At 46.0% G+C, this 1153433-nt stretch overlaps 1 protein-coding gene and 1 pseudogene across 5 annotated transcripts; one reads left to right on the top strand and one right to left on the bottom strand.

Annotated features, from left to right (window-relative positions):
* Window positions 1-181643: 181643 nt before the first annotated feature.
* Window positions 181644-1117958, top strand: EVI5 (ecotropic viral integration site 5). 5 transcript variants are annotated; one of them, XM_078646330.1, is made up of 20 exons: window positions 181644-181869; window positions 348632-348861; window positions 451727-451919; window positions 458211-458435; window positions 492278-492352; window positions 545682-545807; window positions 546435-546578; window positions 581821-581910; window positions 581994-582091; window positions 590506-590566; window positions 673691-673744; window positions 687957-687989; window positions 688605-688751; window positions 731811-731945; window positions 750931-751071; window positions 760235-760393; window positions 781256-781402; window positions 818406-818501; window positions 975600-975695; window positions 1116647-1117958. In XM_078646330.1, exons 2-20 carry the CDS (start codon window positions 348713-348715, stop codon window positions 1116935-1116937), a joined length of 2460 nt encoding a protein of 819 aa, XP_078502456.1. In that variant the 5' UTR covers window positions 181644-181869; window positions 348632-348712; the 3' UTR covers window positions 1116938-1117958. The 5 variants fall into 5 exon arrangements, with proteins under 5 accessions (XP_078502456.1, XP_078502457.1, XP_078502455.1 ...); XM_078646331.1 differs by lacking the exon at window positions 181644-181869 and adding an exon at window positions 329201-329318; XM_078646329.1 differs by lacking the exon at window positions 181644-181869 and adding an exon at window positions 335221-335299.
* LOC144776693 (tubulin beta-4B chain pseudogene) lies at window positions 876434-877592 on the bottom strand (annotated as a pseudogene).
* Window positions 1117959-1153433: the final 35475 nt, after the last annotated feature.

The following is a 1153433-nucleotide window of genomic DNA, read 5'->3' as shown; positions in this document are numbered from 1 at the left end:
TGGGCCTACCAAAGGGGTGTCTAATATGAAGCAAAGGAAAGGTTTAGGGACTGGCAAGTGGGTGCACTTGGCCAAGTCAACATGGCAGTGCTAGACTGCACACAGGCCTTGCAATGTTAGGCCTGAGACATACTTTACAGGCTGCATCTGTGGGTGGCACAACCAGTGCTGCAAGCCCACCAGCAGCATTTGATCTACAAGTCCTGGGCAGGCATGGTGCACTGTACTGGGGGCTGACAGTAAATCAAATAACCCAATTGTGGAATAACCAATCAGTACATCAATTTTACATAGGGAGCACTTGCACTGTGGCACTGATTAGCAGTGGCACATTGCCCAAAGCATAAATCCAGCAAAAACATATCAAAACAGAGGAGGCAATCTGTCAAAAATGGAAGGGAGACTCACGACAATTATGTCAGGTCTAACACGTGTCCCCTCCAGCTGAAATGTGGGGAGAACTACCCTTCCCCTTGGGAGTTCTCTTCACTAAGGTGGAAAAATCTGGACAGACCATCAGCGTTGGTGTGTTCTGTACCAGGGCGGTGTTCCACCGTAAAGTCCATACCCTGTAGGGAGATGGACCACCTCAACAACTTTGGGTTCTCACCCCTCATCTGCATTAACCATCTGAGGGGTCTGTGGTCAGTCTGAACCCGGAAGTGAGTCCCAAACAAGTATGGTCTCAACTTCTTCAGTGCCCAGACCACAGCAAATGCCTCACGCTCAATTGCACTCCACCTTTGTTCCCGTGGAAGTAACCTCCTACTGATGAAGGCTACAGGTTGGTCAAAGCCCTCTTCAGTAATCTGTGATAGAACAGCCCCCACACCATGCTCTGAAGCCTTTGTCTGTACAATGAATTCTTTTGAGAAGTTGGGCGCCTGAAGCATGGGTGCTGTGCACATAGCAGTCTTCAGGGCATCAAAAGCCTTCTGACAGGTGTCAGTCCAGTTCACTTTCTTGGGCTGCTTCCTGGAAGTCAGCTCAGTCAAGGGTGCAACAATGTTACCATACCCCTTGACAAACCTCCTGTAGTACCCCGTGAGTCCTAAAAAGGCTCTCGCCTGTGTCTGAGTCTTTGGGGGTTCCCATGCCAGGATGGTATCAATCTTGCATTGTAGAGGCGCCACCTGGCTGCTTCCTACCTGGTGACCCAAGTACACAACGGAACCCTGCCCGATCTTGCACTTACTGGCTTTGATCGTGAGGCCTGCCTTGCGCAGGGCCATCAACACTTCCCAGAGGTGCTGCAAGTGTTCTTCCCAACTGGCGCTGAACACTGCAATGTCATCCAGGTAGGCGGCACTGAAATCCTCCAGCCCAGCCAACACCTGGTTGACCAACCTCTGAAAGGTGGCAGGTGCATTCTTAATCCCAAAGGGCATAAGCCGGAATTGGTAGTGCCCATCTGGTGTGGAGAATGCTGACCTCTCCTTCGCCCCATCAGTCAAGGCGATCTGCCAGTACCCAGACGTCAACTTAAACGTGCTGAGGTACCGTGCAGCCCCTAACCGATCAATGAGCTCATCAGCTCTGGGGATGGGGTGTGCATCAGTCCTGGTGACTGAATTGAGCCCTCTGTAGTCCACACAGAACCGGAGTTCAGGTGCGGCACCCGACGAGGCCGCCTTTGGGACCAAGACCACTGGGCTGGCACAAGGACTGTTGGAGGACTCAACGACCCCTAAAGCAAACATCTTGGAGATTTCCTCCTTAATGTAAGCCCTAACCTTGTCAGTCACTCTGTAAGCCTTGTGCTTCACAGGAGGACTGTCGCCAGTGTCCACATCATGGACGCACCACTCTGTGACACCAGGAACCAAGGAAAATAGATCAGAGAATTGCCCCAACAGTTGGCGACAATCTTGCTGCTGATCAGGGGTCAGGGTGGCAGAGAGGCTGACACCATCCACTGACCCATCTTGCTCTGCTGCAGAAAGGAGGTCAGGAAGAGGCTCGGTCTCCTCCTCCATTCCATAATCTATCGCTAGGAGCATGCCCACTTCGGACCTTTCTAAGTGGTGCTTCAGGCGGTTAACATGAAGGACCCTCAAAGGGTTCCTTGGAGACCGCAAGTACACCAGATAGGTGACATCACTCTTGCGCTCCACCACCTCGTATGGACCGGTCCACCTGTCCTGGAGCGTGCAAGGCTCCACAGGGGCCATGACCCAAACCTTCGGTCCAGGTTGAAGCTCAATCAGAGTGGCATTCTGATCGTACCACCGCTTCATCTCTTCCTGGCTGGCTTCTAGATTCGCCGGAGTGAGATCCCGGAAAAGCCGAGTCTGGTTCCTGAAGGCCAGCATGTAGCTATATACATCCTGGGGAGGTTTCCTGGGAGATTGCTCCCAGCCTTCCTTGACCAGACTTAAAGGTCCTCTTACCGGCTGACCATACAAAAGCTCAAAGGGGCTGAACCCTAGAGACTTTTGTGGCACCTCTAGGTAGGCAAACAGAAGGCATGGCAAGAGGACGTCCCACTTATGCCTCATTGGTTCTTCAAGACCCATGATCATGCCCTTAAGGGTCCGGTTGAATCTTTCAACCAGCCCATTACCTTGTGGGTGGTAAGGAGTGGTGAACTTGTAGGTAACACCATACCCCTTCCACAGAGACTTCATATAATTAGAAATGAAGTTTGTAACTCGGTCAGACACAACCTCTCTGGGGAACTCCACACGGGAGAAGATCCCCATCAGTGCACGTCTCACCACGGGGGCCGTCACTGTCCTGAGCGGAATGGCTTCCGGGTACCGGGTAGCATGGTCCACCAAGACCAGGATAAACATGTTGCCCATGGCTGTCTTGGGGTCCAGTGGCCCCACAATGTCAAAGCCCACCCGTTCAAAGGGGGTACTGACTACAGGGAAAGGTTGGAGAGGGGCCTCCTTCCACTTTTCCCACTTTCCTGGCAAGTTTGACAAGTCCAACAATGAGTATCTGAACTCTTCCGCATCTGGGGCCAATTAAAATGGGAGACAAGCCTTTCAAAGGTCTTGTTCCGCCCCAGATGACCAGCTAAAGGAACATCATGAGCCAAACCCAGTAGGAAGGCTCTGAAGCGCTGGGGTACCACCAGCACACGAGCTGACCCAGGCTCAGCAACCTTAGGCTCGCTATACAGGAGACCATTCTCCCAGTAGATCCAATGTGACCCAGACTGATCACCTGCTGCCTGGTTTGTGGCCTGTTGCCTCAAACCCACAAGAGAAGGGCACTTCTGCTGCTCTGTGTTGTCAGCGGCAACAACTGGGAAGAATGCATTGGGGACTACCTGCTCTTCAGAGACCAAATGACACTTGACAGCTGTCACACTTGCTCCTGTGTCTCTGAGAGCCTCCACTCTATGGCCATCGATGGTCACCCACTGCCTGTAATTTTTAGTGTTCTCGGGCATCTGAGTTTTAGGGACCATCTCAAAGTCTCCTAATGAGACAAGGGACATTTCTGCGGGACCCCATCCACCTTGGGCACCCATCTCCTCCCCACCCAGGGCTACACTGGCCATCTGACGGGGTGGTGCACGGGGTGGCACATACTGTCCTTTCTGAGGACACTGGTGATCATACCAACGGTGTCCCACCTGCTTACACTGAAAGCAGGTAACAGACCCCCTTTGAACAGGTTTACCTGTTGGGGGTCCTGACTTCTTTTCAGGGGGAGGCTGGGAACCCTTACCGTGGTTCACTTGGGAATTACTTTGGGGACCTTTTTGAAACTCCCTCTGTTTACCCTTGTCCCACCACTCTTCTGCTGGGGACCCTGCCCACCTTTGGCGGAGTCTCCCACAAGACCCTTGTAGACCCTGGTACTGACCCAGCGGTCCGCCTCTTCAGCAAGCTTTCTAGGATTAGTCAACTTGCAATCAATAAGGTGCTGGCGTAGCTCTGGAAAACAATCAGCAGACAAGTGTTCCCTAGCAATCAAATCATAGAGCGCTTGAAAATGATCAACATTGCTACCCCTCACCCAACCAACCATAGCTTTGCAAAATAAAGACACATATTCTACCCAAGTGGTTACCTCCAGTTTCTTACAATTTCTGAACCTCTGTCTATAGAGCTCTGGAGTTAACCCATACCTTGTCATCAGTGCTTCCTTCATGTGGGCAAAAGACATTCTATGAGAACTGGGCAAGTCTAACAAAGTATCCCTACCCTCAGTTAAAAAGCGACCCCACAACCCCGCTCCCCAATCCTTCTCAGGGACCCGGTGGGCCAACATTGCTATCTCATAGGCTGCAAACCACTGCCCAATATCTTCACCTTTGTGAAAATCTTTGATGACATCCTTGGGGATATGTACCCTGCCTTCTGAAGGCACAGATGGTGTGCTGCCACCAGAGGGATTGATTTCTAAGTCCTTGGCCTTGATCTCTAACTCCCTCAACATTCTCTCATGCTCCATTCTCATTCTCTCTCTTTCCAAAGACAACCTGTTATTCTCTGTTTCCCTCTGACCCTCCATCTTAAACTTAGCCAACTCCAGCTTGAGTGCCCTATTTCTCTCCCTGTCTTCCAGCTGCCTGGGGGACAGGTCTTTGGAAGAGATGCTGCTGCCAGGTGGGGACGGCACCCCTCCCCGGCTGGAAATTCTTGCCCATCAATGTGCCCATTCGCATCCCCAACAGGCTCCACCACAAGATCAGGGGCATTTCTTGCTTCTACCCAAGCCCTCAGCGCCTTTTGGTAGTCTTCCTTTTTAGAAATACCTGGTGTAGCAACTTTCAATTTCTTGCAGAGATACTTGAGCTGTTTCACAGTGTAGGTTTCCAACCTCTCGTCCTCAAAATCAAGATCCATAGATGCAACAGATGCTGGTTTACTCATGGTAGTAAAAATTGGGAGTCTTCAGGAGAAACTAACAGTCCAAGGAAAAAGGATTCTAAAAAGAAAATATGTGGTCGCGTTTGGTCTGCACTCACTAGTAGTGTACACCAATCACTGTATATGAAACACAAAGGCAAAGTCCAAATCCTCACCGCTGACCACCAATGTTAGATCTGGGGGTCTCTAGTTGGCAATGGAATTTACCTATGTCCAAATAGGGACCCTTACTTCTAAGTCAGGATAAGGGGATTACACTCCTTAATAACCCCTGCTCACCCCCTTGGTAGCTTGGCACGAGCAGACAGGCTTATCTCAGAGGCAGTGTGTTAAGCATTTGTGAATATACACAGTAATACAGTGATAACACTACAGATGGACACAACACAGGTTTTATAAAAATAAGTATTCTTTAAATAGACTTAAACACAAGACCGTTAACAACAAAAATCCACAATACTACACTTAAGATTACTTAAAAGATGATTAATGTCTCTTTGTTCAAGTTGATGGTAGATGCGACAAAGTTCTCAACAAAGTACCTGGATGCGTAACACAAAGTAAACAAAAGGACTCGCAGAAGGGGAGATCCGTCGGTTCCGTGACCCGGGGGAACGGTTGCGTCCTTCCTCAATGCTTGCGTAGAGTAGGGGACTCGTTGTGAGCCTTATCGGTGCGGAGGTGATGCGTAGATTCTCGGCCTGTTGCGGTGCCCAAGATGGCGCCGCAATGCGATGATGATGCGATGATCTAGTTGCGATGCGAGAAGATGGCGCCCTTGATGCGGCGATGCAATGACAATGCGATGACGCCCTGGCAGGCTTGCGGCGACTCTGTACTTTTGAGCCGTGACCCTTCTCCGGCGATGCGATGGCGACTCTCTCGATGGTGTTACACTTCTCCGGTGATGCGACAGCAGGCAGCTTCGATGAACACACGCTTCCAGGGAGATGCGACGAAGGCTCGCTTCTCCGGCGTTGTGACGATTTCAGCTGCGGCGGCGACGCGCTTCTTCTCGATGCATCACGCTTCCAGCTCCCAACGGCACGCAAGTGACTGGAGTCAGAATTTCTAGCAAGGAAATTCAGGAGGGAGCTGGGTGTGAAGTCTTTTGGCCCTGAGACTTCAGCAGGAGGCAAGCACAGTTCAAGCCCTTGGAGAATATTCTGTAGATGAAAGTCCTTACAAAGTTCCTTCTCCTTTCCTTTGGCAATAAAGCAACCACTGCAGGCCAACCCAGCAAACAGCACACTGGCGCGAAAAAGGTCCAGAGCGGCTGCCGCTGCGGCCTGAGACAACACTGCCCTGTGAGCGCGGCGTCCCGGGTGCCTCCCTGCCGCGGACCGGAGGCGCTGTCTGCCTGGCGCCGCTGCTGTGCTCCGAGGTGTGGAACAGAAGCTGGGTGAGGTGCAGTCCCCCGCGAACGGTGAGGCGCTCTGAGGGCTTGCTGTGCCTGGAGGGTCCGCTGACGGCCATGGAGCAGAGTGGAGCTGCGGCCTGCAAAACTGCCGTCTGAGCTGCGCAGCGGGACAATGGACAGTGAGCGGGGGTCCCGGCCCTGTGCAGGCCCTGTGAGAGGTGCGGGCTCTGCGCAGAGGGAGTGAGCTGCGGAAAGCTGCAGGGATCGACGGCCTTGACTTGCTGGTAGAGAGGCGAGGACTGAGACCTGAGTGTGCTGCGAGGCCCCCTTCTAAGGTGAGGTGAGGACGGCTGAGGACTGGCCTGGGCCCATGGGAGGATTGAAGTGTACCCCATAGACTGACGCACATTAATCACGGGGCGGAATAAGTTGTTGACCCCCGCCCCCCCACTGGGCGTCACGTTGGTTGTAGCTGGAAGCAAAACCCTGGAGTGGCCATCCAGTGTGCAGGGCCTAGAAGGTGGTGTGCCTGAAGTGACTGTAGGAATCGGAGGCCACGGAGGAGTTGGAGGGAGTTGTTTGACATCGGGCCTGGAGACTCTGCTGCCCCACAGATTAGTGCGGTAGGGAACAGGTGCCATTTTAAGGGAGCTGCCATCTTGAGTGGGCTTGGCACTGGTGTGGAGCGCTCTTGGCGCACGCCGTGAACCTGAGGACTGAGGACACTCCTGATGATATAAGTGGGTCGCCCAAGGATCCCTAGTGGAACTTTGCGAGTCTGGGACCTGGGAGACACTGCCAGGAGAGTGAGACCCCTGTCAGGGGGCTGACCTACTGCGCTGCCACGAGCAGACCGATCGGGACCTCCAGAGGTGCATCCCCTGTCGTGGTGGTGCTGCACGCAGTGGGGGAGCTATAGAGCGGTAGTGCCCAGGGACTGTGTGGCCTCCAGGCGGGCACCTATTGGGTGTACCTGGTGGGGTCGAGGCGTGCCTGTATTGGCTCTGCTGCACGCCATTAGTGAGAAGCCTGGGAGGTCCTGCCGGGCAGTGCGCCTGAGAAGTAAAGACAGAGGTGCAATGCCCCAGAGTCAGCAAGGAGTGGCAGGTGAACCTCCACACTGACTAGGAGACGCTGACAGCGGGTTGAGGACCCTCTGGTACCTGTTGGTGGCACAAAGTAGAAGTTTCTCCCCAGCCCCTGGGACTGTGCGTCGGGCCCCTGAGGGACGGGCCGTGGAACTCTGGACGTCGCCCAGGAAGAGGGGGCACCCTTCAGTGAAGTGATCTGTCAGCCGCGGGGCACGGCGCTCTGGGAGGGGGCTCTGGTCAGGAGCAACTGCAACTGGTTGTGCCCTCATAGCCTGCAAACAGCTTGTGGATGCCAACTGCTCAACAACTTCTGATGGGCCGGTTGCGGGACAAGGTGCGGCAAGGACAGACGCATGCGGGGAGCTTGGACCGCGCCAAAAGGGCGACACACTGGGGACACGGAGCTGCAAGCAGCGGCCCTTTCAGCCAAGATGAACTCTGTACTAGCGGCGGTGGAGTGGATTGGCACTACACTGGAGCAAACCAAGGAGTCCCTAGAAACAAGGATCGACGAGGTCACGTCAGACTTTACCCTCCGCCACGCTGACCACCGCAAGCTGGCTGAGAAAGTTGCAGTACATAGTCAAATGCTTCAGGAGCTCAGGCTCGTCACCCAGAGTCACACCGCAGCGCTGCAGGACATGATTGACCGGGTCCATGCACTTGAAGATCGGATAGACGATGCGGAAGGGCGCTCCCGACGCAATAATATCCGCGTGGTGGGTCTTCCGGAGGGAGAGGAGGGAAGAAACCCAGAGCAGTATGTGGAGCGCTGGTTGTGTGACCTCCTGCATTCAGGGGGTGCTCGCCCAACAATTTGTCGTGGAAAGGGCGCACGGAGTACCGGCACAGAGGCCCAAGTCGGGGGCCAGACCCCGCCCGTTCCTCTTCAAACTTCTTAACTACCGAGACAGTTACGTGGTCTTGCGTGAAACCCGGAAACTAGGTGACCTGCATGTGGGCAGCAGCCGGGTTATGTTTTTCCCGGGCTACACAGCAACTGTGCAGCAACGGAGAAGTAATTACATGGTGGTGAAGCGTCAACTTCGGGAACTGGAGCTGCCTTACTCCCTGCTGTTCCAGGCCCGGCTGAGAGTGGTCACGAAGTAGGAACCCGCTTTTTCGACTCCCCGGCGGACGTGTGGGATTGGCTGGAGGAGTTGGGGCAGTGGACAGGAACGAGACCTTCAGATATAGAGGCCCGCAGTCGGCCGGAGAGGCGGTCCAGAAGGCGTCGGCGCCGAGTGGCACACCAACTGTCAAGACCGAGCCCAGTAGCGCCCAGCCCGGAGAGAATCAGAATGGAGCGTCAGGAGGTACTTGAGGCAGTGGCGACCCTTGGGACAATACATGGTGGTGACCGCATGGAGGCCTACATGGGCAGTGCTCCGGGGACCAGCGGCGTGTCGTCTCCATCCACAGCGATCTCGGAAGACTCGCACCTGCCAGTGGTTACCCCACCGACTGCTGACCACATCGTGTGATACTATGCCAGAGAGCTAACTTCAGACAAGGTTTCCGCCCGCTGGCCAAGAAGTGCTATTCCACCGTTTATATGTTTGTGCACACTTCTTTAACCTGTACTGTGTACTGGGGTGGTACTCGGGGCCTACCGGGGTGCTCATGTATCAGCAGGGGACAGCCTGCTGTGTGGGGGTGGGTTGCAGGGCGCTGGATGATACTCTTGTCTGCACTTGCGGGCTCCTCCCACTGAGACGTGCATCACACCAGCGCGTTAGTTTAACTTATGCCTCGCTACTGCACCTCCCGCACTCAGGGAAAACATGGGAGGGGGAACGATGCAGACTAGTCACCGCTATCACACGCATCCCACCAGGCACCACGCTGGAATAGCTCACCTTTAAATGACGGTTTTCTATTTGAGGTTTGGACGAATGCCCACTCGGGGATACGCCCTGTTTGTTACAATGTTTGCAGTTGTTATATTGTTCGCATGGCAGCGCATTGATATACTCCCCTCGGGCCGCAGCCCAAACCCCCTGGTGCAGCCACTCTGCCCCACGCGCGCCTGGATACCCAGATTCACAATGACACACACTAATATTGTGACCTGGAGCATACGTGGCATGCACACACCGTCGAAGCGTTATTCCATCTTCTCCTACCTACAGCCCAATTCTGTGGGGATCGCCCTCCTGCAGGAAACACACATGACACAGATAGAGCTTGACAAACTTCGCAGGCGTTGGAGAGGGCAAATACACAGCACCATCTTTTCCGCACACACGCGGGGCACACTGATCTGGGTGCGGGCGGGCATTCCCTTCAATTGGGAAAAGGTGGAGGTGGATCGGGAGGGCAGGTACACACTAAATGCGGGGCAGCTAAATGGTCAGGAGATGTTGCTGGTATCGTTCTATGCACCCAATGTGGACAAACCGTCCTTTCTGGCGCGGCCGACGTAGCTCCTACACCCCTATGCTGGGCTCCCTTGTTGTTAGGGGGAGACTTTAATATGGTGCTGGATGTTCAATTAGACAGATCTTTTCCCCCCCTCCGTGCTGCAGTGACGGAGTCCAACGCGTGGCGTTTAGGGACTGGCTCTCACATTGGGCGCTGCAGGACCTGTGGCGCGTACTACACCCGACAGATAAGATCTACTCCTAATACTCTGCAGTGCATGATCTGCATGTCCGCTTAGACAGGATAGTGGGTTCCCAATCATTACTCCCGCTTATTACGCAGTCAGAATACCTGGGGCGGGCGCACTCCGACCATAACCCCCTGTGGTTTCAGATCGGCTGGGAGGCGGATCGCTCGCCGGTGCCCACGTGGCGACTTCAGCCTAGTGCGCTAGAGGACCCGGAATTTCGCTCTTCCCTGGGTGCGGCTATATTAGCGTACTTTGACGTTAATGAACAGCGAGCAATACATTCGTGGAGTGGGACGCCCACAAAGCTGTCAGGGGCCACTGCTTGGGGGCCACATGGAATATACGTAAGACGCTTACCGACTCCCTGGTGCGCTTAAAATGAACTACTGCAATACGAGCGGGAGGGAGAGGGAGGGGGCAGACACTCACGCAGGTTGGAGGATCTCCGCGCCCAACATGCGGAGCTTATGGAGCAGCTCAGATGTCACAATTATGCGGTGCACATGGCCAGAACGCATGCTAGGGCGGACAGAGCGGGTCGCCTACTGGCCTGGTTGATACGGCAGGAGGAACGCCATGTCCCGATAGGAGCAATTCGTGGGGTGGACTGGGTGCTGGTGTATACGCAACGTGAAATACACCGGGCCCTCACTGACCACTATAAGCAATTGTACAAGGCCAAGGGTGTTGGCTCCAGACATCTGCTAGAGAATTTTTTTTACTTTATCTAGCTGCCCACACCCTCAGAGGAGCATAAGGAAGTGCTTAATGCACCTCTCTCCCTAGAGGAAATTGGGGAGGCGATCCAATCAATGGCATCCAGAAAAACACCGGGGCCGGACGGTTTGCCAGCTGAGCATTATAAAACATATCATTAGCCCCTGGCGCCGCTACTTCATGTGCTCTACAACAGGGCGGTGGAGGAAGGATCGTTACCCCCTTCAATGCTGGAGGCATTCCTGGTCTCCCGGCCTAAACCAGACAGAGACCCTACAGTTCTAGGATCCTATAGGCCCCTGGCAATGCTTAACGTGGATTATAAAACCCTCGCTAAGGTACTGGCGGAAAGGTTGGCACCGGTAGTCCCCCACTTAGTGCACGCAGACCAGAATGGGTTTGTCCCTGTGAGGTCCACGTCATTGAACCTTAGGAGGTATTTCAGGGTGGCAGCTGAGACTGCACATGAATGCCCCAGGGCGGGAGGTCTTGTCCTAGATCTGGAGAAGGCGTTTGATTGCCTAGAATGGGGCTACTGTGCTGTTACGATACGGGATGGACATGGGGTTCCTCCACATGGTAGGCCTGCTCTACAAGAACCCCACAGTCCGTGTGAGGTTGGGCCCTTACATATCTCAAGCGGTATTGGTGGGCCGAGGCACTCGGCAGGGGTGCCCTCTGTCCCCGTTGCTGTTCGCGCTAGCCATTGAGCCCCTAGCGGTAGCTCTGCGGGCGACTCTGGAGGATGGCATACCGCTTGGGGATGCGGTTCATCAGGTGTCGCTCTATGCTGATGACCTGTTGGTGTATGTGAGAGATGTGGGGTGCATGCCGGGGCGACTGGCCCAGCTGCTGAGGACCTTCGCCACTATCTTAGGGCTTCGCGTGAACGAGGGTAAATCCGGTCTTTACGCTTTTAGCGCAGAGACGGCGGACCTGGGATACTGTCTTGATGGTGCACCAGTCCAGTGGGCAGAGGGTACCTTCCGATATCTGGGCATACAAATCTACCTTAGTCCAGCTGACCTGTTTGATGGGAACCTGGGAAGGGTGGTCACGGCGCTTAAATCGCAGGTGCGCTTTTGGAGTACACTTCCACTGAAGGTCACAGGTAGGGTGGCGCTTGCCAAAATGGTCATGCTTCCCCGCCTCCTGTGCTACTTTGTTAATTTGCCGCAATATATTCCGGCCCCCTTCTTTAACAGGCTCAATAAGATGCTGCGGGACTTTGTCTGGGGCACAGCTAGACCCAGGCTGGCGCTTGCTAAACTATTCCTGTCGACAGACCTGAGTGGATTGGCTGCTCCCTGCTTCGTGCACTATTATCTGTCCGCTCAACTGCAGTGGGTTGCTCGCTGGCTGGCGGGCAGGGGAAGAGATGATACAGCCACAACACGCTCACCTTACTCACTAGATCATATAACAAGACTTTTCCATCCCCTTGCTACAGTTACGCGGCTGATGCCGCTCCTATTGGCAGTGGCATAAAAGTGCTACTTGAAGGGCCTTGTATCTTACCCGCGCTACCGTTCCGTACGAACCGGCTATACCTTTGGTGAGTTCCCCGAGTGGTGGAGAGGTGCTTGCGGCTCCTACGCTTGCGGAATGGTGGGAGGCCAATGTTTGTACGCCTGGAGATCTATACCGGGATGATGAGCTCATACCGTACGAGACTCTGGTAGCAGAAGACGGGCTACCGCCTGGGGGGTTCTTGGCGCACCGCTCCCTGATGGCTAGGTTGACTGCCAAGTGGGGGGATATGACCACGGTGATGGAAATCAAAAATCCCATCTCAGGGGTTTGCACTAACACCTGATCCTTTAAAGCAGCATGAAAAAAGTTGGCACAGAATCTGTAATCAAGAGAAACATATTTATTAAATTACAACAAGTGAGGCCATGTCACACAGAAGCCGCAGCACTCTGTATGAGATGGTCTGAGGACTGAAGGCCACAGTATCTCTTATATACCCTCACAGTGGCTAAAAAGGGGCAGTACAAGTGCACATAAGAAGAGTTACACACATAGATGGTCATACAGAAAATGCACAGTCGACAAGTAGGAGGAGCTAACAGTTTTGCCAATGCTAGCAAGCACATCCTGACAGTTACAGAATATTAGCAGCTGCAAGCACAACTGAGCATGTGCAAAGTAGGAGGAAGAGGCTAAATATACCGAGCAGAGAACAGCAAGATAGGACTGAGTACATGGTGAGCACATGGCCATCTAAAATGGCTGCCAAATACAAAATGGATTCCATAAAAAGACAAGATAGTCTCTAAATACAGGATGTCTTCTGCTAATGCTTAATCTAATCGCTGCTAAATTACGACAGACGACCCTTTCAGCATTAGCTGAAGACATTCCCATGATCCAGTAAGAACATAGAAAATATTTGTACATTCAATTTCACAATTTATCAATATCCTAATTTATTCCTAGGGGAGCATTTTCCAGTCTAAACATTTCACTAAGGGTATCAGCAGAAATCCAAGAAAAACGGGCATTGGATCATAATAAACATACAGACAGTAGGAGAAAGCAATGGCCACTATTATAAACAGAATTATCATTTTTCTTGGCCTAAGCTAAAGCAAATCCTAAAATCATCTAGTAGACATTTTCAGGGCTCCTATGCATTTCAGTGACTATTCATTTTAAATTTCAGAATAGCTAACAGCTCATATCTAATAAAAACATTTTCCAATTGACTGTTACATTTTCCTTTTATGAGGGCTAGAACATCAAGCATATCTGGGACCAGGAGGACCACACAGGGCCATAGGAATTAGGACCAAGAGCTGCAAAGGGCTGCTCTTCAAAAATGGGACAACTAAAAGGGATACATTATTGACAAAAAGAGGAAGTCCTTGGGGAAATTGAAGCCGTTGTACAACCAACCAGAGGGGGAGTCTTCTCCCTGTGTCCGTTTGAGCCTCACAGGCAGGCTCTTGTTGTTTCCACGGTGGAGCTGCACAACTCGCAACTCAAGAATCACAGTCCAGTTTCAAGGAAAAAAGTCTCTTCTTTCAGGATAGGGCAGTCACCCAACAGGCAAATGCTCTTAGCGATCCTGTCCAGTGTCTCAAACAGTGCACCACTTCTCTTCACTTCAATCTAACAGGCACCAGAGACACAGCACTTGAACCCTAATCTCAAGTCCTTCCCTATCTCCTATATTGCTCTGCTGGCGCACTGCTCATTCGTTGGGGCTACACATTTGCATCCAGTGTACCCAGGTATCTCTTGACCAACAAACAAAGGTGCAAACTTGTATTCACTTTAGGACCAGAAATCAGAGGCCTTATTCTAGGATCTCTGAAGCAACCCTTATTTCAGAAGGGGTCACCTCAAGCAAAACCTCCTTGCCATTCTGGTCGGTCTGTGACTCTCAGCTGGGCATGATCCACGATTTCTCCTTTCTGATTTGTGACCCCGTCTTTCGCTCAAAACAGTGGCAGGGGTACACACTTAATCACAGGGCTTCCGCCTTCACTGAGGTCCTAGTTGCCAGCAATGCCTGTGCTGGTTACCTTCACTTTGGCTTCAAGCTGCACTGGTGCTGACGCTGACTCCCCAGGCTGAATCTGATGTCCGGGCCCCTCTGGTAGTGGTTTATACAGCAGCAAATATCTATTGGTGGACAGAACAAATTGTCTTTAGACAAGGCACAGAAACAGTCTATCAACAGAGTGTTAGAAAATACTTCCTAGTCTTGGGATGCCCCATATATTAGCAAGGCACCCAAGAACCACTTCCATCTATCTATGTGAGAGTAAAGAAAAACACAGGCTGGACCTATTGGCAAGTATACAAAAAACAATTCATTGCAGGGGATTTGCAAGCAGGTGGCCTGCAATCTTCAAAGGAGTGGCCATACACCATGGGACTATAGTGATCTAAAACAAAATATTGTCATAGAGTACAAAGACAAAAGGTAGTAGGTAAAACAGCACCTCTAGCCTCTTCAATTATGTTTCCATGTGAGAGCATACCCTCTACCATCTAAAGGTAGACAGCTACATAGAAAATTCTGTTTGAGTGGATGTTTTTACACATAGTGACATTGTCTAAGGGGGTAAACACACTGTCCTCGATTATTAAGTGTAGGTGTTCCTAAATTCCTTATCTAGAACACCTCAAAAAGAGAAATCACATAATACAGATTATCAGGGACATGTAGACTAATTGTGCGTCAGGTGGACTATACAATACAAAAGCTAATAGCAATGTAGAAACAACAGACAAGAACTAGAGTCCTGGTATTTCTATGATTAGGACACATCTGATCCCACCAAAAATTAAAGCAGCAGGGAAAAGAACTAAAAACCAAATTAGAATAGGCATTTGAATTTGTCATACTAAATACACGTGAAAGTATCTCCTATTGAGGTGGACAACTGATCTTACTATAATCTATCACTACCCTAACAGTCAGACTAGAAAACATCCGAGTAGGCCTAAAGAAAAAATTTGAAAACCAGTTTGGTCATACAAAAGGGAATTACACATATTATAGAGGAACCTGATACATCACTGTAGTCTGGAAATGTAAACCTCTAAATGGTGAAAGAAAAACAAAAAAGAAAATAGGACTAGAACACAGCTAAAACCCCCAAATACTAGGCACAATGTGACATCAATCAGGGGAGAAGCAGCAAAAGAAAAATCTATAGGAAGGACAAAAAGTACTTGGGTGATAGTCAAGTTTGTGACATAATGCCAAGAGCATGGGTGATACAAAAAAGTCAAAAATAGTACACATATTATAACTCTACCGCTGGCCACTACACCATCTACGGTAATCTCAGCAGGTGATCCCATTCCTTCCTTTCTCGGGGAAAATGAAACCTGGTTTCCTTTTAAGACAGAACATCATTTAACTAATACTATATAGAAATTAGGTCACCTTGCATAAGAGTCACAGATCTATAATTGCTTCCTTAGGTCCAATCAAGGAAATATAAATGTGAGGCTGCCTTTTCCTTAAGGGAAAAGAGCAGTAACGTGAGTAAAGGTGACACACTTTGCTGTATATATTATAACCACATAGGCATGCACTTGGTGAAGTGCTGTCTGTTCTTGCTCACAATATAACAATATCATATATCATAATTTAGTATCAGCAAGTTTTACCACTTAACAAGTTTTAACCACTGGTGCTCAAAGGATATACATCGTCATGTCATCCCTTCACAACACAGCAAAACTTACAAAAGCACCAACATGGATCACAAACATACATAATATAGGACATGTCATGCCAAGCCATCAGATATACTTTGCTGTATACCTAAGCACAGAAAAAACACAATAGCATGCAACACCATTTCATGCACTTTCTGCACAATAAACACTCCAATAACATAAAAAAAAAACATTTGGGCCCATTTTAATTTTGTCAGACTTATACCTAAATAACACCTTCTTTTAATCCATCCTCACCCCTTTGACAGCAGATCAAGCAGTCAGGGAAGATCAGCTGTCAAATATAACTTACTGTGTCGCGTCAGACACACAGGAAAAGCAGGGAAAATTCATGGAAGAAATGCAAAAAACATGAAAATGCACAAATAATTCATTTCAAAGAAGTCATAAAAACACATCTTTGTTTCATCATACAGCCAATACTTCACATAACACGCAAAATCTCAAGTGGAACCACCCAGCTTTTGTAAATGTACAAAATATCTTAACCCCTTCCACGCTCATGACGAGCTGGGCTCGTCATGGTGTAGCCTCCTCGCACGCTCATGACGAGCCCAAAAATGGGCGATCCCAGCACCGGGGGGGAAAACGCATAGCAGCCAAGTGGTTAAGCAATAACTCTTTCACAGCCTCTGCGTGTCCCTTACACCAACCCCCCAGTTTAGGCCCTGCTGTTTATAAAAAGCCGTGTCAGGAATGCACTCTTCAAATGTCGACGTGAATGGCTCCTTTGCGTGACGCTTTTCCAAGCAATCATTTCACCATTTGTTGTCACATACTCCTAAGCCCCCACCACACTGACTTAAAGGTCAAAATCTGGCTGGAGCACCAAGCTTTCTTGTAACCTCCCTGTGAAACTGACAAAGACAATAAGTCTCTGCAAGTCTGTGCAATAATCAACCCTATTTAAAAAAAGACATTTTAAATATATTACTTCTTTTAGAGAACTACAATTTATTTATTCTCAGAGCCTGTGAATAATTTATGGAACATAACACACCATACCAGCTTCAGAATAAATGTGTGTCACTGTGCCATGCAATGTTACACATTTTATCAACCTTAAATGAATGAATGGCTCAGTAGGCCCGCTGAAGTCAAAACTTTCAACCCTGATATTAAACATAAGCCTCTGCGCTGGGCACATTGACTCACTAAGCTATGAAAAAGCAAACGTGCGCATTTGTATTATACTTGAATGTATGCATTCACTGAAGCCTAAGGCATTATAAAACTAGTTTAAATGGCAAGAAAGCCTTTTAAAATGGTCTATTTAACTCAATATCGTTTTTGCAATTTGAGGTACTTAAAAATAAATAACCTATACTTGTGTTACATATTAATCATCCTCAGATTGTTCTTTACAGATTGCAGAAATCAGACTTAGACATATCTCATATAGATCTTTAAAAAAAATGACTTCTTACGCCTGCGCCAAGTGAAGGTCCCATACATAAATGTCCTCATTATGCAGTACTGCACAACTTAAATTAAATTATAATGCTAGGAGGTCACAATATGAGTATTGAACTTTATGAATATCAAAAAACGATTTTAAAAAGCACTTATTTTTTTTTCAAAATTTTTTTTATGTCATAATTCAAAATTACTCTCCATATTTCGTTTTTGTAATAATCCTATATTTAAAACCAAGCTGCATCCCTATCATAAATCTGCCCCTTGCTTATGTTTTTAGAGCAACTATTCAAAAGCCTAAGTACATAAGCTCAATTTTAAATATACGACAACTTCGCGCCACTTTTGTTTGAAAAGGACAATGATTTTAGCAACAGAGCCAGACATGTGCTGACGAGAAAAATGCTAAAAGAGAAGGAAAACCGAAATTGAAATGTCTGTCTGTGATACAAATAATTAACCTTATTTTTGTAAACCTTGCTTCCAAAATAACACTCTGAGATGCAAAGTTGCACGTTTAACTAAGGAAGAAGTCCTAGCTAAATAAACGAGGCCTGCGAAAATAACAGCTGTTCCCTTGACGGCAGGCCCTACCCAGTGTTAAATTTCCTGGAGGCAGCCTTACTAAAAACAGACATTCCAAGCTTTGAAATGCGTGTTTAAGAATACATATTTTAAGTTCTGAAAAACTCACTCCAGCTAAACTGTTTTGCCTGTAAGCATCTTAATGCAATGTATATTAAGTAAACACGCTATGAGTGTGTTGTCTACAAAAACACACAATTTCATTTTTCTGCTATAGGCCTTTAATATTCCTAGTGAATAAGAATTTTTAGTTTCATCCCTTAAACATTTAACAGTTGTACATATGCGCTATTCCTTACCCTATAACTTTAAAGAGCAACATATAGTTATGTTAGCACATCACATAGGTCACTCCTGAATTTCTATCGAATTTTTATCCAATATTAATTAATCTAACAGTATGTTGAACAGACTGAAAACATCAAAAATAACCACAAAAATACATATGAGCTCAGTTCAGACATAAACAGAAAGGGGTAAAACAGAAAAGACACACATTACAGCGCGCTTTAGCCATGTTTCATAAATAGCGACGACGCAATGTACAAGCAAAAGTTACATGAATGGGAAAAACCCACAAACCAGCTAGACATTTAAACACACCTTTTAAACCATGGGTCAACACTAAAGCCAGAAACAAAACAGACTGCATCCAAACCACCTGTGTAAATACCAGTGGTAAGTCATATTTACAAGGAGAAACCCTATTCTCAACAGTATTCTAAAAACTGAAGTAGAAATACTTTCAATTCACTAATTCAGGCTGGCAGAACACCAAAAACCGCTCTGCATATCTTCATACATAAAATTCGACAGAACAAAGGATCCTCATATGTATTATGGGCATATTTAAATTCCCTGGGGAAAAATTTCACCAAGGAAGAAATATGTTTTCATACCTAAAACCTATTTTAAGTTTTCCCTCTAGGGGAAGCCGGCTAATTCAATTCATATCTCACTATGGTACCTCTCATAAAACTACACATTTTACATGTGAGTTTGGAACAGGCATGCAAACAAACATAATGCAAAATATGCATTATCATAATCTAAAATGGCACTTAATCATTGCGCCGCTCATAACCATAAATGGAGAAACATCTCCACATTACCTGCCTACATGTGTTGCAACGCATATATCACATAATCCATATCATAAATATGATCGATCATCCATACATATCCATATCCATAAGCCACAGCAAGCGTATCCTAAAACTGCCTTGCGAGTCACTGGCTACCATAAGCTCACAGTAATTACCATACAATGGTTCTTACCAAGCACGAGCGTCCAGATTCTATCTGCCAAGTTTTGAATGACCTAACAGTCTTTTCTTTTAAAATATTCACGCCAGAAATGTTCTCAGTCAGGGGTGCCATCATGTGGAGGATTAAAAATCAGTAAGATCAGAAGTAGACTGGGCTACAGAGACTAAGAACCCCCAGAATTGGTACCTCCTTTAGTAGAATCCTGCCTTGTCTTCCTCAGTAAATGTCTGTCTCCTGACCAAAAACCGCTCCTGCAGATAGACACCGCTCTGATGAGCCCCAAGTTGGCGCGCCAAATGATGGAAATCAAAAATCCCATCTCAGGGGTTTGCACTAACACCTGATCCTTTAAAGCAGCATGAAAAAAGTTGGCACAGAATCTGTAATCAAGAGAAACATATTTATTAAATTACAACAAGTGAGGCCATGTCACACAGAAGCCGCAGCACTCTGTATGAGATGGTCTGAGGACTGAAGGCCACAGTATCTCTTATATACCCTCACAGTGGCTAAAAAGGGGCAGTACAAGTGCACATAAGAAGAGTTACACACATAGATGGTCATACAGAAAATGCACAGTCGACAAGTAGGAGGAGCTAACAGTTTTGCCAATGCTAGCAAGCACATCCTGACAGTTACAGAATATTAGCAGCTGCAAGCACAACTGAGCATGTGCAAAGTAGGAGGAAGAGGCTAAATATACCGAGCAGAGAACAGCAAGATAGGACTGAGTACATGGTGAGCACATGGCCATCTAAAATGGCTGCCAAATACAAAATGGATTCCATAAAAAGACAAGATAGTCTCTAAATACAGGATGTCTTCTGCTAATGCTTAATCTAATCGCTGCTAAATTACGACAACGGAGCCCAATCAGCACCTAACCATTCAATACCTGCATGTCATGGGGAGACGCAGGCACCTGGTTCGCTGGTTCGTGGCATCGCTGCGGGAACATGCGGCTATCAGCTTAGGCCCACTTCAATGCAAATGGGAACTAGACCTGGGGCGGCCCCTGGTGGATAGGGAGTGGGAAAGAATGCTCAAAAGTCCTGTGCGCATCCCCAGAAACATGCGGTTTCGCCAAATTCAGTTGTTCATTGTCCACAGGGCTTATCTCACACCAGAGCTGATCAACAGGTATGTTCACCGTACTGATGCACTGTGCCCTAGGTGTAGTGAGCTGGGGACGGGGTTCTTACATATGCTGTGGAGCTGTCCTGGGTTAGGTAACTACTGGTGAACGATTAGTGGGCTGCTGCAGGGTAGCACGGGTCACACCATACCCTTTGACTGGCCCCAATGCATCTTGATTCACTTTAGGAGGTCCCCCAAAGACAAGGTACAGTCCCGATTCTTGGATCTGGGGCTCGTGGTAGGAAAACGCCTCCTCACAAAGAGGTGGTAGGCGCACGACGCGCCACACATACGAGCATGGAGTTCCTCATTTCAGGCATGGGTTAGGGCAGAGGGGACTGCCATCCGTAGAGAGGAAACATTAGGGTTGAGGAAGGAACCTATAGCGGCCCACTGGGAACAGATGCTCTGTGCACTACAGCGGCTGGACGGGGAAGGCCACATGAGGCATGTGGGGGAAGCCGGTAATGACCACACAGACGAATGCACGCCACAGGCTGTTGTACTGATGAGATAGCCTGGTCACATTTTCTCCTATCCTACTTGGGCGTGGGTGCAACTACACTAATACGATTATCACTGTGGAGCATGTAAGGGGTCCTGGGGGCGAGGGGTGGGGGCGAAGGTAAGGGGGGAGTTTTGCATGTACAAACGGTTTGAGCTGCCACAGTTATTGTTCATTTGTTTTGTGAGTTAAGCATCTGTTTCATTGATTGAGCTAGACGATCAGCATTGGACTACACAAGTGTTCGGGAGGTCGACACACCGTTTTTCTACTGTAATTTTAAGGCTGTATCAGAACTGGCAGTTTGCAATACAGCTAGCTCCTGAGTGAGCGTTCCCTGTCTTATACGCAATGTTGTTTAAACGTATGTTCAACTAAGGGGGCCACGCGCCCATGTATTGATTAAGAAATTCCACATGACTGCGAGCTTCTGTATGAATTGCCTGTTATTACTGAATGTAATCTTAAAACAATAAAAACAGATTTATAAAAAAACAAGTAACTTTTTACCTGTAATTTATTGACAAAGCCAATTCATTTCAATGAACTGTATTTGCTAAGTACTGCACCTTACTGCATCCCCTGTAAATCAAACAAAGTACAATTCCTTTGCATTTTCAAACTATTCTACAATCAGCAACTTATTAGGGTAAAGTATTTAATGCTTACCTGTGCCAGGCTTGCTTGGTTCTAAAAATAAAACAGTATATATTTTTATACAAAAACAATTGGCCTAGAGTTAATTTCTTGAGTGTGTGAATTCATTTGCTGACTGAGTGTGTACATCAAATGCTTAACACTGTCCTCTGATACCGCCTTACTGCTCGACCACTTTACCACAAATAGAGGGTACGGTTCTATTTAACTTTAACCTCTGCCTACCTCTGGGTTCACATGGACTCTGTACACACTATACCTCATTTTGGTGTAGTATTTATAGAGCCAGTTTCCTACAGGAAGCACCAGAAAACAGACATTGGCACATGGAAATATTACTACACCAGCATTGATTAGCAGCACTGGTACCCGAGGAGGCGCAATGACTGCTATGCATGATTTTGCATTTAAGTGCGGCGATGCGGATCACCACACTTAAATGCATTAGTCTAATGACAGATGCGTGGTACGGCAGGGCTGAATTAGGTGGCGTGGATTTGGACAAGCTGTGCATGCTAAGGCTTTTATGTCATGGGGTATAAAGTGGACGTTTGTCTATTTTTCTTTGTAAAAATAATATGGGCTGTGTCTTTACCTTCCGGTACATTTCTGAACAATTTGTTAAGCAAAATTGTATTGTTGCATTGTTTGCGCCTGCAGGGAAGAACGAGTGTCTGGCAGACATGTAAAAAATCATCCTACGTCTCAGTATTAATTTACACACTTCTAAGCAGTAATTCCAATCTGAAAATGAGTTACCTGTTTCTTTACAACTAGAGTTAGTAAAACAAGTAAGTGCTTTGCGAGCCTGTATAAGTAGCAAATGTTTTAAAGGAACTTGTTTTCGTGCAAGGTATTGCTTTTCCCAGTTCACTGAAGGGCTAAAAAACATCTCCAGATAATAATAGGGTTGACAGGATGGTGCGATAGCAGAATATTGGTACGTGTGGATCTGGTGAGGACTGCGGGCACAAGTGCTTGATACGCTATTTGCATAAGAAAATACTATATATTTTTTTCATTATCCTCCATTAGTTTTTAGTAAGGAAGGGGGTAGAGAATCGTTCACCGACAGCATTCTGTTACTCTTAGGGAGACAAAGAATGCTATGGTCTGTGGTAGATGCTGCCCAGAAGTCCTAGATATATGTATCAGGAAATGCCATTGAAAGGAAGTGGAAATGCGCTTTAGATGTTGCCAGTATTGATGGCACCTGTGAGGTTGCAGACTTCACTGGGCTGATAGTGGGTGGGGAAATGCTACGTTGTCACTATAGGTTTAATTACATGAATCGCACTTTCTCTCTGGTGTTTGTCCTTGGGGTACTTGCTGACTGGTGCTACACATGGGATCAGGTTTGCCTTTGACAGGAGGTATGGTTTAGTGGGGTACATAGTGTAAATTAATGTTGTGAGCAAACAAAAATGGGACCCTTTGTACATTTAATATTATTGTGTGCATCATGCAAAGAATGAAAAGTAGCAGAAACGGCTTTGATGCCGTAGAGGCTAGTAGGAAGAACTGTTTTGGGGTAGTCAGTTGAAGAGATTGTTTAACATGTTTTAAACTACCACAGCGGCATTAGGGAGGGCAGCAGCTGAAAGGCTCTGCCTTTACTGGTAGGTAGTGGTTAGATGGGGACCGGCCATCAATCTTTCTGTCGGGGGTGGACAGGGGAGCAGTGGGCGGCGGTCACGGGTTCGCAGTGACATCAAAGGGGGGGTTATAAAGGTGGGCGGAAAAGCATAACTGTGGGTTACGTAGGTGTGAGAGTTGAGTTAATGGATGCTTTAGTAGCAGGCATGAAGGCAGTGGTATGTGTTTGGAGGTGGTTAACTGAGCGGGTTTCGCTTGAAGGTGGGTCATCAAGCAGGAGGATGTGTTTGGTGGGCCGGCTGGAGGCAGTGTTTTGTAACTTTGCTAGAGGGCGCAGCAGCAATATTTACTGATATATGTAAATCGCCCGATGAAAGGGCGGATGTGATCAATGGAGGAACCAGAATCCTTTTTTATGGCTGGAGTGAGCCCCGGCAGTATGCCGGGTCGCAGGCCAAAGAGCTCTTGACTGGCACGGAGAATGGGGGGCCCCCACCATGTACTTTGCGGGGGAGCCCCCTCAAGTTTCGTTACGCCACTGTGTGTTGCAGAGGGTGAGCGATGAACCTTGAGACCATCCACATATGAGTTGTCAGGCTTCCGAGGAGTAAGGTGCCAGGCCAACAGCTTGTGTTCTATCCGTCCATGAGCGAGTCCATGGATGACAATTTGTGTATGTGCCTGATGAGGCTGGGTTATGAGACCATGTCAAGTGCTGCAGAGAGGTTCAGGAGAATGAGTGCTGCTGTGTCTCCTCTGTCAAGGATCATACAGATGTTGTCTGTGGTGTCAATCAATTATGTTTATGTATTGTGGTTAGGCGTGAAACGAGACTGCGTGACGTCAAGGAGCTAGTGGTTTCTGAGGTGGTCGGTGAAGCATTGGTTGATTAGTGTCTCTAAGAACCTTTTCCAGGTGTAGGAGGAGGCAGATGGGTCTGTAGTTAGACATCATGGCTTGGTCAGCGGATGGTTTTGTAACTCTCACCTGAAGTTTCCGTAGGGGCGAGACACAAGTCCTGGTCATGATGTATGTCCCAACTTCCCTCACCCACCACTATGTCCAACAATGTAAAAGCAAGAAATGGTGAAATGGGGATAGAAGGGAAAACAAGGAACAGAAAAGATTACTGTCCAAGGCAAACTCAGGGATGACTGGTAAGCTTCAGATACTTCCTATGTCTTTTCTGTATACAAAGAAAAGAGTATACGTCTTAGTAAATGTATATGGTTTGGGTAAAATAGATTGTAATTCTGTTATAACGTTGTTCATACATATAATGATTAACTACCTGTTAATTTCCCCTCTTCCACTGAGGATATAATGTTGTTAGATGTGGATACGATTACCTTCTAAGCATGTAAAAGAGGACAATCAGGTGTTGTGCAATCAGATCAATGTACATATATAGTAAAAGGAATCTTTTATATGAACTGACCTAGGGGTGCGACTCGCGGCTCGAGGTCTGCCGGGATTGTGATCCTGTGACCCTGTGGGAGACCGGAGGAATCTCTTGGCCATCTGGGGACTGTTTTCTGCTGCCTGCTGCCGTTTGCTGGCTCTGGGGAATCGGCGGGTGCGGCGGCCGGGGACTGCAAGTACCAGCATTCCCTGTGATTACCAACAGCTGGTACTCTTCCCCAGCCGACCCCGCCTCCTGCCTGCTGCTGCTATTACCTCTTGCCGCCCCCGCTTCGTGGGTGCGACTCGCGGCTCGAGGTCTGCCAGGATTGTGATCCTGTGACCCTGTGGGAGACCGGAGGAATCTCTTGGCCATCTGGGGACTGTTTTCTGCTGCCTGCTGCCGTTTGCTGGCTCTGGGGAATCGGCGGGTGCGGCGGCCGGGGACTGCGAGTACCAGCTTTCCCTGTAATTACCAACAGCTGGTACTCTTCCCCAGCCGGCCCGCCTCCTGCCTGCTGCTGCTATTACCTCTTGCCGCCCCCGCTTCGCGGGCGCGACTCGGGGCTCGAGGGCTGCCGGGATTGTGATCCTGTGACCCTGTGGGAGACCGGAAGAATCTCTTGGCCATCTGGGGACTGTTATCTGCTGCCTGCTGCCGTTTGCTGGCTCTGGGGAATCGGCGGGTGCGGCGGCCGTGGACTGCGAGTACCAGCATTCCCTGTGATTACCAACAGCTGGTACTCTTCCCCAGCCGGCCCGCCTCCTGCCTGCTGCTGCTTTTACCTCTTGCCGCCCCCGCTTCGCGGGCGCGACTCGCGGCTCGAGGGCTGCCGGGATTGTGATCCTGTGACCCTGTGGGAGACCGGAGGAATCTCTTGGCCATCTGGGGACTGTTTTCTGCTGCCTGCTGCCGTTTGCTGGCTCTGGGGAATCGGCGGGTGCGGCGGCCGTGGACTGCGAGTACCAGCATTCCCTGTGATTACCAACAGCTGGTACTCTTCCCCAGCCGGCCCCGCCTACCTGACCTTTTTATACACTCCTTGTTTCTGTCCCGCGGGACCCGCGCGGGTCACAGCGCGGGGCTAAGCCCGGGCAAAGGGCGGGCCCTCTGTGGCCCTCAGAGGCACGAGGAGGACGGGACGGGGCCACCCCCCATGACTCTACTATACTGCCAAGGTAATAACTTGTTGCTCTTCCTGACACTCCGGCAAGGGAATAGCCATTGGCTTTAAGTTTCTATTTTTCCCTTATTCTGATTCTTTTGCAGCCTCGCTAGAGCCGATTTTTGCACATTTTACTATGACTCACAAGGGAATGACCAACAAATCCATCAGCCATAGAGGTCTGCACCCAGGGTCACAAGTTTTTGGTACGCCATCCCCGCCCACCAACTTAACGAATGATTCTGTAAAGACTAGCATATTCACTAACCAACCGCTCGATCCAATTAATGGTATACTGCAACAACTCTCGTTGTTGGACGAGCTAAATTCCCTTTGTAAAACAAGTTATGTCACTGTAGAATCGAGAAACAAAACTAAAATTCTCTCACCTTGCCCTGTTATGTCAACCCCAATTGCTAGTCCTCTGGTACATCTTCCCAAATCCAATAATGTTACTACACCTACCATAGAATGACAGCAGTGACACAGTGGTAAACAGCCTCAAAAGCTTTCTCAACGCACTTGATCTCAACCAAATATGCAATAGCCCGACCCATGAGAGAGGTGCTATCCTTGACCTTATCATCTCCAAAGAGGGCGCTATTCAACTGGAGTCAATCCAACCTTGTGACTGGTCAGATCATCATATTGTCTCCTTCCTCATCAATGAAAAAATTAGATTTAACCCAGTTCAACCCCCTAAGCACAAAGCGTGGAAAAGAGACTTGAAGAAACTCAACCCAAACTCCTTACCGCCTAACAGCTGCAATCTCCTACTTCCCCCTCCCGGCGCTACGGACGTTCAACTTCTGACTGACCACTATCTCAATACTATGTCCACAATAATCAATGAGGCGGCGCCCATGCAACTGAAAAGAGTTTCGTCCAAGAAGACTTCCAACCCATGGTATGACGGGAGCCTCTATGAGGATAGACGGGCCATGCGAATGGCAGAGCGCGCCTGGAGGTCAGCCCCTTCTGCAGTGCACCTAAAAAGTCTAAAGAAACAGAGAAACGCCTACTTCAGGAAAATAAAACGCTCAAAAAGAGATTTCTTCAGCCTCCAGCTCGCCCAAGCAAAAAACCACCCAAGAAAATTGTTTGAGTTAATCAGAACACAATCCAAAGAGCAACCCCAGACACTCAGCTCCATGGGCATTACACCCTCCTGCGAAGACTTCTCTGCCTTCTTTATCCAAAAAACGGAGAGAATAAGAAGCGATCTCCTCAATGACGCTATCCTGTACTCCAACCCCCGACACACAGCAGTGCCTGAACCAAAGAACAATGCTACTTGGTCATCCTTTGGCACCTACTCCGAAGAAGAAATTGGCAGATTGCTCAGCACCTTGAAACCATCCAATCACCTCTCTGACCCCCTTCCTGCTAACGCTGTAAAAGACTTTTCCCCTTGGCTTCTCCCACTCTGGACTAAGATTATCAATAGCTCTCTTCAACAAGGATCCATCCCCAACGCCCTCAAAGTCGGGCAAGTCACACCGCTACTAAAAAAACCAACAGCAGACCCCACTGATCTAAACAATTACCGCCCTATTACAAATATTCCCACTCTCGCTAAACTGTTGGAAAAATGCGTACAGCTACAACTGACTAAACACATAGATAAGTTTGATCTCCTCAACGCTCATCAGTCAGGCTTCCGAGCAGGGCACAGTACCGAAACTGCCATGACTCACATAGTGGACGACGCCCTCCAAATCCTAGACCAAAACGATACCTGCCTCCTCATCCTTCTGGATCTCTCCTCAGCATTCGATACAGTTAAACATGAGAACTTACTCGAACTGTTAAACACAAGAATGGGCATATCTGGGACTGTTCTCAAGTGGTTCACCTCATTTCTACACAACCGGACAGAAAGAATCAAAAGCAACAACCTGCTGTCCTCTCCGGTACCTGTTTCGCTAGGCGTCCCTCAAGGATCCTCCCTCTCCCCAACACTGTTCAACCTAGTTATGGAACCTCTCACTACTTTGCTACAGACATCTAATGTTCACTTTCACATGTATGCCGACGACACCCAACTTTATCTCAAAATACAATCCCCCAAAGACATCATGCTTCTGAACACCACGATCAGAAACACCCAATCCTGGCTTGCTGAGAATCACCTCAAACTCAATGCGCTGAAGACCGAGTTCCTCCTGATCTCACCTCCTGCTAAAATCTCCACGGCTCAAACATGGCTTAAGCACTTAACGGCTCTAAATGTACAACCCATCGTCGTAGACTCAGCAAAATCTTTAGGCATAACACTTGACGCCAATCTCAACATGCAGCAGCACATCAGCAAGGCAACCAAAGGAGCGAACTTCCAAATCAATACCCTGAGAAAACTTAAACCCTTCCTTCCTGCCAAAGACTTCCAGACTGCAGTACAATCTATAGTCATCCCGCACATAGAATACGGTAGCACCGCCCTCTGCGGGCTCCCCCTAACTACAACGGCACCCCTAAGAGCGTCCCTTAACGCCGCAGCGAGACTCATCACCGGCTCAAAAAAACACTCGCATATTTCCCCGGACTTTAAATCACTGAACTGGCTACCTTTTGAAGCCAGAATACATCTGAAAATCGCATGCATGACACACAAGGCTGTACACATGAACTCACCTGCCTACCTCACTCAAAAGCTGACAATTTCGGGTGGCTCTAGAACTACTAGAAGCACAAACAATCTTTTGCTGAAACCTCGAAGATTTCGGAAGGAAAGAACATATAAACGCTCCTTTTCAGGAATTTCAAAAAGGGGGTGGTGATGGACAGAGTATCTGAGTTAATCATAACACTCCTACCCAGTCAACAGATCAGGGCTTAATCCATCACCGTTTTTTAGCTCACTGCACCAACCCAGTTCAGAACCTGGCTATATGCAAATTAGTCTGTCCCTGGCCCAGTGCATCATGGGAACAGGGCAGACCAAACTACCAAGCCAATTCTTCACTGGAAAGGAAACAAGCTTCCGGGGACCGGTTTCTGGCATTACAGCCGTCTTCGGCCCGGCTTGCTTGAATCCTGATGGTGCAGTGAGCAAGGGACTCATGTCTGAGCATACCCTTCCACACTTATGGTGGCCAATATAATTTCAAAAAGGGGGTGGTGATGGACAGAAGCTTGTTTCCTTCCCAGTGTAAGAATTGGCTTTTGTAGTCTGGTCTGCCCAGTTCCCATGATGCACTGGGCCAGGGACAGACTAATTTGCATACAGCCAGGTTCTGAAACTGGGATGGTGCAATGAGCTAAAAAACGGTGTTGGATCTAGCCCTGATCTCTTGACTGGGTGAGAGTATTCTGCTTAATTCAGAGACTCTGTCCATCACCACCCCTTGTTGTAAATATCCTTTTCAGGAATGGCACCCAGGATCTGGAACTCACTCCCTCCTGAAAACAAGGCTCATCTCCTCCAACACACTTTTTAAGAAAGAAGTTAAAGCGATCCTCATGGCTAAATACACATGATCTACTATTCCGTATTACTCATGAATCTGCTCTGTAAGACCTGCCCGACCCCCCTGGTCTATTGTATTACTTGTATTATCGACTTACTTGATTGTATACGCTCACTCTTTGTATATTGTTATATTGTTGACGCACCTGTGTGACTATGTATATTGTTATATTGTTGACGCACCTGTTTGACTTTGCACACTTTACCCACACCACCTCAACGATCCCTACTTCTCTACTACTGTCGCACCTGTGGGACTATACATCCTGCACTCACCCACCTCAACTATGCCCACCTTTAAGCTCCAAAATTTTTAAACACGCTTAAGCAAGTATATGCTCCTTATTTTTGTACTTTATATTATTGACGCTACTGTTTGTCTTTGCACCGTGTACCGACACTACCTCACCTGTGACCTACCTCATATTTTTTGACCTACCTATGTAACTAAGCACCTTGTACCTAACTACCTCAAATATTACTTTGTATTATTCCTTCACCCCCGTGTCCTTGTAAAGCGCTCTGAAATCTGCAAAGATCTTGTTCGCGCTATATAAAACTTTCAAAATAAAAAAAATAAAAATAGTCAATCCCCAGTCCGCAACTAGCAAAAGGAAGTGGGATGGGGCTAACCTCACAGAGAAAAAATCAAAACAACAAAAACTGTGTTTTAGCTCCCCACTGATTCCAACTAACCCCTTTCTAAAACTAGAAGAAAAAATTGACCAATTGGTAACAACCTTTAATTCAAATCTTCTGTCCCAGATTGAACGATTGGTCGGCTCACTCATTTCTCCACTGATTGCTAAGATTTCCACCCTAGAGGATAGGTTGTTGGGAATAGAGAAATGTATCAAGTCCAACCAAATATGTACCGATAAACCTTTAACATCAACCTGTCCCAATCCACCTGGTACAAGCAGTAATAATCAAACTCACCATGTAGTCCCCATCCTTTCACCCTCCAATATCCCTAAAGCTAACCCCAAATCCGGTCCTATACAACATATTGCTACAAGAGTAAAGCTTAACAATACAGCACACATACAGTTACCCCCGGAGGCTGCACCCTTTGTGTGTGTTCTTGCGGGAGTTCCAGCACTCAAACGTGGGAACATTGAGCGGGACGAGGACTTACGTAACAAAACTATGCACTGGTTAACTAAAAACAGGCCCCTGCCCTTAGGTTTGGACGGTACCATCATAGCTGTGAGAAGGGTGGGCTGGCTAGGTCCCCTTAAAAAAGACATTGATGGTGATCTTGTTTTAATAAATTTTAGAAGCAGTTTAGTCGTTCCCTACATGCGAACTTTGTACCCCCGTGAAGGTGTTGGCCCTATATCGGTCTGGGACCTTCGTGACTTTTACCCAAGTACGGCATATACCACTCGCCTAAAACGAGGGCAGAGTCAGCTCACTCGAAGGGCAGAATAACCAGTGTACTCTGTGGCCATGGCTTTTCCGCCTTCAACCACCCCGAAACAATGTATTTTGGTCAAGGGTATGGGAAATCATGATTGCTACTATGAAAGAATGGAATTTATTGATGTAGCACACGCAAATGTTTTATCCTCTTGTCATTCTGTGCTTTTTGTATGTAACTTTTGTCATAATGTGTTTATTTTCTAAATGTATGCTTTTTATTACTACAATTCATGTATTTTATATTGGTGTATACTTTTATGATTCCTTCGTGGAATCGAAATAAAGTTATCAGACAGAACTGACCTATGGTGGTAAAAAACAGGAAGCAAAAAAGCCCCAAATCAGATAATCAAATATGTAAAAAAAAAAAATATATAATATAATCTTAATAGGAATAAATCCTAGAAAATGAGATCTCCAGTAAGTCTTGGACAAGTCAATTAGATAAGTTAAAGATACCATATATGTAAATATTGTGCAGCTTAGCATTACTGCCTTTTGTAGAGGATTTAGATTCTTTACAGGTTATTTTTGTATTTCCTTCTTTCTTGCAGGTCACCAGGAGAAGAGAAGCTTGTGCCAGTACAATATATGAGAACCTGATATGGAGCAAGCATGAACCGAAAGCCGGCCTTCATCAACCCGGAGAGGAAACTCAGAACGTGACGAGCGGTGACCCGGAAGCAGGTAGTTGAAAAGGTAGGGCAGAAGATGCCCGTGTTGACTAGAACACAAACCAAAGGTTTGGACTTTCCAGGATCCCTGTGAATAAAATAGACGTAACCATCTAGGAGCATGAACATGACCCATAGGCTCCCATGTCCGATCCTCCGGACCATACCCCTTCCAATAGATCAAATATTGCAACCTAAGTCTCACTTCTCGGGATTCCACAATAGCCTCCATTTCATATTCAGACTCATCATCAACCCCTACGTGAGAGGGTTGAACAGGTAATCTCATCCCTAAAGCCACCGGTTTTAATAAAGAAACATGAAAAACGGGTGTATTCTCAATGTAGCAGGTAGATATCATTTTATGGGTACAGGATTAACCACGTTCACGATTTGATAGGGTCCAATGAAACGGGGTTTGAACTTGCATGTTCCTAATACTGCAATGTTATGTGTGAATAACCACCCCATGTCCCCAATTGCATAACCAGGGAATGGACGGCAATGGAGTTCCGCATTTCCCTTGTACACAGCCATAGCTTTATCCAAATTGATCTGAGCTGTTTTATGTGTATCCTGTAAATGATCAACACATTCCAGGGCAGCAGGAACAGGGGTAGACACAGGAGGAGGTAATAACAAAAAACGAAGATGGATCCATAATTACAGATAAAAGGGAGAAAGACCAATAGAAGAATAGGAAAGCATCCCTTTGTTAAAAGCAAATTCAGCTTCCCATATGAATGTGTCCAAGTGTAAGGAAGAGTGTAATAAGCACTACTCAAGACATTGGTTCGCTCTTGCTGTCTGACCATCTCTCTGTGGATGATGGCCCAATGAAAGGCGCACATCAATCTGTAGCAAAGCACCCTCCCCCTCCAAAACTTATATTCAAACTGGGGACCCTGTCTGAAACTATAACAGAAGGGAGACAGTGCAATCTCACAATCTGATGCAAGAATACCGTGGCTAAATCCTTAGAGATAGACATAGTTTTCAATGGAATGAAGTGTGACATTTTGTTTAATATGTCTACTACCACTTTATTATTTTTGATCTTCTTTAAACAGCTTCCTATTTCATCATCAGAGATTGGACGTTCTAACAATTCCCAGCCCTCTCTCGACAGGCTAGGTAAGGCTTTACTTTTCAGCCAATCTTGAATTGAGAAAGTAGAAGGAGCCCTGTCTTCTTTATAAAGAGTGGGAAACCAAGACAGGAGACATCTCTGCAAATCTTCCTGGTGACAGGATGCCGTCCCACTCTCATCTACCATTAATTAACTTATTAATATTATTCCTAACTCTATAACTTTTGATCTTCCGAGCTACGGTAGCCCCTGCCTTTTCTCCATATTCAAAGTTTTCCATATTGTGAACCGCCCATTGGGCTTTAAGCTGTTGATCTAACTTATCCCTATACATAAAGCGAAGACCCTCCAAGTCCTTTAGGACAGGGACAGATGCGCTCCCGGGGGAGGTATATAAAATCTTGGAAGAAGTTATTGTGCCTAGACTCAGGGAGTTGTTTAATTTCATCTTTAGTCCTGAGGGCAGAATTCCCCCATCACGGAAGGAAGCAATAATTGTTTTGATTTTGAAGCCTGGTAAAGACCCCCTCAGACCTGATTCATACAGACCAATCTCCCTGCTGAATGCAGACTATAAGATCTTCACTAGCATTCTGGCAGGGAGATTGGGGAGGGTAGCTCCTCAATTGATTAATGAGGACCAAAAGGGTTTCCTGCCGGGAAGACACATTCAGGAACAAACCTTACAACTAATAGGATGCATCGACCTGGTGGTGGCACGGTCGGAACCCTTGGCGGTCGCTGCTTATGATGCCGCCGGATGTATGACATTACAACGCATGCATTTACATCGCATGCCTTTTCAACGTAAGTATTACAACGCAGTCCATTACAACGCATAGTGCTTTGGGGTGCTGGATAGTGAATAGTTTAATTTACTATTCCAACTCCAGTCCCCGTGGACACTATGGAAGGTTATTGGATAGTAAATTAACCTATTCCCTATCCTAGAGCGCCCCCCAGAGCAATGCGTTGTAATAGTTTGCGTTGTAATGGTTGCGTTGTAAAGGCTCTGCAATGTAAAAGTTGCGTTGTAAGTGTTGTTCACCGATGCCGCCGTATCTCTGGGATACGTTAAAAATAATGGGCTTTGGGCTTCCGTCTATTAATGTACTAATAAGATGCTATGAAGGGGCCTCTGCTGCTATTCTCCTTAATGGATTACTGACACCAAGTTTTAGTATACAAAGGGGTGCACAACAGGGGTGTCCTATTTCGCCCCTGTTGTTTGATATTTATATTGAACCTTTGGCTCAAGCTTTGAGACTCGATGAGCAGATAACCCCATTTCAGGTCTCTGAGTATAATTGTAAGCTAGCCTTCTACACGGATGACCTGCTGGTGTATACCAGTAACCCAGTAGAGGTGTTTCCCAGGGTTGAAAATATTTTGGAAGAGTTTGGTCCGCTCTCTGGATACTCGGTCAATCCCTCCAAGACCGAGGTTAAGTGCTGGGGAGTTGAGAATTACGGTGGGAGGCACTGTGGGAGTTTAGGTATTTGGGGATTATTATAACCCATAATGTAGAGGAGATTCCCACGACTAATTTGAAGAAAGTGTCTAAAGAAATTGATCATCTTTTCCTGAAATGGCAGAATCTTCCCCTTACCATCTATGGGAGAGTAAATCTGGTCAAAATTGTTCTCCTGCCAAAGTTGGTATATTTGTTTGGGGCTATACCACTCGAGTTCCCTGGGAAGCTACTGGGAAACATTCAAAGTAAGATAGGGAGCTTTATATGGGCTAACAAAAATTCCAGGCTATCTTGGAAGAAGCTAAAACGGAGGCTGATTAAAGGTGGCCTTGCTCTCCCAGATGTTTCTTTATATTCTTTTGCTTTTCTGTTTATAAACATCCGCTGTCTACTCTCTAGTCCTCCTGGTTCTAATTGGGGGATGATTCTGGATGCCATGGTTCTTTTTGAGGGAGGTAGTACTGGGTTTTTATATAAATTTGGTGCTCCCAGATTTTTCAAAAAGGTACGGCTAAAAGTAATGTCCATCACCACCCCCTTTTTGTAATTATTTTGGCCACCATGAGTGTGGAAGGGTATGCTCAGACATGAGTCCCTTGCTCATTGCACCATCAGGATTCAAGCAAGCCGGGCCGAAGACGGCTGTAATGCCAGAAACCGGTCCCCGGAAGCTTGTTTCCTTTCCAGTGAAGAATTGGCTTGGTAGTTTGGTCTGCCCTGTTCCCATGATGCACTGGGCCAGGGACAGACTAATTTGCATATAGCCAGGTTCTGAACTGGGATGGTGCAATGAGCTAAAAAACGGTGATGGATCAAGCCCTGATCTGTTGACTGGGTAGGAGTGTTCTGATTAACTCAGATACTCTGTCCATCACCACCCCCTTTTTGTAATTAAAAGTAATGAGGTCAGCTCTCAGAGTGTGGCAAAACTTGAAAATTAAGTGGGGAATAAGATATTATTCAGATTTTATCCCTATTTGGGACTCTTCAGGGCTCCCCGCCTGCCTAAATGATATCTTGGATATTCCTATTAGGAGGGCGGGAATCGTCATCTGGTCCGATTTAATATCACAGGACGGTGTTTATCCATGGGAGGTGTTAAAGGCTAAAATAGGGGATTCTTTCTCACGCTTCAAGTATTTGCAAATATGTTCTTGGTTTGCTGCTGAGAAAGACCTTATTGGTGGAAACTGGGAGATCGAGAATACACTCCAAAATGTAAACCCCCAAAAAAAGAGATAGGGGTATGGTACAGGGCACTAATTGATGCAGAGGATACTGATCTTCCTCCTCCCCACAGGGTGTGGAGCCTATCATCTTTGGAAGATGTCTCTGTTGATTTGTTTTTTCTCTCCCTCCATAATTTATATAAATATGTCAAATCAGCCTCCTTAAAGAAAAATCATTTCTTTGTGGTAAATAGACTGTACTATACCCCCCCAAAAATCGCTAGGTTTGTCTTAAACTTAGCTCTGAAATGTCCTAGATGTGGCTTAGTGGAGGCTGACGATCTACATATGTTTTTTGAGTGTGGATCCTTAAGAATTTTTTGGGGAAATATTGAGAGGGCTCTGGAGGGAGTCTTTAAAGTTAAGATTAATCTTAACCTGTCACTAGTTGTTTTTGGTATTGAGAACAACCCTATAAACCAATTACCTAACAAATCGATTGGTTTATTCCTCTGCTTGATATTAGCTGCCCGTAGAGAGATCTGTAGGCTGTGGAAAGATCCTGAGCCACCGCAATATGAAACCTGGTTGAGAGCAGTATTGAGTATGGCGAGATTGGACCAAGGGGAAGGGAGTATCTGGACACCTCTAACCACCTGGGGCACAGAAATGAGGCTAGTCTAAGTAACCACGGTCCAATGATTACACCAAGCCTCGCACAAATGAAGCTGGCCTGGTCGGCCTAAAAGCGAATGCAAGAGCATGGAGCCAGGGCGCCCAGTTTGGAATAGGGTTTATTCTAAGCGAAATTGCAGATGCTTAAGGTAAAATGAGGACAAAAAAAAGAAGAAAAAAACCACAAAAAAAACATGTCTACTACCATTAAAATAACAGTACAGCTCTGGATGGTCTTTAGAAGTTCCATCATAAAATCCATGGAAATAGAATGCCATGAAGTAAGGGATGTTGGCATTGGTATTAATAAACCAGCTGGAGCTTGATGTGAGCTCTTACTTTGAGCACTTATATGACATCCTTGTGTATACTGTTTTGTATCTGAAGCCATAGTGGGCCACCAAAAGGATCTTTTAAGTATTTCTAAGGACTTCTTGTAACCTTGGTGTTCAGATAACGTGTGTGTGACTCCATTTTAAAGCCATGTGTTGTAAAGGTTTTGTGGGAATGACTAAACCCCCTGAATATAAAGAAGGTTTTGAACTCTTACACCATTGTGTTTCTATTCTAGTTCTTCAACGTCCTGACAGTTCTGTGCTTGCAGTACCCCATCAATGAAATTCTCCTGTCATGAGCACTGGTCTCGAGCGCGCAATACCACTGACGCTGAGGCCATTATTCATTTCTGTCCGCAGCGCTAGAATAAAGAAGCGCAGCCACAAACTACATTTCCCAGGGAGCAATGTGACCTTACGCATGACACCGCTTGGAACCGCCCATATAGAAAGTGACGCGGCCCCAGATAGACACACAATTAACTCAATCGTAACAACAAATAAATACATACAAAAAAGAATTATAACAACATTGTTTTTACTCACAACGTGTTTCGTAAAAGATTCACCGCTGAATAGTGTGTTGTGGCGATCCTCGTCAGCTCCACAAAGTGACATCTAGCAAACGCAGGAGTACCACGAAACGTGGAGGTTTGCACCGAAGACCGCTAGTATCTTCTGCGGTTCGTAATTCGTAAAGGTCAAAGGACAGGACCGTGTAGCAAGAAAAACTGTGGATTAGTCAGGAAATCCTAAACGGCACTGCTCATCGTTGGGCTCGTTTCAGCGGTGACCCACGCACGTCTTTGTTTAAAACTACGGTTGAACCCCAACCCTCCCCTTTTTTCTGCTGAATCTCTGCCTTTGCAGACGTAATTTTACTTCTGCATCTTCAAGAGTCTACCACTATTGAACTATACCCACTACATTACAGTATCAATTTAAGATCTATTGCCCCACCTCCCGCAACCCCTGTCCTGATGAAGACCCTCTAGCAAGGTTTATACCACGCCTGCATCTATTTGGGTCGAAACGTCGACCCTTCCTCCTGTGTTCAGCCTCTTCCCTGATTTATCATTTGTGACTTTATTTGAGGCATGATTGTTCAAATTAATTGATGAATTAATTTTTCCATTGTGTTAATTTGTCATTATTTCTGGTGTATTCTGGTCTTAGTGACCCATACTTTAGTTTCTATACTTTCACTATCCCAGCACTACCCTTTCCCACTCCATTCTTTTAGGGGCATTATATGTGATTTACTATGTATTTATTTTTATGATTGAATCTCTTACGATACACGTTGTGAGTAAAAACAATGTTGTTATAATTTTTTTTTGTATGTATTTATTTGTTGTTACGATTGAGTTAATTGTGTGTCTATCTGGGGCCGCTTTGTTTGTATCAATATTTCGCCCAGGTCCCAGTGACTTCTTGGGTTAACCCGTGTTTTTGTAGCACATATAGAAAGTGACGGCACCGGCGAGAGCGTCAGAAATTTTTCATCCTTGCCGTTGCTGGAGTTCCAGGATCGTCGTGGTAGGGTAAGGGTGCTGTGCACCAACAAGCTCTTCGTTCCGTACAGGAATCTGGTTTCTGGATATCATTGTGCCCTACTTTGTTGGAGAGCCTCTCCTGGCTAATGCAGAGTAAGGGCTTTCAGCGGTTTGACTGATTGCAAACCGGATTTCTATACAGGCAGGATACCTGCATTCTGTTCCCTAGTGGTGGTTCTCGTACGGTCACGCAGGGATTCAAAGATTCTACGCGCTTGGCGCGTTGACACTATTTTTGGGGTTCTTTGTGTCTTCTAGTTGCTCCAACCTTCTCTTGGCTGAACATCAGAACTGTTTGATAACTGACTCATGTTAATGAATATCAGTGCTTGTGCTGCAGTAAGCCTTCATGTTCTACTTGTTTTCTTTCTGGCTCTGTTTAACAGGGGTACACTGAGTGGTATAGGGCTACGCTCTATTCCTGTGAAGCATAGTGGAGTCTAAGAAAGGGTAGGTTCGGGAAATACACTTATTGTGCAGAGTAATAGGTGTTTACTGTTGTGTATTTGTGTCATGTGTACAATGATTGGTCTTCTCTATGTTTCCCTCATGACAGCCTTAATGGAGCAACTGGTACTAATACCGCTCAGCACGTACTAGATAGAAGGTTCTCAAATAAAAAGTGTTCTTTTTATTTGTTACAGGTATATGTCTTATGTATTGGTTATATTCATTCTGTGCTGGTGCTGTTTGCTAGAGAAAACAATACGGTATTTACTATTGTTGTCATTTCAGATCTCCCTCCCTGCTGTTCCCATCCTTTCCTTCCCTCACTTGATCCTCCCTTTGACCATTACGGCTATTAAGGCTAGGGTATATCAAGAGGTGGACCCTTCTGAGCATCAAACCGATGCTGAGGACACACAGATCTGACACTCCTCAGAACATAAGGCCCCCAAAATGTGTTCTCTAGCTAAAATAGGAGGATGATCGACAGAGGTTTCTGTTTCTCCATAGCTGAAATATTGGGTCTAGCGCAAATGCTACATGGAAAGACACACACAACCCCAAACACAACACACACAACTACACCCACACACACAGCACCACACACACACACAACCCCACACACACACACGACCCCCCCACACACACAAAATCACACCCACACACACACACCCACACAAACACACACAGACACACCCCACACACACACACACCTGACACAAACACCCACACACACACCCGCACACACACCACACACACACAACACACCACACACAACCCCTACACATACAACCCCCCACACACAACACAACACACCATCACAACCCCACACACACACACAACCTCCCACACACAACCCCACACACAAAACACCACACACACACACAACCTCACACACACACATAACCCCACACACAACACCACACACACACAACACACACACACAACACACACACAACAACACGCACACAACCACACACACAACCACACGCACACAAACACACGCACACAACCACACGCACACAACAAGAAACACACAACCACAAACACACACACAACCACACTCAAACACACAACCACACACACAACCCCCCCAAAAAAACACAACCACACACAACCCCCCCCAAAAAACACAACCACACACACAACCCAACACACACAACCCCACACACACAACCACACACACACACCCAACCACAACAACACACACAACCACACACTCGACCATCTATCTATCTATCTATCTATCTATCTATCTATCTATCTATCTATCTATCTATCTATCTATCTATCTATCGCACTAAATCTCTCTTTCTCTCTATCTATTGCCCTCACTCTATCTATCTATCGCCCTAACTCTACCTATCTATCGCCCTTACTCTCTATCTGTTTATCGCACTCACTCTATCTATCTATCACCCTCACTCGATCTATCTATCGCCCTCACTCAATCTATCTATCGCCCTCACTCTATCTATCGGCCTCACTCTATCTATCTATCTGCCTCACTCTATCTATCTATCGCCCTTACTCTCTATCTGTTTATCGCACTCACTCTATCTATCTATCACCCTCACTCGATCTATCTATCGCCCTCACTCAATCTATCTATCGCCCTCACTCTATCTATATATCGCCCTCACTCTATCTATCTATCTATCTATCTATCTATCTATCTATCTATCTATCTATCTATCTATCGCCCTCACTCTATCTATCTATCTATCTATCTATCTATCTATCTATCGCCCTCACTCTATCTATTTATCTATCTGTCGACATCACTCTATCTATATATCTATTGCCCTCACTCTATCTATCGCCCTCACTCTATCTATCGCCCTCAGTCTATCTATCTATCGCCCTCACTCAATCTATCTATCGCCCTCACTCTATCTATCGGCCTCACTCTATCTATCTATCTGCCTCACTCTATCTTTCTATCGCCCTTACTCTCTATCTGTTTATCGCACTCACTCTATCTATCTATCACCCTCACTCGATCTATCTATCGCCCTCACTCAATCTATCTATCGCCCTCACTCAATCTATCTATCGCCCTCACTCTATCTATATATCGCCCTCACTCTATCTATCTATCTATCGCCCAGACTCTATCTATCTATTTAGCTATCGCCCTCACTCTATCTATCTATCTATCTATCTATCTATCTATCGCCCTCACTCTATCTATCTATCTATCTATCTATCTATCGCCCTCACTCTATCTATTTATCTATCTGTCGACATCACTCTATCTATATATCTATTGCCCTCACTCTATCGCCCTCACTCTATCTATCGCCCTCAGTCTATCTATCTATCGCCCTCACTCTATCTATCGCCCTCAGTCTATCTATCTATCGCCCTCACTCAATCTATTTATCGCCAGCACTCTATCTATCACCCTCACTCTATCTATCGCCAACAGTATATCTATCTATCTGTCTATCTATCGCACTCTATTGCCATCACTCTATCTATCGCACTCTATTGCCATCACTCTAACTATCGCACTCTATCGCCATACCTCTATCTATCTATCTATCTATCTATCTATCTATCTATCTATCTATCTATCTATCTATCTATCTATCTATCTATCTATCTATCTATCTATCTATCTATCTACCTCACTCTATCTATCTGTCGATCTACCGCCCTCTATCTATCTATCTATCTATCTATCTATCTATCTATCTATCTATCTATCTATCTATCTATCTATCTATCTATCTATCTATCTATCTATCTGTCTGTCTGTCTGTCTGTCTGTCTGTCTGTCTATCTATCTATCTATCTATCTATCTATCTATCTATCTATCTATCTATCGCCCTCACTCTATCTATCTGTCGCATCACCACAGCATCACTCAGCACCACCACAGCATCACTCAGGGGCACTACAACATCACTATGCGCTGCCACCGCATCACTGAACGCCACAGCACCACTAGTCGCCACCACAACATCACTCAGCGCCACCACAGCATCAATCTGTGCAACCATTTAACAACAATTGGTTCAAAAATGTTCTCTCAATGTTTCAAGCTTTATTAGAAATGTCACAAAAAGATGTTAATATTTCACTTCTGTTCTTGTATTTTCGTCACAATAAAATACACTGAACATAATCTTCACAAAAGTTATTTACAAAAGTTTAAGCTATTGCCATTATAAATTACAATAGCTTTTATTTAAGTATTAATTATTAAAAAAAATAAAAGCCATTGTTATTTGTAATATCAATACATCTAAGTCACGTAAATACAACACATATTGCATTACAAATGCTATAGGTGTCACATTTGCGAAAGTTAAAACTATTGGCATTGTAAATGACAAAGCTATTAATTTTGCTATTTTTAAAAACAACACATAAATAAAAATTGTGTCATTTACAATACCAATAGCTCAAACTTTCCTAATGCAAGACCTATTGCATTGCAAATGCTTGTTTGTATTTCCTTCTTTCTTGCAGGTTACCATGCAAAGAGGACATTGTGCCCGTACGATATATGACAACCCGATTCGGAGGACACATGACTGAAGTAGCCAGCGTTTAACAACCCGGCGAGGAACGTCAGGACATGACGAGCGGTGATCCGGAAGCAGGTAGGTGAAAAGGTAGGGCGGAAGACGCGCTCTTCCCCTAGGGCGGAAGATGCACTCTTCCGCCCATGTCGGCAAACTTTATTCAGGTTCTTGCTCTGTCCCGTCTGCAGACACGATCAGGAACGGAGCAATCAAGACAGATTTCTTGAACAGGGGCATAATGTATGGACGAAGATTCATCAACATGCCAGGGGTAGCGGAAGTGACATCACACATCCTTTGACATTAATGCCATCATTAGGAAGGGACATCATTTGATCTTTGACTCTGAATCAATCCAGGAGGTGATGTCATGTGACCTTAAATCTGAGGACCTCACAATCGTTGACACCACTGACTTTCCATAATAAATGCATCATTAATATGAAAATGCAACACAAACAAATGTCTATTATAGATACTATCTATATTATGGTGCTGACATGATCTGCGAAAGTGATGGGAAACAGTACTTGCTCTGAATTGTAGCTAGTGAAGCAAATGAGCCAAACCATCTCTACAGAGTGTGCAGAGGGGCTCTGAGACTGAGAACATGTTTTTATATATTGGGTCAAATAGTGTGATTGTATATGCTTCCTAAAGCCTGTGCTTTCAATAAACAGGTGGTATCCGAGCTCCTCTGGAATGGCCTTTACCTGCACCTCTCAACAATGCTGATATTTAATAGGGCAGTATTTGTATTTGCCTTCAGTGATGCTACATTTTCCACAGTCATACCCCAGACTTGTCTTACATGCTCCTGCAACTTTAATAATTGGTCGCTATCTACACTTGTCATGTTTGCTATTATTTAAAGGGGCAGTAACAGTACCTGTTATCAGTGTTTATACATTCAGCGTGGCTGTGTCTGAACTTGCTAGTAATTATGCTATATTACAATGGGACTGTGCCTTCAATTTTGTGCTTCATTTCTGCTGCAAAGTGTATGGACATGGTAGAAGATTTGTTGTGATTTTAATTAGCTAGTGTATGCATTGTCAGAAATGCTTTGATGTCAGTATGTATCCTATAATAGTTAATTAACTATACTGTAAGCATTGGTTTTAGGAAGCATACACATTTACACATTCCAAAATTCAGAACATGCCAAAGAGTGGACGAGCAAGCCAGCAAAACACATGTGAAGCCCACATCCAGCAGCAGAGGGCATACTTTCCAACATTCTGCATTGACAAAAAAGAGATACCATAGTCCATGTTTACAACTGCCATGGCCTGTAGTAATAAACCAGGTGTGGGCAACATCTTTCCCTGGCATGGACTTTATCAATAAGGCAAGAATCACAATCCCTATTTGCCAGTGCCAGAAGTGTTTCTTTGGAGTACAATAACACCGTGTCAATGTCTGCTAACGACGAGTAAATAAAATTAATACATCACTAATGTTTATATTTTAACAATTAGCAAAAAGGCATTACCATCAGTTCTCTTCAGCAGGAGCATTGCCCAACTGAGCTGGCTTAAGACAATGAGTCAAACTCTTCTAGCATCTTTTTAAGTAGCTGAGGTTTCACAGATGTTAGTGTATAATGTCCCCTTTCTTTCTCGGTCAGCTAAGGTCACCCAGAGGCCCTCTCTCCCCTTTACCTGAGCTGTCTTTGTGTTCAGGTCTTCCAGGGTAAATTGTGCAACCCTTGTCTTTAGTAGCTGTTTTGGCTGCATTCTATTGGGCCTCTGACAGGAGTTTACAAGCATTGGCAAAGCAGAGAGGTTTCGCCTATACAATAGATATTAGCTTTGGCAATGTGTTTTTGCCACGTTGTATACCAGTGCGGCTGCTGTTCAGCATGGCTAAAAGTTAGTGGTGTGGAGTGTCCTAGAGGGGAGTGGGGGGAGCAGAGTGTCATAGACTGGATTTGTTGGAGTAGAGTGTTGTAGAGAGGAGTAGGGGGAGTAGAGTGTCATAGAGTTGAGTAGAGGGGAGTAGAGTTCTGTGGTTCAGTGGCAGAGAGTGTCGTAGAGAGGAGTGTCTTAGAGTAGAGTGTGGTGGAATAGGATGGAGTGAGCTTCATTGTATTGCGGTAGCGGGGGGCTTGTATAGGAGTAGAATGGAGTGGATTAGATTGGGGTAGAGTGGGTTGGATTGAGTGAAGTGGGGTGGATTGGAGTGGGTAGACTGGATGGGGTGGATTGGATTGGAGTGGCGTAGATTGAAATGGAGTGAGGTGGATTGGATTGGGGTGGATTAGATTGGTTCGGGGTGGGGTGAAATGGACTGGAGTGGAGTGGGTGGACTGGATTGGAGTGGGATGGACTGGAGTGGGTGGATTGGATTGGAGTGGGGTGAATTGGAGTATGGTGGGTTGGATGGATTGAATTGAGTGGGGTGGACTGAACTGAGATGGGGTAGATTGGATTGGGGTAGAGTGGGGTGGAATGGAATGCAGTGGAGTTGGGTGGATTGCAGTGGGGTGGACTGGATGGTGGTGGATTAGATTGGAGTGGGTAGATTGGATGGTGGTGGATTAGATTGGAGTGGGGTGGATTGGGTGGGGTAGATTGGACTGGGGTGGGGTGGTATAGTGTGTGGTGGATTGGATTGGCATGGAGTGGGGGCATGGAGTGCAATAGATTGGATTGGAGTGAGGTGGATTGGATTGAGTGGAGTGGGTTGGATTGGATTGAGGTGGATTGGACTGGGGTGGTATGAACTGGAGTGGAGTGAGTTGGATTGGATTGAGGTGGGGTAGGTTGGAGCGGGGTGGGGTGGTTTGGGGTGGGGCAGAGTGTTTTCGATTGGAGTGGGGTGGATTGGGATGGGTTGGATTGGAGTGTGGTGGATAGGGGATGGAGTGGAGTGGACTGGATTAGGGGTAGATGGATTGGACTGGGGCAGATTGGATTTGGCTGAATTGGGGTGGATTGGATTGGTGTGGAGTGGATCATCTAGAGATCATTTTGGAGTGAGGTGGATTGGATTGGAGTCCGGTGGATTTGGGGAGGATTGGAGTGGGGCAGATTGTTTTGGATTGGGGTGGGGTAGCTTGGAGTGGGGCAGACTGGAGTGGGGCAGATTGTTTTGGATTGGAGTGGCGCTATTTGTTTAGAATTGGAGTATGGCATATTGGAGTAGGCAGATTTCAGTGGGCAGATAGTTTTGGATTGGAGTGAGGCAGATTAGAGTGGGGCAAACTGTTTTTGATTGGAGTGGGGCGGATTGGAGTGGGGCGGATTGGAGTGGGGCAGACCAGAGTGGGAAAGACTGGAGTGGGGCAGATTGTTTTGAATTGGAGTGGGGCAGATTGGAGTGGGGTAGAGTGGTGGGTGGAATGGAATGCAATGGAGTGGGGTGGATTGGAGTGGCATGGGGTAGATTGGAGTGCAATAGATTGGACTGGAGTAAGGTTGATGGGATTGAGTGAAGTGGATTGGATTGTGGTGGGGTCTGGTGGTTTGGAGTGGGGCAACATGTTTTTGATTGGAGTGGGGTGGATTGTGGTGGATTGAATTGGAGTGTGGTGGATTGGGGATGGAGTGGGGTAGACTGGATTAGGGTGAGTTGGATTAGATTGGGGCAGATTGGATTTGGCTGACTTGGGGTGGATTGGATTGGTGTGGAATGGATCACATTGGAGTGAGGTGGATTGGATTGGTGTGAGGTGGTTTGGATTGGAGTGGGGTGTATTTGAGTAGTTCGGATTGGAGTGGGGCAGATTGTTTTGGATTGGTATGGGGTAGACTGGAGTGGGACAGACTGCAGTGGGGCAGATTGTTTTGGATTTGAGTGGGGTGGATTAGAGTGCGGCAGATTGTTTTGGATAGGAGTGGGGAAGATTGAAATGGGGCAGATTGAGTGGGTCAGGTTGGTTTGGATTGGAGTGGGCAGACTATTTTGGATTGGAGTGGGGCAGACAGTTTAAAAAAAATATTTTTATTAATATTTTCTTTATTACATTACAAAGACATTGATTAATATCAACACATGGTGGCACCTTCAGCGTGACATCGGCATCATATAAGAACAACAGTGGTAGACAATCTAGTAACTGTTCTAGAATCTTGTACATTTGTTGTGGGTATCTTTCAGCTGTATAACCCACACACCCGCCACAGGGGATCACTGTGAGTCAGATAGTGACAATCCATAGTGTGTTGTTAACCATGGCTTCCATATTTTCCAGGACTTTTTGGGGTAGCCCATGCTTTATACGTCATCTTTTCCCCCAACATATACATATCCATACTTTTTCCCCACTCTGTCAGGGATGGGATCGCCACCGCCCCCCATGCCTTGTCCAAGTCGCGTTTCGCTACCACTAATCCTAGTTGAAGTAAGGTTAACTTTGTTTTTGGTAGATCAATGTCAGTGGATATTCCCAACAAAACAAACTGCAGACTGAGTGGAATCATCTCTCCCAAAACAGTACCCAATCTTCCCAACATGGTGGCCCAATACTGTTGAATCCATGAACAGTCCCACACAGTGTGAAAGAATATACCCACCGACACCCCACATCGCAAACAGTCTAGTGTTTCTGCCCTTCCCATACGGTGCAGTCGCGTTCTATCATAATTCGCTCTATGCAGATATTTAAATTGTATCAGTCGAAACCTGGACTTAATGGCCACCTCACGCTGGTGCATCAGCGCCATTTCCCAATCTAAGTCTTCCATCTCATCTAATTCTGCCTCCCATTTCACCTGCAACTTCCGTAAAGTGTCTGGCTTGTTGTTAATTATTGTTCTATATGTCCAGGAAACCGCTTTCTCTGCAATTTCTCCCATCAGTAGTCACCCCTCCAGTGGTGCATATTCCAGAATACCATTAGTGTCTAAGTGTTGCGTGCGCCAGGCATGGGTCAGCTGCAAGTATTTGTAGTGTTGAGTCCTGCTCTTGTCATATTCAGCCTGTAGGTGGGAGATCGTGACCAGTTCTTTACAGTGTAAAATATCTTTAAGTTGTGAAATGCCTAGTAGGTCCCATTGTTGGAAAACCTCGGACTTTTGTAATTTCCTGAAGGTGAGTGCCGACCAAAAGTAGGGTTTCCCTAGTGATCCGGCCATCCCACTTCATTTGTCTTTCAGCCTGTTTCCAGGCTGTTAGAACAATCCGTGTCGCAGTCAGGAGTTGAGCTGCCCCCTTCCCTCCATATAGGTAGTCCGTGTGTGGGTGTTTGGTAAACTGTGTGCATTGAAGTACATATGTGGGGTGATCTCTCTCTGCATGCTGCCACTCTTTCACAACAACTAAGTGGGCCGCCCAGTAATATGCCCGAAGGTCAGGCGGCGAGATACCGCCGCTGTATTGGTTACGTTGCAGTGCGCTAATGCTATCCTAGGCAGCTTCCCCTTCCAAATAAACTTACGCAACAGGTCATCAATATAATTGAACGCCTTGACTGGTATGAACTGGTAGGTATTTTGTGGTACGTAAAGAAATTTGGGGAGTACTATCATTTTATACAGTGCTGCCCTGCCCAACAACGTTAGTGGCAGAGTTCCCCACCTTTCAACGTCCGCTCGAAACTCCCTGAGCAACCTATAGAGATTGCGGTCCAACTCCATTGCTGCATTGGTGGTAACATAAATCCCTAAATACTTAAAACCCTCCCGAGCCAGCTGGAGTTGACTGTGGCCGATGGCATGATCGTTTCTCAGACCTACTGGATATATGTATGATTTCTCCCAATTAATTTTGTACCCAGCATGAATACCATATGTCTCACAGCTATCCATAATGGTAGGGAGCGTCTTCTCTGGGTTTGTGATATACAGTAAGATGTCACCCGCATATAAGGATATGCGTTCATCAGTCTCTGCATCCTCTCCGCTCCTTAATCCCGTGATGCCCGGGTGCATTCGGATCACACAGGCAAGTGGTTCCAACACCAGGGCGAAGAGCAGGGGCGATAATGGGCAAACCTGTCGGGTGCCTCTACCTATTGGGAATTCCTGTGACACAACACATTCCAGGAGAGGATTGAGTACATTTCTGAATTAGAGGTAGCCATCCCGGTGGTGTATCGTGTCAAACACATCAGCGGTCCCCTTACCGTCTCCCCACCGCTATCTATTCGGTAATATCACAGTATATGCCTCTTCGTCGCTATGCCACCCAGCATCAATGTCATCGCACGTATAATTTTGTAAAACAAAACAACTCCCCCTCTCACCCCAAACTCTGAGTCCCAAATCACCACCCAGCATACCCCCCTCCCCATACTCTGCAGGCACTCCTGTCACCCCTTATCTAGTCAACAGGACAACACTGGTGCAGGTAGACCACTCAGAGGTCTGTAGCCCCCCCTCCCCTACCCACTCAACCAAAGAACACTAAAGGAACAGTTCACTGTGTGCCTCCCTTTACCCAAAAAGTGGCCAAAGTCCTCCAGGGGCGGACTGTTTTGTATTGGAGTAGGGCAGACAGTTTTGTATTGGAGTGGGGCAGATTGTTTTAGATTGGAGTGAAGCAGATTGTTTTAGAGTGGGCAGATTGTTTTGGATTGGAGTGGGGAAGACTGGAATGGGGCAGAATTGGTGGGGCAGATTGTTTTGGATTGGATTGTGCAGATTGTTTCGGATTGGAGTGGGGCAGATTGTTTTGGACTGGAGCAGATTGTTTTAGAGTGGGCAGCTTATTTTGAACTGGAGCAGATTGTTTTAGAGTGGGCAGATTATTTCGGATTTGAGTGGGGCAGATCGTTTTGGATTGGAGTGGGGTGGGTTGGAAAGATTGGTGTGTATTGGATTGGTCTGGGGTGGTTTGGATTGGATTGAGTGGGTCGGATTGTGTTGGATTGGTGGGGCACATTATTTTAGAGTGGGCAGATTATGTTGGATGGGAGTGGGGTAGATTGTTTTGGATTGGAGTGGGGCAGATTGGAATGGAGCAGATTGTTTGGATTGGAGTGGGAAAGATTGGATTGGAGCATCTTGAGTGGGGCAGATTGTTTTGGATTGGAGTGGGGCAGCCTGGTCTGGGGCAGACTGCTTTGGATTGGAGTGGGGCAGATGGGAGTGGGGCAGATTGTTTTAGATTGGCGTGGGGCAGATTTTTTTCGATTGGGGTGGGAAGATTAGAATTGGGCAGATTGAGTGAGGCATATTGGTTTGGATTGGATTGGTCTGGGGTGGATTGAATTGAGTGGGGCGGATTTATTTTGGATTGGAGTGGGGCAGATTGTTTTGGATTGGAGTGGGGCGGATTTGAGTGGGGCAAATTATTTTGGATTGGAGTGGGGCGGACTGGAGTGCAGCAGACTGGAGTGGGAAAGACTGGTTTGGGGCAGATTGTTTTGAATTGGAGTGGGGCAGATTGGAGTAGGATGTATTGGAGTGGGACAGATTGTTTTGGATTGGAGTGGGGCAGATTCAAGTGAGGCAGATTGTTTTGAATTGAGTGGGGCAGATTGTTTTGGATTGGAGTGGGGTAGACTTGATTGGGAAAGACTGCTGTGGGGCAGATTGTTTTGGATTGGAGTGGGGCTGATTAGGGTGGGGGCGATTGTTCTGGATTGGAGTGGGGAGGATTAGAGTGGGGCAAACTATTTTGGATTGGAGTGGGGTAGACTGGAGTGGGAAAGACTGGACTGGGGCAGATTGCTTTGAATTGGAGTGGGGCAGATTGCAGTGGGATGTATTGGAGTGGGACAGATTGTTTTGGATTGGAGTGGGGCAGATTGTTTTGAATTGAGTGGGGCAGATTGTTTTGGATTGGAGTGGGGTAGACTTGATTGGGAAAGACTGCTGTGGGGCAGATTGTTTTGGATTGGAGTGGGGCCGACTAGAGTTGGGCTGATTGTTTTGGATTGCAGTGAGGCAGACTTGAATGGGGCAAATTAATTTTGGATTGGAGTGGAGCCGATTAGAGTGGGGTCAATTCTTTTGGATTGGAGTGAGGCAGACTGGAATGGGGCAAATTATTTTGGATTGGAGTGGGGAAGATTGAAATGGGGCAGATTGAGTGGAGCAGATTGTTTTGAATTGGAGTGGGGCAGATTGGAGTGGGACAGACTGTTTTGGATTTGAGTGGGGCAGATTTAGATTGGAGTGGGGCAGATTGTTTTAGAGTGGGCAGATTGTTTTGGATTGGAGTGAGGGAAGATGGAATGGGGCAGAATGAGTGTGGCAGATTGTTTTTGGTTGGAGTGGGGCGGATTGTTTTAGATTGGGCAGATTATTTCAGATTGGAATGGGGCAGATTGTTTTGGATTGGAGTGGGACAGTTTGGAGTGGGGTGGGCTTGGAAGATTGGAGTGGACTGGAATGGGGTGATTGGTTTGGTTTGTATTGGTCTAGGGTGGATTGGATTGAGTGGTGCAGATTGCTTTGGATTGGTGTGGGGCATTTTGGGGCGGGTGAGTTTGGAAGATTGGAGTGTGGTGGTTTGGAGTGGATTGATTTGCGGTGAGAGGGTTTGGATTGGATTGGTCTGGGCTGGATTGGATTGTGTGGGCAGATTGTTTTAGATTGGAGTGTGGCACATTGTTTTAGAGTTGGCAGATTGTTTTTGTTTTGATCGGGGCAGATTGTTTGGAATTGTAGTGGGGCAGATTGTAGTGGGGCAGACTGCTTTGGATTGGAGTGGGGCAGATTGTTTCGTATTGGAGAGGGGCTGATTGTTTTGGATCGGAGTGGGGCAGTTTGGGGTGGAGTGAGTTTGGAAGATTGGAGAGTGGTGGTTTGGAGTGGATTGGTTTGCGGTGAGAGGGTTTGGATTGCATTGGTCAGGGGTGGATTGGATTGAGTGGGCGGATTGTTTTGGGTTGGAGTGGGGCAGATTGTTTTAGAGTGGTCAGACTGTTTTGGATTGGAGTGGGGCCAATTGTTTTGGATTGAAGTGGGGCAGATTGTTTTGAATTGGATTAGGGCAGAATGAAGTAGGGTGGGTTGGGAAGATTGGAGTGTGGTTGATGGGAATGGACTAGATTAACATGAGTGGTTTGGATTTGATTGGCTTGGTCTGTGGTCGATTGGATTGAGTGAGGTGGATTGGTGTTGGGTCAGGTGGGATAGATTGGTGTGAATTGGATTGGGGGTATTGGAGTGGGGTGGATGGGTGTACTGCATGATTATGTGTAAAAGCATCATTTCAGAAATTACAAATAAATAAATAATGTCGATTTAGAATAAAATAATCCTCATCTTTTGAGAACAGCACCACAAGCAAAAACAAAAGAAAACATGAGTTTGAGGTGAGAAAGGAAGACTTGGCAAAATAAAAGAAAGTTAACTATAGAAAATAAAACTTTACAATTTTGTTTGTCCTGCTGGGCAAGTTTTCGCCAGTCACACGCCTTCTGTTTGCAGGGCACTGGAAGTTAAATAGAACAAAACAGTACCTCAATCACGTCAGGAGGAGCGGATGGTCACTGATTAAGTTGAATCAATCAGTGCTTGGTCTCTGCTCCACAGAGAGGAACAGGTATGATGTTAGGCCTGAAGTGATGAATTACGAGGTTGTAAAGCAGAGTGCCATGCAAGGCAACAAATGGTAAGCAGCTGGCGGGCTTCAAGCCCTTTTAGTTAACAATAGTGTTTTCCAAGCAAGATGCATGGGGTAGCAAATGCACTCGCAGGCTCGACCCTAACAAGCATTGAAAATGCAATAGGTCTCGCAATAGAAGAGTTTGACATTTTTCGTTTTGCATATAGATGAGTGGCGTTGCGTGGATGAGTGGCGTTGCGTGGATGAGTGGCGTTGCGTGGGTGAGTGGCGTTGCATGGGTGAGTGGCGTTGCGTGGGTGAGCGGCGTTGCGTGGATGAGCGGCGTTGCGTGGCTGAGCGGCGTTGCGTGGCTGAGCGGCGTTGCGTGGCTGAGTGGCGTTGCGTGGCTGAGTGGCGTTGCGTGGGTGAGTGGCGTTGCGTGGGTGAGTGGCGTTGCGTGGGTGAGTGGCGTTGCGTGGGTGAGTGGCGTTGCATGGGTGAGTGGCGTTGCGTGGGTGAGTGAATGGTTAGCTGTTGCTTATGCGACGTATAGCACTTAATACTAAAGTAGGCAGACCTTCTTAGCCTTTGTGAGAATAATAGCAAAATAAAAATAAAAACCAGATCAAGTCAAGGACGCAAACGGCACCATGCTATTGTTTATTTACTCAGATGATTTGCATAAAAATGTAACTTGTGAGCACGTTTCTCTAACTCTCCAATAATCCCATTACAACACTTTGTACAAATGAGATTGGGACTCATCCTTCCGAAGTCGAGAAAAATGTGCAACGCTGTGTTGAAGTTAATTTTTTTAATTAACAAAATGCAAATAATGTGGAGAGATTTCAAGTGATTCAGGAATGGGCGCCCTTGTAAAGAGAAAGTACGGCCGGCCTGGGCAGTGATAGGGGAGGAGGGAGGAGAAATGCGAGTCACGGCAGCAGCAGCCTTTGATGTGCCTGCCGGCCGGCCGTGAATAATTAGGGGGTGAGAAATGCGCTCGGAGGGCTGCCTTTGATGTGGTAATGCGAGGCAGGCAGGCAGGCGGCTGGTGGCATTGTGCACGCGCTTTTTAGGGCTTGCGCAAGCGCAATGACCTAAAAAGCACATGCACTTAAAGGAATCGCCAGTGGCGTTGCGTGTGTGAGTGGCGTTGCGTGTGTGAGTGGCGTTGCGTGTGTGAGTGGCGTTGCATGTGTGAGTGGCGTTGCGTGTGTGAGTGGCGTTGCGTGTGTGTGTGGCGTTGCGTGTGTGTGTGGCGTTGCGTGGGTGAGTGGCGTTGCGTGGGTGAGTGGCGTTGCGTGGGTGAGTGGCGTTGCGTGGGTGAGTGGCGTTGCGTGGGTGAGTGGCGTTGCGTGGGTGAGTGGCGTTGCGTGGGTGAGTGGCGTTGCGTGGGTGAGTGGCGTTGCGTGGGTGAGTGGCGTTGCGTGTGTGAGTGGCGTTGCATGTGTGAGTGGCGTTGCATGTGTGAGTGGCGTTGCATGTGTGAGTGGCGTTGCATGTGTGAGTGGCGTTGCATGTGTGTGTGGCGTTGCGTGTGTGTGTGGCGTTGCGTGTGTGTGTGGCGTTGCGTGTGTGTGTGGCGTTGCGTGTGTGAGTGGCGTTGCGTGTGTGAGTGGCGTTGCGTGTGTGAGTGGCGTTGCGTGGCTGAGTGGCGTTGCGTGGCTGAGTGGCGTTGCGTGGCTGAGTGGCGTTGCGTGGCTGAGTGGCGTTGCGTGGCTGAGTGGCGTTGCGTGTGTGAGTGGCGTTGCGTGGTTGAGTGGCGTTGCATGTGTGAGTGGCGTTGCATGTGTGAGTGGCGTTGCATGTGTGAGTGGCGTTGCATGTGTGAGTGGCGTTGCATGTGTGTGTGGCGTTGCATGTGTGTGTGGCGTTGCGTGTGTGTGTGGCGTTGCGTGTGTGTGTGGCGTTGCGTGTGTGGCGTTGCGTGTGTGAGTGGCGTTGCGTGTGTGAGTGGCGTTGCGTGTGTGAGTGGCGTTGCGTGTGTGAGTGGTGTTGCGTGGGTGAGTGGCGTTGCGTGGGTGAGTGGCGTTGCGTGGGTGAGTGGCGTTGCGTGGGTGAGTGGCGTTGCGTGGGTGAGTGGCGTTGCGTGGGTGAGTGAATGGTTAGCTGTTGCTTATGCGACGTATAGCACTTAATACTAAAGTAGGCAGACCTTCTTAGCCTTTGTGAGAATAATAGCAAAATAAAAATAAAAACCAGATCAAGTCAAGGACGCAAACGGCACCATGCTATTGTTTATTTACTCAGATGATTTGCATAAAAATGTAACTTGTGAGCACGTTTCTCTAACTCTCCAATAATCCCATTACAACACTTTGTACAAATGAGATTGGGACTCATCCTTCCGAAGTCGAGAAAAATGTGCAACGCTGTGTTGAAGTTAATTTTTTTAATTAACAAAATGCAAATAATGTGGAGAGATTTCAAGTGATTCAGGAATGGGCGCCCTTGTAAAGAGAAAGTACGGCCGGCCTGGGCAGTGATAGGGGAGGAGGGAGGAGAAATGCGAGTCACGGCAGCAGCAGCCTTTGATGTGCCTGCCGGCCGGCAGTGAATAATTAGGGGGTGAGAAATGCGCTCGGAGGGCTGCCTTTGATGTGGTAATGCGAGGCAGGCAGGCAGGCGGCTGGTGGCATTGTGCACGCGCTTTTTAGGGCTTGCGCAAGCGCAATGACCTAAAAAGCACATGCACTTGAAGGAATCGCCAGTGGAATCGCCAGTGGATAAACACTGGATAAGCCCCTATAGAGCTTCGCCAGCTATGCGCTGAAGCGCATCAGCAGGCGAGCCCTAAAAAAGACACAAAGGAGGGCATAGGACTGAAAGAAAAGCAAAGCAGGATCTTACTTTGGACTGAGGGAGCAGGAGCTAAGTCTGAGCAGGCCTTTTGAGAAAAGCACCAGGCAGGGTCCAATATAGAAGGCAGTCCTGTGTTTTCTGCGAGAGAAATCGGGGCACTTCAGACAGGATGGGCTGTTAATTGCCTGGCACGGCTAGGTGGTGTGCAAAATTGACTGGGAAGCATCACTGTCAGATAATATATTTAAAATAAATAATATATGCCAAAACGTTACCTGGATATTTAGTGGTGAGAGGCACAGCCAGGCTTGAACTCTCCACGACCTGTGCTCTTTGCTTCTGCTCCCCCGTAATTACTTAACATGCATTCTGATATTAATTAACCCCTTCAAGTGCAGGGCCTTTCTTTTCTGTATACTTTTTAAGAAGCGCTCTGCGGGGAATACTCAAGGCAAGCCATGGCCAGTTAATCAGTAGCCCAGGGGTCGCAATGACAGTGCCAGGGGTCGCAGGTGGCATGCTAGGGGTTGCAACTGGGACTCCTGGTGACCCCTAAACGACGTCAAAGCCATGATGGTGGTATGTTTCAAGGTGTCCGGGAATGTGGCTGGTGTAACGTCTTAGCTCTGATTTGAAGATGTCTTTACCTGTGGTGTCTTGACTGGTGTTGGTGCATGCAGTGATCCAGCTGCTGATGTTTTTGATGGCTTTCTGCAAGTCATGGGTGTGCTCGGGCCCGTGCTTGGAGATGCTTTTCTAGCTGCGTCTGGTGGTTTCTGTAGTGGTAGGTCGGTAATGGTGTGGGATGGGTATGCTGAAACTGATGGGGGCGTGTTTTGTTCAGGTCATAGTTGCTGGCTTCCTGACTGTGATGTTGCTGATTGAGAAGAAAATCGGTTCCAATAGGTGTGAGGCAGTGTGAGTGGGTTCAATTACGTGCTAGATGAGGCCAAGTTATTTAGAAGGGTCGTGGAGTTTGGGTCAGTGGGGTCTTCTAGGGGAAAGTTAAGCTCTCCGAGGTGGATGAAGGTGCTGGCTGTGATGATGAGGGGTGTGACGACCCATCCGATATCACTTGCGAGATTGGTGCAGGGTCCCAGTATACGAGGGTACCAAAGAGATAGAAGTTGAGTGCGATGTGCATGTTGAGAGTGAGGAGTTCCATGTAGCTGGTGGGGGTGTCCATGTAGGTGGTACCCCTGAAGGTATCTTGAATATGATGTCGACTCCATCTCCAGGCTTGCGCTGATGGTCTTGCCTAATGATTTTGTAGCCAGCGGAGATGGCTGTAGTGATCTCTGGGGCTGAGGTTGGGTTTAGCCATGTTCTGGGAGAAAGAGCACGTCCAGAGCATGATTGAGCAATAGTTCCCGTAGCTTTGTGGCGTGTATGGTGAGCAAGCGGGTGTTGAGGAGCACGCATGCAAATGTGGAGTGTTGTTTTAGCAGTGTTTGGGCTGTGTGAGAGTGGGGTGCTGGGTGCTGTTGGTGTGAGAGTGCTGAGTGTAGTGTGTGTAAGAGTGCATGAGAACTTGCAGGAGGCGCAAGTGAATGCTTCTTCCGTATTGTGTGGTGCAATGTGGCAGCAGTGCAGTGAGTGGCAGCCAATTTAAGAGCATGGAGGGGCGCAGCAGGATATCAGTGGGTAGGGGGAGAACCAGGGTTTCTGGATTTGGTGTGGTTCAGGTGCAGATGGGCTTGCCTTTGTCACGACTTCGATGCAGCAGTGGTGCGCCCAGTGCACGCATTGCTGGGCGTCCTCTCTGTAGCCACCATTAAATAGGTCCTGGGAGGAGATCATAGGCGGGAAACCAGTAATCTCACTTCCTGTGCAAATGGATGATTGGAAATCCAGTAATGTAATTTCCAGTGTTGATGGGCAATAGGAAATAAAGTTATCTTACTTGGCTTCTTATTTGAAAGAGAGTTTTGACAGGAAACCAGTGATGTCGCTTCCTTTGCAGATGGATGATGGGAAATTCAATGATATCACTTCCTGTGAAGACGGGCAATGGGAAATGAAGTCCTTATCCTTGGCTTCTGGATTTGCAGCTGCACATTTTTTCTTTTTTTCCCACAGTTAAAATATTTTTCACAGTGGAGAAAACCATTCCCCTCTATTTCACAAAAGTTAGGGATGTTCCATTAGTACCTTGGCATGGGGTTTACTCCAGCCCTTTCCAGGAGCAACTCTCCAACAATTTTAAAGGTCGGAAAGGGTTAAGAGGAGTTTGTGAATCCCTACAAAAAGTCATAGTTTTGTGGGCATTCATAAACTCTCAAGGCAAACCCCCTTGATCCTATATTCCCTCCATGAGTTTTATACATTAGGAATACCGATTTCTTAATTGCGATTCAGAGAGAATCGCAATTAGGAAATTGGTATTCCTAATGTTTGTATATCTGCCCCTAATTAACTAAAAGCGTGGAGCAGTTTGGAATCTTTAAAGACATGCTGTATAAATGTTTTCCATGGTATGCAGTACTACACGTATTTATGTTTGCTGCAGTCAATGTTTGTTATCATATCAGGGAAATCAACATTAACAAGCATTTGTAATGCAATAGGTCTCGTATTAGGAAAGTTTGAGCTATTGGTATTGTAAATGACACATTTTTTATTTAGGTTTTGTTTTTGAAAATAGCGAAATTAATAGCTTTGTCATTTACAATGCCAATAGTTATAACTTTTGCAAATGTGACAATTATAGCATTTGTAATGCAATATGTGTTGTATTTACGTGACTTACATGTATTGATATTACAAATAACAATGGTTTTTAATTTTTTTAAATAATTAATACTTAAATAAAAGTTATTGTAATTTATAATGGCAATAGCTTAAACTTTTGTTGTTGAATGGTTGCACAGATTGATGCTGTGGTGGAGCTCAGTGATGTTGTGGTGCCACAGAGTGATGCTGTGGTGGTGCTGAGTGATGCTGTATGCTATGCTATGTTTTGTTTTGCTATCCTATGTTTTGTTTTGTTATGCTATGCTATGCTGTTTTGTTATGCTATGCTATTTTTTGTTATGCTATGCTATGTTTTGCTATGCTATGTTATGCTATGCTATGTTTTGTTATGCTATGCTATGCTTTGTTATGCTATGCTATGTTTTGCTCTGCTATGCTTTGTTATGCTATGCTATGTTTTGTTGTGTTTTATTATGCTATGCTTTGTTTTGCTATACTATGTTTTGTTATGCTATGCTATGTTTTGTTGTGTTGGTATGCTATGCTGTGTTTTGCTATGCTATTATGTTTTGTTATGTTTTGTTCAGCCATGCTATGTTTTGTTTTGTTAAGCTATGCTGTTTTGTTGTGTTTTGTTATGCTATGTTTTGTTATGTTATGCTATGTTTTGTTATGCTATGCTATGTTTTGTTTTGCTATCCGAAGCTTTGTTTTGTTATGCTATGCTATGTTTAGTTTTGCTATCCGAAGCTTTGTTGTGTTAGGCTATGCTATGTTTTGTTGTGTTTTGTTATGCTATGCTATGTTTTGTGGTGTTTTGCTAGGCTATGCTTTGTTATGCTATGCTATGTTTTGTTATGCTATGCGATGTTTTGCTCTGCTATGCTTTGTTCTGCTATGCTTTGTTATGCTATGTTTTGTTATGCTATGCTATGCTTTGTTGTGTTTTATTATGCTATGCTTTGTTTTGCTATGCTATGTTTTGTTATGCTATGCTATGTTTTGCTGTGTTTGGTATGCTATGCTGTGTTTTGCTATGCTATTATATGTTTTGTTATGTTTTGTTAAGCCATGCTATGTTTTGTTATGTTTTGTTAAGCCATGCTGTGTTTTGTTGTGTTTTGTTATGCTATGCTATGTTTTGTTGCATTTTGCTAGGCTATGCTTTGTTATGAGATGTTTTGTTATGCTATGCTTTGTTATGCTATGCTTTGTTTTGGTATGCTATGTTTTGTTATGCTATGCTTTGTTATGCTATGTTTTGTTATGCTATGTTTTGTTATGCTATGCTAAGCTTTGTTTTGTTATGCTATGCTATGTTGTATTTTGTTATGCTATGCTTTGTTGTGTTTTGTTATGCTATGCTATGCTATGTTATGCTATGCTATGTTTTGTTATGCTATGCTATGCTTTGTTATGCTATGCTATGTTTTGCTCTGCTATGCTTTGTTATGCTATGCTATGTTTTGTTGTGTTTTATTATGCTATGCTTTGTTTTGCTATGCTATGTTTTGTTATGCTATGCTATGTTTTGTTGTGTTGGTATGCTGTGCTGTGTTTTGCTATGCTATTATGTTTTGTTATGTTTTGTTCAGCCATGCTATGTTTTGTTTTGTTAAGCTATGCTGTTTTGTTGTGTTTTGTTATGCTATGTTTTGTTATGTTATGCTATGTTTTGTTATGCTATGCTATGTTTTGTTTTGCTATCCGAAGCTTTGTTTTGTTATGCTATGCTATGTTTAGTTTTGCTATCCGAAGCTTTGTTTTGTTACGCTATGCTATGTTTTGTTGTGTTTTGTTATGCTATGCTATGTTTTGTGGTGTTTTGCTAGGCTATGCTTTGTTATGCTATGCTATGTTTTGTTATGCTATGCGATGTTTTGCTATGCTATGTTATGCTATGTTATGCTATGCTATGTTTTGTTATGCTATGCTATGCTTTGTTATGCTATGCTATGTTTTGCTCTGCTATGCTTTTTTATGCTATGCTATGTTTTGTTGTGTTTTATTATGCTATGCTTTGTTTTGCAATGCTATGTTTTGTTATGCTATGCTATGTTTTGTTGTGTTGGTATGCTATGCTGTGTTTTGCTATGCTATTATGTTTTGTTATGTTTTGTTCAGCCATGCTATGTTTTGTTTTGTTAAGCTATGCTGTTTTGTTGTGTTTTGTTATGCTATGTTTTGTTATGTTATGCTATGTTTTGTTATGCTATGCTATGTTTTGTTTTGCTATCCGAAGCTTTGTTTTGTTATGCTATGCTATGTTTAGTTTTGCTATCCGAAGCTTTGTTTTGTTACGCTATGCTATGTTTTGTTGTGTTTTGTTATGCTATGCTATGTTTTGTGGTGTTTTGCTAGGCTATGCTTTGTTATGCTATGCTATGTTTTGTTATGCTATGTGATGTTTTGCTCTGCTATGCTTTGTTCTGCTATGCTTTGTTCTGCTATGTTTTGTTATGCTATGCTATGCTTTGTTGTGTTTTATTATGCTATGCTTTGTTTTGCTATGCTATGTTTTGTTAAGCTATGCTATGTTTTGCTGTGTTTGGTATGCTATGCTGTGTTTTGCTATGCTATTATATGTTTTGTTATGTTTTGTTAAGCCATGCTATGTTTTGTTATGTTTTGTTAAGCCATGCTGTGTTTTGTTATGCTATGCTATGTTTTGTTGCGTTTTGCTAGGCTATGCTTTGTTATGAGATGTTTTGTTATGCTATGCTTTGTTATGCTATGCTTTGTTTTGGTATGCTATGTTTTGTTATGCTATGCGTTGTTATGCTATGGTTTGTTATGCTATGTTTTGTTATGCTATGCTAAGCTTTGTTTTGTTATGCTATGCTATGTTGTGTTTTGTTATGCTATGCTATGCTTTGTTGTGTTTTGTTATGCTATGCTATGCTATGTTTTGTTATGTATGCTATCGTTTGTTGTGTTTTGCTATGTTTTGTTTTGCTATGTTTTGTTATGCTATGCTTTGTTATGCTATGTTTTGTTGTGTTTTGCTATGTTTTGTTTTGCAATGTTAAGCTTTGTTATACTATTCTATGTTTTGCTTTGCTATGCTTTGTTTTGTTATGCTATGTTTTGTTATGCTATGGTATGTTTTGTTGTGTTTTGTTATGCTATGCTTTGTTATGCTATGCTTTCCTATCCTATGCCTTGTTTTGTTATGCTTTGCTATGTTTTGTTATGCTATGCTGGTGAGGGTGGGTGGGTGAGTGAGTGAGGGTGGGTGAGTGAGGGTGGGTGAGTGAGTGAGGGTGGGTGGGTGAGTGAGTGAGGGTGGGTGGGTGAGGGTGGGTGGGTGAGGGTGGGTGAGTGTGTTAGAGCGAGGGTGAGGGTGAGAGGGTTGTGAGGTTGTCTATCGTATGCTTTTTTTGTTATGCCATGCTATGTTTTGTTATGCTATGCTGATGAGGGTGTATGAGGGTGAGTGAGTGAGGGTGAGTGAGGGTGAGTGAGGGTGTGTGAGGGTGTGTGAGGGTGAGGGCGAGGGTGTGATGGTGTGTGAGGGTTGGGAGGGTGAGGGGGTGTGAGGGTGAGGGTGTGAGGGTGAGTGAGGGTGTGTGAGGGTGAGGGTGTGTGCGGGTGAGGGGGTGTGAGGGTGAGTGAGGGTGTGTGAGGGTGTGTGTGGGTGAGGGGGTGTGAGGGTGAGGGTGAGTGAGGGTGTGTGAGGGTGAGGGTGTGTGCGGGTGAGGGGGGGGTGAGGGAGTGAGGGTAAGGGTGTGTGAGGGTGTGAGAGGGAGTGTGAGGGTGAGGGTGTGAGGTTGAGTGAGGGTGCATGAGGGTGTGAGTGAGGGTGTGTGGATGTGAGGGTGTGTGATGGTGAGGAGGTGTGAGGGTGAGTGAGGGGGGTGAGGGTGAGGGTGTGTGCGGGTGAGGGGGTGTGAGGGTGAGGGTGAGTGAGGGTGTGTGAGGGTGTGTGTGGGTGAGGGGGTGTGAGGGTGAGGGTGAGTGAGGGTGTGTGAGGGTGAGGGTGTGTGCGGGTGAGGGTGAGGGGGGGTGAGGGAGTGAGGGTAAGGGTGTGTGAGGGTGTGAGAGGGAGTGTGAGGGTGAGGGTGTGAGGTTGAGTGAGGATGTGTGAGGGTGAGTGAGGGTGAGTGAGGGTGTGAGGGTGTGTGAGGGTGAGTGAGGATGGGTGAGGGTGAGTGAGGATGTGTGAGGGTGAGGGTGTGTGAGGGTGTGAGAGGGAGTGTGAGGGTGAGGGTGTGAGGTTGAGTGAGGGTGCATGAGGGTGTGAGTGAGGGTGTGTGGATGTGAGGGTGTGTGATTGTGAGGAGGTGTGAGGGTGAGTGAGGGGGTGAGGGTGAGGGTGTGTGCGGGTGAGGGGGTGTGAGGGTGAGGGTGAGTGAGGGTGTGTGAGGGTGTGTGTGGGTGAGGGGGTGTGAGGGTGAGGGTGAGTGAGGGTGTGTGAGGGTGAGGGTGTGTGCGGGTGAGGGTGAGGGGGGGGGTGAGGGAGTGAGGGTAAGGGTGTGTGAGGGTGTGAGAGGGAGTGTGAGGGTGAGGGTGTGAGGTTGAGTGAGGGTGCATGAGGGTGTGAGTGAGGGTGTGTGGATGTGAGGGTGTGTGATGGTGAGGAGGTGTGAGGGTGAGTGAGGGGGTGAGGGTGTGTTAGGGTGGGTGAAGATGTGTGAGGATGTGTGAGGGTGAGTGAGGGTGAGTGAGGGTGTGAGGGTGTGTGAGGGTGAGTGAGGATGGGTGAGGGTGAGTGAGGATGTGTGAGGGTGAGGGTGTGTGAGGGGTGAAGGTGAGTGAGGGTGTGAGGGTGAGTGAGGGTGTGAGGGTGAGTGAGGGTGTGAGGGTGAGTGAGGGTGTGAGGGTGAGTGAGGGTGTGTGAGGTGAGAGGGGGTGTGATGGTGAGTGAGGGTGTGTGAGGGGGTGTGATGGTGAGTGAGGGTGTGAGGGGTGAGGGTTGTGAGGGTGGTGCGGGTGTGAGGGTGTGTGAGGATGAGGGGTTGAGGGTGTGAGGGTGAGGGGGTGTGAAGGTGGGTGAGGGGCTGTGAAGGTGAGAGAGGGTGTGAGGGTGTGTGAGGGGTGAAGGTGAGTGAGGGTGTGTGAGGGGTGAAGGTGAGTGAGGGTGTGAGGGTGAGTGAGGGGGTGAGAGGGTTTGAGGGTGTGTGAGGGTGAGGAGGTGTGAGGGTACCAAGTAAATAGTGGCAGGGCAGACATCGTAAGAGAGAGAAACACAAATGCATACGGGGAATCATGTTCAGATATGAGCAACATTTCACCAACATAGTCAAACATGGATGGACTTAGATACACACTTTTAAATATGGTGACATACATTCAAACATGTTCTAACATGGGCGAAGTTCGAACATGATCAAACATGGCCACACAAGGCAAAACATGGCCACGTAAAGTCAAGCATGGCCACGGAAGATCAAACACGTCTGCACCACACATGGCCACACAAGGCAAAACATGGCCACGTAAAGTCAAGCATGGCCACGGAAGATCAAACACGTCTGCACAAGGTCACACATGGCCGCACAAGGTCAAACATGGACACACAAGGTCAAACACAACTGCACAAGATCAAACATGGTCACACAAGAAGGTCAAACATAGCCACGCGTAGTCAAGCTTGCTCAAACATGAAACACTCTCAAGCGTGTTCAAACATAAGTAAACATGGTCGCGTGTTTGGTGGCCTTCAGCCGTGCTCACACCTAGTCACGTGCGCTCAAAAGTCGTGTCACACTTTCTGCAGAAATGGTTTGTGGTTGCTGAAGGGAAATACGCCCTGTATTTTTTTAGGCTACGCTCCAGTGAGACCGCATCTGATGACTACAGCCGAGTACATACATGATACCCGGGACTGGTAGCTCACATGTGCTATACAGACATTGCATTCATATTACAAACCTCAGAAGTCTGAGGGCCTGGGGCTGAGCCCGTGGAGGAGGCACCTGCAGTTCGCTGCAGCTGGTGCATTAACCTCCGGCACTAGTCAGAACTCATAAAGGAAGGCCGATTCGGATCCGGGCAAGAAGGGAGAGCGCGGCGCAGTCAAAAACGAAATATTACTGCACCATAAAAGAGCATTATAACAGTACTGCGCCTGCCTCCAGGACACGATGTGACATTTTTCCGAGATGTATTGCCCGTCATTTATTTTTTTGCTATTTAATGTTGTCCCTTCTCCGCTCTGTCGTTTTATGTTTTGCTTTTTTTCTCAGCCATTTCTGTAACAATCACTACTTAACAGTAACAATAGCTGCCGTAAAGCGCCTTGTCGCCCTGATTGCACTCTAGTGTGCGCTATCTAAAAACTCGAATCCATTCTAAACACGGGATCGACTGTCGACAAAGCCCTTGGGCTGTGACTTGGCAGGAGTGTGAGGCAACACACTTTCTCTCGGGGCCTGCGTAGGGCGAGGCTGCAAAAGACCATTCAGTCTCTTGGCCGCTCATTTTCTCCTCCTGCGTCTGGCAGCTGCCGGGCCTCAGACTCCGCCTCCTGCAAAAAACCCCTCCCATGGGCAACTCCAGCCATCACAGGCTTATACATCTAACGAGATAGCTCGGGGGGTTGGGCGCCTTCTACAGAGATCTCTTTGAAACTTGCACGTGAGGGATTGTGACCCTGGCGTGCACGGCTCAGCATTTCATCCTACTGAAGAAGACACAATGAGCATCATTCAATAGGCTACAGCAAGATTTTTCATTTAGAGTTCACAGAATCAACTTGGTTTGTAGGCTGTGCGAATCAATGCATTTAAGTGCAGTAAACGCGCAGACTGCCACAATCAGCTTCGGATGCTGGGAAGGAAGCTCAACTGTCACTCTGCCTCCCTATTATACTGTAAGGTGTTTTACCAGCCCTGCTCTGCCAGTGCCTGTGCTCTGACTCATTAGAATGTTGGAGTCTGATGATGCCTCGGAATGTTGGGACTGAGGGAGGCAGAGCGACAGTTGGTCATGGGCTGAGCAACTGACTGGCAGCTCCTGGTGGGGCTCTAATCTACCACATATCTACATGATGTCCTGTACCTTGCAACCTGTTATCTTCATGTAATAAATCATCTTGAAATACTACCTTCCTGAGTGGACCTTCATCACTACATATTTTGGCGACAAGGTGACGAAGAACCTACAGCTACAAGCAAATCTCAGGTACCTGATTTAAAAGTGCACCTGGAGATGGCGCAAAATAATGAAAATACAGTGGCAGCAACCACTATTTTCAGAAGAAGAGGTAACCACAAGAAGGAATTAACTACGAAGAAGAAAAATGTGGTTTCTACACAGTACAATGAAGACATCTGCAAGGAAGAAACAAAAACGTAGGCCGCAAAGCAATTGGGGATCAGGCACGACTTCGCCCTCTCCTGCTGTGGGCCCGCCTGTGGAGGGTTCCGGATTTAAAACCTTACGCTGACGGGTTAGCAGAGGTGATGCGCTCCACTGGTTGGCGGAAGATCAAATGGCTCAGGGAAACCAATCAACTTCTAAGGGAATTAGGCTTGGAATCCTGTTGGCTTACCCGTTCAGCCCCCCCAAAGGACTCCCTAAAAAAACTGTATTGGGATTGGGTCTCTGCGAAGCGCACTAGTAACCAGCAGCACTGCAAAGCCACTGCAGCTTTTCTGCTTATTAAAGATGTTGTTGCGCTAGAGCCCTACATGGACCTAATCACCATCGCCATGGACCGGTCCTTGTATATCAAATTCCGATTAGGAACTTTACCCCTCGCCGACCTTTGCTCCAGGTGGAACAAGTCAGTGCCCGTATCACGTCATTGTGCTCTATGCTCTGACAAACCAGAGACTGTGCCACACTTTCTATTTGAATGTCCGGACTATGGGCGCCCCAGATCACGATGGCTTAAACCAATTTGCAGAGAACTGGGCACACGCCAGCACACGGTGGCCCTCCGGATACTTTTAACCAATACAGCCCCTAACATTGTTTGCGCTGTCTCCAAATTTTTAAAATGGGCTTGGTTGATTCGACTTAAAAGACTGGCCGTATCAATTTAATGCTGTTTTAGATAATTTATTCTACTTAATTGTGTTCTTATTTCTTTTATATCTAAATGTACAGTCTCTTTTTTCGACATGCTGTTTTATTTTCTGTAATGCTTTTATGATATATGCATATCGAAATAAAGCAATCAACCAACCAACCAACCAACCAACCAGCAAGGAAGAAACAAAAACTTAAAAGAAAAGAAAAAGAAGACAACAAGAAACAAGTAAGCACAAAATATTACGCCTTTTAGCCCCACCAGTGGCCTCACCACCGGCCAGCCCTAGCCCAGTCGTGCTGTGCTTATCATCTCTACTCTTCATGTACTTTGGCTTTACCATATCAGTCTGCTACACTACCATGCGCATTTTTACAAATTACAGACACCTTTTTCTTTCATTTTGATTACCAAAAGTGATAAAAGGTGGCGTGGCTACTGAACTATTTGCCTTTTCAATTCATTACGCTGTGTGATTCTCTGCACCTTATTCCTGCATGGTGTGATCCTGTGCACATTGGAGTGCTGTGGTGGCTACATCTACATTTAAAAGGTTATTTGTTTTTTCACCTCATCCATCGTGCTGGCCTCAACTTGTGCCTGTAAACGCATCTCTGTTGAATACTGTTAGGGACAACATTTGAAGTTGACTTTGTTCTTCCCATTCGCTGTGATGGACTGCCTACAACTTCATGTTATGTCCATTTTTCATCGTGCTGAACTAGACTTGCCTTCCCTCACAGGTACACCTTTTATGACTGTTTAACTCCTCTACAAGTATCTACGTGACTTTTTCACACTTGCCTCCATTGCGCTCTTTACATTTTTCCTGACATTGCCTCCGAGAAATAAACATGCTGAGGTGAATTTCATAACAGTTTTTCTTTAACCTCAATCATTCTTTGCAGCCTGCTCTGTGACAGTTTAACTGTCATAAAACGTTCGTTTTAATTAAAAATTTGCAAACATTCGTGACAAGAATTTTCAATTCTATTAAGGACACGGAGGCGAGGATTATGCTTACTCGATTTCTTTACTACAAACAGCAGCCAATAGGAACATAGTAAAGAAAAAACAGGAACTACAACTCCCATGAGCCCTTAGGCAACCATAGAGACTATAAGGTATATAAGGCACCATAGAGGACAACACTTCCTCTTTCTTTGTCCAGGAAATTCAAACAGTCAAAAGTCATTGAAGGAAAAATACCGCCGACCATCCGGAAGGAAAAGTCTGAAGGTAAACCGCACAAGAGGCCAACAGGAACCGGCAACCATCCACAGCGAAGAAGATGCAGCTGTAGAAAGAACAAATCCAGTGTCCAAGGAACGGAAACATCGCAGAAGACCAAGATGAAGGATTACTTCTGGTCCGAACCTGAAAGAAAAACAGAGCCGTAACACATATCCCCAAACCTGAAAAGGTAACAGCACATAGGGAGGGGAAGAAAGCAATGCAAGAAACAATGCAGATCATATGAGAGCAGAGAAGCAATACAATAATGCAGTAAAAGACAAATGGGTGGGATAATCCTCGCCTCCGTGTCCTTAATAGAATTGAAAATTCTTGTCACGAATGTTTGCAAATTTTTAATTCTATAGCAGGACAGGAGGCTCAGATTATGCTTGTTCAAAGCTGGTCCACCACAACAGAGGCAAGAGACATTACAGGTTTGAAATAAAATGTTTTAAACACAGTTTCAGAAGACCAATCAGCCGTCTTCACAATGTCCTGCAAACTCACACCAACATGAAAAGCCTTAGAGGCCATGGCACCTCTCGCGGAATGAGCTCCAAAAATGGAGACATCAATTCCAGCCTCAGACATAAGCCAGCGCACCCAACGAGCCAAAGTAGCTGGTGCAACAGGCTTGAAAGGCTTTTGCAAAGCAATTAATAACTGTCCAGATAAATCTTGACGAAAAGGAGCAGTACTCACCTCATAAGCTTTTATGCAGCGGACCACACACAATTGCGGATTGTGAGGAAACGCTGGGTAAGTGACAGTGGACAGATTAGTCTTGGTACGTCTTGAAACCGTAAAGGTAACTCCTTCGGGGGAAAAAGAACGACCCGCGAGATCCAAAGCGCGGACATCCGAAACACGCTTACAAGAGATTAAACATAACAGCATGGTCAATTTCGCAGACAATTGCTTACGAGACAGAGAAGCGTTGGGAGGCCAAGCTTCCAGAAAACGTAACACTACTGAGACGTCCCATAAAGCGACATATTTCGGACATGGCGGTTTAGCCAACCGAACCCCACGCAGTAATGTAGAGATGAGAGGATGTTCTCCAATAGGCTTACCATCGACTAAAGAATGGCCCGCAGAGAGAGCGGAGCGAAAAGAATTAACGGTCCTGTAAGCAGAACCAGAAGAAGCGATGGAAGCAAGAAAATTAACAACTAGAGAGACATCTGCTGAAGCGGGATCCAGATCTCGTTCAGAACACCAATCACACCACCGACGCCAAGCTGACGCATAACGCTTGCGCGTGTTGGGGGCCCAAGCTCCACTGAGAAACTTCTCAGCGTCTCCAGATAATCCCGGGACTTTCCAGCGTTCCCCGAAAGACGCCACGCCACTAGACGGAGCTGGCCCGACAGAATGAGAGGATGCGGATGGAGCAGAGGATCCAACAGCAAGTTCCATTGCGCAGGAAGCAGGAATGGAGTCGAGCAACTCATTTCCAGAAGATCCGGAAACCACGCTTGAGCTCTCCAAAGAGGAGTGATCAGAATGATCTCCGATAGAAACTGTTTCGTTCTGGCCAAGACTCGCGGAATCATCGCGAACGGCGGAAAAGCATAGCAAAGCTGAGGAGGCCAAGTCTGGAGAAAGGCATCCGTGGCAAGAGCCTCCGGATCCGGACGCCAGCTGTAAAACTTGGGCAGTTGAGCATTGAGGCGAGAGGCGAAGAGATCGAGCCACGGGCGACCCCAAAGGCGAGACAGGGTGCGAAAGACCCGAGGATGAAGGCGCCAGTCGCTGAAGTCCAGCAGATGGCGAGAGTTCCAGTCGGCCACTTGATTCTGGCGACCTGGGAGATACTCTGCAATAAGCGTGATCTTCCTCTGAAGGCAGAAATGCCAGAAGTCCTTCGCAATCTCTGCTAGCAATTTCGACCGTGTCCCCCCCAGTTTGTTCACATACCTCACCGCTGAAATGTTGTCCATACGGAGCAAAATGCAACAGCTGGTGGCCTGAGGGGCCAGGCTGCGGATCGCAAAGGACCCTGCCAGGAGCTCGAGACAATTGATGTGCAGTGTCAACTCGTCGGGAGACCAACGGCCGCCCGTCGTCAAGTCCCCACAACGGGCTCCCCAGCCCCATAGACTCGCATCCGACTCCAAAACCAAGTCCGGAGTGGAGCCGAACAGGGCTTTCCCGTTCCAGGCCTCCATGTGATGGAGCCACCACATCATTTCCGACTTCGCATCCTGGGACAGAGGGACAAGGTCGGAATAACGAAGACCTTTCTGCAAGTGCCTGATCTTGAGACGCTGCAGGGCCCGATAATGTAGGGGACCCGGAAATATCGCCTGAATGGAAGAGGCTAAAAGTCCGACAACTCGAGCGATCGACCGCAACGACACGTTCTGTGCGGACAACAGTGACTTCAACTCCCGCTTGATAGCCCTGACCTTCTGGGCAGGCAAAAGAAGTTGGCAAGAAACCGAATCTATCAGGAAACCCAGAAACTCTATCGACTGAGTGGGTTGCAAATGAGACTTCTGAGGATTCACTAGAAACCCGAGAGACTGAAGCAGATCGATCGTCCAAGATAAATGGGAACGGAGTTGCAGCGGGCACTGAGCCAACAAAAGAATGTCGTCCAGATACACGATCAGCCGCACCCCTCGCGCGCGCAGTGATTCCATAACCGGCCGCAGGAGCTTCGTGAAGCACCACGGGGCGGACGAGAGGCCGAACGGGAGAACCGTGTACTCGAACCATTCCCCCGACCATTGGAACTGCAAAAAGCGGCGATGAGGCGGAAAAATGGGGACGGACAGGTAAGCGTCCTTCAAATCGAGGCGAACCATCCAGTCGCCCTTGCGAAGAAGATCTCGTAGCAGATGGATGCCCTCCATCTTGAAGTGGCGATAAACCACTCCGTTGTTGAACTCCTTGAGATTGAGCACAAGGCGAGACCCTCCCCCTTTCTTCTCCACCAGAAACACATTGCTGACGAACCCCTGCGGATGCAGAGTCGTGCGCACAACGGCCCCTTTGAGAAGAAGTGAATCTATTTCCGTGGAGATCACTTCCCGATCGCGTTGGGAAAAAACAAGGGGAGAAGGGACGGGACCTTGAAGGGGAGGGTGATAAAATTCGATGTGGAACCCTTGAACTGTCTGCAATATCCATGCATCGTTGGAGATCGTGTGCCAATTCTCTAGAAAAAATTGCACCCTGCCCCCCAGAACAACACTGTCGTAAGGAATCAAGCTCACCTGTAGAGGAGAAATCTTGTCGACCTCCTTGGTTTCCACCGTAGCCACCCTTGTTGCCTTGACCACGACCTTTACGGGAGGGGTAGAAGGTCGACTTGGAACCGGAATAGGAAGATTGTTGTTGTTGCTGACGTTGTCCGCCTCCACCCTGGTGGGACTGCTGGCCACGTTGCTGACCCGAACCGCGGCCGAACGAACGTCCCCCAGATCGTCCGGCCCTGGCAAAAACCGGGCGGAATGCCCTGCGCAATGAAGACTGTGCCTTGTCAAGGCCACTAAAGGTCGCCACGAACTGCGTCAACTCCTTCAAAAACGGGTGACCAAACAGGAGACCTTGAGCCAGGGGACCTGACTCAGACGTTGCAAGTTCGGATAACCTTGGATCCATCTTCAACAAGATGGAACGTCTACGCTCGGTGGATAGGGCACAGTTTGCGTTCCCCAGGAGACAAACAGCCCGTTGGGCCCAACCAATAAGCTCATCAGGGTCAATGCCAGACGCCGACCCCTGGGCCTGATAACCTAAATCCAGGATCTTCGTCAGGGGACCAAGAAGATCCAGCAGCTTGTCCTGACACAGGCGCCAAGAGCGATCGATGCCCTTTTTTGGATCCTTTGAAAACTTTTTAAAGTAGGTCAAAATTGTTGGATCGACCTCCGGAGTGTCAGCTAACTTATCCGCCAACTCCGGGCGAGGGCACTCGGAGCGTAACCGAGAACGCACCTCCTGATCGAATGAAGCACGTATATGTGCCTGGATGTAATCAGCAACCTCTGGAGCAGGGCACCAAGTTTTGGAATTGGGGTGTATGATATCTTTGGGCTCAAAAGTCAGGACCGGCGGATGGGAGGAGGCGTCAACAAAATGTTCTTTTCGGGACTTTTTAGCCGGAGGGGGACCAGAGGGACCTGAAGACGACGAAGAAGAGGTATCCTCAGTGTCAGGAGGCGGAAGATGAGAGTGACAACAACCTGTAGCAGGAGCAGACAAAGACTTGGCCAAGCGCACAAAGTCCGACCTGTGAGGGTTACTGGGTGACTTAGAGGAATGTTTGGAAGCAGAGGATGGAATCCAACCCTGTTGCTGGGCATAATCAGTCAAATGACGTTTCAGTGGCCCAATTGCTCGGACCAACGCAGTATTGACGGAATGGTGAACGCCCTGGTCAAGGGCCTCGACTAAATCATATTCAAATGATTCCTCCTGCTCCTCGTCATAATAATACTCCTCAGTGTCGACGTAGTCTTCCATGGTGTCAAAAACCATGCACACCACTGAGGAAAAACAGGTAAAAATACACAAATATACAGAAGTATATCTATATGCCCACAGAAAACCAAAAAGGCCAGGTCACAATCAAGCGACCCTGTCAGGGGGGGTGACAGCCCCACGCAAGCTAATGTGGTAGAGCAAGAACTCGACCAATAACCAGAATAGAATGTGGAGGGACCAGCTCGCGTCAAAAGACACCCTAGGCACCGCCTCTAAATATTATACAGCCCAAAACCTTCCGTGAGGTAGAGGGCGTCAGAAGGAGCTCTCCGGCAGACAAGTGGGCTGAGGCAAGATGACGCCGCCCCGTAGCGTTTCCGGGCTCCTGTCACACGGAGCTTCAAAGACACCAACGCACATGCGCGGTGGCGTGTCTGCTACCCGGAAGAGGAGCGACGCGCGACACTCGCGCGTGCGTCCCCGAGCTCCGGTCCCACTCCACGAAACACCGACACGGGCACAAGGCGCCCGCAAGTCCAGAGAGGCGAACACGCGCTCTCCAATAACCACAACACAATGTCCTGAAAAGCAACGAAAACGCCAGCGGTAGCACAACGCGCCCACGCAAAGCGGCAGCAACGAAGGCACAAAGCGAAATCGGCGTACAGCAAGTACAACAGGACAGCAAGGTAACAGGCAAATAACCATGCAAGTAATACAAGAAACGTAGAAAAGCACTTAACTGGCTGCGAAGCAGCAAAGAAAGAGGAAGTGTTGTCCTCTATGGTGCCTTATATACCTTATAGTCTCTATGGTTGCCTAAGGGCTCATGGGAGTTGTAGTTCCTGTTTTTTCTTTACTATGTTCCTATTGGCTGCTGTTTGTAGTAAAGAAATCGAGTAAGCATAATCTGAGCCTCCTGTCCTGCTATAGAATTTCGTGCGCATCTCACCTCTCTCAGAAGAGCTGCGTAGATCTCTTCATCTCCGAGTAAGCCTATGTGACGTCATCCATGCTCCTAAGTCACAACTTGAGCGCAGGAACGTGCCAGGAGCCATCCGGAGCTACGTGCAGTGCGTGCGCCATTTTCATCTTTGAAAAATCTTTCACCTTAAGTCCTGGAGCACATTTTAACCTTTTTTGAGGAATGGCATTGTCAGCTTTTGCCGGAATGAAATAAGAGCCTAATTCCTTTCGCTCTTCAAGCTACAGATCGAGCAATGATTTATCTTGTACTGTGGCATCATCTTTACATGCAGTGGACTTTGGAAGATCACTGTGGAACTCATCGTTGTATTCATGCTTCATTTCAGTTGCAGAGACACTTTAGGAGCATTGGTGAGCTGTTTAATTTTGCGCAATTAACTATTGAACGTGGGGACTTTTCTAAGAGTGTTGTTCTTATTCTGGCACATTCAAGGAGCAAAGAAAAAGATGTTTAACACACGGTTAAATTGTATAATGCCTGTGACTTTCCAGTTAGTATCACAGGACGATGGTGACACACACAAACACCTATTTACAAAAAAAAAAAAAGTTTAATAATTGTTTAGTGAAATATGATTGCAAAATATTTATATATGATGGCACATTATTTTACATTGATAGATGATAGCTATGGGTTCTAACCCCATTAGCTCCAACAAAAATAAGAAAACTTGCTATGCATTAATTGCATCTTTATGTATGTCAAAAGATATTTCCCTACACAGGGGTGGGAATGGGTGTTTCCCCGTTTGCCCTTATATATGTGCCTGTTCACATTATTTTTACCCTACAAAGGGATGGGAATGGGTTATAGCCCCATTTGCCCATATACATTTGCCTACATAGGTAACATACAAATTTTAGCCTTACACGGGCACCGTAGCTAGGGTCACAGCCCTTTCTACTTTTACACGAGTATCCTCACACAGGGAACAGTGTTATGGGTTACAGTCCCATGTAAATTTACATTTTACCCTTACATAGGGCTTATTATGGGTCACAGTCCCATTTACATTTTACCCTCACACAGGGCTTATTATGGGTCACAGTCCCATTTATATTTTACCGTCACACAGGGCTTATTATGGGTTACAGTCCCATTTACATTTACATGGTCACCCTACATAGGGCGTCACATGGGTTTCAGTCCCATTGACAGTGCTCCTCACACTCTTACATAGGAGTAGAGGACGGTCATGGGTTTTAGTCCTTATGACTGATATTGTCGATTTACATTTTGTAATTTTGCTGTTTTGAATAACGCAATGCTACATTTACATTGTATTTATTCTGTTATTGGAAACAGAGAGAAGTGGTAGTCATCCTGTATGTATCTACTTTGCCTCTTCTCTGTTTTCCTATTCATCCAGCTTTCCTCGTGGTGTCATTCTCTTTGTCATCCCTGGTTTCTGGATCTACATTTCTTGTTGTCTCTCCAGCCTTCTTTTGTTCCTTCTTTTATTCTTTTCTTCCCTGTTCTGGAGGAAATCTGTTATCTCGCTTTCCTGTGTCTGTGTGGAGGCTGGTGTCCATACTCTGTTGTGCCTTGTTCTTTCTTCCATTCTTGCCTGCCTGGCCAGTGGGTGCGTTCGGGGGTCAGTCCTTGGTGCGTGTGAGTTCTTCTGCCCCATGATGTTTCCATTGTCTGTTTACTCGTTTGTTCCTCATCTTTTCTATGTCCGTGAGTCTGGGTTATTTCTATTGGTTTCCGCATTACTCTTCTCCTCCCCCTCCTCACATTCTTCCACCTGTCTCTTCACGTTGCTTTGCTTACACCTCTCCTTGTCGTTGTTTCTATTCCTCTGCTTTTCTTCCTCTTTTATCTCTTCCTTGGTTCTCTCTGGCTAGTTGTTATTCACGTAGTGGTTTAATGCTTCTGTTAGAACGAAAGGGGATATGTAGTATCCTGCATATTATACTGTAAGGTGTTTTACCAGCCCTGCTCTGCCAGTGCCTGTGCTCTGACTCATTAGAATGTTGGAGTCTGATGATGCCTCGGAATGTTGGGACTGAGGGAGGCAGAGCGACAGTTGGTCATGGGCTGAGCAGCTGACTGGCAGCTCCTGGTGGGGCTCTAATCTACCACATATCTACATGATGTCCTGTACCTTGCAACCTGTTATCTTCATGTAATAAATCATCTTGAAATACTACCTTCCTGAGTGGACCTTCATCACTACAAACATGTTATCCAGAAAAAAACTTATTTGCCACCAGTTTTATGCACATTTTATATTTTACCCTTCAAGTAATTACTTAAGTACCGGGCGAGAGTTCTTGGTTTAAACAACCTCTAGTTAAAACAAGCAGTGGTAAAGGAGTCACGGCCTGCGGCCGTGAAAAAGTGATGCGTGCTCAGTTGATTCCTCGAGGCCTATACCAAAGCACAAGTAGAGCACACAGAGTGTGCACTGTCATTTTACAGTATGCGTACCTTTCATACCGTGTCTGCTAGTCGAGCGTCTTAAAGAGAGGAAGGAATAGGCTGGGACCTCGGCGAGAGGGAGGGTGTGGGGGGCGGGATTTAAAAAAAAAAAAGAGACAGAAACGCCCAAATTGCATCAAGCCGGGAAAAGAGTATGGGACCTCGGCGAGAGGGAGGGTGTGGGGGGCGGGACTTAAAAAAAGAGGCAGAAACGCCCACGGATCGCATCAAGGCGGGTAAAAGAGTAATTGACACACATCTCTTCCAATGGCTAGCCTCCATTTACGAAGCTAGCCAATGGAAGAGAGAGGCGTGTTGAAGCACCACTGTTGAACTCATTAAATCTTCGGCTCCGCCCCCACAGCTTTGCTGTGGGACGGTAGCCTCCACCTAAAAACTGGTCTAGCAGACCATAAAATAGGCCTCACACTTTTTCATCCATCACACTTCCAAGCGCTGCATCTCATAATAAGATAGCTGCACCCTGGTGGTCATCTTGCACAACACATAAACACTTCCCACATAGGATCAAAACAAAGACAACACACTTTCAACCCCACATACTAGTGTGTAGTGTGATAACCATGTAAGCAAGCACTTCAACGCCCCACATAGAGGTAGTAAACGCTACATAAATGTTGCAATACAATACAATGAGTTCTACATTATATGGGCCTCAGTGTTGTTTACTCTTCTTTTCTTCTCTTTTGCCCTTTAATAACTCTAGCCCCCTGGGTTCACTGACAGAATTCAAAAATATAGATGAAAAAAATATCGAGGCAAAAATATAGAATGCAAAAATATCGACTCCATATACTTAAACAGGTAAGTACAAAAATCTCGAAGAAAAAAAATATTGATGTCAAAAATATAGTTGTGCAAAATTTCGTTATTTATATATATATAAACACCAAGTTGCGGCGTGCTTTAGCTTCTTAGAGCGGCGGGCACTCGGCGGGGTCGCCAACCCCTTAAATAATTCGATACTCCTGGTACATACGTTCCTTCTCCAAGGATGAAAAAGAACCAGAGCCGAGGCCCAAATAGTGCTCAGTGCAATAGATTAATGGCACACAAGAAAGAAAACACCCTACGCGTTTTGAAGTTCTTGCACTTCTTGCTCACTGGTAAGGTGGAATTTGCAGCCATTCTATTTAAAGATACAATGTTGTTTTTACAACGTGCACGTGATCAATGAAAATAGAAAAGTTACATTGTTACAATTTCAGTCCGACTTGATACAATAAAGTTTTTTGTTTGATGTATGCAGAGCAGTTGTATTAATAAATGAACATTAACGTTCTTTAACCAAATTAATTCTCATTTAGCAGAGCGTTATTCCAATAACAAAATAATGAGCACATATGTTTCCGCATCATTATCGAGTCTGTAAATAAAGCCCAAGTGGGCAGATAACACTGACTCCGTTCTAATTAAACTGAATAACTGTCTGCAATTTATTAATTGAACCATGACATATATTATTAAGCAGTGTGCTTCAACGTTCAGCACAGTAATTCCTGCTTCATTAGATAAGGCCCAAGTGGGCAACCCCTTCCAATCTGCACATGACATCTTCAAATGTTTTCTGTAAATCAAACGGACAAAAAAGCAATATTTACTATCAATACATAAACTGATCACTACTTATGATTAAAAAAACATTAAAATTCAAAGAATGCAATTCCTTGAAGAGACAGCTTGCTCTATTCATCATACAACATTAAGGGGTCCATTATGATGTCGGGCGGATTGCCTCCGCCAGGCTGGCGGTAGCCACCGCCGGCCTGGCGGAGGCAATCCGCCCGACATCCATTGCCAAATTCCCCCCCGCCATATTAGGATGGCGGGGGGGACCGCTGCGGTGAAAATCACTGCCCGTCTGTTTACCGCCCCGGTGGCCTTGCGGCCGGGGCGGAATATGTTCAATATGGTGGCGGTGTCTGTTAGACACCGCCAGCCATATTACAATGGGCATTCTGTCACGCCTTTCCGTGGCGGTCTTTGGTTCGGGGGCCCCCTGCGGGCCCCCCTGGTGCTGGCCGAGGTGTTCAGTCAATGGGGGGGTACCTGTGGTACCCCCCCGCATTTGCATACTCCAAGCAGCAGGCACCGCGGGGTGCCTGACGCTTCCTGTATGCAAATGCGTGCATTTGCTTGTCAGATTGTGGCGGGCGGTGCAGTGAGCACCGCCCACCACAATGTTAGAATGAGGATTGCACCCGCCACTGTGGCGGGCGCATCCTAATGCACATTTCGGGACCCCCGCCCCTGAGGCGGGCGGTCCCGTTTCCCGATAGGGTGGCGATCCTAATGGCCCCCTAAGTCTGTAACTGAACTGCCAGTTCCTCATCCAAATTATGCCATTTCATTGATCACGTGCACGTTGTAAAAACAACATTGTATCTTTAAATAGAATGGCCGCGAATTCCACCTCACCCGTGAGCAAGAATTGCTAGAACTTCGAAACGCGTAGGGTGTTTTCTTTCTTGTGTGCTATTAAACTATTGCACTGAGCACTATTTGGGCCTCGGCGCTGGTTCTTTTTCATCCTTGGAAAAGGAACGTATGTACCAGGAGTATCGAAATATATATATATATATATATATGTTCAAACTTCTCCTCCAACGAAAAGAAAAGGGCCACAGCAGGGGAACATACGGAGGCCAATTTATTCACAATTAGGCGGATGCATTTCGGCTTCAGTTAAGCCTCGTCAGCGCCAGATGACAACAGGAGCAATGAAGCAAGTCTGCGGTACACTGAAGATTTTAAAGTGTCCTGTCTTTACCGCATTGGGTAATTGTTGCCGGTTCCGCCCCTCAACTAATACCAGGGTCCATCTGCTTCACGTGGTAGAAGCATAGATGAACTACCTTGCCCAGAATGCAATGTCGATTCCAGGTAAGTTCAGGTTAGGCAAGGATGGATTTCCGACATACTGGGCTCCGCAGGGTTGAATATATGCCGCTCTCTGCTTGTGAATGTCACCTCCTCCAGTCCCCAAGACCGCAACAACCACCGCCAAAGTACAGGAGTCCAATTTACGGGGGCTATAGTGAAAGTTCACCTATGCCCGATGGGGAGCCGAATGGCGCCCACACCGCTGATTTCTTCCTGGCTTGTAGGTGGTGAGACACAGCCTTTCCAGCAACCTGGACAGACAAACGTTCACCGAAGCAAACAAACCAGCAGGGCTGAATCCACTTTGTGTTGCGGGGGTCCTTCACAGCGCGTCACTGGCGTCCGCGCACAATGTCTGTTCAAACTTCTCCTCCAACGAAAAGAAAAGGGCCACAGCAGGGGAACATACGGAGGCCAATTTATTCACAATTAGGCGGATGCATTTCGGCTTCAGTTAAGCCTCGTCAGCGCCAGATGACAACAGGAGCAATGAAGCAAGTCTGCGGTACACTGAAGATTTTAAAGTGTCCTGTCTTTACCGCATTGGGTAATTGTTGCCGGTTCCGCCCCTCAACTAATACCAGGGTCCATCTGCTTCACGTGGTAGAAGCATAGATGAACTACCTTGCCCAGAATGCAATGTCGATTCCAGGTAAGTTCAGGTTAGGCAAGGATGGATTTCCGACATACTGGGCTCCGCAGGGTTAAATATATGCCGCTCTCTGCTTGTGAATGTCACCTCCTCCAGTCCCCAAGACCGCAACAACCACCGCCAAAGTACAGGAGTCCAATTTACGGGGGCTATAGGGAAAGTTCACCTATGCCCGATGGGGAGCAGAATGGCGCCCACACCGCTGATTTCTTCCTGGCTTGGAGGTGGTGAGACACAGCCTTTCCAGCAACCTGGACAGACAAACGTTCACCGAAGCAAACAAACCAGCAGGGCTGAATCCACTTTGTGTTGCGGGGGTCCTTCACAGCGCGTCACTGGCGTCCGAGCACAATGTCTGTTCAAACTTCTCCTCCAACGAAAAGAAAAGGGCCACAGCAGGGGAACACACGGAGGCCAATTTATTCACAATTAGGCGGATGCATTTCGGCTTCAGTTAAGCCTCGTCAGCGCCAGATGACAACAGGAGCAATGAAGCAAGTCTGCGGTACACTGAAGATTTTAAAGTGTCCTGTCTTTACCACATTGGGTAATTGTTGCCGGTTCCGCCCCTCAACTAATACCAGGGTCCATCTGCTTCACGTGCTAGAAGCATAGATGAACTACCTTGCCCAGAATGCAATGTCGATTCCAGGTAAGTTCAGGTTAGGCAAGGATGGATTTCCGACATACTGGGCTCCGCAGGGTTGAATATATGCCGCTCTCTGCTTGTGAATGTCACCTCCTCCAGTCCCCAAGACCGCAACAACCACCGCCAAAGTACAGGAGTCCAATTTACGGGCGCTATAGTGAAAGTTCACCTATGCCCGATGGGGAGCCGAATGGCGCCCACACCGCTGATTTCTTCCTGGCTTGGAGGTGGTGAGACACAGCCTTTCCAGCAACCTGGACAGACAAACGTTCACCGAAGCAAACAAACCAGCAGGGCTGAATCCACTTTGTGTTGCGGGGGTCCTTCACAGCGCGTCACTGGCGTCGGCGCACAATGTCTGTTCAAACTTCTCCTCCAACGAAAAGAAAAGGGCCACAGCAGGGGAACATACGGAGGCCAATTTATTCACAATTAGGCGGATGCATTTCGGCTTCAGTTAAGCCTCGTCAGCGCCAGATGACAACAGGAGCAATGAAGCAAGTCTGCGGTACACTGAAGATTTTACAGTGTCCTGTCTTTACCGCATTGGGTAATTGTTGCCGGTTCCGCCCCTCAACTAATACCAGGGTCCATCTGCTTCACGTGGTAGATATATATATATTTTTTGTGAATAGCCACTATGAGTGTAAGAGTAGGAGGAAACCATCAGCAGTGGGGTTCTACCCTTGCATGAAATGCAAGGCGTGTAGAAACTCACATAAAGTAAAAGACTATCAGATACCTGGGAAAACAAATAAAACATCAATATCCAAGTTGCTTAATTGCCCCTCGGATTACACTGTATACTGCCTGATGTGCCCCTGTGGGATGAAGTATATAGGGAGCACAATCAAGCAGACCAAACTCAGAGTTCTCGAACATATGAGAGCCATCTCAACGAAAGACCAGAGCTATCCAGTAGCCCGGTATTTCGAGGAGATGCATAAAAGTAACAGCAACCTACTCACCTTCTTCATACTGGATCAATTGGTCAGGAATGAACGAGGTGGAGATTGGGTAAAAAAGCTGCGAAATTTTAATCCAGGTTCATTATCCTACTCCAGACTAAGATGCCGGGAGGTATGAACAATGAGGAAGAAATGTGAACCCACATCTAATAAGTTGTCAAAAAGAAAGAAAGAAATTTGTCTCCGGAATCTAAAACGGTGACCAAAAACTTGTTAGAACATTATAATGCCCATCCAGGGCTTTATCATCAGGGCCACGTAAAGTACCATAACCGAGATAACTCCTCCCCAGAATATCCGTGAACCATTTATTACAGTTCTAAATTCTAAAAGCAAAAACAGTTAAATAAAAAGAGTGATCACGAGAACTGTATAAGATAACGGCCTTTAGAAATGATAGGCGACCAGAAATGTGTGATGTAACATTATATTGGAACACATATCAGTATCACTAATGAATTATGTAGTATAATCATAGAATGATTTATGCATGCGCTAAAAAGCAATGATGATTGTAGATAAATTGTATATATATGAATTTATTCTAGCGCGACATTGACCACTACAAGATGGCCGCCAGCTGCAATGAAGGAATTGTATAATTTGTGGCGTTATTTATTTTCACTTTTTGCACACGTGACAGGAAGTCACAATGTAAATTTTATTTAAATCACCTCAAAAAAATGCGATGGCTTATACTGACGAAGGCGGCAACGCCGAAACATGTAATCCTTCTTATGCTGCACAGCTATGAATAAAATGGCTAACCACGCGAAAGTGACTACGAGTGCTCTCCTTTGAGATGACTCCCGGGTACAGAGGGGCTGAAGTGTTTGGGAAAAAAAAAAATTTATATATATATATATATATATATATATATATATATATATATTCAGCTCCAAGGGAATGTCCAACAGTCAGGCAGCACACAAACACGGAGTAGCTTTTCCCCATCAGCTTTTAATCAGGTAAAAACAATCGCGCTGGTCCGTTAATTCAAGCAGCAAACTGCAACCCTGACGCGTTTCGAGAGTTTTCTCTTTTTCAAAGGGAGACTGCAGTTACAGGCACACTCACGGCCACACCTTCTATTCATTTCTCCTATCGTGGGTCCTTATTGGTCCGCTCTGTATGAGCATTGTCACGTAGAATTATGGGAGGTGTAGTCCGTTTTTATGCCTCTGATGGTGGTGCCTCGCATTAACTGTCACTGGAAAGCTCCTCAAGAGCCCCGGACAGCGTGTTGCTCTGAATCCTCATCCGTGCCCCGCACTGAGAGCCCCGTTGGCTTGGGAGCTTCGTGGCCCTCTGTTAATTGTCGAGGTAGTGCAAGCCCTGCGGCAGGACGGCCGCAAATATATTCAGCTCCAAGGGAATGTCCAACAGTCAGGCAGCACACAAACACGGAGTAGCTTTTCCCCATCAGCTTTTAATCAGGTAAAAACAATCGCGCTGGTCCGTTAATTCAAGCAGCAAACTGCAACCCTGACGCGTTTCGAGAGTTTTCTCTTTTTCAAAGGGAGACTGCAGTTACAGGCACACTCACGGCCACACCTTCTATTCATTTCTCCTATCGTGGGTCCTTATTGGTCCGCTCTGTATGAGCATTGTCACGTAGAATTATGGGAGGTGTAGTCCGTTTTTATGCCTCTGATGGTGGTGCCTCGCATTAACTGTCACTGGAAAGCTCCTCAAGAGCCCCGGACAGCGTGTTGCTCTGAATCCTCATCCGTGCCCCACACTGAGAGCCTCCGTGAACAAGACAGCGGACGCTGTCGAAACGCGTTGGTTGTTTTTTGTTTGACCCCCCAATGCCATTGTGTAAATAAACACTAAAACTGAATTGAAAGCGAGTGGTCACCGTTTGTGTCTGCGACTCCGCCCATCCCCGGGATCGGGGAAACCTGTTTGAGAATTTACAGCGGTGGGCTCTACCGCAGGAGCAACGCGACCAGGAGAAAGAGCGCCTAACGAGGGGGAAGTGAGCCAAGCAGTGTGAAATATATATATATATATATATATATATACACTTTAAAACAATTATTAAACTATTAATTTTAATTTATGTTATAATTTTAAAATTATATAAAAAAATTACAAATATATATATGTATATATATACACACACACACACACCAATAACATAAAATCTAATAAAAAAGCATCTTATTATAAATTGAAACATTAAACTACTTAAAAATCTTTAAACTTAAATTTCCCACTACAGTCAGTCCAACAGTAGGGAAAGTGTTGAATAGCGGAGGGGTAAAAATTACTATTCCCACTCCCGTGAGTGCAACAGTAGGGAAAGTATTGGTTAGCGGAAGAATACAATTTACTATTGCCACTCCAGTCAGTGTAACACCAGGGAAAGTGTTGGATAGTGGAGGGGTAAAAATGACTATTCCCACTCCAATAAGTGTAACAGTAGGGAAAGTGCTGGATTGCGGAGGGGTAAAAATCAATATACCCACTCCAGTCAGTTCAAAATTAAAAACAAACAAAATATAAATATAAAGAAAACAATATATATAAATATGTAAGAAATGTAAATACAAATATATTTAATATGAAAAATAAAAAATAAAAACATGTTAAACTATTAAATACACATGACAATAGCTACAATTATTATATTAAATAAACAAAAAAAATATTTTCAAACAAATACATATTTTTAATTAGAAAACATTTAGAAACAAAAACATTAATTATTACATAAATTTCGTTTTTTTCTTTCCTACCCTATAACATCACACAATTAACGACCCGCATCTAAATAAAAAAAAATTACTTCCATAATCAACATAAATTGCTAATTAAAGAAATATTATTAATTAAAAAACAAATTAAAACTCATAAAAATTAATTAACTTACTACAATTTACCCTTATAATCCACACACCCACAGCTAAAATTAAACTGTAAAACAATTAATTACACAATTAAAACTTAATTTCAATTAAGAAACTAATAGTATTTAACAACTAATTATAACGTAAGTAAAATTAATTCACTCCTCACCCTTTACCCCTATAAAAGTGAAACCCACACACAAAAAAATAAACAAACACCCTAATTTAATATCAATTAATTATTAAAGATTAATGATGAACTAATTATTAATTATTTAAACATAAAATACTTCCCACCCTTTACCCTTATAAACCCACAACCTGCACCTAAAATTAATTTTACACTTCCCATAATTAATTGTCAATTCATTAATTAATGTTAATTAACAACTAATTATTAAGTCATTAAAAATAAATTACTTCCCACCCTTTATGTCTATAAACCCCACAACCCGCACCTAAAATTAAATACACAATTACCATAATTAATTGTCAATTAATTGACAACTAATTATTAATTAATTAAAAATAAATTACTTTCCACCCTTTACCACTGTAAACCCCACAACCCACACCGAAAATTAATTACACATTCACCATAATTAATTGTCAATTAATTAATTAATGTTAATTAACAACTAATTATTAAATAATAAAAAAAGGAATGACTTCCCACCCTTTACCCCTCTAAACCCCACAACCCGCACCTAAAACTTACCTCAAAAAATAAAAACACAATTAACATTATAATTCTCTATTAAATAAATATGACTAAATTACAAATATTCATAAAGTTATTCCAATTAAATTACTACCCTATTCCGCTATAAACCAGCAACCTGCTACTGAACTAAAAAACACAAAAGTTAATTAAAATAAATGTAATAACTGCTAAAAAAAATTACACATATATTTAAAATACATAAACAATACTTATTAAAAAAATACATCACATACATATATAATATACACTAAAATACATACCGTATTTTCTGGCGTATCAGACTACTTTTTAACTCTTGAAAATCTTTTCAAAAGTTGGGGGTCGTCTTATACGCCGGGGTCATTTTACGAGCAAGCGAATATAGCCCAAACCCTATATTTTAAAGGAAAAGTAGGGGGTCGTCTTATACGCCCAGTCGCCTTATACGCCAGAAAATACGGTAACACCAATGAAAAAAATTATATTTTAAACATCTATATTTTTTCAAATGATGTTAATAACTTCTATATTTTTAAAATCAATATTACTTACCTTCAAATTGATATTCATGACATCGATATTCTTGCACTCGACATTTCCATCCCACAATATTTTAACTCGATATTATGGTAGGTCGAATTTTTTACCCTCGATATTCTGTCTCATTACCAATCTGATTACAAGGGAACAACATTCGGAGGTGCCGGCAAGAACTGTCCTCATATCGGTCCAAGATACCAGTTCCTCGTCTGGCCTGACCTCCTTCATGTGTACTTTCTCAGCAAGTGCCCATTCTAACATGTCCCTTTACCACATTACCTCGGGCAGGGAGTCAAGGTATTGCCACCCTGCGTTTAGAGGCATCAGCCCCAAGGCTGTAAATCTATGCTACCTTTTCTTCTTTTTTCAGCATCGGAATGATATTCAGGAGGCAGTGTTTTAGTGTCCCTATTGTGAATTTTAGTTACCCTCCTCAGCCTGGATACCACTCCCTCCCAGGACTGTGCCACTGTGATGCAGCTCCCTGGCAAATGAATGCGGCAGCATCCTGCCCTTCACAATTTTGTCATATCAGGGATCTGTCATGATAAATTCTGAAAGTCTCACGCACTCGACTGTTGTGCTCTGGTAAATCTTTTGTAGAATGGTCGGTGGTGCGAGTGGGTTAATCCTCATGAGAGTGAGGATAAAAATATGAAAGAAAATAGCACTATCCTCGGCGATAGAGGGGCGTCCCCTAATACGCACTCGTGCAATAAAATTTCTTAATGTGTAAAAAATAAATTTTTGAAAAAAATATATTCGTCAATGGTGTTTGGCAATTATTGCTTTTATTTACATCAAGTTGAATTCCAACTGTGCTTCTTCTTTGTTCTATATCATTTCCAAATGATTCTCATAACATTTCATAACATTTTCAAACAATATTTAGATATCTCTTGGGTTATTTCCAATTACCCAATGCATTCCGGGCCTTTGCCCTTCATCAGGGGTATTGCTACGAAAAATAAAAATATAAATGACCAATGGTCCGTTGTGGAACAGAAATATGATGCATTACATTAACATCCCTGATGGTACCTCATAGTAGAATTCATGCGATGCATGCAGTTTTCAACATGCAAGGAAATATATAGTTGGCCCGAAATGCATTGGGTAATTGGAAATAACCCAAGAAATATCGTTTGAAAATCATTTGGACATGATAAATTCTGCTCATCCTCAGAGGAGCCAAGTAGGTGCAGAGCAGAAAATTAGCAATGGCCACATTGCAATCTAAACCAGTGTCCTATAAGTAATCCTGGATTTGCACAGTAGGAATCTGAACTCTCTGAGCTCTCTATAAGATTAAAACAGCTAGCTTAGTGTCTCACCTGGCAACATAGCTCAATTTATTATTACACCCATTGCAGAGTTCTGTATGTATCCAGCAAGTTGCAGTTTACATTCTGATGCAACAGCTAATCTGATTAAGGCTTGTGCCGCAGAGCACTGTGTGTAAATCTACAGTTCAAAGGAGTGGAAGCGTAGAAGACTGCTGAGTGTTCCTTTATATGTTGCAGGTCACAAGTTCCAATCACATTTTGTCAAGACCCTCATATGATGTGATTGACATAAGACTTAGGGCCTGATTACGAGCTTGGCGGATGGGATACTCCTGCACAAAAGTGACAGATATCCCGTCCGCCGTATTACAAATTCCATAGGATATAATGGGCTTGTAATACGGTAGTTGACGAGATATTTCTCAAATGCTGTGGCGGCTCCTCGGGGAGTGCTGCGGGCGGTGAGGCGGGGCGGGGAGGGGCAGGGTGGGGGGTAGTAAACTCTGGCATACGGCCGGCCGGAGTTAAGTAAGGAAATAAATTAATAATACGAATTACATTGCGTGCGCTGCATCGCCATTTGGAGTTGCAGCGCACGCAATATAATTTGTTTTATTTATTTATTACAAAATTGTGAAGGGCAGGATGCTGCCACATTCATTTGTCATGGAGCTGCATCACAGTGGCACAATTCACAATAGGGACACTAAAACACTGCCTCCTGAATATCATTCCTATGCTGAAAAAAGAAGAAAAGGTAGCATAGATTTTACTTAACTCTGGCCGGCTGTATGCCGGAGTTTACTATCCACCACCCTGCCCCTCCCCCGCCCCGCCCGCCCCACCGTCCCGCAGGCTCCCACGAGGAGTAACCCTGTCCACCAAACTCATAATTAGGCCCTTCATTTCTACACGGCCAACCTAAGCTGTGATTCTTTTTTTAAGTATATTTTTATTGCAGTTCATATTCAAGAAGAAAAAACAACAATAAACACAGGTACTAGAGCATTCAGGAGTATCTGTGCCTGGCACAGTGTTACAACAAAGCAGTACAAATAAAGGTCGGTGTATACAACTGGGCGACACCCACAGCTCTTGGAGTACATCAACAAATATTTCCTGTAATGTATCTCTGTTTTGCTTTGGGGCTGGACCCTTGTTTGTGCTGTCACGACCCTGCGCGCAGCTCCTTTTAGAAGCGCTATACCTCGTTGTGCTTCTTAACGGCTGGAGTTGGCGAGTGACGGCTCGGGACCCCTAAGACTGCAGTGGGATGTGTGGAACAATTCCAGGGCTGCAGGCAACTGGTACAGGGACTCCATTTCCCAGGAGCCCCTGTTAGCCAGACCAAAGACACCTGGGACGCTCTCCCTGACGGACATGCCCCCATCAACCAAATACCTATAATACTAAGTACCGTTTCAGCTGCGCGGGAGCGCCCGGGCTAAGCCTGGGCAAAGGGCGGGCCGTCCAAGGACGATAAAGGACGGGCCGGGCTCACCCTCTTCCATTTGTAAGCCTTGAAGCATTTCATTTGTAACAGTCTCATTATATGGTTTAGTATATGTGTACGTACTAACAGGGGTTTTCAGCACTAGTTGTTTTGTTCGATTTTAAATTGGATCATCCCTGCCCTGAGGAATTTTCCCACGATGGTCCTACGTTCTGGGAAAGATAGGCAAGTCATTAAGAAAACAATTAGTGGGAAAGCTACTGGAACTTTGAATGCATTTATTACCCGGGCTACAGGGATTTTGGAAAAGGAAATCGCTTTTACAGAAAAGCGATTATCCCTGGATCTCTTGACAGGAAAACGGTCGTCTCTAGGACGGATTGGCTCTACAATCACGCCTGATAAAAGTATAATAATGAACCCTGTACCCAGTCCAAACGTATCCAGTAATGTAGTTTCTCAATTAGTATCCTCGAACGTTTTGGAGGACAGCATAAATGCGGTCTGTTTAGCATCAAGTACTGTTAGTGGGGATAGCATTCAAAATTGTAACTCGATTCAAATAGCGCCAACATTGGCAGACTCTCATGTTTCAGAACCAGACTTGAATTTAGTTGAAACTTTAAAAGCGAGCAAGCGGAAAAGAGGAGGGGGTCATAATAAGGGCAGTAGAGCAAAAACAGCCAAATTTAATACCAATCGAGCTGTGGCCAAATTTACTAAACATAAGGGAACCCCGTCTGCGGATGTTGAACCCCCAAATCAATCCTGCCCAAATGAGGACTTTCTTCACAATATTGAAAAATTGGTTAATAGTCTTTTGAGGCCCTTATTGGAAAAGACGCAAATAATAAATTTGAAGTTGGACCAATTAGAACATCTTGTTTCGGTAAATACCCACTCCCTTGAACAATTGGTTAAGAATAGCCAGGGCATTGAGAATCCGGGTGGCAAACCTACTGTTACAAAGAAAGCAGGCTTAAAGAAGCCAGCAGGGGTGTTACAAACAGTAATAAATGCTGATCCTGTTAAAGCTGTACCACAAACAGCCTCTAACAACCCCACTATGGCGGAGGTTGTGTCCGGAAATCAAAAACCTGCAGTAACTGCTCCAACTACAACAACTTCTTCTGTATCCAATCAGGCGGCTATTACTACTAGGCCTAAGGTTATACCAAAACAGGGCCCAATAAACCAAGGAGTAAAGGCTCCAGCAAAAAGGGCGGTTTGTGTAAACTTGCCTCCTGATTCTTCCCCTTTTACAGCTATTCTGACAGGAGTGCCAGGGCTCAGGCCTAACCAACTGGAATCAAATAGGGATCTCAGGAACAGAGTAATCTATTGGCTTAACAAACATAGACCGCTTCCCCCTGCCTCTAGGACAGAGATTTTAAATGTTAGAAGGGTTCCATGGGTGGGGCCAAGTGATAAAGATCTGGAGGGAGATTGTATCCTCATAAATTTTAGAGAAAACTGGGTTAAGGGCCTTATTTGTCGTGAACCAAGGTTTGGCAGACTGGGTGATGTACAATGCATAGGTGTGGAATATTTTTACCCCAATTTAAAGCATGCACTTCCTTATCCACCCCAAAATTACCCAAGAATTAGATTTCAGGGTGAGGAATATTTTGGGTGGATACCAAATAACATACCCTTAAGAAATCGCTTTGAATCATTGATGGGGTTGGAGGACATAGACTGACTACCAACTAGCCAAAAGCCTGCCAAACCGTGTGGCGAAGTGGGTAGTTTCTTAGTGGAACAAACGACTGAAAGGTTGAGGGGTAACACCGATGAGATGACACTAACTTGTATTGTGACAAATGAAAATCCTGTTGAGGTGGAAGTTTGTGACACTGTAAATTGCATGTTAAATTTGCCCGATATCAGGCCGATGTGGCCACGCATATAGATCCTTTGGGTGACTCGCCGGGGGTAATTGGGCTTCGCCTAATTTCGTGGAACATTGCAGGTCTCTCTAGGAGGTTACAGGATGATGCATGGTTGAACTATGTAGGAATCCATGATATCGTGTGTCTCCAGGAGACATGGAGTAGAACTGATCAGGTCCTTAATGGTTTTCAATCCTTCAATGTATTAGCTGTGCCATCACAGGCAGGTAGGGTAAAAGGTGGCATTATGACCGCCATTTCCCTTAAATGGAGTAATTTAAAAACATCTAGTATAGTGGATACGCCCTGGTACCAATTACTTTTGTTACAATCCCTGTTTCCTGTACCCCTGTTGTTGATCAATTGGTATTACAATATCTTTGATAAACATGACACTGCTGTTATTGTGAATCTCCAGGAGGATATATCCAAGGTACGAAGTAATTTACCTTCGTTATTTATTTTATGGGTTGGTGATTTTAACTGTTCTTTGTGTAAATTTGGTGGGTCAAATGTTTGTGGTTTAGTTGATCTAAATGATCACCCTATGCAACATTTTAAGCATACACCCAAGGGTGATGCGTTAAATAACATTATTGTCATCAATGACTTATGCATAATGGAATCATGGGTTGCCCCAAACTCATGTCCAATACCAACTTTCCAAGGAACTGGAGGTACTATGAGTGTTATTGATTTTGCTATTGTATCTAGTAGTCATTTACATTACATTGATAAATTTGAGACGCATGTAAATCCGGTGAACGATCATAACCCTTTAATTTTAACTTTGTGCCCTCCTGCTATTGCAAGATATCCAACCTGGGATCAACCGATAACATATAATAGGAATAAAGGAGTCACCCTGAAGTGGGAGAAAGTAGATGCAACTGGGTTGGAGGTAGAGATTTTAAACTGTAATAGCTCTGAAATTGAGCTTTGTTTATCACCAACAACAGACCCAGAGAATACAATTAGAAACTTTGAAATTTTGTGTGGGAATGTGGCAGAACATCTTAAAAAACCACTGGCCTCTAAACAGTCTAAGGGCTTTAAATGGTTTGATGCTGTTTGTTCCGCAGCTCAAAAATTGTTAAAAAGGGCTTTGCACCAAAAACCTAGGAATAAGGAGTTGGTAAGAACTGCGAGAAGCACCTACAAAGAGGTAATTAAAAAACGAAAGCTGGATCTAAAAAGGCTAGCTTGGGATGACTTAGAGAAAGCCTCAGACTTAAAAGATAGTAGGCTTTTTTGGGAGGTTATAAACCGTCCTTTCCTCTCAAATGATGGTAAGGATAATATGGTAATGCAGATAACGGCCGAGACATGGGAAGCCCATTATGGGAACATTTTTAACCCTAAGTCTATTCCCCTTATAGGTTTGCAGGATGAAATAAGGGATGGGGACATCCCGGTCACAGCTTCCCTGCTCAGTTCTTCGCTCACCCTCTGTGAAGTAGAGGAGGCTTTGAGGAAAGGTGTTCGACTAAAAGCCCCAGGCCCGGATCCGGTGCCGCTGGACTTTTTCAAACATAATACTGTCCTATGGGCCCCATTGCTTTTGAATGTTTTTAAAGCAGCTATTGTTGGTCGCATTCCCCTATCTTGGAAGGAGGCAGTGGTGGTGCCAATTTTTAAGAAGGGGGATAAGTGCGACCCACGTTGCTATCGCCCAATATCACTAATTGATGCATCATGCAAGCTATTGGGTAGGATAATCTTGGCCAGATTGGAGACTTGGGGGCAGATTCTGCGGGCCTAATTGTAAATTCCCAATATGGGTTTAGGAGAGGAAAGGGAACGACCGAACAGTGCCTAAACTTGGCACTAATTATGGGTAAGTACATGAAGGCTAGGGCTTCTTCCATCCACCTGGCCTTCATGGACTTATCCAGTGCTTTTGACACTGTTTGTAGAAATAAACTCTGGCAGATGATGGAGGACATGGGTTTTGAAGAACCCTTGGTTACCCTGCTCAGTAGACTACATGCGGCCACAACTGTGGCCATAAGATTTGGGCCAGGGGGGGAAAAAACAAAATCCATCCCCTCAACCGAGGGTGTGCGGCAAGGCTGCATTTTAGCACCTTTTTTGTTTTTAGTATACACTAATGGCCTGGAAAAGTTTTTGTTGGAACATTGCACGGATTTCCCAAAAGTAAACGGCAAGAAGATACCTATGCTATCTTATGCCGACGATACGGTATTAATGACCCTTACAGCTAACAGTATGCAGACCTGTTTGGATGCATTTAACAACTTTATGCTGGACCTGGACCTAAAGGTAAACTTTGCAAAATCTTTTGCAATGGTCTGTGGTCCCAAAGGGACAAAAACCCGTAAGTTCATGGTAATGAATTCCACCATCGATAAAATCAAAAATTTCAATTACCTGGTAAATGTATTTAATCACAAACTGAGCTGGGTTCCTGTGATGAAGGCGCGTGTACAAAGCACTAGCCGATCAATTGAGGGTCTATTTAGTTTTTGTAGCAAATTACGACAAAAACCAGTCCCACAGTTAAAAACTTTGTATAGAGCAAAGTGCTTATCAGTGGCAACCTATGGGGCAGGGGTATGGGGGACAGAAAACCCAGCTATGATCCAGGTCATGGAAAATAAATTTTTAAAACGCCTCTTAGCAGTCCCACTAGGTTCATCTAACAGTTTTTGCCATACTGAGATGGGATTAGAATATGTGTCTGACATCATTCGCGTTTCCCCTCTAATATTATGGGGTAAAGTATGGTTATCAGAAGATCTACAGCTCTCAAAAGATATCCTTCGGGATTGTAAAAATCTTGAACATGCAATGCAGATTCCATGGCTTTCATATGTTAGTGATACTCTGCATAAAATTGGTCTGGGCCATTTGTATGATAATCCCGAAAATATGCAGGGGGATATAAAAAACTTAATTAAATCAAGTTATCGTAATAGCTCAAATATGTCACATCTAGACCAGCCTACAGATTGCTTGGGTAAATCGAAAGTCCAATTTTATTTAACGTTCACTACCCATGTGCAATGGCGTTTTTATTTGACAAGATTTAGATTAAATACTCTCCATTTTCTTTTTGCCTTCCCAAAACAAGGGGGTTGGTGTGAGAGGCTACCCCATTGTCCTTGTGATGACAAAACCAGTCAAAATACCATCCATCTTGTTCTTTTTTGTCCTCTTTATAAGGAACCAAGAATTAGGTTTATTAAGCCTATTCTAAAAAACCGGCGACCATGTAATTATAAAGAGGGTTAAGATTATTTGTTGTCATTATCCTCACCTGGAGTATGTTCTGCCATGCTAAGTTTCATACGATTGTCATTGCAACTTAGGAAACGGTACTGTTAGTTTGTCTGGTTAATACCTTCCTTTCTCTGCTATCTACATAAAATGAATTACAACTTTATCCTTTGGTACAGGGCGTGATTAATTGAAAAATGTTTTTTAAGACTTGTATAAACCTCATTTTGGAAATTTTTATTTTTAGATTTTAAAATGTGTAAACTGTAATATGAATCATTCTGATTTATTGATGTTAATATGTTCTTTTTTTTAAAACTAAGGTCTGTATACTTTTGTGATTCTATCATTTTGAATCGAATAAAGTTTATGAATCGAATCGTATCCTGGAAGTGGTCCGTCCATTTACCCTATATCTTTCTGTGTTTGCCAGGGCAAGTATGGCTTTTGTAGACCCTGGCCTCTGCTAGTGCACAACAGTCCATGTCGGATAGCTATTCTACCAGTGTGGGACTTCCGAAGAGCTATAGTATTTAGCAATGTCTCTTTTGGCAACCACGAGCTAATACTATACAGTATTTTTTTCTCTGTTTGTTCCATTCCGCCCTAGATGGAACGCCCTCGATGGATCGCCCTGCAGGGTTCACACTTCATTGGGTAACCCAGACTATTTCGAAGGGTGGTATGACTTCTGGTTCAGTATGGGCTTATCCTTGGGCAGTCCCAGATCATGTGTAGCAAGTTCCCCAATGACCTGCAGCAGCAGGTACATTCAGCAGTCGAAGATCTTTGTATTTTTTGTAATTTCTCTGGTGCATAGTATATATTGGGAAAGTATTTAAATTGTACTAGGCGTAGCCTAGAAGAGATGGCGTGTGTCCTGGTTGCCATTTTAGCATTTCGTTACTCATCTTCATCTAAGTCGCCAACATTAACCACCCATAGCTCCCTCAAGGACAGAAAGGGATCCAGAGAATTTACTACGGGTTTTGTATAGCCGAGATACCCCCTTTGCACTTTGTTATCTTGAGAGCCAAGTGAGCCTCGAGTGGATTGTGGTTCAGGATGGGATTGAACGCCTTTTTGTGCTACTCTAGAGCATGCTGCAGTTAGGGGAACATAAAAAATCTTTGGAGGTCATATTCAGCCGTGAGGTCAGCGTATGATTTCATATGGGATGCAGTCCAGACATCTCCCAATATAGTTATGCCTATTTTGTCCCACGCCTCAAAACCCTCTAGGTGTGCGACCGAGTATAGCCAGTCACCCACCCACAGGGGATTGCCTGCGTGGTCGCCTCAGTCACTTAACATGTTTCAGGGGTTTGAACCAGTGGTCAACCATCAGGCTCGTAGCCAACGGGAGGTCCTTCTGTGTTTTGGCTCCAGATAGGAGCGCTAGCACCCCATACTTTTCAACTTCTCTGAGCTCCAAATAGATTGTGGGATTGTCACAATCCATGTAAAACCAGTTATTGATAGTGTTGGAACTGGCCCTTTTTGGCAGGTTCACCCCGAAATGTTTTGCTTTTTCCTAGCCTGTTTCTGGAGCCTGGTGTTGGTGATTTTAGTCCTCTGCGCACTTTTTCACTGTGGTACAGTGTAAAGTGCGTGAGCTCTCTGTGTATGTGTGGTGAGTGACCTGCCCTCCCATAGGAATGCATGGGGAATATGTGTGACCATGGTAGTTCCTGATGTGTGGGGATTGCAGGGTCGAGTTTGGTATGTGCGAACTCGTGAGATTGAATGCTGCGTAATGATGTATGCGGCAAGAATGTGTCTAGTGTGGAAGTGCCACTTCGAGACATGGGTGTGCGTGTGTAGTGAATGTGCTGACACGTGATTGGCTGGAGCCTGGCTCCAGGATGTCTGGATGGGTCTGCCCAGTGGTGAGTGTTGAGATTAGCATGCTGATGTGAGGGGAGGAGTGCACCTCGGTCCTGAATGGGGCTGGGTTTTCCCCACACAATGCTGGCTCTGTCCCCTGTGGTGCGACTGATGACCCTGTCCTGACTAGTGAATGGGAGGGGTGGCTGAGCACATCAAGGGTGCTCCCAAACCAGCTGCACCTGGTTTTCCCCCCACCCTGCACCTTTAGACAAAGGAATTCACTGTATGAAAAGGGGCTGTGTCCCCTTCCAAAATTTTCTTGTTTCTGACTTGAATCCTGCCAGGGGCGTGCTGCTGCTTGGGCCCAGGGGAAGGCTTGCCTCCCTGGGCCCTGCCCAGCCCCTGGATACTTGATGGACTTCGCTGCCCAGGACCAATGGGACCCTTTTGCCTGGCTTTCTTGCCTTTGCTCAGGCTTTTTGAAGCCTAAGCCCCCTGGGAGCGCTTAATTTTGCCTCTAAGTGCCTGGAAGCGCTTTATTTGCAATTATAGCGCCTGGTAGCGCTTTTATCCCACTTTTGTGGCTGCCCACGCCGCGTGTTGCCGGGTGCCTGCCCCCTTTGTTTGGCCCCTGACGGGTGCTCACCCCGCCAGGGGCATTGCCGGCATTGTACACTCCTTTGCTTAATCGGGAGCCAACCCCGAGATCGTCCCCGCCGCCGCCCGGCCCGCAGCAGGAAGTCAGGCAGGCCGGGGGCGGGACCGAGGGACAACAAGAAGTGACCGTGTTTCCCCCGGGGCTCCCTGGAGGAGGGAGAGCCCCGGAGTGCAGGAGCAGAGAGGCGGCTGCCAGCGAGGCTCCCGGCTGGAAGGGAGAGCCCCGCCCGCCGCACAGAGTCCCGCAGCAAGAGCCAGCCGACACCCGGAGAAGAGAGAAGCTGGTAAGTGCTGGGGCGGGGGAGAGCACGGCGAGCGGCAGAGTCCCCGATGGCTCCGGGCCCCATTTCGAGGAAAGGGGGACGTCGGGGCACATTGCCGGTGCCCGCCCCTCCCCTCCTTCAGGTGCTGTTGTCGCGTTGGGCCCCCACAGGGAGCAGCTGCAACTTCCCTGGGCATTTTATTAATTAGAGCCCTGAGAGGCTCCTGGGGCATTTATGAAGTTGGAGCCCACAAAGGGCTCCGGGGGCCATTTGTAGTTAGAGGGGCGTCGGGGCACATTGCCGGTGCCCGCCCCCTCTTACCTGTGATATCTTGGTTCCTGGCTAGGGCCCACGAGGCTCAAGGGCATTATTGCAGTCAGACCCTGCGAGGCTCAGGGGGCATTTCGCTCGAGCCCAGAGAGGCTCAGGGGCATTAGTAGTTCGAGCCCTGAGAGGCTCCAGGCCCCCACAGTTGTTCTAGAGCCCAAGAGGCCCACAGTGACTTTAGGGTCCCCACAAGGGACTTGGGGGGCATTATGTTGTTGAGGAGCCCGAGGGCTCCAGAGGGCCCACGTAGTGGGTGCAGAGCCTAGAGGGTTCCCCCCATTTTAGCGCAATGTGGATTTCCAGAGCCAGATGGCTCAGTTTGGCGCAATTTTGTTAAAGGGCTAGTGAGAGCCTGTGGCGCAGTCTTTGCTCCTAAGGGCCCGTGAGAGCCCTGTTGCAGTTTGGCTGATTCCCAGCTGCCCAGCAATTAGTGGGCAGCTGTACCGTTTAGGCGCCAAGAAAGAGAGAGTCCTTGTGAGGGACGGAGATGGCACCAAGGTGCCCGGCCTTCTACAGCTGCGCAGCACTTAGTGCCAGCTGCAGCATTTAGGCCCTTGTGAGTGTTCCCAGCTGCCCAGCAATTAGTGGGCAGCTGCAACGTTTAGGTTTGCGCCGGTGGCGCACCCCTGACTGGCGCTGCGTGGCAGCGCGCCCTGACATTCGGGACACAGGGCATTTGAGCCCCTTCTTGAGATGGCCAGTTGGCCATAGGGCTGGTATGTGGGTAGGGCGCAAGGCCCTAATGCGATTTCTGAGCAATGTGATTTTGCTATGTTTATGATAGTAATTGCCTAAGGTGATGTTGGCGCAATGTGATTATGAGGTTATTTTACCTATGTGAGTTTATGTCAGTGAGAGTTTACTTCACTGTGAGTTACGCCCCCCTAAATGTGATTTATTCTTAGGAGGCAGAGTCTAATGTGTTTAGACTAGTGAGGAGATGGCCTACTGTATTTTTACCAGTTAGGCCTAAATGTGAGTTATGCGTAATGTGCTATGCCATTATGCCTGTGCACCTCTGAATGTTTTAGGCATCATGTGTTTTCCTTCCCTGCACCTCTGAATGTGTTTTGATGCATCATGTGCCTTGTTCTTACACCGCTGAAGGTATGTTTATACATCATGTGTTTTCCTTCCCTACACCTCTGAATGTTGCGATGCATCATGTGTAATGTGTTCTTACCTATAATTGTTCTTTTGTGCTACACTTATTCTAAGTTCTAGAAGTGCTATTTCTAAAAGTGTTGATTCTGACAGTGGCCCATGTGGCCCTGTCCTGTAAATAATTCCTTGTAAATATTGCCCGTGCCAGTTGGCACAACGTATATTGTGTGATAACTATCTGATGTGTTTTGACAATACAGAAGTTATTTTTATATAACCTTGTGTGGAGTTCCTTTTGTGGTGTGCCTAGGATGTTGTTGCTGTTGTGTGCGTGCGCAAATGCTTTACACATTGCCTCCGGGATAAGCCTGTCTGCTCGTGCCAAGCTACCAAGGGAGTGAGCAGGGGTTATCTTGGCGTGTGACTCCCCTGCCCTGACTAGAATGTTGGTTTCTGCCTTGCTTTGGCGTCAGCCTTAGCCTACCAGAAATCCCAGTTCTAACAGATAGGGAGCATGTAAAGTACCAAATAGTACACTTGTATGTCAGGCATTCCTATTCCCCCCATCCCATGGCGACTCCACAACCTTAGTAAAGAATAGTAGAAAGGGACCGCTCTCTCACATATAGGTGGAAAGTGTGGCTCGAAGCCCGCTAAAGAGGGTGTCATGCAATGGATATGGGTAGTTTTGTAGTATGTAAAACAACTGTGGGTGGGAGATTATTTTATATAGACCCACCTGCTCAATGATCAAGACTGGAAGCCAACCCCAAGCTATAAATTGTGATCTGAGTTTGCTAAACAGCAGTTCTACGTTTAGCTCCCAGTAGTCCCCCAGTCTCTGCGAGACGATCAACCAAGATATTCAAAAGGGCCGGATGACTTTTGGAGGGTAGGAGTCGTTGGTAGGTCCACCCTGACGGTCATCTTTACAGGTGTCAGGACCGATTTATGCCAATTAACTGTGAGTCCTGAGGCCTCTTCATAGACCTTCAGCATCTGAAAAATACAGGGCACTGACAAATGTGGAAGTGCCAAGTAGAGTAGAAAGTTGTCCCCAAAGAGAAAGATCCGGTCCTCTACGCATCCGCCCCAGTCTATGCTGCATATCTTGGTGTCCATGCGAATCCAAGCAGCAAGTGGTTCAATGGTTAAGGCCAATAGGAGTGGGTATAGCAGGCAACCATGCCTCGTTCCTCACTCAAAATAGGAAGGGGCGAGAAAGGTGGGTGGTGGGGTTGATGATGGGTGCTAAAATAATAGCCTATGCAGACGACACACAGCTGCTGTTCACCTGGCCTGGTGCGGACTTAGACACTATGATCCAGACCTGTCTTTCTTCTGTTTTTAATTGGTTGGCTTCCGCCCAGTTGAAATGTAATGAAGACAAGACTGAAAATCTTCTTTATGGGCAGTTTCCACCACACTTTAGAGATTCGCTATGGCCTGCTGGCTTTCCACTCCCCAGCTCTGTTAACATCCCAGCTAAAAATCTGGGGGTGTGGTTTGGGGAAGACCTGAAATTTGAGGCCCACATTAAGAAACTCACTTATGGCTGTTTCGGCACCCTTAAGGCTCTTCGGAAATTTTTTTCCTCTTCTCCCCAAAACAGCGAGAGAAACGGTGCCTAGAGCACTTATTTTCTCGCGCCTTGATTATGCTAATGCTCTGTTGAGCGGCTCTCCGGCCTATCTGATCATCCGTCTCCAGATAATTCATGCGACTGCCAGGCTCCTGCTTAACATCTCCAGGCGAACTAGCGTTCGGCACCATCTCTGCAGCCTGCACTGGCTTCCAGTTGTGCAACAAATTATCTTTAAGATACTTATTTTTGCCCACAGAGCCATCTATAATCAGGGCCCTCTATATCTGAGGAAACGTTTCTCCTTCTATCGGCCTAATCGGCTTTTGCGCTCCGCCACCCAATATCGGCTTTTGGTTGCACGCTTTCAGCGCTCCTGTTTAGGAGGACAGTCCATTGTTGTCAAAAGCTGCCAATGCTTGGAACTCTCTTCCTTTGGCCCTTCGTTCCAACCCGAATTACGTACTTTTCAAGAAAGCACTTAAGACCCATCTGTTTAAACCAGCGTTTTAAGCTCTGCTCTTCTTCACTAAATTCTGGCCTCTAGTTTCTTACTCCGCGCCAGGATACTCCAGTAGTAATTGAGCGCACTATAAAACTCCACATAACATAACATAACATGTAGTGGACTAGCAAGGGGAGTTAATTGAGTTCCATCATCAGGATTGGGGTGATGTGATAATATTTCTTCATCCCCTGAATGAGACGCACATTCACGTTCAGCAAAGACCTGGCTTGGTAGTTCGGGCTGGACTGTTCTCAGGAGGCACAGGATCCAGACTGATTTGCATATGGCTGGGTCTGAACTGAGGTGGCGAAGGAAGCTAAAAAACGATGATGGATTAATCCCAGATCGGTGACGGGGGTGAGTGTCTGAAAAGTTTCAGAGCTCCGCCCATCATCTCCTTGTTTTTACTAAACTAATAATGCTGCCAGTCTAGGATAGAGGTGTGGAAGGTCAAGCGCCTTGTGTAGCCTTCTGATACTGTATCTAGTGCCACACGTTGACATGAAACTGTTCTAGTCTGGGTGGACCAGAGTACGGATTACCCCAGCCAACCTAGAGGCCAGGACTTTAGCTAATATTTACACCTCAACATTAATAAGCAGAATAGGATGATAAGAAGTAAAGTCTATGGGGTATTTTCCTGTTTGGGGATAATTACTACTGTTGTCTCTCCCATGTCTCCAAGCCATGTTCCGGTAGGAGCGATTCTTTGTAAAACGCATTTAGTGGATCATTCAGTACACTGGCAAATCACTTATAAAATTCAGGGGGGAATCCATTGAGCCCAGAAGTTTTTCCCAATTGCATTGGGATTGATTGCTGTGTGTATTTCAGTGTCAGATATGGGTAAGTCTAAGACGTCTCTTTTGTCTGAGTGCAGTATTGCCAACAAGGATCTTTTATTATGGGTGTGAGGGAGTCCCCGGGGCCAGCCCTGCTCATGACAAGAGAACATTGCTGCCTACAATATGGAGTCCTTACCTTATGCAGGACGAGGATATCTCCGGAACGACGGCGCTAATGGAAGCCTCTCCTCTCCTCCCGAAGAACACCGGAAGTAACTCGGAAGAGGTCGTACATTGGGAAGGCAAGACGGGAAGCCACATGGTCCAATCAGGTGCACCGGCAGAATGTCATGGCGGGCAGAAAAAGGGCAGCCACAATACGGAAGGCGTGCCAGCTGAGGAGAATCCAGGACCCGATGACGAAGAGAGCGAGACAGAGCCCAGGAGTAACGCCGACGCCGGAGAAGGAGAAACCGAAGGAGAAGCCGCCGAGACGTGGAGCGAAGAGTGGTGGGTCCCGGAGGACGTACGAGCCGCCACAACTCAGGAGAGTTGTGGCTCACAGTGGTAAGTGAACAGGACCGGGGACTAGGGGAGGAGAGTATAACTGAGGGAAGGGGTGGGACAAGGGTGTTTAGGCAGAGCGCAGTAGCCCCATAGGAGCGTATACTAAAAAGCACAGCAAGCACCGCTACATTATTGTGTCAGGTGGTTACAGAACTTGAGCCTTTAGCCTGTTTTTCCCTTCCCTTGCACTTCCCTTAACTTCCTCGTTTTTGAGTCTTCTAAACACTTCCCATAACTTGTCCTCTTTTTAGTTTCACGTGGGGGTTTTAGTGACGGTACCTACACATATAAAGGACCGTATATTGACCGCTACTTTTCTTTTCTTTTTCTTTGAGTCCAATCCGGGACCCCAGCAACCCTGCAGAAACCCGTAATAGGTTTCTGGAGCTCACCAAGCCCGGTAGAAACCCGTAATAGGTTTCTGGAGCCCACCAAGCCTCGTAGAAACCCGTAATAGGTTTCTGCAGCCCACCAAGTCGGTAGAAACCTGTAATAGGTTTCTTGATCACCACAGAGTTGTTGAAATCCGAAGAAAAGCGTCAAGCTATTCCAGTCCTGGGAAATCTGCCTCCATTCTACTCGTCCCTTCCTTTCGAAGTTTTTTTTTTCAAGCCAAGAACTGTTTATGCCACTAACCGTGTGTTTCCTAGTTTGGCAATTACTTTAATAGAACCTTAATATTGAACACATACGGCCTCCTCGCTTCTGCTTCCGACCATCCCTCCTACATTTGGTGTCAGAAGTGGGATCGGAGGAAATGGAGGCCATAGTCAAAAAGATGGCAGAGGGTCAAGAACGCCTGGAGACGATCATGGCCAGGTTCCTAGAAACCGCAGAGACTGAAAGGGAAGCCCTGAAAAGACTATCACAAGTCAAGGACAAACCCAAGGAGCTACCATGGACAAGCTGGCTGAGACACTAGGACAGCCCCGAGGGTATACTGCTCCCCCATCAGGGGTTGTACAACAATATGTACAAGGGGAAGATCCTGATTTTTTTCTATCCAATTTTGAGAGGCTGGGCAGGGCCACTCAATGGCCAGAAGACTGATGGGACAGTATCTGGGACCCCTTCTGAGCGGGGACCTACAGGCTGCCTATCAGGCCGCAAACCCCCTGGGACTCACTCCCTATCCTGAGATTAAACGTTGTATTCTAGAGAGAATGGGCATAGATGAAAAGACCTATAGAATGCGACTTCGTCAAATTAAGGAGGGTCCCCAAGAGAATCCCCGGGCCCTTCATTACTATATTAAAGACGCTGCGGATCGCTGGTTAAAACCCTTGACTGCCTCCAAAGAGGCCATTGTAGAGAAGATATACTTAGAACAGTTTCTTACCTCCCCACACCCCCCGATACAGAGATGGGTCAAGCAACACAGTGACTTGTCCCTGAACAAAGCAGTTGAAGTTGTGGCAGCCTATTTCAGAGGCCAAGAATTACAGAAAGGAAAGGATGAAGGTTCATGGAAACAATCCAATCATCCGTCAATCAGATCCACTCGACCACCCCTACACCCCTACACCCCAAGAAAGCAGAAACTGTAACCATGATACCAAACCCTTTACCAGTCATGCTGCGACCTGTCGTTCCCTTGGGACCCCAGTACTATCACTGTGGGGCATTCGGACATATAGCACGGATATGCCCCCAAAAAGAAGAACCCATGGAGGTTGGTTATACCAGGGTTCAATGTTGTGGTCCAAATGAGGAACCCCAGTCTTTCCATCGTCAAATCGCTATAAATGGGGAACCCAGAGAGGCCCTCATTGACACAGGAAGCAAACAAACCCTTATAAGGCCCATTGTTGTCCCTGGGGGAACACCAGTCACCACGGGAGTAGTAAACATACAGTGTATTCATGGCGACTGTAAAATGTATCCTATGACTGATGTGGACATACAACATCAACCTTCCCAGACTCCAGTAACAATGTGCGTAGGTCTTCTTCCACATCTCCCTGAACCTGTGATCCTGGGAACGGACTATCCTCACATGAAAACGCTACTGGGAGACACAGAGAAAGAATGGAGAGAAGAAGCGCCATTCTTTTCGGAGTCTAATTCCGAGTGGGAACCCGGGAAAGATAGAAAAAGCAAACAACAATGAAGAAGAGAAAAGAAACCAGGAAAACAGGTCCTTATGACAAACCTAGAATCACCCTTGTGGGAACATGACAGGAACTTTTGGTCCGCTCAAAGGGAGGACAGTACCTTACAAGAGGCCTGGAAGCAAGTACAAGAACAAGAAAATCCACTTCAAGTAGGTCCCCAATTTTTTACCCTCAAGGGCTTGTTGTACCACAAAGGAGGAAAAACACTACCCTCACAACTGTTAGTCCCTGTGCCCTTTCGAGGGAAGGTTTTATACAGAGCCCATAGCCACTTACTAGGTGGGCATTTTGGGGGAGAGAAAACAGAAAAAGCCATCCTAGAAAGATTTTATTGGCCAGGCATACATTACCAAGTTAAAAAATACTGCAGGGAATATGTAGTATGTCAAAAGACCAGTCACTCTGTTCCCCCTCGAGAACCCCTAAAACCATTGCCAGTAATCGATGTCCCTTTCTCAAGAGTAGGGATGGATATTATAGGTCCTCTTCTACCCTCTAGGAGTGGGTGCCGATATGTCCTAGTGTTAGTGGATTATGCCACGAGATTTCCAGAGGCGGTCGCCCTAAGACAACCCAACACTATACAGATCGACAAAGCTATTATAAATATCTTCGCTAGGGTAGGATTTCCAAAAGAAATCCTAATGGATCAGGGCACTTCCTTTACCTCTAGACTGATGAGACAGGTCTGTCAACAACTCCACATCAAACAGATCCGTACCGCAGTCTACCACCCACAAACGGATGGATTGGTAGAACACAATAACTCAACCTTAAAGACCACCCTAAGGAAGTTATTAAACCTTGAAGCCCATAAATGGGAAGACATGCTTCCCTTAGCACTTTTTGCTATCAGATGTAATCAACAGAAAAGCCTGGGGTATTCTCCTTTTGAGCTCTTATATGGAAGTCCTCCACGTACCCTTATGGACATGGCTAGGGAGGAGTGGGAAGAGAGAAACTGATACCTCTAAACCACTGTTAGATTATGTGATGGGTCTTAGGTCCCATTTGAATCAGGTAAGGGAGATCGTACATACGAACCTAGAGCAGGCACAGATATCACAGAAGAAACAGGATGACAAGACAACCAAAGAGAGGTCTTTAGAAATTGGGGATCAGATCCTATTGCTACGACCCTCCACAGAACATAAGTTGCTCAATCAATTGCAGGGTCCCTTTAAGGTTATAGACAAAATAGCCCCTGTTACCTAAAATCTAGAAATGGATCCCAAAGGTAACACTACCCAATTCTTCCATATCAATTTATTTACAAAATGGGAAGGACCCACCCCAGTACTAATGTTGCATCCAACCCCTGATCTGGCAGAACAAAGCATAGACACGGAACTGCCAGAACCACTAATACAGGATCTAAGAGAAACTTTAGCCCCACTGTAAGAAGTATTCTCCCTAACACCGGGGAAGAAAACATTGGTAGAACACGAGATACACATGACTCCTGGGAAAACGGTACGGTTAAATCCCTACCGTGTACCCGAAGCCAGGAGAGAGGCTATTAACCAAGAAATTCTTAAAATGTTGCAAATGGAGATAATCGAACCCTCCAAAAGCGAATGGTGTTCACCAATCCTATTAGTACCTAAACCAGACGGGTCTATACGATTCTGCATAGACTTTAGAGAGGTAAATAAGATTTCACAATTCGATGCTTATCCCCTTCCTAGAGTCGATGAGATGGTAGAAAAACTCGGGAAAGCACAGTATGTCAGCACGCGTGACTTATGTAAAGGGTATTGGCAGGTACCGTTGATGCCAAGATCGGGAAAAAACTGCCTTTTGCACACCCCAAATATTGTATCACTTTAAGGTGTTACCCTTTGGGTTGCATGGTGCCCCGGCAACTTTCCATAGTCTTATGAATAAAGTTTTACAACCTCACCAACATTACGCCACTGCTTACTTAGATGACATTATCATCTATAGCAATTCTTGGGAAGAACACCTTCATCATTTGACCCAAGTCATAAAATCCCTAAGAGAGGCAGGACTAACCATCAACCCGGCCAAGAGCCATTTAGCAGCTAGGTCGGTAAAGTACCTAGGATTTAAGTTGGGAGGAGGTTGCATGAGACCCCAAGAAGAGAAAGCCGCCACAATAGCCCAATTTCCATTCCCCAAAACCAAAAGAGAACTCAGGACCTTTTTAGGCCTACTCGTTATTATAGAAGATTCATTCCTTGTTTCTCTGAAATAGCTTCTCCCTTAACAGACTTGTTAAAGAAAAATCATTCAGAAAGGAGTTTGAGGGATCCCTCCCCTTTAGCACTACAGGCATTCCAACAATTAAAACATATCATCACTTCCAAACCTCTGCTCACCAATCCAGACTATGAAAAACCATTCCTATTACAGACAGACGCATCTGATCATGGTATAGGTGCAGTGTTGTCCCAAGAAGACTCGACCGGACAGGAACATCCCATTCTCTTTATTAGTTGGAAGTTGTTTCCGAGAGAGACCCGTTATGCCGTCATCGAAAAAGAGGCCGTAGCCATGAAATGGGCTGTGGAAGCCCTCAGGTATTATTTAGACGGTAGAGAGTTTCAACTATATACTGACCATGTTCCTCTTGAATGGCTTTCACGAAACAAAGGTCACAATCAGAGAATTCTTAGATGGTTCTTGGCCCTTCAACCTTTTAGATACACTGTACACTACAGAAACGGGAAAGAACATGCCAATGCAGATTTTATGTTCAGATATCCCTATGAACCTTTTCTTGTACACAAGAAAGTTAGGGAAGGGGGATGTGAGGGAGTCCCCGGGGCCAGCCCTGCTCATGACAAGAGAACATCGCTGCCTACAATATGGAGTCCTTACCTTATGCAGGACAAGGATATCTCCGGAACGACGCCGCTAATGGAAGCCTCTTCCCTCCTCCCGCAGAACACCGGAAGTAACCCAGAAGAGGTTGTACATTGGGAAGGCGGGACGGGAAGCTACATGGTCCAATCAGAAGCGCCGGCAGAAGGTCATGATGGGCAGAAAAAGGGCAGACACAGCGGAAGGCGCGCCAGCTAAGGAGAATAGAGGACCCGATGACCAAGAGAGCGAGACATAGTCCAGGAGTAACGCCGACGCCGGAGAAGGAGAAACCAAAGGAGAAGCCGCCGAGACATGGAGCGAGGAGTGGTGGGTCCCGGAGGACGTACGAGCCGCCACAACTCAGGAGAGTTGTGGCTCACAGCGGTACGGGACCGGGGACTGAGGGGAGGAGAGTATAACTATGGGAAGGGGTGGGACACGGGTGTTTAGGCAGAGCGCAGTAGCCCCATAAGAGCGTATACTAAAAAGCACAGCAAGTTCCGCTACATTATTGTGTCAGGTGGTTACAGAACTTGAGCCTTTAGCCTGTTTTTCCCTTCCCCTGCACTTCCCTTAACTTCCTCGTTTTTGAGTCTTCTAAACACTTCCCACAACTTGTCCTCTTTTTAGTTTCACGTGAGGGTTTTGGTGATGGTACCTATACATATAAAGGACCGTATATTGACCGCTACTTTTCTTTTCTTTTAGTCCATTCCGGGACCCCGGCAACCCTGTAGAAACCCGTAATAGGTTTCTGGAGCCCACCAAGCCCGGTAGAAACCCGTAATAGGTTTCTGTAGCCCACCAAGTCGGTAGAAACCCGTAATAGGTTTCTTGCTCACCACAGAGTTGTTGAAATCTGAAGAAAAGCATCAAGCTATTCCAGTCCTGTGAAATCTACCTCCATTCTACTCGTCCCTTCCTTTCTTGCTTTTGACGTTTTTTTTCCAAGCCAAGAACTGTTTATGTCACTAACCGTGTGTTTCCTAGTTTGGCAATTACTTTAATAAAACCCCAATATTGAACACATACGGCCTCCTCGCTTCTGCTCCCAACCATCCCTCCGACAATGGGGTTGTCATGTTCTGCCAGAGGAATAGAGAGCACTTTGTAGAACTTGCTATAATAACCTGAAAACCTGTCAGCGGACTGAGTCACTACATTGCCTGGGGAATCCCGGATTTGCGCTACCATCCTGAGTTCCTGGTCGTGATGTGCTAACCAGTTTAAGATCTTACTAGTTTTACACCCCCATCTAATACAGGCGATGTTGTAAGGTGACCCAACTTCTCTCAATGTCAATTCAATGTTCTCGGGAGTCCCGTTAATGTTACTGGATAGTGGTCACAGAGTCCCCGGGGGAGAATGTCTGAGGATCGCACCAATGGCCAGTCTGCCTTGGAGAACACAATAATTGTCTTACCTGGAATGTGCGGCAGAATAGTACATGTACGCCCGGGTGTTCAGATGTACTATCCACACTTCTGAGAGCCCTGGGGAGGAGGCCCAATTCAACAGGAGGGTAGTGGGATGCAGTAGTTTAGTTTTACGAACATCTAAGGTTGGGTCCATGATTGATTTAAAGTCCCCTCGTATTACCAATTTTCCAGCAGGGAGCTCAAAGATCAATTCCGAGAGTGTATGCCTATCATTACTGGGGCCATGTAGATACTCACAAAGGACCTGGTGGTGCCTTCTAACTGTCCAGAAACCCCTACTTAAAAGCAGAGGGCCCAGCATGCATTGCAGTAACTGTGAAGGAAGTGAATGATATAGTAGGATCTCTACCCCTCTAGAGCCTGGAGTAAATCCTGCGTGGTATACCTGGGAGAAGCCGATTTGACCCAAGAACCTACATTTAGTACCCAACAAGTGGGTTTCCTGTGGGGACTTAGCTTTTTTAAGGAATTGCAACAGAGCTCCTTTTGTAATCTTATTATTCAGCCGTTGACATTCCAAGAGATTATTTTAAAGTCAGCCAGAATAGGAATAATGTGTTCAAGGCTGTGTTTCGAAGTGGAACATTCCACTCGAGTTGAGATCTAGTACCTCTTGTAACTGGATTAAACACAAACTCCCTCCCTTATCCCCCGACCCCCCATTCTAGGTAACGTGAAGCATCTGTCGCCCCAAAACTCAACCAACTAACTCCCCTCTGGTTCCTAATGTGGCACGATAGGCCGCCAAAGTGGATATAAGTTCATGCAGTCTGCCAGGCATGTTATTTATTAACTGTGACAGCTTCTTAGTTCATGTCAGCTGCAGTCCATTGTTTACTCCATCCTCCCCTCCACCCCATTTTTAGGGTTCCCCAGCCTCATCCTCCCTTCCTTCAGGAGTCACATAATCACGGCTGGATTTGTGGGACCTAGGTCTGTTTCTTATATTCCTTTGGGTGGATGTGACCTAAGCCTTCGCCATCAGTTATTCTCTGGGCGGGGGAGACCTCTGGGTTTCTAGCTGGTTGTGTTTTGAGCCCCCAGGTCCCCCGGGACCGTTCTCCCCTGTCTTCCTCAGTTGTCGTGTCTCTTCTCCACCCACTCCCTAGCCCTTTCTTGTGATTAAAAAAAATGTTCTCCTGAAATTTGACTTTCATTTGGCCGGGTATAATTGTGAGTACTGTAGCTCCAGGGATCTCATCTTTTGTTGTACTGCAGTAAAGGACTGGTGTTGTTGCTGTGTCTTGGCGGTGTAATTTGGAAAACGTTGTCTATTTCAGCATAGAGTCTCTGTCTCCGTAGTTCAGAAGGCATATTACCATAGGGGAGGCAGAGCACCAGTCTAGGTACAAAAGCACAGGGCACACTCCAGCATGAAGCAGGGAGAAAGTGCTTTTGGGGACATCTAGGATTTTGAACCACTATGTAAGGAAATTCTCTGTCCGGATGCCTTCTTTGCCCTCAGGAAACTGCACCAGTCTGAGGTTATTACAGCTCAATCTGACCTCTGCATCCTCTACTCGTAGTTCTAGCCTTGTGACAGTTGACTTTAATATAATCAGCTTTAAGCATGACAACTGGTCTTCCGAAGGGGAGGAGATAAGGCCTTCGGCTTCTTTGGTGCGATCGGAGAGGTTGCGCAGGTCTTGTCTCAGCAGCGATACCCCCACTGCGACACTTCAAATTCGGTCCTCTTAGGAAGTCCAAGATGTTTTAATCGCCCCTAGAGGATAACTTCCAGGGAATCCTGTTCTGGACCAGACCCAGCCTGTACTCGGGGCACTCCCGTCACATTGGTAGGCATGGTAAATTTGTCTATTTTGGCATGATCACCGGTTCAGCGCATTCGTCTTTGAGAGTTAAAGCTAGGTTGCTGCACTATAAACAGGGCGGAAACTGAAGAAGTCTGCCACTCCGCATGGGGAAACAAACCTGTGTTGTGGGATATCAGTCTATGCGGCCAGGTTCCAGAAGTCCAAGAGTCAAGGTTATAGGGGTGTCATCTCGGCCAATTGGAGCAGCCTGGTGGGTCCCAACTCTCCCATGGGCCTTGGGTCTCCACACCAGGAAGGGAGGGTCCCACTGTATACTATTCATTGGTCGGAGGCTCAGTCTCTGAAGGGGGCCTGGCAGAACGGTGCCACCTACCCGTACTTCTCGTATTGCAGGCTGCAAGAGTCTTTGACTCCCAGTGTGCTCCGAAAGCCCAGCGGGTGAATGGGCGCAGCAGTCCCTCCAGCCCATGGTAGTCGATGCCAGTCAATAACCAGCAGCAGCCACATGTTAACTGGTAAACGGGTAGCTGGTAAATGCTATGGCATTCTTAAAAGCCAGCGAAAAACGCTGGACCTACTTGCCACCACCTGTAGGAAAACACTAATCCATACTCTAGTTACTCCCCATTTGGATTATGGGAACTCATTGTACATTGGTCTGAGCAAAAAGGGTCTGCACCGACTTCAGAGTGTGCAGAATGCGGCCGCCAGGCTGGCACTGAACCTCTCCCGGAAGTCCTCCGGAAGTCGTGCCTTGGCCACCCTGCATTGGCTCCCTGTCCGTGAACGAATTGTTTTTAAAACAATGTGCATTGCACATCATATTGCACAGGGTAATGGACCAATATACCTTCAAAAGTTGCTGACCATGTACCATCCTAAGCGGATGTTGAGATCCCTGGGAAGTATGCTCTTCCAGGTTCTGCGTATTTACAGAGCACGGATGGGCGGTCGCTCTTTTAGATACCGGGCCAGTAAACAGTGGAACGCTCTTCCAATTGAGCTCCGCCTGGAACCATCTGAGACGAGGTTGCGTCAGAAATTGAAGACTTATCTCTTTCCCAAGCTAGTGTAGGTCCGGAGTCTTCCCGGTTTATGAGTTCAATTATGGACTGCTATTTCTAACTTGCATGGTTTAGTTCTTCCTCAGCGCGGGGACACACTGTATCAGGCTCTGCTTTCCGTCTTCTTCGGGGCCGTGCTGAGAGTCCAATACCCGCCCCCTCTGAACTGCCTCAGAGTCTGAATGAAACGAAAACAGACAACCGAGACAGGTCCGAGGTCGCGGGAAAGGAAGGGGACAGCGGGGAGGGAGATCTGAAATGACAAATAACAGAGAATTAGATCGCCCCACCTCCCTTACTTATAAGAGCCACCTTCTTTCTATTCCTCACAAGAAACCCCCCGAATGAGTGTAGGCTATACCTGTAAAGGAAAATACAACGGACCAAATCCAATGGAGACAGTAGTTTGAGGAGGTATCAGGAACTATACCCAACTGTGAAGATAAAATAATACATATTCAAGATCTTTTGATAGGCAGATGTAATTCTCGACTATCCTGTGTAAGACTGTACTACACATACCATTTACTATGCATCAATTTCTTTGTATGGGCACTTCCTGTTCCAGTACTGCAATACCCCTCTTGTCTCCTAAATCAATGAGATAAGTAAAGAATAATGAACCCTGCATGCAGTAAGTATCCACAAAGAGAATACGGGGTGTAAGGTCCTTCGTGATAGCACCTTGATGAAACAGCACACAAAGGATTAACTTCCCCCTATGAGCTTGAACACACAATAGTCCTGTATGCCCAGGCTCCGTTTAGCAGGATAACGAGGCTCTGTGTTACTCTCACACATAAGAGTCCTATCGCTCCGTGCTCCTCCTCCTCTTTGTGAAATAATGTACCTGGTATTTACAAGTTTGGGCAAAAGCAGTAATGCAGGGGTTAGCCACAAACACAGAAGTCTCTATCCTTGTGGCCGGTATTTGCCCAAACAAACCCTTGAGTAAGTTCAATGATCTCTGTTCCTCTCAGCCGAGAGAAACCTCCAAGACATCAAAAGCAGGAAGGGTGCGCTGTTGGGATCGGTGGAACCAACGCCTCGCACCCTAATATAACAAGTTACTCACGGTGAAGTAGGACTTGGAAGAAACAAGTCGGAGTCCTACCGCTGTGTGCACCACGACCAAGAAAGCCTCCACGGGAACAAATTATCGGCGTTTCCTCGCCGTTTACAGCAGCCCTTTATTTCCCGGTCTGCGCGCGCATCCCACGTTGTTACGTGACGTATGCACGGCATGCCGGGAAATGTAGTCTTTTGCCTGGGAAAGCCCGTTTCTGCCGCAGATCCCTCGTACTGAAGCCGCAGATCGTGACAGTACATCCCCCTTCACCAGGCGGGCCGACCCCACCCGCGGTTTGTCCGGAAACAAACGATGAAACTGGGCCACCAACCGGGGTGCCCGCACAGCACCCGCAGACTCCCAGGAATCCTCCTCCGGTCCATACCCCTTCCAGGAGAGCAAATACTGTAGACGACCCCTCACCCATCGAGAGTCCAAAATCCGTCGCACCTCATACACACTATCCTGTTGCACCCAGATAGGCAAAGGAGCCCTACGGATAGGACACCTGGAGGGTTTCAAGAGGGAAACGTGGAAGACAGGATGTATGCGCAACTGCGCAGGTAAACGCAGCCGAACTGCCACCGGATTTACATGCCCCACCACTCGGTAAGGCCCAATAAACCGGGGATTGAACACGCTATACTTCTTGAACCTGATATGTTTGGTGGATAACCACACCAAGTCCCCCTTTTTATAAACAGGATTGGGTCGCCTATGCTTGTCTGCCTGGAGTTTGTATCTTGCTTTGGCCTGTGTTAGATTGCTGCGTGTATCCAAAAGCACTTTGCGTACTCGCAACAATCTGTCCCTTACCTCAGGCAGCTTCACATTGTCATTTGGCAAAAGCAAAGGGGCGAATCTAGGGTGATGCCCGTAGGAACAAAAGAATGGCGAGTGTTGAGTGGATGTGTGTTGCGTCCTATTATAGGCTACTTCTGCCACCCACAACCAGTCTACCCAAGAGTCACTGCTTTCCTGCACATAACAGCGGAGATACTGTTTCAAAGATTGGTTCAATCTCTCAGTTTGGCCATCTGATTGTGGATGGAAACTGGTGGATACCGAAGACGTTATGCGCAATGCGGCACATCAAGTTTTCCAAAAACGGGCAGTAAATTGGGCCCCTCTATCAGATACAATGTCCCTGGGAAGGCCATGAAGTCGCACTATGTTCACAAGGAGTAAACGAGCCAATTGGCTCGCAGTGGGCACCTGCGTGCAAGCTATGAAATGGCCCATCTTGGTTAAGAAATCTACAACCACTATGATGGCGGTTTTGCCTTGGTCTTTCGGAAGTCCCACTATGAAGTCTACTGAAAACCTCTCCCACGGATGTTCTGGAGTGGGCAGAGGCTGCAGTAATCCCTGAGGCTTTTGTCTGTCTGGTTTCATCCGATTGCAGGTGACACATTCTGCCACCCAACGGCTTAAATCAGGTCTGATGGAAGGCCACCAGAATTGTCTCTGGGTTTTCTCCAGTGTTTTGATGAAACCCATGTGTCCGGCACTCGGGACTTCGTGGCACCAGGAGAATACAGTTTTACGTAACTGAATTGAGGGTATCAAGACCTGCTTTCCTTTCATAGGTATGCCATTTTTCATCTTCCACTCCGGATGATGTCTGAGCCATGTGCGCCACACACAGGTCTGCGCTCCTCGCCTGATCTTCTCCAGAAAGTCATTGGTTTGTGTCGCTCCTATGACGTTGGCCGGTTCTATGATAGAACGGAGGGGCTTCTCTGAGTGAAGTGGTAGATTTTCCCTTCGTGTTAGTGCGTCCGCCTTTCTGTTGTTGGAACCAGGCCGGAAGGTAACCACGAAGCGGAACTCCTCGAAAAACATCATCCAACGGAGTTGTCTGGGAGTCAGATGTCTGGCGGCCCGTAGAAACTGCAGATTCCGATGATCGGTGTAGACTGTTACCAAGTGCTTAGCCCCCATCAGCCAGTGTCTCCATTCCACGAATGCGTCTCGAATGGCCAACAGCTCCTTTTCTGCGATTGTATAGTTTATTTCCGCGGCACTGAGCTTGCGGGACATGTAGGCTATAGGATGGAGCATGCCTGTAGAGGCATTTTTTTGTGATAATACAGCCCCCAACGCAATTTCAGATGCATCTGCTTCAACAATGAAAGGGATGTCGGGATTGGCATGTGTCAACACTGGTGCGGAGGAAAAAGCTCTCTTCAGCTCCTCAAAAGCAGTTTGTGCTTCCTCATCCCATACAAACCGTACGTTTTTTCTCGTGAGCCGAGTGAGTGGTGAAACCATTCCAGAGAATCCGGATATAAACCGTCTATAAAAGTTGGCAAACCCCAACAGGCTCTGGATGTCTTTAACGTTGGAAGGACAAGGCCACCTCACAATAGCCTGCACCTTTCTGTCCGCCATTACCTGTCCTGACGGAGTAAGCATTACCCCTAGGAATTCCACTGTTGTCACATGAAATTCACACTTGGTGATCTTGCAGAATAAATGATGCTTCTGTAGCACTTGCAACACTGATTTCACATGCGTTACGTGTTCCTCGGTTGAATTTGAATATATGAGGATGTCGTCAATATAAACAACAACATGATGATCCAAGAATTCGCGAAGCACTTCATTTAAAAATAATTGAAATGCGGCTGGGGCATTACAGAGCCCAAAGGGCATGACCAGATATTCATAAAGCCCGTACCGTGTCTTAAACGCTGTTTTCCACTCATCACCCCGTCTGATCCGAACAAGGTGATATGCGCCGCGCAAATCCAGCTTAGAGTATATGCTCGCGGCTCGGACCTGTTCCAGTAACACTGGGATCAAGGGTAGTGGATACTGATTTTTTTACGGTGATGGAATTCAACGCTCTGTAGTCGATGCAGCATCTTTTCTCACCATTGGCCTTGGGTATAAAAAACAGAGGGGATGCTGCAGGGGATCGCGATGGCCTGATATATCCAAGAGCCAGGTACTTATCCAAATAGGCTCGCAATGTTTCGTTTTCGGGTATGGTAAGAGCATAGATTCTCCCGTTGGGGATTTCAGAGCCAGGCATGAGGTCGATGCGGCAGTCATACGATCGATGTGGAGGAAGAACCTCAGCATCCTTATCACTGAATACAGTTTCATACTCATCGTAACACTGAGGAAGAGACACTTCTTTTTCTGCAGCTGTGGCTATCGTTTGCAACGAAGCCAAAGGTTGTGCCGGGCTCCAGACCCCCGAGAGACAGTGTTTCAGGCAATAGGGAGAGAGAAACCGAATCGTCTTTGTGGTCCATCGTATCTCAGGATCGTGTTTTTGCAACCACGGAAGCCCCAATATGATCCCATAATGCGGCGCTTCAATGATGTTGAACTCCAGTAGCTCATGGTGGGTGTGATCATGAGAAATCTCGTACTCCAGTGTATGGTATGTGATGGGTCCTGCTTGTAGTTCGTTCCCATCAACCGCGTAGACCGTTTCGGGTGTTTCCTTGGGGACTAGTCGTACTCCCAACCGACGGGCCTCAGCAATATCCATAAAACATCCGGTAGCCCCTGAGTCGACCATAGCTCGAATGTCCTTCCTCACCTTGTCGATCAAAATAGTCATGTCCAAAAAGAGGTGCTTCCTCTCATATTCCGTTTTCGGGGTAAGTGAAGGGATGAGTTGTGTGCTTGAGTGCCTCCCTTCATTTGCCTTCAAGCTTTGGAGTTTTCCGTCTCCGTGTCTTTGATTCCTGCCAGAGTTTGTCCTCCCCGAAACCGGTTAGCTTTGGGTTTCACCGGGCATTCACGTAGGAAATGTCCTTTTTTCCCCACAGTATAAGCATAGTCCTTGTTTACGCCTATGTTCCCTTTCACTGGCGGTCAAGGAGGCTCGCACCGCTCCTATATCCATAGGTTCTGAGGAAGTAACCGTCTTGTCTCCACTACTCGCCGGTTCATGTGGCAGAATGGCTTTTTCCTTCTTCTTATGTTCCCCTTTCCTTTCCTTCATGCGATGGTCCAGGCGAAGGGCGAGTTCTATCAGGGCAGAGCATGTACGGGGTTGGGGGTCTATTTGGGCCAGAACATCTTTCATGTCTTCACTAAGACCTTGATAAAATAAGGCAGATCTTTTGGCTTCAGGCCAATCCGTTTCGGCCACTAGTCGTCTGAAATTGTTCAAATAGGTAACCAGATCAGCGTCTCCCTGTTTAAGTTTTAACAACTCCCTGTCTGCCGTGAAGGTTTCCGCTCTCCTATCAAAGGTTTTCTCAAATTCCTCCCTGAAGTTATCCCAATGATATAAGAGTGGGTCATCCCTTCTGACTATCGGAACCGCCCACTGTGCAGCTTCCCCCCCTAGATAGGAGATAAGGAAAGCACCCCTCGCTTGGTGTGTAGAAAACATCTTAGGCTTACACATGAAGTGTAACTGGACCTGCGTCATAAATACCTGTACCTTTTTGTTATCCCCATAGAATCGTTCAGGAGGAGCTAGAGGTATTTGTGCAGGCATCTCCACAACCACAGAGGTAGCAGGGGATGTACCGCTCGGTGCCCCCCCCTGTGTTGCAGAAGTAATGGGTAATCTATCAACCCTGGCACGTAATTGAGCATTCTCAGCCCTGGAGGCTGCTACCTCTCTATTGGAAGCTGCCAGCTCCACCTGAACTAAGGCCAAAGCAGCCAAAACATCCTCTAAGGTAGTCATGGCGGAATCTCAGCACTGCCAAGAAGAGGCAAAATTCTTGGGCCGATAATTCTATCAGGCTCTGCTTTCCGTCTTCTTCGGGGCCGTGCTGAGAGTCCAATACCCGCCCCCTCTGAACTGCCTCAGAGTCTGAATGAAACGAAAAAACAGACAACCAAGACAGGTCCGAGGTCACGGGAAAGGAAGGGGACAGCGGGGAGGGAGATCTGAAATGACAAATAACAGAGAATTAGATCGCCCCACCTCCCTTACTTATAAGAGCCACCTTCTTTCTATTCCTCACAAGAAACCCCCCGAATGAGTGTAGGCTATACCTGTAAAGGAAAATACAACGGACCAAATCCAATGGAGACGGTAGTTTGAGGAGGTATCAGGAACTATACCCAACTGTGAAGATAAAATAATACATATTCAAGATCTTTTGATAGGCAGATGTAATTCTCGACTATCCTGTGTAAGACTGTACTACACATACCATTTACTATGCATCAATTTCTTTGTATGGGCACTTCCTGTTCCAGTACTGCAATACCCCTCTTGTCTCCTAAATCAATGAGATAAGTAAAGAATAATGAACCCTGCATGCAGTAAGTATCCACAAAGAGAATACGGGGTGTAAGGTCCTTCGTGATAGCACCTTGATGAAACAGCACACAAAGGATTAACTTCCCCCTATGAGCTTGAACACACAATAGTCCTGTATGCCCAGGCTCCGTTTAGCAGGATAACGAGGCTCTGTGTTACTCTCACACATAAGAGTCCTATCGCTCCGTGCTCCTCCTCCTCTTTGTGAAATAATGTACCTGGTATTTACAAGTTTGGGCAAAAGCAGTAATGCAGGGGTTAGCCACAAACACAGAAGTCTCTATCCTTGTGGCCGGTATTTGCCCAAACAAACCCTTGAGTAAGTTCAATGATCTCTGTTCCTCTCAGCCGAGAGAAACCTCCAAGACATCAAAAGCAGGAAGGGTGCGCTGTTGGGATCGGTGGAACCAACGCCTCGCACCCTAATATAACAAGTTACTCACGGTGAAGTAGGACTTGGAAGAAACAAGTCGGAGTCCTACCGCTGTGTGCACCACGACCAAGAAAGCCTCCACGGGAACGAATTATCGGCGTTTCCTCGCCGTTTACAGCAGCCCTTTATTTCCCGGTCTGCGCGCGCATCCCACGTTGTTACGTGACGTATGCACGGCATGCAGGGAAATGTAGTCTTTTGCCTGGGAAAGCCCGTTTCTGCCGCAGATCCCTCGTACGGAAGCCGCAGATCGTGACACGCTGTTTCCTAGTGTAATCAGGCGCTTTATAAGCTTTATTATTGTTATTATTATGTTGAGCGGTGTCATTTGGCGCACCTGCAGCATCCCAGTATATTGCTTGGTCCACAAATGTTGCACCGTGGCTACCGCTGCTCTCTTCCCCTTCACAAGCTTGCCGGGTCTGTCATTTGTGGCAGTTATCGTGGGTGTCAGCCATTGCCAATTCCCTGCTGACCTCTACCTGCACCATGTGGTGTCCTTGGTTGTGCAGGTGGGGGACCCGGTCCTAGCCCATGCCGGTACTGCCCGCATTGGGGGAAAGTCTCATGTTGCTGCCTCTGTGGAGGGGGCTTGGGATGGGCAAGACCCTCAGTGCTTCCAACAAGGTCGATGGCTGCCAGTCTGCAGGATAATGAAGTATATTTTGGTGGCCAGTCGGAGCTGGTTCAGAGTGCGACCCCCATCTTGCCTGTGGGCACCCGGATGACTCCTATTCTGTCATTCTTCTCATGGTGATAAAATGAGGACAGTTGTATTTGGTAATAACTGACATTCATTTTTAAGCAAAAAGATAACATATGAGCCACATTTGTGTGTCACTTGTAAACATATTTCTCTACCTATATCTACAGTACATTACCTTTCCTGTGTATTTCAGAGTAAATGCTATTTTATTTGCTCAAACAGAGAGCAGGATACAGCACCTCTTGATGCATTTCTGTCACCTTTTGTAGTTTTACACACATTATAACTAGCAAGTAGATAACAGTTTGCCGTTTCAGAAAACTTCAAATTATGTGCCACGTTTAAACCTCCATGGTCAGCTCTTTCTTCAGAAAATCAAATCAGAAGGGATGGAGGGCTACTTACCTTACCTATCACACTTACCTATCCAGAACAAAAACTGCCTGAGTGTTAACTGACAGCCATCAGTCCGCGATTTCAGAGATGGCTGAGCGCTCAGGGTAGTCTCTTTTTTGATTATTCATATACCATTATGCTGTGAGAGAGGGGAAGTTTGCCTTCTCTGTCTCCCAATTAGGGATTTTTAATAGTATTCTTGTACTTCCAGTGGGCTGATTCATTGTCACTTGGTACAGGACATCGAGCTGACCTGCAGAGTTCCTGCAGCTTCCCTGAGATGGTATTTACCTGCTTCTGTGCACAGGGAGATCCAGATGTGGTAGAACAATATAAACCCATGACTGACCTGAGACCCATAGATAAACGGTTATTTCGCCATACCGCCTATCTGACCGTGATCCTTGGTCTTCAAAGGACAGCATTCAAAGTCTTGGTACTTTTGAGGAGGAACAGGGTAGGACCTTAGGTTGTATCTTGATAAAAATAGTCAGAAGTAGATGTTAGACAAGTCAGGAGTGTAAGCCTGTCAGCAGGAGCCATGACACATGGAGAGCAAGGTTCAGATACTTCTGCCCCAGGCTCCCAGGAGAGACTGGCAATGTTAGTTATTCTTCTCAACTTTGGGAGATGTATTCCTCTGTAGTAGGTTCAGCTTGACAGGCTCTTAGACTGGGGTGGCTCCTCCTCAGGCATGGAGGAGCATCGCCCCACCTGCTGCTAGCGAAGCAGGCTAACATAAATAAATAAAATGGCATTTGCACGCCAATTTATTTTATTTGTCACCGCACCGGTTAAGGCTGTCTACAGCGCGAGAGTGAGGGCGGGGCTCAATCCTGCAATTGTAGTATGTCAGCACTGGTATACACTGCGCATATCGGGTTGTGCGGCCGTCTTGCGACGGCCAGCCTGACATGCACAGAGTAGATCCAGCAGTCCAAAGGCAGTGAAACAGCCTGGGGATTGCTGGCACAGGCCCCCAGGCTTAAAACGAGCAATGGGTGAGCCTGCTCCCACCAGTCCCGGAGCTGCGTTCGCAGCATGAAAACAGCTCCAGGATTGGTTGGAGTTCTGTTCCACAAGCAGGAAGGAAGTCCTTCCTGTTCCTGCTTGTGGACAGGATAAGTACCGCAGTGGTCGTGCTGCTCCGCGTTTATGGTAAGTAGCGCTTTCGTACCCCACTATTTTTTATTGAAGTTAGCCTCCACTGCTCCCAGATGTGATGCCACGGGTCCAAAAAATCTTTTGGAAACACAAGATGTTTCGGATGTCAACAGCTTCATGTCTTTTGACTGTCATCAGAGTCCCTTCTATATATGAAACAGTTGATAAATATGATTCATATTAAGGTGTAGTGGGAACCCAGGTAGAGTATTACAATGTAGTATCAGCAACTGTTTTGCCAAGGGGGAGCTCAACAGCAAGTAATCATGGGATCAGATGGATAGTACTTTGATTCTCCCTCAGGAAGTAATATTTTGCCCGCTCTTGGTTATGTCCTGCTGTATGAGCTACACCAAGGACGCTGTGTCTGATTTAGATCTTGGTGGGACCGCGACAGAGTGGGCTCTTTGTTGGCAGTCTTCCTGCCCACCTACCTGGTGATCCGCCCACCTGATTTAGATGCTGGAGTTCAAGGGGTGAGAAGACCACCGCGGTCCGCCAACTCCACCAGGACTTCGCTCCCTGCCCTTTAAGTGGGGTGGGCTGCAGCAGGCAGCAGCAGAACTCCAGACAGGATCTGGTTCTGGCTTGTTTCAGAGGGAATTCTGACGAGAATCCCTCCTATTTCGCATCAGCAGAAAGGGATAAAAAGGGGTGAAAACTCACCTTTTTTTGGGGTACAGACTGTGGTTTCCACCTTACCTGTCTTCCCACCCCCACGGTCGACCCCCATCTTCACTCCGCCGACAGAATACCACCAGCCCAATGAGATCATCCAAATTGGCTCAGCGGAATGCCTCTGTAAGGACGGTGATGGATGGCGGGTTGCCAGCACAGAAGACCACTGCAACAGTCTTCTGTGTATTGTGTATACATCTAAATACGGCAGGCAGTACTCCATCAACTCAACGGAGTACTGGAGCCTGCTGCCACAGTTGGCTGGTGGTCAGACGGCCAAGATCTAAATCAGGCCCAATGTTCTTTTTGTGCATGAATTTTTCAGCTTTGTTACTGAGTTGAGCCACCAGTGAGGGACCCAAATGTCTGCCAGCTCTTGACTTTGAAGCAAGAACCATTACTTCTTCATAGTTCTTTCAGCAGCCCATGCATTCTCTATGTTGGGGTGACTTTCTCTGCAGAGGTGGCCAATACTCCCTCCACTTCAGGATGACAATTAGGAAATGGCTCCCATCAGGAAGACAACCAAAATGAGTGGTGATTTGAGTGCAGGGATGGGATAGAATGTTCTCAGTGATAATAGGCACCGACAGACCTGTGGGTCTGGCTGCTTGACATTTAAGGCATTATTTTATCATTGCCTCCACTATATCATTTAAATGGGGGAACCATACGTATACCCAATCTTGTTTTGGTCTTCACTACAACCTGAGCCCATATCAGATAACATAAACAGGTGTGCCGGGCACACCCAGAAACAATGCCCCCTATTATAAGTAATGTGCTGCCTTTGAGGCAGCTGCAAACTCATGCTGCCCTGGGGACAGGACATTAGTGAAAGGTGGAGCGTATGCCTTAAAGGCTGTGGCAGAGCGTCATTTGCTGGCAGTGGTATTGTTTGTAACTGGCCAACCGGTTGGACATCTGGGTCACGATAGGCAGCATCGATATTGAAACAACTTGAAAGCTTTAGGAAGCTGCCTGCCAACTTTCCTTGTTGTATTACTTTCCCCTTGTCATTAGTTACTATCCACCACCTTTAATACTTTTCCTTTCTTTGATTCCTTAGCATTCTGTCTTCTTTGCCTGTTATGTTGTCTGGGCTCTTTGGGTTTCATTTTGGCTTTGTTGTATTGCTGTGTTTTCCCCCTTTCCCTTCCGAAGAGCCCTGATTGGTTTCCAGATCTTTGGACTAACTGTCTTCTCCCTGCCTGTCTTAGGTGCACTGTGGCCCCTCTTTCCGAAGCCAGTGAGTGTACCCGATTATAATTTACTTGTGAATGTTTTGTGCATTTCATCAGTACTAAAATGCTGCATGTTCTTTACCTGATTAGTGAGTCAATCTACTACCAAAAGAGTGTGCTGCAACCAGAGACGTAACACCTGAGCGAGCTTGTTTGGCTTTTTTCAGTATATCCTCCTACGTGTGGATGAAGTCACATACTGGGGGGTGAGGTGGACTGTCATTTGAAGTTGTTGGATAACATTTGCAAAAGCATTGCCTAGCCCACTCTGCACTGACATTGTATTGTATTGTATTGTAATTGCATTTATATAGCGCTTACTACCCCTGACGAGGCGTCAAAGCACTTTTTCGGCAAATATCACGCTACTCCGGAACCCCTAAGGATAGAGTTGAATTAGTATATTGAAATATGAAAGTAATTTGAGTGGTGGATATGTTAGTCAGTTATTTGGATTCAGAAGGATAGCAGAGGGATAGAAGAGGGAAAAAAGGTTTGCATTTATACAGTGCTTGTTACCCCTGATGGGGTGTTAAAGCACTTTTTTGGCAAGTAGCATGCTACATGAGTTCTGATTCCATTGTGCTGCGGCTGTGGCACAAGCCATTACAGAGTTTCAAGGCAATTTAAAACCCGCTTGTAGTGAGCAGATATCTTTGTTAAATTGTTTAAATCAAGTTTCCCTGCACTCAGGAGAAACAAGCAATGCCTCTCTGGTTCCTGCCGCTTGCAAATCTCGATCTGATTCCACAACACCATTTCCTGGTTTTATGTGTAACACTTGCTTGCCTGTGATGGCTCTGCCTGAGCAGTTTAGCAGAGATCTACAATATTTCCAATCGTGTTTACCATAATGCAGCTTACATTTCCTAGCTCAACGCATGTAATGAGAATCAGATTCAGCAAAGACTACTTTCATTCTGTCCTACTTAATGAAAGATGCATTCATCAGGGCCATGCCATTGATATTGAACCAGAGTCCTTGGTTGCAGCAGTACAATATATTCATTGACCAGTTTAAAGACGTCTTCTGACAAAGACACACTGCACAGATGGACCATGCAGCATTATTATCTCAGAGGCAGGGCACTAAAGATATCATTGCTTATATTAATTAACTCATCCAACTAAAGGTGGAAGCGAGGTGGACAGATGAACCTTTCACATCTGCCTTTTATCCTGAACTTTGAGATGATGTAAAGGACGCGCTTGCACTAGATTCTAATCGTTCTACTGCTACCAACGCAGTAATTGATTTGGTGCTTCAAATCGATCATCAACTAAAAGAAATAAGATTGGAAAAGAAAACCATGCTTCATCGATGGATATCTAGTGCTGCTCTGGAGCCTCTTTCTCCTATGACCCCCTAAGTACCAATGCAAATTGAGAATGTACGCAAGTCTCTTTCTAAGGAAGAGGTTTATAAAAAAACAAAAAAGGGAAGACCAATGCATGCATGTACTGTGGGCAACCTTGCCACTTTTTAAAAAACTGCCATCAGAGGCAGGGATAGACACAAACATGGTTTTTTCTCGCAGGCCAAGAACAGGAAAGAATGGTACTCAAGTGTCTGCATAAGTTGTGCTCATTTCCAAGTGAAGGTTACTTTGGTGTATCTAATAGGATCATTGAAATACTGAACCCTATTAGATTCGGGAACAGCGGATTGTTTCATAGACATTAACATTTCTGAAGTCCCTCATATCAAAGGAAGCAGAAAGCAGACTCCATTATAGGGACTGATGGCACTCCTCATATCCCAGAGAGAAATTTCATCATATCCCTACTCAAAGGAAGCAGAAAGCAGACTCCATTATAGGGACTGATGGCACTCCTCGTATCCCAGAGAGAAATTTGCAAATAAATGGAAGACCTAATCATGGCTATGGATTTAGGACATTGTCAGGCCATTTGTTTTTATCTCATTGATACTCCTAATTTTCACATTGTGAAAGCACAATCACCAAGTGGACTGGAAAACTCCACAGGATTCTTTCAACACTAAATATCGTTAAGAAAACTATTTTTCTTTCTGGCGCCTCAACGCGGCACTGAACGGATTCTTGTGGGAAGGGGGCGCCGTGCGTGTTGCATTGCGAACTTGCTTTCGGTCAGCGTACACTGGGGGCTTGGCCAGGTCAGATGTCCTGTCGTACTACCAGGCATCCCACCTTTTGGTGCTCTATGAATGGTGGTATGCAGACAGGAGGGACCCCGCATATGCTGTAGAGAGGGCCTTGATGGGCACTGCGTCTGTTCATACACTGCTATATTCTGCATCCCTCAGGAGGTCCCTGCCATCCATTACGCAAGTGGTCTTTCAGATATGGCGACAGGCTTTGCGAAGGATGGGCTGGTGGAATGTCCTTACTCAGGAAACTCCATTGTGGCGAAATGGAAGGTTGCCCCAACTGACCACCCTGATGGGCTTCCGGGGTTGGGATGCGATCGACATCTCTACCCTAGGAGACGTTATGTCCGGGTGTGTACTCAAATCCTTTGATACTCTCCGGGAAGAATTTGAAATGCCACGCACTCAATTCTATAAATATCTCCAATTTCGGCATGCTCTCACACCATATAGTGCGGGGTTGGAGGATCTGCCCGAGTTCAGCCCGTTAGAGGCTAATGTTTTCATGGGGGAGTTACCCGATAAGAAATTGTCCCGCATCTACCAAACCCTGGTGCTACACTGTTCCACGGACCTGCAACGACTTAAGACCACATGGGAGCAGGACGTTGGGGAGTTAGATGAGGAGGACTAGGTGGAGGCATTGGAGGGGCCAGGGGAGCTGCCATTTCCACGCGCCTGCGACTCATTCAATTTAGATACCTTCATCGTACATACTACACCAGACAGCGCTTGTGGAGGGCAGGCTTGGTTGCATCCCCAGATTGCCTTAGGTGTGGGTCGGAGGTGGGCACGTTGATGCATACGGTGTGGGACTGCGGGGTGTTGCAGAAGTTCTGGAATGGGGTGTTTCAGTGCCTAGATGAGGTCCTGGCTTGGATGCTTCAGAGGGATCCTAAGCTGGCTCTACTACACGTTATGGCTGGGGTAGGGGGCAATAGGTACAAGCGCCACTTATTGTTGCTAGGGCTAACGCTGGCCAAGAGAGACATTGCACGATTATGGAAGGCGCCCCAGGCCCCGTCGCTCATAGCCTGGAAGAATGTAAATGTAAATGTAAATGTATTGCGACTTATATAGCGCACGTATCACCCGAAGGTATCAAGGCGCATGCTTAGGGAACCCGTCCTGGTATTCCCCTGTGAGATACCCTGGCAGGGTATACACAAGGTGAAAGCCAGGCATCCCGCCGCGAGGGGCCGTAGTGGAGATTAAGCAAGCTATTGCCCAGAGTCGCAGAGTGTAACCCCGTGAGTCGAGTAGGCGCCGGAGCGAGAATTGTCGAGTCCGTGGAATTTTTGAGCCCAAGACCCGCCGAGGCGGGGAATCGAACCCTGGTCCACGGCCGATCTCAGCTTCCGGGTCTGCCGCCTCTAACCACTGAGCCACGCTTCTCCACTGGACTTTTGTATGGGGCTGGAGCAGCCCATCTACGTGGCCAGGGGTTGCCCTCGAAAGCACTTCAGGATATGGAAGAGGTGGGCAGACTATCGTGGTCTGATTCCTTGTACCTTAAAGAAGATGCAAAAGTTCTCGAACTTTGTCAATTTGTATAGACACTTCATTGAAGCTTTCTCCATGATTGTTGCACCCATTGTGCTTTTAACAAAGAAGGTTCCACTTTCCACTGGGTTAAGAACAGAGCAAAAAGAGTCTGATCTGTTAAGAAGGTTTACAAAACAGCTCTGATTCTGAAGCATGCTGATGACAACCCACCGTTCATCGTTGAGATGTACGTCTCATCATTTGCTTTAGGCACAATTCTGCCCCAGTTAGATTTCCTCCCTGAAGCTGTCCATCCAGTTGTTTTCATTTCTTGGGCATTAACACCTACTGAACTAAATGACACTATCAATGATAAGGAACTGTTGACAATAAAAGAAGCTTTTGCCGACTGGCATCATTTTTTGGAAGGAGCAACATATTCAATAACTATTAGGGCAGATCATAAAAAAACAGGGACCTAATTTATATGTTGGCGGAGAGGGAACTCCGTTGCAATGGTAACGGCATTCTCTCCCCACAAACAAAATGGTCCGCCCTTCCGATTCAAATGTAGTGGACTATTGTTTGGCCATGACAGTGACTTCTCTGTCCGCCCAATTAGGATGAGCGGACATATAGCCATTTATTACTGCCTGTCACCGCCAGAAAAACCCTTGTGGTAAGGGACACTAAAAAAACAAAATGTCCCCCTCCCTATGGGAGATGACTCCTATGGCAAGGGGGGCTTTCACTTTTCTATATATTTTTTTTAATTCCCCTTCAGCATTTTCTGTTTGAAAAAAATGAAAACAGTTTGGCGCAAGGCTCCGTCATATTAACGGAGCCCTGCACTAAACTGTAAAAAACATTGAAAGAAACCACCATGAGAGTGGTACCTGGAAACGCTTTAAGAAATCACTGCCTGCTTGGCGGTCATTTCTAAATCTGGCGGACAGTACCTCCATCAGGGTGACGGAGAAACAGGCTGTCCATCATGATCTAAATCAGACTCTAAGATCCTGGGTTTTACTTTATACCCTAAGTTGGCAGGGTATGCCCAGACGTGGGTCCCTTGCTCACTTTGCCACTGGATTCAAGCTAGCCTGGCTGATGATGGCTGATTAGCCAGAAACCGGTCCCAGGATGCTTATTTCCGGTCCAGGGAAGACATGCCTTGGCAATTCGGGCTGGACTGTTCCCATGAGACACAGGGTCAGACTGATTTGCATATGGCCATGTCTGAACTGGGGTGGGGGAGTGAATGATTATGGATTAAACCCAGATCAGTGGACTGCGGGTGAGTGCTTGCAATGTTCAACACTCCGTCCATCATCACCTTTGGTTTTGCTGTGATAGCGTCAAGCCATGAGATAGAAATCAACAAGATACCTGATGCAATATGAGTCTGGAACAAGTGCCTTGTTATCACAATTCCAAGGTCAAACAAAGAACAACAGCCAAAACAGCGTAGTCTGAATTGTCGTATTTTTACTTCATTTGTTTGAAAGAATGCGTCTTAGGCTAGCATCTTGATGCTCATTGGTAATATAAAACATTCCTAGAGTGATGTTGGAAATCCCATATTAGATGAGATACAGTACAAAAGGACTGCCACTTGACCAGGTGTCATGAGAGGTCCTGCGCCCCAGATTATAGAAAGCAAGATACTGCCAGAAGAAGATCCAGCCTGCTAGAGATGCTGCCATATAGCACTTTCTACTGAAAGCTGATATCGACTCTAAGCCTAGGAGGAACTGATGCTGAAGCTGAACCCGTGTTTGCCTTTCGCAGGGAACACAGCTTCCCTGACTAGCTGCTAGTTATTCTACTCCATGCTCTCATAGTGCAGCACAGAGAAGTAGGTTTTAGGGTGTTAGGTTTTAGATTACATTTTAACCATGGCAGAAATGTTCATTTTATTCTCATTTGCTCTTAACATGCATTTGTGCTGTTTAATCGTATCATGTGTGTCTATTACAGATGTGCTGAGCAACAGGGTGTACCTGTGAAATTAACACGCTTTTTAGTTAAACTGTCTTTTTCTTAGCACAGTTTGTGTGTGTGGTATTGAGGTTAATAAAAAAGTTTGCTTTTAATCACCACAGTGTCCCTGGATCCCTGTTTAGAGACAGTTAGTAATCAAAACGTATTGACACCACTTCAACTGTGTATTATATGAGGTTCTGTTGGGCTCCAAAAACCTATCATCATCATCATCATTTAGTCTTTATTTCGAATAAAAAAAATTCATAAAAGACAACATACAAACCATTCACAATAACAGGTTCCACTGGCAATTCCCCAGTACTATTAAAAATATAATACAACAAGCACATAAATTAATACCGCTGGTAATCGACAATATACTGATCGAACAGGATACAAAAAGTACATATGGTTAAGACAATCAGTTTAAAAGTGTATTCAGTCTCTTAGCTCGAATCAACCAGGCCCAACCCAAGAATTTAGCAACACAAACCACAACTGTTTCTGATCTAATTTCTCGCAGTTTTGCAAGTGCTTCTCGATGACCACTACAATCCAAGGTTGCACATATGGGTTTTAACCATTTGTTTCGAGGGGGACGATAGACAGGACAACCAAAGAATAGATGGCCAACACTTTCTTCCTGGTCGGGACACCAGAAGCATTTGTTTCCTGCTTTCGTTTCCCACTTTGCAGTAAAGGAGTTGACAGGCAAGGTACCTGTACGGAACTGGTGGTACAGTTTACGGTCTAACACCTTGGTAATCAGGTCCCAATACTGCTCAAGAGACGGAATGACTTTATGCATTAAGAATAAACCAGTTAAGTTTGTATCCAAGGATTGGGTTACTAAAATAGATTTTTTCCAGGCCCAAAAAAGGGCCTTGAACTCAGGTTTTGATGGAAAAATAGACCCCCCTGGGTTAGACCATAGCTCTGGCAGGCCATCATGTACAAGATGTGTTTGACTTTCCTGAGCCATGGTATTTTTTGCGCGCCCCACAGTGATTTCACCTCGTCTAGCTCACGGGAGAAAAGACTAAGCTCTGGAGTAGTCCAGAGGCGACGCCATAGTGCCACTAGGCGATACTGTGCCAGCTCATCGATAGGTCTACAACCAAGATCTAGTAACAAGGGTTTTATGGGTGAGGACTGCGGGAGACCTACCAGGTTCCGTAGGAACCTATTCTGTGCAATGGCCAAACATGATAGGTCCTTGTAAACCCAAACATCAGCTCCGTATAGGGTTGCAGCAATAACCTTGGCATCATAGATTTTTAAGGCAGGAGTGATGCGTTTTGTGAGGGATTTCTTTTGTTCATGGACCAAACATCCAGCCAGACGGTTAAATTTAAGTTTAGTTGTCTCCAGTTGGGGATTCCAATTGAGTTGATGATCAAGAGTCACACCTAAGTATGTCATGACCTTGACCTGCTCAATTAAAACACCGTTTAGAGTGACAGAACAATTAGAGGGGGTTTTCTTGCAAAAAACCATAAATTTGGTTTTCTCAACGTTAATCTGCAGGTCATTTGTTTTACAGAACTCTGAGAATCTGTTCAGGGCTACCTGTAGCCCACCCCTTGTTTTCGAGAGGAGAAGGGTGTCGTCCGCGAAGATTAGCATGGGATATTTAAGGCCGCACAAAGTGGGTGCGTCGGACTGTGTATTATTAAAAAATTGGACCACCTGGTTAATAAACAGAAGGAACAAGGTGGGAGCCAAGACACAGCCTTGGCGCACCCCACGTTGAACAGGGAAGCTTTTAGTCACCTGTCCCTGACTCCCCCACCTTACCTGAGCGAAATTATCCTCATGTAAGCGCTGGACTAGACTCAATAGCTCTAATGGAAGGCCCATTAATCTAAGAGCCTCCCATAGTTTCCCCCTTGGGACCAGATCAAAAGCCGACTTAAGGTCGACAAATGCGGCGTATAAAACACCACCACCCAAAAAAAACACCTTCCAAAAAAGCAGTGAAAAACGAAACACCTGATCTATGGTGCTGGTGCCAAATCTAAAACCTGCCTGCATAGGGGAAAGTATGTTGTTCGATTCGATCCAGCCCTGAATTCTTACTAAAACCATCCTTGATACTATTTTCTGGATCGAATCGATCAGGCTAATAGGCCGATAATTATTTGGGATGGAACGGTCGCCTTTTTTATATACAGGCAGTATTTCCGCCCCTTTCCAGGATTTAGGGATCTCAGCCCCAGCAGCGATGTTATTAGCCAAAAGCGTGATATAGGGGACCCATAGGTCAAGGTTTAGTTTGAAGAGGTCAGCTGGTATGGCATCTAAACCTGGGGCTTTACCAGACTGGACGGACTCAAGAGCGTGTACAGTATCAGATTCTGAAAATATAAGTCTGTCCCCCAATTGTGGTTGGGTAGTCTGTAACGCGATTACAGTGGTTAGATCCAGTGCTACACTTGTGTCCTTAAATTGAGCCGAAAAAAATTCCACCCAAGACTGAGCTGAAACATGATTGTCCGGTGTTTGGGGAGCAGAGTCCCTGCCCCGTCTGACATTTAACCAAAATTCCGTTTGGTTAGAGGATTCACAGGCTCTGAGAAGGTCAAGCCAGTAAGAATCATCCCAGTCCCGCTTGGCTGCCCAAAGAGTATACCTATAGCGTTGCCTAGCTATCCTAATTTCATCAGTATTCCGTGCCTTAACAGCGACTATTAGTTTACTGTGGCCGTCTCTACAACTCTTATTGTACCATTTTTTTTTGCACTTTTGCAATAGTAGTCTTTGAGGGTTTGGTAAGAAGGTTTTTAAGGCCCAAAAAACACTCCTCGTGAAGATTGGTGATTGTAGAATCAACATCACCAGAGGGGGATAATGGTGACATCCTACTCCACACATTAAGAACCAGCTCCTCAATCTTAAAAATAAGCGCTGGATCATCTAAAACCCTGGACCATTTAACTCGCCGTCTATTGTCGCACAGAACTACATCAGACGTTAGATAATTAGTTCCCGTTACAGGAGCACCCAAACCGGAGACCAAGATCTCCAGGGAAAGAGGATTATGATCGCTCTCTGGTCTGGTCTCAACCACCATATCTTTCACATATGACCATGATTCAATATTAATCAATATATAATCGATACGGCTAGAACTCAGACCGTTATCAAAAGTTTCTGTCCCTGAACTATCAGATCGTGTACGTCCATTTACTGCCCGAAGGCCCCACTCCAGACAGAAACCCAACCAGTGCAGAGCTGCCTCAGTGCCCCTAACTCCCTTGGTAATAGTTAGCGGGGGGATATTCCAGGCGGTATCCTCTTCAGATCCCACATCCTCTGCCAAAGTAAGAATGGGCTCAAAAGATGTATTCATATCACCCGCTATTATAACAAGCTGATCAACTTTAGATTTCTTAAGGAATTGATCAAGGTCATTCAGGACAGTTTGTTTCCTCCCACCCTGACAGCCACGGGCATAGACATCAATTAGGAGGAAATCCTTGGTATTGGCTTTGCTCAGGGTGATACATAAGAGGTCAGCATTCTCTACCAAAATTTCCTTGGCGCAAAAGCCCAGGTTGTTTTTAATCCAAACAGTAAGGCCACCAGAGGCCCTACCCTTGGGACCCTGAATAGCAGGTTTAGTAAAATTTAGATAACCCAGTCTAAATAGGGGGACTGTTGACCATGTTTCCTGGAAAACAACGATATCATAGGAGTCAATGAAGTCGACCCAATCATCGTTGTCCAAGCGTCCCCGTAACCCTGCGATGTTCCATGAGACCACTCTTAATGGATTATCCGTGCCGTTAGCAGAAGATATCTGTGCCAGGCCCACTTCCCCTGTCCTAATCTTAGCTGGGATATTGGCAGAGTCCGAAATTAAACCTATATTTTTAAGAGAGGTTAAGCCATTTGTGGGTGTTGTCAGTGAAGTAGATAAGGCAATCCCCCGTGAGTAAGAGGGTTCCACAGTAGGCATTATGTCGACAGGCCCCCCAAGTCAATCGACCTCCTCCAAACAGCCAAACATATTGGAGGTAGGTGCCCCTTGCCACCAATTATGCTGGTTGTATCCATCAACCCTGCGAGTTGTCCATCTAGCATTCTGGACAGTTGACCATAAACCCTCCTTCGCTGGTATCTGCCTTGGAGGATAGAAAAAAGTAAGGGGTCTCACAACTATTGTGGAGTTAGCTTCGTGAGAGGGCCATGCACAAAGATACTGTGCTGTGTGAGGGTCTGCAAAGGATACAACTATACAGTCACCAGTTATAGACTTGTGTGTGGGGCCTATCCAGGGCACTCTACGTACCATTAATACACTACTTCTTTGGTGGTCGGGAAGCTGTTTATTTAAATTAAGCCAATGAATGACTTTGTTTTTCAGAGAATGATGGTTCTCCTGGGAATGCAGGCCCAGTTCAGGTACTCCAGCTAATATAATAACATAAGGCCCAGCTTCCGGTGGGAGGTCAATAAACCCTCCACGAAAGATAGGGCGACTAGCCGGCCGGTGAGAGTTGTTCACAAAGTCTGGCCTTTTGGCGTGGTGTGGTACGGTTCGTGAATTAGGTTTCTGCTTGGGGTAAGCTAAACTTTGCAAAGGAAAAGAGCTTTGTGCAGCAGAACTTGGGGTAGATACAGTATGGTTTACAACAGTAGTGCGGGGCTTTGGTATAGGTTTGGGTATTGGCGGAGAAAGCCTTAATTCCAAGGGGGTGAGTAATTGTTTTAGCGTACCCCAGACTATTTTAAGACTTATCTTTCACATTTAAGCGTTGGCGCATTAAACTAAGTTCACTCTTGTCACCTGTGGGTAGGAAAGCAAACCTTGTAGAGATGAGCCAGAGACTCAGTTTACACATCACTACAGATGTTGTTTATTGCATCTGGTGTCCACAAAATCTCATATACATGGGAAGAACATCACAACAAATAAAGACAAAAATTGGGCAACACCAGAGCTGCATCAGAGGTATAATCTCACACTTCATGGATCGAAACCATTCTGCGTATGATATAAGATAGCAGGTAATTGATGGTGCAGTACTACCAATGACAGGGTGAGACCTATCACATATTCTAGAAAGACTTGACTGCAAATTGATTGACAAATGTAACTCCATCACAGAAGAACTAAACACCTCAGAAGGCTGGCAGAGTATCCTTAACCAATGGATAAATGTTGGAGCCATGGTTCTGGATGTTTAAGGTGCCTAAGGTTTATTAACACCGTAAATATAATAGTCTGATATGAGCAGTGGCGCTGAAATGGACTGCCCGCTACATTAAGCAATATATTCTCACTATTCAGAATTGCATAATTTTATGCCATTGAACACATTTTTGAATTGTATGAAGGCAAAATTGATGGTTTATTTTTATATATGCTTGAATGCATTGGGATACTACTGTATGCTCTGTTTTCGATGACTCAGTATGTTCTTGCGCACATTTTCATTTTTACTTATATTGAACATTGATGTTGACTTATTCAATCACATTTTTGGCAGCATAGAGTGGGTGGTGCTGCTAATTTACCCGAGGTGTGTAAATTATGTTTGCCAGAACTAACCTTTGTGCCAGCATTTCCAGAGGAGCAGTTGAACGGGATGTATGACATTACAACGCATGCTTTTACCACGCATGCCTTTACAACACGGTTTTTACAACGCAAACCTTTACAACGCATAGCGCTTTGGGGTGCTGGATAGTGAATAGTTTAATTTACTATTCCAACTCCAGTCCCCGTGGATACTAGGGAAGGTGTTGGATAGTAAATTAAACGTATTCCCTATCCTAGAGTGCCCCCCAGCGCAATGCGTTGTAATGGTTTGCGTTGTAAAAGTTGCGTCATAAAGGCACTGCGTGGTAGAAGTTGCATTGTAAAGGATGTTTCCCGTTGAACGTGCCCAATGCTCACCTATGTTCACATGCAAGGAATAGCCATTCACATTGCAATGTTTCCACAGTGTGGCAAGGAATAAAATAAATATTGCCTGAGAATTTTTTCATGCTAACACGAGGAGATGATGGACAGAGCGCTGAGACTTTTCAGATACTCACTCCCAGTCACAGATCTGGGTTGAATCCATCATTCTTTAGCTTACTTTGCCACCTCAGTTCAGACACAGCTATATGCAAATCAGTCTTGACCCTGTATCTCATGGGAACAGTGCAGCCTGAACTGCCAAGCCAGGTCTTCCCTGAACCGGAAACAAGCATCCTGGGACCGGTTTCTGGGTAACACCCTTCATCAGCAAGGCTAGCTTGAATCCAGGGGCAAAGTGAGCAAGGGACCCATGTCTGGGCATACCCTGCCAACTTAGGGTGAACAAAGCAAACACAAGGAGATGATAGAAGGAGCGCTGAGACTTTTCAAACACTCACCCCCAGTCACAGATCTGGATTGAATCGATCATCATTCTTTAGCTCACTTCGCCACCTCAGTTCAGACCCAGCTATATGCAAATCAGTCTTGCCCATGTGCCTCATGGGAACAGTCCAGCTCGAACTGCCAAGCCAGGTCTTCCCTGAACCAGAAACAAGCATCCTGGGACCTCTTTAAGCATGTTCACTTTGTAACATATCTCAAATGCTTTTAAGAACTCTTGCACTCTGCACACTCTCTCCAGATTATATCAGCTCACATACATGTATTTCTAATACCTGATACTTCTAAGGTATTTGCTTCTCTCTTATAAAAGGTTTGTATGATCCTTGACTTTCTTGAAAGACACTAAAACGTAATCTTCTTTAGAGAGTTCATATGAACCTTTAAAACAATAAGTTCATATTCTGTAAATCGAAAGAAAAGGGAACCCAACTCAAGTCTCCACACAAAATTCCGAGAAATCTCTTAGGAGAAGTTAGTTTCTCTTAAATGTCAGATTTTAGACTTCTCACCAGTACAGGAATGTATGTAGAATCCACCTGTTAATTATTCTGTAACACTCCTTTGAATAACTATGACAAAAAGAGTCTTTTCTATGAATGGGAATACCCCAGGTGTGCACATCAAAAAGCTTGAGGAAGTGGGCGTTAAAAATTGAGGCATATTTTGTCAATTGTATATTCAAACAGTGTGCTGAGAAATCGGTACTTCCTGAAGAGAAAACAGTTGAAGTATGCAGAGTGATCCTCATGCATGCTCAATGTGGTCTTCAGACACTCCTGCTAAGGGTCCAAGACTAGCCCGCTGATCTCTTTTCTCTTTTACAGCAGCCGCCATCTGACAAATCCACAGACTCCAAGTGCTTAATGAAATTGAAGAAAGACCTGAGAACACTCCTCAAATATGGCAATTGATGTCGCCAATGGGGGTATTTATTTGTAGCTTGAAAGCTAGACTGCTGGCTCTACTTTAAGATGACATTTACCCTGGGAGTGACAGCGACCTTCACAATGGAGTAGGAGTACATAGCTGCCAAGGTTTCAGAATGCTTGTGTGTGACATTTTCATAGTTTCAGTGTATTTATGAGTGACCTTCTACGACTATGTGTGCCACTTGGAGTGACACTTTCTCGAGACCAAAATAAAGCAATGAAGTCCATGTAAACAGATAAATATCAGAAGTTACACCTATATGAGCAACGAGAAACTCTAAGAAGACCTTGAAACTCCTGCAAAGTACCTGAAACAGAAGGGGACCAACCTAGTTCCCTGTAAGCTGATCATACTGTAAAACAGATGTGTAACCATTATATTAAACAATATCATGTCTTTCAGAGGCAGTACTTTATTAATGATCTGTGCAGAAATGCAAATACATATGCAGTTAAATACAAAAAATATACACACAGATGCAGTGTATCCAATTTCTTCCTTCTCTACTGATTCCCTCACTACCACCCTCCAACAGTGCCCCTCATCCCTCCGTATCCCCTCTCTCACATGCATTTCATCTGTTTTATAGCACTACTCATACCAGTTTAGGGTGTCCGAGAACTTTACATCAGAGACATCACCGAGACAATGAATCATATGTGTGTCAATCAGTCTAGCAAATGTTACATAAAACAATGAGGATTACAAGGTGTAGGATTTACATGTCATCCATGCTAGTAGGAGTGATTGTTGTGGAGAAGCACTAACTCAGGATTTAAAACGTACCACAATGGTCAAGGTTGACTTTACTAATAAGAATGTATTTCTACTCAAACTAACACCTTTTAGCAACATGAGACTGGGGGAAAAACATAACGCTATAACCTGTACAATGCAGTTTACATGCATCTCTTTGATGTCAGTTCATAACTCACTGTGCTAAACTAGGATTGTAACTTAACTGCAAGTAACAAAACGATCTCTATGACAAAAGCAGTAACCCCCTGAGCTATCCTCATAAAACAGTTCTGCGATCTGCATGGTACGTGTTCTTTGCAGCAGGTGTATTACCCATCTTTGCTACTTTATGGTGAGTCAAAACTGGCGCTAGAGAAAATCTCTCACCAGCAGGAGTGTTAATCCCCATCGATATCTTTGATTTAACAACTCAGAGTGACTGTGATAGTGCTGGGAAAAATAATGGCTGTTGCCTTGGGCTGTTCCCTGTAGTCACTGTCACTGCAGACAGCTGCTCGGACAGGGCTGTGATGTGTTAGAGACAGGAGTCAGTTGCTGCAGTGATCAAGATTATGCTGAGGCTCCCCTGCAGACAGTACAATAGTGCATTGCATCTAATTTGCAGCTATATACTTAGCCACAGTGAGAGCACATGGCGTGGATGCCTCGTGTTTACACTCAGCGCCTTCTCTCAACATCACCAGACTGGGGACACAACCGCCACAAGCAGGGGAGTGCAGCACGTGTAAAAGAGGTCACTGAGGATACTACTTGTCCTTTTATTTAATTCTGCTGGCAGCAGCAGTATTTCATGAGGGCTCAGGCCGTGTGTGGCAGGAATTTGAAATTAAAAACATCCTGCCTGTGTTATAAAAACATACCCAATTCCAGGTATTGCTTGCTTATATGATTGGTGGATCTGTCTCTTGCCTCTCCCTATGCCTTATCCACACATGCTGCCCCGTCGACAGGTCACGGACCCTTTCACTGACAGTCCCTGTGTATGTCCACACGTGGACCTGAGAGGTGCTGAAGATGAAAACATAGATTATGCCCATGATCTGCATCAGAATCTAGGTTAACCTCTACCTGTTCCGGCAGCTCCATGGCATGCCATATCCATGACTTCATTTTCTGTCTGCCTCCATCTGCAGGTAACCGGGTTATAATGGTGACAATAGATTCTTTCACCAAGATGGCTCATTTCATCACCCTTAAAAAACTACCTACTGCAAGAGTGCTCGGAAGCATCTTCATACAGGAGGTGTATCGCCTCCATGGCCTGCCACAGGTGGTTGTATCGGATCGAGGCCCTCAGTATGTATCACGTTTCTGGAAACATTTTTATACAGTTCTTCATATTGAGGTGGCCTTGTCCTCTGGGTTTCATCACCAGACCATTGGTCAAACGGAACGCTTAAATCAAGGGCTAGAGCAATACCTCCGCTGTTATTGCAATGTGACTCAGAGCGACTGGTCCTCCTTCCTACCATTGGCAGTATACTCCTACAACAACTCAGTCCAGAGTGCATCCAAGACTACTCCATTATTTTGTTTATACAGTTTCCATCCTAGGACCTTTCCTTCAGTTCTGCAAGACAACCCCTTTGTTCCAGCAGCAGCCTCTTTTATTCGCCACCTCCAAGCCATAAGATCTAGAGGTCATGGCCATTTCCAAAGAGCTAAGGAGAAAATGAAGGACACTGCTGATGTCCATCGCCGCCAATCTCCATCATACCAAGTTAATGACAAAGTCTGGCTGCCCTCGAAATTTCTACCTTTTCAGTTATCACGTAGTAAATTTAAGCCACGGATTTATGGTCCATTCAAAGTTACTCAAGTGGTGAATCCTGTGTCTATTTGAATTCAACTGCCACGTGCTTGGAGGATACATCCCGTTTTTCATGCCTCTCAGTTGAAACCCTATGTCTCGGATCCCTACAGGAGGCTTTTCTCGTCCACCTCCTGTTTTGGTTAAAGAGGTACCTTAGTGTGAGGTTCAGGCGATCTGTGACTCTCGGTTCTTTAGGGGCCAGTTGCAGTTCCTTGTCCAATGGAAATGTTCTCACCTCAGCGATAACTCTTGGGAGGATGCTGACTCTGTTCACGCCCCTGTTCTTGTCCACCGTTTTTTTGGCTTTTTCCTGGCAAGCCCGGGGCTTTGGGAGGGGGACCTACTGTTGCGGCGCGGGCCGAATCGTGATCCGCAGCGCAGTCCGTTTTCTCCTCGCTGGCCGCGGTGCAGCCTGCGGTGCCCCTCCCTCCTCTTCGGGGGCGCTGCGGTGCGGCACAACGGCCCGCTCTTGCCGTTTTGGCGGCGTCGTGGGTGCTTTCCACGACAACTGTTGGTTTGCTCTGTTTAGCACGCCGCGTACTTGCACAGCGGCCCATCCATTTAATGAGGCACCTTGGGGCACTACACTTACCTGGTGTTGACTTCTGGTGATCTCCCTTCCTTGGGGGCCATATTGTTGCTCTCCTCTTCTCAATCTTGCTCACAGAAGGCAATGGGGGATTGGGAGAGGGTTACTCACCTTCCTAACATGGCAATCTTCCTTTACTGCACTTCACTCCTTTCCTTATCCAAGATGGCGAAACCTCTCCCTCCTGTTTTGTCACTTCCTGTTCCTGTATGTCACTTCCTGTTTTTCTGTACATAAAGGGATCAGAACGTTTCCTTCCTTGCGTTGCAACACTCCTTGTTCTGGCTGGTGTGCCCTCGCTCCTGTTGGTTCTTTGGCTCCTATTTTGGTAATTCCTTCCTTCCGTTGGCATTCCTTTTCCCCTTGCGCCTTCTGCTCCAGCTTGACTTCCAGTTTTCTCTTGGCTCCTTTTGGGCTCCTGGTCTTCCAATGTTTTCTGGCTCCTTGTCTTCTCCTTCATTCCTGGAGTCTCATCATCATCATCAGAGGTTTTTCCCCTCTGGGGTTTTCCTCTTGGACCTCCTTCTAGCTGGCACTGGCTGCTTAGGCTTTCATTGTTGGCAGTGTGAGAAGTTGGCCTGGTATATGATGCTCACTAGTTCTAGTGATCACCTTGTACCATGCCAAGCAACCCTTATGATGATTGGTTGTAAGTCAACCTTGTAGACCAGCTATCCTAGTAGCGTGGACAAAGCAGTCTTAGGCTAAACTCTGTAAAGGCATGTGAAGCAAGCTGTTTTACCATACACAATCCCCTTGAATACCAAATGAAAGGACACCACACAGATATATATTGAAAATGTATATATATTTATTTCTACCAATATCCCCTATACTCTTTATGAGCACAGAAGCAAATGCGTTAAAACAAAACACAGTTTAAATATACAAAAGTTGCACAATTTGGATGAGCCCTAGGGGCCACCTAAACCATATACTAAAATAGTGGTATAAGAACCACTATGGGTAAAGGAAAGAGGCCTAGGGCCTGGGGAATCACTGGAGCTGTTCGGGACTAGCAGTGATGAAGTCGGGAAAGGCCCGCGGGACTCGGGTGCAGCGCTTAAAGCGCACGCATGCACCAATGCAATGTCAATGGTGCGTAAAAGTTACAAAGTTAGTGTTTTAGGAACCTTCCGATGGACCTACAAGGATAAAACTTTAGACACAGGCACTAGAGGTGTACACCAGTGTGGGAACACCGGCGTTGCTGAGTTACCTCACCCACAGGAAGCGGGTGCACAGGTGCGAAGTAGTGTCAGGTTTCGTCACGTAGGTCGATGGTGCTTGGAGCTGAAGATGCTGCAGGCGGGTCGTCGAGGAGAGTTCCGGTGGATCCAAGGGTGGATCTGAAGAGGTGAAGACCTGAAAGCAGAGGGGACAATGTTCAAAGTCACTAGCCAGTGACTACCGTGGAACCAGGATGGAACCAGGCAATGTCGGGTGCAAACAGGCGAAAAGGTGAAGATTGTCTCTGCAGCCACGTAGACACGAAGAGGTCGAGGACGTCCAGGCATTGGTCACGAGCTGTCCCACAAAGGTTCTAGCTGTTGGCGGTGTCGGCTTCTTGATCGGAGCAAACAGGCCTTGGCTAATGCAAGCTACGCAGGAATCAATGCAAGCTTTTCACTCGGACCAGCAAGGTCAGAGCGGGTGCTCCTTTTCAGGGGAGCAAGGGCCAATCTGGAGCAACCAGACCAGCGGTGTAAGTCGTAGTTTTCGTCGCCAAGATGGCCGCTTGGCAAGTGGCCGGGATGGCGCGTCAAGTGGCAAAGTGCAAAAGGGCCCCACGCAGATCGTGGAGATGCTGGGGGGCTGATCTTCGGTGCAAATGCTGCTCGGTGACGGGGCTTCTCAAACCCCAAAGTACAGCATCGAGGGTGCCTCAGGTGCTGCGCAGTCAGCTTCTCGGGGGTCTTCCAAGATGTCCGGTCCCACGTCTCTCGGTGCCTCCACAGGTCTCTTCTTTTCAGGGACTGTGGATCGGGCTATGAGATGTCTGGGAGTCTGGGTCTTGTCAGGCTCTGGGCTCGGGCTCCGGCGGGAGGTGGCGGCAAAGCAGATGTCAAGTTGCTGGTTGGTGCCTGTATTCACAGGGTGGTCACTCCTTGGCCACAAGGGAGATTCTCTTCAGTCTTCTGTGCAGCAGAATGTCGAAGCCCAGTTTTCTTCTTAGTTTCAAGTCGAGTTCAGGATGATCTGAAGTCTTGGGACACAGCTCCTACTCTTATTCCAAATCTAGGGGCCGGATTACCTGCTAGGTCCCTCCTCTGGGTGGGACCAGGAAGGGGGGTGGTTACACCCCCTTTCCTTTGTCCAGCTTCGCGCCAAGACTGGGGCTGGAGAGCCCCAGCACCGGTTTGAACTGGCATTTGCACAGGGACACCTTGTGTGCCCCAGGCATGTCTGATTCTATTCAGCCCTGTCCTACCCAATACACAAAACCCTGTCTGGGGTGGTGCTAGCACCTCCCAAGGCAGGAAACCCTTTGTCCAAGCCGCCCTCGCTGGAAGGACTCCCAGCAGCAGGAGGTCAGACTTGTGTCTGTGGTGGCAGCATCCATTTTGTGATGCTGAGGCTCATGTTTAACTTTACCCGGGTTTCAGGTTATGTACATGTCGTGTCCCTCTAGAAGGGTGGAATGCTACCCCCATCACCAGAACTGGCGAGGGGGTAGTATTCCAATTCGTATGACACCTTACTCAACATGTTTTGATAAAGCCAAACCAAAGATAGCATTTAACCGCGAGGTTCATAATGCACTTAAGAGTATATGGTATGGCAGTATCATGGAACAGCTAAAGGACTTGGTTCCGAAAGCTGCAGACAGGCTCAGCTCATGCCAGAGCACCATCTCACATATTTCCAAGCACTCTGCCTCCAGGATGGATGAGGCCTTCCATAGGAGTGGCTGATAGGAACATATGTGTCCATTTTAGGTTAGGTATAGGCATACTACACCTAAGTAAGGGGTGATTACACCGACTTACCCCAGCTGAGTGATCAGCCAGTTGTGTCAAATATGGAGGCCAGGCCAGGGGTGGCACAATACGTGTTGCAGCCCCTGGTAGGCCTTGGAAGCACCTATACCCTGGGTACCTGGGGTACACTGTTACAGGGGCCAATAAGGTGAACCAGTTCCAATTTCGTAATGCCCCTAATGTGCATTGGCATTAATTTAGAGAGAGAACAGCAGGCTGTGGGTCTGATTAGCAGGCCCACAGCCACATTAAGTCATAAACCAGTGAAGCAAAAAGCAAAAATTTGGGGTGACCATGGGATAGCAGACCCTACTCTCCTACAGGCAGCACCGTGGCTACCGGAAGGGATCACCCCTATCTCGGCCAAACCAGGACTTATAAGAACTGAAGCTGGGTACCGTCCCAACGCCTCAAGACTGGTAAGAAAGACCCTAAACCCGACACCCATCCACTAAATTTGTCACCGTCCTCCTCTCCCTTTCCATTTACTCCTGATCTCCAGAGATGCATGTGCACGGTGGCTTTGACAACCACAACTAGCCAGAAACATCCGTCGCTTTGAATTTTCAAGGCTGTGGTTATATGCTGGATGCCTTTCCGCCTCATGCAGCTTGCACAGTTACTACCGGGCAGAGAGGGGCACTGCATAGGCTAGGAAGTCACCTCCCCCACCCAAGTGGACAATATCAATGGTGTTGCATTCTGACATGAATTTATTTTATATATTTATTTACAGTACGGCTTTGGTGGCTTCGTGCAGAGCTTAGTGTGGCTGCTCCAGATTTTGCAGGTTCTGAGCCCCCACCCTGCCTGCAGCCAGCCCCCATGCTCTTTGCTTCTGGTCCTGAACCAAAAGGAGCAGCTAAACATCTAATGACGACAGCCTGTTTGGATGGCTATTGCAGCTGCCCTCTGTAATTAAAACTGCCAGAATCGAAGACGGGTTGTTGTAACATCTTGGGCTACAGTAGCAAGAGCATTCAGCTGAACAGTTCTGTGCGAGCTGCCGGGGCTCCTTCATTGCTCCCACCCATGTTTACTAGTTTTTATTTTGTTAAAAAAGATCCCAGCAGTATCATAAGTAAGGGTGCAGTACCTTATGTGGTTACTAGAGGTCCCTTTACAACTCCATAGGGACACCTAGTAACAACCTGTGGTACTGCACCCTTTTCTTGCTTCGTGGATTTGATTTTATTACTTATGCAACTGCTGGGATATTTATTTAATAAAAAAAAAACCAAAAAAAAACATTATCCTTTGCAACACCAATAGCGCAATCTTTCAGTAATGAGGGACTTATTGCATTGTGAATACTTATTATGACTAGTTACAGTGCAGTTGGCAACAGATCGCTCTAAATACTTTTGAATTTTAATTATTCACGATAGACAATTGGCATGAGAGCTGAATATAGTGCCACTAATGTAACACACCCGGGAGGAGGAAGAGTAGTGATTACGTGGTATTATATAACATGATTACACAGATTCTTATATGTGATATAGAATTACGCATTCATCCTTCTATTTACTTCACGGGATCCCAGGAAATACTTTTTTTTCAATCATTATTTGTAACATTATACAATCAAAAAGACCAAAACAGATCATTGGCTCCTGCAGCTAGAGAAGGCAGCTCCCCCTACAACAATTCCCAGCACCTGGACACATATTAATTTTAGTCTATATACTCTGCACCCAAGGCCGTTATACCCACATACACACATGCATACTGTACAGGTGTATTTACAAATGGTTTCAGTATAGTAGGTCTTTGACCGAGTATTCATTCTGATTAAATCATATCCGCCCAGTCCCTCAGATCCTCCTCCACTCAGTCCTAGATCTCTTAGCTGGAGGTCCTCTGCCACAATCCATTTTAACACATTTGCCGTACATTTCTGTACGTTGGGTCCCCTCCCCAACATCCAATGTGCTATGTGACGTTTTGCCAGTAGTAGGCCCATATTTATGCTGTATCACCCCATGATTGGGTTTAGGGACTATGCTCAATAAACAATGTTATATTGACCTTTGGAGATGGACCGGGTCACCTGTGTGAGCTGCATCTCTACCCTTTCCCAGTAGTCTTACCACTGCGTCACAAATCTAGGTCATATGTAAGAATGCGACGACTTGCTCCATACATTTGGGGCATGTCGAGGGTCCATAAGGGTAAATCTTATACAAGCTAACAGGCTTCATATATGTCTGGTGCAGGAAGTGAAAGTGTGTCAATTTAAATCTGGCAATACTGGCCACATTCTGTACTTGTGAACATGTCTGCTCTCATCCCTTGTCAGTCAAGTGGTCTGTAGGTCCTCATCACATGCCTGTAGGGTTTTGAGTTCCATGGACGGTCTATCATCCTTCAGAATTTTGTATATGCGGAACACCAGGCCTCTCCCCTGACCACCTTCCATGAGAAAATCCAGTATCAATGCTGTTTGAGGCATATCAGGGAAGCCAGTCCATATATCCCTGGCTGTTTGCACCAAATTCTAGGAATTGCCCTGTAGCAATCCCAGAGGCCTCCATAGCCTCCTCAAATGTCAGGAACCTCTCCCCAGGGTAGAGGTCACCTTACTTCAAACAGCCGCTCTCCCTCCAGGCTGCTAGTGAAATGACCTACTGTATTTGACAGAACAAGCACAGACAATCAATTGGGAGAGGTCTACTTAGCCCCTTCCACGCTCATGACGAGCTGGGCTCGTCATGAAGTAGCCTGCTGCTACACTGATGACGAGCCCAGCTCGTCATGTAGTATGGCATTTACGATTTCTCAGCACAGCAGGGGAATATGCTGAGCATCCATGGGGTTAATGGGGATGGGGATGGTGCAGCAGTCGACTGATTGTTCTTTCCCATATCGCAGTCACGACTTCAGGAAATACTTACTAGGTTCTTCTGGTCAGGGCACGCTCACAGGGTATCATTTCGGAAATTTACACAATCAGTATATGATGGATGCCTGGGGGTACCGGACCTCAGGCTGTACTACTGGGCAGTGCAACTAGTCCCAACAGGGAACTGGCTCCGTGGAGACAGGTTAGATTCTGCCCTGGTTCTGGAATTGGAAATCCTGGAGAAGATCAGGACACATCACCTCCTTTATAGTGAGCTACAACCTCCATCTCTGATACCTAGACTTCCAATCCTCTGTTGGTGGGAGGCCCTAAAATAATGCTTAAAGGAGCTGACTAGCCAAACTCCCTTATGGTTTGGTACTGACATCTGACAAGTGTCACATCTGCGTAGATTTAGGTCTTGGGACCTCATAGGGATCTTGGGACCTCATGGATCTTGGGACCTCACAGGGATCTCAAGCCTGTGAGACAGATGACGAGTGGTAGGAAGACAAAATGGCAGCAAGAACATTGGCTATCTCTTCAAAGTTAAGATTGATCCAATTTAATTATTTACATAGAGCATACTACTTTGCTGAAAGACTTTGGAGGATGGGTTAGATGTAAGGAAGAGATCGGTATGTTCTATTATGTTACCTGGCAATGTCCACCTATCTAGAGATATTGGTGGGGAATACATGTGTAGGCACCCCTCCAGAGCCTAAGCCTAAAGTAACACTACTGGGGATCATGGTAGGGTGAGAACACAAGGGTAGAAAGGACACTAGTGGGGTGAGTTTAGTAGTTGCTAAAGAGACATTGGCTGGTGGTGGTGAAGAAACCAGCTTGAACTTCCTTGCTCCTCCACCCCATGTAAGAAAATTGAATAGGGGATGGACTCTGCACCCACAGAGCAAATGGCATACAAATGGAGGGATCTGAGACTAAAGACCAGAAAATGTGGGTGCTGTGACTTTTCAATTAGTCATTCTGGTACCTGTTTCATGTGACTTTCTTGCTGTATGTCTATCACCAGGTCAAACATTGTTTAAGAGTGGTGTTCTGGCAAGGTCCTTTGGGTTGAATGCCCCCTGTTTTTTTGTAGTGGTATATGCTGTTCATACTCATTAAAAAGATATGTATTGTGAGCACCTGGCTACCTCATTCAGGCGTTTGATGGTGCTAATGGATCAGGCACTGGCAAATCCACTCCTACCACCGCCACAATGTAAAGATGTTTTCTTCCACAGGGGAAAGGGCCAGAATGTTTTCTTTTGACTAAATGGCTCTGGGCTAGGAACATAAAAAATACGCTATGTGTACATCACGAAGGTAACCTGGTAACATGTCATCTTGGCAGCATCAGTATTGTTCAGCAGATTTCTAGGCCCTTAGTGTTTGGAGGACAGATGTTAGGGAAGTAACATTTAAATAAAATATATTTCAATAATGCACAGATTTTAAAAAGAAAAAATACACTTGCTCTCCAATATGCCTATATGTGATTAGAGTAAAAAAAATTAAAACAAAACAATTCATAACTTCAAGACATTACCTTAGTAAAATGAGATAGGGGAACTATACAATTCATGAGGGATACTGCATTCACATTTGCAATGTGATTTTCTTCAGATTGTACAAATGAATAGCACTGCATTGTTTGTTAATTTCTGTTTTCAAGGTTGCCTTTTTCTAATGATAGAGCCGAAATTTCATCAAAAGGATTTTATGACAAATGATTTATTACACCCTTTCGTGAGAAAATGTCAAACATGTGTAAGTCACACCTTGCGAGATGACACTATTATATGAAATATAGTTACTGTATCATAAAAGCATGGTGAAGAAAGGTAGAATAAATATATATTATTTAGTTGAAATATATAGTTATGATTTCATTATTGAAAATATATCATATTCATTAACATGTGTTAGAATTTTGTTGAATGGTAGATTCTCACATTATGGAGATTAGTGTTAATCAATTTGATATTCATATGTGAATGTGAACATTCATAAAACTAAAATTGAAATAATATGAAATAACTTTGTTTTATGTTAAAATTAATGAAATGTAATTTTATGTTGAAACGTGTATACCAAAAATGACAAAAGAAAAGTAGGTGTTACACAATCATACTTAACCGTGCCTTCCTTAAAAGTTCTCTAGCAAGTATTTTATATACATATGTATTTTAGTAGATTAACCCATAAACAAAAATGATTAGACACATTTCTAGGTATATGTATACGTTGGTATGTACAAAAATGTTATGAATACCTTATACTAACATGTATTATTTTCAAGTATATTTAAATGATTATTAATGCATTTGAACGTATATGCTTAATTTTCCTTTTATGTGTGATTCATAATTAACATGATGCTGTTGTGTATTAGCTTAAATTCATGTAGGCCTTATTCTTTCAGTGAAATCATGGACTGGTAATACCAAAGTGTTTGAGAATATTTCACACAATTGCCAGTAGTATTGAAATAATAATTGTTTCCTTTGACATCTCCTGTACTGAGTAGTGCACTTGTTACAATTGTTGCTACACTCTGGAACAGCTGCCTGGGAAAGCGTCCTTTTGAACTGTTATGCTTCTCTGTCAAATGTGTCAATGTTCAATGTATCGCATGACTGAATAATTTAAGGAACTCCGCAATCAATCCACAAATTCTTCCGGATTATGTGTCTTCTTTACAGTTGCTTCACGCTCATCCTATTCGAACTCCCCAATGGACTGAGCGGTTTTACAAACTAAAATGATCCTAGGAGGTGTCACTCCGGAACTACCAGAATATAATTGCCTATCCTAAGGGAATTTGAGTAGGACTGCTAGAGCTTCTTCTGTGCTGCTGTGAGTCTTGCTGTTATGGTGGTAGACAAGACAGATTTCTGTTGTATCAGACTGGGCTGGCTAATTGGAACTGTCTTGAGAGTCTTTGCAGAAGGCTCGCGTAGCTCCCTATCCAGACTGATGCATACGCTGTGTGCGCCTGGGGTTCTCCCTTGGCTGGGAGAAACTGCCCCTCACAAAATTCCTACCTTTCCTGGACCCTGAGCTTTTGTACTCATTAAATTAACATAATATAAATCTGAATGCTAGATTTATTGAATGAAAATTGTTTTCCTTTTAACTTGATAAACTAAATTATTACCTTGATCTGCCGCTGCTGTTCTGACTTATTTTCCTTTGTGGAAGTGCATTTATTTAGGGTACTTTATGACTGAATACATTTGTAGGTGAAAAGTTTCTGAGCTGAAGATTTTAATGTTATTATTCTTTATTGCTGTAACAGAACATTTGGTATGTATGATCCTTGCTCGCCTACATTTCTTTAGGAGATTTGGGTTTGCAGTGGTCATATTTTTTGTCTACTGTAGTTATTTGAGATTTATCTATATTAATTTAATTTCTAGTTTGTAGATACATTTATCCTATTCCTGGTCCTTATTGGGTAACTGCCTATTCCCCGAATAACAAACCCCTTTCTGCACAGAGTATGATCCATTGGAGGACCAATTGATGGTAAGGGATAAAGTAAGAGGGCCCAGTAAACGCTACAGCACTAACTATGACCCTATGATGACATTCATATTAGACATAACGTAGTATATTCAGCTACACCATTTGAATAAGAATGACATAAGAGAAACACCTTCATAATGTTAATACTACCATTCAAAAAACTTCTCTCTATAATACTAAGGTGTTTTCAAACAGACATAAATACAATCCCACCAGGGTTAGGTAAGTAATATTGTAAAAATGTTACATTGAAAAAGATATGAAAATCTTCACCCTATCCATAAAACACATATTCATTGTAAAATTACTTTACAAAAACAAATTCCATAAAAAGAACTAATGTGGAAATGGAGTTCAGGTGTTGATAATGTACGTGCTATAAAAAGGTTGAGAATATTCACAAGTTAAGGTGCCACCTTCACCTTGTGCTCCAATCCTACCATACTAAGTAAAACGTATGTCCCACCCCAAGATACATTCTTCACAACATCACCAACCTTTTGGGAAAAAAGGCAACCAACACCTCAATCCCATTTATGCATACACACAATCAATATCAAAGATTTTGGAGATATATAGGGGGCAGACAGGGTGAATCCATAGTAACTGAGCATACCACAACCCCCTGCCCTGCTGGTGACAGGAATCCCGATGAGGACCCATAAGTAAGGCTCTAACCTGAAAGTCTTAACTAACAGCATTTGTTAATTACATTCTTTATACTTACCTGGACATTCCATTGTTTCGAGGACTGGTGGTGCCACCATCCTGCATAACCTAAGGAGAGAAGAAAAGAAGCTGAAGAACTTGCTGGTTTCAAGACCCCATCCTGAGCCTAGACGACGTCTTCAAGATTTGTTTTTCCCTCTCTGTGTACACTGGGAGTTTATTCTTGGAAAAGCCCACCTTGCTATATAAATTTAGTGTATCCAGTAAACCACCACCATTCGCAAACAAGAACTGTCTCCTAAGCCTTATTTCCGTCCTACCCCCACAGTGCATCAAACTTGGAACGAGTGGCATTTAAAAGTCAACCCTCAAACTTGCCACATTTGTTGCAGATTGCTGTAACGGTTCATAGGGTATGTGGAGGGTCCTAAAACTTATCACTTTCCAAATAATATTGTTTGTCCATAAATTAATTTGTGTAGGATTAACAAAAAAGTAATGCATGATAGTTTACCAAATGTTTATGCCACAGTGGCCTTTCCTTTCATTCTGTGTTTTTCTTGCTTTTATGAATTTCCATTCAGCCTTTTTCCTTGCAAAGGCGGGGGCAGTAGTGATGCAGAGGTGCTGTATATTTCGGGAAATAACTGTTCTTTAAAAAAAACAGATAATCAATTGTGAATTAGGAAAATTACAAAAAAAAAGTAAAAATATCTTGCTGCATGCACAGTAGACACTACCTCTCTCCTGCCCCCCAATGTTCACAAACATTGAGAGGAAACAAAAAAAAATAGCACGACCGGAGTCATAGCTGGTTCAGAGACGTACGCGTGCTTCCTGGTATTATGGTCATTACCAGCATTTGGAATAGGGTTGGGTATTTACCACATGTGGTAAGTACCATTATCCCATGGTGTGATATCTACCACGTGTGTTAAATACCTCCTATTCTGATTTTTTAAAAGGGAAATGATGCATAGCATACATAATTGGTTTTTAACACATGGAATTATGCATGTCTTGACTTTTTCCTGGGCTTTTTCCCCTTATAAACTTCAGGTTTGAACACAACAAAATATGAAAGGAGGGTCTAAGGGAACATTTAGAGGCCAGCACGGACTCAAATTCCCAATTGTAGTACAGTATTAAACCAAAGGAAAACAGTGGGTCTAACAGATTAGGAGCATTAACAGTATACGTTATCAGATTTCTCTTAATTCTAAGGGGAGTCCTTTAAAGAAGACCGAATCCCATCACCCACTGAGGTGGCATGCTTCATCATCTGGGATCTCCTCTTAACCTCAGGTTTGACCTGACGGAATTTAACAGAGTAAAACTGCAAGTGTGTGATAATTATCACACGGAATGGTGCACATTTGTTTCTTTAATCCTTTCACTTAGACCCTCTTGTTGTGTGTTGCACTACTGCACAACCATTTTGTGAAGGAAGACACAAGAATATCTGGTTCCTTGGGAAGCAGCCCGTCTCCCCATACCAGCTAATGCACTGATTGCTATTTATTTATTTATTTATTTTATTGAATTTGTATTGCGCTCAGCTACCCGTAGAGGGTTTCCCGGCGCCAGGGACAGCCTAAAGAAGAAAGATAGGTAATTGCTGAAAACAGGAGAAGCAGAGAACATTTGACCAACTAAAACAGAAAAGTTTTTAGCTTTTTGCGAAAGGCTAGAAGATTAGTTTCCGTTTTAAGCGTCAGCGGAAGAGCATTCCACATCTTCGGCCCCAAATGGGCAAAAGAGCGGCCTCCCATTTTTGTCAAGCGAATTCTAGGAATTACAAAATTGGCTTGATTTGATGACCTAAGGGAACGATTTGGCTGGTATGGCCGGACAAGATTGTGCAAGTATGTGGGAGCAGAACCCTGACGGATTTTGAACATAAGGCACAAAGTTTTAAAAGCTACACGGTCAGCAATTTTTAACCAATGAAGGTCACATAGGGCTTGTGTTGCAGACATTCTGCGTGGGACATTGCACAGAAGGCGGGCAGCTGAGTTCTGCACAACCTGGAGTATATTCATTGTAGCTCTATCAGCTCCCAGATAGAGCACATTGCCGTAGTCGATACGGGACATTACAAGAGCCTGGACAACAGTTCGACGAGTAGACTCAGGCAGCATCCATAGGATCTTCTGCAACCAGCGTAGAGTGTTAAAGCAGATTGCAGCGACCTTAGTTGCCTGTTGACGCATCGAGAGTTTCTCGTCGATTAGAAAGCCGAGGTTACGAACAACTGGCACGGGGGTAGGCAGTGGACCCATGTCACTAGGCCAATGTCTAGAACCCCACAGATCTTTATGTTTGCCAAGTACGATAACCTCGGTCTTTTCACCATTGAGTTTTAGCAGGTTGGCCTGCATCCAGGCTGCAACCCGAGAAAGGCCGATTTTAAGGGCAGAGGTGTCCTGAGACCTACTGTCAGACAGGGAGAACACGATCTGCGTATCATCTGCATAGGAGTATGCTATGTGCGGGTTGGTGGGGTTTAGACTTTCTGTCCTTTCTGATTTATCTCTTTTGTAACTCTTCCTCTTCTTCTCATTCCCTCTTATTTCCTTTTTCACTAAATCCCTCCCACCTTTTTCCTATATTCCAATGTCCCTCTGTATATTCTATCTCTGCTCTTCTCATCACACTCCTCAATTTTTCTTGTGCTCCCTTTCCATATTTTTGTTCCTTGCACTGTCTTTCTCCACTGTGGGCTGACTGTCTTTTTATTTTTTATCATGCATCTCTTTTCCTCTTATTTATTTCTCTCCATTTCCCTTTCTCTCAGCCTGTTGTTTTAATATCTACCAGTTTCCATGCTCTGAGACATTGTACTTCTCCAAGAACAGCACCTGCATGCCCTTTGCATCATGCACCTGCCTTGAAAAGACACAACACAAGCAGAGAGTACTGCAATGTGAAAAATGCCAATGTTACCAAAGAAACAAAACTATAAACCTTTTCTACTCTTCCCACCTTCTCTTCAAAACAGAACATGTATTTCGCCTAGTAAACAGTTTCAGAATACAGGACCGAAGTTCAAAAATGCCATGGTAGCCACATATAAGAGCAATGTTTACTTTCTGTAGTTTCTAACATTTGCCATTTCCCAATCCTATTAGCATTGTATACTGAGGACCGTAAGGTGGGACAACTGGTTAATCCAATTATGTCATCATGGATTAAATGGTGTGCACTTCCATTTAGGGTGACCACCTCACCCCATGTCATCATGGGCACTGTTTATAAGAGTGGGCTTCTAAGCTACAAATCTATAAATCGTTGCTATTGGGTGTGCTGGCCTAAAACCTTTAATGGAAGTGAACCAAGATTACAATACCCACCTGCATTAGGTTGTCAAATTAAAGCCAGAACTGAAAACTACGTCAGTGATCACGTAGGATAGGTACCAACCCTACTTCTACAAATCAAGGCATTTTGGTAAAGAGCCTGCATGCCAACACTCACGATTTATGTGGCAGACTCCAAATTTAAGGAAACAAAGAGCATTTTCCTGCTTAAAAAGTCTTCCATGTTTATGCAAGTCTATGGAGATATTAAGTTCCTGCGATTTTTTTCTGACTCTACCTCTCATTATTCACAGTGTATGCCTGTCAACTCACCTTAATTTGGGGGATGACAGTGACAGCCTATTTTCCTACATATTGATCCTCTAAACAAACAAAATACCTACATACATTTCAATTGGGTTACCCTGTTTTTTCAAACTTTATCACCCTTCAAGTACTGCTCATTCTCTCTTCACGTTAATGGCATTGTATCACTCTTATAAACTACTGACCTCACCAGCACTGGGGCGTCAACTGGTTGACAAAGATGCAAATTTGACATGCATGAAATCAACATTGTTGGAGTCGGAGCATGCACCTCTTTCCAACCTTAAATACGTACCTCAAAATTGAAGTAACATCTTTTGTTCTGTTAGCGCTTTTCTTTGAGCAAATTTGGGGACCATAAAGTGTTATCCGATGGAAAGAGTTTCCCAGCTGATCTTGGTCAACAAAACAACCCATTCAATGACATGTGAAGCACATTAGGCTCCACAAGAAAGACTAAGAGGTTTTTTTTAGTTTTCAAACCATGAAGGTTCATTAAAGGTTAATGGTTTATAGAAATCAAAATCAGGTTAGCATCAATTTTAATTTATACCACACTAACTTAAAACACAATTCTAACATTCAACACACCTACGCACAGTTCTCATAGGGCTGTCCAAAAAGGTAAAGCAAAATGATCAATTATATCTTTGTTAGGGTCTCAGAGCTTCTTGCATTACGGTCTTTTCTCAGCGTTCTACAAACGTACACTATATGAAACAGGATACGCTACACATTCCAAGCTGTTCTCTGCAGCTGTCTTCTGAACTTACTATTTATTAAAACATTCCATGAATATCATGATGAAAAAAGGACATTTTTTCACATGGAAAAGAGACAAAATAACATTGCATTCTATAGATAGTACTCCAGCTCTACCTAGTAATAAAATGTTCACTTGTCACAAAGCAAAGATGGCAACTGCACGCAGGATGGCGGCCTGCCTTCCACACTGGGCAGCAATGGTCCAGGGAGGTCCCCTGTTGGCATCTGGCCCTCCTGTTGCCCACTGACCTAACAGGAGGCACCTGACTACCCAGGTGCATCACGGGGAGTGAGCTTTCCAGCAAGCGGTTCTGTTGTCTCGCCTCCCTCTCCTACCTTCCCTGGTCCACATTTAAGGCGTCAAGATGCGGTTGAAGCCTGGAGGATCTGAAGCGGCCCGGGGTTATCAGTTAGGCCACAGGGGGGAAACTCTCTCTGACCGAGCGGACCACGCTGGTGGCTCCACCCTTGGGAGCTTTCTTTTCCTAGTTGCCGTGGAAGATCTACCTGGGGACAAAACACATGCTCCCTGCTTGAGGAGAGGCCAGCCCCAATTTTATACCTGGGGCTTCTGGAAGATGTCCTGTGATCAGGGACTGCCTGTACCGGTGGACGCCAAGGTGGGGAGGAGACCTGCTGCGGACTTCACCTGCGGCTGGTGATCAGCAAGAGGCCAGGATGAACATTTCACAATCAACAAATTTTTCAAAATAGGCCCACACACATTCAAGTTTCGTGGCTGTTTCGCTGGGGGTCAGGTTTTATATTCACTTTGATCTTTATTAGTCAATGACTAACTAATCTTCACAGATCAACACTCTTCCTTTGGTCAATGGACCATTAGTCGAGAAGTTGATGGTGATATTAACAAATTGACTAACTATCTTTACAAATCTTAATGAAATAACCACAGACTCTTATGTAAGACTAAATGGATTTTATCTAAGTCTCAGTCAGGAGTGAACGCTCATTTGTACATATTCACAGTGCAAACTCTATCAACTCTCATGGGAGAGAAATATCATTTATCAAATACATTCAATTCACGAACTCATTCAACAATTCAATGCATTGAGAGTGATAGATGAAGAGACAAAGGACATAAAAAAACATGCATTTGCAAAAGAAATGCAAATTGAAGACAGAATAATATTTACCCAATGGTGAAACAGGACACCCAACCCCCTGGCCAAAGGACTGGTGGAGGTCTCCTGACTTAAGAATCAGGTGACAAAGACTATAGGACAGGATCAGAATAGGATAATACTTACTACAATTCTCTAGGACCCCGATGCACCAGAACGCATCCCTCTCTTTCACTATCTCCCTCCTCGATATTCTTCCGGAATCTTCAATCTAATCAGGCTGTCAATTCATTTTTATTTTTTTCAATTCAAGAAGTCTTTATTCGATTGATGCATCATAAAAGACATAAGTTACAATATACATCAATAAAATTTTATATGAACTAGATAAAAACATCTAAAACCATATTAAATCACTTAAACAGGCTTCTTGTGAATGAATACAAAATTAGCATAAACATAAGAATTAACAGAGAACATAAAATATAGTGAACTACTCATAGGCAGGTTGGCTAAAGAAAACATTATTGAATCCCTAGTTGATTATTTTTAATGAATCTGATTCTAAGAATCCAAGCCCACCCCAAAAATTTTGCTACACCCACAACGATTAATGGGGACAAACTAGTTTTTAGAATTCTGCTTGCTTCATCAGCCGAACGAGTACCTAGGCTTCTACAGACCGGACTTAACCACTTGGCTCTAGGAGCATTATACAAGGGACAGACAAACAAAAAATGGTTTAAACTTTCACCCTGACCAAGGCAGTTAGGACAGTGCCCGGTCCCACCAGACCCCCACTTTTTAGTAAAGTCCCTTAATGGCAACAAACCACATCTGAACTGGTGGAATAGTTTACGATCCTGGGGCTTTGCTATCATGTCCCAATATTTTTCAAACTTGGGAACGTCTTTAAAGACGATAAATAAACTAGTCAGATTACTGGAGCACAAACGCGAATGTCTATTGTGAACCACCCAGTCCCAATAGTACGATTTTAAATCTTTTTTAGAGGGAAAGATTGCAGATTCGGGATCTGACCACAGATCACCATACCCCAGGGCAATTAGGGTTGATCTTAAATCCTTAAACCAGCCTATGTTTAAAGAACCAGGCAGATCTTTGACCTCCATACAGGCCCTAGCATAAAAATGGAGTTCCGGCGTTGTCCACAGACGTCGCCAGTATGGTTGGCACCCGAGGTCATACAAAAACGGGATCGGCGGAGTTGACTGAGGCAGACCCGTTGCCACCCTGAGGAATTTATTTTGGGCTGTTCTCAAGGGATCCAATTTGCTAAAGCCCCATAATTCCGCCCCATATAGGACTGAGGGTAAAACCTTTGAACCATAAATCTTAACTAGTGGTGAAATTGGCCGGGTAAAAGAGCCTTTGTGCTCTTTGATCAGAGCACCACCTATCTGTCGGTGCTTTAAAGCCATAAGCTCAACCTGGTGGGACCAACTTAGGGTCTCGCTAAATGTAACTCCCAAATAAGTGAAAAACTTGGTTTGTTCCAGGGGGATACCCCCCCAAAGTAACCCTTGCAGTGATCTGATTGTGTCCTCTTAGGACCATAAATTTAGTCTTGGTCACATTCACCTCAAGCTCATGTTCGCTGCAGAAAAACTCAAACCTCGACAGGGCCTGTTGAAGACCCTGTCTGGTTTTTTAAATCAGGAGAGTGTCGTCAGCGAACATGAGCAAGGGGATTTTCATTCCAGCTAAAGTCGGGGCGTCTGTGGGATAATTATCAAAATAATTAGTAACCTTGTTAATATAAAGGGAAAAAAGGGTAGGGGCTAAAACACACCCATGTCTAACGCCTTTGGCCACAGGGAACCTATCCGTCACCTCCCCTGGTTTTCCCCAGCGGACTTGGGCATAGGTATGTGAATGTAAATTCACCAGAAGGCGCACAAGTGGGCTGGCATACCCAGTTCTAATAAACCCTTCCACAACCCAGCCCTTGGAACGAGGTCAAAAGCAGACCTCAAGTCCACAAAGGCTGCGTAGAGGTTACCCTTGCCCAAGAGAACCGTCTTCCAGTAAAGAAGCATAAAACGGAAGGCCTGGTCTAGGGTACTCACATGAGACCTAAAACCAGCTTGAAGGGGGGTTAGAATATTGTACTCGTCAATCCATTCTTGGATCCTGGCAAGAACAAGACGGGCTGTGATTTTTTGCACCGCGTCTATAAGGCTGATCGGCCGGTAGTTAGATGGGACCGACCGATCACCTTTCTTGTAAATAGGCAGGATTTCAGCACCTGCCCAGGACTCAGGAACCCTAGTACCTGAGGCCAAGGCATTAACCAGCTGAACTAAGTATGGTACCCAAAGATCATGATCTTGTTGGAATAAATCCGCTGGAATGAAGTCAGGACCAGGTGCCTTTCCCCTTGGAATAGATTTCAAGACTAATTCAACATCTCTAACCGTAAACTCTAAAGGATCAACCGACAATGGCCAGCAAATATTATCCTGCGCGCTACTGAGGCACCTAAATTGTTCCTCAAAGTAGCGAACCCATTGTTGTTGATCCACCGAGGCTGGACTTGGGCGGTCATCCTGCGGCAGACCCCATTTAAGAAGATGCCAAAACCGTTGCATGTTCCTGGAGCTACATGCTTCTGTTAGAGTTGACCACCGTTCTTCGTCCCAGTTAGCCTTGGCAGAACATTTAGCAGCATTAAATGCCTTCCTACACAACCTGATTAAAATAGGGTTCTTAAGTTTTAAAGCTTTAAACAATTCTACATGAGTCCGTCGACACTCATCGTTAAACCAGTTGGAGGTTTTTATAATCCCCCTTTTACCCCTTTTAGAAATAGACTTTATAAACAGTTTTTTTAAAGATGTAAACAAACTGTTATGTGTGTCAGTAATAATTGTGTTAATCACCTCCTGTGAATCACATTTAGAGATTTCAGCCAGGGAATTAGAGACCAAAGATCTGATCTTATTACATGCTTCAGCATCGACAGAGGTCTTAGGCCAACGTACCCTCCTCATGTCACTGGTGAGTACAACTTCATCCTGGACTAGATTGGACAAGCATTTAACTGGCCCTGAGAAACTGAAATCCCTTAATTCCACCACCAATGGATCACGATCACTTTCCGGGCGTGACTTTACTTCCATATCCACTACCACAGAACACAGTTTAACATCCACTAATACATAATCAATGCGGCTGCTATGTCTGCCATTACTAAAGGTGTGTTTACCCAACCTATCAGAGCGCACTCTACCATTTAAGGCACGTAGACCCTGATCCAAACACAAACCCTTAATAGAAATAGCCGCCTGGGACCATTTTTTTATCGGGGCTAAGTCCAGTTGTGGGATCCCCCAAGCCAAATCCTCAGGCTCAGTTAAAAGGCCATCATCCAAACTCAATGGTTCAAAACAGGGGTTTAAGTCGCCCATTACAACCAAATGACCGACTACTGGAGCATCACTTAAGAAGTCATCCAGACGGAGGAGGGTTGAAGAGACCTTACCACCCTGGATACCCCTAGCATATATATTAATCAACATAATGTTCAACCCACTGGTAGATTTGATGCTAACCATTAATATGTCAGGGCTATCAATAAAAACCTCCTCAGCAGTCACACCCTCATACTGACGAACCCAAACTGACAAGCCACCCATAGCTCGACCTCTTTGACCTCTAATAGCTGGTTTACTAAAGTTCAGGTAGCCAGAGAGGAATATTGGTAAGAGTGCCCAGGTTTCCTGAAAGGACCAGACGTCACCTTGACGTATAAAGTTGATCCAATCAGGAATACACATGCGCGACTCCAGACCCGCTATATTCCAACTACCCAGGATGGCACCTTTTCTGTCTGCTGGAGCACCAGTACAGACTTTGACAGTGGGAAGAGCTTCGTCACCAAAAGTAGTGACTTCTTCTTGCAGAGGGGCGACTCCAACTGTAGAACCAATATCCCTCCTTATGTCATCAGTATAAGTACAGGGGAGCCCACCTTGGATACCTGGCACCGTTATAACGCTCTCAACAGATAAATCAACAAATAACACTGTTTCAGGTACCAAATCCATATCACCAGTCCCGCACAGATAAGCAGAGCCCCCCTTAGCACTTTGGGCTAATTGACCCTTTGGAGATTTAACATAACAAAGTGAGTTATCTTGGGCATCTACAATACCCGCACAATCTGTATTACCCTCCTTAACCCTGGATAGGATAGCTGGTCAATCATTATACTCCAGCCCCGATAAGGGCTCATAAAAGTTCCTCAACTGGATATTCCAATACTCATTGGGCTGGGTATATTTGTTTGTTTAGGGCGGGATAAAAACTTTGAGGCTGGCTAAAATGTGAAGAAGCTGACGTAGAGAGAAAACCAAAAAACTGGGACTTAGGGTTAACCCAGTTCGGGGTAAGTGAAGAGCTATTATAGGTAGATTGTGCATAAGATCGAAACAGGGTCTCTGGGTTTATAGGTGGACCATAAAAACTGGGAGTAAAATTGGTCCATTTAAGGGGCTGGTGTTCTCTTTTGGAGCAAATTTGGCCAGGTGGTTTAAACAAGGTCTCGGGGTAAAAATAGCTAAGATTCCGCGTGGAAATCCCTCCCTCATTGTTTCCCACATACCAATCGGTAAGATGGGGAACGACTCTATGATCCCTAAAGTTAATGATCACGGTATCGCCCTCTATATCCTCTGGGCGAGGACCCACCCACTTGCATCTTCTAACTGAAATAATATCCCCATTTAGATGGGCAGGAAGGGGTCTATTGGTTTTCAGCCAGAAGATGACTTTATTTTTTAGATTAGCGTTATTTTCCCGGTTCCCATTGGAGATTGGGGGCACACCCGTCAGGATGATGACAAAATTGGCTGAATCAGGGGGGAGTTCTACAATATTCCTACGATTTAAAGGTTGTCTATAAGCGGGATTGACAGATTTAACAACCCCTTGTTTTACCGGTGGCATAGTTCCATCAGAAGATGGCTTGTTCAGGACCACCATAGGCTTCTCTTTAACAGAATTGATTACACGAGAGTGTTTGGATGTCAAATCCAGGGCTTTAAGTTGTGTATGACCTTCAATATTATTATTATTTGTACTTTTATTTTTAGAATGATTGCTAGAAGCAATAGTGGAGACACTGGGCTTAGAGGGTGGAATAGGCTGCCTATCAGAGCTCGTAGGGTGGCATGTAGCATCGAGAGCCAGAAGGCAATCCACTTTTTCACCCAGTATCCTTACACACTCCAATAGGGGTAACATATAGGATTTTAGGAGTTTCTCAAAAATCTCGAAACACTCCTTATTAAACCCAGTAGCAACATCCTCGGATAAAGTCGGATTATGAGGGGTACCTATGAGGGCCTCAACCACGGGAAGCACCATAAAGTCGTTAGTAGGGTTAACTATAGAGGGAGAAGGGATTTGTTGACTAGTACCTTTTCTTTTAACACCACCCTTTTTCCTTTTTAGGGCTCGGCCTACGCCCACGAAGGGGGTGGAGCTTCGAGCTCCTAATGCTAAAGAAGAAAGAAAGGATCTCTAGGGCTCTGAACAGACACATTCCTTAGTGTATTCTGTCATCTGCCTAGTGATTCGTCTTCGCTGTGCTGTGTATGTAGTAGCGTTGACGTGATAGGCTGTAAGTAATTTACGCGTGCCCGATGTGGCATATTGTGTGCGAGAATGAGCACGGCAGAGTGATTAATCTTAATTACGAGCTGTCAGAGTGCCCGTGTAATGCAATCCAGATGGTGCGAGCGCGTTCACCATTGCATGCAACAGAACAGTGACACGGTAAGCGAGCTAAGGACCCTTTGTGGGAGCGCTGAAAGATTCTTCAGTGAAAGATGCAAATGTATGCATAGGCCGCGACTTACATCTCCTGCCACCTCAAGGCGCACGGGGGCGAATTCCGGCATTGACAGCTGCTCCTGCGAGTAATTAACATTTTTCTTTAGTGTTACACTTTACGATTGCTAAATTTCGAGAACAGATTCAACCGAAGCGCAGCTATTTAAATGAGACGTTTTCTTCAAATAGGAAATGCCTCATCAATGGTTCGAGCCAATTAGGAAGTGAAATTCGAGTCCTCTTTAAAAATGGAGAGGGAAAGGTTTGTGAGCGCTCGTTTAGCCGAGGTTATGGAAACTATAAAAAAAAATGTGACGATGAAAGAATGCTTTTAAGTAGGACCTTAAAGCATAATTCTGTGAACGGTATTCCTCTACCGTAGGCTTCTCTTCCGTTTATTAAAAATAATGATTTACCTACATGCCATTAATAAGTTAAAAAAAAATGTTTTCGAAATGCAAATAAAAGCCACAGTATGGCTTTTGCAACCACAAGGCGCTGCGGCTAACTGGAGATCTGACCTGCATCCCTCGGAAGCAATTAAAAAGCAGCTCTGTGGGGGCTTACCGAGCTTTAAATCAGCAGCCCGGGAGAAGTTTGACAATGTGCATGCACCCAAAAAAAAATAATAACATTCCATTCTTTGGCCGTACGTGGAAAAAATGCCATGTGGAAGTGGTTTCGAGTCCTCTCCTGGGTCGCGATTCAGCTCACAATCTCGGCAATAGACTGGGATGTGAATAAAACTGCTAGAAATGTGAGGTGATTTGCCTGGATGTTTGAAACCTTCTTGCTCTGCTGAAAATGTCTCTCTCTCTCTTATATAACATGCATTTACAGAGCGCCACTTTACCCCACAAGAGCTCGCGTGCTGCTGTTGACAGATAACAGATGTTTACTGTTATCCGACTCGGTGGTACTCATTTTATCAACCTCAGAAGGATGAAAGGCTGAGTGGAGTCACAGGTGCGACAGGCTAGTGAAGCCAATGCATATCTACAGGCTAGTGAAGCCAATGCATATCTACAGGCTAGCGATGACAGTGCATATCTACAGGCTAGCGATGACAGTGCATATCTACAGGCTAGCGAAGATAATGCATATCTACAGGCTAGCGACGACAGCGCATATCTACAGGATAGCAATGACAGCGCATATCTACAGGCTAGCGATGACAGAGCATATCTACAGGCTAGCGATGACAGTGCATATCTACAGGCTAGTGAAGCCAATGCATATCTACAGGCTAGCGATGACAGTGCATATCTACAGGCTAGCGATGACAGTGCATATCTACAGGCTAGCGATGACAGTGCATATCTACAGCCTTGCGATGACAATGCATATCTACAGGCTAGCGATGACAGTGCATATCTACAGGCTAGTGAAGCCAATGCATATCTACAGGCTAGTGATGACAGTGCATATCTACAGGCTAGCGATGACAGAGCATATCTACAGGCTAGCGATGACAGTGCATATCTACAGGCTAGCGATGATAATGCATATCTACAGGCTTGCGATGACAGTGCATATCTATAGGCTAGCGATGACAGTGCATATCTACAGGCTAGCGATGATGGTGCATATCTACAGGCTAGTGAAGCCAATGCATATCTACAGGCTAGCGATGACAGTGCATATCTACAGGCTAGTGAAGCCAATGCATATCTACAGGCTAGCGATGACAGTGCATATCTACAGGCTAGCGATGATAATGCATATCTACAGGCTAGCGACGACAGCGCATATCTACAGGATAGCAATGACAGCGCATATCTACAGGCTAGCGATGACAGAGCATATCTACAGGCTAACGATGACAGTGCATATCTACAGGCTAGTGAAGCCAATGCATATCTACAGGCTAGCGATGACAGAGCATATCTACAGGCTAGCGATGACAGTGCATATCTACAGTCTAGCGATGACAGTGCATATCTACAGGCTAGCGATGATAATGCATATCTACAGGCTAGCGATGACAGCGCATATCTACAGGATAGCAATGACAGCGCATATCTACAGGCTAGTGAAGCCAATGCATATCTACAGGCTAGCGATGACAGCGCATATCTACAGGATAGCAATGACAGCGCATATCTGCAGGCTAGTGAAGCCAATGCATATCTACAGCCTAGCGATGACAGTGCATATCTACAGGCTAGCGATGACAGAGCATATCTACAGGCTAGCGATGACAGTGCATATCTACAGGCTTGTGAAGCCAATGCATATCTACAGGCTAGCGATGACAGAGCATATCTACAGGTTAGCGATGACAGCGCATATCTACAGGCTAGCGATGACAGTGCATATCTACAGGCTAGCGATGATAATGCATATCTACAGGCTAGCGATGACAGCGCATATCTACAGGATAGCAATGACAGCGCATATCTACAGGCTACTGAAGCCAATGCATATCTACAGGCTAGTGATGACAGTGCATATCTACAGGCTAGTGAAGCCAATGCATATCTACAGGCTTGCGATGACAGTGCATATCTACAGGCTAGCGATGACAGAGCATATCTACAGGCTAGCGATGACAGTGCATATCTACAGGCTTGTGAAGCCAATGCATATCTATAGGCTAGCGATGACAGAGCATATCTACAGGTTAGCGATGACAGCGCATATCTACCGGCTAGCGATGACAGTGCATATCTACAGGCTAGCGATGATAATGTATATCTACAGGCTAGCGATGACAGCGCATATCTACAGGATAGCAATGACAGCGCATATCTACAGCCTACTGAAGCCAATGCATATCTACAGGCTAGCGATGACAGTGCATATCTACAGGCTAGGGAAGCCAATGCATATCTACAGGCTTGCGATGACAGTGCATATCTACAGGCTAGCGATGACAGTGCATATCTACAGGTTAGCGATGACGGTGCATATCTACAGGCTAGTGAAGCCAATGCATATCTACAGGCTAGCGATGACAGCGATGACAGTGCATATCTACAGGCTAGTGAAGCCAATGCATATCTACAGGCTAGTGAAGCCAATGCATATCTACAGGCTAGCGATGACCGTGCATATCTACAGGCTAGCGATGACAGAGCATATCTACAGGCTAGTGAAGCCAATGCATATCTACAGGCTAGTGAAGCCAATGCATATCTACAGGCTAGCGATGACAGTGCATATCTACAGGCTAGCGATGACAGAGCATATCTACAGGCTAGCGATGACAGAGCATATCTACAGGCTAGCGATGATAATGCATATCTACAGGCTAGCGACGACAGCGCATATCTACAGGATAGCAATGACAGCGCATATCTACAGGCTAGCGATGACAGAGCATATCTACAGGCTAGCGATGACAGTGCATATCTACAGGCTAGCGATGATAATGTATATCTACAGGCTAGCGACGACAGCGCATATCTACAGGATAGCAATGACAGCGCATATCTACAGGCTAGCGATGACAGAGCATATCTACAGGCTAGCGATGACAGTGCATATCTACAGGCTAGCGATGACAGAGCATATCTACAGGCTAGCGATGACAGTGCATATCTACAGGCTAGCGATGACAGTGCATATCTACAGGCTAGCGATGACAATGCATATCTACAGGCTAGCGATGTCAGTGCATATCTACAGGCTAGTGAAGGCAATGCATATCTACAGGCTAGCGATGGCAGTGCATATCTACAGGCTAGCGATGACAGAGCATATCTACAGGCTAGCGATGACAGTGCATATCTACAGGCTAGCGATGACAGTGCATATCTACAGGCTGGCGATGACAATGCATGTCTACAGGCTAGCGATGACAGTGCATATCTACAGGCTAGCGATGACAGAGCATATCTACAGGCTAGCGATGACAGAGCATATCTACAGGCTAGCGATGACAGTGCATATCTACAGGCTAGTGATGATAATGCATATCTACAGGCTAGCGATGACAGCGCATATCTACAGGATAGCAATGACAGCGCATATCTACAGGCTAGTGAAGCCAATGCATATCTACAGGCTAGCGATGACAGTGCATATCTACAGGCTAGTGAAGCCAATGCATATCTACAGGCTAGCGATGACAGTGCATATCTACAGGCTAGCGATGACAGTGCATACACTCACAAGGAGACCACAGGCAGCTGAGGTGCAATCTTCTCCCACTCACAAGATCGACATCACAGGCAGCAGCAGTGCAAGCTTCTTACACTCACAAGGAGACCACAGGCAGCAGAGGTGCAAGCTTCTCACACTCACAAGAAGGACATCACAGGCAAGTGGTGCAATATTCTCACACTCACAAGGAGATCACTGGCAGTACACACCACATGAACACACTCCATAACACATAGCAACAATACATTGGCATTTACAATGCCATTAGCTCAAACTCAAATAAATCCGAGCCCGATTGCATTTCTAATGCTTGTTTTCCTAGGTGGGGAGCACACGACCCTTTTAGTTTTAGTGGACTTAGAACCGGTGTCACTAATGATATGTGACTGAATGTTTTTACAAGAACCAGCACTGTCAAAAGAGCGATTAGTAAGGGTTGAGTGCAAATTGGGAGCCATAGTCTGAGCCGCAGTCTGAGCGACTGGAGTATTAAGATCTATGAGGCTAATAGTAGCAGAAACAGAAGAAGGGCTATTTATGAGGGCCTCACTATTGACAATGGAACGTGCAGGGGAAGTATTTAAAGGCCGAAATATACTGGGAATTTTGTCCATGCTAACCAAATCCAATTCACTGGCCGTCTCCCCTTGAGCAGCCATTTCCTGCGTGATATTTGAATCAGGTTGGGTGGTCAGTGATAATTTCTTAAGATGTTCAATAGAGCGACGACGCTCAGCGCGTCTCTCAGCTAAAAAGAGCTCCTTATGTATCTTCTTGTGTGCCTTCTCGAAATATTTGTCAAGAGGCCCAAGTATTGAACCACCCACACCAGAGGGGAGTGAGCTAGACATCTCAGCAGCTGGACAAAAGATACAGTAAATAACCAATAAGTGACAGAGACCTGGCCCAGCCCGGCCTCCTTCGGCCCATGACGGCCACAGACGGTCCCGCCCTTGTCCCGGGCTTGTCCCGGGACGCTCCTGCGCCGCGGGAAGAGCACTTGTCTTAAATACGTGGACTGTTAAAGTGGAAGTGGGGCGTGGCGAGCAGGGAGAGCGGCCAGGTGACGGGAGGCGCGGGTTACCGGGGCTTCTGGGATACGAAGTCCTGTCCCAAACGCTCGCAGCCCTGCGTGTCCACAGTTCGCCCACAAACACAGTCCAAGGCTCCCAAGTGGCAGGAGAGGCGCAGCGGGACCCGCGGAGCGGGTACCGCAAGTTGTGAAAGAAAAGGCTAAGTAAGCCCACGGCAACAACCAACACGATCAGATGAGTGTCCCAGTGCAATCATCAGTCAGAGTCCTTTTCAAGGTGGAAGTGGGGCGTGGCGAGCAGGGAGAGCGGCCAGGTGACGGGAGGCGCGGGTTACCGGCGCTTCTGGGATACGAAGTCCGGTCCCAAACTCTCGCAGCCCTGCGTGTCCACAGTTCGCCCACAAACACAGTCCAAGGCTCCCAAGTGGCAGGAGAGGCGCAGCGGGACCCGCGGAGCGGGTACCGCAAGTTGTGAAAGAAAAGGCTAAGTAAGCCCACAGCAACAACCAACACGATCAGATGAGTGTCCCAGTGCAATCATCAGTCAGAGTCCTTTTCAAGGTGGAAGTGGGGCGTGGCGAGCAGGGAGAGCGGCCAGGTGACGGGAGGCGCGGGTTACCGGGGCTTCTGGGATACGAAGTCCGGTCCCAAACGCTCGCAGCCCTGCGTGTCCACAGTTCGCCCACAAACACAGTCCAAGGCTCCCAAGTGGTAGGAGAGGCGCAGCGGGACCCGCGGAGCGGGTACCGCAAGTTGTGAAAGAAAAGGCTAAGTAAGCCCACAGCAACAACCAACACGATCAGATGAGTGTCCCAGTGCAATCATCAGTCAGAGTCTTTTTCAAGGTGGAAGTGGGGCGTGGCGAGCAGGGAGAGCGGCCAGGTGACGGGAGGAGCGGGTTACCGGGGCTTCTGGGATACGAAGTCCGGTCCCAAACGCTCGCAGCCCTGCGTGTCCACAGTTCGCCCACAAACACAGTCCAAGGCTCCCAAGTGGCAGGAGAGGCGCAGCGGGACCCGCGGAGCGGGTACCGCAAGTTGTGAAAGAAAAGGCTAAATAAGCCCACAGCAACAACCAACACGATCAGATGAGTGTCCCAGTGCAATCATCAGTCAGAGTCCTTTTCAAGGTGGAAGTGGGGCGTGGCGAGCAGGGAGAGCGGCCAGGTGACGGGAGGCGCGGGTTACCGGGGCTTCTGGGATACGAAGTCCGGTCCCAAACGCTCGCAGCCCTGCGTGTCCACAGTTCGCCCACAAACACAGTCCAAGGCTCCCAAGTGGTAGGAGAGGCGCAGCGGGACCCGCGGAGCGGGTACCGCAAGTTGTGAAAGAAAAGGCTAAGTAAGCCCACAGCAACAACCAACACGATCAGATGAGTGTCCCAGTGCAATCATCAGTCAGAGTCCTTTTCAAGGTGGAAGTGGGGCGTGGCGAGCAGGGAGAGCGGCCAGGTGACGGGAGGCGCGGGTTACCGGGGCTTCTGGGATACGAAGTCCGGTCCCAAACGCTCGCAGCCCTGCGTGTCCACAGTTCGCCCACAAACACAGTCCAAGGCTCCCAAGTGGCAGGAGAGGCGAAGCGGGACCCGCGGAGCGGGTACCGCAAGTTGTGAAAGAAAAGGCTAAGTAAGCCCACAGCAACAACCAACACGATCAGATGAGTGTCCCAGTGCAATCATCAGTCAGAGTCCTTTTCAAGGTGGAAGTGGGGCGTGGCGAGCAGGGAGAGCGGCCAGGTGACGGGAGGCGCGGGTTACCGGGGCTTCTGGGATACGAAGTCCGGTCCCAAACGCTCGCAGCCCTGCGTGTCCACAGTTCGCCCACAAACACAGTCCAAGGCTCCCAAGTGGTAGGAGAGGCGCAGCGGGACCCGCGGAGCGGGTACCGCAAGTTGTGAAAGAAAATGCTAAGTAAGCCCACAGCAACAACCAACACGATCAGATGAGTGTCCCAGTGCAATCATCAGTCAGAGTCCTTTTCAAGGTGGAAGTGGGGCGTGGCGAGCAGGGAGAGCGGCCAGGTGACGGGAGGCGCGGGTTACCGGGGCTTATGGGATACGAAGTCCGGTCCCAAACGCTTGCAGCCCTGCGTGTCCACAGTTCACCCACAAACACAGTCCAAGGCTCCCAAGTGGCAGGAGAGGCGCAGCGGGACCCACGGAGCGGGTACCGCAAGTTGTGAAAGAAAAGGCTAAGTAAGCCCACAGCAACAACCAACACGATCAGATGAGTGTTTCAAAGGCGAATCTTCTCAGTCTGTTCTCTCATTTCTCTCTCTCTCGTCTCTTGCATCATCTCTAGAAATCTCCAGCACCACTAACTTTTAATCTTTCGGACTCCTCAATTATAGTCTTAATTTCTGTCCCACCCTCAAAAGTGTCAAATATCGGTAAAATATGAAATCTGATTGGTTGAGACTAGGGGAGTTCACATCATACTATGCTGACATTGCCAATTTATTAAGAACCCTTTGTTTTGTAAACCCTTCCGCTTTTGCTTATCGATGTCTTTCTTTCCCATACATATTTTGTTGCGAACTAAATATCATTTTATTCAAACTCCATTGACAAATATCACACGTTCCCATGTTCACACAGCTGCTGTCCTTGGTCTTTGGCAGTTATTCAACTTTCTGGGCAATAGGTCACATTATGTCTCTTTCCGGACCTGCGCAGCACAATTTTGCTTCCAGCTCCATTTTCTTTCATTGCCAAGGTATACCGGTCCATATGTCCACTAGTAATAAAAGAATCATAAAAGATGTTAATTCCTCAAATATCTGATTGTCACTGTTTGCCACCCACTTCTACTTAACCCATGTTAAATTATTTTTCTTTAAGCAAAAGTATTAGCAGAACTAGCTTATTTTAAAGTTCAGGCAAGCATATGCCAGGCACGCGGTGCCTCAAGACCTACAGTTAGTAACTCTAGCACATGCGTGAGAGTTTTCTCTCTCAAATGGGTTAGTCACATGGTTATTTACGCGGTTCTGGGTTGCACATGCGCAAAAGTGTTATTCGGTTTCAAGCGGGATTCAGTTGTGTAGCAAATTATTCCTTGTTATTCAAGCATGGGTAAAGCTCTTTTCCCCATATGTGAATGTTGTGTGCATGTTAATTGTATCATATTTGCTATTTCTAGTTATTAGTACCAGTTATTGAAAGATTGATCCGAGCAAGTTTCTTTTTTCTTGAATCCTTGCTCCATCTCTAGTAGATGATGTACAGGCGCGCACTTGGTGCCCTGCAGCGTGGGGGAGCCGCGCTTGCTGCCGGCGGGGGACTGCATGTCCCTGTAAACAACATGGCAATGAGGAGCCTTGCTATGGACCTCGCCTGCTGCTTGTGGAGCGCTCTGGACATCACCAGCTCTGGGATCCCACCAGGCCCAAGATAAACCACCCATGAGTGTAACAACACACAGAAGGCCTGGCTGAAAGCAAGAAACCAAACAATGGTGAGAAGATCATGTAGTGTAAATATGTATTTTTTATTTTTCCAACCCTAACCTGCTTCAGCTTTGATTAAAATGTTATTTTGAGTGAATTTGCGACTTGTATTTATGTAACTCTAATCGCTAGCATCTGTAGTAGACTTGTGTACTTAATACCATTCTTATGTGAATTTAGTTTATCTTTTTAGGTCTCGGACCGGAAATGCTGGCTTGCCAGCTTTCGGGAGGAGATCTTATGTTTCTTAGTAGGGTTGTTTAACCCTCCTCTCTCCTCCATTGGCTGGCTTCCTAAACGGAGGCCAGCCATTGGAGGAGAGAGCCGTCCCTCCAAAGAAGCTCCGTCTTTTTCGGATTCGGGGGCGTGATTTTTTGCGTTCTTTAGACAGTGACGTTGTCTGTCACTCAGAACCACAAAACCACGCCCCCGATTCCGAAAAATTCAGAAGCTTGCGGCCGCCATTTTTTTTCACCGCAGTGAAGGTGAGCATCGAGCCTGTGCCTCTGCCCCCGTTTATGCCGTTTTTTTGTCACAGGAGTTTGGTAAATTTACACCTCTGGGTGAGGCGCTGGCAAACCAGTGATGTTTAGACCGAATACTCCAAGGAAAAATTAGCATAAATCTAGTACACCGAAGAAGGTATGTGTTAATAAGCGCTGCCTTCTGAATCCGACACTCTTCTGGACCACGGACATGAGGCACTTTTCCGGCCCTTCACACTTCCTGCAGCGAAATAGGCAATGGCTTCATAGCGCTTCATGCCCACACGTCCGCAGCTCTCCTCTGTCCCGCTCCCCCCTCCCTCTGCCCGCAGCTCTCCTCTGTCTCGTTCCTCCCTCCCTCCGCCCGCACCATGTCCTTGTGTTCTCGCTCCGTGCACACTGATTTGATTCCCAATGCCATGTGGTGCTTAAGGCAGTGTCCTTGTGCTCTCAGTGAACACTATTCTGGTTCCTAGTGCCATGCTACATTTGTGGTTGTGTACTTTTATTCTCCTTCCGTGCACACTGGGCAGGTTCTCAATGCCGTTTGATGTTTGTGGTTGTGTCCTTGTGTTTTCTCTCCGTGCACTCTGTCCCGCTCCCCCCACTCCCTCCGCCCGCAGCTCTCCTCGGTCCCGCTCCCCCCCTCCCTCCGCCCGCAGCTCTCCTCCGTCCCTCCCCCCCCTCCCTCCGCCCGCACCATGTCCTTGTGTTCTCGCTCCGTGCACACTGATTTGATTCCCAATGCCATGTGGTGCTTATGGCAGTGTCCTTGTGCTCTCAGTGAACACTATTCTGGTTCCTAGTGCCATGCTACATTTGTTGTTGTGTACTTTTATTCTCCCTCCGTCCATCACAGTTCTGTCCATTCTACCAACACTAATGTTCCAACCTCACACTGAAAAACACTGCCAGCAGCAATGGGAATTTCCCTGCACGTCTAACAGGCATAGCCTGAATACCAACGAAGTAGCCTACTCTCACACATGGAACTGCTGCAGGGTGAACAGCACAGGAAGCGTGCTTCAGACAGAACAGGTGTTACATGTGCAGAATCTGTGCTAAAGTCTCACTCGATGGTACAGCACAATCCACACAGACGAGACACCTCATCCTCCTCCCCCCTAGACTTAGAGCACCAAGAAAGTTCAGCATGTTGCCTAGACGTGACATGAGATTCATTAATACCACGCCTTTTTAGGTCCAGCAGTCTGGTAGGGATATGCTTGCGAAACCAATGGCATCCTACCTTATGATAAAGTCATAACGTTTATGATTGGTTAAGTGTTATTGGAGTAGTGTGACTTTATTTCCTTGTCACGTTTTACCTGCTGATACTGGTTAAAACTGGCTTTACATGCTCTCACAATGTTTGCAGAGTTTTAGTTCACATTTTTAGAAAAAATAGGTGCTCTGAATATTCAAATAAGGGGTTTCAGATATGTTCGCTATGTTAATGCCACCTTTGGTATAGCGTCTAAGCTATGGCTGGTCTCTCTTTCCTTAAAAGCTAATCAAGGATTTTGCCTCGCAATTTTTTTTTAATTTTTTTTTAGGGGAAACAAAATCGTATCAATTTTCTCCAGATATCACAGGTTGCCAGTTTCACTGACCAGTTAATTTAAACAGTAAAAGATTATTTTCCTGACATTACAATCTCGGACCCTTCCAAGTGTGCTGTGTGAATCATGATTTTTTTGCAGTCTGTGATCCAGGTCTCAGTTTCACTAAAGAACTGCTTCTGAGTGGAAACCAGGTCCGAGCGCATGCGTGCTAGAGCCGTAGAAGGTAAAATAGGGCCTAAACCCTTTTGTTAATCTACAGTTAATCTTGCTCTTGATCTCTAAATTACACATTCACCTGGACTTTCATCGTGGTGAGGTCAAACGTGAGGACTGTGAGCCCACTCGCGTGGCACCTACAAATGTTAAGTAGTAATAACAGTGGAGAAGGAGACGGGTAACTAGGGCACTTTGTGTGAAAAATTAGAGCCATGGTCGGTTTTGACGACGTATGTAAAAAGTTTAGAAATGAAGAGGTATTCTGCTTAACATCAAGTACACACTATTTAAAAAAACAAGAATTAAAAAAAATCTTGCTATGGTGTTTTGCAAATACGTGGGTACCTGTTGGTAACGTACTTTACCTTTCTCAGGTAGAATGAGTGAAGGAAAGTGATGAAATTTGGTGCACATATTTCTGGTATACCTAGTCACTGAATGATCAAGATGATTGGTGCACTTGCGTTAATATTACAGTTGTGCCTTATTGTGTGGAGGTTTTGTTTCATTTGCTTGATCCTTTTTTGGCAATCTGGTGAACGTTCCATCTGCAGCCTTATTTAGCAGGTTGAATTCCAAAAAGATAGGCCCACTGTTGCCAGTGCCCGATCCAAGCTTTATCGTTTACTATGGTTTGTGTACAGTTTAGAGTGATGAGGCGGGGAATGTGTTTGTGCCATGTGGAGAGATGTGAAGTACGGTGGTTTTGTTTGCTCCTTCTGCCCTGATATTATTGTCCATTGGAAAAACTATAATCCTGTGCAATTTAAATAGCTATTCTGTAGATTACTGACTGATTTAATTGTTTATCATGTCACGTGATAATCGCCGGACTGATGAAGTCTTCCAGTGCATTTTTCTCCCCGTTTTTTGTTTGACTTGGTGATGTGTTCGTGGGTTTCAGCTTTCACTAGATTATTTGATATCATGTATGTCCGCGTCGTAACTCTTAAGTAGTTTTAGATGAGCCACCAACATTTGACAACTTGAGGTTAATGCAACATTGAAGCCTTACTCTGTCCATTTTCTAGTAAGTAAATTACTGTAGGTCAGGCTTTGTTGATCTTACAAAAATAAGTCTTCAGTTTTTAACGTAAAGTCTGAATTTTAGATCAGAATGAATTCAGATTGCATATTTCAATCACTATGATGTACTCCGCACTTGTATCTGTGTATTTTTCTGTTCATTTTATATTTCCAGTAGGAGTTAAGGTTGCAATGGGTGACAGGTAAAAGTACTGTTTAAAAAAAAAGACCCCAGTGAACAGAAATGCATTACTTGAGGTACTTAAAAAAAAAAAAAAAAAAACCAAGGAGCTTGCAATCGTAAATGAATACACCTGTAGCCCCATCATTTCTGGAGGTAATATCTTATACGGTAATTTGTATATTGTGTATAAAACCTCTGATCTGGTTTTGAAGTGAGCAGGAACATTTCCTGTCGCTCTCACATACCGATTTATGATTTTGTCTACGTCTGTGTGTGTCTCAATGTGTCACTTTTGACTGGTTTCGGAGTGGACCGGTCCAAGGATCTTGGACTTGGTAATTGTCTAACTATGAGCATGTGTGTGTCACGTTTGACTGGATTACGGGATCAGATCGGTACACTGCATGCATACTCCATTACACAACCTTGCCCTGTGCAGCCTCCAGTGCAGTGCGCATAACTCATGCCGTCACCAGAGAGTAGGTTAAATGACGAGTTGCAGTGTGATCCCCACTGTAGCGTGACCATCTCAGGCACGTGATCTGGCGTCTAAAAATGCAGTGCCATGTGCAGTTTGCACGTCTGTTCTCGTGACCAAGCAGCGTAGGGCACGATGCCTCTTCAGAAGTATGCTGTAAGTTGGCACTGTAAGATGCAGTGCCTGTGTCCAAGGGATCGCACGGCTTTGCAGCGGTGAGCACGCACAGCAAGATACAGTGCAATTTGCTTCTCTCGTGCGCTAAGCATCCAGTGTAAGATGCTGTGTTTGCACCCCTGTGAGCAGGGCAGGATGGTCAAGATGCAGCGCAAACACCCCTCAATGTGAGCAGGAAGAGTAATAGGCAGTGCCTATTACCTATCCTATGAGTAGGCAGTGTAAAATAGCAATACTGAGCTGCAATGTATAGGCCTGCGAGCAAAGAGTAATGTTTTTCGAGTTTCTATGCGCTTTGCTATGGGTGTGTGCAGTTGTGAGTGGCATGCTGTGACAGCTGTCGGGTTTCTCTGAGCTCCATGTACTGCGCACCCTCGCTTCCCTCCACACACTGCTGCTGGTGTGGTCTGGAGCGCCCTCTATGGGAGACAGGAGACGCATACGACAGCCGAGGGCCTTGCTATAACGTGCGAACATGGAGTAATTGAATTAAAGCTGATGACGCAGGGCCCCAGGACATGAAACCACAATACTTTAAAAGCAACTGCAAACTATCTCCGTAGTAAGAGGGCAGAGCTACCGCCGAGAGCAGCTGACGCACACAAATTACTCGTGTGTGTGTACACATTTAATGTGTGTGCACTCCTAGATACCAGCGAGGCTAGTTATGACACAAATAATAACGTGTGTGTATGTACAAATGACCCGTGTGTGTGTATACAGTAGTAATCTGTGTGTGCAGCCTTAGATACCGGTGAGGTTAGCTTATGACAGAAATAATAACGTGTGTATGTATAAATGTAGCCCACCCACCCCCCTCCCAGGGTCTGCACTTCCCCCTTGTAAAGAAGATGTGGCCTCACACAGAGCCGAGCAGAGCTGCTGAAACAAGAAGAGACCTATCTACGCACACCCGAAAGTCGGGCCACGGTGTAATCCTGTTCTAGCAAGCCGCGGGTATTTAATTCATTATAAATACATTTATGTGATAATAGTCACTGAGCCCTGCCTCCTCAGAGTCCCATGAGGCCATTTTGTTTTGAGGTGTCTGACATAGTCAACAAATAGCACAGGAGCTCTAATGGTCGATGGTACCCCTCCACTGGCAGCTCCTAGTTTCCGCAAACATTGGTCACACTTGTAGATTTCCCACCACCTACAGTTAGGTATAGGGAGGTGCCCCGTGAATGTGCCGTTTTTTCTTGCCTTCTGCCCCCTTGCTGTGCTTGCTCCCCTGCCCCCTGGCTGTGCTTGCTCCCCTGCCCCCTGGTTCTCCTGCCCCCTGGCTGTGCTTGTTCTCCTGCCCCCTGGCTGTGCTTGTTCTCCTGCCCCCTGGCTGTGCTTGCTCTCCTGTGTGTGTGGCTCTGGGTGTGTATATGGCTCTGGGTGTGTATTGCTCCAATGCCCCCTGGTTCTCCTGCCCCCTTCTGTGCTTTAGGTTTAGGGAGGTGCCCCCTGAATGTGCCGTTTTTTCTTGCCTTCTGCCACATGATTGTGCCGTTTTTTCTTGCCTTCTGCCCCCTTGCTGTGCTTGCTCCCCTGCCCCCTGGCTGTGCTTGCTCCCTGTAAGGTATTGTCTTTCTTCCACTTCTATGGTTTTATGACGTAATGTATTCTTAGCCTCGCACGTTCTGTTTCATGCATCCTCGAGAGAGAGTTTTCCTTCAAACATGTTTATGTTTGAGGGTGCATCTCTCGAGGATGCTCTTACTGTTTAAAGATACAGTTGTGATAGTTTAGATTGAACTTTCATATTACCTGAAGGCTGGTGGCACTCCCGTGTGATGCTGTTATTGACATGAAATAAAACCCCATTTGGATATAAATCTACATCTACGATTCATCTTTCTTGGATAACTCCTACAACCTTACATTTGGCGACAGGATTTGGGAAAATTTCAACCACTTTCAGCATTTTCACTAATTTCTTGGATCGTTTATTTCTCAAGCAACGTTAATCTTCCAAGAATGTATTTGTTCCACTGTGCTCATTTTTAAGAGAAACACGTATGTTTCACTCACCTTTGTAAACGGAGGTTAAAGGTGTTATTTCCATTGATTTATGGATTTTTGACCAAATACCTGAATTTACACGGAGCTCTTTCAACTCAAACCACGTGAAAACAGATCGTGGTAACGTCATCGCGCAACAGAAGTATTTAGATTCTGAAGCTGATTTCTTAAGAAAAACGCTACTCACACAAGTGATTTTGCTGTAAGGTAACTTTTCATTTGAAAGTCATTGTGCAAGCATTCAGTTAAACGGAAATCCTTTAAAAGCTTCATTCCTTTGAAAAACCTTCACAAGGGTATGTGCAAGTTAAATTGACATTTCACGAGTAATTTTTAATTCTGTAAAGCAGGTTAAGTATTTTGTTTTGAGCATTTTAAAGACTTTGAAGTTTTAAAAATCTGCTTTTACTTGAATTTGAAGAAACAGAAAGAGTGCAAGACGCAAGAAATTACTAAGTCTTCATTTTACATTTCAAAAGTGATATACATTCATGGAAAGGAGGCTGTAAATAACTCCTTTAGCACTTTAAAGACACTCAACATTTAAAAGACTAGTACGTTGCTGGTAAGGAGATTGGAAACATCTTCTTGAGCATTTTTTTTTTTGTAAAAGTTTTTTATTTTGCAGTTTAAGTACAACCAAGAACACAAATAAAGGTCATCTATGCATTACATAGTCCGCCTTGCAAGGGCACTAAATCATGAGCAGGACCTCCACTGATGGCATAATAAGTCCGTGCCTCGTGAACATAGCCACAGCACCAACAGTCCAGCGAAGCCAGCAGCAACATCGTTCGAGGCGGGTGCCAAGGGGAAAAATCCCCAATCCAATGCTCTGTACAGCACGTCCACACAGCTATGGACCCAGCAAGAAGCAGTAAGCTCCCAGAATGACCAGAACAAGAAAATAACAAGTCCCCCCCTTCCCCCCACCCCCCCCATGGTGGTGGCCCAACAGACATACAGACACTCTCCTCCCCCAACCTATACCTGAAAGAGATGCAGCGACCTCAAGGAAGCCGGACACACAGCTGAGGGCAGACCTTTGGATAGGAAGTCAACCAACGGGCCCCATTGGAACTGGAAATTCTCGAATTTACCTAGGAAGATGTCCGCCATCCTTTCCATACTTAGAAGCTTCCATAGTCGGGCATGCCACAGAGATATTGCCGGTGCCTCCCTCCGCTTCCAGGCAGCCGCCAGCGTAAGCTTGGCAGCGCCCAGGCACAGCCAAAGAATCTTCTTATCGGCCCGGGTCTGATGCTCCAGGCCAGGTTCACGCAGTCCCAGCAGAACAAAAGCAATATCACCCTCTACAGGATAATGAAGGATGTCCCTGATATGCGAAAGAATCTCCTCCCAAAACGGCCTGATCACCGGGCAGTCCCACCAGATGTGGCGGAAGTCCCCAAGTAGCCCGCATCCCCTCCAGCACAGGTCAGACGTGGACGGATAAATGCGGTGAAGCCGGGCCGGGCACATATACCATTGGGTAAGTGTCTTAAGATGAGCCTCCCGCAAGTGGAGTGAATGATTAAACTTCGACACGTCCCGCCACAAGGCCGACCATTCCGTATCTGAGACGTCTCTCCCCAACAAATCCTCCCATAGGCCCATGTAGCGATGCCTAGGCGTCACCGCCGATTTAAGTAGGAGCTGGTACAGGAAGGAGATGGCACCCCTCATGACAGTCGATCGCAATAGGAACGCCTCGAAAGGAGACGGAGGCCGCGTCGCCGCCTCCATCACCCCAGGCGTGGTGGCCCAGTGATGCAATTGTAAGTGACGGAACCGTTCAGCGCTGGTGAGCCCGTAATCCCTCATACAGTTAGCAAAGGTAAGGGGAACCCGCCCATGAAACAGATGGGTCAGCGCCCGGCAACCTCCCTCCCTCCAAGCATCAAAGACCCCTTCCCGAAGTGCCGGCGGGAAAGCTGGATTGAAGTGTATGGGCGTAAATGGCGATGGGAAGGTAGTCCATCTCTCATCTGCAGCTAAGGAGTCCCAGACCTTCAATGTGGTACCCGTAGGGGTACTAATGTAGGCGTTCAGCGGACGGTCCTTCCGGGGCTTCCACGCCAGGTCCCAGACCGATCTGCCTGCCACACTCCGGTCCATATGCAGCCAATGTTTCTCGGACGATTGCTGCGACCACTCCACCAGCACTCTCAACTGCGCCGCTTTATAGTAAAGCTGCAGATCAGGAAGTCCCAGTCCCCCCTCGGATTTGGGCTGCCGTAGCACCGTAAATGCAAAGCGCGCCCGGCCCCCCTGCCACACAAAGCGCAGTATCTGGGTCCGAAGACGCCGAAAAAAGTCGGTATGAAGAGGGATGGGTAGAGCTTGAAATAAATATAAGTATTTGGGGAGGAGAACCATCTTAACAGCATGTATTCTGCCCAACCAAGATATAAATTTGGGTTTCCACTTCTCCAACTCAATCCGAGTCTTAGCAAACAGCGGCGGAAAATTAGCCGAAAACAGCCCCCCGATCGTCGGGGTTAGGTGAACCCCCAAGTAGACCAGTGAGCCATCCGCCCAAGCCAAAGGGGTCAAGAGCTTCACTCGTTCCACCTCCTCCTGAGAAAGAGTTAGATTCAGGACATGGGACTTGCCATAATTAACTTTGAAGCCCGCCACCGCCTCATAGGCCAGCAGGGCCTCCCGAAGGCACGGCAGGGAGCGCTCCGGTTCCGTTATCGATAATAAAATATCATCCGCGAAGAGCGTGATTTTGTGTTGCTCTCCTGTGAAAGGAATACCCCGAATCCCCTCATGCTCTCGCACCGCCAACGCCAGAGGTTCAATACTGAGCGCGAACAGGAGCGGGGAAAGGGGACACCCTTGTCTGGTGCCCCTGGAGTGCGGGAAAAACTCCGACACATGCCCGTTCACTGTTACTCTAGACCTCGGGCCGCTAAAGTTGGCCTGGACCATAGTGAGGAATTTGTCAGAAAACCCAAAGGCAGTCAGTGTGTTAAAGAGGAAACCCCAATCAACTCTGTCGAAAGCCTTTTCGGCGTCCAACCCCACTAGCACCGCTGGAATGCGGAACCTGTCGGCCTTTTCTATCAAGTGAACCACTCTGCGAGTATTATCGTGGGTCTGACGCCCCTTGATGAAACCGGATTGATCCGGATGTATGAGTGCCGGTAACAGATCCTGCAATCTATGCGCCAGGATCGCGGAATACAATTTAGCGTCAACATTAAGCAGCGCTATGGGGCGGAACGACGCACACTGGGCAAGATCTTTCCCGGGTTTCGGCAAGACCGTGATAACCGCCTCCGCCAAGGAGCCGACCGAGGAGCCGGATACGGCCATATCATTAAAAAGAGAAGTGAGGAAGTCGCACAATTCCGAGGCGTAAGATTTATAGAAGACCGCCATGTAGCCATCCGGCCCCGGCGCTTTGTGCAACTTCAGGCCCTTGATGGCCTCGAGGACCTCCTCCCTGGCAATCGGTGCGTCCAGCAGCTCATTCCACTCGGTGGAGACTCGCGGAAGGGGCAATCGCCCCAAGTACTCCCTCTGTTCTTCCACGGCCAGGCTGTCTCCCTTATACAGGTCCGCATAGAAGCGTCCAAAGATAGACGCCTTCACCTCGTCCCTGTGTTGCACCACCCCCGCCTCATCCCGTATTCCCCCAATATACTCGCGCTCCCTCTTATCTCGAAGTTGACGTGCCAAGTGCCGCCCAACCTTATTCCCACCGGAGTAAGATTGCCGTCCCAGTCTCAGCATTGTCAGCTCAGCCCTGTTATTATAATGAGCTCGCAGCTTCCCTCGCACCGCAGTCAACGGTCGGAGGGTTATCCTCGAGGGATTAAGCTTGTGAGCCCGTTCGAGGCGGGACACCTCCTCTTCCAGAGCCTCCCGGTCCTTACGCCGCTCCTTATTTAGACGTGCATTGAGGCCCAAGCACGTGCCCCGAATGGAGGCCTTAAAGGCATCCCAAGTGTTAGCGACCGAAGTGTCAGATGCAGGATTAAGCTCGAAAAATTCCCTAATGGCTATCCGCAGGGCTTTGTTGGAAGCATCATCCCGGATCACCGAAGCCGGGAAGTACCATTTTCTCTGTCCACCCCCAGCCGATGCCCAACGGAGGCTAAGCACCAACAAGCTGTGGTCCGACACCGAAAGCGGAAGGATGGCGGAGTCTAGGACATCTCCCCTAAGGGCCTGACTAAGAAAAATGTGGTCCAGGCGTGAGTAGGAGTGATGTACGTGAGAGAAGTAAGTGTAATCCCTGGCAGAGGGGTGATAAAAGCGCCAGCCATCAATCAGTCCCAGCTCCCCCACCGTCTGCCGCGAAGAGTCTGAGAAGACCCCCGCTCCAGTCCTGTGAGGCCCCGAGCTATCCACCGTCTTGTCCCACACCAAGTTGAAATCCCCCAGGAGGAACAAGTGGCCATCAGCAAAGTCTCCCACCTTCTGCAACAATTCTTGGAGAAACTTATTCTGACCGGCATTTGGAAGGTACACCACTACAAATGAACATAGCTGCCCTTGAACAAGCCCTTTCACCATCAGCCACCGGCCATCCCTATCAGTACGCACCTCCATGGGCTGGAAGTGCAATGCAGCTCGAAAGAGAAGGGCCACCCCCCTATGTTTCGTTGATGCAGAGGACCTATATATAAGGGGATACGCCTTATGCTTGAGGCGCAGCTCGTCCCTGCGTGCCAAATGCGTCTCCTGAAGCCCCACAACATCCAGCTGGTGATCCAGCACATACTTCCACACTTTCTGCCGCTTCTGGGGCGAGTTGAGACCCTTAACGTTCCAAGTTCCTATACTAACAGGCATTGTAAAAAAGAACCCCCAAGCCCTCTGAACCCATCGTGCCCGGAGCGCCACCCATACCCAGAACCCCCCCAGGATAGAGGCCCAGCCGAAGGTCTGCCCATGAAATCCCATTGGAAGGCGACTGACGAACCTGGGCCCACCCTCCACCCGCGAACAAACACATCAAGACAGAGGCAATTGAGCAGAAACAGCATCTTCAAGGGCCAAATCGACATCCCCCCCTGCAAACCGTCCCTCCACCCCTCCGTCAGCTCCAAGGGATCCACGCCAAGGAACCCCACAGTAAATTCAGAACCAGAACCTCCGCCGAGCCCAAGAGGAGGCAACAGCACAGACGCCAAGGAGTAACTCTGCAAGAGGAGGTAACATGTCACGCACCCATCAGGCATACCCCACCACCAATCCACCCCACCCCAACCCCCCCCCACACAAGGGAATAACAACATACAAAAATACCAAAAACCCAGAACAAGAAGAATGATAATACTCATCAGTCCAAAGTTCACGGAGATCCGACCGCTCCAGGGACAGAATAGGGAGACCAACTCGGTTTCTCCCAAGGTCACGATCCGGGGAGTCTCCACCAAAAGTACCTTCATTCTCCCAGACCAGGGGGCCAACGCCCCCTCCAGCGCCGATCCTCCTCACACAATGCACTGTCACGCCGCACCCGAGCTGGCCTGCGAGTCCGGCTGCGTCGCTGAGGCAACCGAGGCCACTGCATTCCCCCTTTCCAGCAGACTGGAATTGCGGTCCGGACGTCCCCGATCTGGGGAAGACCCCACTCTGTGCCAGGATGACGAGCGGCGGCGCCGCCGAGATGTGGATGCAGCCGCCCCCTGGGACGGTGTAGTGTCAGGCAAACCCAAGAGATCCTTCGCCTCCTGAAGGGAGCGCAGCTGCACCAATCGATTCTGCCACCGGAAGATGATCCTGAAGGGGTGACCCCAAGAATATGCGATGTTACTTTCCCTCAGAAAGGCAGTCACCGGGCGAAAATCCCGCCTTTTTTGAAGCGTAGAGGCCGCCAAGTCCTGGAAGAGCTGAGGGTGGTGGCCCCTAAACTGCAAGGATGTGATAGCTCTGGCTTTACGAAGGATACGCTCCTTTACCTGGAAATCATGGACACAGACAAGGATGTCCGGGGGCGGTCCCCCCCCTCTCCTGGGCAAACCAACACGATGGACTCTATCCATTTGGACGTCCTTCACTTCCTCTTCGTCCAGGACCTGCAGGAACAGTTCCTGTACGTAGCCTCGCAGGTCTCCCGCCTCGCCATCCCACGGCACCGCCTTAATGCGGATGTTGTTCCGGCGGGAACGGTTTTCAAGGTCTTCCGCGTGCGCCTGCAAGTCCAAATTTTGTTCCTTGAGGCGGAGAACATCCTGTTGGAGCAAATGGACATCATTGGCCGTGCTTAAGTCATGGTCCTCCAGAGTCGCGACTCTCTCGCCAATCCCGTCGACATCCCGCCGTACTTCCCGGAGGTCAGATGCTAGCTGCGCCCGCAGCTCAGAGATATCTTCTTTGATAGAAGCAAAAAGTTCGGACATAAAAGCCTTGGTAGCCGGGGCTTCATCATCAGACACTCTTGGCGAGCCACTGGGACCCGGGGAAGCTGGCTGCTGCGAAGATTTAGACGCTCTGTCCTTCACCACACGTCCCTTGCGAGCTTGGTTAGACATGATGCCGGGCAGCACTCACAAGCCACCCTCAAAGGCAAGTTGGGTCCCCCAGCCTCCAATGGCAAGTCCCAGAGGGAAGGGCGCAGTGGGGCGACACTGATACCAGCTATCCAGGTGCTGGCGCGAAGCGTTCAGAAACGGCCAAGAAAGCCAGACAAAATGGCGTCGTCCCGCCCTCGGCCCGATCACCTCCAAACCACCAGGCGTGCACTCCCAGCCTCTCCACTAGCCCCGCTCCAGATCTCCACCAGTGGACGGGGCCCGCACTATCCAGGCTCACGGTAGGGGCGCGTGGCCCACAAGGCCCTCCAGATGCCCACGCACAGCAATCTGTTGCTCAGTCTCCCCGGGCCGTGCTGACCGCTGCCCTCCGGGCTCCTCCGCTCCGCAGGGGGCTAGGACTGTTCCAACCGCGACCACCCAGCCGGGCTGCGGGCGCCTCTCACCCTCACTCCCTCCGCAATGCAGGGTGCAGCACCAAGCTCGGGCTGTAGGCACTGCTAACTCCCACTCCCCCCTCCAATGCAGGGTGCATCACCATCAATCCGGGCCACACAGCGCGTCGCAGAAGCTTGCAGCGTCCGGGTCTGTCAACACCCCTCCGGGCTGCTGGTACTACGGGACCCACGTCTCCGCTGCTCGCAGGCCTCTCCACACCTCCTGCAGGGAGAGCCAATCTCACCGGAGCCCGACAGGCCCCGTCTCAGGCAGTCGACGTATGGAACGGACCTCGGGTGGGTGGGTCCGGGCGAGCCACTCTCCTCCGCCGCTCCTCACCGAACTTCCGGCCGGCCCTCCGATCACCCGAGCCCGGGGATCCCCAGGCCTCTCAGACACCCCGTGCCGGCAACAGCCACGAGCGGCTCAGCGCTCCGCCGATGGAACCGGACCACACCGCGTCACTTCGCTGACCTCCGCTCTTGGTCTGGGGCCAATCTGCGCCAGTGAGACCCTGCAGTAAGCCGCTATGTTAGGATCGGCGCCGGAGGGACCTGAAAAAGCGTCTTACTCCGACGCCATCTTGGCCACGCGCCCCCTTCTTGAGCATTTTTAAAGACATTCAGCATTTTAAAGACGTTTAATATTTTAAAGACATTCAGCATTTTAAAGACATTCAACATTTTAAAGACATTCACCATTTTAAAACATTCAGCATTTTAAAGACATTCAGCATTTTAAAGACATTTAACATTTTCAAGTCTGCAGTTAAAAACTAAAAGGAAGAATACAAAAGTCATTTAAATTTTCTGGATAGTATATTTAAGCGTATTTACAAATTATCTTATTGTCAAGGTAGTTTATTTATTTATTTAATTAATTTTTTTTAAATGGCTAATAATCAACAGGTGATTATTCTAAACAAATTTTTACCTGTTAATGGAAAACCTGTGGAACCGTGGAAAACTTGGTTTAGAAGCTTTGAGAATTATTTAGTGGCAATTGATGCAGAGGATTATGCTCCTAAAAGGAAGCTTGCCATTCTTTATAGTCACTTGGGGAGGGCTGGTAGAGAAGTTTACGATAACTTACCCCTTTCAATTCCACCTTCAGGAAGAGGCGAGGGCTGGAATGTTTATAGAGATGCAATTCAAAGACTTAATAGGAAATTTTTGGAACTTCCGAATGTCATTCTAGAGCGTTTTAATTTTAGAAAGAGAAAGCAAAACCTGGAGGAAAGCGTAGAAGACTTCATTTCAATTTTGAGGAACATGTCAGCTGATTGCAACTTTGGGGCTGATCTAGACATTTACCTCAGAGATCAATTTGTTTATGGTTGTTGCCATAAAAAAATTCAAGAAAGAATCTTGAGTTGCAGAGATCCAACATTGGCTGAGGTGATTGATATGGCTAAAAGTATCGAAAGGAGCATTGTTTCTTCAAAAAGTATTATGCTTGAAAATGTTTCCCCTTTTAACCTTGTACAAAATGATGTTTCTGTTAATGCTGTGTCATTTAATAATAGTATTAGTAGACCTCAACAGAGAGATAATAACACATTTTGTTTCAGGTGTGGATCAAGAACACATCTAAGATACCAGTTCCATGTGCAATGCTCTAGGGAAGAAGTGTACAAACTGTCAGAAATTTGGTCATTTTAATAATGTGTGCAGGACTAGGCCTACTGTACACGTTAGGTCAGTGTCAACGCTTGAGAATACTGATCAACATGATCAACAAGATGTTTTTTCAGGATTTTATATAGTTCCCTTAGAATCTGATATGCAACATGTTAATATTAACACCTTAGAATTACCTTCAGTTTCAAATGAGTCTCTGCAGGGAGGAAAAGTTCAACTATAAAAACATTAGTTGGTTGGAAGCGTTTGAGAAATCTAAGGGTTTTAGTTGGTACACTAACTTTGTATTATTGGGTATCCTCAAAATTTATGCCAAGGTTTAGCAAGAACTTTTCATTTTAAGTAATATTTTGCTGTATGGAAATAAAGGGACACCACCTTGTTCTTTCCACTTAGCATCAGTAGAATGTATGCATGGAATTTACTTCGGTTTTAGTAAGCTTAAAATGTATTATTGTAAAAACTTGCAAAAGAAGTATCTTAATATTTCTCTTTTTACTGTTCATTTTTTATGAAGATCTAAGAAGACTTCAAAATGTCTGAATTTTATTGAAAAGAAGAAGTGGGGGTACAAAAGTGCTTTTATAAAAAATGTATGATTCAAACATTTTTATGATTATAGCTAAAATAATCCTACTATTTTATTGAAAAGAAGAGGTGGGGGTACAAAAGGGCTTTTATGGAAAATTCTATTCTTCCCCTACAAGTAAAATGTATGAACCTGTTAGGCCAAACTTACACTTTTGTTTATTATAAGAAAGGAGATGATGTAAGGTATTGTCTTTCTTCCACTTCTATGGTTTTATGACGTAATGTATTCTTAGCCTCGCACGTTCTGTTTCATGCATCCTCGAGAGAGACTTTTCCTTCAAACATGTTTATGTTTGAGGGTGCATCTCTCGAGGATGCTCTTACTGTTTAAAGATACAGTTGTGATAGTTTAGATTGAACTTTCATATTACCTGAAGGCTGGTGGCACTCCCGTGTGATGCTGTTATTGACATGAAATAAAACCCCATTTGGATATAAATCTACATCTACGATTCATCTTTCTTGGATAACTCCTACAACCTTACACTCCCCTGCCCCCTTGCTGTGCTTGTTCTCCTGCCCCCTGGCTGTGCTTGCTCTCCTGCCCCCTGGCTGTGCTTGCTCTCCTGCTACCTGGTTGTGCTTGCTCTCCTGCCCCCTCGCTGTGCTTGCTCTACAGTATGTATGTGGCTCTGGGTGTATATGTGGCTCTGGGTGTATATGTGGCTCTGGGTGTGTATGTGGCTCTGGGTGTGTATGTGGCTCTGGGTGTGTGTGTGTGTGTGTGTGGGGCTCTGGGTGTGTGTGTGTGTGGCTCTGGGTGTGTGTGTTTGTGTGTGTGGCTCTGTGTGTGTGTGGCTCTGTGTGTGTGGCGCCGCGGCCAGGGCGACTGACGCTGGAATCTGGGGATCAGGGTTCGATCCCCGGCTCCGGCGGCAGGTTAGCCCAGCACCATGTGACTCTGGGCAATAGCTTGCTTAATCTCCCCGACGGCCCCCAGCGCCTAGAGACCCTTACGGGTGATTGTGCGCTTTACAAATGTGGATTATTATTATTATTATTATGTGTGTGTGTGGCTCTGTGTGTGTGTAAATGCAATAGGTCATGCATTTGCGAGCGATTAAGCAATTGGCATTGAAAATGACAATGCCATTTATTTACCGATGAAGCTATTGGCAATGTAAATGACAATGCCATTTATTTATGATTTTAAAAAAATGTCATGTGCAATGCCAATAGCTCTACCTTTAATAATGCCGAGACCATTGCATTGTAAATGCTTGTTTGTATCTTTTCCTTGAGGTAATTTGCAACTTGTATATATGTAACTCTAACCACTAGTATCTGTAGTAGTCTTATGCACTTACTATCGTTTGTATGTGAATTTAGAGTGTATCTGTTTGTATCTTTGGCTTGAGTTAATTCGCAACGTGTATATATGTAACTCTAGCCACTAGTATCTGTAGTAGACTTTTGTACTTACTACCGTTCTTATGTGAATTTAGATTTTTTGTGGGGTATCTTTTATGTAACTCATCTACTTTGAAGTCCTTATGTAATGTAACTGGTCCTTTTGAAAAGTGCTCCGACACCTTCGGGTAAAGTTGGCGCTATATAAAATCGCATTACATAAAATAAATAAAACACTGTTAACCATTTTAAAATGCAGGCCTTAGCCATAGTCGATCTAAACGTATATGAACAGAAGTGTTAATGCAAAGCATTTAATAAAAAAACGTTTCCAATCCGGAAATCCACTATTGTCAATTTCAGCCTCAAAAAGAATTTGTCAAAGCAAACATTCAAACCGTTTAATCATCACAACATCATATTGAGACATATGAAAACGGTAATTTTTTTGTCGATATATTTTTCCAATTAGCGGTAAAAGGGTAATTAAAATAGAGCAGAGTAAGGGAGAGCAGAGTAAGGGGCAGAAACTGGATAAGAACAACCAAACATGGCTGCCAAATCTTCCCGCAGCCGTGTGTGCGCCTTTAAGGTCCGCGCTCATGCGCACCACGCACTCTCGTCTGACGTCGCCCGTCTGACTGTAGCAGCAGCAGCTGGATTCAGTACCAGTGTTTAGGCCGAGGGGAGTAGAGCTGTGTACGTCTGCTGTGTACCGGGACAAGCGAGGCTAGAGCCGGCCTCTGGAACTCGCTGTCACACGTCTTCCACTCGCCCGTTAGGCCTCCTCGCCGGGAGCCGGATGGGAGTTTAGGTTTGATCCCCTAGCATCTGCCTGACACATCTCCAAGGTAAGCGCTCCCTGCCTTTCTTGAGCGTTGACACTGCTTGGGTGAAGCTGATGCTTACCCTCACCCATGGGTAGGGAGGTCAGGATGGGCTCTGAACCCTGTGGTGCTGCAGGCTATTGAGGGGCCCCTGGCTTCCCCCTGGGAGGATGACAAAGAAGGTTGCATAGGAATCACTCTCCAGTCACTCAGCTTCCCTCATTAGCACACAAACTTCCTGCTGAGAGGCTGAGCTGTGCAAATCCAGCCTGGGGAGGGAATAATGGGTGTGCTGAGGAAGGACCAGACTGTGGCTGCCCAAATCCTCTCCAGTAGATAGTCAGCCCGAGCCCTGCCAGTTCAATGCGACTAGAGGACCTGCCTTTCTAATTCATTCTGCTACTTTTATTACAATGAAAGAGTAATCGTCCCCTGTGGTATCCCCCGCGTCTGACAGAACTTTAGCAGGAATCCCCCTCCCTGGCAAATTATTTCCTTGATGCTGGTTATTACAACCCCGATAGCAACTAAATTACATCATCCGGTAGCAGAACATTAATGTTCATTAAATAGATCCCCCTCGAAACGGCTCGCTAGCCCCATAATATCCTAATTTGGTCGCAGTGGGAGAAACTTAATGACTTAGACAAATTGTGTAATAAAAAAGGCCGAAACCATTTGTTTTTGAGAAACAACCTCAACAATTTAACAGTGGAAGTAATTATTAGGTTGATCATAGAGATTTGGTAGGGTGTAGAATGAATTGTTTAGCTAGTACACCGATGAGCTTTGTTTGGTACACAGTACTCTCAATGAGGTTTCAGTTTGCTCTCAATATTTCACAGGTCTCTTACATTTTTTTGTGTATAGAGATGTGTAGCATGGATATCTCCCATTTTGCGGTGTAATTGCTTTCTGTAGAAATATACATAAGCTCTACTCATTGGTGCGATCACTTATTTTAAACTAGATGTGGCTAGTCAGTCGCTGGCGAAATGTAATTCCGGGTGCTTGTAAATTACAGTTTACACAGAATACCGAATGTTTAAAGTTCTTGATGTAGGTAAGGTGCGTTCTCCTAGCTTCTGCCTGTTGTTTGGGATAGCATTTCTGCAGTCGGTTTACATTGTGTGTGCCGCAGAATAATCAGCTTTAATTCCTTTTGAGCTTGAGATCTGTAAACTCTGAAAAAAGTGTGATGTGAGGTTTTCCTCTTCCGAACTTAGTTCAGTGACATAGTGCCACATTTCTGTGCGATTTAATGATGTCATTTAAGCTTGTAATATAGTAACTCATGCCATCCAAAACTTACTAGAGTGCGTAAATCATAACCAGGATGTGTCTTCGCACTAAATACTTTGAAACGAGAGGTTAAACCAAAGGGCAAGAACAGGATTTCCTCTAAGGTGAACTGGAGGTCGTATAACATATAACCATACCCGATGTATTCACCACAAAAATAATTACATTTGCTGAATACAAAGAGTGAAGGGTGCAATTATTTTAATGTCTCTGAAATGTGGGTAATACACTACAATGTTCGATTAGTACTGCATATGGCCTTAGGGCACTTGAAATTAAATCAAGGAAAGGAATGAGGCAGGACATCTGATAAAGGATGCTTAGTCTTCCAGTTTGAGTATCTGTCACTGGGGATTTCAGGAGGAAGGCAGTGTTAGCTGTGATTTAAGTGCCGGGGGGAGGGGCGCCCTTTAGGCTTAAACCATTGTCCCAGCTGCCGGCCTCTCTTGAATTGTTTGCTAAAAGAAAGCTTGCGAGAACCCCGTTTAGTTGAAAATAAAAGCAGGACATTTCGCTGAAGGCCTGTACTACGTTTTTACATTCAAAATGCATTTGCCAAGTGCAACATTTGCTGCACAGTTATTCTTCCATTTACTTTATTTAATTTATTTGTGTCACTTATGTTCCCTTACGTACATAAACAACTGGTGTTACGACGTGTATATGTGCGTTTGATGGGATGAATAGTGATTCCATGAACTAGAAATGAACTCTCCCTAAAGTAGGCAATGTTAGCTTCGGTAATTCAATCTAGCACCATGTTCTATGTAGTGCTTGCTGCCTTCTTCCTCTGTAACCCCCACTACATCAAGTACTATTCCCTGTTTCGACATGGGAAAGATGAATGGCTGAGGCATTCCAGTTATTGGAATATGTGGTTGACACGTTGCATGCTGATTTCTGGGACATATGGGGTATTCCATTGAACTACGAGCTACCGTTTTAGGTCTCGCGACCTATCAATGCGCGCAAGCGCATTGAGCGGAGTGAGAATTCATGTCCTCAAAATCCTCGTCAAACCAAGGGCTTCTTGCTGCGGTTTTCTTTAAGTTCACGTGAATCACGTGACCAAACAAGCACGCGCATCAGCCTCCCTCCCTCCTAATTGCATTTTTTTAACGGCCGCACAGCACATCAAAGGGCTTCGCCCAGCGTGCGCTCTGCGGCTTCTCGGCTTCTCCTCCCCTAATTATTCATGGCTCAGTTTCCCGGCGCACGCATTTGTTCACATTTTTTTGTTCTTGCCTTTCATCTCCTACCCGTCTTATCCCATTGTTAACATTTCCGCACCTCCGTCCGTCTGTCTATACGTCTCTGCTTTATCGCAATCTGCCTTTTCCCACAAGCCTTTCTACTCTGTGTTCGCACTCTGCCTCCTCAGTTTCCTCTGCCTCTGTTTCACTGCCAGTCTTTCATTTCCGCACCTCCGTCCGTCTGTCTATACGTCTCTGCTTTATCGCAATCTGCCTTTTCCCACAAGCCATTCTACTCTGTGTTCGCACTCTGCCTCCTCAGTTTCCTCCGCCTCTGTTTCACTGCCAGTCTTTCTTTTGTGACCTTCTCCCCCCCCTCTTTCCTTTCAGTCTACCCTAATTTCTCTTTCGTCATGTGCCTATCTTTCCTATTCCTCGGCCTTGACCCTCTCTCCATCTTGTCTCACTTCCTCTGCCTCTTTCTTAGTCACTCTCCGACGTCTCCGTTTCCCCCCTTCGAATCTCCATCCTGTCTCACTTCCTCTGCCTCTTTCTTATTCACTCTCCGACGTCTCCGTTTCCCCCCTTCGAATTCTGCAGAGATGCCACATAACACATCCAAACCAGACTCTGCATAACAACACACCCACTCCAATGTCACATATCATTTGCCACCCAGACAACACATCGAAGCCAGACTCTGCATAATAACACACCCACTCCAATGCCGCATAACACAACCCACCCAGACTCCAGATAGCAGATCCAAACTCGCAGCCTCTGCGCCAGCCCCGCCCGTGAAATATGTTCTTTTACATAAATGTTTCCCTTCTATTTTTTTTAATTCTAATTGTTTTCAACCACGTTTTTAAAGTTACTTTTTATAGCAAGTTGTTTCATCATCTTGTTCAGCTTTAGAATTCACAAAGGTGACAGTTTTGTAATGGGCTGTGGCAATTTCGCTTCCTAAAACTTCCGAGAAACACACTTTTGTTTTCCAGCTAAAAGTATTGTATTTCTAACCAATCTCCATGGGGAGGGGTCTGTATACTCGAGGGGGGAGGGAGTGACGTCAGCCTGCACAATTTGACACAGCGGACGGTGTGGCAGGCCGCAACCTCACTTTAAGAAGGAACAAGCACTGGCGTTGCCAATAGGTCTCGCAGTAGGAAAGTTGGAGCTATTACAATTGCAAATACCAATGCCTTTTATTTTTATTTTCATTTTAAAAACATAAAGGGCTTTGTCATTTACAAAACCAATAGCTCCAACTTTCCTACTGCGAGACCTATTGGCAACGCCAGTGCTTGTTGTGTTTGGAGACTAACTTCCATCAGCTCCCAGGCGCAGACACTTGTGCAGAAGTGCTGGAATACTTACAGAGTTATTTAGGAGGTTAGTTCCAGGGCACAAGTCCTAAAAAAATAAGTGGGGGGACTCTGACGTCACAACAGGAAGTGAAGTCACGAAAGGTGACTTGCACCATCAGACTCATTGCCTCCCCTCACTCACCCCTCAGATGCGATTGCATCGGAGAAGCATGCGCGTGAGCAGCGTTCTGAATGATCTGCGATCTCGCCCCAGAGAGGCCAAAGAGTGAATGTGTGGCTCCATTTGCTCCAGTAATCGAGCTCCTGCTAAAATAAGTGGGGGGATGCCGTCCACCCACGTGGTCCCCCGACTCGAGCCCTGGTTAGTTCCACTGTCTCCTGTTCTTGATGCGGCTCCATGTCTGTACCTGTGTTACACTCTGAACCCCCACTCTCCCTGCTGAGAGAGGAGCTGGCATATTTAATGAGTAAATTAAAGGAAGTGAATTTGTACAGCATGGAAGATAGCTGCCTGACATATCTTTTGGCGCGGGAAGTTCATTCATCAGATACGTGTATCTAGGAACGGGGAATGTAGATGATATTAAAACTGATTGATTTAGGACCTACCCCTCCTACTGAACTGAAGTGTGTATGTGTGTATATGTAAATGTGGCATTGCGGCGTCTTGCAGACAGCCGATGGCGTCTTTATTTATCTAGTTATGTCACCTTGCTTATAGCACAACTAAAGGTTATTGAAATGTGAAAAACATGAATTATTAAAAGGAATAAAGTGCACAAATTATAGTACCTTTAGCAAATGTCATTCATATCCGTTTCATGCACCTTTGTTTGGAAGTTTAATTTATAGACCTGTACCCTGTTGTAGATCATGTCTGGGACATTGTGTGGTAATGGCTGGTCCAGTATTACGTGCTATTACCACAGTACGGGCAGACTAAAGAATTGGAGATGCAAACAAGCATTGGCCTATGCAATATCTGTTAGCTTTGCTAATGTGTTTTAGTCATATTGTACACCGCCATGGCTACTGTACAGCTTGGATAAAAGTTAGTGGAGTGTTGGACCGTTTTGGAGGGGATTAGAGTGGAGGTGCATGCCATAGAGTGTTGTAGAGTGGCGTTGAGGGGCATAGAGTGGAGATGAGTGGAGGGGCATAGAGTGGTGTAGCAAAGAGTGTAGTAAAGTGTCATACAGTGGAGTAGCATAGAGTGGAAGCATAGAGTGGTGTAGCAAAGAGTGTAGTAAAGTGTCATACAGTGGAGTAGCATATCGTGGAGTGTCAAAGTGACGTAGAGTGGAGTGTCATAGTGTTGTGGAGTGGCATAGATTGTAGTAGAGTGAAGTGGTGTGTAGAGTGGGATGGCATAGAATGGAGTGGCGTGGCATAGAGGGGCTGGAGTATGCGTGGTGTGGTAGCGCAGTGCCATTACAGACAACATCCTTTCAGTTGAAATCACCATTACATTTTGAACACGCATACAGTTTACTGATAAAAAGTTAGAGCGCACAAACAATGTGTGGGAAATGCGTCAACTAGTGTATTGATTTGAACATATTAAAGTATTTGTTTCCACTACAGTTCAGAATTACAAATTATGTACTTTAATTGTACTTCCCTAATTCTGATATATTTGTACAGTTCATTTACACAATTAAATTTTGTTGTGTGCTAGAAAAAAGCCTTACATTTCACACTCTTCAGATTGTCAAATCAATTCTCTAACTCTGAAGTTAGAGAAAGTAAACACCAAGCTCCCTCAGAAGAGGGAGCCTGATATTTTGACCTATGTCTTTAAATGCACAGCAAATAGGAGAAGATACTCTCTGTGTAATTCCAGATCCATGCAACCCCATTTAATAACCCTCTAGCTACTTATCCCACTCCCTTACTCTTTCGAGGCATAGCAGTTCACCCCCACCCCTCCTTACCTCACCTCATGAATCCAACTTATCCATGTCTCTGGATATATATGTCTAAAAGGAGTGTGGATCCGAATAGTGCAAATCAGCCAACAAAGCATTGTAGCACTGGACAAAGCAGAGTAACATTTGAGAAGGGTCTGGAGTGGGTTGCCTTCGAAGGGCACCTCACAAACGTCCCCCTGCTTTTTACATTGCTCCAATACTTTATAGCTTGATTTGTGATATTCAAGATTCACATGCATCCTTACAGACATGCATATCTGGAGATTTGGAGGAGTCTTTCGGCTACTCGTTTCACAACATTTCAGATAATTTCCAGAAGGTTTGTGATTTTACAAGGAAACCCTAGCAACTCATAGTAATTATGAGAGGTGTATAATTGCTGACCCTAATCTCCTTTTCATTATATACCTATAATTCTGGAAAGCATCTCAGTCTGGTGGTATTTTGTTTTCATTGCTGCATGTCTGTAGAGCTGTATTTTTAGTAGACCTGGGACCGGCATCATTACAACTACAGTGCACTGCCCCACTCACAAGTCGGCCTTTTAGTAGAATTGGTGACCTAGCCTCCGCTATATGTCTTCGGGTTTAGGGCGGGAGGGGGAATACGGGGTCTTCTCTGAGGCTGGAATGCAGTAACTTTTGCTGAGTACCCTTCACCCCTAGGACTGTCACCTATCAGAGTGAACAGAAGAATTTTGAAAATATGGAATGCATATTGAACAGTTTGGGCCGTGATTTAAGCAACTGTGGGATCTTGATCAAAGTGGAAGATTAATTGAGAGTGTTTTCCTTGTGTATATTTGTATTAATGGAATAAGGTCATACGAATTTAGAGTATTTTGATATAGTGATCGATGGACATCGGTGACCATTATAGGATTGGACGATCTGACAGTTGCCCTGAGGAAGCCCCATCTAGGGCGAAACACGTTGGCTATATTGTTCCATCATCTCACGCCACAAGGGGTCCACGAATCCATTAAAGGATCACTTTTGATATCATTGAAGAGTCCGGATTAATTTATGTTCTGTGCATTTGTGCTTTGAAATTTTTATATTGCCTCTCCGTGCTTTTTCTGTTTCAGAAGAGAGCAGAGATCCACCTACAGATTAGTGCAGACTAGTGTAGTGATTGGCTGCATCCACCTTTAGTGAATGCATTGCAGGTCAATGGGACCCATGCATCCCCCTCAAAAAAGGCATCCAGTGGATACAGTGACTGTGCGCCACCTATATATCTCACAGTCAATGAAGTGCCTGATGGCCTCTTAGCCTCAGCACCCACAATATGGCACAATAAGAAAGGCAAATGATTCCCTAATTTTTGAGAGCTTTGTCCCATGGAATCTCAAGGTGCTCTGGTGTAATCCATGTTATAGAAAGGGTTGAACAAGCATCTGTAGTCCTTTTACTATGAGTCCAAAGGGCACAAATAGCAGCCGGAAAAGTCTCTTGTGCCCCTGTCCCACTATGTGTTGTATGCCCTTTAGCGTTCCATTAAAAGTTGTTTTCATTAACAGTGTAAATGTCAAGATAGTGCTTCACAGATCTTTTACAACAGCAGATTGTGCATAGTATAAAGATTAGTGTTGAGCAAGAAAGAAGGTGTCTTTGGAGATAACCCCACAAACCAACGGAGTTTGTCAGTATTCACAACATTTTGCATGTTAATTAACCTGCGACACACTTCTATGACGAAGACTGTATAAACATGGCTGAAAGCCAATTTGCCGTTGGTGGGTTGTACCATCCCCATTCAGTCGTACAGTCTTTTGGATTGGCTTCTCGCCTAACCAGAGCACATTGAAAATTGTTCAAATTATTGCAAAGAAGCGGGTGCTGATGATGAATGATCATTGTTACTTACTTAGGAAGTACAGAAACTGGACATTTATTTTGTTCCTGAAAGTAACGGGGGCTTTAACTATCAATAAATCTTTTCTGATTCTGGCAGTAGCCAAGATCTTTTGATTTTACTAAAATTATATAGAAAGTCTAGAAATGTTAGGGCTTTCATAGTTGTCCCTTTTCATCCATTGATTTGTTGTTTCATTCACGTTTTTCCTACATTTAATACAGCATCGGGAAGTGTGTTAGCCCACTTCATCCTCTGTAACTCTTGGAATTTTGCTCTTTCACAAGAAGCACATCTATACTTACTGTTTCTGTCAATGCTTGGGACAACTATGTCAATGTGTGCTTTTTTGAGACCAAAAAACTGTTTTGATTTTAGCCAGTTTTGTTTTTGGTAAACATTGTCGAGGACTCAGCAGCTTATCCAACAATACAAATTTCCAAAACCCTTTACAAAACAAACGTTGAAAAAACTAAAAGACTGGCTGCCAATGCCAGACCAATTGTTTTTTTTACCAGACCTTGTTATTTTAAAGTTTGTGTTGGGGGTGACCTCAGTCCAATTTGAAATGCTTTTCAAGTGTTTGGTGCCTGCAGTTTTTACTCATTAGCCAAAATAATTGATAGATTTCCCAGGTAAGTAAGTGTGGGAGAATGCTAGTTAAGATTTGGATTTCGGAATCCTGTGTTCCAGAGTCTGTGTCCATCACAAACGTTTCAAAAGCCGGGGATATGAATTTACTGACAATTTTTTTAAATTTTTAAATAGAATGTTCTAAACGTGTTCCTGATGAGGGAATCTTCCTCATCTTGCGCTTTGCTGGTGAAGTAACTGCTGGACTTCTACTGAGAGTATAAACCTTACTAAAGTGTGTGTCCTTGCTTTGCTTGCTTGCTTGCTTTCCATCCTCTTTTTGAAAATCATTGGTAGTTAGGGAGTGTTCGATCACTGCTTCTTCAGGCTGAAGAAACCAATGAGTACATTCTTTTTGGTATTCTATTATTAGTTACAGCAACATGCCCATTTTTCCTTGGGTCTAATGTTAATTTGTGTCTCTACACATCCCTTCTCTTCCCCAGTACATCTTGAACAGAAGGATACTTTATTTCACATACATGTTTTAAATCTTAGTGTTTTGGCCTGCAGTGCAAAGTCCCTTTGCTTCACGGGTGGAAAATCAAACAATATGATTGAACCTGCCAGGCTAGCTCAGTTTTCTTTTTAACAAACGTTATTTTTTTTATTTGTTTCTTGTCCTTGTTATCAAGTAATAAAACATTTGGCATAAATTATCTTATGAGATTATGTGCCAGGCTAGCTCTGTGACTGTCGAAGGAAGCAGAATTCAGCAAAACTGAGGCTCCTGACCTGCTCTTTCATTCCTACAGTGTGACTGCCCTTTCCATGTTATGGCTAGTGCACATGCCCTTAAATTGCGACATGTGATTAGGGTTTCTTAATTGTGGATAGACGCAAATAGAGCAAAGCTACCTTTCTCTTACGCTTAATCCAGTACTGTTAACCAAGGAACTGCAGATGGCTGATGAGTTGATTGCAGTTCTATTCCAAAGGAAAGTGGCTGTATTCAGGCACTACATGTATATTTTGCGGTTCTTTTATTATGTACCTCCTTATGGAACAAATTGCTTTTTTTGTGGTGTACAATCTTCTAATTTTGTAAAAGATGATCACTGTGAAGTTGGCTCACTTACAGCTGCTTACTCCAATTCCAAGCTTTGATCATTGACTAGGACACTGAAATTGATAGCTGAATTTCAGAGAGCGTGTGACTGCCTGGCAGTCACAACTCCATATACATACTATTCAGACTTTAGCTTATCTGCTGCTGTACTGATTTGATAGATTTGATTCTTAGCTTGCTAGTACATACCTCTGCAGCAAGCCACGATTTTACCCACCTCCTCCTTCACGTTTAGTCTTGTGTGTGATATTAGCTATTTCTAGTACTGAGAATTGCCATGATTACGCTCACCGACTTTAAACTACTCTGTACATGCTATTTAATGTTTAGTGAGGGTGCACAAGTGGGTGCAATAAGGCACATGGGACATGCTGATATTCTATATAATAGGACCTGGGTACCATGGAACAATGACAAATAAGGGACTGATGGGGTTTGATGTTGACAGTCTGGATTACTCCTGGACAGTAAGTTAAATATGACTGCACAGTGTACTTATAGAGTGCAATACGTGTGCACTATATCTAAGCTGCACAGGTGCTGTCAGGTAGGAGGTTGATCATTTGCAACTCCTCAGTGGCACTCTGCCTCAATCCATTGAGTCATGAGGCTGGTCCTTCTTTAGATTCTTGCTGGAGCATCATTGGTAGTGCTTCAAAAGCTGTAGGCCTTCCAACAAATTCTTAATGCACTTATTTAAAATTGATTTCTACTCCTATGATGCCCTCACCCCTACCTGTTCCTCCTGCATGAAAACCAACCACTTCTAAATGTTAGGAGGAAATCAAGCATGTGTGACTGGAATTGGACATAACATGTTGCCAAAGAGTTAGAATTTTGTTCCACTTGTCCTCAGTGGTTCAAAGTGGAACCCTAATCAAAGTTTTTTTTAATATATTTTTTTTATAGACCGATTCTAAGGCAGTGGTCCAAAGCGGAGCCTTAATCAAAGTTTTTTTTCATATATATATTTTTTTATAGACCGATTCTAAGGCTGTAAGTGTGACATGAGTCATGACTTTTACATTTTCAATGACTCTTGAAAAAGATTTTTTGGTATATAAATATATAATTATGAAAATGCACTATCAAAAAATTAATTACTAATGGCTAAGATTAAAAAAGGTGAAGACATGCAAAAAAATTAAAGAAAGCATATTTAAAATAAATGAAAATTCCAATTGTAACTAACACATGTGGAAATTCATTAATTACAATGTATGTATGGCCTGTAGTTACATGTTTTCACATGTAATATAATTTACTGTAGCATTAAGACATATCTTGTATGGACACAATTTTTTTTAATTATAGTCATGATTTACATAATTTAATTGTAACTACATTTTTTTCAGTAATGGGCCAGCAGTGCGTTGAGATTTGTTATAGGAATTACTATATATGATGAGCACGTATAAAAGAATGGTTAGTACACAATGACGAAGGTTAGTTAAATTGTAAATCATTGAACCATATAAAGGACCCCAACAACTTATAAGAACATTTTTTGGGATAGTGCAGTTTAGCGGGGTAATCCAGACACGAGTAATAGTGTTGTCAAACAAAAGTTAGAGCAGAAAAATTATAATTATCCCCACGCAATTCGATGATGAATATAAATGTGTATCAAGAAGTATAACAGACTGATTGAATAAATAATGTCTGCCGACAAGGGCACTGGTGTAGGTGACAAATGGTGAGATTTATTGTACAGGAGAAAGTTTTGATGGGCTTTCCCTAAAGTGACCAGTTAAATGTTTAAATGCTATGGGAATCCAGGCAAACAAATCACAACCCATTCATTAGAATTTGTAAAAATAAGAATAAAGTTGGAGATGTGATAGATAAGATCGGTAATCTGAATGTGGTGCCAGACGGCACCGGTAGGTGGAGATAGAGGTCCCTTATGTTGTAGGTGTCAATTGAACCTCCGCATGTTTTTCTGAACTAATGAAGGTACAGTTTTGCACAATATGGAGGAGTTATCAATAGTGTCTTGGAGGATACCTGAAAAGAACACAGATCGTGGGGAAAATAATTAGAAATGATGTAAGGAGCAAATATTTAAGAGATGGCACACTGTCTATTTGGAGGAGAGGTTTCATGGACTTAGTGCAATTCATGGCTTGCACACCATGATAACCAGTAGTAATTTAGTTGTCTCTGCCAAATGACAAAAGCGTGTACTGGTTTTGCCACGGTGCCATCCTAACTCACATATGCACGTCCTGTACTTACTTGGCGATCTGTACTAATTACAAAACTCTGATATACATAGTGTCCCACAAAAGTCTTGCAAAAGAGTGGTCTCTCTCTTTATCAATCATGTGTTAAAGCTAATCTATGGTTATCCGAGTTCATCGAACAGTGGCAAAAAGGTATATATATATTTATGACTTGAAATTGAAATTAGAGGAGAACAGGTTAAGAAAACAAATCAAGATATTGTGGTAAAATTTAGTTTAACAACCAACTGGTAAATATATTGGTGAATGAGGGAAAAAAAATAAAAAGTAGTTCAAAGGTTTAAAACCATGGAGGAATGGATGAGAACCTTGTGAGCCACTATGGAAGGTGATCTTGACCAATGAAGAAAGCTATACTATAGACGGTGCCCCAAACAAATATTCTAGCGACTTAATAGTGCGTCAATATTGAGCATGTATTTTTAAGCTAATACAATGCGATCCAAAACATTGGGACAACTGAAAAGAAGGTGAATTCTAACTATTGACATTGAGAACTACAACAAAGGAAAGGAATATAGTGAAAGATTAGGTGTGTGTACCCAATAATTCATGTTCTGGACAAATAATAAAAATAACTAGGGGTTGATTTGCGGGTGACGAACCCTGGAAAATTGCATAATAGCCTGAACGTCAAGTGCCTGGTGCTACTTGGAAAAGGTGATGGAGTCTAAATAATGAGGGCTGAATAGGGTACGCAGGATGTTAGTGTTGTGGTGATGCGATCCTTTAATATGTTGAACACAGCTGCAATCTTTATAACATGTTATTAAAATCAGGATTCTATCCAGTCTTAAATAAGTGCCTATAAGGGAAATAAAATGCATAGTGGATTTGTTGTAATTCTGTTGAAAGAGAAACGAGATCTAAGAGAAATAAGATTTTTTATTTTTTTTGCCTTTAAAAAAAAAAAAAAAATACATTTTTATTGACATTTTGCATTTACTGTGACATTTTGCATCATGTCATGTCACCTGTCATCAAACCACATATCCTGGTCGTTAACACATAATGCGTCGCTAGTCGCACAGTTTTTAGTCCAGTGTTTTGTCACTGTGGAATTGTTTCTATAGGGAATTTCTGAACATAACTGGGTGAATCTAAGAGAAATAAGATATAAAGAATGGTAAGATTGTAAGCAGGAACAATCACTTTATGTCACTGTTCCTATATTAATGGTTTCAGAACGCTAAAAAATATAAAAAGAAATTAAACATCTAGCTAATTTAAAAACAAAAATATGGAGTTAAGAATATATGCTAAACCCCGAGTACATGATTTTAACTCGTAAATCCCAAAGTTTTATGTGTCTCTCAGACGTTGCTCTCTTGTCTATCTTTTTGATGGTACAACTGGCTACCAATTTAATATAATCAATTTCGTATTTCCAGTCTGAAATGTGTATGGACATGGGTATTTTCCATCTTTTTTTTAAAACAAACTTTGTTTTTTTACATTTTTTATTTTCCATTTGGTTCTGTTAACCTTTCCATCTAACAACTTAAATTCTCTGAGGTGTTCCTTACAACGTCCACATGCATCTTAACACAAGTGATAATATAAACACATTATGTGATGTTGCAATTTAAAAAGCCATTGATGGGATACTTGCGGTGTTTCAGTTCAACCCAAAAAGTGTTGCTTATCCAATCGCTGGGGCAGCACATACAGTTACTACAGTTATCAAAGCCTTTAAGGACCACAAGAGTTGTACTCCTATTGGAGATTTACAATATTTAAAAGTATCACGCGGGACCAGAGATGTTTCAAGAGTAGTTCCCCTTCTGAAAGTTATAACTGGTTTGTCAGTAACATGTTTAGATTAATCTTTGTCTATATATTCTAGAAGCCAATTGTTATTAGAAATCTTAAAGAACTGCTGGTTCTCATGAGTGAAATTAGTAATGAATCTAATTGTTTGCTCAGTCCGATTCTATGGTTTTTGACAGTGGTGTATATTATTGTTAAAAATTAGTGTTTGTATACTTTTTTCTTCATTTTAGTCACAATCAGACCTACTCACCTGCTCTACTTGCACAAAGGAACTCACCAAAAGATATATTATTTATCTGTATTTCGGACGGTAAGATGTGGCATGTGGAATCTATTGATAGATGTTGGTTTTCTGTATAGTGTACTCTAGAATCTGTTTTGGGCTAAATAGATCTGAGTCCAGAAAGGTGATGTTCTTACTATATTTGAGTGAAAGGTCTATGTTCACATAATTGTAATTTAGTCTGTGCGGCAAATTGTGAACCCATCACAGTCCCTTTAGTTCAGGGGGCTCCAACCTTTTTTGTAATAAGAGTTACTTATGTTCATTAAATCATTCTGAGCTACTGACATTATTTGTGCTGTACGAGTGACCACATCAAACAAGATTACATTTGTGGCTACAAGTAAGATAACACGTAATCATCTCACTTCATTAGGCAGGGACGCCAACAATAATGTAAATGTTTTGTCAGTTTGAAATTTGTCCACTTGGATAATACATAATGGTGATAGCAGTAATGCTATTAGCACCAAGGTAATAGTGTTAGTTATAAGTCCTCCCCCATCCCACATGATTTAATACTTAAATAGCAGTTGTAAATATATTTTGGAAATGGAGTAATTTTTCTTTAAATATCAGCTAAAGAGTTCTGAAAATAGACAATTTTTTGTTTGAAGTATGCACTCAATTTTGGTATAAATGTATTAACCCCACTAAAGCCAAAGCTTCTAATTTAGCTGTGTAAGCTGCACAAAGGAGAGCTTCTTACAGGTAGCTAGAGAGCTACCAGTAGCTCACGAGCTATACGTTGGAGAATCCTGCTGTAGTTCGTTGGCGCAAGATGTTTTCATAAAAAAAGTAGTTGGTGAGAACAAATGCAGTTCATTCTAGAAACCTACTACCATGCAGCAATAAATTAGCTGGTCTGTATGCAGAAATTGTTGCATGCATTTGGCGCCTACTTAAAGTCCTATACAGGTGTTTAGGGATTTCACATCAATGGTAACCAATATTCATACTGCTTAAGTTGGCAGGGAACACTGACTCCATATACCCTTGTTTGTCACATGGAGTACCTTTCTTGGATACATAGCCTCAGATAAATGATGCCACTTGACTCCGTTGCAGCTAGCTGAAAAAGAGTTCAAATTTTACTGGTTACTTAAGATTGTCAACCATGGGTGCAGCAATCATTTGGTGGCTCATTATAGTGCTTCTTAAACCAAAGTGGCATAAAATAGTACAGTTAAGAACCCATCTGGTTTAACGCTGCTAAACAGTTTGTGCTCAAAAGGCATCCACAACCTTTCTCTTCAATTAGAAGGACAAACTAATAATTTTCCTACCCTGTATTTCTTATTGATTAACATTTCTTGTTGTATAGTTAAACATAGCTACAAATAAATAGCAAGAGATAAAAGTAGTACCTCAATCACAGCACCACTAGAGGAAGGACAGCAATCAGTGCTTAGTCCATGCTCCAGTCAAAAGAAGAGGAAGTCAAGCCAGCACATACTGGCCAATTAGAAGGCAGCAAATAGGACCGACCATGAAGCCAACCATTGCTAAGCAATGGGCGGGCTGCAAACCACTTGTTGACTACAATAGATCTCGCAAGCAAGAGTACTTGCTTTCATCATATGATGTATGATGTGTTTCATAAGCATATTTATTCTGAAACCAGTATCCAGGACTCAACCACTTAGTTTTTACTTTTTGCTTAATTAAATTTTCTGAAGATATGAAAAGGGCATTTTTGGAGACGTTTTGGCTTGTTTTTGCATAATAAGTTATCATTATTTTGCAAATCACATAGAGGTCAGACCATGCAGTACTCTGCATTTTTGTGTCCTTCAGAAGATATGTCTATTTTTAAGTCTGGCATTAGCCAAAACATTTTGATTTTACTAAAAGTATTTGTATAATATACTTACTACTGTCCCTCTTCAGCCATTTGTCTGTTATTATGTCGTTCACATGTTACTTCCATACATTGCATCATACAGCATGGGCACTTGGTCCGCACACTTCAGCTTTTGGCTAACGTCACAGTAAGTGAAAAAATGATGACCTTTCCCAAGAAGCACACCCTCACAAATAGTAGTTTTCTTCAGTGCCTGAGGCTACCATGCCAGTGTGTGCTTTTTGAGACCCAAAAACTACTTAGGCTTGAAGCAAATGTTTTTTTTTTTTTTTTTCGATTGGCGATGTCCTCACATCTTTCCCATCAATAAAGTTCAGCAAAAGCCATGATTAAAAAAAAAAAAAGCATTCACTATGCCTAAAGGCTGGCAGCCAACGCCAGACCTATTGACTTTGCCAATGCAAGTTTGTGAGTAATATTTCGAATAAAGAACCAGGGAGATAGTTGCCCACTGCTAACACCAAAAGGGTAAGTCTTGCTCCTCTACCAGCGGTAAAGTTTGTCAGTTGCTTGCAAGTATTTCCATATTTATTTTAACCCTGCAACACCTTTGGTTACTATGAACTTTCTGCTCGGTGTATAGTTGTACTCTTCAATTTGAGATGTTGCCTGCAACAGTGCATGCCCTGCATACGCACTTGCTCGCGAGAGCTATTGTATACAATAAGGGGCTTGCAGCCTTCCCATTGCTTAACATTTGTTGGCTTCATTATCACACTTATTTGCTGCCTTCTAATTGGCCAGTGTCTGCTGGCTTGATTTCCTCCTCTCTCGGCTGGAGCACGGACTAAGTACTGATTACTTCAGCTTGATTGCTGTCCTTTCGCTAGTTGTGCTGTGATTGAGGTACTTTTATTTTTTCTTCATCGTGTTGTCTTTGTTGAACCTCTTGCCATTTGTAGCGGACAATGACCAGGAAAAATTAAATAAATAATAAATTGTTTTCTCATTGTCTGTCGAAATCGCCCCACCTGGCCCCAGCGCTCTTACCAGCTGATATATATGTATTTTGGCAAACCAGTTATGTCCAACACCATGGGTTCAATTTCATATTTTCATATTTCACATTTTGAGGTCTCTGTAAAGATCTCATAATTTTTCTCTCAATCCCCCAACTGTTTGCCACTTTCAATACAAGGATATTTATCACCTATTTTTAACTCTACAACCAGCTCTTTTATGTAGATAAAGGCAGCCACTCTTTAATATTTAAGCTTTTTATTGTGTTAGTATAAGAACGGGTATACAGGAAATCTGACCGTGTTACTACCAAAAAACCACATAGGTACGTATGCTTATATAGATTTCACTTGAGCTACAGTGTGTTCTCCAACTAAAGATAGTCTAAACTCAAGTCCTCTTCACATTAAAATGATACAGGATCTTGGTTGGAGTGTTCTGAGAGAAAGACATGAACTGTTACGTCCAGTGAGTTTGAAGACGATGGAGAAAAAGTTAAAAGTCCACCATGGTTGACTTCTTCTACCAAATGGTTCTCACTTGGGGTGCGCCACGAAGGTCTACAATGTGCTGTTAGAGGACTGGGCCCAGTTATTTTAAACTTGGGAAACCCTGGTCTTGGAGAATAATTTCTATGAGGCACTATACTGAGGAAAAAGTTCTTCAAAGACAAAAGAAATCTCATGGTTTTTTAATGAGGCAATAGGAATTGCTATAAATGCAGAAATAACTGGCCTCTACATCTTTTAGGTATCAGTGAGTGAGCCAGCAGAGTTCAAATAGGAGTTAGGAAAAGACACGTCTTTTTTAAGCTGAGGATGAACAATTATTGTTCTTTTTGGATTGGGTTAAGAGAACATTCTAGTGTGGTCTTAACATTGGACTATGTCGCTGACCTGTTTGGGGCTCTGTTTTGTCTCATGGGTGATGTTTCACAATGTGAATGATAGAGTATGATGATGGGTTCTAGTTACAGGAAGTAATTTCAGATAAATGGTTATTTCCATCCAGCTTTAAAAGTATTTAAGTAGTTACATTTCACAAGGATTATTCGGGTTTGCACTTACTTTGTTAGTTGAGTTTTTTCCGATCTTTGGTGCTTTTCTTAGCTGTTGGGGAACCATACCATGTACAACTCTTCTCATTTGAAAAGCAAGTTGGGAAACCAGATTTTCAGATGACCTGATTATTTTGAGGGATATTGAAATAGAGATGTGACTGGGAAATGTTGATCCCTGTTCAAGAGTCATATAGGTTTGACCCCTTAGCAAGGGTCAAAGTTTGACTTGCCTATTCTGCAAACTTGGCCAGCTTCAAATATCATTTTTCTTCAGTCCGCTAAGAGAAGACAACTAGTCTTTGCTTGATGCATCATGTAAATTTGTACTTTTTCTCAATGTTATGTAAAACATAATTGTTTCCATAATTAATTTCCCCGGCAGGTGTGTGATCAGTTTTGCATTACCTATTCATCACAAACTATGCATGTCCTTTCTAAGTCATCTGTGCTTTTGTCAGAGCAGCGGTTGATTACCTCATTGCTTTTTCAATAGTTTTTTAGGTTTCGCCTGGGCCGGAGCACTAGCTCCGCCCAGGAGAAATCTCATGTTCCTACATATGGGGCTTCATTCAGCCTCTTTCACTCATTGGCTAGCTCCATAAATGGAGGCTAGCCATTGGGAGACAGAGGCTGTCAATCACGCTTTCTCGAGAAAACGCGATTCGGGGGAGTTTCTCGGACTTTTTTAAGCCCCGCCCCTTTTTCCCGGGCCGCGCTGTCATTGGCTGCCGGCCCGGGACCTGACTTGTTTAACTCTGGTTCTGACTTGCTGTGATTAAAGTAACCAGCAGCAACGTAATTGACTGCCCAGACTGCTGCTGCCACCGTGTTCGTGCACGGCGATTCTCCGCCCCATCGGAGGCGTGGCTATGACGTCAGTCAAATGGCGATTACAGGCATCCTATTCGAGGACATCCAGTGGCGGGTGACGTAAAGTGGGTGGTTGACCAGCCCCTGTTTTGCCATGTGGGATTCCTGTTGGTTCATCAAGCGCCGCCCTAACTAGTGCGACGTGATAAAGGAAGTGATGTGCTTTCAACTTGAAGAGGATGGTTCAATGATTGCTCCAGAGTGCAGCTGACAATTGTGGCCTGGCTTAAAATATGGGTTAATCCGGATGCGCATCTAAGCAGAGAAATTTTATTGGACTGCTTAGATAGGACTAATTGTATGCGCATCCCCTGGCTTAAATACGTGAAAAACACCCTTGAAGATTTAGGCTTTGGAAACCTCTTCACGAACCCTACAACAATTTCAGCCCAGCACAAGAAACAAGTAGGGGAAATTTTCCTACAGCGGAAAATCCAACGCAGAGCTGAGGCTGAAGGAGTTAAAAAGACTGTGAGGGCTCATAATCTGGTGAAGAGCGTGGAGGGTATGGAGCCTTATCTGTACCTCGTGCATAATGCACAGGATAGATTACTTATGTGCCGTTTTAGACTGAATTTACTTCCTTTTTTGTTGGCTTCACCAGCAGGTTTCACCCCATCAATTGAGCAGAAGGGACCCTGCGGCTGCGACAACAGGTCTCCGCAGGATTCCCTCCATTTTGTTTTGCTTTGTCCCTATTTTTCCATGCCCAGGCGCAGATTTCTTGTAAATATTTTAAAAAAAGCCCAACAGGAACATGCCAGGGATGCATTAGTCTTTTTGCAAAAAGCCTCTGATCCCCTAACCTTGTGTTGTATTATGAATTTTATTAAGGTTGCGGTCCGATTTAAGGATGACTAGGGGTTAGGAATGAAAGATTTTGGATTTTCTATTTTAAATTTATGGACTTATATGTCGGTATATCTATTTGTATTAACTTTGTATAAGGATCTTGATTAATGTTTAATGACCTTTTATCTATGTATATATATATATATGTGCTTTTGTGGTGTTTTTTAATCACCGAATAAAGATTCTTAAAAAAAAAAAAATAAGTGGGTGGTTGACCAGCCCCTGTTTTGCCATGTGGGATTCCTGTTGGTTCATCAAGCGCCGCCCTAACTAGTGCAACGTGATAAAGGAAGTGATGTGCTTTCAACTTGAAGAGGATGGTTCAATGATTGCTCCAGAGTGCAGCTGACATACTCAACTAATGGGCCGATTAGAGACAAATCAAAACCGGTTTGCTAGTTCTCGCTGGTTTATATCATTAGCTCACAGTCAACAATTTGTCATGCCTGTTTGTAACTCGACCGTCGGGATGTCGGAGAATGCGATGGCTGCACGGTGGATTTTGGCGGCCATCTTTGAATGGCTGTGTCGTCTTTCAACACAGTTTAATACCTTGTCCACTTGGACCGTTCGGATATTTCATCTGAGTTACAAGGGACCGCTGAAGAAATGTAACTGTTGCGGCTCTGAACGTTTGTGCATCTTGCGCATAGACGCAAAGTTACCCACGTTAGAGAAACAGATTTTAGGAGACTTTTTACGTACGAGTAGTGTACTTCAGAAACATCACTCTCAACATTTTACAAATTACGTTAATGCAGAGTTCACAGAAGAAACGATTGAAGTAAGTTATTGGTTGACGGCTATTTAGTTCCAGTAAGTCAGACCAGACGGCCCCCGAGCTATACTGAAGTTTGCATTCTAAAGTTGACCATGCGCGAGCAGCGATGAGTACCCACGCACGCCTTTGCTGGCATAGAGAGGTGTATTAATGCCATGACGAGAGGCCACGACTTCCTAATAACGAGTACACCTGGTCTCGACTGTCAAGGCGACAATGTAGGTCTGTTGGCCCTTTCAATTTAAAGGTCGGAAGATCCACCCCCTACCCCGTTGCTGCTTTATCACAGGGGTGCTCTTCACACTGACTCCACAAGTGGTATTGCGAACTTTAGGTATTGGGGAAACAGAAGCGGGTCCTCAGTAGAGAAAGGTGTGGTTGTATGAATAGATAGACTGCAGAGGAAAAACAAATGGTTAAAACTACCTTTTGGTGGATCCTACGCATTTTATTCCTGTCCCCGGTATGGAGAAGACAAAAAGGCAGGGGTTAGTTGATCCGATATTAGAGGTATAGAGGAGATAGATATTAGAGGAGATACTCCACGCTGCTAATACAGAATACAAATTGGAATGAATTGGAAATTAATACAACCAGTGGTAGATGCATATTTGTTGGAATCCTCTGGGGCTTGAACCTGCGTTTCTCAAAAGAAAAGGCAAAAGCACCAACATTTTATGACAAGACTTAGAACAGTAGTAAGAGTGAGTTGTCTGGTTATCCAGTCAAAGGGACCGGGCCCAGTGTGGTACCGCATAGTGTAAGTGGCGGGTAGACCCTGCACACGCACAACACTTGCAAGAAAAAAAAGAAGCGGAGGTTCTTATCTGCTCTGGTTGAGCTTCCCGTCCTGTAAAATAATAGGTCCTGCATTTGTGTGCATTATTTGCACAGCGCTGAGGGGAAGCGCCGCGACTCCCCCGAGGACGCAGCGCGCGAGGGTGAGTAAACAAGGGAGTTGAGTGCCCGAGGGCACGGGGCCGCGTCGCACACTCTGCCGTTGCGGGGGTTCCAGCACTGTGCCCCCCTGATACACATGGGGGCTCCGGCCGCTGTGTGCCGCAGGGCACTGCAGTGTGCAGCAGGTGCAGTGAAGAGACCCGCCCGGTGAGTCTGTGGCAGAGTGAGGGTAAAGACACCCGCGGGGGCTTGGGGGAGAGAACAAAGGGAGGGCGACATAACTTTCCTGCGGAAATATTCTGTGACGTTTTTTGTTTTAAAAAAAAAAACATGGTGCATGGACGGCTGCTTGCCTCATAAATGTTTGCAAATTTGCATCTAAATTAAGTGTTCAATTCCAGTGCGGAAAATCGATGTTTGTCTAATGAGCTGCCAAAAATAATGTTTTCAAGGGGGTGTTGGAATGTGTTTTGTATATGAGGGTTATTACAATAGATGTTTCCCTTTCGTGGCGTTGTATTCCTTTTACTTGGCAGGACTCTCCTTGTAAACATCGCAAGGATAAAAGACCGAGTGGGCCCCGTCGAGTTTCATACCGACGGCCTGTCGGGTTCCGTATAGATCTCAACAGCAAGCGCTTTGCGGTTGTCATGTAGGTAGCGCTTCATGTCAAAGTGTCAGTCCCTGGTGGCGTTGGTAACGATGTGGTTATTTTTGCCAATATAGAGCATAATATTGGCGAACGAGTGAACTGATGTAATATTGTTAATTGATAGGCAAAACCTTGCTTAGGTGTTACCTTTGTAAGCACGCCTAATTTTGGCAGGTGAACAGTGGGGAAGGGAAGTGTCTTGTTTTTTTTAGTCGTCTCTCTCCCGCCCGCCCACTGTCCGTGCCTCCTCCCTCCCGCCCACTGTCCGTGTTCGATGCTGTCCAACCTGGTTTCTTAACATCTTGTTTATCCCCCTCCCTCCCGTTGTCCTGCCTTCTCCCTCCCGCCTGCCCACTGTCCGTGCCACCTCCCTCCCGCCTGCCCACTGTATGTTTTCGATGCTGTGATTCCCCCGCCCTCCCTCCCATTGTCCTGCCTTCTCCCTCCCGCCCGCCCACTGTCTGTGTTCGATGCTGTGAGGAAGGCCCTGCCAAGCTGATCAGGTACAGACTCTGCTGTCATATTTAACTGACTTTTAACACATTTACAGAAATGTGGCTGGGAGAGGAAAGTCTGCGTGATTTGCCATTTATTTATACACCCACTTCCTTTGTTTGACACTTTACTTGAAGTTTGAGAGTTGCACTGAATTTATTAGTGGATTCTGCGTGCTTCATCGTACCAGTAAGTGAAATGGAGGGCGTGGTTAAGGATCATCAATGTTGATTGATAGAAATGACGATTCACTTGTGCATACCAAGCTATCGAGATTGCGTCTAGGCCCAGAAGCCCAACCAGAGTTCATTAAAGGAAGGGTAAAGCCTTCAGTGGCTTCATTAAGGTGGCATTTGTTGATACTTATAAGAGCGGTGGTAGGCACTTTCAAGTAATTGGACCTTCCTGGCTCCTTCATTCCACTCTTGCGCAACAGTGGAATATGGGCTCTCATTACTGAGTAATGTTAGAGCGGTACATATATGAGGGCCGGTATTAATGAATCTTACAGCTTAGGTACTCTAAACTCAAACTTTGCATTATGCACGTCAGTTCAGATCTATTTTGTTCCACAATCTGTTGAAAGTGGATGTCTTAATCACCATTGGATATGGGACTGTATATTACGTTTCCCCTAGAGCAACGGGACTCACACTTTTTGTACATAAATACAAATTTTGTCATTTACAATGCCAATAGCTCTAACTTTTCTAAAGGCGAAACCGTTGCATTGTAAATGCTTGTTCTTGATGAACTGTATTACAATGAGTTTGGATGTGTTTTTTTTTTCTTTCTCAAATCTATCTTGTTTTTTTAGCACAAGAGAAGAGAAGCCTGATATCTATGTGTGACATGCACATCTGCAACAGGCAATATTTTTAAAGCTCTAATGGAATGCAACCCTTTTCATGTTCGGTTTCTCTCTTAATTGTCTTGGTTCGTAATGGGGAGGAGGGGCTGGCTCCCTTGCATGTCTTCTGCTGTTTGTTGCATTTGAAATGGAAAACCAATTTCCTGCAGCTTTTATTTGCTATGAAGTTAGATTATTTTCATGCTTTTGTTATATAGAACTAGATACAATGTATTTTTTCTGGCTTATTTATTTTTCTGGGCCTTTGCTTGGACACAAAGCTCTTTTCTCCGTTCCTAGACGGAAGGAAGCTTTGATAAGGCACAATTGCTGTTTTCCTTGGAGCTGTCGTTTTTTGTATTCTCTCCTGGATGGATATTGCGGTTCTTTCCATAGGTTTGAATTAAAATGGCCTGCCGTGGTGGTTATTCTGTTTGGGTTACTTCAGATTTGTTTGTCTTTGCCAGTGCATTAAGTCCTTGATTATCTTTTCAAATTGTACTGACTAGTGGGAGCCCTGTGGTGTATCTCACTGGAAATTCTTTAAAGAAACCCTGTGTATTCAAAACTGTGTCCTTGAGATGAAGTCACGTACACGGTCCTGTAAATGGTCACTTGACTGGTACCACATGGAAATAAACAATTCTGTGCCTCCAGAAGGGAGCTTGATGCTGTATTGTCAAAAGATTATCCTTCATCAGTGGGTGGACTATAATCTGTCAATGATATATGCATACTCTGTCTAATATCAGTGTGTTGTGCAAAGTGGGGAATACAGCCTGGGGTAAATGTTTTTAACACGTGCCTGAGCAATTTTTCTGTGGCACTTCTTTGCACACATTTATATTGTTACATTAAAGGTGTTTGACTCTGAGCTGTACACACCGCCCACAAAACAATTTTGGGAAATTGTTATAATGAGCATCTGCAACCAAAGACTTGACAGGTATATCAAACCTTGGGTATTGAGAACTGGAACCATGCCATATGTTCATGTTACATATTTATATACAGCTTACTGAAAAAGACTCGCGTGTTCCTGGTTACACAGGAAGCCTGGTGCTACTGCCCCCTTGATGGTCAATTTTGGGCACATCTGTGTATAATATTGTGCAATTTTTCAAATCTTTACATTGTTATGCAAACAAATCATACGATATGTGCAGAGGGCAAAATCATTTATCAGCATTGGTTAAGGGTTCTGAACTGACAGAGACCTTCTTCCATTGTGAATGAGCACACATTTCTAATAATTTAAGAAGGCAGGAGCTCACATCCATTTCACTCGCCGCTGAGTAAGACAAAGATACTGCCTCTCAATATCCTATACAAGAAGGTCCAAACAAATAAATTCGGGAAGCTGTTGAGGCCTGGAAGTACTTGCATCCTTCCTTTGACCTTGGTTGTTGTAAATGGACCACGGTGATGGTTTTGTTGCTGAGCAAGGCGTGGGTTGCAGCAAAAATAAAGTCAAACGCCTTCAAAACTGTTCTGAAATTGGACAGTTAACAGAACTATATGCTTGCCCTGTGGTGCAAAAACATAAGAAACATACAGCTAGATTCATCAAAGACCCGTTTTGCGAGTCTATAAACTCGATTCATAAGGAATCGCTATTACAGACTCGCAAAACGGGATTCATGTAGGAAGGCCCATAGGAATGCATGGGGAGTCATTCCTTATTTGCGATTTAGCAATTAGCTAATCGCAAATAAGGTTGCGATTTCAAGGGTGCCAGGGTGTCCAAAGGACACCCTGTAGCACCCCTGATATGCAAATTTACACAGGTGTTGCGCACACACGTCCAAAGGACATGTGTGTAACATGCAATTGAGAAAAATGCACTAAAGTGCTTTTTTCTATTTTTTTGCTATTTACCACGAAGTCAGACTTCGTGGTAAATAGCGACCAAAAATTGCGAATTTGCAATGTAAAAATGGTTCATGAATTGCATTTAAGGAATCTCAAATAGAGATTCCTTAAATGCAATTCCTCGCAAATGTGCGAATTCTTTATTAGCGACTTTTGCATTTGGGATGATGAATCCCAAATGCAAAAATTGCACTCGCAAAGGGCCAGATTCTCAGAATCTGGCCCTTTGCGAGCGCAATTGAGCTTGATGAATCTAGCTAGCTTGATACTTGATGACTTGATTCAAGCTGCGATGATGCTGTGTTTACATAGTTTCTGCAGGATTACATTCTTGAATCTGGCAAGATATCAAGGGATATTGAATAAGTTATAAAGCAATTATGCTACAACATGCCCTGTGGATCTGATGTTTTTCATAAGTAAGGTCTTTGGTTTGAAGAGTTGTCAAATTTATATTGATCTGTAAGTTACTCTACAAAAATAATGGCATTTAATTACAATTGTCTGTATCCTTCTGAGGTTGGTAAACGGCAGCAGTCCAAGAGCTTTTTTCCCCCTGTTATCTGAGCTGGTTTTGTTTCATTTTCTGATTATTTTGCAGAAAGTTGTTTGTTCAAATACTGTTGACCGAGGCAACAACCAAAAACCTCGACCTTCTGTGCTTTGTTAATGTTTTCAGACATCTTAAAATCTGCCTTTTTCTTTTTGTGAAATCTGCTTCTGAAAGTTAGGTTTGATAGGTTAAATGTGTTTTTTTTTTTTTTTTTTTTTTTTTTGGTTAAAAACTTTTATTGAGTAATCAAATAAGGGTCACAAGGATGGGCCTACAACCACATGGGCCGGCCGCTAAAATCAAGGCACAATGTAAAAAACATACGATCACTCCCGTGGTCAGGCATAAATCAGATACCACATGTTACTCGAAAGATAGAACAGGACACAACCATTTTCTGTTATATACATACAAAAACCAACGAACTACAAAAAGGCGAATGCATACTAATCAAAGTCAGCCCAGAAGGCGGAGGGGAAACTCACTAATCAGAGAAACGAAATCACAATCAATGGGACTCGGCAAGGTGGGAAGGGGGGACAGCGGGGAGGATAGGCAAATCATAGAACAGCATGAGAAATTTCGGGAACACCAGCCTAGGGAGACAGGGTAACATCGGGTGCGTCAACCAGGGGAGGAGTACAAATATTCCCACGATATTCGTTCCACTGACCCCAAATCTTCGTCCACGCCCTGGGTCTGCCCCTAGCTACATAGACTGTCTTCTCGCGGAACATGGACCAGTCCATGTTGTCCTCCCATGCCGAGACATCAGGAGGTCTAGATGCGCCCCAGAGTTGCGCAATGTCCCGCTTTGCAACCATGTATCCCAAGGTCGCCCATCTGGTCTGGGCCACAGAATAGTCGGTGGGTTCCCACACATTCAACAGGCATCGTCGGACCTCAGGCAGTAGGGCAATCCCAGTCACAACAGTCATCACCGCAAGCACATCAGTCCAGTAGGCCGCCACCCCCGGGCACTCCCAAATAATATGCAGAAATGTAGCACTCATCCCACATCCGCGTTTGCATAGACCGTCCGGGGAAAAACCCATCACAACCAGACGCGGACCCGTAACATACACCCGGTGGAGGATCTTAAGCTGAACCAAACGGAGATGGGCAGGGATGGCGACCTCTTTCGGAGAAGAGAGTGCCGACTGCCAATCCTCGTCATCTAACTCCAGCCCGTCGCCGACCCAAACCTCCCTAAGTCGGACAAGTAAGTCGGCGCGATTATTAATCAGCTTCTTGTAAATCAGGGAGATAGTGCTATCAGGAAGGTGGCCATCCAGAATGCGATCCTCGAGAGGGGAGGACTCGGGGAGGGCCACACCAGGAGTCAGAACAGAGGCCAGGGCATGGCGAACCTGCAGATACCGAAAAAATTCCCTATCATTCAAGTCATATTCGGTCCGAAGGGCCTCGAAGGATTTCACTCTACCGTTCACACAGACATCTCCCACTCTACATATTCCAATCATATCCCAGCGGTCAAAGCCCTTAGTAGACCAGAGACATCCCAAACGCTCAGAAGCATAAAGCGGAGTCGCCAGTGTCAGCCGATTCTCCCATCCCAGACTCACATTCGCCACACACTGACTGCAATCCTGGACGGGCCCGTAAGATGGCGCCCAGCCGACTTGGAATAAAGCTCTCTATTAAAATCCCCTCCCGGTAGCTGGAGTCTATCCATTTCAAAGGCCGGATCCCGACCCGGGGAATACATTGCGTGGTTAATGGCAGACAGTTGGGTAGCCCAATAATATCTTTTGATATCAGGGAGCGCCATGCCCCTGTCATACCAAGGGATGGTAAGTTTCGCAAGGGCGATACGTGGACGCCCGTCCCAAATCAATTGCCTTTGGAGACTCTCAATCTCTCGGAAATAGGTAGCGGGAACGTCATCATAGGAATTCTGAAGTGCGTATAGGAATCGTGGCAAAGACATCATTTTGAAAAGGGCAGCCCTGCCCAGAGGAGACAGGGGTAACTTACGCCAGCGGGCCACATCCAGCCGCAGTCTAAGAAGCGGGGGGAGGAGATTACATTCAAACCGGAGTGAGGAGTCCAGCGTAATAAAGATCCCCAAATATTTGAAGCCGGACTGGACAACCTGGACAGGAAATCTATCCGGCAACGGGGGCAGAACACCCGAAAGAACATACACACAGGACTTAGCCCAATTAATAACCAGACCAGAGTTAGCGCCAAACGAAGTGAGAACGTCAAATAGGACATTTAAAGATTTGCGCGGGGAAGTAAGGTAAAGAAGAATGTCATCCGCGTAAAGCGAGACGCGATCCTCAAAATCTGGTGACCAACGGATCCCTTTGAGTGAAGGCTCCCATCGAAGCCACGCAGCTAACGGCTCCAAAGCAAGAGCAAAAAGTAGAGGAGACAAGGGGCACCCCTGTCTGGTCCCCCTACCAAGGCCAAAGGGAACAGAAACTCGACCGTTAACCACAACCTGCGCCAAGGGTTATGTTATGTTATGTTATGTTATTTATTTATTTCTATAGCGCACGGCTACTCAAAAAGAGTGTCCCGGCGCTTTAATGGAGAAAGAGACAATACTGCAACATAAGAAACATAACACCAAAATAAAAAACTAACAGAAGAATGGGCCAGAGATTCGCGGGAGACCGGCTACTGAGTGAACAGCCAAGTTTTGAGGCCCTTCCTAAAAGCCAGTAGGCTGGTCGCTCCCCGTAGGGCCTGTGGTAAAGAGTTCCACAGCTGAGATGCCAGCAGTCCGAAAGAGCGGCCTCCGAGGCGCGCTTTCTTTACCCGGGGGACAACCGCAAGGTGCAAGGCTTCCGACCTTAGAGACCTGGTCGGATGATAAAAGACCAGTCTCTTTTGGAGGTACTTGGCTCCCTCCTTGTGAAGGGCTTTGTAAGCCAAGGTCAGCGCCTTAAAGGCAATCCTCTTGCGGATAGGAAGCCAGTGTAACGTTGCCAGCAAACCCGAGGCCCTGGAGCGCCTGCTAAGGCCAAAGACTGCCCTGGCAGCGGCATTCTGTGCCACTTGCAGCCGCTGCAACAAGTACTCTGGGAGGCCCAGGTAAAGAACGTTGGAATAATCCAACCTGGACCCGATCAGAGCCTGGACAGTCAGCGTCCTATGTTCCACGGATAACAGAGGAAGAAACCTCCGCAACATCCTGAGGATGCCAAAGCAAATGCCCGACACCCCCAGGATCTGGGATTTCAAGGTAAGCCTGTTATCCATCTTCACCCCCAGATTCTTAGCAACCTGAGAGGAGCAGGACGGAGGGAACATATCCCGTGGCCACCAGGTCTGCCAGTCTGGTTCTGTGTCGCACCCAAAGAAAAGGACTTCGGACTTGTCGGAATTGCACTTAAGGCTGTTTAGATGGAACCAGTGAAAAACAGCCCCAAGGCAATCCCGAATACTCTCCCCATCAAAGTCGCCTCCTCTCTTACAAGAGAAGAGGAGCTGGGTGTCATCCGCATAGGATACGATCTGGGCACCATGCGACTCCACCAACGCCGCCAATGGGGTCATAATGATGTTAAAGAGGGTCGGGCTCAAAATAGAGCCCTGAGGGACCCCGACTCCCAGAGGCGGCATCGCGGCGGAATCCGGCGGGGCCCAGATCGACTGCCGGCGGCCGGCTAGGAAAGAAGAAAACCAGTCGAACACCGTCCCCCGTAGGCCAATCTCGAAAAGTCTGGCGAGAAGACCATCATGGGGAACGGTGTCGAACGCCGCCGACAGATCTAACATCACCAGCATGACTTTGCCCCCAGAGTCCAGAACCCCTTTAATGGTTTCCGAGACCTCCAGGAGCGCTGTCTCAGTACTGAGATGGGGACGAAAGCCCGATTGGGTGGCGTGCAGAATCTCATGAGATTCAAGGAAGTTGGAGAGCACGCCTTGGACGTGCTTTTCCAGAATCTTCGTGAGGGCCGGCAGCAGAGAGATGGGCCTATAATTAACCGGGGCCTTCGGATCTAGGCCAGATTTTTTAAGCAATGGAATCACCATCGCCTGCTTCCAGGCCTGCGGGACCACGCCGAGCCTCAGCGAAAGATTTAAGAGCGGATTAGCCAACTGGTTGATCACCTCCGCGACTTTCGCCAGAAATTTAGCAGGGCATGGGTCAAGAGGAGAACCCGATTTTAGATTGCCCATAAGAGCCAGAGAGTCCGGAGCAGAGATAGAAGGAAACACACTCAACGTCGCCCCTGGCCCGGCCTGTGGCAGTGTGGTAATGTCGGGTTCAGTCTGGCCCGCAGACACTGGTGCCAGGAATGACTCCTGAATGCGTTGGATCTTGCTCGTGAAGAAGTCAGCAAGGTCCGTGGCCCAGGTGCCAGATGGTTTTTGGTCCGAGGTGTTGGACCAAGGTGAGGTGAATTCTCTCACAATGGAGAAAATCTCCTTGCAAGAGTTGGACGCAGCATCAATTCTCCTGGCTAGATAAGCTTTTTTTTCCAGACGGATATCCCGGTGATAAGCCTTAACCACCGTTTTGTATGTCAACTTGGCGCCAGTGTCATATTGTGCCCGCCAGGCTCTTTCGGCTACCTTGCACTGCTGCCGCGTAGCCGACAGTGCAGCGGTAAACCAAGGTGCAGAGACCCGTTTCGGTGTCGGGCGAGATGTTACTTCCGGGGCAAGATCGTTTAGCCTATCCAATAGCCAGTCTTGCATGGTCTGCAGATCCCTGTCTAAATCACCCACGAGAAGGCAGGGATGGGCCTCAGCTGCCTGGGCCAGCATCTCCGGGGTTACACGATGGAAAGCCCTGTGGACACGACCCTGTTGGTGTACCGGGATAGGCACAGATTTAACTATGCCCTTGATCACAAATTTTGCGAGAAAGTGGTCAGACCATAGGACAGGAGTGATCTCTATACCCTCGAGGGGGACAGACGAGAAGACCTGGTCAAGGGTATGCCCCTTCTCATGCGTAGGCTCCTGAAAATAGGGGATGAGCCCCAGCGGGGTCAGCGCCTCCGATAGTTTAGCGGCCGCCGGGTCGGATGAATCATCCATCCGGAAGTTGAAATCGCCAGCCGTCGGCGTATAACAACTTCACCCAACCAATAAACCCAGGACCGAAACCAAATTTCTCAAGAGCCGCCCAAAGATAGGGCCACTCTATCGTATCAAAGGCCATCGAGGCATCTAGCGAAGCCAAAATGGCCGGCTCCGTCAGAAGCCCCGCCCTCGCAATGGCTCCGTGGAGACGACGCAGATTAAGAGCCGTGTTACGATGCGGGATAAATCCGGATTGGTCTGGATGAATCAAACTGCTAATAACCGTCAGGAGGCGGGTAGCCAGGAGCTTAGCCAGAACCTTGGGCTCAACATTCAACAGGGAAATGGGCCTATAAGACGAACAAAGGTCCCGGGGTTTACCTTCTTTAGGAATAACAACGATCGTAGCCAGACGCTGATCATATGGAAGAATACCCCGCTCCCGGGACTCCAAAAACATGGTACGAAGAAAGGGCGCTACCCTGTCAGGACTTAGCTTGTACAACTCAATCGGCAATCCATTCGGGCCCAAAGCCTTGCCCGAACGGAGTGAGCGAATGGCAGTCGCTATCTCGTCCGTGGAAAAAGGGGAGTCCAAAGAGACTCGGTCTAAATCGGAGACACAGGGCAGAGCTATATCACGCAACAAGAGGCGAGAGTCATCCACATCCCGGTCAGACACAGGGGAATAAACCACACGTAAATAGTCCGCAAAACAGTCCACTATTCGCACCGGGTCAGTCACTCTCACACCATTCAGGGTCTGAATCACCGGCACCACACGATTCGCCCTCTCCTTCTTGTCCAACCACGCCAGCAATTTACCCGCTTTGTCCCCCACATCATACAAACGACCCTGTTGCTCCCGAAACATCATTTTAGCCGCATCTGTAACCAGAGACCTATACGCAAATTGTTTCAGACCCAAGGCGTGGAGTTTATCAGGAGTTACAGCCGATTCCAAGTCAGCCTCTATCCCAACAATTTCCCTCTCGAGTTCCACCACCTCCCGATTTCTCGCCTTTTTGGATTCAGCAATAAGGGAAAGGGCCTGCCCGCGGATCACCGTCTTAAAGGCCTCCCATAGGGATACCGCAGAGGAGACGGACCCCTCGTTGTCTAAAAAATAATTGTCCAACGACTTGATCAAGAGACCACGGGTCTCGGGGGAGGTCAGATACCATGGGTTGATGGGAGCCACCCGGCCCGCCGCCTCCACCCCCACCTCAAAACAAAGCCAAAGCGGAGAATGGTCGGAGATGCCCCGGGGGAGGTGTCTAATCTCCCGAACAGCAGACGACTGCGCCGCAGGCATCAGGAAATAATCCAGTCTAGACAGACTCCCATGGGCCCCGGAATGGAAAGTGTATTGAAGCTGAGTAGGGTGCATAAGTCTCCAACAATCCACTAAACCAAAAGTATCCAGGAACCCACCCAGCCATTGTTGGGCCGAAGGAGTGTCCCTAGGGGGGTGACGATCATGTAGACCGGAGAACACAGAGTTAAAGTCACCTGCAATGAAAAGAGTACTATCTGGGAGGCTCAACAACACTCGGCCCAAATCGGAAAAGGTAGAGGTCTGTAGACCGGGGGGCACATAAACGGTAAACAGGGAAAGGGTCCGACCCTCATAGCGTCCCACGAGGACGGCGTAACGCCCCCGATCATCTAGAATCACATCATCAATTGCCAGGGGGAGGGAAGCCCGGACAAGGATACCCACCCCCCTGGAACCCGTGGTAAACCCCGAATGTGCGACGAGGCGATAGCCCCACCTGTTCATTGCACGACCAGTATTGCCCACTAGATGAGTCTCCTGCAGAAAGACAATATCAGGAGACAAACGTCATAGACATCGCAACACCACACCCCGTTTTATACGATCCCCCAGACCATTGACATTCCACGAAATAAACCTCAACCCGCTACCCCCCATCCCACACAGTGATGCCGGAACCCTCCCCCAATGAGCATGACATCGAAAACACCATTAGCAAGATAGAATCGCCTTGAAAAAACAAAACACAAACATCAAACTTCCCATCAACCCACCCCCCCAACTACCAAGAAAACACCCCCCACCCTGCACCCCTGCAAGAAGCTAAAAAGCCACCCCAACATGCAGTGTGCCTGTCGCCCAAGAACCCCCATTCTACAAAAAGACCCCGGAGGAGTAAAGGCCCTGTCCCACCCGCCACCCTGATCAAGATAAAGAAGGAGGAAAACACACAGAAAATAGAGGCATTTAGGCATAAAATCCCTGAAGAAGTTACGTAGCACGGAGACCGGGGCATAGACAATAAGTTCAGCTCTCTATACCACCCTCGGCACCACCCAGGTGTTCGGCGGGCTCAGTCTCAGGAGGTCGGTCCGGCAGAGAGTCCAGCCAGTCATTCACGGAATCAGGCCGATCAAAGAAAAGGGTCCGTTCATTGTATTCAACTCGCAGCCTGGTTGGAAAAAGCATAGCGTAGCGCAGTCCCAAGTCCCGGAGACGCTTCTTGACTCCACGGAAGCCCATACGCTGTTTCTGCACCAATTGAGAAAAGTCCGGGTAAAAGTTCACCGTGGCATTCTCAAAAGCCACCGGGCCCTTCACTCGCGATGCCTGCAGGATAGCGTCCCGGTCTCTATAGTGAAAGAGTTTCGCAACAATAGGCCTCGGCGGGGCGCCCGGCTTGCCCTGGCCTCCCGGAACACGATGGGCACGTTCCACTGCGAAGAATTTACTCAACCCAGACGGAGAGAGGTGGTTCTGTATCAGGTCCTCGGCCAGGAGATCGACAGAATGCGGGTCCGGATTTTCCGGAACGCCAACCACACGCACGTTACAACGACGTGCTCTGTTTTCAAAGTCCTCCAAGCGCCGGGTCATGAAATCGTTCACCCTTCGGAGATTGCCAATCTCCGTCTGTATCTCCGAGACGTCTGTCGTGAGGCTGGATGACTTGAGATCCAATGACTTCACCTTCTCATTGGTTTTAGATAGGTCGGCCCGAATCAAGTTCACATCAATGGCCACGGTGTCGATTTTGTGGGCCAAAGCTTCATACTGTTGGCCTATTGTTTCCTTCATGCCAGAAATGGCGCCCATGATGTCCTGCAAGGACGGCTCCGTCAACGCTTCCACAGTGTGGTCAACTGCACTCGGGCCAGGCAAGGCGGTTCCAGGGGACCCCTTCGAATGGGTGTACCGGTCCATGACGTTAGACTGGACCGGGCCCCCGCGAAGGGGCGTTTTGGTCTTCCGAGTCTCTCGGTCCCCTCTGCCCGCCATGTTGGAGACCGCGTCCCAGGGGACTCACTCGAGCAGGTGAAAATGGCCACAGGAGAGGAAGGCGTTGTAGCCAAAAAGCAGCGGCGAGGGTACCTCTAGGCGTGAGCCAGCCCGGAAGGACAATAAGCAAGCCAAAGGCACAACAGCAGTCTCGTGCCGCTGGACCCAGCAAGGGCCAGACTCCTCTGCCAGACGTCGCAGTCCGAGGCAGAACCGAAACTTAAGAGGGGGACCCACAAGTCGAATCCCCCAGCCGCTGTTGTTCAACTCAGACACGGCCACAGTGCCTCACCCAGACCCGGGCGCACCTCCAGGGCGGACCCCGAAAGTTCGAGTCGTCGTATCTTCGGTGCCCCCGGTCCGAATCAAAATCCAAAAACCATAGAAAGATCAGCCCAGTGTCCACTACACAAATCCTCGTGAAGAATCAGGATATGTTCAGGATATTATGCCGGGAGTGGGGGGGGGTCCGGAGAGCGCTGTGCTCACGCGGCCATCACGGATGCCCGCCAAGCTCCTGAGGTTGAATGTGTTATAATCACACTTGAGGTTTTAAAGAGTTCGGTTGACTATTTAAATTATGCAGAGAAGACTTTGTTTTGCTTATCTAAGTGCTTACCCTATGTACTGTCTTTTTTTTAAAATCGCAACCTTCATTGTAGCACAAACTAGGCAGGAGAGTACATTTCAATAATTTTACATAATGACTTGTACAGACATTTGCGTGAGAGTGTTCCTTTCCTAAGTGGCGGTGTAGGCTCTCACTCATGAGCAGTGCTGCAGGAGTCCTTCTTAGTTGTCGGAGCTGCTCGCGGAGACACAGACACTGTAAGTTGGCTTTACATGTTGGGAGAGGGGAGACTCCTTTCTTCGCTCATGACTGGAGCTCAATGAGGGGTCCACGTCACCCACAGCATCTTCAACAGTCCTCCAGTCAGTCAAGTGCAATTCCCCCTCAGTACGGGTCCAACCTGTGGAACGTAGCCTCAGTCAGTCCTCCAAGTAATGACCCGAATCGTTTGACACATTGGTACCGGTACCCCCTCCTGACACATGGAGTTGCTGCAGTACCTGGAGAACACGGAGGCCGACTTTCTTTTTGCCCACGCCGAGACGGTAGGAGTCCCAGCAATTCAGCAGTAGTAACTTAACCATTGGCCTCCTCATGTGGGTTAACCACAGTGCACCGGTATGGATACCCCCTAGCCCTCACAACGCTTTACTCTCTGCTCAGTACCCAGATATCCTCTCCTGGCATACAGGGGTTGCAGAGTTGATTTAGAACATGGGCAACGACCCGATTGGTGCACAGTGAACACACCTTGCTCAGGAAATCCTCTTACAGGGCTCTCCCCTTGACCTCGCTCCCTCCAACGCTTTCCTCTTCCTCACAGGGCACACAGGTCTTGGTAAGTAGGCAGGTGCTGGTGCCTCAGGGTCTAGGGCAGGTGATCTTGGTGTCCTGGCTTATGTCACCTCTCCAAGCAGGCCTTTGTCCCCAGTTCTGGCCAATGGCTGACGGTTTGCAGAGCTCCCCTTCCTGTTTAGCTGCTTATTAGATGACAAATTTTGGGTACTCAACCTCCCCTTTTCATACTCCATTTCCAGACACCAAAATGTCATTTAGAGTCTGAGTCTTTGATGTTTTATGCTGGGGTTCTGCTTCTTTTGAAGTGGACACTTCTTCTTTTCTTCATTCCTCATTAAAGATTGTCTATCATAGCTTGCAATACTCTGAAGCAGATTTTCCCACAACACAACTCATGGGAGTGACCAGAGTTCACAGCTGGATGTCAGCCACATTGATATGGGCATCGTCAGGTAAATCCCAGACCACCTGCCCTATTTTTATGATTCCTGTATCAGCCCCCATCTCCCTTCTTGAGAGTATTTAGGCCTTTTCCTTGTGGTGTATCTATTTGCTGGCTTTATTTGCTTTAGGCTGTCCAGCTTGCGTTCTTCCCTTCCGTGGCCCATACCTTATTTACTGTATTGATGTTTGAAAACAGGCCTTTAAATCTTGTTCTTATCTTGTCACATTTTCTGTGCATTCAAAGACAGAGGTCAAGTGACAGGCTGTGTCTTCCAGGGAACCTGGTGTCTGATTTTCTTTCTGACTTAAAAGTGAGAATTTATGGGATAATCATGCTAGCTACTGGGGCTAATTCTGGTAATCCTGAAGTGTGGTGGAAACAAATATTTTAATACGATCAAAACAAATCAACACCTAGGTGATGACATTCCCACACATTGTTTGCACGCTGTATACATTTATCAGTAAAACTGTATGTCTGTGCATATGTAATAGTCATTTCAATTGAAGATGTGTTGTCTGTAATGGCAGTGCGCTACCACACCATGCATACTCCTCCACTTTACCCCCCTCCATGCTATTGCATCCCACTCTGCACCATCCCACTCTACGAGGCTCTACTCTGCATCATTATACTCTACACCAATGCACTGTACCTCTCTACTCTACTAGCACCTCTGCAGTCTGCTACTGCACTCTACACCAGGGCATTCTACGCTGTACTACTCAAGCAGTGCCCTTTATGCCAATCCATTCTACGCCACTCTAGCCTACTCTGCACCATTGCACGCTACGTCACTCTGCTGTACGCTACTGCATTCTATGCCACTGCACACTACCCTGCACCGCTTCTCTCTATTGTGCACCATTCCTTTTTACGCCACTTCACTCTCCTCTGAAGAAACCTACTTTGTGCCACTCCACTCTGTGCCACCCCTCTCTACTCTACGCCATTGCAATCTACTCTGCACAACTTTCTGCACCACTCTACGCTGTACCACTCTAATCCATGCCACTGCACTCTGTAACCATGCACTCTACACCACTTTACTCTAACCCAATGCCCTCTGTGCCACTGCACTCTACGCTAATCTGCTCTGCATCACTGCATTCAAGGCCAACATTGTACGTTACTTCACTGCACTCTATGGCAAAGCCTTCTACACCACTCGTCTGTATACCACTGCACTCTAGGAACATGTACTCTACAACACTGCACTCTCTGCTACTGAACTCTGCACCACTCTACCCCACTCTGTGCCAAGGCACTCTCCGCCACTACACTGTATGGCTCTCTACTCTACGCCACTGCACTGTACCCTGCACCGCTCCAGTCTGCACCACTCCTCAACACTGCACTCTCTGCCACTGAACTTAACGCCACTCTACTCTGCTCTACTGCACTCTACTCTGCTCCAGACTATGCCACTCTACTGCACTCTGTCAAAGCACTGAATGCAACTACACTCTAAGCCACTCCATTCTGCATCGCTTCACTTCACTCTACTCTGAAACAATCTACTCTGTGCCACTACACTCAATGCCACTTTATTCCACTCTGCTCCCCTGCACTCTGCTCCCCTGCACTGCACTCTACGCCACTGCTCTCAAAACCAATACACTCTACGTCACTGCGCTTTACACCACTGTAACCTACAACACTGCACTCTATGCTACTCTGCACTACTCTTCGGCACTGCATTCTGCACCAATGTACTCAATGCTACTCTTCGCCACTGGTGTCTATGCCACTCTACACCAATGCACTCTATGCAGCTGCACTTTACGCCACTCTAATCCACTGTGCACCAATGCACTCTGACACTGCACTCTAAGCCACTTCACTCTACACCGCTCTACTCTGTGCCAATGCACTCTACTCTGCTATACACCACTGCACTGTTTGCCACTGAACTCAACACCACTGCAGTCTAGGCCATTCCACTCTATGCCAGTGCACTCTACGCCACTATTCTATGCCACTTCACTCTACACTGCACCACACCACTTTATATCACTCTACTCTGAAACAATCTTCGTTATGCCATTCCACTCTACTTTACTCTACTTTGCACCACTCTACTTTAAACCTCTGCACTCTACCCTAATGTACTCTACACCACTTTACTAAAAAAGAATGCACCCTACGCTAACTACACTGCACTGGACACCACTATACTCTAATCTGCAACACTCTACTCTATAACACTGCACCATACTCCACGCCACTCTACACCATACCGCTCTATGTCACTGCACTCCATGCTACTCTATACCACTGTACTGTATGCCACTGCTCTCTACAGCACTCTACTCTTTAACACTGTCCTATGCCACTCCACTCTATGCTGTGCCACTTTACGCTGCACCACTCAACTTGACTGTGCACTACTCTGCGTCACTGCACTCTATGCCAATGCACTCTATGCCAATGCTCTCTACACCAATACACTCTACACCACTTTACTCAAAACCGATGTATTCTACACCACTGCATTGTACACCAATGTACTCTGCACCACTGTACTTTACGTCACTTCACTCTAGGCCACTCTGCTACAGTCACTCTGACGCTCTACTCTATTTAACTCTACTCCACTCTATCCCACTCCATTCTACGACATACTACTCCACTCTATTCCATTCCACTGTACAACATTCTACTCTACAACACTCAACGCAACACCCTCTACGCCACTTTACACAGTTCCACGACACTTTATGCCCCACCCCTCTACAACAATCAAATCTAGGACTCTCTACTCCATTCCACTCTACACCCTTCCACACTCCATGCCCCTGCACTTCACTCCACGCCACTGCATGACACTCCCCTCCATGCTACACTTCTCAACTCTACGCCACGCCACAACTCTCTGAGCCACTCAATAGCACTCCACTCTGCTCCATGCAACTCTCCGTTACACCACTAAATTCTACACATGCTAAACCGCATCCACACCTGTGTACAACATGGCTAAAACATATTGGCAAAGGCAATAGCTGTTGCATATTGACCTAGCCAATGCTTGTTCCCTCCAGTGTGTCCCACCCAGCTCACGGAAATGCAGCAATGCACAAATATGTAAGGGAGGATTCCTGTCCTCCTCATGTCGCCACCAGGCAGGCCTTGCCTATCCAAAATGAAACCCTCAATCCTCCATGTAAAGTTCCATTACATGTACACATGCATTCAGCACAAACACTCAGTTTGCTTGCACTGTTCAAAACTGAAGTGTTTCTATATTTAACCAGGGTGTGCTATTTACTAACACCCACTCAGCCTGCGCACACACTTACACTTCACCCTTCATGTACGCAAGCAGACATACACCATGCACATGCTCTTATTGCTCACTCACTGCACAGCACTACATCTCTTGTATCCTGTATTCCTTACGAGCACACATACAGTACATACACAAACATCACATATACTGCACAGTACTGCTGTATCCCTGTACTTTACCCTTTCCAGGCACACATACATCCTGCGCAGACTAACTACTCCGAAGCCGTGCAGTACTCCACATCCACCTGAGGAAGGCAATGGGTGAGTTAAGCACACAACAGCGGAACTTTAAAAAGGTGAGTGAGCCGGTAGGCCTCACTCCTTTAACACAGGGTAAAAAGGTTCCTATTCACTACTACCGATTACTAAACAGTATGATGCCACTCCTGCGCTTTTGCTGCTTAACTACTGGGGAAGGCAGTATAAGGGTAGCACTTTGGGCGCCACTCTTGGTGCAACAAGACTGCAAACCAATGAGACAGGCCTATGTCAGGACACACACACCCGATCCGTGTTCGCCTGTAACTAAAAGTCTGCATTAGGGATCCAGACAACAGTACAGTTGGGCACTCAGGGCAGGGTTACGTGTCTTTCAGCAATGCAGAGAGCTACAATTCAGGTGATGTGTAGATATAGTGGCAAGTCTGCAAACTTGACTTTCAGAAGGTTGACAACTGCTGGTCGTGTGGCACTAGAGAGTTTGGGGGTAGAACGTATTCAAACGTATTACTTTTAATAAAATTATACCATTTGGTCTTATTAAGGCCATATTACATTTTCTAGTTTTAATTAAATTTTCTGAACTCCAGTAATGTTTGATTTTTTTAAAAATGTTTAAGTTATCATTAAATGGGAGCACTTAACTCCCATTGCCTTTCAATTTGAAATATTATGTCTGCTAATGAGATTTCAATCACTTGGAGATTTGGAGATTTTCAAGTGAAGGGAGCGGGGATGAGTAGATATCCTCTACGGCAGACACAAGGCCAAGACCCTGAGCTTGGGCAGACCCTTCATTAGAACAATATTATCGCAAAAGGCACTTGTATAATTGAGGCTAATTTGAGTAGTTGGGATTAAGCAAATGCTATTAGGGACCATAATGTTTAGGTATCAATTCAATTCTCGTGCGACTAAACAATCTGGATTTTCCTTAAAAATTTATTTCCATGCAAAAATGCAGTATTTGTAATTTTATAATTTCATTTAATAAGTTAAGTTTAGGGTGCCTCTGTCCTTTCTTCAAATTTGCCTAAATCTTCAAGAGCAGACTTTTTTAGGTCTCGCCTACGCAGCGCGCATGCTTTAGCCGTCGTGCAGCTCTTTTTCCAAGCACATACTCGTGCTTGTGGCGACATACAACTTGCGAGAGTGCGCAGTGACGCACCACAAGCACGAGTGTGTGCTTGGAAAAAGAGCAAACAGCTGCTGCTTAGCACGCATGCGCGCGTGCACTCCCTTCACCCCTCCCACTTGTTTCTTTGAAGCAGTCCCTTGGGAATTTAGAAGTCCTGGAGCCTCGCCGAAGCGGAATGCTCGCCCAGATAAGAGGGCCTTTGTGGATTCACATCAAGCGCCTCTGCATTTTCCATTTTCATTTCTGTGTTTTTTTTAGTTCGTCGGGCGATTGCCAGTGCGAAAGGCTTGACCGTGGCAGGCAGGCAGCCAAGGAGCATGCTTTAACTTCATGTTTTGTAAAATTGGACACAAGCGAAGCATCCAAGGGGAAATCCGGGTGCCAATTTGTGCACATCCGGAACACGAAGCCTGAGCCTCACCTCTGTCTCATAACAAAATGGGGGATTTATTTTATTTCACAAGGTGGCCTTGTCGAACCTTGCGATGCAGCAATCGCACATCTCAGTGCTAGGTCCTAATAAAAGTGTTGTTCTCGCGATCCCTAATTACCAGTGTTCAAATCATTCCCCACTTGAAGGTCTTGCATTTACGAGTGTTTGAGCTATTGGCATTGAAAATGACAATGCCTTTTATGGAAGTGTTGTTTTTAAAACAGATCAATAAAAGGCATTGTTATTTACAATGGTAATAGCTTAAACTTTTGGCAATGTGAGACCTATTCCGTTGCAAATGCTCTTTTTTTTGTAAAAGCGCCCCTTGCTGCACTTTCACTTTAATGGCGGCTGCGCCCCTTTGCTCATTCAAGCCACATCTAAAAAAAAAAAAAAAAAGGGACCGGCTACCATTAAAATGAAAGCGCGGTATAGGGCGCTTTTACAAAAAAAGCATCTTTTTGTCATGTGGACAACCAAACGCCTTTTTTGTAAAAACGCCCCATGCCACAGTTTCACTTTCATTGTGTCCGCGCACCTTTCTTTAGATGCGGCTCAAATAAAGAAAGGGGCATGGCCAACATTAACGTGAAAGCGCGGCATGGGGCACTGTAAACAAACAAAAAAGTGAAGAAATAGAAAAAACCATGCTGCCGCGTTCAGCGCTGCAAATAAACCAATGTCGCAGCCTCCACTGTATGAGCGTGCCGTGCTATGAAAAAAAAAGTGTTGCATGAGAGCGTGTCCTGCCTGCGATAGCAGGCATGTGAAAACCATTTAACAAAATAGTGCTCTGAGGCTGTAAATAAAGTACTGAGTAACAACACATGTAACGGGGTGTCCTCATTGGAGATAACAAAATTAGACCAGGCGGTACCAAGGAGGTACTATAAAGCCTATTGACCAATGAAAAGCCACAGTTTACAAAGGATAATGATGCAAACCAATGAAAAATATGGGCGGAGAGTGGGCAGAGCTTCAACTCCATACCCGAATACAGCATACTTGGCAGTGGCCTTTAAGCTTGTGATGCTATAGGTTGTAACGGTAAAGTAGATGCTAGTGGGCAGGCTGCTGGTTGAACAGGAGGTCCGTCTCCTGAAAACATATGGTCCAAATGTGGAAGATCTGCCCTTTTTTTGAAAAACGTTTGGAACTCATGGGCACGGTTCTGGAATGGGGTATGTATCTTCAGCAGGCATACATTAGCCATAAAATGGGAATGGCACTACGGAGTGTGATTTTGCAGGAGACTATATGTGCATATGTCTAGTGCAGTTAGAATCCAACATGATCTGCTTTTATTACAGATCAATTTTTGAATTTACTGCCTACTAATGAATAATAAGTGCAAGCATATGTGCACATTGCCCACGTTGTACTTGGCGGCTAAACATTGAGGCACCAAAATATTGAGATTTTAATTCTGGCATTAAGTTGAACATTTAGCAGTATTTTGAGGCTCATTGGGAACCACAGCATCCAGAATCACAGAATTAAAAGCATTAAGGATAGAGGTAATGAGGGTAGGCAGTAATGGGAGGTGGGCAGGGAGAGGTCGGGGTCAGAGGGTTGTATCTGCAAAATATGTTATGTCAATCTTTAGTGTGAGAACGACCAAGGTAAGCGCGACGGTAAGATCACTAAACTGAGGGGGGACTTGCACAAGAATCCGATAGAATGTTAAATTAAATGTATAATAATCATTGGAAGTTAACTTACTTTCATTTCTGACAGAAACTAAACAGGAAAGACGATTTAATGAGGATGAGATTAGCATGGTCATTCAGAAAGCTGCAACCACAGACAAATATCCTGCTGCTACTTAATGATTAGCAAGAGTAGGTAACCACATTGGTGGGAATCGAACAATTAATCAAACATAACTTCAAAAATGTATCTATGCAGCCAGCCCCACTCTAACACTCAATTTACTGGATTTTAGACTTACATAAACTTACACCTGATTGTGAGTGGGGTGTAGCTGGAGGTTTCTTGTTTTTTTTTAATTCTCCTTTTATTAAACAGTTGTGATAGTACAGTGGTGGGCCACAGGCCACAAAACCATAGCATACATTGGTAAAGACTCATGACCTGTAGCACAGATACAACCATTTTCTCTCCACAGCTTTAGGGAGGAATAAGATCAATGTCCGAGACGCACATATTTCACCACGGGATATGTTGCATTTAGCCCATTTGTGATCCCATTTCGTGGGGCAACCTATGTTTAAACACATCCTTTTCTGCAAGCATCGCAGTGTCCATATCATTAGCCCATTTTCGAAACTTAGGCACATCTCCAGTCCCCCACCCCTGAGCTGTGTTTCTTTTGGCAAGGACAAATCCCAACAATGCCCATGTGCGCTCAGTTTGGGTCAGGTCCCTGGCCTCCCACACATTTAGTAAAAACAATCAAAGAGAGTGGGCAACGTGTTTCCCGCTAACCCTCGCAAGTTGGAGGTTTCTTGTTGATAAAGGAAGAATGACTAGAGGCCAATTTATATACGAAAAATCCCAGTAAGCTTGCCTGAAGACTTATTTATGGCCTGGTCAGAGATACTGATTAGACTCCTGGAAGTATAAGTGGAATCTATAAAGGTTGATGTTGCCATCCACAGACCTGCTGTGATCATTGGTATCCCAAAGCCACACAAAGATTTGCTGTACTGTAAGACAAGCTAACACCTATCCATGACAAAAACAGATTTGATGATCTTTAGTTAAACACTTGCTAGTAGACTTCTAAAAGTGATTGGAGTTGTAGCGGAGGTGGACATAAAACCTTTGCGAATCTGGGAACGTGGTGTAACATTGATAGATTTTGATACTTGGAATGGAATGGAAAAACATTTCTAAAGCGCATGGCTACTCTGAAGCATCCCAGCGCAAGTAGCGTTGCGGTTCCCACTACAAGCAGTCCTAAGGAAACAGATGCATTTTAAGTTGCTTTCGGAAAGTCGAATGGTACGGTTGTAAGCGAATTATGGTAGGTGGATAATTTCACAGCTTTGCAGCATTAAATGAAAAGCGACGTCCTCCGCTTCGAGTTCTTTTTATTTTTGGGACTACTGCCAGTTGTTTGTTGCCTGATCTGAAAGATCTCTTGGGCGGTAAGGTTGAATAATGCCTCTAATAGTGGGGGGCGGGGGGGGGACTCTTTCCTGTATAGGTAGCCAATGGAGCGATGCCAGTGCCGGTTTAGCTGAAAGGCGTTTGGGAGAGTTCAGAAGCAAACGTGTGGCGCAGTTTTGGACTATCTGTAATTTGTTTATTGCGGTGAGTGGTGCTCCTAAATAAAGGGCGTTAGCGTAATCTAGACTAGATAAAATCAAAGCTTGAACTAGTAGCTTTCTAGCCAAAAAGGGTAGCAGGGGAAGGATCTTCTGTAGCATTTGATCTAGCCATACACCTAGACTCTTGACGAGGGGCTTTGGAGGGGGGAGTGTCCATAGACAGCTAGGCCAGCAGCAGTCTATGTTCAACGAGGTGGAATTGCCCAAAAGCATGAGCTCAGTTTTAGCTCCATTCAACTTTAAATAAGAGTCCTCCATCCAGCTTGACACCTTTTCAAGGCATAAGGCTAGTTTTGTGTCTGTGTTTTCCTGTTGGTTGAGTGCCCCAATCAACTGGGTGTCCTCTGCATAGGAGACAATTTGGATGCAGAACGGTGTAACTATATCTGCTAACGAACTCCTATATATATATATATATATATATATATATATATATATATATATATATATATATATATATATATATATATATATATATATATATTGAATAGAGTTGGGCTCAGGGAGGAACCCCACATCTAAGGGGCATTTGTTTGGAAGTACTTCCTTCTCAAAAACAACAAAGGATCTATCCTCTAGAAAGGGCTGCAGCCATTTTAATGCTGTTTCTTCTACTATCTTCCTCAGTCTTTGAATCAGCAAATGATGGTTTACCGCGTCGAAGGCTGCGCTGAGGTCCAGTAAAATGAGCGCAGTGCAGCCTCCTCCATCTAAGATTTTCCGTAATCCCTCCACTGCTATCAATAGTGCAGTTTCTGTACAATGTTGTAGTCTAAATCCATTCTGTGAAGGATGGAGACGAAGGTTGTCTTCAAAGAAGGAAGAAAGAGTACGATTTACATGCTTCTCAGCCAGTTTCCCAATCCCTGGTAATAGAGAGGGCGATAATTTGAGAATACTTCAGGTTCATGGTTAGTTTTCTTCAAGAGTGCTCTGTATGTAAATGTAATGTAAATGCATTGCGACTTATATAGCGCACGTATCACCCGAAGGTATCAAGGCGCTTGCTTAGGGAACCCGTCCTGGTATTCCCCTGTGAGATACCCCCGCAGGGTATCCACAAGGTGAAAGCCAGGCATCCCGCCGCAAGGGGCCGTAGTGGAGATTAAGCAAGCTATTGCCCAGAGTCGCAGAGTGTGACCCCGTGAGTCGAGTAGGCACCGGAGCGAGAATTGTCGAGTCCGTGGAATTTTTGAGCCCGAGACCCGCCGAGGCGGGGAATCGAACCCTGGTCCACGGCCGATCTCAGCTTCCGGGTCTGCCGCCTCTAACCACTGAGCCACGCTTCTCCTCTCTCTCTGACCATGGCCTGTTTCCATTGAGAAGGCACTATTCCTGTTGCTAAAGAAGCATTTATCACGTTTAGAGCCACTGGAGTTATTGTTTCAATGATCAATTGTAAGATACTAGCGGGGCAACGTCTGACGGTGCTCCCGACTTAAGCTGACTGAGGAGTTCTTGGAAAAAGGGCAGGTCTAAAGGAGGAATGATCTCCAATAATTGGTGTTCCTCTTGGGCTGTCTCGTCAGGTAGCGATGAAATATATGGAGCTGTCACTTGGGGAAAAGAGTTGTAAATGGCTTGGATTTTATTAGAGAAAAATTCTGCCATTTCGTTGCACCGGTTGGGGTTGTCCATGAAAGTAGTCGGAGGCACAGGAGGAGTGAGAAGAGATTTTAGCGATTCAGAAAATTTCCCATGGACAGTTCGCCGCCAAGTTAATTTTTTCTCATAGTAGAGGACTTTAGCTGTCTTTATTTCAATTTTGTAAATTTGTATGGGCTCTCAATAGTTGCTTTTGTTTGTTGCAGAGGGAAGTTTCCTCCATATTCTTTCCAGTTTTTTGCTGGCTTGTCTTCGTTCCCTAAGTTTGGGAGTAGACCATGTGTTTTGGTTAGGTCCTATTTTATTGTTGATCAGTTTTTTGGGTAAAATATTATCAAGTGATGACTCTAACCAGTTGACTAAATTTTCATTCGCAGAAATGGGGTTAGTTTTCGAAGTTAGGAACTGTATCTTCCAAAATTTATGGGCATTTTTGACCAGACCTGCACCAATTTTTTCATTTTCTCGTTCGGGTGTAGAGATCACTCACAGGATGCCTGACATGATGCAGCATTATAGGAGGGTTTCTAATGGGCTGAGGAGATCCACTGCATTATTGGTTTTAAAGCTGGCCTCTAAGAAGAAAGAATTGAGGGCTTTGATTTTGATGTGTATTACTTAGTCACCGCTTCAACTTGCGTTGGGTTGGCTGGTGAAGGACTGCGCATTGAATGAAATAAAATGACATTTATATAGCGCATGGCTACTCGGGAGCATCCCAGCGCTGGAATTTATATTTACATTTACTCAAAGGGACAGATTTTGCCTCACCTTTTACTCACACACCGAAGTTTATTTGTGAACACTGCTTACCTGCATAATAGACAAAACTGGCATTATGTGATAAAAAAAAATCAGACACAATAGAGAGAGACACCCTTGTAGGTTGATGTCTTCAAGAGGATGAGACATGTTAAGGTTGTAGTTAAGTGGGTGACAGGGAAGCTGTGCTGAGCCCCTGTATGAGCCCCTTCATTGCAGCTCCAGGCCGGGCTCCTGTGTTGGCCCCCGCCACTGCCGATCCTGGCTGACCCTTTTGCTGCGTCAGCCCCTCTGGCGCCGGGCTGTACCTGACATGGAGCCAGGGAAAGACCAGGACAGCCGAGGCCTCGGCTGCCACCTTACCCTCGCAGGTTCTCACTTGCCATTTTGACCCTTGACACCCTGAGAGCAGTTGTCAGGTAGGGTGTACAGCAGCTCTGGCGCTAGGACTGCAGACTGTAAGAGGTAGCCCACTCAGCCATCATTTTAGGGGGCTGCCGTTTAATCATCCCTGGCCCTTCCTCTGGTGCCTCCCTACGACTAGCCAGCAAGCACAGTCTCGCACTCACTCTATCTATGTCTGTAGTATCAGCACTGTCCACCACTACCACCCCGCACTCCTCCACCTCGGATCGATGGCTAGTATCCCCTTGTAACAATGACGTAGCAGGATCCCTGCAACCTCTACCCCATAAATGACTAGCCGGAACATCTGCTCCCTCTGTAAAATGGTGAAGACATAGGGTCATAGGTGCATGGTTTGACCAGGGAAGCAGTGCTGAGCCCAAACACAAAAAAACACTTTTTATAGGTAGACTAGTACTTTCTGTCTGTTGGTGAGGTTACCCTGAGACCTCTGTGATTGGTGCAAGAAGTTAGCACCATTGCATTGCATGATTTTGCTCATGAGGAAATGTCACTCTTAGTTCTTGCAATGTCACTCATAATTACACTGAAATTATGAAAATGTCACACATAGCAATATGAAACCTTGGCAGCTATGCTTATTTCTCCAAGTTGACAGGAAGTCTTTTAGTGCTAGACTTTTTTTGTTATCCAGTATTGGGGTATCTTTCATAGATTCACATGCCTGAATCATTCCTCGTCGTCGAGGCGGGAGTCCCACGGTAAAAAATATATATAATAGCAGTGCCTAAAAACCATTAGTAGTAGGCTAGAAAAGGATATAGGCCCAACTAGGCCCAAAACTTAGCAGCCTATCTACCTCATTATGTAAAAAGAACTGAAAATGTAGCCACAGCCAATCAGCTGACCTCACCCTCTAGAACCTTCCCAGCCCAGGCAGTTCTCCTCAGATTTTCACCGCACTTCGTGTGTAAGGGAGTCTCCCTGAGTGCCTACTCAGTTTTCTTCAAATTTCTTCAAGATGTCTGAAAAGAAGGCTCTTTTCAAAGCTTGTGGTTCCTGCTTCAAGAAGAGGGTACATGTGGACGACCAGCACTCTGATTGTATTTACTGTTTGCACCCTTCACATGTTGTGAAGGATTGCAGGATATGTCGAACCTTCCCTCCTAAGACCATCAGGGATAGAGAGGCGAGAGTTCTTTTGTGGTTAAAGTCGTCTTCCACAGATGACGAGGACAGAGCCTCTACCTCAAGTAAGAGAGCCAGTTCCAAAGAGAGGTGTTCTCCTGAGAGAAAGAAGAAACCTAAACTCTCTCACACACCCTCTGCTTCCACAAAGAGTGCTGCGTCAGCAGAGTCACCAACTGTGAGTACAGCCCGCCCTAAAACTGTCTCTTTGGTGTCCTCTCATACTGTCACCACCTATTCTACGTCTTCTACCTCTTCAAGTACAGTTACCACCTCAGCAATTACTTCTCCTGTGATGTCCGTCAGGATTTCTCCTGTCATTTCCCCTTCTTCATCTGAGAAAAAAGCATCAAGGAAAAGCTCACCGTCGACGACCAAATCACCGTCTACGACGCATTCTTCAACACTTCCGTCGACAGCCTCGTCGACGGTTACCCCGTCGACGAAGGTTTCATCAACACCGTCGACGAAGACCCCATCGACGAAGACCCCGTCGACGAAGACCCCGTCGACGAAGACCCCGTCGACGAAGACCCCGTCGACGAAGACCCCGTCGACGAAGACCCCGTCGACGACGAGCCCATCAACGAAGACTCCGTCGACGACGAGCCCGTCGACGGCCCCGACGACGAAGAGTCCGTCGACGACGATCATTCCGTCGACGACGATACCGTCGACGAACGCAGCTGTTTCTATTCTGCCGTCGACAGGAGCACTGGTTTCTATGAAGGTACCATCTACGCACCTATTGCCCTCATCTCCGGCAAGAGTACAATACACCCATTTTCAGATGAAGTCATTTCAGAGGCAGAGTTACTCTCTTATATCTCCTCTTTTGCCTTCACATATTTTGGAAACCTACGCGGAAGAAGAATCTGATGATGAAGGGGATGATGAAGAACCTTTTGGAGTGGCCCATCACCCTTCCCAGTTGCATATAAAATATCAAGAGGATGACGATGATGATGTGCATTATTATCAGGAGAATTTAGCGACTCCTTATCATCATGAGCCGCAACGCGCAGAAGACACAGCCTATCTTCTGTCTTCTCTGATTCAAGACTTGCAGGCCATGTTGGCTGATTATCGTCAGAGGTTTCCACCAACTCTGCCCAATACGAATCCTGTGCCAGTGGATATGCCGAGGATTTCTCCACCGCATCCTTCACAATCTCCAAGGCAGGAGGTGGACCCCGGGACTGGGGGTGATGATGTTGACGTCTCCTCTCCAGATGAGGATGAGAGAGAGGAGGGTGAACTTCCGGATTCCACGCCTACGGAACCATGGAATGATTATGTTATTCCTATGCCCTCTCCTAATTTACCTCGACCTTCAGATTCTCCGCCAGAAGACATCGGAGGTTTTCATAATATCATGCAGCGGGCAGCTGCTAGATTTCAAATTACAGTTTCGGTGGAGCAGACTGACTGTTTTCTGCATGATTTTAAAGAAGGATATAGAAGGGTATCCAGATATATACCTATCATTGAATATATTTGGAAAGAAGGGATTAATATAATGAAGACGCCAGCTTCTATCCCGGCGGTTCTTCCAAGAGTGGACAAGAAGTATCGAGCACCACCAGATACTCCTTCATGTTTGATTGGTCACCCACGACCTGATTCAGTAATTTTACAGGCGGCTCAGCAAAAATCCAAGAATCCAGCGGCTCCAATTTCAACACCACCTGACAAGGAGGGCAGAAGATTGGATGCGATTGGAAAGAAGTTCTCAGCTAATGCCGCTGCTACTGTTAAGATTGCTAACTCTTTAGCAATTCTAGCACGTTATGACAGACAAATGTGGTCGGATCTGTCAGAATTCATCAACCTTATTCCTGAGGACAGTGTTCAAGAAGTCCGGAAGGTTGTCATGGAAGGAGAGCGGGCGGCTTCAGAGATAATTGATTGCGCCCTAGATATCTCTAATACAGCCTTTAGACAATTGGCTGGGTCGGCAGTTCTTAGACGCCAAGGATGGCTCAGGGCAACTTCTTTCAGGCCTGAAGTCCAGACTAAAATACTTGACATGGCTTATGATGGAGAGTTGTTGTTTGGCAAGCACATTGATGAAGCATTGCTTGCGATCAAGACGGATACTGATACGGCCAAATCGCTTGGTACACTACAGTATAAGCGAGGCTTTTTCAGAGGAGCAAGGGGCCGTGGTTTTTCTTCCAGAGGACAGTATCAAAATCAGCAAAACCGCCAGTTTCAAACTCCGAATAAGCCGTACTACCAACAGTCCTATCGGCAATCATCGTCCGCGGGTTTCTCTCGCCAAGGAGGAAAACGACGTTCTAACTACCAGGGACGCGATTCAAATAAGCGCCAGTGAGTTTTGCCGGACACCATCCATCCTTCCTCCCCTCCCTGTGGGCGCCAAAATCTCCGTCTTTTATCAACAGTGGCGGAAGATAACTTCAGATCAGTGGGTCCTGGACATAGTCAAGCACGACACACTCTGGAGTTCTTGCAGAAGCCTCCAACATCACCGCCCAGGGGTCCCCCTCCCCCTCGTCTTCATTTGTTATTCATGGAAGCCATGAAGATGCTGCACAAAAATGCGATAGAAAGAGTTCCAACACACCAGAAAAATCAGGGATTTTATTCTCGCTTCTTCCTTGTGGAAAAGGTTTCAGGAGAATGGCGTCCAATTTTGGATCTACGGAAATTAAACAAATATCTCAAAAAGCAGAGTTTCCGCATGGTGACGCTCACGGATGTCCTCAATTGCCTCATAAAAGGGGATTTCATGGCTTCCCTGGATATGGAAGACGCTTACTTCCACATTCCCATACACCCAAACCACCGCAAGTATCTAAGATTCACAGTGGCTGGTGTCCACTTTCAATTCAAGGTGCTCCCTTTCGGTCTGAAGTCTGCACCGAGAATTTTTACCAAGACTCTAGCTCCGGTGGCAGCTGCGTTGAGGTCGCCGGGAATACAAGTGTTTCCGTACCTCGACGATTGGTTAATAAAGAGTCCAACAAGAAGTTCAACGAGGCAATCGGTCAAAAGTGCCCTATCAATGTTCTCAAATCTGGGCCTGACCCTCAACGTCACGAAATCTCAACTGCAACCAAAACAAATTCTGACATTTCTGGGGGCTATATTGGACACTTCACAGTGCAAAGCCTTTTTGACCCAAATTCGTCAGGACAGGATCATAAAGCTGGCAAGTTAAATAAGAGCAAGAAAGTCTCTTTTGGTCCGACAATTTGTTTCCCTGCTAGGGATGTGTTCCTCTGCACTCCATCTAGTTCCACTAGCGTGACTCCGAATGAGGCCTCTCCAGGAGGAATTGCATCGGCAGTGGCGGCAGATAGACGGATCATTCGAAGACCGCATCAAGGTCACACCCAAGATGAAACAGGCTCTTCTGTGGTGGGCATCAACGAACAATTTGTCTCCGGGACTCACATTTCTGCAGCCCATACCGGAGTTTACTCTGACGACAGATGCCTCCATGGAGGGTTGGGGAGGCCATCTACAAGACCTTCAAGTGCAGGGACGATGGTCTCATCAGTACAAGCACAAACACATCAACAGCCTCGAGTTGAGGGCCATTTTTCTGTCCTTGCGAGCCTTCCTGCCAAGGATTGCGAACTCTGCAGTGCTGGTCCGCACGGACAACACCACCAGCATGTTTTACATAAACAAACAAGGGGGCACAAGATCTCTGGCCCTGTCACTTCAAGCACAGGAAATGTGGGAATGGCTAATCCATCACAAAATTTCCCTCAGAGCGGAGCATGTACAGGGAATTCAGAACTCGCTGGCCGACGATCTCAGCAGGTCTTTCTCAGGATGTCACGAGTGGGAACTCGAACAACGCCAAGTAGACAAAAATTTTCGGATCTGGGGCACGCCAACACTGGATCTGTTCGCCACACAACAGAACAGCAAATGCCTATATTTTGCCAGCAGGTTCCACCAACAAGGATCCAGAGGAAATGCCCTGTTGATGAGGTGGTCCGGAATTTTCGCGTATGCCTTCCCACCGATTCCTCTCATCCCAAAGGTTCTACAGAAAATGAAGAGAGAGCGTTGCTCTCTAATCCTAATTGCTCCTCGCTGGCCGAGACAGTATTGGTTCCAAGAACTTCTGATACTCTCTCATCAACCACCACTACGCCTCAAGCCAACGCTTGCAATGCTAACACGGGAGAAAGGCCAAATACTGCATCCGGATCCTCAATCGCTGCACTTGCACGCCTGGCTCCTGACTTCCTAGAGTTTAAGGACCTTAAGATCTCTCCAGATTGTAGAGCTGTTCTTTCTCAGGCTCGTGCTCAGAGTACCATCAGAACCTATCGCTTCAAATGGAAGAGATTCTGTTTGTGGTGCGGAGAACATGAGGTCCATCCACTACAAGCTCCTCCGGAGCAGATTCTACCTTATCTGCTGTCTCTGGCTAGATCAGGTCTCGCTTTCTCTTCCATTAAGGTTCACCTTGCGGCCATATCAAGATTCAGGAAAGGTTACTGCAAACCATCATTATGCTCTTCCTCTTTGATAAAACAGTTCCTTAAAGGATTGTTTCGAGCTTTCCCTCCAGTACGACCTCCTCCTCCTGAGTGGGACCTCAATATTGTGTTATCTCAATTGCTTAAAAGACCCTTTGAACCAATTCATAAAGCAGAACTTAAATTCTTGACTTGGAAAGTGGCTATTTTGTTAGCCCTCACTTCTGCCCGTAGAGTAAGTGAGATACAGGCTTTCACTATATCGGAACCTTTCCTACATTTTTCCAAGGATTGTGTGACTCTTAGAACTCATCCTAAGTTTATTCCCAAGGTTCCGACTCCGTTTCACATCAATCAACCAGTGAAACTCAGGACTTTCTTTCCAGACCCCAAGACTCCAGCCGAAAGGACGTTGCATTCCTTGGATGTCCAAAGATGTCTCAAATTTTATTTACAAAAGACAAAAGATTTGCGCAAATCTAACCAGCTGTTTGTGGCTTATGGCCAAGCTACCCGTGGTCAAGCCGTGACAAAAGCAACTATAGCCAGATGGCTTTCCTCTGTCATTGTCTTCTGTCATGAGAAGGCGAACAAACCTCTGACTAGAAGGGTTAAGGCGCATTCCACCAGGATGATGTCAGCGTCTACGGCCCTCTTTGCATGAGTGACCTTTGAAAACATTTGCCGTGCTGCTACATGGAAAAGTGTGCATACTTTTACCAAGCACTATTGCCTGCAGTCGGTGGTAAATGACGATACGTCAGTGGGAGAAGCAGTGTTGCAGCATCTTCTTCACTGAGGTAAAACTTTAATGGTATTTTTTCTCTTATTTTTATAATGTTAAATTTGTTCTGAAATACTGGTTGTTAATACACTGTACATTATATGAAGGTATTGTCATGATTATACATATATGCTGAAATATGTTCTTGCTCTAGTACCTTCCTGGTTGTGTGGGGATATGTGTTTTTTTGCTTGTCTCCCACCTTCCTCTATCGACAGATATGGTTATTACTGCTTGCTATTCTGATTCAGGCATGTGAATCTATGAAAGATACCCCAATACTGGATAAGAAAACAAGTTACTTACCTGTAACTACAGTTATCCAGTATTGGTATCTTTCATAGATTCACATTATTATTATTATTAAAAGCAATTTATATGGCGCAACTAAGCCCAATGGGCGTCAAGGCGCATAACCAAACAGTAACAGCTGTTAGAAATACCACTATGCAGTTATACAACTATTGCGGGTAAGCCTTGACGAAATACCAGGTTTTAAGGGCCCTTTTAAAAGAGGAGAGAGAGGACTGTGTCTTGATATCTTGGGGGAGAGAATTCCACAACTTTGGTGCAACAATTGAGAATGCCCTATCTCCCCATCGTGCTCTTTTGGCTCGAGGGACGACCAACAGATTCAACTCAGCAGATCTAAGCGCTCTCCCCGGCTGGTAGGGAGTAAGCAAGGCGCTTAAAGGGTGCGTAGATCTTTCTGATAAAGCTCTATAAGCTAAGCAAAGAATTTTAAAGGAAATCCTCATTTGAATAGGAAGCCAGTGAAGAGTCCTTCTGGCCATAGTGGCAGATGAAGTATTTGGGAGTGCTAGGACAAAACGGGCCGCAGCATTTTGTACAATTTGTAGCCGCTGGGTGAGCCCCTTGTTGGCATCTGCATATAGTACATTGCAGTAATCCAACCTCAAGCCCACCAATGCCACTACTATCTGCTTCCGTGCTGGGAGAGAGAGATAATGAAGAATTCTCCTGAGTATTTTTATGACTCCCCAGCAGGTAGCAACCGTGCGATTAACCTGTAGGGTCATGGACAGCGAGGTGTCGAAAATAACGCCGAGATTCCTGGCTGACTGGGAAGGAGATGGACAAGTTCCCAGCGTAGACGGCCACCACTCAGTGGACCAAATATCCTGGTCCTTGCCAAAGACCAGGATCTCGGTTTTATCGCCGTTCAACTTCAGAGAATTCTGAAGCATCCAGTCAGACACTGTCTGCATACAGGTTCTGAAGTTGGCGGCGGATGTAGATACTGAGTGGGCTAATGACACCATAATTTGAGTGTCATCGGCGTATGACACCACTTCCATCCCCTGAGATTTTACTAACCTCGCAAGGGGTGCAACATAAATGTTAAATAGGGTCGGACTCAAGGCCGACCCTTGGGGCACCCCACATTGCAATGATTTAACAGGGGATAGAAATTCGCCAAGCTTGACTCTCTGCTCTCTATGTTGTAAAAAAGAGTGCAGGAGGTTAAGAGCCACACCTGAGATCCCTGCCTCCCTCAACCGAGATGTTAAAATGGGAGGAGACAGGGTATCAAATGCTGCGGTAAGGTCCAAAAGGACCAGTACCGTAGTATGTCCAGCATCTACCTTCATACGGATATTATTTACCACCATGGTCAACGCAGACTCCGTACTATGGACTTTGCGAAAGCCATGTTGGGATCCATCAAGATACCCAGATGAGTCTAAAAAAGTGGAGAGATGACAATTAAGGTAAGACTCAAGTATTTTTGCGGGAGCGGGTAACAGCGAAATAGGTCTAAAATTTTTCAGCTGTTCCGGGTCCAGCGTGGGTTTCTTGAGTAATGGCTTAACTATCGCCCTCTTCCACACTAAAGGGAAGATGCCTTGGGTGATAGATCCATTCATCACCTCTAGCAAAGGTGGCAACAAAGTAGCTCTGCAATCCTTCAGGATTTTCAGAGGACATGGATCCAGAGGGGATGAGGATTTATTCCTATCAAGAATATTATCAAGTTTTTCCAAAGTAAGAGGCGGAAAATCCATTAAGGTGTTAACATGGTCACTCGACCAGGCTTCCAAACTCTTCAGAATTTGAAGAGAGGAATCATCCATATTAGCTCTTTGCGTTTCCAGAGCCGTATAGATATCATCAATCTTCTTATAGAAGAACTCTGATATGTTGTCACAAAGCTCCTGTGAGCCCACTACTGGATCCGGAACCTGAAGAGTACAAAGTGAGTCCACGATCTTAAATATCTCACTAGAAGAAGTAAGGGAGGTAGTGAGATTGGTAAAATATAGCTGTTTTTCTTTGATGACCGAGGACTTATAGTCAGCTAGCAATTTCTTATGTAGTTCCCTATCCTGTGGATCCCAGTATTTTCTCCATTTCCTCTCTTGTCTTCTGCATCCCTGTCGTAGAAGTCTAAGAGATTCCGTATACCAGGGAGCAGTGGGTTTACGGCGCGCAGAGTATCTATAGGACAATGGAGCTAATTCATCCACCGCCCTGGAGATCGAATCGAAGAATAGTTCGGCTCCTTTATCCACATCCCCTGAGGCAGAGTAGCTGTCCTTGTTTATAAATGGTGCAACGGCATCACTCGTAAAGTTTTTGAAGCTCCTCTTTGGTCCTCTAGTGAAGGTGCAAGGGTCGGTCTTTCCTTCCAGAGAATAAGTCATCTGAAGAGGAATGGCGAGATGATCAGACCATACTAAGGATACCGGAGTGTCTATAGATAGTCTGTCATCATTAGTAAAGACTCCGTCCAAAATGTGGCCCGCCCTATGTGTAGGAGTCTTTACAAGTTGGATACAATCACAGGCCGCCAGCGCATCCACCAGCCTGGTGGAATCATGGTCCTCCAAATTATCCAAATGGAAATTAAAGTCTCCAAGAATGGACAGGCGAGGGTTACCGAAATATGGTTCAAGGATTCTAAGAAGATCCTCGGTAAACGATGCTCTGGAACCCGGGGGTCTATATAAAAGGATTCCAGAGAAAGAGACTGAAGGAGCACATAATATTGAAAAATGTAGGGCCTCAAAAGAGTCCGAGACTACAGTCAAAGGTTTAATCGTACATTGCAAAGCAATACTGCAAAGGATGGCCAATCCACCACCTCTACGTCTAAGTCTATCATATCGAAACAGATTATACCCTTCAGGAATAGCCATTAAAAGATCGTGACCAGAGGACTCAGAAGCCCAAGTTTCAGTAACAAACATCCACTCCGGCTTCCTATCTGTCACAAACTCATGGAAGGCAATATTGTTCTTAATAATGGATCTAGCATTGATCAAGAATCCGTTCTTTATTGTTGGACTCTCAGAGGAGCTGAAACTGCTCCTATGTGCTGATAAGGGAAGCATAAGGGGTAGAACAGCAGAGTCACACGTATGACAGCAAGAGGAGTGTTGAATACCATCCGGAGAGAATTTGTGAGTACAGGGTAAAATCTCAGGCTTAAAGGCTAGTAGCTCTGACATAGAATAGTAAAAAGGTACCTCAGATTGGAGGGACAATGGGCCAGAGTCCAGCCCGTCCTCAGCGCGGACGGGCGCAGACGGGCTGAACTCTGGCGTAACTCCGGCGTTAGTCTGGCGGTCCCGCTGCGCGTATCCGCTGCGCGTATCCGCTGCGCGTCTGCGTGACCTCCATTTAAAGGCGTCTAGCGTCCTTTTGACGACTAGAACGCACTGTAAGCCCCGACCGCCCCAAGATGGCCGCCACCGGTGAATCAACACCGGGAAATAGATCAGGGTAAAGGTCCGCCCAACAGCGGTGGGTTTAGCGTTTAAACGTGCAGGCAATGAGGACAGGTAAGGATAGGGCAGAAAGTAAATATCAGCTCTGTAAAAACGGACAGAGACAAAGGGAGGTTAAAAATGCGCGAGTGGCCGCTCTTCGATCAGAGACCACCCGCAATGCGTGCATAAAAGGCAAAATAGCTGAAATTACCCGTGCACCTGATTTTCCCTCCTTTTAAAGGCGTCTAGCGTCCTTTTGACGACTAGAACGCACTGTAAGCCCCGACCGCCCCAAGATGGCCGCCACCGGTGAATCAACACCGGGAAATAGATCAGGGTAAAGGTCCGCCCAACAGCGGTGGGTTTAGCGTTTTAACGTGCAGGCAATGAGGACAGGTAAGGATAGGGCAGAAAGTAAATATCAGCTCTGTAAAAACGGACAGAGACAAAGGGAGGTTAAAAATGCGCGAGTGGCCGCTCTTCGATCAGAGACCACCCGCAATGCGTGCATAAAAGGCAAAATAGCTGAAATTACCCGTGCACCTGATTTTCCCTCCTTTTAAAGGCGTCTAGCGTCCTTTTGACGACTAGAACGCACTGTAAGCCCCGACCGCCCCAAGATGGCCGCCACCGGTGAATCAACACCGGGAAATAGATCAGGGTAAAGGTCCGCCCAACAGCGGTGGGTTTAGCGTTTTAACGTGCAGGCAATGAGGACAGGTAAGGATAGGGCAGAAAGTAAATATCAGCTCTGTAAAAACGGACAGAGACAAAGGGAGGTTAAAAATGCGCGAGTGGCCGCTCTTCGATCAGAGACCACCCGCAATGCGTGCATAAAAGGCAAAATAGCTGAAATTACCCGTGCACCTGATTTTCCCTCCTTTTAAAGGCGTCTAGCGTCCTTTTGACGACTAGAACGCACTGTAAGCCCCGACCGCCCCAAGATGGCCGCCACCGGTGAATCAACACCGGGAAATAGATCAGGGTAAAGGTCCGCCCAACAGCGGTGGGTTTAGCGTTTTAACGTGCAGGCAATGAGGACAGGTAAGGATAGGGCAGAAAGTAAATATCAGCTCTGTAAAAACGGACAGAGACAAAGGGAGGTTAAAAATGCGCGAGTGGCCGCTCTTCGATCAGAGACCACCCGCAATGCGTGCATAAAAGGCAAAATAGCTGAAATTCATGCACCCACCCTCCTCCCCGGCAGGGCAGTTCTTTATTATGGATACTACTTCTCACTTGTGCTGGGAAAATCTGAGGAGAACTGCCTGGGCTGGGAAGGTTCTAGAGGGTGAGGTCAGCTGATTGGCTGTGGCTACATTTTCAGTTCTTTTTACATAATGAGGTAGATAGGCTGTTAAGTTTTGGGCCTAGTTGGGCCTATATCCTTTTCTAGCCTACTACTAATGGTTTTTAGGCACTGCTATTATATATATTTTTTACCGTGGGACTCCCGCCTCGACGACGGGGAATGATTCAGGCATGTGAATCTATGAAAGATACCAATACTGGATAACTGTAGTTACAGGTAAGTAACTTGTTTTCTTATAAATCATTAGGTTTGTTTGTCTACTAGATTGAGGAAATGCAGGATGAGTGAAAGGAAGACCCGAATTAAAAAAAAGCAAAATAATCCTTGTAATGTTTCCTGAAGCGCAGAGTATTTATAGCCTTTGGTTGGACACCTGAAAACATATGCTGTGTCTGAGGTGAAAACTAGGGTTGGGTGAAATTGTTGTTTTTTATTTCCATGAAAATGTATTTACTTTAATAAAAACGGTTCGTATTACGAGAAATACCCATGGGTAAGAGTTTGAAAGAGGTTAGTCGCAGGAAATGCCTGCACAGTAGCTCTTCATACAGATTCTAAAGTTCTAAAGTGAATTTTAGCGCAGCACATAAGAGACATTAAGAAACTTCAGGAAAACTCATGTACTGACGTCAAATTACGCGAAATATGCGACACTCCAGAATCTGGATGTTCTCGAGTTACACAGCTTAAAAAATGGCTAGATCCAGTGAAAGCAACTCGACCGAACAAACCCGACTGATTTAAGAGTTTGGCCCCGCGATGGTATCCGAAAAGCTTGCTTGCAACTCGTAGGCCTTGCAGAATGTTCTAGGCTCTTTGGCGAGCGTTGATCCGCATGGTCCCTTCCACTAGGCCTTGCAGAATGTTCTAGGCTCTTTGGCGAGCGTCGATCCCCATGGTCCCTTCCACTAGGCCTTGCAGAATGTTCTAGGCTCTTTGGCGAGCGTCGATCCGCGTGTAATCCTTCCACAGTGTCTGGGCCGTTTACGGAGGTGTCGGTGGGTGAAGCCGGGCGGGGAGCCAGCTGTAGCTTTTGAGCATCCTTGGCCTGGCCTAGCTAAAGTTTAATTTCCGACGCGCGTGGAAGTCGTGCATTGACGGCATTCCTGCTTTGTGAACATGTACGAACACAGAGAGCCAGTGCCCCCAGGCCGGGGGCACACGGAAGCGCAGTTCTCGGCCTTTACCTGTAATAATACCCGTCTCTTTCCACAGCTGCGTCTCACACCCTCCCGCCCGTTCAGGTTACATCTGAGTGACTGAATGTTTAATTCTTAAAATACTGCAAACCTAATCGCTTCTGGATGCTGTGAGCCGGCGCCCTCCGTGCACTCTCTAGCGGCCGGAGTGACATGGCTACAATAGCCACAACTGTCGGTTATTGTGTATTGATCGACATTAGTGTCTCTGTATAATTAATTTGTGGAGCCCTTGATCAGATAACGTCCCTGGTGGGAGAGAGTGTTTCGTGTTTGTTTTTCAGTGCATCTCTTATCATCACTCGCCCAAAGGGCCTCACGGATGTTTTTTCGAAACTAACTGCAGCATCACTGCTAGTAATGCTTTCAGTTTGTTGCCAGCAAGCATTAAACACTCCCCTGGAATACTGTCTCATCACTGTAAGCAATAGCACTAATGTGCCGAGAAGTGTTTTATAGCGTGCAGCAGTCTTTATAAAAGCACCCGAATCTCCCTAGAAGTGGCCTCCTTAATCTCAGTGGAAATAGTTTGAGCCCAACTGATGAGTGGCTGCAAGCTCCACCTTGGTTGACAACACGGCTTCACTAGGGCTCTTAAAAACTGTAATTGAATACACCCGAGAGCTTGAAATATGCACATAAAAAACATAGGCTGTTCTGGAAATGTAATATGTTTGAGCAGTCTGCCTGAATCATGACAGGAGTACTTACTGTTGACCTACTGATTCAGCCACAAGGGTTCTTCCTCTACTCCCGAATAATGTGATATCTGATGATTAGTGAATAAAACATATGTAATAGCCCTCTTTGAATCATATGTCCCCCCTAACGCCCCTCCTATACCGTTGGTCCAAGTATATCATGGAGGAATGAGATTTCACAGCCAAAAGAAGATTCACCCGTGCCTACTTTTGAGCCAGGGATGTTGCCAGCCTTCATCGTGTGAGCAAACCTAAAGTTGACAAGGAGAATTTCAGAAGTTTTTATGCAATTTCCGTCCTGTCCCACCCCCAATCATGTCTTATGGAAGAGGTGATGTAGGCCACCAGAAATAGTAACTTGGTAGACAGGCTTTTGTGCGGTACATCTTCCAGAGATTATTCAAAAAGGAAGATGTTAGAACCTAGCACAACATCGGAAGGTCCTCTGTGGGGACAGAAAAGCGGGCCACAGACCTAGCTAGCTCAAATATATGGGAAGCTGGCCAGTATAGACCTATACCTCACCCACCCTACACCAGGAATCGGTAAAAAAAATAAAAAATGTGATTGTTGCAAAATGGCATTTTAGCGTTGCACACAGAACAGTAGTGTTTCAAAATGGAAAAAAGTTTTAGAGCATCAAGAAGAAAAATACTTCCAGTGAAGTAGGCCATTAATACTTCCCTTGGCGCATATCTTTTCACAAATTGCAATGGGAGAACCAGCCTCTAAAAAATGAAGGGAAAGATGTCGCAAATTTAACATCTGTGGAGCAGGAGTCCATATCTGAAGCAGAAGTCGAAACCATAGGTTCTGCTCTACTAGCAAGTCCAATACTGTTGGTTCCAGTTTTCAATAGAATAGTGGCCATGAGAGTAAAGGGAGGTGAACAGAAAGAATTGCATTATTGGCTACTGAATTGACGATTCCTTAGGCTAGTAGGTTAATTTGTTTGTTATAATTATTATGAGGGACATTTTCAGCAATGTGCGACACACCGGAGGTGATCAGCCTCGACATTCTGTATCACTAGGTAAGAGGCCTGCATAGAGGGGAGATATAATTCCCACTAAAAAAGGGTCTTTGCCACCAAATACCTGGATCTTATATATCGCAGTCCTCAGGTTGTCTATCACAACCTGGACTGTGAGCGTTTTCTCAGACTCTCACAGAACTAAGGTGGCACTGAACATTGTTGATTATCTCCAGTTCCTTGAGTGTGATGCCTCCCCTACTGACCAAACTATCCCATAAGACCATAGGTGCAAACTCTATCCTTTAAAGCTGATGTTCATATTCACTAGCCATGATGGGAGTGGGTCATGTCCATATTTTTTTGCAGGTTGGTAGATATTAGTCATCACTCATGATCCAAAGAGATGTACTCGATTATTGGAATCCAGTAGTCCACATATAAGCCTGCGAACATACTGCGCCTGGTGCTTCAGGTCTGCTCCGTTCCAAGAATGACAATTACATAGGAAGTCGTATTTCCATGCACCTCTAACCTTTGATGATCAGGTATCCGTGAAAAAGCAAGTGATTTAAAAGATAATACTGGAGTTTCTTGATCTGAGGTTGGCACTGAACGAGGCTGTACTTTCCACTGAGCTGATGTTTGTCGAAGTGATTGTAAAGGCAATCCTACATTTCATCCTAGCATGAGTGTAAACATATGCTTCTTGCATTAAGGTGGTATTGGTTTTACTCGTTTGTAGAATTGCGGTGGAAGCATTGGCGAAGCAGATAGCGGTGATCATCTTTGAATGTTACTTTGCATACTTCTAATAGTCATTAAATTGGCTCTTGATTAATTGGGACAGCCATCTTGGAATAGCATAACAATAATGTTACAAAATAAAATGGTTATACCATTCCAAGATGGCCATCATGCTGAATCTAAACCAAACATAATGACCATTTTGGAAGTATCCAAAATATGATTTCAAGATGTCAGCTGGCTGCTTTTGACTTTACAGTGCTTCTGCTGCAGTTGCACAAACATTGGCACAACCAGTACCAACAGCAGGCGGGCAGGGTAACTGTGGTCAAGGAAGGCAAAGGCAGACCGATGTGGAGGCAAGTGAGAGACTCCAACTTCAAGCTGCATTAGTGCTTGGGATGGTGGGTTTTGGTGCGTAGGCAGTGGGAGAGTTTAGAGTGATTCAGGGCCAGTGCGGGGGAAGGGAGATCCTGAGGAAGTTTGGAGAATTGAGTGTGTAGAGAGAGATTGGGAGAGAGACGCACACCAACACACAAGGAGAAGGAGGCAAGAGCAGGACATGCACGCCCATCATGTGCTAAAGCTAAAATGCCACAGAAACATGCGCAAAGAAAAATTGTATCTTTCTAGTACTGGTATCCGGAAACTATCAACCAATCAAAACAGAGTGATTTAACAGTGCTTCGGATGAAGAAACAGAAGTAGAGTAATGAACACCATTGAGTGAGGAATTGAGAATTAAAAAGGACAAGAAATCCATTTACTCCATCATGAGCAAGGGAGTTGATTAAAATCACACTGTTAGTATGTATTTAAATATTTGTTACAATAGGAAGATGAAGCTGTGTATAGTGAGGCTGCAAAAATGACTTAGTCTTGTTTCTCTCTGCTCCTTCCACTGCCGTCATAACTACTGAAACCACACCGAATTGCTGATAAGCCTAGTGCTCTTTCCCTGCCACCGCTATTGCTATGTTCTACACCTTTTTGTATGCCTTTAGCGCTTGGCCCTGTTTACATCTTTATTGGGTCTTGCTCATCAAGTTTGGTTCTGCTTTCATTGTCCGAACACAGCTGCTTTCCATACTAGCCAAGAGCTGAAAATTGCTCCATGCTTTTTTTCATCAACATATGTAGTCTCTCGTGCTGTAACAAGTAGAGTAGTCCTAGAGCAAGGGTTTCAGTGAAACAAGTTGCCCAGGTTATTTCCCGTTTGTTGGTCTTTTCCTATTTTCCGTCTATTAATGATACTAAATTGACATTTGTGTAATATTGTCGCTCAGGATGTGTTGCACTATTTAGCTAGACTAAGATTGGTGAATTTTCCTCGATGGTGGCAACAATCTTTTTTTACGATCGTGCCACCAACCATGAACGTATGTTTTTTAGAACTTGAAAAGCTTTAGATGTTTGCTCCCTCCATTACTCCGTATTTAACTGATAATAGCACTGAGCAACGACTGTATTTATTTGGTTAGAATCTGTTGTCAGTGACTTATTCATGCCATCAAGTGCAATGTTATTTGTGGTGTGTTTGGGAATGGTCCCCAAAAACATTTTTATGAGTAGGCCGTGGTCTTAAAAATAGTTTCACAAACATTTCCCTTTTTGTGTGTAAAATTATTCCATTTCTCTGTAAGGAAAACTAGGCTGCATTAAAAACAAATTGATGTATTTATTAGCAATCACAGACACGTTGGTCCTACAGACCCCAGCTGGCCACCATCCCTGTGATGGCAGCGAATCATTGTGGGTTGCTATTTTGGTAAAGTCTTGAAGCCAGTTATAGTTTTTATTAGTTTATGGGTATTTGTAGAGCACAACATACCTTCCCTAAGAGTCCAATGGCACTATTTGACATAATATTCAGAGTGACAGAGAGATTAGCATACAGCGCCTGTTGATCACTGATGGGGTGACATTTTCTACAAAAACGTTTTTAAATTTTGTAATGGAATCTGACTAAGGTAAATGAGAGTTGAATCTCCAGTTATGAAGCTGCCGCTTGAAACTATTTTCTCCCATGCTTTTTAGATTTATTTCCTTCAAAGTCTGAAATTGTGGCTGAAATGTTCTAGAAGGGGTATATTTTGTGGCCTCCCTGCTTACGAAGAATGATTATAGGTAGTTGTAAATCTTACTTGCATATTAAACATTCTGCTTTAAATTGGATTTACTTGATGAAGGGAAGCCAGTATAACTGAGGTCAATGGAAACTCTATTCATTTTTTTATAGTTTATAAATTAAGTAAATGACTTTCTGGGCCTTCTGTAGCACGGCAGTATTTTTCTTGAGCTGTAGATTTATTGAATTACAAAGATCTAATCTCTATTGCACAAACATTGATTGTATGATTTTCTGTGAATAGTTTAAACAAGCATTGGCATAGCCAATAGGTCTTTCTATTGGGACCTTCTAAGTATTTAGTTATGCAGCACAATATCCTTGGTGCAACAACATCAACTGTTGCGTGGCTAAACACTTATAAGGTCCCAAAGGCGAGACCTATTTGCTATGCCAATGCTTGTTATTTTTTGTTCCTGGGGGAAACCGGGCTAGTGCCAGGATGGTCAATGGTGAGTGGCAGGGAGGTGAGGGGTGAATGCCTGGAGGGACAAGGGTGACAGTCAGGCCATGGGGGTGAATGGCGAGTGCCAGAGAGCTGAGGAGTGAGTGCCAGGGAGATGAGAAGTAAGAGTCAGGAGGGTCAAGGGTAAGTGCCGAGAAGGGGGACTTATGAGTGCCAGGGGTGAGGGGTAGCTGCCAGGCCAGGGGGGTGAAGGGCTAGTGCCACATAGGTGAAGGTTGAGTGCCAGGTCAGGGGGATGAAGGGTGAGTGCCAGGGAGATGAAGGGTGAGTGCAAGGGGTGAAGGGTAGCTGCCAGGCCAGGTGGATGAAGGGTGAGTGCCATGGAGGTGAAGGGTGAGTGCCAAGGGGGCGAGTAGTGAATGCCAGTAGGTACATGGGTTAGTGTCAGGGAGGTGACAGTTGAGTGTCACGCAGAGTCAATGCCGAGTGCCAGAGAGGGAGAAGGGTGAGTGCCAGGTGTGAGGAGTGACTGCCAGGCCTGAGGGGTGAAGGGTGATTGCCAGGCAGGTGAGGGTTGAGTGACATACTTCAAACAGTAGTGAGCTGGGGTCTAGAAGGAGGTGCTGAGGTCATCACCCGGTGTGTGCCAGGCTGGGACACACCAGTGTCAGGCCAGGATGCACCAGTGTCTGGCCAGACTTGGGTGGATGCAAGAACCTCTGAAAGGCGGGTGCCAGGTCACTCGTAATCTTAGTACAGGAGTGGGGTGCGCAGGAGAGAGTAACATCTTCAAGCAAGCAACTATTCAAAATCCTGAATACTTCACTTTATGGTCTTGCAACCTTATGTGGAAAATAATTAGCAAATGAATGAGCTTCCGTAGCGGACTTGCAGCTTGTTACAGCCCCTTTTTGAGATAAAGTTTGCATTGCAAATAAGCTAAAGCTAACACAATTTGAATTAGTAACGGTAAGATTCGCAATGAACTAGAGGCAAGTTAAAAAAGCAACCCACAATTGAACGGAGGATACAGAATAATAAAAATGGGGGCAATATTGGTCTCCTTTTCATAGCTGACAGCCAAAAAAACAGGGTGTTGTGGAGGACTCGGATTCTGGTGGAATCAGAATCTTTAAAAGGGTCAATATTTCATAAAACTTTTTGTTGCGGTTGTGTGTGTTTGTGGGTGGTTGCGGTTGTGTGTGGTTGTGTGTGTGTGTGGCTGTGTGGTTGTGTTTCTGTGTGTGTGTGTGGTTGTGTGTGTGTGTGTGTGTGTGGTTGTATGTGTGTGGGTGTGTGTTGTGTGTTGTGTGTGGTTGTGGTTGTGTGTGTGGTTGTGTGTGTGGTATAGTTGGTAGGCATTGACGAGCATAGTAAATAAGTGGTCGTGCACGGAAGAGACTACAAAGTTTGAGACCAATATGTTTATTCAACAGACTAATAATAATAAGACTATTTTGATGCAACTTGAAAGTTTGCACACCATGGTAATTTACATTTAGATTAAAACTAAAGTGAAAGTGATCAGATGGAGGCAGAGGGAAAAGCAGAGGAAATAAAAACAAGCAACTTAATAACCTGTGACGGAGGAGACAGAGGGCGGCTGCGCTCATGCACGCTCGCGTGAACGCAAGCAAGTAGCCAGCCAGTAGCACTTTGAAAACTCACCTACTAAATGTCTCGGCCAGAGCAGCGCACGCATGCGCTGGATCAGGCGAGAACTAAAAAGGAAAAAAAAGGAGGTCTGAAATGGAATGCTTTTTTATTTATTCATTTACTTTGGAATCCCAAAGCTCCGAGGCCCCGCTGGTCCAACGTTTTTCTAAGCTGTTTCTTTACATCAAGGGTCTTGCTGTCTTCTATAATTCTACCGGACTTCCCCTGCCCAGGCCGGAAACGCTAGCCAGCGTGCAGATCGTATTGGGGAGTTTGAAGTTAAATAGAAGGCATAATCATTGGACCAAGCCCTTCCCTAAACATCTCTTTCCAACCATTTTAAAGCAGGAGACCAGAATCTGTTCCTCTTCTTTTCCACATTTCTATCCAAACTTATAACTGCTCTTATCCATTCCAATTCGGATGGCGCCATGTTACTAACCCATTTTTTACAGATCTCTCTTCGTGCCAAGAGGATCAAATAAAAAACTGTTTCTTTTCCTCATTGGTGAAATCCACATGTACTGATAAGACCCCCCAAAAAACAAGTAAGAGACTTACTTGGAGTTCTGTGTCCAGTTTAGCTGAGATATCTCTACTTACATCCTCCCAAAATATCTGGATCACAGGACACTCCAGGAACATGTGGATGTCATCTGCTTTTTCCTGAGTACATTTTATGCATCTTGCCGTTCTTCCCTTCCCCAATTTAGATAGTCTATATGGGGTCCAATGTACTCCATGAAGAGACAAGAGTTGGTTCCTTCTTAAATTGGCAGGATACACTGTAGCAAATAACAAGTTAAAAGATACTTGCCATAGACAAGCTGTCTCCCTGGCAAACTCATCACCCACAGGTCAGTTGGCAGATTGAAGGCCTCATCTGACAGTTCCACCAATAGCCAATACTATCTCGCCACTTCCTTCTTCTTTGGTGCGTCTTTCACTACATCGGCTTCCAAGTCATTAGATGATCCTAATTCCTCATTTGATGACTGAAACCAACCTCTCATTTGTAAGTATTTAAATTTAGCGATTTCATTCTTGGCGGTCTTAGCCAGTTTCTCCCAGGCTATGCACTCTCCCTCTTCCACCACATCACCCCATCTCTGATCCCTGCCTCCTTGAGTGGTTTAGTCAACGAATCCTTTGTCCAATCAGGTGATCCTGGGGCATTCCAAATTGGCACCCACTTACTGAAGTACGTGATTTTAACCACCTTTCTGATCTTAACCCAGAGTTCCGCCATTCCCCGTAAAATCTTAAGACGCACTCTCTTAAAGTATTTGGGGTCTCCAAATTTATACATAAAACCTTGCGGCCCTCCTTCAATGTCTGACAGCATACAGCTAAACATTCTACCAATATCTGAACTATAAGCAAGGGTTAGTAACATCTTTCAGTTTTTTAAAAGAAATGCCCAAGCATAATAGGTTAGATCTGGCAGACACAGCCCCCCTTTTTCTTTCTACCTGAGCATTTTTTTCCAGGTGATACGCACGCCCCTTGTGTTCCAAATGAAACTGTTAATTTTACGCTGAATTTCCTGCGGCCCTTCTGCTTTAAATAACAACAGGATCTTCTGGAAAAGAAATGTAAGTTTTGGGAAAATTATCATCTTCACCAGATTGATCCCCACCGAAACCAGAAAGACGGTCACCCAGGCCCTCGTCACCACCCGACTGGACTATGGGAACACCCTCTACGCTGGTACCACAGCCAAACTACAGAAGAGACTCCAGCGCATACAGTACGCTTCTGCACGACTCATCCTGGACATCCCCGACACAGCCACATCTCTGCCCACCTGCGAGACCTGCACTGATTCCCCGTCAGCAAAAGGATCACGTTCAGGCTCCTCACCCACGCCCCAAATACCTCAATAAACGCCTCACGTTCTACACACCCACCCGACAGCTCCGATCCGCCAGCCTCGCCCTCGCCACCGTCCCACGGATTCACAGAACCACCACCGGAGGAAGATCTTTCTCCTACCTGGCGGCCAAGACGTGTAACTCCCTCCTCACCCACCTTCGACTGACCCAGGACCATCTCTCCTTCAGGAGGCAACTCAAGACCTGGCTCTTTGAGCAGTAGCGGTACACCCCCCCCCCCCCCCTCCCAGCGACTTGGGACTCTTGCGGGTGAGTAGCGCGCTTTATAAATATGTTGATTGATTGATTGATTCTTCCAATAATCGTCAGAGGGAGATGCGACCAGCTTAACAGCTTCCTAACATCTTTGATAACATTCAAGTGGTTTGTATCCTGAAAATCTTCAATTTTTTGGGTGATCTCTATACCTAAATAACTTGCCTCCCTTTTGCTAATGTTAGGTGGGGTTGTAGCGGACCCATGGGCAGCGACATTGCAGGTGGCGGTCGGGGGATTGAAATACCTGGGAGTGTTCCTCACCGAGTCCGCTGACGTCGCGTGGGAACGCAACGTGGTACCGGTGTGGGAAAAAGTCCAGACGGATATCAAAACATGGTCTCGAATGCCTCTTACCATATTTGGCAGATCTGCGATCTTCAAGATGGTCGCACTCCCGCGCCTCTTGTACCAGCTCCAGAACCACCCTCACCTCATTGCGCCCCAGTGGTTTCGGCAGGTTAACTCTGTCCTGAGCCGCTTTCTTTGGGCTGAGGGGGCAGCTAGAGTTGCGTTGCGGACGTGCTTCCTGTCCACATATTGTGGTGGCCTGGCTACGTCTGATCTTTTGTCTTACTATCAGGCCTCCCACTTGTTGGTACTTAACGAATGGTGGTATGGGGACAGAGGAGACCCAGCATACGCTCTGGAGCGCTCGTTGATGGGCGATAATACGCTGCACACGATCCTATATTCTGCCAAGTTGCGGCGCGGGCTGCCGTGTACCGCGCAAGTGGTATTTGTTGTATGGCGGCAAGCGCTGCGTCGCTTGGGTTGGTGGGGCAGATTGACAGCGGAGACTCCGTAATGGGTGAACGGGAGGCTCCCCGAGCTGGCCTCGCTGACGGGGTTTGGTGGATGGGACGCGGTTGGGATCTCGTCACTAGGACACGTGCTGACCGGGGTCACCCTCAAGTCCTTCCAGGAGCTCAGTACTGAGTTCCAAATGCCCAAGACCCAATTCTTTCGCTATATGCACTGGAGCCTAGCATTGTGGGTCTGGAGTCGCTGCCGGAATACAGCCCAGTAGAGGCGAAGGTCTTCATGGGTGACCTTGGCGATAAGAAAGTATCCAAACTCTACCAGACGCTAGTAACGCACTGCTCTTCCTCCCTACTTCCACTTAAAGAGGCTTGGGAGAAAGACGTTGGACCCTTAGACGAGGATGATTGGAGGGAGGCACTAGAGTCCCCGCGAGGGACGGCTATAGCGATAAGACTCAGGCTTATTCAATTTAAATACTTACACAGGGCCTACTACACCCGGGAACGATTGTGGAAAGCGGGTCTGATCGTGTCTCCGGAATGTCTGCGCTGTGGAGTTGAGAGGGGTACGCTGCTGCACACCGTGTGGTCTTGTGCTGGCCTAAACAGATTCTGGAGTGGGGTATGGGGATGTTTGTCTGAGGTATTGGGATGGGATCTACCCCGCACCCCCCGATTAGGGCTCCTTCATATACTAGAAGGTGTAGGGGGAAATGTATACAAGCGTCACCTGCTGTTCCTGGGTTTGGTCGTTGCAAAGAGAGACCTGGCAAGGGCATGGAAGGGAGTGAGAGCCCCCCCACTGTGTGCATGGAAGGCGGGTCTGGACTACCTTATGGGGTTGGAGCGCCCAGTGTTTGAGGCCAGAGGATGCCCCCGTAAACACTATAAAATCTGGAAACGATGGGCGGAGTATAGGGGGTTGCTTCTGGACCCTCCGGCGGAACAAGAGGATGGTATACAGGTGGAGGAGGACCCTCGGGCCTAAGGGGTTGCGCCTTATCGGACACGCTACAGCCGAATGCTGACAGCTTATTGTGATCACGTGCAAGGGGTTAGGGAGGGATAAGGGGTGGGTAGAAGGGAAGTTGGGTGGTTGGGGCAAAGGGGTGGAGGTAGGGGCGGATGGTCTGTATTTTCCTATTTTCATTGATTGAGCTATGCAACAATACTGAAATGTGTCATGATGTGTGGTGGTGATCTCCGGTTTGTGGAGAGCCACGTTCATGCTTTACCTACTCACCCAATAAAAATTTGTTGTGAAAAAAAAAGGGATTAAATGGCTCTTTCCTGATCTTAGTCGTCAAAGGCTCGATATACAATTAGAATAAAAGGGGGGGATAAAGGACATCCTTGTCTTGTCCCTCTTGTAATATTAAAAGGTATAAAGAGATTACCATTTATCAGGAGTCTTGCCCTTGCTTTCCTTGCTAAGGTTCTACAAAAATGTTCACCGAGGTTACAGAGTTTCAACATCATCTGCAGGTATGCCCAGTTAACCCGGTCGAACGCCTTAGTAGCATCTAATGCGATCACCGCTAACCGAAGTTTATAAGTGGTAGCTATATCCGCAGCTCCTATAAGGTTAAAGGTCAATTTCTGAATCCCTTTCCCCCTGACAAAGCCTTTCTGATCTGCATGTAAAAGACCCCCTACCACCCCGTTAAGTCGTCTCTGCCAAGAGTTTTGCAAAGATTTTGTAATTGCAATTGATTAAGGAAATAGACCTATATGAGTCACATAGGTTTAAGGCTTTGCCCGGTTTCGGGATTAATATGACAGTGGCTTCATCCCAAGATTTTGGCAAGTATGCACCTTTTTCAAAAAATTCAGCAAACAATTCAGTCAAATGTGGTACTAGGACCTTTTCTAGCCTTTTATATAGTTCACAAGGAAGCCCACTCGGGCCTGCTGACCTACCAGACTACCCTGCCCTTAATGCATTTTTTATCTCTGTTGCCACTATCCTACTGTTTATTACTGAGCTGCTTGTCTCTTAGATTCGTTGGGGGGAATCACCCCCAGCCATGTTTTTACATCTCCCTCAGTGATTACCAGACCTTCTCTATATAACCCCTTAAAGTAATTTTGAAAAGTGTGCTCAATTTCTTTACTTTCAGTGAGGATGCTGCCAGTTATTTCACATCTAATTCTTTAATGAAAGATCTTGTTTGATCTGACTTTGCCTTCCACGCTAACTGTTTCCCACATCCCTCGCCATACTCAAATGAGCAATTCTACTCGCCTTCCATCTCTTCGTTAGTCTTTCCTCCACTAAATTGGACAGGGCCTCTTTTTCCACTAGTAAGAAGTTCTGTAATGCCACTTTCTCCTGTTCCTCTATTGCCCCTAACAGCTTCAATTCCCGTTGTTGTATACAACCTTCCATCCATGAGTAACTTTTACTACCAGCTCCCTTAAGCCTTGATCTACTAAGAAAAAGTCAATTCCAGACTGTCTATATTTTTTGTTGTTATATGTGAAGCCCTTCCTAGCACCCAATTGTTCCATATTGATTTTAATAAAGGATCGCATTTTATTATTTACAACTGACCGAGTTTTGTCCAAACAAGCCAGTATTTCATCTAAAAACACATTCAAGTCGCCAGCCAGAATGAGGGGGTCAGTAAAATGTAATAATTCAATCAGTAGTGCTCCCAGTGGCCTTGTATCATCGATATTGGGCCCATAATATCCCGCCACTGTGTATCTTTGATTATAAATTTTAATCCTTACAATGACCAATCTACTTTCACTGTCCACTACTCCGTGCTCTACCTGAATATGTGGAGTATTCTTCACCAAAATTGCAACCCCCTTATCGTCAGCTGCTGAGTGGTACATACCACTCTCTGTAGCCACCCTCTAGCTTTAAAAACCTCTTCAATTTCTTCCTGTGTTGGGTGTGTTTCTTGTATAATAATAATTTGTGCTGAGACATCCTTCAAATACTGTATAGTTTTTTCTCTTCTGCCCTTCTCTTAAGCCATTCACATTCCATGAAAACAGCTCCACTCTAACTCCCGGCACCCTTACCATTTCTCTAATTCATGCACTACCTGTAAACAAAGGCTTCCTGATGCTTTCTCTAGTAACCGAGGATACATCTTTTGATCTGTTTTCCCCTTATATGCTCCTCACCCAGTGTCCCTCACCCAGTGCCCTTACCCCTAAAACTACCCCTCCTCCCACCCCTTACCATGGAGGACGCTCCTATCTTCTTCTTGGCTTATGCCTATGGGACCACTGCACCTTTTAACTATAGTGGTGAAGAAAAAAAAAAAACACTAAATGGGGTCTTTATACATCAGTCCTACCACCTACACTTAAAAAAAGTGAGACCAAACAGCCAATATCTTTAAGATTTAAGCAACTCACTAAGAAGGCTTTATTGCAGTTTCTATGGACTTTTTGGGGGGGGAGGGTGGACCAAAATCATATAGGCAGACCTACTGTGCTTCTAAAGTTTTATGTAGCCTCTGCAGTAGAGATGGACTTAATAAATTCCTCCGCTTCCTCCACTCTCCTGAAAGTCTGCATTTTGTTTTTATACATCACTCGCAGAGAGGTTGGGAATTCCAGCTGAGCAGTAGCGCCAAGCTCTCTCAAAGGCTCCAACAGTTTCCCTAACTCCCATTGCCTATTTGCAGTTATTTGGGAGACATCCGACCTTATATTAAAATTCACTCCTTCAGCATTAAGAGCGTTCACTTTTAGTGCCTTCGCAAGGATTTCCTCCTTTATTTTGTATGTCAAAAAGTTCCCCAGAATTTTACTGGGCTTCTCACACTTCGGGTTCCTCCTGAAGGGGTCTCTATGTACCCTCTGGATATCATTAATAATATCCTGCTCAGTACAATGTACTTGTATCCCACTTTTAATTAACCTTGCATGGTATGCTTTTGCCACTTGTTACTTATTTGTGCATCAAAAGCTAGGTTTGCATCAATCCGAATACCCAGGTTTCTGACCACTGTTACTACCTAGTGAAAATGGCCATAGGGAAGTTTCTCAAAAATTCTCCAAATGAATGTTGCAGGAAACTGGGATGATTTCTGATTTTAATTTTAGAAAGTTGCAAACCATCCAACTTTATGTGGATTTAAGTGGGCTCAATAGTCTCCCTAGTGCTATTTTTTTATTTTTTCTGTCAGATTTGTCTCCAGCGGTGCATTGCCCACATATATATCATTGGAAACCTCAAACTCTGAGTAAAATGGTTAGTTGCCTTAGAAAAATAATGAATAGGATGTGGACAAGGCAGAGCCTTGTGGTACTCCTCATTTAAGATCTTTAGATTATGATTAAAAGGGCCGAATTGCCACTGTGGACAGTTAGGAAAGAAGAGATCCAGGCCAACAATCGACCTCAATTCCTCTAGCTGCTGTATCAGGTAAAGGTGAGACCAATTTATCAGTGGTGGGTGACAGACCTAATAATACACAACAGCCCCATGATCACCCTTGTCCAACATCATTCTCAAGTCACAGGCCATCAAGTTCACCACAGGTCCCAGGCCTAGTCCTAGGTGCAGCCCCGCCTGGGATGAATCTAAGGTGCCATTAGACTCCACAATATCCTGTAGTTGTTCCACTGTGACTTTCTCTAATCATTTTGCTAGGTAGGGTAACAAGCTTGCCGCCTTGTTTACCTCAGGGTCTACCTTTTTGGAAAGGGGACAAACTGTTCCTTTCTTTAGTTTTTTCAGTACACTGCCTTAGTTCAAAGAAGAATTTATGATCTTTGCAATGGATAGTGCTACCTCTCCACACAACTCTCTAAGCATCTGAGCTGGACAGACATCAGTGAGAGCACACTGGCTTGCAACAAAGCATCAAGATTTCATTTTCCTCATTAAAGAGAGTCTTTAAATCTAATAGCGTTTTCGGGCTCTTCTAAATTGTTGACACTTCAGGTAATTCGCTAGCTGAATCCTCAATTTTAGTCACTGTTAGCTTTTCTCTGATTCGTGCCACCTTCAGGTAGAAGTGATCTACAAGTTTGTTAGATCTAAAGTGGGAATCCGTTTAGCAACCTGAGCAGTGGGATTAGTCAGCATTTAGGTCATGAAGAATAGTTTAGTTTTTGTGGGGTATTTTTAGCTGATCACATGTAGCAAGCATAATCGTTTATCATTGCAGCTCCCATTCTATAGTTCTATTTGAATGGCACATGCATACATTTTACTTTATTTTCCTGGTCACAGCTTTTTCACCAGATGGCCTCAAGGATCTGCACCGTTAGTTTCTATTGATTAGGTTTAGGTATGAACCACCGGCTTTGGTTACATTTAGAGATTAATGATTATTTCACTGGTGCTGTCACATTTAATATTGTGGTTAAAACTCGAATGCAATTGTGCAACAGAGCCCCAGTAGTATCTGTCTAGTTGGTGGATAACACAAAGGATACTGTTCCCTCGAATGCTCCTTGAATTGGACAAAGGGGAACTATCTTCAAGCATCTGTCTATTTTAGTTTTTTTGTTTATCTCCTATGGGCACAGAGGAGTCTTCATCAAAACGGATACAATGATGATTGGTCCCACTATTTCTACGGCCTGTGTAGTATGCTGTTGAAGATATGCACTATATCACAAAGTGTTTAGACTATTCTCTTATAGGATGATGCTATCACTCTTAATTCGTTAAACCAGCCATTGTGCTTAGGAAACATGTTCAGCCTCCATCTCCTACATCTTTGTCATTTCCAGCATCAACTCAGCCATAATTTCCAGTGGCGTATGATTCCCACTTCCTCCGCAGTGCCATGTTAGATAGCTAGTGAGCTGACTGAATTTCATCCTCTTATTTGAAAGTACATGACTTATTTGCATAGGATAGATGCCGACTTTGTCCACAGATGGTCCGACAATATCCATATGCTTTGAGTCAATAGCCTTACAACTCCTAAACATTTCATTTTGATTCTGTGGGGTCTCCTTGACAAGTCACAGGAGATCTCTGAAACAGCTATTCAAAGTCCAAAGCTGATGCGACCAGCACACACGGAACTCAATCCAGAGTCCTTGTAAGCTATGTTTGGCTGTCTTTGTTCTGCTGTCACCAAAAAACGTAACCGATTGATTGACCCTGTATTCCTTGTGGCTTAGTAGATGCTTTGTCCTAGCCTCTGTGGATGAAGATACTGACATAGATTACCATACTAGTTCAAAAAGAAAATTGTCTATGTTGAATGCTTCCTTGTGACTGCTGCTTTGCATTTGTAAGTGCATGCTGGAGTTCCTCGGAGTTTGTCTAGTGGTTAAATATTACTTGTAAACTTTCCTGTTTGCCTGATCGCTGCTTTAATATCTCAGCAGGTTTTCAGCCTGTTATGAGCCCTGTTTGTGATTATACATTACCTGTTGATCTGCTGCATTGCATTATTTAGCACATTCTAAGCTCCAGCATATTGGGATGGACACTAGTGATTAGTCATGTTACCCCTCCTTTGTAGGAGTGAGATTATCGGGGAGACTTCTTCCTGTTAGAAAACTTGCACAGCAAATTCAAATTGGTCGTTCTAGAGGAGTGGACTCTAACATTTTCTGTTATCAGCGCTACTTATGTTCAATGAAAACTATCCTGAGCTACTAATATTAGCGTTTTAATAGTGAACAAATTAGATAAGATTACATTAGTGGTCACCCTATGCAGAGTAGCAGCAGTGATGACATTAGTGCATCAGGCAGGGTTACCAATAGTAATATAAAATGTTTCTGTCCGTTTTGAACTCCTTTCTATGGGTACTAGATAACAATCGGGGCTGCAATGCTCCTAACACCAAAGTAATAATAAAAATACATCTCTCCAGCACCGCATGATTTATCAATGGTTGAAAGTCTTTTAGAAATTCAACCATTCTTCTCCAATACACTATGTATGTATAGGGAAAGCTACCAGTAGCTTATGAGCTACTTGTTGGAGAGGTCTGTTCTAGGGTCATAGAATGCAGACATATTGTGCTGAAGTAGTTATTTTCGTTGGTTTGGATTTGGATAAATGCAGACCCCTTTACATGTTCGCTTCAATCAGGACCCCATTATGGTTGTATTCTGTCTTCACTGTCACTGTATTTTAGTTGAGGCAGCATTTATACCGCCTGAGGTCAATAAGAATTCAGAAAATCTGTTGAGGCACAGCTGAATTGATAGCCCTCTCTAGGAGCATTTACTACTGGATGAACATGATTTAATAGCTTTCACAATTCACTGGATCATATCCTGCATCTCACAGTGCTAGCTTTTCTAAGAAATTGAAAGTCTGAGGGACATGTTTATTTGACTAACTAAAGTAGTATTTGTAACTTTTCTAGAAGCATGTCCGAGATTTTCTGATGGTTATTTCCAACCACATATTCCTCACCTTAGAGTATCTCTGAGGAGATGGACTGTAACTGATGAGTTTTAGTAGAAGTGCTTCTACTCCAAGCCATGGGCCCTATCCCTGTTATGGGGCTGCTCTCATGATGCTTTCCTTACTGCTTAAAATCTTCAGGTAAGTCTAGGTTCAGTCATAAAGGGGGACGTTTCTAACGCTGCGGTTGGAATAATTGCTTAGAAGTAGAACAACTAAGTCTAGTACATTTCTGTTCACTGAGAGGCATGTCTTTACGCTATAACAGATTAAGCGGTATAGACTTTACAATAATCATTGTTTCGAGGTGCTTAAAGGTATATCTTTAAAGTATTTTTCAGCAGTGGCTACAGCTTTTGTCCCCTAACGAGGTTGCATTCAGTAAGTTTATTTGGTGGCAGTTCTTGGGAGCATGATACATGCTAGATTTAAAGCTAGTTACGTGTACCAGCATGTATAGAGGTCATAACGCAGTGTGGGATATAACAATAGAGCTTATTCATTCATTTCATCTGCACATGATTCATTATGAAAAGATATTACTGTTGGAATTCAATAACTGGGTTTGTGGCACATTTACACAGCGGCATTGCATGCAATAATGGTGTTGAGGCATCTATTGTCGATCACAGATCTGTTAGTAATATGTGGTCATATTAAAGAAATAAACGATTGTAAAAAAATAGATATGTCAAAATTAAACATTTTTGTTGTGAATAATCCCACCTTGCTGTATTATTGTAGTTTTTTAGGTCGAGCCTGTCCCATTCCGCAGGAATGGATAGGATCGAATTCAAGTGCTTGATCCGACTCGTGAAACCACTGGCGTTTCTTCACAGTGCATGTGAGGTCACGTGGCCACAAAAGCGGGTCACGTGACCACACAAGCACGCGCATCTCCCTAATCCGCCTCCCACGGCCGTCCTTTCTGCCCACCAGCACTTCAGTTCCGTCCCTCCTCCCCCGAGCAGAGACACCATCTGGCTTTCCTCTCATGCATGCACATCGCTCGCGATCACTTTCACCGCGCGCACCACTCGCAGACTCACTTCCTGCGTGTCCGACTCTTCCAGGTGCAAATATCACAATCCTATTCGATGCTCCTTATAAACATTCCATGATGTGCCGTCTAGCGTTTCCTTTCATTTCTCCTCCCCCTCCCCAGCCCGTAGCAGCACTCCTCCCACACCAGCACCTCCCCCCTCCCACACCAGCACCTCCCCTCTCTCTCCCCGCAAACACCTATCTATGCCTGTCCCTGTCTTACTGTCCCCTTGCTAGAGAGACTTTACTTCTTTTCAGGATCTGCGTGTCCGACTCTTCCAGGTGCAAATATCACAATCCTATTCGATGCTCCTTATAAACATTCCATGATGTGCCGTCTAGCGTTTCCTTTCATTTCTCCTCCCCCTCCCCAGCCCGTAGCAGCCCTCCTCCCACACCAGCACCTCCCCCCTCCCACACCAGCACCTCCCCTCTCTCTCCCCGCAAACACCTATCTATGCCTGTCCCTGTCTTACTGTCCCCTTGCTAGAGAGTCTTTACTTCTTTTCAGGATCTGCGTGTCCGACTCTTCCAGGTGCAAATATCACAATCCTATTCGATGCTCCTTATAAACATTCCATGATGTGCCGTCTTGCATAGCATGCAAACACCACATCAGTGCATTTAAAAATACATTTGTAGAATTATAAATATGATGAAAACATTGTAGTCACGGGATAATGACTTCTCCGGTATTTACTTAACAGACAAGCCCAGGCTTCCGAGGAAGGGCTGGGCTCACCACTGCTCCCGCGGGGGAGCGTCTCCCCAGGCAAAGAACAGTCCCTTCTGGCCGGGATACACCGAGAGCAGACAGGGCCGCGGCGGGCGAGCGGCCATTCACCCCGCGGACCTTAAACACGGCCATCAATCCACCGGAGACGAGCAGAGGCAGCCCCGACACTGAAAGAGTGCCGCCATGCACACACTGCAGACAGACACGCACGCACGCACCCAGCAGATAAGACATAGCACCACACGCAGCCGATAGGCCCCACACATGGCAAACAGACACACACACACACCCCCCACAGCAGACAGACACACAGGAGAGATACAGACGCAGGCATATAGCAACAAGCATTGGCATAGCCAATAGGTCTCGCTTGTGGGACCTTATAAGTATTTTGTTTTGCAGCACAATATCCTTGTAACTAAATACTTATAAGGTCCCACAAGCGAGACCTATTGGCTATGCCAATGCTTGTTTTGTTTAGAGAGGCCCCTGAAGAAGGGATTGAGTCCCGAAATGCGTTGGCACACTACACTTTTTTTTTTTAAACCTTTATTGTACAAAAAGTGCTCACAAATACGGGCCTACAACCCAGCGGGCTGGCCACCACATAACAGGAGCATAATCAGCAGTACAAAAGTATCCACAGGATATGACCACAAAAACACAGGAGACATAGGCCGAAAGCCATAGAGCAACTAGCATGGACAGGATATATGAAGGTTGATTTTCTATATGGGAACGGGAAGTATAGGATCATGATGGGCAGTGAGTCAAACAAAGAGGGAGGGGCCGTGGTGAGCCGCGAACAGGCGATCATAGAAAGTACAGGATAAATCCAACAAGAACTAAACATATCTGTAAATACAATCCCAACGGAAGTACCACAAGGAGAGGCGATTGCGCTCGCCGTCCAGCGCCCACCCACCACAGCTACAACCAGACGTAACAAACGGATGTAGAAAAGATCCCATCGTATCAATCAATACGGTACACACCCCAATAAAGGAAGGAAAGTCCCCCACAAAGGAGGGAGGGGAAGGAAGAAAAAAGAAAAAGGAAGGGACTCCTCCTCAAACAAGCGCCCCCCGGCGACGAGGCAGGAAAACATAAACCGGTACACGGCATACATCGAAGGTCAGTGACAGAACACACAGTGAGCCAGAATCACAATAAGACCGGCAGGCCAGTGCATCAGAAACACCCCAGGGGGACACATGACGGGACGGAGTTCCGAAAAAGGGAATACATAAGAGCCATAGAACAAAAAAGGGGGAGAAAAAAGGGGGGAAAAAGACCCCCCATAGTGACAGACCCCCCCCACCCACCCCACAAGCCCACCCTGCACCCCTGCAGAAGGCTATGGCCTACCCCCCAGCAGCGTGCCTGTCGCCCTATTTAGAACCCGAAATATAGAAGAACAAAGGCAAGAAGGAAACCTAAGACAAAAGAGGGGAGGGGGGAAAGGGAAAAGGGAAGAAAACGCGCGGGAGAGGGCCAAGGAACAGAATTATCCGCACCCACCCACCCGCCTGAGAAAAAGGCAGAGCCCTCGGGAAGTCAAAAAATTATCAGGATACGTTCCAGGAGCAGCACAAATTCACACATAGTCATACCGTTACATGCCGATCATCCAACCAGTACAAGACTACCGCACACAGAGGCAAATTCGTCTCAGCCCTTTCCTTGTTTGTCCAAATTTGTAGCCGTCTGATGCACTAAGAACCAGACCACGAAGAACAGAAGGCAAAGAGCAGGGAGATCAAACGGCAGTCCAGATAAGATACATGGAGTAAAACCCGGATGATCCGGAAAAGTCAGAGAACATCTCACGCAATGCAGGCACAGTTTCAGGGACAGTTAGAGAAAAGCCGACTCAACGGGGTCGGCACAGGAGCCAGGGTCGGTCATTCGAGGTGAAGAGAGGCAGAAAGAACCATTGAGTCCAGTCCAGACGGGATCCGGCCCCTGGACCAGTGGCGCCGGAGATAGCACAGGACGATGAAGGGCAACGGAACTCCGCACATCCACAGACGCGGCCGTCGCCGGGCCCCTGCTTCCCAGGATAGTTCCAGCTTCACCCTGCAGCGGCGACGAAGCCGCACCCAGTTTAGGGGGCCCGAACGGCCCGAAGAGAAGATCCACCTCCAGGGTGACAACGGGTGCGGCCACCGAAGCTCGCCAGGAGAGTAGGGCATCCAGGATGCTCTTAAGTGTAGGAAAACCTTTACAGTATCCGGCACCCGGGCCATGCGGCGGGCCTCCAGCGCTCGTCCAGGCCCGGCTGAGACCTACAGGGTCGGCCGCCATCTTGGAAGCCCGGCGGGGCCGCGGCGTCCGTCAACCCCCGTCCGGGCAGCAGCGAGGCAAATGAAGAACAGCCGACCGGCAGCAGGGCACCTCCAGAGCAGGAAGGGGGGCCACCAGAAGAAGGGGGATCGCCGGCTCCCCAGTGCCGCCGGTCCCGTTCTCCGAGTCCGGGCGGAGGAAATCAAAATGGCCGGACCGGAGAACAAAGGGGGAGCAAGCCGAATGTACGGTCAGCCCCGTCAACGGAAGGCAGCGCCTCCACCCAAGGCCACCGGCCCACCGGAGCCGGCCAGCAAGTCACAGCCGGCCTACACGCACAACGGCCTCTATGACCGCGTCCACATCGCCAGCAAGGGCCGACCATCGAGCTCCGCCCCGCCCGGGCGCCGCCGAGAAGATCCAGGCCAGCCCGCTCCGGAGACCCCGAAGCGAGCGGGAGCGATGTGCAGGATCCACGGCACCCAAGGACAACCAGAGCAAAAGGTGAGTGCCTGCAAGTTGTCTTAGCACTACAGCCTAGCAAAGAGGACTTCCCGGGGCAGGATAACGACAGGATAGACCTGGCACACTACTCTTGATTTGAAATAACACAAGAATTCAATGATGTTATTAATTTAAGTGCAAATAATAACTGTAGGTTAAATTAACAGGATTGGTCTCTGTATTGGAATATGGACATTAAACTAATAGTGTCAAAAAAGACCAAAACAAAAAAGACGAGGCATGTAGAATGAAAAATGTGTTTCGATATTGTATTGTAATATATGATATATTCACTAGCAGTGCTCACAGTTTTCAAGATACTAGTGGCTCTTGGCTATTCTTGTTGTTTTGATCTACGTATGTTAGGCAGCATATGTTTCAGTGATGCACGCAACTGATTAAAATGTGTAAGTTGAGTAATACACAACAAAGGAAAGAGTGCATGACACACTTAAATTGTATTTCATTAGAATCAAACTTTACCATTAAAGAGCATTTAAAATGTCATTTATTTAGACTCCAAACTTGATATTTCTATCTGTTCCCAAACAAACGTTATCCCTTATAAATGTAATAAGGTAACCCAATGTTCTCCTAAGGGAGTAGTCCGCTTTATTTTACTGGCCCAGTGTATGTGGTATACCATTTTCCTAGGTACTTCTAAATAAATTAAATAGGTCAATCAGGTTAAGCCAATTTTATTCCAGCACCCAGATTGTTCGCATGTAAGCATTTTCTACATTAATGTCAATTACAGGCGTTAACATGTTTTCTCTAAGAAAGGTGGATACCTTTTTCTGTTAAAACCTGCAACGTAAATGTCACTGACCTGAGACGGCTAGTGTGCATCTCAGCTATTTCATGCATATAGTACTCCCTTAGCTCCCTTACAAAAAAACTGTAGTTATTCTTTTACATGAAATATGTTAGTGTCTTTACAGCTGCCTTGACGTGCTTTGCACTAATTAGAAAATAGGCAGAAATAAAGTGGCAGACCCAGAAAACAAGGATAAATCATGGCTTACCTGCTTAAATTGTGGGCTCTTGGCCTACATGGCTAAAAGATATTAACCTTGACGAAGCCAATACCTCTCGCATTGCCGAGACCTATTGGCTTTGCCAGTGCTTGTTTTGCTTGCTTCACTTGGGCCATTCCTCAGCTTGTGTTTTGCAGCTCAGTACACTCTGTTTTAAAAACCTATTATGTTTCTTTGACTAAGAAGAACGTATGTTCGTATGGTTTCTCATTTCTCTTAAAATTTACTTTTTAAATAACCGTTATGGTGCTTGTTGGTACGTGGACTGCGACTGATATGATGAGAAATATCTGAATCTTGATGTCACCCTTGCATGTAGTGGCACACAGTAAGATAAACCAGCAGCTTCGTTTCTTGAGCATTGCCTCTCACCAGAGTTTACATTGTCTTTCCTTTACCTTGTAAGGCGTCAGTGACAGCGAAAGGATTAGCACTTTAGCCATGTGTTTAATTAAATGTTTCAAAGGTATAATGTTTGTTATTAACACAATTATGTAGGCAGCTATGTGATGTTCAACTAATGTAGTTTAGGAGGCTGTGTTAGAGCTCTCCCATACATTTAATTGTGGTTAAAAAAAAAAAGTATTGCCTCAAATAAATGTAAATTTGAGAATCGATACTTCCCTTTTGCCATGTCTGTCTTAGCATTTTTATGTTACTTTCTTTCTTTCTTGTTCTAGCCGACATCAGTGACAATATATATATTTGAAGGTGATGTATTGTTAAGTAGAAGCCATTGCCTTTTAGCACACAGGTCAGTTCACATATTACTCAAAACACGTCTGTTTCGGGGTCTAGACATCCATGATCCAGTCACTAAAAATGCATACATAAGTGTGCGCAAACATTACTGGCCACCATCCAGTATGATTTTCTCATCATTTTACTTCTTTCTTTACTATCAAACCCTCTCTACTCTTGATGATTTTGGGTGCCAACATGACTCCTTACAACACTACCAAATGTGTGGTAATGCTAAGTGTGTTGTATCTGCAACCTCTCCTCTCCTCTACCTGTCAATCTTCCTTTTGGTCAGCGCCAAACATCTCTTCCTCTATGCCATTTTTAAGAGTAAAAAACAAAACCTCTACAATCCTATCATCTTTGGAGGAATTTAATTGAATTGAAATCTGATTTATAAAGCGCAGCGACTGCCTGAAGGCGCTTGGTGCTATAACGACTGATGACAGAAAGGACATTAGTACTGATGACAGGCAAAAGAAAAGATTATTTAGTTGAAGCAGTCTGTGTGAATAGCCACGTTTTTAAGCTTTTCCTGAACCTCAGCAGGGATGAAGCGGTTTTTAGGGTAATAGGTAGTTTGCCCCAAAGCATTGCTGTTGATCTGAAGAGACTCCTACCTCCCTTCGTGAAGGGGTAACTTCCATGTTACTAGCCAGTCCTGACCGTAAGGTTCTGTTTTTTTTTTTTAAGTATTTTTATTATTGAGTATACAAGCGACAAATCAGCAATTTACCATCTTATACAACTGGGAAATGAAACACCATGGATACAGATCTACCGTCGTCGTCCGGTAGTCAGGATTAAACAACACTCAACATTTTTATTCCCCCTCCCCTAACTCCCCTACCTCCTCCCCCTCTACCCCCACCCCCCGTCGGTGTGCCCTCAAACCTCCTTGTACAAAGGAGCGTCTACAAATCTGGGTCCCCGAAGGGCAATCTATATCAACGTAAAATAACATCATCACGAATCCCAAGAAAAAGTAACATCCTTCCGTTCGCTTACATGTGCCCCGACTCTCCCTTCTGGACTAGCAATCTGGCAGACGTGTCGTGTAGTGCGTGGCTCCTCCCTGTGTTGCCTAATCGTTCCCGTCTAGGACATTCCCCTCAGCGTTCCCGGAGGCCTCCGCGCCAGAACTCTCTCCCTGATGTGCCCCAACCTGTGCCATGTCCTCGCCTTCCGGCTCCTCCGACAACTGGAGCTCCGTTACCAATGCACCCTAGGCCCTCGCCACTTCCAGTGCCTTATCATTAGAGGAGCGCCTAGCCAGCTGGAGTCGAAGAGTCGCCTCACTCTCAACCCACCGCTGGAAACTCGCCTTCCATCTCCCAAAACTAGGACCTGCCCTCGCCTTCCAGTGCATGGTGAGCTCCCTCTTTGCCATAATTAAGCCCAAGTCACAGAATTTGCTTGTCACTTTAGTGGAGGGGGTGTGCGGAAACCACAACAGGAGGCAGGTACCCATCTCAGCCTCCAACTCTCGCTCAGTCACACGATTCAAGCATGCCATCACATCCGCCCAATAAGAACCTGGCCCCACACAGGACCAAAACATGTGAACAAAATCAGCGTCATCTGCCTGGCACCGGGGGCGCAGCGACTGGGCCCCCCCGAAATACTGCTGAATCTTGACCGGGGTCAAGTAGGCCCTGTGGAGAGTGTAAAATTGGACCAATTGGAACCTAGCGTTGCGCGTGCCCTTCCAGGCATGGCTCAGCAACTGTGGCCATGTCGTCTCCGGGATGGGCCTGCCAAGGTCCCCCTCCCATTTGCCTCTCAAGCGATCCAGAGGGGGGAGGTGTTCCGTGGACAGTCGCCGATATAAACAGGTGACGGCTTTAACCGTACCCGCCGCCATAGTAATGTATTGACACCCCAACGATGTCGGATGTTCCGACAATCCCATCTTCCAGTATTTCCGAATACCCGCCACAAGGGCAGCATGCAGTAAATAGTCCCCTCCCGGGAGGTCAAAGGCTTCTCGCAAGGCCGGGAAAGGCAGCAGGACACCGTCCCTATATAAATCGGCAACCATGTGGAGCCCGCGCTCCTCCCATCCCGCCAACGCCGACCAATCTCCACCATGAGGGAGTGCTGTGCACATACCCAACGGGATTTCCGGGGCGTAGGGGTTCGCGAAGCCCGCGCGCTTCTGACTGCGCAGCCAGCACGATCGAAGGGTGCGCTCCTCAAGAGTGAGCTGGTCCAACCGGAGTTGCTGTCGGAGGATTATGAATGACAGGACATGCCTAGGAATGACCCTGCCCTGCGGACCGTCCGGCCCCCTGAACTCCCGTGCCACTGCCTGTGTAAGCCATTGCAGCTGCGCCGCCAGATAGTACCACTCAAAGTCTGGGGCAGTCAGCCCCCCCTCCTCTCTTGGCCGCATCAGAGTGGTTAACGCAACTCTACGTCTACCGGATCCCCAGATAAATCCCGTCACCATCGACCGTAGTGTTCGAAAAAAGGAAACGGGGATCCAGATTGGGAGGGTACGGAAGAAGTAGAGCAGGCGCGGGAGCGCCACCATCTTCAAAAGGGCCACGCGCCCCTCTACCGATAGGGGGAGAGTACGCCAGAACGCTATGCTGCCTCTGAGCCCTCTCAGCGCGCCACCCACGTTCCCGTCAAAAAGGTCGGTAGGGGCATGAAATATGCGGACCCCCAGATACAAGAAACAGTGGGGTTCCCACCGCAAGCCATCCAGTATCAGGGGTGGCCCATCCCCATGGGACATTGGGAACAAACAGGTCTTGTTCCAGTTAACCTGGAGGCCGGACACGCGGCCGAATTCCCCGAGCAGTTGCCTAGCGCCCCGCAGGGCGCACCCTGTGTCGGCCAAATATAAAAGATCGTCCGCGTACAGCGATATATAATGAAGCTCCTCGCGCAGCAAGACCCACTCGTATAAATGTCCCAGGCGAGCATGTGCCGCCAGCGGTTCGATAGCCAACGCAAAAAGGAGAGGGGACAGAGAGCAGCCCTGTCGAGTACCTCTCTCCACTCAGCAGGCCGCCGAGACGGTACGTCCCGTACGAACCCGCGCCGTGGCGGAGCTGTATAGCAGCCTGGTCCAACGGATGAAATGATCCCCCAGGCCAAACCCCTGCAGCACCCGGAACAGATACGGCCACTCCACACTATCGAACGCTTTTTCGATATCCACCGATAGCACCGCCGCCCCCGCCGAGCCTTTTCCCCCCATCCCCCATGATACGGAGCAACCGCCGTATGCACGTTGCAGTGCTTCTAGCAGGGATGAACCCCGATTGGTCAGGATGTACCAGAGTGCCCATATGATCTAAAAGGCGCGTGGCCAGGATCTTACTGAGGATCTTATAGTCCACCGTGAGCATGGAGAGCGGTCTGTACGCAGCCCTGGACTCAGGATCCCCACCTTTCTTCAGCAGCGGCACTATGATCGCTTCTCTCATGGTGGGAGGCAAGCTGCCCGATTCCCACGCCTCTTGGTAAACTAACTGCAAGCGCGGCACCAGGAGGTCCAAATAGGCTGCATAGAACTCCACGGGAAGGCCGTCGGCTCCCGGGGTCTTTTTCCGAGCCATGTGTTTGAGCGCCGCCCTGATTTCTCCCAGCGAAATAGGTGCGCCCAGCTTCGCGCTCTGTTCCGGGCCCAACTGTGGCAGTCCCGCGGCCTCCAAATAATCATCCAGACCCTCGGGGGGGTTCTCTCATCCTACTCTGATACAGCAGCGTGTAATATTCCAAAAATTGGGTATTCACTTCCGTCTGGGAGAAGACCAGGTCCCCTGTGGGTGTGGCCAGAGACATTATAGAGGAGCCCCGGGCCGCCGGGTTAGCCAGCCAAGCCAGCATCGTCCCTACCCTGTCCCGTTCAGCATGAGCATGGGCCATGTATTCTCTATAATCATAGCAGCGGAGACGCTCTACCTGTGTCGCCACCTCCTCGCGCGCCGTCGCCACCGCGGCCGAGTCGCTCCTATCCGCGTGGTTATCTAGTTCCGCACGGCGCAGGGCGGCCTCCGCCCGGTCTATATCTTGTACCAATACCCTGCGCACCCCAGCGACGGACGAAATGCACGACCCCCTCACCACTGTTTTAAAGGCGTCCCATTCGTGCGCCCTGCTCGATGCCGTCCCGGCGTTGTCCAGGAAGTAGCGTTCTATGCCCTCCCCAAGCTCCGCCGCGAACACGGGGTCCTCCAGCGTCGCGGGGTTCAATCGCCACGTCGGGATCGCCTGCCGTTGCCGCGACCAGAGCACAGTTATCAGGCAAGGGTTGTGGTCCGAGATCGTCTTCGCTAAGTATTCACTGCTACATGTGAGTTCCAAGGCCCCCGGAGAGCACAAGAAGCCATCAAGCCGCACATGTAAGTCATGCGGCACCGAATAAAAAGAATAGTCCCTGTCCGAGGGATGCTGCGCGCGCCATGCATCCACCAGCCCCCACGCTTCCTGCCAGTCCTTGCGTACCATGGCCACCCGTCGGACAGCCGACTGAGCCAGCAGTGGGTGGGAACGATCAAGCTCCACGTCGGTGACTGAGTTGAAGTCCCCCCCAGAAATACTGTGCCCGCTAGAAACGATGCCAACTTCCCAGACAGCCGCGCAAAAAACGCGGCGTGGTCTGAGTTTGGAGCATAGACGCTGCTGAAGGTCACATCCCTGCCATCCAGGCGGCCCAACACCAGCACATACCTCCCCTCCGGGTCAATGATAGTGGTCGTAGGTTGGAAGGGGACCCCTGATCTTACCCATATTAATGTCCCCCTGGCAAAGGCAGAGTAAGTGGTATAAAACAACTGTCCCCGCCACCTCCTCTGCAACGCCCGTCCCTCTGCCTGATCAATGTGTGTCTCCTGCAGAAAGGCTACCTGGATCCCTCTGCGAACTAAATATGCATGCACTTTATAGCGTTTCCTCATGGAGTTCAGCCCTCGCACATTCCACGTTACACATTTCAATTCAAGTCGGGTCGCCATAGGAAAGAACGGCACCGAACACAACCCAATGCAGCTTAAGGGGCACACTGACATCCCCTTCCCAAACACATCCCCCCCCCCCAACAACCCCCCACCCCAACTTCCCCCAGAACAGGTTCTAAACCATAGGTACCCATCCAAACACTAACCCACTAAGGGAAACACCCTGGTAGCTACCAGAGTCTCACAGTAAGTATGAGGTGGAGGGGGTGGTTCAACACCAGCACAAGCCGGACTGTGGCCTTCCTCGTCTAAACTAGTGGTCAGGCCTCGCATCTGAAGTTTCTTCCCCCCCCGGCAGCGCCCCGCCCCAGGGGGACCCCCCTAGCCGAATCCCCGCCTCCCCAAAGCGAAGCCCCCCGTGCAGGTCAAGGATCCATCCCCCCGCTCTCGTTCGCCAATTCAAGTCCACCCCCCCAGTGGTGCGACCCCCGCTCCCCGAATTTGACCCCTTACTGTACACAGAATGGAATCGGGGATCAACAGTCATCCAGCAGGCCATCAGCAGTCCGCGGAGTAACCTCAGGCAGAGGGTCAGTATCCTCCTCAGAACCCCCGGACCCCACCTCTTCCGACCCCTGGAGGGATGCAGCGTCTGCCAAGGATGTCGCCTCCGTCGATCCGGAGATGAGTGCTACCGCCTGTAGCGCTGCTTGCCTTTCCAGACCAGTCTGGGAATTAGTAGGTGATTGCCCAGTCTCTCCGCGTTTCCTGTTGCGTCGGCCCCATCGGGGACGTGGCTGCATCTCGAGTTCTGAGCCCCGTTGTCCCGGGCCATCCTTGCCTGCGCGATATTGCTCAAACCAGTGCCATGCGTCGTTGGGATCGTCAAAAAAGGAGGCAGTCCCATCCACCATCACCTTCAGACGCGCCGGGAAAAACAAGGCATACTGTATGCCCTCGCTGCGGAGTTCCCTCTTGACAGTCATGAAGGAAAAACGGCTGCGTTGGACCTCCTGCGAATAATCAGGGTAGAGGGAAACGGAGGCATTGTCCACTCTGTAGGGGCCAGATGCCCGGGCCTTCCGCAGCAGGAGATCACGATCCTTGAAGTGGAGCAGGCGCGCGACCACCGGTCTGGGAGGACGGCCCTGAGCCAGAGGCCTGGCCGGCACGCGATGAGCCCTTTCCAGGGTATAGAACTGGGACAAGCCTTCGGGGGCGACCACCTCCCGCAGCCACTTCTCCAGGAAGGCCACCATATCGTCCCCTTCGCATTTTTCAGGAAGGCCCACCACCCTGACGTTGTTGCGTCTGTTGCGCCCTTCCGCATCTTCGGCCCTACGTTCCAGCAATTGCACTCTGAGCGAGAAGTCGCTCAGCGATGCGTCCGTCGCCTTCTGCGCCGGCTCCAGCGCCGCAAGTGCGACCTCAGTGCTCTTGACACGATCTGCCAGTTTGCTGTGATCAGCCCGCAACAGTCCAAGGCTGGTCGAAACCTGCGTTATGTCCAGGTGAAGCGATTCCTTAGTGTCCGCAATGGCTTTGAGAATCTGGTCCATTTGCTGTTGTTGTAACCTACAGCCTGGCTTTCAAGCGGGGCCTGGGGTTGAGGGTCAAGCGAATCATCCACAGGGTCCGTCTGTACCGCCTCCGGAGTGCGCCGCGGTTTCCCCATGACCCAGTTATAAGGGCAGCCGCCCCACCTAAGAGACCGGGGTCAGGGGTACCCAATCACACACCACTAGAAGCGCACCGGGTGCTCCGGGGGGCCACCCCAATGGCCGCGTGTCCCCTCGCTCGTTCACACCACAGAACCAGGCCCTTAGAGATCCAGCCTTGTCCACCACTTGCCGGAGATAAGGCTCCACCCGGCCATCACGCCGGGACCCTCAGAAAATGGACGCTCCCTGCCCTTTGTCGGCACCACGCCCTCCACGGCAGTCTCCTGCACCACCGAGCAACACCTCTCGCAGTAGTAGTCCCCACGGGTCAAGCCGCCGCTCCAGGCGCGTCGTGATCCACCAGGCAAGGCAGTCCGATCAGAGGGCCGAGCAGCCGCCCCACGATGGCGCCCTCGTCAACATCCCCCACAGGCAGAGGCAGGCCACATTCCTGTAGGGCAGGGGGCCGGTGCCACCGTCCGGGCTGGCTTCCACCCAACGAGAATGCCAGCTCTCCTCCAGGTTGAAGTGTGGGGGAGCAAGCACCGGGAGGACGGGGAAAGAGCACAGCGTCAGGCCTCCGAGGCCCACACGGCCACAGGAAGTCCCCGCAGTGCCACTACGGCAGCACCGCCATCCAAGGGGCTCTTCTGGGCCCCCGGCGGGAGATGAAGGCGTGCAGTCCCTCACCGCCTCCGCCGATGTCGCACCAGCAGCGTTCCGGCCGGCGCTGCTCAGCAGGCGCCACGGTCTTGTCCAGTGCGGGGCCCCCGCACCGTCTCCGCCGGGCCGCTCCTCGCAGCGGCGGGCACAGGATCACGCGAGGTCGGGGATGCTGGACCTCGCGTAGGCCGCAGAGAAGATGACCGGCCCGTCCGTGAAGCCGGCGGCCGCAACTGTCGCAGCGGCGATCCCCGCTGTCAAAATCTGGGCTCCGCTCGGGCACAGGGCCCCCACTATGCCTGTGGGCCCCAACTGAGGGCTCCGACACCGCCTGGGGAGTCACCGGTCAGGATAAATGCCGAAGCCGCCACGGAGCTCGGGACTCACACGTCCATGCTCGGTGGTGCCTAAGCCACGCCCTCCGACCATAAGGTTCTGTTGGGGACACACCACTTTAGTTTGTTCCTGAACTGTGCTGGCCCTTGGCTGTGTAAGGATTTAAAAGCCAGACAAAGGGCTTTAAACTTACATCTCTGCCTAACCGGTAGATAGTGCAATTTTTTTACAACTTCTCTTGATGATACATTTTTATGGATCTTTAAAATGATGCATTTTGTATGATCTGGAGCCTGTTGACCAGACCTGAGTTGAGGGGGAGATAAAGTCTATTGCAGTAGTCTATGTGTGAGAGGACCATAGCAAGGGTCACTGTTTTCAGGAGTTTCCCTGGTATGTATTTCTTTATTATCTTGATTAGTCTTATGGCACATAAGGAAATAGATGTGACTATGCTGATTTATTCTTTGAATTTGAATTCTTTGTCTATGATGATGCCCAAGTCCTTTGTTCTGGTAGTGGTGTGGGCAGCGCTTCCAGTGCTGGTGGCCACCAGTCAAGTGTCCAGAGGGAGGGTTTGTTACCAAAGATGACAACTTCTGTTTTTGATGCATTCAGCTTCAGACAGTTTCCATCCATCCAATCACTCACATTCTTCATACATGCACTAAAAGCCTCTCCCGGGTTCTTTTCTTAATTTGTTAGAGACACCACAATTTGTGTGTCGTCACCGTAGGAAGCTAGGGAGAACCCTGCCTCTTTTATAATCGGGTCTAGTGGCGCTACATATAGGTTAAAAAGTGTGGGACTCTGGGCTGAACACTGAGGGACTCCACATGGTAGGAAGAACTGCTTGGAGATTGCTGATCCCATTGCTACATTTGCTGTCGATCTATTAAAAATTATTTTAAAAGCTCAAATTCTGTGCCTTTTACTCCTGCATCCTGGAGACAGCCAGGATCTCATGGCTGACCGTATCAAAGGCTGCCGAGCGGTCAAGCAGCACGATCCACCTCCATCAAGAATAACACAGATCTCGTCAGTTGCTATGATAAGAGCAGATTCTGTACTATGATACTTCCTGAAACCATGTTGTGTTTCATTTAGCAATGAGACTGTTTCAATATGTTCTGTGATTTGTTTGTTCATTAGTTTTTCTATGCATTTGGCGGCAAAAGGGAGTCTTGCAATAGGTCGATAGTTGCAGGGTTCAGTACTGTTCAGGTTGTCTTTTTAGCTCTCGCGACCTGCGTTGCACTGCGCAGTAGTGCTCGCGCAGGCGAGAGTCCTTTTGTCCGGGCTTCAGAAATGGATCCTGGAATCGCACAGGCTCATGCGTGTGTTTTTTGTCTGCTCTTCTGTGATTGGTCGTTGAACATGTGTTTTTTGTTAACAGAGCACGCAATAGGCCAAAGGCGGGCGCAGTGCTCCGCCCACGGCCTATTGGTGTCTGTTACGCGCACCAAAGCCCATATGTTTTCAATTATCGTGCCTAGACACGGGCTCGATAATTGAAAACATATGCCTCGCAGTGGCGCTCGCACCACACAAGGGCGTATTTTTAAATTTTTTTTTTTAACATTTCACTGACGCTTGTTTTCTTAGCATGTGCTGCTTCGTATTATGGTACCTGCAGCTCTCTGCATTTGCAAATGAAAACTAAAATTACGTAATAAAAGGCGAAAGCACAGAGTCGCGAAAGTTTCGAACTGGACACAGGACTCTGGCTATGTTTTTATTTTGTAGCGGATAAAGCCCCGCTGCCTGTCTTTACTTGAAGTTTTGTATACTTAGGGGCAGTCCTGGTCTGCAGAGAATGTTCCAGAGCTATGTAACACAAGCGCTCTCCCTGCCACCTGCCCCCTCGGGAGTTACTATGAGAGATGTAGCGGTCGACTGACGTCACTTCATCTTATTTCTGACCGATCAGTATCGCAATAGGTTACTCTGCATCTGCACGGGTTATCAGCACAGTGCTTCACATACTTTACGAGACCTGAGGCGCTTCTTTGTGATTGGGTAAGGTTTGTGCCTGCTTACATTACTGAGGTTGGTAGAACTGCAGATGCAACAGTGCAGGAAAACGGATGGCTATTTGTGGTGTCATTTACAATTGGGGGGTTACACGAGCATTTTTAATATTGAGTGTGCTTTATTGCCTTGTAAACTCAAGCGTAGTACTTTTTAATGATTTAAGGGTTCGTAGCCTTTGTGATTTTTTTATGATAACACATTCCTGAGCAACAGATAAAACAGTGTCTGATGGATCATTCTTGGCCCGGCCAACAAAGGGATGAAGTGTGGTTAGGAAATAGCTTGCGGCATCGCACACAATGCGCACGCGCACACACACACACACGCTCACATGCGCACACACACACATACACACATACACCCATACACACATACACCCATAGACACATACACCCAAGCATGAACACACACACGCACATACACGTGCATGCACATACTCATACACACACACACACACATACCCACACATGCACACACACACACACACATACCCACACATGCACACACACACACATACCCACACATGCACACACACACACACACACACACACACACTCATGCATACACACACACACACACACACACATACAAATGCACAGACACGCGCACGTGCATGCACATGCATGCACACACACATGCGGACACGGACTGCCGAGGAGACTTGTTTATTTGGCGTGAAATCTCTCCTCGTGGAGCGACTCTTGGGACCCCAGAGCAGGGGACCTGGATGAAACTGGGCAAATTTGTGCATCTTAAATGTAGAGTTTTATTAACCCCACTCCAATTTATACAAGCTAAGTGACAGAACACGAGACAGAGGGGGCACGGGTGCTGACAACTCTGGGGAAGTAGGGGTGGAGAGGTTTAACAGATGGCGGAAAGGGTGGGGGGTAGACCAAACTAGTGCCTTGGTTGGTTTAATGCACTGGGATCCGCCCATCTATCCACAGTCTGGAAGCTGCTGGCACATTCCCGATACGTGGGTTATGTCAAAGGGGGAGGTGAAAGTGCTTATCTCCCGTTTGTCTGCAGTTCACTCAATGACATATGAGGAACAAGCATTTGCAATGCAATAGGTCTCGCATTTGTGAGAGTTAAAGCTATTGGCATTGTAAATAACAATGCATTTTATTTATGCTTTAAAAATCAACAAGTAAATAAAAGGCATTGTCACTTACAATGCCAATAGCTCAAACTCTAGTAAATGCGAGACCTATTGCATTGCAAATGCTTGTTTTAAAAGTGGAAGAATTGAGGTGCATTTTCCATTGGGCAGGAAAGATTCCGCAAGAAAACACTTTATTAACAATTTGCCCCAAATGCACTGCCAGTTGGGTGGGTATCAGATGCATTATGCTAGGCGGGCAAGGGTCATATGGGGAGCCAGACTTAATCGACCGGATAAGGTCTTTTAATTGGTCCTTCGAGAGGTTCCTAAACTCAAAAAGGTTATTCATGTTTTTCCTAGTGTCGGGTGTATGCTTAATCGTAGTGTTTATATTCGCAAATTTGTCAAAGATGTTGACCACCTTCTCTTGAAAAAAATTGGCCAGTAGAATGCAAAAGTCTTGATTTGATGCCGTATGACTAGCCTTATTAGGTTTGACCAACTTATTGATAACCGAGAAAAGGGTTTTATTAGTATCACAAGCATTGTTTTATGTGTTTAGTGAAGTATTCTGTTTTTGCTTCTATGATATAATTTTTATGTCTTGCATGTATGGCTTTGTATGGGATTTTCTCCTCTACCCCCTAGTTTTTTCTCCATCTTTGTTCCGGTCTTTGACATTCCTGTCTTGATAGTCTCAGATACTCATTATACCAGGTTTGGGATAGCTTTCTTTTTACTGTTTTGCTAATGATGGGTGTTATCTTATCCAGCGCAGTATTAAGCCAGCAAGAGAAAATCTCAGCATTATGATCCACATTATTTTCCAATTGACATGCGGTAGCAGTATTCACCTCTTCAAGTTCATCTGGGCGAACTTTATGCCATGTTCTACCAGTGGATTGATATATGGTTGGTCTATGCTGGTGAACTGTTTTAGTCATCATAAGCCAGTTGACAGCCCAGTGGTCTGACCAAGTTATTGGGAGAGACTGTGATATCACAATGTCCTCCCAATTAGAGAATATACCGTCCAACATATGACCGGCCTTGAGTGTTGGACTTTTGGTAACTAGAGGCAATCCAAATGAGTCCATAACATCAATAAGTTTTAGCGAGTTAGTGTCTTCTGTATTTTCCAAATGGAAATTAAAATCTCCCAACACTGTGAAGTTCTTGTTGATAATTGGAGTTTCCATCACAGTGCAAAGTTTATCAATGAAGCTGTTCCTATCTCCTGGAGGGCGATAAACCAGACACCCATTAAAAACTGATGAGTCTGGCGGCTCTATCGAGAAAGTCATTGCTTCGAAACACACTGTCTAGTGGTTAGAATCTGGTCCTATAGTTGTCTCGATAAAAGATTGCCAAACCCCCTCCTCTTTTATGTTGCCCATCTAATCTGAATGTGGCATACGCAGGGGGTGTAGCTGCAACAATGTCTGGCCCGGAGCTGTCGTCCGCCCATGTTTTTGTTATAAATACTACATCTATATTTAGCATTTGAACAAGATCGTAGAACTCTAGCTGATGTTTCACCAGGGACCTAGTGTTTAGGAGTAGGCAGTGGATGCTACTTTTGTTTGTTGGGGGTGGGGGAACCTGGTTGATTCTATGTGCTCAGGTGGTCTAGTACCTTCTGGTGGCTGACTATCATGGGGCCATCTAACTTGGTCCGTAGTGTTTCCCTGATAGGGGAGATAGAGGGGGCATTATTAGAGTTAAATTGTCTTAGGGCCAATAATTCCTTGCAGGAATACCTGATAGCGTTGGTATGTTTTGATGCCACAGAACCAGTGGTTCCAGCGCTGGGCACGGTCCAGGCGCGGACGGGCGCAGATGGGTTTGCCTTTGGCGCACCTTTGGTGCGCCTGCTGCGTGCACATGCCATAACCTACTTTTAAATGCCAAAGAACAAAGCAAGTGGATGGTTCTAAACAGTTAAGTTATTGAAACTGTAGCAATACCTAGAAGACCTTTTTAACAGCAGGCTAAAGTGCCAATAACTGAAACATCAACTGGGCATTTTGCTATCAAACACACATGCCACTCCTTGGCAAAGACCAGAAGGCAATGGAGACTGCAGTTTGTGTGGTAACTCCGAGGAAGACATAATACATGTCATGTGTCTCTGCAAAGCGACCCTAAGCCTTCATCGCAACTGGCTTTGTCAAATCTGGAACTAGATCAGGGTATTTTCTTGCAGACCAGAAGTACTGACCTGCTTCAACTCCGTGGATCCTCAAATGATATCCTGGTCAGGGAAATATCCCCAGTGGGTTGAAGTGGCTCCAAACAGACCCGTCCAGGAACAACCAGCAGCACTAATAATAGTAGCTTGTAATGATTTTCGTTTAGCATAAGTGACTCTTACTACAGAAAAGGTTGGAGACCCATGTTCTACAGTGCAGGAATAACTTACCTGTGTGTGAGCCTCAATCTGCTTATTCTCTAAAATAGACAGCGTCGGACTGTGAACATCACCATTCAAACACTACCATTTCCTTCTTCTGTTGAAGGAATATGTCTCCAAATGTTTTTCGTCCCAACACTGCATTAAAAGAAATAGTACAGGTCAAGCACAATGCAAACCGCCTTAGCTTAGTAAAGGAGATAATGTTGCCCAGCTCTATTAAGATACCTGTGATATTGTTTGAAATAAGAATGTTCCCAAAAGCCGCTTTCTTTGCAAAAATCAGAGACTGGGTGACTAATCTTAGTGGGGATTAGTGCCATCAATGAATGTTTTTGCTGAACTATTAAACGTGAATCTCTGCTTACAACTCTGCACATTTGAATTGAATATCAGTGTCTCTTGTGTTACTCTGATTACACCGCACTAATGGCTATATACCTTAGCTCAAGTCTCATTTATTTTGGGATCATTTTCCTTATCTCAGTTAGATTCTTCACATCATGTGTTGAATGAACTACCTCCCTGACGGACCACTTTTACATTATCAAAGTGAAAGCCTAGCCTTTCTATGGAACCCGCCCCTTTCTGCCCAACTGCATTGTTCTAGATTACCTTCTCAGGTCAGTTGTACACTCAGGCAGCAACAGAGGCATTTTTAAAGAGTGTTGTAAGGAAATAGCCCAAGTAGATAAAGATTTTCGGCAAATAATCAATACATTACCTCCTGGGACCTCTTCCTTGCTTACTTCCGTCCTTACATCATAAGGCTTACAAAGTCATAACAGTTTTTGAGATATAGGTTTGCAACCCAAATAAATATATATTTGGCCATCATAAAGATAACATGCGCAAGTAACCGCAACTCCATTCGCTGTTTAAAGAGGCAATTTTGGATGGGGCTCTACCCCCGACCATGCACACCGCTAATGTAGTTTCTTTGCTGAAACCTGGTACAGACCCCACATCTCCTGGCTCTTATCGGCCAATTGCAATATTGAACACAGATTATAAGATCCTGGCAAAAGTCTTGGCCAATCGGCTGGCCCCGCTTGTCCCTGACTTGGTGCACTCTGACCAGAATGGCTTAGTTCCACAGCGTAATACTGCTTTGAACATAAGACGTTACTTTTGGGTGGCGGAGTATCCCCCCAGTCGACTGGCCTCGCTCGGGCTGCAAGGTATTAGATTTTGGGAAGGCCTTCGATTCACCAGCTTGGAATTTCCTCTTCGCCCTTCTGGCCCGTTTTGGAGTCTGAGCCTACTTCCTTAGTTTGGTGCGACTGCTATACCGTGATCCATCGGTCCGGGTTCGGACTAGACCCTATGTCTCAGATTCAATTCGGGTACGACATAGGACCTGGCAGGGGTGCCCATTGTCCCCTCTTTTGTTCGCGTTGGCAGTGGAGCCGCTGGCAGTCCATATTCGTACCCATGTCGACATGGGGATTCCACTGGGAGATGGCACCCACACCATTTCGCTATACGCAGGTGACCTGCCGATATATGCTCGACATCTTCATAACATCCCCTCCACACTTGACCAAGCCTTCTGCCATTTTGCCCCTGCTTCGGGACTGCGAGTCAATGCAGCGAAATCTATACTTTCCTCATTTTTGAAGGAGACTCCTGATCCGGGATACGTACTTGGGGGGGGGGGACACCCGTAACCTAGTGCGGGGACCCTTTCCGCTATTTGGGGGACCGAGTTTATCATACCAGAACTGGCCTTTTCGATGGGAACGTACTCCAGGCCACCATAGCAATTCGGTCACAGTTGGGTTCTTGGAAGACTCTTTCATTGGCCTTCTCCGTGAGGATTGCCCTTATTAAAATGGTAGTCCTTCCCCGCCTTCTCTACTTCTTCATCGCTCTACCCCATACCATATCATCTCCCCCCCCCCCTTTCTTCAGGCAATGGGAAAAGGTTGTGCAAGACTTTATATGGGGAACATCATGCCACAGAGTGTCCATGGGAAAACTTTACTTGGCTACCGAACTGGGTGGCCTAGCAGAACCCAACTTTGAGCATTACTACTTAGCCACCTGGCAACCCATTGCAGCTAGGAAGCTATCATCCCGTTATTTACCAGACACGGCTTCTTTACAGCCCCCACTGATGAAGGGTAGCCTTTTACAAATTTTTCATCCTTGCTCCAAGACCAGACCCCCCGACACACTTCTGCTCAACGTAGCATTCATGCGCTTCTATAGGAGTCATTTTCTTACTAGAACCACCGTCCCATATGCACCCGCTATCCCATTGTTGGGAACTCCACGAGGAAACACCTACAGAACTGTGGCGGAGCTTCAACACTGGGCCTCGGAGGAAATACAGGACTTGGGAGACCTTTTCCAGGACGGCACCCTCATCCCATACCAGGAACTCATGGCGAAAGGGAACCTGCGCCCTGGGCAGTTTTTCTACATAGAACAATTATAGACTCATTTGTCTAAATGGGGTACACTCACTCAGGAGCCTCCCATACACCACACATTGCAACACCTTCATGTGATGGGGACAGGGAGCCACCCGACGCGCTGATTCGCATCTTCCATCAGGCAACACACGGAGGCTGACCTCATTCGGCTTCGGCATCATTGGGGGGGGGGGGGCCTTGGGGAGGGCATTCACAGATAGAGTGGACTGTTGTTCGAGGCAGCCCGACATAAATAACATGTAATCAGCGGTTTAAACAGATTTTAATTCTTCGTGCTGCATCGGGCTTACCTTACCCCAGCTCAAATCAACAAGTACCTCCTCTGCGTAGACAGACCTGCCCCCGCTGCCAGTAGTTAGATGCCGACATTTTCCGTATGCTCTGGCATTGTTTGGTCTTAAAGGAGTACTGGAGCAATGTGACAGTCACCCTGAATACTTGCAGCTCCCGAGCCATTCCCCCCCAGTTGTGAAACCCATGTATTACACCTCTTTAGCAGAAACAAAAAATATAGAGCTGCATCACGATTTCTTGACCTGGGTCTAATAACAGCCGAACGATTGCTCACCAAGGGATGGAAATCCCCTCTGTCGCCTCACCCACTTTCCTGGTGCTGATCCCTGCTTAATTGGGCTAAGGCGGAGGGTGTGGCGCTACGTAGGGAGGACCAACTCTGCATTCATAAATTCCCACAGCTCCTCAGTGGGACACAATGGTTTCCAAGCTCCAAGAATTGTCACTAACACAGGGGACACTAATATGTAATCTGGGGCTGGTTCTTATAGTTCATCCCCCACTGGCAGGGGTGTTGAATAGCACTGACCTCCAGACTGACTTAACTCTCCTGTTCCAGAATTCGTTGACACTGGGTCCTGACCACTCTGGCTTCCCCTGCTACACTAGATGCGGCAGCAGGTCTCAAGCGACTCCCCTTTCCCTTCCTTGACTTATGTTGTCCTCATTTTGTTGTACCCTATGTCCCCAGTTTGGTTCGAACTGCACTATATCTGAACCATGTGCATGCAACCCGGTGGCGAGACTCGTCAGCACTGATCCGCCCTGCCTGTGGATGCTATCCCATGACTTCTTGTGGTTCGTCATCTGTCTCTCCTTTTGCTGTTAGGTACTGCACAGTAGGCTGTTGGCAATCACTTTTCTTGTCTTTCTTGATGCATGAGCACTACTGTGACTGAATGCTTAAAATGTGCAAAAATGTTAATCAATAAAAAGATTTTAACAAATAAAAAAAGATAACATCGCAAGTCAAACACATATTTCAGTTTAATAGAAGTGTATTGGACAAAATATTGCCCATTTAAACGTGAGAAACTGAAGATTGCACGTTACGTTTAAATTCCAAACTCCTCTAACCTGCAATTTATAATCTGCAGTGATGTATGAATGTGGATGGTGTAAGCCAAAAGAATGCCCTGCAAACAGTAGCAAGGTCTTGTTAGACCTGGCACCATTGGCGTGGGTCTCCCTTCCATGTTTGCTATTGCCTCATGAGTTTTTGCTGGTGTTAGATGCTTTGGGCCCTGTGCCACTGCTGTCCAGTGCCACAGTGCGAGTGCTCCCTACTGTAAATTGATGTATTGATTAGTGGTTCCATGATTGGATGTTTGGTTTACTTGTCGGACCCTAGTACAGTGCACTGAGTGTGCCCAGGGCGTGTAAATCCAAATGCTGCTAGTGGGCTTGCAGCACTGGTTGTGCCACCCACAGAAGCGGCCTTGTAAAATGTGTCTAAGGTCTGCCATTGCAGAGCCTGCGTGTAGTCTGGTACTGTCATGCTGACAGGGCATGTGCACCCACTTGCCAGTCCCTAAACCTTTTCCCTTTTCTTCATATTAGTCACCCCTATGGTAGGCCCAAGGGCAGGGTGCATTGTAAGTATAAGGTAGGGCAAGCCCTGATGTGTGTGGTATGTGCTAATAGTGAATTACAGCCAGTTCCGTGTTTCACTATTGCAAGGCTACCTGTTCTCCATAGGCCAGAATGGGCTGTTAGAATTATTACACTTTATAATCCTAGCAGACTCAGAGAACATGGTAGAAATTCGAGTTTAGTATGCCTGGACTCAGAATAATAAAATACATCTTTAGTAAAGTTTATTTTAATATTCTGTGTTTGCAAACACCACTTTTAGAAAGTAGGTATTTGCCTGCCTAACCATTTGAGCCTGCCTCTGCGAGGTTGTGTATTCCTTGTCTGGGTTTGTGTGTGGCAGGGCTGGGGAATGCCAGGAGACAGGCTGGGGCTGCCCAGTGGTGAATAGGGAGATCTGCATCTAGATGGGAGGGAGGAGTTGCACCTGGGACCTGAATAGGGCTGGGCCTTCCCTCTACAATGCTGGTTCCACCGCCTGTGGTGCGTCTGATGTCTCTGCCCTGCACACTGAAGGTAGAGGAGGAAGACTGTCAACAAAGTGCTCCAGGACTGTACTTGCCTTCCACAATGCTGGCTCTACCTCCTGTGGGATGCCTGCCTTGCGATGTGAAAGGAACGGAGAAGTCTGGTAAACAGAGTGCTTCAGAACTGGCTTGAACTGGGCACAGGCCCCTCTCCCCTCAGAGAACAAAGGATTTTGGGGTATAAGTATTGGGACTCTGATCCCATGAAATTAGATCACTTGTGGACTTACAAGACGAAACCTCTGCTGAGGAGAAGGAACCTGAAGAAACTGAGGCGAGACAATTCCCAAGCTGAAGTGCTGCTTGGGGGATTGGCCTGCAGTGGTGCCTGACTGCCAAAGAGAGGAGAAAGAACTTTGTGGACTTTTCTTTCAAACTTGTGCATAGATCTCCAAGGGCTTGGAAGAGAGCTTGCCCCCTGAGCGAAGTCCCAGGACCAGTGGACTTCACCAGCCTTTGTTAATTGCTGCTGGAAACAAGTGGCTACAGAGGCAGGGAGCTGTGACCGACTCGGACGATCGGCCCGGTGTCCTGTAGGCACCGCTCCAAGCAACGTCCGCCTCGAACAATGTAAGCTTTGCGCTCACCGACTCCGTCAACGAGCCGTCGCCTGCACCGCGACTGGAAGTACACCGCGACGTGCAACGCCTCGGTCACTGCTGCTGACTTCGAGTCCTGTGACCGCACTGGAGTTGGGCACCGCCTTGCACGCTTCGCGAAGCACCGCCCGACTCGCACCGATGTCCAGACTGATCGACGCCAGCTCCCGAACTCCGACTCGTTCGCTGCACTGCAAGCACCGCATCGAAGCACCGTCTATCCCCCAACGCAAGCCTTGGATCCACCGACTCTGTTAGCGGGCCGCTGCCTGCACCACATCGAGGGACAACGCGTCCTGCAACGCTTCCTTTCTGCACCGTGACGATCACCGGAACCAGCACGCACATCCATGCCGGCCGCCCCAAGTAAAAGGTACTGTGACTGAGTTTGTCGACCATTTGAGTGGGCCCTTACCGACACGGTCTGCTGGATTTGCTAGACTCTGTTATTTTTAACAAAGCTGTAGCCCGTCCGGGCTACTGACTCGCACAGAACCTTGATGTAAGCATTTTTAACCAGAACTCTTGAAATCTTAAGTACTTGGATTCTTTTTGTCGTTTATTGGTCTTGTGGTAACTCTATATAAAGTATAACTTATTTTTTATATAAAACCTTGTGTGGTATCCATTTGTAGTGTTGTCACTGGGTTACTGTATGTGGTCACAAATGCTTAACTTACGACGCCCCTGAAATAAGCCTTGAATGCTCGCGCCACGCCGCCTAGAAGGTGAGCAGGGGTTATTTTAGGAGTGTAATCCCCCTTACTCTGACTAGAGGAGAGGGTCCCTATTTGTTACAAGTACCTACCTGTGCCAACTAGAGACCCCCAATTCTAACAGGTCTACACTGTGAGCCTCTACCCAGAAGGCTGAAATCCATCTGGAATACTTATCCTGATCCAAGAGATGAGTCTGAACCAGCACCTATATAAATTGTTTAAACATCACCTATAAATTGAAAGTACCAAAGCAAAATGCCAGTTCATTGGAGAACTGCAGATTAAAAAAATAAGATCACTATGGCAAAGCTTTGCAATCCCGACCAGTTAAAACTAAATGTCCTGTGAATATCCAGAATAATGATTGTACAAGGATCTGTCTTGAGAGAAATGTGTGGATGAATTGAGCAGCAGAGTCAATATCCCCATACTTTTTTTTTTTTTTTTTAATTATTTTATTGTTGCACAGTGAAAAACTCGGTCACATTTATACACATTCTTAAGTGTGGCTTCAACATTCAGCCACGTTTCTTCGACATTGCAACTTTTATTTTAGTACATTAACGAGTAACTGAAAATGTAAATGATTGGATATATGGCAATGACCATCATAAGCATCCCCCCTATAATTACTGGCTACTCTTCATCATACATGCAACACATTGCGGCCTACTCAATCTGCGGCCCCTTCAATAGATCACCTCCAGAGTACATCAGGCCCACACCAAGCTTCAACTCCCTTTTCTTCCCCCCCTCATTCTAGGTCCTCGTCCTCCCCCTCGCTATCTAGGTCTTCATCTTCCGGCAAAGGCTCACATATATCTCCCCTATAAGTGTTCCATGAGAGCCAGATTTTAATCCATTTACGTGGGTTACACCTTTGTTGATACACCGCCCTCTCCGTTAACATCGCCATATCCATATTCCTACACCATTGCGTTAGGGTAGGGGTTTCCCGTGCCCCCCATTTCTGCGCTATATCTCTCTTCGCCAGCATCATGCCGACTATTACCCATTGCCTCCCATATGTCGTCAGGTCGGTTGGTCCCCACACATTTAACAGGCAGATTCTGGGGTCAGGTGTGATGGGGACATGTAATACCTGAGCCATTGTGCGTGTTATTCTCCGCCAGTAAACCACGATGTCAGGGCATTCCCACAAAGTGTGAAATAGTGTACCCTGTGCTCCGCATTGTCTCAGACAGTGTGGGTGATCAGCTCTATGAATCTTATGTAGCAGAACACGTGTGTAATAGACTCGGTGCAGTATTTTAAACTGCACCAACCGAAACCTTGTCGATAAGCCCACCTCCCTGGGTGACGCCAATGCGGCATTCCACTCCTCCTCATTCAGTTCACCCAGCTCCTCCTCCCAGGTTACTTTTAGTTTTTGCAACGGGTCTGGCATGTTATTTATTAATTTACGATAAGTGAGGGAGGTGGCCTTACTTTCCATGTATTCTTTCAGAAGCCGGTCCTCTAACGGAGCCGACTCCGGGACCGTCCTCCCAGGCTCCAGCGCCGTCAGCAATGCGTGTCGGATCTGTATGTAACGGTACGTCTCCGTAACTCTCAACTCTTATTGTTCCCCGAGGGTCTCAAATGGCACCACTCCCTCCCTTGTCCACAAGTCCCCAACCGTGGAAATTCCTATGACGTCCCACTGGTCAAAGCCCTTACTACTCCTTAGATTACCCAAGATTTTGGAGTCCCACAAAGGCGTCATACGCGTAATCACCCCTCCCCATTTCATTCGCGTTTGGGCTCTATGCCAGATTGCTACGGTATGCTTAGTGGGGCCTCTCAGTTTCCTAATCATCCCCTTATTATAAAGTGGAGCCAAAAGGGTGGCAGCACCTAATTGCTGCCTATCCGCCATGAATGCCGGGTCATCATTCGGCCCATGTATCCACTGGTTGATCACCTTAAGGTGTGCCGCCCAGTAGTACAGTTCCAGGTTGGGGAGAGCTAATATCCCCATACTTTTAATATTCTCAGCAGTAGGGACATAAAACAGAGGCATCTGAGTCACCCAGGTGCCTCGATGTGGAAATGGCTGTGCCGAATAGTATGATAAAGGAAAAGAAGATTGACCGCTCACAGGAAGCACTCTATGTGGATCTAGATACCACCCACCAACCAACCGTTTTAGTAAGTACCACACACTTCTAGATCCTAAAAACTGCACCATTGTACCCTAAACGACCTTAATGGCCCTTGAGCAGGCCCTTCAGGTTAAGATCTCTTGATTTTTGTTAAATCACATAGAAAAAAATCCAAGGACTAGAAATCTCTTGGGTTATGCCAAGTTTGATTGTGACATCTAATAGTATGTTGCATACATCAAAATGGAATCTGTAAGACTGTTGCACATTCTTGAGAAACTTGCATCCAACAGGCATAGTATTTTAATAGGTAGGTCCACAACCAAAGCTACAAAGACTGGGTGACGAGAGGCAATCTAATCCAAACTGGGATTGAACCAAGTTAGTATTCCCGACCACCCCCCTCGATTACTGATTGCCTGAGGTGGGGGAAACAAGGACATTCTCATATAAAAAGGAGTGATTACCCAAATCTGAACGCTTCATCTCTGGATTGCAGGGAGGAGCTTTGGGATTGGAGTGTTGAATCCTGGCACTGGGAGCACAAATGAGGCTGTACGACTTTGTTAGGCAAGAAGCTGGTCCAAACCTCATACATGCTGCCAGACAGATCATGCGTAAGTGAGGAAGGAAAGAACAAACTGTCTGCAGATGAAGAAACATGCTTGCTGTCCAGAGGGATTGCTGAACAGGATATGAGATTGATGATTATCAAGATGTGCTTAATCAGCTCTCTAGATATGATCCAGCTCAGATAGTTTAGGCCATGCTTTGCAGTCATGTTTCCTGACTGAAGGAGAAGTGGTATGCCCTCCTGCATGGATTTGTTAGTTCACTAATGCTAGGCAGCCTGTTGTTAGCTCCTTTCTCTTGGAGCAGTACTGGATTCTCGTCAATTCGAACAACCCAGGGCAGTAATAGAACTTCAGTTTGCCACCCAACCTTGATCACTGGCACTGGTTGTTACTGGAGGAGGCCGGCAGAGCGTGAGGAGTGGTGAATGCTGAAAGTCTAGACTTATGTCCCATTAGCTCTTCGCTTTGTCCTGGTAGCAAAACATGGATAGATTGTGTCAGTTCTACAGCTTGGACCAGAACCTCAGGTTGAGCTGGACCAAGATCTCCAAATGCAAATGATGAAAATGAGTGCCACAGACATGACCCCTTTGTAGGCTGGTTGAGTTGGAGCCTAGATTGACTACCTTGTCCCGAGTATGAGAACTTTACCAAGGTCTCTCCTACTGCTGATATAGTATATATCCTGGAGACAGGCAGAAATGTCCTCAAGTCCAGCAAATCATGATTTCTAATCTTTACAAAGGATGGGGATGTAAAGATAGACATTCTGAGGATTGAGAGGGACAAGGTACTCTTATGTGTAAATGAACACAATAACTATAGCCATGACTCTTTTTGAGTTACAAGGAGGCAATTACCTAGACAGTTTGCAAAACAATTATTATAATCATTATTATCAACCTCAAAGCTCCTGATTGCTTTGCCGCAATGAACACAAATGCTAACTTTTTCTAGGACTGATACAATTATTTTATAGTCTAAGATCATGATTGTGTGGACTAGTAGCTTCCTTTTAATACTGGTCCCTTGGAAAAAGTGACTATGGGACTTCAGAATCAGGAGGGGAGGAGGAGTACTCTTGTATTCCTAGTTACCATTTTTCATAATTCAACAACCAGAAACTGAAGGCCATCCTTCCTCCTGCCAGTAGTGGGTTTGAACTTACTTCCCAAGCATATTCTGGATAGGCGACTTAGCAGCAGGAACTCTCTGGAGTCATGCTTGAGCTTCTCTGAGCTACTAATGACCCTGCGCAACAACTTCTCCAATTGTGGACCAGGCAGTTATTGTAAAAGAAAATTGTGTCTCGTTGAGGGACTATAAAACATTAAAAATCCACATATCCGATTCCCCTTAATCTGTTTTGACTTGAAATTAGCATGCACTTCTCTGGGGATTGCCGGCTGCTCATGCCATGGCTATCGGGGTTGAGCAGATTTTCTCTTGGAACTGTGGTTTGACCATAGTGAGTTTATAGAGTTGAAAAGAGTACCTGGTCTTCCTAATTAATAACCCATTTGATACCTCCCGCATTTTTGAAAATTTTCACGTGGCATTCCTCATATTCTAGCAATTTCATGACCTATGTGAACGCAAACTTAATTTGTATTTTTTTCTTTTTTTTATCAATGGATAAATGTGAATGCATGGTGGCAGGACATTCTTGCACCTATAATACAAAGGATAATATGCTACAACTGGTTGATTAACATGTATATTCCCCAGCAGTTGTTCCTTATAGTTATTTAGTGCAGGGTGGTTTTCATAGTCACGTCACCAATGGGGAGAGCCAACCAGCAAAGCGGAGCACACCACCAAGGGGTTTTTCCACCTATTGGGATCTCATTTGTTTGAAGGCTTACACCATGCAAATTTGAACATCCAATGTTACTGTCCTAGTCTAAGCATTCCTTATTGCCTGTGTTACTAAGTGTCATATAAATGGGTGCAGGTACTTAATTCGGACAACTTACAGGATAGGTGGGTTCTCTGGGATCCTACCTCGGCATAGTAGGTGACCAGAAGAACCCTTCCATGGGTAGGGAGCACACTACGCTTCACCCGCCTGTCACTGCCCACACAAAGTTAAGGTTACTAGGCACTTAAATGGCACACTCAACAATCCAAAATCGGCAAGTGGGGATGCTTGTTTTCCTCTCCACTTGCCAGTGAGGGCTTTTTATAATCTCTTGCCATGCAGATTTTACAACTTGATGATATTGAAGAATATCATCGTTCCAGGAATGCAGTGTTCATTCAGTAGGGTTAGGGTCACCTTCTCATTAAGATGTGTTTTAAGTATGTCAAGGTGTTACTTACAGCATTGTGGCTTTGAAAAACTCACCAAACACTCTTCCAAACTTCAACTTGTCTCACGATAGCCCTAGAGAACCGCATCCTGGCATGATATTTAGGTCTCGCCTATCAACAGCTTTCAGCCCTCACATGTCAGAATTTTTGTGTACAATACCAATATTTAGAGTGGGCTTTGATTTAGCCCCTTGCCCACTGTTGGCTGGCTTCCTTGTCAATTCATTTGCTTTCTTCTTACTCGATGTCTGTCTTCCGTTTTTATTTTTTTGTGTTTGTCCCGCCCTGGGGGCTCACCATGCTTTTGATTGGTTGACTTGTATCCTTTCACAGCTACACATCAAGGAACTACTTATTTAGGTTGAGCCTAGCGCAGCACACATGCGCTGCTCTATGGGGAGGCTTCTTGTAAGCACACCCAACTTCCTAGAGACTTTCGCGTGTGGAATTGTTTACGCCCACACAATTAATTGGCCATAGCGTATGACTTTCACAAATGAAAGCACCCAAATGGCAAAGGCGTGGGTATGTCCCGCCTTTTCTTAAAATGTTCCCTCCCATAGCCTATGTGTCTCTGGAGCGAGCGGAGTGAGCAGCAGCATGCAGTGTGCCAGATGCTTTCCAGGCTGCATTCTAGGATCAGGTTACTGTTACCTAATTTACCCAGCGCGGGTGCTTAGACTTTCACGACCAAATGTTTTTTGCTCTCTTTCTTCTGTCTGGTTTTGATCTTCGCTCTCCGAAACGTCACGTTATCTGATGTTGTAGGTTTTTACCAGCCAACTAGTTCCAGAGAGTATCTCTGCCGATACAACATGCTTTCACACACTGTTCCGGACTTGACCATCACCCATTTGAAACTGTTAAGTTTGCTTGCATTGAAGTTCCACGAATAATAAAACAGAAAATTTAACGACTGTATTGAACTTGTGTTTAGAGCTAAATGGCCGGTGTAGTCCCAGCGTCTACACTCATCCAAATTTTGTGATCTGCAAATTGCCTCCATTTGCTTTGCCAAAGCTGGGGGTGCGTGGAAGGAGGCTAGCCCATAGACTGGTGCATTCTTTGAAAAAATTGTGATTGTACACCGCTACACTGACGCCCTCTTTTAGACTCCCTCAAACGTTCCTTTTCTTCCGTGGCGTGCGCAGGTGGCGGAGTCTGGCGGCAATAATTGCAGCAGCGGCTCGTGTAAAGTCGGCAGCGTGAGCTGGACTCATTTCCCCATGTGCACATTGAAGCGCTGCCCATGCAGAAAATTCCCGCATTCTTTGGGTCTGATGGGTAAAGTACTAGTTCTTTAAACTTATGACTGATTTACACCTGCAAGTGGGACTAACTTACGCTTGCATAAGTGGTACCACCTCATTCACAAAACTTTAAAAACCTGCTTCAAGTCACTGAAATAACAGTGTGCAAGCTTACAACTTTTAATGTTACTTATGTGCCTTCCAATGGGCGTGTCATGAACGTGTCCAAGAGAATCCCATGTGCACACCAAACTCTCAGATGTAACTTTAGTACTTTTACAAAAATATGTACGTGAATTTCCATCACTTTTCTGAGGACTTTCCCACACTTTTTGTAACATTATTCCATTTGGAAGTGCTGCAGGAAGTGTGTAAAGGAGTAACTATTACCCCAGTTTCCACAAAGGATACGCAAGGGAAAATATTTTAAAGTGAGAGAAGAAAGGATATATCATTTTTGTTTCTAGTGTAACAATTCCAATAACTAAGCTGTTTTATTGTACACATTATTGAAAATTGTAAAAAAGATTTTATGACCCCGTTACAAGTGTCTTTTTTTAAGTGACTACCATATACCTAGGACTGTTCTCCAAGAACGTTTTAATCTATGCTTGTTTGGAAAGCAAAGGCTTTAGACACTCCCAACAGACTTTACAGAGGTCATTAGTTCTACTTACGTTTGTAAATAAGGTCTTAGGCGCCAAGTTAGTGGTCACTCTTGAGGGCTCTACTTAACCTCCGATATTGTGTTCCGTGTTAGCCAAGCAGAACGTAAATAGTAATTATCTATATACAGTAAAGAATCGGTACCTAAATTTGGCTACACTAAATTATCTCTTTGCAAGCTTTATTAATCACATATCCCTTCATCAGACAGAATGCGAAGGAGGCTTTGGAACAATCATGCACAACTTCTCTTCAAACAAATCCTATCTTCGTTCCCTAAATCATCTTCAGAGTTTCATAATTAGGGCAACCGGTTTTATGGTATAAATTATTTGTATTATTTCCCTCTGTATTCATCCATATTTATTTTTACTCATCTTATTAATATTTGTACATAATTATTTTGTGTTCTTTAAAAAATTTAACTTGCAACTGGTATATCTGCGCATTTATTTACCCAGCAACTGCACACTCACTTTAATCCCTAAAATCCAGGAACATGCGAGCATTATGGTACAAACGTGCACATTTGAGGTTCTTTTAGTACATCAAATGTCTTTTTCACTACTCATGTTGTCCATCTTCACAGACATTAGCCTAAAAATCATGGAAACAGCATAACTGGTCCCTCAAAGGCAGAACTAATTCCAGCATGTTTTGTGCTAAAAAAAAGGAACATAAAAAAACATTTTTTTGTCTCGATTTAAGTCTAGAAATGTGTAGAAACAGAAAATGGATTGACGTTATGTCAGTGGCCTCTGAGTGTTGCTGAAATATTTCAGCCACTCAGGACATTCAAAAATATGAGTGACAAAGACTATGATGCTACGGCAAAGGTTAACCGTAGAGATGAGCCCAGGTGGAGACTTGAGCATCCAGTCACCTGATCAAATTTGTGGTTTAAATCGCTCCATCAAAGAACATAGCATTGACAAAGCAATGTAAATAAAAACACCTAACAGCAAAATGAAGTCTGCCATAACAAGCTGCAGTGTTTAAATCAAGTACAACCTTTAACATTACTTTTCCAAGGCTTTGAGCTCCAGTGCTTCACTACAGTACCACTTTCAAAGCCGAATGAGAAAGGATGAGGAATTAAGGGGAGAAAAGGGATCAAGAGGAAAAGAACAAATACGGTGATCACTTCACCCCAGGTCATTACTTAACGTACAATGTCTCCAGTTCAACATTTTTCGTCTTTAAATCATTATTTCCAAGTGTGTTACTCTAATTAGAGTAAAGACAAAGACCACAAAACCCAGAATGCATTAGTTCATCAATTGAAAGTTTCACATTGTCTTGAAAAAACAAAATAGCTGCAATACTTTCTTCACAGCTCAACATAGTATACACGTATAGTATTTACTTTGGCAGAAATATTTCATGTGGTATAAACATAAAAATCAAAGCTAAGAAACGTTTCAGTGTTTCATGTTTACAGATATATTTGTGTTTTATTACAATTTACTTAAAGTTCTTGAATCCGGTGACTCCTTCACAAAAACAACTGACTTGCCTTATATTCTATAATGGTAAACCCTTCATAAAGTCAATAGCCTTGCCCTAAATGTTATTATAATAACAAATTGTCATAATAAAATATATTTTCACATTGTCACCAAAAGTCATTCCATGTGCCTAGTGCAAATATTTTGAAATAACACCATAGTATTTAATAGTGTGTGTATAATAAAAGGGTGTTTGTTTTTTAAATACAAAAATATAATTGAGTAAATTTTTATTACTTTTATTAATGCATAATAGTACTAGCCGAAACAAACTCCCTTTATTAGGCATTCAAGTACACCACAGTAAAACAGTAAACTGCTACAGGTAGGTACTTATATTTCATTTACAGTACACCTTTGCAAATTATTACTTATGGACTTCTCATATACAGCAAAACTACTTGCACCTCCTGAAGGCGAGACCTATTGGCTATGCCAATGCTTGTTTCTTTTTCTTTCAGCGCTCCCTGGACGTGCATGTGTTTTTCTTGATCCCTTTTCTGTGTGCTTCTTGCTCTCCTGTGTCCCTTCTGCCGTGCTCTTCGTGTTTCTCTCCCCACCCCAACCTCCATTGCCCCCCTCGCCTAACCTTGCCCACCGTTTGTGGATTTTTTCCCCTGCTTGTCTCATTCTTTTTAGGAAGACCGAGCAGCTGCAATTTGGTAATGAGGCACTTCTTTCAGCGTACTGTTGGAACATGTGTGATCCCCATCTGAGAATAATAAATTAAGAACATGGCTGCTGCAGCATTTTGATTCATATGATGGGGCAGCTTTGTAATATACATTATATATATTTTTTTATCTGAACAGCATTGGCGCGAGAGTATTTATTTTTCTGTTTGCCGATGCTGTTCAGCATCATCAGCAGCCAACTGGAAAGCCAAAAGGTGAGTTATTGCCTTTCAAAGGTAAGACTGGAATTTGACGTTACTTGTTTTTGATTCCATCCTGGCCCCCGGGCTCCTACTTTTCTAAGAGAAACAGTAAAATAAATAGAGTGTAAAGTTAAACAAGCAGTGGCAAAGCCAGTGTCTCGCTAATTCGAGAGGTATTGGCATTGTCAATGTCTTTTAGCTGCATTATGGAGTGGAGTTGACGTGTGTTGTGTGGAGGTGAAATGTGTAGTGTAAATGTGGCATGGTGCGGAGTGCAATTATGTGGAGTGTAAATGTGTTGCAAGGTGTGGGTTTACGACTAGTGGCATTGTGTGGTATGGAGTGCAATTATGTGACATGAAGTTGAATTATATTGTGTGGATTGCGATTATGTGGTGTGGAAAGGAATTATGTCTGGAGTGAAATTGTTGTGGAATTGTATTGTATTTTAATTGTACTTATATAGCGCTTACTACCCCTGACGAGGCGCCAAAGGGCTTTTTCGGCAAGTAGCACTCTACTTCAAAACCCATAAAGTAGTGGTGAATTAGTATAGTGAAATATGAAATATGTTTAGAGGTGGACATGTTAGTCTGTTATTTGGATTGAAAAGGATAGTGGAGGGATAGAAGAGGGAAGGATTTAGACAATTTTTTTGTTTTGTTTTGGAGGTCATAGCAGTGGGAGAAGGCCTGGGATGAGCAAAAGGGATGTGGCTGGGGAAGAGTCTGAGATAAGGGTTTGTAAAGGCTTGTTTTGGGGAATTGGAATAGTAAAAGAGGTATGAGATGGTGCAAGGAGGGGTAGAGTAGGGCAGAGTCCAGAAAGGTTAATTTTGGGGATCATAGTAGTGGTATGGGGTTTGGGATGAAATAGAGAGCGGAGGTAGAGGATATATTGTTAGAGGTATGAGGTGAGAAATAGGGTAGTGCATTGGATATGCTGAAGTAGAAGGAAAAAGCCATAAATCTTTAGTTCCAGAAATACATGAAAGATATATAGATGCATAAAGGAAGGGAGTATGTGAAGATTAAAGATGGATTAAATAAACTTTGGCTTTCAAGTGTTGTACTCAAAATTAATAATATTTGTTTTGTGTGGGGGTGTGTGTGTGTGTGTGTGGGTGTGTCCATATTTCCTTTTTTTGTGTGGCGCGTAATTGTGTGATGTTGAGCGGAGTTGTGTAGTGGAATTAGGTGGCATGATGTGTGGTGGAATTATGTGGATTCTGGAATTATTTGGCATGATGTGGTGAAATACGTGGCATGATGTGGTGAATTATGTAGCATGATGTGGTGTGCAATTATGTGGTTTGGAGTGGAATTATGTAGCTTGGTGTGGAATCAAGTTCAATTGTGTGGAGTTTAATTCCTTGGCTTGGAATTGTGTGGCGTTGAATGTAATTATGTTGAGTGTAATAATGTGGCATTGCATTGAGTGTATTTATGAGGAGTGTTGCTATGGGGCGTGGAGTGGATTTATGTAGAGTGGAATTATGTGGTAGAGAGTGTAGTTATGTGTTGAATTATGTGCTGTGAAGCTGTATGTGAAGTATTGTGTGGGGTTGAATTGTGCAGCATGGTATTGTGTGGCACTGTGTGGAATAATGTGGTGCATGGAATTATGTGGCATGATGCAGAGTGTAATTGTGTGGAGTGTAATTATATGGCACGGTGTGGAGTTCAATTTTGTGAAGTGTAATTATGTGTTTTAGAGCGGAGTGGATATATGTGAAGAGTAATGGAGTGGAATTATGTTGCATGGAGTGGTATGTGAAATGGAATTATGTGGCATGGAGTGGAGATATGTGGAGTTGAATTTGTTGAATTGTAATTATATGGCATGTAGCGGAATGATGTGTAGTGCAATTGTATGGTGTTAAATTGTGTGCCATGGAATTGTGAAATGTTGAAAAATGTGTTGTGTAGTGGAATTTCGCTGTGTGGATATGGTTGTTGTGGAATTGCATGTCACTTAATTGTGTGGCATGTAGAATTACGTGGAGTTGAATTATGTGGAATGTAAATATGTGGTATGGACTGGGGTTGAATTATGTGTAGTGGCATTGTGTGGCATGGATTGGAATTATGTAGAGTGGACAGGGTGGTCTGTGGGAGAAGGAAGAGGGACGGCGCAGGAGTGGATGAATTCAAATGCAAGCTTCCCAGTGCCAAAACAAATACCATGAGCAATGTAAACATGTTTATCTACCATCTGATGTCTGCAAGCAGGAGTAGAAGATGTGGCGTAACGGCCAAAGCTGCTGGCTTTTGAGCTGGGGAACCTGGTTCGAGTCTCTGCGCTAGCTCAACATCCTGCGACTCTGGGCAGATCACTTGGCGCCAGGTGTAGAAAGCTTTTTTACAATCGCAAACGGGCAAATTCTGCAAATCAAGAGGTTTGCAAACGCAAAAAGGCATTTTTAAATGTACAAAGGCTCAATTGCGATTTGGTAACCTGTTACAGAATCTCAATTTGGGTTTGCTCTGCCGTATAAGGAAGGGGAATGTTTAGGGTATCCCTTCCTAATAACAAATCGCAGTGGCATGTATGAATGTGTTGTGACTAAAATGCGATTGCAAAACATTCACAATTTACCACCAACTTCAAGTTGGCGGTAACCCATTCACAAATGGGAAGGGGCCCCAAGGCACCCCTGCCCCTTTGTGAATATTTGTCAAAACTTTTTTTTAGAGCAGGCAGTGGTCTCACTGGCCACTGCCTACTCTTAAAGAATGACTTTTCATTTTTCTTTTTGTAATGCATCCCGTTTTCCTTTAAGGAAAACTGGCAGCATTTAAAAAAAATGCTTTATTGAAAAGCAATCACAGAAATTGTGGTCTCCTGAACCTGCAAGCCACCATCCCTGTGATTTTTGCGATTCCCAGTGGGGCGCAAACTGAGACCTGCATCATTAATATTCATAAGGTAGGTCTGTTTGCGACCCACTGGGAATCGCAAAATGTTTAATACACCGATATGTACGTCGGTGTTTGCAATTACCAAATGGTGAATCGCAAAAAAATGTTATTTGTAATCGCAAACTATTACGTACACTTGGCCCTTAATTTTCCTGTGCCTACCCAAATTGACTATGTCCATGTAATAGGCCCTCCAACACTTTCGGGTAGAGTTTGCGCTATGAATAGCTGCAACAACAAAAGAAAAACAGTGGACGGGACAGAGGCATCTGGCCTCCTGGCTCATCTGGTGTGCTGGGTGGGGGCACCGCAACGGGAGTGAGAGGGATCAAGCAACAACTCGGACGAAAGATGCACTCTGTAGTGGCTCAACAAAATGAAAACAATTGCTCCCAAAACCGCGAAGAGTGTAAGGACACAAGTTCTAGGGCCATGCTCCAGGTGACTGTCCCATGCAAGAAGCGGGAAGTGGCCACTGCAGAGCTGATCAGCAGGAAGCAAGCAATTGAGATTGGCTTTGAAGCCATCCAATGGGAAGTAATGGGCGGCTTCCAAGCCCATCAACGGTAAACAACTTGTCTCGAAGAGACCATGCATGCGCTGTCTAGCCGAGACCCAAAAGCAGATCAAAGATACAGTCAAATGAGGCTTTGAGCAGCAGTAGAGCTCTGACTTTACTGCCGATTTCCATCATTACTGGAATTTCCCTTTATTTTGTCTTCATTCATCATGAGGGTGAAAGTTGCCGAACATTATCCGCTATTCGCCCGCAAAACCGGGGTTTCTCACTAATAGCAGGGCTTGAAATTCTCCACGCTGTGCTTCACACCTGGTGAATGTTGTGGAGTGCTCTCCATGACAGCTGCGTGGTAAGGGCGGGGGTGTTATTCCCATGGGTGACTTTCAGTAGAGCGTTTTGACTGAAATACACGATTTCCTTTTTTTCTATACCCAAACCTTGAATGTAGTGCACACTATGCACATCCAGAAGCGCAGATGGCGACCCTGGGGCCTGTTGTTAGGGAGGATGAATCTACCGTAAGGCTCCGTGTCGAGGCTCCGCTATAAAGTAGCGTACTACTATCTCCAAACAGATTCGTTGTTCTCTGACCGGGCCTGTACATCTCAAATTGTGAGAATCCCATTTAGTGAACATACTGTTTGTTGTGTGCGTGACCCTGTTCAATATTGCTGCAGATTTTTCCGATGGTTAGAAATGCTGTATCGTGTGTCCTCCTGCACAGAGCTCCGGCTCCAGCCAGCTGCCTGGACGTCTGCCCCGCTCTCCCCTTTCATGCTGTTCTCGTGTTCGCAGGAAACTCCGCCACCACTTTGGGGGGTAAGAGCACAGCCTCGCACGGTCCAACCACGAGTACCAGGCTGCAAGGCCCGAGTTGCTTCATCGCTTCCGGCCAGAGGCCCGTGTGCTCCAACACTGTGGTCCCCTTCTCCTTCCCAGCTGCCCGCCTCCATGACGGGGGCGAGTTCTGTCTGGCCGAGCTGACGGCTAGATGGCCAAGAATGGGCAGCGTTACTTGCTGTTCGGAGCCCTCGAGGGAACCTGCAACGCAAGGGCGCCGTCCTCAGTGAGGTTCAAGAGCTGGGAGCTGGAAGGCTAGTTTGAGCTGCGAGAATGCGCAGGGGGTCGAAGGAAGGCACGGCTGCTTCCTTGGCTGCCTCATCACCCCTCCGCATCCAGGACAGTAAAGTGTAGAAAACAAACGTCTGCTTCAAAACCTGAGGTTTGCAGTGCGTGGAACGGCGCCTGCTTAACGAGTGCTCCTCACATAATTACCAGATGCATTACATTGATTTTAAACAATAAATGGCTAGTTTTAGCGGACTGCAGCGCTACTTTCTAAGGATTTGTGAGCCTAAATGTATGACGAAAGCATTGCTTACTGTCAACACGAACAAATTCTGTCCTGTTCATATTTCATGTTTACTGAACTCCGATAAATGTAAGGGGTCTTGATCTCTGGTTCCTCAGAGCAGTATTTTATGGCACAAACTGTGAGGGGATAGATAGATAGACCTTTTGTGAAGTACTTTCAAGCGGACACCCAACTGCAAATGTGAAGAACAGGCAGGACCAAACGGATGTGTCCACTTGCAGTTCGACTAACATACTCCATTTTATTCAGCACTTGCTGCTTTGTTGCTTTGTAAATAAAAGGTAATAATGCCGTTACCCAAACCAGTCTGTCCTGCTGGGATTTAAAGCTGTGGCCTTCACAGAAATCTCTGCAGCCATTTTTAACCTGCAGAGCTTACCTACCCACTGAGCAAGAGGTGCGACCAAACCAGCATTGCTGATATTCCACACAGCTGCCTCAATGTCCAGGTCCAATGACATTCCTGCCCTAAACGTTTTGTGGTTTTCTCTGTCGCGATTCCAACTGCCAGCCGCATTGAATGGGTGTCTTATGCATGGCTTCTGGCCGTTACAGGCGATAGTGGGTCATTTTGGCACAGCCACTTAAAAAATCCCACATGCCTTTTCATCGTGAAGACAATGACGCGACAAGCCATTCAGGTACATCTGTAGTTGCACGTGTGGAGCTTTGAGAGGGGGAACGCGCTAGATAACTGAAGGAGAGTGTGGAGAGAGGGATATGGAGAGTAGGCAGGGACAGCCGGTGAAGTGGAGTAAAAGTACTCTGGTGACCGGCCAGGAGTGGAGAAAAGGGAGGGACTCCATGGCAAAGAGGTGGAGCAGTAGTAGTGGTCAGCAAAGAGGCATAGAAGGTCTTCCTCCCTGTGCTTCTTTTAGATAGCAGTGGTGACGGGCTTTCAGCATGCTGAGCTTTACTACTTCAGGGTTTTTCAACCTTGTAAGTACATCACAACATGGGAGCCCTCGATCACCATGCCTTTACTCGCTCTGCCTTCTCCCCCTCTCGCACCAAAAGGCAGTTCTAGGAAAAGGGAACACCTATTTCTTTTCTCTGAACCATTCATTGTAATATTCTGCACCTGGGGCAGATAAAAACCTGACAGAAGAAAAAAGTGCATCTGAAGAGATGAAGTATAACTTCCGTTGTGGAGATGTACAATTTGAGTTGCAAATGCATATTTAAAATTTGAGATGTGCCAAATTGTGCACCCACTTAATAGCTCAAAATAATACTTGGCATTTAGGAAATAGTTCTGATATTCAAAAATTTAAGGTGTGACTTTTTGTTGGGAGTTAGTTTTTTACCGTTTTGCCACTTCCTTTTACTCTTAGGACTTATTTGGACCAGTGACCCAGGTCCGCATAAGATCACGCTTTATTTGTGTTTAGAACATATTTGAACTGTTGATTCCCGACCGCACATGAGCATTCTTCTGCTGCGTGTGAACTGTCTCCCTTAGGACATAAGGATTGACAAAGCACAAGTTGCATTATTCACCAGACTACTAGAGTGAAAACGTAAGCCACATATATTTTACTTTTATTTACTTTCTAGTAGGAATTTTTGAAACGTATGTCTATATACTTTGGCGACAGAAAATAGCAATACGTTCCAAATAGTAGGCAGCACTTTGTGCACTGTTTTGCCAGCAAGGATGATAAGCCAATAATATCGTTATTGTGAAGAAGAAAACATCCCAAAGTAACCTTACCGGAAAATGACGCTACAGCAAAAATTGCTACTGTCTTCTTATCACCGGAAGCCATGACAGAAATATAATTTTGGAACTCACATGTTGGGTAATTTTCAAAATGTTTCTTTTGAAATTCTTACAAGGGTCTTGTGCTTTATTTAATTGTACTGAAAAGTAAGTTTGCAAGCATGGACACATGCATTGATTACATTCTTATTACCTCTTCGAAGCTGTCAAGACACTGATCTCTGAACACACTAATAGTTCCTTATATAGAATCGGGGTTTTGTTGGGGTCGTCTGTGAAGTGAAAAGGTGTCAAATATTTTTTTCCAGTTTCATTGAGCTTTCTGAGTCTTCAGTACTACACAGATTTTCATTTTTTTTTTTTTTTTACTTCATGTATATTTTGGGGTTTTCTTCAGGGTTCAGTTTTCCATCCTGCAAGTTTCACCTCCACTATTCCTTACAGTGGTGCTTGCAGATGGATATAATTATTACATGTACCATGAGGTAAAAAACTCTGAGGCAGGGGAAATAAAGCTTGACTGGCAAGAGGACAGGGATCCCTCTAACCTCTTCCTCAGGGAGGTATCTGAAGAAGAAACCGCCCAATGTCCTATCCTGCCTGAGTATTCCGTTCGATGTTCCTTTCCCTAAATATTCATTGTACGTTTTATTCGGTCTTTCAAAAAGTAGTTTGGTGGTTCTAAAGATGAAAGTTATTACCTCTGATGAAAAATATATGAGCTTGAAATCTCCTGATTCTTCTGCTGCCGATTCCTTGAGTGCAGTACCTTAGTGTGCAAACCTAACTTAGTGTCTCCTTTAATGCAGAACCCTTTGGTTTGATTGACCAGATAAATAATGACTATTTGGCTTTGGTTTTCTTCAGACGTGAATGGAGTACTCTTTGCGTTCCACCATTGACCTAGTTCACCGATCTATTTACTTCCCTTGAACATGATCTCACCTGGTAACCATAGCATTATTATCTGTAATGGGAAGGACAACTAGCGATTTTAGAATCCCTCTTCAAACCACATAACTGAAGATTGCTTTTTGAGACCAGTAAAATAAAATTTTCATGGTCCCTACTTGCAATCATCCTGGTCAAGCTCATTTAAAGGGCTACAGTGAAGGGCAACCTTTAACTTAATTCTGAAAATATTGTACTCCGAGTTAAGAGGAGAAATGCAGGTCTTGTAGTCTGTCTTTACTTTAGTAGAGGCACTTTCTCAATTTGTCTGTTGACTCCCCTGCATGGATAGCACAAGGTAACCATGCATTTTTTACCTTTTGGAAAGCAGAGTCAAGAAATGGTGCAATACATGCCATTTCACATTAATGGAATCACTTCACACACTGCTCAAAATCTGACAAAATGTGTTGTGGAAATACCATTTTTAATCTGCGAGTAGATAAATATCTTATTTGAAGGAATGAGTAGCATTCATTCATTTTGGTCATCATACATTTAGAATTTATTTTGAGCCAAGGACATAGTCATAAGCATTACATTCCGAAAAGCAACACGTGCTCCTTCCCTCTCTGAGCAGACAGTCATGTGTGTAAACTCTAGGCAGAACCTCGGCTTCGCAGCAAGTAGCGCACACTTCAGGTGATGTCCCCTTACCTTTGGGAGACTGGCTGTTATGCATACACCAGAACCGGGATGTTGATCCACTGTCTAAAGTCCTGCAGCCGGTTTGGAATAGTTCCCTTTCAACATCTAGAAAAGCTTAACCTTCTTCTATCTTTAAGAAAAATAATGATTTCATAGCTCAACATAGGTTTCTATACTTCTTTCAAATTAATTGCTGATCACTATGCATTTTTTCCTTAGACCACTTTTATATGAGCCTCACAGGTATATGCATTTATAGGGGTCGCTTTACTGAGCAGTTTACTGATGGAAAGTTACCCAATCCTATATTGGCTTTCTGGTTTGTCGAGCTATTGTTCTTCCTACAAATTGTCTTGTATTTGACTTTAACTCCGATGTATCTAGATAAGAAAATAGTCACTTTGATAAAAAAATAGATAAGATTAGTAGAGAAGTGTGGCTCACCGATTAGAGCGGCAGACCCTGAGGCAGAGGTCTGGCCCGGGACCAGGGTTCAATATCCGTCGCGGCAGGGTCTTAGGCTCAATGTCCAAGGACCCGATAATTCTCGCATCGGTGCCTACTCTAATCATGGGTTCCACTCTGCAACTCTGGGCAATAGCTTGCTTAATCTCCACACCGGCCCTAACAACGCTAGGATGCCTGGCTTCACCTTGGGGGTGCCCAGGAGTGGACACCTCACAGGAACAGGCCAGGAAGGGTTCCACAGCGGTATTCGTACAGCGCTTAGAGACACCTGGGTGATAGGCACTATACAAGTGCAAATTACATTTACATTTACATAACACTGTGCATGAAAAGTTTCACACAAATGTCCTATTAAGGCTACTCCAGTAAGGACTGATTTTATAGGTAGTGGCATAAGCATGCAACACTTGACACGGTCCTTAAACTCCCAGTCATAGGACCGATTTCTGTGCCAGAGGGTATTCATTTGACTGTTTGAAATTCACCTTGCTACTAGGACGGAGGAAGGGGACTCCTCTGTCCGTGATGCCCTTGGACCACAAGGAAGCTGCATTTTTGCCCCTTTGCTCCTGTATTGCATCCTTTCCCCCCCTGCAGTCTCTATTTATTGTGTCCTGCCTAATCTCCACACCCATACATTCAGTTTCCCCTTTGGTCTGATTTAATTTTCCTTCAGTGTACCCAGTTCCCTTCCCCAATCTTGTGCAATTTTATAAAGCTCGACTCCCATTCATGTTCAATGTGCAATTGGTTACCACTCCTCTTCCCTTACAGTGCCAGATTTCTTGCAGTCATTTCGGATTTCCTGCTGTCACGTGTGGGATCTCTTACCTCCCCTGCATATCGTGATTTTTCACACCATGTGTCTGCTTCAGTGCCTGCCCAGTTGACTTTATTTTCAGTCCAACCTTTCTTTCATTGGCCTAATTTATTGTCCTTGGCTGCTTCACTGCCGTGCTCTTGCTCCATCCATAAATATATTGTGCCCATTGTCGCTTGACTCCCTGTTCTTTTCCTTGATCATTCTGTTTTCTATTCTGTCCTCATCCTATTTGTTGTCATTTTCTGTTCAGTCTAAAAACGTAGTATGCCCCAATTCATCATTGTACTGTTTCCGCTGCTCCTGGATATTATTTGTCCATGCTCCTCCAGAGGCGGTGTTGTATGTATTCAAAGTGGCTATTACTTTCATTATTTACATGTTCAAATAAAAATAAACTATTTCTTATGTTAGTTTATGACCCAGAATGCACTCTCCAAGTTATCTCAAACAATGAAAGCAAATCTAGTTGCACAGGTATTCCTTAGGGGGCTAAGATGCATACAATTTGCCAGTAAAAACGGCCAGACTAAAACTGTAGACAATCGCAGGTGCGTCTTTTTATTTATTTCTTTGGACAGGCGTATCTAGTTACTTTTTGTCTTATGTAGGTCACAGTCTTATTTTTTTTTACCTGGTTGCATCACTTACTCTGTGCGCTAGATGAGTTTCATATTTTGCTCGTGGTAATTTCTGCCCCTTATGTGCACTTGGGAAAAGCAGTTGTTTGGCTTTGGTTTCTTTATCTTGACAGAACACGTTAGTTAGAAATCGGATTCCTGGTTGGCTGAGGTATGCACCCAAGCCAGGCAGGAACCACCACTCTAGTCAGGGGAAGCGAAGTACGCACTAAAACATGGCCTGTGCTCACCGTCTGGTAGCTTGGCACAGAGTAGTCAACCTTCTCTAAAGAAGCATTGTGAAAGTATTTGGCACACCCTAACATGCACACCCACACACACAAACCCAGTAACCACACTAACACAGTAGCACACACTAACACACACACAATGAAGACACCACAAAAGGACTCCAAACAAGCTTATAAAAATAGTTATCTGTATTAGCAAAATGAGACCAAAACAATAAAAATATCACATCATTCTCAAGATATGCACAATTGAAGAATACCAAGAATCACAGTGGTCAATAGTTCTTGAGTGTCAAAGGGACACACTTGTTCAAAGAGTTTTGTTCTAAGTGGGCAGAAATTCAAGATTAGCAAACTCTGTAGTGCTGAAAGAACACTTGTGTTGGATCGGTCGGTCACGGTATAGCTGACCTGTTTAATCTACCAGGCACAAACCGAGGCATTGGAACAGCATAGCCCCGCTCCACAGCCTGTCATTGGGAGCACGGGAGCTGCTGGGACCTGCGAAGACTGCTGTGAATCAGTACCTGCTCCGAGCGCTGAAAACAAGGGAAGCGGGTGTCTGATGTTGGACGGCCTAAGGCGGCTGGGTCAGTAATGTAGTCACTGCACTCCACGTTGCTCTGGCAACATGTTTGAAGGGAATAGAGCTGATCTGCTCTGCACCCTGCCTGAGGTGCTGCTCCTGTCTAGAGTCTCCACTTACAGGCAGGGACGTGGGGGCACGGAGTGTCTGCCACCCAAGGTGGAGTGCTGGTCTTCAGTCAAAGGGAAGTGCAGAGTTGGAGGAGGTTTTGCTGCCGAAGTAGAGTCCCACAGCAGCACTGGTACAGCAAAAAGTCTTTGATGACCCTCTAACCTTTAGGAACAGGGCTCAAGCCAACAACCCCTTGGAGAACACTCGTAGCACAAAAAAAGGTAGTAGGCTGCAGTCCAGCACACAAAAGCAGGTTGCAGAATGGCATTCCCTCCTGCAGCACAGCTCTCGGCAAGCAGTAGGCCAACACAGCAAAGCAGTTAGCAAAATGGCACTCCCTCCTGGCAGCATAGCAATCCCTCTGGCAGCAGCTTCTGGTTACAAGTCCCACCCATTGTCTGATTTTAGGGGTCCGAGCCCCAGTGCTTATACTCAAAAGTCCCTTTGATGTAGGGGGTGACTTCAAAAGAGTTCCCTGAAATGCACAAGGATCCCTTTCAACCCAGTCCTACCTGCCAGGCAATCGTTGGGGGTTATCAGTACCTTGTGTGTGGGCAGGACACTACCTATTCAAGTGGTGTGTGAGGCTCACCCACCCCTCTCAGCCCAGGAAGACACATGAGAAGGCAGATGAATGCAAATAAAGTTGAGTGAACTGTGTTGTGGCTGTGCAGAGAGAATGCACAAATGTTAGCTGTCACACTGCATATCCCAGGCGTGTACTGGAGACAGGCTGTCAGGTACTTAGGGCAGTAAGTGCAGAGAAACACATTCTTTGTAAAAGAGCCATTTCTAAAATAGTAAAGTTAAATCCTACCTCACCAGTAAATAGGATGTAACAATACCATTCCAAATCTATGAAACATAAAAAAGCTACTCCTCTTTGATCAGGAATTACCACTTAAAAAGGTATAAGGGAAATCCCAATGCTAACCTATGAGAGGATTAGGCATCACAGTAGTGAAAAACAAAATGGGCTGTTAGTCACAATCAGGACATGCAAACCTCAGCAGTACATGTCGTAACTTTTACTTACATAGCACCCAGCCCGTAGGGCTACATAGGGCCTACCTTAGGGGTGACTTAGATGTAATAAAAGGGGAGTTTAAGGCTTGGCAAGTAGTTTTAAATGGCAAGTTGAAGTGGCAGTAAACTACATACATGAGCACTGCAGAGGCAGGCGTGAGATAGGTTTGAAAGGCTACCGCTGTGGGTGGCAAAATCAGTGCTGCAGCCCACAAGTAACATTTAACTTACAGGCCCCGGGTATATAGTATACTATTTTACAAGGATCTTAGAAGTAAATTAAATATGTCAAACTGGTTTACACCAAGTACACATGTCTAGGGAAGAAGAGCACGCTCTTTATCTCTGATCAGCAGTGGTAAAGTGCTCAGAGTCCTAAGGCCTACAAAAAGAAACCGCAAAACATGGAGGTAAAAAGCGAAAAGATAGGGGAAGACCACCCTAATCGTGCCTGGTCTAACAGTGTTCCTTTTGCAAAGTTCTTGATTTCTTATACTTAGAACTGAAATAATGGCACCGGAAAATAGGTGCTTAGAAACCAGTACCTGTATAAATGTTTCAAACATACTTTTAATGTTAGTTAATGTGAAGAACGTTTTTTAATGTGTATGCCTTTAATTCTATAAAGTATTGCTGTTCATTGAAGATAGCCTCCTGAATAATATAGGTAAAAATGATATATCAAGGGAATTTTGTTTTTTTAGAAAAAACTTTATTCCATTTATTCATTACTCTTGGCAGTGCAGTATACTATTTTAGTATTTTATCTACACTTTACTCACCCACCCTGCGTTTCTCTGTAGTCTTGAGTGGGGTTGTGTTCATCTTTTATGTTCCTGATCATTACTGGCCTCGCAGAAGTTGGTATTTGCACACAGACTGTGTGTACAGTCAATGTCATTCATATATGCTGGCAAACCTTGAAGATGTTCTGCGTGCAGGGCCTGATTCAACCATCAGACACGGTGTGTGAACATGTGCATGGTGAAGGTAGGAAGGTTGGCTCCATACTGTAGGAAATTAAACATGTGGGTATGAAAGAGGAAAATAAAGATGATACGTAAGCATCATTGTGACAATTTCTGTTGGTGCTGCTTGTGACTGTGGTGTACCTCAATTTGTCATCCTTGTGATACTGTATCAATAACTGCAAAGGAAGCACTTGTGTTGTGAGTAATTAAGTTGTTAGAAGTCTTATTCAGTGCGGATTTACTAATATGTTTGATGCTGATTTTGGGCAATATATGTGTTTGTTTTGGCCTCCGTGGTGGGTTTGATGTAGGTTGCTGTGTAAAGAATTGTTTTGTGAACTTGCAGTGGGCTTACAGCATTCCCATTGCTTAAGATTGCTTGGATTTGTTGTCTCTCCCATTTGCTTGCTTCGTATTCAATGACTTCTTCCTATGTTTGTCCCATTCCCTGGAGCATAGCCTTTTTACAATCCTGGCTGACTTGTATCCTTCCACCACTCCTATTTAGACAGATTTGTTTTCTTCTTTTTTATTCAGCATTCCATGGCAGTGCATGTGTTTTCCAGTTCTCTCCCTGACCGCTCTTCATTCCTTCAAATATGTCTCCACGCACGGAGTTGCTCCCCACCTCTTCCAGCTTGCCTGTCAAAGTACATCAACAGTGATCCATTTGATGGGGTCTGGCTGAAAACCAAAACAGCAAGGGTTGTTTTTATTGCATTCCTCGTGTTGCATGAAAGCACAGTCTTCGGAACACACAGGTTTTTATGGTGGTTGGGGAAGAGCTGCCTGCTGCAATCACTCAGTTTGGTGTTTGAGGCAGAAGGTGTACTTACCGTTACACTTTTCCTGGAGGCCCATAACTCTGCTTCCTGGACTACTATAGAAGACCGAATGGTCGTATGCTGGTCGTATGCCGTGAAAACGAAATTAGACCTTGTCCGGCATTCCCCTGTTACATTCTGGCACTTTATTTTCTTTTATATTCTGTACAGTTTCCTGAAGCAAAAAATATATGACAAATAAACCATGAAATTAATAAAGATTGAAAACGATAAAATCAATTTACAGTTTTGGTATACCATTATAAGATGGCTGTTTTCCTCTAGTATTTCGAAAAAAAATTGTGTGCGTTTTTTAAACTCAAATTTGTTTTATTAAGTTCATGAGCAAAGACAGGTAATACAGTTCACAGGCAACTTTTACCAAAGCGAACAGCTCATCTTGGCACTCTTATTATAAAAGCTATACTTATTGGCTTTGCCAATGCTTGTTTCTAGTTTGATCTTTCATCTTCTTTCCCAGACTGATCTACTTTGTATCAAGTGTATCAGTATATTTGCCCTACTTAATATTTCTTACATGCACAAGGAGAGCTTAATATTCCACAGTTTCAGCAGAAAGAGCAGTGTAATATCCATCTGGAGGAAATGGTTGGATACCAGTTTACATGCCTGAGAAAGCGGAGCTATAGGTAGTACACATGCCTCCTGTAGCTCAGCAGGTGCTTGAGGCTGACCAATGACACTTGTAGAGTTTGCTTTGCAAAAATAGTGTAAGTAATAAGGAAGAGACTCCTAGTGCCACCTAGATGAAATAGAGGGCAAATAATGACAGCCCATGGCACCTTTTCCAACCATTGTTATTGTGATGTGTGACTGATTAGTGGTTCATACCATTTTCTGTTTCAACTCTGTTTATTGAATATTTTTTTAGTAGAAATCATACAAGGATCATCATATTCGGCATAAACGAGTAGAAAGGCAGGGTGAGTACTCGCTGCATCAAACAATATATGCAGTGCATGCAACATTAGCTTAGCAAACAGTACACACATGATGGTTCATACCATTTTAAGAAATTACATACTGTGTTTTAAATGGCAGGAAATAAAACTTTTGGGAAAGCTGGTAGTTGCACAAGACGGCTTGAAAGAGACCCTTCATAGAGACCCTTGCAGTAACCATGGCCAAATCAATTGTGCAGTCTTTGGGATGGTCAAAGACATGGTTTATGAAAAGGGCCTGTGAATGTTTTGACGGAATAGACTAAAGAAAACCGTGATTAACAAAGGTCTTAAAAAAAATACAGTGTATGACACATGCATACACAAATGTCAGTGCACGTTCATCTAAAAAGGCTGGAAGTGTTGTAGGTGCGATAGTTGGGTGGGGAAGTAGCTGGATGGAGTGCCATAGGGTGAGGCTCTTTACCAAGCTCTGTTGCCAGAGCAAGGGAGTGGAGAGGATGAAAGGATAAAAAGAGGAGGGAGGAGTTGGCTGTCAGCAAAATGTATGCAGAATAGAGACGATAAAGCAGAAGATTTGGAGGTAAAGAATGGTTTGTATAACATGGTCTTGATGAGTAAATACGTTGGGGGCAAAAGTGAGGTTCATTGTGGATTCATGATTGTCATTCACCATGATCCCAACAGTTGCTGGTCTTGTTAAAAGGAGTTGGTAATTTTGACTCTGAACATATAAAGATTTAATGTAGAATTAATTAATTGATGGTTTGAGATTAGAGATGAAAATACAAGTAAGGATAATTTTCATGAAGAAAGGAGTACCTAGGTTAGGAAGGCGTGAACTTGCATATCTTTATCTATACATTGCTCCTGATGTGTAGTGATCGAATGAAACCGCAACAAAGTGTCTCTAAATGCTAAACAGTGCTGTAAGAAGCAAATAAATTGTGCCAGACTGGAATAGTCCCAATTTTAGACGTGATTATTGGGTTGATCTTTACTCCAAAAGGAGTGCTCTGATAATAATGAGAGAAGGTAGTAAAAGGATGTCTGAATGGGAAATGGGGGAAGCGACTGTCTTGGGCATGTTGCAAGGGGAGTACCTGGTAACTCTAAAATAAAATATTTTTTTAGCTTGCTTATGCTTAGTTCTTTTGTTAATACTTTCTTTCAATAAGCCTTTATTAGCTGTATCTTTCCTGGATCCGTTTTAAGCTCCGTCGTCCTGTGTTTACCTCATTTACTTTAATTGTATTCCGAAACAGCCTTTACCTTGCAATACCTTTACCACGCATGGTAAGCATATTCAAGGTAAGTGTGGTGTGTATGTATGCGTGTTTATACAATTAATAAAAAAAAAAAAAATATATATATATATATATTGCATGAAAAAACAATACTGAGATGAGATAGCAACAATATCATACAGAAATTCATTTTTTTAAATTAGGTATTCTATATTCAACAAACATCGTTACACTGCACTGACATGAAATAGATTTCACAAATGTCTCCCAAATTCTAGGCATTTTTTAGATCAGTTATTCGTATATCCCAGGCTTATCCTCCGATTGCATCTTTATATTACATACATTTTTCCCTCATCAACTAATGGTCCCTGCAGTGGCACCCTCACAGTTTCACCCGATCTTACTCAGATCTCATTCCAGTAGACCGATTCTGAGGAAAAAAGGAAAATTAAGCGGGTGTTTCCTACATTACATAAGTAACCATTACCGTGTATTTCAAGCTACCCTGTCAGTTACTGATTCCACATTGAACATAGGGGTAGGTAGGAAGGGGGATTTCCCTTTTCAGTCAGTTTGCGCATCAGACTATGGATTAATGGGCAGTGCCATTCTCTGCAGCCTCAGTAGACTGTTCTTGTAAATATCAAAAATCAATTGAGGGGGGAATGGACCACTTGTAACTACGTCACCAGGGTTTTTCTATGGTACTGGTTGTCCTTAATAAAAAACCCTCATCCACGCACGTAGATGGAAAGGCGGTATATCTTGATTCTCCGCCAATTACGCTGCATTAGTGCATCATCATAGGGTCTTTTGTTTCGTTGTATGCTAACCTTCACCCGGAGGTAACCACTGGATGCGTAGTAGTGTCCAGAGACACATTTCTTAAGTGCTCAAAAAGTATTGAGTTAAAATTCTTAAGGCCATCTTCAAAAGGTAAGTATTTATTAGCAAAACGATGATTCAAGAAGTTAAAAGATTTTGTGTGCAGTTATAGATCAAGTTACTAGATCATCTATACAAAAGTAAAAATTGAAAAACCAGGCCAACATGTTTCATCCCCACCATGCCCATCTGGGTCTATGGGGCTTTCTTCAGGAACAATGCAAGAAATGTGTACTCGCACAACTTGAGTAGTTACTAGAAGTGGTTCCGTGTTCCACTCTGAAATGACTGAGGCCAATCGTACCTGTAGTCAAGAGAAAACAAGGCAACAAAACATCTGCATGTCAATATACCCTATTTTTAGATCCAACTCCTCTTGAGTCTAGCTAATATTCACAGTTAGTTATTTGCCCTATATATATATATATATATATATATATATATATATATATATATATATATATATATATATATATATATATATATATATATATATATATATATATATATATATATAGACATCATAAGGTGACTGGTATTCTGTTATGGTAATTATACTGAAGGTTATGAGATTCTAGCGAGTTCTATGTGTTTTTTACAGCCCTATCAACCAGGGTATCAATATGGTAAAACCGTGGCAACTTTAACAGGGCTTTATGTCTTTTTTTGCGTTTTTCACTCGAGAAAATAAGCATGTTATTTTATAGTTTGTCACAACCAGTCGACGGATATAAAAGTCTGAGCATATTAATTCTAGTAATTATCGTTCACAAATATGTACTCTGTCGCCTTAATGCGCATTATTAATGTGATTGTATTTAATCGCGTTTCAAGGGTGCTGTGCTCACCTAATTGACCACTGATGGTAGCGATTTACGGGCTAAAAAACAAGGCGCGTTCACATTTCAAAGCCGCTTTCGTGCTACTATTTTAATAAACCTTTATCTTGAACAAAACATTGTATTTATCATTACCTCACAAATTGGCTTTCTGCGCTTCCTCGGGGGACCTGAGAAAGTGTCTTGGTTTTCTGTGTTAAAGAAAACTATTATTAAAAAAACAATCTTACTTCCCTTGGTGATGCGTGATACTCTCCTCCCTTTCTCCTCACCGGCATGTAGGGAAATCCTCACTTGTGCTTACTCTGCCCCCGGAAGTTGGGGGGATGGCGTGCTTGTCCTTTTTCTATCTTCCTTTGTAATGAAGATAGGTGAAAGACTATAGGGTTCTCTAGACTTTATTTTAATCCAAGTTGTGAAAAGACAAGTTAACCCTGTGAGGAATAACTAATAAATAAATAAATGTATCTACATACAGAGCGTGACGTGCATTTTCCTTTTAAAGAAACGGTGGTCGTGCTTATGCTCTTTTCAACATATATTGCCGTTTATTGGTAATAACTACTTCTAGGTAAATGGTTATTGTGTATAGTACCTAAAATTTACGGGAAAGCTAAATTCTTTCCATAGCCGTGTGTTTTTAAGTGTGTATTTTTAAGTGATGACTTCCAAGTGTTAATTGTATATACTTAGTGTGTGAAATGTATATACACACGTGGGTGACAACTATGTTAAATTTATGTAGCACATATAATCCTAAGTGTTACTGTGCATACTATGTGTGTGGAATGTATATACACTTGTGGGTGACAGTTATGTTAACTTCGTGTAGCACAAACAATCCCAAGATTCTTTGTTTTCAGTTTATTTCAGGGTATTAATTCCAGCCATCCCACATATTGTTGGTTGGAATGATTATTCTTCAAAGTCAGTGGTTCTCTTTTCTTTTTCATCACAATTATTCTGGTCTACTCAATACAATTGATGCCAGGGTACATCATCATTGAGTCCTTGGCTATTAGTTTTCAAACGGTCCACCCATCTTTGGTCTTTCTTGAACAAGATTTCCCCTGCATTGTTGTTTTTTATCAGTAACATTTCTATGATTGTCCACTTTATTTCTTCAGCTGTGTGGTTTGAATCAATAAAATGTTTACTCATCTTGGTGGTCATTTTTTTGGTCTTAATATTACTCTTATGTTCACCAATTCTCACTTTAACTTTACGGCATGTCATGCCCATGTATTTCATGCCGCATGGGCACATGATCATATAGATCACGTGTGTTGAGTTGCAATTGGTGTGTTGTCGTTGAGTCCAAACCAAATTTTGAGACAGAGAGCGAGTTTTTGTGGCAGATGTTAGTTTGCATACCATACAGGATCCACAAGGATAATGTCCTGTTACTGGGTTCATGTTCCCTGCTGTTGTGATGCTTGTTGTCCTTGTTTCTAGGTGTAGTCATGTATGGACCAACATGTCTTTTAGGTTATTTGTTCTGCGATTCACCAATCTAGGTTTTGGCCAGTTAAGTTTCCCTGATGTAATGATTCTCCAATTCTTATTGATGATCTTTTTCACTGCGTTTGTTGCTGTGTTGTAAATTGTTATGCACATGATTAGATTCTCTGTGGGTTCTTTCGGCGTTGTTTCAAGGAGGCGCACTCGCGGTTGATATCTAGCTCTTTTTTGACACCTGCGGATTGTCCTTATTGGATAATCTCTTTTCACTAGTTTTTCTGTTAAGTCATTTGCTTGTTTTTTGTAGTCTCCGAGTTTGCTACAATTGTGTTTGAGCCGTAAGAATTGGCTATAGGGCAGATTGTCTCTAATTGGTCTTGGGTGGAAGCTTTTGTATGACAAAAGGCTATTTTTTGCCGTTGGTTTGTAGTATGTTTTTTTCTCAATCGTGTCATTTTCCTCATATACAGTTATATCCAGGAAGTCCAACCTTTTTTTGTCTGCCGTGAAGGTAAATTGCAAACATTTGTCTCTGTTGGTTAGCCACTGGATACATTTCTCTAAACTGTCATTGTTGTCCTTCCAGATCACAATGATGTCATCAATAAAACGTTTCCAAAACAATATTTTGGAAAAGAAAGGGTTCTCATCGTTCAGGACATATTTGTTTTCGAAATTACTCACGTAGAGTCCAGCTACAGACTGCACAAAGACACTTCCCATGGAAGTGCCATGGCATTGTACAAAAAGTGTACTGTTATATTTAAAAAAAAAAAAACCAGTTAATGCCAGTCTGCTGCACTCTAAGACGAAATGTCTAGGTGTTTTATATTGCCAATGATCGGAGAAAAGAATATTCTTTAGGGTCTCAAGCGTGTTTTGTTGGGGGAGACTTGTGTAGAGACTTTCTACATCTAAACCTACTAGGAGCATTTCTTCTTCATTATATGGCATCCCAATGAGTTGGTTTTACAAATCTAGTGGCCTTCAAATAGGTAGGGTTTTTTTGAACCAATGGCTTTAAAAATTAGTCTGCAAATTGAAATAAAGGTTCAAGAATTGAACCTATTCTAGAGACTATTGGTCGTCCTGGTGGTGGAAATCTGTTTTTGTGAGTCTTAGGTAGTGAGTAGAATTACGGTGTTTTTGTTTTTTGGGCAATTAAAAAGTCAGCTTCATATTTTGTAATCCACAAGTTTGTTTCTGCTTCATTTACCATTATTTTGATGGTGTTCTGTAATCTGAGTTGGAGCAGTGGTGATTTTTCTGTAGAATTTTGTATCAGAGAGGAGTGTGAGGCATTGTTGATTATATCCTTCCTTATCTAGGAGGACAATACCCCCCCTTTATCTGCAGGTTTGATTATGATATTTTCGTTCTTCCTCAGTTGATCTAATGCTTTCTGTTCCTCTTTCGTGATGTTAAAGAAAGGGTTCTTAACTGTACGTTCGACCTCTCCTGCCTCTTTCGTAATCGCTTGTTTGAAAGTTTGAATTTCGATTGGTACCAGGCTATTGGGAGGGTTGAATGTTGATTTACTCCTTAAGTTGGTATCACTCTCTTGAATTGAATTCTCTTTTTCACTGAAAAAAGCCTTGAGGCTTGTAAAATATTTTTGTAGTGGGCCCGAAATATCACATGGCTGTGAAGCGGGTGGTAACAGTTCTGCATACGTGGTTAGCTGGTCTTTGCAGTAAGTGATGGGGCGTCTGACACTTCCAGTACTCCTGTATCACTGTACATCCCCACGCTGTGTGCAGGAAGCCTGCCCCCTCACACCTGCATCTTGAACACTGATCATCCGATTGTAGCTGATATCTATATAGTCTCACCGGTGAGTAAGACTCACTGAAGGTATTTATAATTTATGATTCGTAACAACTGCTAGCCGTTATTTCTCCTGTTTGCCTACAGCAGTAGTACCATTGTTCTATCAGTGGCATACCTAGTTCTGAGTCCCACCCTGCGCATATCCTGCCGGTCTCACCCAGGCGTTCCATTTGTGCACTCCTATATAGCCGAGATACCATATGTGTAGGTTGCAGAGCTTGTAATAGCGTATGCCGTGTATAGAGTGTGGGCGGCTCTTTCAGAAAGGCAGAGGCCTCTTTGACATCGTGACTGAGTCTGATATATAAAAAGACTTCAACCAGAACATATGTGCCACCGCGTAGGAACATCCTACAATCCATGACCTCCCCCCTCTTGGTAGAGATCCCCTCCATGTTGTGTCCCCTGTTCTTTTTAACATATTCCTGCAAGTCGTTTCACGAGCAACTCGAATGAGAGGGTGACAGGGCAATGGCACTAGTGGGGACTATAGTAGCAGCTTGCCCATTTTTATTTATTTATTTATTTATGGCCAGCCTTTGCCAGATCAGCCTAGTGCTACCCACTGTTAGAGAATATCCTGCATGTGGGGGTTTAGCGCCCATGGAAGGCAGAGGTGGGGGGGGCCATATAGCCCTGCTCTATTGCTAGGTTTGACATATACGTCGGTGGGCGAAATCCGTATACAGCAAAGTGTGCTTATATCTGAAGCTTCAAAGCCACCTTTCTCAAAGGACTGGGTAAGTGCACTCCATCGTATTCTGTGTTGTTTGCCTCCCCACATCAAATTAATCAATTGTGTCTGTAAGATTTTTAAAATGTGGTGCTCGGGGGAGGGTATATTTATGAATATGTAAAGTAACTTTGACAGGATCACAGTTTTAATTAAGGAGATGCGCCCTGCCAGTGACCCCAGTAGAGTGATCCATCGAGACTCCGAAATCGTGAGAACTCCGTTGCGGTACCATAGTTGGCTCTTAACGTCGCCTCCCTATCTTTGGACACTACAATACCTAAATATTTAAGGTCCGAATCTCACCACGTCCCGTGGGAATTCATGTGTGTTTGGTAAAAGAGGGAACATCTGAGATTTGCCCCAATTCATGGTCACTCCTGACATCTCCCCAAGCCTTGTAATTTCGTGGAGAAGTGTGGCTCACTGGTTAGAGGCGGCAGACCCGTAAGCAGAGAACGGCCCGGGACCAGGGTTCGATTCCCGACGCGGCAGGGTTGTGGACCAGGGTCAGCGGACTCGATAATTCTCGCCTCGGTGCCTACTCTAGTCAGAAACCACACTCGGCAACTCTGGGCATCAGCTTGCCTCATCTTCACAACGGCCCCCCAGACCGCCGGGGAGGCTTGGTCGCACCTTAGAGATACCCATCAGGGACCATCTCTCAGGGTGAGCCAGGACGGGTTCCCCAGCGGTCGAAGCGTGGAGATACTCCTCCGGGAGTCGATTCCTAGCGCTATATAAACCCGCAATTAAATTAAATTAAAGGACAGGGTTCAGATTAATGTGCGGATCGCAGAGGTATAGAGTGATATCGTCCGCGTACATGGACACCAGTAGGTGCTGTGCAGGGTACCGCAGTGCGTTTTTCCTATGGGCTGTTGTAATTTCGCAGCCAGATGTTTGATTTATAGTGCAAATAACAGAGCCACTGTATCTAGGTTTCTATTTAAGAATTAGTCAATCTCCTGTCTCCTCTCCTCCCTGAAGCAGGCATCTCGGAGGGTCATGGGGGATAGTCTCCATGATTGGTAGGGGGAGATAGAAACTAGGGGCCGTAATTGCAGCAGCACCGGGAGTGGTCAGAGTAGGTGCATGCTAAATGTTCTGCTCGAGTGAGCCAAGTTCCCAAACCTCTCGATACAAGCCATTAGTTGATGTGTGACCAGCTAGAGTGTACGCTAGAATGAAACACTCTGTGAGTAAGACTTCCGACCCTCGTTCTACGTCCACTCTCTCCCCGCAGCTCTGCTGTGCTGTCTCTTGCCTCCAGACCCCGACCTTGTCCTTGGGAGGTTCGAAGCTGTTGCCCGCTCCAACTGGGACCAGACTGCCTGCAACCACTGTAACCTTTCTCAGCCGTTTTATTTCTTAATTTTTCCCTGTTGTGCCACTGTTATTGTGCCCATCTGTGTCCTGCTCTAATTTCACCACTGTTTTTATTTTCTCGTGCCTGCCTGTTTCTTTCGCCTTTGGCCGCTGCTGCGGTCCCTCCCCCCGCTCTCCAGCCTCTCCTCCCTTCAACCTCCCCTACTTAATGGCACCACTGTGCAGTCACACAGCTGGTGCGCCGAAGGCTTGCCTAAGGCAAGCCCGTCTGCGCCCCGACCGCTGAAAGCGCCAGGAACCCTGGACCTCCCATTACCCATTGCTACGACACCACCACCGTTCTCGCACTCAACCCTGGAAGATTTGGAGAATGCCAACAGGCCTCGCTGAACATGACCCACAGCCAGTTCTCCTGCCTCCACTGCCGCCATACCCTCACCGCCACCCAGGCCTCCCAACACCGGCACCCTAAAATGCATCCTCCTCAAGGTACGCTCCGTACAAAAACACACCATGGAAATCTGAAGCCTACTCTACTCACTCTCGCCCGACATCGCTTTCTTCACAGAGACCTGGAATAACGCATCCTCTGCCCCCGACATCAGCACCGCCATCCCAGACGGATACAAGATCCAGAGGAAAGACCGCCCCAACCACCCAGGAGGGGGCCTCGCCATCGCCCGCAAGAGCACCCTCCGCCTCACCTACTCCAGCGAAACCTTCCCCTCCGCTGAACACCTGCACTTCCATATCCGGACCACCCTCAAAGCCACACTCCGAGGAACCCTCGTCTACAGGCCCCCGGACACCCTTCGCCACCACCACCATCAACTTCATCGCACCGCACGCCATCACCTCAACAAACTACATACTCATTGCAGACCTGAACTTCCATCTTGACAACCCCAGCGACCCCAACTCCACTATCCTTTGTGACAACCTCGCCAGCATCGGACTTCAACAACTCATAAAACACCGACTCACAGAGCAGGAAACACCCTCGACCCCATCTTCGCGGCAGGAAACAGCGTTCAATTCAGCCACACAACGCAGCCGCTATGAACCGACCACCAAGGCGTACACTCCGCCATCAACAAACCCAAGGCACCAAACCAGCCCCACGCCCACCATTAAAGAACTGGAGCAAGGCTATCGCCGAGCAACTCCACGCTCACTCGAGACCACCACACCTGGGCACCCGACGCAAACGACGCAGCCAGAGAAATCCACACCTGGATCTCCAACTGAGCAGACTAGCTCGCCCCGCTACGCAACCTCGACAGGCAACGCCCCAGGAAACCCTGCCTGGTTCACCACCACTCTCCAAGAAGCCAGCACACCTGCAGACGCCTGGAGAAGAACTGGAGAAACACCAAGACAACCAAAAACAACGCCACCTAGAAGGACGCCATGACGGACTACCACAACCAGATCAGAGCCACCAAAAGGAACTTCATCCACAACAAAATCCTGGCCAACTCCACCAACTCCAAGGAACTTTTCAGTCTCATTCAAGAATTCACCAACCCACCCAGCGAAGCCACAGACATCACCCCATCCCAAGACCTCTGCGACAAGCTTGGAACCTATTTCCACCCTAAGATCAAAAACCTCTACGACAACTTCATCGACCATCCACCAGGCGCCACAGGCGGCCCCTGGCTCCCCAGAAACACCAGCCAGCTCAACATCTCCAACTGGACACTGATCACAGCCGAAGACACCGCCTCGACCATGAAAAGCATCCACTCGCGGGGCTCCCACGACCCCTGCCCCCCTCACATCAAACACAGAGCCGCAGCCGCCATTGCACCCGAACTACAATGCACCATCAACACCACCTTCAAAACGGGCACCTTCCCAGATGACTGGAAGCGCGCAGAAGTCAGACCCCTGCTCAAGAAGTCCACAGCTGTTCCCACTGACCTAAAAAACTATCAGCCCATCTCCCTCCTCCCCTTCGCAGCCAAAGTTGCAGAGGAAACGGTCAACAGGAAACTGAAGCGATTCATTGAAGAGAACGCTGTCCTCAACCTGTCCCAATCCGGATTCCGAAGCAATCAGAGCACAGAAACCGCCCTACTTGCCGCCACAGACGAGAACTGCACCCTCCTGGACCAACGCCACTCGCAGCCCTCATCCTGCTCGACCTATCAGCAGCCTTCGACACAGTCTCCCACCGCACACTAGTCGCCAGACTACACGACGCAGGCATGCAAGGAACAGCCCTGGACTGGATCTGATTATTCATCTCTAGAAGAAGCCAAAGGATCAGACTCCCACCCTTCCTCTCTGACCCCACGAAAATCACCTACGGAGTCCCACAGGGTTCATCACTGAGCCCCACCCTCTTCAACATCTACATGGCCCCCCTCGCAGCCATTGTCCGACAACACGGCCTCTACATCGTATCCTACACCGACGACACCCAGCTCATCCTCCCCTCACCAAAGACCCCACCACTGCCAAACTCTGCTTCCAGAAAGGAATGCAAGACGTCGCAGTCTGGATGACCAACTGCTGCCTGAAGCTCAATGCTGAGAAGACAGAAGTCCTCGTCCTCGGTACCACCCCTTCTGCATGGGACAGCACCTGGTGGCAGACCGCCCTCGGAAGCCCACCTACCACCTCAGACCACGGCAAGAACCTCCGCATCGTACTCGACTCATCACTCACCATGAACCGACAGGTCAACACCGTCACCTCCAGCTGCTTCAACACCCTCCGCATCCTCCACAAGACCTGCAAGTGGATCCACCTGAGTCAAGGAAGACCGTCACCCATTCACTCGTCACCAGCAGACATGACTACGGAAACGCACTCTACGTCGGCATCCACAAGTCCCTACTCCGTAAATTTCAGAGAATACAGAACTCCGTCGCCAGACTCGTCCTCGGCATCACCCGACATGAACACATCAGCCAGCACCTATGAAGTCTCCAATGGCTCCCCGTGGAGAAAAGAGTCACTTTCAAAATCCTCACTCACGCCTACAAATGCCTACACAACAGCGGACCCAAATACCTCAACGACAGAATCCACTTCCACGCACCCAAAAGAAACCTCCGATCTTCCAACCTTGCACTGGCCGAGATCCAGCACATTCACAGAGCAAGAGCACTCGGAAAAAGCTTCTTTCACATTGCAGCCAAGACCTGGAACGAGCTACTATCAGACACACCCCCTCCCTGAACACCTTCTGGAAGAACCTCAAGACCTGGCTCTTCGGCTAAACAGATCTGCGCCCCCCCCCCCCACTGTCCCCCGCTCAGCGCCTTGAGACCCTCACGGGTGAGTAGCACGCTTACAATTCCCTGATTGATTGATTGTGTGTGTGGGGTGTAGTATTCTCCATACGTCTATCATTTGGGCCCTCCCCCGACCCCAAAAACACTATCAAAAGCCTCGGAGTGTGGCTGGACAGCTCATTATCTTTCAATGTCCAGGCCACTAAACTTTCAGCCACCTGTTTTGGCATCATGATGGTGCTACATAAAATGTTTCCCCTCCTGCCCATGGAAGCAAAACAGGCAGCCATTCAAGGTCTTATTCAATCTCGCCTTGATTTCAACAATGTACTTTACCTGGGCGCCCCCGAATACACCCTACGCAGGCTGCAGATTGTACAGAATTGCGCAGCGCGCCTTCTGCTCAAAATTCCCCGCAGAAACTCAGTGAGGGCCGGACTGATCAGCCTTCATTGGCTCCCGATCCGACAGAGAGTTCTGTTCAAAACTTTATGTATAGCTCATCAAGCCTTCTGGGACATAGGACCCAGCATCACACGCGATCTGGTTACCCATTACACCCCAAACCGAAGTCTGCGCTCCAGCCAGACCTTCTTGGCTGTAGTACCAAGAATAAAAAGATCCAGATCTGGAGGAAGGACGTTCACTTACAACGCATCCAAGACATGGAACACCCTCCCACTCCATCTCAGAGCGAACTCTAACCTCACGGAGTTCCGCAAGCAATTAAAGACCTTTTTGTTTGCATCCTCTTACTAACTGTCTGCTTCCCCTCCTATTCCTCAGTAGGCTGTGGCTATCCTAGCGCTTGGACGCCTCTGGGCAACAATTCGCGCTTTATAAATTCGCAAGTTTACAAGTTTATTTGGTGATCTTGCATAATTGCTCTCAAATGTTTCCCCGCCTTGCTATGTTGACCCGATGTGTGAATGATCCATGCACGGGTCTTGGTTGAAGCCCCCCCCCCCTCCCCACCTCCGATTACACGCATGGAGCCAATATCTAGAATAGCGCCCCATAATCTGTCATAGAAAAGGGCAGTGTCTGCATTTGGACCATAGAAGTTGACCAGCGTAACCAAGTGGATGGCAAGATGTCCCCACATTAAGCAATAGCAGACCTGTGGGTCCTGAATTGATCCTGCTGGGTGGTACGGGGTATTTCGTTTAATCAATATTGCTGTGCCTCTGTATATCTGTGTAATAGGATGCAAAACATATGTGGGAAGCCCATCTCACCGTATAACTTACAGTTGTTGCAGGATCAAAGTGTGTCTCCTGTAACATCACAATTTGGACGTTGTCTATCTAGATATCCAAGTATGTGTCTGCGTTTACGGGGGTCTCCCAACCCCTGTACATTCCAGGTCAAGAGATTGTAGTGAGGGTGATTAGTAGTGTCTAATGTGCTCCTAAGGCAGGTAATTTGTGTGTGCCTTATGCTGAATGAGTGCAAAGCCTCGGGCCCTTAATGGACTGTTACTCATTTGGGGACAATGATATGGTGCAATGTAAGCAGAATAACACTTCACAACTTTATTTCTCCTCCCACTCACACCAACGGCTCAATCCCTTCGGCGGATCCCACCCCATTTGAATACACAACCATAGAGCAAGTAAAGCCAGTACCTGCCATTCTGTTGCATTAGATAGAACATATTGGAAAGCTGATTCCAGGCTTTGAAGACTACCTTGGTGTTCAAGGTAGGCAAGCAACATAAAGAGCAATGAATATAGGAACGGATAGGGGGATAAGAGGGACAGGACAGGAAATGGCACGAAAAAGGAGGGAAAGAAGAGCGTAAAAGCAAACCAATAAACGATTGCAGTCATGAACATTGACTTGGGAATTCCGGCTTGGGGGCGTCTCCGGAAAGCCAGGCATCCGTCCTTGACTAAACGAGGGAGCCCGGGCAGAAGATCAGTTCCCTGAAACTTTGGAAATATTTAAGTTCCCCCTGGAGCCCTTCTGCGTGGGTGGAGTCAATGATCAGCAGGTGTAGTCTTGGCTGCGGTTCTGTAGGTTCTGTATAGATTGCCTAAAGGTTAGCTCGGTATAGTTCCGCTTTCATGTTAGTAGAGTCTCATCTTTATGGAAGTAAAAAGTATGGTGAAACTTCGGTGTGGTGGGAGGAAGCAGGCTTCTCCACCGCTGCTGGGGTTCGCCACCCGCCCTCCCTTCAAAGACATTCATGGGCCTGTTGCGGAGTATTAAAAGTGTGGTGCTTGCCTTGTACAGTAAAGCATTGGTTCGCTGGGTACAGCATGGCGTAGGGAATATTTGCTTACTGTAATTTCCGCATTACGGGCAGAATTTCTTTACATGCCTCCTGCACTTCCATTGTAAAGTGGATAGAAAGACACTGCTTTCCCCTTGTACGCGAAGTGACCCTTCTTCCTTGCCAGTCTCAGTATCGTATTGCGATCCCGATAATTTATCAGTCTAGCTATGATGGGACGGGGTGTCGCACCAGGAGGGGGTCTTGCTGGCAGAGATCTGTGTGCCCTCTCTACCAGTAGTTGCTTTGACAGAGCTGAGGCGTGAAAAAGCGCTACTAGCATGTTCTCAACATAGTCCTTTATCTGCCCAGTAGCTGTAGATTCCGGAATGCCTAAAATGCGGAGATTGTTTCTCCGGAACCTTACCTCCAAATCTTTGTTCTTGTCCGCAATGGTCAGCAGAAGATGTTCCATATGGTGTACTTGGTCCCCTCTCTCCACGGATGTATATTTCAGATTGGGAATTTGCTGTTCGGCATCGCCAATGCGAACGTCTTGTTTTCCCGATCGTTGTGTGATGAAATCAATGTGCACACTCATAGAGTCCATTTTTGCTTCTATAGAATTTAGGCTGGTGTGCATGGTAAGCAACAGGGAATGTATGTCAACTTCTTCTAGCTGAGCCTGTTGGGGCTGCCTGTCTGTCGTGCCCATGGTTAAGTCCCCTGCTGGTCCCAAGCTGATTTACGGGCATCAAAGGGGAGTTTGGTTTATTTACTGTGAGCGTGCACCATACCCCTGACTTATGACTCACGTAAAGGAGCGGTGCAGCCTTCAATCAGCTGGTGGAGGAAGGGTTACTGTAGTTGGGCAGTTACTTCCTCCTTACAAGCCTGTCGGTGACGATCTCCCAACCTTTCAGGAGCAGGAGTTGTGGCCGGCAGCAGTCTGCTCTAAGAGCTATACCTTTAGCTTCCTCCCTCGGGCCTCGAGGGGATCAGCCACATGCTCTCTCGCGCCACTCGGCTCATGTGTGCCAGTCATTACAGTAAACGAGATGGGCGATCTTCCCTCTTCACTCCGTGTTATTTTCCCATGTAGCGGACTATCTAACTGCGGCTCTGCTTGGCCAGAGCGTGTGCGCCCATATTAATGGTGTGAAAGGGAAAAGAAACAGGCACTCCTTACTGGCTCCGCCGATCTGTTCTGGCCCGTGAGTTTTTTAGGATTCGCCACAAGCAGCAGCAGGGGAGGCCCTCTCGCACCTCAGTCTCCTTGGGCGTATTGTCTGCGACCCGATCATCAGTATTGGTGGCCGCCATGCAGCTCCTCCCTCCGCTGTCCACTGTGAGGTCCTGCCTCTCGCTGGCGTTTCTCTGTCTCTAAAGAGATAGGAAGGAGAGCAAATGTAGAGGAAACAGTGGAAAGTAGGGGTTGTACGAATAGTGCTTTAAAAGAAAGAGGAAAGATGGAACAGTAGCATAAGCAATAAAAGAAAATTCACTAAAGCAAGGAAAGGGTGCAGTACCACAGTCTAATAGCCACATAAGGCACTGCATCCTTAATGCAGCTTACTTAAGGATGTTGCCCTGCATTTTTTTCTGTTGAATGCAGAATCGAAGGCCCAATGTTTTAATGTTTATATGAAACAGCAACTTTAACACGAGTGTTCCCACACTGTGTGTGCATCTGTTTCCGGCACCCTCTGCTTTTTATGTTTAAGTTGATTGGAGGGGTAGTTGGGAGGAGGATGAATGATGTGGCTTTATGGTCAGAGCAGCCGACTTCAGAACTAAGGAACAAAGGATTCGAGTCTTAGTCTTGCTTCACCATTCTGTGATGCTGGGCAATGTCACCAAATTCAAATAATTTGTTAATAGGAAACTTCCCACCCTGTGTACTGGGCTCCACACTGTTAGTCATTGTGGGTGTCCCATTGGCATCACGCTGACTTTTCTTCACGTTCCTTCCTTAGTGTGGTAGTGCCCTCCAACATATAGCAGGCACCAGATAACACCATTTACATTGTTTGGAGACCAGTGCCACTGTCTGCATGAAGACACCCCCCCCCCCTACATAAACACAACAACCCTGTTGCTTGGTCACGGGAAGCACACAACTGATTGATGTGTACCGTCCCACTGAACATACCAAACTGGGTTCGACTCCAGCTTTGGCATCCCTTAAAATTCACGGATGCATTAGAAGTTGAAGCACGGCCAGTAAGGTTGCTGTGCTCAGAGATGGCATATGGCATAAAACGAATTCTAAATTTGTGTTTACTCGCCAGTGTTCCACACATACATAACAGGCCTGCTGTCCGGTTCACTGTGCCCCATGACCCCCCCAGATTCCAAAAAACAAAAGCATGAGCACTCCGGTGCACAAGCAGGTATGCCCAACCCCTGTGAGCGATGGGATCAAACGGTGCCTTTCTCATTCATCCCCAGATGTTCCAGGGGCAGCTCCCGAGCCCGCCAACAACACAACAGAAAGCAACAAGCATTTACAATGCAATGGTCTCGGCATTATTAAAGGTAGAGCTATTGGCATTGCTCATGACATTTTTTTTCATATTTTTAAAAAAAACATAAATAAATGGTATTGTCCTTTACAATGGCAATAGGTTAGCATTAGAGAGTAGTAGAGAGTATTCACGGACACAGAGCCACACACACAGAGAGCCCCACACACACACACACACACACAGAGAGCCTCACACACACACACACACAGAGCCTCACACACACACAGAGCCTCACACACAGCGAGCCCCCCACACATACAGCGAGCCCCATACACACACAGCGAGCCCCATACACACTCACTGGCCCTCTGAAAGAAAACTGCGCCACAGGATTGGAGCCCTCTAGGCTCTAGAACACTACATGTGCCCTCTGACTCCTCAAACACAAGGACTGCGCAAAACTGAGCCCTCTGGCTCTAACAGTACGGTGTCCCCAGGGAGCCACTCAGGCTCTAAACAAATGCGCGCAGGCTAGAGCCACACGGGGCTCTGTAAATAAAAGTTGTCCCCAAACGTTGGAGCCCCACATGGGCCCTGAGACAAAGACTGCGCAAAAATGTGCCACGGGTTGGAGCCCTCTGGCTCTAGAAATAAACACATGGCCCCTTAACTAATTTGGGCCCAGTATAGGGAGCGCGCTGGCGCTTTAAGTAAATATGGCCGAGCTAGAGCCACACAGGCTCTTTCAACAATGATGCCCACTGTCGTTGGGGAGGCCCTCTCGCCAGCGGGGCCGCCCAGGTGCCGATAATGCGATCAAATGGGGCCCCCAGACTCTGGGACCTCGGGACCCCCACGGGCCCTCTAAACCATTGTTTAAATGTTGGAGCGACCCACTGCACCAACGGGGCCGCCCTGACTGGGGCCTTTCTGCACAACTAGTGCTCCTCTTCGTGGGAGCGGCCCGCTGCAGGATGGGGCCGCTCGGGGACTGAGACTGCCATCCCCCTGCCCAGCCCTCACTTACCGGGCTTCTCTCTGGCGGGGTGGGGGGGCTCCTCCGGGCTCCAGAACGCTCCTCCGGACTCCAGAGCGGAGCCGGCACCCTGCTTCTCCCCACTCCGCTGGGGAGGCTTCGTCAACCATCCGGCTGCACTCGGCAGCTTTCCCAGGCGGCGGCCGGTACCACAGGTATGCGCAGGGCTCCCATCGGCACACAGGAGCCCTGCTTGGGAAGACGCTTCTCCCGGGGCTCCCATCAACTCACGGGAGCCCCACGCCGGCACTCGAGGAGACGGGGTAGGCTCCCGCCCTCCTTTCTCGCACCACTTCCTGCCTTCCACGCTTCCTGTCCTGCCGCGGCCCCGCCCTGTCACAGGCCGGCTTGCCTGACTTCCGGGCGGCCGCGGCGGGACAAACTCAGGCATAATGAGGGGTGGGCACCCTCGGTAGGTAATAAAAATGTAAAAGCGAGGTGGGCACTCGCTAAGGCACACAAACACGGGGTGGGCACCCGTACTAATTGGCAGCAAGGCTGTTCCGGGCAACAACCCCAAAAAAAATGGCGGCCGCAAACGTCCAAAATTTCCGGAATCGGGGGCGTGTGTTTTGCGTTCTGAGTGACGGTAAGACGTCACAGGGCGAAAGAACGCAAAAAACACGCCCCCGAAAGACGGGGCTTCAACCGAGTGATGCCCCTCTCCTCCAATGGCTGGCCTCCGTTTAGGAAGCCAGCCAATGGAGAAGAGGGGCGGGTTGAAGCCCCCTAACTAATAAACATAAAATCTCCGGACTCCACCCACTGCTACACAGTGCGACAGTCCTCGACCCAAAAAGCAGTAAGGCAAGCATTGGTTTGCTCTGGGATTGTTTTTGTAGAAGCCGCATGGCCAGCAAGAGCTCTGTGAAGTGAGAGCAAGCTGCAGGGACCGTCTATGCTTTTACGTAGGTCAGTAAGGGTGTTAGGCACAGACTGTTCCCTGTAAACAAAAAACAGCACAGGAGGGGTAGTAAGGGAAAAGAGTTAGGGAGCACCAAGCAAAAAGCGTTACTTCACGTCATGTTCCTTGTTTGTTTTACAAGTCGCCATTAGTCTGAAACGTCTTGCTTTGCCGCTTTGATATTGCAGTTTCCTCGAGGTCACTGTGAATAATTGCAGGTATTAAAGTGGAATTTAATGAAAAAGATATTTCTATTTAAATCGCCACAGTTTACGGACACATGCTGCAACTATGACAGGAAACAACTTTGGCTACATTACAACTTTAAAACTATGCCTCACTGTACGCACTGTGGTACGAGTAGTTCTTTTAAAGAAAGAGGATAGACTGAATAGTAGCAAAAGCAATAAAGGAAAATCCAGAAAGCAAGGAAAGGGTGCAGTACCACGGGCTGTTACTAGGTGTCCCTCCGGAGTTCTAAAGGGACTTCTTTTAGCCACAGAGGCACAATGCTTTAATGTTTATATGAAACAGCAGTTTTGAGGGAAGTGTTCCTAAACTGTGTGCGCATCTGTTCACAACACCCTCTGCTTTTTTTGCTGAACATGAGTGGACTAGCAGTAGGGAGTGGAAAGAAGGATGTGGCTGACTTTGGAACGAAGGAACACAGCGTTCGAGTCTGAGCGTCGCTTCACCATCCTGTGATTCTGGGCAGTATAGCTTGATCTCCTGACTTTAAAAAACAGGCCAGAAGTAATATAAGCCGTTTATGTCTGCACTGTGGCTACTGACGCGATCGTGGGGTCAGTTACACTGATTTATAACAAAAAAGTGCTCCTATGTAAATTAAGTGGGCATCCCTGAAGCGGATGCCGTGCTGATACACAAGCCCCAGACCGAACACCCCCAAAGAAATTGTGCATTGAATATACTTTTTAAAAAGTGTAAGGCCATATGTAACAGGGGCAGTCTGCTGGGATGGTCTGAAACACCAAAAGGTGGGACTAATTAAGCATGCTGACCAAACAAAAGCAGGTATTTACGAAGGGCAGGGACAGGAACGAATGGAAAAGATGGGAGGTGCTTCCAGCCACAGTCTATAGTATAGCATGCCTCACAGAGCTGTGCATTTGCTGCCCAGGCTCGACTTAAAAAACCCTTTCTTCATTGTTGCTCTAAAGCAGCCATGTAGTAGTCATGTAGCAAATCTATCACAACCTACACTCCGCATACCTGTTGACAGGTTCACCAGCTACGGTGGGTCTCTAGATTAGCACAGCCAGATCACCGTCAGAAAGGACACTTAAAAGCACAAAGAAAGAAAGGGAAAAAAGGACAGGGGCCTTCTTCGCTTTATGCACTAGGATCTGGAACAACATCCCTAGATCCATCAAGATCATTCCCGCCCTGCTCAGATTTAAGAAGTAGGTGAAGGCACGCCTTTTTGAAGAACACAACATTACAGCCAAGTAATAGTCTATTTTCACCCTGGGAACCCGGTTTCCCATTGATTCACATAGGATATGTCCCTAACATTGTCCCGCTATAGCACTGTTACCTTTTGAAAGGTTTGTGCTATACAGATACTACATACATAAAGTGTAAATCTGCCTCATTGCATCTATAGTTGAAAAGAACAATGAAGGTTGCATGATTATGGCTTTGAAAGCTAATCTTAAATTGAATATTTTGTAAAGTATATGTTCAAGATAAAGAACAGGTAATTTTACATTCTGTCTTTTTATGTATTCTCAACTGTGGGTACCTTGCAGGTTATTAATGCAACCGGAAATGCATCTGTAGGTTTTAATTCAGCGCTGTGCTTGGTGGTACTGAGTAACTATGTTCGCTTCATAGAATGCAAATCCTTTTCACTACATGTATGTGTGCCTTTGCTTATTTCCTATTTTACTACTGAAAAATAGATTGCAACATGCTTCCCTTACACAAAGTAAATTCCTAACATATCTTGCATGCTATTTCCTTAAGTTCACTCAGTTTCCTTTTCTTTTTTTTTACTTTTTGTGCTCATTTGACCTCCTATCTTCTTCCTTCATCTTCAGTAGTTTATACTGCAGTGATCCTGCTTAAAGCTAGATATGTAATTTTACTGACCATTTACAGCAACGGTGCTGGATCACATCAACTTCTCATTCTTGGGAAAGTGTGCAAAAGTCAGTATGAGGTCCCTCCGGAATCCCTAATTTGGGTGCAGATTAAGTGTGGATCATTCCCACAGAAGATGTTGGATGTTATCGTTTGGAAGAAGAATCAGGAGGCAAGTATGAGGTCTCGGCACTGGTGCAAGGGTCAGTTTCCTTTCTACCAGTAAGGTAGCTAGGGCCCTCTCTCTCTCTCTCTCCCCTGGACACTTGACTTTGATGTGGAGGTCACTGTAACTGGGCTTACGGAACAGGTGAGGTTATCATGGGGGAAACTATATGGTCTCGACCATTTTTTGCCCTGGTACCAGCCAACTTGTCTCAGCTGTATTCTACTGGCACGTTCCAGGGAAAGAGGGGCAGGTGATTAGGAGCCAATGATCTTTCGTGGACTAAACACAGTAATGCGGAGCACCATCTAGCATGCTCCTCATCTAGGTGCTAGAAACTCAACGTCATTTTGTGCCATCGGATGAAGTCTGTCTCTTCTTCTGTGTATTGTGGTGCTGTCCTGTTGCTCCTGTGGTTCGAGTCAGAGGCTCAAGTCTGAGTTTTCTTTGAAGAATTGTACTGGGTCTCCAGCATTCTGGTGGATTTTCTATTACACTGTCGCAGCCTGACCATATATATTTATCTCCTGAATCCTTTTCGTCACTACTCCACAGGTTATCCCAACTCCTTAGCTGTGCAGGTGTCGTTTGAGAGGGAGAGATCCACCCAGTCAACTAGCAAAGAACCAAGCTGTTAAAGGAGCCACTCTCCCCCAATGTACGGGACCATCATCTGTCCCCCAGAAGCGGAGGAAGCTCAATGGAAAACTGAGACACCAAGAAGCATCAATCCTCTCAAGGTAGTCTCTTGGTCAGGCGTCTGCAGCCTTCTTGGACCCAAACTTTGTCCTGACCAGGATGATGCATAAATCGTTTGATTTGTTGGTCCTGTGTGACTTAAGGCTTCTTACATCAAAAACCTCTTTCTTGATGGCCATGAGATTATCCAACTGCCCGAGTGAGCCTCAAGCCTTTTGCTTTTCAGGACGCTTTCATGGTTTTCCGTAATGACTAAGTCCTGGAGAACCTGTAACACATTTAGAATTGTATCTAAATGAAGAGATTGTTCTTCTAATATGTTCCCTTGTTTTTCTCATTTCTCTACAGTTGAGGAAATAAAAAACGATCTGGAATTCAGACTTGCAGTGTTCTATTATCTTGACAGACCCAGGGACCTACGTTCTAGTGTCTAAGTTTGGTACTGTTTGTCAACACAATCCAGCAGGGATTAGGCAGCAGCTGCATTTTCCAGGCATGAACTGTTTGCTAGGTAGGCTTCCACTTTTCACTCTGTTGATACTATGCTCTTTATGCTTCTTTCCAGACTGATGCTAAATATTGCTAGCAGTTTATTTGGAACTTGCTTTCCCAGGCCTATGCTACCTATTTCTGCTTTTCCCTTTTTTCATTGCAATTTGCTATAAAATCTTCTCACAAGATAAGCATGGGAAAGAGCAGGATGCAAAATAGGATAAAAGTAACACTAACTCTGGTAGTCTGTAGACTATTTTCAATTATTGACACTCATGCTGGCCGGGAATACTCGCCATTAGGCTCCCCTTTTCCAGAAGGCAACGGGATAAGGTGCACAGATGTGCAGCAGAATAGGCTATCCACGTATCATGCATGCATGCTTGTTAACTACATGCAAAGAACTGAATAATTAGCAATTCTAGAACTACTTTTCTTTCCCACCACTGAGTGCGAACAAACCTTATGATTGAGAACAGTAAACACAGTTAAAATGTACTATTCTTTAGAAATAACACAGGTGTATTGAAAACATAGGCCTCAGATATCCATCCCTACTTGCATGAGAAACAGAGTAGTAAATATTAAGAGTTCCCCTTGCTCACTTGCATGTCCTTGTGTAGAGGAGTCGCAAAAAAAATGAAAACTTTTTGGAAGGTTTATGTTGAAACTTCAAGTGCAAATTACATTGTATAACATTCAAATAGGAGGAGATTTCTTGCTAGCCACGATTCGGTTCATTGGCTTGTGTTTAGTCAGAAAATGGTTTTGCTGTGTTTGGCTCAAGTACTGGAGTGGATTTCTGCCGCAAATTGTGAAGCATTTTAAATATAACCAAACGAGATATATTTTAAAATTATTTCTAAAATAACTTCTAAGGGCTGCTTGTGTTACTGTGGAGAGAGCAATTCTATTCGTAACTGATAGCGAATAGATGTTGGGTATCATTAAACTCAGAAGACCCAATGTGATTGTCTGGACCCATATGGCACACTATTCTACTTCTGTGTAAGATTTGTGCAAATTTGTTTAAATGGAAAATAAACATTCTGGAAACCATTTTAGCTACACAATAGAGGATGAGGTATCTGCTCCCTTTTTAGGTCTCGCCTAGGCAGCGCGCATGCGCTGCTCTAGGAGTGGGCCTTTAGGAATCGGTCTTCACTTTTCAAGCACTCGTGCTTGTGGCGGTATCCACCTTCTGGGAGCGAGCAGCTGCGCGGCCACGTTAATTTCAAATTGATGGCCTCTGCTCACTCTCGCAAGGTGGATGCCGCCACAAGCACGAGTGCTTGAAAAGTGCAGACCGCTTGTTTTGTAGGCCTCAGGCTCTGAAGCTGTCACAGAACATCCAAACAAAATAAACTCTGCCCTTTTCATCCTCTTTGATTCACTGTTTACTAGACTAGTCCGCAGGGAGAAATGCCTGTTGTTTTTAGCTGAACTCAACAAGAATGAATCCAGTACTAAACCATTTGGAAAAATACCTTTAGAATGTGCAGTAGGCTTGATAAAATTAGAGTAAGTAGTGGTGTTTTTGTTCATTAAACGTTTTAAGTAGTGGCATAAGAAAGCTTTAATCATTCTCCTCAATCTTCCTTTCCTTTCAGAACATGATCAACTGCATGCTGCCACTCATATCTAGTTTTTGTTTTGTTAGAAAATTTCAGCTGGCTGATTGAAATATATATTTTTTAGTATATAAAGTGACTATTTATTTAACATTGTCCTACACAATTTAAATAGATGGTTTGTCTATGATGCATATGCTCCAGGATCATTAAAGTTGTGAGGATTTTTATATATCAGTGCTGTTGTGGCGACATTGAGTTTAAATATTTATTTGTGCGTTAGCTCGTCTGCTCGTATTGCTGTGCATGCGTACACAGATGTCAAATACTACATGCTATGTCAACGAGAGCAAAACATCTTTGGGGTTAATTTAAATACTAAATGCATAGTAATGAGCTAGCCTCTCCAGTAGCTGCATATTACACAATTCCAAAATAGCTGTTGCAATATATGGACTCTGAACTCTAAACATCACACACTACCGCCTTTCTGGTTTCTGCTTGTTAGCTATATTGAATGTACCAAACTAGACAGTACTCTGGACTGTCAGTATAGCGATTAGGGTTTTTTGTGTACACTCTCGTGGGACACCACAATTATTGGCAATTATTTACCAAAGGACGACTATTTCCCCTAAAATTCCAGCTGTAAGTAGTTATTGATTTAGCATAAAGGTCCAGTAGAATGTGTGAGAATACTTTCATTTTACTGTGATGAGGTGGGTGTGTAGGCTCTCTTCTCTGATGTTCACTTGCTGGGTTTCTATCCAGTGGACTGTCTCCTTGATGTGTGTATAATGGACCCCACTGGTGCTCCTGCCTCGCACAGAACGCCTAAAATAGCTCTGTGTTTAGGCTATTTAGACACTGAATCCGGATCGGAGTGTGAGTTTATTTACTGGTCAGTGCATTTCTGGAGTACTAGAGGCCTCCACAGTGCACAGGTCTATAGATTGGTCAAGAACTGTTCGTGTTTTTCAGTTTTCTTAATTTGTTTTTTAGATTGGTCCGATCTCGCCGATTATCCTGATTTTGGACTGGTGTGAATGAGATGGCGTGCTTTCCATGACACTTTACCTTTTATGGTTGTTAGGGTTGCTTGTATGATATGCCACGATTGTTTGTTGCAGAGTACAATGGGTACAGCTCTAGCACTATAAACTTGCAATGCTAATCCCTTGCTGCAAATTCGGACTAATTTGATTGTTTCTTTTGCTGTGCCAAATTTGAAAATGAGCTCCCCTGGTGCATGTATGCGAGTAGCGTCGGTGCACATTAACAGCAGGATGCACAATCTATAAGTTACTGAGACTTGTTCCAGTGGTTTTCAAAGATCAATCCCTGCGTTTTCAGTTGATGAAGCTCTCTGGTGAGCATGTAATTATCTTTCCTTTTGCTTGCTCATAGTGACCTTTGGGACTGGAGGTTGAGTTAGAGAGTAGGAGACTGCATGTGTGGTTCTCTCGGGTTGAAAGGGCATGTACAAGAGTGTTGATGGGCAGTTTTTTGTGCCTTTCATGGTCTAGTCAAATTGATCTGGATAGGTATCCTAACTTTACCGACATCATGACCTGGATGTGTCAGATCTATCTAAAGATTAACACAGAGAAGACAGAGGTGATGGAATTTGGATCAGCCCCACCTCTATGGAACCAAACCTGGTGGCCACATGAAGCCGCAGAATGTCCCCGTCCTGTGGAAAAGGTCAGAAATTTAGGGATCATGTTTGACAACAAGCTGAATTTTGGTGCGCAGGTGAATAATCTCATCCCTTCACGTTTCCTTCTTTTGAAGATTTTGAGAAAAATATTCCCATTTATACCCAAAGAGCTCCAAAAAACAGTGATGGTTGGGTTACTCCTGTCAAAACTGGACTACTCGAATGCACTGTTGTTGGGAATTGATAAATTCCAATTGCAAAAACTACAGTCTCTGCAAAATGTGGCAGCTAGACTCCTTTTGGGGCTACACAAAGGACAGCCAACGTCAGTAGGAATTAGATCACTGCACTGGCTGCCCATTAGACAGCGCATTGAATTTAAATCTTTAACCTTAGTCTATAAGGCAATAAACAGTGGGAGCGCCGAGGACTTTCAAAAACTGTTCATACCATATGTTCCCGCTCGGGCCTTTAGATCGGCCAGCCAAGGTCTTATAGAAACCGTGAAGTACAAACGAGCCAGATGGGGTGGCCGAGCTATTACATACTGCGCGGCCAAGCTCTGGAACAAACTGCCTCTGTCCCTGAGACATCAGCCGAATCTGCAGTGTTTCAGAAAGAACTTAAAAACCTGGCTCTTTACAACTACATAGGCTATGGTCCCAGCTTCTTCTTTTTCTACCCCTACATCCCAGCGCCAAGACGCCTCGGCATTGGAGTGCTTTACAAGCATCCAAACATAAACTTACCTAGAACGGGGAAAGGCACTGTTGTGTAGGCGATGCAGGAGTGCATGATGACTTGAAGTGTTTCTGGCTCTATAGTGTGGTGGAGTTCAGTGGGCTGTATCTTGCACTCTACTGTGTTGTAGGTAACCAGTATGTCTGGGTTGGCTGCCGGTCTTTTGGCTTTTTTGTTGTCATGGATTTTGTGAAACCTTATTGTTTGGGAAACCGATGGGCCACATCAATATTAAAACAAGCACTGGCATTACCAATAGGTCTCACTTTTGGGACCTTATTAGTATTTAGTTATGCTGCACAATATCCTTGGTGCAACAACATTAACTGTTGCATGGTTAAACACATACAAGGTCTAAAAGGAGAGACCTGTTGGCTATGCCAATGCTTGTTATACATTGCTTGCAGTGTGTCCATTCAGAAAATGTATGGTTTAAAGCAATACCTCTTAACCTGGTGTCTGCCACTGTTTAATAATATGATATTATTTAATATTCTAAAGTATGTATACATAAAAAGCAAAAACCAAAAATGTTATAATGGGCTTTAAAGGTGAAGGAATATGAAATTGGAGGCTAAAAATTAAAATGTTATTGTTTGCTTGATTCATGGAAAGAGCTAAGTACTGCAAACAGATCTAGTATGGACGATTGGCAACCTCCATTAAAGCACTGCGGCAAAAAAGCATGCCTCAGAAGCAAAAAAGGCAAAATGATATGCTGACGTCTAGAATATCTCCTCGTCTTTAAGAAATAAAATCACATTTTGAAAAGCTCCAACCTCAAATTAAATTGTGTTCATACTTATTCTTTGCTTCCATTAGGCCTGTTTATTATTTTTCATTGTTGAATGTAATTTTGGAAATTGTTTTTAAAATATTCTGCTAATATTGATAGTTTTATGCGTTGTTGATCCCAATAGGCCTTATGGTAGGCACCCTTTGGTTAATTTCCTACATATGCATTTGATCAAATAATTCTGACATTACTTAAAATGTATGCCATTTTTACACTAGACTAGGCCTTTTCATATACGTATGTTTTTCTTTTCACTGCTATCTGTATCTTCTAAAAAATTACTGAAATATTTGAATAAAAAAAAGGTGTATTTATTTTGTTTGTGAATTGAATAAAATATGTAATAATTTGTGTATTCGCTTGATGTATACTTCTGTATGTTCGTGTATTGTTCTGAGACTCAACCCGTAAACATTCCTTAGACCAGAGTCCCCGGCTTCCAATAGTAATGCAGTGGAGGCTCACAGAAGTCCAGATGTTAAGAACAGGTTGTTTAAAGCTTCCTTTTGAGTCCTGGGTTGAGATCTGTCACTAACTATGAGGTGCGTTGTGAACCTGAGCCTGAGCTCATGTTACTTTAGCACCTTCGCTGATCACAAGTCCTGTAAAAACCTGCTCATATATCTTAAAGACAAGTCTTCAAGCTGGGTGAGTGTCTGGGATTTCTTTGATCTTTGTTAAAGGAATTAATTTGCATAGGATTTTAACCTGAAACTCGTTACATCTCTCAAGTCTTGGCCACGCGAACAGATTGCACTTCTGGAAAAACCCTTGTGGTGTAAAAGCCAAATAAAAAACACAGTATTCTTTGGGCACGCTAGAAGGCAAAGCAGCTAAATTTGTCACACCCTCTTAGCGACTGCTATGGAAGGCATAAAGCGGCGGCAGAGCGAGTGATGTAACGATCACAAGACCACTGGCCTCTGGTAAAGTGTTGCTGACGTGCAGTGCGTATTTTTTGTTTATCATTTGTATTTCGCTGTGCATTTGTGCAACTCCCCTTCCTCTCGTCCCTTGAACTTCCTCCTGTAGCATTTATCAGTTAATTATTGCCGCTTCTGGCTCACGCTTTCCTCGCTGCTTTCCTAAGCAGTATTTTAGTATAATGTGCACATTCAGCAGTGCAGTTTGGCAGCCCAGAGAATCCGCATGTTGGCAGTTCATATAACTCACTGCAGGCGCTGCTCACTGACAGACAGCAGAACCGCACACACGGAGATTTACTGTGCATGGTAATGCTTTCCATTTCTTTCTCAGCTGAAATGTCCTGTGTTTAAGAAAGCTGATTGAATTTCTCTTAATGTAGAAAATGTAGCATTCCTGTTCTGTGTTTTCACACTATTGATTGTTGTGTTTTTACTGTATTAGAATCGTGTTTTATTTACAGTTCTTGACACTGTTTAAATTAACCTTTTCATATATTACAGCAGCCCTTGTAGTGTCTGGCACAAATGTATTTATTTCTCGATTTTTACAAAGCGCACACGTGATCCAAAGGTATTGGAAAGCTGTACTTAGATGCCATTATATGGAGGCAATGTTTTAGTTGCAGCACGTAAGCTTGGACAGTAGCAGTTTCTCACAACTTGCTCTGTGGTGCAAATACGTTAAAGGTGAACTTACACAATAGCAGCCCATTCCCTTCCATCATACCATTTCTATTGCCCAGTTAAAAAATTGTTTAGATCCTCAGGCGAAGAAAGATACTGCAGAAGTCTACAGTGGATGGCAGTTACAGATGCTGTGTTTGCCACATCTGGCTACACTTGTTCCTCGAGTGTGTGGACTACCAAATTGGCAAAGTGGGCACCGGCCTATGGGCCCCATTCCATTTAGGGCCCCCGTGACAACAGATCAAAATAATATTGATTTGATCTTGAAACACAATTACAGTCAAGCTTTCTTAAATATTGTTTCCAAAAGATTGGAAAAAATGAATCCACTCAAAGAAACGTAAACTTTACATGAAATACTCTATAGAGAAAACACTGTATTAATGTAATGTACCCATTGAATATTTAATGTTTTATTGCTTTAGTAAAAAAAATGTTTATAATAACATTAATAGTGATTACTGTTTAGTTTTGTGTAATAAAATTGGTTTATTTAAATTGTTGATTAGTAAAACTAAAAACATATTAGGAGATAATTTGCAATGGGGGCCTCCACAATTTTGACTGTGAAAGGGTGTCCACAGAGTTTAATCCGACACGGAGTATGACAAACTGTAGTGGTTCAGTAGCACCACCCAACATGTTTAAGGCCATGTTCATGCATCACACAGTGGACATTGGAAATAACTTTGTGCTTTCCCATTGAAATATTAGCGGTTACAGCTCAACCAGCGTTACTAAGTGGTGCGCATTGTTCAAGTTGACTTCCTGTCACAGAAGATCATGTGAAAGGATTCTTTCGCTTCGTTTGTCCAATTGAGTCCTGTGACTAAATGGAGGTTCGTCTTTATCTGAATGCAGACAAGTTTTTATGCGACAGTGTATTAGGAGAAGCTGAGAGTACCAACCCCAACCAACTTGTGTAGTTTGGATTTTTACTATGCAAAAACAATTGGGGAACCCTGGGTAGTTCCAAGTCGTTAGCTGCCTTTTTGTAAATGAAGGGCTTCTCAAACAACACCACCACTCTAAATGAACTTACCTTAGATGTCTGTCTTTCTAGCAGAATGCTTACGCATAGGATAAATCCAATGTCACCCCACTGTGTTAGACAAGTGACACCCTTTTTTTTTTCCTCTTCTTAAGCAAAGTATCAGTAAGTGCTGTCCATACCGAGGTAAAATAAAGGCATTTTACCGTTTTAGGCATAGAATTACCTCAATGGAATTAATAAAGTACTGCCCGTGGCAATCTGGAATAAATAAAAGCAGTTCCTAACACATATGGTTTACTCTAGTAAATCTCAGCAGTGGCTAGCAAGTCTGCATAGTTACGGGTCAATTTCTTGTCTTTGGGGGAACATGTTTTTAGCCCCAGGTTTTGCACACCATGGCTGGCTCATGGGGATGGATATTGTCTATCTGAGGGTCCTCTCCTGCTGTAGGACGTTGAGGGTTAAGAGGTGTGTTTTTTGGATGTTGATCTTGAAGCTCAAGGCCATGCTTAATGTCTCCAATTCCTTGAGGAGGGCAGGGAAATAATTGCGGTTTGGAAATGCTCATCATGACATCATCAGCGTAGAGAGCAATTTTGTGTTCATGGCATCCCAGTGTAATCCCTCAGATGTTTGGGTCGGTCCTCATCCACTCCTCTAGGGGCTCCATGTAGAAGGCAAAACGTTGTAGAGACAAGGGGAAACCTTGCCTCGTGCCTCTCTTGATAGCAAATGCCTCAGACATGGTTCCATTGACTCTTACTCTAGCATTAGGTCTGGTATAGTTGCGCCATATCCATTTCTTGAAGCGGGAGCCTATTCCCAATTTATCCAGTGTATTGTGTAGAAACCGTCTGTGTATTCTGTCGAATGTAATTATAAGCGCCGCGGTTGACACAAGATGTTTTTTGTCATTTAAGTGTAATAACAGTTTTGTTTTGTCATTACAGTTTCGCTCTGGGATTAACCCTATTTGGTCTCGGGCTAGAAGTCCTTGCATGTACAGGTGTAGTGTGATAGCCAGAATGCTTGTAAAGAGTTTAGCATCAACATTGGGCAGCGAAATTGGGCAGTAGGAGGCACAAGAGGTCTGATCCCTGCCTCGCTTCTAGATCACACACCTAGTGTCTGTGAGTGTGCCTGTGTCTCTGACTGAGTTAAACAGTCGGATGAGGATGGGCTCCAGTGTGGAGCCAAATTTTGTTAAGAAGGTCTTGGGAAATACTTTAAGCCCTGCTGCCTTGCCTGGCTGGAGTTTCAAAATGGCTGCGATGAATTTTTCTGCTTGGATAACTGCTTCTAGGTATTGTGATTTTGGAGGGGAGTAGGCTTGTGCTGTGAGCTTTAGAAAGGTATGCAAGTGCATCTGCCTCATCTATCTCTTCCGCCGTGTGGTGTGGAGTGTAGTATAGAAGTGTTTAAATGCATTTGCCCTGTCTGTAGTAATACTCTGGTTATCTCTCTACTTTAATTCTAAAATTCTGCTTTAATGAATTTTAGCACTTAACGTACAAGCAGGGAAATGTCACGCTTTATTGCCTACCGTGTAGAATTTTTATCTAGGGCGTACAAGTGCATATTAAGGTATGTCATAGTCTTGTGCTTTTGAGTTGTTTCCTTGTTAGTGTCGATTTTCTCAAGATTCTATGCGCCTCTGGATGCCCCTCGAGTATGTCGCAATCTGCATGTGTAAGGAGTTGGCTGATGGGGTCCCTGATATTGCTCCCGATGCTCATTAGGAGCTTATAGGGTGGCCAGCGTGAACGTGTATGTGCCTAGGGATACTTGGAGTGCTAACAGTCTTCCTGGGATCTCTGCCTGGACTCAGAGGACTTGCCCCCGGAATTTGTGTGTAAGGAGAATGTCCACCCCAGCCTTTTTGCTGGGCTCTGAGGAGTGTTAGACCTGGCTTTTTCAGCGAGTTTACCCCCAGACCTTTTGCTTTTTGGCCCCTTGTTTTTGACCTTGTTTTTGTTGGTTTTAGGACTCTGGGCACTTTATCACTGAATAGCAGAGGTAAAAATACATTGGGCTTTCCATGTAAATTGTGTTTACTGATTCGTGTTTCCATGATTGGCTTATTTGATTTACTACTAAGTCCCTAGTACAGTGCACCGTGTGTGCCCAGGGCCTGTAAATAGAATGCTGCTAGTGGGCCTGTATCACTGATTGTGGCCCCCTCACAGGCAGCCTTTCAAAGGTGTCTCAGACCTGCCACTGCAGTGTCTGCATGCAGATTTTACTGCCATGTCGACCTGGCAAGTGCACCCACTTGCCAGACCCAAGCCTTCCCTTTTCTTACATGTAAAGCACCCCTCAGGTAGGCCCAAGGTACCCCCATGGGCTGTGTGCAGTGTATGTTAAAGGTAAGACATGTACCGGTGTGGTTTAAACGTCCTGATAGACTGTGTATTTCGTTTTTTACTATTGCAAGGCTATCTGTCCCATAGGCTGACCTGGGAGTTGCTTTGTAACATCTTAAAAGCCCAACTTTCCATTGGGACAGAATGGAGAAATTGAGTTTAGGCTTCCTGAACTCAGGATTTAAAAATACATCTTTTAGTAAATATGATTTTGATATACTTTTAGAAAGTGGGTATTTTCTTGTCTAACCATCTATGTATGTAAGACTGACAGGGGCTGGTTTGTGCATTCACTTTAGACCGACACGGGGGGGATGGGGGTGCGGCGAGGGTTGAGTTGCTTCCTGCTTTTCTTGGGTGACTCATAGCCAGACTGAATAGACCTGGCTGCATTTAGAGAAGTGGGAGGAGTTGTTGCTTGTATCCTGAATGGACTGTCTGTCTTCCACAACATCTCCACCCCCTGAGCCAGGCACACCTGTAATATGTTTGCCAGTGGAACTTTGTTTGTGCCAACTTTAAAGCAAAATGTTGTATAAATATTGGGGCTCTGACTTAAGAACTTTGAATTACTGCTGGGCTAAGGAACCTGCCAGGACGAAGAGCTGAAAGAGCTATGAGGAGAGACTACCACTTTGCTGTGCGTTTTGCGGGGAGGGCCTTCAGTTGCTGTTCTGTCTTGGGCATGGAAAGTAATGGACTGTCCATTCGGCATACTCACTATCTTCAAGGGCTTGATGTAAATCTTGCCTCCTGTTGGAATTCTCAGGGAAATCAAAGACTTCAACATCTTCTGGAACTGGATGTTTCTGCTGCCACTGAACAAAAAGGAAACCCGACACAGTCCACTACGTCGCTGCCGGCTCCATGACCTGAAGATACCACAGAGGGCACCACCGCACGTCGCACTGCAACCCTGGTCTCACCCCCACGATCCGCGGCTTGAACTGTGACCTGTAGGCACCGCACTTTGTACCGCCTCACTTCACACCTCTGCCCTGGTTTCCCAGACGATGCCCTGATGCCGTCACCACAACGCTGCTTGCACCGTGACCTGTGGGCACTGCTCCTAAAGAACACAGAGCACCGTCCCGCTTCGCATCACAGCCCTGGTCTCACCGCCACCACAGCTCCAAGTTGACATAGACGCCGCTGCTTGCAACGTGGTTTACCAGCACTGCTCGTAAGTTGTATGACGCACTGCCCCGTTCCTAACCACAGCCTTAGCCTGCCAGTGTCGTCCTCTCAAGATTGTCAACCGACGCCGCTACCTACATCGTGACCTAGTGACCTCGCTCACTGTATTGCCCCGTTTCACACCGCTTCCTTGGGTCTACTGGCGACAGCGCTTCAGCAATTACAACACCGCTGCTTGAACTGTGACCTTTCAGCACCACAACGAGCACAGCCCCGATTCGCACCTCAGCCCTGGTCCCACCGACGCCACTGGATGACCATCACCGAGCCGCTGCCTGCACTGTGACCTGAGGGCACCGCATGTCGCAGCTGCGACACTGGCACTACTGATTTCAAACTCAAGGAGTTTCACCTGCAACACGTGTGACTTCAAGGGCCCGATGACTCCTGCATTGACTTCCGTAACTACTGCCTGCTGGCCCCGCTCCTCCAGAGCTCACCTCGCAAGGTCTGACGCCCTGCATCTCCAAAGGTACTGTTTTACGGGTCCCTGCGACACAGTAGCTGGCCTGTGACGCATATTGGGATTTGTTGGTCACAATGCTGTGATAGCCCCGGGCGGAGCTATTGACTTCAAGGAACTATATACAAAGTGTTTGACGTACCATTTTATATAATCTTTTTCTGTGTTGAGTGGGACCCCTGTATTTCTAATGTTCAAGTGGCAGGACCTACTTTCCAGGTCTACCAGATGTTTATAGTGAAAGATTCTGCTCCAGGAGTTATGATAAGGCATATGCAGTAATACAAAATCCTCTTCTACTATATATATATATATATATATATATATCTATCCTACTGGCTGTCGCCAGTAGGTAGTTATAGTTAGGATTGGCTACCATAGGAAATCCGCAACATTCTATTGGGAATAACTCTGGCGCCGCTTGAGGAATTTGTGTGTAATTTTCCAAAATATTGGCCAGCTCCGCTCCTTCCCTGGAAGTTTCGGGGGGATTCGTGAAGTGGGGGCTGAGAAAAAAGGGGGCTCCCAAAACGTGTTTTCCCCATGTTAATTTCCATAGGACGGTCTGACAAGTCTACAGCCCGAACCGCTGAACGGAATTACGCCAAACTTGGCCAAATTGTAGGGACTGGTACGCAGATGTGCCTTTGCTATATTTGCTGAAAATTGCTCCAGTGGCTTTTTGAAAATTAACTTCAAAAACACATATATATCTATAGGCGCGCTCGGAGCGCTCACAGGTGCGCGTACCGGGGAGCACACCTGGCGCGTTACGGGAGTGCGCGAGCGGAAAGCTGATTGGCTGTCGGGTGTCTGTCAACATTCTAAACAGTCCGGAGAGTGCGCCATCTTGTGTCTCGGTAGAATCGAGATACAAGAGGTGAAAAAGAAAGGGGGATATAATTAAAAGGGGGCAGAGTAGACACACCCTGACCCCCTAGGTTTTCTGAGGGGGGCCTAGAAGGACCCTGAAGGGCAAAAAAACTTTTTTTTTTTTTTAAATTCGCGGGGTAAGCGCTGGGTGCGTTCCCATGTGCGCGATCCGGTACGCGCACCCTGAGCGCACCACAGGGAAAAACAGTGTGAAAAATTATAGTAAAAAAATAATTTAGAGTGCTTAGAGGTAGGGTAGCTCTGAAAAGATGTTATGTGGGTGTTTTTTGTACCTACCAGTAGGTACCAATGCAGAGTCTTATATTCAAGAGGAAAACTCTATTCCCCTCATCTGTAAAATGCACACCATCTCTCCTATAGATGTCTTGCATGTTGTAACGCAAGTTGTTGTGGTAAATGGAACCCATACCATAGTCTCTGAGGAAAGCAGAAACAGATTTATTCACATGTTTCCTTGCTTTCTCAATCTGTGGACAAAATTGGTTGGACCAGTTCCATTTTTGCCTTTGGCATATATTAGAAAATACCAAGGCAGTTTTTGGAAAAAGTGACATCAATTGCCCAAAGATGTCCTTTAATGGTATCAATTGGTGACTTCTCAATCCTCTCTGTCCAATCCATACAATATCCACATTTGGTAAATCAAGGTTGTAAATACCTTTGTTAGCTGCGTATTTTTGACTCCAGTGGACAAAGCTATGACCCACAAACCAGACTTTTGGCATCTTGAAGGTAGATGTGCTTGTATTCAGATGAGTTGTGGAAATGAAATGGCAGTTTGAAAGTAGGAGTTATGTAAAAAAGTGGTTGTTATTCAGTGCACTTGAAAAACAAAAAATGATTGGTGCTTTCTTAACATTCTCCACTGAAAACTAGGGTGCATGCTTTTGTTTTTTGAAAGAAGTCATTTCAATGGTTGAGGAAAAGTCATTTCAAGAAACATTGCACATGATTAGCTGGTACATTGAGTGGTCAAACACCCTTGCTGCTTTTTTTGTTGTTGCAACATAGTATGATGAAATTCTGAACTGTGTGTTGGGTGAGGAGGGAGTTACCATGGTAACAGGGGAATGAGCACTGGGGGGGATGGGTGAATGTTATGTGACTTTCAAAGTGTTCAAAAGTACAACCAATTAAAATGTGCAGTTTCTTACTCCACTTCATTAACTCCTTCTCTTACTCCTTCTGCCCTCTTACTTCTAGACTCCCCTTCCCTCATTCTCTCTCTGTTAGCCTCATTCTCTCCGTCCCCTTAGTCTCTCACTCCTTTTCTATCACGCTCACTCCCTATAACTCAGCCATACTCCTACACTCACCTTCTTTCAGACCTTTTCCTTTACTTTCCTTCCTCTGTCTTCCCATCCTTTGCTCCTTCACTCTTTTCCCTTCCCTTACTCCCCTTACTCCATTTCAGTAACTCCTTCTCTCAATCCCTCTGTCCTCTAACTTACTCACTCCCCTTTTCTCACTCTCTCTCTGTTACCCACATTCTCTCCGTCCTCTTAGTCTCTCACTCCTTTTCTATCACGCTCACTCCCTATAACTGAGCCATACTCCCACACTCACCTTCTTTCAGACCTTCTCCTTCACTTTCCTTCCTCTCACTTCTCTTTCTTTGCACCTTCACTGTTTTCCCTTCCCTTACTCTCCTTACTCCACTTCACTAATTCCTTCTCTTACTCCGTCTGTCCTCTTACTTCTACATCCCCCTTCCCTCATTATCTCTCTGTTAGCCTCATTCTCTCCGTCCCTTAAGTCTCTCACTCCTCTTCTGTCACGCTCACTCCCTATAACTCAGCCATACTCCTACACTCACCTTCTTTCAGACCTTTTCCTTTACTTTCCTTCCTCTGTCTTCCCATCCTTTGCTCCTTCACTCTTTTCCCTTCCCTTACTCCCCTTACTCCATTTCAGTAACTCCTTCTCTCAATCCCTCTGTCCTCTAACTTACTCACTCCCCTTTTCTCACTCTCTCTCTGTTACCCACATTCTCTCCGTCCTCTTAGTCTCTCACTCCTTTTCTATCACGCTCACTCCCTATAACTGAGCCATACTCCCACACTCACCTTCTTTCAGACCTTCTCCTTCACTTTCCTTCCTCTCACTTCTCTTTCTTTGCACCTTCACTGTTTTCCCTTCCCTTACTCTCCTTACTCCACTTCACTAATTCCTTCTCTTACTCCGTCTGTCCTCTTACTTCTACACCCCCCTTCCCTCATTATCTCTCTGTTAGCCTCATTCTCTCCGTCCCTTAAGTCTCTCACTCCTCTTCTGTCACGCTCACTCCCTATAACTCAGCCATACTCCCACACTCACCTTCTTTCAGACCTTAACCTTTATTTTCCTTCCTGTCTCTTTCCTTCTTTTGCTCCTTCACACTTTTCTCTTCCCTTACTCTCCTTACTCCACTTCACTAACTCCTTCTCTTACTCCCTCTGTCCTCTTAGTTCTACACTCCCCTTCCCTCTTTCTCTCTCTGTTAGCCTCATTCTCTCTGACCCCTTAGTCTGTTACTCCTCTTCTATCACGCTCACTCACTATAACACAGCCACACTCCCTCACTTATGTTTCTTTCCTCTCTCACTCAGGGCCTCATTTATGAGAAATGGCGCATCGCTGCGTGAAAGCAGCGATGCGTCACTTCTCAGTGCGCTCTCCTTGCGACATTCCTGATGCGTCATATTTAATGTACGACGCATCATGTCGCAAGGAGTTACAGATACGTCAGTATTTCTGACGTACCTGTAAGCGCAAAAGTGACGCATTGCTGGAGTGTGTCACAAAAGTGACGCAACTCCAGCAATGCATCCTTTCACATGGGGCAAGCCCCATGTGAAAGGGCCTGCGTCAGTCTTACGCCTGCTGTGAGGCAGGTGCAAGATTTTGACGCAACGGTGTCTCATAGATTTCACTGCGTCACTTCTACGACCCTTCCTTGCGTCAATACGCCCCCTTTGCATACATTATACCTGGCGCAGGTATAATGTGGCGCACCTTGTTGAGTCATATTTACAAAGTGACGCATCTACATAGATGCGTCACTTTGTAAATATGACTCAACAAGGTGCAGTTTTTACACCACTGGTGCGTCACAAAAAAATGACGCACCGGCGGCGTAAAAGTGACGCATGGCCTCATAAATGAGGCCCTCAGTCTTCTACTCTCACTTTTTCTTTCACTTTCTCTGTCTCTTCACTCCCTTACTCACCTTGTCTCACACTCACTTGTCTTTATCCAGTCTGTATCTCCACTCTTTCCTAAACATCACTTCTCTTTTCTTACCCTTCCACCCCCCGTTCCTTTACTACATTTTCTTCACTTATCCTCGTTCCCCATGTTCACTCTCCTTCTCCTCACTCTCCTTCCTCACACTCACCTTCTTTCAGTCCCCCTACTTCACTTCCCTTCTCCTCTCGTCCCTTTCTTTGCTTTCTCACTCATTTTCCACTCCACTTCAGTTACTCTTTTTCATTTTTTAAGAATACAGCTCTTTTTTGAGAATTGGAGGTAGTTCTAAAAAGAACTTTTTTTTTTTCTTCTTTTTTCGTTTTTTTCTCAACAAAAACAAAAACAGGAAATGGGAAACTGCTCAACAGGAGCAAAAAAAAATAATCAAAATTAGGTCTGGGGACGGCAGTGGTGGTTCTCTATTGCTCGAACAATGTTCATAATACTTTGTTCCCCGTAACAAAGTAGTGCATCACAATGTTTGCATTTGATTGTGGCCTCATTAAAAACAGGCTGAATATTTGGGATCAGCTGTTCTGGTCGCCCCCTCACCGATGCAGTTGCTCCTCCAGTTGAAGTAGAAGCACCATCCCTTGGAGCCTCTCGTGCCAGAGCCCTGACACTCTACCGGGTATAGTTCTGGGGGTGCCTCCTCTGGACGTGCCGAATCATAGTTGAATTCCCAAAACTGTACTTCCTTCTGGGGTCTCCTCGGGAAAGTAAAGTTTTGCAGATCTTACACTCCACCTTTGGAGCATTTACTTTTTTAAGTCCCTCAGGTATAGAATTTTTTTTCCAAATAAAATGTTCTTTCACCTTCGGCTGAGGAGGCTCTTCATCAATGAAACCATCTGACTCCTCACTGCTGCTGGATGCTCTGGCAGCCATTCTATCCACAAATTGTTAGCACAGAAAAAAAGAGGTCTTGCTCTCACCAAGGTGAAAGAAGAAGTGAAGGAAAAGGATGGGGTTTTCATCAGTTGTAAAAAAACAAAACTGTTAACAACCAATGAAAAGTTATTTTAAGGTCACATGACTTGACACGCTTACGCTGCGCGCACCGGAGCGCTTCCGGGGGTGCTTACGCGGCGCAAACGTAGGCGCTTCCGGGGGCGCTTACGCGGCGCGCCTTAGTGACGTTTTGGTAGCTTTACGGAAATGCTAAATCATTTTCATTCGGAAAATCAAAAATACTACTTTTATAAGTATGGTACTGAATGTCTTGCATTATTATTTAGTTTTCATACATATTTTTTTTTACGACCGCAGAAATAGCGCTCTTGCCGCGCTCTCGGGAGAGCTTACCGATGCGCGCACTTTGAGCGCTCCAAGACAAAATGATACGGGTAAGCCTACCGGTGCGCGCACCCTGAGCGCACCAGGAAAAAATGATTAAAAAAAAATATATACATTGAACAAATATTTTTTTAAAAATAAATAAATATAATTAATAGTTATAAATAACAACTAATAAAAAAAAAATCGTGGGTTACAAAGTCGATATACAAAGGAATTACCCTTTAAAAAAACTATGAAATTCACTGAAAAAAACCATAGGTTTCACAAACGTTATAGTTGGGAATTAGCATTTAAAAAACCTTTGAAATTCGCTAAAAAAATCATAGGTTTCACAATCGTTATAGTTGGGAATTAGCATTTTAAAAAACCATTGAAATTCACTGAAAAAACCATAGGTTTCACACTCGTTATAGTTCGGAATTAGCATTTAAAAAACCTTTGAAATTCACTGAAAAAACCATAGGTTTCACACCAGTTCTAGTTCGCTGAACATTTTACTCATACAAAACAATTGAAATTCCCACGTTATAGTTAGTTGGACTCACTATAACTCGCGCGCCCGCAATCCACTGCTGATGATGTCACATATTACATCATTCATGACATGGTCAGTGACATCCCTGATGACATCCCTGATGACATCTCAAATGACATCATTGATGACATCACTGATGACATCATCCATGTGATAATACGATGCACCTCCTCACACCCTAATCTAACCTTTGATACACCCAGTGTTAAATACAAACTACCATTCCTGAAATTATTGACACACCAATACCAGTAACTACATACGCACTCACTGATTTCTAGGTCTACACACACATCCACTCATTCACCCATACAATCACTCATACATACAGTCACTCATCAATAGAACACTATCATATCCACTCATACACCTATACAGACACTCACACGCTGACACTCATCCACAGAGTTACTCACACACCTAGTCAGTTATGCAAAGAATCAATCACACTCCCATTTCCTCAACTACACAGTTATACACACTAAACCTTACTTATTCAAACATATACTAACACATACTTACTCTCTTTTACAATCACTGATACAAGTACACATTGATCCATACAGTCACTTACGCAATCACAGGCTCTCATGTATAGTCATTTATATATGCCAACTCTCACATGCACTGTGTTTTACATATGTACTTACTTGGAAATGGAGCACTGAGATAGCCATTCACTCACCAACACACCCATGCTCACAGTCAACCACCCATACAGCTCTTTCCACATGCACTCTTGAACCCATATACCAAGTGAATCAACTGCTCACACATATATGCACAGAGTCACACACCTCCCAGCCACCCACACACACACTCACCCTCACATACAAATACTTGGGCAACCAATCAATAACCCATATAGCCACTCATATAGCTACTGATCAACACATGCAGCAGCTTACACAACAACAGACATACTGATGCACACATTCAGACAGTTTAGTCACTAACCAATGCATTCAGTAAGACACATTTAATCACTCACTCATACAGTCAGTTACGCACCTACTATATCCTTCATCCAGACACTCATACATCCACTCATTCTTCAATATATAAAACATATTTTTACTTTTCAGAAACAAACATTCACTGGATGATGTCATCAGTGATGTCATCAGTGATGTCACTGACCATGTCATGAATGATGTAATATGTGACCTCATCATCAGCAGTGGATTGCGGGCGCGCGAGTTATAGTGAGTCCAACTAACTATAACGTGGGAATTTCAATGGTTTTGTATGAGTAAAATGTTCAGCTAACTATAACTGGTGTGAAACCTATGGTTTTTTCAGTGAATTTCAAAGGTTTTTTAAATGCTAATTCCTAACTATAACAAGTGTGAAACCTATGGGCTTTTCAGTGAATATGAATATATATATATATATATATATATATATATATATATATATATATATATATATATATAATTATTTAGTAATGTGGAGCCCAACAATTTGCTAATTGGAAGGAGGCCCGAGGTAAGATTTATTTCCAAGTAAATCTCTGAGCATCTGAGTCACTGGCCTCGCCTGCCATCATAGGCACTCTGTGATCCAAATAGCCTTGAGATTTGTGGAGCTTGTGATGCAGGGGACCTCAGTGTTCTAAAATACTATTTAAAATGTTGATTCTTGACAAAGATCAGGTGATTAGGTAAATGATTTTGATTATCAGACGTTTATGTAGAACATATATATGTGTGTGACTTGCTGTTGTTGAAATGTCGATCTAGTTGGTAAATGCAATTTTCCCGTGTTCATTAAAGCTTTACAAGTGGTTGCTTTTTTTTTGAAAGATTTAAAACTTGCAGACTTTGTAAAGCCTAACACAGCAGGGCGGTATATGTTCTTTCAGAAATTTGACTACACCGGAGCATTTGACTTTTTTTCAGTATCATACTCTCCTCACATTAGCAGTGTGTATTGCTTGGTTTGTTTTGTACTTTAAAGTGCATTTCTTTGCTTATAGGTGGCGACAGACAAGGTTACAGAAAAGTTGAGTTCTACTCTCTCATGGGTGAAGAACACAGTATCGCATACTGTCAGTCAAATGGCCAGTCAGGTGGCAAGTCCACCTGCTTCATTACACACTACATCCTCGTCTACCACTCAGTCGACACCAGCAGTTTCTCCATCTTCCCCATCACAGCTGAGTCCAGATGAAGTTGAGCTTTTAGCAAAATTAGAGGAGCAAAATAGGTAAGTTAAAAATAATGTTGTGTTTATTTACTGATTCTAGAACCCAATTATTTTTATTGTGTAAAGTACACGTGTTAAAAGTCATTCATCCTGCTTTGTGCACAGATGCTCAAATTATTTTTTGTTTAAGTTTTAAAGCTTGTTTCCTTTAGCACTGTCAATCCATTATCTAGTTGAACACGTGTATGGTATGGCTCCAATAAATAGTTTCATGTGCTTTTCATAAAGCAGATTTATCACCATATGAAATGTTAATTGATTTCATGCACCTTCTTCGATATAGAGAGACACAACTCACAACATCAATGTTTTGAATATTTGTTCTGCAGAATGCAGATACACAGTACAAATGACCATTCCCTATCTAGTAGTTTTTCTTGGGCAGACCCTAAGTGGAGCATAGCGCTTCTCTTTATGACATTCAACTTAGATCCTCTATTAAACATAGTTCAAAGTATTATACTCACTTCCAGTGTAACCCTCTGCTCTACTCTGATTTTATGGTTATTGCCATTGGCTTAGTCAGATAGGCCAGTATTTATGTTGAGGACTTTCTAACATTTTGACATGAATGTTACAGGTTTTTATTGGTTTGCCAGAGGGTGTTTCTGGTCTGGAATAATACACGTCTGTTTCTTATTTTGTTTGATTCGTGATATACTACTTCTTTGCAAAGATATGGACTAGTTTCTATAGAGCCATTTTGTAGTTGATTACGTACAGCCCGTGTCCTACAACAGGTAAGAAGTTGAGTGGTGAGCCACCCTTGTTTAAAGACAAAGTTGCAGGAAGGGTACTGGCAGAAGCAGTAATTGCGGGATTTTAGGCAGATCCTGGAATATTGCAAAAGAGACCCAAGTGACAGAGTTGATTGGAAAGAATGCCTGGGTGAGGGATAGTGAGGCATATTAGTAACTTAGCCAAAGGGTAAATACATAATCATAACCCATTCAAGGAGCATACCAAAGACAGCAAATTTGGGCCGACCCATGACAGACATGTGGACCAGTTAACGCTACTTATATGGGGGAGACAATTGAGAAGAATTAAACCGGACCGGATTAGATATAACTTTTGGTGGGAGGGAATGTGAGAGCACTGACTAAAATCTAAAACATGATGGGAAAGGCTGCCTAGCAGCCTAAGGGGCTGTTTGGCGGCCTTAACGGTTCATGCAAGTGACCTATTGCAGCTCTCTAGATATAAACACTGCTCAGGAGTCTTGCACATAACAAACTGAGGAACGCTCAAACCAACAGAGTCGACTGCAGTAAGAGGAGAATGGGAAATCGAGGCAATTAAGCAAAGGCTGTAATACTGTGCTTGGCTCATTTAAACAACACATTTAAGACGATATGAGAGATTCTCGTACAACTAAATTTCACCATCATCAGTAGATGCAGTTGTTCCATAACACTGCTCAGGCTACATTGCAATGCAGATTTACTAAAAGGCTAGAGCTAAATTCCACAACAATGAAAAAATACAGTGAATATTATAGAGATCAAACACTAGAGGAAAGAGAAAAATGCTTGGTGTCTCGATGTGAATTGAAGCAGGCATAAAAGACAAACTGTTGGAATAGATCAAACCAGTAAAAAAAGAGTTGGCAAAAGACTAGCTAAACCACCGCTTGGAAACAGGCAATATTGGTTTAGAAGGTTGAGAACTTCTACCTAATTCACCAATAAGCTAGTTTACTTGATTGAGATAAACAGGGCCTTGGGATCAAACTGTACATCCACCAAGTATAGGAGATATGTCTACTACGATCTTTAGGTATTTGAATAATATCACCAACAAAGAGTAACCCCTTCCCTGCCAGGATGGCTGTTCAATTGAAAGCTTGAGCACTTCCACAAATTTTTCTACTGACCTTGTTTGACAAGAAAAGGGTTAGGGTAAGAAGATAATGCGTTTCTAAGAAAGAATGAGACTTTTTTCTGTCTGGCATCTCTGGAGAGGTATGAGGTGCCATCTGGAACTACTACAGTGGCATAAGAAAGAGAGAAACCATAAATGTCTTTCTTCAACATGCTTATTTTCTAGGTGGTAGGGAAGGGCAGATGGAGTATGGACAAGTGGAACCTGGATGAAACCTTGCTGGTACACCCACATCTAGGCAAAGTTGCAAGGCTGATTCCTATCGAAATCCAAATCAGTAAAAATCTTGTTTTGAGGACTAAACTCTCCTTATAAACAAATGAGTCATTCCGCTTAACCAAAGGATGTTTGTGATTATGTAAATATAGGAGATAAACATTGGTCGGACGCTAAAGAGCTTATTAAGCATGCACTTTCCCACACTGTCCTGCAATACAGAAAGAAAACAGCGGAGGCAAGTCTGATCTCCTGTCAAAAACTGCAGATAAACTATTTGGTGAAAATTACAGCTATGATGGGTGAGTGTAAGCTCACTAGAAGACTACAAACCATCCAGAACTCGGGAGCCAGACTCATCCTGAACCTCCCACACCAAACTCCTACAACACCACACCACAGTGAATTCCCGACACAAAACACGCTAATTTCAAACTCCTCACTCACACATTCAAGGCACCACTCAATTTAAAACTCTTTCTGATTTCACATCATTGTTGACACTGCCCACCTTCTGAAGGTGTTTGTTTTGTATGGTTTTCAGGGGAACTACTTTGTCCAAACTCTCCAACCGCTAGAGGTTTTAGCAGCCATTCAGCTGACCGTGCTACAGAGCAGGATGTGGTCAATGCATGTGTATGCTCTGTGTATTTTGGGGTCAGTTGCAAGAGTAAAGCTCTTCATTCTATGTGTCTACCTTGCTGGCCTATGGCATGCAATGTGGAGAGGGCCATGTAGCAATCAAGCTATGTGTGAGGTTCTATAGCTGGATCGGTTTAGTTGGAGTATGAGCATATAAATGTTCTCCTCCCAACATCGACTCCTCTATCATCTCTCAAAAGCATATTTATTCTACATTCTACAAGGATAATTGTGATCTTTGACACCTTGCATGCATATTTTAAGCATTTGGATTGCTCTAACTTCATAGAATGGAAAGTAGCTTTTTAATCCCTGAAACCTTCAATTCGCCCATTCACCCCACAATTCTCTCATCTCAAAATGACCTAACTTGCCCCATACCTTTTCCTAAGCCAAAGCCTCCTCAGTTCTGGATATCAGCTGTCTCTCTTATCTTTGTTCATTATTACACCACCTTCAAGAAGACAGATCATGTACCTCTTCTTGCTACCTTCTCCCGTCCTCTTTACACCTCCAGTTATTGAGGTAAGTAAGTATCCTTTGAGACACACCCTCACTTCACCGTACTCCAGGAAGTGGCAATTAGCATGCACTCTTAAGTACATACATCAGCGCTTGATGCTCCAGGACAACAGTTTAGATAGTGAAATTATGGGTGCTCTGGCAAATGTTTTCTGTGATGCCATCTCATAACACCTGGAGTCAGTACACATTCTAAGTGTCTTCAGACTAAAACCATCCCTTTTTGCCTTGTTGATGTTATACCTTTCAGTGATTTCTAGTCCTTGCTTCCTGTCCCAATCGTGGTCTTCTACTTTTGTCCCTCTGAGGAATTCCAATAATAGTGTCCTCCTTCCAGTGAGGAGATGTGAGATTTTTTATTATATGCAAGGGTGTGCCAAAAAGAAAACCAATCTGTAGCACATTCTCTTTATAGTTAGCACTTTAGCAATCAATGTCACTGTTTTTCTTTACTGCATGATGAATGGTCATGAACAGTGGAACTTTATTCCTTCAATGTTGCAGTGGAGATTGTCTTCTGTCATTTTAAATATTTCTTTCTTTGAGTGGGACCAAGAACATTGTTTCCAGAATGCCCAACAGCAAATGATCCTTTTCTTATGTCAGGAGCAATATGATACTTTTGCAATTTCAAAAGTTGGACCAATATATTTTTTTAAACAAACTTTATTGCTTTTTACATGTCATACAGTTGATCCGCTGACTGCGGTACAAGTAAATACCAGGCATGGTCACTTGAGTGCATCACATTGCATATCTTGCATATTCCTAAAATCATGAGTCCTGGTTCCATCTGTCTCATTTTGGTCTGGTAAGGATTCTGCAAACAGGCCTGAGTGTCCCCCCCTCCCCCTTCCCCAACAAGAAAACGGATCCCTCCCTCCTCCCGCTCCCTCCCCGCACTGCTGTCTCCCAACGGCATCTATTGAGCCCAGAAAGGCGCCTCCCCAGGGCTTGTGTGTGTGGTGGTGTTTCGCTGGTGCCTCATTGTCGGATCTCTGTCCTCGCCTGTGTAAATATATTATATGTCCCTATCTCTCAGGATCTGTAGCGCTACCTTATCCTGACCTAGCCCCTGAAAGGTTCTCTTGTTGTGGCAGTCACTCTGGGGTGGAAGCTTCAGATGCTGGTCATCTCTCCTTAGGTCTTCCATCAACACTCCCCACGCCCTAGCTCGTTCCAGCTTGCCCACTCGCTGTCTCTCATTTCTAAGCAGGACCCTGCCCTCGCTGCCAGCCCATTTCACCAGCTCTCTCTTCCATCTGTGTACATTGGGGCCTTCCAGATTTTTTAAGCTACTAGTTATTTCTCGTTTCGTGAGTATGAAGGCAAGATCTTGAAACCTGTTTGTGGGCCTAGTTTCAAAAGTTGGACCAATACCCAGTATATTTATGAACAGATCTTAAATACATGCTCCTGCATCATCCAGCCATATGATTTCCTTCATATATGAGGCGCTTAAATGGCAATGAGTGAAGCGACTTACAAGAGAGTCTTATAAAAATAAAGAATTTCCCTCCGAAGGTAGCTCCAGTAAATATACATGTGCTAATGTACGTCGACAATGTGGTACTTTTTGGCCTCACCTCGATCGGTTTACAGCATAGCATAGATGCCCTAAGTAGGTATTGAAAAGCGAATTTCTCAAAAGTAAACCTCTCCAAAACAAAAAAAGTGGTCCCATTTAGGAGAATGAAACATCATATTCACTTCGACTGGAAATTAGATGGGATACCAGTAGAGGTGGTAAAAGCATACACCTACTTAGGGCGAGAATTTACACAATTCCTCGAAGCCTCTTCCCACTTTCAGCATGTGGATCTAAAAGCAGAAGCTCATAAACTCCCTTAAGAGATTTTAATCCTCTTCCGGTAAGAGTCATTCTCTTCTCGAAATCAATTGGGGCAAAAATTCGACCTACTCGGACTTATGCGACAAGATATATTCCTACTAAGAGATGGCACTATCTGAATAAATGCAAAGGTAACTTACTACATAAAGTACAGCTACGGAGCCAAACTACACCGGTTCAACTACTTTGTTTAGTGCCTTTTCAAAAGCTTTGGCCAACATAATTAGATGGGAATTTAAGCTACTGCACGCAGAAGGTGGCTTTTAAAGACCTTATTAAAACATTAAAGTTTTATGGCTGGAACAAATGTATACACTTTTAACAGAACATTTAAGATGGGCTTTAAACACTTCAAATGTACCAAACCTATCCTACAATCCTGGTCTCCAGCACACTTGAAGCTATTTCTAAAAAAACGTACTCCTCAATTAAGCTTTGATCTCGATATTGCACATTGCTCCCAACTATCCCACTATAAGTCTTTTGTATCTACTATTGAGTTTAAGATTCACCAAAAGTACGTGAGATATAACCCAGAACATAGTATTCAGCGAAGCATTATTATGCTTCGCTTGGGGATATTACCTTTAAAGGCTTATACAAAAAGCTGGAGTGACACATGTGAAAACGCAGGAGTCTGTGATAAATGTAATAGAGGAGTCCAGGACTTAACCCATGTCTTTTATTCCTGTTCTAATAATGTGGCGGTAGAGGCCAGGAATCGTTTCTTAAAACCCATATGTTTCAGATATAATCTTTCTACTATCAATGTCTTATCGAATTCTCTGCCAAATGAAATAGTGTGTTATAATATTTATACATTTGTGAAATCTTTTTTACCTATATTTTAAAAGGAAAGGTGTAACAACATGTTTATAGTTGAATTTTATATAACTTATATGATATATGTATTTACTTCAAATTGTTGATCTCTTTGGAGGTCTAAATCAATAAAATTGCATTGAGTGACGTTCATGTACAACATATGTTCTCTGCAGGCATGCTATTTGTTGTTAGAGCTTGTTGACCCAGTCCCTTTCTCGCTCCCTTGCAGGTAGATTTTGTAGTGTCTTCTCCATGTCCTCAAATATTCTCCCCTACTGGTGTAGATCACATTTCATCATGGCTACATTACAACTTTGTATAAGGTTATATTTCTTATCTGATATTCTTTTTTCAATCCACCCTGAATTACTTTGAAACTTCTCATCATACTGTCCCCCTATATTAACTACTCTTCCTGTTTTGGCAGCCAATATTCATTTTTTTAAAGACAGAGAGTTTAATCTAATAATTTGATCTCTAATGGAAAGTGAGTCATTCTGTTGCAGCAGCTGGATTGAATTATCCATTACAAATGAGAAATTGAAATCTGTATATTTTATAAAACCACTATTATCCCTTTTTTTTAAAACCGTAGGTGAGGATAAGCTAGAGATTTCCCTTGTATACATCTCAGATTTTATTTGTCTTGCATGAGTTAGTAGGGAGTCGGGAGTCCTCGGTGTTTCACTGTCTAACTCCAAACAGAGCAAGATTATGTATGTTGTACAACCATGGGAGAGTAAGCAGAAGATTAAAACAATAGGCTGTGTTGGAATAATTTGTTATAAAGAAAGCATATCATTTTATTCCACATAATATTAAACCCTTAAGGTACCTCTAAGGGATTATAGGAACTATTACGGCGAGAAGACAAGCCAGTGGTTCTGTGGGCTAAACTTAATCACTCATGTTTAGCAATATAGGTTCAACTTCAAGTCACATATTGATAAATAAAACTTCAGAAAGTGACCTTTCAGGAATCGGCAGGAAATAGTGTTGGAAAAATGAGTCCGTGAACTAGTTGAAAAAAAGACTAGGTTAACATCCCAACAATAACTTCAGGGGCCTTATTGTGTGGACAAATGACATGCGGGAAACATCTGGTAACTGGACATTTTCACTAGCAAGTCATTGCTGTCAGGTGTTGCTGTGTAATAGGAAATGGTAGATGCAAATTTAGTGTATGTGCACTCCACTAGACTAGTCAAAGCCACCTCCTTTAAAGCACTGAGAGTACTTATGTTTAAGATCAGCACTATGGACGCTCTTACCCGATTATTTTCCTTGTCTATTCTGGTCCACACATGTGTCAGCGATTCACTTTCTTTGATTTTTGTAGATTTAGTGGACTTTTAGGATAATACTCTTAAGAATGTATCTAGGTTGGTTATTTTCCTAACAAATCTGCATTCTTGTGTTGCTCTGTGTTGAACTACTGTGAAAGGTCTAAAGTCGATCCAAGGTTGTGCCTCCCTCATTAGACTTAATATCTGACCCTCTGGAGTTAAATTTTCTCTTAAGCGATGTCCCTCTGAAAATTGAGTCAGACAAATTAAAATCATAGATATCTGAGAATCTGGGAGCGCTAGTCTTGTTCATCACCACCCCCTTTTCTGAATCGTTAGTCTGAAAAGGAAGCAATACCAAAGGGGATGATGGACGGAGTGCTTGAGCAAATCAAACACTCACCCCCAGTCAACTGATCTAGGTTTAATCCATCATCATTCTTTAGCTCACTCCACCACCCCAGTTCAGACATGGCCATATGCAAATCAGTCTGACCCTGTGCCTCATAGGAACAGTCCAGCCCGAACTGCCAAGACCTTTCTTCCCTGGACCGGAAACAAGCATCCTGGGACCGGTTTCGGATTCATAATCCTCATCAGCCAGGCTATCTTGAATCCAGTGGCAAGGGACCCACGTCTGGTCATACCCTGCCAACTCAGGGCAAACAAAGCGATACCAAAGGGGATGATGTGGGAAGGGTATGCCCAGACGTGGATCCCGTGCTCACTGCGCCCCTGGAGTCAAGCTATCCTGGCTGAAGACGGCTGATAGCCAGAAACCGGTCCTTGGATGCTTGATTCCAGTCCAGGGAAGACATGGCTTGGCAGTTCGGTCTGGACTGTTCCCATGAGGCACAGGGTCAAGACTGATTTCAATATGGCCATGTCTGAACTGAGGTGGCGTGGTGAGCAAAATAAGGATGGATTAATCCCAGATCTGTGACTGGGGGTGAATGTTTTGCCAATGTGCAACATTCCATCCTTCACCTTGTGTGTTTTGCTGTTCACCCTATGTGGGAAGGGTATGCCCAGACGTGGGTCCCATGCTCACTGCGCCACTGGAGTCAAGCTATCCTGGCTGAAGATAGCTCATAGCCAGAAACCGGTCCTAGGATGCTTGATTCCGGTCCAGGAAAGACATGGCTTGGCAGTTCGGTCTGAACTGATCCCATGAGGCACAGGGTCAGGACTGATTTGCATATGGCCATGTCTGAATGTCCCTGGAAGCTGCACCACAGTCCACATGACCAGACATGACACTTTGTAAAGCACACGTTCACCCTGAAGGGGTTCTGCGAACTGCTCAACTCAGTGCTACTCCTCTTCTCAACCACTGAAGGATGAAGGACTGAATGATCCCACCAGGATGCGATCCTGTGACCCAGAGGTATAACACAGATCTCTACAGTGGATGCACTTGTCCATTTAGCTTCCAGACCCACATCTTCAGAACTTGCTTGAAGTGGGAATGTTGTGCTTGCTTAATGTGACCTGGCAGGTGCTCTGTTTTTCAGAGTGGTTAGTGTTTCTGCGCTCTACTATTTCAGCCGAAAAGAAAGTGCTTCCACCTATTGGACTTTAAGTTGAAGCAATTTCAACCACTTAAGGTACAAAAGTTGACTGTAGTTGTGGTCCTGGCAGTGTTGCTGTTTAGTGATTATGTTCAAGTTTCCACGATTCATACCACCAAATCCCCATCATGCATATCATCAGCAGTATCTCTGGTTCATGGTTGTGGACCAATCTCATATGAACAAGTTTCCATTGGGGCAGAGTTCAGCCCAAACAATTTTTTGTAAGCCTTGCTTTATTGTTGGGCTGTCCACTTCTGACACTACGAAGTGGCAACTGTTTTACCCAGTCTTTGTGGTATGCTGCCTTCATATTCTGGGTTTTACTGTTAAAATACAAAGGTACGTTTGTCAAGTGACCATATTCCATTCCTATTATCAAGCCATAAACTGTAGTTACAGAGGTTCATGGTGCTCCCCCTCCCCCACCCCCTTTGTGTTGATTCCCATGCAAAGCTCTATGGTAATATCTCTGAGCCTGCATCTGACCCGCGGAATAAGTTGCTTAAGAATCCTCTCCTGCCAAGTACTCCTAAAAAATAAGTAACTTGACCACTTTTATGAGGCATGCCTTTTGGTATTTGCCTCATCCAGTACCTGTAAAGGGAAGGTGGATCTCCTGCTCCATATCTGTGTTTTGGAGCTGGTTGCTATTTTCTTGATTCCTTCACCTTTAGGATGGTTAACATGGTGCACATTGACAACAACTGACAAGCCTATAATAGATTTAGAAACTGTGATACAACTTTTTCTGGACAGATTGTTCTGGAGGTGTGGGATTGGGTGATTTCTTTGTTTTCTCTCATTATTCATCTGCTGCTCGTGATCTGTTGGAATCCTGATATGAACATATTGGCACAAACAACAATACCAAGTAATAACGTAGCCTCTTATATGGCAAAATGAGACTTATTGTTTGGACAGATCTTCATGTCTGCTTGGTTACTAAGCACCTCAGAAAGTCGAACACCCAAGTCTTTAACTGTTTTTCTTTATCTTCTTTTCGTTAAAGATCATAGTAGTTTGGTACGAAAGGGACAAAACTGCTATAACTATGCCAACTCAAAAAACTTTAACTAAAGGTTATATAGGTTACACCCAACTAGGCAATGCACCAGTAATAATGAAACAATTGTTAACTTAGCTGGGAAACAAAATTATCCAAATCCCACTGGGAAGCCAGGTGATTAAAAGGCAAGAAGAGTTAATGGAGGGAAAAGGACAAAAAGTTGTTGAGTGAGTCGTGAATTAGAAAGGCACAAAGATAAAGTGAACAACTATCTATTTTTTACATTCAGTGGACTTTTATAATCTAGACTGCACAGATCCATTGTGTTATCCAGAGGTTTTAGGACAGCAAGCACACTATAGAAGGTCGAGCTACACCATCTAAATAGAGAAAAAGATGAGCTGCCTGGGCCAACGAAAAAGTGTCTGCTAACCTATATAAATAGGTCTTGACTGTTTCTGGTGTAGTGAAGATAAAGGTTTTGCCTCAATAGGTCGCCGATGGCTTGGCTGGGCCATCAAGGACAAGGAAGCAGTTCTGCTGCACTGAGACATACTTTGTGCAGTTCTTAAAGTTTCCTTTTTTATTTGTGTTTCCAAACGGAACAGTTGAGCATGCTTGCCTGCTGGTTGCAAGTTTGCCTTCTTGGAAGCTACCTTTCTGAGAATAGGGTTCCCGAGGTCATTGAGTACAGCAATAACAGTATACCCTGCTATTCAGGATCTGAGTTTAAAGGGAAAACTGTAGGCTCTTCTAAGTATTGCATGGCTGAGGCAATCTAACACAAATAGATGAGGCACAAGCCACTTCTGAAACAGGGTGAGAAACCCACCATCAAACATGGTTGTGTCTCTCCACTCGTTGTCCAAGGCTTGTTTAATTTGACAGTTTGAACATTATACCAGACACCACGTGTTTTAAAATCCAGTCGCACCTTAATCCTCTAGTTGCACCTCGTATTACAGGAGAGAGCCAATACTATAGATCAAACATGTGAATGTACTGAATCTTAGAAGGCATTCATACTAAAGGGGAGATCATTATGCTCTGTAGAGAAAGAAACTTTGAGTGACTGTACCGATTGTAATAAAGCATTTATAACAAAGGTAAGAGCGTAGCTGTCACCAGAAAGTCTACGCTCAACAGAAGCTACATGAATGTACTGAATGTGATCAAAGGTTCGTTACAAACCAAGATCTAGAATGGCAGCAGAAAGTCAACATGAGGAGAAACCATACAAGTGTACTGAATGCAATAAAGGCTTCCTTTCTAAGGGAAATCTAATGCACATTCAGAAAGTCCACAGAGGGGAGAAAAGCAAAAGTATACTGAATGTGATAATGCAGTTATTATAGAGGAAAGCTAATCAACATCAGAAAATCCACATGGAAGAGAACCCATAGGAATGTGCAATGAACTGCTTGCCACTTCATTAAAGGAAGGGTTTTCTTTAGAGCCTCATGTTCTGTCCATAAGTATGAAAATGGAATAAAAGGTTTTATTAAAAAAGAAGGGTTCATGTACCATCAGAAAATCCACGCATGGGAGAATCTGCATAAATGTTCAGAGCGTGATTACGGGTTCATTGCATAATGTGAGCTAATGGAGCATCTGAGATTTTACAACAGAGAGAAACCACAAGCATTAACGTCAGTTTTTGTATTAAATATTTGGGAGTGTTGATGTTTAAAGGTTTCTAATGGAGATGGGCAGTGTTAATTAAACAGAGTGTTAACGGGTAGCCATTGTAGGGCTATTAGAGCAGGTGTGCAATTATCACTGCTTTTTCTTAGGTCAGTTTGTGTTTTGGCTTTGTTGTTTGTGCCACCCCTGAATCATGTGACTGTGTCATGTCTCCCCAACCCTTACAACACAACCAGAAGCTGCCTCTGTGTCCCTGCTTGTAAATTGGAGGGAACCCAAACTTTGCCATCTTACGTGTAGTGACGGAGTTCCTTAGCATGTTTTTTCCAATTGATTAGCTCTGAAGCCTGTTGCATGCCACTCTTCTCCCTGCCCACCTATTGCCCTTCCCTTGTTAGAACCAGATGTTCAAGAATTCATGGTCTTTCCTAGAGCATACATTTAGACTTTTTGAGTACTGCCAGCTCTGTTCTTTATGGATATGATAAATGTATGTGCTTCGCTTTCACTCCTAAACATATACATTCTCTCTTCCAGAATATCATTGTGTAGCCTGTGAATAAGATTCTCACTTGTGGTTCCAGCCTCTACCGATTGTCTTTTAACTTTTTCCTGGACTATCAAACACACAAGATTAAGGGCTCAATTGATATCTCTTATATCTATGCAGATTCTAATTACTGTCACACTTCTTGAATTTGTATTAAGTATTGGTAGGATGGTCACACTACAGGGGACTGTCTACTGTTCACTCACTGAGTGTGGGTCCTGTCGAGCGAGTTGTTTCCTGGTTATTATGTGTGAATGGTTAAAGATGGCCATCATGAGATAATAACAGCCTTGCCACCTCCTCTGCAGGCTCGATTATTCATCCATCCATCCAAGCCATTTTCCTTTCCAGAAGTCAGCCCTCCAGAGGCCACCTCTCTAAGCCATCTTCCTTCCAAGAGGTCAGCCATCTGTTTTTTGGCCGTCAAAAGCAAAACATCCCTCTTTGGTATATGGTCAGTGAACTCTCACATGCTCATCTGGCTTCTCTCTTGAGTGTCTCTTGATGAATTCTTGCTCCCAGTTTTGTTCATCCAACCTGTTTGGTCACAACTCTACACTGAGCAGGAGTCCTTACTTCGCACTTAGCCTAGCTTGAGATCTGCATTGGCACTCTTCTCACACATGTCTGGGAAGTAGCTTGGTTGCAGGGACCACTGTGCCTCTGTACCTCCACATCAGCCCCTCCCTCGCAGATGAACGATATTGCCCCCCTCCTGGCTTCTTAGCCTGTCTCCCAATAATTGTATTATCCAGGGCAGGTCTGGCATGTCAAAGTCCATGTGCCTCATGGGGGCTTGCAACTCGGATATCACGTGGTCTGCACCTCATTTTACTGTTGTCCACAAATAATCTGTGTCTGCTAAGAAACACCACTCTCAAAGTGTTCCAGGTACCTTTATTAGTTTGGAGCTCTTAAGTTTTGCCTCTTAGCTTGCCACCATTTTGACCACGGTCTAGTGCGCTTGTTTAAGTACTTTTCTATGTTCGAAGAAAAACTGTAAATGTCTACAAATTGCACCTAGTAAATGAAATTAAATAATTTAAAACCACATTCACTCAGATCACTGCTCTTGTATCTATCAAGAAGTGCAGCACAAGAAATTGGCTTTAATGATGGTTCGAGGATGGACCGCACTGCGTTACCAGCACTGTGATGTCAATTTGGCAATGATGGGAAGATTAATTAATATCACTCGGCTGTCTCCACGAGTGTTGACATTAGTTTGGCTCTTTCTGTGACAAGTCGTTGTGTTGAATTTAATTTACTGCTTGCCTGAGGTATCTGCCAAGCATTGGCTCACTTGGGACGTATCCATGGATCTAGCTTAAAGGGAAGTGTTTGGTGCGTGACACCCCCTAAGTACATGGCGTCTTGGGTTGGTAGTTGTGACTGGGGGCCTGAGTTGGGGCTGCTATATCTGTGCTGATTTAACCAAGCAGTTTTAACTTGGTAATTTGTTCATTTTTTTTGAATCAGGAATTTAATTATATATAGTAATCTGTTTCTATGGTAAATGCTGTGGTCAGAGATTAAATAAATACATTTCTCCTCACCACTGTTCATTAACAGTATTTTCACAAACAGTAAATCTAAATATTCCAATCAGTGAATATTGTTAGTTACACATGCTAAAAACACCAAAATATGTAATCTACAAAAAAACGTAACATGTAATATGGTCCTCTGTTGGGCTTCTGGTGACGCACATCTTTGACCTCATGTTTTATGATGTCACCAGGACCTTCTATGTTAGTATTAGAACATATTACAGACATCCCAGTTATGTGTTCTTTGTGTATATGTATGCGATGTTTTAGATGTAGTGACTTATTCCAAGGTGCAGTTAGAATAGTATGAAAGGAAGAGTCTAGCCACTCTGCGGGTTTAGAACCCCTATTCTTTCACTCTGTGTCAAAGTCTTAAGTCCATTTCGACGTAATTTAAAAAATTACTATTTGCTGTTCGTGATTCAGCTGACCTAGTCTATGTCCGTGATTGTTAGCCTTTTGATTTCTGTGCACCTCCACTTAATCATTACTTGAATTTGGGAACCCCCACTGAATCATTATTGGAATCCGGGACCCCAATGAGTCATTACTGGAAACCCGGAATCCCAGGCGAAGAGTTTTCAATGATATGAACCACAAAGCAAAACACAAAAAAGAACCATAAATCAGCATTCATCAAACAAATGATGAAATATTTCATGTAATTCACAAGCAAATATAAAAAATGAAACCTTCAAAGTTAAATTGAGGCAATCCATCGTCCATACTGTATTAATATTATTTAATTTTCCAAGCAGTCACGGACCCACTAAGTAGACTTCATGGACCCCAGGGGTCTCCAGACCACAGGTTAAGAACAACTGGTCTTTGGAATTAAAACTTTAGTGGGGGTGAAGTTCCTCCCCAAACTCTCTGCTCAGATACCAAATATTACCATATTTCGCCCCCAATATCAGGTTAAAGTGGATTCCTGCCAATTAAATTGAAGCGAGAGGTAAACCCTAACAGCATGACAACATTATTTGGTTCGAATGTCTGTTTTGCATATTTGGTTGTAGTTCAAAAGACCATTATTTTCTTACTGCTCACGTTTCTGCTGTAAATAAATTGGCTTAAACAGATGTATCCTCATTTCGCATGTGCTTTGACGAGCTGTCACTATACCATACTTGAAGAATGATAATTTGGGGCTGGGTGGGGGTAGAGGGAGAACCAATTTTTGGAGTTGGGCCATTTAACTAAACACAAAAGTGCGGTCATGTTTGGTTACGTTAAAACATTTGTTTGAATGAAGAGCATTGGGTCACTGAAAGCTCAAAAGGAAAGTTATCTTGGACATGGCTCTGGTTTCCATAGCCTTTGGGCATCTATCCCATGTAGTAGCAATTGTGCCCTCCGGCCCGGGTCACTGACCTAACCAGATTAAACATATGACGATTGTAGAGCCTGCTACCGACTTCCCTGCGTGGCCTATTAAATCATGCCAAATAACATGTGTGATGACGAAGCAAATTTGTTTGGAATTATATTTAATACAACTTTGCTCCTAATTTTCATTTTTATATGAGAAGTTGGAACTATTGTATATGTAATTCCTGTAATCCTATAATATGTTAAATTACTTGTCGGATGTGAAACGATCCCCCCCCCCCCCTCACACATTCACCCAATTGTCATTTAATTCGGCTGTTCTCAACACAATTCAAAGTTTACTGCAACATATGCCATAATGAGTAAATGGAATCCAGGAATACATGAATGAAATCAAAAAGTTAGTTAAGCGAAATACACTTCTCATCTGAAATATCCAGTCTGTAACAAAGATTGATAATATTGTTTATATAGCTCTCTGCCCATTCAATCAAGCCTATTTTATAGAATTATGTTGACATAGTTCCAATGATTGTTTCACTTGCAGGCTTTTAACAACATTACCTAGTGGCCCATAAAACGGGTCATTACATGCAAAACAGTTTTTCGATGCCAAGGTGTGTTTTGTTTAATTGTTTCCTGTATGTTGGTTCTTTATTGTCTTATTGAAGGCATGGAATATAATTTCCCTATTTTACTGTGTATTGTTATAATGTTTTAAAGTTATTCTTTCTTAAATTAAATCCTTTTCAAGGTACTTAGTGCCATCATGCAAGTGAAAAAGGCGCGAGATAGCTACAAGTCCATTCATTCTTTATTGCATCTCGAGTGACTTGGATGCAGAGTGTACATAAATATTTTACATGTATGAAATCAAGCCATATAAAAGGAACACAGGGGAAAATAATTGACTGCTGGGTGATTGTGGCCGATTGCAAAGTTACTGTTAATGCAATCTAAGAACGCTCTTTGAAAATACAATTCTAGGGCCTCACAATGAATAAAAAGAGGGCCTGAGATCAATTAGTTGTACAATGTATTTATCCGAATTAAATTCATTCAATGGATGTTCCATACTTTACGTACATAGACTGTCAAGGTGAATTTAAAGTGCAAATGCGGGACAATGGTGAATAGTGATCAAGTGGTGAAGAAGTATGTACAGTGAAGAATCAATTCAATACAATCAATTATACATATATATACACAAGTCTTTTTCTCTGGTGGCCATGTACTGGTTTGTGTCTAGAGATTCTTATTATTTCTTTTAGTTGTGCAGAATCCTAGAGGTACTGGGCCTTTGAAGAATGTCGACGTTTCGGCCATTCGGCGCCTTTGTCTACGGTCGCAGCGGGTCTTTCTCAACACGGGAGTAATAAAAAGCAAAAAAAGATTACCGCTCTAAGTTGAAGTTTCAAAAGAGTTCCTGGTCAATGAGGACCCTTAAACTTTTTACTGATTTCTTGGGCGAGGGACACGCATCACAGAAGGCCATAATGAGGCATTTCAAAAGTCAAGTTTACTCCTGGTGATGACAAACTCAGTTTTATCGGACTTTAATTTTAGATGGTTGCTGTTCATCCAGTCACGGAGGAACGGCATTGTGCTATGGAAAACCTCATTTGATTCAGAGGAGTTGTCAATGTTAGAGTAGCTGCATATCATGTCATCTGCATCATTCTAGATTATGACGTTAATTTTTTTCAGGGTTGAATCCGAGGGTGTACATCCAGATTAAAGAAATGTAGAGAGAGGGACTCTAAATCAACTTTGGGTGAGTTGAAAGGGGTCAAGTTCAAGTTCAAGGATTTATATAGCGCACTACTCACCCAGAGGGTCTCAAGGCGCTTGGGGAGGGGGATTATTATTTATCGAATAACCAGGTTTTGAGTTCTTTTCTGAAGGGGATGTGGTTCTGTGTAAGGCGGAGGTGAGTGGGGAGTGAGTTCCAGGTTTTGGCCGCCAAGTAGGAGAAGGTTCTACCTCCCATGGTGGATCTTTGAATACGCGGAACTGCGGCGAGGCCTTGATTGGAGGATCTTAGTTGGCGGGTGGGTGTGTAGAAGGATAGTCGAGTGTTGAGGTATTCGGGTCCTCGTTTGTAGAGGGCCTTGTGAGCGTGGGTGAGGAGATGGAATGTTATTCTCTTGTTGACGGGAAGCCAGTGGAGGTCTTTCAGGTGGCCGGTGATGTGATCTTGGCGAGGGATGTCCAGAATGAGTCTCGCTGATGCGTTTTGGATGCGTTGGAGTTTTTTCTGTAATTTGGCTGTAATTCCGGCGTAGAGGGTGTTTCCGTAGTCTAGTCGACTTGTAACCAGTGTGTGGGTGATAGTCTTTCTAGTTTCGGTGGGGATCCAGTGGAAGATTTTTTTGAGCATACGGAGTACGTTGAAGCAGGAGGATGAGACGGCGTTGACTTGTTTGGTCATCGAAAGTGAGGAGTCTAGGATGAAGCCAAGGTTACGTGCGTGGTCTGTCGGTATGGGTGCTGAGCCCAGATCCGCAGGCCACCATGAGTCGTCCCAGGCAGAGGGGGATGATCCTAGGAGGAGCACTTCCGTTTTGTCTGAGTTGAGTTTTAGGCGGCTGTTTTTCATCCAGACGGCTACTTCTTTCATGCCTTCGTGAAGATTGGTTTTGGCGGTGTTGGGGTCTTTGGTGAGGGAAAGGATCAGCTGGGTGTCGTCAGCGTAGGAGATGATGTTAAGGTTGTGTTGACGCGCGATGGAAGCGAGTGGACTCATGTAAACGTTGAATAGGGTGGGACTGAGTGATGATCCTTGTGGTACACCGCAGATGACTTCTGTTGCCACTGATCTGAACGGGGAAGTTGGACTTTCTGAGTTCTCCCAGCTAGGAACGAGGTGATCCAGTCCAAGGCTTTTCCTTGTATGCCGATGTTGTTGAGGCGTTGTATGAGGGTGCTGTGGCATACCGTGTCGAAGGCGGCGGAGAGGTCGAGTAGAATGAGGGCCACTGTTTCTCCGTTGTCCAGTAGTGTTCGGATGTCGTCTGTTGCAGCAATGAGGGCGGTTTCGGTGCTGTGTTTGGCTCGAAAGCCGGACTGTGAGGGATCGAGGGAGTTGTTGGATTCGAGGAAGGCGGCGAGTTGGTTATTGACGGCTTTCTCAATGACTTTGGCCGGGAATGGGAGGAGGGATATGGGGCGGTAGTTTTTAAGTTAAGTTTTAAGGCTGACAGATTGTGATTGATCCTTTAAGAAAGCAATGATCTGATGGAGCGCCGTGCCCTGCAACCCTGCGATCTCAACATGGTCCACCAGGACGTTCTAGTCAACCGTGTTGAAGGCCGCCACAGGGTCGAGGAGAACCAGAGCCTGGGTGTGGCTACTGTCAAATTCTTTACAAATGTCATCAATCACAGAGGGGATGAAAAGCTTCAGTGGAGTGAACCTGGCGGAAGCCATCCTGGCAAGGATTGAGGAATTTGGACCCCTCCAAAAAGGAGCAGAGGTTTAGAGCAACGTGTGCCTCCGCCACTTTCACTAAATAGGGTAGTAGGAATGGGATGATAATTTTTCAGTTCGATTAGGTCTTTACCGGCTTTCTTTTGGAGGAGTACCACTATAGCCTCCTTAAATGAGCTAGGTACCTTGCCTTGGCTAAGGGACACGTTAAGGAGGGAAGTAACTCGATCTGGGAAATTAGAGAATACTGTTTTTTGGACTCTCGGGGGACAAGTGTCATTTGGAGGACCCGATTTGACCAGATTCATCCATCCAGTTCTCCATCCACTCATCTCTCCTCTTTCTCCCCTTCCATTCTTCTCGTCTTCAATCCTTCTCACCATCCCCCTTTCTCCCCTCCCTTTTTTGTGCTCTCTTCTTAATAAATCTTTTTATTGAAATTTCAGGAAAAGGAACATAAAAAGGCAGTACATTGTAATTCTGTGGTCGATGAAGGGCCCAACACCATTAGATCAAACATTGAGGTATATTTTAAAACTAAGTCACCAAGGGTACTGAATAATTCGGAACAATGCATTTACAAACTCGTTAATCTCAAGCTCAATTGTCCACAAATTTCCCCAAGAGCTATACTCAATTCCTCTAAATGTTATCCACGGGGACCAGATTTTTTCCCATTTTCGAGGGCAACCTCTACCCGCGTATATTGATTTTCCTTTTGTGTCTTCTTGTTCCATTTGTTCCTCCAGCTCCTCCCATACATCCATCATACTAGTTTCTTAATGCTGCTTCTGTTTGGAGACCCCCGTCTTACAATTAAAGTCAAAGGAACCGTAAACATCAATGTGAATGCTGTAGGTTATACAGAAGTGTGACACTCGCCCCCTGCTTTAAATGCTAAAGTGGGAGGTTCATGGTGCACCTGCATGCATGGCCCATTTCGCCAATGATTTTCCTTCAGAGGAGAGCTTATTGATCAAACTCTCAACAAGTCCAACTTTAAAGGGGTCAGTCCAACCGATGAAGATTTTATGAAACTTGTAAAGTGGCCTCCCATTGTGGAGAAAAGACAGTTCTCTTTACCCATTCCTGCATCTCTCCATTCACCAACAGTAAACATTCTAAAATGATGCTTCATTCAATGGGTCTTTGAGACTTATTGTTACATCATTCACCTGTTGGCCCTTATAAAGGCTGACAGGCTTGCAAAAGCAGCAGGCCCGGCAGATTTGGGTTATTTTTCATAGCTATTGTCCAAACAGGTGGGTATCGTTGATCACTAGATAAGCCCATAGCCCAGGAGTATCAAGTTCCTGTCTCAATATTATGGCCCTAAGAAATAAAGTTGGGAGGATTGATGCAGCCCCCTACGGGCTTATAGCATTGTTTGATAGTTCTGAAAAGCTTTACTCTAAATGGATCACGGGAAAGGTCCACAATCCCATCACTTCAAACTAGCAAAGTCAGAGGAGGGAACACTACCTCTGACGACACAAAAGGTTTTTAGATTAGTAGAGAATTAGAGTTATGACTAGCTGGCTACATATTGCTTTTCTTGAACTTGCCTAATCCTTTGACTCAGTCTAGGTAGGTCTGTTGTAGCACTAGCCTCTGTAGAGTAAACCGAGGCATATCAGGGATGGTAACTTTCTACTTAACCTGTCCTAAAGCAAGGGTACATGTAGCCTTTGGAACTATGAACTAGAAGAAAACAAAGTAAAATGATTCAAAAGTACCCATGTGTTCTTCCTCCAGCCTGACATTGCGGTCAGTGAATACTGCATGCTTATTGGGTTTTTCTCCCACTCCCTTTGGGAGACAGTTGCACAAGTGCTAAGTCCTGGAGGAGGCCAGGCTGGGCTCTCTGAGGCGGTTAAGGATGGGAGAGATGCAGCAAAACTCACTAGAAGGTCTGGCCTTGACACAACTGATTTGCTGGGCAGATCGATTTCTTCGACATTGGCCTTGAGGCGCCACACCTGGCTTGGGACAACTGGCTTCTCGGGCGATGTTCAGGCAAATTTGTGGACATGCCCTTTGATGCATCCTGTTTTTTTGGGGAGAAGGCAGACTCTGCCCTAGTGAGGTTCAAGGACTCTAGCTATGGAAAGATCCTTGGGCCTCTCTCCTACACCTCGTGGCCCGTCTAGCTTTCGCCCTTTCTGTGACAACAGAAGGAGTTTCCAGCCATTTCAACCCTATCCCAGCCACTGTCCTGCGCAGACTTCCCAAGTTGTACATGGACGCGGTTCATTCCTATCTCGGAATGGAAGCCAGAAGTCATCGGCCACACTGCCCTCGGCAGCCGCAGCCTCCAAGCACTCCTATTCTGACTCTGCAATACCACACCACTCAAGTTAGTGGGAGAATTCATCATCTTCTCCCCCACTGGAGATCCAGAACATCAAACAAGTGGACCTTGCAGATAATTCAGGAGGACCATTCTCTGCCTTTCCTTTCTTTTGCTCCTCCCCTTCTGCCAAATCAAGAATGTCTGGCGGAGGATCGTTTAAATTTGCTCCAGAAGGAAGTTACAGCTCTCTTGGCCAATGGACTTATAGAGAGGGTCCCAGATTCAGAAGTAGGCAGTGGCTGTTACTCCCGCTACTTTCTGATTCCGAAAAAGAACAAAGGGCTGTGACCTATTTTAGATCTTTGGACCATCAATCCGTTTCTCAAGAATGAGAAGTTCAAGATGATCACTCTAGCTCAGGTCTTGTCTGCCCTAGACCAAGAAGACTGGTTGGTAGCATTGGACCTGCAGGATGCATATTTTCACATCCCCCATCCTGCTGGGCCACAGGCATTATCTGTGGTTCAAGGTAGGCCACAAGCACTTTAAATTTACTGTGCTACCCTTCAGCCTTACCAGTGCCCCTTGAATGTTCGCCAAAGTGATGGCAGTGGTTGCAGCTCATCTGCGCAGGTTAGGGTTATCAGTCGTCCCCTACCCAGACGATTGGCTGTCGAAGGCGTCCTTGCCCCAGGCAGTCGTCTCCCACCTTCAGACTATGGCGAACCTCCTGCATTCGCTGGGGTTCTCTATAAACGTGCCGAAGTCACCCCTAACTCCTTCTCAGATGCTCAATTTCATCTGGGATGTTCTGGAAACAGTGCAGTTTCGGGCCTATCCTCTCAAGCAGCGAGTCTAGGATATTCAGGTTATGATTCCGAGGTTTTGGCCTCTATCCTGGATTTCGGTGAGACTGACTCTGCAGCTGTTGGGCCTCATGGCCTCCTGCATCCTGTTGGTAAAGCATGCCAGGTGGCATATGCGGGCTCTGCAGTGGGACCTGAAGTTCAAGTGGGCACAGCATAGAGGAAATCTCACCATGTGGTCCAGATCCCCTGAAGGAACTGCGAGAGATAGGCAGTGGTGGTTGACGAACTGCGATTGGGTCAACGGCAGACCCCTCTCCCTTCCCCAACCAGATCTCACAGTTGTGACAGATGCATCACTTCTGGGATGGGGCGGCCATCTGGGAGAGGTGGAGATCAGTGGACACTGGTCTCTGGCATAGTTGGGGCTCCACATCAATTTGTTGGAGCTTCAATAGAATCTATTGGCATGGAAGGCATTTCTTCCCTCTGTCAAGGGGCAGTTAGTGTGGGTATTCACGGACAACACCACCGCCTAGTAGTACTGCAACAAGCAGGGTGGGTTAGGGTTGTTGGACCCATTGTCGAGAGGCACTGCTACTCTTGACATGGCTGGAACAGCAGGGCATAAACCTGGTGGTTCAACACCTGGCAGATTCCCTAAACACCATGGCAGACAAACTCAGCAGTGGATGCCTTTTGGAACACAAATGGCATCTCCAGTCAGAGATGGCGCAAGATCTCTTTCAGCGCTGGGGATATCCTTGGTTAGATCTGTTTGCCTCCTAAGAGAACGCACAGTGTCAGCAATGCTGCGCTCTGAAGTTTCCAAGGCGGCTATCGCTCGGCGACGCCTTTTGTCACGAGTGGAGCTCAGGTCTGCTGTATGCCTTTCCGCCCATACCACTATTGCCCAGGGTTCTGAAGGAAATCAGTAACGACCAGGCCCAAGTCATTCTTGTGGCTCCTGACTGGGCGAGGAGAGTCTGGTATCCAGAGCTTCTGAAAATGAGCATCGATCTGATCAGTCTGCCCCTTTTGGAGGATCTTCTGTCACAGCAGCAGGGGAGGGTCCTCCACCCGAACCGGTCAACTCTGCGCCTCCATACGTGGAGATTGAGAGGCGATAGTTGATGGCTTTTGACCTACCTCCAGAAGTATTTAACATTATTTTGGCGGCCAGGCGGCCCTCCAATAAGACTGTAAATGCCAGCCGTTGGCAGAAATTTGAATTCTACTGTACAGAAAGTCTAAAAGTCTGCAACTGGCAGTGTGGGCTAAGAACAAGGGCGCACTGGTGTAATATCAAGACGATTTAGCATACTCTCACGCTCAACTTTAAGTCATCACACTACCCCTGGGCCACGTTCATGCAAAATCCAATTTTAGAAGAACAGAAGTGTGTAAGAATCCATCATTAATGATGGACTTTTACACACTCCTATTCTTCTAAAATTGGATTGTAGAAAAAGTCTATTGACCCTATTTCTGCTTCTCTTTCCACTGTTCTTCTATTCATTCTAATCCTTGGCAAGCAGGGCTCTGCATTGGATACTCTCAAGGGTTATCTTTCTGCTCTGCTTTTTTAGTGGCTGCCAGACCAACCCTCTCTCTTTAGGTCTCCAAATGTTCATAGGTTTCTGAAAGGACTGGCTCACTTGTTTCCACCCACATCCTTTGTTATGCCGGAGTGGGGCCTTAATTTGGTCCACACTTATCTTATGTGTGCTCCCTTCGAGCCTTTTCACAAATGTCTCCTCCGACTGATTACCATCAAGACAACCTTTCTAGTGGGGATAACATCTGCCCAGAGTGAGGTGCAGGCGTTATCTTGCACGCCTCCCTATATGATGTCTTTCCCAGTCAAAGTGATGCTTCGCAACTGTGCTTCATTTTTGCCAAAAGTTGTGACCCCATTCCATCTGGGTCAATCCATCACGCTGCCCACCTTCTTTGCTCCCTTCCATCCCTCGAAGGAAGAAGAGCATCTCCATCGTCTGGACCCAAAAAGAGCATTATCGTTCTACCTTGACCGCACAAGAGAGTTCCCGGGTGGACGACCAACTCTTTGTGGGGGTATGTTGGAGGTAAGAAGCGGTGGGCAGTGCAAAATAAGGGCCATCTCTTGCTGGGTTGTTCGCTGCATTAAAATCTGCTATGCCCTGGCTAAGAAGCAGTCCACTGAGGGATTAAGGGCCCATTCCATCAAAGGAAAGGCTGCAATTATGGTCTTGCTTTGGGGTGTCCCAGTCCTAGACATCGGTCTGGCAGCAAAGTGGGCATCTTTGCACACATTTGTCAAGCATTACTGCCTGGACAGTCGTGTCCGCAGGGACTGGCATTTTGCCTGTTCGGTCCTGCAGGACATTCTAGTGTAAGATATTGGTCCGCAACCCACCGCCTGGATACAATGGCTTGGGTATCGAATTCAAAGGTAAGGAATATGCAGCTGTAAGTCTCCTTCAGATGAACAAGTTACTTACCTTCCCTAACGCATTATCTGGAAGAGACCCTATCTCACTGCAGATTTCTTACAGCCCCACACATGCCTTTCCACTTTGCAGACTGATTTTGTAAGGGCTAGGGTTATCCACCTTTTCAGGGGCCTAATTTTGCACACAACTATGTCAGTTGGTTCGTGGCTGTGCACTTTTGGTGTGGAAAAAACTAAAAGTACTGATGTCCATGTGCCGCCTATATAGGTGACCACGACGTCATAACCGACCCTGCCGACGACGTCACTTCGAGACGAATGAAGCCACCCAACGGCTCGTGCAAGGGGTATTGCTCAAGCAAAATCTTCCTGATCCAGCCTGGCTCCTGGGAAATTCAAAGGTAAGGAATCTGCGGCTAGATAGTCTCTACCAGATAACTTGTTCTTCTCTATTTGTTGATTCCCCATTCCAGCATCTACCATAACTGTAAAGCTTGGTAATGTTTCTCACTGCTGGGGAAAACCTAGCTTACCTTTTCCGCATAACCTCTAAAGTAGTCCTTTTTAGGTCAAGTCTAGTGGCAGCGTGCATGCGCTGCTCTGCGAGGCATGCTGTAAACCCTCTGGGAAGTTTGAAGGTACCCACCACACGCCCATCGCTTTTCATTGGTTACTTGGTCCATCTTTACAAACTCGTGGATAGAGTAAATTTGTCCCTCCTTGTGGCCGTTTTATTTCCCGCCCTGGCATTTGCCCCTGCTGCATGGATCCTTTTGATATGGGCCATATGTTTTGGTACCCGTCCTACTTTTGCCTCAGCTTGTTTAGTAATTTCTTGTTGTGTTTTGCTTTGCCCTCGCCACCCTTCCCGTTGTCCTTGCTCACTTTGTTCCTGCCCCCTCCCATTGTCTGTATTCCCTTTGCTCCCGCCCACCTCCCCTTTTGTTCGTGTTGTCTTTTCTTCCGCACACCTCCTGTTGTCCATAATCCCTTTACTTCTACCCCTCTACCCCGTCCCCCGTTGTCCGTGTTGTCTTTCTTCCAGGCCCCCTCTCATGCTCACCTGTGACCTGCACAGCCGTAACTGCCTGGGGAAGAGGTGAGGCATCTGCGCTGGACAGGTGAGGGAGGTTTGGTTCTATTTTCCCCATTACTCATTGTATTTAAATGCGTGAATTGTTTCACCAAACCCTGGGTAGTGGTTAGGGAGTAGGGGGTGATTCCCGCAGTCCTGCTGGACAGACCTGGGCAGAACTTTCCTTACATTTAAATTATGAAAATGTATAATTCCGACCGTATTTGCCTATATTATCTTTCAACAGCAATTGTTCTTTATACTTTTAGCAGCAGATCTCAGTGAACTAGAGTTCACAGAATGTCCTGAATGTGAGCTTTCAGATTCTAGTGCCCTCTGGACCACAGTTCCCAGTTCCCAGAATCCCTTTTGCAGAAACCCTCCGCCTCCAGTGTCAAAGAGCTTAAAAATTCACAGGCTTCGACATTGCCTTTGGTACAGTTAGCATAATTTTTGTGCAATGGCAGCTGTTCTAAAAAATCATGCAATGCACCTCCTCCTTGAAAATAGACCTGAAGAAAGGTGTGTTTTATACAGAAATAACCTGCTGCCTGCTTGTTAGTGGGTGAACTATCTCTGATGGGGTACTGGGGCTGGTATCACAGAACATTCTTCTAACCCATGCTCCAAAGTTAGGGTTTGGTTACCTACGCATTGCGATTGACATCTTTGCTCTCTCTCTGACCCACCACCGACTGCCTGATTTTCTCTTGCAAAAGCCAGTGTGTCTGTCCTTTTACCCTCTGCTTGCCAGTTCATCTAGGGAAGGCCCTATCCTGGCTTCACCAAAAACATTTAACTAAATGCAGCTATTATTTCTCTTTCTTGGGGAATAGCTATTGACTATTTGTGAGGCAATGTGCCTCTGTTCTTAAAAATGGTTCTCTTGGCTTCAGTTTGCTTTTTTTGGCATTCCAGAATCCCGATGCTTCTGTTGTGGTTGGTTTTGTTTTGGTTATTTTGCTTAAGTACTTGCTAATGCAAAGTACATGTATCCTCATTGTTCCAATTGGACTCTGAATTCCCACACTTTTTGTTTAGCAAACAATACCTCCTTTCATTCTAGCACTTCATTACATTTTATGTCAGAGCATACTTATTAGACTGTGATGTAACACTTTGTGCTTAAATATTCTTTACTCTTGGTACGCTACATTCCTAACCTGCACCCTTCATGTTACTTCTCCCCACGTGAGTCTGCTGTGTTACTACCACCTAAAAAATAAATGCTTTTATACCACATTTTTTAAATTTACCAATCCAACTCAGATCTGTACATCAAAATAATACAAAATAAATAAAGCAAAACCATTGCAAGACCTATTGGCTTTGCCAATGCTTGTTATGTGCAGTTTCCTCTCAGCCCAAAAATATTCATCCAGCCGCCTCTGGAATTCCATTATTTCTCCCATAGTTAGGGATATTGGAATTGTTTGAAACTGTATAGAATTTTTGTCAATAGTGCCATTATCACTGCAACTATCCTTCCAAATTGCCATCTCCTTTGTCAGGAGGAATGATTAGCTGGGTAGTAGCTATACGTGTCAGAAATTGGTTTATGAATTTGGAAGATGACACCCTTCCACGGTAAACAACCTTTACAACGCAACTTTTACCACGCAGTGCCTTTACAACGCAACTTTTACAACGCAAACCATTAAAACGAATTGCGCTGGGGGGCGCTCTAGGATAGGGAATAGGTTTAATGTACTATTCAACACCTTCCCTACTATCCACGGGGACTGGAGTTGGAATAGTAAATTAAACAATTCACTATCCAGCGCCTAAAAGCAGTATGCGTTGTAAAAACCGCGTTGTAAAAGCATGCGATGTAAAAGCATGCGTTGTAATGTCATACATCCCCCTACCACTCTGCTTAGGTCAAACCATAGTTCTTACCACTCTACTTAGGTCAAACCATAGTTCTGAAAGAATCTCTCAATCAACTCCTCGTAGCTTTGGCACAAACATTCAGGCAATTCTCCAAGACATTCATATAAAGTTCAAGCAATGCCAATAATTTTAGAATAAAGAACACAACACAATAACATTTCCAAACCAAATTAGAAATTCAAAGCGCAAAAGGAGGCCTATGGGCATGCCATTGTCCTCTGAGTCAGAGTTGTTTACTCTCCCTCCCAAGGATGCATATTTTAACTCTGGATGTGTGTTAGGTAGGCAGAACTGGTTTCAAGCCAAGTCTGGCTCACGCAGGCTAAAATCATTTTTTACACAGTTACTTTTCTGCTTGTTATTTATTTTATTTATTTAAATTTACAACAATCTGAATTCATAGAACTATTGCTCAGGAAGCCTTTACTGTAGATATTCTTTTTTTTTTTGTGTGGAATATGTTTATTGTATTTTTCAAACATCCCAAGTCTGTAAACCTCATTCCGAGCCCCAGTGGGGTCTCTTGGGTATATCTTGTTGTCCATCCCAAGTGTCTACTAGTTTTGATCCAGAATGCTACCTCACACACCTTGTACATTCTGTAAAGCTGCACCCACTCACCCTTATTTCTGGACTGCACCGATTGCTACCTCTTATATTGTGTTCACTTTTGGCCATTCACTATTGCGCTATGTAATATTATTATATTATATTCACGTTTGTGCTATGTAATTTGCGGTTGACAGTTATTTTTTGCACATGTGTATTATTATCGTTCTCCCTCCCACACCTACCTCTACAGCCACCACAACATGGATCTCATCGGCAAGCACACATATAGAATCTGAATGAACACCAAGACCCCCCCCCACACGCACGCTAATTCCCAGGTCAGCCACTCTCCCATGACTTCCATCCCCAACACTAACACTTATCCCACGCTGGACAAGATTATGTCCTCCCTCCTCCAGCTCAAAGAAGACATTCACACAATCAAAGAAGACATTCACACCATCAAAGAGCTACTCATCAAACCCCCCAGACACGCCCCACCCACTACCACCCCCCCTCTCAACCGTCTCCCCACCTGTCCTGATGGCGCGCCCAAGCTACACTCCTCACGCAGGACCGTGATACATGCCCACAATCGCAACAACCGCACCCACCGCCCACATTGGACGGTGATCCCTGCACACAATCGCAACAACCGCCCCCGTCGCACATGCAACCCTCTTTCGGATGTCGGCACTCTTAACCTCCTCCGCTCCTACGACCCAGCTCCCCTAAACGACACAACCGCCTCGCACCTCCCCATTCCCACGTTACACTCAAATCCCCGTAGACCACCCACACTAAACAACAGAATCTCTGTCCCGAATAACCTTAGAAAAGTCCCCCTCTCTCTAGTTCCCTCTACCTCCCCTGACACACCCCGTCTCAAATGCACTCTCCTCAACTGCAGATCGGCTTCTAGACACTCCTCCGCCATCGCCGATCTCATCCTATCATTGGACCTTGACCTAATCATCCTGACTGAAACCTGGCTAACTGAATCTTCTACACCTATAATGGACATTCTGGTTCCCCCCAACTATCACATCATTAGGCTTGACAGGTCCGGCAAGATAGGTGGTGGAATTGCATGCATATACAGGAACAACCTCTGTGTTCTGAAAGTCTCCGCACCTTCCCTTCCCTCCTCAACTTCCTGCGAATACATTTGCCTCCATATTAGCAGTGAAGGCAAACCGATATGTTCTCTTCACGGCATTTACCACCCACCCAGAGACAACCTCACCTTCGCCCAGCAGATCATGGACATGATCTCAACTAACTCCGGACGACAGCTCACCCAAATATACCTTGGTGACTTCAACCTCCATTGGAACGATCACAATGATGCGGTGGTAAATAGTCTCAAAAATGTCCTCAAAGCCCTGGAACTCACACAGTTATGCAACAGCCCGACCCATGAGAAAGGGTCTATCCTCAACCTCATCATCGCCAAAGAGGACGCTATTCAACTTGAATCTATCCAACCCTGTGACTGGTCAGACCATCACATCGTCACATTCTTTATCAATGAAAAATTCAAACTCAACACGACTCAATCCTCCAGACCTAAAATATGGAAAAGAGACCTGAAAAAACTCAACCCAGACTCCCTACCCCCGAACAGCCGCGACCTACTGCTCCCTCCTACGGGCGCTACAGATGTCCAATCCTTGACTGATCACTATCTCAACGCCATGACCTCAATAATTAATGAGGCTGCACCCATGCAGCTAAAAAGAGTCCCCGCTAAAATATCCAATCCGTGGTACGACGGGAGTCTCAATGAAGACAGACGAGCCATGCGAATGGCAGAGCGCACCTGGAGATCAGCTCCCTCTGCACTGCACCTGAAAACCCTGAAGAAAAAGAGAAACGCCTACTTCAGGAAAATAAAGCGCTCAAAAGCAAACTTCTTCAGCCTCCAGCTTGACCAAGCAAAAAACCGACCAAGAAAACTGTTTGAGCTAATCAGAACACAAGCCAAGGAACAACCCCAACCTATCAGCTCAGTGGAGAAAGCACCCTCCTGTGAAGACTTCGCCGCTTTTTTTACCCAAAAAACTGACAACATAAAGAGTGATCTCAGCACTGACGCAAGCCTCTACACCACATCCAACTGCATAACACCCACCGAACTAAAAACCAATGCTACATGGTCATCCTTTGACACCTACTCCGAAGAAGAAATAGGCAAACTACTCAGCACCTTGAAACCGTCTAATCACCTCACGGATCCCCTCCCTGCCAACGCTGTCAAAGACTTCACCCCATGGTTCCTTCCACTGTGGACTAAAATTATCAACAGCTCGCTCCAACAAGGATTCATCCCTGACTCCCTCAAAGTTGGACAAGTCACACCTTTACTAAAGAAACCTACTGCCGACCCATCCGACCTAAACAACTACCGTCCCATTACCAATATTCCCACTCTCGCCAAACTATTGGAGAAATGCGCACAACTACAGCTGACTAAACACATTGATCAGTTTGATCTCCTCAACGCTCATCAATCAGGCTTCCGAGCAGGACACAGTACTGAAACTGCTATGACCCACATAATTGATGATGCTCTGCAAATGCTAGATCAAAATGATACCTGCCTCCTCATCCTGCTTGATCTCTCATCAGCATTCGACACTGTTAAACATGAGAACTTACTCGAACTTTTGAACACAAGAATGGGTCTATCTGGGACTGTTCTCAAGTGGTTCACGTCCTTCTTACACAACAGGTCGCAGAAATTCAAGATGAACAACCTGATGTCCTCGCCAATACCTGTTTCGCTAGGTGTCCCCCAAGGATCCTCCCTATCACCAACTTTGTTCAACCTAGTTATGGAACTCCTCACCACCTTGTTACAAGCATCCAATGTACTTTTCCACATGTACGCAGATGACACCCAATTATATCTTAAACTACAATCTCCCAATGACATTTTACTCCTGAACTCAACGATCAGAAGCACCCAAGCCTGGCTTGCCAATAATCATCTCAAACTCCATGCTCTGAAAACAGAGTTCCTTTTGATCGCACCTCCCGCGAAGATCTCTACCACTCAAACGTGGCTTAAACAGCTAACTGCACTCAATGTCCTACCCACCATCGTGGACTCAGCAAAATCTCTAGGCATAACTCTCGACTCCAATCTCAACATGCAGCACCATATCAGCAAGGCTACTAAGGGTGCGAACTTCCAAATCAATACCCTGAGAAAACTTAAACCCTTCCTACCAGCCAAAGACTTCCAAACTGCAGTACAAGCACTAGTAATCCCGCGAATTGAATACGGTAGCACCGCCCTCTGCGGTCTCCCGTTAACCACTACTGCACCCCTAAGAGCCTCTCTAAACGCTGCAGCGAGACTCATCACTGGGTCAAAAAAACACTCGCACATCTCCCCTGACTTGAAATCCCTGACCTGGCTGCCTTTTGAAGCCAGAATACATCTGAAAATCGCCTGCATGACACATAAGGCTATACACCTGAGCTCTCCCGGATACCTCACTCAGAAGCTGTCAATCTCTGGCGGCTCCAGATGCACTAGAGGCACAAACAATCTGCTGCTAAAACCTCGAAGATTCAGGAAGGAAAAAACGTATAAGCGCTCTTTCTCAGGAATGGCACCCAGGATCTGGAACTCACTCCCTCCTGAAACAAGGCTCATCTCCTCAGTCACACTTTTTAAGAAAGAAGTAAAAGCTCTTCTCATGGCCATATACACTTGAACTTTTAACTTGGATCTGTAAAGTATCTGCACCGATCTATATTACCCAGCGCGATCCCGATGACTGTTTTTCCTGTATTACTCTGCTAGATCCCTACGAATATGTGTTTTACCTGCTTTATTGTTTCACTTACCTGACTATTTACTTGCATTTGTTGATTTACCTGTACCATTATGCTCCCTCACGTAGTCATTCCCTTGTTTGGTATTCCCTGCTTGTAAAGCGCTCTGATATCTGAAAAAATCTGGTTTGCGCTATATAAAACTTTCAAAATAAAATAAATAAATAAATACGTCAATGGGCACCTGGGTTGCTGGTAGAGGCTTCCGTACTCCCTGAACTCCGCATAGGCAATGTATGTAGGATTTAGTTTGAAACTGTAAATGTTCAAGCTGATAGGTGGGATGGTCTCCGGGCATAAATCCCCATTCATTAATTACTACCAAGGGGGCTGCCCAGTAATAGGAATGGATATCTGGGAGGGCTATGCCTCCGGTGTGTTTGTAGTGCTAATCTGTCCCCTGTCCCACAACAGTTTGTGGAGTTCCCCATTAATCCTAGTGAAATATTTGCCTGGGATAGAGCAATAATTACTTTGAAGTATATACAGCAATTTGGGGAGGGTAACCATTTTGAACACCGCTGCGTGTCCTAACAATTTCTTCCATCGCCCGTCTGGAACTCCTTGACTACTCTCGTCCAAATCTCACTCTCTTTCTAGGGTATAAAATATTCCTAGATATTTGAAGCCCTCCCTCTCTATACATAGTCGACGGGGCAGATCTTCTAATCCCATTTCCATTTCTACTGGAAAGAGACCTGATGTATGCTAATTTATATCACGGCCAGAGTGGGCCCCTTAGTCATCAAACACTTGAAGTATTACTGGGATGGTCTCTGGTGGGCTGGTGACATAGAGGAAGATGTCATCTGTGTATGGTTAAATCCTTTCATCTCTATCTGATTTCTTGTCATGTTTGAAAGCCACTAATGATGTGGTGAGCTCAGATCAGACATGCTACTGTTTCCAGGGCTAGGGTGAAAAGAGGGGTGATAATGAGCAGCCTTCCCTGGTGCCTATTACCAATCATAAATTCATTTGACAGGACACCATTTACCCTAACTGCAGCTGTAGGGTCTCTGTATAACAGTTCGATCCATGCTTAAAATGTTGGGTCAAATCCATATTTGGCCAGTACTTGCATGAAAAAGGGCCATTGCACAGCATCAAATTATTTATCAGCATCTAATATGAGGAAGACGTGGGACTTATCTAGTTCTGAATGTCTATAGCCAGTTATATAACCTCTAACGATTAAGTCTGGTCGACCTCTGAGGCATAAAGCCAGACTGGTCTGCGTGGATCAAGTGAGAGATGCCGTTCACTAACCTTGTAACTAGTATTGCCGCTAGTAGTTTAGTTTCAATGTTTAGACGTGAGATTGGGCTGTAGGAGCCACAGCATGTAGCTGGTTTCCCAGATTTGTGAATTACCACTATTGTGGCTCTTCGGAGACCTCGTGGCAGCTTTCCCTCTTGTCTAGCTGCCTTATGGAGTTTGTGTTGCATAGCTAGGATTTGGGCTCTCACTTTCTTATCTGCTAGGGTACCATAATTTTCTCATAGGACTGCAATGTTGGGAAAGGTTGGGGTGTCCAGTGCGGGACCCACACCTTCCGCAAGAGCCACCGACCATCATTCTATGTCCATGTCTTGTGTTTCCTTTTTTTCATTTGTGTGCTATAACATTCTGGGCTCTGTCCCTTAGGACCATTTTATAGGCTGCACATAATACTATTGTCAAATCCACAGAGCTTGTATTTTGTTCTAAATAAAGTTCTGTATCTTCCCTAAGTTCTTTAGAGACCTGTGGGTCGCTTAGCTCCCAGGCATTCAATTGCTATCCCGTGGCAGAGCATCAGGTCTATTCCCTACTCTGATCAAGAGTGGCGAGTGGTCAGCTATCCTCCTGGCCAGATACTCAGCTGTATGTATAACTGCTTTCTTCCCCACTGGGGCGAATATGTAATCTAACCTGGAGAAAACGTTGTGGGTGCCTGAGAAGTAGACGTATTGGTATTTATCAGGGTGTCTTCTACACCAGAGATCCGAGAGTCCCAGTGTATGTGCAAAAATAGCTAGAGGCGTTTCCCCCAGGGTGTCCAATTTGGATCCTGATCTATTGAATCTAGGGAGCAGAACATCATTAAAATCGCAACCACTATGTGTAAAGAAGAGTCAGTTGCTAATGAGATCTGTCACCTTTTCTAGGATGATATCTTGCAGCCGAGGGGGAGCATAGACATTGAGTGTGACATCTCTCTTGCCCTACATACTCGATACCGCCAAATACTTCCCGTCAAAATCTATCCACTGCTTATGAACTTGGAAGGGAGGTATCTTCCTCATCTGGATTTGTACGCCTCCTGACCCTGCTTTGAAATTGGCTTGTTCTAGCATTGGGTAGCCCCATCTATTGAGTACTCAACTGTGGGATCCCATCAAATAGGTCTCATGTAACAACACCTCATTCAGCTTTAATTTCCTGATTTAAGTGGTGACTAGCCCCACTTTACTTTATTAACTAATCCATTTAAATTCCAGGACAATACAGAGGTGGTCTCCTGGTCTATTCTCCGACTTCCAGTAATTTTTAGGTCCCGCCTACGCAGTGCGCATGCACTGCATAGGAGACCTTTAGCCGTTGTGCAGCTCTTTTCACTAAGCGCATACTCATGCTTGTGGCGGCATACAGCTTGCGGGAGTGCGCATCGGCGCGGCACAAGCACGAGTATGTGCTTCGAAAAACAGCAGAGTGCGCGCGCGCAAGCACGCAGCATTCCCGGGCGCTCGCTTTCTCTCTCTCACTAATTTTACTTGTTAAACACCGTCTCATTTACACAGAATAACGCCTTTTAATGACCCAACTGTGCTCGCTCGTTTCCTCCCTCTGTGTCTCTATAAGGTCCCTTTTGCTTTGATAGTATCAAAGATTTCCCTCATCGACCATATTATTTACATATAAAGATTACTTCACATAATTTGTCAATTCGATTCAAAAAGTACACCTATAAACACTAAGGTTTATCTCAAAAATACATTTTTATTTATATCAAAAAGTTATTCATTATTTTTTATTTTTTACTTTTCTTTTCTTTTTTGAAATAAGTCCATTTGACAAGTGACAAAATGTAGACTTCAGTCCTACAATACATATGTTCATTGATACATATTTCTCTTATAATTGCTTTGATTACATGCCGCTGTTATTTGGTTTTTCAATGATTACATGCCGCTGTTATTTGCTTTTTATCTTGCGTAATACATCTTTCCAGTCTCCATCAGGCCTCTTTTGCTTTTATTATGTATCTCGGTTTTTCCATCATTATATGCCTACACACATGCCATTTAGTACTTTTTTTTTACTGTTACGCAAGCTAATTTGCAAAGCGCCTTATTATACTACAACTTCTACTCCCGCGCTCCCTCCCTGCCTGTCTCTATCAGGCCCCTTCTACTTTAATACATGCGGCTGCTATTTCATACAGTGATTTTTGTACCACTCGCTTGCTCACCTCTCCCCCAAAAACAGCCTCTTCCTGGCAGGTACAGCCCTTTTTCCCTCAATTGTACATTAGTACTAATCTCACACTAGCTGGTTATATACAGTCGGACCACACATATACCTTTTAGCAGTTTCTCTGCTGTCTCGGAGCCTAATTTTACAATCTTCTGTATCGCTTCAAGTATTAAACATCCTTAATTAACTGAATCAGCTGGTGTACTTAGCTCTTGCTCTGCGGGTACGCAGGTTATTTCCTTTTTGTTTGTTTTTATTTACAATTATATGTAGTGCAAACATTACTAATATGTGGTATACCTGCGTGAAGAGGGGGGTTTGGGGCTACAGTAAGGAGCAGCAGTTTATAAACCAACAGAAATGTGCTTCAGGTGATATTATTTCTCTCCTTTCTCAGTATACAATAGTCTGTATATATTACGCATGGTATGGCTTATAAATATTAAGCCACCACATACATTCTTTAACTGTCTAAAAAAAACACATTTTAGGACTTGCTATTTTGCCAATGAGAAAAGCTACACCACACATAAATACTCTTTAGATGCAGTATTCTTTAAGCCCAGCTTATATTAGCGTATTCCCATACACCAAAAATAGTTGGGACTAAAAAAACAAGGAAGTTATACTAAATTTCTACTAAATATTTGTGATGAAACAGGCAGTCTCGCAAATTGCATTCAGAAAGTGTTACTTATTTTTTAATGTATGCATCTAAAGGCATCTTCACTGCACTCCGTAATATCGAATGCACCACCTGATAAACCTTTGCCTAACTACATACTTTTACAGAACACACTCGTGCCCTACAGGACTAATTACAGTCTAGGAGGCAAATTCCTTAACTTATCTACTACACCATCTATTGTGCGTCATCAATTAGCCGATAAAAGCAGCTTGTTGCGGTTCGTATACCACATGCTGCGCTTTTACCCGTCCCCGTAAAAGCTTCCATTACAATTGCAAACACAAACCAGCATTGGCAAAGCCAATAGGTCTTGTCTTTGGGACCTTATACGTTTTTAGCCATGCAACAGTTAATATTGTTGCAGTAAGGATATTGTGATGCATAATTATATACTTATAAGGTCCTAAAGGCGAGACCTATTGGCTATGTCGATGCTTGTTATACTTTGACTGTATTCTCTGCCCACATATGTAGTCTTACAGATGCAGTGCTGTTTCAAGTGCCACAACCCTTGCAAGGGAATAATAAAATGTTCTAATAATACCTCAACAAACTGCAAGTCATCATCCCCCGGCCTCCTGTGCGTCCTCAACCTCATGTCAACTAGACAACTGAATCACGGGTTAGGTCAGCAAAGTCTGTAGCCCTTTCCCAAAAACACCCCAATTAAGAACGTACTATATCCATATAGTCCAAATTGAATCATCACACCATTCATTCTTCACTCACATACCCATTCACTCTGCTGTAGTGTAATCGGGAAAGGTAGATCTTTGCGTCTTCCACACAACCCACATACATTAATCAACTTTTTTCCACTCTAAACTCAGTCACCTCTTTCTCCCTTGATAAGTGATTCAGACACCCTTCCGCTCACGCAAACATTCAAAACAAATAAAGTAAACATGGAATACATGGAGTGGGGGAGGGGTAAAGAAGGCATCCTCAAGAGACTTGTAAACCTGTCATCACTGCTTCCTCACCAAGATGACCAGTGGGCCTCATCCATTCTCCCCTATTCCGGAGCATCATCATCGTACTCAATCGTGTCCTTCGAACACAGGACAACTCTTAAAGAATCGCGTTACCTAGCACAGTTCAGTTTCATTATTTGCTACTCTGTCTTTTGGAGTGTCATCCCATTCTCCCCCGATGGCAGGCAAGGCAAGTTTTACAGATCATCATATCCACACTGTAACTTCTCCTGACTCACCATTGCATTGTCCGAGGAGCGTTCAGCTGGCGAGTCCCTCCTGCCGTACCTCCCCCTCTATATGTTTCTACCTCATTGTGATTGTTTCCAGGCCTTGCATTTTGAAGTCCAAAGCTTGTGCCTGGTCCCTAGGTCCTCTCCTCCTTATGGCCTCCGCGTGGGGTTCATCCGAGGGACAATCGCTCTTAATTCATTTCCAGGCATCCTCTGGGTTTTAAAAAGTGTGCTTTGTCAAGGAAAAGTACTTTCAGTTTGGCAGGAACGAGCAGCATATATTGAAGTTGCATCAGATGGAGTTTGGCCTTGACAGCATTGAAGGAGCATCTTTGTTTTTGTACATCTCTAGAGTAGTCCGGGACAGCATGGTGGTGGAAGATACTTGAGTGTCCCGAGCTGCCTCGCTTCTCTCAGAATCACGTCTCGGTCGTGAAAGTTCAGGAATCGTGCAATAAGTGCCTGCGGAAGGGCACCCATCATCGGCTTGGCAGCCATGACCCTGTGGGCGCGTTCAATGACGTAGCAGGTGGAGACGTTGCCAGAGGTGATGGTGGCACGGAGCCAGCATTCCACAAAGGCAGGTTCTTCGGTGCCCTCCACTCCCTCTGGAAATCCTACAAATCTAAGAATTTTTACACCGTGTGCGATTTTCCGCGCAATCTACACTCCATAACAAATCTTTGGTAAGTGCTTTCACCGCAGCCATGTCTTCAGCATTGTATCCTCCGGCTCGGACACCTTTTTTCTCCGTTGCCATGACTGTACACAACCTTCCGGAGGTCCTGCAGGGAGGGAGACCTCTGTGCCCACTTCGCCAATCTTAGTTTCTAACATTGACCTGGACTGGTGGATTGCTTCCAGAAGAGCCATGTTCTCTGTGTGGGCATCCTCCATCCCCTCCACATGTGGGTCTACCTGTTTAATGCACTTGTCTAAATTCCCCTGGCAGATCTGCTTCTGGACCTCATCTTTCGCCATCTCTAATGAGAAATGGGGTGGAGTGTCACCACTGTGCACTTGTCAGAAGATTGGAGCCCGTAGAGATTCTCAGACTTGCCGATCTCTCCCTCTGTCGCCCATCGTATCAGTATATGGCGTCAGTTCCCTAAATTTGGCCAGCGCAGATAGTTTCCATAGGAGTATCGGAGGCAAAGACCGATCTCTCATCATTGCTGTGTGCTCACCCCACATAGGCAGGTTGCTTCCCACTGGGCAGTGGTTCCGTCAAAAGTCTTCTCACCAGTGACCAAGTACAGCCAGCATTCTATCAGGAAGTCTACCTATGAATTAACAATCATAGACCCTATGGGAGCCACACAGAGGAGTTGGGGCCACACATGTAGGCGGGGAACAGTCTTGGGCCCAATCATACCGTGTCTCCCGTCACCGTGGGCTTTCTTTTGCTGCTTTCAGCAATGGCCTCTCCAGCAGTCTGGTACCTGACCCATTGTTTGCTATGTCTCAGTGCATTTAGCAGCTGGGCACCACTCACAGTCTCAGGCTCCCAATATCAAGATTTAGGAGTGGGAGACTGTGCAATCACGTCCCAGGCTGTATTGTTTGGTGTTAGGCTGTGGGATCACTATTACAAGATTGTAGGCTGGCCTGCGGTACCCCCCGGGCCCAGCACTCACAGCAGGGAGGGGAGGATGCGCACCAACCCGGCTCCAATCCAGTCTCCTGATTGATTGGTCCTTTTGGTGCTCTTTGTGGCTTCCGCTACTCCGGCCTTCACTGCCAAGAGAGCCCTAGGACTCCACAGCACTGGTCACCAGAGTGAGGCGGCAGGGTACGTTCCCTCTGTCCAGGCTGGTGCCGACAAGGCATTGAGGGAAATGGCGAGAGTGGGAGAGAATAGCACCTGCACCACAGATCCTACAGCACTCTCAAGCTGTCGCTCCCCTAGTCTTTGACTGAGTCACCCAATCTGCCGTTTTCAGTGGTGGTTGGTCATGGCAGCCGCTATCTAAGTCAAAGGAACTGCTCGACTCGCCTGCCCTTTTTTTTTCACCTGAAGGTGCTTTGGGGAATCCAAATCGCCCTCTAGAAGATTGTCCTCCAGCAGGGGTATAAGGTCCAAGTGCCGATACAGGACAATAGGGTGTAGGGAATCAGGATCAGGTTAGGCTCAGCTGGAGCTTAGCTCAGGCACATTGACTTAGCCATCTTGCAGGCCATGCCCCTACTGTAGATATTCTTTGTTCAAATGCACATGGAAGACTTGGTTATAATAAACACACCTGAATCTTTATCGCAATATTATTTTGTATTACCCTGGTTGTTTGCAGTGTTTCCTATTGTGCCAGTGAGAGATTCCCCACTTTTGACTTGTATTGTCGTTGTAAAATTAATAAAAAAGATCCCTAAAAATCTGATTTCCCCATAAAGACATATATGTTTTCTAAAAATAAGCAGAAAATGACCTTGAATCATTTTCCTAGCTGTTGCCTAAGCGTAGGTGGATACTAAGCATTTTCATTCACATATGCTTATTGGGGGCAAGTCTAGCCGGCTTACACAGTAAAATAGCTTTTGGATTTTATTTCTCTGCAAGGGGACACTAAGCTCAATATGTAGTGGGACCTATTTTTACAAATTAGCACCCTACCCTGTGGGCTTACAATTCAAAATTTAGGGGTGACTTATGAATGTATAAAATAGCATTTTCATCCAGAGCCTATTGGTTCTCCTGGGAGAAATACATTTTTGTTACAGAAGTTGATGGAGTATGTAGGAAGCTGGCGCTTTATATGATATACCACTAAGTGGTTATATCGTGCAAAGAATCCAGACTTTCCCCCAAAAGTGTACAGGGCTCAGTGTAGACCCAAAGTGCTCTATTTGTGATAGTGCGATCGAGCAGCATTAGGCCTAACACAGAGGAGTGAAGACATTTGTTATGCACACAGTGATTAATAAATGACACACAACTCAAAATGGAGATCACACCAATTTTATAAAAATACGCTTCTTTCAGTCTTTATTTTAAGACAGGATGTATGTTAAAAGGTAATTATGTTTTTTAACAAAAACACTTTTCACCTAGTGAAATTTCTCAGTTCAGAAATGTTAACCGATGGGAGGAAAACAAGAATGCAGTTTTGAAGGTAAGTACATGACTTACAAATCCAGTCTTCGGGGTTTCAGGTCAACACCAGGCAAGGTTCAAATTTGTACCAAAAGTGCACCACCAGTGGCACAGGGACAGCCGGGTGCAGAGATCAAATTTGGGGTCAGGTGCCCAATGTTAACCAATGGAGACTGGGAGCGATTGAAGATGCTCTTCTCACAGGTGAGTAAAGCGGTGTCAGGGGTACGTGTCCTGGTGGTAAGGTAAGCACATGGTGGGGAACCACATGGCAGGACCAAACTTACTCCCTCAGCATCACAGGGGCAGCCAGGTGCAGAGTGCCAACACAGCGTCGGGCGCACAGTGCAACTCAATGGGGGAAGATCTGTTTTGAAAAGAGGCTAGAAGTGCTGGCCAGGAGGCCGGACGAAGAAAGCCTACAAATATCCAGGGAATTAGTAATGCTTGGGGATGCAGGGACACCGTTAGTCAAGCTCCTCAGTACCCAGGGGCTTTGGGTGCAGGGGTGTTGTTTTGCATCTGGAACAGCTTATCGGGTTGGTCGGGGTCAAAGGGAGTCTTCGGATGATCCTGCAGGCATTGAGGTAGAGTCCGGCAGGGGTCAGGCCTTGGTGGACTCTGGCTCAGTTATGCTGGGGAACTTTCGCAGGACCGGTGCGCTACTTGGGTTTGGACAGTCTGCATTGGGTGCAGAGATGGATCTGGAGGCGGTTTTGCGGTTCCTCAGGGCAGAGTTCTGGCTTTAAAGATGTTTTTTTCTTGGACAGGTCCACTGTCTAAGGGCGTTTCTTGGTAGGCACTCCTCCCTGATCTTTGGAGGTCGCTGGGCCTGCAGGAGGGGTCGTCTTCTGGTAGCAAGGGTGAAAGGCAGCAGACAGGCTGGTGCATAGTCAGGCACTGGTCCTTCTTTCTTGCTGTTGCTACTCTTCGGCGTCCGGGCTTTGCAAGTCATCCGGAATCTCATTGCCGGGTTTTTGGGGGGGGGGCTCCTAAATACGAGATTTAGGGGGCGTTACAGGGACCAATGGGTTCCTTTACTGGGGTGTCTACACCTTCTATTATGCCACCCTCCTGTGGGAGTGGGCCATAGACATAGCCCTGATTGGATAACCCTCACCATCTTCAAGATGGTGGGCACTGAAAATGTGCTTCACTCAGCCTCAAGCACCTGAGGGGTGGAGTTGACGAAGTGGGGCACACCTCCTTTTCTCACTAAGTTTACCCACCGGTTCTCCTGCCAAACGTGGGAGTTTGAACTGGGGGCTGCCATTTGCTGCTAGCAGCAGAGGCTCGGGTTGCATTACAAAGGCTGCAAGGGCTTTGAAGCTTCCCTCTCAAGGACTGTGCTCATCTTGGTGGAGGAGATGTGACCCGTCCGCCCAGGATGGTCTTTGTTTCTGCCCTCAGAGAGCAAGGCCTCTTCACCCAGGTGTCCAAAAACATGTCTGGTGGTGGCAGGCTGCCTAAAGCCAGTCAGAGACCAGGCTTGGAGGTTTTCAGGGGGCACCTCCGAGGTGCCCTCTGAGTACATGTTTTAATAAATCCAACAGTGGCATCAGTTTGGGTTTATTAAGAGGAGTTGTTTGGTGCCAAACACTCCTGGGTTCAGGGAAGCCACATAGTGCTGGGGAACTCGAGGTGTCAAGTTTCCAGCCCATGTATTCTCTATGGCACTTACAATATTAATATTAGACTTAAATATTGTATGGGTACATATGCTCATGTAGATGTGCCCTCACCTGACATAGTGCACCCTGCCTTAGGGCTTGTAAGGCCTGCTAGAGGTGTGACTCTTAGGCAGTGCTGTTGTACATGGCACACAGGCAGTGTGCCACGTCAACATTGTCCTTTTTCTCTGCACCAAGGCATGCAGGCTGCATTGGCAGTGTGCATGGCCTTGTTGAGGGGTGCCTAGGGTGGCACAACCAGTGCTGCAGCCCCAGTGGACCCTCTGCAGTACCCATGCCCTAGGTACCATTTACTAGGGACCTTTAGGGGTAAATCTGAAGCTGTGCCAATTGTGGTATAGTTTTAGGGAAATAAAACTGGTACTGGGAACCTGGACAGCAGGGTCCCAGTACAGCTCAGTCAAAGTTGCATCAAACGCCAGGCAAAAAGTGTGTTATTACAACAGAATCCCAGTTTCCTACAGTGTAAATATACATGGCAGCCACATATGACATTTATCTTTCCGTGCCATAGGTGCACTTTATAGATTCAGAAGAACAGGAGTACACCCGTTAACCCATTCGAGACCCGGGTAGAGTATGCATGCAAAAGACAATGTCTCAAACGATAATCACAAGGCAATTAAGCAAAAGAATTAATCAAACAGAGAGATGGAAAAAAGGGAGACCCAAAGAAATCGTAGGAAGACAAAAAGGTTCTTATTTGCCAGTAGTTATAACAACACTACAGTACATTGTATGTATAAGTGACCATAAGTGGGTTGTGCACTAATCGTTCTTGTGACAGTGAATGGCGCAGTGACACAATGAGGTGAAAAAATCGCACGAATGGCGCAAAAATACAAAAACAATTGGTAGTCAATAACTGAAATTGAAGGTATGTACAAGGTAAGTATTCCACTTTAAATTATTTAAATTGACCACATTGATTCCAGAGGTAACGCTGGGTGATCGACGGCGTTTCGACCTGTCTGACTTCAGGTTGTCATCAGGAGGACCAGGTTACTTGAATTGTTATAATGCTGAATAGTTGATGAATGGTCCAAGTCGGAGGGCGAGGGAGGGAAGGTGGTCCAGGTGATATCTGCTGGAGTATCAAGCTGATGGGGCAGCGAAGAACTAATTAAGGTCTACGAGGAGTGTAAACAGAAATACAGTCGGGCGCAAAAAACTGCAGAATCATTTAAGCATGAGATCCAGAGAAAAAGGCCAACAAGCGGCTCAACTGAAATGGACAAGATTGTGAAGGGAGAGGCGATCCCCGTGTTGATGAAGAAAATCAGCAGGTCGATGTTGGGAAGAGCGGGCGGAGAGGTGCCCCAACAGAACCGCTTGAAACCCTTGTGGTCTGCGGGGGGGAATGAAGGAAGGCCGAATTTGGCAGGCGAGGCCTGAGTGAAGCCGCGAAGAGCAATCTCGGTCTAAGTTTTAAAACATTTTTTTTAATATCTTTTATTAGTTTATTTAGGTGCAGTATAAAGTCACAATACATGCCAAGGTAATAATCAGGAAATGCAATTAACCATCCCCTAAATGGAAAAAAGATAATCATAAACAATAAGAATGATCTTTAGGGCACAGATCACATATCTTGTCCTACAAGGCAAAAGGAGGATAATAAAAAAAAGAGAAATAAACGAAAGAGGGAATAAATCAACATTCTCAAGAGGGCATGTTGTACTTGACTGAAAGATCTCCTCCTTAGAGAGCAATACACCCACATCGGGGAGGGAGAATGCATCAGGCAACAGGACGACATAATGATCCCCGAGACATAGCTGTAGCAGTGGTAGAAAGGCTCTAGAGAGCGTGCGGCCGTGTGGGGCAGGCGAGAGCGTAACCTGGGGCCCATGGATGTGCCCTGTTATGATGTTGCCTTTTTCGCGCGTGGGTCCCTCAGCCCTCGTCTAACAAAGTGTGAAGTGTGTCATCTAAGGTGGTCTCACAGGTAAGTGCTGTGGGTCAGAAAGTGATACGTTTTCGATACTCTTATTCAAAACTACACAACAAACGTGTCAGGTGGTAAAATTGCCATGACACCAAAACTTGGCCAACAGAGGGGAAGGGGGTAAAGTAAAAAAAAAAAAAAAGAAAGAAAGGGGGAAAAGAACAGTAAGGCCAATAAAACTACAAAAGGAAAACCAACCCCCCCCCTCCCCCCCCAGTAAGGGGAAAAACCTAAACAAACGTGAGGGCGTAGAGAAACAAGTGTTGCGTTCGTGGGCGTCCGTGGGCGTGTGCCTCCTATTCCAGGGGGAGGGCAGTGTGGGGGTTGAGTGGCAGGGGTTCAACAAAGTCATGAGTTATGAGCTTATGAGCAGCTAGTTCCCTGTGTTAATAGAGGGGGGGATGCGGGGGGTCGTCTCCTTATGTGGAGCCGGGGCAGCATGGAACATAAGCGCGACGTGGTGTGTGCTGGTATCACCTGTTGCCCAAATCGTGTCTAGAGGGGAGAGAGCTTAAGTGACACCCTGATCAAGACACGCCTGGAGGAAGGACCGCAGGGTGTCGTCCCAGAGCTGCGCTATGGCGAACGTCCTTAGCCCTGCTGTCTTCTCCCTGTGGAGGGTGGTGCTTTCCGCTCTCGCCCAATTGTTGAATGAGGCACGCCAGTGTTTAACATGTGAGGGCTCGCTACATTTCCAGTGCTTAGTGATGAGTCTTTTGGCCACTATTAGTCCGAGGTCCCAGAATCTAGAGGGGACTTTGTTGTGTTTTTGTCCTTTTGTAGTGTTCAGAGACTTGTTCCCAGACGCTGTTAGTGCACTAGCTGTGGGTTGTGCTAACTTTTCCATCATGGGTGACCTGAACCTTCATTTCGATACCCAGACCATCCCGGCGGTGAGTAGTATTTTAGCTGATTTAGAGGCCCTCCAGCTCTTCCAACGGGTATCCCAGCCCACCCATGTAGGGGGGTCACACTTTGGACCCCTTTTTTTCCAACTTGGCCGAGGCTCGGGTTCTGTCCATTTCCCCATTAGAGTGGACGGATCACTTTCTTGTGTCCATTCTGTACCCTCTGCCCGAAGCCCCCTCCGCTCCGTCGATCAGACGGGTCCCCAGACGGCAGTGGAACAAACTCAGGCTGGAAGACCTGCATCGCATTCTAGAGGCAGAGCCGCTGGGCACCCTGGAGGATGTGGAAACAGGTTACGACCACTTTTGCAGTTGGATTTCCAGGGCATTGGACTCTCTGATTCCTATTGTTTCGAGCAAATTAAGCTCTAGAGAGTCGAGTCCCTGGTATAACAGTGCATTACGTGCCTTGAAGGGTATATGTAGACGGGCGGAAAGAGCGTGGTGGAAGTCTTATGAGGCTGATATGAAAGCCGCATATGTTGCTTCCGTCAAGACCTATCATCGAGCTATTTGTAGAGCTCGTGCGGCGTTCTAAGCCTTGGAATTCTGCAACAGCTCGAACCCGTCCAAGACTATATTTAAAGCCGTTAAAGATCTCTTGGCGAAAAGGACATCTTCTCCGGTGGCTGTTTCCGTTTCCCATTGTGAGGCTTTGGCTTCTTTCTTTCTGGAGAAGGTCCAGGTGATCTACCAGGCCTTCCCTAGTTTGAGATCTGCACCGAGAGTCTTGGACGGCGCTCAAGGTCATAACATCTTGCACTCTGTCCCCTGCTACTTCCGGAGGGGTTTAATAAAATAGCCTTGCAAATTAAGTCTGGCTCTCCGTCGGACCCAGTGAGACCTGCTCTTTTCAGAGACCATTCTTTTCTGGGGCGCCCTATGGTGTGCTCCCTAATTAACCTTTCGCTGGCCTCGGATGTGGTTCCAACTAAATGGAAGCAGGCGGTGGTTTCTCCAATTTTGAAGAAGCCTTCATTGGACCCCTCGAAACCTGAGAGCTACCGCCCTATTTCATTACTCCCTTGGCCGACAAAGGTTGCGGAGGCCCATGTCAATCGGGCCCTGTCAGACCATCTCGCTCGGGCCAATGTCCTAGACTCCACGCAGAATGGCTTCCGTGCTGGACACAGCACGGAGACGGCCCTTCTTGCTATGGTGGAGCACCTACGTGCGGTGCTGGATGCTGGTCAGACGGCGGCGCTGGTATTATTAGACCTCAGCGCCGCCTTCGATACCGTCTCTCACAGCATTCTGCTGCACCGGCTAGAGGAGATTGGTGTTGGGGCGCAGGCTCTGCAGTGGTTTCGCTCCTTTCTTGACAATCGTTCTTTCTGTGTGGCCATCTCACCCTTTCAGTCCAAATTCCAACCTCTGGCCATGGGGGTTCCGCAGGGATCCTCGCTGAGTCCCACGTTATTTAACCTTTACGTGAGACCGCTAGCTGAGGTCGCAAGGCAGTGGGGCCTGATTATGGTCTCGTATGCCGATGACACTCAGCTAGCGGTTACTCTCAGCGGGGATGCGGAGTTAGATGCCCCTAGGTTTCAGAATGGACTGAAGGCGGTGGCCAACTGGATGACGGCGAACTGTCTCCAGCTTAATGCAACCAAAACAGAAATTATGATTGTCGGCAAGAGAGCGGAGCTTTGGGGGGACAGGTGGTGGCCCTCGGAGCTGGGACCAGCTCCGACTCCGGTTTCGGAATTAAGAAACCTGGGAGTATGGCTGGACTCTGGCCTTAACTTTGTTGGCCACACCAAGAAAACCGCGGCCTGTTGTTTTGGTGTTCTTCGGGGCTTAAGACCTGTTCTTAAATTTTTCGATGCCCCGACCAGGCAGCTGGTGATTCAGGCCACTGTTATTTCTCGGCTCGACTACGCCAGCTCTCTTCTGGTGGGGGCCAATCAGGCAGAAATTACTCGCCTACAGCGTGTCCAAAATGCTGCAGCTAGAGCGATAGTCGGTCTGCCCAGATTCTGTTCTGTTTCCAACGTTCTCCGTTCCTTGCATTGGCTACCGGTGAGGAGGAGAATTCATTTTAAGGTCTTATGTTTGGCCTTTAAAATTTTGAAAGGCACTGCCCCTCAGATTCTGGCTAACCTTTTATCCTTTTATGTTCCGACACGCTCTCTCCGATCCTTGGGCCAGGCTCTTGCCGTGGTCCCTCGATTTAAGCTGTGTCGTGTAGGCGGACGATCTTTTCGCGTGAGAACCGCGGCTATCTGGAACTCTCTCCCGGTGGAGATTCGCTTGCTGGAGGATCTCATGCAGTTCCGGAAAGCCATTAAAACTTTCTTGTTTTAGATCTGCCCTTTAGTTATTCTCTTCTGGTTGTGTTTTTTAGTAATGTTGTGTTTAACCTTGTCAGGCGCCAGGACGCTCCTTTGCTGGAGCAGCTGTGCGCCCAATAAAAAACTATAACATAACATAACATAAGCCTAGCAGACATGTCTCCCATGTGTGCTGTAGTTCCTCGCCAACCCCCTTCGCCAGCAGCGACGTCACGGCGCGCCAATACACCTGCACATGGGGACAGGCCCAAAGCACATGGAGGAGATCTGCACCGATCAATAAACACCTTGGGCACACTGAGGTATTGACCGCAAAGTATTGGTTATTTTTATCTGGCGACAAATACGCACGGTGTAATATGTAGAACTGAATGATTTTAAAACGGGAGTTGCGCGGGATGTTGACGGGGCGTACCAGCACCACTGCCCATTCCTTGTCCGTCCATTCCCGTCCCCTATCCGTTGCCCACTTATCTCGCAATGGTTGGAGGGTGCATTGTGTGTGCGTCAGGAGTGCCTGCGCTAGCCAGTGGATCACGTGGGAACCATTGCCCATGACATGCAAGTATTGCACCAACTGATGCGTCGGCAGCTCCTCAGACATGTCGCCCCAGGCCCGTCCAAATGTATGTATGGGAGATGCATGGAGTCGAAACTGTCCAGCCGGCAGACCCGTGTCTGTGGTTAGTGTTTGAAATGGAACCAGGGCACCGTCTGCATAGAAATCTGCCATTGTATCCACTCCAGCTTGTGCCCACCTCTCTAGTACAGCTTCCGTTACCACCCCGCCGTCCCGGGGCGTACCCAACAATGGGAGTATCGGGGCACAGGGTTTCACAGTGCGTGTAAGTTTCAGGCCACGTAGATAACATCTGCGGGCCATGGCCAGGTGAAGCTGCGTCGATTAGGGAGTTCTGGTCAAGGGATGAAACAGTGTTAGGATTTGTGTGTGAGTCAATATTGTGGTATCTGTGGCAGTGTCGCACAGGTTCCTCCCACCCAGCCATTCAGCTACCCATTGCAGCTGTGCTGCCAGGTAGTATAGTTCCTGATTAGGAACTGCAAGGCCTCCAGCATCCGCAGGTGCATAAAGCTTCGTCAATGCTACCCGGGGCCGCCCAGTGTTCCATATGAGGCTCCTAATCAAAGCCTCCATTTCACGAATAATCCGAACCGGGACATATACCGGAATGTTAGAATAATAATATAACAACCGCAGTAAGACTATCATTTTTGTCAGTGTTACACGGATGAGCACATTAAGGGGGAGGGTCTTCCAAAATGTCATTTGCGCCTGTAGGGAAGAGATAGCTCTTACTAGGTTGCCCTCCAGGACATCTGGCAAGGTTCTGTAGATATGGATACCGAGATAGCGGAACGTGGTGGGATGCCAGGCAAGCCTTTCATTATGTATATCTACCTCGCATTCCTGCATATCTGAGCTGAAGGAGTATACTCCTGATTTGGCCCAGTTAACTCTAAGCCCTGACATGATTTCAAAAGTGCGAAAGATGTCCGATAGCGCCGGAGGTAAGCAGGTCAGGTCTTTGACATACAGGAGGGGATCATCTGCGTATAGAGAGACCGCATGGATGCCGTCCGTCAAGGGAATCCCTTATTCCTCACCCTGTGTTCCTAGTAATGTCGCAAGAGGCTCCATGGCCAACAAGAAAAGTAGTGGGGACAGGGGACATCCCTGCCTAGTGCCCCTTCTAACTCTAATGGCGTCTGACAGCAGTCCGCCTGTGTGGACCCGTACCGTGGGTTTTTGGTATAGTAGACCCACCATGTCAATGTAGTTGTCTCCGAGATCATACTTCCGTAGGACTGTCATGAGGTAAGGCCACTCCACGGAGTCAAAGGCCTTTTCAAGGTCTAACACTAAGCACCCCGATCGAGGCCATTGCCGCACAGCATAAGTCTGCACTCTGAACAGCCGCCGTATATTGTGCGAGGTACGAAACTATTTCTGGTTGCAATGTACCAGGGGGGGCACCAAGGGGGCCAGTCGCTGGGCCAGTACAGAAGCTAGTATTTTGTAATCAGTGTTAAGGAGGGCTAGCGGTCGGTACGAGTCCAAGCACATGCTGTCCCTGCCCGGCTTCGGGAGGGAAATAAGATTAGCCTCGTTTGGCGTGGGGGGTAGGGAGGAGTCCCCGGCTGTTGCCATGTAAATTTTTAATAATTCAGTGATCAGTATATCAGAATAGGCCTTGAAGAACTCTGCAGGCAACCCGTCTGGGCCCGGGGACTTGCCGTTGGAGAGAGCAAAAATGGCTGCACGCAGCTCATCTGGCGTGAGTGGTGCCCCCAAGTCATTCCGGTGGGCGTCTTTCCAGCTCTGGCAGCGTTATAGTAGAAAGATATGCAGCGATGTCAGCATGGGGTACTTGCAGTCGGGAGCAATATACCGTGCGGTAGTGGGCAACAAAAGCCGCGTGGATTTCTCTCTGTGTGTAAACCACCTCATCGTGGCCGGTGCGTATCACTGCCACGGGAGTTGCTCTGTCTTCTTGTTTGATCAGCCAAGTCAGCAATTTACCGGGTTTGTCGCCTGTGTGGTGCGTGCGTGCCGAGTGGGCCGCGTAATTGAGGTGACGTAGTCTATCCAGTAAGCGTGCGTGTTCCGCACGAGCCTCCAGCAACGATTCCTCAGCACCCTCCCCCGCCTTGTGTTCCTTTGAAGTAAGTCTGCTTCAATCCTTGTCCGGTCTCTTTCTAGTTGTTTCCGCATATCAGCCTGTGTGCCCAGGCAGTGGCCCCTGATAACCTTAAAAGCGTCCCACTCCATTTGGGGGGTAGATGCAGTGCCGGAATTCTCATCGAAATAATGTGCAGTTTGCGCAAACAGGGAGTTCCGAAAAGGAGCGTCAAGGAGCAGGCCTGGTTGCAGCCGCCAGGTGGGAACGGGCGGGTGTGGTCGTTCCCATGCCAACTCCAGTATGTGTGGGTTGTGATCGGAGTGAGTGCGGCCCATGTAATAAGTATCAGCGACGTGGGGGAGCAAAGCGCTGGACAACATGTAGCGATCTAATCGTACATGCAGTGTGCGCGCACTTGAGTAATAGGAATACATCTTGGTGTTGGGATTACGGTTTCGCCAGGCATCATGCAAGTCCCACTGCAGGGCCCAGTTTACAAAAACTTTCATTGCTCCATGCACAGGTGCGCTAGGCAGGGGCGGGAAGGAACGGTCTAACGCAGCGTCAAGGATGCAATTATAATCGCCTCCCAACACCCAGGGGATCCCATGCCAAGATGCCAAGTCGGTGGATAGCTGCGTGAAGAAACTACCCTGATTTGTGTTAGGGGCATACAATGAAGCCAACACTAACGGCTGCCCATCTAATTTTCCCTGAGCTATTGTGAACCTGCCCTCCGGGTCAATGCGGGAATGTGTGACCGCAAAGGGGGTTCCGGGCCTCACCCATATCAATGCCCCGCGGGCATAGGACGAGTATTCCGTGGCGTAGAGCTCCCCTCGCCATCTGCGGCGTAGTGTGTGTGTCTCCTTAGCGCTCAAATGTGTCTCTTATAAAAGTCGGATGTGGACATGGTGACGTTTGAGGTAGGAGTATATCTGGTACCTGCGCGTCGGTGTGTGCATGCCCCGTACATTCCACGTGCATAATTTTATCGCTGACATTTTAACATTTCAATCAATACCCCTTCCGCCCCCCACCACAATCCCACAGTAAGTCGCTACATCTGCCCCTCCCAAACATTCCTATAATAACTCACCAAAGACGCGCCTGAGAATGCTTGCAACTTTATGCAAAAGAGCAAATAAATGATGGCCCAAATAATGCAAAAGACCATACCACAAAGAAATAAGAATACAAGGAAGAAATACCAAAAGGTCGGTAGCCAAACATGCCACCGTCCAAACTCTCTAGTGAGATAATCAACAATTAAATCCAAGGGGGTCGTTGTTCACCAGGCACGGTTGCAATATCAAGAACAGTCAGGAAATGGAAGGAAACATCTCCCTTCCCAGGCATCATGAGTAAGGCAATACAACAGCAACAAAAAGGGTGATAGAGGATAGTTTGCGCTGGGAAGAGATAGTTATTAGATCAATCACAATATTTGATAAGCTCAGAAGGATCAGATTCTGGTCACCCCACCAGAGTCAAAACCTGCGACACCAAAGGGCCACAGTTAAACCGTTACAACACATACAATAGATCCTGAGCTGAGAGAGATGAAGTCAATTCAAAATATCAAGTCCCAATGTTTTAGGTGCTCTTCATTTTATTTCTTCATAAAAAAAAATTTCGTTCTTTGATAGAGTCCAATCTTCACACATTAGGAAGAGAAAACAACCGCTGCCAACACGTGTTTCGTCTAGGTCGTTAAGACCACTAGACTTCGTCAGGGCTGTGAATATTACAATAAACATAATCACCATCGTATTCCACTAAAATAATACTGTTATAAGATAAAAGCTTGTCCTATTTACAGTTTATATATACAAAGTGGCAACCGTTCAAACAAATGATTGAGCTGATATAAAGATTAAGAACAGAGTTTGAGTGTTTTGCACTAAGAACTCATCCAAAGTTAAGATGATGCATTGTGATATACAGACAATAAAAAATTCATTAATTCACTAAGGCACAGATATAGTGAAAATCCAATTCTTACGTTCTTAAGGTGCTAACAAGAATATGGAGAGAAAGATAGACCAAAAAGATGGTAACCACAGAGAAAACCCAAAGTCGAGATTCTGTCTAGAAAAATAGACCCAATTCACACCCAAATCAGTGAATAGCGTATCTGTGAGCCAATAGAGGCATGCCAACCAACATGCGGTAAGAATAATCAAAAAATGCTCACCAAAAATGTCTCATGAGACAGTCATTTAGGTGAAAATAGACGTATTGTTCTAGCTACAAATCTGCAACAACATTGAAAATCGTGAGCACACACAAGCTCTAATCTCAACCTGCGTAAGTCTCATAATACAGGCTTCCTACATAGCAATCCAAATCAGTGACATACTAGTAGTACACTCACTTAGTTCCAAAAAAGCGTCTTGCTCCAAGTACATATCCAAAAAAAAGGCGTCCAATCCTTCCAGTAATTAGTCCGTGTCCACCCAATCCATGAAAGTGTTCAAAAATATCCTGCGAGTCAAGTAAAGGTAATATCAATTGTACACAATCTATCTGACGTTTAAGTTGGTTTGACACATTAAAACCAGTTATTCCTCTCAATAGTTTATCTACGTTTATCTAAACTCATGGTAAAAACACACTCCTTAGTAATTCGTTAACCGGTCAGTAGACAAAAGCGTTAAACCAATGTTATACCCGGACCACAACCCAAAAACTGCCTCATTAGTTGCGTGATATTTCACAAGTATGCTAAGCCCGTAAGTATCCAAAATCCATATCCAAAAACATCCGAAAAACATACCTCCGAGTACAGGGTCCTGGTAGGAAAAGGTGTGTTTCTTAGCGTATACCGGCGTTCAGCACACCCGCCATTTGATCTGTCTCCTTATCTTCACCTAGCGTGTGGGGTTCGAAAGAGAGGGAAATAGAGATAGGACTATCGTACACATTATTACCTGGTCGCCATCTTTTAGCAGTCAAAGAGGTATTAGAGACATTATTTAAAATCCCAAAATCCATCAAAAACGGTTATGCATATCACAGGTGATCCGTCCTAATTCCAATTTTGAAAAATATGTTAGTATAGCATAGGAAAAGATATTATTGGTGCATACTAATCCTAGACTGCCCCAACCGGTAAAGTATCCTATAAGATGGAAGAGTGCCACACAAGAAAAGTAGATGTAAAATAATAAGTAAAACGAAAACCATATTAGTAGCATCCATTTTTGGAAAACGGAAGGTCGAAGAAATAAGAAAAATTATATATCACAAATAGTGAGGTCAGTATTCCAAATACAGTACAGTCCAAACATAGCGTGCTTTAGGTATCCACGAAGAAATGCACAGCCAAATGTATTATACAGTGATACATGATTCAACCTGTACATGTTACAGAAAAATTCTAATTACAATATATTCAGATATAAACAGTCCATCATATCTTAGAGGCATGAAATACTGTTCTGACTAGCGGTGACATTATACCAGAAAGAATTGTAGTTCATCTTCAAAATTCAAACCCCGCTCCACTGCATGAACCCGCATTATCCAACGGGCTTCCTGCTGTCGTAATCTGAGTTCGCGATTCCCACCCCTTATGTCTATGGGCATCGTCTCTATGCCATGGAAGGACATAGTCAGATGTTCTGTTTGTGCCGGACAGTCCATGGCATGTGCAGCTATCGGAACTCTGTTGTCCCTATTCTTAAGACCCCTGAAATGTTCGCTGACACGGTCTCTTAGTTTTCTAATGGTACTCCCAATATAAACTTTACCACATTTACAAAGTATAGCATATATGACATACGTAGTTGTACAGTCAATGTGGGTTTTGATATGGTAAGTACCTGAATCATTGTAGTTGAAATATTTTATCCCATGTAGTGACATTCTGCACATACTACAGTTCCCACATCTATAAGAGCCCTTATTGTGAGAGTGTAGCCAGGATGTTTTGCGAGTGATCGTAGGATAGCTGGGACTAATCATATTTCCAATCGTAATGCCTCTCCGAAAAGTCATAGATGGATGTGGCAATATATGTTCTTTTAAGACGGGATCTGCAGTTAGTATGAACCAGTATTTCTTTAAAATTCCATAGATATTAGTGGACCATAAATTGTAGCTAGTCACAAATCTCACCAATTTTCTAGTCACAGTGTTTTTCGGTCTATTTTGAAGTGTTACATTACGTTTGAGTTTAATCGCCCTGTTTTTAGCTCTACTAATAACAGCCTTACTGTAACCCCTGGATAAAAATCTGTTTTCTATGTCATTAGCACATACAGTAAAATCAGTGTCTTCACTACAGTTACGGCGAGCTCTGTAGAATTCGCCAAACGGAATAGAATTAACCTGTGATTTGGGGTGTGCACTACTTCCGTGTAACACAGCATTACATGAGGTCTCCTTTCTGAAAAGTGTGCTACATAGTTTACCATTGTGTACATAGAATTTCAGGTCCAGAAAAGTTATTTCAGAGCGACTGTAGTTCATAGTGAAAGTCATATTGTACATATTGTTGTTCATGTACTCAAAAAAATTCAAAAGTTGGATTTCGGTACCCGTCCAGATAAACAACAGGTCATCAATGTACCTTCCATAGTAATTGATGCAATCGTGCCAATCAGCACCACCAGGGCCCCAGATGTGCTTCGCCTCCATCCACCCCATATAGAGGCAGGCAAAGGACGGCGCAAATCTGGAACCCATGGCTACTCCGCATTTCTGGCGGTACCAAGTGTCTTTAAAAAGGAAAACATTATTCTCCAAAATGATTCTAGACATAGCTAAGAGCATATTAGTATGGTCTAGTAGTTCGATAGGTCTTTTGAATAAAAAATATTCCAAACCTGAAATACCCTTATCATGTGTGATATTAGTATACAGTTGTGATACGGTTGCAATATCAAGAACAGTCAGGAAATGGAAGGAAACATCTCCCTTCCCAGGCATCATGAGTAAGGCACAGCTGATGTGAAATGTTCAGAGCAAAAAAAAGAGAAAAGAAAAAGGGAAAGTACATGGTGATGCGCACCCCTGTCGAGTCGTTGCTAGAGTAGCCAGGCAACCCTTATAATTCCCGTCCAGGCGGGACGACATCAGTCTGGTTCCGGTGGGTAGGGGCATCAGCGAGTCTCCGCCCGCTCGATGTCCCCCTGAAGGACAAGTACTAAGTGAAAATACTCACTGTGTCTCGTAGCAAGCGATCAAGTACCTGTAAGCTCCAGGCGCCCCCAGGTCTCGTTTTCAGTGAGGGTGCAGGGGTGTATTGTAAATAGCAGATCGCAGGTCAGGTGCTCCGATCAGAAAGGGGGGCCAGAGCAATCAGTCAGTGAAGCAGATCTGCTGTTTGCGGCGTTACATCTGGTCGCTCCATGGAAGTCTGAGAGTCAGGCAACCCATAGATAGCTTCATCGTCACTGGGCAGATCTCGGGGACTCACTTCCAGTGCGGTGTCTGTGGCCAGCGAGCAGCTGAGCTCCGCCACCATACAAAGAGCGTCCTGATGCTCGTGTCATATAAGGTCCGAAGGTGGACCGGTGCCTGCCACTGCTCGTGTCCCGTAAGCCGGTGTTGATCTGTTCCTGCGGCGCCGCCGAGGCACACGAGTCCGCTGCGGCGCCTGTCGGGGCCCCGTGTCTGTTCCACTGTCCAACCAGGCGTCAACCTCCTCTGGGTTAGTGAAGAAGTGCATTTTATCCTGCACCACCACTCTTAGCCTAGCAGGGAATAGGAGAGAATACTTGAGACCTAGCTGGCGTAGGCGCTGCTTCACGGCAAGGAAGGAGTGCCTCTGACGCTGAACTTGAATTGTGTAGTCGGGGAAGGACATTATTTTGGCGTTATCTATTCGGACTTCCTGAAGCTGCTTTGTTTTGCGCAAAATGGAATCGCGGTCGCGATAGTTCAGGATTCGAAGAAGCAGTAGTCTGGGATTGGACCCCGTGGGAAGCTACCTCGTCGGCACCCGATGCGCCCGTTCCACAACAAAATGGGGTGATCGCGCGCCTTCAGGCAGCAGGGCCCTCAGCCAGTCCTCCACATGCATCGCAGGCTCTTTCCCTTCCCATCGCTCCGGCACACCCACGAGTCTAACGTTGTTCCTCCGTGCCCTCCCTTCCGCGTCTTCTGCACGGTCCTCTAGGAATTCAACCCTGTTAAGCAGATCTTGCACTTGCCTGTCGGTCTGGGCGACCCGGGGTTCAAGCTCTGCCATGGCACCCTCCGTAGCCGTGGTGCGTTCTGCCAATTTTTTATGATCTGCTCGCAGGTAGGTAAGATCAATCGCAACACTGTCTATTTTGGTCTCCAGAGAGGTGCGAGTGAGCTGGACTGATTCTTCCAGCCTCTCCATAGCAGCCAGCATGGTGTCAAGCTTGGCTGCCATCTGGTCGGCATCCGCGGGTTTCGTGGTCTTTTCCATCTTCCCCTTCAGTTGCGCGCCTCCAGTGCCAGTCCGCGCCCTAGTGCCCCCAGACATGAGCAAAGGAGCGGATGTAGAGCTCACGCTCGCGATAACAGGGTCCAGTAGCCCACAGGGCTTCAGTGGGAAGTCGGGGCTTCAAGGGTGGAGGATGGCGTGTGCACGAGGCAGCTACAGGAAGATATATCTTCACTTGGAGCAGCGGTCACGTCTTCCCTCAGCTTCTCTACTCCAGTCGGCCTGGAAGCAGGAGTGGGGGGTCGTCGTTGCGCCTGTGCCCCAAACTGGTCTGGGAGCTCCTCGGTTCTAATCAGTGGGTTCAGCGGTAGCGGCCTACACGCGTCAGTGGGTCATATTTAGCACCCCAGGGCGGCCTCTGGGTGTGCCATCGACAATGTCCACACTTCAATCCCCCTTAGACCGTGGCTCATCTGCTGTTCAGCATAGTCCTCGCCAGTCGGCGGCCTTGCTCCGTGGCAATGAGCGATGTGCGCCCGGGGCAGCGCCTCACACAGGGCCCAACCTCGGCGAAGCGCCCGGCTATGAGGGCGGGGGGGGGGCCAGTCCGATGCAGGGTCCAGTTTAGGGGCAGTGCCAGGTCTCAGCAGCCACCGCCTTCCAGAAGGGGGTGTGTTGTGGCCAACGGTTTGGGACTCATTTGCCTAAGCCAAGTCCCTAGGCCTGGTCAGGAGGAGCAGTGTGCAGCCTCCCGTGGGCACGTCCGCCAGCAATTTGGCCTCCGCTCACGGTGCCCGGCAAGCGCCCCGCCCCGGAGGCTCGGATCGTCCAGCAGCCGTGGCGCCCGAGGCAGTAGGCAGCCAGGCACTCGTACCGGTGTCTGGGGTCGCTGTGGGGGGTGTCTGGGGTCGCTGTGGCGAGTGTCGCGGTTAGATATGGCACCCCCAGGCAGTCGCAGCCCCGCCTTACTGCAGGCCACGCTCTGGGGCCTGGTCCGCGGGCGAAAGTCCCGTTCTCGCCTGGCCGCGCCCACTGGCTCGGCGGTTAGCTGCGGGGCCGCGCCGCCCCTGAAGACTGCAGCGTGGTCACAAGCCCCCGGCTCGCCCCAGGTCCAGCAGGGCAGCCGTCAATGGCTCCCCGGTGTGGTACTTCAATATAGTGCCCCCGGGCTTTCGCTGCCACCCCTCGCTTCGGGTCGCGTCCTGGGGCCTAGTCTGCCGATGAGAGCCCCGGCTACGCCTGGGCGCACCTGCCGGCTCGGCATTTAGATGAGCGACCGTGCCGCCTCCTGAGTCCGCGGTGCGGCCAGAGATCACTGATGCGTCCCAAATTCAGCAGGATGGTGGCCAGTAGTTCCGTGGAGCTTTGCACAAAGTCTCAGCTGGCAGCAGGGTAGTGAAGCAGGGTAATGGCCTGGGGAAGAGGAGCTCGCGCCAGAGCTCTACCATAGGACGTCTGCTTCCATTGCGTGCTTAGCCATGCCCCCATCACGGTCTAAGTTAAGGGCAAAAAATTGAATTGGAGCAGATGGGCGAGTGAAGTGCCCTGTCAAGGTGCCCAAAGAAATGGTGCAAAATTCACGCTGTTTTTTCACCTCATTGTCACTGCGCCGTTCACTGTCACAAGCACGATTAGTGCACAACCCACTTTTTTTATTATTATTTATTTATTGAGTTTTATTGCATATAATTACTTACAAATCAGATGATACTGGCAGCAGAAAATGAGCAGAAAAGAAGGCAGTAGTAACCCGTGTACATACATTAACAATTACCACAGTTTGTTTACATAGATGTTGGCAGCATTGCTTAACTATAAGCAAAGGCCAAGCACAGTACAGTATCCCAGTTCGTAAATCAGCACTGCAGATTTCAGCTGTATTTTACTAACATAGAGCAGTCCTCACGCCCCGTCTAGGTACCAGAGAGGAGGAACAGCAAGCACATCAGAGCCTCCATCGGGCAGTAAATGACAAATACCCTGCCCCTTCTCAGCTCACACCTCAGGGGTTGAGCAACACAACGACACCAGACCCAACTGACCTATTGGGCGTTAATCTTCAACCTCATAGCGGTACTCTATTCTGGTACATTTGCTACCTTTCCTGCTAAATAACTCTGATATAACCCCCAGAAAGGTTTTTGGGGCGGAAGTAACTCACTATAGAGTTCTGTTTGTGTATTGCAGAAAAGCATATAATTCGACCATTCTGCCAGAGTAGGTGCCCGCCCACGTGACCAGCGCTTGGCTATTCTATGCTTTGCAATCAACATTCCCATATCTATCAAGTGACGGATGTCCTTCTTTATCTGTTTTGAGAAACCAAGAACGCCAATAAGGGGTCGGGGATACTACTGTCTCTGTTATTTCACTCAACTTTTGGAATATCAATCTCCAGTAGTTGGCTATATCGGGACATATCCAGGCCACATGGGTTAGCCCTTCATCGTTCACAATCAGCTGTTTCCCGCAGGCCATATCTATGAAGGCGGGCTGGTGTGTAGTACACTCTGTTAAAAAATGTCAAATGTATTAAACGATGACCACCATTTAACGAGATGCGCCCCGTTGCCTTACAGTAGCTCTAGGTGTCCTCCTCTAGGGCCACCTCTAAGTTGCTCTGCCACTCAAGACAAGCTTTAGTATAAAAATTCTTACGGTAGCCCTGCCCTGAACTATAAATACGGAATACCAACTTGTTGGGGGACTCTGAGCGTAAAAAAAATGAGAAGGGGGTGAACTCCGGGGCTTCCGCCATGTCGTCGCAAAGGAGCTCATGGCGGTAATGCCGCACCCTATGAAAATGAAATTGCACCAGCGGGGGAATATTATGTCTCTCTGCCTCAATCCTCGCCCAGTCACTCGCATTCCCAGCAATGAAGAGGTCTCCAATTTAAGTTATATTGAGCACCTCTAGTGCTGTGAGTACCTCCTTTTAACCGCTAATTGGCAGCCAATGGCACCACTCCAATAGGGTAAGTGGGAAATACAATATAGCGCCCTCCTGTCTCTTCGTCAAGTTATGCCACGCATGTTCGGTGGCATTGACCGAGTCCAAGATGCCGGTGCGCCTGTCTGGAGCTTTAAATAGCCTAGTTTGCAATGGGCACATCAACTATCTTTTACATTTTTAAGTGGGGGGGGAGGTGTGTCCAGTGTAATGCGTGCAAGCATTGTGCAACCCTATAGTAGATCTTAAGTCAGGGGCTTCCAGTCCACCCAAGGCGTAGGGGAGAGTTTTCGTTGGATGCATGGTTGTTTGCCCGCCCAGGCCAATTTAGTCAGTAATGTTCTACCAGCTTTGAAAAAGTGTGAGGGTATCTGTAACGGGGAGGACCCGGATCCGCCTGGCTTACCGGTCTCACCTCTTTTCAATCAGCACACTGGGACCTGGAGAAAGACGGACATCATAGGAGACACGGAGCCGGCCGAGAGTGGTGAGCCCTGTTTCTTTAACTGGGCGGAGTTGGGTGAGGACAATGTCACAGGGTACGCCCCTGCATCCCAGGTAAAGGCCGTCCCAGAAAACACACAGGTGTGTGTTACACCCGGAGGCGACGGAGGAGAGTGCGAAGGAGACGAGGCCGAGTAAGGAGGAGAGTGGAGATCGGCGAGGAAGGAGGCGGAGAGGCGGGAGCAGAGCAGAGGAGACGAAAGCGGAGCAGATCGGAGGCAGGAGGCGGAGAGGAGACCGGAGCAGGCGAGAGGTCATCGGAAGGAGGAGGCAGCGGCCGGAGAAGAGGACGAAGAGCGGAAAGGCGGAATCGGAGGATCCAGAGGAGAAGAAACCATCAAGCCAGGAGGCCAACAGGAAGGCGCATCGCCCAGCCACACTTCAAGGGAAGTGTGGCTACCAGAGGTATGATTGAGAATTTCAAGTTGGGCGGGCTTTAAGTGGGTCAAACCTCCGTAAAAGCACAGCACACCTCCCGTGCACTACCCCCCCCTTCACTTCCCAAACACAACGGACCCTAGTGATTCCATGTGCACGTGTGCTCCCTCACCCCCTTCCCTGTGTCTTATTGGCAACACAAGAGACTAAAACGGTGCTGTTCTTTCCTTTTTATCGAGTGGCTGCCAGAGGCTCGACATCGTGGAGGACAAGGTCCCGACTACAAGTCCCAGAAGGCACCGGGACGAGCGCCGGACAGCTGTGGAGAAAAGACAGTTGAGACACACGGCAGAATCAGAAGGCCCCCTGCCCTACTACCGGAAGTCGATACACCGGAAAAAGACCTTTAAATCAATAAAAACTGCGTTGCCTATATCCCCAGTGTCAGTCAGTCTGTTCGAAGGGAACGTGCTAGCGGCTACACCTAGCCCAGCGAATAGGGGCGAACCCGAGGCGTTACAGTATCACATTGGTATGTTCTGGAACAGGAATAGAAACCTGGGGAGCACCACCATTTTTATCAGTGAAGTGCGTCTTCCTCTAACTTGGTGACAGCTCTACCATAGTTCTCGCTGCATACAATCCTAGGATCTGAGTGGGCTTGGATTCCCAGATACCGCACCGGATCATTCGACCAGGTGAGGGGACAGTCTAATTCAATGGTAGCTGTGGCTGAGGTCTGTGGGAATATTATGGATTTAGTCCAATTGATTTTTAGGCCTGAGAATTCCCGAAAACGCACTACGGGAGACAAATTTTATTCCGGATTTCTAATATACAGGAGTGTGTCATCAGCATAAGAAGATATTATTAAATTGTAGTTTGGGAACAAAATACTTTTCTGCCCATGGTGTTCCCTGAGGGCACAGGCCAGAGGCTCTGCCACTATTTCATATAGGAGAGGTGACAATGGACAACCCTGCCGGGTACCTCTGGATATTTTAAATGGGACAGTAACTATATCTCCAACCCTTATTCTGGCGGAAGGGGCGTTATAAAGCACTGCAATTAGTTTAAGATATATTTCGCCAACACCCATTCTCCTCATAACTGAAAACATGAATGCCCACTCTACTGAATCAAAGGCTTTTTCTGCGTCTAGGAAGACCGCAGAAACCTTGATCTCAGGATTAGTGTGTTGTATGACCCCAAATACAATGTACAAATTATAAGGTAAATTCCGCCCTGGGACATAGCCCGCTTGCTCTGGGCTGACCAGTTGTGGGACTAATGGGCAAGGACCTTGGCATACATTTTTGTGCCTACATTCAGTAGTGGTAATGGCCTGAATAAGGCGCATTCATTAGGGGGTTTGTCTGGTTTCAGTAGTGGGACTATCAGGGCTTCCCTCATAGAGGGGGGCATTGCAGCAGATTCGCTAATTTCCTCAAAGAGTGTTACTAAGTGTGGGACGAGGAGATCTTTGAATTCTTTATAACAGGTGACAGTAAGGCCATCCTGTCCCAGAGCACTACCTGAGCGCATCGTTTTTAAAGCTTTGTGTAGTTCTCAAGCCTTCAGGGGCCTCATAAGTTACTCTCTATGTTAGGTTGCTAATCAGGGAAGTTTAATGTTCTCTAAATAGTCTAATATATCAGCCTCGTCCGCTGTCATCCGTGAGCGGTATAGATCTGTATAGTACTGACTAAAGCGGTTTGCAATGCCCGTCGGGTCTGTTACCAACTCTCTTGTAGCTGCACGTAATTCTGCAACCTCGGCGGCCTCTCTCCTGTTCTGCAGTAAGGCTGCCAAGGTTGCCCCCGGTCGCTCTCCCTTGCTGTAAGTTTTGGCCACTGCATCTTTACCCATATGTTTGACCTCACAGTCCGCAATTTCATGGTATTCTTCCAATGTCTTTTTTAGCTCCTCCGCGGAGTGAGCCTCAACCCCTAACAAGGCAGCCAATCGTTTTTCTAGGCTGTCAAGGTCTACTCTTAGCTCCCGGAGTACGCCTGAGTGTTTAGAGATAGCTATTACACGGATGTAAACCTTAAAGATTTCCCAAACTGTACATAATTGAGACACCGAACCAATGTTACTTTTAAAGAATGGCATCGGATATGTCCGTTTTAAAAACGCTGTCCAAAAGTGAATAGGGGGGTAAGCGCCTTGTAAACGGGGCAGGTCTTTTCTGCGGGCTTTCTAACTCAAGAAGAGTGGGTGAATGATCTGAAAGTGAGCGCGGAAGGGTCGCACATTCCCTAACTTTAGGGAATACGGCTCTGGCTATAAACCAATAATCAGTTCTTGTATGTAAGTCATGTGGGACGGAATAATGAGTAAAACCTCCCGTCCAAGGAGAACAGATACGCCAGACATCCGTTATGTCTAACTGTACGATGGTGTCAGTGATGGTTTTAGCAGAGGCGGAGGGGCGCCGGGCTGGGCTCCCAAATTGGTCCAGCAAAGGGTCAAGAACACAGTTAAAATCACCGCCGCAAAGCTGCAGGGCTGTGATGTTAGTTTGCAAGTGTACCAATAAGTCACTGTAGAATTGGGGATTATCAAAGTTTGGCCCATATACATTTGCCACTGAAAGGTCCTACCCCTTCCTGCTGCATCTAGAAATAACATAGCTGCCCTCAGAATCTGACTCTACGGTCTCTAATGTAAATCCTGATTTCGGGTTAACCCATGTTAGCAACCCCCTAACATGTGTGGAAAAGCCGGCTAAATGGAATGAACCCTGCAGTCTTCTGTGCATGAGTATTTTACCATCTGCGGGTAGATGGGTTTCTTGTAGCAGCGCAACATTAATTGCATGTCTCGCAAGGTAGGCAAATACTATGCGCACCTTGCGATAGTCATTTAGGCCTCTGACATTCCACGTGAGTATTCTTGCTGCGCAACCTCTACCCTGTGTCATCTTTAATTAACCTGAACAAACCTGCACTGTGTCTGCCAGTCCTACTGCCTACTGGGCTTACCAGCCGCATGGCACTTTTGAGCAAAGTCCGAGTTTGTGTAATGCGCTGTGTTCATAACAATAAACAATTTCAACCCCCTCCCCCACCCCCACGCTTACCCCAACTTGTCATGGACGAGATACCCCTCCCCCCTTTAACAAAAGCAATTGGTCCTCTCCAAGACTCATCAGAGGGGGCATGCCCTGGATCTGATTTTCGCTGACTCTAGTCAGGTATGGGTTAATAATATCCTCCCGCAATGCTGGACGGACCACGCTCTAGTCCTTTTCTCCGTAGCCCTCCCGATGGACTACCCCAAGACCAGTAGTACGGGAATGGTTAAAATCGGGAGACAATGGTCTAGGCTTTTGAGAGGTGCAAATCTCCCAAACCTGCTCTCTGAAGCCCTTCAGTTGGCAGACAATGTGGATGATAGTTATAATGCCCTCATCCAGCAAATTACGACTTCCTTGGATATGTTGGCTCCGCTAAGAACAGCGCGGGATAGAACAAAAACTGCCATGCCATGGTTCTCGAGGGAGCTGTCCCAACTTAAACATCAGTGTAAGCGAGCAGAGCGGAGATGGAGACATTATCTGGAATCAGACCAGGCTCTCTTCAAACAGGAGCTGGAAGCCTACAAGTCACAGATTAAGTGTGCAAAAGCGAGGTTTTTGGAGGAGACCTTATTGTCAGCCTCTAATAAAGCACAGGCTCTGTTTAAAATGGTCAATGAGATGTCACGACCGGCCTGTGCCACTACAGCTATCCCAGCCTCCCAGTTACTATGCGATTCACTGGCTATGGCCTTTGAAGATAAGATCGCGACCATCTTGAGTAACTTGGGCCCCATGACAACAGAGCCTGACCACTCACCTACATCTGAGATGGAGGCTGGGAAAGCTAGGCTGGATAGTTTTCCCCTTCCGTCCTTTGCAGAGTTTGGTGCTTTAGCGGATAGTGTCTCATCGGGCTCCCCACTCAATGTACTCCCGCACAAACTTTGGAAGGTTTTCAGGGAAGAGCTGTTCCCTCCTCTCCATGCAGTTTGCTGCCAATCGCTTGAATCCGCTCAGGTCCCAGACAGTTGGAAGCTAGCCGTCGTCTCTCCATTGCTGAAGAAAGAATCACTGGACCCCTCCTGCCCCGCGAATTACAGACCCATTTCACTACTTCCCTTCCCAATTAAGATCGTGGAAAAACTGGTCACGAAACATCTGTCCAGCTTTTTGGAAGTTAATGGCTGTCTGGATGCGGTGCAGTTTGGTTTCAGACCAGCACATGGAACCGAAACAGCCTTGGTGACTGTTTTGAGCGACCTTCGTTCGCGTGCAGACAATGGACGAGCAGCCTTTCTAGTGCTGCTCGACATGTCAGCAGCGTTCGATACGGTCAGCCATGCCATCTTGACCAGGAGGCTGGAGGAGGCTGGTGTGTCGGGCTTGGCCCGGGATTGGCTTGTATCATACTTGACCAACAGACATCAGGTGGTTGCCTTGCCCCCCTTTAAATCTACCATCAAAAGGGTTGGGCAGTGAGTTCCCCAGGGCTCGGCCATCAGCTCCATTCTTTTCAATCTTTACCTCCACCCCCTGGTCAAGCTAATTAAATCTTTTGGCATTTCAGTCACCAATTATGCTGATGACACCCAGCTCATCTTCTCTTTTGAGGGGGAGAATGCGGTGTCCCAGGAGACCTTTCACCATTGCATGGTCACCACGGCAACTTGGCTGAGCAACAACTCGCTGCAATTTAACAGCTCCAAGACAGAGGTGCTGCACTGCTCAGTGGACCGGGCCCCTCGACCTTTACCTCAGGACTTTTGGCCCCCCTCCTTTCAAGGCACGTCAGCGGCAGCCACATCAGTTCGGAACTTGGGTGTAACAATGGAACTGAATCTTCAACTAGATGGTTTCATTGATAAAACGGTGTCTACCTGTATGGGTTTGCTGCGTTCCTTGTGGAAGATCCTCCCTCTGCTCCCCGCCCATGCGAGACCAGAAGTAGTGCGCAGTATCATCTTGAGTAGACTTGACTACTGCAACGCACTGCTTCTGGGGGCACCTTCTACAGCAATAGGCAAGCTACAGCGAGTGCAGAACTTCGCGGCTAAATTAGCACTCTCCCGTCGACGTTCTGACTCGTCCTCCACGACACTCAGAGACTTGCACTGGCTTCCCATCCCTAAGCGGATTGAGTTTAAAGCTTTGTCTGGTTTTCCGGGCTTTGCATGGATTGGGACCTCTACCTCTACAGGAGATGTTCTCCTGGTATACCCCCACCAGAGCCCTCCGATCGGCCTCTGCTTTTCTAGCTGTTGTTCCCAAAGTTCGGAGAAAGCGAATGGGTGGCCGCTCTTTCGGCTTCACGGCATCTAAGCTGTGGAACGATTTGCCACTGTCGCTCAGAGGTTCAGAAAATTTTCTGTCTTTTAAAAAAGAACTAAAAACACACCTGTTCCCTAGGTCAATATAGTCTCTCTTCTGCTGATATGGCTTTGACTGTGTTTGGGGATCTGCTTGATCATAGCGCCAGGATGCCCGTCGGGTGACAGTAGCGCTTTAAAAGTGGGTTATACATACATACATACAAAAGAAAATTGTCTAAAAGCCACGAAGTGGGACACACACACAGGGGCGGATAGTTGCTTTTCCGCCGAACCTCGCTCCACATGAGCAGAGTAGAGGCTGTGCCATCAAAAAGCCATACGGAACATACTGCAACTAATCACATATAATTACCCAGAATATTTGGGCGGGAGGCGGTCTTCCACCCCCATATTACACATGCCTGTGCCTAGAGCTACGATGTCAACATTTCAGAAGAGTCAAAGTCCCCATATATATTCAGTAACATTCAGAGGATATAGGTTGGAGTTCGAAACACAATGGCCTCCAATTAACAGTTAGTCCTGCTCCCCTGGTCGCCGTTCGACGATTTCTCAGAGGTGCTGTTCCACACCTGGGTTTTGGAGTATTCCTTTAGGGCTTTCTGCAGAGATTTAGGATGTAGAAATATCTTCAAGACGCCGTTCATGTTGACCCTGAGCCTGGCGGGGTAGAGCATAGTGTATGCAAGGTTTTTGTCACATCATTTGCGTTTCAATGGGGCAAACTGTCTCCTAGCCTCCTGGACCTTCATTGTGAAGTCAGGAAAGAGCGATATAGAAGAGCCCTCAAATTGCACTTCCAGTTTTTGTCTGGCTCTCTTCAGGGCAGCATCCCAGGGTCTATAGTTCAGGAGTTTTGCGATTACAGGGCACGCCTGCGTGCCCGGGGAGTCCTGGGACCCAGATAACAGTGAGCCCTCTCGACCACGAACATGGAGGCGAAAGTGTCTCTACACCACAGGGACACTAAAAGCTTTTCTGTGCATTCCTCCATGTCACCCATGGCCGTGGGCTCAAAGACCCCAATAATATGAATGTTGCTTCTCCTGGACCGAGCTTCCAAATCCTCCATTTTAAATTGCAGCGGAGCGAGGGACTTGTCTAGTTGTGTGGAAAATTAGTACGGTCTGGTAAACATTATCTGCGCCATCTTGCCTTTTTCCCCTGATGCCACACTTTTTGTCGTGCGCACCCGCCATTTTAGGTGCCTCGATCAGAACAACCCTTTTTGCCTGCCACTGGCCCCCAGCATAGCCCTCCTCCCTCACAAAGCCCGCACTCTGACAACCCCCGCTCGCACATGCCTTGGGTCATAAACCCCTCTTCAGCGCAGCTCTGCCTCAGAACTCCATCCTGTCCCCAGCGCGACACCTCCCTTCCTTCCTTTCATGGTCCCAGGCCTTTTTGATACAAATCCCCTTTTCCTGTGTGCCCGTTTGTCTTCCTCGTTCCCAGGCCGACACCTAGCTCTGCCGATACTGTTTATTGCCCCCCCCCCGTACAGTAGAAAGCTTCCCTCATTGAAGGACCCTTGAGTTGATCAAAGCCCCCTCCCTATGAGATCCGATCAAACCCCCCACATTCCGTGAATCGGCGGAATGTCCCGCTGCGCGATAATCATCACCTGTTGTGACCGGGGTGGGGACTTCTACTGTATATGTGTGTGGGAACGGGCTTGGAGTGGGGATTCCGAGAATGTCCTTCCGTACATCAAAGCATTGCCAAGAATGTGTTGTATGTAATAAAGCAGTGTATAAGAGGCCAGGCCTCAGAGATGCGGTTAGAGCACCTCAGAACGATACCTGCTGTCTGAACTGATGTGTTCTCCTCCGGAGAGAATAAACCTTGTTTCCTGCCTTCCCGTCTCCAGCGCCTGCCTCTTCATTGATTAATAATTCGTGGGTTAAAGAGGCGATACCGCCGGGCAAATATCGATTGTCCCTTGACCTTAGATTTAACAATTGGCGTCCCAAGCGTGGGGCCCATCAGCGACTCGTGGATCCAGTGGGAGAGGTCCTGACGACAGAGTGAACGACTGCAACGATCTGGAGAGCTCTTGCCCAATAGACCCTCGTCTGGCAGCCGATCATCCGAACTTCACTGGTTCCGAACAGACCTCTCCCGAGTGATCTACGGTCCTGACTGGGAACCATCAGGAGTGCTGCGAGGAATACAAAGAAAAGAGGACGATCGGGCGCTGGATTCGGAAGACAAGAAACTGTCCATACGGTCCGGGTAAGGTCGTGTAGACACGACGAATCACGAAATAATTGTTTAATTGTTCAGAAAATACTAGTATTACTCTTTGTTGACCTATTTGGAGATTCACTGTCTGCACACGAAGAAACAGTAGGCTCTTTCTCTTTGCAAACAGTGAAGGATAAGTAACGCAGCCAGCGTGCCTATCTTTCTCCCCCACTGATCGTTCATTTGTTCACGAATTATTTTCGGGAGATTTCCCCCTCCCACACTGATTAACGGTTTTTGACCTCGAACTACTGTTCGCGGATTGTTTTCTGGAGATTCTCTGTCTACAAACAGGAAAGAACAGGTTCCCCTTTGCAGATAGTGAAAGGGTAGAGGACGCAGACCTTTGCGGACCTACTTATTCTCCCCACTGGTCGTTTATTTATTGTTTTGATATTGGTTCATGAGGTATTCACTGCTTGCAAACAACGTAGAATAGAAATATTCTGTCTAGTCTTTGCGCACAGTGATAAGATAGGCAGTGCTGACTTTTTGTCCCTCATTGTTGAGCTGTCATGTCTGTCTTCTCCCCACTGGTCGATAGCTGGTTCAGCCCGGACCGTTTATTAGAGGTGGATCATCTAGCTCCGCTGGAAGGCACCCCTAATAAAGACATGTTCATAAACTATGGATTAGTTACCATAGCCTATAGTAAACTGTGGCACAGGTATACCAAAGAAAATCAAGAGAAACAGTGGCCACTGATAGGATCCTTCGATCTTGATAAAATAGAAACGTTAGAAATAGCCCTTCGTGATAATAAGACAACGCCTATTATGCTCGACTGCCTCGGTATGTGGCGCAAAGAAGCAATGCAACGAAAAAAAAAAAAAGACGAGGGCAGAGCAGGTAAAGGAACGTATCGACAGGACGACCCCAGGACACAACGTCCCGAAAGTAATCCCCCGACACTACGCACAGGACGGCCAGACTTAGGGCAAAACCAATGTGCTTTTTGTAGATATGCCGGGCACTGGAAAGCCCAATGCCCGACTCTACTGAACGTGAGTAGGAGCAGAGGACCGACAGGAATAACAGGCCGGCAGAAAGGGAAAAGGCGCGAGACAAAGATGAATCAGACTGACATGGACAGGCCAGATAGAACCACCACGTTCGATTATGCCCAATGGCACAGATTTCGCCAAGCCGATTTCAGCGACATGTTCGAGTCCTCATAGATCAAAACAACGATAAGACGGGAAAACCCAGTCTAGCTCTAAATTGACAGACGACAAACCCCGAAGAAACCCGAAAGAATAACGTACACACATGATCAAGCAACCTTACGTTTAGCCAAGTAGGGAAAAGTCTAGGGTATTTCGAGGTAAGGGTTACACAAGTATCCTTCGCCGAGAGGACCAGGGAGATTGCCAATGTCTGAAAACCTACTACCTCCTTTCTTCCGCATCCTTATAGGCATATAACTAAAGCCTGCCCCATTGCTCTAACAAAAAGTATGCACAGCATATAGAAATAAGATAATTGTGGCCAATAACTGTTTTATGTTTGTCTTGGGTCTTTTTATATAATACTTGTACTGTCTCCCCGTCTGAGTTTGTGTGTACGTGATGCATGAATCTGCGTCATCCCTCTGCCTGTGTTACCGTGTCACTTAAACTTCTGTTAACAGAAGCTTTAGCATGAAACAACCTGGAAAGAAAGGAATGAGAAAACGAAATCCGTAGGCCACTGATGAACTTGAACTTTTATTTAACATGACGAACAAGAAACAAATAACAGTACGTAATAATAACAGTAAACTAGAAAATGAAAGTCAGCAGAACATTCGCCCCCCCCCCATTCTGGAACCTTCCAAAGTAGGGCAGGGTTACAGCTACGCCCAGCCGGCAGCAACCCATATAAGGCGGGTCCTGCTGCCAACAGTCGGCCAGGAAATCGTAACATAGGGTGGAGCCGGAGGAGAGACAAGGGCCAGCGGGACCCAGCCAGGGGATCACCTTGACCACACCGGAGAGTTGTAGGGGGGGGAATGTCTATGTCCTCGACCCCCCCCTCTCTCTCTCCCCCAGTCCGGCCACGGTGGCACGTGAGAGTTGCAGATAGTCCCGCCACATGTCTTCCCGGTCCGGCCACCAATGGCCAGGGACTGGGGCCAACTGGATCCGGCTGCAGCCGATGAGCCAAGGAACCCGTTCATGGGGCCAGAGCAAGAGGCGTCCGGCCGACATCCACCGGAAGCCCGGCCCAGAGACGGACGGGACATTTTTCCTTTTCTCCTCCGTAATGGCCGCGACAACGCGCCAGGCGCCACTTCTTTCTTGAATAATGGCTGCGACAACTCTGGAGGGGGGATGTCTTGTACATATCTCCGCGAAAATTAGTCCAGGTCGGGCTGGGAGGGAGAGGCGACGCGGACGAGCCTCTCCCACCTCCACGGATAGGAGGTTTCCCAGCCCCCGGCCCAGCGCCGAACTCCTCCAGCCAGGCGGTGGTGCCAATACCTGCGTAGCACCGAACATACCATGGTGGCGCCCCAGTACTTGCGCAGCACCGAACATGCAACGGTGCCGACACTTGCGCAGCACCGAACATGCAACGGTGCCGATACTTGCACAGCACCGAACATGCACCGCAGGTGGCCATACTTCCGCAGCACTGGACATGGGTTCATTCCAAAAGGTCTCCTCCACTCTTGCAGACTCGACGAAGGGCGGCTGCTGCAGGCCTCAAAATGGCGTCTGGGCCCCCTGGAAGGCGGGTCTCGGCCGCTAGAGTAACTGTGAACAGCAACGTAACTCGGGCGCTTGCCCACCGGAGCACGAGCCCCCACCTCCAACAGCACCCCCACAGCCTTGAAGATTCTACAAAGGTCCCAGGAGCCCTCGGCCCCTGCAGGCTTCCGGTGAGGAACAACTGCCTTGGTCGCTAACGAAATAAGCATGACATAGCCACTCCTTCTGTTAGCATGAATTCTCGAACTGCCGAAAAGGACTCTGGTCCAACTGCCGGTTGTAGGAGACATTTTTTCCCTGACGCTACTTCCGGACTAACCCGGCCCCCGCCCAAAATGGCACCGGTATTAATAGGAACTCACGAACACCTCGTGGTGTTTTTTTTTTTAGCTAAAAAGACTCGATGTTCTGAAAAATATATATGATCCTTTGTACACTTGACGGAAAAGAGGAAGGATTCACTCGACGAACATGTAAAAGGACCTCGTGAAAAATGTTTTTCAATGTACGATTCATTATGATATTATCATATCTGACATGTAGCCTCGCTTATGACACACTCCCATGGTATACCTATAGGAATTTGATTACAACTAGTCCAACTGTGTTTCCAATTATGAAATGAATGCCCCTTGGTCCCTCAACTATTCGATAGACGTTTTTAGTTCCCTGCAAATGAATGAATGAACCTTTTTAAACATGTTTTTAATCCTACAAGATAGCCCCCCCCCCCTCTACTGTACGCACTTTAGCCATTGCCGTATCCGGCCAACCCCGATCACACTGTCCTATCAACATGCTGAACGATTGTGCAAATAAAGGTTTTCGAAACTATGAACTGGTATTGCATGCTTTATTTAAAATATGGGATCGGCGGGAGAGTTTTTTTCTGTGCACCCTACTCTGCTCTCTCTTTAAGGTTGATAGAAGATGGTTGCCCAGCCCCGGATGGAGGATCGAATCTAAGACACGACACTCTGCCGTCAAATATGCGACTGACTCAGGGACTCGCGCGTGGAGAAAGACCTCGATTTCTGGGGTTGGGTAAGACGAAACGGTGTAAAAGATGGAATATAAAGGATGGGTAAAGCGAAACGATGTAAATGATAGAATATTATAAAGATACGACACTCAAAGGTACTAGGGAACAGAGTTGACCGAAGAGCTGATAAACCTTAGAACATCACAGCGTTGGAAGAGATTTAAGGACCCCGACAGCTAAATACACCTACCAACTAGAAACCTCGCGCTAAGTGCTTCTGATTCTCTAACGTTTTCCTACTCACAGCCTATAAGGGCACACTGCCCCCCCCCCCCTTTTTGGCTCCAGAAACCACAACCCCAGGGATTCTATCCCGAGGAGATAAGACGAGTATGAGGTAAGTAAAAGACCTTCGTACCCGTGCTTTTGATGTGCTCGAATGTTGTCCCCCTCCCCTCCCCTCTTTTTTCCCCCCCTGCAGGCCACATCGGAATCACGACCAAGGTATGGTGAAGGTCTGAAAGCCTCGCCATGTCTGATACACGAAGCGGACTAACACTGCCTGGTGGCACCTAAACCACACCCACAAACTGCTCTTGTACCAAAAGAGCCAATAAATTGTATGACATGATGAAAGCGATCACCCTAATCCGTGTTGCGTGAATGGACACCTGTCACGTATGTCTGAAACTATGAGATGATGTTTGTGTATGACTGACGCGTTGACTTAACTGGTTAAAGGACCGAGAATGCAAGAAATGCGACACAATGGTGCCCTTTTTACTCGATGTATGTCCCCTGTTACCCGGCCTAATGCTCGTCCATCCCAAACTGCATGCTTTCAAAATTCTAACACAGACCCGTAATGTCTTATGTTATATAACGCGCTGAATAGCCTATCTTAATGCACGGTCACTCCCCATGTCGCACGTGTACTATTTAGCTGTTGCTGCACATCTCTCTCTCTCTCTCTCTCTCTCTCTCTCTCTCTCTCTCTCTCTCTCTCTCTCTCTCTCTCTCTCTCGCTCTCTCGCTCTCTCGCTCTCTCGCTCTCTCGCTCTCTCGCTCTCTCTCTCTCTCTCTCTCTCTCTCTCTCTCTCTCTCTCTCTTCTCTCTCTCTCTCTCTCTCTCTCTCTCTCTCTCTCTCTCTCTCTCTCTCTCTCTCTCTCTCGCTCTCTCGCTCTCTCGCTCTCGCGCTCTCTCTCGCGCTCTCTCTCGCGCTCTCTCTCGCGCTCTCTCTCTCGCTCTCTCTCTCGCTCTCTCTCGCGCTCTCTCTCGCTCTCTCTCTCGCTCTCTCTCTCGCTCTCTCTCTCGCTCTCTCTCTCGCTCTCTCTCTCGCTCTCGCTCTCGCTCTCTCTCTCGCTCTCTCTCTCGCTCTCTCTCTCGCTCTCTCTCTCGCTCTTCCGAGCGACTAGCACCTAAATTGGCAAACCGCCACCCCTAGTGCACCACCCAATTGGCACCAAATACCACAAGTATTTGCTCAAAATTTATCCTAAATAAAAATCACCCTGACGCCGTGTCACTACCTCTCCTTTCTGCTAAAAATTGATGAAACCGAGATTTGGCCATTAGGGAAAGGACAGGTAAGACGACTGAGGTTCCCTAATCTGATCCGAAATAAGGGAACTACATTTCAGCGGCTCCTGTGTTATAAAAAGATGCCTCAGATAACGCGACCTTCCCCGTCCCGAATTGTCGCAATACCCAAACAGTAAAGGTGATCGAACATCCTCATGTTCCCGGAACGCCCCCTGTTTCGTATCAGCTGCCCCAGACGAGGGTTATAAAACTGTCCCTCACCCCCGGTCATAAGAGATGGGTCTACTTACGCCCTTACCACAGTTTTCTATGTCCCTAGTTGTTTCCCATAAGACCCCTGTCTTTTCTAATTAAGTAGTCAGGCCGTAAGAGGCTACGCAGGAACCAGAATGATGTTTTACAAAGTTAAAAATTAGACCGAAGCGAATAAATCATTGCAATGAACCCTGTTGAAAGCGAAAATGTTTAGGCAGGATGCATTGATAGAATGAAAAATGTTAGCCTATGTTCGTCCCTCAGCAAGATACCTGTCAGACCATGGTGATAGCACACAGCACCCTTTTTAAATATAAAGCCCTGGAGAACGGTATAGCTTTGTAAGGCTCGTAGTAAGAAGGTGGGTCTCCGTCAGAAGAACTGACGTAACTGAAATGCAATAACAGGTACCAGATCTCGTACCACGACCAACAAACACCAAAGTAATAGTTTGAAAGGAAAGTTATAGTAAATCCAGCAAGCCCATCATCAATCATTTATATGTTAATTGTGAACCCCAATATAACGGACGTTTCCCATTTTTGCCTGGAGCTGGGAGAGAAATAGACTTATGTGATTACCTTCCTCTGTCAATTCTCTAAAGACTGTCTTTTCAAACTCATTTAAGGGTACGACTGTCGGAGGAAAGAAGGACCGGATGTGGGAGCACGTGGCCTGACTACAGATCGTGGAACATCTGCGACATTGGCCAAGGCGAGACCGCGACAGAAAGGAGTTGCAGGACGAGGCACTGTTTCCGTCAAAGTGAGAGGAAAGGGCTGACCTGATGCCCCTGCTCAATGTTCAATGTGTGCCGGAAAGTCCCCGCTCTCTGAATTCGGTCATGAGCCTGCCTACCTGAAATTTCCGCCCCCCTGATCTGTTCCCGATTTGGCCCAGCTCCATCCCCCCCCCTTTTCTCCGACCTACCCTATGGACTACACACTCTTCTTCCATCTGAACCTTTTTGACAATCAACTCAAAGGACACAGGGCGAAAAGGACCTTTTTGACCAGAAGCGCGAGGAAAAGGTCGTGCCCTGCAACGCGGGACCTAGAATAGAGCTGGACCCGTAGCTCCACCGCCGGTGCTCCACAGCGCCAACAAAAGACGACAAAGAATGCTGAGAACTCATTAACTTCAAACATTGACACCCTCAATTATCGTTTCTACTACGTCTCATTTCTCTCCCAGCCACCATTGTATTAATTATGCTCCAACCAAACATGAACAGAACTCACATATGTAATGACCTATCAATTTACATTCCGAACGACTATAAGCAGCTATGAAATGTACCCAATGCTCTCACTACAGAATCATCTTTGTCTGTTATTGCATTACTATGGTTTTCCTGCAAACGAGTTTTTATCGATAGACCCGCCTCCTAAGATGAAAGATTTTAAAATATAATGTTTATAACTCCTTCACCTGGGTACCTACTTCTTTTCCTATGACCACCACAGTCGACATGAATTGGAAATAGGCCAGCAAGATGTCTTGGATATGTTAAAGGGAGGACTGTGGAAAATTAGTACGGTCTGGTAAACATTATCTGCGCCATCTTGCCTTTTTCCCCTGATGCCACACTTTTTGTCGTGCGCACCCGCCATTTTAGGTGCCTCGATCAGAACAACCCTTTTTGCCTGCCACTGGCCCCCAGCATAGCCCTCCTCCCTCACAAAGCCCGCACTCTGACAACCCCCGCTCGCACATGCCTTGGGTCATAAACCCCTCTTCAGCGCAGCTCTGCCTCAGAACTCCATCCTGTCCCCAGCGCGACACCTCCCTTCCTTCCTTTCATGGTCCCAGGCCTTTTTGATACAAATCCCCTTTTCCTGTGTGCCCGTTTGTCTTCCTCGTTCCCAGGCCGACACCTAGCTCTGCCGATACTGTTTATTGCCCCCCCCCGTACAGTAGGAAGCTTCCCTCATTGAAGGACCCTTGAGTTGATCAAAGCCCCCTCCCTATGAGATCCGATCAAACCCCCCACATTCCGTGAATCGGCGGAATGTCCCGCTGCGCGATAATCATCACCTGTTGTGACCGGGGTGGGGACTTCTACTGTATATGTGTGTGGGAACGGGCTTGGAGTGGGGATTCCAAGAATGTCCTTCCGTACATCAAAGCATTGCCAAGAATGTGTTGTATGTAATAAAGCAATAAAGCTGTGTATAAGAGGCCAGGCCTCAGAGATGCGGTTAGAGCACCTCAGAACGATACCTGCTGTTTGAACTGATGTGTTCTCCTCCGGAGAGAATAAACCTTGTTTCCTGCCTTCCCGTCTCCAGCGCCTGCCTCTTCATTGATTAATAATTCGTGGGTTAAAGAGGCGATACCGCCGGGCAAATATCGATTGTCCCTTGACCTTAGATTTAACAGTTGTTTTTGCACGATATCCATCTCGGAATGATCCTTCTCCACCTCAGTCACGCACCGTTCCACCATATCCAGTCGCTCGCCATGTTTGTCGAGACGCTCCGACATTCGGTCCATACGGAAGGCTAGGGAATCTATTATCAATTGTGCTTGGGCTCTGCTGCATAGCTGCCAGGATTTATCGCAGGTCTGCAGGTGTTTCATTGGTCATGCCTCTTTGCCTTTACGGGGAATGAGGGTCACCCGTCTCAAGGGTCCTGGATTTTTGCTGCTTTAATTGCAGCTTTGGCTGCGTCGTGTCCACCTTTCACATCGGTGTGGGCTTCGCGGGGTGGGTACCTCTTCTCAGTTCAAAGGAGTGCAGGTCTAGACAGAGGCAGACAGGTGAGATGCAACTCATGGCCCCACTAAATTACGCTTGAAAGACATGGTGCCTGAAGGAGAAGGAAAGTCAAAGGAGCACCACCCTATTGCAGGCTAGTACAACGGGCCGTCGTGCCCAGACAGAAGCTAGCAGTGGGTGCGTCAGTTCCCCGCCGGCAAGACCTGTGCTCAACAGGTATGCGGCTGGCAGTAAGAGTCCAGGGGGCATCTACCCCTAGGGGTTAGGCCCCTGCTATAGGCGATCGGCCTGTCAGCAATCTCCTCCCACGTGCCCCAGACCTCAAGGCATCTGGCGAACCACCCTGTTATGTGGTATGAATAGATAGTCTCAAAGCCTCAAACAGGGCCAGTGCCCCAGTACCATCGGTAGTTTCTCGGTGCCATGGATTCAAGCGCTGTAAATTGGAGGCCCACAAGTACCCCGGTCACTCTGGATCACAGCCCCCCCAGGTGCGTGTCCCGGCAACTATCCTTACCAGGCCTCTGTTGCGATACTGCTGCTAGGATTGGGGGCAGAGGGTTGCATCACTCTTCCCTTGCTGGTCTTCACGTCCCATGGCGACAAAAGGACTCAGACCGCACCAGGTACGAGGCGTGCACACCCCCGGCCACAGCCAGACGCACGTCGGGCCGCACCCCACCAAGCATGCCCAAGAGGGACCGCACCCGCGCAGCACGCACTCCAGCCGCAGGGCGCCAGACGGCCCCGGAACATGCAGCCGCACCGGGGAGACAGTGCGTCAGATACTGCAGGTGCTCTGAGGTTCAGCGGCAGGGGTTTGGGGAGCTCAGCTTAACTCCTGTCAGCACGGCAGGCCCCAACTACAGGTGGGGCGGCTTCCCTCTTCCCTTGCTTCGTCGAGTGCCTCAGTCGCCTGGCTGGCGACTAGAAGGATATGCGCAGGGTCCACGTTGCTTGCTTTGTCTATTACGGCATGTTTAGTGCAGCAACACTTCCAGGATTCATGGCGGATTGATGAGATTTGCGGAGCTCCTTTAGTGCGTGGCAATCTTGCGAGCCAGCAAGCTCCGCCCCACAACCCACTTATGGTTACTTATACATACAATGTACTGTAGTGCTGTTATAACTACTGGCAAATAACCTTTTTGTCTTCTTAAGATTTCTTTGGGTCTCCCTTTTTTCCATCTCTCTGTTTGAATATTTATTTTGTTTAATTGCCTTGTGAATGATTACCGGTTGAGACATTGTCTTTTGTATGCAAGTTGCACTTTAGGCCTACAGTGGGCTTATAGGTAAGCTAAAGCTGCCAAATAACTAGCTGTGGTGTAAAGCACAGTTTTCAGAGGGGAAGCACAGATACTTTACCACTGATTGACAGTGGTAAAGTGTTCAAAATCCTAAAGCCAGCAAACATCTGGTCTTCAAAAAGGTGAAAAATCTGGGGTGACTATGCAAAAAAGGAAGATTTGCTACAATATGGAAAACACATTTTTGAAAGAAATTATGCATTTTCAGAGTACATTATTTAGTTAAGCTTTGACTTTTGTGGACGGTCACTGAAACATTACTTGAAACCCGCCGAGTCATTATTGGAAGCTGGCGACCCCTCGACTAAGTAATTTCTATGATTTGAACCTCATTACATTACAAAAATAAGTCCACATCAAACAAATGCTCGAGTATTGAAATATTTTAGTTAATTCACAATCAAATATTGAAAAAAGTTTCCAGTGTTTTAATTTTGCTTCAATTGTATATACTTTATTAATTTTAATAAGTAATTTTGTAAAACCATTGCGGACTCCCTGAGTAGGACTCATTTCTTAGTGAACATTACTCTCCAGTCTATTCAGTTTCCATTTAGTTAATGAAAAATGCTGCTTTGTTTCTTTTTGAAAGGATACATTTATCTTTTTCTCAATTCCTTTATAAATTAGTGTACATTTAAAAAAAAAGTGAGACATTTTCTAAATCAGCATTACTGTTCGTACGGTTTCTATTTAGTTCAGGAAAGTTCTAATTTATTTTTTCAAAGGAATACGTTTATCGGTTTCTTTGTTCCGTTATCTGGCATGTGAAATGGCCCACTGCTGTTGATACTCGCACAAGAAATACCACTCAATCCTGTTCTACAATGCACATACATTTTGTATTCTTTATTCAGGCAGCTCATTAGTTTATTTTAAAGCTCTACTCCCACTGTATATAAGCTCTATCCTCTTCCAGTGCTGGCCGCAAGTATTTTGTTTGAATTTGTGTTGAAATGATTGTTTTTGTAGGTTACCTCTTTTGTTACAGCTACAGGCTTTATCTACCTTTATCTACCGTAAGGGCCTGACTAGTGTAGGATTTTGATTAGCGATTTTGAGTTTGGAAAAGCCAGGCTCTCTTTAAGGCTTGTTGGTGTATTCGAAGAGTCTTCAAGCCAGATATTTGTGTCTTAGGATGCCCATACTGTCTTCTGCTAATATCAGGATCACAAGTTCATCAATAATCTTAGGTAAACTAGATGTGAGATTGATGATCTACCAGTGAAAAATGTTAATGGTAACGGACCGGTATATAGTTCAGTTTTAGTGGTGCAATTCTGATTGATTAGTTGAGCTGCTGTATGGAAAACAATTTTAACATTGATAAGGGCGGAACTTCGGGATCCCACCAAAGAGATCTTTGCCTCAGTTGATGTAGGATAATATAAAAGAGTATGTGGTGTCAAGGAGATGTGTTCTTTAAAGGAAATAGTTTATCTTATAAAGGAGAGAGATCTGATGACCTGCTGTTTTAATATAATTGCTGACATGCTCTATGAACAGAAGTCAATGTAGAAACCAAGTGATTTGGCATTAGTAGATAGGGTGGTGACAAAACCATCTAGTTGCATTTTGCCTAGTGATGTGATTTATGCTGTAATTTGATAGAATTTATATATTTTTTTGTGGCATTAGTTTTTACTGGGGAGCTCTTTGTTAAACCCTACGTCTGTTACGAAGGACACAATGAGATAGAGTTGTGTGTTGGGGGAATTTTGGTGGCTTGATTTGCTAGAGGCTTCCTGTAGAGGTTCAGTATCATGGAGGCAAGGTTCAAGTCTTGGGCGTGGATGGGAAATCGTGGTGTCTTGAAGAGTATTTTTATTTTGAGATGCCTATTTGAAAGTTAGCTTTTTGTGAGGGAAGCAACAAACCTGTGGAAGATATCTTCATTTGGGTGGTATATGTGTTGAAAAATCTTGGTGATTTTGTCAAAGGTCGCTAGTAGGTCTAAGCACCCACAACACAGTGGGTATTTAAGTAATTTATAGGGTAATTGTCTGGGTGAGTACTGCATTGAGAGGGGAAACCAATTTGGTAGGGTTTTAGTGAATTATATAAGTCGATATGTTTTTGGTGCTGACCGGCTACTGCGTTTTCGGGTCTTAACTAGGAAAGAGATGTGTGTGAAGGTAGTTGGTCCAGGCTTTCAAGGGGAGAGGATTATTGTGTGGTTTTCAGTGCTGCACAATAGATTTGGGTGGGGAGAGAATCTTGATATCAAGATAGGTTGATTTGGGAAAAGTGGCTAGACGATTTTGTTGTTGAGTGTCATTCTCCTAGAAAGGATCCTTGAGGGGTTGAGGGATATTTTATAACTGGTTTATGACGAGGGACTTGAAGTATTGCCAGATATATACAAACTGGTTGTGGGATTTGAGATGTAGATGAATTGCGGGATTTAGAGAGGTTGGTGAGATTGTGTATTGTTAGTTTTTATGTCTGAACCGGTCCTTCATGCTCATTCACTTCACGATTGTGTGCAGGATATTGTTGGAAAAATTGAGTTGGCACAACATTTAGCTATCAAATAGTGCTTTGATTTGCTCTTTGCTCGTGTTTCATTCCTCTGAGAGGAACTTGGTTTAGTGATCTGAATTTGCTTGGCTTGGAAGGAATGGGTGTGGTGAGTGAACCTTTTTCCCAGCGAGGAATTCTTCAGCAGATTCAGTAAAGCTCCATATCTTTTCAGAGTTTCATGATTGGTTGAGGATAATTCAGAATATCTGGTTTAAGAAGCTATAGGTGTGCTGTAGGGATTCAATCCTATGTTTCCCATGTGTGTGCTGCAAAGCTTTTAGTGAGTAAATGCATTATTCTCTATAAATCTGTAAACCAAATAAGAATGATTAAATATTAGTTTTCTTCATTTTTTATTTCATCATCAGTAAAAAAACAACATCACTGCGTTTTTTGATGATTAGCTAAACTAGGGCTTGCTGGGTCCCAGTATAGGATATTAAGAAGTGTGTGGTTTCTCTCCCCGTACCTCTGCTTACCCCTCATTTTGACAGACTGCTCTGTATTAGAGTAAATTCCTGAAAGTTGCTATAGTAGCATCAGATTATCAGCCATTCTTCACTCTGTGCATTGCTTTCAGCTGTATCCATATCATGAGTGACTTTTAGACAGTGCTAGTTTTTCAGCTAACAGTTGCTCCTCTTTTCAGGTCTGACTTTTGAGGAAGCTTTAGCTGTTTTTCCGGACAATTGTTTTAGTAAAAAAATAATCATACATAATAAACATACGAAGAGGAGCTTTTCGTCCATGGGAATCATCCATTGATCTGTTTGAGTGTCATTCACTTATTTCTTCCACCCACCACAGCATACAACATGTCTCTGTCCACTTTACATATTGGCACCCTTCACATTGAGTAACTACACAAAGCTGTGCACATTGTTCACATTCCCCTAAATTGTCCCATTCTTTATAGAGGCAAAGCTGGTTTAACCCTTTGCGTGCGTCGGCCGACGTCAAGGTGGGCGTGTGCGGAGGACGGCCGGGGGCCGTCCTGACCACGCCCAGTCATAAATCACCCGTTCCGCCACTGGCAACGGGTTAAAATAGGCTTTAATTGTATTTATTTACATTATTACATCATTTACATTAATTTTAAATACTGGCTATTTATTTTGTCCTCACGTAGGATGCCAAGTTAGATGGTGATGTATTTTCAATCTCCTTTTAAAAAGGCTTTGTTATACCATTGTAGCTGTTTGTGATTTGAGTGCCTGGCTAGGTGCTGATCTATTCGTCTATCCTTATAGCATAATAATGATAAGCACAACGGAAATGATTGTTGCTTAAAAATTGTGTAAAACAGCCACATCAGTGAGGTTTTTTTAATTTGACATTTTATTGCAAGCAAGTTGCAGCCATATTCGGATGGCTGCATATTTTCTTTTTTACTGTTTTCTTTTTGTACCATATGGTTACAATATTTTTTTTAAAAAGCTAACCATTGTACTAGCTCATCATTTCCCAGGAGAGAACTATTGGCTTTGCAAGTGCTTTTTTAGGTCGAGCCTGGGCAGCGCATGTGCTGCTCTGTGATGCATGTTGTATAAGCCCTGCCAACTCTCTGCCCATATTTGTTGACTTGTGTCATTGCCCTTTGTAAATGCTGGCTTCTGATTCGTTAATATGCTTGTTAGTCCCTCCGTTATACCGCCTTGTCTTAATCCGCACCTCCCATGAGGACTGGTCCTTTTACTTCGGTAGTTACACGGTAGGTCTTATTTAGTCAGTAAGCACTATTTTCTTTCATTTTCTCCTACTCCCATTAAGACATGCTTTCCTGCAGCTCGGGACAATGGCGGCCTCTTACTTCAAATGCAATAGGTCTCGCATTTACAAGAGTTTAAGTTATTGGCATTGTAAATGACAATGCCTTTTATTTATGTGTTAATTATCGAAACAGATAAATAAAAGGCATTGTCATTTCCAATGCCAATAGCTTAAACTCTCGCATATGCGATACCTATTGCATTGCAAATGCTTGTTCTTTAAAGGTATAGATAGGCCTGCAACTCTTCACATTCTGGCGCCTGAATGTGTGCCCGAATGACCATTCTTGCGCATGCGTGCTCTTTATGGTGTTTTCATTCTCTCGTCTCCCTGTGCTGTGTATGTGAAGCGAAGTATTTCATTGTCTATGATACTGAAAGGAAAACGAGCTCGGTGCTTTTTAGTGCAGAGCAGCCCTTATACACGACAACGTAGATGCTTGTTTGTTACTCCTATTTTGCTGGATTTTCTTGCTCATATATTATTCTAAAACAAAATACATTTTAAAAAAACACGTGTTTAAGGTACCGTTGCAAGCTGCCATTGCACAAGTCTTGCTCAAAGCATTAGAAAAACACCGTAAAGTTCAACAGCCTTCTCCTTCCCTGTGGATGGGTTAGCAGTGGTTCAGTCCAGATTACTTTATCAGGAGATCTGTTTGAATAGAGTAAATCATTGTCCGTGTAGAGGGAGACAGAAAATAAACTTTACGTGGGCTTTCCTTCGTGGTTAGTAGACTGGACATTATGAGCCATACACGGTAAGTTGCATTGCAGCTCTGTCGCCTTTGCTACTTATGAAATGTACATAGTTTTGTTGCAAATTTTAATGTCGGTTGTGCTATTAACGACGTGGTCTGGCCAAACCCTGTTGGAAATGCTTGGTCCAAAAAGCTTTACTCGTTACTTTTCCTAAACTGGGGTGTGTGCAGCTTTCTAATAGTAAGCCACCAAACACCCCGTTCCTATTCCAGAATCGGCGGACCCACGACCACGGCCTATTTCAGCCTGGGAGTTCACCTGGATATGCAGTTACCGAAGAGGATTTTTTCGAAGTTTAAATATCGTTTACTTTAATCAATTTAAAAACGTAGGACTTTTGTTAGATGTAATAAATTAACCGTTTTTGTGATTGTTTGACCAGATTAAGTTCCTCTTAACTGTGTAAATGTCAGTGTTGAAGGACTCTACAGGCCCTCCCAATTTACATTTTCACAGTATTACGCCGACAGTTGAAACCAATGGCTGATGCAGAACTGAGCAATGGAATTGTAGTGTCGTGTGTCGATGTGCAGTAGGTCCCTTGCAGTTCTGGGCGGACTCAACAAGGGAATATGCTGTGTTAAGGTGTGGTGGTTAACGGTTATGACGAAATACACCAAACTCCTCAGCACTAGAGGGAAAGGTTTTGTCATTATTGCTTCAGGTGGTAGTTCCTAAAAGCAGGAAGTAATGTAAAATTCTCCAATGTTTTGTTTAAAAAAATATATGCCCTGCCACTTCCCTCCCCAAGCAATTCAGGCTTTTAACTCCAACATTTGTATAAATCGATTCCTGTAGCTAGAATTTGACGTAGCATTAAAAAAAAGTTTCTGGACACCTCCGTCAATGTTAATATAACCTCTGCCGCAGTCGTGGAGGTGCTGCCGATTCTGTGCTCTGCCAAGCACAGGCTTGCTTAGCAACCCCAGTACAGAATTTTTCCTCAAAACAAAATGCAGCCAGGCAGGTTATGAGCGCGTGTATTCTTGTGGTGGTCTATTCTACCTTTATCAAAGCAACGGAATCAATTTATAACAAAAGTTAAAACACTGAACGCCAACTTCTTAATTTCATGCAGTTATGAATCCCCAACGAAAGTCAAATGTCTGAACTTCAAGTTTTGGTAAAGTAACACATTTTATTGCTTGATCGTCAGTCAGGATCCCACTAAGTCCGAGGAATACCACCCCATACCCACCAATATCAAACAGGGTCTTGTGTCCACCCGGGATGCAGACTGCCAGACAGCTTCAGCCTTCTTTCACCACTCTTTAGCCAATTACTCGTTATACTAGAATATTTTAACTACCAGATGGTGAGCACTAAAAGGAGTCCCCTCGCTGCTCTGAGTTGTATTATTGAAATTCTAAAGGAAAATAGTAAGTGCCCCTATGACAACGCTATGTCATCGCCCTTGTTTTCCACTCATACACACTCCCACCTTCACATCACTTGCAGTTCTAAATGTATGTGGAAGACACAAATATATTTTGTGATTGCATACGAAGCCAAACACAAATACTTAAACTCTTGTACCATTGGATGAACGCTAATCACCTTGACCTTTTCTGTGAGTCTTCCTAGCTTTGTAGCAAAGTGAAGAGCCGAATTAAAAAAAATATGATTGAATTTGTATCTCCAAATAAATACAGTTGTCAAACGTTTGTCAATGTATATAGTTGCCCAAAGTCTTACCACTCCTCCAGACCAGTCACAGGATGAACTCTTTATGTCCTTAATCATTTCAGTTCATAGTACATTGCACTAATATCTATTCCAGATCTGACCATACTCTGTTTGGCAAGCAGCAAGCAGGGACGTTGGTGGTGAGTGTTAACCTGAGCAAAAAGAAATAAGAATTATGCTGGCTTTCAGTGGTGCACAAGATAGTAATTAAATAATCAGCATCATGCAAAAAATGCGATGGTACAGGTCTCAGGCTTCCTTCGGAAGCATTGTACGCATACTGTATGCATCCCTAGAGCCATATTAACAGAATGTGACCAGAGGCCACAACAGACGTGGCAAAATATGTTTGTGCTTCCCCCTCAGTAAAACTGATCGCTTTGGCACACTTGTTACCCTAGCACTATTGTGCACCCGCCATATACCGCCGCAGGTGTAGACATAAACATGCCCTCAGGAGACGCATTGACAGTGCACCACAAACAGGTGGCGCACTATCAGTGCGCCCCCTGAGGGCACCCCTCTTGAGGGGTAAAGGGGGATTCCCATGGACACCCCAGACATCCACCTGCAGGCGGGTGGAGTCACTTACTTCACGTGTCTGCAGTAGGATCTCTGACCCCTCCTGTTCTTTACTTGTATTAATTGTATTTACTCAGCTCTGCTTGAGATGGCATAGACTATACGTGCTACTTTAGACCAGGGAAGCTGCGTAATGCTAGTGCTGCTGGATCTTTCCGCAGCTTTTGATACGGTGTCACACCGGGTCCTGTTGGAAAGACTTGAGCTCCTGGGAGTGACGGGAACCGTCCTAGGCTGGTTCCTTTCATTCCTCGAGGGCCGGTCACAGCAAGTATCCCTTCACCCTCATGTTTCATCAGTCAGACCTTTGATGTGCGGTGTCCCTCAGGGGTGGGTCCTGAGTCTAACCCATTTTAATATATTAAATACCTTGCTCCCCTGGCCTCGCTAGTTGAGCAATGTGGTGTGAAAGTAGTCGCATATGCTGATGATACTCAGGGGTGTTCTCCTTCAGGGAACATATCGAGACAGCCTTCACCAATTTCAAGCAGTGTCTTTTTAACATCTCGTTGTGGATGATGGACAGCTGTTCGAAATTGAACCCCGAAAAAACTGAGGTGCTGTATTTTAATCAGGCGTCTCCTCCATGGTCAGAACTCTGGTGGCCTTCAGAGTTAAACCCCCCTCCATCCCCAGTTGAGTCCGCGAGGAACCTGGGATTTAAGTTTGACTCTAAACTTACAGGAAGGGCCCAGATCTGTCAAGTTTCCTCTGTGTGTTTTTGGAAATTGAAAGCCTTGCGGAGAATCCTGCATCTCCTCCCAATTGATTGTAGAAAAATGGTAGTCCATGCACTAGTCACATCACAATTGGACTATACTAATAGTCTGTACCTGGGTCTTCCTGCGTATCTGATCAGGAAGCTGCAGATTATCCAAAATGCGGCAGCCAGGCTGATAAGAAACTTGTCCCTTCGTCATCATATTTCACCCCACCTGCGTAGCCTTCATTGGCTGCCGGTAAAGAGAAGAATTGCATTTAAGGTGCTGACCCTGGCTTATAGAACAGCTGGTGAGAACGGCCCAAAATACCTGAAGAAGAGACTGCTGAAATACCATCAGACAAGAGTCCTAAGATCTAACCAACAGGAACTGCTTGCGATTCCACGCTTCACAAAGGCCATGATTGGCGGGCGATCGTTTTTTGTAAAAACGGCCTCTTTATGGAATTCCATGTCTCTACACATTAGGAAGGCCAAGTCTGAACTTCTGTTCAGAAAGACACTGAAAACTTGGCTTTTTAGTCCACCCACGTGTGCCCTCAGTTGTTGCTGCCGTTGCTAGCGCCGGGACACCTCCATTGGGGGTAGCCGCGCGCTCTACAAAATAATGGTAATAATAATAATATTAGTAATTCACCCTGACCATGTCCTCGGGTTGGAGGCATGCACAGACCTGTTTGGGCAAAAGGAAGCCTATTAAGAGGTAACTCTGTGCCATACCAGTGTGTTGCTCACATGTTGACAGAGCCTGTAGAGGTATGGCACAGCAACTAGCACACGCATGGCCTTCTTGCTCATGCTCCATAAAGGATGAAAGAGCTGCACTTTGATTCCCAGGTGCTATAGAAGAAACTGCCAGGGCTCCCCCATAAGCAAGGATAACGGAATTCCAAGGCATGGTTGCCCTGCATAAATACTGGGGGCAAGGTGGCCAGGGCTGCAACTAAAGTGTAATGCTTTCGGTCTAGAGAGTGCAGTTTAGAAGAGTTTCTGTTCCCTATTAAAAAGTGTTTAATTTTAGCAAAAATATACCGTACAAGACAAATACATTATTAAAATAATTGGTGGTTCAAAATAATAATCTTGGCCAGTGATTCTTAACCTTTTGACTTTTGTGGCCCCCACATAATAATTACTGGAACCTGGAGACCCCCACTGGAACATTAGCGTAACATCTCTAAATTGTGTATGTTCAAGATTTTTGATATCCCTGAAGAGTCAGATGCTTAATGTTCTCTTTGATTATCTCTTGTTCTGAAATCCTGTCTGTTGTCTCTTGCTAATGATGTTCTGAGGATCTTTAAGTCATGTTGTTGGTGCTCCAGTCTACCTTTTTATGGCTGTTTCAAATTTACCTCAGCGTGTCCTATCAAACTACATTGTCATGCCAGGATATCAAGTGTTGGCACTGTTAGCTGCCCTATTTCTAAATGACTGTGCACACTCACTGCTTTAAACTGCCCTTTATTGTGTGATTGTTTCTGAATATTTGACTGGGTCCCAGAATTGATCTCTTGCACTCAGAACATAGGTACTGGTCCACCTTCTTTCAGCTTCCTAATAGATGCCTCTTCATGTATTATGTGACATTTTTTTAGGCGCTGAACTGGATTCTGGACGTCTTTCACTGCAATTGCACTTCACTGGTTACAGTGGTGTATTAAGACTTCAAATCCATGTAGAATTCATGCCATGGATCTCTAAAAGGCACGACGGTAGCCAGTGATGTCAATGCCATTTTTTTTCTGTGACTGTCAGTTGTTGTCTCTGTCCATTTTACTTCAAATTATGTTGACTTCTCATTTTATGGTCTTTAGGACATCAGATGTGCTCTTGACCTGGGAACATACCAACTGCATTCCTTCAAACACACAAGAGTTAATCGGGAGATAGGGGCAAAGCTATTACTGGCCTCTGTTTAGTCTGCATCGGCAGTCTGCCTCAGATTCCACTCTAAAACCCAGTGTAAGAGTCTTACATCACAGGGCACACATAATGTTAAAATCATTCTTGTCTTCTCATCTTGAGAACCGAGAGGAGAGACCGGATGGGGGTAAAGGGACGGATGTTTGGCAGTCATAAAAGTGACTTATGAAGCTGCTAGGTCTGTTCAAACCACGTCTCTGTGTACTGAACAATTGCATACTTCTTTCTTTCCTTTTCTTTCTTGATGTTGCTGTTAAGTACTGAAAACTATAGATCCTGGATGAAAAAGAATGAACTATATATTGCTTTATTCTTTGTTCCCACATGCTGCATGGGTGTAGGGCTAAAGATTAATCTATGCCTTATTGAAGAGAATGCAAGCTCAGAAAGCTCAATGGCAAGGAGACAGTACTTGCCAATAATGAATGAATGAATGAATGAATAACTTTATTGTGTGGTTACTTAAAACCATTACATTAAGACCAAAGTATAAAATTACAAAAGTAAAAAATTTCTGTAGACAAGCGTTTGTGAGAAGTTCCCAGAGTTCATAAAGACACACGTGGTCGGGGACCTGTGAGGACCACCAGGTGTCCCACGACGAAGTCACTATTCCTGCGTGGCCTTAGCAGCTATCAGCTCGAGCCGAGTCTGTTGTATAAATTTTCCAAATGAAGCCATCTGTTTTACTACGCTCAAGGTGTATAGATGATGGATCGCTTCCTTAGCTGTGCGTGTCCCAGCGTCCCTAAGAATGGGCCTAAGGTAGACGGTGCGTGGCGCACGTAGTACGGGGCAGCAAAGTAGTAAGTGGGCCAATGACTCTCGTTTATAATTGCAGAGTCTGCAACCCCGAGCTTCTATGCCTGCATTTCCCTGATGATATAGTTCTTTGAGCGGCAGGGGGTGCAGTCTGTAGGCCAGAATCTTGTGGAGAGCTGGGAGGCCCACAGCCTGCGTGAGATGGTTTCGGGGATTGTGCGTGGTATGTGGCAAGCATAGGGATTCGTGGAAGGCTCTTTTCGTGAGGGACTCCAAGTCCATGTCCCAAGAGCGTGCGCGCACTTGCTTTTTTGTGGCGTATTTGATGGTCGTGTAGTTGACTAGTTCTGGGTTCCACGACTCAATCGCCAGGTTCAATTGCGTCATGGCAGCTTCGATGGTAGCTGACCAGGGGTTCCCTGGTTTAATAAAAATATGTTTCAGGACGGCCTTCAGTGTGTTATCGCATGCCGCTGTTGTGAGGTAGTAATATTTACTTAGGGCTGCCATCTCTTCCAGGGTTTGATGATTAAGAGAGAATTCCAGGCGGATTAGAGTGTTTCTTGTACATTTCGGTAGATGGTACAGTCTCTTGTATGCCCCACAATGGATTTTTTCCAGCTCCTTATTCAGTTTACCTGGGTACGCCTGTTGTGCGTAATTAAGGGCCGGCATTAACTTGGCCTTTAGGACTCTTTGAATGGCCGTTGCTGATGGGCTGTGTAGGAGGGCTTGTAATTTACATAGGGCGAAGGTGATGGACTTGCCTTTACCCTGTATTTTCTTTAAATGGGTCCCGCACAACCCCGATTTATGGAAGGAGACCCCTAAATATATGTATTTCTGGGTGCTGTCCAAAGTTAAATGGCCAAGGCTCCATTTTGCTTTTTTTTTTTTTGGGGTAATGCCCAAAAATGACTATTTTTGATTTAGTCGGATTTGCTACCAGCCTGTTTTTGTTGTTATATATTGCCAGGGCGGTGAGTGCCTTTTGGAGTCCTATTTTGGTGTGATCCAAGATTACGAGGTCGTCTGCGTACTGCATAAAATGTATTTGGGTTGCCCCAATCTTTGGTGTTGCTAAGGTGGCCCCCAGCAGGGCTTTCTCCATGTCTGCTGTGTATAGATTGAACAGTAGGGGTGCCAGCACGCACCCTTGTTTTAAACCGCGATTCGTGTCTATCTTGTCAGTTGCAGAGTCGTTTGAAAGTTTGATTCTTACCCAGGTGTTTTGGTACAGAGATTGTATCGCTCTTAACAGGGAGGGATCGATGTTCCAAAAGACCAGTTTTCTCCATAAGATGGTGCGGTCTACTCCATCGAATGCAGCAGAATAGTCGATGAAGCAGGCGAACAAAGGGAGACTTTTGCGCCGCCGTGCTTGATTGACTAGATAAGAGAGAGCTGTGATGTTGTCTACAGTCGAGGACCCTGGTCTGAAGCCGGTTTGACAGAAAGGCAGTAGGTTTTCTTCACTTGCCCAGTCTGTAAGGTCTTTCAAGATGGCGCTTGCATAGGCTTTGCCCTCGATGTCTAACAGGGCGATCATGCGGTAGTTTGTTGGGTCTGATTTAGTCCCTTTCTTATGAATTGGGTGCAGGAGCGAGCCTCGCCATGAATCAGGCACAGCCCCCGACAGCCAGCAGTCTGAGAATAGGTGGGTCAAGTTTTCAGACCAAAATTCGATGTTTGATTTAAACAAGTGGCCTGGTAGACCGTTGGGGCCTGGTGCGCCGTTTGCTCTGATTTTTTTTAGTATTTTGGACACTAGAGCTTTTCCGGGAGGGGGTGTTGCGTTAGTGGTTAGAGCCAGGTTCACTTTTTGTGGGGTCATGTTGTGTGGCTGGGTAATTGGACCTTCTTCCTTGTAGAGCGTTGTAACATGGCGGACCCAGACAGATGCCTCAAGGGAGTTTTCTCTATGGTTTGTCCCTCGGCCAAGATGGCTAATGTAACTCCAGAATTCTTGTGATTTCCCAGGGATCAACAGATCGAAAATTTTCAGCCACTGAGCCTCGCAGTGTTTACGCTTGGCAGCCCACACTTTTATAGAGTGGCTCTTTGCGACCGCTTGCAGTTGGGTTTTGTTTTTGGTTGTGCGATTTTTGCTGTAGGCATTTCGTTTTTAGGTCTCGCCTGTCGATGCGCATGCGCATCGAGCAAGCGAGACTATAGGGGCTCATCGACTCTTTATCTAACTTGCAAGGAATCGTGGCGATTCCTTGCAGTGCCCGTGACTTTTAAGCTCAATGCGCATGTGCATTGAGCTTAAAAGCGCGTGCACAGCCGCCCGCATTCCTCCGACACCTTTGAAGTGAAGCTTAGCTTCACTTCAAAGGCCCGGCTTCTTCACACCCACATGCCGCTCTGCCCCGCTCCGCCCCCTCCCCTGAGTCATCCTGCCTGCCCAGACTTCTCCTCCCCCCTACTTACATCCCGCTTTCACTTGTTTTTTGTTCCGACTCGACGTTCCCCCCGCCCCCTCCCGCCACGCAATGCCGAGAGCTTGTTTGTTTAAATCCTTTGCACTGGTTTTGATTTCTGCGTTGTATCCAAATGCTGTCGGAGGGTGCCAGTGAATTGCCCTCGGTTTGTCCCCATCTCCCCTAAGTTCTGCTGCTAGTGTTGAAGTGATTCCATCCCATATAGCTATTGTCTCCTGGTTGGGTTTGCGCGGGGGCCAGCCTGCCCACGTGTTCGCCCAGGTGTTAAAAGTTTCTATGGCCGCCTGTCCCCATTTTATTTTTCTGGGCAGCTTTATTAATTCTTGGCCGTCCGATGCCCCCACGCATGTGGGCTTGTATCGTGATTGCACTAATAAGTTCATGGTAATTGTTAGGGCTGCGTGATCACTGTCATTACGTTGGTGAACCATGAAGTTTGTCATTTTGTCTTGCAGTTTATCACTTAAGATGATGTAATCGATCGTCGTTTGGTTGTTGTACGTATGACTGATCGAGGCTCCCGGGGTATTCTTTAAAAGCAGTGTGTGGGCCGTCGCCAGTTTGTAAGATTTTAAAAGTTCATTCAGTGCTTCGGTCCCCCCGCGATGTTGATTTTGCCCAGTAGAAACCCCTATATTATGAATGTTAAAGTCACCGAGGATAATGCAGTCTGATGATGGGTGACCTAGCAGCAAAGTTTCTAATTGGTGTACAAGTGTGAGCGAGTTAGATGTGTTCTCCTGCGAATTATGGTAGATGTTGATTAATAGTATTGGTGGAATACCATTGATGGAGTGGGGGAATTTCAGAATGCCCGCCTGTAGGTTGTCTGGTTGATTATGCAGTTCCAGGAATTCTATGTTCAAGGCGTGTTTTATATAGACGCAATTCCCCCCTGAAGGTCTTCCAAATATATTGGTCTTTTTAGCCGCTTTACTGTATTCTGCATATCCTCTTAGCGAGAGTGGTTGGGTCAGCCAGGTTTCCTGCGTGCATATAATGTCTGCTTCCTCCAGGAATTTCACCGCAGCTGGGCTTAGTAGCAGCTTTTTGAGGCCTGAGACGTTCCACGTTAGTATTTTTAGACTCTCGGTGAATTTCTCTTTTTCCTTTAGAGTTTTTTCTCGCTCGCTGACGGTGTGTTGAGGAGTTCGGGCTGCGTTTGCAAAGACAACTTTATTAGGAACTGAAGTTTAGTGCGGATGGCAGCCAGGACCAGTCGTTACTTGAGGGACAATTAATCAACAAGGAGGGATGAGGATTTTGTGTGTCCGTTTCTTTCCCCAAAGTAATGTATTTTGTAATCAACAAAATTGGACACTTGTAACACTGCTCAACCTTTGGTTCAGTGTAAATAAGGAAACCCTCAGAGAAGTCAATGTATAGATGGAATTGCGGTATATTTGTTTCATCCGCCCCACATTGACATTCACGCAGTTATCATAGGGTTGTTCCTATTTGTGTGTACTGCTTGCCTCATCCAGAGGCACCTCCAGTCTCGAGTGCAGTGTCCAGAGACAAAAAGGATTTTCCCACAGAAAATTATAAAAAATGGAAAAATATGCCAAAAAATGGAAAAATATGGAAAAATGGAAAATGGTAAAAAAATTAAAAAAAATTATAAAAAATATAAAAAACTACTTGAGGGACCCCTAGTTATGCACAATCGTTTTCCTTGACTGAGGTTGGTTGTGATCTTAATAGGGGTTCCATGTGTTGAGCTGTTGTTTATGCTGCCTTTGCACCCCTGTAGAACAGAGTCGGTTTTTAGCCGATGGATAGAGTCAACCATGCCCTGAGCCTGATTGTCCGGCTTGGAGTGTACGATCAATTTTTTTAAAATTGAGGGATATTTTTGGATCGGTTTTGCCTTCATCTTTATACCCCAGCTTTCTAGTACGGATTGTTGACTCCTCAATGCCTCCGCCAGGTCTGCACTGACGAAAGTTAATTCCGTTGTTTCATTTATTTCTTCCGCGTCTGGGGGCAGGAAAGAGACTGTTTCAATATCTTTGGTTTTTATGCCTTTCAATCCTGGGAGGTTTGCACAGAGTGTTAGGAGGTTACTTCGGTTGAGGATATCCCATTTTCCTTGCGAGGTGTATTCTGGGTATAACAGTATTTTCCGGTCCTTTGCATGAGCTTGACTTACGCTGGACTCGTTAAGCCAAATATTACCAAGGGTTTCAATTGGAGGTGTCACTATCAGACCAGGCTGGTTAGGGTTTGTCTGCTGGTTCGGTCCTGTAATCGGTTGAGGTGCCACCGTGGGCATTGGACTAGAGGAGCAGTTCTTAGTCCGTAGTCTATTGGCGGCTTGCTCCAGCTTAAAGGCTGTTGGCCCGTTGGGGGCGCTCTGAGAATCTCCGATGGTGGCAATGCTGGTTTTTGAGTTATTGGAAGCTGATGCTTCACTCATTGTAAACTTGGTTTGCACTGAGTTCTCAAAGCTTGTTTGACGGAGCTCCTGCGTGTGTTGCGGGGCTTCATCGTGGCTGGTTGCCTGCAGTGCATGCGCATGTTTTTGTGTTATTGGCGCTGTGTCAGCTTGAGAAGCCACGGGCAGGGCTAGCAGGCTTGGATCCTGGGCTGGGATTAATGTTTTTGAGATTCCAGTCAAATGTTCTATAACTTCTGCTGTATACGTAGGGGCAGCCAGATTAGATGTTTTGTCTATGGTGGTGTGGTCTGGAGGGTGCTTATTAGGTCGTAACCAGTTGTGAATAACGCTGCTGGCATATGCGTTATTTTTCTTCTCCTTGTTGAGTTTTCTTAGTTTTTTCTTGTTTTTCCTTGACAAGTTTTGTGACTCGTGGCTGGATGACTTAAGGGTTTGTTGGTGGGCCTGACTTTCAACCTTAGTCGTGGTTGTTCTTGTGCCACCAGCAGAAGACGAGGCTAGGGGGGCTGGCTTTTCCGGGCTACTTGATCGGGGAGTTACTGGGGTGTTGTCCGAGGGGTATGCCTGGGCGAGACCCTGTGTAATTAAAGGCATGCTCTTCAAATAGTTTTTTTTATTTGCCTCGCCCTTAAGGTCCTCTATTAGTGTGGTCATAATAGTTGGGAGTTTTTCTAGGCTGTGCAGGATCGGGCTGCAGCTGCATGACTCTGGTTTAAATTGTGTGCTGTCCTGCGCTCTGCGTATCAGGGCGTTCAAGTTATCCAGTTTTGAGTCTATCCCCGTGATCAGATTTGCCACTATTTGTAGACTGTTAATCTGCACATCGAGCTTGTCCGCGTGCATTATCGCTGCTCCTGTCATTGAGACAAGAGCTTCACTGATTAATGATAGATGGTTAGTCTTTACAAGACCGCTATCGGAGGGCGGGGATGGGTCCGTTTTATCGTTTTCTAAAAGGACCGCTCTTGGTAGGATCGGTGGATGGTTTGGGGTCCTGTCGAATAGTTGACGGGTTGCACCTTCCTTAATGGCGGGGGAGTCATAGGACAAGTCTGTGTGCATCGGAATGAAAGGGGGAGTTGTGCCTCCTCTCTTGTCGACGTGGGTGTTGTCTGAAGGGGCATATATGTTTGCTTTGGCTGCAGGAGGGCTACTCCGCTGGCGGTCCGCTGAGGGGGAAAAAGTCTGGGCTATGATGTTTGGTTGGGTGGGCCCAAGTGCCACCGTGTCCAGTATCAAGGATTTAGAGGGCAGGCTGCTCTGGAGGGTGAGTATTGTTGGTGAAAGGGGTATCCTGTGTGCCCAGGGACTTGCAAGTGTTAAGTTCAACTCTTCTTCCTCCGTTGCTTTGTTAGTGAACAAGCTGTCCGAAGTCATGGGGCAGGCAGGGGTGGAGAAGGTTTTGGGATTCAGAAAACTTCTTATGTCTCTGTTCCCGGCGGTACAGTTTGAACGTTCTTTAATGCAGGGCCTGGGCTTGTGAGCGTTTGTGTTCGGGGGGCTGGGGGGCTTCCCCATGATGTCAGTCGGGGGGCGGGCTGGGAGAGGGGGGGCCACCGGTTCCACGGTGAGAGCGATGTGCTGTCCCGGAAAAGTTGGAATTGCTCCAGTTGCTCCCGCTGCTCCTGCATGTTCCTCATCCCAGGGCCCTGGACCTTGGTAAGGACCCCCTAGTTCTAATACTGGGGGGTAGAATAGCTTCGCCTTCAGTCTCTTGGCAGAGCTGTGTCGCCGGGGCTTCTCCTGGGGTTGGGTTAGAGTGGCGTTTCTAGTCCTCATTTTGGGGTTAACTTGGGTGGCTTGTCGGCTCCTAGGTTGCTGTGACTCGATTGGTGAAACCCACGTGATGGATGGGGTCTGTGGGAGTCTCCTGGTATCTCCTGCTAGATGAGGGGCTCTAGCCCCCCTGATACTGCTAGAGGACTGATGCTGGTGCTGGTAGGCAGTGCTCTAGCCCCCCTGATACTGCTAGAGGTCCGATGCTGGTGCTGGTGGGCAGTGCTGGTTGCAGGTTTGGGACTCTGACTCTGGCTCTGGGCTGGTTCGTGCTGGTGGATGCTCGGTGCTGCACGCCCGCCGCGCTCTTGGCCCTTGTCAATACGGAGGGGCTAGACCCCTGACCTCCTGGTCCTGTGGGGGTTGTGAGGAGTTAAAAGTCCGTTAAGTGCCTCCTGGCCTCTGGGGGCCTCTGGGGGTGGTCCTGACCCCTGACCCTCAGTTGCACTCCCCCCTAATTCTCCTGGCTGCCCCTCTACGCCCAGATCCCAGGTCGCAGGCGAAGATGCTCTACCAGGGAGAGCGGGGGGGGGTGCGGGCGGTGGGGGGGGGGAGGAGGTGGCTGCGCTTTTCTGCCGGTGCCTCTTGCTTCTTGCCACCCGCTTTTCTCGGGGGACCGCCGGCTTAACAGATGAAGCCTCGCGCCTCGCACCTCCCGCCAACTTTTCCTTTTCTTGCCTTGGCCGCTTGACCGCTTGAGATGAAAGGCGGCTGCTCACCGCTTGCTCACTGCTTCAGTGGCGTCCAGTTACTTGACTTGTTGACGCTGTTATCTGGTTGCTGTTTGCACCCGCGGCTGTCTCTCGCTTGATGCTTTGATGGTAGAAGGATGGGGTGTGGAATATGGTGGTGGCGGTAGATGGCGATGGATGGGTGGATTGTGGCGGTGTGGTGCACGCTGCGGTGGGGATGGGGTGAAGGTGCAGGTTCCGCCTCCCGCTTACCGCATACTGCTTACCGCATACCTCGACCCTGCTTCCCGCTGTCCCCACGTTTTTCTCCTCGCCGCCGGCGGGCTGTGGGATGTAGCGGCGGCTGGGTAGGGGGAAGCGGCGGCGTCAAGTCCGTGGTCCGAAGTCCGAAGTCCGTGGTCCGAAGTTCAACTCAGCTCTGTTTTCGGCTCCGGGACCCCCGGCGGCGGCGGCGCACAGCTCTCCTCCTCTCAGCTGCTTACTGCTGCTTACTGCTCACTGCTCGCTATCACTGGCTCTCTGGCGCCCTCTGTGCTTCCACTAAGCATATCTTCCTGTTATTTTTGTAAATTTTTTTTTTACTTCAAATATTTTTTTATTAGAGGATTAAATGTGAAAGAATTGCAAATACACAGAATGATATACCCTTCAAATATCACATCACCAAGCACGACCAGAGTGGGAAAAAATATCCAGTTTTCTTAGAACTCCCACAAACAACTTGTTCTATTCCAGAGCGTATCGCCTGAGAATCTCAACTTTGAACCAGGAATTGTAGGTAGAGATTATCTGAGGTGGACAGAGGTGATAGATATGCCGCTGGAGTCCTTATTTGAGGTAGGGAATCTCAAAATTAATAAACTCTGTGCTCTATTGATTTTATTAAATCTCTTGCTGAGGCGTTGACCCATCTTACTTAGCGACATGCACATTCAATTGTGCTAGGGGACTTCTTAGTAGTCCCCACCAGACACATCATGCTGGTCAAATTGATTGTATTTTTTTCTAATTCTCCTATGCCTGTTTGAGCTCTGCCCCCATCTTTGCCTGATTATTCTCTCATTATATTTTCACTGTCTGGGTGGCATTGAACTCATTTGGCTTGTACAGCTTCCTCCTACACTCATCTCGCCTGGATTCAAATCAAGCCCGTTGATTTCCTGAATTTACTACATATCTCAGTGGCTCGCCTTTCAGGTAGCCTTGATTCCGATACAGAAGTAGTTTACAGTTAGCTTCTCTCAGCTACCAATATCTTAGTTCCCCACTAATTTGGATGGTCTGTATTCTTGGTCCTTCAGCTCCCTGGTTTTCCCATGCTCTGGCATTGGTAAAGAGTGCCTGTTAAAAGGATGTTGGGGAGATATCGGTCGGAGGACAAGGAGCTTTATGAAGCAGCATTGAGGAAATACTACACCACGATTAAGTTAGCAGAAGCATCTTTTTTTGGAAGAAAAATGGCATCATCCACCAACGGACAATGTGAACGTTTTTAAACGGTTAATTCTTTTCTAGCACCTTCAACGTGCAGCACTGGTATTTTACCTTCTCAGGAGCTTTGTGATAAATTATCTGATTTTTTTTTGGGGGGGGGAAATTTCTAAAATCCAGCATAATCTGACTCTGACCCCTGCTTTAGAAGACAGTGGATTGTCAAGGGGTATTCGAATTACCCCTAGGCATTGTTCTCGCCTCAAGTTTAATTCTATCTCCTTGGAATAATCTGAAGCTGCTATTCTTGAAACTAAATCTGACTCTCCAGCCGATCTGTGCCTCTGCTGCTTTGCTGGTTATGGTGGCCAAGTTAGTTAACCCAATTTTAAACATGCTCTTGAACATTTCTCTATCAACAGCTACAGTACCGTTAGCCTGGACACAGGTTAAATTGGCCCTGCTTCACAAAAACTCTCTGCGGACCCTAATGTACTATCTAACTAATGACCTATTCCGCATCTTCCAGCGGTATCTCAAATGCTTGTGAAGCTGATAAATAAGCAGCTGTCTGATTATCTTTAGATCAGCAAGTTACTGTATCCCAGCCAATCTCGGTTTCGCCCAAAGTATAGCCCGGCAAGAGTGTCGGAATACATGACATTGACTGTGGATCATGAAGGGAGAGCAGCGCTGATTTTACTTGATCTTTCTGTGGCGTTCAGTACAATGTCTCATGTGATCCCATTACAGCACCTTGCTGATCTAGGTGTTGGGGTCTTAGCCCTAGATGGGATTAAATCATTACTGGATAGTAGAGGACCATCTGTATGTCTATACAAACCTAAATCTGACTTGGATGAATCATCCAAAGAACTTATTTTGCTCTACAGTTGATTATGGTGACGGGGTTTCCCTGGAACTCCACCTTACACAGGACAATATCATGAAAGTGATGGTTTAACTTAAGGGGGAAAGGCCTCGGGTCGCAAAAGCTTTCCAATAGGTTTAATACATTATTTATTGAGTAAAGTTACTGTGCATGTCCAGGACATATTCATGGGTGCAGGAGATGAGGATCATCTATCAACTGATCTCAATATTGCCATATTAGTCCTAATTCATAAACCTTGGAAATTCCTTTAGGACGTGGACTCTTATAGTCCCCTCACTTTATTAAATATTGTAATGAAATTATTAGCTAAGGCCCTGCCCAAGCAGTTCTATAAGACTTAGGGCACTTATCCACTTGGACCAGTCTGGGTTTATGCCTCTCAGATAAACACGCTGAACCTCACCTGGACATTCTAGTCAATTCTGGTGGCCTGTAGATTTTTATCACCCATGCGTCCCTTCTATATGTCCAAAAGGGCATCCACACTTTTTCAAATATAGAAGTTTTATCCTTGAGTACAGCTATTAATTTCTTCCTGGTGTATAGGTTCCATATCTTTGACCACCACAAACAAATTCATGGTTGGGAGGTCTGCAACTTTCGATTCCTGGGCTATGGTCAATCCATCTGGCAATCGTTAGCCTTATGGCGTGGCAAAGGGATATAGTCGTTCCTTGTCTCAGGGGCCCAGTAGAACTATTAAAGGATTCATATGCAATTGCACATTAGTAATATCCGGGATATATGACCGTCGCAGCCCAAAAGGGACTCACTCAATCACAATTCCCCAACATATATAGTTAGGAACCCGTCTCTCCAAAGCCTCTTCAGTATACTTCTAAACCACCATATATAGATTTCAACCGGTCCTGCATTATACGCATTCACTTTGTACTGAGTGCAATCCAAAGCATACAGAAAGCAAATACCTGCCACTGTGAAACCTGCTTCTGAAAGTACAACAGGTTGTCGAACCTCACCCCTAAATTCTTCTCAGCTGTTAAAGGTGGGGGTCCCTATCAGCCAAAAATCAACCACCAATTAGATTGGAAAGACCCAAACAATAAGATCAGTCTTGTTCAGGTTACATAATATATGGTTAACTCTAAGAGGTCCACATACAACTTCAGCCCCCTTCTCAAAAGAGAGGAGTAGCTGAATGTCATCAGCGTAGGACACCACCTTAATACCAAACGATTGAACAAGAGACTCCAGTGGGGCCAGATAGACGTTAAACAGAGTTGGACTGAGAGAAGAGCTCTGAGGCACCCCAACGGAAAGGGGCTTCAACCAAGAGGAGAAGGGGGGCAACCACTCATTTTAGAGTACAAAGAGCTCCTCTGATGATTTGTCCAAGTCTGATTTAGATTTGTAAAGACATACAGAGTTATCCAGGAGCGATTTAATCCAAACTAGGTCTAAGGCCCAACCCCTAGATTGCCAAGGATCGCATGAGACACAGCATTGAACGCAGCAGAAAAGTCAAGTAAAATCAGCGCTGCTCTTCCTTGGAAATATGCAAGACATGTCCTAAAGCCATATGACCTTCAGCTAGGTTCCAATTCAAGTCATTATGCTATGGACTCGTTTGAGTTTCTGATACCTCGTGCTAAGCTATGCGTACAACTTGCTTTCCTTATAGCTAATATCTTAAAGACTATGCTGTATGCTTGGAAAGTGTGCCCTGCTATTGATTTCCACCAACAACCAATTTTCTGGTCTTTTTTTTGTTTTTGTTGTTGGGCTATGCCTGACGTCTGTGCTTAGGAGGAACATGTGTTATTTTTAAAATGCCAAAAGTTACACACTATGCCTGTTATCTCGCTTTTTCTTAACTGAGACTTTACATATGGCTTCACCACTTCATACCATCTTATAATCTTCCTGCAATGCCACCACCTACGCCTCTGATCCCACATTCTCTTCTAAGAAGCACTCAGTAGTTTTTGTTGAGTGTGTCAGTCTTCCATTCACACATTTCCCATGCATCAAGCCCCCAACCAGCTGCCCTACAGACATTTCTGCATATTAGAACTGACAAGAGTTGGGTGATATGCTATTTCTCTGACCCACTAGGTTGTGTCCCTAATTTTGCTGTAGTGTCTGTGGCATTAGTTCTGTCATTCCCTCCTGTGAATCTCCCACCAAATGTCATTCAGCCTTATGTTGTAAAGAAACGCCCGAACCTCAAAGTTCACCCACTGTTGTGACCATGTGAGCTGCCTTCCTAGCCGTTAATCCTTGATGAGATTGATGTCACTCTAGTAAAGTATTAGTCTCCACAGACAGCTGAAGGAGCATTACACTCAACCATTCCAGGGTACATTCCTCGAGTCTAGGCGGCAGTTGGCACAAACCATATCCATGGCCTTGCCACCCCATATTCCCGTAGCTGCTGCATAACAACCCTGTAAGTCAATACACTTCTTGCCTAATACAAAGGAGCTGATCTCCAATCTCAGGAGCCTGAAGTGAATGAAGCTTGTGTGGTCTAACTGTATAAATCTCACTCTACAAACGAAGCGGCACTTCAAACAACCAGGCATTTCTCCAGCAACAATGTTGGCTCTACATCTGCCAGCTCCCAGTAATTGGTTCTATACCTGTGCAGCAATTGAACCAAAGTGCTCCTTTTAATCTTATTGCCTAACTTCTTGACATTCATGTCAGGACTGTACAGTTCCTCACCATACAAAGTATACAATATAGTATTGGGTCTATACCACTTCAATAAGCTGGTTACTATCTCCATCTGCCCCATCCATAGTGGTCCCATCTGATCATGTTAAAAGCCAGCCACACCCATGCAAAATCTGAGGACAAGAAGTTCTTGGTCCTCTCCTCCATAGTAATCCTCCAGGTGGCTGTGGAACAATGGGCTGTGAGTCATGGTGACTTATTGGGTGTTAGCCTTTTTCCAAAGTTGAATATGCATGCATTTATTACCCATTGTGGGTCGGGGATCTTGGTTTGGTGTTGGATAGGTACCTGGTGGACATTTAATCATGAATGATGGTCTTTATGGTGGGAGCTGCTGTTTGAACAAGTATTCACCAGATAACTCCACTCTTTGTCTGAGATGCCCACTATGGGCACATTGTAGCACCTAGAGTGACCTGTGTTCTCAGCATAGGTGGACAATTGAAGTGAGAGATAACAGTTTTGAAAAGGTGCTCTTGAGGACTGTCACTTCATCACTATTTCTCTTCTCAACTGCATTTACTCACTTACAAGATCTTCTCAACTGCATTTACTCACTTACAAGATCTTATTTAAGTCTTTCCAAAGCAGGTTCATATCTATTGCACTGTGCCAATCACCTGATTGAAGACTGTCCTGGAATCTCTCACTATCACCAACACATCTCTCATTGTGAGTACCGAACAGTCATTTAGACTAGGTAATCTGATAGTTGTGCTCTATGGTGGTCGTGCAGAAGAAAAAAGGTATATTCTACAAGTTCCTTTTGTTGCTGTAACTGGATGACACAATCCCCCATATTACGGCCGCATTGTGGTTGGCTTCTGTGATGTTCCCTTAGGAGTGACCTGGATATCTCCAAACAAGCAGCTACAGCTGTGTTCGATTCACAACACCTGGCTTCCTGCTGTGTGGCCATAAAACAAGAAATCTGATGGGTTTTTAAGTCATGTCGCCAACTTTATTTGTAGGAGGTTGTAAGTCTTCGAGCCATTGAGCTGCCCAAGAATGACTGGCACACCAGGATCCAGCATAGCTCTCTTTGGCCTTGCAGAGATAGACAAAGAGAGCGTGATAATGTACGAAGTGGCCACTATTTGAGTGAAGATGTCTTAATCGGGTCTGTTCCAAGGGGGACACCCTACCCCCCCTCCCATCAAAGGAAGAGATTCATGCGCAACACACAGGAAAGGATGTCCATGGTCAAAGAAAAGTGAGGGGTGAAAGCTGCGGTCTGCCAAGGACTTGAAGACCTGATGGTTGCTGTACTCAGTGGCTGCAGCCTGTCACTGTTATTGTCAAGTACCCACTGGAGAGGGGATGTGCTAATCCACACAGGAGGTCGCTGGACACATCTGCGAGAACAGACCAGAGTCCATGCTTCAAGGCTTAATAGAGGAGTGGACTGTGGGCAGATGATTACTTAAGACTATGTCCTTCATTCAGAGCCAGCACAAAGGTGAATATGAGGAATTCTGCAGAAGTTACGGGAAGATTAGGGCGGGAAGAAACTGGATGGTAGGTCACCCTGTTGCATGGGGACCTGGTCTGGAGTGTAGATCTCCTTTGCACATAGTTTGGATACTGGAAGGAGGTGGTTGATATTTGCTGCCATTGCTGGAAATATTTCTGCTGCTATCTTCCGACTGAGAAATAAGACACTATCCATCATTTTGACCCCCAGTTTAATTTTAGCTGGTCTATAATTAATAAATAAAATTGGGTCTAAAAGTGCTGATCCAGGCTTCTATTTTCAAAACAGGAGGAAATTAGCTGAGATTTTAACTTCAGAGTTTAGTGGCAGTCTTTACTGGCATGTCATGCAATTACTTTCTGTCTTTGCTGTTAAAGGAGATTGTGTATAACAGTGAATACGTTAATGGCTGCCAAAGCATCAAAGATTATGCCCCACTGAGTTGACCACTGTCATCCAAGATTTTGGTATGGCTGATTGTCTTTGAAATACACACGAAGACAAGACCAATAAAAGTCTACCTGTGTATCATAAATCTGAAATAGTAGCCTCAAATCGGATTCCCTCTCCTGAGAATCACTTCACTTTGCACTCATACCCGAGAATCAATTTGTATTGTGCTAATAGTAGAGAGCTGGCCATCTCGAAGTATCCATTATCCAACATTTAACTTCTGCTTCTCCTAGAAGCACCTCACCTCACGGAGAGTTTGCCCCATCCATAGAGCCACCACTTTGTTAGGCATACGTTCGCATAAACTATCTGGAAGGTTATGTTAGTAGGCGTTCAGCTGCCGAAGGCTTCGCTGCGATCGAGTTGTATTTCAGTTACTAGTCTGTGTTTTGGAGCATATGTGTGTGTACATGCATGTATTTGTATATCTGTTTGTGAGGTGTGCTTGTGCTGCAGTGCTGTGTAGATATGTTGGGCTATAGAATAGAATTCTCCTTGTGCCTTGGCAACATTTTGTCACAGTTTCTGTGTATGAACTTTCATTGAACTATCAATTACTCACTGCAGTGTTTATGCAGTTTTTAGCGTTGAGTGGTAAAAAATGGGTGATATGTATATGTTATTTGATAGCACAAATAGCAGAACAGTAGGGGTGAGTTATGGAGAACAAATTGTGTGGTTTGTAAGTAAAGATTTTTTAGAATAAACAAGGGGTGCCTGGGCTGAGCCTAGCACACTTGGAAGGAGGTAGACACCAAGTGCTTCTGCTAGAAGTGTTGAGAGACCATCTGCATCGCTCTGTATTCATTAAAGAGTGAAGTGAATGCTTGATGCTTGTCCCAGCTCTCATATAGACTTCATTGTAAGAAAGGAAGAGATGATTGGGGGTTTGATGGGGTGATACTTGCTTCTGCCAACACCTGCTCCCTTCTTTTGGGTTGGCAAATACATTGACATTTTCAAAAATACTCAGATGTGTAGAATGATTGTTTGTGTTTGTCACCGGTCATGTGTTTTCTGAACATTCTTCTTATATTTTATACCGCTACATTTTCTTGTACCTCAGAGTGCAGCTAGATCACCTTTAAAAAGTTGATTTGGCTGCACGCTTGTGATAAATCATTGATCGGCCTTTGGTAACTAGGCCATCTAAGATGTTTAGTGAAGCCTATCAGTTTGTAAATGCTTTTCATTTAATTATTAAAAAATGTAATAATTATAAACTATAAAATAAAGAACTGTTGAGTGAAAAGTTTGATAAAAACTATAGAACAAACTCTAACTTAATGCATAACACTTTTCATGTTTTTAGCATGTAGAACAGAGTTTCTTGCTAGAAACCTAATAGTTTGGAAAGTAAACAGTACAACAGTATTATTATTATGAGAAGAATTATGCATTCCATGTTTTTCTATCTGTTGCAGGTTAATAGAAACAGATTGCAAGTCTTTAAAATCGGTAAATGGCTCAAGAAGAAACAGCGGATCCTCGCTTGTATCCAGTTCTTCAGCGTCCAGCAATCTCAGTCATCATTTAGAAGAAGATTCCTGGATACTGTGGGGGAGGATAGTAAACGAATGGGAGGATGCACGCAAGAAGAAAGAAAAGCAAATTAAGGTATTGACATGTCCGTGTGCATGCTGTCTCTTCATTCAAGACTGATAATTTGATATTTATTAGCACCAGTTATAAAATCATCATCCACTGCTTTTTCATATATGCAATCACACCATAATCTTAGGAGTATTAAGGCTTTGAGATGCCCAGGTCTGAGCTGGGACTTGAGCTGGGAAGATATGGGAAAGTCAGTGAAACACTCTGATTACACACCATTCCAGAGAGCTGCCTCTGGCCTGAGAAAATGACAACTAAAGCAGTTTGTTGATTCACGAGATGTTGTCTAATAATGTACAGAATTTGCTGGCTACACAAAAGATCCAATTTGAAAATTATGCGGGAATATTCAGAGGATGAATAATAGGACACACTTACCTACATGAGTGTGAGTGTAGTGGCTATTAGGGCTTGGTTTTGTTGGTTTTAAATATTGCTTAGACTACATTGTTTCAGAACATATTTAGGGGTATTTGAATATTCTCAGACAGAGGTGTGCTTCAAGGGCGTGGCTGAATCTTGATGTTGTTTAGTAGGGCGTCCTCTGTAGATGCATGATGTTGTAGGCATGCCTCTAAAAAACTTTCCTCAAGGATGGCTATTCTAGGATTATGGTTAGACCTTTCAAGATACCTTAGATTTTTTGTTGATCTGGTAGAGGCACAAGAGGATATAGCACAAAGTTGGGGCAAACGACGGCACCTCTAGTTGGTTAATGCTACAATAACTTGAACTGGTGTAAGGCAGCAGAAAAGGTGACATACACGAGCAGTGGATGCCCTGAAAAGTTTGAGAAGGAATGTGGGTGTGGGCTTAGCATATGTTTACAGGAAGGATTTGGCACTTTCTCTACACATTGCGGTGGGATTTCTCTTCTTGGTGCACAAATGACATCACCTGAGATTTCTTGTCTTTTTTTTTCCTGTACACAAGACCACAGAAGGGGATGGCAGCCATATAGTTCTATTATTTTGTGTTGTGGTATAAAATAAGTCATCTTAGAAGATGAAGTTCTGAGCACTATTTGATATTTCTTCTGCCCTGGACAAAATAGACCCCTACTTGAGCATTTCAGCTGGTGCTAAATTATAATTCTACAGCAGTGGCAGGGTATGCTCATACGTGAGTCCCTTGCTCACTTTGACACTGGATTTAAACAAGTCGGGCTGAAGACGGCTGTAATGCCAGAAACCGGTCCTCGGAAGCTTGTTTCCAGTCCTGGTAAGGCATGGCTTGGCAGTTCGGGCTGGACTGTTCCCATGAGGCACAGGGTCAGACTGATTTGCATATAGCCATGTCTGAACTGGGGTGGCAGAGTGGGCTAAAGAACGGTGATGGATTCAACCCAGATCTTTTGACTGGGTGTGAGTGTTTGATTGGTTCGGATGCTCCGTCCATCACCACCCCCTTTTGTACCGCTTTTGGCCGCCATAAGTGTGGCAGGGTATGCTCAGACGTGAGTCCCTTGCTCACTTTGCCACTGGAGTCAAGCAAGCCGGGCTGAAGACGGCTGTAATGCCAGAAACCGGTCCTCTGAAGCTTGTTTCCGGTCCAGGGAAGGCATGGCTTGGCAGTTCTGGCTGGACTGTTCCCATGAGGCACAGGGTCAGACTGATTTGCATATAGCCATGTCTGAACTGGGGTGGCAGAGTGGGCTAAAGAACGGTGATGGATTAAACCCAGATCTTTTGACTGGGTGTGAGTGTTTGATTGGTTCGGATGCTCCGTCCATCACCACCCCCTTTTGTACCGCTTTTGGCCGCCATAAGTGTGGCAGGGTATGCTCAGACGTGAGTCCCTTGCTCACTTTGCCACTGGAGTCAAGCAAGCCGGGCTGAAGACGGCTGTGATGCCAGAAACCGGTCCTCTGAAGCTTGTTTCCGGTCCAGGGAAGGCATGGCTTGGCAGTTCGGGCTGGACTGTTCCCATGAGGCACAGGGTCAGACTGATTTGCATATAGCCATGTCTGAACTGGGGTGGCAGAGTGGGCTAAAGAACGGTGATGGATTAAACCCAGATCTTTTGACTGGGTGTGAGTGTTTGATTGGTTCGGATGCTCCGTCCATCACCACCCCCTTTTGTACCAAGTTATAATTCTACAGCATCCCGTCCCAGAATAAATACATTTCGTAGGAATATACCATCTGATGCAAACCCTCTCAAAGCTTTGATACCATTAAACGTGTAATCCTGACATGTGTGCTGATCTAGCTCTTCTGGACTAAGCTGGCCAAAAGTCACCATAACACACCACCTTTAGTAACCACGCAAAAGATCAGCTCACAGAGAAACTGCTCATCGTTTTCCAAACACAGTATCTAATGAAATCCCCATACTATTTTCCCCTGAAACTAAATGGCTAATACAATAACTTAATGCTTTCAATGGGCATGGGATTTATATGAATGGTTGACCTACGTGATGGTGTTACAAAGAATAAATGTAGAAGAGTTTAATTTGCTTTATTAATTCATACACCAGAAAATATGAAGCCTTAAAACCCTCACGATGTGGTACAGTCAAGCAATATTCCTTGCAGAGAAAGATCACACTACACTTGGCTGTTAATTACATCTAAAAATCCCTCAGGTGAACTGTTAAAAGTATCTCCCGCAGTAAACCTGTAACCACTGAGTATACAGTGCATTGAATCACAAACATGAGCTGTACCATTTATTAAGCTGCAAAATTAGCAAAGCTCTTAATGGCATTAAACAAAATCTAATAGCCCCTGCTGCTTATATTCTCTAGAGACAGAGCTGACAGATAAACCACAAATTCGTTCTGAATTCTCACCAACACCCTTCTTCTTAAAAACAGCTAAAATCATACCCTTAAAGTATGAAGTGGGATTTAGCCAGCTAGGTTCATAAAGAAATGAGGCTCTCTGAAGCTCTTGTCCACGTCTCAGGATCTTCACCATGGCTCCTGGCAAAGTACTAGGGTGATGAGGTATTTTGGCCAGGTTAGCATTATGGTTTTGTAGGTGGTGATGCAGACTTGGAGGGAAAAGCTAAAAAAGTTATGTGGGTATATATTTTTTCAGTTATTTGATTTACTTCATTGGGGGTCTGCGTGGCATCAGCCAGGCTGACCTGACTACCCAGGTAGTAAAGGATCAGGGATTGAAAAGTGGTTATAAAGCCTGAATCCGGGAATAAGGCCTCTAAACTGTACAAAAGTGAGTGCTGGAATAAGACTACAAGCGTTTGCCTTGTATTGTGAAGGAGAGGTTACATTTGATAATGAGCACAATTGATCTAGTCGCTAAAGAGTTATGATATGCATTTGTTCAGCTTCATGTAAAAAAGCAGCTTCTAGAATAGAGCTTCTCTGGTGCTCTTGGCTAGGAGAATACTATCTATTTTAGTCGTGTTCAATTTGAAGTAGATCCCTAATATCCAAGCCCAAACGAGGGTGAGTGAAATCTTGATTCTGTTGATGGCCTTGATTAATAATAATTCCAAGTAGAACTGTGTGATGTTGGCACATTGAGGAATTTTGTTACAGTGGTTGATCAATCCGTAGGTTTCAACAGGAAACTATTTTGAGATTGAAGATGAAAGCAAGAAATTAATTTTGAAGTTACTCCATAGGTTAATGAAGAACACAGACATGGTGAATCCTATGAGTAGGTGCTGGCTCGATAGATAGGATGACCAAGAATAATGTCCATTAATTACTTTTGTGTTACACAAATGTTAAAAAGGGCATTATGATCTACAACATCAGGGCTACTGAGAGGTCAAACAACACCATGAGAAAAATAGGCTCATCCACCAAAAAGTATAAAGATGCTTAAGTGCTTGCATCTTACAGCAGATGTAACTTGCTGTTCACAAACCTGAAACCTTTGAATCCAAAAAAAACTATTCATCCTTTATGGGTCAATACATTGAGCACCATTAAAGTGGTAATAAATCTTAACCAAACCCGCTATATAAAATAGATTCTTATTAAATCAGTGAAAATAATAACATTGTGAACCACTTGGATAGGTACCATCTCATAGCCACAAAATAATCTAAAGAGGGGTTAGTAATCATTTTGAGGGTGAAAGTTAGTGATTTGAAGTTATTTTTGAAGGTCAGTTGCTTCCTCAGTAATTCAGACTAAGTCGTTATGTCACTAGGTAGTTGAAAACCAGTACTGCTTTGTTACAGAAAGGGAGGAATTGTTTTGTTTTTAAGTGTATCAGGGAAGCATATTGTGCAAAACAGGTGATGACTGTATTGAGAAGGGGCTCAACGGCTTCTCTGTAAAAGCTTTTTATCATGGTCAATGGCACATCTCTGTACTAAAACACATTAAATTTACGTTGACCGTACTTACACTTTCTTGGGAAAAAAATAAGTTCTGTGCCCCATGTAAATCGCAACTTGGTTAAAATAACAATTTATTTCCTGCCACTGGTGTTGCAAAAGAAGCTCCTAAGATTTAACCAACTCTGTTCCATTCTGTATAACCCTCTGTCTTGTCTGGGACTTGATTAAATGAGTTCCTGGTATATCACTTCTAAGCAGACCTTACTGGAATGTATTCTTCGGGAATTTTACCACTGAATTCCCAGATGTGACTATTTCTCTAATATCTTCTGTGTCATACTTGACCTCGTATTAGTTTTTTATTTGACTTCTTAAAAAGTTTTTTTCTGAATAGTCTTTCCTGCCAGTTTTCTTCTTTACTTGCTTCTTTTCATCCTGACATTAGGGAAAATTTAGTTTACCAATCATCTGTGATGGCTAGTAAGCTCTGTGAATGATAAAGCCCTTAATTGCAGCAATCCTCATTATGCCATTTATAATGCGGGTTTGGTAGGCATAGGCAGGATTGTTCCTTCTTATTTATTTTGGCCCTTTTTAGAATTTGCCTACAGCAAAATGTATTGTTCATAAAAAAGCACCTAGAAGGGGCAAAGAGCCCACCTATTATTTTCCTTTACTTACCATTGGGTGGCTCCCATGTCACTCTTGTTGTGGGTAGTGTCCTCCCACTGGCCACAGAAACCTTCATATACATGTTTTTTAATTTTTTACATTTTGGCGTCCTCCGACACCTTCATGTTTGATAATATGTAGGTCCTAACTATTCCACTGGTTAATAAATTATATACAGCTTTAATGTAAATTCCAGTAGGCCTGCAGCAGTACTCCGAGATACCCTTGTTCTTTTTGTGCCAGGGCAGCCATAAGACACACATGTTCAGCTTGTAGTCAGTTTTAATAGGTTTACTTTTATGCTGCTAAGTTGTATGTAGGGAGGCCAGTGCACTTCTGAGACACTTTGAAGGCTTCTTCTACTCCCTCTCCCTTTCTAGGTTTACATGCTTCATGGAAGTATTTTTTTCTTAATTCCCTCCAAAGAGGAAGCCACCAAAGTAAATGTTTTGGTGGACCACATGGGGCACTTATAGCTGGGATCCTTACCTTGTCTAATTCATTTAAAAGTGACCATGCGTGCATGCATTCATGAAAAAGGCAGTTGACCACTGGGATCAGCGAGTGAGGAGAGCTAGGGAGTCAAGTGCCCACTGACAACCTCACTTGCTGTCTAAGTGATCTCTTTCCAGTGACGCAGGAAAGTCACTCACAGTGGAGACAAATGAAGTGTACTGATTGAAAAAGTTTGTGCCCTTGTGTGCTTGTAAAGGCAACTGGCTTGTGTTCTCTATTAGCATTCAGAGATGGAGCTTTTAGTCCCTGCTCACAGCCCTACTAGTACTCATTTCAGCATTCTCCTGGTGGTAGGATCTCTTTGGCATTAATAAGGCACTGGTGGATAAGCCGTCAGGAGAAGAGCAACATTTTCCTAAAATGTACATGTGGATATAGCAAAACTCAAAAAGAGTGAACTGTGATGATGTGAATAGGCCATAACCCTATATCTATATTTGGTGGCTCAACATGTCAGTTAAAGAATATTGTAATAACATTTAAACATAACAAGATATGTACAAACTATTGCCACATAAACATAACTTCTCCTTTTTAGTTAATAGTAAGACTTCTATAAAACGAATTTTAAATACAAATTTAGGACGCTGCATTATTAATACTTGTTTTCAGGAAAACTGTTTGAGATGCTGGAAATTAAAAATTATAGTTTACAGTGCAACCTACATGGAAAAAAGAATAGAAATACAATTGTAGCAGTCGCTTAGACCCCATTAAAATATGTTGATTTTGCTCAACACTGTTTCTTTTCATGATAAGCTATGTTACGTTGGCCAATGTATTTTGTGAAATCTTGTGCAGTTTTGCATTAAGCTAAAAATTGTTTTTGCTTGCCCTTAAGGAACTTGTCAGGAAAGGAATCCCACATCACTTCAGAGCAATAGTTTGGCAGCTTCTATGCAATGCTCAAAATATGCCCATAAAGGAACAGTATTCTGAACTTTTGAAAATGACTTCACCATGTGAAAAACTCATCAGAAGGGACATTGCAAGAACATATCCAGAGCATGATTTTTTCAAAGAAAAAGACAGCCTTGGACAAGAAGTTTTATTTAATGTTATGAAAGTAAGTCAACATATTCTGTTCATGACGTTTGTGAGAGAAGTACAATGTTCACTGTGTAGCTTTGCATTTGACAAATAGCGGTTTCTTTCAATGTACATGTCATTATTGCATTATCAGATTTTCTAAGCATGTAGGAAATACTTACATCATTGTTGTGTATGCTGTAAAGCATATATCTGAAGTGAGTGTGTTTGAGAACGTTGTCAAATGTAGATACATATATACTACACAATCTACAGAAATGATGCTGTTATTTTTGGGAACCTTGTTCTCAATATAAGCACATTTTGATCACTAATAATACTGTACCCGTCTGCAGAATCTGTATGGAATTTGTATTAAAAAAGTAAGCTTTTATGCAAGGTTGATCATTTAAAATTGCAACAAGATTAGCAATTGTTGCTTGGGCTGTGGTGCCAAAATGTGTTTACTATACAGATTTCAGTAGGAGCACTGCCATGGCAAAGGTGCATGGGCTCTAATACAGGCATGGAAAGTGGATTCCCGCCTTTAAAAATCTATATATCGTATAGGTCATTTTTAAAATGGCATCTACAAAATATTTCAGTACATTTTGCAAAGCCTTTGTCAGGTGTGTTTAGGTGGGGTTCTTTTTTCATTTGTGAAGAAAATTATGTAAAAAGGTTGTGTCAATCGGTGTACCATTTCCCTAAGAAAATAGATGAAAAGTTGTGGGCTTTACTGGCACCTTAAACAATCCAGTGCGTAATTTGGCATCTTCTTCTGTTATTCATTAAGATGTGCAAAGTGCCTTCCTCCACATCTGCCTTTGATATTCCCAGCTTGCTCCTCTCCTTAGATTGTGGTTCATAAAAAGTGGGCACGATGGGAACACACCACATGATCTTGGAATTTATGCAGCACTGTTATCCATCAAGTTTAAAAGAACGTATAGGCCTGTAGAGCAGAGCTTACCTGCTGAAGGTCTAGGAGGAGTTTGATCTTGAGGTAGCAGATGAGGTGAGAGTGGACCACTTTTTTCAGGACTTGTTAGAAGAGAAATGAGCCTGTAGTTAGAGATGGCCATGGGGTTGGCTAAAGATACCTTGAGATGGGATAGTATGGTGGCATGCTTCCAAGTGTCCAGAAGGTGGCCTTGGCATACGAGAGGTTGAGTATTGAAGTGAGCACTGAGCACATGGGATCCAGTCATCTCATGAAGATGTAGTTAAGGCAGGGGGTTGAGGGAGCTCCAGATTTAAAGGATTGCATGGTTTTGGTGGTTTCCATTGCTGAGGTTTCAGTACAGCAGGTCAGTTGTCATCGTGCTGGTAGCTGTGTAGTGCAGGTCAAGAGATGCGAGATCCAGTTGGCGTATCTTCTTGGTTTTCTTCCGGAAGTAGAGGAAGAAATTGTTTAATACATCCAGAGATGGGGTGTTGGCAATGGAGCTAATGGGCCAGCATGTGAACTCTTTGACAGTGGTGACTTTCTCTTATGGGGAGTTCTGCTTGTTCGAAATGCGGCAAAAAAGGGCTAGGTGTTTTGAGGCGTTGATGTGAGATACTGAGAGCTGACTTGAAGGAGGTTCTGTCGCTGGCATTATGGATAAGACGCCATTGTCGTTTCAGATGCTGATGGAGGAGGGCGCTGCCTATGCTAGTGGTGTTGTGAATGTTAATTTTGAAGGTCCGGTGTTCTAGCCAACTGCTGGTGTCGCAGAGGTGATAATGCAGCTGATGGTTTTTTTGGTGCATGGTAGCTATGCTGTTTCCGGGTTTGTTGGCTCTGTCGTGTTTGGTTTGGTAATTTTGTGGCTAGGAGAGGGGCAGTGACTGGGGCAGTTGTAGCGTTGAGCCAGGTTTCCTTGAGGAAAAGCAGGTAGGCGGAGAGGTCGTCAAGAAGGTCCCAGAGTTCGATGGCTTGATTTACCACAGAGCAGGTGTTGAGAGAAGGCATTTGAGGGGGTTGGGGCAGGAGAAGTCTCCCCCATCGGAGCGGCCCTGGTGCATTGTGGGGAAGAGCACCTGAGATTGAGGGAGATAGGAGCCTGTGGGCTGCAGTGCAGCAAACTAAGGAGTTGGTGGACAGATGACCAGGATTTTCAGTTCTAAGTGTGGACTGGTGCGCCCGCTGTGTGTCTGTGCTGCGGCAGTCATTTTGAAGGCCAGAAGAGGAAGGAGGTGTTCCTGAGGGGAAGTGGGTGGGTCAAGTGCTCAAGAGGAGCACAGGAACGAGGCGGCAGGAAGGTGACGAAGAGTGGGTAAGACAAGAGGGTGAAAAAGAGGCACAGAAATAAAGTCTGCAAAAAGAGTGAAAAGTCGGCAAAAACTAGCAAACAAAACTGCGTAAAAAGCAAGAGGACTGTCATGGCCTGGGAGAGGAAAAATAGGAGTGTGAAACAAGAGAAACGTGCCAAAACCAAGAGTGAAAGAGTCAATAATGTATGAGAATGAAAAAGCAATAGAAAAAGGGGCAACAAGAGTCAAAGAGCGGGTGATAGGCTGAGGAGGGCACAGAGGTGAAGCCTGGGCCTTGTCAGAGGACCAGGAAATCAGGAGCTGGAGAAGGTCAGACAGCACTTTCTAGTGACTGGTCTGCCCTGCAGCTGCCATTCTGAAGTCCAGAGGAGGGTGGAGTAAATCCACAGTGCGGTGGGTGGGGCAAGCGCTTAAGATGGGCATGGGAAGGGGCCGGAAGGAAGGCGGCAAAGGGCAAGTAAGAAAAATGTGTGGCAAAAGACTCAAAGACAGCAAAGACTGAGGCAAAATAGTCAAAATGCAGCAAAAGAAGTGAAAAATCAGGGTAAATTATTTGGGGAGTCAAAGTGTGCAAACTCTAGATCTGTGATATGGCTGACTCTTTTTCCTGTGTTGCAGAAACACAGTTGGCAAAGTGCTGATCCTGCAGCCTTGCAGCATCTGCCACAACAGATAAAGTAGAGCCTGCTACCTCTACAGCAGTAAGACTTTCAGTAATATCCAACTGGTAGTCAAGAAGGGTTATCAGTCTTTCCTTGTTTGCCAGATAGACAACATACGCATTGTATATTGTGAATTGGATTAGGTGGGGCCCACTTTTTAGATCATGTGAGAGTTTTAAGATTAAAATTACTCGGTTGAAGTACCTGGTCATTTTTATTCACTGCCCCCATGTGGTTGTTGTAGTCGGGTATACAGTTTGGCTTGTGTATTTCTGCTAACTGACCCCAAACTGTGACCAGAGAAATGCTCTCATTTTGAAATGTAGTAAGCACATATACTTGGTACCTATCATAGAATTCACAGCGAGCACCTTGTTGTAACCTAACACACTTCTGTGGGCATTTTGGTGCTTTTTACAAACAAGCTTCTGAGTGAATCATTTATGGTGGTTTCAGATTGTACTGCAAGCCACAGTGCCAGCTACGTAGAGCTTCCTGAACAGCTGGACGCCTGTATAGAATTTGTCCACATGAAGGTTGTAACCTTCAGGAAGGAGTGATTGCTCAAGCTCCTATACAATCTTCTCAATAATTCCTAACCTGCAACATTTATAGTGGAGTTCCCCCCGGTATACATGGCAGGTGGTTTAGGTAAACAAACATCTTGATGCTGTCACATGCTGTTTTGTTTGGTATGTGCTGCCTGAAGAGCAGCTGTTTTTTTTGTACAATATTAATGACTTGTCGACCACTGAGTTTGTACCAGAAATCTAAATCTCTTGAGAGATAGAATTTCCACCACAGGCCGAATCTTGAAAAACCAGTCATCATCTGCATGGTCCCAGGGCAGTACTGCAGATTTATCATTAAAATACAACCTACACTATAAAATCAAGAAGAGATCTCTTGTCAGGACTGTTGTGAAGCTGGGTGTTGCCCAATACTTCTGAGTAGACCAGTAAGACAGTACTGTTAGTTTGTGCATTTTTCCCATGAGAGTTGTAAAGGGCAGAAATGTTTTCGAGTCCACAGGTGTTTCGTGGAGTGAGGTGTAAGGTTACCTTCTCATACAAACTGTTTGGCTCACAGATCCATTTCTTGTGCAATTTCCCCTAGGAATAAGTAATCCACAAAACATTGGAAGTAATCAAAACACAAAAGATTAAATTATTGGTTTTACATTCACCATCTCCAGTAAATGGGTAATTTCTGACTGGACTCTCTCCGTGGTCTGTCAAGTGATCACTCTCCCTGTGGCCTGCTTCAATACTGCCTGTACTCCAGATTGAGCTACTTTACCACTGCCTCTCAGCTGGACAACATTTGCTTGCTAAAAGACATTGACTACTATGGTCATTATCTTCAGAAGAGCTGGAAGACGAGTCCTTATCAGATTGAGCTCCACCAGTTGGAAATTCACTTCCAAATTGGGATCATGATTCTCTCCCAGAGATGTAGTTTGAAGATCAAAACCTGCCTTGGAGCTCTCCTAAATTATTTGAGTTAGGTACTTGGCAGTAGTCATCTAGCAACACGCAGTTCCCTTAACTACTACTTGCTTTCACAATACTCTGTGCTAGACAGAATGCAGAGGTATTCATTGAAATGTTAGTGCACTGATAATATTGGTTTGTTCCCCCAGGATGAGAAAATTCCCTCTTTTGAGGTCCCCCTAAAAAAAACGTCACCGGTGATCTAGCGAGATTCCTTATCAGGTATTCCAGTCCCATATACGTTCCCCTTGCAGACATTCATGGTGTAGGTAGCTCCATCACAAAGGGGAGACTCCCATTTCCAGTGATGCCTGTTGTGCCAAGGTTCCATACCATTCTCTGACAAATGTGGCTGTAAAATCCCTCTGCCCTAAAAGTTAAAGTCAGGGCATTATGTCTTCCCATTCTACTTACCTTGTGCTCCCCATGTGACAGCTTGGTCTTCATACTCTTGCAGCTCCATTGTGGAATTTTTTGGTTTTGTATGGATTGGTAGTAAAAGGAATTATGAGTTCTTTCAGCTTCCATATCCAAGTGTAGCATTTCCTTCCTGGCATAATGATGCAGGGTATTATGGGTTGTAGTACTCTGCTCCCTGTGCCGCCAAGACCATTGCAGTGCCAGTGAGTAACCAGGTTTAAGCAGATTAATTTTGAATCTTACATGCACATTTTCCTCTTGCTTGCCATTTTTCAGTTCTTCTAGTTCATAACTTTTTTTGCAAAATAAATGTATAAAGTAAAGGTTGAACCATATTGGGACAGTTTGATCAAACTGCAGCCACTTGGTGGAGTGGGGCATTCCCAAGAAGGTTGAAAAATGCTTTGGCTGCCTACCCGCTCAAATCGTCAAATTTAAGACCTCAGATTTGTGAACCACTTTAAAGTCTGTCAACCTACATGGATAGCTCAGGAATTCCTATTACATTTAGGGTGCCACAACGACCTATAGTGGTCCTGAAGAAGTGTACCAAAAATCAAAAGAAAATATGGAGGGTAGCAGGAATGAGTGCAGAGAGTGGCAGGCCGTGTCTAGTGGCCAATCTAGGCAGATGTCAAAATATTTGATTACAAAACCAAAGATTCGAAGCTGAAAATATTTTGCTGAAAGGAAGTAAAGGCTGACTACTAAGATCAGATCATGTTTACTATTAAACCATAAAAGCCCCTTAAACCACCCTTCAGGGGGCATTTTGTGTAACATACAAAACCTAAACACAACTTAAATTCTCCTGTTATGGTTATTACCGCAAAGCACTGTTCATGACCTTGCAGATGTCATCTTGAATGATGATGATGAGCTTGTGGTTGCAATTCAAACCTGACATTTTCTATTTAAAGAATCTAGTCAACCTTAAAATTTGTGTTCTCACATCTTTGCTCGTTTCACATTGTACATAACATCATTGATTTTGGATTTTTACCTACACCAGATCTCGCCCTGTACCTAAACTCATGCTGCAGTTCCTGCTAGGCATTAAATAATTGATGGCTGCTTTCTGTACATATTAGGGAAAATGAGGGTGTATATGGCTTTGAGAGAGTAAGAGAGACAGCCACTTATGACCTGTTATGCTTCCAGCTGCTTCCATTTGAAAGAGTTGCTCTGCTGGAACCCAGTGACTACGGGCCAAACCATCACCCAATTTTGCTTTCATCCCAGAATGAGGAGGCTTTCTCTTCATTAGCCTTACAACAGGTGCGCACAAAAAATAATTGCTCTGTTGATGAACACACTCCTGATGGTGACAATGTGTTTTAGGTTTTGGAAACCACCTCTCCATCCTATTAATCTTTATCTACACTGCCTTCCTTCTCTGATGGGGTGATTTATGGTTGGAGCGGTTGAAGAAAATCATAACCAAATAACACGTGGGAATATTCTTGCCCTTCTTTGCACCAACCATCCTTTCAGCTTCAGCTACAGAAGGTCCATCAAGAACCGTGTGCTACTTCTCTGCCCATTTATGGTTGTATGTGAGTAAAATATACATAAGGAAACCTGTTCTGGAAAAACTTCCTTACAAAACCTAGATAGTCAGTTTTCAAGAATAATGGCTTTTCCAGGCAGTTGAATACATCCTGTTAAATGCGTGTAATTTAGCAAAAAAAAAAAACTTGCAGCATTTTTCACTATTACTTGGATCCCTTTGTTTCCCTTTTATGGGTAGTAAACCCCCGTACATTTTTGTTGCCCCTCTGTATATACCATCTCTTTACCTGGTTTGTGTGAAAAGTGGAATGCAAATCCCATCCCCAATGTTTTCTCTCTAGCTCTTGTTTCATGCCAAGCCTGCTTCTCCCCCCACCCCCTTATCCTTGAACTTTTTTCTCCCCTTTACCCTTGTTCTGTGTCTCTAACTTTATCTTAGTGGTTATCACTATAGCTTTACCCTAGTACCTTTAGCCTTACTCATAACCTAATACCTCTACCTTTGTCTATACCACAATATCTCTACCTATAGACTGTTGCAGGGATTCTGCTCCTACACAGAGCTGTGCACAGAGACCCAGAATCTCAGTGAGTTGTGGTGGACCAAAAAACTCACCTCCATACCTAGAAACCCTAGAACCAATGATTAGACAACCTAGACCATGCTACTTAGATTATACTCCGGAATGGTGGGAAGCAAGAACACTCTTTCATTTGTTATTCTCAGACCAGTCCACAACAGGAGTAAAATGAGACACAGGACAGGGTAAAATATTTATTTTAACAACGGGCTCTAAGATGCAGCATCTTTGCTATTATAAGCAGACATATGATTAGAAATAATATGATAAGCATGGTTACAATTCCATAAAACACAAAAGGAGAAATCATATTACAATGATGGTGAAAACAGGTCTTATAGTGCCTAGTGTAACACCCTCCCTAGATAGGAACTATGTGTTATAAAATATAGGAGGTCTCTTAGGCTTGTGTGGAGAACCCCATACCTCCAAGATCAGCAGGAGTAAATCACCTCATGATCTGAAAAAGCTCTCTGTCTCTGGAAAAACTGGATTCTTCCAAGTGCCTGAAATCATGCCAACATGCAAAATAAAAGGCGTCAGAATCGCCGTTGGCTGTAGCTGCATGTATGTTATGTCTAAAACGTGAGCCGATCAGCCCGAACAACAGCTCCCTTGTTATAATAACCTTGGAGGCTTTAGCACTCACTGTGCAGACGAGGGTCGCGATGTAAGTCTAGGGATGTCGAAAACAAGCCATTCTCATGTGAAGCATTTCACGCAGCCTAACTTACAACAACAGCTATATGCAGTGTCGTGTGCAAAAAGCTGCAAACGGTAAAATGGTGTTTAAACTTCTAAAAAGCCTATGCTAACATAACAGTGTGTGCAACAAGGCCCACCTCTCACTAAAAGACAAGTACCTCTACTCCTATTTATAGCCTAATTCCTTTTACCCCGGTCTTCATCTTTTCACTGTTACTCTTTTGATATCCCATTACTTCTCCCCCAATAAATCTGACCTTGATGTGCCCTATAATCTCTACCTCTAACCAACTACCTTTTAATGCTAATTATATCTTAATTATGCCTCAGTATTTTCTGGTCCATTTTCCTCCTGCCTAAACCGTACTATGTTTTCCCCACTATGTGCTTTCATAGCTCTACCTCTGCTTATACCATGGTTCCACTGTCTGTAGGCTAGTTCTGCTACCCTTGTATACATTTTCCCTTCCTGCATTATTATTACTTGGTACATGTAGCGCACAGTCAGCCTTTAATATACTTGTATTTATACTTCTGCCTAGAGCCAAGGCCCATACCCTCGTGCTTCTCCCAAGACAAGGCCATTACATCCACCTCTAACTATGTAACAGTACCTGTACCAGTATGAATTACTCATGCTCATTTTTCTCCTTTACTGTTTTGTTCCACGTTCTTTACGGTAAAACCCTTTTCTTATATTTTATTGAACTTCCTCAAATTTTTGTCAGCAAAACCTTTTCCCGACTTTGTAAATTCACTGTAATGGAGTTTCAGCAGACTGGAGCCACCTGGTTGTTTTTCTCCATTTTGGGTTTTCTCCAAAATTAGGCAAAATTTTAAATTTCTAATTAGAGTAAATGTGTGTATCTCCCTCATCCTCTGAAGAGCAAGTGTAGTGTAACACAACATCAGAGCCTTTCACAATCTTTTTGCTATATAAACCTTTAAAGATTGTGTTCAAATAACATCTTGTATGTTTTTATTAAGTAGCAAGGTGGGAGACTAGTCAGCAAAGAGAAATATCAGAGAGGTTGGCTTAGTGACTTTTTTCTATAATCTTATGAGTTCCCTAAGAGTTGTCCAAAGACTTTTATCTTAGGTAGTATTGTATTGAATTGCAATATTTATATGGTGCTTACTAACCCTATGTTGGGCGCTGAAGTGCTTTCCTACATGAGTAGCATGCAACACCGTCCAGGGTGTGTGGTTGGGAGGATGTTGTCTTTGTTTTGATGCTATGTGGAGAAGTGTAGCCACGTCATGCATGATAACCACTGAGGTACGGTTATGGAACGCAGTTCTAAGCAGTGTGATGGATTAAGAAGTGTGAGAGACAGGTACCTAGTTTAGATTTTCAGCAAGCTGGCAGCTTTAGGCAGCTTTGCAGCTCTTTTTATGGAATTTCTTATTTTCATAGTTCAGTTAGGTAGTTACGGCACTAGGTTGGCCGTTCTGATATATATATATATATATATATATATATATATATATATATATATATATATATATATATATATATATATATATATATATATATATATATATATATATATATTTTTAAAGAATATGTTTATTGCGGAAAACATAGAAGACATAATCAAGCAAACCTACTCATAGGCACGGATAGGTGAGAGTAACCAAAATGATCATACAGGATAATACACAGCCACTTAGCCTACATCCCGGAGGCCAGGCGGCGTAAAGTTGGGAAGTGTCACCAAAATAAACATAATCGTTTGTATAAAGTACATGTGCATCGCTAGTATCCGCTGTTTTTCGTTATTTCCCCCTCCCACGTCTTCCTTTGATCCCGTCTCCCATCTGCCTTTACAGGTAGTGTCACAATAAAAAACACAGTCTAACATGTAGCAACAGAACAAATCCCCCTCAAACTTGGCATCATTAACAAAATAAGTGTAAATAGTTAGGTCACTTCCTTATGGCTCATTAGGGTACAGACAACACAGTTATAAGCAATCCTCCGGGAATCAAGACAAATCACATAGCTATACGGTATGGAACATTAGTGCGCGCCCATCAGGGCACTACTCCGAAACAGGTCCCCCCACCCCGCCTCCCGCCCCGTCCTACTCGGACCCAGACTCCTCAGGGGTAAAAAATTCGGCACTAGTGGTATCCGAGTCATTACTGGGCAACCCCTCAGCACACATTATTCTCCATGCTAGCAAGTCCTCCTGAAGCCTCTCATCTCGGCGCGTGCGCTGCATGTGTGTTTCCTCAGCCAAGGACCATTCCCTCACGTCCCTAAGCCACAGAGCCAGCTCAGGGGCCCTCTGCCCCATCCAAGTGATAGCCATGCGTCGCCTCGCCAACACCAGTAGCAACTGTAGTAACTTATAGGACAAGTTCCTCTTTTTGGGCTTGGGGACCAGGGCCAAGAGACAATGAAGCGAAGCCAGGGCAATCCGGATGCCCGTAACACGGCCAATGTGCTCCACCACCTCCCTCCAGAAGCTACCGACCTGTGGGCACTCCTAAGCTAAATGGAAGAATCCAGCTCTTACCGCCCCACACCTAGGGCAGTCGTCTCACCTATCTGCAGAGATACGGTTCAGGGAGACCGGGGTCATGTAGGTGCGATGCACAAAATTGAAGTGGATCAATTTAAACCGCACATTGCACGACACTTTCCGAGTCAGGAGCCCAATACGTTTGCGCTGTTCCGGCTCCAGAGCCATCCCCAGGTCTGCTTCCCAGGCCGCCCAGGACGGCGCGACCGGCAGAGTTGAATCCCTTCGCATGGCTGAGTACAATAAGGTGATCAGCCGCCTCCCTCTGCCGCAGGAAAGGAGGATGTTGAGGGTGTGGGTCAACGGAGGCGCCTCCGGGAACTGGGGCCATGTCGCCCTTGCCATCTCCTGGAACCCCCTGTAGTGTAGGTACTGGCCCCTACGTAGGTCAAAGGCCTCCGCGGCTCTCGTAAAGGACACGAAGGAGTCGTCTGGATAAAGGTCTGCCAGAGTCTCACATCCGCCGTCCTGCCATTCCCGGAAGGACATATTCTCCTCCATCAGCTGCACCAGAGCCAAAATCCACACCGGCAGCTCCCTATGAAAGGGAGCCCGCCGCAAGATCTTCTCGACAAACCGCTGCCAAACCCCTGCAGCATGGCGCACTACATAGGGCAGGGTCTCGTCTGCCCCCCGTCCCTTCAACAAAGCCACCTGTAATGCTGTCTCGTCCGCTCTGCCCACCAGGAGCCGCAGCTCCCAGTTGTCTGTGCCCGTGAACCACCTCGCGGCTGGCAGGAGCTGTGCTGCATAATAATAGAGGTCATATCTCGGAGCCTCTAGGCCTCCCTCCTCCCAGCTCCGGACCACAGTATGCAGGGCGACCCTACTATGTCCGCCTGCCCAGAGTAAAGATGTGAGCAGCGCGTTGAGCGTACGAAATGTTCGTGGGGGGAGCGGGCATAGCGTATTTTGCAGGACGTATAACATTCTAGGCAACATCACCATTTTAGCAACCGCTAACCGCCCCATGAGGGAAAGAGGGAGCGTATTCCAGAAGGACACAGACTGGTGCAGAGAGCGGAGCACCCGTTCAGCGTTGCGGACCAGCAGTTGTTCGTCAGACGAAGCCGCCTGGATGCCCAGATATCGGAAGGCCTCCAACTCCCATCTCAGCCCTAGGCATGGGAGGCTCGCTCCCGGGTCGACATCACAGCCCGCTAGAGGAAAGATCAGGGACTTCCCAGGGTTGATGCGCAGCCCTGAGGCCGCACCAAAGCGGTCTAGCAACCGCAATAAAACGGGCAGCGATTCTCTCTGGGAGGTCAAATAGAACAGAGCGTCGTCTGCATAGAGGGATATCACGTTCACAGCATCTCCCACCTTGACGCCCCACTGCTCCATCTCCGTACGAACGGAGACCGCCAATGGCTCTATTGCCGTGGCGAATAGGAGCGGCGACAGGGGGCACCCCTGTCGAGTGCCCCTCTCCAAAGACCACTCCTCTGAGCGGGCCGACCCAAGCCGGACCCTAGCCCGGGGTGCCCCGTATAGGATCCGGATCCAATTGCAGAACACTGGCCTCAGCCCTGCCCTTTGGAGCACCTCCAACAGATACCCCCAGCTAACAGTGTCAAATGCCTTAGCCAGGTCAATCGACACCAGGATTTGGGGATCTTCGCCACCACGCACCTCGTGGAGGATATGATTCAGACGCCGCAAGTTCATTGCAGTGTTGCGACCCGGGATAAATCCACACTGGTCCTGATGGACCAAGTGTGCCATGTGTGGGGCCAGCCGAGTAGCCAGTAGTCTGGTGAGGATCTTCACATCTGTATTGATCAGAGTGATAGGCCGGTCCCCCCCGGTTTCAATATCATACAGACCTCCCCCTTGATTCATGGTGGGCGGAAGAACGCCACACCCCAGGGCCTCAGTATAGACCTGCAAAAGGAGGGGGCCCAGGACCTCTCCAAACGACAGATAGAATTGAGGTGGGAAACCGTCTCCGCCCGGAGCCTTAGCCCGCGGAAGGGCGGCCAACGCCACTCTGACCTCCCGGAGTGTCAACACCACGTCCATTTCCTCCATTGCCTCCTCCGAGACGGCCCGGAGAGCCAATCCCTGGAGGTAAGGCCAATAGGAGGCCTCCGTGACCGAGGGGTCGGCAGTATACACCGCCTGCAGGTGAGATCGGAGGACCTCGAGAATATCAGACTCCGAGTGCACCAAGTCTCCAGTGGGAGATTGCAAGGCAACTATCCGCTCCGGAGCAAATTCTCGCCGGAGAAACCAGGCCAGCAGTCGACCAGACTTGTGCCCCTCACGGTGGGGACGCTGCCGATATTGGCCCAAAGTATACTTATCCAGACGTGTAAGAATGTCGTGAACGGACACCCGGGCCTCTCTCTCCACCTCCCAGTCCGAGTCAACAGGATCCGACAGCAGCTGACAGCACCGGAGCCTATCCTCCACGTCCCGCAACTCACAGAGCAAGTGCCTCCGGACCCCATAGGTGAGGCCCATACAGGCATCCCGCACCACCCCTTTCAGGGCCTCCCATTTGCTTGAGTAGGGCAAATCACCGTCTTCCCAGTTCAAATCTATATAATCATTCAGGGCCGTCACCACATGGTCTTTCCCCACCTGGTCCTGTAGGAGGTCCATCGGCATCCGCCAAGTACGGGGAGGCGCAGCCTGGTCCTCCCATTGCGCTACGCACGTCACCGGTCCGACAGAAAACGGGCCTGGTGGGTAACCGTCAAGGAGAGGGACGCGGCAATATTAGCAGCAAGGACGCGATCCAGCCTACTATGGGTGCCATGTGTCGGGGTATAACAGGTATAGAGCCTCTGCGTGGGGTGGCCCGTACGCCACACATCCACCACTCCCAAATTATGCATCCCTTTCCTGAGTCGTGCTGTCATACGCGGCTTCGTGCCAGAGCGAGGGGGGTGCCGGTCCAAATGCGGATCCAACACGCAGTTAAAGTCCCCAAAGCAAAGGAAGGGGGCGTCTAGGTCCGAGACAATGAGTTCCTGAAGACGGGGAAAAAAGTCAGGGTCATCCACATTCGGTGCATAGGAATTTAAGAGCAGGAAATCCCTGCTATCTAACTTAACCCGCAGCAGCAGGTACCTGCCTTCTATGTCCGCCTCAACATATTCAACGGCACAGGGAACCCCAGGCGCCACCCAGATCAGGACCCCCCTGGCATAAGTGGAGAAGGAGGAATGGAATACCCGGCCCCTCCATTTTTTGGACAGCTTCTGAGCACCCTCCTCATTCACGTGGGTCTCCTGGAGACACGCAACGGAGACCCCATGGTGTCGGAGGAAGGAAAGGACCCTGTGTCTTTTTGTGCAAGTGCCCAATCTGCGCACGTTCCAGGTTAAGAATTTAAAACCCATAGTCGGTGTTTACGCCCATCCGGGCCATTGTATACACATCCTGTGATCCGCCACCCTTGGGCCCTAACACCATCCAGGCCGGTAGGTCCAACCCCCTTGACCAGCCACTCACAAACCTGAACCATTGTACACTTGATGCCTACAACAACCCCCCTCCCAACCCTGCCCACCCCCCGAAAACCCTCAACCCCACAAACCCCCAGAACACCTTCCCCCACCCCCACCCACGAGCAAGATGACAGCAACAACAAAACATGCTACCCTGCCCTCCCCCTGCTGGTGCCAGGACGTACACAGCCACCCCATTCGTCCCACACAACACTCACCCACAAAGCAACCAAATAAACCCCCCCCCCCCACCCCCCCCCCCCAGCTCCCCGCGGGACCCAGGTTTACAGGACAGTCACTAGGCCTTGTTAAAAGTAGCAGCCCCAAACCGGGTCCCGCTCCATCCAGATACATCCACTCCCCACCTTACAGTCCCCCTTCAGCAGGATGCAAGTCCTCCGCTCCACTCCGCCATCCAAGGGCAAACAGTACGGGCCACAGGCATCCCCAACGAGCCAGAACCACATCAAAAAGCCTTCTAGACCGGAGTACACCATAGCATAAGCCAGACAGTACCTCTGTCAATGACTCGGAAAATACAGTCTCCGGGATCACCGGGGCCTTGGAGACCATACCCGGCACAGTGTCCTGTAAGGTGTCCGGATCCAAAACATCCCCAGGGGCGGATGTGCCTGGGGACTCCTGACCAGCCTCCGCCAGTGAAGGTCCCTGAAGCAGAGCACCATCCTCTCCCACCGTGACTCTAGCCCCTCTGAGCCCTCTGATCCAAATCAGCGCCTTCGTCTGCCATGACGTCTCCTCTGAAGGCGGGTCCCCCACGTCTCACGGGGCCCCCCACGTTCTCCCGGGGGCAGGTCGTCGCCCCTGATCTCCAGCCACTACCATACCTCCGCTGGGGATTCAAAGAAGTGCGCCCGGCCCTGTGAGAGCACCTTGAGATTGGCCGGATAAATAGGATATATTGTAGCTTCATCTCCCGGAGCTTTTGCTTAACCCCCAGGTAGGACTTTCGCCGCTCCTGCACTTGCTGGGTGTAGTCAGGATAAATGGATACGCAACTGTTTTCGATGGTGAGAGTCGCCGCTTCCCTCGCCGCCTTCAATATGCAGTCCCGGTCCTTATAGTTCAGGATCTTAGCGATCAGTGCTCTCGGGGGCGACCCTGGCCGCGGAGGCGGAACCAGGGCCTGATGTGCCCGCTCGATAACGAAGACATCCGACAGGCCCAGTGGGCACAGCTGGGTCCGAATCCAGGTCTCCAGGAAACGCTCGGCATTACCCGCCTCCAATCTTTCCGGCACACCCAGGACCCTAATGTTGCTTCGCCGCGCTCTTCCCTCCGCGTCCTCGGCTCTCCACTCCAAGGCATGCGTCATGGCCGTGAGGTGCGTGACCGTCTTCACGAGGAAGGCCACCTCACCCTGTAGTTGGGTAATATTGCCCTCAGCGTCCGAGACCTTATCCGCCACTTTCCGGAGATCCGTCCGCAGAAGATTGACGTCGATCGATACAGTCTCAATCTGTCGCTCCAGCGCAGTGTGGGAGCCCTGTATAGCTTTTAATAGTGCCGCCCGGGAAGGCTCCGCAGGTCCATCCGCTCCCTCCTCCTGACCGGTCTGTCGCGCAATCCTTTGCGAGGGCAGCCGCTGGGTAGTGTACTGCGTGATGGTGTTGGGCTGGGTAGACCGCGACATCCTATCTTTGTGCATTGCCAGCCGCCAAAAGTCTCAGCACCTCCTCCAGTGGATCTCCAAGGATCTCTCCCAGCCACTGCCGCCCAGGTGCGTGACTCCAGTCGACTCCTCAGAGCCTGGATCCTGCACACCAGATCCCCCCTCCGGTTATCTCCAGGCCGCGTCCAACCGGGGGTCGCCCGGGCAGGGCCAGTAGCGCCACAGATGTGTCTCAATTAAGGCCACGCAGCTACAACCAGGGGCGCAGGGCACGCTCTCTCCCACCAAGGCAGCAGCGTCGGTAGGTGCAATTTGGAGTGACAGGCAGACCCCACTGGAGGCGCCCAGGAAAGGAACGGGGCCCACAGCACACCAGGCGGCGAAATCAGGCTTCACACACCCTATCCTCCAGCCCAGCGGTGGGGCCCGGGGCAAGGAGGCCGGTGCAGGATGCAGGCTCTTCGCGGTGGGCGGGGAGCCCGATCTACAGCCACTCACTCCTATGCCCACAATCACGGCCACCCAGGTCTCTGGGCCTCTCACCAGCCATGTCTCAGCGGGGGTGGGGTCCCGCGATACGCCAGCACGGGGCAACGGGCCCCGTAATCCACAGGTCCCCTCGTTGCGGCTATTAGCCGCCCCGCCGTGGGAGAAAAATGTCGGCCCAGCGGGGGAGGGGCGCAGATCTGATCACGTATGCCCCGCAGCACCACACTCACTCCGGCCGCCGCAGACTCCGGGTCAGCACTCCAGGTCTCCCCAAGCAAAGGGAGGTCCCCTCCCAGGAGCGCTCACCCGATCAGGAGGCTCCCGCACCTTCGTCCAAGCAGCGTCCGGGGGGAAGGGCGGCCATCGCGTCTCTCCTCTCCGCCTCCGGGACGAGGCCAGGCAATATATGCCGTCCGCAGAACCCACCGGCCACACACGGATCCCACCAAGGCGGAGCCCCAGATGGCAGCGGGCTCCGCCGTCCTCCAGGCGGCACCTCGACCTCCAGGGAGCGCAGCAATGCAGGTCCGCTCCTGCGACACCGCTCCGGACTAGGCCGCAAACCCCGGCCTCACGCAGGCAGAGGTCCGGCCCTCACAGCGCCAGCTCTTCTTGCAAGGAGACTCGCGGATTCCCGCCGCCAGCTTACGGTAAGGGGGCCACCAGGGTGAGAGGAGCCCCCGGCTCCCGATTCAAGAAAAAAACAGCCCAAGTAGGGGAAATAAACAGGATATCTGGGTCCCCAGGACGGGAGCTGGTGGAGCTCACGTCCTGTCGGCCTTGCTGCTGGCCACGCCCCCCTGAGATATTTTGTTAACATTTATGGTCAAGAGAGACATGGATCAGAGTTCAGCTGGGAGGAACATTGTTGCTCTCATCCCATATATCTAATTGCCATTGTGAAATGTCAAAAGTGGTCATAGTATGTAGCTTGTTGAGACCTACCGTGGTGGACTAAATTATAGTCCTCCATTTGGCAGCTGTATGTGACCGATCTTTTCAGTTATTGCATTCCTGTTCAGTTGGTGATGGTGGTTATTGCTGTGGACTGGTACATTAGTGGGTGATGGACATGACCCAATACAGTTTTTTTTGTGTGAGAGTGTCAAGCAGCAGAAGGAAATTTATTATGCAGTCTGTATGAACTACAATTGACTGCCCAACCACAGATTGTTAGGAAACATGTATAAATCAGGAGGGTTTTATATTGTACTGTATTGTAATTGCATTTTTATTGGACTTACTACCCATGATGAGGTGTTATAGCACTTTACTCCGAGAAGCAGGCTGCTTCTGAACCTAGGTTTTTTTCCCATTCTTTTTATTGATTTTCACAAATTGTAAACATGCTTAGAGTGCAGTATAGGGTAAGACCCGTTAAAAGTAAATACAAGTCAAATTGCAGAAATCGAGATACAAGGTTAACATTGAGTACAATACACCCGTCCTACAGGGAGCAGAAAGCATACATATTAAAGATAAAAACCCTGCGCTGTCTCAGCTGTCCTGGGTATACCCTCCTCTGTCCCATCCAATGCAGCAGTGTGTTGTGTCTGTGTTGAAATGCCACCAGTGTCCCGCGATTCCTGCAGGTAAGAATGGAATGGTTGCCATATGTCGAGGGGCCTAGCAGTAATTGGTTGTAACTGTGCATAAGTGTCACTGTTGGTGTTGCACTATGTCATACAGCGCAGCCATGAGTTTACTGTGGGCATGAGTTTACTACCCCAATTAATGGCCACTTCGTGTTTAGCGATGAGCAGTGCAATGGCAACAAACCGTGGTTTGGGAAAGTCATGTGTGTACCCAAGCAGTGCCATTGGTGGCGTGGGTGTAATCACCATTTCTATCATTCTGGAAATTTCCCCAAATATTGCTGTACAGTAACCCATTATTTTAGTGCATGTCCACGTAATTTGTGCAAAGTCTGCATCTGAGGAGTGGCATTTTGGGCAGGAATGTGATTGGGATGGGTGGATACGATGTAGTGCGCTAGGTGACTTATATACCCTCCAAAGAAATTTAAAGTATAGCAGCTTGTGACGATGGTTGGGAGAGACATGGGGTATTTGTGTGCAACACCTATCCCATTGTACATCAGTAATAGGATGTCCGAGGTCCCGCTCCGGAGCCACATGTACATCAGAGACCCGGGACAGCAACAAGGCCACCGCAGCCTTATACATTCTGGCCATAAGGTGCATCCCATCTCCTTCTTTGATAATGCCTGTCAGGATTGGGAATTCAGGGGGTACTAATGGATAGCTCTCAGGGCTTTCTGAAGACAAAGAGATCCAGGACTGTAGCCTCGCTAAAACGGGGGTCCTCAGTGCGCGAGAAGACGTGCCCCTTAGGGAATAGATCTCTGAATGTTACCAAATGGAATTTAGCTATCATGCGCTTTACAAGTGTCTCCTGCAGAATGGGAATCCAGCCTTTTCCGCTAGCTGTATTTAGGGTGAGTACAATATACGTGATCCAGTTATCTTTTAATAATATGTGCAATGACTGACTAGTTTTGGAGAGTGTTTGAATGTCCTGCAGATCACCCGGGAACCCGACTGGCAGCAGGGAATTAAGGGGTGCCTGGAGCGCCAAGTCGGCCTCCAGCCTGAAATAGGGAATCCTAATATCTGCATGGTACCAGTGCTGAGTGAAGCTCACCTGCACCACCAGATAGTAGATATGAAAATTTGGTACCCCAAACCCTCCTCTCTCATATTGCAACATTAGTGTGTCCCAGCAGATGCAAAGTTGTTTACCACCCCACACCTATTGTGTCAACAGTGTTCAAAGGGCTGAGAAGAAGCTGTTATATAACGTAATTGGGATATTGTGAAAAAGATATAGATATTGTGGGAGGATAACCATTTTAACGTAGCGTCAACCAAAGCTCTATGTTGCGTCCCAGCTTTCCCATTACCGGCCCATAGTTCAACTGGAGGATATGATCCTTCTCTCTATTTATGTGGATTCCTAGATACTTAATGGAGTTCTCACACCACTTCAATGGATACTCCGCAAGCTTACCACAGGGTGCCTCAGTCAGCTGGAACACCTCCTGTTTCTCCCAGTTAATGCATAAACCAGATAGGGTGCCATATCTTGTCACTTCGCACAGAAGCGGCACCAAGTTATCATTCGGGTGCCATACGTATAATATAATATCATTTGCATATAGTGTAAGCAGTGGGGTCCAGTGTTAAACTGTAGGCCCGATGACTGTGCCGCTCTTGCAGATGGCACACCAGTGGGTCCAATGCCAACACAAACAATAAAGGGGAGTGTGGGCATTCCTGCTGTGTTCTCTGTGTAAGTTGAAACTCTGCCAATAGCGTGCCATTAAGGCGTATGCGCTCCATGGGCACTCCCAGGCGACCCAGTGTTGCGTATAAGAAAGGCCACTCGAGCGAGTCGAAAGCATTTTCCGCATCTAGCAGCACAACAGCTGCTGAAACCGACGGTGATACTCTATGTAGTTTGGCAAACAACGTATGGAGATTGAGTGCTGTTGATTTATGAGGTATAAACCCTAATTGAGCGGAGGAGATCAGCCTTTCAACTATTAGGGCTAGTCTTGTTGCTAATATTTTAGCTAGGATCTTATTATTAAAATTTAAAAGAGACAACGGTCTGTAGGAACCACATCGCAGTGGATCCATACCGGGTTTCGGAAGTAGGATTATAATCGCTTCTCTCAGAGTGGGTAGTAGCACGCCGGCATTCACCGCTTCTTGATACACATCTATAAGATATTGCACAAGGATAGCTTTGTACTTCTCATAAAAGCCACCTCGAGAACCCATCTAGCCACGTAGCCTTAGAGCCGTCCAGTGCATTTATGGCTTCAATCACCTCGTCCTCCGAGAAGGGCTCCGCCAGAAACTCTTGGTGTGCTTTTTCCACCCAGACCATTGAGATCTCTTCTAAGTAGTCACTGTAAGCCAGTGTGTGCCCAGTAGCTCTGGAGGTGTACAATGTGGTGTAATATGTGAGCACCTCTCCAAGAATTCCCACATTGCCAGTTATTCGTCAATCATCCCCTCCCATCAGCTCAGCTATATATGTTGGTCTACGGGACTGTTGCATTAGTCTGGCAAGAGTCCGGCCCGGCCGTTCACCCTCCCCATATCGCCTAGCAGTCACATATTTGCTGACATAATGTGCCTCTCGCTCTGCTGCTTCCTATAACTCCGTCAAAAGGGCATAGCAGCGTTGCAGACTTGGGGGTGGGGGAGGGGCAAGGGGTTGCGCATCCAGTGGGTCAAGTTCTACCTGCTGCGCTTCTATTCTTGTAATTGTGTGTCTCAGATCCCCGAGTACACCTGCGCTCTTAAATATGCATACTCCCCTGGTATAGGCCTTAAACGCCTCCCATAACGTGGCTTTGGATGTCATTGTGTCCACATTGAACGTAAAATATTCACTATCGCAGCGCTCAATTCTGATGCAAATTCCGTGTCTCTCAGGGCCATGTCAGGGAATCTCCATTGTCGCTCTACCCCCCTGCACGTGAAACTTTCAGCTGTAGTGCGACAGGGGAGTGATCCGACGGTGTGCTTGAGAGATGGTTCACTTCGCTAACCCATAGCCACTCCTGCCGAAAGACACCAGTAATCCAATCGAGTCCATGTGTTATATGGTGCAGAATAGTGTGTATCGGTCCTGACTAGGGCTTTGGTGTCCCCACGCATCCACTAGTCCCGAACTATCAATGATCTCTAGCAACGCCCTCCTTGCCCTGCGCTTTGTATCTGCCGTTGTTGCTGTGCTGTCACGCATCGGATCCAGCAGTAAATTAAAATCCCCACCCAGGCAAGTTTGGTCCGCGCCCTTTCACTCAATGGGCAAATGAATGGTATATAAGAAATCAAGGTCATCGACATTTGGTGCATAAATGTTAACAAACAATATTGAATGTTCAAACAGGCATTGCTTGACCAGTAGATATCGCCCTCCTTAGTCGCAATGCACCCCTACCACCCTGAACAGCACTTGTCTATGTATAAATATCACCACATCCATTGCATACGAGCTATATCCAGCCAAATACTGATGCGCCACCCCAAATGCTAGCCAATGAAGCCTTTTGTGGAAGGCTCTATGTGAGTTTCTTGTATGAAAGCAATGTCCACCTGGTGACGATGCCTATAGTTGGTTACTAGCTTACATTTGCGGGCCTTATGAAGGCCCCTTACATTCCAGGACATCAACACAACGTTAGCTTCTGGTTGTATCTTATTAACCATAACCTATATCTTGGTTAATAAATGTGTCTGCATCTGAGTTACTATGTCTGCACTGTACTTGAACATCTCGACTAAACCGTATTGCCAGCAATTGCTTGAGAACCCAAGTAACCCCCATACCAAACATTGGGGGAGTATCACAACCCCCAACAGCAAAGTTAAAATTTAAATGAAAAAACAGCAATATATTATACTGCGCCAACTCAAAACAGGTGCAACCGCACTCTAGGGGTGACAACGCCACGCTGCTTCGACTTTGTACTTGGTACATATGCGTCTGAAGAAATGTATAGAGTCCGTACCCTGGGGAGTGACCACTGCACCCTAAACTTATGCAAAAATCTGGTTCAGGCATTGCAACATGCGCCTAGTCACAAAACTACTTTTGTCTGTTTAAGGGACAATTCGCTTGTTTAACTGGCCGTGAAAAGATCCACACTTGCACCTGAGTCCAGGATATTCTAAAATTGCGGGGAAGAAGTTCTTCTCTGCTGCCCGACTTGGAGTAGTTCTGGCAGAATTCCAGGGGCTCGTAGGGGGGAGTCAAATATTCAGGACCGTCTGTCCACATCCACCTTTAGCCGTGTGGGATACAACATCCCGTAACACAGCCCCAACTTTCAGAGATTTGTCTTCACTCCGGCATATTTTCGTCTTGCTTCCTGCTCCATTGCAGTGAAGTCCGGGTATAGAGAAATAGATGACCCTTGCCACTCAAACTGGCCCTTCTCCCGCGCCATCCTCAGGGCGGTGTCCCTGTCTCCGAAGTTTAGCAGGCGAGCTATGATAGGCCTCAATGGGCAGCCTGGGTTAGGCCGCATCCCAAGAATGCAGTGCGCACGCTGTACTACAAATGTGGTGGTGAAGGACTCCACTCCAAAAAGATCGGGGAGTAATGTTTCCATGAACCGGTTCAGCCGCCCAGTGCTGATGGATTCAGGCACTCCCATGACTCGTATATTGTTACGCTGCTCCCTTGCCTCCAAGTCCTCATACTTGATTGCAACTGACTTATGCAGTTTCTCCATTCGTTCCATCTTTTTGGTGGTCTTGGCAGTGCCGATTCTAGGTCGGAAATTCTACCATCAGCCGTGGTTAAGCGTCCCTCATGGGTGACGAGCCGGGCTCTCATGGCTTCCAGTCTCTTATCCAAGGTGTTGAAACGGTTGTCCAATGCCCTGAAGCTCACCCTGAGCTCTGTTAGTACGGTGTCTGACCCAGCTGCACCATCTGTGTGTGTTCCACCTCGCTTCGCCTTGTTTCCTTGCTGGGTCACTGCACTGGTGCCTGGCGGCTTAAAAGGGAGGGTGCTTTGTTTGGGGTCTTTCCGGCCCATGCCACAGGCCAGAGTGTCCCTCTCAGTAAAAAAAAATATGCACATCTGTTGTTCGAACAGGTTTGTTGCTCAGCCTCCTGGGGAACACCACGTTCGAAATGTGCCTGAAATGTAAATGAGGCAAAAATTGCTTTGTCATTGCAGGTGATTCAGTTCATGGATATCTGGTTTGTGTTGATCCTTATAAATAAATAATATATCTGAAAGAGACAATTCCTTACCTTGTGAATTACCCCCAGGCGTCAGACTGAATCTGGAGAATTTGTTCGTCCGCAGTACCCCTGCCGGTCAATAGGTAGTGTCGATTGGCTCAGCCTTCGTCGTCTACGTCGTGGCAGCTTCTTTGACTCCGCCCTCGCATGCTGACGTCAGTTCTTTCTTTTTCCACGCCAGCCAGCGCAGATCCAGAGAGAGCGGTACCTCCAGTCACTTTTTAAGTGACTTTTTTGAACGACTTTTGTCGACACCGTTTTGGGTCCTCGACTCGTGGTGCGTGTAGGGATGCCCGGTTTCAAGGCATGCGGTTCCTGCTGACGGATGATGTCGGTGACTGTCCGCAGAGTGTGTGCCTGTTTTGCCTGGAACACGACCACAACTCCAAGTCATGTTCTGACTGCCGGACCATGAATCCGAAGACTTTGCGGGAGCGGTCCCGAAAACTTCTCGAGGCCCGGCAGTCCGCTGTGCGCTGTTCAATGTCCATGTCGCGAGGGAGGTCGAAGGATCGGTCACGGCGGCATCGCCGCCACCGCCACCACTGCCGCCACCGCCACCACTGCCGCTCCCACCACCGCCACCGCCACCACCACCACCACCAGTCCTCTTCAAAGTCTTCGCACTCCTCGGGTAAGTCGAAGCACAAGAAGAAGTCGAAGAAGCATCGTCTCTCTTCAACTTCTCCCCGTCCGCCAGCAGCCGTGACAAGGGATGCAGGTGGTGCCCATCCCGCGGCTCCGTGTGCGGAGACCAATGGGTCGGCTCCGAGTTTCTCTCCCTTCCCGGGACCCGGAGCGACCCCGGCCCAGCTTCAAAGCTTTTACGAAGCGATGCATGCCATCTTTGGGCAACCCGACTCCACCGGCGTGCCTTCGGGCCCTGGGGACTTGGCTGGGTGGCCCTGGGCCTTCAATGCCAGTTTTTCCAGGAATGTCCAAGCTACCCTCGTGGTCCTGCCCTTTGATGGCTGTCACCTGTTCGACGACAAAGCAGACAGCACACTAGATAGCTTCAAGGACTCTCAGGGCTTAGGCTAAGTCCTTGGGCCTCTCCACCACCCGCCCTGCGCAGTCTGCTTTTTGCCCCTTTCGTGGGTACGGTGTCCAAGAAAGACAAATGCCTGCGTCCTATCTTGGATCTCAGGAACGTCAACTGTTTCCTCCGGAAGAATAAGTTCAAAATGTTAACACTAGATCCAGGTCCTGTCTGCCCTCGAGACTGAATGGTCGCGTTGGACTTGCAGGATGCGTATTTTCACAACCCCGTCCTGCCTGCCCACCGGCGCTTCTTGAGGTTCATGGTAGGTCACAACCACTTTCAGTTTACCATGCTCCCCTTTGACCTTACCAGCACCCCTCGGGTGTTCACAAAGATGATGTTGGTGGTCGCAGCTCATCTGGGCAGATCAGGGGTTCCAGACTTTCCCAACCTTGACGACTGGCTGTTGAAGGTGGGCTCGCCCCAGGCTGTCATCTCCCACCTCCAGACTATGGCGGACCTCCTGCATTCGCTGGGGTTCTCTATTAACATGCTGAAATCACACCGGACTCCCTCTCAGAAGCTCCTCTTCATCGCAGCGGTTCTGGACACAACACAGTTTCGGGTCCTAACCTCCCGAGCAGCGAGTCCGGGATATTCCGGCAATGATTCTGATCTTTCAACCTCTATCCTGGGTTCGGTCAGGGTGACCCTACGGCTACTAGGTTTCATGGCCTCCTGCATCCTGCTGGTGGATCATGCCAGATGGCATATGCGGGCTCTGCAGTGGGACCTGAAGTTCCAATTGGCACAGCATCAGGGGAACCTGTCTGATTGCGTCCAGATCTCGAAGGGCACTGCGCGACAATTGCAGTGGTGGTTAACAAACCAGGATTGGGTCAACGGCAGATCTCTCTCCCTTCCCCAACCAGAGTTCACATTGGTGACCGATGCATCACTTCTGGGATGGGGCGGCCATATGGGGCAGGCAGAGATCCGAGGCCTCTGGTCTCCGGCAGAGTCAGGGCTCCACATCAACCTTCTGGAGCTTGGGTGATTCTTCTTGCCCTCAAAGCGTTCCTTCCCTCTGTCCGGGTAAGAGTAGTGCAGGTGTTCACGGACAACACCACCGCCATGTGGTACAGGACAAGCAGAGCGTGGTGGGGTTGTGGACCCTATGTCAAGAGGCTCTCAGTCTCCGGACATGGCTTGAACATCAGTGCATATCCCAGGTGGTTTAACACCTGAAAGGTACTCTGAACGCCAGGGCGGACAAACTCAGCCGCAGGTGCATGATGGATCACGAATGGCGTCTTCACTCAGAGATGGCGCAAGGTCTCTTTCAGCAGTGGGGAGAGCCTCGGTTAGATCTAATTGCCAACAAAGAGAAAGCGCAATGTCAGCAAATGTGCGCGTTGGAATTTCCAAGGTGGCATTCGCTAGGCAGCATTTTTCGTCGCGAGTGCCACCTTCTATGCGCCTTTCCACCTACACCACTTCTACCCAGAGTGCTGAAGAAGATCAAGCACGACCAGGCCCAAGTCGTCCTTGTGGCTCCGGATTGGGCATGAAGAGTTTGGTATCCCGAGCTGTACCACATGGCTGTTGAGCCTCCGATCCGTCTGCTTCTTCGGGAGGATCTTCTGTCGCAGCAGCAGGGGACTGTCCTCCACCTGAACCTGTCAGTCTCCACCTCCTTGCGTGGAGATAGAGCGCTGACCGTTGACCGCCTTCGATCTTCCTCCCAAAGTCTGTGATGTTATCTTGGCAGCTAGGCATCCCTCCACTAAGACGGTATACGCCTGCAGATGGAACAAATTTGTGGCATGGTGCACAGCAAAGGCTGTGGATCCCCTTTTTACCCCTCTTTCTGAGGTTCTCTTGTTCCTCCTTTCTTTGGCCCTGCTGGCCTCTGCTCTGGGCACTCTAAAGGGCTAACTCTCGGCCATTTCAGCCTTCCTTAGGCTTCCTGATCAGCCTTCTCTTTTCTAGTCCCCTGTTGTAAATCGCTTCCTTAAGGGCATTACTCCTCTTTTTTCACCTGTTCCCTTTGTAATGCCCCAGTGGGACTTGAACCTAGTTCTAACTTTTCTTATGTGTGCTCCTTTTGAGCCGCTTTTTAACCGTCCTCTCAGACTTCTTACTTTAACCCCTTCCATGCGTCGGCCGGCCGTCCGACGTCACGGTGGGCGTGTGCGGAGGACGGCCGGGGGCCGTCCGAACCACGCCCACGCCGTAAATCACCCGCACCGCGGTGGAATTTTCGCCGCGGTCAAGGGGTTAAAGGCTGCCTTTCTGGTTGCCATCACCTCTGATCGCAGTGGGAGTCAGCTCCAAGCTCTTTCTTCAAAGCCTCTCTTTTTTTTTTTTGTATCCGGAGAAGGTCGTCCTAAGAACCAGACCTTCCTTTCTTCCCAAGGTGTTTACTTCTTCCCACATTGGTCAAACCATCACTTTGCCCACCTTTTCCCCCCTCCACATCCCTCTAAGGAGGAAGAGAGGCTCCACCGTCTGGATCCAAAACGTGCGCTTTCCTTTTATTTGGATTGCACCAAGCAATTCCGGGTGGATGACCAGCTCTTTGTTGCCTACGTGGGCGCCAAAAAAGGTCGGCCGTGCACCAAAGGACCATCTCCAGATGGGTTGTTTTGTGCATAAAAGCTTTCTACTATTATCAAAGAGGGAGCCTCAAGTGGGACTGGGCGTCCATTCCACCAGGGCAACGGCAGCTACCACTGCTTTGGGATGGGAAGTCCCCCACAATGACTTTTGTCAGGCAGCTACGTGGGCATCTCTGCACACGTTCACAAACCTCTACTGCCTGGACAGCCAAATCTGGAGAGACCGCTTTTTTGGTTGTTCTGTTCTCCAGGATTTTCTGATGTGAACTTGGTTTGCAGACCCACCTCCGGGGTTGGTATTGCTGGGGTATCTATTCACAAGGTAAGGAATCTATACCTAATTGTCTCTTTCAGATGAACAAATTACTTACCTTCGATAACGATCTGTCTGTAAGAGACATAGATTAGTTATAGATTCCTTGCCGCTCCACCCATCCTCCCCATTCTGCGAACTGACTTCTAGGGTTAAGGATTTCTTTTCAGGGTGCTAGTTTTACGCACCAGTGGTCAGTCTCTTGCATGGCTCTGCGCTTCTGCCATGGAAAGTCGTGTACAGAACTGATATCAGCGCGCGGGTGCGGTGTCTAAGTAGCTGCCTCAACGTCATCCCGGCGACCACAATGCCGATGATGAACATGGAGCCGACCAACGCCACCTTTCGACGTGCAGGGGTTCTCCTGATGAAAAAAAATCTCCAGATCCAGTATGACGCCTGGGGGTAATTCACAAGGTAAGGAATCTATAACTAATCTAGGTCTCTTACAGATATTTTGTTACCGAAGGTAAGTAACTTATTCGTTAGTCTAGTTGATAATGTGCTTTATCTAGAGACTGGTCTACTGAAGACCCACCTCGATATCATTCTACCTGCATACATCAATGTCAAACATCATTTCTGACTGACCTTACTGTACACTTATCAGTAGTTCCCACTATAGAATTTAATAGATTTTATTGATTATGATACAGTTAATTAAAACCTTTACATTGTAAAAGAATGGAAATAGAAAAAAGGAAACCGAATATAAAACAGTTACACATACAAAGGACCCTTGTAAAAACATATATAAAAACTTATGCTATTTGTGTTGTCCAATGCCAGGCATGCCACAACTGGTCCTCTTCAAATTGTGATATTTTTCCATAGTAGTGCATGCGTGGTGACCAACACTGCAACTCTAAGTTCAGTTCATAAAGTGTACTCAAGTGCCATCAGAGTGTTTTATCTTTTATCCGTAATGGAACATTGACTTGACTGTAGGTCGCCATGCTACACTATAATCTTACATTTTTGTCCGCTTTTTCTTCGTTTTTATTCAGCTGCGGTATTTAGTGGGGCTTTTACTTTTCATCTTGGCTTTGGCTCTGGACGTCTCTGCGCGCCGGTGCTTTAATTAAATTATTGTGGCCCCGGCTTTGAGCAGTTTCTCAGTGATGATGATAAATTTTACAAGGCAGACTATTAACTGAGCACTTGAGCCTTGCAAGCAAAAAAAGGAGTGTGTGACGATATGTCCCAATTCCATGAGTATTGAAGATGTTGCATAGGTACAAGCTAGTTGAATGAGAGGCAACATATACAAAGCAAAACAATGTGTAAAACATTCAACAAGACGATAGAATCAAGTGCAGTTATTTGTCTTTTATTTTCAGCTGTTCTGAGCATGCAGATGTTGAAACCAGCCAATGCGTTTCACCCAAACATGGGCTTCTTCAGGGCAAAGAATAAAAAAGTTTTTTTCTTTCCACTACGAAAGTAATCCTTCAAGTGTAGTCAATATTACAATGATAATCGTGAGTTCTAATTCAAGAATCAAGAAGCTCTCGGGTAAAGAAGGGGATTCTCACTGTGTAAACCCGAATCCCATGTAAGCAGCGAAGTGTCAGAGGAGCCGTGTCCGGTGGCTGTCTTTCAAAGTAGCGCGACCACATAGGTAAGTTCAGCTTGCAGGACTGGGCATATGCACAATATGTGCAAGAGAGTTTCCTCATACCACTGACACAGTCTACATAGCTTCGAACTTGGTTTTCAGGCCCAATTGACCAGTGCGTCGCTTGTTGATCAGCCAAACCTCAAACATGGATTTATAAAAGCTTTTGATTTTTTTTTTAGCAAATAGTTCTATGGGTTCGGTGATTTGTACGTGTTCATATGCGTTCACGAGTGTTTGCGCTTTTTGAAGCATTCGTGGTCTGTTGTCCACAATAGTAATTTTGTTTATTTATTGCGAATTTAAAAGGTTTGCGAGGTATGTTTGCTACCCAGAGGTGAGGTGCGTCCAGTATCTCTAAAGCATCACTTCTGGCATTGACCCAGCAGTTCGTTTTACTGCCTTTTTGAATCTCTTTCCAGTTAAAGGATCTTAATGTGTCCGGAATAGCATCTCTTAAGTAGGGCATATACCTGAGGAGGATGCATTGCAGTACTAGCCCTTGGTCTTGTAGGCGGTACTCTAAATGGATCTTTGGAGGTGAGGTGTACTGTGGAAGATGGACTAGGATGCTGCAGTCCTTGCACTGTGAGTTATTTCTGAATGAATTTAGGCTCCCCGGGAAGACTTCTGACCCATTGACCAACATTGGAAGCATTGATTGACGCCAAGATTGGTTACCAGGTTGGCTTGGATACTTTACGGAGTAATTTTTGAAAAGCGGCGATGAGTGAAGCTAAGCAGGGCTTTAATGTATTTAGATGGAGTCTGGGCAAAGTCAATCTTGGAGCCATACCCCTAAATACTTATAACTGATCTCTTGGATCCCGAGGGGCTGTGATCCAGTTGTGGCACTCCTTCCCTTTCACGATCTCCCATGAAACATGTCACCTGCGCGGCCATTTCATTGCCCTGACGGGAACGTGGGAAGGACAGGTGATAACTCTTGTATGCATTTATGGGTCTCCTGCACTATTCCACACCTGTCACTAGGACCTCTCCAGACTCCTCTTGGGCCTTCCGCAAGGCCTTGCAGTAATAGGTGGCAACTCAATGCCTAATCCCAAACTCGATACCGCGGGGTCCCCCACTGGCTCTACATGTACCGGAACCCATCATCTTAATGATTGGACCGCCACTCTTGGCCTTTGTGGTGCCTGGAGACTATGGCACCCATGACTTTGACAATTCATTCATACCTCAGCAGCCTACCACACTCACTCCCCGATAGATTTGTTTATTTTTACCTGCTTCTGACTGTCTAGTGCTCTCACATAATCCATAGCTTATCTATTTTGGACCTTCCAGATAAAATCAACGTTCTATGTGGAGTCTTAATGCCTGGTACGTCCAGGACAGGACCTTTCCTCAGGCATGGAGTCGCGAACTCCAAGCATACTTCCTTAGAAATGATGGGTCGGTCGTGAAGGTTAGCACCTTGTGGGCGGCTAGCAAGGCGGCAATCAGAGAAATCGCTATATGATGTATGGGAGCCGAGGAGCATGCCCGCACCTCTCATGTTACCCAGTTAAAGGCGTATACTCGATGAGCCATTTACAATCGAGGAGATTGGAGATTCATTGTCTGGCCTGGCACCGGGAAAAATCCCTGGGCCAGATGGCTTCCCTATGGAATATTATGCTGCAGTCCGTGAGACATTACTCCCTCACCTCTTGGCCCTTTACTTTTTCTTTCATTGTGTCACAAAGGCACCTTCCCTCTGGAACTAAACACAGCTACTGTAGTGGTGATCCCCAAGACACAACCTCCCTCCACCTCCTGTTCGGAGTAACGGCCACTTTCGCTCCTTAACGGTGAGATTAAAAAATGTTGCCACTATGCTGGACATCCGACTCAAACGTGCCTCGCTACATTGATTCATCCTGATCAATGTGTCTTTATTCCGACCCCTAGCACAAGGCACTGTCACCGACGGCTTCATGTGGCCCTGGCTCACTGCCATCGTTTGCAATTTGATCTTCCCTTATTTTTTATCGATTTCGAAAAGGCTTTTGATATGGTGGACTGGGGTTACCTTAAGTAAGTGCTGACAAGGGCCGACATCGGACCTCGATTTTGTGGCATGATCTGTGCTCTTTACCCCAACCCTACTGCCTGAGTCCAGATTAATTGGGTTCCCTCCTCATTCTTTCTTTTTGGATGGGGGACTTGACAGGGCTGCCCCCATCTCCTCTCCTCTCCACTTAGTGCTCGACATCGAGCCATTGGCCTAACTCATCCGTGTGGACACCCAGGTTTGGGGATGGCGATGGAGTACTGACTAAGAGGACCGCATGGCTTTTTATGCAGATGATGTCCTTTTGCATCTTGTAAACCCCACCACGAGTGGCCCTTACTGTCTTCACTTGCTGAGCTGTTTCGAGGAGGTTTCTGGTTTGAAGATAAACCCTTCTAAATCTGTACTGGCCCCCTTGACTTCCTCTAGAGACTGCTTTGACTGGCAGACTAGCATACCGCATACTTTTTCCTTTGAGTCGGTTTTAAATATCTATGCATTTGGGTTTCCCTACATTCTGAACATACATGGACCCTTAATCTACAACATTTGGTGCGAAGGGCCAAAACTGACCTCAGTAGGTGGCAATCCCTCCCTCTAAATGTTATGGGGTGTATAGCTCTTTACAAAGTAATGATTCCTCGGCGGTTCCTGTATATTTTTCAGAACTTGACATTCCACCTGCACCCGCGGACATAGTTCTGGACTCTGGCAGGGACAACCACAACGTTCCTGTGGCATGGGTCCAGACCCCGTCTTGCCCTTGCACTGTCAACGAGGCCTGTATGATGGTGGCCTGGGAATGACTAATCTTTTTCTTTACTACCTATCCTCTCATCTGCTTGTAGTTCATGACTGGTTTAATGAGGGATGGTCCGACACTGCCGTTTACCTGGAGCTGTCCCTGTTGGCCGTTCCTCGACTGCAGGCTTAGCTCTACGGCTCTCAGATACCTACCTCTTTGCCTCCAGTGACCAGGCTGGTGTTCTTGGCCTGGAGAGCGGTGCTTCGACATGTACAATGGAAGGTCAAACGTACGCAACAGACACCCCTCTGGCACAGTAATTGGTTTTGGGAGGTGGCAGCACTTCGGGGTTTCAAAACCTGGGACCTTATTGGTATCACTCAATTGGGGAACATCTTTCCCCCAATTGAGTGATACCAATAAGGGACAGACATATGCTCTTTCCATGATCTTCAGCCTACCTACGCCCTTGCACACGCCCAATTGTACAAATATTTTTAACTCCATACTCACGTCCCAGTGCCTCACATTTTGCAGGAGTACAGTCCCTTAGAAACCAAACTTTATATGGGACACCTTGGCTGTGGGAGGATCTCTCAGATTTATCTCACTCTGATTATCATTTCACCCGGTATGCTACATCACCTCTGAGCCCGGTGGGATGGTTGGCTGGGTCCCTTGAAAGATGACAATTAATAATAATAATATAAGAACTTTATTGCGTGATTAAAAGAGAAAAATCATTGCAAGTACAGAATTTAAAATGTTTAAAAGATCCGTTAGAAATAAAGGGTCTGGAAATTGTTCCCTTGAGAGCTTACGATCTCCGGCTGACTACGGCTAGGCCAAACCTACAATCTTTATTCGGCCAATCTTTCCCCGACACGTTTTCACTGGTCTGGCCTTCGATCTAGGCCTGCCTGTCCCAGATGTGGGATTGATCTGGCAGATTACTACCATAGGGTATGGTCCTGCTCTGTGGTAGCAAACTATTGGCCAGAGGTGCTCTGTGATCTAATGGAGGTTCTTGGTTGGGAGGTTCCACTCTCCCTCCTGCTGATACTGCTTGGGTTGTTTGAAGGTTCTAGAGGTACGAGAGCTGAATGATTGTTCCTGGGCACGGCTCTCCTGATAGCTAAACGTGACATTGCCGCTAAATGGATGTCCTCTACCTCCCCACCCTGTCTAGCTGGCGGTGGGGAGTTGACTGGATCGCTCAACAGGATTGTATGGTTTATAAAGCTAGAGGTTGCCTCCGCAAGCATGGACAGGTTTAGGGGTGGTGGCTGGGTCATTTGGCCTAACGTACCTGAATTAGAGAGCTGGGTTGGACCGTTTGCTATTCTGCTGTACAACTTGATTATGGATGACTCGTGCAGTCACTGTCATTCTTGTGTATAGTATTGACTGTGTGTCTGTTCAACTTTTGCCACGTTGGTGGTTAAAATGAATAAATCGGTTTATCAAAAAAATATATTTATAGCTGGAAATGTTTTCAACCAAATGCTTCCCACGTACCATTTCTCATCTTCTTATAACTGCCTCCAAAGATTGTTTTTTTCGAAATTCACGGTCATGTGTTTTCTATGCAGTAAAGAGCCAGCTTATTTAACTAGTTTTGCAGACCAATTGAGGGTTAAATTCATCAGTGCAATGTCATCTGCGTATAGCAGTGATGTCGTCAATTGTCCCAATTTTGGAGGATGTGAGTGAACCTCGTACAATGATTTGCTCAAATCGGAAATAAAAAGATTTAACAAAATTGGGGTGAGTACACATTCTTGCTTGAGTCCTTGCTCAGTTCTTGTTACTGAGGATAAGCCCTCGTTTGCACCAAGGTTCACCTTTGCCCAGGTTTCTGAGTACAAAAGCCGCACAGATCGTAAAAAAATTGCCTTTGTTTTAGAACGAGAAACAATTGCTCATGTGACAACAGAAGATCGGCCTTTTATACTTATTTTAAGTTCCTTTCTGGTAGCAGAAAACAAGGTGTCTTAGACATTTATTATTTGTTCTTTTTATAGTGGCTTTACTAGAGCTACAAGTGCCTCAAGCTAAGATCTCAGTTCCGATGTGTGTACAGACTTCAGTACAAATCCATGAATACGTTCTAGGGGAGCTAGTGAATTTGAAATGTAATACCGTCTGAAGAGACAAGATATTGTTGGGTAACTAGTGCAGAGAATTTGCATATATCTGAGCCAACAAATGTTAGGGTGTCAGTGGTTAGGTGTCGCAACATTTCTGGCCCTTCATGTAAATTAACTGAAACCTCCTCTCCACAGGCACACTTTCATATTTGGAATACTTCCCTTTAGACACACATGTACCCCTTTTAAGTTCGATTTGAGAGTTCAGCTTCGCGACCTAAAGACGTGCTTTGGGACTTGTTTCCCTGGATGTCAATATTTTGATGCACAGGTCCAGAGAAGACAATGGAACCACTGTAAACATATATCTAAAGCTTCTTCCAGAGTAGCACTTTCAATTGCTTCCTTTTAATTTCAACGATGACGCGTAGGCAGATATCCAAGTGGTAATTTGTCAATTCAGCTGATTTCCATTTCCTCATTGCAAGCCCCAGTCTGCCTCTAGTCAGAAGTTCTGCTCCTTCTCTCTTTCACACAAATGAGAACAAAATAGTAAAGCATAAGTGCCCTGTTCAAATATCCATACTACCTCTAGCCCACCAATGACCGAAAACTTCCCTAGAGGAAACATTAAAAAAGCTGATACTTGTCTATGTTGCCCTGATCAAGATAATGTATTAGTTGCAACAGAAGAACCTTTGTGAATTGTTAAGGTACGTTCAGTGACGTGTACGCAATACAACGTGCGCTTACTCTCTCTCTCAATACAGATGTGCTTATTGCTGAACAAACCTATATTTAGGTCCAAAAAACAAGAAAATCTTTCAACGCTAGTTTTGTTCAACTAAGCTCCTTTCATCTTGTTAAATACATACTAGAGTTTTCAATCAAATGCTGGCAAACCATGTTAATTTAGTAAATACATGTTCTTTGGATTTTTTTTCTCTATTCAGGCTTATTCTTTAGTGGATCGAGAGGTTGGATACTGTCAAGGGAGCGCTTTTATTGTTGGACTTCTTCTGATGCAGGTAATATATTCTTGGTTAATGGTATGATTGGTTACGTATGGGATGATTTGAAGAGATATTTACTTGCATAATTCATTGTTGGTAGTGAGATTCAAGTCTTGTTTCTAGGAGTAACCTTTAATAAGATCAAGATAAGTCCCAGCTAATTCATAAACAATTTTCATGTTAGAAAACATTGGTATGTTTTTTATAGATATTTGTATTTGATTATTCCATCAAGCAACCATATTGGAGTGGAAAAGCAGTCTTTCAATATTGCAATGATACATTGTACATTCGGACTGTGCATTGCAATAGAGCAAATATCAGGTAATGTAACTTGTCAGGCAGTTGTCTAAAATAAGTCATTGGGATTGTATTGATTGGGACATCTCCTCACTATCCCCCACATCCATGCGGTAATATTTCACTGTGGGACCCCAGACCTTAGGAAACTTCCTTGGGCATCCTCTTGCTTTGTACCTGACCTTTTCAACTGCCATACACAAGACCATCCCTGTTTTCCGTTCTCGAAGGGTCGGCTGCTCTGGTGCTCCCCAATGTTTGGCCACGTCTCTTTTTGCCACTACCATGCCCGGGTTGCAGAAAAGGAGCTTGGTCCATGGGGCGTTCACGTCTGTGGGTATACTTAGGAGGACATACTTTGAGTCAGCTGGAAGGGATTCCCCCAGTATTGTACCTAACTCCGCCAGTATTGAATTCCATTGCGACTGTATGGTTGCACAGTCCCAAAGTGTATGCAGGAATGACACCCTTCCTTCCCCACATCTCAGAAAAATGGGGGTCTCCGCTCTCCCAAATTTGTGCAAGAGGGCACGATCATAATAGATTCTATGTAAGATCTTGAATTGGGTAAATCTTAGCCTAGACGTAATCGCCACCTGCCCTTGGTGCATCAAGGTCACCTCCTAGTCTGTCATCTAGTTCACCAACTTCACTTTCCCACTTTTCTCTGAGTTGCTTTAGTGAGTCAGGCATGTTGTTGATAATAGTCTTATATGTCCAGGAAACCACTTTCACCTCAAATTCCCCCCGAAGTAGTCTGCCCTCAAGAGGTGCAAATTCAGGGATGTCCGCTGTATCTAGTCCCTATGCCTCCCAGGCGTGTTTGAGTTGGATGTATTTAAAGTACTGTGTGTTATTAAGCTGGTAGTCTCACTGGAGGGAGCTGAACAGAACTAGGTCTCCTTTCTCAAGAGATCTCCCAACCTGGTGATCCTTATCAGGTCCATTGCTCCAAACCTTCTTAGTATCCCGATTTCTTTTAGTTGCATCCCTACCCACAAGGGGGTCTCCTGGGTGACCCTAGTAGCCCATCCCATGCACCTTGTCGCCTTTTACCATGCCTCTATCGTCATCGCTTTCTCACTCCCCTTCCTCCATAAAAATAGTGTTGGTAGGACCTAGGATGGAACTGGCTTTTTTCCAATGTATAAGTGGGATGATCTCCGGGTGCGCAACCTCATTCATTGACCACTATCAAGAGTGCTGCCCAGTAGTATTCCCGTATACCTGGGAGGGCTATGCCACCATTGCATTGGTTTTGCTGCAGTGTCCACAGCGCCACTCTAGGGTGCCCCTCGTTCCATAGCAGTTTCCTCACCTCTCCTGCTACCCTGGTGAAGATCTCATCTGGAACTTTGTAATATTGTTCTGAAGGTCATCTTGTTTTGGCAGGGTTATCATCTTAAACATAGCCACCCTCCCTATCAGCGTTAGTGGCAATGTCCTCCACTGGTCCACAACTTCATGGAACTCTGTCAGCACACTCCAAAGATTTAGATCGAGGCTGCATTCCCTGTGGTCACGAATATGACAAGATATTGGAAGCGCTCCCTATCTATATGTCTGCTCCCTAGAAGATCTAATGAGTCCAGATTTCTTCCTACGGGGTATAGACTTTATTTGTCCCAGTTTATAGTGTATCCTGCATTGGCACCATATTGTTTGAAGACCGTAAACACTCCTATCTGAAAGAGACACGTTACTGATAGATTCCTTACCTTAGAATATCCCCAGGTGTCAGACTGGCTGCGGACAGTTTTTCGTCAGCAGTACCCCTGCACGTTGGTAGGTGGCGTCGTGCGGCTGTGCGTTCGTCGCTGGCGTTGTAAGCGCCGAGATGACGTCACGGAGACTACTTAGGCGCCACCCATGCGCTCTGACGCTGTTCTTTCCTTTTCCGCACCACCAAGCGCAGATCCGAGAGAGCGGTACTTCTGGTCAATAAAATGTACTTGTTTATGAGACTTGTCTCATGTTTTTATCGAGATCTCGACTTTTTAGTGCAGTAGGGATGCCCGGGTTAAGTCCTGTTGGGACCCGTCGGACCATGTCGGTGACTGACCCTTTCACCGTGTGTCTCTTCTGCTTGGGGCACACCAGCTCCCCGAGCCATGGCCCAATTGTCGGGCCATGGCGCAGAAGGCTTGCGGGAACGTTCCCGGAAGTTATTGGAGGCCCAGCTCTCCGTACCACGCCAATCAAGGTCCCGCTCCCGTTGGAGGTCGAGGGATCGCTCGCGCAGCCGACACCATCGTTCATCGGAATCGGGGAGAGGTAAGTCCAAGCGCCATTAAAAGTCGAAGGAGCGGCGTCGCTCTTCGTCTCTCCCCCGCGGCTCCTTTGGGGCCTCCGTTGTGGCCTGCGGCTACCCACGTTTTGGGAGACCGTACGTGCCTCTGGAAGAGGTACAGGTACTTGTATCGGCCATGGGCTGTTTTTGTCCCATCGGGTCCCTCCGGAGCTTCTTTGGGCCCCGCGGACCCCTTGGGTGGCTCTGCCCCTGTGCCGCTGCCTTTGGCCCCGGTTACGCCGGCAAGATACCCTGTGGCGCTGTTGGCTCCGGCCTCTTCGCCACCGCTGCTGGCTCCGGCCTCGGCGCTGCCGCTGGCTCCGGCCTCGGCGCTGCCGCTGGCTCCGGCCTCGGCGCTGCCGCTGGCTCCGGCCTCGGCGCTGCCGCTGGCTCCGGCCTTGGCGCTGCCGCTGGCTCTGGCCTCTGCGCCCCCTTTGGCTCTGGCCTCTGCGCTCCCTTTGGCTCTGGCCTCTGCGCTCCCTTTAGCTCTGGCCTCTGCGCTGCCGTTGGCCCCGGCCTCTGCGCTGCCGTTGGCCCCGGCCTCTGCGCTGCCGTTGGCCCCGGCCTCTGCGCTGCCGTTGGCCCCGGCCTCTGCGCAGCCGTTGGCCCCGGCCTCTGCGCAGCCGTTGGCCCCGGCCTCTGCGCAGCCATTGGCCCCGGCCTCTGCCAGCTGCCGGCTCCAGCCTCGGCGCAGCCGTTTGCCTCGGCGCAGGCTCCGGCCTTGGTGCGGCCATTGGCTCTGGCCTCGGTGCAGCTATTGGCTCTGGCCTCGGCGCAGCTGTTGGCTCTGGCCTCGGCACAGCCATTGGCTCTGGCTGCGGTGCTGCTTTTGGCCTCAGCGCGGCAGTTGGCTCCGTCCTCGGCGCAGGCTTCGGCCTTGGCGCCGCCTTCGGTTCCTCCATCAGCTCCGGCCTCTGCGCCGCCTTCGGATCCAGCATTGGCTTCGGCGATGTCTTTGCCTCCAGGGACGGATTATATAGAGCCTGCCTTATCTTGCCTCCAATTCCTGCTCCTGACCAGAGGAGGGTACTAGGAGGGGTCTGAGGACCTTCTCGCAGCTCACTGTGAGGATGATCTACACCACATTTACCATATAGTGGATCCCAGCATGCTGGGCTTCTCTACATGCCTGATACACTGTCCCCCTCTGTAGCTATGGTGGTGGTGGGTTCACTCTGTGATATAGCATAGAGGAGGCCACCTGTGCATACGAGGCAAACCCAGTTCCATCGCACAGCACCTTCCGCAACGTTGTCTAGTGGTCCGAGGCTCTGCTTCTCCAAGGGCCTTCTGGCCCTCTATTCCAACTCTGTGTGGGACACGGTGGCACAGTGCTGCCACAGTGTCTAGCGGAGGCTTGGAAGGTGTTCTCCCAAGCACTTGCCAAGAGCAAAGATGCAGCGGGATTCACCATCCATTGTGGTCTTGACCCTGCATCCTCCATAAGCAGAGCAATTTGTATGACAGTGGGGGGTCCCAGGGTTAACGGGCATATCAGTCCACCGTCACCTTTATCACCGCTGCCTCAAGGCCTTCCTAGTCTGCTGTTTCAGTCCACAGTTTCAGGTCCTCCACACGCCAGTGTGCAGCAGGTTTTGTCATCACCTCCCCTACTGGCGCGCCATCATGTTGGACAGGTGGGTTGTGAAAACAGTCCGAAGGGGCTACCCCTCCCCTTCAACACTCCTCCTCCTGCTATGCCACGTCAGTACCGCCGCAGGTCGGGGGATCACTTGACGCCTTGCAAACAGGAGGTTGCGGAGCCCTTGAGGGGCCATCGAGAGTGTTTTATAACTTCGGAACGCCAATGGTTTCCTGGACCCGCAACACTGGATGGTAGCGTTACACTTGTAAGATGCCTATTTTCACGTCCTACCGGCCCACCGGCGTTACCTGTGGTTCACTGTTGACCACAAGCACTTTCAGTTCGCCGGGCTCCTCTTTGGGCATTACCAGCGCCTCTTGGGTGCTCGCTAAGGTTATGGCTGTGGTTTCAGCTCGTCTGCACAGATAGGGGGTTTCAGTTTTTCCCTATCTCGACGACTGGTTGTTGAAGGCGGGCTCGCCCCAGGCTCCTGGGGTGGTATTGCTGGGGTATCTATTCCAAGGTAAGGAATCTATCAATAACGTGTCTCTTTCAGATGCACAAGTTACTACTTGTGTAATGATACATCTGTAAGAGACATTAGTTAGTGATAGATTTCTTACCGCCCCACCCATCCTCCCTGTTCTGCAAACTGTATTTCTAGGGTAAAGGTCATCCCCTTCAAGGCCCTAGTTTTATGGCACCAGTGGTCAGTTTCTTGCATGGCTCTGCGTTCCTGGTGCAGAAAGTAGTGTACAGAACTGACGTCAGCGCGCATGGGTTGTGCCTAAGTAGTCTCTGTGATGTCATATTTGAGCTTACGCCGCCAGCGACGGACGCGGAGCCGCACAACGCCACCCACCAACGCGCAGGGGTACTGCTGACGAAAAACTTTCCGGATCCAGTCTAACGCCTGGGGATATTCCAAGGTAAGGAATCTATCACTAACTAATGTCTCTTACAGACATATGGTAACATAAGTAGTAACTTGTGCCGTAGTGTCTTACTCAGGCTGGTGACATAGAGAAGGATATCATCCGCATAGAGTGAGATCCTCTCATCTTCCGGTGGCTCCCCCCCATGTGAAATCCCGCAGAATCCGGTTGTGCCCGTACCATGCAAGCCAACGACTCAAGTGTAATAGCCAACAGGAGGGAGGACAAGGGGCAACCCTGTTGTGTACCCCACCCAATAGGGAATTCCGTGGATAACATCTCATTTATTCTGACTGCAGCCAGAGGGTTACTATATAACAATGCTATTGAGGCCAGGAATTTGGGACCAAATCTTTTCAGGGCCTGAGTCAGGAAGGGCCAATCTGGGTTTTCACTTCATTCTGTGCTAGTGTTTGATATTTCTTGCAGAGGACTCCTATCCTAGAAAGAATTGAAGGGTCTGAACCTGCTCCAGGGAACCCCTCTAACTTCACTAGGCGTCTTTCCATTTACTCTATTTCCCATTGTTTCCCCTTCTTTTAATGTGCAATAATATTCTGTGCTGTTTCTAAGTGCTGTTTTTTAGGCCTCCCAACGTGTAACCGCAGGGTCTACTGAGTTTTTGTTGTCTGTAAAATACAGCTCTATGTCTATCCTAAGCTCTCATGAGACTGCCTCATCCCTCAGTTACTTGGCATTCAGCCTTCATCCCACACCCAGGCGTCGAGGCCGTGTCCTGAATGTGAGCCACAGGAGCGAATGTCAGACAGGCCCCACGCCAAATATGCAGCCGAAAACTTTGGAATGTTGAGCAAAACATTTTGAATCCTGATTTTTACTTACATTTTAAGGAATTTCAGTATATGTTCCTACCAAAATATTGTTGTAGATCATCTTTTAAAAGTGGAGAGTTGAAGTTGTGGCGTCCCTACTCCATGGAGAGATAACCAGCTGCTTGCTACTTTAGGATTTGCCACGATTGCCCAAAGCCCCTTCTGGGACTTGGCTGTTGCTTTTCTCATTAGTACATTCAAGAACTAGAGTCTTTAGCCCCTAACTAATACACATTTAAACAGCTGACATTTGAGAAGTGGGTCCCCAGCAACAAATGGCCTCTTGGATGTGCTTTTGATCACCTTATCTACTATTTGCATCATTCATACACACACCTCCCTGAATGGCTCCATTGTCCTTCTGCTTAGTTTAGCTGGCACAGTAGTCTTTAATTGGTTTATTGAATGAATAATTTACTGTGTGTACAATCCCTCACTTAACTAACCAACCCGAAGAGCAGTATTGTGCATTAAGTATTAGAGATGTTTTTGTCAGACGAGAGCCCTCAGATGTGTGGGAGCTTCGCAGACCTCTCCATATCACTTCTCCTCCAAGACCTCTTGAGAACATTTACAACATCCATTCATTAATGTAATTATCTTCTTGACTTGCGCGAAATGGTTGAATCGGCAAGTGTGCCTTTCATGCAAGCAATGTCTCAAACCTTTTCAAGTGCTCCTTATTTGCACTTGGGATGCTGAGGCATTCCCATGCAGGCTTCTTTGTTTTTAAAATGAGACCGCAGGCAGGTCTTGTGCTCTGCACTGGACCTACCTACTCATGAAGTAAAATCTACTTTTCAGATCACTAGACAAAGCCATTGTCACGGTTCCCACGACAACACAGAGCTTTCCGAGGAAGCCCCATCTTTTTGGCCCATTACCATTTCACTCTTTGTTGCTAATCGTCAAATAACATGCCTGGTATCCGGCAGTGGTGGTAGTAGTTTGTGGATTTGTAGTTGAACCAAATATTATTCATTTATTTTAATATGTCATTTGGAAAACAAATGAGAAAAAAATGACCATTGTTACAGTGTCTGAGTATACATCCACAATGCACAGGCCTTGCATGATACAGCTGAAAAATGTAAATACACGAGCCAAGGGCAACAATGTTGTAGAATGATATGGCAGGTTTGATTTGCCCTTCAACGCCTTTTGTTCAAAGGCCCCCTCATCATATTTTTAAAACCAGACATGAAACGTTCTTAGAAATATACTATGTTCTAACCTTAATTTTAAGGCGCTTGTGTGCCGTTATCGAATACGAATGAATGAAAAACGTTTTTATTGCATCGTACGCTATTTTTTGTTTTAATTCAAAGAGTTACAATTTCCTAAAAACTGTATTTTCATTGGCTTTAAGCAAGTAAATATTTCTCAAAGTGAATCGTAGTTATATTCTGCTGACACTTCTACAGATGACACGCCTATCACTGTACCTCGATTTCATATCTACTGTGACGACCACAAAGCTTCAGCAAGCTTTGGCAGAGCCAATAGGTCTTGCCAATGTGTTTTAGCCATGTTGTACACCAGGGTGGCTGCTTTTCCGCATGGCTAAAGGTTAGTTGCATAGAGGAGAGTGGTGTGTGGAGGGGCATAAAGTGGAGTAGAGCATAGTAGAGTGGGTGGGTTGGGTTGGTATAGAGTGGCTTGGAGTAGAGTACAGTGTCGTAGAGTGGAGGATAATAGTATTTCATGTAGAGTTGTGGCATAGAGTAGAGTGCCATGGAGTGGTGTAAAGTGTTGTGGAGTAGAGTGGTATAGAGTGGAGTGGTGTGGAGTGAAGGAGTATAAAGTAGAGGTGCTTAGAGTAAAGTGTCGGAGTGGACTACAGTGTCGTAGAGGGAAGTAGAGTTCAGTGGAGGGGCGTAAAGTGGAGAGTCGTGGAGTAGAGTGCCTTGAGTTAAGTGGTGCAGGGTGGCATGGTATAGCGTAGAGTGGAGTAAAGTGTCAGAGTGGAGTGTCATGGTGTGTCATGGCATAGAGTGTGTTGAAGTGGGATAGAGTGGAGTGGAGTGGAGTGTCATGGCGTGACTTAAAGTGGAATAGAGTACAGTGGGATTGAATGGAGGAACATAGAGTAGAGGGAGGTAGAGGGGTGTAGAGTCAATTAAAGTGCTGCAGAGTGAAGTGGCTTGGCATAGAATAGAGTGGCCTAGAGTTAAGTGGTGTAGGGTGGCATGAAGTAGAGTGAAGTAGTGCTATGGATTGGAGGGTCGTGGAATCGAGTTGCATGGCGTATCGTAGAGTGAAATAAAGTGCAATAGAATGGAGTGAGGTAGAGTGGGGGGCATATAGTGGAGGTTCATAGAGTGGATTATGCATGGTGTGGTAGTGCACTGCCATTACAGACAACACATTTTCAATTGAAATGACCGTTACATTTTCACAGAAATACAGTTTTATTGATAATATACAGCGCACAAACGATAATGTGTCGAAATGGCATCGCCTAGTTTTTTGATTGTATTAAAATATTACAAAACAATGTACTTCAATTGTGCTTTCCTAATTCTGAAACATTTGCACAGCTCATTTATAGGCATTTACTTTTTGTTGTGTGCTAGAAAAAAGCCTTACATTTCATACCCCTAGATTGCCAGATAAATCCTCTCACTTTGAAGCCAGAGAAAGAAAAGTAAATACTAAGCTTCCTCGGAAGACAGAGCCTGACATTTGACCTCTGTCTTTGAATGCACAGCAGATATAACAAGATAAGAACAAAATTTAAAGGCTTGTGTACAGAAAGCGAGCACTCGTGGATGAATACAGTAAACCATCTTTGCTCCATGGGAGGGACAAAGACATGCTGAAAATCCTATAACAAATAAAGTCAGCAAATAGAAAACAAGCAAATGTGAGTTACAATCCACAAAGCCAATGGTAAGCAATGGGTGGAATGCATTCTTAGGTCTGCTTTCAGAATGTCCCCAAGAAGTCTTTAGCAAACAGACAGCTGTGCAGTTTGGTGGCTTCGACCTAAAAAGAGCTAGAGCTCTAATCCAGCTCACAAAACATGTTGGCCCTGGGAGGCATGCAGATGCTGTACCAAAGAGCTGTAGGACCCGTCACTTTCTTAGATAATGCACTGAATATCTAGGGTAAAGCATCTGTTGTCCAAGTTATAGAAGGCCATAAAAATGTTCTTCATCTTGGTTTAGGCACATGTTTAGTGTTTTTCAGTCTGTAAAACTTTTTAAATGATGCGATTCATTAAAGCTCTTATTAAAATAGCTGCCAATTTCATCACATTGGCCTGGTGTTCTTCTGGTAAGGTAAAACCTTTAAGGAAGAGGTGGTTCAAATACATTGTATTTTTTGTTTTATAGACCAATACTCGCTTTGCTTTTAACAGGCCGCACAGTCCCTTGGTGTGCAAGCAAACACAAATGATTATTCGTTATATATATATATATATATATATATATATATATATATATATATACATGTGTAGCAATGCATTCTTTTACTAGTGCACATTGAGTGCTTAAACATTAACTAAAACCACTTGAGAACTATACTAGTACAAGCATTGGCAAAGCCAATAGGTAGCTCCTGTGGGGCCTATTGGCGTTGCCAATGAATGTTTAGTAAAGCTGTACAGCATCCTGATGCTGTGGAACGTGACTAAAGAAGAATATAAAACCAGCATATGACGTGCCCGCATGTGCCATTTAATTTTTTAGGCGCACACACCTACAAAATAATATGGGTGCTTTGTTTTCTTCATATTTACTGACCCAAGTTGCATCTGTAAATAACAAGCACTGGCGTTGCCAGTAGGTCTCGTAGAATGCAGTGCATCCTTCTTGCTGTAGTAGGGCGATTGGGTGGCTGTTGGTAATTAGAAAGTGGCCGGAGGGAAGCCGGATGGTGGCAAGAGAGCTGAGATAGCATGTTAGGGGAGGAGAAGCCGCAGAGCGCATGCTGGGCGAAGCCCTTTGATGTGCTGTGCGGCCGTGAATGCCAGCGTGTTAGGGGAGGAGAAGCCGCAGAGCGCACGCTGGGCGAAGCCCTTTGATGTGCTGTGCGGCCATGAATGCACGTGCTTGTTTGCTCACGTGATTCACGTGAACTTAAAGAAAACCACACGAACGAAACCCTTGGTTTCACGATTGTTTTCAGCACTTGAATTCTCGCTCCCTCAATGCGCTTGCACGCATTGATAGGTCACGAGACCTAAAAAGAACTCCCTAACTTTTTTTTTTTAACACGAGTGTGAGAATCACAAAGGAAAACATGGAGCACTTGGGGCAAGCAACACAGAGGGCACAGAAGTGTCGGAAATCCCTGTGGCAGGCAATGGAAAAGCAAATGGGCTAGAGAGCAACGTGGAGCACGGAGGGTAGAAAAGCAAACTGGTGAGAGCAACATGGAACTGGAGGGCGATGCACATGGGTGCAAATCAAGAAGTGAAGCACACAAGGGCACGTATAACTGAGAGTGGTAGAAGAGAAGGGCACAGGAGAGAGAAGCACCCAAGGGAGACAGCTGGAAAACACATACACTCTTATGGAATGCTTAACCCATTAGAAAATAGTACCTCCTGAAAAGCAGTCATTTGAAGGACACAAGTAATGAATCCATTTTCCAGGGCAGAGACAGACACAAGATGGATAAGGGAAGCCATAGAAAAAGAAGCAGGCAAATAAGAGTGACAGTAAAGCCTCCTTGTTAGAGACAGCTGGGCTGTCTGGTAGGCTCGACATAAAAAATGTAAAGTGAAAGCAATATGTGCAGTAGGAGCTCCTCCTGGACTTGGGTGGTGGGGCTGCTAGTGCAAGGGGGGGGGGGGGGGGGGGGGGGGGAGTGAAAAAGAAAAAAGCACTTAACTGGTGGCGGCCGGCCTCCGCCTCTCCTCCGTCCTCTACATAATTTTCCTGTCCAGCAGGAAGCACCCAGGCTCCCCAAAGCCAATCTTAACGCTGCTGTCACCATGACAGCAGAATCGTGATTGGTCTGACCACCATGGTTTATCATTCAGATGGGGATTGGGAGCCTGTGCATGTTTTCCACCAGGCTGTGCATTACAGCCTGGTGAGGAACATGCAAAGTGCATACAACTGTTTGGCCAGACAAGACGGCCGGCCAAACTGTAATGCGCACTTAGAGAGTGCCACCACTGCTCTCCCCTGTTCTGGCCAGCCCGCCCCTCATGAAACTGAGCTGCTGCAGTGGGGAAAATAAAATGATAATAACGTTACTTTATTCTTATTTTATTTTTCCTATTGAATATGGAAGTGTCGCGCCTCAGCCTTAGCGGAGGAGCCGCCACTGTGCCTGTTAGTATGGCCTTCAGGATAGAGAATTTATTTTTGATGGGAAATGGAGCTCAGTTTTAATGTCTCCAAAGTTAATATTTATTTTTGTTACTCGAGCAAAACTACATCTTGTTTCAAAAATGACTTTACTTATTTTAAAATACGTTCTGAACTATTTAACTTTGAATGTTATAATTGTTAACGGTATGTATGTCTATGCAGACATAATACACGAGTGATTCTTTATAGACTATGATTATTTGTTTTGTATTTGTTAAAATTGAATAATATGAAAATAAAATGGGCAAAAATGTCTAATTATTGCATTGTCTGGAGTGTCTAAGCACCCAGCCTACTGGGTTCAAAACTGGTATTTTTAAACATGCGTTTTCATGAAAAGGGCTTCCTGATCCTCTTAAAAGTGTGCTGCAATGTAGCGTAGCACAGGACTTCACTCATTTACTGGAAAATTTTGTAAAATTATGTAAAATCCGACCGCATAAGCCCAGCAACATGTTGCCCATTAGTGTGCCTTGTTTATTCTTTTTTAATGCCGATTTTCAGCACTCGTGATATTTATGTAGAACCCACAGGATCTTGCAGTATAATTCACAGTTTTGCGTTCTAAAAAGAAAACTTGTGGCACCCATACTTGTTTGCAGTGCAGACTCCCCCAAAGTCCCAAACGAGGACCCATTCTTCCTCTACAAAGTCATACTTGGCGTCCCCGGGGATCCACCTGTCCCCCAAAACAAACTGACCACAAAGATCCTGCCGTGTCACCACCCCCAGACAACACACCCACTTCAACTGTCCTGAACATAAATACAGACCCACAATCCCACCATACTCATAAGCACGTGCACATGTTTGAGGCTAGCCAACCCCCTTATACCTAGTGTCCAATCCATCTTCTGTCCAACAACAAAAGACAATTCCGTGCTGCAGACCTTTCTTCTTCGTAAAATGTAAAACCTCATATTGGTGCCCTACACAGCCCCCTAACACCATATCCACTATACCAGCCCCATGTCCCAACAGAAGAACTCCATGCCTAGTGTTCTGATGTCTCCCTCTCTGGAGTGTCCTGGGCCATACTTTTCACTCTGGCTCCACCGAAGCATAAACCCATACCTTTTTTATGAAGGCCAAAAAGGTCAAGTGGAGGCAGTAACGTAGAACGAATAGGAGACCTAGATCTCATTGTTTTCCTTGCACAACATGATGTTTATCAGTTACCCAATTAGAAGTTAATTTTAGTGCATTTAATCTTACTTAAATGCTTTTGAATTTATATAAACAAGATTGTTAATCAGTATCGCTCCTATAATCCTGTGCTCCTATTATCCTGTCCTCCCTCCATCTGTTAGTTAGAGGGATGGTGACTATTTGATGCTTCGTCCGCATGCTGTGGGCTGTCATTTTTTCTCTCTTTCTCCCCGGCATAGTTGGCGGTGCCATATTGGTTTAGGGCGCACTTTCGCTTTCATGGGGGCGGAGCATTGGCACTCTAAAAACGAGACTGTGGCCCAGAAGCGCAGTGGGCGCGCCAAAGGCAAGCCCATCTGCGTCCCGTTAGCGCCCAGCGCCAGCCTCTATGCCCAAATTAGGTTAGATCCGGGTGACCATGTGTTATATACTTCAGAGGCACTGCCCACTCTATGCTCTAGGCCAGCTTGTTTATCGTGTCTGATGGTGAGGAACAATAATATTGCTTCTTTTACCTGTTCCTCGTGTGATTGAGCTAGAAAAGGATAGTTCTTGTACTATACAGTTACCTCTGACAGATGCTAATTGGGATAGAGCTATTTTGGCCTTTATTTTTATTGAACGGTCACTGTAGAAACCTGCTATTAACATATTTGATATATTGCATGATGACATGCCTAATGGTTTTTTCATGACGGAGACCTGGCTTTCTAGTTCCTTTTCCTCTGCGCTGGCCATGGCCATCCCCCCTGAATATGAAATTCAATGTCTGAACCGTCCTTGTGAGATGGGCGAAGGCATTGCTATTGCCTTTAAACAGAAATATACCTGCTCAGTTTTGAGCTCAATGAACTGAATGTTCAATGAATCAACTGAATTTTGCCTCACCTTAAGCCCACAGCAGTCTGTGGGTGGCGTTCTTATTGTGGATCCCCCGGCCCGAGCTTCCGCTTTGTGTGATGCCCTCTCTCTGAGCAATAAAGTACTCTCATTTTCTAGTACTGGGAGATTTTAACATTTATATGGACGATTTGACTAACAAGGACTCCATACGTGTACGGAATACTTTTCTTTCCCTTATTTATTTATTTATTTATTTTATTTGCAAAGTTTTATTTGGCACTGGCTAGACCCGGAGGTATCAGAGCGCTTTACATGAAAATCAGCGAGTTACAGGTTAAATAGTTACTTCAATAAAATCAACTTGACTTACTTCACTACCCAACCAAGGCATGAAGCAGGTCACTCAATTGACTTGATGCTTTCTAGCCAATAGCTGTCTATATGGGACCCTCATCCGCTGCCTTGGACTGACCATTATTTGATAACATTTTGTTGGCCAGCTTCCACTGTGAATGACTCCTCTATATCTTCAACCAGCGCAGCTCTGCCTTTTAGGTCCTATAATACAATTTTAAAATGTACACTTTTGACCTCGCCTAGCATGAATACTTCAAAGTTCACTGGTAATATTGAGGTAGACACTGGTAGACACTGGTAGGCTGGACTGCTGGATTCGTGAATAAGGTAATTAGTTGGCCCTGCCCAAGATTAAAAGAAAGGTGAGAAGTAGACCCTCATCTCCCTGGTTCCCTGAAGCTCTCTCTGATGAACAGAAACATTGTAAAAAGGCTGATAGAGAGTAGCGCAAGGAGTATAATCTGAGAAAGAAGGAGGCGTTTCTGGCTAGCACTAAGGAAATATCATGGCCTGCTCATAAGTGCTAAAAAGGATTCATTTGATAGCATGATTGAAAAGGCAGGCAATATGTCTCACAAAGTATTTAAGATCATGAACAGCTATATGTCCCCAGTAGCTTGCTCCAGAGAAGTCCCTCAATCGCTTGAATGGTGTAAGTTGTCCCCCCTTTTTCAGAAGAAAATTATGAATCTCCAATTAAGCCTTGCTCGCTCCCTGCCGGAGCCTAGCCGCTCCCTTCCTTACAGAGAGGCGGCCATCGGAGACAGGGTGCTCCCTCTCATCCTTTGAACCCATCTCCTGTGAGGAATCTCTAGCGGTTATTTAATATCTTAATTCGCTTTCTCCCGGCGGTCCCTGGCCCACTAGTGTTCTAGTTCTGGCGGCAGAGGCAATTAATCTGTCGGCGAACAACCAATTGAACGAGCCACTGACCTCTGCGAAAGTCCCCAGAGATTTGAAGCAGGCTAAGATTCTCCTGCTTCTGAAGAAGTCTTCAGCTGACCCTAATTTGCCCAACAACTATAGGCCCATCTCCCTGCTGCCTGCAGTCTCCAAGATACTGGAAAAATCAGTGAACAGGTGACTCTCTTAAGCACAGCGACGGCCTTAGCAGAGGTGGCTGAGGAAATCAAAGACACATTGGATGTCAAGGGCAGGGCGGTGCTGATCTTGTAGATCTGTCTGCCACCTTTGATACGGTTCCCCATTCCTTCCTCCTAGACAGTCTTGCAAGGGTTGTAGTGAAAAGTCTTGCCCTTAGCAGGCTATCTTCCTTTTTAGACAACCGAGAACAGGAGGTTTGACTGCCCCCGTCTGCCTCTGGCAACAGGACTATTTCAGTTGGGGTTCCGCAGTGCTCTGCCCTTAGCCCTACGTTGTTTAATGTTTACCTTAACCCACTTGCTCCAAAATTGTTGAGTCATTTGGTGCTAATATTGTGTCATATGCAGACGACGCACACATTCTTTATTCCTTTAAGGAGGGGGAGGATCTGGCTTGTGACTCTATTAAATCGAGCCTTAAAGCAGTGTTTGCCTAGCTACATCAGAAACAGTTGATGTGCAACACTGACAAAACCGAAATTCTCCTTTTTTGGCACCTCTGCGCCCTCATGCTTGTCTGCTTGTTGGCCAGATGGCTCCATCCGACCTCTGTCTTATACAGACACAGTCAAGAAACTGGGAGTTAAGTTTGACAGGTGCCTGTCTTTCCTACCCCATATTAGCGCAGTGACTGGTATGTGCTTTGGTGTATTAGGGGTGCTAAAAACGTTTCTATTTTTTCTATCCTTCTCTGCCAGGAAAACAGTTATCCAGGCTCTGATAACATTGCACCTCGATCATGCTAATGCCCTGTATCTTGGCCTACTAGAATATGCTATCCATAGACTGTAAGTGGTGCACAACGCAGCGGTGCACCTCTTACTGAATCTACCGAAGCGAGCGATGATCTCGAGTCATCTTTCCTCTTTGCACTGGCTCCCAGTAAGGAAGAGAATTCTGTTCAAAACTTTGGTGCTGATTTATCGTGCGCTCCCCAATATTGGTCCAGGCTATCTGGCTTTTCCGTATTCTTTTCTACAATCCTGCGAGGAGCCTCCAGTCTTTACATCTGCCCTTGGCCAGAGTGCAGAGAGTGAGACTGTCAAAGATTGGCGGGCTCTCCTTTTTCCTTGTTAGGGCCATTTGCATGGAACCCTCTCCAATGCATCTGAGACCGGAAACTTCGGAACCTTCTTTCAGGAAGGGAATTAAAACGTGGTTATTCACTCTGTAATTTGGCTTGCTCTTGGATTAGCGCCGGCACACACCTAGGAGCATCTGTGCGCTTCATAAATTTGCTTCATTTCATTTGCTTCATTTCATTTGCTTCATTTCATATCATCCTCACAGATCCTCTGCGTAACCTTTAAAGCCACTCCTCTTTAAAAAAAAAAAAAAAAAAAAAAACACCAAAAACTCTACCCGTGCAAAACAACTACACTATAGACATTTTTCTCAGCATCTTTATCCTCAAACACTCCTTCCACCAACCCAAACCACAACCCTGTACGCCTCCCATCACTTCCAGACCAAACCCTACCTGGCATGCTGCCTCCCACCCCTTCCTTCCCTTCCTTCAGATATACTTCCTTGACCGGTGTCTTGCCTTTCCAATATGGCTTTCCGTTTTTAGGTCTCGCTGAGCCAGCGCATGCGCTGCTCTGCGAGAAATTTAGTGAGTGGCTTTTGAAAGTGCTACCAGAGTCTTTTGCTGGCCTCAAGCTTGCTGTCACGTGCGCAGCCGCCATGTGGGTTTCTGTCAAGGCTTATTAAGCCTTGCGTATCCTGCACTACCTCCTTCTTCCTCTTTTCTTAAGGCTGTAACGCAATAAGGCTCGAGAATACTACTGAGGGGGCCAGGGGGCAACATGTGTGAGCGTGGTTGCTTTTGTGGACGATCAGGGACAGGCAGAGATGGAAAAGGACTCCGTCTCTTCCTTACTGCCCAGCGAAGACACAGAGAATGTCCTCTTCTTTTCTATGCTGGCAGCTGACCCCCACTCCCCCCTCTTCCTATTATTCCCTCTCTTTCTGTCTTGCTCCGCATTTACTGAAAACCGTGACTTGAAGAAACGGTTCACAACCTCTCATTCCTTCTTTTATTTAGTTGCTTCCCTGTGAAATGGATCCAAAAAAGAAAAACACTCTTGCGGGAAATGCCCTTTTTCTGACATTTTTCTATTCCAAAGTGCAGCCTCTGTATTGAGAGAAATAAAAGGTTTTAAATATGAAAACCAATACATAAATAAATAAAGCAAGACAGAGTGCTTGCAAAGTGGCCAGATTGGTTTTATTCACATCCAAACACATCAGCCTCACTTTACAGACTTTACAGAGAAGCACTACTTTTCTTTTCTTGTCTTTCTTTGAACAGCATTGTTATCCCCATGTGGGAAAGTGCACCATTCCTGGATGTATTGCAATACCTGGTTGATGGGTGGATTGGAAAACAAAATGTGTACCTCTGTGTTTATGGATGTGGTCTTTTTAAACCATACTGTTTACGTTTATTTAAGGCTATAAGCAATGGACATTGAAACGGTTCCCTTCATGGCCCTGTATTCATGTCCTTAACTTTTCAAGTAAAACCACTCGCTGATTTCTGAATAGTGAGTGACAGATCTTTAAGGTAACCATGTTGTTTCTGCTTACATTTCACATGCTTTACTTAATCTTGCACTCCCTATGAATGTTTGCTTTTACTTTTTTTTTAGGCAGCATATTACTCTTATCAAATGCATAATTTGAATTAAATCGCATCCTGGTGTTTATAGCGGGCACAATTGGGTTGTAGCTGAAGGCAGTGTGAGTTTTTCTCAGTGGGGCAGTATGGTGTTCAGTGGGGGAGAGGATGTGACACTATGGCCAGAGCTGTTGAATTTGGAACCGGGGAGCCGTGTTCAGCCTTTATGACCAGTCCCCCAGACCACTCTCCTGAGGAAGCACATTCCCATGCTAGACCTTAGAAAGCCCCACTAGACCTTAGAAGCCCAGGTGTCTTAGCACCAGCAGGCGGAGCTTTGCAGTGGCAAGTGTGGGTTAACCTTGAAGACCTGTCCCCCACAATCCATACTGAAGTTCACCTCCAGCCCTGCGGGATGGCCTACGAAGCAGCACACCCTAAAGCAACAGTGATGCAGTCACTCTGTCACTGAGGTCACTTGAACCTTGAGCAGGTTAGGGCGGTGCGAACAGTGTGACCGCACTGGGTACCTATTTCGGGTGGGTGCGAAGTGTGTCTCCTTCCTGGCCTCCAGCAACTTTCAGCAACAATAAAAATGTCATGATAACTTCAGTGATTAATGTTCTTCCTAGAGAGAGATCAGAGTTTTGTTTAGTGGAAGGGTTGACTCCTGGAAAGGTGGCATAGAGGGTTAATGTGCCTGCTGCAAAGAACATGTACCATGCAGATCACAAAGTGTGTATAATGTTAACTAGGTTAGTAGGTTACTGCTTGTGTCAGAGAGATCCTTTTGTTACTTGCAGTATATAAGTTAAAAGCGTATTTGGGACATTGTGTGATTGGAAATATATTCCACTTTGTGAATGTATTTAAATGCCAATAACTCCTATTAAACCTTAAATAATCAAGTGTATCCATTGGTTGACTTAAATAACACAATAAGCTGCAACTGGTCGGTGGAATGCCAAACAAATACTAAAAATTTAGATGTTTGGCACATTCTGGCCACACCTCTGACTCCGCCCACTGATCCAATTCTTGGGTTATCACTGCCCGCAGAGTCTCCGCCCACAGTTCCCCTACTTTTTTCCCCCACTTCGACCACTGGGTACAATCATGGACTTGAAACAGTGCAGCAAGGAGATTTATATCTACTCTGTGTGGTGAGGAATTGTAAACTCCGGAAGATTAACTCTTCACCACCCTGGGATTACGCTCTCTTGCACGCATTTCGTCTCTCTCGTTTACCCCTCTCTTCTCTCTCTCTCTCCCCTTCCTTCACTGCCGCTCTCCCTCACTCTAGTCCTCTCCTCTTTCTCATGTGCTCATCCTTTCTTTATCTCGCCCTTTCTCTCTCAATCTCTGTATCCCCTTCCTGTGTCTCTTTTTTGCTTTCTGTGGCATTGTCTGTCTAAAGCCACACACTCGTCTTTCTCTGTTTATCTGTTTCCTCCGCCCATCTGTTTCCTCCGCCCACCCTGAAACTCTTGCCTTTTCTTCCCTATCAAGCTAGGCGCCGGTTTCCTCTTCTTTGACTTGGACGATACTCTGTCTCTGGTGACATACATGGTTTCTCCTCACAACTGGAGTTGACTGTTATACTGCTGTATCACTAAGCTGGGAAACTCGAATTATAGAATTACATAGAAGGCACTATCCGATTATTGACAGCTGTGATATACGAATAGGATCTGAGAGCCTAACCATAGCCCTGAAGAAGTCTGTGGTCAATAACCACTAAAGACGAAACACGTGCTGGCGACGGCTAGACTGTATTGAGAGGAATTACTGCAGAATAAAAGAAGAAAAGAAGTAACACATGATTTGTCATTTGTCTATATATACTCTTTGTTGTGTTTAGCTCAGGGTGTATTTTGTATTGATATTTATAAGGTATTGATCTGTTCATACCGGTTTGGTTTTAGATGGGTGGCCTAAACCTTATCCTTTGAGCTTCTCTTACTGTTCATATTACACTTAGTGTCACTACAACCCAGTGCAACTGTCACCCAGCCATCTGAATTTGCTCTTATAATAGAAATTAAATGTTAATGTTTCTGATTAAAGCATGAAATTTCAACTCGCGCCTTTTAATCGATGTGTGTGATTTTTAGCTCCATTTATCTTCAGAGCTGTGTGGGTGCAATACAGATTCCATATGCTTTTCTCATCCGTTTCTGGCAGCCTGCTGTAAATCGGGTAGAAAATTTGTCCCCAAATGAAGCTAATCACCCGGTACACCAACCCTTATTCCTTACAAACTTGCCACAGACCGTCTCAAAGCTCTCCCTGTAATGCCCCTTGACCTTTCTTGATGTTCTGCTCGCTCTGTAAAAAGACAACGATTCGAACAGCTAAACATGTCAAGGCTGACTCTGGAACTACGGGGCATATGTTTGCCAAGGACAACTGTCTGGCTTCTCAGGAGAGAAGCAGTAACTCATTTGCCTGGCCAGATTTGCATGGTTTTCTTGTCTGATTGGCACTTCTTAGTGCCGCCTGTTGGGTACTGCTTTGAAACAATTTCTTAAGATTAGGTGGCTGTGAAAGAAGTATCCCCGGTGTCTGATAACTCTTTTTATGGTGTATGATCTATCTTCTGCAGATTCTTCACCCCTCACCCCAACATCAAAAGTGTTGGGCCAGCACTAGAAAGGTTCCATTGTAGGTTCTGGTTGATACTTAGATCTGTCTAGTTTCCCCCTCCTTAGGCTTTGGTTGGCCACCAGAAAAAACAAGCATTGGCATAGCAAATAGGTCTCGCCTTTAGGACCTTATAAATGTTTAGCCATGCAACAGTTGATGTTGATGCACCAAGGATATTGTTCTGCATAACTAAATACTTATAAGGTCCCAGAATCGAGACCTATTGGCTATGCAAATGCTTGTTTCGAGGTTGTTTCGGCTCACATGATGTGCATTGTAGCAACGTCCTCTATGCTGGGGAACAGGAGGCAGAGACCTGCTTGTCAGGCTTTATCCTAGCCTAACAGACACATAAATACTTGTCTGGAGGGTGAGTGAGAGATTCCTGCTTGCCTTTCTGCATTCTTGCACTTTTTAGGTCGAGCCTAGCAGAGCACATGCGCTGCTCTGCGAGGTTTCTTGTAGCCATTCCGTGTGGGTCTGACTCCTCCCCACATTTGATTGGCTTTTGCGTGTGTCTTTCAAGAATGAAAGCAAGCATATGGCTAAAAGTGGGTGCATGTACAACCTTTTCTGAATAGGTTCACTCTCACTGGGTTTGCCTGCGGGAGCGAGCAGCGGCGTGCAGGGTGGCAGCTGCAGTGCCTCCTTGTCTCCCCTGCACCACACCACTCTACATGAGCCCCCTCGCAGCCATCGCACGCCAACACAACCTCAACATCATCTCCTACGCCGACGACACCCAGCTGATCCTCTCCCTCACCAACGATCCCACCACCGCCAGAGCCAACCTCCACGAAGGGATGAAAGACGTCGCCGACTGGATGAGAAACAGCCGCCTTAAACTGAACTCAGACAAGACGGAAGTCCTCATCCTGGGATCATCACCCTCCGCCTGGGACGACTCCTGGTGGCCCCCGGCCCTGGGCACCGCCCCCAAACCTACAGACCACGCACGCAACCTGGGCTTCATCCTGGACTCCTCCCTGTCAATGACCAGACAAGTCAACGCCGTTTCTTCCTCGTGCTTCAACACCCTGCGCATGCTCCGTAAGATCTTCAGATGGATCCCCACTGAAACCAGGAAGACCGTCACCCAGGCACTCGTCACCAGCCGACTGGACTACGGGAACGCCCTCTATGCCGGAATTACAGCCAAACTCCAGAGAAGACTCCAACGAATCCAGAACGCCTCTGCACGACTCATCCTGGACATCCCCCGACACAGCCACATCACCGGACACCTGAGAGAACTGCACTGGCTCCCCGTCAGCAAGAGAATCACGTTCAGACTCCTCACCCACACACACAAGGCCCTACACGATCTGGGACCCAAGTACCTCAACGACCGAATGACCTTCTACACGCCCACGCGCCAGCTACGATCTACCAGCCACGCACTCGCCACCGTACCTCGCATCCGCAGAACCACCGCCGGAGGAAGATCCTTCTCCTACCTGGCAGCCAAGACCTGGAACTCCCTCCCCACTCACCTTCGACGTACCCAAGACCATCTCTCCTTCAGGAAGCAACTCAAGACCTGGCTGTTCGAGCAGTAACACACCTCCTTCCCCCAGCGCCTAGAGACCCTCCCGGGTGAGAAGCGCGCTATATAAATGCCGTGATTGATTGATTGATTGATTGATTGTCTCCCTGTGGCCGCCCCCAGTCTCGTGTCTCGTGTCAGTCTCGTAAAAATCATTTAATCTCCCCCGGCCTACATAACAAAATTACCATGTCCTTGTGTAATGTAATTTTCCTCGCATGAATACTTTGTTGTCATCATGGTTGCAGCCCCAAACCATCCAGCCTAGCCCAGGAAACCTGAAGGAGGTGTGGCGAAAGCCCTCTTAGCCCAACAGTCTGATCGGAGGTAAGATACAGTACTAACTTTTAAGCAATGCGCTATCTAGAATTATCAGTGCGCAAATCCTCTATCTCATTTTCCGAGCACACACAAGCGCCTGACAAACGAAAGTGAAACTGCGTGCTACATGGCAAAATACTTGTAAAGTCTCAAATGCAAGACCTATTGGCTATGTCAATGCTTGTTATTAAATGCAGACATCACACAAACGCCAGAAAAGTTGCATTTTTTTTAAAGTAACTTCTTTTGCGGTTGGCTGGTAGAAAAAAAAAGTAGTAATTTCCTAATTTTGGACCACTATCTGTAATTGAAGTCAAACAATCATGATCAGCATCTATTTTCTCTCAAAGTCTGTATATCGAATCTAGGAAGATTATCAACTTTTTGAAACGGTGAAATCGCCCAATTTGTATTAATAATTAATAAATTATACATTTGTTGACCCTGAAAAGTGGTCGGCCTCTACATTTCAAAAGAAGGTTCATGTCATTCAAGCTTTACTCTTTTCGCAGTCGACTTGTAAACCAGGATAAAAATGCAGTTTTTAAGAAAATGGAAAATTAGAAGCGTTAAAGGGACTAGTCTTGTCTAAAGATAGACTAGACTAAAGATAAACTAGTCCTCTGAGCGACAGCACAATGTTTCGAGGAGCACCTTAAGGATTAGTTAAAGATTACAGATGGGTCAAAGCATACTAAACAAGCATTGGCAAAGCCAATAGGTTTTGCCTATGTAAAATCTATTGGCGTTGTCAATCTTTTTCTAAATGTTGAACAGCAGTTGAGCAGATGTTCAACATAGATTAAAGTAAAAAAGAAAAACGAAAAAAAAACCTTTCATGCCGGAAGAAACTGCGTGAAACGAGTCAGGGTTCAGAAAATGCTACTGAGAACACTGGTGCATACACACACACACATGTGCATATATAAATATTTAAATTGACAGTGTTTGGAGAGGGGGGACACACCATTTTTTTTGTATTGGCTAGTTTCTGCTCCTCTGGGTAAGGGCTGCATTCAATAAGTATTTGGTCACTCCAACTGGGAGCAATTATGAGTGTTACAGCCTTTCAAAAGGGGGCATGCAGAGGCTTGGGTCTGGTGAAAGAGAAAGTAGGACCGTTTGGTTGGTGTGGGGTGGTAATGGAAGTAAAAACCGATGGAGATGTATCTTTTATCGGGCCCTTAAATGTAGTGCCAGCTGTCTTCACAGAAACGCACAAAAATTAAATATAGCTTCTAAAATTCAAATAGGAGATATTTAAGGTGAAATGTTAGCAAGGCAGCCAAGAAATGCCATGTTGTTACAGGTCCTTGTATCTAATTTCACAGTGCAAAATAATATAGGCAATCCATTATCCACTGCTGGACAATTATGTGTTTGCAAGATTCTGTCATCTATCATGCACCATGCCGGTGGTGCAAGTATTGGAGGACTCATGAGGCTGCACGAATCATGTAACACAAATTTACTGATATATAGGTTCTTAAGCTGTTGTTAGCAATGTAAGCAATGTTACCTAAAAGGAATACTGTGCACCTTATTAAAATGCGGGTTGTGTTTTAATATACAAGATTCCAACAGACCAGCAAAACATGCATGCAAACGGTTACTGCTACTTTTCCCCCCACCGCATCCCGGGTAGTGCAAAAAGAGTCCCTGCGCTACAGGAGGCTGCAAACGACAGACACTGGCCACCGGAAGCAGTACTTGGTCCAGGCTCCACATCATGGATAAAGAATCTTAGAATCCTAAGAGTAGTAACAAGCCAGAGGTCAGGGGGAGATGTTGACCAATAGGAAGCAAGGAAATAAGACCCACGTGAGAGCTAGTCAGTGGGAAGTAAAGTGACGTGGGAGCCAGCCGATGGTAAGTAGAGGTAAGTAATGAGCAGATTGTAAGCACCTTTTAAGATACAAAAAGAATACAATAGATTTTGCAAGCATAGCGCAAGTGTTGTACAGGCAAAACCTAAAAAAGAGAAGTGCTGGCTCATAGTAAGGGGTAGAATGTGACAAATGTGTGACTTTATAAGTATATTGCTGGTGGGCATGAGGGTGATCCTTGACCTTCTCATGCTCTCCCTTTCAATTCAGGTGGATCTGTCACCCAGGCCGTGATATTTACTGGTCATTTGCACCGTATTGCCTGGCCAGTTGGTTTTTATTGATTTTACCTAAGAGTTTGTTTCTGTAGAGTTACCACATAGAAAGACTGAGCAGGTTTTGCACACCACCCCTTGCATTCTACTGGTTGTGTATGAATTAAATGGTAGAATAAAAGTTAACATTTATATTTATTTTAAGGTGTTAGTATTGTTAGTAGGTACAGTGATGTTTTCTGCTCTACCTAATCAGAGATCTGTAGAAAGGGTATATTGTTGGGTTATAGCATTATTTTAGCCTAACAATGTAGTATGATCATGATGTGCTTCTTCCACTAAATGGAGAGGCCCGTCAAGTGCTCAGTCGGCAATGGTTACAGCCAGCCGCGGCTTAGGTTATAATATAAAAATCTAGAGAGCCAGGGAAAGAGATGGTTCCGTTCTGCCACTGAAAGCCCATTATGCTTATATGTCACATTCATTCATGTGTCTGGTATTCTAACACGACTGACTTTCCTTCATCCCTGGTGTATTAAATTCTGAAAATGTAAACGTGCATCAAATTTGTCCATTTACTTTTTTATGTAAAATTAATTTCCTTGATTTGATTGTGTTGTGTTTGTGATTTTAAAATCACAAAAATGAGCAAAGAACTCATGACACTAGTAACTTCATCAAGTTAGACAACCACTAATTCTGTTGGCAGTTTGCTGGTTTTCCTGCACACATTACCAACTGAATAGCATCTAGGCATTAAAACAGTACTATGTCTGTTATCCAATTCATTAGTACTCAAATTATCATATTCTATGGGATTCAGGTGTGGTTCTGAGCTGCCAGGATTTCTAACTATGACATACAAGACTTTAGTACTCAGGCCAACATAGCTGCTAATTATCCACCTTAGACCTTCATAAAAACCTCCTTCTGTATGGTGCTGTGTACCCTGGGATACACTGTTGTCATCCTGTTGGGTAGCGCCCTCTGTTCAGAGACTATACGAGTTGCTGCTAAGATTTTACTTGCCTCTTGCGTAGGTGTGAATGTTCCAGTCTCTCTTGTGTAACTGGTAAGGTTCTGGCCCTGCACTGGCCTACACAATAATGGAACCAAACCTGGTCAGACACTAGGTTCTGGCCCTGCACTGGCATACACAATAATGGAACCAAACCTGGTCAGACACTAGTCTCTAATGGCTATGTAACTTGCTCACCCCTGTGCTCTCAGGGAAGCCTCCAAATTCTGTCGTCCTCTCAGCTGTAACCTATTTTCTGAATGCCTTCTTTCAAGAGTTTTTGCTGAGCCTTCCTTCTGCCCGCAGACTTCCTGGCTTCTTGTTATCTTTATAGTTCTTATTGAAATTTCTCATTTAGTTGGACTTAAAGTCTCTTACGTATGTTGTACATTTCTCCATATTGTTCTTTTGATTTCCAATGCATGTTGTCGCTGAGTTTTTTCCTCAAACCCGATACCATGCTTGTAAGGCCTCCTTAGCTTCATGCTTTGGATGGTACCCTGGCTTATTCCCAGTCTGAACCTTGACAGTGCTGGTGGGGTTTGGTTTAATAAAAGTTAACATATATTCAGACCTTCCCAGCTTCATTTGAGCATAATATATAAAAACATTACCATCATTAAATTAATCTTCGATAGGTTTTTTGTATAGACCTAGATGTGAATTGAAAGTCTAAACTGAAACACTCCAATACAAGATAATGTATAATAGCTTACTTCTTTTTTTAAATGTGCTTCAGACTCTCTCCTTTGAGCCATAGAAAAGGTCAGATGTTCTAGCGACACAAACTATTAGGAAGAATGTCCAGCACGTTTTGTTTATGAGCCAAGGAGTCCTAGAACTCTGTACCAAAAGTACATAATAGCCACCAAATATAAGCCATAACATGCATAATCCTCAGTGACTTTGTTTCATGGGACCTTAGTCTCCTGATTCAGTTCTTGGAGTGGTCAGCATGGGCAGTCTCTCCAGTTGATGTCTGATACTGCAGTGTGTCAAGTATCCCTCAGTATACCGCCATCTTCTCCATTGGCTCTATCAGCGTAGTGGGCTGAGTCTGAATGTAGACTGATTTCGTTTTCAGAAAAACATACATTACAGTGGTGATTTCTGCTGCTTTGCTATTCAGACATTCATAATTTCTACAGCTCATTAGCTCTTGCTGCTGATCATGCTCTTGCCCCTCCAGGTGGGAAGGCAAAAGAATACAATTAAGGTGGGTCCTCAATTTCATGAAAAGTGACTTAAAGAAATGTAAGTCGGATTGGATAATGCTGGTGTTACTATTGAACTAGTGAGGCCAGGGGAAAGGGTATCTCACCAATACCCTGATTGTTCATATTGTGCAAGATTAAATGGACACTCTGTAAAGAAGCCTTGGAGGCTGGCATTAAAGTATGTAAAATGCAGAGGAAAGAATTCTTAATGCAGTAGTATTGAAATCAATTATTTAAATTGTATTTGCAATCCAGTGTAAACTCTACATTACAATTCATTAGAAATCCATACTAATATATTCTAATCTGTTTTTGTTTGAAGCAATAAAATCCCTTGCAATGTTATTTCATCTGGACCATTAAAGATCACACAAAGTTTCTTTTTGGTGTCTCCCCTATCTTAAGGTGTCCCAATCAAAGACTTTGACTCAAGTGTTCTAATTTCACATAATTTCACTCAAAGAGCAACATATGTTACTTCCTCAACATTTATCCCAATCAAATTCGCATGGGCTTCATCCTTTTTATGGTCTGACTAGAAAGCCAAGCTGTACTTGCCCTCCACACAGCCATGATCATTTTGTTTATTTATCCAGCTGCCTTTGCTTGAACCTTTCAGGGGCACACACATAACAATGCTGTTAAAGTGTCTTGGATAACAATATCATCTATGGTGTATTTCTCTGGCAGGAGCACAGATGGTATAAGGGCAGCCATTAACCAAAATGAAAGTTTAAGTCTAGCTTGACAGTGCAACTGTCAACTGGCCTTTTAACCTACAACAATATTTTTCTTTGTCTCTACACAATTACATATCCATTGCCAGGTGATTTACTTGTAATGCTTCACATCATTTCTTTAAAGCCAGAACTATTGGCATTTCCAATGCTTGTTCTTTATACTGGAGACCACAACAGGCTTCCTTGCTCCAAGCGGTGATGATTTTAGTGTGCATAGCATCATGATGATGTTGCCATAAGATGAAGTAAGTATATTGGAAGGACTTCCCAGCTATTAATACCCAATCGATTAGTTAGAGATGACACAGTCAGTTTACTCTTGCTGCCTAAAGTAAAAACATGTTTAAACAGTGAATTAGTCAAATATAGCCAAACACTCGATAAAACATCTGATATACTAGGATTTTCCATGTAAGCCCAGGCTCTATTCACCAACCAGGTTGGTCCACTAGATACAGCTAAATCCCTTTTACTCAGTACAACAAGCATTAGCCAAGCCAATAGGTCTGGTGTTGGCTCCCAGCCTTTTGCTTTGTCAATGTTTGTTTTGTCCTGGCTTTTGGGAATCTTTGATTCATCAATAAAAAAATGGCTAAAAGCAAAAAAAAAAAATGTTGGGCCTAGAAATCACACAATACCGTAGTAGTCCCTGTACTACTTTGTGTGGGACGTGGTCCTTTTTGGAGTGCAGAATAACTCACTCAGAGTAAAGTTAACCAACTGCTGAAGTTGGTTGACCCTCTTCCCCCTTCTGTCTGCTGTAGTGGGTGGACGAAAAATGTGAATGACACAGTAACAGACCAATGGATGAAAGCCCCTATATGTATGTTAATTATTTAATTTCAGTAAAATTAAAAGATCTTAGTTAATGCTAGACCTAAAGAATTAGTCTATTTCTGCATGAGCAGTTCTAAACAACATTGCCAAGTTATTACATAGATGAAATTACTTATCCCAAAGTTAGACACACAAAAGATGATAGGTGGAGAGTTTGCTGTAAGTGTAACAGTGTAACAACTGGCGATTGTTCGTTTTAGCATTCCGAACCATCACACTTTTGCCCTTCATGCCTTCTATGTTTGGACCCAGCCATATGTAAATCAGTCTTGACCCTGCTCCAGTTGGAACAGTGGAGCACGAAGTGCCAGGCCTTCTTCCAAAATGAACACAAGCAATCCAAGACCAGTTTCACTCTGATTGGGGTACATCAGTCAGGTGTAGCGTGGTTCCAGTAGCATAGTAAGCATGGGACACACGTCTGGGCATACCCATTCCAGTTAGGATGGTACATAACACACACATAAAAGATAGTATGAGGAATTCTTGCAATAAGTCTAACCATTGGCCATTGCTCGGATAGTGTTACAACCCATTGTTCTTTGCCCACCCAGTTTTGACCTAGCCATATGCAAATCCGATTTGACCCTGCTCCAATCGGAACAGTCCAGCTAAGTGCTCCCTGAACCGGAACACAAGCATTCAAAGACTAGTTATCCCCTTATTAGGGCTTTTTAGTCAGCTGTAGCTTGGTTCCAGTGGCACACCGAGCCACGATACCCACGTCTGGGCATATACTTGCCACTTAGGGCAGTTTCCCTAACTTAGCATCCTTCTTCACAGTTACTTATATTTCAGCGTATCAATGTTTTAGAATGGAGCGATTACCACAATTCTGTCTTCTACCATGTTCCATGAACTTGAGCTACCCCAGTAATCCTTCATGTTACTTGTAAAAAAAGTAATCGGTGATTTATTTTGGTTTATATGGCTGGGAGGTATGTTTTATGCTTTGAAGTGGCTCTTGAGTGGCCAGATCCTGGGGAACTAAACAACCGGAGATTTGGAGCTGCTTGCAAAATAATTAGGATTTCTGATTCACTGTAGATCCTAGTGGCCAGTATATGCACCACAGATGCGCCCAGCTTGGGACTTTCCCTGCTTACTTCATTACAATCTCTGTTGCTCCAGCCTGTTCCTTCTACGGGCCATATTTAGTGTTCCTGTCTGGCCTGGTTTCTAGCTCTTTGGCTTTCAGCCTTAAGCATTTCTTTACATTACTTTGCCTCCATCTCTTAAGCTGTGCTAGATATTCTGATGCGACTATCTACCACAGATCAGCATTGCCTTAGCCTTTATTCATATTCAGTGTTCACCCACTGTCCCCTCTTTTACTTTCCTCAGACATGGATAAAGAAGTGAATTTGGAGGAGGGCTTTTTTTAAATTGTTTAATGGCTATGAAAGAGCCACAGTTGTCTGTGCAGGCAGTGTTAATCTAACCTAGTTTAAAACATTGTGGGATCATATTCCAAACATAGATAAACCCCACTTATAGTCATTTAAAGTTCACAGGGATTCTCTTGATATTACATAATGTTGACATTTGTCAGCACTATTTTATTACTATATCCAGCTTAATGTTACTCATTTTATAACCTTGGAGGAACAGTCAGATGAGTTGGCCCTAGTAGTATTCTAACTTGTGTTTCTCAGGTCAGACCAACTGTTCGCAGTATGCCCTTTACTTACTGAGCATTCTTGCCAGCCAGTGATGTAACCAAATATGAGAGGATTGAGGAAGTGGCATTGTTCTGTGCGGATACAGCAGTATTGGACTAGAGAAAAAGGTGGTTTATCTGTTTTCGTTTCCCCAAACAAAGAAGGAAAATATGCTTATCCAGTACGAAAGAAAGTGTACAGGAATGTAACAATTTGTATTTGGCATTCTAATGCAACTTTCAAACTGGCTTAATGTAACCTTAGAATGGGACAAGCAGTTAGGATCCAACACTCTTCTTGGGTGGGATTCCATCGATCAGGTTTTGAAGTGCCATAATATAGTTACTTAATGGTTTCTTCATGTAACCACTTGGAAGTGACTGTGCGTGACACCATGATTGCAGTGTCAGTCAGAAAACAAGGTTGTTTTAAACTATTAGTGCTTTTACCAGATGCTGATTGATAAAGCAATTGATTTTCTCTTAGATATGCAAGTCCTGCTTGCTCTTTTTGCTTTCCAGGTTCCCAATCCGCGTAAGAGGCAAATGTATTGATTTAGGTGACCCTTTCTGAAGCCCATAATATTTTTCTTCCCCACTTCCCTTTGTTCAGCCTTTTGTGAAAAACAGACCATCCCATGTCAAAGACACATTGGGTGGTCAGTGAAGAGAATGTCAAACCTCTACTTCCCCGGAGTCAAGGAAGCAAAATGGACTGACCTGTAATCTGTGTTTGTAAGTTTAGAACGAAGTGTATAATATGTAGAAAGTGGTGCTTTGTATTGTGTTGTTTGTATTGATTGTTCCAATAACACTCGCACGTTTTCTGAATATTTTCCATAGTGATATTAGCAGTAGAAACGGAACTAGAATTAAATGGAATCCATATTATGCTTTTTTTGGTGGCTGGCTCATTCAAGCATTGTCGACCTGGATGTGATTGCAGCAAATGGCAACGCTAACATCACTGCAGAAAATTGTAGTCCTATCTGTTGACCGTGCAACATCCCCTAGCATTAATGTAGGAAAAACTAATAGGGCACTAAGGACCAAATGAGGTAGGATGATCTTGCTTTTTTGGAAAAGATGTTGGCTGTACTGTAAATAGCCTACAAACAACTCATCAGTTGAAAGGCAGTAGAGAACCACTTGTCTAATGTCTGTTGTGTTCAGTTGGCGCCTCTAGCCAGAATACATATGCAGGAAGTTTGAGCTGGAACCTAATATGCCCTCAGGGTAGTTTCTAGTTTTACCCTTAAATGTTCAAGATGGGGGGAAATAATGTAGAACACTGTAGGATGCTCACAGTACCACTGTGAATGTGGACTTTTGATATGTGGTTCGGGATAATATGCTGTGGCATATTTTGTCTGGTTGAGCTAAGTAACCTTCCACCAAGTTTCATGGTGACAGGGTCTTACTTCTGAGCGACCCCTATTTGCTTTTCAACATCTGCATCCTTCCATGTCAAGCAAGAAAATACAATTTATTTTCAGTTTCTTTTCATAGCCCCTAGAAGATGAAAACTACTTCACAATTTCCATAGTTAGAATACTCTTGTCTTGCATGATGTGTATCAAGTTGTATACTGCAGGCCTTTGGTCCTAACCTCAAGAATGCAACTTTTGATACCTGTTGCCCACTTAATAATTAATTGCATTCTAAATGTCTATATTCTTCTGATAGGCAAACATGTAGAAACCCTTAGTTCTTCTTTTGGAAATAAGTTGATACTTTAAGGAACTTGTGGTGGTTCTGGCATGGTGGTTGTTTCTTTCAGCGTGATCAACAAGACATGAACTTGCTCTACTCCACACGCCTTATATGAAAACCAGGTTTGGGATGTTAACTGTAGATAAAATGCTCAGTTCATCCCATCACTGCTGAGAAAATTGGCTGATGAACGCCAAGTGGATTAGACTACCATAACCTTTTGGACAGACCATATATATATTCTTAGCAGTCTTCCTATACCAACAATTAAAATACAAGGACATCCGAGTAAGTACAAGTTGTCTACTTTAGTGACTTTTGTACCTCTGATCAATCTGCTCCATTTTTCTTCAGACTGTCCACCTATATTCCACTCTTTCATGTCAGCATATGTGTCCAAATAGATACATGGAAAAAGGAATTGACAAAGGAAGGCAGAGCGAGGCGAACAATAGACAGGGTCTCATTAGAAGACGAAGTTTCCAATTTAAATTCCTAATGAAGGTGCTTCAGAATATTTCCACTTGCACCTCCCAGATAGACCATAATGGATACTTCTAGATGAGGAAGCGCTTTTTATTTCTTATACCAGATAACACATTACTTACCGGTAAACTTTATTACCCTTAGTTAGTCCACTCATCCCAGTCCTCACTGAATGAGGGTTGGTACGCCCACCACAGGTAGCGCGTAACTAAGTTCCATTTCTTTTTCTATTTAAATACATGGAATAAATCCTATTTCCTCCCCAGTCCACACCTAACCTATCCTCTCTTGATGTCTGTAGTGCTCTTTTGTGTTACGTGACCTGTACTCGTGATTTTTGACTTTTAAAATCTTTTTTTGTTACTTTTGGCAATATAAACAAAGGCAAAAATCTATCTTCGACCGTAAGTAGATGGATTAGGCAGACCATTTCACAGCTTACGAATCCGTTTGAGAGCAACCTCCTTCACGTGTTCAAGGCCATTCCACTAGATCAGATTCTGCCTCATCGGCACAGTTTGGTGGTGTTTCCATTCCTGAGATCTTCACAGTGACAATGTGGGCTTCTCATCGAAGTTAATTAACCATTATCGCCTTGCATGATGTTTCTCATAATTTCGATGTTTGTGTAATCAGAACAGCAATGAAGGAATTGTTGTTTTGTAATAAAGCATGGTGTTTTAAGGTGCAGAATTCAGTTTTGCTTGTGATTTCCTCAGTGAGGACTGGGACTAGGGGGGATCAATTTGGGGGTAATGAACACATTTTTTATGGGTAAACTTCTTTACCCCAAGTTGATCCCACTCATCCCAGTCTGAGTCTCTCCCTCCATCCCTCCTTCCTAGGGAGTATTTATTCGGTAACTTTTTCTTCTGGTAAGCTGGATACTCACAGTCTGTGGGGATGGGGGAGGAGGCTTTATTCTATGGGTTTACAAAGAAAAAGAAAGGGGACTTGGTTAGGAGTTACCTGTGATGAACGGGGCCTTCCTCATTCAATGAAGACTGGGATGAAGGGACCAACCCAGGGGTAATGAAGTTTACCAGTAAGTAATGTGTGCATTAGCTGGTATATGAAACAAATACAGTGAGTACAAAAAAGTCAACAAGCCTTTCACTTTTTCAATTTTTGTAGTATCAGTGCCACTGTTTCATGGACGTAGATGGAGATTTCTTTCCACTTATCTACAACCTATATTCCACACTTGTAATGGGGACTTTCTTTTATTGTGATTATATATATTAAAAATACAAAACTGAAATATTGTTATTGGAAAACGTAACCACTATAATGACTTGCCATCTGAGGGTTCTGGTGACAATTACATACCATTTGACTTTTGGCCTCTGATGTCACCAGAACTTTAGAACCTCTCTGTGGCAGTATTGCATCAGATTACAGTTATCCAAATACATATATTTGTTTTGTTTATTTTGCAAAGTGGCGGTTGCAATTCTGTAGTAGTGGTGAAACTGCACTTTCCATTAAAGGGAAAGTTTTGATTTGCCTGTAACGTTTGACCCCGTGGATGGGTTTGCACCAAATGTGACGGTCTCTTGGCATAGTGAGCTAAGGCGCAGCATGCCGATTTATGGGTAGATACGTTCAGGGGAAAAAAAGTTAAGTGGGAGGGTGAAAAAGTAATTTCCCCATTTTAGTTTCTGTAGGAAATTTTGCTCACACCTACAGCCGAAACCAGTGAACAGATTTACACCAAATTTGCCATCACACTAGAAAGTCATGTAGTAAGTGTGCTTTTGTTGGTTTGGTGTAAATCTGTGCAGTAGATTTTGAGATGTAAGTATTTAATATGGTTGCAGAGTACGGTTTATTGGCTTAACACTTATTTGTCTTATGCAGTATTTGAATATCCAGAAATTACAAAAATGAATTTGATCATGGAGTCTTTCTCCTGTCATCCATTTCAGCTACCATTTCAGGGTATGGGGCCTGTATTTCACTGGGGAACCACCAAAGTCATCTTATCAGAATTTCGGAAATCTTTGAGCTTTTCCTAACCGCTATAGATGGATTGTTTGCAAAAACGCTGACCCCACACCTGTCAGTGCTTGTGGCATTTGAACTTTAAAATTCTATCCCACGTTTCCACCAAAAGCACTGTAGGGGCTAAGTTGAACAACGATTTGAGAAAACTTAAGTCATAAATGAGTCTAGCTGGAATGTTTTGGGTCAGCTGGAGGCGATTGATTAGATATTTAGGTAAACCGAGCTATAATGTGTTACCATAGTCCAACCTGGCAGATACGACTGCCTGTCAGAAATAAGTCGAAGTTAACCAATTGATCAGGGATACCAGGAAAGGTTTGATTTCAATTAGAAAACCTAGGTTCTTAACCATGACGTGAGCGAGGAGGTTCATTCCAGATCAGTAACCATAAGTCCAAGTGGTTTGTGAACCTCCCAGATCAATGTTATGTTAAAGGTATTAGTGCACGAGCACCAAGGCTTCTCAGTGCTGTAGGAGTAACTGAACCTACTATTCTGAAAGTAACTGCACAATAAAACTACTGATTAAAAAGCTGAGTCTTCAGTATTTCCTTAAAATAAATTGCAAAGTGTCACATCAAAGAAAAAGGGACATGTAGTTCTAAATCCTCTCTTCAGCGACAGAGACCGCTCTGTTGCCATGTAGTATTTGTCCTTGTTCTACGTAGAGAAGGAATAGCTCAGTGGAACGCAGTGGTTGATTCAGATCATGGTAGGAGAATTTGGTTACTAAAAAATAGGGGATTTTAGTGAAGGATGTCCTCGTGTAGGATTGTCCTAGATTTGAAAAGGATTCTAAGCAACTAGTAGAAATTCCTTAATACCAGCAAAATGTTTTCTCCCCTAGAGCAACCTGAGTGTATAGCTGACAAAATATTGAACCATGTGTAGACATTGAATACATTTTTGGTGAGGCCACAAAGAATTCCTGTAATCCAGTCTCAACAAGATTAATGAATTGACCACTTGAATTTGAAGATGGGAGTCGAAGAAAGTAAATTTAGTTTTTTTTCTCAGCAAAGCAAAGCAGTTACTGTCTACCTTGTTGATTTGATAGTCCACAGAGAGGAATGCATCTAGAAAAATTCCCAGGTTTCTTGTAACATTTACCGATTGAGGGCACAAGCCAATTGATACTGGCCAGGAATTGTTATTCCAGTGGTAAGTTCCTGTGAGAGTACTCAAAACTTTTGTTTTAGAAGGCTTCCATTGTGGAAAAACATATTAGACCTTCACTATCAATTGGTAGTAAAGCATTTGTTCAGGTTATCATGATTAGACTGGGTGGGGGTGATGATTTTGACAACAGGAAATTATAACAAGCATTTGCAATGCAGTAGGTATCGCATTCGCCAGGGTTTGAGCTACTGGCTTTGTAAATGACAATGCCTTTTATTTATATGTTTTGTTTGAATGTGCACTTTGTACTTTTAGTCCTTGCTTACGAGAAGCAAGGCTGGCAGTAAAAGAGGTGCAGTTACTGGTAGCCTTGCTTCTCGTAAGCAACAACTATAATTACAAAGTGCATGTTTACGCACCTCTTGCAGGTTTTCAAAACACATAAATAAAAGGCATTGTCTTTTAACAATGCCAATAGCTCAAACTCTTGTAAATGCTAGACCTATTGCTTTGCAAATGTTTGTTCAGCTTTGAGACGGAGGCGCAGCTGCCATAGAATGGTGGGAACCATGATGCCAGGCCATGCATTTCAAAATCAGGAGGGACGAGGAGGCATCTGCAGCCAAAACAGATTTCAGTCTTTAAATGCACACAAAATGTGGAATGATATGAGTAAGATTTACAGCCCTGTTTAGAGCAGAGCTCTGTAAACCACGAGCACTGGTCTCGAGTGCTCCAGCCTGAAGAAAGAAATAGTGCTCACAAGCTCTGAGTAACAACACATGTAATGGGGTCAGTCCTTGAAAATGGGCGGAGCTTTTAAACCCCAAATGCTGAATACAGAAGGTCGCGCAGAGACAGCGCAAATGTTCTGTAGGCGAGACCTAAAAATTACCTGCAGTGCAAGTGTGCAGGTTGAATAATAAAAGCTAGTGTGTTGAGCCTTGCAGAACTCCACAATATATTGCTCTGAGGTTGGGTGAGAAAGGGGCAGTTAACACATCTAAAGTTCTGCCTCTCAACAAAGATTGAATCCATTTGGGAATTTGCTCATTGAAACTAATTTCCTTCAGGGGTTTAACCCCTTGCGTGCTCATGACTGCTCCACACCGTCATGAGTCACGGTAGCTGTGTGCTCATGATGGTGTGGAGCCGTCATGCCGCTGCCTCTCCTCCCTCGCGGCACTAATTCCCCGCCTGTGCAAGCGAATTAATGAGCGGGCGGGGTCATGATGGCACCACGCCGTCATGAGCACACGCCGCCCGTGACTCATGACGGCGTGGTGCCGTGATGAGCACCGAAGCGCCACACCCGCCCCCTAGTAACCCCCGCACCGCGGCAGAATTCACGCAACGGCAAAGGGGTTATTACAAATACAATGATCGATGGTCTGAAAGGCCACTAATAGATTTAGTAGGACCACACAAACATTAACCACTAATTTTCACTGATGGTTAAAGTCCGATTGCACAGCTACCTCATTACTGTATTCTGGATAGAAACCCACTTGGAAGGAATGATACACTGTCATTCTCATCTGCGGAGTTTCTCACTCAGCCCCCTCTTTGCTCAACCCCTACATGATCCCACTTACCAGCATCCTCTATCTTACAGTTTGTCATTTTTGGCAAGTTTCTGGAGTTATGGATCAATTAATTTTCTAGTGTTTTGCCTTGATATGGTAGTAACCAAATGGGATGTAAGTTATTGGGGTCCTCTTTACTGAGGGAGGGTTTTTAGGTTTTGCCTGTCGAAAGCTGCGCAGGCGAAATCTTATGAGAATAGTATGTGGGCTTTGTTTCCGCCTGTCTTCCATTGGCTAGCTCCATAAATGGAGGCTAGCCATTGAAAGAGAGAGGCGTCCGTCATTGTGCGAGGCGATTGGTGGGCGTTCCCGGCGATTTTTTCTCATCCTGCCCCTTTGTCAACGTCATTGCGGTGGTGGGCGGTTCCAATTGTTTTTTTTTTTGGACGCCATGTTTTGATCATTTGCCGCCAGAAGATGTCCAGGTGAGTGCGTCCTTGGTGAGTGCTTGCTGTCCTGTCTTCCCCCGCCCCCCTCCCGCTGTCCGTGTGCCCGTTACAGACCCCCCTCCCACTGTCCATGTGTGCCCGTTACTGCCCCCCCTCCCGCTGTCCGTGTGCCCGTTCCCACCCCCCCTCCCGCTGTCCGTGTCTCCACCCGCTGTCCGTGTATCCGACACCAAAGAAAGACATGCACAGCCAGTCTCTAACAGGTTACGAACCCCCCTCCCGCTGTCCATGTGTGCCCGTTCCCACCCCCCCTCCCGCTGTCCGTGTCTCCACCCGCTGTCCTTGTATCCGACACCAAAGAAAGACATGCACAGCCAGTCTCTAACAGGTTACCGACCCCCCTCCCGCTGTCCATGTGTGCCCGTTCCCGCCCCACCCCTCCCGCTGTCCGTGAGCCCGTTCCCACCCCCCCTTCCGCTGTCCGTGTCTCCACCCGCTGTCCGTGTATCCGACACCAAAGAAAGACATGTACAGCCAGTCTCTAACAGGTTACCGATCCCCCCTCCCACTGTCCATGTGTGCCCGTTCCCGCCCCCCCTCCCGCTGTCTGTCTGCCCGTTACCCCCCCCCCTTCCCCCCCCCCCCCGCTGTCCGTGTCTCCACCCGCTGTCCGTGTATCTGACACCAAAGAAAGACATGCACAGCCAGTCTCTAACAGGTGGCAGCCTTCTCGGAAATGCAGTGATCCATTCCAGCCGGATGTAGAAAGGCAAAAATGCAAAACACGTCAAATACTTTTAAATTAAAATCATTGTAGTTAAATTAGATACGAAACCGTGCTACTTTTAAAAATTTGAATTAAATGATGCTCTACGAAACTACTATGCAACAGAGTGAAGTATTGCATCATATCTACTTTTCATATAAAATATGTCTTTTAAAACGTTTCCAGTACAAAGAAATCTAGCCTATAACGTATCTTAAACGGTTATCGGTGTATTGTAAAATGGCGACCATATTTTCGTTAGCGAAATAAGTGTTTCCTGCGTCTCAACCCTCGCTTTCACATCACTGACGTGTCAATCACATATATCTGACCGCTGGATGAGGCTGTCGTAGTCATCCAGACACCCCGTGGGGAAAAAAGGCGGGCTCCTCAGCGGCAGTTGAAACGATGTCTGTGCCAGACTGTGTCAAGAAGTGCCAGCTCCTGGTGGCGCTATTCTTACTAAAACACTCACACAATGGAGGTTCTTCCACATGTACAACAATTGCATTTATAAAGACAGTATATTATTCCAGTTTCCTTTGATGTGTGGTGTGTAACGAGAAGCTCACGACTATTTTCGATGCCTTTCTTTAACTCTTCATTTTCTATGACTTTGGAAATGTACCATTTTGGCAGTGGCTGCTTCAACTTTGTTGTGTGGCGCAGGGGTGTGATGGGGGCGGTGAAACGGGTCTTGTGAAACATGTTTAATTTAAGCCTCTTCCGAGCCCGTTGCAACATCCCACTGCAATGATGCCTCCGGATGATGTAAGGACAATCGTGACATTAAGACACCTCTCTGAACGATTTAATTAAGTAACATGAGAATGGGTGGGGACAACCCAAAAGGGAAAGAAAATGGGAGGGGCCAAGCTGCAGGCTGCTTCTGCTTTCATTTTAACGTTTAAATAGTTTTCTATCAGTTATTTCTCCCCGAAAATAACCTGTGTTTATAGCATCGGGTAGACGTCGTGGAATTTTTCTTGGCTGGTTCTTGCGGTTGCCAGAGTCTGTGTGGTGTGCCCTTTCTGTGTTTGCTTTTCTGTCTGCGTCCGTCTGTGTGTGTGGTTCTGTCTGTGTGGGTGCATGTGGCTCTGTGTGTTGCTCTGTGTGGGTGCAAATGCAATAGGTCTCGCATTTGCAAGAGATTAAGCTATTGGCATTGTAAATGACAATGCCAATTTATTTATCTATTTTCAAAACCAACACATAAATAAAAATGTTGTCATTTACAATGCCAATAGCTCAAACTTTTCCAAAGGCAAAACCATTGCATTGTAAATGCTTGTTTAAGTGAAGGTTTAACTTATTGCATTCTTCCAGGTACTGTAAACTACACCTTGAGTGAGAGAAGAACTGAAAATGTTTAAAAGGCTATGTTGTATTGTGTTGTGTTAATTTTATATCGCATATACTTATCCAACAACTGTAAAAAGTTGGCATCCAAGGTCCCGTACTTTGCTGGATTTGCTCCTTCTTGACAGGCTGCACCCAGTTGGTAAGCCTGGCTCCTTCACCTCAGATGCTGTCAACCTCATCTGTGGAGTTCCCCAAGGATACTCACTCAGCCACACTCTGTTCAACGACTACATGACCCCACTCACCAGCGTCATCCTTTCCCACAGATTTAATATTGCTCACGGCCCACTGCAATGGCCACACGTTTGTAAAGCTAGACCCAAAATTAGAGGATATCTCAGAGACTCGTAATGCCATGAAAAGGGAACATTGACGCTGACGCTGAGGCAATTGATCTAATCCTGTTAAGAGAAGATCAGCATACACTCAACATGAGGACTAGCCCGAATGTAGTGGCGATAGTAAACCTTCAACCTAAAAAGCAGGAAATGCAGCAACAACTGTAATTTGTTGAGTGCATGATTACGATGCCTCGCTTTTAAAACTGTCGTTTTTAAAATAACTGCTATATTTGCACATTGTTTTGTTGGCTCCTACCTGTTAGAGGCTTGCCGCTCCTCGCATCTCGCTACTTCTGCCAGCGCCCCGGTCCACCACAGGTTTTCACGCTTGCTGTGGAGGGTGCCGGCAAACATTCAGAGTCTCTGCCCTCATTGGTCACGGAGGGTCACGCGCTGCTCTGCACTTAGGCGCCATCCTATTTAGGCTTCATGTTCTCCTCCGCGCTCAGCGGACGCGCGCCGAAGTCGCGTCTAAGTCAAGCCCGTCTGCGCCCGTTCGCGCTGAGTCCGCGCCAGGGGCCAAAGATAATGGCTCCCTCCTGCCCACCCTCAAGTAAGTGCCTATTACTCTACACAGGCGCTTTTGGCTTTCAAACCACTTAAAAAGCCCTGCCATCACACTCTTCGCCCTGAGGCATTCTTGGTCTCACTTAGTTGTAGATGCAAATATAGTCGCTCTAGAAAAGCGAATACCCTGAAGGCGCAGCCGTCCACTGGTCTGATCAACACCCCCCCCCCCCCCCCCCCCCCCCCCAATCCGGGTTATCGAAGAGGGCTTTCTTATTAATGCAAGTTCTTTAATCAAAAACAATATTGCCCTCAGGGACTTTGTCTCGTTGAGGAAACCCTCCTGGGTGTTCATTGCTGAAACCTGGGCGTCGGAATCCTCTGGTCCTGACCTCGTAGATGCAATCCCTAATGGCTACGCCCTGACAAGGATAGATAGAATTGGTCGAAGAGGAGGAGGGTTAGGAATATTATACAAAAACTCCTCTACCTGCCGCACTGAATGTCTCTCTACTCCTTTAGATTCATTTCAGGCCATGTATTTCTTCATTAATTCTACTCCCTCAGTTTCCTTCTCCTGCCTCCTACTCTATAGGCCGCCAGGTCCCAGATCTGCTTTTAGATAAAACGTGATCAAGGTGTTAGAACCTTTTATTGATAGGCTCAATATCACCATTTTAGGTGATTTTAATTTGCATCTGGAAAACATGAGCTCCAGGGACAACCTTTCCTTGGTGGAAACTCTGGACTCATGCTTGTGGCTAGCCCTACCCATCTGGCGGGCCACACGCTTGACGGAGTCTTCTCCAATGACTCCAGACTGAAGGCAGGCACCCCTATCCCGCTTGCCTGGTCCGATCATATGGCCGTTTCTTTGGAGTTTAAATACCATCACACTGCTCCTTCCCTTCCGGATGCTAGGAAATGGGAACTTAGAAGGAATTTTAAGGGGATTAATAACGAAGCACTCTCTCCATTCATGAATAGACTAAGGTCCACTAAAATGAGGGATACCAATTCAGCTGCTCTTGAATTTTCAAACACGATCTCTGCGGCTTTGGACATCCTGGCCCCCGCTAAGCAGCACTACTCTACTAGAAAGAGCCCCTCGGCCCCCTGGTTTTCAGATAGGCTTAGGCTGCTGAGGCAGGGATGCCGAAAACCGGAGAGGCTCTGGCGGGCTCGTCTCGATCCCGCGGAGAAGGAACAACATAAACTTCTCCTAAAATAATACAAACTAGCCATTATTGAGGGAAAGAGGGCCCACTTTGCTAACTTGACTGCCTCCCTTAACTCCCCCAGAGACCTTTTCAAGATTATAGACTCCCTTTCCGCCCCTCAGGCAGTTGATCCTATAGTGGAAACCCATTCTAAAATTGTGGATATCTATAACACCCTTGAATCCCTTAACCTTGAGCTAGACTCCCCTTCCTCCCCCGCCCTTCCTACAGTGGGGTGTCGGGCGGATGGACCCTCTACTAGCCTCCTGAATTTTCCTCTCCTCACCCCTGAACGGATCAATCAGCTTCTCGATAACACCAAATCTGGTTCCCCTCTGGACCCTTGTCTGCTTAAGGTCCTGAAGGCCTGTAGGGAAGTGGTTATTCCTCCCCTTTTGGAGGTGATGAACTCTGCAATCACGAAGGGAATCTTCCCTCTCTCATGGAAGATGGCGGTCGTCAAAACCCCTCCTGAAGTAGGCCTCTCTTGACCCGGGGGTCTTGAAAAACTTCTGGCCAATCTCTCTTCTTCCTGCCCCTGCACAAATACTTGAATCACATCTTAACCACCACCTCAGCTCCTTTTTGGATGATTCCACCCTCCTAGATGCATCACAACATGGCTTTAGAAGATCCCACAGCACCAAATCTGCCCTTACTGTGGTCATTAACAACATATGCTCGAAGGTCGATAAGGGCTATACTACCCTCTTGGTCCTGCTTGACCTCACAGCGGCCTTCGATACCCTGTCTCCCTCTATCTTGGTCACCCGTCTCAGGGAGATAGGAGTTGGAGGTCCGGCTTTGAGCCTCTTGGCCTCCTTTCTCAACCAAAGAGAACAAAGGGTGAAGTTGGGCGAATTCCTCTCTCCGCCAAAACCTGTGCAGTGTGGGTTCCCCAGGGCTCTTCTTTAAGTCCCACTCTCTTTAACATCTATGTGGCCCCACTTGCCAGGGTAGTGAGATCTTTTGGGCTTAAGGTGCTGTCGTATGCCAACGACACCCAAATCATGGTCTCTCAGGAACTGTATGGAGGCGGTCTCACACTGGATGATCGAGAACTTCCTGAAGTTAAATGGGGAGAAGACAGAGGTCTTGATCTTCGGGGGCAATCAGGACATCTGGTCAAGTGACTGGTGGCCAGCTTCCCTTTGGGACTGTCCCCTTCCCTCTCAATTTGCTAGGAATCTGGGGGTATTGATAGACACCTCACTCTCTTTTGACCGTCAAGTCAGCAGGTCTATTTCTACCTGCTGCGATATCATCAGGATCCTTAGAAAGATCGGTTACTACCTCTCCCCTGATGCCCGGAAGCAAGCCACCGTGGCACTTGTTTCCTCAAGACTGGACTACTGCAACGCACTTTATGTGGGTATCAATAAGAACCTTATCCATCGCCTGCAGATAGTTCAGAACGCGGCGGCTAAGATGGTCCTCAATATCCCCAGGCTTTCCTCAGCATCATTGGCCAGAAGAGACCTGCATTGGCTGCCTAACCAGTCTAGGATTTCTTTTAAGATCCTCTATCTCGCTCATGGGGCTCTGTATGGGTCTGGCCCTTAGGGTATCAGGTCCCTCCTCCACTCTTATTCCCCCGGTAGAGCTCTCCGCTCATCTAACAAAAATCTTCTCTCAGTTCCCAGATTTAAAAAAGCAACATGGGGAGGTCGAGCCTTCTCTACTTTAGCACCTAGGCTATGGAACTCGCTTCCCCCCGAACTTGCAGGGCAACCCTCCCTTGTGCTTTTCCGTAAAGCATTAAAAACTTGTTTTTTTGTTGAGGCATACACGTAGTAGTGCACTAGGAGAATTACAGACTGGACGACCTGTTTGGGGCCTTGATGCCCTTGGGCTAAGTTGCGCGGTATAAATCTCCCTTCATTCATTCATTCAACTCCATCACCTCATAGACCGAATCCGGTTCTTGGAACGCTGCAATGAATTTACATAAGAACGTTCAAGGCGTTGCAGAGTACATATAGTGGGCATGTTTGAGAGACAGGGGGGCCCTTTGCAAAACTTTACATTGAAAAGTGACTAGCGGAACACTCGCTGGCTGACACCTTTGCCATTCACTCCAATGCTGACTCTACAGTGTATACACATATGAGTATTACAGCTCTAGATGTCACAGAGTCAGAAAGTCTCATGGAGTCAGTTACTGGCTTCCTGGAAGGGCTGGTACTGCCTATGGCTACCCCGGAACTCAAAAATAGTGGACCCTTTTACGGAACAAAAGGTTCATGGAATGAAAGGCAACCTCACTATTGGCAAAACTCCTCTTTTATACGGCTTGCCCATAGAATTTAATAATACCTATAGTACCCAGCTCATTACCAAACCGGCTGAATTATGTAATATGGCTGTTGAGAGGGGCAAAATTCCCATCCACCATGAGGGAGGCTCTTATACTCTCCTTTCCTAAGCCAGGAAGGGTTCCCCTTGCACTAACTTGCTGTAGGCCACTGACCAGTATATACATTGACTCTCAGAATTCTTAGTAAGATCGCAGGAGAATTCTCCCAGCTTTTCCAGCATTTGTCCACCATGATCAGATTGTAATAGTCTGAATTGTCACACTTGAAGGAGTGCGATAGTTAGTAGTTGTGTTGGTACTGTCACTGACCGCGCTGGCAGGGGCAGTGGGTGCTGCAAGTTGCAGTTGGCCTCCTGGTAAGGGGCCTAACACTTATTTTTCCCCAAATTAGGCACTGGCTCAGGCACAGCTTTGATCCCCTGGCTGTTGAATGGTTTTAAGATGGCTGCAGGTTTGGGAGTTAATTGATCTAAATCATGTATTTTCCCATTGAGTACCAGCCACCAGGAATTCATGATTGATATGGTAGGGGGCATAATTAAAAGGGGACCCCATCGGTGTTTGCTAGCTCTGCATCAAAACCTGTCATTCAAAATAAGATATTTTATGCTGTAATTTCACTAAAGATATTTCTTCACTTAGGACCCAAATAACATTCTGGAAAACTGCCAAAATGAATGATTTGCAGAGTGGCTCTCACCAAAATGGTCATGCTTCCCTGTCTTTTATATTACTTTTCCTGTCTTCTTCCTCCTTTAGTCCGAAATTATTTTCCACTTACTGAATTGCTGAGCTGCTTTATTTCGCTACCCAGTGGAAAGCTGGATGCTAGTATGTGAGATCTCCCTTGTAGCAAATCAGTTACAAGAATAATTTTTACCTTTTGCTGCCATACAGAGAGATTGTAATTGGTTGTTAAGGGTAGCATTACAGTGTTAAAGAAGGAGCCAACATATCACAAATCAATAAGCCTCATATGTCCCTGTTGTTCAGTACATACCTAGCTTCAGACAAGAACACTCAAAATGCACTTGAAAAATTGTAAGGTTCAGGATTGCTCACAGTGGGTGATCGTTTTCAGGATCACTAGCTACTTCAATTCGAAAACCTAGTGTCGCCTTCTGAAATCACATGCGCTGGTGCTTCTGCAAGGGGTATTGTTTACACTAAAGGGATAGGAGCCTGTTTATTGCAGACCATTCGTTGGCATCATTGTTACTCTTCTTTGCTGCCGCCTAACTGTCCAACACCTGCCGGGCGTCACTTCGAGTTTCTACTGTGGAGCATGTACAAGCACAGATTGATTCATCTTGATTAGAGTCCAAACTCTGCTCGGTTCTTCTTCCCCTCCCACCTTCGTTGTCCGTGATGCTTTTTCTCCTTGTGTTCTTATTCAGTTTCAGAATTCAGCTACTGTTGTTCAAAACATTTGCCTGCCTTGTCTATTCACATACTTGCTGCTACCTTCATGCCTCACCTTATCCTGAAACCGATATGGCGCTTTATTAATCAGCGGATGCTGCGGTTTCCTTAAGATCTAGAGTGTACAACTCGTACATCTGTCATGTTGCATTTCATTGCTATAATTTAATCTGTGTGGAACCATCCTATATCTTTGATGATGTGTGTTTAACATATATAAAAATGCAAGGTCTGTGCATTTTAGTTTCCAATGCTACATGCATATTTTGAACGGTGATAGATTTGTGTGCATCAGGGTGAGGAAAAGTGGAAGTTCCACTTTTGACGGAATTGTGCACACTTATACTTGAGACCCTCAGGTCTAACTCCTATTTCATTCAGTAGAAAATAATTCTTTCAAACGTATTCATTTTGAAAAGTATTCCAATATTTATTTCATAAGTATACTTTTATATTCCATTTAATTTCCATTGCAGTGTCACTTTTTAAATTCCATGTATACCCAATGCATTTCGGGTAAAAAAGATTACCCTTCTTCAGGGTTTCGGCCTTGACAAAGAAGGTGAGGGTCCTATATTTATGGTCGCGCTACGCATTGGATTGACCATTCCCCGTGATCCTTTGAATTTAAAAAGTGACACTGCAATGGAAATTAAATGGAATATAAAAGTATACTTATGAAATAAATATTGGAATACTTTTCAAAATGAATACGTTTGAAAGAATTATTTTCTACTGAATGAAATATGAGTTAGTATAAGTGTGCACAACTCCATCAAAAGTGGAACTTCCACTTTTCCTCACCCTGATTGAAATACAGTGTTTCCGGACAAAACACTTGGAGATAGTAGCACAAAAAACTATATGAGAGAAAAGAGATTACTTGTGAAAATAGAGTGCACCAACGGACACTATAAAAAAAAAGATTTGTGTGCATGCCACACAATGCTACACAATTTTACTTCATGTATGTCCAACGTAAGCACCATTTTGGTTTGGGAGGATTTCCCAAGGATGTATACGATGGTGTGTTGCTGTCTTTGTGTTTTTTTGTGTTCATTGCGCTGTTCAAGTCAAAATATTCTGTTGCATATTTTGGTATGTGGTCGGTGAGCTCACCTACTCCTTTTTTGCAAACTCCAGAGGAACCACAGATCAAGTGGAAAACCTGGTTCGTGGCTTTTACGAAGTATTTAGGTGCCATAAGGGAGACGGGTACTGCCCAGAGAGGAAGAGATTTCTGTTAGAGCATATTTTAGGGTTCGAAGGGCAAGCCATCTACGAACATTTACTTCATGAAGAATCTGATGGAGAGGAATATTAGATGAGTATCAGCGAGCAATTGGGAAATTGGAAAAACAGTTTGAGGTTCAACAGAGTTTAATTGGTAACACAGGCATTTTTTCAAGAGAACAGCACCAGAAGGAACCAATAGATGCTTATGTTGCAGTGTTACTAATTTTAGCTGAAGATTATGAGTTTGAAGATTTCAGTAGTCAGTTGATGAGAGATCAGGTAGTTGTCAGGTGTTGGGACAAAAATGTCCAAGAAAAATAACTTGGATTCAAGAATCTATCGTTGTCAGAAACAAGTGATATCGTTAAGACTATAGAGATATCGCATAAGGCCTCTAGAGAATCGATAAATAAGGAAAGTGTGGGTGTCCATGTGGTTGCTGACCGTGGGGGTAGTAGTCAAAACAATGTTAAGCTAAGTTTTCAAAAGAAGAAATTGGACTACACAAAAGGAGATGATAATCAGTTTTTCAAACAGAAAAATATATGTTTCAGATGTGGGTTTATCCAACATTCTCCCAGTAGCCGTTATTCTACTGCAAGAAGTGCTGCATGCAAGAGTTGTGGGGAAATGGGCCATTTTGGCAAAGTTTGCCAAACCTTAGAAAAACAGAATGAATGTTTTGTATGAATGTGATTGTTGCGATGATACTTTTGAATTATCAGATAAAACTAAATTTTTTGTCTTAGTAATAAGGGATGCTGAAGCCTCTGAACGTAGAGATCCATACACTGACATTTGTGTTGATGGTACACCTTTGAAGCTCTTACTTGACTCTGGCACTAAAATGACTATCATTACAGAGGTTTTGTTCAAGAACTCTTAGACAGATACAGAGTTAAATACACCTGACTGATGCCCTGTGTCTTATAATGGTAAGAGAATTGATTTGCCATGATATTTTCTAGCTTCTTTGCAATTTGAGGATACAGTCTTTCGTTGGAAGGTTTACGTTGCAAAGAAAGGACTCAACATTTTGGGTTGGTATCACCAGGGATTATTTGGTATGAATTGAAGTTTGGATAAGGAAGTCCAAGTTTCTTTAGTGAGAGAGAATGATACAGATATAAACAACATTTGGATTGACAAATTTCACAAAGTGTTTGAAGGGAGATATTGTGTAAGATCTTGGGTTTTCAGCACAAAATTAAAGTTAAAGTTCGGGAAAATGCGGTACACACTAAGCATAAGTTGAGAAACATGCAGTTTAACATCAGAGAGGACCTAGCAAATATTCTTGAAGATGTGTATTGAAGGGGTCATCGAGCCAGTCAAATCCTCTTTGTGGCGTTCCCCTTTAGACATTGCCAGAAAAAACCCAGAGATTTGAGGGTTTGCATTGATCTACGCTGTTTTAATAAGTCAATTTGTGTTGACTCTCATCCCTTGCCACGGATTGATGATATTCGGACAAGTTTTGCATGAGCAAGGCTTTTTAGCAAAATTGATCTACCATTCACATACTTTGGAACCTGTCATGTGACCTCCCTGATCAATATGTGCAAATGCCGGAATCTGTTAAATGTGTGGAAAGAATCTTGTCATCCATTTTAGTGCTTCTAGAAAATTCTGTGAACAATTCGGATCACATCCAAGATATCTTAATGGTAATCCTGAAAGCGCTGATGGGCCCAAAGAGTGAGTGGGTGCTCCCCCAATCAGACACTATAGATAGCAGCTAGCCAGCCTTATGGAAATTTGGGTCTTACTGAATTTGAACCGCAAGCTGGTAAACCTCAAGTTATGCAGGTGCCGGTTTCCAGCAAGAAACAGCGGTCTGTAGAAAGCCCTCCTTATTCTTTAAAAAAATCTCTTCACCTAGGGCTTCTGAAGCCCTGCAGCTCCCAGTTTACCAGTGAAGGCCTTCTGTTCTAAGTTTGAGGCTTTTACTATCTTCAGGCCTCATGACCAGGCTACAACAAGCTCAGCGGTCTATGTGGATCTTGGGCAACCTAAGGGAAAAGCCAAGACAAAGAAATAGAGCCTACGAAAAAAGAACAAATGGAGAATCTCTAAGAAAAGTACAAGAAAACGTTGCTTTCAAGACTCTGGCAACATTGATGTCTCCATCTTAAAGGCCACAGTGAATAACCCAGCCAATCCTCTTTGTAACACGAGCACCTGAGGATTTAATGGGGGCCCGCCATAAAGATGGGCCATTTCTCCATGATAAGCCCTCTCGCTGATAGAGATTGGTGCTCCCGGAGTAGAAAGACTACCCCTAACCCGAAGTCAACATAACTAAATCTTGGGGCTGTACTCTTTTAAGTTGCACCAAAGGAAACCTTCATCTCTACATGGACTAGTGGAAATGTCCTTTCATTCCCCCTATTACCTCTGATGATTTTCAGTTGGATTTTGTGGCCTTATTTTATTCTGATTTAATTTTGTGCCATTCCTTTTTAGTAACCTGTTTTGCAGAGATTGAAAATGTTGAGATGCTACATAGCAGTGACATTTCTCTTGTTTTTGAAATGCATTGCCAGCAGTGCTAAAAACAAGGGTTCAGTTCCAATGTAATTATTGCTGTAAACTTGACTCAACAAAATAGTGACTTCCTCCAAAGTAGAGGGATTGATTTAATCCCCGTACTTTGGGAAAATAAAATCTTCATTCAGCAACCTGATACCCTGAAAATAACAACTGTAGAGTATCATCACATGCCCTTCAATGAACTATCTGCTGAAAACTTAAAACACCTGCAAGTTCCCAGAGGTCTAAAAGGCATTATGGGTCTAGGTTACCTTCTAAGGCACATGAGCTCCCTCACGCCTCAGCAGGGGATGAGTACTAGAAATGGAATTGGCCAGTCGGTACACTTGAGTGTGTCCGTGCACCGGGCCATTTATAAGCCTTATAATTAGCAATAATATTAAAATGTTTTCCTGGAATGTAGCCTTCTTACTGTTTATTCCAGAGAAGCTGGAATTTTTAAATGGCTTAAAAGCGAACATGATATGCATCCAGGATCCCTAGTGCTCCTCTGACCTTGCGTGTGACGCCTACTTTGTACTAGGTTTCAAAGCTATCCCTTCTAAGAAAGGGCACGCAAAGGGAGGGATTCCTATTCTGTTGAGTAATGTCTTTAAATTGAGAATACAATAGTTTTAAAGACTCCTAATTTTCAAGTTCTAAAAATCGTTCAAAAAGTAGATGAGGGTGTGAGAGACCCATTGATTGAGGTGACTGCAAATATTCCCCCGTGACAAAAGTTATAATATTTTGCTTTTTGATAGTTTTTCCTTCTTATCTAAAGCCATAAACAACGTGGGTGAACTTCAAGTTCTGTTAATTGGAGACTTGAATTTCAAAGTCCCCAACAATTTTATTAATCTATTCTTAGATGCGGAGAAAGAAGCAGCATTCCACATTCCACCCCTGTTTTTTCTGCCACACCTGAGAACTGTTAAAAGAGGGCATTTACTCTTCATTTAAGAAAGAATGAATGTGTGATGGCAAATGGAAGATTCAACCAAGACTCCCCTGCTCAGTTTACTCATAAATCCCACAGGGATTTTCTATCATTGATTAAATTATAGCTTTTTACACTGTCTTTCACCTTTTAACCGATCTGAAAGTTGTAGATTCTTAATTTAGTGATCATAGACTACTTCTCCTTTCTTTAGAGTTCAGTTTGCCTTCTGTAGGGCCATGGAAATTTGATGGACCCACTACAAAATGCGATAACAAGCCTTGTAGACGCAGTGGCCCCCCACTAAAATCTTTAATTTAAAAGGGATGTTGGAGAGGGTCATTAACCACTTGGATGCTAAGCTACTTGCAGTGCTTCCATGTAATTTCCATTGAAATCAATGGAAACTCCATGACGAGCTGGGCTCGTCATGAGCGTCGAAGGGGTTAATGACTTAGACCTTTAGAATACGGACATATTTAACTTATTCTCCCAACTTACAAAGCAGATTCTAAAGGTGGACAGTCTGATGTATTTCAAGCCTCCTTGTAAACCATTATTTTGCCCAATTCTTCCCTTGAATATGAGAAATTAATAGATTGATTTGATTATAGTTTTTTTCTTCTCAAAGACAAGAGGCAAACTTATATCTCTGTTGAAGAGGAGAAGAAGGCTCTGAAGGAGGGCATAAGAAAGCCGAACACAATCATAGGTGGGTTGATTTAAGAGAAGCATCATATAAAAAAAATGCTTGAAATTTCTGGGAGATCCTTGCAGATTGCTGTGGATCTAGAGTGATGTCTTACTCTTCCACCATCCCTGAGGACTTTGATCCGCACGATGCAATCCTCTGGTGCTGTGGAGTTGGATGAAGTACCGATATCGGTTATCAACAAAGAGGCCACTCTCTGGGCAACAATACTTTTCCGGTCTTCAAATTTTGCTTTCTTAAGGGTATAATCCCTCCCAAGTGGACTGGAAGTGTCATCGACCCACTGTACATTACTGTCAAAATGACCTGTTAGATGCAGTTGTAAAGGTCTTTACCAAGTGCTTGTTAGATCATCTCAATACCTGAACTTAAGTAGCTCTTAATGCAGAAAAGGTTAGAGACCCCTGGATGAATGGTATGGTTATCCCACTAGAACAAACGGGCTTTAGGAAATAGCATGGTATGTAAGATAATATTTCCTGCCTTTCAGCTTATTAATGAAAATTAAGTAACCATAAGAGGCTCCTCAGTTTATGCCGCGTTTATTGACTTTTCCACAGCCTTTGATTAAGCCGATCATCGAACCCTGTGGAAAAAGTAATTTAATCTTGACATACCTGAAACGCTGCTGCATTAAATTATTGGTTAAAGATAAGAGAGGTACCCCTTAACTAAGATCAAGGGAAGTAGGGTTAACAAACCAATATAAAAGAACAGTTCCCTTGAATTCAAGGGAACTGTTCTTTTATATTGGCATTAAATTATTGCCCTGCACCCTTCAACCTGGGGTAAAGTCTTACTGGGCGGTTGATCAGGGTTTATCCATGGATTTCCCAACAAAAAAATGGTCTGAAGCAGGGATGCTTACTTACTCCATTGTTATTTTCTTTATACATACATGAGCTACCCCGTTTCATTTTGAAAGGTCTGGGTTTTCCACCAAGCATTGGGAGTCGCACCTCAACTTTTCTGCTCTATGCAGATGACATCGTCATCCTTGATCTTACCCCGAAAGGCCTAAATAGCGGCTTAGCGGCGTTTCAACAATATGCGGACCTGCATAATTTGAAGGTTAAATCGTCAAAAAGTTAAATTGTATGTTCTCGAGGGAAGAAAGCATGTACATATTTTAACTTTTCATGGCACTTGGGGGATTACAAAAATTGATAAGAATTAGGTCATATTGTTTCCTAAAAAAAAATGTCGACTAGCACACTTAGTGTTTCAGATCATATTTCAAACAATATTGGTAAAGCGCAGTTTCAGGCCAATGAGCTGGGTGCATTCTCTAATGCTGTAGGCAAGAGACATTTCTCCCACCTTCTCTCTGTATTACAGACCAACATTCCTCCCACTATACTGTTTATGGTGGAGCTAATAGACGTGGCAAGATGGGGTTTCCTATATAAGACCCAAGGTCAAATTATAAGACTGTTATCCTTATGTAGTACTTTAGTGATAGTTGCTGCTCTAAGACTAGAATTTGGGATTAAAAGTTCATTTGTGCAAGGTCTGGCGAGAGTGGTATGGTGTGCTTCCTGTCTGATGAGAAGTGATGCTTTCTCTCAAGTCACTTTAAACACAAGAAAACTTTTGACCTGAAGAGAAAAACATATTTGTTTTTTAGAAACTTTAAGTATGCACTCGATCAACTGGAGTTAGATCATAATGTGGTAGTCTCTGTAAACCCAGTTAAAGCTCGCTTAACACAAGCTTCTTTAAATGTAAGTCATCGTTTGGATACCGACTTCTGCAGTAAAAAAAAAAAAAAAGAGGTATTATGTATTAATGAATACTGTTACTCTGAAAAGATTAAAGTCGTATTTGGCATGGAATTTGCCACAGGGTGCTTTTGGATTTTATTTAGATTGCATATACTTTTGCTAAATGTTTTAGTATCTAAATGTCATGGATCCTCAAATGTTTCTAATCTGTGTCAAAATGGTGTCCAGGATTTGAAACATTTCTTATTTGTCTACCTTGCCTTTTTATTATCTTGTCGCAAGTTACTGAGGCCTCTTTTTGTGGACTTTTCTGCGCGAACCATAGCTGAGGTCTTGCAATTGTTTTATAATCCCCCAAATGAAATATTTAGTACCCAAGTTCCTAACCCCTTTAAATCATTTATTTCATTTTTGTATGTCTTTGTTTAATGTGGATCTCCAAAGCATGAAATAAAATCTTGAATCTTACAAGTTTTATCTTTTCTTAATATTAAGAGGGGAAGATGTAGTTGTGGGCATCTGTGTTGTTCTTCCATGCTTCACTGTTGGCTGCCTCGTGTGGCGCTGTGCGTGATGCATGGAAGAACAACATTGTAAGTACTGTTTCATACTGTTTCAGAATGTGATGGTTCAAATGTTGGAGACAGTTGTCTTCTGGTAAACGAGTAACTAGTAAACGTGTCCCTGCTTGTCTCCTGGTGCTGTTTTGGAAGGACATGAATAAACGTGTCAATGTACAAACTCAACGTTGACTGGTGTGTTCAACTTCTACAATAACCTTTTCTATATGCCACACAAAAGCTGTAGCACACCTTAGAAGTATTACGAGGAGGAACTTCTTACCAATTAGAGAAACGTTTGAACTATAAAACAAAGGTTTGCTAAACGGATGTCAGTAACTACTTTAAAAAGTAATAATCTTAATTATTTTTTTCACCTTTATGTTAATACTAAATTCAACTGAAAATAATCACTGACCTTGAATTGGAGATAATAAATGATGACGTCCATATGTCCAAAGTTTGCCAATTGGTCCCTTCGTGCTTAACATAAGTGTTATTAGATCCATTTCTGACATTGAGAAACATATAAGTATGACAGTATGAGGCCAATATGCATTGCAAGTTCAAGCGATTACTTAACTTAACTCTTCTATGGCTCCTTTCAAAGAGGAAGTAAAAGCGATTCTCATGGCGAAATGCTCCTGAGCATTATCTAAAGAAATTGCAAGACCAAACCTACCTGTGCTGATAATCTTTACTATGACAAATGTCCATATAGACACTTGACTCATTATATCTACCCTTTCTCGCTTCATCTGGATGGTTCTCTGTGTTTTAACTTACCGCTTTACTGTTATATGACGGTATTTACATGTGATTAACATGCATTGAATTGATGTATAACAAACCTTACTTAATGTAAATCGCTCTGTTATCCGCAAGGATCTTGTTCGCGCTCTATAAAACTTTCAAAATAAATAAAAATAACATTTGTACTTTTAGTTAATAAACACGTTTTTTTACTCTAGATGCCAGAAGAAGAAGCATTTTGTGTATTTGTTAAATTAATGCAAGATTATAGACTACGGGAACTTTTTAAACCAAGCATGGCAGAGCTGGGCCTTTGTATGTATCAGTTTGAATGTATGATACAGGTACGTATTTACATGGTCTGTTTTGTAGAAGAAATGTGAATCTGTCTATTCCACTCTTTTTTTTTAAGCTTATTTATAGTTAGTCCATAGTTGTGACAGACTAATATGGGATTTAAAAAAATGCCATTTGTCTATACTTCCTGAGATATGAAAATGCATATTATTTATTGGCAGTCTTGTTACAATTATGGTGGTAGGTCTGGGGGACAAAATACTCTTGTTTCTCTGGACCCTTGTTTCTCTGGACCATTTGTGCACCATATTCAAAGATTTTCACTGGTCTTGGACAGTATTCTTGAAATGTCTTTGGGAACCAGTTTTTCTTCCTGGGATTCGCATTTTGCACTGTTTGGCTTGTACAAATTCCTCCAGGTATTATTTGGAGAGAATTGTGGTTAATCGAATCCAGATGCATGCTCAGCTTGTGAAGAAGCCTGTGATTTCAAATCTGGTGCAAACACCTTTTGAGGGTTACCGCGTCTTCTACCCATATTTGTAACCGATTTCTGATTTGCAAAGTATTGCTTTTAATTTTAGTGCAAAGTAACACACTCCATTTAGAGACGACTAGATGCAGTATGAATTAAAATAATTTATTCTAACATTTGTTTCTTGTTCGCTTTCTAGGAACAGCTCCCCGAGCTTTTTGTGCACTTTCAAGCTCAGAGTTTTCATACCTCAATGTACGCTTCGTCGTGGTTTTTAACTATCTTTCTTACAAATTTCCCACTACCAGTTGCTACAAGATTATTTGATATATTTATGTCAGAGGTGAGTGCCCCTGAAAATGATTTGTGTTAACATGTTTATTGTATCCTTTGTGCCCATGGAGAAATTGTTTTTTAGGTTTCGCCTAGGCAGTACACATGTGCTGTCTGTTCGAGTTCTATTGTATCTTAAACAAGCCTAAAAAGAGCCTGGAGCCCACCTATTACTTACCATTGGTTGGTGTCTTTGTCACCCTCACTTCTTTTGAGTTCATTGATCAGTGGGCTCGCACCAGATGGCTTTGGGAGGATCTCTCTCTCTCACTTTGGTTTCATCGTTTTAGAATCGACACACACATACACACACATAGATTTGTTTCATCTTTTTAAAATGTACACACATGGATTTTGGTTTCATCTTCGTATAATCGACTCATAGAGACAGCAGCTTTGAGCCGGTGCATGTCACATGAATCAATACATTACGCCCGTTTACTCCAGTCTATGCCATTACTCTACTCTATGATACTCAACACCATTCCACTCAACCACACTATACTCCACTTCACACTAGTCTGTGCCTCTTTACTCCTCGGCAGTTTACTCCATGCCACTCTCCTCCTCTTTATGCCCCTCCGCTCTGCTGCCTCTCCGCTCTGCTGCCTCTCCGCTCTGCTGCCTCTCCGCTCTGCTGCCTCTCCGCTCTGCTGCCTGTCCGCTCTGCTGCCTGTCCGCTCTGCTGCCTGTCCGCTCTGCTGCCTCTCCATTCTGCTGCCTCTTCACTCTGCTGCCTCGACGCTCATTGACGCTCTCCTCGGCTGTACAACACTCTACTCGGCTGTACAACACTCTACTCGGCTGTACAACACTCTACTCGGCTGTACAACACTCTACTCGGCTGTACAACACTCTACTCGGCTGTACAACACTCTACTCGGCTGTACAACACTCTACTCTAGAACGCTTTCCTCTGTTCTACAACATTCTACGATACTCTACTTCATTCTAAGTCATGCTACTCCACTCTACGACACGCTACTCCAGTCTACTCTACGTCATGACATGCTTCTCCACTTCAGTCTACTTCAGTCTACGACACTACTACACTTTATGCCAATTTATCTCACTTTGCAACACTCCACTCTACGATATTCTTCTCAACACTCCACCCCACTCGAGGCCACTCCACTCTAGGCCACTCCAATTCTACATCACTCACCTCTCTACTCCAGTCCAACTCTACACCACTCTCCTCCACTCTAAGCCGCGCCACTCAACAACACTCTACTCCACTCTACAGCACTCCATGCCTCTCCAGCCTACAATACTCTACTCCACTCTACACTACTTCACACCCCATTCCACTCCACTTTATGCCACGCTACAATGTTCTACTCCACCTTAGATCACTCTGGGCCACTCTACACCACCCCACTCTACTTTGTCACACCACTCTTCAAAACTCTGCTCCACTCTTGGCCACTCCACTGTAATCCACCCTACTCCACTCTTGGCCACTCCTCTGTAATCCACCCCACTCCACTCTAGGCCACTCCACTCTAGGCCACTCCACTCTAGGCCACTCCACTCTAGGCCACTCCACTCTAGGACTCTCCACTCTAGGACTCTCCACTCTAGGACTCTCCACTCTAGGCCACTCCACTTTACTCGACTAACTTTTGTCCATGCTGAACAGCAGACTTGCTGGTATAAAAAATGGCTAAAACACATTAGCAAAGTCAACAGCTCTTGCATAGGCAAGACCTATTGGCTTTGCTGATGCTCGTTTCTATTAATTGCATGGGTCCTTGTACATGTAACTAACGCATGGCACATGCGTGTGATTTTGTAAGTACAAGCACGCAATATAGCAAACACCCATTTAGTTCAAACAATATATATTTCTCAATTCCAGCTTTTGCTTTACAACATATTAGTACACTCCACAGTAGTTTTCTCTCTGTTTTTCACAATTCACAGAAATCTGTTTTACAAGTTGGTAGTTATAAATTAGTTGCTTAAAATAGCAGAAAGAGGTACACTGGGGAGTCCTTTGCGTGTATCTATTTAATTATTCTGCATTAGGGATTTTGATGTAGAGACCGGAGTATTGCTTACATAGTGCACAAAATATGGGTCCATACTTAACCTGCTAAGTGAACAAGCATTGGCTTAGCCAATAGGTCTTGCCATTTGGACCTTATAAGTATTTAGCCATGCAGCATATTATCACAGGTGCTACAACATCTACTGTTAATTCACATGCCCTGGTGAAGGGCCAAACACACACACCCAAGTATGGGCTTCCATGCGATTTAATGAAAATATGATAAAGTTGGGTGCACATGTGTCATGTGAAAACAAACGATGGCAGTGAGAGACTTTAGGCTCTGGCGCATGGAGACAGCGGTAGAATGCATCTGAAACATTGTCTCTGTGATAGTAGGAATTGTGCATAGGTGTCTATGTGCATAGTACGGGGGTTGTCAGTGCTCGCGGGAGGCCCCGATGTTTGGTTTCGAGGATATGAGAGCAGGGTCACTAATACAAACTGTGTGCCGAAAAGGGTTTTTATGAGAGAGCTCAGGCACGGTATGTCTTCATAAGAGGAAAAGGGACTCCGCTGTCAGTGGTGCAGCAGGTGCAGTGGCACAGGTCAGAGGTGTCCATTGCAACCAAATTGTACAGGAAAGCCGCTGTTAGATGTTCATGACATACTTCACCCTATATGTGGAGCACATGCTGCTTGATTGGCATGTGACTGCATGTAAAAACACATTCGTACAAGGAATGAGTGCTTCAGCAATTCAATGTGATGAATAAAAACGTTCACTCGCTCTGAAGAAGTTACACTGTCAGAAGGAACAAAATGCGTTTACTGTTTTTGTTATATCTTTAACCAAGAATAAAGAAAGAATATCGAAACTGGCTTTGTGGACTTTGTGTACATTGAAAGTGTGCTCTTCCTCAACCATAATTCAGAAACAAAGATTTGATTTTTTGTCAACTTTAATACGTGGGAATAGTTGGGCCGTTTTCTGTCCTTGCACCAGAGCCCATAACACCCTTGCCCCTCATGAGAGCAGCTCTGTACACTTTATTTCTAAAGCATCCCATTCTCTCTTCACGTATCACACTCTATAACTCCTAGTTCGGTGACACTAAAAATATTGACGTCGGTTCCCTCTGTGAATCAGCTTTGCTGTCACTTCCAAGGCTAGACCCGAACCTAGATGTTGACGAAATCACCTTCCAATGCCTCACAGTCCTTGCAGTCGAAATCAATAACGTCGCTCCTCTCCAAAGCAAAAAGAAAAGGCCCATTCCCTCAGCACCTTGGTTCAACAAATCCCTCTATGAAGAAAGGAAGCGCCCTCCACCGATAATTTGGCCATGCTTCGTTCAGCAAGATCCCAGTACCACAACCACATCTTCCTTGGGAAAGCGTCGCACTTCAGGACCCTTCTTGACTCAGCCAAATATAGACCCAAAAAACTATTTGATCTCATCAAGAATACTAACTGCTCTCCCCCAACCTCCAAGTTAGAGGATTCTACAAAGAAAGCAGCGGATTCCGCTGTATTCTTTGACGAAAAATTGAAATCACTTGTGGATCAGGTCTTTCATCCTACCCCTCCAGAGGAGCGCAAATCACTAGCCGTTTGGCAGAACTTTGACCCCATCTCTGAAGATGCCCTCCTCAATTGCATCCTCGAAACAAAGCCCTCTAACCATTCTTTTGACCCCATCCCTAGTGCCATTGCCATTGACTTCTATACCCATTCTCTTCCCTATTGGACCACTCTGGCCAACCTCTCCCTCTGCCAAGGCATCCTTCCTGTCCCCTTCAAAACTGGGCAGGTCACTCCTCAGCTAAAAAACCTACTGCTGATGCGAATGACCTCAACAACTTCTGCCCCATCACTAACCTACTCTTTCTTGCGAAGATCACAGAAAGATGTGTAGCGAAACAACTCTCTCGTCATATCAAGGACAATGATCTTCTTGACAATTTTCAGTCTGGCTTCATCCAAAACTGCAGCACTAAAACAGCCCTGCTGCAAGTAATTGATGGCATGCTGCGGATACTCGATTCGGGGTGGGGGGGGGAGGTCTTGTCTTCTAATTCTCCTTGACCTTTCCGCAGCCTTTGACACTGTCAATCACAACACTCTCCTCAACACTCTTCAACAGAGAATGGGCATGGAGGGCACTGCGCTTAAATGGTTTGCTTCCTTCCTTTCTGATAGATCCCAAATGATCAAAGCAGTCTTTCATCTCCTTTGGCGGTAGGTCAAGGTGTTCCTCAAGGCTCCATACTGGGAAATCTCCTAAGTAAATCCGGGATCCACTATCATCTCTACGCATCAACTGATTCTGAATCCCTCCAAAACTGAATTCCTCCTCCTCTCCTCCCTTTCTCCTCCCCCGGTTCAATCCTGAATGGATCAGATGAATCTACTGAACAATAAACCCATCATTGTCGTCAGCGCAAAATCCCTGGGTGTCATACTCGACAAAAAACTCAATCTAATCTCCCACATCAACTCCATTGCAAAGTCTGCTCGATACCAACTGCACCCTCTTTGGGGAATTTGTTGCTTCTTCCCGGAGCAAGACCTTAAAACCCTGGTCCAATCACTGGTCCTCTCCAGACTGGACTACTGCAATTCTCTTCTCACTGGCCTCCCCAAATCCCACCTGTTCCCCCTTAAATCTGTTCTCTATTTAGCAGCTCGCTTCATTTATGGTGCCAAAAGAAGCGACCACATCACACCCATGTTATCCACCCTCTGCTGGCTTCCCATCGAGGCAAGATCTATCTACAAGACTGCCTGTATCACCCACAAAGCCTTGCACTCCTCCTTTCCTCGCTACCTGGCGAATAAACTGAAACTATCTAGAGACCATCACGTAATGCGGAAAATGTACTGCTTGAACCTCCCACTTTCAAGAAGGAAAGATCGATGGCCCAATCCTTTTCAGGCAACGCGGTGAGAATCTGGAACTCACTTCCGCCTCAGCTCCGGACCACCAACTCCTCCCAGGCCTTCAAAACTGGCCTCAAAGTTCTCCTCTTTCAAAGACATCTCCAAATTTAATTCACACCCTCTCTATTATCTGAAGGAAGACCTTCCATTATAGAGAATCCTTTTCTCCATGCCTATGGAAGTGCCTTCCCAATGTGTTTCTGCCATTTATTGCAGTATTATCCTTCTACCTGTGTTTGGTACTCTTTTATAACATGCACATGTCACTTTTCTCTTGTAACACACTGTTTGCTACCTCTTACGTTTTGTTTGCTTTAGATACTTGCACAAGTGCCACCATTGCCTACGTAACGTTTGTTCTTGTGTTTGAGTGTCTGCCATTTATTGCAGTACTATACCTCTACTTGTACTTTGTACGCTTTTGTAACCTGCACACGTCACTTTTTCCTCCTGTAATGCACCGTTTGCTACCTCTTGTATTTTGTTTGCTCACGATTGTCACTTTTGCCTCATGTAACTTAACCTTTGCTTTGTAATTTGTTCACTTGTAATTTTCTCCTCATGTATCAGTTCTGTTCCTATTGTGAAGCACTCTGACACCTTGGGGTAAAGTCCGCTCTATATAAAAACTCATAAAATAAAATAAAAATAATAAAATAAACGGCATCTCTGAGAGGCCTCAGTGCTCCGTGCGGGACTCTGTTACATACTCTGCATCAGGCAGGGCAGCACCTGGGGTGAGTCATTCTTGAGGGCTGATTTCTGCTCCCGGAGCGCGCTCTTGAGTGGCTGCCTGTGAAATGACCGCCGACCTCCACTGACTGGGCGAGATGTTGAAGAAAAGGCTATTTCCTATAATTCCTGCTCCAAGAGTTATCAGCTTGAAGGCGGAGCCGTGCTCTGGAAGAGGGTGTGTGGGCGAGGAGTGCTGGCTGCTGCGGTGGGCTGTCTGTGGGCAGAAGAGTGGCCAGATCCCTGCCCTAAGCCCTGCCCAGGGGAGATATCCCAGGACTGAGAATGAGAAAGGGTTTGTTATGGTCTACTAGCATGAGGGACTACAAGGCAAGAGGGGAAGGAGAGGCATGCAGAGAAAGAGGGAGGAAAGGTATATTGAGAGCAAATATTTAGAGAGACTGTGATCCGGCCCCACGGGACACCCGACCCCGAGACACCCCCTCACCTCTGTTGCCCTATCGCCCCACAGCATGTCCGGGTAGACGCGAGGCATCCCCAACAACAGCGTCCATGACGACCGGAATCCCGCCCCTCTCTCCTTTGCAGGGTCCAATCGGGTGTAACGAAGGACCGGAAGGGCTACCCCGCGACCCCGGAAGTCCCGCCTCCCTACGGACGGCCGGATACAGAAAAGACCGAGGAGAAGAGACATTCGGAGTCGAAGGATCGTGGCAGGAGCATTCGGCTGGAGCGGTGACGGACGGAGAGGTCGGGAACGGAGACAGCGAGGAGTGGTCCGAAGAGTGGTGGAGTCCCACGGAGGTGGCTGAAGAGCGGCCGTAACTCGGAGGAGAGTTACGGCGGAGCGTGTGAGTACCAGTTCCCTTCTTGCGCACATTAGGTGCACTGTGTACATAGCAGTAAAAACCCCTCCCCTTGTATAATTGTTCCCGCTATCCTAGGCACGTCACCTGTAGGCATTAGGCATCTTGTAAATACGTCACCTGTAGGCACTAGGCATCTTGTAAATACACACTGGACACTGTATAAAGAGCACCCCTCTCCCCACCACCTTGTGCACGTCTTCTTTACTTCCCCTTCCTCGACTCTTACCCATACCCTCCTCTGCCCGTACCCGACCCCAGCACTCCCCTTTCCTTTCCTCACACTACCGGGTAACGGTGACGGGATCGGATCTTTAGTCCAAGTGCGACTAACGGCTCCCTCTCTCTCTTGTTGCCCTCCGAGGTGTTCTCCGACTCTACCGAGGCAGCTACACCCAAGACCCGGACACCCGTCGGACCTTCAAAAGAACAGGACGACTAAAGAAGAAGAACACCTTTCACTGAGTGTTGAACCTGAACTCTCCTCTTGTCCCCGTAACCCGCTGTATAATAACTCAATAAAACACTATCGCCCACTATATCCGGCCTCCTCGCCTGACTTACCAGTCCGCCGACCGCCCACGGTCACATCTGGTGTCAGAAGTGGGATTAACTGGAGGAATGGAGGCCGTGATGAAGAGGATGGCAGACTCCCAGGAGCAGCTGGGAAAGATAATGGAGCAGTTCCTAAAGACAGCAGAAGATGACCGGGGTCAGCTCCATGATGTGTTAAAAGGACAGGGTACCTCCCATGAACAGGCCATGGGGAAACTGACCGATGTCCTGGGACATCCGAGACCGATGTCCTCCCTCCCTTCAGTGGTTCTTCAGAAATATGTGCCGGGAGAGGACCCTGACTTCTTTTTTACTAATTTTGAGCGGCTAGCCCAGGCGGCCGCCTGGCCTGTGGACCGGTGGGCTCATTATCTAGGCCCCCTGCTAACGGGGGACCTGCAGGCTGCCTACCAGCAAGCGAACGTTCGGGGAGACACCCCATATGCAGACGTAAAAAGATGCATCCTTGAAAGGCTGGGTATCGATGAGGAGACCTACCGAGTACGACTACGTCAGGTAAAGGAAGGACCCCAGGAGACCCCCAGGGCCCTCTCCTACCGGATCAAGGACCTGGCCAACCGTTGGCTGAAACCCGAAGTCTCTACTAAAGATAATATCCTAGAAAAGATCTACTTGGAACAATTCCTATCCTCCTTGCTCCCAGGCACGCAAAGATGGGTGCGCCAGCATGCCCACCTGACCCTGGACACGGCAATAGAAATAGCGAGTGCCTATAGCAGGGCCCAGGAGGCCCAGAGAGGTAAAGAAGATCACCCCCACAAACCTCAACCCCCTGCCGGGCTACGTACTCGTCCCCCTGCTCCACGAAGACCTGACCCTCCTCTTTTGTTCCCCACCCCGGTGATACAACGTCCTGTGAACCCCGGACCACAGTGCTACAGCTGTGGCGGATTCGGCCACATCGCCAGGATATGCCCGCACAAAGACGAGCCGATGGAAGTGGGGCTGGCACGTAACTATGTGTGTTCAGTCCCCGGGGCCCCACCACCACCCTTTCGATGTCCTGTGACTTTTGATGGACAAACCCTCATGGCCCTAACGGACACCGGGTGTCGACAGAGCGTCCTCAGACCTCAGGACTTGTCGCATCCTGTGAAGCCCTCTTCCGACACGGTGGCCATTCAGTGTGTTCATGGGGATACAAAGAGGTATCCCACCACCCAGGTAAAGGTCCAACATGCCAAGGATTCCGGAACCGCTCTCACTGTGGGACTGATACCCCGCCTTCCGGAACAGGCGATACTAGGGAGCGACTACCCCGGATTACCAGGATTGTTACGGGATACCACTGACTCCCTGACCCACTGGTGGGAAGACGCGCCTTTCCCAAAAGGTTTATCTTCTCCCATGCCGGCACGCAAACCACCCAAAACCAAAGCCCAGAAGAAGAAGGAGAAAAGAGAATACACAGGCGCATATCCAGTGATCCCGGATGAACACCCCTGGGAAACGGACCGGGAATTCCGGGCAGCACAACAGGAAGACCCTCTATTACAGGAAGCCTGGGGAAGGGCTGTGGACCAAGAGGATCCCCTTACCGTAGGTCCATACTTCCTCAAGAAAAACGGGCTATTGTATCGCATGGGTGGGAACCAACAGAAGCCCCAACTCCTGATCCCCGGTCCCTTTCAGGAGAAAGTACTCTTCCTAGCCCATAGTCACCTTCTGGGAGGCCACTTTGGGGAAGAAAAGACCAGTCAAACAGTATTGGACAAATTCTATTGGCCTGGGATCTACCAGCACATTAAGAAATATTGTAAAGAGTGTTCGGTATGCCAATTGCACAGCAGATACCGACCCCCTAGGGCTCCGCTGCATCCCCTTCCCATCATCGACGTCCCTTTTAGCCGAGTGGGGATGGATATAATAGGACCCCTGTTACCTTCCCGCAGCGGGTGTCGCTACGCCCTGGTGATTGTGGACTATGCCACCCGCTTCCCTGAAGCCCTTCCTTTACGACAGCCCACCACCCAGAACATTGCTAAGGCCCTCATTTCAGTATTCACTCGGGTGGGGTTTCCCCGGGAAATCCTGACCGATCAGGGCACTCCGTTTGTCTCCGCACTGATGAAACAGGTATGCTCCCGCCTAGGAATCAAACAAATCCGGACCTCAGCATACCACCCCCAGACCGACGGGCTCGTCGAGAGGTATAATGCCACCCTGAAACAGACCCTTAAGAAACTGCTGGGTTTGGAAGCCAAACGGTGGGAGGATATGCTACCCCTTGCCCTGTTTGCCATCCGCTGCGCCAGCCAGAGCAGCACCGGGTACTCCCCCTATGAGATGTTATACGGGCGACCCCCCCGCACCCTGCTGGACATGGCCCAAGAAGCATGGGAAGCAGACCCAGACCGTACTCGGCCCCTTCCCGAATACATAGAGAACCTGAAGACCCACCTGGCAAGCATAAGAGACATAGTGCGCCAGAACCTTGAGAATGCCCAAAACAAGCAAAAGGGACAGTATAATAAAGGCACCAAACCCAGAACCTTCCTGGCAGGCGATCTCGTGTTACTGATGTTACCCTCCTCCGATCAAAAACTCCTGGGTCAATGGCAGGGCCCTTTTTCCATCCTGCGTCAGGTGACCCCAGTCACGTACGAGTTAGACATGGATCCCATCCGTGGTGTAACCCAAATATATCATGTCAATCATTTAAAAAAATGGGAAGGCCCTCGTCCGGTTTTAACCGGATCGCTTAACTCGGGTCCCCTCTCCTTTACCCCCTGTATTGATCACGATATCACTCCCCAACAGCGACAGGAACTCGAGACCGTCCTTTTTCCGTTGCGACGGGTTTTTTCCTCTTCCCCGGGACACACCACTATCACTGAGCACACAATACAGACGGTTCCCGGGAAGGTAATCCGACAAAGGCCCTATAGAGTCCCCGAGGCCCGCAGGGAGGTAATACGGAACGAGACAGAGCAGATGCTAAAGATGGGTATCATCGAACCATCGGTAAGCGAATGGAACTCCCCGATAGTCCTTGTGCCCAAACCGGACGGGTCTGTCCGGTTTTGTATTGATTTCAGGGAGGTCAACAAAATATCCTCCTTCGACACATATCCGTTACCCCGCGTCGACGAAATGGTCGAACGCATAGGGAAGGCCCAATACATCTCAACGCTAGACCTCTGTAAGGGGTATTGGCAAATCCCACTCAGAAAAGAAGACAGGAAAAAGACAGCCTTCTCCACCCCTGATGGGTTGTATCAATTTCTAGTCCTCCCTTTCGGTCTTCATGGCGCCCCAGCCACGTTCCAGCGGGCCATGAATAAAATACTACGGCCTCACTCACTATATGCAGGCGCGTATCTTGACGATATCGTTATTTATAGTGACAACTGGACACAGCACCTAGAACACCTACACAAGGTGATCACCTCCCTGGGGACTTATGGTTTTACCATAAATCCCGCCAAAACTACCCTAGCAGCACAGACGGTAAAATATCTAGGCTACCTCCTGGGTGAGGGGTTGATAAGACCACAGGAAAGTAAAATTGAAGCCATCCAGGCCCTCCCTTTCCCGCAAACCAAAAGAGACCTTCGTGCTTTCCTGGGACTCCTGGGGTACTACCGACGCTTCGTACCGAACTTCTCCCAAAGAGCGGCCCCCCTTACAGACCTCTTGAAGAAATCCATGAAAACGGACACCCTCCTTAGGACCCCCACGGCCGAGTTGTTACAGGCTTTTTCCAGTCTGAAGACCGCTCTGACCTCCCATCCTGTGTTAGTCAGCCCTAATTACTCTCAACCCTTCGTGTTACAGACAGACGCCTCGGAACAGGGACTCGGGGCTGTCCTATCACAAATAACCCCCCAGGGAGACGAGAAACCTATTCTCTTCCTCAGCAGGAAATTGTTCCCACGTGAAAAAAGCTACGCCGTGGTGGAAAAGGAAGCCCTGGCCATCAAGTGGGCGGTGGAAAGCCTCCGTTATTATCTAGAGGGGAGACAATTCACCATCTACACCGATCATGCCCCCTTGGAGTGGATGGCTCGGAACAAAGGACACAACGATCGAGTCCTCCGCTGGTTCTTGGCCCTTCAACCCTACCACTTCACAACAGTCCACAGGAAAGGCTTAGAACAAGGGAATGCCGATTATCTGTCTCGATACCCTGTGTCCCCACCGGGTACAAGAAAGACAGCTAGGGGAAGGGAATGTGATCCGGCCCCACGGGACACCCGACCCCGAGACACCCCCTCACCTCTGTTGCCCTATCGCCCCACAGCATGTCCGGGTAGACGCGAGGCATCCCCAACAACAGCGTCCATGACGACCGGAATCCCGCCCCTCTCTCCTTTGCAGGGTCCAATCGGGTGTAACGAAGGACCGGAAGGGCTACCCCGCGACCCCGGAAGTCCCGCCTCCCTACGGACGGCCGGATACAGAAAAGACCGAGGAGAAGAGACATTCGGAGTCGAAGGATCGTGGCAGGAGCATTCGGCTGGAGCGGTGACGGACGGAGAGTTCGGGAACGGAGACAGCGAGGAGTGGTCCGAAGAGTGGTGGAGTCCCACGGAGGTGGCTGAAGAGCGGCCGTAACTCGGAGGAGAGTTACGGCGGAGCGTGTGAGTACCAGTTCCCTTCTTGCGCACATTAGGTGCACTGTGTACATAGCAGTAAAAACCCCTCCCCTTGTATAATTGTTCCCGCTATCCTAGGCACGTCACCTGTAGGCATTAGGCATCTTGTAAATACGTCACCTGTAGGCACTAGGCATCTTGTAAATACACACTGGACACTGTATAAAGAGCACCCCTCTCCCCACCACCTTGTGCACGTCTTCTTTACTTCCCCTTCCTCGACTCTTACCCATACCCTCCTCTGCCCGTACCCGACCCCAGCACTCCCCTTTCCTTTCCTCACACTACCGGGTAACGGTGACGGGATCGGATCTTTAGTCCAAGTGCGACTAACGGCTCCCTCTCTCTCTTGTTGCCCTCCGAGGTGTTCTCCGACTCTACCGAGGCAGCTACACCCAAGACCCGGACACCCGTCGGACCTTCAAAAGAACAGGACGACTAAAGAAGAAGAACACCTTTCACTGAGTGTTGAACCTGAACTCTCCTCTTGTCCCCGTAACCCGCTGTATAATAACTCAATAAAACACTATCGCCCACTATATCCGGCCTCCTCGCCTGACTTACCAGTCCGCCGACCGCCCACGGTCACAGAGACAGAGAAGGGGAGGATACAAATAAAGATCTGAATATGCGAAGGAGGTGGGATGATGTGAAGAGAGTGGAGAGAGCAAAGATAAAGAACAGGAGAGAGGGAACACATAAAAAGAGTGGAAGGAACGGGCAAATACAAAGGGGGCCCAGAGAATGTGAAGCGATCAGAGGGAAGAGTTAACAAAAACTTAAGTAGTAAAGATAAAAGGGAAGATAGCTAGAAAAGAGATTGAGGAAATGAGTGAAGAGGGTAGAGATAAAGAAGGGGAGAGAGAGAGGGGATTTAAGAGTTGGAGAAGGATGAGCTAAAGAGAGTGTGTGTGTGTGTGTGTGTGTGTGTGTGTGTGTGTGTGTGAATAGAGCGGAAAGAATAAAATGGAGAGATAAACTATACAAAGCGAGTGAATACAAAAAGAAACAAGCATTGGCATAGCCAATAGGTCTTGCCTTTGGGGACTTATAAGTGTTTAGGCAGAGCTATTGACTTTGCCAATGTGTTTAAGCTGTGCTGTAGAGAAGTGTGTCTGCTGTGCAGCATGCTTCAAATTTGTAAAAAAAAAGTGCCCAGAAGCGGTAGAGGGGAAGAAGAGGGGATGAAGAGAGGTAGAGGGGACGAAGAGGGGTAGTGGAGGGGTAGAGGGGTCGAAGAGGGCTAGAGGAGTAGAAGAGGGGTAGAGGGGGAGGAGTAGAAGGTTAGAAGAGGGGTAGAGGGGTAGTGGAAGGGTAGAGGGGTAGTGGAAGGGTAGAGGGGTAGTGGAAGGGTAAAAGGGTAGTAGAGGGGTAAAAGGGTAGAAGGGTAGTAGAGGGCTAGAGAGCTAGTAGAGGGGTAGAAGAGGGTTTGAAGATGGGTAGAGAGGTAAAAGAGGGGTAGAGGGGTAGTAGAGAGGTAGAGGGGTAGTAGGGTAGAGGGGTAGTAGAAGGATAGAAGAGGAGTAGAAGTGTAGAAGAGTAGTAGAGGGGTAGAAGAGGGGTAGAGGGGTAGTAGAGAGATAGAGAGGTAGTAGAGAGATAGAGGGGTAATATAGGGGTAGTAGGGTAGAGGGGTAGTAGAGGGGTAGGGGTGTAGAGGGGTAGAGGGTTGGAAGAGGGGTAGAGGGTTGGAAGAGGGGTAGTAGAGGGGTAGTAGAGGTGTAGTAGTGGGGTAGAGGGGTGATAGAGGGGTAGTAGTGGGGTAGAGGGGTAGAAGAGGGGTAGAGCGGTTGAAGACGGGTAGTAGAGGGGTAGAAGAGGGGTAGAGCGGTTTAAGAGGGGTAGTAGAGGGGTAGACGAAGGGTAGAGGGGTAGAAGAGAGGTAGAGTAGAGGGGTAGAAAAGAGGTAGAGGGGTAGTAGAGGGGTAGAGTGTAGAAAAGGGGTTGCAGAGGGGTAGTAGAGGGGTAGTAGAGGGGTAGTAGAGGGGTAGAAGAGAGGTAGAGGGGTAGAAGAGTAGAAGAGAGGTAGAGGGGTAGAAGAGTAGAAGAGAGGTAGAGGGGTAGAAGAGAGGTAGAGGGGTAGAAGAGAGGTAGAGAGGTAGAGAGGTAGAAGAGTAGGAGAGAGGTAGAGGGGTAGAAGAGAGGTAAAGGGATAGAAGAGTGGTAGAAGAGAGGTAGAGTGGTAGAAGAGAGATAAAGGGATAGAAAAGTGGTAGAAGAGAGCTAGAGTGGTAGAAGAGAGGTAGAGGGGTAGAAGAGTTGTAGAAGAGAGGTAGGGATATATAGGCAAATGAAAAGGAAGCTATCGACTTCAGGAATGTGAAAGAAATATCTCCTATCTTGAAAGCTGATTGCAAGCATCTCCTGAGAAATGGGGCAAAACTTTCAAACCACGGAGTCGATTGAAAGTTTCACTGCGTTTCTCAGGAGATGCTTGTAAACACGAATAACCTGATTAATTTAATTTAACAATTGGCTCCGCCCAGGATGCTTAGTAACGCAAATGACAAGGAGTCTTGTCATTTGCGTTACTAAGCATCCTTCAAGCAATCAGCTTTCAAGATAGGAGAGATTTCTCCCACCTGTTACTGTTACTTGGCTGTCTGATGTTGCAGTTACATATGGGATTTTCTTTAGGAGTTCTAGAGAATTATTCATGTATTTTTTTAAAGGCTGCTTTTAGTTTTTGTTGTCAACACTGGAGTGCTCATCTAATTCGTGACTCTAAGATTTCTGAATCACCAAAAAGAGTAATGACAAGCTGCAAGTCTGATGCATATATCCTTTTATATTTTCTTTGAATTCTCTTTATCTCCTTTTACCTCCCTTTTTCTTCTGTCAGTCTCTCTTTTGGAAGAGGCCAGAGCTGCTCTTGATTTGGTGACTACTGTCCCTTCCTGTATTACCCTGGCCGCTGATTACTTTTTCCGCTTTGTAAAAAATGGCTTTGAATAGAATCTATCTCTGAAATCTGGTGTGTTGTATGAATCACTTCACCAGAGACCGTGTAGAGAAACCATGCACCCTTTCTTTTTCATGTGCCACTATCTGCTCTGGTGTGCACTTTACTTTTCTGTTGGATACGGCTAACAGCAGATTCCTCACCTTAATAGCTGCCCCAGGCACCAGACTGGATCCGGAAGCTATCACAGCAGTGCTTCCGCATGCTGCTAGGTTGTGGTATGGGTCTCCTAGTTGTCTTCGTTCCACCCCATAAGTGACGGAGTGGAGCCACATATAAGTGCCATGTCTGTTTTCCCATTCTTTCTGTGGCTTTGAGTGCGGATCTTGAGCTCTACTCCGTCTTTTTGTTGCATTGATGACATTTTCTACAAACATTTTACATCCAGTGTCGAAGGGCACAATGTCCCCTCTTAAATCTATAGGGCAGTGACTGTCTGATAGATGTTGGTGAAAGACACGTGGTGTGCCTTTGGTGTTGTGGCCCGGGCACAGCTCTAAATTGTATGATGAATGTGCTCTCTCATCGAAAAAGGCATGCAAGCCTGCTCCTGCTTGAAGTAGAGGGTGTGGACCTGTCCCCACCCTCGAGATTGTTCAAGCGACAGGTAACAAATTGAATCAAAATCACAAGAAGGCTAAGTGAGCAAGGGTGTAAAGATGACACTTGGATTTGCTCCCGATCTCTGATTGAGGAGCACTCTCCACATTTGTTCCAGCGTTCCCTGGGTCATTGGCAGCACCTTAGCAAATTGAGGCCTTTTGGTTCAGTAGGGTCTGGTGGTACACCGGTAAGGTTAGTCCAAATTAATTTCCTATGACTTCCACCCCACCACGGACAGGGTGTCGAAACAAATTGAGCCGTTAGGAAAGCAAATGTTTTCTTTGCCTAGCCTAGCTTTAATGTCAGTCAGCACAAGTTACCTACTGAGACGGTATACGTGCCTTCTGGGGAATGGTTGGTGAGATCTTATTGGCTGTACTGGAGGATTTTGGGTCTTCCTGACTCAGACATTTAAAGGTGCCGCGAAAAACGTGATTCTGTCTAACCTAGACAATGACAAATATTTGGGGTGAGCAGTTGGCTGTAGTGTGGTGTACCATCACCACAGACATCTCTGATGAAGTTCATGTACCCCTTATGGATATGCCTTTCGATGGATCCTCCCTTTTTAATGAAAATCTGATTCTGTCTTGGGGTGCTTCAAGAAATGCTGAGCCACAGCTCGCTCTTTGGGCCTTTCGTCAACTGCCAGACAGTTCCCTCATCTTTTTTTGGCTTCTCAAGAGGTTTGGAGTACATGCAACGCTGGGCCTCTCACCCCTACTGCAGTCCTCTCAGCCCTTTTGTTGCTGGGGATTAGACAGACAACATGCACGTCTGTAGGGACAGAGACCCTACCAAACCCTGTGGTAGCAGCCTCTTTTACTTTACCTTAGTGGAGCACATCCACCATGAGGGAGACACAATCAAACATTTTATCCAAGCCTGGCAAACTTTCACATTCAACAGAAGGGACCAGTCGCATATTGCGGTCACATTAGAGCGATTTTCAGAGGAGCACTTGTCCATCTTGTTGCAGGAGGTGCAAGCTCTATTCTTCTAAGGAGCCATAGAGAGAATACTGGATTCGAAAATAGGCACAGGTTGTTACATGCACTATGTCCTCTTGCCGAAGAAGGACAAAGGCTTTGTTCTATTTTAGATCTTCTCTCATTGAATGCTTTCCTACAGAAAAACAAATTCATAAGGCTCACTCTGGCACAAATCCGTTATGGCCTGGACCCCAGTGACTGAATGAATGAATGAATGAGTGAAATGAGATTTATAGAGCACAATGGCTACCCTGAGGCCTCCCAGCGACTGAATGATGTCCTTGGACCTGCAGAACATTTATTTGCATATACCTGTTCTGCAGTGTGGTTCAAGGTAGGCCAGGAGGATTTTCAGTTTGCTGTGCTCCCCTGCTGCCTCACCAGTGCCCCTCGAATGTTCACAAAAGTCATGATTGTGGTCACATCTCCTCTTCGGAGGCCAAGGAAACCTGTTTTCCCCTACTATGATGACTGATTGTTGAAGGTGTACTCGCAACAGTCTTTTATAGACTCCTTCAGATGACTCTGGGCCTCCTGACACCGTTGGGATTCACTAACAATGAGCTGAAGTTCCATGTGACTCCTTTGCAGAGTCTGCTAGTCTATGGATCTGTCTTGGACACAGGGCTGTCACTGGCCTTCCCTCAGCCATAATGAATCCAGAATATTTGGAATTTGATCCACATTTTTCAGCCTGGGTCCTGGATCAAGATGAGAGCAGCTTTGTGACTTCTTGGCCTCTTAGCTTCCTGCATCCTCAATGTCCGCTATGCCAGGTGAAATATGCAGTTTCTACAATGGAATCTGAAGTTCTAGTGGGCCCAACTCAAGGAAGTCTGATGGATGTCATCCAGACTTCCAAGGAGACTGCTCATGATCTGCATTGGGGGCTGCTGGAAAGAAATTGGTCTATTGGCAGACGCCTCTCCATTCACTACCCAAAGCTGTTGGTGGTGACAGATGCATCCCTGTTGAGCTGCGGAAGACATCTGGAGGAGGTGGAGGTCAGAGGACTTTGGTCTCCAGTAGAAGCTTTGTTCTGCATAAGTCTGTTGGTGTTACAGGCCTTTAATCTGGATCTGAAGACCTTCCTTGCCATCCATCAATGAGAAGATGGTGCAGGTTCTCACGAACAACATGACCACTTTGTGGTATTGCATAGAACAAGGCGGTGTGGGGTTTTGGGCCAGAAAGTTATGTGCCACTGGGGTTGGTTTGCGTGCCAGAGCATTTCCCTGATCGTGAACCTCCTGAGAGGGTTTCTGTATGCCATTGCTGATGAGTTGAGCAGGTGGCATCTGACAGATCATGGGTGGTGTCTATATCCTGTAGGGACACAGTGCATCTTCCAGCATGGCGGAGAGAACCTTGGATAGATCGTTTCACCAATGTCGAGAACTTGCAATGTTGATGGTTTTGCGCGTTGGAAATTCCACAAGACCACTCAATAGGAGATTCATTCTAGGTATAATGGAACATGGGACTCCTGTATGCATTCCCGCCAATGCCTCCCCTGTCTAGAGTTCTGAAAAAGCTCAAGAACGGCCAGACCCTAGTCATCGTAGTGGCTCCGGATTGGCCAGGAGAGAGCGGTGCACAGAACTTCTGGGTGGAAGCATCTGTCCTCTGATCAAGTCACCACTTCAAGAGGATCCTCTGTCTTAGCAAAGTGGTTAGGTCCTTGTCCGAAATCTACACTGTCTGCACCCACATGTGTTGAGATTGAATGGCATGAATGGCAGCAAATAACTGTTTGCCTTACCGCCTGAGGTGGTGGATATGGCGCTTCAGGGTATGCCCAGATGTGGGTCCCTTGCTCACTTTGCCACTGGATTCAAGCTAGCCTGGCTGATGACGGCTGATTAGCCAGAAACCGGTCCCAGGATGATTGTTTCCATGTCCAGGGAAGGCATGGTTTGGCAGTTTGGGCTGGACTGTTCCCATGAGGTACAGGGTCAGACTGATTTGCAAATGGCCATGTCTGACCTGGGGTGGCGGAGTGAGCTAAAGAATGATGATGGATTAAACACAGATCATTTTCTCTGAAATTACGTCAGCACGCCAATCGTCATTTCAGAGGGGGGGGGGAAGCCTTGGTTGCTGCGGAAGCTCTTCCCCAGCTCCAGAGTCTGAATTGATTGATAGGCAATTCCTCTGGTGCTCACAGAGGGATGTCCTGCCTCTGCTGTCACCCAAGAGGTTAAAGGTTTGACACACATGTTCCCTACCAAGCCATTTGGTATGCCACAGTGGGACCTTACCTTGGTTTTGACTTTTTCATGTGTATACCTTTCGAGCCAATGCATAGTTGCTTGCAGCATCTCTCATCATTGAAGACAGTCTTTTTCATTGCGATTACATCTACTTGTTGCGAGTGAACTCCAGGCACTTTTATTTCAAAAGCCATGCACCACCTTTCCTGGTCAAGTTGGTGCTGTGGATTTCTTGCCAAAAAGCGTGACTCCCGACTGCGTTCTTTGCTCCCCCTCACACCTCAAAAGAGCAGAAGAGGCTCCATCGGCTCCAACGCAAAAATTTCCATTGATTGTACCAAGGAACACTGTGTGGGCGATCAACCTTTTATGGGGTTCTCGGAGGTGAATAAAGGGAAAGCTGTGCAGAAGACTACCCAGTTAAGTGGTTAGGCATGTGCACCAAGATCTATGCGGCGGGATGGACAGTTTGCCTGCAGGACTTTTTGGTCCGAATCTACGCCACAGACCCTCCACCTGGGTAGTTACTGCCTTGATAACTATTCTAAGGTGTGGAATCTCCTGTTAGAAGTATCCATCTGAAGAAAAAGTTACTTACCTTTGGTAAGTCTATCCTCAGTTTCCACACTGCCCTCCCACCTCCCCGTTCTGTGGGGTGGCCTTTCTTTAACATCTAAAAAGGTTCCAAATTGGAGGTCAACATACTAATACCTACAGTTGTTTGGGCTCCACATCTATGGACACGGAAAGGGAATTAAAACACTAGTGTCAGTTAGCAGAGGTGCAACACTGCTCCATCAGTTGTGGGGCAGTAAGCACTCCTCAACCCATCAAAATAAAATCTTTCACAAGCTGAAGTACAGCTCGTCATTCAACAAATTCAACTTTTCTTGATATTGAACAGGCAAATCCCTGGCACATGGGATTCCTAACTGTGACAGAAAACCTTGCTGAACTGCATCAAATCGCCCCCTTTTTGCCATCTTCCTTCATAGAATATTACCAGATTTGAGACAAAGCATCTTGCTGTTGAGTTCTCCTTTTGGTATTGCAGAATCACGTTTGCCCTTGCCTTTGCACCCTGCTTCACAGCCCGAAGCACCCTGCAGTTTCCCATAACCAAACAGTTCTGTGACTCACATCCACTCAAGTGAAAGGACTAGTGTTGCTTATGCTCATCGGAGTCACAGCCGCAGTGGCACCACTCAATCTGGGTGTATCAGAGACAACATATCTAGAGAATGTGATTGAGACGAGGCATCTGTTTTTCAAAGACTCCACCTGAGATGTTATTTGTAAAAAATAATGTGACTGGGATGCTCTTTCGACCTTGTGATTCTAGTTTGGTGGGGATGTGTGACATGGTGTACATTCCCACATCTTCCCTGCCTTCTTTCATTGGTGGGTTTAAATCAAAGACCTTGAGCCAGAAACCTATCACACTGTATCCTGCCTCTTATAATCGCGAATTGAAACCCTGTGTGTATTACTGCACCCTCAGCATTTGCTGCATTCCACCAATCGATGTGTTTGCAATGAAACGCAACTTGTGCAGTGATATGTCGTTTCTGTGAAATATTTATTTCAAGACCTTTCAAGACGGTCTTTGTATAAATCTGTTTATTCCCTGGAAGGTATTCAAAAGGACGTCAACATTTTAGACTGTGCATTTCCTTGCACCTTGTAAGTAATTACCTCTGCCATCCATACATAATGGATTTTGATACCCTGTGTTCTTATGTAAGGTCCTGGTATTGTACCTGTCATGTGAAATACTGCATCTCTAAGTGCAAAGGTCCACATCTTACAGCTGAGTTGCCAAACGTAAAGCCTTCCAACTGATGACTTTTCTTTACAACTGTTCCAACCTGTTTTGACATTATTACAGTAATATATGTCCATTACCAATAGAGAATAAGACTTTTTCTTTTCGCCCCCTTAATAGTGTTCATGTATTAAAGATTTATGTGCTTAAATAAGCCACTTTGATATTTTGGAAGTATTGTATGACCACCAATAAGACTTGGAGAGACACATAATGCATCAAAGTGGGCAGCTAGAATATTGTCCTGCTCCTTTCTTTTCGTCTTTGCAAAACACCTTCTTTGAAAGTAAAAATGTATAGTTTTGGTATTGCTGGTCTTTGACCCCATTGCTACTTATGATTTAAAATAAGTTACCTGCAAAAGGTTAAAACATTCAATAATCAGTGGTTATTAAGTGGTAGGTCAATTATGAGCGTACATGGTCTCTCACCCATACACTTTTACATGAGCAGGATAATTCTCACCCATTCTTTCATACCTTTGAAAATTCTAATTTGCTAGTTAACCAAGAAATGCATCTTCCTTTTTCTAGGTACATGCTTATAGGCAAAATAATCATTACACTCTGGTGTTGGAGTCACTATTCAGTTGTTTGTAAGGTTTTGTGGTCTTTCCCCTGATTCTCCTGATACAGAACATTTCTCAGAGCAGCACTTCAAGACAACCAAAGCCACTCCAGTCATCTCAAAGTTAATTATTGTGTCACTCAAACTCAACAATTCATACATGCCATGATAATAGCACTGCCCAAAAAAATCTAATTTAGTATGTAGCCAGCAACCAGGCAGTTTTGGTCTCTACTAAACTCAAAAGTTACTTGAAAATAGATAAAAAAATAGTCTGTTGTTTCTCCCACAATCCCAAGTTGCTTGAAATATTATCTACTCATAACTCTCCTCCCAATCCCACTAGAGATCATCTCCTCATTGTGGTACTATAACCTCAAATGGAATTATTTTAGAAGAACTGTTTAATTTCTTAGTGCAGTGTTCGCTTTTGTTGTATTGCAGAGTCCGAGGAAGGGTCCTTCATTTATTCACCTCTTTTGTATCCTGCAAGACTCGGAAATATGAATTGGCATCCTTCCTCTCTGCCTACACCAACAACAATCACAAAGACTTCCATGGCTTGATATAGATATCATAAATTCCTCTGCTTGAAGGGAGTGGGGAGTAGGGTGTTGGCCAGAGCAGAGATATAATGTCCATGCGCTTTTAACGTTACCCCACCTAGTTTTGGCATGTTGATTGGAAACATTATACAGTTTAGGAGTAAATTTAGACTTCGAAGTAAGAAAGAAGTCATACAAATATAACAAGTTTTGTTTAAGGGTAACTATCTGATTTATTTGGTAGTTGTAAGCTGTACCAACTTGCCACCCTGTGCATGCCTCCTTGCACTCTTGCAATGTTTGACTTTTCTGTGATTTCATTTTAAATATACAGTCTGACATGAAGAACCTGATCCACAAAGCAAATCTGCAAAACTAGGATTCATAGGCTTCTGCGTATGATGTAGCTAGATGATCTTTGTAAAACAGAGGCAGACTTCTACATGTTTGCTTCTTTGGTAAATATACTTATGTTTGTTGATTCACAAATTGCAATAAGAGCATGCATGGAGCTCTAAACAAATAAGTAGATTTCCATGAATACTTCTTATACATCATGGTTTCATTAGTGGATTTTCAGGGTCTGAGAAATTGTGGATTTCCATGCATACTCCATGTACACAATGTTTACATTAGTGGAATTTTCCAAGTCTCTAAAGTACTAAAAGTGGAAACTTGCAGAAAAGCATTTTAGTCCCATTCTCCAGTACACAATATTTCATAGAATCACATGATTGAATCTTCTTTATTTTCCTAGTCGCTGAGGTGGGAGCACAAGGATAATTACAATATAGAGTACGAAGCAAATCATTATACAGCATAACTTAAACAAGTGATATAGTTAGCCAATTCACAGAGTTTTAGAAACAACCAAACTGCAGCCAATCTGATAACATCTGCTGAATCATCCTTCACCTCCAGGGCCAACACACCTCAGAATTCAGTATGTAGTGTGTAGTGAGTCTCCCTGAGTTTTGCTCAGTTCCTGTGGAATAAATGTTTACTCTGCTTTTATTTGATCTTTGTTTGACCCTAAACTGCCATCAGATAGAAGATAACAACCTTCCTGAGGTTTTCTGGTGAGATTCACCATGTCAGAAGGATCCAAAAAAAGATGATTTCAAACGTGTATGTCCTGGGGAAACATTTTTTTGAAGACCCTCACAAAGAGTGTCTGTATTGCCTATATCCTGGACGTAGGCCCAAGGCAGTACCTTTTCAGAGGGGGGCTAACACTTCATTAGATTTCAGCCCTATGGCTACTCTCAACAAGGATATTGACAGCGCCTTACACAACAGAAGCGGCCACTGCCTACTGTGGCGTACGCAAGGCAAGCTGCCAGAATGAAGTCCTCAAGTACAGGACAAGAACATGAGTCCTTTAGAAGACCGTGACAATACTTTGGCAAGCCCTTTGTGTGAGCGAAACTCTTTCCAACTTCTACTATGAAAGTTGGAAATCCAATTCTTCAGACCATTGGGTATTAGATTTTATCCACCATGGTCACAGAATTTATCCAAAATCCTTCTTGAAATCTCCTTGCAGGAGGTCACATCAACACCTTTGTCTGTTTAAGAAAGAAATCCAATCGCTCATGCGCAAGGGAGCAATAGAATGTTACCACATAACCACCAAAACACAGGCTTAACTGCAACTCTTTTCTTCTCAAGAAGAAATCTGGTAAGTGGAGGCAGGTCTTGGATCAGAGACAGTTCAACAAATACCTCACAAAACAGTCATTCAGGATGGCCCCACTGCAAGATATGCTTCAGTTGCTCAACCCAGATAATGATATGCCATCTCTAGATCTCCAGGATGCTTACTTCCATATTCTCATCCATGTCAAACACAGGAGGTATCTCGAATTCGCGGTGGCCAGATGTTACTACCAATTCAAAATCATGCCTTTTGGTTTAAAATATGCCTGAAGAATATTTACCAAATGCATGGGTCAAATAGCTGCTTACCTGAAGAGGAATGGACATCAGATCTTTCTATGTTTTTAAAAGCATTGTTGAGGTAGACCACAGTCCGGTCTACAAAAGTCTGCCTTCAGATCTTCGAGGATTTAGACCTCAGGTTAAACCGGGAAAATTCCTGTCTTATCTTGGACAGATGGATTATAATTCTAGGTTTTATTCTAAACACAGGGATGTGAAAGCCTTTCCCTACAAAATAAAGGATTACCAAGATAGTAACGCCAGCTTCTTCCCTTTTAAGAGAAATGTACATTTCAGTCAGACAATACATCATTCCTGGGAATGATATTGTATTGCATTCCACTAATACTCAATTGTCGCTTGCAGGAACAAATCAACAAATAATGGAAACTGACAGTGTAATCTGGTTAGTCTCAAAAGAAATCAAAGTAATTCAAGAAGTTGAAGCGCTCTTCAACTTCACCACGTGTGTTCAATTCATTACTTGAGGCACGGGAAACAGCATCCTTCTAGGCCTGCTCGCACATAAAGCTTACCTATAAATTTGCTCCCCGCCCCCCCCCCTAAGTTTCCTGAAGCTGGAGCAACCCCCGCCCAAATTCGAGAATATTTTGAGGCCATGCAAGTCATCTTTTGGTGGGCTGACACCTCAGGAGCGCCTTTGGGCCCCAGAGGTCCGGCAGGTGCCCCCACTGGATTTCCACTGGCGGGTCCACCCTCTGCATCTGTCATGCCCCCTAGATCCATTTCTACATCTGGAATGGCTCCAATTGCAAGAACGCCACCTTCCCCGGAGCTTGTTCCAGCAGCGTCGTTCCCAGCTCTGCCGACAGCAACCCCCATAATCATACCTGACTCTGATACGGAGCCGGATCAGCGTCACCCAGACTCTATCATTGACTGGAAGTCTACCTTCTGAGTCGGAGCCAAGTCTTAATTTTTTTCAACAGGCCTGAAGAGGAGTATGATTGGGGAGGATATAAGAATCTGTGTGGCTACACCAACCCCCTTGATAAAGCTGAAGAAAACTGGTACAAGGAACTGGTGGATGCCAGTGGTCTGGAAACCTTCCCAGACATTGGCCTGGTCTCTCCTCCTAGTGTGGCTGCGGAGGAAGAGGCTTCATTTGCCATGGTGGTATGGAGGGTGACTGTGGTCTTGGACCTTAGCTGCCCTCTGTGGCAGTCAAAACTAGCACCTTGAAAGAGGTGCTTCAGTCTGGATTAGCCCCCATGAAACCTCTCCTCCCTTTTGATGAAGCCCTCACTGGTTTCCTGCTTGGGGCCTGGGCCAAGCCCTGTACAGGTGCGCCTGTGTGCAATACATTTGCCTGCTGCTATCGCCCTGCTCCTGGAGACCCAGCTTTCCACACTTAGAACCCAATCACAGAGAGTCTGGTCGTCCAGGCCTCCACCTCCAAAGTTAACCCTGGCTCATTCTCTACCACAACACTGGCTAGGGAATCCAAGAGGCTGGATACCTTTGGCAAGAGGTTGTCCTCTTGTGCCAGCTTTGCGCTGCAATTGGTGAACTCCACATGCCATTTAGACAGACAGACAAACACACTCACTCTTTCTTTCTCTCTTTGGGATTGGCTTGCGCAAGTGCTGCCTATGGTGTCAGGAGGCTTGAGCCCTATTGACATGTTATTTCAGATAGGAGGGTGATAGCAAAGTTCACCAATCACTGTGGACTGCATATTACTGACTCGCTAGGCAGAGCAATTGCGTCAATATGGCATTCAGATGTCATGCCTGGCTAAGCTCTACTGGCTTTTCGTGGGATTTCCAGGCATCCCTCGTGGACAAGCCCTTCGATAGCAGACGCTTCTCTGGTGACGGGGCAAATTCAGCACTGGAGCTCTTTAAGAACAGCTGGACCACTGGCAGGTCCTTGCACTTCTACATGGTCCTAGGCCTACCCTAATTTGCCTTTCACACTTTCCATGGCTACGGTAGGGACTACCAGCTGCATCTACTCCCACCCAGCCACCAGGGCCTTTCGTGGCCAAGGATACATTTCCCACAATCCTTGTGGGACACGCAGCCAGAAAGTTACCCAGTCTGCCACCTCCACGGCAGCCTCAAACCCAATTTAGTTTGCCCTCATGCCATCACTGGCACCCATTGGGAGGCAGGAACCGACACAACTGCCCCGCTGACATTCCAATTGTACAAGCGGGTATTTCAAATTGTTCAGTGGAGTAATTTCATACCTTTCTAGAAACCCCACCACTCATTGGAGCATCCCTGACCGGCTGACAGAGTATCACCTCTCCCTGCTTGTCATGAAGTGCTGGCTCTTTTGGCCAAAGGACCCATCAAGAGGGTGCCAGCATCAGAAGTAGACCATGGTTGCTATTCCTGCTACATTCTCGTGCCCAAAAAGGACAGAGGCCTTCATCCTATTTTAGACCTTGGCCGCCTTAACTTCTTCCTGAAGACGGAGAAATTCAAGATGCTTATGTTGGATCCGACTAGTATTAGGAGTCTTTCTTTCCTCCATTAAGGGAAGGCTTGTTCAGAAGTTCACGTACAACATTACCGCTATGTGGTATTGCAAAAAGTGGGGTGGAATGGTGTCCCCAGTCTCAAGAGGCCCTGCGTCACTGAACATGGCTGGAACATACCAATAACTCCATCTCACATCCATGACTATGTTACTATTGATTTTAGCGCCAAGAAACCAACCGGTGATAGTGCGCTCAATAAATGCCTTATTAACATAACATAACAACGTTAGGACATTTTTCCTTGTGGTTCAACATCTGGCAAACTTTTTGAACGCCAGAGCAGATTAACTCGGCCATTTATTCCTAATTGATCACGAATGGCATCTCCATCCGGAGATGGTGCAAGGTCTCTCCTGAGGTTGTCAAAACCTTGGGTAGATCTATTCTCCACTGCTCAGAATGTGTAGTGCAGCACTTCTGTACGCTGGATGTTCCAAGGCTACTCGCTCGTACGGTTTTATGTCTCAAGAGGAGCTCAGGCTTTCTGTACACCTTTCCGGTGATATCACTCCTGCCCAGAGTTCTGAAGAAGATCGGGAACGACATGGCCCAAGTCATTCTTTTGCCTCTGGATTGGGCACGGAGAGTATTGTATCCCGAACTCCTGAACATTAGCAATGGTTCTCTGACCAGGCTGCCTCATTGGGAGGATTGCCTGTCATAGCAACAAGGCAGGGTCTTTCACCCGAACTTTCGCATGCTCTGCCTTCATTCATGGAGAGTGAGCGGCAGCAGTTTTTGACCCCCCTACAGAAGTCTTTGATGCCATTCTGGCAGCTGGGCATCCCTCAACCGAGATAGTATATATCTGTTGTCTGCACAGATTTGTGGCTTAGTGTGCTTCCAATAATGTTGCTCTCCTTTCTTCACACTTGTCTGAAGTATTTGTTTATTATCTCCTGTTCCTGTTGTTAGCCCGGCAATTCTTTGCTTTGGGCACAGTGAGAAGGTACCTTTTGACCATATTGGGCTTCTTGCAGTTGCTGGATCAGCCCTCTCTTTTCAAGTCACCTGTTGACTCGTTTTCTAAAAGTACTACAAAATATGTTCCCTCCAAAACCTTTAATAATGCCCCAGTGGAACCTGAACCTAGTTTTGACCTTCCCAATGTGCACTCTCTTTGAGCTCTTGCTCAATTGCCCTCTAAGCCTGTTGACCATTAAAATAGCATTTCTTGTGGTCATTACATCAGTCAGCAGGGTTAGTGAACTGCAGGTACTTTCTGTGCAACCTCCTAACACAACTTTTTCCCCAGACAAATTGGTTTTCAGAACACATGCGATCTTCCTGCCGAAATTGGTAACACCTTTTCATGTAGGCCAGACCATCACACTGCCTACCTTCTTTGCTCTGCCTCACCTTCCAAAGAGTAGGGGAGACTCCACTGCCTGGACCCAAAAAGAGCATTGTCTTTCTACATTAATTGTATGAAAGAGTTCCGGATGGACGATTAACTCTTCATTGGGTCAGTCAGGGCGGAGAAAGGAAAGGCTGTGCAGAAATGGACTATCTTGAGGTGGATTATGCTCTGCACTAAAATCTGCTATACCCTGGCCTAGAAGCAACCCCCGTAGGCTTGCGTGCTCACATCTTTCCCGCTCTGCGAGCAGATTTCTCCATCCTGTCTGACCCTTATGAGGTCCTTAGTATCTGCATGCTAGTACATCAGCAAACTTTGTGGCTCTGTTCTTGCATGAAAATGTAGCGAAAAGAACTGATGTCTCTGTGCTGAAGTGGCACACAAATAGGTACCGCACACGTCACATATGACGCAGACGTGAAGCCGATCAACGCCACCAATTGGCATGCACAGTTACTGCTTGAAAAGTTTCTGCATCTAGTCTGACACCTGGGAATATTCTAAGATAAGGATCTGCGGCTAGATAGAGTTTCTAACAGATAAGGCATTACCGGAGGTAAGTAGCTTGTTCTTTAAGAAGGAATCCACACTCCATCACTAAGGTTCCAACAGACTTTCATCTTAATCAACGTGTTGTCTTAAAGACCTACATCCACAATCCGTCGAATGAGGCCGCAAGAACAATTCCTACTTTAGATGTTAAAAAGTGTCTGCTTGGTGGAGTGACAGTGTTTGGTTTCGTTTTCTCCCTGCAGTGAGTTATTCCAATGGACCTGGCAGGCCAGGCTTCTGCCGCACGCTGTTCTGGAAAGGAAACGGAACAGGGATGGACGAGAAGCCTCTATCAGTTGGGTCACGGGTGGTGAGAGTTCCCGATGGCTGGCCGTCATGGCATAGCTCGCAAGATTTCAGACTGCTTATGTGTTATATTTTCACAATCTCAGTGAGCAGAGCGTAGCAGAGACAGGGAGCCAGACGTAGGTCATCTCGGCTCCCGGTCCACGCGCTATTCCCGACGAGTTTTCTGCAGCTGCTCGAAGTCTCGACGGTGAGAAATTACATCGTTGGAGTGCAGCTGATGCGGGGCACTCGTTGAGGGCTCTGGTTCACTACGTTCCTGCCGCTACAGCCCGAACAAGAGTCCAAGAACGGACCGCCAGGGCTCCCTAAAAATGGCGCCCGCAACTTCGTGAGACTCGACTGGCCTCGTCCTGTACCGCAACCCGGAGGACTGCGAGACCGACAGAGGTGATGACCACGGCGCTGCTTGCCAAATTCAGGGGGCATGATCACACCAACAGGGAGTACCGATGACCCCCTGGGGGCTGCCGTATCGTCGGATTTCCTGATTGACAGTACAGGGATGGTGCCGAGCATTTTAGCGGTTGTGCGGGCCATGGGAGAGATCAGAGCCGAATCCCCATAGGAGGTGACAACATAGAGCTCTGGTGATTGGACTTTGGTTGAGAGGGGAGAAAAATCTGCTATGTTAACCGCTACGAGCATCGCACCTGACTTTAAGATGGCGGTTCCACTTTTACGGCAGGAGGCGATTTGGCTCTCTCCGGGACCTGTGGCCGGTGCTCGTCCCGTGATCACAGGGCTCACACAGCAGCGGACTGGGAAAGCGATAACTGCATTGTGGTCCCACAGCCTGACCCCTGCTGGCACACCTCGGATGCCTCCGGGCAGCACACCCGCGTTACAAAATGGCGCTCCGTGAGACCTGTACAGAGCATGGTGTGAAGGTCTGACCATCCATGCTGCAAACAGCCCGCCTCATGAGGGCAAATTAAATATTTATCAACCCCTGCTGCTCCGAGTTTCACCTTGCGGGTACCTGTCTTCCAACTAAGGAGACGCAATCCCTGAGACCCTCTACGGTTTGAAGAGGCGAAGTGCCACACGACAAGCAATTGGTTGCCCTGTATGTGTGACTGCCCTATGCACTCACTGTGGCACCAGGACCAAGCCAGCCTTTATTGATCATCCCACGGCCAGCTTCTATAGTCCTACTCCCTCTGCCATCACAGCGGGGTCCTCCTGGGCCTGCCCATATGCCGCCAAAGAAGACGACCAGCAAAACACCCAACAAGGTCTTGAACTTTTTCTCAGCCAATACATCCAGTATCTGTTTATAATCCTGTAACTTTTACTGAACTACCTACCCCCTACCCCTCCCCGCTTTACTCGTCTCCACTTTCCTGCTACTGATTTCTGCCCTTACCTGTCCTGGCCCTAGTCCCCACCCTGTTTACCTGTGAATTTTCCCGCGTCATCTGAGAGCTAGCTATTCTGTTTGTTGCCCGATGGAGCTACCTGGTTTAGCTATAGTGGAGACAGGTTGGGGATTCCCTCCTTGGACGTCACCTACCAAGTCAGTCTTTAGCCAGACTTACTTTTGTCTCTCCTGTGGTCTCTTCCCGCTTCCTCCCTCTATTTATTATCTCTACTTCTCTCCTCTCTCAATGTATTGAGACTAAACTTTTCTGTCTGATGCTCGATGGAGCTACCTGGTTTAGCTATAGGGGAGATGGGCCGTAGACTCCCTCCTTGGTCGTCACCTACCCAGTCGGCCTTTAGACAGTTTTCATTTCGTCTCTCCTTGTTGTCTCTTCCCTTTTCCTCCCTTTCTCCCCTTCCCTGTCCCCTCCCCTCTACTCTCCATTTATTTTGCCATCCATGTTCCTTAAATTGTTTCTTGTGACCTAGCTATATGGCAAAAGCCCATTGGAGCCACCTGATAGCTATAGAGGAGATGGGTTTTGGGACTCCCCCTCGACCGTCACCTACCTAGCCGGTCTTTGGGCAGACTTTCCTTCGTCTTTCTGCCGTATCCCCTCCCATCCTGTTTTTCTGCAAACCTCTTCCCTCGACACCTGAGACCGAACTACTTTGTCTGATGCCCGTGGAGCTACCTGGTTTAGCTATAGGGTAGACTGACCGTGTATTCCCTCCTTGGTCGTCACCTACCCAGTCTGTCTTTAGACAGACTTCCTCTCGTCTCTACGGTTGTCTCTTTCTTATCCTCACTTTCTCACCTCACCTACCCCCCACTTCTTTTCTCTCTCCTTTCTCTCCTCTCCTAACGTATTGCTGACTGTTCGTTGTAAGGTATAATTGTTGATCTTTTTCTGTTATACTGTTAAACCACATTGTTTCACTTCCTTTCCTCCCTCCTGTGGTCTCCTTCCGCATCCTCCCTCTTTTTATGTCTCTCCTTCTCCTTCTCCCTCCCCTCAATGTATTGAGACTGAAATTGTTTTGTCTGATGCCTGATGGAGCTACCTGGTTTAGCTATAGGTGCGATGGGCCGTGGATTCTCTCCTTGGTCTTCACCTTACCCTGTAGGTCCTTAGACAAATCTCTTTTCGTCCATCCTTATTGTCTCTTCCCTTATCCTCCCTTTCTCACCTCCCCTGACACCCCCCCCCCCCCGCCCCCTCCACTACCTCTCTCTCTCCTTTCTCCCCTCTCCTAATTGTATTGCCTATTCTTTTTTTTGGGGGGTCGGGGGGAGATTTATTGTGTAATTGTTGAACTTTTTCTGTTACATTGTTGATTCTCTTGTAAAGCGCTCTGATACCTCCGCGTCTAGCCAGCACTATATAAAACTCTTTAAATAAAATAAAAATAAATAAATAAATTCTATATTAAAAAGGTTAAACCTTTTTCTAAAGTCTGACCAACTTCTGATTGCTTTTGCACCTCCATGAAAGGGGCAAACCTAATGAAGAAGTAGTGTAGCCTTATCAAGAAGTAGCCTAGCCAGATGGCTATCAGCTGTCACAAGAAAACCAGAACACCTCTTACTGCTAAAGTTCACCCCCATTCTACAAGAAATGTGGCAACCTTTAATTCCCTGTTTGCTGCGGTTTCATTGCCTGACATATGCAGGGGTGCCACATGGACAAATAGGCGTACATTCTGTAGACAGTACTATCTAGATTCCTCAATGGTGCCTCATGTAGTTCCCCTGCAATTCACTTAGGTGAACCTCCTTTATTGGTTTTTCTTCTATATATAGAAAGCTTACACGCTGCACATTTTTTGTTTGCCACCTCTGCGTGTTCTTAATGTTTTGTCACGTTTGCTACTGCTTATTATTCAGATTTAAGCATGTGAATCTATGAAAGATTCAATACTGGAAAAGAGCTACTTAACTGTACGCTCTGGTTCTCCGGTATAGATAGCTTTCATAGATTCACATACGACCAACTAACCTTCCCATTAAGGGACTCGCCACTTTGTACATCACATTTTCATATTCTTTGCATATGCTTGGAATCTGAGGTATGGTGGCCTTGGAGGGGAAGGATAATTCAGAAGCTGTTCTCTGATAGCTGCAGTTTGGTTCTTTCTAAAACAATGCGAATTGGTTAACAATGGCACTTCTTTAAGTTCTGCTGTATAATGCTTTGCCTTGTACTCCTAATTGTATTTACCTTGCGGCTCCCACCTTGATGATGGGAAAGAGTCAACCATGTGAATCTATGAAATATCTCAATATTGGAGAACCACTGTGTACAGTTAAGTAACTTACTTTTTTCTTCATAACTTTGTTTCTCACGGAGAGAGCCTTTCCACTATGCCCCTGTGAAATATTGGGCTATTTCCTTACCTTTGCTACAGTGCAAATTCCTTTCCTTTTATTTTTACAGCAGTAAATTTGTATGCTTTGTTTTCATAGGAGTAAATTTGTGCACATTTCTCAGGTATGAAATGATTTGCGGAATGTTTGTGGATACTGACAAACTTACTAGTTTGTGGTTGTTCTCTACATAAAGCATGAAAATTCTATGTGAAGCAGACACTGTTCAAGCCATGCTCTACACTTACTACTACAGACAATATTACTTGCTGTATCACCTGTGACTGAAAGTCTTGTTCTTGATAATGTGAATTGGGATCAAAACATCTGCACTCACAAATCAGTTATTTGAGCACATATTCTAGACACAAAAAAGAGAATGTGGCTTCAACTAAGTCTTTTCATGCCACTTACATCAACAGCGCAATAGATTTAGTACTTTTTGTATTAGGGCTAGATGTAGGTAAATGGTATTTACCGATTCGTAAATACCGAATTTTACCGATTCGGTATTTACAAATCGGTAAATGCCATGTAGGTAAATATTCGGTAAAAATTACCGAATCGTTAAGATTCGGTAATTACCGCATCGGTATTTACCGATTCAGTAAATGCCATTGATTCCTATGGGCCTTGAGGCCCATAGGAATCAATGGCAATTACCGAATTGGTAAATACCGATTCGGTAAAATTACCGAATAGTCCAGGGTGGCAGGGTGTCACTTTGACAACCTGTTGCACCCCTGATTAGTGCTTGTGTGCCCTAAGGGCATGTATGTGTGTCACATGGCACAGGTGTACATGCACAGATTTGCATATACACAGGTATTCGTTATTTACCACCAACTAATAGTTGGTGGTAAATAACGAATCCTTAAGGCCCTGTGGCACTGTTGACAGTGTCACCTACATCTCAAATTACATATTCGGTAAATTTACCGAATCTGTAATTTTTAAAGCCCCTACATCTCATAATCCAAATACCGGTCGGTGACCGGTATTTGCCTACCTACATCTGGCCCTATGTTTCTTACAGTACTTAATGTAATGAGCACATTTGCAAAATGTATAGTTAAAAGGAAATATGATACTTTTGTCATTAATTGTCTTTGACCCACTGGACAGAGGTGAAGGAGGATATTAGGTCTCTCTTTAAGGTATGTAATGTTAGACGAATTATAGCAAATTTAATGCTGACCCGAACAGCTGGTCCAGATAACCTCCCGACGGTGATTCTAAAGACCGGACCTGACTAGTAGACAGAATTCTTTGCCCAAATGTTTATTGGCATTCTTGACTCTGAGCAGATGCCCGAAAATTGGAGAGGGGCAATTATCAGACCCATACATAAACGGGGAGATATAAAGATACCAAAAAACTATAGGTTAATCAATCTATTGGATTTGAGAGAAATGATCTTTGCGAAAATAATTTTGGAAAGACTTAAGGAGTGGGATGAAGTAAACCAGATTGTGCCTCCTGAACAGGGGGGCTTTAAGGAGGGCCACTCCACAATCGACCATTGCTTCTCTCTCTGGTCCATTGCATGGAAGGCGGTGGAGCAGGGGGGGGGGGGGGGTAGTCTGGTCTGCTGCCTTGTCGACTTTCGGACGGCATTCAACCGAGTAGACCAAAATCGTTTATGGGAGACGTGGATCAGGTGGGATATCCCCAAGGGTCTCTTGGCTTTAATACTGGGCTACATAGCCTAAATTGGGCCCAGGTCATTTTGTATACAGCGGGGACCTTGTCGCAGAAAATCTTAATCAGAGTTTGTTAAGACAAGGATGAGTCCTGGCCCCCTTGCTGTTCTCCTTATTCAAAGCAGACCTACCAACTACTCTGGACCTGGCACAGGGTGCCAGCCCTAAGTTAGATGGGAAACACATTCTTTGCTTACTTTATGCAGACAACCTTGTAATCCTGGAGTCATAAAAAACCTTGTAGTAAATTTGGAAAAAACAAAGTCCTTAGTTTTGGCAAAAAGACAAAAACATTTAGCTGGTTCCTGGGCTCCACAAATCTGGAAATGGTAAATGAGTACAAGTACCTAGTAATGTGGTTTGAGAAATCCCTAAAATGGTATGTCCATCTGTACACACTGAGAATTTAGACCCTACCCTCAGTTAGGAGTCTGAAAAAATGTAATAAAGACTACTAAGAAATGTCGAATATACCTGTTTTGTAAGCTTATACGGCCATGAAACCACTCCATTTCCAATATGGAGCTGAATATGTAAGTGGTAAAAGGGGGTGGGGTGTCAAAGAGGGGAAATGTTTAAAAAAAGTATTGTCCCTACCCAGGTCCTCTATGATCCAGGCAGTAAGAACAGAAACCGGAATGGTATCTTGGGATATAATGGCACGTATGGCACTAATACAATTCTGGCAATCCCTGGGTTGGGGGAGAAGCAAATAATATATCAATGGTGCCACAGTGAGATGCTGCAGAGTGAACTGAAGTGGGCAAGGGGGGTTGGGGAAATTGTAACTTTGGCGTGCAGGGACATGAGTTAAGGTGTGCCCACAGAATCTACAAATTGATATTGCTGAAAGGGAACTTGGGATACTAGTGAAAGAAATATCTCAAGACCGCAATCAACAGTATTTGGGGGGAAAAAGTCTGTGCATTTTATAATTAAGTCATGGCAAAATGATCCGTGGTTCCCGTATATGGATGTACTACCCAACTGTTGGCTTAGAAATGAATTACCAAGGTTAAAAATCGGAATCAAGTCTTGCTAAGCAAACGATTGAATGAAAGGGGCTATGATGGATTCTGAAGGGAAGTACACATGTAACCTAGCACAAAATGGGATATTTTGCTCATACTGTTAGACTCTCTAAAAGTTCTCGTTGCATGGAAATTGCTTTTTACAGCCAATCTTTTTTAACATATGGTATCAAAAATGATGCACAGGCAGTAGACCGGTTACCTGACATGCGCTTTCTGGATATGGCATGTGCAATCAGGAGGTTTATGCTCGAAGCTAAAAAAGTTTTTAAAAGTATATAGAATTGGAGCTTTTAGGTATTAGATTTTATGATGAATTGTACTCAGCTTAGAAAAACAGAATCATTAAGGAATTTGCACTTAATGGAATTTTATGTAAGGTTTTATTCTATTTTATATAGTTTACTTAATGGGATGGTGTTTATGAAAGATTGAGATATTTTCTAAATAAATATTCTTTTTGACTGACTGAAATGGTCTTTGAGCTTAAAGTCCAACCATTTGGTATAAAGATTTTTGGGAACTATGTGATTGACCAAAGTAGGTCAGTGTTACAGAAGAATCAATCCTAGTCTCAGATCCTCTGTGTGGACTTAATATACCAGTAGAGCTGGGTAATTATTACCAGCCCCTTGTTCTTGATGGTGATCATATGTGAGTATACTTTTCTGCTCATGTTTCCTTATTCCCAGTTTGTTAAAGTCCGTTCTGTTTTTTTAAATCCCATTATGTTCTAGGGGTTGGAGATTGTATTTCGAGCCGGTTTAGCAGTCCTTCAGATGAATCAAGCTGAACTCATGCAGCTTGACATGGAAGGCATGTTACAGGTATGTCAGCAAGCAGTATGTTTTAAATGGATCTCCATTGTTAATTGACTTGTTCTTTAATATTGGAAATGTTGTCTTTGTAGCACTTTCAAAAGGTCGTTCCACATCAATTTGACGGTGGACCTGAAAAATTAATCCAAGCATCTTATCAAGTCACTTACAATTCAAAGAAGATGAAAAAGTAGGTGTGATAACCCTTTAAACATGAATTGTTTTTTTTCCTTTTTTGGTTATTTTTTTCTCTGAAGTGTGTTGTCCAAATAAAAAAAACTCAAAGATTGGCAGTGCTTCTTTTAAGTAAACATGTTGCTTGTTGAATTTGTTTCATAGCTGTATTTTAGATAATATATCAGTTGTCTAGAAGACCAGAGTATGTCTTACAGTTAATGTGTTTAAATCATTTGTTCATTTCTGTATGCATTTTGGAAAATGTTTGTTAATCTGATATGTTATAATGTGTTTTTAGTAGGAATAGGGCTAGCAGCAGTTCTGGCTTCTCAATGGTCCAATACCTTTCCCAGTGTGCCCTAGTATAACCTTTTAACACCCTCCTTCAAAGCAGACGACAGATTATACTATATTTCCTAAAGCAGGCTTGAGGTGTAACATGTCTTAAATTGACTAGTAAACATTTCCACCCTGTGTCACTTCATGAAGACTGGTTACTGCATCTGGTTTTACTCTTATTATAACTTGGCTTGTGCAATTGATCAAGGACGTCAGTTTGAGAGTAGGTGCCAAATAAGGTCCACGGGTTCCCCTCTGTCCTGGCTATTTCTATTCTCATTTAGTGGCAGGTCTGGAAACAGCTTCTATAGCTGTTAATTTCAGAGCTTTGTTCAACAGTCCCACACATGCATACACCACATATGGCATGCCCCCTACTTTCAAGATATTTGCCCCTTTGCAGCCTGCTGCTCTTCCCTTCAGTAAATTCCTAATGTCAGCCCTTTCACCTGATAATTTTTGGATCTCTTTATTGTTTTGAAACATTTTAGTATCTGTCTCATTCTTTCTTTAGTCATATACTGAAAAACTCTGGCTTTAAGCCATGTGTATCATGAGCCAGTAAAGGGTATCAAGAGCCCGAGAGCTGTGTACTCTTAGTAAACAAACCCTCTTGTTTGAAGACTGTCGCACTGTTGAATCATTTCCAGCACCACATCTACCAAAAAGACCTCAATTCACTGTTGAACTGCAAGATAGATCCAGCTTCTCCTTCTGTATGTGGTACTGCAAGTCCATTGCACCAGGAGATCAAGCAATTCTCCCTGTGCATGTTTTGGTTAATGGATAAGTCCCTTTGCTCTGGTAGTTCCAGAGAATTTGACTGGTGAGTCTAGCCCAGTTGCTCCTGTCTGTTGGTAGATGTATCTTCTACCTACTGTTGGCAGTTAAGGAGGAGACACTCGGATCAGGTCAATGAACAGAGAACTTCAATAATAGTTTTCAGCAAACCCATGTGTTCAGGTGCATCAACAGTCTCCCTCCAATCTGGCGCCTTCTAGGAGGTAATGGATTTCATGGACAACTGGTCTGGCTCTTCTAGTTCAATAGATCACTGCTGCTAGACTGTGGTTTGGTGAATCCTTTCAAGTTCCTATTAGACCTGAGTGTAGGCGTTGCCTCAATACTATCCTAAGTCCTTACCATGGGATCCTCTTTGTCTTAATGCAAAACTGAGCACTAGGAATTTCTCCTCAAATTCTGATCCGCCCAAAAGTTCAGATGCAGCTTCTGCCATAATGTTTGTAAGTCGAAGCATCCTTGGTGAGCTCCCAACTCTAGAGAACGCCTTTATGCCATTACTGATGGTACACAGGTTGTCTCCTGTGCAGATTCTCTAGACACTGGTGTAGCCCCCAGTGTCAGAGACCCAGCTGGGGGTCGTACTTTCCCCTTCACAACCTTCACTGCTCTTTCACTTAGCTGCCTTGCCCTGATCTTGACTGATGCTACCATGCTTTAATGACTTAGCTTTTGGAAGTGGTGTTCATTGAGGAGTCAATACTCAGATGGGAGAATTCGGGCTTCTATGTACTGCGTTCCTAGGCATCAAACATTGGACCCGATCAAGGTCTGTTTTGAGATTGAAGGTATTCAGTGGCTCAGTTTGTTTTAGTGAATGGCACTTTCCTGAAAAGGCAAGATATTGTTCTCCCTTATGGACAAGCAGGTTATGTTTCCCCCGGAAAGTGTAACATGACCAGTACAAGCTGCATCTGTGTCAAACTATTGATTGATACAGATCTTTACTACCAGGCAAGGTTCATAAAAAGCTTGTTCTTAAACTAGGTATAAAAGCTGAAGGTCAGAAACATTTGCTGTCCTGGCACTTCATCAGTACAGGTGCCAGACTATGATGTCTGATTTTTCAATGCCTCAGCATCCAAACCTTAAGCTGGAGAAAGAACTTTCCATCCAGCAGTACTAGATGAGCAGGGTCATGGCCAAATTGTTGAGTTCCATCTAAGCCTTACTGCCCCGAAAAACTCCCCTTTTCCCACTGGCAAAGATATTCCAGTCTTGCAAGACTGGGAGTTATTTGTGTCCTCTTCCTTACGGATCAAGCAATCCTAGACATTTCAGAGTGGGCTCCCAGAATTTCAAATGATGCTAACATGTTTCAGTGACTTCCATGAGGACACGCTGTTCTCCTCTACACCATCTCAGGAGATCCGTTCAGCTCCAGGGATGGCAAGATTTTCTTTCTCCGACGATTATTGTTCTGAGATACTCATTCATGGATAAGTCTGTTTCAGCTGAGAAGATCTACTATGGTCTACAGCTCCCAAAGCAGCCTTCATTCAGGCTACCTCTGCTCTGATTTGCATCCCAAGACTGTATGCAGGAAGTAGAGAGGCTCTTCCTTTTGACTATAACAGAGCCAGTCCAACCTCAAATTTGTTTGCTATATTACTACTCATTTGAGCTGCTGGATTTGATTCCATTTTGGCAGTGGTCAAATTATGTAGCTCTGATCCTAGGAACGATCCAGATTTAAGAGGGAAAACAGTGCTACCAATACATAACAGTCTCATGTGATCTCAGTACAGGTCTGTTTCTTTACTAAATTCCTGGCCCATTAGTGGCCTTTTTGTGGCAGCAAAAGTTTGCTCCTTTCCATACCTATCGAGTGATGGTAAGAATGAGGCAGGTCCTTCTTGGCAATGACTCTTATGATGCAACACAATCTTGAGTTATTGTTTAACTACTCAAACACTCATTGGTGCTATTAAAAAAGATGGAAGTTCATAGGGGCAGTCCCTTACTACAAAGCATGTAAGAGAAAAAAACTGGCAATGCATCACTCCGTTATCACCAAGATTATAACGGCCTGAGGCAGTTGGATCAACTGTTGGACAACCTACCAAAGCCCATCTGAATCCAGCTGAAGAAGCACTGTTGGATATTTGCTATCCACCTCATGGTGGGATTCAACTTTTGGCAGCCATGTCTGTAATTAGCAATTACCATAGACTCCTGAGGGAGAATGGTTGAGGGTGCATTGGTGGAAATGTTCTATCAATATATTTTTAAACATGTTGCATTCATTTCTTCACATAACCATGTTGGAGGGGAAGGTAGTCTTTCTGGCATTGATAGCCTACCTTTCTCTGGTCAAATCTAGAGTAGTTAAGATTCAAAAGGAAAGTATTTACATTCCTCTTTTATGCGAGGAAGTAGGCTACAACTCAGTCTCAAATCTTTGATGGCTGGCAGCCGTTACAGGTGAATGGCCTTAAAACATGTCATGTTCTTCCTAGTTTCCAACCATGTGAGAGGGAACAATACCAAACAGACAGCTTGAGCAGTCATCTTTACTCAAGGCATCCATTTCTGTGTAGAAATGGGGTGTATTATATGGTGTGGTAGTGCAATCTCACACGTAATACACTTACCAACCCCTTTACAACCCTTACTGTTTCATCTGTCAAACCCTCAGCTCAACTCTGGGCAGCTGTGGCACTGAGCAGCAAGGTTTACACAGAGGAACAAGATTTAAGAATTTAAACCGCACCAAATAAGTGAAGAAGAAATTGACATGACACTCAAGAAATCCAACACCAGTTTATAAAAAATAGATCATATTTTTATTAGAATTTAGACATTAGAACAAAAAAGATCCACCAGAGGGTTCCGGAGATATAGATTTCACGAGCAATAATAATTCAGAGCAATGTCACTCAACCGCGAATGAGCCTTAGCCAAGGCAACTAATTGGCCACTTAGAAACTTTTTCAAAGAAAACTTAGATAAGTGTTACGTTGAGTCGGTTAGAAGTACTTGGAGTGACCAAGTCTGGCAGGGAACTAGTCCGGGGGTTCAACCAGGTCCTCAAGAACAGTTACCCTTGTAGGGGAAGCAGTTCACAGCACTTTATCCGCATTGTAATGGATTCCTATTGATTGGTCCGGATACATGGGATGATGGATGCTCAGGATGCTTTGGATGCAATGCGGTTGGGGGGGGGGGGTCTTCCTGCAGGGATTCCTCCATTCAAGAAGATAGTGAGGGGTTCCTGGTTGCAGGGTCAATGTCCCACGAAGTCCTCTACAGTCTGGCTGAAGTCCAGTCGCTACTGGTCTACCAGTTGTCTTTTGTCACGGTCACATGCCAATCCTTCCTGGATTGATAACTCGCCTTCTCAAGGTCCCAGCAATGCTTAGAAAGCACGCTCTGGTTCAGCAACTTGGGTGCAACTTTGTGTGTTGGGACTTGGTCCTCGGTGTTGGTCCGCAGCGGTGGTAGCGTCTTAAAGACTTTGGGCTACCAACTTGCCCCAGCAGGCTTCTTCAGCTGTTGTGACCCTGTGCTGTGAACAGGAGACCAGTCTGCTTGTCCTTGGAGTTCACTGGCCTTGACTGGGCTCTGGAGACCGCTTCTCCTTGAGCAGGACACAGCAGGCACAGTCCCTCTATCCCCTAGCAAGCAGATGCAGCCTCTCTTTGACAGTCCCTCTGTGCAGCAGGGCATTCCTTCTTCGGCCTTCTTCCAGGTTGGTTGAGATGTGAGGTCTTGGTGCCAGGGGTGCCCCTTTCGTGTTTGGAAGTGCCCTCAGGACAGGATGTACTTGGTAGCTAATGTGGTACCAGGTTCCCTCCCACCTGGTGACCACTTCCTGTGGGGTGTGGAATCTAGCTATCCCAGGAAGTACCATTCAGCCCACTCCGAAGATGGCAAGATCCCTCTCTTGGTGTACAGACCTCTTCAGCCTACCCCCAGAGTGTGGCTATCTCTGGGCTACACGCACCTGTGGAAACAGGTTTGGTCAAAGGTTTCCCCTCTCTGCTCCCCGTGCTAGTCTGTTTACCCCACCTGTGGGCAGCCCTCCTCCCTTGTGTTCCAAATTTGCCTTTCAAAGGTGGCTTCACCTTTGAAGCCTGTCTTTGGTGGCTAACACCTAAGTTGCTTCCTGCAGGAGGGAGGTAACACCTGCCTGGCCTGCAATCCCTCATTGTTCTCCTTCTTGAGAGTCGCTGGCACATCTTTCCCGGAAGGCAGAAAGCTGTCTCGTGAAACAGGCTCCATGTGTGCCCAGGAAGGCTCAAGAATTTTAAAAGCAACCAAATGGCAGCTTTACAAATGCTGCAAACTGCAACAAGTTACATTATTTCAATTTAAGATACAAGTCTGGATTAATGTAACGAGTTGTTTGATACCTTGGAGTGCCCACTTTGGTCGCACCGTTAAGGAGTTAAAACAGCTGAGGGGTTAGCGTTAACCCTGTATTCACAAATTGGGTGACCAAATCTTTCCCCTGTAAAACAATAGTTTAGTGTGTTTTACTCTCAGGTCATGTGAAGTGCTTGTGTCGCATGTTGCTCCCTGCCTTTAGGACTCGGTAGGCCTGCTAGAGGGGTGACTTACACACATGTAAACGGGAAGTGGTGGCATTGTCATTGCTTTCAATGGCAAAGTCGGGCTAGCAGTGTGGAACTGGTCTACCAAGCTGCAGTGGGTGACTGGGGGACTCGTTATACTTGGAGGACCTACAAGGTGGCACAAACAGTGCTACATGCCCCTGGATACCCCTCTAACTTACTGGTCATGGGTGGGTACCATTTACTAGTGACTTACAGGTAAATTAGCGAATTCCCAATTCGGTACAGCCGATTCGACATACACTTTTACTTCACTGTTACTAAGATCGGATTAGCAGACCTTCGTGCACTTTGAGTCGAAAAACCAGCAACATCAGTAGAAAAAACCTACAAGCCATCCGTTTGGCCCCAAAGACTTTCTTGTCGGCAGTTGGGAGGATGCTGATGCAGGTGCTCACAGAGAACACCACCACCATGTGGTATTGCAACAAACAGTGGGGTCCTGGGCATTGTGCCAAGAGGGTATGGAAGTGGCCGGAGTCGTAAACCATCTTCCTGATCTCAGCCACAACCTAGCAGGGTCCCTGAATGCCAGAGTGGACAAACTAAGCAAACATTGTAGCAGATCATGAGTGGTGTCTACATCCTGAGGTGGCGCAGGGCGTATTTTACCAGTGGGGGAGCTCTTACTAGACCTTTTCGTCAAGGACTAAGAATATACAGTGCAGACAATTATGCGTTTTGGATTTTTAGCAGGAGCACTTGTTACGATATGCATTCAATCTAGAATGGAACAAGGGACTCCGGTACGCCTTCCTGCTGCTACCTTGTATTCTCAAGTTCTGAAGATGATCATTAATGATAGGACCCAAGTCATCGTAAGTGGCTCAGATTGGTCCCAGAGTGGGTTATACCCAGAACTGCTGACCATGAACGTTGCCTTCAGATCAGGCTACTACTTTGGAAGGACCTTCCGTCTCAGCTACAGGACGGGGATCTCCACCCACACCTCTTCAAATTACCCAACCATGCATGGTGATTGAGTGGCAGCAATTGACTGCATCCGATTTGCTGTCTGAAATAGTGAATGTCATCCTTGCCGCCATAGGCCTCTCCATGAAATCCATTTATGTTGGGCGCGGAGACAACTTTGTAACCTGTTGTGGTCCCTGGGACACTGACTGCTATCAAACAAAGCTGTTGACTGTCCTTTTGTTGGTTTTGTCTTACGCCCAGCAAGGCTTTGCTCTATGTACTCTAAAAGCCTATTTGTAGGGCCTTTCAGCCTTTATACGTTTGCAGGACAAATCGTCCTTGTTTAAATCACCTGTTTAATAAAAGTTAGACCGTTTCCTCTCAAACATTCTGTGATGCCGTAGTAGGGCCATAATGTGCATGCTCTTTGAGCCATGCATAATTGCTTGCTGAGTCTCCTGACTAAAAACTGTCTTCCTCGTTGCAATTACATTAACTTATTGCTTGAGTGAACTGCAGGCACTTTTACTGCAGCTGCCCTACAGCTAATTTTTTCTATACAAATTGGGGCAGAAGGTTTGGGCTGCCTTCTGACTGATGTAAAAACTCCTTTCCCCTTTGGGCAATCAATCACTGCATTCTTTGCTCCCCCTCTGCTATTGGTTGGACCCCAAAAGGGTTTTACTTTTTTACATTGATAATACCAAGGCACATCTAGTGGATGATCTGCTTTTTGTGGTGTTTTCTGGAGGTAAGAAAGGGAAGGTTGTGCAGGAGAGGTCTGCGTTGAAATGGGTAGTCCTCTACAGCAAGATCTACTACACACTAGCCAAGAAGTAAAGCTTGGAATGTCTGAGAGCCTGAGGCCGCTGCAGCTGTATTGATGTGAGGGGATATCGGTCATTGATATCTGCCAAGCTATGAAGTGGGTTTCGATGCATAAATTCACAAATAAACTACTGCCTTTACAACCAGGTCTCGCAGGAAGGGCACTTCCACTGGTCAGGTCTACAAGACTTTTTGGTATGAATCTGCTTCACACAATCTCCACCTTTGGGAGGAATTGCTTTGGTATCTAATGTAAAGTAAGTCATCTCAGGTTAGACGTACCCATCAGTAACACTTTTTCTGTTAGATACTCTAGTTCACTGCAGATTCCTCACTTCCCCACCACGTCCCCTTCTGTGGAGTGGTCTATTTTGCAACATCTTAAAAAGTTTCAAGTTTGTAATAATCACTCTGTTGCCAACAATTGTTCACGCTCTGTGACTGAGGACACAGAAACTGAAAGAGAAGGAACTGACATTGTTGTGCAGAAGTGGTGTTTACATGCAGCTTTGCTCCGGGCAGTGTGGCATCAGCACAGTCGCATGATGCCTCTTATCCGCACGCCAGGTGGCAATGATACAAAATTCTCCGGATCCACTCTGATGTCTGGGGAATATTCTGAAGTGAGTAATCTGCTGTTACATAGGGTATCCACTAGAAAGAGCTTTACCGAATGGCATACCTTTGAAGTATTCTTTGAGTTTTTCGTTTGAAATGTTGGGCAGGGTGACCTTTCCACCTTGTATGATGCAGGAATAAAATGATCAAGTATACTTTCCAACACTACGCTTACCTAATGATCTTCAGCAAAGTGAGTTTTCTGCCCCATATACTTCTACCAGCTAATCTTGTACAAACCCCTTTGAGGGATGTGTATAATCATAATTTTAATACCTCAGTTAGCTCTGAGTTTTTCTCACCAGAATCTTTGTTAATGACATGCAATTATTCTACCTCCTTTTTGTAGATTAGAAAAAGAATACACTACGATAAAGTCTAAGGAGTTGGAAGAACAAGTAGAAATTAAGGTAAGCTATGTAATGCAATCATATGCCCGTCTGCAGTTGTTTATAGTATTTCTTTGGTGCACACACTCTTTTAGACACAGAAAAATTGTTTTTATATTACTGTGGTTTCAAATGGTGACACTCGAGCAAATAGAGTAATTTTATTTTTCAATAGTGGTTCATTATAATGTGTATTGGTGTTTAATATGTTGATTGTATTGTTGAATCCAAAATGACAAATATACTGCCTCCATTATTGGCATTTTTGTGTCTATGGGAAAGTGTTGTGTGGCAAATAGTGCTTAATTTGTAAATATATATATATATATATATATATATATATATTTCAACACTCCAGTTGCCTGCTATGAAGGAAGCCTCACGAGAAGGTAAGTATTCAGCCACATTTATTCAACGAGGAAAGCAGCGTGGGAAAACGACAAAATGAAGTCCTGCCTGCCGCGTTTCGTGCGTGGAGCACTTCTTCAAAGGCACCGGACTATGCAGGAAGAGGCACGACGATTTTCGGCACCACCTTTCACCCCGTGGCCTGATGGTACATGTGGTGCCAGTCTTTCTCATGTGAGCTGTCGTGACTTTTACTCATTAATAAAGTAACACCCCAGTGGGTAGTGCAGCGGCGTTCACATTCACTCTGCTTTGATTGTTCCCCAAAGAACTGGCATCTTCTCCCACAAGCACAGCCGTCGTTTGGCGTCTCTGCTGGAGGGCTGTGAACAGCCCCGGAGCTTCCTTCGCGGCTCAGGCCACCGCAAACCATTCCAACACTCCAGTTGCCTGCTATGAAGGAAGCCTCACGAGAAAAAAATATGAGCATGGCCGGCCATGCTCATATTTTTCTTAGGAGGCTCCACTGGCATGGCCCCAGGACTTTTCGCTCTCCAGTAGGAGACCTTGCTTCCTCCTTGTAATTAGGTTGGGGCTCAGGACCCTAGCTGAGATATCAACTTCCCAGGCTTCTCACTCTTGGGAGAGTAATGCATGGCATGGAAGATGTATAAAAATTGGCCTTGATAGCCACATCTTGTTGATGCCCCCGATGCACAGACTGGTCTGCGCCAACCTGGAGAGCGTGGCTAGGGACATAAAGCAGATTAATGATCACCATCACTGTAGTCAAAACACAAAGTGTCCGGATGCCAACAAATACATGTTGCTAAATTTAGGTCTTGGCTGTGCCCACCTTCAGCACAAATTAAACTCTGGCTATAGGGGTTCAAGAGGAAGAGCTGTGTTTCAAACATATAGCGACTGAGAATTAGGACAAGAAACCATGAGCCTGAACCAAATGGGTTGTTTAAAAGAGATAGACCGGACTAAGCACTGCAGGACATTTTCTGCTACTTCCTCCGTTTCTTTTTCAGTGTGTGTCTTGGAGCTGGCCATACTGGAGTGATGGGTGATATGCAGGCCACTGGGTGTAATTAAACCATTGTAGTGGTTATTTGGGGTTTGATCAATTTGCTATGGCTAAATTTCCATACACCAACTTCCCATCACTTCTGTAAATTCATCTATATATATGTGCACCTACATACACACGCAGACTGCATGACAGACAAATACAACATCCATAACCATATGCAATTCTTCTTACGTTAATTGGAATATACCATAGTGAATATCTACTTAATTGTATTTATATCTGGTGTAACCCACCTTCTCTGGTAGTATTCATATTTGTTCAATTTTACATTCAGATTGCATGAAGCAAAATACTTGGCTGTTAACTATAGTTACTTGATTTCATTATGCTCGTTTGTTTAAAAGGTAGTCCTCTTACAGGATTTGGCCATATTTTATACCAAGTCCTGACTCAAGATAATACATCCTTCTTCACCTAGAATGTTAAACTGTCCGCTAATCAAACCAGAGGATATTTCTTCAAGAAAGCATCTTAATCCAAAGACCAACCCCAGACACATAATTTATGAGGATATTTCCACAAAATGGCAGTATTTTCTCCTTCTCCCTAAAGACCTCCGTCTGTTTTAGTTGTTGTCTACCAACATATATCATACTTTTTGTTTTTCAGTAGTAGTTATTCTTTATTATTTAGACATATGTCTAAATATGCCCTTAGACGCACACACCACCCCCCCCCCCCCTTTGGGTTACCTCCGGACTCCGACATATAACTTGCTGGTGGTTTCATTGATGTATCGCATTAGTTCACCATATATAGCATAAGTCCACCAATCTGATTCTCTCTTGCATGCCTCTTTCAATTCCCCCTCCGAGAGCGCCATGACCTTAAAATTCCCAACCTTCAGTGTTGTAGCAATATTAGCTAATCTAAACACAACCTGTGCAGCCCATTTGAATTCACTCATTACTATTTTTATTAGCACAAAAGGCTGAAACCATTTGAACCTCCGGAGACCAAAGCTTATCCCAGAAGCGCAAAGTAACTTTATATGCTAAGAAATTCCAAGCCTGAAGGTCCCCATTCTTATTGCTGGACACATTGTACTTTTTGGTAACCCAACAATTTTTTCAAGTATTTATCCTCACACTTCTCCCAGTTTGTGTCCGAATTAAGGGGCAGCAATTCTGCCCCATATAAACATTGTGTAGATACCATAGCATTATAAGCAGATATTACCGGGAACAAGGATAGTCCTCCACACACATTTTTACATTTTACTACCCCAGCATCCACAGTTCCTTTATGTAAGGCCCAGTCTAGTTTATTACTAAATGTAATTCCTTAGTATTTGTAAGGTGTTACAACCTCCACAATGTTATTCCCCCAAAAGCTACAATATATGTTTTCATCTTTTTCCCCAAAAATATATTTTTTTGTTTTCTCCAGATTGATCCTTAATTTATAATTTATTGGCTACATAATACATGTTGTACCTTTCCAATTTCCTCTAGAGTTCCACCTGGGTCAAATCAAAAATAGCCAAATCATCCTCATAGACGAGACACGAAATAGGTTTCCCTCAAAACAACATAGGGGCTAGAACACACCCCTGTCTCAATCCATTTCCCAACTGGATTATTTTGGAAAGATCTCTGCTTGGATCCAATTGCGCTTTAAAAGTATACTGCTAGGAATTGCTAAGTGTCGAAGCTTATCCCACAAGGTACTGCGATCCACAAAGTCAAAGGTGAAACTAAAAATCAACAAAAAAGATTCCCTGAGGATTCTGTTGCCCTCTAGCCTATCACCCACAAATTAAGGCAATAATTAATTGTAGAGTGACCTTGCAACCTCCCTATTCCATGGGCACCAGATTATTGACTTCTATCCAGTTCTTTAAGGACAATAAAATTGCCTTGGAATATATTTTGGCTGCAACATCAAACAGACTTATCATGCGGAAATTGCAGGAGATGTCGTATTTTTTGTGTGGGTTTTTTGTGTGCATGGGTTTGATTATAGCACCCTTCTAACTAGGCAGGAAAATACCTGTGCTGGTCATAAGAACACATTTTTGTAGAAAAAACTTGCCCACTATTTGATGTTAGAGTTTATTACAATAGCTGGGAGATTATCGGGGGCACCTGCTTTTGTTCTCTTTAGATAGAATATCAATTTAACTAAGGACTGTACAAAGAAAAGATCCAATAATTCCTCCCCCGGGCTGTCCCACCTTCCGCTCGTGAATACCTCTCTGGCCATATAGATGTTACTTAGATATGCAACCCAAGTGTCCTCTGGGTCTTTGTACTTTATAGAGTCATTTGACTTATAGCACCCTCTGTACGAACTTCCAAACTTTAGTTATGTCTTTAGCAAGGTGGGTGCGGACCATCATGTCCCAGTTTGCTTAGTAATAAGTTTGTTTCTTTGTTCTAATCAATGCTGCATGCTCCTTCTTTGTAATAGCTCAACTGTCCCTTTCCATAGAGCCCTCTGGGAAACACTTAGGCCTTACTTTACTTGACCTCTTTTTTAGACCTAAGCATTACTTATCAAACCAAGCCAAATTAGATGACCAGTGAGGATTTTTTTTTCCCCTCAATTTCATTTCCTAATTTTAGGGGTCAAACATTTGACTACCTCTGCTATAGTCTGAAAATACCAAGCCAGAACATTATTTCATGGCGCCCCGCCAGACTCAAGATCTTTAGTCACTTGATACAGAATAAATGTGTGATGTGACGATCAGTCAGTCAGAAAACTTTATTTTGCATCAATTAAAATGCATAAAAACTCTTTTTATTGATCGGTCACCATTACAGAGAGCTATACATATAAGTTAAAAATAGTAGTTATAAAAATCCCCTGGGAAAAAAAAATATATATATATATATTCAAGTCAAAAACACCTTTATTCGATTCATAGAATCATAAAAGAACAATAAACATTACTTTTGTTACATAAAACCAAAGTAATTCATTAATCCTCTAAAATATTGAAATACAGTGCATGGGTTTGCTAGTCTTTACAATTAGCACAATTATATAAATGTTTACTAAAGTGCAATGTACAGGGAACATTTCAATCAAGGTCAAACTACAGTACACTGTTCGGATAGTAAAGTGCATTAGTGCCATTAGTACAGTTGGGCAATTTCACTATCATAAAATCAATGTTCAATAAAAATCTGCTTTCACCAGATACTATAAGCCTCTAATGTAAAGTGTGAAGTGCAAAGTGCCAAAAACATGTTCAACAAAGCCTTCCTACAGTACACAATTCAGTGACTAAAGTGCTTTAGTACCTTCTATACAAGCAATCAGTTAAAACGTCAGCCCTTTCTTTATTCTCATAAAATTGATAGCCAATAAAAATCTACTGACGCCAAAAACAATGAGCTGTGTAGTAGGATACGTAGCATTTCAGTATATTTTCTAACGCCCAAATTCCTGCCCAGCTTTTCTTCTGGCATTAGTGTAGGCGGGGCAGAAAAATAGGACGTGTGCTGTATCCTCCTGTCTTCCTAAATGGCACATTGTGCACTTGCAATAATTCTCCCCGTTCTGTGACAGTCCCCATTTTGATGTAAAAGATTTAACTCGGAGAATACCGTATCTGAATTTCAGGTAAAGAATCTTCGCAAGTTGGGGTTCAATTTGGTCTAAGAATAATTCAAAACGGGGAGTTATCTTAAACATAAAAAATTAAGTTCTGAGTGGACCAGATCCACTGGGATCATCCCTCAGCCCGACACTGTTCAATATCTACATGGCACCACTCGCCCACGTCGCCCGACAGCACAGCCTCAACATCATGTCCTACGCCGACGACACCCAGCTGATCATCTCCCTCACCGAAGACCCCCGCACCGCCAAAGCCAACCTCCACAGAGGACTGAAGGCCGTCGCCGAATGGATGAAGGACAGCAGGTTGAAGCTGAATTCAGACAAGACGGAGGTCCTCATCCTCGGCTCCAGCCCCTCAGCCTGGGACGACTCCTGGTGGACAACATCGCTAGGAACAGCCCCAGAACCCACCGACCACGCACGCAACCTGGGGGTCATCCTCGACTCCGCCCTCTCCATGACCAAGCAGGTCAACGCCGTCTCCACTTCCTGCTTCAACACCCTCCGAATGCTCCGCAAGATCTTCAAGTGTATCCCCCCCGACACGAGAAAAAACGTCACCCAGGCCCTCGTCGCCAGCAGACTGTACTACAGGAACGCCCTCTACGCAGGAACAACAACGAAGCTCCTGAGACGGCTGCAACGCATCCAGAACGCCACGGCACGACTGGCCCTCGACATCCCCCGACGCAGCCACATCACACCCCACCTGAGAGACCTGCATTGGCTCCCCGTAAACAAGAGGATAACCTTCAGACTCCTCATCCATGCACACAAAGCCCTACACAACACTGGACCAGCATACCTCAACGGTCGACTCAGCTTCTACACCCCCATCCACAGCCTCCGCTCAGCCAACCTCGCCCTCGCCACAGTTCCATGCATCAGGAAAACCACCGGCGGCGGCAGATCCTTCTCCTACCTCGCCGCCAAGACCTGGAACACTCTCCCTACCGACCTAAGACTGACCCGGGACCTGCTGGCCTTCAGAAGACTTCTCAAGACCTGGCTTTTTGACCAGTAGCAGCCCCCCTTCCAGCGCCTTGAGACCCTGACGGGTATGTAGCGCGCTCTACAAATGATTGATTGGTTGAGAGTGACTTTGTGTGTGATAAAATTCCAGTACATTTTCTTAATTTCCCTTTTTGATTCAGCAGTCCACATATTCGGATGGTCCCAGAATCTACTTTGGCCCAGCTCCAAAAGCCATTTTACGAATATTGGCCAACCAGGGAAAGGTAACATGGGTATCTAGTGCAAGTAATTCACCCAACGCCTGGGGAACTGTTTGTTGTTTGCTGACCCTTTTTCTTGGACTGACCTTCCGCCTGTGAACTCTGTGTCTTTGCCGGGTGGCCGCCGGGGTCAAGCTCCCTGCCACCCGCTGCCTCGCTGCTTTCTACCACCATTGTGGCGCGGCCGCCTAGCGGAGAGCAGGCTGCGGACCACAACTCCCACCAGCCCATGCGCCCCGCGCTTCCTCAAACCGCGCTAGGACGCGCATAAAATCAGCGTAAGCCCTGCCTCGCGGGACACGAGCGGGACGCCGAGCAAAGCCTGGGCAAAGGGTGGGCCGTCAGGGGACAACCAGAGACGGGACGGGCCACCCCCCCTTGAACTTGTCCTAAGATATTTCCGTGCCATTTGCTTTTCGAAAGAGAGACTACCCGCCGGAGTACTTAGGCACTGTACTACATTTATATAAGTGAACTATACAACAAGAGGTCCTAAGACTGAAACATTAGCGGAAATCGATACAGCCATCTAGGATAATTATAATATTACTGTATTTAGTTCTCTGGGAGGAAGGAGGAAATAGTACAAAGCACGGTTTGAAAATCATGGCTACCAAACCGAAAACCCGCTCTACTAAGGGCAAATTAGGAACTCCCCTTAAAACAAAAAATTCAGGGATCGAGACAAGTGACGCAGTGGCTCATAAAGCCACTCCGACAGTAATAGATTTAATGTTAAGGAAGGTTGCCGGGGAGATAGAGCGCACGGAGAGGCACATATCCATGACTTTAACAACTTTGCCCCTGACCCCTACACAAATTGGGGATTTGAATCTTAGTGAAACACCAGACAATGGCAGCCGGGATAATTCATCCGAAGCTGTTCCTTGTGCCCAGCTAGCAATAGAGGACGAAGAACTGACAAGCAGAGGGGGAAATAGAATACCCAGGAAGAGAAGTAAAAAACGTGGTAAAAAGAATATACAAGCAAAAACCTGGAAAAACCTCACTAGGGGCAATAAAGCCAAAAGACACGGAGGACGAGGTCTCGATAATAGAACCTAGATTTCCCTCAATCCCCCCGGGGTGGCTTGATCCTGTAATTTTAGATCTACAAAAGCACTTGGAGGCTTTTATAGCCAGTCAAATTAAACCGCTAGTTAGCAAACTAGATAAAATAGCCAGTGAATTGCAGAGACAGGGCAAGGCTAAAGAGATTTTAATTGCCAACCAATCGGATAATGTATTGCCAGTAGTCACTCTACCAGCTCAACAACTCCCAGTAACTAATAATTGTGTAAGCAATGAGCAATGCATCATTGCGCAGGTGCATGCAGAGCCCAAAGTGGTAAAAGAGGTGGGGGATAGAAGGACGCAATCACATGGAAACATGGGCAGAGATAAAGCACAGGGACAGGGACATGCAATACAAACGCAGCTAGAGACATCTGCTATCCCCAAACAAACAGACACCTCCCAAGCAAGCATGGAGCGAAATGATAGATCTCAGGGTCCCTTACCATGTGTAAATCTACCTCCAGAAGCGAGCCCCTTTGTTGTCATCTTTGCTGGGGTACCCGAGCTCAGAATGGGGCAGAGAGAATCACACATGGGACTTAAAAACAAGATCACCAATTGTCTAAATATTCACAGGCCACTGCAGGGGGAGGAAGTGGGGGAAATCTTAGACGTAAGGAGGGCAAATTGGGTTGGCAGTAGAAGAAAATACATAGAAGGGAATTGTATTATTGCAAATTTCAGGAACCCGAACCTAGTGGAGTACATATTAGATAACTACAACAGAAACACAACTAGTACGATAAGGACTATGCCACTAGGGTACTTCTATCCCAGAAAATTTGTCACACATCAGCCAAACTTCAAACAGGTTAGAAGGGGCAGATTGACAAATGGATACTGGGCAAGGTACAACGAGCAGGGCGCCCAGCCCTTACTACATCAGGGTGGGTTACAGTGGACAAATAGATTTAGCCCCTTACAGTCCCTGGATGAGAATGAATGACTACTGCAAGAAGGGAAACAAAGCGAGGAGAAGGATAGGAGGGGGATAACGGTCGAGAGTGATACAGAAGCCCAAAGGAGTGAACAAAGGAAGGAACCCGTAGAATACCCACTCAGCCAAAATAGAGAAAAACAGAGGGGTAGGCTAGAGAGGAGGGCCAAATTCAGGCTAAGTGAGCAGGTACAAAAGAAGGGGTGGAGCTAGGAGGAAAGTTGAATATCATGTCATGGAACATAGCGGGCCTAGCCGGAAAATTTGAAAATACAGATTGGAGGAATCAACTTCAGGGCTTTCATATATTAGCTTTTCAGGAGACATGGGTAGTTAACCCCTCGCTCTACAAAATAGAGGGCTATAAGTGCTTCTTCGTGCCAGCACAAGAAAGCAGAGTGGGAAGAGCAAGAGGTGGGTTAGCACTTTATGTCAACCTAAGCCTAGAAGGTAGATGGTCAGTACCAGCCTGGACGTCACATACTCTTCAAGCAGTAACGTTCCAAGGCAGAGGGTTGAGGTTACAGGTGTTTAACGTTTATAACTCAGGGCCAATAAATGGGAAAAATGCTGTCCTACGGGAGTTAGATGAAAGACTCACACAAGAGGCGGAACAGAGGAAAGGGGGGGGACCAATAGTACTATTAATGGGTGACCTTAACTGCCACCTCTACCCAAACTTGTCCCCCATTTTAACAGACTGGGACACTTGCCCGCTTAAAAATGGGCCGCATTTTGAACATAACCACGAGGGTACAGCGTTAACTACACTGATAGAAACCCATTCATTAGTACATACCATTGATCTGACAGTCCCGGAGGTGGAGAGCACATATGTCCCAACGTTTAAAGGAAGAGGCTGCTCCACCATTATAGATTACATAATGATATCTACCTTTGCTAAAAATAGAATCACAAAAGTTAGAACGGAATGGAGCACCTTTAGTGATCACAACCCCTTAGTCATGGAAATAACACACACTGGCTGGTGGGGTAAGAACAAACAAGGGGACAAAAGCCTGCAGCCCACAGATCAGGGGAGGCGACTAAGGTGGGCAAAAATAAACCCTCAGGAGTTTTATAAAACTCTAATCCAAAAAGGCGGAAAACAAGTTGAAGACTGTCTGGACCCCCTAATAGAAGGACCTGAGCTAGTCGCAACATTTGGATCCTTGACAAAACTGGCTGACAAATTATTGAAAGCAAAAGGTCCAAGAAAGGGTATTAAGCAACCAAGATGGTTTGATACAAGTTGCTCCAAAGCATTAAGGAACTTAAAAGTTTGCCTTAAAGCTAACCCAAGGGATAAGGTAGAAGTGGCCAACTGCAGACAAGTCTACAAATCCAAGGTAAAGGAGAGGAAGACCACCCTACAAGCAGAAGTATGGGCTGATTTGAGAGAGGCAGGAGAAAACAGGGATTTTACAGAGTTTTGGAGGATTGTAAATAGGCCCTGTTTCCAAGACAACACCGCCCCGGTGATTAGCACCAATATCCTCCCAGAAGAATGGGTTACTCACTTTGAGGGTCTTTACAACAACTCGAAGGTAGCAATCCAAGAAGGGGGCTGGGAGGGCACCCGAAGTTCTGAAATAGATTTTTCATTAGAGGAGATAACAAAGGCGATCCAAGGGTTGACCCTGAACAAAGCTCCAGGGCCCGATGGTACTCCACCAGACTTATATAGAAGCATAGACCTTTGGGCCCCAATCTTAACCAGGGTCCTAAACGCGGCTATTAGATCAGGTCTACCACGCTCCTGGTCCACTGCATTGATTGTACCCATTTTTAAGAAAGGGAGTAGGGACGATCCAAAATGTTATAGGCCGATTTCATTAATTGATGTCTCTGCCAAAATATTAGGTCGAGTGATTCTGAATCGGCTTATGGAGTGGACAGAGGAGCACCGCACTATAGTTGACATACAGTACGGGTTCAGAGCTGGTAAATCAACCAGCGATTAGTGTCTAAATCTGTACCTCCTAATCGCCAAATACACCAAAGCCAGTAATGGCATGGTTTACATGGGATTTATGGACCTGGCTGCGGCCTTTGACAACGTGAACAGGAATAAACTGTGGGCCATGATGTACAAGATAGGTATAGATGTGGGGCTTATAAACATCTTAAAAGAGTTGCACTGGAACACCACTGCTAGGGTTCGCTGTAGCCCAGAGGGGGGTGTACTGACCCATTTCCTTGCTCGGGAGGAGTAAGGCAAGGGTGCATTCTCGCCCCTTTCCTCTTTTCACTTTATATCAACGCCTTAGAGAGCACCCTCATTTCCCTGACTGTGGACTGCCCCAAAGCAGGATCGCGTCAAATCCCAGTACTTCTGTATGCGGACGACGCGGTTCTGCTTGCCCGAACACCAAGGTGCCTACAACAACTGGTGGACGGATTTGTTAAGTTCATGGCCAACTTAGACCTGTCCGTAAATCTGAAGAAATCCTTTGTTATGGTGGCCGGTAAAAAACCTTCTAATAAGTTTGTGTTCAAAATAGGGACACACACCTTGGATACAGTAAATACTTTTCCCTATCTGGGCCTTTTGTTTGATGGCGAAATTCAATTCAACCCACTGGTCGAGGAACACTGCACAAAGCTGGTCTCTTCAAACGGTGCAATATTAAGCTTTGCTCGTAGGCTGGGACGATGGTGCCCCGAACAAATTATGACTTTATATGGCTCAATTAGTATGGCAAAGGCCCTGTACGGTGCTGAGGTGTGGGGCTTCAGGGACTCTAAACAACTACAATTAGAGGAAGATAAATTTCTCCGTAGAGTCCTGAAAATCCCACACTCTACCTCTGCCGAAATTGCTCACACAGAACTCGGGATCCCATATATTTCAGACCATGTCAAGATGAGGCCAATTATAGCATGGATTAGAATATGGACTAACCCAGAGGCAGCATTGAGCAGGGAAATTGTCATAGACTGTCTGCAAAGGGATAAGGCGTTACAAATTCCCTGGCTAAAATACGTTAAAAGCACTTCAGAGAATATAGACCAGCATCTCCTTTTTAGCGACCCTTCCTCAATTTCTATCAGCTGTAAATCAAGGGACAAAAAGTTGCTTATAGGAAAATTTGAAACTGTTAGACTTGGTGCTGGACCCCTAAACTGATCAATAGCAGCTCACGGTCTAGTCAATAATGGGGAGGGCATGGAACCCTATCTGTTCTTGATGTATAACCAGCATGATAGATGTTTAATGTGCCGTTTTAGGCTCAATCTGTTACCTAATATTTTAGCTTATCCCTCTGGTTTTACTGTAACGATTGAGCAGAAGGGTGCCTACGGCTGCGACAATAGGTCTCCGCAGGACACCCTTCATTTTGTACTTTTATGTTAATTTTATCGTAACCCTAGGCGTAGATTTTTGGTTGGCATCCTCAGGAAGCAGAAATTTCGTCAGCAACGATATGCACACCTTATGCTCTATTGCACGTTTTTTAAAAGTAGCAGTAAGACTGAGAAACACAAGAAATTAACCAAATTTTGTACATAATAATTATTTCTCTCTATGAATTGTACCCTCTACTCCTTGTAGTTTTAATTTGTCATAAGTTCAGAAATGTAATTTAATGAAATTTTTATTGTTTAATGTATTTTTATGATGGTTTTTAATCGTCGAAATAAAGATTTACTGAACTGAACACCCAACGTCTGCCTATAGGTGCAGAGTTAGTCAGTGTTCCATATCCTTATCCAGTATGACAGTGTCATCCAAACTGCCCTGTGCTCCACACATTATATATATATGCACATTATATATATATGTATATATATACACACAGTAAAAAACATACTCCTATATACCACCTATTTCGGCCAAGATAATTTATCTGTGTCCTTTCTTATTCAAATTCAATGCTATAATTAATACAGTACACTGTCCTACTAAAACTCACAAGCTTTTTAAGGATTGATGGCGTTTTAAACCTGCCCAGACTTAATTCTGGTAGTCAAATGTTTTGGAAAGGAAACTTTCATGGAAATCACAGATTCCCTGTGCCACGGGATATAATAAATAGGCATTTTAAGCCCCAATGATCAATGCCCATAATTCTATCCACCCCAAAGTCTTTACAAGTCCAAAATACCATGTGGAGTCAGTGGGGCAGTTCTGATTACCTTGCACAAATGTTTGGGCTGCCGGGGTATCCTCTTCGAAGTGGCTATTTAGGCACATAAATCCTAGCTTAGAGAGGAACTTAGTTTAAGATGGTACTTCGTCTGGGTGCACTTTGAGAATTTCGCATAAGGTATTCCATAACTTCCCATTATATCACTACAGTTGGCCTCGTCGTGGACTGGTGACAAACTGAGATTAAAGTCGCCCATTAAAAGGATAGGCGGGGCCTCAAATCTCCATCAAGGAACCCATATCTGTGAAAAACAATTGCCATAACTTCTGCTGGATTTCATTCTGATTTGCATAGACATTTACAACATTTACAACGATCAATTTAATACTTGAAAGATACCCGTCATATAAATGTAACTTGCAAGCCAAAAGCCAATCACTACTTGTCTGAATGATACTTGCTCCTTTTATATATTTAGTTGAAATCCATGTCAACAACCCTCCTGTTAAGCTCCTTTTCCCCACTGTCGATGACTGTTTTGAGAGTTGCTTAAATCCATTTTGTTTGATAGCTCTCCCACCAGTCAGGTCGCCTGAGAACATATCATGTTCTCCTCCCAAAATTTTGTACGGTCTGTTGTTCTAACCAAACGCTCCAATCCATGCACGTTGTAGGGAAAGACCTCAAGGCTAGTGAGAGGGCCCTCTACATAATCCACCTACCCCTCCCATGTTTTGACCCTCTCACAATCAACACTTAGACATACAAATCTGTTAGGAAATGGCATCTAGTTTATTATTGTAAGAAAGTGCCAAACTGTTGATGTGCTTTGACTGAGTGTGCCTTGGGTTCCTGGCAATCCGGTACCCAGGGTCTATTTTCTTTCCCTAAAACTGCATTGACAAAACCCAATTGGCACTATTTGGCCACAGGTCAATCCCTTGTAAATGGTACTGTAGATACAAAGAACACTGTAGCCAGGGAAGGCCTCTAAGAGCTGCAGCACGTATTGTGCCACCCTTAGAGGCCCTGTACATTTACACACACATATGCTGCCATTGCAGGCTGCATGTTTTGGTGCACAGCAAAGTGAAGAGTCGACATGGCTCATGTGCCATGCCTACAACCCACTGCCCTGGCATAGGGCAGCCACCCCTCTAGCTGGGTGAACTATACCAGTGGTGAGGGTATAGGTGCATGAGCCCTGTACCCCTACAGCGTCTAAGCCAATTCTTAGACATTGTAAGTGCAGTAATGCCTTTAAGAGAATGCAAAGTATAATGCGTAAACAGTAATATAACATATTACTGTAATAGCATTGTCTGTTGCTATTACCTATATAAAAATACATGCATAAATACCACAGGCTAAAATACTCAACTGGTGCTTCTAAAATACGCCTACCCTAGTGTACCTAACCTAAGTCTAGTACTAGGGAAGTAGTAGGTGCTGCTTTAGCATAGGTTTAGTTTTGCCAAGAATTGCCAAAGGTTTCTCTGGTTCTAATCCGCTCCATACCTTAGAATGAGAGAGGTTGGTATCTCATTCACTGGACTCTATCTCCCAACACCCCGCAAGGGAAGTCAGAAACACTGGAGCTGGATTCTCGGCAGAAGGATGACCGCGTCTAGTCAGTGAGTCAGCTGGAGAGTTGGCTTCCTTCGGTACTTGCTGTGGCAAGCTGCGTCGTGCAAGTAGGTAGTCGAACTGCACCGAACCACACCGTGCTTTGCCATAGCAAGTGAAGGTATATTTATATCTTGAAGGTGTTTAGGAATGCCAGTATTGACGTAAAAGTCGGGCATGTGAACATCATGAATGAACCCCTAAGGAATAGATGTTCATGCATAATAAAGGAGTTCTTGGATAAATCAATATCCAAGCAAGGGGAAATCCCTAACGCACTAAGAGTCTGGTTTTCCAAGAAATCGTTGTGACATAGATGAACGGATGGAAGTAGCCATGCCTGTATTTGGGTATCATAGACTATGCCTAAATAAGGACTGGATTTCTATGCCTATATAAGGGCAATGTGAATTATACCTATATAAGGGCATGAATCCGGAATGTACACTGAATCTAAATCAATATACAACACCCACTTCACTTTCTTATGTACGATGTTACTAAGTTCTAAACATGTTAAACATATCTAAATCATATCTACACATGAAGTGCTAAAAGCATGTTTCAAACTACATTGTAAATAATGTATTCAAACTATTGCATTGGTGCTGTACACATTAAAAGCAAGTATTCATTCTAAGTACATGTACAAATTGTAAATGCTAACTGAATGAATCACGAAAATATATATTTTATGAAATGGCTCGTAAATACAGAAGAAAAAGGTGCCGAAACCATTTCATGTCTGATCACATAAAACTGTTTGTATGTGGACAAGGTCAAATATTGTCTCTGGAAGGTTTCAAAGAATTATTGTTCTCTATGAATAGTTCTACTATAAGTAGATTACTTGTGCCAAAAATTGGAAAAAATACACATTTGGAAAATAAAAATTAATCCTAGGAAAAAGTTCCAAAGTTAGTACCTTGTTCTGAAAAAATTAAGGTCAAATTCAAAGTCTCTCAGAACACTGTGTGCCAAATTCAAAAGTCAGTGTTAGGGCTTGGTGAAAACATGAAATCTTCTATGTCTGTTGACAAAAAGTCATCTACCATTGTAGGTGAAAGTTGGATTACCTCATTTAGAAGATGTAACCGCACATAGATGTGAAGCATCGCCTTCAGCATTGGTCACATCAGCAATGTTCGTATCGGATGTTATCTGCGCGCCTGTAGTTTCCTCTCATACCTCAGCAGTTGCAATTTGCGTCTGAGAGATCTCAATGAATGCCGTCATCAGAATTGGTAGCCGCTGGGGACAACACAGAGCATGGGCCGTTACCGGTTCAAGCAAAGTATCAACATCCGTTGGCATGACTGATGGGAGTGTTAGACAGATGTGTAGCACGCATTCTTCTCCGCATAGCAGGCAACGTAGAACAGGTAAGATGCAATCTTGCCAAATGGGTCTGAATGACAGAAACCACGTGGTATTCAATTCTCGTGGACGAGTTAATCCCAAAATGTGGATGATGCGCTCACGACACTTCATCGCCAGTAGAGTTGTCTCCATGAAGAACTGGGTGTCACTGGTGATTTGGCTTGCCATATCGTAGCAGTAGGAGCAAAAATAATATCCCTGTAACAAGTCCCAAAAGGAGGGGCAATCCGCCAAACACAGAGTGCACGAAGTTTGGAAGGATTCCGAGGACTGCTTGAAAAGATGCTAACAGTCCGGAAAATACGGTCTTAAATACACTTACAATACCGCTCGTATCAGACATATTTAAGATACGACTTAATATTTCTGAGAAATGTATAGAGCAGTTTGTATTTAAAAGGGCATGTATCTCGGCAGAAGTCCTTGCTACTTGTAGATCATAGGTCTCTTTGGCCGAGGTCAGTGGCACAGTTTTTTGCAAAGAATGGCTTCCATTCTGCTTAGAGTATCAATTCGTATAGAAGAGATGTTCAGTGAAGGCCATTGTGGTGACTCCCTGACTAACTTGGTTTTTGGAAGCAATACTTGCATACAGCAAGTGACCCTGGATGACACAGTTACTAGATCTGGTACACCTGGCAACATCACTGAAAAGCAGGTCGTGTCTGTGCCCCAAAACCAAACGCACTGTGAAATGCGCCACATTGGCGAAACAATCGTTCCTTTTGAACCGCTTTCAACTGATTTCATTCATCCTTGTAATCCTCTTCTTCAATTTACTCTTGATTAAACGTCCCCACTCAACATCATACGCCTTTATTTTCCAAGTTTCTGCTGTTCTGACTGTGCCCATCCGGACCTCTTATAAGAACATGACTGATGCGAAGTTCGTCAGAAGGCAGTGTTTATTAAAATAAAACCCAATGCATTTCGGACATGAAATGCCCTTCGTCAGGGGTCACTGTGAACAACAATAACAACAACAACCAGTCCGTATTAACCATACTGCTACAGCATATTGAATTACTCTTTTTGCAATATAACGTTAAGTTTAAGCCCAAATTTGTATTACCTAACAATACTCTCCTTGTTATTTCACTGTCCACCTCCCATCTTTATCAGTAAAATACTTTTCGAAGAAGATATCTCTCCCTCCCTCTTTTAGTCTGCAACAGTTAATCTAACATAGCGGTAGAGCTGCGTGTGCCCCTGCCAGATGTCATCCTAATCTTTAACTATCCCCATATTTCACACGTTTACATTCATTTTCCATTGTGCAGTATTGATTTCACCAGTATTAATAATCATCACTCAAACATACACACACACCTGCGGCCAACGTTTACAAATCGCCCGTTCTCTTAAATCCCAGGAATCATAATTCCTCCAACACCCCCTTGCGTTTTTAAACCCCTCCCGATTACTCAGCTGTTCTGACTTTCCCGCCATCTTGGTGGACTACGGAGATTGTTAGTAGGGTAAATACTGCATATCCCATAATGCAATGAGATCAACATGACTCAACTTGATGTTTACAATGTCCGACTTTGATATTGAAATAATATCATTATGTACACCGTGACATGCCACAGCAGCTGTGATTGTTCAACATGACGTAACTTCCATTTGAAACTTGTCAAAAAATTGAATCAATCACCGCAGCTGGTGAACCTTGCAGGTGGCGGAATAAATTGTTAGGAGAACCATCGCAGGCCCCATGTAAGTTTATACCGTGACAAAGGAGAGAACCGCTTAGTGCGTTTTCACAGTTTGAACCGCTAAGAAACACTTCACGTCTCCCACTCCAACATCTGTGTGTGTATGGTAATTCCCAGGATGTCTTGATGTATTCTTTACCCAACCTTTCATATGTGCCTGCTGGTATGTGTTTTAGGCAATACTGAAAATGGAAAATTGTAACAGGCAGAGTGATTGTTCCATGTATAATCCATTCAGTAGCTGTTTTTTCTGCTACAGGAAAATGGCAATCTTTCCAGTTTGTCAATGCTCAGCACTGTATAGTCTGCTCCTCTTTGTGTCAATTTGATCTGTTTATCAGTGAGATTGAATTCCAAAAAAACAGTGACGTAGTATTGATTAAACGCCAAGGCACATAGCCTGAACGAAGATTTTGTAATGTCCAGCCTAATAGCATGATAGAACGTAATTGCGACTGACCAATTTCTATGTATAGGGGGTCCAGTAACTCGACCCTTCTTTACACAATTTATTTTTTTAACTATCCTTGATCCTTACCTTTAATAAAATAGTTCCTTTTGTCGATCTAAGGATTTTTATTGCACTATTACACCTTTTTTTGGGAGCACTATCTCTGGAACACTGCTACAAAACCAGTGGGTACCTCAGGGTGGAGGTTGCATACAGCTAATAAAGAACCCTATAATGATGCACCCACGCCACGTTAATTGGTGGAGAACCAACATATACCACCTCATCGCTAACGTGCGTGTATGAGGGTTTTTTAAGAAGGTCGTTCCGAATAGAAAACCCTGGTGCTGTAGTCTACAAAGTGATCCATTCTCCTATTGATTTTTTCATGTCGCAACATGACCAAGTCCTGTTCCATGATGTCTATGGCAGAAGACACTATGCTGTCCAATGAATATATCCTGGACAACAGAGTCGTTAACCCATTGTCAACCACAGAGAGAGTTTTCTCAAAATTAATAAGATCAATTTCTCGTATTCTGTCTGCAGTCTCTGCTTGCGTGAGCTTCCATGCTTCGTTATATGCAGCATATATACCGGCATATATAAAACGTTTTTGACACGGTTTTCTCGGTCCTAGCAAGTATTCCCTAAGATCTGTGCCATCTTTAATTAAAGAGAAGTGTTGCTTTACATCCTTAAGTGTAGATCTTTGTAGCCAATCAAGGCAGAGCTTCCCTACACTGTATGTTGTTACTATTCCAGGATGCTGTCTTTGAACATATCTTGGGTCTGGCCTATTGAATGTGAAACCCTGTGTTTTGTTCAGGAATCTACCTTGACAGTTGTTTGTGTCTGTGGGCCAGATCAACCATTTATTCCAATCTGGATCTGTTCTATTGTGATGCTAAATAGTATTTATGTCGACCTCCCCCTCTGAAGTGTTACTACTATCAGGTGTAGGTGTAAGTATGGACGGATTGTTCATGTCTTTGATCTTGGCTAACCCAAGACAAGACGTCTGTTTGACAGTGTCATTCAAAAACTTAATTTTCTCAGGGATGATACAGGCTCTAAACATAGCTTCTACCCCCTGCACTTGCCAATCTTTCGTTCCCCAGACAGGTTTTGTCTCAATGTTGTCTTTCCAAAAGTGGAAACCTAGTTTAGACAGTTAGGCATAAAAGGCTGCAGAATAAATCTGTTTTGTATTGGTCAACATACTTTTCATTCCGGTCTTGTTTAAATTTTTTAAGTAAAAGAATTCTGCATTTGATACATTGAACCCTGAAAAGTATGGAAATGTCATAGCAAACATTTTGAGCTACCCTTTGGTGGCGTAGGACAATGTTCCTATTGGTTATACATGAATACATTTCTAGGATTTGCAGATTTGTGCAAGAATGATGACCATAATGGTTATAACAATACATTTGTTCATAGTCTGATGAACCTTCTAAATATCATGATTTGTGAATACTGTAGACATTTCGAAGACTGACATCATATTATTAACAATCTCGAAGTCCCAATCATCAGAAAAGGTACTAGATGAAACAGTCACTTAATAAATTCTTGAATAAGTGTGGAATCTTCAGCATCTCCGACGGGCCAAAAATATCATATTCTGTTTTGTCCCAGGCTATACCATCTGGTATAGGAACGGCTGTGATGTTTACTGTTGACATGTCTCTTTGTTCACAATGGGATGATTTGTGTGGCTTGAGGAGTAAGTTTATGTTCTTACTTGCTGTGTCCATTTTGATATATCTTCCATTTATCAGCATACCCAAAGTTATTACCAGAGACAACCAAAGTAGAAGAACGTTTTTTCCCAACACTTCCAAAATTCAATCCATGGTGAAACCAGATACGTTTTTTCCAGGTGATGAAAAAGGTCAATTGCTTGTTCTTTGAAAGTACTTTTTACTGGCGTCGTTTCATGTTCGCTAGGATCCTCAGAAAACGTATCAAAGTTAATGAAATAGCCAGAGGCAGTTCTGTCAATGGTTGGGATTGCATCCGGATTTGTTGAAATCGCTGGAACCACTTGATCACTTGTTACTTCGTTGTAGACAGGTGTTACTTTGTTGTAGACAGGTGTTACTTTGTTGTAGACAGGTGTTACTTTGTTGTAGACAGGTGTTACTTTGTTGTAGACAGGTGTTACTTTGTTGTAGACAGGTGTTACTTTGTTGTAGACAGGTGTTACTTTGTTGTAGACAGGTGTTACTTCGTTGTAGACAGGTGTTTCATGACAAACTGTTATTTGGGTTTCAAGAGGGATAAGTTCCTTAGCTTTGTTGCATAGTCCTTCTTTTCTCACTGCAGGTTCTTCAATCGTGATGAGTCTCTCAGTTTGAACCTCTTGGATAGTTGCTAGAGCAGGGCGTCTGCTACTTGGTCGGAGTCCACTTGGCCTACTGCTTAGTATCGGCCACATAGTGTGGTTTTTATCAGGTCGATGGACACAAACCTGTTCTCCTTTTTACCAGCAAAGGGTGGCAGTAAAACTGTCCTTGATCCGTGGATTGCTAGGACAGGTACTGGTTGTCTGTAAGAAGGCCCAAATTCCTTCTTGTCCCCAATCTTTTCTCTGACTAGATCATAAAGCTTTGGGATCCAGACAGGCCTGGCTGGGACGGTCGGTTTTCCCCCAGTGGTGGTTGGCTTCAGGAACACGTTGATTTGTTTCGTTCTTAGTTCATTTAAGTCCTGTAAAACAGCCAAACGATCTTTGATATCAAATGTCTTCTGTTCCACCACTGATGTATGACAATCAAGGTTGGGGACCAACATCCTTGTCCCAAAAAGGACCTCTTATGGAGTGATACCCCCTAGAGAACTTCTTGGCAAGTTATTAAGACTACGTTGGACACTTATTAGATGTTTGACCCACCCGTCACCCGAACCTAATACCCTAGTTGTTATAGATTGCCTTATGTCCTGGTTTTTTCCCTTCACAACCGAATTTCCCTCAGGATGGAATGGACTAGAATAATGCAATGCAATGCCCAAACTGGCCATGGCTTCTTTGTAAGCTCGAGAGATAAACGCAGGACCGTGGTCAGAATGTAGCGTGCCGATTGCGTATGTGCCGATAAAGACTTGCAAATCTTTTATAACAGTTCGAGCGTCAGCCGAGTGCTGAGGCCACATCCAAAGGAACCTTAAACACGAATCCACTGCGACCATGATATATGTATAGTTACCATCCCTTTGTAAGGGGCCGCAGTGGTCCAGATAAACGCAAGCTAATGGTTTATCTGAAATTAACAGGGGCATCTGCTCAGGATGTTTCACAGTACAGACTTTCATCTTTTGGCATATTTCACAGTCCAAGACTTAGTTTCTGGTCTGTTTCCTCATGCGTGGCCACCAGTATCTGTTTTAATAAGGATACTGTGGCGGAAACACCTGCATGAGCAGAGGCAAATCCTTCATGTGCTGCTAGGATTAAACCTAATCTATGTTCCATGTTTGGAATTACGCTATCCCCAACTCCAGGGATTCGAGCAAATGGAACGTTATTTGTATCAGTTATATATGAGTATTTGTGTGGAAACCCTTTAGGTAACACTGCACCGCTGCCTTTGCTTGTAGCATTGACAGCCAGCATTATTTCACGGTCTATTTTAGTTTTTGAACGAGTGATTGCAACTGCGGAAGCCGATTGAACAGCCCCCTTTGCGGCTTCATCAGCCAATAAATTCCCTTCAACGTGAACGCCACCACGTTGATGACTCAGCGTGTGTATCATGTGAGTGTTTTGTAGTCCTTCTCGTAACTGAACTAATTGTTCCCAAAGCGTTTTGTGCTTGATTGTGCCACTTTTTGCATCTTTGAACCAATTCTGTAAATATTCATTGTAGAATTGGACACAATAAAACGAATCGCACACCGAGTGTCGGGGAATTTGCGATCCATATTCTCAAATGCCATTTTGAATGCTTGTAGTTCAGCTCGCTGAGCTGTACAATCTCCTAGAGATTGCGTTTTTGTGACCATAGGTCTAAATGTGCCATTGCGCATACGACTTTTAACGATCACACATGCTGCACTATAGGCTTGTTTGCCTCCCTCCCGTAGCGGGTTGTGCTGATCCCTCAGTGTAAATTATACATCCATACTCGTCAAGAGGCAGAATTTCAGTAGGCAGAGGACATGCTTGTTCGTATTGTAGAAATGCTTGTGTTTTCAAATAAGGATCGAAAACATATTCAACATCTGTTGCAGTAGGAGAATTAACCCATTGTATCCATCTTGGATGTAAAGCTTTAGCATTTGGAATGCTCGCTTTTGTCACTGCCTCTAAGGCAGTTACAGGAGTTACGACCATTATGCGTTTCTCCATGCTGGGGCTCTTTCTTTTGCTACAGCGGTTTGAACAGCTGTCATAATTTTTTCTGTAGAAGTGAATTTCATTTCTGCCAGTGTGTACAAATGTGATTTGTAAGCTATTGGAACTTTTTCACCTTCATTAAAAGTTAAGTAGGTGAATCTACATTGACCCGGAATTATTTGGATCACTAAGTTGCATACGTTTATGCCTGTTTGCAAATGTTTTGTAGCTAACATGTCTGTTTGGAGTGAACGCAATATTTCTGTTTGTTTTTGTGTCCAATTCACTGTTTTAAAATCAGGTTTGATTAATTCGTAGAGCGGTTTAACTCTCTATGTGTAATTTAGAATGTAAGTTCTTCCGAAATTCAGAAAACCTAGAATCAACTAAGTTTTGCAGCGTTTTTGGTGGTTGGAGCAGAGCACACTTTTCTAAAAAAGTTGTCTGCCAGGCTTTTGCCTTCACTTTATAACTCCTATCCTAGGAAAAGGACGTTCAGCTGGGCAATTCTTGATTTTTTTAAATTGAATTTATACCCCTCAGAGGCAAAGCCCAGTATAATGGTGTTCACCCTGTTCAAGTGCCTATCCAAGTCATCGTCTGTCAGATATATATATCATCGATATATGACAATGCTTCATCATCCTAGATTTCTAGTTACTCTGTTACCCTTGCTGAAAATAAGCCAGGACTATTCTTGAATCCGTGAGGGAGACAACAGAAGTGACGCTGTGTCCCCAGTATTCAGAAAGCAGTCAAATATCTACTTTCTGGTGCAACGTTTTAACAAAAGAAACCTTTCGAAATATCTAATGTGGTTTTATATTTTTTACGCTCAATGTTATTCATTAGAGCTGTACTGTGTGCATGTTACACTGTAAATGTTTTGCAACAGGTGTTTAGATGTCTAATCCAATACTAGACGATATATATTGTCTGGTTTAAAGACAGGAAACAAAGGATTGTTCATTGATGAGGTGCATGTTTCAATCACCCCTTGGTATTCGAGTTGATCTAAGATGTCCCTGACCTGTTTTTTAGCTTCTTGCTTAACTGGGTACTGTCTTTGTGCAGTTGGTTGATTTTTTTAATTGGATTTTATGGTGAGGAGAGTCCTCATCCCATCCTACATGATGTTTGTATAATGCTGGAGCTTGGGCGACTGCCCATTTCCTAGCATAAGTATATTTTAAATGTATTGGAATATGGTTAGAGAAGGCTGGCATAATGATGTCTTCACCATGTGGACACTCCCTGACAAACTTTGGTGGCCAGTCTTGTTCAGCTAGAAGAATATCATAGTCCTTAGAAAGTCGCTCCCAAAAGAGTGCTTTATGTCTCCATCCCAGATATGGAAGGCCTCCCATGTCTTAGAATGTGTATTAGACTCCAGATCACTATCTATTTTCGCCTTTCTTCTTGCTGCACGTATCAAGTCCATCCCTTGTGGTGGGGAGGGTTCAGTCCATTTCTTGTAAATTTCTCGCCTAGCGAGAAGGATTAGATAAAATAGTAAGGCCTGTTTATCCCAAGTAATGTTGTTACATGGCTGATCCACTATCACCAGCGTTACTAGTAAGAGGCTAACTTTGATGTTCGTGTCAAGAATTTCATTAATTATCTTTTCAACCTCAGACCAGTACTCCTCTAACTGAGGACATTTAAGAAACAAATGCTTATCATTAGCATACTCTCCACACCTGCGGCATTTGGGAGGCGCATTGGTTACAAACTTTGCTAGTTTTTGTGGGGTCCAGTATAACCTGTTTGCTGTAAAAAAAAAATGGTTTCTCTTCAAGTTTGATGGTTTAACTACTTTATACAGTATCTTAAAGGAGAGCTGCCATACTTTTTGCGGATCAGGGGTCTGCATCACCTCGTCCCATATTTCATAGGGGACTCTCATTTTGTCTTCCTTGGAAGTCAGTAATATGTGATACCAGCCACTTAATTTCCTTCTTTATTATTGTTTCGCTCTTCACTTTTTCAAACTCCCAAAGGCTATTAATCTCACGTCTATTCGCTTCCCCCCAAGACTTTAACTAGAGAAATTTAAATCTAGACAGGGATCCCCTGTTTTACTCCATAATACTTCCCATGGGACCACTTCACCCATCACTATCAAATCCCCCCAGACCTCTATGCCTGCCCTCCTAAGTGGGACACTCAATTGATCTAGCAGCCATTCAGGCGTACCTGGTGAGTCCCATATTGGAGCCTCTCCTGAATAATATCCAATCCCTAACATGTTCCTGATCTTGACCCACAAAGTCAGAGCTGCCTTCAATATTTTTAATTTTACTTTTTGAAAGATTTGTTAGCGCCAAACTTAAACAAAAATCCTTTCCCCTCCCCACTCCTTAATCATCTCCTCGCAAAGCCCTACCCACACCCTGTGCCCTGTTGTATTAAACAAAACCTTACAATTTTTTAACTGGAATGCCATGCAATATAATTTCACATTTGGTAGTGCAAGCCCTCCTTCTGCCAATCTACGCCTAAGTTTCTTCCACGACATGCGTGCTCCCCTATCTGCCTAGACAAAACTACCCAGTTTACCCTGAACTTTATCTATTAGCTTATTTGGAAATGATGATGGTATGCAATTAAAAAGGAATGTGAGTTTTGGCATAATGACCGTTTTTGTCAAGTTCATCCTTTCATATACCGTCAGTGGAAGATTCCTCCACCTAGTTAAGATTTTCCCAATTTCTTAATAATTCTTTCCAAATTGTGCTGTGGAATGTCCTGCACTGCATTGAGAATGTTGATACCTAGATATCTGAACTCTCTCTCTGTACACTCCCTCTCCAGTCCAGAACATTCCAACACATAATCCCTGTTTTTTCTTTGTTTACCAAATATCCAGACAAAGCCCCATAATCATCCGCCAATTGCTCTACCCTGGGGATCGTAATAACCGAGTCTGTTATAAATAATTAGGTCATCCGCGCAAAGTGACATTTTTTTCCAAACATTCCAATATGGAAGGCTTTCGCCTGCATATCTTGACGGAGCGCCTGGGCAAAAGGTTCAATATATAAGTTGAATAGCAGGGGTGAAATTGGACACCCCTGTCGTGTCCCTCTCGTAATCTTAAAACTCTTAGTGAGGACTCCATTTAAAAGAATCCAAGCTGTAGAACTATTATATATGATTTTCATTGTAGTGATAAAGTGAGGCCCGAACCCCATATGTTCTAGAACTGTCCATAGGTACTCCCGACAAACTCGGTCGAATGCCTTAGCGGTGTCTGTGACCACCGCCAAGGGGACAGATCTTTCGGACGCTATGTCAATACATCGAATTAGTTGCTGGGTCAGCTCAGACATTTGCCTTCCAGGGATAAACCCCTTCTGATCTTCATGTATAAGTTGAGGTATTACTCTGGACAGCCTCCCTGCCAATATGCTGGCAAAGATTTTATAGTCCGCATTTAGCAGGGAGATTGGCCTATATGATTCTGCTTTAACGGGGTCTTTAGCAGGCTTCAAAATTAAAACTACAGAAGCTTCATGCCACAATTCCGGAGCCTGCACTTCCCCTCTATATATCAAATGAAATAGCAGTTCCCAGATAGATATTATTTCATCTGCTATTATGTTACATACTTCTGCCGGAAGAACATCGAGCCCTGCCGCCTTCCCGTTTTTAGACTTTTTTTATTGCTCCCCTTATCTCTTCTTGTGTAATTGGGGCTTCTAGAATATCTTTTCTTTCTTCACGTAATGACGGAAGATCTAATGTATTAAGCCAGCATCTAGTTTTTGCATTGTCAGCAACAATATTCTCCGTATAAAGCTGTGAGAATATTGTAACTATATGGTTCTGCATAGAATCCCAACTGTCCAACTTTTCCCCCGTTTCATTTTCGAACTCTTTTATATCGTTCCTTGACCTTTTCACTCCTGCTTTCCAGGCAAGCAAAGCACCTGCTTTTTCACCATATTCAGATTCTTTATATTCGCCGCTTGCCATCTAGCTTTACACTTTGGCTCTAGTTTCATTTTAAACTCTAATTGCGCCTCATGCAACCTCTCTTCCAACCTCACTTTTTCTCCCTCTAGACTCACAGAATGAAAGGCCTACTCTAGGATCCCTAGCTCTCTTTTTCACTAATCTCTAATTCTACACGTGCTTTCCTGGTTTCTGACAAATTTAGATGTTTTAAGCTTCCCCGAATATATGCCTTAAAGGCATCCCAAACTATGCCCAGGGGAGCAGAACCTAGGTTATTAATGAAGTATTCTGCCGTTAATTTCTGTAGAGCTGGCTCCACCCCCTCTTCTAAAAGCAGTGCACGCCTTAAGGTCCATCTCCTAGGCGATTGTGGCCCCAGATCTTGTATAGTTACTGTTACAGGTGAATGATCTGAAATATGAGCAGGGAGGTGCTTACTCTTCTTAATGTTTGCTGAAAAGGCTCTATCTGCTAGGAAATAATAGAGTCTTGAAAAGTGATGATGTTTTTTACTATGGTACTTCTACCCCCTTCAAGTGTCTCCATACATCCACTAAGTTAAAATCACTTATCATGCTTTTCAGAGCGTTCCTCATTCTGGAGACATAAATACTCTCCCTTCTTGTAGACCCATCTAACACAGCGTCTAAAAGGACATTGAAATCACCACCTACAACTACAGGAACTGAAGCTGCTGCCATCTCAATTCTAGATCTACGATATATTGAGGATTTTCCTCATTAGGACGGTAATATCCGATGCATAGAAATTCCAAATCGGCCCATCTTACCCGGGCTGCGGCCCATCTACGTGAGCTGTCTGTGCTTGACTTTCATTTCTACTCCACAACCATTCCTAATCAAAATAGCTACTCCTTTACAGAAAAATATTTGATCTGAGGCAATATAATTTTGGACCCAGCCGCACCTCCCAAACAACTCCTTACTCTCATTTGCCATAAGATGCGCCTCCTGTAGCAGCATTACCTGGGCCTGACCATTTCTTAGGTACTCAAGTATTTTCCTCTGCCTAGGTTTAGACCTCATGCCATTCACATTCCAAGTGAGAATTTTAATGTTTGGGATGTTAGTCGAAGTTATCTTTCTTAGTAAGCTCCCCTTTTAGTTTTTATCTTACTCCAAGAAGACATTCCTGCATAAAAGTATTCAATCAATCAATCAATCAGGTCATTTGTAGAGCGCACTACTCACCCGTAGGGTCTCAAGGCGCTGGGGGGGGGGGGGTGCCGCTACTGCTCGAACAGCCAGGTCTTGAGCTTCTTCCTGAAGGAGAGGTGGTCTTGGGTCAGGCGCAGGTTGGTCGGAAGTGAGTTCCAGGTCTTGGCGGCCAGGTGGGAGAAGGATCTTCCTCCTGCTGTCGCTCTTCGGATGCGGGGGACGGCGGCGAGGGCGTGGTTGGTTGATCTGAGGAGGCGCTTGGGAGTGTAGAAGTTGATCCGGTTGTTGAGGTAGCTCGGGCCTTGGTCGTGTAGGGCTTTGTGTGCGTGGGTGAGGAGTCGGAAGGTGATTCTCTTGTTGACCGGGAGCCAGTGCAGGTCTCTCAGGTGTCCGGAGATGTGGCTGCGTCGGGGGATGTCGAGGATGAGTCTCGCCGAGGCGTTCTGGATCCGCTGGAGTCTCTTCTGGAGTTTTGCAGTGGTTCCGGCGTAGAGGGCGTTGCCGTAGTCCAGACGGCTGGTGACGAGGGCTTGGGTGACCGTCTTCCTCGTCTCGGTGGGGATCCACTGGAAGATCTTACGTAGCATGCGCAGGATGTTGAAGCATGACGAGGAGACGGCGTTGACTTGTCTGGTCATGGAGAGGGAGGAGTCCAGGATGAAGCCCAGGTTGCGTGCGTGGTCTGTTGGTTTGGGTGCGGTGCCCAGGGCGGGGGGCCACCAGGAGTCGTCCCAGGCGGAGGGCGTGGAGCCCAGGATGAGGACCTCCGTCTTGTCTGAGTTCAGTTTCAGGCGGCTGGTCGTCATCCATTCGGCCACGTCTCTCATCCCTTCGTGCAGGTTGGCTCTGGCGGTGGCGGGGTCGTTGGTCAGGGAGAGGATCAGCTGGGTGTCGTCGGCGTAGGAGATTATGTTGAGGTTGTGTTGGCGTGCGATGGCCGCGAGGGGGCTCATGTAGACGTTGAAGAGGGTGGGGCTCAGTGAGGATCCTTGAGGGACGCCGCAGATGACTTCGGTGGCCTCTGATTTGTACGGTGGTAGGCGGACTCTTTGTGTTCTTCCGTCGAGGAAGGAGGTGATCCATTCCAGTGCCTTCTCCTGGATTCCGATGTTGCTGAGGCGCTGTATTAGGGTGCGGTGGCAGACAGTGTCGAAAGCCGCGGAGAGGTCCAGGAGGATGAGGGCCGCTGTTTCTCCGTTGTCCATCAGGGTTCGAAGGTCGTCGGTGGCGGCGATGAGGGCGGTCTCGGTGCTGTGGTTAGCTCGGAAGCCGGACTGTGAGGGGTCGAGGGATCCATTCGTCTCGAGGAAGGCGGCCAGCTGTTTGTTGACGGTCTTCTCGATGACTTTGGCCGGGAACGGGAGGAGCGAGATGGGACGGTAGTTCTTGAGGTCGGTGGGGTCTGCTGTGGGTTTCTTGAGGAGAGCGCTGAGTTCGGCGTGCTTCCAGCTCTCAGGGAAGGTGGCGGAGTCGAAGGAGGTGTTGATGATGTCCCGCAGGTGGGGTGCGAGGACAGCGTCGGCTTTGTTGAAGACGTGGTGAGGGCAGGGGTCAGTCGGAGATCCGGAATGGATGGAGTTCATGGTGCGGATGGTGTCTTCGGTGCTGATCGGGGTCCAGGTGCGGAGGGTGGTGGTGGGTGGCGTCGTTGCGGTTGTGGCTTGCGTTGGTTGGTTGTTGAAGCTGTTGTGTATGTCCGTGATCTTGTTGTGGAAGTAGGACGCGAGGGAGTTGCAGAGTTCTTGCGACGGGGTGATGTCGTTGTTTCCGGCGTTGGGGTTGGATAGCTCTTTCACGATGTTGAAGAGTTCCTTGCAGTTGTGTGCGTTGTTGTCCAGCCGGTCCTTGTATGCATTTTTCTTGGTGGCGCGGATCAGTTGGTGGTGTTTCCGGGTGGCGAGCTTGAGGGTGTTCATGTTGTCCGTCGTTGGTTCCCTTCTCCAGGCTTTCTCGAGGGCTCGACAGTTCTTCTTGGAGCTCTTGAGTTCGTCGGTGAACCATGGTGTTTTTCTGCTGCAGGATCGGCTGGGTGGGGTTCTCAGAGGGGCGAGTTCGTCCGTGCAGTCGTTGATCCATTTCGTGAGGTTGTCGGCGGCCTGGCTGGGGTTCGCTGAGTTGGCGGGAGGGTGCTGGCTCAGGGAAGCAGTGAGCTGGTCGGCTGTGATCTTGTTCCAGCTTCTTCGAGCAACCTGTTGCTGGTGGTGGTGGATCGTCGTTCTTCTGAAGGTGAAGTGGACGCAGCTGTGGTCCGTCCAGTGGAGTCCTGTTGCGTGGCTGAAGGTGACGTCTTTGCTGGATGAGAAGACGGCGTCGAGAGTGTGTCCGGCGAGGTGGGTGGGGGTGGTCACCAGTTGCTTGAGTCCGAGGTTGTCGAGGTTGTCGAGCAGGCTGATGGTGTTGCGGTCGTTGTTGTTCTCCAGGTGGAAGTTGAGGTCCCCCAGGAGGATGTAGTCGGCGGAGGGGAGAGCGTGCGGGCTGATGAAGTCGGCGATGTCCTCGCTGAATCGTGTGCGTGGTCCCGGGGGTCGGTAGATCAGGGTGCCTCTGAGGGTGGTCTTCGGGTTGGTGTGGATCTGGAAGTGCAGGTGTTCAGCGGTGGTGAGGGTGTCATCGGTGTTGGTAGTGATGCGGATGGTGTCTCTGTGGATGATGGCGATGCCTCCTCCCGTCTGGTTGGCGTTTCGGTCCCTCCGGGTGATCTTGTAGCCCTCTGGGATGGCGATGGCGATGTCTGGGGCTGAGGAGGCGTTCATCCAGGTCTCGGTGATGAAGGCAACGTCGGGGGTGGTGGTGTCGAGCAGGTTCCAGAGTTCTACGGCGTGTCTGTGGACGGAGCGGGTGTTGAGCAGGATACACTTGAGGTGGGTGCTGCTGGAGTTCGGCTTGGCGGGTTCAGGGAAGGTCCGGATGCAGGTGAACTTGCAGGCGTGGCAGCTGAAGGGTCCGTGGGTGTGCTTTGGGGCGGCTCGGTGACATCCTGGGATTCGGCCGGTGTTGAGTGCGATGAGGTCGGCGGCGCTGTAGGTTCGTCGGGTCGGCTTCCGTCGGTGGGGGCCAGGGGTCCTGGCGCTGGTCGCGATCCGGTCGCGGACGGGCGCAGACGGGCTTACCTTTGGCGCGCCTTCGGCGCACAATCGGCGCGCCCGCTGCGCGTGACCGCTGCGCGTGACCGCTGCGCGTTCGCACGGTCGCCATTTAAGGCGAAGTGCGCGGGTGGGCGGGTCAGCTGGGAGGCGGGAGCGGGGAGGGAACACAAGGAAAAAAGGGGCGGGGTCGCAAGTGGTGGCGGGAAGCGGGGGCGGCGAGGGAGGCGGGAAACAGGACAGGGGACGGCGAAACAGGCACAAATTCTTCACAAAACACGCTAAACACGGGCCAAAAAAGACTGGGGGATAAAAAAAACAAGCACAAATTACAGGTGGCGCAAAACAAGGGAAAAGACAAGAGAAATCAAGCACAATGCAGGCAAAACAGGCAGCGAGGCAGCGCACAGCGGAGGGGCACACGCATCAGCTGGTGGCCGTGCGGCGCGGGGGTGTCCCACAAGTGGGTCACACTTACCTGTACCGCACGGTCGCCTTTTAAGGCCAAGTGCGCGGGTGGGCGGGTCAGCTGGGAGGCGGGAGCGGGGAGGGAACACAAGGAAAAAAGGGGCGGGGTCGCAAGTGGTGGCGGGAAGCGGGGGCGGCGAGGGAGGCGGGAAACAGGACAGGGGACGGCGAAACAGGCACAAATTCTTCACAAAACACGCTAAACACGGGCCAAAAAAGACTGGGGGATAAAAAAAAACAAGCACAAATTACAGGTGGCGCAAAACAAGGGAAAAGACAAGAGAAATCAAGCACAATGCAGGCAAAACAGGCAGCGAGGCAGCGCACAGCGGAGGGGCACACGCATCAGCTGGTGGCCGTGCGGCGCGGGGGTGTCCACAAAAGTATTGAGGAGTCTTTTTAATTTTTTCCCCCACTGCTCCCCACCCGTGCTCCCCCACCACCTCCCCCTTCTCCTTCTACTGTGCCCCCCCTGAAGAACCCTCCCCGGAGGAACCCTCCCTGCATTATTAGGCATAATATTGCTTATGGGCTTGCAAACCTAGGGGGATTTAGTAACACACAATTTATTTATACATTGTTAAAGTGCTGGAGAGCTAAAGAACGATATATTCCTTTTTACTTTAGCAAGTTCTCCCTACTCATTTTAGTTATCAATGCTTCAACATCCTCTACTGAGCGGTAATTATACATTTTAGTGTTCCACATTATACGGAGCATAACGGGGAATTTTAACTGCACCTTTGCTCCTAACCTTTGGAGCTCCTCCATTTTCCCGCCTAGCAGCCATTGCTTCTGTTCTGTAGCCTTACACACATCAGACCTGACCAGAAAGGAATAGCCGTTGAACACAAATGGGCCATTTTTTGAAGCCCTACCAAGTATCTCCTCCTTGATGTTGTAGGTAAGAAAATTCACCAGGATCTTTCTAGGTTTAGCTCTCTGGGGGTTACGCCGAAACTGCTCTCTATGTGCCCTCTGTATTTCATTCTCAAGGTTTATCTCCCCCTTATCCTTCAGAATAGTTTGCCGTAGGAGGGAGATTATAAAAGTCTTCATGTTTGGTCCTTCTTCATTTTCGGGAATATTTAAGAATCTTAAATTATTCCTGCGAGAGTGGTTCTCGATTCTCTCTATATCTTGCCTTAGCATTTGGTTTTGTTTTCCCAGATTAAAGATCTCAGTAGCATTTTTCGCCACATCCTGTTTAACAGCACCAATTTCCTCCTCGAGAATTTTGGTGCGAGCAGTAACATTGTCCAGCTTCTGAGCTAATTCCGAGCAGGTTGCTTGTATACCTCATTGGTTAGCTTCTGATACTTCAAAACGCTCTTTGATGACCTTTTTCAACTCCAATAGGATACTAGCTAATGAGACCTCCGTCTCTAAAACTCCTCTTTCTGGACTAGTTATACAGTTCCGGCTTTCACCATTCACTTCTGGTGTCGATTGTACTGAAGAAGGTGCTTCCGGCTCCGCACATACTGTTAAGGCTGAATATCTATTACTAATTGGAACTGTTATAATATCTAGTTGCGGAGGCCTGCTCTCATCTCTCGACTTACATAAACTACTCAAGGTGCTTAAAGAACTTGTTACAGCAGTGGCTTCTAAAACAATACCTTCCCACGAGTTACTGTCATGCGCCATTGTGTCTTGGGGTATATCTTCTGGGCTGGGGCTTGTGCTTGCTGTAGTATTATCTTTCTGCATACTTGGAAGAACACGAAAAAATGATTTTTCTTTGATTTCTTTTCCTTGCTCCCTTTCTTTAAGGCCCCCCCAGTCGCCCTGCTTTGCGAGGCTACCCTCTGTCGCCCTCTTTTCGCTTTGATTATGGTCTTCACCCCTTGTGGTATATCAGCCAGGGCGTCTGGTGAAATAGAAAGAGGAGTGGTCTTACCTCCAATATTCCTGGTCCTCCGCGTATACCTGGAGGGAGCCTCACCTTCCTTATGAATCTCTTTCTCTATCTCCATATGCAGGAGGGTTCTTCCCCTCTCTCTGGCCCCACACGTCTGCTGCTGCTTCACAGCCTTTGTCGGGTGTCTCCTCTCAGCCAGCACCTTCTCAACCTGATGCAAACAAGCCCTGCTTGTTCTGCCTCTGCCCCCAATTCCAGCTCGCCAGACCCGGTGAAGACTCCCTGCCGCCTCGCCCCAGCGCATCAGCTGCACTCCATGCTGCGATCCCCAGCGTCTTCCCTGTTCATACCCGGGCTCCGTAAGCATTGCCCGACGTTCTGCTGCTCTATTATCGCCAGTAAGTACCTATTTTTTTCACTGCGAGTGATGCTGTATCCTGAATGTACCATGTCTGCTATGTCTACTATGTGCTCATCTGCAATAGGGAGGGCCCGCGGACCGAGGCCGCCATGCTCCTCCTGACCTCCACCTCAAATCTTGATCTTGCTGTGGTGACGGAGATAAGAGCTACTCCCAAGTGTTTTTCCCGAGCACTTTTCCGCTCTCTCCGTTTAGGTTACTTCATCGCGTCCGCTCTCTGCTCTCCAGCGGTAGCAGAAATCCCACGGACTGCCGCTAGGGTCTAGCTAGTGGCCGCCATGTTCCTCCGACGTCTCCCCTCTGGGTTTCTCCGCTTGGCTTGGTTCTAGAAATAAAATAACTAAATAATATTTTTGATACAAACAAATTGGCCTGAGTTCAGTATTTGAGTGTGTGACATAATTTGGTGCCTGAGTGTGTACAACAAATGCTTAACACTACCCTCTTATAAAGCTTCACTGCTCGCCCACACTACCACAAATGGAGAGTAAGGTGCTATCTACTTTTACCTCTGCCTACCTGTGGGGTTCCACTGGACTCTGTGCACACTATACCTCCTCTTGGTATAGCATATACAGAGCCAGCTTCCTACTATTCTATCTCTTGTATGGGTGGCTTCTGTAACCTCTAAATTACCATACTTATACCCTACCAAACAAGGAGGGAGCGAGGATCCTTCCGGCCCAATCACCAAATGTACTTGTTCCTGGTTAAGGCTAACGTGGTTTGCTAATAGTCATCTTAAACTGGAAAGTCACAACCTCCTCGTCAGGCACTATTTGCAAACCAGTTTCCTTTAGTTATCTCCAACTTCTAATACCAGATCATCAAATACCGAAGAAGTAAAGCTTACTTTCGTAACTTCCCTCCCTGTTAAGGATTCCCTTAAAGACACTGGATCTACATCTCTCGTAATAAACACCTCCAATGCCATGAAGGCTGAGAAGATCTTCAGTAAGTTAGACCTATTCAGGGGTTTCCATTTCTGTGCCATTTTTCCCTTGCATACAACATACAGATACACAACATACTTTGCTTTAGGGTCCCTATAAGGGGCATTGGAATGCCCTTTTTCTGGTTCACGATTAACTTGAGTGGCCTTTGTATCATTCGTAGGATTTATATACTTAGGCCTATCAACTCTGCTGGGGATACATTTCGAAGAGACCCACTAGCCATTCTTCCTACTCCTTTTTTTTTTTTTCACAACTGCGTTTATTAAGGGTTTAGGCAAATCATATGCACAGTACTCCATAGCCAGGAGGACACTGTCAGTGGAAAACACATAATAGAATGCATGAACAGCCTAGACGTTCAACTATCCCCCCACCCACGCTCCTGCCCCCCACCAACAACCCCAAAACCCCAACTACCCACCCCTTATCCCACCCTAACCCGGTGCACGTGATCACTATCAGCTGCAGTATACAGTGTAAAGCACAATAGGCGTCCCGGAGCCACCTAGGCCCCGAGGTCACTGCTGGTAGGCAGTCCATCTTCCAGGTCGACGGGAGGCTCCAATGGCAAGTCTCTGTATTCCGCCCACCGCTTCCAGATCTTGTAATGTTTGCGGGGGCAGCCCCTGGCCTCAAACACTGGCAATTCCAATCCCATAAGAAAATCTAGTCCCGCCCTCCAGGCGCTGAGTGGGGGGGCGCGGTCGCTCTTCCACGCCCTTGCCAAATCCCGTTTGGCCACAGTCAGACCCAACAGAAGGAGGTGACGCTTATAAATGTTACCCCCCACTTGATCCAGGATATGCAAAAGACCTAGTCTGGGCGTGCGAGGAAGGTCCCATTGCAGCACTTCTGACAAGCTAGTCCAAACCCCATTCCAGAACCGGGTCAGACCCACACACGACCACACAGTATGTAACAGTCACAGTCCCACAACGCAGGCATACAGGGGTAGCAATGAGGCCAGCCTTCCACAGTCTCTCTCTGGTGTAATAGGCCCGATGTAGGTACTTGAACTGTATAAACCGGAGTCTCACAGCTATTGCCGCCCCACGAGGGGACTCCAGGGCCTCTCTCCAGTCATCCTCATCCAAGGGGCCAATATCCACCTCCCAGGAGGCCTTCAACGACAGAAGGGAAGAGGAGCAGTGAGTAATTAAGGTTTGATAAATTTTGGAGACTTTTTTATCCCCCAGATCCCCCATGAAAAGTTTAGCTTCAACGGGGCTAAACTCAGGAAGTTGGTCCAGCCCCACTAGACTCGGCGCAAGAGCATGACGAAGTTGTAGGTATTTAAAAAATTGGGTCTTGGGCATGTCGAATTCGGCGCTAAGGGCTTGAAAGGTTTTAAGGGTAGTCCCAGTAAGAACATGGCCAAGTGTCGAGATCCCAATGGAGTCCCAGCCACTAAACCACTGTAGTGAGGCGAGTGCAGGGAGCTGGCCATTGTTCCAAAGTGGAGTTTCCGCTGTTAGGCGACCCCACCAGCCCATACGACGCAGCACCTGTCTCCAAATCATGAAAACCACCTGAGTAGCCTGCGGCAGCTTCTTCCACCGGCTGGCCGAGTATAGCAGCGTATGAAGCGTGGCTTCACCCATCAGAAAGCGTTCTAGGGCGTATGCCAGGTCATCGCGTCCACCGTACCACCACTCATTCAGAACCAACAAATGAGAGGCTTGGTAGTAGGATAGAATGTCCGATGTAGCTAGACCACCACAGTACGTGGATAGGAAACAAGTCCGCAGTGCCACTCTGGAGGCACCCCCTGCCCACAGGAAACGTCCCAGTACAGAATTTACGCGACGGAACCATTGCGGGTCAACCTTATATGGGTAGTTCTGCAGCTGGTACAGGAGTCTAGGGAGGGCGACCATCTTAAAGATTGCTGATCTGCCATAGATGTTAAGGGGCATGCGAGACCAGGTCTTGACGTCCGATTGGACTCTGTCCCAAACCAGCTGCACGTTGCGCTCCCATGCAATTGCGGCAGATTCAGACAGGAAGACTCCCAGGTATTTTAGACCACCAACCGCGACCTGTAAGGCCGAGGCCCAAGGGAACGCCTCCGACCTTCCACCTAGTATCCATAAAGTCGATTTACGCGGGTTGAGGAAGAGTCCTGACACTTCTCCAAAAATACGCATTATGTCCAGGATCCGCGGGCCAGAACGATGAAGGTCGGTCAGAAAGAAGAGGACATCGTCTGCGTATAACGCAATCCTGTCCGAGAGTCCCGCTCCCCACACAAAGCCCCGAAGCTGCGCATCAATGCGCACCCACGCGGCCAGCGGTTCCATGACCAATGCAAAAAGGTACGGGGAGAGGGGGCACCCCTGGCGGGTCCCCCTGGCGACTGGGAACTTCTCCGATATAGCCCCCGAAACACGCACCGAGGCGGTGATGTCCGTGTATAGAAGCCGGACATACGAGACAAAAACTGGACCTAGGTTGAGCCGCGGCAAAAGAGCGAAGAGGTAAGTCCAACTGACCGAATCGAACGCCCTATCGATGTCTGCCAGTAGAAGCGCCGCCTGCTCTCCCGTCGCTCCCATCGCATCCACGGCCGCCTGTGCGCGCCTGATATTGTGTTGCGTCGCCCTACCGGGCATAAAGCCCGCTTGATCCGGGTGGACTAGGTCTGCTATATACGGGAGGAGGCGGTTCGCCAATGCCTTGGCCAACAATTTGGCTTCAAAGTTGATCAGGGATATGGGGCGATATGACTCGTGTCTGTTGGGTGACCTGCCTGGCTTCTGAAAAACTACGATTTCAGCCTGACGCCAGTCCACCGGTAAGCTACCACATTCCTGCGCCGCCTCCAGTGCCCGCCTATAATGCGGCCCCAGCTGCAAGTGGAATTTCTTATAGAATTCGCTGGGAAATCCGCTCGGTCCGGGCGCCTTACCAGTGTTGAGTTGTCCCAATGCATCGCCTAGTTCCTCCGCCGTCAAGGGGAGATCAAGGGCAGTCTTGGCTTCGTCTGTTATCGCACGAGGGGGAAGGTCAGCGATGAACTTGGCAATAGCCTCCGGCGGGAGACTGTCTCGAGGAGCGTATTGTATCGCATAATAGCGAGCAAAGCTCGCCGCAATGGTAGCCGGATCCGTCATGGCAATCTCTTCTTCGTCCACGAGGCCCGGTAAAGTAACCGGTTGCAGTGTTTGTTGACAGTCTATGGAGCATGGTGCAGGACTTGTCACCCCACTGGTAGACCCTGCTCCGCGTAGCCAGCCAGGCCTGTCGCGCCTCGTCAAGTAAAACTGAGGCGTAGGATTGCTGCGCCTGCAGGAGCAGTCTGAGTGCTACACCATTACCGTCGTTCCGACACCGAGCTTCCAATACCCCTACTCTAGCCGACGCCGCTACTATAGCCTCCTGACGACGTCGACGGGCGGCAGCGCACCAAGCTATGTCGACACCTCGCAACGTGGGCTTCATGGCCTCCCAGACCGTCACTCCATCAATCTCCTCAGTCAGGTTCTCTTGCCAGTAGTGGGCAATCGCTCCGCGCATGTGATTTGTATAGTCTGCTTGCTGGAGATGCCACGAGGACATCCGCCACCGAAATGGCTGGTGCGACCTGCGCAGTGCAATCCGTACTACGACTGGGGAGTGGTCGGACAGCCCACGAGGCTGAATCACGGCCTGCTTCACTCTGCCAAGAAAGGCCCCCGGCACAAACACACAGTCCAGTCGGGAGAAGGAGCCATGCACGGCAGATACATACGTGTACTCGCGCGACTTGGCATGCAAATGCCTCTAGACATCCACCCAGCCCAGCCCATCAACCATCGCCTTCAAGCGTGTAGGGGAGGTCACCACCGCGGTCTCTTGCAGCCTCTTCCGATCCAGGCACACATCCACCACATCGTTCCAGTCACCACCTATCACAGCCAAAGAGTCCGGGATCTCAGCCCACAATGCAAAGAGGCGCTCAGCCAGGGACCATTGTAAAGGAGGAGGGGCATACACACAGCCAAACACCACCGGCTCCGTACCAATCATACCTTTGACAAAGACATACCGTCCTTGGGGATCTAGCCAATGACGCTCGTGGGTATATGACAGTCTTCTGTGTATAAGGATGGCCACCCCCCTCGAGCCTCTAGAAAATCCTGCATGAAACACTTGAGTATAGCCAAAGCGCTGTAAGCTTAGTACCTTTGTTCCCAACATATGCGTCTCCTGCAATAGCATGACATCAGCTGAGTCTCTCTTGCCCCAGCGCAACACTGCCCCTCGCTTAATTTTGTCCAACATCCCCCTCACATTCCAACTTAAAATTCTCATAGATCCACTGGCAAGTGTCATCTGTGTGGGATCAGCCATAGTCTCGATGAGAAAGTCTCAGAAAGCCCCAGGACCCAGCCCAGGCACCTAGCAGCATGCATATCACTGTAGCCAAAATCGCGTGCGTCCCGTCCAAAACCCCCCCAACCCCCCCAGCTCTTCCTACTAACACTACCCCAAAAACTGCCCAACTCCCAACACCCCTCCTCCCCCCACCCCTATACCTCATTAAACCCTGAAGTATCTGTCGCGGCATGGGGAGCTTCGGGCCCAAAACATAGTGCCCAAAACCACCCATACCAATGGATCCCACTACACCCCCCAACTAACGGGATCTACCCTTCGGGGCTGCCTCCCAACGTGAGAGGACAAGGCCGCCCACACGTCAACACCCCGAGCCCCAATGAACCACAAGTGACCTGTAACTCGGTCAGGGCGAGGCAATCAGGCCTCACCAACAGCGGCCCACCTGAGACAAGCCAATGTCCAGGTCTCACCACCCCTGGCGTTAGTCTCTCGACCATCGCGGCAGCAGCTCCGGGCCTCTCGGATAGTCCAATGAGGAAGAGAGATCAGATATAGGAGATGGAGGTCCCATGGTCTTTAAAGCCCTTTCCCGGACTGATCAGTGTTGGACTGCACACCATCCCGCGGGGCGCCCCCGGATCGGGAGCGTCTCCGCGACCGAGATTTCCTGTGTCTTTTACCCCTAACGGAGGAGTCACTCCTTTCCTGCGACGATCCACGCGATGGTCCGGGGTTCAGGCCCGGCTGGGCGTTCGGCCGGAGCCGGATTGTCTCATCGGTCCAACCATACACTGCCTCCGGAGTATCAAAAAAATGAGTCTTGGACTGGAAGACGACTCGAAGACGAGCCGGGTAGAGCAGCGAATACGGAATCTTCAAACCTCGGAGCTTGGCTTTCGCATCTTGGAAGGAGCGACGCTGCTGCTGCACCTGTTTGGTATAGTCTGGGAAAATCATAATCTTGTGATTATCGAACAGCAACGCGTCTTTGGCCCGTGCTTCGCGAAGTATAGTATCCCTATCGTGGAAGTTGAGGATTTTAGCGATGATAGGGCGCGGTCGCTCTCCCACTGGCGGCTTCTGCATCAGAGCTCTGTGGGCGCGTTCCACTACAAAACAGCGCGAAAGGACGTCTGGAGGGAGCCAACTTTCTAGCCAACGCGTCAAGAACGCATCCATGGGCCCATTCTCGCAATCCTCCGGAAAACCAATGAAGCGTAGATTATTCCTGCGCGCTCGCCCTTCTGCGTCCTCAACGCGGAGTGCCAGTCCCTTTTGGATCTTGTCCATCTCTGCCACTTTCTTTTTCAGGGCACCCACATCATCCTCTACCCCCGTGATCCTTGTTTCGGCCTCCGTGATGCGAGCAACAGCGTTGCGAAGGTCCTGGCGCAAGAGCATGACATCGGCTCCCACTGCCCCGATCTTGGCGTCCAGTGAGTCTCTGGATTGCGTGATGGCAGCCATCAGGGCCGCGTTGTCAGGTCCCGTGTTCTGACCGCCTCCTGAGGCCCCCGACCCCCCGCTGGGTCCGGTAAACTTGTCGATCGGACCTTGCTTGTTGGGTCCAGCGCCGCCCCCACCTCTTGTCATGATTAGGGGGAGTTGGGCGAACCACTCCGCACCCTCAGTAATACAGAAGTAGAATTCACTCGGGGGGCCGAGCGTCACACTGCAGGTGGACACACCAAAGCGGGGGGTACTCACAGTTCTCCGTGTACCGCAGTTGGATCAGGCCTCGGTCCACTCCAGGGCAGCAGGCGCAATCCCCAAGGTTTCGGGGATAGGTCTCACTGGACTCTATATGCTACCGATCCACTGCCCAGCCAGCACAGCCGCAGGATTTGCAGCGGTCCAATCTCAAAGGGGCCCCCGACCCCACGGGCCTCCGACCACACAGCGTCTGCTCCCCCGTCAGAGAGCCAAAGATGATTGTGCCAGGCGGGGACCGCCAAACTCAAGGTCCCGGCTGCTCAAAGGCCCGGCAGGTCGCAGCACCACTCCAGCGACCCCGGGGCGCCAGGTCCCTCCGCCGCCACAGCAAAGTCTGTCAGGGGACTCCTCCGTCTCGTCCCCGGGCACAGGCAGCCCCGGACCCCGGCAAGGGAATTGCGCCGCCGGACCCCACGCCACCAGAGGAGTCCAGCCCACAATGTAGATGGGCCGTAGTCGCGAGGTGTCTCCCTTGGCACCCCCTCCACACGACGGATAATGTCTCTTGGCAAGGCCACGGTCCCACCAACACCAGGGACACCCAGCGCCGACTCACCACCGTCCAGACGCGGGCCAGCTCAGTGTCACGAAACTCGAGGCCCCGGCTGCTCGGGGTCTGCACAGGCCACAGCGGTTCCGTAACATCTAGGGGCTACCCAGGCGTGGGAGTCCGCTCCACCGGACACTGCAGTAACCCCTTCCACCTCCGGCGCCGCAGGCTCCGATCCGGGAGGCGTCCGACCGGTCTGACCAGCGGCCGCTGGCCGATGACTCGAAAATTGAGGTCCCGGCTCCGTCTGCCGGCCCCAGGCCGCACCTCGCCACAGACGATTTCAGCTCACCAGAGCGGCCGGGGGGATAGCGTGCCACACCGGACAGATCGAGATGCTGCCAGGAACAATCACCACTCAGGTAGGGCAGTTAACGGGCTCGGGGGTCAGGATAAATGAAAGAATTATGTCAGGGCAGGCGGGAGCTCTACAACGCTGCGACCGCCATCTTCGCCCGCCAAGCCACTCCCCCCTTCCTACTCCTTTTGACTGCTTTATCCACTTAGTATTAGATATGCTCCTTGGGTCTTTACACACAGCCTTAGGGCCTCTCTTCTTTGAGACTAGGGCCTTCCCTACCTGCACCATATTCCCCTCATTGGTTCTCTTCCCCCTTCTTTTAACCTTCTATATATTCCTTGATTCTTTTCTGCCTTGGGAGACTTAGCCAAAGCTTTGGTAATGTATAGTTTCCTCATCTCTTGAGGGTATTTCCTTGGGCCTTTTCCCTTACATATGTGTTTCCTTCCTTTCAATTGCCACATGTACCAGGTCCCAACCCACCCATGATACCGTCTTTTCACCAACATAAGTCTTTTAGACACATACACAGAGGAACTATCCCCCACACCCCCTATGCACATATTTACTAGGCTCAGAGTTATGAGGGAGCATAGGTCTTACAAGCGAAGGCATACATGTACAGCGGACGCGCGTTACGAGTGGCATTCTGTTATTCTGTTTTTAAAAGTACAAACTGATTTTATGTTTCGCCTGATCTCTTTGCTGTTCGCTTACATTTTTGCTGACCTACCTTAAACCTGCAGTACTTTTCCCTCCTACCTGGTCCACCACGGGCTCCGCCTGATTGTTGTGGAGGGTAGCGAGGACGACCGTGCATCACTTCCGGTCGCGAGGGTGGAGCCAGGGGTTAGCGGCTTAGTCTACTTAGTTGTGTGCAGTTCCTGATGTAGAGCGGACGCGCATTACGATTTAGGTGATCGCGCTAGCTGCTGGCATTCTGTTATTCTGTTTTTAAAAGTACAAACTGATTTTATGTTTCGCCTGATCTCTTTGCTGTTCGCTTTTTAATACATTTTTGCTGACCTATCTTAAACCTGCACTCCTTTTCCCTCCTACCCCTGTCCACCACGGGCTCCGCCCGATTGTTGTGGAGGGTAGCGAGGGCTACGGTGCATCACTTCCAAAGGGAAGCCCATCTGCGCCCGTCCATGCCCGGCCCGCGACCAGCGCCAGCCATGCTGCTGGAGGGCCCCGGACCACCCCGCTGTACTGGACTAGATCGCAGCTGCTGGGAATGAGACATGGTGCTTGCATCCCAGCCACTCCGTACATACCTGCGGGATTTGAAGAACAGCACTTTAGGTGCCCACACTGTTCCCTAGTGCTCGATCCCTGTTCCATCTGACAAGCTAGAATACCTGGATCAGCCAGTCGCCTTGTGACCCTCAAGGTAGGGTTAGTTAATTGTCGCTCATTACCCTGTCATGCCAGCGATATTTGGTTATCGCTCTCTTCCAAAGCATGGGATATTTTATTTTCAACTGAGACGTGGATTAAAGACTCTTCCAACCCAGATATAACCCTTGCTATCCCCCCAGGCTATCATTTTGTAGGACTAAATCGGGAGAGCACAAAAGTAAGGGGGGGTGGCTGTTATCCTGCAATCTCACTTAAAAATAACAGCAAGGAAAATTACTAAATTAGGCCTTATTGAAGCCCTGTACTTTACCATTGTAAATACATCCACCATGATTTTAGCTGGCGTTCGGGTGTATAACCCACCTTCCGCCCCACCACCTTTGCTCTCCTCATTGATTGACACGATTGCAGACCTGTCCCTTAAACATCCTCACTTTACTGTCCTGGGGGATTTTAATCTCCATGTAGATGTGGCCACCTGCACTCAGGCCACTAACTTTCGAGACTCTATGCTCGGCTTAAATTTGACCCAGCTGGTCCAGGGTCCTACACATTCAGCTGGTCATACCCTTGACCTTGTCTTTTCGAATCATCCGAGCCTTGTCGTTTACCCCTCCCTACCTCTTGTCTGGACGGACCATTATCTGATTCCGCTGGAGCTGACTTTGTCATGTCCATCTATTCTCCCAGTAATAGGTAGGGAGCAAGGGAGGAAATGGTATAAGGCGACTTGTGCTGCTCTAGAGCCTATCTTTCCCAAACGGTTAGGGCCGCCCTCCCACGATCTAAATGCAGATGTAGCCAAATTTAACTCTGCCCTCTCCTCCTCGATAGATCTGCTCGCTCCATTTGCACCTTTTGCCACCGTAAGGTCTAGACCATCTGCGCCCTGGTTCTCCCCGACATTACTGGAGGAAAGGAGAAGATGTAAAAGATTAGAACGTAAATGGAGATTGACGTATGATCTCTCCGCAAAAGCGACTTATAAAGCTGCACTAAAGAACTTCCATAAATTAAAAAGAAAGACTATGAGAGATTTCTTTGTAGAAAAAATTAAGAACGCTGAAAATTCAGCAAAAACCTTGTTTAACATCAAGGAATTCTCCACTCCCTCTGTCCTGGCCACACCGATTCCCCCCAGCCAAGCTCTCTGTGAGGGTCTCTCCAATTTCTTCCATGATAAGATTAAGAACATCTCTTCTTACTTTAGTCAGGAGAGGGCTTTGCGCCATCTTAATCCCAAAGCTATGCAGAAGGAGGCTTTTGTGTCATTTAAGAAGCTAACTTTGGAGTCTGCCTTGACTCTGTTTAACCGATGTAAATCGGTATCTCCTCTTGATCCATCTCCAGCAAAGATCTTAAGTGAACTGGCCCCTTTGGTGATTAGCCCACTTCTTGCTATTTGGAACACCTCACTTCTTACAGGCCAATTTCCCTCTGCCTGGAAGCAGGCTATGCTGATTCCAATCATCAAGAAGGCGGACGCCGACCCGGCACTGTGCAGCAATTATCGGCCCATATCCCTTCTCCCCAAGCCAGCTAAAATTTTAGAAAAAGGTGTACAGGAGCAACTGACTGGCTATTTGGAAACTAATCATCTCTTGCATGATTCCCAGTCTGGATTTAGACCGGGTTTCAGCACTGAGACTGCGCTGCTTGAGGTGGCTGAGTCTATTAGAGAGTGCGTGGATAGGGGCGAGGAGGCTATGCTAGTTCTCCTCGACTTATCCGCGGCTTTCAATACCATGTCCCATGACATATTACTGGATCGCTTGCGCAACATTGGAATCGGGGGTACCCCCTTGGCCTGGGTAAGATCGTTCCTGGAGGGTAGATCTCAACAAGTCTTCCTTCGGCCTTTTGTATCGGAAGTAAAGCCCCTGCTCTGCGGTGTTCCACAGGGCTCTGCACTTAGCCCTGTATTTTTTAATATCTATCTTACCTCGCTGGCAAAGTTGGCTGAATCCTGGGGAGTCAGAGTGATCTCTTATGCTGATGATACTCAGCTGGTGTTTTCCTTTAGAGATCGCTCTGACGGCAGTTTGGCCAATTTTCGTCACTGCCTTATTAACATCTCCTCCTGGATGACGTCTAACAGTCTTAAACTTAATACAGAACGGAAGTCTTATTTTTTAATCAGAAGTCCCCTCTTTCCCCTTCGCTCTGTTGGCCGACGGGGCTTAATCCTCCACCTGCTCCGGCTCAAACAGCTCGTAATTTGGGCTTTCAATTTGACAACGTTCTATCTTGCAAAACTCATATCAATAAAGTGACTTCAGCCTGTTTGGCAAACTTCGCATGATCAGAAAAATTTCTCCATATCTCCCTCTTGATTCCCGTAGGACGGTTGTCCATGCCCTGATCACCTCTCACTTGGACTACTCAAGTAGCCTGTTTGTTGGGGCTCCAGCATACCAGATCCATCGATTGCAGATCGTGCAGAATGCTGCTGCTAGGCTAATTGGTAACATCCCCTATCGCCACTCTATTTCCCCTTACTTGAGGAAGCTGCATTGGTTGCCAGTGACCCGACGTATTCAATTTAAAGCAATGGTCTTTGCTTTCCGGGCCCTCAATGGCCTTGGCCCAGCCTATCTGCAAAAGAGGCTTAAACCTGTTCATTCAATTAGAAATCTTAGATCTAACAATCTGTCTTCTTGCCACCCCTCGGTTTCAGCGATCCAGAATGGGAGGCAGGTCCATTACTGTAAGGGCCGCTAAACTTTGGAACAGCCTCCCATTAGAGCTTAGGCTGGCCTCATCGGAATCACTGTTTCGCAATAAACGAAAGACCTGGCTGTTCTCCAGTCCCTAGCCGCTTCCATATTTATTTGTAGTCCGCTCTCTATAGCGCTGGGACACCCCCGTTGGGGGTAGCCGTGCGCTTTATAAGCTTCTAAATAAATAAATAATACAAGAATTAATTAGGTTTAACTCGCAATGGATCTCCTTTAAGATGTGGGCCTCCACGCTCAGGCACTCATTTGTTGTAAATGATGACTCCAATATCCTATGCAGCATCTTTTGAACCTGAAACCTGGCTGCTGTTGGAGGAGGCTGCCCTCTATCCCTCTGCCTGGGGATACCACCGCTTTCCGCTACAACTCACAGCACCCGCTTCGCGGGTGCCGCTTCGCGGTCAGCTGTGAGGGGCTGACGCTGCTTGGGCTCTAGTGCAGCAGTGCGGCAGCAAGATCCTAGGAGCCTCGGAGGTGGTGCGTGAGCAGGGACTCTCTAGACCAGGAGTCCCTGCGCTGATCAGCTGTGCTTGGCCGCGCCCCCTGGGAGACACGCCCCCGCTCGCAACGCCTTCTATGTAATGGTTAGCCCAACGCATAGCGGGACGCGAGCGGGACGCCGAGCGAAGCACGGGCAAAGGGTGGGCAGTCTGTGGCAGTCAGGGGCTGTCAAAGGCTGGGCTGGGCCACCCATCTTTCGCCCACGGACCTTAAAGGTATTTGATCACCGGCTGAGGGAGCAGACACCATCATGTCCACTCGGTCGGGGAAAAGCATCAGGGGAGGGGGGGGGAGGGAGTTGCTGGGAGTGCAGTGATAGGAACAATGGACAAATTTATAACCAGAGTAGCCGCTGTCATAGAGAAGGAGATAGCAATGACGGAACGCCGCCTATCTCAGGACTATTTACCGGCTAGACGCTCCTCTCTTGGTTCTATGGCACAGGCTTTGTCCCCTACCACTGTGCCGGACCCTTCCCCTCTCCTCCTTGACACGTCTGAGCAGCCACGGATGTCTGCTATACAAGCAAGTATTGACAGGCTGGAGAGCTTGTTAGTTCAATCACCATCTACTGATATTAGTCCTGTGGTTTTGGACCCCTGCACATTAGATCCCCCTTGCCCTGACATCGGCAAGGTTTTGCTCCCATCACATCAAGATTCTCCCCTGGCTCCGTCTGTCGTGCAAGGCCCAAGACTCCCTTAACCGGAAAAAAAGGAAATGGGCTGCTAGCACACGGAAAGGCAGCCACACTACACTGTACAAGCGCCCCAGGAAACAAGTGGCAAGGGGCCTGGGCATTAAATCAGGTAAGGGTTCAGTTGTAATGGACCCCGAAAGGGTAGGTGGGAATCTCTCACTAGGTACGGCACCTGAGGCCGTGCAGGTAAACTCCAATTCCCCAGATAAACCAGTAGCTTCGCAGGCCTCTGCTTCCCTTAAGCAAACCGAGGACCTGATTAAAACTTTATTAGTCCCGCTCACTGATCAAGTCAAGGGCCTGGGGGTTAGGCTGGACAAATTTGAGCAGTCCACCCTCGACAATTTTTACTCACTTAAAACGCTCATCAAACTCCAGTCTAGATTCAGCGACGACAACATGGGTGGGACTAGGGGAAATCGGGAACCCGAAGACCTAGTGCAGGCCCCACCATCGGTAACGTCTATACCTACTGTTGACGCACCTAAGGACCTGACCGTCACTCCCGAGGTTCTTACTACGACCAAACCGGGATCTACCATACATACTGCTCAGGTCCACGTAAGATCCCCTAAGAACTCTAAAGTTTTGAATAAGAAACATGACAATGCTAAGCCGCCAGCGGGTGGGGCTTTGGGTAAGCCTAGGCAACCGGCTCAGGGAATCGACCACGGCAAGAGAGTAGGGCCGGCTCCCGTAGCAAAACACATCACGAGTTATCTAGGAGCCGGTCCTCCAGCTGACACTACTCCGAAAGCTACCCACAAGAACCCCCCAGTAAACCTCCCCCCGTAGTGCCACCCATATGTTGCTGTTCTTGTCAATGTCCCACCTCTGAAGGATGCCCAGTTTGAAACCCACCAGACCCTAAAAAAGGGTACTCTGCATTGGTTAAAAACAAACAAACCATTACCTAGGGGTATGGAAGGGTTGATCCTAGGAGTGCGCAGGGTAGGCTGGATAGGACAGAGCAGGAAACGACTGGAAGGGGATTGCGTGGTAGTTAATTTCAAAGACAATAGAGTAGCACAAACAATCTGCAACCAGAATCAGCATGAGGGTGGTCCTGGCATTAGCGTGGTGGACCTGTCTTATTTCTACCCGCGCCCCTCTACGAATCACTTTAGGCCAGCAACTAGGGAAACATGCCACAGCACTGGTGATTGTCCATGGTATTCGGTGGCACCCCAGTTCTACCCTCAGGCAGTTTGGCCAGGATCGATCTGGGGCACCACGGGATATTGACTTGAAGATCCCCGTGGCCCGGTCTCGGGGGTCCCCAAATTGGGAGGGGCTGCTTATTCTACCGAAAGGCTGACCAACCTGCCCTCCCCAACCGCAAAGCCCCTAGCTCCAATTGTTAGTAGGGACCCTGAGGGGGGGCAGGCTATCAGCAGAGTGGGAAGTGGTCTTTCCGTCCCGCTTGGGGGCGTTGCCGACCGCGAAGTCGAGTCCAGTCGCATCCCAGCTGTAACGGATCCAGTCTTTAGGGTTTTCAGCTGGAACGTGGCTGGAATAGCTAGGAAGCTTGCCCTGCCTGACTGGAATGCTCTCGTGGAAGAGTATTCGATTTGCATCTTCCAGGAGACGTGGAGTAGGGAGCCCATCCATAAGGCAGGTTACTCCTCTTACTCCACTCCAGCTGTCTATCCAGAAGCAGGGAGGGGACGCCCCTCCGGTGGTCTCCTCGTCTGGGTGGCTACCGCTCTAAATTGTAGGGTAGAGGTCCACCAGACCAACAGTCCCGATCTCCTCAATATCACCCTGAAAGATGCCCGGGGTCGTCCCATTCTGAATATTTTTAACATCTATGCACGGGGCACAAAGGGTGGTAGACAGTCGCCCACAATTGCCCTCCTGGCGGGCTTGTTAAGGACATCTCCTTATAAATCATGTACCTTGGTTGCAGGTGATCTAAATTGTACGTTCGAGAGGTGGACTGAAGTGGCACTTCAGATCAATACCCTTAGTGTGGAGTTTGATCTGAGGGCACTCAATGGGAGGTCACGTTCGGATAGGGCAGGCGTCCACACCTACAATAGGCCCAACCACACGTCAAGAATTGATTATATCTTGCTCGACGTGTGTTTATGGAGGTCGGTGAGGGACATGGTAATTATTCCGTCCGTCGAGAGCGATCACAACTTGCTCTCACTGATCCTGACTCCATGTTGGTTAGACAGCATAGGGGGCCCTTTGCCTATTGTCACTGCCAACTCTGGGTGTACATCTGTTTCGCATTGCGGCAGGCGGCTGAAGTGGCCAAAGCTCAAGCTCTCTTCTGAGAAGGTTGAGGCAATAAAGCTACTCCTGGCTGCAGCCCAACGCAACTTGGTTAATCCCGAGGGAGGCCCGGTGGGGGTGTCCGGGAAGTTCTGCGACCTGACCAAGGCCTTAAGCAACTTGTTTATTGCACCAACTAGGCATAAGGGGGCTAAAACAAGGCCATTGAGAAGACAGGGCTGGTATACCCATAATTGCAGGGTAAGGAAGAAAATGTTGGTGGAAGCAGTTAAGTCAAAATCCCAAATCAAGATTAGGGAGGCCAGGAAGCTCTACTCCCAGAGTCTACAAACAGCAAAAAAAGAATGGGAGGAAAGGTTTTGGGGCGGACCTTCTGGCTGCCAGCAAAGGTAAGGATGCAAAGGGCTTCTGGAACCTGGTGGGATCTAGGAGCCGACCCGACGACACACTGAGGACTTGTACCATCCCGTCCCAGACCTGGTCCAATCATTTTGGGGCTCTATATTCCCCGGCAGAAGGACCCCTTAATGAGCCAGTTTTACCCTCCACCTTGGGATGGGATAGTATCCTTGACTCTTTCACTGTCCAGGAGGTAGCAAATGTAATAAAGTCCGTGGTACCCTTGAAAGCAGCCGGCCCAGACGGGCTTCCAGGGGACTTACTCAGAGCTTACCCGACTGAATGGGCCATTGTGATCTCCACCCTTCTGAATGCCATCATGGAAGGTAGACCTGTCCCAGAATCTTGGAAGGGGGCGGAGGTCGTTCCCATATTTAAAAAGGGATGTCGGGAAAACCCAGGGAATTACAGGCCAATAAGCTTGATTGACTCGACACAAAAAGTGGCGGGGAAGGCGATTTTAGGGAGGATCCTCCACTGGGTGGATGAAAACCGTATTTTATCTGACTTCCAGGCAGGATTCCGCTCAGGAACGGGCACTATAGAACAAGTCTTCAGACTAATGCTTCTGCACTGGAAGGTGGTGGAGCTGGGAAAGGGCAGTCTCTATTTGGCCTTCATCGACCTAAAGACAGCCTTCGACCTGGTTCCCAGGGAGGAACTTTGGAGGGTGTTGCAGGGTCTTGGGTTGCCTCCCTACATTCTGTCGCTCCTGATAAAACTCCATACTGATAATTATGCCCAGGTGCGGTGGGGTAAAAATGGGGAAACGACCGAAAGGATCCCGGTGTGTAGGGGCATCCGCCAGGGTTGTGTGTTGGCTCCCACCCTATTTTCTTTGTACGTAAATGGTGTGGCAGAGCACCTGCTTCAAGAACCAGTGGACGCACCCTCCCTGGGGGGCGTACGGATCCCCACACTGTTGTTTGCGGACGACACCCTCCTCATCGCCAAGACCCCACAAGGTCTCCAGAAGCTTTTGACCCGATTCCAGGATTTCTGCTTGGCAAGGGGACTGGTGATCAATGTGGATAAAACTAAATACCTGATCATGCATCCACCGCGGAAACCAGGACGCCCTCCAGTCTTGAACTCTGTCCCTCTTGAGAAAGTTTCCGAGTTTGACTATCTGGGAATACGCCTGTGCGACACTATGAGCTGGACGTCCCATATCAACAAGATGGTCCTCAGCCACAAAAGGGTAGGGGTGCATTGCTAAGGGAGTATCGCGCCTCTTCCAAACAGTGTGTGACACCCGCAATTGACATTTACAAAGTAAGAGGAGTTACTTCCGCACTTTACGGGGCGGAGCTATGGGGCCTCTGTAACTTGGAGTCCCTATCCAAGTTAGAGAGCAAATTTTTGAAAGACCTACTTGCTCTCCCCTTGAGCACTCCCACAGTCCCGGTATGCTTAGACGTGGGCTGCAAGCCGATCAAGGACCAGGCTCGTCTCCGACCGCTGCTACTATGGGCTCGCTTGTGGAGGGTTCCAGAGCTAAAATCATATGCTGACGGGCTGTCCGAGGTGATGGAAATGGGGGGCTGGCACAAGATCAAGTGGCTGAGGGAGATAAAAAACCTTTTGGGGGAGTTGGGCTTGGGAGACTGTTGGGTTACAAAATCTGCCCCACCCAAGGTTATACTGAAAAAACTGTATTGGGACTGGGTCTCCTCCCAACTTATTGGCAACCCACGCCACTGCAATTCGACCGCAGCATTTCTTAGAATTAAGGATGTGGTGGCCTACGAACCCAATCTGGATTTGATTACCATGCCAGCTGATAGGGCCCTTTACTTCAAGTTTAGAATAGGCACTCTCCCGATTGGGGACTTTTTATCCCGATGGAAATCGCCAGCGCAGCTATCGCCCTTCTGTGCCTTTTGCCCTACAAGGCCTGAGACGGTGGCGCATATCCTCTTTGAGTGCCCAGACTATATTCGACCAAGGAGGTGCTGGCTCAAACCCCTATTTAAACGCCTTGGGACACGTGAACACTTGGTGGCGCTACGCATTTTGTTAACTGACACTTCACCTCCTATAGTTTGTGGTGTCTCCAAATTTTTAAAATGGTCTTGGATACTACGCAAAAACAGATTGTCTATTTCAATTTAATCTTGTTTTAACTAATTTATTCCATGCATAAAACGGCTTTTTTACTTGTTCTTAATTTATGAGACATTTGTATTGTTTATTTGCAGTTTCCAATTATATGTAATGCTTTTAAGATACAATTGAATATCGAAATAAAGCTTTCAAAAAAATTTTTACAAAAAAATTAATAGGAGTACATCCAGCATCGGAGAGGGGCCAGACAGTGAATAGTCTAGTATGCTGTAGATATGGCAGCATTTCAAAGTTGTCCCCCTTCTAAGGTCCGACCAGAGCGATCCATATTTACAGCTTATCCTTCTTTGGGCATACCTGCACCATCTTCTGGCCGTTCCCTACTCCCCTTGCTTCCCCATTTCCCCCCCCCCCCCCCTACTGCTCCACTCTCATCCTCAGAGCCCACAAAGCTTAGCTCTGAGGGGTGAAAAAGCAGGGGGAAGAAGATAACCAGGGGTGAATCGCATTGATATCTTCGCCATATCCAGGTCCTCCCTCTCCTGGAGGTTTGACACCTCCAAATGACCACCTGGGGGGAGGTTGCGGGACCGACGCTTGCTGAATCCTATAATACTACATTCTTAAAGTGCTTCACCACAAAATCCTTAATTGAAACAGCCAAGATCTCTGCTGAGGAATGCACAGTAATATTTTTAAGGGTTCGGTCTATTTGCAGAAAACTTGAGTAGTTCTTTTTCATAAGAAAAGAGTTCTCCAATCCAAATAAATCTCTTGTGTCGACTACAGGCACTTTTGCGCCCCCTGCTCCTGTTATGAACTTGGCGGGAGCCTGTAGCTTAGCCCCTCTTTTCTTTTGAGGAGGCATCCCTTTCCACACCACACTATTATCTTGGAGATTGCTATAGAATACCTTGTCTGTCTTGCGGTACACAGGAAAATAATTATGGGCAGTTCTTGAATCCACCTCTTAAATACACACCACTTACCTCCTCTCTCCTGGACTTAGTGACTGCCCTGTAGAGCTGCCGCCTCCACCCTAAGCAGATACAACGTAGAGTCTAGGAAGTGATCCACTCACTTTAAAGGCAGTTTCTTTAGGCTTTTTTATTGATTTAACTGCGCATTTAGTGGGGGGACAAAGTTCAAGCCGTACAATGTTAGCCGGCAGCCCGCACCAAACCCACCATCAGCGGGCTTACAGGCAGCAGCGAGCATACGTGCGGTCACGAGCACAGCTGCGGGGCACGTCACATGTCCTATCATACTTCATAGGATGTGCTTTTTTTTTATTTTAATCTTTTCTCACAGCTTGAATTCCGATTGTTTGCAATTTTTTCATATACCATAAGACTTTTGCAGTTTTATGTATTTCATGTTCTATTACTCCACATGTATTTAATTCCTTCTCTAGACTGCTGAGGTTCAACTGATGATGTATGCTTTGGAGCAAGATCTACAGATTGTCGAGATTGTGTCCTTCATATTTATCAAATATCCTACAGAGCTTGTACAGTTAATGTTTAGTTTATGTATTAAAATACATTTAACAGGTAGAGACTCTGGTTGTGAGGTTATACTAATGGAGCATCTACATATATTAACAGAAGCTTGTGAATATCTTTATGACTTGAGCTTATTACCACACTCTGCTAATTTTGCACAATAGCTGAACTTCCATTTCTAACTCAGGATTTAACAGGATCAGTGAAAAGTGGCATCCTGGGAGTGTTCCATATTGTGGCATAAACCTCCAGTATTTATTTTACTCGGTTCTTAGCATGGTATGCAGTTGGAAGCATCATTGTTCCATTTGTCTCTGATGCTACATTATTTTAAGGAGTAGTTTCTGTTTTTCAATTTACAACTTTGCAATCATTCATGCTGAGGCATGCGGCATGCACTCTATCTTGATTTGTGGTTCCTGGGTCCACTGTCTCTGAAGTTGCATCCTATGCTTCCTCCACCCAAAACTGTATGAGAGAAGGTTCAGTTTCTCAGTAGTGCCTTTAAATTGGACCAAGTCATCATTAGCCATGATTATCATCTTTGTAACAAGGGTGTTGATTTTGATTACTTTAGGGACAAACCAGTAACTTTTACATTGTTTTGGTTAGATATCCTCTATTTGCAATAAGTTAATAAAACGGGTGAAAAATGTTAAAGTAAGCCATTCAAACCTTTCCACTCTCACTTTTTTTTTTTTCCTGGCTTGTTTAACCGCATCTTAGTCTATTGTGTTTTGACAATCTCTGTGTCATACTCCTCTCATAGCTGTCTTGAATTAAAACAGATAAAGAATTTAAACAGATAAAACAATGCTTTGCTGGAATAAAATGATTTGCTTATGTCTCTTGTTATGTTGATTTGCAGAGCGCGCTAATCACCTGTGAGGGTATTTAAGCACGAAAGCAGGAGTAAGGCAATGGTTCCCCGCAGTGTCATTTGATTGTCCCAGTCTTCAGTTTCTTGCTGAACTCAAGAAGTGAGGAGGAGGAGGCACTGATGCGCGGAGGGAGTTTGTTCGATGTAGAACTTGCACCCTCCTCCTGTGCTTTTACGAGCGCAGGGCTGTGTGAGAGTAAGAGTGAGGCTGAGCTTAGGTTTCTGACTGGCTGCTGGAAGTGTATTTGGGTGTTCAGGTATGCTAGTCCGGTGTTGTGCAAGACTTTGTATGTGTGCGTGAGGCGTTTTAACTGGCTGCATTTGCATTTGTCAATGTGGAGTCCGTGAAGCTCTTCGAGATGAGGGAAGATGTGGGTGTCGCATGGAAGGTTAAGAGGGAATCCTACTGAGGTGTTCCGGATGGTGTTAAGTCTCTGTGTAAGCTGATTGGAGATTTCAGTGTAGAGTGCATTGACTTTTTTTTAAGAGCATATTTTATTGTATTTTGACATAATAAAAGAATAAAAAAACATACACCATTGACGCAGTCCCGTTTACAGCCCCAGCGACATAGGCACAGCACACATAGAATATCAATGGGGAGAGTATACAGCAGTACCATAGCATTGTTCCAGAGAATCAGCAGTAACACATAGTTTTGAGTGTGCTATGAGTTCCATATAAAGATGCACATTAAGAGACAAGTGAAAGGGATCATTGGACTGCTTCGACTCAATAGATGGTTTAGTCCCTCATCGTCACCAGTGGAACATCTAATCAGATCGAGTAGCACCGCCCCTCCAAGGCCCCCATATACATCCATATCTGTGGGGGACCTCTAGCGCTTTGTAAACTAACTTATACATAATAGCACAATGGCCCATTCCTCTCTCCCATTTGTGAAAGGAAGTTGGCGGGTCAAGTCTCTTTTAGTGACCAAGTATGCTACAGCCAGGAGTGTGCACCTGGCGTGAAGCCCCTCCAAACCAACCATGATCCACCAGCAATATAACTTTGGGTTGAGCTCTACCCGAAATCCCAGCACCTGCTCCATCTTATTGTTAATTCCCTCCCAGTATCTCTGAACCACAGGGCAGTCCCACAGCACATGATATAAAGATCTGGGGGAGTGGCAATCTGGGGGAGTGGCGACAACGCAGGCATTCCGGTCCGGGAGCTCGTCCCATGCGCCAAGCCTTTCTAGGGAATAATAAATCCTATGTAAATTCTAAATTGGATTAGGCGGAGGCGCACGGAGATCGCAAGCTTGCGTGGGCCATTTTGCCTCTACCCATTCATCATCCTCAAGGACACCAACATTTTCCTCCAACGTGGCCCTTAGTGTCAGCAAGGGGTCAGGGGTGTTAAGCACAAGTGTTCTATATAGACGCGAAATACCATGTGCCCCCAATTCATCAGTAATCAGTTTACAGTCAAGAGGACTAAACTCAGGGGGTGCAGTAAGCTGATCCTTGTATTTATCAAGGGTGTGTCGTAGCTGCAGATATTTATATATTTGGGAGCTGTGTGATCCGAACTCCTCCTCCAACTCCTAGAACAATTTCATGTGCCCACCAACCTAGCTGTCTCCAAGTGGGGAGATGCAGCTAAGATCTCACATGCCGAAACCTGACCATTTTGCTGACTCGGACAGCCAGGTGCCAGGCCACAGAGGAGTTGCTACAGTGAACCTACCATACCACTTCATATGACAGAGGGCCAAACACCAACATTGCAACGGAACACGGCTGACTTGCGGTAGGGAGTGGGGGGGACCTGTTATATAGCAATGAGAGTAACCCGTAGAGGCAAAGCAACTCCCGTTTGTGCCTGTGAGCCTGGTCATCCCTGTCAGCCCGGGAACCAGTCGTTGATGTTAATAAGTTGAGACGCCTAGTAGTACAATTTCACATCCGCTCATCCCAGACCTGTCCCATACGGGTAGGATCAGCATTTGACAAAGGAGTCTTGCTTGCCTGCAACAATCTAGAGACCTGTGCCTGCAGGTACGTGAAAAAGGCTAGCATCAACTGTTAAGGATAGTGCTGGAAAACATGTAGAAACCTGGGAAGGGCCTCCATTTTGTAGAGGGCTCTCCTGCCGGCAATCAAAAGGGAAGTTTCAACCATTTTCCCCTGTCTCTCCGAGTTCTGTCCACCAGTGGGCAACATTGAGCTCCCAATAGCGTTGTTCGGTTAGAGCCACCATCAAACCCAGATATCGAAAGTGGTCAGTCTCCACTTGCATCTGGGGACTGAGTTTCCTTCCGAGAGGCGTCTGCCACAGGGGCACCAAGACCGACTTTCCCAAGTTCACTTTAAGGTCGGAAACATGTAGAGCTCGACTATTTCCATCAGTGTTGGGAGTGTCTCTCCGGGGTTCCGTAGGAAAAAGAGCATATCCTCTGCGTATAGTGACACACGGTCATCCAAGCCATCTCACCACCGAGCCTTGCATCTAGTTGCACAAGTTCTGCAAGTGGCTCTGCAAGAGGGTGAAAAGGGGGCATCCCTGCCTTTTACCATGCTCGATGGGGAGCCTGGGTGAGAAGGCCCCATTCACTCTCACCCATAGTGCATTGACTGAATCAGGTCTGCTAGTGATGAGTGCTTGCGTGACAGTTCGTCTGGTGTTATATGGCAGCAATTAGAACATCTATTGGAGCATGTGTAGGATGTGGAAGCAAGCAGTGCTCACTGCATTGACTTGTGCCGTCATGTTGAGCTTGTTGTTCAGTGGGATCCCCAGATTTCTGGTGTGGTAGATTAGTGTTGGACCTAGCCCAATGCGGCAACAGGTAGTGTCTCATACGGAGGTCTAGTTTCATGTTGGTTTTCATCCATTCTGCTATCATGGTCATACAGTTGGTTCTGATGGTGTTAGTGTTTTCCTTCAGGGAGAGGATAAGATGGGTGTCGTTGACATACAAGAGTATGTTGATGCCTTTGGGATTGGATGGTGTTGGCGAGAGGTGTCATCTAGATGCTGAAAAGGATAAGCTGAGGGAAGATGCCTGAAGAACTTCTCAGATCAGGATCTTGGACTCCTGCCTATTATATTGTCTTCCCAGAATGTCTGTCTCGTGTAAAGTATTTCCTGTTTGGCTTTTTCTGCCAGTAGTCCAAATGTGATTCTTTTAACAATATTAAATCAACCTTCTTTCAGGTATACACAAAATGTTCTTCTACCAAAGTAAGTGTCTGCTCTCATTTCAGTTTTTTCCCTCTTTTTTTTTCTTTTTTTTTTTTTAATAACTTTATTTATCATTTTCAGGAGCATCACACATATACCATCAGCAGTAGATAATAAAACACATCAGATTACAGTACCGGTCATTTTGGACTCTCAGTTCCCGGCGCAAAAGCAAACACAAAGTATATAAAAGGCAAAGGGGAATGGTGACATTATCAATCGGCAAACATAACCCTCCAATAGCCCCAGACTCTATATCGTTCCCATCCGACATGCGCAGTCGACATACCATGACCGTGCAGTATTTCCCACAGCCACATACGCTAGCCCACTCCCTCGGGGTACAGGTGGTTGTCCAATTGCTCCTGACGTTCTGCTGCGAGCTTAGCAATGTATGTGCGGTATGGACCCCAAATGTCCAGGGGTCTAGAAGATGTAGGGATGGTGGAGGAATATTCCTCACAGTTCACCTTGCAGGAGGCCAAACTCTTTAACCAGGACTTCACCGTCGGGCTCCTTGGGGAACCCCAAAGCAAGGCTACCTCCCGTTTGGCCAGCAAAAAACCTAATGTGGCAAGTCTCCGAACTGCAAGAGGGAAGTTCGTTACGAAGCCTAACAAAGCAATTTCGGGCGTCGGGGTCAGCGGGATACCCAATATTTTACCAAATGTGGTGTGCACCTGTAGCCAGTAGTCCCTCAGTCTGGGGCAGGTCCATGAGAGATGCGCAAAATCAGCACCTGCAGTTTTACATTTCGGGCAATCAGGGGAGCGTGTGGGGTCTATCCTGTGGGCCAAAGCAGGGGTGTGGTACAGGCGCCTCAGAAACTTAAAATGGATGAGTTTGTGTCGTGTGTTTAATGATACTTTCTTGGTCACTGCACAGCACTGCGCCCACTCTACGTCTGAGATCTGTTTCCCTAAGTCTGTTTCCCATGCCAGGCGGACCCTTGCATCTGCAGCGGGAGTGGCAGCTATGCTGAGTCTGTATATCATAGCAACCATGTGCGCCCCCGATGAGTGTTGTATGACCGTGGTTAGAGGTGGGGCCTCCTCCGGTGCCAGCGGGAAGGTGGGGAATGTTGCTCGTAGTAAGGAGCGCATCCGAGACAGCACAAATGAGTCCATAAAAGTGCGGTCTTGGAGGCGGGGGTCTTCCGTCAAACTGAAGGCATGGCCATCTGGGAACAGGTCACCCACTGTGTTGAGGCCGAATTTGGAGAGGGTAGTGCGCACCACCATTTCGCCGGTGATTGGAAGCCAGTGTGCATTAGGGAGGGGGAGGTGCGGGGAGTACAGGATATCCAGTTTCAATAATCTCCTTAGTTTCTCCCACGCCCAACATGTGGATGATACCGTTTGGATGTCTTGGGGGTCGCGCGGGACCCCCTTCGGGAGCACCGTGGCCAATGGTTGGGGTAAAACCAGGTCTGCCTCGGGCCTTAAGAAAAGGATGCGCGCATCTGGGTGGAACCATGGGTATGCGAAGGAGCACTGGGCCGCCAAAAAATACAGATAAAAATCGGGTACCCCCAGGCCTCCTCTCTCGTAGGGCAGGGTCAGCACATGCCACGCAGCTCGAGGGGATTTGTTGCCCCAGATCAACTGCAGTAGGAGCGTTCGCAGCTGTGTAAAAAATATTTTCGTGAGAGGTACTGGGATGTTATTAAATAAATACAGAAACCGGGGTAGCACCACCATTTTTACTATAGCAATGCGCCCCATCATAGAGAGCGATTCAGAAAAGGGGGTGGTGATGAACAGAGTGTCTGAATTAAGCAGACCACTCTTACCCAGTCCAAAGATCAGGGCTTGATCCATCACCGTTATTTAGCTCACTGCCCCATCCCAGCTCAGAACCTGGCTATATGCAAATTAGTCTGTCCCTGGCCCAGTGCATCATGGGAACAGGGCAGACCAAACTACCAAGCCAATTCTTCACCAGAAAGGAGACAAGCTACCGGGGACCGGTTTCTGGCATTTCAGCCTCGTCGGCCCGGCTTGCTTGAATCCTGATGGAGCAGTGAGCAAGGGACTCATGTCTGAGTATACCCTGCCACACCTATAGTGGCCAAAAACGATTCAGAAAAGGGGGTGGTGATGAACAGAGTGTCTGAATTAAGCAGACCACTCTTACCCAGTCCAAAGATCAGGGCTTGATCCATCACCGTTATTTAGCTCACTGCCCCATCCCAGCTCAGAACCTGGCTATATGCAAATTAGTCTGTCCCTGGCCCAGTGCATCATGGGAACAGGGCAGACCAAACTACCAAGCCAATTCTTCACCAGAAAGGAGACAAGCTACCGGGGACCGGTTTCTGGCATTTCAGCCTCGTCGGCCCGGCTTGCTTGAATCCTGATGGAGCAGTGAGCAAGGGACTCATGTCTGAGTATACCCTGCCACGCCTATAGTGGCCAAAAACGATTCAGAAAAGGGGGTGGTGATGAACAGAGTGTCTGAATTAAGCAGACCACTCTTACCCAGTCCAAAGATCAGGGCTTGATCCATCACTGTTATTTAGCTCACTGCCCCATCCCAGCTCAGAACCTGGCTATATGCAAATTAGTCTGTCCCTGGCCCAGTGCATCATGGGAACAGGGCAGACCAAACTACCAATCCAATTCTTCACCAGAAAGGAGACAAGCTACCGGGGACCGGTTTCTGGCATTTCAGCCTCGTCGGCCCGGCTTGCTTGAATCCTGATGGAGCAGTGAGCAAGGGACTCATGTCTGAGTATACCCTGCCACACCTATAGTGGCCAAAAACGATTCAGAAAAGGGGGTGGTGATGAACAGAGTGTCTGAATTAAGCAGACCACTCTTACCCAGTCCAAAGATCAGGGCTTGATCCGTCACCGTTATTTAGCTCACTGCCCCATCCCAGCTCAGAACCTGGCTATATGCAAATTAGTCTGTCCCTGGCCCAGTGCATCATGGGAACAGGGCAGACCAAACTACCAAGCCAATTCTTCACCAGAAAGGAGACAAGCTACCGGGGACCGGTTTCTGGCATTTCAGCCTCGTCGGCCCGGCTTGCTTGAATCCTGATGGAGCAGTGAGCAAGGGACTCATGTCTGAGTATACCCTGCCACACCTATAGTGGCCAAAAACGATTCAGAAAAGGGGGTGGTGATGAACAGAGTGTCTGAATTAAGCAGACCACTCTTACCCAGTCCAAAGATCAGGGCTTGATCCATCACCGTTATTTAGCTCACTGCCCCATCCCAGCTCAGAACCTGGCTATATGCAAATTAGTCTGTCCCTGGCCCAGTGCATCATGGGAACAGGGCAGACCAAACTACCAAGCCAATTCTTCACCAGAAAGGAGACAAGCTACCGGGGACCGGTTTCTGGCATTTCAGCCTCGTCGGCCCGGCTTGCTTGAACCCCGACTGCGCGGGGGATATGATATATTCCATTAAAAGAGCCAATCGAGTGGCCACTATTTTTGCTAAGATTTTATAGTCTGTATTTAACAGCGAGAGGGGCCTATAGGAGCCACAAAGGGTTGGGTCTTTGCCGGGTTTCGGGAGCAAAATGATCACCGCCTCCCGGAATGTGGGGGGCAAGATACCCGTCTCCAACGCTTCGGTATAGACTTCTAGGAGTTCCGGCACCAGTTCCTCCTTGAAAGCCTTGTAAAAATCGGCCGAAAAGCCGTCTAGTCCTGGAGCAGCTGAGCCTCGTAGAGCGTCTATGGCTTCCACCACCGAGTCAGCAGTGATTGGGTGTGCAAGGAAATCCTGCATATATCGCTCTAAAAAGACCAGTGCAACTTCGTCGAGGTAAGAGCCCTGGGCCCGTCGGTCGGTGGCAGCAGCTGAGGAGTAGAGGGAAGTGTAATAGGACAGGAATGTGTGGGATATTTCGGGGGTAGTGTGCAGTGTCCTCCCCTCCGGTGATGTTATTTCCGTTATGTAGTGCGCCTGCCTCGGAGGGCGGATTAGGTGTGCCAGCAATCTCCCGGGTCTGTCTCCCTCCCCATACTGACGCGCTGAGTATTGCGTGGCTAGGAAATGTAGCTCCCTGTCAGCCGCCTCGCGAAACTCAAGCAGCAGGGAAAGGCGCCGCGCATCTAGCGTTTCGGAGGAGTTACGCAGCTGGTCAGTTTCTGCAAGTCTGATATCATTCTCTATGCGTGTTAGGGTGGATCTAATGGAACGAAGGACACCCACATGAGTGGCGATGGATACTCCCCTGATAGTGGCCTTAAACCCTTCCCACAAGGTTGCATGTGTGTCGACCGACCCCGTGTTCAGTTCAAAATAATCAACAATGGCGGAGCGGATTGTTTCGGTGAAGACTGTGTCTGACAGGACTTTACCGGGAAATCTCCATTGTCGTTCAGAGCCGCCAGGCCGTGGAAAGACTAGTTGTAGCGCCACCGGTGAGTGGTCTGACAGTGTGCGCGGCAGTGTAGTGTGGGATGACACCCAAGACGCCACCCCGGGTGAGAGTAGCCAGTAGTCTAGTCGTGTCCATGTGTTGTGGTAGCCAGAATGGTGTGTGTATTCCGGGGACTTCCCATGTAGTCTGGCCTCTATATCTATGAGGGAGTAGTCATTACATATGTCCACCAGGACTGGTCTGGAGTGTTTCTTGGGGTCGGCAGCAGTCGAGGTGCCGTCACGTGCGGGGTTAAGGAGCAGATTAACATCACCCCCGGCAAGTACGTGGCCCGTGACTGTCGTGGTCAGTTTCGTCTGGAGCTCCTGAAAGAAGACAGGGGAATCAGTATTGGGGCCGTACACATTTACCAGTGTGATCGTTTGATGCAAGAGGGAGCCCGTCACCAGTAGGTACCGGCCCTCCGGGTCTACTACTGTGGAGTGTGGTATGAAGGGTAGTCTTTTATGTACCAAGATGGCCACCCCTCTGGAGTATCTGCTAAAATCTGAGAAAAAGCGGTGTGAACCCCAACTCCTAGCCAGGAGCCGGGACCCCGTTGGATTTAAATGGGTTTCTTGGAGAAACACAATGTCAACTGCGTGCCTGCCTAGATAATTGAGGACTTGCCTACACTTCCTTGTGTCATTTAGTCCCCTTACGTTCCACGTCATCAGGGTAATCAGTGTCGAGTCAGTCTGCCTGGGCCGTCTAACCATCATCGTCGGGAACTTTATATCTGATCCAAGGTGTTTCAGGGTGTGCTGTAGTGTGCGATGGACTGTGGTGTGTGTTCGCAATCTGAATGCAGAATAACTTCAAACCAACCAATAAACTTACCCCACCCCCTCCCCCCATCCAGCCTCCGAAGAACCCGTGGAGGCACATCCCCATAAACCATGCAGCGAGCCAAACATTCGCACACGGTAGCAATGTACAGTTCTGGAATTAAGCTCGATTGCATTAAGAAACAGAGTACTAAGATAACAATGGCGTCCGCCATGGGGTGTGGCAACGCCACGCCAGTCGGGGGTACTTCAGATCAACAAGATTCCAAGTGCGTGTAACCTAACCAGGTCGGGTGTCCGAGAAGCAAAAAGGTTGTGATATCAGCCTTGTAAGTCTAGGTGCAATGGTCAGCCGTTGCCCGTCTCGGCAAATAAATCATTGCTGGCTTGGGAAGCATTTCTGACCGGGGAGGACTGCGGGAGTGTTCCAGATCGAGCAACGTCCTCCTCACGTCTCTTATAGTGCTGGCAAAATTCCTGAGCTTCCGTTGGCGTCTCAAAAATGCGGGATCTACCTTCGATGTCTACTTTGAGCCTAGCTGGGTAGAGCATTCCGTAGCGCAGGCCAAGGTTCCGTAGTGTGGCTTTAACTCCGTTAAACTTTTTTCGCGCCTCCTGTACTGTGAAGGTGAAATCAGGAAAGAAGGATAGTGTGTTTCCCTGCCATTGCACCTCCCCACGTTCGCGGGCTGCCCGGAGGACAGTGTCTCGATCTCTAAAGTTCATGAGGCGGGCTATGATCGGGCGCGGCGGGAGACCAGTTCGGGGTCTAGGCCCCAGTGATCGGTGGGCTCGCTCTACCACAAAACCCTGAGTGAAGGAGTCCCGGCCAAAGAGTTCAATGAGCAGCTTTTCGATAAATGTGTCCATCCGGCCAGTTTGCGTTGTCTCCGCCAGGCCCGTGATTCGTATGTTGTTTCTTCGCCCCCGGGCCTCTAGGTCTTCATTCTTGACCGCCACTTCTTTGAGGATCCTTTCCACCCTCTCCAGCCGTTTCAAGGATTTCGCCGCGCCGTCTTCCACATCCGAGACTCTGGATTCTGCCAGGTCCAGGCGTTGGTCGTGTGCCTGGATCTTGGTGCTCATGTCCGCCATTTGGCGCTCCAGGTTGTCGAAGCGCCCATCCAGCGCCTTGAAACCAGCCCTCATCTCCGTCATCATGGCCGTCATGAGGGAAGTGGCATCCTCTCGTTCTGCACCCCCAGACGCCTCAAGTCGGGTTTCAGGAGGGGGGTCAGCGATGGGAAGGGAGGCTCCCGGAAAGTTCAGCTTACGCTGATTGAGGTCTCGTTTCACCATCGCGGCCGCGTTGCAGGGTCACCCTACCCTGGCCGTTGTGTGTCGGTTCGGTCTCTCGCACCAGTGTGTTCCAAGATGGCCGGTCTGTCGTGGTGAGTGCCGGCCCAAACACCGTCGTCGGAGGCAAGCTATGGCGCAGCTCGGGCCGAATTCTAGGCAGTAATGAGTGGCGGAGGGTGGGGTGTGAGCCGGTTGAGCCAAGAGCAGTTTTTCCACCGGCACCCACGCGGTCAGTCAGGCCTCGCGGCGCGTCCGCTCTCCCAGCACTGGCACTCCGGGGTCAGAAGCGACGCAGCAACGGGGCAGGGCAGCAGCAGCAGCGGAGGCACCCAGGGCGGTCCCCGCAGTCCGGCCGCTAAACAACCCGCCTCCCAGCGCCGGGCCTACGCCTCCCGCCGCAGCCCCCGCCGAGCTCCCGGCTTCAGCCCGCCTCCAAGGCCGAAGGCCCGAAAGCAAGTCCGGCGCGCGGCGCCGTCCAAAGGGAGCCGAGGCTCAGCGGGGCCGCCGCTGAGGCGAGCTCCCAGCCCCTAGGTCACGGGAATTATCGCGGTCCGGCCTCGTAGTCCGCCCAGGCGCCACACACGCAGCCCGCCCTACCTGCGCTCCGCGCCGCCGCCTCCTCCCTCGCCTCCTTCGGCTGTCGATCAGAACGCCGTATCGGCGGATCCGCTGCCTCTTCCACCACCAAATTCGCACCCGTCGAGCTGAGTAGGATGTTGTGCAGGATCGGAGGTGTGGATGCGGTTCAGGATCGGAGGTTACCGCATTATTCGGGCATTAAATTCCCCGAGCCGGCGGAGCTTCAGCAAGAGGTGGCCATCTTGGTCTCCTCCTCGGCCACGCCCCCCCTGTTTTTTCCCTCTTGCTCTCACATTTGTGGTACATGTAACTGATGCATTTACTTCCAATCAATGTTTCTTGTGTTCAATAGTACTAATGCTAAATTGCCTTCAACACTGCATTAATGAGTATTAACTTGTTAATTTGCAGTTAGTGTGTGGGGACCATTTGTTCACCTCATCTTAAAAGATGATTCACTTACTCTATGCACTTGAAGTTTTTATTTTGTAAGAGCAATCCCTGGTGACTAAAAAATGTTTTTCTATAGAAGCTTGTGTGTTGTGTGTAGGGTTATGTATAGTTTACATATCTTGATTTTTTTAAAGGAGTTTTCAAGTGTTCATAAGATCTACTGCATCCTAAAGAGCATTCATTATCTCATTCTGCTTGGGGCCATTGATTGATCTCCTATTAGAGTAATCCATTTTATTACCCTAGTACAATTGAATTCCCGTTCTGTAATCACAATTGACAGAATTGTTGTATTTTGGCTGTGAAATCCATGGGAAACTGTTTGAACTGTTTCTAGTTACTAATATGTTAACCATGATTTTCACAGCCACGTTTCAAACCCACGTATTACAAATCTGGCTTCTGCTTCTTTGACTGTATGCATTTGCTAGTGCTGGGGGCGTATGGGACTACTGCACCCACATTTCAGCTGAAGGAGAAGGCAGGCCACAAGACACTATTTAGAGCTCCAATCTGGCCAGCGTGCCCAGGATACGCTGGTCCCGGACAGGAGGCAGATGCTTTGCTTTCCCAGGCACAAAACTGTGGAACAGCCTTCGGGGTTAAAACAGAGACCTACTTTCCTTTAGGAAAAATGTGAAAACTTGGCTTTTTAATTATTAATCTGGGTCCTTTTTCACTCTCTGCCCCCCCCCTGCTGTCTAGCTTGAGTAGCTGTGCGCTCATAAAATATCTCATTTCATTTCAGCGACACCCTCAGTGCGGGACATTTGCTAGTACTGGGGCGCTTGGGACTAATGCACCCACAATACAGCTGGAGGATGAGGTGGACCACAAGGCACCAACATTATTTAGAGCAACAACGACACCGCAGCATGGGCGCTTCACAATGGGCAATGGGCCCTGGCTTAGAACGGGCCCATTGGTGCCTGTCCGACCCTGGAAGAGGCAGTGCTTGCCCAGCCCTCGTAGCCCCTACACCTTTTAGCCTTGCTATTGATGTGCTCCTTTTGTAATGAATAGGAGAAAAGTAGCTAGTGCATTTGCTGATATAACACGTTCGAAAAATCATACACTATCCACTTCTATTGACTTTTTTTTATTTTATTTTTTAGCATGAGCATTTGGGGCCTTGGATGTTCTAATCACAGAGGCATATAGCTGCCTTAGTAGTCCAACTGTGAATACTTGCCCCTCAAATGATTGTTAGCAGAGAGAGAGAAAATGCAGTACTCAATACGGTTGTGGCAAGAATCCATCAGTTTTGAATCCTTATGTTTCCATCATGCCACTGTTGATTGACACTGATGAATTTGGTCTCTAGTGTGAATCCTGACAAGGAATATGGTGGTAACTCATTCTGTAAGGCCTCCTTAATTCTACCCAATGTATGTAATCCTGCCTTGGCCCTTACTTTGGAGTCTGGTCATTGTTTGCCTTGAAATGAAGGGTATCTGTTAACTCCATACCTAGAATGTTTCCTGCTTTTGAAACATTTCGTGATCATCTTTTTCAATGACTGGACTCTTTAGAAACCAAGGTTGTCAGCTTGAACAAACCAAGTAATGACTTAAGGACTTGCAGGGAGCTACCTGTTTTCCAGGTCCAATCAGATACCTTGGCTGGTATTGATCCTTCAATTCTGGTGCCCATACTTACTCATAACAATGCAAATAACTGTGGGGGTGCATCTATAGATCCTATACGTGGTCCCTCTTTGCCTACTGATGTACCTACAAAAGTAACAGCCACCACAAGCAATATTTCGTCAATGGTTAAGAAGGGTGTCAATCAGTTGCTTTTATTGTGAATTTACCTACAGAAGCAGACTCCTTTTGTTATGGTTTTAACTAATGTGTCTTGCCTAGAGGCTAGGAAAAAAGAATAATTTGATAAAATAAAAAATAAAAAAATGTGCTGGCTTTGTAAACAAGTGAGCGAGTTTCACCACGTGGCTGATAATACTGTTTTCGCCAGAAGGGTCTGATGGATAGAAGATTCTGTTAAAATCTACAATGGTGATTTTGTAATTATTATTTTCGGTCACCCGGCCCGGTTGTATGAGTTATTTAAGGCTTTGGCGTTTGCTGATTACTTCAACACTGATCTCTGGGACTTCTGTAGACTGACTGATTTTGGTAGGCGGCACTCACTGTCCACGGTAGTTCACCATAGGACTAATCATATATACATTTCTACTTCCAATCATTACTCCTGAACCTACCCCCCCCCCCCCCCCCCCCAGGGATTTGGGGTCTTTTGATTGACTTAGTAGCCGTTGCAGCTATGAAGCCTATGCCTTTTGTGCTGGTTAACGCACCACTGACTCAGACTGCACAGTAGCTACTGGTGGCGATGTTCTCCCTTTAGAGATAAAATCTAATTTTAGTACTATTGGGTGCGCTACCAATATTAACCCAGTTGATCTGTATGTTCCCATTTTATTGTTTGGATATATTGAATATATCAATATTCTTGGTCTGTTGCTGGTTTATCACCCAAACATAAAGAACATGGGTGGGTGGATTTTATTACGTTGTTTAACATTGTTTCAGGAGAGTTTGGCTACTACTACACTTATTTAGATGGTCTTGCCATGTTTTTTACTTCAGCAGCGTCTTCTCAATTTAGTTGAGTGGAAGGAAAGATGTTTTAATACCTTGGGTTGTAACCTCATCGAATTGCTGCCAGGCATCTTCGATTTGACTTCCCAATTCGACAAGGAATCATTACGTAGATAATGTACTTTTAACATCACAATTTTTTTATTTTCTCTTATAAATTTTGGTAAAGGTGTAATATAGACAATCTATCAATCTCATTAAAAAGGTTTCCCAGTTGTTGCCAGAAAATGTGTTACGCAGGGGTCTTTCCTTTCGAAACTTGTTTTAAAGAGTAATTTTTTTGACATCCATGGTTTGGCAAATCATGCAACCAAGCGTAATCCCAACTCTACTGGTTAGGGTTGTACAAGTATTATTGACTATATCTTTATTTCTATTAATTTATTGAATACATGTGTTAATGCCTGTTTAAAATTAATGCCTTTTAGCAATCATATTCCACTCCTTTTGTCCTTTAAGTTATCTAGTAGTTTTCACTGGACTCCAAATTGGTACATGGGGTTTTTGAAACCAAAGAGGGTGGACACAGACTAAAATGGGATCGGTTTAATCCAGATGAAATTTTACAAAGTGTAGTCATGAACAATCTTTTTCACTTTTATAACGTTTTTCATCTGTCCAATAGCAAAGACGTGGTGTTGCCTGATTCATTCCATTGGATATGAAGTTATGTTTTTTTTTTTAACAATTCTTTTTATTAAAACAAGCATCAGTGAAAAATACAGTACAGAAGAATCATGTCGCCTTAGACACCTTTCCCACAGGGGGGCACAGGACACAAATGTACATACACAGCAAAGATGTTACGGGGATGGGGGTACATCAAAAACAGCGTTCCTGGAAGGCACACATATTCCTCCTCTATAATGATTCCAAGGTCCCCATATTGAAGCCCACTTTCGAGGGCAGCCCCTTGCCATCAAAACAGTTTTTTTCCCGGAACATGCTCCATTCTAAGTTGATCTTCCAGATCTCAAGGGTGGGAGGCTGCTCTGATCCCCACTGTTGTGCAATGTTCCTTTTGGCTATCATGTAACTCAATGTGAACCATTGTGTCTGTGCAAAGTTAAGGTTGGTTGTCTCCCATAAGTTAAGGAGGCACCTCCGTGCCTCAGGTAGTAAGGAGACCCCCAAGACCTCATGAATAGTGTTGTGAATCTTACTCCAGTACTCAGCCACATATCGACATTCCCAGATAACATGAAGGAACGTCCCCGTGAGACCACACCTACATCTACACAATCCGGAGTCAGACAAACCCATCTGCACTAGGCGGGGCCCCGTTACATAAATCCTATGTAATATTTTTAATTGAACGAGCCACAACCGTGCAGGAATGGCAACCACTTTAGTAGATGAGAAAGCTGATTGCCAGTCCTCGTCATCGAGTTCTATTCTGTCTCGGACCCATTTTTCCCTCAGCTCGCCAAGTAGGTCAACCCTGTGGTTGATTAGTTTCTTGTAAACCAGAGGGATCGTTTTTTCGGGGAGGTGACCATCTAAAATTCTATCCTCGAGGGGGGAAGCCTCCGGGAGGTCGGCGCCCACCGGCAAGGCCGACTGCAGTCCGTGTCGGATTTGCGCATAACGAAAGTATTCAGAGCTCGCCAACTGGAATTTATTTTGCATGTCCTCAAATGTTTTAATCCTCCCCTTACTCCAGATGTCCTTAATGTTAGAGATACCTATCAGGTCCCATTTATCAAACCCTCTCGTTTTCCAAAGCTTGCCCAGCCGATCCGAGTCAAAAAGTGGGGTCGCTAGTGTCAACCTATTGCTCCATCCCAGGGAGTGTGCGTGCGGGGCCTGCAGCGTGATCCTACACCGCACAGTGCTCAATAATTTTTAGTTCTTATGGGGGGGTGCAGGGGAGGCCCAGAGAAAAGGAATGTCTGTCGTTTTTACAAACTCCGGATGCCCCACACTGCGCAAAATGGCCGCCCCGGAGTCAAAGGAAAGCACTGAAGAACAAAAAGGGGGAGGTGTGGGGGGGGAGAGGTCTGCTCACACCGCCTCCGCTACGCCGCATGCAGCAATTTTTTTATCTGGGGGCCGCTGGGGGAGATCTCACCCGCTCCACGATAGGCCTGCAGAGAGCAGGGACATCCAATTATCGCCCCGAGGCCAGCCGATGATTCCGACTTTCAGCGGCCGCCAGATCGCGGCTGCCACAGCTCCCTCGCTGCTGCCCAGACTGCTCCCACACATGCAGCGGGCACCAGGGCAGTCGCGTTGAGCGTCGGGGCCAGAGCACAACCAGACGCGACACCTCAAGAACGTAGTCCCGCCCTTCGGGCCGACCGGAAGTTCCTAGCCGTTCGGCCGGGGCTCCTACCACTGGTCCCGGCTTATGGGCCTGCTGATCATCATTGATGGCTCCCCGTCTCCTCAGTCCCGCAGATGCAGAAAACGGGTCCCAAAGTGAGCCGCACCAGCTCTGACGCCTGTCCGATCTCCGGGGAGACACTGTGGACTCAGGATAAGTGCATCAGGATAGTCGCGGGGCTCACCGACTACGGAGCTCCGAGACGCGGCCATCTCAGCTTGCGCTTGGCCACGCCCCCTGTTAAGACCTAATTAACTAAGAATCATGTTACACTGTTGAGACAAATGTTAATAGATGGTTTACCCGTGCATTTTCGAAGTCCAATAGGAACCTGAAAGAAGCCCTCACAAGATTACCAAGAGACCGAGGGGAAGTGGTAGTCTGTTGTCAGCAATATAAAGAAGCATTAAGCACGAGTTGAAAGAAATGTTGTGGGTATGGGTGAGGATGTCCTTGTGGCCAATATATTAGCCAATACCAGTTCTTTCTGAAAGCTTGATAACTCTGATGTTTTAACCCGAAGAGGAATGTTGAATTAGAATTGACAATAATGCCAGAAGACTGAGTTAAGTACTTTTCCAATATATAAATAACAAGACTTCCCTAGAATACATCTCGGGTTTTATTACTACAGAGTTCTACCCAACCCCGCATGAATAGGACTTTTTGTTATTTAGAAGTCAGAGATGCAATTATTAACAATCCTTCTTTGAAGGCCCGTAGGCCAGATGAGGTCCCTATGGACCTATCTAAAAGTAATTCAGAGTTTTGGGCTCCAGTTGTCACCAGAGTCTGGAATGCAGTTAGTGAGTCAAGGATCCCTGAATCTTGGTCACATAATTCCAGTTAATAAAAAAAAGTAAAAGAGGAGACCCATATTGCAATAGTGCAATTTCATTAATCTACTCTGTAGTAATAATAGCAGGAAGGGTTATCATGGAATGTATACTAAGCTGGGCAGAGGAGAAAGGGATTTTTTCAGAGGCCCAAAATGGTTTTAGATCATGTTTGGGTACCACAGAGCAATATCTCATTTTCCACCTTGGAAGTCACTTTTTTTTTTTTTTTTTTTTGAAACTTTTTTTATTAAGGCTGTGCATACAACATATCAGCGTACCTTACATTCCCAATCTTACATGTCCCAAATGATCCGTGCATTTCTATTAGTCGCTCTCAGCCATCCCTATCCAAGCCACCCCACCACCCCCTCTACCCCCACCCCCCCCATTGCCAGTGTGCCTTGCCGTTTCCATAAGAACCCAATAGTGCAGCCAACAGTCTAAGGACGAAGCTCTCCTGCATTGCCCGATCTCGGCGATTCCAGGAAAAGTGCTCAGTGCAGCATCAGTCTATTACCTCAGGCCCAGTGCTGGGAGCCCATTCAGTTCGTACTTGTCGTGCGTCCAGGCTCCCCTTCTAGCCCTCCCCTCTCGCTGCGTCAGCTCCCACCTCTCCCTGTCCCACAACCTCCTCCCGGCTCTCCATCCCTCCATTCGTTTCCCCATCCTCACCCTCCAAAAGTGACTGCAAGTCCGTCACTAGCGCGTTCCACGCCCTGGCAGTTTCTAGCGCTTTATCATTAACCATACGCCTAGCTAGCTGCAGCCGGAGAGATCCTTCACATACCGCCCATTGCGCAAAACTCCTCTGCCACCTCTGGAAGTTAGGGCCCCCTCTCGCTTTCCAATGTAGAGTAAGTTCCCTCTTGGCCATAATGAACCCTAGATCATAGAACTTACTAGTGATTTTAGTGGCAGGGGTGTGGGGAAACCAAAGTAGCAAGCAGGCACCCGCATCTACATCCACCTGGCGGCCCGTAACTGTGTTCAGGCAAGCGAAAACCTCCGACCAATACGCGCCAAGTCCTGGACATGTCCAGAACATATGTGCAAAGTCCGCGTCCTCTGCGGTGCAACGCGGACATAACGACTGCGCACTTCCAAAGATCCGCCGAATTTTGACAGGTGTCCAGTACGCCCTATGAAGCGTGTAATATTGGACCATCTGGAACCGGACATTACGAGTGCCCTTCCAGGCTCTGCGCACAAGCTGAGGCCAGGTCGTCTCCGGTATGGGCCGACCCAGATCTACCTCCCAACGCTCCCGCAGCCCGTCCAGGGGGGGAGGGTCAGACAACGCCAGCCTCCGGTACAGGCATGTAATGGCCTTATATGTGCCAGCCGCCATCACGACATATTGGCAGCCGAGCGATGTGGGGGGTTCTATTAGTCCCATCCTCCAACGCTTCCGGATCCCTGCAACCAAGGCCGCGTGTAACAGAAAATCGCCCCGCGGTAGACCGAAGGCTTCCTGCAGATCACCGAACGACATCAAGGTGCCGTCCCGGTATAGATCCCCCAGCATGTGGACACCGAGGTCCTCCCAGCCGGCAAGCGCCGACCAGTCCCCGCCATGCGGAAGGGCCGTACACATGCCCAGAGGAATCTCCGGTGCATACGGGACGCGACAACCCGCCCCCCTGTGGCTACGCAGCCAGCACCGTCGAAGAGTGCGTTCCTCAAGAGTCAGCTGCTCCAGTCGAAGCTCCTGTTGGAGCACAATAAAGGATAAGATATGGCGTTGTACAATCCGTCCCTGCGGCCCGTCTGGCCCCCTAAACTCCCGTGCCACCACCTGCGTGAGCCATTGAAGCTGGGCAGCCAAGTAGTACCACTCGAAGTCCGGCACTGCCAAGCCGCCCTCCTCCCGGGACCGAAGCAAAGTGTTCAGGGCAATGCGCCGCCTACCAGTGCCCCAGATAAAACCTATCACCTCGGACCTCAAAGTCCGGAAAAAGGAGGGCGGGATCCACACCGGCAACGTGCGGAAAAAGTACAGAAGACGCGGTAGGACCACCATTTTCAGCAACGCAATGCGTCCCGCCACAGACAGCGGGAGGACGCGCCAAAATCGCATGCTACTCCTGATGCCCCTCAGGGCCCTACCCACATTCCCCTCGTAAAGGAGCGAGGGGGTGTGGTATATGTATACTCCAAGATACTGCAGGCAGTTCGGTTCCCAACGCAGGCCATCCAGCACGACCGGAGGGGCGCAACGGGAAGTCAAGGGGAAGAGGCAGGTCTTAGACCAATTAACCCGGAGGCCTGATAAGGTCCCGAATTCCTGGAGCAAGGCCCTTGCTCCCGTTAGCGACGCATCGACATCAGCCAAGTATATTAAGAGGTCGTCAGCATACAAGGAGATATGATGCAAGGCGCCTCCCGATGGCACCCCCTCAAAGAACCTTCCCTGTCGAACCCGCGCCGCCAATGGCTCCATCGCCAGGGCGAACAGGAGCGGGGACAGGGAGCAACCCTGTCTGGTGCCCCGTCCCACCGTGCAGGCCGTGGACACGGTGCGCCCCGTCCGGACCCTAGCAGTGGCCGACTCGTACAGCAGCTTCGTCCAACGGACGAAGCTCTCCCCCAACCCAAACCGGAGGAGCACGCTGAACAAATAAGGCCACTCCACACTGTCAAACGCCTTTTCAATGTCCACCGACAGCACGGCTGCCCCCGGGGAGCCCGCCCCATCTACATCCATGACCCTGTTCAGTCGTCGTATGCAAGTCGAGGTGTTCCTAGTGGGAATAAAACCCGACTGGTCCGGGTGTACCAAAGAGCACATATGGGCGGTCAGTCGCGTCGCCAGGATCCTGCTTAGCACCTTGTAGTCCACCGTGAGCATCGACAGCGGGCGGTATGCTGTCCTAGCCGTAGGGAGGCCACCCTTTTTCAGCAGCGGGACTATGATCGCCTCCCGCGCCGACGCTGGCAATCTACCCTTCTCCCAAGCCTCCCCATAGACCTGGTGTAATTGAGGGGCCAGGAGATCCACATACGCGGCATAAAATTCCACCGGGAGGCCATCCCCACCCGGCGTTTTCTTCCTAGCCATATGCTTAATAGCCGCTCTGATTTCCCCCACCGTAATGGCAGACCCCAACGCGTCACCCAGCTCCGGATCCAGTCGTCGTAACTGGGCCTCATCGAGAAATGCTTCCAGCGTTGTCGGGCAGATAGTCATCCTGCACCGATACAGGTCTGCATAGTAATCCCGGAATTGGGTGTTTATCTCCTGCTGCGAGTGGACCAGGCTCCCCGTCGGGGTAGTCAGTGATAGAATCGGCGTCCCCCTATTGTCAGGAGAAGCCAACCACGCCAGGAGTGATCCGGCCCGATCCCGCTCTGCATGCGCTCGGACCATGTATTCCCCGTAGTCATGGCAACGGAGCCTCTCCACCTGAACTGCCACCTGCTCTCGGGCCGCCAGTACCGCTTCCCTGTTTCCGCCCGCCCCATGGTCACGTTTCTCCGCCTGCCGCAATGCGGCCTCCTCCCGCGTCACATCAGCCAGCAGCGTCCGTCGAACCCCCGACGAGGACGAAAGGCAAGCGCCACGCACCACCACCTTGAAGGCGTCCCACTCCATCGCTCGCGTGGATGCAGTGCCCGAGTTTTCCAGGAAATAACGTTCAATGCAGTCCTGCACCTCAGCGTGGAAGACCGGGTCCTCCAATGCTAGCGGATTCAGCCGCCATGTGGGAACCGGCTGTCTCTGCCTGGTCCAAAGGACCGTGAGCAGGCAAGGGTTATGGTCCGATATGGTCCGAGCCAGGTACTCACAGTCGCTCGTAAGCTCCTGAGCCCCGCCTGAACATAGAAAGGTGTCGAGGCGCACATGCAGATCATGCGGTGCAGAGTAAAACGAATAATCCCGATCCGTAGGGTGACACGTCCGCCATGCGTCTTGGAGCCCCCACCGGTCCTGCCATTCCCTCCGAGCCTTGGCCACTCTGCGCACCACCGACTGGGCGAGCGGAGGGTGGGAACGATCCAACTCGACATCGGTCACAGAGTTAAAGTCCCCTCCCATGTACACCGTGCCCATCAGCATGTCCGACAACCGGTTGGATAACACTGAGAAGAACGCAGCCTGATCAAAGTTAGGGGCGTAGACACAGCAGAGCGCCACATCTCGACCATCCAGCCTCCCCAACACTGCCACAAACCTCCCCTCTGGATCCACCCTAGTGCTCAGTGACTGAAAGGGGACACCCGCCCGGACCCAGATTAGCACCCCCCTAGCATGCGCAGAGTAAGTAGTATAGAAGAGTTGCACCCTCCAACGCCGCTGCAGCGCCTGCCCTTCCGCCAATGTCAAATGTGTCTCCTGCAAAAAGGCTACCTGGACCCCCCTCCGAACCAAGTACGCATGCACTTTGTATCTTTTCCTCATAGAATTGAGCCCCCGCACATTCCAGGTAACGCACTTCAAGTCCAACTTAGCCGCCATCATCAAACATACAGTAAAGGCCGAACCCCCACAGACCCTCCGGCACACTGACAATCCCCAGAAACACAGAACCCCCGAAACAACCCCAACCAACTCCCACCCCACCCATCCCCAGAACAGGCATTAAACAGCTGTCACCCATCCAAACCCAGCCCCCGAGGACGGGGGAAACTCCGGGAATACCAGAGACTCAAAAGCTATGTGAGGTCGAGGGGGTGACTCCCCGCCAGCCGGTCAGGAAGCCCAAACCCGTCACCCCAGAAGAGGTCGGTCCCAAGTAGGCGTAGACCTCCACCACCCCTCTCCCAGCAGCGCCACCACCCGGCAAGTAGGTCAGAAATCAAACACCACCCACAGTAACCGGAACACAACTGCGGCCCCAGTCAGAAATCAAGTCCCAATCCACCCTCAACAGGCCACCCCTCAGGCCCCGCACACCCCCTTACTGTCCATAACTCAGCTGTTCGCATTCACTCGTCCAGCAGTCCATCAGCAGTTTGCGGGGTGATCCGAGGCAAATCCCCAGTGTCCTCGTCCGAAGCTTCATCTGAACCACCCGGCTCTGCCTCATCCGAACCCAGCCTAGAACCAGAGTACGCCACCTGAGTCTAGGGCACCGCTCCGGAAATGGCCGACACCGCCTGTAGGGCGACCCTCCTCTCCTGGGCCGTTTGCGAGGCCGAAGGCGATCTCCTGGTCCGTCCTCCTCTCCTATTACGCCTGCTCCTACGCGGTTGCGGACGGGCCTCGGCACTCCCGGTCCAGCCCCCAGTGCCATCCTTGCCCGCGCGGTACCGCTCCAGCCATTGCCAAGCATCATCCGGGGAGTCGCAGAACGTCGCCACTCCGTCCACCAGCACCTTCTGTCGAGCCGGGAACAGCAAAGAGTATTGCACCCCCTCGTCTCGGAGAGCCCGTTTGACGGTAACAAAAGAGAAACGGCTGCGCTGGACTTCCTGGGAGTAATCAGGGAATATCGATACAGAGGCATTGTCTACCCTGTAGGGGCCAGCCAGCCGAGCTTGTCGCAAAATGATGTCCCGGTCCCTAAAATGAAGCAACCTAGCAATCACAGGGCGAGGCGGGCGACCCGGGGCAAGAGGACGGGCCGGTACCCTATGAGCTCGTTCCAGAGTGTAGAAAGACGTCAAGCCCTCCGGGGCCACCACAGCCCGCAGCCAGGTCTCCAAATACGCGATCATGTCGTCCCCCTCAATATTTTCGGGCAGGCCCACCACGCGGATATTGTTGCGCTGGTTGCGCCCTTCTGCGTCCGCCGCCCTCCTCTCCAATTGCTGCACCCTGCGGGTCAAGTCTTCCAGCGTGGCATCCGCCGCCTTCCGGGCCGGTTCCAGAGTCCCAATTACCAACTCCGCAGCCTTGACGCGATCAGCCAACTTGTTATGGTCCGCTTTCAGAAGGCCAAGGCCCGTGGTAACCTGGGCAATGTCGTGACGCAGTGCTTCTCTAGTGTCCCCTATGGCCTTAAGAATTTTGTCCAGCTGTTGCTGTTGCAGTCCGGCCGCCTGGTCACCCGACTGTTGCAGGCCGGGAACGTCAGGCGACTCTTCCACGTGGTCCGGCGGCACCGCGCCCGCCACCTTCCGCGGTTTCCCCATGCAGGCCAGCCGGCGAGTGCGCCCTCACCAAACACCGCAGGGCCGGTCTGGCGTGCCCAGCGAAAGCGGCCACAATCACAACCAACAAGCCTGGCAGCGGGGCGGGATCTCGCTTGGTGAGAAAAGGAAGATGGGGGAGGTAACCAGCAGGCCTCACCGGACCCTGGCTCCCCAATAGGACTCCCTCTGGCCAGAGACCCAGCAATGTTCAGCCCGATCCACCAGTAGGCCCGTACACCATTCCACGCCACACTCGTCCGCCGGCAGGGCCCAGGGCAAAAGTCCAGAGAAGCAGCAGGGAGGGGCCAAGTCCCCACCTAGGGCCGAAAGACCGCCCAAGGGCGCTAGCAGCACCGCTGGCACCCCCTGGCGCACACTCCACGGGGGGCCCCGAGATCGCCGCTGCCAATGCCAGCTGTGGGCCACAGCGGATTCCCTGGGAAGTCTCAGGCCTCCACAATCACCGCAGGTACCAGGCCGGCCGCTCCGCCACCTCCGCTCACCCAGTCTGTGTGAGACCCAGCGCCCCGGGGGCCAGGGGGACGCTCGGCTCCAGGTGCCTCTCCACAGCCGAGCGCCAGATCCGCAGTGCCTCCCACCCCCCGGTGGCCGGCTCCGCTCCCGGCGTCCCCGTCCAGCTGCTCCGCGGCAGGGGCGGCCCAGCACTCCCCCGTCTGGCGACCAGCGCTCCGTCTGCCAACCGCCGGGTGGTCCTTGGGGAGTCCTCCACTGTCGGGGCCTGAGTAGCCCGCCAGCGCCGTGGTCCGGGCACCCGCGGCGGTGGAGCCGCCGGCAGCCTCGCGAAAATCGAGGCCGGGGATCCGCCGCGAAATCCAGGCCCAACCAAGATGGCCGGCGGCTGGCTCCGCAGCGCCCGCCAAAGTCCCCAGGCGTCTGCGGAACCCAACGCACACCAGACCGGTGCCGGGATGTCCCGCTATGGGTAGGAGGAGATCCCGGGTGGCGGCGCGGCTAGGAGAGGTCAACAGGCAGGATAAACTTTGGGACCGGCCTGGAGCTCAAGGCTCAGGCGTCCACACTCGGCGGCATCGTAGCCACGCCCCCCTCTCATTTTCCACCTTTTGATAGAGAAGTACATTTTGATAGAGAAGTACACCATGGTGAAAAGAGATTATCTTCATTTGGCTTTTATGGACTTCAGCTCGGCATTTGACCACGCCAAAGGTATGGTCCATACATGCCAATCTAGGCATAGACTTGGGTATCTTATTATTTTTACAGCATCTGCATTGTGCCCTTAATTCTAATGTCTGCCATAACACAAAGGGGAATTGCCCGGTCTTTTTTAATTGGCCAGGGGCGGTCAGACAGGGCTGTTCTTAGCTCCGATTTTTATTTTAAGTATTAAAGAATTTGATTGTATTCTTGTTGCTAAATATAAAGATGTCCCGTGTGTTGGCGGATTTCTTTGGCCGATTTTATTATATGCTGATGACACTGTTTTATTGGCTAAGACCGCCAATGTACTAAAAGAGCTTCTGGAGGGTGTTGTCTCTTATATGGATGACCGGGACATTAGAACAAATTTCAGTAAGACTTGTGTTAAGGTCACAGCCAGTAATTTGGTCAGGTCAAGATATTTATTGTAAAGGGTGTAAAGGTTTAGAAAAGGTTGAGATTCGGCCTGTGATGACCAATTCTTCTGGAATGAGCTTAAGCAAAGGTAATTTGTACTATCATTTACATCTAATTTTAACTTGGCACAGAAACTGAGAAAGCAACATATTCTGCATATGCTAACTTTATATAAATCTAAATTCATTTCTGTTATTTGCTATGGTGCCGGTGTTTGAGTTACATTAATACTGGCCCTTTACTGGTGGAAGAAAATAAATTCTCTCGGCGGCTATTGCCCATCCCACAATCAAGCTCATATTACTCTGTCACAAGGAGCTTGGGACTCCCTATTTGACAGATACAATTCTTTTTTGGTTCATTTATTAAGGGTATCCATCATGAAGGAATCTGTGTGCCACTTTAAATAGGTAGGTCATCAATGACCGATTAATTGAGGGCTATAGTAAATCAAGATAGCTCAGTTGTGTCAAATACCTCTGCTCTGAGTTTAGCAGAGACAATGTATTTGATTGCTCAGAGTCAATCACTAAGAGGGACAAGCAAAGGGCAAAGACTACCTTTTACCAGCTTAAAAGTCAGAAGAGAGACCGTCTCGAGATGAGAAAATCAACAGTTAAATCGTATATTTTGGTTAAAACTATCCCTTAAATAGAACCATATCTCCTGAATATCTTTGATTCTTGGTCTTTGCATTTGCTAACCCAGTTTAGATTGGAACTTGTGCAATATATCTGTTTTCCTCTAGGTAGAAGCACATCTGACAGTGTCTGTTGTTGCCTATGTGACAATATAACTCCACAAAGCACCATGCACCTTATGTTTTTCTGCAAATTCTATTTGGTACCATAGAAGAAGTTTCCCACACATTTTCTTTCTAAAAAATGCAAACTTTGTCCATTTTAGACCTGCACCTTTTTGTTTACAGATGCTTGCCTGCCCCCTAGTATGTTTTGTTGTCATTTGATATTTATCTACTGAAAAACTGTAAAATCATATTATCTAATTGTGACAGACTGTACTTTCTATATGCTGGTTCTATATGTGTGTGTTTTGAGGTATAAGTATTATATCGATCATGCTTTTTACACAGATGTGTCATTTAACTTGTTTAAAGGTACTGATTTCTTTTTAGCATGCATTCCTTACAGTTGATGTCTGCCTACTGTTATCTAAGTCCAACAACATTTTGAAATGCATATTGTGATAATTTCTCTGTACTTATGTGTATGTTTTTATGGTTGTTTGTAACCGAATAAATATGATATGACTGTATTCCTTGTTGCTAGCATAGACGTGTATATGATTGTCATAACTCTTGTTTATAGCATGGAAACAACGTATGACCTTGCCATATTTTTTCCTCTCGAGTTTATGTCCTTCCCGTTCCTTAGTTTATTTTGTCAACAAATCCTCTGAGTAGTGATACGACCTTTATCCACTTCGTTGGGCTAGTTGGATCTTTAACATTTCTTGAGATGCAGTTGCTTAAGTAGGCCACTTTACATTTTTGTTTGCAATTTCCCCACATGTATCTTTGTAAATAAATGTCATGTGAGCATGCATTACAAAATCTCATAGGCATTACCACACGTGTATTCAGATAATGAGATCTTATTTTCTGCATTGATCTAGAGCACGAATGGTAGGGGACATGAAGTGAATATATCCAGGGGCAACAATGCCTCGCTATGCAGTCTATTATTATAAACATTGCTCCATTGCCTGACTGTGATACAGGCAAACATCTACAACATTCTAGAAATATGAAATTTGTAGCAGCCGCTGAGAAAGCAAACACTTCAAGGACATGTATGAGATCGTTTATAAGTCCTGAGTAGTGTACCTTCACGGTTACAAGTAACAAAAGCTCACAGCTGTTTGAAATGCAGTGAAGTTGGGAGTCATACTGGTCATGGTGCCAACCACGGTTTTGGATAAAGAGCTTTCTATCACGAAGTAGATTAAGGTTGTTTGTTCAAATTGTTCCAAAACAAGCTTGGTGGAGGTTTCACAAATGTCTTTCAGCACCAGCGCAACAGGTGCTTGTTTCTAGGAGATAAACAAATAAGAATCGTATACATTCTGGAAAGGAGACAAAAACTCTTGGCAAGAAATGTTCTAAAACGATACACCAAAAGAAGGTTTCTCACTAAATCGCTGGAAAAGCTTTGAGTTGATACAACGTTATTTTGTGTTGAATTTGAGATTTGAGGCCGTTATATAATGCAAACGAATACCATTAATCATAACTAACATAAGGAAAATAACATCTGAGAAAGTGAGCGAAACCGTAATTTCCGGAGGTGAGCCTCTTAATTCATGAGTAATGGTCTATTGTGTGATAAACAGAACAGGGTGGCTGGACAGGATTATTCGTGAAACAATTCACCAGACACACAGTCAATCTGTACCGTGTGACCACTGGATTTAATTTTCCAAACAAGTTTATTTTTCTTTTTTACATTTATCAGCAATTTTTTGAAACACAAGCACAAACAAAACCACTGTCAATTCAAAAGGTTCATATATACAGTATCTACAAATGCACACATTTACAAATTTACAACAAAGAATCAAACAAAAGATTGGTTAGACACACCAAAAGACAATCACAAATGTATAATAATTCAAATAAATTGCAATTATATACAGTGCAGAGATTAATCCATAAGCGAACAAACGGGAACCAGTCCTAGAGATTGAAAAAACCAAGTGACAGGCGGGGTTGAGATCAAAAACAAGCCTGCCTGTCAACGAAAGCCTGTGGTGTAATGTTAAATAGCTACAGACAGCTTGTTCCTGGGAGAGAGTGAGCAACACGGACCTTCTGTGGCTTGATTACTTCATTCAGAAAACGGGCCAACTTTAACTGCCGGCCTGAACTGAGGCCAGTGACCGGCCGCTTCCCTCCCTGTGGTCTGCATAGCCAGACCTACACGCGCAAAATAATGTGAGCCGCCCGATACCTGCAAGCTTCTGAAGCCTGACACCACGCCTTAAGTCCTGCTCTGCGCCTATTGCAGGTGTGAACACGACATACCTACGCCACGGCAACCTTTGTGCCCGCGTGCAGAATCTGTTTCCCAGTCCCTGTCCTGAAGAGAACCTTGAATACTTAGGTTCGAAACGCGTCGACAATACCATCCTGTGGCTACAACAAAGGGTGCCGCTAGGATGTAAATCATACCACCACTCTATATCCTAGCCTTGCAACCCTATTTAACATTACACCACAGGCTTTCGTTGACAGGCAGGCTTGTTTTTGATCTCAACCCCGCCTGTCACTTGGTTTTTTCAATCTCTAGGACTGGTTCCCGTTTGTTCGCTTATGGATTAATCTCTGCACTGTATATAATTGCAATTTATTTGAATTATTATACATTTGTGATTGTCTTTTGGTGTGTCTAACCAATCTTTTGTTTGATTCTTTGTTGTAAATTTGTAAATGTGTGCATTTGTAGATACTGTATATATGAACCTTTTGAATTGACAGTGGTTTTGTTTGTGCTTGTGTTTCAAAAAATTGCTGATAAATGTAAAAAAGAAAAATAAACTTGTTTGGAAAATTAAATCCAGTGGTCACACGGTACAGATTGACTGTGTGTCTGGTGAATTGTTTCACGAATAATCCTGTCCAGCCACCCTGTTCTGTTTTTCCTATTGTTGAGATCCGGGTTGGTCAGATGTAGGATCCAATACCTTTACTGTTTCACACTATTGTGTGATAAGGCAGGCAACAAATAGTGGGTGCAAATTGCACACCCGCTTTTTGCAAAAATTCCAGTTGTTTTGTGATGTTGTCTATGTACTAATAGGTTATGTCGCAGAAGGATCAGTCACAGGTGATCGCAAAACGGCCTGCCCACTAAATATTCATGAGGCAGTTCATTTGCTTCTAACATAGGGATGGTGGCCTGCAAGTAATAGCAGACTACCATCTCTGTGTTTACACTGTCAACAGGAAATCTTTGTTAAAGCAGCCCCTATTCCTTAAAGGAATGGGCGGTGGTTTAAAACTTTAAAAAAAAATAGTTTTCCTTTTGGGAAGACATCCAGAGGTGCGTATATTGATGCCCTGGACAGTGGCTTCCTCCCTGTAAGGCTGCTAGACACAATACCCAAGGAGAATACTGTCCAACTAAGACCTGTTCCACTTTGTGAATGTGACCTTATTCAAGGTGTCCTTAATTCTGCAATCGTTTGAGACGGAGATTGCAGTCGCTAACCATTGATGCATCTGATTGAGATTTGCCCTTTTCCCACACCTTTTGAATTACAGTTTGGGAGGAGTCACATAACCACATTTGGGGTTCTGAAGGGCTTTTTCAAATCTCAAAAGCGATTTGGTACATAACATATGGTAATTTTGCTATCTTCTTTTGCGCATTGCTTGACTTGACAGCCTACCTTAAGAAGGAAAATAAGGTCTTGTTATGTCTGATGACAATTCTGAAATTGTGTTCTCTGACTGGAAATTCTCTGGTCTCAAGCAGATAGGCTAATTTATTACATTTCTCAGCGATAAAGTGTATTTATTTAATTTAATCTGTATATGTTTTCATGTGCAGAGGTTATTCTTGCATGATCTCCGCAAACCTATTTATGCTGATGATACAAAATCTGTGCCTCATCGGTTGAAAATGGCACTTCTGAAGTGGAATCCACAGATTTCAGAATGGTTGATGGATGTAGCATATGGCTACGGTGGCTTGGCTTCTGTATATTAAAACCATCCCTTTCACCTAGTCTACTCAACTTGGTGTGGGCGTTTCTTTGTTCACTGATTTGTCTGATTTAGGGATACCCCTTTTGATTGGATAGTACGGTCATGATGAAGGGTTAATATCAATGGCTGAGATAGCCAGAAGAACTATGACATTCCTTGGCCACACTACAACATGGTCCTTGATCTCTGCTGTTCACATGTAATCACACAGACACACACTCACTCTTTAGTGGGTACGCACATTTCCATGGCCTAAATCATTTTGAGCCTGCCTTGTGACATTCATTGGTTGTTGCTTAAGTGGCAACAACAAATCTTGTTGAGCCGACATTGAGACATTGAGACATTGGTTGTTGCTAATGTGGCATAGATCTATCATGAGAAAAGAAAGCTGTGCAAGACAGTTCCATGCTACCAAAAAGCTGTATGTCTGTGCTCACTTTGAAGTCACCTCCAGTTGTCAAACCCCCTTAGAAGATTTGGAAGCTGCCCAACATAAATATTAGCCCTCTTTTATAGAATGCCTTGCCTTCTAACTTCATATCTATTTAGGATTGTCAGTTCTAGGAGCATATAAATAATTCCTGTTCCATAAAGTATTTGTGGAACCATAAATGTTCTTTTTGCTACTATCAAACTATTATTTTGTGTTTGGCATTTTTGAACTAATCATTCCTTGATTTCTGTTCAGTTAAGGTTCATCTTCAAGCATTGATCACATTTTGCAAGTGATCTATTGGTATTCTATGTATTTTGTTTAGCAGTCATTCAACACATTCTGGAGAATTTGAAGTGCAAACTCCATCTGGTCTAGAATATGGAGTAAACGTAACACCATGTTGGATAGAGTGAGATCATAATCGTAATATATTACTTCGACTGTGATAATTTTGCATTAACAAGTGCACTAACCAGAGTGATCATATCAGATGATGCTCATTATTCTTTAGCAAAAAGATGCAAACATTTTAATTGTATTGAAGTTGCTAGCTGCAATTTAACAATTTACTAAGCATAAACGAATGCAAACAATGCTTTAAAACCTGGAATTAAATGTTGGCAGTGTACATACATTCAAGTGAAAGTAAAGCAATCAGTTTAAAGTTTGAAATAGCTCTTTGATTCAAATTAATTAAACTGTATATGGTTCTTTTTTTTTTCTTTTGTTAGAGGTTACGGACAGAAAACAGGCTTTTGAAACAACGTATTGAAACCCTAGAAAAAGTGAGTATTACAGGATCTTGTTACTTTAAAGAGAATTTTATTTAGTTTTCCAAATAACTTTTCGTCCTTCATGATAATCCACCTATAACCTTTCAAATAGTTATCTTTTGCCTAATTAATATGTGGAAACTGCCCTCTCATCTGCAGTAAATCTGTATTGTTAATTCAAGGTCATTTTCTGAATGGAGTTATTTGGTAGTTGATGTATAACATATTGTTATTGCTGTTACCGATCCAAGTTTATTTGTAAAGGTAAGATTGCATAACTTTAAATGTCAGAATACAATTTTTTAATAGGTTTTACTTCAATAGATCACTAAAGTGGATTTTTCCATGAAGGCTTTAAATCAAAGTCAAATGTTGATGTATCCACTTGGAATAGGAAACTGGGACGTCCTAATTGGTGATAAGCAGCTGCCAGCTTCTTTTAAAAAGTAATTTCAAACAGATGAATACATAAACAATTTTGCTGAAAACTAACAGCTGCCTGGTGACTTAGCACCCACTCCTTCAGTCACAGAAACAATTCTACTACAGAACAATGTGGACATATCAAATAGTTTGTTTGGGCACCGGTTTGCCCAAGATTTGATATCACTGGAAACCTAATATGAATGCAGTGCAAACATGTAATCTTAAGCATTCTTCGGCTACCTGTTCTTAAGCGCATGGAGACCTAGATCAGACCAACAATCATACATATTGGATTCAGACAACCTACTTACCTTGACCTTCTAAGAAATAGAGGTTGGGCTGTGTTTGGAGACATTCTAGAGCTATTGATTATACCATTATCAGTTTGATCTGTGATTGTTATGCATCAACATACCCCTGTGTTCGAACCTGTATAGTTCTGTACCAACTTCATCAGCCATCCATTTGTGAGTCGGTATATACTACTAGTTGTTAAATGAAATGGTTTTGTAGTGTTGACTGTGTGTTGGTTTGGCCCAAAATGTTGCCATCACTTCTAAAGATAGTAAAAGGTGTCTGCATACCCCGACCATAGTGGCCTTATAAAGAACAACTCAAAAATATGTTCACATTGGTGACCGTGCACAGTGCTGCCAATGAAAGTAATGCTGACCCCTACATGTGTAGGTGGTTCAAGCTTGCGGTCAGAGTACTGGATATTCTGCAGCATTTTGCTAATCCATTTTCCCTAAATAGTACATCACCATGTGCCAGAGTTCGAGGGCCTCTGTACCAAGGCTGTTAAGCTACAAAGGGTGTGTCCTGCATCATGGCCTGTGTCTACATATTATGGGAGACTCTATATGTGTGATATCTGAACCGATAGCTAGGTACTTTTAATAAAACCATATGTTTGGATCTTGTGTAACGTGTTCGCTGGCCAACGCTGCTTCTGAGGACGATCTATACAGTATTTATCATCTCCACCACTTGTGTGTTCTGGCTATAGCAGTTTTAACAATATCTTAATGATTGCTAGAGCCTACCATGTGGAGGTTTTGCTTTGATGAACCCTGCAACTTCTGTGATTTGGTGGAGCTAGTAATGGTAGTAAAAGTTTACTTGGGGATATCAATCACAAATATTTAGTTTTGGGAAGTTGACTATGAGTAATATTGTATTTAATCATTTAAATTACGTAGAATATTAAGTTTTATCAGGCAAAGCTAGTTTCATTTGTAGAGCTTTTGTAAAAGCGGGGGTAAGGCTGGAGTGCCTCCAAACTAATTTTTGAAGCGACTTCTGGCAACTTTCTTTTCAAAACCAGACAGATCATAGTTAAAGTATTCTAAACAAATATGTAGCATTTACACCCAAAAATATTTTACCAAACTGAAAGCAAAAAAAATTCAATTTCAAGACATTTCTGTTGTGAACCAATGTGTATTTTAGGTAACGCATTGCAAAGGAGATATTAGTGCGACTCATCCAAAGGATGTTCACAGAAAAGGTGGATAATGATGTATTTATAAAATATTTACAGTCCACACATTTTTGGCACTGCCCTTTAAATTATACAAAAGAATCATTTAACATTTGGGATTGGAGTTTAACCCACTTTTTCATAAAAGGCCACATGATTAATGTGGAGCACTTTTGGTCTGGCTGACTTCTCAAAATAGTTTATGTAATATCTGCACTGCAGGAGCTTTATTTTTCCTTAATTTCGAACCTAATAGATGTATTATAAGAAAACGTTAATACATCATTTGGCTCTGAAATGTGTACATACTCCCAGATATAGCTCAGTAATGCTGCTACCATGTGCCTAGAACCCCAGATTTTGTTATTTTTGGAATTGTGCTTCGCCACTCCAGTGTTTGAGAAGACTTAAAGGGATCTAAGACCTGGTAGGCGAATAGCAAGAGGTTTAATAGCCCTTAATTGCAGGGCAAGCAGTTGACAGTTGTTAGCAGAGTGCTTAATTTGAAGAAAACAAGTAGCCGCACCAAAGATGTTTTTTAGGAGGTGGCAGCCGCATTGTCTATTGCCCTCGTGGTCCATTACTAACATCTACCTATTGTTAGATTGTTAAGACACTCCATCAATGCCCAACTAGGGTGTGCCCTTATGCTTTTCTGTATTGCCTCTCCATACCCTTCATGTTGCTTGCCCCCACATGTGCCCTCCTTCTTTTCTCTTTTGTTCATTCCCACCCACCAACACCTTCCATTTTGCTTTCCTTGTCCCTTCCATCCTTCTCCTTGTTGCTTAGGCCTCCATCCCGCCCTACCCTTTGTTTTATTATGCGTCCCTCTCGCACTCCCCTTTGTTGCTTAAGACTCCCACCCACCCTCCCTATTGTTGCTGAAGACTCCCACCCACCCTCCCTATTGTTGCTGAAGACTCCCACCCACCCTCCCTATTGTTGCTGAAGACTCCCACCCACCCTCCCTATTGTTGCTGAAGACTCCCACCCACCCTCCCTATTGTTACTGAAGACTCCCACCCACCCTCCCTATTGTTGCTGAAGACTCCCACCCACCCTCCCTATTGTTGCTGAAGACTCCCACCCACCCTCCCTATTGTTGCTGAAGACTCCCACCCACCCTCCCTATTGTTGCTGAAGACTCCCACCCACCCTCCCTATTGTTGCTGAAGATTCCCACCCGCCCTCCCCATTGTTGCTGAAGATTGCCACCCGCCCTCCCCATTGTTGCTGAAGATTGCCACCCGCCCTCCCCATTGTTGCTGAAGATTGCCACCCGCCCTCCCCATTGTTGCTGAAGATTGCCACCCGCCCTCCCCATTGTTGCTGAAGATTGCCACCCGCCCTCCCCATTGTTGCTGAAGACTCCCACCCGCCCTCCCCATTGTTGCTGAAGACTCCCACCCGCCCTCCCCATTGTTGCTGAAGACTCCCACCCGCCCTCCCCATTGTTGCTTAGGACTCCCACCCGCCCTCCCCATTGTTGCTTAGGACTCCCACCCGCCCTCCCCATTGTTGCTTAGGACTCCCACCCGCCCTCCCCATTGTTGCTTAGGACTCCCACCCGCCCTCCCCATTGTTGCTTAGGACTCCCACCCGCCCTCCCCATTGTTGCTTAAGACTCCCACCCGCCCTCCCCATTGTTGCTCAAGACTCCCACCCGCCCTCCCCATTGTTGCTCAAGGCTCCCACCCGCCCTCCCCATTGTTGCTCAAGGCTCCCACCCGCCCTCCCCATTGTTGCTTAAGGCTCCCACCCTCCCTCCCCATTGTTGCTTAGGACTCCCACCCACCCTCCCCTTTGTTGCTTAGGACTCCGACCCACCCTTCCCTTTGTTGCTTAGGACTCCCACCCACCCTACCCTTTGTTGCTTGGGACTCACACCCGCCCCCCCCCATTGTTGCTTAGGACTCCCACCCGCCCTCCCCATTGTTGCTTAGGACTCCCACCCGCCCTCCCCATTGTTGCTTAGGACTCCCACCCGCCCTCCCCATTGTTGCTTAGGACTCCCACCCGCCCTCCCCATTGTTGCTTAGGACTCCCACCCGCCTTCCCCATTGTTGCTTAGGACTCTCACCCACCCTCCCCATTGTTGCTTAACACTCCCACCCGCCCTCCCCATTGTTGCTTAACACTCCCACCCGCCCTCCCCATTGTTGCTTAACACTCCCACCCGCCCTCCCCATTGTTGCTTAAGGCTCCCACCCGCCCTCCCCATTGTTGCTTAAGGCTCCCACCCGCCCTCCCCATTGTTGCTCAAGACTCCCACCCGCCCTCCCCATTGTTGCTTAAGGCTCCCACCCTCCCTCCCCATTGTTGCTTAGGACTCCCACCCACCCTCCCCTTTGTTGCTTAGGACTCCCACCCACCCTCCCCTTTGTTGCTTAGGACTCCCACCCACCCTCCCCTTTGTTGCTTAGGACTCCGACCCACCCTTCCCTTTGTTGCTTAGGACTCCCACCCACCCTCCCCTTTGATGCTTGGGACTCCCACCCGCCCTCCCCCTTGTTGCTTGGGACTCCCACCCGCCCTCCCCCTTGTTGCTTGGGACTCCCACCCGCCCTCCCCCTTGTTGCTTGGGACTCCCACCCGCCCTTGTTGCTTTGGGACTACCACCCGCCCTTCCCCTTGTTGCTTGGGACTCCCACCCGCCCTCCCCCTAGTTGCTTGGGACTCCCACCCGCCCTCCCCCTTGTTGCTTGGGACTCCCACCCACCCTCCCATTTGTTGCTTAGGACTCCCACCCACCCTCCCATTTGTTGCTTAGGACTCCCACCCACCCTCCCCTTTGTTGCTTAGGACTCCCACCCACCCTCCCCTTTGTTGCTTAGGACTCCCACCCAGCCTTACCCTTTGTTGCTTAGGACTCCCACCCGCCCTCCCCTTTGTTGCTTAGGACGACCACCCGCCCTGACCACCCCGCCCTCCACATTGTTAATTAGGGCTCCCACCCGCCCTCCCCATTGTTGCTTAGGGCTCCCACCAGCCCACCCCATTGTTGCTTAGGACTCCCACCCGCCCTCCCCTTTGTTGCTTAGGACTCCCACCCGCCCTCCCCTTTGTTGCTTAGGACTCCCGCCCGCCCTCCCCTTTGTTGCTTGAATATTCCTCCTTTGTTTACACCTTTCTCCCACTCTCCCCTTTGTCGCTTCCACCTCCCTCTCACCCTCCCCTTTGTCGCTTCCACCTCCCTCTCACCCTCCCCTTTGCTGCTTCCACCTCCCTCTCATCCTCTCCCTTGTTTCTTACACCTCGCTCCTATGCTCCCTGTGTTGCTTTCAGGTTCCCCCCCATTACTTCTGTCCCCAGTTGCTTCCACTCCTGCTTAAAATGTAAATGCTTTAGCACGTTTTATTATATTTTTGTTACTGATCCAACTCGGACAGGTAACTAAAAAGAAGAAAAAAAGGCGCAAGCATTGTGGCTTTTTTGTTTTTGTTAACGTTTAGGATTTCCGATTTTTTGCAGAGTGGCTAAAAACCATTGACCAAGACAAATTTTCAATATTCCCATTTATCTAGAAAGTCTTATCAAATGGAATGAAATTGAGTTTTGGAGTGCTCTTTTTGTTAATGGAATACACACTCAATAATTTTTTTAACCCCTTCGCTGCTTGGCCTTTTCCCCTCCTGTGCTAAGCCTTTTTTGGGCGATTTGGGGTAGTGCACGCTTAAGCCCCTGTAACTTTTTGACCACATAAGGTATCCACGCCAAATTTGCGTCCTTTTCTTCCAACATCATCTGGATTCTAAAGGTGCCCAGGGTTTGTGGATTCCTTTGTAGGGGTCACAGAAATTAAGCAAAATACAGTAACATTTTTGTTTTTTTCAGAAAATTTGGAAAACCGGGCTGCAAATGAAAGCCTCTGGGTTTTTCCCTGCAAATGTTATCAAAAAAGGGTTTGTGGGGCTGAAATCTCCATTTTCTCAGCTTTTAAGGAATGACAGTCTTTTGTCAGAGAACCAACATTTTTCACACAGTTTTGGCATTTTTCTGGGACATAGCCTATTTTTTCTATTTTTAGAGCTTTCAACCTCCTTCCAGTTAATGGTAGAAATGAGTTTGAAAGCAATAATGGATCCTGGAAAGCTATACATTTTCGAAATGTAGACAAATTTCTGAATTCAGAAAGGGGTCATTTGTCTAAATCCATGAAGGTTTCTTTATAGAAACTAACAGTTAGATATTGGAATAATTGAAAATTAGTTGAAAAAAACAGCCTTTTGTCTCAACGTTTTCACCTGTAACTTCTTGTAATTTTGACAGCTGTTTGAAAGCAATATACCGTTACATCAGCTTGACCTTCCTGGTTGTGGGGATATATAGGACTTGTAGTTTCACCAAGAACCCGACGAACCCAGAGCCAATAACTGAGCAGCAACTTGCAATGGTATTTTATTATTTACAGGGTATAGAGCACTTATTCTTGGAAAATGTATACATGGAAAAATCGGTATGAAAGACACCTATGTATTTCTGAATTGGGTACAAATTATAGAGTTTAGAAACCGTATATATTTGCACATTTTCAAAATTGGAAATACTCATACTAGCATGAGAATTATTGGTCATTTTCAAAATGATTTTTTTTTACACAATGTCTTTCATTGGGAAGGGGGAAATGCATGAAAACTCAATAGGTAATAACAGTTGATTTACAAATCTGAATTACCCTAAGTCTCCCGATAAAAACGGTACCTCACTTGTGTGGGTCGGCCTTGTGCCTACGACAGGAAACGGCGCAAAATGCAACGTGGTCACACCTCAATTTTGCAGGTAAAAATTGACCCTTTTATGGCAAAGTGCCTAGCTGTAGTTTTTGCACCCTAGCTCTGCCAGCACCTGGAGAAACCTAGCAAACCTATACATTTATGAAAACTAGACACCCAGGAGAATTCAGGATGGGGTGACTCGACTGCCTCCCACCAGGTTCTGTTACCCAGAATCCCTTGCAAACCTAAAAAATTGGGGGGGGAATGCATTTTCCTCACATTTCCGTGGTGGAAAGTTCTGGAATCTGCGTGGATCAACAGATTTCCACCCACCCCACGTTCCCCAAAGTCTTATGAGAAAAATGGTACCTCACTTGCCTGGGTCTGCCTAGTGCCTGCGACAGGAAACGGCGCAAAACGCAACGTGGTCGCACCTCAATTTCGCAGTCAATACTGGCCCTTTTTTGGCTAAGTGCCTACCTGTAGTTTTTGAACCCTAGCTCTGCTAGCACCTAGGGAAACCTAGCAAACCTATACATTTTTTAAAACTAGACACCCAGGGGAATTCAGGATGGGGGGACTCGACTGCCTCCCACCAGGTTCTGATACCCAGAATCCCTTGCAAACCTAAACAATTGTGGAAAAATTCGCATTTTCCTCACATTTCTGTGGTGGAAAGTAATGGAATCGGCGTGGATCCACAAATTTCTACCCACCCAGCGTTCCCCCAGGTCTCCAGAGAAAAATGGTACCTCACTTGCCTGGGTCTGCCTAGTGCCTGCGACAGGAAACAGCGCAAAGCGCAACGTGTTCGCACCGCAATTTCGCAGTGAAAACGGGCCCTTTTTTGGCAAAGTGCCTACCTTTCGTTTTTTAACCCTAGCTTTGCCGGCACCTAGGGAAACCTAACAAACCTATACATTTTTCAAAACTAGACACCCAGGGGAATTCAGGAAGGGGTGACTCAACTGCCTCCCACCAGGTTCTGTTACCCAGAATCCCTTTGCAAAGCTAAAAAATTGACAAAAAAAACGCATTTTCCTCACATTTCTGTGGTGGAAAGTTTTGGAATCTGCGTGGATCAACACATTTCCACCCACCCCATGTTTCCCCAGGTCTCCCGAAAAAATTGGTACCTCACTTGCCTGGGTCTGCCTAGTGCCTGCGACAGGAAACAGCACAAAACGCAAAGTGTTCGCACCGCAATTTCGCAGTGAAAACTGGCCCTTTTTTGGCAAAGTGCCTACCTTTCGTTTTTGAACCCTAGCTCTGCCGGCACCTAGGGAAACCTAGCAAACCTATACATGTTTGAAAACTAGACAACCAGGGAAATTCAGGAAGGGGTGACTCAACTGCCTCCCACCAGGTTCTGTTACCCAGAATCCCTTGCAAACCTAAAAAATTGACCAAAAAAACGCATTTTCCTCACATTTCTGTGGTGGAAAGTTCTGGAATCTGCGTGGATCAACAAATTTCCACCCGCCCCGGGTTCCCCCAGGTCTTCCGAAAAAAATGGTACCTCACTTGCCTGGGTCTGCCTAGTGCCTGCGACAGGAAACAGCGCAAAACGCAACGTGTTCGCACCGCAATTTTGCAGTGACAACGGGCCCTTTTTTGGCAAAGTGTCTACCTTTTGTTTTTGAACCCTAGCTTTGCCGGCACCTAGGGAAACCTAACAAACCTATACATTTTTGAAAACTATGGTACCTCACTTGCGTGGGTAGGCATAGTGGCTGCAACAGGAAAATGCCCAAATTGTACGGTGGAGACTTAAAAATAACCTATAGCAAAACAAACCTATTTGGGAGGGGGGAGGGGGAGACCTGAGTTTTTGGCCCGGGGCTCGGCGGCAAACTTGAGAAAACTACAAAACCCAAACAGTTCTGAAAAGTAGACACCCGGGGCAGTCCAGGGAGGTATGGCATGCGTGGGTCCCCCAGCGTTTTCCTACCCAGAATTCCCTGCAAACCTTAAAATTATAGACAGTCTCTACCAGATAAGGCATTACCAAAGGTAAGTAACTTGTTTGTCGCTACTTCAAAAGAGAAATGGGGGGTCATGCACCACCGTTGCCCATAAAATTCGTAGCCTAGCATCAGCGTTGGTAAGCAGGGCCTGTTCTAGGATGGTGCGATCGGTGCCACCGCACCGGGCGCTGACTTGGGATAGGGGCGCCATGTTTATTGTATTAAAAGCACCAGATGCCACGTTCCTTTCCCAGCAATTTTCAAGCATCACTAAAAATGTCACGATAACTCCTGTGATTAATGTTCTTCCTGGAGAGAGACCGAGCTTTGTCTGGCAGAGGAGGTTTTGACTCATCATAGCGCAGAAGGTTAAAATGCCTGCTGCAAAGAACGTGTCACATTCAGATCACAAAGTGCATACACGATAAATAGGCTAATGGGTTATCCCTTTTGTCAGGGAGCTCCTTTAGTTACTTGCACTTTAAAAGCTAAAATCCTAATATATGGCAGTGAGCCATTAACTGTCGTCAAAGAGCTGCATGCAAGCAGCAAGGAATATATTACAGCTACATGATTTTTTGCCCAGTCTTTCCTTATCCTAATATTGCAAAAAAGGTTAATTTATGTAGAAATCAATTCTTATTATTAAAGAAAATCCCTAAAAATTGTGTTACATTTTAAATTCTGAATTTTTGCTTTTACAGACCAACAAACATTGTCGCACAGGGCGCCACTAGTACTAAAGCCCAATAGTTATAGTCGGCATCAGAGTTTCAACCTATTCTTCAAGGGGGTCTTTCTTCTGTAGGAATAATCTAGGCACATCTCTACCCATTCCCAGGCAGGTCGGGTATCTGCGCAGGCCACGTGTTTCTTGAAAAGCGCTCCATCGTTTATATGATTGGTTTGTTTTACATATGTTGGAAGCAGGGTATAAGCCCGTGAGCTGATTCATCATATAATAGAATAGGACCTTTACAAATAACCAGTCATTTGTCCTTAAACCACTGCCCACTTGATCATTCAGTATGTTTTATTTCCATGTTTACTAAAACAGTAAAACATCAAAGATAATAACTAATTCCAACCCTTCCTTTTCCTCACCACATATTCGCCTCGAATACCCTTAATCACCCGCCCCTAGAACGATTCGTAAAACAATACTGCCCTCTTTTGGCCATTGAAGGAGGCACTGCATCATCATATAGTAGCATAATAAAGAAATGGGTAGGAAAAGGAGGAAACTACAAATGGTCTGCCTATTGTTTAGGCTTCACCTTCATCCCGGAGCTAAACTGTAAGGACGTAGTGACGCCGCTCTCATCAGCGTACACAAGGTGCGTCTTTAGTAGGCAAGATAGGATTGCGTTAATCACGTTTTGAACTGGAATATTTTTCTCTCTCCTTTTGAAAGTCGGCAATAAAATTATTCTTCGGGAGTAAAAATTAAGTTCTCCTTCATGATGATCGTATTATAGCGTGTATAAAATGAAAAATATATATTTATTTGAGCTTGCTGGGTAATTAAGGTACGTGCTCTGCGTATAATGGATTAGGTCAAACTTCCTTCTAGTTTTATTTTATAGCACAAACCATGCTCACAAAGGCTGTGGGGCGCTCAACACAGATTTGTATGTGTTGATATTTGTAGAGAGCAAACCTAGCTCGAGAGCAATGACGTGTTTAACTCGGGGTATGCTCCCTTGAAGATAAATTTTAAAAGAGAAAAATACCTGGTATCCTGATTATTTCAATATTGCTTTTGAGACCACCACACTATATTCCTTTGGTGATTGGGTTATGTATTTACCCTATTTTTAAACAACTATTTTTCTTTTTTCATGGATTTCATCCCTCACATAGAACACATAAATATCTTACACATGTTACACAATTTACATAATACTTACAACAATCTACAAAACCAACATTTTATAGAACGACATACATTAAATTTTTCCACAAGACTTTGTACAATCAAAACTACATCAAAAACAGGCCAATGCGCCACATATGTCCAAATGCTGGCTCAATTTAAGTCTCATTAAGCCTTTTTTAACATTTACACATTTGAACTTCGTCTTGAATCAATTAAATTTCTTTCTGATCCTTTTCTCTACAGTCTGCTAATTAAATAGCAAAAGATAAAAATCATTAGTAAAAATCAGTGGTAGACTAAAGTTTCAGAGGTAGTGTTCGTTGAAGAGGTGTAGTCGCAGTTTTTTTAATTGTAGGAGAGTCGTTGCTGATCCGGTGTCTGTAGTGCTATTTGAAATCCCCGAGGCATGAATGGACAAGGCTTGGCTTCTAATGTGTTTCCTTGCAATGTTCTTCTTTAAGCTGGTGATATCCAGTCTCCTGGTCTGGCGTTGTCCCCCAGATGTGGCTAGTTTGTCAGGGAAGCTGGTGTCTTATTGAGGGCTTGATAAGTTGTGCATCTGGACTTGAAGCTGATGTGATATATGGCAGCCAAGGGACCCAATGCTGCACCTCCTGAAGTAGTCACTGGATTGACAAAAACAAGTTGCGCACTTCTAATGGTCAGCTGCTCATTGGCCAAACATTAGAGGCACTTAAATTGAAAAAGAGAGGTAACAAACAAACATGTGTAGACAAAAGCTTAGACCAAAGTGAGACTAGTATATCCTTTTCATATGTATGTCTTTTATTCACTTTCATCATCCAAAAGCATTGGTGCCTATGCTTCCCGATGAAGGACGTGAATAAAAGACATATACATATGAAAGGCATCTAAGAGTCAAACTTTGGTCTAAGCTTTTGTGTACACATTTTTTTAACACACTTTATTGAAGACCATGTTACATCACATCCTGAAAAAGGATCCTACAGAAATAGTCATTTTGTTTTTCTTATATCAAAATTACAGTACGTGTTACATACATAGGGTATGGGCCAATTGATCCAATTGAAGCAAGAGTCTCATACTTCTTTGGCACTGCTGGTAAGACATCAGTGGTTATGCAATGTAAATAAAATCAATACAAAAGTGTGCACATTTACATTTAACCAAAGGAACTAGTACAAACACCTTCCCCTCACACCCTAGCCCTCCCATCCCGTCTCCTGGTTAGACCCACATCAACTTTCACGTTAATCGAAGAGGTGCTTATAGATGTATCATTGCAGGGAATGCAGTTTCTGTAACAAGGCCATTATTTGGTCAGGTCTCAGGGCCTAGAGGTTAGGAGACATATGGTAGCCTCGTATGTTACAGGGTCGGGGTAACCTGTGGGGGAGAGAAGTCAAGCGTTTCCAACTCACTCATCATAGCCTCCCATTCCATTGAGATGGGCTGCTTCCTTAGCCATCTGTCTTCTTCTCTACGAAGAGCTAAACCCTCCTCCCTTTCCCATTGATGTAAGTCAGCTTGCCAGGTGGAGATCGCTGGGCATGTAGGGGACTTCCACCACATTGTAAGAAATCTTATCACCATGATGAGTGCCAGATCTAAAAACTTTAACCGCACCTTCTGCACCCGTGAGCGTCTACGGTGGCCTACAAGGCACTTTAGGGCTTCATCCGGGACCGGGAGTTGTTACCTCATGCAGCGCTTGGCAGACTCCTCTCCAGTAGTCTAGTAAGCAAAGGCAGGACCATAGCATATGGATAAAATCCGCCTCATCTCCTCTACAACGGGGGCAACAATGAGAGGAGTCCGGGAACATGCAATGTATTCTGTGAGGGGTGAGATATGATCTATGAAGGACCATCGTCTGAATACATTTTAATTTTGCATTACACAATACTTTTCTGGGGTATTCTAGCATACATTTCCATGCTTTGTCTGTAATCTCCATGCTAGAGTCTTCGGCCCAGCGTGCTCTAAGAGAAGTAAGTGCATGCGCCCGAACTCCAGTGTATAACCATCGTACCAAATGCCCCCCAGGACCAATGTAGTATAAGAGGTGTACTAGGTTGTGGGGGTTAATTTCATTGTGGGGCCCATGTGGTTCTAACATAATGTGCTACAGTAGCATGCAATAAGTATAGGCGTGGTGGAGCACCTGTGGCCTGTACAATGGAGTCATGATCTAGCATGGGGTGCCGTCGCCGAAGAACGCAACTACGTCCTCCACCCCACTGTCCGTCCATGTCTGTATTCTGGCCCTCGTGAGTCCTCCCTGCAGTGCAGGGATACCTAAGATGGGAATGTTTGTGGCGTAAGGGACCGCTGTAGCTTTATATAATAGGGCCTTCTTTCAACAGTGTAGGCAATCTTCAGTAGGGGAGGGCAGTCTGGAGGAATCTTAGCCTAAGCTTTTGTGTACACATGTTGGTTGGTTGCCTTCTATTTCAGTCTATTTGATGCCGATTCGACTTGGAAGGAGCGACTGTGTAGGTCCTTAAATGTAGATGTAGAAAATTTTCTTTAAGCCCTTTATGAGCCATGCCTCTGCATGTAGGATACCTTTCATAGGTACACAGGTGGTATCGGGGAGACTGCTGTCCAGATGGGAGTGGACTAAAGCTTGTACAATTGTTCTGAAGTTATTTTCTGGGACAAAACCGTTTCACTGTGTTCCGAAGGTTGATTGAAACCAAGCTTCCATTGCTTGAATCTCAGATCTGTGTCGAGAGTGAATCCAAGAAATTTTGAGTGGTCTCTTAGCTGGGAGGTAAAGCCTGATCAGTTTGTTGGAGGGCCAGGTTTGAATCTGGTGTTGTTTAGGGATGGTGGCAAACTGGAGGAATGCAGCCGTTAGTAGTTTTAGCCTCGGGATGCTAATTGAAATGTAAGATTGGATGAGTTCAAGACAGGATTATTAGGTAGAGGTGGTTATTGTGTATATGTATATTAATGGGTCTTAATATTATGTCAGCATATCATATTAATGTCTGCAAGAATGGATCCAAGGGATGCCATGTAAAGATTAAATATGGGGGGGGGGGGGGGGAGCGGAGCCCTGGGGTACCTAATGCATTCAATATTCTTTCCATTTTTGTAGCACCCATCCTGCCACTGGTATGGCAATTTTTGTCAGTTTATGGCAGAATGTGCAATCTGTATTCGATTTTCACAATAGACCAGAGCCTAATTCAGATTGTGGTGACAGGTTGAGCATTGTGGCTTGGTTTGGTAAGTGTGCCTTAATCAAGGAACTGGGAATGATTTGATACCGATGAAGGGAACCTGTAGGCTTTTCCAATTGCTTACACATTTTAAGGTAATAACAATATATACATATATTATATAACAAAAAATATTGCATACCCGATTACAAGAGGTGATGTCATGTTTTGTAGAAGGGACCGAAAAATGAATGTGCTAGAAGATATATTGCTAAGTAAAGAGGAATTAAAAAAAGGGGAAAACCTGAAAAATAGTACCTTGCACTTTTACACGGTACGTAAACTATGCAGCTGCAGCCTGTAAACCTTACTATGTCTGCAATTTCAGTTACGATTTAAGGGACTCTGTAGGTTTGTTTATATTTGAGAATGGATGTGTATCTAAAATTCTTACCCCGCTGCAGTGTCTTTTCTTTCAAAACAGACGGTAGAATGAGGGAGTGAATTTTTTCATACTTCTCAATTTTGAAACTTTTATCACCTGTGTGTTTTTCACATTTCTTTCTCATGCTCCTATTTGAACTGTTTCCTTTTTGTAGGAAAGTGCTTCCTTGGCAGATAGATTGATACAGGTATAGTTTCAAAATATGTTTAACATGTAAAAAATAACAAAAAAGGATCCCCTACCCACAAAAACAGACATTCTGTTTTTGATATATGCATGTTTACATGCATTTGTTCAAACATGTAACCCTGAATTGTGGTTAAGTGAGACATTAAGCATTTCACTTTTTAATTTTTCAATACTATACCGCTTGACATGTTAAAGGGTAATTTAAAAAAAACCTGCACGTTGTCTAATTGCTAACCTTACTGAAAACCTATACAATGAATTCAACAATTAATTCTATTGTGAAATCACATTAACATACCCCTTAAATCAAAATTGTAATAGTCTAACAGAACGATGCATGTACAACTCTTTTTGCATGAACTAAATCTTTGACTGCAAAACCGAAAATACAGTTGTGCCTGCTTAAGTTTACATTTTAAATGCAACTATTGTGAATTTCATTAGTTAAGTCCTTAAGCTACTAAAATGCTGCACGCTATGTTTCAGCATTATTTTTGGCATTTGTGGCCTTACTCTCAATGCTTTCACATTAAGCAAAGTCAATTAAACTTATTTGAAAGACAGTAGTCCTGCATCTGTCTAAATTGCTTCACATAAACAATTATGTCCAAAGGGACAAGTGACGAGAGCCCAGGAGGCTGAGGAAAACTACCTCATAAAGCGGGAGTTGGCCACCATCAAACAGCAGAATGATGAGGCCAGTACTAAGTTGGAACAAGCTCAGCAAACCATCAAGGAGTTCCAGCAGCATCAACAAAGGGTAAGGCGCTCGGGCAGATTTTTTCTTACTTTCTAATCTCTTGTAAATTCATGAGCCTTGTGGCATCTGCTCTGTTTAATTTTGCCTATTGGGTATTCCATACTATTTGTAGTTATGAAAACAGATGAAAACGTGTGTACACTATTCGACAATATGGTATAAATGGATTTGGGTAATTGGTTAGCTTTTATAGAAAATGTAAATCAAATACAGAAACATAAAATTGGCTGCACGTTAGCCGGATCGCATGCCAGTGTTATCAACTATGTTTAAGAGGTAGTGGTACTAAAGTCCGCATGCCAAAATGCTCACATTTCACCATGCACCTAATCCCACAGTCATGCACCTGCTCCCAAATGGATATCGTTTGTATAGTTTGTTTTAAGTCTGGATTTGAGTTATGGTAGTAAATACACCCGGTCTCATTATAGGTGGAAGGGTGTAGGAATTTAAAACTGTTTGACATTTCTGTTGTAGGATTTATATAGAGTTGTAGTTTGGAGAATCTTTATGTTCGAGGCATATGAGCTGCAGATTACACACTATGCATAGATGGCCACCTAGTGTTGGGCCCAGATGTTTGCAGTTTGTTTTGTTGTAGAAAAGTCTTTGAAAGTCACAGGATAGGTGACTCCTCCTTTGGATGATACTGCGCATGGGCATCGGCTCCATCCCCATATTGGTTTTTTCCGCCACCGGGCTCGGATGTGTTTCCAGCGCTCCCTGTTGGAACCGATTCCTTCGGCGCGTAATCCTCACCAACTTACAAAACTTAGTTTTGAACGCATTTCCAGTAGACGCTACTCTTCAACGTCGAGGATCTCGATTCCGGTCGTCATCGACGGCCTTCAGGCCTAGATAGGTCTCGACTCCAGCTCATGGAAAGGATGCCATTTAAAAAGTGTCCTCAATGTGGGTCGAAGTTTCTCCACACCGACCTTCTTGAAGTGTGTAACCTCTGCCTCTCTCCAGAGCACGCGGAGAAAGACTGTTCAGCTTGTGCCTCTTTCCGCTCCAAAAAGACTATCTGGGACCGAAGAGCGAGGAGAACAATGGCTCAAAGATCTTCAGCTCCGATTCCCGACGAAATCTTCAAAGAAGGCGTCAACGTCCCAGAACAACACGACGTCTACAGCAGCTCCAAGGCAGAAGATTCCGATGTCGAGGACATCACTCCAGCGCAGCGGGTCGTAAGTAAGACCGTCGACCCCGACTCTTCCTCGAGACACTCAAGGAAGGCCCCAGTCACACCCTCGCCCGCACCGAGACACTGCTTCTACTGCCCCATCTTCGGGCCTGGCTAAGAAGCCAATTAAGCCTTCAGGCAACTCGGGCTCGAGTCGGCCTTCACACGGTGCCGGCACCTACACCTACATCTAAACCATCGGCGCCGAAACACACCACTACTCCTTTGGCACCGAAACCCAGGTCGGAACCAATCAAACCCACTTCGGATTCCAAAAAACCACCGGAACACGAAAAAATCCTCGGAACCCAAAAAAGCTTCGGAGCCGAAAAAGACTCCTGCTTCCCCGGTAGAAGACATTGTCAAAAAAACAAAACAAGCCACTTCGGTGCCCAAACCTTCCTCCGCACCAAAAGATCGACCCCCTGCAGAGGATTTACCCTATCCAGACCCTGCTCAAAAGACTCTAGCTAAGGATCCAATCACTGGACACTTAATTTTGGCTTCAAAAAAGCGACCACTGGACACACCAGCTCCGCATTGAAAGAAGGAGGACATGGCTACCTCTCCCTTAGACTGCCTTCCCCTTCTCTTTCACCTATACCATCACCACATCCTCCCATACCACAGCATTCCCCAGCATCCTCTATCATACCAGATGATCACAACAGGGATGATAGCTCTGATGATATGGGGGTAACATACATGATCCTGCCACTCCTACAGGATCCCCTGACCCGTGGGATGATTACACCACCCCAGATGTTCCAAATGTCCCTCAGGATGACTTATACCCCTCAAGGCCTTCCCCACCAGAAGACACTATAGGGTTTAATGAATTAATCCACAGGGCTGCACAATATCATGGGGTAGGCATACATACAGACCCTGTAGAGGAAGACTTCCTAATGCATACCTTTGATAATGCACAAAGGTCTTCATCCATTTTACCAATGCTTAAAGGAGTGATTAAGCATGCTCCTGAAGTCTTCAAGGACCCAGTCAGAACTCTGGTCATTAACCCTCGTATAGAGAACAAATATAAAGCTGCCCCCTCAGACCCAGCATATATTAAAGGTCCAGTACCACTAGACTCACTTGTAGTTTCCAATGCAATCAAGAGAGCAAACTCACAAACATCAGGTGAGGCTGCACCACCAGATAAGGAGTCTAAGCTACTTGACGCATCGGGGAAAAGAACAGCATCTCAAGCAGCAAACATGTGGCGTATCGACAATACACAGGCATTATTAGCCAGATACGACAGGGCACATTATGACGAGTTAGTCATTAATGAGGCACCTCCCTGACAGGTACAAGGATAGAGCAAACAAGCTTATCCAAGAAGGGAAAAACATCACAAACACCTCTATTCGGTGTGCACTTGATGCAGCAGATACTGCCTCTAGGGCAGTTAACACCAGCGTTTTACTACGCAGACACGCCTGGCTGCGTATATCAGGGTTCATACCTGAGGTACAAAGTGCCATTCTTAATCAACCCTTTGATGAGCAACACCTATTTGGACCCAACGTAGATGTATCATTAGAGAAAATGAAAAAGGATACAGACACCGCCAAATCTATGGGAGCCCTGCAGTTGCAGGCTCCCAGACGCTCATTTCGTCGCTCATCCTATCGAGGTGCCACCAGGGGATATACTTCAGATACAGCTTCTACCTCGTACAAAGCCCCTACACAGTCCACTTATAGCAAGAGCTACCAAAGGGGTGGTTACAGGGGTAACAACAGCAGAGGTAAAAATAACAACTCACGCTCTGCCTCTAACCCTGCCCAGTGACTCCCTTCCCCCGTCCCATTCCACTCCTGTTGGGGGAAGACTCCAACAATACTTGCCAGCCTGGGAAAACATCACATCAGACAGGTGGGTGCTCCAAATAATTAAATCAGGTTATTGTCTAGAACTAACATCCACCCCCCCAAACATACCACCCAAGCAGCGTCCAATGTCACAGGAACATCTAACATTGCTCACACAGGAGGTAATATCCCTCCTACAGAAAAATGCAATAGAAATAGTTCCAGAGCATCATAAAAACAAAGGAGTATACTCCCATATTTCCTAATACCAAAGAAGGACGGATCTCTAAGACCCATCCTAGACCTCAGACCTCTAAACATTTACATACAGTCGGATCATTTTCATATGGTCACACTCCCAACAAGTCCTTCCACTGCTGGTACTAAACGACTTCCTTGTCACTCTAGATCTCAAGTACGCCTACTTCCATATTCCCATCCACACAGCGTACAGAAAATATCTCAGATTTGTGCTAGACGGGCAGCACTACCAGTTCAAAGTGCTCCCATTCGGAGTCACAACAGCGCCAAGGGTGTTTACCAAATGCCTAGCAGTAGTAGCAGCACACTTAAGAAGACAACATATTCATGCCTTCCAATATCTAGACGACTGGCTCATAAAAGCCACCACATACAGTCAGTGTGTGCAACACACTCACGCTACTATTCAACTGCTTCACGACATGGGATTCACAGTAAATCACAACAAATCGCAGCTGCAACCCTCGCACATTCAACAGTATCTCGGCGCTACAATAAACACCCAACTAACCCTAGATTATCCCTCTCCAGCCAGGATAACAAGTGTACAAACTCTCCTAACAAAATTCAAACCGCAACACTCGCTACCAGCTTGAGTGTTCATGCAGCTCATAGGGATGATGGCATCTTGCATATTTGTAGTACCTCACGCAAGACTGCAAATGCGTCCACTTCAAGAGTGCCTAGCACACCAATGGAACCAGGCTCAAGGTCAATTGACAGACCTAGTGTTGGTAGACTGTCGGACTCATCGTTCTATGCAATGGTGGAACACCAAAAACTATTCCAAAGGGCGACCGTTTCTAGAGCCAGTTCCTCAAATAGTCATGACAGCGGACGCATTGCTCTCCGGCTGGGGAGCTCATCTACTGCATTACACCATGCAAGGCAGGTGGACACCGCAACAAAAGCTACTCCACATCAACCACTTAAAGTTGCTAGCTGTGTTTCTAGCCCTAAAAGCATTTCAGACTCAAGTGTCAGGCAAAGCTGTCTTAGTCCGCACAGACAATGACAGCTATGTACTACATAAACAAACAAGGGGGGGGGAGGACACACTCTCTGCAGCTCTCTCATTAGCACAGCTGGTATGGAGATGGGCTATACCGCTAAAGATCTTCCTCTTAGCCCAACACGTCTCAGGAGTACAAAACACTATGGCAGATCTGCTAAGTCGACAAACACAACAGATCCACGAGTCTGAACTTCATCCGCAAGTTCTTCATCCGTTCTTTCAAATGTGGGGACAACCTCAGATAGATCCCTTTGCCACCCACGAAAACCCAAAATGGCCAAGCTTTCCTGCCAGATACCCACACCCATTGTCCAAAGGCAATGCGATATGGATGATCTGGTCAAAACTATTTGCGTACGCTTTTCCTCCTCTCCCACTACTTCCGATAGTGGTACACAAACTACAACAGCATTCCCTGACGCTCATTCTAGTCACTCCAACTTGGGCCAAACAACCGTGGTACACCACGCTGTTGCAAATGTCTGTAGTACCACACCAAAAACTAAACCCATCTCCACGCCTATTAACACAGAACAATGGAGAGATCACACACCCGGACCCAGCTCAGCTCAACCTAGCGATCTGGCTCCTGAGGTCATAGTTTGGTTACCTCAACCTTCCTCCAGAATGCATGAACATTTTTAAAGAAGCTAGACGTCCCACTACTAGAGCATGTTATGCTGCTAAGTGGAAACGCTTTGTCATATACTGTCAAAACAACCAAATAAATCCCTTAGACTTGTCTATTCAACACATCATGGGATATTTATTACACCTATAAAAGTGTAATTTAGCCTATACGCCTATCAGACTACACCTTGCTGCCATTGCAGCATACTTACAAAATAGACAACATCTATCTCTTTTTAGAGTACCAGCTATAAAAGCTTTCATGGAAGGACTCAAAAGAATAATCCCCCCCAGAACGCCACCGGCACCAGTGTGGAACCTGAACATTGTGCTTACAAGATTAATGGGTCCTTCCTTTGAATCATTACACAAATGTGAATTGCAATTCCTAACCTGGAAAGTAGCCTTCCTAGTAGCAGTTACTTCTCTCAGAAGGGTTAGTGAACTACAAGCATTTACCATTCAAGAACCCTTTGTGCAAATGCATCATAACAAAGTGGTTCTAATCCTAAATTCCTTCCTAAAGTCATTTCACCATTCCATCTAAATCAATCAGTTGAACTGCCCGTATTTTTCTCGCAGCCTCAAACAGTCGCAGAAAGAGCTCTACACACCTTAGATGTCAAAAGAGCATTACTGTACTGTATCGAAAGGACACAAACTTTTCGTAAAACGAAACAACTTTTTGTGTCTTTTTCACCGCCACATAAGGCAACCCCATATCAAAATCAGGGATCTCCAGATGGATTGTTAAATGCATACAAATATGTTACCAGAAAGCCAAACGTACATTAACAATTCCTCCAAAAGCCCATTCAACAAGAAAGATAGGGGCTTCAATGGCATTCTTAGGGAACATTTCCCTAGATGACATATGCAGAGCAGCTACATGGCTTACACCGCACACATTCACAAAGCATTACTGTGTAGATGTGCAAACTAAACCACAAGCCACTGTGGGCCAGGCTGTACTAAAAACACTGTTTCAAACAACTGCAACAGATACTGGTGGTCGCCGCTAAGTGTGGGTACTGCTATACAATCTATGCATAGTGTGTAATCTGCAGCTCATAGCCTCGAACGGAAAATGCTACTTACCAGTATGCATCTGTTCTTGGCATGTAGAGCTGCAGAGTTACACACGCCCACCCGCCTCCCCTGCTACCTTTATCTGTTCCAGTATTATCTTAACCACATCGATGCTATGCATTTTCCCGCTGTGTGCTGGAATCAACAAAAACACATGTCACATGACGAGCTGGGCTCGTCATGAGCGTAGCAGGAGGCTACCTCATGACGAGCCCAGCTCGTCATGAGTGTGGAAGGGGTTAATTAGATACAAATCACATGGACATCACTACCTCTTGAATAGCTCCATCACTTCCCTAATGGCGAAAAACAATCTGGGGATGGAGCCGATGCCCATGCGCAGTATCATCCAAAGGAGGAGTCACCTATCCCGTGACTTCCAAAGACTTTTCTACAACAAAACAAACTGCAAACATCCGGGCCCAACACTAGGTGGCCATCTATGCATAGTGTGTAACTCTGCAGCTCTACATGCCAAGAACAGATGCATACTGGTAAGTAGCATTTTCCTTTTGGTGTCGGTTTATTAATCTGTGACTTCTTCAGGAAAAGCTACGATCTTCCTTTTACTAAGGCCTGTGCTTTTATTCATTTCACCCCCTCTCATTGGCTTGTTGAGATGCAAGCTTGCTCTCAGGATATTTCTGTTCACATCTATTTATCACCGTCCACACTGCTATAAATTGATTGATACTGTTTATGGCCATCTAGTGACCCAACGTTCAGTCAGCTGATCTAGTGAGACCTTTGCTTTGCCCAGCCTTTATGTACATATGTATTTTTATCACATAAAAGCTTATGCATTGTGAGCTTTTAAAACAATAAGCCCTTTTCCAAAGACCGTATTTTCCAAAGATGATATTTTCATTGCGGATTTGAATATTTGTGAAAAGTCAATTAAAGTTGATTACTCAAGGTCAGTCAAGTCTTTGAAGTCATAGGCTATGCTACTGAACAAGCACTTTGCCTAAAAAGTATTGATTCTTTTAACCACAGATTCCTCACCTTATGAATCTTCCCTGAGACTAGACTGGATCTGAAAACTCTCGGATTACCTCATTCTTGCCATTAGGTGACTCAATCTGTCTCTGTTGTGATACCTTCCTGCCTCCAGATATGTCACAGACCAGGTATATAGGTGTCACTCCAGTGTGCTGATTTCTTTTATCTCTCAATCAATTTCGACACTCCTACACAGGGATTGGGCTGGCAAATTAAGTTTATTCTAGAAGTATGCAAAAACGTATTACTTCTACCGTAAGTCCATTGCACATAACGGGGAGAGTAGGGGGTTTAGAAGAATATGGTGCTAGATTATTCTCCAGAGCTTTACCAAAGCTTAGTTTACTTACTCTTTTGATGGATACTGCTCGCTGCAAATTCCTCATGTTGTGAATCAATAACAAAACAAAGCCCCGTAGAAGGAGGTGGGTCTAAGGAGTAGATTTACACTTGAAAGTCCTACACGACTACGTGGGCAAAATTACCCTCCCTACTAACTTGAAAATCAGTGCAGTAGTACTTGGTAAAAGAAAGGACAGATGCCCATGTGGTAGCGTGTCAGATGTCCAACACGGACGACCCAAAGCTAGGGATATACTGACAGCTTTTGCCCTGGTGGAATGAGCCCAAAAGTGCTCAAGAGGACCTGCTTTGGTCAAGGCATAACGGTTTGATGCCGAGTATGATCCGATTTAATGTAGTCTTCTTAAGGACCACCTTTCCTGCCTTTGTACTACTGAATCCAGCAAACATTTGATCTTGAAAGTGGTACTCTTAGTCCCATCAATATAGAACGTAAGGGCATGCCTTTGGTACAACTGATACAACCTCTCCTCTTTAGATTGATACAGAGGAGAAAAGTACAGAACAAGAGTGACGGATTGCCCTATGTGCAAAGGTGATATGACCTTCAGAACAAATGTGTGTGGGCCCTTACTACCAGCTTGTCAGGGGCAAGGGTACGGTTCTTCTTACTCATAGACTGATCCCACAAGTACGTCCTTCAGTGCCATGGGGCCTAACACTTAATGCTCACTTAGCTGCCATTTGTATCCTTTTCATAATATAGCCTTAAGAGCTGCTCGTGAAATTATTCAGAGATTTTCTGATGTTCAATGGTTTTCACAAACTGATGAGGAAGCGAAATTGACTTTTTAAAAATTATATTCCAGTTTATGGGGATGAAATCCCCATTGCTATGGTTGGAGCTCCTGCCCTTGAGAATTCCCTGTATTTACTGCAAGGCTATGGAACCAGAGGTACAGAGTAGTTCTTCTTACATGACATTTCTTATGAGTCCGGCACACACAGGCTTTCACTGATATTGTCAGAGATACCGCACATACAGTTGAAGCTTGCTAGAGGTCCTGGCCCATCATACTTACTCTGATGCTTGTTCTGCCGTACAACACAGAGGGTTACATCAGTAACAAGAAGGATCTACAGTAGTCACAGAAGCAGTATGTTCCCTAATCCCTTCTAAGGCCCTCAATAAGATAGTTTTATTTTATTATTATTCAGCAAAAGAAAGACATTACAACTTTATCCATCATCCTGCTACACGGGTGCCACCAATGGGATACATTTCACTCTTGGATTTGCATGACTAAAACTAAGAGGTTACTCTAGCAATCAACATTATCTTCACAAACCTTATCATGAATCACATTACATTGTATCTTCATTGTTTCCACAGTCTATGGTTACATCATCATACCCACATGACAATTAAGTTCTGGTAATTCAAAGCACTTGGCTCGCTTTCATAGTCCTTCATTGGTTGAGATTCCGGAAGAAGCTACTTTTGTACTGGCGACCATATATCCTTGGGCTGGGATTTAGGGTGCATAAGTTCCAAGTACTCCAACATTTGTTCATTAAAATATGCCATATCTCAAAATCGATCAAGGGGTTTCGGTGCCGCCTTGCCTCCTTCTCATGGTTATCAAGCTGATAGCAAGCGCCAGGAGCAGCAAAACAGTTTCCTAGGGGTAGCGAGATGGTCCTTAACATGACCCAGCAGCACCAGAATCAGAGCAAGCACGAGTGTCCCCCAGCAATATCTGATTGCGCCCCCCCACAGCCTTCAAATAATTGTGTCTTCCGACAAGGCCACGTCAAATGTAAAAACAAAATCCCCATCTTCCACTCTACATCTATCACAGCACGTCTGATGTATGAGAATTAATGGAAAAACGAAAACTGAGAAACCAATTTTAAGGAAAGACAATTTTGAGTAAATACAAATCAAAAATTAAAGGAAACATTTTAAAGGAGATCTTTTTAAGGAAACATCCAAAATTACACACTTGGTTGAAGATTAGGGTAGTGAGTTTTTTGGGGGGGTTTAGGGATAGGTGTTGGTGAGTGGTTTTTAGGGTTCCGGGAAGGGTGACTTGTAGGGGTGTTGAGTTTTTTTTAGGTTTTACGGATGAGTGAAGTTTAGGTCTGGAGAGTGTTTTTAAGGTTCAGTGAATGGTAGAGTTTTTGGGTGGTGAAGGTTTTTGGTGGTCGGGAATATGTGGAGTTTAAGATGGTGTGGGGTTTTAAGGGTTCATGGTTAGCTGGAGTTTATATGTATAAAAGGTTTTTAGGGTTGATTGGTCATCAGGGCAAAAATACTGATTAAAACGGTGCACCTCATTCAATTTTTTCTTATTTTCATACTATTAGTTTCTTTGGGAAAACAATGAGTGAGCTAAACCAATAACTCCTTGCTGAATTCAGAATGTTGTCTACTTTTCAGAAACGTATGGCTTTATAGGTTAACTCACTGGTTTCACACCTCTTTCCCACAAACTTAAAGGTGGTAGGAACTGCAATCTTAATATTGTCCACCACTTTGAAAATTGCAAACACTGCGCTAAAAAAGAATATTTTGTTTGCTACTCTGCCTTTTCCTGCAGGCTGGGATACGGGTGATCTTAACACAGCAAACCTTTTGATTATTCCATTTTTAGAAAAAAGCACACACTGTTTGCAGAGCACTTTTTCCCATCTAAATAAATATTTTTGTTGAACACATATTAAACTAAAAACATCCACCATCCTTCCTCAACTCAGATCGAAGTTTGTACTGTTGCTTTTACTGCAATATTGATACTCCTTCAGATTCTAGAGAAGCAGGGACAGTGTGCAGCCCCATGGGTTGACCCCAGACCTCCCTACCCCAGGGTCACCTGGTACGAGGTCCATCTTTTCCTCCCCATGTTGTAGTTTCTGTCTGTATTTGCGCCGCTGAAGGCAGCCATGAGTATGCCTTATGTTTTTATCTCCTCTCTGGGAATGGAAATTCTCGAGGTGACACTGCTTATCTTTTATTTGTTTTTAGATCAGCACCGCCTAACTGAGGAGTGTCCTTATCTGTTCCATAGCTAGAGAGACCTCTTCCCTTCTGTATCACTCCCTGTCCTCTGAGGCCCTCTTGAATAGATGGCATGTGATTTCTTTGGCATCTTATTGAAAGTTTATTCCTCATGGGAATATCCATCTGAAATGCATTTTTTTGTTGAGCGCCTCTGTGAGTGGTATAGGTGCCGTACAATTTATAAAGATTGATAGATGTGATTTCAATAAGAAACATGAAGGAAAACCTCGTCAATTGATAGATGTGGTTTCTGCAGAAGAATGATTTTCATTTTGTCTTCGGTAAACAATAATGGTGAGAGGTGCCTTTACTTTAGGAGAACCTCCTATTGAGGTAGTATGATAATTTGATCTTTACCCAAGTGCCTGTCCCAACTCTGAAAGAAGGAGACCTGAAGTTATAGTCATCCAGTCCTGCTGCTTCCAGAGCGATTGCAAAGACTTTAGTGAACTGAAATCTGGTCAGAAGTATCCCACTAGCATGCACCAACAAAGAGGTTGCCTGACAGATAGATGCAACTGCTCGAAACCCCTCATAGCTGATATTGGGCAACCAACAAATCATGTTGCTTGTCCCCAGATCACTTGCTCCTCTTTTCCCATCTTATTGGTTTTAGAAAAAGAGAGGGTTATGATCATGTCTCCTCCCACCCCCAAATGTGATCTTCCCTAAGAGCAGCTCGCCTAAGATTTCCTTTTTAGGTCTCGCCTGAGCCAGTGCATGCACTGCTCTGGCTAGACTTTTAGTAAACGTGCTTCAGAAAATGCTACCACACGTATTTGGTGGTGGCCTAGAGCTTGCTGTTGCGGGCGCGGGCTTACGAGCACAGCCACCATCTCGTGGTAACCCTTACAGCTGCGATTACTTTCACTTTCGCAGCACCGAGCACAGGCGCCATCTCGCGGCACCCTTACAGCCGCTATTACTTTCACTATCGCGGCGCCACCAATGCTTCTTTCTTTATCTTTCTACAATAACACCATGAATTCTAAGTGTGAGGCACAATATCTCCTAACTCGTTGAAACACCTCTTTTGGAAGCAACACAAGAACGAAGTAAAAGCGCAGCCGCCACATGCAGCATTTCCAACCACAGCATGGGAGTTATTTCCGTTTGCCACTGTCGCGAGAACAAACGAAAATCAGCAACTGGCAGGTCCATGGCAAAGAAGGAGAACGGCGCAAGATTTGTCAAACATATTGAAAGTGATTGCAGTTTCTCTCGCGCACCAGGGAGGAAGCAGTCCTGCTGCTGGCCTCCTTCGGTTTTTCCCGCCAAAGCCCCTCCTAATAGCTTCTTAAAGCTTCAGCGATTTCATCCCTGATTAACAATTTCTGGTTCTCTGCTGAGTATCTTTAATGAATGAACACTACACAAAGCACTCTGCGCATTCATTTCACCATTATAAGAAGTTGTTTACAGCTATAAAATAGAACAAAACACCCCCATCGTACATTAATAATAGGATTCACGGTTTTAAGGAATTTACTCTTTAAACTTTTTCCATCTGCATTTATCCATATTTATTGTTAAATATTTTACGTGCATTTATCCATAGTTATTTAATGTTTTCTGAAAAAATGAAGCTGCAGTTAGTATATTTCCTCTTCTATTTAACTCATGATGGCACCTTTGCCCAAGGGTACCCTTTGGGCTTTTAGTGTTATAAGAAGCCATACACAGTGCATCACTGGTATGCAAAAATTAGCATTGTAGTGTAAACATATGTATGTCTGCAGCTGTGTAAAGCTTCACTAGAAAACCTTTTTAAGTCCCTTCTCTGACAGTGGACACAGCCTTTGGTCTCGCAGTGATGACTTACCGCATTGAAAATAACCCAAAGGAAGACTCATTTTCAATTTCTTTCCACTATTTAAAAATAAATGCATACAGAGAAACAGGTGGTGTTCTGACTGTATCTGTAAAAACAAATCCGCAAACACAGTAATCGGGTGCATTAATAATAAGTACTTCCTAAATCACTAAGGAGTTTCATAACCTGGTAGAGGGAGGAAGATTACGTTCCAGTTTCTAAATTTAATTTAATGTTTTATTTTATTTTGGGGTTTTGTAAAGGGCTTTTAATGGCCCCAGATTGTCTAAAACCAGGAAGCTCATAGAGACTTATTCTTTACTACAATGGTCACATGAACACTCTTCGCTCAAAGCCTTGCAAGATCTCTATCCTTTTGTTTCTCCTGCTGAAATAGGTTCTATATAGAATACATTACAAAAGTTTAGTGTAAAAGGAATCTCAAAAATGTGCAGTTTCTAAATTACTGTAAACAAATTCAAAACATGTTTACGTAAGTCCCCATGGAAACTGAATTTGTGGTTTACTATTAGGGATCCAGGTTTTATGCTTATGTTTTACCTCTCTCTCTACCTCTCTACCTCTCTCTCTACCTCTCTACCTCTCTACCTACCTCTCTCTATCTCTCTACCTCTCTATCTCTCTACCTCTCTCTACCTCTCTATCGCGCTCTACCTCTCTCTCTACCGCTCTACCTCTCTCTCTGCCTCTCTCTACCTCTCTCTACCTCTCTCTCTGCACCTCTCTCTACCCCCTCTCTCTACACCCCTCCCTCTCTCTACCCACCTCTTACCCGCCTCTCTCTACCCGCCTCTCTCCTCTCTCTACACACCTCTCTCCTCTCTCTACACACCTCTCTCTACACACCTCTCTCTACACACCTCTCTCTCTCTCTCTACACACCTCTCTCTCTCTACACACCTCTCTACCCCCTCTCTCTACACCCCTCCCTCTCTCTACCCACCTCTTACCCGCCTCTCTCTACCCGCCTCTCTCCTCTCTCTACACACCTCTCTCCTCTCTCTACACACCTCTCTCTACACACCTCTCTCTACACACCTCTCTCTCTCTCTCTACACACCTCTCTCTCTCTACACACCTCTCTACCCGCCTCTCTCTACCCACCTCTCTCCTCTCTCTACACACCTCCCTCCACACACCTCTCTCTCTCTCTACACACCTCTCTCTCTACACACCTCTCTCTCTCTCTACACACCTCTCTCTCTACCTCTAAGTGGCAGCCGGAGCCTGATAGCACTGCTTGCCCTTTAAAAAAAAAAGAAAAAGCATTGTCATAGCCAATAGGTCTCGCCTTTGGGGCCTTATAAGTGTTTAACCATGCAACAGTTAATGTTGTTGCACCAAGGACTTTGTGCTGCATAACTAAATACTTATAAGTTCCCAAAAGCGAGACCTATTGGCTATGAAGAGGTGTGGCGCCGCGGCCAGGGTGACTGACTCCGGAATCTGGGGATCACGGTTCGATCCCCAGCACCGGCAGCAGATTAGCCCAGCACCATGTGACTCTGGGCAATAGCTTGCTTAATCTTCCCGACGGCCCCCAGCGCCTAGAGACCCTTACGGGTGATTGTGCGCTTTACAAATGCGGATTATTATTATTATTATTGTTTGAGCATGTATCCTACTCTGAAATCCTGAATATCCAATTGAATGCCAGCTGTAAATCGATCCGCCTGAAGTACAGGCCAGGGGAAGGTCTGTACTTACCAGCTTGACCATGTCAAAGAGCTGCCACCTCCAATCTTTCCCAACTCTTAAGGACCTTGTGAATGTGGAAATATTTGAAATAGACTGAGACTCTTGCCACCTTGAAGAAAAAGGCAATCGAGAAATGTCTCCTTACAGAACTTCCTTCCTGCTGCACGTGCTCCTTAAACCCTATCCAAGTTTCCAGAGAAAGTAGCATTCCCTATGTAGAACCCTCCAGATATGATAAAGTTAACCTCCACTGTCATAAGCGTTCCTTGTCTCTAGAGTTAAACTGGCTGATACAAGATCTGGGCAGTACCAGCTCCCTAAACCCTCCGTATTGACAACTTGAAGCAGGTCCTGCTACTTAACGTACTACACCTCTGTAGGTATAAACCAGCACAATTCCCCACATCCAAAGAAGAGATTTAGCTATCGTATTCTAAAAAAATTTTTTTTAAAAGGATCAAAAACCCCAAACATTAATTGCCTATTTTGTTTGCTCTTTGACTGCGTTTTCCACCCAGCAAGGACATTTAAGAACTCTTCGATAAATATTCAGGTTGCCAACTGCTCAATTTCAGCCCATTCGAATTACAATCTGCTCCCAGCTGCCCACCGGCCGCGGCGGGGGTTGCTAAGATGACATCCTATCCTTACCATTGACACAAGCTGGGAATGGGAAACGTGTTTTCAATATTGAATGTCATCCAATGCCGATTTTACAGACTACAGATTTTCTTTCCTGAAACGCCTTCATTTTAACATTGGCACACGGAGAAAAACCCTAACAACGTTTTAAGTATTGCTTAACTTACTCTGCACACTTCATTATAACTTTATTTTACAATGTAAACGAAATTACAAAGGTTTTAATTAATGATTAACAAAAAGAAAAGGCCTGGGAAGGCTGAGCCCTAAGATTCCAAAGTTCTTCTGGAAAGGGAGTGACTTTGTACGCTGCTCTTTGAACTCCGTAACATCTTAAAATGAGATATCTATGTCAGTGTTATTTAGGACACTAGACACATTTGTTTCTAAACTACATGTTATTTTGTAAACAAGTTATAACAATTTCTTTCATGACTCTGTTTCTTTAAGCAGTCACGTTGTTTACTCATGGCATGCTGTAAATGAATGGCCTTCACCACTGACCCCTGTTAAACCAAAATAAAACTGACCGGTCATAGAAGCAATCAGTCCAGCCATGAAGTGCAACAAAGATGGGAAGCAACTATAAAAAGGTAACATTCCTGACCAGCCCAAATTCAAACCACTCTTGGGGCCACGATTGAGCACACCAATCCTGTACCTAAATGGCCCGAAGACCATTCTGCCTGAAGCATCTGTAAAAAGGCTCATCTCATGGCTTGACAAAGTGAGGGCTAACTGAACAGTTGAAATTCTCAAAAAATGAGGCTCAAATTAGAAGGTGCTGTTTTATCTCAGCTGAGAGATGGGTCCTGTGATGTTTCGCCCTTAAACTCGACGTAGCCTTTTGTGATGCATGTTGTCTCAAGCTGTTAATAAAGCAAATACTTAGTGTAAAATTGTTTGGTTGCCTAACTCTTTGGGCTACAGTATCTACATATTTGAATGGTTGGAATATCGATTGACGTCTGTACAGTAACATGGTTGTATGGAACATGCACGTTCTTTTATACTGATAAAATCAGACATTGCCTAAGCGACGGATTCTTGAAAAGGGACGTTTCATTGGTGTAATGCGAAGCGCAACATTAGGCTGCCGCACAAAGACCTGGAATTGATGCAGCATGAGTTTGTGGGACCTAAGATATGTTCTTATGGAATCCTTTAAAGCATTGACCTCCTGGGGGCAGCTTGGAAGATATTTCACTGAGTTCGTCACTATACCTATGAACACCAATGCGGTTGAATAACCTCTAGTTTTCTCTTCCGCCAAAGGCACCCTATACCTTGCCATGGTGCTAGAAAAGCCAGCCTGTGAATATGCGCACCTGGAGGACGCTTGAATAACTATGTTAGTTCTCGCTGTGTCTTTGAAAACTGACTCCAAAAAGGAGCTAAATTGCTCAAAATAAGGATATGACACAAAACTCCCCAAGGGCATACTCTTGCTGAAGAAGAAACCTTGCTCAAATTGGAAACCCAGCAGATAAGTCATCCTGGTGGACAGGAAGCAGGTGGAAGGCCTACCCGGTGTTATCATTTTAGCAGAAGGACACCATTGCACACTATCAAGCTGACCTTAGTCCAAGTTCTTTTTAGTTGCCTCGTTGATAACATTGGCAGGTTCCCTAAGATAACAAGTTCAAATGCCAGCAAGGAAGCCTCAGCTTCCGACATCCTTTCCTGGTCGGTAAATTCAGTTCCTTTTCATTTGGTCACCTGGTAATTTTAAAGTCCGAAATGACAATAGTGTGGTACAAAGCACTATGTAATAATTATTATATCAAGGCTGAAATGGCAAGAAAGAGAGTGGTTGTATTAATGGCACATTAAAACACATGCACCTGCAAGTTTCCCTATAGATGATACTAGCTCAATGACAGCTCTTCATATCACACACAAATGTGCTCCAAATATGAGTAGGTACCTCACGTTCACAACATGCCCATATTCTGTTGCTGCCTTCACCATAGTAGAATAGGTTTCCTGTTCTCCTCCTTGGCAGCCTTAATGCACTTAAGTCATCCGCTTTCTGCACAGATGCCCTGTGGCCTCCACTTGGGCCTAGCAGGCAGACTATAAAAATGCAGGTACTCTGCGGCCCCTTTGTGACTGATCCACGAACACGATCCTCGTTTTAGCAAGTACTCGGACAAGGCCAGCAAACTAGTTTGGGAACTAAGCAAGCAAAGCTACATCTTGCTGACCCACTTAATTTCGTTTAGCAAGGATTGCAATTTTTTTTAGCGTAGGCCGTTTCTGGAGCAGGGGTATGAAATCTGCTTACACATAGGAGCAGGAGGAGCAACTGGGGCGTCACATTTGGCATGAAATGGGGGTATCTGCTAGGGTGTTATTGTATAGCTCCTAGTCAGAAAATTACCACCTGATAATTAAAATTGAACATTATATGATCCGGTTCTAGTACGACCATGCCGTTGTCCATTGTTGTACGACACTTTGCACCACAGCTTGGCCCACTTTTCCATGTGCATGATTGAACTTTTAGCACGTGTCTGGTGCGGAAGCTCATGTACAAGTTTCGAGTTTCCACCAGCGGATGGAAGTTAGATAAGTGTGGAAATCTTCGAAAGAGCATCTGGAAGGCAATCGTGCATACTGTAGTAGCTAAAGCGGGTGTATGCCAATCCTAGACTTTGCTTGGCCCTCTATCTTTTGAGTTAATCAATAGGTCACTCAGATTCTCAGCATCGGAACTTTGCTGTTGTTTTTTAACTGGGAAAAAACGAAATTGTAATATGTACTAAGTAGACCAGGAGTACTTGCATACAGAATAGCTGATCTGGCTCTGCCTAAGGACATAGCTGTATCAGCTGACTAACAGTTCAACATTTCTTTCTAACAACAAGGTTTACTTGCTCTTTTTTTAACTTGTATTTGAATCATTTTTGTGTGATTCTTTCAAAACCTATTGACATTGTCTTGTGTTTTTTCACTCGCTGCCATATTTTTTGTGTATCAATTTATTTTTGCCCACTTTTTCTTCATGCAGAAGCATGTTGGTTTTCCGTTTGTGAAGTTTTCCTTTTATGGGTAGAAAAAGTCAAAGAAGGGCTCGTGCGAATCCTGTTCCTTCCTGACACCTGCAGTGTTAAATATCCCATAAATATCTTGAAGAATAATGAGATTGGGATTGAAATCCTCTCTTCGATAATGAACTTCCTAAGTCCCACTCTGAGTCTTCTTCTGGCTGTTTTCAGCTTGCAGAAGGCCCCAGGGGAGCTTCTGCCTTCACCTCAGAGCTTCCTGAGACTATTATGTATAATTTAAGTAGACATCTGGAAAATGACATAAGAGATGCTCATTGTGCCATTTCTTCCACTTATCATTGACGTTCATTGGCATTGCTTAATACGCATCAAGATTCAATACATTAAAACCATCTGAGTGTTCATCATAGAGGACGGCATCAGAGCCTTAAACATTAAGGAGACGGCAAGATTATTGATATCGAAAGGATCAACATCAAGCTGACTAAGTCATTCACTCACTTGCAGTGCTTTGTTGAAAAGACATCTGCACTTTATTCCTAGTACACCACTGCTGAAGGAGGAAGAATTGTTTTTCTAAAAGAAAAAGCCCTACAAAGAAGAGCCTCAACTCAGATGACTCCACGAAAAGCACATCCTCACCTCCTGCTCAAAACATACTTAGTGAGAGGCTTACATCAAGTACACTAGACTATATGTTGGATAGTCACACCCAATCACTGTTCACGAAAGTCTGAAATTCTGGATGTACATGTTGTTGGAGTCTTTGTGGAGATCATATTCTCCCATATTTCCTTTGAAACCTTTTGTCAATGATATTGCCTGTCTATAATTTACTGACCATCCAGGAAGAATTATGAGTGGTGGCAAAAAATTGCACATAACACACATTTGTAAAGCACATTTTCACTCGTTGGTGTATCTTTGTGCTGAGTAACAGATGTTTGTTACACAGTTCATCAGTACTGACTTGATCAACCTCGAAAGGACGACAGGCTGAGCTGACCCAGTGGGATTAGAACTTGGACCATGAGATCAAACACTGATTTTTGGAGTGGATGCATTAGTCCACTGAGCCACCAGATCTGCTGTTTTGAAGTCCCTTAAGACAAATCGTAGATCATTTCTAGAAATACTACATTATAGGAATCATGTAAGACCCATGATGTCATTGGTCCGATGATTCCTCAAACTGTCAATGTAGACAAGTTCTCTGGACCTCTAGAGAAGAGGCAAGCATTTTAGGAGGATGATGGTTCATAGATTTTCAGACCTCCACAGGGATTACAGGTAATTTTTCAAGAGTGTGAACGCAGGCATTCTCATATCTCATCTAACAATAACCAGCTCAGTAGGTTTGGCAGACATATCTGCATATGTGCATTGCCCCAATATCTCTATGTGGGACTCATCATTGTTCAGAATCTTAGACTGAAGACAGACACCCAACAGAAAATGATTATTCCGCCATGTATTGCTTGTTGGACCTCACACAGAGGCTAAACTAGTGACAGAAGTAGGCTGAAAAGTAGGTAGGATTCCAGAGATGCAACTATAGGCCTTTATCTCAATGCAGCCGCCATCATCATGTTCATCGATTCTGCTGGTAGCATGCGTATACGCTTCAGCAAATAATTTGTTTAAGGGAGACTGGGTCAGCAGCTATTGATAGAAGGAGGGAAACCCTGCAACACTAAAGCAGTTGCTTCCTAACTTGATCCTCTGATACCCATTCCAGCAGTAAGGAGCATTAACAATTATCTGGAAGTGTCAAAATAATCACAAAAAATAGGTATTATTTAATCTAACCAGTGGTTAAGATTTTAGGTTTGAAACATTTCCAAATATATCACCCACAAAGTCCAGCTAATTAAGCCAGATGGTACATGAAATCACTTTGTTGTTATACGATTAAATGATTGATCAGGTTCTATAATCTTACATAAAAGAAAACGTTTACTCACTATTCTTCTGGGATAACAAAAACCCAGTAAAGGAAAATTGACCCATTTTGGACCTCTGTGGGTATAATGGTTGTATTTGATGTGTTGGAGAGCTCAAGACCCATTTTCACATCTCAGTCTTGTAAGAGACCTAAGAAGTATTGACAGTCACATTACCAAAGGAAGATTTCAAAATCAATGCACAAACCTATCTGGGAAAGTCTTCAAGTGAAGAACAATGGTAGTAGCTCTTTTGAAGAGTATTCCAACTCTCTTTAAAGTGCCCTTCCTGCACTAGTAAAAATCAGACTTACCATCACTGTTTCTGCATAGTTTGCCTTTGGATTCTCATCAACCTGAAAAACTTAATTTCCCGTAAAAGGTTGTCCAGGTGCACTGTCAAGGACCGGGTGAAGACTAGGCTTCATGGTCTTTAAGAAAACCAGCACAGGTGCCAAGAATCTGCTTCAGGAAGATATGAGAGGCATTGTTGGAAAGTGGATTGTTAGTAGAGGTAAATATGCATCTACCACTGGCAATAATGCCACTAACACAATATAGGGCTCTTAGAAAATTATTTCCACGCTCAGCCCTTGGTTGCTGGCCTGCGAGCAGGTAGGCTTAACTTCAAAGACAGGTATGTAAAACATTTATAAACACCAATTCAGTAAATAATTAAGACACAACATACAATGAAAATCCAACACCAATTTATAACAATAGCAAATATATTAATCTTTAAAATGACACCAAAATGAAAACAATCCAATGTAGGGATCCAGAGATATGATTTTTTTAAGATTTAGCACTATATAGCACTATATAGCACATAGAAGCCTGTAGTGCCTATTGACATTTCTGGTTGCACTAGACCAGGACAAAGTCAAAGTTTCAGGCTGACCGCGATGGAGCCGTGCACGGCTACCCCTTGCGGTAGGTCTCGGTCGAAGTTTTTACCTTGTGACTTAGAAACTTTTCTGGAGCGTTTCTTTTCGGGTTCCCTCGAAGCTCTCAGCCAGTCTGGATTCGGTGAAGGTTCGCCACCTTGCCTTGTGACGAGCTCCCGGTTAAACTCATGGAAATCAGACTTCGGACCTGTCCAGCAGGGCGAACCAGAGATTCATGCTGGCTACATTCGGACTTAGAAACTTTTCCGGAGCTTTTTCTCCCTGATTCCCTCGATGCTCTTCACCAGGCCAGATTTGGTGAGAGTTTGACGACTTGGGTTTCAACCAGCTTCTGGTCAAACTCTGAAAGTCGGACCTCCAGAGCTTTTCACTGGGATGAACCTGAAGGGCAGGCCGGCTCGCGGTTGAGGGTCTCTGGTGTGGCTGGCCAGGTCTAGCCGGTCTGCTTTTTTCCAGAGTTGCTCCAAACTTCTTCAAACTTCTGGAACTTCTTCCTGAAGTTCCTTTGAGGGTCCCAAAGTGTCCAAAACGAACTCCAGGGGTCTGGAAGCTCCAAGATGCTCCTTGAAAGTTTGGGACGACAATTCCTACTATCCACTTGGACAGAACCCTTACAGTGCCATTGGTAGTACTCTAGGCTGGAGATTCTTGGTAGTGATGGTCAGGTGAGCTCTGTTTACCTGTATCTTGCAGGGAGTTCACTCTATTGTCCTTTTGAAGCAGGGTTGATCCCCAGGGCTGTAGTTCCAGCTTATGCAGCAGGCGCAGTCAGAGTGCTGGGTCTAGTTGGTGCACGTCAAACTTCCAGCATGACCCTTCTTCTGTAGTCTCAAGCAGCAGATCTGAGAGACACTGGCCCTCTAAGATACTTATTCAGTGTTCTCTGGGGTCACACAGGAGGGCACTCTTGACCAATGAGGTGCAGGACGACACCTCAGAGCGAGACCATTTCCTTCAAAGTGTGACGCAATGGACTCCCAGAAAGCACTATTCTTCCAATATTCAATATTGCTGAATTCTCAGCAGAGAGGCAAGGGCTGTCTAAACCAACCTCCAGGATGGCTCATCTCCATGTTCTCCCTTACCCTGGCATGTGCGCATTCCTTCCTTAAGCCTGCCATCTGGCTGGCTTCAAAGAATAGGGGTGTAAATTAAGCTTATTTCTTCTGCCTGTTTCCTTTGTCTATTGAAGATTTTTCAAGACCCCCCCCCCTGCCATTCCTATGTAGCAGAACCATCCTCCTCCCAGAGTGTTTCTTTAAACAGAGGGGCTCCTTATCACCTCATCAAAGCAGCCTGGCTAATCCACTTAACTTCGACCAATCAGGACAGAGCACTGGAAGGCTGAATTTTGGTTACAGACCAGAAAGTGTTCTAGTTTACGTACAATTTAGGGTAAATTCAGCAATAGCATATTGTTGGATTTATCAATACCATTCTGGTAAATCCTTGAATGATATTTTTATGATTCTCCTGGTGGTAATTGTTTGTAATTTATTGCCATGTTAACCTATGTGGCTGAGGATCTGCAATGGGGAAAATGAAGTAGGCAATTTCTCCAACACCACGGCGTATAAACATATTTTATTAGGATCCCACCTACATCTACAGGACCCCTCACCCCTGGAAGACCTGGGGGATACTTTAGGGGTTCTGAATATGTACAAATGTTGAAGATCCTCACTCCACAGTGCTCCTAGCACAAAAGTCGATTTTGGGAAGCACTGTACTACAATTTGGGAGGTAAAATGTGCATTTTCATTAAACTCAAGGCATATAAAACCTATTTTGTAAGGGCCCTCCTTATAAATACCTGACCCCCACCACTGGAACACCTGGAGGAGACCATGGGGTACATAACATGCCAAAGTATTGTATTTTATACATTTGTGAGTGCCCCAAACACCAAAGTCGAGAGCAATACAGGGCTGCTTTTAAACTGGCATCAGCAGTGCACTCATGAAAATGCTGCTAAACTACCATGCCCTATTATATACCAGGGACTTAAAGGTAGATTTAATCCCCCTGCCCTATTATGCACTAGGGCCTTATAGTGGGGGTCATGCCAATCAAAGAGGTACCCTTAACCCATAGTGTACCCTTGTACATGTAGGTGTTTTCACTGTATTCTAAATGTGTTTTCAGCATAGCACTGGCCGTGGTCCTGGTTAGGCTGAGCCCAGCGACAGTCCGAGTCCGTTACCACAGTACCAGTCAGCAAACAAAATAAAATAGGGGTATCCCGGGCATAAGGATGACTTTGCAACAGGCATGGAGATGGCCCTCTCTGGCATATCTTTCTTAACCGGATCTTGTTCTGGAGCCCAAACCATCTATACTCATGGGTTTATCTGGGCCTTTCCATGTAATGTACAATGAGGACAAGTGGAGTCATACATAAAAACTAGGAAGATATATTGACATTGTTGCAACAATTTTTCGAGCAGTGCCATGGACATAGAAGAGCACGATGAAGGGAACCCAGTATCAACAACAAACGGATTCCCATTGCAAGCCGTTGTAATAGACGCTTCCTTAGAATATTGAGGAATCCACTTCCGCAAGCTTCAAATTAGAGCACAAGTTTCAACACAAAATTAGCCTTGAACTCATGGCAGTACATTTCATCTTAAAAATATTTTAACCCATATTAAGGAGCAGCACAATGTTAACACAACAAGGTAGTTAACACAATAAAACATGTAATACAAGAAAACTTGAACAAGTGCGATTGAGGACTCTCTTGGGGCATTAAAGACCTAGTAATCAACACCAACACACTGTTCCCCCTTCTTGGAGAACAAGCAGAGTCATCCCAGTCACAAGTGGATCATTTGTGACAATGTCTTTATCATCCACATACCTGGATACAAGGAGAATACACTCTTTATGGGCTGGTCAAAGAACTTGCTGTACATTTAGTTAAACAAATTTACTCAGTGCCACAAGCGAGCTTCAGATTTTAACCATCCATGTCAATTATGAATTTCAGTTGCATTGTAGTAACTTCACCAATACCTACTTCCCTATCTTAGCCTTCAGATTGAAGATTGCTTTGTAAACTTAACCTGCTACCCATTGCATAAGTAATGATCTTGCACCACAATTTAGAATTGAACAACTGTGTTGTCCAAATCTGAATTCTTATGAGAGACAATTAAATTTGCCATTCCATTGCATGACCATACTAAAGGAAGCCAAGACTCTTTCTGTAAAGTCATTCTCATCATTAAGGTGGACACAGTTCTTCTTCCGGTATGTGGATAGATCCCCTGACCATGTGTCTTTCTAAGAAGAGATGGTTTTGCCCTTCCTCTTATGTTTCTGGAAGTCCATAATAGTTCACCTGACGGCTGTTGCTACTTGTACAAGTTTCTCCCATACTGCTTTCTTCACTATCCGAGTGATTAAAGATTAAGAAAATGCTTCACTTAATCAAAAGGCATGCTGCACCATGGGTTCTCAATATTGTGTTAATATAATAAGTCTCCCATTTCAAGTCCTTAAATGATGCTCCACCCTATCTTTCCTAGAAAGAAGCATTCCTATTGGCCATCACTTCTATATTCAGAATTGGGAACGACTACTCTAGGCTCATGATCTAATAATCCATTTACTGTGCTAACCACCAGAAAGATTGTTAAAAATGCACTCAGTCTTTCCCCCAAGTGATTTCACATTTCATTTTAAATCCAACATATTACACCTACAATTTTCCAAACCTTTATCTCTGGCAAAAAGATCCCTTCAGACCATACAGATGAAAAAGACTGTTTGGTAATGTCCAAATAAAACAAAAGGTTACACAGACTAAGCAACTGTTTATCAAATATGATTCCATTCGGTCATGGGTACTTATATTGAAACTGTGCAGGGGTTGTCTCCTGTTTTATATGCTGCTAACAGAAGGCAACAAATCAATTTCAGGAAGACTTAGGGCTCACAGTGTGTGTAGGAATGCATTTAACCACAGGTCGCTGGAGGTACTTACTCGTCGCTGAGATTTCCAAATCAGCTACCCGTAGATCAGTTCACACATTTGTGAGGCACTAATGCTTAAGCTATTACATAAACAATATTTGGGATATCGAATTTCAAAAGCAATAAATTCAAATCACAGCTCACAAGAGCTGGCAAGCACCATATTTTAAATGCCATTTTATTTGTACAGTGACAGACTTTTTTGATGTTGGTCCTTTAAATTATTCTACCAAATCAACCACAAGCGAAGATGAGAAGAAAACATGACAGAAAAAGATAATAATGACTTGTTTGTGTTATTGATTTATATCATATTTTAGCCTATTGATACATGATGTCAATAACATTCGTTAGTATTAGACATTTGAATTTTACTTGAGTTGCAGACCGTGGGAAGATGGAAGGCTGAGCTGATCTTGCTAGATTACAAATATTTGACCTGCAGCTCACAACTGATGTTTGCGATGAGTGGTCACTTACGCAGTTTTCCATTCAGTGAAGTGTCAGTGTTTGGATCACCAATTTTTGTCATCTCTAAATGGCCAAGTTGTGTCTGTGTTAAATCATTAACTTATTTTCACAAATTGTGTTGAACATCATCTTGACGTGCCAGTGGTCTGACTGACTGCAATGATTTATAATGCATGCTGTTACTGTGACCTACATGCTCATTCACACTCGAGGAGTAATACTGTTTCCTGTTCTTTCATATACATATATGGACTTGAGGACGAGTCATTGTTTGCAGAATTAAATGAATGGTGCATCATGGTTGTGTTCCATGGTCTCAATATGTTTAATGATGTACAAATAATACCCTAATATTTTGTACACCCGTGGGTCAAAGCTTTGACTAGTATCACTGTGCCTGCAAGGCTATCATATTTGTGACTGGAATGATAGATCAGACTTATTTTTTTTCTCCATATCTTTACTTTTTGCCATCAACATACAACCAGAGATTCTCATATTTTAAGTGTTGAACACCCCTCGTCTCTGAGCATGCAGTTCAAACTCTGACCGTATCACTGTATCTTCAATATATCTTGTTCTGAGCGAAAGTGCTCGCGACTAAATGACAAATATAGTCTTCAGTTATGAGCTGTAATTTTATTCTGCTCCTTAATAGACTAACTGTTGTTAATTGTGACATGCTCAAGCTGTTATCCTCATATTTTATAAAGACCAAGTGAATCCGTAGGTACCATTATTTATTTCACAAAGCCATTTGTGAATGGTTCATCTCGTAGCACAGAGAGCTGGTTATTGATCATCATAGACTGCTTTTTCCGTACTCATTTTATGTGCTGTGCCAAAGAGAACATTTGAACCAGGGTTCAAAAAAATAAAAATAAACAAATGAATACAGAGGAATTAAGAAAGAAAAACACATTAATACAAATATATATATATATATATATATCACTTTAAAAAATAACGGTTAAAGTGATGTTATCGTTCAGTTCCATAAATACAATTTTAACCTAAAACTCCACAAATTTGCTGGAAAAAACAGTTAAAATGCAGTTGTTGTAATAAAACCTACAAAACACTGAAATTCACCAACCATCAAATGATTGCCCTGAGGCAGGGTCCCTGGCACGGATAGCCTTCCCTTAGAATTTTATTCAACAAACACCGGCACCCATGCCCTGGTTTTAACCATATTGTTTAATGCTGTTAAGAACGATGGCTCCCTCACTCCGATGCTCCTCGAGGCCCTCTTGGTTCCATTATTTAAGAAGGATAAGCCTGGGAGTTGGTTACTTCTTATAGGCCTCTTTCTATCCTGAATGTTGATTACAAAACTTTGAGTAAAATTCTAATGAACAGACTCCTCCCCCATGTCCAAGACCTCGTGCTTCAAGATCAGTTGGGGCTTCATTCCTACTCAAAACACTGCGGGTAATATTTGCCAATTGATACAAGCAATGCACTCCTTGCCGCCTGTACACACAAAAGTGTCAACGACTGTCACTCTGAATCAGAGCTGGTAGAGGGTAATCAAACATTCCTCGCCTCTCTGCGCCACTCTACAATTCTGTCTCTCCCTCCCTCTCTCTGTGATGGGTAGAATCACATTATCAAAAATTATCTTTACCCAGGTTGTTATACATTTCACCACACTGCTGGTCCGTCTCCCTCAGTTCCTCTTTAGAGAAGTAGACCGCCTAATGATCCAGCTATTATGGGGCGACGAACGCCGTTGCAATGCACTTTGCAAGCTGGGCCTTCCTGCAAAGGTGGGGGGACTAGCAATCCTAGCCCCACAACTGAAATGGGCAACACAATGACGTAACCTCTGTTGGGGCAGCGGCACTGGTAGTTTCCTGTTTTGCCATACACCGTCCACTTTGATGACATTGCTCCTTATGCCATGCCCTCTGTACTGGGTGGGCTTTAAAGGGCCTTTGATGTCCTCCCTTTGCTTTGTGTGGTCCCAGGCGTAGCAACGCACCAGGATGTCAATCCTCTATGTGAAAAATCTTCTACTGTCAATGTTGCTTTACCCCCCACACATGGAAGGCTGGACGGGACTACGCATCTGGGAATGGGGAGGCATGCCATTGATTGTAGACCGGTATTCCGGGGTCCATTTGAGGAATTTTTCAAACCTGCTGACTGGAGGTACAGAAAGGACAGGGCAGCCCAGAGCATTCACAAGCATGGGATCGGACTATGGCTGATGGTCCCTTGATAACCCCAGATGGCCACCTACTTTTTGTCTTAGATGGGGAATCTTCAGATGAGGAACACAATGCTACACCTTCCCTGATATAACCTCTTCCCTCGTAGCTGATACACGCTTCTTCGTAACTGTACACAGTGGAGAGCTGCAACATTTGTCCTGCTCATCCCTTCCACAACATCATCCCCACTCCTGCCTCCCCAAGTAATTATTTTTCTCCGGGACCACTCCAGTGATTTAGCGACAATTTATTTATCATATTGGATTTATACATTGTTTCTTGTTTTGGGCTTTTCCCCTTTATTACATTGTATTCCTCCTATTATAGCATGGGATTCAAAGTACTGTTTGGGTAGTCACAGAATGTATAGTTTTCTGCTTGTACGCATATAGACATCCCATCTATTACTTTATCTGTTATGTCATGGATCTCAGGTGTTTGTATGCGCCTTAATTTTCCACAAGACTTGATTGTTTGAAAAATGATATTAAAGCCTGTTTTTTAAAAAATTATACTACTCCTTACATATGCTAGTGTACATGGTGTAGCAGTTATGCTGTTGAATAGTGTAACACCCACCTTGGTGTAATGCGTATACACCAATGATCATAAACATTTTTTTAAACAATTTCTTTTTTAAATCTTTATTTTCAGTTTGATGAAACATGGAGATATTCCACATGAAGACCGGTTAGGCATACATTTTGAAGCAGTATAATCGCCATAGGGTAGAACCGTAGACCGTCAGTGAGATCCTCCCCCGAACCTTTATATCAAGGAGAACATCAAATAAAATATAAAGTGAATGAACTAAAAAACGTGCCCTCCCCTCCCCCCCGGTGTGCCTCCTTGATAGCTGCTTTTCAGGTTATTTTCATTCTAAATCTCTTCTTTCGCAGAGTCCATTTGTGTTGTATCCTATGTAGCAGGCCATCCCCTGTTTACCTGTAGTTGTAACTTGATCCACCAACCCATCCCTCAGGTATTTTCTCCAGAGCTCTGAAGCGAGTCCCTCCCTTGACTGCATGTAAGCAAACTTCGCGTCATATACGCCCATGCTGCTCATGTTACCTGTGCCTTGGGTTCCTACATGTTCACCGCATATGAGCATTTTCTGCCCCGCCCATTCCACTATGTCTTTCTCCCAGGTCTCCCTCGTTGGAACCAGTGGATTTCAAGTCGTCTTTTTGCTATGAGGAGGCCTAGTATAGCATATCTTCTACTAATCTTTTTTGAGGGATTCTCAGGGAGAAGGTAAAGAAGACCTATCTTTGTCTGCTGGTGTCGCCAGCCTGTGGTGTCTTGTAGCGGACCCAAAATTTCTGTCCAATAATGTTGGCCCATGTAATATGCAGAAAATCTGCGGGTTCTAGGTGGCCTCTCGGGCACTGTGGGTTTCTGGTGGGGTATATATCATGTAAGTGTTTGCGGGATATGTAGGTCATATGTATATAATTTTATTGTATCAATTTAAATTGGGCACATTTAACCCCTGCTTGTATTCTGAGCTAGTCTCGATGGGAGATCGGGTCTTCTACCTGGCGTTGCCAGGAGTTCCCTATTGGCAGGCTTCGCAACCGTTTGTCGGATTGGAGTGCTCGGTACAGGTGAGCTACCATCTCTAGCCGAGTAACCAGCGTGTGGGTGCATTCTGGTGCCTCCGGGAAGGTGGGCCATAGTTGTCTTGCTGTTGCATTAAACTTGGCATATTGTAAAAAATTGGCCTGTGCCTAGATTGAATGCTTCTTGTGTCTCCGCGGTATAAATCGGAAAGCATTAAGCAACCACCCTCCTGACTTTTATCTGTAGTCATTGTGTGTGCAATTTATGAAAATGGTACCAACGACCAGATATCCATGTATGGGCCATATGGGGCTCTCTTACGTAAACGCCTGACTACTCTCGCCCATATTTTCCCCATGTGTTGAATCAACTGGGTAGTATTGAGGGAATCTGGGCTCCTTTCATTAACAATTCCCCCAGTTGGTATATCCGTCATGAGTTCCTCCCAATAAGTCCCTCTCCCAGTTTGGCTCTCAATCCAGCCAGTGTACCGTGTATTGTAATTGTGCAAACAATTAACGTTCGATCTCAAGACTGCCCTCCAAAATGGCCGAAAATGCCATAAACATAGTCATTTCTGACTATATTGAGGAACATGCATACCTGGATGCCACCCAGTATGACTTCAGGAAGCATCGTAGCACGGAACTGATCTCGGCATCTGAACAGATCAGGCAGACAGTTGATGCGGCGGGCAATTCAGCAGTGGTGCTGCTTGACCTCTCTGCTGCGTTCAATACCATCAACCGCAAAAAACTGCTGGAATGCCTTGATGGGATACGCATAAAAGGTAAAACTTTGGCATTACTTGTGTCATTTTTGTCTGATCGAGAACAGTTTGTTGCTGACACAACTTCACAGTTTCATGCTAAGTTGGACAGTGGATGGCTGCTAATTGTTTAAAATTAAACTCCATTAAAACCGAGGTCCTGATTTTTGGTGGAAAAACTTCTTTGCAGGGCTCCTGTTTTTTGGCCGCTGGAACTGGATTCTTTTCCCACCTTAACTAACAAAGTGAGAAACTTAGGAGTCACCATCGATTCCAAGCTTACGCTTGAAGGTCATGTGAATGTCACCTCTGCATTCTTCCACACATTAAAAACGCTTATAAGAATCTTTCAGTTTATACCTGCCAATCTTTGCAAACTTGTCATCTTAGCCCTGGTCTTGTCCAGGACCTATTACTATAATGGTCTTTTCATTAACCTGAGGACAAAATGTCTTACAAAACTACAGATTGTACAAAATGCTGCAGCTTCCATTTTGCTGGATATTCCCAAGCATAAGTCCGCTGCTGCATTAAGACAATTAAATTGGCTCCCAGTAAAAAGACACATTGAGTTTAAAGCTCTCTGCATAGCGTTCAAAGAAGTACACAATATAGGACCAATCTTTTTTAAACAGAATTTTTAACGATATGTTCCCACTCGACAGCTTTGCTCTGCCCATGCGCATAATTTGGTGATGATCCCCAGGTTTAGGAAAACTACCTGGGGTGGCAGTAGCTTTTTGGTTGGTACTACCAGACTTTAGAACTCTCTTCCCCTAGCCTTAAAAAGTGAAACCCAAGTTTTAGCCTTCAGGAAAGCCCTAAAAACCTGGCTGTTTAATCTTTTATCCATCTAGACCAGTCTCATGGCTTAGTTGCTCTAAGAACTAGCACCCTAGACACATTTGGGTAATTGTTTGCGCTCTATAAATTCATTTTTCTTTTCATTTCATTGTAAGTCTGAAGTTGTTACTAGTAAAAAGCAATAACAAATTTGAAAAAATCTCTAAAAACATGTACATACATGCGACATGAAATGAAAACATTGCTAAATTAATGTATTGTTCATCTGTCATTGTTTGGAAAGGTTCAAAGATTTATTTCCAACCCTTTGATAATATATTGCCCTACAAGATCGCTCTGTTTGACCAACTGCTTTCTTCTACAAATTCTAAGGTTCCCGAGGGCTTGCTAGGGTGTCCTTGACTTTTCTGTGATGGCCCCTTCCATATTGAATGCACTGCTAAATATACCAAGAGCTACCTTGTTTTACCTGCATTTTAGGAAGGCTATAAAAACATTGCTCTTCTCTCAGTATGTGACATAAATGTAGTTTATGTTCTCCTTCATGATCAAGCTTAGCGCCCCGAAACCTCCCCCTAGGTGATAGTGTGCTTAATTTAAGTCCTGTTAGGATAACATACCATTTCTCTAGGGAAAAGCCTTCTGCTTTGCCTTAGCTATCAGGAGTTGCTCAGAGTGTTCTCAGTGTACTGTTTTCCCTAACAAAAGTTTTTTAGTCAGAGAGACCTCCTGGCATTGCTCAGCACTTTTGCTAAAACTCCTGCATGTTTGCACTGCTCTCTATGGGCACTCGTGCACGTTTGGCATTTCCCATGCGGGAGCGAGCAGTGGCGCCATCTGTTAGCAATTATCTCGTCTTGCTGCTCACTCTACAAGGGAAACGCCAGACATGCCCTCAGCGTCTACAGGCATCCATAGCACGATCGGATTCGTTAATTTCTGCTCTCACGTGAGGTGAAAAGTGAAAGCAGCGGTCTTCCCTCACCTCCCGTGAGATGTAGCCTTGTAGCAAATTTGTTGACATTTAGATTACTAAATGTTGTAACACCAGCTTCCGCATGTGATCATCATGCGTGATTTACCAATTAATCGCACATGATCATCATGCGTGATTAATCAATTAATCTCCCCATGGTCCCCCTGTTTACTAAAAACGGGGTGCTAAGGAACATTCACATGCGCTATAATAAGGGACCACCCCGTTAAATCTGTTTCGTGTTCTATCTATTCGCCGTTTTTTGTTTCTAATATTCGGCCTCTTTCTGCTCTCCCATGTGCCCCCTTCGAGATCCTCCTCTCCTTCCGCATTCTGCCAGCAACCTCATACCCAATAGTCGTCCACCACCACGTCCACCACCACGTCCACTATCACCTCCACGTCCACCACCACCACGTCCACCACCACCATGTCCACCACCACCACGACCAAGTCCACCTCCACCATGCCCACCACCATGTCCACCACCATGACCACGTCCACCACCACCACGTCCACCACATCCACCCTACCACATCCAACACGTCTACCAACACGTCTACCACCATGACCATGTCTGCCACCACCACTTCCAAGACCACCACGTCCACCACCACCATGTCCACCACCACCATGTCCACCACCACCACGTCCACCACGTCCACCATGACCACCACATCCACCTCCACGTCCACCACTACGTCCACCACCAAAACATCCACCACCTCGTCCACCACACCACACCACGTCCACCACCACGTCGCCCAACACCACGTCGCCCACCACCACGTCGTTTTTTGTTTCTAATATTCGGCCTCTTTCTGCTCTCCCATGTGCCCCCTTCGAGATCCTCCTCTCCTTCCGCATTCCGCCAGCAACCTCCTACCCAATAGTCGTCCACCATCGCCACGTCCACCATCGCCACGTCCACCATCGCCGCGTCCACCACGCCCACCACCGCCACGCCCACCACCGCCACGCCCACCACCGCCACGCCCACCACCGCCACGCCCACCACCGCCACGCCCACCACCGCCACGTCCCTCACCGCCACGTCCCTCACCGCCACGTCCCTCACCGCCACGTCCATCACCACCACGTCCCTCACCACCACGTCCCTCACCACCACGTCCCTCACCACCACGTCCCTCACCACCACGTCCCTCACCACCACGTCCCTCACCACCACGTCCCTCACCACCACGTCCCTCACCACCACGTCCCTCACCACGTCCACCACCCCTACCAACACGTCCACCACCAATACGTCAACCACCACCACGTCCGCCACCACCACGTCCGCCACCACCACGTCCACCACGTCCGCCACCACCACGTCCACCACGTCCGCCACCACCACGTCCACCACGTCCGCCACCACCACGTCCACCACGTCCGCCACTGCCACGTCCGCCACGACTACGTCCGCCACCGCTACGCCCGCCATGGCTACGTCCGCCACCGCTACGCCCGCCACCGCCACGTCCGCCACCGCCACGTCCGCCACCACCACGTCCGCCACCACCACGTCTGCCACTACCACATCCACCACCACATCCACCACCACATCCACCACCACGTCCATCACCACGTCCACCACCACTTCGATCACCACCACCATGTCCACCACCACCACCACGTCCACCACCACGTCCACCACCACCATGTTCACCACCACCACATCCTCCACACCACATCCACCACACCACGTCCACCACACCACGTCCACCACCACGATGTCCACTACCGCCACAACTTCCACATCCACCAGGTCGCCCACCCCCATGTCGCCCACCGCCACGTCGCCCACCGCCACATCCACCACATCCACCACATCCACATCCACCCAAGTCCACCACATCCACCCAAGTCCACCACTCACGTCCTCCACCACCACGTCCACCGCCACATCCAGCACGACCACTGCCATGTCCACCACGACCACTGCCATGTCCACCACGACCACCGCCTCGTCCACCACTGCCACATCCACCACATCCACATCCACCACTACCACGTCCACCGCGTCCACATCTGCCACCACCACATCCACCCACGTCCACCATGACCACTGCCACATCCACCATGACCACCGCCACATCGACCACCGCCACATCGACCACCGCCACGTCCACAACGTCCACCACCATGTGCACCACCCTGTCCACCACCACGTCCACCACCACCACGTCCTCCACTCCCACCACGTCCTTCACTCCCACCACGTCCTTCACTCCCACCACATCCTTCACTCCCACCACCTCCACCACTACATCCACCACCACCACTACGTCCACCACCACGTCCACCACCACGTCCACCACCACGTCCACCACCACGTCCACCACCACGTCCACTACCACCACGTCCACTACCACCACGTCCACTACCACCACGTCCACTACCACCACGTCCACTACCACCACGTCCACTACCACCACGTCCACTACCACCACGTCCACCACCACCACGTCCACCACAACCACGTCCACCACAACCTCCACCACCACCTCCACGTCCACCACCTCCACCACCACCACCACTACCACCACCACCACCACCACTACCACTACGTCCACCACTACCACCACGTCCACCCCCACCACCACCACATACATCACCACCACATCCACCACCACGTCCACCACAACCACCACCACGTCCACATCCACCACATCCACATCCACCACGTCCACATCCACCACATCCACCACCACCACGTCCACCACCACCACCACCCGTGACAGGTTAAGTGTCACTGGAGGGCAGGGGTAATAGGAGTGTCAACCCCGCCTGTACATGGGACATTTAAGGATGCATTGGGTGTGAGAAGACGGGAATAGGGGCTAGAAGTATTACACCAGAACCAAGATACATTTTGAAGAGGCGCAATGTCACAGGGGCTCCTGTAAAAGCACTTGCAGCATCTCTACCTCACAGTGGCATACCTGCACGAGCCACTCACTCAAAACAAGCATTGGCATAGCCAATAGGTCTCGCCTTTGGGACCTTATAAGTGTTTAGCCATGCAAAACGTGATGATATTGTGCTGGATAACTAAACGCTTATAAGGTCCCAAAGGTGAGACCTATTGGCTATGCTAATGCTTGTTTATCAAATGGACACAGTAAATGAAAGTGTAGGAAACTGCTTCTTATGAAGCACTTTTTTAAATTCTGAATGTGGGACACTATAAAAACAAAACACTTAAGCTCAAAATAACTAGATGTCAAACGTTAACATCAAGAAGAGGAAAACATATATATTTCAACCATTGAGCTATGTGCCAAGAGACCAGTCTTGTTTTGTTGCTCCATCCACTTTTTGGCCAATCAAGCTTTGCTTCCTGGGATGACACTCAAAAACAGAGGACTGAGTGATGTCACCCATGACATGGGGCATGTAAAAATGTTCTTTCTATTCTTCTTTATAATATGCCCCCATTTTACAGCACATTATCACACCTTCTTCAGAGCATTCTGGTTGCTCATATGAAGCTCAGCTCATTGCCTCTGAACTGTACACCATTGAATACTTATGTGAAGCTCACCAACTAGTGACTGTGTGAGGTGGGCATCACATGGTATGTATAACTATGTGTCGATGTACATCGATGCCTATATGTCTACTTTACTTCATGAAAATTGATTTCCACAGGTTTGTTGGTATGTTTTCTCTTGGTCCTCATATGTTATCTGCCGTTGTGTTCATGCACTGTTAAAAAGCCAAACTGTATAAAAATCAAATAATCTACTGGAGTTGAAGTTTGAATTGAGCAGGCAACAAAACAAGAAATGGGTTAGCATCCCATAGCCACTGTCAGTCACCCATTCCGGTATATAATCGTTTAGGAGATTGGTGACCTTAGCCAAGCATCCCTTATACAGACTAAAGGTAAGGATAGAGTGAAGATGAGCTGCAGCCCAGATAGAGAAGGGTGAAAGAATGAAAGACTGAAGGCATGTAGAATGGGACACAAACAGGTTGCCTTTTTCAGTGCTCATTTAATCTTTCATAATCCATGCTTGTTTTAAGTGAATCTATGCTTATAAGCTATTGCTTTTGAGTAGAACACGTAAGTATCCGCATTATCATGTGGTAAATACCAGTCATTTACCACGCAGTCACTTACAGTGTTGATTTTTTACCATGTTGTACTTCACCTTTCAAAACTGCTGGTATGATGTTTTGTGTACGTGTGTGTGTGTGTGTGTGTGTGTGTGTGTGTGTGTGTATATATATATATATAAGTATATAACACCAATATGCCCTGAAGCATTTAGGAAGCACACAACAGCGCTCTGCACTCCGGCGTAATACTGCAACATGCCATCATGCTTCACCTTTAAAAATTTGCCGACGCGTTTCAGGGTATTCCGACCCCTTCTTCTTGGGCTGCAAAAACGAGTCTCGAGTCATGCACCATTTTGTTTGACTGTCTTGTTATTCATTACAGGCCCCCCAGTGGGCGTGTGCTAAGTGCGGCTTCACTGGTGATTGTGGGACATGTAGTCCGTGGCGCAAAATGTCATCTTCTTTCAGTAAGTTCGAGTCCTCATTTCAATTTCTGCTCATTCAATACCTTCAGTAGGCAGTGTTACAATCCAGCATGCTTGTTTGGCAGAGAGCGCTGTCCCGGATTTAGTCCCAAACAGTTTGTGACTTCCAGCTCAAACCGGCTGGAAAAGCATTTGTCTCTCCACCCGGTGATGGTGCCTTCCTCACGGCCAGGCTGCCGTGCGCACAGATGAAACACCAATATGCCCTGAAGCATTTCGGAAGCACACGACAGCGCTCTGCACTCCGGCGTAATACTGCAATATGCCATCATGCTTCACCTTTAAAAATTTGCCGACGCGTTTCAGGGTATTCCGACCCCTTCTCCTTGGGCTGCAAAAACGAGTCTCGAGGCATGCACCACTTTGTTTGACTGGCTTTTTATTCATTACAGGCCCCCCAGTGGGCGTGTGCTAAGTGCGGCGTCACTGGTGATTGTGGGACATGTAGTCTGTGGCGCAAAATGTCATCTTTCAGTAAGTTCGAGTCCTCATTTTAATTTCTGCTCATTCAATACCTTCAGTAGGCAGTGTTACAATCCAGCATGCTTGTTTGGCAGAGAGCGCTGTCCCGGATTTAGTCCCAAATTCATATATATATATATATAGATATCTATATATCTATATATATAGATATATATAGATATATAGATTAAGAAGAAAAAAGGAGGGTTAAACTGTTCTAGTTAGGAAAGCTATAATTATTCTTTCTATACAACCCACACTTAAAATAAACAAGCATCACAAATTCTAAAGTTGTAGTTATACCTTAACTGTATACATTATGCACCACTTTAAAATTAATATAACTTTATTCTGTAACTACACTACAAACCAAATTTTTACGCAACACTTTTAAAATATTATAACTTGCAAACCTCATACAGTGTATTTAACTCCGTATCCACACTACATTAACTATAACTCGTGCCTGCTCTATGCACTACTTATGCCAATTTATATTATATCACTTATACCATTTAAAAATAATATTTATATTAATAGTTATTACCTCGCAAATCATATCTTTTGGGAGGACATGGCTGTAGACATCTCTGTAGAGACTGTGGTGCTACTGTGATCACATACCACCTCCGTGTGTGTCATCAAACACCTTCCCTATACAGCAACACATACTATCTCTCTGGGCATTATCACATACCATTCATATGCAGACATTAACATTACATGTCATTTCTTGGGAGATATGCTACTTTGACAATAAAGTTAGTAACTAATTAAACTCTGGGTTCCCCTCAGATTTTGAGCAATGGATTGAATACAGTTTTAAATGGCTCTCTGTAATTGTGATATATTATATTTTCTGAAACATTATTGGTAAAATCCATTGTTGAGGGCAATTTCTCTCTATCCCAGGGTCGTGAAGTCTAGCTGCGAGATTGCGATGTGAGACTGTGTCGAAGGCTGCAGAGAAGTCAAGTAGGATTAGGGCTGCGGTGTGCCCCTGGTCGAGTAGCATGTGGATGTCATCGGTGGTGGCGAGGAGGGCGGTCTCGGTGCTGTTTGCTGCGGAATCCAGACTGGGAGATGCCTAGGATTGAGTTATCTTCAATGAAGGCGGTCAGCTGAGTGTTTACGAGTCTCTCGTGACTTTGGCAGCGAAGGGGAGGAGAGAGATGGGCCGGTAGTTTTTCAGGTCCATCGGGTCAGCCATGGGCTTCTTGAGGAGGGGTTTCACCTCTGCCCTCTTCCAGTCGTCTGGGAAGATGCCGAGCTTCACGGGAGGCATTGATGGTCCGTCCTAGTTTGTGTGGATTTTGTTCTTGATGAACGTCCGCTTGGTGTCTCTTATCTGCTGGTGGTATTCCTTCAGGGCGTTCGGTAGCTGTTTAGGTCTTCCGTGGTTTTACGGATTTGCCAGGTTTTCTCGAGGCGTCTGCCTGAGTGCCTGGATTCTTGGAGTACGTTGGTGAATCAGGCGGCCTTTAGAGGGCGTTGTTTGCCGGGGTGGCAGAGGGGTGCAAGCTAGTTGGCGCAGCAGGAGATCCAACGGTGAAGTTCCTTGGCTGCGGAGTTGGCATCGGTCTTGGCGCAGGGAAGGATCTAGGAGGAGGGTGGTGTTAGGGTGCTCCTCTGTGAACTTGCTCCAGGTCCTGCGTGGCGGGTTTGGGTCCCATGGTGATGTTGAAGCTGAAATGGTCCGTCCAGAGGGGTTGTGAGGATGTTTGTTCCTCCTGCGAAGATGGGGTCGAGGGTGTGTCCTGCTCTGTGAGTTGTGGTGCTGACGAGCTGCTTCAGTCTGTTATATATAACAATATAATAGTTATTTTACAAGGCAAAGTACCACATTGTAAGTGTACTATTTAAATAGGGTGTGTAGTACTTACCTATGTGGTAAAAAATGCCTGCTAAATTTGATGTACCGAACACCTGGTATGACATTTGTGAATGGCTGTTGTAATTTTGTTTCTTGTTGATTTTCCAGACACAGATGTGATTTAATTGTTCATTTTAAACACTCGCTTGTAGTTCCTATGGGTATCAAATCTTTACTTGATCAATGAGAATGCCCATCTGTAGATTTCTTAGAATGTCTACTTTCCAAAAAGGTTTAGTTTTACAAGTCTTTCGTAAAAGTGGGGTTTTTGTAAGCCATAAGCTGCAGCAAACACCTCGCTTGTAAATTTTCAAAAGTATACTAAACTGTTTGCCATTTCGCAACAGAATTTGAGTGCCAAATGCATGATATGCTGCTGGATACAAGCTCCCTGCAATACTATGTAAATCTTAGACATTTTAATTAGCGCCACATTTTGTTTCAGTGGGACGGTGTGTTGCCTTTCTGTTGTGCTGCTTTCTTTCTGCTGACTCTTCAGTCCACCGCAGCCTATTGCCTCAGGCTGATTGTGTGGAAAGGGCACTCTATACTCTTCACTTCCGGGCTGCTCCTTCTCGAGTGCCATCTTGCGAGGTTGGCGGGCTAGTTCCTGGCCATCCTCACCTATTTCGTACACATGCCAGTGTAGACACGTGCTGGCGCGCCTAAGACAAGCCCGTCTGCGCCCGGACGGGGTCAGGGATGCTGCCAGTTCTAGTTCAGATTGCCCCAAAACCACCTTAGTAGGTTATTCTCATATGTAACGCTTGGCGCTCTGTCCCAGTGGGAGGAACATTATATATATATATATGAGAGCTGACTTTACCAATGGCAAATCTTTTAGCTGCCCCAGCTGTAATTGGAGGTTTAACCTACCGGTTCCCTTCTCAGTCCTTCTCTTTGGGAAACTCCAAAGAGAGGAAATTAAACCCACACTCTGTCCCCAAATCATCCGTGCATTACTTAATGCACGCTCGTTGTGCAAACACAAACCTGAAATTCATGTGCTTATTACCTCATGCTGCCTTGGCTGCCTTTTTGTTACGGAAACCTGGGGCTCGGAGGTCTCAGGCCCTTATTTAAAAGCCGCTATTCCTTCAGGCTATACTATATCTCTAGAAGATGGTCCTGGTCACAGAGGAGGCAACCTAGCGATTTTTTATAAGTACTCCTTTAATTGTACTCTTGAGGCAGTTACGCTGCATGGATCAGAAGCCACGGAGGGAAAAAATTTTAGATTGAAAAGTGCTGCTATTCCCGTTTTCACAGGGCTCTTAATTTCTCACCCTTCGGGCCCGCAAATTGACTTCCTCGAAGCTTGGCTCCAAGTGTTCAAGCCCTTTCTGGTACATCAGAAGTTTGTGGCACGCACTTGCCAATTTTAATTTTTACTTGGTAGTTCTATGCCACATGGACTCTTTATACTTATTAGAATCTATGCAGAATTTAGTTTTTTCTCAGGTGGTGAAAGCCCCTACTCATTTAGTGGGGCCCACTTCAGATGGTATCTTCTCAAATTCTCCCACCCTGACATTTAATGAAACCATCCTCCTTAGTTGGGTGGATCATTCAACGTGAGATGCCTCACACTGCCATCTATGGGGGTGGGACTGGGACTGTTTTAAACCTAAGAAAGTTCATGGTAAGAATTGGAGTAGAATTACATCAGGCAGCCTTGAACGGGTGCTCAACTCGGTTCATAGCCCTGCAAGTACCTTGCCTGCACTCTCGGCTGCAGGATTTCGAAACTGGCTATGTGCTGCCCTTGACATTGTTGCCCCCTGACAAGTGAGTGTTGTACTACATCCAAACCTTCTGCACCCTGGTTGGATTATCTAAAGTACACTGCGGCAAATTTGTCGGAGACAAGAACAGAAATGGCCACTGAATCGCAACCATGTGGATAAAACAAGAACTCTTTAGAGTTGTAAAAGAATTTGTCTCTACTACCCACTTCCAACCTTACTTATCCTTCACAAGATTTTTGCAATTGAGTGGTCACTTACTTCAGAGAGAATTCTAAAGATCTACTCTGAATTCTCTCCACCTGTTTAACCCAGTTTGTTTTATGGAATCATAGTCAATCTCCACTGGGCCCTCCAAGCTCTCTGCCTTCCCTCCTATTTCCAAGCAAAAGGAGCTTCTTATGAGCCTTTGATCATTGTCCTCGGTGGAGGTCCACCTACAATTCTGCAACTGGCACCTGATTGTGTTACCAAAACTTTACAGGTGTACTAAATCATTCCTTTGATTCTGGGGACTTTTCCTCAACCTTGGCAGGAGGGTACTGTAATCCCTCTTCAAAAAAAGCCTAACGTTGACCCTGATGATATGAAGAACTTTCGTCCTATCTCATTTCTGCCTACACCTTCCAGAATCCTAGAGAAATACCTTAAGCAGGAATTAGTGAAGCTCATTGAGACATGTGACATGCTGGACCCTTCACAAAATGGCTTCAGAAGTAGTCACAGCACAGAAACTGCACTGGTGGATGCTATGAAGAATATCAGGCTCCGGTGGATCAGGATGGGGTGGTTGTCTTTGCGCTGCTAGATTTGTCAGCAGTCTTTCACACGTTTCACCCGTGCGCCTGGTTCAATGCCTGCATCAGTCAGGTGTCAGATGGAAAGCCCTCAATCTCTGCCATTCCTTTCTCACCAACAGATTGCAGGTTGTCAGTTCTGAGGGCTTTAAAGCTAAGGCCTATAGCCTTCCCTGCGGGGTCCCTCAGGGGTCTTTATTGAGCCCCACTCTGTTAAATCGGTACGTCACTCAACTATATGCCGGCAACACAGAGATTATTGTATCCATCTCTGACTTGTCCTTAGTAGCTAACAAGTTTAATCTCTGCATGACCAAGATTAACATATGGATGAAAGGACATTTTCTTAAACTGAACACGGAAAAAACTGAGGTGCTGTTGTTTGGTACAAAAGAATCCATCTGGTCCTGTTGCTGGTGACCTGAGGAATTAGGCCCTTTACCTACACCTGTTAAAGTGGCCAACAATCTTGGAGGTTAATCGTATCACGAATACCTACTTTCACATAATCAGGAGTTTTTAGGAAGGTCTTTCCTTTTATTCCAAGTGAATTGTGTCACTCGGTGGCCACTGGTTTAGTCTCCTCCAGACTCGATTACTGCAATGCTCTCTATCTGAATATTGCCTCCTCACTTAACAAGCTACAAGTCGTGCAAAATGCGGCTGCGTGCCTTATTCTTAACACTACCAAACATGTGTCTGTCCGAGATGGCATTAGAGCACTGCATTGATTTCGTGTGAAGCACATTGTTTTTAAGGCTATTTGCCTAGTCTTCCTCTCCCTCCATCACAAAGGGTCCAAACATTTCTCCTCCCTTTTCAGCTGGTACACTCCAGGCAGGTCACTTAGCGCCTCCTCTTCTGCTATGAAAGTCTCCTTGTCCAGGTTCCGGAAAGCCTGATAGGGCGGTCTTTCCATCTCCGGGGCTGCTGCCAGGTTAAGGAATTCCCTGCCGGCACACATCACTAGACTTGAGTCCTTAGTCGCATTCAAAAAATCATTAAAAACATGTCTTTTCTCATCAAATGTTCTCAGGATTTTCTGTGCTTAGGAGCTCTGATTTTCGGGCATAGCGCTTAGATACCCTCATGTTTATTGTGCTTTATAAATTCATTTTTGATTTGATTTTCTTTTTTGCATTTTGTGTAATTATGCTTTATTTTTTTGTAAACTTTATGAAATGCTGCCTAATTGCACAAATTAAAATTACATGAATTTCACACATCCTAAAAGATGCTGATGCTAAGGAGCAACAACTGTATTTATCATTAGAACAATGTTTTGAATCTATTAAACAATGACTTCCCTAAGCATTCATAACATGATTTGTAATCAGCTATACTTTAATCTTATATTTATGGCCTAATATTCACATTAAGGGCACTATCACGATGTCCTTTGAACGAGCATCCGACCGACATTGTAGCGGGAATGGAACCGCCCAACTATCAGTCGACGGTTCCATGTGCAGTATTAGAATCATCCATTTTTCTATTGCAGCTTGTGCGGTGGCCGGAAAAGGGCCACAGCACAAGCTGCAATAGAAATAAAGGATGTTTTCAAATATTCCTGCACCATGTGGCAGGCACCATGCTGTGCCTGCCACATAATGCAGGGATGTTTAGGAGGACAGGCCCCATAGCGGATGGCCGGGGGGGAAGGGTCCCTTGCCCCCATGGTCACTTTCTGCCTGGCTTTTTCATGGAGGATGGACTGCCTTGAAAAGGCAGGCGTAAAGCGACATCGTAATACCAACAGCGTAGCCGAGGCTGGCTCCACTGTCCTTTTGGAATTACAATTCTGCCCGCCGCCCTGACAGGCTCTGTGAGTCTGTCTGAAGCAGAGCAGAATTCCCCCTCAGATTACCTTCCGACCTCCAGTCTTATAATAAGGTGGTCGGACTGAAACCTATGATGTAGGGCGAAAAGCATCAGACAAGCTGTCGGATGGCTTCCCGCTGACATCATAAAGGCCTAAGTGTTCAGAAGTAGCTCTGCTATTAATGTAATGACACATTTTCTGGTTACTCAGCCCCTCCACATTTCTTCTTTTTCTCTCTCATGACTTAACCTTTTTTCCTTTCTCATATAATATTATCAATTGGCCGTAAAAGTTATTGAAATATAAGCTTGTTGTAAGTTTGCTACTTACTCATTTATAATTTAAGTTACTATATTTGATACAATTTCTCAAAGAAATTGTATTAAGAATAATTTGTATTGTTATTCTTGATTCATAGTTTTAATTATTTATGTTTTAATGTAAGCAATTTTCTTTTTTTTAAGTGGAGATCATGATTTTTGCCTGCCCCAAGAAATGTTTCACATGAAATGTGTTATTCCATGCAATATTAAATGCAAGAGAGAAGTCGGACTTATGGTTTAACTGTTTCGCTATAAATAACACATATGTTAATTATGTTGTTTTGTTTAGCACAAGTGTAGTCCACGATATTCAGAAGACTTTGTACTGCAGCTTGAAACTGAATTGGTGCAAGCCCGATTGAAAGAAGCTGAGTCTCACTGTGCAATGAAAGAAATTCAGGATAAAATTCTGGACATGGAAAAGGTACAACTGCATTTAAAGCTATCAAAAAATTCAGATAACTAAAGAAAATCGTGTATTTTTTAAAGCTTTTTTATTTGCCTTTTTCTGTACTTTTTACATCAGTAACAAAAAGCAGAAACAGCACTGTTCATTACATAATCTCATCATCTCAGGTCCGTTCTCATTTCCCCATATTATAGTATGCTATACATGTGGACCTGCTTACATACTTAGGGCCTTGTTTAGATTTTAGCGGATGGGGTACTCCATCACAATTGTGACGATATCCTGACAGCTGAAATATATATCCCATAGGATATTATGGGATTTATATTTCGTTGAGAGGGATATCCATCCGCCGAAATCTAAATCAGGCCCTTAATTGCAAACCCGCCTCCCCCTCCCAAATAGACAACCAACACCACTGTATCCAAGCTCATGTCAACTTCTATTGAAACCTCCTAAAAATCAAATGTTGCAGCACAATCAATATCACCTAGAAAAGAACGACATTACCTTCCTTCTTGCTGCCCCAAATTCCCTAGCGCCTCCATCAAATGTCCCCATTTAGTCTGAAAGTTATCGTCAGTTTAAATGTTTCCGCTCCACTGTGCTGGTGAAGTGCTCCATCACCAACACGTCCCATAATCTTTGGTACTGCAGTGACAGCATGAGAGGGTTTGTTTCATACAGTACAAGCAAATGGTTATTTTGCCACGCCCAGACATTGTAAGATCACTTGCCAAACCCGTTGTCCCAAACAAATACACCCCGGACTCCGTATCACATCCTCTGGATCTTGAGGCAATGGATAGTTGAGGTTCCTCTGCACCACCTCCCAAGACCTCAGTGCAGAATGGCACAATCTTAGGATATTTCCAGCATATATGTAAAGTTGTACCTTGGGCATCGCACTCCCACCAGCAGTGAGGGATCCTCCCCGGATACAACTTAATCAATCTCACTGGGGTACAATTCCACCCATAAATCAATTTATGATGGAATTTATTGAGATTTTTTGTAAATTGTGTCTTAGCAGTGTCCCTTGCTGTTGTGATATTTCCTTATTTTTAAAAAAAAATTACAAAAATTTTTTAGATTTAAAAAAATGTAATCTATAGCTCTTTCCTCTGCCTACGAGATCATATTACCCCCTCTTGCAGTGTAAGTAGTACTGTATGTTTGTTGGTCCCCCGGATTCTTTCTGTTTGTTGACACCCTTTCAAAAAAACTTTCTTACTTATTTTCTCAGTGCAGCACCCTGTGGCGAATCTGCGCATGTTGGACACAGTCTCACTCAGTTATGTTAAAATCCATATTGCATTGACCGAAGGAGCAGATGTTCTCTTTAAAATCGTGTTTTTAGTGAAATTATTTCAGAACATAGCTGCTATTCTTTCTTTAAAACAATATTAAGTGGTACTTGACATTTTTCTGCAAAGTAGATTCAATCAATCAATCAATCAGAGCATCTATATAGCGCACTACTCACCCGGAGGGTCTCAAGGCGCTGGTGGAGGGGGGGTCCGCTACTGCTCGAACAGCCAGGTCTTGAGCTGCTTCCTGAAGGCAAGGTGGTCCTGGGTCAGGCGGAGGTGGGTCGGGAGGGAGTTCCAAGTCTTGGCGGCCAGGTAGGAGAAGGACCTTCCTCCTGTGGTGGCTCTTCGGATGCGGGGGACGGCGGCGAGGGCGTGGCCGGTCGATCGCAGTTGGCGTGTGGGGGCGTAGAAGTTGAGGCGGCTGTTGAGGTATCCTGGGCCTTGGTTGTGTAGGGCTTTGTGTGCGTGGGTGAGGAGACGGAAGGTGATTCTCTTCTTGACCGGGAGCCAGTGCAGATCTCTCAGGTGTCCGGAGATGTGGCTGCGACGGGGGATGTCCAGGATGAGTCGTGCTGAGGCGTTCTGAATCCGCTGGAGTCTCTTCTGGAGTTTGGCGGTGGTTCCGGCGTAGAGGGAGTTGCCGTAGTCCAGACAGCTGGTGACGAGGGCCTGGGTGACCGTCTTCCTGGTCTCGGTGGGGATCCACCGGAAGATCTTACGTAGCATGCGCAGGATGTTGAAACACGACGAGGAGACGGCGTTGACTTGTCTGGTCATGGAGAGAGAGGAGTCCAGGATGATGCCCAGGTTGCGTGCGTGGTCTGTTGGTTTGGGTGCGCTGCCCAGGGCGGGGGGCCACCAGGAGTCGTCCCAGGCGGAGGGTGAAGATCCCAGGATGAGGACTTCCGTCTTGTCCGAGTTCAGTTTCAGGCGGCTGTTCATCATCCACTTGGCTACGTCTGTCATCCCTTCGTGTAGGTTGGTTCTGGCGGGGTCGTTGGTGAGGGAGAGGATCAGCTGGGTGTCGTCGGCGTAGGAGACGATGTTGAGGTTGTGTTGGCGTGCGATGGCTGCGAGGGGGCTCATATAGACGTTGAAGAGGGTTGGGCTGAGCGAGGAGCCTTGAAGAACGCCGCAGATGACTTCGGTGGCTTCTGATCTGAACGGGGGGAGGCGGACTCTCTGTGTCCTTCCGGCGAGGAACGAGATGATCCATTCCAGTGCCTTCTCCTGGATTCCGACGCTGCTGAGGAGCTGCACTAGGGTACGGTGGCAGACAGTGTCGAAGGCCGCGGAGAGGTCTAGGAGGATGAGGGCCGCTGTTTCTCCTTTGTCGAGGAGGGCTCGGATGTCATCGGTGGCTGCGATCAGGGCGGTCTCGGTGCTGTGGTTGGCCCGGAAGCCAGACTGTGAGAGGTCGAGGGATCCATTCGTCTCGAGGAAGGCGGCCAACTGCTTGTTGACGGTCTTCTCCATGACTTTTGCAGGAAACGGGAGCAGCGAGATGGGGCGGTAGTTCTTGAGGTCGGTGGGGTCGGCTGATGGCTTCTTTAGTAGAGCGCTGAGTTCGGCGTGCTTCCAGCTCTCCGGGTGTTGAAGGAGGTGTTGATGATGTCCCGCAGGTGGGGTGCGATGACAACGTCGGCCTTGTTGAAGATGTGGTGAGGGCAGGGGTCGGTCGGAGATCCGGAGTGGATAGAGTTCATCGTGCGGATGGTGTCTTCGGTGCTGATCGGGGTCCAGGCGCGGAGGGTGGTGGTGGGGGGCGGTGGTTCAGTCGTGGCGTGCGTCGGTTGAGTGCTGAAGCTGTTGTGTATGTCCGCGATCTTGTTGTGGAAGTAGGAGGCGAGGGAGTTGCAGAGGTCTTGTGAAGGGGTGATGTTGTTGTTGCCGGCGTTGGGGTTGGAGAGCTCTTTAACGATGTTGAAGAGTTCCTTACTGTTATGTGGGCGTTGTTGTCCAGTCGTTCCTTGAATGCAGTTTTCTTGGTGGCGTGGATCAGTTGGTGGTGTTTTCAGGTGGCGAACTTGAGGGCAGTCATGTTGTTCGGTGTTGGGTCTCTTCGCCAGGCTTTCTCTAGGGCTCGGCAGTTCTTCTTGTAGCTCTTGAGTTTGTCGGTGAACGATGGGGCTTTCTTGCTGCCGGGTCTGCTAGTCGGGGTCTTCAGAGGGGCGAGGTCGTCTGCGCAGTTGCTGATCCACTTCGCGAGGTTGGAGGCCGCCTGGCTTGGGTTCGTTACGCTGGTGGGAGGGTTCATGCTCAGGGAAGTTGCGAGCTGGTCGGCTGTGATCTTGTTCCAACTTCTGCGTGCGACCTGTTGCTGGTGGTCGTGGATCGTGGTCCTTCTGAAGCTGAAGTGGACGCAGCTGTGGTCCGTCCAGTGGAGTCCGGAGGCGTGACTGAAGGCGATGTCCTTGCTGGATGAGAACACGGGGTCGAGTGTGTGTCCGGCGTAGTGGGTGGGGGTGGTCACCAGCTGCTTGAGACCGAGGTTGTCCAGCAGGGTGGTGGTGTTGTGGTCGTTGTTATTCTCCAGGTGGAAATTGAGGTCCCCGAGGAGGATGTAGTCTGAGGCGCTGAGGGCGTGCGGGCTGATGAAGTCGGCGATGTCTTCGCTGAATTGTGTGCGTGGTCCCGGGGGTCTGTAGATGAGGGTGCCTCTGAGGGTGGTCTTGGGGTTGATGTGAATCTGAAAGTGCAGGTGTTCGGCGGGTGGGAGGGTGTCGTCGGTGTTGGTCGTGATGTGGATGGTATTCTTGTGTACGATGGCGATGCCTCCTCCAGTCTGGTTGACGTGGTCCCTCCGGGTGATCTTGTATCCGTCCGGGATGGCGATGTCGGGCGCTGAGGAGGCGTTCATCCAGGTTTCCGTGAGGAAGGCGACGTCTGGGGCTGTGGTGTCGAGCAGGTTCCAGAGCTCGACGGCGTGTCTGTGGACGGAGCGGGTGTTGAGCAGGATGCACTTGAGGTGGTTGCTGCTGGTGCTCGGCTTGGTCGGTGCTGGTGTAGTGCTGGTCCGGATGCAGGTGAACTTGCAGGAGTGGCAGCAGAAGGGTCCGTGGGTGCGTCTCGGGGTGGCTCGATAGCAGCCCGGGATTCGACCGGCGTTGAGTGCGTGGAGTTCGGTGCCGTCGTAGGTCCGGCGGGTGGGCTGGTGTCTCCGGGGGTCCGGGCGCTGGGCGCGGTCCAGGCGCGGATGGGCTTACCTTTGGCGAGCCTTCGGCGCACAATCGGTGCGCCCGCTGCGCGTCAACGCTGTGCGTGCGCACGGTCGCCATTTATGGCGAAGTGCAGGGAGGGAGGAGCAGCTGGGAGTCGGGAGCGGGGAGGGTACAGAAGAAAAGGGGGCGTGGCAGCGAGCACGGCGGCGGGAAGCGGGGAGCGGGGCGGGGGGCACAGGGGTCAGCGGGAGACGGCAGAGGGAAAATACAAACAGGGGAACCAGGTGAAAAACACAGTAAGCGAGGCTGGAGACAGACAAACAAATGTCAGTTCACAAAGGGGGAATAAAACACTTAAAAGCAAGGATGGAGAGAAAAATGGGAAGGAGTTAGCACAAGGGGAGAGAACAACGCACAATTGCACGAGAGCCCGCTAGAGCAGCGGGGGGCGGGGTCTTCGAGGGCGGCTCAGCGAGGCTGAGTGCAGCAGCGGGGCAGGAAGGCACATGCAGCAGCTGGTGGCCGTGCGGCGCGGGCGTGTCCTGAGCACAGGTCACCCCCGATTGACATACAATTGAACTATTTCATTTATGTTTTTTGTCCAATCATTTTTCATTATAGAAATGTTTATAACATGTATTTTAGTTGCTTAAGAATTATTTTTCGTAATCACTTTACCTTTTGGTTCTAACTAAGCACCTGTAATCGAAGCACTCATTTTTCTCAGATTCTATTGAGTTAAGAGGTTTGAGGAATATTCCGGAGTTCCTTTCTTGTGATATTTCAACAACTTTCTTGTTAACTTGATTTTTTATTCTAAAACTCAACTAACTACATACATAAATGTGAACCATGTAGTACAATTCTCTAAGGATTTTTAGTACCTCACTTTTAAAATTAAACCACAGCCCTATGACACATTGTGAGTTCAAGGCAGAATAATTTTCACTAGTGCAGGATTTGAATAAAGTTTGGCCCTTTCATATCAACAGTCCTCTATTAATTTATATCTAAGAGCCTCCCCATCTTTTCACACAAAATAGTGGGCCAATGTTTTCTGCTGGTGAAATAAGAAAATATTTTGCCTTAGCAACCTCCAACATACAATGCAAGAAAGCATAGCAAAACACATTTTTGATGGATACTTTTGATCTCCCCCTAGTGACCGGATCAGGACACTTTTCCAGCAGTTGCTCCTGCATATCAATGTCAAACCCTTTAGCAACCTCACGTCGCCTCCGGAAAAGAAGGCGAAGCGCTGTAATTTAGGTATCACACCGGAGGTCTTTATTCTCCCTTTCATGTTGATCTGGAGCTCTGCTCCTGAATATTTGTTGATGTTTTATTGCCCTCCAAATTCATTTTGCTGGCAGTGTGCTAGGACTGTCTCCTATAAAATCTATAGGCTTCAAGTTGTGCTTTGCCTGTAGGAAGCAGATATCACTCATATACCCACATGACATCCGTCCTTTGAGTCGAAGACAAAGGATCACTGATGCTTCTGAAGGTCACCAGGGGCCGGGTAACCAACCTTTACGCTGCAAAACATGAGGAACAGGCTGCTCATCTTCCGAATCATGGGCCCCGTTCCCAGACAAGTCTGGGTCTTGTCAAAAGTCCAATTTCAGCCGAAAAGTAAGAAGTTCATCCTGGGTGTCCATACCCCTTGGTTCACACACTTTGCACTCAAAGACCTCAACTATACACTAATCATCTCATTCTGACCCCATTCTGCAGTTTGAGGAGGCTCTGTAGCAGATAGATTCCTTCATGGCGGCAATGCGGCAGATCATCTTGATTATTCCGAGTCCCCCTGGAGCACCTTCGGGCCCCAGGGATCCATTGGGGTCCCCAGTCAGACTTCTGCCTCGGAGCCTTCTCTGGTGCTAACTGACTCTGTTAAGTCTCTGCTGCCAGCATCAGGCCATGCCTCCGCGTATTTCTTGAAGGCCACAGCAGTCCCAATTGGCCAACCTTGGTGCCGGTCTTGATCTGGAGCCCAGCTCAGCTAGATCTCAGCTGATGTCTCGCTATGAGATTACTAACTGACTCCTGTAGGGAAAGTTTACATTGCAGTGCCTCTGCGTATGCACTGGCGCCTTCAGCATCTAGGCTTTGTTTGACTGAGACTCAGATGTACAAAATTGTTACGATGACTCAAGTGGTGGGGATGATGAGGAATGTATTGACTATTTCCCGTTCCTCACTAAACTGATGGCCAACTTTTTCTGGACCTCCAGAGTTCAAGTGGTTTTGATATCTTGCTAGAAATGGAATTGGACTTCCTATTTGGGCAGTCAGCCAGAAGAGTGCCCTTTTGTCTGTGGTGGTTCTAATGACAGTGGAGGTTTTGGAACTACAACTGCCTACTGTGGAAATCAGACCTAATTTTCTAGCTTAAATTTTGCAGTCTCTCCCTTCATCTTTAAAACCTTTACAGCCTTTCAGTGCTGGTATGACAGAACCTTGGCTGTGATCTGAACAAAGCCCTGCTCAGCAGCAGAGGTAAGTACAGGTGTTGCACAGCAAAGTGAATCCGAATGACTTTATCTCTGCTTCACCTGATAGAGAATCTAAATGCATTGACGTACTTGACAAGAAGGTGTTCTCTTTCAACTTGGCTTTTGCATTTTGAATACAATTTGCCTGCTAGACCAAAATATTCCTATACTCCTGCCCACTTGGACATGGTGAGCATCATCTTGCCAGCCTTCCTCGAGAATTTTAAAATACTTTTGCCTAGATGATCGAAGATGGACAGAATGCAGTAAGGTACATGTTGTGGGCTGGATTGGACATCATAGTGGTTCTGTTGTGAATGGAGCAATTTCTTTGCTTTAATGTACTTAAAACAAATGATGTATTAACATGGACCTTCACAGGATTTTGGTGTTGGACATCTGGCAAGAAACCGGGACATCAGTTCGGACATGCTCAGTAGACGCCTTTTAGCCGATTGTCAATGGAATCTGCACCCACATGTCGTTCATGACATTTTCGCCCAGTAGGGCCCAGTTAGTTCCTTTCACTACAGCTGAGAATGCAGACTGTCTAACTTTTTGCACTGTAGAGTTTCTGTCTCAAGGCTTTCTAGGAAACGTTTTCCACCTTCCAAGAGCTCTGTTCTCCTCGAATGTAATGACTTCTGTCACTTCTTCCCTGAGTCCTGAAGATGGTCGGGGGAGAACATCCTGATAAGCCAGACTTGGCACAGAGAGTGTGACATTCTGAGTCTGTTGAGCCTGAGCGTTTGCCCTATGCTCGTTCTACCTCTTTGAGCTGGCTTGCTGTCCCAGCAAGAGGGCAGGATTCTTCATCTGAATCTCCACACCCTGCACTTGAATGAGTTAAGATTGAGTGGAAGCGGTTTAGTGGTTGAGGCTTGCCCTTAGTGATGGTGGATGTCATCTTGGCAGCATTCCGTCTGTCTACGAAATCGATTTACTCTGGGTGTCGGGCAACGTTTATAGCCTGGTGCAGTGCCCTTTGGGTTGATTTTTTGCCCTCCAAACTTCATTCTATACTGCTTTGTTCTTTCTTTGGATCAGCAAGGCCTTCACTGGCCATTGTTAAGTTATTTGTCTCCGTCTTATGATGTTTACCAGATCAGCCCCATCCACTTTTAAAGCCACAAGTTATGCATTTTTTTTAAAAGGCATGTATGTATGTGTATATATATATATATATATATATATATATATATATATATATATATATATTCATTCAACAACAGGTTGCCTGTAGAAGGGAGCCCACAAAGGTTCGTTTTCGTTCGCCTCACTTTTAATGAAAGAAAACATCACAGGACAGCAGCAGTGCCTCGCTGGAATAAATCGTCTTTTCCGACGCGTTTCATGCTAAACAGCACTTCCTCAGGGGCAGACGACCTGGTGCTGGGTCGTGGATACGACAGAGTTCTGTATCTACTTTTAAATGATTAATGTTCCCGCCCTTCTGGGCGTGGTTACCCAAGTGGTTTGTGGTAGTTGTAGTACAGGTGGTTTCTCCAGTGAGCCATCGTATGCCAAACTCCAGAATTTTAACAGTAAATACCCAAGTGGGTTGCGGTAAACATCTCCAGCTCTCCGCAATGTTCGTGACTTCTTTCATTAGGCTGAGCCTTTCCCAAAGTTGTAGCGTAGCTTGACGCTGCAACGGTGCTTCCCCGCGACCCAGGCGGAGCCGCAAAACATTCAACAACAGGTTGCCTGCAGAAGGGAGCCCACAAAGGTTCGTTTTCGTTCGCCTCACTTTTAATGAAAGAAAACATCACAGGACAGCAGCAGTGCCTCGCTGGAATAAATCGTCTTTTCCGACGTGTTTCATGCTAAACAGCACTTCCTCAGGGGCAGACGACCTGGTGCTGGGTTGTGGTTACGACAGAGTTCTGTATCTACTTTTAAATGATTAATGTTCCCGCCCTTCTGGGCGTGGTTACCCAAGTGGTTTGTGGTAGTTGTAGTACAGGTGGTTCCTCCAGTGAGCCATCGTATGCCAAACTCCAGAATTTTAACAGTAAATGCCCAAGTGGGTTGCGGTAAACATCTCCAGCTCTCCGCAATGTTCGTGACTTCTTCCATTAGGCTGAGCCTTTCCCAAAGTTGTAGCGTAGCTTGACGCCTCAACGGGGCTGCATAGACATGCAACAGTGCTTCCCCGCGACCCAGGCGGAGCCGCAAAACATTCAACAACAGGTTGCCTGTAGAAGGGAGCCCACAAAGGTTCGTTTTCGTTCGCCTCACTTTTAATGAAAGAAAACATCACAGGACAGCAGCAGTGCCTCGCTGGAACAAATCGTCTTTTCCGACGCGTTTCATGCTAAACAGCACTTCCTCAGGGGCAGACGACCTGGTGCTGGGTTGTGGATACGACAGAGTTCTGTATCTACTTTTAAATGATTAATGTTCCCGCCCTTCTGGGCGTGGTTACCCAAGTGGTTTGTGGTAGTTGTAGTACAGGTGGTTTCTCCAGTGAGCCATCGTATGCCAAACTCCAGAATTTTAACAGTAAATACCCAAGTGGGTTGCGGTAAATATCTCCAGCTCTCCGCAATGTTCGTGACTTCTTCCATTAGGCTGAGCCTTTCCCAAAGTTGTAGCGTAGCTTGACGCCTCAACGGGGCTGCATAGACATGCAACGGTGCTTCCCCGCGACCCAGGCGGAGCCGCAAAACATTCAACAACAGGTTGCCTGTAGAAGGGAGCCCACAAAGGTTCGTTTTCGTTCGCCTCACTTTTAATGAAAGAAAACATCACAGGACAGCAGCAGTGCCTCGCTGGAATAAATCGTCTTTTCCGACGCGTTTCATGCTAAACAGCACTTCCTCAGGGGCAGACGACCTGGTGCTGGGTTGTGGATACAACAGAGTTCTATATCTACTTTTAAATGATTAATGTTCCCGCCCTTCTGGGCGTGGTTACCCAAGTGGTTTGTGGTAGTTGTAGTACAGGTGGTTTCTCCAGTGAGCCATCGTATGCCAAACTCCAGAATTTTAACAGTAAATACCCAAGTGGGTTGCGGTAAACATCTCCAGCTCTCCGCAATGTTCGTGACTTCTTCCATTAGGCTGAGCCTTTCCCAAAGTTGTAGCGTAGCTTGACGCCTCAACGGGGCTGCATAGACATGCAACGGTGCTTCCCCGCGACCCAGGCGGAGCCGCAAAACATTCAACAACAGGTTGCCTGTAGAAGGGAGCCCACAAAGGTTCGTTTTCGTTCGCCTCACTTTTAATGAAAGAAAACATCACAGGACAGCAGCAGTGCCTCGCTGGAATAAATCGTCTTTTCCGACGCGTTTCATGCTAAACAGCACTTCCTCAGGGGCAGACGACCTGGTGCTGGGTTGTGGATACGACAGAGTTCTGTATCTACTTTTAAATGATTAATGTTCCCGCCCTTCTGGGCGTGGTTACCCAAGTGGTTTGTGGTAGTTGTAGTACAGGTGGTTTCTCCAGTGAGCCATCGTATGCCAAACTCCAGAATTTTAACAGTAAATACCCAAGTGGGTTGCGGTAAACATCTCCAGCTCTCCGCAATGTTCGTGACTTCTTCCATTAGGCTGAGCCTTTCCCAAAGTTGTAGCGTAGCTTGACGCCTCAACGGGGCTGCATAGACATGCAACGGTGCTTCCCCGCGACCCAAGCGGAGCCGCAAAACATTCAACAACAGGTTGCCTGTAGAAGGGAGCCCACCAAGGTTCGTTTTCGTTCGCCTCACTTTTAATGAAAGAAAACATCACAGGACAGCAGCAGTGCCTCGCTGGAATAAATCGTCTTTTCCGACGCGTTTCATGCTAAACAGCACTTCCTCAGGGGCAGACGACCTGGTGCTGGGTTGTGGATACGACAGAGTTCTGTATAAATATATAATTTTTGGGTTTTTTTGACGAAGCCGAAAGGTGAAACGCGTCTGTTGAACGGGGCAGGGGGTCTGCCAATAAACGAACTTTGAAATACGACCGGAGTGCTGTCTGATTTCGATGGAGGTATACGGAATTGTTGTGAGAATATATATATATATATATATATATATATATATATATATATATATATATATATATATATACACACACGTTTTTCTCCTCTCGCAGCCTTATTTTCTACTGCCCAAGGAGTACGGCCGATATATATATATATATATATTTTCCACGAGCGATCCTGTCGCAGAGGGAACAGCTTGGCAAGTTGGTGCTAGGTTCGGGACCAGGACCGGATCCCGTGAATAATTTTTCACGAAAAGAAGACCAGCACTCCTGCACTTTGGAATAAAAGTTTTATGTTTTATTTAGACACTGTGCAAGCCTACGCGTTTCGAACCAGATGGTTCCTTTTCACGGCAGTGAAAAGGAACCATCTGGTTCGAAACGCGTAGGCTTGCACAGTGTCTAAATAAAACATAAAACTTTTATTCCAAAGTGCAGGAGTGCTGGTCTTCTTTTCGTGAAAAATTATTCACGGGATCCGGTCCTGGTCCCGAACCTAGCACCAACTTGCCAAGCTGTTCCCTCTGCGACAGGATCGCTCGTGGAAAATATATATATATATATATATATATCCTTCTGCTACTTATCTAATGCTTCCTGCAGCAGGACTTTAGATTGGTTCTAACTTTATTAATGTGCACTCTTTCAAGCCTATGTGCACCTGTTCCTGTAGACTTCGTAACCTTAATGTCTTTCTCACTGCAATTACGTCCACACACCTAGTCATGTACTCTCAGTACCACCACCATATACTACCTAGTGTCTAGACACATTAGTGCTTTGACCAGTGCATTCTTTCTGCCAAACGTGGTGTCGCCCTTCCATGTGGAGAAGTCTATTAAGATGCCTGCTTTTTTTCTCTCCGCCACGTGTGGTATGTCTCTGTAAAGTGAGCTGATACCTAATTGGCCTGGTTTGTGCTATATAAAACTGAAAATCAATAAGGCCTTTACGATTATGTGCTGATTGCAAAATTGACATCCAGTTGACTGACTAATGCCGGTGCAGTTGAAAGGGTATGTTGTTAAATGGGTTAAAAAATATGGTGCTGCAAAGGCAGAAAAACTGTGGAATGTCTTTTAGGTGTGATGACTGTGCGCTATGTAGTTAAGAAAAAAGCTAACTATTGAGAGGAGGCCAAGATAGTCTTGAAATAGATTCATTCTGATTGAGACTGCTGGGCACTGATTCCTCACCTACTAAATATTCCTCAGGCATCAGAATAGTTGGATGAACTTTTCAGCGGTTCCTCTGCACACACCCTGCATTGCCTTTTCAGGATGGATTCTGATCAGTATTACGATGCTGGTGATGGGATTGGCCAACCCTATCACAACTGGTATGAGGACCTACAGGAGGCCAGTACCTTTATACCTCCTCTGACTCAGGACTCCTCTCACCCCCTGGTCCTGCCACTGTGGACAGTTTTTCTTACGCCATACATTTTAATCTCAGCATTGCTCTCCTGAAAGCTTGGCGGTGCAGGCGTCTGCAAGCAAGACTAACCCCAACACGTTCTTTACTAGTCCCCATCGCGATTAGGAATCAAAATGTGTGTAGACATTTGGGGTAAAGAGTCTTCTCGTCCTTCAGCTTGGCGCTTTGATCAGTAAATGCAAGCTGCATGCTGGGGCGCTAGTCCCATATCCTTTGGGATTTGGTGGCTCATGGGGTCCCAGGGACCCTCCAGAAACCCAGGGTTTGCTACAGTGCAGATCTTCGACCTGTCCTCACCCAAGCAATGCAGGACTGTTGTGACATGGCCAAGTTCACAATTCAATGTGGCTTGGAAATCACTGATTCCATCCAATGTGCCATAGCACCAGTGTAGCCATTCGCCGCCGCTCTTTGCTGGGGTCCACCTTTTTTTCAGGTGATGTCCAGTCATCCCTAAACGACATGCCCGTTGATGTTAAGGGACAGGTAGACTGCTCTTGAACGGTTCAAGGAGAGCAGGGCCATTGCACTCTCCCTCATCTTGTTGGCCCCACCTCGCCAACAGTATCAGCCCTACCATTACTTTTGCGGCTTCAGCAGAGTTGGCCCATACCGCCAGCCAGTTCAACCTCCACAAGGTGCCCAGCAGTTTCGCAGTAGAGGTGGTGGTGCCCCCCACCTCTGTGGTCAAGGCCAATGGGCCACCCAGTCCACTACTCACACTGCAGCTCCACCTGCCAAGCCTCTTTTATATTGTAGCACATCAAAATCAAATGCAGAAAGTTAATCCAAACAACACCATCATATTATAAAAAAACTTGGACAATCACAAGCAGTAGCATTTTCTTTTAGGAAACATGTGTGCTGGATGTCTAATATGACCAACTTTACACTTACCCAAGTTAAATTAAACTATAAGCGTCCTAGCTGAGTGCGGGGGATGTCTCCTTCGAATTCGCACACTAATAACGAAAATTGTTCACAAGAAAAAGAGAAAAGGATAGGGCACAACCAATTTCAAAGGAGCATTCTTTGGGCGTGCAAATTCAGTACCTAGCTAGGGCGTAAATCCTATGGATTCTATTCATTCTGTGTTGACTTTATAAAGCCCCTTGTTTCTCATGACCCTTATATGCACCCTTGATTAAAATAATGTTCTACGGACCAGACATAAGGGGAAACCTGTGGAGTGCCCTGGTGTCCCTCACCTGTGGCGGGATAGGTCACAGGTATTCATTGATCAGAATGGGAACAACCTGCAATTATAGAAGTGTGGCTTAGTGTACGAGAGGGATTAACCCTTATCTGTCTCTTCCTTAACATGCACGTGCATCCATTACTCCAATTAAACTTCTTCAACAAGTGTTAAAGATTCATACAGATGATGCTTAAATAGATCTTCATCAATGGAGGAAGAAATAGACTAGACTGACATCACTAAGTACATTAGAATATTAATTGTTTGACTTTGAGCATTCTGTGACTCAATGTCACCAAAACAGAGATTCCTAGTCATGGTTGTGATATTACACTGTGAGCTCTTGACACTCTCCGTTGACCCTCATCTCCCCCTCTTCCGCTCCCTGGCCGAATTCTTAAGTCAACCCTGTAGCCAAGGGTTCAATTTCCAGTTTTCCATGTTTTGCAACATCCTGGAAGTTACACATATAATTGTTATGAGCACAGTGATGGGTCTACTTCAATGTGATATACACAGGGCACTCAAACAAATATGGCAGGAAGGCTGAAAAGGCTCTAAAAACAGGAAGCAAGTCTTGACCCAGACCTGAAAAAAAGAATAGCATCAAGCACACAAAGAAATCATTCCACTGTCTCCCAGCGGCATTGAGGAATCCATCATGATATTCTGCAACAAAGCTCTACATTATTTGAAGAAACTGGCCCCTTGCGTAAATCTGGCCAGAACTCCAAACTTCACCAAGTTGTAAGCTCAATACGTTTGAAGGACTAAAGCAACATTGGGTGTACAAATCATGCTATAAAATCCCTCAATCCTTCCATGAAATCTCAAACCACCTCATCTTCAGAAAACTACTAAAAGCCTTACATTTTTAATTGAGACATTTTATTAGGTTAAGCAAAGGAATTTACTAAACATTGTAGATATGTATATAAAGGTTAATATATTTCTTCTAAACTTTAATAGCCCCCACTATCACACAGATTGATCATATTCCTGTCTGTATTTGATACCAGGCCAGTGCTTATCCCTTTCTGGCTCATGTATGTGTAGTATGGGTGTAAGGAAAGTTAGTCCTGGATGCTCTTTTTGAATTTTAAGTCCTGATTGCTATTAACCATACATATTTCTGGTGGCACCTTGTATACAGGCAGATTTAACCACTTTCTCTCTGAGAGTTTGCTCCATCAACATAATATCCTGCATATCCACATTCTACATGCTCTCAGAAGCTGCTTATTCTTTTCCACAGTAATGTAACCAACTGGGACCATATTACTCACACGGTGTACCTTCCCTGTTTGCCCCACAGTGTACCTTTCAAACATGTAAAGTGCACCCATTTATGGTGAATGAGCTTTCCTCAGGGGAGCTGCGAAATCGAGCTGCCCTGAGGCATCACGTTTAAGTGAAATAGAGAGCGGCTGTGTACACGCTGATCCGTGTTTCATTGTGCAGGTGACAACCTGCCTGCTCTTTGAAGAGGGCAGAGAGATCCCCTTGCAGACGGGTGCAATGAGTGACTGCACCCTATTGCTGGTAGTTCCTGGGGGGTCCACAGGACCCCATTTCTTCTTTCATGAGGGCTGCCCTCTGGGGGCATACTGACAGTGAACCACCTTTTGGTGGTAGCTGATGGCTTCTTTGCACCTGCATCGATAATACAGCGCGGGTGACAAGGAAGAGAGACTCCCTCATTTGCATGGGGCCAAGCCCCCATGCAAATGAGGGAACGCCCTCTCACAGTAGTGCTGGCGCACATTTGCTCAAGCGCTGTCAGTATAACAGAGGGGCGCACAAGCATCTGCTGCCCCTTTTGTAATACCAAAATGCCCTGGGGGCACACACAGTCAGCACACACGCATGTTTCGTCTTCAGGGCACTTTGTGTAATACAGCCTCAGATTGGCTTAATCTTTCATATATGCACTCCTAATCTTTCCCTCCACTCCACTATGCTGAAAGATGTTGCTTACTCTGACCCCCTAAAGTTAAGTGTAATATGTAAGCCTAGAATGTTTTTGATAGTGTTTTGTACCTTTAGCCAAATAGGTTTTATTTTCAGGCTTCTCCACCAATGTGAAGTAGGTCTCTTCCCTCCACACGGTTCTTGCAACTTATCTCTGATGAAGTTCCATTCATCTTATCAATTCACCAGCTACATCATCTACCATAACATCACAACTGGCACCATGCCTAACCGGCTGCCAAGTTCACCATCTCTAGTGGCTGAGGGCATACCCAGCCAGAACCACCAGGCTGGAGAGGAAGAAATATTTAAAAAAATAAAAAATCTGGTTGTCTCAATCTAGCCACCTATGATCTAGAACCACATCACTATTTATCAGGACTGCCCCCAAACTTATTTCAGTATATAAAAAACTGAAGATGCCCCTTTTTAAAGGACACTACATCACAGTCCCTTGCGGTCCACTTGCACTCCCAGAACCCAGCTATATCTTTGCCTTTGAACTTGAACAGCACTCAACCTATTTGACTAGATTTGTGCTGTGTATATACCATATAGCATAGATATTTCTGATGCAGAAGGGAATGCCAGTCTAAGCTAATGTCTGAAAGATTCAGAACTCTTTCCCCCTAAGTGGCAAGATGCATCGTGAATGGGAGTTGGATTAGGAAACAACCTACCTCTGGGCGATCTTCATTGGCTATCCACAGACTCCAGGGAGGGATCAGCTGGTCTGTGATAGTGGCCTGGAGAAAGCCCATCTAGAGTTGATATTTTCTGGTGGCATTTATGAGGACTATAAAAAAAAAAAAAAAAGAACTCTTTCCCCCACCTCAGCTGCTATTGAGGTAGTGATTGTAATCTGGTGTAATTTTCCAGCACATGCAAAAAATGTATTTAAAAAAAAACAATGCTGTAGTTGTCTCGCTTTAGGAACTATGTTCTTGTCCGTTCTTCTGGCCCAGCTGGGAATCTGCCTTGCAACTCACACTACCCCTGGCTGTGCCCTGTGTGCACAACTATGCACCACTTCCACTGGTGTATGTATCACTTCCAAGTCATCATCAGTCTGTAACCTCAGCCCTAAGCATCAATGGGCCCCAAACCGCCTTACCCATTCAAGGACCAAGCCCCGTCAATAAACTCTTTCTTGACTAGTCATGCGATGAACACATCCCACTGCACCCTGTCCTTGCCAGTGATGTAGAAGATAAGTGACAATTTACTTCTCTCTTGGGGGTTGAAACCTTAATTGCGAGCACCTCGGTCTTATTAGCATTAGCTCTTCGGTTGCTGCTGACATCCAGCTTTGCTGATTGCTTTGTTCCTGCTTCTCCTAGCTTCGATCTCTGCTTTGAGCCTCCTGCCCTGAGAATAGGCTGCCTTGTCCCAGCAGCTCCACGTTGCGCAATACACTGTTAAGTCACCTCACTTCTGGGTATCTGCGTTATAGCAGAAGCAGTCTTATGTCTTCCACAGCAGTCCCTTACATAATGGCCCTCCTGCAATCCCTCCCCTCGTGCCGGGCTAGATTGCCCTCCTCTGGGCCGCACACTGTACTGCCACTGGCTTCTTAACCACCATGCTGGCGTTCAAGGGTGTACATGTACCTCTAAGGTTAGTCTCTGTGCCCTCGCATCCTGGAACACAAGGCTTCTGCTCCTCCTTACACCACTCTGATTTGCTTCAGTTAGGCCTCAGGCAGGTGATGGGCTACTGCTGCCGGTCTGATCATGAGTATGCCTGGGCGGAGTGACCAAAAAACTGCACGAAGTTTGCCAGCGCTGAAGTGCATTGGGTCAAGCTGTTCACGCTGATTTTTAGCGTCGGGTGTTTGTCTCGCACTGGAAAATCAGCACGAACAGCACCATGCAAGAGGGTGCTGCTTCTTTCTGCTGCTTGAGTAGATTTTCTACTCGAGTGGCAGCTTCCTCAAACGGATGTATTTTCAGTGCGAGTGGTCACAACCATCCGTGTTGAGAAACCTCGCTGGCAGGGGGTCTAGTGTTTCATTTTCCCCGTTCGCCAACTTAATGTTTTGCATTTGTGGAGCAGAGCTTTTCGGAACTCCACATGCTCCGTGGAGCACAGAAAACTCGGTGAATGGTGCGGGGTTCACCGCTGGTGTCTAATTAAGAGATCTCTTCTAGCTCCAGGCCCTAGCCCACAATCCTCATTCGTCCCTTTCTACTTTGCGTATGTCGGATCGGCTCCAGGTGACCTGTACAAGACACAAAAAATAAAGACTGGTGGCGGTCTGTGTTAAACCCTGAAGACTGAGCAAAAGGATGGAGGCAAGTGTATGAGTGTTAGAACATACAAGTGTATGAATGAGAGGAAATGAATCCCATCAGCCCACCCATATGGCGGAGCCTCATCATCTGGGATTGGGTGAGGTCATGGTCCAGATAAGGAGACAGACCTGATGATATTGTGTGTGTTTATCTCCAATTCTCCAAGACCACCCGAGATGGATCCGACCCAGAGTACTATGCGTGGGTATGATGGTGTGGGGAAATAAATTGCAGTGAAGAAAAAAGTGTGATCAAAAAACAAGTGCTAGTTAAAATTGGCTACCATGATATAGGGAATTATTTATTAGGGGTAAATCATTGTGTCAAGATTAAAAGAAAAAGTGTATAACAGTCTGAAATAATGACTGTCCTATATAGTTGGTATTATGGTCAACATGTTTATTTATTTATGCCATTTTTTAGAGCGTGCTGCAACCCTACGGGCATCCTGGCGCTATGAAAAAGTGCGACATGTTTCTGCCATGCAGGGGCATCTCCCCTACCAGGCTTTCATCAGGACCAATCAGGATACTCTACTGCAATAACGTACTTGAGATCAGAATTAAATCAAATTAAATGTTACCAAATTGTAATACTGGATACTGTGCCGTCCGCAAGTTACTCACTGCGTCGGTACTTCCAGTTTTTCAAAGGATTCTTTCCTGAAAGAAATTCAAAACACATATATATAACAGTATCTAACACAAACACAATGTTCCTATTATTCATACCATATCAGTTTTGCTTCAAAGTCTACCTTAACAGTGATAGTGGATAACATAAATTTAAGGAAAATAATTTTTTTACTCACCCAAAGATTCTCGGGAGTAAACCTCACCTCTCCTGGCCACAGCTCAGGAAATGGAGGCCCCGCTCTGTATTAGTAGAAAGATTTTTTTTTTTTGATATATATAAATCTGAGGGTTATCCTAAAAAGTGGAGCCCTTCTTATAAATTTATTGTAAGTGAACTGTCTCATGTAATGTATTTCTATTCTAGCTTCTGAACAATGCTTTGTAGTATATCTAGTAAGCACTTTCTATTAGAAATAACGTTTTTTAATCTTTTTCCTTGCAATGTATTGATTTGAAACCTTTCTACATCAACCAGTAATTAGAAAATACTATGGAATGCTTCTTATTTCAGAGGAACAGCTCTTTTCCTGATGAGAATAATGTAGCTAGACTTCAAGAGGAGTTAATTGCAGTAAAGCTAAGGGAAGCAGAAGCCCTAATGTCACTGAAGGAACTCCGACAACAAATTAAGGACTTGGAGGAACACTGGCAGGTAATAACTCAATGGGCTGCACTTTAATTCTCATTTGTATTAACCAACCAATCAATCAGTACTTGTAGAGCGCGGCTTCTGACCCGTGAGGGGCTCAAGACGCTGGGGGAAGGGTGGATGGGTGGGTTGCAGGTCCGACTGGGCACTGTGGTTCGAATGAATAGGGTTGCTTGGTTATAGCATGCCCTTGTATTGCAAATGTTCTGAAAATACGTATTTTTGAATAAGGTCGCAAAATACCTACCAGGACAATATTGTTTACATATTCAAAGATTATTATTTGGGTAGAGCATTTATCTGAAGGTTCAAACCAAATTAAAGCAGCTCAGTTAATACATTTGCATAAGCAAGGAGGTGTATTTTCTTTCTTTTGGACAAAGCCAATGAAAGGAATCAGCAATGTTCCTTCATTTTCGAGCAGCACTGGCAAAAATATTCAAGAATCCAGAAGGTCGATAAGGATTAGTGACTTAACAGATGTTGTATGCATCTATGTGTTTGCATTTGTAGAGTGCAAGCCTAGCCCGAGCACAATAAAGGGGGCTTGGCCACAAGAGAGATACAATCACTGGGGGAACGTCATGGGTGTCCTGTCTGTTTAAGGGTACTACACCTTGAAGAGGTGTGCCTCATGCTTTTATTAAATTGTAGAATAGTCTTTGTTGGCCTGACATTGATTGGAATGCTGTTCCAGATCCCGGCCTTCTAATTTTAGGTCTCTCCTACCATAGAGTGTAAGCAGTATGGCTGGAAAAGACCTACTGTGAGCTTACAAAGAACGTACAGTGGGCTTACAGCCCACTCATTGCGTATCATTGATTGGCTTTATTTTCAATCATTTGCTTGCTTTTTATTCAAAGACTTTCTTGGCCGTGTTGTTCCATCTTGTGTTCGTTTCTCCTCTGGAGCATAGCCTCTTTACTGTCCTTTCTCTTCGCTGAATTGTGTATCCTTCACACCTCTCTTTTAGGGAACATTTTTTTTTCTTTTTGCTTAAGCACTCTAAGAGAGTGCATGTGTTGTTTTGGCACTCTCCCTCCTGTGCTTCTCCCGGGCCAGAAAGCCACCTACGCACTCTGTGCTACTGTCTCTCTGGTGTTGCATGCTCTCACTTGTTTGCTTCTCTTCCCCTTGTTGCAATGTTGGATAGCAACAGCCATAGTCTTTGGGAAAGCTGATAGCTCCCAAAGTGAGATCTATTGGCTTTGCCCATGCTTGTTTCCATCTTTTAATATTTTTTCTCCAGTTTGGCATTATCCAGGCGCTTGGTCTGGCCTTGTCTGCCAGGTATGGTTGGTTTGTTTGCTAGATAAACTGGGATCTTGTTCTTGAGGGCTTAGTGATACAGCAGATCTTGTAGATGATCCAGGCTGGAGGGGGAAACCAGGCCTTTTAACATGGTGGTGATGTTGAATTCCTAAAAGTCCATGAAGAGCCTTGTCACTTTGTATTCCATGCTCTGTCAGCTGAAGGATGAAGCCTTGTAGGTTTAGTTTGGACACCAAGTTTAAATCTGCGTTTGTTTGTAGGTCGTGGCAAAGAGGAGGAAGTCAGTCTTTGTAGGATCTAGCTTCAGCTAATTAATTAACATCAAGATTGGATGAGTTCCATCAAGAGTCTGAGGATGTTTTTAGGTAGAGTTGGGTATTGCTGGATCGTGATGCTGCTGTCTGCAAGAATGGATCTGAGGGGTTCCAGACACCGATTAAAAGACTATGGAACCCTCTGGAAAGCGAGCGATCTTCTAGAACCTCTTTACACTAGTCTCCCTTTGCGCTCTGCTCCAGCGGTTTTGCCGTAATTTGTGCTTGTTCTTTTTCCCCCGTAAGTTTTGCCTGTTTTGCCGTAATTTGTGCTTGTTTTTCTTTCCCCCGTAAGTTTTGCCTGTTTTGCCGTAATTTGTGCTGGTTTTTTGGCCGTAAGTTGTGCTTGTTTTCTGTGACATTGTATTTTCTGTGCTAACGTCTACCCTTTTCCCGCCGCCCTCGCCGATCTCCCTCCCCGCTTCCCGCCACCGCCAGTTACCCCGCCCCTTTCTCTTTTGTTCCCTCCCCGCTCCCGCCTCCCAGCTGCTCCGCCCACCCGCGCACTTGGCCTTATATGGCGACCGTGCGACGCAGGTGAGTGTGACCCACTTGTGGGACACCCCCGCGCCGCACGGCCACCAGCTGCTGCGTGTGCCCCTCTGCCCCGTTGTGCCTGACTGCCGCACCGCCGGCCGCCTTGCGTCTCCCTTTGCGCTTTGCTCCAGCGGTTTTGCCGTAATTTGTGCTTGTTCTTTTTCCCCCGTAAGTTTTGCCTGTTTTGCCGTAATTTGTGCTTGTTTTTCTTTCCCCCGTAAGTTTTGCCTGTTTTGCCGTAATTTGTGCTGGTTTTTTGGCCGTAAGTTGTGCTTGTTTTCTGTGACATTGTATTTTCTGTGCTAACGTCTACCCTTTTCCCGCCGCCCTCGCCGATCTCCCTCCCCGCTTCCCGCCACCGCCAGTTACCCCGCCCCTTTCTCTTTTGTTCCCTCCCCGCTCCCGCCTCCCAGCTGCTCCGCCCACCCGCGCACTTGGCCTTATATGGCGACCGTGCGACGCAGGTGAGTGTGACCCACTTGTGGGACACCCCCGCGCCGCACGGCCACCAGCTGCTGCGTGTGCCCCTCTGCCCCGTTGTGCCTGACTGCCGCACCGCCGGCCGCCTTGCTTCTCCCTTTGCGCTCTGCTCCAGCGGTTTTGCCGTAATTTGTGCTTGTTCTTTTTCCCCCGTAAGTTTGCCTGTTTTGCCGTAATTTGTGCTTGTTTTTCTTTCCCCCGTAAGTTTTGCCTGTTTTGCCGTAATTTGTGCTGGTTTTTTGGCCGTAAGTTGTGCTTGTTTTCTGTGACATTGTATTTTCTGTGCTAACGTCTACCCTTTTCCCGCCGCCCTCGCCGATCTCCCTCCCCGCTTCCCGCCACCGCCAGTTACCCCGCCCCTTTCTCTTTTGTTCCCTCCCCGCTCCCGCCTCCCAGCTGCTCCGCCCACCCGCGCACTTCGCCTTATATGGCGACCGTGCGAACGCGCAGCGTTGACGCGCAGCGGGCGCGCCGATTGTGCGCCGAAGGCGCGCCAAAGGTAAGCCCGTCTGCGCCCGTCCGCGACCGGATCGCGACCAGCGCCAGGACCCCTGGTCCCCACCGACGGAAGCCGACCCGACGAACCTACAACGCCGCGGACCTCCTCGCACTCAACGCCGGCCGCACCCCAGGATGTCACCAAGCCGCCCCGAAGCACACTCACGGACCCTTCAGCTGCCACGCCTGCGAGTTCTCCTGCATCCGGACTCACCCTGCACCAGCACTCGCCAAGCCGAACATCAGCAGCAACCACCTCAAGTGCTTCCTGCTCAACACCCGCTCCGTCCACAGACACGCCGTAGAACTCTGGAACCTCCTCGACACCACCGCCCCTGACGTTGCCTTCCTCACCGAGACCTGGATGAACGCCTCCTCAGCCCCAGACATCGCCATCGCCATCCCGGAGGGCTACAAGATCATCCGGAGGGACCGCACCGCCAACCTGACGGGAGGAGGCATTGCCATCATCCACAGAGACACCATCCGCATCACGACCAACACCGACGACACCCTAACCACCGCTGAACACCTGCATTTCCAGATCCACACCGACCCGAAGACCACCCTCAGAGGCACCCTGATCTACCGACCCCCGGGACCACGCACACGATTCAGCGAGGACATCACCGACTTCGTCAGCCCGCATGCCCTCCCCTCCGCCGACTACATCCTCCTGGGGGACCTCAACTTCCACCTGGAGAACAACAGCGACCGCAACACCATCAGCCTGCTCGACAACCTCGCCAACCTCGGACTCAAGCAACTGGTGACCTCCCCCACCCACCTCGCCGGACACACACTCGACGCCGTCTTCTCATCCAGCAAAGACGTCACCTTCAGCCACGCAACAGGACTCCACTGGACGGACCACAGCTGCGTCCACTTCACCTTCAAAAGAACGACGATCCACCATCACCAGCAACAGGCTGCCCGAAGAAGCTGGAACAAGATCACAGCCGACCAGCTCACCGCTTCCCTGAGCCAGCACCCTCCCACCAGCTCAGCGAACCCCAGCCAGGCCGCCGACAACCTCACGACGTGGATCAACAACTGCGCAGACGAACTCGCCCCTCTGAGAACCCCACCCAGCGGACCCTGCAGCAGAAGAACACCATGGTTCACCGACGAACTCAAGAGCTCCAAGAAGAACTGTCGAGCCCTCGAGAAAGTCTGGAGAAGGGAACCAACCACGGACAACATGACCACCCTCAAGCACGCCACCCGGAAACACCACCAACTGATCCGCGCCACCAAGAAAAATACATACAAGGACCGGCTGGACAACAATGCACACAACTGCAAGGAACTCTTCAACATCGTGAAAGAGCTCTCCAACCCCAACGCCGCAAACAACGACATCACCCCGTCGCAAGACCTCTGCAACTCCCTCGCGTCCTACTTCCACAACAAGATCGCGGACATACACAACAGCTTCAGCAACCAACCAACGGAAGCCACAACCGCAACAACGCCACCCACCACCACCCTCCGCACCTGGACTCCGATCAGCACCGAAGACACCATCCGCACAATGAACTCCATCCACTCCGGATCTCCGACCGACCCCTGCCCTCACCACGTCTTCAACAAGGCCGACGCTGTCATCGCACCCCACCTGCGAGACATCATCAACACCTCCTTGAACACCGCCACCTTCCCTGAGAGCTGGAAGCACGCCGAACTCAGCGCCCTTCTCAAGAAACCCACAGCAGACCCCTCCGACCTCAAGAACTACCGTCCCATCTCGCTCCTCCCGTTCCCGGCCAAAGTCATCGAGAAGACCGTCAACAAACAACTGGCCGCCTTCCTCGAGACGAATGGATCCCTCGACCCCTCACAGTCTGGCTTCCGAGCGAACCACAGCACCGAGACCGCCCTCATCGCTGCCACCGATGACATACGATCTCTGATGGACAACGGAGAAACAGCGGCCCTCATCCTCCTGGACCTCTCCGCGGCTTTCGACACTGTCTGCCACCGCACCCTAGTACAGCGCCTCGGCAACATCGGAATCCAGGACAAGGCACTGGAATGGATCACCTCCTTCCTCGACGGAAGAACACAGAGAGTCCGTCTACCACCGTACAAGTCAGAGGCCACCAAAGTCATCTGCGGCGTACCCCAAGGATCCTCGCTGAGCCCAACCCTCTTCAACGTCTACATGAGCCCCCTCGCGACCATCGCACGCCAACACAACCTGAACATCATCTCCTACGCCGATGACACCCAGCTGATCCTCTCCCTGACCAACGACCCCGACGCCGCCAGAGCCAACCTGCACGAAGGGATGAGAGAGGTAGCCGAATGGATGACGACCAGCCGCCTAAAACTGAACTCAGACAAGACGGAGGTCCTCATCCTGGGCTCCTCGCCCTCCGCCTGGGACGACTCCTGGTGGCCCCCCGCCCTGGGCACCGCACCCAAACCGACGGACCACGCACGCAACCTGGGCTTCATCCTGGACTCCTCCCTCTCCATGACCAGACAAGTCAACGCCGTCTCCTCGTCATGCTTCAACATCCTGCGCATGCTACGGAAGATCTTCCGGTGGATCCCCACCGAGACGAGGAAGACGGTCACCCAGGCCCTCGTCACCAGCCGACTGGACTACGGCAACGCCCTCTACGCCGGAACCACCGCCAAGCTCCAGAAAAGACTCCAGCGGATCCAGAACGCCGCGGCCAGACTCATCCTCGACATCCCCCGACGCAGCCACATCCCCCGACGCAGCCACATCACCGGACACCTGAGAGACCTGCACTGGCTCCCGGTCAACAAGAGAATCACCTTCCGCCTCCTCACCCACGCGCACAAAGCCCTACACGACCAAGGCCCGAGCTACCTCAACAACAGGATCAACTTCTACACTCCCACGCGCCTCCTCAGATCAACCAGCCACGCCCTCGCCGCCGTCCCCCGCATCCGAAGAGCGACAACAGGAGGAAGGTCCTTCTCCCACCTGGCTGCCAAGACCTGGAACTCACTCCCGTCCGACCTGCGCCTGACCCAAGACCACCTCTCCTTCAGGAAGAAGCTCAAGACCTGGCTGTTCGAGCAGTAACGGCACCCCCCCCCCTCCCAGCGCCTTGAGACCCTACGGGTGAGTAGTGCGCTATATAAATGACTTGATTGATTGATTGATTGATTGACTAGTTGACAACAGTTGGTGTTGTAAAAAATGAGCTATTTTAAGATACTTGGAAGGAGGGTGGGAGCACACTCCCTCACATCCCAGTACTCAATTTACCTCCGTAAATACAGTGCATGATTACTTCGGTAGTAGTCTTTAATTTTTCACCCCTGTTGGTACAGTCTGTGCCGTATAACTCTAGACACGTGTTTCTGGATTCATTTCTTCATTAGTAGAGAGCAATACGTTGTTTTGGGGGTGCTGGAAATGCTGCCCAAAGTCTTCTCAGGTCTTAGTACCACTCATTGGGCGCAGTACTCAACTTGCCCGAGTGCAGCTTGGTCCATGCCGTGCATGATAACTCTTACTCTAGTAGTAGTCTTTACTTTTTTTGGTGCAGTCTGTGTTTCATAACTCTGTACACGTGTTTCTGGATTCAGTCCTTCATCACTAGAGTGCAACAATTTAATTTGGGATGCTGGAAATGCTTCCCAATATTTGCTCTGTTTTCGGTGAAATGGCTCCTCTACGAAGAAATAATAGGACCAAAGTGGCACCAACACAAATTTTTGTAGCGTTTTAATTTATTTAAGGAGAGGAGTAGAATATGTGGATTTTGTAACTGAAATGTTTATCAAACAGGTCCCTCTTAAAAGCTTGTCGAATTTGAAATGTAAATGACAAAGTATGCCCGAATGAAAAGAAAATGAAACTGGAATTTAAATAATGTACCATAACATTTTGGTAATCACAATATTTGGTCAGGTTTCTATTGCTGCACTTAGTGCCTCAGATTGCGTTAGTTTTTCTCCTCCTGTGTTCGAAATGAAGTTATCCCTGGACATTTCCCTACAAGAAGTGGATACTGCTATTAGTCAGAGCAAAGGGGGACCTGTATAAATCCAACCCGACACTTTGGAGTCCACTCCTAACACAGGTGTTTAACGCCTCAGTTATGGAGAGTACACCACCTACCTGGAGTGAATCCATAATCTTACCCATCTATAAGAAGGGAGATAGAGGAGAGGCCAAGAACTACCGCCCTATTTCCCTTCTGGATTCCTCCCTTAAGATTATGAGTAGGGTTCTCCTGATGCGTTTGGAGGAATGGGCGGAGGAAAATAAAATACTGGCCGAGTCCCAATACGGCTTTCGCAAAGGCCTTGGGACAACAGAACAGTGTATCAATCTTGACCTCCTTATTGGAAAATACACGAAAGCGAAACAGGGTTCTTTATTTCTCTGTTTCGCAGATCTCTCGAGTGCCTTTGACTTAGTGGACCATACTTTGTTATGGTCCACTTTACTGGATATGGGAGCCCCCCCAGCAATTATATACTTCCTGGTCAGACTTTACAATAAGTTATCGGCTCAGATCCGTTATGGCCAGGCAGGTGAATGCACTGGGAAAATTAGGGTTAACTCTGGCATACGACAAGGCTGTGTGCTGGCCCCTCTGCTCTTTTCCCTTTTTATAAATTCTATGGAGTCGTAATTGAAGAGGGTACAGGCTGACTCTCCGCAGGTTGGTGGCTACCCGTGCCAGTTCTGCTCTATGCTGATGACACGGTTTTACTCTCGCGTACTCCAAACGGGCTCCAAAATTTAATGAACTATTTTTATGACTTCATTAAGGGGAGAAAACTGAAAATTAACAATTCCAAGACTTATATTATGGCCTGTGTCAAACGGATGCAACTTTCCAAGCCGTTTCATTTTAATAATCACAAAATTGAGGTGGTGGATAGATTCTGTTACCTTGGAGTAACTTTTAATAACAGAGGGACTTGGGCACCTGAGATTTCAAACGTGAATGCTAGGATGGGCAAAAGCTCCTCCGGAGTTTTTCGCTTTGCATCTAAGCTAGGTAGTCGCCGCATACCAGACATGTTAAATATCTATAGGCATAGATGTGTATCTATTGCTCTATATGGGTCTGGTATATGGGGCTATTGTAAGCACAGGGAACTACAGGGAACTACAAGTCACCGAGAACCGGTTCCTTAAAGGACTCCTTTGTTTACCCTCCTCGGCATCTAATGAATTGTGCCATAACGAGGTGGGTATGAACCATCTTACAGACCTAATGGGAATGAGACCTTTAATGGTCTGGAGGTCAATCTGGGCTAAAGATGAGACTGATTTTACCAGGCGGGTTATTTTAGATTGTCTCAATTTGGACAACACCCGCAGGATTCCCTGGTTAAATTATGTTTCATCTTCCTATAGTGAAATCTTTAACCTGGACATTGTTAATGACCCCCATAGTGCTGTTTTAGTACCAAAAAAGGAACTCAAAAATGTCTTTATAGGGACCAAATCTAACTTACGCAGGGCTAAATGCAGCCTCATGTCAACTCATGTATTTTACTATCCTAATATGTTGGAAGACAGGGGCATGCCTATGTACCTTAAATCTATTACCAAGCAATCGCACCAGTTTGTTCTCACGAGGATGACACTTGGTATAGTACACAATCTAGTGGCTTTTCCAGAGATGAAAATTCATAGCCAATCTCCCTGCCCCTGTGATGGCCTATCTAGGCAAGGCACCTTGCACTTTATGCTTATTTGCCCCCTCTATATGCACCTTCGTCGTTACTATCTCAGACCTGTTTTTAAGAAATATTCTGTGCATACTACAGCCCAAGCACTGAAACTATTATTTGCACTTGATACCATTGATATCTGTTTTTTTACCGCTACCTTTTTACTTAAAGCTGTTTCACATAGGAAAAGCGTGGTGTTTTAATTCTTTTAATCTCATTATTGATGAGTTGTCTCCTCCACTGAAATGTCTGTAGTCTGTGTTTTTATATTGTATGCTTTTGTGATTGTTTTTAATAATCGAATAAAGCTTTGGAATTGAATTGAATTGAATTGCCTCAGATAGTACCTAGTCAGCAAATATGAATTATGAAATGTGTTTCAGCGACATCTGGCCCGCACTACAGGAAGATGGAAAGATCCTCCCAGAAAAAATACGATCAACGAATTGCAAGATGAATTAATGACAATCCGTTTGAGGGAAGCAGAAACGCAGGCTGGACTTAAAGAGATGAAGCAGAGAATGATGGAAATGGAAACACAGGTGAGACATCATTTTGCTACCTTATGGGTCAGACTTGTTTTGTAAACATGTCCTGAATATTTTATTAAAGCAGACCCAAAGCTTAAGAACACTTAAACGAGGCCCCTGGAACAGTCATGCTAAGGAGGCTAATGCAGTATAATTAGGGGCTCCACAATTCGTTTTAGATCTTCAATGCCAGCTGTTTATTTCAGTGAATATGCGTGATTGTAGCGCAATTAAATCAAGAAGTGACAAAATGGCTTAAACTTACCACATGTTTATTCGAGGAGTAATATTGACCATTTACTTTGGCACAGTTCCTTTTTTCTGTCCGGGTTTCGACAGTGTAGCTATTAAGCAGACCTACTGCCTACAATATATATATATATATGAGTGGGCTTTGAGTCGGACCCGTCCAACCATTGATTTTCTTTTACCGGCATCTTTCTGCCATTGGTTTGAGACTTTGTCATTCATGACGTGGCTCAGTCCAGTGAAGTATTAATTTCTAACTTAATGCTTTTGCTGTATGGGTGAATCCTTCCGTCTCAACTTAGGTGCTTTCTTTGAACTAATTGAGGGACACCTTTACAACTTGAAACCTCTCTTTCCGCTCCTGCTGGCCCATTCCCATGTGGCTCCTTTTAATGTGCTTATACTGTGCATTAGGATAGAGGTCTTAAAACTGCAGGACGAGGCCTCCTTCCACGGGGGCCTGAATTGACCTGCGTAAAGGGTACGGGGTGGTGCCAGGCACTTTCCATGAGGAGCTTCAGGCTGAAAACAGTGCTTTGGTTTTAGTGAAAACAGAGGCAGTGAGCTACTCTTTAATGAACCATCAATAACACGTTTTGTTACTCAGATACCAGCTTTGAATAGGTGTCAAGCTGGGAAGAGCTCCAAATAAACCTTAAAGTTCCTCCCCCCATTTCTAATTCAAGGATGTTAAAGTTAATCCCTAAAGAAAAGAAAGGTATGGTTGACCGTGATGGATTTAATGGTGCACAGACGTCAGTTCTTTTCTTTCAGCACTAGTCAGCGCAGCGAGACTAGAGAGTTATCCCTAGGCACTGTTTGACTAGCCTTATTTTTTAATATTTTTTTTTACTATTTTTGAAGTCTTTTTGAGACTTATTTCCTCCTGGTGTGGCAGCAATGTCCTCCATAAGGCCCGCTTCAAGCTCTGCTGCACCTGTCACCGCTTGATAACGGACCTGCACCTTGTTTGCCTCTGGGGCCTCGAGTGTGACCACAAGGTGAAGACCTGTGTCGACTGTTGTGCAATGAATGGGACGGCCATGTGAGAGTGGTCCCTCAAGCTCCTTACAGCTCGATGCTACGACGGTCTCAATCCTGGTCGAGAGGAATGTCTCGGATTGGTCACGGAGTCCAAAATCTTCATCACACTCTTAAGTCATGAGGTCCCTCAAGTAAGTCCTACCGCAAGAAGTTGTTGTCAAAGAAGTCTTCGACTTCACCTCATCCATCTGCCAATGAGACATGGGAGCATCGCCATTCGATGCCTAACTCTGCAGTTCACCCAGCACATGGGACGGCTGTGCGATTCCCTGAGTTTCCTGTAACCGGAGCGATCACCGGTCAGCTCCTCAAGTTTTATGAGGCCATATGCCTCATATTTGAGCATTCCCTGCTGCTTGTCTTTGGACCCCACAGGTTCTGGAGGGGCCCCTGCTGGTTCCATGCTGGTAGCTCCTGCAATGGTACCAGCTGGACTCCTTGGATCCACTGATAGATCCAGAGTGGCGCAGGTCATACTACCGTGACCTTACCCGGTGCTGGTCCTGATGTCGACGCTCCCAGCACCGCCACCCCCAGCGCCGCTACCCCCAGCGCCGCTACCCCCATTCTGATCCCTGACTCTGACACAGAGCTGAAGGGGGGTTTGCCCGACTCCGATTGGAACCATGCCTTCCAGCACTAAGCCTAAGCCCTAGTCCTGTGGGCCAGGACTCGGGGAGGACTAGGAGGGGTCACTGGGCCCTGAGGAATACCAAACTTTAGATCCACAAATGGACTGGTGTGAGGACTTGGCGGGGGCCAGTGGACTGGACACTTCTCCAGATACTCAAATGCTTTCTCCCCCTGCCGTTGCTATGAAGGTGGAAACGTCTTTTGCAATGGTGATGAGGGCGGCCCAGGTCCTAGCCTGCTCTCAGTGGCAGTAGGAGGTGCTTCAGCCGTGAGTGTCCCCCCCTCAGAACTGCTTTTCCCATTTAATTCTCACAAATGTCCTGTTTGGGACCGGGTGCAAGCACAGGGGCACCTGTGAACAGGACGATTAATCTCCACCACCATCATCACCCTGGCCCAAGGGACCATGATTTCTTCACACAACCCCCTAGCCTGGAGGGCTTGGTGGTTCAAGCCTCCACCTCCCATGTAAATCGTGTTACATTTCCTTCTGACCCACCGGATAGGGAATTCAAGTGGCTGGGCACCTTAGGTAAGAAGATGTTTTCTCCCACCAGCCTGGCACTGCGGTCCGTGAACACCGTGTGCATTTTGGGCTGTTACTCCCATCCTAAATGGGATTCGGTTGCGCAGGTGTTGCCCATGGTTCCAGAGAAGGCCCGGTTGATACTTTCCCAGGCTGTTGCAGAAAGGAGAGATGCAGCTAAGTTCACAATCCTATGTGGACTGGATACAACCGACTTGCTGGGCAGAGCGGTTTCATCTTCAGTGGCCCTTAGGCACCAAGCCTGGCTGGGATCCACTGGCTTTTCGAGGGATGTCCAGGCCTTGCTCATGGACATGCCCTTTAATGGCCCCCGTCTCTTCGGAGACAAGGCGGACTCAGCGCTGGAACTCTTCAAAGACAACATGGTACGTACAGGTCCTTTGGCCTTTCCATGGCCCCTCGCCATCCCCCATCCAACTTTTGCGCCTTACTTGGCCACAGAGGGGCTTCCAGACACATCTATAATGACTCGGTCACTGCTGCGCTCCAGATCTTCATGGCTGAGGATGCATTACCCACAGACCTCATAGGTCAGGCTGCCAGAGGTCGGGCCAGTCCACCACCCCACTGGCAGCCGCAGCCTCCAAACGCTTCGTCTCCCCGCTTACCATCATGAGTGCCCAGTGGGGGGGGGGGGCAGTATACTCCATCTCCTGCCCCACTGGAGGTCTATAACATCAGACCGATCGGTTCTTCCAAATTGTTTGAAGGGGCTGCTCCCTCCCTTTCAGGACTACCCCTCCACCGATGCCACCTGTTTGGACAGGCTGACTGAGGACTATCTTGCCTTGCTCCGGCAGGAACTAAAGGCTGTCTTGGCCATGGGAGCCATAGAGGCTGCAGAAGCCAGAAGTAGGCCCTGGTTGCTATTTCCACTACATTCTGGTGTCTAAGAAGGACGAGGAGCTCCAACCACCGGGCAGGGTCTTAAAAAAATAGGCGCAGGCACGAAGGGTGGCCGCATCCAGTGATATCACACTGGCGCCGGTGCGGACATCCGTCTTTAAAGCATGTAGGGACCTACGCCTCGCGGACATCCGTCTTTAAAGCATGTCGGGACCTACGCCTCGCGGAGTTCGCAGACGTCCGAGTGCGTAGAAGTTGAACAAGAAAAGCGAACACTCACCAATGCTCCCGATCGAACTCGCCCGCCCCAACTCCATGAAAAAATGGCGGCGACAAACATAGTGACAAAGTGACAAAAAAAAATAAGACAACACCCACAATGGCCCACCGCCGCATGACGTAAACAAAGGGGCGGGGCTTGAAAAAGACACCGGAAAGCCCACGAATCTGCTCCGAGAATGAGTGACACATCTCTCTTCCAATGGCTAGCCTCCATTTATGGAGCTAGCCAATGGAAGAGAGAGGCGGGTCAAACCCCATACTCTTAAAAACAAAATTTCTCGAGCTGCGCGACACTGCTGCGCAGTGTACGCCAGTCGAGACCTAAAAAGCACACCACTCTGCCTTTGGCTAAAGAGGGATTAGCACAGTAAACGGAGGAGTTCTCTGCAGTGCTTCCCAAATAGTGATTGGGCAAATGCCAAAGAAGGTTGGTGTTTCCTTCCTAAACACAGGCAGTACAAATGAAAGACTAGAAATTATAGACTTCGATTAGTTTTTTATTATTTTGTTTCTGTGAAAGAGTTAAGGGAAAGGCTAAGGATAATCCATGCTTAACCACTTGGATGCTAAGCCATTTCCAACGATGGTATGTAATTTCCATTGAAATCAATGGAAACTCCATGACGAGCTGGGCTCGTCATGAGCGTCGAAGGGGTTAAAGCAACACCACAGGCTACAGGAGAAAGCTGTATTGCAATAAAAAAAATTATAATGTGAACGCTAAGCTGTTGACTTTGCGAATGTTTGTCTATTAATTGTTTACAAAAGTAAAAACAAATTAAAAAATACTGAAGACAAAGCAGATATATCATATGGCATCTCAAAACTATATGTTGAATTCAAGGTTTTCAATCTCTATAAATGTCATGATTTATTTTTCAAACAACTTTCACCAACGAAAATGAAAAGAATAAAAAAAAAAAAAAAAAGAAGTGTCAGATGTGTAAAGGTGAAATAGATGCCATGGGCCAATTTCTTTCCATAAGATTCATCCATTTTATCCTTCTGTAGTCGTCAGTCCTAAGAGCAGATTTATGGGCCTCATGCTAAGTGCCCATGCTAAGTGCCCCTCATGCCTCACATGCCAATTAAGTAACTGCAGCAGATGGCCCTTCCCCCAGCACCATATAAGATTGTGTGTGCCAAAGCCTATGCTTTCATGCAATATGTGGAATCAGGAGATAGGGGATCAAACAAAAAACTCCTAAAGGCTGCTCTTCAGCCATACTCCAGCAAAAATATCCAGTTACTGTGCTTTTTCATAGAGGTCTGAATAGTTGGGTGCAACAGAGCGTGTAGAGGGTGGCTATTACAGGGGGGAATCAGAACAAAAGAGAAACAGCAAGAAAACATGCACTCTCACAGAGTCCTGAACGAAAAAGAAGAAAGTAGTTCCCTAAGTGGAAGGATACAAGTCAGCCAATTAAACGGACAGTGAAGAGACTATGCTCAAGGAGAGGGACAAACATAAGATGGGGAAGGCAACCCATTGAATAAGAGGGCAAGCAAATAAGAGTGACAAAAAAGCTAATCAATGGTAAGCAATGTATGTGCGATAAAGCCACTAAGTTAACAGCAGGAGTTTTGAAAAAAGATAGCTTGTGCCATCTGGTAGATGAGACCTAAAAATGAAACCGGGGAAACAAAGACGCCCCAAGAACACTTAGGATAACATTGTAGTAAGATGGCTTTTTAGGAGCAGAGCAATCATTTGCACAGACAAGTAAAGAAAGAGCAACTTACAGGTATGTCACAATTTAGAGAGCATCCATTAAAATAGACTCATTCTACCAAGTAAGGACCATCTCATGTTCATTTTAACACATGAAATGACACTGAAAGATTAGGCCTTTAAGGTCAGTCTTGAAGGCTATATGCCATATACCATATCAAAACTTCATCCGCAGAGGAGTAACGTGATTGTACGCTCTACTGAAGGTTAACAAGACACTACTAACACATCATCTAAAGAGGATCCAGTAAGGCGAAGCACTGCGACAGAGGCTGAAAGCACAACAGAAAAGAGAACCTTGGAAATCCTGATACCCCACAAACCCAATGACGTAAGTTCAGTGCTTTAAATGGGCTGGTACTCATCAGTATTTCTCAGAGTTCTCCCATTGAGTGCCGGGACTTTTCCTTGTGTCAAGAAAGAACCAGTACTCCTGGTGGCATGGTGGGGTCAGGCTCTGGGGTATGGGCGCATGACAGTGAATGACAAGTGTATTCCAGAGGCAGGTTGCTCCTGCAGCCTTACACTCTGACAGCATTACAGGAATAAGGAGATGTCTTGATGGCTTGAGCAACCGACATTGGAACGGTCATTAAAAACCGCCATAAAAAGGAAAAAAAAGCATACTTTCACATAAAACGTCTTCTTCTCGTGTAAAACGCTTTAATGCACTAGGGCCAAGCTCACGCTATATAAAACTTTAAAAAAAATACCAATTACGCCCTGCACATATGAGCTGAACTTGGCCAAAGGACACTAGGGCATTGAAGAAGAAAATGCTGATATTGTACATTCCAGTCTCGAAGACATGCACCTTCCAGACCCACCCCAATCAATTTGGAGAGTAGCGTCACTTCTCTTTTTCCACTAACACTGCGTAAGGTTCAGGACTCACAGCTGCAATGGTAACTAACGTGACCATACAAAGGAGGATAAACGCATAGAAAGAGGCTGGCGAGAGAGTGGAGGTGAAGAGCAGGGCATTCTTCTACACAACCCAAGAGACAAGAGGAGAAAAGGCTTTGAGGAGGCGCGCCTTCATAGTTAGGGAGCCGGAGAATGTCCCCGGACCTGTTCCACAACAAATGAACTGTCATTAAATAGAGCGAGTGAGCAACTAGGTCACACGAGTCCACACCCAGGACATCTGATCATACCAGTCAAGCCGCAATAAATCCGGTTCAGGGGCTGTCATGCCACACCCAAGGAGAGCACCCCGCAGCTAAGCCTTAATACCCAGAGAGAAGTCGAGAAAAAGGGGCTAGAGACCTGCACGGACACCACCTGCTCACTAGACCATTAAATGTCGACCATTCAAACAGCCCAAACGTCAAAGGCTATCATGTCAAATTTTAAAACGGTGGTTATTACCAAACGGTGCTTCCCTCACCATCTCCAGGTGAGAGGGAGGTGTAAAACCTCTCACCTGCATGTCACGTACACACCTCAGCTCCAGAAGCTTGTGACGAACGGCTGTCACGCTCTTTTTTTCCCCGACTTCTTAACGGCAACTACCACGCACAGTACCACTGGCCCCGGACTGGAGCTCATCAGCACTCCCTGGGATGGGATGTAGTATAACAGGGCCATGCCAAGGTTATGTGACACGACACCCCAGCCATGTTGTGTAAACTTAAAATGAAGTAGGAAGAGGACGATCGGAGTGAGGTAAAAAGTACCTGACCCTTTTGGGTAATTGACGACCTCTTTCTGCGAAAGGCCTCAATTGATCCACACAGTCTATTTAGCAGGGTACATAGCAAGACATAAGACACTGACCTGAGCAACAGCGAAAAGGCAGCTTAAGTGGTTAACGTTCCTGCTGCTGAGATCTGTATATAATCTACACTTTTCCCGAAGCCGGTGAAAGAGTGCAACTGTGTTTGCTCCGTGGTTTATGGGGGTTCAGTACCCTAACTGCTCCTGGGTCACAGGGCTTAATGCACTTCTCGGTTAGCAGGGCCACAATGCAATGCGGACAGAAATGTAGAAACGTTGACTAGAACAACGAGTAAAAACCCCCAAAGGTCATCCTTTCGCCCATTTCACGATCCCTTAGTGGTCATCCCAAATAATACACACCACTTAAAGGGTAGGAGTAGGAGGGCGAGATACACTAGTAAAAGCAATAGTAATAGCAAAAGTAACAAGTCAGGTCCCGGGCCGGCAGCCAATCACAGCGCGGCCCGGGTAATGACGTCACGGAGGTGTCCCGGGCCGGCAGCCAATCACAGCGCGGCCCGGGGAATGACGTCACGGGGGTGTCTGGGCCGGCAGCCAATCACAGCGCGGCCCGGGACACACGTCAACAAGGGGCGGTACTTAAGACCCAGAAACTCCCCCGAATGTCGTTGGGACAGGAAAAGAGTAACAGACACCCATCTCTTCCAATGGCTAGCCTCCATTTATGGAGCTAGCCAATGGAAGAGAAGGCGGGACAAAGCCCCACACTGTAGGATCATAAGATTTCGACCTGCGCGAACGCTGCTGCGCAGCGGATCGCCAGGCGAAACCTAAAAACCAAGATGTTGTCTAGGAGTGGTTATTACTCTTGCATCTGACAGGTCAACATGACATGTTTAAGCTGGTGGCCCAATCAAGGGTCTGTGGCTTTCGTTAGGACCAGGTTTTCTATTTTCCCATTCTATAAATACAAGGACACTAATCCCACAGCAGCCATAAATACAATATACCCAGTTCTTCTTCTTCCTGCTGGACACAAACATTTCTTCAGCGCCTATTATTTGGTCCTGTAACAATAGACAAAAAGTACAAGAAATAAGTGACTATAAGAACAAACAAGAACTGGAAAACACAAAGACAGTGCTCCTTGTTGCATGTTGAATTTCATCTGCCAGTGAAGGCTCATGCAGCACTCATCATAGGTATGCACTGCAAACGCATGAAAAGAAGTGATAATAGATATGCATGCATACATTGCAAATCATATGTTACAACACATCCCCTAAACTTAATTTGGACAGACATTATGGCACTGGATGGGCCCAGGAAAATATCCATTAGCGATTCAGTTCACAGAAATGGTGGAGGAGGCCAAATGGTAAAGAATGATACCGAAGTACCCAGCACTTACTTCGTCAAATGTTACAACCTTCCTGTTAACCTAATGAAGTGTCTCCTCCTGACTGTGTCAGGAAACTGGACCGGCGCATATTAATGGAGTTTCTGTGAATTGGCCCATTGAGGACGTGTAATCCACATCACGACGCAGTCATGTGATGTTTGTTAAAAAAAATAAGAAGAAGAATAACAACCACATCTTGCCCCTAATCTAGTTTCTGCTTTAAAAGATTTTGGCAAAAGTAATCCCTTCCAGGTCAACAAATCGGGCATCAGACATTATTCTATTGCCTTCTCTGGAAGAGGCCAGGACTATGGAAGGTTGGGGTTTAGAGCCGCAGCAAAGGTAGTGTTTACATGCTCTAATGTCTGGAAAATGCTAGTCCCTTCCCCTGTGCATGAGATAATTTTAGATCCTAGCTGCAAATGTACTAAAATGAATCTCATCCCACAATAGTGTTGCATAGATCAGTCTCTTGGGCAGTAGGTGCAACTGATGTTGTATGCTATCTTGGTGCTGCAAGGGGTATGTTGCAAAACATCTATCTCAGAACCTGTACTTTGTAAGGAGGTGACTGAGGAAACTAATTGGATTACCAGACTGCATGGTAAGACAGCTCTGGCCATATATGAAGTGTCACAATACCGAATCAGATATTTAAGGGCAATAACTGCTCTTTTTCATTGCTCATTTCATTCAGTGCAAAGGGCATTGCCATTGCTAAATGCATATGTGGGAGATTCATTTACTGCACTGGCATACTGTAACAAAAAGCAGATATTAGGTTTAATGTATATTATTTCTAGTGCACAACTGTTACTCCAAGGAGTGTCCTGGCGCTAATGTGGGATTAGAAAAGATCCAAGTCCTGAGCTTTTTTCAAAACACTGTGGTAGCCTTGATGCATCTGATTGTCAGCGGAGGTTTATTGCACAGAGATGGGCCCACGAGAGAGAGAGAGAGAGAGATCTGCCTGCAGAACTTTGGCAAGACAAAGGTTTGCAGATCAAACGTTTCTCCTGGGGGCATAGAACTTAATTCTAGCTCGTAGATAGCCGGGACCAGTTCTGTATAGCACTTTGTAGGTAAAAAGCAGGATCTTAAATATGATCCTTTTCCTCACCGGGAGCCAGTGAAGACCAGGAAAAAGTTGTGTTGTATGGGAATTATGGGGTAACCCGAATATTGTTCGAGCCGCTGCGTTCTGGACCTGCTGCAGCCTATCCATTGGGTAGATGGGTAGGCCCATGTAGAGTCCATTCCTATAGTCCAACCATGATATGTTCAGGGCTTGGATCCCTTGTTGTCTGGCCATAAAAGACAGAAGTTACAGAAACGTTCGCAACATACGTAGCAGGATAAAACATGTACCCACCACAGAGTTGACTTGGGTCTGAAACAGTGTTTGTCCATCACATTAAATGTTTTTTCACAGATACATTTTGGGTAAGCAGGGTGGGGGGGCATCATATGGCCAGAAAGACTTCCAAGACGCTCAATTTTCACTTACACTGCCGTGAGGGCAACGGCTTATTTGTCCTTTGTGCAAGCGGGCTCCAGAAGACGCCGTGAGGGGAACGGCAGCATCGGACGCCGCAACTCAGCCTGCAGTCACCGCGGGGGCCCGAACTACTAATCCCAGGTGCCCCGGCGGCCAAGTCGCGTCCCTGACGCCACCATTGCGCTCGGAGGCGCCTGAAAAGAGAGGAACGCCTGTCGCCCCGCGAGTCGCTCGCGGGAGCTGTCGAGCGAAGCCCGGGCCGTCTGTGGCCGTCCGGGGCAGACCGAGGCAGGGCAGGGCTGCAGACTTTGGATTTTGGACTCACTCCATTTACAGTGAGACTTCGTTATCAATTTTGCTTTAGTATATTACTAATGTGTGGTTTTATAAAAAACAGTTCTGTGCCACTAGGTGGCGGATTATGCTATTTTGGGCATTTTATGTTAGCTTACACGGTCTTTTTAACCCCTGCCTGAGTATTTTATTCTTATAAATATGTCTAAAAATAAGACAGCACCAGCATTAGCCACATTGGATAACTACCTAGTCAAGGTTGTCCACAAAATTAATAGTGAGAGGCGATCATCGCTAGGATTAAATAGGCCTCCTTTACCCTCTGCATTGTGCATTTCTCCTGCCCCACTAGCAATGGATGATACCTGTAACCCCAATAACCTGGACGTATTTGTCGAGGTAGTGCCTGAGCAGTCAATCCCCATCCAAACCGAAATGGATGATTCCATATGCACATCAGTACAGCGTTCTCCGACCCCTGCCACTAGAGTGGTTAGAGCGTGTAGAAAAGTCCTGCCTAAACGAGGGGGTACCCGTACAATTAGAAAAAGAGCAGTTACCCCCCCATAGAACCTGTTAAGGATAATGATGCTATGACTAATGATGATAGTGTAAAATTGGATGCTGAACAACTTAATCTTCTAGTCAGCATCATCGACCTAAAGATAAAGGGTATTATTAAACCTCTAGTAGACAAACTTGACCAGATGTCTGCAGAGGTAAATAGATTAGGAGGACTTCTGAACAAGTATATGGATGATGCGGGCAGTTTAATAAACCCTGTACAGAGTAGTAATATTAACCAAGACGCTCATCCTGGGAGGGGGGCATGTGTTAGAGAGACTGTTGTTCAGAACCCAGCCCCCCCAGTATGCCAAGGTATTCAGGCTGTAACAACAGCAGCAAGGGAGGAGGAGGGGTGGACTGAGGTAAGGCGAAGGCGTTCTATTAATCTCCCCCCTGAGTGTTCACCATACGTCGTAGTTTTAACTAATGTACCTGAAATTGGGAATGAGAGCCATCAGGAAACCCATGATTCCTTAAAAAACAAAACGGTATCCTGGTTAAACAGACAATGCGGTTTCCCCACTGCATTCTCTGATCAAATTTTAACTACAAGAAGGGTTGATTGGATAGGGAGCGCTAGGAAGAGCTGCAGGGGAGACTGTATCATTGTAAATTTCAAACACCCACAACACGCAGCCACAGTTCTTCTTAGAGCAGCCTCCTTGCCGATCACTGACTATAATGTGTGTGCCCGCTCGCTTGGTTTTTTCTATAGCCACTTTAATACTACACTTCATGATATTAAAAGAAGCAGACCCTATTCACCTATACACAGGCCACTTCTTGATATCACTACACCAAATCGTTTTCAGGTCTTAAGCTCTTTGGATGTAAACGATTGACTTAAACAGAATGGTCAGTCGCAACCCCAGGTTACTACCTGTAACAGTGTGGACAATATCGAATCTAATACTGTGGTTTTTTTAGTCAAATGCCACACTTGGGCCCGAACCGGTGGCTGATTCAAGTGTGATTATGGAGTGTCGGGACACAAGTACTAGCCCCCAGAAAAATGGATTGGGTCAAAATAAGTGTTTAATGTCTGATAGTGTTGGCATAAGTGATAAAGGCACCACGTTTGTCAGCTGGAATGTGGCAGGATTAAAATCCAAGGAGAGGGATCCGGGTTGGCCAAACTTTATTAATACTACGACATTTTATGTTTCCAAGAAACATGGTGCAGGGACGAAGTCAGCTATGAGGGATTCATCTCCTATAATTTACAGGCTCAGGGTGTGGGACCAGGCAGAGCGAAAGGGGGCCTATTGACTCTAGTATCAATTTCACGCCCAATTGTGGTTAGAAAGTATCTACCCGTGGGCGATCACTGGCAGATTCTTTGGCTTGTTGAGGATAAAGATCGTAATATCCTATTGATTAATTATTATTATAATATTTTTGACAACACCAGGGCTAAAGTAGTTATAGACTTAGCAGGTGCTATTAAAAATTTGTGTTTAGATATGAATGTTGTATTTGATTTTATATGGGTAGGGGATTTTAATATTAATCTATGTGAACTGTCATCGCTAAAGGTCTGTCGGGTCACTAATCATGCCGGATGGGATGTCTTGCATTTCGGGCATAACAGCTACGGGGAAGAATTGCGCAAGCTCATGGGATGTTATGACCTGGAAATTTTGGAGTATAGTAAAGACGTAAATGGTCTACCCATCGCTACTTTTAAAAACCGGCATACCAGTTCTATAATTGATCATGTGATTGTGTCCTCTAATATTATCTCCTGCTGTGCTCCCCCCAGAATTATTGTAACTACATTAAGTGACCACAATTGCATTATCTTGGATACTACTTTTTGGGCTGGAAGCACAGTTAATGTAGGTTTGACGATCACTAATGTAGAACCCCACAGGACCAATGGTGTTAGACTAAGGTGGGCAGGAGAAAGGGCCCATGAATTGACTAGTTCCATTGTTAAGGAGAATTTAGTGGATATTGTATCCATTTTAGAAAATAGAAATGACCATGAGAAGGTTTTGTTCTCTTTTAATAAAATCAACAAAGTTATTAATGCTAAGTTCACTGGACGTAGTAATGCCCACCAAAGGAAGGAACCGGGCTGGTTCAATCATCACTGCACTGCCACTTTAACCGACTTGAAGCAGGCTTTAGCTAAAAAGCCCAGGGACAACGATATAATTATTAAATTAAGATTGCAATACAAATGCGTTCTTAAACGGAGGAAGAGGGAATTGCAGCAACAGGCGTGGGACTCCCTCAATCAAGCAGCAGAGCTATCAAAAAGTACTTTGTTTTGGGCCATGGTCAACTCTTCTTTCCTTAAGGATGAAAAGACACCTGAGTTAACCTCTGTCTCGAGTGATGGTTGGATAGCCCATTTTTCTAATATCTTTGATTCTAATAGAACGGTGGACATTGATCCCAATGGATGGGATGTCTTGTTGTTGAACATTTCACCTAGTGAGGTTGAACAATGCATACGTGCCAGTAAGGGAGGGAAGGCCCAGGGCCCAGATGGGGTGCCTATTGATGTATACAAAGCAGCACCAGAGATCTGGGGGCCTCTTCTGGCCTCCGTCTTTAATGCAGCAGTGTGCTCTAAGGCCCCTGTAACCTGGGGCGAATCCATCATTGTGCCAATCTATAAAAAAGGAAGTAGGTCTGATGCAAAAAATTACCGCCCCATCTCTCTTCTTGACTCGTCGGTCAAGATTATGAGTCGAGTCATGCTTGTCAGATTAGAGGAATGGGCCGAGCAGGAGGGCATTCTGGCTGACAGCCAGTTTTAGGAAGGGCCGGGGCACACTGGATCAGTGCATCAATCTTGATCTACTGATCGGGAAATATACCGAAGCGAGACCCGGCTCACTCTACCTCTGCTTTGCGGACCTAAGTAGAGCTTTCGACATGGTAGACCATTCCATTTTATGGCCAACCTTGTTGATGTTACGAGCTCCTGACAGCATAATTTTCTTCCTGGCAAGGCTGTATGAGAAACTGCAAACTAGCATACGCTTTGGAACCAGAGGAGAATGCACCCCGAAATGTAATGTTAAAAGGGGAATTAGGCAGGGCTGTGTCCTGGCCCCACTCCTTTTTATATTATTTATTAATGGAATTGATGCTATTTAAAAAAAAGTTAATGCAGATGCCCCTCAGATTAAAGGTGCCCCAGTACCGGTGTTATTGTATGCCGATGGCGCTGTACTGTTATCAAGAACCCCTGTAGGATTACAGCGACTAATGGATAGTTTTTCCTCTTTTATCAAAGACAGAAAATTAGTAATTAACAAAGGGAAAACACATACAATGACCTGTGGGGCCAAAAGCTAATTTTTAAATGCCTTTTTTATTGACGGTGAAAAGGTGCAACATATTGAAAAATTTTGTTATCTAGGTATTACCTTCTCCAAGGACAGGAAATGGACTAGCGAATTTATCAATATACGGAATAAAATGGCTAAGAATGCCCATGGTGTCTTCAGATTTGCTGCGAAGGTTGGGGAAAGGCGCACGCTGGATATGCTTAAGATTTACCAGGCCAGATGTGTGACTATAGCATTATATGGGGCGGGAGTATGGGGTCACAGCTGCAATTATAGTCTGCAGCTGGATGAAAATCATTTTTAAAAAATGCTCCTGTGTCTGCCAACATCTGCCCCATCTGAACTAATTCACCGAGAACTAGTCATCAACTACTTGACCGATCTGTTATCCCTTAGACCACTGATGGTTTGGCGCTCTATCTGGCTTAAGGATGAGAAATCTTTTAACAGATCTATAATCGAGGATTGTTTATGACTGGACAAATACCTTGAGATACCTTGGGTTAAATATGTTGTTGTCTGCTTCTCGGACATATTCGAGTTGAATATTTTAACTGATCCCAGTGCAGCATCGAAGATCCCAAAAGCTGAGATGAAAAGTAAATTCTTGTAGGGAAGAAGCGAGCATTTGCCTCTGGATTGTTGTCCAACGTCATGTTTTACAATAGATACAGCTTGGGGAAGGATTTCCTTTTTATTTAGCCATGGTGACTAGGCAGTCACATAAATTTGTGCTCACTAGACTTAGATTTGGTATGGCACATTACCTAGTGGCCCATCCGAATATCAAGAAACACCCGACGGGGCCATGTATTTGTGATGGCGTGTCTACCCAGAGCACTTTGCACTTTCTGCTGTTTTGCAAACTGTACATGAACTTTCGTACTACCTTCCTGAAACCCATGTTTGTCAAGTATGGTGTACGTACAGTTAAACAGGCTATGGACTTAATTTTTAACTTACTATTTGCAGATATCTGTTTTTATACTGCAACGTTTTTAAATAAGTGCATTAATTCCAGGAAAAGTATGTGTTTCAATGAACTTTGATTGTTAATTTTATCTGTAATATTCCTTACTTCTAATACTTCTTATGAATTACTGTATATTTTATGCTTGTGCTTTTATGGTCATTCATTTGTACCGAATAAAGCTTCATGAATTGAATTGAATTGACTTCCAAGATACCTCTGTTTCCTGACTGAAGAAGAGGAGCTTGGTCTTCCCAGCATTGCTTATGAGTTGATTTAAAAAAAAAAAAGATGTTAAAAAAAAAAGAGTTTCATGATAGCTAAAATACGTATGCTAGGACAGTCATTATTTGGGTATTCATAATGTCCCTGAAAAGCCCCGTAATCAATGAATGTAAAATACAATTCATATAAATATTACTTTCAATTAATAAAAAAGATGTATAAACATCCCAAATGTTATACAATTAGGGAGAAAACAATTCCATATCAGCTAATTTGCAGATGCTAAAATACATTAAAACCAATCAATATGTAACTCCTCGACCTCAAAAAAATACATTTTACCCCTGAAGATTGCTTTGTATCTGATTTAAATATTTCCAGACTAAGCTCAATTTCCTGATAGCTCCCACCCTTTTCGTGTATGCTTCTTCAAAGGATCTTACTCGTTTTATTTTATTATACCATTCGAGAAAGGTCGGGCCTTATTTGTTTTCCAATTCTTGAGGATCAGTGAGCGTGCCACCAAGAAAGAGATTGATAAAAACATTTCCCCCCTCTTGTTAGAGCCTGGTTTAAGCTCTGTTTTAATAAACCAAAGAGAAGAACCTCCGGCTCAAGTTGTACATTGCTCCTGAGGGCGCGACTGAGTTCAGCACACATTTTTATCCAGAACTGGCTCAACCTTGAACATGTGCAGAAAATATGCAGCCAGCCACCCTCCCCCATCTGTTGGCAGCAAAAACACTTATTTTCAACTTCTGGATAGATTTTATTCAGAGCGTGTGGGGTATAATAAGCCGCCCATCGGGATAAAAACGCCATTCTTTTAAAATTAGCTGCTCTTAAGCCCTTACTGCCGTGCAAACAAATGATTTTCCCCTTGCTAACTGAAAAGTTGGAAGACAATTCATGCTTTTTCTCGAGAAAATTGCGAAAAGCTCTGTACGAATTCCCTACACCTCGCAATTTTGTTTTAAACACTGCAGCAAGGATCAATGAGGTACCAGTATTTCCTAGAGGTATATATTTGTTTACCAATAATCTAACCTGGAGGAAGCTAAAAAAAGAGCAATCTGCTCTGCTTGCCACATCTAGCCTGAACCTCCTTCCAGGTAATGCACCTACCTCCTATTATAAAGTGATTCATCTCTTTGAAGCCCATTGATTCCCAATGTTTAATTTGACTATCTTGAATGTAGAGGCCTAAACTTCTGGCCTCAGTTAAACCCAGATATCCAAATCCCGAAGACTGGGCCTTTTGAGAATAACATTTCTGGAGTCTGTTAGAGAATGCTTGAAGCATCTTGTATTGTACTTTTTGGGGAGATTTTGATGTTTTTAAAAACAACCGGCAGCTGAGTTCTGGCTTCATGAACCATTTTATTAAGAAAATAAATCCCCTATTGTCAAGCAGCTGCACTACTATATCCATGAATGCTGCATCGTAATAGGTACGGATATGGGGAGTGCCGACCCACCCCAACTAGTAACTCCAGTTGAAGTATTGATAATGTTAACCTTGACGCTTTTTTATTCCAAATAAATTGGCGAAATAATTTTTCCAATTCACTAAAAAAAGACGGAGTTTATTTTAATCGGGATATTTGGGAACAAAAAATGTAATAAGGCTAGTATTGACATCTTTATTAAAGCAAAACGCCCTACCAAAGTAAGAGGGAGAAGTATCCGCTTTCCCAATAGATCTTTAATTTTCCTCAATGTTACTTGATTGTTTAACCTGAATATATCTGCATATTGGTTGGAGACATATTCCAAAATACCGAATCGGCTCAATAGAATATGCTTGTATGCTTGAATATGCTTGCAGTCTTAAGTTGTCTGGGAGAAAATTACAGTAGGCACTAAACGCCAATACTTCCGTTTTTTTATGATTTATCTTATATCCTCCAATTGCCTCCAACTCAGCAAACTCCTTCAAAATCATATCAATATTTTGTTTTTTCCGGTTTAAGATAGAGTATAACATCGTCTGCAAATAATTTTATTTTCGACATCCCATCTATTGGAGTTTTTACATTACATAAAATATCTCGAATTCTTACTGCCAGCGGTTCTATAAAGAAATAAATAATACTGGCAACAGGGGGCACCCTTGCGGAGTCCCTCGTCTAATATCTATCATCCCTGCGGATTTTGAATTTATCCTAATCTGAGCTTGGGCTCCTTGATATAAATTCTGGAGCATGGAAATTATTTGCAACGGGAACCAATACCTTTCAAGGCCATAAAATAATGCATCCCAATTCACAAGGTTGAATGCCTTCTCGGCATCAACCATCATTATTATTGCAGAGGTTTGGTGGATATTAAAATAATAAATAGCTTGAGTCAAATAGGCAGAATTAGATGACCGGCCTGCTATAGAGCCAAATTGATCTGTGTGAATTGCATATTGTGCCACGGAGGTGAATCGATTGCCCCATATTTTCATCAGTAATTTATAATCTGTATTTAAAAGGCTGATTGGCCTACAGGAGCCAACCTCCCTAGGATCCTTGCCTTTCTTAACAAAACTGACTATCGAAGACTCTTTCCCACAGAAAAACATAAGTCCATGCCTCCTCTGGTTTTTGTCTTCACCTGTACATCCCGGAAATGTGGGTGTGCAGTCTGGGGATGAAAAGAGAGCCAGTGAATTATTTGTGATTTGAACTCTTCGACATCACTGGGCGCGGTGGAACTGAGTTTAACATCAGTTTCCTCGGCTAATGTTCTCAGACTCCAGCAGGGTCGCTGGCTGTACCAGAAATTGTGCACCAGACTTGCATAACCTGAGTTCTGGGACAATACAGTCTACAGGTGGCAAAGTTGTAAAATGATAAAATACACAGTCACGAAATTGAAATAAAACAGTAGCAGTAATGAACATTTATTGTGTACAAAAGTGGTTCTTAACCAGTGGTTCGGTGACACTTGGGTGCGCAAAGCCTACTCAAGGGGTCCGCGACTTCTTAGAAAATTAAATAATTTTAGCAGAATAATAAAGTGTATATAAATAAAGAAGCAACATTTTATTTTTTAAACGTTCTGTAAATGTGAAGGAATTTGAAATTGGAGGTTAAAAATGAAGCTGGTACCCTCAGTGATTCGTGGAAGCAGTGTAAGTGCATCAAATAGAATATATTATAGACAATGTGTGGCCTACATTGAATTTAGAGACACTCCAATCTTCCTATTTGTGAATATTTCATCATTGGTATATTTGTTTGATGAATTTGTGTTTCTGTATTTTGAGTGCATTGTTTTGTGTTTTAAATCATCAACAGTACTTAGACCGGGTTCCCCGGCTTCCAGTAATGACACATTGAGGCTCTCCTGATTCCAATAATCGTTCAGTGTGAGTCTCTGGGTTCCAGTAATGAGTAAGTTAAGGCCCACAGAAGTGAAAAGGATGCGAGCCACTGGTATACAATAAAAAATACTATTAGTTCTAGTAACTACTGCTGAATAAATAACATTAATAATCTGTTCCATCATACACAACAAGACACAAACAGAGGGCGGACTTATCCACATTAAAAAAGTTAAAAAAGAAGATTCCAACTCTTTTAGGAAGGTTAGTATAAAAAAAACATTGCCTCTGAAAATTCTGTCTGTTGTAGCTTACTTTTAAAAATATTTAGTGCGATGATTTATAGTCTTGACATCTTATGGAGTTTATTAACCACCCATTGAAAAGAAATGTGACTGGCTTAATTATTCTATTTGTATAATCGTTAAAACCTAGATTGGCTACTGATCTCAATGTTATTTGACTAGCCCCTTAAAAATTAAACCCAAGTTTTGTTTTCTAAAGAAAGAGTAGACCTGGACAGATGCCAATTGTACGTTCAGTTGATTTATTAAATTGACTTTGAATTGACAACACTTCGTGTTTTTTTTTTTAAATAGTGTGCCTCATATTGTAGAATTGAAATATAAAGTGATAATACAAAAAAAATCAGATTTAAAAACTGTCTGACGATTGAAAGTTAAATATAGTTGCCTAGCAATGGTCTGCCCGTTAATGATATTTCAAACATGTTGGTTTCCTGCACGTATCTGTACGTGCGCTCAGAACAACCAATCTCTAATGGTGCTTTAGAGGTACTTCAACTAGGCTAGACCTCCATTCAAAATAGAAAATAAAGAGCGCAGTTCAAAGTACAGGGTTCATGTCTAGATGAAGCCATAACATTAGCCAGAAAGCCTTATGCGGAGGCTGATAAAGCATCAGACACAGTTCTCAGCCAATTCTATTCTGGAGAGTGTAGTAATGCAATTTCTGTAATTTGGGAATACAGTTGACTTCTCATTTGGCCTCAGAATATCAATGCACCTCAAGGAACTCTTGCATACACTGTAAATAATGTAGCAAGTGCTTCACCAATAAAATAAAAAGTGTTAGGCCTTTTACAGCTCTCAGCAGTCGGAGTGTGTTCAGAATGAACTCTCTGCTGCAACTTGTTATCAATATACCTAGATAATATCTGTAACTATTGCAATTTCAACCACAACTGCATTTCTTTGGAAAGCTGTGCATTGGAGGGTATATGTTACTTACTCGTGGAAAGTCCTGATGGTTCTAAAAATAAACCTAAGTATATATTTTTTATACTCACCTGGATTCTGTCTGAGTGTGCCATGAGTCTTGATTGGGTGAATACAATACATGCTTAGCACACCCTCTAGATAAGCCTAACTGCTCTCCCGCACTACCACAAAGAGAGCTGTCAGTACATAGCTAAGTTAGCCTCTGCTATACCTCTGAGGACTCGGACTCTGTGCACACTATACCTTATTTTGGTATGGAATATACAGAGCCAGCTCGGCTGTGTGCGTGCTTTCTATCGCACTTTGAGATTACATTTTACATTTTCTTGGGTGGGGTTGGAGTGCATTGGCTGTGCTTTCACAGCTGCTCCTCAGTTGCATGTGTTTTATTCGGTTCGTTAAATAAAAAAGGTTTGCATTGAAGAATAAATTGCACTTTAAAAACATTTTCAAACTCTGATGCCCTTTTAACTCTGCGTGTGTTTCTGTTGCGTTGTGGAATCCTAGCTGGTTGTCCTTTGAGCGTGTATAGTGCAAAGAGGTGTATGAAGCGGTTTTTGAAACCATGTACTTTTCAGCATCCGTTTTTCCTCCCAGTATAGAAGGTATTTATTGAGATTTTGAATCATTTAAAGATGAGCACGTGTTCAATTGGTTACAGGATAGCTTACCGTGGCACTCGATAGAGCAGCTGCAGTGATGTAGGAAATGGTGCAAACTATGTAACCGATATTGCATCCACATGCTGTGACTTACTTCAGTTGTTAAAAGTGTAGCAAATCAACTGTATTAATCTGCCTTTCATGACCTGCCTCAGATAGTCTCGGGCCCGGTTTGTGATGTTAAACTTTTCAGTGCATTTTTAATATTTTGTGTATTAGTTTAAATATTGCCCACAAACTGTGATGGGCACATTTCCGTGAAGAGGCCGATTAGTCATGCTGCCCGAATACTGTAGGTGCGATAAGCATCGCCGAGACCTCTTGACACCTCCCTTTATCTCTTCCTCTTTGTGACTTCTTTTTTTCTAAACATTGCAGAACCAGATCAACAGCAACCATCTCCGAAGGGCGGAGCAGGAGGTCAGCAGTTTACAAGCCAAGGTGCAGCACCTGAGCGCGCAGAACAAAGGCCTGCAGGCCCAGCTGACCGAGTCCAAGCGCAAGCAGGCGGAGACGGACTGCAAGGTAACCCCCCGAGGCACCTTTGACAGCTCGCATTGGACCCGCTGCGCTGTTTCCTGGAAGCAAGCTCTCGTTTTCTAGAAGTTACACCAAAACCAGTGCTTCATTTGTCTAAATAAATAAATAAACAAGTGCCAGGGCTCGAGCACTTCAAAGGACTCCACTGTAGCTGGCACTGCCAATAGCTTCTGTCACTGCTGCCGCATGGCAGTGCCAGTAGGGTGACCAACTGGCATTGGTGCAAATTCAGGACGGTGAGTGTAAAAATTCAGGACAAAGGGTCAAAATTCAGGACACAAATTCAGGACAGGAGGTCAAAATTCAGGACAACACTTCAGGACAATAGGTAAGTTTTACAGACACATCAGAGGTCGCGCAATAGTATATAATTAAGCCCAGCCATTTCCAAACATATTCAACCATTTGCAAACCTATCCATCATGTATCCTTCCATCTATCATTTCACTCATCCATCCCTTCATCCATCCTTTCACTCATCCATCCATTATCCATCCATCCACCCTTTCACCCTATCCATCTGTACACTTATCCATCCACTCTTCATCCCATCCATCCATTCACTCATCCATCCAGCCATTTACCCTTTCACCAATCCAGCCATCCTTTCACTTACTAATCCTTCCACCCATCCACTCTTTTAGTCATCCATCCATCCTCCCTTTCTCTCTCCATTGACCCTTTCATTTAGCCATCCTTCCTTCCATCCATCCATCCATCCACCCACCCACCCATCCATCTACTCATCCACTCATGAATCCATCCATTGGCCCTATTACTCATCCATCTATCATTTCACTCCTTCACACATCTATTCATCCTTTTGTCCATCTACCCTCCCTTTCACTCACTCATCCATCCTTACATCCACCCTTTCACTCATATGTACATTCATTCACCCTTGCACTTATCAATTCATCAACCGATCCATCATTTCACTCACCCACCCACCCATCATCAATCCAACCATCCACCCACCCACCCACCATCCACCCACCCATCCATCCTTTCACCCACCCACCCACCGTCCAATACACTCATCCATCCTTTCACCCACCCACCCACCATCCACCCACTCATCCATCCTTTCACCCACCCATCATCCATCCATCCATCCTTTCACCCACCCATCATCCATCCTCCCCCTCATCATCCATCCTCCCCCTCATCATCCATCCATCCATCCTTCCCCTCATCATCCATCCATCCTTCCCCTCATCATCCATCCTTCCTTCCACTCATCCATCTATCCTTCCACTCATCCATCCTTCCACTCATCCATCCATCCTTCCCCTCATCCATCCATCCTTCCCCTCATCCATCCTTCCTTTCATCCATCATCCATCCTTTCCCTCACCCATCCATCCATCCTTCCCCTCCATCCATCCCCTCATCCATCCATCCTTCCTTCCCCTCATCCATCCATTCTTCCCCTCATCCATCCATCCTTCCCCTCACTCATCCATCCTTCCTTCCCCTCATCCATCCTTCCTTCCCCTCATCCATCCATCCTTCCCCTCATCCATCCTTCCCCTCCATCCATCCCCTCATCCATCCATCCTTCCTTCCCCTCATCCATCCTTCCTTCCCCTCATCCATCCATCCTTCCCCTCATCCATCCTTCCCCTCATCCATCCATCCTTCCTTCCCCTCATCCATCCTTCCCCTCATCCATCCTTCCCCTCATCCATCCTTCCCCTCATCCATCCTTCCCCTCATCCATCCTTCCCCTCATCCATCCTTCCTTCCCCTCATCCAGCCTTCCCCTCATCCATCCTTCCTTTCATCCATCATCCATCCTTCCCCTCATCCATCCTTCCTTTCATCCATCATCCATTCTTCCCCTCATCCATCCATTCATCCTTCCTTCCCCTCATCCATCCATCCTTCCTTCCCCTCATCCATCCATCCTTCCTTCCCCTCATCCATCCATCCTTCCTTCCCCTCATCCATCCATCCATCCTTTCTTCCCCTCATCCATCCTTCCTTCCCCTCATCCATCCTTCCCCTCATCCATCCTTCCCCTCATCCATCCTTCCCCTCATCCATCCTTCCTTTCATCCATCATCCATCCTTCCCCTCACCCATCCATCCTTCCCATCCATGTATCCTTCCCCTCATCCATCCATCCTTCCCATCCATCCATCCATCCATCCGTCCCCTCATCCATCCATCCTTCCCCTCATCCGTCCATCCTTCCCCTCATCCATCCTTCCTTTCATCCATCATCCATCCTTTCCCTCACCCATCCATCCATCCATCCATCCCCTCCATCCATCCCCTCATCCATCCATCCTTCCTTCCCCTCATCCATCCATTCTTCCCCTCATCCATCCATCCATCCTTCCTTCCCCTCACCCATCCATCCTTCCTTCCCCTCATCCATCCATTCTTCCCCTCATCCATCCATCCCCTCATCCATCCATCCTTCCATCCCCTCATCCATCCATCCTTCCTTCCCCTCATCCATCCATTCTTCCCCTCATCCATCCATCCATCCATCCTTCCCCTCATCCATCCATCCTTCCCCTCATCCATCCTTCCCCTCATCCATCCATCCTTCCTTCCCCTCATCCATCCTTCCCCTCATCCATCCTTCCCCTCATCCATCCATCCTTCCTTCCCCTCATCCATCCTCCCCCTCATCCATCCTCCCCCTCATCCATCCTTCCCCTCATCCATCCTTCCTTTCATCCATCATCCATCCTTCCCCTCACCCATCCATCCTTCCCATCCATTTATCCTTCCCCTCCATCCATCCATCCATCCTTCCTTCCCCTCATCCATCCTTCCCCTCATCCATCCTTCCCCTCATCCATCATCCAGCTACACTTCCACCCATACATCCAGCTATTTATATTTTCTCTCATCCATCCTTCCTTTCATCCATTATCCATCCATCCCCTCACCCATCCATCCTTCCCATCCATTTATCCTTCCCCTCATCCATCCATCCCCTCCATCCATCCATCCTTCCCCTCATCCATCCATCCTTCCCCTCATCCATCCATCCTTCCCCTCATCCAGCTACACTTCCACCCATACATCCAGCTATTTATATTTTCTCTCATCCATCCTTCCCCTCACTCATCAATCCATCCATCCTCTCTCATTATCCATTTATTCAATCTTTCATTCGTCCATTCACCCTTTCACTAATTCATCCAGCCATCCACCCATCCCATCCCTTCACTTGCTCACTCGCCCCCCTTTCCATATTAATTTTGAGCTGAGCCCTTTTGAGAAGAGGCCCATCAGGAACTTCACCCTCGCTGCAGGAGCCATTCCAGGACTGGGACAGTAGCCACCCAGGGCGGAGACAGGATCCACCACAGGGGGGGACAAGAGCCATCACAGGCAGGGGCGGGGGAGGGGGACAGGATCCACCACTGTGGGTGGACAGAAGCCATCACAGGGGGGGGGGGCAGGAGCCATCACAGGCGGGGAGAGGGGGACATGAGCCATCACAGGAGGAGGAACAGGATCCACCAGGGTCGGCACAGGCCAGGGTGAGAATGCAGTATTCTAGTATCATCTTGGGCTCCTCGCCCCCTCCTGCACAAGAGGCTCGCTGTCCAAAATACCATCCCCCACTGTGATGTACAGTACTTACAGGAGATACTCTAAGAGAACTGGTTTAACTGATTGTGCTCCTTACTTTGTTAATCAGTGTGGGTGCGATTGTGCCATTTCCTAATTGTATTACATTATAGACTGCATGTTCGAAGAACCGAGGTTTGCTTACAATTTAGTGACAGTAATTAAGCTCGGTGAAGAGAAGCACATGCTGCCTTGGTGTAATCTGGCAGAGCCTAGGATGTTTGGGGCCCTGGGCAGAAATGGAATGTGTGAGGCCCCCTCTAAATTGCAGGCCATTCAGGGCTGTTTGCATCTGAATGGATGTCCCTGCTCCTGCAGCCCCTCCCTCCCAGTCACCTTCGAAGCACCTCTTAACAGCTCTTCAAGGGCTGGAGGTGTGAGGGGTGCCACCCCGCTGTGCCTCTCCAATGCTGTGGGGTATCTGAGCTCTGGAACAGCATCGGAGTCAAGAAGGGATGTGGGGGCAAGCTGTGCCCGGTTAAAATTACGGACAAATGGCGTCCGTTAAAGAATCCTTCACGGACAACGGACAGACGGCCGAAATTACGGACTGTCCGTGAAATTTACGGACGGTTGGTCACCCTAAGTGCCAGCATTCCCTATATGGTCGAGGTATTCATTTTACATACATTCTGCTGAGAATTATTAGACACAGCGCCATCATGTGGTGTTGTCCCATAATCATGTGCAGGGGTTTGGAAATAATTGTCGGTGCCGATCACGGACAAACACCGGCACAAATTAAGCACTGCTTCAGACTAAACCAGTCCAAGTGAATCTAGTATGTTACTGCTGCTACATTTCCACGCTTACACGCTATACTACCTACTTACCTCACACAGACGTGAATACCTTTTCATCGGTACTTACTGTTTTCTTTCAAGGATGTATTCTAATTCATCCTTTCTGAAAAATTGTGGTCCTTTTTCATTTCCATATCAACATGTTACACTCATCACAGCATATCTTACAATCCTCTTGAACTTTTGAATTCACCTTATTGTGAAGAAGACTTGGGTCACTACATGGAAAGTGTGCAGGCACCCCTAAGGGTGCAACTCATTCTTTATGAAAAGAAAACGTAATTAAACAAAAAAATCAAAGTTTGACAGACGTTCCTGCTATAGAGCACACGGTTGTTTGGGTGATTTTTGTTATGTTATCCAGAGTTTCTTATCCCTGTAGGTAATGGAATTTGAGGGTGGGCTTCGCAGTATAACGGCCTTTCACAGCAGACAACACAACAGATTTTTTCAAGCAGTGAAATCGCCTACTAACTTTGTTGTCACCATATACAAAGTGGATTCTACCCTCTCGTGGTCCTGAGCACTTATTTACTTGAGTCACCCATCCCTGGATCTGTTCTATGTTTTAAAAAAAACTGTGAAGTTGCAGAACAAGGGTGAACCACGACCAATAAACAAAGCCATGCTTGATCTCCAGTGGCTGGGCATCTTTTTGCAGCCCCCACTTTTTTCTTTTTTTTGGAGGGAATGGGGGTAGGAAGCCCTGGCGTTAGCAAAGTTGTTTTGATTAAAAAAAAAAAGTTGTTATCTATAATATGCTTACGTATAGGGGTGTTTTTGCCAGCCTCCTTCCTCCATTGCTATGTCATTCACATTTTTCCTCTGTGTACTACAGCTTACATCATGGGGCAGTGGGTCAACTTCCTTCAGGTATTGGCGGAGTTCACTGAGTGACGGCATTCTGCTCTTTCACAAGAAGTACACCAACACACAAAGTAGTGCTGTGGGGCTAATATGGCAATATGTGCTTTTTGAGACCAAAAACACATTTGCCTTTGTTTTTGTTTATATTAACGGGAAGGGCCCGGTAGCTTCCCAAACAATAGAGTTTTGAAAAAACATAACCAAACAAACTTCGATAAAGCCAAAAGGCTGCAACCAACGTCAAACCTATTGGTTGTGCCAGTGCTTGTCTTTTTTAATGCGGTGCCCTCCCGCATCCCTGCATCTCTCCTCTATGCTCGTTCCTCCCCTCCCCCACTTGAACCTGCTGTGTCTCTTCTGCAGAATTCACAGTGTGACCAATGAGTGCCAATCTGGGGCTACTGGCCATATATCATGGTAACGGGCATAGTCATGGGAACGGGCAATTGGCCACCGGGGAGGACAGGGAATCGCCTCCTTGAATACGGTCTCTTTTAAAAGAAAATCTTGCTAGTCATGTTTTTGTGAATAAGTGAAATATTAGAGCTTTTCTTTTTATCGGTTATCGCGCAATTATAAAACAGGACTGATTATTCAGTATCTGGTTAGGAGCCAAGTAGTTTCCATGAAGTTGAATGACTGAATGAATGGGTGTTTAGAATGTTCTGAACGGTCAAAGCAGTGTTTTGATTTCAGGATTTGCTCGATCTTCGATATCTACCTTTACAAGCAGGTGAAGCCTCTGAAGTCCTCACCCGCCTGCTCCATGATCTGTCTCTATGCCGAGGTGGCCCCAGTGAGGTTGTGGGCTCCGATGCATTGCGGAAGAAGCAGTGCACCCCAGGCCTTAGTCTAATGATGCCGCACTGCATGCTCCCTCGGCTGCCCTTCTTGCTTCACCTGACACATGGTCATGGAATAAGAACACCTGCAGTGAGGAGGAACCACAGAGAACTCTGAGACCCTCCTTGGCATGAAGTGAACTGATCCCCCTCCTCATGGTTCTGCTAGTCTTGAGGGCCCTGGGTTTCCTGGACCAGTTGGGTGCAAAGAAACTGAGACATCAGCAGAAGCTCCAAGAGAGTGCAGCGGTCTTGGCCCTAGGTAGCCCTTAAGACCCTTTGCTGTAGTTTTTATTGATTTGTGGATATGCTTTCAAGGCGAAATACCAATTCATTCATATGAGACCTAAACATAAAATGCAGCAATGTGTAGCTAAAGAAGCAAAGGCCAAAAAGTATCCTGCTTAATCTCTATGCACCTTTCACTGTTCCACATCGGATAACAACCACCTTGATAGCGTGGCCGTAATCGTAATAAGTGCATTAATTAGTCCTTTTGGTTTACATTTTACATAGAAAATAGAATGAAGCACAGAAAGCTAAGATATCTAAAGTCAAGTGTATTTTAGAAAGTCAGACAAAATGCCACATCATAATACTTAATTTCTACCCGATATTAAAAGATTAATTTAATATATAAATAGATTTACATGTATAAAAGGTGCAGACAATACCACGTTAGATATAAAGTAACGTTTGCTTTTCTAAAAGAACTAATAAACCATGCAGTCTAACAGAGGTAATACTGTTCTTAAGCTGATTCCTACTTGATGCTGGTTGTGTAGCCAAGGCGCTGTACAATGAGCAGACTTGTGTGATCTTGAAAGCTTGCAACCTACAATAGGAGTCAGCCTGATAAAAATATTGTCTCTGCAAGATGGTATGCTTTTTATTTTTGTAAAAAAACTGCTTAGAAGGAGATTACATTTGCTTCATTGTCCAAGAGAATCTGTAAAACTGAAAATATTCAACTTTTGGGAGTGGCCAGCCGAGCCTCAGCACACACCTCTTCTGGGCTCCTGGACTGTTAGTAACAGAGGCAGCTGCCGGAATCCGAGTGAATTTGTCCTGAAGAATGTGGGGGAATTCATGTTGGGGCAGGCGAGGTGATGAGAGGCATGAAAGCAGACAAAATGGCTCATAAGCGCAGGAAACCAGTGGAATTGCTCACTGTAAGATGGCGCTGGGTCTGGGAAGTAAGTGCTGCTACGGGCAAAAGGAGAGAACAGGTCCAGACTGGCCGTAGAATGCACCAGGCGTTTTCTCAGTGGGCCGGAAGGGTGAGGACCATTTTTGATACTATTGGCCCCCTGTAACCAAGTGTTTCCCACCAGCAAGATCCAGGCCCTCCCACGGGACCGGTCTGACTTAAAAAATAGAAAATACGGTGAGGAGTGGAATATGTGATTGCAGCAAGACAGATACAATGTTATGAGAGGAGCTTTTGGAAATTGGTTGCCGTGTTCAGGAAAATTCGAAGTACAATAACTGAAGGAGATAAACGTTGCACAAAAGCAAGAGGCAGAACCGCCAGTGATGATCTTTAAGATTAAGCTGTGGCCACTGATCAGATTACATTGTGGCACAGTTGATAAATGAAAACAAGTGTGATCTGCTAGAGAATGCGACTGGGACAGAGTGGTCAGGGAACCATGTTTCATTGGTGCTACATTGGAAACTGCTGTTTAACAGGTCTATAACCCAACCTCTCTCAAACTGATAGTACTATCATTGACATATGCAGATATTCTGATGGGTAGTTCTTCCAGAAGATTCCTCATCTTTAGAATATCCCCAGGTGCCATACTCGATTCAGAAACGTTTACACTGTAGTGCTTCAGCACGCCAAGCGGCTTCATGTTGATTTTGTTTCTTCTGGAACTGATTTGCAAAGTCACATATAAACATCACCCTGTGCACTGATGTTGGTTTCTTTACTTCTGCACCTTAGAACGCAGATCCAAAGCTCTACTCCCTTTTTCCGCGTCTGTTTGACGTGATTTGTTTCCTACAAAATTCTTAACCAGTGTGGAAGGGATCTACACCTATGCTGGAACTGTTGCAAACTAAGGTCTGTGACAGACCCTCATGATTTATGTCTCTAGTGTTTGGGCTTGTGTGAGAAATGCACCCACATGAAACGGAAAGTGATCCAGGTAAATGAAGCGAAGCTGAACATCACCAACCACTGGAAAAAATCTTGCATAATCCTTCTATAAGGCAAGTATGCAGACCCATTCCTATGACGCATCCTTGTTGCAGGCAAAGTCTTCAGGTAGGTCCAAATCAAATTTCAAAGAGGAAACAGAAGAAAGCCAAGCAGGACTAATCCCGATCCCACCACGCGGGTTTCAGCGTGCCACTCTGTTTCGCTCCCGATCCACCTACTCCACAGGTGGTTCCGGATTTTTGGTGGCGTCACAACAAATCAAGACCTTTAGGGAGACCATGTGGCACATCTTTTGCCCTGTTCCTAGTCCCTTTGGTGTTCCTTTGGGCCTGAAGGATTCGCAGGGGCTTCCAGTTGGGTTACCGCAGGCTGATCCGTCCTCGGCACCCTGCGTGACTCTAAAGCCTGCTTTGGAATCCAAACTGGCTTTCCTGCTGATTAACACTCTGATGGCAAAATCTTCACCGGTCCCCTATACTCTGGAGCAGATGCCGCTGGCACCAGAGAAGGACCCTATACCAGTACTGTTGGCCAACTCTGATCTGACCTTGTCTCTGCCTTGACTAAAGTTGCGTCCCGAATCCACTTTGATGCCCTTCTTTCCCATTCAGTTCAGATTCAGATAGAACACTGCCTCTGCCACATAGCCACCCTCAGGTTCTCCACCAACTTTTTGGCTCGGATTAGAGTCGACCAGACTCTCTTGGCCAAAGCCCTGGCCAACAGACTAGCGCAGTAAATGTCAAACCTAGTCCACCCTAACCAGGTGGGCTTTATGTCCAATCTGGCCATGCACCACAATATTTGGCAGGTATATAATGCCTTAGCTCTTGCTAGCCGGCTTGGGAGGCCGTCAGCGGTGCTTTTGGCAGATATTAACAAAGCGTTTGATTCTGTCAGCTGGGACTACCTGTTCCCTCTACTTCCAAAATTGAATCTGGGCCCCGCTTTCTGGCTTATGTTTGGCTTTACTTTATAAGGATCTCTGACGGTGCAGGTTGCGGGGGCTTCTTCTGACCAGTTTATAGTCAGTAGAGGGACGAGGCGGGGCTGCCCCCATCACTGCTATTATTCACACCTCCATCGAGCCGCTGGCTGCTTTGGTCAGAATGGATGCACAGGTGAAGGGTTTTGGGTGGGGTGAGGGGCTGTGTGATATGAATGCCCTATACGATGATGTCCTGATTTTCCTTACTAGCTCTGAAATCTGAGGACCCTGAATCATACACATTATGCACATTTTCCTGAGATCTCTGGCCTCTAAATGAATGTCTTTAAATCCATAATATTCCCTGTTAATGGCTACGAGAGGCCTGCATAGTGGGCACCGGAACTGGCTCCGGCGAGCTGAGGTTTTAAATACTTGGAGGGAGTATATATTTCCAAGCAACAATGGCATGGTCTCACTACATGGGAACCACATTGGCACTAGTTAGGGAGGAGGTATGAGTTTTGTAGCTTTCATCGCTGTCACTGACTGGTAGATCAGCGATCCTTAAGATGGTCTCCCTCCCAGATTGTTATATTAGTTGCAAAATTACCCTTTCACTATTCCTCTGTCTTGATTTCGACAAGTAGAGGCTGCTCTTTGAGGCTTCCACAGGGGGAGGGGGGAGAGAACCTGCTTTAAATCCACATATTGTGGTGGTATTGCCGCTGCCGATATATACTCTTATTGTTCCACATCTCACCTCCTGATTCTTAACGACTGGTGGTATGATCAACACAGCGACCCAGCCTATACTGTTGAGAATTGGGCAAAGAGCAATATCCTCATATTGAATTGAATTGAATATTAGCCTTATAAAGCGCAAACTTTGCCCGGAGGCGTCAAGGCGCTATGGAAGGGCCATCAGACCGTGGTACCTGTGGGGCTCATACTGATAGACTGGTAAAGAGCCAGGTATTTAGAGACTTGTGGAAAAGAGGGTGAGACTCTTGTCCCGAAATTACAGAGGGGAGGGAGTATCAGAGCCTGGCGGCGGCGACAGAAAAGGCTCTGCCCCTTTATCTGCCTCTCTTAAACCAGGGGACTACCAACAGATTTTTATTGGCTGATCTTAGCAACTTGGTAGGAAAATAACTTCTGAACCTAGATTGTAGAAGACCTTGTGAGTAAGACAGAGAGCTTTAAACAGGATTCTTTGGTTTAAAGGATGCCAATGCAACTCTCTTAACAGTGGCCGAGATTGAGTGAAAATTAGGAAGGTCCATTATCAGTCTGGCTGCGACATCTGTACCAGCTGCAGATGATGAATGACCCCTTTGTTTATTCCCAGATAGAGGGCATTACAATAATCTAGCCTAGATAACACTAGGGCAATGACTGCCTGCTTTCGCGAGGAGAAGGAAAGAAATTGCGAAGTTTTCTTAGGAGTCCTGATGGTCCCGAAGCAGGTGGACAGTGTTCTATTCACCTGAGGGCCCAGTGAGAGGGAGATGTCCACAATGATAACAAGATTTTTTCCTTGAGATACTGGGCAGGGGCAGGGGCCAAGTGTGTCTGGCCACCAGGCATTGGTCCAGATATGCTGTTGGTTTCTAAAGATCAAAACCTCAGTTTTGCCCCGTTAAGTCTGAGATAGTTTTCTACCATCCAGGAGGAGACTGCCTGCATTGGTTCTAAAATTGGAGTACTTATATGGAGGAAGGGGGGTGTGCTCTCTTCTGCCAGCTACACAGGTGATTTTTAATGTTTGGAGGAACTCCTTGCAACGAATGGGCTGGTGGAGGAAATTGATCGAGTGAACTCTACTGTGGTAGGGTAGTGTGTTAAAACCGGTGCTGCAACTGGAGAGGTTTCGGAAATGTGCCATATAATCGGGAATTCCGCTCTAGGCGATGTGATGCGGGGCACTTTCTTGAAATCATTCCTGGAGCTCCAATCTGATTATCACCGACATCATAGTCAGTTCCATTGTTACCTACAGCTCCGTCACGCCCTCACCCCTTGTATACAGGACCTCACAGACCTTCCAGAATTTAATCCACTGGAAGGTAAGCTTCTCATGGGGGACTTGGGACCTCAAAAATTGGCGAAAGTGTACCAGACACTAGTCATGAATAGCTCCACCACACTGCCTACCCGCCGGACGACATGGGAAGCAGACCTTGGTGAACTAAAATGATGGACAGAAGCATTGGGGGCACCATGTGATTCGGCCATTTCGGCACGCCTCCGATTAATACAATTAAAGTATCTCCACAGAGCATACTGCATAAGGCATTGTTTGTGGCTCGTGCAAGTGATTGACTCCCTGACATGCCTCAAATGCGGGACAGGTACTTTGCTTCACAAGTGTGGAGTTGCACACCGCTGAACAGATTCTAGCAAGGTGCGACATCCTGTCTGTGGGAGGTCCTCTGTTGGACCATTCCCCTAGATCCCAAACTGATTTTTCACACCACAGAGGGCATGTGAGAATCAGATATGACAAAACAACTTCTCCTGTTCCTGGGATGGACCCTGGCAAAAATGGATATAGCCAGAGAGTGGAATGCAGAATCCCCACCATCAATTCCGGTGCGGAAGAAAGAGATGGACCATTTCATGGGTCTGGAGGTTGCAGTATATCAGGCATGGGGCTGCCCTTAAAAGCACCCCAAGGTGTGGCAGAAAGGGGCTTATTACGTGGGGACTGTTTTGACGCCCGCTATCGCAGCACACCCAACACTTGAGGCAGAGATATGGGGATATGGAGCTAGTGTATAGGGAATTGATTCAATGCTATATGTGTCATGAATAGCTCCACCACACTGCCTACCCACCGGACGACATGCGAAGCAGACCATGGTGAATTAGATAATCATGATTGTACAGAAGCATTGGGGGCGCCATGTGAGGCGGCCATTTCGGCCGCCTCCGATTAATACAATTAACGTACCCCCACAGAGCATACTACATAAGGCGTTGTTTGTGGCGTGTTCAAATGATTGACTCCCTGGCATGGCTCTAATGCGGGACGGGAGAGGGTACTTTCCTTCACAAGTTGTTGAGTTGCACAGCACTGAACGGATTCCTGAGAGGTGTAACATCCTGTCTGTGGGAGGTCCTCTGTTGGACCATTCCCCTTGATCCCAAACAGATTCTTCACACCACAGAGGGCATGGGGGGAATCAGATACAACTAAGCAACTGCTCCTGTTACTGGTATGGACTCTGGCAAAAATGGATATAGCCAGAGAGTGGAATGCAGAATCCCCACCATCCCTTCCGGTGCGGGAGAAAGGGATGAACCATTTCCTGGGGCTGGAGGTTGAAGTAGATCAGGCCAGGGGATACCCTCAAAAGCACCTTTGCAACCATTTAGTGAAGCCCTTACTGACCCATTGATGGGCACTTGGGTGAAGCCTTGTTCTTGCCCTCAATTGAACTGTAGGATTGGGACGTACCATAGACCGGCACCAGGTGACTCTGATTCAACATTCCACTATAAGGAAGTGCTTCAAGCTTCCACGAGCAAGGTGTACCCCATTCCTCATAGAGAGAGTCAAAGAGAAGTGAGGCATTCAATAAACAAATGCTCTGACAGTTTCCTACTTGACCGATATACTCATGCTGTCTGAGACATGGTTGGTGAGATCTCGCGGGCCTCCCTAGCTCAAACCATTTATGGTCAGCTAGATATATCCAAATACAAAATTAAGTCTGCCTTGGTACTGCCCATTGCTTGGGTTGGGCAGAAGGCACCACTGTGGCACTCATTCGCATTGTGTGGGTGAGATCTATGGGCTTCTGCGTGGATGTCTAGGTGTCCCTTAAGGATATGCCTTTTGATGAGTCTTTCCTAATTAACGAGAAGTCAGATTTGGCCCCGGACCACTTTATGGATAGTTGACCGACAGCTCATTTCTTGGCCTTTTGGCACCTGCTAGGCAATTTTCCCAGCAATTTCATCCCTTTTTGGGAGACTCAACGGGGTTGGCGCACTTGGAGTGTCAGGGCTCCTACTTCTGCAGTAGGCACCCCAGTTCTTTTATAGTCCGGGACGGGGTTTGGGTAGACACCGTGCAGGTCGCCCAAAAGAGCGATCATTCCAGTCCCCAAGATTGCAGGATAAGTCTCCAAGCTACTTTTACTTGGTCTTAGTGGGAATACAATCACCCTTTAGGAGGCCGATCCAAAACTTTTTCCAAGGGTAGCTATGGATCATATCCGACAGAAGAGCCCCCCCAGCTCTTTCAGTGGGGCTATACCGTTCCATTCCTTTCTTACCAACTGCATCTTCCACCCATATCAGAGGAGGTGTCAAAGGAGCACCTGACCATTTTATTGCAGGAGGAGCAGATTCTCTGGTCGTTACTCCTGCTGTTTCCTTGTGCCAATGAAGGACAGAGGCGTTTGTCCTATTTTACATCTCCGCCCCCTGAACGCCACCTGCACAGGGACAGATTCAGGATGATCAGACTGGCCCAGGTTCTGTCTGCCCTGGATCCGGGTGATTGAATGGTAGCCTTGGACCTGTAGGACATGTATTTTCATATACCTGTCCTGCAATCCCACAGACATTACCCGTGGTTCTGTGTGGGCAAGAGCATTTTCAATTTCCCATGCTCTTCTTTGGCCTCACTAGTGCCCCTTGGGAGTTCCTGAAAGTGATTGGTCAGTTCACACCTTGGTAAATTGGGGATACCAGTCTTCCCCTACCTTGATGACTGACTTTTGAAGGTGGGCTCACCACAGTCAGTCGTAGACCACCTCTAGACCATAGCGAACCACCTGATATCTCTTGGGTTCACAGTCAAGCAGTCAAAGTCACTTCTGACTTCTCTGTACAGGTTCCTTTCCGTTATCCTTTCAGATATGGTGGAGTTCCGAGCCTTTCTTCCATCAATGAGTCCAGGACATTTGGGTTATTATCCAAATGCCTCTGCCTTGATCCTGGGTCTCAGTGAGGGTGGCTGAGTCTTCCTGGCCTTCTGCATTCTGCTAATCAACTATGCCAGTTGGCATATGCGGGTTCTACAGTGGAACCTAAAGTCTCAGTGGGCCCAGCAGCAAGGGAATCTGTCTGATTCTTTAGGGTTTTGGAAGAGGCAGCAAAAGATATGCAGGGGTGGCTTCTAGACCTCAATTGGACCTGTAGCATACCCCTTTCTCTTAGACACACTGAGTTAATGGTAGTGACGCATGTGTCACTGCTGAGTTGGGGGGGGGGGAATCTTTTGGTAGAGGTGGAGATCAGAGGACTCTAGTCTGGTGAAAATCGGACTCCACATTAACCTCTTGGAGTTGCGGGCCATTCGCTTGCGGCTGAAGGCATTCATACCATCTGTTAAAGAGACGCAGGTACAGGTCCTCACGGACAACACATATCAATTTTATACTGCAACAACCAGGGTGGGTGAGGTCCTGGGTTCTGGGCTTGGAGCCTCTTTGCCTCGGAGTTGGCTGGGACATTAGGGCATTGACCTGATCATGAACCATCTGGTGGGATCAATCCCAGGGTGGACAAACTCAGCTGCCGATGCCTAGCAGGTTACCAGTGTCAACTACACCAGGAAGTGGTGCAGGGTGTCTTTCAAGAATCAGGAGAGCCGTGGCTTGATCTTTTTTACACTGCTGAGAATTCGCAATGCCAGTACTTTTGCATGCTAATGTTTGCCTTTCACATAGAGTGAAGCTCATGTCTCCTGTCATTACTTCTCCTGTCCTGAGTTCTGAAGATAAGGAATGACCAGGCCCAAGACATTCTAGTGGCACCAGATTTGGTGAGAAGACTGTTGTACCAGGAACTCCTAGGCATGAGCATCTGTCCTCTGATCAAGCTGCTGCTTTGGGAGGATCTCTGGCACAGCAGCAGGGCAGGGACCTGCACCCTGGCCTTTACACTCTACATCTCCACGGTAGGCAATGGAGTGACAGCAGTTGACTGCATTTAACCTTCTTCCTGAAGTTCTTGATGTCATCTTGGCAGGGATGTATCCCTTTACAAAATTAGTTTGCACCAGTCGTTTGTACAAGTTTGCGGCTTGTTGTGATACCAGTCAGATTGAACCACTACAAGCCAAGCTGTTTGAAGTATTGCTTTGTGTTATCCCATGCCTAGCAAGGACTCGCTTTGCACAACAGAGGTTATTTGTCAGCTCTTTCAGCTTTTTTGTGATTGCTGGATCAGCCGCCTTTATTTAAATCTCCTGTTGTGATGTAGTTCTTAAAAGGTTTACATTAGTTTCAGCTAAAGCATTTTGTGATGTCACAGTGGGACTTGAACTTAGTCTTCACCTTTTTGATGTGTTCTCCCTGGCTCACTTTGCCACTGGATTCAAGCTAGCCTGGCTGATGATGGATGTTACCCTGAAACCGGTCCCAGGATGCTTGTTTCCGGTTCATGGAAGACCTTAGCTTGGCCGTTCGAGCTAGACCGTTCCCATGAGGAACATGTTCAAGACTGATTTGCATATGGCTGGGTCTGAACTGGGGTGGCGAAGTGAGCAAAATAATGATGATGAATTCAACCCAGATCTGTGATTGGGGGTGGGTGTCTGAAAAGTTTCACTGCTCCGTCCATCATCTTATTGTGTTTGTAGTAAATATATAGTCTACAACTTCTTGATGCAAGTTCTTGAGTCAGTGGCTTGACATTTAAGTTGAATATATAGGGGGATAATGAGGAGCCTTGAGGGACCCCACACCCTATAAAAAGAGCTTTCACAGATAAATTTGCCTGATAGACTGACTGCCAAGTAAATATAATTCAAGTAAGGTCCTTGAAGGGCAACGTCCTCCACACAGTTGAACAGGATCTTAAGGCAGGCCCTGTAAAAGACAGCCGACAAACTGAGTATCATCAAGCTTGATATTAATCCCTGGTCATCATCCCATCTCAAGTCCTCAACTACAGACAGGATTATAGATTCGGTACTGTAAATCTTTGTGAATTCCTTGGGCTATGTAGGCTCCTAAACATTTGGCCGTGTAAAGGATCAGAGATATAGGCTTGTAATTTTTGAGCACAGAAAGATGCTGCCCGTGCTTTAATAGGGTAAACACCATTGTGCTCTTGAATGGATCAGGTACTGTAACTTGAGCTAGAGACTTATATAGGAGCGTACTTACTTGTAATGATGGGAACAAAAGAACATAAAGGTTTGCATTAGCAGTAGAAAAGAGATCCACAAATCAACATTTTAATACAAAAGGCACAGAATAAAAAAAAACATAGGAAGGTAATCGTTCTCAGTATAAATTCACAAAGACTCTAGCAGTTCCTGTTGGTTAAAAAGAAAGCCTTCTGGAGCTACCCAGTGTTCTTTTCTTTTGTGGGCACCTTAATACATCTCTGGGCATCATAAAACGCAGAGTGGAGAAACTCTTTCCTACATTTGGAAACCTCTAAACCATATACAATTGTCTGAAGAAAACATCAAGCTGAACTCTGAAAAATATATTGAAGAAAGAAGCTATGAAATTAGTTTTTTACATTAAAATAGGTAACTAGAGATTTGAAAAAATATTTTTTGAAGTGATTACCTTTGTTAACTTCGAATGCCTGAAATTCTGAAAGAAAGAAGAAGTGGTGTGATTATTGTTTTGTGGTAGGCTTTTCTTAAAGGAATGATGTGAAAGCAAAACTCAAATGTGGAAGGAGGTAATGAATCACGTTTGGTAGACCATAAAAGCAGTCTGTTTGACCTTAAGAACTTGTGATCATATGGCCTGTTTTATGGTAACGGTCTTAGTCATTTTACATAGAATCAGAGGTGGGTGAAAAAGTTTAAGTGAACTCAATAAGTCATCTTTCACATAAGTGTTTTGCAGAAATTACTTGTGTCCCCGGACAATTGTCAACATTCATAGTGATTTTGGTTGTTGACATTGCATTCAACCAGCCATTTGTACTCTTTCTAGACTCTATTGCTAAGTTCTTATTTTTGCTTTGCATAACAGTTAATGCATAGATAATTAAAGGATCTTTGCAGTATGGCAGAATAGAGCAAATCTTCCACATGCCACTGATATTGAGGCAGAGTGACAACTCCTGTCACTGAGAAGAATGACTCTGTGCTTCTCTGGTTATGGTCAGGGGTTGTGTCACTGTTGGAGTGGAGAGGTCATGTGGGAGAGGTGGAGATCAGAGGACTCTTGTCTCCAGCTGAGGCCTGTCTCCACATCAGTCTGTTAAAGTTTAGGGCCATCGAACAGGCAACTTCCAGCAATGGAGAGAACCCTAGCTAGATATTTTAGCCACTTTTGAGAATAAGTAATTTCAAAATATTTCCCCACCGGAGTTTCCAAGAAAGCTTTCTGTTAGAGACACATTCCAGGTAGGGTGGAGCACTGGACTCTTGTACACCTCTGCGGCACTGCATCTCTTGCTCAGAGTTCCAAAGAAGATCATGAACTACCAGGCCCAAGTCATGCCAATTGCTCCGAATTGGGCAAGGAGTGTGTGGTACCCAGATCTACTGAACATGAGCATCTATCCTTTGATCAGGCTACTGCTTCTGGAGGACCTCCTGTGGCAGCAGCTGGGCAGGGGCTTGCACCCGAATTTGCACAACCTGCACCTCTATGCTCTGAGCTTGAGTGTTGGCACTAAACTGCATTCAATCTTCCTCCCAAAGTAGTGGATGTTATCAGGCGCCCTTCTACTCAGTCAGTCTACAACCAGGCGCTAGCATAAGTTTGTAGCTTGGTGTGGCAACTGCAATACCAATCCCTTGCAGGCCAAACTGTTGGATGTCCTTCTGTTTGTTTATCTTACACCACCTTTTTCCCAGCTAAATTGGTGTTGAGTACCAGGGTGGTTTTTATATCAAAAGTAGTGACTGCCTTTCACGTTGGGCAATCTGCCACTCTCCCAACCTTCTCTCTGCCTCACTCATTGACAGAGGAGAGGTTACATAGGTTGGACCCCAAAAGAGCTTTAAGCTCTTACATAGATCACTCCAAAGACCATCAAGTGGATGATCAGCTCTTTGTGCAGTTCTCTGGGGCAAAGAAATGCATGATGTCACCTGTTCTTGACATGTTAGGCCGCAATGTGGGCATCAGTTCACGAAGCACTGCTGCTTTGACAGCTAGGATTGAGAGGAAGGACATTTTGGCTGTTCGGTCCTGCATACCATGTCACCTCTATGGTTAAGCAACTACACCTGCTGCCTCTAGAAGCCTGCCTCAGCGTCAAAATCGCCCGCATTGCCCACATTGTCGTCCATGCCAGCCTTCCGTCTTAGCTCAGAGACAAACTCCTGAAGGTGAAAGCTCCACAAGAGAAAAATCCAACCTCTCTCTTGAAATTTCCAAGTAAAGAAAAAGTTAATTTGCCAATCAAGTCCTCCTGACTGCCCCTATGCTTTGGAACCTCATACCTGATCCACTCAGAATGAACTCAAACTTCCTGTCATGTGGGTAAGACCCCAAGAGCCATCTCCTCAGGCATTTTCCAGTCTAATCTGCCATGTTCAGCTGACCTCCACAGTGTATGCTCGGTTTTAATCAAATATTCCCATCCACTTCCATTACCCATTTTAACCATGTTTTTGTTGATATCTGTGAATTAAAGGAAATACTAAAACAGAGAAACGACTTTGGAGGAAACAAAATCATGGAAAAACAATTTGAAGGAAAGAAAAGTACATCAAAGATTAAAGGACACCTTCTAAATATAGTTTTAAGGACAAATCCAAAATTACATTAAAGTTGGTTGGAGTTTAGGACTTGTGAGGGGCTTTTGGGTTCAGGGATGGGTAATATTTATGGGTAATAAGGGGTTTTTATGAGTCAGGAATATGTGGAGTTCAGGGATAGATAACGTTTTTTAGGGTGCAGAAATGGTTAGAGTTTGAGTTAGGGAAGAGTTTTTAGGAGTCGTGATTGGGTGGTGTCTAAGGGCTGTGAGGGTTTTTTTAGGGTTCAGAGATGGGTGGAGTTTTGCTGTGGTTTTAAGAGATCAAAGATATGGTTTAGGCAAAGAAAGGGTATTTAAGGGTTTAGAAATGGGTGAAGTTTATGGGTAGTGAGGGTTTTTTTTAGGTTCAGGAATGGGTGGAGTAGGGACCAGAAAAGACTTTTAGGGATCGGGATGGGTGCAGTTTAGGTGTAGGGGGTTAGGTTTCAGGGATAGGTGCAGTTTAGGTGTGGTGAGGATTTTCAGGGGTCAGGGATTGATGGGGTTTAGGGGTTGTGAGGGTTCTGGGATGGATGGTGTTAAGGGGTGATAAAGGATCGGCGAATTAAAAGTATCCAAAGCAATTGCTTAACAATTTAAAAGATATAAATCTGAAATACTGTTCTCTGAAGTACGAAACAAAAAAAATACCGGAGACAAAACTGTTTCTGAAAGTAAGTTCTTCAGCCATTGTATTTACACCTTAAAAATAAGCATGCAAAAGCCATTTTCAAACAAAGACATTTTATGAATTGGTTTCTGCGAAATGGTAAATGCCATTCATTCTGAAAATTCCCTTTAGCAGTTTAAGTTAATTGGTTCCTCAGTAATGGTATTGCATGAAATCGTTTTTCTATGAAATCCCATACAACCCGTTATTTGTATCCCAACATATACTCAGTAAACAGCGGTGCTGCTATTGTGTCAAGATTTGGAAGATCGGTCCTTTCAAGTAATGGAAAAGGATAGTTTCTCAGACCGCTTGCCAATGAAGTATGGAGTGCCACAGGGCTCCTCTCTCAGCCCCACGCTATTCAATATATACGTAAAACAGGTTGCTTCCATCTTGCAGGAATTTGCCATCTCGGGTGTATCGTACGCGGATGACACCCAGTTGATTGTCTCTCTGTCCAATGGCCCCAACCAAGGCAACCATCAACTGGCTCCATGCCTGAACAAACTGTCTCTCTAACTGTCAGACTGCTGCCTAAAACTGAACAGAGGGAAAACTGAACTCTTGATGTTGGGGAACTTGGCCATTCCCATGCCATTGAAGAACCGGCCATCCTGCATGGGAAACCCACCTGACCCTAAGCCTGTTGTAAAAAAAACTTGGGTATATGGCTGTACAGTGCCCTAACAATGACCCAACAGGCTACCAAACTGTCTCCTATCAGTTTCGGGCTTTTAAGAATGCTCAAAAAGGTACTAGAGCTTATCCCAGAGCCGCTAAGGAAAACCGTTCTGCAATCTCTCATAGTCTCACACCTGGACTATGGTAATTCGCATTTTCTAGGATCACCAATGTACGTGATCAAGAGACTCCAGACACTGCAGAACGCGGCAGCAAGGCTCTAGCTTAAACTTCCTAGCCCCATCTCGGTAAGGGCCTGAAAGAGCTCCATTGGCTGCCAATTGCAGCAAGATTCAAATTCAAATCCCTCTGCATTGCTCACAGGGAAGTAAATTACAAAGGCCTAGAAAAACTTCGAAATATGATAGCCACTCATGTTCCCCTCAGACCACTAAGGTCCTCCCATCTACACCTCCTCAGCACCACCAGAATAAAAAAATCCAGTTGGGGAGGCAGGTCTTTTGCTCACCTGATACCCAAACTGTGGAACTCTCTTGGCCTAAGAGCAACGCAAAATGAACTGTCCTTTAGGGAAAAACTTAAAACCTGGCTGTTTCCCTTAGTCCATTAATCTGCTTTGTACCGATCCTGCACGTAATAGTCTAGCACTGTGTCTGCTTGCAAGCGTTTGGGTTATGCACAGTTCAATACCTGACTGTCTTTGTTGTTACTGTTGCAGTGGTTGCACATAGGGTCTCTGCTGATGGGCAGTGGTAACAGTTCCTGGGGCACCACTAGTCATAGGGGTGGCGGAAGCTGAAGTCCAGGCCATGTGTGAGGGCAGGGAAGAGTGTTGCAGGCCTGTTCATTTGGCCTGCATTCCAAGACTTGATGAGGAAAACAGCAGTTGCAGGAGGAATCACATGGGCATTCCACATATCAGTTGTAGAAAGCAAACCAAGCGCAAGAGTTGAGGCATATGGGATTTACACATTGGTCAGTTTCGTGAAGAAAATATGCAGAGTTCAGCCACCCAGGCCTCTCATTATCATAGCTGACACATGCAGGCGACTGGGCCTTTCATGATCATAGGATGCTGATAACTGTGTCAGGACAGGTAACAGATATAAGGTAGTCTTATGATTATCTGGCACAGATATTGATGTGTGATGCAGGCTGGAGGCACAGGGGCTTTACCAATCATCGGGTGCTGGTAAAGGTGCTCTTGTTCAGGTCACATGGTGAAGCAACATTAGCTTTGTGGTTGACGTACCATGAAGTTTTGCTGGTTGTTAGCAGCGGGGTGTAGCTCAGTTCTCAGCTTGCTCTGCTTCTTTAAGATCCTCATGGCAAGATGCTCAATAAGCAGTTTGAATCTGAGTAAACAGAGGCATCATAACTCTTGGTTCCTTCAGCGGCAGCAGTTTCTTCTCGGTTCTCATGGTATGGTCTTTACCCTTAGAAGGAATGTAGCAAAGGTTCTGTCTCTGGTCCATACCTTATTCTGCGGTGGTCTGCAGAATACCTAGAAGTGAAAAATGAACACCAGATATACTACAGAGGTTAGCATATAATTAGTTCTTGGGACAATTGGCTAAATCTGAAAGAAAAACGTAGTGATAGATTCCTTACTTAGAATTACCCCCAGGCGTCAGACTGGATCCGGAAAGTCTTTCGTCAGCAGTACCCCTGCACGTCGGTAGGCGGCTTCGTTGGCGCCGTGATAACGTCATCGGAGCTACATGGATGCGCCCACGCGCGCTGACGTCTGTTCTTTTTTTTTTCCGCGCCAGCAAGCGCAGATCCGGGAAGAGCAAGTACCCCCAGTCACTTTTTCACTGACTTTTACCTCATCCTTTCGAGTCGATCGACTCCTGGTGTCGTAGGGATGCCCGGTTTCAAGAACTGTGGGGACTGTCATCGCATGATGTCAGTGACGGACCCCCACCACGTGTGTCTCTACTGCCTGGGGCGCGACCACGACCCCAAGTCGTGCCCTGCCTGCCGGGCCATGGTGCCGAAGACTTTGCTGGAGCAGTACCGAAAGTTGCTTGAAGCCCGGCAGTCAGCTCCGCGCCGCTCAACGTCCCGGTCCCGTGTGAGGTTGAGGGACCGGTCGCGGAGTAGTCATCACCACTCTTCTGGATCCAAGTCTTCGCACTCGGGGTCAGGTAAGTCGTAGCATTCCAATAAGAAGCAGAAGAAGCATCGTCGCTCTTCAACTTCCCCTCGCCAGTCGTGCGACGCGGCTGAGGGTGCGGGCGGTGCCACCCCTGCGGTTCCGGCGGAGCCTGTGTCGTCGCCCCCAGTCTACCCCCCCCTTCCCGGGTGCGGGGGCGATGCCTGCCCCGGTGCAAAATTTTCTTGCTGCCATGGCCCGACTCTTTGGCAGGGGTTCCTGCCTTACCTTATCCGGCAGCTCTGGCCCCAGTGTCGCCGCCGGCTCTGGCCCCGGCGTCGCAGGTACCCCAGGGGTCCGGGTTTGCACCCCGATCGACGCCGGTTGACCATGTGACACCTCCACCCGCTCCGGTCTCCCCGGCACCGATTCTGACTTTGTCCCCTCCTTGGGACAATTTCCCAGCTTCAGCCCTGACCCAGACACGGTGCTGCTCGATGCCGATGGGGCCTTTTATGCCCTAAGTCAGTCCTCTTTATTTTCAGCCTGTTCCACAGACTTCGGAGGGAGGGTTGGGAGGGGTCTGAGGACCCTCTGTCGCAGGACTGTGCTTATGAAGCGGACTGGGCAGAGGATTTGAGGGAGGCCAGTGGTGTTGACACCTCACCTGACCCTGTAATGCTGTCTCCTCCTTCCGTGGCTACGGAGGAGGGAGCCAGTTACGCAGTGGTGTTGCGTATGGCTGCCGAGGCTCTCCACCTCATGCTCCTTACCGTGGCCGTCAGGACTAACCTCCTGACAGAAGTGCTCCAACCGGCGTCTACCTCCACAGAGCCCTTGCTGCCGTTTAATGAAGCACCGACGGACGTTCTTTTGGGCACCTGGTCCAGGCCCAACACAGGGCTCCTGTGGATAGGAACGTGGCCCGACGCCATCGGCCGGCTCCGGGCGACCTCCTCTTCCTCACCCAACATCTCACCCCCGAGAGCTTGGTGGTCCAAGCCTCCGCTTCCCAAAGCGCGTTCCCTAACGCACCTCCGGATAGGGAATCCAAGAAGCTGGATCAGTTTGGCAAGAAACTGTTTTCATCTGCCAGTTTAAGGCTGCGGTCGCTGAACACCGCATGCCTCTTGGGCCGTCATACCCACTCTCTGTGGGACATGCTTGCGCAGGTGCTGCCCAACTGCCCGGATGAGGCCCAGGCAGTTCTATCCCAAGCGATTGCGGCAGGGAGAGATGCAGCAAAGTTCACCATACGTTGTGGACTGGATACCGCTGACTCACTGGGCAGGTCGATTTCCACGACGGTGGCGCTTTGGCGCCACACCTCGTTGGGGACAACTGTCTTCTCAGGGGATGTCCAGAACACCTTGATGGACATGCCCTTTGATGCCATTCACCTTTTTGGCAACAAGGCAGACAGTGCGTTGGCGCACTTCAAGGACTCCCGTGCTACGGCCAAGTCCTTGGGCCTGTCTGCCTGCACGGCCTCTTCCACCTTCTGCTTTTCGCTCCTTTTGTGGCCACGGAAGGGGCGTCCCACAGTGTTCGCAAGGCCACAGCAGCAACAATCTCAGCGTGGCCGCGGGTGTGGGAACCGTCGAAGCGGTTCAGGGGGTCAGCGGGCGGGCCAGTCCACTTCCACCCCGCAGCATCCACTTCACAGCCTACCCAGTCCGACATTTCAGGCCAATCGGACGCCAGTGGGAGGATGAATACGCCATCATCTTCAGCACTGGCGCACCATCACTTCGGACAGGTGGGTGCAGCAAATTGTCCGAAGGGGCTACTCCCTTCCCTTCGAGGCAACCCCTCCAGCCATGCCACCTCAGTACCACCGTATGTCGGGGGATCACTTGGCGCTTCTCTAGCAGGAAGTTGCGGCCCTCTTGGCCAAGGGGGCCATCGAGCACGTTCCGACGCCAGAAGTTGGTTGTGGTTGCTGTTCCCACTACTTTCTGGTTCCAAAGAAGGACAAGGGCCTGCGTCCTATCTTAGACCTTCGGAATGTCAATCGCTTCCTCCGGAAGGAGAAGTTCAAGATGCTCACGCTGGCTCAGGACTTGTCTGCCCTAGACCCACAAGATTCGTTGGTGGCGTTGGACTTGCAGAACGCCTATTTCCATATACCCGTCCTGCCTACCCACAGACCCTACTTGCGATTCACGGTAGGCCACAAGCATTTTCAGTTCACTGTGCTCCCCTTTGGCCTTACCAGCGCCCCTCGAGTGTTCACGAAAGTGATGGCGGTGGTCGCAGCTCATCTGCGCAGATCAGGGGTTTGTCTTCCCCTATATCGACGACTGGTTGTTGAAGGTGAGCTCACCCCAGTCAGTTGTCTCCCACCTCCAGACGACGGCCCACCTCCTGCATTTGATGGGGTTCTCCATCAATGTACCGAAAGTCGCATCTGATTCCCTCGCAGAAGCTCCTTTTCATCGGAGCGGTTCTGGACTCTGCGCGGTTTCGGGTTTATCCTCCTGAACAGAGAGTCTGGGACATTCAGGCTATGATTCCGATCTTTCAGCCTCTGTCCCGGGTTTCAGTCAGGATGACCCTTCGGCTGCCGGGCTTGATGGCCTCCTGCATCCTGCTTGTGGATCATGCCAGATGGCATATGCGGGCTCTGCAATGGGGACAGAAGTTCCAGTGGGCACAACATCAGGGCAAGCTGTCCGATCATGTCCAGATCTCGGAGGGCATTGCACGGCAATTGCAGTGGTGGCTCACGAATCGCGATTGGGTCAACGGCAGATCCCTCTCCCTTCCCCAACCGGAGCAGACAGTTGTGACGGACGCGTCCCTTCTGGGATGGGGCGGCCATATGGGGGAGGCGGAGATCAGAGGCCTCTGGTCTCCGGCAGAGTCCCAGCACCACATCAACCTGTTGGAGCTTCGGGCGATCCGACTGCCACTGAAGGCATTCCTTCCCTCTGTCCGGGGAAATGTAGTGCAGGTGTTCACGGACAACACCACCGCCATGTGGTACTGCAACAAACAGGGTGGGGTGGGGTTGTGGACCCTATGCCAAGAGGCTCTGCGTCTCTGGGCTTGGCTGGAGCATCAGGTCATGCCCCTGGTGGTTCAACACCTGGCAGGTTCTCTGAACGCCAAGGCGGACAAACTCAGTCGTCGGTGCATATTGGATCACAAATAGCGTCTGAACTCGGACGTGGCACAAGGTGTCTTTCAGCAGCGGGGAGAGCCTTGGTTAGATCTGTTCGCCACCGAAGAGAGCGCGCAATGTCATCAGTTCTGCGCTTTGTAATTTCCAAGGCGGCACTCGCTCGGCGACACTTTTCTACGCGAGTGGAGTTGCGGTCTGTTGTACCCCTTTCCGCCTATACCACTTCTGCCCAGAGTGCTGAAGAAGATCAGGTGTGACCAGGCCCAAGTTATTCTTGTGACTCCGGACTGGGCTCGAAGAGTTTGGTATCCCGAGCTACTCAGTATGAGCATTGATCCTCTGATTCGTCTGCCTCTTCGGGAGGATCTTCTGTCGCAGCAGGGGCGGTCCTCCACCCGAACCTGTCCAGCCTCCACCTCCTTGCATGGAGATTTAGTGGCAGCAGTTGACGTCTTTCGGCCTGCCTCCTGAAGTCTGCAATGTTATCCTGGCAGCCAGGCGTTACTCCACAAAAACAGTATACGCCTGTAGGTGGAATACGTTTGTAGCATGGTGCACAGCAAAGGCTGTGGATCCGCTTTCTGCCCCTCTTTCAGAGGTCCTTCTTTTACTTCTTTCTTTGGCCCAGCAGGGCTCTGCTCTGGGCACTATCAAGGGCTATTTCTCGGCCATTTCCGCCTTCCTGAGGCTCCCAGATCAGCCTTCCCTTTTCAAGTCCCCTGTGGTAAATCGAATTCTTGAAAGGCCTCACGCACATGTTTCTTCCTGTTCAGTTTGTGATGCCTCAGTGGGACTTGAATCTAATTCTTACCTTTCTGATGTGCGCTCCCTTTTAGCCACTTCATAATTACCCTCTTCATCTTCTAACTCTAAAGACTGCTTTCCTGGTTGCCATGACCTCTACCAGAAGAGTGAGTGAGCTCCAGGCTCTTTCTTCAAAACCTCCTTTTCTTTCTGTCCATACGGACAAAGTTGTTCTAAGAACTCGTACTTCCTTTTTGCCAAAGGTTGTCACTGCCTTTCACATCGGACAGGCCATCACTTTGTCCACCTTCTTTCCGCCTACACCTCCTTCGAAAGAGAAAGAGAGGCTCCATCGTCTGGACCCAAAACGTGCGCTCTCTTTCTACCTGAGAGTTCAGGGTGGATGACCAACTCTTTGTTGGCTACGTGGGTGCTAAGAAAGGTCAAGTGGTGCACAAACGGGCCATTTCTCGATGGGTGGTTCTGTGCATAAAGGCTTGTTATTCCTGCTCTAAAAAAGAGCATCCGTGGGGCAGCGCGCCCTTTCAACCAGGGCGACGGCAGCCACTACTGCTCTGGGACGCAGTGTTCCCTTGCAGGACATTTGTCAGGCAGCTACATGGGCATCGCTGCACACGTTTACCAAGCACTACTTCCTGGACAACCAAGTCCGAAGAGACGGCTTCGTTGGCCGTTTTGTTCTCCAGGACTTTCTTTTGTGATCTTGGTTCGCAGACCCACCACAAGGGTTGGTATTACTGGGGTATCTAATCTAAGGTAAGGAATCTATCACTACATGTTTCTTTCAGATGCACAAGTTACTTGCCTTTGGTAACAATATACCTGTAGGAAACATTTGTAGTGATAGATTCCTTACCGCCCCACCCATCCTCCCCGATCTGCGAACTAATTTCTATGGTTAAGGTCATCCCTTTCAGGGCCCTAGTCTCAGGGCACCAGTGGTCAGTATCTTGCATTGCTCTGCGTTCCTGGCGCGGAAAGTCGTGAACAGAACTGACCTCAGCACGCGTTGATGTGTCTAAGTAACTCCGACGACGTAATCACGGCGCCAATGACGCACGCTGAGACGCAAGACGACGCCAATCGACGCGCAGGGGTACTGCTTACGAAAAACTTTCCGGATCCAGTCTGACGCCTGGGGGTAATTCTAAGGTAAGGAATCTATTGCTACAAATGTTTCTTACAGATATATTGTTACCGAAGGTAAGTAACTTGTGCGTTTAGTTGATCAATCAAGTTCAAAGTTTGTCTGAAACCTTTATAAGAAAACATCACAGGAAAGTGCATATTTGTGTGGTTAGCCTTAGATCGTACAACTTTCAGAAGTTGAAACTGCCACTTTGCTTTTGTTAATTCCAGGTAGACAGTTCAGCAAAAAGGGTCATCCCAATTCTTTTAAAATGAGGAGTGTGTTCCAGGCCACGATTTTGAGCCACAGAGTAGTAGTTTGTATGTTGCTCTCTAGCCAGGAGACACTGGTTGAATTTCTATTCATTTGGCTTCACCATAAGTTCCAGAGAAAGAGGGGATTGTAAGGGACAGCGTAGATCCACATTTAGCAGTTGTGTACATGTGGGGAGACACTGGCAAGGGTACCTCATCTCTTGTTTTACCAAGACACATTTAAGCTCATTTCACAAACAAGAGGAATAAAGGTGCCCAAAATATGACAAACTAAACATGGGTCAGCAAACAACAAGCTGTCGGAGAGAATGCTTGAATTCATCTAAGATACTGGCAGTCGCCTGGAGCCACATTTCAGGCATTCATATTTCACCCACCATGCCATTGCAGATAGAGGCACGCTTTATCCAACTCAATATTGAACCTGCTCCTCATGGGAGCAGTCCATCTAGAGCTGGCAAACAAGGCCTCCTTCTAAAATAGCGAGCAAGCAACCCCAGTCCGGTATCGGCCTTTTTAGGGTGACAATACCTGACAGACATGGTTTTGAACTATTGCAACCAAACATTCCAAAACCACATGTTTTGTAATTGATTGGTGCATCTGGTGGGGATCTAGTTAGTATGAGTCTGGGATATCCATTGCAGTGGAGCTGATAAGCAGCACTGATTTAAAATAAGAGTTTCTTGTGGTCCAAATTAGGGCAATGAGTGGAAGGCCTGCTGTAGAGAGGCCCGTTAAGATATGTTGAGGTGATATCTTGTAAGCATGACATGTCCATTTGGATCCTTCACCTTTATTGGAGGGTTTCCAGTATCATTATAAGTTGAATAGAGCTTACTCTTATTAAATGGGCGTTAGCTATCTTGAAATCTAAGAGAGACTTGTCTGGAACACACCATTTTCATCTTGCTGCACAGTCAGAGTTAACATTCACTTGTTATTTAACACTGTGAGTATATATTGAAGGAAGACAAGCAATTATTAAGTTTGACAAGAACACATTTTTGAAAGGGTGATAACATTGTATGTCTCTGTATTTGCTGCATTTATATAGTACGCTAGATTTAACCACAATTTCAAATCTAGGTCTGGGAATTTCTTTACTCCTCCACTGCTAACAGCATCCTCATTTTTAAAAAAATCTTTTTTTTTAATTCTTTCTTTGTGATCTTATTAATATAGATCATTTATGATCTTGACATAGTTGTTCCTTTTTGGTTAACTCACTTCCTTTAGATTTGTGTGCTCACTCCATTTGAACCTGTGACTTGAAGATCTCATACAAGCATCAGCAGTTAGTACTTAACACGTAGATCTGTCTTGCCGGCCCACAGTTGTATTTGCTGCTTGATCTGAGACTTAAATGTTTTTTGCCAGTGTTTATGGTCATAGCGGTGGTTGCCTGCTTTGTACATCTTCATACTTTGATGACTCGATTATGAACAAAAGGAGCCAAATGGTTCTATACTGATTAATCTTAATTATACAAACCCCATATCATATTCTTAATGCGCTGAGTTCCTCACCCACAACTCTGGGAAGTTTGGAAGGTGGTTTGTGATTATCTGGTAGGATTAGCTAGTGTGATCTGCTGATCACAAGTACAAATCCTGGTAAGGCCAACTCGATGTTTCATTCTGCCTGAGTTTGGTGAAATAGTATTGGTAAATTGCACAGCAATAACACCTGTTACGTAAAGTGCTTAGAAACAACAAAGCATAGTAAGTGTTATATACAAAAAAAGTTACTCTGTATGTTGGTAACATCAGGCAGATAGGGCACTATTGACACCAAACACTAAAGAGAATGTCATGCTACCCTTTGAGTGAAAGGAGAAGCATTTACTAATATACATGTATTTTTTTTACTGTACAAGCATATGCTCTCTGAAACACTTGCAGCACTAGCCAGTATTTTGGTTGATTTGCATGAGACATTGATGGGGATCTCACTTTCATTTATAACTATTACTAACAGTTATTGTGAATGTGTTATTTGGTAACCAGGAGAGCTGTTTGTCCTTCTTGTATGAAATACAAATGATTAAACCTTCCCTCCGATTTATCACTACCAGAAAAATATAAAGATTATACCAATCGGTAGGATGTTGAACTTGTTTTCTTTCAACTGTACTGACATGTATGACTAGATTATTCATAAAGAAAAAGTCAATATGAATGGGTCTTTGTGGGCTTTTAGGGGTTTTCCATGGTAGAGACCATAACTGAACTACCCATACTGCAATTTAGTTTGTATTGCATGCCTTTTTTGTATACTGGCCCTAAGTACACCACCTGTAATCCTGAAAGATCATCTCTGTGGAGATTGTATTGCGACTACATCTCAATTTCAAGAGTTACTCCAGAGTATCTGCTGGGTAGCAGTGCATCTTCTCTATACACCCTTGTAAAGCACTGTTCTGATGACAATAAGGGTTGATATGAGTCCAGGATTTGCCATTCACTCTGGCAAAATTTGTTCATGTGAATTAAAAAAGCCTCGCTATTAATATTTTTACAACGCTGTTACATTAAAAGTACATGACAATGAGATTTTCCAGGGGAGAAAATTTGCAAGATGATGTTGCTTATCTTAAGAATAAGTAATTCTCTAGTACATTTGCCCACTTTCACATACTTATCTGCATGCTCCCATATCCTGTTGTTGGCTATCCTTTTCTGTACGAGGGCAGAGAGAGATGGCCAAGAAAGCATATGGCACTTTGAGCCCCTGATTACTTCCATTAAGCCTTATAGAATCTATGCTCCTGAATGGGCTGTGGGCCGCAGAGATAGTAGCTGAGCATGGTAGCACCTGAAAAGATTGCAGCAGTGCAATGAAATACAAGAGGGGAGGCCACAGAGTGAAGTGGAAGAAGAGTGCAGTCTCTCAGGCCTGAACAGATCAATGTGGCCTGCCATCCTCTGCAGCAGAGCTTGCGGCAAGAGCAGAAGAGTGAGAAGACCGGACGAAAACTGGGTGGGCAGAAGAGAAGAGGGGCCCTTCAAGCAGCATTTGCAAGGGGGCAGCCTTTGAAAAACCTCTGGGAAAGTGGGCCTGAGTGGGTAGAATCAAGGAAATAGAGGGCAAGTCTGAGGTGATTTTGAGCCCCCACTACCTCAAAGTGAAAAGTCTGCATTCTGGGAGTGAGGCAGCGATCCTGAAAAAGAAAAATGGCGCAGGAAGAAGCCCTTTTCTGACAAAAGGAGGAGAGCTGTACCAGCCGTAGCCATGGCCTTGGGTGGGGTTGGGGAGGAAGGCCAGGCTCGCACCTGGGGCCGCTTGTCGGTGGTGGAAGTAGCCCTGAAAGAGGGTGTGGGCATTCAGACCCTCAAATAAATGAACTGCTGGTGAGAGAGATGCTCTGGTAGGTGGTGTGGAGATTTTGCCTTTGATCTCTCCACTCTTGGGTGGTAGGAAAGACAATTAGGCCCACGGTACTGTCCAGGAGACTGCTGGATGATTCGGGCTATCACTCCCACTGAAGCACCCTCAAGGGGTCTCACAGTTCATTGTGAGGAATTAAAGGAGACCCCCCTCGAGACAAGCCATCTGGAGAAAGAAAATGAGAGCCAATGGACAAACACGGATGCAGGCTCTTCAACAAACACAATAATACAAGCAATATGAGACATTCATCAAGCACCACAAACTATAACAGAGGAGGTGGGCATAGTGCCGTCCTAATCCATCAAGACCAGAGGCAGGTAGCGGAAAGAGTAATCTTAGCAGAGAAGAGAGTATATGACCTGGAGGATGTGGTTGGAGAGCTGCAAAACAAGGTGACACAGTTAATGGCCATCATAAAATGTCTTGAAGAGGGAGGAAAGGATACAGAAGTTATGGCCAGAAGATCTAACATATAAATCACGAGCATCATAGAGAAGGTAGAGGGCACAGAGATTTGATACAGTGACCCCCACTGGTGCCCATCATGACCGATCCACCTAAAATGCTCAATAGTAGAGACTGTTACACGATTTTAAAGATGGCATGAGAAAAAGGAATGACCTTCGACTCAACACAAGTAATGTACTTTCCAGATTATACGCAACAAGTACTGGAGAAGCGCAAATTGTTTGAAGTCCAAAAGAAGCTGCATGCAATTTAATACAATACATGCTCTTGTACCAGGCTAAACCAAGATAATCACTCACTCAATATACTATGTCTTTGAGACCTTGTAGGAAGAATGGGAGTGGGCAACAGAAAAGAAGGGCTTGCATCGAAATATTGATAGAAACAAGTGAGCAGATACTGTATGGAAGGGGAAAGCAGCCAGACTCAAGGGACAGAAAACACCAATGAAGCAATTGGATCGGTTCCCAGGCACGGATAACAGAACACAGGATTAATCCGGACCAGAGATGGAAGAGATGGGTGGAGGGGTACAGGGGAGCGGGACACCTTGCAAGCGAGAGTGGATAAGATCAGATGTCACTGAACCTATAAATAAACTGAACAGACACGTTTGTGAGGCCTATGTTGTCAACCTGTTAAGAACTATGCACCCTATGATTTTAACCACTGAATCTATTAGGGAGATCAGTCCTTATCATCAAGCATCATCCTAGTTTCCCTTTTTAAAAACAGATACTATGACAGACTGGGACCATGACATGGGGAGGTTGTAAATCACTGCGGTGTTCATAGTGATTGTAAGTGGAGGAGCACAAAGAGAAAAGTCTGACTGAAATAGGCTAGCAGAAACACCATCTGGGCTTGGGGGCTTTATTGTTGGAAGATCAGTTAATGGCCTCAATCACCTCCTTTAGTGACCCCTGCCGAAGAGTCCTTAGACACTTTAGGAGAGGCAGGATTAGGTGACAAAAAAGAATGTAAATCATATATCCCCTCAAAATGGCTGATATAGGAGTGCGCACAGATTTTTCCTGGGTAGATGAGAAGAAAGGATGATTAACAATTTCCCAAAAAAGGAATGATTTTTTTAAAACACAAGCTGTTGGAATTTATAAAGGTGAACAATAGAGCAGACCGATTGGAAGAATTAGTACAGATTTTCTCAATGTTACAGTTCAAACAAAGAACAATCAAAATAAGTTAACACCCCAGGCTCACCTAGCGACTTCTGGGATGGCGGGAGTAAAAATTGAACTATAGCTGTCAAGATAAAGAGTTTAAAATATCCCAAATTTTTTTAAGACCAATAATCTTGTAGAACACCAGACTAAATCACCTTTCCAGTCGATTACCGTGATATTCCAACTAAGAATATCTGGAGCATCTAAAGATATTTTCTCGGGTAGGTCTTATGATTTTCGGAATAAATCCGGGCACAATCATTGCCGACATCTGAATAAACCACCAAATGATCAACATGAATCAGTTAACCCACATTCTCCAATTACCCATTGGGTCACACTGATTAGATGTTGGCAGGGCAAATGTATTCTGTGTTCTAGAACCACTGACTCAAGAGTGAGTGTCTAAATCGTGGACATTAAGCAACAAAATCTGCTTATAAAAGAAACCCAAGGGGAGAACCTGAGTTGAGGTGTCAGTACTACAAGAAGGGGGGGGGGGGGGGGGGAGACATAATTTTACCCACAATAGAAGAATGATTAAATTCATTACTATACAATCTCCCACTAGTGTTTTGGGCCATCTCCCTACCCAGGGAACATTCTGAGCCTGTTTATATGGTTAAAAAAGGGAAACCCCTATTGTTTCTACAATCAAGCCAATGTACGACTTTGTTTTTCAACTGGAAATAGTTTTCTCTACATCCAGTTCTAAACTGAGGAACACTGGCCAAAACCAGGAGAAACTGGGTGGCTTCAGGAGGTAAGAGAGTACTTAACCCATAAGAGAGTACTTATGGCTGAAGGCTGAGACTCTTCACAACGCCCTAGTCCCACCCCGTTAGATTTAGTAGATATTAAAGGCGATGCAGAGGCCCCTTTTGATGTAGGTCCTTTAGCACAGGTAAAAAAAGAAATCTCCATTGGATTATCTACTAACTTGTCCTGGGGCTTAGATATATTTCCTGCCCCAGTCCCCCATGGGGGGAGGAAATGTTAATGAATATGTACCAGTCGCAACTTTACAAGAACTATCCTGCTTATTAAGTTAATTTACTCTTGCACCTCCAAAATAGCCCCTTCAATCTTAGCCAACCTTTGGGAACAGCTATCCAGGTAGTTAAAACACCTTATTTTCAATGTTGCCAAAGAATGGATCCAACCTAGAATACAGCAAATTGAACACCAGATGGGAAATAGATTCTAGCTCCCTCCCAGCACACTGATCGCGATTTTACTGCTGAACCCGTCCTGGTGAGCAAACAAACGATGGATTTAGGCCCAGATCTCTGCACTTGAGAGAATGTATGACACTGATCTGCATTCTGTCCATCAATTGTTCTTTTTGCATTTGTCACCCCGAGTGGGACGGGTATGCCCAGAAGTGGGTCCCGTGCTCTCCATGCCATTGGAGTCAAGCTATCCTGGCTGATGAGGGGTGAAACCCTGAAACCGATCCTAGGATGCTTGTTTCCAGTCCAGGGAGGACCTGGCTGGCCTGGCAGTACGGGCTGGATTGTTGCCATTGTGAAGGGTCAAGACTGATTTGCATATGGCTGGGCTCAAACTGGAATGGCATGGTGAGCAAAAAAACGATGGATTTAGGCCCAGATCTCTGTATTGGGGTGAATGTATGACATTGTTCTCCATGCTGTCCATCAATTGTTCTTTTTGTTGTTTTTAGCCTTAGCTGATATTAACTACAAAACTTCCTCTAAAAATGAGAATGATGAACATCAGCAGTAACAGTCAATAAATTCCTTCCATCGTCTGGGCAAGAGTCAATACCACAAGTGGGAATTCCTGCAGATAAGGCAGAATTAGAAGACTTGTCAGCACCCTCAACAAGTAGAGCACCCTGGGTATTTAACCCCAATTCCACTTCCACAGTTGAAATGTTATTGATTGCTCCCACTGCCGAGGTATGAAAGGTTAAAATTGAGGATTTTTTTACATTATCGTTTTGCTCCATTAATGGAACCAGAGTTTGGAGGGGGAATTTTTTGCGTGCCCATCTCCTAGTTGACCAAATATCCAGACCAAGAGGGGTGGCCCAGCCTCTGATGGGTGCAGATGGGCCCACTCTTGACCCGGTCTTCGCCCAGGCACCCGCCCCACACAGCGGAACAGGCAAAATGCTTTTGAAGAGTAGTGTGGTCCCACTGGTAGAGCTGTCGCAGTGGGATTGTGGGCCTTGTAGTTCTCTCTGTGCCCATAGATTCCAGCAATCATCCAGTCAAATTAAAACCAGAACTATCTTTATTTTCTTTGTTGTCACACCCTATATTCACACCCTACAACACAAAGGGTGGGGACAGTGTTGGGGACCCCAAGGAACTGATAAAGGCCACTGCTATTTTTTTCAGCTTGATTGCTGGCTGAAACATGTTGACCGTGTGATGTGGGGAACAACTGAATTACTCTAGCATCTAAGGCTTGCCTTTCAATCTTATTGGTGGTAACTATAAAATAATTATTGATAATTGTCATCACCAGCTAATTTTAGCTGTACATAAACTTTGGATCCTGGACTCTAGAAATAGCCACATCTTTGAAAAGAAAACATCTTCATAAGAGCTTCTTCCACCTGGCGACTATTTAGCCTGTTCTTAATGAGGAGCGGGCCCTATGATAAAGCATGCCTCCACTGGTGGATGAGTGTCCTGTACCTAACAAAAGAAGCCTTATTGCACAGGCTAGGCTTCTCTGACCAACTGTTAATGAGAGGTCTGCCATACTTGTGTTGTTGATAATGTAACCTACTTAAACATCCCTGAATATCTATCTCATAAACTTGGGGTCTCTGATAGAACCGGAACCCTACCAAGCCGAACACTGAAGATTGACAAACCCAAATTGAACAGGTCATCCACAATTTAGCGCTCCTTTTAAATCAGTAGTTCCAAGGGTTGCAGTGCTGTACTTTCTTATATCAGAAGGGACACCTTACTATAGTCTTTCAAGAAACTCTTAAATCAGCATGCGCCTCTCTGATTTTCCCTATAGCTCTACCTCATACCCACCTTTTAATAGTATGCTCCCCAGTGCTCAGGTTTTTTTTTTTTTAAATGTTTCTTTTTATTAACGCAAACTGTGCTCAGGGATAAGTTAAGCTTGTCTATTGACCCGGAATTGATATTGTCCTATGTTATGTCACTTTTTGTTATTTGAGTTCTAATTTTTATTTTCTCATATAATCTCTCATTTTGGAATTTAAGATAAGCCCTCCACCAGAGTACAATACGGTGTGTGATCCATGTGTCTATATCTAAAGTGTTCATATATATCTGATATGTTGAGAACCCACATTCCAGGGTTTTGATGCTTTATATTAAAATCTAAATATGTAAATAAAATGGAGTAAATTCAAAGTTTTAGGGATGCAGCAGGAGATCAGGTAAGTGAAGCTACTTTTTCTGTTGTGGCAAATAAAAACGAAACTAATTTCCATTGTTTGTCCCCAGCATTTCCTCTTTGTCTAAAAAATGTATTGCAATTTGATATAGTCATACTTTTCTCACAAGAGGATTTGCTTTTGGTGGCATTTTCATATTTTCTAAGATTTGCCTGATCTTTGCTTATTTTTAGTCATCACAGCCGAGATGACAATTGCATGGTCACTTAGGATGTGCTAAAGGATCTCGTGTTGTGGGTTATCTTATTTTAGAACTGCCGTTTCTTTGTACATGTTCTTGATTGGTGTCGCTATTTTCGGTCACCTTTTTAACTTAATTGGTTTATTAATGCAAAGTAAATTTGTGAGTGACGTGGCTAAATATGCCTTAAGTAGTTGATTAGATTGCTTTTTGTTACTTCTCTATCACTAGTGGGCTCCTTTTCTTCTCTGGAAGTGTGACATAAGGTGTTAGTATACTACTTAAGGATGCAGCCTATAGGGTGGATGATGTAAGTAACTCCAAACAAAGAAGATGTGCAATGACTATGACAAATAGAGGATGCTGCAATACTGATAGTGAGCAAGAGAAGGTCTTGGACTTGTAGGCACGACTCGAATGATTTGTTCTTATTGGACCTAACTTTGAAGTGCTTTTCTGAATTTTGCATTTTATAGTGGTTAATGTGTTAGGAGGAATATCTGAATTCCTTTGAAAAGGTTTACCGCTTTAAAAATCTGAATACTTTAAATTCCTTGTTGCCGCAACTTTAAAAAAAACTCATTCATTTTTGTGTTCCCAGTGATACCGGAAACCTTTTGAGAAAGTGTCTAATGAATGATATCATTCACTGGGAATATATAATGATTCAAAATATTGAACAGTAGTACTATCTGTAAATCATAAAACGGTATGAAAAACATGCATTTTGCTTTTGCTCTACAGAATAAAGAAGAAGTGATGGCAGTAAGACTACGAGAGGCTGACAGCATTGCAGCGGTGGCTGAACTCCAGCAGCACATTGCGGAACTAGAAATCCAGGTACAGAACCCACAACTTCTCTTCAATCTCCTTAATTGTTAATGTGTATTTTTACTTTTTGTTTTACCTAAATCTGAGCTATCGATCCGTTATTAAATAACATGCTCTATGTTTTTTTAAGTGTTTCAGATCAATATACTACTTTGTTTGTTTTGCCATTTATTTACTTGGACCTCTTTAGGCCTAGCGTTAGCTAAGACTTTTTTTATTTTTCTTACATTATATCTATAATATACTTACTTATAGGAGCTTTCAAATATCCCTTTTCATCCATTCGTCTGTTATTCAGTCATTCACACTTTTCTTCTGCCCACTAAAGCATACAGCAAAGTTAGCTATTGGCTACCTTCACTGTGCGTGATGCTGTTTCACAAGGAACACATCCACAAACAAAATAGTCCTCTTCAATTCCAGGGATTATTATGGCGAGGTGTGCTTTTTGAGACGAAAGAAGACTTTTGCTTTAACCCAGTTTTTTTCAAATTAAATTGACAGGAGCTTGGCAGCATCCCAGTCAAGAAAGTATTGCAAAAACCATGACAAATCAAGCGTTGATAAAGCCAAAAGGCTGTCCGCCACCTGCAGAGATATTGGCTTTGCCAGTGCGTGTCTAGTATTATGATTATCAGGCACAATTGGCTGTCTAGAAAGCTATGTATAATTATTTATGTCCATACAAATGGTGTTGGTGGAGTTATGTGTATTTGATTAATTTCCCAGATAACAGGTGAAATATCTGGATAGAGACAGTGTAGATTACAACTAAGTCTTGTCTTAATAAAATAACCATTTGAGTGTTTCTCTCCTTTATGGCAAGTATAGAAAGTGGCATGATTAATTCTTGTCTGATATATGCCACATGGAGCCGGGTATCTTGCACTTCTCAGAATAATTTAAATGTACATCAGGCCGCAATATAAATAACAACATTGTGCTGTTGGCGTGCATTGCACGCTGTCTGCTATTAGTAAGGTACTGCCGACTGTCTGAGATAACACAGGATTGCAGAGTTTCCATCACAGAGTGGAGTCTTTCTTGTTGCGATTATATGTATCAAATATTGTCCATCTTTGTTTGGGTGATGGGACCCTGTACAATGAACTGTCAGTGTGTTATTTTGATGCCTTAGAAGTCTGTCTTTATCTTATTTCCCAAATGCTCTTTGTTATTTCTATTTGTATATATTGATATCTTTACTGTATATAAATAATTATGTTTTTGTTTGTTTTGGGGAGGGCATCATCGCCAAATATTGAGGTTTGGCTTAATTTTTCAATAATCTGAAGGAAGTGATTGGTATCTTAAACAAATGGGGGACGTTCTTTGGTAATGGGCTGGAGATATTTCCTTAATGAACTGTACTGCTTCCAGAGATGATGACAGAAGGTGCACTAGTTGCATCAACTGCCTCAAAAAAACCACATCTGATATGTTTCAATGAGGAAACTGGTAAATAATATCTACAGAAACTGGTCCAAATGTGTGGCTGTCCTTTGTGTGCCCTACACCAAAAATTACAAATCTTTACAGTTACCCAGGGAAGCATTCCAAGATATTTTCAACTGCAGAAACAAAGTACGATATGACCATTTGTGGTATGTTATCATCCATCACCAACTCAGTACAATAAGCTTAAATTTACACACATTTATCGTATTCGCCACCTATGAAAAACTACAAAATGAGATTACAAAACCCCCAGTTATTGCTCGTCGCAGAGCTCAAGATTTCCAAGCACATTTTGTGAGAGCATAAATCCAAAAAATGCTTTAGTTCTCTGGTGTGATTGTTAAAGGTGCATCATGTGGAGGCCTGGGCAAAATTTAAATTATGATAATTTATGTAATTTTGTCGATTTAGAGTTTCGCTTCTGGCATGAAAATCCCTAAATTTTGCCATTGGTTAATTAGGTGCCCGTTTGTGGCAAAATGATACTGCAGGAGCACGGGAAAACATAACTAACCAGAGAACTGTTGGCTGTTGTTTGTGGCATTTGTGTTTTTTCTTGTACTATTTTCGTAGCACGACGTGTGTCCTTGTGTCAAATATGCAAAAGCACACTACTCGGAGTTCACAGCCCACTAATCCTGTGATTGATTACCTTTACAAACATCATCCCTTACAAAATCTGTATAGCAAGAACTTGTGGCATAAGACGTCGTCTTACATGCTGTTCAACTAGTGTCATTTATGTGATACAGCGCCAACGACAAGCCTATAAGAAGCGATGTTTGCCCAAACATTAAATGAGATCTGTACATGCTCCAGGAGTCAGAATTCAGCTACTCTTAAAAAGGAAACAGACCAGTCTGTAACCAATCTGTAACCGCACAAACTATTTGCTGTTAAACAGGAAGTTTTAGTCTGTGGAATATGTTTTCAAGGCAAGACTACCGGATGCTATAGAAAACTTCTGGATTTACTGTCTAAAATGATTGCACCAGATGGGCTGAATATCAATGGCAATGCCACCTGAAAACCACATCTTTCACTATATCTCAGGACTGCAGTCATTATGTACGCCAGTTTGAATCATCACTGATGATCAACAAACTCTGCCTCTTGTTCAATCACTAGTCTATTCATGAAACTTGAACATTTTAACCACAGTAAGTGCCAGTTGTTAGGTCTGCCGTGCTAACAGAACTTTGATATGAATAGCCAGAAAATGTTTGAGAAAACGAAGCCTGTTTTATCAGATATATTGTATCCTGAACTAAGTAATTCAATACTTTTCTATTGTTTTTAACAGTTAATCAGGCACCACATTGCCCTTCAGTTCCTTTTCAGTAAAATGTTCCCTGTTTGAAAAAAGCATGGTTTTCATGTTGTTAACCTAAATAAATGTGTAATATAAAACATACATAATGGTTAACGTGTAGTATGAAATGGAGACCTTTCAAGTTATGCATCCTATTTGAAGAAGTTTGTAGCATGATAACCTTGCTTCAGAAGCAGCACCATCCGCAGGTGGTTTCTTTCGTCATGAGACCGCATCTGAGATTTGTCTCCAGTTGCTGCGATGTCAGAAAGCATGTTGTCAGATGTCCCTTATTTGCTGATGCGGTCCCCCTGCATACTCTTGATGTACCTCAGGTCAATTATGATGTACATAGTCTCCACTGATGCTACTATGCCCATGTCAGTAGCATCCACATCTCCACCAGCAGAGCTTCAAACATCATGCTTGAGAGGAAGCCTCAGTGGTATCAAAAGGCTGCCCAAACCACTGACATGAGGAAGGGGGGAACCCTGGTCAGGCACAGGAGACAAAGAAAGTCTAGAATGAGCTTGAGCAGTAGAATGAACCAGTGAGATAGGAGTGTAGCGATCTGGAGGAGGAGGAGTTAGGTTAGGATGTGATATTATGCTAGGGATATTTTTTAAGTAACTCTTAAAGTGCCTAGCAACAGCACATCCGTGGCTCCACAAGTACCCTCACCATTTGCTTATGCCAGGCATGAAGCCTGGGGTTGCATGCCTCTAACTAGATCTCCACCTAGCAGCATCACGCATGAGCACCTATTTGGGCTGCATGGGGTCCTGACGCCTCCCCGATTAGGTCTTTGAGCTAAGGTCCCTCCGGCCGAAAGTAGAGCAACCTTTGGCAACAACTTGGTCCCCCGCGCCCTACCTCCAATCCTTCTTCAAGCACAATCATTTCTTCCTGTCATGTGGGAAAGCCATTTAGTTGAGGAATTATGTTCCTGTTCAGTATGAGACAGATGAAATCTTATACTTGTAAGAAAGGAAGTTTGTGCTGCTACTATATCTGCCCTGTAGCTGGTGTATTTGAAGAAAGCTTTGATTGGAGCTACCTTTCTTGGTATATATGTGAATTGTGCCCTGCTGCTGCCTTTGCTGTCCTGTTGCCGCTGGCCTGTGCTTTACTGTGTGCTTGAATGTTTGACTTGTGTTTAACCATATAAGTGTGGTTACTGTTAAGCGTAGCTATTACTATAAAAACACAACTCATCACGAAGAAAGGTTATATTAACTACCAATCATAGATTTCAAATGTAAGTTGCAAATATAGAAATTACAAAATACGAACCCAGCAAATCAAATGACAATATGTATGCCAAGGCAGTGTATAAAAATAAATGTGGCCCAATAACTAGTGTTATTCAGAGAAATTGTACTAATGTGAGCGCGTTTACACATTTAATTCTACAGAACAAAGGTCAAATTCCCGTATATTACCACAGTACAGAGAAACTGAAGTGAGAAAAAGTGGTTACTTCCTCTCGGATTGCATGTAAAAATAACATGACAGAGGAAAAGAACTCTCCTTATAGTCACAAAGGCTCTATAGTGTGGTTTCACCTTACTGCACAAATGTAAACCCTTGTATACTACGTTTGTTTAAATAGCTTTTGTTAAAATAAATGCTTATGAAAAAGGCCATGGCAAAAAACATAAATACAAATGTATAATCTGTCAGCTTGATTCATACTTCTAACCGCAAATTCCTCACCTTATGAATATTTCCCAGACTTGAGACTTTAGCCAGAAACTTCAAAGCAAGCACTTCTTAGTGCTGGTAGGTGGCGTTGTGCATCTCCTTGCCAACAGCATTCCACTCCACAAGTGACAAGCAGAGCTGCATATAAGCGCCACGTATGCACGCTGACGTCCATTCCTTCCTTGCCTTCAGACGTGGATCTTTCTTTTGACTAGTCTTTCCCACATTTTTCACAGTTTGAAGACCATCTAGGATAGTGAGATGAAATCTTAGGTCTCCGTACACCAAAAGACTCCATGTCTTAATCGGTCAAAGTTGAAAGGAAGGAAGGAAGGGCCTGTTACCGAAGTTGTTTCTGCAGCAGATTTTCATTGCTATCTAATAAACAAAAAAAAGTCGTAGTGGTACTCTGCCCCTTCCTGTCTCTTTTGAACTCCAAAGAAAGTGCGAGGACATCACCGTGCCTCTCGGTCTCGCGCTTGATTCCCATCTCAGCAGATTCTGAACTTGGGCCTGATGCACCCTGTGTTTTCCGGTACGTCGGCAAATCGGCAAAGTCACAGCAAGTTAAGGCCTTTGGCGAGGCCTTGCTCACTGCACCTTACTGGTTCCCTTTGGCACTCCTTTAAGCACCAAGGATCGATGAGGGCCTCAAGTTGAACTTGAGTTGGCAGGTCTGCCCTCTGCACCATCTGTGCTCTCTGAACCCTCTTCAGGTTCTGCAGAGCTCTGATGCCAATTTTGGTACTGACTGCATTCCCTGTGCCAGTATCTTTGGCTTCAACGTTGGTGCTAATGTTACTGGCGTTGGAGGAGGAGGCTCAATCAATCTGCTGGCTGGCTCCAAAATGAACTCGTCCCGACCTCAACCAAGGACATGTCTGGATCCTCCTGAGGTGCAGCTATCCGACAACCCCTCTGATTCAGATACCTCGCCCTTACCTCGTAGCAGAGCTCAGATGTTAAGCAATATCTTTGGCACATACTCAGTTAATGACAATTTGATGACTGGATGACTTTATCACCCAATATACTTAAAACAGTTGGTGTGAGGAGTTACAGGATGCCGTTGGCCTAGACACCTTAACATACACTGGCATGGCTCCTCCCCTGCCATGGAAGAAAGTGCTGCAGAATTACTTGATTTGAAACTGCCCTCCATGGAGATGAAGATTTCCCTACCGAGGTTCTGCAACTGGTCAAGGCACCTACAGAATCTCGCTTACCCTTCAATGATGCTATCACTCCAGGACTCAGAGCTTGGTGGTACATGCATCCACTAGTAAGGTGAATCCTAACGCCTAACCAGCCAATCCACATATTGTAAATCAAAATGATTGGGAAGTGTATGTTATCGTCTGAAACCTTGCTCCCAGATCTTTCAACATCAGATGCTCTTTAGGTCGCTAAGCGCATGCCATCTAGGCGGAGGTGACCCAGATTTTGTCAGCTGTCCCAGACGACCTGCGAGTATCCGTCACCAAGTCTATTCGGGATAGGTGTGACGCATCACCGCTTGTCATGTGCTGTTACGTGGACACCGCCAACTGTTTAGGTTGGGCAATGGAAACGAGCATGGCACCAACAGGATGAGGTCCACTGGCTTCCTCATAATGTCCAGGTTTCTTTATTGTAAATGCCATTCGGTAGCTTACATTTTTGGTGAACATACAGATTCAGTCTTGGAATGGTTTAAGGAAAACAGGACCACAGCATGTTACTTGGGTCTTCCTGCCCCTATCCGCCAATTTCACCACTTTCGTGGCTATGGCAAGGATTTTCAACTAGGCCAAAGTTTGACCCCTCCAAAACCCTAACCGGTTTTCCATTCTTTTTATAGCTGAGGTCGTGGCTCATAAAGACAATTCTCAGGGCAAAAGGTGCACTGTCCAACTGAGTCCTCAACCCTTCCAGTAATGGCATCTGAAAAGCCACTTTTGTTTATTTTTTTCTGGCACACACCCACCTTGTCGGAGCAAAGATCTAATACTTTCTTCAGGGGTGGCAACCCAACACCTCAGACAAATGGGTCCTCCAAATTGTGCTTTGGGGCTAAATCCTCCTTTTCTTTCCACTCCACTGCACATTTAACCACCATTAGGATGGTTGACAGAGGACCACCTGTCTTTCTTGCATCAGGAATTGCAGGCCTTTTTAGCCAAAGGGACCACAGAGCGCATTCTGGCATCAGAAGTAGAGGAGCTGGGCATTGCTCTTTCTATTTTCTGGTGCCAAAGAAGGACAGAGGCATTTGCCCCTTTTTAGGCCCTCTCAAGACGTTTCTGTGGAAGGACAGATTCAAGATGCTCATGCTAGCCCAGGTCATGTCTGCACTGGACCCCTGTCTGCACTGGACCCTGGAGATTGGATGGTGGCGTTGGACCTGCAGGACTCTTATTTTCATATCCCCATCTTGCGGTTTATAGTGGGCCAGGAGCATTTTTAGTTCGCCTTGCTCCCTTTTGGCCTCACCAGTGCCCCTCTGGTGTTGATAACAGTAATGGTGGTAATTGCAGTACACCTTCTGAGGTTGAGGGGGTACCAGTCTTCCTCTACTTTGATGACTGGCTGTTGAAGGCTGGCTCCGACCTGGCAGTAGACAACCACCTCCAGATGACAGCGAACTTCTTAAACATCATTGGGGTTCACTATCAACATGCTAAAGTGATGCCTCAATCCTTCACAGATGCTTCCATTCTTCTGAGCCATTTTGGATCCAGTACAGTTTTGGGCCTTTCCCCCAAAGCAGAGTCCAGGACATTCTGGATATGGCCCCACTGTTTCAGCTTCTAACCTGAATCTCAATGCAGATGACTGAGGCTCCTGAAATTGCTAGCCTTCTGCATACTGCTGGTGAAACATGCCTGATGGTATATGCATTCTCTTCATTTGCACCTAAAGTCACCTTGGGCCCAGCACCAGGCGAACCTGTCGGATTGTATCCAGATTTTGGAGGAGACTGCAAAATAGCTGCAGTGGTTACTGCTGACCATGAATGGATCAGTGGCAGACCCCTACCCTTACCCCACCCAGATTTTACTGTGAATAAATGAATGAATTTAGTACTTGTAGAGCACACTGGCACTCCCATAGGATCATCCTGGCGCTATGGTGACAGAGTTGCAGAAGCTCAGCTCAACTCAATGGCAGAGGCCATCTGGGAGTGAAGGTTATCAGAGGCCTCGTGTTTCTGGCAGAAGTTCAACTCCACATCTACTTGTTAGGTTTCTGGGAGACTCACTTGGCATTGAAGGCTTTGCCTTTCTGCCCACCATCAGAGGAATGCTGGTGCAGGTGCTCACGGTCAACAGCATGACCAAGTGGTACTGCAACAAGCAGGATGGACTGCTGTCTTGTGTCCTGTCCCAGAAGGCTGTTTGCCTCTGGAAGTGGCTGGATCGCCAGGGAATTTCTCTGGTGCTGAACCACCTAAACGCCTGGGCAGACTAACTTCACTGCGGATGTTTAGCGAACTACAAATGACAGTTACACCCAGAGGTGGGACAGGGTGTACTCCATCAATGGATTGAAGCCTGGTTTGATCTTTTAGCCTCTGACAAGAAAGTGCAATGTCACCACCTCTGCGCGTTGGAGTTTGTAGGAAGTCTTTCGTTTCGATATGCATTCTGCTTAGAGGGGATCTCCGGACTCATGTAACTGCAACAAATGATGGACGGAATGCTGAATGATTTAAACATTCTCCCCCAGTCGAGATCTAGGTTAAATCCATCGTTCTTTTGCCCACTACGACACCCCAGTTGGGACCCAGCCATATGCAAATCAGTCTTGACCCTCTGCCAAGCCAGGTCCTCCCTGGACTGGAAACAAGCATCCTGGGACCGGTTTCAGGATATGTCAACCTTCATCAGCCAGGCTAGCTTGAATCCAGTGGCACAGTGGGCAAGGGACCCATGTCTGGCCATACCCATCCCACTTAGGGCGAAAAGTGTAACTACAACAAAAAATGGAGGGAATGCTGAATGGTTCAATCATTCTCCCCCCACGTCTGGACATACCCATCCCACTTAGGGCGAAAAGTGTAACTGCAACAAATGATGGACGGAATGCTGAATGATTAATTCATTCTCCCCAGGCAAGGGATCTGGGATAAATCCATTGTTCTTTTGCCCATTACGCCACACCAGTTTGGACCCAGCCATATGCAAATCAGTCTTGACCCAGTGCCTCCTGGGAACAGTCCAGACCGAACAGCCAAGCCAGGTCCTCCCTGGACCGGAAAGAAGAATCCTGGGACCGGTTTCAGGGTATGTCACCCTTCATCAGCCAGGCTAGCTTGAATCCTGTGGCACAGTGAGCAAGGGATCCACGTTTGGGCATACCCATCCCTCTTAAGGCGAAAAGTGCAACTGCAACAAATGATGGACGGAATGCTGAATCCTTCAAACATTCTGCCTAGTCAAGAGATCTGGGTTAAATCCATTGTTCTTTTGCCCACTACGCCACCTCGGTAATTTTTTGACCACTGTTTTGAGACTTTTGTCTCCTTCTCTTGTCTCCTGGTGCACGTAGGGATGCCCGGCTTTAAGTCTTGTGGGTCGTGCCGCCGAAAATGTCGGTGGCGGACCCCTTTCATGTCTGCCTCTACTGCCTGGAGACCGACCGTGACTCCCGGGACTGCCGTGCCATGGCCCTGAAGGCCTTGCGGTTGCGGCGCCGGAAGTTGCTGGAGGTCCGGCACTCTTCTAACCACCGCTCCGGGTCTAGGGGCCGCTTGCAGGACCGCTCGCGGGACTTGAGCCGTCTCTCCTCGGACTCTGGGTCTTCAGATTCCGGTAAGTGACGCCATAAGAAGTCGAAGAAGCGTGTTTGCTCTCCGACGTCCCCCCGTCGCTCCCCAGAGGCAGGACTCCCAGGCTCCTCCAGAGCCTGGGAGTCCTGCGGCCTACCCTCTATACTGGGGTCTGTCGGCGACTCCCGAACAGATGCAAGAGTTTCTTGCTGTTATGGACCGCCTGTTTAGGCCTTGAGCTCCCGCCGGCGCGCCTGCGGGCCACGCGATCCCATGTCCAGATCCTGTTGGCCCAGCGGCACCGCCTCTGGCGCCGGCCCAGGAGCCATTGGATCCAGCGCCCTCAGCTCTGGCCCCGGCGCCACAAGGTGCAGCACCGCTGGCTCCGGCTCCAGCGCTGCTCATGGCTCCAGCCCCAGCGCCGCCACAGGGGCCGCACTGGGTGCCGTTTATCCCACCCGTGCCCCAGTTCTCGGACCATTTTTTTTTTGTTCTTTTTTGTCTTTTTTTTTTTGTCCTCATTTGCCTTCCCTTTCCGTCAAGGGTCATACCAACCACCTTGCACGACATTAAAGAAGTGGATTGATTTTTCGATGGCATAGGTGTCCCAAAACAAGGAGAGAGTATATTTAGCTCCAACTAGGTATTTTTCAACCTGTAGGACCAAATCGATTCTAAGCTGGCCCTGGTCCAAGAGCATTAATGGCATAATCATCGGACCCGGGGGGAAAAAAAAAACCCGGGTTCACTACCAGTTAATTAAGAGATCCCAAAAGGCCAAATTACGTTTACTAGCAGTTCTTTTGAGGTCCATTTTAGATGTTTCATATAAAGATGAAAGCCACCGAGAGTATAAAGGGGGAGTTTTTTCTATCCACTGGATACAAATCTGTCTTCTCGCCAATAAAATCGCATAAAAGAGGAAAGATTTCTCCTTGCCCTTAACATTGTCTTCTATTCCAAAAATGACAAGTGGAAGAGTAATTGACAAAGATGTATGTAGAATAGAATTAAGGGTGTTCTTCACCTCTTCCCAAAATTTCGAGAGATCTGGGCATTCTAGGAACATATGTATGTCATTTGCACCTACCGTGTTACATTTATTACATTGTTTGTCTGGTAGGAATTTAGACAGTTTTAATGGTGTTATATATGCACGATGAATTGAGAAAAGATGATTACGTCTTAACCATGCGGGTTTTACCGTTTTATACAATAAGCCGCAAGATTGTTGCCATTTCTCATCACATGGGGTATTGATCACTGTTCCCCATAATTCATCTGGTAGTTTAAACTCCCCATCATTTTCTTCTAAGATCTGCCAGTACCAGGTAGCTACTTCTTTTCCACCACTGGGTCGCTCTACCATCATTTGTTCTAGTGCGTTAATTTTCCCAATGTTGGTATCTGTGCGGCTCTGTGATCTCACCCAGCTATCTAGTTGGATATATTTAAATCTAGATATTTCTGTTCCTACAAGTTCTTGTAATTCGTTCCAAGCAATTAATTTCCCGTCTATAATTAGTTGACCCCATCTAGTAATACCTGCTTGTTTTATGGTATTTGATAGCCTATCTTTAAAAAATGGTGGTATGCCGGGTGAGTCCCAAATTGGAGAGTACGTAGAATAATATGACAAGCCTATTTGTTTCCTTATGTTATACCAATTTTTAGCCCATGATTGTGCCATTTTCAGTTTAATTTTTTTGAAGAATTTATAGTTTCCAAATTTGAACATAAATCCTTCTGGTGTTAAGTTTGCCCCCAATAATATTGCTTTGTACATGGAGTTAGAGGTTAAGTTGGATGGTGTTTTCAGTAGCATTCTCGAGTGTGACAACTGAAAAGCCCATGAGTAATACAACAGGTCTGGAAGTGCGAGTCCCCCCTTTTCTCTTCTTCTTCTTAATTTCTTCCATGCTATTCTTGTTGTTTTATAGTTCCATATAAAGGAATTAATTTCTCTTTGAGATTTTTCAATTTGTTTCTGCTCGAATGCGGTTGGAATTGTGTTAAAGATAAAAGTAAACTTGGGGAGAATACACATTTTAACTAGATTAATTCTACCCGTTATAGAGAGTGGTAGATGTGACCAAGACTTTAGAAGTTTTTTTACTTTTAATATGTATTCTTTCTAGGTTGTTTGATCCAATCTTATCCACTTCCTGTGTTATTCTTATTCCTAGATAGCGCATTGATGTTGAGATGTTTATCTCTAACTGGATATTAGGAAGGTTCCATACCATCATCTCTGTTTTGCTAGAGTTAATGTCGTAACCCGATATCTGACCAAACTCTTTTGCACATGCGATGATAACTGGGAATGCCTTGACTGGGTCAGATGTACAGACCAGGATATCATCCGCATATAGAGCTACCCGCTTTTCCCACTCTCCATAGCTAAAAGATGGAATATTAGCCTCGTTCCTTAGGATTTGAGCGAACGGTTCAATATATAGGTTAAAAAGGAGCGGGGAGAGCGGGCAGCCCTGCCTTGTACCTCTAGTTATGGCGAAGGCTTCAGTTAAACCCCCATTAATCATTCTCCTGGCAGAAGGTGTGTTATATAAGAGTTTAATTGTTCTACGAACACCTTCCCCACAATTACATTTTTTTAGTACGTCGTTTAGATAGAGCCAATTGACTCTATCAAACCCTTTTTTTGCATCTAAAGTCAGAGTAGCCAGGGGTGCGGTGGTAGCAGTTGCGATATCTATGGCCCCCACCAGCTCTTGAGTTAACTCCGCTAACTGTCTCCCTTTGATGAATCCCTTTTGATCAGGGTGAATAATACTACAAATAACGCTAGCTAATCTTGTAGAAATAATGTTTGTAAATATTTTATAATCACTATTAAGAAGTGATATTGGTCTGTATGACCCACACTCTAATGGAGATTTTCCAGGTTTAGGAATAAGCACTACAATAGCTTCTCCCCAAGATTTAGGTGGTATGTCGCCATTTAGTAGAATTCCATTAAAAAGTGCCATGAGTTCTGGGGCTATAATATGCTCAAGAGATCTATATATTTCTCCTGGCAGGCCATCCGGCCCTGCTGCTTTCCCCTTTTTTAAATGGCGAATTGCTTTTATAACCTCTTCCAACGAGATCTCTTTCTCTAATGATATATTTTGATTTATTGATAAGGTTGGACGTGTAATGGAATTTAACCACCTGTCTCTTGCTTGTTGATCGTTGTGAAGATCTTCTTTATAAATCTCCTCAAAAAATTTATAAAATGCCTTTGCTATTTCTTGGTTAGTAGATCTAGTCTCTATCTCCCCTGCAACCTTGATTTCTCTTATATAGTTAAGGGCTTTGTCGGTTTTTATTTTCCACGCCAATATTTTTCCTGATGCTTCTCCAAACTCAAAGTGGGAGGATTTACTCGCTTCCCACCTCTTATTTACTCTTTCTTGTAAAATATTTTCCAACTCGTTTTTCAATTCAGCCAGCTTGTCATGATCTGGAGATGTTACTACTATCGGATCCAATCTTAATTCTAGAAGTTTCATGTCCTTTTCTATTGTCCTAATTTTCTTGTTAAATATTATCCGTCTGTAGGAGGCTCTATTTGTGATCTGCCCTCTTAAGAAGGCCTTAAATGTCTCCCAAACCATTGTAGGGGTAACAGAATATTTATTAATATCAAAAAAGGATATAGTCTCGTCTGATAGAAGTTTGACCTCTTCCTCCTCCAGCAGAATTGTCCGATCAAAAGAACAGGAAGGATGTTTAACTGTGTTACCTCTTTTTAAGGTAAATTCTATCGCAGAGTGGTCTGATAAATGTGATGGTAAATAATTTATTGATGTTAGGGTATCCTTTAGACAGTAGCTAAAAAAAACCTAGTCAATTCTGGATTTATGCTTAAAGCGACTGTTTCTAAAGGATACTCCCGGCTTGTTGCCCACCTTTTCTCTCCACAGATCCGCCAAACATAGATGTTTCATAATTAATTTGAGAGTTTCTCTTGATTTTACAGTACTGGCGACTCTGGATTTATTCGATTTATCTAATGTTAGGTCAAGAACAATATTGAAATCTCCCATCCAAATTATTGGCTCCTGGGTTAATATTAATTGGTTTCTTACGGCGTCCAAATGTGATGGGTCATCAGAATTTGGACCGTAATAGCCAACCAATATTCTGTTCTGACCCTCGAGAGAGACTTTAACTATCAACCATCTTCCTGTCTTATCTTCCTTACAGTCTAGTATTTGTGCTTTTGCAGATTTTTTAAAGATGAATGTAACCCTCTTACATTCGCATTGTGGTCAGTGGAGCAAAATGTATCTATCCATCTTTGTTTCTTAAATATGATATTAGCCTCTGATTTAAGGAGGTGCGTTTCCTGCAACACTATGATCTGCGCTTGCGAATCTCTAAGGTATTGTAAAATCCTGTCTCTTCTTCCTTGCACTCGCAGACCATTGACATTCCAGGACATGAAGTTTAAGTTTGTCATGATTTGACTTCACCCCCTGCCTTCTCCTTCATTTTTAACGTTAGGATTTGATATTTACCTAGTTTTAGCATATTATTGTTTAGTTGCTGAGAAAGGTTGGTTTCTAAAATCTTAAGTTGATCTGACAAATGAGGATTTTTTGTTTTCTTACCCCCTTCCCCCCCTCCCCTCTGGGAAACCCCCCCCTTACTTATTCTGGCTCGGTGTTGAGCCAGTTTCCACCCGCCAGTAACCTGTCCTTCACCCCTCTACCGCCCTTCGTGAAGCAAAGAAATAGCTGTATCTAATCCTAATTTATAGAAAACAAATCACCCTAAAAGATGAAAGGAGGATAGGTATGACTTGATGTGCTAAACTTACGTATTTATGATTATACAAAGTGAATGCATGTGCTCTTATGTTTTTTTTTTTTTTTTCATTTTCCTTGGTTTTTTAATTTTTTTATTTTTCTCTTCAATTTTTTCCATTTTTTTCCCCCATCTCCCCTCTTTTTAACTTTCCAATATATTTTTTTTTTGGGTCATTGCTTATAACTGGTTATATTCTTACTCAATTTGACTTATGCGCCTGGGTTTGAGCATGATTGCTAATAGATTCAAGTAACTCATCGGCGTCATATGTGGAACGAACATTATGCATCTTGTTGTTATACATGATCCAGAGGAAAGCAGGGAATCACATCTGTACCGTTGCGCCAAGTGACCTGAATTTATCCATGCGTTGCCCCTGCTCCCATTGCCTCTCTAGGGTGGTCTTTGAGAGATCTGATCGTATTTCAAAGGTAAAATCGGGACCCTTTATGGAACCTTCCTTTAAGGCAAGATTTAAGACTTTATCTTTAAGGGCATATGTCAGAAAGTTAACTAGAATTTTTCTTGGCTTGGTCCTTGCAGGGTTCATACGAAACGGATCCCTGTGTATTCGCTGGATATCTTTTTCCAGATCTTCAACCGTTTCTTCCAAATTCAATGTATCTTTTATTAAATGTACAATGAATTTATTGAGGTCCCCTCCTTCTTTTCCCTCTGGTATCTTAAGGAGTCGAATATTATTGCGTCTAGAATAATTTTCTAACATTTCGATTCTTTCTCTCATGTCATCCCCATCTCTTTGGAGATTGTGAATTTTAGATCTAGCTGCTTCCAGATTTGTGGTCAATAGACCTACTGAACTTTCCAATGCCTCGGTTCTCTCACAAAGGCCTTCAACTTTTTGTCCCAACTCTTCGCAGGTAGCTCTCTCTGCTTGATTCGTTTTAGATATTACAAAGTCCTGCCTTATTTCCTCTCTCATTTCTGATATTGAAGAGACGATTGCTTCAAGTGCACTTCCGATCGCTGGATCTAAATTTTGAGGAGTAGCCTTTTTATTCTTGCCCAATTTATTTTTGGTTAGACTTTCTTTCTCTAATGTATCTATTGATCCTACAGTTTCCTGACTCTCTGCAGTACGTTCTGTGTGTATCTCAGTCAGAGAGCTCTGGATATCAACAAAAGGGGCTTCTGATACTCCCCCCTCAGACAAGATATCATCGGTTAAATCTGTTCTCAGAGCCGCCACACAATGTTCAGACTGTTTATCCTGCTGAGTTTTCAACGCTTCTGCCATGTCTTGTGTAATCTGCAGAACCTGCGGCAGAGCTCTAAAGTACGAGCGCAGTGACGGAGTTATGTCGAGGGGAGCTTTGGGTCTCTTGCTCTTATTCTTAGACTGTTTTAGTGTATTAATCCTGTCTTTGACTGTCACTAATAGTTTCTTTTTAGTTGCTATGCTTTTTTTTTATCTCCCTCTATGGTGCACTCTGGGAGTTGTAGTGCTTCCTCCAGCCCTGTCTCCCTATCCCTTCCTCTGCCTTTTGTTTTACTCCTGGTTACCCTCGTATATGTGTCCAATGCCTTTTTATTCTGAACTTCGCTAGGCGCCTCCCCAAATAAACAAAAAAGCTTACTTGAATCTTGATGAAAAACCCCCCCTTGAATAAATAGGCAAGCCTTCTCAGCCTGCTCGTTTTCAGTCTTGCCGTCCGTCTCCTCTATCTTCTGTGGCTCCAGGGTGGATGTTACAACGATTCTTGGCGTTTCTTCCCCTCCACCCCTGCCTCCTCCTCCAGCTCCAATTACCCCTCCGATTGCAGTCGCCGTGTGCGTGCTCCTCGCAGCAGCCGCCCGGCCGCGCCTAACCTCCACTGCTGCCCGCCTCCAGCAGAGGGGAGAGTTGGAGGCGGAGATGTGCGGTGCGAGCGGCAGGCACATCCAGCGTCTTCTCCTCGTTGAAGGTAAACCTCTGAGTCAATATTAAATTTAGATCCCCCAAATGCTCATTAGCAGCTATATCACTAGAGTCTGAGCCGATATGCGGTCTCTACTATGGCATATCGCTCGGAAAAAAACAGCGAAGGGCTCAGGGCTCGGCGAGCCTGCGGCCGCCATGTTTCCCTCTCTTCTTCAACCCTCCAGAAGTTCTCGGACCATTTTGACCCGACCTGTGATCCACATTGGAATGCGGCTCCAGTTCGGCCCCGACAAGCGCCGTGCCTGGTGCCACTCCCGGCGCCACTGGCCCCTGCTCTGGCCCTGCCGCTGCAGCCGGCTCCTACTACGGAGCTGGATGAGGACTGGGACGGCTCAGAGGACCCTCTTGCGTGGCAGTGTGACTCCGAGCAGGATTGGGCGAATGACCTTCAAGATGCGGGTGAACTTCATAAGTCTTCGGAGCCGGGGTTTGCCTCCCCTCCGGCTACTATGGAGGATTGCGCTTCCTACACTATGGTGCTGCGGCAAGCTGTGGAGGCTCTCCATCTCGACCTCCCTACGGTGACCCTCAAGACCAACCTCCTTACGGAGATGCTCCAGACGGCGTCTACGTAGTCTGAACCGCTGTTCCCTTTCAATGAGGCCCTTACCGAAGTCCTCTTGAGCATTTGGTTGCGGCCGGCCTCGGGGAGTACCAGTGCATAAGCACGTCGCTAGGAGTCATCGCCCGGCGCCTGGTGACCCTGCCTTCTTGACCACTCATCCCACGCATGAGAGCCTGGTCATTCAGGCCTCGACATCGCAGAGTGCCTTCCCTATGGCTCCGCCGGATAAGGACTCTTAAGAAGCTGGACCAATATGGCAAGAGGTTGTTCTCCTCGGCCAGCTTGGGTTGCAGTCGGTTAATACCGCCTGCTTATTGGGTCGTTACTCCCACGCTGTGTGGGATACGGTGGCAGAGGTCCTGCCTCAGTGTTCTGAAGAGGTCCAGGCTGGCCTTTCCCAGGCGATTGTGGAGGGTAAGAATGGGGTGAAGTTTGCCATCAGGTGTGGTCTGGACACAGCTGATTCCTTGGGCAGGGCGATTTCCACAACTGTGGCGTTGCGGCGTCATGCCTGGTTCGGTCTACCGGGTTCTCGCTTGATGTCCAGAGCTCGCTCATGGACATGCCCTTTGATGGCTCTCGCCTCTTTGGCGACAAGGTGGACAGTGCCCTGGAGTGCTTTAAAGACTCAAGGGCCACAGCTAAAACTTTGGGTCTTTACAGAAAGAACCCTTCCAAATGCCTGGGTTTTGTTCCTTTGGTGGCCAGGGTAGAGGTGCCCAGGCTTGCTCCTCCGCAAAGCCTGCGCAGAACCTGCCTCAGCGTGCTGCGGATGTGGCTTCCGCAGGAGCGGGTCTGGTAACCAGCGGGCGGGTCAGTCCACCTCCACACCTGCTGCTTCCACCTCTAAGACTTCCTAATCTGAGCTTCAGGGGGCACCCCACGCCGGTAGGAGGCAGGGTCCGTCACCACCTCTGCCACTGGCGTGAAATCACATCGGACAAGTGGGTGCAGCAGATAATCTGCCATGGTTACTTGCTCCCCTTTCTGTCATTCCCTCCTGCCATGCCACCTGGGGGTACCGCCGCATGTCGGGGGATCATTTGGCTCTTCTCCGTCAGGAAGTCACGTCCCTCCTGGCCAAGGGGGCCATCGAGTATGTTCCCAATCAGGAAATAGGGTGTGGTTGTTATTCTCACTACTTTCTGGTCCCCAAGAAGGAAAAGGGGGGGGCCTACGCCCCATCTTGGACCTCCAGGACTTCAATCGCTACCTCCGGAAGGAGAAGTTCAAGATGCTGACTCTGGCTCAGGTCTGACTGCCCTAGACCCTGGAGACTGGATGGTAGCGTTGGACTTGCAGGACGCTTATTTTCACATCCCCGTCCTGCCGGCCCACCGGCGTTACCTGCGGTTCATGGTAGGCCAGGAGCATTTTCAGTTTGCAGTTCTCCCCTTCGGCCTTAACAGCGCCCCTCGGGTGTTCACGAAAGTGATGGCGGTGGTCACAGCTCATCTGCGCAGGTCAAGTGGTTCAGTCTTCCCCTACCTCGACGACTGACTGTTGAAGGTGGGCTTGCCCCAGACAGTCGTCTCCCACCTCCTGACTACGGCCGACCTCCTGCATTTGCTGGGGTTCTCCATCAATGTGCTGAAATCGCACCTATGTCCCTCTCAGAAGCTCCCCTTTATCGGAGCGGTTCTGGATTCGACGCTGTTTCGAGTTTATCCTCCCGAGCAGCGAGTCCGGGATATTCAGGCTATGATTCTGCTCTTTCAGCCTCTATCCCAGGTTTCAGTCAGGATAACCCTCCGGCTTCTGGGGCTGATGGCCTCCTGCATTCTGCTGGTTACACATGCCAGATGGCATATGCGGGCTCTGCAGTGGGACCTGAAGTTCCAGTGGGCACAGCATCAGGGCAACCTGTCCATTCGCGTCCAGATCTCAAAGGGCGCTGTAAGACAGTTGCAGTGGTGGCTCACGAACCGCAATTGGGTCAGTGGCAGATCCCTCTCCCTTCCCCAACCGGAGCACACAGTGGTGACGGATGCTTCCCTCCTGGGATGGGGAGGCCACATGGGAGAGGCGGAGATCAGAGGCCTTTGGTCTCCGGCGGAGTCCAGGCTCCATATCAACCTTCTGGAGCTCCGGGCGACCCGGATTGCACTGAAGGCATTCCTTCCCTCTGTCCGGGGAAGTGTAGTGCAGGTGTTCACGGACAACACCACCGCCATGTGGTATTGCAACAAACAGGGCGGAGTGGGGTCGTAGACCCCATGTCAGGAGGCTCTGCGCCTCTGGGCATGGCTGGAACATCAAGGCATTACCTTGGTGGTCGAACACCTGGCAGGTTCTCTGAACGCCAGGGCGGACGAACTCAGCCGCCGGTGCATGGTGGATCACGAATGGCGTCTGAACTCGGACGTGGTGTAAGGTCTCTTTCTGCAGTGGGGAGAGCCTTGGTTAGATCTATTCCCCACCGTAGAGAACGTGCAATGTCATCAGTTCTGCACGTTGGAGTTTCCAAGGCGGCACTCGCTCGGAGACGCTTTTTGTCACGAGTGGAGCTGCCGTCTATTGTACACTTTTCCGTTAATACCACTTCTGCCCAGAGTGCTGAAGAAGATCAGACGCGACCAGGCCCAAGTCATCCTTGTGGCTCCGGACTGGGCTTAAAGAGTATGGTATCCCGAGTTAATCAGTATGAGCATCGATCCCCCAATCTATCTGCCTCTTCGGGAGGCTCTTCTGTCGCAGCAGCAGGGGACGGTCCTCCACCCGTACCTGTCCAGCCTCCATCTCCATGCTTGGAGATTGAGCGGCGTCAGTTGACACCTTTCGATCTTCCTCCCGAAGTCTGTGATGTCATTCTGGCAGCCAGGCATCCCTCCACCAAAACGGTATACGCCTGCAGGTGGAACCGATTTGTGGCATGGTGCACAGCAAAGGCTGTGGATCCCCTTTCTGCCCCTCTTTCTGAGGTTCTTCTGTTCCTTCTTTTTTTGGCCCAGCAGGGCTCTGCTCTTTGCACTGTCAAAGGTTATCTTTCGTCCATCTCCGCCTTTCTACGGCTTCCAGATCAGCCTTCTCTTTTTAAGGTCCCGGTTGTTAACCGTTTCCTTTAAGGCATTACACATATGTTCCAGCCTGTGCCCTTCATAATGCCTCAGTGGGACTTTAATCTTGTCTTGACTTTTCTGATGTGCGCTCCCTTTGAGCCCCTTCATAACTGTCCCTTATATCTTCTCACTCTCACGACGGCCTTCCTGGTTGCTGTCACCTCTGCCAGAAGAGTGAGTGAGCTCCAGGCCCTTTCTTCTAAACCTCCTTTCCTTTCTATTCATCCAGACAAGGTGGTTTTGAGGACCCGTCCTTCTTTTCTGCCAAAGGTTGTCATGCCCTTCTACATCGGGCAGACCATCACTTTGCCCACCTTCTTTCCGCCTCCGCATCCTTCAAGGGAAGAGGAGAGGCTCCACCGTCTGGACCCAAAATGTGCGCTTGCATTCTATCTGCAGCGTACACAGCAGTTCCGGGTGGATGATCAGCTTCTTGTTGGCTACGTGGGTGCCAAAAAAGGTTGGGCTTGTGCACAAACGGACCAACTCACAGTGGGTCGTTCTGTGCATCAAATCATGTTACTCCTTGGCCAAGAAAGAGCCTCCTGTGGGGCTGCGTGCCCATTTGACCAGGGCAACTGCAGCCGCTACTGCCTTGGGATGCGGCGTTCCTTTGCAGGACATTTGTCAGGCAGCTACGTGGGCCTCGCTGCACACATTTACCAAACACTACTGCCTTGACAGTTCGGTCCGTAGAAACTTCTTGTTTGGCCGTTCTGTTCTCCTTGACTTTCTGGTGTAATCTTGTTCGCAGACCCACCACCAGGGTTGGTATTGCTGGGTTATCTATTCTAAGGTAAGGAATCTATCATTACCGTGTCTCTTTCAGATGCACAAGTTACTACTTGTGTAATGATATATCTGTAAGAGATATTAGTTAGTAATAGATTCCTTACCGCCCCACCCATCCTCCCCATTCTGCGACCTGACTACTAGGGTTAAGGTCAACCCCTTTTAGGGCCCTAGTTTTATGCACCAATGGTCAGTGTCTTGCATGGCTCTGTGTTTCTGCACAGAAAGTCATGTACAGAACTGACATCAGTGCGCATGGGTGGTGCCTAAGTAGTCTCCGTGACGTCATCCCGGCGCTTACGACGCCAGTGACGGACGCGGATCTGCACAACGCCACCTACCTGCGAGCAAGTGTAGTGCATCTAGAACACCCTCCCGCCCCCTACTAGCCAAACTTCACTGGTTGCCAGTGCGAGAACGCACGAAGTTTAAAATTCTGTGTATCATTCATAGGTGTCTGATAGGAAAGGGCCCCAAATATCTGACTAAAGCCTTTCTACCCTATGTACCAGGCCGATCACTTCGATCGAGTAATCTTCACCTATTACAGGTCCCAAAAATAAAAAAATCTCGCCAGGGAGGTCGTGCGTTGGCACATACAGGACCTGTCCTTTGGAACTCCCTCCCCATTCATCTGAAACTCACTACCAACCACTTATCCTTTCGTAAAAACCTAAAGACTCACTTTTTTCCCTCTAACTAATCTGCACATGATTCATTATTTCTATTGATGATCAGGCATGGGTCAAATGTACTTGTTTTCCACCATAAGCGCAGAGATATCCTTTCGGGGATCTAGTCAGGCGCTATAGAAGCACATAAATAAATAAATAAATAAATAAATAAATAAATAAGCAGAAGAACTTTCCGGATCCAGTCTGACGCCTGGGGAATATTCTACGGTAAAGAATCTATCACGAACTAATGTCTCTTACAGATATATCGTTACACAAGTAACTTGTGCGTTAATAACACATTGAAGGCAAATTAATAGATAGAGAAGAGGAACCAGAATAAATCAAAAATAGAGCCCAATGCGCATAAAATGGAAGGGTAGGAGGAGAGATAATTTGAAAGATAGGAGGATAGGGTAGATGAAGGGATGTATAGGAGTCCAATAGATTCCATAGTTAATACCGGGAAGACGGTCAATATGAGGCAACTATGGGGTTTGATCTTTTGTAGATATTAGTCTATCTTGTCCCATGGACATATTCTTATTTTTAAAAAGGATATAATCAGAGCTTCTTATAAAACAAACCCATGCCCACCATCTGGTTTCTTGATACCAATTGTTAAAAGTAATTCTATGAGATAATATATATCTATAATTTTGGTTTGAAGTTTCATGTACCATGGGCCCAGTATAATATAGCACAGATTTAATACAATGTTTAGATGGAATACATAATTTACTACTTGTTTAATCTCTTTCCATAACAATCTAACATTAGCACAATACAAGACCACATTTTCTGGACAACTCCAACATGCAGAGGACTCAATGAGACCGTGTTTGTCTAGCTTTGCTAGGGACCAATAGCATTTGTGTAGATTCCAGAATTCACACTGATACAGCAAGGGATGATTTCTTGTGCTTTAGACAGCCGGTCCAAATATTGCTCCATTCTCTTTCAGTCGGAGGTATTATACCTATATTTTTTAATTAAATTTCCCTTTTCTTAGCGAAATCTTTATTTATGCTATTATTTACTTTCCCTAAATTCCTATAGATGTTACTTACTGTGTGACCCAGTTTAGAGATTTTTTTCCATGAATTGGATAGTTATATTTGTGAGAAAGTGGAACATTTAATTTCGTAATAGCAATTTTGAGTGGTAAAAATGTGAAGAAAAATCAGATTGGTACAAATCTCCAACGACTTTAAAGCCTTGTTCGGGCAGCTCTTCCCATCATATTTTCTTCTTGTCAATTGTTACATTTGTGTTGAGCCATAGAGATTTTATATTCAAGCCTCTTATTTTGTACTGAAAACTCTGGTCAGAAACCTTGATATAGCTCTAATTGTATCTTTAAACATAGAGAATGAGTGAGGGACATTAAATATAGATGTTGTCAGTGTGTTAAGAAAGGAAAGTTGTCTTATTTTACTCCCTTCAGCCTTCACCCAGGGTATTGCCAGGAAGGGAAGTAGACAAAGCCACCAGCTTGTCTCAGTTAGGCACTCAGACAGGGGGCTAGCTGCCTGTACTTGTTCTCCACCCAGGCTGTAATGGTGCTTGGTTGGAGAACATGCAAGGTGTGCATGGCGGTTTGGCCGGCCAAAACATCATGCGTGTCATGTCCCGAGGCGCCGGACGATTACGGCCGCCTCGAACTACACTTCCCGGCATGCTGTGCGTACGCCACGCACGAACGTGAGCGGCGCGCGCATACTGTCATGTCCCGAGGCGCCGGACGATTACGGCCGCCTCGAACTACACTTCCCGGCATGCTGTGCGTACGCCACGCACGAACGTGAGCGGCGCGCGCATACCAGGAAATAAAGGGCTGAGTCAGACGGCGGTTAGACGCCGATAATTCCGTCTACGTGTTGGCGTGTTCCTGGATTACAAGGCTGGTAGCGGTAAGGGCGGCGGATGTTCACTGAAGCGCCAGAACTGTGAGTAATCAAGAGCTGTGAGGTGTGGGGCGTTGGTAGTGTCGATCCCAACGACACACCCACAGTCTGCTTGGTTCCTGGGAGTATCACTCGGAGGAGTGTTGCTAGGAAGTTCACGAACTTCAAAGACAGTGTTTGAACTAGGGGGATTTCGGTGTGGTCGATCCGGAAATAAGTCCTGAGGCTTGTTTAGCCCTACGGAAACCCCTAGTAAACTATTGTACATATTGTATATAAGCGCCTTCAGGCACAGTAACGATAGGACTCACGTGAACCCTATTGAGCCTCGTTACTGGTAGCCCTCACATACACTTTACTTCCTATATGTGGGGAGTGTTTACCAAGGAAGAGAGAGTCACAGAGTGAGTTAACACTGTGACCCAGTTGCGAAGATTGTTCTGCCCGTGTGCAGAGTTCATACTTGTTTTCTTTATCCCGCTATAACAGGAGACAGGAGGGGTAGTGGACGCCAATAAAGGGAACTGTGGTAACACCTATGTAAAGACTTTCAAGCATTGTTCAGGGTAGGTGTGTAACCTCTATAGCGCACAAACCACGAATCTGTACAAGCACACTGAACCAGTGAGATTGAATCTTGTGTATGTTTGTTTTCACAGTTGGGCACAGTTCTGCAATCCATACCCTACCCCTGTCTCCATTGGATTAAGGCATTGTGTATTTTCCTTTACAGGTAATGAGTAGGGGCAGTGGAAGGGTTGTGGGTGGAGAAAAGTAGAACACTGGTGTAGGTCAGGGAGGTAGGGTGTTCTAATAGCGTGTTCTTTGTCGTTACAGATCTCCCTCCCTGCTGTTCCCTTCCTTTCCCGCGCCCCGCTGTATCACCTTAGTCGTTCGTGTTTTATCTCGGAGCACTGGGGTTGTTCAGTGGGGCCGGGATTAGGACTCTCATCACAGCCCCGAGGAAGAAGAGAGCCGAGCTTGATAGAATTATCGGCCCACGGATTTTACCTCCTCTTGGCTGTGTTGGGAATCAACCATGACCACCTTAGAGGACGTCATGGCTGCTTTGGCCTTAGTGCAGGTAGAGCTGGCAGCTTCCAATAGAGAGGTAGCGGCTGCAAGGGCTGAAAACGCCCAGATGCGAGCCCGGTTTGACAGATTGCCCTCTACTACCACCACAACAGGGGCTTCTAGTAGCACTTCCCCTACCACGTCTGTGGTGGTAGAGATGCCCGCACAGATCCCTCTGGCACCACCAGAACGATATTACGGGGACATAAAAAAGATTCAAGTGTTTATGACACAAGTACAGATGCACTTTATGTGCAAACCCAAGATGTTTGCTACACACCAAGCGAGGGTAGCTTTCCTTATCTCGTATCTAGGGGGGGAAGCTGCTCAGTGGGCGGTGCCCATAGTAAAAAGGGATGACCCTCTTCTGTACCACTGGGACAATTTTAAAGAGGAGTTTGAAAAAACCTTCGACAGGAGGGCAGAGACCCTCACGGCAGACAGAGAGTTGTTGAAGCTAAGACAGGGAGATGCAGATCTGGTCACATATCTCAACAACTTCCGGAGACTCGTGGCCGAAACTGATTGGCCAGAAGCAAAAAGAACAGCCTTGTTCTATCAAGGACTGAACGAAGACATGAAGGACGTTTTAGCCCAAATAGATCCCCAGCCTCGCACATGTTCTGCTTTAATTGACCTTACCTTACGCTTAGACCATCGCATGAAGGAAAGAAAAGGAGAGTCTAAGAAAAAGGATAAAGCAGTGATGCCGTATGAGCAAGCAGGTAGCAGTGACAAGCCGGCTCCTGCTTCTGAAGCAATGGAAATAGGGGCAGTGAGAGCCTCACTAACCAACAGCGAAAGAGAACACAGACGCAAACAAGGACTGTGTCTTTATTGTGGGAAAAAAGGCCATTTCCTACGCGAGTGCCCGGTGAAGCCAAAACTCAACCGGACTCGGGGAGGACAGAGTCTTGCTGGAGTGGCCGCAAAAGAGTCGGAAAACTACATGGCTTGAAGGTGAAGGAAGGGAAACCCTCAAGCGTCCACATTATCCCTTCCCTTACCCCGAGTACGATGGACGAGCGGAACCACCTTTTTTTGAACATGTCTTTGCACATAAACGACATACCTCAAGAAGTGCAAGTAATGGTTGATTCTGGGGCTACAGGCTGCTTTATGGACTGTGCTATGGCTCGTCGTTTGGGAGTGAAACTGGTCTCTAAGGACAGACCTGAAACAGTCTACGCCGTGGATGGCAACGTACTGCAAGCAGGCCCAATTATCTACCAAACGAGAGAGTATGAAGCCGTTTGTGCTCCGTCCCATCATGAACGTCTGGTATTCAACATCATTGAAGCCCCACAATATGGAATCATCCTGGGTCTCCCATGGTTGCAAAAACATGACCCTGACATACGGTGGAAAACCAAAACGATCCAGTTCCTTTCGAGTTATTGTCACGACCACTGTTTTCCAAGGATAAGCAATCCGGCTCAAACAGCAGAGACTAAGTACGCTATAGCTACGGCAGCAGAGAAAGAAGTCACTCTGCCTTCCTGTTATGATGAGTATAGGGCGGTGTTCAGTGATAAAGAGGCAGGGGTACTACCACCACACCGAACATATGACTGCCGCATTGACCTCATCCCTGGTTCTGAGATCCCCAACGGGAGGATTTATGCCCTGACACTACCTGAAACAGCCACGTTACGCGAATATTTGGACAAATACCTGGCCTTAGGTTATATTCGCCCATCCAGATCTCCTGCAGCATCTCCTCTATTCTTTATTCCCAAGGCAAACGGTGAAAAAAGGTGCTGCATAGACTACAGGGCGTTAAACGCCATCACCGTGAAGAACCAGTATCCTTTGCCTCTGATCCCGGTGTTGCTGGAACAGGTCCGGGCAGCACGCATCTACACAAAGCTGGATTTACGCGGAGCCTATCACCTCGTCCGCATCAGACGAGGTGATGAGTGGAAAACCGCTTTTAAAACGCGGTACGGACTCTATGAGTACTTGGTGATGCCCTTTGGGCTCTGCAATGCCCCAGCCGCTTTTCAGTTTTTTCTGAATGAAGTCCTTCGGGAATACCTGGATCGACATGTGGTCGTATATATAGATGACATCCTCATTTATTCAAATTCAACGGAAGAACACATCACGCACGTAAAAACAGTGTTAAGGGCACTACAAGACCATCACCTCTTTTGCAAAATCACCAAATGTGAATTTCACGTCACAACAGTGGAGTTCCTAGGTGTTATGCTTACTCCTTCAGGACAAGTGATGGCGGAAAGGAAGGTCCAAGCGATTGTAGAGTGGCCCCGCCCCTCCAACGTCAAAGACATCCAGAGTCTGTTGGGGTTCGCCAACTTCTACAGACGATTCATATCGGGCTTCTCCGGAATGGTGTCACCACTCACGAGGCTTACAAGAAAGAACACCCCGTTCGTGTGGGACGAAAAAGCCCAACAAGCCTTGGACGCTCTCAAAACTGCATTCTCCTCCGCTCCTGTACTGACGCATGCCGATCCGGACATCCCGTTCGTAGTAGAGGCAGATGCCTCTGAAATAGCCCTGGGGGCCGTGTTATCTCAAAAAGACGAAGCAACCGGCACCCTGCACCCGATTGCATACATGTCTCGGAAACTCAGCCCTGCGGAAATCAATTACACCATCGCGGAGAAGGAGCTGCTTGCCATTCGTGATGCTTTCATGGAATGGCGACACTGGTTAATGGGGGCTCGACACCAGATCACGGTTTATACAGACCATCGAATCCTTCAGTTTCTACGAGCCGCGAGACATTTGTCTCCCAGACAACTAAGATGGATGATGTTTTTTGAGGAGTTTCGTTTTGTGGTTACGTTCCGGCCTGGTACCAACAACAGGAAGGCGGATGCTCTAACACGGAGAGAGAATCTCTTGATACCATCGGAGAAACCCGTGCGGTCCATCATTGAACCTGCAAAAGTCATAGGAGTCACCCATACTGATGACTTTTTGTCTCGTGTGAGGAGGGGAGTGCAAACATGTGTGTGGCGCACTTGGCTCAGGCATCACCCAGAGTGGAAACCAAGACACGGCGTGCCGATGAGAGGAACACAGGTGCTGGTACCCACGATCGTTCTACGAAAGACAGTGTTCTCTTGGTGTCATGAGGTGCCGTGTGCAGGTCACATGGGGTTCGTCAAGACGTTGGAAAAAACCCAGAGGCAATTCTGGTGGCCTTCCATAAGATTGGATTTGCGCAGATGGGTGACGGAGTGTGCCACTTGTAGTCAAATGAAATCAGACAGACAGAAACCGCAAGGATTGTTACAACCTCTGCCCACTCCAGAGAATCCGTGGGAGAGGTTCTCTGTCGACTTCATTGTGGGGCTTCCGAAAGACCAGGGCAAGACGGCCATTAAAGTGGTTGTGGATTTTTTAACAAAAATGGGCCATTTCATAGCCTGTGCCCAGGTACCCACAGCAGGACAATTGGCACATCTACTTCTGGTGAACATAGTACGAATACATGGTCTTCCTCGGGACATCGTGTCCGATCGCGGGGCACAGTTCACTGCGAGATTTTGGAAAACTTGGTGTTCAGCATTACACATAACCTCGTCTGTGTCCACCAGTTTCCATCCACAAACGGACGGACAGACGGAGAGACTAAACCAATCTTTAAAACAGTACCTCAGATGTTATGTGCAAGAAAGCAGCGACTCCTGGGTTGATTGGTTGTGGGTGGCAGAAATAGCATATAACAACACTCAACATGCATCCACTCAACACACCCCTTTCTTTTGTTCATATGGACACCATCCCAGGTTTACCCCTATGTTGTTGCCTTCTGATAACGTGAAGCTGCCGGAGGTGAGGGAACGGATGTTGCGGGTGCGCAGAATCCTTCTGAATGCACGCAAGAACCTTGTGAAGGCCAAAGCTGGTTACAAACGCCATGCCGATATGCACCGTCGACCAAATCCGGTGTATAGGAAGGGTGATCTAGTCTGGTTATCCACCAAACACATTAGGTTTAAGAAGCATAGTGTGTTTAACCCGCGGTTCATTGGACCCTATCGGGTGGTTGAGCATGTGAATCCGGTGGCGGTGCGCCTGCGCTTGCCTGCGCATATGCGCATCCATCCTGTGTTCCACGTCTCCCTCCTAAAACCCTCCAGGAGTCCAGTTCGTAGGTCCCCTTTGCCTCTCTGGGTGCAACAGGATCAGGAGTATGAGGTGAGGTGCATTCGGGACGCTAGGAGGGTGAGGGGTCGTTTGCAGTACCTTCTCTCCTGGAAGGGGTTTGGTCCGGAGGAGGATTCTTGGGAACCGGCGTCGGCTGTTCGTGCCCCCCGGTTGGTGGCCCGTTTTCATCGTTTGTTTCCTACCAAGCCGGGGGGGGTGAGGGCCCCTTTGTGAGGGGGGGTGTACTGTCATGTCCCGAGGCGCCGGACGATTACGGCCGCCTCGAACTACACTTCCCGGCATGCTGTGCGTACGCCACGCACGAACGTGAGCGGCGCGCGCATACCAGGAAATAAAGGGCTGAGTCAGACGGCGGTTAGACGCCGATAATTCCGTCTACGTGTTGGCGTGTTCCTGGATTACAAGGCTGGTAGCGGTAAGGGCGGCGGATGTTCACTGAAGCGCCAGAACTGTGAGTAATCAAGAGCTGTGAGGTGTGGGGCGTTGGTAGTGTCGATCCCAACGACACACCCACAGTCTGCTTGGTTCCTGGGAGTATCACTCGGAGGAGTGTTGCTAGGAAGTTCACGAACTTCAAAGACAGTGTTTGAACTAGGGGGATTTCGGTGTGGTCGATCCGGAAATAAGTCCTGAGGCTTGTTTAGCCCTACGGAAACCCCTAGTAAACTATTGTACATATTGTATATAAGCGCCTTCAGGCACAGTAACGATAGGACTCACGTGAACCCTATTGAGCCTCGTTACTGGTAGCCCTCACATACACTTTACTTCCTATATGTGGGGAGTGTTTACCAAGGAAGAGAGAGTCACAGAGTGAGTTAACACTGTGACCCAGTTGCGAAGATTGTTCTGCCCGTGTGCAGAGTTCATACTTGTTTTCTTTATCCCGCTATAACAGGAGACAGGAGGGGTAGTGGACGCCAATAAAGGGAACTGTGGTAACACCTATGTAAAGACTTTCAAGCATTGTTCAGGGTAGGTGTGTAACCTCTATAGCGCACAAACCACGAATCTGTACAAGCACACTGAACCAGTGAGATTGAATCTTGTGTATGTTTGTTTTCACAGTTGGGCACAGTTCTGCAATCCATACCCTACCCCTGTCTCCATTGGATTAAGGCATTGTGTATTTTCCTTTACAGGTAATGAGTAGGGGCAGTGGAAGGGTTGTGGGTGGAGAAAAGTAGAACACTGGTGTAGGTCAGGGAGGTAGGGTGTTCTAATAGCGTGTTCTTTGTCGTTACAGATCTCCCTCCCTGCTGTTCCCTTCCTTTCCCGCGCCCCGCTGTATCACCTTAGTCGTTCGTGTTTTATCTCGGAGCACTGGGGTTGTTCAGTGGGGCCGGGATTAGGACTCTCATCACAGCCCCGAGGAAGAAGAGAGCCGAGCTTGATAATGCGCACTTAAGGTGCTGCCACCTCTCTTCCCCCTGTGATGCGATGCAGGGAGCCCAGCCACGCCACGCAGCTTCAACTGCAAGCTGAATACAAAAAACAAAATGATAACGGAGCATTATTATCTTTTTGTTTTTTTGTATTTTGCTTGCAGTTGAAGCGGTGTGGCATGGCTGTGCTCCCCACATTGCATCACAGGGGGAAGGGTGGAGGCAGCACCTTGAGTGCAGAGAAGCCGCTGCTGCTTTCTAAACTTTTTTGTTTCTTTGGTACTCTTAGTGTCTTTTTCTATAATATTAGCCATTGTGTCCTTACTGATTCTCTTGGTATTAACCTGATATAGTTGTTACAGTTCCTTTGTTACTATTGTCAGTTTATGTTGAGTGTATAGAAAAGTTGTTCGGTGGCTCTGTATTACCCTCTGAGCATTGTTGTTGATATTTGGTCATATGTTTACACTTTCACAACTTCTTACTTCTCCGTCTGTTCTCTAGTTCCTACTAATCGATATAGAATCTGCATGTTTAGACAACATAAACTAAGGAATTGGTGTCCAGACTGATTCCAGACACCCCTTACGGATATGTTAGCCTTTAGACCAGCTAACTCACAGTTTCTCTATAAGCCCCCTAGCCTTATCAAGCGGCGAATACTTTCTGGCAACTATCGAACATGACAACCCTTGATCCTTCAGGGATCGTGGATACAGTACTTTTCGCTCAGTTACTCATGCTCATTTCTTTTCAGAGAAATATGCAGAATAAACAATAGGGACATTTTCAATAAGCATTTATTGAACCAGCATCATTCTAGTATAAAATACGTGTGCTGCGACAACCATTAGAAACAGATATATATGATTGCAAGCACCGACAAAAAGAATTCTACCTTGGTGCTAAACCAGTAAATATATGCAGACATATAGATACATGGCAGTGTACTTGGAAATCATTTTCACCAAGGGAACAATGTATCGCAAGCTGAAACTAGCATGGACTACGTACTGCAGTCTAGGATTCAGAACCATCAACCGAACGAGGAAAATGTAATTCCGGAGGAACTGCACGAAGGAGATTCACCGTGACTGGCTTCCTTAAACGATCATATAAAATCAATCAATAAATACATTAAGAAGGGAAGGCAAGAAGGGGCACCGGGGCCAAATGGAATCCCACCCGTGCATTATAAACAAAATGCAGAATACTGGGCGAAGGCACTAAGTCCTCTGTTCCGGGAGATGAGAACAACAGGCCGTCTTCCTCCATCATGGCGGACCTCGATAATTTCACCAATTTTTAAATCAGGCGACAAGACTCAACCTAAGAACTACCGATTAGTTGCCCTTCTGGACAACGATTCAAAATACTTTGCCGGGACGCTGCTGGACGCACTGCAACTTTGGGCGGAAGATAATTCAATCATCCCCCTAACCAAACCGGCTTTTCCAAATCTGTTGGGACCATAACAAATATAACAACAATGGCTCTGCTAATCGATAAAGCTGAGATCACAAGAACACCATTACATTTGTGCTTCATCGATTATCGGGCAGCTTTTGACCATGTAAACCGACATAAACTTTGGTTGAAACTGGCAGGCTGGGGCATTCCCCAGGCTTTATTGAACCTGCTAATTAATTTGCACACTGAAACCTGGGTGCAAATAAAGCTCGTTGACTGGTCAAATCTATCGAGGAAAATTCCAACACCAAAAGGCCTCAAGCAAAGCTGCGTATTGGCCCCAACACTATTTAATTTGTTTTTAGAAGACTTGATCCCGTTACTAAATGCAAGCAACTTGCATTCTCCAAAAATTGGGAATCTAACGTTACCTTGCCTACTCTACGCTGACGACCTAGTATTGATTAGCCAAACAAAGGTGGGTCTACAGCGTCTTCTTGACATCTTGTTTCAGTACTCTGAGGCTAATGACCTAAATATCAACTTGGAAAAAACAAAAACCATGACAATTAAAAAGAGTTTTAAGAAAACACCTGTCTGGTTTTGGGATAAGATTCAAATAGATTCAGCCAATTAATATAAATACTTGGGGGTGATCATTGACAAAGGCGGGCACTTTGTAACCCAGAGAGAAACAATTAAAAGGAAAGGCATAATCTTGGCAACCTTAATGAGAAACCTTAATTCCAAACTGATGGGTCCCTTGCTCGCTCCTTTGGTCGAAGTTATACAGGCTCAACTTCTACCTACAATAACCTATGGGAGCGAGGCACAGAGGGGGAGGGACTCAAAACTTTTGGATGTTGTGGTTGCAAAAGTATACAGAATAATCTTCGGTTTACCAACACGAGTCTCTCCAGCGTAAATCAGGCTCGAGTTTGGTGTGCAAAAACAGACCATGGCAAGGAAAGGTGCGACAGTCATCTTCTGGGACAAAGTAAGGAAATCTGAACCTGGTACCCTAAACTGGCACTTATGGACTGAGCTACAACAGAAAGAGTCGTCACCAGCGGCAAAATATTTAGCAACATGCGTGGCAACGCATGGTCTTACTGAACTTTGGGCAACACCCACAAGTCATAACCTCCTTAAACAAGCATTGGAAATGCAATAGGTCTCGCATTAGGAAAGTTTGAGTGATTGGTATTGTTAATGACACTTTTTTTATTTATGTGTTGGTTTTGAAAATAGTAAAATTAATAGCTTTGTCAGTTACAATGTCAATAGTTTTAACTTTCGCAAATGTGACACCTATAGCATTTGTAATGCAATGTGTGTTGTATTTACGTGACTTAGATGTATTGATATTACAAATAACAATGGCTTTTAATTTTGTAAATAATGTGGTGGTGGATGCGGTGGTGGTGCATGTGGTGGATGTGGTGGTGGATGTGGTGGTGGTGGATGCGGTGGATGTGGTGGTGGTGGGTGTGGTGGATGTGGTGGTGGTGGGTGTGGTGGATGCGGTGGTGGTGCATGTGATGGATGTGGTGGTGGTGGATGTGGTGGTGGATGTGGCGGTGGATGTGGCGGTGGATGTGGAGGTGATGGTGGATGTGGTGGTGGATGTGGTGGTGGATTCGGTGGATGTGGTGGTGGTGGATGTGGTGGTGGATGTGGTGGTGGTGGATGTGGTGGTGGATGTGGTGGTGGATGTGGTGGTGGATGTGGATGCGGTGGATGTGGTGGGATGTGGTGGTGGATGTGGTGGATGTGTTGGTGGTGGATGTGGTGGTGGATGTGGTGGTGGATGTGGTGGTGGATGCGGAGGTGGTGGATGTGGTGGTGGTGGATGCGGTGGATGTGGTGGTGGATGTGGTGGTGGATGTGGTGGATGTGGTGGTGGATGTGGTGGTGGTGGGTGTGGTTGATGTGGTGGTGGATGCGGTGGATGTGGTGGTGGTGGATGTGGTGGTGGATGCAGTGGTGGATGCGGTGGTGAATGTGGCGGTGGATGTCATGGTGGATGTGGAGGTGGTGGTGGATGTGGTGGTGGATGTGGTGGTGGATGTGGTGGTGATGGTGGATGTGGTGGTGGATGCGGTGGATGTGTTGATGGTGGATGTGGTGGTGGTGGTGGATGCGGTGGTGGTGGTGGATGGGGTGGTGGTGGTGGATGGGGTGGTGGATGTAGTGGTGGTGGATGTGGTGGATGTGGCGGTGGATGTGGTGGTGGCGGTGGATGTGCCGTCCCAGAGTGATGTGGCGCCGTCCCAGAGTGATATGGTGGTGTTGTGCGGCGTGCAGCAGTGTGCGGGGTGCAGCCGTGTGAGGCGTGCAGCAGTGTGAGGCGTGCAGCAGTGTGAGGCGTGCAGCAGTGTGAGGCGTGCAGCAGTGTGAGGCGTGCAGCGGTGTGAGGCGTGCAGGGGTGAGAGGCGTGCAGGGGTGAGAGGCGTGCAGGGGTGAGGGAGGGTGAGGGTGTGTGAGGGTGTGTGAGGGGGTGTGAGGGTGAGGGGGTCTGAGGGGGTGTGGGGGTGTGAGGGTGAGGGGGTGTGAGGGTGTGAGGGTGAGGGGGTGTGAGTGAGGGGGTGTGTGGGTGAGGGGGTGTGAGGGTGAGGGGGTGTGTGGGTGAGGGGGTGTGTGGGTGAGGAGGTGTGTGGGTGAGGGGGTGTGTGGGTGAGGGGGTGGGAGGGGGAGGGTGTGTGAGGGTGAGGGGGTGTGAGGGTGAGGGGTGTGAGGGTGAGGGGGTGTGTGGGTGAGGGGGGTGAGGGTGAGGGGGAGTGAGGGTGAGGGGGAGTGAGAGTGAGGGGGAGTGAGAGTGAGGGGGAGTGAGAGTGAGGGGGAGTGAGAGTGAGGGGGTGTGAGAGCGAGGGGGTGTGAGAGCGAGGGGGTGTGAGGGGGTGTGGCGGTGTGAGGGAGAGGGTGAGGAGTGTGAGGGTGAGGGGGAGTGAGGGGGTGTGTGAGGGTGAGGGGGTGTGCATTCTGAGGGTGTGTGGCGGTGTGAGGGGGTGAGGGCGTGTGAGGGTGAGGGGGTGTGCATTCTGAGGGTGTGTGGCGGTGTGAGGGGGTGAGGGCGTGTGAGGGTGTGTGTAAGGGTGAGAGGGTGGGTGTGTGTGAGGGTGAGAGGGTGGGTGGGTGAGGGTGAGGGGGTGAGTGAGGGGGTGAGGGAGGGGGTGAGTGAGGGGGTGAGTGAGGGTGAGGGGGTGAGTGAGGGGGTGAGAGTGAGTCAGGTGAGTGAGGGTGTGAGAGTGAGTGAGGGTGAGAGGGTTGTGAGAGTGAGTGAGGGTGAGAGGGTTGTGAGGGTGAGTGAGGGTGAGTGAGTGAGGGTGAGGGGTGAGTGAGTGAGGGTGAGTGAGAGTGAGGGCTCTGAGGGGGTGTGGCGGTGTGAGGGAGAGGGTGAGGGGGGTGAGGGGGAGTGAGGGGGTGGGTGAGGGGGTGTGCATTCTAAGGGAGTGTGGCGGTGTGAGTGGGTGAGGGCGTGTGAGGGTGAGGGGGTGTGCATTCTGAGTGGGGGGGGTGGCGGTGTGAGGGGGTGAGGGCGTGTGAGGGGGTGGGTGAGAGGGTGGGTGAGAGGGTGGGTGAGAGGGTGAGTGAGGGTGAGGGGGTGAGTGAGGGGGTGAGGGGGTGAGGGGGGTGAGTGAGGGGGTGAGGGGGTGAGTGAGGGGGTGAGTGAAGGTGAGGGGGTGAGTGAGGGGTGAGAGTGAGTGAGGTGAGTGAGGGGGTGAGAGTGAGTGAGGGTGAGAGGGTTGTGAGGGTGAGTGAGGGTGAGTGAGGGTGAGTGAGGGTCCGAAGTAAATGGTGGCAGGGCAGACATCATTGCAGCTAGCAAGTCGATCTTGACATTTGTATACTCTCTACTCCGACCAAGGCTGGAATTAGTCACTAGTTACAGACCTGAAGACTGGATGTGCTCTCTCTGAACACACTGCAGCGGCAGAGCTGTGAACATCGGCCCGATCAGATCTGCACACAATTTGTCATAGATAGACAATAAGCACATTGCATGGAGAGCAAATGTTCCTTCTGCTGGACTACGAAGCAGTCCGTAAGACATAGACACACACTACATGCTCTACTGCACAACCTCATGAACACACTACAAAGTCCGCAAGAGCTAAAGATAGAGCTAGGCAAACCCAAAGCGCAGCATACATATATCTACGGAAATCTAAGATGAAGCAAAATTAAACTCAAGGCTCACGGTGCCCTCAAGCCACAGTCTAGAACACCATGACTGGGAATCCATTTTAGACGGAGCCATAATGAGCGAGTGGCCAACAGACCCTGTAAGTCCCAGTGGGGTACACGTGTTACTATGGTAATCCCTAAACTAAAGCCACAATAAACATGTGGTAAATGGAGACTATAAACAACAAGCTCTCGGCATTGCTGTGGGGGAGGCGGGGGAGCGGAGCGCATTCCTTTGAAGTGTGATGATATGGGGGGGGGCAGGGGAGAGGAGCGGCCACATCAATGGAGAGCTGATGAAGTGCTAGGATTCCCCACGGCCAGACTGACTTTTGCGTGGCGCGCAGCGTACTTGGGAACACAGCGACATATAGCATGGGACAGAGTAGCAGCGTGAGAGGGACAGAAATGCATATTTTTAGCGCACAGCATGGGCGGGGGCAGTATGTGACAGAGGCAGAGCGTGGGCAGAGTGGGACGCAGCAAGAATGTTGGGTCAGAGGGGCACATAGTATGGACGGGGGTGGGGGATCAGAGGCAATATGTGAAAGGAGCAGAGCGTGCCATGGGGCGGACAGAGTGGTGCACAGCATGGACGGTGTTGGGGGAACGGAGAAGGCAGCATGTGACTGAGAGGCAGAGCGTGGGCAGGAGACAGCGTGGCGCGCAGAGTACTTGGGTTGAGAGGGACACTTAGCATGGGGCAGACTATCAGTGCGAGAAGGGCAGAAATGTTGATTTTTAGCGCACAGCATGGGCGGGGGGCAGTATGTGACAGAGGCAGAGCGTGGAATGTTTTTAAGACAAACTTAAAGAGAGGGCTAAGCGTCCCAGCAGACCGCGCCCTAATTTAAGCTCGGACAATTTTATAGAAGCAGCCGAGGGCAAGAGACTGCCCGCTGGTAAAAAAAACAAGCCTTTCACCGTAACACGGCGGGCAGGGGAGGGGGCGGAGAGGGGAGAGGTGCGAGCTGCGACACGGCAGGCAGGCAGGGGAGGAGAGTAGGAGGAGGAGGGGGGAGGAGAGTAGGGGAGGCAAGGCCTAGCGGACGTGCAATCAAGTAGTGAGGGGGCGGAGCTGGGGGAGGCTGTGAGAGAGAGTAGGCAAGGCAGGCGGCTGGGGGCATGTGCACGCGCATTTAAGCTCAATGCGCATGCGCATTGAGCTTAAATTTCTCGTGCACTGCAAGGAATCGCCACGATTCCTTGCAGTGTGGATAAAGAGCGGATAAGTGCCAATACTCTCGCCTTGCTCGATGCGCATGCGCATCGACAGGCGAGACCTAAAAACTAACAAAGAAAACAGTGCGAAATGAATCTTGGATTGAAGATAAGGCAGCTTTAACAAGGAGGACGCATGGTTGGATGATTCTGAGCACCTATTCCTCTCTGGGGGCTCAGAAGTATCTAGCTTTGGGTTTTGCCAAACATACAAAAATTTTATTTTTGAAATACAGACTAGGCTTGTTGCCATGCACAAAGCACTTTCCACGTTGGCTGAAAATCCAAGCTGATTCCAACGGCCGCTTATGTGGGACAATGCAAGAAGATATGCTGCATCTCCTCTGCACATGTAAAGAACTAACTGAGGAAAGGAGTCTGTTTCTAAAACCACTTTTTAACCAGAGAGGCATTCGCTCACGGAGACAAGCTGTGTTGGCATGTTTTGCGCCCGAGGACACGCAGCTTAATTGTCGCTTTGTAAAATTTTTAAGACAAGTGGAGAAGAAAATGACAAAGTCCGACCTATCACACAGCAGATAGGGAATAGGATAAATGCTGCTATAATAATTGCTTGGTTGTTTAATGTACTGTAAATATCATTTGCTTATAATGTCTTTTAACTGGTTTTAATCTGCAACGAGATATTTTGTAGCAATGGTTTTAAGTAACTATGCTAAATAAAATAAACTGAAACTGAAACCCAACGTCACCTTCCCAGGCCACGCCTCTGACAGCTGATTTGATAAGGGTTCCCCCGGACATGATGACGCAGCCGTTCACACTTGAACATATTCCTCACATCTTTGCAATAGCATCCGCGTGCACAAGATGCCTGTGCTTCTGTCAGCCACAAAGAATTTAAGAGCAACAAAAGAAGGCAGGACAACGTTTCTGATGTTTTTGTTACACATCGGTCCTATCTTCCTCCATTGTGCTGTCTGGAGGTCATCTCTTTATTTGGCAAACTGTCATTTTCTTCTCTACCAACCAAACCCGCCCTGCTGGTTTGGAGAGAATGACAGCGCGTGCATGTATGGTGCATGTCAAAGTCTGGCTTTGAGCAGCTGTCACATGTTCAATATACTTAGGGTGCATTCAGCCAGCTCTCTTCAACCAGTCACCTGTTATTGTGTCATTCGCATTTCGGGATGCCACTGCAGATTAAAGCATGGCCAATAAGTCAGCCCACTTCAACTATTGGCTAACTTTACAGCGATTAACTGCATTTTGCACTTCTACAAAGTAAAAAATAAAGAGAAAGCAGAAGGAAAATAATGATAACTTTTCAACATGCTGCACAGCACCCATTCTGCCATACAATATACCTTAAACACATTAGCAAAGCCAATCCTCTGGCTAAACACTTAAAGGGTCCCAAAAGCGAGACCTATTGCCTATGCCAGTGCTTGTTTGTCTTGTATTCTTGGGAGTAGAACACACTGAAAGGTTAAAAGAGGGGCTTGCCCGTTACATTTGTTTGCTTTTGCAGTGTAAGTAGTGATGGCATTAAAAAACGTGGACAGCGTTCATCTTCCCGAAGTCCTCGTGCATCTCGCCGTTGTGTGCATTGCATTTATCCAGCATTATTGTACCACCGTAGTGTCACATCCTGGTGAACAATGGTCGCACTATAAAATGCACTCGGAGCTTGCACCCCCAGCACGTGCCATTGGTTGGTGGGGAGAAGCTTTGCAAAGATGCAGCTGATCACCCTGCACCATCTGTGCATCGATATGGCTCTGCCTAAGTTTCTTCTCGTTTCTGTTCGAGTGTTATTGATTTAAAGATTTTTTTACGTCGAGTCTGTAATTGTTCATGTGGCCATGTACAGCAGATAGCAGTAATGTATGTCGTATAAGCACTGATCATTGTCAAAAAACAATTCAATATTTTGTTAAAAATCCAGCATTATTTTTTAATATTCCGAAGTAAGGCTCAACTTCAATTTGAATGGCAAATTCACACCTTTATTCATTTTCAGCATACCTAACGAAGTGTAAATCCGCCCTGTTATCGAAATGTGTATTTTACTGTACAGTGCAGACGTCACAGTGTAGCTTCCTTTGTGTCTTGTACGGAGATAAATGGAATCTGAACTTGAGCTGCCTAATCAACACAACATCAGGATGCATTTAGTTGGGGCGAAACAAAACATGGGCAGTCCAGTCCACGTTCTGTCAGGCCAAGCGCTGAGCTTGTGCACACGGTCTAGTACTTTCCACTAGGTGGCAATGTTCCACATTCTGTGAATTCAGGTTGCATGCTGCTTAGAGCATAGAAGTTATTACACTAGGTAATATATTCTGTTTGAGATAAAACACGGGTATAAATTGTTCTACAATACTAGAAGTTATTACAATAGGTAATATATTCTGTTTGAGATAAAACACGGGTATAAATTGTTCTACAATACTATGAGTTTTTGGTTAGACTCGGGTAAAATTATTTTTCAACACATGGCATTGGGAATTGTTTTTACTGAGGTATATTATAGGTGTACTACCTTCACTTCTGTGTTATTACCTTGGGATTCATTACTAAAAACACACACAAATATGTGTGTGTGAATATATACATATAGAAATAAAAGATTATAGATACCTTAATTGTGAAAAAAGTTAATAGTTCAAATGTAATTAAAACATACTACAATTTAGTTAGTGATATATAATTTAAAAGTAATTAATATATTTACCTAAAATTATTATTTACACTCAGGACTGCGAGATGCACCATATTTTTTATTCCAACTGAACTTAGCAACACGTTTCGGCACATAGGCTTTGCTCATGCTTGCGTGGAAAACCCACTTGTATTCTTCAGTCAAATGAACACCACATATTTACATAAACCCCCCACAAACCCTACCTCAAATTAAACATTTTAATCCAAAAATGACTTTACTCAATTATACAATATCTCAATTTAAATCTATGAATGTCAATTGTTACATCACATAATTTTACATTGCGGTAAGTACATTGGGAGTACCTTTACTTCCCATGTAATGTAAAAAGTATTTGTACAGTGCACGGACACCAGACGGTTTCATGGCGCTAAGAACAACGGAGTGAGGATGGACGCCTAATTACGCATAGGCCTGCTGAAATAGATGAATTTTGAGTAATCTCCTGAAGGAAGCATAGCTGAGAATTAGTCCAAGTTCACTCGGAAGTGAATTCCATAACCTGGGGGCCGAAAGCGAAAAGCAAAGGTCACCATGTTTTTCCGCTTATATGCTGGAATGATAAGCAGGTTATGGCAAGAGGAACTCAGATCACGGGAAGGGACGTACCGATGGATCCTAGAAGCTACAAAGGCAGGGCCTTGATCATGTAATACCTTGAAGGTGGTGCAGCCAAGTTTAAAAATGCAACGTTTGGCGACCAGGAGCCAATGGAGGTTCTTCATTATTTGGGAGACGTGTTGATGTTTTGGCTGACGAAAGACTAGCCTAGCTGCTTGATTTTGCACATCTTTAATGGTAAGTTAAGATATTGTGTATCTATTGACAATTGATCCCATTACTAGCACAGCTGTTACTCTTCAGATATACCAATCGACAACAGACTTGGTGAAAATACATGTCCACCATCTTGGAGTGGTCCAAAACATACATTGGGGACAATATCTATGGTAGTCTGCCACTTATAACACAGCGGATAATCACCCAAAGTTTCATCCAATTCAATATTAAAATATTACATGACCGAGCCAGCAATCTTACTTACACGCACACCCCACACCCCCTTTTGTCTCATTAAGGTCTTCAAAATATGTTTTCCCCTTCATTCTTTTCTCACTTCACTGCATTGAAATGGTGGTTTCATTTTCTCGCAGCTGATACTCTGCACAGACTGATTGGTTCGGCAGCTCTCTGATGGATAGGGGAGCAGCACCAGAAGGGCATGTGATCGGTCTCAGAAGTGGTTGTCAGTGGGTTGGAGCCCTCTGTTATGGAAAGAGCAAAACAACTTCCTGACACAGACAGTAGTGTTGATTGTGTTTGATTAGTAGAGTCAGAAAATGTTTTATTCGATTTTAAGTACTAGATAAAATCATAAAAGCAGAGGATACCAAAAACAATTCATATGTACGTTATATCTTTTAAAAGTGCATTACAAAAATAGCTACCCCCATAAATCACAGATTGTTACAATTATTAAAACAGTTAAAAATGTATGCTTCTCCTTTTTCTTAATATACATTTTAAAATACCAGTCATGATTCCAATATCGTACACATGTTCCAGTATTTGTAAGAATAGAAAGGCGGAAGACATTGCTGCCATGTTCCTTGCTTTAAAAAAGGGATAATCCATCTTGCACGTTCATTAGCATAAACTTTACAAAAAAGAATCACATGCATTGTGGTTTGAGGAGATAGATTATCACACGGACATGGGCAGAGCTGCCTAGACCAATCGTTTGTTGCTGGAAAAGATACTAGAGGATGAAAGCAGTCGATCCAGAACCTGGTCAGGACATACCTATCGTAACCACCTAGGCACCATACTAAGTATGTGTGAATAGAGCTACAGGCCAATGTCATTTGATGCCGAAGCACTGTACTTTTATTAATTTCCAGCCCAATTCTTAGCGACTCGAAGATATTTAAACAAAAAGCTTTGAGCTCTTTTCTAGATATTGTGCACATTGAACCTGGGTAAGTATAAAAATCTGATCTCCCTAGATCATTAGACCGCTTTCTTATATAATTCAACCAGGGAATTTTTCCAGATTGTTCTAATCCCAAGGAGTCTTTTATAATGTCTCTATTTAACCCTAAAAGGGGCGACGCTGTTTATTCCTTCCCTTACCACAAGACATTACAAAGGTCTTCTTAGCATTAAGCTTCAAATCCCTGTTATCCATGAAATCAATGTAAGTGGTAAAGGCCCTTTGTAAGCCAAGTTGGGTTCTTGACATCAAAACTGCGTCATAAGTGTAGAGAAGGGAGACAATCTGTTATTAACTTGTGGAGAATCTCTCGCCCTAGCCACCAGTTCCTCTTCGAAAGCGTTGGTATATAATGAGAAGAGGAACGGGGCCAGGACACAACCTTGTCTGACACCCCTCTCCACGCGGAACGACTTGGTACGTTCTCCCTTTAAGCCGTACCTCACCCTGGCTGTGGCTCCTGTGTATAATTGCCTCAAAAATAACACCAGGGAGGACTCACCTTCAGGCCCTCCAAAATTTGCCATAACCTGCTATGAACAAAACAGTCAAAAGCTGCTGTAAGATCAACAAATACCACAAATAATTTCCCCTCTTTTGCATAAGTATATTCCCCCTGTAATAAAGAAAAATGTAAAACTTGTTAAACGGTTCCCCTACCCTCCCTAAAACCATATTGGACCGGACTTAAGATCTTATTGTCCTCGGCCCACTGTTGGAGTCTATTAAGAATGACCCTTCCTGCAACTTTCATAAATGAGTTTAGGAGGGACATAGGCCGGTAACAAGTAGGGTTTTCCCTATCCCCTTTTTTAAAAATTGGTATAATAACGGACTCCGACCACATTTTAATAAAGCCGTCGGCACAACAAGCTGCAAGCACCCGGGTTAACAATGGAGACCAAACTTCCGTTGTAAATTTATACAGGTCTATCGGAGTCCCATCAGGGCCAAGGGCCTTTCTACCTTTGCTCTCATTTATGGCCATTAAAACTTCACCATGAGTGAAGTGAATATCAATCGGCAGAAAGGGGAGAAGAATATCCGATGTTGGTAGGTCTTGTGAAATTGTGGGAGAAAAAGTCTACCCAAGAGTTCTCACTAATTGTTGATTGTGTTTGATTAGTAAATTACTAGATACATTTTCCCTATTACTTTTGTTCACATGGGGGGAAACACTGTTTGAAAAAGGAAACCCAACTTGCAATCCAAGGGATCACAACTTGTCCTGTCTAGGAGAAGCAGAAGGGGCAGGAGCACAAAAAATTGACGCGACAATAGAGGTGATGCCTTGCTGTGGCTTTGAGAGTCAAGGTACCACCTATGTCTCTGATGCATGGTCACCCACAACAATTTCTGAAACATACCTTCTGCTTCAGAAAAGTTTGTCTTGTAAGTCCTTTGTAAAGGCTAAGTTTTTCAGGTGATATTGAAATAACACCAGAGGTTTTTTTTCCTGAAGGCAGGTATGCTAACCTTTCTTTCTGATGTGGTAGGGTTCCCAGCACTCCTATTCCTGCGTGGGGGCCGCATTAATCACTTCATCGAATCATCCTTGACATCCTTGATTCCTTGGATGTGAGACTGGGCTACAGTGTAGAATTTGCACACTTCCCTCTGGACTCAGGGCTCATTCTAATTTCATTTCTCAAGCATCCAAATTGAGTAAAAGATGTCATAAGCACAGTCCCAAGGGAGTACTGAGGTGAGGATATATTCACCATTCCTTTCCTAAACCTAAAGCCTTCTGGTGGCCTTAGCCAAATCATATATATCTCACATGTGTGACAATATTGAGATTCAGGACGGAGATTGTATGGTAAATTATTTCTATTTTCTGTCTTTGGTATTTCTGAAGCTAACTGACTGGGAAGACGGTCAGTGCCGAATTGTGGTGCGAAGTGTAAGTAAAAACTGATGCACCACAATATGGATATTGGATACTGATATTGCAAAACTTGAAGGGGTACACTTCTCAGCTATTGAATGAACGAGAAGGGGTTTCCCATTACCAAGGACCAGTGGCCTAATAACTATCCTCATTAGTAGGCAGGAGGGCACAATCACTGTATCCATTACCCCTTCAAGTTTTGCAATATCCATATTGTGGTGCATCAGTTTTTTCTGACATTTGCTCTTCTGCACAGTTGTGTTCACCAAAGTTCTGCCTTGTTTAGTGGTTCTCCTTTACGGGAGAGACGTTGTTAGCCTCCTGCCATTCTCATTACAGAAACTCAAGTGGAATTCCTTGTTTAATTATACAGAATGAGGAAAATATTTGAAAACACACATGGTGCTTCTAAAAGCTCCTTTCTCAGCAAAAGGATGTGAATGCTGTCAGAAAATGTTATTGAACAGAATATTGGTTGTTCCACTCTCACTAAGAAACTTTGAGCCTGAGAAATTATTGAAGTCAAGCGTAAGTTATCCTGTTCATTAGCGAGAGTCAGAAGAACCCCCAGTCTCATATCGAACTTGATCGCTACTCAGAGGTGATGAAGTGAATCTTCAAATGATCTCTATTTCAATGTCTGAACCTTAGATGGGTTCATAGGATTTCACCATTCCCTTTTGAGACAATAGGGAGCGCTGAAGAAAGCATCAGTCTGAAAGGTGTATGGGACATCTAAATAATTTCGAATGCAAAAATAAGATAAAGCAGATAATACAGTGACACATGAAAGAAACATGAGAGGAAAGTACCAGGGTGGCAGACAAATAAAGAGTAAATGTAGAAATGCTTTTAGATGGTAGGTGAAAGGTACAGCCCCATATTCTGGAAGCAACACTTCAGAGTCTAAATGCTGGAAGATAAAAAAGAAAGAAAGTTTGGAAATTTAGCAGACGGACCTTCGTACCAAGCTCCACAAAGTCTAGAGCTAAAACTAAACACATCTAAAAGACTGACCCTTGTCATATGTTAAAAGTGTACTTGAACGTCATAATCTATTTCTTGTCTCGCCTTTCTGTCTGTTGTTTACATGTCTGTGTTGTGCAATAGTTTTGTGCCAGACTTTGATGACTATATTCCGTTGTGATGTTAGCCCCCGCTAACTTGAAAACGTCAGTGGGAGAAGTCTTATCGTTCCTCCGAGGACAACCTAGCTGTGCTTATACGAGTAGGAAAAAGGATTTACATTATTATTCTAACGTTCGAATTGAGCCAGCTGAGATTTTTAAAACCCTGTGAGGTGCGATCTCTTTGTAAAATGCAGGACTAGGTGTGTTCCTCTCAGTGTGCTTTATCATTCCATTTTTGGGGATGTCACAATTATGTGAATTAGCGTCTTGTGAAAATTACCTGTGGGTCTGTTCTTTGATATCTCAGACTAACATTTGTCTTAGGTACCGCTTTAAAGAAAAACCGATCACTCAAAAGAATCAAGGATTTGAAAAAAATGCTTTGTAGCGAACACCGTACAGCTGCAGACACATTCCAGATATTAACAGCATTAATGTAGTGAGACGTTTCTTCAGTGGTCTTAGAATACTTTGGTTACTCCTGATAAAACGAGTTGTATGCTTTTGTGAACATCATTAAACACTCTTCCTATTTAAATATATCCCCTCTGAGGTGGGAAGAGTGATTGATTCTTAGTAACCCTTTACGTAAAACAGAACGCAGAATACATCTGACTGAGCAGAGTGAACTGGTTTAAAAGCAAAGCTGAAAAGCATAGATTAAGAGGCACGGCTTTCTCTTATAAAAATTGCTTACACAAATTATTATTATTTTTTAAACGTTTTATTGAAACGTGACTTGCACTTACCACAGTGACAGTGGAATATAACCGCACAATAACAGTTTCCATCATTGTACATGCATTACACAAATATATCTCCTGTGAGAAGCCTTCGTTCTTCCTTAGCAAAATTTGTAAAAATTCCTAGACTCAGGAAAGTTTGGGCAGGTGGTCATTCCCTTGGGTTCGCTGCTGCCAAACTTTGGAATCAGCTCCCTGCGGAACTAAGACAAGTTGGTGATCTCCTTGGCTTTAGAAGGAGACTCAAAACCTGGTTGTTTCCTAAAACTTAGTTGGATACCGGCTCCGGTGCACTCTTTTTTTTTTCTCTCTTGAACAACCAGCGCCAGGATGCCTTTTTGGTGACCGTGCACTTTATAAGTTAAATAAATAAATATCTTACATTGTATATTGCAACAGTTCTACTGAACGAGTACATGAATTTATTTTTCTACAGAATGTGTGTTTATTGTGCTTAGAAGTTTGATAGCAATGTTTTAGTAAAGCCATTATGGTGCTGTGGAATTCGTAATGACAAACTCCCAGGCCATATACTCTGGCTTTACTGCACTTAGAATGCCTAAGAATACTGTAGGTTTACAGGGCTAATGCACCTGTACTCTCACCAGTGGTATTACACCCTGCAAGAAGGGTGGCTTACCTATACCATAGGCAGTGGGTGGTAGGCATGGCACTCAGGAATGTGTGCCATGTTGACTCTTCACTGTTCTCTACATCAGAACACGCAGCCTGCAAGGGTAGTGTGTGTGTGTTAAGGTACAGGGCCTCTAAGGGTGGCACAGTATGTGCTGCAGTCCTAAGAGGCCTTCCCCGGTGACAGTGCCCATGGTACCTTTTACAAAGGATTTGCATGTGTCCAAGGTGGTGCCAATTGGGGGTGCAAAGGTACAGTTTTATGGAAAGAACATGGCCCTGGGTACCTGGCTGGCAGGAACCTAGGGCACACTTAGTCCAAGAGCATCAACATCAGTCACAAAGTGGGGGCAACCATGCAAAAAGAGGCACTTTTCTACTGTTGCAGATCAATGCTGTAATTAGTTGCCTTAGCTCTTGTTGCTTAAAATGTACACGATTTGTTAAAGTGTAAAGTGCTACAAATCCCCAAAGTAGAAGACCGATTCCTAGTGATAAAACAGAAAAGCAAGAGAATTTAATCAAATTCAAAGAAAACAAATAAAAAAAGAACTGTTTGTGTGTGTGTGTGTGTGTGTGTGTATATATATATGTGTATATATTTATGTATAATAAAATAAAAAGTGCGATTTTTACTAGGCTGCGGTGTCTGTGTCCGGTGTCACGGCAACTGGAGATTCAAGTGTGTTTGTATGCACACACACACATATATATATATATATATATATATATATATTCATATTCATTCAAAAGGAAAGCATGCATGCTTCCCGGGATGCTGTGAAATTCTATTTTACTTCATAAGGCAGCAATAACCCCGATGTGTTTCCTTGATCACAGGTCAGGCAATGATAAACCATACTCCCATAATACTCCCACACAAAGTGGTTCAAAGATTGTGAAAAGAGAGGCAATACTATTCCCAAAAAGGAGTTTAACATGCAAAATTACACAGGTGCCATCTCTGAGCGATACAAAACCATTTTGCTTTATATGGCAGCAATACATAAATTATTTGGAACTCTCCAGTAGGACCCCCAGTGCTTTCAATGGAAATATAGAAGTGCGTGTACACACTTTCTAGAGTACCAGCTTCCTCCTGAGAAGTGCCGGTACTCTCCTATTAAATGCATTGCAGCAGTACTGGTACTCTCCCTTTCAAAACAACTACAGGTATTCAGTACTGGACAGTACTTGCCCATTTAAAGCACTAAGGACTCCTGCAGCCGCTTAGGAATTCTTTGATTTATGAGATAAAAAATGCTGTTGAGATATATTTTACCCAGTTGTGGTCACCACTAGGTAGTTATAGCTAGGATCGTATTTTCCATAAGAAATCAATCTTTTGTGTTGCTAATAACTTTCCAAAAAAGTGCTGCTTTTTGTCTAGTTTGTGCATGTAATGTTTCGGGTGATCCGAGAAAAAAGGGGGCGGTTCCAAAACATATTTTCCCTATTCATTTCTCCATAGAAAATTTAGCAACAGCCCAGAGGGCTGAACATAATTACTCTAAAGGTGGAAGAAAGCTAGATTGTGGTCCAAAAAGAGTGTTTTGATGTAAATCATTCAGTAGCTTCTGAGCTAAAAAAATGCTAAAAAACATTGTATATTTCACACCTCGGAGGATTCATGGGCCGACAGACCTCATGGTGAAATCTGATTGGTTGCCACCACATCAAAAGGATATGTCAACAGCCATCTTGGGACACAGGACTAAAAAAGGTGGAAAATAGGCACTTAGGGGGAAGGGTCGGGATACCATACCCTGACCCCCCGTAGGCCTGGTGAGGGAGTGGTTGGTGGGTCCAAGATAGACCTCGCCTGGGCCCAAAAACATTTTTCTCCTAATTTTTCCGTAAATTAATCGGCAATCTGCAACAAAGTAAAAAAAAAAAAAGCATGGGCTGCTGCGCAATTTATAACAATACTCCGGTGGATGGAAATGCAGTGCATTCATTATTTAGGGTGAGGGGGTGCATGGCCCCCCTCCCCAAGCCTCTCAGAGGCCCCAGAAACCCCTGGGACTGATATTTTCGTAAAGGTGAGGGGCGCACATAGCCCCCTCCCCAAGCCTAAAAACGACCTGGGCCCACAAGGAGAATCGGGAGGGAAGCTACGTGCCCACCCCCTTCATTTTTAGGCCTCGCTGAGTCAGCATGCATGCGCTGCTAGGAGAGACATGTAGTAGCGGCTTTTGGAAGTGCTCCCAAAGCGGCCACCAGCTTGCGCTCACACGCAAAAGCACACGCGCTGCTGCGTGCGCATCCCTTGCGTGCCTTAGTGCGTCATCACAATCACTTTCGCTTTCACAGCGATCTTGATCGCGATGACTTTCTCTTTCACGGCCGTGCCGCGTTACTATTACTGCCGCACGGCCAGTGCTTGTTAAATAAGGTGTTAGGATTTGGCCATCCTTTTTGTGCCAAGATGTGGTTTGAGCTGAGCGAGGCAAGTATAAAACCGGCTTTCCCAACTACATTTCACAGAGTACTATCCGCTTCCTGTCGAGAACTGTGTCTTGGGAAGGTAAGTTGTTCATACACTAAGGGTAGCATACTAAGGTTACAATTAGTGTTTACATTCCTACAGCAAACTTAAAGGAAGCTTAAAAAATGTGTTATATAGTATGCTAGATTCTGATATAAAAAAATTCTAGTATCTCCTTTTGTTTCTCCCTCCTCCTGATCACAATGGTGGCAACACTGGGGACAACATATTTCCATGCTCTCGTTTTAGTTTATGGCCAAAGAATTGAATTCTGTCCATTTAGTGTACCTGTGTCAAGCTGTCTGTGGAGTGAGTGCGAGTGGCATAAAGTGCCAAACTTAGGCCAGTCACCGCATAGTGTGTCACTGTTGTCCACACGTTGAGGCCAGTCTTTTTCAGGGAACATTGGTGTTCGAGGCCCCGGGCCTCAGCAGGTGAAGGTTGTCTCTCTCTCTCTCTCTCTCTCTTCCTCATCTCTCTCTCTCACTCTCTCTCTTCCCCCTCCGCCCCCAACTCGCACTGTCTCACTCTCTCTCTCATCCCCATCTCTCTTTCTTCCCCATCTCTCTCTCTCACTCTCTCTCTCCCCCACCCCATCTCTCTCTCACTCTCCCTCTCTTCCCCCCTCCGCCCCCATCTCTCTCTCTCTCTCTCTCTCTCTCTCTCTCTCTCTCTCTCTCTCTCTCCCACCCTTCACACTCTCTCTGTTTCGCATGTGTGTGTCTGTGGATGGATGAAGTTTTTCACAGCGTACAGTTGTTTGAATTTCACTGTGTTAAAGGGCCATGCCTCTGGGGCAGGCATGGCCATGCTATCACATTTCAACCATATTGCTTCAAAACGCATTTTATCCTCTAGTCCTGAAGTACGGCATAGACCAGAAGATGCCCTTTATGCGTTACTGGCAATATGTGTCAGTAAATCAAATGCTCACTCCTGACATCGGTTTTTACCTGCCGTTCCTACACGTAAATCATGCCTAGACAAACTCACTCCTTTATCTTTCCAAGGTTGGTATATTACACACCCTTAAAAATTAGGTACTAGTAACGCTTGCCTCTGCACAAAACGTTTGCTCTAAATTGCTGTTCACTACCGGTAGGTGAGGTGGCCTCTTAAAGAATTCTTGGCGCTTCAACACTCACCAGTCCTCTTATAGCTCCTTACTCGTCTCAAGCACCTATGAGCTAGGATACTGAGATTAAATGTTACTATGTTATGTTGCGTCATGATGGTACCTTGACTCTACAACTTCATAGCACAGCATGCTGTTCCGTCTCACAGTCCTCATACCCCACTATGCGATTGCTCCTCTTTCTTCCAAACTGTTCCTGTACTTTTTGTTTTAAAAACCTCAATTAAAAAGATGCTGAAGCCCTTTGAGCCCAATGGGCAATGCGCCTGATCCTGAGTGACCACTGCTGTAGGTGCTGGGCTTCCCGGTGCAAGGTCGGTGATCTTTGGACCAATCTATGTAATTTTCTCTTTCAAAGTAAAACCAGCAGAATCCAAAAAGTTTTATCTTGTCAGCTAAAAGGGCCATGGGCCAGATGTTAAAAGCATTTTTGTGGTCATAAGCGATCTGGTTTGGAGTTTGTGACCTCACTGCATTTTGCAACAAGCATTGGCATAGCCAGTAGATCTCGCCTTTGTGACCTTATAAGTGTTTAGCTCTGCAACAGTTGATGTTGTTGCACCAAGGATATTGTGCTGGATAACTAAGCACTTATAAGATCCCAAAGGCGAGACCTATTGGCTATGCCAATGCTTGTTCTAAGAAGCCCCAGGGACCCCATACCCCAGGGCTGATTTTTTATTGAAGTGGAGTCGGTCTCTTCTAACCTACCACTCTTCTGCTCTTGGCCATTTTACTCCGCTCCAAGCTTTTTTACTTCGCTCTAGGCCATTTTACTCCACTCTAGGCCATTTTACTCCACTCTAGGCCACTCTACTCCACTCTAGGCCACTCTACGCGACTCTAGGGCACTCTACACCACTCCAGTCTGTGCCACTCCACTCAACCTTATGCCATCTATGCCACTCCTCTCTATGACACACCACCCTGCACCCCACTACCCTGTACCCTTACACACGGCCCACCTCCACTCTGCCCCCCCTCCAAGCCCCTTCACTATATGCCCCTCCACTCTGACACTCAACTCCCTTTATGCCACTCCTCGCTACTTATTCCACTCTACTGCACTGCACTCTACTCTACTCTACTCTACTCTACTCTACTCTACTCTACTCCACTCCACTCCACTCCACTCCACTCCACTCCACTCCACTCCACTCCACTCCACTCCACTCCACTCCACTCCACTCCACTCCACTCCACTCCACTCCACTCCACTCCACTCCACTCCACTCCACTCCACTCCACTCCACTCCACTCCACTCCACTCCACTCCACTCCACTCCACTCCACTCCACTCCACTCCACTCCACTCCACTCCACTCCTCTACTCTACTCTACTCTACTCTACTCTACTCTACTCTACTCTACTCTACTCTACTCTACTCTACTCTACTCTACTCTACTCTACTCTACTCTACTCTACTCTACTCTACTCTACTCTACTCTACTCTACTCTACTCTACTCTACTCTACTCTACTCTACTCTACTCTACTCTACTCTACTCTACTCTACTCTACTCCACGACACTCTACTCCACGACACTCTACTCCACGACACTCTACTCCACGACTACTCTACTCGAATCCATGAAACTCCACTCTACTTTACAACACTCCACTACGCTCAACTCCACTACGCTCAACTCCACTACGCTCAACTCCACTACGCTCAACTCCACTACGCTCAACTCCACTACGCTCAACTCCACTACGCTCAACTCCACTACGCTCAACTCCACTACGCTCAACTCCACTACGCTCAACTCCACTACGCTCAACTCCACTATGCTCAACTCCACTCCACTACGCTCAACTCCACTCCACTACGCTCAACTCCACTCCACTACGCTCAACTCCACTCCACTACGCTCAACTCAACTCCACTACGCTCAACTCCACTCCACTACGCTCAACTCAACTCCACTACGCTCAACTCAACTCCACTACGCTCAACTCAACTCCACTACGCTCAACTCAACTCCACTACGCTCAACTCAACTCCACTACGCTCTACCCAACTCCACTACGCTCTACCCAACTCCACTACGCTCTACCCAACTCCACTACGCTCTACCCAACTCCACTACGCTCTACCCAACTCCACTACGCTCTACCCAACTCCACTACGCTCTACCCAACTCCACTACGCTCTACCCAACTCCACTACGCTCTACCCCACTCCCCTCCACTACGCTCTACCCCACTCCCCTCCACTACGCTCTACCCCACTCCCCTCCACTACGCTCTACTCCACTCCCCTCCACTACGCTCTACTCCACTCCCATCCACTACGCTCTACTCCACTCCCATCCACTACGCTCTACTCCACTCCCATCCACTACGCTCTACTCCACTCCACTATTCTCTGCTCCACTCCACTATTCTCTGCTCCACTCCACTATTCTCTGCTCCACTCCACTACGCTCTACTCTACTCCACTACGCTCTACTCTACTCCACTCCACTACGCTCTACTCTACTCTACTCCACTACGCTCTACTCTACTCCACTCCACTACGCTCAACTCCACTCCACTACGCTCAACTCAACTCCACTACGCTCAACTCCACTCCACTACGCTCAACTCAACTCCACTACGCTCAACTCAACTCCACTACGCTCAACTCAACTCCACTACGCTCAACTCAACTCCACTACGCTCAACTCAACTCCACTACGCTCTACCCAACTCCACTACGCTCTACCCAACTCCACTACGCTCTACCCAACTCCACTACGCTCTACCCAACTCCACTACGCTCTACCCAACTCCACTACGCTCTACCCAACTCCACTACGCTCTACCCAACTCCACTACGCTCTACCCAACTCCACTACGCTCTACCCAACTCCACTACGCTCTACCCAACTCCACTACGCTCTACCCCACTCCCCTCCACTACGCTCTACCCCACTCCCCTCCACTACGCTCTACTCCACTCCCCTCCACTACGCTCTACTCCACTCCCATCCACTACGCTCTACTCCACTCCCATCCACTACGCTCTACTCCACTCCCATCCACTACGCTCTACTCCACTCCACTATTCTCTGCTCCACTCCACTATTCTCTGCTCCACTCCACTATTCTCTGCTCCACTCCACTACGCTCTACTCTACTCCACTACGCTCTACTCTACTCCACTCCACTACGCTCTACTCTACTCTACTCCACTACGCTCTACTCTACTCCACTCCACTACGCTCTACTCTACTCCACTCCACTACGCTCTACTCCACTCCACTATTCTCTGCTCCACTCCACTATTCTCTGCTCCACTCCACTACGCTCTGCTCCACTCCACTCCGCTCTACTCCACTCCACTACGCTCTACTCCACTCCACTACGCTCTACTCCACTCCACTACGCTCTACTCCACTCCACTACGCTCTACTCCACTCCACTACGCTCTACTCACCTCCACTACGCTCTACTCACCTCCACTACGCTCTACTCAACTCCACTACGCTCTACTCAACTCCACTACGCTCTACTCAACTCCACTACGCTCTACTCAACTCCACTACGCTCTACTCCACTACGCTCTACTCAACTCCACTACGCTCTACTCAACTCCACTACGCTCTACTCAACTCCACTACGCTCTACTCTACTCCACTACGCTCTACTCAACTCCACTACGCTCTACTCAACTCCACTACGCTCTACTCAACTCCACTACGCTCTACTCTACTCCACTACGCTCTACTCAACTCCACTACGCTCTACTCTACTACGCTCTACTCAACTCCACTACGCTCTACTCAACTCCACTACGCTCTACTCAACTCCACTACGCTCTACTCTACTCAACCCCACTACGCTCTACTCAACTCCACTATGCTCTACTCTACTCAACCCCACTACGCTCTACTCAACTCCACGACGCTCTACTCAACTCCACGACGCTCTACTCAACTCCACGACGCTCTACTCAACTCCACTCTCCTTTACTCCTCTTCACTCTGACACTCTACTCCACTCCATTCCATTCTACAACACTCCATGACACTCCACGACATGCCACTCCACAACCCTCCACTCAGTTCTACGACACTCCACGGCACTCCACTGTACGACACTCACCTCTGCGCCAATAACTTCTAGCCAGGCTAAATAGCAGCCATGCTGGTGTACAACTTGGCTAAAACAAATTGGCAAAACCAATAGCTTTTACATAGGCGAGACCTATTGCCTTTGCTAAGGCTTCTCTGAGGCGTCAGTATATTTTTCTTTACAGAAAGGTCTGGGTCTGCTAAAAAAGACATCGTAGTAGGAAAAATGAGCGCAGAGAAGAGAACTTGTGATTTTTTTTTTTTTATGTGCTGAGTTCTGATTTTGGTCATTTGCATTTTTAGACGTCAGTGACTTTGAAATCTAGGATCTGTTTTCCACTTCCTGTAGTCCTGTCCTATCAAATGCTGAACTATAAAACAAGTTTAAATATTTAGTAGTTTCCATGTGCTCAGTTACAGGAAATATATTTTTCTTTCGCTTATTGCTTGCAGTATGTGGTATCCGTATGATGTACCATTTGAAAGTCAGAAATGACTCACCATAAAGTCACAGAAAGGACATAGCCACCACATTTGATATACTTCTGAATACACTCAATTAAAAAAAATCTCCTCATGTTCTTTCAGAAAAGAACATTCAAGGTTTCTGGTATTGCGAATTGTAGGAAAGTAGGGTCTGCTTCCTATGGTTACCCCACTTTTTGCTCTGATTCTCTGAGTTTTCGACTTTAGTCTGGCTGTGGACCTGCTAATCAGGCCCACAGCCTGGCTGTTCGCTCTCTAAATTGATACCATGTACTTTAGGTACATACCAGATTGGTAACTGGGTAACCCTTGTGAGCCCCTGTATAGTGTACCATAGGTAACCAGGCCATAGGTGCACCCTAAGCCTACCAGGGGCTGCAGCATGTATTGTGCCACCCTTGGTTTGCCTTCCAAACTGACACCACAGGTCTGTTCACCCAGCCTGGGTAAGTTGGTGTAATCACCCCTTACTTAGATATAGTATACCTATATCTATATAGACATATAGAAACACAAGGGATTTTGGTGTATAAATGGTTTTCCGTTTAATTTATTTGGCATGAAGCGTAAAATTTAGCAACTAATTATGTATGCTTTTGGTAACAATTATCAAATTATTTTTTCTTTTCCCTTTTAATGCACTTGTTAATTAATAGGAGAATGCGCCTAATTGTTAACCGATAAGCTAACACTTGCACAGAATGCAATGACTGTCTTGATTTGCTGTAATGTAACTATGAACCTCTGTTTCAACGCAAGTCTATTTTCCAGTTTCATGACTGGGTGGGAAACTATCGGTCCTTCTATTTTTTGTAAATACACTGTTAAAATGGTGGGTGTGCATTGAACAATTGGCCTTTGAAGAAGAGCGTAAGCTCGAAATGCGTCGCCATTAACTAAAACACCTTTGCAAAAACCAACCCTGGAGTGCGAGTCTTCTTTTCCAACATGGACCGCTGGTGAGATTTTCTGACGTATACATATAGACACATATACACCTATAAGTCACTCCTATGGCAGGCCTTAACAATCCTGGAGGCAGAGTGCTTGGTTTTATGTGAGAGGGTGCCCTAGCATGAGCTGAGCCCTCTGCAGCTTTCGGAACCATCTCCTTATAGCTGTTCTATGATATAGCCATACCATATACTCTTAAGTGCATTATAATACTCGCGGTTAATGCTAACTTTGGTTTGGCTTTATCAAAACATGTCAAGTAAGGTGTCAAACACTTTTGAATACTACTCCCTGCCAGTTCTGGCGGCGGGGGTAGCATTCCACCCTTCTAGAGGGAGAAGACATGTAGTTACTGGTAAACCCGGTTAAAGTTAAACAGAGCCTCAGCATCACAAAATGGATGCTGCTGCCACAGACATGAGTCTGCCCTCCTGCTGCTGGATGAAACTCTGGCAGTGGAGGCCTGGACAATAGGTTCTCTGTCCAGGGAGGTGCTGGCACCTCCCCAGACAGGCTCTAGTGTATTGGGGCAGGGAGGGCTGCATTCAGTGAATGCTTTCCAGACACTGCCTGGGGCACACAAGGTGCTCCATGCATTTCCCAGTTCAAACCGGTTGCTGTGGCACTCTGCCCCAGCTCTGGCGTGAAACTGGACAAAGGGAAAGGGGTGTGACCACCCCCTTCCCAGGTCCACCCATAGGAGGGACCTTAAGGGTAGTCCAACCCCTAAACTCAGTATAAGTATAGGAGCTGTGTCCCTAAGACTTCAGATCACCCTGGACAAAACTCTGAAACATAAATCCTGGACCTTCGACATTCCATTTCGACTGGAAGACGTACGATATCTCCCTTGTGGTCAAGGAGTGACCACCCTGTTCAAACAGGCACCAACAGCAACTTTGCCGGTCTGCATTTTCGAGACTCCCACCGGATCCCGAAGAATCTGCGACACAGGACACAGGACACAGGACACAGACTTCCAGACATCTCTGACCCCGACCTTTGCTCACACGTGGGACCGGAACTCCTAGACATCTTGCATTTTGCAAGCTGCACCTACTTCACGAGGTATCTCGAAGTTGTGCATTGGGGTGCTTGAAGCCCCAGACCCGAGCACCATTTGCACCGAAGCTCAGAGGCCCTCACTCCACGAGTGTCCCGTGGGCCCCACGTTTGCATTTCAACTCGACGCGTCTTCGCGGTCCTTGCCCGTTGGCTAGTGAGCCCCCCGAAGACTTTCTTTTGAACCTAACTTGCTTTCCTGGTTGCTCCAGGCTTGCTCCAACTTCCCTGCAGAGGAGAAGTTCCTCAGACCTTGCTGGTCTGCACCGAAGCCCAGCTCGACTTCCTGCGTGGGTTGCGTTTGCCAAGGCTTGTTGGGTCCAATCCGGATACTGACACTGCAGTCAACTAGATCCTTCGTGGGCAGCTCGAATCCAGCTCCTGGTCGCCGTCGACGCCTCCTGGTTCTCGTGGCTGAAGAGACAAGCTTCACCTCCTCACCTGAAATCACCGACACCTGGTGGCATCTTCCTATCGCCGCCTTGGTCACTGGCAAGTGACCCAGACTCTGTCCCTTCTGCTTTCAGGTTCTACAGATCTTCGATCCACCCTTGGATCCACCTGGGCACTTTCCCTCTGGTCGCCTGCAGCACTTTTTTTGCAGATCTCCATTGAAATCGACGACGAATGCCGACACCAAAAGAGACCTATGCACCCAGCTTCCGTGGGTGAGGCAACACGAGTACTCTGGTAGTCTTGAGGGTATTGGCCCTCCTAGTGTCTAAGTCCAAAAGACTTCCATCGTACTTTATTTAGAAGTGTCCTTAAATTGTAAATTTGTAACTTGTTCGTTTCCCATAGAAAGTCAATGGTAACCCGCGGCTGTGTTTAGTCACTGCACGCGGCTCCCGTGGGCCTCCTACTTCCTAACCTTTGGTTGTTTAGAGTAGCCCCAGCGATTCCACAGGCCCCAGGCCTGCTTTCTAATTCTCACGTGGTTCTTATACCACTATTTTAGTGTATGGTTTGTGAGGTTCCTAGGGCAAAACGTATACTGTGCAACTTATCGTATGCCAATTAAGTAACTTGTATTGTACTTTTACCTCTGACCTCATAAAGAGTGCAGAGGGGTTGTGTTTAGAATAAATCCATATATATTTGACATATACCTTGTGTGGTGTGCTTTCATTTGGTACTCAAGGGATTATAATTGGTAAAACAACTCGCTTAATTCGCTCTCTGAAGTCTTAGCCTGAAGACTGCTCGTCACTGCTACCCCTAGGATCGCATTCTATAAGGTTGACTTTACAACCACCATCAATAAGGGTCGATTAGACTGGTGCAAGTTGCCCACTAGAACTAGTGGACATCATATGCCAGGCTAACTTCTCACACAAATGTTACTGGTTAGAACAAACAGACAGTGAAAACATTCATCAGTGATCTGATAAATCAGTGACTGGCGCTCTAAAAATGGCTCACTTGACTGTTGAGGCTGGCTAAGTCCCGAGGAAAAACAAATGCCCTGTGCTGCAAGAAGCCATTTCAAATAGTCCCAACCACAATACAAATGCAATCCTAACACGTGGCTACATAACAACTATCAAATACACAAGTGTGTTCAAAATACCTTTGCTTTCGTTGGAATGTATGTTGTACCTCTGAATGTTGTGGTTCTTGTTCAGAAAAACCTGAGACTCTACAGTTTGTCAGAGCACCATAAAGCTGCACCTGTTTGTGTTGCTTTCTTAATAAACAGTGGTTTGTTAATTCCTGGTGACATTGTTATACAGGGGGTTGATGCTTTCGTGCTGTGTTTTCGATGGAGTAATGTATGATGGGTAATTCTCTACACCAGCCCAGCCTCTTCAGCCAAATGATGGAAAGAATCCATGGGACCTTCAGAGTGTAATGTCTAACCAGGGGCCCGTCAGGTAGTTTATTATGTATATCTGGGTTCTACGTTTCATGAACATATTGTGAGGGACCTGCTCTCAGGCTCCAGCAGATCCTTCCAAAGTGGTTTGTGACCTTTGGCTCAATGATGAAATTTGCTTCTAAAATGCCTTCCCATAACAGGATCAGTGATTGAAGGTCCACTGAAAGCAGACTTATTTGTGTTTCACTTATACACATGCTGTGGCATAGTCAGATAGCCATGGGCCCTACGGCAAAATGGGGTCCTCTGCACCGTAGTTGGATAGTAAAACTGGCATAATTGTGGTGCTTTGTGTCCTTGCACCCTAAGAGGCTGTAGGAAGGCAACGTTGTGGTCCGTCTCGAGGCATAGGCGCGAGAAACCTGTGCCTGTTAAGATGGCCTTCTTTTTTTTTTTATTTTTTTTTTTATGAAAAATGCTTTTTTTATTGTGGTGCCAAGTCTGTACAGCATTGAAGAAAAGAAACGGAATGCAGGAAACAGCGGAGGAAAGAGGGACAAACATCAGGATAAACGGTTCATTAACGAATAAAGGGTTCATACAACATAATTACATCAGTTACGTTTTATGCAACTTCCTCTTCAGCCTCTTCTTCAAACTCTCCCTCCTCCTCTGCTGTAGCATCCTGGTATTGCTGATACTCTGATACAAGATCATTCATATTGCTGTCCGCTTCTGTGAACTCCATCTCATCCATACCCTCCCCTGTGTACCAATGCAAAAAGGCCTTTCGGCGGAACATGGCGGTGAACTGCTCAGAAATTCGCTTGAACAGCTCTTGGATTGCAGTACTGTTACCAATGAAAGTAGCAGACATTTTAAGGCCTCTTGGTGGAATGTCACAGACAGCAGTTTTCACGTTGTTAGGGATCCATTCCACAAAATAGCTGCTGTTTTTGTTCTGTACATTAAGCATCTGCTCATCCACTTCTTTCATGGACATGCGGCCCCTAAACACAGCTGCCACTGTGAGGTACCGGCCATGACGAGGGTCACAAGCAGCCATCATGTCCTTTGCATCAAACATCTGCTGTGTAAGCGCTGGAACAGTTAAGGCACGGTATTGTTGGCTACCACGGCTTGTGAGTGGGGCAAAGCCTGGCATGAAGAAGTGCAACCTGGGGAAGGGGACCATGTTTACTGCAACTTTACGTAAATCAGCGTTCAGCTGACCTGGGAAGCGCAAGCAAGTGGTAACACCACTCATAGTTGCAGACACCAAATGGTTCAGGTCACCATAAGTTGGGGTGGTAAGCTCCAAGGTTCTGAAGCAGATGTCATACAATGCTTCATTATCAATACAGTATGTCTCGTCTGTTTTCTACCAACTGGTGGACTGAAAGTGTGGCATTGTATGGCTCAACAACATTGTCCGATACTTTAGGGGATGGCACCACACTGAAAGTGTTCATTATTCTGTCAGGGTATTCTTCACGGATTTTGCTTATTAAAAGTGTACCCATGCCGGAGCCAGTGCCACCACCCAAGGAGTGGGTGAGCTGAAAACCTTGAAGGCAGTCACAGCTCTCCGCCTCTTTCCTTACTACATCCAACACAGAGGATGGCCTTCTTTGACGCATACTGAGTGATGTTTAATAGGAATGCAAGAAGGTAGAAAGAGAAATTCGACCTGCAGGTCTGCAGGTCCACAGCACATTCTCTGAAAATAAAATAAAAATAAAATGCGCAGGTCAATCTACATTATTAAAGCAAGGAACATCTGATGTATTTTTGCATGAGAAAGTAAATATGTGAGGGGAGGGCAGAAGGTGCCTGGGACCACTTGTGCTCACGCTTCCATTTGTGCAACGCCTTCAGTAGGTCGTCAGTTCAGTTGCAATGCAGGAAGGGTTTTCCACAAGCTGAATGAAAAGTGATTATGATAGTTGCTAACATACTTCATATACTGATTGTGCTTGTTGGCAAGCATAACTGTACATTTGCAATTTTATTAATTCAAGTAACAATAACTACATCAGTCCAGGAATTGAAGGCATTTCCCTTTTTAATTTTGTCATGAAGTTATTATGGTTCATCTGGCATTTCTGACTACTCTACAGACATTTTTAGGTTGACTTGTTTGTCCCTTCTGCTCCCCCACCCATGTACTGCTCCTTCCTGCTATGTGCTTTTTTCAGGGGGGGTTTCAAAAAAGAAATTTTAAAAGCCGAGCAGCTGAGATTTGCTACTGGGCATCTCCTTTCTTTATAATGCCCACCATTTGTTTTTTTACTTTACCACCGTTCAAAGAAAGACTATAAATGTAGGCTTTGCCAAGGCTTGTTTTTGTCACTGCGTATATTTCGATTCTTAGGCCTGCGAAGTAACACATGTTGGCTGTCAAGTCAGTTCTTTAGTACTTCCTCAGGTGTGAAAGTAGTTGCTAGTTAACTTTTGACGCATGATAAACATAACAGAGCGCCTGTATTCGTTTCCTGTGTAAGGTTCTGTTATGAACTGGTCTGCAAACCTGATCTAAAATGTGTTAAATCTCACCCTGCCAGTGGTAAAGCTTCCATGCTTATGCAGGCTTCACTTCTTGTACGTGTACAGATTTTGGTTCAATAGTTGCTTAAATGTCAATTGATAGAATTGACAGTGGTGCCTCTTTTTTCTGTCATGACTCGTTAACAGTTTAGAAACATAGACTGTGAAAGCTGGTTAGGCGATTAAATCTGCAAAAAGCAAGTTTTGTACTCCTTGTTTTATATTCTTGCACTTGTTTGGACATTTTTTAGCACAAAATAATTTCGCTCAGTAAATGTATTTGAACCTGGAACATCCGTCATTAGTATTTTGCTCTATAAAACTCTGCATGTTCTACATGCTCTGTACTCACTCGCACTGCTTTTTCTAGTCTTTTCTGTCCTCCTCTAAATGTGTTTATTGTAAAGATGATCATATTCATCATTGCATTTTAAGCTCAGATAACTCGCAGATATGATTTATTTTTACATGATCTTTAATATACGATCAAAAATGCAATCTAACTGCACTGTCTGAATCAGTGTATAAGCAGCAGCTTTACAGCCATAAAGCCGTCGGCTTTCTTTCTATCTGACATCTCCCACCGGATGAAACTGATTTCCTACGTATACTGGACAGCCAAAAAGACATACACGATGCTAGAGATACTGGAGTGGTATTGTGTGTTGTGGAGTGGCATGTAGGGGAGTGAAATTGCGTGGTGTGGTGTTGAATAGTGTGCCATGATGTGGACTTCTGTGGTGTGAATTGGATGTATGTGATTTGTAGTGGAATTGTGTTGTAGAGTGGAATTATGTGGTTTTGTGTGGAATTATGTGGTGTGGAATGGAAATGTGTGGAGTCGAACTGTGTGGCGCGACACTGTGGCATTGAAGAAATTATGTTATGGGGAATTATGTGGCATGGTGTGGCGTGCTTTTATGTGAATTGTTGCTATGTGGCGTAGGGAGGATTTTGCTGAGGTGTATTTATGTGGTATGGAGTAGAGTATAATTATGTGGAGTTGTAAAAATTTTTTAAAAGGCTATAAATTCCATAAATTGGCCATCCGTGATCAAATATTGTAGCTTGCTACTGGAATTCTTTGCTATCACAGTTTTTTTTAATGCTTTTAATTTCTTTATTGCAAATTTCTTCACATCAGATGGCATCAGCACATGGCCTGTGAGTCACTTGTTGCATTACATTTCATTTAACACCCCCTAAAACTCCCCCCACCGTCTAGATCTCGACTAATGGCTACTGTGTTGTGTTCCCCCACCTAGCCGTGTCCCTGCTCAGGATTGTGGAATGGTGATCGCAGGGGCCTCCGAGAGGCGCAATAGGCGAAGATACTTGGGGCAGATGAATTCACGGAATTCTGAAGTCAGTAGGTTCAAAAATGGTTTCCATAGCTTGTGAAACGCTGAGCTTTGATTCAACAGTGTAAGATTAACTCGTTCAATACCCATAACGTACCACAGTCTGTGCAGCCATCCTTGGTTTGTCGGGGTGTGGTCTGTACCCCAGTGCTACAGTATGTTCTGCAAAGACGCTATGAGCGCCAGCCCAATTTGCCTTCCTCTACAGGATTTTAGTGGGAAAGTGAGAGCGTTGCGGAGGGGTAGGGATCTCTGGAGTACTGTTTCATGGTATGTGTCAATACTATTAAGGACCCTTGTCCAGTAAGGCACTATTTTCGGGAAATCCCATAAAATGTGTATTAAAGTGCCTGGGAGACTGCATTGGCGCCAGCATTCCGGGGATTTGGATGGTGCGAACTTGTAAAGTCTGATAGGGGTGGGATACCAGTATGTTATAATCTGAGGCGCAGTTTCGGTCTCTGGTGCATTACAGGCAGTGTGCTTAGCGCAATAGTAGATGTCTACCAATTCCGTAGGTGTCAGTTCCCGCCCAATCTCGGACTCCCCACGTAGTTAACCTGCAGTTTTAGTAGGGGTGCTTGGTGGGGTTAGGAATCTATATAACTGTGTAAATAAACGTGAGTTAGTTGGGGTTGAAAGCAGCCAGCATTTAAAGGGTGTGAGGTGTCTGTGCCCCCGGACGGACTGTTGGTTGCATCACCCAGTGGCGTACCTGTGTATAGTGCCAACGCTCATTTTCGGGATGCCCTAGGTCTGCCCAGAGGGACTCAAATGGGATGGGGCCCTCCGTGTCGAATAGATGTCTGACCAATCTACATCCAGGTTGACTCCAACGGTGGAACACTGGATTGTTCAGGGCTGGTGTGAAATCGTGGTTCGCTACTATGGATGTCAGTGGGGTGGGGGTTGGGGGGAGAGGTAAGATCTCATTGGGAAGCTAGTTTATCCCAGATATTCAGAACTGATTTGGTGATGTAGGACAGGTAGAGGTTAGGGCGTCGGGCGTGCTTAGGGAGGAAAGGGATCCTCCATAGGGCCCTCTCCATGAACAGTCAGTGCGTCTCCGACTGTGCAGGACCATTCTACCAAAGTTCTCAACTGGGTAACCTGATAGTATCGTTTTATATCTGGAACTCTCAGCCCACCTTCGAGCGGGCCTCGGTAGTCGATATATCTGCGCAGACAAGGGTGCTCGTCTGCCCATTTCTTTTCTTTTTTTAGAGCATTGTTTTAAATTCCAATACACACTTTCATACAGTTTTGCAGAATAGCAAGACCAGTTGTAGAACGATGCCTGACCTCTTCAATCTTTTGTGACAGTGCTCTGTAAAGGGGGGGGTGCTGAGCTGTACTGGTGGAGACTGATGTAAAACTTTCGTGGTGGGGGGTTCTTTCTGGTCGAGATGAGGCTCAGTGCTTCGTGCTGGCACAGAATCCTCATGGCCAGTGTTGAAATTTTGACTTTACAGGGAACGCTGGACCACAGTTGTGGCCTGCTTTCGTTGATTGCATGCCCTCGCCTACAGCCTGCTGTATGAATGGCACAACAGGGAAGAGGCGTGTGTTCGGACAGAGGAAAGTCTTTCTGGGACGGCAGTTCATGCAGGAGATTATTCAAACAAAACTAACTGCGTCACCACAGTTGGCTTACAATCGGACAATTAGGGGGCCGGCAAGCAAACTGGGCAAACTCTAGTAAGGCTCTTGCTGCCTGGAGTTCTAATCCGTCACGATCCTCCGTAAGGGTAGGTCCTAAAGTTAAATTTCTTTACCCAAAAGCTAGGGTGATTGGCGCTAATTGGAGTGACGGTGGAGAATTTTTGATATCTCCCCAGAGCGCGAGACAGAAGCGAAACGAAACCAGAGACTCCCGGCCGACGCAACATGGCGGCTGACTGACGTAGGAATCGGAGAGAGCAACTCTAATGCATACGGCCGGCTGCAAATACCATCGTTGAAGACATTAACCTGAGGCCCACAGAAGAATATCAGCAGAGCAGCCAACACAGCACGAGTTCTACGGCCATTGAGCAATCCGACTGGTGGTGACAGAGCCGCTTGCTTCCGACCTGCCGCCCCAGTGACTGGAGGCGGGGCTCCCCGCTTGCCGATCACGAGAGGCCTGGGCATGTTGTGGCCTGTGGACATCCATGCGGCGCAGGGCTAATGCGACCAGATAAAGAGAACCCCACAACGCTGCTGGATTATCCCCCTGCAAGACAGAGGTGAGAGTGGAGAGGGGGCAACCTATGCGCTGAGGCAGGTTGGGCCGCAAATCGAGTGGCCTCCTGAAAGAACTGATATCGGGCCGCTGGTGGTTGGGGGGAGCCTCGAGGACAGCTGAGCGGCTGGGTGCCTGTTAAAAACGAAAGCACTGCACATACCTACTAGAAACAGGCACTGCCGGCACCTGAATAGTAAACTATAGTGCTTTTGCAACAAGGAGCGCTCAAACAATTAGCGCTAGAAGGCTGCGAGGCCAATAAAGAGTAGAGATTACCGGTCTTCTAAGCCCTGAAAATTGAGAGCTTCATTTGTGGGCGCATTCACATAGCGCGAAGAGGACACCTACATATTAACTAAGAACATACTGCCTGTGCACATTGCTGGGTATACCCGAAAAGTGAGTGGCCTGTGCTGAATAACCAAAGGTCGACAGCACGCAGTCAATACAACGGAACGCAAACCCCTACCAGCCATAGACGGCAAAGTGAAATATAATTACGCGAAACTACGCAGCGCAGAGTGCACACGTACAATACTGCAAGATAGATTATCACGAAAGAGTTAGAATTGCAACCATGGGCAGAACTGAGGGCAAACCGGTGACTACATCACTCATAGACTAGAAAAATACGATGGTCGCATCAACGAGGCGGAGAACAGAATATCGCAACTGGAGGACACATCCTCTACTGGGACAGAAAATATGCAGAGAATGCAACGGTTGCTAAAAGGGATCGCGGCCACAAATGAGGACTTAGAAGTGTGGTCGTGCCAAAATAATTGAAGAATTTTGGGAGTACCGGATTCAACAGACACGGGTCATATGGAAGACAATATTGAACGTCTGCTGCTGTCTCTTTTTGGGGCTTCCACATTCTCTAAAGTGCTAATAGTGGAGCGTGCACACCACTCACTTGCGCCCAGGCTGCCTCCGGGTCTTCCCCCGCCTCATAATCGCACGAGTGTTGAATTATAAAGATAGAGATACTGCGCTCCGACTGGCAAGGGAAAAGAAAGATCTGCAACATGAAGGCCATTCCTTCTCCATTTTTTCAGATTTTACGCAGGCTGTGCAGGAGGCCCGCAGAAAGTTTGTCCCGGTGAAGCGCAAGCTGCAACAAGCAGACATATCATAAATAATACTATATCCGGCAGATTGCAAGTGAACCATTAGGGGAACCAACATGTATTTAACACACCCCAGCAAGCGCAGGATTTCCTTAAGAAAACATTATCACGCAGCCCTCTGGGTGAAAGAGGGGGAGAGACTTCCGAAGCACACTCTCCTCTGTCGAACACAGAATCAAGACACCAACTAAGAAGAGGAACAATTACAACAGACTGGTACAGTGAACATAATCTGTATTAAGTGCAAAATAAGGTTGGAGGCAGAGGAAGTAAAAGTCATACTGATGTTACACCGTCATTACCTGTTTATAACACATGTCTAGGCTAAGCTACCTGGTATTATGGACTATATCCCTGTTTAAATTGGACACTACCGATACAATATTGAACTCTGGGCACCCCCGTCCACTCGGAGTGGAATGTCGGACTCTTGTTTGCATTACTCCACATGTTAATTCCCCACTAGAAGTTCCGCAAGGGTTTTATAATATGTTCTTCTGAGTTATTGTGGTTTCTTTTATTGTGAGTCCTTCTACATTAGACACAGCAGATCCTATAATATTGAGAGGCGAATCCCAAGATTAAAACTGTATCAATGCTGGGAACTGCACCGGCGACATCCTATTTATCACCAAGATGACTCACTCTCGTTTGGGAGTCCAAGAATGTTTGGGAAGTTCATGGGTACTATATTCACCTGCGGAATTGAGGCGTGTAACGAGGGACGGTGTTCTTTCTTGAAATTGTATTTGATTGGCGTACACAGTAACGAGGCGAGAGAACAATATGGGAGGAAATTGTACAGATACAGGTTAACAAAAAAACCTAGGCAAACCCTGTTAGCGCATAGAAATTATCAGAAAATATTGCATACATGCATAGTTTAAATAATGACCTCACATACTAGCACGTCTGACCATGCATTTAATCTGATGACATGGAATGTCAGGAGCTTTAGAGACCCCGGGAAGAGACAAAATGTGCTTAGTTACCTTGATAGACACCATGTACAAGTGGCAATGCTGAAGGAAACGCACCCTCGGGTTTGCTGGTAAATGGGCCGCCCGCAGATGTTTCTCCTCCTTCTCTACCTACTCTAGGGGGACTGCGATACTTATAAAGGCCGGCGTGGGATACTGTCCTGTTGGCACACTCCAAGATCCCCAGGGGAGGTATTGTATCATGTGGGGTAGACTCGTGGAGAAGTCTGTAAGATTAGTATGTTGCTATGCTCCGAATGTAGATGATGCGAATTTGTTATGTTATGTTATGTTAATTTCGATTTATATAGCGCCAAATCACCGACAGGTCTCTTAGCGCTTGCTTTGGGAACCCGTCCTGGCTATCCCTGCAAGATAACCCCTACTGGGCATCCCCAAGGTGAAGACCAGGCATCCCATCGCGGTGAGGCCGTAGTGGCTTAGAAGAATTTCTAAGCCACGCTAGCGTATCTATTCATTAATATCAGATCCACCCACTTGATATGGAGAGGCGACTTCAGTCTAGTTCTGAATGCATCCTAGACCGTTCCCAGGGATCTATGGAGCCCCTCATTAGGGCAGTTCAATTCCTAAATGCTATTCTTACAGACCACCACCTGTTAGACACTTGAAGGACACTGCATTCCACGCAGAGGAAAGGCACGTTTATATCTAATGCACATGCCAGTTGGTCCCGTATAGATTATTGGTTTATTTCGGCTTGGCTCTGCCCATGGCTTAAGGGGGCTACACACTTAGTTAGAACATACTCAGACCATGCCCCTGTTTTGCTGAAGCTAAGACCCCCGGCAAACACATCCCTATATAGAGCATGGAGGTTGCTTCTTACTGCACCTCTAGACATGTGCCTCAAGGAGGAGGTTTGGCAGGAGGTGCAGGGTTTGTTCCCCTGAAACATATGGAGTGTCAATATGATGGCTGGCGTATGGGAAGGTTTCAAAGTCACCATTCGTGGAGTTTGCATAGCCAAATATGGGGGTATTCTATGTGACTTTAGAAACCCGCTGACCAAACTGGAATTGGATATCCAGACTGCTGAGACCTCCCTGTTAGAATCTCATTCTCCCAGTAAACAAGCACAGCTAAAAAAACTCCTTATGGAATACACAGACCCTGCAGAAGGAGAATCGCTATTCCTCTCAAAGTACGCTCGTGCCCATGTGTATGGCGATGGTGAAAGCCCTAGGAAAGCGCTGGCTGAAACCATCAAGGCTCCTCCATTCTCCAACACAATTTTCGGGGTGGAGGATGAAGACGGATTGACGCACACAGACTCAAAGGACATTTTTAACATATTTGCTTCTGATTACAAGCAGCTCTACACCACGCATAGGACTGGCCATATAGATGTTGCTACATACTTTGAGGACACTGCGTTAGGGTGGATTAATGACAGTCGTAGAGAGTTTTTGTTGAATGCCATTGAGGAGGATGAGGTGAGAGGCAATCATGCAAATGAAGTCCGGTAGGGCCCAGGACCCCGACGGGTTACCTGCAGACTTTTATAAATGTTACATAGACAACATTGCCCCCATTCTCAGAGACCTTTATTAGGAAGCAGTGCAAAGTGGAATGCTTCCACCATCAATGAGACAGACCCTTAGAATTTCTCTACTAAAGCCTAACAAGGATGTCACCAAATGTGGTTAATATAGTCCCTTGTCCCTAATAAATTGTGTTTCCAAGATACTGGCCAAAATCCTTGGCAACAGGCTAGGCTTACTCGTGGAAGGTTTGGTGCTGCCTGATCAGGCTGGGTTCATACCTGGAAGAGCTACCTTTCATAATTCACGCACTATCTTTGCACTACTGCAGGATATAGACCCGGAGTCCAATGCTGCAGCAATATATCTGAAGGAGACGTGTTAGTGATAGACTCCTTACCTTAGAATATCCCCAGGCGTCAGACTGGATCCGGAAAGTTTTCCGACAGCAGTACCCCTGCTCGTTGATAGGTGGCGTTGTGCAGCTCCGCATCTGTCGCTGGCGTCGTAGTCGCCGAGATGACGTCACGGAGACAACTTAGGCGCCACCCATGCGCGCTGACGTCAGTTCTTTTTTTCGTTCGCGCCAGCAAGCGCAGATCCGGTTAAAGCACGTACCCTAGTCCCTTTTTTACTAACTTTTTTGAGATTTTTGTCTCTACTTCTTTTTGAGTTTTTGACTCCTGGTGCCACGTAGGGATGCCTGGCTTTAAATCCTGCTGGTCCTGCCGCCGTACGATGTCTGTGGCGGACCCCCATGGGGTCTGTCTCTACTGTCTGGAACGCGACCATGACTCCCGGTCATGTTCCGACTTTCTGGCCATGGCTCCCAAGGCTTTGCGGGAGCGGTCCCGAAAGCTGCTTGTGGCCCGGCAGTCGTTTCCGTGCAGTTCGAGGTCAGGGTTCGCTCGAGGGACCGACCGCGGAGCCATCACCTCGGGGTCGAAGTCTTCACACTTGGAATCGGGTAAGAGATGTCATAAGAAGTCGTCGAAGAAGCTCTTACGCTCTCTGACGTCCCCCCGTCGGTCTCCGGACGCGGACGAGGTGGCCAGGGGTACTTCCCCCGCGGCTCCGTTGGAGCCCGTGAGTCCCGCGGCCTACCCACCTTAGCCGGGTCTGGCTGCGACTCCGGCCCAGGTGCAAGAATTTCTTGCTGCCATGAACCGCCTTTTCAGGCCTCGGGGCTCCCGCCGGCGTGCCTTCGGCCCTGCGGCCCCAGTACAAATATATGATGTAATAATGTACTGAATCGCTCTGTAATGCTCTGAAAACTCAATAAATAAAAATAGACAATTAGGGGAAAATAGCTAATTGCAGGTTTAAGCAAGATGCCGGGCAGCTGAAATGAAGTAGCAGACAACACCCCTTGACTGTGGGAGAGGTACAGGAAGGATAAGCAGCCACAGGGGTGCTGGAGGGAGCAGGCTGTAGCGCAAGGAAAGTGTGAAACAGCGGCTTTCAAAGAACGGAGATGGGGTTCATACATCTGCTTCCCATGGCTCATTTATTTTAGTGCTCTGATGCTACCGATTCAGAAAAGGGGGTGGTGATGAACAGAGTGTCTGAATTAAGCAGACCACTCTTACCCAGTCCAAAGATCAGGGCTTGATCCATCACCGTTATTTAGCTCACTGCCCCATCCCAGCTCAGAACCTGGCTATATGCAAATTAGTCTGTCCCTGGCCCAGTGCATCATGGGAACAGGGCAGACCAAACTACCAAGCCAATTCTTCACCAGAAAGGAGACAAGCTTCTGATGCTACCGAAGCGCTTTACTTGAGCCCAAACAAAATATCTGACTTCAGAGTGTCTAGTTTGACAAAGAGAGGTGCAGGCGTTGCTGGATAACCCTTAGAGCAGCCCATCTACGGAAGGTGGTGGCTTGATACATCACGTAATCCAGCTGATTTCGGAAGTCAAATAAATAAATAAGTCTTGTGTGAAATGCCATCGGGCATTGTAATAGGCAGGCCAGGCAGCGCCTTCGCTGTCTGCTCCTGCTAAAAAATATCCAGGGGGAAAATAATTCTTCAAACTCTTGCATAATAAGGGTCTGTGTCGCAGCTAATGACGCCTGCCGAAACGCAACTCCCTGCTCCTATGTTTAGGTCCAGTGGCTAATCACTCCAGATTACTCTTGCACTGCTGTACCCAGTTGGGAAACGGAAGTCCAGTGTTGGCCCCACTAAGACCTTTTACTATGGAAATAGTGGCTCTAAACAGCAGGAGCTTAAGCTACCATGGTTAGAGATGGGTGACCCTACATCCCGCACAAAACTCAGAAAGTGTTTACATATCACGTAAAATATGATAGTTTATAAAATACTCGAATAGTGTTTCTTTAATATGTGGAAACTTGGATATTAATACGGCACATTATGGCATGGCACTGAGAGGTGATCGTTTTTTTCTTTTTTTAAATCCGAAGAGCCCTTGCAGTCAGCGGTTCAGGACAGGAGGAGAGAATGTTGCGTTAGGGCAGAGCTGCTGACTATAGAGCTGGAAAACCAGGTTTGAGTCTCTGCATCGGCACAACATCCTGTGATCTTGGGCAAATCGCTTAATCTCCCTGTTCCTACAAAAAATAATGTGTCCTTGTGTGAAGTAACAGACGCTCATTTAAAGTGCTCTAATAATGCATTCTGGTGGTGTTCGCATTACATAAAACTGCATTAGAAAAAAAACAGAAGACTAAGGACGACAGAATGAACTGAAAACATGAGCACTGAACGGGGTGCTCCAAGACACAGAAAAAAGTAGTTCCCAAAATGGGATCAGTGGATGTTAATAAGTACTATGTCAATGCTCAGGGGGGAAAGGCCAAACACAGGAAAGGCATGAAGCATTCATATCTTGGACAAATGGCGACAAAGGATTTGAGAGCGATGATGGAGCAAGCAAATGGAAATCTTGTGGGCGGGCTGAAGCCCACAGATTGAACACTACGCGTCTCTTCAAGACAGCGCATGCGCTGTCTAGCAGAGACCTACGACTGTACTTTACATACATATTCCATACAAAACAATATTACTTTAAGTAAAGCAACAGCCCAAACAAATGATCCAAATGGAATTTAAACCAAAATACCTTAAAAAAATAATACCTTTATGGGTCAGTCAAGGGAAGCACTGGAAACAGACAGTAGCAGTAACTTGAGCCAGAGGCAACCGCAGAAGAGGTATGAAAAGCAATAAGAGGGGAGACAGAAAAATCTTGGGCGAAAGAGTGTGGACACAGGCGTAACGTAAGCACATTGACAGGCATGAATGAACAGCAGGTTGAAGAATGTAGCAGAAAATGTAGCTACTTCCTCTTCCAGTTTAAGTACTCAAACCATTTTTGAGGGACTACAGGGCTTATAAGTGGGGGAAAGAAATGATGGCTGGGAAGGGGCTGTAACCTCATTAACCAGCAATAAATACTATAACCATACAAATTTGAACTACGTCAATTGATTTAATATAACTCTGGCACAGTAGAAATTTTCCCAATTAAAATATGGGAGCTCCTTATTCAACAATTACTGAGCCAATTTCCGTCTTCAGTATGCAAATCTTGAAACCCTGAACAAACACATATTACAACTGAGACAAAAAAATTAAAGATTAACCGCAACTCGCCACTACGTCTCGCAAGGAAACGTCAGGGAGATGTTCATGCGTTCTCCATACACAAGCAAGCCCAAAAAGCATTTAGCATATCCATTAACAGGGATAAACAACAAGGAGCCAACCAGTTCTGGTTGAAATTAGTCCACGCCAGCAAAAACTCCAATCCTAAACACTTTTGGTCGTTGGTGAACAGGAGGACGTGGGGCGTAACTGGCCAATGCAGTGCAAACATAAGGGAAGCTGAATGGGCCCTTTTTCTAACAGAGCACTTCCAAGATCACATCAAAGGAAGGGATTAATCGAACATCATTTTACCATGGGAAACCATGAGAAATGGCACATTAACCACACATGATAAATCCAGTGTTTATAATTTACTTATCAATACCGTGGAAACCAAGTTTCTGCAAGACTCTTTATTTTTCGGGCTCAGTTATGAAGGCATGAGACAAAATATTACTCCCTGTATCAGCAACACCCGGACGGATGGGGCCCCAGGCCCTGATGGGCTCCTCCCGGCTCGGTTTAAAACCTACCCCACGCTTTGGTCTGAACATCTGGACCCACTATTTTTGCATTGCCGACACACGTATGACATACGAGAATCGTGGAAATGACAATAATTCACCCAATTTTTAAAAGAGGCAGAAAAGCCAACCCTGAAAACTTCAGGATGATAGCACTCCTAGACGTAGACTCCAAGTACTACGCAAGCCTCCTGTTGGAAGATCTGTTGTCCTGGGCATTAAAAACCCAGCGGCTGCCATTTAATCAGACTGCCTTTGTGGCCAAATAAGGTACCACTAGCAACCTATTGGCCCTACCCGTACTTGTGGAGAAAGCATCATTCTCAAACATGTCATTAAATTGCTGCTTCGTTGACTTTAAAGCGACCTTCGACCGGGTGCCAAGGGACCTTCTATGGCACAAATTACAAAATGGGGAATCCCAAGTGACCTGTTAAAATCAATAATCCAACTTCATTCAAACACCTGGATTTGTATCAAGCTGGGTGACGGGTCACACGTTTCAAGAAAAATACCGACCTTCTGTGGGGTCAAACAAGGATGGGTGTTGGCCCCCCCTCTTATTCAATCTTTTCATTTCTGATTTATCCCAGCTATTGGACAAGGTCAACTCTCATCCCCCCCTTACTTGGTGGATCCCAAATTAGTAACTTGCTCTACGCCGACAATCTTGTTTTATTCAGCCATACGAAGGTCCGTTTGCAGAGACTTCTTGCCCAGCTGCTTTCCTTTACATTAAGTAATGCTTTGGGACTAAATCTTTCAAAAACAAAAGCCATCATCTTCGGGAACCGGAAGCAGCAAACTGGTGGGTGGTACTTTGATGGCAAAAAAATGTAAACTCTGACATCGTACAAATATTTGGGCATTTACATTGATACCAAGGGCTCTTTTGTAAAACAGAAAGAAGCTTTCAAAGCAAAAGCATTGTCCCTTGAAGCAGCATCAATTAAACTTTCGACACAGCTACTTGGCCCTAGTTTATCCCCCCTCCTGACAGTCATGCAGGCAAATGTTACAAACTGTCTAACCTATGGCCAATAAATATTGTTGGGGAGCAATTAGGTAATACTAAATAAAACAACAACTAGAATCTTTAAACCAGTCTGGAACCTCCCGAAATCAGTATCATCAGCCCAGATCAGGCTCGAGTTTGGCCTTCCGAACTATGAGGGTGTCGGAGCAGTTGCATTAATCAAGTTATGTCATAGGCTGCGTAACTCAAGGGAAGGAAGCCTGGAGGCCAAGTTGTGGCATGAAATATCAGCAGGGCAATCCAGTCAAAAACACTTGTTATCTTGAACACTCATTGAAACTGCTTGATTTTGTGGATTACTGGGGTACTAATCCGCCCCAGCAGGCACTAAAACTGTCCATTAAAAAAAGTGTTCGACTCTGGTCTTTTCACCAGGACAGGGCACAATTGTCTAAAAGAAAACACGCCTGGTCTATAATTGTGGAGCTCAAACCCAGACCAATTGCAGGGGCTGTGGTCATCACTCAGAAACAATCGAGCACATGGTGTGTGTTTGCCTCGCATTTCTCAACGACAGAAGGCGGTTGCGGCGGGGCGAATGGATCAAATACGGCGTTCGATCTTGCCGGCAAGCCATTATATCAGCAATGAATCTCAACAACACGATGCTCAATGTTAGGTATACGAAATTTGTCTTCAAAACTGCAAAAAAAGTAACTCTGTAGGTTTACAAGAACGATCGTCACAATCTGTGAATTTATGACCAAACTAAGACCCCCGTGTTCTCCACCAAACCTCAAGACTCTTGTTGGTGGTGCCTTTGCTTGTTTTACTGAAAGTTAGGGGTGGATCTTACACCCATCAACAAGGTCACCATGTTTTTAAACTTATTTAAGCTGTTTCTTGCTCACTTTAAAAAAAGTGTATATGTATATATGTGTATATAGATATATATATATTTGGCACCACTGTAAAAACACATTTTTTAACTTCTTCCTGTTGCATTGAAGATGAAATGTGTTTTCTTGCTTTTATCTCAAATTGTCATGATTTTAAGTAATCGAACAATAAACAATATATAAACTTAATATACATTGATATGAATTGTCTTCTTAATTGTTAACAGTTTTAGTTCCCAGTCGCCCCTTGTGAGTGGTAGGGAGCACTTTCTCTAAAGGTGGTTGTGATAATTCTTTTGTTGCCTCTGACAAGTAAGCAGAGATGGAATTGGCTAAGAATTATCATCCACCTTTATATGTGTAGGCAGGAGAAAAATGCAAAGCACTTCGGAGCCTTTGGGTTTAACGCATATATAATCATTTATGAGTAGGTCATGAATTGGGAAAAGCGATGTTTGACAACAAACAGGAGACTTATTATAAAGTGATCATTTTTTGAAGATGTTCACAACTAAGCCTAGCAGTAAATAGAGACTGGTAAAATTTGTCTATGAGCTACCAATTGCATTCTATGTTGCTAGAATTGTCTGCAGGCTCTCGTGCTAACCTATAGGTGGCATGAATTGCGGTTATTTGGGTGCCTGGAGGAAGAAGCGCATCATTTGTGAACACTTCATCACTTCTTTGATTCGCTATGCCAGCACTTGTAATGATTGTAGAGAGATATATTTAAGAACTGATGTATGCCCGTACCCTGATATCCTTGGTTCTGGAATCCCTGAATGTACTGGGAAGTGGAGTTAGAAAATTCCCTTAGCCGGAAGCCACCGACCTATGTCTTGCTTTCAGGTAAGGAAATATTCGAACTGACTTCTATCTGACAAAACTTATAGATTTCTTACCTCTGTTATGGACCCTTCTGGCATTTTATACCGTTAACACCGACCTTTGACCTGAAGAACTCAGATGACTACTTCTTTAAAGTCTACAGATCATCTATAATACCATACTTTCCCATCTACAAAAATTGCAGTGGCGGCTGGTAATTCTTTTGAATTGGTGAGGCGTTAATGTTGATGACAAGTTGCATGGATTAACTGAAGGAAGCAAGCTAGACCAATTGGTCTGAGTAAATTAAGAATACTAGGCAAATTTGTGCAATTTACAGCACAATTTTGATGATGAAAATTATTACAGGGAAGCTGTTACAAATAAACAGAAAGAAGGTACAGTACCTTTAAAAAAACACAAGCAGGCTGGAGCCAAGTGGTTAACAGTTGAAATTTGTAATAGTATAATAATTATTTATGAATCATGGTCATCCACAACAGGTAGACAAGGCAACACGATCTTTTGGATTCATTACTTTTTCCTTAAATGGGTCCATCGAGTTTAAAAATAGGCTAAGTAGGGGAAACTGAGAAATTTAGCAGCATTCTTATGATTTGGAAAGGATGGTATCTCAGGGGTGGGCATGGCATGCATTAACGGACTCTTAGAGGGCCCGGAAGGGTTCTCATATTATTGGGTCTAATGCGTGATTGGCTTTGCTTTAATCAGGCTAACTCTTTAGTCCTTAATAGAAAAGCTGCCATGACTGACAGAACCCCAGCCAAACTAGCCTTTTGGAAGTGAGCTTGTTCTGTGTTCGATTTGTCTCCACCTCTATATATCTTTGTTTCCAAAATAAGTCTGCCATACTACTGGCTACACATCAGACCTACCTTCCACCTTATCCCATGTTAATCAGCCATGTCTTTGGCTTTCGGAGACACATGTCTTTTATGAAACTTCATGATTTCCTTGCAGGTTGGGTTGGGCACCTTCACCAGAGAATCCAGCAACAGGGTCTCACTCCCATGGGCAATAAAAGGTATAAAGGAAAGGGCACGCATCCTATCTAAGAGCTATGTTTGAACTGCACCAGTAATAAGTAAAAACTGACTAAATAGGCTCCGATTTACAGAGGCAGTTCTGAAAAGTGCTGCACGTTTCAAAGGCAATGCACTTAAATAAATATATTCAATAAAACCACAAAGGATATTTGGCCTAGGTAATGCAATTAATATGGTCATATGCAAATTTAATTATTTTCACATAATATTCCCTTTTGCACACACCAGTGCAGGCTCGTTGAGGCTGCTTCTAGGCTCCAAGTACACTTCAGTAGGTGCTCTCTCACTGACACAGGCCAAGCAGCTCTCAGTCCACATCCTTGCAGCTTGTTCACTGTGCTGTCAGTAACACTTGTGATTGAAAGGTGCACGTCGAACATGAGAGAGAAACACGACCACTTAATTCTGCAGGCCACAGCGCTGCCTGCCTGCTATCACGTTGCCTGTCATCTCAGCCAATCCAGATGTTTCTTTCATGTTGTTTGTATTAGTGAACAGCATGACAGCAGCAACCAGATTGTTGGGAGCAGGCAGACACAGCGCACCAACAGAAACCAGGAGGCTGGAGCTATGTTCCCTCAAGCTCACTTGCCTAGCACAGGTTGGTAAGAGCTGAAGTACGGATGTCAGGCCGTTGCAAACAAAACAGTCAGATTGACATGTGCGTTTCACTTAACTGCGGCCAGCTGGGTTGCTCACGACAACTGATCAAAATAATATTGATTTGACCTTGAAAGAACACTACAATCAAGCTTTCTTAAATAGTTTCCAAAAGATAAAATAAAATGAATAAATTCAAAGAAACGAAAACTTTACATTATAGACTCTTGAGAAAATACTGTTTTAATGTAATGTACCAATTTAATGTACATAAACCAGAGACATCGATTCACATCTCTTAAAAGCTCATCTTGTGACAGCTGCCAGTTTGTAAAAACATCCGGTGCATTGGGTATTACGAGATAATTTGCGAGGGCAGCCCCACAATTTCAACTGTGTAGGGACCTCCACAGGATTTAATCCAGCACTGGTACCATCCCCGTTTTATTTGAACTCCGGCTGCAGACCATGGCCTACTTTGATGTCGCTCCCCGTTTGAGGGGTAGACAGCAGCTCGAAAAATGGAGGACAATCTAAATAATAATAACAACAAAAAAGCTAAAATAGTTAAAACAGGGGATCACTGGGAAGTGTTTTGATTCAGAGATTCAGAGATTCAGCAGACGTCAAAACATTAATAGCAAGGTACATCATATTTCATATTTCAGTTTTGTAAAACGTACACCTACCTTCAAATAATGATTCCTAATTAAGACTAACAACTTTGAACAAGTTCTGCACTGATAAAAAATGTTGCCCGATAGATTGTTGTATGTTGGATAAAGAGCTGCGTCGTATCAGTACTGTGTATTTGTGGTCATCAAGGAGTTGTGTGTGGCTAGAACGCATATCATATTTAAGTCTGAATAATGAAGAGTCTGGTTGTATCTGTCACATGCTTTCTTGACATATTAGATATGACTAAGCAAATCATTAAAAATATTTTTAAAATGAGATGTATTTATCTGTTCATTTATTTAATTAATTTTGACACTTTTTCCTACAACTTCCATCTGTCTCACAACCCTTTTTATGCGTTGCATACTGGACAGCTTTTAGGTATCTGCAGGCGAAATCGCTTGTTTACCAGAACAAAAACGTAGTTAGCTTAGAGTCCACACATTGCTTACCATTGGTTGACCTTATTGCCACTCGTTTGTTTGCTTCTTATTCAATGGCTTCCTTCCTTTTCTTGTGTTTTTCTAGCATATTTTTGATTGGGTTACTTTTATCTTTCCTTAAAAAAGTAAAGAGAGTAACCCTTCATTGCTGAAGCGTACAGAGTTTACAACAAAATAACACAACCAATCTCCCCTCCATACACGTGTGTGTATATATAGAAATATAGATAAAGTTATAGATGGATATAAATATATTATCAACTGGAAGTACCCAGTAGGTAGTTATAGGTAGGTCTGCTTTTCCATATATGGAGCATATTTTGGTTTTCTATTAACTATTGGCCTTATGTTTAGTCATTTTTCTCGTGAGCCTTCACACTCTCGGGCATCTCGAATTGGCTGGCTGTTGGAATTTCAGAAATGAAATGGCCGCCATTAATGTTTACTGTGAAAAAAGGGAGGTGTTGTGGATGTACCTACTAAAAATAGTGCACTTTCCATGCAATGGCTGTCAAAAAAGACACTATTCACTCAAAATAACTAAGATCTGAAGGTGCTAAACATTAACCAGTATTAGGGTATCTATCATAGATTCACGTGCCTGAATCATTCCCTGTCGTCGGGATGTCGTCTCGGGATGGGAGTCCCCGGTACATAAATACAGTAATGTCTAATTAGACATATAGAGTAATAGGCCAAGGGCCTCACCTTAGTAACATATCCATGTCCTTTTGTAAAAAGGACCAAACTTTGGAGTAGAGCCAATCAGCTATCACCCCGCTCTAGAACCTTCCTGGAAGGAGCTCTAGTCCCTCAGATCTACCGCACGTCGTGCTAAGGGAGTCTCCTCTGAGCTCTGCTCAGCTTTCCTCATTTCTGGATTTCCAGTGTTTCTTTCTTCAAAATTCAATCTTCTGGGTGAAGTTCTCAGGACTATGATGACCAAGAACCAGAGGATCAGGCAGATTATCCTGAAGAGTGCCATCCGCCTCAACCTCCCATGGTTTGTCTACCTGCATCTTTGGTTTCCGATCTGCAATTCCTAATTACAGACTCTAAGCAGAGATTTCCAACTTCTGCAACGTCTCCTCCTCCAGCTGTGTCTCCACCGCCAAGGCCCCAGCCTCCACCTCTAAATTTACAGCCAAGGCCTGTCACATCACCGCCTCCGCCTTCCACAGATGATGGAGGAGGAGGATCCACATGAGGAAGGGGAACTCCATGATTCCCAATCTACTCAAGATGAATGGGATGATTATATAATCCCCTGTCCAGCATCCCTGGTGCCTGCTCAAGCTGACTCGCCTCCTGAAGACATTGGAGGATTTCACAATGTAGTGGAAAGAGCTGCACAGCGTTTCCAGATACCTATGCCTTCACACCAACAGGATTGCTTCCTCTATGATTTTAAGGAGCCTTTTAAAAAAATCTGTCAGATCTATACCTATTATAGATTATATATGGGATAAGGGTGTAAAAATAATGCATAACCCTTCCTCGGTACCCCCAGTATTACCGCGTCTGGATAAAAAATACAGCGCTCTGGATACTGCTCCAGCTTGCCTAACCGGACATCCCAAACCTGATTCAGTCATCACACATGCTGCTCAGTGGAAATCAAAAAACCCTTCTGCTCCACTGGCCGCTCCTCCAGACAAAGAAGGTAGACGGCTTGATAATATTGGAAATCGTTTCTCGTCCATGTCAGCATTATACATGCGAGCATCCAACTCCTTGGCACTGTTAGGACGCTATAACAGGCAGATGCGGGCAGACATCGCTCCATATCTTGGGGCATTGCCAGACGATTCAAAGGCAGAAGCAAAAAAGATCTTGCTGGAGGGCCAACGTTCTGCATCCGAAATGATAGATTGTGCGATGGATATCGCCTCTACTGGATTTCGCCAACTGGCTGGCTCAGCTCTACTACAGAGCCAAGGTTGGCTGAAGGCAACTTCATTCCGACCAGAAGTGCAAACAAAGATTCTGGATATGCCCTACGATGGTCAGTTTCTTTTCGGAACACATATTGATGAAGCTCTTCGGGGTATAAAAAAGGATACCGACACGGCTAGAGTTTTGGGTATCCTTCAATTCAAGAACCAGCCTTTTCGTGGCTCAAGAGGAAGAGGACAGTCTTCTACTAGAGGTGATTACCAACATCGATCTTCCTATTCTTCCAATCAGCAGTATCGGCCACAATACCAGCAACGTCAACAGCAACAATCATCTTACACTAAGCCCTCCTTTCGAGGCAAAAGAGGTCGACAGAAGGACGCTGCTCTGCGACAATGACTTTCCACTACCGCCAGTCTCCACTTCCTCTCCACCCTCCAGAGTTGGAGGAAAGATTTCCCATTTCCTGCACAATTGGAAACAAATAACAACGGACCGTTAGGTTCTGCAACTAGTTCAATTCGGACATTCACTAGAGTTCATTCAAATTCCTCCCCAAACCCTATGCTTCACAAAAATCTACGTGTTCTACTCCTGGAACTTTCACTTAATGCTCCAGAAGGGAGCTATAGTAAGGATTCCTATTCGTCAGCGGGGGAAGGGGTTTTACTCCTGTTTTTTCCTGGTGCGCAAAAAGGAGAAGAAATGGAGAACAATCTTAGACTTGAGAAGTCTCAACAAATTCTTAAAGAAGCAGTCGATTTGCATGGTTACCATCCAAGAAGTACTGCAACTTCTCAACGCAAACGACTACATGGTGTCTTTGGATCTTCAGGATGCCTATTTTCACATCCCTATCCACCTGAATCACAAGAAATTTCTGAGATTGGCTGTAGCGGGCAGACATTACCAATTCCATGTCCTACCGTTCGGACTCAAATCGGTGCCGCGCATTTTTTTTAAATGCCTTTCTCCGGTAGCCGCATATGTCAGACAACAACACCATCAGGTCTTTCCATATCTGGACGACTGGCTTGTCAAAGCTGCCTCTCTCAAAGGCGCGACCAGGTCTTCCAACGCCTGTCTGCAGCCTTTCAATCGTCTGGAACTCACTCTCAATCAAATCAAGTCCATCCTCCAACCTTCTCTGCAAATAACATTCCTGGGTGCTACTCTCGACACGACCCAGAAGAAAGGTTTTCCTTCGCAAATGCGTCAAAACAGACTTCTTTACTTGGCAAATCACGTAAAGTCCAAAAAGTCTCTCTGTACGCCTTTTCAAATCCCTTCTCGGAATGATGTCATCCTGCATTCTACTTATTCCTCACTGTCGCCTTCACATGCGCCCTCTCCAAGAGACACTGTCGGCTCAATGGGTTCAATGCAAAGGGTCGTTCGACGACGTCATCCGGGTGACCCCTCAGATGGTAACGGTTCTACAGTGGTTGACTCGTCCTCAGAACCTTTCTCAAGGCTTGCCTTTCTTGCTTCCAGCTTCTCCTCGAGCTGTCTATCTGACACTTCTAGCGTTCCTTACCAGATCAAAAATTCTTTAGTGCTTGTCCGTATGGACAATACCACAACAATGCACTATCTAAACAAGCAGGGAGGTACTCGTTCTCTGACACTCTCTCGCAAATCACAAAAAATCTGGAACTGGTTGCTTCAGCACAACATTTCCCTTCGAGCAGAATATGTCCCAGGTACAGACAATGGTCTGGCTGACTCTTTAAGCAGGCAATAGGCAGCGTGTCACGAATGGGAATTGAATCAGCGGACTCTCAACCGCATATTCTCTCAATGGGGCACCCCTCTCCTGGATCTATTTGCTACCAAGCAGAACACCAAATGCCAACACTTCGCAAGCTGGCATCCCCAGAAGGGATCTCTAGGAAATGCCTTTTCGATCGCATGGTGCAACATCTTTGCATACGCTTTCCCACCGATTCCCCTGATTCCCAGGGTCCTCAGGAAATTGAAAGCGAAACCTTGCACGCTCATCTTGTTAGCTCCAGCTTAGTCACGCCAACATTGGTTCACGGAGCTTCACCTCCTCTCCCTGGAACCGCCAATCATGTTGAAACCGCTTCCCTCTCTTCTCACAATGAACCACCAACAAGTCAAACATCCGGATCCAGCATCTCTCAGATTATCAGCTTGGCTCCTGTGTTAAGAGAATTCCATGGCCTAGACATACCTCCGGACTGTAGAGCAGTTGATTTGATTGATTTGATTAGCTTTATTCGATTTCAAGATAAAAATCATAAAAGCAGCAACAACACGTATATATACATCAACACATAAAAATATTTTCATTTCACAAGAAATTAGCGAACATTTAAAAAAAAGATTAACTCAATAGAGGAATTCAGCTAATCACTGGACAGCAAAAAAGGACAAATCAAATAAAAATAAGGAGAAGGGGGGCCATTCAGTACAGGACCACTTCTAGTCAGAAGTTACTCTGAGTTACTTAGCGGTGTGACGGGGCATATAAGGATCTAGGGTAAAAATCGCTTATGCTCCAAGTCGATATTGGGCCATCGCCTATTTGCGGCTGCCAGGAATTGAGGTATGGGACGACATATTTATTGCTGAATTTTACGTGGACCAAATCGCCCACAGTATTTTTTACAAGAGGTCCTAGCCAGCCCACCCTTCTGACGCTTATAATAGTGCCATCTATATTGGGGGGCAATGGCCTATTTTTGGTTAGCCAGAACACTACCTTGTTCTTTAGATCCTGCTGTTTTTCATGTTTCCCCTTTGGGAGTTCTGGTATACCTGCAAGGACGGACACAATAGGAGCTGCTTCTGGAGGCAAATGAAGGTGGTTAGTTTTACGTGGGACGGTAATGTAACTGGCCACTAATCTATTTTGAGATGGGGTTTCTTTATTGTGCCCAACCCTAAGGTTAGAGCGCTGTGGTATCATGGATGCTTTAGAATTTTTTAAGGTGTTCATAGGTGGGGCAGCTATTTGTTTACTGGTGTTTGTGTTTTGTGTAGTAGAATCAGATGATTCTATAGGGGGTGGGCGCTGTAGTTGTACTGGTTCTCCCAAGGTTTTTGTAGGCAGCGAATTAGCCTTTATTGCTTCTTCGAGACCTGTGAGCCTGTCCCCTAGGCTAATTATTTTATCAAGCAATGGAGATAAAATAGATTTCATAATTTTTTCAAGCGTGGGCAGTAGGGAATCCTGTACAGGTACTTTCGGAGTATCAGTACTTGGGGTATTGTGTACTGGCCGGTGTAGGATTAATTTTTGTTTCTTGACCTGACTGCCCGTTTGGTTAGCTTTGTCTCTCTTTCTTTTGACCGAGGACACCTGGGTTGAGACGGTGGGTAGGGAAAATGATATTGGGTGAGTTGTATCCTGTAAGGTCTGGAAAGTCTGAGTTGGTTGGGAAGAACGATTGGGACCAGGACTAGTCATAGCTATGGGGGAGATTGAAACAGAAGTTAACACATTTTCTATATTCACAGGAGCATACGAGGTTTTACACATTAGATTAAGTTCTTCCAATAGTGATGTCGCCGGGGCTAAATCAGCAGACTGTGAGGGTGAACCCTTAATAAGTGAACTGTTCAAGACTGGTGATCGTTCTAGTCTCTCCAATTCACTAGCAATGGGCAATATAGCACTTTTAAGATAATAGTCCAATCTTCCCCTGAGCAGGTCACCCTCAAAGGAGTGTTTTCTAAAGACCCCCTTGCCAGACATAGTGTGACAGCTTGTAACAATCAGAACACAAACAATATCGGGAGTCGAGCAACAGTGACCCCGTGGAATAAAAACAAATATAGTCAGTTGGCAAAGTACCTTAAGTCAGTGTTTCTCATTGCACGGAATCTGACCGGGAGCAAAGGGGAAAGCCCGGCCCGGCCTCCTCTGGCCTCTGAGGGCCACAGAGGGCCCGCCCTTTGCCCGGGCTTTGCCCCGGGCGCCGACCCGCGCGCGGACCCTCGACGCGCGCTGGCCTTACGCGTTCCTCCGGGGGCGGGACAGGATGCGCGCCTTCCTAGGCGCAAGCGGTGCTGGGAAATGGAGTTCCCGATCTGCCGCCTCGCCGCGATGGTCGGGAAGCGGCAGGCAGCAGGGAAGCAGAGAGCCCGGTGGTAGCAAGCGAGCAGCGCTCGGGCTGCGGCAGTCCTGGAAGCCAAGTGGTGACCTCCCAGGTCAGTGGCGAAGTCAGGTCCCCCGCTCCCCCGGGGCTCGCGCTGGCCTTAAGCGCACCTCCGGGGGCGGGACAGGATGCGCGCCTTCCTAGGCGCAAGCGGTGCTGGGAAATGGAGTTCCCGATCTGCCGCCTCGCCGCGATGGTCGGGAAGCGGCAGGCAGCAGGGAAGCAGAGAGCCCGGTGGCAGCAAGCGAGCAGCGCTCGGGCTGCGGCCGTCCTGGAAGCCAAGTGGTGACCTCCCAGGTCAGTGGCGAAGTCAGGTGTAGAGCAGTTATGGCTCGGGCTCGAGCAGACAGTACTAACAAAACATATTCCTTAAAATGGAAGAGGTTTTGCATCTGGTGCAAGTCCAAGAAAATACACCCTCTTTCATCTTCTCCAGAGCAAATACTGCGTTACCTTCTCCATCTGGCGAATTCTGGTCTTGCTCATGCTTCCGTTAAAGTCCATCTGGCAGCGATATCCTGTTTCAGGAGATCCTCTGCAGGCCCTTCTCTGTGGTCTAATAGGTTGATTAAACAATTTCTTAAAGGCCTATTTAGAACATTCCCTCCTGTAAAGACTTTACCTCCCACTTGGCAACTCAACACAGTTCTTGCTCAACTTATGAAGCAACCCTTCGAGCCGATAGTCAGAGCTGATCTTAAATATCTCTCCTGGAAAACAGCGCTCCTTCTAGCCCTTACCTCGGCAAGGTGAGTGAGTGAACTTCATGCCTTTTCAATTCAAGACCCTTTCCTTCAGTTCAAACACGACAGGGTTATACTACGCACAAATCCAAAATTTGTGCCTAAGGTCCCGTCAGACTTCCATCTCAATGAGCCTATATTCTTACGATCCTTTTTTCCAAATCCTCAAACGGTAGCGGAAAGAACCCTACATTCTTTGGACCTGAAATGCTGCCTAAAATTTTACATTGACTAACCAAAGAAGTTCCGCAAATCCAACCAACTCTTTGTGGCTTACAGTCGACCTAGGAAAGGTCTTCCACTCACTAAACAAAGTATCTCTTGGTGGGTCTCTGCAGCTATTACTTTTTGTCACCAGCAAGCGGGCCAACCCCTGCATTCCAAAGTTCGAAGCCCATTCCACGAGGGCAATTTCTTCCTCAATGTCACTCGTTGCAGGTGTGCCCATAACAGACATTTGCAGAGCGGCAACATGGAAGTCGCCGCATACATTTACCAAGCATTACTGCCTGGATACGGAACTCATGAAAGATGCTGCAGTGGGACAAGCGGTGCTCCGTCATCTATTTCATTAGAGGTGAACCCTTCCCTTCATCCCACCATCCTTTCTTCTATACGCACATTTCTCTATTGTGTTCCTCACTATTCTCTTTGATTGCATTTTGGTACTTTTTATTTTCACATTGATATGTTGTTATCTGGTGAATTCATGTATACTGTACCACTCTAAATGTGCTTATCATTGCTTACTACTCTGATTCAGGCATGTGAATCTATGAAAGATGCCCTAATACTGGATAAGGAATGTGGTTCTTACCTGTAACTGCAGTTATCCAGTATTGGTATTTTTCAAAGATTCACATGCAACCCACCCACCTCCACTGGAAGGGCTCTCCTGGGCCTCTCAGTAATACAACTACTTAGCACTGTGCTTACGAAAATCTGAGGGATTAGAGCTCCTTCCAGGAAGGTTCCAGAGGGTGGTGATAGCTGATTGGCTCTACTCCAAAGTTTGGTCCTTTTTACAAAAGGACATGGATATGTTATTAAGGTGAGGCCCTCGACCTATTACTCTATATGTCTATTGAGACATTACTTTATTTATGTACTGGGGACTCCCATCCCAATGACGGGGAATGATTCAGGCATGTGAATCTATGAAAGATACCAATACTGGATAATGGCAGTTACAGGTAAGTAACGCATTCCTTCTTCTACCTGCATCGTTCATACTATGGTGAAAGCTTTACAGATAGCCCATCTTCTGAATAAAAACAAGTACACGTACATAGGTTAGTACCTGGTGCACACAGCCTTCTATGTTAAGTAGACATTGTCATGCTGAGAAGATTATTTTCAATAATTCAAGATTGCTTACAATACTTAGGATGTAGTATGTAGAATCTTTGCCCTGCTGGAAACTTTTTCTGCAGTACCAAAATATTTATGTGGAACATATTGAGCACAAGTCAACTGTCACCTGTAACCGCTATGGTGCATTATGAGGACATGCATTTTCTAAATTCTTACGCCCATTAGCTGGACCCAAACTCTACAAGATTAAGTGGAAAAGTAATACGGTAGTTTTGAGCCACAATCTAAACTATAAAACAAACAAGCACACTCATTGGATTATGTCCATCATCAGTGATGTCATTTGAGATGTCATCAGAGATGTCATAAATTATATCATAGAACATGTCATGAGTGAGGTCATATATGAGGTTATAAGCAGTGTATGGCGGGGAGCAAGCTATAGTACTGCTAACTATAGCTGGTGAATTTCTGTTTTTTTTGGGGGGGGGGGGCTTCCAAATATTAATGTTCCCACTGACATTCAGCAAACTATAACGTTGATTTACCCTTTGTTTTTTTGAGTGAATTTCTAAGAAACGAAAATATTTATATTACACCTAACTATAACATTACTTTAACATTTGTTTTTTCCGTGGATATATGTGTGTGTCAGGTATCCATTTGATACTGTACAATGTCCCACACCACATTAACCCCCAGATGCATCAACAACCCATTTTGCGATTCCTTAATAGCGAAAAATACCGATTCGCTATTAAGGAATAGCAAAATGGAATGCATCAAGAAATCACAAAAAAAATAGCGATTTCTTAGAATTCTTTAATTGCAACTCGCAAATTGCGAGTCGCAATTGAGGAATACCTCCCCATTCATTCCTATGGGCCTAGAGGCCCATAGGAATGAATGGGAAGACAATCTCAATTTGCGATTTCAAGGGTGCAGGGGTGTCCAAAGGACACCCCGTTGCACCCCTGAAATTGATCTGTGCACATATGTTGCGCAAACACATGCCCTTAGGGCATGTGTGTGCGCAACATGAAACTTTGAAAAATGCACTTTAGTGCATTTTTCAAAGTGTTTGCAAATTACCATGAAGTTGTACTTAATGGTAATTTGCGTGCTCTATTAGCGAATTCACTATTTTTAAAACGTTCATGCATTGCATTTAAGGAATCTCAATTTGAGATTCCTTAAATGCAAAAAATTGCAATTTAGCGATTTCTCAATTTGCGATTTTGCATTTGGGATGATGCATCCCAAATGCAAAAATATCGGTCGCAAAGGGGCAGATTCTGAGAATCTGCCCCTTTGCGAGCGGATTTTTGTTTGATGCATCTAGCTGTTACTTCTTAAAAACACATATGCCAAATTCCTCTCATGCTTCTTTAAAAAAAAATATGTATCTTAAGTATTTGTGTATAATTTTTACATTTTACAGCACATATTAAATATTTTATCAACTTTTCAAACATTGCATATTACATCTTCATTTGTGTTTAACAAACAATCAAGTTGTTTTTGATCAATAAATTATATTCATACCCTAGATTAATCCATCTGCCATGTGCCATAGCCCAGGTTGGAGCTTCCTGGGTGCTTGTCCCAGGGTAAGCCTGGGCAGAGCATTGCTTGAGAAGCGGGCGTCAGATAAAACATTTTCTTATCTTAAGAGCGACACGTCCAGTTGCTTGTGCTGCTGGTAATTGCCTTCAAGGGAGGGGTTTATTTTATTTATTTATTTTATTTTTGCAATTTTTAAAGCGCGCAAATACCCATAAGGGTGTCTCGGCGCTAGTGTTTACAGAGCTCACTGATGGTGTGACAGGGGAGTTAGGAAGATGAAAACAGCCATGTTTTAAGGCTCTTTCTGAATTTGAGGAGCGTGGGGGCAGTTTTGATATGAAGTGGTAGGGTGTTCCACAGTTTGGCTGTGGCGGCAGTGATTTCTAATATGCTAGTTCACGGACCCTAGGGTGGGGGTTCTGGCTGTGCAGGGCCCTGTACTTTAGCATTCCTCATTCTTTTAAAGGAGAGACAACGATTGATCATTAACACGGCAATGACCGAGGCATCATCTGCACTTAAAAGGATCTCTGCCTTGTTCCCAATGCGATATTTAACCTCAGACCTTCCAAGTAAAGAAGGCACAAATGGCAAATCATATTCAGGGCTACTGGAATAATGTCGCTGGAGAGGGACAAATTATGCTGTACAATGCTGCACATTTTCTGATAATATTACTTCACGATTTTGTCATTCTTACACTTAACACTGTCTGGGCATAGGTTGTGCCTCATCGGTACCAGTTTAACTCTCAAACAAAGCCATAAGCAACAGAAAGGTGACCGGTCAACCTTTACAAAGGGCGTTTATCTGCACGGCAACACGTATCGCAGTGTTTTTAGTAACTTTTCAACCGTTGGAGCTAGAAACACATTCTTTGTGGTGAAATCTGCAGATTATGTAGCAGAAAATAAATGATGTGGCAAATTCACAATGATCCATATTCATGCCAAAATCGCTGCAGCTGCACAATCGCACAATTCCAGTGGCCCTGATTATATTGTATGTAATTGCATTTATATAGCGCTTATTATACATGACGCGCGCTATATAAATGCAAAAAAAGGGGAAACTTTTTTCTTTTTTCTTAAATGTTGCAATGATTCAGTGTTAATTAGGCAGCCCCGAATCTTTTACCAACAGCATCTTGCATTCTCAAGAGAAGCACTTTTAGTTTTATTTCCAAAATTTCTAAATACTGGCTAGAAACTAAGAATGTGGATAGTGATCTAGGCAAATAGGGGGTCTGGGCAGTTAGTTTGTTTTGATGGTGGGTGGCACCAGCAGTTAATAGTTTGGGCAGGGATTTTTAAAAGATAAAAGAGAGCTACCTGTGAATATTCTCCTCTACCTCTTGCTTGCTATGGAGCTCAGTTTGGGTAGGGCGGGACACATGTACCACAGTAGGGACGTGCGTGGGGTGCAATATTTTACTGCATCTTGTCGAGGGCTGCTGGGTGCTGTCCTCTCATAGTCCACCTAGCTGGCAGAATGGCACACGTGTCACTGTGCATGAACAGCAACTTGCAATGCACCCACCCTAGTTTTCTCCGCAGCACCATGCTGTACCCCAGACCGCTCTGCCCTTGTGTGGTATACCTTTTGGGCCTTCTTGCCATCTCTGCAAGTGGCAGTTGGTGGTTGGAAACCTGGAGAAATAGGGTACCCAGTTCCAACTTCAAGACACAGACACATTTCAAAGGCTTTTTGAAATGCTTCATGGCTGCGCAACCTCTGGACCTTGCTGTTCCTCAGCCTGACCTACTGTTGAAATCAGCTAGTACACACCCTGACTTCTACTCACCTATGCCAACTTCAAACTGGCAACTGCAGTCCTGTGCGGTAATGCACCTTGTGCTGAGACACAGTCTATATGCCTTGCCCCTTTTGGGTGTCTGCCTGAAGGGGGAATTTTAAAGCTCAAGCTTGATGCCAGAGAAAATAATTAACATTTTACGTAGACGAGAGACCCACTGAGGTGGAGTGGTGATGACGTCTGTGTAAATACAGTAAACCAGCCCCATTCCCCAGCCCAGCATCAAAGCAACGAAGTAGTTTGAGACTACCAAACTTGTGTCTGAGAATTAAACCTTGTTGGGCTATATTTATTTTTCAAAAGACACTGAAGTATAATTTCTTGATATTAACATACCTCAAAATATTTATATCATGTACATTGAACATCCATATCAATACAATGCTAGACATCAAATTTTCCGTCTGAAATTTTTCAGATTCATGGTTACCCACTGGGCAGGCCCATTAAGCATCATCCCATAAAAATGGGATTTGGTCTCTCCAGATTTCCACTGGGGCCCCTACTTAGTACAAGGCAAGGTGAACTTAGCTACTTCCTTTGGCCAACCAGTAGGTTAGAACCTAGCAATACCAGAACAACCCTAAATCAGACAATTTAGAAGATGGATCAGGGTAAGTCAGACATATTCTGGTCCTCTGGCGCTGGTCCTATTAAAGAAGCACCTGTGGAAAGCCAAAATAGTCAATGTAGCACCTAAACCCCAGCCCACTGCTTTACTACCCTCCATCAGGGCTTAAGTCCTAAAAATGGGGGTACTGACCAAATTAGGCAAATTGCAAGTAACATCATGGCGCATAACATCACGGCATGTGACATCACAGGAAGTGACATAACCCTTGACTGCATAGGAAAAGACATCACAAGTAGTGACAACAGATTTTACCACCTCATATATGTTTAACAGGTCTATCATGAGTACATTTAACAAGTGAGACTTTGCATCGCGGTTGTGCCAAAAAAGTGATGCATCCATGATGCAAAATCTGGACCTCAACTTATACATTTATTTTTTTTTAGAAACTCTTCACAAAGAAATTGGCAACAAAGAGAAATCTGGCTTTACATCTGTTCTGCTTAATTGGTTGCAAAGTCTCTATTTCAAAATATCCTATGTGGTTAAGGCACCTCCTACAGAGATCTTTGTGTTAGAGGTAGGCAAGCCACTGAAGGCTCCATCCAAGCTCTAGCCTGAAGCTTGGCTCTGGCTCACCCCGAAGTCCCGTTGGAACCTCGAGTCCATAACAAGCTGTACTTCCATGTGGCTTCAGCTTGCCACCCTCCCTCCACCCAGGATGTGGCGTTTCGACAAGAGCCGCCACCTTTGGAGTTCAGAAACCAGGTTTGAGTCTCTGCATCGCTCTACATCTTGTGAATCTAGACAAATCTCGTAATCTTCCCCTGCCTATAAATAATGAATAGGACCTTGTGTAAAGTGATTGGACCTCCCGTAAAGCGCTTCATTACCGTGGGGTCAAGTTCACGCTGTATAAAGACTACAGAAAAATGCACAAAGAGGTCAAAACAAAGTGTGAACACAAGGAAAGACACATATTTACCCATCTACTGGGTGATTTGTACAAAGTCAAGCCAGAAAACCTGGATAAATCGCGGCTTACCATCTTAATTTGCTTGATCTTAGGCATTTTTTTTTATTTCACCAAAACTCCTTTTTCTTCATTATCTGGTATGAAAGCCCTTTCAAATATGCGATTTCAGATTACCAGTTGCACAAAAACCTATTGTGTTTGATTTATTAGACTGTATGCTCTATAACACTCGGGCCACATACAGGGTTTACATTAACTTTTAGTAAGTGCTTCTAGTGCAGTGCCATAATGTGCTATAATAATGCCAAAGCGTCCACATGGTAAAGAAATACAGTTTTATTTTTTATTTTGAAGAGATGGTATCATATTTTCAGAGGTTTGTTGTGTGATTTATATAGTAAACATTTTCAGGGCTCGGCTCTCCCTGTTAATTTGTGGGCTTGCCCTCCTCTTCTTTATGTGCCTAATACATTTCGGGGAATAATGATAATGGTTAGTTAACTCTGGAGGTTATCACATTTCCTGGGGAGATCTGTGTTTTCTCTAGTCTCAGTTGGGAATCAAAGTAGCATAGACGATTGATGTGTCTCTTGTGAAGCACATCATGTAGTATGCAGTTGGCAGATTTTTATTTTAGACAGATAAGTGAGTTTCTGCTTTTAACAGAGATCTTTTTGTTACTTGCAGTTCATAAATTGTAATACTTATAATATCGCCTAGTAAGCTATGAACGACATGCGACTCCTACACCTTGCAACCCTCAGGGCCTTATGTAGCACATCCTGTACATTGATTTACACATTGGCATGATTTATTGTCAATGTCTTGTGTACGTGTGATGTAAAGCGAATTATGTGTGTAAATACTTGGACAAACCAACACACTTGACACTCTCACAGTGCATTCATGTCTCTTATATACAGGGACTACTGACCAATGTCAAAACCATGCCTCTCTCAAGTACCTGTGAAGTGCTAACAAGTTGTGTGCCTTTGTTTCCCCTCCATTGCACTTGCATCCATGTGTGAGGCTCCACGTAGCTCCCAGCCATGACACTTGAACAAATGGAGGCCTGATGGCTCATTAAATTCAGCCTTTGTTTTGGGCCCAGCTGTAATTTAAAAAAAACAAAGTTCCCTTGCCGCAGACTACGTACAGGTAAAATTACACTAGGGCCAGGTCATTATATTTTAATGGGCCCCAGCCTGTTGACAGGATAGACGGCGCCCACCGTGTGAAAATAGTGGAGGGACTTAGTCTACCCATGCGTACCGCTGACTTGTGCCCAGCCCTCCGTTGGATAATAATTGGAGCCTAAACTAGAACTGATTGAAACCTTCACTTGATGTATGCAGTCTCATGCTCCGGTACTCCCCAGCTAAGTCTGTGCCACATAAATATAAACACATACAACTTTTACGTTGTTTACCTATCCTGTTTATTCCACTCTGTAAATGGCCCTTCCTTTTGAGCTCTCTGTGTACCCACCCAACCCCCCCCATTTTATGACATTCCAATAGAAGGCCCATATAGGTTTCTTTATCTCAGTACACATTCGGCAACCTTAAATTTGGTTCCAACAAGCCTACTTCTCGATGTCTGTGGGAGCACTTGCTTGTGTTTTTTTAAGAGATCCGCCATACACATCTACTTGTTCCATGGAAAGTTTTGTTTGTGTCTTACGCTGCTTTTAGTGTGAAAAGACACCTTTCAATAAGGCTTCAGGGCTTTCTTTCCTGTGTTAGATATGTAATCAGGCTCAAGAGTTTCTATGTATAAACATGTTGCTGACATCCAATGCTCGCAGGTCTGGTGGAGCTCTCGAACTCCAGCTTTGCTTAATGTCTGAGTGGAAATTATTGGCCAATGCTGTTTGCATGCGTTAGCACATTAAAGCCAGACATATTGCCGTGTACACTCATACTGGCTTCGACGTCTGTGGCCGCATTGCGTGAAGTGGTAACCCCATCGCTGTGGCTTGAGGTAACCCCCCCCCCCCCCCCCCCAACAAGGCACAAGGTTTGGATCTAGTTATGCCAGACTCAGTCTATCATTATTTGATTTGTACATCGGTTTGTAAGAAACAGTTGATAATGTTACTGTCGCTGTTGTGGAGTGTCATCTGTGAATGTTGGTAGCCTGTTGGTAGCCTGATTGGTGATCATCTCTGTCTCCAGTGCCTTGGAGGCAGGCCCTATATTGTGTATATTTCTTGAAACACTTAAGTGGAGTGGTCAGAAACATATGTTTTCTTTATTGTTACAACATAAAATTATCCTGGCTGACCAGGACGGCCAATGCATGTAAGCACTCAAGGAAGTATCCCTTTGTTCAGCATTTGAATTCAGCTCGACACCTGTTTTCTCTGGCATGTCTTTGAAAGGAAGTGAGCTTAACTGATTGTCTTTTATCGCCAAGATTTGAAGAAAACCTCAAATGCACGTTTTTGCAGCGTTTACAAATTTAGTTGTCCGTGCCATGTTCCCTATAGCTTATCAGGGATTACCATATGGAAGGTAGTGAAACGCACACCGATAACGAAATGTCTTCTTTAACGCTTGAGCGTGTACGCGCATGGAACGTAAACGTGCACACTCACTTCGTATATATAAGTAAAAACAGCCTCACGTTCAATGTAAGCATAGTATTGTGTGTCAATGCATCACAAAGTATCGCGGGTCATGTCCCAATCCCATTGAATGTGGGCGTAAAGTAACACCCCCTTATAGCAGACCTTCAATTAAAAAACCTTGCTTCAGCTTCCTCTTTCGTTAAAAAGTTGTGATTAAAAAAAACAAATTGTTTAATTATGTATATAAACTACTATGTACCTTTAGAAATGTTACAAATGGTCCTTAACTCGACCTCACTAACCACATCTGAAAGTAATCTGCTCTACATCACTGCAGTGAAGATGTGCTCTAAATGAGGTCTTTTTTATGATGTTAAAAGACGGCCAGCATGTTTTAATGTATAATGAAAGATTGATTACTTTGCTTTCGAATGCTGAAATATGTGTAGAATTGCGCAGTGCCTGGCAAGAGCACCCTTGATTTCTAGGAATAACCTGGGTCTGACTTGGCTCTAAATTAAAAGTGCCACCCATCCCAACCACCCCTTCCCCCCCTCCCACAACCATTAGCAAATAAGATGGCTAAAGAAACGGCTCACATTTCCAAATCATGGCAATTTAAAATCTGCAAAGACCAGCTGTATAGGTGCTTTGCAAGGAATGGAAGATTGTATGCATTTATGCTTGCTGAATGCAATGTTTGTGGTAATAGCAGAGAAATCAACAGTAAAAACCGGCCTACCCTACCATAAAACCAGGCCACAAACAGCCAAAAAAACTAGCTTATACCTTTACTATATATTTTATCAGTGTACTACTACTTTGAGGGGATAAGTGCTGCTTGTTTTCATCGCCGGCACGTCATTCACATCATTGCTGTCATTATCTCATGGATGTGTGCTAATGTCTAGGAGACCGATTTTAGGGACAGATGTACAAAGCATTTTCCCTGTCGCAAACTGCACAGTTTGCATGTACAAAATGCAAACTGATTCTGTAACTTGTTACTAAATCACAATTTGCATTTGCGATTCGGTATTTGGGAGGGGCGTGTTTTGGGCATCCCTTCCAAATACTGAATTTGTATGGGATGTATTACTGTTTACTGACCAAATTCTGGTCTCAAAACACTAATACTTTACCACCGTTTTAAATTAAGTGTTGGCAACACATTCACAAATGTGAGAATATTTTTAAGAGCAGACAGTAGTCCCAAGATAACTGCTTACACTTAAAAAACGAAACTTCAAAGTCTGAGTTTTTTCTTTTTAAACGCATCCCGTTTTCCTTTAAAATCGGCTGCATTAAAAAGAATTGCTTTATTGAAAAGCAATCACAAACATGGTCTTCTGCTCACCTCAGCAGGCCACCATCCCTGTGATGGCTGCGATTCCTAATGGTTCACAATTTCCATCCTACCGTAATAATATTTGAGGTTGGTCGATTTGCAATCTACTAGGAATCGCTATTTGGAAGAAGAAAATCACACATTGGGAATATGGATTCCCTAATTGCGATTCGGAGATAATCGCAATTAGGAAATAGGTATTCCTAATGTTTGTACACCTGGCCCTTAGTCCCACACCTTCAAATTATGCTTAAATATACCGCTGTCCTCTCATAGCAGTTTAGTTTTATTTTTCCCAGGGGTTCCCTTCTTCCCAAAAGCTCCTGCATGACAAACGGTGTAATTTAGACCATGTTGGGTTGTTCACAAGCAGCTGGCCCAGTGTGGAACAGTCTACCCTATATGGGGTGGGATCTTCTGGTGTACTTGGATTGCATTTGTGTAGTGAATGAGTGCCAGATCACAGTTTTCTGTAGCAAATCCATCTGATGCAACCTTTCAGAAATCAGTGCTTTTCTGCATCTTTAAATCAGGTGGGGGAACCATGAGAGTTGTCGGGCGAAACCTGCCAAACTTGCTTTGTCCCCGAAATGGTGGAAATGCCTTGACAGTCATTTCATGCATAAGGGGTTCGCTGTTTTTCAGAAAACACTTTTAGTAAGGCACTTTTACTTGAATTTTGTTGCTGTTATGATCTGGAAGAGATTAGCTAATCCTTACCCTCCTATCCAGTATGTTTTTGACCCAATGATTATATAAAGAGGATCATCCTGTTTTTTCAACCAGCAGCGCTTTCCATTTTCATGAGAAACCCAAAAGAGGGTGCTGTTTGAGAGTATAATAGTTTTTTAAAGAGATTGTTCAAAATGTGGCTACAGGTCCCGTGCGCTCCTGCTCTGTGGCATTTGAATCTGATATTAAATTTAGTTACTGACCTACCTCTGCTCTTTTAAGTTCTTGATGCTTTTAAAATATTTTTGGGGGTCATTACAAAGACCAGAACATTAAAATTGGTGTTGTCTTCTGAGTTGCATTATGGTGTGTTTGTGAGAAGCCCGTAACATTTCATGTGAAATCTTTGTTATTACCAAATCTTATATGTTTATATATACACTAGTTTATACAACTCTGAGTTTGCCCTCCAAAAATAGATAAGCAGGTTATTCTTCATAGAACTGACTTTAAAACAGAGACAGTGGGTTGTCACGTATCAAAGATGACTGTCTTGGGGATGAACATTTGGTTATATCATTAATTGGATGATATGTTTCTACAGTCCCTTGCACTGGTGTATGCTGTAAAGCAGTAACAAAGACTTGGATGCCCTGAGATTGGTGGGTTGTCTAATCTAGCAGCTGAAGACCAGATGTTTGACTTCATTACTGACCAGTGTGCTGTGCAGTGTTGTAGTCTCTTGGTCCTCAATGCATGCTCTCTGTAATGGTATTGTTTTTACCCAGATACTCCAGCGAGAGGCATGGTTTGAAGGATTAATGTTTTATCATTTCTTGGGGAATATTTTTATTTTCATTTTTTTTTACTTAGGATGAATATCATTTGCATAGAGAGAAACTATCATTTTCATTTTTGGGGGACGCAGTACCTCTGTAACGATCTTGCTAATGGCTCTGTAGCAACAGCGAATAGCAGAGGTAAAAGAGGGAATTCCGGTCTAGTTCCCCTAAATATAGAAATGGGTTCTAAGAGGCAGCTGTTAACTCGAATACAGTTAGTCGGGTCAGCATATAGGAGTTTAGTGATGGAAATTGGATATCTCCTGACTCCCATTCTTTCAAGTACTGTCAACAGGAATTGCAATTATAGATAATCGTAGGTCTTTTTGGCATCAAGAAATACTACAATAGCCTGAATATCTGTGTGAATCCAGGCCATAAGTGCAAAGGGAATTCAGAGATAATGTGATGTAGACTTGCCAGATATGAAGCCGGACTGGTCTGACAAAACTAGTTTCTCTATCTATCTTGTCAGTCTTTTAGAGAGTATCTTATCAAGTATCTGTTTTTTCAGGTTTAAGAGAGAGTGTACTAGAGGACTGACATAGTTCTTTATTTTTATTAGGTTGTAGTAGAACAGTGGCAGTAGTGCCCTGGGTAGAGGGTGAGAGAGATCCTTTTTCTGAGGCCTGGAGGTACATGTTTAGCAGTTGAGGCGCAAACTGATCTTTTTGCGTTTTGTAAAGCTCAGCTCCTAAGGTGTCCGAGTTGGGATCTTAAACATCCAAAAGGTCATCAATCACCAATCTAGTCTCATCAACTGTAATTTCTTCAACACTTGGTAATCTGTTATCATCGTAAATGCATTCTTATTCAGGTAGAATTTAAAGAATTTAGCAATACAGACCATTTCAAGGTATATGTATGTAACTTTGTATAAAAGTTTAAGAATTTAGTCAGGATTTCTTCACCTCTATGTACAGGGCTAATAAGTGTTGTACTGATAGTGGTGATGCGTTCTCTTGGTTGGGGCGTTGTGCCCCTTCTAGTGTCTTACTAGGTCTTGCACATTCTCCATATCATCTTGTCAGTGTATATTTCCATAGATAATTCACTGCCAGTTTGTTAGGGTTTGATGTAGCCACTTTTGTTCTCTAGGTTTGGTATTTGTGTGTTTAGTTGCTGTGTTTTCCTAATAGATTTATGTACCCCAAAGTGTTTGGAGATAGTTATCCCTCATATGTATGCCTTAAAATCCACCCAGACTGTAAATTGACTAGAGATCGCACCTTTGTTTGTCTCTCTTTTATTCTTAAACATTGATACGCAGTTTCTCTCAAAATACTGTATCAAGCAGCACCATGGAAGGGAATTCCCCTTCTCTATAGGGTTGTGTTAATGTAGGGATGTCTAGTGGTAAGTTAATTGGGAATGATGGTAACATTGGAGGTCCAATGAGTTGTGTCTCTGGAGAAGAGCCAGTAATCACTGCCCGATGAGGAATCATGCACCACGGAATAGAACAAATAGGCACTCTCAGTCACATTGTATTCTCATCATACATCCACAAGTTCCAACATGCCTGTGTCTCTAGATAGGGCAGAAGTCACTGTGGAGCATTGCATGTCACGGGATTTAGATCTATCAAGTCTAGTGGTTAGAACTAGGTTGAAATGTATCCCCTTCCTTATTTACTGCATAATGCAAATATATATATATTCCAACAACTCTTGCAAGTCAATATTGAGTGCTTATATTTTGACTGAGAGTCATATAATGTGTCCATTACTATTAGAAATCTGTCATTAGGGTCTACAAGAATCACTACATCTTGAGCATATGAACCGAATCAAGTGGAATAGCAGTGTTGACCCCAGGATGCAGCAAATTGAGAATGAGCACAAGGAGCATTGTGCCTATGAAGGGAATGCAATATCTGTCTCATGGCTATCCATAAGTCTATTCCCTGGCATATATTTCTTTTAATTAATGAGCCCTCTGATATTCCATGCTGTTAACTTTAAGTCAATCAATCAGTCAATCAGTAGATTTGTAAAGCGCTGCTTGTCACCCATGAGGGTATCAAGGTGCTGGTAAGGTCCAGTTAAGTAGATGAATAGCCAGGTCTACAGGGACCTTCAGAACTCTGGAAGATATGGGGACGTCTGGAGATGAAAGGGTAGCTTGTTTCATGTCTTCGCTTCTAGGCAGGGAGAAGGAGTGGCCTCATCATCTGCTACATCTCATGTGGAGGTGAAGGTTACAGAAAGGGAAGCACAGCAGCAGTGGCTGATGGAAGTTCAGGCAGTGGCTCAAGTAGGCAGATCGGCAGTTGTGTATGGCATTGTAAGCGCAAGTAAGTGAATGCTTTTGTGAAAATTGTAGATTAAATGTTCTGAGCACATATTTTTGTGTCAAGTTATATGTGTATCATCTAATTAGCCATTCTCGTGGACTCCTGTGCAAAGGACAATTACCCGCCTCCATCACTCCACTCCTGGGGACACAGCTCTCTTTACCCAGCACCCCAACCCAGAGTCTGGTTTTCCAGGCCTCCACCTCCAAAGTTAACCCTGGCGTGTTACCTACCACACCACCAAATTGTGAATCCAAGAGGCTGGAAACTTTTGGCAAGAGAATGTTCTCATCAGCCAGCCATGAACTGCGGCCACTGTACACTGTGTGCCTCTTGGGTCAATATAACCACACAGTTTGACATTCGGTTGTGGATGTGCTGCCCATGGTTTCGGTGGAGGCACGAGCAATACTGACCCAGGCTATTGCCGATGGGAGGGACGCAGCAAAGTTCATCATTTACTGCAGAATGGATACGACGAGTCGCTAGGCTGAGTGATTGTGTTGTCGGTGACAATCAAATGCCATGCCTGGCGGATATCCACTGGCTTTATGAGGATGTCTATGCCTCCCCTATGGGCATGTCCTTCGATGGCATTCACCTCTTTAGCGATAGAGCAGATTCCATGTTGGAGTGCTTTGAACAGCCAGGCCAAATCCTGGTTGCGGATTTGCTCCATGCCCTCACGCTAACCCGTTCAGCCTTTTGCCCCTTTTTAGGTCTCGGCCTAGCGTTACACTGCGCAGCAGTGTTTGCGCAGCCGAGATTTTATGTTTCCTAGAGTGGGGCTTGAACCCGCCCCTCTTCTCCATTGGCTGGCTTCCTAAACGGAGGCCTGCCATTGGAGGAGAGGGGCGTCTCTCCATTCAAGCCCCGCCTTTTTGGGATTGAGGGGTGTGTTTTTTCGTTTCTTTCTGTTTACTTTCTCTCCTTTTCCCATTGGCTGGAATGTAACATTCCAGCCAATGGGAAGAGGAGAGAACGAAAACACGCCCCTCAATCCCAAAAATGATGCTGGTTTCTCCGAGGCATTCCTGCCTCGCCTCGGAGAAAGATGGTGGTGACTCTCCTCAGAGAGTCAGAAACAATAACAAAGACATTGGAGGAGGTGGCGTCGCACTGGGCTTCGGGACTAGAATGTATCGCTCCATCTTCACCGCCGATAAGAGGAAAAGCAGGCTGGTGCGTAAGACGGCCTGGGGCGCGTGACCTTCGCAGGAACCTTAACCCGAACAATAACACCAGAGCTGCCTGGGAGATCGAGGCTTCGGTGGTTTGGTGGAAGAAAGGCTGTTGAGGGGGGGGGGGGATGGGCCCCAGATCTGAGCAGCACTGCGGTCGACCTCTTCGGTCCCCGGAGCAGCCAGGTGCTTGCGAGGAGGAAGAGGATGGTGTGAGTGGACCCGGCGCCCGGAGAGAAGTACGAAGGGAAGGAACCGCGGGTTTGTGCGGGGCTCTCTGGTGGTGAGGGGGGTAGAGAGCGATGGAGGGGCGAGTGGCTCTCGGGGTGCGGGGGCAATGATGGGCAATTGCAGACAGAAAGGTGTGTGGGGGCTCTGAAAGGGTAAGAGGATGGAGCCGTACTGCTCCGGGTCTGCAGAGCCGAACTATGTGAAATGTATTGAACAGTTCTTTGAGGAGTTGCTCAGTGCGGGTACGCGAGGCATCTTGGGGGTGTTTTTTCTGAGTTTGTGTTCTGCGGAGGCTGCCTGAGGGGGTCTCCAGCCTCCTGGTGTCACGTTTTGCCGCTTCAGCTCCTCCTCGTCCAGCAGCGAGTTACAAGCACTATTGATGCTTCCTGATTCTGGGCAGACTGCATTGGACTTGAGTCCTGTGGTGCAGAGCGGCTTACCGTGTACAGGAGTGACAGGTTGTGGCCGTCATCAGGGACCCGTGTCTGTTCCCCAGCCTGTTATTTGAAACAACAAAAGAGTAACCAGACAGATCAAGAATCCGGGTAAAGATTAGTTCCTTAGAACCCGCAACCAACAGAGAAAACCGTGAAATTAGTTAAAGACACTGTAAAAAATGAACCCTCATGCACCGACAAAGTCGGTGGCTGGCTTCATCATTGGGTTCAGTAGTGTAGGCTAGTGAATTAGTGCCCAAATGTGAAAAAAGTGGGTAAAAGAAGATACAACCATTCCCTGAATTAATTTTAATAAAGGGACAGTTCACCTTCAATAAAAACAGTGAAGACGGACAAAAGATGGTTGAGTCAATTTGAATTATATTGTCCTTTAAACATCGTGGTCAACATGTTTCTGCTTTCACGTGCTCATTAGCTGAGCATTCGTCAGGACCATAAGCTACCCCAACATTGGTGTGCACACTCTAAGGCGCAAAACACTAAGTGGGGATAAACACAATAATTTTACCAGTTCACGGAATTCCCGTGTAGACACTCCTTAGAAAGTTTATGGGTTCTTCAATCTGGAAAATAGAAAAGTTAATCCAGCATAATAATTACCGTAATTCACCTGTAAAACTTCTATGCATAACAAATTCACAAACAAAAATTGGTAAGATGTTATGCTAACGGTCATACACTTCAGAAAACGACCCAGTAGTATCAATCAATCAATCAATCAATCAGGTCATTTATAGAGCGCACTACTCACCCGTAGGGTCTCAAGGCGCTGGTTTGGGGGGGGGGGGGGTGCCGTTACTGCTCGAACAGCCAGGTCTTGAGCTTCTTCCTGAAGGAGAGGTGGTCTTGGGTCAGGCGCAGGTCGGTTGGGAGTGAGTTCCAGGTCTTGGCGGCCAGGTAGGAGAAGGACCTTCCTCCTGTTGTCGCTCTTCGGATGCGGGGGACGGCGGCGAGGGCGTGGCTGGTTGATCTGAGGAGGCGTTTGGGGGTGTAGAAGTTGATCCGGTTGTTGAGGTAGCTCGGGCCTTGGTCGTGTAGGGCTTTGTGTGCGTGGGTGAGGAGACGGAAGGTGATTCTCTTGTTGACCGGGAGCCAGTGCAGATCTCTCAGGTGTCCGGAGATGTGGCTGCGTCGGGGGATGTCGAGGATGAGTCTGGCCGAGGCGTTCTGGATCCGCTGGAGTCTCTTCTGGAGCTTGGCGGTGGTTCCGGCGTAGAGGGCGTTGCCGTAGTCCAGTCGGCTGGTGACGAGTGCCTGGGTGACCGTCTTCCTCGTCTCGGTGGGGATCCACCGGAAGATCTTGCGTAGCATGCGCAGGATGTTGAAGCAAGATGAGGAGACGGCGTTTACTTGTCTGGTCATGGAGAGGGAGGAGTCCAGGATGAAGCCCAGGTTGCGTGCGTGGTCCGTCGGTTTGGGTGCGGTGCCCAGGGCGGGGGGCCACCAGGAGTCGTCCCAGGCGGAGGACGAGGAGCCCAGGATGAGGACCTCTGTCTTGTCCGAGTTCAGTTTCAGGCGGCTGGTCGTCATCCATTCGGCTACCTCTCTCATCCCTTCGTGCAGGTTGGCTCTGGCGGTGGCGGGGTCGTTGGTCAGGGAGAGGATCAGCTGGGTGTCGTCGGCGTAGGAGATTATGTTGAGGTTGTGTTGGCGTGCGATGGCCGCGAGGGGGCTCATGTAGACGTTGAAGAGGGTGGGGCTCAGTGAGGATCCTTGAGGGACGCCGCAGATGACTTTGGTGGCCTCTGACTTGTACGGTGGTAGGCGGACTCTCTGTGTTCTTCCGTCGAGGAAGGAGGTGATCCATTCCAGTGCCTTGTCCTGTATTCCGATGTTGCCGAGGCGCTGTACTAGGGTGCGGTGGCAGACAGTGTCAAAAGCCGCGGAGAGGTCCAGGAGGATGAGGGCCGCTGTTTCTCCGTTGTCCATCAGAGTTCGTATGTCATCGGTGGCAGCGATGAGGGCGGTCTCGGTGCTGTGGTTCGCTCGGAAGCCAGACTGTGAGGGGTCGAGGGATCCGTTCGTCTCGAGGAAGGCGGCCAGCTGTTTGTTGACGGTCTTCTCGATGACTTTGGCCGGGAATGGGAGGAGCGAGATGGGACGGTAGTTCTTGAGGTCGGTGGGGTCTGCTGTGGGTTTCTTGAGAAGAGCGCTGAGTTCGGCGTGCTTCCAGCTCTCAGGGAAGGTGGCGGTGTCGAAGGAGGTGTTGATGATGTCCCGCAGGTGGGGTGCGATGACAGCGTCGGCCTTGTTGAGGACGTGGTGAGGGCAGGGGTCAGTCGGAGATCCGGAATGGATGGAGTTCATTGTGCGGATGGTGTCTTTGGTGCTGATCGGAGTCCAGGTGCGGAGGGTGGTGGTGGGTGGCGTTGTTGCGGTTGTGGCTTGCGTTGGTTGGTTGCTGAAGCTGTTGTGTATGTCCGCGATCTTGTTGTGGAAGTAGGATGCGAGGGAGTTGCAGAGGTCTTGCGACGGGGTGATGTCATTGTTTCCGGCGTTGGGGTTGGAGAGCTCTTTCACGATGTTGAAGAGTTCCTTGCAGTTGTGTGCGTTGTTGTCCAGCCGGTCCTTGTATGTATTTTTCTTGGTGGCGCGGATCAGTTGGTGGTGTTTCCGGGTGGCGAGCTTGAGGGTGGACATGTTGTCCGTAGTAGGTTCCCTTCTCCAGACTTTCTCGAGGGCTCGACAGTTCTTCTTGGAGCTCCTGAGTTCGTCGGTGAACCATGGTGTTCTTCTGCTGCAGGGTCTGCTGGGTGGTGTTCTCAGAGGGGCGAGTTCGTCTGCGCAGTTGTTGATCCACTTCGTGAGGTTGTCGGCGGCCTGGCTGGGGTTCGCTGAGCCGGCAGGAGGGTGCTGGCTCAGGGAGGCGGTGAGCTGGTCGGCTGTGATCTTGTTCCAGCTTCTTCGGGCAACCTGTTGCTGGTGGTGGTGGATCGTCGTTCTTCTGAAGGTGAAGTGGACGCAGCTGTGGTCCGTCCAGTGGAGTCCTGTTGCGTGGCTGAAGGTGACGTCTTTGCTGGAGGAGAAGACGGCGTCGAGTGTGTGTCCGGCGAGGTGGGTGGGGGTGGACACCAGCTGCTTGAGTCCGAGGTTGGCGAGGTTGTCGAGCAGGCTGATGGTGTTGCGGTCGCTGTTGTTCTCCAGGTGGAAGTTGAGGTCTCCGAGGAGGATGTAGTCCGCGGAGGGGAGGGCATGCGGGCTGATGAAGTCGGCGATGTCCTCGCTGAATCGTGTGCGTGGCCCCGGGGGTCGGTATATCAGGGTGCCTCTGAGGGTGGTGTTCGGGTTGGTGTGGATCTGGAAGTGCAGGTGTTCAGCGGTGGTTAGGTAGTACAGTATCAAACAACAAAATTTCACCCACAGGGATGTAACCCTCAATTACATATAGTAGAACAAAAAATAAATAAAATAGCACAGCCCTTTTTAGCCCGTGTTGCATTTTTAGGTTTCGTAACCTGGCGAGGGGCGAAGCCCCTCCCAGATCGAAATCTGTTGTTTTTAATAGTGAGGTTAGGACAGCCTCTGTTTCCAATTGGCTAGCTCCATAAATGGAGGCTAGCCATTGGGAGGCAGAGGCTGTCAATCGCGCTTTCTCTTGAAAACGCGATTCGGGGGCGTTTCTGGTGCTTTTTTTAAGCCCCGCCCCTTTGTCCCGGGCCGCGCTGCGATTGGCTGCCGGCCCGGGACACCCCCGTGACGTCATTCCCGGGCCGCGCTGTGATTGGCTGCCGGCCCGGGACACCCCCGTGACGTCAGCCAATCACAGCGCGGCCCGGGACCTGACTTGTTTAGTTCTTGTTATGATTGTTGTTACATGAGAAATATTTACAATCGATGTAAAATTCTTGAAAGGAGACAGTTGTTCCTTCTCTGCGAATAAAAGGTATTATCTGAAGCCACTCGTTTAACATACGGGTGATACAGGCTCGAAGCAGAAGCGCTAAATCCAGTGACGAGGCGGAAGCCGTGAAATGTGGTCTGCCTAATGCGCATGCGCTGTAGCAGGTTTCCTTCCTTCGAGCCGCTGGACGCTGGTTAAGGCCAGAGCGGCTCTGTGGGAGCTGCCGGCGGGAGGCGGAGCGTTCGGCTCTGGCGGGAGGTGGAGCGTTCAGCTCTGGCGGGAGTCAGACCCTGAGCCATGGCCGTGTGGACCCGTGCTTCCAAGCAGGGCCTCCTGGAGCTGCTGCTGCGGGAGCGCTGGGTGAGAGTGCTGGCTGAGCTGAGCGTGGACACCCTCGCACTCTCCGCCGAACCCGGCTCCGAGTGGCAGGGACTGTCCAATGGCACGGAAGGGAGTCCCGGGGGCGCGTCCCGGAGAGCCCTGGGCGGGGAGCGGATAACTCTCCCGTCCGCACCGTGCGGGTCCTCAAGCAGGAGTCCGGCGGGCTGGGCATCAGCATCAAGGGCGGGCGCGAGAACCGCATGCCTATCCTGATTTCCAAAATCTTCCCGGGACTGGCGGTGGAGCAAAGCCACGCACTGAGCGTGGGCGACGCAATCCTGGCCGTCAACGGCTGCGACCTCCGCGAGGCCACCCATGACCAAGCCGTGCAGGCGCTGAAGCGGTCCGGGAAGGAAGTGACCCTAGAAGGTGAGAGCAGAGGGGACGGCTCCGGATTGTGAGAGTTCAGAAAAGTGTGAGCTGGCCTGAGATCCCACAGTTGAGGGACGTTGAAGGCGAGGGTCGTCAGGCAGATAGAATCAGATTGTACTAGAGAAAGAAATAAACTGGCACCCGTAAACTGAGTGGAAACTCGCCGTCCTTGGAGAGGCTGCAGGCTAGCAGTTTGTAGGGTATGGGATTTGAAGGACAGAAAGCGGATGGCGAAAGCTGTTGCATATTTACCTGACAGCTGGTCAGTGTGCTTGTGGTCAGCACTGCATTGGCGTAGCTAGGGGGGGGCGAGGGGGGCGGTCCGCCCCAGGCGGCACTATTTTGGGGGCGGGCTGTTGTGGTGGCCTTTATCATTTATTTGGGGGCACTCCTACTGTCAGTTATTACGGAGGAGTGCCCCAAATAAATTATAAAGGCCACCACAACAGGCCGCCACTCTGCTGTGCGGCCCCGTGTGACGTGCAAGCGCACCAACTTTTAAAGGCTGCCTGCAGTGTGCACGCACCACCCACCTAGCATACTGGTGGTGGTGCGCAGAGCGACGTACCTCGTTTGTGGCCGTGGGTCCCCTCCCAGGGCCGTCAATCTTGTAGCGCGCGAAAACGCTACCAATGACGGCCCTGGGAATGTTTGGCCAGCCTCGCGCTGAATTTGCAGTGTCAAGGGCGTCATTCTGCCCCCACCTGCCCGCGGTGCGTGTGTTACTACCGGTAATTGTACTACCGAGGTGAGAGCTGAAGAGGTAACAAACCCGCCCGCAGTTCCCACCGCCCCGCCCTCTCCCCAGCCCACAGGGTCGTGACGCCTCCCACATCAAGTACGAAGTAAGTTATTTTCATTAAAGCACTTCTGGCATGATAAACTATATTTTCATTGCTTTGAGTCGAGCCCTTGTAAATAGCGGGCGGCATCGCACGCTGGACGATACCGGGTCGGTGTACTAATTGATTGTAATTGATTTATTTTACTGCTCAGTACAGTGTCTTCACTCTTAAAGTAATACCGCCTCCGGCCTGACTAACTGTTTTTTACTTGCGGATGAAATGGCCATTACTTACATCATCTACCTTCTTAATTTATGGGGAAACAAATTTAAAAACGGAGGGTGGCGACAAGCAGGGCCAACTCTAGAACAATGCAATTGTAAAATTACTAGGCCCCCCGTCTCCACAGTTATGTTTTATACTATTAATTACATCTGTACAGTTTCGTTTTTTCGTTAGACATTCTTACTTCCCCCATTTGCAATCTGTGGTATAGGGAGAAGAGGCAATTTGCCCACAATCGCACCATTCACATGTAAAAAAAGTACACATTTGCAAAGTATGTCTGTATGGCTGGCATTATATAAGTCTGTGAGCACATTACGCACCGCTCTGCCATTCCCCTTTATCTGGGTTCGAGTCTCTGTAACGATGCCAAACATCCTGTGATCCTGGGCAAATCACTTAATCTCCCCTTACCTCACAAAAATTAATATAACTGGTGCTATGTAAAGTGCTCTGATACCCAATTCGGTTCGGGTCAAGTTTGCGCTATATAAAAACTCTGGAAAAAAAAGGAGACAAAAAAAAAAGGCAGAATGAGTCCAGGCTACATGAGTGACTGATCAGAACACAGGGTGCGCACCACTGCCCATACAGGGCCAACTATGGAGGAAGCAGCAAAATATGACTTCCTAGAGGAGCAGAAATCATTGCCCTGCCTTGTGAAAATGTGCAACTATGTCACACTTCAGAATAGCTACCTATTTGCGCTTAAGCAGGGTGGAAAGATGTATTGCGCATATCATATCACCTATGCTTTGCATATAACTGGATAGTCGCTGGCACTTCAAATTCAGAGGGTACTGTTTTTTACTAAATCAGTGGAAACCCAAAAAATACATGTCACTGGTAAACGTTTATCTTTTTCATAGCTATGCCACGCTGTGGCATAGGCACTTATTGACCCTCTGAAAACCTTCATCACTTTCAACTGAAGTCTGGAGATTATTATTTCAGGTGGCCCTTCTAAAATCTAGACTGAGGACTGCTGGCCCTTTTCTTGGCATAACATGCCCATGCATGTAGCCAGAGTAAGCAATCTTGAGTTTTGCTGACTATTGATGCTCTCCTGGATCCATTGTGTTACTTTCATGTTTTCTTCTATCTAAATCTTTGAGAATCAAACCACCTTTTCTTCCCCAAGAAAATCGTAGGATGGTGCTCCTCTCTGTTGTATTTACTTGCACCAATTATGTTAGCTCTTTACATCTGCCATTCCTAAACACAATTTGTATAGGGTCCAACTGCTGGTGGGTCGATACATGACCTCCTCAAATCTGCTTAGGTTTCCGATATTGTAGCCAAAAGACAATAGCGACACAGTGACAGTTCTAACATAATATTGTTCAAATCTCTACGCATCTGTCAGAGTCCATTGTAAAACTGGTCCTGGAACTCCTGACCTAAGGGTTTGTCGCCATACACCTACTAAAGCTCTTCAGTCTGCCACCTTTGCAGTACATGTAAATAGGCTCACAATTCGTTCTAAGCTGTTATCCCCCCAAGCTGTAGAGCTGCCTGCCCCTCCCTCCAAGATCACATCCAACTACTTCGCCTTCGGTATGAAACTAAAGGGTTGAATATATCGAACAGGCCGCTTGGCTTATGTGGTTTGTTTTCTCTTTTGACTCCTCCCAGTATTTCTTCATGGCACTGTTGGGTATTTTGTTGCACTATGGATATTTAATATAATTCATATACAACATCTGCAACTGCAGCAATTGTGCAGACAATAAACTACACAACCCCCTATCTTGTACTGGCCTTTAGTCTCTACTAGTTCCTGTTTCTTATCCCCCCACGACCGAAATTACCTCACACAATCAAGGACTGCGGATGACATGGGCGGCAATCTGAGGGATAGCCCCGGGCGCCACAAGCTCTAGCTACGCCCCTGCAGCACTGCCTAACCATGTATCGTCATTACCGATATCCACACGGACTTAAGCAACTATTTTTTAACTTAATTTTAGCTAATGTTTCTAACTCTTTACAAGGTGATCCTTGCGCGGTCGTTAACACTGTCATGTCTGTTTATCTCCAGGCTTAACTTGATTTATTCTTTGTACCAGTACAGCACCTGTTCTATATTTTTCTGTGCTCGATGCCTCATTTTAGTTACTTTGTGCCAAGCAGTTATATGTGTTCAAACTTTAGCGTCACTACTCTGTCTTCGGAAATATATAACACTTCATATTTAAATTTGGGTCACTAATTTCTGAGCAGATGGGCCGTACCCATCTTAGGGTGGGATCTACGCTCTGTCTTATTCCTTGTAATGTATTACTCAGTCGCCATAACCCTCCCATATCTTTGGTATATTCTTCACATCCCCCACCCCCCACATCCCCAAATAAAAACTAATTCTGAGTATAATGGCTTTGACAACATGCCGAGGACAGGTACGTTCAGTTTTGATTGATTAAGCGACAAGACTGTCAGTGAAGCTGTATAAACAAATTATTGCTATTAATGTTATTGACTGTACCATCAGAAGACTAGACCAAATAATCACAGGGACTCCAGGAGGAACAGTGTAACCTTAAAAATGTCTTATCAGAAGCACCCGGTTATGTACAGTATTTAACCTATGCGTAACTGTTCAGAACTTTTGTAATCGGAGGATTGCCTGCTGGCACTGCATGGGACAGCGGAGAGAGGATGTCATGCTGGGTGGCAATATGTGGAAGGAGGAACAGCTGAAAAAGAGATACTGATGACGGGTCCATCAGTCAAAAGGGGCCTGTTTTCCTCTGTATTTTTACGCCATTATTAGCTGTTTTGCCCCTCTCCTGACCCGTGGGTTGGACAAAGCTCATTGACATGTCTCACAATTCACGATCTGCTGCAGATCGTGTCCCCAAGTTAGTTTAGTGGTTTATCTTGATAGTCCCTCATCATATTACTGATCACCCTCCACTGTTTGTGACAGGCTCAGTGAGTTTTTAAATGTCAGTTTCAGTTTTCCCGAAAGTATCCCATCCTTGTACTGATAAAACGGTGTGCTGTGAAAAGTCTCGAATCGTGATTTGTCAGTGTGGACTACTTTAGTTTTGATACACAGGCCTCTCTTGTTTCCCATTCTTCAAATCACCGAGGGAATAATCTGATGCACAAGTTTAGTACCAGTTTGACATCTAAATGTAGCAAAAAGAAATAGAAAGAAAACCAGCCAGCCTTTGCAAAGGGCCTTTCAATGCACAGGAAAATGTGTTGCTGCATTTCTAGTAATTTTCTAACTGTGTGAGCTAGAAACAAAATGTCTCTTTTTTTTCGCTAAAATCTGCAGATTATGCAGCATATGGCAAATGCTGCAAATCCATAACTATGCGAAAAACGCTGCGGACGAACACTCCCATAATTCCAATGGCTCTACCTGTAAACCAATGCATGAGAGAAGTGTGGGGGGGCTCTGTGTGGGTGGGTGGGGGGCTCTGTTTGTGTGGGGGGGGGCTCTGTGTGTGGGGGCTCTCTGTGGGTGTGTGTGTGTGTGTGTGGCATTTGCGAGAGATTAAGCTATTGGCATTGTAAATGACAATGCCATTTATTTATCTGTTTTCCAAACCAACACATAAATAAAAATGTTGTCATTTACAATGCAAATAGCTCTAACTTTTGCAAAGGCGAAACCGTTGCATTGTAAATGCTCGTTTGTAATGGTTTTAATTTCGAACGACTACGCAGTCAGGATCGTGTAATACCTTAAATAAACAGTCCACAAAATATCACACTTATTGTGAACCTGGCTCTATTAAGCGTTGAGCTATTACCATGCTTCTGTCTATTCGCTGGCACTCATTCTGGTTTACGGCGAACAGAAGCTCCAAAGTTTTAAATGCCCGCATACCAAAACACCACACCGTATACAATGGAAGATTGACTTAAAAATGGGAAAGGGGAATTAAAACGGGGATGGACAAACAAGACTTACTCTTTCTAAAAATTGAGATTACAACCTGGGCTCGTGGCAGGGGAAACCTTCACGCCCGGAGTCTCTTGTGTGTAAAAAAAAAACAGACAAAAACGTCTGAATTAAATTGTTCGACCAGCAAATAGTCGATCAATTTGCCGGTTTAAGTCGTACACTTCGTAACATCACCAATACGACTTCGACAAAATCAATTTAAGACTACCACTTACTTCTATCCAGGCAACTGCCCACGTAGTAACCTACTGCGATCACATCCACGGCCCGCATGTAACTGCAAGCCGGGTTCGGGAGTGTTTTCTAGCACGTCGACGTGAGACACGTGACGAAAACGAAACTCTGGTCTTAAAGGGCCACATACCGCGGAGTCCGTTTTAAAATATATACTGAGCGCCGAGGTGTATAATCTCCGGAAAGGGAATTGTTGCTCGTGGCAAAATTAGACTAAAATACAAAAAACAAACCCAAAATCATACTTAGGAATAATTACTGCCTTTAGTTTTATGCCCAGTGATATATCCGAGTTTGTTGTCTTTTTTTTTTTCTTTTTTTCATTCCTTTAAATGAAAGCTTTATTGACAAACCCTCACACTTAACAGATGGATATGTCGCACTAGAATCAACACCCTCAATGTTTATAGGGCCTAAAGGTTTGGCCATCCAGTCCAAACATCTCTCCACATAATGAGGTGGGAGGGAAGAAAAAAATAGAAGTTCAAATACTCACAGGGGAAGAAAAAAAACATACATGGGATCATTCGCCTCAATGTTAAAGTGAAGTATTAATCAAAATTCCTTCAGAAATTATTTCTTGCCATAGAATCTAAAAGACAAGAAGAAATGTATATACATACTTACCACATTTCAAAATCAGCGTCTCATAACAGTGCCCCATGGAATTGCATCATTCAATCCGGAAACATGCTTGGAAAGACGGTAAATCCACCGCTGTTCCTTCTCAAAAAGGCTTCCATCTGTACCTTGACTGAGCTGCTCAATGATTGTCCACTTGATTTCATTGGGGCTGTGATTAAACTCTAAAAAATGTGTGGTAAGTTTTGTAGTGCTTTGCGACACCTAACATTACCGCGATGTTCGCAGATGCGCAATTTTATTTTCCTCGTTGTCATCCCCACATACTTTAAACCGCAAGGGCATATAATTAAGTAAATCACGTTACTGGAATTACAATTGGTGTGATTCCTCTGATGCCAAAGCTTGCCAGGTTCAAGGTCCAGTGTCTTAGTACTTGTGGTTAGATGACAAATACTGCAACCTCCACAGGGAAAATGGCCAGTTACTGGCGGAAGGCCCCAAACTGTCAACACATCCTGTTCCCGTCTGGTGTCATTATTCTTTGGGCAGGTGAGGACCAGTGAGTCTTTGAGATTCCTCTCTCGTTTGTATGAGAATAGAGGTTTCTGCCAATCATGTTTATTGCTAGTTAGAATTTTCCAATGTTTCCCTATACAGCGGCTCACAGCATTTGAGATGTTGCTATATGTGGTTACACAAGTCGGAGGCGCATTAGCTTCATTCTCTTTAGGATACTCCTCCAGGAGGGCCTCTCTATGTTGATTCTTTGCCCTCTTACAGCTCTTTAAGATTTTATTTGGGTAACCTCTTCTCTGTAACTTGGTTGTCAAGTCTGTAGATTGTATTTTGAAATCCGATAACTCACTACAATTTCTGCGAATACGCAGATACTGTCCAAAGGGAAGATTTTCCCTAAGGGAGCGGGGATGAAAGCTTGAAAAAATGGAGAAGATTATTCTTGCTGGTTGGTTTATAGTATGTTTTTGTGCATAAATGATCTGCATCTCTGGTGATGGTCACGTCCAGGAACACAATGGTATCTGTATTGTGCTCATGGGTAAACCTGAGATGTGGATCACACGTGTTAACCCACTCAAAGAATGCTAAGAGGCTGTCTTCTGTGCCTCTCCAAATAAGCAGCACATCATCAATGTACCTTTGCCAAAGGATAACATTGGATGTGTAGGGGTTGGTGGCTGAAAGGATGTGTGTACACTCAAAATTGTAGACATACAGTCTTGCTATACTTGGGGCGAAAGTGCTGCCCATCCTCGTGCCAGTCTTTTGCAGAAAGATTTTACCCTGGTACTCAAATAAATTACGTTTGAGTGCCAGGGTGGCACAATCGATTACGACAGGCACGAGAAGTTGTATAGTCCCAAGTTGATCTTTCCAGGACATCAGCTAGAACTTTAATAGTTGCATCCTGTGGGATACAGGTGTACAAACTTTCTATGTCTAAAGAGACAAGGAAGCAGGATTCTTCTGGCATTCTTATTGCCAACAGCAAGGCTAGGAGACTCTTAGTGTCCTTAATATAGGTGCTTGCGGCCTGAACCAAAGGTTTCAAAAAGAAATCAATACTTAGACAAAGGTTCCAACAAAGAGCCTATACCTGAAACTATGGGTCGGCCCGGCGGAGGAATGCGATTCTTATGAGTTTTTGGCAAAGTGTAGAAGTATGGAATTTTGCCTTGCGAGACGGTCAAAAAATCTGCTTCTTGTTTACTTATTAGACCATCCCGTTCTGCTGTCATTACTAGATCTAAGATCTCGTCCTTTAGGAACTGGGACGGATCATCACTTAGAATCACATAGTTTGTGTTATCATCTAGCAGTCGTCTGCACCCCTGATCGTAAGCTGAGGCGTCCTGAATGACTATGCCACCCCCCTTATCTGCACTTTTTATAACTATCTCAGAGTTGTTACAAAGTGATTGAATTGCTTTGTATTCATCCGCTGTTAGATTTTTATAAGGGGTGGGTTCCTCCAAAGCCTCCACTTCATTAAATACAGCTTGTTCGAACGCCAGTATTTCTACTGGTACCAAATGTGAAGAGGGCATAAAAGTTGATTTCAACTTAAAACCTGTGTCACTACCCGGATTTTCTTGGGTCTCCGTAGATTGGTGTTCAAAAAAGCTCTTGAGTCTAAGTTTACGAAAGAACTCGGTTAGTTCACAATGTAACTTAAACCGATCAAGGCGAGGTGTAGGTATAAAACCAAGCCCTTTTTCCAAAACAGTTATTTCTGCTGGGGTCAAGGGTACAGATGATAGATTGGTGATCAAGGTCTCAAGTTGCTGGGGCCTGCCATCTGCTCTGAGGTCTTGCTCCTCGTGTTGTCCCCCACCGTCTCTGTCTGGTCCCAATGTACCTGATTGGCACCTCTCTTTCTGCCCCTGCCTCTCCGGCCTGTCCCTAAAAAAGGCTGGGGATACATATTAGTTTGAAACTGGGGGGGTGGTGGTGCAAAATGTGGGTTCCAGCCCATCATGGGTGGGAGGGGCGATTGTTGATAAACATTGTGATGAAAGCCGCCTCCTCCCTGTTGTTGATAGGGGTACCATAGTTGAGCATTCTGGTATCTTCTGCCCCTTCCTCTTCCCAGTTGTCTATTCCCTACACTATCAGAACTGGACCCACTGGAATTTGCATCATCCGATGCATCCGAATTGTACTCTGTACGGTTTGGTGGGGTGTAGTCTGAACTAGCATATGAATAGACCTTCGTGTAGGACCACCTTTTCAAATCTTTTTGGAATTTCTGGACCTTCGATTGTGCCAAGTTGTCTTTATATTCATTGAGCTCTTTATTGAATTCAGCCCACCAGGGCGGATTAGCTAAACGGCAGCAGGCGCCCCCGACCAGAGCTGCCCCCAGGCGCCTCCTGACGCTGCTGCCACTGCCAGCGCCCTGGCTGTCATTGCTCCCCTGCCCCCTGGCTGTGCTTGCTCCCCTGGCTGTTCTTGCTCCCCTGCCCCATGGCTGTGCTTGCTCCCCTGCCCCCTGGCTGTGCTTGCTCCCCTGCCCCCTGGCTGTGCTTGCTCCCCTGCCCCCTGGCTGTGCTTGCTCCCCTGCCCCCTGGCTGTGCTTGCTCCCCTGCCCCCAGGCTATGCTTGCACCCCTGCCCCCTGGCTGTGCTTGCACCCCTGCCCCCTGGCTGTGCTTGCACCCCTGCCCCCTGGCTGTGCTTGCACCCCTGCCCCCTGGCTGTGCTTGCACCCCTGCCCCCTGGCTGTGCTTGCACCCCTGCCCCCTGGCTGTGCTTGCACCCATGCCCCCTGGCTGTGCTTGCACCCCTGCCCCCTGGCTGTGCTTGCACCCCTGCCTGTGCTTGCTCCCCTGCCCCCTGGCTGTGCTTGCTCCCCTGCCCCCTGGCTGTGCTTGCTCTCCTGCCCCCTGGCTGTGCTTGCTCTCCTGCCCCCTGGCTGTGCTTGCTCTCCTGCCCCCCTGGCTGTGCTTGCTCTCCTGCCCCCTGGCTGTGCTTGCTCTCCTGCCCCCTGGCTGTGCTTGCTCTCCTGTCCCCTGGCTGTGCTTGCTCCCCTGCCCCCTGGCTGTGCTTGCTCCTCCCCTGCCCCCTGGCTGGTGTGTGTGTGTGTGGCTCTCTGTGGCTGTGTGTGTGTGGGTGTGTGTGGCTCTGTGTGTGTGTGGCTCTGTGTGTGTGTGTGTGTGTGTGTGTGTGTGTGTGTGTGTGTGGCTCTGTGTGTGTGTGGGGGCTCTGTGTGTGTGTGGGGGCTCTGTGTGTGTGTGTGGGGGGCTCTGTGTGTGGGGGGCTCTGTGTGTGGGGGGCTCTGTGTGTGGGGGGCTCTGTGTGTGGGGCGCTCTGTGTGTGTGTGGGGCGCTCTGTGTGTGTGGGGGGCTCTCTGTGTGTGTGTGGGGGGCTCTCTGTGTGTGTGTGAAGGGGGCTCTGTGTGTGGGGGGGCTCTCTGTGTCTGTGTGGGGGGCTCTGTGTCTGTGTGGGGGGCTCTCTGTGTCTGTGTGGGGGGCTCTCTGTGTGTGTGTGTGTGTGGAGCTCTGTGTGTGTGTGGGGGGCTCTCTGTGTGTGGGGGGGCTCTGTGTGTGTTTGTGTGTGTGGCTCTGTGTGTGTGTTTGTGTGTGTGGCTCTGTGTGTGTGGCTGTGTGTGGCTGTGTGTGTGTGTGTGTGTGTGTGTGTGTCTGTGTGTGTGTCTGTGTGTCTGTGTGTCTGTGTGTCTGTGTGTCTGTGTGTCTGTGTGTCTGTGTGTGTGTGTGTGTGTGTCTGTGTGTGTGTCTGTGTGTCTGTGTGTCTGTGTGTGTGTCTGTGTCTGTGTCCGCTAATACTCTCTACTACTCTTCTGCTCACCTATTGCCATTGTAAATGCCAATACCATTAATTTATGTTTAAAAAAAAAAAGAAATGAAAAAAATGCCATTTGCAATGCCAATAACTCTAACTTTAACAAAGCCGAGGCCATTGCATTGTAAATGCTTGCTTGGCTATGGAAGGGGCTACCAATCACGTCCATTCCTGCCCAGCCACCAAGTCCCACAGTTCTGCATTCCTTTTGTGGCCACAGACGCAGCTTCCACATAACTTGTGGGGCTTACAGTCTCAGGTGCACCCAGTCCGCCCTGGCAGCCGCAACCTCAAAACCCCTTTAGTTTGCCCTCTTACTATCACGGGCACTCAGTTGGTGGCAGGGTCTGACATCACCTTCTCTGCTGGCAGCCCATAACATCGGTAAGAGGGTATGTCAAAGTATTCAGCAGGTTAAGCTATCCCTTTCTTAGAAACACTGCCACCCATGCAACCATCCCCAAAACGGCTGACAGATGACCGCCTCTTTCTGCTTCGTCATGAAGCGCAGACCCCTTTGGCCAAAAGAGCCATTGAGAGGATGGCAGCATCAGATTTAGGTCGTGATTACCATTCATGCTACCTTGTGGTCCTCAAGAAAGATGAGGCCTTGGCCTTATTTTAGACCTGCGCTCTCTCAACTTCTTCTTGTTGAAGGTGATATTCAAGATGCTCATGTTGGCTCAGGTCCTATCTACCCTGGACCCTGCAGACTGGTTGGTAGTACTGGACTTGCACAGGATGCCTACTTCTGCATCCCCATCCTCCCTACAAGCGTTACCTGTGGTTCAGGGTGGACAACAAGCATCTTCAGTTTAGTTTAGGCCGGTAAACACTCATTTGCCAAATGGGACACTCTCACACTACCCTACTCTTTGGGGGGCCTCAGGCCCCGGATTTAGAATGATACTATTGTGTGGTGCAAAGTTCACATGCTTTCTTCTAAGTCCATAAGCAGGCTGGCCTCCCACATTCGAAGATTAAAAGGATTGTTGCAGCGCCCTCTCCTCTTCTGTTACTGTTGTTTCATGCACCATCAATGCGAGCTGGTATTTTGGATTCCATTAATTCTACAATTCATGCATGGCAGAATCTATTGCTGTAGATTAAACACGAATAGATCGTTTGAACGTGTACAGATTTATTTGGGAATACACAATGTTTATTTTGAATTACATTCTTTGAAGACTTCTTGTCTCACAAAGGAGTGCGGTTGGGCACATTGTTATGTTCAACAATGTATTTTGTTTTGTAGAATCTATTAAAGAGCAGGCGGGCACTGTCCTATACTCCCCCTGTGACTCCGGTAGAATGGTGCCACTGGTTGCTGGTATGCAGAGAAAGGGAAGTGGTGAACGCCCTGGCGACAATTAGCATTACCAAAATTGGGGATCTGTTCTCTGAAGGTAAAGCTTGCAGGAGTGTTGAGGTTGAAGGACACACTCACACACCGTTTGTGCAATTTAATTTCCACAGAGTGAGGAATGCTCTCCGTGAGATACTTGGGGAGGACATGTTGGAACGGCCTGAGCTAGCTTCCTTTTCTTGCTGCGAGCGGATTCTCCTAGTAAGTTAGTTTCCATCATTTATAACATAACACAGGAATCATCTCACCAAGGCTAGGTTTGAGTGGCAGAATGAACTTGGGGAGGCTGTCAATGACACCACTTTGCGATATTGCTGTGAGGTCACGCAGCATGTCTCCTTGAATGGGAGACACCATCTCATACATTTTAAATTCCTCAGAATCTATTATACACCGGAAAGGTTGCATCGATATGGACTCCGAGATACCGCAGAATTGGAGCGCTGCAGAGTTAGTCCAGATGGGTTCTTGCACATACCCTGGTCGTGCCCAGTGATCGCGAAATACTGGAAATTAATTTTTCGGACGCTGAGTGAAATCATTGGTCTTCTGTTGCCACTGGACCCACTGTTGGTATTGCTGTGTTGCACAAGACGATTGCAGAAAGATACATGCCAATTAATAGGCATGGATTGCTTGCAAAGGGAAAGGTTGCGATGCGATGGACCCGGGGGCCTCTGCCTTCTGTCAAATACTTGTCAGAAGATATGGTTTACTGTAAGAAGCAGTCAGAATTGTATAGTGAATTACTGCAGCCCCAGAATCGTCCTAAAAGCTGTTGGGGTCTGTATCACCTCTACTTAGTCGGAAAGGAGACTGGTGAAACTGAAGGGGATTGGGCTGCTTGATAGTGTTAATTGGGCCGTGGCCTTACTCCACTGATAGAGCTGCATGTTCTGAAACTCTGTATGTACTAGGCTCTGCCAGTAATGGGTCAAGCACCGATGGCTGTATTCATGAATATGTTCTTGCCAGTGAACGTGTTGATGTATCTCCATATAACAGACTGAGTTAATGTCTTGTATCGATTTTTAGGACTGATGTACCACTGTCATTGCCTTCTTTTTTACCGTTTTCAATAAAAAAATGGGAAAAAAGTTAAAACACGCATTTTAAGTTTGCTGTACTCCCTTTCGCTCTCCCAGTGCCCCTCAGTTGTTCACCATGCTGATGACTGTGGCTGCAGCACATCTGCAGAGATCAGGGGTTCTAGTTTTCCCTACCTCAATGACTGGCTGTTGAAGGTGGGCTGGCCCCAGGCAGTCGTCATTCACCTGCAGACTACAGCGGACTTCCTGCATTTGCTGCGGTACACTATCAATGTGCCAATTCCTCACCAGATTCTCTCTCATATGCTCCCTTTCATTGGAGCTATTCTGGGCACAATGTAGTTTCAGACCTATCCTCCCGAATGGAGAGAACAGGATATTCAGGCTATGATTCTATTGTTTTCAGCCTTCATACTCGATTTTGATGAGACTGACTCTGAGGCTGCTAGGCCTCATGTTCTCCTGCATCCTGCTGGTTACATGTGCCGGATGATATATGCGGTCTCTACACTGTAGCCTCAGTGATGGAATGTGAGAAGTTGGCCTGGTAGGGGATGTTTCCAATTCTGGAACCACCTACTACCTGACCAAACAATCCCTTATGGTGTCTGGTTGTAAGTCAACCTTATTAGACAAGCTATCCTAGGGGTAGCATGGACTAAGCAGCCTAAAGGCTTAACTTAAGAGGTCGTGTTAAGCGAGCTGTTTTACCACATACAATCCTGTAATACCAAATGAAAGGACACCACACAAGTATATATTATAAAAATATATGTGTTTATTACTAAAAACAATCCCCAGTATTCTTTATGAATAAAGGGGCACAAGCGTTAAATCAAAAGCACTGTTTAAACATACAAGTTGCACAATTATGGATGAGGGCGGGTGGCCACTCAAACCATATACTAAACAAGTGGTATAAGAGAGGCCACTCGAACAGTGGTTAGGCCTAGGGCCTAGGGAATCGCTGGGAGCAGTCAGGACAAGCAATGCTGAAGTCTGGAATGGCCCTCGGGATTCGGGAGATGTGCGGAAAGCGCACGCATGCACCAATGTTAACCAATGGTGCGTAAAAGTCATAGAGTTAAAGTTTAAGGACACTTCCGCTGAACCTAGAGGAACAAAACTTAACACACAGACCCTAGAGGTGTGCACCAGTGTGGGAACACCGGCGGAGCAAAGTTACCTCACCCACAGGAAGTGGGTGCACAGGGTCGAAGTGGCGTCGGGTTTTGACACGCAGGCTCTTGGTGCTTGGAGCTGAAAGGGCTGCAGGCAGGTTGAAGATGAAGTGTCCGGTGGAGTCCAAGGGTGGACTCAAGTTGTAGAGTACCTGAAAGCAGAGGGGACAGAGTCTGGGTCACTCAGCAGTGACCAGGGTGGAACCAGGACGGAACCAGGCAATGTCGGGCGCAATCAGGTGGTCGTCGAGGAGCTTCTCTCCGCTGTCACGTGGGCTCTGGGGCATCTGCGACGTCCAGGAGCAGGTCACGATCTGTCCCACGCAGGCTCTCACCGTCGGTGCAGTCGGCTTCAAGTTTGGTGCAAACAAGCCTTGGCAAGAGCAATCCACGCGGGATCGGAAGATTGCTTCTCACTCGGACCAGGAAGGTCAGAGTCGGGGCTCCTTTTCAGGGGAGCTGGTGTGGATCTAGAGCAACCAGATTCACGAGTCTTCTTTGTAGTTTCGTCGGCACAGGGACCACTAGCCAGCTGGCAAGTGACCGGGCCAACGCGTTGAGCCAAATAGAGCCAAAGGGCCCCACGCAGCACTCGTCGAGTGTGGAGGGCTGAACTTCGGCTCAGGAGCAGCTCAGGGTGGGGGCTTCTCAAACCCCGGTGCACAGCTTCGAGGGTCACTCGTGGGCTGCACGGTCAGCGTCTCGTGGTCAATTCAAGATGGCGTGCCCCACGCTTCCGGTCGCCTCCACGGGTCTCAGCTCTGCAGGGACTGTGGATCGGGCTGTTGGAAGGCAGGCAAGCTTGATCTCGTCGATCTCAGTCGCTCGAGTTCCGGCGGGAACTGCAACTAAGTAGACGTCGAGGGCTGGATGGTGCCTGCTGCTGCAGGGTGGTCACTCCTTGACCACAAGGGAGATTCTTCGGGCTTCCACGTTGAGATGGAGGTCCAAGGGTCCAGAGTTTCGTTTCTAATGTTTCTTCCAGGAAATCTGATGTGCATTGGCACTGCTCCCACTCTTATTCCAATCTGGGGGGCGTGATTACCTGCTAGGTCCCTCCCTATGGGTGGGACCCAGGAAGGGGGTGGATACACCCCTTTCCTTTGATCCAGGCCGCCCTGGCACGAGGGCTGGAGTGCCCCAGAACCGGTTTGGCCGGATTATGCAAGGGGCAGCCTTGTGCGCCCCAGGCAGTGTCTGGTTTCTTTCAAACCTCCCTGCTACAATACACTATCTCCTGTCTGGAGGGCGGTGACACCCTCCTGTGACAGGAAACCCTTTGTCCAGGACCCATTTGGTCGAGTTTCGGTCAACTGCAGGGGTCCAGACATTTGTCTGTGGCAGAGGCATCCATTTTGTGGATCTTAAGGTCTTTGGAGAAATTAACCGCATTAAAGTTAAGTAACATGTCTTACCCCTCTAGAGGGGTGGAATGCCATCCCCGTCGCCAGAACTGGCGAGGGGATGGTATTCCAAATCGTATGACACCTTACACGACATGTTTTGATAAAGCCAAACCAAAGTTGCTATTTAACCGCGAGGATTATAAGGCACTTAAAAGTATATGGTATGGCATTATCCTGAAACAGCTTAGGGATTTGTTCCCGACAGCTGCAGACAGGCTCAGCTCATGCTAGAGCTCCATCTCACATAAAACCACGCACTCAGCCTCCAGGATTGATGAGGCCTTCTATAGGAGTGGCTCACAGGTTTACATGTGTCCAGATATAGGTTTAGATATAGGTATACTATACCTAAGCAAGGGGTGTTTACACCACCTTACCCCAGCTGAGTGATCAGCCAGTTGTGTCAATTTAAGAACCAGCCAGGGGTGGCAAAAGATATGCTGCAGCCCCTGGTAGGCCTTGGTGGCCCCTATACCCTGGGCACCTATAGTGCATTATACAGGGGCTGACAAGGAGTCCATTTCCAATTGGTATGTGCCTATAGCACATGTGTCATTAATTTAGTGAGAGAACAGCAGGCTGGGGGTCTGATCAGCAGGCCCACAGCCTCAGTAGTCGAAAACCAGTGAAGCAAAAAGCAAAAATTTGGGGTGACCATAGGATAGCAGACCCTACTCTCCTACACAACCCCCCCCCAAACGCAGGGACATTAAACTAACCTTGACCAGATAAGTCTTCATGTTCTAAGTGGAAGTACCTGGAGAGACCATCTGCATTACCATGGTCAGTCCCTGGGCGGTGCTCCACTGTAAAGTCCATCCCCTGTAGGGAAATGGACCACCTGAGCAGTTTGGGATTTTCACCCTTCATCTGATTAAGCCATAAGAGGGGCTTATGGTCTGTCTGCACCAGGAAGTGAGTTCCAAACAAGTAGGACCTCAACTTCTTTAATGCCCAAACCACAGCAAAGGCCTCCCTCTCAATGGCTACCAACGTTTCTCTCTGGGAGTCAGCCTCCTGCTAATGAAAGCAATAGGCTGGTCTTGACCATCTTGATTAAGTTGTGAGAGCACAGCTCCCACCCCCAACTCAGAAGCATCTGTCTGAACAATGAACTGTTTGGAGTAGTCAGGACTCTTCAGGATAGGTGCAGAGCACATGGCCTTCTTCAGGTCATCAAATGCCTTCTGACAGCTAACTGTCCACTGAACCTTTTTTGGCATCTTCTTGGATGTCAAGTCATTTAATGGTGTCACTATAGACCCATAGTTTTTCACAAACTTTCTGTAATACCCAGTCAGGCCCAAGAAGGCTCTGACTTGTGTCTGGGTAACTGGAGGAGCCCAGTCCTGTATGGCCTGGATTTTGCTTTCCAGTGGCTGAACCTGGCCTCCACCTACTAGGTGGCCCAGGTAATACAACCTTACTCTGCCCTATCTGGCACTTTGTGGCCTTGATAGTTAGGCCTGCCTTTTGCAGGGCCTCCAAAACTTTCTTCAGGTGGATCAGGTGATCCTCCCAGGTGGAGCTAAAGACAGCAATATCATCTAGATAAGCTGCACAAAAGTCATCCAACCCAGTAAGGACTTGGTTCACCAACCTTTGGAAAGTGGCAGGTGCATTCTTCAAACCAAAGGGCATTACCACAAACTGATAATGTCCACTAGGGGTAGAGAATGCTGTTTTGGCTTTTGACTCCTCAGCTAGTCTGATTTGCCAGTAGCCAGCTGTCAGATCAAATGTGCTCAGAAACTTGGCAGAAGCCAATCTGTCAATGAGCTCATCTGCTCTTGGAACGGGGTGAGCATCTGTCCTAGTGACAGCATTGAGACCCCTGTAGTCCACGCAAAACCTCATTTCTCTCTTTCCATCTTGGGTATGAGGTTTTGGCACCAGGACTACTGGGCTGGCCCATGGGCTCTCTGATGGCTCAATCACTCCAAGCTCCAACATCTTTTGCACCTCAGCCTTGATGCAATCCCTGACATGATCAGGTTGCCTGTAGATCTTATTCTTGACAGGCAGACTGTCACCAGTGTCCACAACATGGGTACACCAGTCAGTCTGGCTGGGTGTGAGTGAAAACAATTGCCTGTGGGCCTGCAAAACTTGTCTGCAGTCCATCTGTTGCTGGTCAGTGAGGCTGCCTGCCAAGGCTACTCCATCAACTGAACCATCATCAGGGTTCTGAGAAAGCAGGTCTGGGAGAGGGTCACTCTCTTCCTCCTGTTCCCCATCTGTGGCCATGAGCAAGCTCATGTCCTCCCTGTCCACAAATGCTTTCAAGCGATTCACATGGATTACCCTGTGAGGGCTCCTGGGTGTTCCAAAGTCTACCAAGTAGGTGACTTCCCCCTTCTTCTCAATAATAGGATAGGGTCCACTCCATTTGTCTTGGAGTGCTGCTGGAGCCACTGGCTCCAGTACCCATACCTTCTGTCCTGGTTGGAACTCTACCAGCACAGCCTTTTGGTCATGCCAAGCTTTCTGTAATTCTTGGTTGGCCTCCAGGTTTTTGGATGCTCTTTCCATGTACTCAGCCATCCTGGAGCGGAGACCAAGTACATAGTCCACTATGTCTAGTTTGGGCTTTTTGAGAGGTAACTCCCATCCTTCCTTCACCAAACACAATGGACCTCTCACAGGGTGGCCAAACAAAAGTTCAAAAGGGCTGTAGCCAACCCCCTTCTGTGGGACCTCTCTGTAAGCAAAGAGCAGGCAGGGTAAAAGAATGTCCCATTTCCGCCTGAGCTTCTCTGGTAATCCTTTTATCATGCCTTTAAGGGTCTTGTTAAATCTCTCCACAAGCCCATTGCATTGTGGATGATATGGGGTGGTAAACTTATAGTTTACTCCACATTCCTTCCACATTGCTTTCAGATAGCTGGACATAAAATTGGTGCCCCTATCTGATAACACCTCCTTTGGAAAGCCCACTCTTGAGAAAACTGCAATGAGGGTTTTTGCCACCACAGGTGCTGTGGTGGTCCTCAGGGGAATAGCCTCTGGATACCTGGTGGCATGATCCACTACCACCAGTATGAATCTGTTCCCAGATGCTGTTTGGGGGTCCATTGGACCCACAATATCAATTCCAACTCTTTCAAAGGGGACCCCCACCACAGGTAGTGGTATAAGGGGGGCCTTTGTTGTGCCACCTGACTTACCACTGGCTTGGCAAGTGACACAGGAGCGACAAAACTCCTTGACATCCTCTGACATGTGAGGCCAGTGAAAGTGTGAAACAAGCCTGTCCCACGTCTTGTTCTGGCCTAAGTGTCCTGCAAGGGGAATATCATGGGCCAAGGTAAGAAGGAACCCCCTAAACTGCAGAGGTATGACCAACCTCCTGGTCATGCCAGGCTTGGGGTCTCTAGCCTCTGAGTAAAGGAGTCCATCATCCCAATACACAGTATGGGTACCTTGGGCATCCCCAGCAGCCTCAGCAGCAGCCTGCTGTCTGAGGGGTTCAAGGGAAGGGCAATCTAATTGAGCCTGCCTCAGGTCTGCCCTTGAGGGTCCCCCTGTCCCCAGAAACTCAACCTGGTCAGGTTCAAGCTCCTCAGAGACAGTCTCCTCTTGGACTGCAGAATCAGTTTCCTCTGAAACTTGATCCTCAACCTGGGGCAAGGTGGAAGGCTGAGCCTTTCCTCTCTTGCTCCTTCTCTTGGGTTGTGGCTGGTCTATTGTTTCAAGATCCACCACTGGTTCAGGAAGGCACTTCTTAGCCTGAGCCCTTGTCATGGCAAGGACATGCTCTGAAATCCCTAGCATTTCTGCATGAGTCCTGTACTCCACTTCTGACCATGCTGAGCTTTCAAGGTCATTGCCTAACAGACAGTCTACTGGTAGGTCTGCACTCACCACAACTTTCTTTAGGCCATCAACCCCTCCCCAGGAGAAGTTCACAACTGCCACACTATGGGAGGTAGTGGAGTTGCTGGCGTTGGTCACTAGGTAGCTCTCACCTAGTACAATCTGTCCAGGGTCCACAAAGTCAGGTGTCACCATTGTGACACTGGCACATGTGTCCCTGTATGCTTGAGCCAGTTTCTCATTAATTAAGGGAGTCTGCCTGTATTTGCCCAGGTTAGTGGGGCTTACTGCAGTGGGCAACTCAATGTCCACATCATACAGGAGAACTGCCTGTGTAGGGATTCTGACTAGGCCAGATCCTACTTCAATACCCAGGGTCAACCCAGCTACACCCTTGGACTGTGTTCCACCACTGCTTACTGTACTTGGGGTTGCAGTTGCTTTAGGAGCTGTAGTGGTGGGAACTGGATTTGCCTTGGTGCACTCACTGCCCCAGTGTGAAACTGATTTGCAGGTATTACACCAAGGTGTCTTTGGACCTTTGTTCTTCTTCTTCTTGTTACCATTTTGGGAACCACCCTCCTTACTATTAGTTTGGGGGCCTGAAGACTTCTGGTCTTTTTCTTTATCTTTCTGATTCTGGTTACCACCCTTCTGGTCTGTTTTCTTCTGGTCACCACCTTGGTTCTGGGGTTTCTGCTTAATCCTTGTTCTGACCCATTTGTCTGCCTTCTTTCCCAATTCTTGGGGATAGGTCAGATCAGAGTCAATAAGGTATTGATGCAACAGCTGGTTTGTGCAGTTATTAAGGATCTGTTCTCTCATCATAAGATTGTACAATCCTGTATAGTCTGAAACTTTACTTCCCTGCAACCAACCCTCCAAAGCCTTAGTGGCACACTCCACAAAATCAGTCCAGTCTTGAGTCTGTGCTTTTTGGGTGTCTCTGAACAACAACCTGTATTGCTCAGTGGTTAGGCCATACCCTTCAATAAGAGCACTCTTCAAGACAGAGTAGTTTTTGGCATCCTCAGGTCTAACTGTGAGGAGCCTGTCCCTCCCTTTCTCAGAAAAGGAGTACCACAAAATTGCAGCCCACTGATTCTCAGGAACCTGCTGTACCATGCAGGCTCTCTCAAGAGCAGTCATCCATTTGTGGATGTCATCCCCTTCTTTAAAGGGGGGCACAATTTTGGTCAGGTTTCTATTGTCATAGGCCCTGTCTTTTTCTCTTGGAAAATTGCTGCCACCAGTGACATCTAAGCCACTTAATTTCTGCTCTCTTGCCAAGGCAAGTCTAGCTTGAGCCAAGGCTACCTCCTCCCTCTCTATCTGGAGTTTGACAGCCCTCATTCTGGCCCTATGCTCTAGCTTTTGAGAAGCATTCATGCCTCTCTGTGATTCTCTGGAGGCACTAGAAACATGAGAGTCCCCTGAGGGAGATCTCACTCTTCTGTTGCCTGGGAGAATAACATGTTGGGTTCTGGGGAGGTGCTGGCCCTCTCCATTCCCCAGTAGGTCCAAGTTGGCCTGGCTAAGCCTGGCAACTGGAACCTGGCTACCCTGATCCTGAACTTCTAAGTCCTCAACATCTGAGTCCTCATCTAAGTCATCATCATCCTCCTCCTCCTGAGGGGGATCAGTTTCAGGGGGGTTCCCTCCATTTCCTGTTTCTAGGGAAGCTTGCTTCGCCTTGTCTAAGTCATCCTGTTCTAGGATTCCTACCAGGATTAGGCAGGTGGGGCTTCTGCCCCTTTTTAACCCTCTTGCTTTGCACAAGGCAATCAAGTCTCTGCGGGTTAGTTTGTCATATCCAAAAGTTGCCTGGGTAGGGTCAACTGTCACAGGAGTAGACCCTGAGGCTTTTCCTGTGTCAGACATGGTTACTAGTGAGGTGTAAGTGGTGCACTTACCTACACTAAGTGTTTTCCTACTGTACCTTGCTAGTGAGTTGTAGTCAGGGTGTGCTAATCCCTTCAACCTACAACTACTAAGTTCAGTAGAACTTAATATGCTAAGCTTTTGATTTATATGTACCTAGAGGTACTTGATGTGATCTTTCAATTTGATATAAAGATTGCAATGGTAAAACAACAGCAAGCTCAAATCCGCACCGCTGCTCACCAATGTGAGAAGTTGGCCTGGTAGGGGATGTTTCCAATTCTGGAACCACCTACTACCTGACCAAACAATCCCTTATGGTGTCTGGTTGTAAGTCAACCTTATTAGACAAGCTATCCTAGGGGTAGCATGGACTAAGCAGCCTAAAGGCTTAACTTAAGAGGTCGTGTTAAGCGAGCTGTTTTACCACATACAATCCTGTAATACCAAATGAAAGGACACCACACAAGTATATATTATAAAAATATATGTGTTTATTACTAAAAACAATCCCCAGTATTCTTTATGAATAAAGGGGCACAAGCGTTAAATCAAAAGCACTGTTTAAACATACAAGTTGCACAATTATGGATGAGGGCGGGTGGCCACTCAAACCATATACTAAACAAGTGGTATAAGAGAGGCCACTCGAACAGTGGTTAGGCCTAGGGCCTAGGGAATCGCTGGGAGCAGTCAGGACAAGCAATGCTGAAGTCGGGAATGGCCCTCGGGATTCGGGAGATGTGCGGAAAGCGCACGCATGCACCAATGTTAACCAATGGTGCGTAAAAGTCATAGAGTTAAAGTTTAAGGACACTTCCGCTGAACCTAGAGGAACAAAACTTAACACACAGACCCTAGAGGTGTGCACCAGTGTGGGAACACCGGCGGAGCAAAGTTACCTCACCCACAGGAAGTGGGTGCACAGGGTCGAAGTGGCGTCGGGTTTTGACACGCAGGCTCTTGGTGCTTGGAGCTGAAAGGGCTGCAGGCAGGTTGAAGATGAAGTGTCCGGTGGAGTCCAAGGGTGGACTCAAGTTGTAGAGTACCTGAAAGCAGAGGGGACAGAGTCTGGGTCACTCAGCAGTGACCAGGGTGGAACCAGGACGGAACCAGGCAATGTCGGGCGCAATCAGGTGGTCGTCGAGGAGCTTCTCTCCGCTGTCACGTGGGCTCTGGGGCATCTGCGACGTCCAGGAGCAGGTCACGATCTGTCCCACGCAGGCTCTCACCGTCGGTGCAGTCGGCTTCAAGTTTGGTGCAAACAAGCCTTGGCAAGAGCAATCCACGCGGGATCGGAAGATTGCTTCTCACTCGGACCAGGAAGGTCAGAGTCGGGGCTCCTTTTCAGGGGAGCTGGTGTGGATCTGGAGCAACCAGATTCACGAGTCTTCTTTGTAGTTTCGTCGGCACAGGGACCACTAGCCAGCTGGCAAGTGACCGGGCCAACGCGTTGAGCCAAATAGAGCCAAAGGGCCCCACGCAGCACTCGTCGAGTGTGGAGGGCTGAACTTCGGCTCAGGAGCAGCTCAGGGTGGGGGCTTCTCAAACCCCGGTGCACAGCTTCGAGGGTCACTCGTGGGCTGCACGGTCAGCGTCTCGTGGTCAATTCAAGATGGCGTGCCCCACGCTTCCGGTCGCCTCCACGGGTCTCAGCTCTGCAGGGACTGTGGATCGGGCTGTTGGAAGGCAGGCAAGCTTGATCTCGTCGATCTCAGTCGCTCGAGTTCCGGCGGGAACTGCAACTAAGTAGACGTCGAGGGCTGGATGGTGCCTGCTGCTGCAGGGTGGTCACTCCTTGACCACAAGGGAGATTCTTCGGGCTTCCACGTTGAGATGGAGGTCCAAGGGTCCAGAGTTTCGTTTCTAATGTTTCTTCCAGGAAATCTGATGTGCATTGGCACTGCTCCCACTCTTATTCCAATCTGGGGGGCGTGATTACCTGCTAGATCCCTCCCTATGGGTGGGACCCAGGAAGGGGGTGGATACACCCCTTTCCTTTGATCCAGGCCGCCCTGGCACGAGGGCTGGAGTGCCCCAGAACCGGTTTGGCCGGATTATGCAAGGGGCAGCCTTGTGCGCCCCAGGCAGTGTCTGGTTTCTTTCAAACCTCCCTGCTACAATACACTATCTCCTGTCTGGAGGGCGGTGACACCCTCCTGTGACAGGAAACCCTTTGTCCAGGACCCATTTGGTCGAGTTTCGGTCAACTGCAGGGGTCCAGACATTTGTCTGTGGCAGAGGCATCCATTTTGTGGATCTTAAGGTCTTTGGAGAAATTAACCGCATTAAAGTTAAGTAACATGTCTTACCCCTCTAGAGGGGTGGAATGCCATCCCCGTCGCCAGAACTGGCGAGGGGATGGCATTCCAAATCGTATGACACCTTACACGACATGTTTTGATAAAGCCAAACCAAAGTTGCTATTTAACCGCGAGGATTATAAGGCACTTAAAAGTATATGGTATGGCATTATCCTGAAACAGCTTAGGGATTTGTTCCCGACAGCTGCAGACAGGCTCAGCTCATGCTAGAGCTCCATCTCACATAAAACCACGCACTCAGCCTCCAGGATTGATGAGGCCTTCTATAGGAGTGGCTCACAGGTTTACATGTGTCCAGATATAGGTTTAGATATAGGTATACTATACCTAAGCAAGGGGTGTTTACACCACCTTACCCCAGCTGAGTGATCAGCCAGTTGTGTCAATTTAAGAACCAGCCAGGGGTGGCAAAAGATATGCTGCAGCCCCTGGTAGGCCTTGGTGGCCCCTATGCCCTGGGCACCTATAGTGCATTATACAGGGGCTGACAAGGAGTCCATTTCCAATTGGTATGTGCCTATAGCACATGTGTCATTAATTTAGTGAGAGAACAGCAGGCTGGGGGTCTGATCAGCAGGCCCACAGCCTCAGTAGTCGAAAACCAGTGAAGCAAAAAGCAAAAATTTGGGGTGACCATAGGATAGCAGACCCTACTCTCCTGGTGTGTATCACTTACAACGCAACTTTTACGTCGTAATGCTGTTACAACGCAGCTATTACAACGCAGGATCCATTACAACGCATGGCATTACAACGCATGGCATTACATCGCAGATGCTATTACAACGCATACCATAACATCGTAAGTATTGGTAAGTATATAATTTATTTTAATTTTATTTAATATTATATAAATGATTTAATTAATATTAATTATAAATAAAAATAAATAAAAATATTTATTTATGTTTTTAAATATTATAAATTAAATTTATTATTTTAAGTAATTTTTTAAATAAATATGGGTATAGGAGTATATGTATAGGTGTTTGGGGGTACAGGGTGTTTTTAGGTTTCAGGGTAGGGTTTGGGTTTTGGGGTACAGGGGTGTTTTTAGGTTTCAGGGTAGGGTTTGGGTTTTGGGGTACAGGGGTGTTTTTAGGTTTCAGGGTAGGGTTTGGGTTTTGGGGTACAGGGGTGTTTTTAGGTTTCAGGGTAGGGTTTGGTTTTTGGGGTACAGGGGTGTTTTTAGGTTTCAGGGCAGGGTTTGGGTTTTGGGGTACAGGGGTGTTTTTAGGTTTCAGGGCAGGTTTTGGGGTACAGGGGTGTTTTTAGGTTTCAGGGTTTGGGTTTTGGGGTACAGGGGTGTTTTTAGGTTTCAGGGCAGGGTTTGGGTTTTGGGGTACAGGGGTGTTTTAGGTTTCAGGGCAGGGTTTGGGTTTTGGGGTACAGGGGTGTTTTTAGGTTTTAGGGCAGGGTTTGGCTTTAGGGATAATTAAATTATATTTACCATTTTAAAATTAATTGAAATATATTTAATAAATTAAATTAATTATTTTACATTAATTACATTTTTTAATTAAATTAATTAAATTAAATAATTTAATATTATTAATTTAATTTAATTTCATTATAAAAATATGTACATTAAACTAATTACTTTTTTTAATTAAATTAAATTAATTACAATTTTTATTATATTTACATTTATTAAATAGATATTATTTTATTAAATTAAATTAATGACAATTTTTAAATGTCTTTTAATTAAATTATTTAAAAAAAATTTAATTACAATAAACTAAATAACATTTTTAAAAAAAAGTCAACTTACCTATACTTACGATGTAATGCCATGCGTTGTAATAGCACCTGCGATGTAATGCCATGCATTGTAATGACATCCGTTGTAATGGATCCCGCGTTGTAAAATCTGCGTTGTAACGGAATGCGTTGTAATACAACGCGTTGTAATGACACCAATCCACTCTCCTACAATATGGTTTACTGTAAGAAGCAGTCAGAATTGTATAGTGAATTACTGCAGCCCCAGAATCGTCCTAAAAGCTGTTGGGGTCTGTATCACCTCTACTTAGTCGGAAAGGAGACTGGTGAAACTGAAGGGGATTGGGCTGCTTGATAGTGTTAATTGGGCCGTGGCCTTACTCCACTGATAGAGCTGCATGTTCTGAAACTCTGTATGTACTAGGCTCTGCCAGTAATGGGTCAAGCACCGATGGCTGTATTCATGAATATGTTCTTGCCAGTGAATGTGTTGATGTATCTCCATATAACAGACTGAGTTAATGTCTTGTATCGATTTTTAGGACTGATGTACCACTGTCATTGCCTTCTTTTTTACCGTTTTCAATAAAAAAATGGGAAAAAAGTTAAAACACGCATTTTAAGTTTGCTGTACTCCCTTTCGCTCTCCCAGTGCCCCTCAGTTGTTCACCATGCTGATGACTGTGGCTGCAGCACATCTGCAGAGATCAGGGGTTCTAGTTTTCCCTACCTCAATGACTGGCTGTTGAAGGTGGGCTGGCCCCAGGCAGTCGTCATTCACCTGCAGACTACAGCGGACTTCCTGCATTTGCTGCGGTACACTATCAATGTGCCAATTCCTCACCAGATTCTCTCTCATATGCTCCCTTTCATTGGAGCTATTCTGGGCACAATGTAGTTTCAGACCTATCCTCCCGAATGGAGAGAACAGGATATTCAGGCTATGATTCTATTGTTTTCAGCCTTCATACTCGATTTTGATGAGACTGACTCTGAGGCTGCTAGGCCTCATGTTCTCCTGCATCCTGCTGGTTACATGTGCCGGATGATATATGCGGTCTCTACACTGTAGCCTCAGTGATGGAAGCATCTGAGAAATCTCTCTGACCTGGTCCAGATATCCGAGAGAACTGCAAAATATCTATAGTGGTGGCTGGTGGCCCGCAATTGCGTCAGCGGCAGACTCCTGTCCCTTCCCCACTCAGAGCTGGCTGTAGTGACAGATGCATCACTCCTGGATTTGGGCAGCCCACTGGGAGAGGTGGAGTTAAAGCACTCCGGTTTCCGGCATTGTCTCGGCTCCACATCAATTTTTGGGAGTTGAGAGCGAATCACTTGGCATTTAAATCCTTTCTTCCTTCTATCAAGATAAGGTTAATCTAGGTGTTAATGTAGGTGTTGGCAGACCACCACCACGTGGTTTCGCAACAAACAGGGCTGGGCGGGGTTGTGGTCCATGTGTCAAGAGGCTCTGCGTCTCTGGAAATGGTTGGAACCCCAGCACATATTCATGGTGGTGGAATATCTGGCAAGTCTCTGAACGCAAGAGCGGACAAACTCAGCCATCAATGCCTAACAGATCACAAATGATCCAGTGATTGGGAAGAACCTTGGTAAGATCTATTTGCCACCGCCAACAAAGTGCAATGTCCGCACTACCGCGTGCTGGAGTTTCCAAGGCGACTCTCGCTTGCAGACACTTTTCATCTCGAGTGGAGCCCAGGCCTCCTGTGCACAGTTCTGCCAATACCACTCCTGGCCAGAGTTCTCAAGAGGATCAGGAACGGCAGGGCCCAAGTTAATCTTGTGGCTCTGTATTGGGATGGAGTTTATGGTATCCCAAACTCCTAAGCTTGAACATTGGTTCTACAATCAGGTTGCCCCTTTGGTAGGATCTACAGTCACAGCAACAGGGCAGGGTCATGCTCCCAAACCTGCGTACGGTCTGCCTTCATACATGGAGGTTGAGCGGTGGCAGTTGACCTCCCTACAGAAGTCTGTGATGTCATTCTGGCAGCAAGGCATCCCTCAACCAAGACAGTAAACGCCTGCCACTGTCACAAATTTGTGGCTTGGTGTGCTATCAAAAATGTTGATTCCCTTTCTGCAGCTTTGTCGTACATTTCTTTATTTGTTCTCTTGTTAGCCTTAAGCCTGGCAAGGCTTATCTTTGGTCACTGTTTAAGGGTATCTTACAGTCATGCCGGCGGTCTTGCAGTTACTGGATCAGCCCGCCTGTTCATGTCACCTGTTTTCTAAAATGACTACGAAACCATTCATCATGCTCCAATGCGACCTGAACCTATTCTTGACATTCCTGATGTGCTCCCCTTTTAAGTTTATGCGCAATTGCCCTTTACGACTTCTCACCATTAAAACAGCTTTTCTACTGCCCATTGCGTTGGCCAGGAGGGTTTGTGAACTGCAGGCACACTGCGCACCCCCCTCACATGACTTTTTCCCTACACAAAGTGGTTCTGAGAACCTTTTTCCAGCCAAAAGAGGAGACTTCTTTTCACGCAGGGCAGACCATCACACGGCCGACCTACTTTGTTCCACTTCACCCTTCCAAAGATGAAGAGAGACTCCACTGCCTGGAGCATTATCGTTCTATATCAATCTTACCAAAGAGTTCTGGGTGGCCGATCAACTCTTTATTGAGTTTGTTGGGTCAAAGAAAGAAAAGGCTGTGCAGAAACAGACCATCTCATGATGGAATGTGCGCTGCATTAAAATCTGCTATGCACTGACCAAGAATCAACTCCCTGAAGGATTGTGTGCTCATTCCACCTGAGCCAGGCTGCGGCCACTGCATTAGCTCACTGAGTCCAGGTTCTAGACATTTGTCAAGCTGCAATGTGGGCGTTTCAGCACACATTTGCCAAGCACTACTGCATGGGCAGTCAGGTCTGTTGTGACGGGCACTTTGCCCTTTCAGTTTTCTAAGATTTTCTGGTCTGAATTTATTTGCAGACCCATTTCCAGGGAGGTATTGCTTGGATATCTATTCTAAGGTAAGGAATATGCTGCTAGAAGTCTCTATTAGCTGAGGAAGCTGCTTACCTTTTGATAACGCTTTATCTGGTAGAGGCACTGTCTAACCACAGATTCCGGCATCTGCCGTGCCAAATACCAGTGCCCCACCCCCTGGTTCAGCTTGTTCTTAGCCCAGTCACATTCCAGGATACAACTCTAAAAGAAGTGCTCCCGGCTACATGTTGGGATCCCATCTTCGCTACTGTCTGTGAGTGACCTGCGATGCCCCTTCACCCCCTCCTCCTCTACCATTTTTCCAGTGCAATTAAAGCTGCCACAGATACTCGTAACTGTACCTCCCAGGCCTCCTCATGCTGCAGGTGTAGAACGACCCGCCCTGACGCTCAAGGCGCCTGTCGCCCCTCAAACTGTAACTGCTTACTACCAAGTCCAGTGAGTCCATTAAGGCGATGAGTGACTGGCCTGCTGGTTCAATGCCATGCAAAAGACATAAAAACCCCAACTCATTACCCCCCACAACAAGCAGCATCATCAGTCCCTCTCAGGCGAGTTGTTCCCTGTATTGGGGTGAACCTTGGGAGGTCCACCTCCTCTGCATTCACACTTGAACTCGCCGATCATTCCTCAGATGGCTCCGAAGCAGGAGTCTGGAGTATCCAGTAGGCCGTACAGTTTTGTCCTGCTCCCTGCTAGGCCCAAGTATTCAGGCCAAAGGAGGGGAACGAAAGGAAAAAAACGGGTCCCCCCGAAGTTGCCAGGCACCCCACCAAGTGTTTGCTTTTCTGACCCTGGATATGTCCTGGGAGCCCACTTCCAAGTCCACTCTCTAAGGCCTCTTCACTCCAGGCCCTGCAGACCCTGCCAGCATCACCATCTCCACTGGCCACAACAACGTCTCACTAGGGACGACCCACTTTCAAGGGGCCTCTGTGTCCGCTTCCAGTATCCTCTAAGCTATCCTGGCCCCGGGTCGCAGGCCCAAACACTGTTCAATTTTATACAACAGTTGACACAAAGTAGGGCAAGTAGCGAACATATGTATGCTGTCAGCCGCAAGTTCCCCACACCGTGAACAATGAATCCCAACAGTCCCTCCCCATTTATGAATTCGGGAAGGAGTTATATACAAATTGAGCCAAGTCTTGAAACATTGCACCTGGAGGTTTGCAGAGATAGATGCAGATTGACTATACACCAGTGAATATTCACAGACACCTTGTCCCGCTTGTAGCCCCACCTGCCACCGATCGAAATGCTTCGTAAAATCATCACTTCTCTTAGCATTTAGTAATTTATAGAAAGAAGAAATGGTCGATTGGTTCCCATTAATTGATTCCAGTAATGGGAAATGTACCCAAGTGGCAGTCCTTTTGCAAAAAAAATCTCCAATTTGTAAAATATTTAAAAATTGTCTGTTCCCTAACCCAAATTTCTGTTTTATAGCTTCAAAGGTCATACGCCCAGAATCAGAGATAATATCCCCTATTATAATAACCCCCTGAGCTGACCACTCTTTAAAATACGCATCCCGAAAAAATTTCTGGGAAGAGAGTATTCCTAGCGAAAGGAGAATATATGTGGAATCTTCCAATATTAAGCATTTTACGAACCGCCGTCCAGACTTTAAAGGCACCAAGCAGTCCCCGAGCCTCTGCCCCAAAAATTAAATGATATATTGAGGTATCTGGATGATCCGAGATTCCTATATCCAATAGGTCAGCTATCTGGCCCAGTGTTATGGACCAATAATATACTTGAAAGTTAGGTACTGTCCAACCCCCCATGTCTCTAGGCAAAGTCATACATTTCAAAACCCTTCTTGGTCGTTTTCCAGCCCATAAAAACCATGAAGTAATCCGATCCAATTTTTTGAACCAGGTTTGGTCTATTAACAAAGGGATAGCTCTAAGGCAATATAAGATCTTAGGGAGAAATATCATTTTGATGAAGTTACATCTACCCATCAATGTCCGCTGTAGATTATTCATTCGGCGGGCGTCCGCTTCTAGTTTACGTATTAAGGGATTCAGATTGATCTCCACTATTTCTTCGGGCTTTGAGCTAATCTCTATCCCCAAATATTTGGATTTACCAACTATACGAGGGTCTGCTAAGCTGATTTTATCGTTACAGATTATTTGGGTTTTTGCTTCCCGATATCGCGCCAAACTGTGATAAGATTTGAATTTCTTGTAACGCTATCTCTGGCGAATCAGTCAAAATAGCTAAATCATCTGCATAGAATAACATTTTCGTATCCCTGCCCTTAGCCTGCACTGGTTGAATTAATACATCGTTAAAAATGTTCTTAATTAGAGGATCGATGTATATCGCGAACAATAGGGGGGAACAAGGACACCCCTGTCTTGTTCCTCTACGTATATTTATTGTTGCCGATTGAGTCCCCATCACCAATACTTGAGCTGTTGGTTGAATATACATGCTCTGGATAGATCGAATGTATTTCTCCCCGATGCTGTAGTGCTTCAAGGTAGCCCATAAAAAAGGCCATGAGACCCTATCAAAGGCTTTTTTCCGCATCTAGCAGATTTAAAGCCATAGGGTCTCCTGTAACCTTGGTATAGTCAAATAACGCAATTGGACGGCGTATATGTTCGATAGTTTCTCGGCCAGGTACGAAGCCATGTTGTTGGGAGGAGACCAATTTTTTAATCACCATTGCCAGCTGATTTGCGAGAATGTTTGAATAGATTTTAATATCAGCATTAATTAATGTGATTGGTCTATAAGACCCAGTAACCAACGGTATCTTGCCTTTCTTTAAAAATGTAACACTCCTAGCCCTCCGCCAGGATTCAGGAGGCGTATCACCATTCTGAACCGATTGGAACATCTCAAGCATCACAGGAGTAAGCTGGGGTCGAAAGAACTTGTAAAATTCTCCCAGTAAAAAGTCTGGCCCCATAGCCTTGCCACTTGGGAGGGAATCGATTGGCTATCCATAACTCATCAGATTTAATCTCGGCATCGAGCATACCCAGCTCTTCCATTGATAGTACACCTACCTCGATTTCACTGAGATCTTTGTATTTCTACCTGGACCCCATGGTTATCTCTAATATCTTCATCATACAGGTTTTGGAAAGCTAGCACTATTGCCCCTTCCTCGGTAGCCAACCCAACCTCTGGATCCATAATACTATCAATATGTGAGGCAGACACTTTTTCTCTGGTCCTTACAGCTAGCATCTGTCCAGCTCTTTCGCTATTTTCATAGCGTTTAGAGCGCCAAGCTAGAAATCTACTTGCAGCTTTGGCCTGTGAGATTTCGATTATGGCCGACTTGGCAATTATTATCCGTGTTTGTGCTGAGTCGCCTTCTCCACCAGCCGTCAAAACCCTGGCGAGATTGATCTCGGCCTCTTCCATTTCTCTATATAGCTCCTGTAGCTTCACTTTTTCCAATTTCGGACTCTCCCATCCATATCGAGTGGTCTCCCCCCTTATTCCTGCTTTAAGTGTGTCCCATACATTCTGTATATTGGTACTACGTATATTTTCATTGACCAATCTAGTAATCCATATAGCCATGCATTCAATATAGGCACTATCTCTTAGCAAACCCCGATTAAAAGTCCATGTATCTGTTTTTTTGCCCTGGACTGCATATTGACCTCGAATACTAACGGATTGTGGTCCGACATTACTCTCGGATATCTTGTTATATTGGATCCTTGTGTCAAACTTGGAGAAACAAAAAAATAATCCAACCTAGAATGGGTTTTGTGTGGTGCTGAAAAAAAAGCCCACGTGTCAATCAAGCCGTGCAATTCTTGTAATTGCAACAGGGACTTATAAACTTTGGGCTTCCGCCCAAAATATCCTATATCTGGGCGATTGGCAAGCTCACACGCTAAGTTGATGTTAAAATCGCCACATAATATAAGCGGAGCAGGCCAACCGATCAGCTCGAGATTAAGCCAGTTGTAAAGTTCAGGATCATCCAGTACCGGCCCATAAATGGAACACAATGTAAAAGCTTTATTTTGAATATTACCATGAATAATAACCCACCTACCATACTCATCCGCAGAAAAGCGGGTTATTTTAACCAACACCCCGACGGGCCAAGATAGCTACCCCTTTAGTCTTTGCCTACAATTTAGTCCAGGATATCAGCTGAAAACCATCAAACTCAAGGAGTTTATGGCGACTAGCTTCAATGTGCGTCTCTTGAAGACGGATAATATCTGCCCTCAAGAATCGGACATCTTCTCTGACCCTACGCTGTTTTGCTGGGTCGTTCAACCCGCAAATATTAATAGATGCTATCCAAATACTTGCCATCCTGTATAAAAAAAAATTAACCCCCCAAACCCACTACAAAGGCAAAAAAGGTCTTCGGACCCTTGCGATGCCTCCCGCATTCCTGAGTTTCGCCCAGTCACCCCCCGACCTTAGAGACACAAAAAGAGAGAGAAGAGAAAAACTAAAAATCTTAAGAAAAAACATATTCGAACCAACATAGAACCTGAACAGGACCGACTGGACCAAATAAACCCATACGGAGAAGGACCCTTCACCTTCAACCCCTCAAACTCCCCCCAAATTCCACCTCTTCTTACTGACTCTCACAGTAAACCTACAAAAAAAATGTGAGGGAATTGAGGGTTCTAAAACAAACAAGCTTTGGCTACCAAGACAAATCAAGAATAAATCAGACAGGCTGTATAGACTTGAGGTCCGATTAACATCCATTAGCGATCTGTTAGTTCCTTCAAATAACTTTCGACTTGGACTTCTGAAGAAAATACCCGGATCTTCCCTTGGTGTATAATCTTCAGCGGAGCTGGATTCATCAAATAAACATCACACCCTTTTTTTGTAAAGGGGCGTTCAGCTGGCAGAGCCGCCACCTCCTCTCTACTGTAGTGTGGCGAAAATTGGGCCGCAAAAAAAAAGTATGGCCCTCAGCAGATTTCCTAGCGTCCGGTCGTGCCTTTTCAAAAATAGCCTGTCTCAACAAAAAGTTGCCAAAACAAATTCAAATTGCTCGGGGTTTAGCATCAGGACCTACATTTTTTTTCATCATTAGGGGGAATCGATTAACTCTCTGAATCTCGGTTTCCCAGCACCAATGAGCTTGCTCCGGAAACGCCGATTTAAACAGTCTCAGTACAAACCCTCTGATATCGTCCCCCTCTGCTTTCATCATTCCCTAGAAGACGTAGATTGTTCCTATGAAGCTGATTTTCAGAGTCCTTCAGTTTCCACATTATATCCGTAAGCCTTTCATCATTAGTTGTGGTCTTTGATTCCGCATTTTCTAGGCCAGCTTCCAATCCAACAATTCGTTCCTCCAGGGCGGTTGTTCTGGCTACTACCTCAGCACAGACTTTAGTGTTTTTTCGTATAGCCCCTTGTATTTTCTTTGTTGCAAGCTGCGCGCTTTTATGCTCTTGTCGTGCTTTGTTTTGTATAGATTTGAGCATAGCATATATCATGGTATTTGACAGAGGTAGATTAGATTTACTACCGGGGCCCCCCAGATCTTCTTCCTGCCCTCTGAGCCCTCCTGTATCTGCTAGACTGGTTGTGGTTATAGAATAGTCCCACTGCAGGTTATTACTAGTCTCTGAGCAGCCGCTCCCGCGTCGTCCTAAGCTAGCAGAGAGTGTCTTCCTAGCTTTATTATGCCGGAGTGTAGCCCTTCTTAAAGTATCAGCAGTAGCTGGGGGGCTCCCACTATCTTCACCAGAGATATCCTCTGAATTTTCTGAGTTTGTAGTGCAGTCTATATCCGATTCTTCAGCCAGAGAAAAAAAACTGTCACAATCGTGTGTATCTGGTATGCTACCAGTGTCCGATCCCATATCTGTCCTCCCCCCTACTGGGGTTTGGAAAATAGAGGTAATATCAAGATCAGTATCCGTCCCATGTACTTGTTTCTCTGAGTCCCCCTCAGTCTTCCTACGGCAGTGTGTACCACATAAGATACCTCAGGGGTTGATGTAATTTCAATTTTGTCAGAGCTATCGGTCTCAGATTTATTGGCTTCCTCTCTGACAGCTTTAACCATATCTTTGTCTTGCTCGGGCACATTAACTAGATTGGTTACACCAGCTACATTCATACTCCTGCGAGGGGATTTTACCACCGTTTTTGTGCTGGTGGGCTTACCGGAAAACATCCCAGGGACGGTGAGTGTCTTTCCTCGCCCAGCACCATCAAGGGGTTGTAGGGCGCCCATCATTTTTGCTCACTGCTTCCTCATTAGTCAGGCAAGGGGAGTGCATTTTTTTGGAACATTTCGCTTTAGTCAAATTCCCTTTCCTTAAACTCACAGCCATTCCTTTAATGCCCGGCTTATCAGCCGTTTTCTCGGCTTTCATAGATTTCTCAGGCTTCTCTTCCGTAGCCGGCATCTTCCTTCGTCCTGCCGCCACCGCAGCCGGTACTATCCCAACAGCTTTTATATTAAGAACGGGTAGATTCCCGTTTTTACGAGGCGGCATACCGATTTGCGAACCGCCGTTCGGGTCAGCGTCCTCTCCAGACTTCCCCACAGACCACGCCCGCCAAGTCCATAGGTGAGCGCGCCTGTGAAGCTCCATGACTGCGAGCCGGACTGACCACAGCCAAGGTTTTTGCTTTTCCCAGTCGCCGAACATAGAACTTCTTTGTATCCTCAATCCACAATTAATCCAGTGTTTGTTTCTTAAAGTTAGTCCCTCATTCCATTAATCTCCTCTCACATAAAAGGCTGAGATGCCGCAGCAGTGGTCAGGGAGTGACACCCGCTCAGATCACGCGGCCGCCATCTTGCCCCGGAGAGTCCTGTCTCCTAAACCAGAATGCAACAATCACCTGAAAGGAGGCTTGGGGGCGGGGCCAAGGAAAGTGTCAGGGTCTAGATAGCCTGGTAGCAAAACACAGAAAGGGCTGCTGAGAGATGTGTAGTGGGATGTGTAAAGGAAATGGAGACCTAGACATTAGGACTAATAAACTGTGGCTGAAGAGAATTGGACACAAGGAGGTCCAAGATCTTGCAATTTAAATGAACTTTTTTTATAACTATTGAGAAACATTTAAAATAGAGCAAGTGCAGTTGTATGTACTTTTCTTATTACTTATAGCAGTGTTCACTAAATATTGAGGAGATTTTCACATTTTTAGCGCACATTTTACTTTTTTGCCCTACCTAAATTTGAAAATATTTCTTTTGATATTCAGATGTTTTCCTATGGATGTTGACTGCCTTTGGCCAGAAGATAGGTCCACCTTAATAAAAAACATGAGACAACTTTTGCTTTTTATTTGTTATGCCTCTAAGCCAAGTGCCTTGAAAACCAGTAAGCAATCACATGCTTATTCAAGCCAGGCGATTATCTTGTTTCAGCCTATTTGATAGAGTACCCCCACCCTCCTCATATAAGTGACCCGTCTGCGGTTTTTTAAACAAGAGTGTTGTTTTCGTTTGGCATCCTTATTAGTGATCATCAGAGTAGTAGCTTGACATCCTATTCGTGGGCTCCATAAGCACCATGATGCACAGATATCCCCACCTTGATAGAGCATTCTTCTCCTTAATTGCTTGCAGTGGACCCTCACTCACCCTCCCCGTGTGTTGCTTGCCCCATCCCCCAGACCCTCTCCTTCTTTTTTTGGTTGTCTCTGCCCACCATAAAAAAGTGCTGAGACCTGGCTAGTGTTGACTCTATCCATGCTGCCTATATGTTGCACTCCTATGCAATATGGCTAAAACACATTGACAAAGCCCAATAGCTCTTGTGTTGGTGAGACCTATTGGCTTTTCCAGTGCCTGTTTTTTGTTTTATTTTTATGCGGCTAGCAGTTGAACCTAAAATCTGAAAGAAACAGGTTAGTGTTAGATTCCTTACCTTAGACTATCCCCAGGCGTCAGACTGGATCTGGAAAGTTCTCGTCAGCAGTACCCTTGCGCGTCGGTAGGCGTCGTCTGAGGCTCCGTCGTCTGCATCGTGATTGCCAGGATGACATCACCCTCGCGCGCTGACGTCAGTTATTCTTTTTTCCTTGCCAGTAAATGCAGATCCGGGAAGAGCAGTTACCTAAGTAATTTTTTGATTAACTTTTTGGCCTATTCTTTTTAAGTCAATATCGACTCCTGGTGCCGGTAGGGATGCCTGGGTTCAAGCCGTGTGACGCCTGTCAACGCCTGATGTCGGTGACCGACCCCCACCGCCAGTGTCTCTACTGCCTCGGGGCCGACCACGACGACAAGTCGTGCACAGTCTGCTCCACGCCGCTCGAGGTCTCAGTCAAGGAGGAAGTCGAGGGACCGGTCGCGGAGCCGCAGCCATCGACGCTCGTCGAGTCAACACCACTCGTCAGGCTCGAAGTCCTCCGGTAAGTCGAGGAAGAAGAAGTCGAAGAGACGCCCGGTTCCGTGTGAGCCGCGGGCGTTGCATCCGGTCCCATACCCTCCGGTCCCTGGACTGCATGCGACGCCGGAAGAAATACGTGACTTCCTCGTGGCCATGAGGACTCGCTTGCCTCCGTTGAGGCCTGCGGGCGCGCCTTCGGGCCCGCAGACCCGACGTCGGGCCTAAGTGGGCCGGCGGCTTCGGCCCAGGCGTCGTCGGGGGCTTCAGCCAAGTCGTCGACTTCGGTCCCGACGCCGCAGGGCCCAGGTGGATCCAGGCCTGGATCCCGGTCTACGACGGTCGACCTTGCGACTCCTCCGCCGGCGCCGACCCCATTGGTGTCACTCCCGGCGCCGTCTTCGGACGACGACGCCCCCGGTTTCAGCCCCGGCGCAGTCTCCGACGTCGGTGGGTGAGCAATTCACCTATGTCATTTTTGCCTGTTTATCAGGACACGGATGAAGGGGAGGTCTAGGAGGGGTCTGAGGACCCTCTGGCACAACAGTGCCAGTTAAGTCAGGACTGGGCAGATGAGTTGGGGGAGGCCAGTGGTCTGGACACATCCCCCGACACTGGATTCATCTCTCCTCCCTCCGGGGCTACAGAGGAGGGTGCCACTTATGGTGTGGTGTTGCGCAGGACAGCCCAGGCCTTTGCTTTTGAGCTCCCTGCGGCGGCCGTGAGGACAAATCTTCTCACCGAGGTGCTTCAGCTGCCAGTAAGCTCTTCGGAGCCCATGCTGGCGTTTAATGAAGCCCTCACGGACGTTCTGATGGGCACCTGGTCCAAGCCGTCCACAGTGCCCCGTGTGGATCGGAACTTGGCCCGACGCTACCGTCCGGCACCGGGCGACCCCCACTTTCTGTTCCTTCACCCCACCCCTGAGAGCCTGGTGATCCAGGCCTCTACATCCCAGACCGCATTCCCGACTGCTCCCCCAGATTGGGAATCCAAAAGGTTTGATCAGTTTGGAAAGAAACTGTTCTCCTCATTGAGTTTGTGGTTGCCGTCTATCAACACCGCTTGCCTTTTGGGCCGTTACACCAACTCCTTGTGGGATACGGTTGCAGACGTGCTGCCCCAGTGTCTGGAGGAGGCCAAGGCGTGGCTCGCCCAGGCACTTGCCGAGGGGCGGGGTACAGCATGCTACTCCCTCAGATGTGGACTTGATACCAAGGGCTCGCTGGGCAGAGCGATTTCCACGACGGTGCCGATCCGTCGCCACGCCTGGTTGAGGTCTGCCAATTTCTCGGGGGATGTCCAGGCCTCGCTCATGGACATGCCCTTTGATGGCCGTCGCTTTTTTGGCGACAAAGCAGACAGTGCGCTTGAGCGTTTCAAGGATTCCAGGGCTACGGTCAAGTCCTTGGGCCTGTTGGGCCAGCGCCAGCAGACTTCTGCTTTTTGCCCCTTTCGTAGCCAAGGAAGGGGCGCCCCCACACGTTCGTACAGCCACAGGCCGCAGAACCAGCCTCAACGCGGTCGCAGTCATGGTAACCACCGTGGCGGTCCCGGGGGACAAGGGCAAGGTCCCGCAGCATCTGATTCAAAGCCTTCCTAATCCGAGCTTTCAGGCCCATTCAACGCCAGTGGGGGGCAGGGTCTGCCATCACCTCCTCCACTGGCGTTCCATCAAGTCGGACAGGTGGGTGCTGCAAATCGTCTGAAGGGGCTACTCCCTCCCCTTCGAGGCGACCCCTCCAGCCATGCCACCACAGAACCACCGCATGTCGGGGGATCACTTGCAACTTATGCAGGAGGATGTTATGGCCCTCTTGGCCAAGCGGGCCATCGAGCGCGTTCCTGGGCCAGAAGTTGTAGTGTAGCTCCTATTTTCCCAATAGGCTCTGCGCATTGGAATAATACCTACAGCAGTAAAGGCCTAGGCCAGACGTTAACTAGGTCTACTACTGTCGATACTAGACTTAATTTTTGGGTTTGCCAGCTAAGCTCAGAGTTCGCTAGAAACTTTCTCGAATGTTCAAGGAAGGAATTAACTCCCCTGATTAGACAAGAAGGGATTTAGTTTCTGACAACCATAGAACATGACAACTTTGCTCTCCCCTAATCAAGAGTCAATCTCAAGAGTCGTGTGAGCACAAGGCAATTATTTTACTCAGTCAGTACGTGCATTCTTAGTCTCATCAGAATGTAGAGAAAAGGAAGAGATGGGCGTGTTCAATAAAAAGGTGTTATTTATTGATCAGTCTCTTTTCTCGTACAAGAGAAATGGATCGATATTATTGCAATACTTATAGTTAAGTAAAGTGCATACATTAGAAGCAATAGTATAAAATAATACTGTAAAAACATTGATATGGTTTCTGAGCCATATGATGTTTAAAATGATTAAAATATATTTACATACACATATACATTTGACTAAACGTACTCAACTGGTGTTTCTAAATACGCCTACCCCGTGTACCTGACCTAAGTCTAATGCGTGGGCGGGAATAGAAAGTTACAGTTTAAGTTAAGTTTGTTTTTGCCAAGTGAATAACTAAAGAATTCTCTGTGAGGGGTTATTCAGTTCTGTACCTGGAAGTTAGGATGGATGAGGAATGGTATCTCTTTCTCTGCTCTCGATATTCCAGGCTGCCTGCGAGGGCTGCCCGAAAGCGCCGGTGCTGGGTCTCTCGGCTTGAGATAGCAGCGCGTCAGGAAGGCGGGACTGCTGCCAGCGGGGTCTGCTTCTGCTCTCGGCTTCGGCAAGGATGGCTGCTCCGTCTTGTCACCACGCGTGTGTTTGCATAGGGCAAGGTCGGCAATATTTATACCTTAAAGGTGCCGAGATTGACGTAAGGATGGACATAGGTACGTCAATAAAGATGTCATACGACTTGCTCGTTAGCACATTCTTTACTAAAGTTCTCTGTGAAATCAAAACAATGGCCGCACGGATTATCCAGGTTGTCATAGGTTTGATTTGTTATGAGAACGTCGTATGCCTTATCAGGGGCTGGAGGAATGTCGCTTGTCTAATTAGATCTCAAGCGTTATGACCTAATCAGATAACACGTTCCTGTGCCGTAGTGTGACTGCGTCAGATAACGGTATCTGCATCATGGGGGTTTTCTTGCCTCATGGGCTGACTGTTAGTTAACTTGATAGTTAGTTTAACCAGAATAGGGTCAGGAATAGGGGGACTGATTCAGAACCTATAGAAATACACGACACCCACTCCACGCTAACTATGGTCATATCTACTAATCTATGCATAGTATAACATAGTACAACATACTATAGAGTATAGTGTATACCTTACCACCCCAAAATACATAAATGCATTTCGAAATTTTCAAATATACTGAAAAATTGCAGTCATATATATTGTATGCACTTAAGCTATGAATTAAATGCAAAAGTAAACACGCATTTTTATGCATTATTGCTTATTGGTATATGAGAAATACACATGAAATGGCTCTTAATATGGCTATACAGAAAGGAAGTTCGAGACCATTTCATCACATAATAAAATATTTGTGAACATCCCAGCGGGCAGCTAAAGTCTATAAAGTATCTAAAAATAGAAATTTTAGTTCTCTAGGAATAGTTTCTTACTTTAAGCAGAAGATCAGTGTCCCGGGAAAAAATATGTAGAAAAATATTTTAAGGGGTTTGCTGAAAAAAATGCTGTCCGTGAACTGGAGTGAAATTGTTCATGTGACTTTATTTTTAAAGTTGAAGGCCGAATTCAGGGAACGCCGTGTGCGAGTTTACTCAAAAGTCTCTATTTCTGTTCCGGAGAGAACATCATATCATTCAGGCTTTCGAAAAAACTGTCAACAGCTTCATGGGAAAGTTCCACTAAGTCGGAAATAGGGGTAACCATGCATTCATGCGCATGATTTTCTCCATTGACATTCTGATTTGCTTTGCTGACAGAAGGTCGTACCTGTTCGATGTTGCTTTCATCTTGAACTTCACTACTCTTCAATCGTAGTGGTGAAGATTCCAGGAATGCCGTCATCAGGATTGGCAGCCTTTGAGGGCAGCACAAAGCGTGAACCTTGGTAGGAACCAACAGTGTATCTGCATCCACCGGCGCATCCGATTGTAGCGTCAGACAGGTGTCTAACACGCATTCTTCTCCGCATAGCAGACACCTTAGTACAGGTAAAACACACCTTTGCCACATTGGTCGAAATGATAGAAACCAAGTCATGTTTAGGTCTCTAAGCCGGGAGAGTCCCAGGATTTTTGATATCCGGTCCCGGTATCCAATGGCTAGGATCGTATCTTCCATTGTCGCGAGAGTTTGATCTGTGACATGGGTTGCCATAACGAAAAATAAGGACTAGGAATAGGATTCCTGCAATTAGTCCCAGGATCAGGGGAAGTCCGCCAAAAATCGAATGGACGAAATCTGGAAAAATACCCAGTATGGCTTTGAATGGTGTTAATGCCATCGAAAATACTGTCTTAAATACCTTTGAGACCCCAGTGGTATCAGAAATATTTAAGATTTCGCTTAGGATTTCCGCGAAATGTACGGGGGAATTAGTTGATAATAATGTATGTATCTCTGCAGTCGTCCTTGCGACTTGTAGATCATACGTTTCTTTTGATGACGTGAGCCTTGTAGGCGTCTGAAGAAGCACTGTTTTCATTCTGCTTAAAGTGTCTATTCGAATAGAAGTAATTTTCAAATTGGGCCATGCCCTTGCCTCCCTGTCTGGAAAGGAGCTGGGGAACAAAGAACGTCCACAGCACTTGACCTTCGCCGTTGTAGTGACTAGATAAGGAGTCCCGCGCATAAGACTACAACATCTGCGGTCTACAATAAGAATGTAACTCCCATTATAGAGTCTTTGAAAGAATGGTTCTATTTCAGTTGCAGGTGCGCCTTGCTGGTGACATGAAAGGTTGTATGAATTCCCTTCACAGGCTCCGTGCAAACTAATACCGTTACACAGAAGCGTGCCGCTTAGTGACATAGCACAATTGTTGCCACTAAGAAACACTTTCTGTCCTTTATTACTGACACATGCATGTGAATAGGGCAGGTTCCAAGTTGTTTTAAGGTACCCCTTTCCCAATTTCTCGTACATGCCAGCCTGTATATATTTTTGGCAGTATTGAAACCTGAAGGTTGAGATTGGAATATTTATGATTCCGTGGATTATCCATTCACTGACAGGTCGTTCTGACATTGTCAACGGTAATCTTTCTAGTTTTTCAATGCTCAAGATTGTATAATCAGCACCCTTTTGCGCCATACCGATTTGTCTATCAGTAAGGTTAAAGATTTGGAATAGTGACGTTGTGTTGATTAAACGCCAAGGCACATAGCCTGAACGCAGATTTTGTAACGTCCAGCCAAGCTGTACAATGGAACGCAATTGTGACTGACCATGTTGTAATAACAGTAAGTCTTGCGATAATATATCGATTGCTGAAGACACAATGCTGTCCAATGAAAAAATTCTGGAGGACAGAGTCATTAACCCATTGTCCACTACAGAAAGTGATTTTTCCAAATTAATACGGTCAATTTCCCGTATTCTTTCTGCTGTCTCAATTTGAGTAACCTTCCAGGCCTCATTGTATGCTGCATATACAGAGGCTGCTATGAAACGGTTTTGACGCTGTTTGCGTGGTCCCAGTATGAAATCACGCAAGTCAGCACCATCAGTAAGTAAAGTTAGGTGTTGCTTAATTTCAGGCAGTGTGGAAGTCTGTAGCCATTGAAGGCATAATTTGCCCACACTGTAGGTTGTTATTATCCCTGGGTGATGTCTTTGGGGATATCTAGGGTCTGGCCTGGTCATTTTAAAACCCTGTGTTTTATTCAGGTATCTATCTTGACAGTGATTTGTATCTGTGGGCCAGATCAACCATTGTTTCCAATCAGGATGTGTTCTGTTTTGGTTTAATATATGGTTTACGTCTATCTCTTCATCTGTATCAGAGCTATTGCTAAACATTGTTGGCTTTGGAATAGACGGGTTATTTAAATCTTTGATTTTGGCTAAGCCAAGACAGGTGGTTTGTTGAACAGTGTCATTTAAAAATATCATTTGTTCTGGGATCATGCAGGCTCTTAACAAAGCTTCTAAACCCTGTACTTGCCATTCTTTTGTACCCCAAACACTTTTTAAATCAACATTTTTGTCCCAATAATCAAATCCAAAAGTATTCATTTTTTCGAAGAATGAATCTAAATATATCAATTTTGTGTTGGTTATCATGGTTTTCATCCCTGTCTTGTTTGACAATTTAAAATAAAATGTTTCAGCATTACTTGTGTTAAAACCTGAAAAATATGAATATTTGTCATACACGGTTCTAGAGCTCCCTTTTGGAGGTGTAGTACAATGTTCCCATTGATTATAATTTAAAACATTTCTAGGTTGTGCAGATTTATGCAAAAAATGGTTACCATAATGGTTATAGCAATACATACTATCATAATTTGTAGAACCTTGCAAATAATCATGTTTTGTAAATTTAGCAGACATTACTAAGTCAGACATCATGTTGTTAATACTTTCGAAGTCCCAATCATCAGCAAATGAGTTTGGTTTTGCAAAATCACTCAAGGAGATCTTGATTTGGTGTGGATATTTCAGGATCTCGACCGGACCATAAATTTCATAGTCAGTGTTGTCCCAGGCTACCCCACCAGGTATAGGATTGGCTGTGAAGTTGGCTGAAGAAAGTTCTGAAGAAAGTTCTCTTTTCTCGACGTGTGAAGATGTGTGTGGTTTGAGGACCAAGTTGATGTTCTGACTTGCTGTGTCCATTTTAGCATATTTTCCCTCAATGAAGCGTCCCAAAGTAAATACCATGATGAGCCAAAGTATGAGGATAAATGCACCAAAACCCACCCAAAATTCAATCCATGGAGAAACCAGATATGTTTCTTTCAGTTGTTTCAAAAGTTCCTTCGCTTTGTCTTTAAAGGATTTTGATGATGGCTGTGTCTTTGATTCACTGAAGCCTTCAGAGGAATCATCGAAGTTGATGAAGTACCCGGATGCAGTTCTGTCAATTGTTCCAATTGCTTCAGGATTTTTGTTTCTTGCATTGTCACTTGGTACTTCATTGTAGATTGGTGTGTCGCTGCTAAATGTTTTTATTTGGGTTTTCAGAGGTCTTAGTTCTATTGCAGTGTTGCATAGTCCTTGTTGTTCTTCTGTAGGCGTTTCGAATGTGATGAGCCTCTTTGTTAGGACCTCTGTACTGGTAGCAAACCTTGGTGTTCTGCTACTTATTGGGAGTCCACTTGGCCTACTGTTTGTTATCGGCCACATGTTGTGGTTTTACCAGGTCGATGGATACAACTCGGTTCTCCTTTTTTCCAGCAAGTGGCGGTAGTACAACTGATCTTGTCCGGTTGACAGACAAGACAGGAACTGCTTTTCTGTAAGAAGGCCCAAATTCCTTCTTTACCGCGATCTTCTCCCTGACTAGATCCCCGACTTTTGGAATCCAGACAGGTCTTGCTGGGACAGGTGGTGATTTTTCAGTGGTTGTTGGCTGTTGTTTCAACTGTATGTTGCTCAGGTCTTTTCTTGTTTTGTTTAAGTCCTGCAAAATAGCCAAACGGTCTTTGACATCAAAGGTTTTTTCTATTACCACTGAAGTCTGACTATCAAGGTCAGAGATCAACATCCTAGTTCCGAATAATAATTCGTACGGACTGAATCCCTTCAGAGAATTTCTTGGCAAGTTATTTAGACTACGTTGGACACTTATTAGATGTTTGACCCACCCAGCTCCCGAACCTAATATCCTTTCCATTATAGATTGCTTTCTGCCTTGGTTTTTTCTTTACACCATCCAGTACCCTCAGGAAGGAAGTGAGAAGATTCCCGCTGGGCTGTGCTCATTCGGCCATGTTTCCCCCCCAGGCTGGATTGCCTGAGTGAAAACAATGGTCGAACGTAGCATGCTCTTAGCGTATATGCCATTTAGACTCGCAAATCTTTGTATAACAGTCCGGACGTCAGCCGAGTGCTGTGGATCTACATTATAAGTGGAAACTAGCCTGTATATGTTAATCGCAAGCCATTCTTTTTACTGGTGATATTATCTGCAGTCAGATTCCACCGTATTTTATTTTTTCTCTCCCCACTGCGATTTCTGTTGCAGTTTGGGCAGTTTTTTACAAACATGGTATGATGTAGGCTCATGCCTGGCCACCAGTACCGTGATTGTAAATCTTCCAGAGAATCTTTTAGTTTGAGGTGTCCAAGACCCTCACCCATATGTGCGTCTGCGACTAACAAGTGTCTCCTGTCCATGTTTGGAATCACTCTATCCCCCACTCCAGGGATTCGAGCAAAAGAGACGGAGTTTGCATCGATTATGTATGTGTAATTGAGTGGATAGTTGATCGGTAACGCTGAGCAGTCGCCTTTTGATGACGTTTTCACCGCCAGCCATGTTTCACCGTCAATGTATTTTAATGTACGCTTTTTTCGATCTACGGGAGCCGATTTAGTGGCTGCCGCTGCGGCTGTTTCAGCCAATGAATTCCCTACAACGTGAACGCCATCACGTTGATGACTCAGTGAGTGAGTCACGTGAGTCTTTGGTAGTTCTTTTTGTAAAAGAGCTATTTGTTCCCAGAGCAGTCTCTGCTTTATTGGTGCATCTGTGTCATCTTTGTAACCGTTCTGAATCCATGTCTGCAAATCGCTGTTATATGATTTGACGCAGTAATATGAATCTGACACTATAAGTGTCGGGAATTCGCGATCCGCATTATCTAGCGCCATTTTTAATGCTATTATTTCAGTTTGTTGTTCTGAATTAGTTTCTACTGAGTGTGATTTTGTTAATAGAGGTCTTAGTTTACCTCCGCGCCACACTTCTTTTGTAATCTCACATGTGGGATTGTATGCATGTTCTCCCCAAACGGAGGGTTGAGCATGTCCGTCTGTATAGATTACACAGGCGTAATGTCGTAGAGACAGAATGTCGATTGGCAGAGGATACGTCTTTTCATATTTTAGATTTTTAGAAAATTGTCAACCATGCTATGCTTGATAATTCATATCCTACGTACACGACTGTCAGATGGGCAATTCTGGATTTTTTAAAGTTGAATTTGTAACCCTCTGCAGCGAACCCAAGTATTATGGTGTTCACTCTTTTCAAGTGAGTCTCCAAGTCATCATCTGTTAAGTAAATGCCATCGACATAAGATAATGCTTCATCATCATATAGTTGTAGTAATTCTGTTACTCTCGCTGAGAATACCCCCGGGCTGTACTTGTACCCCTGGGCTAACCGACAGAATTGTTTTTGAGTGCCATTTACTGAGAATGCAGTTAAATATCTGCTCTCTGGTGCTATGTTTTGACAAAAGAATCCATTGGAGATGTACAAGGTTGTTTTGTATTTTTTGCGCACTATGTTATTCATTAGTGCAGCACTGTGTGAGTTTTGCACTGCAAAGGTTTTGCAACATGTGTTAAGGTGTCGGTAATCCAAAACTAGACGATATGAATTGTCTGGTTTGGAGACCGGAAACAAAGGATTGTTCATTTGTGAGGTGCAAGTTTCAATCACCCCCTGGTATTCTAGCTGATCTAGTATTTCATTTACTTGTTTTTTAGCTTCTTGCTTAATTGGGTACTGCCTTTGTGCAGTAGGTTGTGATTTTAACTGGATTTTGTGAGGAGGAGAATCCTCATCCCATCCTGCATGATTCTTATATAAAGCAGGTGCTAAGGCCACTGCCCACTTTCTAGCAAGTGTATATTTTTTATGAATCGGTATTTGATTCGAGAAGGCAGGCATAATTACTTCTTCGCCATGAGGGCATTCCCTGACAAACTCTGGTGATCAGTCTTTTTCAGCTAGAAGGATGTCATAGCCTTTGGACAGGTTATCCCAAAATAGTCCCCTAATTTTCCTAGTCTTATCTCCCTCTATACGTAATGTTATTTCGTATATCTTGTGGGGCTTGCTAACTCTGGTGTCTGCAGTTTCCACTTGAAGGTATTCATTCGTGTCCACTGTCTCCAGATGATTCATAAGGACTTTGCGAGCTATGCTCACCTCTGCTGCGCTGTCTAGCATTGTCTGAGCCCATTCTCCGTTTTTCAGTTGTGTCCTCAGTATTCTCGGCATTGTTAACTACCTTGATACTGGCTACCTTCTTTTTTGGAAATTGTAATTTCTTTTTTAGCTGAGCAGGTTCCTTGTCTTTGGACTTGGCGTGCTCTTCTGATCGTCCTCTTCTTTCCGATTTCTGCGAGGAATTCTGAAAAGATTGAGAGGGACGTGTATCAATGTCTTGATATCTATCAGGTTTTTTAATATTATCCCTATTTCTAAGGTTATATCTATTCCCAGAGGGGTCACTCTGCGGTGACCTCTGTCTTTGGTTTGGAGATTTCTCTCTTCGCCTAGGAGACCTTCTTCTGGACTGGAATTTCTTTTCTTTAGGATTGGATTGTTTATTTCCATCCCAGTTCTTTTTTGGTGAATTATTATTATTAAAAAATATTTTTTCTGGACTTGTAGTCAGTTGCGGTTTTACTGGTATTCCACCTAGACTATCTCTGCCTAGTTCTTCATAGGATTTTTCTATGATTCTGGCAATTTCAGCTGGTTGGTCTGCTATATCTGTCTCTTTTAACCTCTGGCGGATCGCCACGTTTGCTGCTTCACCTTTTATGTTGGCTAATAATATAGCCGAGACCTGCTTGAAGTCTTTTAGTAATTTCATACCAAGAGTTAAAGCAGGTTCTGGACCGTATTCATCTTGAATTTGTTTTAGCACATCTGGTATTACCGAAATGGATGGAACACCGTGCGTTTTTGTGTAGATGGAAGCAAAGACTGTACCCCAAGTGTCACAGTCCTCAATGTGTGGTGCGATTCCCATTGGGAGACATATAGTCAGAATCCTGTGTTTTTCCAGCGGGGTGGTGTCAGGAAACACCGCCTCTATTTGGGTGATTTTCTGTGCCAACCAGAATGGTATCTGTTCCCGTTTAGCTGGAACTTTACCTAGGCAGGATTGGATGTTCTGAGGTGTAATTTTATTTGTGTTCCCCTGGTGAGGGGTCAGCTGTGGAAGTTTAATCGCTGGCTGAATTGTTGAAGTCCGCATTACATACTGAACTAATTGTCTATGAATTTTTAGTAGTTGTTTTAGCTGTATTAACAGCTCTGCTGCAGGCATTCTTTCGATGTCTGGGTGTGGTGTGTATCCGGCCAAGACCGGCCACGTTGCTCCTGGTCTTCCTAAAGGACCGAGCCTTGTAATGTGATTATTGTGTTTTAGGGCGCCATCAAATAAGAGCAAATGCTCTTGGAATTTGAGTGGTACTTCCACCTCCTCGAAAGGAGTGTATGTTTCAGGAGGTTCCTCTACTTTGTAATAGTGGAAGTACTTTGTTACAGCATTTGCTGCTGGAAAATGTATCCATGAATAGTATACCTCTGTCTGCCGATATTCGTGTGCCTCGATTACGAATATGACTGTGCCACCTCTAGGTGTCAGTCCATTTTCTATAAGTTTTAAGGTTATAGATCTCCTTTTAATGACCGGAATGAGTGTTATATTCGGGTCTGCTGCTTGCATGGTAGCATCAGCATCTGCGAGTTCAGTTGCTAATCTAACTGCCTCTCTTTCTTCATCACTGTCTGTCATTTTACCGACAGGATGGTATTATGTTTATTTGCAGATCAGGTTTCTTATGGAAACAGAGATTAGATGCACAATATTTTGGAACTGTTTTTATCCTTCAACGTTGACTATACCAAGAACCATACATAGGAGTTCCCTCCTGCGAGGTTTTGGAGGATATAACCTTTCACCCACTCCAGACGTCTTTGGAGTATTTGGGAAAAGGGGTCTGAGTGAGAAAGCACGACTGAGTTACTCTAAATGTCTTACGTTAGTTTTATCGCCCTTTCCAAACGCGTTGGGCGCCATGTAGTGTAGCTCCTATTTTCCCAATAGGCTCTGCGCATTGGAATAATACCTACAGCAGTAAAGGCCTAGGCCAGACGTTAACTAGGTCTACTACTGTCGATACTAGACTTAATTTTTGGGTTTGCCAGCTAAGCTCAGAGTTCGCTAGAAACTTTCTCGAATGTTCAAGGAAGGAATTAACTCCCCTGATTAGACAAGAAGGGATTTAGTTTCTGACAACCATAGAACATGACGACTTTGCTCTCCCCTAATCAAGAGTCAATCTCAAGAGTCGTGTGAGCACAAGGCAATTATTTTACTCAGTCAGTACGTGCATTCTTAGTCTCATCAGAATGTAGAGAAAAGGAAGAGATGGGCGTGTTCAATAAAAAGGTGTTATTTATTGATCAGTCTCTTTTCTCGTACAAGAGAAATGGATCGATATTATTGCAATACTTATAGTTAAGTAAAGTGCATACATTAGAAGCAATAGTATAAAATAATACTGTAAAAACATTGATATGGTTTCTGAGCCATATGATGTTTAAAATGATTAAAATATATTTACATACACATATACATTTGACTAAACGTACTCAACTGGTGTTTCTAAATACGCCTACCCCGTGTACCTGACCTAAGTCTAATGCGTGGGCGGGAATAGAAAGTTACAGTTTAAGTTAAGTTTGTTTTTGCCAAGTGAATAACTAAAGAATTCTCTGTGAGGGGTTATTCAGTTCTGTACCTGGAAGTTAGGATGGATGAGGAATGGTATCTCTTTCTCTGCTCTCGATATTCCAGGCTGCCTGCGAGGGCTGCCCGAAAGCGCCGGTGCTGGGTCTCTCGGCTTGAGATAGCAGCGCGTCTCTCAGCGCGTCAGGAAGGCGGGGCTGCTGCCAGCGGGGTCTGCTTCTGCTCTCGGCTTCGGCAACCACGCGTGTGTTTGCATAGGGCAAGGTCGGCAATATTTATACCTTAAAGGTGCCGAGATTGACGTAAGGATGGACATAGGTACGTCAATAAAGATGTCATACGACTTGCTCGTTAGCACATTCTTTACTAAAGTTCTCTGTGAAATCAAAACAATGGCCGCACGGATTATCCAGGTTGTCATAGGTTTGATTTGTTATGAGAACGTCGTATGCCTTATCAGGGGCTGGAGGAATGTCGCTTGTCTAATTAGATCTCAAGCGTTATGACCTAATCAGATAACACGTTCCTGTGCCGTAGTGTGACTGCGTCAGATAACGGTATCTGCATCATGGGGGTTTTCTTGCCTCATGGGCTGACTGTTAGTTAACTTGATAGTTAGTTTAACCAGAATAGGGTCAGGAATAGGGGGACTGATTCAGAACCTATAGAAATACACGACAAAGTAAGACGTGGTTGCTACTCCTACTACTTTCTGGTACCCAAGAAGGACAAAGGAGGCCTACGCCCTATCTTGGACCTCCAGAGCGTCAACGGCTTCCTCCGGAAGGAGAAGTTCAAGATGCTGACTTTGGCTCAGGTCCTGGCTGCCCTAGACCCTGGAGACTGGATGGTAGCGTTGGATTTGCAGGACGCGTATTTCCACATCCCCGTCCTGACGGCCCACCGGTGCTAACTGCGGTTCACGGTAGGCCACGAGCACTTTCAGTTTACCGAGCCCCCCTTTGACCTCACCAGTGCCCCTCGGGTGTTCACGAAAGTGATGGCGGTGGTCGCAGCTCATCTGCGCAGATCAGGGGTTTTAGTCTTCCCCTATCTCGACGACTGGTTGTTGAAGGCTGGCTCGCCCCAGACAGTAGTCTCCCACCTCCAGACTACGGCCGACCTCCTGCACTCGCTAGGGTTCTCCATCAACGTGACGAAGTCACACCTGTGCCACTCTCAGAAGCTCCTTTTCATCGGAGCGGTTCTGGACTCGGCACAGTTTCGGGTTTATCCTCCCGAGCAGCGGGTTCGGGATAATCAGGCTCTGATTCCGATCTTTCAGCCTTTATCCCGAGTTTCGGTCAGGTTGATGCTGGGGCTGATGGCCTCCTGCATCCTACTGGTGCATCACACCAGGTGGCGGGTGCGGGCTCTGCAGTGGAACGTGAAGTTTCAGTGGGCACAGCATCAAGGCAACCTGTCCGACCATGTCCTGATCTCAGAGGGTACTGCGAGTCAGTTGCAGTGGTGGCTGAAGAACCGCGATTGGGTCCGCAGCAGACCCCTCTCCTTTCCCCAACCGGAGCACGTAGTCATGACGGATGCGTCCCTCCTGAGATGGGGGGTCCACATGGGAGAGGCGGAGATCAGAGGCCTCAGGTCTCCGGCGGAGTCCCGGCTCCAAATCAACCTTCTGGAGCTGCCGGCGATCCGACTTGCACTTAAGGCCTTCCTTCCCTCTGTCCGGGGAAGTGTAGTGCAGGTGTTCACGGACAACACAACCACTATGTGGTACTGCAACAAACAGAGCAGGTTGGGGTCGTGGACCCTTTGTCATGAGGCTCTGCGCCTCTGGACATGGCTGGAACACCAGGGCGTCACCCTGGTGGTTCAACACCAGGCAGGTTCCCTGAACGCCGGGGCGGACGAACTCAGCCGCCGGTGCATGATGGATCATGAATGGCGTCTGAACTCCGACGTGGCGCAATGTCTCTTTTAGCTGTGGGGAGAGCCTTGGTTAGATCTATTCGCCACCGAAGAGAACACGCAATGTCATCAGTTCTGCGCGTTGGAATTTCCAAGGCGGCACTCGCTCAGAAATGCTTTTCGTCGCAAGTGGAGTTGCTGTCTGTTGTACACCTTTCCGCCTATACCACTTCTGCCTTGAGTGCTGAAGATCATCAGGCAAGACCGGGCCCAAGTCATCCTTGTCGCTCCGGACTGGGCACGAAGATACTGGCATCCCGAGCTACTCAGCATGTCAGTCGATCCCCCGATTTGTCTGCCTCTTCAGGAGGACCTTCTGTCGCTGCAGCAGGGGACGGTCCTCCACCCGAACCTGTCCAGTCTCCACCTACATGCGTGGAGATTGAACGGCGGCAGTTGATGCCATTTGACTTGCCTCCTGAAGTCTGTGACGTGATTCTGGCAGCCAGGCTTTCCTCCAAAAATACGGTATACGCCTGCAGGTGGAACAAATTTGTGGCATGGTGCACAGCAACGGCTGTGCATCCACTTTCTGCAACCCTTTCAGAGGTTCCCCTCTTTGTTCTTTCTCTTGCCCAGCAGGGCTCCGCTCTGGGCACTATCAAAGGCTATCTCTCTGCCATTTCAGCCTTCTTAAGGCTTCCTGATCAGCCTTCTCTTTTCAAGTCCCCCGTTGTAAATAGATTCTTGAAAGGCATCACACACCCTCCTGTTCCTTTCGTGATGCCTCAGTGGGACTTGAACCTTGTACTGACTTATCTGATGTGCGCTCCCTTTGAGCTACTTCATAGCTGTCCTCTTCATCTTCTGACTCTTAAAACTGCATTCCTGGTTGCCATCAACTCTGCCAGGAGAGTGAGTGAGCTCCAGGCTCTGTCTTCTAAGCCTCCTTTCCTCTCTGTCCATCCGGACAAGGTTGTTCTGAGGACTCGTCCTTCTTTCCTCCCCAAGGTGGTTACAGCCTTACATATTGGGCAGTGCATCACCTTGCCCACCTTCTTTCCGCATCCCTCGAAAGAGGAAGAGAGGCTCCACCATCTGGACCCAAAACATGCGCTTTCCTTCTATCTAGTCCGCACACGACAGTTCTAGGTGGACGACCAGCTCTTTGTTGGTTACATGGGCGCTAAGAAGGGACGGGCGGTGCACAAGCGGACCATCTCTTGGTGGGTCGTTTTGTGCATCAAGGTTTGTTACTCCTTTGCGAAAAAGGAGCCTCTTGTGGGGCTGCGCGCCCATTCCACTCAAGCCACAGCAGGCTACTACTGCCTTGGGTCTGGGAGTCCCCTTGCAGGACATCTGTTAGGCAGCTTTGTGGGCCTCGCTGCACACGTTTGCTAGGCACTACTGCCTGGACAGCCAAGTCCAGAGAGATGACTTTTTCGGCCGTTCCGTTCTCCAGGACTTTCTGGTGTGATCTTGGTTTGCAGACCCACCACTGGGGTTTGTATTGCTGGGGTATCTATTCTAAGGTAAGGAATCTAACACTAACCTGTTTCATTCAGATGCACAAGTTACTTACCTTTGGGAACGATATATCGGTAAGAAACAGTAGTTAGTGTTAGATTCCTTACCGCCCCACCCATCCTCCCCGTTCTGCGAACCGATATCTAGGGTTAAGGTATCTCCCTTTGAGGGACCTAGTTTCATGGCACCAGTGTCGGTTTCTTGCATGGCTCTGCGTTCCTGGTGCGGAAAGCTGTGTACAGAACGGTAGTCAGCGCGTGAGGGCGGTGTCTTTAAGTACTCCGACAACGTCATCCTGGCGATCACGATGCCGACGAGGGACGCGGAGCCGCAGACGATGCCTATTGACCCGCAAGGGTATTGCGGACGAAAACTTTCCGGATCCAGTCTGACGCCTGGGGATATTCTAAGGTAAGGAATCTAACACTAACTACTGTTTTTTAAGGATATATCGTTACCGAAGGTAAGTAACTTGTGCGTTAGTTTTTGGAACGGAGTGGTTCTACTGTATACTGCAGTTCTAGACATTCAGATCTGAAAATTAAGCTTTTGTTCTTAGCCTGAGATAACAGTTTCTACACAAGGTTAGTTATAACTGTTGAGAGAGAGCACTTCATTGGTGTCTCAAGAAGGCGCATATTTTTTTGGGCGCTGTACAGTTACAACTCTTTGTGTCAAATTGTGTAGTATTTTTACCAGATTTATGTAATTGCATGGTAGTACTTGAGAATGTGAACCACACACTAAATAATACTTTATCTAAAAAATTGTAAAACCACTTTTTGACTGTCTAACGTGGCATTTTCCTCTATACAGAAAGAAGAAGGGAAATTTCAGGGGCAGCTAAATAACTCTGACTCCAACCAGTACATAAGAGAGTTGAAGGACCAGATAGAGGAGCTAAAGCATGAGGTGAGTGGTGAACATGTTCAGTCATATATGGTTTCATTTCTTCCAGTACCGTGTAAAACTAATATATTGATTGAACACAAAAACGTACGGCAGATGCATTGATGCCTTACATTAATTCAGTTTGAAACATATACTTGCTACTTTTCCAAATAAGTACATTTTTATGTAAGTGTACACACCTGGGAAGCTGTGAAAGCCGCAGCTTCCCGGGAGTTATCATAGAATTCTTTGTGACGTCCAAGAAAGTTGGTAATGTCCTCCAAAAATACAGTAACACTGAAGAAACATATTTATCGCTTTGTTCCAGAACTAGGCCCTAAGTTCTTAGTTTTTCGCTGACTTGTTTAACTGGAAATCCTATGACTGATCCATCCTACAATTAAAGTTACAAACCTCAGTTAGTCATTGGCATGTTCCTTAAGAATAGAGAAGCAAGATTGTGTGTTAAATATTTACAGTCAGTCTTTTATTTGCTTCAATAAAATATTAATAAGATAGAAACGTATCCCAAACCAAGCACATTTGTGACATGGGTTGGAGTTAAACTGCTCGAAGGAGATTAACTGCTTGTAAGTGGGATGGCCAAGGGAGGTGAGGGAAGAAATTATACGTTGTTAGTAAGAGCAAATGCAAGAAATAGATAAAGCAATCTGGTACACTATGTCAAACGGTAATGTCTTCATTGATGTGTTGGCCGTCTGCCTATGATGTACCACTGAATAAAGTTTGTTTTGAAAATAAAATAGGTAAAGCAAAAGGAATTAGGAACTGGAAAGAAGGAAGGAACAGGAATGAACAAGGGAAGGAAGGACATAGCCATATTTGTTATAAGCACTGGAAAAATACCCTCTCAATTTTTGTGAATACTGTTTACCACAGATTTTTCGTGTTTGAAAACCTTGGAATATTCAAAACCATTCCCGTTACGAAGTTCACAACAAAAAGAAATTGAAAATGAGGAAGGCTCCATATGACTATTCCCACCACTTTGAAAGCCACACTAAAACTTAAGTTGGTTCTCTCCCAGGTTTCGATCGTGGAACCTTCGTATATCTGCTAGAGCTATCTAACCACAGATTCCTTACCTTAGAATTATCCCCAGGGTTCAGACTGCATACTCAACTCAATGCTTTCGTAAGCTGTACCCCTTCTCACCAGTAGGTGACTTCAGTTGACTTTATGTTGCGTCGTCTGCACCGGATGTGATTTGTACGGTGCCTATATAATCTCTACCCCAGCGTGCTGACATCAGTCATTTTCTTTCCACGCCAGCCAGCGCAGATCCGGAGAGAGCTACCTACTAGTCTGTTTTTGACTAAACATTTTTCACTTTGTTTTCCCTTCAATCTTCTCTTGGTGTGGAAGGAATGTCATCTCAGAAGGCCATCTTCAAGCCCTGCAGCGCCTGTCACCAACCGATTTTGGTGACTGACCTGCATCTTGTAAGCCTTTGGTGCCTCCAGCGTGCCCACGATACGAAGGTCTGCTCCGATTACCCCACCTTGAACCAAAAGCCTTGAAAGAGCGAGCCCTCAAGCTCCTGGTGGACCAACGTGCGTCGCCCCGAAAATCTCGATCCCAGTCGAAAGGAAATTCCCGGGAACGGTCGCATAGCCCGAAATCTTTGTTGCACTCGAAGTCTTTGGGCCACTCAGGTAAGTCCCACTGTAAGACTAAGAGCAAGAAGTCAAAGAAGTCTTTGACTTTACCTCGTCAGTTGGCCAACTAGATGATGGAGCGTTGGCATTCGAGGCATGGGGCCGCGATTGAGCCAGCGCATGGGTTGGCTCTGCCCTTCCCTGAGTTTCTGGTAGCCGCCGCAACCACTCCTCTACTTAAGAAGTTTTATGAGGCTATGCCCCTCATGTTTGAGCGGCCCATTCTCTCTGGTACACCTTCGGGCCCAACTGATTTGGGAGTGGCCTTTGGTTCCAGCCCCAGCATTAGTTGGGCCCCTTGGATCTACAAATGGATCTGGATCAGCGCCGGTCGTGCAACCTCGACCTTCCCCGACCCGATCCCAATGCTGACGCTGCCAGCGGCGCCATCCCCATTCTGAACCCCGACACAGAGCTGGATGGGCATTGCCCGATGCCGACTGGAGCCATGACTTCAGAACAAAAGCCTGAGCCCTATTCTTCTCTGCTAGGACTCTTTGAGGATTGAGTGGGGTCACTTGACCCTGAAGAATACCAGCCCTACGACCTTAATGTGGACTGGTGTGTGGATTTGGCGGAAACCAGATGACTTGACACTTCTGCAGATACTGGCATGTTTTACCCCCCCTACCATGACTATGGAGAGGTCAGCGTCCTTTGCAATGGTGGTCAGGAGGATTACCGAGGACCCTGACCTTAGCCTGCCCTCTGTGGCACTCCAGACTTAAGCCTTGACTGAGGTGCTTTAGCCAGGAGTGTCCACCTCAGAACTGCTTCTCCCCTTGAATGAAGCCCTTACTGACATCCTGCTTGGGTCCTGGTCCAAGCCCAGCACAGGGGGTCCTATGAACAGGACAATTGACCGTCGCCACCACCCCGCTCTAGAGGACCCAAATTTCCTTATGCACACCCTACCCCAGAGAGCTTTGTGGGCCAAGCTTCCACTTCCCATGGTGCTTTCCTTTCCGCACCACTAGATAGGGAGTCCAAGAGGCTGGGCACCTTAGGGCAAAAGATGATTTCTTTCTCCAGCCTGGCATTGCGGTTGGTGAACAATGCATGCCTTTTAGGACACTACTCCTGTGCTCTGTGGAACACGGTTGCGCAGGTGCTGCAGTCGGTCCCAAAGGAGGCCTGGGCCATCCTCTCCCAGGCAGGAGAGATGCTGCCCTCTCCCAGGCAGGAGAGGTGCAGCCAAGTTTACCATACGTTGTGGACTGGTCACCACAGACTCGCTGGGCAGAGGTCTTTCATCAACAGTTGCCTTTTGACGTCACACCTGGCTGAGGACAACTGACTTCTCTGTCCTACCATCACTTATGGACATGCCCTTTGATAGCTCCTGTTTCTTCGGAGACCAGGCAGATTCAGTGCTGGAGCGCTTTAAGGACAGCAGAGCTACGGCCAGGTCTTTGGGCTTTTCCATGGACCCACACCACCCCCAGCCTGCCTTTCGCTCCTTTTGTGGCCACGGAAGGAGTTTCTAGCCGTGTCTGTACCTGCCCAGCCTCCACATACGTTTTCCAGCCTCTGTGTGTTCTAGGATGCAGTACCCACAGACCTCGTGTATCGGGCAGTCAGGGGTTGGGCCAGTCCACCAACCCCCAGCAGCCGCAGGCCCCAAGCCCTTTTAGTCTGCCCCCTTATCATGGGCCTACAGTGGGTGGCAGAATCTGCAATCACCACACTACTGGCGGTCTATAACATCAAACCAATAGGTTTTGCAGATTGTCTGGTGGGGCTACTCCCTCCTCTTATAGACTAACCATGCCACCTGATTGCCACAGAATGGAGGAGAACCACCTTTGTTTTCTCTCCCAGGAATTCACTGCTCTCTTGGCCAAGGGAGCCATCAAGAGGGTGTCGACGCCAAAGTAGAATGTGGTTGTTGTTCTTCCTACTTTCAGGTCCTCAAGAAGGATGGAGGCCTTCATTCTATATTAGTTCTGTGCCCTCTCAATTCTTTCCTCAAGAAGTAGAAATTCAAAATGCTCACACTTGCTCAGATCTTGTATGACCTGGACCCGGGAGACTGGATGGTAACATTGGAATTGTAGGACGCATATTTCCACGCCCCGTCCTGCCTGCATACAGGCGTTCCCTGCGGTTCACAGTAGGCCACAAGCACTTTCAGTTCACTGTGCTCCCTTTGGGCCTTACAGGCGCCCCATTGGTGTTCACCAAGGTGATGGCAGTGGTTGCAGGTCATCTGTGGAGATGAGGTTGCCAGTCTTCCCTATCTCGATGACTGGCTAAGGCGGGCTTACCTCAGGCTGTCATCTCCCACCTCTAGACTACGGCGGACCTCCTGCATTTGCTGTGGTTCATTATCAATGTGCTGAAGTCACAGCTGACTCCCTCTCAGATGCTCCCTTTCATCTGAGCTGTTCTGGACATGGTGCAGTTTTAGGCCTATCCTCCCGAACATCGAGTCCAGAATGTTCATGCTATGATACCAGAGTTTCGGCCTCTTTCCTGAATATTGGTGAAACTTACTCTGAGGCTGCTGTGCCTCATGATCTCCTGCATGCTGCTATTGACACATGCCCGCTGGCATATGCAGGCTCAGCAGTGGGATCTGAAGTTCCAGTGGGTGCAGCATCAGGGAAATCTCTCCGACAAGGACCAGATCTCTGAGGGTACTGAACAAGATCTGCAGTGGTGGTTAACAAACTGTGATTGGGTCAGTGACAGACCCCTCTCCCTTCCTAAACCAGATATAACAGTGGAGGCAGATGCATCTGGGAGTTGTGGAAATCAGAGGCCTCTGGTCTCCGGTGGAATCTGGTTTACACATCAACCCTCTGGAGCTCCGGCCGATCCAGCTGGCATTAAAAGCCTTTCTACCCTCCATCAAGGGAAGGGCTAGTACAGGTGTTCAAGGACAACACTGCCACCATGTGGTACTGCATCAAGCAGGGCGGGGTTGGGTCGTAGACCCAATGTCAATAGGCCGTGCTTCACTGGATATGGCTGGAAGGTAAGGGCATTTCTCTTGTGGTTCAACACCTGGCGGGTTCTTTGAACCGCAGTGCAGACAAACTCAGGAGATGATACTTAGTGGATCACAAATGGAGTCTACATCCAGAGGTGGGGCAACATCTCCTTCAACAGTGGGGATTCCCGAGCCTGGTTAGATCGGTTTGCCACCGTCAAGAACACGCAATCTTAGCAGTTCTGTGCGCTCGAGTTTTCAAGGCGGCTCTCACTCCGAGATGCTTTTCGTCTTAAATGGAGGTCAGGCCTCTTCTATACCTTTGAAAGGTTTACAACATATGTTTCCCCCTTCTCACTTTATCATTCCTCAGTGAGACCTTAATCTTGTCCAGGTGATCTTTATGTGTTATCCCTTTGAGCCCTTGTACAACTGTCCTCTCAGGCTCCTTACCATGAAGACTGCCTTCCTAGTGCTGATAACAGCTGCCCGGCGTGTCAGTGTGCTTCAGTCTTTGTCATCCAAGCCTCCATTTCTGAAAATCTACCCAGACAAGCTGGTTCTATGAAGCAGAGCTTCCTTTCTTCCAATAGTCGTCGTCACTCCCTTTCATGTAGGCCAGGCCATCTCTCTGCCTACTTTTTACGCTCCGCCACATGCCTCTAAAGAAGAGGAGTAGCTTAACCAACTGGACCAAAAAAAGAGTGTTGTTGTTCTTCCTTGACCACACAAACGAGGTCCAAGTGGATGGCCAATTCTTCGTGGGTTATGTGAGAGCGAAGAAGAGGAAAGCTGTATAGAGGTGGGCCATCTTCTGATGGATTGTACTCTGCATTGTGGGCAAAGTGGCAATGTCAATCTTGTTACATACAGACTATACAGCAAGATTCGATATATATTTAAACATTGCCCTCATGAGAACCCATGATTTGTTCTGGTGCAGATTTGGCACTCATGAATTACCGTGAACACTTCTATGCAATATTATTTTTTTTAATTTCTTCTCACCTTGATTTCTTTGTGTGAGGCAAACAGTTTTTAGTTAACGCGAGTCACTGAATGTGACTTCACCAAACCTATTTTTAATCTGCAATTTTATAATTGTAAACTGCTGTGCGATATTATTATAGAGTATCTAATTTGTTTATACTTTTCATTTAAAAATTTGCTAATTGTGATTACGCTGCATAATATATTATCATGGTATGTAATGTTGACTAGATTTAGGTTCTTGAATAAACGTTAAATACCTTATATCAGATAAGACCATCATACAAAAGGATAGATATATGATGCTGAAACCAAAATACCACAGCTGCTGCAAAATGAATCAACCCCGTTATTTATAAATTTGTGTTTTTTATGGTCAAATATGCGGGACTATAATGACACGGAGCTGTGCCATTGCCGTTTTTTAGGTCTCGCTGAGTCAGCGCGCATGCGCTGCATGGAGAGACATTTAGAAGCTGCTATGGGAAGTGCTCCCAAAGCGGCGACCAGCTTGCTAGAACGCGCAACAGTCACACGCGCTTACGGGCGCATGCCTTGTGTGTTTTAGACCGTCATCGCGATCACTTTCGCTTTCACAGCGATCGTGATCTCGATTACTTTCATGGCCGATGCTTGTTTTAATTGTTAAAATGTCATTCAAATACAAATCACTTCCTTAATTTTCTCTTCTACAACTAAGTGTATGATCAAGGATAGGAACGTATATCTCGTAATAAAACCTGTTTTAATGTAAATCGCTCTAACACCTTTGGGTAATGTCCGCACTGTATAAAAAAGCATAACAAATAAATAAAGAGGGCTGGCTGTTAGTCGTTGTATCCGTCTTCCTCCAACGGGCTGCCGAGGAAGACCCCGTGATTTTGAGCCCACACTTCACTCACTCCGACTACGCTAGACTAGCCCTGCTCCGCCTCACTTGTGTACATTCTCTTTCCATCCTATGTTCTAGCCAAATACTCGGGCGGCACCAGCCGGGGCTGACCGGGCTGAAACAGGATGCGATTACCGCTGTATCAGCAACCCACTCTCATCCGACACAACCCATCCATTTTAAAACTGCTCCAGCCGCCAGTTCAAAAGGGCGGGGTACTCACTGACGTCCTATTAGGGGATTGCCTGGACAGAGACTCCTGTATACTTCACAACCAATTACAACATCGGAATGCTGCGACGCCTTGGGATTGGCTGAGATGATCCAATCCCAGGTAAACTACAATATACCAGTCCCGCCCACTGCAGTGTTATAGAACACTCAGAAAACAAATCCAAGGACATTCGCGCTATTGTCAATACGCTCTCCAATTCAGAGAGAATCCTGCCCAAACCTTTGGTCACTCAAGACCTGTGTAATTCTCTCAATAAATATTTCCTCGATAAAATCACCACCATCAAAGCCAGCATCCCTGACAGGGATCTTAAACCTATCTCCCCCGGATGTGCCCCTAGCACCTGCTCCCTTGATCATTTTCCACCTCTTGATGCACATTCCTTACAAGCCCTTCTTACCAGGGTAAAAGCTGGTTCCCCCAGAGACTGTTGCCCTCCTTATATCCTAAAAAATATATTCTTGTCACTATCCCCTCCGATCCTGACCTTCCTCAATGCATCACTGTCCCAAGGCGTGGTCCCTAAAATCTTCAAAGAGGCAGTCATTGTATCCCTCTTAAAAAACCAGGGGCAGACCCCTCAATCCTCTCCAACTATAGGCCGATCGCCCTCCTTCCCTATTTAGCAAAGGTTCTAGAGGCTCACGTAACCACCCACGTCTCGAACTTTATCGAGCAAGCCAATTTTCTGGATCCCTATCAAGCTGGATTTCGACCCGCCCATTCCACCGAGACAGTCATCACTGCCGTCATGGACTCTCTCCACAATAATGCTGACAGAGGAATCCCACAGGCCCTGGTCCTACTGGACCTCTCGGCAGCGTTTGACACGGTCGATCACAACATTCTCCTCGACCGTGTCAAACAGGCCGGCATCTGTAACTCAGCCCACAGATGGATCAGGTACATTCTTAGTGACCGCACCCAAGCTGTCTGCCTAGCTCCCTTCTCAGCCCCCAAACTCCACTCCTCCTGCGGGGTCCCTCAGGGTTCCTCGCTGTCTCCCCTCTTGTTCAACCTATATATGGTCCCCCTGATTCAGTCGCTCAAAACATTCAAGGCCGTCACATTCAACTATGCTGACGATCTTCAACTCATTTTTACCATTGAGAACTCCCCTGAATCCATACAGCAGTTCCAGAGCACTATGCTACACATCCGTCAATGGATGGACTCTAACCAGCTGAAATTAAACCCCGGCAAGACCGAACTAGTCCTCAATGGCAAAAGTCAATTATTCTGGGGCCCACACTATTGGCCTCCAGAACTTGGCTCCCCTCCTACTCCCTCCACCTCGGTCAAAAGCCTGGGGGTGTTCATTGACATAGATCTGTCACTGAAAACCCAAGTAAGCACGGTAGTGTCCTCCTGCTTCTTCCAGCTTCGCAGGATCAGGAAGATCAGCAGGATGCTAACCCAGCCAGACTTGATCCAGGTGGTGATAGCTCTCGTACTGTCACACCTGGATTACGCTAATTCTATCTATCTGGGTCTCCCTCTCGCACTCAGTAAGCGACTCCAGATGGTCCAAAACCAGGCCGCCAGACTGATTCATCGGCTGCCACACTGGCAGTCAGCAAGGCACCAAACAACTTCACTGGCTCCCCATCACCCAACGAGTTACATTTAAAACGGCCTGCATCATCTTCAAGTCCCTCCATGCTCGCAGCCCCCAATTCATCAATAATCTTCTGCCTAGATACACTCCCTCTCGTAACCTCCGGTCTGCCAACCAAAATCTCCTGATTATCCCCACTTACAAGCTCCAATGCCAGGGAGGACGCAGGTTTGCCACCCTTGCCTCCAAACTATGGAACTCCCTTCCCTTGGAAATCCGCTCCTGCACCAATCTCCTAATATTCAGGAGACAGCTTAAAACCTGGTTGTTCACTCAGGCTCATGCCTAACTTTCCAACCACCAAAGCATCTGTTAGCCAGCGCCATGAAACCTCTGGGTGTACAAACGCTATATAAAATCTTGTTAACATAATATAACATAACTGCTGAGCGACTGCCCGTACACTTTCTCCTTTGAGACCCGGCGGTAGACGACCCGGAAGTGTTGAACAGATGACATCCGTTAAAACATCAACAACGAGCCATCCATGCTAGGCTGCGGTTCACTGAAACGCCTTGTAAGTATAGAATACATGTTCACCTTAACATAGAGGCGTGAATAAATTTCATTTCAGCATTAGGTTATGTTTAATAATATAGCTTTGCCGAAAAAATTGTTTTAAAAGTCAGGACAAGGGGTTGTCCGACAAGTGCTCATTGATATTCCTGCAATACACAGTAGCACTTGAGTTAATATGTTATGTCATATTATTTTGTATCGTTCATTTTTACCATTAATGAGTCGTCAGGTCGCTTTCTAGTTGTGCCCATGACCAGCCACTCTGCTGCTTGGTTGGTAAAGTCTGTTTTTCGTATTGTGGTCCCTTGTGGGAAGAGATTTGATGTTGCATTCTTTTCACCTATTTTGTGACAGACTTTTGGCTGTGCTTATGACAGGAAGGTGTGGGAAACAGTCGAATTTGCACCATCATCATTATTTCTTTTCTTGACTGTTTTATTGTACCATGTATACCCCTATACAGGATTCTCCACCAAGAGTTAAAAAAAATGCAAATATGAGACATTTTACAACACGACTTTGATTACAGATGCTTTCCGATCATTGGCTGGATAGAGACTGGAGATAGGGCTGCATGGCCCAGTGAATTAATAGTTGGATGGTGAAGAGTGGGTGGATACATTCGGGTGACTGGGCTTTCCGGATTTGCCAGGACAGTCCTGTTTTTTCACCCTTTGTACCAGCAGATTTCAGTACATTTTGCACATGTCCTGGTTTTTCAGAGTGGGTAGACTTTAAAAAAGGGGAGGCACGTTTCTATGTGCTCCGGGGAAGGGCAAGTTAGCACCTCTTATCTGGAAGCAATTTAATTAAAAGTGTGTGAACCTAGGTTTAAACATTCCATTTAATTTATTCCCGTAGTGCCTCCTTGTCTGTATTTCTATTATGAGGAACGCTGTCATTAAGGTATTATGTGCCCCTGGGCTGATGTAACATTTTAGTACTTCTTATATGTTTGCTAAATGTCCCGGATTTTGGTTTTCAAAATCTGGTCACCCTAGAATGAATTCAATTAATAACGGATGATCATGAATAAAGACTTCCAGCTACACATAGCCAAAGTCTCAGTATTCTAAACGAGGGTATGTGCTCTCGTTTTCATTTTAGCTTCTGCATTAAAACATCACCCTCCACAAACACTACCAGCACCAATCCTTATGAAACATGCTTGGCCTGGTTGTATTTACCACAGTGCACAGAATTAAACACAAAGCATTATGCTTTCCTCTAGAATGGCAGAGAGAAAGATTTGTTCACGTAGTGACTGAGTTGCACAACGTTAAAATAGGAAACCATGCATTAATCCTGGCTTCTTCTTGTCCACATTGTGATCCTAGGCAATTGCTTTTTTCGCAGTGCCTCTTTTTCCTACATCATGGCAGCTACTTCAAATACATCAGTTATCGTGTGCGCTGCATAAAAGCAAAAGGCTGTAATGTTTCTCCAACTAAAGCAACACTCTAAGCCACGCAAAACAAAGCTGTCTTTCATTTTGGTTCATTAATAGCATTGTTGTCGGTGCTGTGGTGGTGGGGGCATAAATGTTTCTCAACCAATCATGAGTTATAAAACACAGCTAATCACCCGATTGGGTATCTAGGTGCTGATTTCCTGAGCTCATTTTTAGAATATATCACTTCTAACAATTGCCACTCAATGAAGTGGTGTAGTTTAATGTTCTAAACTGAGCCAACCAACTGCACACACCCTCCTCTAAAGCCCTGAATGTCCGCACTCGATCAGGTGACCCTGCAGGAGGCAGGAATCAGGACCCAACCATATGCAACACAAATGTTTTTTAAGCGAGTGGGGTCTGACTGAGCACGTTTTAAAATGATTTGTTTTTCATGGTTCATTTATAAAGTGCTGAAGCGCTGCAGGCAGGAAAAAGGCCAGCCAGCCCCAGCAACAAAACAGTCCACCCCCGCCTCCTAGTAAAACCGGTCTCCACCCTACCAGCCCACCAGGAAAGCCTACTCACTGATGTTCTAGGATGCTGTGAAAAATAGTGAACACCGTTTATACATAATTTTATATGGTCCATCCAGGACTTCATTTGCTCTAACCTGGGGAGTAAATAGACACTTTTCATATATGGGTCGGTCAGGGCCCCCCACGTGGCAAAAGGGTATGTCATAATTTGGGAAATCAACAGACTGCATTCATACATGCACCCTTGAATGGCAATGTAGTGACTGTAGGGAATTAAGAGATTCAGGGAGAAAACTTAAGAAACACTTCTCATACATGGTTCTGTTGAGTACAGTCAGGAGCAGTGATGTTATGACCCAGAGTAAATCATGACGCACCATCGGTTTGGTGATGTTGCAGTCAAAGAGATATTAGAGCATTATAACAACTTTTATCAACTCGTCCAGTTGCTGCATGTAAGAAGGAACTGTGCCAAGAAGGAAGACTTATTTTTCCAGCTATTGTCTACACAGGATAAGTCCAGAAGGTTTACCCGTTAAGCCTTCTCAAACAGGCAAGAAAAGGACATTATGCATTCCATGGAGAACAGCTTGTTACACACAAAGCTTAAAAACATTAATTAAGAGAATCTGTCTACGTAAGCACCCAGAGTTTTGTTAGTAATGACATTAAAAAAAATGTGGCCAAACATTGGCATATGGGGCAAGATCTATTTCGCTCTTCCTTCAAACCTTTGTTCGCTTATAAGCGTGGTCAAAACATTTGTAAGATGGTGATTTGAGGAGTTCTCTCATCAGAAAATCCAACAAATATGTGTTGAATTGAATTGAAAGCATTTTTATTGAGCGCAACAGCTGCCCTGAGGCATCCAGGCGCTATAACTGGAACAGAGTCTTCCAAATAGAAGACCCAGGGAAGGTCAGAGATTAATGAAACAGAAAGGTTTTGAGCAGCTTACGAAAGCTCATCAGATTGGAATTGCTTCTTAGGTGGTAGGGAAGGGCATTCCATAGATTGGAAGCATTATAGGCAAAAGAGCGGCCTCCTGCTCTAGCCCTCTGAATCCTAGGGACTTTAGCCAAAAAGGCATTAGATGAGCGAAGCGCTTTATTAGGTTGGTAGGGTAGAATCAGGGAGTGATTAATTTCTGGGCCAGTTTTCCAAAAGGCTTGGTGGGCTATACACAATGTTTTAAACTTAATTCTGTCCCTGATGGGGAGCCAATGCAGAGTTCTTAGGCCAGATTTTATCGAAACTCTACGAGAGACTCCCAGCAAAGTGCGGGCTGCACAGTTTTGTGTTCGCTGTAATTTTTGCAGACTGTACTCCGGAGCCCCGAGGTACAGGGAATTGCTGAAGTCGAGGCGTGATTGAATTAAACCTTGTATCACTATCTGCTTGGCCTCAAAGGGAAGAAGAGGGAGGATTTCTTTGATCGTCCTAAGGAGGCCAACGCAGACAGCCGATACCTTGGTTGCCTGTGTGTTGAAAGTCAGCGATTTGTCCAGCCACACTCCCAGACTTTTTATATTATCTCTGGGAGTGGGAGGGGCACCCATGCTCAGAGGCCACAGCAGCTCCAAGGTGGTGGGTGCCGCAGGGCCAAGTAGCATGAGCTCCGTTTTGTCATTGTTGAGCTTCAGACAAGACCCCGTCATCCAGCTCTTGACTTCCTCCAAGCATGTTATTAGGTTGGTCTGTGGCTGACCGTCATTCCCCTGCACAATAGAGACCACTAGCTGGGTATCGTCCGCATATGTAATGATGTTAACGCCATGCGGACGGACAATCCCAGCCAGTGGCCTCATATATTCATTAAAAAGCGTGGGGGTTAACGAAGAGCCCTGCGGCACCCCACAGCCCAGAGGCCTGCTTGAAGAAATGGCCGAGCTTTCAAACACCTGAAAGGTGCGATCGCTCAAGAAGGACTTAAACCAGCCCAAGGCTTCTCCTGAAATTCCCAGATCGGAGAGACGGTTTATGAGGATTTTGTGGTTTACCGTATCAAAGGCGGCGCTCAGATCGAGGAGGATCACTGCCACTGATCCTCCCCGATCCAAGATCCGCCTTGTCTCCTCTGTCACTGCTAACAAGGCGGTTTCTGTCCCATGTTTAGGGCGGAAGCCCGTCTGGGAGATGTCAAGCAGATGGTTACGCTCGAGAAACTCAGTCAGCGGAATGTTGATATGTTTCTCTAGGATTTTGGTGGTCCAGGGAAGCAATGAGATCGGGCGGTAGTTATTCAAATTGGCCGGATCTAAGGTGGTTTTCTTCAATAGTGCCCGAACCATGGCATGTTTCCAGGCCAGGGGCACTATCCCTGTCTTTATAGAAGAATTCAAAAGCTCCAGAAGTGTGGAAAGAATAGCTGTATTCACAAATCAGTCTTCCCCAATCATTGGTCATTTCAAGTGTCGATAATTATTTATGTACAAATACCGACTGTAAAAGAAATGTTTGAGCTATGGTCACACTAAATACACACAACCACACACACACAGCCACACACACACAGCCACACACACACAGACACACACACAGACACACACACACACACACACACACACCCACACAACCAAACACAACCACACACCCAACCACACACACCCAACCACACACACCCAACCACACCCACCCAGCCACACACACACAGCCACACACACACAGCCACACGCACACGCACACGCACACACACACAACCACACACACAACCACACCAAGCATTGGCATAGCCAATAGGTCTCGCCTTTGGGACCTTATAAGTGTTTAGCCACGCAACAGTTGATGTGGTTGCACCAAGGAAATTGTGCTGCATAACTAAATACTTAGAAGGTCCCAAAAGCGAGACCTATTGGTTATGCCAATGCTTGTTTTAATTTTTTTAAGACAAAGTGACCGACACCTTGCATGAAGAGAAAAAACCCTTGAAGGGTGTCATTGAAACAATTTTTTAATCATCCTGTGCTTTGCAGAACAAGCAAATACTAGTTTGGTCTCTTGTTTAGTACATTAACCTGTTAGTTTCATTATGTAACTTGAAGGTTTATGTACATTTGTTGACCTCCCGCCTTTTTTACAGAGAATATGTGACTAAAACGAGTGTGCAGAGCAGCCAGTAGTGCATGTGCAGATTTGTGGTGATCACCGTTGTGGGGAAAGTCGTCTTCTTTTTCCTCGTGGTATGACTGAGATTGCAAAAAAGGATACTTGCTTAATGGCAGTTTAACTGATTTCATTGCGTCTGAAATTAGGTTGAAGTGGGCAAAACAAGAGAACTGTGAAATACCTTCCTTCCAAGTTCTCAGAATTACGAACTGTAAACCTGCTTTTCGAAAGATCGCATGCCGTGCTGTTGATATGATTTAAAGGTTTTTACCGTTGTTCCACTTTTTGTGTAATTCTGTGCTTCTTGTTTTAGTACCGATAACATCTTTTTGCAGCTCTGCGATTTATTTTTTTTTACGTTGAAAAGCATCAACGTAGAAGTACGTTTTTTAATGATCTCGACATCCAGAGTCTGCGAACTGAAAACTGAACTGAAAATGTGTTTAAATCTCTGATTGAACCTACATCTGTACTATAATTCTAGTTTAGGTAAGCAAGCTGGTAAACTCCACCTAACACTCGCATGAACCACACTGTTATAAGCACGGGACCTCATGTTTCATATTTTCCAACTGCAATACAAATGATGTCTGTAAAGCTCTTAAGTGCTCTCTAAAGCTAAATGAACACCACTCTAAGGGCCAGATGTAGGAACCCTAATACCGGTTGGTAACGGCCGAAATGACCGAATTTCGGCCGTTACCGGCCGGTATTAGGCATTTGCTGCCAGATTCATCATAGACCCGTTTTGCGAGTCTTTAATAGCGATTTATAAGGAATCGCTATTAAGGACTTGCAAAACGGGATTCATGTAGGAATTGCTAAATAAATTGCGATTCCTACAGATTCCTTATTTGCGATTAGCAAATTGCTAATCGCAAATAAGGAATAACTCCCCATGCATTCCTGTGGGCCTACAGGCCCATAGGAATGAATGGGGAGTTATTCCTTATTTGCGATTAGCAATTAGCTAATCGCAAATAAGGATGCGATTTCAAGGGTGCAGGGGTGTCCAAAGGACACCCTGTAGCACCCCTGAAATGTAACATACATTGGTGTTGCGCACACACATGTCCAAAGGACATGTGTGTGTGTAACATGCAACTTAGAAAAATGCATTTAAATGCATTTTTCTAAGGTTTTGCTATTTACCACGAGGTCTGACCTCTCGGTAAATTGCGGCCCAAAATTGCGATTTCGCAATTTTAAAATGATTCAGGAATTGCATTTAAGGAATCTCAAATAGAGATTCCTTAAATGCAATTCTTCGCAAATGTGCAAATTCTTTAATAGCGAATTTTGCATTTGGGATGATGAATCCCAAATGCAAAAATTGCACTCGCAAAAGGCAAGATACTGAGAATCTTGCCCTTTGCGAGTGCAATTTAGCTTGATGAATCTGGCTGTATGTATGTAGGTGGCTACATTTCAGATTCGGTAATTTACCGAATCTGTATTTAAGAATTCGGTAAATTACCGAATTCTTAAATACCGATTCGCTAAATTACCGAATCTGAAATGTAGGAAGCACTCAAGTGAGTGCTTTTCACCTGTAAGGATTCGTTATTTACCACCAACTACAAGTTGGTGGTAAATTACGAAAACCCTAAAAAAAGCAATTTTTTGCATTTAATAACAGTGCCATGTGGCAGACATACATGCCCTTAGGGCATGTATGTGTGCCACATGTGCACCCATGCACAATTCAGGAGTGCAACAGGGTGTCAAAGTGACACCCTGCCACCCTTGAATGTATCCCCCCTTTTACCGAATCGGTAAATACCGATTTGGTAATTCCCATTCATTCGTATGGGCCTACAAGCCCATAGGAATGAATGGGAATTACCGAATCGGTATTTACCGCCGAATCGCACCGATTCGGTAATACTTACCGAGTAATTACCTACATAGCATTTACCGATTCTAAAATACCGAATCTGTAAAATTCGGTATTTTAGAATCTGTAAATGTAGTTTACCTACATCTAGCCCTAAGTACCTAAGAAAAATATCGAATGGGAATTTGAGAAAAACGGTATTATGGGTCCATTAGGCTGAGCATTGAGAACTCATTGGTTCATTTAGACCTAAGTAATGCAACACTGTTGTAGTGTTTTGTATGGTAGCATTGTATACCACTTTCCTACCCTTGGCGAGGTCCATAAGCACATTGTAGGAGAACTCGCATGTTTAATTGCAAACCGTTCTACTGGTTGTATGTCATTACTTCGTGAGTCCTACCACCGCCACTCGCTGCATGGCTGTCACATCATCGGGGGTCTCAACAGGCCGCCCAAGAGTGGCTTGTTGAACCCCATAAGCCTTTTTTGGTGATATATATATATTTCCACTGTACACAAATGCACTACTTCACTCCGTCCGAAAATAACGGCACAGTTCAGGAGCTTTGGAAGAGTTTATTTAATGGATTCCAAGCCGCAAAATACCCAACGCGTTTCGGCGAAACTGCCTTGGTCACGGTTGACCAAGGCTGTTTCGCCAAAACGCGTTGGGTATTTTGCGGCTTGGAATCCATGAAATAAACTCTTCCAAAGCTCCTGTACTATGCCGTTATTTTCGAAAGGAGTGCAGTAGTGCATTTGTGTACCTGTGGAACTTTATTTAAAAACAGGGACAGCCTCGGACCCTGACTCGCACCGCCGCTAAGTGTCCTGGCATTTTCTGAGGAGGTGGATTTTTTTTTTACATATATACATATCAGCACATTACTAAGGTGACAAGAGCATGGTTAATCCACTTGGATTTTACAATGAATAACGCTGAAGCTTTCAGAGCGACTTAATGTATGGATTGTACACTGCACTTTTTTGGAAGAGCTTAATGATTTGTGGTACGAACCACGATCTTCAGAATGCACTATAAGGGATCATGCTGTGTTCCTTCATTTTGATTGGTTGGCTCTTTGACGGACATAATATAAAATGATATCAGTCACTTTGTTTAATTTGCATGACCTTTTGACCCCATGAGAAAGGTGAGAGCACCAAAACGTGTCTGGGGAAGCACACCCTGCTCTTGTTTCAAAAAAAGAAATTGAATTTGAAGGTTGCTGCAAGTGCGTTACATTCTTCCTCCGTGAACAATGGAGGGATCCCGCTGATATATATACACACACACACACACACACACACACACACACACACACACACATTTATATATCACATTTGTAGTCACCATGGTGTAGTTATAGTTAGGTTAGAGTTTCCATAGAAAATGTTTGCTTCGCTAATGGCTTTGACACCTTTCAACACATCATGACAAAACGTTTCAAAAAATAATTGTTCATCCACCTCAGCTCATTCTTGGAAAGTTTTAGTGTGGACCATCAAACAGGGGCTAAGAAAAATAGGGGTCGCAAATGCTTTTTCCCCCGTGCAATTTCCATAGGAAATTTTAGATAGTGCTACAGCCAAAACAGCTGAAGCAAATTTGGCAGAATTCTAGATCTTTATCCAGAAAGAGTGCTTTTTGCGATCAATGATGTCGTTTGAGATGTCATCACTGATGTCATTGAACAAGTCATGATTGATTTATATGTGAGGCCATCAGCTGTGAATGGGAGGGTTGCTAATTATAGTTAGCTCAGTTAAGTATAACTGGTGAATTTCAGTGTGTTTAGGTTTCACCTGCACAGTGCTTGTGCTGTGGTTTTGGAATCTCTTGTATTTACATTTCAATGGGGCTTAGAACCCGCCCATTACTTACCTTTAACATTGGCTGGCTTCCACTTCACTCTCGTTAGCTCCCACGGCACTATACTTACCATTGGCTGGCTCCCACATGACTCTCACATCATTCTTGTTTCCTTGCTTCCTATTGGTCAGATTATCCTCCTAACCTCTGTCTTCTTCCTCCGGGGCTTTAAGGCATCGTGGTGCCTGGACCAAGTACTGCTTCTGGTGGCCAGTGTCCCTTCACTGCAGGCTCATGCTGTTACTCTTTTACTTTTTTACATGCACTCTTATTGAGTGCATATCTCGCAATCCATTTCCTTCATCCCAGCTCGCCATTGTTTTATTTTTTAGGTCTCGCCTGTCAATGCGCTTGCGCATTGAGCTTGCGAGAATATAGGGGCTTAACCAGAGCTTAACCATCGGGGCGATTCAATGCAGTGCCCGTGAAAAGCGCGTGCACATCAAAGTCATCTGCCTCCCTCCCACAGGCATCCCCCAGCGTGCGCTCTGCCTCAGGCATTTCTCCTCCCCTAATTTATTCACTGCCCACGGCCGGCCGGCCGTACTTTCACTTTGACGTCCGCCAGGCCGTCTCTCGCGTTTCTCCTCCCCCTCCCAGTGTACTTTTATTTTTTTTAACTTGTTTATCTTGTTTTGCTTGTTACTGCTAGGTGTTTTTGTCCAACATGTTAATTTATCTTCAAATATCGTCTCTCCCCCAACCAATTGGCGTGGCGAACATTTTTATCACATTTTTTCTCTTCGTAGTTATTTAGGAAATAAACATTTGCATTCTTTTTGTGCCGGAACGGAGAGCGTTCCACACTCCAAGATTACCATGCACAATACGAGCAGGGCAGCTCGGAAGATGAAACGCGTAGCTCACAGGCATCATTTAGAAGCTTTTGCACATTACAGGGTGTTCATTTCTTATTAATTACTGATAAATTGATATTTTCAACAAAAATCATACCCAGCTTTCCCTTCCCTTAGAAGTACTGGAGATGCGAGGTTCTCTGAATGTACAACACGTCACTTTCTGAATGGATCTTTTACTGCAGGCTTGCTGCAGCGCGGGCTGAGCGTCCCCGCTCTGCTTTAATCGGTAGCTGTATTTAATCACTTCGGAACCCGGGTGGAGGGACGTTCGAGCGCACTTTCGCCCCTCCCTCACCCCGCCAGCATTTCATTTCTATTCTGCGCCCGTCTGTGGCTTTATTGGACTGGGCTCTTTCATTTATGAATTCTTAAAACATTATTTCGCCATTCAAAACCTCCCACCGAGATCTTACATGGCGCTCTTTCAGAGATATTACAATGGCTTTACCGGGTAGTTCCTATTAATGCAAGGCCAGCGTTGCAGCAGCATTGCACCAAAAGCAGTCATCTATGTCTACTACGTAACCCTACTCGTCATCCGAACGTCACGCTGCACTGCAGTATGAGTCCATGACTTCCTGCCGTGTCTCTTTGGTATTATCAAGGGAAAAGGTATTTTAATAATAAAACGTTACAAATGTTAAATTATTTGGTGCGGTATGAGTAGAGCTACACAATCCCTGTTCACGGTTTTCACTTCAAAGCGCGCCCCATGGTAGGCGGTTCTTGTCTTGATTCTGCCCCACCCATTGACCTCCAACAAAAGCTCCTTAATAACTACCGCACGCCCTGATATCTTTATCTGAGACAGTCCTTCTCCTGGACGACCTCATCCCCCCAACCCAGTCCCCTCCCTCCTTTACCCTGTAATCAGACCCTTTGCTATCTCTACCTCAGCTATGTAAATTGCTGCCCCTGGCGCGCTTTTGCCACCTTATAACCCTAGTCAGCGTGTATGTTTGCTATTTTAATTTACCAGCCTAGCCCCGAAGGCTCGTCCCCTCCACTGAGACCCCGCCCACTGTTACCTGCTTCTTCCACCCCTACGTGCTTGCGACCCCCCCACCCTTCCCCCCCCGCCAGCATTCCTATACCGCCATTCACCCTCCCACCGTCCGGGACACAATCCCCTTACAGGTGCCCCCACTTGCTCCCGAGCATTGCGACACTCCCTCACTCATCCAAATTAGAGCCCCACACCCCTCTGCCCCGTGAAACCGCACACCCTCTGCCCGGCTAACCCAGGTCACTCCATCCATGCCACCTCTGAAGGTGACAATCTGCTCGGCAATACCTGCACCCATCACCCTCAGCCCTCCCCGCATCCTCCCTTGTAATACCCCCTTCACCCCTCCCACACAGCACCTGCATGTCTCCCGAGTGCCCGCAGACACTGTACCCAACCGGCCTCTGAAGGATAAAGGCATTGGCATGATGACTACTCCCTCCCCCCCTGCCGCAACTGTCCCCTCTGTCTACGGCATCGCCTCCCCATCCGTCCTGCCGCCAGAGCCCTCGCTATCCCCTCCCCAGCTGTCCAACTTACTGCCCCTCCCCCCACTGCACACGCAGGTGCGCCTCCGTCCCAGCCCCCAATCCGTCTCTTCCATCCTAACCACGAACCTCCAGGGGCCAAAACGGCAGAAATGCAGAGCTCCCCCTAACTCAGCAATGAAAACTCCTCGCTGCCTCCTCCCCAGGCTGCCTAAACACGGTGTCCCCCCCCCCTTGCACCCTTCCACATGAGCCCCAGGACGATAGACCATGCCTAGACCCAAACCCAGTCCCACCCCCTCCCAAGACGGCAGCTCCGAACCTAAGCCTCACATCCCCCCCAAACCCAACCATCCCCCCCACTGTCCTGTTACGCCACACTATGCTCCCGAGCCCATCTCAGCAGCTGCAACACCGTCCTCCTGTCCGTCTGTACTTTTTTCAAGCCCACAAAAAGATGTTAATATTTCACTTATGTTCTTGGATTTTCGTCTCAATAAAATACACTGACCATAATCTTCACAAAAGTTAATTACAAAAATGTACGCTAGTGCCATTATAAATTACAATAACTTTTAAGTATTAATTATAAAAAAATTAAAAGCCATTGGTATGTGTATTAACAATACATCTAAGTCATGTAAATGCAACACACATTGCATTACAAATGCTATAGGTGTCACATTTGCAAAAGTTAAAACTATTGACATTGTAAATGACAAAGCTATTAATTTCGATATTTTCTAAACCAACACATAAATAAAAAATGTGTCATTTACAATACCAATAGCTCAAACTTTCCTAATGCGAGACCTATTGCATTGCAAATGCTTGTTTATTTTTTTATCTCTCACCCTTCTCGTTGTTCCTCACCACCCTGCACTCCTCCCATTGTCCATTGCCCCCCACCCACCTTCCTCCCTCTGTTGTCGGGTAAAAATAAAGTAACTTCTCAATCTGCCTACTTCACTGTGACTCACCTCCAAAATGTCCTGTCTATTAACAGCAAAGAGCAAGTGGCCACACCACCCTCCCACTCATGCGAGCACAGATCTAACTTTACCACAGAGGAATTAGACGGCCTCCACAAAGTTTGCTTCAGCAGCCAGGGGTGCTGGCACTATGGGGCATGGTCAAAGTAGGAGAACGAATGGCAAATTGCAATATAACGTCAGAGGAAGGCGAGTGGAGTTGTAGATTTAAGCTATTGTGAACATGATGAACACAGGCACCTCAAACTGTTAACAGATTATTACATACTCCCAAAGCCCTTAGCGGTTCAAACAGTAGCGCTTATTTGCCTTAGTGCTGCTCGTGCCAAACTATCATTGTCATTTACTTTTCCTTTTTGACACGTTCTACAGCATTCCCCTTTCTATGCCTATGATTTTCAAATGCACCTCTATCATGCGTGGCTCTTGTTTCTGGAGTGACGTCTTACAAGGCTTCACCAGTGGCTGCTGTTCTGGTGTTAATAGGACTGAAACAAAAGCCTGTTTAAATATATAGGAAGATTCAAGAAAAGTCTGATTTGCGCAGTTCAGAAAGTAAATATTTTCCCTGGCAGTGCAGTCAAGGGGTCACAGTTGTAAACTGCATACCTGTCAGCACTCCCAATGTAGGAAGAAAACTGCAATTTTTCAGGTTTCGCCTGCATAGTATTTGCAAATCAACCCACCCCCCTGAGAAGCCCCCTTTTAATTAAAAATGTCATTTCTGTTTTACAGGTTGCACAGAAATGGAACATGCATGGCTTAAGGCAACAAAAGCCCTATGACACGCATCACTTTTTTTAATTTTTAATGTTATTTTACTTTAAGCCATGTTGCACAGCAACAAGTAAAAGAAGGAAAAAAAAACTCATTGACAAAGTCAATAGATTTCGCATAGTTGAACTCTATTGGATTTGCCAATGCTTGTTTTAGTTTGAACTTTTATTTCGAACTGATATTTTAATCTAATTATTAAATCACTTTAACCTTTGTTTTTTTCATTGGATATATATATATATATATATATATATTTATATATAGGGGTGAGCAAACTGAGAGGTATGCTTTGTTCCTCTGTAATGTGAACTTGGCAGTGGCTAAGAGAGACACAGCCAGGCGCTTGGGAAACTCAGTCCAGTCAAAGCTTCGGAAGTGGGAATTGAACCTTAGTTGGTCTATGCAGGCAGAGGAGCAGATCTATAGATCTAGGGGGAGTCCCCTCAAGTTTAAAAGGATCTGGCACATTTAATGGGAAGCTGAGGCCTTTGAATAAGGGTTGAGGCCCTCCAGAAAGAAATCCTTTAGGGTTCTGGTGGTATGGATGGCTTAGTAGAGGTGGCCGGGCTGTTTATCTGAGCAAATTTCAAATTTATTGATAAACTGAGCGATTACATAAAATCTTTACAGTATAAAACACAAAGAACAATCCCCCCTCCCTCCCGCCCCCCCCCCCGGCACGCCCATCTCCCAGTAAAACCATATGTACAGCATTAAGATAGAGTACTGACTGCTTTTGCCACTTTTTGCCCAGTCAAAGTTCTATTAAAAGAAAAAAAGGTTTTGTTTAAACCTTGACTTCACGCCTTCTAGAGTCTAAGGGAAGTGTGGAAGTTCGGCGTGGTCATTCACTCTGCACGGCCAGTTGACAGTGGATGGATGCTTCATTGGACCCGTGTCCAACACTGATTCAGTCTCTGGGTCCGGTAGTTCCAGTTACTTTACGGGAAATCCCTAAGGTAACTGTAAGCTGACATCGCGGCGTCGAGACCCTTGGGATCTGTGGCCTTTTGATGGAGGTAGAGTGCCATTTTGACTTGATGAGTGAACTTGCCGATCCTGGCTAATAGACAGGTCGTAGTTTCTGAGAAGCACCAATCCGAGGCCTCTCTGCATGTTCTATGGCCTAGAATCCGTAAGGCTGGGCGCAGCAGACGATGACGGTCGCTGACCAACATTGTACAGCTGCACAGCAGGTGTAACCCCGTCCGTTCGTGCCCATTTTGGGTTAAAATCCGCGATCATGAGGGCCAAAAGGCGCAGAAACAGGATTTTCTTTCTCGCATGGTTTGTTAGTGAGTCTTGCAGGTATGGCTGGGGTTTTCCAGGAATATAGGACTTATCCAGGGCCAGAGTTAATGGATTGTGCCGTAGCGATGAGAGATCAAGCTCGAACGAGATGGTCTGGAATTGACGCTTTACGGCTTGGGCCCAAGCAGAGTATGGAATGAAGGGGCAAGCTCTTACCCTCAATTTTCAATAAGTCAATGCCTTGTGCCACCATAGAGTTCCATGGGGCGCCAATTTCACCAAATATAGTTTTTAAAAAGTGCTTTAGGGTGTTTTCAGGCGTTTTCAGTACTCTGATATAGTATTTTATCAGGTCCCCCAGTAGTGCCAACTCTGGTCGTTTCAGGCCTATTTCTAGCCTTAGCCTGTTGTTCCTTGCCTGTCTAGGGGCCTGTAGCACCATCTTATACGCTTTCGCCTGGGCTGCGTTGATTACTTTCTCGAATGCACCTGGGTAGGCAATGTGGCCATAGGTAATGGAGGGGATCAATTTTGCCCCAAGTACTGTCAGTGTCGGTTCTACTGAGGGACTGGCCAAGCGGTAGCTTAAGCGTCTTAAAGACAGAATTATTTTGTTAATTCTTGGTTTTAGCTCTTTTAGGTGTTTGACTGCAGTGGCCCTCTCAGACACCCAGACGCCCAGATAGTTGTAGGATGAGGCAGTGATGATTCGGTGCTCCCCCAGGGACCATGTTGCTTCTTTTTTGTGGTGGAATTTACCGAAGATTACTATCTTGGTCTTACCCACGTTGATCCGTAGGTCATTTTCCTTGTTGTAAATTAGTTGTAAATTGTTGTAAATTGTTGTAAATTGCCAGGCTGTTTAAAGCTCTTTGGAGTCCCACCCTAGTGTGGTCCATGACCACCGTGTCGTCAGCGTACTGGAGCATACCCAAGACCAGCTTCCCCAATCTTGGGGGTACTAAGTTGGCATCTTTCAGGGCTTGCCCCATGTCCGCTGTATACAAGTTGAAAAGTAGGGGGGCCAAGACGCACCCCTGCTTTAGTCCAGAGTTGGTGTCAATTCTTGCTGTTGTAATTGTTGGGCTTAATTCTACCTGGACCCATGTCCCCTCATAGAGTGCTTTTATGGCTTTTAGCAGGGCGTGGTGGAGCCCCCAGGACTCAAGTTTTGCCCATAATCGACTTCTGTTCACTCGGTCGAAAGCCGTGGAGTAGTCTATAAAACAACAAAACAGTGGCAGCTTATTCCTCGTATTGGCCTTCTTCGCAATGTAGGAAAGCGCTATGATGTTGTCCAGGGTGGAACTGTTAGCCCTGAAGCCGGTCTGTGAGGGCAGGAGAATGCCGTTCTTATCCACCCAGGCCTCCAAGTCCCTTAATAGAAGGCGGGCGTAGACCTTGGCTTCTATGTCTAAAAGGGCTATGAGCCTGTAGTTGGCCGGGTTCGAGTGGTCGCCCTTCTTATGAATAGGAAATAGGACTGAGCCTTTCCAAGAGGATGGCAAGATTGCAGTGGCGAATGAGTGGTTGAATAGGGGGGTAAGTGTAGTTGCAAAAAAAAAAGGCTGAGGCGGTTTTGAAAACTTGGGCAGGGATTCCGTTTGGGCCAGGAGCTCCGTCGGTTCTGATGGCCTTGATATGCTTCAAAACCTCCTCCTCTGTGTACTTTGCGGATCGGCTCTGTCTCGGGACTTCAATCGGCGCGCTTTGGGCTTCGATGGTTACAGCTGCCGCCTTGGACCACTCTAGACTGCCAGGGTTAACCCGGTTTAACTCGCAGGTGTACAGCCCCTTAGCATACTGTTCCCACACATTCCCTGCAACACTGTTTTCCTTGTGCACGCCACTGGGTCAGGCTGTTGATATAACGCCATAACTTGCTGTTATCTTTTTCTTTGATTAATGAAAACACTGTGAGCCAATTTTATTCTGTCCGCTGCCTTTTCAGCTCCCAGACTTTCTGTTTATAGTTGGCTCGCAGGGCAGAAATGGAAGGCCTCCCTGGCAAATGATTGCCTTTCCTTTTTGACCTGATTGCCATGTTAAGTGCCCGTTTGCTCTGTGTCAAACTCCGCGATTTTAGGCGTCTTGACCTGGTGTTATTTTGGCGACTTCTTAGTTGGTTGGTGTTACCCAGGCACTTCAATAAATCCTTGGTCAGTGTTTCCCAGAAGTATATGATGTTCACTATATACTGGCTACATAATCTGACAGTCTGTGGCTGAGATTGGACGACCATTTTATTCTTTTGAGAACTAAATGATGTTCTTCGCCTGTGGTTGCTCCTATTATTTCCTGAGGTTCCACCTGTTCCCGTGCCAGGTTAAAAGTGGCGCGGAGGGGCCTGTGATCGCTTTTATCTCTGTCATCCACAGTGAAGTTGCAAAGTTTATGGGCCAGCCCTTCAATAGTGAGAATATAGTCTATGGTGGAGACATTCCTAAAGGTCGGTTGAGCGGTCCATGCTGGATGGCTAATTTTTTGTATTCCATGGGTTGATTGCAGATTGAAGTTTGAGAGAAATTCAATCAAAGGGGCTGACTTCTTGCTTGGGGGTGCAACTGGGGTCAGACCCAGGCCTCTTGTGTTGAAGTCGCCAGCAATTATTACATCGTGGAGTGCAAGGCTTATGGGTAGATCTTCCAGTGTGGTAATGATTGATTCCATAGCCTGGGGCATTCGATGTTTGGTTGGATTGATGTAACAATTGATTAGTAAAAGAGGGCGGGACTTTTGGCCCGATTTCAACCCCTCTATTATGATGGCTTGTGAAGGTCAGGAAACTCCAATTTTAGTTCAGTGATCTTAAATTTACAGGCATGGCTTACGAAGATGGAAAGGCCCCCTAACGGGCGTCCAAAGATCGTCCTTTTGGTTGCTGATTTGAAGTGTTCGTAGAAGCCGCCTATTGGAGTGGTTGTCCTCGCCCAGGTCTCCTGAATGCACAATATGTCCCCCTGTGCGAGGTAGTCACGAGTGGCCTTGTCCCTGGAAATATCACTAAGCCCAGCTATGTTACAAGAGATGATGGTTAGCTTGCGATCTTGACCCCTAAGTGGGTTTAAGCATGCACTGTTTCTGTGGTTATATATTTGGTTAGGGACCCTGTCTCCATGTGTCCACCGTGTGGTCCAGTCCTTGCTGGGGCCGCTGCACTCTCCGCTGCCTATCTTTTTGCAGGATGTTAATTTTTAGCGGGGTTCCTCGTCTCCCTGTTTTCGTCCCCCCATCTAGGCTGATAGGCCTTGTACCTTTGAGGACAGAAGTAGGTTCTTGAAGGCCATGATTAGGCGTAAGGACGTGTGGATATTTTAGTGCCCTGAGGACAGTGACTTCAATGCCCCATTCTGCGAGTTGTGTTGCTTCCTTAAGGACAGCCTGTTGGACTTGCTGTTTTGCGAATCCAACTAAGGTGGAGTCACCATGGGTGTCTGTCTCCAGACTCTTGAACATAACCCACTCGATCTTCTCTGAGGTGATTTGTGCCAAGGAATCAATGTGACCGAAGAGGCGGACGATGTTAGACCTGTTTAGAATGTCGTAGGAGCCTTTAACTATGTATCTGGGGGTGAGCAGCACCTCATAGGTTTCTAATTGGTTTTTATGTTGAGTGGTGCACCGAGTCTGCCCTTCTCCCAAGAAGATTTGCCTCTGATAGTTTGGATTTAGAGGGTTTTTATTGGTGTCTCCTGGCTGCTGTCTGTCTGGCGCCTCGTTCGGTGGTCCTTCCTCTCTAGGCAGACCTTGCCGCTCTCTCTGGTTTGGATTGATAATTAGATGATTGTTATAAGTGTCGCCTGGCTGCTGTCTGCCTGGCGCCTCATTTGGAAATCCAACCGCTCTTAGCGGTCCTTGCTGCTCGCCCTGGTTTAAATTAGGGTTTATTTCTATCTTGTGTTGGCGCGCCCAGCCTGAAGCACTAGGTTGTGCACCGGCTTCCTCCTGTGATGTCCGCACTCGAGCCTCCACATTGGTTTGGCCCTCCCGGTGGAGGATCTGATGTCTTTGGGCCTCTCCTAGGATGGGAGGTACATCTCTGGGCTTCCTGGCCTTGGTTTCCTGTTTGGGGATGAAAATGGGAAAGAGTGGTATTGGGCTGGTTTTAATTTCTGTGGCACCAGAGGTTTGTGTTGCCTCTAATATGTGTTGGCTTTTGGCTTTAGATTTCTTCAGTTGTTTCTTTAATCTTTTTTTGGCCTTCCTTGACAGCGGAGCATTTGCGCCTGCCGGTGCGCCTTCAGCCTTCGCCGGCGGCGGAGCCGAGCCGAATGAGTCGTCACTTGTGGTTTCAAGATCCAAGACCTCACGATCCCCTTTCCCTTGTCCTGCCAAAGTCATATTGTTGCTAGGCCCAACCAAAGGCTCCTTTGGTGGGCTGCTAGCCGCAGTGCAATAGTTGGTCATTTCAGCATGCACTGTCTTCAAGGCTGATGGCTTTTGTGGGTCATGTTCTTGAGGAATCATCTCACCTTGTCCCTTGGCTAGTGCCAGCATGTCCTTTAGTACTTCAGGTAAGCTTGCCCATTTTTCGATAATGGCAGCGCAGGAGATAATATTGGCCGCATTGGCGTTGTGGGAGTCGAATAGCCCCTCTAGTTTTGCCAGCTTATCGTCTTGGCGCGCCAGGTGCTGGGCAATTGAGTACAGCAGGTCGATTTGTACTTGAGGGAGGGAATTACCGTTAACTGTTTCCTGGGTTTTTTGAGAGCTTATGCTCCTTGTTATTCTTCTTTGTGCTGAGCTTTCAGGGTTCACCTCCGCTTCCTCCTCCATATTAGACTGAGTCTTTTTAAGCGTCATCCTTGGGTGGCGTAAATGGGGGCTCTGCGCGATGTAATTCGGTGCTTGTGAGCCTCCTTGTTGGAATATGTCACGTGTATTTGATTTGTATGACTTGTGTATGTGGCTAGCTCTACACACACACACAAATGGCAGGTGGGGCTACAGCGCCCAGAAGCTTTGTATCCTTGTGTCGGCACGTAGTCGCCTGTGTCTAGAGGCAAATTTCATGGGGTAGTTGCACAGGCTTTATGTTTGGTTTGAGCACCCAACTGTTCGCTTGGCAGAAGAGGTTCGGGAGCTTCAGGGGTCACTTTAAGGATGGTGAAAAACAGGCCCTAAAGGGATGACTAACTACTAAAGCGGCAGAGGCACTGTTAATGCTATTGATGTTGACACTGCTGATAAGCCACAAGAATAGCGAGAGGTGTCACTGTGGATCTGTGGGTCTGTGCGAGTTAGTGCAGAGTCAAGGGCAAGTTATGTATGATTTTCTGTGATTGTTTGCACGTCTTGAAAGGGGGGGTGCAAGCGGGGCACACAGGGGGAACCGCAGGCTGAGAGACCTAGTCAGGCAGCCCCTCGGTCCACTCCCCGGGCTCTTACTTCGCAGCCGCCTCTATCGGCGGCCGCGCTCGCCACCACCACTCACTGCCCAAGTAGTGAAGCGCTGGGCTGCTCCAGAAGCTGCTCAGTGGGGAGCCGTACGGTTGCAGCTCTCGGGTGCTCCACTGGCAGCAGCTAAAATTTTCGACACCGCCCAGTAACTGGTCTGGTTTCATGTGACCAGGTTGGCATACATTGTTTGACCCCCTCCGGGTCGGAAAGAACCCCAACGCGTCAAAAGGTTCTCTTTGTCTCCTTGGCTCTGCTCGGACCGCCACCACACCGCCGCCGGTCTTCCCACCGGACCGCTCAGGGAAAGGTTCAGGGAGAGTCGAAGTAGTCCAGTGGACTGGAAAACTGGTGAACTGGGACAGGTCCACACCGCTCCCCCACACGCTGCACGCCACTCACCGGACCTCACACCGCATTTGCACCGTGCTCTCCGCGGTCTCCGCTCACCAAGCACCTGTTTTAGCCCGCGTGGGGGTGTTAACCTCGGCGGTCTCGGTGGTCTTGGCACGGGTCTGCGGCTCACGGCCTCCCGGACACTCCTGATTTTCCGGTGGGACCCGGGGGCTTGGCTGCACGCCGCCCTAGCTCTCGCTCTCTGCTCTCACTGCATGCACTGCTCACTGCTCTCTGGCGCCTCTGGTGTAGCTGACGAGTCGGTCCCATCCACCAGTGAGCAGTCAGGTGGAACGGTGTCCCTGAGCAGAGTAAATGCACACCGTCATACTGAGTGGTGGCAATGGTAATGGGGGAGTGGTAAGGAAACCTGGTTGTCATACTTTAAACTGTTGGGGGAGTTATTGGTATGTTGCATGTTGGTGCCAACTGGCTGGATGTTGATCATATGTCATTTAAACAATCCTGATATACTGTTTGTACTATGCTGATAAATGCCAATAAACTGAGTAAAAAAAATTAAAAATATTGAGACTTCCATTAGAATCTAGATTTATTTTTTTGTATCCCCATTTTTATTGAATTTCCATCATAGGTTTGAAAAATGGTATGTTCGATAATAACTATATTCTTACAACATCAATACAAATTTGTAGGAGCGTAATCCCCTCCTTTTGCTTGTTGAGATCTTGTTTTTATTTAGTAAATCACCTTTTGACTTGGCAAAGTAAAAATGATACAAGCAGAAAGCATATATTAAAAAGAAACGAAAAACTAAAGTAACAGCTTCCCCAGTTCCCGTTACATACAGCTTTGCCGGTAAACGCTTTTCAATGTATGAAGATTCCCTCTGCATTCATCCATCTTAGCGTGAAACAGCTGTAGAGCGCAGTTTTGGTGGTATGTTTCTCTCGCGAGGAGTAGGTGTTAAATATTCTACCCACAGTAACCAAACATTTTAAATTTTGGTATTAGATCCTTAAATGTTGTGAGTTATCTGTTCCACTGTCTACCGGGTATTTCTTCCAGTAAGTAGTGATAAATCGCGTAGTAGCCGCTAACAGGAGATACGTGAGAGCACTAGTGTTAACCATCCCCCAAACCCCTCTCTCGCTCATCTCCTAAAAGTAACACATTTTAGCCTGGATTTTATATGAGAATTTCTTTCAGGAAGGTTTTAATCTTGTCACACTTGGACCAAACATGGATATATATATGCTACTATACCCTCCACCATCTCCTAGCAAAAATCTGATGTTGTTCACTAGATTTGCACTCGATTTACTTTAAATTGATTGCACTCAAGTGTTGTCGTTCATTGCTTGTTTTGGGCTTCCTGGTGCTGAGTGTTTCTAAAGCAATTGTTGTATATATAGTGCCATTCCCTTTCCCAAACTACATCATTACATTGGCACCCCACTTAGATTCCCACTGTTTCTAGCAGGCCCATCTTTTCGATTTTATGCTGTCATTTAAAAAAATATGTATAGGTTCTGAAATCAAACCTTTTGCGATGTCTTATGTTACAAGGAATTTATCAAACTGGGTTAGGGGCCTATTAGCCGCCTCTGTGATTTGTCAGTGCAGGCTCCATTGTCTGATCTGAGTTCACTGCATTCTATCCGATTCGGGTAGACTGAAGGGCTTTTTTTGTCCTGGAAATACTTCCTCTCCTTTTTTCCAACATATCTCTGATCACTAGGCATTACCCCTTTCTCCACTTGCCAAATTTCAGTCTGTTCATCACTGGAGAGAATAGAGGGTTATAGAAATCTGGGTATAGTGAGCCAATCAAGTAAATAGGTCTCTTTTAATCTCCACATTGCAGGGGAGGTTTGGGGATTTGTGAGATATATATATATATATATATATATTAGTTCCTTGGCCTCTCCTCCTTCCCAAGCCAAGAGGTATCCCAGAGGGAACAACCCGCGAGGGCTACCGCCATAAAGAGCCACCTTTATTGTGACTCTTTAGAAGACCACTCCACAATTATTGTAAACTGTGAGGCATGATAATACTGGAGAATATTTGGTCAAGCAAAACCTCCCTCTGTTTAGCAAGGCCATGAGAATGTTTTTTAATTAAGTCTGGCACAATCTCCCGCCCATACAAATGTTATCAGTAGCTTCTGTAGGGATCCTAATTCTGTCAGTGGGATGAACGTTGGTAATGCTTGAAATAGATAAAGTAGGCATGGCAAAATGTTCATCTTCATGATGTTGATCTTGCCCAGTAATGCATTGCTCCTTTGTTTAGCTAAATGAGCTGTTATTGATTTTATTAAGATCCAACCAATTGACTTTAGTCCAATTGGTCACCAAATCAGTAAGATTTATCCTCAAGTATTTGATAGCTGCTGTTGCCCATGTCATTGGCTATGTCCTTCGGGACTGTAATATGTAAGATCTTTGATTTATCTGTATTGATTTTGAATCCTTAAACTTTTACAAACATCTCCAGTTACCTTGTGAGCTTGTGCAGTGAGATTTCGGTCACCAAGAGAAGCATATCGTCCACATATAAACTAATTTTGCGCTGTGCACCCCCCTGCAGTGGTATCTTTGGTTGTTATCAGTGCTTCTAATGTCTTTTAAAGTTAACATTTGTCAGAGCTCAATCCGTTTACCTTAATCCTAGCTTCTTGGCTTTTATATACAGTATTCATCATTAACCCTAGTCCTACCTTATCTAGCAGCACCTTAAGAAGTTCATAGCTCACTCTATCAATTTATTTTTCTACATCTAGGGATACTAGATCAAAGATCCATTTTCTCTTAGTTTTCTGTATTAAACAGCCTCCCTTCCTGATATTATCTGTGCGTTGCTTGTCTGGCAAACTACCTTGGTCTGGTTCTACTAATGCTGATAGGAGCTTGTCTAACCATATGAGAAATTCAGAGAAAATCTTATATCCGCATCACACAGGACAATACGGTAATATAATGTGCATTCCTCTACTGACATCCCGTGGTAAGGATCACCGCTGCTTCACTGATGGGGTAATATTGGAATTTCTTTTGAAAGAGTTAGAAGTTTGTGAATGGACCTGGGGGGTTGGGGGATGCCAAAGTCCCTATAGAAGGCAGTTGATAGGCCATCTGGGCATGTCCCTTATTGGTCTACATCGATTTGATAGCCTGTAAAAACCTCCGGCTCTCTATAGGCTTTTCTCATTGCTCTATCCACTCCGGTGTAACAGAGAAAAGCTAATATTTCAGGCCTATCTTCCCATCCTGTTATGTAAGGTTTTTGGTAAAACTTTAAAAAATAAGGCCCTCTTTCTTCAATCATCTGTTATGCAGCACGTGTTCAGAATATTTTAGTTGTGTTATCGGACTCCTCTCTCCATAGCATCCTTCAATCTGTGGGCTTATATTTGATCTGTTTGGTTGCGCTTCTCAGAACATTTGTTTAAAGTATAATAGTTTCCTTTTGGCCTTATTGGTTCTCAATATCCTTAGTTGGCGTTGCAAGGATTCCAGCTTTCTCTCCTGGATTCTGGTAAGTTCCTGCATATGGTTACGTTCTATAGTCTCTAACTCCTGAATGAGCTTAGATGCTGGTAAGCATTCCTCTTTAAGCAGCAGAAAGATGGCTAGTCCTCTTAAATGCATTCCAGTGACTATTGCAGGAGGTGGCTTGCAAGTCTTGTCTACCTTGTGTTCGTTCTGCTTTATTTGCTGGGTCTCTTGTTAGGTTTAGTTGGTATTGACAACTTCTCATTGTTTTGGTCGTGGCCCTGTTTGGACATGGGTGTCGTCCAATATTGGGCCCCCTTTCATTTTGGTATTGTGGAACAAGCTGGAAGAGACATATCTCTGATTAATTCTATTGTTCGATTCATGAAAGTGAGAATAGAAAGAGTAGGGCCCCCTCCTCCTCTGGGTGAAGGTATCGCCAGATAGCCAATAGTCCCCTGAAATGTAATTGAAAATCATGATTTTTTTATTTTAAAAAATCAAGCTTTGGCATTATGGCCAATCACCTCCCCCAATCCCCTAAACAGGTCAAATGTGGCAGCCTGCACAGAATATGGCATAGACTAGGTATATGGAATGCACTGCACAACACACATAATTGAAGGCACCAGCCATGCTTAGTATCACACTTGCCGTTGGCACCTGAAAGAGAAGGTTGTCTATCAACCGCAAAACATGACGGGGGCATTAGTGTTGGTGTGCGTTGGGCATTGCTTACTAGTTGTTATTTCTCTGCTTAAGAAAAATAATGCCAGTCTTGCAGCTTAAACACAAGCATTTGTAATGCAATAGGTCTCGCATTTACTTGAGTTTGAGGTATTGGCATTGTAAATGACAATGCATTTTATTTACTTGAAGCAAATTCATTTTTGTGGGAAATGAAGCTAATGGGAAGAGAGGAGAGGATGTGAGGTGTAAAGCTGTGCCCTGGTACAGGAGAGGAGATGCTAGAGACGGGGGTTGGACTTGGAGGTGCAGGATGAAGGGTGAGGAGGGACTGTACATTTTCCTGAAATCTTCACTAGACCTGGCACGTGGTCACTGTTTTTTAAGCTATGAAGAGATCTTGATAAAATAGAGTACAACTCCTGCACTTTTAAGTGAGTTTCTACCAAAGCAGCTGAAATGCTACACTCGTTGCTCAAAATGTGCCTTCTAGAGATCCATCTTGCACTAATGCACTAAAAAAAACGTTATTTCAGTCCTTCACATAAAATGGAATGGTCTCAGGTTGCTCCTTACAATTTTCCAGGATATCCACATTTCCCTACTGTAGCTCGAAATGGAAGTTATATTGACATACAGTGGTTATCATAAAAATCTGCTGTGGGTCCTGTCCTCGTGGCCGCACCTCTGATATGAAAGAATCACCATGAGAATGAAATGGCAACAGGAGCGGGTGCTTTATAATGACATGAAATGTGTCCTTTGCTCTGTGGAGAAGGGCGTGTGGATGCGTGTTCTTGCAAATGACATGTTATCTTAAGCTGCATCTGTTACTACTGGCATGAATTAAATACCTTCACGTGTACAGATATGGAAAGACATATGCTGCATACAAGGTAAACGTATTACGATGCAGTAATGTCACCGAGGGAGTTTTGGTAACACAATAAAACAAGCATTTACAATGCAATGGTCTCGGCATTATTAAAGGTAGAGCTATTGGCATTGCTCATGACATTCTTTTTTTTTTTTTTTAAATCATAAATAAATGGCATTGTCATTTACATTGCCAATAGCTTAATCGTTTGCATATGCGAGACCTATTGCATTAGCACCCACACACAGGGGGCAGGGGCAGGAGAGCAAGCACAACGAATGAGGGGGCAGGAGAGCAAGCACAACCAGGGGGCAGGAGAGCAAGCACAACCAGGGGGCAGGAGAGCAAGCACAACCAGAGGGCAGGGGAGCAAGCACAACCAGGGGGCAGGAGAGCAAGCACAGCGAGGGGGCAGGGGAGCAAGCACAGCGAGGGGGCAGGAGAGCAAGCACAGCGAGGGGGCAGGGGAGCAAGCACAGCCAGGGGGCAGGAGAGCAAGCACAGCCAGGGGGCAGGAGAGCTAGCACAGCCAGGGGGCAGGGGAGCAAGCACAGCGAGGGGGCAGGGGAGCAAGCACAGCGAGGGGGCAGGGGAGCAAGCACAACCAGGGGGCAGGAGAGCAAGCACAGCGAGGGGGCAGGGGAGCAAGCACAGCGAGGGGGCAGGGGAGCAAGCACAGCGAGGGGGCAGGGGAGCAAGCACAGCCAGGGGGCAGGAGAGCAAGCACAGCCAGGGGGCAGGAGAGCTAGCACAGCCAGGGGGCAGGGGAGCAAGCACAGCGAGGGGGCAGGGGAGCAAGCACAGCGAGGGGGCAGGGGAGCAAGCACAGCCAGGGGGCAGGAGAGCAAGCACAAGAAACACGTGGTACTAACATTTACTGGAGAAAATGGAGGCCAAATACACAGAGGGTGGGGGCGTCAGGAAAATGACATTGTACATGCAGCCTGATAACACAGATTTACCCGGCCCAGCAGGCTGCACTGCCAGCAGCAGCCCTCTGCTTCGAGGCTCTGCTCGGTTAAAATGCCTGTCTGTCTTGATTTCTTTTCAACAGCCACCTTATTACCAGGCAGAGCGAATGGGGTGGGGAGAGGGGTTGTTGGAAGAACGAGGGCGGTGCAAAAGAAATATCTATTTGCGGGGTGATTTTTATCGCCACGGATCATATTGTGCCATGAGAGCGCGCATGAAGTCGCCCGGACAAGCCTGATTGCTTAATTCTTGAGCTGAAAAGGACTGCTGCTCAATAGCCCAGTTGATACAATAGGGATCTGTGCACACGTCTTCTTATTGCAGTGTTAAATACTGTAAGTAATAGTACAAAGAACAAAAAATAATAATAAATGCAGAGGTAGTCTTGATTGATGTATTTCTTCAATTACCATTTAATCACAACACCCAGCCTTTCTGTGGCACCGTCAGATTAAGTATTCGAGTGACTGATTGACGTTACACTCGGCAGGCGCCATATCTGATTGACCATAAAAAAGCCACTCCAATCCATAGCCCAGTTGCATGGGGTCTTTAAAGGGGGATGGGGAATCCAGGGAAGAAAATTGACACTTTTTGGAGCAATTCATGTGCAACATGAGCCTAGTCTCACTAAATACCCTAAAAGCGACTAGACGCCTTACGGTATTAGTTGCGCTATATAAAAAAATATACATTTAATTTAGTAATTTTTAAAAATCACAAACCGGGACTCAGAGTGCATCAGACTACCGTACAGAGTTGTATGTAAACAGCAGAGCAACCACTTTCAATTTACAAACAAATTAATGAATATAGGAATGCAGCTATGGACTAATCGTGTTTATATTAGTTTGTGATACGTTAGGGCATGTTTTACACCCAAGTGCGTCAGTATCGTTTCTGGAAAAGTAAAAAAATGGGTATTAAAAAAAGGAATGCAACTATGTGGATTTATTTAGCACAAGCCTTCCCGTCGGCAATACAAGGAGGTTATTTTCTCAAGGGAGAGTGTTACAAAACAAATACATAGATACATACAGACAAACTAAAGGCTGCATACAGGTGGGACAAAGGGGAAACGTGTTTATGAGCTTACTCTGCGTTTTACTTTTTTTTTTCTTACACATATGAAGGGTGTTAGCGGCATTAAACAGGGCTGTAAAACATGAATATAGTTGAGCATCACTGCTCTTAAAATCTACTTAGAATAAAAAAAAAACGCAATTCAGAACATGGAGAGCAGGGACTTTAGTGCTGCTCAACAACGAAAAATTATGCTAAATTTCACCAAGGCCACAGGGCAAAGCCACTCTCGTATAATTTCCCCGACGACAACCTGACAAAAATTTGAATTTACGAGTTCTAAAAAAAAAACCAATCCTGTTGCTTCTTCCCCAGACACAGACCGTGTACCGCGCTGCACAGAGTTGAATCTTGTCCTGGCCTGCATACTACGGATTTCTTAAACAGCTATTTCCATACAATGCCCCGCAAACTTTCAGTTTTTTCCGATGCAATATTAGGCACAAAGGTCATAAAGCGGCTCCCGCTCCTACGCTGATGAGAGCGTTGATCTTAATTCGAGAACAACAGAATTCATATTTGTGCTTGTATGTCAAGGATTACTACTATTGAGAGTGTGTGATATTACCAGCTGTCGCTCTCTCTGCCTCCTAATCTCTTTATTTATGTTGCTGAATGGCTCCCCTCTTACTTTCTTTCCCACTGCCAGAGTGGTCCACCCCCCTCCCCCTTTCTCGCCAGCCTGACCACCTGGACATAGCAATGGAGCTTTGCCTGGGCCTTGGCTCCCTGCCAGCCACGCCATTGTGCGCCTGGCACTCACCGAAGCCCCTGTACTTGGATTGGACCGGTACTGTTGATATAACTGCCATATGTTTTACATTACAAATTGTAGTTAAACGAATGCACGTTTTAAAGGTCGGATTGAATATTTAGAATACAGAACGCTGCTGAGTATCACACTACGCAGACAAGAGATCCGTAAATTAAATGAAAACACTCGAGAAGGAGAAGCTAAAACAGTTTCCATGAGTCTGAAAGGCTGCAAAGCTTTCAGGCGCGAGGAGTTAAACAAGGAGGGAATTATGTGCAAGCTCCATCGGAAGGAGAATAAATGCAGAAGTCAGAGTTGAGGAGGGGTGCGTGCCTGCAGCGGGGTGCCGGGCCTGGGACTTTTTCTGTGGCGGGGGTGTCGGAGACAGAGGCTTTGTAGGTGGGGGCGACCTGACCCGAGGTGGAGGGCGATTTTTGCTTGGGGTAGGGGACTGAGGTTTCATGGTGGCAGGAGGCTTGGACTTGGCAGGAGGTGGGGACTGGGGCTTCACGGGCGGTGGTGACCGGGAAGTCGCCGGCGAGGGGGTCTTGGTAGGAGGCGGTGTCCGGACCTTGGGGGTGGCCGAGACTTCGCCAATGGCAGCCGTGACTTGGCCGCTGCAGGCGACTTGGGCTTCGCCGGAGTGCTCTGGGGCTTCACCAGAGGGGGCTTCACCTTCGCCGGAGTCGCCTTGGACTTTGGCGGAGGGGTCTTGATCTTCGCAGGGGTCGCCTGGGGCTTAGCCGGGGACTAGACACGGACAGCGGGAGGGGGGCGGGAAACATACACGGACAGCGGGGCAGAATGCAAGACAAAAAAAACACGAGTGCAATCAGGGGGAAGAAGGCAAGAGGATTGCTTAATCGCCCAGCCAGAGGATTAGGAGGGAGGAAAGCAGCGCGAGGCGGGCGGAGTGCGGCGCCGACAATGGGGGGGGGGTGGAGCACGAGGAGCGCTCAGCGCGTCGCCGGCTCAAGCGCTGTTTGCAACGGCCGGGGTAGGCAGGAAAACCGCTCACCTTCACTGCGGTGCTGCCTTCAGGCTCGCGGGCGACTCGAGGAGGAGGCTCTCTGCACTTGAAAACTCGGCGGTGGACAGGCAACAATGGCGGCCAAAAGCTTCTGAAAATTTTCGGATTCGGGGGCGTGATTTTGTGGTTCTGAGTGACAGACTACGTCACTGTCTAAAGAACAGCAAAACTTACGCCCCCGAATCCGAAAAAGACTGGGCTAAATCGGAGTGACGCATCTCTCCTCCAAAGGCTGGCCTCCGTTTAGGAAGCCAGCCAATGGAGGAGAGACGAAAAGAGAGGCGGGATAAAGCAGCCACTCTAAGTAACAATAATTCTCCGGACTTCCGGTCTTGGCCTACGGCCAAGCCTACAGTCCCTCGACCTAAAAACACAAAATATAAAATCATGTTTACATTAAAATAGAAGTAAACGCACTACATATTTAGGTATACAACTACGTATTTGCACATTTTAGGATTTGTTTTTAGAAATATATACTCGGTCAATAAAAACTACGATGTACTTTCCCATACCTGATTGAGAAAAAAAAAAAAACATTTTTCGCCCACCTCCTACTGCCCCCTCCCCACACACACACACACACACCCCTCCGAACTGGTCTGCACACCAGAGGATACCGTCTCTGGGCGCCAAGAGATAGTTTTGGTCCTTAGTGAGCTCTATATAAATGGTCTCACTCATTCATTCATTCATTCATTCACTCACTCACTCACTCATGGTTTCTGAGGGTTTCCCGGGGCTTACCTGTGCTTGTCGCCTCAGCCTCAGATCCCTGGACTGACCCAAAGGGCTGTGGAGAGAAGCCTGGGGTTACTGAAGCTCGGCAGTGGTGCGCATCCCCCTCACCCAGCAGTGGGATTCCCAGAGAGCCAATGTGTCCTAACCCCCAGCTGTGCCGCTTTCACCAACAGGTGTCCTTCCCAGCTGTGCCAGTCGTGCACCCACACTCACTTCTCCTCGGCACTGGCACTCTCAAAGACCAGTGTGCCATTCTTGCCCCAGCTCCCAGGGTTTCCCCGCTCTCGCCCCGCCCCCTAAGCAGCCTCCCTGCAGCTGTCATGCCGATCACCAGCCCTGGCTATATTGCACCCAGTCCCACCGCCCGACTCACTCAACTTTTTCACTACTGGGCGAGACCCCCACCGACCCCCTAACTCCGTCCTGCAAACTCAATGTAACTGTTTGTTTGCAATACTCCTGTGTGGTTTCTCTCAGAACCACACTGTTTAATTTTTCACTTCAGAAATACCTCCCCGTTTACTACTGTGCCCCGGCAACATCAACCCGTTTACTCCTGTGACACAGCAATGCCACCCAGTTTACTTCCGTGCCCCAGCAATACCACCTGTTTACTCCTGGCCACAGCAATACCACCCAGTTTACTTCTGTGCCCCAGCAATCCCAGCCCGTTTACTCCTGTACCAACACCAGCCTGTTTAGTCCTGTGTCCCAGCAATACCAGCCCTTTTAATCCTGTAGCAACGCCAGCCCGTTGACTTCTGTAGCAACACCTGCCCGTTTACTCCTGTGCCCCAGCAACACCAGCCCGATTACTCCTGTAGCAACGCCAGCCCGTTTACTCCTGTGCCCAAGCAACACCAGCCCATTTACTCCTGTGCCCCGGCAACATCAACCCGTTTACTCCTGTGACACAGCAATGCCACCCAGTTTACTTCCGTGTCCCAGCAATACCACCTGTTTACTCCTGGCCACAGAAATACCACCCGGTTTACTTCTGTGCCCCAGCAATCCCAGCCCATTTACTCCTGTACCAACACCAGCCCGTTTACTCCTGTGGCACAGCAATGCCACCCAGTTTACTTCTCTGCCCCAGCAATACCACCGGTTTACTCCTGTGCCACAGCAACACCACCCGTTTACTCCTGCCCACAGCAATACCACCCATTTACTCCTGTGCCCCAGCAACACCAGCCCGTTTACTCCTGTAGCAACACCAGCTCATTTACTCCTGTGCCCCAGCAACACCAGCCTGTTTACTCCTGTGCCCCAGCAGCACCAGCCCGTTTGCTCCTGTGCCACAGAAATACCACCCGGTTTACTACTGGGCCCCAGCAATCCCTGCCTGTTTACTCCTGTACCAACACCAGCCCATTTAGTCAGCAATACCAGCCCTTTTACTCCTGTAAGAACACCAGCCAGTTTACTCCTGTAGCAACACCAGCCCGTTTACTCCTGTGCCCGAGCAACACCAGCCCGTTTACTCCTGTGCCCCAGCAACACCAGCCCGTATACTCCTGTGCCACAGAAATGCCACAGCAGTAGCACCCCATTTGCCCCCTCTCTCCGTTCCTTACAATCAGTGGTTCATGAGGGAGCATCAGCCCCCTTCATTCCTCTCTCTTCTCCTACAGCGCAGCCACCCCTTCAGTTTCTGCACAGTATCAGCAACCCCCTGAATGAGTGTGTGTCCGGAGTACCACCAGCCTCTCGTACCCCCAATGCACCCCAGAGCCCGCTCCCTGTCACTGTCTCACTGACCCCGCAGGAGCTCTCCAGGCGCAGGCTGGTCTCGGGAGCAGCGCGGAGTAACGCTGGACACGAAAAAAACGAAACAGTACCAGAGAAGAAGAGTGAGTCACAGGCCCCTCCCTGCGCCCCAAGGTAGATTACATTACATTACTGTGCGCAGGGCCCTCCCTTTTGGGGGAGTCCAAGGAGCTGGGGGCGGAGCAAGCAGCAGGGACAGGACTCAGTGCCTGCAGGGCACGTGAATGCACAATATGTGCTATTGTGCCAGCAATCCCGCCATGCGCTGCTCCGGTGCTCGGTGTCTATGGAATATAATGGCCCTGTTACCTATCCTCCTAAATCCCTCTAGATCCTCGATAAGCAGTCTTGGCCTCACAGAATTCTCAGTCTAAATGCGTTCACATCGAGAAGTCTCCCTATTTATTTAAAGGACATTCAAGCGTAAATATTGGCTTTTCACGATACACGTGCGGGACGCGCACCAGTTATCCGCTCTGATGTATCTTTGATGTTCTATGCATCGACAAGCCAGTCCTGAAGACTTCCAGATGTTCAGGGAGACGAGCTGCGCCCAGAAGTATGCAGTGTGTAGCGTCCTCCGCAGCTCTGGAGCACATAACTGCTCAAGACACACACCAAGGTCTCTTTGCATTTTTGATTGCTGATTCGGGCTTTGGAGCGGTTAGTCTGTATTCCAGGCTGTGCCTGCGTGTGTGTGGTTTTTTTTTTATTACCTCAGCATCTGTCTGTAGTTTTAGTGAAGTGGTATTTGGAGAATGTTGACGAGGCGGTGGCGGCTACAGCTTTCATTCCTAGTTGCAGCTATAGTTGCCGTGCAGAAGTATTCTCTGCGATTGAAATTTATTTCATTTCCAGCACACATGCCGGCAAACTAATTGTACTAAAAAAGAGTAAGAGATAGCCTCTTCAACAAGACGTCAGCGGTTCTTTTATTTAGATGCTATGCTGTGAAATGGATCCAAAAAAAGAAGCTCGCGAGTGGTGCCCGCGCCACAGCGAGACGTGGTTTCAATTATCGCGCCCCTGCCTGGGCACGAAACCACATGGGCTTTGGTGCGGGTAATAGACACCAATAGGCTGCGGCCGGAGCAATGCGCCCGCCTTTGGCCAATTGCGTGCAGTCTTTTATAAAAAGACGCACGCAAAGGCCAATTGTGTCGCACAAAAGGAAAAGCACACGCACGAGCATGTGCCATTCCTCAATCAGCTACTCAAACTCCGTTTTTCACCTATTAAATGTCTCGCGCTGAGCGAGCGGTGCTGCTCACTGCAGCGCTAGACGCGAGACCTAAAAATACTGACCTAGCTCCATTCTTCCATTTGTGGCACAGATTTTAGAAGAACATGTAACAACTCAACTGCATCCCTGTTTGAGATTCCACACAATATTGGCATCCTCAGAAGCAGTTTTACCCAAATCATAGTACATAATTAGTAATTCTATTTTGCGTGACCGCAGAAGAGATATGGACTCAGGATATCATAATGCACTTATAGTGCTGGAGCGGTCTGCCATATTTAACACACTCAATCGTACCATTCTTCTCAATCATGTCAGGAGGACAAATATTGGTGGCAAAGCCAAGTGGATTGAATCCTTTTTGTCTGAACAGGTTCAAGCAGTAAAGCAGTAAAACTAGATTTTTTTTATTAAACAAATTTTATTTGTCAAGTTACACATATGTTGCAGGGCTCTATACCCCAGAGACTACTGTACAATCAGATCATCAGAAAAATGACTTTGACAGTTGAATTTAAGACACAGGAAATAGAATAATAATGCAAATGAAAACCAACTCCCCTCCCCATCGCACTATGCACTCACAGCCTAACCGGATCATTTGGATACAGCAAAGGGTCTTCCCATCAGAACATCTCATCGCACAGTACTCCCTGTTCCCCCAGCATTAAGGTTGGTGTCACCTCAGAGTGTGATTTCCCCTGCCAACGCGGCCGGTTCCAACAGCAGTCCACGTTAGTCTGCACACCGTTTCCAGATCTTTAAGTGTTTGTGTGCGCGCCCCCTGGCAATAAAGATGGGCTTCTCCAGCCTCATACAAAAGTCCAGCCCATTCTTCCACGCAGCTACTGAAGGGGCCCTCGGTGCCTTCCACGCCCTAGCTATATCCCTTTTTGCCAGGGTAAGGCCCAACAGCATTAAATGTCATTTATAAATGTTGCCTCCTATCCCCTCCATGACATGCAGCATAGCAATCTTTGGCGAGCATGGGAGATCCCAACCCAGCACCTCTGCAAGACAATTGAAACCCCTCTCCAGAAACGATCTAAGGAGAGACAGTGCCAGACCATGTGTATGAGTGAACCCTCCTCCCGATTGCATCGAAGGCACGCAGGAGAAGCAATCAGCCCCGCTTTCCACAAACGTACCCGTGTAAAGTAGACCCTATGCAGATATTTAAATTGGATGAGGTGAAGTCGAATTGCTATGGCCGCACCCTGTGGAGCAGCTAGGGCCTCTGTCCAGTCCTCTTCATCTAATGGGCCCACATCGCCCTCCCAAACCTCCCGGAGTTTCTGTGGCGTGGGGGACCAATGGGTAACTAGGGATTGCTAGATTTTGGAGATTTTGCGTTCTGTAGGTCTCCCACAAAAACTTTTGCCTCCAGTGGGCTGAACTCTGGCAGGGACTCCAAACCCTCCAGAATAGGGGACAGACCATGTCGAAATTGAAGATAACAATAGAATTGGGACTGTGGCATGTGGAATTCCTTCTAGAGGTCCTGGAAGGATGTGTGTGCCCGTCCCTTCATAACATCCCCCAAAACCGAAATGCCTATGTTATCCTACCCCTTAAAGGCCTGCAGGGCCGCCAAATGTGGCAGACACCCGTTGTTCCAGAGGGGAGTTTCTCGAGTTAGTGTATTCCACCACCCCATCGTTCGCATAGCCTGCCTCCAGATCTGAAACACGACCCTTGTCACCGGCGACAGCGAGCTCCACAATGGTGCTGAATATAGGATTGTATGCAGCGAGCAATCTCCCATGAGTCGTCCCCCAACAGCTTATGCTGGATCTTCCCTATTGCCATACCACCATTCATTTAAGAGTAGCAGGTGTGAGGCCTGATAGTGCGAGTACATGTCAGAGGATGCTAGCCCCCCACAATAAGTGGACAAAAGGCCACACGCACCTTGCCCCCCTCCCATAAGAACTGCCCAAGAGCCGCATTTACTTGTCTGAACCATCGGGGTGAAATCTGGTAGGGGTGATTCTGCAGTTGATATAGGAGCCGGGGAAGCACCACCATCTTAAATATAGCCGATCTGCCATATATAGACAGGGGCATACGTAACCAGGACTTGAGATCGTCACGCACTCATTCCCACACTGGGACCAGTTTACGCTCCCAGGAGACAGTGCACGTCCGACATGCACACCCCAAGATATTTCAGTCCCCCTGTTGCCACCTGGACCGATGAGATTCACGAACCCACGCCTGTCCGATCTCCAAGCATCCACAACGTGGACTTACAGGGATTCATGTACAGTCCAGAGGTCTCCTCAAAAATCAGCATGATGCGCAGTAAACATGGCCCCCTCCTGTCCACATTAGTAAGAAAGAAAAGGACATTGCCAGCATATAATGCAATCCTGTCTGATAGTCCCTGCGCCCATTCGAACCCCCTTACCCGTGCGTCTATTCGCACCCATGCAGCCAGGGGCTCCATAGCCAGGGCAAATAAATAAGGGGAAAGGGGGAAACTAGATGATTTTAAATCCAAGAGTCGCTCAATTACTTGTGACCGAACCCAGGGTTCGGTCTTGCCTGCCCACTTGTTTAACATCTGTGTTCTACGTTTAGCCATAACTCTTAGAACAAGGTGAATGCTACTTGTATGCTAATGACATACAGATATTGACAGAATCCCTTATTGTCAGAAGGCTTGATGTTCTAAGGTTAGACTCCTAATGACCTTAAGAAATTGGCATTTTTTCTTCTCAATCTGACGGTGCAAACGCCGAGCAGTCAAATTACCCAACCTTCCTTAGCCTCACAAATGTCAGCTGTTTCCACCAGCACCTACCACCTCAGGGTTTTTAAAGGTTTTTAACGTTTTTGTCTCAAGAAAGAAAATTCTTGGTAACCTGTGCTCTAATTTGCTCACCGCTAGACTATGCAAACACGTTATATTTGGAGCGGCCTCAATACTTTGTTCAGAAGCTCAAAGTAATTCAAAACACAGCCACCAGTTGGTCATAGGAGCTTTGCGATTTTCTCATACTAAACCTAAGTCGTATAAACTTCACTAGCCACCAGTAAAACAATTCTGTACAAACCAATGTGTACTGTACACAAATTTATAACAGGAAACATTCCAGCCTTTGTATAAAAAGAAACTGCAAGATTATCGTCTTATGAGAGATGCTTCTGATCCTTGGGTACCAATCTTTTCTAAGTGCCTATCCTCTGCAAATCCAAAATGGGTGGACTGGTTTTTAATAAGTGTGCTTAGACTTTTAAATGCCTTGATAATCCATCCACGTATAGGAAGTTCTTTCTGTCTGTTGAAGACTTGGCTTGTACTCAAGCTTTCAGTTTGTTATCCTAATTCTACCTAAGCACGACGGTTCTGTTTTCTTGTTCCATCTGTGTCTAGAGAACAACTGGTGATAGTTTGTCCTAATAATAATCTTTTAACATCGCATAACTGGTCGAAATTCAATGGATTTTCCATTTTTGTTTGCTGAACCATAGCTAACCTTTACCTGTGTTCTTTTCAGTATCTAGCTATATAAATGTCTGAATATCTACATGTAATAGAACTGTGATACACCACTGCAAAATACTATTTGTAGGTCTCGTCTAGGCAGCACTTGCGCTGTCTTTTCGAGACATGCTGTATTCAGGATATGATTCAGAAAAGGGGGTGGTGATGAACAGAGTGCCTGAGTTAAGCAGACCACTCTTACCCAGTCCAAAGATCAGGGCTTGATCCATCACCGTTTTTTAGCTCACTGCCCCATCCCAGCTCAGAACTTGGCTATATGCAAATTAGTCTGTTCCTGTCCCAGTGCATGATGGGAACAGGGCAAACCAAACTACCAAGCCAATTCTTGTACTGGGAAAAAAACAAGCTTCCGGGGACCGGTTTCTGCCATTTCAGGCGTCGTCGGCCCGGCTTGCTTGAATCCTGATGGTGCAATGAGCAAGGGACTCACATCTGAGTATACCCTTCCACGCTTATGGTGGACAAAATGATTCAGAAAAGGGGGTGGTGATGAACAGAGTGCCTGAATTAAGCAGACCACTCTTACCCAGTCCAAAGATCAGGGCTTGATCCATCACCGTTTTTTAGCTCACTGCACCATCCCAGCTCAGAACTTGGCTATATGCAAATTAGTCTGTTCCTGTCCCAGTGCATGATGGGAACAGGGCAAACCAAACTACCAAGCCAATTCTTGTACTGGGAAGGAAACAAGCTTCCGGGGACCGGTTTCTGCCATTTCAGGCGTCGTCGGCCCGGCTTGCTTGAATCCTGATGGTGCAATGAGCAACGGACTCACATCTGAGTATACCCTTCCACGCTTATGGTGGACAAAATGATTCAGAAAAGGGGGTGGTGATGAACAGAGCCCGGTAGCTTGTCTCCTTTCTGGTGAAGAATTGGCTTGGTAGTTTGGTCTGCCCTGTTCCCATGATGCACTGGGCCAGGGACAGACTAATTTGCATATAGCCAGGTTCTGAGCTGGGATGGGGCAGTGAGCTAAATAACGGTGATGGATCAAGCCCTGATCTTTGGACTGGGTAAGAGTGGTCTGCTTAATTCAGACACTCTGTTCATCACCACCCCCTTTTCTGAATCGTTTTTGGCCACTATAGGTGTGGCAGGGTATACTCAGACATGAGTCCCTTGCTCACTGCTCCATCAGGATTCAAGCAAGCCGGGCCGACGAGGCTGAAATGCCAGAAACCGGTCCCCGGTAGCTTGTCTCCTTTCTGGTGAAGAATTGGCTTGGTAGTTTGGTCTGCCCTGTTCCCATGATGCACTGGGCCAGGGACAGACTAATTTGCATATAGCCAGGTTCTGAGCTGGGATGGGGCAGTGAGCTAAATAACGGTGATGGATCAAGCCCTGATCTTTGGACTGGGTAAGAGTGGTCTGCTTAATTCAGACACTCTGTTCATCACCACCCCCTTTTCTGAATCGTTTTTGGCCACTATAGGTGTGGCAGGGTATACTCAGACATGAGTCCCTTGCTCACTGCTCCATCAGGATTCAAGCAAGCCGGGCCGACGAGGCTGAAATGCCAGAAACCGGTCCCCGGTAGCTTGTCTCCTTTCTGGTGAAGAATTGGCTTGGTAGTTTGGTCTGCCCTGTTCCCATGATGCACTGGGCCAGGGACAGACTAATTTGCATATAGCCAGGTTCTGAGCTGGGATGGGGCAGTGAGCTAAATAACGGTGATGGATCAAGCCCTGATCTTTGGACTGGGTAAGAGTGGTCTGCTTAATTCCGACACTCTGTTCATCACCACCCCCTTTTCTGAATCGTTTTTGGCCACTATAGGTGTGGCAGGGTATACTCAGACATGAGTCCCTTGCTCACTGCTCCATCAGGATTCAAGCAAGCCGGGCCGAGGCTGAAATGCCAGAAACCGGTCCCCGGTAGCTTGTCTCCTTTCTGGTGAAGAATTGGCTTGGTAGTTTGGTCTGCCCTGTTCCCATGATGCACTGGGCCAGGGACAGACTAATTTGCATATAGCCAGGTTCTGAGCTGGGATGGGGCAGTGAGCTAAATAAGGGTGATGGATCAAGCCCTGATCTTTGGACTGGGTAAGAGTGGTCTGCTTAATTCAGACACTCTGTTCATCACCACCCCCTTTTCTGAATCGTATTCAGGATATGGGCATAAAGCTCTGCCGACTTTCCGCCCATCTTTTTCATTGGCTCCTGTCTCTGTCCTTTATAAATGGTGGCTTTTCATTGGGCAATAGGCTTAGTAGTCCCTCCTTAGTACTGCCTTGTCTCTTCTTGTAACCTCCCATGAGGACACCCCCCACTTACATGTGTTGGTACTCCCTAGGTTTTAATTACAGCCTCAGAACACTATTTTCTTATAGGGCTTCAGGCAGGACCCACGCTTGGTCATGAGCAAGGCTGACAGTAGCTACTTTACTCACTAGCACATCTTACATTTATATGAGACCTTCTATAAATTTCTCTTCATCAGCTCCATGCAGATTACAACCTAATCCGGAATTAATATAATAATTATTTTGTCACATTTCAAAGCTACTAATTGTATATACGGACATAGCTTTTTGAATTTACTCGTGGTACTGTCTTGCATGCAATGCATTATGGATAGAGTGGATTTACCATATCTTCTGCACGGTGCAGTACCATATGTGACCGAAAGAGGACCCATGGGACCTCTTTTGGCCGCATATGGTACTGCACCCTGCAACAAGGCTAGACACAAAACATTGGCATTTATAATGCCAATAACTCCAACAAATGCGAGACTGATTGCATTTTCAACGTTTTGCTTTTGCTTTTTTTTATACCATTGGCAATAGTGCTATGCAAATATAATAACTCCACTGCAAATAAAAAAAACAAAAGATAGAAAATTTTTTATTTTCAACACCTACAGCTCTAACTTGCGAGACCTATTGCATTGCAAATGCTTGTTATCAACAGATCAGGTGGAGGCTGAGGCTAAAGAAGATCACAAAAGCAAATGACAAACTCCAGCCAAGAAACTGCTCCGTCCCATATCGTCTAAAATAGGATACTTAAAAAAAAAACACACAGCACCTTTTAACCTTAGTGGACATGGATGCATTAAAAGAAAGGTTTCCACTTAGGAAAGTCAAATACAGAGACTGAGATCTACTGTGGATGGCTTGAGAAAACTCCAAGCTGATCATTACACGAAAACCTGTGACTTCAAGGCAGTCTGCCAGCACCGCTGTCATTGTTTGGAACTTTGGAAAGGGCCTTGTGGCATTCATTAACTATGGGTTTTATGATGTGACAACATATCACATCTCATGAACATCTGTCTCTTACCCACTGACCTTCATGAAAATTAGAGGAAATGTAAGAAGCCATTAGTAGAAAGTTGTTAACCTTTGTGACAAAAAGGACTGTCACATGATGAGTTAGTTCAGTGTTAGAACCTCCTATTTATTTCTTCGCAGGAGGTTTATATTTATGAACATTTCTTGTAAGAATTCAGCAGCATGTTGCCATGTATTGTAGACACAGTTCTTTGCATGTGACCCGCGTCTGGCCTGTATCCTACAATGCTTGCTATCAGTGACTTAATCTTCAATGGTACTTCTCCAAATGTTCATGGAAACTTCGAAAACAGGTTTGCGCGCTCACCTTCCTGGAGATAAGCCTGTGCTAAACATGACGCGTTGACCACAGCCACCCAACATTTCTCCCTGGCATAAGAGAGTGTGTGACTCAGATTAGCCCTGAGGGCAAGCTCTTGCTGCCTAGTGAATGTGGTCCATTATATCAGAATGTTAAGTTCAACAGTAAATGGCTATTATGAAGACAAGCATTTTAGGTCTTCAGGTTTGTCTTAAAACAAAGTAGGTGAAAGTGAAGGAACAGCCCCTTGTCTTAAAAGATCTAGAATAAAGGTCGCTCCAGCATACTATTCGCTGCCTCACGGTGGTGAACAGTGCTCATTTATGGTGAAATCAAAAATATATGTACCTGATCCTAACTGTCCTTTACAGTTTATTACACCACAAAGCATTTGACCCGTTGACAACCATATCCAGTTAATCTGTTAAAAAGTAGCAAAAGTGAGAGCAAGCATTCACTCTTTTCAACATTCTTCTGTCCACTCCACAGTGCCTGGCTCTGGAGCACTTGTGGCAGTGGACTGTGTCTGTAGCAGCTATTCACAGACTACTAAATGGTCTTACAATCTACTAACAGTATATCCGGTATGTTATTAAATTGGTAAGTGATACTATCTTCAGATACCGTGCCCATGGCTAAAGTCAGTGGTGGACACTTTTTTATTGTGCAGTATGGTGTACAAGTTTCTTTTGTTTCTGAGATTAGGTTGAGTACCTCCACATACACAGTAGCCATTCAGATTTGATTCGTTCAAGCTCTTCGTCCTAATACTCTGGTTCTCACTCACCTGCTTCGTTACTGTGGTATTGATAGTCCTAAATTCTTGTGGATTATCCACTCTTCATGACTTCAGCTCTGGCTCATTTCAAGTAACCATCATGTCTATTGGATCTGATAATTAGGCATGCATAGTTGTTACTGAAGTGAGCAGTCATCACGTGGCAAAAATTCAACTTAACTAAAAAAGTTAACCATTTCGTGTAGATTTTTCCCCATATTTTATGGCACTTAGTTCTAATTTCGGCAGTTGTGACTATTTGAAAATTACTAGGAACATGTGCACAATATGGGAACATTTTAAAGCATTCATAAGAGAGGTGTAAGGTACTTGTGTCAGACACTGAAAAACCTCAGCGGGACTAGAGCACGACCCACCTAAACCACCAAGCAGTGGCCACCTTGAGCAATCAATCTAAAGTGGCTGGTGATCTGTCGTATAACACACCATTATTGTACCATGTGTAATATGTCTAAGTTAGTGACTGATGAAAGTGGGCTTTAGAGGGGACTGAAACTCAGTTCACTAGTCTGCTGAAGGGCCTTAAATGTTCAGAGTCGGAGCTATCAAATGCTTCAGACCTTATACAGGTATGCATTTCCTTACCTTTTTATTTTTTTACGTAACTGGGCAATGGAGCGTTATGAACCTTTACAGAAAAACTCATGTCGTCCTAAGCAGGTTTGGGCAACCCCGGGCTATTTCGATGACTACTGAATGGAGCTGCACATGCCGGGAGGTCAGACACATTGGTTCACACTGTGCTTGCCTCACAGCTGCTGGTGTTTCCTGTTGGATGTTGCAAGGCTCACATGTGTTCCCTAGATTACACGGGTGGTTGGGAGATTGGAGGAGGCAGCAGTGCCCACAGCTATGCCTACAGACCACAGGATGCTCTTGGAGATACAAGCTCATTTTTAAAAACAGTGGGAACTATTCTTATTGTGTGCATGATTTAGAGCGTGGTACAGGCTTTCATTCTTGTACTTCCTTCGGTGATGCTATCTAGAGAATGTCGGTGGCATTGTACTCTTGTTTTTCTTAAACCAGTGCACTTATAAACCACACTGTACGATTACTACAACCCTTTCAATGTAAGTATGAAACTCTCATTTGCGCACAAAGCCAGGTCAAACACAGTTAACCTTCCTGAAATTGTCGTTTTGTCAAGATGCAATTAAATTGAAAACTACGAGTATTTGTAAATTTGCAAAGTGGCAAAAGCTCTTTCTCTACATTTGCTTTTTTCCACACAGATAACTACCCAGGCTTTTCAGTGTTAGGGCTGCAGTGAAGCACTAACTATTAGTAAAGCAGGAATGTTAACTGTGATTTTATAACATTTAGGTGATTTGATAATTCAGAATAGTTTTATGGCTCTCTGGGCTAAGTTATACAGCGTCTACACAGAAGCGTTTGATTTGGCGCATGACATGACTTGACCAGGATCCGGCGAAAGTTCATTTGGAACCCTAAATTCTTAACGTCACCTCCATTTCACGTGCTGTGTGATAAGCCCACTTTAATAATATATTAAACAGTGGTAACTATGAAGATAGCCAGAAAGATGCTTCAGTCAGGTTGGTCTATTTAAATATTAAATGTTCTTACTGTAGTAAATTAGCTGCTTTGTGTCCGAGTTTCATTTTAAATTAGTCTTGTATGTTTTGCTTCTATTTTATGGCATTTACTAGACTCTACCAGTCACGCTAAATTAGCATTGTATGAAAAATGCTTGTATTTTAAGTGGTTAGTTACAACAATACATAAGTGTTTTTTTTGTAACTGGAGCCTTTTTAGAATTGCAGAATGAATAACATTTACTTACTCTAAATGCCCACTGTAGACTCCTTGTAAATGACAAAGCATATTTCAAATCTATGACTCTTCCGTAAGGCTCGATGAGTTGTCTAAGTTATTCTTTACACGTCATCCCTCCAGAAGTCTAAGATCTATTGACCAGATATTACTTGCTATCAGCCCATTCCGACTCTACAGGTTTTTAAAAAGATCCCTTCATTCACAAGGATCATCTCTGTGGAATTCACTTCCATCACAACTAAGACTGGAAAACGATTTTCTGAGATGCAGGAAGCTTTTAAGAAGCTATATTTTCTGCCAGACCTATGGCAAGCCCCTGTGCAACAGGCCTCTAAACCTGCTAAGCACTGCGCCTGCTGCTTACACGCCTAAAACCAGCCACTCCTTCAGAGGCCCTTACTCTGACTCCACCTAAATCTTTTACATTTTGACCTCTGATTTTTCGGTGTATTTGCTGTCTTTGTCAACAATATACATTCTTATTTGATCACTATACTAATGGTATCTGATACATGGTTCTCTGAAGCTGCCTCCAGTGGCTTGCAATGACATTAAAACCTAAAAAAATAAAAACCTCTTTTAATTTTGTAGCCCATTTTGACATGACATCGTAGCTCATTTTCACTTGACGTTGTACATAGAGGGGGGTCATTAGCATGACGAGCGGATCACCACCTACCAAAACACCCCGCCGGACGGCCTGTTACCCCTGCCACATTAGCATGGCGGGGGGTACCGCGGCAGACGGAAAGACCGTCCTCCGCATTTCTGCCAGTAGGCAATCGGGAACGGAAAAGGCCCATAATATGGTGGCCGTGCCTTGCAGGCACCGCCATTCATATTATGATGTGGCAGGGACTCCGCCATGGAAAGGCATGCAGAGTTCTCTTTGGGGGCCCGTTGGGTGGAGTCAAGTAGGATGTTCTGTTCTAGATGTGAGGAGAGTTGTTGGTTGATGGCTTTTTCTAATACCTTGGCCGGGAACAGGAGCAGGTAGATTAGTTCTTAGTTCTTAGTTTGTGAGTTCGCTGGGATCTGTTGATAGTTTCTTTAGTAGGGCGTTGACTTCTACATGTTTTGAGTCCTTGGGGAAGGTGGCTGTGGCAATTGAGGTGTTGAACAAGGTGGTGAGTAAATGGCCCGATTCTGGCTTCACCGAAGTTGAAGATGTGGTGAAGGCATGGGTCAGATGGGGCCCATGAGTGGACTGAGTTCATGATGGAGGCTGTGTCCTATGGAGCGAGCGGCTCCATTTGGTTAGTCCTATATCTGTGGTGGTAGCGGGGTTGTTGTGTTGCTTGAAGAGGTCAGTGGCCTGGGGCTGCGGTTTGAAGTCTCTGTAATGTTGGTGATCTTGTTGTGGAAGAAGTTTGCAAGGTTGTCACAGAGTTCCTGCGAGGGGGTAATGTTTGCTGAAGGGAGGGAGTATTCTTTGACAATGTTGAAGAGTTCTTTGCTGTTACTGGAGCTTGATTCAATGCATGAGGCTAAGACCTTTTTGTTCGATTCTCTCAACTGTCTGTGATAGACGCGGAGGACTGTCTTGAACGCTGTTTTGTCGGTTGTGTCCTGGCTAGTGCGCCATATTCTTTCCAGTTGTTTACAGTGTGGTTTAGCCATTCTGAGGTCTTCAGCTTACTAGCTAGCCCGCTTGGTGGCTGTTGTTACCAATGAGAGTGATGCTGTTGGAGCGGTTGGTAATCCAATTGCTGAAGTTTCTGACGTGCTGGTCTAGGTTATTGAAGGAGAAGGGGTGAGTGGCATTGAGGGTGTTGATCCATGTGTCCTTTTAGACTTTTCTCCAGCTGCGGTAGGGGGTGTTCGTCAGAATGGGGTCAGAGGTCCGTGAGCTGGTGACGTTGAAGCGGACGATAAAATGGTTGGTCCAGTTGAGTTCAGTGGTGAGCTGCACCTGATGCAGTCGCTGGAGGTGAAGGAGTCTAAAGCGTAACCTGTGGTGTGTCTGTTGTTGTTATAGAGTTAAGTGAGTCTGATGTTGTTCATGCTGTCGAGGAGGTTGGTACTGTTATGTCATTGTGGTCATCGAGATGGAAGTTGAGGTCGCAAAGGAAAATGTAGTTTTAGGAGTCTGTAGCGAGGGGGCGGCGATGAAGTTGCTGAAGGCTGGACTTGGTCCTGGAGGACGGTAGGCGAGGGTGCCCCTTATGGTGGTTTTGCTGTCTGTTTGGAGTCTGAGGTTGAGGTGCTCAATGTGTTGCTCACATTGAGTATCTCCTTCAGTCAAGCCCAGTGCGCATTATGTACATCACATTTGCATAGCACACAAATAACATGGTCAGTAGTGTTAATTAGTTAATCAGTGACGTCATCCACAATGTTGTTTTTTATGTCCAGTGGTCATGAGTGTGCTTGGAGGGGCATTATAGTTCCATAACTCACTTTTTGGGGTATTGAACTGTAGCTGCAACACCATTAAATGTAAGTTTTTTGTATTGAAATGTATGACTGTAGGTTAGTATATTGACTTAATATATCCTTTAACAAAGTTCATTTTCTGAATGTTATCATTAAAAACTTGAAAAACACTGTCAATATTACTCAAATGCTGGAATGCTTACCCCAACTGTGGTCAGCAAACCTCTCGAAGTGTTTGTATTGGTCTGTTGCATTTATTTTTGGCCACAATAAGTTTAAGCGTGTATCCGTATATGTGCATGTTCAATTCTTAGACTAGTTCTTGAATCCTGTATTCAGAGTCTGAATTTTTGGTAGGGAGAAATGCTATAGCAAGTTTTCCACCCCTTTCAGGCGTGCAATGCCCTTTCTCCCGTGTGGTTGCCCTCACATGACCCCTAAAAATCTTTATGTGGGAAGATCTACAGACCTCAAAAGTGGCTAACAGAGCAAGACTGTTCAGTTCCTACAGCGAATCAAAGGGTCAGCCTAGATTTCTTTCTGGGGATGTCTTCAAAGCCACTGGGTGAATTTACATTTAACTTTCTAACCTGGTTTCTTATATTATCCTCCTACATGTCTTTTTTTTTCAGAACAAATTATCCTCCTACATGTCTTTTGACACCATCGCTTGCCAAATATCCCCTGTAGGATTTTGAATGGGAAATTCAACTTTTAGGACTGTACGCCTTTCTCACCCTATCCCCAACATCAAATGTTTTATGAACAATTTTGTCCCGATTTATCAAGCCATTGTAAGCATCAACCAAGGTATGCCCAATTATGCTCTACCAGGATCCTGCGGCAATAACATTCACCAAGGTGGTAAAGTGTTAAAAAAAAAACAATCCCAAAAATGTTTCCTGCGGGCTAATAGATTGAAGCAGAATTGTGTCTTTGCTATTTTCGAGTCTGTAATTTTGAACTATAAAAAATGTAGGTTAATATAATCTATGCTTGCATTAAAGAAAAGATGCAGTTGAGGTTGGCAAATTCAGAAAATGAAGAATTGTAAACCATGCCTTTCTCTCACAACTCTTGCCTTTACTTTGGAGAAAATAAGTGAAGATGCCGAGCTATTTATACGTTTCTCGGTAGTTGAATATTTGTCTCATTGCTCGAACGTGTCAAAGGTCCCAGGTCTCTGCAGGCAGTCTGATTTAAGTGGTTGTGGTCAGTCTGAGGAACCTGTGATATGATAAGATAAGACTCTCAGAGTCATGTGGTTTTTGCTATGCAGCTATCCAGTTTGTACATCTTACGAACCCTTGCTTGCAAGACAAGTGTCAGAAGTGCATTGTTCGGGTGTCTTTGTCAATGAGTTACTGACCTTTTATGCAGTTGCAATTACTCCTACTCCTACTGAAATATGGTTGGTGTCGCTGAACCGAGAACAACTTGACAAGTAAAACCCCCTTGCGTAATGTCCTGTGCAGTCGTCTATATTCCAGCAGAAGAATCCATTACATAAATACTGGTGAAACTGCCTTCTTGATGAACAGTGTTAGTAAATGATTTGTTTTGAGTACCAAAACTATTATTTGTATCTGCGGCCATTTCTTAACCCATGGATAATATGCCACATGTAAAGCAAATCCACAAATGCCAATCAGCTGCGACCACCATGTGCACAGTGGACAAGGTGATCACTGTACTGTAAAGGGACACAGTCCTATAAGTAAAACTCCACCATAGGATTCTTTAAACCAGTTAAATCTTCGGCATATAATCAGTCCATACTGACAAATCAGATGGAGAAGGTAAAAGAGCAACACAGTCCAAGTGCTTTGGAGAACCCCACTGCAGGATTCAGCTGATGAGCTTGACACCACACTGCTAACAAAAATGCTGAAATGCCATCCAACAGAAAATAGGCAGAGTGTTTCTAGGCCTTCTCAAGGCCCATCAACAAAAACTACTGGGAAGATTGAATAAGGTGGAGTCCAATCTTGCCTCTAGAAGAACCACTGTATGGGAATTACTTGATCAAATGGCATAATTAAAGGAATGCATCCGATATGTGAAATACAGAGCAGGAGACTCCACACGAATATCTTACCTTTGCCCAGCGCAGAGGATATGCATTATAGAGACCAATCTGTACAAAAGGATGTTCAAAGCATTTCACACCCGCAACTGATCTGGGCCATTCAGGATATGAACCTGATGTTTCAGGCTCGAACCTCTGTTACAGCCTGGACAGTTCTGAGGCTTTTTGATCTCCTGTATCCTGCTGGTGTCCTACCTGTTCTCGGCCCCAAATAGGCTCAGCACTGGGGGTTCCTTTCAGACAACACTTTTGTCGCAGATGAGGCAGCACTGGATCTTCAGTGGTGAATGATAGATTCCAAAATGACTTGTGGCAGGCCATTTTCCTTTCCATTTCCAGAGCTCACTGTAGTGACGGATACATTTACTTTGAACTAGGAAGGCCATCTGTACGAGGTAGAGATCAGAGGCCTCGAGTCTCCTCTGGAGCAGAGGCACCACATCGATACTCTGGAGCTGTGTGCTATCCAGATGACTCTTGAGGCCTTTCGGCTTTCCATCAAAATAGCCCTCTGTGCAAGATCTGATGGCCAGCACAACTCCATGGCCATGTGTTACATGTGGCAACAAACCGGTAAGGAGGTTACTCGTGTTGTGTCAGGGGGCACTGAGGTTGTGACACTGGCTGGACTTTCAGGGAGTTTCTGTGACTGTCAACTGTTTTGGTGGGGAGTCCCTAAATGCCAGATCAGAAGAGCCTAGCAGGTGCCATTTAGCTAACTGAGTGGCATCTGCACCCAGGGGTAGTTAAATGTGTTTTCCCAAGTGGAGTGTGATGAATTCACTACCTCAATCAATCAATCAATCAAAGCATTTATATAGCGCACTACTCACCCGGAGGGTCTCAAGGCGCTCGGGGGAGGGGGTCCGCTACTGCTCGAACAGCCAGGTCTTGAGCTGCTTCCTGAAGGCGAGGTGGTCTTGGGTCAGGCGGAGGTGTGTCGGAAGGGAGTTCCAAGTCTTGGCGGCCAGGTAGGAGAAGGACCTTCCTCCTGTGGTGGCTCTTCGGATGCGGGGGACGGCGGCGAGGGCGTGGCTGGTCGATCGAAGCTGGCGTTTGGGAGCGTAGAAGTTGAGGCGGCTGTTGAGGTATCCTGGGCCTTGGTTGTGTAGGGCTTTGTGTGCGTGGGTGAGGAGCCGGAAGGTGATTCTCTTGTTGACCGGGAGCCAGTGCAGGTCTCTCAGGTGTCCGGAGATGTGGCTGCGGCGGGGGATGTCCAGGATGAGTCGTGCTGAGGTGTTCTGGATCCGCTGGAGTCTCTTCTGGAGTTTGGTGGTGGTTCCGGCGTAGAGGGAGTTGCCGTAGTCCAGACGGCTGGTGACGAGGGCCTGGGTGACCGTCTTCCTGGTCTCGGTGGGGATCCATCGGAAGATCTTACGTAGCATGCGCAGGATGTTGAAGCACGACGAGGAGACGGCATTGACTTGTCTGGTCATGGAGAGGGAGGAGTCCAGGATGAAGCCCAGGTTGCGTGCTCGGTCTACCTCATTGGGAGGTCATGGTCTCCCAACAACAGGGCAGGGTTCTACACTCAAACCTCCATAACCTATACATCTGTGTGAGGATATTGAGCAGAAGCAATTCCAGAAACTGACCTTATCCAAGTTGATCATTCTTTATATAGCAATGTGCTATGCCTTGGCCAAAAAGAAGCCTCTTGAGTATGTATGGCTCATTCTACCACACATAAGGCCACCACCATGGCCTTGGTCAATGGTGTACGGGTGCTGGACTTCTGTCAGGCTGCTACATTGGCTTCATTTCACAATGTCACCAAGCATTACTGCCTTTACTCTCAGATCCACAGAGAGATCCTGTTTGCCCACTTGGTCTGGCAGGGTTTTCACTCTTCAGAATGTCTGCATTTTTTTAAAAGGTGCTGCTTTGGTAACTGTTCAAAAGATGAGAAATCTGCAGTTAGAAGTATATAGCAGAAGAACAAGTTCCTTACCTTCAGTAACGTTCTTTCTGGTAGATACTGTATCTAACTGCGGATTCCTCTTTGCCCTCCCGCCACATCGTTCTGTGGAGTGGCTTCTCTCTAACATCTAAAAATGTCTCACATTAGGAAACTGCACATTGCTATGACAAATTGTCCATGCTCTGCAACTGAGGGCTGGAAAGAGACCAGGAAGAAACTGACATCAGCATGCAGGGGTAATGCTAACATGCTGCTCCGCTCTATCACTTCCAGGCAGTGTGGAGTCAACGCAGAGCCGCACAGGGCCACCTAGTAGTGTGCAGGAGGATTGCATTTTTTTTAAATAACATTTGTACTGTCATCAGCAATGGAGGTTTAATCATTGGACATTCTTCTCCTTTAGCATATTTACAACTGGGCCCCAGATGGAGAGTCTGCCGGGGTGACCTCTATTAATCTCTGACTTTTTTATCCACCTACAAGTACATATATTACTGATCTCCACCAGTTCGTCCACGTCGGAGGTTCCAGCTGGGTCCACCTCCTACGTGTCTCCCTTCTTGCTAGAAGAATAAAATGGAACGTTGTCTTGTCAGTTTCCAGATGCTTAGGTGCCATCTCAGTCGCATCCCCCAAAAAAACAAGGTTGTGTTTACCTCTATTCCCTGTTCCAGAATGTTGGGAGATCGTCTTACCCACTTGTTGCCTGAAATGAATCCGCTTTGGGCAACTGGCAAACATATGGAAATCATCGGCATCCTGACCCCCAAATTTCTTATATCTGGAGTCTCTGCCATGGCTGAGCTATGCAAACTTCTGGGAGGGGGTGGGTCCAGTAGACTCTGTAAAGAGTGAACAGGTGATTTCTTAAAAATGAGGCAGACTTAACTATGGAGTATAACAAGTAAAGAAATACTTGCCAAAGTCCCTCGAACTCCTCCTGAGTCAGGTGTTCTTCCCACTCATGGTATGCTGGGCTCTTGCTTCCCTCTGCTGCCTTTAACAGATGTCGGTACTACTTGACCAATTCAGCTACTTCTGTCTTTCTCATCGAGTGTCCTGCAACTCTTTTTCCATAAAGTTAGAATCCCAGTTGGTGAAGTCTTGACTCTTAACCCATGCGAAGAGCTGGTAGTAGTTAAATCTTGACATGACTGAATTTATAAGCCCTTTCCAGTTGTTCCATGACAGCAACATGTCCCCCACAATTAGCGGCCCCATCTCATGATCCCGGCATCTCTCAAGAGACCAGCTAAGCAATCCTTCAAACACTCACGTATTTCTGCGGAATCCCAGATCGGTGACATCTCATTATAATATGGTATTCTTAGCAACACCTTAACGTTAAAACATATTCGAACATTGGAATGTTGAGCACTCCGTTAAAGATAGTAAAATGCTCTGTGCTTCTAATGGCTGGTAGAAGCCTGGAGCATCAACCTTCCAACATTTGTTCACAGCAAAAGCTGTGAACAAAGGCCTCACGGAGCCAGAGGGGGTTTCAACCCCCTTGGGTGCTGTGAGGCCTTTGCTTTACAAATTAGAAAATTCTGCCCTCTAGGGAAGGAATGTTCTAATAGCCTTAGTGCCCTCCTTATCGGACTCTCCTGGCCATTAAAGGCAACTCGGGCCTTTAACACTGGAGCGGGCCTTTCATGGTCGATAGAGCCCACTACGGCCAGCTTTAAGGCTATAGCTTGATCGTAGGCATTTCAATCTTACTTTCTTGAAGAACTGAGGAGACCCAAATTTATGGAGAAAGTCCATTTAACTTTCTAACCTGGTTTCTTATATTATCCTCCTACATGTCTTGTTAGGGCGAGAAAACACCATCCTCCAGTTCTTCATCTGAAATGCCCAACAATAGAACTAAATATCAGGGAGAGCTACGCTACCTTTAGCTAGACATCTCCAAAGCTTCTTCCAAGATAACCAGATACCTTCAGAGGCCCATATAAATGAGGTTATCCTCCCCTGGATCTTAGTCCAGGTTTTCTTCTCAAAAGTGAAAGGGATGTTCTCAAATAGGTAGGTGAACTTGGGCAAAATTGGTTTCTTCACAATATTGACTCGACCATAGATTGACAAAGGTAAGGCCTCTTTTCTTATACACTTATTCCTTGCTCAACTTCTTCAAGTTTCCATCAGCAGGTCTATCCAGATCTTGAACTATGCTTATCCCCGGATATCTTATGGCCCTCTTACTTACTCCCAGTTCTCGCTCAGAGTTCCATCACATGACCTCTGTCTTGAACACATTAACCATGTAACCCGAAAAGCTCCCATAAGTGGTCAACTCCTGGTCTATATATGGGGGAGCTTGCTTAGTATTCGAGGTATATATCAGTAGGTTATCCGCATAAAGCACAACTTTTCTATTTGTTTCCCCATATAGGAAAGGGGTAATACCTGTTCTCAAACTTAGGCTTTCAGGCAACAGTTCAATATAAAGGGCAAACAATAACGAAGATAGAGGGAAACCCTGCGTAGTCCCTCTCCTGATTATAACCATTGGAGCCAGCAACCCATTCACTTCTACCATCGCCGTTGAGGAACTATATATTTTCCGCAGTACTTTACAAAATATCCCTCTGAGCCACAGGTGCTTGAGTGATATTTGACCAAAAGTGGGTTGTAGGAGGGTGGGCCGGATAAACAGATGCTGAGGCTGAATGTACTTCCCAAAGGTATGTGTTTTATTGTCAGGATGTGGAGTTTTCGAAATCGTTCCAGGTGTTCCTCCTTACTCTTCTCCCTAGTCCTTCTTCGTGGTTCTCAAGCAGGGGTTTAATGACACTTGCCCCGGTTCTTCGGTCTCGTTGGTGTTACCCCGGAGGCTCATAAAGAAGGAAGAAAAGGAGGCCATCAGTTATTGTGTGACTGTGGGGTGGGGTATTAGTCGCAACCCACCACCACACCAGAAGGGTGTTGACTGGACGTTCAAAGAAAAAACAAAGCTTCACAAAAACAAAAAGGAAAAAAAAATGGGGAGGAATATAACGGAACCAAGTGATGGACGTGTGTTCTATCTTCACCAGAGATCACAAAGGCTCTTTATGCGTATACGGAAGGGATAAAAATAGTGGGGGGGAAAAGGGTGTTTTCTCAGGTGTTGGTCGGAGTTCCCGTCTTTTTAAACTGAGCCTGCTGTTTCTGCAGTCTTCCCACCACCCTCGTACCTTCCCCGGAGTTGCAGTCACTCACCGGCTCTGCTGCAACACTCCTGAGTTGCGGCCGCTCTCCAGCCTCCTCCGGTGGACACCACCACTCCTCGCTCCACCGCTAGTCTGTCTCCTCGTCAATCGCTCTGCTACGGTCCCAGTCTTTACTCTCTGGACTCTCCATGCTCTGCTTGCTGTTTACCTCCACTCCGCTACTGGTTGAAGACCATCCCTCTTGGTGGTGTTCCGTTTTCAGTGGCCAGGGAAAACCTCGGAGTCCGGTTCCTCCTCGAGGAATAGTTTTGACGTCACTCTGCGAGGGCAGGTAAGAACGGTGTCCCCGTGCTTGCTGCCTCACAGGGGTATTAATTCACACAGGAAATACGCCGCCTACAATGTATCATATACATATAAAACTCCTAAAACCCTCCGATTTGGACCAAAAAAGGTAAAAAAAATACATAAAGTCCAATCCTGTGCACACATGTTCGTGTAGTTTGGAAGTATTATCCAAGGTTGAAATCAAAACCAATATAGTCTTTTTGGTAAGAGTTTTTTTCTTTATTCCAGAGAACACCACAAGGTTCAGCCAACACGTGTTTCGTCGTAAGGGTAATAACCCTCGACGACTTCAGGGCTGGAAATAACAGAAACGGGACTCATATCATATGAGTGTATCTCTATTTGCACAACACAAATGGTACACAGAGTAAACCTTCGTGACCTAGAGGTATTGTGCTCCACCTCTAGAGTGCTCATATGGCATACAGTTAAAATTAGATGAGAATCTTCATCCGGAAATTGTAGGAATCTACCAAGGAGTAGGCCCGGGGGTGTAGGGAAAGAATTAATGTAAGTGCTGCAAACCAAATAATGAAGACACATAGTTTGTTCCCTGAAGGTTGGGGACATCAGCAAGTGTGGATACTATGGTAGCAAACGAAGGAGAGGTGAAGTGAGACTTTCCACAAGTGTGGCACATAGTCAGGTTAGTGCAGTGATGCATGCACGAACATCTTTCGTTTCAGATAATCACAACATAGCACCTATAAAGTAAAGAGCCTACCTGTTTGGCTACCCAACTGGCAATTCTATGCTTGTAATTTCAATATATAACCGTGTTCTATAGCGATGGAAAAGGACCACTGTAGGTGGCCATGCACATTGGAATTGAGAGCAGGAGAGGCAAGATGGCGGTCGAGTGAGAACGATGTGTGCACGGACCAGTGCTTAAGATGCAGAAAAACCGATTAAGCAGCCTACCTGGATAGCACAGATGTGGAAACTATCGCAATCTGCACAGAAAAAGGCATCCTATTAGGCTTTAAGATCGCTTCTACATTTTTTTACAGTTTGCGCTGTGGCAGTATAAAACAAACAGAGAAGCGGCGATGGTGGAGGAAAAGACCAGCTTCGATGTGAAGGTGCCGATCAGAAATCAACTGGTGACATTAGGCTATCTGATTGGCTTTGTAGTGATCCGCTATTTATGCCGCGATAGTGGCAAGGATCCTAAAGGGGCCATACAAGCCAAAACCAAAAAGAAAGCATACCTCCTTGGGGGTCCTGAGCAGGGATCCGACGGAGACGCCGACGGAGGCATCAACGGAACAGTTATGGCCCCAAAGAATGCGGCGGCGGTAGCTGCTGCCAAAGCAAGGGCGGCGATATTGGCCCAACGTGAAGGAGGGGAACCGGACAAGCAAGCCATTGGAACCGCGGCAAATGCCATCTCTGGATCTAGGACCCCAAAGCAGGGAGCGGCTGCGGCAAGGAAGGAAAGCGCGATCGGTCCACCGGTGGCTGACCTCCGTAGAACACCGGCAAAACTCCTTCCGGGTCACAGCGGGAAGAGTAAGCCGGCAGAGTTACTCGTGCAAGCTCCAGCTGCGACGGCTGCTGGGGAGCATTCTGGCGCTGCCAAAGTCAACCACCTGGATGCTCCTGAACCCGCCAACTCTGGTACAGTAAGTTCCGATCCCGCCAGCGTGGAAATTGGTGGGGAACCAAGTACTAGTATATTGGCTCCGAACGACACGGTGGAGAATATATCCCCCCCCCCCACTCTTTCCCCTACTGGTAGTCACCAATAGCTGTACTGTCCCTGCTGGATATGGAGGCCAATGTGATGCTTGAAGGGGGGAGTGCAACTCTGAATAACATATCTAGTTTATGCAATCAGGCAGGAGCTGATGGTGGAACAAATACGCCAAATGAACACCAGATAGTAACGGGTGCTGCAAAATCTAAGACAACAGAGTTTGTTAACGCAGGATGCAGATCAAGACAAAGATAAAGACCCGAGTGATTTTTATTCATTTTCGGACGAACTCGAGTGGTCTGATGAGACCGGCTCTATTTCAACTGATGGAAGCGAAGATGGCGTTAAAAAGAAAAAAAGGCCATCACGGCGCAGCTGATTTAGCATGGGACTATACTCCATCAACCCAGCTCACAGCTCCACCCGGCCTGATGAGTGCTTCACAACAGTCTGATTGCCCAGTATATTCAAATCTAACTACTCCTACACTTGATACTGTGCTTCAGGCCACAGCGGCGAATCGGGAAGAGACATCTCAAGATGGGCGTAAGGCCCAAGCAGCTCTTCGCAAGGTACAAGGGGTGGTACGCAAGTTGACGAGAACAGTTGGCACTTTTGGTGATCGAATGGTGGAACTGGAGTCTCGAATTGTCTCCAACGAGTCTGAGATTGCTGCAAATCACGAGCAGGTTGAATTACACGAGGCAGAATTGTCGGACGTTAGGTGGAAGTTGGAGGACTTCGAAAACCGCCTACGAAGAAACAACCTTCGCGTACTTGGTGTACCAGAGGCAACGGAGGGAGAAGATGCTCCCTCCTTTGTGGTACAAATATTTTGTGACTCTCTGCCTGAACTATCCAGCTGGAATTTGGATATAGAAATCCAGCGTGCCCATCGCGTCCCTCTCACCCTAAGGCATCCAGTGAAACCTGGGGGTATCCACGTGCTATTCTTGTCTATTTTGGGAATTTCCTTCTTAGACGAGCAATTTCTGAGAAAGCTAGACCTGAAGCAAAGCGTGTTAGGGGCGCGATCTCTTATTTTGTGCGCCCTGATTTCTGCCACGCAACTGTGGAAAGGAGGTGGCGGCTCCGCCAGCTGATCAAACCTTTCCAAGAAAAGAAGGCACAGGCATACCTAAACAATCCTGCTTGTCTTAAAGTAATAAGTGGGGGACTAACAAAATGTTTTACTTCAGAAATCAAAGCAAAAGAGTATCTAGATGGCCTTAACTAAGCTACGAGCAGGGACAGGATGTTATTTAATAAAACTGGGCTAATAATTATAGTTACACCATGCAGTATGAATTTATCCTGTGGAACATAGATATTAATGCTGAAAGTAATTAATTTGGCAATCTAGGTTTAATCTGTTCAATCTGTATGTATGTATAATTGGAAAATGGGAAGAAAAGGGGTGAAAAGGTAAAAGGGTTAAAAAAAACAAAAAAAGCAATGTATTTAAGGTTGCTTAATCTGTAAGATTATTATGATAGGTATATTTAATTTAGCACTGGCCAGGAGACGCACTTTCATCAAATAGTCTCTTATGGAGTCTACTCGCCTCACTTTGGGTTTTGGGGTGGGGGAAGGAGGGGGGAGGGTGGAAGGGTGGGGGTTTGGGACTGGGGAAACAGGGGGAAATAGCAGTAAAAAAAGCAACTCCATATGTACAGTGAATATGCAAATGATAGGAATGTATTTGCTAATGGCTAAGACAAGAAGAACATATATCATACATCTGTCATCTAATTAAAAAATACCATGGGGAGGTTGAAATTATGCTCCTGGAATGTGGCAGGACTCAATGATAGGGGTAAGAGGGCTCGCTTACACGAAATAATTTGACATGGCTCTTATGATATACTTTGTTTCCAAGAGACCCATATACCCTGGGATGAAATAGATCTATTAAGAGTACCCGGGTATAATCTACTTGCAGCTACAACACAGACATCTAGAACCCGTGGGGTAGCTATTTTAGCCAGAGCCTTTCTGGGTCAGGCCATACGTTAGACAGTCGATACCCTTGGAAGGTGGGCTATTATAGAACTAAAATTCGGCATTACAATTTGCACAGTGTATGCTTCTAATCAGGATGACCCACATATATTCGAAGAATTAGAATTAGCGTCCTGGCCCAAAACATTAATATTCTGCAAGGATTTTAACATCTCCCTGGGGTATAAGGGGATAAGACAAAAACAAGACACATATATATATATATATACTGGACGAAAACCGAAAGTGTTCAGAGCTATTTCTCAACTTAGAGAGAGCTTGGATCTAATAGCTATCTGGGACTCTAAACACCAAGCGGATGCCGGTTACACCTATTTTTCATTTCCCCACAATAAATATGTATGGATTGATTATATATGGACAACAAGAGATTACTCTGCTGAAGCAAAAATTCATAAATGTCCAAAGACAATTTCAGATGATAATTTGTTAGTCCTTATAATCAATATAGCCAATCTCAGCAGGCCTTGCTCTACTTGGTCGTTTGATAGAAAACTTCTGGCAAATAAAGACTATATAAAATATATTAAGATCTGGACTCAAGGATTTTTTGATTGTAATCGTTATAGCTCGTCCAGGGGTATAGTATGGGACTCCTTTAAAGCTGCCGTTAGGGGGAGACTATCAGTTTTGTGGCCAAACGTAAGAAAGAACTGGATAAAGTCCACTATCAACAGATGCAAGAACTGGCTAAAGCTGAAGAAGAGCATACCACTCTAATAATGCGGGGTGAAGATGGGGGAATCACTTTACGGAAAATGCTAATTCTTAAAACTGAGCTTAATAACAGGCTAACTCGGGAAGCAGCAGAGACCTTTCAATCAAATCGAAATAAAATCTATGAAGACGGGGAAAGAGTGGGGAAACAGCTAGCCTTACGCACTCGCCAGAAACAGTCTCTTAATACGATTGCTACTATTGAAGTGGAGGGTCGGGTGCACTCAACACCGGGAGATATTTTGGTAGTTTTTAGACAAAGTTTACCAAAAACTATATCAAAATGAAGATATGACTGATCCGGATGAAACCAAAGAGGCCCTGAGGTGATGGTTAAATGAGACTGGATCAAACAGGACCATTGATGATGTTACCTGAGAAGATTTAGAAATGGATATTACGCTTATTGAACTACAACTGGCTCTGTCTGACTTGGCCTCAGGGAAAGCCGCGGGCCCGGATAAACTCCCACTTGAACTGTATAAAATCCTTGGAGAGCATATAACACCCTATTTGCTAGATCTATTTGTAGGGATTCAAGGGAGCGGTACCCCACCGGAATCCTGGAAGGATACAAATATAATCATATTCCCTAAAAATGGAAAGCTCCCAGAACTACCATCTTCCTACCGCCCAATTTCTTTAATAAACTCGGATTCAAAGCTATACGGAAAGATCTTGGCCAATCGGCTCGGGAGGGTCATTGAACATCTGGTTTCCCCTTGGCAGCACGGATTTATTCCTGGCAAGGGCACCACGGATCACACCCGTAGGGTCATATCGCTTTTTGATATCATGAGTGTGACGGGGGGCCAGATGTCGATGATCCTCCTCGATGCCGAGAAGGCTTTTGATAGTTTCTTGGAAATTTTTATGGGCTTTGCTCGATCAAAATAATTTTGGGACCTGCTTTGCTAAATCTATTCAGCCAATGTATCAGGAGCCAAAGGCCAAAGTACAAGTAATGGGCCTTGAATCTAGATCATTTAATATTTTAAGAGGTACAAGGCAGGGATGTCCATGCTCTCTGATATTGTTTGCCATGTATATAAATCCCCTGATCCTAAAATTAATATCAAGTGACGTAATAAAACCCATCACTGTTGGTATCCATGAAACTAAGATACTCGCATATGCCGATGGCGTGGCGGTAGTAACACCTAACCCCTCCGAGGCGATCGCAAAAATAGAATGCATTACTCAGGCCTTTGGTCAATTTTCTGGGTATTGTTATGTTAGGTAATCTTGTATAGCGCGCGAATCACCGCGGGGCATCTCGGCGCGTAACCCTGGGGGGGGGGACAACTAGGCAAAAGGACGTCTTAGTACAGAAAAGCCTTAAGATGCTTCCTAAAAGCTCGGTAGGATGTCATTTCTCGTAGCGCCATTCGAAGACTGTTCCAATATTTAGGGGCCAGGTAGGAAAAGGCCATACCCCCCGATCTACGATGTTTAATTCGAGGTACATGGAGTAGTTGCAGTGTGCTGGATCTCAACCGGCGGATTGGAACATGTTTTTTCAATATCTTTTGAAGATATATTGGGCCTTGTCCCTGGAGCGCGATGAAAGTCAGGCAACAGACTTTAAAAAAAGATCTTTGTTTAACTGGTAGCCAATGCAGAGTTCTCAGCAGTGGCAACGAAGGGGAACCCGCCGGTTGGTTCAGGACCAGCCTGGCTGCCGTATTCTGGATAACCTGCAGTTTATTCCTGTAAGTTACTCCAACCTCGGCCAGTAGGGCATTCCCATAGTCTAAACGGCTAATGATGGTGGCTTGAGTCAGCGTTCTACGATGTTCCATGGGAATAAAGGGGAGAATTTTTCGCAGCAGTCTTAACCTAAAATAACAGGCCCCGGAGATCGAGGTTATGTGATCTTGCATTGAAAGGGCGTGGTTCAGCTTGATGCCGAGGTTGCTGACACTCGGTTTTGGCGTGGGAGGGGGGCCCAATTGCGTCGGCCACCAATCCTCAGACCAGGCTGCTGCCGCCTTCCCCAGCAACATGACTTCAGTCTTACTCGGGTTCAGCTGTAGGCAGTTGTTGGCCATCCAATTTGATATCTCCAGCATACCTGTGCTAAACCTGAGTCTGCCAGCCTCCGGGTTAGGGCCGATGTTGAACAGCAACTGGGTGTCATCGGCGTACGACACTGTTTCGAACCCCAGGGCTTCAACCGCCTTAGCCAGTGGTGCCATATAGATGTTAAAAAGGGTAGGGCTAAGGCAGGCTCCCTGGGGGACGCCCTTGTCTAATGATGTTTTTTTAGACTGATAGGAACCCATGGTGACCGTTTGGTATCTGTCCGTTAGAAAATTCTGCAGCCATTTAAGAGCTAAGCCCTGAATGCCGGCAGAGCTTAACCTCTCCGCGAGCCTAGCATGAGAGATGGTATCAAAGGCCGCAAAGAGGTCAAGAAGGACCAGAATAGCTGAACCACTAGCAACCATGGTCATCCTCAGGGAGTCTGTGACCGCCAGAAGGGCCGTTTCTGTGCTGAAGCCCCGACGGAACCCGGATTGAGAGGGGTCCAAAATACCGTTAGCTTCCAAATAACTATTCAGTTGCTGGTTTATGAAGCTTTCCAGCATTTTTCCTAAGAGAGGGAGCAGAGAAATGGGGCGGTAATTGGCTAGATCCTGAGGATTGGCTGAGGGCTTTTTTAAGATGGGGCGGACAAATGCTTCTTTCCAAGGGGCTGGGATAACACCTTCCAAAATTGAGAGATTAAACATTTTTGGGATGGTGGGGGCCAAAGTATTGGACAAGAGTGACATAATCTTGGGGGGGCAGGGATCCGCCGGGGAGCCTCATTTGGCGGTCTCCAAAGCTCTTTGGGTCTCTATTAACGAGATCGGCACGAAGCATTCCAAGGAGCAGTCTGTCTGGGTGTTGAGGCCAAGTATTCACTTAACCGAGATAAAACAGTGGTTATCTGTACCGATAATATTCAGTTTGATGATCCAAGGAAGGCAGATAATGCCGTATATCTTGCAATATGCATATCCCCTAGGGTAGAAAATATTAATAAATTGAATTATGAACCCCTATTAAAAGGCTATAAAGAAAATTTAACGAGGGTTAATAGTCTTCACCTCTCAATTATTGGTAGAGGGAATTTTTAAAAAATGAATATCCTTCTGAGGCTTTCATACCTATTCTGTGCAATTCCCCTAATAGTGGAGGATAACGTTATTAAGGCTATAGAATCGCAAATGTCTATGGGCCATGAATTATCTTTCTCTACCGCAGCACAGAAGAGGGTTGGCGATTCCCAATATAATGCTCTATCTGTGGGCCGCTCTCCTCCAGCAAATGTCACCCTTATTTAACGTAAATCCATCAAGTGCAAATACTGAGGACAACGAGATTCCATCGATATATGAACTAGCAGTAGGGGACAAAGCAAAAGGTCTTCTGTTAAGACAGGTAGAACCGTCTTATTATAAGAAGGTCAAGTTCAAGATCATAAATAGTGCTTGGAGAGTATGGAAGAAAGCCTCCAGACACCTTGCAATTCCAAAGACTAATAAATATACACCACTGTGGCACTCTTCTTTATTATCTAGACAAGTTAACGATGACATCGCCAAGAGATGGGAAAACCTGGGGTTTGTAACTGTGGGGGATTTTCTCAATGGAGATCCGGATACTAGGTTTCTAAATCTTCAAATAATTTTTCTATTCCAAATAGCGATCTTTTTAAGTTTATCCAAGTTAATACCATCCTTAGTCTAAAAACCCCAAGTATTTCATTGACAAATATTCCCTTACTAGATCATATAGGGAAATGATCAACCAGGGTAGGTACGCTATATGATATACTAATGGAAAAACAGAAGGACGATTTAGAACATACAGAGACTGCATGGGCGAGTAAACTTAATAATCCCAATGTTGACATTGATATGGCTCTGCTACTTACATCTAAGTTATTTGTTTCAACTAATCTACAGGCTCAATTATATAAAACCATATATAACCTATATTATACACCCCCTAAGTTATATACTTGGGGGAAAAGAGTCAACGATGAATGTCCTAGATGTGGAACAGGCCCCGCACATTTGGTTCATATGTTTTACGAATGCGCCAAGCTAACATCCTTCAGACAAATGATATCGGAATTTTGGGAGGAAGTATTTGGTCACAAAGTAGCGGAATCACCCACCCTTTATCTATTAGGATATGTTAACACTCTTAGGCATAGTAAGGAAGAGGAAACATGTCTGTTCTTGGGCACGGCAGTTTCTAAAATAATTCTGGCAGCTCGCTGAAAGGAGGCTGATCCCCCGAATTTTTAAATATGGTTAACCCGCTTCTTGGGGATCCATAATCAGGAAAAAGCAATTTATGCAGCTAGAGGGAAAAAGGCCAGAATACATGGTAGCCAAATTTGGCTGCCAATTACTGCTTGGAACAATGGTGTAAGAAATGTGTAATAATGAATTGTTTTTCCCTCTGTTCCTAGCCTTATTATTCTACATTGGTTTTAAAATCTTTTGGTGTATGATATTTTATCTGATAGTATGATCTTTTAGCTTTTTAAACCATTACTATGAATTACCTATGCCTATTTCTATTACTACTGTTATATGTGATATATGCAAACACTTTTTTATCTTTTGTACAATTTTTGGAGCTGCTTATTATTAAAAAATAAAATTTAAAAAAAGGAAAAGGACCACTGTAATTAAAACCACCAATTTAAGCATAGGTATCTGGTAGCAAAACCTCACCTAGTTACCGGTTATTCTTCCGACACGGCTAGGTCTTTCCAATTAAGTATCTTGTATCCAAAAGAATATTCTTCGCCACTCTACCGGGATAATAGCTCCCATTAATACCATTGATCACTTGTAGTATTCACCACAGTAAATGAGCCACCATGCTATTTCACCCCTAAAGGTTGGCTTCTTACCTTTTAAACGTTAAAACTCTTTACTAACAGAATTGTAGCGGTGTGTATGGCACAATCCGTAGGAACGGTGTGTGTCTTGAAAGTCTGTCAAAAACAGCCAAGAACCTGAATATTATTAAAAATATACTAGTGGGAATTATAACCTCATAATATAAGTACAACAAATATAATAATTATTATAGGCCTGATACTTTTATTATGCCACACTTGCTGATATCCCCAACCCTCAGGTAACAAACTATCAGCCTGATTCATCAAGCCGAATTGCGCTCGCAAAGGGCCAGATTATGAGAATCTGGCCCATTGCGAGCGCAATTTTTGCATTTGGGATTCATCATCCCAAATGCAAAAATTGGTAATTGCTAATTCGCTAAATTGCGAGGAATTACATTTAAGGAATCTCTATTTGAGATTCCTTAAATGCAATTCATCAACCATTTTTAAATTGCTAATTCGCAATTTCGGGCCGCTATTTACCGAGAGGTCAGACCTCTCGGTAAATAGCAAAAACTTAGAAAAATGCTTTTAAAAGCATTTTTCTAAGTTGCGTGTTGCACACACACATGTCCTTTGGACATGTGTGTGCGCAACACCAGTTTCAATTTGCATTTAAGGGGTGCTACAGGGTGTCCTTTGGACACCCCTGGCACCCTTTAAATCGCTATCTTATTTGCGAGTAGCAAATTGCTAATCGCAAATAAGGAATACTCCCCATTCATTCCTATGGGCCTTTTGGCCCATAGGAATGAATGGGGAGTTATTCCTTATTTGCGATTAGCAATTTGCTACTCGCAAATAAGGAATGTGTAGGAATCGCTATTTATTTAGCAATTCCTACATGAATACCGTTTTGCGAGTCCTTAATAGCTATTCGCTATGAATCGCTATTAGGGGCTCGCAAAACGGCCCGTTGATGAATAAGGCTGTTTGTGTCTTGACTTACTTGGTTTTGCAGCACTTACATAATTGTTTTCCCTACACCCCGGGCCCACTCCTTGGTAGATTCCCACAATTTTCCGGATGAGGATTCTCATCTCATTTTAACTGTATGCCATACGAGAACTCTATAGGTGGAGCACAATACCTCTAGGTCACGAGGGTTTACTCTGTGCACCATTTGTGTTGTGCAAATAGAGATCCACTCATACGATATGAGTCCTGTTTCTATTATTTCCAGCTGTGAAGAATCCATGGTTATTACCCCAATGATGAAACACATGTTGGCTGGACCTTGTGGTGTTCTCTGGAATAAAGAAAAAGAACTCTTACAAAAAAAGACTATATTGGTTTTGATTTCAAGCTTGGATCACACTTCCAATCTACACGAATGCGTGTGCACAGGATTGGACTTTACACAGGTGCTTGAGTACCAGCATAAGATATTCCCAGTTAACCAGGTCAAATGCTTTAGCTGCATCGAACGTGAGAATGGCCAGAGAAAGGGAGTGTGTGTGATTGTTACGTTTGTAGTCCCAATCAAATTATGTGTTAATTCCATCAAGTATTTTCCTGATAAAAAACGCTTTTGGCTATGATGTTGCACACTACCCACCACTTTACTCAATCAGATAGCTAAGATACTCGTGAAAACTTTATTATCACAGTTTAATAAAGAGATGGGTCGGTGTGATTGGCATTCACAAGGATTTTTACCTGGTTATAAAATCGGGGAAATGGTTGCCTCACCCCAAGATGGTGGTAATGGGGGGCCCTCTTATCAGTAATCCGTATGGCATTAATCGGGGTTAACCAAAAGGGATCACGTAATCAGCTAGGATTGTGTAAATTTCATTCTGGATACCATATGGTCCGGCTGCCTTCCCTCTGTTTAATTTCTCAGTTGCCGCTAATAACTCCAACCCACTTACTTTCTGATTTTAAAAAGTCTGTTGCTCTGGAGAGATTGAAGACAACCCCTTAGCCTCCAACTAATATTTTACTCGTCATAGAGTAGAATCTTGTGAATACAACTCTTGGGTAAAATCCACAAATGACCATTCCATCCCTTGAGGACCCTCTAGTAATGTTTTTGTTTTCTCATTTAGTGTCCTCTTGATGTAATTCCTACTTTTGTTCTTTTTAGCCATCTATGCCAATAACTTACCACACCTTTGTCTGTACTCCAAGTTCTTCACTTTACTCACTTCCCATCGCAGTTATCCCTTGCTTTCTATTCTTGCCCTGCATTCTACTTGACGTTGATGAAGGGCATCTACCGCTTTCTCTCTGTCCCTCTCTTACATGACTGCTGATTTCAACCCACACTCCAGTTCAGCCTTTTCTTTTTCTTGCTGGTTCATCTCCTTTTTCTTACTTCTGTTCAAGGAGACCACTAAACTTTGCAACACCCCTCTTAAGTAGGCTTTATATGCATTCGACACTACTTCGATTTGAGCGGTTCCTATATTTCTACTTAAAATACACTTTCCTTGCTCTTCTGGATCTCCAAAACTTTTTCAGAATGAATGAAGGAGTAGCTTTCTAACAAACATCCATCAAGTTGGTTTCTACTGAACGGACAGGGCAATATGCAGAAGTATGGCAGCGCAATCAGACAGGTGAATTAAAAGGTGCTCTAACGTCTGGATTTCACTCATCTCTTCATTTTCTACAAGGAAACAATCATGCCTTGAATAGTGGCCATAATTCTTAGTTAATAATGTATAATCCCTGTGTTTCTCTTCCCTCTTTTACCAAGCATCACATAGGTTTAAATCTTCAAGCATAGCTTAAATGTAAGCTCTTGTTCTCAGGGAGTTGACCTGAGATCGCACTGATGACCTGTCCAGGTCTTTGTTTAATATTATATTATAATCCCCTGTACTATGGATCGGAAGTCTAATAAGGCTAAAAAGAGTTGCATTAAAGGTACTTCTTCCTCCACATTTGGGTCATAATAGCTAGCTATGGAAAAAAAAGTCTTGTCGTACCTTAATCTCAGCTATCAACCAGCGCCCCCGCCATCATCAGTTCTGCTCCTCACTACCTCTATGCCTATGTTGGCCCAAACAATTATCACTACACCTTTAACACAGTGCGATTGATCTGTTGCAACCGCCTGCTCAATCTAACTCTGCTTCAGCATCTGGTCCTTCCAGGCTGCTCTTAAGAGGGTATCCTGCAACAGCAAAATATGCGCACCTTTACTCTTAGGTAGCACAAAATCTGGGGAAAATATTGATTCTGCTTTGGGAGACAACCCGCTTGAGGTTTTTTTTTTGTTTTTTTTCTCTGCACTACTGTTCCATCCATCTCTGACTCACGGCCTCAGCCTTTAGCATCTACTTCCTTCAATTTAAAATATCCACTCCTTACTTGGCCTAGGGTGTTTTCACGTGATTTTAACCTAAAGAAAGAACTGAGCTATATAGTGACTTTAATATTCTTGGCCTGTGATTTCACAGATTTGTCTACTGGGGTGAGCCACTTCTTCAGTAGCTCTTTTATTATGAGGTTCTTAGAGCACCTAGACACTGGTCCCTTATTCTTCCTCTCTACCAATCTTACTTGTGAAACCTTCGCACAGAGGTTCATGGATCTGAGGGAGTATCTTTTTCCAGTCACCTCCTTTCTACCTTTTAGTAACCCCACGCCATCTACACTATACTTAGCTTTAGGGCCAACTTCCTTAGGGGAATACCCCCACGTATCTTGCAACCTTAGTGGAGCCTTGCGTGCTTCCTTTCAGTTCCATTAATTGCCTCCAGTCCTCCAGGCTCCTTCTGTCCCTCTCAGTACACCTGTCCCCTTTAGAGCAGTTGAACTTTATAGAGGCAGCCTGTGACCGACCCTACTCTTTTCTCCGTCGGGGGCGTCCCTTCGCTGCCTCAGCAGGAGACTCTGCCTCAGCCGGCATTGGAGAGCTCTGCTGACTCCAGCCCAGGAATCCATGTGGAACACTGCTCGGCGTCCCCGTCTCAATCCCTCTGCTGCATGGCGCCAGCGCAGCCTGGTGCTCGGAACCAACCCATCCCCTAAAGTCTGAAAAATCCCTCATGGGCCCCCGTCAAAAGGAGGAACTTGCAGTGGCAATCCGAAAGGAAGACTACAGCACGCTCTTAAAGGTGAGTCTTAGTTGCCACCCCAGGTCAGGAGCTTGCGGTCAGTTACTCCTGACTGGCCGCCATGTTACCTTGATTTTCTCTCGTGCAGGAGCATTGCTGGTAAAAGCTTTCCGGATCCAGTCTGGCACCTGGGGAGTATTCTAAGGTGAGGAATCTGCGGTTACATAGAGTACCCACCAAAGCTAAGTAACATATTATTTGATAGAGACTTTTAGCTGTAGATTCCTTACCTTAGAATATCCCCCAGGCGTCAGTCTGGCTACAGAGATTTTCCATTAGTAGTACCCCTGCGTGTCGCTAGGTGGCGTCTGTCGCCTCCACGTTCGTCATTGTGCACGCTGGAAATGACGTTGTAGGACCTACATAGACGCGGCCCAGGCATGCTGACGCCAGTTCTTTCTTTTTCCGCGCTAGCCGAAGCGCAGATCCGGAGAGAGCTACCCTTTCGCTGTTTTTTGGCTACTCTTTTAAAAAAAAATTTTTTTACCTTTTGTTGACGTTTTTTTCCGAGTCTTGGACCCCTGGTGATGGTGAGATGTCCCAACGTAGGACCGGATTCAAGCCCTGTGAATCCTGTCATCGGATGATGTCCGTTACGGATCTGCACCTCGTGTGCCTCTGGTGCTTGAAGGCACCCCTTCTGGCAGAATTCAGGACACAAATTCTCATGAACATTTCCTAGTTACCAGACAGCTTGACCGTTGACTCCATAAGGCAGGTGCTCCTTTGGGGATGCAGTCCAGAATCCCCTGGACTCAGCAGGTTGTTCCTCTGCAGCCTCCAGCTTTCCTTGCAGTCTCTTGTTTCAGGTTTGTCACATACAGGTTTTTCCTCCGCATTTCTATGTGGGCCCTGCCACTGCTCAATTGGTAAGCTGGCAACAGAGCAAATGACCAGCATTTATTATTGACATACCCAATCACTGGTCTGTTATGTTCAAATTCGAGATACTCTTCAAATCCTGCATGCCCACTTAGTGATAAGTGCATACCAGGGGTATCTTCCAAAGTATGCCTCCTCAGTTGGTTCCAGGCTTGCATATTGTGTATAACTGGTTCAGCCACGACCTTTGACACCCAATTGCAGCAGAAGCAACGTTAAAAGTGGGTGTCCTGACAGGAAACAGGAGGCTTAGTTATGAAGTGAAGGAAAAGGCAATGCCACACCCTAGTTGCTGTAATCTTTCTTAATTGATTCCTGGGGGAAAGGTTGGGAGCCCAAGTGAATGAAAATAAATGATATTCTTCCCCGTCCCACCAGCCTCCAAGGGGGAGATTCAGCAAACAAACACAGGTAACTGGGCAGCCTTGTCTAAGCCTTTTGTATTCAGACGCACATACTCAAATGGATTATGTGCCATACAGTAAAGCACAACTCACACTCCACACTCACTGTACTTCCTAAATGCATAGTGAACACACACGCTTGAGGGAGACTAGAAGACTTTTTAACACTAGCTGCATCTTTCCCCTAAAGGGTATGAGGGTATGAGCAAATATTCCTTGTCCCTTGTTAAATAAACGCTGCCATCCCTGTCAGTCCCTCCTAGCCGGATGAAAGAACAGTAGTCAATTCCAAAAGTACGGGTTCTATGTACCCCATCTGAGCCGCACTGTAGGTTCTCAAGTAATTACGCGGGAGTCCTCACGGAAGTCCTCATGGAACACTGGTGATTATCATGTTACCTGAGGTGAAAATCAAAAACCCTCAGAGTTGAGGGGGCGGGGGATCCCGCTCTCGAAAGCCATGCAGGACAGATTTTTGTCTCGGCAACTTCCAATACCTGCTGAGGTGATGAGAGAAAATGCAGGGACTGTGAAAACCTTTACTATACCATACTCTAGGACAAAGGCAAAAGGTTTGAGAAATTGGGTGTTGTTTCAAATGTGGGAAAGATGTCGCTGGAAGGGTAATTGGTGAAGCTCTCTTTGTCAAGAAGTACATTCCTGAGCCTTCCAAGACAGCCCCACCTGAAACAAATCAGTTAAGGCCCTAGGCAGTGAACCACTAACGTTCGAGCAACCATAGGCAGAGATCACAGTATTACATTTAGAAGGAAAGTGCGTGATGAAAAAAGCCGAAGACCAACACTTACCTGGAAGCAACAGATACAAAAAGGTAAAACTAGTCACTGGCAAGAAAGAGTCAAAGTGGGCAACCTCACAGTCTAAAGTCAACCGAGCTGAACCCCTAAAACATTGGAAGCAGGACTCAAAGTAAGAACGTGGAGATAAAAAAAATCTGAGCCCCCTGTACAGGAGACGCCTGCTGAAGAGGCACCAGCAAAATAAACTTTTCCTTTTTATGTCGAAGCAACAGCTTTGTGCATGCTATGTGTTGGTGTGGAATTATGAAATATGTAATCTGTTGGAATGAATTGCACTTGACAGAAGAGCACCACACAAGACCCCCACAGATGGATACTGTGAACATATGTTGAAAAAATACCTTCAGAAATCAGGTCATGATACACCCACTATTTATACGTCTATAATTGCTAGAAAACAATTTCTAGCGACAAAACTATTGTGAATGTAGATTTGTAATTGTTTGAATAAAAAAGAAACTTTGGCAGAATAATCATTGTAACCAGATTTACTCTCCCGATCAGTGCAATAAGCAGGTTCAGGCACTGATGCAAAATCTGATTTACATCAACCCATTTATTAACATAATTCGCAAATAATAGTTTCTTAAAGTCATTGAGCAGCATTTCCAGCACCCCCAAAATGACTGGTTGCTCCTGACGGATAGAAGAATAAATCCAGAATCATTTTCTAGCGTTACACAGCACAGGTTTTCACCAACAAGGGTGACATATTAAAGACTACTACGGAAGTAAATGTTATCATGCCCTGTATTTACCATGATGCATTGAATGCTGGGATGTGAGGGTGTGCTCCCACCCTCCTTTCAGTTTCTCAAAGTTGTTTGTAATTTAGAGACCTAATTACCAAACCTGCTTCACTATCCTTACTGTTGAGGGTACTCAACTAGTATGTGCTTGGGGTACATTCCATATCATAACTTCTGTTTTAGATCATGGCCATGGTGAATCATATAAAGTGTTAGTTCAAGTGCACCAAGTTTTTATTAATCCGTAGTGTGCCCAGATCTTTTTCTCTGTGTCTCATTTAAAGTTCAGCTATTTTGGGAACCCCAGATGCAGGTGCTGACATTCCGTGTGCGTGTATGTGCAGAGATTGTGTTGCACATTTAGGGAACTATGTGTGTAATGAGAGTCTGAGTACTGGGACCATCCATTGGTATCCATTTTTGATGGAGATGGAGGGGGAATACAGGTTCCCCAGACAATGAAACTGTAGTGACTGCATTCTTGTGCCTGAAGGATGGAGACCCAGACACTGAAGTGAAGGGGGGTGGAGACAGCGCTTCCCTTAGAAATGTATTCGAGGGCCTTGTTCGCAAAGGCCTTCGGATTAGTTCTTCCTGAGCACTGCAGTTTGGTAGATGCCAGGGGTGGGGTTGCAGTATTGGTTGTTTTAATGGTAAAGAGGTTTCTAGGTATGGCCTGTCCTTTTGTTGTCCCTCATTACGGCTTCAGGAAGGCTGATAACAGCTTGGTGCAGAGATCTTCCACTTCACTGTGCCATTATTTTGGATACTCCTGTTTGGAGCCAGCATTACTGCTAACTACTGTGGGAGCCATCACCTTGCATACATACGCTCAACCTTTTGACCTTGAAATGTTCAAACCACTTCACTGATCCCCTCCCCTCCAAACTCCCTAATGAGTCCTTTCACCTCTTACTCCCACTATGGATCAGGGTAATCAATGACTTTCTCACCCAAGGCTCCCTACCCAACAGCCTCAAAATTGGTCAGGATAGCCACATCCTAAAAAAATCAAAAAAATCAACTCCAACTAGTCGGACCCCATCAACTACCACCTTATTTCCAATATCCCTACTCTGGCCAGAACCCTTGAGAAATGTGTACATTTGCAGCTCCACAATCACATTGAACAATTCCTACTCCTTGACCACTGTCAATCTGGTTTCCGTTCGGGTCATAGTACCTAAACTGCCATGGTCCACCTTGTTGACGTAACTCTGTGCTCCCTTGACCAAAATTAATCTTGCCTCCTGATCCTTGACTTTCTAGAACATAGGATGGGCCTCTCTGGCACAGTGCTAAAATAGTTCTCCTTTTTACACAACAGATCGCAGCACCTCCTAATCAATCACACTCTTTCCGTTATCGCTGGGCGTCGCCAAAGATTCTATCCTCTCCCTAACATTGTTCAACCTCAATATGGAGCCCCTTACTGAAGTCCTCAAACTCTTTCACATCTCCTACCATATATATGCTGACGACACCCAACTCTACAGGAGAAAAACCTCCATCAAGGACATCAACACCCTTAACGTCACCCTAACCAAAACACAACAATGGCTTACTCACAACCACCTCAGACTCAATGCCCTTAACTGCTTCAGTGCTACCGCGTTTTCCCGCTGTGCGCTGGATGTTCATAAATCCCATTATTCATGACAAAGCCAGCTCGTCATGAGTCCACCATAGGTAAAGCCCATGACGAGCTGGCTTTGTCATTAGCGTGCAAGTGGTTAAAACTGAATTCCTCCTGATCACTCCACCCACTACCACCCCTAACGTCAACTCCTGGCTCCCTCTTCTCTCTGCCATGAATTGCACACCACACTCGTCGACTCTGCCAAATCCCTAGGTATAACACAACACAAAGACCTGTCCATGCAAAAACACATCAGAACCATCACTAGAGGAGCTAGCCATGAGCTGCATATCCTTAGGAAACTAAAATCTTTCCACTCCACAGCCAACCTCACAACTGTGCTCTCAAAACGTGACTACAGTAGCACTGCCCTTATGGGCTTCCCGAAAACCTCACTTGCTCCTTTGAAGGCTACCCATAATACTGCAGCTAGACTCATCATGAGTTAGAAAACAAAAGTGATCACATCACCCCTGACCTTTGTGCCCTGAATTGGCTTCCCTTCGAGGCCAGGATGCATTTTAAAATCGGCTCCATGACCTACAAAGCGGTGCACCACAATACCTCCTCCTTCCTATCCCAAAAACTGACCCTATCAGGAGGAAATAGATCTGCCAGAAGCACAAGCTCCCTACTTCTCAAGCCACAAAAATTCAAGAGAAAGAAAACCTACAACCGTCCCTTCTCTAGAATGGCCCCAAACATTTGGAACTCTCTACCCATGGAGATCAGATGCAACCCATCTACATCCCTCTTCCGGAAAGAAGTAAAAAATGTTCTATCCAACAAATTCCTCTCTCACTTGGACTAGACCATTACCCCACACCCCCCATGTGACCTGTGCATCTCTACCTCTGGGAAAACTATGCGTCTACTCTACCCTCCCTGTAACTCCCTCCCTCTTCTACCTGAGAACCTAGCGTGCACAGATTTTACTGTATATTGTTATGTTTACATCTTTTATATTCTATTACTTTGTATTTTTATTTATGATTATATAACCTGAGTAATTGCTATTTTGTTTATGTATCCCACTGTACATTGTTTACTCTTTTTTATCGTTATTATGTATTTTTATTTACTCTTTATGTTCCCAGTTGTGCTTACTCTGTAAAGGGCTCCGACACCTTTGTGTCATGTTCGCGCTACATAAAACTCCTCAAATAAATGAATAAAAGCTTTGCCTGAGCAGCAGACAGAAAATGGCATTTGCAAAAGAACTACCCCAAACCACTTCTGAAACCTTAAACAGTGGATCCACATCCCCCATCTTTAAAAAGTGTTTAGATGTGGAATCCAAACCCCACTTTGTTCTACTTCCACGTTCTTCCCTACTATGAAAGGGAGTGCTCCGGAGGGTATTCGAGGGACTGATGAGTGACCCTGGCCGGTTGTTGGATGGCCGCCTGTCTCTCAAAGTCAAGAGGACATCATGTGAAGTTTGCATTTTATGCTGAAGTAGCTTAGGGGCCTGCCTTGAGCCTCAAAGCCTTCCTGCCTGATAAGAAAGGGGAGGGAGTGTCTCTGACCCTAATGAAGAAGATCAGCGTGTTCCCAGCACAAGAAATGATTAGAGAAAAAGGGGAGTGAAGCCAGGCATGACCAGTGTAGAGGGCTCCCTGGTCCCCCTCGGCAGTCTTTGTCATGATCTGACTGCCAGCCAGCTGTGAAACTGAAGGACTGATGCTAGCGATGTTGGAGTTGGGATACTTTTTTACCACCAAGAAGGGAGCCCCGATTAGCCCAGAGGCTGCAACTACCAAAGGCACCAGCACGTTCAAGATGAGCCTGGAGGCTGCACCTGCCATCCAGCTCCCTGTCTGCACGCACCCGCCACCAATTCTACCTCCCTGAGAATCCTTCAACTGATTGCCATTGCTACCCTGAGAGTAAAGTGGAGAAAGAGTGTACGTGGCCTAGTTTGCAGTGCCATAGTTGAACAGACCACAGGACACCAGTGGCAAACAACCTCACCACCATGGTGGGGGCCCGGCTGCCTTATCCACACTGTGGCCTCCGAAAAGGGTCTGACCCTGAATATCTAAAGCCTTGCAAATGGCATGAAGATCTAACATTCAAACCAGCAGCTCAATGGCATACATAGTGATTTTATTAGAAGTTACTCCTGCTCCTTACCCATACATCTCTTTATTCAGAAATAATGATTTTACCTATGATTCAATGAATAATGATGACAGAGGAGGAGATAGCGGTCAACCTTGCCCAGTGCCTTTGTAGATGTTAAACTCGTTACTTTTGATACCATTAACAATAACTCATGCCAACATAGCTGGTTAGATGGCCTTAAGTGCCATGATAAAAGATGAGGGGAATTTAAACACACACGACATACCAACTTAAATACTGAAAGCTTTTTCTGTGTCTACCATTAGGGCGATGAGTGGAAGTGAAAAGTCTGTTGACTTTGTACCAAGGATATGTGAAGAAAACACAGGGAGCGCCCACACTTGCCAAGAGACAGGGTACCACTGGTAAATACAAAAAGAGAACTCTCTTGGACATACACCAAAATCTACCTACAGTCAAGTGCACAATCAACCACAGTTATCACCCAATATACACTGTTATATCATGCATACATATATACCCACCTCAATAAAAACACGAATCTGAACCCAAAAAGCAACCATATATTGCACAAAGATAAAGAGCTCAAATGTATACCACAATCAAGGTGTATTAAAAAATAATTACAAGTAACAAGGAAACCATATACAAATTCATACATTACAAAATATTTAAAACTTCATGCGAGACAAATATATGTGAAGTGCTTAAATTCATCAAACAAAGGTTATTCCCAACCGGAATCAAATGTATAAACACCATCTGTATATTCACTCTTTAGTTGCTTTAGACATGGGGTTGTTCCTGGATATAACCCGATATAGAGGTACAGGCTTCGATGCCTTTCGGTGGTAGTAAATTATTGAAGAACCACCTTCATCAAGACATGTATAAAAGGATATGTGCATAGATTTTGCTATCCTAGTTAAGTAGTGATACTGGCCTATACGAAGAGCAATCTTTACTAAGTGTCCCTAATAAAGCAATTGCTGCCTTCTGCCAGGACTTAAGGACATGTCCAGAGTGGACAGCCTCTGCAGATTTTCTATACATTTGGCAGTAAGTTGGCTTTCAATGCCTTCCAGATTTCTGCTGGCATGCCATCTGACCAGCAGCTTTTCCTTTATTGATGGCCTCGCTAACATGTTCTGCTGAAATCTTCACTACTTGCTGCTTTTGCTCAATATTTAAAATTGTTAGTAGCTCTAGTCGTATACACAATTTAAATTGCCTTTGCGGTTCTTCGTTGTCTAAAGATGTATAATAAAGTTTTTTAAATACTTCTTTAGGTGCACCGATCTTATCCTTCCCACTTTATCTTTGTTAACCTATTCCTGTTGCTTTTTTGTTGTATACCACCTTTAAAAGTTTAACAAATGCCTCACTCTGTTCATATATTTTTTCTTGATGACTGGCCTTTTCGCCTTTAAGAAAGTCACTGGGCAATCATATTTTAGCAACCAGCTTGTTGGTCTCCCTGCTTGCTAATGATCGTCCTGCTTGCTAATAATCATCACGTTATGATAATCAGGCAGTGTGTGGCCCAATTTTCTGTTTTAAACCCATCATCTTCTGCAGCATTGTGCTGCATATATCACTTAGATACATACAAAGAAGACCAGGTGACCCAAGCAGATTTGGAGAAGTTTGGTCGTGCAACTTTCTGAAGAAATGAAAAGCTGTGATCTAAAATTTTAAGACACTTCAAGTTTTCATGTATTTGACTATAGTATATCTAATTGATAAAGTTACAAACAATATACAGAAAGTGTGGGAAAATGAGTTCAAGTATGAGATCTCAACACTCAAGGAGAATATAAAATATGACTTTTTATTTTCTATTTTGTGAAAGGTCCAATGAGTTTTGGTTCCAATGTGATGATCATTTAAACTTAATCAGAACTTTTTTAAACTAAGATATAAAATCAGTTTCTCCATTATCTCATTTGCGGTTATTCCACATGACTTTGTTTCACCATGCTGTTTCTTTACACACTTTTTCCAGGTGGGCTCATTGACTTAGTCGTAAAATATAGCTATTATCTTCATTTCCTGTAGGTGCTGGTATCTTTAATAGCATCTTAGTGCTGTAAGTTATTTATACGTGTTTGTGACTACATTGGTAGTAAACAGACTGATTGTAAATTAGAGCTTTGTTGTGAGTGGCGTGTAAAGGATTGTGGGGTACCCTATATTCCCGTATTGATCCCAAACTTCCTGAATGACTCAATCTTGTTTCACTCTACAAGTACTAAAGGATTTTCTAATCACATTTATACCAAATGTGGGTAAAGCTGCTTCAGGCTCCCGCTTCGGCTCAGTGCCTTAAGACATGAAATTCATTATACTTAACTTTCTATGCCTTTGATCCACTACTTAGGAAAGAGGTAGAAAGTTCTCTATTAATTGGGCCTTGATAAGCCCATTCTTGTTGATTAACTGCATGTTGATTTGGTATATACACCTGTAAAGTACTTTACCTGCTCATTTTCTAATACATTATGAAAAATGTGTTCAAAGTTGAAATCATTCAATGTATAAGATTTTTCTTTTGAATGTTCAGCTTAGCCTTCAAAAACTATAAGTAAAACAGTGGTTTTAAACAACTATGTCTCTCCAAATGGATGAGAACAGTCAACAAATGAAAAAGAGCACAATGTACCTTATATCCAACCCAAAAATCGCAAAAATCTCAAGTTCCTTTCACGATATATTTCTTTATCAGTATTTTTAAAAAATTGTGTAAACTTATTTTAGTACATATATTTACATACACACAGAACAGTTCTTTGAAACCAACATTTAGGACTTAAAGTGCACAAGCATTAAAATATTTACATGTCACAATACATTCCACAAGCTACATGGACATATACTACATAGAAAAATTATATCTAAATAAAGTGTGAAGTTTTGAAGAAAAAAGAAGAAATATCATCCCAGTGAGTGATTAATCATTAGTTTGTTATCCTGGGTGATCATCAACACTTTTTAACCCTCGAGCCGAGGGAACGTCCGGTTTACAAGATCGCAAAATGATTTTCACTAGCAAAGCGGGGTTTACTTGAAGCCTCATGGCGAAAATGTGTTGTTCCTAAACCTCTTAGTTCTGTCGTCTAGTCAACTCTTAGAAAACAGTGCAGCATTGATACAAAACTTAGTGTGGGTTTATGATGTAGTCTGTAACAGACCTCATTTATATTCGCCGATTTTCACACATTTTAAAATCGAAGCGTTATGATATGTAACTGCACAATGAAAGCGTGTGAAATAAAATCTATGGTTTTGACCAGAAAGGTCAGATGGGTGCTGTGTAGCACAATTAATTTTATTCATAGTCTGAGGTTGGTGTAAAAAAAATATTGCGGATTTTGAAGTAGATTATTGCTGTAACTGTTTCATGTACCTTGGCTTTTCTCAGACACGTTTCTATTTCCATTTAGTTGAGGTTACACCTTAGTGAGTCAAACGTACAGCCGTGACTGAATATTTCAAATCGTAATTTATATTTGCGGCCACAAGTCCTTACCATAAACTCGCATTGTGCTGTGATAAAGAAGTCATGACCAACCTTGATCTCTTTATGTTGGTTTCCTGTTCAGATTACCAGGAAGCCTTCTGCTGCACCGGTTTTCATACCCACTGGTTTCCTTTTGGCTAGACTCTTTTAAATGTTTTGTCTTTAATTTCTGTGTGCTTAGATCTGATTGTTAAATTATAATGTTCTCTACATTATGTACGTGTTACTACAACCGTTCTTTTTGTAAATATTCCTTTAACTTCAGTCTGTTAACTATCATTGATTTCACCCTCTGCTGACTCCACACAGGGTTATTCTGCAGCTGAATAGTGGTTTCAGTGCACAGTAGAGCTTTCAGTCTCGGAGGGTTGAAGTGCTGATTGGCAGCTTGAAATTGTTGATCTCTTAAAGACCTGAGCAAAGGGGTATATTGTATTCAAGCTACTCTTGAATAGTTTTTGAACAATGGTTGTGATTTTTTTTGCTTCCTTCACCTCCTAATGGGAGTTGATTGCTACCGGGGGTGTGCTAGCACTTCCTCACCTGCTTAAATATGCAGCATCATACATAGAAATATGGGACATAAAGAATCATGACTCCTTCCACAAAGAGAGCCTGTTGCTACAAATGGAGATTTTGTGACCAGGGAAAAACTCTATTTCCTTCTCCTGGTAGACTAACTTTTATTTTAACCCCTTCGACGCTCATGACGAGCTGGGCTCGTCATGAGGTAGCCTCCTCGCACGCTCATGACGAGCCCAGCTCGTCATGAAACATGCGGTTTTAAAAATCTCAGCACAGGAGCGGAATTTCGCTAGCGCGCATGCGGTTAAAGAACTGCCGGCACATGGCTAAACCAGGCCTCCAATCTAATTCAGTATCTACCTATATGCCATTTCATTTTTTTTTTTTTTTATTGTTTTTATTGTTGCATTTGGTTCTTTATACTCAAAAGGATATACATTCGTCGGTGCAGCATCAACATTCAGCTACATCCAACTCATAGTGCAACTTTTCAATTCTAATTATAGAACTCTTTAACTAAAAAGGTCAGATCATGGATTCCTGGCATATGTTTGATAAGGCAGCAATGTGATGAGTAATTATAGCATAGCGTTCAATTCGGTTTACATTGTAGTACTCACAGCCATAATGTCAATCCTGTGGGCCCGGAGATCCCTAGTGCTTCTCCCTCTATCGCTCTCTCCCACCTCCCACCCTGCCCCTATTCCATATCCTCCTCATCTCCTGAGCTATCTACGTCTTCTGCTTCTGGCAGCGGCTCGCATAAATCCCCCCTATACGTGTTCCAAGGGGACCATATTTTGTTCCATTTACGTGGGTTGAGCCTCTGTTGATAAACCGCCCTTTCTACCAGCATAAGCATGTCCATGTTTCTACACCACTGCGCTAAAGTCGGTGTCTCTTGTGCCCCCCACTTTTGCGCTATGTCCCGCTTCGCCAACATCATTCCAATGACCACCCACTGCCTCCCATATGACGTTAGGTTGTTTGGGCCCCACACATTCAGCAGGCAAACCCTAGGGTCGGGTGCGATCGTGGTGTGTAAAGTCTGGGCGACCGTGCGTAGTACTCGCCGCCAGTAGGCCCCTATGCTGGGACAGGTCCACAGGGTGTGGAACAATGTACCCTCTTCCCCACAATGTCTCAGACAGTACGGGTGTTCTGCTCTATGTATTCTATGTAATGTCGTGCGAGTGTAGTAAACTCTGTGTAATATTTTAAACTGTACTAGTCGGAATCTAGTTGATATACCGGCTTCTCTGGGTGATGCCAGCGCTGCATTCCAGTTTGTCTCATCCATGTCCCCTATCTCGCCCTCCCATGTTTCCTTCAGCTTCAGCAGTGGGTCGGGTAAATTGTTTATCAATTTACGGTAGGTGAGAGAGGTAGCACTAGCTTCCATGTAGTCCGTAAGCAGTCGGTCCTCTAACGGAGCTGACTCCGGGACAGACGCACCTGGCTCTATCGCTGACATGAGTGCGTGTCGAATCTGAATGTATCGGTACGTTTCAGTCACTCCCAATTCATATTGTTCCTGCAGGGTCTCGAAGGAAACCACCCCGTCCCTCGTCCACATATCCCCCACCGTGGAGATTCCGATGTTGTCCCACTGATCAAACCCTTTACTGTGTCGCAGGTTGCCCAGGGCCTTGGTATCCCATAAAGGGGTAAGTCTGGTAATCACTCCTTCCCAAGCTAGTCGTTTCTGGGCTTTGTGCCATAGTGTGACAGTGTGTTTGGTCGGCCCTCTCAGTGTAGCTACCAGTCCCTTATTGTAGAGCGGGGCCAGGAGCGTGTCTGTGCCTAGCTGACGCCTATCCGCTAAGTATGCCGGGTCTTCCTGTGGACTGTGGATCCATTGGTTAATCACCTTAAGATGGGCAGCCCAGTAATATAGTTCGAGGTTCGGGAGCGCTATCCCCCCACTGTACCAGTCTCTAATCAATTTCAGATGTACTACCCTAGCCGGCCTATCCCCCCACAGGAGGCCAGACAGTTGTGCCGATACTTGGCGGAAGAACGACGGCGGTACCATCGCAGGCGCGTTTTCCAAGACATATAGGAAGCGGGGCAGTGCCATCATCTTGAAAAGTGCTGCTCTGCCTAGGAGGGTTAAAGGGAGGGTCTTCCAGTGACGCACATCCGATTTAAGTCTTTCGAGCAGTGGCCTAAGGTTCAGGTCCTGAAAGGTTGCTTGTTCCCGTGCGATTTGGATCCCTAAGTATCTGAAGGAGGCGGTCTCCACTAGCAATGGGCAGTCAGGACTCAGGGCCGGCGGTGTACCATGTATCATGTAGAGCACTGATTTCGCCCAGTTGATTTTGTACCCTGAGGTCGTACCATGCCTCTCGCACAGTGCCAACAGGACCGGGATACCAGTTGACAGGTCGGTTAGGTAAATTAGCATGTCGTCGGCATACAGGGATACTCTGTCCTCCCAGTCGCCTCCCCACTGTATGCCCTTCAGTAACTGGGTGGTCCTGATGACCGTGGCCAGTGGTTCCAGCACTAAGGCAAACAGTAGCGGTGAGAGTGGGCATCCTTGTCTCGTGCCCCTTGCCAATAGTAATTCTCTCGAGATGTGGCCATTGGCCGTCACTCGGGCTATGGGGTTGGTATATAATAGTCTGATCCATGATATGAATTTCGGACCGAAGCCCATATGTTCCAGAACCGCAAAAAGATAGCGCCATTCCACCAGGTCAAACGCCATCCTGGCGTCGAGTGAGAGAATCGCCGCCGGTTCTGACAATAACGGGGCCCGCGCCATCACACCATGTAATCTTCTAAGATTCAGCGACGTGCTCCTGTGCGGCATGAATCCCGACTGATCAGGATGTATTAGTTGCACCAGATGAGGCAACAATCTATTGGCCAGTAGCTTTGCCAAGATTTTACTTTCCGCGTTAAGGAGGGATATTGGGCGGTATGACCCGCATTCTTCAGGCGGCTTGCCGGGTTTTGGAATCGTCACTATAATCGCTGCACGCTGGTCGGGTGGTAAATGTCCCTGTTCCAGGCAGTCGTTATACATGTGAAGCAGGGGGGTAGACAGCGTCTCCGACATCTTTTTGTACCATTCAATCGGTATCCCATTGGGGCCTAGCGCTTTCCCCGGGTGCAATGCTGCGATAGCTATTTGTATTTCTCCGGCGGTCAGGTCTAAATCCAGCTCGTCCTTGTGTTCTTGTGCTAAGGTGCGAGTGGGTACCCCAGCGAGAGACGCTTCTGCCATCTCCCGTGTGACCTCGTAGTCAGGGGAGTATACTGATTGGAAATGGTCCGCCAGGAGTTCCACTATGTGCGCCGTTGCCGCTACGCTGTCCACCACCCCACCGCGTAAATGGTCGGCATGACGCTGCTGACACAGCCGGAGCGTATGTTGTGTAGCCCTTGTCGGGTCCCGCTCATGGTCCTTGGTGACCCTGTCCAGTTTTTCTTCCAGGTCTAACAATTCCTGTTTCTGCGTGCGTTTATGTCTTGTGATAACGGAGATGGCCTGCCCGCGAAAAACCGTCTTGTAGACCTCCCACAAGGTCGTGGGGGAGTCTACTGTCCCTCTGTTTTCGGCGAAGTATGACCTCGTACCCTGTTTAAGGGCTTTAACTACCAACGGTTCCTTGAGGTATCCCGGGTAAATCGGGTAGATACGTTTTCGGGCCCGCTCAGGGTTGGAAAGCGTCAGTGTCAACGGGGAATGATCTGAGACACCTCGTGGTTTTATTTGTACATCGTTGATAGTGAGGAACCCTCCCCCCAGTGTTAGAAAGTAATCGATCCGCGATAGGCTATCATGGACCGCCGAATAATATGTGTAGTGTCTGTCGTCCGGGTGAAACTGCCTCCATATGTCCACTAATCCCTGTGCTTCCAGAAAGTCTTGCAGCCGGGAGGGCCCTGGAGACTGTGTTCGCACCGGGAGTCGGTCATGTGCGTTGTGTGCCACCGCATTGAAGTCACCCCCTAAAAGGAGATCTCCCTCCGGTAGGTCCAACAAAAATGTTCCCAACTCTGGGAGGGCGATGGTGTGTAGAGCTGGCGGGATATACACCGAGACCACATTTAGCGGCCTCCCCTCCCATTGCCCGTGTACCGCTGCAAAGCGTCCCTGTGTGTCTACTTTAGTGGATTGGGTTACGAATCTTGACGAGCGGTGCATCAGAATCCCCGTTCCACGGGACCCCTTAGTGAATTCGGAGTGAACAATCATATGGTAACCTTTCCTATCCAGGGCCCGTGTTGCCGTGCCAGTGAGGTGCGTTTCTTGTAGTAGGACCAGGGCTGGACTCAGTCTCTTAATATTCTGTAATACTAACCCTCGCTTGATCTTGTCCCCTAGGCCCCTTAGATTCCATGACATGATGCTGAGCGGGGGGACCTACCCTATACTAGATTCCCCCCCCCACTGCGTCTGTTCGTGTGGAGTGTGTCATAGAGTCTATGGTGACCAGTACTAGAGTGTCGTATGGAGTGAGTACGATTGCTATGCCATGTTATCGCTATACTGCGCGCGTGTGCCATGTGGTTCCGTTCTCGACCTGTGAAACAGTTTAAAAAACATAAAACTCCCATGCCCCCAACTCCCCCCCTCCCTGCCCCCCTGCTAAACGGACTTAGAACTGCCTGCCCCCTCAACTCAGCAGAGTGCCTGATCCCAACCCAAAACACAGTACTTGCTCGCTGGGGTGAAGGACTCTCCGGAGTCAGCGGCCCCCCTCCTTGGCCGCGGAGGTCCTCAGCCCAGTGTCCATGGCGGCATGGCCGGTCAGCGTTACAGTTGGCCGAAGATAACAATATAAGGAGGATCACTGTCCTTCGTCATCGACTGTTTCCGGAATGTCATTCAAAGGTGAATGTACTTCAGCTTCTCCACCGGATGATTGTGAGCCCGGACGGGACCCATTATTGCGGTGCTTGTTCTGTCTGTTAGAGCGGCGCGGTAGGCCCGCCGATCTCCATCCCTCCAGCCAGTCCTGTGCTGCCTCCGGGGTGTCGAAAAACCAAGTTATGTTATCGGCCACTATCCGTAGTTTGGCCGGGAAGAGCATTGAGTAGGCAATCTCCCTGGCCCTGAGTTCCTTCTTTACTTCAAAGAAAGTTCTCCTTCTCCGGGCGACCTCCGCCGTGTAGTCCGGAAAAAATGCCAGCGTAGAATTCTGGATTTTAATGGGGGGTGAGGTCCTTGCAGCTTGTAGGATCACATCCCTATCTCTGAAATTAAAGAGTCGAGCTATGATCGGCCTAAGGTTGGCGCCTGTTTTCGGGCGTCCCCCAGGAACTCGGTGCGCCCTTTCCACTGTGAAGAAATCGGAGAGACCCTTAGGCTGGAGGTTTTGCTTGATCAGTTCCTCCACATACAGGTCCATCGCTTTGTGTCTTCCGATTCCGGCACCCCTATTATACGGATGTTGTTCCGTCTTGAGCGCCCTTCTTGGTCGTCCAGCTTTTCACGCAGTTCCTTGTTTTCCTTCGTGAGTCTTTCCATACTGATCTGTAGTTCTGACACATCTTCCACCAATGACTTGGTCACGATTTCCATCGTGTTCACTTTCTCTGTCATCTTATGGAAGTCCGCTCGTATTAGCGTTATTTCGGCTGAAATTGACCCTACTGTGGCCTGTACTTGGGTGAGGGCCCGCATAACATCATCCAAGGTTGCCTTCTTGCCTCCCGCCGCGTCCGCGGTTTTGCCCGTCTGCAGTTTTGCGTCCGGTGGGGAGGAATTGGGTCCGTCATATGCATATCGTTCAAGACGGGATTGTGCCGCTCCAGCTTTCAGCCCCTTGCCGGCCATCTTGGCAGGAGTGCTCGCCGATGGTACCGCAGACCGATCACTCTGTCTACTGTTCGACCGGAGATACCCCCGTCTCTCAATCAAAGCACCGCTGGGGCAGATCCGTGCCTCTCGCCGCACTCTAGTAGTCACCGGAGCACTGGCCACAGTGTGCAGTTGTGTCGCCTGGTGTTCCGTCGTGTCCCCCGAAGCACTCTCCTCCAGTGTATGCTACCTGTGGCCACGTTAGCTGCGATGCCCCGCCGTGGTCCTCTCCGACCAGCAACGGCAGGAGTCGCCCGTGGTTATCGCATTAATCGTGCCAGTGCTCGACTGGACCCAGCCGGGGGTTATCAAGAAGCTCGTCTCTGGAAGGGTGCCCCACAAACGTCATGCACTGGGCCCAATCGACTGTAGAGTGTCCCGCCTCTCCGCGGAGTAAGATGGCAATCTGTATGCACCTCTGCTGCAGTGTTGAGATCCGTGGCACAGTTCGTTGTCACTGCAACCGACTGGGTGTGGGGTCCGTGGGTGGGAGACAGCCCTGACAGCCCCGATGTAACGGTGGGCGAGCTCGGGTATGCACCGGCGCCCCCCCGCTGTCCAATACGTCACTGTCCGATGGGGGTTCTAGGAGCCGCACCCTCTCTTACCGGATCGGGGATAAATTTGCCTGGAACTGCCTCAGTGTACCGCCGGTGTCATCGGGTCCGCCGGCCACTGCGGGTCTCTCGCTGCCTCTCCCCTCGGGCTCCGTCCTTCAGTGCTGCTAAGATGGCGGCCCCGGCCCCGGCGAACACAGCGTTGGACGCCTCCGTGGCCCTTCTGCACACTCCCCTGGCAAGCTCCGAGGGGTCAATAGAGATGCCGGGCCTCCCACTCTGGGCTCTGGATGTCCGGTATTTGCGCCGAGTCGCCGGCGCCTCTTCCCCCTCGGGATTATTCACTGGCGGGCGCTTTCGGTGCAGTCGTGCCCAGCCCGTGGCACTTCCTGTCGGCTCGTCGTTGCAGGCAATTCCCCGGCGTTGGGCTGTCTCAGAGGCCTATGCGGGGTCCATTCCGAATTACACCTCCCGGCGCCAGATTTTCATTCCGCTTGTCCCTGCTCATGCCGCCCGGTCCTGGGCATCGGTACCATCCCGCATGGGAAGATTGTAGCACGGATCAGTAGTCGGATCGATTAAGAGGCCGCTTCAACCGCGGAGCTCTCCTTCTAAGCTACCGCCATCATCGGCCGCTGGCCACGCCCCCACCTGCCATTTCATTTTTAATGAGGCTCAGAAATAAATACATTACTTACTTGATGTGACCGATGGATTTGAAGAATTTTTAGAAACCTCGTTTTTCATTCCCTTTTTCTGATCAGTCCCCGCATCACAGTTGTGACTTTGGATGCATTGTTTTAAGTAATGTTCTTTAAAGATATTAACTTGAATAATGTATATTTGCTGTTGCATTTGGCATGATGAGATAGATGTGTGCTCACTCTGAAGATTGTGCTTATACTATCTGTTAGACGTGGTATCATTGGCGTGAGCCACGCTTCCATTTTTTCTGATTGCCTCCTCTGTTTAGGTCGAGGACCGTAGGCTGCGCTTGCGCAGTTCGGTCCGAAGATTTAATGTTTCTTAGGGGGCTTGAACCCGCCCCTCTTCTCCATTGGCTGGCCTTGTAAATGCTGGCCAGCCATTGGAGGAGAGGGGCGTCACTCCCTTTAAGTCCCGTCTTTTTCGGATTCGGGGGCGTGTTTTTTGTGTTCTTTCTCAGCGTGATGTCATCCGTCACTCAAAAAAAAAACGCCCCCCCAGTCTGAAAAGGACGGGGCTTACATCAAAATCCTGTGGGGCTCCCGTTGCAAGGAGGGAGCCCTGTGTGCCGCCTGAAGTCCTGCCGAGGCCCAGTGATTGGGGCCGATGGGGAGTGCTGGTGCGGGGCTCCCGTGAGCTGAGGGAGCCCTGCAGCATCTGGAGGAGAAGCCCGCCGAAGAGAATCATCCCGGAGCCATGAGTGCTCCACACTCTGAGTCCCGGTCCCGAGATGAGGGACCGGGAGAAGGAGCGCCTTGTAAGGGCGGGGCTCTCGTGAGGAAAGAGCCCTGGGAGTGCTGCCGCATAGCTGCCCCCACCGCGAGTGAAGGAGGAGCGGAGACCGGCAGCGTTCAGAGCCGGTGAATAGGGCTCCTTGTGGGCGATGGCTCGTGGGTATTGTAGTGTCCATGAGGCCCAGAGTCAGGGCGACACCGGTCGCACAGTGGGCCGCAGGGGTGCTGGTCTCGCCAGCTCACTCGCCCTGCTGACCCCCAGTAGGTACGCACCACCCGTGTTGGTCCTCTTAGTGCTGCCCGCCTCGGAGGCCGCCTCCAGTGGCCTCTTCCTAGAGTCGGGAGGGTCCAGGTCGCTCTCCTGCCCCCTGGCTGTGCTTGCTTCCCTGCCCCCTGGCTGTGCTTGCTTCCCTGCCCCCTGGCTGTGCTTGCTCCCCTGGCTGTGCTTGCTCCCCTGGCTGTGCTTGCTTCCCTGCCCCCTGGCTGTGCTTGCTTCCCTGCCCCCTGGCTGTGCTTGCTTCCCTGCCCCCTGGCTGTGCTTGCTTCCCTGCCCCCTGGCTGTGCTTGCTTCCCTGCCCCCTGGCTGTGCTTGCTTCCCTGCCCCCTCGCTGTGCTTGCTTCCCTGCCCCTTCGCTGTGCTTGCTTCCCTGCCCCCTCGCTGTGCTTGCTTCCCTGCCCCCTGGCTGTGCTTGCTCCCCTGGCTGTGCTTGCTCCCCTGCCCCCTGGCTGTGCTTGCTCCCCTGCCCCCTGGCTGTGCTTGCTCCCCTGCCCCCTGGCTGTGCTTGCTCCCCTGCCCCCTGGCTGTGCTTGCTCCCCTGCCCCCTGGCTGTGCTTGCTCCCCTGCCCCCTGGCTGTGCTTGCTCTCCTGTGTGTGTGTGTGTGGCTCTGTGTGGCTGTGGCTGTGGGTGTGTATGTGGCTGTGGGTGTGTATGTGGCTGTGGGTGTGTATGTGTATGTGGCTGTGGGTGTGTATGTGGCTGTGGGTGTGTATGTGGGTGTGTGTGTGTGGCTGTGGGTGTGTGTGTGGGTGTGTGTGTGGCTGTGGGTGTGTGTGTGGCTCTGTGTGTGTGTGTGGCTCTGTGTGTGTGTGTGGCTCTGTGTGTGTGGGGGGCTCTGTGTGTGTGGGGGGCTCTGTGTGTGTGGGGGCTCTGTGTGTATGGGGCTCTGTGTGTGTGTGGGGGGCTCTCTGTGTGTGTGTGTGGGGGGCTCTGTGTGTGTGGGGGGGGCTGTGTGTGTGTGTGTGTGTGTGTGTGTGTGGGGCTCTGTGTTGTGTGTGTGTGTGACTCTGTGTGTGTGTTGTGTGGCTCTGTGTGTGTGGCGTGTGGCTCTGTGTGTGTGGCGTGTGGCTCTGTGTGTGTGTTGTGTGGCTGTGTGTGTGTGTGTGTGTGGCTCTGTGTGGATAGCTTTTTTTGTAGGTGGCTCTATGTGTGGGTGGCTCTGTCTGTGTGAGGGTGGCTCTGTGTAGGTGGCTCTATGTGAATGACTCTGTGTGGGTGGCTCTCTGTATGTGTGTGTGGGTGGCTTTGTGTGTGTGGCTCTGTGTGGGTGTAAATGCAATAGGTCATGCATTTGCGAGCGATTAAGCTATTGGCATTGTAAATGACAATGCCATTTATATAACGATTAAGCTATTGGCAATGTAAAAGACAATGTCATTTATTTATGATTTTAAAATAAATAAATGTCATGAGCAATGCTAATAGCTCTACCTTTAATAATGCAGAGACCATTGCATTGTAAATGCTGGTTTTAGATGCTTTGGGCACTGTACCAATGCTATTCAGTACCACTGTGCAAGTGCTCCCTATGTTAAATTGATGTATTGATTAGTGACTCCATGATTGGGTTATTTGATTTACTCTTCAGACCCTAGTACAGTGCACCATGTGTGCCCAGGGCTTGTAAATCAAATGCTGCTGGTGGGCTTGCAGCATTGGTTATGCCACCCACAGAAGTTCAGCCAGTGGTTGATGTAGGAAGGTCTTTGTTTGTGGATGGCTTTGTAGGCGTGTGTGAGCGTCTTGAACTGTTTAATTACCAGTGGCTGATGATAATGCAAAGCATTCCAACCATCACTGTTTTATTTACTTCATTATTATAATGATTACACAGATAGGTTTGCAGTTGTGTTCGAATCTTAGTGGGACGTTTACGTCATATAGCCAGTGATCTATGTTCTGAGCTAAATTGCTTCTTTGAGGTTTTACTATGCAATCCTATGGCCTGATGGGGAAGGATATCTACATCATTGTCATTATCAGACTGATAATCCTGGTACAGAAACAATTCATTCTACCTGCAGAAATGCGCCCAAACGGTTTCCCTCATTAGTTGCTGGAATGCCAAATGAGCCTCCATTGATAGTCGTTTGCACCACTTGCTGAGACCAGTCCTGCTACACATTTTCGCTTGAACATCTCTTCAGTTGTCCATCTCAAATCTGAGCTCTGCTGTGAGTAAATTTAAAGGGCGGGCCTCTGAGTGCGCTCTATTGTGAAGGGAAGAAACATGGGTTCTGCAACTAAAGTTGCCAGGCATTGTGGTGTTTGCTAGTTCATTATTCCCAAAATATTTTCATCTGGCAGCTTTGGAATTCCTTGACTTTTAATGGATGCTGTTTTACGTAAGTGGACATGCTCTGTACTTCCTACCAGAGAATACACAGAGCATTTCTGTAACTGAAACACTTTTACATGTAATTAATGGTTTCTACTTCCGGTTTACTTTTCCACTTGTGTAATACTTGGAAGAGTTGGGCTGGCTTTTTAGCAAAAAGTATTGAAATCCTAATGTAGGTAGATTGTTTTGCCGAAGGATATATAGTTATTGTTTTGCGGTACTATTCATGACATCTTTTTGTAATTAATGCTGTTGAGAACGTAAAGCCATCTTACCTCTGTAGTTACAGAGAAGGCCAGCATTTTCCCTTCAGGTTACCATGGCTGATCTAGGCAGGGGACTGCTTGTGCCTTCGGTGGTGTTACTGCATCTTTGGACCTCTATTTTCAGTGTTTTATACATAGTGCCTGTCCACCCATAGTGGCAAATGAGTGCTGAACCGAACTACAAAAGAGCTGGACGTCAGTAAACGGTGAGGAGAAATGCACAATTAACAGTGCAGTAGACCATCTAGTTAGAAGCATGGAAGAAGCTGGGAAAAAGTCCATGGCAAATTAATGGGGCAGGCTGAGGAGAAGAACCCCAAATGTTTGGGGTGATGTGGAACTAGTTCCATTCAAATTATACTATAGCATGTCAGTCATAAATTAGGGCGTAAATTGATTGACGAAAAAGCCAAGAGAAAAACACAGTGGTTCGAATGAAAATGAACCGCAAAATGTCCAAACAGAGTAGAAAAGTCAGTAATTTGTTTCAATAAAATACGAAGGAGAAAGATGGAAATGATAATCACGCAGTGATGTGGAACACCAAATAACATAAAGATTGACCTTGTGCCATTATATTAAAGGATTCTGAAATTGGTGAACAGCAGTGCCGGCTGGCATCTATGGGGAGTGGGGAGTGGTGAGGCAGGCAAGTGGGTGGTGAATAAAAAATAAAATCCACTTAACTGCAACACGTCCTCCTCCTCCTCACTGCACGTCTTCCTCTAGCAGTCTGCTGTTCAACTCGGGCCTCAGCGAAGTGCCTTAACCAATCCTTGTGCTGTTCTAATGCTGCATGAGAGCAGCGCCAGGATTGGAGGGACTGGCTTCTCTCGGCGCTACCAAGGGCACTGGAGGCCTGAACTTGTTCTAACCCAGCTGTCCTAAGACACCTGGGTTAGAGGTTTCAAAGTGCGCATGTCTGGCTGGCCGTTGCAAGACAGCCAACTAAAGGGTCATGCGCACTTTGAAATGAAGTACCCGGCAACTCACCCTCCTCCCTGCTGCTGCTCTCAGTAAGCCCTGCCCGACTCTCGGTTCGACACAGGTTTATGAAAAATAAAATGGTAATAATGGTACCATTTTATTTTTCATCTGTGGGGTCTGAGAGCGTTTTGGTTAGTGGGGCAATGCTCCTCTGCCCCCACGGAGCAGCTGCCCCTGGTGAACGGACAGTAAAGATCTCTTTGTGAATACAGTCATACAAATGGGTGACCCCTACAACGCATGGTCAGTGACGACAGTATCAACACAGTGGTAAAGACCAAAGTTTTGCACAAGCACAATGGTAATCTCTATCGTTTTATTTTATTTTTGTATATGTGCTACTGATGCTAGCACTGTTAAAGACTAAAGGCATTAATATAGTATAAATATTTAAAAGTTAGGCTAATACAAAATATTGGGGCAGAAAAGCAGAGCAGCAGTATGAATAGCTTCACATTTCCTGGAGCTATATTCCTCAGTAAACATCAAAACTATGATTTGCTGGACCCAAGGAGGTAAAATGAAGTCCGACTGAGGTAGAATACACGGCCGGCATCATCTGCAGCACTTTTACTGACTAATGTATAAATCAGCGATGCACAGGGGACAGATCGGTTTCAGTACAGCTCAGGCAGTGTCTTTAACAACTAATGGGGATCACAGTGATGTCTAGTGATCTCAAGACCAGGACTAGTAATAAGCATTATTTCTCTGAAAAAGACCATCAGAGCAATGATGACATGAAAATAATCTTGTCACGTGGTTCAGAATATGGATAATGTGTTAGACACACTAGAAATACTTGGACTGCTTGTTCTGTATGTATTTAATATCACTGTAAAAGGCTCCGGCATGTATGTGTTTTTGAGTAAAAATATTTGGTGTTTGGTGTCAGGCTTCTCCACTGGCTTTAAATGATGTTTGGGGTGAGATAGGGCAAATTTAGGGGCTACAGTCTGGAGGTTCTCCAGATCACCCTATCTCCCGAAACACAAATACCCTGCTGGGTTGCGAGTATTGTCTGAAGTATAGAATTGCTAGATCCGGCAGCTTTGGTAAGCAGTACCGCCTGTTGAGCATGTAAATAGTATGGTGTTATTATTGCGAGGGGGGGTTTATCATCTTTAGCTATCTCATTATCAAAGGCAACATTACCGACTTTGAAGCCTGTGTGATGATTTATTTATTTAGCAATTGTGATATTAAGTAACAGTGCATGCAACAAAACAAGTTTGTGAACTATATTTGAGAAATGTCTAAGTGGTGATAACATTATACCTATCAAAGTATATTATTATTAGCTTGATAGTGAACACAAAAATGGAACAGTTTGTAAAACCTCTTTACGAAAGTCTTCTGCTAGAATTCAGATGACTCTCTTGACTGAGTTGCAACGTCTAAGTTTTTCTTTTTGCTATTTTCCTCACGCACAACTTGATGAATCAGTTGGCTTCAGGTAAGAATCTACATTGGTCATGCCCCTAGGGCTTGTAATGCCTGTATTTTGAGACTCTAGCTGATTGAAATGTAATCCTAACCATTAGGAAATAAAGTATCTTGGTGAGTGAATAATGTAATTGTGTTGCTTTTGTAAGAACTTAGAAAAGTGTTCATTGATGACGTTTTCCACTATGTTTAAATATGATGTCTAAAAATCAAAATGCTTTCCAGCTGGCCATGCAATAATCATTATCTAATGTAGGAAAAAGTGACCTCCTCTGCCATCATCAAGAGTAGTGCTAATTAAAAGCAATATTGTGCAAGTTTGTTATTGGTTGTCAAAGTGATTATTTTACTCCACAGTGTCTACCTGTGTCAACGGTTCTGATTCATGCAAAGCCACATTAATTGCCTATAGGGTGTGTTCTACGACTATTTATTTATTTATTGAAGTTTTGTATAGCGCTAGCTGGACCCGGGGTATCAGAGCGCTTCACAGCAAATACAGATAAGCAGCAGAGGAAAAATAAAACAACAAGCAGGAAATAAAGTCTGTGCGACAGTAACTTGAGCGGAATAAGGGACGGAGATCTGGAGTGAATCAACCGTTTCTGGGTTCAGATAGAAAGCGGACTTCCACCATCACGCATGGGGTTCTCCTTAGGCACCAGAGTGTTCAAGGAAAAGGCCTTTGAGTAGCGATTTGAATTGCGGGAAGGAGGCAGTCATTCTGATATGGAGGGGGATGGAGTTCCAGATCCTGGGGGCATTCCCCACAAAGGATTTATTTGAGGTTTTTCGTTTCTGTGATTTCAGAGGGATGAGTAAAAGTGTGTTGGAGCTTCTGAGGTTCCTGGACTGACCCGCCCTTTTGAGTTTGGAAGTCAGGTATTCCGGTTTGCCTGTATGCAGGGCTTTATGAGTGAGGCAAGCTGTGCGGAAGTTGGCTCGTTGGTCAATCGGGAGCCATTTCAGTTCTTTGAGTGCTGGGGAGATGTGGTCAAATTTCTTTGTTCCTGTGACCATTCTTGCTGCTGCGTTGAGGGTGGAAGTGAGAGGTCCCAGGTGCGCCTTGGCAGTTCCAGTCAGCACTGCGATGCCATAGTCTATTCTGGAAAGCACAAGTGCCTGAGTGGCCTGTTTCAGGTCTTTGCGGGGGGGAGGAAGGGTTTAATTTTGTATAGAAGTTTCAGGTTCAGGAACGCGCTTTTGGCGGTTTTAGAGATGTTTGTTCATGTCCAGTTTGGAGTCGAGGGTGATTCCTAGGGATTTTGCGGAGTTTGTTGGTGTTAGCAAGACATTGAGAGCATTTAAGGCTTTGAGCCATTTCACTATTTGTGGGTTTTCATCTTTGTTCGAAATTAGGAGAACTTCCGTTTTTTCTTCATTCAGTTTGAGGTGGTTGGCTGTGAGCCACTGTTGGACCTCCATGAGTGTCGCATTTAGTCTGTGAATGTCTGCTATCGAGGTGGTTTTCTAATATAGTTGTGTGTCATCCGCGTAGAGGTGGAAGGGGATGTTGGAGTTCCTTAGAAGTGAGGTGAGGGGTTCCATGTAGATGTTGAAGAGTTGTGGAGAGAGTACTGACCCTTGAGGGACTCCTCTGCTAACGGGGAGGGGGTCAGATTTGAAGCTGTTCTTTATTTTTTGAGTGCGGTTGTTAAGAAAAGAGAAGAACCATTTTAAGACTGTCTTTTCGATGCCGGCTCTCTCTCGTAGGGCATTAAGTAGGAGGGTATGATCCACAGTATCGAACGCAGCCGAGAGGTCAAGGAGGATGAGAAGGCTGCATTGGTTGGAGTCGAGTGACATGTGCAGATCATCTAGGACATTTAGGATTGCGGTTTCAGTACTGCAGCCCTTCCTGAACCCTGATTGGTGAGGGTCCAATAGATTAGAATTCTCAAGATGTTGGGTTAATTGTGAAAGCACGCATCTTTCAAGAATTTTGGCTAGGAACGGAAGGTTTGAGACCGGGCGGAAGTTGTTCAGGTCAATGAGATCAAGGCCAGGTTTTTTTAGAAGAGGTGTGACTTGACCTAGTTTGAGGCAATCAGGGATGAAGCCCTCGTTCAAGGAGCTGTTGATGATCTTGGCCCAGATAGGGGCTAGAGTGAGCTTCAAATCCTTTGTCAGTCTCGAGGGCAGTTGATCGAGGGAATGAGATGAGGGTTTAGCCGCGGCGATAAGATTGCTTATCAATTCTTCCTTAATCGGTTGGAAGGATGACCAGCGGATAGATGGGGTTACTGGGGGGTTGTGGTTGGGTGTAGGACTCGTGCTGAATGAGTGATCAATTGTGGCGATTTTTTTCATTGAAAAAACGTGCAAAGTTTTCGCACAGGGTCTTGGATGCTACTAGGTTGGCTGCCTTAGGGATGGAAGTTTGGTTCCTGATGATGTCGAAGAGTTCTTTGGGGCGGTTTTTGGCATTGTCTAGGGCGGAGCAGAAGGATGATTTTTTGCTTTTGATGTAGGTATAATAGTTTATGCGAGCTGTCTTGAGTTGGTCCCGATGGAGGGCGGTGGGGTTGGTCCTCCAGGTTCTTTCCAAGGATCTTAGATGTCTTCTTTCCTCATTAATGTCAGCCAAGAACCAAGACCTGGAGGGGATGCTTCTGGGTTTTTTTAGTTTCAGAGGTGCCAGCTGATCCAGGGCGAGCTCCAGGTTGGAATGGTAGGGCGAAGTGAGATCCGAGGTTGAGAGGGACTCCGTCGTGTTCGGGAGGAGTGAGCTGAGACCTTCTTCTAGCTTGTCTCGGGGGATTCTGGAAGTGTTCCTGACCCACTTGGGGGGGCTTGGGTGGGTGGGAGGGGTATGGCCGGCTGAGTAATATGAAAGAGAATGATGTGGTGGTCTGACCAGTCCACCGGGATGATGTGATCAATCGAGATTGCATTTTTGTTCGCAATGATGGCATCCAGGGTCGCTCCTCTGTAGTGCGTTTCCTCTGAGCAGTGTTGGATCAGATCGTTGGGTTGCAGAAGGGAGTTGAGAGATTGAATCAGCGGGTTATTGGATTCGTTCCATCTGAGGTTGAGGTCGCCTATAATTAAATTGTCGTCGCTGTTAAGAGCTGATTGGGTGATGAGATCCGACAGCTGATTTCTAAATTCGTTGGAGTTGCCTGGGGGATGGTATAGGAGATGGCATTGACGTGAGCTCTGACATTGAGATTTGATGTTGACCGACAGGCATTCAAAGGAACTGTACAGGCCGGAGGGAGCTTCGGAGATGGAGAGGTCATTTTTGTGGATAATTGCTATGCCCCCACCTTTGTGTAGGGGTCTGTCTTTGCGGATGATTGAGAAACCGGGTGGGACCAGCATGTCCAGAATGGGGAGGGATAAGGTGTTTAGCCATGTTTCCGTGATGAAGGCTACATCCAGGTCATGGGAGAGGATGGCTTCGGCTATTTCCGTTGCATGTTCGACTGCGGACCGGCTGTTGATAAGCATACAGTTTATGGGGGGGTCTTCTTTCGCTTTTATCTTGTCTGGCTTGGCTCTGGGTATGGAGGAAAGAAACGTTGGAGGTCTAGTGGCTCTACGGGGGGGGGTCTCTACCCACTCCGGTGATGACTTGTATCGAAGAGGTGAGAGTCGAGTTCGTGAGTGGGGCCTGGGCTGACTGGTTCGGGGGGAGTTCGTACGAGGCGACGAGTGCGCTCACTTCCTGGGGGGAGAGGGAGTTAGTAATTCTTCTGGGAAATGATCTTTCGAGGTTCCGTTAGGCCCTTAGTGCGAGGAGGCACTACAACACTTGCTTTGAGGAACAGCAAAGCCGATTCTTTTTGGATAAATGAATCAGCTTGCGCTACTAGAATTCCAGGAGTATAATCTTTCAGAGAAAAAATGCTAGTCCTAATTTTTTATTTGGTTATCCTCTCCGCACTTAAGAAAATGTAATTTGCTATCACAGCTGTATCTTGTTAAGATCATTGTTAGGACATTAAAAAATGAGACTATCTTAAAAAGGTGCTGCGCATCTCTACTAGTGCATCAAGACAGTGATAAGGAGGATATATTTTTTATTTGTTCCTGACTTTATTGAGGGCCTAATGTCATTGTTTCATAGAAATTTACTCTCACACTTGCAAACAGAAAAGATCCTGTTCAACTCCGGCGTATAGCTTTTTACATAAGGAAAGCCACCACTTTAGCAACCTTAGCAAGACTATCTCACCTTTGACTTTTAAAATGCTATGTGAAAACCAGATGATGCAGGCGCAGAACCAACCATATTAAATCTAGAATGTAGTTGCATGACTCTCAAGAAAATTATTCTCCTTATTAAATTTCTATTCAGTAATAAAGTTTATTATTTCATGCTTCCAAAATGATAGGGTTGTCCTAGTTCTTCGAATGGAGAAGAATCATTTTGTTAGAAGTCAAAACATTTTGGGTAAAAATGATGTATACTAATCAACACGAAGTGAGACCCATAAGATTTTTTTAGAAAGCAACTTATGTTTCCCCAGTAGCAGCATTCAAAGCTTCAGACGTGTGTACGGTTGATGTGAGGTAGAAAAGAATCTTGAGAGTGATGTAATTTCTACCTTGTTAATAATGCAGTCGGTTTTACAGTGTTTGGGGGGAAAAAATCAATAGTTCTCTACTACTCAACCTAATTAAGTAGGATGTTCACCCAAGTGGAATCCTTTGTTTTTTATAAAGTGGATTTAATTTTTCTTAGCTTTAATTTGGATATAATATAGTTTTTGCATTTTTCTAGATTTTCATAAATTGAGAGGAAAAATTGTGTTATTTGCGTTCTCATAGATAATATTCATAAGATTTTTTGGACAACTTAAATTTGTTCAGAGCAAAAAGTAAAGAATGATGATACACCCTCCTTATTCAAAGTTGAAGGAAGATCGTCTCAAGCACATCTAGCTCTAATTTGCACTAGCATATGCAGACTCCTGTATCAGAGACCCTGGGCTAAATGCCTTTACCATATCTCAAGTTATAGCAGTTTTTGCACCTTCCTAATTTACTATGTATTGTGCTAGGTAAATATTTTTTTCAAAAAAAGACCTCCTACAAAGCATAGGACTTTCTGTGCACTGGTAATTTGTTGCAGACAAGTTTGATATGTTGAAAAATGATCCTGAATTGTACGTAAACATGTATACATCGAAAGAGGAGTTTGGTTGCATCTTAAAAGTAATAACTTGTGCTAATAGCTCCAACTCATTACCCCTGCTGGGCCAGACCAAGTGTGTTACTTTGGTGAGCATCAAATAGTGGAATATGAGAGGCGTGGGTGTCTAAAAAACACACTGACTACCATTATTTCTCCTGTAAGCATGTACTTTGTGTGATACACAATAATTTTACGATCCATATGCAGTAGTACCCTGTCTCTAGATCTCACATAGTTTTAACAGGTTTAAGTGGCAGTTCGAGACCACTGAAGCAGGAGGGAGCCTGCATCACCCTGCCGACACCGCCAAGAGTCCTAATTGCACCGGAATTACTGCGGGGGGGCTTACCTTTTGCTGCCACCACCGCCAGGAGTCAGAGGACGCCACCAGCAGCGCCGTCGCCGCCCTGGGACTACATTTCCCGGCAGCCTCAGCGGCGTGCTCCAACGACGTGGGCAGCAGCGCCAGGAGGCGCATATAGCCACCACAAGCCCTCCGCGTCGCGGGATGAGCCGGGCAAAGCCCGGGCCAAGGGCAGGTTTGTCTGAGCCCGTCCGAGACTGAAGAGGCTGGGATGGGCTAGGTCTCTTGGTTCCTAACTTTTTTCACTGTGATACAGCCAAAGGAACATTGAAGACTGTCCGGTGGGTTAAGGACTTCTTGAACTATACTCGTTTGATCCGGACTGGTCTTAGGTCTATATCCAGTATGCTCTTTATTTTTTAAACTTTTCTATCATTTAAAGTATTGTGTACTTGGTTCATTTCTTAGGCTTTTTTCTTAAAAGGTATAACACTCTATTTTAACTATGTCACGACGTAAGGGATGTAAAACACCAGTTGAGCATGCAAGCTCTACCCTGGATAACTATCTTGTGAGAGCGGTGAGCGTTATCAATGATCAAATAGTTAGAGCAGAGCAGCGACTCTCACTTGATCTGGGTAGTCCATCTGTACCACCTGCAGCCCTCCTTGTATCTTCTGATAGAAGATGGGGGAATGCCAGCATTGACACTACCTTACAAACTAGTTTAGATGAGATACATACAGAGTCTGTTGCTACCCCTAATCTATCACCCGCCTTGAGAACTAGAAGGGGTTGTAGGAAAGCTCAATTCAAACGAGGTCCTATTCATCTGGGCAAGGGTGCAAAAAAACCAGTAGAGCAAGCATCTGGGTAATACTAATCCAGGGGTATTAACCGATACACAGGTTGAGCAACTTATGAACACATTTATTGCTAAAATTGAAGGATCTATTAAACCCCTATCCAACAGATTGGACAACTTAATTAGTGAGTTCAATAGGGTCAGGGCTGAGATTACTATGCAAAATGATTTATTGAAAACCCAAATGAAAGCCATGGAAAATTGTCAAGCTAACATGGGAAGAGGAGAAACGGTCAACCCTGAAATCCCAAACAGTAATGGGATGGCACATGAACATGTCCCTGTAGAAGAATTAAATAGGCAAATTCCTGGAACTCAAAAGAGTAAAACAGTCCTAGAATCCAGATGGGGGGGGGGGGGTAAATAACTCACATTGCTAAGCGTAGTAAGAGTATTAACCTACCCCCTGATTGTGCCCCATATGTGGCCGTCCTAACCCATGTTCCATCATTAAACGAAAACCTGGCCCCAAACCAGATGGAGTCCCATGAATCCCTCAAAAACAAAACTGTCTCATGGCTTAACAACCAATGTGGATTCTTGGTGGCCTTATCTGATCAGATCCTAACCATGAGAAGGGTCAATGGAATTGGGAAATCGACTAAAAACATCAAGGGAGACTGTGTTATTATAAATTTTAGAAACCCTCATTTTGCAGCAACTTCCTTGATCAGAGCAACATCATTACCACACAATGAACAAGGAATCTCTTTATGCCCCCTGGGTTATTTTTCTAGCCACCTAATGTATCAAAAAAGTGTTGGCCCTACTAGAGAGACACGCCCACCCCCGATATACCTAGTATGTTCCAGGTGCCTGTATCTAACAGATATCAATCCCTGAGCACCTTGATGCAAATGATTGACTCAATCAGGATCATACTATTATGGATAATAATAAAGGTGGTCAGACCCCTATACGCTGAAAAGGAGAGGGGTAACACAAGGGAGTCAGGGGCCACCTATGTGGCTGAATCTAGTAATAAAAGCAGGATAGGGCTAGCTTGATTATTGTGCAAACGAAGGGGGGTGAGAGGCCGGGAGTTCCCGACCCGGAGCAGACAGTCGTCCCGCAGAATAGTGAGTACCCTCTTTCCCATTGCTCTATAGTTAGTTGGAACATTGCCGGACTAGCCTCAAAAGGGGATACATTGGGTTGGTCTGATTTTATTAATTCTTATGATATCATCTGTTTCCAGGAAACCTGGTGTCAGGATCTGGTTAGTTACGATGGTTACGCCGCCTATAGTTTACCAGCGGTGGGCTCTGTTTCTGGCAGAGCCAAAGGAGGCCTGTTGACACTGGTTTCAGTTAATCTCCCCATCGTTGTGAAGAGACACATGAAGGTTGGGGTACACTCACAGGTTTTATGGCTGCTTGAAAGACATGCCAGCAATGTTCTTCTAATTAACTTTTATAATAATGTTTTCGACAATACACGGCATCAAGCTGTGAAGGATTTAGAGATTGCTCTAAGTGAATTGATTGCAGGGGAAAATTTTATTTTTGATTTTATTTGGGTGGGAGATTTTAATGTATCTACTTGTCCACTGTCCACCCTAGGGGTGTGTGGGGTAAAAGGTAATTCAGAGAAGGACGACTTGCATTTCCCTCATAATACGTATGGTGAGTCACTAAACAAAATAATGGCGGACCATGATCTAGAACTTTTGGCCTATGGCAAGAACGACCATGGTGATATTATCCCCACATTTACGGGTCGCAATGCAAACGCGATGATTGACCACGTATGTGTATCATTTAATATCACTTCACTATGTAAGGTCCCAAAGATTGTAGAAACCCCGTTGAGTGACCACAACTGTATTATTTTAGAAATTACAATCTGGGAAGGCAGAACACCACCCATTTCACGTTTTGTGATGAATATCGAACCCCATAGACCCAACGGTGTGCGATTGAGATGGAAGGGAGAAAAATCCGAAGAGGTTTTCAAATCTATTGTAAAAGGGTGCACCGGGGAAATTAATGTCATTCTAAATAACGACCATGATCCCGTTTGCATCCTAAGTAATTTTAGGTTTATTAATTAAGTTATTGACACTATGTTCACGAAAACCGGCTCGGGGATAACCACACACAATAAAGGGTGGTTTGACCACACATGTACAACACTGCAAACCGCACTAAAGCGGGCCCTAACAGTCAGGCCGAGAGATAAGATAGCGGTAAGCCAACTGAGATTTGATTATAAAGTAGCCCTTAAGCATAGGAAGGTAGAGCTACAACAAGAGGCCTGGGAAACACTGACAGAGGCCGCAGAAACGTCGAACAGCGCGTTATTCTGGGCAACAGTTAATTCCCCTTTTCTAAAAGACAATTTGTTCCCTGAACTCACATCTAATGTTCCCTGTGAGACATGGGTAGCCCACTTCTCTACTATATTTAAGTCTGACCACTCCCACTGTGTCAGTGATAGTTCTTGGCCTGTAGCCCCTCTGGATTTCACTATTGCTGAGGTGGAACAAGACATTAATGCCAGTAAAGGCGGGAAGGCCCAGGGGCCGGATGGGGTTCCTATTGATGTATATAAAACTGCCCCGAACTTGTGGAGCCCCGTGTTAACCTCTGTATTTAATGCCGCTGTAAGTAATGGTGTTCCACCGACTTGGGGGAATCCATCATAATTCCAATCTATAAAAAGGGGGATATGGGGGGATGCTAAAAATTACCGCCCTATTTCCTTGTTAGACTCCTCCGTCAAAATCATGAGCAGAATATTGCTGGTACGGTTGGAAGAATGGGTTGAGGTGAAAGGGATTATGGCCAGTTCTCAGTATGGCTTTAGGAAAGGGCGAGGAACTTTAGACCAGTGTTTAAACTAAAATTTGCTTATTGGGAAGTATACTCCGGCCAAACAGGGCTCTCTCTACCTCTGCTTTGCAGATTTAAGCAGCGACTTCGATCTGGTGGATCACGCCATTCTTTGGGCGAAGCTGCTTGAACTTGAGGCCCCGGAAGGTATTATTTTCTTTTTAGCTCGGCTGTATGATAATCTTCAAACTAGTGTCCGTTACGGTGTAAAGGGGGAATGCACTCCTAAATTTAAGGTTGGGAGTGGTATAAGACCAGGGCGGGTCCTTGCACCCCTGCGTTTTACACTTTTTATCAACGAGGTAGATTTAATTTTAAAACCAGTTAGTGCCGATGCTCCACAGGTTAATGGCCTTGACGTGCCGGTATTATTATATACGGACGACTCCGTGCTACTGTCTAGGACCCCCATTGGCCTTCAACGCTTGATTGAGAAAATTCTCCATTTTTATCAGGGATAGGAAACTGCTTATAAATAAAACCAAAACTTACACTATGATCTGTGGGGGCGGCCAAAGGAGTTCCCATAGTTGCTTTATTGAGGGACAGAGAGTGCACCAAGTTGATAATTTCTGTTACCTGGGAATCACCTTTGGTAGAGACCGAACTTGGGCACATGAATTTATTAACGAACGGGCCAGAATGGCCAAAAGTGCCCACGGGGTTTTTAGATTTGCGGCCAAGATAGGCGATAGACGCATCAGGGATATGCTGCAGATCTACCGATACCGATGCGTATCAATTGCTCTATATGGGTCCGGAATCTGGGGTCATTGTTCTAACGGCTGCCTGCAAATTGAGGAAAATGTTTTTCTCAAGAAACTCTTGTGTCTACCAAATTCCGCCCCTAATGATTTAACTCATAGAGAACTAGGGATCCACCACTTGTCAGCCTTGATATCTCTGAGACCGCTAATGTTATGGCGCTCGATCTGGCAAAAGACGGAGACAGCAATGAATAGATCTGTAATTAATGACTGCCTCTCTCTGGATAACTACTCTAAGATCCCTTGGTTAAAACATATAATAGTCAGTTTCCAGGACATTTTTGGTATAAACATCTTGGCCGACCCATATGCTGCTGCATCAATGTCAAAACATGAGTTAAAGAATATATTCATAAAATACAACGCTGAGAGGCGGGTGAGCAGCAATGGTTTAAAACCCACCTTTATGTTTTATAATAATTTTGTGGGGAACGAGGGATTTCAACCGTATCTAAGCCAGGTGACCAGACCCTCGCATAGATTTGTTCTCACGAGGTTGAGGCTTGGGTTAGTACATCATCTGGTAACCTTCCCGTCTCCGAAAAAACATCCGGTGGGTCCTTGTCGCTGCGACGGCCAATCCAAGCAATGCACTTTGCACTTTCTTCTGATATGCAACCTTTATATGAACTATCGCATTTTTTAACTAAAACCCATCTTTGTAAAATATGGAGTCTGACCTGTTAATGAAGCCATGAATTTGCTTTTTAATATGCATAACCAGGATGTATGCTTTTTTTACTGCTACCTTTTAAACAAATCAATATATGCAAGAAAAAGTATGATGTTTTAAAATTGTATGTGTTATTTCAATTAATCATCCCTGTATCCCTTGCCAGTTTATATCTGTATGTTATCCTGTGCTTTTATGGTCATTTTTTATAGGTACAGAATAAAGCTTAATGAAATGAAGTGGCAGTTCGGCTTAAGATACACAAGAACATCTTGAGAGATAAGCCTTCCCATTACTTGGGCACAGTCATGCCATGTTGAGGTCACTGATGCAAAACATTTTCCATCAGTACTTGATGTTACCTTAAGGTGAAAGAGTTACCTAGTACCATTTTGTCAATGCAGGATGCAAAGTTTCTTGAACTCAGATGAAGGCGTTGAAGTCTCATATTTTAACCAGTATTTAGGTATGTTATTTATTAATGACAAGCTAACACTGCGGGAATCGTCTAACTTTACCCATACCTTTAATGATTTCTGAGCCAGCATCTTTCCAGAGTTCCATTACAAGGGTGCTTGGTAGCATGAGGCTATTAAACCATGCCAAGTTTGGTGATAAACTCAACATTCAAATTTCATTTGAGGGGACTGTTCTCGGCTGATCCCATCCTACCTTCAAAACAGAATAAATGTCCTCCATATATCTTTTATCATTCAAACCCGGCATCACAAAGTAAGGGGTCCCTCAAGGTTCAATCATTTCACCCATACTTTTCAACATCTACAGGAAGCAATTACCGGCAATGATCAATGAATTTCAGCTTACTTGCTATAATACGCAGATGACACACAAATACTTCTTAAACTGGAAAGCCCCAAAGACATTGGAAACTCAAAAATCTTTATTTGCCTCTGAGCTGTTGATCAGTGGATGACATGGAGCCATCTCAATTTGAATGCGTCCAAAACTAAAATACTAACCTGTGGCGAGGTGATTGGAAAAATTATAACTCACTATCCACCTGGCCAGGTGATCTGGGACTACCTCCTAATGTATCCAAGGAAGTAAGAAGACTCGGAATTACCATGGACCCTAATCAATGAATACCCTAGTGGATAAGTTAACAAGATCAAGTTTCATTACTATGAAAACTCTGCGACTCATCTTCCCACACCTTTGATTTCCACTGAAGGTCCAAGCTACTATCTCATGTACTGTTGAAGCTTGATTACGCCAATGGCTTCTACTATGGATCACCTCTATCAACTATGAAAAGACAACAACAAATTAAAAACTCTGCTGCCAGTCTACTCGTACATATAAAGCCACAAGCCTACATCTCCACTGCCTTAAGGGCCCTACATTGGTTACCTGTTGCCAAAAGATCCAAATTCACACAGATTTGTATCACCCACAAATCAATACAGGAAACAGGACTACTTTTCATCAAGCAGAAAATATCGAAATGCATACAACAAAAAAACCTTCGGTCCAGATTGGCGCCCTGGCTTAAATTTCCAGCATTCAAGGAAAAAAACATTTATGGGATTTCTTTCACTGTTCAGGCAGCCAAACTATTGAATTTATTCCCACCAAACATAAGATCTACAGAGAACCACCTTCTCTTCATAAGATTACTCAACAGCTGACTCTTCTGTACATGACCATCAAATTCAAAATACAAATGTGCAGCAATAGTATGCATAAGACACCAATGGTGCATGTACATGTTTGAAAACGTGTATACTTTGATTATATGTATGTACGTATGCAGATTTGTGCATTTGTGTAAATGCATATACTACATAGGAACAAAAGCTTATATACTTTCTTATATTTATGTTTAATGTATGTAGAAAATGTATTTAATAGTTGTGGTAAATATAATCAGATCAAGACTTCTCGCCACAGATTCCTTACTTTAGAATTATCCCCAGGCATCACACTGGATGTGGACGTGTTTCGTAAACAGTAACCCTGCATGCCAGTAGGTGTCGTTGTTTGGCTCAGCGTGGTATAGCCTGCAACCTCCGTGCCGGAAGTGACGTGTGCGGTGCCTATATAGGTGCCACCCTAGTGCACTGACGTCAGTTCTTTTCTTTCCACACCAGTCAGAGCAGATCCAGTAACAGGCAGCTATCCCTCAAGCTCCATGAGGCTCGATGTGCAACGCCATGATGAATCGGATTCTGGTCGAGAGGAATGTCCCGGGAGCTGTCGCCGTGTCCAAGAAGCTTGTTGCACTCCAAGTTGTCAGGCCATTTGTGTAAGTCTTGCTACAAGAAGAAGTCGTTGAAGCGTGCTTCGACTTCACCTCGTCCATGGGCTGACTAAACAAGGGAGTGTCTCTGGAGGCCTGGCACCCCGGTTGAGCCAGCGTCTGGGCCGACTTTACACCTCCTCTAATTTCCGGAAGCTGGAGCGGCCCTAGCTCAATTGAGAGAATTGTATGAGGCTATGCACCTCATATTTGGGAAGCTCATTCCCTCTGGCGCACCTTTAGGCCCTGTGGGTTCGGGAGAGGCCCCTACGGGACCCATGCCAGCGGCTTCCGCCTCAGTACCAGTCAGGCCTCAGGAATACACAGATAGATCTGGTTCCGCACCAGTCATGCCAAGTCAACTTTCCTGGAAACCAGTCTCAAGGCCATCACTCCTGGCGGCGACCTCTCCATTTACATCCCGGTCTCCAGCATGGAGCCAGAAGGGCGTCGCCCTATGCTGGCACCAACTGGAGGAATGCCTTAGCCCTATTCTTTTAGACTAGAATTTGGGGAGAAATTGGAAGGGTTGCTGGACCCTGAAAAACCCTAGCTTATGATACCAAGCTGGACTGGTGTGAGGATTTGGCAGACAGCAGTGGACTGGATACTTCTCCAGATATTGCCATGCTCTCTCCTCCCAACATTGCTGTAGAGGAGGGAGCTGCTTCATTCTTAGTGATGGTGTGGAGGGCGGCTGAGGTCCTGGACCTTAGCTTGCTCTTGGTGGCAGTCAACACTTGACGGGAGCGGTAGTGCTTCAGTCGAATGTCCCCTTCAGAATCACTTCTTCCAGTTAACAAAGCACTTACTGATGTCCTACTTGAGATTTTGGTCCAAGCCCAACTGTGAACAGGATAATTGCCTGCCGCCTCTGCCTCGCTCCTGGTGACCCCAAATTCCTCACAAAACACCCTACCCCAGAGAGCTTGGTGGTCCAAGCCTCCACTTCCAGAGTAAATCCTGGCGCATTACCAACTTCACAGTCCAATCTGGAATCCAAGAGGCTGGACAATTTAAGCAAGAAAATGTTTTCTTCCACCTGCCTGGCATTGCAGTCTATGTAGATGCCTTTGGGGCCTCTATTCCCATGCTCTGTTTATATGGTTGTGCAGTTGCTGTCAACTGTCCTGGAGGAGGCCCAGCGTTTGGGTCAGTAACTCCCCTCCCACCCAACCCCCCCCCTCCTCCCACAAACCCATCCCTGGCAGTCACAACCTCTAAACCCGTCTATTCTGCCTGTTTACCGTCATGGACACCCAGTGGAGTGGGCAGCAGGATTCACCATCACCTGTATCACTGGCAGTCCCTAACATCGGACGGATGGGTTTTGCGGATCGTACCAAGGGGCTACTCCCTCCCCTTTGAGACTACTCCTCCCTCCTTACCACCTACTTACCCCAGGCTGACAGAGCATACCTATCCCTTCTCCGCCAGGAAGTGACTGCTCTTTTGACCAAGGAGTCACAGAGTGAGTGCCGTATGCAGCAGTAAGTCGTTGTTGCTATTCTCGCTACTTTCTGGTGCCCAGAAAGGACAGAGGCCTTCATCCTATCCTTGACCGGAGCTCTCACAATGTCTTCCTCAATTAGGAGAAGTTCAAAATGCTTGCTCTTGCTGAGGTCCTGTTTGCCTTAGACCCAGGACACTGGATGGTAGCGCTGGACTTGCAGGATGCATATTTCCACATTCCTGTGCTGCCTGCACATAGGCATGACCTGCAGTTCACAGTGGGCCACAAGCACTTTCAATTTGCTGTGCTCCCCTTGGCCTCACCAGCGCCCCTGGGGCGTTCACCAAGGTGATGGCAGTGGTTGCAGCTCATCTGCATGGATTACAAGTGTCAGTCTTCCCCTATCTCGAGATTGGCAGTTGAAGGCGGACACGCCCCAGGCTATCATCTCCCACCATTCGCGGCGTTCCCTATCAATGTGCCAAAGTCACACCTGACTCCCTCTCAGATGCGCTCTTTCATCGGAGCATTTCTGGGCACAGTGCAATTTCTGGTCTATCTTCCTGAACAGTAAATCTAGGATATTCAGGCTATGATAACGATGTTTCAGCCTCTATCCTGGATTTCAGGGAGACTGACCCACAGGCTGCTGGGCCTCGTGGCTTCCAGCATGGTGTTGGTGATCCATGCCTTTTGGCATATGCAGGCTCTGCATTGACATGGTCCAGATCTCAAAGGGAACTGCACAAGATCTGCAGTAGTGGTTAACGAACTGCGATTGGGTCCGCGGCAGACCCCTCACTCTTCCCCAACCAGTTCTGACAGTGGTGGCAGATGCGTCCGTCCCGGCTAGGGCGACCATCTGGAAGAGGTGGAGATCGGAGGTTTCCAGATGAACCTGTTGGCAGCTTCGGGCGATCCAACTGGCATTGAAAGGCTTTCTACTTTACATCAAGGGAAGGCTAGTGCAGATGTTAATGGGCAACACCACTGCCATGTGGTACTGCACGTAAAGGGTGGTGTGGGGTCGTGGACCCTTTGTCAAGAGGCCCTCCGTGTCTGGACTTGGCTGGAACATCAAGGCATTTCCCTTGTAGTTCTTAATCTGGCAGGCTCTCTGATCACCAGAGCAGACAAACTCAGCTGAAGATGCCTTGTGGTTCACAAATGGCATCTCCATCCAGAGGTGGTGCAAAGTCTCTTTCAACAGTGGGGAGAGTCTTGGGAAATCTGTTCACCACCAAAGAGAACGTGCAATGTCAGCAGTTCAGTGCACTGGAGTTTCCAAGGTGACACTCGCTCTGAGACTCTTTTTGTCGTAAATGGAGCTTAGGCCTCTTGTACACCTTTCCGCCCATACCACTCCTGCCCAGATTTCTCCAAAATATCATGAACGACTGGGCACGGAGAGTCTGGTATCTCGAGCAGTTGAGCATGGCTATCAGTCCTCTGATCAGGCTGCGCCTTCGGGAGGATCTTGTGTCACTGCAGCAGGGGAGGGTTCTCCACCGCCCTGTGAACGCTCCGCCCTCTTGCGTGGAGTTTAAGTGGCGACAGTTGTCAACTTTCGACCTTCTTCCTGAAGTCTGCGACGTTGTTGGCAGCCAGGCGTCCCTCCACCAAGACATTGCCATTGGACAACATTTGTTGCATGGTGTACAGAAGGACAAATCAATCCCTTTTCTGTCCCCCTTTCTCAGGTTCTCCTTTTCATTCTTTACCTTGCCCAGCAGGGCTCTGCTCAGGGCACTCTGAAGGGCTAGGTCTTCGCTATTTGAGCTTTTCTGTGGTTGACCGATCAGCCATCCCTTTTTAGATCCCCTTTTGTGAGTAGGCTTCTGAAAAGTTTACATTTGTTTCCATCTTTTCCCTTTATTTTGCCCCAGTGGGACCACAGCCTTGTCCTCGCTTTTATTATGTGTGCTTCCTTTGAGCCCCTGCACAATTATCCACTCAGGCTCTTTACCATCAAGACAGCCATTCCCATGGCTATAACATCTGCCCAAAGGGTCAGTGAGCTTCAAGCCTGGTCATCCAAGCCTCCTTATCTTAACATCTACCCAGACAAACTGTCGCTTCATACGAGAGCTTCCTTTCTCCCAAAAGTGGCCACTCCCTTTCACATAGACCACTCCATCACTCAGTCTACTTTTTATGCTCCACCCCATCCCTCCAAGAAAGATGAGCGACTTCACCGTCTGGACCCAAAAAGAGCATTGTCATTTTACCTTAGTCACACACAAGAGTTCCGGGTCGATAACCAACTCTTTGTGGAATATGTCAAAGCGAAGAAAGGACGGGCTGTACAGAAGAGGACCATCTCACGATGGATTGTGTTCTGTATCAAAATCTGCTACGCATTGCCTAAGAAAAAACACCCTGATGGTTTGCTTGTTCATTCCACCAGAGCTAAAGCTGAAACCACTGCTTTACCTCGCTGAGTTTCATCTGCCAGGCCGCAATGTGAGCATTTACCAAACACTACTGCCTGGACAGTCTGGTCTTAGGGATGGGCAGTTTGCCCGTTTGTTCCTGCAGGACCTATTTAAAATTGGTCTAAAGACTAACCTCCGGGAGGTATTGCTTGGGTATCTGTCCTAAGGTAAGGACTCTACGCTAGAAATGTCTATCAGATGAACAAGCTACTTACCTTTGGTAACACCTTATCTGGTAGAGACTCTATATAGCTGCAGATTCCTTACCGACTCACCCATCCTACCCTTTCAGGACCCTGGTTTTCCACATCAGTGGTCAGTGTACTTCGTGACTCCGTGCTCCTGGCATGGAAATTCGCGAAAAGTAACTGACGTCAGCACACTGGTATGGTGCTTATATAGGTATCGCGTGTACTTCGTGGCCCCGTACTCCTGGCATGGAAAGTCGCGAAAAGTAACTGACGTCAGCGCACTGGTATGGTGCCTATATTGGTATCGCGCACGTCACATCTGGCGCCGATGACTCCATGCAGAGCCGATCGACGCCACCTACTGGTGCGCAGGGGTACTTTATTTCACAACTGATTTGATTGTTGACAGACACGCGAGCCCTGGTAACGCCAGGGTAGCACATTGCATGAATATCATGGCAATGGTAAAGATGTCTACTTTTTTAAAAAAAACAGCTCCGCAGTATTCTGGCGTTGCTGCACACCAGGGAGGCATTCGGCTTCTCCAGGTGGGCCCGATGATTAAGCATGTCACCACCCAGGGTGGTGAGTGAGGGCTTCCTAATAATCCCTAGTGACTTTCAACTTGAATTACTAAGGTTTTTCTTTTCTCTGTACTTGTGCTTACACATTTAGTACCCTTAGACACTCTTTTGTTGTTTGACAAAGATTTACCCGGGGGACTGAGAGTGTCCTGTACTCTCCCTCTCTCTCCTATTGTTGTAACTCACTACTTTTACAATATACAGTTGTCAAATAGCAAATAGGGATATGCAAAAATCTGAATTAAGCGCAAACAAACATTTGAAACAAGAAGCATCAGTGTCACGAAGTCCGTATACATGTTATCGTACAAAATCTCAGATCGTAATATTTGGATACAGGTATAATTATTATCGCTATTGGTACCCAGCATTAAATCTTTATGGCAGATCTACATTGTGTAGTTTAGGGGGAATGGTTGAAGATACAGACCTCGATAATCCGCCCACCACTTCCATATCTTCAGGTGTTTTTGGGGGCATCCCTGAGCTTTAAAAATTGGTAGTTCTAACCCCATGGAATAGTCCAGGCCCAGTTTCCAGGCCCTCACAGTCGCTTTCCAAGCCATAGCGATGTCTCTCTTAGCCAGGGTAAGACCCAGGTATAACAGATGTCATTTGTACCTATTACCACCAATTCCCTCTGTAATATGAAGCATAGCCAAGCATGGCGACCGTGGAACTTCCCACCCCAGCACCTTAGAGAGACAGGGCAGCACCCCGCACCAAAACCTCAATAAAGCAGTACATTCCCATACCGGGTGAAGTAGAGTGCCCTCGACCATTCCGCAGCACAGGCACGGGGGGATGCAATCATCCCTGCACGCCCAAGCCTAGGTGCGCAGGGGTTCTACTCATGAAAAGTTTCCAGATCCAGTCTCATGCCTGTGGATAATTCTAAGTTAAAGAATTTGCAGTAGATAGTTTCTACCAGATAAGGCATTATCGAAGGTAAGTAACTTGTTCTACACTCCTTATATTTATGCTTAACATGTTTATAGGTCATTACATAAATAACATTCACATTCTTATAAGTCTCTGTTTATTATGAGCACACATCACAACATATAAACATGATTATACAGAAAGTATATGTAAATGTTAACTATCCAAAACACTGGGGCGTGGCCAAGCTGCCGACCAAGACAGATGCATTGCATTGAAGCTCCCCCACCCTTCCTGTGAATCCTTGCCATAATCTAATTCATCAATGCCATCCTTCCTGCAGAAACAACCTGCCCAGGGCGTGGTCACGATTGGCACAAATCCCATGGGACTAAGAGCGGAAAAAATAATCGTTGACCCACTGCGCGGCCTGCTGTCTGGAGCTGTGGCTGACTGTCCAGGCCATGACGGACGAACCCTGTGGCGTCCGGCACCGGAGGTCCCAGGTTGCCCACCGAAGATTCCGTAGTACAAGCGGGCAAAGCCCCCTGACCTCCTGGGAACTGGAGTGGGGCAATCACAAAACGGTGAGCCTCTGGATCGTGGGGGCGGAGATTGGAGGCAGAGGCAGAATCGCAAGACGAGGAAACCACACCTGCACAGAGGTAAGCTGGCCCTGCAGTGACGGGGACTGTCTGGGACAGTAAGCGGCCTCTGGTCTTCACCAGTGATAACTAATGGCTCCCCTGGTGCGGCTGGAGCTGAGGTGGAGACAGTTGGAACATCACTCAGCCCCCACAAGAACAGGGCCACGCTGCCGGCCCTGCGCCGGAGGCCCGCGCGGTATCGCAGCAACATGGGCCCTCTTCCTAACACAGGCTGCCCTCCAAGACCGCTCATCGCCCGCCTGCTAAATGTCTGGGATAGAGATACTACCTTGTGACTTGCTAGGGAAAAAGGCCCACTTATCTGGCAGACCTCCTAAAATCCCTGTATCGAGACTTCACCACAATGGTTCAGGACGGCCATTGTAAGTACACTGGAATAAAGACCGTGTTGCGAAATATGGACCTCCGCTACGGTTTGGTGTATCTGGCCCGGCTGCATGTCATAGTAGAGGGCAAGCTACGACTCTTTGACACTCCAACGGTAGCACAGGAGTTCTGCCACAAATACTATGAAAAGCACAGGGCGCACCAGAGGGCCAGGCCTTGAGGATCGCCATCAGGCAGCAACTCAGGGACCAGTGCCGAACTATTTCCCACAGGTGCGGCTGGATGGAGACATATAGCATGTGACAAGATTTGAGACTGCGAATCATTCAATGCTCCAGTTAAAGTCACCTCGTAATAAAATATGTCAAACTAAAAATTGTCTCTTAGTTTATAGAGATGGGAGGCTGGTGTAGTGTTGCCACCTTCTAAGTGTGTACCACACCTTACTAATTGATGGTCGAGATACTGCATGTACCATTACTTGCGGCAATGTTGTTGGGATTGGGATGTCCTTGTCGCAATTGGGGCAGGGATGGGAGGGGGGAGGTAGAGAAAATCCCAGTTTTGAGTTTGAAGTTATGCAACGATTTATTGTTGAAGCCACTATTCTCAATGCACCACAGTATTCGACCATGCCCTACATGCCCAGCCAGCGACCACGCACAATAGAATACTCCCCTTTACGGACCTAACGCTAGCGACCTAGAATATAAAGGGTTTAAACAATGCGCGCAAAGGTAAACGGGTTCTACAATACTTTGAGACACCAGGTTGACACATCCTTTTTGTAAGAAACACACCTGCCCTCTAACCACCACAAGGTTTTGCGTCTGCATGGGGAGCTCACCGGTACTTCTCAGGCTACAACATACGCCAAGGGGGTCACCATACTAATACACAAACCAGTGTCATTCCAACTTTCTGCGGTCCGCACAGACACAGAGGGACGCTACATATTGGCAGAGGGACGCCTACTGGGGTACAACATATACGCCACATACAACAGGAAAGTTAACTAGGGTCAGAGGCCAAAATTTAAAGACGAACTGGAATATGTAGCCCCTAAACTGACTTGTACATACAAAATATACTCCAGCGTCTAGTCGAAAAAGGAGAGAGAGAGAGCAGAAAAGGAAGTTCCTACTATGAATCAAAGAATGTAAACTTACAATAAACATACGAATTTGTGTATATGGATTCCCATCATTCACCAAGCCTGGTGATTAGCTTCATCATTTGGGTATCCCTGGATGTACACAATGACAGACCGGCTCTATAAATATCAGAGCCAACGAATGTCGGGAAGATATGTAAACCAAGATGAGCAAGATGTATAATGTGGGACCAAGTTTTTTTAGGGAGTGATGTTTTAAATGCAGTGCAAGATAATGAAAGTGCAAGAAAATAAAATTGGTGCGTGAACAGACTAACAAAAAATGTGATGTCAGTCACGATCAAGGGTTAAAAAGACGTGAGTGCCAGGACTAGTTTTAATAAATAGCTGTCCTATGCAATGGTGGTCAACATGTTTCAGCACTTAACGGCAAGAAATACAGCCATGTGCTTTCGTCAGGACCTTAACAAGACAAAAATAATTTAGACTGCTATTTATAACACTTGGAAAAAGGATATAGTGTGAGTACTACTTCTCACAATACCGTTTCCATCACAATATCTTCAGTGTTTCTGAAAAAGTAAAATAGAAAAAATAACATGACACACATTTGAGTCCTAGGAACAACCAATATACATACTCTCAGAATATGTGGCCATAAAACATTATACCACCATATGTATGTCCACAGGAGGTACATACCCTGTTCTTACCTTAAAGATAAGGAAGATCAAGCCTCACCCCACCTGGCAAAAGCTCAGGGTGTAGGAGGCACCGCTCTGAAAAAGGAAAAATACACCGAACTAAAATTCATGTGGTGTATCAAACTTTTACATCAAAACCACTCACTGATCCACAGCAGACAACACAGATAAAATTCGGTACCAGATGCAGTCACATATGTATGTAGTTTAAGGGCCTACATATTGTGAAGCAGACCCGGAATTACTGGTGTACTACGATAACATGTGTACAATTGCTAATAGTTAACAGTTCCAGAAGGGGGGTTGTGCTTGTGTAAGAACAATACCTCCCACAATAAAATGCCAAGGACATCTGATCTATTGAAAAAATGTATCCGTTTTACCGTTTATTGACTAGATTGGGGCTACGAGCAATCGTTAATGACCTCCTCTCGATATGGATTGATATATGCCATACGAGAACCCTGAGGAGATGACGCCCCTTCTCAGTTTAGCCTTCGAAATACAAAATACAAAATACAAATGGGGCAAGGGCGCCTGTACCTACCTGTCCGTCGGTACCTCGGACGGTCAGCAGAGCCGTCGGGGGGGTACCGACCGGACGGACAACCGGGATAATATATCCCGTGTAACTTCAGAAGCCTTCCTGGTCTCGCGCCAAGTCCCGCGATAACGCGGGTAACGCGAGAAGGGGAAGGACTACAGAAAGGGTAGAAATCGACGTTTCTGTAGTTTCGACAGGCGCGCGTGGGGCCAAAAGGAATGCGCGGTTGTTCTGTATATTGTCACGCGATCCTCAATTATTAAGGGCAGTACCTAGTTACAATCATAGACACAGGGAAAAGGGGTTTATTTAAAACAGAAAGATATTATTTAGAACCGAAAAGCCATGATATTCACATTGCGGGCCACTGCATGCGAGGTAAGTTATATAATGAGGCAAATAAAAGAAGCCTCTTACGGAACAGTATAGTTGATAGCCATAAATATAAACCTGAAAAGATCCTGCAGTGTGCAAGGCACATGTAGTTATTATGTGAGGCATAAGTGTAATCTCTGTATGGGTAAGAGTAAGGATATTACCGTCAAATATATTATACTGAGTTTAACACTTGCTGATCTCAAACCTACATAAGAGTGTTTAGAGCAACGTCCAAGGGATAGAGTCATTAAGTCCCATGGTGTCACTTTTGAGTCTAAAGACCCAGCGTTGTTCCTTGAGAAATAGAAATTTGGCAACATCGGTGATATGTCGAGGAATGTAAGGCTGTTCCAAAATGGTCCATGTCAATTCCTCAGGTTTGTGACCCAGTTCTAGGAAATGAGCAGTTAGACGGGTGGCTTGTTTTTTGCACCTTATTGTGCTCATGTGTTCCATTATACGCAGCTTGACTTTACGTGCTGTCATACCCACATAATGTAATCTGCAGGGACAGGAAATTAGGTATATCACCCGCTCACTATTGCAGTTTGTCAGCTTGTTCTGTACCCATGGACGTTCTGTGCCTATGTCAATGGTCTTGGATTTTTTAGTCATGGGACATACTTTGCAAGAACCACAGGGGAAGTGGCCCTGCAAGTTCGGTGTGCCCCAGATAGTCTCTTGAGCAACTGCTTTGATGGCAAGTGGCCTCGTGTGCACCAACTTGTCTCATAAATTGCTGTTTCTCTTAAAATCAAAAAGAGGAGGAGGCAGATTGTCACCCTCAACATTGAGAATTTTCCAATTCTTCAAGATAGATTTTTTTACATCATTAGATATTGTAGAGAATGTATTCACAAATGTCAATCTCTGAGGTAAGGTCTGTTTGGTATTGACCTCAATCAGGCTCTCTCGGTGGTTATTGCTAGCACGTTTCGCTGCTTGCCTGACTACTTTCCTTGAGTAGTCTCTCTCTATTAGATTAGAGGTCAGTGTTTTAGCATGTTTCAGGAAATTTTCTTTCGTGGAACAGTTCCTCCGAACACGGAGAAATTGTCCAAAGGGCAGGTTGTCCCCGAGAGCTGCCGGATGATGGCTCTTGTAGCTCAACAGGGAGTTTCTTGCCATGGGTTTGGTATATAATTCAGTCTCGAGGCCATCAGGTGAGGTCAAAATCAAAAGGTCCAGGAAAGGTAGAGTGTGTTTACTCATCTCCACCGTGAATTTCAGGAAGTTATTCCTGCTGTTTAGCCACCCTAGGAATTCGTTGACACTTTCGGCATCTCCTCTCCAGACAACTAAAATATCGTCAATATATCGCCTCCACAGGCGGATGGAGTTACGATATGGGTTGTTCTGGTTGAGGACATGTTCCTGTTCGAACACATGAACGTAAAGAATGGCCATGCTTGGAGCGAAAACGCTCCCCATGCTCGTACCAGATGTTTGGAGGTAGATGGTATCCTCAAATTGAAAGAAGTTTTCTTTCATGGCTATTTGAGCACACGCCATTATGAAGTGTGGAGGTGTAATAGACTCAAGGTTGCGTTGTGATAACAGCATATTTACCGAGTCCAGGGTCTCATCCTGTGGTATCGAGGTGTAAAGAGACTCTACATCGAATGATACCAGTATGTCTGTCTCGTAGTTGTATTCGATGCCTGGAATGAGTCTAAGGACATCATTGGTGTCCTGAAGGAAGGTGGGGGTTTCCTTCACAATGGGATTTAGAAAGAAGTCAACAAAGGTGGAGAGGGGTTCTAGTAAGAACCCGATCCCTGAAATGATCGGTCGTCCCAGGGGTGGTCGGTTGGGCTTATGAACCTTGGGGAGGACATAGAAATAGGGCATAACTGGTTTGTTGGTAACAAGAAACTTTGCTTCATGAGCTGTTATCCAACCCTCGCTTTCTGCCTCTTCCACAATAATGGAGATTTCTCTTTTGATCCTCTCTGTGGGATCCTGTTTAAGGGGACGGTAAGCATTTCTCTTATCTAACTGTCGAAGACACTCATTTCTGTAGACCTCGGTGTCTAGGAGAACTATTGCTCCTCCTTTGTCTGCTGGCTTGATGGTAACAGCAGAATCCGACATGAGGCTACGAAGAGCTAGGTGTTCATCTTTAGTAAGATTAGAGAATTTCTTTCGTTCTTTCTGTAAGATGGCGGTGAGATCCCTATTAACTGCCTTTTCAAAAGTTAAAACCTGTGGAGATACAAGATTAACTGGAGGGTAGAATGTAGATGGTGGCCTCAATCCTGTATTGGAATCAATTGGTTCCACATCTGTTTGTTTATCCTTAAAGAAAAAGTGCAATCTCACTTTACGATAGAAATTTGCCATTTCCCAAGTTGCTTTAAAAGGATCACCATGGGTGGTACTTACGAAACCCAAGCCTCTGTTGAGTATCTTTTCCTCACTCTGTCAATTCTCTTGAGCTCAGATTGATCACTAATCCGACTCGTTGCTCGTCCCTGCTTGCCCCTGTTTGTTCTTCTTGGAGCTGCGCAGAGTCCGTGGTGACGGGGGTGGACTCCAATGAACTTGTGCTCTCTGGTTTCTTCGTCTGCCTCTCTGTTGTCCTCGGCCAAACCCTAAAAAATGCTGGTTAGGAAAATTACCTTGAAAGTTTTGAAAGGGTGGTTTAAGGCCCATAGGGCCTATCGGTCCAGGGGGGAAGGGTGGTTGCCAAGGGTTGTGCTGCCACCACAAAGGAAATTGGTTAAAGGAACCCCCTCGCCAATTTTGCTGATACATTCTGCCCCTCCCTCTGCCTCTTTGTTTTGTGCCTTGAACAAAGGGCGCAAACTAGGATCAGGCTATGGGTCTTCGTCTGATGATAAAACTAATTCCAGCGACTCTGACTCATCAGTTCAAGGCACAAAACAAAGAGGCAGAGGGAGGGGCAGAATGTATCAGCAAAATTGGCGAGGGGGTTCCTTTAACCAATTTCCTTTGTGGTGGCAGCACAACCCTTGGCAACCACCCTTCCCCCCTGGACCGATAGGCCCTATGGGCCTTAAACCACCCTTTCAAAACTTTCAAGGTAATTTTCCTAACCAGCATTTTTTAGGGTTTGGCCGAGGACAACAGAGAGGCAGACGAAGAAACCAGAGAGCACAAGTTCATTGGAGTCCACCCCCGTCACCACGGACTCTGCGCAGCTCCAAGAAGAACAAACAGGGGCAAGCAGGGACGAGCAACGAGTCGGATTAGTGATTAATCTGAGCTCAAGAGAATTGACTGAGAGTGAGGAAAAGATACTCAACAGAGGCTTGGGTTTCGTAAGTACCAACCATGGTGATCCTTTTAAAGCAACTTGGGAAATGGCAAATTTCTATCGTAAAGTGAGATTGCACTTTTTCTTTAAGGATAAACAAACAGATGTGGAACCAATTGATTCCAATACAGGATTGAGGCCACCATCTACATTCTACCCTCCAGTTAATCTTGTATCTCCACAGGTTTTAACTTTTGAAAAGGCAGTTAATAGGGATCTCACCGCCATCTTACAGAAAGAACGAAAGAAATTCTCTAATCTTACTAAAGATGAACACCTAGCTCTTCGTAGCCTCATGTCGGATTCTGCTGTTACCATCAAGCCAGCAGACAAAGGAGGAGCAATAGTTCTCCTAGACACTGAGGTCTACAGAAATGAGTGTCTTCGACAGTTAGATAAGAGAAATGCTTACCGTCCCCTTAAACAGGATCCCACAGAGAGGATCAAAAGAGAAATCTCCATTATTGTGGAAGAGGCAGAAAGCGAGGGTTGGATAACAGCTCATGAAGCAAAGTTTCTTGTTACCAACAAACCAGTTATGCCCTATTTCTATGTCCTCCCCAAGGTTCATAAGCCCAACCGACCACCCCTGGGACGACCGATCATTTCAGGGATCGGGTCCTTACTAGAACCCCTCTCCACCTTTGTTGACTTCTTTCTAAATCCCATTGTGAAGGAAACCCCCACCTTCCTTCAGGACACCAATGATGTCCTAGACTCATTCCAGGCATCGAATACAACTACGAGACAGACATACTGGTATCATTCGATGTAGAGTCTCTTTACACCTTGATACCACAGGATGAGACCCTGGACTCTGTAAATATGCTGTTATCACAACGCAACCTTGAGTCTATTACACCTCCACACTTCATAATGGCGTGTGCTCAAATAGCCATGAAAGAAAACTTCTTTCAATTTGAGGATACCATCTACCTCCAAACATCTGGTACGAGCATGGGGAGCGTTTTCGCTCCAAGCATGGCCATTCTTTACGTTCATGTGTTCGAACAGGAACATGTCCTCAACCAGAACAACCCATATCGTAACTCCATCCGCCTTTGGAGGCGATATATTGACGATATTTTAGTTGTCTGGAGAGGAGATGCCGAAAGTGTCAACGAATTCCTAGGGTGGCTAAACAGCAGGAATAACTTCCTGAAATTCACGGTGGAGATGAGTAAACACGCTCTACCTTTCCTGGACCTTTTGATTTTGGCCTCACCTGATGGCCTCGAGACTGAATTATATACCAAACCCATGGCAAGAAACTCCCTGTTGAGCTACAAGAGCCATCATCCGGCAGCTCTCAGGGACAACCTGCCCTTTGGACAATTTCTCCGTGTTCGGAGGAACTGTTCCACGAAAGAAAATTTCCTGAAACATGCTAAAACACTGACCTCTAATCTAATAGAGAGAGACTACCCAAGGAAAGTAGTCAGGCAAGCAGCTAAACGTGCTAGTAATAACCACCGAGAGAGCCTGATTGAGGTCAATACCAAACAGACCTTACCTCAGAGATTGACATTTGTGAATACATTCTCTACAATATCTAATGATGTAAAAAAATCTATCTTGAAGAATTGGAAAATTCTCAATGTTGAGGGTGACAATCTGCCTCCTCCTCTTTTTGCTTTTAAGAGAAACAGCAATTTACGAGACAAGTTGGTGCACACGAGGCCACTTGCCATCAAAGCAGTTGCTCAAGAGACTATCTGGGGCACACCGAACTTGCAGGGCCACTTCCCCTGTGGTTCTTGCAAAGTATGTCCCATGACTAAAAAATCCAAGACCATTGACATAGGCACAGAACGTCCATGGGTACAGAACAAGCTGACAAACTGCAATAGTGAGCGGGTGATATACCTAATTTCCTGTCCCTGCAGATTACATTATGTGGGTATGACAGCACGTAAAGTCAAGCTGCGTATAATGGAACACATGAGCACAATAAGGTGCAAAAAACAAGCCACCCGTCTAACTGCTCATTTCCTAGAACTGGGTCACAAACCTGAGGAATTGACATGGACCATTTTGGAACAGCCTTACATTCCTCGACATATCACCGATGTTGCCAAATTTCTATTTCTCAAGGAACAACGCTGGGTCTTTAGACTCAAAAGTGACACCATGGGACTTAATGACTCTATCCCTTGGACGTTGCTCTAAACACTCTTATGTAGGTTTGAGATCAGCAAGTGTTAAACTCAGTATAATATATTTGACGGTAATATCCTTACTCTTACCCATACAGAGATTACACTTATGCCTCACATAATTACTACATGTGCCTTGCACACTGCAGGATCTTTTCAGGTTTATATTTATGGCTATCAACTATACTGTTCCGTAAGAGGCTTCTTTTATTTGCCTCATTATATAACTTACCTCGCATGCAGTGGCCCGCAATGTGAATATCATGGCTTTTCGGTTCTAAATAATATATTTCTGTTTTAAATAAACCCCTTTTCCCTGTGTCTATGATTGTAACTAGGTACTGCCCTTAATAATTGAGGATCGCGTGACAATATACAGAACAACCGCGCATTCCTTTTGGCCCCACGCGCGCCTGTCGAAACTACAGAAACGTCGATTTCTACCCTTTCTGTAGTCCTTCTCCTTCTCGCGTTACCCGCGTTATCGCGGGACTTGACGCGAGACCAGGAAGGCTTCTGAAGTTACACGGGATATATTATCCCGGTTGTCCGTCCGGTCGGTACCCCCCCGACGGCTCTGCTGACCGTCCGAGGTACCGACGGACAGGTAGGTACAGGCGCCCTTGCCCCATTTGTATTTTGTATTTCGAAGGCTAAACTGAGAAGGGGCGTCATCTCCTCAGGGTTCTCGTATGGCATATATCAATCCATATCGAGAGGAGGCCATTAACGATTGCTCGTAGCCCCAATCTAGTCAATAAACGGTAAAACGGATACATTTTTTCATTAGATCAGATGTCCTTGGCATTTTATTGTGGGAGGTATTGTTCTTACACAAGCACAACCCCCCCTTCTGGAACTGTTAACTATTAGCAATTGTACACATGTTATCGTAGTACACCAGTAATTCCGGGTCTGCTTCACAATATGTAGGCCCTTAAACTACATACATATGTGACTGCATCTGGTACCGAATTTTATCTGTGTTGTCTGCTGTGGATCAGTGAGTGGTTTTGATGTAAAAGTTTGATACACCACATGAATTTTAGTTCGGTGTATTTTTCCTTTTTCAGAGCGGTGCCTCCTACACCCTGAGCTGTTGCCAGGTGGGGTGAGGCTTGATCTTCCTTATCTTTAAGGTAAGAACAGGGTATGTACCTCCTGTGGACATACATATGATGGTATAATGTTTTATGGCCACATATTTTGAGAGTATGTATATTGGTTGTTCCTAGGACTCAAATGAGTGTCATGTTATTTTTTCTATTTTACTTTTTCAGAAACACTGAAGATATTGTGATGGAAACGGTATTGTGAGAAGTAGTACTCACACTATATCCTTTTTCCAAGTGTTATAAATAGCAGTCTAAATTATTTTTGTCTTGTTAAGGTCCTGACGAAAGCACATGGCTGTATTTCTTGCCGTTAAGTGCTGAAACATGTTGACCACCATTGCATAGGACAGCTATTTATTAAAACTAGTCCTGGCACTCACGTCTTTTTAACCCTTGATCGTGACTGACATCACATTTTTTGTTAGTCTGTTCACGCACCAATTTTATTTTCTTGCACTTTCATTATCTTGCACTGCATTTAAAACATCACTCCCTAAAAAAACTTGGTCCCACATTATACATCTTGCTCATCTTGGTTTACATATCTTCCCGACATTCGTTGGCTCTGATATTTATAGAGCCGGTCTGTCATTGTGTACATCCAGGGATACCCAAATGATGAAGCTAATCACCAGGCTTGGTGAATGATGGGAATCCATATACACAAATTTGTATGTTTATTGTAAGTTTACATGCTTTGATTCATAGTAGGAACTTCCTTTTCTGCTCACTCTCTCTCCTTTTTCGACTAGACGCTGGAGTATACAACATATACGCACCTAACACAGACAGCCCAGAATGTTTCCATAACTTGCAGGCCCAGATTGACCTGGCTGAGGTGAACTATATCCGCATGGTCCCGTTGGACCTTAATCTACTACTAGATCCTCACTGCGACTGTACCACAAACACCCCCAACACCAAGCTGCGGTTCCGCGGGCGATGGTTGAGTTATGCAACACACATAGCCTGGTAGATGCATGGCGCCACCGACACCCCAGCATAATATTTGGACCCGCCTGGACTATTGGTTTCTTACCCCCAACATGACACCATGGTCTAACTCCATACAGCATCTTCCAAGAACATTATCTGATGACTGCCCATTGCTTCTAAGACTCCACATACCAAGAGAGGTGAGATGGAGAGACAGTGTAGATTCCCAACACTGGTGTTAAGGGATGAGGTGCTCCATACAGAGCTACGTGCGGCTATTGTGGAATATTTCGAACTGAGTGAAGGGTCAGTAGATTCCTAGGCCACATTCTGGAACAGCTTCAAAGCATATGTGAGAGGGATATGCATTTCTAAACATTCAGGGATTCTGAAAGATCTACAACGTACTCTCTTCCAACTCGAGAGGCAGTTGGATGTGATAGATTAGGAGCAGGCGGCGAAGGACTGCATATACCACTGCATCGCCAGCCATCCCTATTGGCCGAATTCCGCAAGGCAGCAGAGAGAGAAACACATTTTTTAAATAAGCATGCAATGGTGAGGAGATGTGGGAAGAGGGAGAGGCCGGGGCACACTTGCTTGACTGCTGCAAATCCCTAGATGTCAACCCTACATAACCAGCCTCCAGCGGGGGGATGGAACTCACGTCGTGGAAAAGCTTGAAGTTCAGAGCGAAATACTTACCTACTGTATAGACCTATACACTTCCTGCGTCATAGACGAGGCCACAGATAGAATGCAATACCTGGATGTAATAGCCATGGTGTGGCTCATCTCGGCACATCAACAATTTCTCAGAGAAGCCCTCACAGTGGAGGAAATAGTTCAAGCCAAAGAGCAATGGATGGTATGAAGGCACCAGTCTTTGACAGGTTTACTGGCATTTTTTATAAAGCATACAAACACTTACTTGCCCCACTTCAACTTGAACTATACCGGGAAGCATTAGAGAACAAGATCCTTCTAGCCCACACTCAGTGAAGGGCTTCACCAAACCTGGGAAAGACCAGCTACTAGGTCACTTTAGGTATTAAATTTCGATGATAAAATCCTGGCTAAAATTATCATGATGTGGCTTTCCGTCCTGCTGAACCAAATAATATCTCCGGCCTAGTCAGGCTTCATCCCACATAGATCCACTACGCTGAACTTACGCACACTATTTGCGGTCCTACACAGAATTACACCCGAGGTACCTGCATTAGCTGCATTGTTCGACTCTGAGAAAGTGTTCAGCTCGCTAGAGTGGCCATTTCTGCAGGTCAAGCTGCGCAAAACAGACATACCGTCGGGTTTCACTGCCCTCATAACCCTGCTATATGCTCGGCCCACGGCGAGTACTGACCGCCCTCTTTCCTCTGATGTGGATGTCCGCTTTCCCCTCTAATATTCATCATTGTGTTAGACTCTCTGATATGTCACTTACAGGAGTGGCACCTCCACAGGGGGCTGCAGTTTAATACAGGTCCTCTCCTAATCACAGTCTATGCAGACGATATCATCCTTTATGTGAGACATCCAAGTGAAAATCTGGCGCCTATATTAAGGGAGATGAATCAATATGGTGCATTATCAGGGTTACACTTAAACTGGGGCAAATCTAAGCTTTTCCCCCTGACTTAGGCGGCAGGGTAGCATAGACTGAAGATTTTCACAGACATGGCGCAACACATACGTTAAATACCTAGGGATCCACATCCACAAAGATGCAGAGCAGATAATACGCCTAAATTACGAGCCAGCGTTGGATTACCTAACCATACAAATAAAACGCCTGCTGAAACTTCATCTCTCTGTTGCTGGCCGGGTCGCCATCATTAAGATAGTAGTGCTGCCCAAACTCCTGTACATGTTTCATAACATCACCATCCCGCTTACCAACACGTTTTTTAACACACTTTGTACCAACCTTACGTGCCTGGTTTGGGGGAAGGCCAACAGCCTTTCGTCAGCTGGGAGACTATGACACTACCTTGCGAACGGGGGGTTAGGCGTCCCTAACTTCCACCTGCACTACCTGGTGGCCCAGTGCTGCTTCGTGCACCACTGGTACCAACTCGATGCTCGGATCCCATACACTAAGCCAGAGGCTGACCTGATCCCGCTGCCCGTAGTGTTGCCATTGCGGCTGCCACGAGATCCCTGTGACATCTAGACAGTGTCCACAACTAGCTGGCTCTAGAAGCAGCTCGTCCGTATGACCTGCGGCCATTTTTTACTATGCCCATCGGCCCTCCCCCTGGCTGCCAACCCTTGGCTGCCCCTCACCCAGTAAGCGCTAGTGCGCTTACTAAGTACTCCCTGACCACCATGGGTGACCTCTTTCCAGGAGAGGCACGTGTTCTCGAGAACGTAGGATACTAGTTTCCAAACCACCCCCTTAATGGACCAGTTTATATTCCTGCGGATGCAGAGAGCACGTAGGGCCCAGATCCCTGACTACCCCTTTGAACCAGAGGATTTCCCACCCTTGACACTACTTATTAAAGACCCAGATGGGGACCATCTGATATCTAAGCTTTACAAGGCAAGTCTGGCCCTATTTCCGCTTATGGACACAGGAGTTTGGGCGGCCTGGGAACGTGATCTTGGCTGCCCACTATCAGACTCCCTGTGGTACTACTGCTGTGAGCAGACACAGAAAATCTCTCTCAATCACCAACATAAACAACTCCATTTTAAGTTTCTGTGGTGGTGTAGGCTACACCAGCCAAACTGAACAAAATTAACCCCTCACGCTCCCACACATGCCCCAAATGCCACGCACTGCTTGCGGACTTCGCACACATAACGTGGACCTGTGTTTTGTGATATGATAGAACAATACTGGCGGGTCATATTTGCTTAGCTGTTACACATGAATCACATCACCATCTCACCCTCACCAGAGCTAGCGCACTTGCGATATGTACATGACACCCCTAAGTCCCCACGCCACTTTGTTGGGGTCTCCCTGATGTTGGCTAAATGAGAGGTAGCCATCCAATGGGGCAGCAAGTTTCTCCTACATAAAAAGCGTGGCTCAATAGCCTAATCCACTGAAACACTAACTGTGACCTATATGCTAATTTGTAACCAATAGCATCGAGACCGCGTGACATATGGTAGCCATTGCGAGATTATCTCCTTACATTGGAAGACACCAAAAGCTCCCTATCTGCACAAATTCATTCACACTCGACGCCTACAAAAGGTAAGCCGAGTTTTGAGCCAAAAGTCGGAACAGCATGGACCAGTTTGCTTGGTGGGTCTGCTTTGGAACGAGCCCCAGACACGCACACTTCCTTGGCCCCTCTGGACGCATGATGCACGTCTGTATAGAAAGAAGGAGGGGTGAAATGTATTGCCTATTCATGTACTTCTAAAAAATGCAAATAATGAACAGTGCCTTTCTTGTTATTATAAAATGAAAAATAAAGTTAAAAAAAAAAAACTATCCACAACACTTATTACTTAAAATACATAAATCATAAATAATGAAATAAAATAAAAACCAACACATTAATAGAACAAGTAAAAACAAATTAAATAATGGGTTAGTCTCTCTCTCTCTCTATAATATATATATACCTACTAGAGAATTGAAAAATAAATACATTGTAATATATACACAAATAAAAAGTATGTATATCGCTTTATCATTATATCCATATATTAGTAGATCGATACATTAATGAAATATAAGGTGGTGAGTGTATGCTAATGTTTTTTTCCCCCTATAACAACACTTTTGTCTCAATGTGTAATTATGATTATGATTTGTCTCTATAAGTGCTTAACTATTGAAATAAAAATTATAAAATAGAAAAAATATACATTTTTACAGCAGAAACAGAAAGCCAATTTTGTAAATATTTATCCATGCATGTACATATGAGACTTCATATTGTACAATTTTGTAATTACTTATTATTTTACATATGCATATCATGTTAAAATCTCTATATATGTATACCTTTTATGTGTGATTATGCATCTACACATTTATATATTTCCCCTCCCACTGCAAGGATAAAAAATAAATTCTAAATAATAGAGAAAAAGTAAATAAATACAAATGTTTACAGCAAACTCACTGGTGAATAGTGCGCTTTAAAACCCCTTGATTAATTGAACATAGAAAGCCTGAGTTTATTATATTTATAAATACATCTACATATGGGACTTTAATACAGTTTTATATCTCCTGATTATTTTGCATATGCCTAAAATCTCTATGTATGTATACCTCTTTTTTGTGGTTATATATCTACATATTTATAGATTTTCCTCCCACTGCAGAGGGGAACAAATTAACAATTTTCCCCAAACCACTCTGCTGACACATCCTATTCCTCTTTCAAAATATCCGCTACCTCCACTCTCTGATTTCTTCCCAAACCTCTTTTAGTACTGTGAACTCCCAAACAACCCTTTTTAAAGTCTTCCCTATTCTTTCCATCCTTTATCATATTAATCCAACTAACGGGCTCTCTGACTCATTCCAAACGTCTATGAGCTCCCAAGTAAACCTTTCTAAACTCTACCCTCCTCTACCCATCCTTTATCCTATTCATGCAACTAACAGGCTCACATGTCCACCACCCCTATAACAACTTATATTTCCCTTTACTAATCCACCTAGGGTTCGGGACTAGCGCGCTGCTCGTCCAAAAGTGCTTCAACGCCTCTTCTGGGGTAGGAAGCGCAATGTAATTACAACTTCGAGAACCATGTCGAGTTTACATTACTGAATCTATGCTAATAATTAAATAAATGCTGTTTCAGGAGCAAAATACTGAATTCAATTTATTTTAATATTTTTAGCTAAAAATGTAATCTGTTTAATTGTTTTCAGAAGATCTTTTTGTAAGAATTTCTTTTTTTCTAATCGAGAAACACCCAGCAATCTCACCAGGCTCTGTACATCCTGCTTCCTCTCCTCCTTCGTTCCTTCTCTCTTCTTAAACTTATTTTAATAATTAAATGTTTTACTGTGCTAATCTGTTACTCTTTGGAATTATTGCGTTTTGGTGTATTTCTATCATGGGTGAAATTTAATACAGTCATAGGAAAAGCCAGTTCTCTTTTTTAAGCCTGGGCATAGTTTGCGAAGTAGCGTTACGCGTAGCTACGTGAAGTGCACTACGCCAAGCACTACGCAAACTGCGTAGTGCGCTGTTCGCGATGAATGCACAGTGCCGGATGCTTGTCCGCACTGTCATTGAAAACGGCATCTTGCACAGTGCGAGCTGTCTTTTACTGCAGCTCGAGTAGATTTTTACTCGAGCCGGGAGGTTTATTTTCCACGCTTGCGATCGGCAACTTGATGTTGCTGATCGCGAACGAGGAAAAAGTCTCGCCGTAATGTCATTTTGCTTGCTTGCGTCGCCAACTTGACGTTGAGGACCGCGAACAAGCAAAGAATGACCGTTGCACTACGCTACGTGTGTTTGCACTGTGCTATGTGCAATTCACGTAGTGCGAAGGAGCGCAAACTTCGCAAACTACACGAGCGTAGTGCTTTGCCCAGGGTTACTTTTTTTTATTTATTTTTATTTGATGAAATCTTTTTGATTTTCTTTTCCTATCTATTTCTAATAGGCAGGTCCAGCATTTTAACTACCAGTGATAGTGAAAAGACTACATGCATACGTAAAATGGATGCTTGTATGGAATCGTGAGTGCCCAATGTTGCATTTGAATAGCTCAAGTGAACTTTGAGGCCCAATAAAACCTTACCAGTCAATACGACTAGGGTGAACTGCTTTTGCTCTTTGAGAGAACACATTTTTAGATGGCCTTTAATCTAGATTGCGCTCTGTAAAGCGTTATGAATTTGAGTTTGTTTATCTTGCCCGCTTTTAAATGAATTTCATTAAAACACTTCTAATAGCCAAACTGCAACATTCATATGTGGGTTTTCTCTCAAATAAGCTTAGATATCTCTCACAACTCAATTTCTCTCCTGTGGCGATGACAGTTCTTTATAGCTCATATTGCTTGAGTATTGAATGATTGACTATGGTTTTCTCCTCTTCGTTTCATTGGAACACTTATTTTGCTCTTAACAAGACTTGATGTATTTTTCTTGCCCCATTTCACTAGTTTCTCAAAATTGCAACAAAACCTTTAGTACACCATTTAACGTCTTTCTGCTGACCTGCTGGATTTTCTGTGTTTTGTACATTCTTTTTGACATTAGCTCTTTCCCATCTGAACCTGGTAGTTCGTTGAAATCATTTAGCTCGCCATCTGCATAACAAGGTCTCTGTTACTGTATGAAGAGGGCCAATGTGGTCAGTGTGGTTTGGCGGCACGGTCAACATCTCGGCGGACTTGGGCAGTTTTGAGAACCAGCACAAGAGCCTGCGGATTGGCAAGCAGCGGAGGCGGCCATAGGGATTCATGTTCCTAGGCAGAGTGGCCGCCTTCTGTGCACTAGATGTGCGTATCGTGGTTATCACTCACTCCGCTGTTGCTCTGGGCTTAGTGTCAGGAAACTGACCATTACAAAGTAGGCCTTAGCAGGTGCATTGGTAATCACTCAGCAGTGCCGGTGGCCAGCAGGGGGCAACTGCACAGTGTAGGCTGCCCCAGTGCAGTTTACGGCATGGGTTTGTCTCCCAGCCCAAGTCCACCTTTATTCACTTGAGGCACTTGAGGCCGTTAGACATACTTGGACATATCTAGTTCCTGGCTCTTGATGAGCACCAAACCGCTGGGCGTGATTGATGTGCTTCTAATCTCTTGTTCTCCTGCTTGAGTGTAGGCATAACCTAATTTTATTTTAGGGGTGTCCGTCCAGTTGGCCTTTTAGCACTTTTTTCTTTGGGGAGTCAGATACTGTGTGCTGCTAAGCCCTCCAGCTTCAGTGCTAGCACCAGACTTCAGGGCATCTCCATCACAGACATAAACATAATTTGGTGAGTTGTGTTGGTCCCCTTGGCTATGCTCTGCCCTGTACATCCTTCCATCCTGCTATTACTGGTTCTGCCCTACGGCGTCACAACACAATAATATTGTAGACCATTCAACACTCCATAAGGTTAAAATTTGCAAACCAGAATGAGGACCTTGAGCTCTATTTTGATGCATGCCCACCAGCGCTTGAACAAACCCCTCAAATCAAAACCAATGAGGCATACAAAATAGGTAATTAAGAGCAGAAAGAACTCCATGACTAAAATTAATCAGACCTCAACTAATGTCGAAAATCAAGATGGGTCAATCATTTTAGCCCAGAAATATAGAAAACAACGGGCATTGCAGACTCCTTTAAACCCGCCAACTACTTAATCCAATTCGCATCGGACCACAACAAACAAGTGATCAATGAAAGGTCTCCTAACAATTCTAATATTAGCTTTGAAGGCTTGAAGGAAATTATTGATTTCAGAGACTAGCTAAACTGGCTGAACAGGTAGAAAAGCCAAGTTTTTTTTGCCTAAAATAATCTTTGTCTTCTACTGCTTCTTTTTGCTCTGGCCGATTTCAAAGTACAATGAGCCTCACTAAAGCTAAGGGTAACAAAGTGGAGCCGTTAGGCCAGCCAATATACCACCACAAAACCTTCAATAACTGTCTTAACAAAGCCAATAGAAACATCAACGTGGACCCTCAATAGATTGGTAATAATGGCTACCTATGAGGGGGCAAACGCAGTATGCATGAAAACATCAATGGTAAACTTAGCACCATGGATACAAGTATTCTCGCATGAAAACCCCATTGTCCTATCTGGAGCAGACAAGAGGGAAACCGGTGAGGTGACTAGGTGTAAAGGAGGCCCCTTTTGTGAGAAAGAATATGTGGTTTTGTGGCCTGCCTCTTTCTATTGATTCTCCACCAATAACAGGATGTCAGTTGCCCTGGAAGGCTGAGCCAGAGTCTTTACTTAAATGGGGGGGCCACTCTGGACCCAACGCTGTTATCTATAGTATATTCAGAGCAAATGTTCTTAGACCCAAATTGAGGGTCTACAAACCTTGGCAACGTACACAGTGTCCATTGTAGCAAAACTGAATCATTTAAATAATCTATTCTACAAAGCACAAAACAAAATTAAGAAAATAGAGGCCTGTTGCTGCACCACAGTAATGGGATAAGTTAACTACGCCTACCTGAAATAATGCAATCAGTTATTCATGACATGGAAACAGAATTAGCAACAACAAAAGGTATCAACTCCTGCACTTTAAGTAGCCTTTCAACCTGCTCTCTGGTAGTAGAAGCCACGAGTCATACTGGAAAAGAGGTGTAAGAATCTGTAAGAACTTTAATGGCATGTTTGATACAAGCCAATAAAGTGGATAGCGTGCAGAAAAATTAATTTATCGAAAAAGAATAGTAAGTGGTTGAAAGAGCTAAACAAATAAGTTAGACTTGAAGCAAATCTAATTGTAATTTGTCTCATAACCAAAGATTATTTAATATCTTTGAAAAGGATTAACTACCAAAGGCACAAAATGAACACACGATAGAGGTCGGTGACTGTTGTTCGAACAACCCACCGATTCCAGACACAGGGATGGCCATAGAAACAATAGAATAGGGCCCTCATAAACTTACACAAGACTGCCCTGTAGACAATTCAACATATAATGTCTTCACGAACATAGAAGAAACAAGGGACCTGCTTTGTGCTAAAAATACCACTAAGCATTCTAAGGTTAAGCTTCCCAGCAACATCTCAGACAGCTGTCCAGGGGATACAGTTAATAAACAAGTAGATAATTCAGACACTATCAACCCACTGATTCAAAATGTAAGCTTAATCAACTATCAAGAGGTGGTTGATAATAATTTTCTGTTAAATTAGTTGCCCCAAGAACCCGAGAAGTTATAGATATGGGCCAAGGAGAGATGACGAATACTGAGCTGGCGAATTAGTTTCACATTCTGCAGACTAACTGGCCAATTTCAAAAGCAGATGCTGAGGCTTTAAAAGGAGAAATAAGAATAAACCACGGTAAGACTTGTAAAAAACAAATTGATGTAGTTTCGTATCCAGAGTATCAATCTAGAGCAAGAGAAAATCTTAAATAGAAGTTACATCTTAAAACTCTGCAGAGCCCTCCAAGGACTTGTCTCAGTCCATTCTATCAACATAGAAATGATGCCTCCATGCCCCCGCAAGGAATGGAAATTAATGAATGCATGGTTGTTACATTCACTAATAAAACAACTGAGAGACACCTGGGAGAAAACCATAAGCAGCTTGCAGAATGGGATATCAAGTTACTTTATATACCAACCCCAAGATACCCTAGAACATTCCTCCAAGTGTCAGACACCAACATCTGGCAAATGGGTCACGTGTGGGGGATGCTAATTTGGGGGGTGGCACAACAACCCTCCTGTCCACCCAAAGATTGCCTAGCAGGGGGCGAAAGGCCACTAGGTGAATTCATGCCCGAAAGAGACTGTATGGGATTATCAAAGATTATCCTATAGAAAACTGAGACTGGCTGCCCGAAGCACTGTAGGGCAGACCCTAGTCCAGCCTCGAAATAAAAGCGGTCAGCTACAGCTAAGAATATGTCCCTGTGCTCTTGGAATGTTAGGGGACTCAACTGAACTTAGCAAAACCAGATACATTACCAACTTAAAAAAAGAATGATAGTATATGCTTTCAGTAAACGTGCATTAGAGACTGAACCTATTTATTTTATTTGAGTTTTATATAGCCATGGCTAGACTCATAGGTATCAGAGCGCTTTACATGAGGATCAGTGAATTACAGGTTACATGTTACATCTGTTGCAAAGCATAATCAAACATAGGATTAAAAAGCAGTGTTAAGGTAAATTCGTCAGAGGAGGGGGAGGAAGGAGACAAAACAAGGGGACGGAGAGAAATGGTGTCCAATGTCCGGCTTGGTAGGTGACGGATAAGGGGAAGAACCTGGCCAATCTCCTCTATTGCTGTCTGGCAGCTCCACCGGGCGTTGGCCATAATGCTCGGACTCCGCTGTCAGAGAGGGGGAGGAAGGAGACAAAACAGGGAGAACGGGGAGAAACTATGCTCAATGTCCGGCTGGGTTGGATACGGTCAAGGGGATAAACCAGTGCCGATCTCCTCTATAGCTGTCTGGCACCGGGCATCGGCCATATCCCTTTTTTTCCTGTTACTCTTTGCCAGGTTTTTCCAAGCAGGTACAAACAGGAAAAAAAGATATTACACCCTCCAACCTAAATTAGATTATATTAAGTTCTTTCAACCCGCAACTCCATCAAACCATGGTGGCCACTACTCTGGTGAAATTGCTATCTATATACATAACTCCATCGATGTTTGTATAATTGAGCTTCAACCACCGTTCAACGATATCGTAATTTCGGATGGATACATCTACCTGTAGATTCATCACCGTTTGAATGTCCCAATGCGCCAGCATTCAATTGAAACATTTCTGTACCGCACTCCCACATCGACGAGGCCGTCGTAATGTAAATGTAAATGTAAATGTATTTCGATTTATATAGCACACGAATCACCCAGGGGTCTCAAGGCGCTTGCTTAGGGAACCCGTCCTGGTATTCCCCTGTGAGATACCCCGGCAGGGTATTCACAAGGTGAAAGCCAGGCATCCCGCCGCGAGGGGCCGTAGTGGAGATTAAGCAAGCTATTGCCCAGAGTCGCAGAGTGTGACCCCGTGAGTCAAGAAGGCACCGGAGCGAGAATTGTCGAGTCCGTGGTATTTTTGAGCCCGAGACCCGCCGAGGCGGGGAATCGAACCCTGGTCCACGGCTGATCTCAGCTTCCGGGTCTGCCGCCTCTAAACACTGAGCCACGCTTCTCCACAGCGCGTCATTGGAGCCATAAAAAGCCCTCATCGGCGCACAGACTTCTGTTCCCTTTTTTTCACACCTTCGACGCGTAACAGTTTCTTTCTAGGCTCTCCATAGGAACTCTTGACAGAAAATAGCATTGTTGTTGCAGGGGAAGAATGTTTCCTCTAAGGAAGCTTGGAGTCTAGCCTTACAGGGAGTGTGATGTTCAAATATTAACCACGGACCCTCACAACAACTGTCTTTGGTGTTTAAGTTCAGACCACTACATTGACGCCTGTTCTTCTTGCCAGAAGATGAACCCCAATGAAAGAGAGGGAGGCAAAGCTTTTTATGACCACAGCGAGAGAGGAGAAGAGAGTACGTCGGAGGTTTCGTCCTCAGTCAGAGTCGCGGTCTGCCCACTCTCTCTAGTCATCCAAGAGGCAACATAAGAAGAAGCAGCATCATGGTTCTCAGCACCGTTCTTCGAGAGATGACTCACCAAAGTTGGTGTCCCAGAGTTCGGAGGCTCATGAAGGCTGAGGTGAGGTGTCTCTGACTCCAACAACTTTCTTCCATCATGAAAGGGCTTTTGTAAATGGCAAAAATGTCTTTTGGAGTCGCAACCTTTGTTGCTTTTGCAAATCACAGATTTTGTGATTATAATATATCTTTGTACATAAGGCTCTTAGTCCCTCCGGTGGGTCTTACACATAATATCCCTGTATGCTCCTGATGACTGGATATAGAGTGGAACTTCCTGATTCAACTTCCAGGGCTATGAGATGCCATCACCTCCCAATGGAGGTGGAATTGTTCAGCCGCAGAGGGCAAACTGTTTAATGGAGCTTGCTGCTGCCATTTAATAAACAGGTAGACTGGCCAATCTTGCTGTCTGCCAAGCACTTTGATCATTGAACTAGGTGGACAGCTTATACGGATTTCCATCATAGGTCCTCTCACATTATCTTGCTGTTAGAGATGATGATGAGGTTTTGATGGGTTGAGTCAACTCTATAATTTGACTCAATGGGCAGCCATTTGACTTTGTCACCAAGCAAGGGAACATAGTTTCTCAATTCCACATTTGCTCTCCATCTGATGCACAGAATTGAGGTGCCACATTCCTTCAGTGCTACACCACTGCATTTTTTGGATCAAACTGTTGTTTTATCAGCAGTGAAAAAAAGGAATCATTTAAAGGTGGGTTTATTCTGTTTTTCTGACAGTAAAAAAGTCCCTCTTGTTGTCTATGTGTGCTAAAAAGTGGAAGCACTGGTGGCACTTGAACCATATCAGAATGCCATCTTTGTTTAACCCAAGCCATCGTTTGTACCGAAAGTCATGTTGAGTTTCTAAAATAACCAATATTTTGTCATTTTGTTTTGAATTGTTTCCAGATTTAGCTTCTCCCAAGTATGCTCTATCACACACATTAGGGATGTATCAGGCGATATACATAATAAACTGGTTGCTCCTCTTAGAGGTTCAGAACTGCTATTTTTCAACGTCACTTCTTAAATTATGGGTTTGATCTCTAATGCAAACAAGTTAATAGATTATTCACTTAATTTGACGGTTTCATTGGTTTACGAGCTAGAGCGGAATTACTCATGGAGGATTCAAGGGCTATACATAACTAGGTGTGCTCCAAATGCCATACTGCAGGTTGTGGGCTGAACACTGTGTGGCATCTGCAGTTCTGCCATGTGGAGTTTATTCTAATCTATATAAAAACAACAGTTACCATCTAGTGGTGGATAATGCTCATGAGCTAGCTTGGGTACAGAATTCACATGTCTACATCAGTTTAATTTAAAGTATGTGCTCAATATAGGTAAGGTGTGCCAAATTTCTGTGTTGGATGATTAATTTTTTTAGGAATTGGTCAACTAGAGGTGCGTTAGTGTAGCCTCATTGATGAAAGGACTGCAGTGAGAAAGAGGGTGATAATGGTCGAAATACATAAAGCTAAACTCCATTAATCTAATCGTGGCTAATATTCATTAACATATACAATGGTTTCGAACAATTTTCAACTTGTGCATTAGAGACAGGAAGTGAGGTGGAGGTTGTTATACTTCTTAATTGGTGTTCTTATGAAATTACGCAATAATTAGTTTACAAGTAATTATAGAGCTAAGCAGGTGTCCTGATTGATGTAAGGACTGTTAAATGAAAAGGACTGTGTAATGAAGATTGAGGGTAAGTAATCCCAGCGTTACTGTTAATGTAGATCGGTTGCATATAATCCTTTACATTTTATGCTTATGATGTGTCTCCTCTCAATAAACTCATGTAGGAGTACTGTTTGTTTTCTTCATGCTGTGAATGAAAATGTAGAGATTCAGCATTTAAAGAATATTGTTTTTCAGTATTGACTTTGTTTTTTTTATACAGTTAAGATGCCTAAAAGTCCAAAGGGGCCTCCTCGACCAACCCACTTTTGATGGAATCCACATTGTGAACCATTTGATAGGAGAAGAGGAGCCTGATGACTATTTCATAGGTGGCAACTTGCAGGATCCTGGGCTCCATTTCCACCTACACAGAAGAACTTTGGGCCAGCCTGTGGTGGATAGCAGTGATAGCGATCCTGAAGAAGGCGCTTTGGACAGGGACGAGTCTAATGGAATCTTTCCCCAGCAAAAGAACCAGAAAAGAACCGAGTCCTACTCCACCGCAGTGTGATCATCACGGTGACCAACAATGGGCCTTCGCAACCTTTTTAGAGTTCTGTTTGTGTCAATTGAGGGATTTTGTTAACACAAGATCCTGCCCGTCCTAACCTGTGCATAACTATTTTTTCTGTTACATGCCTTGTCTTTTGCCAAATGTCAACAATTCATATGTCATCTCCACTGGGCTGGGAAGTGGTCATTGGATGCAAATAATGAACTTTGTCAGTATTATAGTTTTCTAGAGTGCAGCTTTTGACAACCAGACTGAATTATTCATAAGGCACACCTCAAAAAACTTGCTGCAGTTGATCACTATTGGAAGGATGGCTGACCAGTTAGTCCTTTTTCAATACAAGTCGCATTGTGCAATATTTTCTGCTTACTGAACAAATGAGTATATTTGTTTGTTTTACTTGTTACGCATGAGTTTGTCATCAGGATGAATGTTTATGTCGGGTCTGATGATCAAGATCAACTTCTGATCATCTTGTGCGTGTGTGTTGTGTTTTTAAGTGAAAATAGATGTTGTGTTGGAAGCATAGAAAAGATGTGTATGAATTAACATTTATGAACAGAAATGGAATTAATACACTGATCTTGAGGCTTTTAAAAATCACTTTTTCTTTTTCGTTTTAATGCACCTTTGATCTTTTCAGAGTGTTGCAAATCAGACTGGTCAAGTAGTGTCACATATGTTTATTTTGTACATACTTTTTTTCATCGATTGTAAAATGTACATATGCCATTTTATATAAAACTTGTAAATGTTGCAAGATTACTGTTTTTCGGCATTTGAAAAAATCCCTCTTTGTAAATATGATCGTTGGTAGAACTGAGTCACAGGCTGCGAGGCGAACACTAAGGGTAACTCTTTAACTATTCTGTAGGTTTAACAACTTCGCTCTGCAACTGAAATGTTTAGACTCATGCCTTTAACAGTATGCTTGTTCGATAACACTATTAATACGACTCTTTTAACTTCGATATATAAATATATATATATATTATAAATATAATAAATTTTTCATGCTTTAAAATGATGTACGTCTTTTTTACTCACCTGCTTTTTTGCACTACCTGGCAGAAAGAACACATGGGTAGCGCCTATAATGTGGTAGGTCAATGTCTGCTCCTTGAAGACTGTTGATGCCCCCCTCCCCCCCCCCCTTGCACCATGAACACCTATTCCTGACAAAAGAGATCTGGAACTGGCATCTTCTGAAGTGTTGGTTTCAGGTCTTAAGTAGCAGAATCTTCTTCATTTACAGTCTTTGCTGTCAGGGTAGCAGGGATATGCAATAGAACGTTGTCTACTGTGTGGATAAGTGGAGCAAGGGATGTCACAAAGAAGAACTGGGGTGAAAGTGCAGCAAAGAAAGTCAATTTAGTAGTAAAAGAGATTGAATGATTCTGTTTTAAAGTCCTATTGAATTTAGGTATGTTGCTTTGAGGGTATTTCTCAGCTCTGGTTGCACAGGCCTAGATTCAGTAACCAGTTAAGGTAAAAGCCTGGTCCGGTCTACAGCTTAGGCCTCAACAGCTGATGGTCTTGGCGGAACCAGTGACTTTATTGAATGATGTCTTAGAGCAGGGGTCTCTAATGGGTAGCTCAGATGCTATTGGTAGCTTGCCAGTACCCTGGAGGTAGCTCCCTAAAGTTCTGGTCAGCACAGTACTTAATTCAGAGGGTCTACTCTAGCCATACTGAACAAGGTCACTTTTCAAGAAAAAGGCAATATTTTGTTTGAGTGTTTTATTCCCAAATGGAAAGTGCATAATTGATAAAAAATCTTGTATTTTGAGAAACTGATATGCTCTTTGAATGATATTTCTACCACATTGTGGAGATTTATAGCTCGTTGAGTGTCCTGGGTTCCGGTGGGCACTCACTGTTGTGAATGTTATGTGACTGATCATGTGGACACCACATTTTAATATGATAAAAACCTGTCCTGACCTTGCTGTTATGTGGTGTTCTATTACAATAATGAATTTTGCATTTCGTCCAGCTAAGACCCCGACTACAGACTACCACAATGTCATTAAGGTAAGTATGGTTTTATGTACGTTCTTAACTTCACATCTATTTATCTTGAAAACATATATCTAATATTGTGGCGTACATCTGGGTGGCAACCACCAGTAATCATGCAAGATGTGTACACTATTGTAATTGTGTATGATGTGCTTGCTATTGCAACAGTTGTCAAAGTCATCAGTAGCTTAGAACTATTTTCTTCAGAACTAGCTCTCAAAGAAAAGGATGGAGATCCCTGCCTTAGTCTTCCTTGTTCCAGCATCGCGAGTCATGCATACTTAAACATGTGCTTTCATGCGTTATGTACTTTAATCTGGAAGATTTTGTGATTAGTTTGACTTTGTCATATCAAAAGTTGCAGCTCAGAATGTAATGCGGAGCCACTTGAAGTCTGTTTCCAACATGTGTTGTAGATGACATGGTTTGCACTAGCTTCCCATCTAGTGTTGGATTTAGAATATTGCAACTTGTTTACTTCTGGAATTATGATTCAGTTTCAAGAATGACCCGTGATCATTTAGCTGAATCCCACAATGCATCAGCATGTAGATTCTTTCTTAAAATATTGTTTTCTGCTATTCGGTTCAGAACTAAACTTCAGTGCACAGTCTTCGAGACAGTGTCACATTGGGGAACTTTGGGCATTATGCACCGCAGTCAGAGGGCGTTACCAAAAATCTATCCTTGACTTTGTTGATGTGCCAGATGCAAAGAGCTTTTGTATGGATGATGACTAAATGTTGAAGGCAGGCTTTCTACAGTCTATCGTAGACCACCTCCCTGTGACGGTGCACGCACTTTTTGACATTGTATGTGTTATCGACCAACAAGCCGAAGTCACATCTGCCACCGTCGCACAGTCTTCCTTTTATAATATCTGTTGTCTGTCGTAGACCACCTCCAATTGACAGTGCACCTCCTGACATTGTTGGGGTTCTCCAACAACAAGCCGAAGTCACATCTGCCACTGTTGCAGTCTTCCCTTTATAATATCTGTTCTGTGCTATGAACTTTCCTCCAGGACATTTGGGCTATGATCCTTTTGTTTCAGCCTTGTTCCAGAATCTTGTGAGAGCAGCTCTGAGAGTTCTGGGCCTGTTGCTCTCCTGCATCCTGCTTGCCCACTTTGCCAGATGGAATATGCAGGCTCTGCAGTGGGGTTGAAGTCTGAATGTGCCGAGCACCAAGGAAACCCATCGAATGTCCTCAATCTCAAGGTTTTAGAGGAGAATGCACAAGATCTGCAGTGCTGGCTACTCGACCACAACTTGACCGGCAGCAGACCTCTCTTCCTTTCCCAGCCAATGCTGACTGTTATGTCCCTGCTGAACTGGTGCGGTCATATGGGAGAGGAAGGGCTCAGAAGGCTCTGGTATCTGCTTGAAACCCAGCTCCACACAAATCTGTTGGAGCTTCAGGCTATTTATGGTTTAAATCTTTTATTAGCATTTCAGAAAAGAATATCAAACCATTACAGCAGAGGAATCAAGCCAAATGAGATAGCAACCTCCCGGCAATTGGTCACATAGTACTTAGCTGCAGTTGGTACAGAACAAAAAACAAAGGAAAACCCCTCCTTCCGCAAACCGCCCCCCAAACCCCGCCCCCCCAACCCCACTCACCCACTTGTATTTCACACCATAGTGCAAAATGGGGATGCAGTCATTTCACAGTTTGGCCCACCGGCTGCAGGCTATTTTAGAAGTGTACTGCTGTGATGGATTGGGACTTCAAATTTTACTAATTTTCCGCTCTATTCAGTTGCTGTCACACAGGTATATACATCCAGGTCCAAGTTCGAATATTTAACATTAGCTACTATTTTTCAGTACCTATTACAATAATATTTTATACAATAGTGCAGGGTTATATCTTTCCACATTGTATTTGTGCCCTGTTCGCTGATGTCCATGTTAATTTCTGAAATACAGCTATCTTGGTGCAACTTCACTGTATGGTACATTAATCCATCCTGTTTTATGGATTGGGACTTAAAGGACAGAAGTTATAATCTTTGCTCAGGAAGAATCTGGTTGGTGTATCCGACCCACTCTCCATTGCAGTCAATGTCAAATAGCCCTTAAGTCCCACTCTTGTGCAACCATTGACATTTTAAGCTTCTTTGCGCTGTTTCTAATTAAAACTTTATTAAGTCACATCTCCAGTTCCCTTTACTGGATTTTTGTCAGTTTGAAGTCATTTAATTTATTACATTTTTCTCTATCTTTCTAATTTGGTTTGGGATTTTTATTGTGTTGCATCTCTAGTTTATTAGTGTCTTGGTACTGCATAAATACTTTACACATTGCCCTAAGTTAAGCCTGTCTGCTCTGTGCCATAGCTACCAGGGGGTTGAGCGCACATTAATGAATGATTTTAGAGGTTCACCCTGTCCAGGATTGTGATTGTACCTTGAAGTAGATCGTCACCCACCCCAAATAATTCTTACAGATCTGAACTTGGTCCTGACCTTTCTTATCTGTATCCCCTTCTAACACATGCTTAGCTGTTTGCTGCACCTTCTCAACCTCAAAAATGTCCTTTTGATTGCAGTCACTTAAGCTTCTCACATGAGGGGGCTCATGCTCCTATCTGTGCAGCCACCCTACACCACCTTTTTCCCAAAAAAGCTGGTGTTGAGGACCAGGGCGGTCTTTTTGCTGAAAGTTTTAACTCTGTTTCACATTGGGCAATCCATCACCCTCCCAATGTTCTTTGCTGCAACTCACCCCTCGAAAGAGGAAGAGCGACTTCGACTGAATCCCAAGAAACTGTGCATTTTTATTGACCACACCAACTACTTTTAGGTGGATGGTCAGCTCTTTGTGAGATTCTCTGGAGAAAAGAAAGGCATGGTAGTACAGAAAAAGACTGTCACAATGGATAGTCCTCTGCATTAAAACTTGCTATGCACTGGCCAAGAAGCAGCCTCTGGATGGGCTGAGGGCTCACTCCACTAGGGCCAGGGCTGCTACTACTGCGCTGGCATGCATAGGGCCTGTTTTTGACATCTGTCAGTCTGCATCGTGGACGTAAGTGCACACGTTTACTAGGAACTACTGTCTTGACAGCCTGGTCCAACAGGGCCATTTTGTCCATTCTATCCTGCAGGACTTTTTGGTCTGGGCACGCCCCACTATTAGGCGGTATTGATTTGGTATTTATTCTAAAGCCATGGAATCAGCTGTTAGAATTTCCCATAAGAAGAACAAGTTACTTACCTTACATAACGGTCTTTCTGGTGAATGCTCTAACCTCACTGCCTTCCCACTTCACCTTTCTGTGGGGTGGTCTCCTTTTTGTCATCTAACAAGGTCTCACATTATAGATCTGCACACTGGTACCTCTGATTGAATTGTGCTCCGCATCCAAGATTGCAGAAAGAGTCAAGTAGGAAACTGACGGTGCGCACGGGTCGCGCTTATATGAAACTCCACATTGTCAATTCTGAGGCAGAACCAGGCTAATGTGCAGCCGCAAAATGCCACCAAGCAGCGTGTGAGCACTGCTATGAAGACTTCTATATACTGTCTAGTGCCTGGAGAACATTCTAAAGGTGAGGAGTCTGCAGTTAGATGAAGTATCCATCAGAAAGAGTGTTACCAAAGGTAACTTACTTGTTTTTTAGGTTTCACAAACAATGATTTCCAAAAAGATGCACTCCACACACGACATGTTAAAGAGGGTCAAGCAGATTTACTCCAAATTTTGACTCCTGCCACCTAAAGGTCCCTGAAAGCCATGGCTATCTTTGACATTGAAGGAAAGATATGCTCAAAATGTTGCCTCCAAAAGGACACCTTTGGATGCTGATCCAGCTTCAACAAAGCCTTGTCACCAAAGATGTGATTAAAAAAAATAAGTATCCCCTCATTTCCAAACATGTCCATGCAGAGGATGGGAAAGATAAATCCTCTCGCCTTCCAGCTTGCATTGGAACTTATTTCGGGGGCGCCAGAGGGCTTGCGGCAAGATGGCTGCGCCTTAATGTAGTTCTGCCGGCCTTCCTCCTAATCTGCCCACAATCCTTTCCCAAAACTTGCCAGCCACAACAAAAAACCTTGGTACGGTGCTCCTGGCATGCCTGGGGTGCATCACAGCGCTGTTGACGGACTGTGGAGGGGGCCATTGGAGAGAACGTTGCCTGGCAGGCGCGGCAGCTGGAGACAACATGGCTGCCGGACACGACTGAATATCGCGCAGAACTTTAATCGGTGCTACTGAATCCTGGATGTCCTGGGAGACTGTGGGGGCTGTGTGGCGCTGTGGGGCCTGTATGCCGCTGAAGGTGAGCAAGTTGCGGGGTACCGTTGGGGCTAGGGTGCTCTACAGGCAGCCTGGTGTCCTACCGGGGATGTGAAGTTGCTGCTCCACTGCCGTAGCGCAGAGGATCCTCTCATTGCCGCTAGGTCTGTTATGAAGTGGAGGCCCTGCGGTTGGAGCTGAGCGGTGCGGCTGGGCACTGCTGTTACCTGAACGGACAACGCAGAAAGTGGGGCCTGCCTGGGTGCCTCGGAGGCCTCCCGGACTGTTGCTGGGTTGCTGGCTAAGAAAGGTGCACCCGTCCGGCGCAGTTAAAAGGCCCCCCTGGACTGATTGGCGTACGCACTGTATTGATTTTACCGAGCTTGTTGATGCTATATTTTACATTGGTCTTCCTGCGTGGTCCTTGCTGGGGAAGGCCATGAATGGTGAGGGCTGTTAGCTATAAGAGGCTGGCGGGACCTGGTGAGGTCTGTGGCTGCTGCTGGGGGCGCTGACGAAAGTGTGTCTGTGGACTCTGGTTCCTGACTGCGGCTATGATAGACGGCGTTAAGGGAATCAGGTGAAGGTGCTCCAGCGCCGGATTGGAAGGAGAGTGGGACACATCACATAATCCCAATTTGTGCACATTTGCTAAGGTGCTGAGCAGGTGCCTGAAGGTGGAGACTACTAGCAGTTAGTTGGATTTGACCCTGCTGTGCCGCGGCTGACTGTTGCTGAAGTACTGCGGTGTTGGCTCCTTGTGTCGTGATCGGGCAGGACTAGAGCGCTAGAAACCCGTTAGATCCTCTGACCATAACACCTGGCTTGGCTGGACCCTGGGAGGTGCAGCTGCAGTGGTTGTCACTGTGGCTTTTGGTGAAACCAGACGGTACAGCAGCAAGAGCAGCCATAATGGGTAAGACGGACAAGAACCGACCCGCCTTACTTTCAAAATGCAAAAGCCTAGGAGGTCGCAATAGAAACCGACCTCAGACTCCGAACTAGACCCTCCGATGGAGGAAACCCCTTCGCTGGAAACAACACTCCTGGCTATGCAGAAGATTCTGCAGTCGACAGATGGGAAGATTGATGCCCTAAATTTGTGTCGAAGCTCGACAAACAGGGCACCAGGCTGGGCGAGGCGGAGAAGCGCATCACTGACGCAGAGAATGATCTTACAGAGCATCTCAAACAAAGCCCTAAACATGGAAAACGTTTTGGCTGTCATCCAGGCCAAGAATGCGGACCTGGAGGCCAGGTTAAGATGTAATAACCTAAGGATCAAAGACCTGTCGTAGTCGACCAATACAGGGAAATTGGAGCTCTTTGTGGAGGAAATGCTCAAGGAGATCTTCGGGCGGAGAAACTGGCGGCCATGCTGATTGTGGAAGGGCGCATCGCTCGCCAGCGACGCGTCGGGTACCTGGAGCCCCACCGCGGCCGATCATCGCAAGGCTGCTAAACTATAGGGATCGTGATGTGGTCCTGCGCTTGGCACGAGAAAAAGGCTCTATAAACTACCATGGGAATGACTTTGCCTTTTACCCGGATGACACCACGGCAGTCCAGGCAGCGAGGCTGGAATTCTTGCAGGTTAAGAAGGTGTTGATGGTGGAGAACATTCCGTATGCCATGCTCTATCCTGCCCGTTTACAAATTGGAACAGACTGATCTGCCAGAATCTACACTAACCCACAGTCTGGAATATGTTAAATCATTAAAAAGACTTCAACGAGACACAGCAAGCGATCCGGGCAAAGAGGAGCAATGAGGAGTAGTGTTTTGTAGTAAACATTTCTTTAGTGTTTAATGCCCAGATAATGAAACTCTAAGGGCGTCGGCAATCAGCGCCCTGTGGTGGACATCAATGGATGGAGAAGACCATTGAAGTGTTGCTGCCTCGCAGTGAATTGGTCTTTTGGATCTCAGAACTGCGGTTTGTGAGTATCACAAGGTTACTGAAGTTGAGAGAATTTGAGGGCACTGGACACTTATTGGACTGACACGTTGTCGTAATGGACAAGTTCAGACACTTCCCTGTTCAGTGGGAGGTTGGCTGCACTATAGCGTTACCTGATGGGTGTACCCCACTTTCATATTTGAATAGTGTTCCAAAGGGTGGTTATGTTAATTCCTTATTGGGATGGCTTTAGTATGTTTGGGGAGGGGGGGAGGTTGGGTGGTTGTGTTCTGTTTTAGGTGCAGTGCAATCTACATGTAGTAGTGAACCAAATGCGATCTGACCTATGGGTAGTTCCTCAGCAGTGGAACATGTGAGTTATGAAAAGGAAATGTATGTTCAGGTGGTACTGTTAAATTGATAACCTGGAATGTGTGTGGTCTCAATAACTCTAATAAAGTCTGAAATGTATTAGCCTACCTGGATAACCAGGATATCCAAATGGCGTTCCTGCAAGAGACGCATCTCACTAAACTTACAGGACAAAATGTGGGGATTCGCTGGACTGCGGTGGGTGTGGCATCGTTGCACTCGTGTATTCCAGGGGTGTATATGTGCTGGTTAAGAGGGGTACTCCATTCATTCTGACCCATTCTGAAGCAGATGAGCAGGGTAGGGTGCTCCTGATACAGGGAAGTCTGGGCGGCACAAGTATATTATTTGTTAACACTTATGGGCCCAATATAGGTGAACCCACTTTCTACATTGATATTTGGAGGCGTATTGCGTCTTTCCCTCCCTCCGCAGTGATATGGGGTGGAGATCTGAATGTATACCTTGACACACAACTTGACAGCTTGGCTGACACCGCACTCATAGTTGCGGAAATAATGGAGACCGAGGGATTGGTAGATGCATGGCGGGGCCGGAACCCTACTGTAAAAGGTGTTATTTGTGTCAACGGTGCATGGATCGTGGTCCAGTTTGGACTACTGGCTGGTCTACAAGGATGTGAGTTCTTGGACTGTGTCGGTGAAGCACCCGGCCAAAACACTATCTAATCATGCCCCGGTGCTCCATGAACTGGCTATACCTACTCATACTAGGCCACCATTTCAGTGGAGGCTGCAGCTGTCCTCCCTACTGGACCAAGTGTTCCGCGCCACGATCAGGGAAGCTATCACAATTTGTTTATGGAAAATGAGGGCACCGTTGACGAGGCTGGTACACTTTGTGAGGCTTTCAAAGTCACTGTATGGGGTGAATGTATTGGGGCGCAGGCTGGTGTATTAAAATCACTGAGGAATAGGCTACAGGACATAGATGACAAGATCTGTGTGCTGGAACGCAGGTAAGAACAGCTTCCCTCGCATGCACCACTAGCCTAAATTGGAGAGTTAGTGTCAGAGCATAATCAGGTTGCCGAGCAGGAGGTGCAGCACAGATCCCGGAGGTGTAAAGCGTTCCTTTATGGGGAGAGGGGCAGGCCAAGTCAATCTCTGTCGAACATATTGACACTGCCGAGGGTGCAGGAGCATATCGCTGAAATAGTGGACCGTGAATCCATAGCACACTATACCACTCCATAGATTAGTAAAGTGTTTATTGATGTCTTCTCTAACCTATACAGACATAGGTTGACTGTGCAAGATAGCGAGAGCTCCAGTTATTTACACAATATTGCGCTAGGCTGGCTGTCTCAGGGTCAGCAGGAATATCTGACTCCGCATTTGACGGTTGAGGATATCAAGGAAGCTATAATGGCCCTTCCGTCTAGTAGAGCGGCAGGGTTGGATGGGCTGCCCAGTGAGTTTTACAAAACTTATCTAGATGCTCTGGCCCCGAGACTACTAGAGGTGTTCGCTGAAGCATATGAAAAGGGCATTTTGCCTCCCACGCTGAGGGAAGCGCTCATTGTAATGCTGCGGAAGTCTGACAAAGAGGCCAACTGGTGCGAATCATACAGGCCAATAGACTTCAACCTCTGGTCCAAAATCTGCCGGATCAATTGTGATTTGTGCCCAAAAGATCAACCGTACATAATCTGCGCACTATTTTTGCTGTGCTGAATCTGCTAGACCCTGAGCTTCCAGCCTCGGAAGTATTACTGGAGGCGGCAAAAGCATTTGACTCGATACACTGGGGGCATATGTTTGTGGTTCTGCAACAAATGGGAATGCTGCTGTTTTAAAAAAAAAATGGATGCGCCTCCTGTACACTCCTGATGGCCAGGATACGTGTCAATGGGGTGGCCACACCTCCAGTCATAGGTTAGGCATAAACTGGGCAATGTCCACGGTCTTTCCTCTAACAGAATGCACTCAGGATATTGAGCTCGAGTTCCCACTGGCCTGGTCGGATGAGCTGGTCAGATACCTGGGTGTTTGGGTGCATAGAGATCCCGATACTGTGATTAGTATGAACTATGGCCGAGCGATAGCCAAAATAACTGAGTAAGTTGCTAGGTGGACATGACTCCCGCTGTCATTGGCAGATAGAATAGCAGTGGTGAAGATGACTATCCTCCCCAAATTGGTATATTTGTTTGTGAATATTCCAATAGTCTTGAATAAGGCATAATTCAAGACTCTACAGTCATGTTTGTTGGCATTGGTATGGGCAGGTAAACAGCCGAGATGTGGCTGGGACACCCTGGTGCTGCTGTTTGAACAGGGGGGGGAATTAGGCCCTGGATTTGCGATTGTATTATCTGTGTGCGCAAGCGCAATTTGCACACTATTGGTATTTCCCACAACGCTATCTTCTGCACCTAGCAGTGGAGGAGGATATTGCCTATCCGGCTCCGTTGACGGCCATGGTTCTGCACAATAGAGTTGAGGGAAATAGGAAAGGAATAGACACGGTCAAAGTGATCGTGCAGGAAGGGGGTGTCTATACGCGCCAGCTATGCTGATTGCTGCGCACCCGGGTATCTCTGCAGCGCAGGAACTTGGTGCACAGAGCATTTTGCAGAATGCTGGAGTTACTAAACAATGGGACATGTATATAAACGGGCTGTCCTTATCCCAGGATGACTTGATAGCTTGGCAAGCATACAAGTCGATGCAAGGGTTTGTTTATACAAGATTGCGCATGGCTATAAGAACACTACGTGTTACAAAAGGGGATGATGGATGGAGCGTTTGAGCTAATCAAACACTCACCCCCAGTCAACTGATCTGGGTTTCATCCATCATCATTCTTTAGCTCACTCCACCACCCCAGTTCAGACATGGCCATATGCAAATCAGTCTGACCCTGTGCCTCATGGGAACAGTCCAGCCCGAATTGCCAAGCCATGTCTTCCCTGGACCGGAAATTAGGGGTGAATGTTTTGCCAATGTGCAACATTCCGTCCATCATCTGATGTGTTTTAATATAAGAACACTATACCCTGAGTTCCCCAAGGAGCCACAGATGCTTAAAGCATCACAAATAGTGTTAACAGTGGGGCGGGGGGGGGGCAAGAGGATGATCACTAGATTATACCATGCCTCATAAAGAGAAATTGATTTGTCCAGCTCTGCCTCCCTTGATAAGTGGAACAGCCAGCTGGCTGAGCCTATGGTCTGGGAGCACTGGGAAGCATGTAGTGCCCTGACTGGGCGCCTAACTATCAACTGTACCCTTCGAATAATACATTTTAAAATTTTGCACCAGCTGTATTATAATCCTATGCAATTGTTGAAATATGGACTGTAGGAAGAAGCTCGATGTGAAATGTGGGGAGGATGGGGCAGATTTAAAGCACCTGGCCTGAGAATGTACTGCATATATGACTTTTGGCAGCGTGTGACTTGGGTATTAACAGTCATGGCACTGGATAAAATTGAATGCAAGCCTGAAATGCGTTTGCTGAGGCTGGTGAAAAAGATCAAACCATGATATAAGCGCATAGTGGCTATCTCGACTCTGCCGGCGAAACGTGCTATTGCAATGCATTGGTAGGTCGAGCCCAACTGTGGTAAAATGGATTAAGGATCTCGTGTACTTTAAAGGACAGTTGTAAATATATGCTGAGGAGTTGCCTATGCCCTCCAGACCTTGATGGAGCACCCGGATGTGATGTAACCGCTCACAGTGTAACTTCATGTGGTTTATTAAGATGATTTGACAAGCCAGGAAATACTAGACAATACTTAATGAGGAAGGAAAGTTGTATTACTGCACTGCATAAGTTGGGGTTTGTATGTTGTGGTATTTTTTTAAAAACTGCATTCTATGTAAGATCCTGCTTAATGTGCAGCATGGGGTGTTCTGTGTAAGCTGTACTATGGAAAATGTATCCACTTAATAAATAAAAAATAAAAAACGTATTTTAAAGGATTCCTCAACCCATACATATCACGATATAGCAGATGAACCAGATTTGTAACAGAACAATATTTACACTGATCCTGGCACAGGCCATTTTGTTACAAGAATGGCATGTCTGTATGGATTCCCATCCTTTGTTGAGCCGTCAGTTCATTAACCCCTTCTGTGCTCATTTTTTTTTTCTTAAATGTTTCTATTAACCTTTTGTCAAAAAGCTCTCACAGTACATCTGAATGCAATTGGTGACGTTACAACGGTACACACATGCCATCAAGATGTAAACAGTATTCATATGTTGTGCATATCGGAGGCATGGGTCCGTCAGAATCTGGCGCATCGTGAGCTTAGGGGGGTACTGGGAGAGAGGAACGGGGGAACGTGTGTGGGAAGAATGAGACTGGTAACCGTATCAGAGGAGATGCGGGGGGGAAAAGAATAAACTGGGGAGGGGGGCGGAGACCAAGCCGGGTGAGCCGGATCAGATAGGTTGTTCGGGACACATCTGCAAGAGGTTAGGGGGGGAAGAGGAGAGACAACCCCTTCCGTGCTCATGACGGCCCCCGGCCGTCATAAGTCTCAGTGGGTGTATGCGCACGACAGCCGGGGGCCGTCCGAGCCACGCCCACGATTGGAATGTCCAGCACCACTGCGGAATTCGCGCCACAGCTAAGGTGTAATCAGTCGGCCATATTCTGAATTGTCAGAATTTACCTCTTCATCCCAAAGCTGCGTAAAGAAGGATACAAGTCCTGGATTGTGAGCAGGTCTGTGTCTCCCAATGCACAGCATTAAGTGCATGCAGTACTGCCATATATAAATGACAAGTCTTGGGTCCATAATATAGTGTTCCATTTAAAAGACTTTCCATTCATAGTTGTCAGCAGTAAATGCTGTATGATGGGAGACGTGGACAACCCTACTCGCCCACTCACTAGTGTGAGTCAGATTTTATCAGGGCGAGCTATTATTAGGGTCTACTCACCTGTTCTGGTTACCTGACTAAGAACAGGTGTTTTGTTCTCTCAGAAAGGGAATGAGCAATAAAAATGTGTTTTAGTCTTTTTTTTTTATCTTTTCACATTTGCTCTGCATATACAGACAGAGGTCAAATGTCAGCTTATTGTTTCTCACAAGTTGCTGCTTATTTTATCCTGGAGTTCGGTGTTTACTTTTCTAATTCTTACTGCAAAGTTTAGAGGATTTTGTAAAGCTGTGCGATGGTGAAACAAAAGGATATAGGTTGGCATTTTTTTCACACACAACATTTAAGGAGCTTGTAAATGAACTGCACAAGTATTTCAATAGTTAAAAAAAACCAAATCAGAACACCTTACTTGGTGATGTGCAAATAAAATATCTTTATTGAAACCCAATTTCCGCACAATTTTGTTTAAACGCTATTTAGTTTTATCAGTAAAACAGCATGTTAGTGGGAAAGTTAATGGCCATTTCTATGGAGAATGTGCCATCTGTAAATGAGAGTGTGCTGACACATCACGTGTTAGTGATGTATTTATTAAAAGTGAGTTTTTGAACGTGAACTCAAGCATTCCTTCCCCCGCCTTAATGAGAAGGCCAGTCGTGAACTACCGGGCAAGTCAGTGGTCATGTGGGTCCTATATGTGGACTAGATTCCTATGGTACATAGAGTGAAAGTTTAGCCTACTAAATAAATAAATAAATCACTTTAAAAAAAATTACTTCTTGTACCGCAGAAATGGTGAACTCGCATATTTGAAGGTGCTTTCATATGTGATAATGAAGAAAAGACTACACTGTAAAATAAAATATTTGCCGAGGATCACAAAAATGTGAGACCAGCTAACGGTCAAGTACATTAGTTAGGTCAAATAGGTTATTCAAATCACTAGACCTGAAGGCATGGTCTAAACGTCATGTAACGCGGTGATTTGAAAATTACCGCGCACAGCGGGAAAACCGCTAGCGGCGATGCGGTTAAGAGTTGGGAGACAGGAGCGTGGCTAGCCAGCCAAGATGGCAGGAAACCCTGAGGCTCCTTCTCACGGCACGATAATCTGTTATTTATCGAGACGCTGGAATCAGCCTGCTGGGATCCGAAGGCCAGTGTGAGCAGGCACAGCAAATTTGGAGGCGCTAGGAGACGTCCCGGCTGAGAAATAGCCATCCGCGCAGTAACGGCGCAATAGAGGCGAGCTGAGGCCGTGTGGGACATGAGACCCCCCTGCGGCCGCAACTGAACAGTGTCACCCATAACAGAGGTACGGCAACCCACCAACATGTGAAGCAGCCCGAAAATACTAAGAGGGGAGCTCGGTCGGCCCTGGGCGCCGAAGTGAGGAACGCCATCGGACCGGTCAAGTGCTGACAAATGCGGTGTGGAGCAGAGCGTCCTCTGGCAGTGGAGAGGGATACCGCTTTGCTACGGAAGATGCTTAGGGAAGTAGCTGACTGGGGACCTGCAGATGGGGGTGCAGACAGAGGAGCTGTGCTGCCTCCCCCAGGCCCGGAGGTGTGTTGTGGTCCCTACCCACCCACAGTAGCCGACTGGGGGATGCACAACGGGACCCCCATCTGGCGCCAGTCGGGCGCGGAGGGCTGCGGTACGGTCCTGGGACTGCCCTGCATCGAGGCTCTCAGCCGCATAGATGCGGTACGAGCCAACACCCCATGGGCCGCGAACCCGATGTAGAGAGCCACTCGGGCTCTCCCCTACTCTGTATCCACTTGTCACGCATCCCCACATCCCTCGGGGCGGGCCCGCGCCGAGGGGATAAATAAACCTGCGGGAGACCGCTCGGGGTCTTCCCGCCCATGCAAAGTAACCACTGTCCAGCGTGTATTATTACCGAAGGTTCTGGGGCCTAGACAGGGCACGGCCACCCCTACACTGGCGACGAGGCCGGTACCGAGACACGTGTGCCTGCCTGCACCGGAGTGTGCGGTGCCCACCCACGGCTGACCTGCTCCGGTGCGCTGTCTGCGTGAGGGGAAGGAGAGCAGACTTGCGGCGCACCCCTGAGGCGGCCCGTTGTCGCCTGCCCGCCGGTCCGAGCCCACCCACGCGTCTCCCTCCCGAGGGACCGCCTTCAGCTGGCGGAGCTCCCGGTGGCGGCCTGGTGCAAAGGTGAGTGCGACGCGCGTCCCTCCCCGCCCCCGAGCTGCCGAGTATCCCCTCCGAGGCCTACCTGCAAGCCTGGCGCCTCCTACGGCATCCAATGCCCCACAGCTTCTCCATCAGGCCGCGAGACGCCTGAGGAAGACGAGACACGGGTCAAAGGCCCGAAGAAAGGCAGCCCCCCACAGCGCCTGCGCCCTTCACGCAAGCACCGAGGAAAAGCCCCACGTGCACGGCAACAGAGAGAGAGACACTCGAAGAGTTGGAAATCACCTCTCACACACGAGGGACAGACAGGGCCGCAATTAGGCTTTGGCTAGATCACACACTGAAAAGAAAAAACAAGCATTGGCCGCACCAAACATTAAAAAAAATATATATAAAGCATTGGTAAAATCACTCACTGGCAAGCACTGTATCCCTTCTAGCCATGAAGCGTCAGAGAGGGAACGAGGATAATGAAGAAAAGACTACACTGTAAAATAAAATATTTGCCGAGGATCACAAAAATGTGAGACCAGCTAACGGTCAAGTACATTAGTTAGGTCAAATAGGTTATTCAAATCACTAGACCTGAAGGCATGGTATAAACGTTATGATCTTTCTAGGCCTGCTTGATATGTGCTTTGTATCTCCTTACAGGCCATATTGTAGCAAAGACTAAGAAGGACACATTTAGGCCTACATACATGGACAAATCAGTGCGCTGACACATCATGCGTTAGTGATGTATTTATTAAAAGTGAGTTTTTGAACGTGAACTCAAACATTCCTTCCCCCGCCTTAATGAGAAGGCCATTCATGAACTACCGGGAAAGTCAGTGGTCATGTGTGTTCTATTTGTGGACTAGATTACTATTGTACATAGAGTAAAAGTTTAGCCTGCTAAATAAATTTTAAAAAATCACTTAAAAAAAAAAAAACTTTTTGTACCGCAGAAATGCTTAACTCGCATATTTGAAGGTGCTTTCATATGTGATAATGAAGAAAAAGACTACACTGTAAAATAAAATATTTGCCTAGGATCACAAAAATGTGAGACCAGCTAACGGTCAAGTACATTAGTTAGGTAGAATAGGTTATTCAAATCACTAGACCTGCAGGCATGGTAAAAATTGTATGATCTTTCAAGCCTGCTTGATCTGTGCTTTGTTTCTCCTTACAGGCCATATTGTAGCAAAGACTAAGAAGGACACGTTTAGGCCTACATACATGGACAAATCAAGGAACTCTTTACAGAATTTACCACGTTCAGGCAAGACTGGCATTAAGAGGAAAAGCATATTTGAATTTCACCAGTGCTAGATTCCAAAATGCACAAAGAGCTGAGGTTTCACTGCCTTCTTTTCAAGAGCGCAAAGCACAAGATGACACTGGCCATTAACTTTCCTTTCACCACTAAATAGAGACCCAGAGAACAGGATTGAGGTTAACCTAGATGAAACATCTGCTTATCATGCCATATTACAGAGAGCAACTACTCAGCGTGGACCAAGAAGACTATGACTTTCTGACTGAGACACTGTCTAACGCAGAGGGATCTGTTTATTTACCCATGCTTCAAACAGTATTGAAAATGCAACACACCATTTTAAAATCCTATGTTAAAAGATGTTGCTTAACTCTTAACCGCTTCCATGCTGATGACGAGCTCAGCTCGTCATGAGCGTAACCTGCCGTACGCGGATGACGAGCTGAGCTCGTCATGTAACGCGGTGATTTGAAAATTACCGCGCACAGCGGGAAAACCGCTAGCGGCGATGCGGTTAAGAGTTGGGAGACAGGAGCGTGGCTAGCCAGCCAAGATGGCAGGAAACCCTGAGGCTCCTTCTCACGGCACGATAATCTGTTATTTATCGAGACGCTGGAATCAGCCTGCTGGGATCCGAAGGCCAGTGTGAGCAGGCACAGCAAATTTGGAGGCGCTAGGAGACGTCCCGGCTGAGAAATAGCCATCCGCGCAGTAACGGCGCAATAGAGGCGAGCTGAGGCCGTGTGGGACATGAGACCCCCCTGCGGCCGCAACTGAACAGTGTCACCCATAACAGAGGTACGGCAACCCACCAACATGTGAAGCAGCCCGAAAATACTAAGAGGGGAGCTCGGTCGGCCCTGGGCGCCGAAGTGAGGAACGCCATCGGACCGGTCAAGTGCTGACAAATGCGGTGTGGAGCAGAGCGTCCTCTGGCAGTGGAGAGGGATACCGCTTTGCTACGGAAGATGCTTAGGGAAGTAGCTGACTGGGGACCTGCAGATGGGGGTGCAGACAGAGGAGCTGTGCTGCCTCCCCCAGGCCCGGAGGTGTGTTGTGGTCCCTACCCACCCACAGTAGCCGACTGGGGGATGCACAACGGGACCCCCATCTGGCGCCAGTCGGGCGCGGAGGGCTGCGGTACGGTCCTGGGACTGCCCTGCATCGAGGCTCTCAGCCGCATAGATGCGGTACGAGCCAACACCCCATGGGCCGCGAACCCGATGTAGAGAGCCACTCGGGCTCTCCCCTACTCTGTATCCACTTGTCACGCATCCCCACATCCCTCGGGGCGGGCCCGCGCCGAGGGGATAAATAAACCTGCGGGAGACCGCTCGGGGTCTTCCCGCCCATGCAAAGTAACCACTGTCCAGCGTGTATTATTACCGAAGGTTCTGGGGCCTAGACAGGGCACGGCCACCCCTACACTGGCGACGAGGCCGGTACCGAGACACGTGTGCCTGCCTGCACCGGAGTGTGCGGTGCCCACCCACGGCTGACCTGCTCCGGTGCGCTGTCTGCGTGAGGGGAAGGAGAGCAGACTTGCGGCGCACCCCTGAGGCGGCCCGTTGTCGCCTGCCCGCCGGTCCGAGCCCACCCACGCGTCTCCCTCCCGAGGGACCGCCTTCAGCTGGCGGAGCTCCCGGTGGCGGCCTGGTGCAAAGGTGAGTGCGACGCGCGTCCCTCCCCGCCCCCGAGCTGCCGAGTATCCCCTCCGAGGCCTACCTGCAAGCCTGGCGCCTCCTACGGCATCCAATGCCCCACAGCTTCTCCATCAGGCCGCGAGACGCCTGAGGAAGACGAGACACGGGTCAAAGGCCCGAAGAAAGGCAGCCCCCCACAGCGCCTGCGCCCTTCACGCAAGCACCGAGGAAAAGCCCCACGTGCACGGCAACAGAGAGAGAGACACTCGAAGAGTTGGAAATCACCTCTCACACACGAGGGACAGACAGGGCCGCAATTAGGCTTTGGCTAGATCACACACTGAAAAGAAAAAACAAGCATTGGCCGCACCAAACATTAAAAAAAATATATATAAAGCATTGGTAAAATCACTCACTGGCAAGCACTGTATCCCTTCTAGCCATGAAGCGTCAGAGAGGGAACGAGGACCCTGCACACCCGCAGGAGACCAGTGGCGAAGTAGTGAGACCACATGCACCCAACTTGGCGGCCAGAGAAGGGCGTCGACGCAGGCAACCACAGGGCGATGCCTAAGCAGGCCACAACGCCACAATGAGCAACCCGGCGCCAGGAGCAGCAGCGGCCGCACAGCAGGGAGCTGAGACCCCCACCTCTGGCGAACGCTCACACCGCGGTAGCACCACTGCCTCCATTCAGCAAATCCGCCGACCCGGCGACGGCAGCCCCCAAATGGAAAGCCTGGGTTGGGAGACTCAACCACTACTTTAAGGGGACTCGTGAAACCGACGGAACAGTCAAGAGGTCGCTTCTCATATACTACGGGGGAGAAGAAATCTACGATCTGTTTGAGACACTCCCAAACACAGGAGAGGAGGACGACTATGATGCGGCGGTCGCTGCGCTTAACGCACATTTTGACCCACAGCTCAACAATGACTTTGAAAAGTTCAGATTCAAAAGAGCTTGGCAAACCGAATCAGAGTCCTTCGACATGTTTTATTCAAGACTCCGCCGCTGGCTAGCACGTGCCCCTTCACGGAGCCAAGGGAAGAGATCAGAGACCAGATCATCGTAGGTTGCCGCTCTAAGCTACTGAGAAAACTGATCCTACGACAACCAGGGATCTCCCTGGACGAAATCTTAGTCCTGGCCCGATCCCAAAAGCTGTCCGACGCTCGAGCGGACGTGATGGAAGCGGCCCTGCACACCCCTGTAGCCACTCCGTCGGCAACCAGGCTCCTGCCGGTCAAGGAAGAAAAGGTGGACGCCATCCAGAGAAGGCCCACCCAGACACGTCAAGCGCCAAAGTCCACGCAAAAGAACCAGTGCGGATATTGCGGGGAGGATCACCCGGCGGAGGACACGTGCGGAGCAAAAGGGAAGACTTGCTCCCGTTGCGGACGGCTAAACCACTACGCAAGAGTATGCCGAGGAGGACATTTTCAAGCGACGGCGCCCAGGTCCAGAGGCCTGTCACAGCGCGTCCGTCCGGTATCACTGGACGAACCGGCACCACCACCTGACGATCAGGCTCAGGGGAGACGTCCAATGTACGAAGACGACGACGATGAGGTGGTGTTCGTTATCTCGCATGTCAACCGGGCAGGAACCAAGAGACGGCCACCGCCCATGTGCTCCGTTACCATAGATAGCCCGACGTACAGGCTCTAATAGACACTGGAGCCTCAGTAAATGTGATGGACTCGGACCAGTATGAGAAACTATCGCCAAAACCACCCCTCGCACCCTCAAGTGCAAGAATCTACATCTATGGAGGCACTGACCCCCTGCCGCTGCGAGGTGTAATCCAAACTACCATTGTGAGCGGGAAGCTCTCCACAGAGGCAAGATTCCACGTGACAGAAGGCAAGAAAGGGACCCTGCTCAGTTGTCACACGGCGGAAGATCTAGAGCTCGTTTTCTTCGCAAACCAGGTGCACGAGTCCCACGCTGAGGCTCTACTCGGAGAATTTCCGGAGCTCTTCCAAGGATTGGGAAAACTCAAAGGGAAGAAATTCCGATTGCACATCGATACATCAGTACGACCTATAGCACTCCGGCACCGGCGCGTGCCCTTCAATCTCAGACCGCAGGTGGAGGAAGAGCTCAGGAAGTTGGAAGAACTAGGAGTAATAGAGAAGGTATCCGGGCCCACACCGTGGGTATCTCCCCTGGTCGTGGCCCCCAAGCCCAAACAACCTGGAGCGATTCGACTGTGTGTCGACATGAGGCTGCCCAACATGGCGGTGAAGCGGGAGCGGCACATCACCCCGACCATGGACGACATAGTGGCTGACCTGAACGGCGCAAAGTGGTTCTCCAAGCTCGATCTGAATGCGGGCTACCATCAGCTAGAATTGGAGCCGGAAAGTCGATACACAACCACCTTCTCGACTCACGTAGGGCTGCGCCGCTACCGAAGACTCAGCTTTGGAGTATCTTCTGCAGCCGAGGTTTTCCAGAGCGCAATTCGTGAGGTGTTGTCGGGGCTGCGCGGCTTCATAAACATCAGCGACCATATTCTGGTATATTCGGACACGCTCGAGAAACATCACGCACACCTGAGGGCGACACTGCAACGGCTGGTGGACAGCGGTTTGACCTTGCACAAATCAAAGTGCTCCTTCTACCAAGAAAGCATAGACTTCTTCGGGTACACATTCACACGAGAAGGACTCAAGGTAGACCCGAAGAAAGCTGAGGCGATCCGGGCAGCGAGCACCCCACGGAACCCCACCGAGGTGAGGAGTTTTCTGGGCATGGCCACTTACTGCGGCCGATTTATCCCGAATCTGGCAGCGATGTCGGAGCCCCTGAGGACCCTCACGCGCCAAGACCGGAAGTGGGAATGGTCTGGGGCAGCAAACAAAGCTTTCAATGACATCAAGATCAGCCTGCTCGACAAGACAGTGATGGCGTACTTCCAGCCCCAACGCAAAACGGAGCTTGTCGTCGGCGCGAGTCCGGTAGGACTCGGAGCAGTGCTCATGCAAGCAGTGCTCATGCAAGACCATGGCTCCGAAGGTGTGGAAGCCAGTTGCCTACGCCAGCAAAGCGCTGACCGACACTGAGACGCGCTACGCGCAGATTGTACGTGAAGCGCTGGCCATTAAATGGGTGTGCCAGCATTTTCACCTATACCTGTGCGGCCAAGAGTTTACCGTGGTCACCGACCACAAGCCACTGATACCACTGTTTGCAGGCTCGACCCGACTGGCTCCCCCGCGCATCGAGCGATGGGCTGTGCAATTGCAAGGATACAACTTCAAAGTCGTTTTTCGCCCTGGGGCTCACAATCCTGCGGACTACCTGTCCCGACACCCTGAGGCAGACGGCTCAGTTCACCCACCAGACGCCGTTCACAGCATAGAGGCATTCGTCCACATGATCCCACAGTCCGCCTGCCCCAGAGCAATGACATTAGCCGAAATAGGTCAAGCCACCCAAGAGGACGACACCCTGTCCAGGGTCAAAGAAGCACTGGAAGGCAACAGCTGGGCTCACTTCATGGACGGAGCCCGAACCCTCCGGCTGGAGGTCAGTCACGCTCGACAACAAATATGGCAGGTGAGGCACGAACTGAGCGTAGGGGAAGAAGGAGTCGTTTTGAGGGGTCACCTAATCGTGGTACCCGAAGGTCTACAGAAGAGAATCCTTGCCTTGGCTCACGTGGGACATCAAGGAATGGCCAAGACCAAAGCGAGGTTGAGAAATAAGGTCTGGTTTCCGGCCATGGATGCAATGGTGGACGAGATGGTAAGGTGATGCCATGCCTGCACTATCACGGGAGGAGATCCCGCGCCCGCACCCGTGATTACTGAGGAACCATGTAACACCCCGTGGACGCACCTGAGCGTGGATTTCGGTAGCTTCCCCGATGGCGGCCACATGATGGTAGTCGTCGACTCATTCTCAAAATTCCGATTGTGGAGGTCATCTCTTCAACAGCATTTCCACAGGTGAAAACCGCTCTGGACCGTGTTTTTGCATTAATGGGCCTGCCTGCCGAAGTCAAGCCAGACAATGGACCCCCTTTTCAAGGGCAGGAATTCCAAGAACACCTGGGGAACCTCGCCATCCGACACAGAAAGATCACCCCGCTGTGGCCCCAAACCAACGGGGAGGTGGAGAGACTGATGAGGACTCTTAATCGGGCATTTCGCATCGCCGTTGACAATGGAGAAAGTCCGGAGGCCGCTCCTGACCAGTTTCTGGGGGCATATCGCCAAACGCCTCACAGCACCACGAAGTGTGCTCCCGCACACCTGTTGTTCAAAAGAGCACCAAGAGACAGCATACCGGCAGGACCAGCATGGGCTCCGGAACCGAGGAACGACGAGGTGATCCAGGCAAGAAGAGAAACAACCAATCGGAAGGCGAGTGAGGCTCGTCGCGCGCAAGAACCAACAATCGCCGTAGGGGACTCGGTGGTGATCAAAGACAGACACCCCGGGTGGAAATTTAGAACACCCTACGAACCTGAGGTCTGGACTGTGGAAAGGGTCAAGGGGACGATGGTGACGGTCCAAAGAGAAAATCAACTAGTCACACGCAACGTCTCCAGTTTCAAGAGAGCCTCTGGGCCGGAAGCTGATTCTGGGAGTGGGGACTCTCAAGACATGACACCAAGAGCGGATCCTTCGGGGTCATCACCGGTTTGGAGTCCGGCAGCGGAAGGACATCCGTCGGTGAGCCCGGGGGCCTGGGGAAGCACAAGTACACCTTGTCCGCCCAGGGACGGCGAGGAGGCTCCAGAACACCCAACTGGGATTGGGGCATCTCCTAGCAGCCGCAGCCAACGCTACTGTCTCCGGCCCAACCCTGGTCCCAGTCAGAGACTCCGAGACTTTGTTTGCCCCTCTCCGTGAAGAAGACCCAGGTGTCCTGATGTCGGACTAAAATGAAGGAGGGATGTAGAGAGCCACTCGGGCTCTCCCCTACTCTGTATCCACTTGTCACGCATCCCCACACCCCTCGGGGCGGGCCCGCGCCGAGGGGATAAATAAACCTGCGGGAGACCGCTCGGGGTCTTCCCACCCATGCAAAGTAACCACTGTCCAGCGTGTATTATTACCGAAGGTTCTGGGGCCTAGACGGGGCACGGCCACCACTACACCCAGGAGCCACTGCCAGCAGAGTCCATAAAGTACCCACAACACAAGATCTGGTGAACCGTCAAGGTGGGCGCAGCTCCGGGTGGTGTAACAGGCCCGAGCCGCATTGCGCGCCACGCAAAGGAACACTTACAGCGGACAAAGATGAGGTGTGCGGACGGCCGCAACGTCATGTAGACAGAAGCTGAATCGCCTTCACTTAGGCCCATAGGTGCGTGGTGGGCGGCCGACTGCTCGCTGCCCATAGATATAACCTGAGGGCCCATGCCCGACCCAGTACTCAGTGGGCGTAAATTGGAACAGTGGAAAGCCCCGTGGCCCAACTGCAGGGCCGCTCTACATTAAAACCCAAGGTGGCAAGGGGAAGCAGGCATACTGCAGCGTGAGCCCTGAGGAATCACTAGGTGGGCCTGCAGCAGTGAGCGACGCGGGCACACACAGCGCCCAAGAAGACGCATTGGGATCAGTGGTTCTGACATGCAGTTCAGAGAGGTTGACAAATCATAGAACCAATGCCCGAGTCATACAGAGCCCAGCTAAGGAAGCGGGACACAACGTTGGCTCCAAATTGAAAATATCCTAGAACACACTCGCAGATATCCGGAGCGAATAGACAGTGAGGAGTGCGACACAGATGCGGACGAACTCGGTGACTACCCCGCCAGCAGTGCAAGGGAAAGCACTGGAGTGCAAAAGCGAGGGAGCGGCGACTGTGGTGTAGTCAAGGGGTTACAGGAGCCAAGCCAGACCGTACAGGTGCTGTGGTTGCCCAGACCCAGCGAGCAGGAGGTTGCAGTGGTCTCAGCGCACAAGCAGCAATTTCAGACCTGGCACACGACTACCTGCTGGGCCACGTGTGTGGAACCTCCTCGACACGCTGACACGAAGTAGGGAGCATAGTGATTTAGCCCATCGCCAAGCACAGCAGCCAGACCACTTCAGCAGGATGGACAGACAGAGCACATGCACAGGTGCTGCATCCACGCAGCCAGTGTCAGGCCCAGCTCAATCCGACCAAGAATCTGAAGCATCAAGCACCTCCAGAGCTTCCAGTTTGGAATCGAAAATAGAGACACAAATCAGTGAAACGTTGACACAGACCCGTGCGTCTCTTGAAGGCCGAATAGATACGGTCACATCAGACTTTTTACGCTCCTACATGCAGACCACAGAAAACTGGCAGGGAGGGTCAACGAGCTAGAGGCGGAAGTAAAGGAGATCACCCCTGTGGCCAAGGCAATGACCACGGAAGTACAAGACCTCACATCCAGACTCCACTTCCTGGAACACAGAATGGACGACACAGAAGGCAAGGTCCCGCAGGAATGTGTATGTGGTGGAACTGCCGGAAGGCACGGAGGGTGGAGATGCAGTAGCGTATGCCGCAGCCTGGCTACAGTCCCTGATGCCAGCGGGCACGCTCTCTGCCTTCTTCGCGGTAGAGAGAGCGCACAGAGTACCATCGAGCCGCCCACCGCTGGGTGCTAGACCATGAGCTTTCCTGTTCTGACTTTTGAATTTCAGGGACCGAGAGGCCAGAAAAATAGAAACGATCAAGGTGGACAACTCCCAAGTCCTCTTCTTTCCGGACTACGCCCTGGGGGTGCAGCGGCAGCAGAGTGCTTTCCTCACTGTCAAAAGATGAATGCGGGATCTGAACCTGAAATACTCCCTCATATTCCCGGCCCGACTGCGGGTGGTCGCAGATGGGTCTACTCATTTTTTCAACAAAGCGGAATATGCATGGGACTGGCTCAAAACCAAAGGACATCACACCTTGCCAAGCCAGAGGCATAGCTACACAGAATCACATGCAGGAGCTAGAAGGGGTTGCCGCAGTAGACGTAGGTTGCGAGCAGCGGAATGATCAATGCAATCAAAGGCTGCCCCAGCCGATAGCAGGTATTGCGAGAGAGAAGAGACACACTGCAAGCGGTGGTGGAATTGAGAGAGTGGCTGAATAGCAGAGACGCAGATGCCTCCTCTGAGCAGTCGCAGTGAGGACAGTTCGCAGTGTGGCTGGTTCATGAAAACTCGCAATCACTCCCCGTTGTAACACCTCGGACTGTAGATGAATTAATGTAGCAGATAAACATAGCCCGTGGACACGCAAGTATACAATTATAGAAGTACACACATGGGGGATACATCTGTTCCTCACGCGCCCCATGTATGAAGCATCCTAACGCAGAACTTTAAGTTCATTACGCAGGTGAGCCAGCATTGACACACGCACCCCAAGCTGCAGACCACTGGCGAATGGCATAAGATATGGCACAGCGCCCACCTACATGCGCCCAGGGTGGGCCCAAGCTACACTATCCCGCTCACTACAAGCTTTACCCCACCCGATCTCCTAGCAGGATTGAAATGGTGAACGTAGCTGTAAGTTGCTGTATGGCGCTGTTAACTGTTTGGGCAGGCGCACAATGTATCTGCTCTATCCCAGTTGCACCCCATAAGGTTTCCTACTACAGCCCTTGTTCGAGTGAGCACACCCATACAGCAATGGATATCACAGATGCATTCCACAACCACAGGATACTCAGCATATCGTCACCCAACCTCCAGCGCACCAAGCCACTCACTTGTCACACTAACCTATAACTAGGTCACATGCCGCCCACAAACATAGTTACCTGGAATGTTAGTGGGATCCACTCGACAGTCCGCTGGTATGAAATATATATGCGTATCTTAAACGACACACAACTCATGTGGCACTTCAACAAGAAACGCACATCACACAACCAGAAATCCGCAGATTGCAACAGAGATGGAAAGGTCAAATATTGGCCCCGGGCTTCTCGGCCTATGCCAGGGGGGCCTTAATTTGGATTGCGCCAGGAACTCCATTCAAGCCGGAAGAGACTGAAATAGACACCCACCGCAGATATGTGCTCACAAAAGGCCGCTTCAATGGGGAACACCTAGTGTAAGGATCCATATATGCCCCAAACACGGACCAGGGTACATTCGAGCACACACTGACAGACCTAATTTCAGGCTGGTGTGACATTCCCTGGTTGCTTGGGAGTGACTTCAATTTGGTATTGGACACATTTCCACCACTGCCACAAACAGTAGCAACATCCAACACTAGGAATCTAGGCGAGTGGCTGCACCGCTGGGATTTGACAGATGTGTGGAGGGCCCTTAACCCGCAGGTACGACTGTACTCATTATTCGCACCCGCACAGGTTACATGTCCGCATTGACCTTAACCCACATAACATGACACAGCAGGGAGAGGATGGGGGACCTATCGCCCGCCTATGGAGGCTCCTGCCTTTGGCACTAGAAGACCCCCCGTTCAGAGAAGCAGTAGGTACAGCGATAGAGACGTATTTTGAAAGTGACGCGGGGTCAGTTGCAGACACGGGCATACTGTGGGACACAGGCAAGGAGTGGCCAGAGGGCATTGCATGGGGATAAATTAGTGTATCAGGAAACAACTGGACTGTGAAGTAAAACGCATTGAAGACGCACTGACCCAACTTGAACCTGAGTTAGGGCAGAGCAACATTGTGCAACAAGACATAGACACGCAGTGTCAAAAGCATGCAAAAGTGCTAGAGAGGCTGCGCTGTTTAAATTATGTGTCACACACCACAGGGGCACATGCGGCGGCGGACAGAGCAGGCAGACTGTTGTCACGAATGATCCGTCAAGAATACACATAGATACGGGGGGCGTGGCTAGCCAGCCAACATGGCGGACGTGCCCACATAGAGCTCCGCTCCAAAACCCATAATTATCCTTAATTTACCCTGCAAGAGGTGCCCTCAGAGTCTGTGCTGCGAGGTGCCGGTGGGGGGACGCAGCGGGGAGCTCTCAGAGCCGGCTGAAGTTAAATTGGGGCAGCGAACAGCGGCGGAGCGGCCTGCAGTGGAGCGCCGAACGGAGTGACTGTCGGCCGTCACAGAGGCGGAGAGAGGCTCCGGACTGCCGGGCGCCGCTCCAGGCTCTCGGGGGACCGTGAGTCCCGCGGCGGAATCGGCGCTGCCTGGTGGAACGTAAGGCAGGGCGGCTGGCCGGAGCGGCGGGGGCTGCGCACCGAGTGGACGGGGTGCGAGGCGGCGCCCGAGCCCAGCGAGGATTGAGGCCTGGCGACTCCCTGAGGCCTGGAACTGGAGTCGGGCCTGCGGCAATTCCCCTGAAGCCCCCCCGCGTTGGTGTCGCTGGCAGAGCCCCTACAAGCGGTGCAGAGACCAGGCGGCCGGTGCCATCTTTTGGCGGTCTGGGAGGCGGATGCGGTGCTTGGCGGTCCCGGTGCAGGGATTGCCGGCACTTGAGACAAGGGGAGAGAGCCCAGAGCTGCGCGCCCGCCAAGAAGCGTAGCACCTTGTGGGCAGTGCTGTTTCTGGACTGGAGGTGAGGAGAGGGGCCCGTGCTTGCGGCCCGAGCAGCCCACATTGGAAGAGACTGTTATGTGGGTTGGGGCTGCCCCTGGGAGCTATGCCGGCATAGTCTGAGAGGAGAGGCCACTGGGGGACACAGGAGGACAGCTAGTGGTGTTTACCCTGAGTCTGGTGGGCCTCCAGGGCTCAAGCGACTCCACCCTGTGCAAACCCCCGGGCTGGTTGGCGTCTGTGGCAGGCTGGATGCCCGCGATTCGTGACGCCCGGGCAGCCCCTTCAGACTGAGTTTCGCGCCCTCAGGCTGCCATCCTAAGCGCTGGGCGCCATTTTGGAGGAGGTGCGGGAGCCATTTTAGTCACCCTGCTTCTGGAGCATATTCAGCACCCTGCGGGGAGAGGGTGTCAGGTGTCCGGGGCCCTGTGGAGTGTGTTTCCTACACTGGTTGTGCTGCTGGGACCCCCGCTGCAGTTGTAATCACTTGTGCGCGGCAGCATCTGTGCAGGAGCCACCTGGGACTACGCAAGCGCGCCATCTCTGTGGGCCGTGGTGTGTGTCGGGCCACTGCTGAAGGCGCATACGGGGCTGACGCCGGCTGGTGGGGGCTGAGACGTGGCAGACACTGATGCCCCGCCCGGATAGAAACTGCCCCTCGCCTGGATGGTGGCGCTGGCAAAAACTGCAGCGTTGGGTGCTGACCGAGGCCGACTGGGTGGCCACACTTGTTATCCCCAGGCCGTGACTGCTGAGAACTGACTGTACGCCCGTAGCCTGGCACGACGAGACTTGGGTGCCATTTTGTTGTTGGCGTTGGCGCCATTTTCGCTGCTGGTGTCATTTCGCCTGGTGGTGTTCTTGGGACGACTGCCCCTGATCTGTGCTTGGCGCCGTGCCTTGGGAAGGCCTCGAGAACTCAGGTCTACGTGAAGCACGCTGTATCTGGCCACTGTGACACTGTGCCATATGCTGCCGGGAGCTGTTGAGGGGGCATAGCAGTAGCCCATCGGCTCGGGACTGCTGGTGTAGGGCCACTGGAGGATCGGAGAGGTGCATCCCCGCCGGAACTTGCGGTGCCGGTTGGTCCACTGCCGGAGGCACCAGCGGGGAGAGTGCGGACTGTTGGGCGCTGGGGCCTAGCCTGTGTCGACGCTTGGTCTGGATCGGCGACTCCTCTGGCGGCAACTGTTGGCACTGGACTAGAGGGGTGCCCTCTCCATAGGGACCTTGGTGGGGGCCTGGCGCTGGAGGACGGGCAGCTGTCAGCAAGTGTGAATGCCGTCTGCGCAACAGCTTGCGATGGGCAGGCTCAGGGATAAAACCCTGCAGAAGCAGCAGGTTGCAGATGGACCGGACCAACCGCATGGCTCACAGGGCGACAGTCTGGGTCCAGCGGCGCCCCTTGCAGCCAAGATGGATTCCATACTGGCGGCGGTGGAGCGCATCGGCACCACGCTGGAGCAGACGAAGACATCTCTTGAGACCCGAATCGACAAGGTAACGTCAGATTTTATATTACTTCACGCCGACCATCGCAAATTGGTGGACACAGTCGCGGAGCAGCGCCAGTCGTTCCAGGAGTTGCAGCCGGTGGTGCATCAACATACCTCGGCGCTCCAAGACATCCTGGACAGGGTACACGTGCTGGAGGATCGTATGGAAGACGCGGAAGATGCTCCCGGCGCAACAATGTTCGAGTGGTCGGGCTTCCGGAAGGCGAAGAAGGGAAAGACCCGGAGCGGTACACCGAGTCCTGGTTGAGAGACCTTCTGCCCCCGGAGGTGTTGTCCCCGCACTTTGTTGTGGAAAGAGCGCATAGGGTGCTGGCGCAGAAGCCTCGTCCTGGTGCCCGACCTCGCCCTGGCACCTGTTTCTCTTCAAGCTCCTCAATTATCGTGATCGGGATGTGGTGCTGCGAGAAACAAGGAAGCTGGACACTGACGGTGGGAAACAGCCGTGTGATGTTCTTCTCCGACTACATGGCGACAGTGCAGAGACGAAGGAGCACATACCTGGCGGTGAAGAAGCAGTTGCGGGAACTGGGACTGCCGTATTCCTTGCTGTTCCCCTCTCGACTCAGAGTGATCACCAAGGATGGGGCCCGCTTCTTCGACGCGCCGTTGGTTGTATGGGACTGGCTGGAGGAAACAGGGCAGTGGAAGGGCGCACGACCTGAGCACACGGAGGGGGAAGGTGAATGGCAGGTGCAAAAGTCAAGAAGACGCAGGAAACGAGGTGCCCGTCGCGGCCAGAGCATCGGGCCAGCAGCACCAAGCCTGGAGGAAAAGCGGCTCGAGCGGCAGGAAGCTTTCAAAGCGGTTGTGAAACTGGGAGGACTTGTTGTTAGCTTGATATTTGCTAGTGATGCTTCTTTGCCTCATATCGCTGCACAGCGCACGGAAGAGATACTGCTGAGACGCGCTTGCTTTCCTCCATGTATATTTGCATGGCTGCGGAAACTTGTTGGGCTGCGGGGCGAAGGGTGTAACTCCTGGGCGGAGTCTTACAAGCGCTGACAGTTTAATCGCCTAGAGGGCTCCCTTGCAGGCGCCACACACCGCCATCGCGCGGATACAGGTATTAGGCGTTCAGAGCCACCTCCCGCGATCCCAGGTGATATGTGTTAGGGGTGTAGAGCACTGGGATTGTTGGCAGCACACGCACCCAACCAGCAGACACGCTGAGTTAAACCCACTATGGTGAGGTGGATCTTGTTACCATTTGGACGTATGCCCCACTGGGGAATCGCCCTTCTTGTTATATCGTTTGTGACCGTTCACATGTTTCCAATGCAGCACACTGGCCTTCCTTCCCCCGTTGGCGCTCCTAGACCCCTTCTGAGGCGCTCCCTTGACCCGATGCACTTGCGAACAGACCTGCCACATGACACACACTAACATAGTGTCCTGGAACATCCGCGGTATGCACACCCCCTCTCGTCGTTATTCAGTGTTTTCCTACCTACAACGTCACCGGGTGGGGATAGCCCTTCTTCAGGAGACACATATGACTCTGGTTGAGATAGAAAAGCTGCGCAGGCGTTGGAGGGGACATATATTTGGCACAACCTTCTCTGCACACGCGCACGGCACCCTGATCTGGATAAGGGCAGGTGTCCCATTCAACTGTACAGACGCGCTGGTGGATCCTGCGGGCAGGTACACGCTGGTGCGGGGACGACTGAATGGCCAGGAAATCCTGCTAGGCTCCCTCTATGCCCCGAATACAGAGCAGCCTTCCTACTTAGAGAGTCTGAATCACATCCTTCACCCATACGCTGGACTCCCCTGGCTGCTTGGGGGGGGACTTCAACATGGTACTGGACACACACTTAGATAGGTCCTTCCCTCCCCTTCGAGCTGCGACAGTGGCGTCTGCCACACAAGCGTTTAGGGATTGGCTTGTGCACTGGGGGGTATGTGACCTCTGGCGCGTGCAGCACCCCACAGATAGAATCTACTCCTTCTACTCCCCGGTCCATGACCTATACGTCCGCCTGGATAGAATAATAGGCACCCAGTCATTGCTCCCGCTCCTCGCCAAGACAGAATACCTAGGAAGAACACACTCGGATCACAATCCCCTATGGTTCAGGATCAGCTGGGAGGCAGACCGTCCGCCTGTACCCACGTGGCGGCTGCAGCCTGCTGCGCTTGAAGGTGCCGAGTTCCGATCTTCACTGGGCATGGCCATCTTAGCTTACTTCGAGGCCAATGAAGGGACGGCAAGCAGTGCACTGGTAGAGTGGGAGGCACATAAAGCAGCTATTCGCGGGCATTGCATGGGGGCCACATGGAACATATGGAAAAAGTTATCGGCTTCCCTGACGAAACTGGAGTTAGAGCTCCTCCGATGCGAAAGGGAGGGCGAGGGGACGGGTGTACACTCGTGCGCGCTCAGCGATCTCCGCACTAAGCACGCGTCGCTTATGGAGTAGTTGCGCTGTCATAACTACGCAGCACACACGGCTAGGCGGACAGAGCTGGCCGGTTGTTGGCCTGGTTGGTGCAAAGCGAACGGCGTCAAGCCCCTATAGGTGCGCTGCGCACTGTGGAGGGGGAGATGGTATACACTCAGAGAGAAATTCACCGTGCTCTGACCGATCATTATAAACAACTATACCAGTCTCGAGGCACAGGCCCCGGGCACGCGCTGGATGCGTTTCTGGACGCTCTTGCCTTACCTGTGGCATCGGAGGATCATAGGGGCGCGCTTAACGCTCCACTTACTCTGGAAGAAGTGGGAGATGCAATTGGGGACATGGCGGCTGGCAAAACCCCTGGGCCCGATGGCCTGCCCGCGGAATATTACAAGACGAACCATGATATTTTGGCGCCCCTACTCCTTCAGCTGTTTAACAAGTCGCCTCATAGCCCCGCCCCTCCAGGAAGTGCACTGAATAAAACAAAACAACGCCGATAGCACAACCATCGGCTATCATGTATTAACCCCTTCGGGGCTAATGACGAGCTGGGCTCGTCATCGCGCTTACCTGTCCTGCGCGGATGACAAGGCCAGCTCGTCATCAGCCCCACCCTCGGGGGAAGCGCTGGCGCTCCCCCCGAGGCTCTCAGATCGTCATTGTTTTGCTGGGGGCGGCAGTGGAAGAGCTTCCGCTGCCGCCCCCGCCCCCCCCCATGGTAATCCCTGATGACGTCAGCGCGCACAGCGCGCGCTGACATCATCAGGGATTCCCAGCGCTCGGGAAGCCATTTGCTTCCTGCGCGCTGGGAAAGAAGGTAGGTTTCTCGAGGCTGGCGGGGGTTTGGGGGCAGCGAAGAGGCATCAGGGGAGAGGAAAGAGATTTTCCTTTCCCCTGATGTCTCTTTGCAGGGCATTTCTGCCTCACGATCGCGCACAGCGTCGCGATTGTGCGGCGGAAATGCCCCCACTAGACACCAGGGATATACTTTTAGTTTTTAGGAAGTGACCCCTTGGGCAAGGGTCACTTCCAGGCTGGCTGGCAATATGTTTTCGTTTTTCTGCCCCCCCTGGGGGGAAATCGGCCCGTTTTTTCGGCCGTTTTGCCCCCAGGGGGGGCAGAAATTCCCCACTAGCACCAGGGATATAGATTTCTACAAAGATGGCGGCCATTGATTTTGTTTACGTTTTTCTGTCCCCCCTGGGGGCAAATCGGCCCGTTTTTTTTGCCGTTTTGCCCCCAGGGGGGACAGAAAATGCCCACTAGACACCAGGGATGTAATTTTAGTTTTTAGGAAGCGACCCCTTGGGCAAGGGTCGCTTCCAGGTGGGGTCTGAGTATGTTTTCGTTTTTCTGCCCCCCCTGGGGGGAAATCGGCCCGTTTTTCGGCCGTTTTGCCCCCAGGGGGGGCAGAAATTACCCACTAGAACCAGGGATTTTTGTTGGGGCAATGTGTTTGTTTTGGGAAGCGACCCCTTGGGTAAGGGTCGCTTCCAGGTGGACATGATTGTGTTTTTGTTTTTCTGTCCACCCTGGGGGCAAATCGGCCTGTTTTTTTTGCCGTTTTGCCCCCAGGGGGGGCGGAAAATGCCCACTAACACAAAGTTTTTAGGAAGCGACCCCTTGGGCATGTTTGCTGGTGGTGTGTGTGGGGAGTGGTACTTGGCTGGATGGTGTGCGTGGAGCGGTGCTTGGCTGGCGGTGTGTGTGGAGTGGTACTTGGCTGTCGGTGTGCGCTGAGTGGTGTTTGGCTGGCGGTGTGCGTGGAGGGGTACTTGGCTATCTATGCACAGAGTGGTGCTTGGCTGGCGGTGTGTGTGGAGTGGCGCTTGGCTGGTGGTGTGTGTAGAGTGGTACTTGGCTGTCTGTGCACGGAGTGGTGCTTGGCTGGCGGTGTGTGTGGAGTGGCGCTTGGCTGGTGGTGTGCGTGGAGTGCTACTTTGCTGTCTGTGCACGGAGTGCTGCTTGGCTGGTGGTGTGTGTGGAGTGGCGCTTGGCTGGTGGTGTGCGTGGAGTGCTACTTTGCTGTCTGTGCACGGAGTGCTGCTTGGCTGGTGGTGTGTGTGGAGTGGCGCTTGGCTGGTGTTGTGCGTGGAGTGCTACTTTGCTGTCTGTGCACGGAGTGCTGCTTGGCTGGCGGTGTGTGTGGAGTGGCGCTTGGCTGGTGGTGTGCGTGGAGTGCTACTTTGCTGTCTGTGCACAGAGTGCTGCTTGGCTGGCGGTGTGTGTGGAGTGGCGCTTGGCTGGTGGTGTGCGTGGAGTGCTACTTTGCTGTCTGTGCACGGAGTGCTGCTTGGCTGGCGGTGTGTGTGGAGTGGCGCTTGGCTGGCGGTGTGTGTGGAGTGGCGCTTGGCTGGATGGTGCTTGGCTGGCGGTGAGTGGTGCTTGGCTGGTGGTGCTTGTGGAGTGGCGCTTGGCAGGTGGTGTGCGTGGAGTGCTACTTTGCTGTCTGTGCACGGAGTGGTGCTTTGCTGGCGGTGTGTGTGGAGTGGCGCTTGGCTGTTAGTGTGCGTGGAGTGCTACTTTGCTGTCTGTGCACGGAGTGCTGCTTGGCTGGCGGTGTGTGTGGAGTGGCGCTTGGCTGGTGGTGTGCGTGGAGTGCTACTTTGCTGTCTGTGCACGGAGTGCTGCTTGGCTGGCGGTGTGTGTGGAGTGGCGCTTGGCTGGTGGTGTGCGTGGAGTGCTACTTTGCTGTCTGTGCACGGAGTGCTGCTTGGCTGGCGGTGTGTGTGGAGTGGCGCTTGGCTGGATGGTGCTTGGCTGGCGGTGAGTGGTGCTTGGCTGGTGGTGCTTGTGGAGTGGCGCCTGGCAGGTGGTGTGCGTGGAGTGCTACTTTGCTGTCTGTGCACGGAGTGGTGCTTGGCTGGCGGTGTGTGTGGAGTGCTACTTTGCTGTCTGTGCACGGAGTGCTGCTTGGCTGGCGGTGTGTGTGGAGTGGCGCTTGGCTGGTGGTGTGCGTGGAGTGCTACTTTGCTGTCTGCACGGAGTGCTGCTTGGCTGGCGGTGTGTGTGGAGTGCTGCTTGGCTGGCGGTGTGTGTGGAGTGGCGCTTGGCTGGTGGTGTGCGTGGAGTGCTACTTTGCTGTCTGTGCACGGAGTGCTGCTTGGCTGGCGGTGTGTGTGGAGTGGCGCTTGGCTGGTGGTGTGCGTGGAGTGCTACTTTGCTGTCTGTGCACGGAGTGCTGCTTGGCTGGAGGTGTGTGTTGAGTGGCGCTTGGCTGGTGGTGTGCGTGGAGTGCTGCTTGGCTGGAGGTGTGTGTTGAGTGGCGCTTGGCTGGTGGCGTGCGTGGAGTGCTACTTTGCTGTCTGTGCACGGAGTGCTGCTTGGCTGGCGGTGTGTGTGGAGTGGCGCTTGGCTGGTGGTGTGCGTGGAGTGCTACTTTGCTGTCTGTGCACGGAGTGCTGCTTGGCTGGCGGTGTGTGTGGAGTGGCGCTTGGCTGGTGGTGTGCTGGAGTGCTACTTTGCTGTCTGTGCACGGAGTGCTGCTTGGCTGGCGGTGTGTGTGGAGTGGTGTTTGGCTGGCGGTGTGTGGGGAGTGGTGTTTGGCTGGCGGTGTGTGGGGAGTGGTACTTGGATGGATGGTGTGCGTGGAGTGGTACTTGGCTGTCGGTGTGCGCTGAGTGGGGTTTGGCTGGCGGTGTGCATGGTCTGGTGCTTGGATGGTGGTGTGGGTGGACTGGAACTCTGCTGGCGGTGTGTGAGTAGTTACTTTCTGTTGGTCACTACACACACTGCTAGTTGAGTGACACTCTACGCAGTCCATCATTTTCTGTAGTTGCTATGTCAGATATGTGGGCGTGTGAAAGTGATGGGCGGCTGGCGGTGTGAATGTTTTGTATGTGTCACACGTACAAAAGGTGTATGAATGTCCTTACTGCCCCTGTGTGATATGGGTACTGGTAGTAGCAAAAGACTGACTGGCACCAAAGTGGTCAGGCACTTTACAAAAATTCAAAAAATTATCCAGTGTCTTGATGTTAAAACTCATCTAATCTCATTTGGTCTAAGCCCTAATTGATGGCCCATCTGGCCGAATTTTAATTTGGGGGGCAAATTTGTGTGTTGTTTTTTTAATTGTTATATTGTTTGTGAAATGTGGTAGTAATTTTTTTTTCTTCTCTATTTTTGTCTTGTTCCAGGCTTTTGCTGTTTGGATTGTTGTAGGTTGCGTGTCTGTTTGCAGCTTGTGTAGTTGCTTGTGCTTGGTAAGTGAATGTATTTTGTACTACTTCTCCTTGATGTTTGTCTTTTTGAAAAAGGTTGTACTTCTAGCAGTTTGTGTGGCTCTGTGTTTTTTTTTTCAGGATTAGTGTTTGATGTGCACTTTGTTTTCTAATGTCATTTCTTTTTTTCTTTCTAGTGGGATTTCATTTCTTTTCGCTGTGTCTCAACAGAGTAGGTGCTGGTGAGTGTAGCTATATTTTGTAAGAGTGAAATTGTTTTGGATTGTATTTATCTTTTAGTGAAAGCCTTACCTTGTTTACTTCTTACTTTGCACAGTGTAGGTTGTTGTTCACTTGTGTGTGCAGTCTTCTTGCTTTGTAAGGATAATGGCTAGTCGCAGGATTACTGCTCAGCAGGTTCTTGGTTTGCTTTTTGAGTCTTCCTCGGACCATGGTTCA

Source organism: Lissotriton helveticus, chromosome 1_1 (assembly GCF_964261635.1).
Source record: "Lissotriton helveticus chromosome 1_1, aLisHel1.1, whole genome shotgun sequence".
In the NCBI taxonomy this organism is placed as follows: domain Eukaryota; kingdom Metazoa; phylum Chordata; class Amphibia; order Caudata; family Salamandridae; genus Lissotriton; species Lissotriton helveticus.
This window is presented reverse-complemented; position numbering and strand designations above follow the sequence as displayed.

Coding starts and splice junctions, on each gene's coding strand:
- EVI5 (XM_078646329.1), top strand. Junction 492,353..545,681: donor TTGGACTTCTTCTGATGCAG/GTAATATATTCT, acceptor TTTTTACTCTAG/ATGCCAGAAGAAGAAGCATT. Junction 673,745..687,956: donor GTATTGAAACCCTAGAAAAA/GTGAGTATTACA, acceptor TCCTTTTTGTAG/GAAAGTGCTTCCTTGGCAGA.